Source organism: Microtus oregoni, unplaced genomic scaffold (assembly GCF_018167655.1).
Source record: "Microtus oregoni isolate MIOR12 unplaced genomic scaffold, Mior012 000015F_ref0000493, whole genome shotgun sequence".
NCBI lineage: Eukaryota > Metazoa > Chordata > Mammalia > Rodentia > Cricetidae > Microtus > Microtus oregoni.
In genome coordinates this window covers 31760696-32914128 of record NW_024543074.1, presented here as the reverse complement: position 1 = coordinate 32914128, position 1153433 = coordinate 31760696, and the positions used below count along the sequence as shown (strand labels likewise).

General features: G+C 43.3%; 6 protein-coding genes and 1 non-coding gene across 19 annotated transcripts; 3 read left to right on the top strand and 4 right to left on the bottom strand.

Moving 5' to 3' along the window:
* Positions 1-35655: 35655 nt before the first annotated feature.
* Positions 35656-36173, bottom strand: LOC121456765 (40S ribosomal protein S23). The gene has a single exon (XM_041665199.1). It carries the CDS (start codon positions 36147-36149, stop codon positions 35718-35720), a length of 432 nt encoding a protein of 143 aa, XP_041521133.1. The 5' UTR covers positions 36150-36173; the 3' UTR covers positions 35656-35717.
* Positions 36174-185063: 148890 nt separating this feature from the next.
* Map2k4 (mitogen-activated protein kinase kinase 4) lies at positions 185064-283851 on the bottom strand. 7 transcript variants are annotated; one of them, XM_041664458.1, is made up of 12 exons: positions 283662-283851; positions 271175-271207; positions 247846-247948; positions 227647-227821; positions 214058-214177; positions 203145-203264; positions 200713-200764; positions 198445-198572; positions 191748-191825; positions 189018-189166; positions 186896-186941; positions 185064-185859 (listed from the first exon to the last, which is right to left on the bottom strand). In XM_041664458.1, exons 1-12 carry the CDS (start codon positions 283774-283776, stop codon positions 185746-185748), a joined length of 1233 nt encoding a protein of 410 aa, XP_041520392.1. In that variant the 5' UTR covers positions 283777-283851; the 3' UTR covers positions 185064-185745. The 7 variants fall into 7 exon arrangements, with proteins under 7 accessions (XP_041520392.1, XP_041520395.1, XP_041520396.1 ...); XM_041664461.1 differs by lacking the exons at positions 247846-247948; positions 271175-271207; positions 283662-283851 and adding exons at positions 231733-231877; positions 233272-233406; positions 234726-234883; XM_041664462.1 differs by lacking the exons at positions 247846-247948; positions 271175-271207; positions 283662-283851 and adding exons at positions 231733-231877; positions 233309-233406; positions 234726-234883.
* Positions 241487-242511, top strand: Thap5 (THAP domain containing 5; the record flags this gene model as incomplete). Its single annotated transcript, XM_041664466.1, is given in 8 exon segments — positions 241487-241598; positions 241601-241695; positions 241697-241794; positions 241827-241874; positions 241876-242117; positions 242120-242224; positions 242227-242450; positions 242452-242511. Coding segments are annotated over 8 exon segments (984 nt in total), but the record flags the coding sequence as incomplete, so codon positions are not given.
* On the top strand, positions 265361-265464 carry LOC121457240. The gene has a single exon (XR_005975733.1). It is a non-coding gene; the product is annotated as a U6 spliceosomal RNA (small nuclear RNA).
* Positions 283852-300361: 16510 nt separating the features above from the next.
* On the top strand, positions 300362-335306 carry Znf18 (zinc finger protein 18). 5 transcript variants are annotated; one of them, XM_041665832.1, is made up of 7 exons: positions 300362-300463; positions 316865-317357; positions 318294-318483; positions 318867-318958; positions 327353-327437; positions 328235-328342; positions 334050-335306. In XM_041665832.1, the coding sequence occupies exons 2-7, from the start codon at positions 316965-316967 to the stop codon at positions 334832-334834; spliced, it is 1653 nt and encodes a 550-aa protein (XP_041521766.1). In that variant the 5' UTR covers positions 300362-300463; positions 316865-316964; the 3' UTR covers positions 334835-335306. The 5 variants fall into 5 exon arrangements, with proteins under 5 accessions (XP_041521766.1, XP_041521762.1, XP_041521763.1 ...); XM_041665828.1 differs by having other exon boundaries at positions 328232-328342; XM_041665829.1 differs by having other exon boundaries at positions 300402-300471; positions 328232-328342.
* A 2374-nt stretch (positions 335307-337680) lies between these two features.
* Dnah9 (dynein axonemal heavy chain 9) lies at positions 337681-673828 on the bottom strand. Its single transcript, XM_041664051.1, has 69 exons — positions 673339-673828; positions 665624-665820; positions 662035-662193; positions 660672-660802; positions 657299-657510; positions 655684-655917; positions 645037-645204; positions 641777-641893; positions 637612-637762; positions 636142-636256; positions 633117-633185; positions 631273-631399; positions 628514-628769; positions 626970-627211; positions 621925-622060; positions 618168-618364; positions 617650-618074; positions 606770-606992; positions 605558-605724; positions 597271-598141; positions 593958-594088; positions 593182-593308; positions 589629-589781; positions 588368-588493; positions 585933-586172; positions 585158-585318; positions 574817-574973; positions 566429-566533; positions 556902-557059; positions 552752-552890; positions 545168-545455; positions 541536-541746; positions 536985-537112; positions 535210-535318; positions 534336-534483; positions 523780-523954; positions 518257-518430; positions 517604-517811; positions 504613-504778; positions 502368-502470; positions 501636-501875; positions 494813-494974; positions 490020-490216; positions 484213-484375; positions 482234-482357; positions 472269-472411; positions 471756-471917; positions 471368-471601; positions 460832-461092; positions 432175-432600; positions 422082-422201; positions 418371-418559; positions 414651-414886; positions 408616-408738; positions 407011-407215; positions 404354-404518; positions 395489-395629; positions 390760-390930; positions 389298-389420; positions 380398-380591; positions 375010-375158; positions 365308-365435; positions 360606-360833; positions 356375-356566; positions 355227-355415; positions 353478-353648; positions 347153-347335; positions 339657-340046; positions 337681-338061 (listed from the first exon to the last, which is right to left on the bottom strand). The coding sequence occupies exons 1-69, from the start codon at positions 673747-673749 to the stop codon at positions 337834-337836; spliced, it is 13452 nt and encodes a 4483-aa protein (XP_041519985.1). The 5' UTR covers positions 673750-673828; the 3' UTR covers positions 337681-337833.
* Positions 673829-710535: 36707 nt separating this feature from the next.
* Shisa6 (shisa family member 6) lies at positions 710536-999820 on the bottom strand. 3 transcript variants are annotated; one of them, XM_041664052.1, is made up of 7 exons: positions 999470-999820; positions 998233-999236; positions 976463-976623; positions 868160-868255; positions 720828-720884; positions 716268-716420; positions 710536-714355 (listed from the first exon to the last, which is right to left on the bottom strand). In XM_041664052.1, the coding sequence occupies exons 2-7, from the start codon at positions 998877-998879 to the stop codon at positions 713805-713807; spliced, it is 1665 nt and encodes a 554-aa protein (XP_041519986.1). In that variant the 5' UTR covers positions 998880-999236; positions 999470-999820; the 3' UTR covers positions 710536-713804. The 3 variants fall into 3 exon arrangements, with proteins under 3 accessions (XP_041519986.1, XP_041519987.1, XP_041519988.1); XM_041664053.1 differs by lacking the exon at positions 720828-720884 and having other exon boundaries at positions 998233-999820; XM_041664054.1 differs by lacking the exon at positions 868160-868255 and having other exon boundaries at positions 998233-999820.
* Positions 999821-1153433: the final 153613 nt, after the last annotated feature.

Genomic DNA, 1153433 nt, shown 5'->3' with positions numbered 1-1153433 from the left:
AGAAAAATTAGACAACCAATATGAGCAAAAAAAAAAAAAAGTTAAACCAACACCAGCTAACCACATGAAAGACCTTGGTGCTTGATGGTTTCTTCTTCTTCTTCTCTTCTTCTTCTTCTTCTTCTTCTTCTTCTTCTTCTTCTTCTTTTCTCCTTCTCCTTCTCCTTCTCCTCCTCCTCCTCCTTCTCTTCTCCTCCTCCTCCTCCTCCTCCTCCTCCTCCTCCTCCTTCTCTTCTCCTTCTTCTCCTTCCTCTTCCTCCTCCCTCTTCTTTTCCTCCTCCTCCTCCTCCTCCTTTTTTCCAAGACAGGGTTTCTCAATGGAACTCTCTCTGTAGACCAGGCTGGATTCAAGCTCACCACCACTGCCTGGTGGGTGATTCCTTCTTAAGGTCCCTTAGTATCCATATCTTTCAAACAGATATATTCATATTGCTCATTCTAATATAGCCCCAGAAAACTTTGTACACTGTAACTGGCACTTTTCACTCAGTAAAATCCATGTCTTTACATACGTGCACATAAAACACTAGCAACTCTGTAGAGGATGGGCACACACAAATAGTTTTTAATACATTCTGCTTTTTCAATTTTGTGCTATTATCGATAATGTGTAGACAAAATCATTATGTCTCTATTTTTTTCTTGATTGATTCCGGCCATAGAATTCTTCTGAATTAGAGTTGTAGTCGGGTTCTGTGGGAAACAGGACAAAGTCAGGTGAGCATTGGAAGGTTGTCAGGGCAGTCGAAAGCGCATCTGCAAGACATCACAGCAAGAAGGAAGCAAACCCTGATAGAGGTTGTCCCTGAGCTCCGACGCAGCCTCTGCAGGCCCACAGGGAGCCCCCAAACTCTATGACCTCTCAGAATGACCCCAAATGGAGGCAGGGTGGTGGCAGAGAACACTGGCTCTATAATGAACCTTCAGTACATGTGGCTGCTCCCACCTGAGGAGGGACTAAGAGCCGGAAGTCTGCACAGGTGACAGGTCCTGAGGTGGGGCCGGGTATTTTGAGCTATGCATTGAAATATTATATTAACATTATATTATAAACATTAAAGGATAGAAAGAAGCAGATTTTTAATTTTTTTAATTCAACCTTATCAAAACACTGCTGGGAAGGCTCCATCAATTTTCACTGTAAGAAAGTATCCTTTTTTGTTTTGTAAACTCTGTGAGTAGCAGGGTGGTATCCAGATAGAAATATGCCCAGAGAGCATGTATTGGGGATGAGGGATACTAACTTACCCTACCAGCAACATGGACTCTGCCCTTTTCTGCCATTCTGCAGTGACTGAGTTGGGGGCTACCTTGCTGTGGGGGGACTCTATGCTTATGAACTTCAAATGGCAAGCCGGGCATGGTGGCGAGCACCTTTAATCCCAGCACTCAGGAGGCAGAGACAGGCAGATCTCTCTGTGAGTTTAAGGCCACAAAGTGAGTTTCAGGACAGCCAGGACTATAACACAGAGAAACCCTGTCTGGAAAAAAGAAAAGAATTAGGACTTCAAATGGGCCCTTCTCATTTTCCGGCAACAGCGTATCCCATTGTTTCCATCTCTCCATGGCTCTATTGTGACTTCCATACTCTCAATGCCTAGTATTCTGTCTTCATGTCCACTTTTTTCTGTTCGTGTAGAGCCCTGACCAATCCAGCGTCCTTCTTCATGGGCCATAATCTGCCCATGTTTTCTCCTGCTCCTTCTACGGTGTTTCCCATCTTACTCTATCTTTTCTTTATTATTCTGCTATCCTACTTGCCAGGGCAAGTCCCCCTTCGCGCCATCTCACACATCACAGTCAGACTACAGGAAATCCTGTTGACTCTCCCTGCAAAGCCAGGTCTAGATCCACCTATTCCCCCCAGCTTCTCCTGCTGCCACCTTGGGCTCAGCCGCCCTCACCATCCCCATAAGCATCAATTCTCAACATGGCAGCCTGAACAATGCTTCAATGTAAGTCTAGTTATATACCTCTTCTGTTCAAAATTACCCCTTTTTTCTCATGACAGAAGTCATAGTGCACTACAGAAACCCACCATGATTACGTCATCTGGTCCCCTGCAACCCCTTGGCCTCATCTGTGATTATTGTCACCCAGTTCGTTTCACTATAGTCATTCGGGGGCTTCTGAAGTGTCTCTACCTCTCCCTAAGGGATTTTTTTAAACCCAGATAGCTTCTGGGAACACCCTCAATCTCTTTTATGTTTGTTTAAATGGCAGTAGCATAGGAAGACCTGCAATAACCTTTTTAGTTTAAATTTCAACAGATTCTTGGATACTCCACACCAATGCCCTTAACCTTCTGGCAGGTTACACTAAGCTTATAGTGTACCAGATGGTACCTGTAGCCCTCTGGATGCAGTTTGAGGTATACCACAAAGTGCCTGGAGGCTGATGGAGCTCAGCTTGCTTTGGTAACAACATTGGTAGCATCTCCTGCCATGCATGCCCCTTTGGTATGGCTCTTGAAGTCATGGAAGACCTACCGTTCACACCATCAAACCAGAATGTCGAGAGGAGTGGAGAATCCTCAGAAGGAACATGTACCCAGAGGTAAAGTCCTAAGTTCCTCATTGTTCCAGAGGATAATTCTGCCTGTTTATGAGGTGAGAGCTGGCACTCGGGGCCTTGGGCTTGCTCACTGTGATAGTTGATCTTCTCTTAACATGGCTGGATTTAGAAACACCTAAGCAACACACGTCTGGTGTCCATGAGGTTTGGCTGAGGAGGGGAGCCCCACCTCAAAAACAGATGACCTTATTTTGAGGGATGGGACAGTGGACTGCATAGGAAGAGAGAAGTGAGCTAAGTGTTAACGTTCCTCTCACACACATTTCCACCACTGCCTTCCTTGCCAAACTGCATCTCTCCCTAAACCACAGACCAAAGTAAAGCCCTCCCTCCTTCAAGTTGCCTATGGTCAGATATTTTGTCTCAGCAATGAGGAAGGTAACTGATCTATTTGCCGAGTGCTCTGCCATTGAGCCAGACACCCAGCCCTAAGCAGCTCTTTAAGGGCCTTTTCTTCACCTTGGGTCGCTCTCTCCACCCTCAGATTCTGCATCCTTGGATCCCTTGCTAAATAAAGCGGCCATTCCAAGTCCTGCTTTCAGGCTCAATTTAGGGAATCCCAAACTAAAATAAATCCTTCCTGGGCATTCCTGAGCCCACACCCAGCTCTTCTGCCAAGCTCCTGTCTAACATACATGTATTCCATTGTACCAGAGAAGCCAGCGTGTGAGTCTACTGCATGTGTTTGCCACGCTGCTGTATTACCTAAACCATCACAGCAATGCAAGCTCACGAGGGCAGAGAGTTTACTTCCTCCACCTCAGCACCTAGAATTCTTTACCACACTGAGTAGGTGCTCAGCCAATATTTGTTGAAAGCTAAACAAACTTCTGCACATTTTAGGACCAAGGCATTATGTTTCGATAAAATGTTCGATAATTCCGTTTAAATTTCAAAATTTCAACCCTTCCATTGATTAGCTGGGTAACCTGGAGGGAATTAACTTCTCTAAGACTCTATTTGCTCCCAGTTAAATGGGGACAATGATATTCACTCTGCTACCAATGACTTAAACTGGAAAACAGCCAGGCAGGCTCTGGCTGGATTCCAGGCCTTTCTTTTCTCTCAACCTAATTCCTGAGATCAACAAATCCTGGTGTAAACCCGCTAACCCCATGACTCAGCATCTTCTCCCTCTGGTTCTCGACCCAGGGAAGATTCTGACAAAGGCTGCCCTTGTGCCCAGGGGAGGTCAGGATGCCAGGCTTCTTTCAGTCCTCCAGTGAGATGCCAATTAGAAGGACACAACCAGCAGGAAGAGCTACTGGAGAAAACCACACACTTGTTCCAAAACAAAGATCACTCTGCATGTCATAAAAGCTCAGAAATGCCTTCCAGATGTTGTATACTGGGCCTGCACAGATGTTTCCGATGTCAAACCATAAATGTTGGAAACATAAAACATTTGTGCCCCACAGATGTAGAGATTTAATTATACAGTGAATGTGATAAATCTTTGGGTAATAAAAGGAGACCACAAACTGGACACATTACATTTTTAAAAATCTGTTTTTCTTCCCCTAATGTTGGCGTTCTACTGGGATAGTCCTGGATTCCTTGCTTGAATTTGGGTTTTGAGATTTGACTGGACCGTTCACAGAGGAAACATTTGGATGGACGCAAACAGACACACTCACAACCCGTTCTCATTGAAGCCCTCTGGATTGATGGCTGCAGCAGTCTTTGACAGCTAGGGAAGAGCGTGATGACTGATGATAAGCTGTCTCCTCAGTCAACGTTCCTTAGTGGAAGTGTTGAGTGATGCGCAGAGATCCGCTGACTGAGTACGCTGGTGGACTGAGCAGACTCCAGCAGGAGCTCAGCACTGCCACTCCTGACTCCATGGCACGGCAAGCTGTCTTCCAGCACCTGCTAAACCAGACCTTTCCTTATCTTCAACCCAATAAGTGTGTGTGTGTGTGTGTGTGTGTGTGTGTGTGTGTGTGTGTGTGTTGGTGCATCTCTGCACATACATGCGTGCACACAAATACAATGGAAATCATATCTGCCATATGTGTGGGAGAGCAAGGACACAGCCTGACAGACATGCCACCTCACATTTCCTCAGTGTTTCCCTTCTCCTAATCACAATGTATCCTCTTCTCCCTGGGAAAATTAAGGTTCCTAAAACACTGCATTATTCTTTAAGTTACCTTTCTATTGCTGTGAAGCAACATCATGATGAAGGCAAAAAAGAAAAAGAGTTTATTGGGACTTCACAGTTTCAGAGGGCTAGTCCATGATCATTATGATGAAAAGCATGATACCAGGTAGGCAGGCATGGTGCTGGGGCAGTAGCTGAAAGTTTATATCTTGAGATAACAACCATGGACAGAGAGAGAGAGAGGAAATCACTAACTGGGAATGACATTGGTTTTAAAACCACAAAGCTAACCCCCAGTGACACACCTCCTCCAAGAGGGCCACACCTCCTAATCCTTCTCAAACAGTTCCACCAAAGACCAAGCGTTTGCATATTTGAGCCCATGAGAGCCATTCTCATTCAAACCAACACAATTTTGAATGTTGTCATTTAAAAGTGTTTATTAGGTAGTTAATACTATATCAGTATCTTAAAGATATATCCAAACTTACAAGGTTTCATCTGTTCTTGGGAAAATGTCAAAGTGCAAAAGAGGTGGATAGAAAAAAAGACACTCCCCCAAGTCTCATCACAGACTGTGTCTGGTGCCTCTCATGTCAGTTATGAAATAGCAAAGAATAATAAAGTTTGTTATCATTTTTTCATGTAGATTTAAAGTTGAGTTTTGAGTCTTCTCAGTGAATGTGATTTTATGCTTTCAATCTACTGTGCTGTTTTAAAAGTTTTCTTTATTACTTTGTTTGCTTTATCCTCAAGAATCTGAAATTTATCTTGGAACCCTTATTTATAGAGAAGAAAATCTTTGAATATGAACATATAAGATCCTAACCAATAAGTATTTTGGGAGACATATGTTTAAAATGTATTTTAATTTTGTTCTCTGCTTCACCAGTTCTGGAGGAAATTAACATATAGACAGATTTATTACCAGTAAATTGTATATAAGCATATGGACTCAGAAGGTACATTATTAAGTGATGTCACACCTTTTATCAAAAGATAAACTGCACATTCTTATTTATGTGCAGACTCTAGACAACAATACATGTGTGTATAAATAAATGCACATGTGGGCACAGTGTGACGTGTAGAAAAGGGGACGAGAAAGGACAAACACCAGGGGATGAAGAAAGACTGAGTGTAGGAGGTGGGCACTAACTCTGGAAGAGGATTCACAGCTAATTGTTTGTTTAGTTCTAGGTCATGGAATTTGGGGTTTGTGATGGGCAGTACAGACTGTGTACTCAATACTGAAGTGTAAAATTTAATATGAAACGTCATAGTTTTCCATTTCAGATGCCAATTATAACTGTGTATAAATTCATTAAGTTGTATAGACTTTGAATCTGGTTAGTTTGGGTGTGTGATGTTTTTATTTATTTACAAGGTTTTTTAATATTTAGTTTTAAAAATACCATCATGGTTTAGAAACAAAAGCCTTGTCCCCACCATGAAATTTTATTATTTTATTTTACTACTTTTTTATTTTGGTTTTCAACTTGTTTTTTTCTGGTGTGTATGTGTGTGTATGTGTGCGTGTGCACTTGTATGAGTTTATGTGTATCACACATGTTTATTACCTGCAGAGACCAGCAGGGGGTGTTGCATCTGGACCTGAAGTTACAGAGGATTATGAGCTGCCATATGGTGCTGGGAACTGAACCCAATCTTCTACAAGGGCACCCACATTTTATCTGAGCCATCTCTCCAGCCTCTGATTTCTTTTTAGTTAGCTCAAAACATCAAGAAGAGAAAATGTGCCTTCTCAGTGAACTGTCTTGAAAAACTAGCCGAAAATGACTAGTTATGTTTTAATAAGTTATAAAGGGGAGTTCAAGGAAATAGAGAGGAGATAGAAAGGATTGTGATGGAGGAAGGTCATTGGCTAATAAAGGAACTGCCCTGGCCCATTTTATTGGTTAGAAGATAGGTGGGAGGAGAAAACAGAATAGGACGCTGGGAGGAAGAGGAAGTGAGCTCAGAGACTCCACAGCTCTGCTCTCAGGAGCAGACGCCTGAGAGAGACGCCATGCCCCGCTCCGGGCATGAAGCTCCGACCCAGGATGGACTAGGCTAGAATCTTCCCGGTAAAACCGGTTCTCACAGATTATTAGAGATGGGTTGATCGGGATGTGAGAATTAGCCAGTAAGGGCTAGGGCTAAAGGGCCAAGCAGTGATTAAATGAATACAATTTGTGTGTTGTTATTTTGGGGCATAAGCTAGCCGAGCGGGCGGCTGGGGTGCTGGGGAAGCAGCCCCGCCACCCTTATTACTACAGGATTGCCAGGGAAAGACACACACACACACACACATACACACACACACACACACACACACACACACACACAACCAGCTGCTGGATCTGATGCTGCTTTGCCAGTCATGTTGGTAAACAAGGTGCACAGATTTTTTTATTTAAGGAGGATTAGACAGTAAAGGTTTTTAATAGCTTGTCTCAGTTGGCCATGAAGCTATATAGGGGTCACAGGGTAGAGAGGAGTCTTACAGGATGGTGGATGTGGTGGCAGGGGGCAGAGTAGTAGAACATATGATACAGGGAGAAACCAGGGGCAGAAAGGCTTATGGGAGGATGAGGGGAGAGAAGAGGAGTTTAGAGGGACAAACCAAAACTAAAGATGTATGAAAAAGTCAGGCGGGAAACTTTGTTTTACAAGAGAATTAAAATAAATAATTAAAAAATAAGTTTGCACAGAGGCACTTGCTCCCAGATATTATAGGTTATTAAGTAGAAATCCCAGTGCTGGTTGTGATGGTCTTCTGTATCAGTTGTTGATCAAGGGGACCCTAAAGGCCCCCCAAACAACATAGGCTATTGCCATTGCCCTTCACTGACCACCTACATGAGACAGTAAAATCCTGCTGGGGCTGGAGAGACGGCTCAATTGTCAAGAGCATCTGCTGCTTTTTCCAGAGGACCTGATTTTGGTTCTCATCATCCATTCTGGGCAGCTCCCAATCACTGGACCCAGTGGTCCTTTCTGACCTCTGTAGGCATCTGCACACATGTGATATACATTCAAACGGAAGCATGCACGTACACATGAATATAAATAAAATCATTTTAAAAGACCCTATTGCTAAAGAGCTGGTGTGCTCTGGTTGCAGAACAGAGAAATCAAGGGGGAAGTGAGCTGGAAGCCTCCTCCCCACCGGTGAGTTTTCACCGTCCTGGAAGGCATTGATCTGCTGCTGGAGAAGAAAAGTCATCACCAGTCTTACCTCGCTGTGAACCCCACAGTATCAACGACCAGCTGAGAATGATGTGTTTACTGGTGAAATAGTGGCATGGATATTAGAGAGATCACCAACCTCTTTCTGATTGGATTGGAGGCCTGTTCCCCAGGAGGAACTAATGCTCGCTACTGTAAACCTGATGAAAAGCTCACAGCTAGGGAGGTCATAGCCTAGGAAGAAACCTATTCCTATTGGTTTGCTAACTGTTCATGACATAAAACTGTCTTCTCAATATTTATGTTTATAGACATGTATTAATGCTGCTCTCAGCCTTGGTCAGAGGCAGCTTCTCCTTGTATGTAGTTGATAACAGTTTATATATAGAGAATCATAACTGATTAATGTATTAGGTATAGATGACTAGTGAGTGATCAGTCATTACCATGACATCTTTATCCCCCCCCCCTTGCTCAAGGTTCAGGAAACACTGCAGAGCATGGGGGCAAAAAGAATGTACAAGAGTGGGAAATGGAGTGTGTGTGCTGTGAAACGCTGTCTTCTGGGCATGACATACTCATCACACCTGCGCGAGATCTATATATAAGACTCTATCATGGATGGGAGAAGAGTTTGTGAGGCCCAACCACTAGCAGAAGAGAAATTGGTAGTTAATTATTGGGATGGTGGGGGGATTAGTTATTTTCTTCAGCGGTGTAGCTTCTGGCAAATTACTCATGCTTTGTTAAAAGAAGGGGAAGATGGAGAGGAGGAGATGAAGAAGGAGAAGAAGAAGAAGAAGAAGAAGAAGAAGAAGAAGAAGAAGAAGGGAGAGAGGGAGGGAGGAAGGGGACGAAGGGAAAGAAGGTGGAAGAAGGGGAAGAAGAAGGGGAAGAAGGGAGAGGGAAAAGATATGGGGAAGAGGAAGAAGAGAAGCAAGAGGAAGAAGAGGAAGAGGAGGAAGAGAGATGTTTATGCAAGCAACCTTAATTTAATCCAGTGAGTCATACACAGAACAAGATAAGAAAGGAGGAGGGGCATGCTGGGGAGTGATCCAATAGGAATAGGAGGAGAGTACAAAGGGGTCATGGGTAGTAAACTGACCAGTACACATTTATGGAATAATCAAAAAATTTAAAAATATAACATGTGCCTGGGTTTACATAGTTGATGCATGAAGTGACAAAGACAAAGACATAAATAAAGTCTCTCAGGAGATTCCCATGAGCTGATGCTGTTTTAGAATATCTCCAATAAGATGGTTCTCATCTCATTTCTAGCAACAGGAGTTGAGAAAGCAAGTGGGTCCTGTGAAATGTGACCATGGTTCATCCTGTTTCCTGCTCATGCTACCAACAGCACCAGCCACAATATGCTGTAAATCATCATCACCTAGCAGAAAACTTTAGGAGCTAAATAACCTAGTTACTAACCCCCTTTTGGTGGCGAGGTGTTTGGTTGAGCTTCTTGTTTGATCGTTGAGTTTTGATGTTTGGTTTTATATTCAGGATGTCACTATCCAACTACTTGCACTTGAGATTGTTCTGCCCAACTCCTAGGTGTCGAGATGACAAGTGTGTGGCACCACACTGGGTCTTAGATCTCTTTCAGCTGTCCTTGAATTAATTCTGCCCTTATTTGATGCCCCTCAATCCTGGCTGTTGTGGGAACTCCTTCAGCCTTTAAGATACCGGCCCATTTTTAAGTGTGCTCACCTTTTCTTTCCAGCCTAGAGAGCAAGGTCCAGGACAGGCCCCAAAGCAAAAAAGAAAGAAAGAGAAGAAGGAAGAAAGGAAGGAAGGAAGGCCTAAAGTGGGCCTGCCATCTCAAAGGCTATTAACTGAAGGAGTTCCCACAACACCTGGTTACTATCCCAGTTGCCATTGCTGTCTCACAGAGAAGCAATCCAAGTTACACACAGCACACTTTACAAGAGTAACGCCTCTGGATCTCAGCATATCTGTTAGCCTGCAAAGGAGACCAAACTTCTGTGCCTCTTACAGCAGGGACGCATTCTGAGAGTGGTGTCATGTGATTTAATCATTGTGTAGACACTATAGCGTGTTTCCACGGGGTATGGCTGCATTATCACTAGGCAATATAAGCTCTAGGGGACCCCAAGGAACATGCCATCCATCGTTGACTGAAACATCCTTGTACTACAGAACAGAGGAGGTCATAATGAGATCCATTATTATGCAGAATTACCACAAGCTGATAAAGAAATCTTTCAAAAATATACAGAATCTGGCTGCTTCAAGTGGAAAAAATATTAAGGCCCTTGACTGTTATCTGGAAATGATAAAATTCTTGACGCTATAATCATCATTCTTTGTTTGATTTGATCATACTAAGGACCAATCAGACTTAATTGAGAACAAAACCCAGAAAGATGCAAACCGCTAAAGGGAGGGTCCAACATGCGGAGCCTGCCCACAGCCCACTCTATCAGCTCTGAACACATACATTAGAAAAGAATGAAGGGAAACTAATTCTCTCTCCACCTCCTAATCTGGAGCTAGAACAACAAACCAACCACAAAGAAGATGAGGATTGGAGGCAGTTCAGATACAGACAGCGTTTGGGAAGAGTGTCAAAGCACACATAGAAAAGAGACTCTAAAACCTGTAAGCCAAGACACGTGAGAATCAAGACAAAGGGGAGAATTCCCAGCGACAACCCCTACTACCCAATCTTAAAACGTGCTCAGTGTCTAAAGAGTTGCAGGCCTTTTGCTCACATCAAGTCTCTCATCTTCCAGCACAGAAGCCTCCGGGCCTTGATAGAGTCAGCATGTAATGTTTTCAAATATAAGAAAATGAAACTGAACCAACTTCACAAGTCCCTCCAGAAAATGGGGATTTCCTTGCTTATTCTAAAAAGCCACCATAACGCTGCAAATGAAAACAATGTTAAAAAGACTCCAGAGTGGCATCTTTTGTGAACACAGACACAGAAGTGGCACCAGTCACTAGCCTCAATAATTCTGCTTTTTTTTTTCTTCCCGCATTGTTAGCTTTTCCTCCACCTGTGTCATTCGTCTGAAGTTATGGCGGGTTCCAGCAGGGACAGCACTGCTTGTTAAACATCTCTGTGGCAAGAGGCTGAAACCACCCTGACACAATGGCAAGCCTCCCAGGACAGACCTCTGAGTAGATGAAGGTAATCACCTGCCCCCTGAAGGAGGAGTGGCCACCTCATGGAAGCCAGATGGTCCCCCCCTCAATGGTGACAGACAGGACAACATCTCTGAAGGGCTTTACAGAGCCAGAATGGAGAGAGTAGTCAACCAGGCGCACAATGACCCCAATTCTTCCTCTGTTTGGGTCTATAGGCCAGGTCAGTTCGTCAAGGACTGACAGAATTGGAGGTCACTGAACTCCTTTTGGGGTTCCTCTTCCCAGTGTGTCCCATGAGCTCAATCTCCTTTCTCTGCTTTTTCCTTCCTGTCTCTTAGATTGTCACAGTGACAATGGCTCAGCCTGGTTTACAGGGATTTCTCAAACTGGAGCTTCCCCTCCCGCTAAAACTCCTGGGAACAGACAAAGTAGCTTAGAAAAAACATTGGGAGGAAATAAGTAAACAGATAACAGAATGATGATACACAACCAAGTCGAGTACATTTCAGAAATGCAAAGCTGGCTTAACATTAGAAAATTATCCGTGTACATCACATCATTAGCATAATAAAGATTACAGGATAATCTCAACTGATGCTGAAATTCTTTTATAAAATCCAACATTCCTTCATGGTTTAGAAAAAGAACACTCTGACAGAGAAGAAGTTTCTTAAAATCTAACAGAGAAGAAGTTTCTTAACAGACTGTCCATCAAACCCTAAAGCAAGAGTCCCTCTCCAGGTAAAACACTGAAAACAAGCACTTTGTCAGCGAGCTACTGAGCTGTTCTTTCAATAGTAAGATAGAGAGGAAAAAGACACAAGCATTAGGAAAAAGAAACTGCTCATTATAGTGTTCTTGAAAATCCAGAAGAATCTACAGATGTTCACAGGATTAAGAACGGAATGCTTCAGAGCTGATAAGTACAAGGACAATATATAAAATTAAATGTATTTCCTTATACTGGTACCAAGTAATAATAAAATTTAAATATCAATGTTTTAGCATAAAATAATTCCAGCAATGAAATACCAATTGATAAACTTTTTTAAAGCCATGAAAAGCTATACAACATTATTTACTGTGCATACATGCTTTCATGTCTTCCCACATATTATATGTGGAGGTCAAAGGACAACTTTCAGGATTCAGTACTCTCCTTTCAACATCTGGGCTCCAGGTACTGAACTTAGGTTTCATACTTGGCCACAAGTACCCCACCTGCTATTTCAACAGACTTTAATTTTTTTCTTTTTATTTTTTATGCCTCTAGAACTTGTGACAAGCCTTCTGCTTCAGCCTTACATGTCCAGGAATTGCAGATGTGAACAATGACATCTCTTCCAATCCCCCACACACACCCCCACTTAGCATTAAGAAGGCAGGGGAATTGTGTTTAAAACCTCACAAATGACAAGGAACCCGGATGCGCTTTTCAGAACCTACAGAGAGCTTGGAGGTAATCTTGACTTCCGAGTCAGAGACGATAAATGCCTGTTGTTTTAAGCCAACAACTCTGTGCGATACCGTCATTTACCAGTTGATGATTAATATGAGGTGTGTGCCAAGGAGATGAGCGCGGAGCGCAGCGCTGACCATGGAGGCTCGTCTTAAATTATTTTTGCTTCAAAAAGATAAACATGGAGGACAAATAACAAATTAATTGTCAAGCAGGGAAAGCAGGAGAAATTTGCTTAAGCACAGCTGGCATATCCCCTGTGTCTGCTTTATGGCTTACTGAAAACCTGAGAGATAAAAATCAGACGTGCACAGTCTGCCCAAAGTGTCTTCTGATTTTATCCTTCGTCATATTAATCTCTCAATTCATTCTTAAACAAACCTTTTGGACTTTGTTTTTCTTTTTTTATTTTCTTATTCTATTTTTTAGTTAGCACACAAAATAATGGCCTTCGGTATGACATTTTGTACAAATAAAGCATTTCATCTTGCTCTGTCATTTACTGCCCTCATCTGCCCCCTCCGGCGTCATCTCCCTCTACCCAATCTCCTTCCTCCCCGCCCCGTAAATAATCTCTCTCTCATTCTCTCTCTGTCTCTCTCTGTCTCTGTCTCTCTCTGTCTCTGTCTCTGTCTCTCTCTCGTGTGGTGTGTGTGTGTGTGTGTGTGTGTGTGTGTGTGTGTGTGTGTAAAACAGAGACCCTAAATGGCAAACAAAATGTGATGTGGTAATTCGTCTTCCCCCTTTCTTTTCTTCCCCATTAATAACCTGCTTATAGTTTCACTAAATATAAATTCTCTGTATATGAGAAACAATCAATACTTGTTTTGCTTCAGCTCACTTAATAAGATGATTTCCAGTTGCATGCATTTCTCCATAAATGGCATAATTTTATTCCTCTTTATGGCTGAGTAGAATCTCACTGGGCATGGATACCACATTTCCTTTACCCATGGATCTGATTATGAACAACACAGCAATAAACGTGGCTGTTTGAATACCTCTGTAACGTGCTAACTTCAGTGCCTATGGGCTAGCTGGGTCATGTGGCAGTTTTACTTTTAGCTTATTGCGAAATCTCCACAGATTTTCACCGTGGCTACCAGTTTGCACTCCTCCCAGCAGTGAGAATGGGTTCCTCTTTCCCCACAGCATCCCTTGGCAGCATCAGTTGTCAGGTCTTAGGGATAGACATCATGACTAGAGTGAGGTGGATTCTCAAACCCTTTTAATTTGCATAACACTGATGGCTAAGGAGAGTGACCTTTTCTTCCTGTATTTATTAGTCATTGGTATTTTTTCTGTTGAGAACTGCCCGATGTATTTGCCATTGACTGTTTTGTTTTTCTTGGGGTTTAATTTAATCTTAGTTTTTAAGTAGGCTCTAAATATTAATCCTTTGTTTTATAGGTAGATAAAGAGACAGACATACAGACAGACAGATAGACAGACAGAGACATGACCAAAGAATGTTTTCCCATTTTGTGTGTAGTCTGTCTCTTCATCTGGTGATTGTTTCCTTCATCACCAAGTATAACATATTCTTCCTAATTATGTGTTCTCTAGTTCCTCCCAGCACCACCGTCATTACCTAAGCAATTCATTGCATTACAATGTAATGGTGGCTAAGAGTTCCCTGGGCATAAGATTGCTCAACCCCATTGTGACCTTGAAGAGCAACATACCTTTGCTAAGACCACTCACTCCTTCTATGCAGTAAGTCAATTGAGCCATGGGATCCCTGGCTTTCTGGTTGAATGTTATTTCTGGGCATGCTGGAGAAAGTATTGGAAAATATTATTTTTGAATTGGTGGATGACTTCTTGATCCAGGACATTTGTTTTCTCCTGTTCTATGCTCCGTTAAGGCAATTTTATTTGGAAAACTTTGTGCAAAAGAAGCCAGACAGAAAGAATCTTAGTGGTATGATATTTATATGAACTTCAAACACAAACAAAAACCAATCTGTGATGTTTTAAGTAAGACGCGATGGTTTAAATGAGAAACCCCATGTAGACTCTCATGCTTGAACACTCAGTGCCCAGTCAGTGGTACTTTTGGGAGGGGGATATGGAACCCTATGGAGGTGCAGGCTTGCTGGAGGAAACACATTATTTGTGGGTGGTTTTATTTTTTTGTTCTTAATAAATGTAATTTATTATTATAAATGCTTTTTCCCTGACTTGTAAAATAATGACACTGTAAAGTTACTATTAGAAGATTTATAAATATATGGCAAAGTAATAATAGCACTACTAAAAATACTATTACTGTATCAATCATCTTTTTTTATTTTATTTATTTTATTAAAAATTTCCGCCTCCTCCAAGCCTCTCTTTTCCCTCCGCTTCCCCCCACTCCCCTCCCCCTCCCTCTCCAGTCCAAAGAGCAGTCAGGGTTCCCTGCCCTGTAAGCAGTCCAAGGTCCTCCCCCTCCATCCAGGTCTAGGAAGGTGAACATCAAACAAGCTAGGCTCTATTTGTGGGTGGTTTATAGGCTCCTCTCACTTCCAGGTCAGTTTCTCAGCTTCTCATGTGATGAATGTGATCAACCTTCTTTGGGCACCTGTCAAAATGGCGTCCACTTGCTATCATGCCGCCATACCACGATGGACTCTTACCCCTCTGGAACCACAAGCCAAGCGAAACTTTTCCTTCTGTGCATTGTTCTTGACCATGGAGCTTATCAGAGCCACAGAAAAGTAACTAGTGCAGGGGAATAGTGGTTCTCTTTGAACGGAATTTCTGGAATAGTTTGAAATAGTTATTGGGAAGATGAGATGGTTCCTCAGGCCCTGAAATACTCTATTTTTTAATCTGTGTGCTGTGTGTGTGTGTGTATGTGTGTGTGTGTGTGTTTTCTTCACTTTGATGATTTCCTTTTCTGAATATATGGTGCACACAAACTTACAAGCTTATTCAAAATGTAGCCACGCCTGTCATGTCTCTTCCTGCATGTCTGCTGGTAAGACAAAGACAGCTTGCTCTTAGCTGCACCATGGCCCCATTCTCTGCTGCTCCACAGACTAGGTTCAGCCATGAAGGCCATTTGGGAACTACACACACTTCCCAGCTTCCCTTGCGACACTCCTGGCTAAGGCTGAATGACAAGGGTCACTCTCGAGCCAAGAAGCAGAATCCTGTCCCCATGCTGTCATCTCCTTTGCAGCAGCTGGATAGTGTGTTAAGAAGTGGGAGAGACCAAGTCCTAAGAGCAAGAGCAAGGAAGCCAGAAGGAGGGCTTTGAGGGGAGCTGTCCACAGACCAAGCATGCTGCAGCCGGTGGTTACAAGAACAAACACCTTTCACTGTGTGTAAGCCTCTGGCTATGAGTTCTATGGAGGCCCTGTAGCTTGCTCTACCCAAATTTACTTTACCCATGATTCTTTGGGGAAAATAGTAAGTTCTTTTTTTCCTCTTCCCTCTTTCCTCCTTCCTTCCCTTCCTCCTTTTCCTCTGCCCCTCTATCCCTTCCTCCTTTTCTCTTTCTACCCTTCTTGGTCCCTTTCTTCTTTAATGTGAGCAGGATGGATTATCCCATTATATAACGGAGATTGTTACTCTGAGTTAAAAAATAAAAACAAAAACCAGATATACCTTGTTTATAAGGAACACTCTGAAAAATGGAAAAGAAACATTGCAAACAGAGGGGCGGACAAAGGGATGTCAGGAGATCCCAAACAAAAGGAAAGCAGAAATAACAATATTAATGTCACATGGCCTAGAACTTAAGGTTAGAGGCACCAAACGAAATAAAGAGGAACATTGTGAAATAATAAAAGACAGTTTATGGCAGAGAAGCGCTGGCCATAAACCTGCATGTCCTGTAGGGGCACGGCACCTCAATGTGCGATATTAATTATTAGACGTTCAGAGATGCCTTCATTCTAAAAACAAACAGCCATCTTGAAAGACTGGCATGCTTCCTTCAGAGGGAGACAACTCTGGATATTAAAATAAAAAAAATTTTTTGAACACAAAAGTCGAACAATGCACAAAGACACATTTGTTCTCTTTATGGTCAGGATCCTTTACTGGATGAACAGTTTGCCGCCAAGTAAGCGCCACAAATTGGAAGCGGTATTTTGAGCTACATCTGTGAGCATAAAATTAGAAGTAGAAAAACAAAAAGCAAGATAGAAAGAGCATTTGTTGTTTGAAAGGCAAGAGATGCTCTCCAAACCGCCTGATACATGGAAGATAGAGGAAATCAGGAGTGTGAGCGGCAGGTACGTCAGATAAAAGATGCATAGGATGAAGCCAATGGGGAGCAGTAGACAGAAAACTGGTAACGCCACACGTTCTTCTCATCCAGGATAAAAAGTGATAACTAATTCGTTGAAAAATATAAATATGAAAAAATGACAAGTAAATCAATAAGTTTTCCTGGAATAAAGAGAAAGAATGACAGGCCAGCTCTGGGTAAATCTAATTAAGATGAAGGCAAAATCTGAGACCTCGAAGTTAGACTGCGGGCACAGAGCGAAGTGAGCGCTACACTCCAATTGAGCAGTGAGATTTCTAGATTAACTAAAAAATAAAGTCACTTCATAGTTCTCTTCGGAAACCCCGCAAAGCCCTAGAGGGGGGAAGGGATTGAGCAGGCTCCCAAAGGCTTCCCCCGTGACAGAGCTAAGAGGGACAAAAAACCAAGCTTTTCAAGACGCTGTAAGAATAAACTCATTATTGTGGGAAGAAAAACACTATAGAACAGTGTAATATATAAAGCTTTTTGCTTTTAAGTCAACAGAATATTTATAAAGGGGCCAGGGAGATGCTCAATGGACATTATGCCTACTATGCAAGGACTCAAGTTCAATCCCAAGAACTCGTGTTTAAAAAGCAGTGAGGAAGATGGCCCAGCAGTTAAGAGCACTGACTGTTTTTCTGTTTGAGGACTTGAGTTCAGTTCCCAGCACTTCCATGGTAGCTTACCATCCTCTATGACTCCAGTGCAGGGAGATTTGATATCATCTTCTGGCCTTTAAGGGCACTACACATACAAAGTTTGCATGTTAGTAAAACACCAACACACACACACACACACACACACACACACACACACACACATATATATATATATATATATATATATATATATATATATATAAAACAACTAAGGGTGGTGACCCTCAGGGTTGGAGAACAGAGACAAGTGGATCCCTGGGGTTTGTCAGGATGGTTCTAGGTGTGTGTGTGTACGTGTTTGTGTGTGTGTGTGTATGTGTTTGTGTGTGTGTGTGTGTGTGTGAGAGAGAGAGAGAGAGAGAGAGAGACTGAGAAATAGCTGAGGTTGTTCTCTAGCTTCCACATGTACACACACACACAAACACACACATAGAGAAAATGACTTCATTAAGGTGTTAAACGGACACTCTTATTTAATGAAGTGGGATTTAACTAAAGGACTCATAAGACATATAATGATTTTGTAAAAGCAAATCCAATTAAATGAATCCATTTTTTATTTTTTATGATAACAAAAGAATCATATAATTAACCACAATTAATAAATGTAAGAACTAGCAGGAAGCAGTTCCCTGGCAAGGCAAGCCAAGCAATGCAAGGAAGATTCCTCCTTCATGCGACTTCATACAAACTCTTTGTGCAGGTTGCAGGTACCCGATAACTCACTGAGCTAAATGCTTAATCCCAAATGAATGGTCCATAAAGAAACTGTGCTGAAGTTTGGAGCAGAGTCCCCGAGTCCCCACAGACTGTGTTGGTAGCAACTGTGGACTCAGACCAGATGTCTTCCATCAACAAGAGAAAGAGAAGAGCATTCCCCAAAGAAGGGTCAGAAGTATAAAACGCATAACAGCAGAGAGAGCTCCTAGATCTTTATCCTGCCAGAATCCTGCCACAGAACTTCCACTTTGGGTGTGGCATGAATTCAGGTATAATTTCTTTGTGGACGAAATACGTTTGAAAGGGAAAAATGAAGTCACACACACAATATACATACATGCACGTGCATACACACACACACACACACACACACACACACACACACACGGTATTGCTGGCCATTACAGTAATAATTCCAGTCAAAGACAGTGTTCTAAAGAAGAGTGCAAGACTCCCAACATATTCCCTGGAATTCATGTACTGGTAACTGTCTTAGTTAGGGATTCTGTCTCTGTGATAAACACCATGACCAAAAGCAACTTGATAAAAGTGTTTATTTCATCTGACAACTCTCAAGTCATACTCCATCACTGAGGGAAGCCGGGGCTGGAACCCGGAAGCAGGAACTGAAGCAGAAACTGTGGAGGACCGCTGTTTACTGGCTTACTCCCCATGGCTTGCTCAGTCTGCTTTCTTATACACCCCAGGATCACCTGCCCAGGCGTGGAAATACTGGACCTTTTCCACATCAATCATTAATTAAGAAAATATCCCCACAGGCTAGCCACACGCCAATGCTATGGACACATTTTCTCAATTGCGGTTCCCTCTTCTTAGATAATTCTCACTGTTGTCAAGTTGAGAAAAAAGGAAAACAAAATCTGGGCAGTAACTTACTCCTCAGAACCATGTTTTCTGTCATGTGAAGGCGGGCCCTTTTCAAAGTAAATGGGATTGGAGGAAGTCATAAATTGGGGCCTTCACAAAAGATTTGGTGGCTTGATAGGAAGAGATGGGGAGACCTATCACACAGGCTCTGTGTCAATATGTAATGCCCGTCACCATGGCATGACATGGTAAGAAGGATGCCACTAGGTGCTGAACAGACAAGGGCTCCTGGACATCCAGTTTCCAGTCATGAGGTAAATAGACTTCCAATTTTGACAAGTCACCTAGTCTTGGGCATTTTGTTTTAGCAATAGAAAATAAGCTAACAGAAAGAAGGGGGAACAAGAAGGGCAGGAGGATAGGGGGAATAGTGAGGAACTGGATGAGTCCTTCTCTGTGGGCTGCATCTCCTTCACCATGTCTAGACACCATCTTTCTACACTAGCTGGAAGATCAGCTTCCCAAGTTTCCCTCTCTGTTCCTCGACCTTGTCCTGACAAGTCTTTCTGATTCTGTGTCTTGAATCGCTCTCTAATTGTTTTTCCCTTCTTGTTGCCTCTGTCACATGCCCTTCCATCCATTTTTTTTTCTTTTGTTCCCTTTAAACAAAACAAAAACAGTTCTTAACTAGAGATCCTGCCTCAGGTACAATGGAAGGAAGAACCAACACCCAAGGCTGTCCTCTGACCTCCAGATATGGGGATGACTTTAACAGAAAGTCTCTCTCTGTGTGTCTCTCTGTCTCTCTCTGACTCTCTCTGTGTGTCTCTCTCCATCTCTGTCTCTCTTTCTCTGTCTGATGTCTCTGCACCCTCCTTATGTTATAGTGAGTAGCAAATGTCCAGGTGATAGTGTGTTATTCATCTTTTATTTACAAATCAAATTAAATAGCAGAAAAGTTTATTTCAGCTCACAAGTTTGGAGGTTTCAAGTACTTCAAGTTGCCCTCTAGATTTGGCAGCACATCATGGCAGGGAACATGTGATATGGTACAGCTGTTGGCCTCATGGTGGCTAGGAAGGATAGGCAGATAGAAAGATAGATAAATCAGATAGATAGATAGATAGATAGATAGATAGATAGATAGATAGATGATAGATAATGGGATAGAAAGAAAGAAAGATGAGTCATAGATAGATAGATAGATAGATAGATAGATAGATAGATAGGAGCTGGAATTTCATCTAATTTCCTTTAATTATGTTCCACATCCTCCCAGGAGTGCCACTAGATGGAACCATGACTTCAACACATGGGCTTCTTGGGCTGAAGATGACATTCAAGATCCAAGCTGTAGGCAGTGAACACTGCAGTTTTTCTTGCCTCATGGATGTAGTAAATAAAAACAGGAAATGTGAACTAGTCAGTAGATTGCAGGGATGAGCAACCAAGCAAGCCTGAGATGGTTCTTTTAGACTTGGCGTCAGGATCATTTACAGGAAGTGAGGCATCCATCAAACAAGTGCCCATTAAATGCGTAGTTGTGGAGCAAGCACTGAGGGAAAGGGGGAGACAGAAAGCTTTGGAGAACACAGATTTCTTTGTATATTTTGGAGATCAGTCCTCTGTCCTGTGTGGGGTTGCTGAAGATGTTTTCCCATTCTGTAGGCTGCTGTTTTGTCTTGTTGACCATGTCCTTTGCTTTACTGAAACTTCTCAGTTTCAGGAGGTCCCACTTATTAATTGTTGCTGTCAGTGTCTGTACTACCAGGGTTATATTTAGGAAGTGGTCTTCTGTTTCAATACATTCAAGTATACTTCCCACTTTCTCTTCTATGAGGTTCAGTGTGGTTAGTTTTATGTTGATGTATTTGATCCATTTGGACTTGAGTTTTGTGCATGGCAATAGATATGGGACTATTTGCATTCTTCTACATGTTGATATCCAGTTATGCCAGCATGATTTGGTGAATATGCTTTCTTTTTTTTCATTTTGACATCAAAAGAATAAATAATCCAATGAAAAAATGGGGTACATACCTAAAAAGAAAAATCTCAACACACGAACCTCAAAGGGTTGAAAGACACTTAAGGAAATGTTCAACACCCTTAACCATCAGGGAAATGCAAATCAAAACAACTCTGAGATTCCATTTTACACCTGTCAGAATGGCCAATATAAAAAACACTGATGACCACTTATGCTGCAGAGGATGTGGGGCAAGGGAAACACTCCTCCATTGCTGTGGGAGTGCAAACTTGTACAGTCGCTTTGGAAATCAGTATGGCAATTTCTCGAAAACTAGGAAACCTCAAGACCCAGTAATACCACTGTTGGGTATATACCCAAAATGTATTCAGTCATACCACAAGGACATGTGTTCAGTCATGTTCATAGCAGCAGTATTTGCAAGAGCCAGAAAACAACCTTGTTGACCCTCAACTGAAAATGAAAATGTGGTACATTTATACAATGGAGTGCTACACAGCGGTAAAAAAAAATAATAATAATGGAATCTTGAATTTGAAGGCAAATGGATGGATCTAGAAAGAATCATATTGAATGAGGTAACCCAGATTCAGAAAGACAAATATAATATGCATTCACTCAAATTTCTTTTAGACAGAAAGCAAAGAAAACCAGCCTATAGGCCACAACCCCAGAGAAATTAGACAACAAGGAGGACTCTAAGAGAAACATACATGGATCTAATCTACATAGGAAGGAGAAAAAGACAAGATCTCCTGAGTAAATTTGGAGCATGAGAATCATGGGAGAGGGTAAGAAGGGGGGAGTAGAGAAAAACGTATAGTTCAATATAAAGAAAAGAAAAAATGAAAAAAAAAGAGAAAAGGAACACAGACTTCACATTCTGATAACGTACTCATGGCTTTTCAAGGAAGAGTCCTAAGCTTCAGGTACCTTCAACTGTGCTCTGAGCATTGTCCTTCCAGGGATCAAGTGACCAGGTTTGTCAGGATAACCTTAGGATATTAACAGAAAATGTCAGCTTACCGGAATAGGAACTATATTGCAAAGTTGTTCTGCGGCAGACCATTTTTAGATAAATAAAAGCCACTTGGCTCTCCATGGCTGTATTACACATAGTTTCCTTGGATTTTTCTAGTACTAAACCCTTTGGAAATAAATATAACTGGCTTAGAAAAATAAAATATGGCTTGCATTGTGCCCAGTCCCTTGATATTGTGGGTTTGTCCGTGTTGAGAAGCTTTTGTAAACAATTCTCATGGCAATTGAAATTGGAAACATAAATAAAAGGGGTCCAACCTTTAGGCTGGCATCAGAATCAGCCTAGAAAACTCATCATGTTCCAAATTTCTAACTTAACTATGGCTTCCTAATAAAGCTGGAAATCAAGCAGATGGAATATACTAGAAGTAGGAATAAAGAGGAAACATGAATGTTGTATTTGCAAATGTCTTGGAGACCGTAAAACATTACCTACTGCATAAAAATAGGTACAAAAATTTCCCCAGTAAGTTGACATTCTGATACGCAGATAACTTTCACAATAAAATTCAAGGTCCTATTTTATGAGATTGCACACACACACACACACACACACACACAGCGTAAAAATAACCTTTCTAAAATGTATCCATGTTCAAAGAGAAGAGCCACAATAAAGTGCTAGTTTTGGTTGACAGAGAAAGGATGAGTGTCCCTATGAGGCCATCTGCAGAGTGAGGTGGTTGTGACCCCTTTGGAGAGGGGGGGATACGTACTAAAATAGCCAGTGGCTTGAATAAACCACTCACAAGCATTAAAAAAGAAACTAAACAGAGAGGTGTTTTACAGAAGCATAAAATACACAAATGCAAACGGCAGAGAGGACGGTGGAAGCAACGTCTTCTAGATCCGCAGCGTGGCGCCGGACAGCTTTCACCTTTATAGAACGTGACTATGGTGTGCGCAATGGAGTGACCACGTTTTTCCAACTTGTAAGCAGAATATTTTCTAGACCTAAATTTAGAATTCTTTTCGTATTAATATAGTATCAGTAGAAAAAAAATGTTCCAAAAATAATTTGAGAAACACATCGTAGAAGAGGACTTCAGAGCCAATAAGAAAAAGGGCAACAACCTCCTAAAAACACATCAAATCAGTCTGCGTGTTGGAGGTGCTGAACTTGTTCTAAAACTAGTTCCGGTGGTGGGTGCATAACTCTGGGACTATGTTAAAACCATTGAATTATGTGTTTTCAGTTAGTAATACATAAAGTATATGACGCATTTGAACAAATACACATATCCACGCATAGATACATACATAACACATAGGCATACATGTAATTATATTCATTTCAAAATTTGGCTTTCTCTTCAAATATTTAATTTACAAATAAAACCATACATAGTGGAACCATGCCACCTGAGATTTGACACGTGCACACTGTGTACTGAACTGATGAGACACACGTCACTACCGCCGTTACCATTCTTATGTAACGGGATGAAGGACACACAACCTCTCTCTCACCGACAGTCATGTAAGCCGCACAGTGACAGGACCTACAGCTCTTGTGTCTGCAGCAGCCCCCCGAGAATTTATCATCTTGTAACTAAAAGTCCATAGTCCTTGACCAACACCTTGTTCTGTGATCAGAAGCAAAGACTGGTCTGAGAAAATTAAAAAGAGCATCTAGCTGGAGATTCCCAGGGAATGACTTTGAGTCGTCTGCAGATGATGCTGACGGGTACCAGTTGTGTGGGATCCAGCAGCTAAGCAGATCTTTACTCTCTCGTGGGCACCATAATTTACCCACTTTGCCATGAATGTCTGTACCCTGCCCGTTTCTATAGATGGCTCCTTTTTAACAGCCTTGTCCCGCTTGCCTCATCTCTCTCGATTGTTCATAGTATCGAGTTATGTCTGTGCTTTGTGGCAGGTTTTTAAATTCTCAATTTCCTAGATAAGAACTTTTGAGAGAAAGCCTCTGTTTCCTATTTGCTCCAGGAAACTTCCCTCTCTGCCTCTCTCTGTCTCTACGTGTGTGTGTGTGTGTGTGTGTGTGTGTGTGTGTGTGTGTGTAAGAAGTCCCTATTAAATTCTTTAGATTTTGATCGTCTGTAACCCATACACTAATTATGTTGGCTGAGAGGTGATCCATATGGAAACTGAAATGGACAGGTCATTTTCTTGATTGACAAATGCCAAAATTATTTCTGGGTCTCAGATACTTGTGACGAATCATGAATATTTAAGCTTCAGCTGCACGCAATTCACTTTGCATTAAACTCAAACTACATAGACACAAACCATCCTTAAATAGGACCATTCTCTAAAAAAAAAAAATCCAGACTCCTAGCTTGGAAAAATAATTTAAAGCAGAGAGAATATTTGTGAGGTCAAAGAGACTCAGTGTCACAGTCACTGAGTGGTGACTTATTTCATGAATCCTGGCCATGTAAATAAAGTCACCCAGTTTACTGGAAAACGTGGTCGATTCCCCTATTTTCAAAGGCTGTGGTAAACTTGCTGGAAGGGGGCTCTTTAAGTTCCTTGTCTCCTCTCCCCCATCCAGAACAAACTGGCCCCAGAAAAAGCAGTCCCAAATGCCATCATTTCATTAAAGCCTTCTTTTTCAGGCATGAGCTCATCACTTTCAGTTAAACAGTAATAAATGATTTGTAAGGAGCAAGTTCCATCAGTCGGTATAAATAACCACTAACGGCTGCCTTTGACTTCCTCGAAATGTTGACTCAGATGCTGGATGCACTAGGTAGAAGGGCTGCAGTCTCTCAACGTTTTGCTGTCTCCTGAGTTACAGGAAGATCACAGAGCACGCCAAGGCACGGGCACCACATTTACAAAAAAAAAAAAAAAAAAAAAAAAATTAAAAAAGATTCTTTAGGTATTGTCAGGATACCCACCCTGGGTAGAAAAGACAGAAGCAAGATCAACTGTGTTCCTTGGTTCACTCAGAATTCATAGATTTTTCTTACAAACAAGATTCCTTTTCTATACAACCCTTCACTGCCGCTTCCTCACAGGACTCTCTTGAGTCTCAGACATAAAGGAAAGACTTTGCTGTTCTCTGCCACTCTGAGACCAGAGTGTACCTCTTGACGTTGTGCCAGTAACCCCTGTTTCTCTTCCCCGCTGCTCAAGTATGAAGAGGTGAGCATCTTTCTCTGCAGATGTAGCTGGCAGTGGAGGCCAGAATATGGCATTTTGGTCACTATTATCATACAGTGAGTCTCAAAACTTAATTAAATAAAAAAAAAAAATTTCTTAAGGTGGTTGGGTTTGGGCTTCAGAGACAGAAACCCCTGAGGCAACATGAATGTCCAGTGTTTACTTACAGCTGTTAGCAGGATTTCTCCAACACAAGCAAGATAGCAGGATCTGGACCAGCTGTTACCTCCTATAGGAACTGAGCTTGCCTGAATACATTTCCCACCCCCCATATCCTCCAAGGAATCACATGGATGTAAGAGCACACTTTGGTCATATCAAGCGCTATACAAATAGATGTTAGGTAGGTCTGCCACTTAGCCAAGTAGGATGTGAAGCAATCTTCAAAAGATAAATATAGAATTCCTGATTTGGGGGTAATATGTGCTCCCTGTGGTTAATTCTTTATTCTTTACCTTAATTTCAGTTCATGGTCCCATGACTCTATCTGTCATCTTACAATTCTCCTACTGAAGTCAGGACACACTTTTCCTGGGTACCAACCCTCCAAGTTTGCTTGAAGCGGATAGATTTTTCAGAATGACTTTCAGTGACTTCCTAAGACCTCGAATGTCCCTAGAAAGTGGAAGTGGCTTCATCAGTATGAAAGCCTTTTCTGTTTTTGTCTTTGGGATCAGCCACGTAACTTGCTTAAGGCACTGAAACGTTTTGCAGAACTGACCCAAATAGAGTCTCAAGCATGTTCATATGCTGATGTTTGAGCCTTTATATCTCTGCCATTTCTTGGTAAAGAGTTCCCTCCCTCTGCGTAGCTGCTGTCCCTTAGTGTAGGGCCTGAAATACGTATGAGAAAAACCTAAACATAACCTGCAACAAGAAGCCAAGGCCAGGTGAAACGATCAAGATATAGTTTAGATCTATCAACTCCCCACAGACCTCCTGCCATATGAGCAAGCATGAACTGTAGTTGTTTCAAGACACTGACCAAGTAGAATGTTACACAGCAGTAGCTAACTGCTACAATCATGTGTCTTTTCTTTCTAAGGTGTGTTTTCTCAACTATCCTTAAATAAGACCTGGCCAATTGGTCTTGCGTTTGATTCTTCAGGGAGGCTAGTTATGTTCTTCTTTGGTAACACAGCTTTCTCATCAATCCAAAGTCCACTGGCCAGAAGGAAAAATGGCAACTCCGGTTTCTGACTATGTGAAATGAAAGAACCGGCATACTTTGGACTCAAGATAACTTCAAAGTCACATATTAGTGATGTAATATCTTCCTTTCAAATAACTGTTCAAGAACCAAGCAAGTCAAAGGAGCAAGCTTATGTTTCCCCCATAAGGCTTAAGGATATATATGACCCTGCTGCATAGTAACCCACCACCACCACTCTGTACCCTTTCAAAAAAAGGAGCAAAAACTCTAAGGGTGTGAAACATCCCTGACTACTACAAGAAGCCCTCTGACTTCTTGATGAGATTGAAAGCCGAGGTACAGTTGCTTGAGGGCCTTTCCTATGGATGAGGAATGAAAGCAAGGGATGATGCAGGAAGAGAGAAGGAGGGAGGATGGACAGCAAGAAATTGAGGACTCATTGCTGATGAACAAAACCAGGGTCTTTTTCTGTGAAGGGGTGTGTGCGTGCATGTTTGTGTGTGCACGTGCGCTCGTGTGTGTGTGTGTGTGTGTGTGTGTGTGTATGTTTAGAGGTTAAATTTGGTGTCACAGAAAGCTGTTAACATTGGCTTCGCTTCTGAGGTATTGGAGCCCTCACAAAGAGGAGGAAAATCTGCAAAAGCTCAGCTGAACTGTGCAAAGAAACACAAATTGCGGGCCTTTGTGGGATCTGGTCACCATTCACTCGTGAAAGCTTCCCAACACAATAACAATTATCCATATTGTTAAATATGTAAATGCAGCTAGATTAACTCTGTTGTAAAATCTTAATTGATGGCAACACAAAACTTGGAACATCCTCAGTCATCACAGTTGGCTGTCCCTGAAGTGTTGTCAAAGGCTCCCTACTTTGAGGAGCCTCGGAGAACATTGGCAATGACGGAAAGGAGTTGAGATGTCTCAGAAGCTTCTTCCCTGTGTGTGAGGTCACTACATTATCGTGTTGGTCTGCTTCCCTAGGTTATAAGGGGCACACCCACCCTGGCTCTTAAGAAGCTAAAACACACTTCTTACTCATTTCAACTTTCTCCTAATTAGCTATATAGGTCTCCATTGTGCATCGATATACCAGCCAGATGGCTTATATTCATCCCATTCACAGTGTTTTCCCCAGCCAAACAGCATTAATCCAACAATATAAACCGACTCATGTAAACTTGTTGCTGCTGAGACCTACAGCAGCTTCTTCTCTTCCTTCTTTCCCCGAGTTGGGTCACCTTGTGGTCCTCCATCCATCTGTCCAGCCTCTTCCTCCTTAGAGTCTTTCATCCCTCTCCAGGGTCTCCTATTCTTTCCACAGAAACCTTTGTGGGTGGTCCTCAGAGCCAGGCTTGGCATCGTGTCTATTCCAGAACATTCCCTTGTCTCGATATGGGCTATTTTCAAAGACCGTTTTCTGAATCATCCATATGTGTAGACTACATGACCCAGCAGATGGGTGATTCTGGAATTCAAAGCATCTCTTGATTCTTCACTTATGCATTTATTGCTGCTGCCCTTACAATAACCTTCTCCATGAGTTTACCATGCATACTCAAAGAGGGGCTAAGCTGTGCCTAGTGTTTTGCTTGGTTATAGACAGCACTAAAGAGATGTTATTCCTGAACTAGAGGTAAAATATTTACTTTGGAAAAGGGAAGTTGGAGGAGGGTCTCAGGAGAGAATCAACAAGAAATAAAACAATTAGCAACACACACATGGGAATGAACACACACACACCCTGGTCAGTCTGATGAACTCTACATCCAGTAAGACATAGTCAGACTGATTCTACACCCAGGTAGAACCAAGTGGTGTGAGAGAAGCAAGTTAGGAAAGAAGGGTCCTAAGAGGGAAGATTTAGAGATGAACTTGAAAGTCATTTTGATCTTGATGGACAAGGAGAAGAGACACTGGTATAGACTCTCTAGTAGAATATGTTAAAAGGTGGGTATTAGAGAGATGCCTATAAGAACGGAGAGATCACTCAGAGATTATGAGCACTTGCTGCTTTTCCAGAGGACCTAGGTTTGAGTCCTAGTATCCATATGGTGGCTCATAACCTTCTGTAACTCTGGTTTTAAGGAATCCAGTGCCCTCTTCAGGCCTCTGCAGACTCTAGAAATGCATGTGGTGCCCGGATATACATATAGACAAAACACCCATATCCAGAAAATAGAAGGAATGAATCAAAAAAAAACCCCAGTATTTACAAAAAGGTTCCTGGGATAGCTCTCCACATGGAACACGGCAACTGGGTATTGATTTTTGACAGCCCTTTACTGAACACTTCTAATGGCTGCTCATTCCACTGATCCAGATTCTCCCTCCAAACTGCAAGACTGAAATAAATCTTCCAACTGAGATTGCAGAAGCTGGGTTCTGGTTATTACATATCAGCACTGCACCACAGTAATGGGGCACAAAGAAGAATAGAATGATCAATGGACTATCTCCTCTTCTCTTCTACAGATACACGGGGAACATTAAAAATGTGCCCAGGATCTGGAGGCCTAAGAACCTATGACTCTTCATCCTTATTCATCCTTAGTACTCCCTGGGCAAAGTGAGTAGTTGAGAGAACCTTGGGCGCAAAAGAGGAAAAGATTGACCCAGAAGATTCCTTATCAATTTTCCTCATCATGAATTCTCATAACCGAGAGCTTTCTCAAGAGGTCTCCAGCACAGGACAACAGAGGTTTCAGCTGAATGCAATAAATGTGTGTGTGTGTGTGTGTGTGTGTGTGTGTGTGTGTGTGTGTGTGTGAACAATACTGACTTAAAATAAGATGTATATATACAAGCTTATACCCAAGATTATTTCCAGACCTTAAGAACAGAGGCTGGGGAAAAGACTACAAGAAGTATAAGCCACACAAGGATATAAGGCCAAAGGAAATGACAGACGGAAATGGAAGAACATGGAAGAACTAGAAATGATCAATTCTTGATCAAGATGATGGCGACTTGCCATGCCTGTCTTGCTCTGTTTCACCATGCTTTCGGCAGAGTAATTTATAAAGTAAAACAGGGTTGGGACTAGGGAGATGGTTCCTTCACTAACGTGCCTGCTACACAGTATGCTATACTGAGTTTGGGTTCCTAGCACTCATATGGAAACCACACAGCTGTAATCCTAGCACTCGGGAGTCAGAGACAGGAGCATCCCTGGGCTTCTGATTAGAAGCCCAGCTGAAGCAGTGGGCTCCAGAACAATGACAGATTCTGTCTCATGAATCAGGTGGAGAGGGACTGAGGAAAACACCCAGAATTAACCTTTGCTCTCTACATGCACATACACAAACATGCACACACACACACACACACACACACACACACACACACACAAAGAAGGAAAGAAAAGGGAAGGGAAGGGAAAGGAAAGGGCAAAGGTGAAAACAAAGAGAGACCTGGCCCAAGGCTCTGGAAATTAGAAGACCAACATCAGTGGGCTGCATCTGGTGAAGTCCTGCCCAATCCAGAGCAGGTCAGTGGGCACACACAGAAGATGAGAGCTGCCTGGCCTTGGAAGACCTGGTCCTGCAATAAGAGGACTCTGTCGGCATCATGAAAATACCTCCCAGAAGGCCCCACCGTCAAACCCTCCTGCCTTGAGAAATTAGGCCTTAGCATGTGATTTTTGGTGAGAGCAAAGCTTGGCAGTGCTTTGAAGTGCTAGCGCGTGGAATCGTCTCCCTCTTAGCTGGTCTTCCTGAAACAAGAGCACTGGGGTCATCTGGGAAGCCTGAAACCCAAACGACAGACCGTGCCAGCTAGCAGAGGTCTTCATATAGCTATGCGGGCCTATGTGCTCATCTCTTCCCCCAAGTCCCCAGCCGCTGTCCTCCATCGAAGCCAGGCTCTCACTGCCTCCCCCGCAAATTTAGGCTCTCCTTGGACCTCTAAGACCTGATGGTCACTGGTAAAATGTCGCTGTCCCCTCACAGCCTTTGTAATCCAACTCCAGTACCACCCCTCCTCAGGAAGTCAACGGTGGTGCCTACTCACATCAGTTGCATTGGCTAAGGGCATCTTGTGGGGCTGCCATCTCTGGAAGACCCTAGCGGAATGCCTTCCAGACCTTTCTCTTCTGCTCAGCTTCTGAATTTTCCATGGCAGATAGTGCAGCAAACACGTTCTCCAGGTACCTGGACTGTGGAGCCCAGGATCAGGCTTTTGATTCCTTCTGGTACTGGATCCTCAGGTAAACGCCCTGAAAATGTCATTTTTGAGGTCATCCCTAAAGGAGTCATATTGAACAGCCTTAATTTGTTCCGTTTTTCTAAGCTTGCACACTGCTTACTGCAAAAGAAATAATGGGACTGGATCTGTTATTAAACTCACTTCAAAATCTACTGAGCTACGTTTTGCAAAAGAACCAGCCACCAAATGAAGAGAAGACAACATTGCTGTAGGCTGTGTTGAAACCCTTCTCCTAAGTAGTTTTTCCTAACTACTTTGTACAACATTGATTTTGTGTTTCAGTGGGTTTTTTGTTTTGTTTTAATGTAGTCTGCAATTTTCTCAACCGTAGTCAGTTTTGGTGTGTGAGTCATAAAAAATAATATCATTATTGTTATTTGATAGAGAGGCAGCAGGCCTTATTCCAGCGGAGGGTAAAGCACAGAGGAGGAATTCGAGGCAATTTGACAGTAAATCCTTAAAGGCCCAGTGATGCCAGACAAAGAGAACAGCAGGGCGCCCAGACACCAAACAGAATAGCATTCAAAGGTCAAAAGCAAAACCCTTGGGAAATGGAGCAGACATGAGGAAAATGTGCCCAGCTCCTCAGTAAGAGCTGGAAAGAGAAAGACTTGATAAAGAAGGGCTAGGCAAGAGGGAAGAGAAACATTATGTCAATATTTAGACTACCAACAAGAGACAGTTGAGACCTGGAAAAGACGGTGGATTTGTGGTCCAGAAAGACAGATCTCAGTCACCCCCGGGCCATTGTGAAAGGAAGCGAATTGGTTGGTCCGAGGCTGACTTCATGATGGAGCACATTATATCCACATATTAGCCTAAGCTAAATAAAACAAGTAACCATACAATGCAGCTTGTTTGGACCTGCAAGACTTCCTCTTATTTAAAACGCAATGGTTTGGGTACCTCGTTAGCAAACTTCGTCATCTTTGCAAAAGTAACTCCTAAATCCTTGGGTGCTGGAAGGTGAGCTGCAGCGAGGAGTTTCCCTGAAGCCAGTTTCTCCAAAGGTGTCTGGGGAGGAAGGAGAGGTAGATAACAGAAACAGCAGCAGTTGTGCTTCTACAATGAAATGCATGCCCTAAATATCATTCTGACCTCTGTGCTTATGGCTTTAGGAGCAGAGAGGACTCTGGACTGCTCTGTGTTGCCCTTGCTGGAGCTACTCTGATGAGCTGACTTGTAGACCAGAGAGGAGCTGAGAGGCCTAAGGCAGCAAACTGCATGGGCTTTGGCAGCCCCAGCTGGCCACCAGGGCAGAGAGCTGGAGGAACGAGTTTGTGATGAAACTGCTATAAATCTCTGTTTAGAAAGCCTTGTTAAGTTTTTTGGTGCTTTCTTTTGTTGTGTTTAAATGTTGTTTAAACATCTCTGGTTCTAGAAGGGAGGCCAGCCCTAAGAAATCAGTTCTGAGCGACTCTTTACTGAAGCCCAGTGTGTCGGATGAAGTATTAGAATCTTGATAAGGGAAACATTAAACAGAAACTAAGTGTTTAATGTAAAATCCTGGCAGCTGGGGCTTCGTTTTCTTTGGGACTACCTGTCGAGAGATGAAAGTTCTCGCTTTGTTTTGGTTGGAAAATTCTTCTCTTTTGATTGAAAAATAAAACCCCTAAGTGTCATTGTCTTTGTCTTTCTTTTTTCCAGTGTAGCAAGTCATCTCCTGCATCCTATTTGTAGACCTCAAGGAAGGAAAAGAAAAACACTGATAATCTCAGGAACTGCATAGTTTAATTAAGTGCCAGTCAACATCCATTTTGGCTTGTCAGTGTAATGGGAAAATAAACCCATAGCTCAGAAAATACACAGGCTAATATATGGATAAAATCCAAACAGTGCTAAAGGCTGCCAACAGGACAGCGATGCTTCAGAATCAGCAGGCAGTGCCCAGAACCATCTGCAGCACACAACAAGTACACACTAAATCTCATCTCAGTGAGAGAAGTTGAAGCTGGAGAATGGAATGAATGACGTCATATTAAGCCAATCATAACCAGAATGTTACGCGGTTTTTCAGAATTCTGTACATCTTTACATATAGAAGCAGCATTTCTATGTCGAGACATGCATGGATAGCGGTATGATAACATGTCTAGTCTATACCAAAGGAGTCATCCAGAGACACCGGCAACCATCCTAGCATCTGCAGACACACTGCCCAACCAGTCCTCCAAGACTGACAAGCTGTCTCTCTGCAGACATCTGATAGTGCTCTGTGATACAGCACTGACCCACCACACGCTGTCTGGAGAGGTGTGTGTACAACATGGTGGCTCCCTTGCCTTTAATTGCTGTGGTCATTTTTTTAAAGAAATAGTTACAGCATCTTGATGTCAGAAGCCATCCCATTACCACCTAAGCAGGTTCTCTTAATTATAGGCAAAGTATCTGTGAGAAAATGAGCCAAACAGTGATGGCACACACCTTTAATCCTAGCACTCGGGAGGCAGAGGCAGGCGAATCTCTGTGAGTTCAAGGCCAGGTTGGTCTACAAGAGCTAGTTCCAGGACAGGCTCTACAGTGAAACTCTATCTTGAAAAACAGAAGGAGAAGAAGAAGAAGAAGAAGAAGAAGGAGGAGGAGGAGGAGGAGGAGGAGGAGGAGAAGAAGAAGAAGAAGAGGAAAATGAATTAGCCCCAGCCAACCTAAAACCATATTTCCCCTAACATTTTTATAATTTTAATAACATCCTCCCCAAGTTGGTATATATAACAGTGTCACCAAGACAAACTTGAGGATTGTTGGGCTGTTTCAACTTGTGACCCTCTATCTAAACTACTCTGTTTCAAGTCTGAGTTTTTGGTTGAGGGCCAGGCCATCCGAGTCTGTCTTGTAAGTATCCACTCTATTAAGATGTTCATCAGCCATTGTCCTCTATGTGGTGCATGGTATATGCTACTACCCAGAGGACCCTTGTGCTGGGTAGTTTTATATAAACTTCACACAAACTAGAGTTATTTGGGAGGAGGGAACCTCAGTTAAGAAAATGTCCCTACCAGATTAGCCTGTGGACAAGCCTGTGATGCATTTTCTAGATCGATGATTGCTGTAAAAGGGCCCAGATCACTGTGAGTGGTACCACCCCTGGGCAGTGGTCCCAAGTCCTGTAATAAAACAAGAAGCAGCTCTCCCCCACAGCTTCTGTATTAGCTCCTGCCTCCAGGTTCCTGCCCTGATTTCCTTCCACGATAGACTGTGATGTGGAGTGTAGCCCTTACTAAGACAACCCTCAGGCTGCTAATAAATCCATAACTGGACTCTTATCATTGCAAAATCACACTTAACTGACTGGATGGACCTAGAGGAAAAGTATTTAAGACATAGATTTGTCTTCTTTCAATCTTCTTCCTTTTGTGAAAACTGGGTGAGAGAGTATCATAGCAATGACCCTGAATTACGTGGAGAAATGCCTTCTACCAACTGAGACCCACCACTGCCATTGCCTTGAGAGTAAATGTGAGCTTCTATAGTCTCAGGGCTGTTGAACAATGTTAACAATGCATTTTATAAACCCCCTCGCATCGTCCTAATGAATAAAACTCTCCTCAGCCGTGGATCTGGAAAGTCCAGTTCTCAGACACTCGGGTCACGGTTCTCCAGGCCTGTCACACAGCCCTTCTGCCATCTGGAATATATCACAGTAGGCTTCTCCCAGAGTCTCAGTCCTAAGAGCCTGCCGCTTAGAAGAGCCACTGCTCTGACTTCCACAACGGCTCTTCTGTCACCTGAATCAGAGTAGTAATCCCAGTGTCCTGCTTCCAAGTCCTGACAGCTTCATCCCAGGCCCATTCAAAAGAGTGGAATCTCCCATCTGCTTTATTGGCTGACACCATGAAACGGCCTGACCTCAGATGAATTTTATGTATTTCTACAAACATAACATTTCTTGCCATTGTTTAATTTGAGATGTCTTGGGGATTTATTAATAGTTTCATAAAGATATTTTCTGTTTTATCTGACTGAAGTATTTGCCGAGGATAAAAAAAAAATCTCCCTTTTTTTCCATGCATTTTTTATTCTCTACTTGCTCTTGGTGTCCATGAAGCAATAACTCCACATTTGACTCAAATCCCAGGTAGAAACCCAGTCAGTCTTACGAACATGACACCGACAGGTCAGACCACAAAAGAAAGAAAGTAAGCACAGAGAGACAATTTGTTTTGTCTGTGGGATGGTGGAGGGTAAGGGAACGAACATCATTTAGAACCAAACTGAACAGAAAAATTAAAATCAGCTTCATCCTCAGGGCTCCACACTGACCAACATCACTCTGTAGCGTGTGAGGATTGCAGACTGTCAGGTCAGGCCCTAGACCTCACATCCCAGGTGTTTCTCTACACACTCAGAAGACTGAAGGTGGACCACGATCCAAATCATATCCTTTAATCCAAATGATAACAGAAAGTCCAGGCCAACTCTTCCATCACAGGATGGAGTCTACTGAATTGAACTCTGTTCTAGATGTTCACAGTCTAAGAAACCTTCCTCTAAATAGCTTAGGTCCTGCTTCTGTGTGTTGAAGTTAATTCCACTTAAAAATGCAGAGTGACAAATTCAATGTCACAGCAGTCGTGGCTCTCCCCTGTATGTGAACTAGCTGGAACTCTGGGCCACAGAGAAAGAAAGGGAGGGAGAATTGAACTGGGGAGGACAAGGGAGGGAAAAAGGAAGTGTGTCAGCATTGTGCTACAGGGCTTCTGTTTTGTGGAGAGGGCCCTCTGTGTTCCTAGGCTGCCTTCAAAGCCACTACTTAGCCCAGGCTGGCATCAAACACTTTCTTCCTGAGTCTTCCTGAGGTCCTAAACACTGGGAATAAGGGTCTTGTGCCTCTGCCTCTGGGTCAAGTGTATTCCTAAATGGCACATGGTGCACATACAGTGGAGTCTTATGTTTGCTTAGTTTTGTTCTTTTGAAAAATAAAATGAAATCCCCCACTTAAGTATGTTGGTGGCTGCATTGTATGTCATCCTGCTGACAATCAATGCTAATTTTAGTCTATACCCTAAAGTCATTTGGTTCCAGTTCATGACTGCAAAAACTACAAAGTTACAGAAATAAAAATTACAAAAGGTTAGATCATTCTTACAGGTAGAAGTGACTCTACATTCCTGATTTCTCCTTTGAGTTAAATCTTTAGAATTCTTGATGCTGAAATCATAATACTCATGAAATTCACTGTGCTCCGATCTGTGAAGTTTTAATAAGATAATTTCTCAGCATTTCTTCTTTTTTTTTTTTTTTTTTTTTTTTTTTTCTCAGAATAGGGAAATTTATTACTGTGCTTCCACTGTCAGAATTTAGGATCTTGGTCTTTCCTTCTTGCCTTTGTACAGGGCCAAAAGGGACACGTTGGCTACTTTAACAACCTTAAAGCGGACTCCAGGAATATCACCTACAGCATGACCCTTTCGACCAAATCCAGCAACCAGAACTTCATCGTTTTCCTCAATGAAGTTCAAGCAACCATCGTTGGGGACGAAAGCTGTGATCTTCTTGCCGTTCTTGATGAGCTGCACCCTGACACACTTCCTGATAGCAGAATTTGGCTGCTTGGCTTCAACTCCTACTTTTTCCAGCACAATTCCCTTGGCATGAGAGGCACCTCCAAAAGGATTGGCCTTCAGGGCTGTGCCCAAGTGGGCTTTCTTGTATTGTTTGTCATGCCACTTCTGGTCCCGTCGGTGGCTGCGGAGCTTCCTGGCAGTACGGAGACCACGACACTTGCCCATCTTGCCGACGCCAAGGGCCCGAGAGAAAGCATTTCTTCTTTTTAAAACATTTTTTTTATTATTTCTTATGTATACAACATTCTGCCTCCATGTATGCCCGCATGCCAGAAGAGGGAGCCAGGTCTCATTACAGATGGTTGTGAGCCACCATGTGGTTGCTGGGAATTGAGCTCAGGACCTCTGGAAGAGCAGCCAGTGCTCTTAACCTCTGAGCCATCTCTCCAGCCTCCGTTTCTCAGCATTTCTCTACTACCATTATTAGACAATGCACTGAGCTGAAGGGCAGGTGCATTCTGAGCTGTGTTCTCCCCCAGCTAACCTCATGCTGTTTTCTTTCTGTTGTATGTTACCTTTAGTTCTACAATCTAATGCTAATGAATGCAGTATTTTATTTGTAAAATATTTTTGTTGTTGTTTCAAACTTTAAAAAGCATTATGAGACATCTCCTTAGAGTTAACATTGAACACACCAACTAGCATTACCCTCATAGCTTTGAGATCCTTTCTGCTGTTTAAAAATGTGTGCCCAAAATTTGTTATGGATCCTGAAGACATGCTCCTTAAAGTCAATCCTAGGTCTGTTGTATTTCTTTCACTGTTAGGACTAGAATTGCCACCTAGCCTTCGTTCTTTGACATACAGGAAAGCCATTGGCTTCCATTTGGTTCTAACTGACCATTTTAATTCCTTTTTAATATTTAATATGCTTCTCTCATTGCCCCCCCCCCCCCACTTTGTCTTTCACATCTTCATTGTTCTTTTTTTACTTTGGTTTCAAACAAGTTATAAGTGGGGAAGTTTTCGGGTGCTGTGCTTGGAGAAAGGAGTAGGACTGTACTTGGGGAGGATGCTGAGTGCTGCTCTTGGGGAGAATGCTGGGTGTTGTGCTTGGGAAGGATGCTGGGTATTGTGCTTGGGGAGGATTCTGGGTGCTGCTCTTGGGGAGAATGCTGGGTGTTGTGCTTGGGGAGGATGCTGGGTGCTGTTCTTGGGGAGGGTAGAGGAGCTATGCTTGGAGTGGAGCTATGTTTAGGGGAGTGGGGCTATGCTTGGGGGTGGGGCTATGCTGGGGGGTATGCTTAGGAAGGGTGCCAGAAGCTGCACTTGTTTCCAGTTTTGTTGCTGGGGTTTGGTTTGGCTGAAAACAGTTCCTGTTTGAGAACTTCAGAGTCATGATGCTAATATGAAGGGTTTTTTTGCTGTTGTTTTTTGTTTTTGTTTTTTTTCCCAGGAGCACCTTCTTGACAATGCCATTTGACTATGTTCTGAATTTGTATTAGTGGTCTTAGTCAAGTATGTCCACTTTTAGCTTGGGGACTGTGGGATGGAGCACTAAGCTTATGTCAGGGTGCATGCTGAAATATTGTGTGTGTGTGTCTTTCTAGTATTTTCTATATGCTTTCTTTTAGACAGATGTTTTTTCTCTCTGTTTTTCCATTTCCCTCTCCCTCCCCTCTCTTTTTCTCTCTACCCTCCCCAAAAGTCACTGGGTATCCTGGGCTAGCCTAGAAGTCATAGCCCTCCTGCCTGAGCCTACTGAGTAAGGAGATTACAGCAGGGTTCACTCAGGTGCACTCCTTTCTGTCAATGGAGGTCCTCAGGCCCTCTTGCCTTGTAAGCACAGGGTATTTCTACTTCCTAAACTGAAGTTCATTCTGCAGTCATGATCCTATGTGCTGGCCTTTCCTCATCTCTCTGTCTTCCACCACCCTGGCCCTTCCCTGGCTTCTTCTCCAGATCAATGATTCTTTGTGCCTATAATAAGGAAAACGTATTATTAGTTACATTTATTGGAAGACTATGCTTCCTGTCCAGGTTTCTAAGAGAATAAATGGAGTATTTATTCTTTCTTTCCTTGCAGTACTGCAAGCACATGTGTAAGTACATTGATTAGCAGCATATGTTTTTAAATATATTCTTCTATATATTTATAAGACATGTGTCTTAGTTATTTTTATATGGCTATGATAAAACACCATGACGAAAAGCGACTTGGGGTGGAAAGGGTTGACTTCAGCTTTCAGCTGTGGTCCAGCATGAAGAGAAGACAAGATAGGAGCTCAAGGAAGGGACCTGGAGACAGGAATTGAAGCAGATACCATGGTAGAGTGTTGCTTACTAGCTTGATTCTCATGGCTTGTTCAGCCTGCATTTTTATCCAACTCAGGACAATCTGCCCAGGGGTGCCACCACCCACAGTGGGCTGAGCCCTTTACATCAATCAGTAACTAGGAAAATGCCCCAGCAGATTTGCCTACGGGCCAATCAGATGGAAGCATTTTTCTCAGTTGATGTTCCCACTTCTCAGTGACTCTAACTTTTATCAAGTTGTAAAAAGTCACCCAGGACTACTGAGCCCTTGTCAATTTGATAGACTAATTCATAACCCTTCCTTTATTTTTTAGCCCCAAGATCCCATATTAATATCAATATAAAACACATTTCAACTTTTAAAAGTCCCGTAGTCTTTAAAGATTCAAATACTTCGAAAGTTCAGTCTCTTTAAAAGATTTAAAGTGTTTTTCAAAGTTTGTAAAATATTCAAGATCGCATAACTGTGTTCTGTACAAATAAAAAAAAAAAGAGTTAAATACTTGCTTTTTCTAAGAGAGAAGAACCAGGACGCAGTTACACCCAAATCAAAGCCAAACCAGAGTCCAACAGGGTCAAGCTCAGATTCAGACATCTGGGACTCTCAATCTTCTGGGTTCCTGGAGTCGCTTTATCTCTCTGGCTCTGCCATCTAAAGCATACACAAGTCATTTCCGAGGCTCCGGTGGCTCCTCTCTATAGCTGCCGCTGTCCTTGGTGTAATCCCATGGTACTGGCATCCCCAAAATGCTGCGGTCTCCAACAGCAACTGGGCTGCACCTTCATCAACAGACTCTGCTAGGCTCTCTTCAGGGACTCTGGCCCTGCCACAAGGTGCCAAGCCTCAGTCTCTCTCCATGATCCCTTCAGTCCTTCCATATTCCCGTAGAACAGCACACGAGTTCGGAGCACTCAGGGGTTTTCTAGCCCAAAGTTCCAGACTTCTTCCATTATCCTCTCTCAGACAATACTGTCAAATCTGTCACAACAATGCTCCAGAACCTGGTACCAATTTCTATTCTAATCAGGGTTTCTATTGCTGAGATAAAACACCATGGCCAAAAGCAACTTGGAAAGGAATGGCTTCTTTCAGCTTCAAGTTCCATATCACATTCTGTCACATAGGGTGTTGAGCAAGAACTCAAGCAGAGCAGGAACCTGGAGGCAGGAACTGATGCAGAGCCCACCGATGAAGACTGCTTGCTGGCTTGTTCCCCATGGTTGACCCAGCTCTGACTGACTACCTAGGGCCAACAGCCCAGAGGGCATCATCCATCAGTCAGTAAGCAGGAAAATGCCCAACAGGCTTGCCTACAGGCCCATCTGATGGAAATGTTATCTCAATGGGGATTTGGTCTTCCCAGATGACTCCAGTTTGTATCAAGTTGGCAAAAACCATCTAGTATAGTTTTTCAATTGAGCCTTCCTATTCAGGTGATTCTAATTTGTGGCAAACTGACATAAAACAACCATAATAAAATATAGTCATATACTTTTATAAGACAAACTAAACAATATTATAAAAGTATTTTATTATCCCACACTGATTTTTCTCCAGGAGTGTCTCTCCAAATAATATAAAAATTTTTGCATAGTCTGGATATGGAATGTCTCAAAGGCCCTGTGCTAAAGGATTGGACCCCAGCCTGTGAGACTGCTGGAGATGGGAGGTGGGAGGACCTTTGAAAAATGGACCTAATGGAAGTAAATAAGCCATGGGGAACACGCCATTGAAGAGCTATTAGAAGAGATGCTACCTCAGACTTTGTGTCCTGAAGCTTCTTCCTCCATCAAACCCTGTTGCCATGGTGAACACCCTCAGCATGGGCTTAAAGGTAATGCCACCAAACAACCATGAAGGGAAAACTCTAAAAGTCTCCTTGTCAGTGATGGAGACCAGACTAACCCAAGTTTGTATCTTCACAGAATTTTCTAGCCTCCTAAGTGGAGTCTCTGAGGCTGGGCACCCAAGTTTCTTTTTCATACTGTTTGTAAGTTTTAATAGTTGCTTTGCCGTCACCATTAATCTCAGAGCAGTCTGCCTGCATCTCAAAGCCAATAGTCTGCAGCTATCTTGGGAAACGAGACCTCTTCAGTCAAGGAGCTCAGCAGAGGACATTTGTCACAATGAATCACCTGCAAGATGTCAGAGGGAGCAGCCGAGGACGGGTAGCAGGAGGCTAGGACAGACCCTATCTGGGAGACACATTGGAGAAGGCAGTAACGTGGGAACTGGAAGTTGGGGCCTGGGCAAGCCAAACCACGAGAGTTCTATCGGGTACAAGGGAAAGCCAGGGGAGGTGTAGTCTGAGCAGCCAGCCACTGATGGGCAGTGGAGGAGGCTACGGAGTGGGAAATAGGAATGGGTCCAAGGGCAGACAGGCTTTGTACTGGCACCAGACCTTAGCAACAAAAGACTGTTTTGTGTTTGGGGCTTTTAATACTTTAGTAAAGGAATCTGCTAGATACTAAATCAACTCAGCCCATTCTGTTTGGTGCAGTTAAGTCAGGAGTCGGTTCTGCTCCTTCCATTAATTCCTCGTAACGTGGGAACCAGAATCCAGAGTCCATTCACCAAGAAGCTCTGCAAACTCACTCTGTGGGAACATCACCAACAGGAACTGTGCACAGGGCTGCAGGAGGCTAGCACCGCGTATATGCAGTTGTCCAATTCACAAACCTACCCACTCAATCAGCTACACTCTGGATTCCCTACTGTCACCCCACAGCTTTGGGTGGCATTTTAAGGATCAGGTTAAAAGAAAGCTATTAGGAATATGATAGTTTTTATTTAGCGGATATATGGTGCACAGTCACTCCCGTGTCTAGTGAGGTTACTGCTCACCATCCTGGCATGGGTGTGGCTTTCTGACTCTACCAGCTGCCTGCCATCCACCTACTGCAACCCTAACGGGAAGATGTATGAGCAGAGATAGTATCAGGGAACATAATTCCCTGCCACGCTTGACACCAGAAGTAAGTAGTGGAGGGAAGTGCAGTTTGAAATGTCTACGTGACATGTCAGTCAGCATCCATGTGTAGAAAACTTTAAGACAAGAATCGTTAACCCTGTGCTCCTCGTCTACCCCGAAGTCCACTCCTGTCAGAAGTATACCAATGCACCATATATTTCCTACTTAGTTTATGGGAAAGGCGTCAAGAACCATTAGTCAGAATCCCTGTGTTTCTAAAAGACTAGGGAAGGATAAAGTGGCGATGGTCCAGGGGAAGCACAGAGCAACTGGGAAAGGTTCCCTGACTGAGGACAAGAGGGTCACAGCAGTGGTGGCAGCAGAAGACGGATCGCCATGAGCTAAGGTGCAGATGGGAGAGGAAGGGAGACATGGTTAAGAAACAGGAACAAGGACAGACAAGAAGAGAGCCAGAGCATACATTTGTAATCCCAGCACTCCAGAAATTGAGGTGAGAGGATCCACGTTCAAGGTCTGCATAGCTATATAGTGAGTTCCAGAGCAAAACTTTATCTCCAAAAAAAAAGAGAGAGAGAGAGAGAGCAGACAAGACATCACATGGCAACAGAAAACAAGGAACATGCAGAATAAAAGGGTGTTTGTTTCTCTTTATCTCAAAGAGACGGAAAGTGACGGAAGCAAATTCTATATTCTGGTTTAGGAACCAGTAGAGAAGGAGTGGTTGAGGGTACAGGTGAAAAGAGGGGCCTGAAAGGCACAGATTTCTTGTGTGAACTGAGCAAGCCACATTTCTGGGGGGTCATGATAACTGCCCAACCTTCTATGACGGATCAGAACACTGAGGACCAAATAGTGTCATTGCCCAACGGTGGCAGCGAACCTTCTTATTGCTAACCTTAGGCTTGATTTAACACTGGGCAAGGTTTCAATCATGATCATCAATCTGAGAGACCAACTACAATAACAAGTACAACAGACACAAACACCCTGCCAAATCAGAGGTGATCACAGTCCCCAGATCATAACTCAAGAGTGGACTCAGTTGATGAATCAAGCAGGAAATAATGACAAAGACAGACATTTGCATCATATTTGTGCTTTGCATTAAACCCTCAAGTAACTGCTCTCACACATAAAACTCACGGCCTACAAATTATTCGCCCTGAAGTTCTGCATATGATGAAAGCCCATGATGACCAGACCAATGCAAAGTATTCCAGGCCATGCTGCAGTGACCCACATTGTCTTACATAGCAGAAGTGCAGCATAGGGCCACCATAATAGGGCACCACTTGGGACACAGGTTGTGACCACCAAGTGTAAACAAAACAGTGATCCAATATTGCCAAGCCTCACTTGCAAGTGTGAACCCTATGCCTGTCTCAGGATTCCTCTTAGGATGGGAATTTCGATTCACACCTCTTGCCTCGCGGGTCTTGCTAAGTCACTGGGCTCTTATGCAGGTCATTGCAAGACACCAGTTGAGCTTCCGTGCTACCGGATGCAGTGATCTAAGTGTGGATCTTAATCCAAAAGGAGACAGCCTGTGGGAGGAGAAGCTCGCTAAGACTGCCACAGCTTTCCCCATGGAGCAGGGCGGTTCACACATTGGGCCTGTGGCCGAACTCATGGCTTCCACGTAATCTTCCTGGAGATCTCACTGAGCGAGCTCTCTTCTGAAGGCACTTCAAGAGAGTTTCCTAGTTTTCTATTCCGCCCCCCAAGTGCCCAATCCCTGACTCTGTGCAGAGATAACACTGATGAAAAACACGCTTAGACCACAAGCTGAACTCCCAGGAATGACAGCACAGAGCCAAGCACCCTGAGGACCTCAGGCAGGGTTTCCAGGCCAGCCTTCTCTGGAGAGAAAGGAGCTCCCAGGGTAGTGGCAGCCAGCCAGACCCAGAGTGGCCTCAGCAAGGGTTAGGCACTTTCCACCCTAGGTCCTCTTTGAATTTTTACTATGACATCCAAGCAGGCAAGTACAGACCACCAACCCAAGGTCTCCTGGGGCCCCGTCCAGCTCTACCTACAAAATTAGCTTCAAATGTTACTTTCTCCATACAGCCTTCCAGGACCCACCCGTTCAAAGGCGTCTCAGCCTCTCTTGTGGTTTTTCTAGTCTTCATCAACAACAATGACATCTAACACTTCCATGTCTATCACTGGAAGCTGTTTTCCTTCACTGGATGGGGAGTTTGTGAAGACCAGTCATTTTACTACATAATTTTTGTTTCTGATAGAGTACCCCTCCCCTTCCGGAGGGCAAGAAAAGAGTTTGAGTAAAAAAACAAAAACAACAACAATAAAAAACCTTTAAAATTTTCAGCTTTGGCAACTCTCTATTTTATTCAGTGATGATCTATCTTACTAAAAAAAATCATGCTAATTTCTAGGCAAAATCTTCTATAAGGTAGACATTTTTGTTCTTTAAAAGTTCAAGGCCAGCCTGATAAACATAGCAAGTGTCAGGCCAGAAAACATTACATGGTGAGATTCTGTCTCAAAAAAAAAAAATCAAAACAAAACAAAACAATTATTTTGTAGTCATTGCTGCAAAGAACAGCCATGTGGTTTTATTACTGTGAGCATCCCAAATTACTCCTATCAAAGAACTACTCAGATTGGAGGATTTGCCCAATGTCCTTTGTGCTGACTAGATTTAGACTTGACACAAGCTAGAATCATCTGAGAAGAGGAAACTCTAAGAAAATGTCTCCATAAGATCAAGCTGTAGACAAACCTGTAGACCATTTTCTTAACTAGTGATTGATGTGGGTGGGCCCAGCTCATTGTGGGTGGTCCTGAGTTCTGTAAGAAAGCAGTCTGAGCAAGGCAGTAAGCCACAGTCCTCTATGGACTCCATATCAGGTCTTGCCTTGGGTTCTAGCCCTGCTTGAGTTTTTGCCCTGACTTCCCTCATGGATGGACTATTACCTGGAAGAGTGTATGAAATGAACCTTTTCCTCCCTCCCCAACTTAACTTTGGGTCATGGTGTTTTGTCACGGCAGTAGAAATCCTAGCTAAGATAGCCCTGACTTTCAATGTGCATCCAAAGCCTCCAGAAGGCTGTGATAACAGACAGTAGCATCATTAAAAATCTAGCTATCCCAGTAACAATGTCAAGAATTGCCCTGTTTTGGGCTGGAGAGATGGCTCAGTGGTTAAGAGCATTGCCTGCTCTTCCAAAGGTCCTGAGTTCAATTCCCAGCAACCACATGGTGGCTCACAACCATCTGTAAAGACGTCTGGTGCCCTCATCTGGCCTTCAGGCATACAGACAGAATATTGTATACATAATAAATAAATATAAAAAAAATAAAAAATAAATAAAAAAGAATTGCCCTGTTTGATCATGTCCTTGTCAATATAGCAGGCAAATGAAGGTCTCTTGAGTTAATTTGCACTTCTGTCTGCTAAACTTTTCTCGTGTGTTCTAGCAATTGTATCACTAGTACTACAAACTGCTTCCTGCTGCCCTGTGTGTCTGTCTGTGAACCTCCGACTCCATTTCTCTGAAGGAACCAGGTTTTTGAGGTTTGTCATTCATGTGAGAATTAAAAGAGTACTAATTCATCCAGATATCTTGCTTTTGTCATCTTTAAAAATGTCCAGCTGTAAGGACATTGAAATTCTCTTAGTGACAGTTATATATCCAGATCCACTAGCTAGCTAACCAAGGCAAAACCAAAGAAAAGGAGAAAATGTGAACTGATTTTTCTTATATTATATACAGACATACCTATCTATCTGTGTATAAGAACCGAAGTTCCTATATCTTCAGGTATAGTTTGATCAAGAATATTAAACGATGACACAAGCTCAATATTGCTCTCCCCTCTTGACTCTGCCAATCTCACCTGAAGGGTCTTGGAAGCCTCGACTCTAAAAGCCAGTGTCTTTTCCTCAATTGGTAAATCTACTGTAACTCATCATCTCTAACTTGGTTGTACCCATCCCTGAACCAAAGCACTGTAGACACCAAATTATGATAGTCTCATTGGTTGTTGTGTTACCTTTCCATGTATGTATCAACATATTAAGATAATTAACCTAGAAAGCAGAAGGGTAATTTTGGCTCGCAGTCTGGGAGATGTTGATCCATGATCAGTTGGGTCTAAGACAATTCACTCCATCATGGAGAGGGCATGCAATGGATCTGCAGCACTCCTTTCACCATGGACTGAGGAGCAAAAGAAGAAACAGAATCCCACAACCTCCAACACAAGCATCCTCTAGGACCAAGACCGCCCCTCTCCATGTCCCAATCGCATCATATTAAGTAGCAAGTTTTCAACAGGTAGAGCTTTAGGAGCATCTTTTCCAAACCATAGACATTATGAATTTACATTCATTTCTTTCATTTTGGCTGCTTTTAAGCTTTTGTATAAGTATATGCTATATGTTGAGCACATTCTCCTTGATACACTCTTTTGATATTCACCTCCACGTTTTTCTCATGCTCCTGACCTTCCCCCACCTTCCCCTTGCTATCTGTGGTGGTTGGGAGAGTTGAGAGTAATAACTGGCACTGCCCCTCCATGCTGGCGCACTCAGAAGAACAGACTCTGCCCAGTAGAGCTGACCCTGTTGGTGGGAACGCAGGTGAGCCTACCAGGAGGCCTCAGGGCATGAGAATCCAAGAGCTGCTGCTGCCCCTCACCCACAGCAACTGGGAGAGTGGGAGCTGTACCTGGCCTGGGTGAAGTAGTAGAGCTGGTCCAGGTGGTGACAGCGTGGGTCAGAAGGCTTGAGAGCAGGAGAGCTGGCCCCGCTGCTTGCTGCATGCTGCATGCTGCATTGGGTGAGGCAGTGTTTCAATAACCCATTCTCAAGAATAAATAAGACACGGAGACAGAGATTGACAAAGATGCCCAAGAATTTAGCACCGTGCACCGGCAGAGCCCTACTCCCATCATCCACTGCGAGTATACAGTGTCAATAGCAGCATTTAGAGCACTGTGCAGGACCTACCACGCTAAGGCACAAAACTAACATCAATAACCAGAAAAGGATTGAAATCCTACAGTGTTCTCAGCCACGGTGCAATTAAGGTAGGCATGAAAAGGAATTGATCAGAATTGAATTCAGGGTTTCTCTAAGAGAGTTGCATAGCAAGGGGTGGGTACCACAGAGACAACAGAATTCACTTAAGGCCAAGGGATAAAGCCCCAGGCTACAGCAGCGTCTCTCGGGCAGAGTTCCATAGATGGCCATTAGTAGGATTTTTGGTGTTGTGGCTAATGTCTTGATGCCCATGGAAATCTCTCAACTTTGTTAGAGATTTTTGGAAGGGGCTCATTATTTGAAAGGGGAAAAAAAGTTTTAAAATCCCTAATGTGTTTCCTCAGGACACCATAGAACAAAAAAAAAAAAAGCCCTAGAACTGGAGGGAGAGGGGAGGCAAAGGTGAATGAAGAGACAGCATTGCATGGGGAGCCAAGGGAGCTGGGATTGGGTGTAGCTGTAGACCACAGACTGGGCAGTGTTGGAAGGGAAGCTGCAACATAGGAAGGGTTCAGAGCTAAAAGAGTTCTCACAAGATCACACCCTGTTACCACTAACTAACGTGTGTGTGCCGCTCTGCCCAACAAGCTCTGGAAAGGATTGCTGCATGAAAGATTGCTGCATGAAAGTTTGCTGCATGAAAGTTTGCTGCATGAAGGTTTGCTGCATGAAAGATTGCTGCATGAATATTTGCTGCATGAAGGATTGCTGAATGAAAGTTTGCTGTATGAAGGATTGCTGAGTGAAGGTTTGCTGCATAGCGGTTTGCTGCATGAAGCATTGCTGCATGAAGGTTTGCTGCATGAAGGATTGCTGCATGAAGGTTTGCTGCATAGAGGTTTGCTGCATGAAGGATTGCTGAGTGAAGGTTTGCTGCATAGAGGTTTGCTGCATGAAGGTTTGCTGCATAGAGGTTTGCTGCATGTATCCTTGAGAGTCACCAATTCTCCATCAAGAAAAGACTCCAAGCACAACCTTACTCTTATCTACAGTGTCTTTTAAAACAACAAAACAAAACAAAAAACCAAAGAACTTGACATATAGAAGGTGAAGAAAGGTTAAAAATATTTATAAAATGTCAGTAGCAGTATCTGAAGCAACACAAACGAGGACATGGAAATTATTCCCAGTCCTTTCATCTCTCAGCCAAATTTATTTTTTAAACATTCAAATATATAAAACTTGGAAGTCGGTGGATGTCTCGGAGTCATGAAATCTGTAGGACTGCAAGGCCCTCCATGTAAACATGTGTCCAACAAATCACAGAGCCCAGTTTTCCAACCCTGCCTTCCAAGAAAAGGCTTACTTGAGCTAGGGGCCCTCGTCCTTCTGGTGGGGGCAGCACTTGAGTAGGGACGTGCAGACCAAAGAGCCTCTGGAAGCTGTGTGCTAGATTTCTGGCTCTTCCTTCTTGGGGAGGGTTTATCTATTAGCATCTGATCAGGAAGCAGAAGCATCTGACCATTCAGAGAGGCTATAGCACCAGACAGAGACATGTCTCCTCAAGAGACAGATAAGGGAAAGGCCAAAGAGAACAAAGAAGTAACCCCAAGATTAGCAAAAGAGAGCCATTCCTCAATTCTCCTAGATATTTTTTGGAAGGGGTTCATTATTTGAAGAAGAAAAAAAAAAGAGTTTAAAAAGCCCTAAAATGTTTCCACAGGACACGGTAGAACAGAGGTGGGGGAGCCTTAGGGCTGGAGGGAGAAGGGAGACGAAGGTGAATGAAGAAGCGGCATTACGTGGGGAGCCAAGGGAGCTGGGATTGGGTGTAGCTGTAGACCACAGACTGGGCAGTGTTGGAAGGGACGATGCAACACAGGAAGGGTTCAGAGCTAAAGGAATTCTCATACTACTACACTCTGTGATGGCTAATTCATGCGTGTGCCCAGAAGAGGCAGAGTCACAGAGCCCCAGGCCCAAGCTACCCACAATACCTCAGAAAGGATGGCTGATCTGAGGGCAGCTGGAGCCTTGAAAGTGACCAGAGCTGTGAGGAAGCATCCAGAAGCAAGGAAGAAAGGCCCAAGCAGGGGCTGAGGTGTAAACAGCATTGGCATCAGTTCCCTAAGGTCTCTCATGAGCAGACATTTAAAGCCCCACTGTAAGGTGCTCAGAGGATGGGAACTTGACACAAATTTGATATTTGATATTTAGGGGTCAGACCCTCGAGAGGTAACTAGAATTAAACAGAGTCACCAGGGTGGACACCATAATTGCATACAGATAGCTCTATAAAAAAGAGGAGAGAAAGCAGACAGACAGACAGACAGATGACAGACATGTGTTCTTTATCTCTCAACATAGGATCTGGGGCCACCTGGAAATTCTGTCAGCAAACAGCTCATTTTAGCTATAATACCAGATATAGCCATTTCCCCTTGACTAGAAACTCTCTTCTTCCTGAAGTGGCCTGTCTCAATAGAAACTCTCTGCTTTCCAAAGTGGCCTGTCTCATGGTAGTGATGCTAAAGGACTAGACACTGCAACCCTCCCCAACTCTCCCTTCTTCCTGAACCCTTATTCTCCCATTAAAGACTCTCAACACAGACCCTGACCTGAAGCGAGTTGGCTTGGGAACCCAAATAACACAGAGGAAAAGATGGCCCCTCTGCCCAAGAATGGAAGAAAGGACCTAAAAATAGACTGAGGGTCTTGGCCACACATACGTTATAAATAATGAAAGTAAATTCAAATAGTTGTTTTTCCAGGTCAGCTGCTTCCTGTGTTGCCATTTGGTTGGGCATCAGACCACAAGTGTCCAGTGGCCATGTCTGTCTTGGGACCACATCTTTTTCCCAAGTCCCAGAGACACCTTGATTGTGGTAGTTGTTGGGAGGGTAAATCTTCTCCATTCCTTCCTAGTTTCTGAAGAATCTGCACTCTGCTTCTTTTTGTAGCTTTTTGTAGCTCACCACTATAGTCTGTTGTCCCGTGCCCCCAAAAGGTGGCCACACGTCTCAGCAAGCTCACTGTGTGTGTGTGTTCTGTGATGGTCTCCCAGTGACAAAACCATCTAGCTGCATAGTCACGTGTGAGTGTGTGTGTGTGTGTGTGTGTGTGTGTGTGTGTGTGTGTGGTATTGGGATGGACCCCACACTTTGCACACGCTAGGTGAGTTCTCTACCCCTGAGCTCCACCTCCCAACCCCAGCTTATGGTTTGGGTAATTTCAGGGGTCGTTTCTCTTCCTCAAGCCCCAGTTTATCCTTAAAAATCCACTTGTAAAACCGATCACCTCACCTATTTGTAGAACAAGACTGTAAATAAAAGACACCATACCGATACAGGGCGTCATCTTGTCATCAGTGATAGTGAACTAGAGAGAAAGAGGAAGAAAGAAAGGGGTGGGTGATGAGGAGGCCCAGCCATGACTGCACATGAGCAGAGAGATGGAGGAAGAGACTGCTGAGTCATGCGATCTTGCTTCATCCAAGCATCCCTCATATCCCTTCTGCTTTGATTCACATCAAAGGTGAATCCCCTAGCTTCAGTCACGGTGTATTTCGCTCCACCCTGACTGCATCCCCTGGCGTACACACCCCTAGCTCCACCTCCCCTCTGCTTTGATTCACATGAAATGTGTGTACCCCCTGATTCACCCATGGTATATTCCCCACTGAGCCATCTCCCAGCCCAGAAGTACTTAATTTGAATGACGGATTGGGATTACAGCCTCCATCTTTGTAAGGAGGCAGGGCCTGCTGTACAGTTTCAGCCTCCAGTAGCAAAATAAAAGTGTGTGGCTGTCTTAGTCCACATGATGTTGCTATAGCAAACCAAAGACTGGGTGGTTTAAGAAGAATAAAGTGAAGGGTCCCATAGTGAGTACCAGCTGTTGGGGGGCTGGGAGGGATAAGGAAGGGAATAGAAGGTGAGTGCCATCAAAATACGTTACATACATACGTGAAGCTGCCGAAGACTAGATAAAAATTATTTGAAAAAATAACGAAAGTTTATCGGGCTCTTGGTTCCATGGGCTGAGGAAAACACGGTGCAGGTGCCCGTTCCTCCTTGGCATCTGGCGAGAGCCTTCCAGCTGCACTGCAGCCAGCAGAAGGGCGTCACGTGGGACGCAAGCCCCTGAAGCTGTGGTGAAGACACCATATCAACTTATCTTATCTTAACCTACCTACCTCAAAATACTTCCAGTTCTGAGTCAAAATATTAAGTGTCCAAAACAAGACACGTGCAGACCGTTGTAAGGTGTTCAAGGTGTCAGTCTTGAGAGGCAACATGAAGCCGAATGGAGGTCCTTGGGACTGCTCTGGTTACAGACTCACTGCACTGGCTCCCCGTGAGAGCAAGGCCACCCCACATGCCTGGAACACATCTTTGCAGACTCTTTCACACAGCGATGTATCTCTTGTGATTTCGTTTTACATTAGACTCTGGCATCAATCTGGAGTTCATTTGCTTTGTGATCTGATGTCAATTAATTAAAAATTTTAAGAAGAGCCACATAAATGTTCTGACATCTCCCCCCTGAAAATGTGACATAGACCAGATTCCCCACTGTGGTCTTGCCAGCCTGTCAGCTTGGGTGCTCGGTTCATGCCATATGTATCACATTCCGAGAAACCCATTAAAGGTTGGCTTTGTGTGTGTCCCCTTCTTCATGCTCTTCTTGATGAGTTGGTCAAATCTGTTCCTTGCTTTGTCTTTAAAGTCAAACTCTAAACTTGCTTACTCCGGTTTAATAGGAAGGATTTCTCTGGAGCGCAGGCTACTGTGACCGGGACTCATGGTGTCATTTTGATCTAGAGGTGGCTCTGAGACACAGACAGGGTCAGTGGCCAGTTGAACTTTGTCATGTTGCCTCAATGAAGTAGTTCGGTCCCTGCAAATTCTATTTGTAGCTCTCCTGGGAACACATGCCAGGTGCGACACGATGCAGGCTCAGTTCATTTTGGTTTCTATTTCCCATGGCTTTGGACACACTGACTCTGGGTTCCTCATGAGCCTTTGTCCTTTTGTGCCTTGGCATTTCATGGCAGGTTTTATATCTGTGGCATGTGAAGGTGAGCCTGCACTTAGGGCAAATAAGACTGACAACTACTAATGGCATTGAATTAGCATTTCCGACCTTGTGGTTTTTGTTTTGAGACAGAGGCACTGTATAACCCTGGCTGGACCACATTGTGTAGACCAGGATGGTCTCAAACTTCACGATCCTGGGAATGCTGGCATTATAGGTGTGTATCACTCTGCCCTGGCTGGCAGCGTTTTCTTTCAAACAGACATGTTTGACATTTTTAAGAAATGAGTTTAAACATCGCTATAGGAGGAAAATTATGAATGTAAATAATTTCTGTACTGTGGATAACATCCCCTGGCCCTCTAGAAATCTACTGAAGAAATCTGGCGTCTTTTTCTTACTTTACCTCCAACAAGCTGTGTACTGGGATGGGGGTACTTAACTGTCTCTGTGGAGGTTATTCCTCAACACCTACCCAATTTGGAAGGATTGTATGGCCAGTCTCTTTTCCCCATAAAGAAAATTTAAGAGTTAGAAATCTCTAACAGTTTATTAGAAAGCCCAGCGTGCATTTAGGTTGTGAAGGGTGGAGTGACTGGTACCAGCAACTGGGAAAGAATGCTTTCCTGTGCCCAGCACCAGAGAGGTGAGAGGAAAGGAGTTAGACCGACTCCCTGGAGGGCAGAAAGATGGGGAGAAGTGTCATGACTAGGTAATAGAAGTGACAAACTTCCAGGATGGCCAGCTTCTTCTTCACCCTCCTGACCTGAGACAAAAGATCTGGTTGCTTCAAATCAAAGGCCTTGTAGGTTTTTTCTCCCACCAGTAGGACTGATGGACTGGCTCACCAAGTTCATATCAGGACATGTTTACATAGCAGCTGCAGACCGATCAGCCATCCTGTCTTTCTTAAGATTGACCAACCCTAAATGTGAGGAAGACGTCCCTTCTAAGACTTTAAAACCCCAGCCATGGAGAAGAGATGGAAGTTTTTGGCTCCCAGAATCCCCCTCCTCTGCTTTGAGTTTCTCTGTGCGTCTGCTTCCTGAGCCTGCTTCCCTACCCCTAACCAAAGCCTTCTTTCAACTGCTCCTTCTGTCTGCTGCTATTGGCCGTGTCTGAAATTTCTCTGCTGTTACCCTCGTGATTTCCATGCCTTCTAATTCTGTCACTGGCAGAGAAATGAACACGGTCAAGTGTATCAGAGTGTATCAGAGGATGATGAGGACACATGCTGTGACCTCCCTGTCCCAGTCCCACCTGCTGTGTGCAGAATAAAAAAGTTACCAGCAGTAGGGTGCTTTCTAAGGAGCAGTGTGGAGCTATCACAGTGATGTCACAGATCAATGACGTGAACTATTGAGAAAGTACATCATCTCATCCAGTAAGTAAATGAGAGAGAAAAGCTAAGAGAATAAAGCAGTCCTCCTCCAGCATGCCAACACAAAAACACAGCTTTCTACCCAAAGAGGATACGAGAGAGTTTATTTACCCTGGAGCCAAATTTGAGTGTACATGGTCAGGGAACCCAGATTTAGGTTACCTCAAGCTTCATTGTTCCAACTTGGAAGCTGTTTCATGGCATTTCTATGGCGACAGAATAAAGAATGTTATACATCAAGGCACTCATAAAACACATTAGGGGGAACACCAGTGAGGGGGCTTACAAGAAGATGAGGAGAATCTCAGCTATAGGCCTTGGGAGCTGTTTGACAATACTTGTAGCCTTTTGATTGGTGGAAAACTAGGGTTTTATTAATATATTTCAAATTTTTTTTTACCTGTTTGTCTGGATGTTATATGTGCTAGTAGTGGAATGTTGGGTCAGACACTCAGTGGGTGCAGGAAATGGCTGACGATCACTCTAGGTAAAGTACAGTTAGGCTCTGGAACCGTGTTGCTCCATCAGTCAGCCTCCACAGACACAGCTTCCTGTTGGGAATTCTTCTTCACAAGTGCAGGTGGACAAAGAAGAAATGTGGGAGGTGGAGACGTGTCCCCCAAGAAACTCTAACTCCACACAGAGAAAACCATAGAGTGCAAACTACACTAAAAGGTAAATATACCATGACTTGAGGAAGGAGCCTGTTCATAAGCCTTGACATAAACTTGAAGAAGAAGAAGAAGAAGAAGAAGAAGAAGAAGAAGAAGAAGAAGAAGAAGAAGAAAAAGGAGGAGGAGGAGGCATGTCTCAGGGTGGAGAAGCCGTATTCAGCTCCAGCATGCAAGTTGGATGGTCTGGGTCTACAGAGAGATAGATAAGCAGTTTTGCTAAAGAAGCACCCTACGCAAAGACAAATACAGCCCCTCTGTACCCACAGAGAATGGGCTACAAGACACACCCTACCATCAGTACCAAAACCCAGAGGTGCTCCATAGAAGGTACCATACGACTTGCATATAATCCACTCATCGCTAACTGTACATGTTAAATCATCTACAAAGGGCTTCTGACGAGGAGTGCACATGGTTTTCATTTGTACTGTTTAAGGCATCATGGCAAGAAGGAATAAGTCTGTATATGTTCAGTACAGATGGCATTGTTTCTCAAGTGCTTTCCTTCCTATGCAGGATGGATCCATGAATTCGGAGCTCCCAGGTTTGAGGAGCTAGCTACAAGCCTGTGGCAAGCAAAGGGAGGGAGTTCAATTCTCCAGTGGTACAAGCTGCTGATGTTGCAGAGTGGCTGGATCTAGACAGCACAGACTTAGAACACAGGTTCTGCCCATGCAAGTGAGAGCATCCCGATGGAGGAAGTCAGGAGGCTTGTCTCAACAAGGTCATTGCAGGCATAGTACGTGCACTGGATGGTGGTGTGAAGGCTTGAGGCTCAGTACCAGCATTCAAAGGCTGCTCAGGCAGTGGTGGGGCTGACTAGGAATACTGAAATCAGCTTGGGAAGCAGCAGAGGGGAAACAAGAAAACATCATTGTTAGGTGTGTTTACTTTTCAAAACACATCCTCACAGTGTTTGGATTTGGTACCCTCAGTTCTGGGATTTAGGTGGAAATAAACGACTGTATGCTAGATTTGTGTTTGTTTGTTTGTTTGTTTGTTCAGAAAATCACTCACATTGTCAATGGTAGGGTTGAAAGGGTTATAAACTAGGATTCTGTAGCGATGTTACCCTTATTGTCTAATCTGTCATCTCCCTTCCAGAATGAAGGCAAAACGTTGTCATGGAAGCTATGGTTGTATGTTTTTTTGTTTTTGTTTTCCCAGAGAGAGTTTGTTTGCTTTCCCGACTTTGCCATATGCATCATCAAAACCATAAGGGTGAACCCCTCTGGAACAATTATCCTTTCCGTCCCCATCTCCTTCCTAAGGTGGGGATGAGGTTTGCATCATGGTTCTATCCGAGGGCACCAGCCGCTAGCCTGCAGCCTCCTGTGGGGAGTCTGGCTTTGATTACTTGGAGACAAAAATAATCTCAGCTTGAAGAGAGATCCCAATCACAACTTTCTAAATAATAGACACCAAAATACCCAACACTCTAAATAGACAAACTCAACCCCTGCTCCTTCTGCAAGAGGCAGTCAACAGACGTCACAGCGGGCTGCAGTGCCAAGAACGCATTATACTTCCCAGATGCATGGGCTGACACACTAAGCAAACTATGTATGAAATTTCTCTGGAAGAGTCAAGGAAAATAACAGTCCCCCACACCCCTCTGCCACCACCAACATTAACTGAAGTAACTCCGTTCAGAGTGACGGGAGATGAGACCTGAGTGCCATGATGTAGATTCTGCTAAGGGACTTGTTATCTGCAAGGCCTTTTCATAACTCCCTAAGCTTTCTCTTTATTCCGATAGCCACCCAAATATGGGAAATCCTGAAAGACGTGGCAATACCATCATCAAGCAGGAGGCAAGGCTGTAAAATTCCTTCTGACCCCTGACGTGGGTACAAGGAACTGTTATTCTGAACAGAACCTACAGAGACTAAATCTGAGCAACACCTACCCACTCTTACAACACACACACACACAGACTAGCATTAATAGATATCCAATAACTATATAGATGGTATAGTCTCACAAGAAACAGAAGATGATCTCAAAGATATTTTCGCAGAGGTTTCCTGGGAACTGGGAAGGTGGTTTTCTTGCTAAGGTACCAGCTGTGCGAGTATGAGCCCCTGAGTCAGATCCCCAGCACCTGTGTGAAAAGGCTACTCACAGCAGGGTGCACCTGTATGCCTGGCAACAGGGAGGCAGAGACAGAAGAATCCCTAGGGTTTGATGATCAGGCAATCTAGGTGAATTGGTGAGTTCCAGGTTCAGTGATAGACCCTGCTTCCAAAACTAAGATGGAGATCAGTTAAGGAAGAAATTGGCATTGACCTCAAGTTTCCACACACATGCATAGGTGTGTATACACATCCACATATGCAAGCCTATGAATATATGCACACACATGCATGCACACACACACTCACACAGGCATGCACACACCAAATAACTAATTAATTTGGAGATTTATCTATAGCTAGCCTCACCTCTTCGGCTCGAGTGGAGCCTTCCTGACTCCTTTCCCTGAATGGGGGATAGTAGGAAGTATCATTGGTATAATTCACCCTTGGAAATCCTTCTCCAAAGCATAGTTGGTCTAGGTCCTGTGTCATGGAGCTCTTATAAGGCCTCCAGTATCCACTGCTTGGGAAGCATGCAGATGGGATTAGGGGTAGACAGACCCAGTGTTAGGCAAGAGGAATTCCCAAGGAAGCTGCTTCTGTAGCTGTCATCTCCACAACACCCACACTTGGCTCTCAAGGAAAGGGAGGCACTTTGGAGCATTCTGCTCGACTGGCTGCTTAGTTTCTATAGGAGGATCCCTGTCAAATGTTAGCACACATGACAAATACATAATCTCACACAAGTAAGAAACTTTTTTTTAAACAAGGCAAGAGTAAGAACGAGTGTGATTAATGGAAAGAAATCCGTCTAATCCTATTGGGGTTCCCTCAACTCCACTCTTTCATCTACACCCAAGGTGTGTAACAAACATGTGGTGTTTATTTGTTTTTTGAATTAGCAAAAATGTTCCGATTGGACCAAGTTCAGATCCATTTCAGAACGCTGCTTCTTACAGTTCCCCTTTCTCACCTTGGGGAAGGACAAAGCATCTAAAATCATCTCCACACCTCTGGGAAGTGGCCCAGCAAACAAGCTTGGGAGTTTTACTTTGTTTTAGGGGTTTTTGTTGTTGCTGGATTTGGGGGGTTGGTGTTTTTATCTTTTGCTTTTGGGATTTTGCCACTGTTGTTTGTTAAACCAGCTTCTCTCCCCTGCTCTAGCGTCCCACACTCTGCACCCTTGCCATCTGACATATCAACCACGCTGGGACAGATAGTCTTCTGGAGATTTGGGACAGCACTACTCTACCAGTTTTCAGGGCATTTTCTGAAGTTCATTGGCCTTTAGGGAGCAGAGATTCTCTTCATTTTGCAATCTAGCAACTGGCTCCTCTCCGCCCGCAAACTAGCGGGAAGCCCCTACAGACAACTCTGAAATGCCACCTTTCATTTCTGAACTAGTCAACGAATGATTCTAATTCCATAAAAAGAGATGCCCCATTTTTATGAATAGAAATGCTAAGAATATGGACTCCAGAATACTCCCACTAGGAAATCCAGTTCTAAACTAAACTCAAATAGAACACAAATTTCAGAAATAAAAGCTGCCTGCTCACCACCCTACAAAGATCTGTGTATGGACATACAGACACTTCTTCCCTGTCATGACCTGATAGGGTGTTGTGCTTTTGATTTTGTTTTGTGATGAGTAGGAAAGAACATGAAGTTGGGTGGATAGGAAGGGGAGTCTAGGGGGAGTTGGGGAGGAGAAAAGTGGATCAAAATATATTTTATGAAAAAAATATTAATTAAAAAAGAAAGCAACTACTTTCTTTATTAATGGTAGTCACAAGATTTATTTCTAGACATAACTACAGTGAAACTGGTAAATGTAAATAATTCCACTGTGAAGAATTGAAAAGACCTAAGGTAGAATAACTTTGTGAAAAGGGTGTGTGTGTGTGTGTGTGTGTGTGTGTGTGTGTGTGTGTGATTTCAGTGGCTTTCTCAGAGATAAGCAAGAAAGAGGAATTAGCAACTTTTTCCTGTCAGATGTAATCTGTACTCTTGTTTAAGCACAAGAAAGTAGGATTAATGGCACTGGGCCTACAGTATCAGGAACTAACCATACCCAGAGTTTTCTAACTCCTGTCTGAAGACTTAGAAACGTTCTGCTTTTAGCTGTGACACACTAGCTTGTATCTCCCACACAGTGTCAAGCCATTTTATAAAGGAAAAAAAAAAAAGGTAATCTGTTTAAGGGAGTCAGAGAGATAAGAAGCGGCCAGGAGATGACTCAAGGTCACAGACAGAAGGGAATCAAGGCACTGGCCACCTCATCAGCATCCGTGGGATGATGTGCTCAGAGGCAAGTTGCCCAAAGAATGAGGCTGAGATTGTTCGTAATGTTTCATACATGGTGTCCAACAGTCAGTCAGAAGATGTCAGAGGTATAAGGATATAGGACTAAGAACACCAAAGAAAGAGGTAGAAGCAAATTCATGACTATACGAGTTATCTTCATTGGCCTCAAACAAAACAAAATAAAACAAAACAACTGACGTGAAGATGTTCAGTGAAAGAGAAAAAGCCAGAAGATCAGTAGAGAAGCGACATCTGTGACCCACAGTGCCACCTCAAATACACACTGATAAACTGGTGTACAGAGTTAACAGTTCAGGCTGGGATCTCAACACTGGACAAAAAGCACCGTGGAAAAGGACCAAGGGCAAAGTTGTGCCACCAAACCATGGAGAGTGCAATGGATGTGTTGTTTAAATCTCAGAAGCAGATGAGAAGGAAAGTGAGGTGAAATTTCCCTTAGAAAACTTCTTGACCAAAGTTTCTAAACTGAAGTCATCAGGCTGCAAATTAAAGAAATATGATGACATTCAAGTTTAACGCGAACAAAGAAATTATATCTTCATAGAACTGCTAAAAATGAGAGAGAGAGAGAGAGAGAGAGAGAGAGAGAGAGAGAGAGAATAGTCTCTCCTTGAAAGGATCAGTAATAGAACTCACTGATGGCTTCTGAGCAGAAACAACAGAACTGCTTTAATTTGGGTCTGTGAGGCCCCCTCAAAGGCCCACGCACTAAAGTTGCTCATCAAGATGGCACCACTGGGAGGTGGTAGAATATCTGAGTTGGGACCCTGGAGAGGTCTTTAGAAAGGGAACATGCAGTGAATTTCAGTGTCTTGCAGCACAGTGACAGTACCATACAGTTATTAGATACGTATAAATTAAAGTGAATGAGAATGATGCCCAAGTGGGACTCTCACAATGAAAATCATTCAAGTGCCAGTTTATACACTTAACTATGGCAAGACCGTGCCATGGTCACTAAGAGCAGCCACTGAAGGAATGGAAGAGGTTTTGTAGCTAACAATTAATAATAGAAATTCAAACCATTAAAAATGCTGATTTATCATAAATTTCAAAAATAAAGAAAAGAGACTTAAATTCATTTTTTCAATAGCTGATGATGAGTCTATAAAATGCTAAAATATGGAAAATTTGTACAAACTTGACCCAAGAATTTATATAAAACATAGATCTCAGCAACTATAAAGGATATACTTTCTCAGACTTACATGAAGCACCATCAAGTTAATCCATGTGCTGTACCCTAAATAAAACACCTTCGATGAATTTAAAGGGTCTGGTGGCCATGGAGATGATGCCATTGTTAAAGTACCTATTACAGAAACATGAGGACCAGAATTTGAATTCCCAGAATCCACATTCTGCCGAGTGGGTATGGAGGACCTGCTGTCATTCCAGCCTTCTGAAGGTGGAAATAAGGGATCCCCAGAACAAGCTGGCTATTTGGACTCTATCTGTGAGCTCTGGGTTCAACTGAGAGTCCTGTCTCAATGAATGAGGTGGAAAGCGACCGGAAAACATTCCCTCTGTGAACTTTGAGCCTCCACACACACCTGCACGTGTGTGTGCATGTATACATATATGACTGTGTATATGTATGTGTATATGTGTGTGCGTATGCATGCACACACATGGGTGACTGTGTATATGTATATGTGTGTGCATTTGTATGTATATATATATATATGTGCCTGTGTATGTCTATATGTATGTGCATGCACACATGTGCATTGATGAGGTGATTCTAATGTTAACGTTCAAGACAATCTTGGAAAAATGTGTTCATGTTGCCAGATGTAAGAGACACTCTAATGCTGCCATAACTTAACAGTGTGTTGCTGGCATAGAATAGACCCAGACCACACCCAGTAGCCTTGAAGAATGCACCAGGCTGTGTATCAGCACAAAGTAAATCATTAACCACCACCTCTCATCACACAGAACACAGAGAGATGCAGGTCTTTATGCAAACAGTTAAACAATATTTTTTTTAATTTTGGAGATATATGCATTTAAATAAATTATTTTATGTGGAGTGTTTTGCCTACATGTAAGCTGATGCACCATGTGTGTACCTAGTGCCTGTGAAGGTGATCAAAATTCCCAAGAGGAAAACATAAAGGTGGGAAGAATTGCTTAGGCATATTTTTCACATGGTGGAGCATGTGGTAGCCGGGTCCCATGGGCTTGAGCAGAAGACAGTGATGGCTAGAGCGTGTGTCAGAGCAGGCTGTAAGTCCTACCCCAGTGACCCAGTGACCCACTTCTTCCAGCTAGGCTGCATCTGCTAAAGTTTCCACAGCCTTCCAGAAGAGCACCACAGGCTGGGGACCAAGTATTCAACACAGAAGCCTGTGGGGTACGTTCATCTTCCAAGTAACCATCTCTTCAAACACCAGATGCTCAAATGCACGAGGCCAAACAAATCAATGATGACAGGAGACAGGATTATGTTTCTGTCACATTGGAGGAGAAAATGGTCCATCCAGTGGCAAAAAGAAAGCGAATATAAAAAGCAAAAATGAACTGTGGGAGATAGCAGGGATGCACTGGGACCTGGGATGAGAACATCTAAGCGCTTTTAGCTCCAGCCCTGAACTGTTCATTTCAGGAAACTTTTCCTCTCTATTGAGTATCTGTCATTTGCATGAGTCTTGGAAGGTACCGCCTGTAAAACCCGAACCCTGAACAGATCATTTCCTCCATTTATAACAGAGGGATACAAGCAGGATTTTCTTTTATATTTTTAAATCTAGCTGTGTCTGAGTTTATACTTCACTGGCCTTAGTTCCCTTATCCAGGGAAGCAGGAGTCTGAGTTTCTGAGCAGGCTGGAGCTTGTGTTCTTGCAGCAAGTTAGTTTGTCCTGTGTGGGGACCTGCCAGCATGGTCCAGCACATCTCAGATACTAATTTCTTCCAGGTGCCTTCAGATTGCACAGAATATTTATGTATGCGAGTATTCAAAGCTCCGCTTCCTCTGAATACAAAAGCTATGTCGTGAATGGCACAACCTCTGTAATGGGTTCAATTCTAGTTCCTAAAGCAGAGACATTGAAACCATAACCTTCAACACCTATGAATGTACCTTTATCTGGAAAGAGAGTTACCGAGACATGCTGGGGTGGTGTCACCCTAAGGGAAGATGAGTTCTAAATCCAATGAGACGCATGGCTAGGAAAAGGCTGTGTGAAGGCAAGGAGATGCAGGGAGGGCGATGAAGTCCCTTCTCCATCATCCTGGCTGTCCTTTAGATGCTGGTGAAGACGGTGGGGTGTAAATCATGGATGAAGAGGGATGCGCACATAAAGAGCAAGGAGGAACTGTGTCATCATCCCCCGCGGCATGCAGAGAAAGCCCAGAAGTCCTGCAGACAGCCCTGGCATGCTTTAGCCATACATCTAGTGGAAAAACTCAAAATCCCTAAGTGCACTGGGAAAGCTTCTCATCAGGTGACCAAATGAAGGATCGCTGTTTTCGGTTTTTCATGGGTAGGATCCAGGGATACTGGAGGAGCGGGAAGAAGGGGGGAGTGAGAAGGAGCCCTGGTGTGAAAAGAATTCTTTTACAAACAGAACATAGAGAGTTAAACACTGAAGACTATGCATGGCACGTCACTTCAATTAAGAAGAAAAGAGTGGCTAATACCAGGACCTGGTAAGGGAACTTTAATTCAACACAAAGACCGTTTCTTGAGTTTCTATTGAGTCCAGGACACCATGCTAAGGGTCAGATTGAGTCCAGGACTCCGTGCTAAGGGTCAGAGAGTAAACGATGAACAAACAGAGCCTCACCCTTGAGAAGAGACTTCCCACTTGAAGAGGGCAGGAGTCATGTTTTTAACTCAGAATACGAGGCAGAGAGCCACTCTACTAGACTAACAAGTTGCAGATAGCCACCTATGTTTGGTTTGAGTGTGCTCCATTGATCAGCTATGAGCACAGGCAGTCAGTGTCCGTTCATTCCTTTCAACCATCTTTACCAGCTCCATGACTGTTTTACAATTAAGACCACCGCTTAAGTTACCTGCCCAGGTAGCAAAGCAGGCAGACAGCCAGTCACAGACATGAATCTCTATTGTTGCCAGAGCTCATGTATTTAAAATACATTGCTGATTCTTACAGAACACGACTCTGGTAGTGGGGTGTGCCGGTTAGTTTTTGTCAATTTTGACCCAAGCTAAATGGTTTGGGAAAAGGAAACCCCAATTAAGAAAAGGCCTCCATCAGATTATCTTATAGGCGAGTCTGTGGAGGGCATTTTTTTGACTAATGATTGGTGTGGAGAGCCCAGTCCCCTTTGGATGAGGCCAGCCCTGAGAAGAGGGTCCTGGGTTGCATGAAAAGGCATGTCGAGCCGGCCATGGAGAGCAAGCCAGAAAGCAGCGTTCCTCTATGAACTCGGTTCCAGATCCTACCTTAAATTCTTACCTTGACTTCCCTTCATGATAGACCCCAAGCTGTAAGATGAAAACAACCCTTCTCTCGCAGAGTTGCTTTTTGCTATGGTGTTTATTGCAGCAACAGAAAGCAAACTGAACATAGGGTAGATGGGTTTAAGGTTTAAGCTTCAACAGCAAAGAATATCCTTCGGGAGGTTCTGGAAACACAGGTGGGCGGTAAGAGCCACCTAAACCATGCACAAGAGAAGGCAGGAGCCCTGAAGTGCTCACATTGTACTAGAATATGGTGTCTGCCTTGAACTGAGCTAACAACTGATCAACTGCCAAAGGCCCTTCTAATTCCCACACTGTGGCTATATGAGGCTCAAAATGCAAAAGCCGCCGAATCAAAGGTAGCCGGGAGGGCCACCTATAAACCAGAGAAGCGGAGCCTTACAAGGAACACCGTGGATACTGACCTGGCAACAGCAACGGCATGTGTGAACTTAAGGAGCCAATGGCCAGCTCTGCCCACCTGGCTTCGTATTTAGAGTTAAGGTCTTCCAGATTAATCTTTGCAGGTAAATATCATGTCAGAAAACTCGAGCCTTGAAGAGCGCCTTGGCTGGGTGACACGAATTAAAGGCATTGACACCTGACTCAGCATCCAGTGTTGTGACAAAGTCCGTCAGTTTGGACATCCTGACGATAAATAACTAGAAAGAAGGAAACAGAAAACCAGAGATGCGATTCCCCTTTGGCGCCATTTAGTCTAAGACTCGCCCTGGTTAGAGGAAGGGAAGAGAACTCCGAGTTCCCTATTTTTCCTACTAGGTCGAGGGCCCAGTGCCACCGCAGGGTCGACATTAGCTCCAATTCTTTATTTAGTAAAACGAAAACTCCATGAACATTCTGGCACTCCGAGGCATGAGTTGGCTCCTTCCGACTGAGACCTCTGCTATTTAGGGACTCCACAAAACAGAAAAAATGTGTATTACCAAATAACTATTTAGAGAAAATATTGAAAAAAGATTGAGAGGGAACTGTTTGTTTTAATATGGTCTGTTTACAATGCATTATTGCTGGACTGCAGAGTGTGTGCTAACGGAACAAAAATGCATTTGCATTCTTTCGGGGTCAAAATAGCCATGATCAGACAGCACACGACAATCTCTCTTGCAGTTATTTTTCTTGTCCCTTTTTTCTGGAATTTGATGGATTCTAGAGGTTCATCGAATCCAACCTTTGGCTGAATTTGCCAATACCACTATGAAAAAAACCTCCCTTCTATTGCCACAAAGCGTCAGTTTCTCTATGCCAACATCTCTCCCACGCAAATGGGTAGAGGAAGGAACGAGGGTGTTTGTGGACAGAGACCTCCACTCCCATCCCTTGGTTTTCTGAATTGAAAGGTCTTCTGTGGGGCTAGGAAGGTGATGAAGATGTCCCATTTTGCTCTCACCACTCCACTCAGAGAGCAAAGGTGGAGGGCAATCAAAGACATACTAACAAGACTCAGAAGCATCACTGTGAGAGGGGCGCCTGGGAATTCAGGGGTTTAGGTAGACACTGATAGGTGAGACCTGTCAATGTGACCCTCTTCTACTTCCTGGGCTCCGGCATGGGTATGGAAATGCCTCTGGAGCCTACTCCGAACAATGATTCGAGTTTGGGGCTTTGGCTCCACTCTTAAGAAACATTTTATTTGCTTCCAGATATGAAAGCAAGCATCTGAGTCAGCCATCTCCTGCCCCTGCGAGAATAACCTGCGTAACCGCAAATGTACATAGCAATTCAGACACCCACATCGAGACCAAGATAATCCAATTCCATCGTTTACATAGGGGCATCAATCAGACCCCAGCCTTACTGTTGATGTCAAGCAATGAATTACGTTTTCTATTGACATGCCTGGAGTTTGTGTTAGCTACTTTCTATTGCTGTAATAAAACACTGTAACCAAGGCAACTTCCAGGAAATGGAGCTTATCTGGGTTAGAGTCCATGATGGCGGAGCAGAGGCAGCAGGAGGCCACATGGAATCTGGCACAGAAGCTGAGAGCTCATGTCTTGGACCACAAGCATGAAATGGAGAGAGAAAACTAGAAATGCCCAACCCCAATGACGTCCTTACTTCAGCAAGGCCACACTCCCTAAACTTCCTGAGACGGCATCACCGACTGGGGACCAAGTTTTCAAATGCCTGATGCTATAATACACATGTATCATTCAAGCCACCACAGATGGGTTTTGTGTCATTTGCAAGAAAACTATGCTAGATAGCACATTAGCTTTTATAGCAGAAATCCCAATGCTCTTTTGTGTTCTTATTATTCAGTGTTGTCAAGGGAGGACACTTATGCAATTGTCCAAAAGTCATATTTAGTAACTCAAGCTCCTAAGCTATTTATCTCTTTATCTTGTTTTCCCTCAGTAATTAGCCTAACTCAGAAACTCCAACTATCCAGCGCACAAACTCTAACCTTCATTGCTCTGTCTAGAGTCTAGAGAAACATGTCCACGTTTTTAACTTATTTGCAGACTTCCCTGGATTAGTACTGAAGCACACAGTCCTCATGGAACTACCATTAGGTACTTGGGGGCTGATGAGACGGCTGGGGGGGGGGGGGCAGTCAAGAGTGCATGTGCTGCTCTTGCAGAGGATCCAGAACACAATTCCTAGTACCCATATCAGTCAGGTCACAACCATCTCTAGGTCACCAGGGGATACATTGCCCTCTTCTGGGCTCTAAGGGTACTGCACCCATGCTGTGTATATACATATGCATGTACATATGTGCACACACACAAACTCATACACACATAATTATAAAAATAAATCTTTTCTAAAATCAAGAGTATATATCATCTCCTTACTGATCTAAAACTGAAGGGCTCTGATGACTCTACTTCTTATGGTTGATTCAATCACTTTAGTCAAAAGCAATAATAAAGTTATCTTTTTGGTAGTTCTGAGAGTCCAATAATTTTAGGTTTTTGTAGTTGATTCAGAGGATATGCTTAAAAAAACCCTATTCCCAAGAACATCCTGGCACATTCTAGCATTAAGATGAATACTCAATCATCTCATATGAGTGTGTGAGATGTCAATCAGAGCATACTGCACTTGCGTAGAGACCTAACAAGTGAGGAATAATTCCAGTTTAATCTGAAAATTGATACAGCCTTAGTTCTCAGAAAACACACTGACTCATCAATGCTTAGAAGTATAAGCACAATTCTTAAGGCAAAGCAAATCTTATAAGGAAAACAAGACCAAACACTAGCAAAATATGGGAATACTACTAGTCCTAGAGCGTGGCTGGCCAAATCAATGCATTGTGACCTAATGCTAGGTTCCCTTTTAAAAGGTGGATCTTGCCCACCTCCCATCTCTTACTTTCTCTCTTTCTGATTCTCCGCCTGTCTCTCTGTCTCTGTCTCTCGCCCTCTGCCTCTCTCTTCTCTTCTCCAGCTCCTGTCCCCAGAGGCCATTCACTTTCCAGCTCTTACAGGACCCCCAGCACAGCCCACCACCAGCCATGCTTGTACTGAATGCAGCTGGTTGCCCATCTCATTCTTTTCCCCTTGTGATCAGTGCCCTCATTTCCTTTTAGAAAACAAGGGGCTCCAATCTGATCTCTGGATCATGATTGTCCCGAACTGATCATGACAAGACCATCTATTACTTTCCCAAGACTATACCCAGCAGGATGCCACTGTGACCCCGCCCTTACCAATGACACTGGGGCAATCCCTGTGAGTCCTGATAAATGGAGAAAATACTGGCAGTGTTTCTTGTTCTTACCTTTTCATCTGCACAGACACAAGGGATAGGGATGCCTGTGACAGTAATCAAGGTGAAAGATGCAAAGAATTGCAACCCAGGCAGCTCCATCATCACTCAGCAACTTAACGAATGCCAGTGGTGCCCGTCTTCCTAGAATATGAGAACTATTAAACCACCCATTTCAGTCATATTTTGCATGACTTGTAGTTGAACTCAATGTTGTAAGACATAGCACTCTCATTTTGCAGTAATCATCTGTGCTCTGAATCATTATCCCAAAACGTCAAGTTTCTTTAAACTGCTGCCAAAAGCATATACCCTTCCACAAAGTCTAATGAAGACAGCAGAAGGAAGGCACTGTCAACCCTGAAGACAATTTTGCAAGACAATGCTGAGAGATGCCTTCAACTAAAGATCTCTTACACAAGAGAGTGGCCTAACCGAAGATTCCCTGGGTTATAACCCTTGGTTCAAAAGGAGACATGCACTTGGCATCACGTCTCATATGAACAACAACCAGATGATGACTAAAGCTGTCATCTAGAGACAGCTGTGAGTGTACCCTTTACTGAGCATCCTGGTCTTTATTTAGCCGTCCAAAGGAAAAGGGCAGTCCCCTTGCACCATGCATAAGGTTGTTGTGCCACCGTGGGCCCAGTTTGCTTTCATCCTGTCTTACTGAAACTCACCCACGTGATCATTCCCAAGAGACAACCTATGCCCTAGGTCTTTCATTAGATATTTGAAAATAGGCCATGTCAGTGTTTCACTCAATTTCCCAATGGTTTCACCAAACCTTCCAGTGTAGCAATTTTGTTCAACAGAAAAAAAAATGGAATTGTTTCATAATAGATATTTTGAAAGTACAAAATGAAGAAAATTGAGCAGAGATAACTTCATGGTAACATCACAGCTGTCGAGGAACAAACTCGCAAATAGCAAAACATAGTGGAAACGGAATTCTAATTGTTGCAATTCAAAAAAAAACAGCACGTGAGAGAAAAATGCTACGCGACAGAGCTCAGGTGGAGAGGTTTTTTTTATTGGAGGAAAGTGAATGAGAAAAGCAAGGAGGGGAAAGGAGAGACTGGCCTCTGGGGACAGGAGCTGTAGAAGAAAAGAGAGAGGCAGAGGAAAAGAGACAGAGACAGAGAGACAGGCGAGAAGCAGAAAGAGAGAAAGAGACGGGAGGCGGGCAAGGTCCACCTTTTAAAAGGAACCTAGCAAACGCGCCCAGGAGGTGCTCTTAGTGGCTGCAGCTGAGGCCACGGTTCTGTCAGGACCTCAAGGGCAGGCCAGTACAGATGTCTGAATACCAACACTAAGGGCAAATCCACGCCCTTCAAGTCCACTTCGGAGCATGGAAATCCACGTACAAATCCAAAAGCAACTAGAAAGACATGGCTGAATGCATATCTGATTTAATGCGAAGCGACACTGAACACAAAACCAAAGAAAGCGTTTTAAAGAAAAACCGTAATTAAGACTGCCTGAAAGAAAGAGTTGGAACTTCCGTATGCCACACATAACAAAAAGTGAGATGGATTGGGGGACAACTGTAACAGACAGACTACTTAAAATGGGTGTGGCAGATAATCAATAGACAAAATAGGAAGGAATAGAAGCGCAAAGTTCAGCCAAGAATAAATGCATGTTACCAACAAACATTTACGTAACACGCGCCAAATACCGAGCCACGGCAGTAAACACGGGGCTCCTAGAGCTCACAGTGGTTATTAGGGTGTGGAAAATGGTAAACAATAAAAGCAGTGACTAGCTGTGACACCACACCATCACCTGTCCATTGTAAGCACAGTCCATCTTGGAGGCGTCAACAGGAAGGAAGTGACACGGTACACATTGGCTGCTGTGCTTTCTCAGTGGGTGTAAGGCTTTCAGAAAGTCAGCAGAGCAGGGTCTATGGGAATCCCCATGGGCCTGGGGAGACGGCTCCAGGGTCAGAAGTATCTACTGCTCTTCCAGGAGCCGATTGTGTCTCCCAACCCACTACAGCTGGCTCTAACTGTAGCTTATGCTTCTGGCCTCCCTGGGCACCTGCACACACACGCACACGCACACACCCACATATAAACACACACATGCATAATTAAAAATAATGAAAATAAAAATTTAAACCCTTAAGATGTTCCATGTTCTTTGAGGCAAAAAAAATCAACTTTTAAGAAATCATTGTAAAGGAAAACAATAAAATGGCCAAAAAGCCATTTGCAATCAAAACAGTCCCGGATTGCCTCATAACAGCACATAAACAACGGACCAGAAAACTAGAAATAATCCAAATGTTAACAAGTAACAAACGAATTAAGTAAGTTTGAAGTATTCATAAATCTGCATTTTTTAAAAAACCTGATTTTAGGAAATAAAGACACGAAGGAGAGACATGGTACCATGAGTCACAAAATTCGCTGTAAACATGATAGTGAAGTGTGTGTGTGTGTGTGTGTGTGTGTGTGTGTGTGTGTAAAAAGCATATGCCTTTCCAGTCTGAGGGTATCTGCTTACTGTTTCATAGCCTCATACATCTAAACAAGAAATTCCCATAGCTGTAGACCCTACTTCAAGGCTTTTAATTCATTAACTTTTTGTTGGTTTTTGAGACAGGGTTTCTCTAAGTAGTCCTGGTTGTCCTGGAACTCACTTTGTAGACCAGGCTGGCTTCGAACTGGCACCTGTCTCTGCCTTGCAAATGCGAGAATGAAAGGTGTGTGCCACCACACCCAGCTTAACTTTTTAATTTAGAAACATTAGCCAATGCTCATTTGGTCATCTGATAAGAAGCTCCCTGAATACATTTACAGAATAGTAGCATGGCTAATGCATGCCAGCACGGATTACAGGGCTTCTGCTTCCTGCTGCCATGTGGTATGCGTGAGCTATGTTTGTTCACCGTTGTAGGCAGGTGACCATGGAGGTCAGAAGGGAAAGTCAAGTACCATGGAACTAGTGTTTCAGGCACTTGTGAGTTGTTGGATGACTAGAGACAGCAGAAGTGTGACAAGGAAGCCTGAAGGTGAGAGATACTCAAACATCTCCACCAACACACACACACGCATGCACACACACACACACACACACACGCACATGCACACATGCACGCACATGCACCCACTTACATGCACACAGCTGTAGCAGAGGGAAACTATACAGACTACAGGAAGATTGGGATGGAACTTGGTGCAGTGTCTTGACAGACAGAATTAGGGGTCCTAATACTCCCGTCTCCAAACCTTATAAGGGACAGGAGCTGAGAGTACAGTATCTTCTCCCTCGGCTAACACTGGGACTTCTGTCAAACCATTATAGTTGTCACTGAGGTTGGCTCACCCGGTGAACATAAATCCAAGTGAAGACAAGGCACCAGGAGGATTCACATAAAAGAAAGAAAAACAAGCCAGTGGGGAAAGAGAGAAAGCTATGGGGTGAGCAGATACACCCCAGCAGATGAGCAAACCACAAGAAAGAAAGACACAAGGGAAGCACAACACTCCATCTGACCAGTCCACAAACTCGCAGCTCCACAGTGGCCAGCGAATGAGAGAGGAGAAATGCCAGAGAAACAGTCCAGAGTTTCAGAGTCCTATTTTTAACAAGTTTCAAGGACCAGATAGACAACTCAAATAAACAGATAGGGAACTTAATTTAAGACCTGGAAAAGAAACGCGTAAGCTCAATTCAAGACCTCGGCAAGAATGATACCAAAGTGGCTGAAAGATTCAGGAATGTAGAGAAAATGTCTTAAAATGTGAGGGGAAATTCAGTAAGAAAACAGAGACACTAAAAAAAAGAAAGACATAAACAGAAATTCATTAAGGAAAAGAATCAATTAAATAAATATCAAAAAGCATCAGCAACAGACAAGAACAAACACAGGCATGAGCCCTGGGGATGGAGGACAAGGTTGAGACAGTGATGCACACAGATATCATAAAAAATAAAAATAGCAATAAACATGACCAAAACTTCCAAAAAGTCTGTTATGTACTTGAGAGATTAAAAAAAAAAAACTAAAAGTCCATGAGAATAAAAGAGCTGAACTTCTAATCAAAACTGGGGAGCTACTGGGAAGATGTCTCAGTGTGTACTGTGGTTGCCAGTGAGTCGTGAGTTCAGAGTCCAGAACCTACCTAGAATTTAGGATGGAGGGGGCTCCCTGCTGCATAGCAACTTTTCTGAAGTGAAACATCCCTTCCTGGCGGAATGGGGAAGACTCATGAGGCACAGGAAAGCAAATCAACCCCACCAAACCAGGAAACTAACAGGATTCAAAAGGCCCCTCTCTAAGGTTCTAGAAACAGCAGACGGTTGCGGGGAGAAGACGCTCTGACCTACCAAGAGTTTGCAGAAGTCTCTCTCAGTTCCCAGGGGTCTGCAAGTCATGTGCAGAGTTCTAGAACTGCACCTTCTTTGAGTCATCACCCACACCGAGGCAGGCTCTTTGAGAATGCAGCTACCTCTGTCTCCTATGTCTGTGATTCTGCTGTCGCCCATATTAATGTAAGCAACCCTTTATAAACTCACCGACTACACAAGCTGGGCTTTGGTGGAATCATTTCTTTGGCCTATTATCAGTCCCCATCTGGGATGTTGAGTTTTTTTCACATGTAACATGTGTGTCTCTAATGCGAGAGCTCTTAGAGTGAGGAGGAAAGAGAAGACAGGAATATGAGCAGAAGCTCCCGGCTCAGCAAGCATGGACTATGCAGCAGAGAACACGAGATCCTGACTCAAATGATGAAAGGCAAAGACCAACACGGGTTTGTCCTCTGACTTCCATGTGCGCACATGGGCACATGCATGCACACATGCACACGTACACACACACACACAATGTTATAGAGATTTAAATGTCTTTGTCAAATGGCTTAGACAAACTATTCAATAAAACTATAGCCAAGAATTACCCAAATCTAGAGAAAGAAGCAGACATCTAAATATGGAAATGGAAAGCATTTAAAGCCCCCCAAGCAGACATGGCTAGAGAAGAACTTATCCATGGCATACCATCATCAGGATGTCAAAAGTTCAAAGCGAAGAAGGAATACTAAAAGCTGTAAGGGAAAAGTGCCAATTAACATACAGAGAAAGAAACATCAGCGTAACATCACATCTATTGTCAGCAATCCGAAAAGCCAGGAAGCAAGCATGGAATGATACTTTTCAAGCCTTGAAAGTAAATAACTGTCAACCAAGATTGTTGTGGCTAGTAAAATTATCTATTAAAATAGATGGAGAAATAAGACTATTTTGCGAAAAACTCGAGTTAAGGTAATTTATGACAGTTAAGTAAGCACTGCAGAAAAATGTTAAAGGTTGTTATGCACAGACGAAGAAAAAAGGGAGTTTCATACATCACAAGAATCCGTGTCATTAAAGCAGCAGATGCACAGAGAACTGGGGCAGAATTCACTGGGCCCTGCACAGCAAACCAGCAAGCTTCCAGTCCTGCCAAGAGAGGGAGAAAAGAACCTTCAATTAACCAACCAAACAAAACAAAAACAACATCATAGACAACAGCAAACCCACATCCTTGGAAGAAAATGGCCTATACTCACCAATGAAAAAACTTAGGGATTGGATTAAAACCATGACCCAACTATTTGCTGCCTCTCTATGAAGCCTGCATTGCTAGGAAAGCCAAAGGTTGGAAATCAATCTGCCAAGCAAATGGAAGTCACAGACCAAAAGCTGGCATGCAGTTCTTGTAGCTGATAAGACAGATGTCAAACCTAAACTCATCAGAAGTCACAAAGAGTAGCACAATGTACTATTAAAAGGTACAATTCACCAAGAGGGTGAGACTACTGAAAACATTCAAACATAAATCTTGGGGAACCCAATTTCATAGAACAAACACGAAGAGACATAAAAGACCACAGAGATATAGGCACAGTAATAATGGGAGACTTTGATACCATACTCAACATCTACTGAGGTCTTCCAATGTCAAAAACAGCAGAGAAGCCTCAGGCTAAATTACACCAGAGATCAACTGGATTTAACAAATATCTACAAAACATTCCATTGTTCATCCTTCTCAGCAGTACGCGGACTCTTCTACAAAACTGACTACATTATTTTCTACAAAAGCAAGGCCTAACAGATCTTCTTAAATCAAAATGATTCCCTCCATCCTGTCAGATAATTGCAGAATAAAAGGAGAAATTAATAGCAAGGCTAAACTCAGAAAACACACAAATACTTGAAAACTAAACAATACACTTTCAACCAGCAGTGGGTCATTGAAGAAATCAGGGAGGAGAATTCACAAAATCAATTGAAAATGAACACACAACCTACAAATCGCCTGAGATAAAGCCATTGCTGTCGTGAGAGGGTCATAGGTTCTCACACTAAACAATCAGAGTGACTTCTAATGACCTAAGGAGACCTCAACACTCTCAAAAAGCAAGAAGCCAACCCCAAATGCAGTAGATAGCAAGAATAATAAAGCTTAGGGAAGAAGTTAAATAACCAGACTAGCCAAAAGAAAGTGAAAAGGCACAAATCCATAAAATTTAAGATGAAAAGAAAGTAATTACAACATATTTCAATGATGTTCAGATCATAAGAGAATACTTTAAAATCTTACATTCCAACTAGTTGGAAAATCTAGAAATAATGGACTAATTTCTACCTACAGAAATTAAAGCCAGAAGATACAAAAAATAAGCAGAGCAATAATAAACAATGAGATTGAAGCTGTAATTAAGTTTCCCCACAAAGATAAACCCAGGTTTAGAAGGAGCTACAGCTGAATTCTACCAAACTTTCCAGAAAAAGCCAATGTCAACACTTTCCTCAAAGTGCTTCACAGAACAGAAAGGGAAGGAGCACAACCAAACCCAGTCTACAAAGAACTAAATTTACAAAAGAAAAAGAATACCACAGACTAATCTCCCTGACTAACGTGCATGCAAAAGTCTCCAATAAAATACAAAATGAATTCAAGAACATACAACTTTCATATATAATGAGCATAAAGGCTTTATCTTGAAAGATTGATTCAACATACACAAGTCAATAGATGTGGTACACCATACTAATAACGTTGAAGACATATCACATGACCATTTTGACAGATACAGAAAAGGAGTCTGACAAAAGTTCAACAGGTCTTCATGATTGAAAGTCCTGAAGAAAACAGGAAGACATTAACATATCTTACCATTATAAAGTCTATATGGGATAAATGTGTAGATAAATTATACTAAACAGAAAGAAAAAACCAGCAACACAGACCATTTCTGCTAAAATTCTGAATGAATCAAGGGTACTCGGTGTCTCTACTCTTGTTCTAAATAGTGACCAAAGTCTCAGCTAGAACAATGAATGAGGAAACATATAAAAAGGGTAACAATTTTTTTGGGGGGGGGGTTCTGAGACAGGGTTTGCTTGATTGACAAAAATAATTAGGAAGATCGCTATATTACCAAGAGCAAGATATAGATTCAATGCACTCTCCATCAAATTTCCAAAGATATTCTTCACAAAACTACAAAAAAAAAATCCTAGAACTCATACAAAAAACACAGAACCATAGATAGCCTAAGAATTTCCAAACAGAAGTAATACAGCTGGAGACATCACGTGTCTCCTTCACACTACACACAGAGCAGAGGTGCCCAAAACAGTGTAGTACTTGCACAAAACAGGCAAGCAGACCAAAGGAAAATAATAGGAGACACATCTGTGGACTCCTAATTTTTTTACAAAGGCGTCAAAATCATGCACTGGGAAAACAAACAACTTATTCAACAAATGGTCGTGGCAAAACTGGATACCAACCTGCAAAAGACTGAACACAGATCCATATATGCCACCCTCCCCCAAATTTAGTTGAAACAAGGTCATTATCTTAATTTAAAATTGAACCACAGTAAGAATGGGTGATTTAAACACCCAAATCTCACCAAAAGACGAGTCATCCAAGAAAAAAAAACTGAGCAGAGAAACTCTGGAGTTGAATAACATCATAAACCAAAAGGGCCTAAAAGACATCTACAGAACATTACATCCAAGCACTAAAAAATACACATTCTTCTCAGCATCTCATGGGGCTTTCTTAAAAATAGGTAATATATTAGAACACAATGTCTCAACAAATATGAGAAAATTGAAATCACACTGTGTATTTTGTCTTGCCACCAAAGATTAAAGTTGGTATCAGGAAAGGAATTTGAGAAGTTCTTAGAACTCGATGAGGGTGGAAAGAACACACCGAAAGCCCTGGGTCACAGGGAAGGCGGTCCTAAGGGAAAATCTATAGCAATATGTGCCCACATCAAAAAATTTGAGAGAACTTGTATTAATAATTTAATGATGCACATGAGAGCCTTGGAAAAGAACAAGCAGCACTCACAAGAGTAGACACCATGGTGTCCAGTTCTATGTTTTTATGGGATGTGTGTGTTTCTTGTGATTTTTCTCTGTTTATTTTTTTATTCTGGTTTGCTTAGATTTTATTTATTTATTGTCTGTTTGCTTTCTAAACTCAGAGAGAAAGAAGAAAAGATTACCTCTATTAGAACTGTTGACCAATGAGGTCCATGGATCCCTAAACATTACAGGCTATTGCCAAGATTCTTGGGTGCCCTCCAGAACTTGACATTAAGACCTTATTGCTGAAGCTACCACGTGTTTGAGTCATAGAACACAGAGAAATCAAGTTGGTACTTACTGACTGGCTTTCGCAGTAGTGCAGGAAGATGCCGTGCATGCTACCGGAGGAGAAAATTTATCATCATTATCATCCAGCTGTAAAAACGTGCCAGCAATAATCAAGCCTGCCAGGTGATGTGTGTATCCTGGTGCAATAGCCACACAAACACCGTGGAAGTAATCAGTGACTTTCTGTTTGGATTTAATACCTACTCTACAAAATGGATCCCATAGCTGGCATAGCTATGACAAGAATCTGTAGCTAAACAAGGTCATAGACCAGACCATAGGTGAGAACCTATTACTTGTTGGTGAAAGGCCACTGTTTGTCCCAGCCACCGGGCTAGTTTAGCCCCGAAATAACCACACAAAAACTGTATTAATTAAATCACTGCTTGGCCCATTAGTTCTAGCTTCTTATTGGCTAACTCTTAAATTAATTTAACCCATTTCTATTAATCTGTATATCGCCATGTGGCAGTGGCTTACCAGGAAAGATTTACCATGTCTGTCTCTAGCAGCTCCATGGTGTCTCTCTCTGACTCCGCTCTTCTTTCTCCCAGCATGCCATTTAGTTTTCCCTGCCTACCTAAGTTTTGACCTATCAACAGGCCAAGGCAGTTTCTTTATTCATTAACCAATGAAAGCAACACACAGACAGAAAGATCTCCTATACCAATTACTATACTCTGTTCATGGGACATAGTGTTTATTCAATTCCTACTGACTCCTCCTCCTCATTTTATAGATCAGAGCATCTCTCAGCCTTCATCAGAGAAACTTCTTCTTGCAGCAGGTGGTGATGACACAGAGACCCACAACTGGTCAAGGTACAGAGAAAAAGTAACAGTGGCCCTAAATGGGATTTCTGTATCATACTCCTCTCCTCCCAAGGCTCAGGGATCATTGCAGAAGAGAAAGTGGAAAGGCTACAAAAATCCAGAGGCAGTAGGTAAGCACAAGGAAAGAATGTTTCCTGATCACAGTAGTAGCTAGTGGGAGAGGGAGAGTTCACTGTCTTTAAGGGTGTCCACCATGCTCCTATGAGCACACATATTTAAATACAGCCACTATTTGAAAGTCAATTACCCAAGACTCTCCCTTCCTAGCTTACCTAAAAGATAGATTTGTCTTCTGACTCATTGTGGAATAGGATACTGTGGGAAGATGTTCATCACATGGTTATTTAATGTTGGAAAATAAAATTTGAAAAAGAAATATATGTAGGCATAGAGTTTTAAGGATGACTGAACCATCACATTGTAAGTTGATAACCCCCAGGAATCCCAGAGGCTATTTTAAAGCATTTGTACTAAGAGCCCTAGCAGAATCTGTGATGGAGATCAAACTCACTGGATACTTAGAAAAACAAACTCTCCAGCTAATGAAGACAAAGCAGCTACAACAGTAGGTTACAGAACAATGAGGATGTGCTGCACAGGGAAACTCAAAACCTGGATAATCTGGCAAGAAATAGGATAGGCAATGGTCAGGCCATTAAATTAAGAATCTTAGAAAAGGCATCCCCTGAAGTCTGACTTGTCACCACGTTAGGTCCTTGAAGTTCACCTGAATGCATGCCCAGCCTGTGGCTGGACTCCTCCATCTTTCAGGCGATATACTTCTTCAGTTGCTTTCGAAGATGTAAATTACCTGAAACAGTATAGCACATACAGTGTTCTTCTACCATAGGGAATCTACAGATCTGAGTGGATGTAAAGACTTTCCTAGGCAGTATGCTTTTCTTTTTCTTTTTGTTTTTCAATTCTTCAAGTAGCTAGAAGTGAGCAAAATGAGGTTCAGAGACAGGAGGTAGAGGCTCACGTTTGTCTGGTGGTCTCTGGCTGTCCACTTGACTAGTGCACCATGCAGACTGGAGGAAAATTGAGTTAATATTGGGCAGTATGCATGGTGTCTCTGAACCTCAGCATCCTTGGCCCATGCATACTGCCAACCAACATTGGTCAGGGCTCCACTGTGGTGCCTCTGGAGACTGGGTGCTGTGCTTACTGGGAGAAGGCATTGCTGTATTCATTTGGGAGACTCTCCTGCCTCACACGGTTGCTTCCTCATGAGACCAGCTTATTGTAAACAGCAGAAGAGCCTCAAGCAGGCCACACTGAGGAATGTGACTTTCAGAAAGGGGAAAGAAGGTGAACCTTACAAATGCATAGAAGAAAACCACTCAACTCCTGGAGTCTTCGTCTAAGCCAATGGTTTTCAACCTGTGAATCACGAACCCTTTGGGGGATCACATATCATCTATCCTGCAAATTATATATTGTATTAGACATTTGTATTACAATTCATAATAGTAACAAAATTACAATTATGAAGTAGCAACAAAATAATTTTAGGGTTGGGAATCCCAACAGCATAAGGAACTGTATTAAAGCATTGCAGAATTAGGAAGGCTGAGAACCACTGTTCTAGAGAGCTTTAGTGAATACCACAGCAGGGACAGGAGTTGGAAAAGCTGGGAAGGCTGTGACAATTGGGAACGGCTTCATAAAAAGCTCCTTATGCTTGAAAAAAATACAGAATGCAAAATTATAGAATGAAAAGTAGTGCCAGTGGCCACCAAACCCTCACATGAGGTTGAAAATCTAAAGCACAAGCCATTCTACCACATCGTACTGACGGCCATAGATACTAGAGCGCATTGGTCAGACACCGACCCTGAACGGATGAAGAATTTAAACAAGAAGTCGGTTACTGTGAAGGTTCTTTATTGCTGTATTTATAGCTCATTCTGTGTCTTGTCATCGTAAAATTCAGTAGCTTGTTTATAAGAAGCCATCCTGTAAAATTCTACCTAATTACATGAGCTGCTCCTAATATTTGTATTACCTCTGAGCCTATATTTGTCTACCTGTTTGAGATAGAATATTATATTTAATCATCAAATGAGTTACAAATAATTCAAAGCAACACAGAAACCATTGTTCAGATTTTCTTGGAATTGGGGCGGTAGTACTGGTAGGTATTAGTGCGGGGTGAAGTAGGGCAGAATTTTCCTTCCTATTTTATTTTAAAAGAAATCATTTTAAATACATGCAGAATCCTGATGTTTTCTCAGGAAAAAAATGCACGCTTGCCTCATTAGTAGTTATTTTTAAGTTAGTAAGTCATCTTTAATATTGCTGGTATCATCTTCACAAATATCTAAGTTCTTATTTTTTTAATAATAGCGTAGAGGAACAAGTGAGATGGCTCAGTGAGAAAAGGAGTTTTCCACCAAGCCTGCCAATGGAGCTCAAGTTCTAGAACCCACATGTAGAGGAAACCCACACTTCCCAAAACTGTCTTCCGACCTCCACACATACACTATGGCGTGCATAGCCACCACACAGAGATAAATAAGGAAAACAACTCTAATACCATAGAGTGCCTTCTGTCAGGATGATGCTCCAGTGTCAACAGAGTTCATAAAGAAGGGGCGTGGCCCAGCATGTAGCTCCATGGTCGTACACTTCCTAGGCTGACGATGCCCTGAGTTCAAGCCCCAGATCCAAGCAAGGAAGGGAGGGAGGTTAGAAGAGTTGGGAAGGAGGAGAAGTAAACTTCTCATAAAGTCATTCTATTTTTAGATTCATCTTACGTCTTAAGGTAAAGGCAACCAAACTGGTTAAGAAAAGTGTTTGGGGACTGATGAGCTGACTGAGCAGGCATGCACACTTGCTGTACACATCTGGCAGCATCGGTTTGATCTCCAGATCCAACATAAAGGCTGGAAAGAGAGCAGCAACTCCACAAAGTTGTCTTCTCATTCCACACACACACAAAGAGAGAGAGACAGAGACAGAGAGACAGAGAGAAAGAGAGACAGAGAGACAGAGACAGACAGAGACAGAAAAATTCTAATGAATAGTTTTTAAAGGAAAGGAAGGAGTCAGCCAGTGAAGAAAAGGGAGAGCCTGGCAATGTCAAACATTGTTGGGGAGTTTAGTGGAGGGAACGATCTCACAGTTCACATTGTTGGGGAGTTTAGTGGAGGGAACGATCTCACAGTTCACATTGTTGGGGAGTTTAGTGGAGGGAACGATCTCACAGTTCTCTTTTTCATTACAATCAGCCGCAATCATGTCACAGATGGAAATGTACAAGTTTATTGGCCATCGGAGACAATCTACATCTTACCCAGGCTGACTTAAACGCCTTCTACCAAATTCATGTGGAACCGGCTCTTAGGAAAGCCTAGGAGGGCATCCACATAACCAGGACATTTGGGAGGCAGTGGAACTTCCAGGTGTGGCCCATTTCAAGCCTCTGGACTCAAACCGGTAAGTGACACACAATGTTTTGTGTGACTAGCCTAGACTTAACATGTTATTTGAGCAAGGCTGAAGGACCCTACTAGTCTATTTCTACCTTAGTAGCTAAATAAACAGCTTAAACACCTAACTCTGACATCTCCAAACTACTTCTAACTCTGATTATAAGTACTGATTTGATAAGCCTGGTACTGATTTGGATTAAAATACATCACTGGCTAACCATGAAACATAGTGTTCTCATACGTGAAAATACCTATGATAAAATATTTGAGTAGGTTAATCCTAACGGTCAAGCAAGCCTCTGTAGATTTTGTTGGTGGAGGAAGTCACAATGATCATCTAAAAGCTAGGATTTATTATGCACTCCCATTGTGCTAAAGACTATGTCAACATTTGTTCTTGTGTGACTATTGCAGTGAATTGGGATTGTGCGCGTTTAACAAGTGAGGAAATGGGCTTACAGAGATTAGGAAAGTCATGCGAGATCACCGAATTAACTAGTATTATATTACAACTCAAACCTAAGCCTGCTTACCACCCCAGCACACACTATTTGGGAAATGAACTGCATTGTTTGAGTATTAAACTGATAGTATGCATCGAAGCTTTAACCAACTTGTACGCAGCACAAATAAAATTTTTCCATCATAAGCAGAGGCAATTTCCAAAATTCTGTTTCAGTTACAAGAAATGGGAACAATCAGAAGATTGATCAAAATTCAGACTTTGAGAATTACATGGGATTAGGGCGCTCTCACTGTATAGGAAACAGAAAGAGGAAGAGAAAGGGAGGGAATAGTAATGTTTCAGACGAAACTGGGGAGGCTTCAGGAACCACTAGGTAAATGAGTTTATTTCTAATACACTGTGGTTTCTACTCTGCCTAGCAGCAGAATGCCCGTGCCATCTGATGATGTGAAATACGCCCTTTTTTCACTCACCTATAGAGGAGAGAGCGAAAACTGCTCTGGCATCCTCACACCCAAGAACCAATGAGAGGAAGCAAACCAGCTGATAAAGGCAGAGAGAATTATCCCATCAGTCCATGGGCAGCACTTCCCACTGCCTCTGGGGGTGCTGAAGAAACAAGCAGGAGGTACACATGTGAAAGGCAAGGGAGATGCTGTCAATGAAATCCCATCATCCCTTCTCATCCAAGGGGGTGTGCTGCAGAGCATACACAGACACCCAAAGCCACAGCTGCTCAGGGCCTGTCTATAAAATGGCAACAGTGCCTGCAGGTAATCCCACACACCCTGCTGAGTGTGTTAAACCATCTCAGACTGATTGTGGTACCTACAACCATGTAAATACCATGTAAGATGTTGTGTTCTATTGTTCAGGCACTACCCACGTGCATGTGTTACATACACATGAAATTTTTTAAAAGTATTTTTAATCCAGGGTTGGCTGGATCCTCAGATGTGGATACAGTGGACCAACTCTGGAATCGAGGATAAATCTTTTCCTAAGAGACCACAGCTGCTCCAGTTTCCTCTCCGTTGCTGTGATCAAATCTCTGACCACAAGCAATGGAGGGAAGGGGCGGATTTCGTTTGGCTTACTCTTCCGGGTCACAGTCTGCCACTGAGGGCAACTGGGGCAGGAACCCAATGGCAGGCCTCTTAACTGTTCCACACAGCATCAACTCTAACAGGGAAGAGACAACCAAGGAAGTCCAGCACAACCATGTAAGGGATGATAACTTTCTTATACAACCCAGGCCCCCTTCCCAGGGAATGATGCTGCCCACAGTGGACTAGGCCTCCCTACATCAATCAACAGTGAAGACAATCCCCCCCCCCCGCAGACATGCCCATGAGACTATATGGTCTGTTAATCTTGATCAATTAATATTCCTTTCTCAGGTGGCTATGGGCTGTATCTGCTTAACAAATAAGGTTATCTAGAACAAAGATCAAAACACAGAATTGTCTGAAAAAATAGTTCAGGGATTGATAGCACTGGCTGCTTTTCCAGAGGCGGAATTTGACTCCTAGCACCTGCCTGTGGGCTCATAACCATCTCCCACCACCTATAGGCTGTAACTCCAGTTCCAGGAGACCCTCACTCTGTGGGCAGCAAGCTCTCAAGAGGCACACAGACTTACATGCAGGCAAAATACCCATACACATAAAACTAGAGACTGTCCCATACGCTGCCATCTCAGGGGGTTATTTGCCATGTAAACTGCTGGCGAGGAGAAGGGACTGGGAGACATAACCAGAGCTTATGCCTACAAATTTCCCACCCCTGGAGGTTTCATGACTTGCCCTACAGAGGGCAATGTAGGCGTGGAATGAGCATCTCTGAAGTGGCTTGAAAGCACAGGAAGGGAGTACTCTGGGGTCGTACCCCATGTCCACGCTCAAGGCCAACATGTGGGGAATGGACTTACCAAGCTAACGAGAACCCCTCCTATCAGAGGTGAAGCAGGCCTTTTAGAGTTTGCCTCTACCAAAGGAGGCGGCACTTTCCAATGTGCAAATGTATCTCTGAACAGAAATCTTCAACTGTGGGCATCAGAGATCTCTCCTGACTCCCCACTGTGTCTACCCCAATGCAGCCAGGGGTCATGCACCCACATGCTCCCTGCAACAGCTCTGAGCTGTCTGACGGGCTTCGGAGCTGTTGTCAAATGGGCGGTAAATCTTCTTGCTTTTAAAAGTCTGAGGTTTCTTTCTTGTGACCCAGCCTCTGCAGGCACAGATGTTTTTTTCCAAGCCTGGCATAGTACTGGAATGACTTAACTTCGCCTTCCGCTGCCAGCTCATTGTGTTTAGGGTTTGAAGCCTTTTTAGTGTTTCCTTTTCTTCTTTTGATTAAAACTATGTGCCAAAAGCCATATAGAACTCGGAGGCCACGCGCTTGCTAACAGTCTTTGCAGGAGCAAGGACGTAGTTTCCCTGAATAGCGGGGTCTGCTCTCCTTCTGTCATGTTTTTTTTTTCTTTCCCCTGGGCAGAGCTGGCTCTAAATCTGCTCTCCTCTGGTGCAGCTTGATGCACTGTGTCTAACACACAGTGACAGGGCCCACACGGTGGAGGAGGGACCAGTTGCCACTCAGACTCAGCAATAGCCCGGGCTGGACCTCATTCCTTGGATTTTGGGTGTAGTTTGAGACAAAGAGCATCTATTGGCGCAGGAAGCATTTAGAATACTCCTTACTTAGTCTCTCCATTGACAGGACAGACAATTGCTTCTCTTTTTCTCTTCAGGGATGTGACCCTCTAGCTAGTCTTTTCTGGTCCCATTTTTGACACATTTACAAGCGACGTGTCTGTTTACCGAAGAAAGTCGATTGCCCTGCACAGTGATGACTGCCCACTGGCATCCCACGGAGGGTATCTTTCGGAAATGACTGGGATGAACTAGAATGGGCTTCTTGTCTGAAACAGGCCAACCATTCCTCAGCCAATGTTTATCTTGTAGGACCAACACTTAGTGTGTTAAAAGGTCTTCCCACAGTCACCCGAAGCTAAGGACTTTTGTATAAAGCATACTGGCTTTGAAATGTTGGATTGTTTTTTAACTATGTAGAGCAAAGGAGAATGATCAATGGGGTGGGTTGTGTAGGTCCATGATGGTTTTATTATAATCCGATTGATTTTGCTTTACCATTGATGAGGAAACTAAGAACTAGAATAGACAACCAACCTCTTCACAGTCCTGGGTGGACAAAAGCCAGGGCAGGTTGAACGACGATGCTAGTTCTTATATCTCATCCAATCTCCGTCATTCCTGCCACCGACAGCTCTCCTACGCATGGTTTGATGCTTGCTCTCCTCTCACCTCTATTACTGTGACAAGCAGCCTGAAAAAGGTGAGACCGGGGAGGAAGTCTTCTGTCCCAGGCCACAGGGAGCCACTCCTCATCCGGGGGAAGTCTCTGAAGCAGGCGTGCAAGACAGCTGATGCTATCAAATCCACAGCCAAGAGCAGAGAGAAATGAGGGCGCATGTGCTGCCTACTGGTTTGCTGGTTATCTTCACTCTTAACACAGTTCAGAACCCAGCCTAGGGAATGAGGCCATCTGCAAAGGACTGAGTCTTCCTGTGTCAGGTGACAAGTGAGACAGTCCCCACAGACAGGTCCATAGGCCAATCTGATCTTGAAAATTGCAACATTTAGGCTCTTTTCCCAGGTGACTTGGACTGTGTCAAGTTGAAAATAAAGCCAACCAGCACAATTTCAACCACTTTGTGCCCTCCTCTGTGGATCCTTCTTTTACTATCTTCTATTATATTTTAAAAACAGTGTAAGGTACAAAGAAGGTGTTCACCTCAAGCTTGGATGGCAGGTAATGGATGGATAGATGATGCATGAATGAATGATTGGTTGATGAATTAATGGGCAAAGGAGTGGCCATCTGCTTTTAATGGCAAATTATCAATCAGATTATGAGAAAAGGCTGACATATGAATGAGAAAATTCAATTTCTGACTTATTTTTAGAGTTCTCCTAATATAATAAGCTAAAGTAATATAACTTAGGAAGCTTTACCAGCACTCACTTATGGTCTCACCCTATAAACCCAAGAACAATTTTCTTTTTGGTTTTTCGAGACAGGGTTTCTGTGTGTAAGAGCCCTAGCTGTCCTGGAACTCAATCTGTAGACCAGGCTGACCTGAACTAACAGAGATCTGCCTGCCTTTGCCTCCCAAGTGCTGAGATTAAAGGCGTATGCCACCACCACCCAACTGAGCAAAATCTTTTTAATAGTAGCTTCTAAGATGATATGCGTATGAGTGTTTATTGTAGTAAACACTTGCTAAAAATGAGGGAAAAAATTGATGCGGCTAAATAGAAAAGAGGTCATCTATAGAGTAAGCCTTTATATCTGGAAATATAATGGAATCACTGAAAATAATACTTGAGATAATTCTATTAAGCCAGGATTTCCACAATCAATCCAGTAACGAGAGAGATTGTAGGATTTCTTTCCCAAACCACCAGTTCTCAAATAACTGACATGGAGTCCTAATATTAATTATTAATGTTCAGCTAATTGTTCTGGCTTGTTACTAACTAACTCTTACATTTTAAATTAACCATATTTCTTATCTATGCTTTGCCATATAGCTTGGCAGCTTTTCTCAGCATGTAATGTTCATTTTGCTTCTGTCTGTGTCTGCTCGTTACTCCTCTAACTCTACACTTCTTCTCTGTTTGGTCTTCCCCTAATCATATCATGTCCAACTACTGGCCAGTCAGCTTCATTATTAAGCCAATCATAGCGACATATATTCACACAGTGCAAAGCAATATTCCACAGTAGGAGGCTTAGCATCCAACGTATTCTTCCTTAATGTGTGTCCCAAGAAAAGAACAAAATACAAATACAAATAATGTACTTAAGGACCTTGATACAGGAGATTAATAATAGGAAAAGAGATGTGAGATGGGGGTGGCTGAAATCTCTCCACAGCCATGCCAGAGCTAAAAGGCCACAACAAAAGCAGACATGCATTACTGTTCATTGGTGGAAGGAAACAATGAGAAGGTGTACCCTGAGCTTCTTCAGCTGATTTCTATTCCTGTCCAAAGTGGAATTGCTTCTTCATTTCATTTCATTGAGTTTATCTTTTCAGACCTCAGCAGAAATCCCAGTTCCTTCCTCAAATCCACCTTAGGTACTTTGTGTCTAATTCATTAGCCAATAAATATTTTGCTGGTACCTCTTCTAAGTGTTGAGGATAGCAAGAAACAGAAAAGACATACTTCCTGTCCATGTGGGTTTGTCATCTAGTCTGCAGGTCTCTCTCTTCTTTCAGTGAGCCTAGTACTCATTGTGTATGGTACTCACTGGCCATCTGGAACAATTTACGGTACTCACTGGTGATCTCGAATGATGTACACTACTCACTGGTCATCCGGAACAGTGTATGGTATTCACTGAACATCTGGAATGATGTATGGTACTCACTGGTCATCCGGAACAGTGTATGGTACTCACTGAACATCTGGAATGATGTATGGTACTCACTGGTCATCCAGAACAGTGTTTGATACTCACTGAACATCTGGAACAATGTACAGTACTCACTGGCCATCTCGAACAAAGGAACCTTTGCTTGGTACCAGGTCTCTCCTATCTTTCCAGACAAATTGTAACAGAGAGGTGATTCCACATTGTCCTTACTCATCAAGAGCCCGACACTAGGGGGAAAGTGTCAGCGAGGATGAGAGAGATCTTTGGATATTCCCAAGCACCTGTCAGAGGTCAATTTTATATAAATAAACAGACCACAGAAATCATGGGATTAAATAGCTCTATTTAGTGCATCTCTGCTGCTATAACAAAACACCTGAGTCTGGGAAAACAGGCATTTCGTGTCTCACAATTCAGGAATCTGGGAAGGGCAAGGTCAAGGTGCCAGCAAGCTTTGTGTTCTGGCGAAGGCTCTTTTCTGTGATTGCTGCTGGTCCACCCACAAGGCGAGGAGAGGGGAAGAGGAGCTAAGTAAGCTACATCCTCAGTCTTCTAGTCTTGTTGTTTTGTTTTGTTTGTTTGTTATCTGTTTGTTTGTTGAGACAGGGTTTCTCTATGTAGCCCTGGCTGTCCTGGAAATCACTTTGCAGACCAGGCTGGCCTTGAACTCACAGAGATCCACCTGCCTCTGCCTCCCGAGTGCTGGGATTAAAGATGTGTGTCACACTGCCCAACCCTCAGCCTTCTTATAAGGTTGTGGTTCTCAACCTTCCTCATGCTGTGACCCTTCAATAAAGGTCCTCACGTTGTGGTGACCCACAACCATAAAATTATTTTTGTTGCTAATTCATAACTATAACTTTGCTACTGTTACAAATCATAATGTAATTATTTTTGGAGATTGGGAGTTGCCAAGGGGCCATGAACCACAGGCTGAGAACCACTATAGGAGGCATTTGATTGCTTCTTAAGAGCTGAGTCCTCACGGCATGATCACTTCTTAGAGGGGCTCCTCTCAATTCCACCACAGCAGGGATTATGATTTGAAGCTGATTTTGTGGACTATTCAGGCTGCGGCCGTGAGTGTGTTCCATTTAAAAGAAGACGATGGGAGGTTCACTTACCTAGCAGGGGCTGGAACACATTTTCTGGAAAAGACTCAATAGTAAACTGCTGATGGTTTTTTTTTTGGGGGGGGGGTGCTAAAAACCTCATGTCAAAATACTTTCATTCTTTGTTTCTTCTTTTGTAACTCTTTAAATGTGTCACAAAAAAAAAAAAGAGGGGACATTCATAAACTAGCAAAAGCGGGCCAGAAAGCCAGCAGATTGCCAGCCCCTGATCTAGAGAGATGGAGCAACATGACAGCAGCCTGTTCATTGACTTTGGAAAGGCTCTGGGGGAGGAGGCAGCTGTGGTCTGAGTCCTTGAGTGAGCCATGAAACTTGTCTGGACAGAGAGAAAGCCAGAGCAGAATGACCTCATGGAAGGAGCCTGGCAGAGAGTCAGCAAACCTGGGCAGAGTCCTGGCTCCCCTGCTATCTCAATGGTGCTGGCCAAGTCACCACCATGCCTCCAGAAACTCCTGTGAGTTATCGCCATGAAAAATGAGCAGAAGAGGCAACTCATAGTCAGAATAAGATGAGATCATATCAAAGCACTTTGGAAACTGACGAGCGTCCCAGGAAGACCTTGATAAAATTAGTAGAAACCTAAAATGTAAGCTCAACTTGAAGCTTCCAAATTTGAAATGTCACATTATTTAGTTAGCAAGAGGAGAGGCGAAATGCGAGAGTCAAATGTGATTCTTTATTGTGCAGCTTTGGCCAAAACAGCTATTTTATAAGCCTCCAACCTTCAGGAGAGAAAGTCAGGGGCAATCGAGGCAGCAGGGATCCCTGGAGAACTGACGTGAAAACCACTGGTGTGAGTAAGAGTGCTCAGCCCACTGATGGCCCCGCATGAACGGTCTGCCTTTAGACTATATGAATGCTGCTCCTCTAGAGCCCCGTTCTGCCACAACCATCACCCCCAAAGCAGGGAAGCTGCTAGAGGTGTGGCCTGGAGGTGGCGCCCTTCTGGTCCTTAGACAGGGAAGAGGTAAAAGTCAGAAAGAGCTGGCAGCACAGTCTTGGGGTTGCCCCAGTGCTTTGTTTGAAGGGCCTCACGTACCCTGTGTTCTCAACTCAGGGCAATATTGTCATAGAAATGTAATTTGGGGATGGTTGGAACCATCTGGTAACAGAATTCCGCAGCACTATCTCACACTTCAGACGGAGTGGGTTAAGAAAGGCAGCTGGTGGCCTACCCACTCATGTCTGCTGCATGAGACCACGAATGTCATCAGTCCCGGCAAGCAGAAGAAAGGTCACCTGACTCTCCTCCGTAGGCAGGATCACTAGTGGGGTGGGTGAAGTCTGTCTCCTCTGGAAGGCTTGCCAAAGTCTTACCAGTGTAGCGTAGATAGGACCTTATTTGTCATAGAGCCTTACAGAGGTAATCAAGTTAGGTCATTAGGGCGAGTCCTAATCTAATGTGATGGCTATCCTTATCCAAGAATGGTAGGGGTGCTATGAGATGGCAAGGCGGGGAAAAATGCTTGCCTCATCAGCATAACGACCTGAGTTAAATCCCTAAAGCCCACAGTGGAAGGAGAGAACTGACTCCCAAAAGCTATCCTCTGACCTCCACATGCATGCTGCACACATGTGCACCAGCATACACACACACAAACAGCAATAATAGTAATAATAAATTAATATTAAGTGTGTGGGCTCAGCAAGAAGACAGATGATGGGGCAAGAGATATGTCTGCAAGACCAGGAACACCAAAGATGGCCAGCAACCAACCAAAACATAGGAGAGAAATATAGACCAGGGTTCCTAGTCTAGTTTGTTTTCCTGTTGTTGTGAATAACACCATGACCTAAAGCAGTTTAAGGGAGGAAGGACGGTTTATTGCAGCTTACACTTCTAGATGATAGTTCATAACCGAGGAAAGCCGTGGTTGGTACTCAAGGAAGAAACCTGGGACAACAACCGTGGAGAAGGATGCTTATTTGCTTCCTCCCTGTGGCTCCTGCTTGGCCACCTTTCTTATATAATACAGGACTGCCTACCAAGGAATGACACCACCCACACTGGGCTGGCCTCTGTCACATTAGTCAATAATCGAGACAAGTTCCAACAGACATGGCCGTGGGCCGTGATCCAGGCAATCTCTCAATTGAGACACCTCTTCCCATATAGCTCTTGGTTTTGTCAAGCTGACAATAAAAACTAAGCAGGACAGTCTCCATCACAGCTCGCAGCCCACAACTCTCCAGCTCTTTGAACTCTGCTTCCAGCCTTGTGAACTCTAAGCAATAAATATCAATGGTTCTAAAGCAGCCTTTGGTACTCTGCTACAGCAGTGTCTAGATACCGCTACACCCGGGCACTTAAGGTTAGGAACAATGAATTCACAGCCAGAATACTCCTATGCCAACTCCGCATATAGCGAGAGGATTATTGAGAAAATACAAATCTAAGCCTATTAGGCTGTTTACAATTTCTGAATTCTTTTTGGTGAATCCCAGCCAGTTCCAATGAAGAGGGATCAAGGCCTGTCCTACCCACAACCAGCCTCACTTCTTGATGTTTATTACATGAGAGCTGATCTCAAATCAGATTCGAGCATACATCAAGCAGCGCTGATGACCAGAAGCAAAACCAGCTATACAGCTGGGGACGAGCCAACTTTCTGCCCTGGAATTTAATAAATATTAAACGGAGAGCTTCAGCTTCAGGCGGGCGCCTGACTCTAGAGGTGAATTAGTGATGCCTGTCAGGTGACTGGAGGCGTCCATCACTGGCGCACTCACATCTCAGCCAACTCCTGGCCCACAGCTGGATTAGGTTCCCAAGCTGACTCAAGAGGTATATATAGAAACTGGGAAGTTGCCGAAGTCTCACCTTCTGAGGAAGGGCTCACCCGGGGCTTTATCATCCTTTCAAACTTGGAAGGAACAGATAATCTCCATACAATATAAACTGTCTTCTAACAGCTAAAAAAGAAAGGCAATAGCATTTAGAATATTTACTATGTGAAGAATACTGGTACCAGACCTCACAAAGAAAGCAGCTACACAAATACCACGGTCAAACTAATGAATTATGGGCCCAAATTCTAAAGTGCTCACTAAAATACAAGACAACTGAATGAAATTGTGCACTAAAAGGCTATCCTTTATAATCAGCCAAGCCACGCCGGAAATGCACAGACGTTTTCATATTAAGAAATCCATTAACAAACCCCATTAGAGCTAGGCATGTAGTAACCTTAGCAGTCACTGGGACACTTGCTATAGATATTCAGAATGGAAACTGAAAAGGCACAGAGCAAGTTCTTCTTTAAAAGGCAATGACTTCTGTGCTAAACAAATGAGTCATATCCTAAAGTCAGACACTGACTGATGTCCTCCTAAAACCAGGAAAATGCATTTTTTATTATTTAACTTTGTAATGAAAATCTGGCCAATTAAATGAGATATTGCACACACACACATATTCATTGCGAAGAAACAATATTTTAGATCTTTGGTTATATACCTAGGAATGGATAACTCCACAGTGATCAGAACGTGAGAGCTTAATAGAATGTCCAGATGACATACATGAGTGTGGAAATCTGCAGGTGTCCCATATGCCAGTCATGAGTGCTTACATATCATAAGGCGAAAAGATTGCACAGGCTGAGCATCCCCCATCTAAAATTCCTACGTCCCCGATGCCCCAGCCCTAAAACTTCTGGAAGAATGGCAAGACACTGAGCCCGTGGGTAAACTGCACGGTATGATAAAGCTGTGTTCTGCTTTGGACATACCTCCTTCCTGACACCTCACAGAACACAGAAAAGAAACACTGACAGGGTCTTCAGCAACTCTACTTTCTGAGGTTGAAAGAAATGGATGGAGATACCTGAAGAAACCAACCACCCCACAACAGTCACTATGGCAACAGATTCAGGCTCTAATGCTTTCATAGATCAAGTGCACATGCTGACATGGGCAGGCAGGGTAAAGGGCAAGCGAGGCTTGCAGGCTTAGTACATAGTACAAAACTCAGACACTCAGAAAGGACATGGACTTTTGTGCAGTTTGCTAGGCTCTGAGCATTTGAGAGTGTCGAGGCTGGTACCAAACTTTCAATCCTCCTACCTCAGCCTCCTGGGTGCTGGACTTTCAAGTGTGAATCCTATGCCTAGCCTTACTCCTTTGGAGTGTTATGGAATATTAATACAAAGATTTCCTATCTGCCCATCCATCAAACCATATGTTTCCTGAGGAGAAGAAGCAAAGCGGGTCATTGTCACGTTCTCTGACCACATGCTCTGTATTCCTCAGAACTTAATAACAGAAGAACACAGAGTCACTAGAAATGCCTCTCTTAAATAACTCAAGACAATGAGGGAAAAAATCGCAAATACAAGTTATGTTTTTAAATTAAGACAAAATAAAATGTAGGGGCTGAAGCCAAGGAGATACTAAGAAAAATTAATCACATAGAGAATTTATTAATTATTAAACAAGAGAGAGGAAAAGTACATAAATTAAGTTTCCAACCTAATAAGCTATAATAAACCAGAGTGTTCTTTATGACACAAGTTGAGGAAATAGACAAAAGCTAAATTATTTTTAAATTTTTCTTTAATAAAATTAAAATCACTTAAATTAATAAACAACCTGGTTTTTTAAAATGATAATAAAATGGAATGGTTTCTGGGCAAGAGTAATTGCACAAAAAGAGACTCATTAAAGCTCCCTATTAAGTAGGAATGTATTACTTTTATATCAGGAAAAAATTAGAACTTTAATTGTTTAAAAATCAAGAGAAAACAAGCATCATGGTACATTCCTGTAAAGCCATTACCCAGAGGCTGAGTTCAAGGGCAGGCTGGTCTAGCCAAGATAGCAACAACAAGATTCTGTCTAAAAAGATAGACAGACAGATAATAGATAGATAGATATATGATAGATAGATAGATAGATAGATAGATAGATAGATGAAATGCAAAATAAGACAAAATATGTAGCATTCAAAATATAAAAGTAATGTCATCACAATATGAAATAAATTGTTTGGCAGCTATAAAAAACACAATGAACTAAATACTAATACATTTGAAAAACCCTGATTTTGATTTTCTCAAAAATAGCATTTATCAAAATTTTTACAAGGCCCCTGGATGAAGAACTATAGGCAATTAGTGACTGTTGAGAGAAGAATTAGTTTTCTCCAGGGACAGGACTCCTAACAGGTCATCCAATCCCAACTGGTCAGCCCTAAACACATGTGCCTATGGGCAACACAAAATGGAGTCAGGTGTGTGTGTGTGTGTGTGTGTGTGTGTGTGTGTGTGTGTGTGTGTAAAACAGTAATAACTAAAGAAGAAAAGATTGAATCTGAGAGGGAGTGAGGGGGCACAGCAGGAGTTGAAGGAAGAAAAAGGAGTGATGGATAAGCTGTAAATACAGCACTCATCTATGAATTTCTCAAAATTTTTTAGTAAATCACTACAAGAGGTGAAATTAAAAAGCCATTGATGATAGAAGACAGATGTGTGTACTGTGTGTGCATATATGCATATGTATGTATGCATGTATGGGTATGCATGAGCATATGCATGTATGTGTATATATATGCATTTGTAAACGCATGTATGTGTGTGCATGGTATGTGTATGCATGTAAGTATGCTCTTATTGCGTATATATGAATGTATGTGTGTACATATATATACATGTGTGCATGTTTTTCTATGTATATATGTGCATATAAGCATGTGCTTATGTGTATATATATATTGCTTGCATTTATATGTGTATGCATGTATGTGTGTGCATAGTATACGTATATTATGTGTATACATATATGCATATATGTTTGTGAATATGCATGTGTATATGTGCATGTTTATTTTGTATGTGTGCATGATGTATGTATGTATATGTACTTATGTTTGCATGAATGTATATGTGTGTTGTGAGTTTTGGCAATTGTCGCCTAATAGCACCAGCTATCAATAGTTTCATGGATGGAAATTTTCAAATTCTCAACAAATCAGTATTCTTTACAGATTAAAGCTTCCCAAAGTATTAAAATAAAAAAGGTGGAAGATCTAAAAATGTGTTGGGTGAAGCTGAGCATAGCTATGACATAAAATATGAAGAGCTGAAGAAATGCAATGTGTGATCTCTCAAATGGTACAGACACACGGGGCAGAGACACCACTTCATTCATACAGCAAGAACAGAGGGGACCTGCAGAAGACAGACCACAGTACACAGCGACACACAGTCATGTTTAGAATGCTGAGCTCTGGGTTCAATCCCCAGTGCTGCAAAAAGATAAATGAATTCTAAAAGTACTAAAGTAGTGTTCATTTAAGAAAAAGAGAATGGGAGGGAATCACAAGGATAAGTGGAAATAAACAAACATAATTAATTAATCAATGTGTCAACAAATGAGATTCTTGGTGACTTACCACACTAGAGAGTATTTAAAAATGAAGACTGAGAAAAAAATGAGAAAAATCACACTAATGAGTGTTAACTACTGACAAATATAATCCATAAAAGCAAAGGGAACAAAATAGAAATGAAAGCATGACCTTGTGTGCTTCATAACCTATCCACCAACTTCACAAAGGAAAACCGTGTCTTTGCCAGAAGCAAACTACCATTAAACATTTCTTTTTTCAAAATTCAACCCCGATTAAAACTTTTAGGAGAATTGGTATCTTTTTTAAAAAATTATAACAACATGTAATATCACGGAAAATGACCAAAGACCAGTCAGCATTAGTACACCCAACATCACAGTTACAATGACCCGCTTTTTTTGTACCATTTGAGAAAAAACTCACACCATGATCAAGGAGTTAAGCAATAGAAGGAACATTGAGCTACATCCCCAGTCCTAGAATAACAATGGATGGAACTGAGAATTCTTACATTAAGTAATCCAGACTCAGAAACACTCAAAACAAATACTGAATGTTTTGTCTCATATGTGGATTCTAGCTTTCAATTCATATGTGTGGGGAGAAGGATCAATAAATATAACTAAGTACAGGAATGCTACGGTGGTGTCGTTGAGATGGCTCAACAGGTAAAGGTGTCTCCTGGCAGGCCTCACGGCCTGAGTTCGATCCCCAGAACTCACATGGTGGGAGGAGAGAACCAGCTCCTGAGGGTTGCTCTCTGACCTCTATACATGCCTACATCCCACAAAAATAAGTGTTTCCAAAAAAACACTATAATGAATTCTATTACTTTGTAACTTCATTTTAAAGTAATATGAAGAAACAATAGTTATCCTAAACATAAAAATACTTGATACTGTGATAGTGCAATGGGTTGGGGGTAGCACACACCTTTTTTTTTTAAAGATTAATTAAAGATTTCTGTCTCCTCCCTGCCACTGCCTCCCATTTCCCTCCCCCTCCCCCGATCAAGTACCCCTCCCTCATCAGCTCGAAGAGCAATCAGGGTTCCCTGACGTGTGGGAAGTCCAAGGACCACCCACCTCCATCCAGGTCTAGTAAGGTGAGCATCTAAAATGCCTAGGCTCACACACCTTTAACCCGAGCACTGGAGTAGCAGAGGTAGGAGAATCTCTGTGAGTTCAAGGCCAACATGGTCTAGATAGTGAGTTCCAGGACAGACAGGGTTACATAGTGTGTCCCAAAATAAAGCAAAAAGTTACTTGATATTGCAATTATATAAATTTTTCCAAATTTATAGCTATTTGGAGACCAGGTTGAACTTGATTGTCATGCATAACACCCTGAGAGAGATCCCAGCATCACATAAAATAGGCTGGGAAGACACATGCCTGTAATCCCAATACTCTGAAGGCATGGCAAGATCCAAAGCTAACAAAATCTTCAGCTATGAGTCTGAGTCATCCTGGGCTGTAGGAGGCTCTATTTCAAGATGAAATAAAATAATTAAATTAATAACATAATAAGGTGAAGTTAATGCAAACCTTTGAAAACTATAGTGTGATGGGTTATTTTGAAAATCACACAGAGCGGCCCAAGATTAAAGCAAAACATTTTTAATGAAGAGAGTATCCATTAATAATGTAACTTTTAACTCATAATTACTAAAATAATATGCTAAAAAAGATGGAGGAAAATCCCCAAAAAAATCCTCTCCCCCCAAAAAAGAGAGGAAAAAAATCCCATAAACAGCCAAGCATGTGTGATAACTTGGTGTCTCATTCCTTCATTTTCACAGTTCTGATATCTGGATATGACACAAAGATGTCCTGTTGCTATGGTTTCAGAATCAGTGTTGATACCCACAGCTGTATCTGAGAACGGAGAAAAGAGATTCCACACTTCAAGTCAGTGGAGGGGGGATGGATTAACAAATAGATGGTCCTCCAACAATGGGTTGAGTTTTTAAGGAAAAAGAATTAAGGGGCAAATTCCTTCCCCATACTGTACAAAATAAATTTCAGCCAGGCATTGTGGTGCATGCCTGTAAGCCCAGTGCCTGGAGGCTGAAGTAGAAGGAAGGGCATAACTTTGAACCCAGCCTGAACTACACAGTGAGTTCCAGACAAGACAGGGCTAAGAATGTCACCTCTTTTTCAAAAATAAATAAATAAACAAATTTCCTATGGTTTGAGGAAATAGAACTTTTTGAAAATAAAAGATAGAATAAAAGGTGTCCTTTATCTGAAAACTAAATAATCCTATAGTAGATTTTGCAATAATTTGACTAGCAAATATACACCATCCAACCTTGGGAAACACCGTCATTATTTGACACTTACTGAATACAAACTCTTCCCACTACAGATACCAAATGTTCCCAACAGTACCTGCATTCTGAGACAAGCATTGGTGTGGCCCTAAAATGGACTTTTTACACCAGCAACCAATCAGGTTTCAGACAAACAGGTAAACAAAATGCTCCAGCCCCGACACTCAGCTGAAACCAGGGTGTGATCCATGAGTAAGGTGCATACTCACACATGCGTCTTTCACGTACGTACTGCACAATTTCTCATTCAAATGACTCTAGAAATTCATGAAGCTACTGACAGATCCATTCTAGAGTGGTGGGATTCGGGGTGAGGTTTACCGGCTTCTGCTCTGTTCTCCAAATCCTACTAGAAGCTCCTCATTGGGCCCCATCCGAATTGGCTGGCAAAGGGCGTAGGCCAACTGGCTAGCATTTTACGGTGGCACCCTTGTACACAGATGCACTGAAATTAAAAATAAGATTTACTCTTTGTTGACTCCCATGGGAGGCCTTTCCTTTTCTGTCCTTAGGAGGAGTGGATGGAGGAGGTAGATGGGAGGGAGGGGGAGGGAACGAGAAGAGAAGAGGGAGGGGAACCTGTGATTGGTATGTAAAATAAATGAAAAAATTTAGTTAAAAGAAATAAAAAGATTTTTTTGACGGAATAAATCAGATTCCCTCCCTAAATGGTCTGAACTAGGAAATTGTTCCGTGGTGGTGTGGAGAAAGAGGACACCAGCGAGGGTGAAAACTGTGGGAGTCACCGCGGGCCAAAAATATCCGAAGTGAGGAACTTCCTGTGAGGAGATGCATGAGGTAAATAAACCACGGGCTTGCATCAGCAGCGGGCAGAGGCAGTAAGAGAAGGCAGCAGAGCAAAGGCCCAGGAACCGCAGCTGCTTTTGTTCCACCGAGGCTTGGGAGCGCACGTCAACCACTGACCAATAAGATGGAGGTTCCACACCTCAGGTCAGGCCTCGTGCCCAGGATGCTCTTTAATCCTGAGAACTGTGAGCTATATAAACATCTTTCTGAAATAAATAGCCTGCCTCAGGTGTCCATGCCACAACCACAAATAGACCAAGACATACAGCACTGGCCTTAGCTAAGCAAGAAATATCCTTTTTCCCTTGCAATATTTGCAAATGAAAGAACAAAGCCATTTGTAACCTAGGAAAAGTATACGTGTTTTATTTTTTCAAAATGCATGTACCTACACCAAAAGAGACTGTAAACTCTCAAATGTTAGTATTAAAATTTTGTTTCCTAAACAGTGGGATTATAAATGATGTATTTTTATCCTTTATATTTTTGGCATTTTTCAAGTTTTCCACAATGAGCATATAGAACTTTTATAATCACTTCTAAAACAATATATTTTAAATGGCATGTGTGTGAATATGTTCTACTGACTTTAGCCTGATTTTTTTTTTTTAAAAAAAAGCCTTCATTAATTTCACCACTGGTTACCCTGCAGCGGCTAAGATCGAGACCTTTGCTGATATGTATCTCTTTCCCACGTTTTTTTTTTTTCTTTTTCTTTTCTTTAACAACTAAGCTAAATAACCAAGTGTAGCTGTTCTGGGCCAAAGTTTGTATCCAAGGTCAATAGATTTCCCCCTGCAGTGAGGGAGCCAATCCAACATACTTAGAATGATCGCTCATTGACTCATGGAAGAGCAATTAGTGCTTTAGTGCTCTGGAAATGAAAATGTGCGTCCCCATGAGTACAGAAGGCATCTGCTCACACAGCCACCAACCTGGCCCCAGGATCTGCATCAAATTCTGTTGTAGGAAAAGGCTTTCCCATCAGAATGTCCCACCCTTCCACACCAACAACTCTGTGGGATCATACCCTAAGAATCCATTTCTTCAGAAAAACCTTCTTCCCAAGAAACCAAAGAGACAGTTAGACCACAAAGTAGAGAACCTCAAAAGGGATACACCAAGTGGGGAAAATGTACTCCACCTCTTGGTCCTCACCAGAGCCTAGCTAGCACCACAGTACTACTCACATCTGGCCTCTAGTCCCAGTGTGGTGACCCTGATTCTGGTCATTGTTTCTTTTCATTGCTATAACAATATGCTATGGTTGGATTTAAGACTCAATCCACAGGATGAAACACATATAAATATATCTAGAAACTCTTAGCTGCAGTGCTCACACACCTCAGGGATGAGCCTACTACTGCTATGTTGCTACATGGACATACTATCAAACTTATAAATTTCTACCTCCCAGACCACATTGGAGAAGTTTCCTTGTGCAGTGGATGTTAGGTAATGCAGAAACTCACAACTGGTCAAAGCGCAGAAAGTGTCAGTGAAGCTCTCACCCACAAGTAAGAAATCTGAATCAGGCACACACACACACATGCATGAGCACGCATGCACGCACATACACACTCACTCACTCACACACACCAAGACCAAGAACTCTCAAAGAAAAAGGGACAGTAAGAACCAGAGGTCAAGGTAGACTGGACTAAAACAATGTCTTCAGGACCCAAGGCCACTGTACTTGTTAGCTCACAGCAGCTATTGTTGCCTACACAAGACCTGTGCAAGATCAAGCCAGTCAACATTCTAGCATGAAACAAACAGGGTTCCCAAGTACCTATCTGCAACTGAGGAGTGATGACCCGTTGTTAGCTACTGGGTGTCAGGGTGAAGAAGACCTGAAGGGACGGGCAGAGAAGTGGTGAATCTGGGCAGAGTTAGGAGAAAGAGGGGTGAGCATGATCAAAACACATGATACAAAATCCTCAAGGAATTATTAAAAGTACTTTAAAATAATAAGTGTGGTAAAAACCTGAAGTTCTTTTAGTGACAAAACATATCACCAAGACATTTGATGAATTTGAGTTTCAATTTTTATCTATAAAATAAACAAGTTAGACTAGCTGGAAATGATCCAACACATTTTCTATAGTGCCAATGACCTGGTCACTGGGAGCTCTAGAAGCATCAGGGCCTACCGGCTCGTGTGAGCATGGGTGTGAGACTCCTGGATCTTCTGTCTCTGGACACCTGGAGCACTAGGGTGGCAGTCCTGTAGATATCAACCCTTCTTCAGCCCCAGGGAAGCCACTCTCTCTGCACTGAAGCTGCTGGCCTATACAGCCACTACTGAAAACCCCTGCCAAGGACCAGAGTTCGCTATATTCAATGACCAACCAGACTCTTGAGTTTGGATTTCTTGAAAATTTTTGCTATGTGTGTTTTTTTTTTGGACATATCTAACAAAATAACTATCTAGTTCTCAAAGTCCTGAACCTTAAAAGGCTTCTCAAGCGGCCATGCGTGCTCCAAAGACAAATTTGAGAGGAGTCAAGTCCAGATGAATTGTAAACATGTGGATTGAATTTCCCACAAGTCCCCAGTTTTTTGAAAATTTAGACAAAAGCAATTAGGTAAGGGGTGGGGCAGCTGAATTCTACAAAACTGAAAATGATGCTGAGAATTATTAAGCCTTCCAGGTAGACCTACCAGGTCCATTTGTCAACTGTTTGAGAAGACGGGACAGCACCTCCATTTAATCTTCTTGGCTCTGAAGTGATTATCCGGAATAACTCAAGGGTTTGTCTCTGTCCTACCCTCAGGTGCTTATGAATGTCTGATGTCACGGATGCCAGCTTGGGAGTCCCCAGAGGCTGAAGGAACTCAGAGCTGTGAGACTGCCGGCTGGCTGCTTGTCATCTGTCAGTCTCTCAAAGTCCCCATTTCCAGGCTCGATTCTGTGAAGATTTCTAGACGTCACTTTCCTGATGGAGGCAATTCATAAAACATCACCTGGAGGCTTTGGTGTTGTAGGAAAAGCTCAAAGCAGGGACATTTTCAGGAGCTCCATCTTCCCCAAGGCATCTCAGTCACTGTCCTATTGCTGTAAGGGACACCATGACCAAGGCCACTCTTACAAAAGAGAGCATTTAACTGGGGGTGGCTTACTGTTTTAGAGTGTCAATCCATGGCCATCATGGCAGGAAGCAAGCAGGCATGGTGCTGGAGGAGTAGCTGGGAGTTTTACATCCTGACCCGCAGACAGAAAGGACCTCTGGACCTGGTGTGTGTGGGCTTTGGAAACCTCAATGCTCACCCCCAGTCTCACACCTCCTTCAACAAGGCCACACCTCCTCTTCCTGTTGAAGTAGATTGGTGCTGCCAGAAGCAGATGTGCCTCATTGTCATGAAAAGTCCTAAGTTCTTAAAACATTTTAAATGCCATATTCTGAAGTCTTTGAAAGGTTTGAAGAATACCTATCCATCTGCAATACATCTCTGTACACCTAAAAAATCTAACTAACATGACGACAAGCTTGACTATTATAGATGATTATCTATTAACCTAAATTTCTTAATTATACATTACATTTTTAACTGAGCTGTACAAACACAATACCTCAATCAAGAGCAGAAATATACATGTATCAAAATTGGCCTTAACTTTGTATCATTAAACCAAGAGCCATACCAATGTAAATCTCTATAGCATACACTAACTTCATCCTAAATATCTACACCATGGCACAAGGCATTTCATCATTTCTCTCACCATAGGCTCTCCTTGCACCCTGTATGGAAGCTCCTACAATGCTTTTTCCCTTACCTTATAAGGAACACTCCATGGGGACAGAAACATCGGCCCGCATGATCTTTATATCTCACACGGGTGCAAGCATGGTGTTTTGCAGATGACATTTGCTGAAAAGAGAGAGAGCCTACTGCTCAGAGCACTGTCCTCTCCTCCTGGAAGACTGGCAAGCTGGGAAAAATTTGTTCCAGAGCCTCCCTCAGAGAAAGCTTCCATGGGTCATGTCTGCTCACACCTCACATGTTCCCACTGGAAGTTAGAATCCCCAGTCAGAGCCCAGACTCAAAATGCTGTCCCAGGGGAAAAGAGCAAGCAGAGAGGTCTGTGGTCCACTGATACCTGCTCTATGTTAAGGCATCATCCAACTCTTTCCTAATGGACTCGGAATATAGTGTCCCCCTCCCCATGAGTCTATAGAGCCTGCGTGTGAGGGTGCTGTGTTGGTGAATGAAGCATGTGCCACAGCTGGACAGGGTGAGAGGAATCCCATTCTCCGTGGATGCAATGTCTCTAAATAGCCTCAAATTGATTTCCTAAGAATTAACCTATAAAAGTTGTTTCTTAAGCCTTCCAGATAGACTCGGTCTATTTCATAAACACTTTCTCAGATTTATGTCTAGCCTATAAAAACCAGCCTGGGTCTTTGGTTAAGGGCAGAGAGACTTCTCTTTGGCTCCAATATTCCGGAGCTGCTCTGTCATGCTTGTTACAAAGCCTGCACTGGGGCCCCTCCTCCTAGGTGAAGCTTCCTAATAAGGAGGTCTGTTTTTTGTATGTTTCAATAACCATCCCCATTCTGGAAGGCCTCCAAGATGGACTGTCCATATACCTAGCTCCGTAGCCAAGAGGGATCTAGTAAGGTCCCAGTTTATTTAGACAAAGCTTTGATAACCAGAATCAACTGTTCATTCTCAGCCCAGGGCTTATAGGGCAGCCAAAAGTCTGCGAGGAACAAATGCACTTGAAAAACAAAGGGTTTTGGAAGCCCTTGGGGAAACTGTTACCTGTAAAACCGCGCAGGCATGTCATCTGAGTTACAGAAATAAACTCTTGATCAAAGGTGGTGCTGAGGGAAGGGACAGGACTCCTTCTGGGGCCACAGAGAGCACATTCAGGAGTGGAGAGAAGTCTCTTATGCTGGTATCAAAGTCCACGTAAAGTATGGGAAGACCTGAGAGGCATGATTGACGGAAGGACAAGCATAATTTAATTCTATCCTCTTTGTTTACCGTTTTTCTTAGATTTGCCCTGCTCTGTGGTTCGTTCTGGGCAGCTTTCATCCGCAGCTCTAAGAACTGCTTTTTGAAGTAGCTGAGCAGACGGACAAGCTTGAACCCAGTCACCTAGGGAAAATAAGGACACAGCAGACATTTTGTCACCAGCTCTAGATGTCATAATGGTCTCTGGCCGCAGCCTTTCCCTTCCTCCTCGTCAGAAAAACACACGGGAGAAAATATCAGTGCAGTGGTCCTGACTTAGCAACGATTTCAGTCACTCACAGTCAAATGTCGCCCAAAATACCAATGAAAAACACACACCCACACAACTACAACAACAATGACAAAACAGTCCATAAGCGTTCAATGAAGCAGCATATTGAAATCCCATACCATCCTCTCCTGAATAGATCATCCTTCTGAAAGCATGAAACATCCCTTTATCCCAAGCGTCTTCCTTGTGTTTGTTACCCACCTGTTAGCCACTTAGTCCTTGATTATCAGATCCAGTGTTGGCCTTGCATTTAGTACTATGCTGCTTCAGGCACAACCCCCTGGGAGTTTTGAATTTGGTTCCCTGCAGATAAGGGAGAGGGGGGGTGACAGGAACTCATAATTAAACTAAGAAGTGAAAAGAAATGTCTCAGTAGGACAGACTGAGAAGTCATGAGACAGCAGTGCTCAGAGGGTAGGAGGCGCAGAGAGCCTTGCTCCCCATCAGCTCCATCCTCATCCTCACCGAGACCACTGAGCCTCAGACGGGAGCACTCACTCCTTCACCACCCTGCTCAAGCTTCAAGCCCATAGTTTAAACTGATCCCCTCCTCATCTCTAAAAGACCACCAGGCATCACACGTCACTGCCCTCCTCCCTGTGAGTCCCGTCTAGATGTCAGATGTGCTACAAAGATCCATGACCAGGGGGCTGTTGCCTGGCATTCACTCGGCCTCCCGCCCATTTCATCTTGAGGTCTCCTGCCTAGTTCGCTCCCCACTGTCAGGGTTCTCCCTGGATCTCCTGATTTATACACACTCCCTCGGCTCCCCAGTCGGCTCCCCAGTCTCGTCTCTGATGGCCTTGGCTTGCTATCCAACGCCTACTTAGAGCCTAGCTGGTCCCTGACATGCTAGGTCTGCATCTCTCACAGTCGGGGCTTCCTCCCCGCTGCCGCTCACATACCCTGCTCCCTGAGACTTTATGGCCATGGCCGAGTAGACATAGCCATCGCTCTGCAGAGTCTCTCCTCTGGCCTTAGCACCTTTCACACCTGACCCATCTCTACAGAGCAGGAGGATGTGTGGTAAGAGAGGAGCACACACCATCGTGCAGACGGTGCTCCGTGACTGTTATCTTCCTCTCCGTGGTGGGATTTGCTTTCATTCGTCTTCCTTATTATAATTCAGGTTCTCTAATTACAATTTCTACTTTGTTTTACCACTGCTTTTTGAACACGTCTTCCAAACTCCTCAACCACACAGACCACACTCACTCAATGTAAAGGAATCACACGAAGTATAAATACTAGCAGTCGAGGTCCTTTATTAGTCACATGACCCATCTCTTTATTTTTCAATGTCCCCTGCTATTTTCTGTTGTGTCCATTTCCATCACACTTGCGCTGTGATCAGCCCTTGTATGATTCTCACTAGTCCGCGAGTTTTGATGTGATTTCTTCTTCTACCCCGGGTGACATATCCAAGGATGTGGACTATGTTGATCAGCTTTTTGGTCCCTGTGACAGAGTTCCTGGTTCAGACAAGGCAAAGATTTGCTCATGGTTTCAGAGAGTTCCGTGCATGGTCACATTGCCCCATGCCCTTGAGCAGAACAGCAGGACAGAAGGAGCATGTCAAGTAAGAGGCCACTCAACTCATGACACACAGGGAACAGAGTGGAAGGGACATGACGCCAGCTGTATCCTTCTAAATCATGTCCCCAGAGAACCATTTCATCCAACTAGACCCCCACCAAAAACACAGCCACTACCTAAGGGCCAAGTGTCTCACATATGAGCTCATGAGGAATATTTCATATTCAAACCACAGAAATGATTTTTGCTTCCTAAAAATGATGTCTAATCTTAATGCCTGTGGCCAAAGGCTCCATATGTTTATTGGCTATGTTACAACTTTGTCTTCCTGATTTATTAGTCTCAGATAGAGACAGGTTGTCTCTGCATGTGTTAGTTTACTTGATAATTGTCTTCATTTTTCATTTGATAGTTTAAGCCTTCGTAATCAAGCTAGAATTTCTATAGTCTCTTCAAATACATCTTCCATGATCTTCTAACATACAGACCTCCCTCACTCAGTGTGGGAGAGACTTAACAAAGAAGGAACAGCAGGAATCTCAGGTCCCTAGGTGCCATCCTGGGGACTGGCCACTGCAAACGTGCCTGAAGTTGAGATCCTTGGCGGAGCTAGTTTGAAGGTAGTTTAGAGCTGAGAAGCCTCTGGACTGAAGAGGAGAGGCCTGGACCTGAGTGTAAACGTGAAATTCAGCAGCATGAAAGGACTGTTCAAATAACACTGCAGGATGTCACGTAGGGGCGACCACGGTCTTTAAAGTGGTGGACGTCGGGCCAGCAAGATGACTTGTGAGGAAAAGCAGTTTCCTCACAAGCTTGGTGATCTAAGTTTGATCCCTGGAACCCTTGGTAGAAGGAGAGAACCAACTTCTGAAGGCTGTTCGAGAGAGAGAGAGAGAGAGAGAGAGAGAGAGAGAGAGCTTAGAACATGTGTGTCTGTGAGTACATGCATATACAGAATAGTAATAACAATAATAGTTTAAAAACATTTTTTTTTCAAAATGGTCACTGGAAACCTTTTTCACAGGATGATTGCATGGCTCCTCCCCCAGGTGCACGACTCCTCCCCCAGGTGGATCTTTCTGCACCCTCTGTGTGCTCTGTGTTATGGAACTAGCTCCATAGGGTGGTCACTGGCTGGTCCCCACCACAGATTCAGTGTTTGTCTGCCTGTCTGCATTTCCTAGTTACTTTCCTCATACCACAAATGAGCAGCGCCAGCCTGGGGTTGAGTGTCTCCAGGTGACCTTACATTTCCCCTGCCATAAGAAATCCCATGATACTCCCCCAGAGGAGTGACTGGAGGCCTGGACTTCATGCCAGGAAGTGTAAGGCCCTCTCCCCTATTCACTGAGTTCAGTCAACCTGCAGCCTCCAATCCCATAGCCACATATGGTCAGGGTGGCATCGCTCCCATCTCCCATTCTGATCAGAATTATCTGACTTTCCTGTCACCTTGTGACTCTCTTCCTTCTCTGAATTTGAGCAAGGATTATAAGATACCATTTGCAATCATTTATCCAGCATGTCTTCACGCTGGTGTAAGGGAATAGGTGCGGTAGGGTGGAGGGGACGTAAGGACCGATAGACAATTTTCATTGTTAAATGGCATTCTTTCTTGGCATTTTCATATAGAAATATCATTGTACTTTGCTCAGATTTGCCCCCATCAATCTCCCTCGGCCTCCCCGTTCTCAAATAGCCCCCCTTCTGCTTTCATGCCTCATCTAGATGAAAACAAAAGTAGACAGAGATAATGCAGACATATTACTAAATCTAGATCCCTCTTGTGAGTGGAAAACGCAGCATTTGTCCATATCCCCCCCCCCGCATTATCCCCTCTTGCTCACCACTCCCCACAACTTTAGGTCCCACACACCACATGGCCCCCACTTCTATAGAAAAGTACATCTTGTCCAAGTCAAGTAGATCTGCAGCTGTGCTGGAACGCCATCCCCACAGATGATTTTCTATTAAGAAAAATCAGTTAACATATATCTATATATTTCATATATAGAGAGATATATTTAGATATACATATATAGATATATATTTGGAATTTTTTAACCTTTATTTGTATGTGAATGAGTGCTTTGCCTACCAGCATGTTTGCACATCACATGCGTGCACAGCTCATAGAGGCCAGCAGAGCATGTAAGAACCCCTGGGACTGGTACTAAAAACAGTTGTAAGCCATCATGGGAGTGCTGAGAACAAAACCCGAGTCCCCCGAAAGAGTAGTCGATGCTCTTAACCACTGAGCCAGCTCTCCAGCTCCAATGTCTGCATTTAAGAGCTTGTGACACATTTTTCTCTTTCTAGCTCTCCAGACACCTTGTGTGTCTCCCACACTATACGGCAGGGTTCAAAACTCACCTACTGGTCCCCTTCTCTTGTTACTCTAGCGTTAAGTGCTACCTCCCTTCTCTGAAGCCACTAAATGCCAGACAACAGCAGCAACAAAAATGCTGGTGAGGCGTTCAGTCCTTCTATGGAACAGACCCTGTTCTCTCGTTTCTGCTCAAGTCGCAACTGTCAAAGAGACCTTTCGCCAGCGATGCTTTCCCCAGACCCTACCTTTCTTCCACAGCTATAAATGGTAAGAATCAAAGCTGCCTCTACCGTCGGTTTCAGACAAAACATTGTGAGCAGCAGTTTCACTTTTCGGTCAGCTAAGAAAACAATCTTTTCTGTTTATCATTGTGGAAAAACGGTCTTTTATCTTTCCATGGGGAAGCAAATTCATGAATTTGTTTGGGTAATTAAATATATTGAGATAACCGAACTTAGCGCTTAAGCCAGGTTACAACTGGCCATAAGTAAACATCAGGCTGAGATGAGGTACCTGTGAGTTCACCTCCTGGTCTAGCCACTTGTTCCTTTCCAATGAGCCATGGCATTTGAAACCAAGGAGGGGTTTCCTTGTTCCTCCAGGCTACTCCATGTCATATCTGCAGAAGGTTGGCCTCTCCTAACTCAGTCAGCAGAGAACATGAAGAAGGCTCTTAGAGACCCAGATGTCCTGCTCCTCCGGGGTGCAAAACACAAAGGCAGAGGGATGGTTGAGAGCCAGACCCATTTGCTCCCCAAAAGCCCTTGTCCCATGGTCCAGAGCATGGCAGCAGCCTAACGATTCTAGGCTACCATGGAGACCATGAAGGTCTGCATCCATGATGAAGCCACATGCCGTTCAAACTTCTGAACTCATCAGACAAAATCAAGCTCTGTTTGGAACCCTCCTCGACCCGTCATCATGCTCACTAGACCCCCAGCTCGCTGCTGAAAACGCACGTTCTCTTTCTGGCGTGCTGACAGCTTTCTCTGCTCCCTTCCCACTCCAGTCCTCTAGGCTCCTGCCCTTGACCATTCCAACCTCTGCCCTCTCCACCCCAGCATCCTCAACCGCAAAGTTCACGTGTTTTCCTCACCCAGCGTGCCCCCTTCACAGTCACCCACAGACCTCAGCAGCCTCCCCCCTAGTCCAAGTTCTGAATTCCCTCTGACAATGCTCTTGTCAAGTTTTATGCTTCCTCAGATATTCAGTCAGTGATCTTCCAAAAGCCCAGCCTCCTAGGTCCTGGCCTTTTGGCCTCAAATTACATGGCAGTTATATTGTCTTCCATTTTGTTTCTGCCACCCACTTCATGACCATGCCCCATACCTGACTGATACCCACTGCCACCCACAATTGCAGGTACCTCTGTCTAAATGGCTACCATGACTGTGTCTTACCTTCTCCGCTTATTCTATCATGGAGACCTTTCATTTCCACCAGAGACTCATGGTGCTCATCCAATCAGCTCTTTTTCTTCTTCATGCAGCCCTCATCTTCCCTCCCCTCCTCTCGCACAACTCAGATTCCATAGCCTACCCTACAGTCAGTTAATCACATATCTCTCAGCTCCCATCCCTTCTGTCATTGACTGCACTCTTTGGCTTCTCTGACTTTGAACCTGTGCAGCTCAAGATGGCTGCAAAAACGTCACTTGGAACTCATGACCACCAATTCTAAGTTGGTACCTGGAGCTTCTTAGCCTAACCTAGTTATTGTTACTTGCCTCTAATTGTTTCTCCACTAGACTGCTGTGATCAAACATCCCTTCTAATATCTACTAGAAATTTTGCTTCATTTTTTTTTCCGAATAAGGAGAAGCAGCAAAAACCTTTCCAGATCCCGTTACCAACTAACTCACCAGCAAGACTTTTTATGTGGGTACTTCTGATAGCCTCTTGCCTCTCCTCTATTTTCATGGATCCACTATGCCCCTCATCTAATCCTCCCATTGGATATTTGGCCTGTAACTTCACACCTATTGCTTTAACGGTTCCACAGTTTCTCCCATCATTAACCTTCTCTCTATACTCCACCAACTAGGAAGCTCATCATCCATTTGAAAACTAATAAACCTAATCCCTCCCTTGACATTTAGGTACAGTCATTCTGTTTCCCTTTAAGTGACGCTCTTTAAATGGGGTGGAGATGCTTGGCGATCCCTTCTCCAGGCAGGCCTCTTCTGCCTGCTCTACAGCCTGTTTCTCCTCCCGTTTATTCCTTCAAAATGCTCCAAAAATGCTTCAAAAAGAGAGAGACTTTGTGCATTGCCCTGTGCACAGCCAGTTCAGGCAGGTCTCTGTCTTTCTTGTCACAGATTCCCCTGCCTATCTCCGAACTCTGTTTGCCCTGACCTTCACAGAACGCAGTCTCTTGATTCTCCTCTTTCCCCACAAACCATAGAGGCTTGCTCTCCTGTTTGTTCTGCTTCCTCTTCCCGAGCTCTCACTGCTGGGGAACCAGGGCATGAACCCCAGAGCTTCTCTCCTCTCCATCTCTGCTCATTCCGTGAGAACCTAGTCTCAAACCATGGCCTCCCTGTATAGCTCACCCCGATTCCACCCGGAAGGCTCTCCTCCCACATCCCACTGTGACCGAGTGGTTGATTTCTCCAGATCTGTGGTTCACTGGCATTTTATCAGACCTCGTTTGTCATTTGACTGACGCCATAAGACAGCAGCTCACCTACTACTTTACTTTTATCCCGGCTTGGGTTGTGTCCCCCGGAAAACTATTGAAGTTCTAACTCCCAGTACCTGTGAGTACCACCTTATCTGGAAATGGAGCCTTTCCACAGGGCCAGGTTAAGATGTGGCCCTTTGAGTGGCATCTCACCCCAAATACCCAATATTCTTATAGAAGGCGGATGTTTGGACTGAGAGCTGTGGGGAGGTTGGCATGGAAACTCCTGTCACAAGTCCAGGAACTACCAAGACAGAGGCTTGGGATGGGTCTCTCTCTGGCACTTTCAGAGGGTCAAGGACCTGCTGATCTCTTAACCTCAGACAATACACACCTATTGTTTAAGCCACTGGGCATGTAGTTTTCAGTTACACCAGGAAACGAGGAAATGAATTTACTTTCCCCCTCCCTCTATACCATACACCATCTAAAACTGTTGTTATAATTATTATTACTTTACGTTTTTAGGATTCGACTTCAAGGAGTTTTCCTTGAAGAAGACAGGAAGGACCATGGTCTTTATATGAGAAGGACTCTCTTTCTCTCTCCTCCCAGGAAAGGAAGTGAAGAGAGAAAGCGAAATGAGACAGGACCTTGGAGCAGGAAGTTCCTCCCTGTCCATACAGAAGTGCATACCTATACTTAACCACGAGTGCATTGCCACCCACAACCACGTGAGCAAAGATTAGCTCCAACAACTGTGCTGCTCCAGAGGATCTGTGCACTGCTACTTACATCCTCAGAGCCTGGAAGACGGCCTGCCTGCCTGCCTGCCTGCCTGCCGCCTGCCTGCTTGCCTGCCACTGAGGGATGGATGGGTGGATCGGCCAATGGAGCGATAGACAGATCAATCGATGGATCGATGGATTAACGAATGGATCAATGGATGGATCGATGGATGGATCAATGGATGGATTGATGGATGAATGGACAGAGCAGAGCACTGTGGAATAATGGTAAAGACAGAAGTGTACTTAGAGACAGACACTCATCCCCTCTCTCGCTCTACTATCAACTCAAATCTGAGAATTTCCCTAAACTGCTTAACAATTGACAAAGGATCATCCCTAGGCAGCCTGCCTCAACGATGCCTGTTCTTTTGCATGGTTTCATGAAGGACTTTCTTAGTTTCAAGAAAGACTAATGTGATCCAAGAGATGGATTATTTTTATTAGTTTCATTTTATTTTATTTCATACTGCTTTTCACACAAGGCCATGCCTGTCTTGACCTTGAGAGCTTCCTGACTGTGTGCTAATTATTTTTCTTGTTGCTATGAACAAGCAGAGCTTGGATCAGGCACATTAGATCACTTGACCATCCTGACACCCTAAGAAGTGACTTAGGGAAGGAAGGGCTTATTTTACCTTACAGTTCTAGGGCATAAAGGTTACTAGAGCAGGGAAGATGCTGTCAGGCACCAGAGAGGAGCCTGGAAATGTATCGGGATACCAAGCCTCAAGGCCTGCCCCTCAGTAACTCATTTCCTCCAGCACTGCTCCACCTTCTAAAGGTTCCACGACCTTACAAAACGCCACCAGTAGAGGACCAAGTTCTCAAACACATGAGCCTGTGGGGAACATTCACTTTCAAACCATTACACTCTGGTAGACAGTACCCAGCTTTCTTCCTTTATTTTTTACTCCCTCTCTTCCATTCTTTCATTGATGGGGCTTACAGGAATGAGCACAGTCTGACAGGTGCTAGGCAAGCTCACTACCTCTGAGCCACACCTCAGCTCCACCTTTGTTTGTTTGTTTGGTTAGTTGATTGTTTGGGTTTTTGTTGTTGTTGTTGCTTTTTTTTTTAGACAAGGTTTCTCTGTAGCTTTGGAGCCTGTCCTGGTTCTAGCTCTTGTAGACCAGGCTGGCCTCGAACTCACAGAGATCTGCCTGCCTCTGCCTCCTGAGTGCATGCACCACCACTGCCCAGCCATTTTTGTTTTGTTTTGTTTTTTTATTGAAATTATCCTACCAGGTATCGTGTAAACAAATTAATCTCAATTTCTTCCTTTTCATCTCTGTTGAGTCTTTAATTGTGCATTCTCTAAGAAAACCACCGTGCCTTTCACAGTTTGTCTCTCTCCTAAGAGCCCTGCTATCTTAGCCATTGCCCAGCCCTTCTGGGGCATCAATCTTGTAGCCCTTCTTTTCTTCAATCCCCTCAAGATTAATGGGGTACTATTCAAAGATGAGAATCTGGTGCAAAGAAAATCATCTGTTGAAGAAAAGATAGTGTGGCAAGGTTTCTCCACGTCTGTTACTTTTCGGCCACACTGCAGATTTGAAATTTAGCACCTACACACTGTAATAAACTAGGAAGACATAGCCTTGATGATATTATTCTAAGTGAAATAAGCAAGTCAAAATAAATATTGCATGATTCTGCTTCGAATGAAGGATCTATAGTGGTCAAATACATAGAAACAGAATGGAGAATGAAGCTAGAGATGCGTTTTGTGTTGATAAAAATATTTGCTAATGGTTTGGGATAGTAAATAATGCCTCTTGGTTCTCAGAACAGATCCATGAGGCAAAAGAATTAACATGAGTTCGACACCAGTCTAGACATATAGGAAGTCCTCAGTCCATCGAGGTTTCAGTATGAGACCCCGTTTCAGAAAAAGAAAAACACCAAGTAGCAGCATTTATGTGGGAATGAGCGTGTGTGCATCCTAGGAAAGTACCAGGGACCTGCTGTTGGGGAGCAGCAAAGCCCACAAGACATGAGAGTGGGAGAGGAAATGCTGGGAGCAAAAGATTACAGGGAGTGGGTAGACAGGGTGAGGGGGGAGAATAGAGGAGGGAGTGAGGGGATCCACCAAAATTTAAAGAAACCTGACAGACACTTGGTAAGCTAATTTCAAAAGTTTAAGAGGAAAAGGATAGCTTAGCAGTCAGAGCACTTACTGCTTCTGCAGGGGACCTGAGTTTGGTTCCCAGAGCCTACACCTGGGTGGTTCACAACTACCTGTAACTCAGTTCAGGGAGAACTGACATCTCTGTCCACTGAGGGGCACCTGCACTCATATATTCCACAAGCACAAATACACACTTAAAAGAATCAAAATGAATCTTGAGAAGTTAAAAAAATATTTTAAGAGTTTGAATCTAAGCAGCCTGCATGGGTGCATCAAACTGTTCCCAGAACCCCTATATATTATTGCTGCTGTCATCGTCAGCCAGAGAAGCTTTGTTCTAACTGCAGAGGTTCATAGTACAGGGATCCCACTAGAGATGACCACTCAGGCACCGTTTATAACCAATGGAAAGTCTTTATGCTTGCTGGCGACTATGTTCAGATATTTGGACCTAAGTAAATACTGAAACATTTAGACCCAGGATTTTTTAAAGGCAAAAACTACATCCCGTTATTTCACTCAACAGCTGCAGAAAGGGGTTTGCACAGGTAAGCAATTTAACAGAAGTTAAGAGAAGTTAGCTGGAGCATCTTGGCCTCAGGTTCCAGAATAGACTTGGGCAGTTTTCTATGGGATTCTCCCTCAAGTAGATCAAATTCTAGTTAAACCAGAAATGCCCTCAGCAAAAACACATGATGGAGGACCCTCTGCACTGTCCTGCCCTGCCACAAAAGGACTGAGAGGAAGTGAGAACTCAGATTATCAACCGTTAACTGGTCATTTACATCAACCCTCATCACCAGCAAGGCCCAAAGAACATTTTAAAAGAAAGGGTGGAAAGAGTCTAGGGGCAGGAAGAAGGAAGGAGAGAGAGAAGGAAGGGAAGTGATTTGGAGTACCAGTTCCGGTGCAAGGGAGGGGCATGCTGCTGCACTTCAACCCACAGCAGGCAAGTGATCACTCTGAATAGGGTCTGTCACATCCTGTCACAGACTGGGCGGGGTTCATGAGCCCCTACTGCTTCCTGGGCATTTAGACATAGTTTGTGGTCACTAGAAGAAGAAGGGATATTTACTTGTTTTTATCATTTTTATTACAATATTGTTTATTTGTCGGAGGGGAAGCAGGTGCTACAGAATGCATGTTGAGATCAGAGAATGACTTGCAAGAGTTATTTCTCTCCTACCATCACGAGGGTCCGGGGGATCAAACTCTGTCAACAATCTTGGGGGGAAGTGTCTTTACTTACTTGTTGTGGTCCAGGAAAGACATTGTCTTTAGTAGAGTGTAGTAGAATGTCCATGGTCCATGTAAGCAAGTTATTAGTTCATTTTTAAAAAAGAAAAGGAAAGAAAAAAAGAAACAAAAATACACAAAGGTATTAGGTTGGAAAGAGGAAGACAGTCACTGGAAGTAGGAGGCAACAGAGCATGTCCTGGCTACTTTTATGTCAACTTGACACAAGCTACAGTCATCAGAGAGGAAGGAGCCTCAGTTGAGAAAATGCCTCCATGAGACCCAACTGTAGGACATTTTCTCAATTAGTGATCAATGGAGGAGGGCCCAGCCCATTGTGGGTGGTGCTATCCCTGGGCTGGTGGTCCTGGGTTCTATAAGAAAGCAGAATGAGCAAGACATGATAAGCAAGCCAGGAACCAGCATTCCTCCATGGTCTTTTTATTGGCTCCTGTCTCCAGGTTCCTGCCTTGTTTGAGTTCCTGTCCTGACTTTCTTCAATGATGAATGGATGTGTAAGCCAAATATACCCTTTCCTACCCAAATTGCTTTGGTCATGGTGTTTCATTCATCACAGCAATAGTGACTCTGACTAAGACACAGGATAACAAGGTAACAGGAGTAATTTGATCAAAATACATTATGTGCACATTTGAAAATATCATAATAAAATCACTATGTACAATTAATATCTACTAATTAAAAATAAAATAAAAGCAAATCACACCAAAAAGGAATTCTATAGTCATACACGCTATATATGTATTATATATATATTACATGTATATATGTGTATGACTATATATTACTATTATATATATAGTCATATATATATATATTACTATTGAGTTGGACCCTTAAGATAGTTAATTAAAAAATACTGTTTATGTGTGTGTTCTGATACAATTTTGGTTTTTTTTTTTTTTTTGAAGTTCAGAAAACAATAATGGAGATCAGCTAAGCTGAAAAGATGGAACATAGGAGCTCACATTTCAGTACTTCCCTGTTTACCCTGCCATAGTCCAGCCTGGGCTGAGCCCAGGCTGTCATTTAAGACATTGTCAGTGGGGATGGGGGTTTGGTACCTAAGACCCAGATCTAGAAGGGGTCTTCTATAAACTCCAAGAACTAGAAAAGGTTGTGGCTCACAATAGCCCCTTTAGACATCATCAGGGACCATTCGTGACAACAAGCTTGTCATGCCCCATCCTAGGTGGGAAGAGCAGCCTGTGCGCTGCAGGAAGATAACAGTGGAAACATGGTGCAAGCTTCTTTTCAATCTAAAGGCTGGAGTAGATTCCATCACCTTGGCTATACACATCTTCCTTACACAGTAACTGACAGAGCTGCTTCCTGATCATTTAGCGGAATCGTTCTCCCTTCTGGACCAGTGGCTTCCTGGAGGCCAGGTCTACTTTTTTCCTTCCTAGTGTCGTGTCTAGAAAAATGCCAACAAAGCCAATGCCTGAATGAGCTCCCAACAGCTGAGGACAGCTGCTTCTGGGTGGGGTCGTCTTCTTTGGCAGAGTTTTCCAATCTGGCAAGCTGACTGACAGGTGGGAGTTCTCACCCACTTCCCAACAGGGAGGCTGGCAGGAGAGCCTTTCAGTTTCTGGTCCCAGGTGGTAATGCAGCACAGTTGACTCCAAAAAGCACAAGAAATTCTGAACCTGGACGTAGAACCCAGGGATGGTGCTGAAGACACTGTGGGACACTTTAGGGCCTTCAGCCACTGTCTCCCGAAGAGCTTCCTGTTTGCTTGTCCACTAGCAGAAATGCAAAGTTACTATATTGTAGTTTTCCTTTTCAGTTTTCCTTCTTGTTGAGTGCAGTAACTAAAACATAACTCTCTATAAAAATAACCACTATGACAATGATGCCCCTGGGGATGGGAACTGTGTATTGGGTGCTCGCTGTGTGCTGGGCACACTGTATTTTTACACAAACATCTCACTTCTTCCTCACATAATGTTAAAAGGTTGCTGCCATTATTATCTCTATTTTATAGGCGAGGAAACAGGCATAAGACAAACTAAAGAATGAGCCCTAGGTACAGTTAGTTAGGCGTGTATTCTTTTTAACTGTTTTGTTTTTCTTGGTTGGCTGTAGTTGGATGGTGAATTTGTAGGTAATTCAAGGCAGGGTCATAGGATATATTTTGCTTTCAGTGTGGGACACTGAGGAGATTTTGGGTGAACATGTACAATGAATAAAGTCCTGAGTGGATGTGTATTGTTGACATGGGCATAGCCACTGAAAGACCCAACGCCTCAGATTCATGGGAATGACAAACTCTTTTCCCAGGGTTAAGGCTCAGAGGGATGGCGAAGTATTTCGCTGGTCTGTGTACGGATGTGGACCGCATGTGCAGGAAAAGTCCACCACAACTTTCTTCAGCCAGACGTGTGAGGCCTGAAGCCCGCTCCTCCACAGTGGCTGCTCCTCCTAAGGTTAGCTAACCCTGCCTTCTCCTTGTCCAGCTGTTTACCATAAACTGCCGCCTCCCTGTTCAGCTTTAAGTGACAAACGTGATGAGCTTCTGGGACACTGAGACTTCTCCATCCGAGAGACCAGACCACCTAACCCCAACTTTGCTGTACCTGTGTCTGTGGGTCCTTCCTTTTGTCATTCTCTTGTTGCCCCTATTCAGGGTCACAGACCCCAAGCTGTGTAAGGACTTGGTGGGTTCAAAATGGTATAGAACTCACTGCTTAGCCCAGGTCGGATTAGTGATGCCCAGTCCCCAGAGTGCTGAGATTGTATGTCGGCATTTGCCACCATGCCCAAGCAGGAATGGGTTTTTGTAGTCTACTGTGGTTTTGACTTTTCCTAAGATAAAAATTATATATGTCATAGAAAAAAATAACCTCTTCAAGAAATGCTACTGGGAAAACAGGATATTCACATAAAAAAAAAAACTAAAACCCTCATCTCACTCTGCACCCAAATCTACTCCAAATGAACAAGAGATTCAAATGTGAGGCCTAAAACCTCAGAACTAGCAAAAGGAAAAGATGTAAGACTCCAGTTGCTCAGGGAACAATGCCAGCAATTGACAAATGAGACCACAAGAAATTTGAAAATTTCTGTACCATAAAGGAAACAGTTATTCCCATGAAGAGACCGCCTACAAGAATGGGAGAAAACCTTCACTAGCCACACCTCTGAGAATTCACCTAGAATATACAAAGAGCTAAACATACTAGCAAGAAGAAAGCAAACACTCTGGTCAATAAGTGGGCTAATGAAATTGATGGACAGTTCTCAAAAGAGGAAACATGAACGGTCCACAACATGAAAAGGGACTCAGCCTCTCTAGTTAACTGAGAAATGCAAGTTTCTTTATTTTCTTTATTTTCTTAAAACGACATTAAGATTTCACCAGCTGGGTGGTAGTGGTATACGCCTTTGATCCCAGCACTCAGGAAGCAGAGACAGATGGATCTCTGTGAGTTCAAGGCCATCCTGGTCTACAGAGCTAGTTCCAGGACAGACTCCCAAAATTACACAGAGGAAACCCCATCTCAAAAAAACAAACAAACAAACAAAAAAGATTCCACCTTATCCAGGCATAATGGGGGGTCGTTAAAAATGAACAACAAGCAGTTCTGGATGTGGACAAAGGGAAACATTTGGCCACTGCTGGTGGGAGTAGAAACGTAGCCTGCCAGTGTGGTGACTTCTCAAAAATGAAACAATGACAAAGTTGAAAAGTCTATGATTATATGAGCCAGCATTGCCACTCCTTGGTATTTGCCAGAAGGACTCCAAGTTAACACACTACAGAGACACTGGCACATGATGATAATTGAAGCGCTATTACAATAGCTACATTATGGGGCCAACTGAGGTGCCCCAGAACAGGACATGGACAAAGAAAATAAGGTAGGTATATACAATGTTTCCTAGATTCGTAGGCTTAGAATTTTCCAGAATTGAATTATGTTTCCATTACCTTCTGGGAGGAACAGAACATTTTACAAGGAACCAACTCTTCCTTCTGTCTGCATCCATACCACCCTAAATGTGCCTGATCTTCCCAGAATTCTTCTGCCCCCACAAATGCCATGGATCATATTGAGAAACAAAACCTTCCTTGTCCTATGCGAGCACCTGTTCGCACTCCTAACACCTCCTGGCTTTTCTTTATGAGATCTTACATTTCTATTCTTTGCTCACAAACAAAAGCTAGCTAAAATGTCACCACAGCAGTGCTTTCATCCCAAGAGGCTAACTTCTGCATTTGTGTATATGGCATATTGGTAAATGTGCAAGAATCTCCACAATAAAATAAAAAAAAAAAGAATCTAGGTGCAGGACGGTACTTCTGGCTTACAGTGGGAGCATGTATCAGAGTGTAGTCGTCACTTCGGAATCTTGTCATTAGGGGACACTGCCACCAAGTGGTAAATGTCCTGGCCACATTAAACAAAGTCTGCACAGTTGAGCAGGCCATCTATTCAACGTACACATAGGCCAGGAGCTGCTGACTCTGAATAGCAAAACAACAGTCAAAGATTGTCAACATTTTATGCTTGTTCTTAGTAACTCTGGGGAAGGATGGTGTGTGAAATCCTGTCTTCTAATTTTCTATAGACGTCAGGCACTGTTTTTAGGACATTGTTAAGGGCGGTAAGATATATCACTCTGTGGACCTCAGTGATTAATCGTCCCTCTAAAGAAGTAACAGCTCCCACTCAACACACATTTCCAAAGCCGGCCCTGAAACGCCACAGAGAGCGGTGGTTCTCAACCTGTGGGTCACGACCTCTTTTGAGGTTGAACAACCCTTTCGTGGGGTTATCTAAGATCATGAGAAAACATAGATATTTCTTTACGACTGGCAAAATCACATTACAGTAACAGATGTAGCAATGAAAATAATTTTATGGTTGGGGTCACCACAACATGAGGAACTGTGTTAAAGGGTCACAGCATTAGGAAGGTTGAAAACCACTGCCATAGAGTAATAGAGGGCCTGTAAGAAAGCTACCAAGAGAAATGATGCTATTAGACACCAGAAAGGTGATGCTTGTCCGGACAGAGATTCAAGGACAGGTGCCCATGGAAGACAGAAAGCCTTTCACAGCTTTGAAAAGTTGGTACCCTTAAAAAAGCTAAAATTGTCAGGGAAGAGCATTGTATGCCACTGCCAAGGCATGGAGGTCGCAACTGGGGAGACAAAGCTTACTCTGATTTTCCATAGTGTGGGAACATCACCTGGAAGTGTGAGGTCAGTAGGGACAGCAAGGGCCTTTAATGTCCCATGGAAGATCTATGGGCTTTTACGGGTCGGGGCAAGGATTTTCGAAGAGAAGGAGCACATTCTAGGTTGTGCAGAAACAATCGGGTGAACCTTGGGTAGATGTGTGGGGTGAGGCTGGCAGCTCAGAGGGCAGATGAGGAGAGCACAAATTCAATGCTAAACAAAGATCTGAAACCTATACCGTCTTACTTTTTTTATGTTATGAGGTGAAGAGGTAGAGAGAGAAGGCAAGGGGGATATTGATGCCCTCGTAAGGGTGCAGATAGGCTTGGGAGTATATGACTCAGCTATATATTTCAATCACCATAACAGGATAACTGAGATCACTTGCATATAAAGAGCAACGGTCCAATTAACTCAAAGGCTGGCCTGTTACTTTGGGACTGCGATAAGTCATAGCAAGAAGTGGGCACGGTGGGGCAAAGCTTCCCATGGCCGGGAAGGAAGAGTGAGAAAAAGAGGAAGGCTGCCTCCCATAATGCTCTTCAAAAGCATTCCTCGGTGACCTAAAGCCTCCTACTAGGCCCCTCCTCAAAGTTCCACCACCTTCCAATTGTGCACCCTGGGAACTGACCCTATAATACATGGGCCTTTAGGACAATCAAAATGACAGTGGGAAGAATAATTGAAGTCATTTGAAAGACACCAAACCTTAAAGAGGATATCACTCATTTTCATCTATTTATGATACAAGCTTGAGTGGCCGTGATGGGAAACAGGAGCAGGCATGTCCTCTTGGGGCTGAACACCTTAAAAATCGAGAAAAATACTGTCCTCAGCATTATCTGTGACTATACCTGGAGACCCACCATATTCAGAAAGAGTGGGTGCCGCCAACAGTGAGGATGAGCTCTGGGGTGCAGAGACAGCAGACAGTTGGAGAATACTCTTCCCTTCCACAGTCCACCTCCCCTACCCCATGGGTACAATCAGAAATGGCATCATAAAGCGGACAGTGACTCTCTTTCCTGAGAGTCTGCAGTAGGAGAACCCAAGCCAGAGAAAGAGCACAAGCTCTCAGAACCCTGGGACTCTCGCGTGATCTCTAACATTACCTTCCTACAGGACTGTGCTAGGATGGGCGCTGTGCTGCGTGCTGTGTCTCTTCCAGCAGGAATCCCCTGGATTCTTCATTAAGAAAAGAGAAAGGTCTGGATATGGTCGGGGTGGCAGAGCATGCCCAACACCATGAATCTGATCCCCAGCTCCATGAAAAGAATCAAGAGGGAGAGGAAGAAGACAGGAAGGGAGAATGAGGGTGGGGAGAAAGAGGAAAGGAGGAGGTAGGAAGAGGGAAGGAAGGAGGAGGAGAGAAAGAAGGAAGAAGAGAGGGAAGGGGAAATGTGGATGGACAAAGAATAGAAAGAAGGAGGCAGCATAGTATGGAAGGTTTGTAGGCAGGGCTGAGGGCTCCTTGACAAATGAGGAAACGTAGGTCGACTCCTTGTAGAGGGCTTGCAGCTATGGTCTCCTTCTGGACCTTCTGAAAAGACAAGAACTGGCTATCGGACCATCCTCTGCCCAGATCTGCCAGAGCAGAGTTTGGTAAATGATTTACCATTTCTCAGCCTTTTTCCTCTCTGCAAACACGTGAGGCTCAATACTGTAGGCTTGCAGAGCTGTGAGGAGAGTGAGCCCTGCTGAGCCTTCCACAGAGGGGTGTGTGTCACCAACAAGGCAGCACACGGAGGTAGGACTAAGGTCTGGAGCCCCCAAGCTGCAGAGAAGTGCTGATTTTGAAGGGTGAGCTTTAGTCGGGCTGGAAGATAAAATCTTAGCATTACCAATTCTTCACAAATTTAACCTGACCTTGGGTCTTGTGTATTGACAGAATAATAATAGTTAATGTCTCAGATTCTGCTGGCCACGTCTCCCTTTGAACACGAATATCTATGCAGACATGGTGTACTTGAATGAGATTTTCTCTATAAAACCCAGAACTTTGTACAATGAATGTGGGCTGATATGAAAATTGAAAGAAAAAGAATCCATACATAAAAGAGAGAGCTTTTGCAGGCCAGTCTGGCCACCCACGGAGCTCCTGCATCTTGAACATGATCTTCCCAGCTCCAGGCAGCAGACACCGCTGCAGCCATTCACTGCCTTCTGCTCCTTGAAGGAGGGTGTGAGTGAGGGGCTCCCCTTGACCCTGTGTCTCATAAGCAAGCTGCTGGGTTAGAACCCTGCCTCCATTGCATATCCAGACCCTGCTTCCCCCGAGGCCAGTGCTTTCTGAAGCATCATGGAGCAGCAGGAGCTGCCCCAGTTGCCTGATGATGAAGGAGACACCTCTGCCTATTGCAGGAAGCTACATGGCCCAACAAAGACAGGCCTCTTTCCTCCACCCCCACATCAGGGCAGGTAGGACTGCTTTCTCCATGAGATGAACTCCTTTTACACCTTTACCCAGTCCCGTACACAGCTCCCGCCATGGTCTCTAGGAGCACTGATGGGCTCTGTGAAGCCTGACTTCCTGCTGGAGGCACCACATGGAGAAGCCCCAAGAGCCAAGGTTGCCAGCAGTCTCTGAAATGGGGCAGGGCTCTGAGCCACCTTGAGCAGAAATGCATCAAACAGATACTACAGAATAACCTAATACATGTCATTTGAGGCCAAAGAATTTCTCGATCCTGCCTCACTTCTCAAAAACCCCCCGAAAACTGATAAAGGGCATCTATATCAAGCCTTTACACCTACCGTTTCACCTAGCAACACGAACAAGACCTCCTAACCCATGACTCCACTTTCAGCAGATTCAGTTGCTTACAGTCAACTGCAGTCTGAAGATATTACATTATAGAAAGAGATAGATCTAAAATAAAATTTAAAGTAACGTAAGTATTCTTTTATATCATTGTTCTATTTTATTGTTATTACTTTGTCTCTTGCTATGCACAGTTTATAAACTAAACTATGCCAGAGACATACATGTGAGAAGGAAAAATATCGCCTATATAGGGAAGTTGGTACTATGTGCAGTTTCAGAAACTATAGGCTGTGGGGGAAGGGCCTGGGAGAATATCTCCTCTGAATAAAGGAGCAACTAGAATGGAAGCCACTTCTCTCTTCTGCACAGTCCTGTTGTTTGGCTCTAGCAACTGCTCTCTGTCAGACTGATTGCTGACTTGGTTAAGACTTCGAGTGCCTAATGTGCATTTTATGTCCACAATCCCTTAGAGATGCGTGGCACCCTTGATCTCCTCAGCCCTGGAGAAACTGGGTTCTGAAATAAATACAAGTAACCACACTGTCCTCAGAAGTGACCTGTCCTCGGAAGTCTTTTAAAGGTGACAAAGAATGTGCTGGACCCAGGGGCTCATGATCTGCTTGCTCCCTGCAAACTCTGAAGTAGAGACCCCAATGAAAGGCCTACATGCCATCAAAAAACCCAGCTCAAGAATAAGCCATGATTTTCCACCCCTTAGTGAAGGGTGTTCTAACAGTGCTCGAGGCTCAGATCCTCCGCCCATCCATTTCTCTTGCAAGGGAAGGGAGACACCGTGGAGGCCTGCCTCTTTCCTCTCAGGATGTGCCTGGATTCCAAGGACTTGAAAAGGTGCTGTTAGCACAGTCCAGGCCTGGGATTTTCAAAAGGTTTTGGCACATCAGCTGAACACGTCTCGACTTTGTCAACACAGATTCTGCAGCGGCTCAGGGCTGTGCACGGGGGTAACAATGGGTCAGATAAGATCTGTTTGGCATTTAGCATGCTGAGAAGTATGAAGTCCTCTTGACTCAGGGACAGTCTGTTTCAAGATAAATGGAGGATCTAGGTAAATAAAGGGGGTTTTATTTTGTGCAGTACTTTATAGTTAATGATACAAATACTGACGACTGCATCCAATCCGCTCCATTTAGGGCTGTGGAAGCTGACATGCATCACACTAGAGGAGGCTGCATTTCTGCGGCAGCCTCAAGGTTGTCCGTGTGTTGCTAACCAGTCAGTGCATGTGTTCAAAAGGACATAGCAATGCACATGCCATTCAAAAGGCAGGGGGGACTCAGAAACAGAAGGGACACTGCCCTTGGAACTAATGTGCACAATAGTGAGACGCCATTGTCACAGTTTTTTGTTAGTGGTCCACACAGTAAAATAAGGTGGCTATACTCTCCCTGTCTATTATAGGTGAGAGGACAGGAACACATAGACACCATGACCAGAACAATAAATAACAGAGATGGAACGTAAATATGGATTTTGGTAAAGATAGACCTGACTCTTGGTCTTCACATCCCTATAGTGAGTGTATTTCATTTTGCCTGCACACCTTTCAAGTTCCCTCCTCGGGTACCAGCTCTTGCTTTACTCTATGAAATCATGCCTATTCTTTTTTTAAAAATACTTATTATTTTATTACATATATATGTATATACCTGTATAGTGGGGAGGGCACATGCCATGGCACATGGTTGGAGGTTAGAGGGTAACTTAGAGGAGTCGCTTCTCTCCTTCCACCAAGTGGGTCCAGGGATCGAACTCAGATAATCAGACTTGGCAGCAAGTGTCTTTATGGACTAAGCCATCTTGTTGGCTCCTCTTTGAAACACCCTGGATGAGAACATCACTTATAAGCCCCTTATACAAACCTCTACCTAAGGGTTTTCCTTAGACTCTGACTGTCAGTGCAGAATTGACTGGGGATGCGAGGGTGCAGGCTTGTGATTCCCGTAAGGATTCAGAATACTGAGAATTCAAGAACAATTGCAGTGGGTTTTTGATCCTACTGCACATACTGGCTTTGTGGGAGCCTAGGCAGTTTGAATGCTCACCTTACAAGACCTGGATAGAGGTGGGCAGTCCTTGGGCTTCCCACAGGTCAGGGAACCCTGATTGCTCTTCGAGCAGATGATGGGGGGGGGGACTTGATCGGGGGAGGGGGAGGGAAATGGGAAGCGGTTGTGGGGACGAGGCAGAAATCCTTAATAAATAATCCCAGCACTCGGGAGGCAGAGGCAGGCGGATCTCTGTGAGTTCGAGACCAGCCTGGTCTACAGAGCTAGTTCCAGGACAGGCTCCAAAGCCGCAGAGAAACCCTGTCTCGAAAAACCAAAAAAAAAAAAAAAAAGAAATCCTTAATAAATAAATAAATTTAAAAAAAAAAAAAGAAGCCTGGGGAAGCGAGCTCACAAGTTCAAGATCAGTCTGGGTTATAGAGAGAGACCCTGTCTCCAGAAAGAAAAGAAAGAAAATAAGGGTTCTGGGACAGGAGGATGACAGAAGCAGCCATCTTCTCCACTTAACAGATTCTGGTTTTGCTCAAATCAGCCAGTCAGATTCTATTGCTTACACCAAAGAGTCTCACATAGACCAAGCCAAAAGAACACTTCCAGGGCTGGGGCAATGGCTCCATGGGGAAAGTATTTACTGCTACATATGCATGGGGATCTAACTTCAGATCCTCAGAACCCAAGAAAAACCCAGGCATGGAGATGCAGGCCCATAACCCAGCACTGGACAGATAGACAAAAGGATCCTGCAGCTTGCTGTCCCGCCGACCTAGCTCAGTGTAAGCTCAGAGAAAAGACTCTCCAAAAAGGGCCAGGCAGTGGTGGCACATGCATTCAGCCCCACCACTCAGGAGGCAGACGGAGGAGAATCTCTGTGAGTTTGAGGCCAGCTTCGTCTACAGAGCAAGTTCCAGGCCAGTGTTACACAGAGAGACCCTGTCTTGAAAAACAAGCCAACAAACAAACAGAAAGTGTAATAGATATGACATTGTACCTGACACTGACCTTCACAAACATACTCACACATGTGCACACATATATACATATATGCACACACACACACACAAACACACAGAGTGTAATCGATGTCAGTATCTGTTACTTTGTTTTCTAATCGCTAGCAGGCTGTTGAATGGGATAATTCCTGTTGTTTCAGAATAGACAGCCAGATCACTTCTCCATCAGCCTTTTGGCTAAGACCGATGCAGACCTGACAGCCAGCATGCAACATCGTAAAAAGAGACAAGAAATACACTGCATTCTAAGCAGAATCAACCAGAAACCTCCTTCGGCGCTAGCTAGGAGACGAGAGAAGTGACTCTCTTAGCCATACTCTCAGTTTCCTGGCTTCAGATGCTTTGGTCTCTGGGCCTGTGCTGACCCTAAGATTGCCCCTTCCTCATAAATAGAGCAAACAACTTGCCTGGGCCACTTTCAGATGCAGACAACCAGGCCAGGGCCTGCATCACGAACCTCTTCTCTTGGCTGTCACACTACTGGCCACCAGCCTGCCGTTCTAATACCCATGAGTCAGGCACCAGATGAGGGACAAGCAAGCCACTAAGCATCTCTCTCCTGTGGCATCTACTTCAAGTTCCTGCCATGACATCCCTTTATGATGGACTCAGAAATGTAAGCTAAAATTAACCCTTTTCTCTCCAAGTTGCTCTGGGCCACAGTATTTTATTACAACCCCAAAACGTAATTAATTCAATGACCCAAGATAATCCCTACATCGATGACTGGGAGCCTGCAGGGAGAGGCGAGCATTGTGGTCTTTAGTGGCTGGCCTTTGTCCTCACCGGTCTGCAGACAGGAATAAGGAGAACCAGAAGGAGACAGAAGCCCAGAGGGGTTTATGGAGTAGCCACAGCCCACTGTTTGGCATGGCCAAGATACAAGAGTTTCCCACAGGATCAAGTGGACACTGTGGAATGTAGCTGGGCTCGAGCCATTTTTCCAGTACCCGATAAAGAGGGCTGTCTACTGGCAGCCAGACCTTCCTAACAGAACTAATGGAGAATGGGTCCTCATCAAGAGTCAGAGAAGTGGGCAATAAGGAGACCACACAGGGTTTTCTGAAGACTTAGGCAGTATCTCCAAGACAGCCAGTGTTCTGACACCAGCCACATGACACAGCTCATAAGTGGCTTGGCAGGGAGGGCCAGAGAAGGGGCAGCAACTATGAGAGTGAATGGTGGTGACGGAGGAGGTAGAAATGGAGCAGGGGTGGTGGTGGTAACAATGGTAGAAGCTGTGGTAGGGGTGGACATGATGGTGAGGAAGGAAGTAGGAAAGGTGGCGGAGGCAGAGACAGAGGTGGTAGATATGGGAGAGGTGGGAAGGAAGTTGTGGTAGAGGTGGTGGTATGCAGGTAGGGGCCATGGAGATGATGGTGCGATCCACTGGGCTTGGGCCAATAGCGTGCACGTGTATTTTGCCAATATATATGTCTATGCTACTTCATGATTGGCAACTGTAATAATGTTGTCAATTTGCTCTTTTTAAAGTTTCACCCAAGTGGATGATTCTGCCCAAAGCTGTACCTAAGTGTAGAAATGTAGGGTAGTTTGCTAAACTACAACAAACTCCTTGCCGCTAGCGACAGGAACTGGCATGCCAGGGAACCACAGAAATAAACAGAATGGCATATTGTTTTTTCAAATAAATATGTGATGAGGGTAGAAGTGCAAAATTTATGAGCCAGCACTTTTACTAATAATTTTATTTTTAAAGATATTAATAAGGTCTTTCCTAAAGCCAACCATTGTGGTTCTACAGACACAGCAGGAGAACATGAGAGAAAATAGAGGCCAGTGACAGAACAGGCTGAATGGATTAGGACTGGCGTATCTCATCCCCTCTGTCCATCCATGCCCACAGAGCTATGGAAAACCTACTGAGCATCTGACATGTGCGAGGTACGTGCTTGGGTACCAATCCTACTCAACCTGAGCTGTGCTGGGTGTACGCTGGGTATCAATCCAACTCAACCTAAGCTGAGCTAGCTGCACACTGGGTACCAATCCTACTCAACCTGAGCTGTGCTGGGTACCTGCTGGGTACCAATCCTACTCAACCTGAGCTGGGCTGGGTGCATGCTGGGTACCAATCTTAACTCAGTTGAATTCTCTCAGCATCACAGAAACAGAGTCACAGGGTCTCATTCCGTAAATGATGAAAAAACAAACCAAAACCAAAACAAAACGAGTTTACAGAGCTTGTACAGAGAAGTGCTTTTCTTCCAAGATGTGGGAAGTAAAGCCAGGCTCTCGGATTTGACAGGTCAAGACTAGCACCCATCAAGAAATCAGTGATAGGAAAACTGCTTTAAACATGAAACATACAACTTGAGTCATTGTACCTTAAAGCATAAAAATGTATCAATTGTCAGTCATTTGATTTGAATAATGTGAAAATATGACTAGATATAAGAGACTATTAACTTTTAAAAAGAACCTCATTGCTCTCTCTGTCTCTCTCTCTGTCTCTCTGTGTGTCTCTCTGTCTCTTTCTCTCTCTCTCTCTTTCTTTCTCTCTCTGTCTCTGTGTGTCTCTCTCTAATTGTTGTTGTCCATATGTGTATGTGCTTATTGCTTAGGGTTGGTCACTTGATACTGAGTAACCAACCACAGGGCTCACCCCTGGGGAAGATGGATTCTCCTCTCTGCAGTCATTAATTACCTGAAGCTCTTCATGTATTGGGGGGGGGGCGCTTGTGATATTCCCCCATCCGTGCTGGTGTGTCAGCTGGTGCTATTGCTATTCAGCTCTTGTTGTTAAGATTGCATGGGTGCAGCTTCACCATCCTCTGGCTCTTAAAATCACCCATCTTCTCTTGCATAATGATTTCTCCCTCTGCACTTCGCACCCCTGCAGATTTTTAAAATATTGGTTGAATAAGTATGCTGGTGCACTCGCTGCTGCCACCGCCGCCATCACCACTACTACCATACCACACCACACCACCATGTGCCAGCACCCACCACACCACAACCACCAACATCACCCACCCCCGGTAGGGAACTTCCTACTACAGCAGATGAAAGCTGTACTCAAAGAGAATCACTTCTCAGATTTCTCAGTGTCCTCCACCAGCTCTGGCCCTCCTTCACCATCTCTTCTGGATGCTACCAACATCAGGGTTCTTACACTGACATCACTCCTTGACTTAGGAGGAGGATGGAGTTGAAGCTCCCAAGTGGGTGTCACTAGTCAGGACTACACCAAATATCTGTCAAAAAGAGACATCTTAGTCACTGCTGCTCTTGACTTTACATAAACCTTGCTAAGTGAGTTGCCCTTTCTTTGGTTTTATTTGGTTGGTTTGGGGTTTGGTTTTGATTTGGAGGAATGGACTAGACCCTTCGTGAGTCTCAGGCTTGCCTCCCGCCCACAGTCCCCCTCCTTCAGCCTTTCTAGTTGCTGGGGTCACAGGAATGTTTGTCTACACCTGGAAAGTTGGTTTTTCTTGATACGGTGAAGCCTCTGGCTGACTTTTGTGTCTCTCAGCACAGTAATGGTCTCTATGAGTCAACCTGTCTGTCCAGGGCTGGAGGAAGACACAGTGACACGTCTTTGGTGTTTCTCAACGTAGTAATGGTCCCTATCAGTCAGCCTGTCTGTCCCAGACTGGAGGAAGACACAGTGACATGATTTTAAAAGGTCTCCAGCAATGACTAGGAACAGGCCTTATGCAGACAGCATGGACAATATCCAGGGACTGTCTCTTCACCCCTTCCTTTGATTGTCCCAGGTTTGTGTCTGTTTATTGTCTATTTATATTATCAATAGACCTTTAAGACAACTTCAGAGGAACCATCAGAAACCATAGAATTACAGAGCTGAAGAGCTGGATCTACCAGAGGTCCAGAGTTCAATTCCCAGCACCCACATCAGGTAGTTCACACCAAAACTCCAGCAATCTGGAAATCTGGAGCCTCCAGCCACTGTGCACTCACACAGTGCACTATACACATACACAGACCTTTTAAAAACCCTTTCTAAAAGAGAAATCATAAAAGCAATTGTTATCTAGAGGGAATATCTAGATGTTGCTTGGCCTCAATGTCAAGAGCACAGAATGTGGGCTGAACATCTAATTTGATTCTCCACGTAAAGATGAGGGGAAAAAAGCAAATCAACAATCCTGAGCTCTAGAGTTGAGAAAAAAGCAAGCAGTCATCCCTTCATTAGATTGCTGTCCTCCTATAACGTAAACACAGGGTAAGCTTAGCTTGTTTCATTTCCTATACCACCTCTTCCTATAACGAAGAACTAATGGACACTGAACATGTTCTTTCCATGTAGGCAGGTTGCTAGTGGTCTACACAATATTAAGAGACAGGATCTTGCAAAGTCCATAGTCATCCTACCCTGTTCTGTCAGTGTCAAAGCCAGAGCCAAACAGGCTCTCAGAAACTTGGCTTCTGCCACTAGGTTCCTCAGGAGTGAGGGCAAACACAGCAGCGAACCTCCCGCATCCAAGAACTGCCCTTTTCCACCAACGTCAAACACGTTTCACAGCTGACCTGCCAAGAATGTGGATCCCACTTCAAGATACACAGTCTGAGACAGCGCGCAGCAGCCAAAAGAGGGAATCTCCATTTAGCCTGGATTCTGGTCTATCCCCTACAGATGGACAGTGTGTATATGGACTGGCGGTGGTCCCAGCGCTTGGTTAGGCTTTGAAAGTTCAGTCTTACTTCAGAAGGAGATGGAAGAGATAAAGCAAGCCCTCTGAAGTCCTCTGCTGTCTGTGGGGATTTGGAAAGTGTGGCTGATGGAGGCTTGAGCAGTTAGTTCCTTTATGAGCCATTGGACCTGACAGCTTCTGTGGCCAACATACCCACAGCAGGAGGCGCAGGCACTCTGCTATGGAAGGCTGGGGGTGGGGCTTGTTCTCTGGCTATCTATGTGGCTCCTGGATCTGTTAGGTCAAACACGAGGGCCACACAGCAGCTGAAAGGAGAGATGTACCAGGCACACCGAAATGGGGATCAAGTCTGGATTCCAATGTTGGCTTTCCCCATGGCCTTGGAAGTTTCCTTTCAGAGTGTCTGACCTCAGTTTCACAGTCCTTAAATGTAGAGGGAAGGAGAGCCTCGACCCTGAGGCTCCATACAAACTTGACAACCTAGGATAGTTTTCCAGCTACAAGATGCCAATGCACCTACTCTCATCAATAACACAGTGCAAAATACATGTAACCCCTAAACTAACAGTCTGCAGAGACCAGCCTGGCAGAGAGAAAGCAGTGTGCTGACCCTCTCAGAGCTCTGTGCTGCTCCTGGGCTCTCAGACTAGAATGATTTTTAACGTGAGCTTGGGAGAGATGGGAACAGACATACAGCCTCAAGTGTAAACTGTCGCCTTCATCCAGACCTGTTCTGAGGACATGCAGATCTGCCCAGAGCAGATCTTTCCTGATCACTTCTGAGCGTTTAGACATTATACTTCACAAACCTGGAGAGACTGACTGTTTCCTCCATGAAGCAAACCACAGAAATTGCAGGCCTACTCATAGAAAACAAAATCACTCAGCTGCGTTAAAGATCAGAAAAACACCAGGTGTACAAGAATAGACAACAGGTCCAATACTGCTCAGTTCTGAAGTCACAATGAAATCAATGACTTTATGCTTTTTGTTTTAAATACTAAGTGTTCTGATGTTAGAAGATATAGAAGACCTTAATAGGCAAGTCATCTCAAAAGGTTTTGGAAAAGTTTTGGAACATTAGTCAGCAAAAGACTTTGAACCGATTTCAGATAGACCTTAGATAGATGACATTCAGATAGGCTTATTAGTTAATTATCTGCAACTTTCGGGAGAGAAGAAAGAAATGAAGAAGAGACTTGTCTGAACCATCCTAGAGAATTCTAGAAATTCCAAATCATTCTCCTGTTCCTGTGATGGAACACCGAGGACTGGGTGCTGCAGAAGGAAAACAACAATCTCCGTTGACTATTGTCACACTGACCAAGGAACTCAGACCATGGGGACCGACGGCAGCAGAGTCCTTTACAGCCTGACTGTGCAAAAGACTCTCCATTCTGAGCCTGCACTCTGACCCTTTGCTGTTGCAGCTGATGCCCACAACTAAAAAGACTGTGTTTGCATCCCAAGATGCAGTTGCCGAGTGCCTTCCCTTTCCCCTCCTGGCACAATCCTCCCTGGATGCTTAGCAGAACACTCCTGTAGACCCTAACAACTTCAAGAATCACCTGAATGCTAAGTTAGATATTTTTCACATATTTCTTAGAGGTGATTTATGCTCAGGTCCAAGAAATTAAGCACAATCCTATTTTAGCATATCTTTTTGTTGTGTTAGGAACAACTGTTAAGAAAGTTCACTAATGAGCTTAATGCTTGTTTAAGCGATAGGAAGTTTCTCCACACAGGCTTTGGCAGCTTTCCAGGGAGGAAGTCCCTGTGGATGCCCTGCAAGGTACCCAGGTCTCTCACTGTCGAACAGTTAATCAGACAGCATCTGTCTCAGATACAGGATTCAGGCTGTGCTTCAACTCCAGGTGCTGAGGCAACACTGGACCAGAGATAACAGGGGAAGAGGCCAGACAGATCATTGCTCCATTTACTCCCTATTAAATTCTAGAATCAGCCACAGCTATCAGAATAAACTCTTGGATGTTTCATTTAAAAACTGGGTCTGTGGAGTAGCAAGTAGCTTAGTGGGAGAGCATCTGCCTAGTATTTGTGAGGTCCTGAGTTCCAGTCAGAAAGTGGGGTGGGTGGTATACATTTGACTTCCCATACTATATTCCCTGGATCCAAATACTGCCCTCATCACTTAATAGCTGTAGATTCTGAACCACCTCCCAAACCTCTTCTTTCTCATCCACAAAATGGGGTTAAGCGTATATATTTGTTGTGAGCATACAATGACAGAAACATGAATGACGCATTTGTGCCTCTCCTCAATGCCCAAGTTATTAATCTGCAGTCAGTTTACAAACTGAGTTCCTATCATTGCTTGTAATTCACCATCTGTTTATCTCACTTGACCACATGACCATAGGCAGTCACAGGTTCATTAACACAAGCTAAGCTTTGCACTTCTCATAATACACAAGCTATAGAGTGGCTAAGAAGGGATTGAAGAAGCCAGGGGACTCAAGGGGGCCTGGGGAAGGCAGGAGTAGGAGTCACCAGAAGTAGATGAGACAGCAGTGGACTTCAGTGACTGAGCTTTGATGTGTGCAAAACTAGTTCAAGACTCAGAACTGGGTCCCAAAAGGGGGGGACACATCAAGGACAGTATTATGCTGAGCAGAAACCCCGTGTGCATCAAACACTCTGAGATCAAGTCTGTGGGTGCCAGTGTGAGATGGCCTTGTTTGTATGTGATCCAGGCCAAAGAGTTGCATCATTTGTTGGTTTGAAGTCTTTGGAAACTGCACAGGCCTAGGGAACTTTTGTGATGTGGTTTTCTGTTTGTTTGTTTGTTTGTTTGTTTGTTTTGAGACAGGGTTTCTCTGTAGCTTTGAACTCCCCCACCTCCGGTGCATTCTCATGAATTCTTGCACCCAGCAGGATCGCAGCTGCCAGTCATACCTTGGTGGAAACCTGACTGTAAGAACCTGGTACACTCTCACCCATCCTCTGCTGCACACAATTCTCTACCACTTCCTCTGTTCATCCCTCCCCCAAAGATGCTTAGATACTTCTGCACAGTGACCTTCCCTCTACCGATGGACCGAAGTTCTCTCTTTGACCCAGACAAGCCCAGGCCATGAGCAGCTGTATTTTCACCCCCTGTAGACCAGAGATTGCAGCAGCAATGAGGGGGACATGCAGGGAACAAGAATCTACTATACTATAGTGGGAGCTTCTGTGCCAGAGAAGGACGAGCCAATACAGTGAGGGGACCAGAAGAACCAGGGTTGTCACTACACTGAGGTGACATGGAAAGTGGTCTGGCTGAGAGCCAGACTGGAGTGAAGAATCAGACACTGAAGACAAGAGACAGGTTTTAAAGAGATGAAGCTGAATCTCTACAAGCAGAAGAAAACTCCATAGCCTTCGAATCACTCCTTTTCCCTGAGAATTTCACATAATTCCCCAGTTTATTTCCCTGATCTGGGGCATATCGCTCCCCTGCTCCATGCAAACACACACACACACACACACACACACACACACACACACAAAGTACTTTTTAAAATTTATTTGGTTAAAACAATGAAAAATTTCATTTTAGCCACTGATGATACAGAAAATGTAACAATCGTGTCTTGAGAAAAAGAGATGTCAGTTTCTATCATTTACTAACTCCAAAGACTGGCCATCCAAAGAGGGCATTTGAGCATGCTATTAGGCACCTAAGTGCCTTTCCCCCCCTTCAGCTTTAATTCTTATGCTATGACTCCAGAGTCACAAATTGCATAGCCAGGCAGCAAGTGTTCCAGACCAAAAGATTTTTTATCTATCTATCTATCTATCTATCTATCTATCTACCTACCTATCTATCTCCCTTTCTCTCTCTGTCTCTTTTCTTTCTCTTCTCCCCCTCTCTCCTTTTTCCTGTTACTCCATTCCTTTTTCTCTTTCTTCTCTTCTTCCTTTCTACTCTTTATCAGGAAAGCAAAAGATTTTTCGAAAGTCCCAGGCAAAGTTTCTATTTATAATGTCACTATCCTGGAAATCAGGATCATTCCTAGACCAGTTGCTAATCAAGAGGAATGAGACAACTGGCTTAAGGACCCAAATAAAACTGGAACTCAGAACCAGCTCTGCCGAACAATGAGTGAATCTCCCTTTAGGGCGGGGTCCCACCTTCTCCGAGAACAAAGTTTCCCCACAGCTCTGTGTGCCGCACAAAAGCTAACATTTCTAAGTACCCACTAAATGTCAGATGTTGTTCCTAGGCAGTTACATGAAATCTCATTCAATGCTCTCAGCAGCCCCATGAAATGGGAGCTGTTATGAACCATTGTCAACAGATGAACAAACAAACAGAGGTACAGAGACATGAAGAAACTGGCCAAGATTATACAACTAACAGGTGACAGAAGCCAGAGCCATCCTGGGACAGACAGAACAGTCTGTGTCCATCATCGCCTCTGTGGCTGTTAATCTCTCTCCGAGGCCAAAAGAGCCAGGAAAACTGGTTGAATGAATGAACCAACGGCGGAATCAATGAATACAAGCACCTCTCAGAGAAGCTCGGGGCTGCTAGGGGCTCCTCGTGCTGTTCAAAATCCCTGCCCCTCCCCATCCGTCTTCCTAATGGAGTCACGGGGTTATAACAGGGGCAGGATTTATTTCAGTTCATTGTGCTCTTGAGGGCAGGTCTGATCTTCTTGCTGGACTTCCTGCATAACAGAATCTAAGAAAAAGAAGTCTGCAGAAGTCTGAACTTTATCAGCAGACTGAAGTAAAAACAACTGTAGGTACATGTGAGTCTCGGGCCAAGAATGAATGCAATGCACAGCCCGTCCAGACTTCAGACAAATCCTTGAAAATTCTAGTAGCGTGGCCTGGGCCTCATTGGAAAAAGAAAGGAGAGGGTCCACTGGGCCACCGCAGATCAGAGAGCAAGGTCAAGTGACTGTCTCAGCACATGAGGAACTCCAAGGCCATGGCTGCAGGATGCCAGACTTCCACAGGACAAGCGAGCCATTCTGCCAAGCAGCTGAATATTTTGTCTACCCAGTGCAAGCATCTAGACTGTGAAGAAGTGATTGAATGGCTCTGGCTTCATATCGAGATCTGGCAGGGCTGTGGATGCACCGTGGCCCTCCGGAGAACTCCCAGAAAGTCCTGAGAACTGGCTTGGCAGTGGAGGCCCAGAACAAAACTGTACAGCTGTGACTCAGTTTGCTCAGTGGCTACACAGAGAATTTTCTCTCCCACAGAATTACCAGCTAGAGCAAATAAAAACACAGGATGCTCAGGCCAGCCCAAATTCCAGATAAACCACACATAAATTTTCAGCCTAAGTGTGCCTCTGACTTGATTGAACTGAACACCCTGTCTTGTACCTGGCAGCCCTAATCTCTTAGGACACATTAACCCAGTTATGTGAATGTCACCGTGCTCCATCCCAGAAATAAAGACAGACCAGGTACTCCTTTCTGTATGTACCCAGCTATGTAGAAGGAAGAAAAATACTGTGAGCTGCCATAGGGAGACCAGGCACTCTATCACCACCCCGTCACTAACCCTCCTGTAGGGCTGAACACACTGGGTTCACTGGCACCTCCATAATGTGTGGTCCATCTGTCCTCGCCTGGTTACAGAGCCGGCCATCATCACATGCAGCTGTAGATACTGCACAGCAGCTAGTGACCCGCTTGAAAGGTCAACAAAGGCACCAGTACCCAGCCACTATTAATGGCAATACTACTACCGCTCGCCTGTTTTCCTCAACCTTAGAACCCCAGACCTACATGGTTAAAATGGGCGAATGTTCCACCTGTATGAATGCTTTGCTACTCAAAAATGAAAGGATAGTGGGGATGACATTAGCTTTTTTCTGTGTTGGTGAGCTCTGTGTCACTTAAACAAAATACCTGAGATGATCATTTAAAGAGAAGATGGTTGGGACTTACCGTTTTGAGGTTCCAGCTACCAATCAGTTGTCCCATTGCTTTGGGTCTGTCTGGGTGAGGAAGGTCACTGCGGTGTATGTTACTATTTCCTTCTTGCTATAACCAAATATTTAACAAGAAACAGCAACTGAAGTGGGGGAAGGAGCTGTTCTGACCTTTGGTGTCAGAGGAGGCAGTCGTCATGACAGGGAAGTCATAACAGAATCTACACTATCCAAGGGCATCACTGGGGCTTCTCACAGCTCAGCTGAGCAGGAAGCAGAGAGCTCACCTAGAAGCAGGGCCAGCCAGAACCCCACAAGCCACACCTCAGAACTCTACTTCTACCAGAGAGCCCCTATGCCCCAAAGGTTTGGCAGACTTCAAAGAAGCACCACCATTTGGGGACCAAATGTCCAAGGAGATGAACCTGTGAGGGACAGTCACAATCAAACCATAACACAGCAAGAAGATGTGTCGCTGCAAACTGCCGACCTCAGAAGCCAGGAAGCAAAAAGAGCTGGAGTCCAAGGTACCACAGTCCACTTAAAGGGAATTCTCGCAAATCTAAGGATCTCTCAGAATCACTCTCAGAAGCTCCATGTTCCCTAGGACACAGCCTCTGACACAACACATGGGTCTTTCAGAACACTTCATATCCTAACCTGAGACCCCTTTATGCCTTTGGACATAAGAGGCCACCTGCCAAGGAGCGGCAAGAAGCAACCACTTTCCAAGTGGGCTGAACTACCAACAGTGAGGGACCATCAGGCCATGGAGCCAGGCCACAGCGCAGGTTGCTTTCACTTAGGAAATACCAAGAGAGCTTGTCCCACATCTTCTGGGACAAGCCTCCTCATACCACCTTGCAACAGCCAAGAGCCTAAGGCCTTTCGTTCCCCTACACTCCACTGTCTGGGGTTGCAAGAAGGTGACAAGAGCATCCTCTCTACCACCTTTTAGGAGCTGAGAATGCTATGAGCCTCAAGAAGATACCCAGTAGCGCCCGGTATCGAGGGAACAGCCAAGACCTCAGTCCTCTCGGCAGTCACACAAGGCTACCTCACTCAGAAGGAAGGAGAGACCTCTTTCCATTTAAAGATGTGGAGAGAGATGGACATGGATGGAAAGTAGGGACACCGAGTTCCCAGACAGGAGCTCAGACCCTATACCTAGGCTATGACCAGCATACCTTGTTTCTGTTTACCTTGCCTCCCTGATAAGTCATGACCTGAACACAGCCACCATTTAGTGATGTGGTTAATGCCATAAATCAACTGTGTTAAAAGATGGAATGATACTTCCATTGTGTCTGGCAGATGTATCTTCCAGAGGCACCGAGGTCCAAATGGAAACAAGTGTAGAGAATCTAGACTCTAGGTTCTAGATTCTTCTGCCTTCCAGGCTCTCCAACCTTTGAACTCAAACTGGAATCTAGTACATTGCCTTACTCCTGGCTCTCAGACCTTCAAATCCAGACTGGAATGCAATTCTGAATCTCTAGCCTGCAGATGGGGTCAGGAATGCTCAATGACATGACCATGTGATCCAGTTTCTCAGATAAATCTCAGCACTGATAGATGGAGGAAATGGGGATGGATAAATGGGTAGACAGAAAGACAGACAGACAGATAGACAGATGGATGGATAGATGGATGCTACGTCTATGATTGTCTTAAGTTTTCTATCAAAGTGATAAAATACCATGACCAAAAGCAACTGGGGATGAAAGGGTTTATTTTGGCTTACAGTTCCACATCACAGGCCGCCACTGAATGAAATCAGGATGGGAAGTTAAACAGAACAGGAAGTCATGGAGGGGTGCAGTTTACTGGCTTGCTCGGCATACTTTCATATAGCACTCAACCAGGACCACCAGCCCAGAGGTGGTACCACTTAGAGTGAGCTGGGCCTTGTCTCATCAATCATCGATCAAGACAATGCACTATGGCTTTGCCCACAGGACAACATGCTTTTTTTCTTGATTAAGCTTGCCTTTTCCAAACTGGATCTAGTTTGTGTCAAGTTGTCTAGTTGACTTAAACTAGCCAGCGCAGTCATGGATGGGTAGGTAGGTAGGTATATACACAAATAAATGATATATTGTAGAGGATGGATAGATACATGATAGGTAGATACATATATATATATGTAATAGATAGGTGATGACTAGACAGATGATATATGGGTAAATAATGATAGATTGATAATGGATGGGTATGTACATAGATGTATGGTGGGTGAGTGGAAAGAAAGATAATACATACACATATGGATGATGGGGTCATGATAGATAGGCAAAAGATGGATAGTTAAGTAAATATAGAAGTAGATATAGATTAAAGATAGATTGAGATACATATTCTGCTCCTCTGGGAGTGAGTATCTGGTCTACTACAGTAACTAATATCTATACAGACAAATGACTCCATTCCCAAGCCCATCCAAGCAAGGGGTAAATGCAAGCCAGCCATTGCCTGATGTTGCCCTCCTTCCATGCTGGGAAAACATGGGCCTTTGATAAGGACCCAGATGGAAGCAGAGCTGGTCTTGGCTTGGTGCACTTTCGTGCTCAGACACAGGAAAAACCAGCTCTTTAAACCAACCTACCAGTAGAGACAGCACTGTTCGAATTACACTCATTCCAAGCAACTGCGTTTCTAAAAATAATTGCAATTTCTCAAAGTTCAACTGAAGGCAGGAAAATATTTGTCTTAGTTAGAGTTTCTATTGCTGCAATGAAACAACAGGACCAAGAAACAAGCTGGGGAGAAAAGGGTTGATGTGGCTAACACTTTAGCATTGCTGCTCATCACAGAGGGACATCAGGACAGGAACTCAAACAGGGCAGGATCCCAGAAGCAGGAGCTGATGCAGAGCAACCTTACTGGCTTGCTCCCCGGCTTGCTCAGTTTGCTTTCTTGTAGAATCTAGGACCACCAGCCAAGGGGTGGCACCACCACCAATGGGCTGGGCCCTCCCTGCATTGATCACTGAGAAAATGCCTTACAGCTGAATCTCACGGAGGTATTTCCTCAACTGAGGCTCCTTCCTCTCTGATGACTCTAGCTTGTGTTAAGTTGACACACAGAACCAGCCATTCAATTATCTAAGTGAGAATTTCTTCTGGAAAAGTAGGCTGTGCTGAGAATTTAACTCAAGGAAGCAGAGAGCAATATGTGTTTGTTTATTAAAAACAAAATGGGAACACAATCCACGTCAGATTTTCCAGTCAGATCTGCAGTCCCTTGTGCAGGCAAAGTGCTTCTGGGAGGGGCTCTGTGCCCTGATAAAACCATGAAAGAGCTCTGGATCCAGAGGCCCGCCTCTGGGGCCAGAGATTAGCTGTGAGAGTTCAAGTGAAGAGGAGCCGGCTATTCTGGGAGTCAGATAACAAGAGAGTTTTCAATTTTCCTTCAGTCTGGGCAGCAGCCATTCCTGAGGCTTGAAAATAATCCAATTTTACATTGCTTGCTTCTTAATTAGATGTTGTCAAGATTCATTGTAGCATTATTTATAATAGCCAAAATAAAGGAATGGCCTAAATGTTCTTACGTAGGTAGGAAGGTGGTCTTTACCTCAAGAGAACATAGCCTAAAATGGATGGAATTGCTGCTGTCTTTGACAACATGGATGAACACGGAAGACAATCTGCTAAATGCCATAAAAGCCAGACACAGGAAGAAATATTGAGTGAACTCATTGACACTGGACTCCAATACAGTCATGGTTGGAGAGGAAAATGGGGTTTAGCAGAAGATGGAGAGGTAGAGAAGTGGGGGGTGGGTAATACATCCCTCAAACAGTACAAAACTTTAGGCAGGATGAGTGAGAGAGGGGCTAGTGTACAGCAGCATGGTGATGGTGGTTCACAGAAATACTGCATATGTATCATTTGCTAAGGGTCTAGACTTCATGTCAAATATTCTTACCAAAATAGTTAATGATCTAATAATGGAGAGGGAGGAAACTTTAGTAGGTGATAGATTATGACTAGGGCCCACGTTGCACATGCATCCCCAAGCTCAACAGGCCACACGTGCAAAATGTACACAGTGCCAGATGCTATTAATAGAATGGCTTTTAAATAAAGAGTTAGAACTCTAGGCCTCTGTTCAAATCACCAGTGATGGCAGAATATCTCTGTACTTTCTCCCACCATGAACCGGGAGGAGTGGAATTGTCATTGAGCACATTCCGTGTGTCCCATAGTCCAGGTATAGGGAAGCAGCCTCCTGTGTTAGATGTCCCCTGTGAGCTCATGTTTTGAATTCTGGGAAGCAATAAAGCCTTTAAAATGTGAAAGAAGTAAATTACCAGGGCCAGGCCTTCACAGTGCAGAAGGGCAGGTAGAGGAAAATACCACAGCAAATCCAAACAGCCATGGGCATGGGGTGGGGGACACAGAAGGGAGAGTGGCCCTTCTAGAAAGCAGATCTGAACGAGAAAAGAGTAGGAGGGTGGAGCTGGTTAGCAGCACTCCTGAAGCTGAGCCTGGAGGACTGGGGATTTAAAGCCAGCCTGAAGAGTATAATAAGTTTAAGGCCACCCTAAGCTACATAGTGGAGACCCTATCTTGGAAGGGAAGGGAAGGGAAGGGAAGGGAAGGGAAGGGAAGGGAAGGGAAGGGAAGGGAAGGGAAGGGAAGGGAAGGGAAAGGAAGGGAAGGGAAGGGAAAGGAAGGGAAGGAACAGGGTGGGGAGGGAAAAGAAGAGGAAAAGGGAGGGAGAAAAGAATACAGGCAGGGAAATGGAGTTCCCTCACTCAGCCTCCTAAAAGTGAATGCCAAAACCCAAGTCTGTAGCACTCCACCAAACAGCTGCCGCCCACTCCCTGTTGCTCTGCTCTGAAGACATGGGGCACACGTGAGTAAGAGTTGTTTTGTTCAGTGTGACAGCACAGAAGCTAATAAAACGGAAGAGGGCCACTGTGACCAGAAATGCATCTTTGCAGCCTAAATGCATGCTGCCCTAGACAGCCTTCCCACGGGCGTTATCTGCCCGAAGCCTGTGTCAGTCCCTACTTATGCCGTTTACAACCCACGGGCTGTCAAACCTGGAAACTGTCCAGAAAAACACTACCTCTCGTGGTGTCTTTTTTTCTTGCAGGGATTATCTCTCCACTCCAACTACTACTCTTGGCATAACTTAAGCATCTACATGTGGTGAAAGCAAAGAAAAGAAGATGTGAGGGGAAGGCTAGAACCTCAAGGATTCTGTATGTGACATCGGCCTAAATGTCCATCAAGAAGCCAAAGGATGAAGAAAATATAATATGTATACACATATTCTTCATCCATTCATGTGTGACAGTAAAGGATGCCCCATGTCCAAAGCCAGCTAAGACAGGAGAAGGTTTATTTGGCTTACAGCTTACAGCCCATCATCTAGGGAAACCATGACAGCCTTCTTTCTTATATGACCCAGGACTGCCTGCCTAGGGGTGGCGCCACCCACAGTGGCCATGACCCTCTCACATCCATCAGTAATCGATAAAATGTCCCCAAAGACGTGCCCACAGGCCAATTTAATAGAGGCGAATTTCTCAACTGAGGTTCCCTCCTCCCAGGAGACTCTAACCAGAACAACAACCTTCGCAGGTCAGACTCTCGCTCTTCACTTAGCACTCAGCATTGCCGACACTCACGGCGGTGACTAGATGAACAAGGCTGCTGTGGAGTGTGAGTGGCATATGGAAGAAACAGTCTGATACAAATGGATATAAAGAGTAGAAGAATGTGTGCAGGCTGTGTAGAGGTCACACACACACACACACACACACACACACACACACAGCACTGCTACATGCTGGGCTGGTCAGGGACCAGCCATAAGCAGCAGTGACCTCCTCAGTAAAACAGCCTAAGCCTCACTCTCTCTCCTTCCTGGTTCCACCCACTGTCGCTCTCCTGCTCACCCCAGACTCTGCTTCTAAGGGAATGCAGGCTGAGGTGGGGAAAGGATGTTGTGGCCTTAGCCAATCCTCCCTTCCAACACCTCTGCTCCCACCCCTGTAGACTCCAAGAGATCAGCACTCCAGAGACCTAGGATCTACCAATAGCCATCTCCTTTGCTAACTCACCCCTCTGGTCGTGGTCCTGTGTCTCTTGTCAGGCCACCGCTATCGCCCCTGCACTCTTCATTTGTCCTGTAATTCAGTTTTCTGTTGCCACCATAACAAACCTCATTGGTGGCTTCAAACAGCAAACACACATTATTACCTCATGGTAGTGGGGGTCAAGAATCTAAAGTGTGTGCACTGGACCATCCAAGTGCCAGCCAGGTAACATGGCTTCCAGGCGCTGAAGGATGACCTGTCCTGTTGCCTTCTCTGGCAGGACTCTGGTATTCCATGGCTAATGTTCCTTTCAAGTGATCACATCACTCAACCCGTTTCCACCATCATGTGCTTTTCTTGATCTCTCATCTTTCTCTTCTATCATTCAAAACTTACCTGGGTATCCCAGGGTCCTCTCCCAGTGTTTACCCCATTGAAAATGCCTTGTGAATCATGAAAACAACACATCCCCAGGCCCCTGGAATTGGGACATGGACTTCTTGGGTAGTAAAGGGTCTGATCCAGTTCTTCTTCCTACCACATTTTTTTTTTAACTTAAAGATTTAAACCAGGCATAGTGGCTCACACCTTTAATCCCAGCATTTGGGAGGTGAGAGTAGGCAGATCTCTGAGTTCAAAGCCAGAATGATTTACATACTGAGCTCCAGGACAGTTAATGTTACATAGAGAGGCCCTGTCTTGGTGGTGGTGAATGTCTTTAATCCCAGCACTCGGGAGGCAGAGGCAGGAGGATCTCTATGAGTTCGAGGCCAACCTGGTCTACAAGAATTAGTCCCGGGCTGGAGAGATGGCTCAGCGGTTAAGAGCATTGCCTGCTCTTCCAAAGGTCCTGAGTTCAATTCTCAGCAACCACATGGTGGCTCACAACCATCTGTAATGAGGTCTGGTGCCCTCTTCTGGTCTTCAGGCATACACGCAGAAAGAATATTGTATACATAATAAATAAATATTTAAAAAAAAAAAAGAATTAGTCCCAGGACAGGCTCCAACGCTACAGAGAAACCCTGTCTCAAAAAACCAAAACAAAAAAAAAAAAACCATGAATAAACAAAAAACCTTGAAGCATTGTTTTAATAGTAATTACACACCAGATGCCTCAACTTTCTTTTTCTTTCTGTTTTTAACTTTGAGGTTATGATGTCACTTGCTTGGTTTTGAAGGTCTCTCTTCTTCATGAAGGATTCAAGGGACCAAGAGTGCTCTTAACACTACATGCTCTAGTAAATCCCCATACCTGCCTGATAGTGCAAGGCCTCCTTGTAGCATTTAAGATCTAATGTTTATATTTTAATAAATTAACCATACAACTCAAATTTGCATGTTAGGGAGTAAATTCCTTGAATTATTCCATTCCAGAAAAATAGTAATGTTATTTTCTTAAAATGTTCCAAGAAACTGGGGTGTCCCAAGCCCTAATGTCTTCTTTTAGCATTGAAACAACTCTCAAGGTCAAAAAAAAAATCTCTGCCTCAATTTTCACTTTTCCTTCCTTTTTTCAGACACAATTATTTTAAAAAGAGACTCTCCCTAATGTAGAAGATTTCCATGTATATCCAAACGTTACTGCTAGAATCATAGAACTAAGGGCTAGAAGCAACTACATGGGTCATTTTTTTGGATGAGCGACAGAGACCCTGAGAGGGAGACCACAAGATGAGGTTTGCATGGAAGCTGTCTACTTGCAGACAGCTCTCCTCAAGGAGACATAGTTCCCATTCTTCTCATACCACTCCTCCATTCTCGCCTTCATCCCTTTCATCATTTTTTCTAGTTTCCTTGACCTCCCTGCAAAGGCCAGTCTCATGAGTCAAGAGCATCATCTGGGCTCTGGCTGCTGCCACAGCACCCTCCTCACAGCTGTGGACATTCTTCTACTGAGTGCTTTCCTTGGCAGGCCTGGATGGAGGGGAAGCGTCAAGGTGAAAGTGCTGTCCTCTCTTCCAGGAGATGTCGTGACAGGAAGCATCCAGGAGGGATTCCTTTTATTCTTGTGTCTCTTTGCATCAAACTTAAAAAAAAAAAAAAGGAAACTGTGGTCTGCTGAAGTGAACCAGACATGGCCTGCAGAAGCAGAAGCCAGAAAGTGTGCAAAGATCCCTCACGTCAAATCCTTCATGTTCAAGCCACAAACATTAATGGTAGAATGGAAGTAAAGACTGCTCTTTCATTTCCCAGACACTCAGACCCAAATGATCACACAGAAACTATATTAATCACAACATTGTTTGGCCAATAGTTTAGGCATATTTCTAGCTAATGCTTACATCTTACATTAACCCTTCTCTATTAATCTGTGTATCACCACAAGGCTATGGCCTACCAGTAAGGTTCTGGTTGACAGTTGGTGTCTTTCTCCTTTGGCAGCTACATGGCATCTCCCTGACTTTGACTTTACCTACTTTCTCTCATAGCTCTGTTCAGATTTCCCACCTGGCTTTACTCTACTAAACGATTGGCTAAAACAGCTTCTTTAATAACCAGTAGTAATAAAACATATTAATAGCATAGAGAGGATAATCCCACATCATCTCTTCTTTTTTGTCTAAATAAAAAAGATGGTTTTAACTTTAACAAAGTAAAATTACATATAATGAAACAGGTATCAAGTAAGAATTATAGTTATAATATTTATATCTATTATATTTTATTATAACTAAGGAAAACTATAATTACAGCTATCTATTCTTCAACTTCATCAAAGACTCCAGAAGGATATAATATTACCTATGTTAACAGAAACTGCATTGTAAGCAACTTCTAAAACTATAGAATTAACAGAGACATCTCGCTGCCTGGACACTGACCCAAAGTTCTTCTGTAACATTGGGGTATCTATCTTCAGCCTACAGGCCAACATTATCCAGAAGACTTTTCCATGAAGCAGGAAATTTGAAAAACTGTTTCACCTCTATTGGCAGTTTGTCAGTCACTTTCTTCTTTATCCTGCAGAATGTCTGGAAGACTCTTTCATAAAGCAGGAATTCTGAAGGACTGTTTCACCTTTAGGCAAGTTCAGCAGTGATTTTTCTGTGGGCCCTGCATGTCCATTTCATACAGCATACCATCAAGCAGTTCCAGCAAGGGCAGTTTCTTGCCCAAATGACTAACAAACTCTATAAGGAACCTCTTTGATGCCCATCTTCCTCTTGAAGTAGATTGGTGCTGCCAGGAGCAGATGTGTCTCATTGTCATGAAAAGTTCTAAGTTCTTAAAACATTTTAAATGCCATATTTTGTTAGTCTTAGAAAGGTTTGAAGAATAACTATCCATCTGAAATACATCTCTGTACATCTAGACAACCTAACTAATACAAGCTTGACTATTATAGATGACCATCTATTAACCTGTATTTTCTAATTATGCATTACTTTTATAAATGAGCTGTACAAACACAATACCTTAATCAAGAATAGAAATATACATATAACAAAATTGACCTTAAATTTGTATCAATAAACCAAGATCCATACCAATGCAAAGTATTCATCTCTATAGCATATCCTCCTTTAAATGTAAACAAACATTTATAAACAATCATTTAGGGAATTTGGGTGTTGTTCTCTAGACTACTTCCTGCTGATTAAGGTGCTGTTAATCAGGTCTTTCTTGGGGTATCCTGTGTGGTAGGTCCATCTCAGCCAGCAGTCCTGAAGCTGTCATGGATGTTGGATCATCTGGGCCATTGCTTCCGGGGGTCTTGTTTGATTAAATCATATTAGCCAGTAAGGAATTTACAGCTTTCTATCCTCTTTTGCTTTGGAAACAAAAACAGAACTTCTTTTCCAAAGCAACGTATCCTTAGACCCAAATTTTGAAGTCAAGGTGCCTTTAAAATATATATTGGTTTAGCTTAGCATCCCATACAATGAAATGTCTCTCTGCACTTAGCTCATTACAGTCAAAAATTTAAAGAAAACACAATAATATATATAATCCAGACTCTCTGTGTGTTTTTCATCTTTATGTGGCTTATTTTTCATTATTCCTTTAATCTATGACTGTCTGTACTCTGTCTCTTTAAAGACTTTTATTTTTTAAAACTATTCCTTTTTATAACTATCCATACTTTTTCTTCTCTCTTTCAAACCTACATACATTTTTTAAACACACTGTGACCTATTCAGAGGTTTATTTCTGTATGACTCTGTCTTTACTGAATCTGTAATGATTTTCTGACCAGGAAAATTAATTAATTACAACATTGTTTGGCCAATAGTTTAGGCATATTTCTAGCTAACACTTACATCTTACATTAACCCTTTTCTATTAATCTGTGTATCACCATGAGGTTGTAGCCTACAGCTAAGGTCCTGGCTGGTGGCTGGCATCGTTCTCCTTTGGCAGCTACATGGCATCTCCCTGACTCTGCCTGCTTTTTCTCTCTATCTCTATTTGGATTTCCCACCTGGCTTTACTCTACTAAGCCATTGACCAAAACAGCTTCTTCAACAACCCAAGGTAATAAAACATATTCATAGCATACAGAGGGGAATCCCACACCAGTAGAACTATAGCACAGCCTTGCCTGCTTCAGCATAGGAAGCAGGTTCCCATTTTCTCTTCCTACCCCTGGTACCACCCATTTCATTCCGTCACAGCTAACCTCCTGTGTCTATGTCTATGTTGGCTTCAGGCCCTCTCCCTGCTTCCACTCTGTCCAGAGGTCACCACAGGATTTCCCTGCAATTGGCACAGCTGTTCATCTTTGTGCTTATCAGTGTTGCTACCCACAGGATGAGGACATGGAACCTGAGGATTTTGTCCCAATGGATGCTCCTCACTCCTGCCCATGGAAAAGTCACTTTCCCACAATAGCACTGACTTCCATGCTGCCTGAGCATCTACACCAGTTGCTGAGACTGGACTATGTCTATGTCTCAACCTATTCAGGCTGCTATCACAACATGCTGTACACTGGGTAGTCCCTAAACAATGGGGGATGGGAAATGCACAATCAAGGCACCCGAGAATTAAGTGTCTGATAAGGACCCATTGATGGTAAGTTCCTCCCGTGCTCTCACAACTTAGAAAGCAGGAGTCTCTCTCAGCTCCTTTATTTGAACACTAATTCCATTCACAGGAGATTCTACGCTCAGGACACAAGGCTCGTATCTTAGTCTAAGATCAATCATCTTCCGAAACCCCGCCACAGCCTCACTACAGCCACCATGGGGGTCAGGCTATTTCAGCACATGAATCTGGGGAGGTGAGGGACACATCCAGGCAGACTGTTTGGCCATTATAAATGAGGTGGAATATTCTAGATTTGTTTATTCTAAACAGGGCTCCCCCTGGAACTGAAAACAAAATCTAGGGTCGCCACAGAACACAAGTAGGAGCTTTCCCCAGCAGGACTTCTGGCTGCCCTTTTGGATGGGGAGGAGAGAAACGAATTCCAAATGCCCATGATGTGCTGATCCAGCTTCTAGCCAATTACCATTGCTTCCAAACCACCCTGCACCTGAGTTCTGAGCTGGCTGCACACATTCTGACCAAATCGCTAATTTCTATGCACATTTATATTTAAAACAATACAGTATTTAAGGGAAAGCACTGATTTTTTTTTCTGAGAGATGCATGCATTGGAGTAAAAGTGTTACTGTAAACCCTAATTGGAATGGTTCTCCTCACAGAGTCCTGGAGTCAGACAGCATCTGCTGTTTCCCCGGCTTTTTATCATGGCCTCATTAGCGTAGATGAGAAGCATTTTCTCATGTGTGGAAGCCGCTTTGACTCTGAGTCATTAAAGAGTCGGCCTTGATTTAGGGAATTCTTTACAGGGAGAAAGGCATTTTGGCCCTATTCCTTCACGAAGGGTAGCTTAAGATATTTCCGGACAATATGTTCCAATGAAAAATAATGTTTAGACTGGCCTATGTGCTGAAAAAACAAAAATGTGAATTTCATATAGTTTAACTGAAGGTTTTAAATTTTCCAGATTCATAGCAGCTTTCCTTGTGTGCCGCCATGTGGATGCTGGAAATGGAATCTAGGGACCTCTGGAAGAGCAGCTAGTGCTCTTAACTGCTGAGCCATCTCTCCAGTTACCCTCACCATGTTTAATCAGTGAAATATTAGCACTAAAAAGACTTTGCAGGTCACTCGCTATTTTGTTCTACAGATGAAAGAGCTGAGCTGCAGGAAGGTGACATGTCTTGCTACAGGCCATGGAGGCTTGGTCAAAAGTTCTCATCTGCATTTGTGTGCCACTCCTCTTCTAGGAGGAAGATTCTTAAGGACCAGCCTCCGTTCAAGCATTAAAGTATTGTTGCCCTAATAGACCAGTCTTGCATTTTACCAGTAAGTCTAGAAGGGAAAAAAAAATTGAGAGAAGGTCTTAGAACTCTGGACTTCAGTTTAACTGCACACGCATCTACAGGACTGCTTGCGGGTATTTAGTGTTTCTTCAACAGCAATCCACTTACACATACTGATCTCTATTCTTTGACAAATATATATGATTGTCATACTAGACCATAAGGAAAAGTATTGGCAGCCTCAACATCCTTTCTGAGAACTTTCTCTTTCAGGACTCTGTCCAGCTCCAAAACACAGCCCTCAAGCAGATGCCCAGATCAGGTCCTTCCACCCACAGCTGAATCCAAAAGGTCAAGGCAAGAGATGCTACAGCAACCCTTCCAGATGTGTGAGACTCGCCGTGTGCTGAACCAAAAAGCATAAGATCACAGTCTGCATCCTGTCAAGAGCGGAGGAAGGGCCAGGGCTTTGACCTGTTGTCTGCCCACCAGGGAGGAATACAGAGGTGGACCAATTGAGGTATGAGGAGATGCCTTTCTACCTTTGGTACCTTCTCCAGAGAGAGCTATCCAAGCACCTCAGAAAGTGACTGCACAGAAATGAGGCAACTGAAGATGTAACTAATTAAGATGTGGTTATTCTGGAGCCGAGAAAGCCATTAATCCAATATGAGTAGCATCCATATAAGAGCTGAGCACTGCTCAGCACACAGAGGATAGACAGAGAGGGAAGATGACTTTGTAGAGACCGAGGCACAAGCCAAGAAATGCCTGAGGATAGCAGAAGCTGGGAGAGACAAGGAGAGATCCTCCCCCAGAGACTTCTGAGGAAGCACAAATCAGCTAATACCTTCAATTCAGACTTCTAGCCTCTGGTACATTAAAGCAATAAATTTTCACTGATTTAACATATCAAGCATGTGATGATATGACTATTGTACAACAGTTTTCCTGGGAAGATGTGAGCAAGCCTCTACGTAACCCAGCTAGGGTACCAATGACAAATCAAAGTAATAATATCACTGAAGTCCAACTTGGTGAACCAATAAGTTTATGGGAGTTGCTTACAAGAGTGTCAGAGAAGAGTTAAACGAGCACTGATGACTAAAGATAGTTATATCTCCAAAAGCCCACCCCAACATGGATGACAACTTATGAGAACTACAACTCTGGAACTCTCTTCGTTACTTGCAGGCAGCTCCCCAAGTCAAAGAGTTTCCTCCAGGCAGTTAGGGTGCTCTGGGTCTCCTTAAAATACATATTATTTATATAATCCTGAGAGAGCAGAGTCTTTTGCATCTGGTAAGTTTCGGGGACTTTCTGAGACTTATGAGTTGTTTATTTGCTTTCAAACTTCATATGTATCCATGGACTCCCAGCCCAATTGTGTGCAGTGGGAGAGGACAGCTTCCCTATCCCTACTCATTCACAAAGGAGCTCTGTGACCTGGAGCTAGTCACATTCCCTCTTGTGGTTGCAATTTACTGAAAATAAGAATCTTGACCTATACCAGTAGCTTTCAGACCTTGTAAAAACTCAGCTCAGAGCCCGAGACAGAAATCATTCATGGAGAACCAAAACTAACAATAAGCCTCTGTAACTGAGTCCAAGGGGAAGTGGGTAGAGGCCCTGCCCAGTCCACCTTTTTGTTACATTCATGGACTGGGGATTAAAGTCCTCAGAGTGGCATGAAAAGCATCTTCTGGGACTTCTGACATCCTTTGCAGCTGTGGAGTTGATATGGCCTTCCCTCACCTGAACAATAAATAATCGTCTGTCCTGCTCAAATGTAGTAAGAGGCCGCATGTTTGTTCCCAGTTGCTCAGCCCCAAAACAACCACACAGAAACTATATTAATCAAATCACAGCTTGGCCTATTAGCTCTAGCTTCTTTGTGTCATTCTCTATTGCCCTCCACCTACTCCTTGGAAGTAAGCTAGAGCTCATGTTTTCTCAGCCAGCCAGAAAGCCCCAGGGATCCTTCTGTCTCAAACCCCTTGGAGTTTGGGCTATAGCATGTGTAGGACACCTGGATGTTATAAGGCTATGAGATTTGAATTCCAGTCCTCACGATTGCACAGGAAGTGTTCTTTTTTAAGATTTATTTATTTATTTGTATACAGTGTTCTGCTTGCAGGCCAGAAGAGGGTACTAGATCTCATTATAGGCGGTTGTGAGCCACCAAGTGGTTGCTGGGAATTGAACTCAGACCTCTGGAAGAGCAGCCAATGCTCTTTACTGTCTGAGCCATCTCTCCAGCCCCAGCTCTAGCTTCTTATTGGCTAGCTCTTACATCTTGATTTAACTCATTTCTATTAATCTGTGTATCACCATGTGGCTGTGGCTTACTGGGTAAAGTTCCAGTTACATGGCTTCTCTCTAACTCTGCCTCCCAGCATTCAGTTTACTTTTCCTGGCCTACCTCTATTCTGCCCTGCACAGGCCCAAGACAGTTTCTTTATTAACCGATGGTATTCATAGCATACAGAGAGGAATCCCACATAACTCTTGGAAAAGAAGCATTAAAGGGAGGAAGGAAGAAAAATGAGGAAGGAGACAGCAAAGAAGAAAAGGGGAACAGAAGAAGGGGAAAGTTAAGAAAGAAGGGAAGAAGGAGAAGGAAGAGAAGGAAGAAGAGAAAGGGGTGAAAGGGGAAGAAGAGTGGAGTAGAAGGGAAGGAGCAGGGGGAAAGGAGGTAAAAATGGAGGACTAGGAGAAAAGATAAGAAAAGGGACAGGGAGCAGGGCATGTAGAAGGAAGAGGAAGAGAAACCGAGAAAGAAGAAAAGGAAAATAGAGGGTGAGGAAGGTGGAAGAGGAGGGGGAAATGGATGGAGAAAGAGGAGGAGGTGGGAGAGGAGGAGGAAAAAAAAATAAAGAATTCAAACAAGAGCTACACATTTGTTTTGATTTTCTCCTCCTGCCCAACAGACCCTGACAGCTCTCTTTACTGAAAGATTAGTTAACATGAGGTCACTAACCTAGACGCTTATCGACAAGAATTATGTAGCCATATCCCGTTTATGTCCCGTCCTGCTAAAGTATCTTGCAAAGCAAACTATTGGCAAAGCACAGACCTCACCTGGGCAACAGGCAACAGGACAGAAGCCCCTCCCTAGGGCCCAGGGGTCACTGGTACCTGCGCTGGCTGACAGCAGCTACTTACTGCCTTCCACCTCGATGCAGGTCTGCTTAAGCCAGTGTAAAAGGTGCCAGCAAACTGTAGATATGGAGCAAGAACAAACGGCTCCTTTTGTCCCAAGGGCTCAGCATTAAAAAGCCTCCTTTTCTTAGGTCATAAGGAAAGCAAGCGTTACTCACTTCAAACGCTCAGTGGACGTTTTCATGAGAAAAACCGTTCACTGCTCGCAAATCTTCAATGACCTAGAGAGACAAACAGACCTTTCCCTCCTCCACCGGTCCACAGACTGGACTGGCCACGGCCTTCCTCTCTCCCCTCTGGATCCCGACGATGCCTATAACATTCTTCTGTTCATTTATTTATTTCAGGTACCTCAGAGAGTAAGTATTGTGTCTTGGTACCGTGTGGTTTTGCTCAGTGTCAGAGCAAGGCAACTCCGATGCTTGAGCTGCGTGAAGGGCTGTAAAGGGGGAGGTGCGCTGAGGCGCAGAAAATCGACCAGCTGTTAGGTCAACCAGAGAGGAGCTGTTCTTCCCAGGGTGCATCAGGTGCAGTCACTGCTCAAACAGCATCCCCACCTCCCAGATCATCTGTGATGGGGTTAGCATTCCTTATCTACAATGCTGGCAACCAGATTATTTTGTACTCTTTATTCAGATTATGGAATAATTAAAAATGCATAGTAAGGTATGTTGGGGGTGGGATCTGAATTTAAATATGAAATGCATGTCTTACATACACTTTATACATATAGCCTCGAAAGGATTTGTATCATATCTTAAGCATGCCTGTGCTTGAACTGAGAGCCATCCATGAGATCCAGTATGAATTTTCTGCCATCGAGTGCTGCCTGCTTAAGATTTGGGGTTTCAGATTAGGGATAACCAACCCATTCGGTTCTCTCTGGTCTTTAAATGAATTTTACAGCATCGTGTCATATCGAAAATTTTATTGATTCTGTGATGCAATTATTTTATGCAACATTAAACAACGTATCTTGGCCAGCAAAATTTCTACACATTCAGAACTGCTGCCCTACTTTTACTAGAGAAGAGGGTTCTAACAGGTTTCCTTAGACACTGGACTGAATGTTGGCAGGTTTTGTGCCTGCAGGAAAGTGGGAACATATGCTATGCTAGTCATTGTTGGTGTCTTTCAAGCCCCTACACCAGCGTTTCTCAACCTGTGGGCTACAACCCCAACCTCCACGGGAATCGCGTGTCAGGGATTTGCATTATAATTGATAACAGTAGCAAAATTACAGTTATGAAGAAGCAATGAAATAATTTTATGGTTGGGGTCACTACAACATGAGGAACTGCATTAAAGGGGTCGCAGCATTGGGGAGGTTACATGCTAAGTCCAGCAGTCTGACGGGCTTCTCCACTCTGAGGCACTTACTACTGTCCACACCCTAAACGCTCTCATACATCAGGCCTTCCTGTGGCTGAGGCCTAGCAAGCATCTTGCAGCATCCCCTCTATAGCCTCTTGGCTTCCTCCCAAACCACAGACATCTATTCTGAAATGTTTTATGTCGGTGGTCTCATGGCCCAGTCAAAAGATATCAAAGGAAGGTCCTCAAGTGACATCCAAAACGTATATACTTGACAAGCGTCTTCTTCTGTCCCTATGAACATGGGGTTCTTGTGGATACAGGCTAAGCAATAGGTCTCGAGTGCCACCTGACCCAGTATGGCTTTGACTGGCTACTGATTCCAAGATTCCTTCAGATTCGGAAATGGGAAAAGATGTCTTATGACACAGAGGCCTATGGCTTATGTATTGCCTCCTGTGTAATAACCCTCCTGCCATGTTCTTCACCCAGTGCAGGCTTCCTCCTCCTCAGTCCTCTTCTCAAGGGTCTGTCCCTACCAGGCTTATAAGTCTATGGAACCTTGGAGTTTAATTATTTTTTTTTATTGCTCATTTACAGCTCTGGGGTAGGTAGGGTCTCATAGTCCAGACTGGCCTTGAGTTCTTGCTCCTCCTGCTGCCACAGCCTCGCTAATACTGGGAATACAGGTATACATGACCCCAGCTGGCTCGGTCTGTAACTATGCAGACAGAGGTGTGGTTACCATCCCCCCTCAGGAGGAATAAACAAGGCATGGAAAAAACACACATGTGAATCTCTGGTGAAATTTCCATGCAAACACAGTCACACCGCCAAGACATTTTGTCCAGACTCGGAGAACAGACATGATCCCCACTCGGTCACTTATCCTCTTGACAGATGTCTGCTGGGCACCATTAGGAGTGTGCTTTCAGGTGACAGACACATAAGCAAATATATGCAATGCAATATGGTATTTTTAACATGAGCTGTTGTGTTATAACCAAGAAGATAAAGCAGGCGGAGGCTCGGGCTATAAAGGAACTCCTACAGACATGGCTGCCAGACAGACTTTCCTGAGCAAGTGGCATCTGCATTAACTGTAAGAACATAGAGGAAGGGCACGAGAGGGCTGATGGGAAAGCTTTCCAGATAGGAGCAGAGCTGGACTAGGGAAAGTCTGACATGGCTGAGGGATCACGGAGGCACTAAAGCGACTTGTGAACAAGAAGGACTGTCATAAAAGAAATCACGGTACCTATGGATACAGCCTGGAGAGCCACTGGGACATCTTGGACTGGGTAGCTAATTCTGATGCACATGCTAAAATCCTTTGTCTCAATTATGCTGACCTCCTCGGCAACTTTAGGCGTTGCACCCAGTTAGTGAATGAATAAGATCTGCTAACCAACTTCCCATGCCTGGCCACCATTTACCCAAATCTTCCCTACACGGAGCTCTAGACAGGGGCATTTGAGTTTTAAGGTACCTTCTCACAGCCCACACTGAACAAGAGGGGTACAGAAGGAGAGGGTGGTTATGAAAAGAAACTTCTAAAATCTTTTCAGTCCTGCCCTATTCATCTTCTCCAAGCCTGGGCAAAACTTCAGTGAGATCTCATGGCTATGTGCCCTCGGATCCAGATGATACATGGGAAAGACATAGCACAGGCTGGACAAGAGGAACATGCGGATGTCAAAACTGGATTTGTCCCAGGCCTCACAGAGAACCCCTAGAAGGGTTAGCCCTAAAGGAGGAATCGACCCTAGCCCAGACTGTCCCACCCTGTCAAGCGTGGAGATCATCTCTCATTCCGGTGAAAAGCTGAAAGCAGGCTAGAAGCTCGGGGCAGACCCAGGGGTGAGGTGATGAAGGAGGCCAAGAGAGCCGAGCTCTTGACTTCTACCAGCAGGCTGGTACCTGGCCTCCTATGTCCTTTCAATTTGCAAACCTTGCTAAACCAGTGGTTCTCAACCTATGGGTCTCAGTCCCCTTGGGGGTCAAACAATTCTTTCACAGGTATCATCTAAGACCACTGGAAAGCATAGATATTGATATTACAATTCATAACAGCAGCAAAATTACTGTTATGAAGTAGCAACAAAATAATTTTATGGTTGGGGGTCACCACAAACTAAAGAATTGTATTAAAAGGTCACAGTATTAGGAAGGTTGAGAACCACTGTTCTAAACAAACCCAAATTTCTATGTCTATAATTAGCAGCCCCAGTTTGATTCTGATCCTGTCTGGAGACTGCTTGGCCTGATGCCAATGATTAAATTAGCCTGTGAGCTATCTACTGCTACGAGCTAACCAGTGACTGTGTGATATTTTCAATGACTATAATATGATGTCTATAGAATTATGCATTCTATGGCTTTGGAAAGTCCCCTCTAAAATAGATTTAGACATTTCAGCCTTTATTAATTCCTTGCAGGGACTAACAAGACAGCTTGGTCTGTATAGACACCGGCTGCCAAACCTGACAAACTAGAGTTTGATCCCTGGGACCCGAATGAGAGAAGGCAAGACTCAAGTCCCAACAGGTGTCCTCTGACCTCTACATGCATGCTACGGCAAGCATGCACATACATCAACACACACACACACACAACACACACTCACTCTTATAATAAAAATAATTTTACCCCACAGAGGCAATCAAAGTAAGAGAAACAAGTTAGGTTGTTTTATTTTGTTGTCGGGGTGGGGGGAGTAAGTTGGAGGAGGGACAGAGAAAGAAAGTATGCGGAGAGATGACTGGAACTGGGGGACACTTGGGGGGAAACCTATTGTAGTAGAAATTCCTGTAATCGTTGAATGCTTGGGTATCAGGAAGAGGCACTGCTTGAGAAGGACTAGGAGGTATGGCCTTGTTAGAGTAGGTGTGGCCTTGTTAGAGTAGGTGTGGCCTTGTTAGAGTAGGTGTGGCCTTGTTAGAGTAGGTGTGGCCTTGTTGAAGTAGTGTGCTGCTTGTTAGAGAAAGTATGTCACTGGGGGTAAACTTTGAAGTTTCAAAAGCCCAAGTCAGTTCCAGTGTCTTTCTCCCTGCTGCTTAAAGATCTGGATGTAGAACTCTCAGCTACTTCTCCACACCATGTCTGCCTGCATGCTGCCATGATGACAATGAAGTAACCCTCGGAAACTGCAAATCGACCCCAATTAAACGCTTTCCTTTATAAGAGTTGCCATGGTCATGGTGTCTTTTGACAACAATAGAACACTAGCTAAGATGCTGTTAGAAGCAGTGATGGGGACAAGAATGACAGCTCAGTAGCACATACTGCTCTTCAGGACCTGAGATCTGTCTCCAGCATCCATGCTGGGTAACTCACAAGCATCTGGAACTCCAGTTCCATGGGTCCGATGCCCTCTTCTTACCTCTGGAGGCACCTGCACTCCTGTGTACATAGCCACACACATACTCAAAAATAAAAAAATACTTTTTTTTAAAAAGAAAAAAGAATCTGTGATGATCAGACTCAGTGCCTTATGTACGTAAACTAAATGGAGGAAAGAGATAAGAGTTCCAGGCTAGCCCGAAATAAATAGCAAAATCTTGTCTGAAAATTAAAGAAAAAACAGCAACAACAAATAAAACACCAGTATTGTGTTATGTGACCAATCACCATAGCTAGACAAGAAGCTAAAATTTCTCATTATAAATTTAAATAAAATGCACAATTTTTAAGAATAATTACAATAATCAGATATACATATTGCCAACAGGTATTTAATAAAGTTGCAATGGAACTTGATAGGAAGATGAGAATCTTTGTTACCATTGTTACTGAAACCATCAAATACTATACACAAACTCTAATTCATAACACACCACAGACCTAAAGAAAAAAGCTGAAGTTAGGAAACTTTATCCCAAAACTTTTCAGTATGCCCCTCTTTCAGTCCATCCTACCCACCCTCAGAGCCAGGCAACCAAGGGTCGGTCACAATTTTTGTTTGTTTTCATTTTGACTTCTGTCAGGATGTCACGTAAAGCAGAATCACACATTTATTCTCTGATGTCTGGCTTCTTTCCCACAGCACCAGGCCTTTGAGATCCATCTGTGCTCCCAGGCACTCCTGGAACGTGCTCCTTTTTATTGTTGAGTTGTACTGCATGTTGTGAATGGGATGTTAAGCTGCTCACGGGCTGTTTGTGAGCTTGGGCTGCCCCGAGGAAGGCTGCCATGAGAGCATTTGAACCCAAGCCTTGCGTGCACAGACATCTCGTCAGTAAGGTAAATATATATAAATAAAACACCTGCTCAGGAGAGAGCAAGGGCTTAACTTCATAAAGACCTGACAAGCTGCTTTCCAAAGGAATCTATGCTTTTACACCCTGAGCCAAATCAAGAAGTAAGGCGACAGGGGACCCTTGAGCTTGCTAGACATACGATATACAAAATCTGAGGAAACATATGTTTTCATACCAAACAAAAGAACAATCTTCTCTCCTCGGTTACTCACCCGACAGAGGGAGAGCTGGCGCGGAGTGAATTTAATGCCCACGGCCAGAGCGCTAGCTCGCTGGCATCATTTCAAAACATCTTCCAGGCGGGAGATGATTATTTTCTTCCCCTGAGAGCTCACATTCCTCACTCGTGCTCTCAGCCTCCGATAGAGAGGGGCAAATGTTTAGGAAAGGAAAGGCTAGAGACCATTCTGTACTTGGACCAAGGCCCCCACCCCCGAAGCATTTCCGTTTTATGTGAATACTTGATTCATCCTCGCGTCATTTGTTGAACTTTGTCAGGCGCGGGTTGGTCACAGGGAAATGCAGCATTTCCATAAACTGCTGGAGAACCAGCTAGCAACCATGGAGCCTTGGGAAGGAGGGCTGCCTGTAAATCCAGCATGGTCCCTGTCAGCCTTGAGGCCACAGAGACCCAGGCACACAGGACTGAGAGTAAAGAAAACAGTGAAGGAAGCGACCTGAGGGTCTAGTGCAGTGCTCCTTACAGTTGGTGATTTGGGGCCCAGATTCAGCAAAGGGTTGTAAAGATAAGTTTAGGTTCCCAGGGTCTGGAGCAAGGGTTGCTGGACTGCATCCTGCAGAACCTCAAGTCCCTGCCTGAAGACAAATGCCCTTGGTTATGCAGCTCCAAGCTAGACCTGCTCCCTTTTGTGAAAGCAAATATGCTTCTGAGTGTCTCACAGATTGACAGCTACCTGCATCTTGGCTTGCAGGCAACAGGAAGTTGTCTGAGACACTGGATGTGACTTGAGCGTATATGAGACCTCAAAGCGCACCCCTACAGTGACACACTTCCTTCCACAAAGCCACACCTCCTGATAGTGTCACTCTGTTTGAGGGCCATTTTCCTTCAAACCCTCACACCTTATTCCATAGAAACAACAACTGTATGCACAGCATTGTGCAGTGCCAGGGGATGTGAAACAGTCAGCGAGGATTTCAAGCCCGTGGGAAATTGTATGGATTCTATGAAGATGCTAAGCACTGAACTTGGGGACTTAAGCATCTGCTGAGTATGGCATTCCAGAGGAGAGGGATCTCTGGAACCAACCTTCTGAGGACATTAAGGACAGCTGATATCCAGGTTTGCAGGTGATATTTTTAAAGCATCTTTTTACCCTCTGAAAGCAGTTAGAGTCGGATCTAAAACTTCAACATCAACAAGCACATACAGGTAACCTGAATGAGGGAGGGGTTGAAAAGCATGTAATGGAGATGGCGGAAATTATGGCAAACAGGAGCTACCGACTCCAGTAGGCAACAGCTGCTCTGGGGAGTGAGAGGCCATGGCTGCAATATCTGATGATTTTCTTGAGGAACCAGAGGGCAAAGCCAGCCTCCAACAAGTGGGCACCCTTTGGGTTATTACGTGGCACCAATCAATATTCTAGAATATTGAATGTTCACCCACATACACACACATTATACATATACCACACACTATACATACACACCACACACACACACACACACACACACACACACACCCCACAACCACATCAGTGACTAGGAGTTATTCTCTAGAGCCCATGTGGAGAAGCTGAAGAACCTGGACCCTATGTCAATGGGCTTCAGCAGCAGCAGCAGCAGACACCTTCCCCCAGAGCAGAACGAAACTGGCCAGGACATACACAACCTGTCACTTCCCTGCTTCAGCTTGTCACCTCTCCAGGGTGAACTTTTCCCTGGTCTCTGTCTCACATGTCACTCACTCTAGAAGGTCCACACAGGCACATAGGTGTGTATCCTAAGTCCTAGGCATCTCTAAAGTCAATCAGGTTAACTGTCCCCAAAGCCATCACATATCCAGAGAAACAGCCTAAGCTTTGCCGCCACTACTTCCGAGGTGCCTGGGTTAAGAACAGGTGCTTCTTGCCTCCATGACTCCCAGTTCGATCATGCCACACTGGGTTTCCCCTTCTCCCGCTCCATTCTGACCTGGGGTGGGGTGAAGGGGCTGTCAGAGATGTTCACTAGTGAGCTGGTAGAAGGGCAGAGCACAGAAGAGAAGCATCCTATCTGAAGCCAAATCTCCACCCAAGCCTAGACAGGGGTGTGTGTGTGTGTGTGTGTGTGTGTGTGTGTGTGTGTGTGTGTGTGTTATAGCAAGAGAGAAAGAGAGAGAGACAGACACATACACACACACACATGTGTCTTAGTCACAGTTACTATTGCTATGATGAAATACCATGACCAAAAGCAAGTAGGGGAGAAAAGGGGTTTCTTTGGCTTTTGTTACCATCACTGTTCATTGTTGAAAGGAGTCAGGACAGGAACTCAAACAGGGCAGGACCTGGAGGCAGGAACTGATGCAGATGCCATGGAGGGGTGTTTCTTACTGTCTTGCTCCCCATGGCTTGTTCAGCCTGCTCTCTTATAGAACCCAGGACCACCAGCCCAGGGATAGCCTCCCCCCCACCATGGGCTGGGTCCTCTCCATGAATCACTAATTTAAAAAATGTCTTACAGTCAGATCTTACAGAAGCATCTTCTCCATTGAGGCTCCTTCCTTTCAGATGACTAGTCTGTGTGCCAAGTGGACATAAAACTAACCTAGATACCTTGCCATAGTACTTTAGTGGGGATGGGAAAGGAGGTAGAAAATATAACCTTCAATAACATGGTAAACTTAAAAAAAAAATCATTGCGATGAACCAGATCTATTTCTTACTAAAACAAATGTTTTGTACATAAAATGACTAGAGGAATTATTTTTCAGTTCTTAGGAAAGATGGTTGTGTAGTAGGAGCTACTTGCTTTGGTACCTGGTGGCCTCTGAAGAACGAGGTTCTTCACTCAAGTTGTGGTCCAGCTTTAGAGGAGATGCTACTCCCAGAATGCTGCGGAGGAAAGCCTGAGAGTGTTGCGGCAGTGGGGATTTGACATGGAGAAAATGAGGAGGACATCAGGAGCTTGGGAAACAGGATGCTCAGAAGCCTAAGAGCTGTGCAGGCCACAGCAGGCAGGCAGCCTGACATGGCTGAAGCAGGGCGGAGACACACAGGGACATGATAGTAGGAGGGGTAAACGCACAGGGCCAGCTCGAAGGAAGAGATAGTCTGAAAGAGTTCTTCTGGAGAAGACCTCTATGAGGGAAGAGAAATGTCCTTTAAGGGGATTTCAAAAGATGAGCCCAGTAAGGAGGAGGATGGGAAGAGAAAAAGGAGGGGGGAGGGGGGAAGCAAGGGAAGGCACCAGCACCAACTGGCAACCACTGGGATAGATCGGAAGGGGCATGCAGCTAACTGTGGTTAGAAAATATTAAATAGAGCCAGGCAGTGATAGCATACACCTTTAATCCCAGGACTCGGGAGGCAGAGGCAGGCAGATCTTTGTGAGTTTGAGGCCAACCTGGTCTACAAGAGCTAGTTCCAGGACAGGCACCAAAGCTACAGAGAAACCCTGTCTCGAAATACCAAAAAAAAGTAAGAAAGGAAGGAAGGAAGGAAGGAAGGAAAAAGAAAAAGAAAAATTAAATAGAAAATTTCAGAAATACTGAATTTATACATTTTCCATTTCATGCCACTCTCAGTAGTATGGTACAACTGCATGCTGTCTACGCTGTCTAACCCATACTGTCTAGTCTGTAGAGTATCCACCCTGTATACACCACCCACCCAGTACGGTAGTCACTAGGCAATCATCAAGGTTATCAGATCCATTGCTGAAATAGTACAGTGTTGGTGCTCACTCTTATTTTCCTTAATAATGACTCCAAAGTTCAAGAGAAGTTATACAAAAGAGGTACCAGTGTATCGAATAAGGAGGGGACAGTTGATGTGTGGCTATCCTGCAGAGTAAACAGAAACACAAGGGGCTGGAACGATGGCTCAGCAATTAAGAACATTTGCTACTTTTCCAGAGGACCAGTATTCAGATCCAAGCATTTAAGTCAGGCTCCTGTAACACAGTCCCAAGGGGATCCACTGCCTCTTCTGGTCTCCCCAGAGACCAACACACACACACACACACACACACACACACACACACACACACACACACATACACACGGGACTTTGATAGCGTCAGAGGCCTGGTGCTGCATCCCCAGCACATAAACTGGGATTACTGAAGTCTAGATGAGAAATGACAGCCTGAATTAGGAACAGAAAGAATCTGAGAACCCTCTGGAATCAGATTTGACATGAACCAGCAACTTGAGATCAAAGACATAGAACAGGAGGAGTGGATGAGGGCAGTTTCCTAGAGACAGCACACAGGGAACTGGGCGGGTTCTAACAATCCAGACCTGAACTAGAGAAGAAGAAGGGATTTGGAAGGCACTTAGTGAGGTCCCTTCAGGCAGAGTTGGAGGAGCTACAGGCGTGAGATTCCTGGGAAATCGTCTGAGAAGAAGCTGCAAATAAGATTCTTGAAAGTGCAGAGAGGTCAGGGCTGGTGACCCGAAAGTGTTCTTTCCCTTGTCAGTGTCCTTTCTGGGCAAGGGGGACTCCTTCTGACTGTGTCCCCCCACACTTGGAAAACAATCTCTCAATTATTTTTAGCACATCCCAGAGGTAGAAGAGAAAAATGGATCAACTCTAAAATTTTCATTACGTTCATTCTAAAATTATACTCTCCTGATTTCCAAGGACTTCCAGGGCCCGGTGTTGATATATGGCCACATAACTTTACCCTCTGTATATAATGCTGAATGACTTACGCCTCGTCCAGGGCTCGTGTGTGACAACGGATGTCAAACAGAAATAGAACATGCACCTCCTGCATCTGGGGATGAAACCTTACAGAGGATTCCAGGGGTCTAAATAAATAATCCCCAAGGTTTCTGGAAGGGAGCTCCATAGGACAGGAAGGCCACTGCAGATTTATGTCTGTGTCTTCCAGGCCGTGGGTGAGCCACAGTCCAGGGGCTGGCTGAGAAGTGGGAGGTCTAAGGAAACCTTGCTGCGAAGTGACAGCTGGTCCCAGGGCTGTGACTCCCAAGCACCTCCCGGGCCATGCACCAAATGTTCCTACTTTGTAGGCTTTGTGGCTGCTGCTCTCACTGCTGGACACAGAACTTGAGGTTTATTGGAATTTGAATGTGTTTTCCAACAGCCACTCAAGTCTAATACCGAGAGCATCGAGACAAATGAATATTATTGTGAAAGAAATTCTCCTGGCTATTCTGCATGCCCAGGAGTTGGCCCCAAAAGACCGTACCTCGGAAGAAGGCTTCCCTAGACACTTGTTAGTGCCCTCCTCCCTTCCCCCTCCTTCCTTCTTTTCTCTCTCTCTCTCTCTCTCTCTCTTTCTCTCTCTCTCTCTTTCTCTCCCTTTCTCCCTCTCCCCCCTCTCTCTTCTTCCCTTTTGCCCCTCTCCCTCCCCTTCCTTCTTTCTGCTCCCTTTTTCTCTCCTCCTTCTTCCCAAGTTTTTCCACAAAAATCTTCTGTGCATAGTCTTGGGCTCTTTCTTTTTCACTTGCAAAATGAAGATGTCAAACCAATTCTCAGAGTACTAGCAGGATTCTGAGTTAGTAAGCCCAGGCAGGCCAGAGGATCATGGTTGGCAGAAATGCCTACCTCACGTGTGGGCCTCTCTTTGCAGTGTTGGGACATCCGAGGATATCCCTGACTTGTGTGAGGAGTACTGACAACCTTGGTGGAATAGGGGACATGAAAACTGCTTTCAAAACTAGTAGTCCAGTGTTGGCTTTCAGAGAGACTCATGGCTGGGAGCCTTTTATACACATGAATATTTTGAAACTTCTGGGATCTCTTGTTTAATGGGGACCACACCTCAAAAGACATCTATAGACAGCAAATAAATTCATTGCCTGGGTGCTATGATGTATCCTGAATGAAAACCTAAAGCAAGCAAACAAACAAACCACAGAAATTCTGCAGACAAGGTAAAAAAATAAGTTTAGATGATTAATAAAACAGATTTGGTCCATAGAAAGGGTTGATAGACTTCTATAAGCAGAGGTCAATAGGCAGAGAAGATAATATGCATAAAAAGGCAAGAAGAAGGAAGCTAACTATAGGGACAAATAAAATAACAATGATTTCAAGGAAATATGATGAAGTCCACATCAACAAGTCAGAACCCAGAAGGGATGGGAAGGACTATTTATAAAATGAAAAAGCAAAATCCCCAAAACCAAATTAGCACAAAATAATAGACAGTTTATTTATGCTAATCATATTTACAAAATGTAGAACATGACAGTACACCTTCTCCTTCAGCCTCACACAAAAACCAGCTCCAGGATTGACTCCTGTGCTACTGCCACATCTCCAACAGATATCAATCCTACGCTGGCATTGATGGGCACTTATGCTGTATGCATGTGGACTCCAGCATGGCAAAATGAGATGATGATGATGGCGGCGGTGGTGGTGGTGGTGGTGATGATAATGTTATGTGAGTTGAAAGCCCCACTGAAATGGAATAGTTAAAAAATTGCCCTCACATATATGAAAAGAACTTTCATAACAAAAACAAATGGATGAAATAATGAAGGAAAGTTACAATTTCACTTACGAACAAATACAAAGTAAACTCCTGAAGGAAATGCAGAGTTTTTCAGTATACATTCCTAACTGTATTTATAATCGTTCACCACCAATCAATGGACATTCCCTCGCTCATATGTGAGAGGATGAGCCAGTTTTAGAGCATCTGTTAAATTTCCCCCAAACAAACAGAAGCTCAAAGGATTGCCCTCATAGATGATGGATATAATTTTACATAAGCTACATCTTGTTAAAAAAAAAAAACTCATAAAATAGGTATATAGGTTCTGGCTAGAGAGATGCCACAGAGGTTAACAGTTTGCTCTGCTCTTCCCAAGGACACAAGTTCAGTTCCCAGAACCCACCTGAAATGTACAAGTACTTGTAACTCACAGGGATTTACTTTCTTCTGGCCCCCACAGGCATCAACATTCACATGCGCGCCCACATGCACACATGTGCATGCATGCGCGCACACACACACTTTTAAATTTTTAAAGAAAAAAATTATTTATGCATTCGTTCATTCTTTTTTGTTTACTTTTTAAAAATATTTATTATGTATATAGTGCTCTGCCTGCATGTATGCTTGCACACCAGAAGAGGGCGCCAGATCTCATTACACATGATTGTGAGCCACCATGTGGTGGCTGGGAATTAAACTCAGAACCTCCCGAAGAACAGTCAATGCTCTTAACCTCTGAGCCATCTCTCCAGACCCTTGCTTTTTGTTTATTTATAATTTCTTTGAGATAGGGCTTTTCTGTGTATTCCTGGCTGTCCTGTAGACCAAGCTGACCTTGAACTCACAGTGATCCACCTGCCTCTGCCTCCCGAGTGCTGGGATTACAGGCATGCGCCATCACTGCCCAGCTTTGAAGAAAATTTAAAAAAGAGAAAAGTTCTAGATCTTGGCAAAAGCCTGAGAATCTACACATCCGAGCTGTCTACACCTGGCCTGGCACTGGATCCCAGCTCAGGGAAAGCAGCTCCATTCTGGGCAGATGCTCTCTGCCATCAAACTCCATTCCAGTTCTGGTCTGTGGGCAGATTTGCCCCGGAGGGCGGGAAGGAGAGCCAGCTACTGTCACCCCTCCTCTAGTTCTGTGTCCTGGAAATTGTGTACAGCTAGAAAGGCAGGCTGGGTACCCTGTTCCTTTCTGGTGGTCATAGTCTGGGCCTCTTAGTCCCAGGTCCTCAGCCTCTTTTTCAAGAACAAAATAAAAAAGCCCACACAGATTACAAAATCTTGAGAAAAACTTATTTAATGCAAAGTGATAAAAAAAACAGACTGGAAATGTACCATCAAGACGGACAGTAGACCACATGGATAAGGACACTCAAGAGCCCTGTTTTGAGTGTTTGGGTCTTCTTTTTATGGGACTCAAGAGAAAGAGGAGTTTGGGTACTCAGGCAAGGGCATAATTCAGTGATTCTCTATTTTGACTGAGAGGCTCAGATTATGGGATCTGGGATCCCTTGCTCACTGCCCACACCCCATCCACAACGCATCTAATTCATTTTAAGCATATGCATATGCCTACCCAATTATGCAGAGGCACTGGATAGTAAGTAGAAAATTCTCCCTAAAAGTTTATCTCCAGGACATAGTTTTTCTTAGTGCCCATGCACCCAAAATCAGTCTAGGTGGGATCAACCCATTCCGCATAGTTCCTGGATTGTGTGCCAGAACGTGTCTGACTAGAAACAGAATGTTAGTAGGCAGTTCCCCAGGGGGTAATTTATGTGCGCGGCTAAATGCAGATAGATGCACAGCTATGCGTGAGCGAGGGACTTGGTTTGTTAGCAGGATGCTAGGAGCATTATTCAGAGAGGAGGATGGACACAGCCCAAGCCCAGCAGTGTCTTAGGCTAAGCCAGTTCCTGTGCTTGCTTGCCTCAGTTCACATTTTGCTCTTTCTTTGAGACTGGCAGTCTTGTTGTCGCATGTGGGAGACATTTGTACATATATATTCTTTATTATATATGTATATATAAAGATATGTATGTATATATTTTTTCCACCCCATTTTTTAGTTGTTATAATTGGGGGTAGGGACAATCCTAAATTCTGTGACTTCCTCATGATCAGAGATGGAAGCTCCAAAACAAGACTTTGTGAGCCATGAGTACATGTACTACAAAAGTGAGCCTGCCATAGGCTAGGCTCCACCGGTGTCCCGAGCACAGCAGGTGGGGAAACTTTGGCAATGCCATAGAAAATTCAGGGAAGAGTCTGCAGAATAGGGGTTTCAGAGAAACCCCAGGAAATGTGTCCTTTAAAGGGTGGTGGACAAAAGCATGTCTTATGGTGGTACAGGGAAGCAGAATCAAGAGATGGAGAAACTGAGAATTTGAGGTGACATTTAGATGGCTGTGTCAGTTGCCTGTCTCAGTGCCATGACAGCGTGTCTGATGGAGCAAACTTAAGGCAAACTTTACTTTGGCTCAAGTTTGAGGGCACCGTGATGGGAAAGTCATGGAAACAGGAACTGGGTCTGATGGTCACACTGCATCCACTTAGAAGGCAGGTGGGGAAGAGTACCTGTGCTGGGTAGCTCACTTTCTCCTTGTATTCAATCCAGGACTCTAGCACACTCTAGTACTGTCCACATTTAGGGGGGTCTTCCCATCTCAATAAACCCATTCTTTTTTTAAAAAAAAGGGGGGGGAATAAACACCTCCTCACAAACATGCCCAGAGATTTGTTTCCAAGGTGGTTCTAATTTCCATCGAGTTGACACTATCAACCACCACAATAACTTTTGAAAAAATACATTTCTGTAGTGCATAAAAAGGAAATGGAAAGGGAACACGAGACCCATGGGATTGTCAAGGTGAGAATTCATTGTCAGGGAAGTCTGGTGGGGGAAGGTGACTGTCACAGAAGAGTCCAAGACTCGGGGATTGATGCAGAAGCCAAGTTTTTGTACAGGCAAGAGGAGGAACGTCTGTTGTCCCAGTGCAGATTTACCTGGCTCTCTGGGGAAGGCAGGTGTCAAAGAGGCCGGGCAAAGGAGAAGGCAGACACTGTAGGGAGAGCAGGGAAAGTTTCTCTTGACGACTCCCATCTTGTCAGCAAAGTAGCGAACAGAGTTATCAGCTTGATGTGTGGATGAGAGGGCAATAAGAACTAGAAAATGCCATCTAGAAGGTCAGAGGAACGAATGCTCAGCTTATGTTTCCCTGAATTGGAGTAAACAATTAGGAAGTTAGGAAGGTGTGTGTGTGTGTGTGTGTATCCAACCAGGTTCAATTAGTGTGAACACAGAGTGAGCAGACACTTGAAGTATTTCAGGGCCGTAGTTTCACAGCAACAACAACAATAAAATAGTGACCGTCAAAAAAAACATTTAAAAGATTCATCACGCATGGATTGTCAGTAAGAACTGAAGGAAGCCTGAACACGGAAGACAGAGACAGGGAAAGACGCTATGAGCATCATGCAGCCAAGGTGATCTCGGGACCCAGGCGCCAACACAGGACCAGACAGTTCAGTGATGTCCTCACTCACACACTCAGTCACCCTCATTTCCATTCTAAACAGGGAAATATAAAACACGATATCACACCGTGAAAACTGCAGGCTCTGTACATAAATCGAGGTACGAGACTGTGACGGGGGATGCGAGCATATTTAAGTCTTGGATGTGGGAGGCCATCATCCCATGCCAAGTTATTCCTATTCCCTGGCAAGCCCCAGTGATGCCTGACTCTTGCCCCACTCAGCTAGATAACTGAGCATTCTTCCTCCCGAGAAGCATCACCCCACAATAAGCTCACAGTGCCTCCTTACCCCTGCTTCCTGGGTCTGTCCACACTCCCTCTGGCCTCTGTTTGGTGTGGGAGGCCACTTTCCTTTGGATGGACAGCCTCTCCTTACTTGATTCTTCCCTGCTGTGCTGCCTCCTTCCGTTGCCTTCAATCTGGTGCACATCTTCCTGGAATTTTGATGCTTTCCTTGGAAGAAAAGAGACCCAAACCAGTTTCCTCCCCTATAAAATGTCCACAGCCTAGGAATGTGACACTTTCTGCCACCACCCTGCTCCCACCTCCCTCTTTCCCGCTGTTCCCCTGTTATATACTAAAGGCTATTATTTTTTTTCTTTCTTCCCCTCCCCGTCCCCCACCTCTTTCTTTCTTTCCTTGCAATGCTGGGGAATGAACCCAGGTCCTCCTGCCTGTCAATCAAATTCTCTGCCACTGAATTAAATACCCAGACTGCAGCCCCAACTTACTCTTGCCACTTCCTAATTCAATTTTCTCTCTTAAGTTGTGTTCCATTTGCTTTTTAATTCCCGCCCTAGTGACACCCTTTGCCCAGCTGAAGTAATATGGGGCGGCAGGGCTGCGTCCCCCACACCCGGCCGCCCACATGGCTAGCTTATGCCCCCAAATAATTACACAGACACTGTATTCTTTTAAACACTGCTTGGCCCAATCTCTTCTAGGCTAATTCTCACATATTAATTTAGCCCACTTCTAATCATCTGTGTGTAGCACCCCAAGGTGCGCTTACCAGGAAGATTCTAGCCTAGTCCATCCTGGGTCGGAGCTTCATCCCGGGAGCGGGGCATGGCGTCTCTCTCAGGCGTCTGCTCCCTAGAGGAGAGCTGTCAAGTCTCTGACTTCACTTCCTCTTCCTCCCAGTGTTCTGTTCTGTTTACTCCTCCCACCTATCCTCTAACCAATAAAATGGGCCAGGGCAGTGCCTTTATTAGCCAATGACCTTCCTCCATCATTTCCCCTTTTTCGGTTTAAACAAAAAAAAAAAGGCTTTAACTTTAACATAGCAAAATTACATATAAAAAAACAGTTATCAAGTAAAAGTTACAATAATCTTTATCATAACTAAGGAAAACTATAACTATAACTAACTATTCTTAACTCCATCAAAGACTCCAGAAAGATACACTACTACCTAAGCAAACAAGAAAAAAGCAACTTTTAAAACTCTAGAAATGACAGAGACATCTCGCTGCCTGGACAGTCACCCAAAGTTCCTCTGTACTGTTGGGGCATCCATCTTCAGCCTTCAGGCCCATGGTATCCAGCAGACATTTCCATAAAGCAGGAAAATTCAAAGTCAGTTCAGTCACTATCTGTTGTGTCCTGCAGAATGTCTCGCAGACTCTTTCATGAATCAGGAACCCCAAAAGATCATCTCACCTTAGGCAAGTTCAGTAGTCCTCTCTCTGCGGGTTCTCTGCGTCCAGTTTATGCAATAGTCCAGGCAAGAGCAGTTTCTTGCCCAAATGGCTATCAATCTCCATAAGGTGCCTCTTCGATGCCCATCTTCCTCTTGAAGTACATTGGTGCTGCCAGGAGCAGAGTGTCTCATTGTCATGAAAAGTCCTCAGTTATTAAAACATTAAATGTCCTATTCTGTAATCTTTGAAAGACATGAAGAATGCCTATCTAAAATATATCTACGCAAATCTAGAAAATATTAACTAACATGACTACAAACTTGACTATTATTTATGATTATCTATTAACAACTTATATTTCCTAATTATACATTACATATTTAAATGAACTACACAATCACAATACCTTAATCAAAATCAGAAACACTTATACATATAACAAAATTGACCTTAAATCTCTATCAATAAAGCAAAATCTATACTAATGTAAATTATTCATACCTATATCATATCCCCCTTTAAATGTAAAAGAACGTTTATAAACCATATTTGGGAACATGGGCGCAGTTTTTTCTCTCCAAACTGCTTCCTGCTGAATGGGGGCGTCGTTAATTAGGTCTTTCATGGTATAACCTGTGTGCTAGTTTCATCTCAGTTGGCAGTTGAGCGAAGCAATTTTCTGAAGGTGTTCACACCAACCCTTCAGGAGGGCGTGGTCCATCATACCAAATCGGAATAGAAGAAATGAACAGCGTCTCATCCTCTGTGAAAACAAAATATGAAACTCCTTTCCAAAGTATCATGTCCTTAGATCCAAATTTCAAATTTAAGGCATTTTCAAAGTATCTATGTTGGATTAGTTCAGCAGCATTTATAAACAAATATCTTTTAGCATCTGTTGCTCCTTCCTCAGCGTTTAAATTATTTAAAGAGAGCATAATAGCATACAGTATCAAGATTCTCTGTGTATTTTCCATCTTTGTGCAGCTTTGTTTTAACCTCTATTTTGTTTATTTTTACTTTTAACTCTTTGCTTTTTGAGACAGGTTCTCTGCATCTTTGACCTGAAGTAACTCTGTAGACCAGGCTGTCTTTGAACTCTCAGAGATCCGCCTGTCTCTGCCTCCCAGGCATTCAGGATTAAAGGTGTTTGCTACTACACCTTGAACTCACAGAGATCTGTTAGTCTCTGCCTTCTAGGCACTGGGATTAAAGGCATGTGCTATCACACACAACAACTCTCTTTCTTTTTTGTTTTTTACTTTAAGAATTTTGACTTTTAGTCTGCATATATTTTTAACACACTGTAAATCATTTAGAAATTTTCTGTCTTTGAATCTCTCTTTACTGTATATCTCTCTTTTTCTGACCACACGAGTCTTTAATTTACCAAGCAATATCAGTAGGATTAAAGGCGTGGCTTTGCCAGCTAGATCCAGTCCATTCCTTAGCTTTCCAGCCTCATGGCGGAGGTACTGGCTGTAGCCAGCAAGCTAGCTACAACAGACAACACTCAAGTCCTCTCTCGGTAGCCGGCCCTCCTGCCTCAAATAGTCAGAGTTTGCCCTGGCAGGACGGCCCAGAAAGCCGGCATTTTTAAACGGCGCAGCTTTTTTCCTGTTATGGCTGAAAACCGAAAAGCATGTGTTCAGCTTTTCGTCAACACCGTTTAAGTGTTTCGTGGCAGGACCTCTTAATGAGCTGCAGGCTTTGCAGCTAAAGCTGAGTCAGGAAGCCTCTCTTAGATGAGGCGCCCGCTTGCCTCTAGCAAGCAGAGTAGAACTGAGAAATTGCTGCTACCAAGAAACCAGGCACAATGCTTTCATTTTGTTCTAGAATTACTTCCCAAGCTGTCTCAGGCTTTATGTGAAGCAGTTGTCCACGTGGGCGCCATATGAAGTAATATGGGGCGGCAGGGCTGCGTCCCCCACACCCGGCCGCCCACATGGCTAGCTTATGCCCCCAAATAATTACACAGACACTGTATTCTTTTAAACACTGCTTGGCCCAATCTCTTCTAGGCTAATTCTCACATATTAATTTAGCCCACTTCTAATCATCTGTGTGTAGCACCCCAAGGTGCGCTTACCAGGAAGATTCTAGCCTAGTCCATCCTGGGTCGGAGCTTCATCCCGGGAGCGGGGCATGGCGTCTCTCTCAGGCGTCTGCTCCCTAGAGGAGAGCTGTCAAGTCTCTGACTTCACTTCCTCTTCCTCCCAGTGTTCTGTTCTGTTTACTCCTCCCACCTATCCTCTAACCAATAAAATGGGCCAGGGCAGTGCCTTTATTAGCCAATGACCTTCCTCCATCACCCAGCCTTTGTCCTCTGGGGACCTAAGACATCTATCCACCTTCTCAGGGGCCCCTGACTCCACAGTTACCTTAATTTAATCCATCCTGTGTTGGCTGACCATTCCAAGCTGCTGCCTAAGTCTTGGTCTGTTCCTGACGGTCTATGCCTCACCCCTGAAATGAGGCACCTTAGACCTTGTCTTCTGCCTACTCTCAGATCTTCTCACCCTGGCTTTACTCTTTCTTTGTAGCTCTTCTTCCCACCACAGGCCTCTCCGCCCCTCCTTGCTGCCTCCCCTGCCTCCATACCGGCACCAGGCATCTCCTGCATACTGAATTTCAGAATTTCAGTCTGCTTAATCATATCTTAGGCAATGGGGACATCAAAATGAACAGGGACGGGGAACCTTGCCCTCCTGGAGCTGGGAGTCCAAGAGAGAGAAATGGATGTAATTGAAACAACTAATATACTCTCTGCCTTCCATATCATGGCTCTTTGTCAGCAGGTTCTACCAACCATGGGGAGAATGTATGGACCGTGCTGAATACTGAACAATCTCAGATTTTTATTTCTTGTCATTTCCTCTTCACCAATAGAAGTAATATATAAAGTAATTGTAAAGATGACTTAAACCATACAGCTGTGTGTGTGTTCCTATTGTAAACTGCACCATTTTCTATAAAGGACCTGAGCCTCTGAGAACCTCTGAGGTATTTGATAGCCACGGGAGTCCTGGGACTGATTGCCTGGGGATGCTGAGGGATAGTTTCGCACCGAATGCTAAATGAGGAGTGCTGGGATAAATAAGAGTAAGGAAACCATGCAGACAGGAGGGAGAGTGGGTGGGCTAAGCACTTTTCACGGGTGGTCAGGGGAGACCTCTGTGGGAGGATTGGGAGCAGGAGCTTCAGGTTTCTGGGTCAGAATGCTGCAAGCAGGTGCGAAGGGCTGAAGACAATTCTGCTAGCCCAAAAGGTCTGTCAGGTAAGGAGAAGGACAAGACTGGAGATAGAGACATGTTGGAGGCTGGGAGCACTCAAGAGACGAGGGAAGGTTTGTCCGGTGGGGCTGCTGAAACAGAACACCAGAGACAGGGTGTTCTCATTCTAACAAGGAGGCTGATTTCTCCCAGGTTTGCAGGCGAGAAGTCTATGCTAAGGACATCAGATTCCTGCTCTAGTCTTCAAGTCAGCCCTGAACTGACTCACGACCAATTAATTTCTCCTCTCTCTAGGGCTCATTTATACGGGTGCTAATACTGTAGTGAGGGTACCTCTGTTACGACCTATCAAAGGCCCATGCTCCCTCCACTACTTTAGGAGCCAGGGTTTGGACAGAAGAGTTTGGAGGTGCACACACACTCAGACAGGGCAGGGTACAAGATGTCACTCACATTTTTCAGAGTCAAGCTGCCACTGTGAGGAGAAAGCATGGATAGACACAGGGATCCCAGCAGGGGACTGTTGGAGCCAGGCTAAGATAAAGATGACCCAATGACACCAGTAATAGTGGCATAGACAAGAGTGGGGGACACAGGGGTGGAGAGGAGCTGTTAGATCCTGGATTTCTTTTGAACATAGAGTCAACAAGTTTGATAACAAACGCAATGAAGTGGTATGAAGAAAAGGTAGGGAGGAGGTTTGGGCTGAGAAGATGGGAGGATGGGCGGAGCTGCTGCAAACTGAACTGGCGGAAAAGGAAGGAGGTGAGGAAGGAGGGAAGAAACACCTGAGCTCCCAGTGAAAACATTTATAAGAACGTAGATAGCCCTCCCGCAAGTGTGGGGGACAGATCTAGTGCGGACAGAGAAATCTCACTTATTCACTTACAAATGGTACTTCAACTTTGAACTCGACCACGGAAAGAGGTGGGAGGATGTCTCAGTTCCTCTATGAAGGTAAGGTTCATGAAAGCAGTGCCCATAGTGTTTTGTGAAAACTGAAAGGGGGGTGTGTGTGAGTTTGTGTATATGTGAGGATGCATGGGTGTGTGTGTGTATGCATGTGTGTACATGAGTTTGTGTACATGTGAAGATGCATGGGAGTGCATGCATGTGTGTATGTGAGTTTGTGTATATGTGAGGATGCATGGGTGTGTATGCATGTGTGTATGTGAGTTTGTGTATATGTGAGGATGCATGGGTGTGTGTGTATGCATGTGTGTTTGTGAGTTTGTGTATATGTGAAGATGCATGTGAGTGCATGCATGTGTGTATGTGAGTTTGTGTATATGTGAGGATGCATGGGTGTATGTGATTTGTGTATATGTGAGGATGCATGGGTGTGTATGCATGTGTGTATGTGAGTTTGTGTATATGTGAGGATGCATGGGTGTGTATGCATGTGTGTATGTGATTTTGTGTATATGTGAGGATGCATGGGTGTGCATGCATGTGTGTGATTTTGTGTATATGTGAGGATGCATGGGTGTGTATGCATGTGTGTATGTGATTTTGTGTATATGTGAGGATGCATGGGTGTGTTTGTATGCATGTATGTGTACATCAGGACGATGAACTGAACAACATCTGTTGGGAGTTTCTGCTTGCTAAGCCCAAACATCCCCAAAACAAAACAAAACAAATTCATCAGCAGAGAATTTAATAAGGATAATTGTTTAAAACTCTACACAGACACACGGAATAGGTCTCTAGAAGGCTTTTGAGTGTTGACAAATGGTTTAAAAAAAATCCCAACTATCTGCATGACTACAAACAAACCTCTAATTTCTGGGCCAGTTTTCCCTTGTACAAAGAGCAGGCGTGAAATTAAATGGCCCTTAGCCCTTCCTAACTTCCAGCCACTGAAACCTTTCCTCAAGCACCCTTGTCTGGCCCGCGCCTGTTTTACAATCAGATGGCTCCCCCAAGTGCCCAAGGGGATGGATAGAACTGGAATGAATGCCTGTGTTTTGTACGCTGATAATTAATACTCAGAAACCCTCCGGCGTGTGCCAGATATTGGTAAGCTGCCTGGGTTCGCTTGCTTGACTTCTCACCCAACCACCACGAGATTTTCCCTGCATCTTACAGGTGAGAAAACAGACACGTGACAGGGTTCACGCCCAGGAGTCTGAGTGCCGCAGCCTGAGCTCCTCAGTCTCTGAGGAGGTCGAGGAGATGGCTTCAGGAGCTGACGTGGGAAGCTGTGAATGGGGCCAAATGACAGAGGACTTCCTTTCTCTCTACCTCTAACCAGAAAGCATTTCAGAAGCCAGCCAGGTGTTCTTAGAAAACCAGCACCATTCCCCATGCCCACCTGTCACCGTCTGCTGTGAGGGAGCAAACAGGCTTCTCAGCTCATCTTCTCAGCTGAAAGAAATGTTTTACCTCCAGTAGTTTCGTTAGATCAACCATCTTCAATGGCATAATCAGGGAGTGCACGGAGATCTACTTGTTAACCGGAACTCTCATGAGATTCCCCCTCATCCCAGTCAGACAGCTAGCTACTGAGAAGTCAGCAGAAACGCTGCCAGGGATGGGAAGGTGGGATAACCTTAGAACACTGCCAGGGGGTGGGGAGAACTGGCCCAGCTACTGTGGAAATGAGGGTGGGGCTCCTCAAAGAACTCAGTAGAATTACTCTATGACCCAGCCATACCTGGGAATAACTCAAGATATCCACACAGCCGTGTTCATTGCAGCACTACACATATAGTCAAGGCATGAAATCAGCCAAGGTGACGAGAAGGTCTTAGACAACAATGAATGCAATCAAAATTCAAGATCCACTTGTAGGAGACCATCATAATGAAACCCTGTTTTGTAAAATGGATATGCTGTCATTAAAACAAACCACTCTTTTACGGGGCTGGAGAGATGACTCAGTGGTTAAGAGCACTTGTTCTTGCGGAGGACCCAGGAGCTCCCACATGGTGGCTCACAACTATCAGTACCTCCAGCTTCAGGGGACCTAACATCCTTTTCTGACCTGCACAGGTGTGAGCCATGTATTTGCTTCACATATATACACAGAGACAAAAACACCCAGACACATAAAATAAATACATTTAAAAGATACAAGTATCTATTTAAAAATGACACATGAAACAGATACTTGCTCACTTTCCTTGTTTGCCTGCCAGTGGTCTGGATGAGTGTCTATGGTTCTGTTTGGATTTCGTTCAATTGTCTGTCTTTTGCTTTCAGAACAGGGGCTGGCTATAAAGTTCAGATTGATCTCAAACTGGTGATCCTCCTGCCTCACCTTCCTGAGTGTTGGGATTGCAGACATGTATACCACACTGAGCTGAGGGTATTGTTTTTGGTTAAATTCAGCTAAGTGACTCAGAACAAGGAACTAATCAGGTAAGCCTGAAACCCACTTCTGGAACATTCCACATCCTTTCCTCTATTTTCTCTAGGTTTTATTTCAGTGAAAGGTGCTCTTTGTGCTCTGTGTTTCTGTGGGATAGGACACAGCCCTCCAGCGTTCTCTTCTCAACCCATCTCTGATGTTGACCTTGCGGCCTCCTCCATAGTTGCCCCTTAGGCTGCCTGGAGTTGTTTGTTGCTCGTCATGGAAGAGAAACTACGGTTGGCTTCATACATCCTGCTAGTCCAGAGCTCTCCAGACCCTCTTGAATTGAAATGAGCTGTTGATTTGTATGTTAACTGTGCCTCAGGGATACCATCCTGGCTGGGAAACCGAGCAGGTTATTGACTCTGAGGGGCTTCTAAGGAGAAAAAACTTAGAACTGGGAACCAAGTTGTTCTAAGTTTCAGACTAAACACTGTACTTTTGGGGTGATTTGTGGCCCACATTCGATGCTCAAAAAGTACGAGAAAATGAGGGAATTCCACAGGAGGCACCCAGGCCACAGGCTGCCCACATTCTCTCCCTATTCTAACTGCCTTTCTCTTTGGGGATTCTCCACCCATACTTTTTGTTGGATGTTTTTGCTCTTTGGCTTTTGGGGGGCCTGCCACCCACCCACCCATCCAGCCAGTTAGCCAGCCATGAAGAAAGAGTGAAAGTAAGATATACAGAAATAAAAAAAGGAAAATCCCAGAGGCAAAATGTAGTCGGGATAATTTAAGAAAAGCTGGCAAAAAAACAAGCCAAACTAAGGCCAGGGCATTCATAAGTAATAACAAACCTGTTTTGTTATATGTAATCTTGTATGTTAAAGTTAAAATCTTTCTTTTTATTTAGACAGAAAAACGGAGGTATATGGGAGGTGATAATGCTGTGAATATATTCTATTGCCATTGGTTAATAAAGAAGTTGGTTTTGGACAATGAATTAACAGAGTAAAGCCAGGCTGAAAGAGATATATAGAGAGAGTAGGCAGAGTCAGAGAGAAGCCATGTAGCCACCCACAGGAGACAGACGCCACCACCAGAGCCCACTGGAACCTTTGGTAAGCCATAGTCACATGGCGATACACAGATTAATAAAAATGGGTTAATTTAAGATATAAGAATTAGCCAGAAATACTCTTAGGCTATTGGTCAAGTAGTATTGCAATTAATTCAGATTTCCATGTGATTATTTCTGGAGTCTGGGCTGTCGGAAAATGAACAAGTAGCCTTTGGCGACATTCCCAAGACTTGGCCATTAATTCCATTTTCTCTCTGGGACCCTAAAGATGCCTTCACCCACATTCAGCAGGAAGCAGTCTAAAGAAAACAACATCCACATTGCCAAGAGTGGGTTCTGGGAGACTTTTGGTTAGTTGGTGGGTTATGGATGTTGCTATAATTTAGGGTAATATATAAAAAGCAATTATTAATCTCAGATATTTCAGATATTTTGCATATGGACACAAATTCAAGTCAATTTTGTTACATTGTACATATATTTTTCCTCTTGTTTAAAGGACTTTTGTATATTGATGCAAATTTAAGGTAATTTTGTTACAATACACTGTGTATATGTTTCTACTCTTGTTTAAAAATTTTGTATATTAATACGAACTTAAGGTTATTTTGTTACAACATTATATAATATATACGTATATATATATATATATATTTCTACTCTTCTTAAGGTATTGTATGTATACAGTTCATTTAAAATGTAAGGTAAAATTCTAATTTTTGAAAGCTATTATTATGAAAGATTTAGGATAATCAAGAAACACAGGTCAGTAGTTAGGCATCTATAGCAATCAAATTTGTAGATATGTGTTAGGTATGCTTTCCTGATCATATAAAGATATATTTAGGGAAGTAGAAAAAGACAAGTTCTCTTGAGTAAATTAGGAGCATGAGGGCCTTGGGAGAGGGTTGAAGGGTAGGGAAGAGGCAGGGAGGGGAGTCGAGAAAAATGTAGAGCTCAGTAAAAAATAGATATATTTAGATAGATAGATGATCTTCTAACTTTTCAAAGACCTACAGTATATGGTGTTTAAAATGTTTTGTTAATTTAAGGCTTTTAATGACAATGAGACACGTCTGCTCCCAATTTACTTCAGAGATGATGGGCACTGAAGACATTCCTTATGGAGTTTGCTTTCATTGTGACAAGGCTAGCCATTTGGGCAAGAAGCTGCTTTTGCCTGGACTGCTTGACAGTATGTTGTAAAAACTGGACATGCAGGACCCACAGGAAAGTGACTACTGAGCTTTGCCAAAACAAGGCAGGATAGTCCTTCAGGGTTCCTGCTTCACAGAAGAAACTGCCAGACATTCTGCAGGACACAAAGGAAAGTGACTGAAAACTGCCAATATAGGTGGGACAGTCTTTCAAATTTTCTGATTCATTGAAAAGGCTGCCAGATACTATGGGCCTATAGGCTAAAAATAGATGCCCCAGTGTTGAAAAGGAAACTTTGGGTGACTGTCCAGGCAGTCAGATGTCTCTGCTATTTCTAGGGTTTTTGGAAGTTGTTCTGGTGCCTTTGATGGAGTTGAAGACTAAATAGTTATAGTTGCATTTTTTCCTTAGATGTGATAGAAAGTTAGGTATAAAATTTTGGATTTACTAAGAAAGAATAGATTATGGAGTATTTTCTTTAAACTTACCAAGCACAAATGAATTGGAATTCAGTACACTGTGAACATAATCTTTATTTGATAATGTTCTTGTATATAGTCTTACTATGTTAAAGTTAAAACTTTTCATTTTTATTTAAAAAGAAAAAGGGAAATATTATGTTAAGGTGTGTGAGTTTGGTTTATGCTGCGCTTGTTTAACTCTATGAAGCTGTGATTCTTTGTCTGTCTAAAACACCTGAGGTTCCTAATAAAGAGCTGAATGGCCAATAGCAAGAAAAGAGCAAGGATAGGCAGGGCTGCAAACAGAGTATAAACAGGAGGAAGAAGAGAGCAGGAGAGAGCTAGGAGAGGAGGCATCAGGGGCCAGCCCACAGCCAGCCATGGAATGAGAAGGAAAGTAAGGTATACAGAAGAGAGAAAGATAAAAGCCCAGAGGGAAAAGGTAGATGTGATAATTTAAGAAAAGCTGGCTAGCAACAAGCCAAGCTAAAGCCGGGCATTTATAAGAAAGTATAAGCCTCCATGTGTGATTTATTTTGGGAGGCGGGTGGCAGACCCCTCCAAAATCCAAAAGAGTAAAACATCACACAGCACATATGTTCTGTTCGCAGATGGCCTCTGCTCTTTTCACACTGGCTTGAATGTGACCTGCACATCCTGCTTTTCCTGACCTCAGGATCTAGCTTACATGTGACCCTACAGGTCACCCCCCTCACCCCGCACCTCCACCCCACACTCCCTTTCATTCCCTTCAGCATCTGGTCCCACTGCAAACCTGCTTAATTCTCTCAGTATGTCCCAGTTCAAAAGGCAAGAATAAATGCTCGGGGCTTTCATTGTCATAGCCTAACCTATGGCTTGAATGACTTGCCATAATTCAACAAGATAGTAATCCATAGGAGGACCTGGAGGTTCCTGGCATCAGTATGAGAGCTGCCAAGCTTCTTCCCACACTGCCCTGTCTGTGTTCTTTAGCATCTATTTTCTCAACTATTCAGTGTGGTAAAAATGCACAGAGCATAATTAAACTGTAAGTATTTTTTAGACACATAGTGTAGCAGTATTAAATATTTCTCATAATGTATAACCACACCATCCCTCTCCTGAACTCATCTTATGGAGAGAAAACACACCTCAAATGCCCCCATTTCCAGCCCTGTGAGCAACCACTATAGGTTCTTCACGGATGTGGGGCCAGGAAGAATTTTTCTTTCATGACTATTTGACTTGTGCCCTCAGGGATTGTCTCTACTGAAGCATGTGTCAGGATTCCCTTTCTTTTTAAGGCTGAATTATATTTCAGTGGATACATAGTTTATGTTTTATTTATCCATCTGCTGATCCGCATGTGGGTCGCTTCCAAGTGAGTACACTGCCATTAGCATTGGTGTACACGTATCCCTTCAAGACATTATTTTATCTTAGAGACAGGGGTCTCTACAGTTCAGGCTGTTTTCACCATACAGCTGTAGTCTGAATGAGCAATGTCCCTCATAGGCTCTAGTAGTTGAACATTTGGTCCTCAGTTACTTGTGGAGAGGAAGTATGTCACCAGGGGAGGACTTTGAGATTAAAACCCTTGCAATACTTCCAGTTTTCTCCCTCTGCTCTGTGTGTGTCATTAAAGATGTGACTGCCAGCTTCCTGTTCTTGACACCAAGCCTGCCTCTTGCATCCATGTCTCCCCACCATGGTTGACTCTCACTCCTCTGGAACAGTAAGCCAAAATGCTTTCTTCTAGAAGTTGCCTTTGCTATGCCACTTCGCCACAGCAACAGAAAGGTAACTGATATGGTAGCCCAGGATGACCTCAAATTCCTGGTGATCCCCCTGCCCAGGCTCCTGAGTGCTGGGAGAGTGGGTAGGAATCACACCTGGCTCTAACACTGCTTCTAATTCCTTGGGATTTATAGCTGGAAGTCAAATTTATAGATCAGATAATTCTCAGCTGGTGAGGACGTGCCACACTCTGTTTCCAGCCTTGTCTAGGCACAGAGGTTCATTTCCTTCCTGGTGCTCTTTTGTTGTGATAAGCAGCTATCCTAATTGATTCACATATTCTGAATGTCTTTCTAAAGTCTTTTTCCTTTTAGGCAAGTTGGTTATATTATTACTGTTGTTTTACTTTCTAAAAAATATATTCTGTGTGCTAATTCTTTCAGCTTTAAAATATTCAAATGCTATTTTGTGTACACATATGTAGGTGCCTGTGGACACCAGAAGAGGGCATCAGATCCCCTGGAGCCAGAGTTACAGGAAGTTGTGAGCCTCTTAATGTGGCATTGGGAACAGAACTCCCCCCTAGTCCTCTATAAAAGCTGCATTTTCTTTTAAACACTGAGCCACTCCTACAAGCGCATCTACATATTTCTATCATATCATATACATAATGTGACATTTTCTCCCAGTATCATTAGAGCTGTCTCCTCCTCCTCTTCTTTTTTTTTTTTCCAGACAGGGTTAGAGTCTGTCCTGGAACTCACTCTGTAGACCAGACTGGCCTCAAACTCACTGAGATAAGCCTGCCTGTTTCCCCAGTGCTAAGATCAAAGGCACGCACCACCACAATCCTGCTAAGGCTGCCTTTTTTTTTTTTTTTTTTACTGGTCTCGGAACTTTTACAACAAATCATGTCTGTACATTTCTGGACTTTCTATACTATTCCGTGTGTGTGTGCACGTGCGCACGCTCCTGTGCGTTTATGGATGTATATATACACACATCAAACATATACCACGCTGTTTTCCTTAGATTCTTTTTCCGTACCAGTTGTTCTGGCTATTCAGGGTCTTTCTAGCTACTCTGAGTTCAGACTATACCTTTCTTTTAGTTTTATTTACATGTCTGTGTGAGTATATGCTATGAGTATTCATGCTGGTGGAGGACAAAGGCAGCAGATCCCCGGCTGCAGCTATTGGTGGATGTGAGCTGGCTGATGTGAGTGCTGGGAACTGAACTCAGGTCCTCTGAAAGAGCACCAGGAGCTCCAAACTGCTGCTGAGGCCTCTATAGCCCAAGCTTTCCATTTGTAAAAGCAAGCGCTATTGGGATTTTGATAATAGCATTGAATCTACACTGTTTGGGGTAAGTATTGACTTTATGAATGGAAGTTCATGTATGGAAATGAAGGGAGGTTGCTTATAGTATTTAGGGGGGTGCTCCACAAATTGAATTAAGAAAACTGTAATGGAAATGTCTAGGTTTTGTAAAACTAAGTGGTTCCGTTAAAAGTATGCAGATAAGCTGGGCACAATAGCACATGCCTTTCTTATCAGCTCTTGAGAGGCAGAGGCAGGCAGATGTCTGAGTTGGAGGCTAGGGTAGTCTATACTCTGTTCTCTCTTCTATCATACGGGCCCTGGGGAATGAACTCAGGTCATCAGGCTTGGTGGCCAAGTGCCTGACCTGTCAAGCCATCTTGCAAGCTTGTAACTTATTATACATCCTATAATTCTATAAACTGTTACCAACCTTAATAGCTTTTATGTGAAGTCTTTTGAGCATTTGTATATATGATCATATTACCTAAAAAGAGATTATTATTTACTTTCAACATAGTTTTTCTTCCCCATATTATTATCTGTAATTTCAAGGATCATCTAATTCAGAGGAAGCATTGTTAGTCCCTTTTCTTGGAGAATGATGCTCTTTTGGTTTGAGTCACATGTAGCCTATGCTGGTCTCCATCTCCCTATGTGGCAGAGAACGATCTTGAATTTCTGGCTTTTCTTCTACCTGGAGTGTTGGGGTTATAGGCACGTATGACCACACTGGCCTTTCACTGTGGGTTTTTCTATATGGTTTTCATTATATTGCATATTCTCTTCTACAGAAGTTGGGAGGGAGGCTCCTGGTCCCTTACATTTCTTGAAAAAAATCATTTCAGTGGAGGGAACATGTAGGCGGAGACTGCTCGTTTGTTTCCTGGCCACCCAGACACAGAAACTATATTAATTACAACCCTGTTTGGCCTATTAGCTCAGGTTTCTTATTAACTAACTCTTACATCTTAAATTAACCCATTTCTATTAATCTGTGTATTGCCACCAGGCTGTGGACTACTGGGTAAGGTTCTGGCATTCTGGTATCTTTCTCCTTGGCAGTTATATGGCATCTTCCTGAGTCTGCCTACTTTTTCTATATCTCTGTTCTGATTTCCCACCTGGCTTTACTCTACTAAGTCATTGGCCAAAACAGCTTCTTTAATAACCAATGGTAATAAAACATATTCATAGCATACAGAGGGGAATCTCACATCAGGAACAGGCTTGCAACTGAGGCAGATAAACTGAGATATCTCAGTTACCTAAGGCATCAACCCTGCAAAATAATTTCTCCTCCTGTGGGTAATCTGTGGTCAGGTATTACTTGGTAGAAGATATAGGAAAGGCCAGTTCAGACCAGTATAGGAGGCAAGCACAGTGAAGGCCAAATTTCTCTGAAGTGCCTTGTCAGGAAAATTCCAACTCATGTGTATGATGAGGCATCTAAAACAGAATTGACAATCAGGATCAGGACCCACCCACTCCTGGCTCCTCCTTCCACCTGTGATCATTAAAAATGAACCCTAGAAAAGAACTTGCAGTTTTTGAGCTACATGCTTTCTGGATCCCACTCCCATCCTATCCTGTGGAGCACATTCCAGAGCATTCCATGTTTTACTCTTATGATTAGTAAAGCAATAGTTTCTCCAAGACACAAAAAACCTGATATCACATCACAGTGACCCTAAGACCCCTTCAGTATCACAACAGTGGAGAAATGGCTTCCTGCTTCAGGCTCCAGAGTCAACCAACAGTGACAGAACAGCTCCTGGATGTGGGAAGACAGCTCTTTTGGCTCCATCATCAGTCTTCTAATCAATGTGGTATGTAATCACAGCCAGAGTAACGAGACAGTCTAGGTTAAACTGCTGATTAAAGGAAGAAGGAAATAAAATATTATTTGTAAGCAATTTAACTACTTAAATGCAAAACTGAAACTCTCAGTCTATTATTAGAGGCAAAAGGAGAAGTGAGGGAGGGGACAGAGGAAAGATTAACATCGAAATTCAGCTCTGCATAAAATCACATTTATATGGAGGCCTGGTAATATAAATACCTGGTAATAATCTTATTTTGTACTCCCTCTCCACAGAAAAACTAATTATTTTAAAAATAGTAAAGATTTCAGAAAACAGAAGAGATTTCAGATGGAAAGGAAGTCAATTTCATGAAAATAATCTAGCCCATTATTAAAAAGAAACAGGCAAACCAGTACTTCCAACATTAGGAGGTGTATGTGTACATGTGTGGGGGCAAGGTGCATGCATGACTGCGTGTGATTCTGTGTGTACTACCTAGCAAAAAAGGAAACAAACATATCAAAGTAACATCTCTAGGACTAACTGGAATTTGGTGCAAACCTGAAGTTGATTACATATAATGTGCATATATACACCAAACCCAAGAGTACCACATGAAAAAAAATCTAAATCTACACGGTGAAAAATCAGAAATTTAAATGCTATGTTAGAATAAAGTAAATCAGAAACATGGGGAGAATCAAAAGTAATTTGTAGGCAATATTATTTTGTACACAGATAGCCTGATAGAATCTACTTTAAAACTGTAAGGAAAAACAAATTCAGTAAGGTGGCAGATACAAGATCTATGGAAAAATGAGTTATAACCTATGGATTTACAATCAGTATTTGAAATTTAGGGCAAGAAAACAATCCTGCTCATTAGAGCGTCAAAAAATATTCAGAGATAAATCAACAAATTGAAAGTACAAAACACTGTTTAGAAGGATATGAAAGATTTAAAGAAACTGGAAAACATTCCAATTAATGGAAGAAGAAGCTTTAAGGGATAAACCGATCCCCACATGCTCATCCCCTAGTAGAGAACTACACCTGAGGTCCTCAGCAGACTCCTCTGCAGAAACTGTCAAGCTGATGCTAACATCTGTATGGAATTGACTGAGGAATAAAAGACCCTGAAAAGGAGAACAGCAAAGTCAAAAGTTACTGCAAAGAAACGGCAGTCAAGACAGAGAAGCAGAGCAGAAGATCCGGAAGTTAGTCCAAATGCCTGTGACTGGAAGGTTGTCTGCACGAGTGCTGAGTCCTCGATGAGGAAAACGTGATCTCAGCAGAGTAGCCAGAACAGCAGGATGTCACAAATAGAAGCATAAAGTATGAAGTGGTCTCTTCTTCATTCACGTCATCTAAATAAGTGGAAAGTGGGCTGATTGTAAAGATATGCACTATGACAACCAAACTCTTGAAGTGGGAATAGTCAATGATGCAGTTCCTTGTAAAGGTCTGGCAACTATTCAAAACATCAGTAAGCAAAGGGCCCAGAGCCTTCAGAGATCTTGAGAAATTAAAAATACATGCACACATAGGAATATGCAAGTGAACAGTTACAGAAGGTGGATTACAAACATTAAAAAATGAACAGATAAACAAGATGTGACATGCTTAATAATGGCTGCAAATGGGTACCTAGAAAGGCTTATCTCACATTTCCTGGTGTCAGGTTCTTAGTTGACCTTGAACTTAAGATCCTACTGCTTCAGCTTCCCCAGTGATGGTACCGCCATGTACAGCACACCTCAGATCTTGCGAACATGAGGATCACTGGTGCACTGTACACATTTTCACACATAAAAATGTATTTATGCTATTGTGTGTGTGTGCGCATGCCAAGTGCACACACATACGGAGGCTGCCAAGGTTGACACAGGATGTTTTCCTCAATTACTCTTCACACTCATTCACCTCCCATCTCCTCCCTTTCAGCATACCACATACAGGTGTGTGTGGCTACACTTGAATCTTTTTTCTAACATGGAATCTAAAGAGTCAAGCTCAGTTTCTCATGCTTGGCACTGGCACTGCTGTTTTAAGTTGTCAATTAAATGGTCACAGCAACCATAACGTAAATAGCTTTCTGCCTGTAAAATTTCTATACATATATAAGAACTGTGGGGCAGGACCTATAGTTTTTTGGTTCTTATAAGTGATGTAATGTGAACACAACTCTGAGGTAGACAAGGAAGGATGGTATTGCTGCCTCAGACTTACACACAGCTTAACTGTATTCATCAATGGCTGCCTTGTCTGATGCAAAACATCAGAAAGGTAACTGTCTAGGAACTAGCGACAAACCACTGCTAGGCCTTCCAAACCAGCTGAGCAGCCAGGACTCCAAACATGCCCTCATGGTCAGTGTCTACATTCTGAATGTTGTAGCTACACTGCTGGGTAGTTAGTTTATCAACCTAAACTCAAAGGACAGCCTGAAGTCTCTTCTGCAGCTGGTATGTCATGCTAGTGAAAGGAAACCTCTTACACTGAACCCATAAGTGCTGTACTTAATAGAAGGACCCAGAGTTCTCAGGTAACCTCACACCTGCCTATATATGCATGACCAAATCTAAGCCCACAGAACCTTCAACTCATTTCCACAACAGAGCAGGTCCTCGTGAGATTTTCAAGCACAGGACCTCCAACCAATGGCACATTTCTTTCTTTAAAGGTAGTGACATTTTTATTAGTAGTACAGTCACTGCATGCCTGTGGAGGTCAGAGGACAACTTGCAGGAGTTGGTTCTCCCTTTCTACTATGTGGGTCCTGGAGGCTGAACGCAGGTCATACATAAGGCTTGATCCTTTACCTACTGAGTCATCTTGCCTGCCCCAGGTGGTGGCTTTAAATTAACATTTGTTTTATAGTCTTGGGTTTGAGTCTCTCAGCGCTCTGTTCACTACTATTATCTGAGCTAGAACTTCTCCAATCCCTTTTATTTCTCCTGCCCACAATGGGCGACTGTCCTACCACCTGATTTTGGTGGGCTGTACTCAGAATCAGATGAACAAACACAACATAGAGTTCTATGAAACCTGGAGTGCCTCCTGCCACCCTGGGCTCAAAGTGGAATGTGAATCTAAGCTGACACTTAGCTGAGGAGCAGACAAGGGAGGACAGGATGCAGAGCTGAACTAAGCTCTATGATCAAGTAGGCACCGTGTTAGCATAACAGAATAATTCAGCCAGGCTCCTCTGGCTTTTTGTTCACCTTCATTACCCCCTTCCCCCATAAGCTCCCCAGGCACGACCCCTAAAGCTCTTTTTTACACTGCTCTCTTCTCAGGAAGCAGTGAGAGAATACAACTAACCTCTCACCTGGGAGTCTCAGCACCAGGAGCCTGGCTGGCAACACCTGTCAACTCTGACACATGCAAAACTGCACCTGCTTCCTGCAGCATTCTGCAGCAAGGTAGGTCCAGACACCCAACCAAGCGCAAGCTTGGAAAGATTGCACCACAGCTGCTGAAAAAAAGCAAGCTGTGCCACACTGTTACCTCTGTGGTCAGGGAACAAGTAGAAAAAGGAGGAAAAGGAAAAGAACCAGAAACTTCTGGAAGGAGATAATTACCCTTCATATGAAATGCACAGAAATTTAATGCCATTTTTCTTGACTTTCTTTTTTAGGGTATGACTGCAGAAAATCAAATTACAAGGTCATCATTACATCCTAGATTTATTACAACTGACCTGCAGGCAAAGGGTAGACTATTCCATAAACATGTGGATTCCATGGCTATGTCTTAAATAGAGGAAGGATTCAAACAAGAATACAGGATAAAATATTCCAAAGCTCCAAGAAGCAGTTATGTTACTGAGCTACATTTTTACGGACAAATAAGGCAAAATCCCTGCACATCAGCTTTTTTGATATTTTTATATACTTTCATATGGTACAAGAGAAAAATAACCAGAGCTCACAATGTACAGTTCTTTCACTATTTTCACAGCTTGTGAACACTATACACCCTTTTTGTTTTAATAAAGATACATTGTAATAAACTCCTTGCCCTTAAGTTTATAGTTTATAATAATCTATGATTAATACACTAAAATTGCCTTTTTTATGTGGTCACCCACACAGCAGAAAGTGAGATAGCTCCTGGACAGTCAGAATTGCTTTGATCTCCATTTGCATAATGGCAGAGTGAGGCTATACTGAGCCAGACAGGAAGTTGACAGCAGAGAAACAAATTCCTCTTGAGTCCTGGGAGCAATGGAGGATGATGGCTTGGTACAACTTAAGGAAGACATAGAATAATGTAATAATGTCTCCTAGTGAAACTCAGAGAATCTAAGGGTTAAGGGCTCAGGAGTAGAAAATGGGGAAAACAGGCAAGCAGACCAAGAGATAAACCATTTTTAAATTCTGCAATGAATAGGGATGTAACTTTGAACAGCACCATTCTCCCTGTATTGTTTTATAATATTTATGAGTGCCACGCTGGGAGACATAGCAGTACCTACCAGTGCTTGATTCTGCAAGGGCATCACCTGTATCTCAGGCCAACTTGTAGTGCTGACTAACTGCTATGCAGAGCCTGATGCTCAGTGCCTGGCTAATGGGTAAGTGAAGACAAGCAGCAGCACACGAGGTGAAGGGGCTTTCTTTACACTTTGCCTTCTTGTGGGGCAGAGGTGGGTAAAATCCACATCCAAGGGAGATAATGAACTGGTAGAGGCCCCAACAGGTGGCATGCCTATCTGAAAGGCTATCATTTCAGACCTTCATTCTGCTCAAATGTGCCTCTCTAACAGATTGCCTCTTTTTACCTAGCATATCAACTGAGCCTGGCTGTCTCAGCTTTTCAAGCGTTCCAGCACACAAGAGAGATTCAGGGTTACAAATCCTTGGTAAGTAGCATCCCTGGTAATGTCAGAGTTCCAAATGTAAGAAACAAGCAAAATACTGGATTGAGCAAAAGTCACGTGCTAACAACAGTTTGTGAGGAAGGAAAAGAAATAGAAACTGAAGACCTGGCCCATGATGGCAAGAAGCAAAGAATTGTGATTTGGTGTTTTGCTGCCTTCAGGAAATCATCTAATCATCAAGGCACATTGCTACTAGTTACTTCTCCCTGTTAGTAAGTTACAATGGCTCAAGTACCGGGCTTGGGGCCAAGGGAAAATCTATAGCTGCTACAAACTGTTCTGGAGAAGATAACAGAATCAAAAACATCTGTAAACTTTGCCTTCAGTACTGTTTCCTTCGTTCAGTTCTGGCAGTTGGTGGCAGGCAGGGCAACAAGTTGGCAGCACCCTTCTATGACAAGTGGCAGACTCCTGTACCTTTCCAGTGAAGAGCAGGGCTGGAAAAGGACAAAGAACACATTCTGTCCCGTCTCAGTGTTTTAATGTTCACCTCTCTGAAAGCAACATGGTTTTTGGTAAAGATAGATTCATTCTAATTTAACATGATATTTTGAACAGGAAATCTGGCTGAGCACATCAATTCCCAAACATCAACTGTGACTGTAAAGCAACAGAATATCAGATCAGGAAATCTATTGCACTTGGTGAAAAAAAAGGAAATCCCTCCTTTGTCTCCCAGCTCCGGAAGGCAATGTGTCTCACTGGCTGTGCAAACTCTTCTCACTCAAGCCCAAGTCTCTATGTTCAGACATAGTACATCCATTACTGTGTCCTTCCAGGCTTTGGAAGTCTGACAAAACACCATTCCAGTAGCTGTGTCTCCAGGTTTTGAGTCTAGAAATGAATTTAAGGTGTGATCTAATCACGGTCAACAACTTGATCGTACTGACTTCCACACGTCATGAATATGTTCATCACAAAAGAGCAGGATGAGGTCTCTGACCAGCACTAACACTGTGATCAGTCAGGTATTACAGGGATGCACATTCTAGGTGACAGAAGTATACAGACATGATGGAAACGAACACCAATCTTATTGCACATGGTGTCTGGGCGAGCAATAAAAACACTGTGATACAGGATGAAAACTCTTTACGTCTTGCTTCTTCTCAGCCCTTTTTTCTAAAGTCTGATGTAGCAGCAGTATCAGTCGACATACATGGGAGAGCTGGGAGTAGCTGGCATCTGATCCAGGATTTTACAAACATAGCATGCGACCTCAACAGTACGTTCTTCATACATCAAAATAAAGGGATGTTTCTGCAAAAAAATTGAACAGAAAAAAGCATCAAACATTTATATCAGAGCCCTAACTCAACCTTTCTCAGTTTCTATACAGCACAGAACTACAAGTTCCCAACCACATACAGCTTCAGTATATCATAGAAGAGGCACTGATCACATGAACACCCTCGATGTGACATACTGGGTTACCATCTGGAGGCTCCACCATGGCAGTGAGTCTCAAAATCTACCTGCATATAGAAAGTATTCACTGAGGAAGAAAATGGAGTTCTTGGTTCCTCAGCATGCAGTCACACCATATGAAAGCCAAGAACTACAGGAATCTCAGTCATGCCTCTTAGGACACCAGAGAAAAACAAGTCTCCCCATCCTCCATTGGTAGCTCAAAGATCTTCCAAAGGGTTTTTCAGTTTCAAACCTTCTAATTTCTACTCAAAAAGAGGCCAAAAGATACTTTCCCTGTGCTCTCCAGAGTGCATAGCCTACTACACCAACCCCCCTCTTTCGTTTCTATCACTATAAACAACAATTTCTAATTTCTCTGGTGATAGCACTGAGATTATCTTTACAGTCATTGCTGGGTTGACACAACCTGGCTTAACAGTCTTGGAAAGCCCTAAATGTGATAAGCAATCTAATCTTTTCTTAAAACATTCCCACATCACAGGACCACAGACAATACTCTCTTCTCTGCTCAGAGGAAAGCCAAACAAAGGAGACTGCTTATCATGAGATGCATGAGAACTTCTCAAAGATATGTGAATTGCCAGAATGATGTACATTAGCAGAGGGACAGCAATAAATAATGAATAAAATTTCCACTAATTTTTTCTTACAGAAGAGGTACATATATTTAAGACTATGCAATGATATGCTTTAGGAGAATTTTCCAAATTCTTTTTATGAGGAATGAACTAATAAATTACAAGAAAAATTGTAGCCACCAAGTTTCCTGTCTAAAGCCTGTTGTCTGAAACACTCTGCAAGGACAAGCCTCTCCTTGGAGGCACATGCTGCTTACTGAACCATGGACTTACAGGTCCATACTCACCAGAAGCTCTTTATACTTTGGCCTTTTGGATTCGTCCTTCGTAAGGCTAAAATAACATAAAAGTAATGGTGTTAAGATGAAGTCACATTGACTCAATTATTTTGTTTTTTACAGATGAAAAGCAGGACCAGGTCAAGGTCATCTTTGGCCAAATAGAAAGTTCAAGGCCAGCCTGGTTATATAAGGCTTTTTAAGCTCTTATGAGGACAGTACAGAAATCCTTCAATTGTAGATATAATGATCTAGACAGTGATTCTGACATACGTAAGAAACAAAAAACATGGGATACATATTCACCACTGCTACCTACTGTGGCACAGAGGCAAACAAGGAGAAAATGTAACATAATCACCACAAGCACATATAAAATAAAACCAAAGAGGAGGTCTAGGGATCAAAACAAAGTAGAGCTGGGGAAATGACTAAGTGGGGGAAAGAACTTTCCTGAAAGCCTGATGCCTTAAATTCAAATCTCTAAAACCCAAGTAAAAAGCTATGTGCAGAAGCTTGCCATGTGCAATCCCTATACTCCCAAGAAATGGGAGACAGAGACAGTTTGTGGACCAGCCAGCCTGGAGTACACAGCACAGTGGCAGAAACAAGAGATCCCACCTCACGAAGCAAGGCAAAAAGTGAGAATGAACTCCTAAAAGTTGTTCTCTGATCTCTACATCTGTTGGCAGCACACAACACATAAAATAAAATTTTAAAAATAAAGAGTCTGTAATATACATTAGATTCTTTAAAGCAAATATTCATTAAAATGGAATATACAGAATGGCCAAGTTTATGGAATTAGACAAGTGCATATAATATGTGCAAATTGGTAAACAACAGACTGTTTTTCAGTGACGAGAGGGAACCAGTGTCAACTGTCATCCACAAGCTTTCTTCTATCTAGTTCTTGAGCCATTATTTTCCCCTTTAAAAGATCACTATCAGCAGAATTTGGTCAGAGAAGATGAAAGAGAGTAGAAAACTCTAGTCAACAATTGTTTTCTCATTATTCAGAAAGAGGACAGTGTTAGACCCTGCAATAGAAGCTTTATAAAATACAGGGTACAGAGAAATGGCATTCCTATAAAACAAAAGCATGCTCAAGAGTAAATAAGGCATCTTTAAATCATGCTGAATAAAATGAGCAATTACCAAACTTTTTAAAGGCTAACCTAAAAATGCTACTTAAAACAGAAGACAACACTACCAACTATGTCTATATACATTTATTCTTTGCTAGTGTTCTGCATATATGTATGCATGCACATGTGTGTGGATACATGTGCATAATTTGTATGTGGAGGGCAGAGATTGGCATATTTCTTCCTCAATCATTCTTTACTTCATTTATTGAGGAAAGACCCCTCTCTGAATCCAGAGCTCACTGAATCTGTTGTCCAGTTAGCTAATTTGTCCTGTCTCCACATAGAAGTGCTGGCACTACAAGCAGGCCATCTTGCCCATATGGCTTTTAATGGGTTCTGGGGATTAGAGAGTTCCAGTTCTCCTATCTACAAAGCAAGTGCTTCATCCAGTGAGCCATCTCCCTAGCCCTACATACATTTACTCTCAGGTGCCATGTACATATAAAAGATCTGACACAGTAGACAATTTAACAGGCATGGAGTTCATGCCTCCTTTGGAATAGGATTAGAAAGAGCCAATATGTAAATTTTAACCAATTAAGTTTTGGGCTTGACCTTACTACTGATACCCACACTATTCTCTAGGTTTTATCAGAGTAGAGATCCAAGCCTTAAAGTCTGGTCTCATGAGTTACTGAATAGTAAAAACATCCAGGTGATCCTGGCATAATCTTATTATGATAAGATTATCAGTCTCATCTAGGCATTTAACCTGGTAACTCATACCAGGAACTGTGATCTGGAGGCAACTATTTCACCACCACCTACAGCTGCTTTTCACCAATACCTATGTAGAATAAGAGGGCAATGTCTCTTCAGGCTGGCTGGAATCTCCACACTGTAGTAATCCATAGTCCTAGCTGGGGTAATGTAACAAAGGACTTCTTTTCCAATACAAAGCATCCATGTAATTGAGATTAAGTTGCCCAAATGGACTATTCTGCCACATGTGTCTGAATATTAGCAAATAAAGTACTTACCACAAGTTGACAAAGTTGATGAAACTGGGGGAGAATTCCCTTTCTTCGGAATTACTTAGTTGTGGAGGGTCTCCTTTCACCACTTGTGTTAGCTGATCAAACACACTATTCCACTTTGGATAAGGAAACCGGCCTGTGGCCAACTCGTACTAAAGAGAACAAAAAGGAAACAGAAAGATACCAAGCATGATTTACTACTCCCTACTGGAAGAGTGATGCCAATCCAAACACCCAGCAAAACTCTTTAAAGCCCTCCCTCAAACTCTGTCAGGTTAGGGAGGAATGCCTGGATCATGAGGCTAAGTAAAGGACATGAATGTAGGTATGTGTGCCTCGACTGAACTCATGTCTTGGACTACAGGGGAATGCCAAACTCTGAACACCTCCATAATGCAGGCCCAACCTCATCGTAGGAAGGCTCTGGGAGGCCTGTCTAGACATCTACAGCAAACAGTTTCACATTTTGTAGTCACTTGCATAGGAGTTCTCAGTACCAACAGTGGCCAGATCCCTTTATAAAGTAAAAAGAACATTTAACAAATGAAAATCCAGTCTGAATTCAGAGAAAACAGTATGCAAATCCTATAGTTCAACCACAGTCAGACTATAATTACTGAAGAAACCAATTCAGACTTAAAGACCCAATAAAGGGCATACAACAATGTCATTAGCATACAATACACACCTAAACAGTACTGTGGTCCTAAAACTTTGCTAACAACCATTATGTCTAACATTCTCTGGCTCTGTTCTGAAATTCAATGAAAACCAAGGAATTGTGCACTTTCCCAAGATATGAAGCTGATTTACTACATGCATCACGAATCACATTTTATGTGCTTTGGCAAAAAACTGACAGATGAGGCTGAAGCTCCCAACTTGTACAGAGAATGCTTCATGAGAGTGAACATTCCTAGAAAACCAATTTCACTTTCTCCTCGGAACAGCTATCAGCTCACTGCTGTCTCCACAGGTGCACAGGGAAGTGAGAAGGCCAACACACACGCCTGCATCGGGGAGGAAATGATCACAGCTTTGGCTGAAGTTTCTCTTCAATAAAGCTGAAAACGCTTTGAAAGGTCAACCTTTACTATAAGGAATAACCTCCCTAGGTTCGCTCTGGAGAACAGGCTGGACAAGAAGTCTGTGCCTTCTATGGTGAGGGACTACTTTCTTCAAGATTATCCTAGGAGAATCAGCAATGAGAAGATTCTAAGGACTGAAATACTGTTTCCAAACAAAGCTTTTGCTAAAGCAGGTGTTTGTTAAAACTTTTCACAGGTATGGGGTGTAATTCAGTGATAGAACTCTCATCTACTATGCCGAAGGCCTTGGTACAATTGCCACCTCTCCTCTCCAATGAAACAAAAGCAAAATTTCTCTTTAGTAAGGAAGTGTATACTTGCTCTGGGTATATGTACATAGGTGCACAAGGCTTTGTTTGTCTGCGTGCGTGTGTTTGTGTGCAGGTACACATGAGTGTGTCTGTATGTATCAGGTACGCATGAACATGTTTGCGTATGTGTACTCACACACAGGTGTATGGAAGGTACTGGATAACTCTGCAGATTGTTCCTCAGGCATCGTCTATTCTGCTTTTCTGAAACAGGGTCTCTCTATGGCCAAGAATTCACCAAAGAGGCTAGACTGACTGGCTAGTAAACCCAAGTAGTCACCTGTCTCTGCCTCCCAGCACTAGCATTGCAAATGCAGGTCATTATGCCTGGTTTTTTATTTTGTTTTTGCTCAGGAAGGTTATTTCTGAATTTAAAGTATGCTTTCCATGCAAAAAATCACCTAAGTAGGAGCAATAGGTCTGCCTATAGTCTGTGAATTGGTTTCATGACAAGAAAAAGAGGAGACAGCTATAGACCCGCAGAGGCAAACTGTTAGCTCCTCTATAAGAGAAACTCCATTAGTCTGTCAACAGTTCTCACAAAAACTAACAAGGCCATGTCATTCTGATTATAGGAAAAAAATTAAAATTTTTAAAAAACAAGACCGGTGAGCTTCAAAAAGCTCATTGCTCTAAATCTGAACTAAGGGGTCTTGGCTCAAATTGAAAACGGGAGGAAAATATAAGAAGAGACGTTTTACATTGTCTCACAGAACCGACATGGGACAGAAACTTCACAGATAATGTAGAAGAAGCTACAAGAGGCTATTCAAAAGCAGAAATAAACAACAATCTTACCAAGGTCCGGATCGATAGTAAATGTAAGAAAATAAACTTTAGAGAAGAAATGAGGACATAAAAAAGTATGACTTTGACTATGTCCCCTCGAAGTTCTTATTAGAAGCCAAGACCCAAGGTGACAATCTTATGAGATAGGGTTTGAAGAAGTGACTAGGTCATCAAAGTGCTTGGTGTCCCACAAACAGGATTAGTGCACGTACAAAGCAGACCTTAGACAGTCATGTTCCTTACCTCTTTTACTATAACAAATACGTGAAACCCTTGACCTTGGACTTCTAAGTCTCCAGAAATGCAAGAAATAAATTCCTGGTCTTACTAAGATAACTAACTTATGGTATTGTGCCAAAGCACTCCAAACTAAGGCAGATTCATTTAAAATTAACCCAAAATTTCAAGATAGTCTCTGGGTAAAGATGAAGAGCTTCTGCTTGTTACAAATCATGAAGTTTCTCATTATCCCTTTTCAACATTTTTACCTCTTAAATCTCTTATTGTTACATTACTATGACGAAGTTGCGCCAACAGAAACATACCAATGTGATCCCCAAACTCCAGACATCAGAGCGAACATCATACCCTTGTCGTGATGCACTTGGGTCTATTCTTTCAGGCTGGAATACAAAGAGAAGTCAAAGTCATTTATTATGTGAACCCTAAAGAAGCAGGTTAATGGAAGCAGTAGCTGGAGTGGGAGACAAAAACCTCAGCACCTTCCTAGAAGAATTCATGCCCCAAACCAGGCTGGGAGTAACAGGAAAACACCACTGTGTTAGAAACAAACAACCAACAAAAGACTCCACTGAACTCAATGGCTATGTAAGAAAGACTGTGCTGGCTAGTCGTATGTCAACTCAACACAAGCTAGAGTCGTCAGAGAGAAGGGAGCCTCAGTTGAAAAGAATGCCTTCATAAGATCTGGCTATAAGGCATTTTCTTAATTAGTGATGTGGGGGATGGGGGGAGGGAGAGCCCATTGTGGGTGGTGCCATCCTTGGGCTAGTGATCCTGGTTCCATAAAAAGCATGCTGAGCAAGCCATGAGGGCCAAGTTAGTAAGCAGCACTCCTCCACGGCCTCTGCATCAGCTCCTGCCTCCAGGTTCTAGCCCTATTTGAGTTCCTGCCCTGACTTCCTTAGATGATGAACAGTGGAAGTGAATAAACCTTTCCTCACTTACTTGCTTTTGATCACAGTGTTTCATCATAGCAATAGTAACCCTAACTAAATGGGGACTATATTATGGTCTTTCTGACTTTCTCCCCTAAATAATCAAGGCACTGACAAAGCTGAGGTAAATGTTGGTAAATAGGAAGGAACAGGAGGATTCTGTCAGCCTTTGCTCAATAGTAAGAATGACCAGAAGATACTTGAAACAAAAAAAAAGGCACAGTAGGAACTGTCGTCACTGTATGTCCCACCCTTTAATTCTCCTCAATAAGAATTAAATAGCAATAATAATTTATTACTTGAATTACCTTTATAGATACGTAACTATGAATCATGTAAGAAAAATCAAAGCACAATAGTGTAATATATCATCTTATGAACAGCAAATTAACAAACAAAAACTGTTGGCAATGTCTATAAAGGGAACATTTTATATTTCCTGGAAATTAGGTACCATTTTTATAAAGTGTGTCAGTGGATGCAGAGGAACAGCAAGAGAGTATTTCAGTGGCTTGAAGTTAACAATGGGTTGTTCCTGGAAACTGACAGTAACTGTTACTAAAAGAAGCATCCCAAAGTGTAATAGTTGTACTATACCACTAATTTGGAGATGTATACATTTTAATTTGAAAACAAGTATTGTGCTGCACCAATATTCATTGAAAGCTATCTAAATTTTTTGTTATAAATCTTATTTTACTGAAAATGATACATACTACATAAAAACACTGATTCAACCACAGGAGAAAACAATGTCCTAGGATCACTAATCCACACGATACAGACCTGGTGTTCTGAGGCATGACACACACCTTCTTACATAGAATGGCAACAATGCATAGCACATTCTGAGATGATGAGATAAAATAGAAATCATGAATATCTTTAAGCCCTAACCCTATCTTTGAATATCACCAAATATTTTCAGTGAAAAAGAAACATACTAAGTAATACGTGGATCAAGAGTCTCAAGAAGTAGTAAAATCTATTTTAAACAACACAAAAATGAGATTCCAGTTTAGCATGCCTTGCAGGATGTGGCTAAGTCTTACTCAGAGGGAAATCGTCTACTTAAAGCAAATAATGGAGAAGACGTCCAGATCATAGCCCAGCTGTACAGACGAAGGAACTAGAAAACCAAACATCAAACAAACACAACAACAATAACCACAAAAAGAAATTAGACCTAAGGAACTGAGCACCAGGAAGTAATAAAGACAGTGAGTTGAATGAAATAGGAACTTAGGAGCAGGGAAGAAGATATCTACATTAAGGGAGCCATTTTAGGGTTGGCAAGAGACTTGGCTCTAGAGGGAATCCCAGGTGTCCACGGGGATGTCCCTAGCTAGGTTCTTCGGCAGCAGAGGAGAGGGTGTCTGAACTAGCCTCCCCCACTATCACACTGATGATTATCTCGAATATCACCATAGAATCTTCATCCAGCGATGGATGGAGATAGAGACAGAGACCCTCATCAGAGCAATGGACTGAGCTCCCAGGTCCAGTTGAAGAGCAGAAGGAGGGAGAAGATGAGCAAGGAAGTCAGGACCGCAGGGTTGGTCCACTCACTGAGACAGTGTGCCTGATCTAATGGGAGCTCACCAAATCCAGCTGGACCTGGACTGAACGAGCATGTGATCAAACAGTACTCTCTGAATGTGGCTGCCAATGGGGGTGGACTGAGAAGCCATCCATAATGGCACTGGACCTGTTTCTAACTGCATGTACTGGCTTTTCAGGACCCTAGTCTATTTGGATGCAAAGCTTCCTAGGCCTGGATGTAGGGGGGGAGGGCCTTGGACTTCCCACAGGGCAGGGTACCCTGCCCTCTCGTCAAAGAAATAGAAAGCAACCTACAGTTAATTCCAGAAACAACACTTTCTAATGGAGATGTTCACCCCTGCTATTTCAGCACTGAGCTCTAGCTAGGACAATCAGCAAGGTAGAGGGTGGTACTTTATTCAGAGACATTTAAATGTCTACAATTCTCTCTACACAGAAAATTCCTATTAAAACTACCGGTGGTGCTAAACTAGCAAGGTCACAAAGGCAATGCCAACATGCCCACAGAAGCCAACTACTGGTACTTCCACATAGTAAGAGTAAAGTGTTAAAAAAAAGTTTCATTCCATTTTCAGTAATAGTATCCAAACCCATGAATTCCTTTTTTTTTTTTTTTTTTTTTGAGACAGGGTCTCACCATGCTGTCCTGGAACTTACTATGCAGCCATGCTGCCCTCAAATTCACAGAGATTTACCTGACTCTGCCACTGCCTCCTCAGCACTGGGATTAAATGTAGTATTGCCTACGTAATAAAACAAAATCCTTGACTATTTTATGGTAATGTTATTGTGGTCATGTAAAAGAATATACATATTATAAGAGGGACAATCAAGTGTTTAGAATAAAATGATTCAGCAAACATGCAAGTGCACAACATACACATGCACACACACACGCATTCACCTACTTATATGGGGGGCAGAGAACTTGGTAAACTGTTAACAATTTCCATACAAAACATTATGCAAAAATTCTTTATTTCAGATCTTTTTAATATTCAACAAGTTAAAGAGTAATTCCAGCTTCTCTAGACTGAGTAAAAACTGTAAAAGTCCACTACAAGGGCATTTCTGGTAATTCCAGTACTTGTAAAATGAAGATGGAAGCAGGAAGATCCCAAATTTGGAGCCAGCCTGGGTTTCATAAAACCTTGTCTCAAAAACATAAGCAAAAGGCATTTCTGACATGCAACAATATATCAAGAAGAGTCAAGCTACTTCCAGGCTTTCAAAATTAATGTTCTTGTCCATGTATGTCGGCCTCTGTAAACCAATTGATAGGACTATTTCATTTGATCCAGTCAACATCAGAGCTGCAGAGTTCAGCTGGCCTGTAGGATAAAGTTGTAAGATAGGATAGGACTGTAGGATAAAGCTGTCCCAGAGTTGGATAAAGTCAGGAAGAACAGTGAGACCTTACACTCCTTTTCTTGCTGGGGTCTCAGGACAACATTTCAACACAAGAACAGTGACTCTGTCTTTTGTTAAAAGTTAGATGAATTCAGAATTGTTTGCTGTATCTGGGCCACAGTTACATCTTTAAGACTTGCATGAATCGAAAGGACTTCTTAAGGAATATAACATAGTGCTAATGTTTGAGAATGTTTTGTTCCTAAGTGTTGTGGTGCTAGAGGATTGGTTCCCAAGGTGTCAGTAGCAAGAGAGTCAATCATTTAGACAAAGGGCCTTTAAGAGGTGAGGTCTCTAAGAGCTTAGCTGGTCAAGGGGGGACTCAGAAAGGATTGATGTTGGGCTATTAAGTCAGGTCTCTTAGCAGTGGGTTATTATAAAACAGGGCCCTTTAGCCCTTTCTGCACACAGACAATTCCTTTTCCATTTCTCTGCCGTATTATGGTAAAGCCAAAGGCTCTCACCAGAAACAAATAGATGAGAGCTACTCAATCTTAACTTTCAGCCTCTAAAAACATTCTTTCCTTACAAGTATTCAGTTTTAGGTTTTCTATTACCACAAGAAGGGCAATAAAATCCTACTGTTACAGGGAAAATTGTTCTGGCTAACCTTAGCACTAAACCAGCTCTGAGCCGGGTCATGCTCAGTAATTCTCTGGGCTGTATGGTGACTGAATGTGTCAATTATGGCAGTTACCAAATGTGTCTAATCATTTTTATTTCTTGCCTTTGAATCTGCTGTGTCATTTGTTCCTAATTAACACAAAAAGAGTACTTTCTGAACTGCATTTATCAAGTAACAACATTCACAAAGCTCAGTTCAAAAAAAAAGTCTTTTTATCTATACACACATTTACTTTTTTTTTTTTTTTTTTTTGATTTTTCGAGACAGGGTTTCTCTGTAGCTTTGGAGCCTGTCCTGGAAACTAGCTCTTATAGACCAGGTTGGCCTCGAACTCACAGAGATTTGCCTGCCTCTGCCTCCAGAGTGCTAGGATTAAAGGCGTGTGCCACCATGGTCTGGCTCACTTTTACATTTTTGTTTGTAGAAAAAGTGAATGAAAAAAATCTAATAAATTTAGGTTACTGACAGTGCAACAATTCTATTGACAATATTAAACATTTCATAGGCAATACTTTCCAAACATGGAGCCCATGTATATACAGCAAGAGAACACATGCAAAAAATAGGCAGCATTGTATTTCACATGATCACACACTGAGGTAAGAAACAGAACTGATAGCAAACTGACATCCAAGGGATGAAGAGAAAAAAATGCATTCAAGGTTTTAAATGAATATGAAATCTGAAGAAGCACCAAACCCATCCACCCAGAGCATGCCAGGGAACCTTGAACATCTAGCCTGTGACTATCCTGACTTAAAATTTTTATAGCACTTAAAGAAGCAACCATAGGGCTGGAGAGATGGCTCAGCAGTTAAGAGCATTGCCTGCTCTTCCAAAGGTCCTGAGTTCAATTCCCGGCAACCACATGGTGGCTCACAACCATCTGTAAAGAGGTCTGGTGCCCTCTTCTGGCCTGTAGGAATACACGCAGACAGAATATTGTAAAATAAATAAATAAATAAATAAATAAATAAATGAAGAAGCAACCATAAAGAAAACAAAGGAGGAAAAACTTTCTTCAACTCTTAGCTAATCTTTAATTTAAAAAGGTCCTTGGAGGCATGACAGCTCAATGAGTAAAGGCATTTGTTGAGCGACACTGGCAACCTCAGTTCAACTCTTAGAGTCTAAGTAAAGGTGGAAGGAGAGAACTGATTCCAGAAAAATGACCACAGAAGACATGCCCTTCCAATGATGATGATTTAAAAAGTCTACAATACTGAAACAGACTGACAGAAAAGGCTCAATAAACAACAGCAAACTTTATCATCACTTGTAGGAGCATGCTGTTCTCCTCTAAGGACACTAAAGGACAAAACTGGCACCTAGGGGGAAAAATTAAAATATAGACACCAAACATCAATCAAATGTAGTTCAAACTCTGGGCTGTGGAATAGGCCATGCAAATTCACGGGGATAAGGAAAACGGGGAAGTTCTGAAAGAACAGTGTCCATCAGTCTTCCTGAGGGAAAAGCTGCTTCCTGATTAATGCCCAAGGCCTCTGCATTTACTGCTGTGTTCCATCCATTCTGAAGTAACAAATCACAATTGGTGCACAGTTTCAGACTCTGTAAGACACACTGTATTCTGTCAGGAACTGTCTTCCTGTACTAAGTTACTCTTCTATAACTTGTGACAGCATCCTTAGTGGCCTAGAACAAACATTTCTTAACTGATTCTGATTATCTCTTATGGTCAAGAAGTACAGGAGATAGAAGCAACACAAAGACAAGGATAATTTATCACTTGGTTGACTGGGTGAGTTGAAGAAAATGAAAACAAAAATCAGGAAAGACCATAAATGCTAAATGCCAAACAAGAGGACTAACATGTACATAGCAGTGCACTGAAATAATTGAGCAATTGTAGTAATAAGGGCGGTGGGGCTGCGTCCCCAGCACCCCGGCTGCCTGGCTAGCTTATGCCTGAAATAACAACACAAAAACTGTATTCATTTAATCACTGCTTGGCCCATTTCTATCTAGCCTCTTCTAGGCTAATTCTCACATATTAATTTAGCCCATTTCTAATCATCTGTGTAGCACCCCTAGGTGCGCTTACCGGGAAGATTCTAGCCTATGTCCATCCTGGGTCAGAGCTTCATCGCATGCATCTGCCTGGGAGCTGGGAGCATGGCGTCTCTCTGAGGCATCTGCTCCCGAGAGGAGAGCTGTGGAGTCTGAGCTCACTTCCTCTTCCTCCCAGCGTTCTGTTCTGTTTACTCCTCCCACCTATCTTCTAACCAATGAGGGCCAAGCAGTTTCTTTTTATTTAACCAATGACCTTCCTCCATTAAGCAATGCTTTCAGAAGTTAAAACTTAAGCTTGGAAATGCTTAGGAAGAAAAGTGCTCTAGCACAGTGAAGCTGCATGGGTGAAGGCAAATCCCCTCCACCTAGCACCAAAGGGCACAAGCTCTCTGTGTGATGACTGCCAAGCAAGAGACTTTGCTGCACACTTACTGCCATATACGGTCTACACCCAGCATCTCTTGTCTTGGCGATGGAGTCCACAAGTTGTCCACTGATGCCGAAATCACAGAGCTTAATATTTCCGCTTCTGTCCAGAAGAATATTGGAAGGTTTGATATCTGCAAGAGATACATGCCATCAGTATACAACTTATCAATCAAGCAACTCTAAAGTACTATACTCAAAACTACTGAAATCTGGAGTCCTTAAATTCAGATATACAAGAAACCAACCTTTACTTAGCACATGCAATCATATTTTAAACATACATCAATAACTAAAGTCAAAGATGGTGGCTCATCCCTGTAATCCCAGCACTTAGGACACTGTTGGGGGATGATTAACCAAGAATTTAAGGCCAACCTGGCTACAGAATAAGACCTTGTCCATAAAACTAAAAAGAGACAAGAACTGCAATTTAACAGTCAAACTCCTTTTACCGCTATAATTTAACAAGCCAAAAGACTTTTTCTCTTACCATCTTCACACATATAAAACACAAACAAATCATGGTTTTCAGCAGTCAGAACAAAGAATGAACTTCATCAGATAATATACTAAGCTAACTTTCAAAAGATATCAAGAATTACACAAAAGTATAAAGTAAACCAGTCATGAACCGATAATTTCGTTGAGTATAGCTTCAATTTATGAAATCATTATTTTAAAGGAAAAAATTATTTATTCTCAAAAATGCAGTTATTTCTAAGAGATTTTTTAAGATTAATTTTTATTCGTATGTGTGTGTGTAAGTGTAGGTCAAGAGTGTGAGGAGAGAACCTAAGAGATCAGTAGACATCAGATCCCCTGCAGCTGGAGTTATAGGAGGAGGCTGTGAGTCACGCAGTGTGGGTGCTAGGAACAGAATCTGGTTCCTCTAGAGAGCAGCAAGCTACTGAGCCAATTATCTAGCCCATCTCAGGGTCTTTTGATCTTAAGTGGCTTTCTCCAGTTTCTCCCAACCAACTTTCCCTTGGACTCATTTCTATGACTTTCAGAACTGTTGGCCTTTGTTCGGCATGCAAACGCAAAGCTCCTCCTGACTGATGATAATTACTACCAATATGTCAATGAGCTGACTGCCAAAATTTCCCCTACGCTCTCCAATTCTCTATTTTGATCATAATTCTTCTATCTATTTCATTGTCAATATCACAGAAAATTTAGTAAGTTGAGACATAAAAAACATCTATATATATAACTTGAACAGTCCAGAAAAGCTCCCCTATGATAACAGACCCAGAAGATCACCTCTCAAAAACACCCATTCTTAATCCTCCCACCCTTTCTCGTGGGACCTGCATCATGTCAAGGTTTCTATCCACACTTCCAAAATATGGCTCCTGACTAGTCTCAGCTCCATCAGGGTATGTCTCATGTTCTTAGAGCAGGGGAGAAGTCTAGTGAATGTGACATAAAATACAAAAATGTAAAAAAAAGTTCCTGTTGCTAAAAACACCCATCCAGGGAGTGAGAGTCCTTTCTTCAGGAGACTAGAAGCAATATTGGGAGCTAAGGTGGTCATTAATGCCAGATAATCAAAGATTTTTACAAGCAGGTCATGTTTTAGAGGAATTTCAGTTTATAGTGTAAATTTTAAGTCTCTTTTACAAACACATGCTCTAAAGTGAGAAGAAACATTTCATAGGAGAAACACCAAGGCTTTAAAATGATTAAGTATAGGGGCTGGGAGCATAGCTAAGAGGTAGGGAGCACTTATCCAGAATGCACAAGGACCTGGGTTCAATCCCCAGAAATGGGGAAAAGGCCTAATGGTCCCATCTCGTCAGATTCGTCTTTGAATGTCTTCACAGCCACTCTGATGCTTTGATGGTATCCAGTCATCAATTACACTGAGCAATGAGTGATTTATTTTTAGCCATTCATATTTCCCTTGTATTAATGTTATTGGCACATATGAACTGTACAAATACATTTCATTATCAACAGTAACTATTTCTAACTAAAATCAATAATCTCTAGCAAAATGTAACTTTTAAGCCCAATGTACTTACTAAATGAGATAGAAATTTAAAAAATTCCAGGGGAAGAAAAGCTAATGCTTAGGATACACAGTATTTGGATTTGGTTTTCTCTGTATTTTTTGGTTAGTTGGATTTTTTTATTTTGTTGGCCAGAAACACAAATATTTCATGGAGGTTTATATAGTATTATGGGAGTTTTCATTAAAAAAAATACTTTAACCAATATAAGGAGAAAAAGTTGATTCCAATTCCACAGAAAGCAATCCATACCCACCTCTGTGAATAATTTTCAAGTTTTCTTTTAAGTGGTTTAGTGCTTTCACAGTCTGGGGAGAAAAAAAAAGAGGTGGGATAAAGATCTTGAGTTTTTAATAAAATAGTCCAACAACCTATCACAAGCAATGGCCTCCATAGCCCCCTGTATGCTTTCTCAGCTTAGCATTTCAAATGCTGTCTTTCTGTATTTTGAATGACAATGGCATATAATCTTACATCAGAAAAGTTGCCTCTACATGGTCCTCTCTGACAGTTAAGAAAACAGTAACATGACTTACATAAAGTTGTATTGTTTTTGTACCTCAAACCTGTACAATCATAAAAACCAGTACATGTTTACTATCCATGATGGTGATAATTTTCATAAATCCTCAGTCCCTCACACTTAATCACTATACCCCTGAAGTAAGTTCTGCAGATCCAGCAAATCTGCTCAGTCAGCAATAATTTATTCTGTCCTGGTTCACACTACTCATGATTAGAAATCATAGGCTTCTTCAAAAAGGGAAGCAACAGAGACTTGACAATAGGCCAACACATTTGCTGTTAAAGAAGGAAGGAAGGAAGGAAGGAAGGAAGGAAGGAAGGAAGGTCAAATCTTTATTGTCAGAGGAATTATATGAGGAATGTAGAAAATACCACCTTGTATTAGCTAAGAAACTCTTCCCATGTGTTCATTGGTCTATTAATTAGCAAGAGACTTTTCAGAAGGTAATTTAAAATATGCTTACTATATAAGGTGATCACCTAGTCAGAAAAATACAAACACACATGTCTAAATAAGTTATTCATGTATATACTATATATATTACAATACCTGATAAAAATAATTTTATATTTATTTTCCAAATTTCACAGCTATCCTGTTATATTGTAGTTAAGAGTGGGGTTATGAGTTTGGGCTATGGAGGTTTTGATCATCAACAACTTAAAACTATAAGTACCAAAGCAAATTAATATTTCCATGCTTTCAGATTTACCATCTGTAAAAATAGTATATTACTTACCATAGAGTTACTGAGAAAATTATGTTACAGAATCTTGGCTCAACACAAATAATATTCACTCATCATTAACTACTATCATTATTCTATTATTGCATAATACTATAGTAGTGTTCTACTGTATAGTACTATTTGTATTCTAACACTGTGAAGTGGCAAGTTCTAAGAAAACAATAACTTGTTACAATAAAAGAGTGGCTAAACAATATGAGATTTACATATTCATCTGAGCAATGAATAAGTTTCTAGTACAATTCAGTTTATTTTATAATATGAAAGAATATATATCTTAAAACTTAGCTAACTCATAAAAATTTAAATTTCATCATTAATTTGACAGTGAACAAAAATTTTAACAAAATTATCAATCTGAAAGTAATTTGCTAACTATGGTTTTATCAAAATTTTAAAAGTCTACTAGATACACACATCTTTTACAACTGAAATAGAGTTCAGAAATTGTTTATATTTTTAAATCAGATTCATTAGAAATCATTAAGTTGGCAACTGACAAACTAAATTGGAAAAGAAACTGATTCAAAGAAATCTGAATCAACCATAGTATGATTTAGCTCACAAACCAATTAACTAGACAAGTATTTCTGGCTCAGGTTCTCAGGGGTTCTAATGTCTTATTAATTTTGCTTTATAAAAAAATAAGTTGCCTTTTCCTTTGTAAGATAAATTGTACACATCAACTAAAAGATAAGAGCAAGAAAGTAAATGATCATAAATTCAGTTCTCAAACCACAACACATAATTTGCAAGAGAACCCTTTCATTTTTTGGTCTTCTGGTAAAAGCAAAGTGATCAAATTAATCAAAATGTTGGCTACTAATTGGAAGTCAACATTTTAAATGGCTTAAACTAAATAATAATAATAATCCTCAGTCTTAAACCATAGCAAAACATACCTTATCTAAAAGCTTAATTTAAGAGGCTTCAAAAAAGCTGGGCAGTGGTGGCACATGCCTTAATCCCAGCACTCGGGAGACAGAGACATGCAAATCTTTGTGAGTTCTAGGCCAGCCTAGTCTACTCCAAAGCTACAGAGAAAACTTGTCTTTAAAAGCACCCCCAAAAAGACTTCTGCCACTTTGATTAGCCTAGGAATATAATCTACTTAAGATAGTAAAAACGACAGGAGAAACAAATATAAAATTTCATTTCTAGTTTCATTTAAACTAGTCTGCTACAGCTCTTTGAGATATGGATGCAAACAACACTGCAGTATCCACAGACCAGATTTTGAAAAGTGTTCTTCACACCTATTATGTTAATTATGGCACAGAAGTGACTTTAACTCTTATTCTACTAAAAATGACTTTCTCAGGGAGGCAACAACAATCTGAAAGCGTGTGCATTCACATACACCAGCAACTTCTTCACGCAGTGCACATCAGTGGTGTGATAGTCAGATACTTACTGCTAAAGTGATTTTGCCTAAGATCTCTTCCGGAATAACGTCATCTAACACACTATATACATATTTGTAAAACTTATCGAACGAGGTAGACATGAGCTCCATACAGATCCAACAGTCGCCCTGTAAAACAACAGATGCTCGTCACCACTAAAATTCTAATATTAAGCAGTGGCCTCCTCTAGTTAGGACAGAAACAGAATTAAGAAGACACCTTTCTCTGCTTTTACACTGTACCTCCAACTCATAATCATTTTTAATACATCATTAAGGATCTGGGAAAGATATCCTACCTGAGTTTAAGGATAACTATGTAGATAAAGCCTGTTTTATCCACTGATTGCTTTTTATTAATTTATTCATTTTTTAAAGTATGTTTGTGTGTGTGAGAGAGTGCAGTACCCTTGGAAGCCAAGAGAGAGTGCCAACTCCCCTGGGACTAGGACTACAGACAAGTGAGTGCTGGAAATGGAACCCAGGTTCTCTACAAGAGCAGTCAGTGCTTTTTAATGGCTGAGCCATCTCTTCAGCCTTATTTTTCCCCACTCTTAACTTACACAAAAAACTTTTGTGCTTTGATAAAAATTTCAAATTTTGTCATAACTGAGCCTAAAATTAGAAAAGATATGGAAAACTATCCTTTCTCCTTGACAAGAAAGTTTATCTTGAGAAACTAGCAGAGCTTCTCAAATTAGAAAAACAAAATGAACAGTAAAGACACCTTGTTCAGACCAGAAGCCTTCTTGGTGAGGTGCATCAGCTTGCTCGGGGTTCCTTTTCCCCTGTCTGCCCCACACAGAGTGTACACTGTCTAATACAGTACAACTGCTCATTTATTATGTTTGTCTTCAGAAAATCAATACTGGCAAAAATTAAGACAGTGGAGGAAAACAATTTTATCATAGAGACACAGGAAAAAGTCCCTGCTTTCTTGCAGTCACTGTGATCTGATAACAGTACAAATAGTGTTCTAGTGATAAACAATCCCAAAGTTTCAAATTGTGTGTTTATGTGCATAGGTGAGAACATGCTGTGCTGTTCTACCCCATTCCACCAGTGAAGGGAGTCAGCGTTTTAACCTATGTAACTATTCTTTCTATAGGACCTAGTATATATGTAGCCATGTTTCTATAAAAGCCAGTTATGAGATCAACTGTCACAATATTTCAGTGTTCTGCTTCAGGTATTCCTAGGGTATTCTAATTGTCACACCTTAGTGATTGGTATAATTATGATTATCACTTACTGTGCCATTATTACATTGAATATTTTCACAGGTATATGTGCAAGAAAAAACAATGTAAGAGTTTGGTAATATCAGGTCTCAGGCATCCACAGGATACCTTGGGATGAACCTTCTGCAAGTAGCCATACTGATATTTATAAAATCACCGCCCAAATAGGAGTATATCTTTAATATTCTGTAATCTACAGAAAGAAATAACAAAAACTAGAAAACACTAAACAGCTCAAAAAGAGAATGGTGTACAACACTGAAGACTACTGTGGTCACCAAGGTAGGCAGGGAAGATATGAGAAAGTGCGGGCCCTTAGCAGTTAAGGAACTAGCACCTGTGTCCATCTGAACAGGGTAAGCACTGACCAAAGTAGAAAAGCTACCATCAGAGATAATGCCGAAAACCATCTTCAACAACTTTTATGCTGATGCTAATTTATGGATACAGTTGTACTTTCAGAGACTTTGTACACAGTAACCTCTTATATCTCAAGCCTGTTCTAGATAGAGGAAGTGAATGCCCTTGTGACTGAGCTGAGTAGAAAGCAGCTTCCCTGAGTCTTTTCTTCAGTTAGGCCCCACAGCACAAGCATATCCAGCTCACAAGTGTGAAGAGCATACTGAAGAACACTGAGAGGAGTAACAGGACTAGAACATTTATGTCACTAAATGACTGAGGAACATATTTTTAAAACATATTTGACATAATGAACTTTTCTATTTCCTGTCTTCTCAATGTTACACCTTTCTACAAGGTTCTCACAGGAAAACCAAAACTCTCCACCAAAAACACACACTCAACTTTATTTTAATATAACGACACTTCTCAGTGGATTTACTACAGCTTCCTTTTAGAGGAAACTACAGTGCACTCATACCACCAGTAGCAAGTAAGTAAGTTCAAGGGTAGAAAGATCCCTCCTGTTGAGAGCCTGGGAGGCCTGATATTTTCTGTTTATATAGGCCTGGGTTTTTCCCTTCTCATCTATGAAATGAGACTGTCCACCACCCTCTGTAGACTAGAGTAAAGGTTATGTGAGTTCACACAGCTAAAACATAAAACGCCTTGCATGTGCTAAAAGCTACAGTTACTGTGGATGAGAATGGGGGTCAGAGCAGTCCAACAAAGAGGAACTCGAGAGGAAACATCCTTGCAGTTTCTAAGGTGTACAACAAAGTTCTATCTCTCTTGACACCTCCTTTAGCTAAAAACAGACAAAAGCCTTGAGCCATGCTTGAAGAAGGAAAAGGAAGGAACCGAGAGAAAGAGGAGTGACAGTAACAACACTGTCATATTCAAACCATGCCGGGAACACAAAACAAGAAATTCCTGAATGTGTATTTACAGGGAAACAAAGGTAAAAGATGATGAGATACTGAATTAACAAGATAAGGTTCCTGAAGATAAAATCTAGATAAACTCAACGATATACTCACACAGCAACAATAACCACTTAGAAAATAAAATATTTGTTACAGACATCATTCATAACAAAAATTAAAACAATAAGGCACAAAGGAATGGATCTAATGAGAGAGGAAAAAGACTTACAAAACAACCAACTATAAAATGTTGCCAAAAGACCATAACAATTTAAACAAATGAAGACCCCACTACAGATAAAATGAACTTAATAGGTATCTCTAGAATCATCCATACAACAGCTATGAAATCTGAGCGGCTCAGGGAACCTTCCTTATGATAGAACATGTTCTAATTCACAAAGCAAGTGTTCACAAAACAAACAAGAAAAAAAATCAATTTTAAGGTCTTAGACCTTATCAAATCAGTAGAAAAACACTATAAACTATCAATAACCAGAAAACCCACAAAATGAAACAAACACTCAAGAGACTGAACAATACTCTCCAGAATGAACAACGTACCAATGAAGAAATCAGGAAGGAAACCAGATGCTTTTCATAACTAAATGAAAATGGAAGCGGTCTGCCAGAACTTCAGTATACACCTACTGTTCTTCTAAGAGGAAAATACATAGCTATGAGTAGTTAGTTACACTAAAAGAAAAATAAAAGCAATCACAAATAAGTGGCCTAATACATTCCAAGGTCTTATAAAAACAAAAACATTGATCAATGCATAATGAATGTCAAGGTAAAAAAAATACTAAAAGAATAAAAGAATTATACACAGAAGCAATCAAAGAAAAAGTTGGTTCTGTCTGGTATGGTGGCCACACCATTAACACTAACACTCAGGAAGCCAAGGCAGACAAATCTCTAAGTTTGAGGTCAGCCTGGTCTACAGAGTGAATTTCAGGCCAGCCAGGGCTACATAGACAGAACTTGTCTGAGAGAGACAGTGAGACAAAGGCACTCACACACACACACAAAGGCTGGTTCTCTAATAAACAAAACTGATAGACCCCCCCCGCGTCAATCTAACTAAATAGAGAAAAATTAAAATTTAATCGAGTTGGAAATGAGTATAGTACAACATATGCCAACGATAGAGAATCACTAAGAATTGGTTTGAAAATATGTATGTATGTACATATAGTTGTTTTTGTTTTTTGAGACAGGGTTTCTCTGCGTCATGAACCAGAGAATGAACTGTAAGTCGAATGTGACTATATACTTTCAAAGCTTGTCCCCAGTGCCATACTTCCTCCAGGAAGGCCATAGCTCCTAAAACTCTCCAAACAGTGCCATCAACTGCAATTAGGGACCCAACTGCAACGGGAGACCAAGTGTCAAGTGCCTGAGCCTATGGGGGACATTTCTATTCAAGCCACCTCATATAATAAAATAATACAGCACATTAGTAAAACTCAAAGAGAAAAATCACATGATCATCTCAATAGATTCAGACAAGGCTTTTGACAAAGTGCAATATTCCTTCAGGCTGAAGGTCCTAAAGAAACTGAGATTAGAAGCACATATAGCTTAGCCCAATATAGGGCATAAAGAACAAGTTTATAGTCAAGATTATTGTGAATTAAGAGAACTGAATGCATTACTCTAACATCAGAAAAGAAACAAGGAAGTCCACTCTCATTTGATGCTAAAAGTCTTAGCTAGAGCAAGGAGACTAAGAAAGAAATTTTAAAGGCTACAAATAATAAAGGAAGAAGTCAAACAATCCATTTACAGATGACATAATCCTTTTTTACTACTGTGTAGCCCTGGTTGCCCTAAAACTCAACTTGTAGACCAGACTGGTCTTGAACTCAAAGAGATGGACCAGCCTCTGCCTCCCAAGTGCTGAAATTAAAGCTGTGCACCATCATGCCTGGCTGACATGATCCTATTTTTGAAAGACCCTAAAGACTCCATCAGAAAACTCTAGATTTGATAACCACAGTAAAGTAGCTGTGGTAGTTTTAATGAGAATGGTCCCCATAAACTCAGATATTTGAATACTTGGTCCCTAGTTAGTGGAATTATTTGAGAAGAATTAGGAGGTATGACCTTGTTGGAAAAAGTGTTGTCACTGGGAGTGGGTTTTGAGGTTTCAAAAGCCCATACCATTCCCAGGTGACTCTCTCCAACTCCTGCTTGCTGCCATGCTCCTTACAATGATGGTCATGGACTCTAAACCTCTGAAACTGCGAGCTCAATAAACTCTGTCTTCTTTAAGTTGCCTTGGTCATGGTGTCTCTTCACAGCAATAGAAAAGTAACTAAGACATAAACTGTTTTTTATATCTACTATGAATATAAAACTCAGTAGCCTTTTCATATACCAGCAATGAACTTTCCCAGAAAGGGATTGGAGGACAAAAAGAAAACAAACAAAAACAAAACAAAACCCTCATGCATCAATTTCAAAAAGTAAATAATAAAATACCTAGCACAACCCTAACAAAGAGGATAAAACTGTAAAGCCTGGAAAAAGGAAATTGAAGAATAGACTAGCGGGGCGGTGGTGGCGCACGCCTTTAATCCCAGCACTCGGGAGGCAGAGGCAGGCAGATCTCTGTGAGTTCGAGACCAGCCTGGTCTACAAGAGCTAGTTCCAGGACAGGCTCCAAAACCACAGAGAAACCCTGTCTCGAAAAAAAAACCAAAAACAAAAGCCCCCCCCCCCAAAAAAATGGACAGAATTAATGTTGTGATAATTGGATAGATATGATCCAAAGCAACCTACAGGTTCAGCAAAGTCCCTGTTCTGGCTAGTTTGAAACAAGCTAGAGTCATCAGAGATGAGGGGAGCTTCAATTGAGAAAATGCCTGTATAATATTGGGCTGTAAATCCTATACAATAAAAAAAAAATCCTATACAATAAAGGATCTTCTGGAGGCATTACCATCCCTGACTTCAAATTCTATTACAGAGCTACAGTAATGAAAACAGTGTGGTACTGGCATAAAAACAGAGAAGTCGACCAATGGAATCGTATAGAAGACCCGGATTTTAACCCACAAACCTATGAACACCTCATTTTCGATAAAGGAGCCAAAAGTATACAATGGAAGAAAGAAAGCATCTTTAACAAATGGTGCTGGCACAACTGGATGTCAACCTGTAGAAGAATGAAAATAGACCCATATCTTTCACCATGCACAAAACTCAAGTCCAAATGGATTAAAGACCTCAATATCAGTCCAAACATACTGAACCTGATAGAAGAGAAAGTGGGAAGTACCCTACAACAGATGGGCACAGACATTAAGGGCAACATTGAATAAATGGGACCTACTAAAACTGAGAAGCTTCTGTAAAGCAAAGGACACTGTCACTGAGACACAAAGGCAACCTACTGACTGGGAGAAGATCTTTACCAACCCCGCAACAGACAAAGGTCTGATCTCCAAAATATATAAAGAACTCAAGAAACTAGACTTTAAAATGCTAATTAACCCAATAAAAAAATAGGGCACTGAACAGAGAATTCTCAACAGAAGTTCAAATGGCTAAAAGACACTAAAGGTCATGCTCAACCTCCTTAGCAATCAGGGAAATGCAAATCAAAACAACTTTGAGATATCATCTTACACCTGTCAGAATGGCTAAAATCAAAAACACCAATTATAGCCTTTGCTGGAGAGGCTGTGGAGGAAGGGGTACACTCATCCATTGCTGGTGGGAATGCAATCTTGTGCAACCACTTTGGAAATCAGTGTTTCGGTTTCTCAGGAAATTCGGGATCAACCTACCCCTGGACCCAGCCATACCACTCTTGGGAATATACCCAAAGGATGCCCGATCATATGACAAAAGCATTTGTTCAACTATGTTCATAGCAGTATTATTTCTAATAGCCAGAACCTGGAAACAACCTAGATGTCCTTCAATGGAAGAATGGATGAAGAAAGTGTAGAATATATACACATTAGAGTACTACGCTGCAGTAAAAAACAATGACTTCTCGAATTTTGCATGCAAATGGATGGAAATAGAAAACACTATCCTGAGTGAGGTATCCCAGACCCAAAAAGATGAACATGGGATGTACTCACTCATAATTGGTTTCTAGCCATAAATAAGGGTCACGGAGGCTACAATTGGTGAACCTAAAGAAGCTAAATAAGAAGGTGAACCCAAGGAAAAACATATAGTTATCCTCTTGCCTATGGGAAGTAGACAAAATTGCCGGGGAGGAAAGTGGGATCTTGGGGGTGGGGTGGGTTGGGGGTAAGGGGAGATGGGGAGAGAAAAGTGAGAAGAGGAGGATGGGGGGAACTTGGGGAAACAGGATGATTGGGATAAAGGAAGGCTGGATAGGGGAGCACGGAAGCACAATTCTTAGTTAAGGGAGCCACCTTAGGGCTGGCAAGAGACTTGAACCTAGAGTGGCTCCCAGGAGCCCAAGGCGATGTCCCCAGTTAGTTCCTTGGGCAGCTGAGGATAGGGAACCTGAAACGACCCTATCCTAGAGCAATACTGACGAATATCTTGCATATCACCATAGAACCTTCATCTGGTGATGGATGGAGATAGAGACAGAGACCCACACTGGAGCACTGGACTGAGCTCCCAAGGTCCCAATGAGAAATGGAAATAGGGAGAAGATGAGCAAGGAAGTCAGGACCACAAGGGGCGCACCCACCCACTGAGACAGTGGGGCTGATCTATTGGGAGCTCACCAAGGCTAGCTGGACTATGACTGAAAAAGCAAGGGATAAAACCAGACTCTCTGAACATGGCTAACAATGAGGGCTGATGAGAAGCCAAGGACAATGGCACGGGGTTTTGATCCTACTTCATGTTCTGGATTTGTGGGAGCCTAGCCAGTTCGGATGTTCACCTTCCTAGACATGGACGGAGGGGGGAGGACCTTGGACTTTCCACAGGGCAGGGAACCCTGACTGCTTGTTGGACTGGAGAGGGAGGGGGAGAGGAGTGGGGGGAGGGGGGAAAGAGTGGGAGGAGGGGAAGGGAAATGGGAGGCTGGGAGGAGGGGGAAACTTTTTTTTTCCTTTTCTCAATAAAAAAAAAAAGATTGGGCTGTAGACAAGTCTGCAGGGCATTTTCTTAATTAATGATTAAGGGGCCGACCCAGCCCGTTGTGGGTGAGGCCACCCCTAGGCTGGTAGTCCTGGGTTCTACAAGAAAGCAGGCTGAGCAGGCTATGGGAAGCAAGCCAGTATTAAGCAACACCCCTCATGGCCTCTGCTTTAGTTCCTGCCTCCAAGTTCCTGCCCTCACTGCTTTTGATGATGAACTGTCATATGAAACTGTGAGTGAAATGAACCCTTTCCCTTCCCAAGCTACTTTTTGGTCATGGTGTTGTACCACAGCAATAGTAACCCTAACCAAGTCAGTGCCATCCAAATTTCAATGGGATTCCATATAGGGCTACTAAGAAAAGCAAAACAAAAACAATCAAACAAATGAATACTAAGCAATACTAAAAAGAAGAAACAATGCTGGCAGCATTATAATACCTGATCTAAAACTATACTAACAGAGACACAATGGCAAAAATAATAGTGGTACTGTACAGAGACCAATGGTATACAAGACAGAACCTAGAAATTCAGAAAGCTACAGCCACCACACCTTACACAAATGTGTTAAAAAAAATAAAAATAAAAGGACAAAGGAAGCCTTTTCAACAAATAGTGCTGGTAAACTGGATATTCAATGTAAAAGAAGGAAACTAGGTCCGTATCTTCCACCCTTCACACACACACACACACACACACACACAGACACACACAGACACACACACACACACACACACACACACACTATAAACTAGGATAAAGACCAAGGCCTACAGCTGCTAGAGGAAAATAAGCAGAACATTCAAAGCAGGAAAGACCTTTTTCACAAGGACTCTAGCAGCAGCATATATAAGCAATTCTAACAACTGAAAAATGGGATTATATAAAATTTAAAAATTTCTAAATCAAAGAAAACTATGAACAGATCAAAGCAGCTACCTGTAGAATATGGATTAATATCTAGAATCTATAAAGAACTACAAGTTAGGGGCTGGAGAGACAGCTTCGGGGTCGAGAGCATTGGCTGTTCTTTCAGAGGACTGGGGTCAGTTCCCACCCACAATGCAGTTTATAGCTGTCTGTAACTCCAGTTCCAGGGGATCTGATACCTTCATGCACATAAAATAAAAGTTAAATAAATTATTTTAAAAAACAACAAGTTAAACACAACAAAATAAATCTGATCATCTAATCAATAATTAATCTAAAATAGAGAATTTTCAAAGAAAGAAATACAAATGGCCAAGAAACATTTGAAAATAGGTTTTCAAAAGGCTTAGACATCAAGAAAATACAAAAATAAAATGCTTTGAGATTGCATTATACTTCATCAAAATGGCTCTCATGAAGAAAAGAAATGCTGATGGAGGTGTAGGAAGAGAGCAACCCTTATAAGCTGCTGGTAGGAGGGTAAGCTTAGAGCACCATGGAAATCAGTATAGAGGCCTCTCATAAACACTAAGAGTAGAACTACCGCATGATCCAGTCATATGACTCTTATGCATACATCTGAAGATCTAAAGCGGCCACCAGAGATGCTAGCACAGTCACATCTACTGTTGCACATTCACAACAAAGTACAGAACCAGCCTGACGTCTACCAACAGATGACCAGATGATGAATAGACTTTTAAAATATGGTACAAAATCACAATGGAATTTTATTCTTTTGTAAAGAATGAAGTTATATCCTTTGTAGGAAAATGGATGAAACAGTAAATATATGAAGCAAAATGAGCCAGATTCAAAAAGACAAAAACTACATATTTTCTGCTACATGCAAAATACATAATATACACACGTGCACACACATACACATAAAGACAAACATGGATACATACATTCATACACACATACACACAGATGACATGAAAGCAGAAAAGGAACTGAGAGTGGAGGAAGAGGTCTGAAGGAGGGGATAGAAAGAACACAAAGGTGTACTCAAACACTGACGAGAGCAGAAAATGGAAGGTGCTCAGCAAGAGGGAGTGTAGTGGCTTGAAAGAAAATGACCCCCAAAGGGAATGGCACTCTTAGGAGGTGTGGCCTTACTAGAGGACGTGTGTCACTGTGAGGGCAGGCTTTGAGGTCTCTTTTGCTCAAGATTCCCTCAGTGTGACAGTCAATCAACATTTTCTAACCTTCTGGTCAAGATGTAGTCAGCACCACATCTGCCTGCATGACAACATACTCCCCATTATGATGATAATGGACTGAACCCCTGATTCTGTAAGCTATCACCTCAATTAAATGTTTTCTTTGTAAGAGTTGCTGTGGTCATCGTGCCTCTTTACAGAAAAAACAAACAAACAAAAACAAGAAACACCTAAGACAGGAAGAAAGGAAAACGGGGAAGGGTAGTTGGGTGAGGCAAATAAGAACAAAGTATAATGAAATACACACATAAAGGGAGCTAGAGAAAGGAAAGGGAAGAGGAAAAGTGATATGTATATTTTAATTAAAAATCTACTTTTAAAAATGTCACCATGAGACCCATTTCATTACTAACGAAAAAACATAAACCTAATGATTCTTAAAAATCTGCATTGAGGGGCTGGAGAGATGGCTCAGAGGTTAAGAGCACTGGCTGCTCTTCCAGAGGTTCTGAGTTCGATTCCCAGCAACCACATGATGGCTCACAGCCATCTGTAATGAGATCTGGTGCCCTCTTCTGGCCTGCAGACATATATACAGACAGAACACTGTATACATAATAGATAGATAGATAGATAGATAGATCGATCTAAAAAACTGCACTGAAGCACTGACACACATTTATGTCACATTCTTAGTAGAAAATATTTGGGGTTCAGAAGCAGCAACCACAAATAAACAGAACTATTCACATCTGTATAGATGATAATAATCCTTTAATGTAAGAAGCTGTGAGTCCAAATTTCACTGGAATTCTTCCCTAGAACTAGTAAGAGAAGCATAACAAAAACAAGCAAATAAGTAGCCACTATTCACATCTGTATAGATGATAATAATCCTTTAATATAAGGAGCTGTGAGTCCAAATTTCACTGGAATTCTTCCCTAGAACTAGTAAGAGAAGCATAACAAAAACAAGCAAATGAGTAGCCAAAGCAACCCTAGGCAAAAAGCCCACAGGTTAACTTAAATGGCTCTGTACTTTAATAATGATAGACAACCTCCTTATTAATGGGTCACTTTGCTGAAGATTAGAATTTAATCTAGCCATTTTCTTATTCATCCAAATTAGATATGCATTTATCAGCTAAAACCCAAAGAGTTTACCCGTACCTCTCTGAAGAGTGCACCATAGAACTGAACAATGTATGGGCAATCACTACTCCGCATTACTACATCCAAATCCATGAGAAGTTGTTTTTGTTCTTTTTCATCCACAGTTGATCGTATTCTCTGGAAAAGAATGATAACAGATGTCATACAAACAGAACATTTTTAGAAACTTTAGTTAAACCTTTACCATAGCACTGGAAATTACCAAACTTCACAATATGAACCAGACAGGAAAATTACCAATTCTTTTACTTTATAATTGTTAAGTATCATCACAGAACATTTAACAAAAAGCACTCAGGAATTCTTTTAAGGGCACAGGACTCTGGATCACACATTCACTGATGATGGTGGGGGTTACACAACAATCAATGCTCTTAGGCTCTGAGAATTACACCCACATGCAAATACAAAGTAAATCATAGAGTATAGAAGTTTTCATATGAATAATTACAGGCAGTTTCACAACATATATTTTTAACCATCATCTCAGAACAGTATAGGCTCTAGCATCCAATGCAACAACAGCCTTAACTACCTAGCAGCTTCATTCACTAGACTGTGATGGAAAACAGTCTGGGACAGAAAAAGTGAGGACCAGTATGGGGAACATACAGAGGAGAATCTAAGCCTTTCAAATCCTGACTGAGGTCTTCCTTAATGAACTTCCTCTACATTTCAAACAGGAAGCTCTCCCTGGCTTTCCATTGGTGGTTTGGCATGCAGGTCAGCAGAAATCTGTGGGAAAACACTAAAATGGAGAAACAAAGGGCTCCTTTTGCCTGATCCTAAGCTGAAAAGACAGTCCTCTGTACACTGCAGACCTGGGGCAGAGTCCTAACCAAACTGTACAAGTCTGCACATTTCTAAGATTGTCAGAAAACATCTATACTCCACCTCCCAATCCGAACACTATAAAATACATAGGCTTCAGATGAACATTTCTACTGCACTAGTAAGATAGAAGAGAAAGTTCAGAAAATAAGACATTAATAATGGAAGAACAGTTTAACATTAAAGCATGCAAAGACCTTTTAGTCTCATAAAAAAGTTCACAATGTCACACTGTGTCACTACACAACACAAAGCACATACTTACAAGGTAAGTTAGTATCAAAAAATACACAAGGTAGCATTTTGTCCTCCAAGACTTCAAGGTATCTGTCCTCAATGTTCTTGCAAGGGGTGAAGGCAGTCAATTAAATTCTTGAGCCCATTTTACAGAAGAGAAGCCAGAGGCAGAGATACAAGAGAGTATTCCATGTGACACGAGAACAAGCAGTTAAAGAACAGAAGTGGGTTCTCTCTCAGTTTTATGTTTTGACACTACACCAGGCATCCATCCCATATACTCCAAATAGATTCTAAAAAAATGTATTTAATTAAAACGCATACCTTGCTAGCTACAGTGTTTCATACAAAAGGAAACGTCTTGACTTTGATTTAGAAGATTACATTGAATATCACTGTCATAGAATAAAGATAAAAGAATGAAAGACAGAAAAAACAACTAGCCCTGCAAGAACAGTTTCCTTCTTTCACTCTTATTTTCTCATTTCCATAGTTTGAGAATAACTTTACTTCTAAATCAACATTAACATCTTGCTGCAAAAGGATACCTGTTAAAAGTTTAAGTAAGCAGACATGTGATTTGTGCTTGCTCAAAACACAAACATGGCAAAGATAATTTTAATTAATAATCAGTAATTATTTGAATTATCATTTATTTTTATTTTAACAATACAATTTGAATGTGTGGTTGTAAAAACAGTCAATGTGATTTTTTAAAAGAATTTTTATTATTTCCACATATCAGAATTTAAAACAAAGAGTTTATAATTTAAATTAAAGAGAGAGAAAAAAATAAAAAACCTCACACTACCCTTTGGTTAAGATTTCTATGAATTCTCACTATTTAGGTTTTTTCTTAATTATTACTTTTTATCTTTTCTGCATATGTATATTAGTAAATATAACTATACTAACACACGATTAGAAAAGATGATTTTAAATTGTTTTCCTAGGTTTTCTAAGTTTACATTTTTACAAAGTTTATGTCTAAAAAAAATAACATTACAGTGAAAACCACAACAGTTCACACCCATGTCTGACTTCTGTAAGCAGATTTCCAAAAACTTGGCCGTAGCTAAAGAAAAAAAGTGTGCTACTCCACAGTGCAGAAAAGACCAGCTGAACGTTATAACAGCACTGGCAGCACTGTTACTAACTAGACTGTGGGGACAGTCCCTGGGCAGCTCTAGGTTTGGCAGGAGAATTTGCTTATCTGCAACACTGTATGCAGTTCACTTCTGCACATAAAGGAACACCACCACTGATGGCTTCTTGTCCACCACAACACTGGAACTCTGCACTATACTCACACCTCCTTACATTCATACTCTGTTCAAGAAGCACTGTGGGTAGAGGTGGACAGCCAGCTGCTGGGATTCTACCTGAATGGTTTTAGACTGAGAAAACACAGCTCAACAACTACAGAAAAGTTCCAAGACTGAGTTTTAACATTTATCTCAGTGAACACTGTAAAGTTTTAGTTTGTAAAAACTAAACCAATTCAAGAGGTCTAACAGTTCTCCCAAAGGAAAATTAACTAAAAGTATATACCTATATTAACAGTACATTCAAGTTGATGACTCCAATTCAGGACCTTGATAAAGAACTCAAGTTATACAATATCTTCAGATAATGAGTAGTATAGAGCTAGTAGTAACACAGTCACTACCAGGACACTTTCTTACGGGAAATCAAAGCAGTGGCATGGGAAAGGTTTCCACCATTTGCAACAAGTGAGGCCAATGTGGGCTAACACCAAGGGAGCAGAACCCCGAAAAGCTGAACATGTCAGTAAGAACAACCTCCCCTTTCCTTCCCAGGCTGTCCTTAATTCCAGCCACAGGAACACAGAAATGCAAAAATGAAACACACTCACCACGCTCAGAGGTGTTTAGAAACATGGTTAAGCTCACCATGCTTAGAAACCAGGGAACTCATGCACTGGTTTCTAAGAAATGTTCACTTATTTACATCTTAAATTTAAGCTGAGTAGGAGTGATATTATCTTGGGCAGCACAAGCCTTTATCTTTTTCTTCTTTCTTTTTTCTTACTCAAAAGAGTAGATGAAATATTCATAAGAAACCATGAAACACTTTAAAAAGTCATCTCATGATTAAAGAAATTTCAATTACAATCAAATATAGGGAAAGGCTACAAAATCATACTTTTCTTTATTATGGTCATTCTGAGCTTTTTACTGGTCACTAATTTATTAACAGTGTTTAGTGAGCATGTGCCTCTGAGAAAACAGCTGTCATTCTTGAAAAGTAATTCACATCTCTTTCTAATACAAAAGTATCTTTGGCCTATTCCTATTTTTACTTTATTTAAATGTAACATAGTTTAAATAAACATCTAAAATAGTAATGGGAAATTGTAACATTCATATACAAAGTTTTTTTTTCAGTGAAGAAATTATATTCTCCAAGCAGCAAAATATTTTAGTTGTCCAAATTTGTATTCAAGATCATTTAAGTAACTGGTAAGACTTTAAAAGCAGATAAACATCAATAAAATAAGTCAGTAGGTATGATCAGAAATGCCAAATGGCTCCACTATCATCACAGAGGGAAAATACAAGCTAAATGTGTTGCTCTCTAGCTTTTGGAATAGTGCTATCTTTTATGGCTCTTTAAATAAAAATAAACACAAAAGATCTTCATTCTCCTAAAATCACTACAACAGAATGTACCACCAGCAAGAGATGTGAATTCAGATAAGAAATACAAAAAGGAGATGTCCTACACACTGCTATAGCCCCATCACTCCAAACAACCTTCTTCTGGGCCACATAAAATTGTAAGAATTTTTATTTTCTGTCTTCCACTGACTCATATCCCTGCTGAACAAGTTCATCCTTAGAGTCTCTATATGGATAACACATTTAAATTCCCAAGACCTCTCAGAGCACCATAACTAACAAGGACAACCAGATGGCAGTATCATCCAAAACAAACAGGGAAGGTGAGGTGTGGGGAGGAGTATGAAACGCAGATCAAAGATATATGTGTTTTCATGTTCAAAAGTAATAAACTTTATCTACTGAGTATTGCAAGGGTATTTTCAGTTACTAAATCCAGAAGAAAGGATGTGAAGTTTAGCTGTAAGCTCATGGAAGTCTTTTAAATCAATCTATAAAATTTTAGTTTTATTTTTATCAAATTAACAAATTAATATTAGTATTTCCCATTTTTCTCATTGAGAACACCAGGGCCTGATACTTTTTACATATTCTGGCTGTGCACTGAGAACTTGGAAGAATATGTCATATCCCACCATAGGAAGAACACAGAGTTAATAAAGGTGCTTCTTCTTCTTCACTGAACACATCATGTGTATTCAAACAGCATGATACTGACCAGCACTAAGGTTTGTAAGGTCTAAAGATCATGTCATCACTCCTGTACCTATGACATTAAAAGAGACATTGGTCCAAATATAAAGAACAGGCAGGGGTAAGATCTTAAGACAGTAAGCAGTGTTAGGAAATATACCAAATGATAGTTCAGATGTTCCCAAGGGGAGTAACATACTATGCCTAGTTTTCTTCAAATAGCTATATATGCTGGGATATAATTCAGTTATCACAATTCAGGTAAGTCAGTTTCAAAAACTAGATTCAAGAACACACAATGGGTGGTTAAAATTCACCTATAAACAAGCATATCCGAACTAACTTTCTCCAACTCTCAAGTTTCCTTTAAACTGGTACTCTGAAGGTTTTCAAACTTCTTCCCTCCTGGTCCCAAGACCTTCCCTCTTACTTTATTTGCTTGTTTGTTTGCTTTATGGTAAATACTGAACCCAGGACTTTAGACATGCTAAAATATATTCTACCACGTGACTATTTTCTAAGCCTCTTCTAACCCCTAATGATCTATCTATCTTATTTACTGAATTTCATGTCAAACTTTAACAAGAAAGAACCCACACTATAAAAACCACTAACTTGGAACTACAACAAAGAAAGATAGATGTAATTCAAAACCCAGTCTGACTGGAGGCAGCTTCTATGTCATATCTGGAAGTCCCCACTCTTAGGCAGCCACAATTTGTACTGTGTCTATACACAGTATACCACACTTCTAAGCAAAACTAGAAAGGTAATGGTTCAGTCAATCATAGCTTTTTTAATTTAATCACATGATCTGACTAATAAAAAGATCACAAGATAATAAAAATCATTCTTGAGTCAAACAACACAGCCATGAATTCTGCATTCCATCCAGATTTACATAATCAAATGTCACTATGATCTTTCAATTGTCTAATGAAGCATTCTATGGTATCAAAAGGTAACTTTCCCATTGAAGTCACCTCTATCATAATCACATTAGGACTTTCAGAACAATATGCAAGACATAAATATAAATACTAAAATGAACACTCTCCTCCAGTGATTACTGGCCATCAATATCCACCAAGACCATTCAGTGATGGAATTTTTAAGAAGTGTTGGCGCAGTCCCCGGTGTGGTGGAGAAACAAGCCAAACTGTACTTTCACCATCCCTGTCTTCCCATATGTTGAAGCATCCCCCCCTGGAGGGAAGAAGTAGGTTCACAACACTTCAGGAACTTGGGATAAACTTAACAACTCAGGAAGCTCCTGAAGCTCACAAGATTCCTAAGTCATCCCCTCCTACACACTTCCACCCTAGGGTTATACAAGCCATAACAACTGCCAGAGAGGAGGCTCCTGCTGGCTCTGCCACCTACAAGTTGTGCAGGGAACTAAAGAAATGCAGCTTTCATGACTCATCGCCCACTCTGGGTTGGGGCTCTCAGTGGTATGGATGCCTGAGTCACCAATGCTGCTGTAAGTAATTCCTCAACTATGTTCCTGTGAGCAGCCCTAATGAACTCAGTGGTTCACTAAGCTACACTTGGATGGAGCTATTTCTCTGGTCTGCTGTTGGTGTCCTACCTGGGGTAAATAACTGTTCACTTCTCCCCAGGAAAAGTCATGCAACTCTAGTCAGTAGCCAGATGTGGCTGATGGAAAAGCAAGGGCCACCCAGAGCCTGTTAGAACTAAGGTAAAGCGCAGAACCTCAAGTTGGATCAGTAGATGACTCATAGAAAATGAGTGGACTAAGCCAGGCGGTGATGGCACATGCCTTCAACCCCAGCATTCGGGAGGCAGAGGTAGGCGAATTTCTGTGAGTTCGAGGCCAGCCTGGTCTACAAGAGCTAGTTCCAGGACAGCTAGGGCTGTAACACAGTCTTTAAAAACAGCGGGGGGGAAGTGCAATAGAATGCCAAATGGGTGGTACTTCTCATTCACAGTGCTGTACCCAACATTGTTTTTTAATTTATATTTTATATTATTACACTTGCAGGAGGCGGGGGGGGGGCACAACATGTATGTACAAAAGTCAGAAGACAACTGGTGAGAGTTGGCTCTCTCCTTCCCCTGTGTTTGTCCCAGAGACTGAACTAAGGCTATGAAGTTGGCAACAAGGGCCTTTACTGCTGAGGCATCTCACCCACCCAAAATGCCCTCCTAAGGAAAGATACAAGTGATGAGATTTTTTAATGCTGTACTAGACCTTGGATAATCTTCCTTTCTTTTTAAATATTCTTAGCCATCCAAGAAACTGGTACTAGCTTGGAATAGACAGTAGGCTTTCAGGGATCCTGTCTACCCTCTGTAAAATGGCTCACTTATATAATGCTAACCCTTGAGTACCTTAAAAGCATCTAGAAGAGTAGTTAAGGAGTTTAAATGAAAGAACCTTGCTGAGTGGAAAATGGCTCTCTTAGGAGCCATAAGGTTGTTGGCTGAAAATTCAGTACCAGGAGTTGTGCTTCCTTTTGTCAGTTATTGGCCAGGGAGACCCTAAGCCCCACAAACCATAAAATCTATTGTCATTGCTACTGGTTACATGTCAGAACTAAAGTAGAATCCCATGCTGACAGTACCAGAAGTTTTGACTCAGACATGGAGAAATCAGACTAAGACAATGATGGGAAGTCCCTTCCCGGTTGGCAGACTTCTGTGGTATAGGAAAGGCACTGTGTAGGTTGCTAGGGGCTATCACTGACAGTGTTGCTCAGTTATGGGTCTTGTGAGCTATACCATGCCACGTAAGATGTGTTAACTGGAGTAATATGCATTCCACAACTGACTAGATTTAAGGCCTTTTACAGCAGAGGGACCTTGTATCTGCTACAATATTCTAAGGCAAAAGCCCATGGCTAGGGATATGATAGGCCCCAGTGTGGGGGAAACAAAACAAACTGCCTTCTTTTTCACTTTTTTATTATTTTTTTAAAAAGGAAAGCAAACCATGTTTTTTTCATTTTCCACACCAATCCCAATTTCCACTCCCTCCCCTCCTCCCAAGCCCTCTACCTACATCCTCACCTCACCCCCATCCACTCCTTAGAGAGGGTAAGACACATTGCTTTGGGGAAAATCCAAGGCCCTCCCTACTATACCTAGGCTGAACAAGGTATCCATCTAAAGAGAATAGGTTCCAAAAAAGACAGTACAAGCAGTAGGAATAAATCCTGGTGCCATTGCCAGTGGCCCTGCAGTCTGCCCCAGCCACACAACTGTCAACCACATTCAGAGGCACTAGTTTGGACCTATGCTGTTTTCTTCCCTGTCCGGCTGGAGTTGGTGAGCTCCCATTAGCTCAGGTAAACTGTTTCAGTGGATGTCCCCATCATGGTCTGGGTCTCTTTGCTCATATTCTTACTCCTCCCACTCTTCATCTGGAGCTCAGTCCAACGCTCCAATGCAGGTTTCTGCCTTTGTTTTCATCAGTTGCTGGAAGAAGGTTCTATGGTGGTATTTAAGATATTTATCAGTCTGACTACAAGGCAAGGCCAATTCGGGCACCCTCTCCTCTACTGCTTAGGGTATTAGCTAGGATCAAGCTAGGGGATTCTTGGGAATTTCTCTAGTGCCAGGTTTCTTGCTAGCCCCATAATAGCTCCCTCAATCAAAATATCTCTTTCCTTCCTCTCATCTGTCCTTCCTCCATTTCAACTATCCTGTTCCCTCAAGTTCTCCTCCCCCTCCCCTTCTCCCTTGTCTTCCCCTTCCACTTCCCTACTTCCCCCACCCCTCCAAGTGCCTTTTTAATGTTTGTAATCACAGGTTACTGCTTGTTGTCAGCCTAAGTGACTCATGAAGATAAACTTCTTTCTTGCAACGGGCAGTGTTTGGTACAGATTCATAGCCAGTCAAGCTTATGACAGTAGATGACTGTCGCTGTAATACAGTAGCCCAGTGTTCAGTGGTAGATGAAAGAAAACAATCAGATATATCCATTACCCCTTCCATGTCTCAGAGAACTTGGGGCAGGTAGGAGGAAGCACAAACATTGAGCTGGAGGAAGAGACAGAATCACTCACAGCTCTTTCATTCAAACTGGGAGAAAGGAGGGAAGTTAAGACTCAGAAAACAAATAAAATGCAAAAGGTCCTGGAAACTCTTGGAACTTGGAAGACTCACATAGCCTTGAGGAATAGAAAAACAGTAACAACTGCTCTCCACAGCAGGCTGACTGCCTCAAAGATAGACAGAGAACACCAAGGATGCAGCTTTCCTAAGAGCTAGGGTGGGGCTTTTCTCTCCTACTAAGTCCTAAGTCCTCCTACTCCTCTAATCAATTTCTCACCTTCTATGTCCCTCTAAGCAATTCCAACAAATACACTATCTCACTAAGCTAGGCTTGGGTAGGATCCTTTCTTTGGTCTGTCATTGGTGCCCAACTTCGGGTAAATGTTTGTTTACATCTCCCTGGAAAGATTACACAATACCACACCTGTACAGTCTTCACCAAGGGCAGACATACCTAACCCACAGATGGTCGGGAAGGGCTGAGCTGTAGGGCTACTGATACTGTCAGAGAAACCTTGTCCTTCCCACTAAACACCTAAGTTCTAGAGTTCAACAACACTGAAGCAAAAATCCAAATAAGTGGCAAGTCCTGGATTAAAAACAGTTGAATAAAACAGAAAAAGCAAAGGAGCAGAGTTGAGGGTAGAAAAGAATGAGACAAATTAGGCAAATCATCAACAAAAAGAAAATGTCTGAAGCCTTAACATTCACACTATAACACCATTTGCAGTGTGGTACAAAATCCAACCTAAACAACTGGCCTGTTTTCCTGTTTGGGGTAGCAAGTTCCCCAAACAGAGGGCTGCAACATCATCATAATACCCATATCCTAGACAAGCAGGACTTACTGTGGGAAGACCTGGGTGGATGATTCACGGCCGTCTTCCTTCTCATAGTTAGCAATCAGTGCTGGTCACCATACACATGTGTCAGGCCATGAGTCTGAGTTACTGTATAACATTTCGTTGGTCCTTTCTCATCTCCTCCCACATCCCAGGAGCTGCCTTGTTTTTGACTCTGATTTACCTATAGCCTGATGCTGCTAGGTGTTTCTTCCACATCTGAATTTTTCTAACCCTAACTAAGAAATCTAATCCTAATAATTTCTTCATAGACTGGGTTCAAACCTTAAAATTTACCCACTACAATCAACCCTTGTGGACAGCAATGCAGAGAACCTTCTCTAGTTAGAGGACAGTAATATCTTGTTTCACTTCATGATTACCCCACCATCAAGAAAAATGGGTCAGTACCCTCAAAATTCACTGCTGTGCTGTTCACAATAGCCACAAATGAAAACACTTGCATATCACCAGCTAAGAAGTAGATAGTAAGAATGCAGTGTGTTCACACTGTGGGATACTATTCATCCCATTCATTACATACAAAAGAATGCAATCCTGGTCATACAGAAATTGTTGGAGCTGAAGGCCAGCCAGTTGTGCAGGCACCCTGCACAGTTTCATTTGTGGGGCCTAAAAAAAGTTTCTCTCAGAAGCTGAGAACACAGTAGTGGATACTGGAGCAGTGGGGGACAAGAGAGAGCTAAGAGTAAAGGTTAATCGATAGTTATTACTACAGTTGGAACTTTTAATATGCTATTTTATTGCATAGAAATTAACATCTTAATAGAAAAGGTGCTGTATATTTCAAGAAACTAGTTTGCATCCACCATTTAAAAAATGATAAATTTAAGGTAACTGGTATTTTTAAATGAATTTAAGCACTGTGTATGTGTGTACTTGTGTGTTGTGACATTTCCTCATGACTTTTTGTTTTTATAGATCTACTCTAGAATTTTTTAATTTTAAAATGTTAATGGGACATTAAATAAATGTTATTTATAGAGAGTACTCATCAAAGTCAAGAGTTGACAGCTGCCCTCCCTTTATAGCACTTCAGGAGACCTTACTGCCAACAATGACTTCTCCCTAGACAGCTATGGCCCAATCATCATAGCATGGGTTGACAAACAAATGGTATTAGTCACACTCAAAATTGAGCAACAGCTCTTTGTCCAGTGTACAATTAAAGCTTTGAGTTTAAAACTGTCCACATCTGTCTGCTAACACATCAGGAAGTGTCTAGAGACACATTTTACATGTTCCTTGTTGACTCTAATTTATTTCACCTTAGTCAATTTTCATATTAGGTCTTTGAGATAATTATTTTAGGTAACTAAGAAGACACCCTTCAGCCATTTCTTATACACAGCAAAATCAATCTGGGAAAAGGCATTCTCAAAAGGAAAAATAAGGAATTGTGACATAAAAAGAAATTCCAGTTCACTTTTGTAATGCTATTCCAAGTAAATTCTAAAGATGATTTATAGGGTAGACTTAATTTTAGTGAAGTAATCTTTCTCCATAGTATCAAAATACATATTCAAATGCTAGCACTGAGCTTCTTCAGGAAATGTTCCTCAGTTAACCACAATAAAAAGTTACTCACTGTGTGGCTCATCTCTCTTGAAATATAACACACCAAATCTAACTCATTCTTAACCACTCATCACTTCTATGTAATTATGTTGTCAGGGTGGTCTGTGTGCCTACATGATGACATGTGACAAAAGACTCTGTTTTCCCAAAGAAATCAACAATAAATATGTTTAAAATTCTATAGCAGGCAATGGGTTTTTGATCCTACTGCACGTACTGGCTTTGTGGGAGCCTAGGCAGTTTGGATGCTCACCTTACTAGACCTGGATGGAGGTGGGTGGTCCTTGGACTTCCCACAGGGCAAGGAACCCTGATAGCTCTTTGGGCTGACGAGGGAGGGGGACTTGATTGGGGGAGGGGGAGGGAAATGGGAGGCGGTGGCGGGGAAGAGACAGAAATCTTTATTAAATAAATAAACGGAAAAAAAAATTCTATAGCAGGTGACATCTACCATTCATCAACTGGTATCAAATTAACATACATTGATCTTATTCTTCCAGTATTAATGATGTCATGGAATCCAATGATACTTGCTCATCTATATCAAGTTATGCCTTACTGCTATCCTCTCATGTACCAAACTGCCGTGTGTGCTCAATTACTTAAGAGAATAAACAGAGACAGTTCAGCTAGGAAGGGTACATTTGACAGCAACAAGTGTAGGTTCCTTAAGTGCTCTGAGCACCTCATAGGAGTTGGAGTTCATATTAGCACTCCAATGGAGTCCTCAAACCAGTCACTGGTATTATATAGTATCTATTACATATATATTATGATATTGAACAATAATACAATATTTTCACCCTTAAAACTTGAGTAACTATTATACAGTCCCAAATATGATCAAATTAATCACCAAGAAATGTCAAAATAAGTGCTTTCTTTTCCTTTAAAGTCTTTTACTCATTTTAAAGTTTATCCACATTACTAAAGAACATATGGTGTTGATCACCACTGATGAAGTACATTCAGCTCCAAAAAAAAAAAGTCAGTGGGGGCTGGAGAGATGGCTCAGTGGTTAAGAGCACTGCCTGCTCTTCCAGAGGCCCTGAGTTCAATTCCCAGAAACCACATGGTGACTCACAGCCATCTATAGTGAGACCTGGCGCCCCCTTCTGGCCTGCGGGCACACATGGAAGGAATGTTGTACACATAATAAATAAATAAATCTTAAAAAAAAAAGTCAGTAATAATATTTAAAAGTACTTTGCCTCATACTTAAGAGGCAAGTTTAGAACTTGAGCTATCCATGAAACTTTTCCTTAAGACCCCATCTTTTTCCTTAAGAAGCTGGATGCTACATGCAGACAGTACAAGAACGTAAGGACAACAGAGTATTCATCAGAAGCATCTAAATCAAATGACTTTCTTCCTCCTTATACTGCAGGAACAAAAGATAAGGATACAGAAACCATTCTAAGAACATTTTGTTTTGATGCATACTCTAGAGCAGAGGTCCCAGTCTGTGCATTTTTAGATCTTTGAGACATGGAAAATTTCATGAATGTACACACTTCTTCCTACCAAAAGCAACTTTCTCTCCATGCTGTAAAAAATAAGGTCAAAAATAAGAAACTGGAGAGAAACATAAAATGTTTCCTCAACACTAATCTAACATTATCCTAATACGACCCAGCAGTGAGGAAACACTGAGCACTGGAGGCAAACACCATCAAATAAGACGTTGCCGCAACAGTCCTGATGGCATTGAAGTATTGTGAGACAGAACCACTGCCCAGTGTTATCTTTTTCAAGCCACTGTGACAGATCCAAAATAGAGATTAACAAGATTAAGTAAGACTACCTGCAAAGCCACTCTCAACTGTTATAAACTGAGATGTTATTTGTTCTTATAGCTATTTTAAGTTTAGTGAGAGTATGGCCACATCTTGTTTTTTCTTTTAAAAATGCCCCCGAATTGCTGATGTGCCTTGAATATCTTAAACAGAACACAATACTTTTTAAACACTTGAACAGACAAAGTACAGTTATGCAAATCCATTAAGAGTGACAAACACTACCACTTCATCACAGGTACACAGAGGCCTGCTGGGTATGGCTAATAGACCAAATCTTCACTTCTGGCCCTTTTTTTTTGAGGGGGGGGAGGTAAATGAACAAATTAAATGGCACAATACAATAAGGACAGAATGTGACAGTATCATCACAAGGTATGCATTTATATACAACTTTTAAACCAGGGAACAGGGCAGTACTGAGTAGAGATGGAATAAACCAACAGAAGCCGAGCCGGTCAGGACCGAGTAAGGTTGAGGTTAGTGGCAACAGCATGTGTGTGGTTTCCAGGAAACCTTCAGTATGACTGCTGTTAGCCCTAGCCCCGCACCTTGCCCAGCCCAGTGTGCTGCTTCTTCCTCCAGCTCCCGCCTGGCCTGGCTCAGAGCAGCACTGCCCTGCTCCCAGGGGTGTGGTGGCCCAGCCTGAACTCACCTTGGCAGTGAAGGGGCCAGAAGTTTAAAACCTGTTAATGCATTATGGCAAAAGTGCAATGAACATGCACATTTCACACACTCACATTCCAGAGCAAGAAAACACACAACCAGTAAGACAACCTCTACACAAAACACTCTCGGTGAAAGCAGAGACAGAATCTTTAACACCCATTATTACCACAAAGGTAAGAATAGAGCAGTGGTGTTGGTTCCCCACAAAATTTCAGCTAATGGATTAAAGTACCAAAAGTAATCATGGCATCACCTACTTTAACTGCCATTATCTGCCCACTTGGTTTGTGGACCATTTTGTTGACAGAACCATAAGCTCCTCGTCCAATTTCTCCAAGGTCTTTCAAGTCCTCTGCAGTGAAATCCCAGTGTTGTTCAGGGGAGATCTTCAGTTTTCCTGATGACTCAATGCTGTGTGTTCTCAGTCTCTCTCTGTTAAAATATTGGGAAGCAATTTTTCCACATTTTAAATAGGTTTTAACTTTTTTTTTTTTTTAACTAGCACTGAGTATGGTGTGGGAACGTTCATCAGCTCATAAGGACACCAGCATAACCTCCAGTTCTGGAGCTGTTTGCATCATCTTGCTTTATACTCACTGAATTTTGGTAAAATACATTTAGGTATCCCCAAGGCACAGCTTCAAAGACATTCATACAATCCAATCTCCTTTTGCTGATGAAACTAACACTATCTACCAGTTATTCAATAGTAGGCCCTTTTTGAGCCTATAAAACTGCCTTACCAAGCTGAGTCCCAGCATTGAGAATTCATTTCTACAAAATGCTTACCCTATCATATCCTCTAGTTGGTAAAGCGGTTTCCAAAATTTGCTGTACCAGTTCTAAACTCCAAAGGCCAGGAAGTGCCTATAGCAGTTAAAGAATGTATGGAATAAGTTGGAAGCAGCATTTCCAAGTATTCCCAGTAGTTTTAGCAACATGTGGGAATGCGTACTTTAATATACTACCCTGTTATTGTTTACACCATGTTGAAGTGGGAAAGAGATAAAGTGCCAGCTTAAAACTAAAAGGAAGCCTGTACTGTCTTATTCAAACCTTCTAACCTCTGTTCAATAACAGGAATAATGGGATGGAAAGAGAGTTGGTTACTAGAAAAGGCAGAGGTCGGTCACAGTGCATTAAATACCATAACCAAATCCCAACACAGAAACCAGTTTTCTTTCTCCTCTCCATCTCCCCGCATATGAGAACAAGCTGTATCAACCTAGAAAGTGCAATATATACAAACAGACCACTGAATATCAACTAACTAGTTTTCAATTTCATACTAAAGTACCAGAATCTGTTTCAAAGCCGAGCCTTGTGATATGAACAAGGAAGGTTACAGACTTGGTTATCTATTTTGTTCTTGCAAAAACTCTGGAATGCTTCCTGCATTTTGTAGAAATTATTTCCTGTGGCTAGTTCTAAGGGCCTCAAAAATTTTAGAATGCTAAAAATCTCTTTTCCCAAATAACCATAGTGACTGTTGTTGATAATGACCAGATTCAAAGGTATAGTTAAAAGCTTTGTATATTTTATCTAAATAACTTAGGGAAGCTCCAAATAAGAGAGTCTAACACTGCGAGATTGAGTCCTGAGTCAGTGGCTTCCACTCACTCAACTGCTTTCATTTGCACCCCTGCCTTTGCGAGGCCAGCTTCCAGTGACAGAATCTGCCCAGAAGCCAGGGCCAAGTGACCACTTCAGTCCTGATGAAACCAGTGCTGATCTCTGAAGAAAGAAAATATATTAAGGGATGACAAAGATTTTTCTCAGGAATCTGCTTCCTGACGTAGACAGAGTAAGTCAGAAAATACTCTAACATAAAGAAATTCTATTTAGAATGACCACTGCTCTATAATCATTGGTAATACCAGCTCTATGGCCCGTTTTAATTATTGATGAAACACAGCACTGGCCGAACAGTAAAGCTAGCTAAAAAAAAAAAGTTCATGGAAATTACTTGTAAATTGGAAGCAATATTTTAAATATTCACTAACATGAGGGTCACATGGTTCCCAACACCTTTTCCCTCCTGGCCTCAAGCTGTTTTCAGGTTTTTGTTTTGGTAAAGATCATGGGATACTACTTCACAGCTATATGCCACATGCATTTGCTACCATCCTTGAGAATCTCTTATATAATAGCATGGAATATCAACAAGCATAATGTTCTATAATTTTAAGGGAAAATTTTAGCATTATGGAATCTCTCTGCTAATAGTTTAGTCAGCTTTATAGCTTTGAGATTAACCCCTATTTTCTTTTTGTAAGTGAACAGTTAAGAAGAGATACAAAATATCTTACTGAGCTAATAAAATGCCCCAAATTTGGTAAAGCCACCATATATTTAACTTTTTGAACACAGTGACAAATCACAGAGAACATTCTATGGTTATGACATCACCACACCATGTTCCCACAACCTTCACTCATACTAAGCCAACAAACTTTCCAGGGAAACTAAACCTTTAGCAGCTTCCACATAAAAAGCCCAAACTTAATGGCTTCCAAAGAAAAATAAGTGAAATGCTAGCTTAGGAACCCTGCCTGAACCCAACCATGAACTCTAGCTGTCAGTCAATTTCTGCCCTAGACTATTTTAGGGGCTGTGGTAGTTTTAATGAAAATGGCTTCCATAGGCTTATATATTTGCATGTTTGATTCCCACTTGTTGAGACTTTCTTTGTAGAAGGATTAGGGGGTGTGGCCTTGTTGAAACAAGTGTGGCATTACTGGAAGAGGTGTGTCACTATGAGTGAGGTTTCAAAAGCCCAAACCAGGCCCAGTCTTTCTCTGTCTCCTGTCTGTGGATCAGGATGTAAGCTCTCAGCTACTGCTCTAGCACCACACCTGCCTGCCTGCCTCCATGCTCCTTACCATGATGGTCATGGACTGGTCCTCCGAAACAGTAGCAACTCACCAATTAGATGTTTTACTTTATAAACTGCCTTGTTCATGGTGTTTCCTCACAGTAGTAGAACAGTACTAAGACAACGGCCTAAGAAAGAAAGCCTATAAAAAACAGAAAACATGTCTATTGGGAAGCTTGGCAAGGGGGCCAGCATTAAGGTTCAGTGGGTAAAGGCACTTGCTGCTAAGCCAAACTACCCTGGTTCAATCCTTAGATCACACATAAGAAGGAGAAAACAGATTCCCACAGGTTGTACTCTAGCCTCTAAAAGCATTTACACACATGCACGCAGACACACACTGAAAAAAATGGTAAAAAAAAAACAACATAGAACACATGTTAAGTTTGTACTCTTATGACTGTACTCTTGAAGAGGAAGATGTTCCCTAGTTCTCAAAGATAACCCCTTTCTTGGGAAAAACAAACAAACAAACAAACAAAAAACTAACCTGTTTTATCAAAAAATATCTCCCCAATAACCTTCATGTTCTCTTCACAGTTTTCTACAAATCACCCAACACTGCCTTTGGCGAATAATCCATAATGTCCCAACTGTATTACTAAACTGGGAAACTCAGCCATGAGTAACCACCATGCTGCCCAGCACCCATTCTCCTCTCCATCCTTCCTACATGAGGCAGTAATGCTGTATGTCCTGACTGCTTATGAACTAAATTGTGTTCCCTCTCAAAACTCATATAACAAAGAAATCCCTGATATGACTATATTGAAGATAGGTCTACAAAGAGTTAACCAAGGTTAAAGAAAAGCTAATAAGGGTGGAGCCTATTTCAACAAAACTGGTCTTGTAATAGAAGACACCAGAGAGCTTGCTTCATTCCCGCATGCATTAAGAAAAGAGGTCCTATGAGCAGCCAATGAAATGGTGCCACCTGGAAACCCTGGAAAGAGACCGCAGAATGGAACTATCTTGCTATGAACTTGATCTTGGGCCCTGGCCCTCTACAATTGTGAGAGATGGTTTCTGCTATTTAAGCCATAGTCAATGATTTAGTTTTAGTTTTTAAGCAGTCCAACCTAAGATACCAATAACCCTTGCAGTTAGAAGTGGTAAAAAGGAACACAGCACTTAAAAGGAGCTGATACAACTACTTCCCTCCTCCTTATTGCACCAGGCTCCTTCAAAGCCCTTGAGAATGGAAACGTTTATCTTCAGAATGACAGGGTGATCACAAAAGCACTCTAGGCTTCACCTGTGAAGCCTACTCTAAATGAAACTATGGAAAGGGGGAATGAAACTATGAGGTTTATGCCATTATCCCTGTACTAAATGTGTGTATGCACGCAAATTTACTCTGAACTAATAAAGTCCCTAATGTTATTTTATCGCTCAAGAGTTGGAGAGTCCCATATCCCCAGCATCTGGCGGCACAAGAACAGACAGGTCAACAGGAAAGTTCACTCACCATATAGTGGCTGGCAGACAACAACCCCAAACATATTCAAACCCACAGCAATTCTAGCCAAAAGCGCTGCCTTGAATGGAATCCTCAACTCAAGTATCTCTGGTTTTTTAGAGACCTAAGTCTTTAATCTAATAATTCTTGGTTCCTAAAAAAAGAACAAAAACACATACATACTCACATAGAGAAAAACTGACACACTTCGCAAAGGTTAGAGAGCATACAAGATTATAAGCAGGAAATTTGATAGCAGGCTCAAATCCATTCAGTACAGGCCCCTGTGCATTAATGCACAGAAACTAGAATCTGAAATCACAGACTTACCTTGTCATAAGAAAATCTGCAAACTGTCCCTTTTGATCCTATAAATTTGTACTCAAGTCTTTTCAGATTATTTAGCTTTTAGACAGATACAGCCAACTTTTCCATTTACTATTTAACACTATGTCTAAGGTAACTGTAGTCTTTTCACTGACCCACACAGAATCTATAATTTCCCAACGTCTACAGATTTATAAGAACAAAGAACAATGATGTTAAGTTACAGGACGTTAATCAGACCACAACCTGAGAAAAGTTGTATTTCTTCGTTTGTTGGCTTGTTTGTTTTTTGAGACAGGGTTTCTCTGGGTAGCCCCAGTTGTCCTGGAACTTTCTCTGTAGACCAGTACACAAAAGTGGTCTTGAACTCATAGAGATCTGCCTGCTTTTGCCTCCCAAGTGCTGGGACTAAAGGCATGTACCAGCACCGCCAGGCAAGATGCTGTATTTCTATCTCTCATATCTAATAAAGCTGCCCATGGATTTCTATATAGGTGGGTAGATTTCATGTTGTTTTCTATATGGATGGGTAGACTTTACATTGCTTGTTTTGTTTTAAATACAGTGACACAACAAAGAAGTGACAGGTGGCTCCAGACACACTTGAAACTTCATACCTGCCCTCTGTTAATACAGTAGTGGTGGTATCTGCTTTGCAAACTCAGTGGCAAGACAGGTTTCCTAGCCACTTCTATCTAACCAAATATCCTAAGCCAACACCCTTGCCAAAACTGTATAGGTAGAAAGAGGGAAAATCTCACCACAATTCAGAAAGAAAACACTTTCTGTTTGTACTTTTCTATACAATGTGCATAAGTAATAAAAACTAGTTTATAAATTCACTAAAATATTTTAACATGGCAGTCATTAAACAACCACCTCATTTTGGTCAGGGCTGCACAGCATGTTTGCATGGACTTGGCAGAATCAATAACACCCACCAGTCAAGGGCACACTTTGCCTTGTATTCTAATTTGAAATGATACTAAAACCAAGTAAATTTCCTCCCTCTTTTGTGAGACAGGGTCTATTGGTTCCAATATTTTTTCATTAATACTCCAAATGTGTTTGTTACTGTTTGGAGTTTGAAAGCTGAGGAAAGATATGAAGAGATGAGAAGAGGACATATGAAGATGCTATCTGTCTTCCTAAGTCGCCTGAACTCTGGGGCTCTCCCTCTAGAGCTTCCTAATGCTCCCCTCCCCCCACTGCTGTTCATACCACACGGCCATGCTCGATGGCTTAGATGGCCTCATACTTGAAGAGTGAGTCCAATATCTTCTCCAACAGTTCAAGTCTCCTGCTGAGTGAATTCTTCACAGGTGTCCAAAGGAAACTGGCCAGGAACTGACTAGTCTTAACACAGAATGTAGTTTAAGAAAACAAAACTCAGTTCTTTAATAATCCCCTGTCCTCCCCAAATGCATATCTATCCAGAACCTTAACTGTTACCTTATCTTTACAAATTTAAAGTAGTAGAAGCACTGGGAGTGGTAGCATCCACCTTTAATTTCAGTACTAGAGGCAGGGGATTTATGGGTTTAAGGCCAGTCTGTGGACATAACAAATTCCAGGCCAGCCTGAATTATGTGGTAAGACTCTGTACTAAAATAAAACAGACAAACAAACAAACAAAAAAAAAAAAAACAAGAATCTTGCTATTCATATACATGCTATAGCTTTTCAAACATTTCAGACACAATGACTTTCCTTAAAGGAGACAGAGAAAGAGGTGGTAAAATGAAGAAAAAAGCAGAGATTATAGTTCCTCTGAGACACGGCCAGAAAAGCCTGAAACAACCAAAAGGAGAAAGAGAGGGTGGGGGCTTCTCTAGAGCCTGACTGAGATGCGTGGCTCAGTCAACTCCTTCATTTTCCATTTTTGGCCTCTAGTACTATGAGAGAATAAATTGCTATTGCTTTAAGGTATCAACTCCGCCACAATTAGTTATAACTAACATAAGGATAGATTATGAGTCTCAAACTTTTCTGTACAAAAGCAGAGAGTAATTACTTCAGACTTCACAATACAGTCATTGCAATACATACTCTGCTGTAAACATGCTGCCGGATCATCGTGGCTGTCCTACAATTAAACTTCACTTACAAGATGAACCTGGCCAGGAGCATGCTGACTACATGACATGAATGCTGCCTGGTTACCATTTGAGCACCCAAATCACTGTGTATATTCATTCCTAGATCCCTTTTCTCTTTTAAATTCGAATATTATACTATTAGAAACCCCAATTATCTACTCAGATCCTACAGATTTATTTCCAGAAATTAATCCCAAAACACATTTTTGGGGTTTTTTTTTTTTTGGTTGTTTTTCTTTTCTTAAAAATCTTGCCCCCACATCAGCAGGATTAGGGATCTGTTAACCTTCTCCAGGTTTTCTTATCATTTAATTAAGAGCACTAAGAAGGCAGCAGATCTTATTAGTGTGGCGGGTGCCTCTCTCAGCTACTGTCTTTCAGCAGGTAATAGTAATTACCTTGATGAATTTATTGTTCAAAATAGGAACCTGATTTCTCAAACATGCTGATGCTTTTCCTTTAAAAAGCAAAACGCACCTTCTGTCAAGGCCCACCTCCCCTAAAAGCCTTTCCTTGTCTACTGAAATGGAAGTGTGCTTCCCTGGCTCTTCGCCCCCTTCTAAGAAATGCACTTACCTATTTCTCTCCCTTTGGTACCAAGCAGATCCTCCTTTCCAAATCACTTTTTCCTTTTTGTCTTTAAGCAAGAGCCAAGATGTACACAATGCTTCAAAGTTGTTTTACTCTCAGAGCTCGCGCTCTCTCTCTCTCTCTCTCTCTCTCTCTCTCTCTCTCTCTCTCTCTCACACACACACACACACACACACCTGCCAATCTTCCTTAGACAAGAAAATAAACACACACAAATCCTGATCCACAGCAAATGCTCCTCCCCGCATATGCTGTGAAGCTCTCTAGATGAATACTGTGCATCCTTCTGCAATGCAGCTCTGTTAATTCCGGAAATTTCCACAGTAAACTCAGCCTGTCGGTTACCATGGAAACTGCCTGCTTCCTGGCACTACTAACAAAATGAGTGTTTTTCCCTAGACCTAAGAGGCAGCAAAAGGAAAATCTGTAAAAAGTCACCAAAAAATTTGCTCAAACAATCCAATTGGAAACACTCATATTCTAAGGATTTTAGTCAGAAAGTAGTAAGAATCTGGTGCACTGTAGACACCTATAACCCCAACATTCAGGAGGCTGCAGTAGGAGGATGAATGCCCTCAGCCAGTTTGGGCTAAATAGTAAGATCCTGTCTCTTGGAAGGAATGAAAGGAGGAAGAAGGGACAAACTAGAGAAATCTTCAATAGTTGGGCCAATACTGATTTAAGATGGAAATTTGTCTTTAAGGAAGAGTGATATTAAAAGAGGATGAGGCAAATAATTCATGTTTATATATTGCTGCTACAGCCAACATATCTGCTAAGAATTGGCCACCTACCAGCTATACTAACGCTTAACACTAGTCATTTTCCTAGGCTGTGCTTCATACAAAGGAAGATGAAGCTAACAGGCTATATGTTTTTAACCCCTATCCCCACCACAGCACTTAAAGGGGTACCTAAGGAATTTCACTAAAGACTCTCTTGGCATTACACATTACTAATTAGTCCCTTCCCAACTGCTTCCTTGAAAATGCTGGGTTTCTGACATCACACACAACCAGTCTGCCTTCCACCTCTCAAGCACCTTTTCTTATTCTCTGCATGTTCCTTAAGCCTCTACTACGTTTCTTTAGTGTTTGGCCCTATGTGCAATTTTCTCACCAAAATAAAGCCCTATCTTCTTACTAGGCAACTTTATTATCAATATCCTGACGACTCTCAGTTTCTTTTAAATCTCCAATTTAACACCTTGTCAGGTCCATGGATGTGACCAGGTTACATCACACTCCTAGCTACTCAGATACCTTTGTGGCCATGATGGAGCGAAATCCTCTGAAAGCACAAGTCAGAATCAGTCCTCCCTCTTAAGCTACTGCTGTCACACACTGTGTCACAGTGAAAAGTCGACTGTATATTCTGCTAGCTACTAAGTTTTTCCAAAAGAACATATATTATGCTTATTTTAGAAAAGAAGTAGTAACAGCACAAAGCTTACTATTTTACAGTTTTCTGTATTAATAAAATAGATATTCTTTTTTTTGGTTTACTGTGACAGGGTATCACTATGTAATTCTGGTTGTCCACTCATTACATGGACCAGGCTGACCTTGAACTCATCCACCTGACTCTACCTCCCAAATGCTGGGATTAAAGGTGTGTACCACATCTGGCCAAAATGAATACTTTTACCTAAAGCATGTATTAATATTTTTAAAGATGATATGTTCAACCTAAATGATAAGCATCTATATTAAAAAATGTGGATTTTTTTGTTGTTATTTACTGAGATAGGGCCTCGCTATGCTGTCCAGGTTGGCCTTCCTCTTGGGCACAAAGTAACTCCCACTTTGGTTTCTTTAATAGTTGGAACTGTGTGTCTAAGACCATATCTGACTCTAAAACATTCATCTGAGAGCAGAGTAAAGAAAAGTCTCCAGTGTTATCTAAATGCAGTCAACTACTCAGGTATACACTATACTTGGCATGACGCAACAAATGCTCATGTAGACTGAGTACCAGATAATACTTGATAACAACTTGATAAAAAATTTTACTCAGGCTTAATGCTCTTGCAGAGGGCCTGCGTTTAGCTCCCAACACCTACATCAGGTAGCAACGACCTGTAACTCTAGTTCTAGGGGTTCCGATGTCCTCTTCTGGCCTCCACAGGTACCAATACCCATATAGTGTACATAAACTTACACAAGCATGCCTACGTATATGCACATAAAGCAAATAAATAAATTTTACACAAATAAATCCCTCTACAGTTGGATCTGCCCAATGGTAGAAACTTTAAAAGCAGTTTTTAATGCCCTAGATAAAATTGCTAGTACTGCTATATAAATTTAGTAAATAAATCATTCTAGGTTTCTTTCAAATATCCTAGTAAGGTAAACTGAATGAGAAAAACTGACATTTGTCACATACTTTTCTATTAGCATAAGAACTGAATTCAACCAACACTCATGTTCATATATTTATCACCAAATATCGTGACTGTTGAAATGTATGCTTTGAGAAAAAGGACAGAAAACCACTTATACTGTTGAGTAAAAATAATCTAGCCATATAACTTTATTATTACTGTTTTGCTTCTTTACATTGCAATACCATTTACATATAGTGAAACATCCAAATCATAACCATGTAGTACATTGAGTTTTAGCAAATTCATACACACTTAGGTATTCGAAGATTTAACAAAACATAAAGCCTGTTACCCCACATGGCTCCCAAGACAAGAACTATTCTGATCTTAACCACTATCATTGATTTCAGCCTTGCCAACTCTGGAATTTCAGGTAGATGAACCAAATGGTGTGTGCTCTTAGCTTTGTCTTAGCACTTGTGGAATCACGTATGCTTATGTGGATCAGTAACTTTTATTGCATTCTAGTAAGACAAAATTTATCCATTAATTTTCCCAGTATTAGACATCTGTATTCTTTCTAGTTTTGGGAACCACAATGAACAGTTAGTATGAGTGTTCAAAACCAAATTTTAATAAAACATTTTCACCCTGAGCAACAAAACACAAGGCTAGGTCATGTTTAAATTCATAAGAAACTACAAAGGAGTTTCCTAAAGTAATTGAATCCTTTTCTATTCCCTCAACAATATATAAGAATACTGATACCATCCTTTTATTTGGGCCATTCTAGCAACATCATTCTCATTTCAATATATCTCTTCTGATTACTAATGTATCTTCTCTTTCCATGCATTTATTACTTGTCCCTAAGGTTCTTTGTAAAATGTCCACATAAGCCTAAAACCCATTTTTTGAATGGGATCATTTGTTCTGAGTAATTCATTATGTATCTGAAAGTTCTTTGTCAGGTAAATGTGGAGTATTTTCTCACTTTGTGACTGGCCTATGTGCTTTCCTAAGAAACTTCTGGTAAGCATAAACATTATCATCAGTGAAGTTCAATTTATCTTTGGTGGCAATTTACACTAAGCATTTTCCTTTGTGTGTCAATTAAGTCTTTGCCTGTGCGAGATAAATACATGAGGATGTTTTCCTTTATAAGTTAAATGGAATTGCTATTTTACCCTTTAGGACAATGCTGTATCTCAAGCACATGGTGTGAACTAGGAATCGGGGTTCATTCTGTTATAGACCTCATCCCAGTGTGTTCCATCATCATAAAAGGCCTATCCTTTACCTGGAACTGTACAGGAATCTTGGACAAAAATTAACAGATTGTGCATGTGTGCTCATGTGCTGAACTTCCTATTCCATTTTATTAATGTATTTGTCTAACTATAATACCATTCTTCTACAAAGCTTTACTTATTGTATCTTCATACTAAACCTTGAAATCAAGTAATTTACATTCTTCACCTTCATTACTTTTTATAAAAGTATTTTCAGTATTCTATATCCTTTATATTAACACATAAATTACATAATTGAAATGGCTGTGTGTGTGTGTGTGTGTGTGTGTATGTGTGGTGTTAAGGTTGCTAAGTTATTCCTGAGTTGAATTAATAAATGAATATGATAAGAACAGATAGCCTAGTAATACAATACTTCCCAATTCAGGAATACACCATTGTTTGTGTGCATGTGCAGTGTGTGTGTGTTAAGGTTTTAAAGGTGTTCCTGAGTTGAATTAATAAAAGAAAGTGATAAGAGACACATTAGTAATACTGTACTTTTCAACATAGGAATACATGTTTTTGTGTGCACATTTATGTGTGTGTACCTGTATATATGGCAGTGGGGGTGACAGAGGGCTTGACACATGCGAAGCAAGCACTCATTACTGAGCTACATACATGACTTGTCCAGAAAAAAATATCCTGCCCATATATTCAAGTCCTTCTTTCTCTCAGTAATTAATGTACTAGAGAATTCTTAATGTATTTTCTTTAACTATATCAATAAATATTTTGTACATTTAAAGCCACTATAATCATTCTAAAATTTTTACTTTTCAAATATCTATGTATACTAATAGGTGATCATGGAAAGAACTGATTTCACCTGACCCCTTGCTAAAGTCACTTAATAATTTTGGTAATTTTTGTAGATTAAGATTTTTCTATATATGCAATTACAACACCTGTCTTTTAAAAAATTAGTTTGCAATCCAATCTGTAAATCATTTTGTTCAGAGATCACACACATAGCACTGAGTCTTTCATCACTAAATAAGTACATTTCCTCAGAAGCTAGAAAGAGTTTAGTTAGTTTAATTAAATGTTTTTGATAATTAATATTGTCAATTACTTTTTGCCTCTATTGAAATGCCCATATTTTTCTCCCTTGGTTTATTAATACAGTGAATTATAAGAATAATTTTCAAATATCCAATCAAGATGAATCCAATTTTGTGTTTATGAGTATTTAACTGTGTTTATTAACGTTGGAGTTCCATGGTCTCCTTTGCTATGTAATGTTCTTGTCTGGTTTCTATAGGTGTTATGCTGACTCCAAAGTTGAGCTAAAAATGTTCCTTATTCTGTTGTCTAAAAAGTTCTGTAAACTTAATACTATGTCTGCTTTTCTTTATTGTATGTATGTATGTATGTATGTATGTATGTATTTGCTGTTGTTTGTTTCTGCCAGGGCCTCACACTACATTAGGCAGGATCACTAACAGACATGATATTGAGTTGTGCCCCACACCTTTCCTTTTTTTTGAAACTTATTAATTATGTATACAGGGTTCTTACTGCATGTAAGCCTCAGGCCAGAAGAAGGCACCAGATCTCATTACTGATGGTTGTGAGGCACCATGTGGTTGCTGGGAATTGAACTCAAGACCTGTGGAAGAGTAGTCAGTGCTCTTAACCTCTGAGCCATCTCACCAGCCCCAACTTTCTTTTTTTTATTTGCTATCAGGAAAACCACGAAGGCCTCACCGTTCCTTGTTGAGATGTTTAAAGTATAAATTCAACTTTTTACCAGATGAGGGATTTCTTGAGTCAGTTTTGGTTATTTATGTCACAAACTAACTCAACTTGCTAAATTTGTTGAAATAAATTACTGTATTTCTATAGTGATAGCCCCTCTTTCAATTTTTACAATGGTAGGTTGGAGGTGTTTGTCTCTTTTATTGGGAGAGGGCATCTTGTCCTCCCATGTGTCACAGGAATATTTTAATGTCCTAGGCATTATCACTGCTGTTAGTTTCCTTGTTTTAAGGTAGAGTCTAGTTCTATAACCCATGCTGAGCTCTTGGGTTTTCCAGACTCCTACCTGCCATACAGCAAAAGGGTAAGCACCTCACTTATTTACTTACTAGCCTTTTAGGAACAACTTTCAAAATGGTTGAGTATTCTCTACTATTTACCTATTTCATGTCACCTAGAGTTCTGCTATTTTTACTATCTACTTTCTTCTAATTTATAACACTTGAATTCACTCTTTCCTAGCTCTTCAATGTTACTTATTAATTTCTAAAGAGACTTTGTGCCTTGCCTAGGCAGTGAGATACTTAATAAAAATATCCTTAGGCTTCTTTTTCTGACTCTTTAGAATTTTCATAAATTTCTCAGATTGAATTTAACTGATGCCCATTTCTGGGGGGCAAGGAGGGGTTGACTTAGAAAACATGTAGGGCCAGGCTTCATGGTATACACACAGAATCCATACGCTTAGGGAGTTGAGGCAGGACTTTCAAGCCAGCCTGTGCTATACAGAATTTAAAATCATTCCTAAAGCTCTCTCTTAAACTCTCTACCATCACTCTCTCTCTCTCTCTCTCTCTCTCTCTCTCTCACACACACACACACACACTCCACACAGTATTCAGAGATCAGTTTTCAACGGGAGCACATAATTCTTTCAATCAGAAGGTTTAATTTCAGTCTCCTCTAATGATAACTTCTAAATATACATGGAGTATCTTCCCTTTGCTCTTCTAACACTAGTGAACAGATGTTTGTGAGAATCAAGCTCACAATATAAAAGAAACTAGGAAAGGAGACAGCACTAGAGAAGAAACAGTAGCTGCCCACAACCTTGGCAGCCGGGTCATCAAGTGTTTGGTATGCCTACTGCTCAGAGATATATTGCAAGAACCACGCTAATAATAAAGACTAGAATCTGAGTTTTGTTGTTGTTGTTGTTAACTCTACATGATAAAAAAAGACTTGAGCCGGGCGGTGGTGGCGCACGCCTTTAATCCCAGCACTCGGGAGGCAGAGGCAGGCGGATCTCTGTGAGTTCGAGACCAGCCTGGTCTACAAGAGCTAGTGCCAGGACAGGCTCCAAAGCCACAGAGAAACCCTGTCTCAAAAAACCAAAAAAAAAAAAAAAAAAAAAAAAAAAAAGACTTGAAAAGTGACTAAAGAATATGAGATGATACTCTTGGACTCTGAGGAAATATCAGTTACCATGTGGTGATTATTTTACTCCTGACTCAACTGATGTCGGATGGGGTATCCTTACTTAAAGCAAACTGCAATTCCAACAGTATTTTCTTTGCCTGAAGATTGTCAGATAAAAGACACTTCTTTTAAAAAAATTAAATGAAATAAATTCCCAGAGGAGGAAACTGGGAGATGAGAAAGAAATATGCTGAAAGCTGAATCCAAAAAAATCATTTACATCAAATGAAGCAAAAAAAAAAAAATACAGGTAACACAGGTGTACTACCTAAATATGTACAGTTACTTACTTGACTCAACTGCCCTAGGGAAGTCACCAGCTTCAACAGCATAGTATACAAAGTAATATATTAACTCTTAAACAAGATACTTTGGAAACATCAGTAAATCAGAATTTAGTTGCAGCTGAGTTTTGTGTATCTTCTGAGAATCTAAGTTCTGCAACTGTCACTTTGACAACTTCAAATTCAGAAGATATCATTACTAATTATCTTGTTAATTTAAACTTTATAAGTAATTCTGTGGAAACAGTGTCTGGTCAGGAAAATTCATTCTTCTTCAGCACAGTTAATAATGAAACACAGATAAGAAATCTGGTTTTGCCATTTTTATACCCACAGAAAAGTCAAAAGATGCAGTTAATTCTGCCACACCAACCCCAAAGCAAGCCATGAAAATGGAAGCACCGACTAAGACTCCTTAAATAAGAATGTAGACTACAGTGCAGAAGTTTTACAAATTAAACATTCACACCACATGGAAGGCATAAATAAGGAACATCTTTGGAAAGTCTCTAACCTACATTCAAAAGTCACTCTTTTTCAGCTACAAGAATAATAATCTCTAGCAAGATTGAAAACTTTGAAAGCTTTTATAAGCCAACTATGGCAGGAGAATTGGCTATCTAAAAGAAAATGTCAAGATAATCAAGAACCCCTTCACAGCATACAAAGTCACTGTTATATAAATAAGTTTTGAAAGTTATGATTTTTGTATAGCTTTTTCCAGTTAAATCAAAATCAAAAGTGAACTTTGTCCTGTAGATAAAGTTCTTAGTGAAGCTATGGAAATGTCCTAATGTTACAAACAACATCCTGTTCTTATAATGCTCATTATAATAGGGGAAACTAGAAGAGGTGTTTGACTAAAGAAATGTTTTATTACTTGATAGTTTTCCTAATTAAAGTTAAAACAGTAAGATTTATTTATAAAAATAACGAAACAAAAATATAGTCAAAACTGCCTAGATTGCATCAATCCTGGTTCTGCCACTGGCATATGACTTGAACAAGCTAGTAACTTGACTCTCAGAGGGCTGGGAATGTGTAGCTTGAGGATAGAGAACTTGCTGGCTTATGCAAGGCCTTAGAGCTCAGTCTAAGTACTAGGGGGAAAAGAGGATACTCAGTCCCTAATCTGTAAAATAAGGGCACTTATTGTATCATTAATAGTCTATTTCTTGGTATTCCTTCCCTTTCTATGAAGATACTTTGTTCAGAAAAGATTTTCTATAAGGTGATATACACTTATAGTAGAAGTTGTCTAGAATATTAACTATTACCTTATCCTCAATATTCATTGTGTTGTGTAACCCTTTGGCTTTAATTATATACCTATAATGTAAAGGAAAATATCACTATTAGTATTCCATTTCAGTTGAACTCAGCTGTCAGGAAACATGTTTTAAACTTGTAAGAGAATATATATATCACGTGTATCTATACACACACACACCTCACCATTGTAATTGTCATCTAAGTGCCTGAACATCATATATTTGTAAAACTATATTTATAAACCAAAAGTTTAATCTTAAAAATATTTAAAAATCATAGTTTTATATCTTAATAGGTATGATTTTTTGAAGTGTGTTTCTATTGTTTTTACATCTAAAATGACAGTGTAACCCTTAATATTATACATTCCCTTCTATGTAAAGCTTATAGGGAAGAATTATAATTAAATAGTTGAGAAGTTTATCCAAAGAGAACTGATAATGATATAAATAAAAATACTATTTGTATCCATACTGGATTTACGAGAAATCAATTTAAAACTAAAGATTATGGATATAGCCACACATGAGGAAGGGGTGGCAGTTCCCTGAGAACTGCCAACAGAACAACTGGATGTGCTAATGCCTGTGGTACTGAGCATGGTCCTACTGATCTTATTCTTACTTTGATTTTTGGGTTTTGGTTTTTGTTGTTGTTTTTAAATGAAAAAAAAAAACCCTCTAAAAGGATGGTCCTGAGCTCTATAATATAAAAAAGATATCTAGGGACCTATAAAATAGGAGATACTCAATAAATATTACCTGCCCTGGATCACAATAATTATTTTGTAAGTGGATAGTAGTTATTTTAACTATATTATCACTTTGTTTCTTCAGAAAAATAAAACTTATTGGTATTATTTAACTGTGTTAGCTAGTGTAAAACTATATTATTGCTTTATTAGGTGACTATAAAGGAAAACACCTGAAATTAAGTATTCCCATGTTACATTTTGCTAATAAACAATTTAAAATAGGCCATACAAATGGGGGGAACTTTACATAGAAGTGAAGATCATTCTAATTTCCTATTTTTTAATTATAATTGTTTTCAGGAATAATGTATATATCTAGCTGTGTTTCTTTAAACTTAATAGACCAAAAGAAGTACTTAAGGTATTTTCTTAATTTGAACCTATCAACTGAGAATCTTCTCAATCTAACCTAATTAATCTCTAAAGTTTTATCTACAGATTCTGACCTGCTTCATTTTTTATTTGAACTTTAACAAGAGTCTTTTACTTAATCCTATACATATTGTTAACTTCCCTATGTATATAAACCATTGAACTAACACTGTCATTCGCCAACCACAGTTTTCAAGCTCAGAAATTTTAAGTTAATTTCTAATATCTACAAAAATAAAAACAAAATTTGTTACCTAAAGAAAAGATAGTAACAATACTAGGAAGATCAAAGTAAAAGAGTAAGCTGTAACTGAATTTGCAAGGCAGAAAAAACAGAAATGAAGAATAGCCTACAACAGAGGATTCACTGGATGGATGGATGGATGGATGGATGGATGGATGGAAGGAAGGAAGAATGGTTTTTACTACAGAAGATCAAACACAAGAAGCATCAGTGAAGGATACAGGATAGGGTCAATCCTAGAACCTATTTAAACCCACAGGACATAAGAAGTCACAGATCCTTAGATGATGCCAAGCAAACTTAATCTAATGTTGTTTACTCTGAAGTGACTGTACCAAAGGCGCAAGCACAGGGAAAAAACAGTAAAATCTGTAATAGAGAAAGCTTATCTCTTTGCCTAGTTTAATCCCAAAATGCAGCAAGCAGCCCCATGTATAAACCTTCCCTCCACAACAGAATCTACTCTCTGCCTATTAAAAGGGGAGAAGGGGACAGAGACAGAGTAGGCAGAGATGAGAACTATCCTGGCGCTACTTGGGGAATGAGGGAGAGCCCTCTCCCGTCTCCAGCTAAAAAGCTCTTTTCTTTTAGCCTGTCAACTTTGTACACTAAGTGAAGAAAGCACCTTCCACAGAACTTCATTCTCTCTGCCCTCCCACCAAACTCTTCATATTTCCCACTCTGTCCCTCAGTTCATCAGATGAAATAATGAACATTAGTATTCCAAGTCAAGCTTGAACTGCACACCAGAGTCAAGCCAGAGACAGTGATAGTGCTGAGTAGAAGCCAGTATTTAGCTTCCACCTACTGTTCTTATCTACAGAAAAAGTTAAAGACCAACGTTTCCCAGGTATGCTGCCCTACGCCTATAATTTCAGCAGTCAGAAAGCTGAAGCAGGAGGAATGCTGTGTGTTAGAGGCCAGTCTGGACTGCAGGGCCTCTCTCAGAAAGCTGAAGAAGATAAAAGTTCCCACCCTTCACCCAACAGTAAGTGCTCTTCTCACTATAGCTTTCCTGAGAGCACGCACTACAGAGTTCAGAGTGCTGGTGATTGACTTAGGACTTTAAAATGGAATCTCTGTTCCAATAGGTCAAACAAAGGTAAACAAGGCCTTGGTCTCATCAAAGGCCCTAAATTGTAGTTCCCAATGCTTACGCCCCAAACATATCAACACTCATTTATTTTCAGGTTACTCTAAATATATATTGTGTGCATGAGGAAGGGGGTCCTTGCATCTGTGTGTGTGGGGGGGGGTGTGTGTGCATGTGTTTGGGTGTGTCTCACCTGCATGTATGTTTGTGCACCCAGTACTCACAGAGGCCAGAAGAGGGCGTCTTAATCCAGGAAACTGGAGTTACAGGTGATTGTGAAACACCATGAGGATGGTGGGAATTAAGCCCGATTACTCTGAGTGACCCATTCTCTTAAGAGTCAAACCATCTCTGTAGCCCATTTCCAAGTTAACTTCTAAACTTGTTTTTTCTTGTTGAATAACTGTGGTGTGTTATAGCAATAACTGTCCTGTGCACACTTTAAACAATTTCGTTCAGGAAAGCATCAACCATTACCACAATAAAGTTATAGAACATAACATTAGAATATCTACTTCTCAAGTTTACATAGCAAATATGATTTTAGCACAAGTCTGACACATTTATAAGAATAGCCCTGGGGTGTGAGGAAGACAGTGTCTGGTATAATGCAAATCTGACAGAAATATAGAAAGGGGTCATACATTTTTTGTTTAATCTATTTTTCTTTACATTCTGGTTTAAACAACTTAGTTTTTCATTTTAGAAGCCAAATGGCAAAACATTAACAGCTGTTAAATGTAGAAGAGTCTCTATTATATGACTAATTTTTCACATGCTAGAAATATTGATAGTTTTAATCAATGGTTATTAAAGCCTGGTATTTCCTAATGAGATGATTTCTTTATCCTCCACGGACTCAAATGGAAAGAGGAAAGAAAGCAAAGGAAGACTGGAGGGATACTCTCCTTTCTTACCCTTCAAGCATGTGTCCAGCTGGCAACCACAGTAATAAAGTGAACTACGTTTATGGGTGCATTCTAGACTTGTTTTCACCAAATGGTAAAAAATGTGGAAGGAGCACTGTTTGGTGCTGGAGCTTTGACTGGTTAGGTACTGGGTTTCCTTGCTCAATATAAGTCCCACATGATGTTTCAAAAGAATAAGACTGAAACTCTAGGTAAGCTCTTAAAGAGAAAATCATGAGTGGATAGCTTTTTCAGACAGATAAGCAATCCTTCATACTAAGGTTATTGGTGAAACCTTTAATATAAACACACAGTCTGCCAGGCGGTGGTGGCTCGCCTTTAATCCCAGTACTTGGGAGGCAGAGACTGGTGGGAGGCCAGCCTGGTCTACAAGAGCTAGTTCCAAAATAGCCAGGGCTGTTACACAGAGAAATCCTGTCTCAAAAAAACAAAAACAAAACAAACAAACAAACCCACAGTCCTCACTTGTCGATATTACTACAGCAAAAATAAAGTATTTCAGTCACACCTCTTAAAGGACACTGCACCCACTTGTTACTGTTTGCAAACACAAGGTGTGCCTAACTTCAGAAGAGAACCAATAACTGTGCCTCTTTGAGAAGTCCAATAACGCCTGAATATATCTGAAGTCCAATAACGCCTGAATTCAGACATTAATAAATTATTTTTAAAACATGATACTCTGTTGCCAGCTTTTAAACTATAACTCTCACCACCTGTTCTCTGTCTCAATACTAGGCCTAAATGAAAACACAAATGGATACATGTAAAGCCTCTGGCTGTCGTGCTCAGGAAGGTTTGGGGGAAAAGATTTCTATTTAATGCACCACATCACTTAGACTGAAGATTTTGGTAAATTATGATTTCTAAAGTTATTAGTTAAAATTAACTAACATGTTCCCAGTATTTTCAGTAAGATACATTATCATTTCTATCTTTTTAAGATGTTAATAAAAGCCAACATCTATACACTAACTGGAACCAACTTTGATTTACATGCATCTTCTAGAAACAAGAATCAATGTTTCCACTAAGTGAACAGTGGGAAATGACACTAAGAAGACAGCTGTATTCTTAAATACAACCTGTACTTTAACTGAAAGTCCAAAGTTTATTAAGGGGTATTTAGAAAGATATATGGGAGCCTGTGTCTTTGGCAGTGTTTTCTAAAATAAACATTTAAAAAGGAAAATTGTGTTCATCAACTTAAGACTACAGAAATCAGTAACTTTCTATTTAAGTTCAAAGAGTGTAACATTTCAAATCATTGTAAGGAAACAGAAACAGCAGTCCTGGTTTGCATAAAGTGCAACATCAGGAAAGTGTTGCCCTTAGTCCCTTGAGAGTACTCACATGTGTGGGTTCTGGACTCCAGTAGTGTTAGGATGGAGAGTAAACCGTGCTGTTGATTTGACAGGTGGATTGGCAAAATTCAACTTCAGTGCTTTGCGCTTACCTGAGAAATGACAAATACAAAGTAAAAATTTCAACTAATCACAAATACATGCAATTTTTGTCATTAAATTTAATTACTTTTTTAACATTCAAGAATTATAAAACAGCATTACTTTTCAGGCATGAGAAATTCAGTGAAAGGCAGAGAAACTTGCTTTAATAAATCAGTCGATATAGAACAATAATCGAAAAGGCAACAAGTATCTTACAATGAAAACAAAGTAAACAAAAGGTATCTTATGCCCACTCCCACAAATCACTCTCTGTGATGCTCAGTGTCCAGAAGTCTAATTCTTGGCAGGAATAGTCAAGTCTCAGTGGTAAGCTCAAACACTGCAGTGCTAGAAATCAAAATGTCTTCAGTTAGTCCCCATTCCTTCAGAGCACTGCAAATGCTGGTGGGTGGGGGGGATGTGAAACATTCTGAAGCTGTGATAGTGGAAACCATCACAGCATGGTCAATTTCAAGCTAACAACACAGGTACCCCAATAATTACTTCCTGGAAGCAATTTCTTCAGTCTTAAAAGCAGGGAAGTATCAGCTTTTTTTTTTTTTTTTTTTTTTTTTGGATTTTCGAGACAGTTTCGAGATTAAAGGCATGCGCCACCACCACCCGGCTATATTTTTTATACCTTTATCAGAAACAGAATATAATAGCAATTTCCAAGATCAATACAGTTGTAGTTTCCAGGAAACAATGATGTTTGCAAGCTATATAGGGCACACCATTTTAATAGATGATCTCAAAATTTCGTTCAGGCCATGGTACTGCTTCAACATATTTCCTTGCTAGCCATATTTCCTTCTGGGCCAATAAACCGCATAGACTCACACTTCTTTAGGATTTCTATAGATGTTCTGTAACAGAACAGGGTTTTCACTCATTCTGGTTTTATGTTCATTTTAGGGATATTTTCTCTGGTACTCCTGTCTCCAGAGTGTTTTATGCACGCATCTAGCTACTCAGCCAATCTCTACAATCAACACATTCCCACCACAGTAAATTTTAAAGGTTTACCAGAGCAAACCAACTGCGGATACAAAGACTGGAGAGTGGAACAAGGGGTGTCAGACTGAGAGGATGGGCAGTCCTAGAGCAGCTGTGAGGGATAGGCCTTTCTAGAAGATTAGAAAGATACTAGGCACAGCTGCTTCAGAAATAAGAATGGTACAGGAGTTTTCCATATGATTTGCTGTGTCCGGTATCAAAACTTTAATTTCAAACCACTACTTTCATCTGACTCACTAGGGACATTCAAACTACATGTAAAAGTGCTCTGCATACAAAAACAATTAATTTTAAAAGTATATATTACTAGGGAGTTGGGGAACAAAACATTTTTTTTGTTGTTTGTTTTTGATACAGGGTTTCATGTAGCCCACCTGGCCTCAAAGTCGTTATGTAGTTGAGTAATGAGTTTGCTCTGTTAATTCTCCCGGCTCTACCTCCTGAGTGTAAGTGCTAGGATTACAGACATGCATTACCATTTCTAGTTTAAAACTCTTAAAATTAAAACCAAAACTAGGAAAAATCACCTGGACAAAGCAACAGGCTAAAAAATGGGAAAAGTTTTTACCAGCTACCCATCTGATAGAGGGCTAATTTCCAAAATATATAAATAACACAAAAAACTGGACATCAAAAAAAACATAATTCCATTAAAAATGGAGTACAAATCTAAACAGAATTCTCAAACGAAGAAACTCAAATGGTTGAGAAGCACTTTACGAAAAAGTTCACATCTGTCATCAGGAAAATGCAAACCAAACTACTTTGAGATTTCATCTTATATCAATCAGAATGGCCAACACCAATAAAATAAAAGACAGCTCATGCTGGTGAGGATATGAAGTACAGAACGCCCATTGCTGTTGAGAGCATATAGTAACTATGGAAATAAGTTTAGTGGTTATTCAAAAAGACAGAACTCAATTTATCTCAATTTCTAGCCATACCACTCTTGGGCATATACTCAAAGAATGCTTCATCCTATTAAAGACACTTGCTCAACTATGTTCATTGTTGCTCTATTCATAATAGACAGAAATTGGAAACAACCTAGATGTCTGTCAATAGATGAATGGATAAAAGAAAAATGTGGTACATTTACACAATAGAGTATTACTCAGCCATTAAAAAAATAAAATCATGAAATCTGCAGGTAAATGGATGGAACTAGGAAAAAATCATCATGAATAAGGTAACTCAGACCCAGAAAGACAATATGGTGTGTATTCACTTTTATGTGGATGCTAGCTGTTACATCATTGCTACACAAGCTATAATCCATAGAACTACAGGTAGAGAGTAAGGGACTGGAGAGCTGGGGATGGATCTCCCTAGGAAGGTAAATAGAATATAGTTATGGATGGATGAGGAGGAGGGAGGACTGGAATGGGAGGATCAAATGGGAAGGAGAATAGAAAAGGGGAAAAAGGAAGGGAGTGTGGGGAGGGACTAAAACCAAGGGCCATTTGTAGGGTTATATGGAAACCTAGTCAAGTACAATATATAATATATACATATATGAAGGTACTCTAAATGCAAAGGCTATATAACGGGGGAAAGAGAACCCCAACTGGACACCTCTCATTACCGGGAATGGGTTACAGCTAATCAAATTCTTGGTCAAAAGGGCCCCATAGGAATCCCTGAACAACCCAGGCTATTGCCAAGGCTACTAATGTCTCTCCACAAACTGACAGTAAGTCCCTATGGCTGAAGACAACCTACACACTCAGTGAACTCAGAGAAGTCAAGCTGGTGTTCACCTAGATCTTCACCCCTATTTGTGGTACTGGAAGGTACTCTGCATGCTAACAAAAGAGAAAGGTAAATACCAACCAGGTTACAAACCTCAATCTACAGGAGTGACTCACTTGTAAGATATGCTGGAGCAATAGTGGCACAAAGCTTGTGGGAGTGACCAACCAATACCTGCTTTGAGTTAAGACCCATTCCATGAGATAGAACCCATACCCACTGCTAGTTGGGTGGCACTGATCTCTGCCTTGCTCAGCCAATATCAGATAAGCTTCCTCCTGCAACAGATGAGAACAAATATAGAGACCCACAGCCAGACAATATGCAGAAAGTGAGAGACCTTGGAACACTGAGCCCTAATAGAGAGGGTTCTATCAAATTCTTCCTCACAGGAACCAGAAAACTCTGTGGCAGAGGAGGCAGAAAGAGTGTAAAAGCCAGAGGTGATGGCAGATACCGAGAATCAAGGCCTTCTCGTCACAACAGGGCTGGCACACATATGAACTCACAGAGACTGTGACAACATGCACAGGGCCAGCAGGGGGTCTACACCAGATGGTGAAAGAAGTTATCGCCAATTGATAGTCACTAGAAAATGAAGTTAATTTTCTCTAAGAGAGTCTCAGCAGGGAAACTACTTTTAAGGTAGGCCCCATGCCCAGCAGTAGATGACCCACACAAAATAAATTCAAAGGCATCTTTGGAGGTTGTCTCATAATGTTAAGTCAGGGAGGGTTTTATTTTGTTGTTGTTTGTGTTTTTTTAAGCTAACAGGTTCTTAGTGTGTATCTTAGAGTTTCCAGTTTGGGAGTTTTAAGAGTGTGTGAACATGTGTGTCTCTACATCTATATGTGTTTCTTGTGCTTTCTCTTTGGTTCTTTTTCTTCTTTGGTTGTTCTATCATAGCCCAATTTGCTTGTTTTTAATTATCATTGTATTGTGTTGTATTGTATTATTATTTCTTATTGTTTGTTTTCTAAGGAGAGACACAAAGGCCATGAATCTGGATGGAAGAGGAGATAGGGAGAAACTGGGAGGAATAGGGGGAGAGGAAATTGTAATCAGAAAATATTGCATGAAAAAAACATATTTTCTAAAGAAAATTTTAAAAATTCAATAAAATCAATTTTGGAGGTGTGCGGTAAAAAGGGGGACAGTGACAAAGTAAATCCAGCCAAACTGGAGCCTATTAATATAGACCAGGTTAGCCTCAAACTGACAATGATCCTCTCCTATGCTGCCTTTTGTGTGCTGGGATTCCAGGTGTCACCACCATATGTGACACAGCTAGGCAATCTTTAACACTTAGAAACAAAGCAAGAAGCAAGCTAGTTGGGTATGGTGGCTTGTACCAGCACAGAGGAAGCTGAGGCAAGGGAATTACCACAAGCATGAGGCCAAGCTGGTCAACACAAGCAGGTTCAAAGCTGCCAGCGCTACACTGTAAGTCTCTCTCTCTCTCTCTCTAGCAAAACAAAACAAATTTGACAAAGAACAGTAATATAAGTAAGAACTCTATGAAGTGCTAACACCAGAAACATTCAAGATGTTTTATTTGCTAATGTGGCCCAGTCTAGAGGGTTTGTTCTAAGTACAAGCTTGGCTAGAGAACAAGTTGATCAGGGTGGCTGAGTAAAAGAACCAAAAACAACAAATTCCTTTGAAAAAGCAAACTGACAGAATTCAGTAATATAAAAAAATTTTTTTTTAATGAAATGCTCCTTTCTTCCTGAAAATCTGTTCATGTGATACTCAAAGGCAAGGGATTTGCCCTGATGGGATTCACTGTGTTAATTTTCTAAACAGTTCCTTCTCCTTTGTGTTCTGTGAATGGAAATGTTGTTCATGCCACCCTCTCACCGCTGAACTGTGGAGTCAGGTCACTTGTCTTCCAGTTTCTAGGTTCACAAACAAAAATTATTGAGCCACAATGGACAATAGACGGAGTCTCACCATTGACTGAAATGATTCTGATGATTGTGTTGATGTTGTAACGTGATAATACTCTGGGGATGGTGAGGTAAAATAAATGTATTTTGTACATTAAGTTATATATGACTAATACAGGATCAGATTGTAGTGGGCTGAATGGTGACCCCCAAAGATACCAAGGACCTATGAATGTTGCATATATAGCAAGGATAGCAGAGAAGATTAAAGACAAGCAAGCATGTATCTTAGTGAGCTAAAACCCAACAAAGTCACCAAGTTAAAAGTTAAACACTATTTGTCACATGTTGTGCTTAAAAACAACTAACACAAATGCATGATCTCTCTAGATGAAGAAAAACTGACAAAAGACGTAGATCACACATGAGTCAAAGAGAACAAAGAACTGTTATGAAAGCAAAACACTAAACGACTTTCTCAATTTGTGGGTGATGGGCCAGTAACAGACAACCTCTGCAGGGAATACTGAAGCATGCTTCTACAATGAAAGCTCACTTGAGCTATCTTCTTGAAGATAAAGATATTTAAAAGCACACAGAAAAGAGGAATTCTTTTTCAGCACTGTGTCTTAACAAAAATCAAATTGAAGGAAAGGAGTTTTAAGGGCAATTTACCTAAAAAAACAAATGCACATAGTTTAACACAATGAGATTTATTTATATAAGTTAGATTTAAACATGTTCTACACTCAATCTGTAAATAAGTATATATTCCAACCATTCGCTAACAAATATATTGATGTGGGAGTGTCATATATCAATCTGTTGATTTCATTGGTTAAGCAATAAAGAAACTGCTTGGCCCTCATAGGTTAAAACATAGGTGGGAGGAGTAAACAGAACAGAATGCTGGGAGGAAGAAGCTGAGTGAGGGAGACGCCATGATTCTCCTACTCCAGGCAGACACAGGTTAAGATCATTCCTGGTAAGCCAGCTCTTGGGCTACATAGATTATTAGAAATGGGCCAGTCCAGGTGCGAGAGTTAGCCGAGAAAAGGCTAGATATAATGGGCCAAGCGGTGTTTAAAAGAATACAGTTTCTGTGTAATTATTTCGGGTAAAGCTAGCCGTGCGGGCGGCTGGGTGCCGGGGACGCAGCCCGCCGCTCTTATTTCAACAATATATGAAAGACCTATAAGTTTTCAGTCTCTCCAGATGCAAATGTCTTAACAAGAAAACTAAGTAAGACCCAATTATCCTGCCAGTTCTCATGAAGACACCTTAACCCTACAAACGATTGATGATCAAGATATTTAGTTTCAAATTCAAATGATGAATTTGAAACTAAATATCTTGAGAAGGAAGGCCCCATGCTGATAAGACTAAGGTAGGGGAGGAAAGGGGTGGTCTCCTTTCAAACACCACAGGTACCAGGTTTTCCTACAAAGCATACTCTTCCTTCATCCATCAGTGCTGTCTCCTCCTTTCCTCAAGTGTCCCAAAAGACCCAGGGGATCATGCACAGCTGCATGTATTCAGGCATTTCCTATTGAAGGGTTGGTGTTGAATATGGAACCTGAGGCTTCTTGCACACTAAGCACCCACTCTGACAGTGAGCTATAGCCTCAGTTATTTGTAATCACTAAAAACTCAAACACACATAACACTACTAAGGATTTTTTTTTTTAATTAGAAAGAGAGAAAGAGAGAGGAGAGAAGAGGAAAGGGGAGGGGAGGGGAGGGGAGGGGAGGGGAGGGGAGGGGAGGAGAGGAGACCTGAAATGATGTTTCACTAGCAGTAAACAACTGGTGCTATAAAAAGCCTATGAGGCCGGGCAGTGGTGGCACACACCTTTAATCCCAGCACTCAGAAGGCAGAGGCAGGTGGATCTCTGTGAGTTCGAGGCCAGGTCTACAAGAGCTAGTTCCAGGACAGGCTCCAAAAGCCACAGAGAAACCCTGCCTCAAAGAACCGATAGATAGATAGATAGATAGATAGATAGATAGATAGATAGATAGATAGATAGACAGACGGATGGTATAAAAAGCCTATGAAAGGCTGGAGAGATGGCTCAGGAGTTAAGAGCACTAGCTGCTCTTCCAGAGGACCTAGGTTCAATTCCTAGCACCCACATGGGAACTCACAACTGTCTGTAACTAACTCCAGTTCCCAGGGATCTGACACCTCACACAAGCATACATGCAGGAAAAACACTAACACACATAAAATAAAAATAAATTATATTTTTAAAAAGACCGTGAAAGACTTCAAAGACAGCAAGAGCTATAAAATAGAACTTAACATAATAGATAAAAAAACATATATTTGTGGCAACACCCTTTTGGTCACATAATAAGGAGCCAGCAGGGATAGAACTTCCCCTTAACTATGACAGCAGAAACCAGGCAGCATATAATACCTAAATCATAGGAGTTTCCTTTGAGAAGATCAGTGCCAGGAGAGGAAAATGTTTCCAGTGTTTACTGATCTGGGAACAGACATGACACACACAGCCCCAGATAACTCCACTTCAGATGCTCAAGTAACTGGAGTAGAAATATGAGTATATATTGCACTTGATGATTTTGCTGTATGCATAGGCCAGTGTTTGCATTTCCCAAGAACTGCACCGGACCACCCATCACCCCTGTTGGAAACACTGCCTAACTTGGCTTGGAGAAAATGAGAACATTTTGTTAATACTAGAAAAATTAAAATCATGCCTGGCCCACCATCTGACCTGGGCTGTTTGGCAGCCTACGACCCAAGACTAAAGGAAGCAGCCTCTTGTCACCACTCTCAGAGTTCTGCTGTCTAATTTGTCTGAAGAGAACACCCCATACCAGCCAAAATGGGCTTTCACTTCACCTACACACAATGTTCTTCTCCAAGTTCCCTTAAGAAAGAAAAGGTACTGTCAAGTATGGGGCCATCAAGGTAACTAAGAACCATAAATCTGAAAATTGGGGCTCCAGGAGGCATTAGGGAGGGAGGAGGTCAGTACAATTAAAATACACAGTAGGTATATTATATGTACATATGAAATTCCCAAAGAATAAAAAATATTTAAAAATATTCAATGATTTTGAAGATCAAGATTTACCCAAGTGGATCCACAGAGACACAGAAATGCCCTTCCCTTGTATTTCTGATTAGCTAGCAGAATACTGAAGGTGAAGGGAAATATACCCACCTTTACTTAGCTCCCAGCAAGAGGAAAAGAATCCTAAATATTCTCCCTGAACTAACTGCTCAAGCAACACAAACCTTTAATACTATGTTCCCAATCAGCTTCTCCTACCTCACAGTTTGGCTCTCCTTCAAAGACTCCAATGAAGGAGCTGACAGTATTCTACTCATGTTCTGTATCTATGGTCATGGTAATCCAAGAACTGAAAACAGCTCTCACTCACCTTCTACAGATGAGGAAAACACTCTTTTCCTCATGATTCATTAAGAATCAGCATTATGTACAAAGTCATCAAAACTGGCTCAATTGGAAAAGTACTTGCTATAGATACAAATAGACCGGAGTTCAGATCTCCAAAACTCACACAAAAAGCCAAGTGCAGAGGTACCATACTATACCCCAGGATTCCTGGGCTTACTGGGTTAGCCCGTCAGTGAACTCCAGTTTCAGGAAGAAATCCTGTCTCAAAAACTAAGGTAGGGAGTGTATAAGGAGCACATTCAACATCAACAGCAACGTCCACTTGCCTCTACAAATGTATACCCAGGGCTGTGCACCAGCACAGATGCATGCATACATCATCATCGAGCTTGTTCCCAGAGAGACTCTATGCTCACACTGGTCCACCGTGCTCCCCTCTGACCATTGAGTTTGTTCATGTTACTCAACTGTTAACCTCCTCAAATTTTAACTATCTTGCTTTACCTCTGAAATCTGCAAATGTGCTATACATAATAAATACCTAAAACAAAGGAGTGTTAAAAAGTATTTAGGAATTTCAATTTTATTATTTTACTTGCTGGTATCTAGATACCGTCTAATTCAACCTAACAGGCTTATTTTTCTCACTGTATCATAAGAAAGAAGAGTCTATTATCCATACGGCCAGAACAAAATAATTCCACCTTGTAAAGCTAAAGACCATTTATAATTTATAAAATATGGCCACAAACCCATATATCTCCAAAACCATTGAATTCAAAAAGTGAAAAAATAATGGTTAATATTTATTACAGTTATAGTCAAATATCCACAGTCTTTAGGGGCATATGTTGCTTTAACTAGGAGAACACATCAGAAGGGTTGTTATTACCTTCCAAGCCAAAACCTTTGAACATCTCTGAGTATTATGTGAAGTACTTCAGCCCACAGGAATCCAGGATCCAGGTATGCTACCTACCTATGAGACTTTCTAAATGTACATATGCTGAATCCCTACTTTCTGCTTCCTGTCTGAAAAACGGGTGAACAACTTCCCCTGCCACATACTCCCATAGTCATGTTGACTTGCCTGCCCAAATGCAAGAGTCCAAGCCATCACAGACTAAGCCATCTGAAACCATGAGCCAAAATGAATTTTTTTCTCCCTTTATTTTTGTTTCTCTCTGGTCACAAAGAAAAGTAAAACAAATTAAAACATTTAATCCCAGAGAGCTCTACCGGAGCAGGTCTGAGCCAGCGACTTTGGCTAGAGCAGGCCTATGACTGCAAACTCCAAAGGAGCAGGAGTGGATCCAAACCAGGGACAGTTAGGATACCAGGACTGAGTAACTGACCTAGGCCAGGGCAGGCCTGAGGCAGCAAACTCTACAGGAGCATGAATGAGCCAGCAACCTGGGCTAGAGTAGGCCTGGGACAGTGAACTCCACAGCTACAGGTCTGAGCCAGCAACTAGGCCAGAGCAAGCCTGAGACAGAGAACTCGATGGGAGCAGAGCAAACCCTAGGAGCGCCATGCAACCTCCAGAAACATGGAAGGACCAACGAGGTGAATGGAATTGTGGCACTGATTGCACCATGAAAAGCAACCATCTGATAGACTGGCACCATCTGCAGACTGGCACCTAGAAGACTGATCACCAGAGTCACAGACTGCCCCAAATACTCCAATCAGATGAAAAGATGGGTAGACAAGGAAGAACATACACAGCACCACAAAAAGCAAGATGACACCAGTAAAAACTAGTGATACTACAACAGCAAGACTTGAACAACCAAATACAGATGAAGCAGAAGAAAATGAACTAAAAGTTAACTTTAAGGAATGTTTGAGGCCTCTAAAGAAGAAATAAAAAACTCCCTCAAAGAAATGGAGAAAAAGACAAAGAAAAAAATTGGAAGATATCAACAAATCCCTTAAAGAAAACCAAGAAAAGCAATCAAACATATGAAAGAAACTAAGACTTGAAAACTGAACTAGAGACAATAAAGAAAACACAAGCTGAGGGAAGTATATAAACAGAAATCATGAGAAAATGATCAGGAACCACAAGTGCAAGCATAAAGAGCAGAATACAAGAGATGGGAGAGAGAATCTCAAGTGATGAAGATACAATAGAGGAAATAGGCTCATCAGTCAAAGAAAACATTAAATCTAACAGAAGCTTAACACAAAATATCCAGGAAATATGGGACACCATGAAAAGACCAAACCTAAAAATAGGTAAAGAAGAAGGAGAAGAAGTTCACTTCAAAAGCACAGAAAATATATTTAACAAAATCACAGAAAACTTTCCCAACCTAAAGAAAGATATGCCTATGAAGATACAAGAAATTTATACAACACCAAAGAAAAAAGTCCCCTCACCACATAATAATCAAAACACTAAATATACACAATAAAAAAAGAATATTAAGAGCTGCAAAAGAAAAAGGCCAAGTAACATATAAAGGCAGACGTATCAGATTAACACCTGACTTCTCAATGGAGACAATGAAAGCCAGAAGGTTCTGGTCAAGTGTTATGTAGATATTAAGAGACCATGGATTCCAGCCTAGACTACTAAAACAAAACTTTCAATCATCATAGAAAGACAAAACAAGATATTCCATGACAAAACTAGATTTAACCAATACCTAGCCACAAACAAAGCCCTATACAAAGTACTAGAAGAAAGGAATTTGGCTACATCAAAAAACAAAATTGATGATCTCACAGCAGCAAATTCCAAAGAAGGAAAAAACACACAAAAATAACACCACCACCAATGAGAACTAAATTAACAAGAGATAGCAATCACTGATCATTAGTATCCCTTCATACAAATTAACTCAATTCACCTATAAAAAGACACAGGCTAACAGATATGAAAACAAAATCCATCTTTCTGCTGCATACAAGAAATACACCTCAATCTCAAAGACAGACATCGCCTCAGAGTAAAATGTTAGGAAAAAATTTCCAATCAAATGGACCTAAGAAACAAGCTTGTGTAGCTATCCTAATATCTAACAAAATAGACTTCAAACTAAAATCAATCAAAAGAGACAAAAAAGAACATTTCATATTAGTCACAGAAAAAATCCATCAAGAAGAAATCTCAATATTGAACATCTATGCCCCAAATACAAGGGTACCCTCACATGTAAAAGAAACACTTCTAAGGCTTAAATCATACAATAAATCCCACACACTAGTAGTGAGAGATTTCAACACTCCACTCTCATCACTGGACAGGTCAGCCAGGCAAATAAGAGAAATAAGGGAACTAACAGATGTTATGACTCAAATGGATTTCACAGAAATTTATAAAACATTCCATCCAAAAATAAAAGAATATACCTTCTTCCCAGCACCTCATGGAACTTTCTCAAAAATTGACCACATACTCAGTAACAAAACAAACCTCAACAGATTAAAAAAAAAAAAAAGGAATAACCCCATGTATCTTATCAGAACACCATGGCTTAAAACTAAATTCAACATCAACATATGGAAATTAAACAATGCTCATCTGAAGCATCAATGGGTCAAGGAAGAAATAAAGGGAGAAATTAAACACTTCCTAAAATTCAGTGAAAATGACCACACAACATACCCAAATTTATGGGACACAGTGAAAGCAGTTTTAAGAGGAAAGTTCATAGCACTAAATGCCTACATAAAGAAGCTGGAAAAAAATCCCACACATTTAAAAACTTTAGGACAAAAAGAAGCAAACTCAAGAAAGAGAACTACACAGCAGGAAATAATCAAATTGAGAGCTGAAAACAAAATAGAAACAAAGAAAACAATACAAAGAATCAATGAAACAAAGAGTTGGCTTGAGAAAAATCAACAAAATGGACAAACCTTTATCCAAACCAACCAAAAGGCAGAGAGAAAATACCCAAATAAACAAAATCAGAAATGAAAAGGGGGGCATAACAGCAGACAGGAAATCCAGAGAATCACCAGGTCATATTTCAAAAACCTGTACTCCACAAAATTGGAAAACTTAAAGGAAATGGACAACTTTCCGGATAAGTATCACTTCCCAAAATTAAATCAAGACCAGACCAAATAAGCAAATTAAATAGACCTATAACTGTTAAAGAAATAGAAACAGTCATCAAAAGTCTCCCAACCAAAAAAAAGCCCAGGACCAGATGGTTTTAGCTCAGAATTCAAAAGATTTTCAAAGAATACCAATACTCCTCAAATTGTTCCACACAATAGAAACAGAAGGAACATTGCCAAACTCTTTTTATGAGGCTACACTTACCCTGATACCCAAACCACATGAAGACATTACTAAGAAAGAGAATTACAGACCAATCTCGCTCATGAACATTGATGCAAAAATACTAAATAAAATACTGGCAAATCAAATTCGAGAACACATCAGAACCATCATCCACCACGATCAAGTCAGTGCCATCCCAGAGATGCAGGGATGGTTCAACATATGAAAATCTGTCAATGTAATCTACCATATAAATAAACTGTAATACAAAAACCACATTATCATCTCATTAGATGATGAAAAAGCTTTCAACAAAATACAACACCCCTTCATGATAAAGTCTTGGAGACAGCAGGGATACAAGGAACATACCTAAACATAATAAAGGCAATATACAGCAAGCCAACAGCCAACATCAAACTAAATGGAGAGAAACTCACAGCAATCCCACTGAAGGCAGGAACAAGACAAAGTTGCCAACTCTCCCCATATCTATTCAATATAGTTCTTGAGGTCCTAGCCAGAGCAATAAGACAACAAAAGGAGATCAAGGGGATACAAATAGGAAAAGAAGTCAAACTCTCACTATTTGCTGATGATATAACAGTTTACATAAGAGAGCCCACAAATTCTACCAAAAACTTCTACAACTCATAAACACTTTCAGTAATGTAGCAGGATACAAGATTAACTCAAAAAAATTAATAGTCCTCCTTTACACAGAAGATAAATGGGTTGAGAAAGAAATCAGAGAAACCCTTCACAATAGCCACAAATAGCACAAAATATATCAGAGTAACTCTAACCAAACAAAGGGAAAACTTGTATGACAAGAACTTCAAATCTTTGAAGAAAGAAATTGAAAAAGACACCAGAAAGAGAAAAGATCACCCATGCTCTTGGGTAGGTAGTATTAACATAGGAAAAATGGTAATCTTACCAAAAGCAATTTACAGATTCAATGCAATTCCCATCAAAATCCCAGCAAAATTCTTCACAGATTTTGAAAGACCATATGGAAAAGCAATAAACCCAGGATAGCCTAAACAATCCTGTACAATAAAAGAACTTCGGGAGGCATCACAATCCCTGACTTCAAATTCTACTACAGAAATACAGTATTAAAAACAGCCTGGTACTGGCGTAAGAACAGACAGTAGGACCAATGGAAGAGAACAGAAGACCTGGATATTAATCCACACACCTTCGAACACCTGATTTTTGACAAAGAAGCAAAAAAAAATATCAAATGGAAAAAAAGAAAGCATATTTAACGAATGGTTCTGGCATAACTGGATATCAACATGTAGAAGAATGAAAATAGATCCATATCTATCACCATGAACAAAACACAAGTCCAAATGGAACAAAGACTTCAACATAAAGCCAGCCACACTGAACCTCTCAGGACAAGTGTACTCAGTGAGTACACTTGAATACTTTGGCACAGGAGACCACTTCCTACATATAACCCCATCAGCACAACACTGAGAGAAACAATTAATAAGTGGAACCGCCTAAAACTAAAAAGCTTCTGTAAAGCAAAGGACACAGTCAACAAGACAAAATGGCAGCCTACAGAAGGGGAAAAGATCTTCACCAAACCCCCATCAGACAGAGGTCTAATCTCCAAAATATACAAAGAACTCTAAGAAATTAGTTATCAAGAGAACAAATAATCCAATTAAAAAATGGAGGACAGATCTAAACAGAGAACTCTCAACAGAGGAATCTAAAATGGCTGAAAGGCACTTAAGAAAAAGCTCAATATCTTTAGTCATCAGAGAAATGCAAATCAAAACAACAATTCTATCTTACACCTGTAAGAATGGCCAAAATCTGTTGTAGGAAGCTGTGGGCCTCTTCCCACAGCCTAGCTCCTGGCCACCGGCTAGCTTTAAACCCGAAGTAACAACACACAAACTGTATTCTTTTAAACACTGCTTGGCCCATTAACTCTAGCCCTTACAGGCTAATTCTCATATCCCGATCAACCCATCTCTAATAATCTGTGTAGCATCAGTCTTACCGGGAAAGAGTCAGCATGTCTGACCTGGCAGCTTGCTTCATGGCATCTGCCCGGGAGAGGGGAGTATGGCCTCTGAGTTCACTTCCTCTTCCTCCCAGCATTCTGTTCTGTTTACTCCTCCCACCTATGTTTTAACCTATGAGGGCCAAGCAGTTTCTTTATTATATTTATATTATTTATTATGACCTTCCTCCATCAAAGATCAAAAAAACTGATGACAACTTATGCTGGAGAGGTTGTGGGGTAAAAGGAACACTCCTACATTGCTGGTGGGAATGCAAACTTGTACAGCTGCTTTGGATATCAGTATGTCAATTTCTCAGAAAATTAGGAAACAACCTTTCTCAAGACCCAGCAATACCACTTTTGGGTATATATCCAAAGATTACTCAATCACACCCACAAGGACATGTGCTCAACCATGTTCATAGCAGCATTGTTTGTCATAGCCAGAACCTGGAAACAACCTAAATGCCCCTAGGCCGAGGAATGAATAAAGAAAATGTGGTACATTTACACAATGGAGTACTACACAGCAGAAAAAAAAATGACATCTTTAATTTGCAGGCAAATGGATGGAGCTAGAAAACATCATTTTAAGTGAGGTAACCCAGACTCAGAAAGACAATTATCATATGTACTCACTCATAAGTGGTTTGTAAACATAAAGCAAAGAAAACTAGCCTACAAATCACAATCCCAGAGAACCTAGATAACAACGAGGACCGTAAAAGAGACATACATGGATCTAATCTACATGGGAAGTAGAAAAAGACCAGATCTCCTGAATAAACTGGGAGCATGAGGACCATGGGAGAGGGTTGAAGGGGAGGGGAGAGGAAAGAGGTGAGCAGAGAAAAATGTATAGCTCAATAAAATCAATTAAAAAAACAAGTTAAAAAAATTTAATCCCACCGTGAATATATAGATTCTATTGTCAACTATTAGCAAAATAATGTAGCAGCAGGCATCCTCTTCAAACTTAACCAATCTGCCACTATCTGAGGAATGACTACCTCTCCCACCATGACTATGTCATCTGCCAGAAGGGCAAAATTTAATTTTCTTACCTGCCTCAGCACTTATGGGACCTAAGGAACAACATCTGAAGTTGACTTCCAGCCTCCACACACAGAAATACATGAACCACACATACACACTAAACACTTGTTTCAGAATTTATTGTTTCTATTTTAAATACAATTTCCTTGTCACTTATTCTAGATCTTTCAACAGCCAGTTCTCTAAATTTAGTCATACTAAAGCCTAAAGAACAAGTTGGGCTTTAATTTAAAGTCCTTAAAGATACAAATATATACATTTTCATGTACCTGCTAGAACAACCTGAGCATTCTTGCTCCTATCATTTCTCATATTTCTCAGATGATCCCTATAAAGTCTCAGGAGTGTGTCTCAGTTAGATCTAATGACTTTGTAATCATTGATGTAATGGAGACATGTTACCAACACTATCTACCAGCCCTAACTCCAAGCATGAATGCTCTGCAGACTCTACAGGAATCTAGGAGTTGGAATTCCACAGCCATATCACCACCCTATATGGTACCAAAAAGGTAACAGCTGTTAGTTAAGACATCTCCAGTCCAAGTCCAGGGGAGGAGAGAGAGGGTGTTAATGCTCTGAATCCTTCATTTATTCCCGCTCAGAGTTTTCTCATATTTTTGTCTTTCATATGTTTTGTGGCATTGGGGATCAAGTACAGGGCTTTGCATAATTAAAAGACAGAACTACACCACTTAGCTCTACCCCACAAAATACTTCATAGAAAACATTTAGCACCTTAACCATATTTCTTACTATTCTATCAGTATTTTTTCAGTCAATATTATAAAACTGTGTGTGCCATGATGGAATAAAAAGAGCTGTTCAATGCAATGAAGAAAAGCAAAAAGGTTCCTGGCTGAAGCACACTGACTGGCCTGCAGCTCCACTGAGTCTAGGTAATGGGGCTAACGAGACCTGTAGGTAGCAGGCAGGTAAAATAGTCACAGCAGTACATAAACTGAGAAGCCACTAAAACTACCAGATCTGAGTTGTCCTCCTTAAGAAGTTCGCTCAGGATAGTATTAGTAACCATATATGAGTTCAGATTCTTGTCAAAAAGCGAATGTGATACAATCTTTCTTTATCTGCCCAACTGCCATAGTGATTCCCATCAGTCATTAAGTAATTAACTCTTCTGGACTTCCCAATTCTATAAGAACTTCATTAGCAAACAGAGTAGGATAAAGTAAGCTTTAAGATGCAGAGAATTCAGTGAATACACCCATTTGCTCAGGGAAAGAAAGTACAGTTGAATTTTAATTTACATCTAACACTGGGTTATTATCAAAGCAAACAAGGGAAGTGGCAAAGAAGCCGGCTCATCCATGCAAAATTAGTGTCAGTCCAGATAAAGTTAACACAGCACTGTTGTACTCCTTTCCACAATACAAATAGCTTCTTCTGACCCATTAAATACCTCCTGTCTCAGTGTCTGTTCTACTGTGACTGTTCTACTGCTGTGAAGAGACACCATGGCCTAGGCAACTCTTATACATGAAAGCAAGCAAACTCTTAAAAAAAAAATTTACTTGTTGTTCAGGAGTGTAGTTTATTACCATCATGGCAGGGAACATGGCAGCACTCATGAAGCTACAGCAGGAGTTGAAAGCTACATCCTGATCTGAAATTACAGGGGAGTGGTAGAGGTAGGCAGACAGACTGGGCCTGCCATTGGCTTTTGAAACCTCAAAGCCCACCCCCATTGATACACTTACTCCAACAAGGCCACATCTACCCCAGCAAGGCCACACCTCTTTATCGTTCTCAAATAGTGCTACCCCATGAGGACTCAGCATTAAAACATATGAGCCTTCATATTCAAATCACCACATCTTCCATGTTTAAAACATCAAGATGTAAATAAGACTTTTATTTCTTAGTAGACACAATTAAGCACTTCTTGTTACCCATAAGTATATTCTATGAATGGATTTCTTTTTGAAAAGGTTAGACTATGAAAAACTGTCTTTTCACTTAATGTGACTTTTAGTTGGATTTAGCAAATGAAAGAATTTTTTTAAAAAATTAGGGTGCTCGCTTCGGCAGCACATATACTAAAATTGGAAAAATACAGAGATTAGCATGGCCCCTGCGCAAGGATGACACGCAAACTCGTGAAATGTTTATAAAAAAAAAATAGGGCATAGAACCTTTGATTCACAATTAGGCCAGGGTGTTGAGACCCTGTCTCAAATCATCATTATCATCACCACCTATTATTTCTACCACATAACCTGTGTATACATGTCTACTCTCTCAGAGTATATAGTTCTTCAAAGGGACCTCTAGATTAATTTCGCTTCAAAGTCTCCAGCAGTCAGACACTGGTACAGATGGGTTTCAGTCATGCAGAGTATTGTTATCAGGGTCACTCTAAAGGGGAGATATGCTTGTCTACACTTAGTCCTCACTTCAGGTTAATGTTTGCTTCGTAGTCCCACCTGATAAGACCAATATCAAGATGACAGCCACAAACTTCTGGTGGTATAGCCTACCCATTTGGACATTTTTGTCTGGATTTGAGAAACACAGGAAACCAAGTAGTGAGAATATCACACCGTGTTTGAAAAGCACCACCCTAAATTTCTAAGCAAACCTGAAAAGCTTTGAACAATAATGCAGCTGAGACTGGCCTCTGGAGCCTTTCCACATCACTTCTACTCTCCTCCATTCGGCCACAAAAGTTTTGTCAAACATCTCTTTACTGTCAGTGAGAGTAACTGGCACATGAAGGAAAACTCTGTAACGTGAGAGAATCAATCCCATTTAAATGCTTTCCTTCTTCAAAAATAGCGTAGGCATAAATGTAGCAACCATTAGGAATCTTCCTTCTAGTAACAAAAGTAATTTTCAGGGAGAAATCTGGGTTCTAACAACTTCCAGTGTGGAAGATAAGTAAGCAGTATCTCTTATGGTAGTATGTGAAGAGAGAACAAATGGACCTGACTGCCCATAGACCACAGATACATTTCTGGAGCTTTAGCACAGAAGTGTTTTTGTTCCAAGGAGGACTGTATACTGGCATTTTATCATGGACCTCAGAGAAAGTGATGAATATACTAGGCATCAGTCTCTAGAGCTTAGGGGCCAGCTCTACAAAAATGTCTTCTGTCAACTCACTTCATCTATATAAATCTAAATAAACTATCCTAATACCAAAAAGCAGTAAATGTGTTCATTTAAGTAAACTATACTAATACCAAAAAGCAGTAAATGTGTTCATTTTGTTTCATAAGAAAAGCTCAGCTGCGGTCATTAATTTCTAAATGACAAAATTTTAGTCGTTAGTTGCGGGACTTTTACTACAAAAAAATACAGAATTAAAAATGTAATCAGCCAGGGCTGGAGAGATGACTCAGCGTAGTAAGGAAGATTTACTGCTCTTGCACAGAACTAAGCTTCAGTTCCCAGCACCTACCCACATCAGGCAGCTCACAGTCACCTGTAACTCCAGTTCCAGGGGCTTCAATGCCCTCTTCTGGCTTGGAGGATCCTGTATGTATATGATACACACAGACAGATAAGTAGGTATAGAGACATATATGTAAATAAATAAATATTTTTTAAGAAATGAATTTTAAGCCTTTATTTAAACATGAAAAATTAGCCCTTTCTCCACCACTTCTTTCTTGGTTCTATACATTCCATTAATAAGCCAAAGTACCACCTTTTACAAACACTCTTATCAGTTCAGCAAACTATGAATATCCAAAACAAACTTCTGAAAAGATTCAAGAAACATCCTTCCTCCAGTTTTACTACTGCCATTTTATTACCACCAATTTAGAACAGTAAGAGATAATTACTATAAAAGAAAGGTTTGACAATTAAGAATGTGAAGGTACATGCTTGTAATCCTCACACTCAGAAACTGAGGCAGGAGGACCATAACTTCAGAGTTCAAACCAGTCTAGGCTACATTGTGAGCTACCTCCTGGCTCAAAAATACTGAATCAACCACAAGAAACCTCTCTTCCACACATAAAGCTTTCCCCAATACATCAATGTGCAGCATCACTAAAAATGACTACAATGTAGTAATACCACAGAACAACGCTCACCTCTGGAGCATACACTTTCTACATAACAGTTTGGTTGTAAATTAATAAGAGTCCTAGAACAGGTCTGTAATCCTAGTATCAGGAGACTGAAAGTGGGGGTGAAATACCCCAAGACCAGCCTGAGCTACAAAGTGAGTTCTAAGTCTAGGTTATGTGTGGAGACACATGGAAAGGGAGTGTGAGGGGGGGTAATGTTCTATTGCTATGTAAACATTCTCAAGCAAAACACTCTTAAAGGACACAAAAAGTTTTTTAAGCCACCAAAAGTGTAAAAGGCAAAGCTACAGAAAGCAAATTTTCTTTAGCGACCAAGAAGTCTTCGGCTATGGGCGACAAATACACTGAAATAAAACCTCAATTCCTGGACAGCCTCCTAAAAAATTCTCTGACTGGATTAGCACAGGATTTCAAATATTTTCTGAGGAAAACCCTATGTCCAGGGATCTGTAATAGACATTATTCTTATCCCCTATCCACCCCAAAGTCAGGTGGTTGGCAGACCTCAGGCAAATTTGGTATTTGTAAAAAAATAAAATATTCTCAAAAATATGTTTCTAAGTAAACCTTTATGTTCACTCCTAGAGACTGGTTTTATAAAACAAGCAAATCACACTGTGAAGTTCATCTACTAAAGACAGAAGATGCATTCAAACTTGGTCATAAGTTACATAAACATATTTACTTGAACAAAGGTAATTTCTTAACACAGTTAATCAATAGGCTCTAACTGAAGTTCAGTCTTAAGAATGCAGAAACTGTACATCTAGAACTCTCACAAATGAAAAGGTATTTCTTCTTCAAGTAATTTTATATTCAGAAAAATTCAATAATCCAATAGTATTAAAATATAGCTATCATAAATAAATTACTTATTTTAGAATCTAAAATATATTATATTAAATATGTATAAAGTCAAAATTCAGACATGTACAGAGTGTAACTTATTTTTAAAAAACATGAGGTACAAAGTGAATATTCAATTTCTACAAAAAACTGGACCCCAAATTAAAATTGGAATCTCACACTATCTGTGTGTGTAAATATACATATAAACATTTTCAAAACCTTTCACTAACTTAAAACAAGCAATCATGATAACTGATAGAAATAGTGATGTAGAAACATAAAGAACAAAAACTATGTGTGTCAAACAATGAGAACATTAATCTCTCAGAGCTTCCATTAGTCATGATCATCTTACAACAGTCTTGATTGTGATAGAGAACTGGGAACTGCTGCTTCAATTGCACCTTTAAAATGCCTAATTTTCTGTTGTTTTGCTACATCCTCTCCTACAACTCTGTATGATATATACTTAGTGCTAATGAACTAAATATATTTCCCTAATTCTGAAACATTCTTTGGCATTTCTAGCAAAGTATGAGCCAATAGGAAAACAACTGTTCAAACGATGATTTCAAATTTTTAATTTTTAAAGAAATGGTAACTACTTTAACAAATATAACATTTGCATTTAAAGCAAACTAGAAAACTGTTACATTTTTTAATTTATAAAATCATAGGAAAAGTGCTAACATATAAGCTTATCCTTATCCTAAAACATAAGCAGTGATCTGTACAAAAACAATTGCTGTTAGCTAAAGGCTGGCCAACCCTACTAACTTTCCAGCACCCCCTTCTCTCCCTGATATGTGCACTAATTGTCCTGAATTATCTAGAGTCAGATAACACAGTCAACTCCACTTAACTCTGAAGTAGGTTAGACCCATAGCAGGATCCCCAAGCCTCCAGCTCTCATTAAGAAAGCAGCAACTGCAACTGGGGTAGTGGAATGTACCCCCAGTTCCAACTGCTCAGAAGGCTGAATGAAGCAGGAAGACCACTTGAGCACCAAGCTCAAGGCCAATCTCAGAAACAAAGTCAGACTCCATCTCAAGAAGAAAAGAATAGGGAGGAAGGGAGGATGGAAGGAGTGAACATGAGACACACATGTTCTTGAGCTTGGTCCTGGGCACATCAGCTCCTGCAACTACTCACACCCTGGCTTCAGTTTCTCAGCAGCTCACAGCATCAGTAGTGAGATACTGATATCAGTGGGGAGTCAACTGTCCACTCCACTGTGAGCCTTCTGTGGGCAGGACCTCTTTGTATTCATTTCTGTACAGGAACCTCACTCACTGTACGGTTCTTAATGTCAATGTGTACCTCATGAAGTGAATAGGGTGATACTGAATCTCAAAAGGCAGAAAACAAAGAGAAATGGGAAAGAGAAAGGGAGAGTTGGGAAAAGTCAGGAGAAAGCAGAACAGTGAGAAGCAGCATGAAAAAGTGTGCAAAAGTGTTCCTGCATATGCCCCTCCCACACAATTAATCTCCCATAGGTTCTGGGGCTCAACCTCTCTAATTTGTTAGAGTCAGCTATGAACAGCACAGTAGGCACAGCTGCAGCAACAGGAGAGGACAGAGCCACTCAGAGCCCTACAGTACTGTTAACTTATCCTCAGAGATCTTTGAAGCACTGCACATTTTAGAGTTAACATATCTAAGGGCCTCTTGTTTTATTCACACAGCAGAACTAAAGGCAAAGAGAATAAAGTGAACACAATAATAAATTCAAAATAGATCAGCCTTAGAGTATATTAATTTTTACTTGTTAAATATTAAACAATTATGTTAAAATATAAATGAAAGCTAAAATGTACCATGAGTGTATTAAAAATTAGAATAGAATAAATTGAAACTACAACTCCACACCTAAATAATCATAGGTTCACTATGAATAGAAATTGATATACACTTTTGGTTTATATTTAAGCTAAGAGGAAGATAACAGTGTGCCTACTAAAAAAACTTTTAACCTAGTATATTGCCTCGACTCTATCATATACTGGTATCATGGGTAATCCCATTCAAGAAATAAATTTTTGTTCAATACATTACAAAGAAAACCACAATGTCCAGCCAATAAAAATTAAGCTTTCTGATCCATCAAGGGAAAAAAAGAACCAAGAAACTTTAATATAACAGAAATGCTTTTTCTCCAGTATAAACTCTCCCTACAAGCTAACTTATTAAGAATGATATACATCAACTGATCATTATTCTTACCCAGACAAGAAGAAGCAGAAGATAAAACCATTTCATTTTGGAATGTTTTCATGTTAACTAGAGTAGTATCCTTGAGATAAGAGTATTTTTTAAAAAACTGCATTTTATAATCTGTTTCAAGTTCAAAATGTATTTTATTTTAGTTTTGTAAATAATGTCTTTTTATTTTTTTAAAAAAAAAATCTAGTCTATTTTCTATGAACCCAAACATTTTATTTGGTTTTTTACCTGATACTGGTGCTGGGATTCTAAACTAAGTCCAGCCCATGAGTCTAAGAAGGTGAATGTCCTAATGGGGAGAGGGGTGCAGACAGATGGACATGACTGCAACAAGACTTGTTTAAAAAAAATAACGAAATAAGAGCTTTAAATCCTTTAAATAAAAGCATAGTCTTTGCATGCAGTTATGCGCTTTCTGCACCACAATCTTAAAGGTGAACTTGCAACTTGTGAATTAAATTACAGTTATGTTTTTCAATGCCCACATGCATCTGAATCTCTATACACACCTTTTCCCTATTGTAATTTCAAGTAAAAACAAAAACAATTTATAGTCAAGAATATAACCAAGAATGGGAAAGAACAGAATGAAAAATGGAAGCTCTCTCAGTGTAAAATCACCACGGTCTGTTAGTTGAAACAACAGTGGACACATTCCCAATACCAAGATGGACATGAAAAAAAAAGTAACAGAATATCAAAATTTTAGCTTACTTTGTGCCTTTTCACAGAAGTTTATCTGAAAGCCTAAAGTAAAAGAGATAAGTTGCAGTTCATTTGCTGAAAATCAAGCAAACCAAATCAGAACATGACATTACATCTTTCTATTACATTGTGAACAAAACTAATGCAAGAACAGTTCAAACCACTTTACCCACCATAGAGACAAGGACAACAAAGCACTATATAAAAACTATAAAAACTATAAAAAGCTATAAAAACTCAGCTCTTTGGGAAGCACTACAATACACTCGAACTTTAAATCACCTTACAGTGCTAGTCTTTATAATTCCAAAATATTCAATAAAAAAATTAAGGCTGTTTCATCAATTTTTGAATGTTTTCAACCCACAAAATCAGAATATATAACAATTTATTTTACTAGTATAAATTATTGATCTATAAGTACCCAAGCTAATTATTACCCATGACTAAGAAACTTTAGTAATTCATAAGCTATAAAATTTAAACAAATAAAACAAAATTTTCTAAACAATTCACTAACTTCAAGTAACAAGAATAAAATCACTACAGAAAGGGTAAAAATCTTCCATAATAGGTGTGGGGGAGTGCTTGCTGGATGTAATGGTATGCTTTGTAATTTCAGCACTCTAGTTGATGGCAACTTGGCCTATATAGCAAATGAGACATTATTCCCCTACCACCACCCCACAACAGTCTCAGTACTCAGGACAAGGCAGGGCTTACAAGTTTGAAGCCAGCTAAATTCAGACAGCAGGACCCTGTCTCAAAAATCAAAATGAAGCCCAATGCCTTTGCAAACATTCTTTTTAACCCATGTTTTACTAAGTAAGTCATGTGGGTTTCTTAGAAACCTCCCAATACTTGTATATATTACTGCTTTGGGGAACAAAATCAGAGAGGCAAATTAGTTATACAAATTTAATCAAAACAGGGTTTTTTTAAAATATAAGAGCTCAATCTAAAAGATGCTTAACTAGTCCTTCATATCCAGTTGCCAAAATCCTTAAACTCTAAGAAGATACAATTAACATTTACAATGAATAAAAGCTAGAGAAGTGCTTACTTTCACACAACTAAGTAACCCATTGATGACCATTTAATTTCCCAAATAGTCACCAAAAAAAGGAGACAGAAATGGAAACTTCAAGGGAACAAACTCCTGGGGAGCCTGGACAACAATGTATTCAAACTCAACATGAAGGGTAAATGCAGCAGAAGAAAATACAGGAAGAAAACTAGAAATCCATGGTCTTCAGACTGGAGCATACAAAAGTCAGCCAGCTTCCTAGCAGGCAAAATGAGCAGAGTACAAATAAGAAGGAAAGGGCTCCTGGAAATGGCACTGGAAAAGAACCCTGAGAGTTCAGAACCTCCTAGTTCAGAAGCAAGTTTGGTCCAGGTATCATCACAACAGGGAGAGACTGGGAAACAAAGTAACAATCATACTTATTTATGGTAACAGTTAACTTCGGAGACAAAATCAGGGAGAAGTGAGTTAGAGGCCAGCATGATCTACATAGCAAGTTCCAGGCCAGTCACAACTACACAGTAAGACCCTGTTTCAAAAAAAATAAAACATAAATAAGCTTGAAAGGTGTATGTAAAAGCAGGAGTCAAAACTGAGTACAAGGTTTCACATGCAGAAATACACAATAAAGTCTGATAAATTAAAAGGGGAGAGGGGGCTCAGGAGTGATTCAGTGGAAAAACATTTACCTAGCATGTAAAGAAGCTGGGGCTGAGAATGGTGAACTATCACCAATTTTACTGGACCACATTAAAACTAACCTAGTTTTGGGTGCTAAACAAAATTTCTAAAGCTAAAGTTCTGCCACCAATCCAGAATTTTTCAATTGAAGGTTTTGAAGGGCTTGATGCATAACTATAAACTTGCTCAATTTACCTAATTTTGGATGAGATAACTAAGTGTCTGATTACTGAGCCCTCAACTGTTCACTTCTTAGAACTGCTTCTCATTCTCTGTAGACTTGCAGCCACTGACGAGAAAAGGATAATTAACTCAACAAGATATTTCACCATTTCCTTGGTGATTCTATCACTTTTCAAAAATATCAAATATGCTTTTTAAAAACTATTCTAGCTAAATCATTTCACGCCCCATGTGTGTCTGTGTGAAAGACTTGGGCAGGTCAGCAAGTTAGTCCCCAGTGCATCAATGGGCTCATACTCAAAGATCTTGTGCAGATGGTTGGAGTAAAACAAGAAGAAAGCCCAATACCTTCTCTTTTACAATGTGTGTGTTCCCACTAATACACACATTTGTTCAGTATGAAGCTTCTACTATTTCCTAAACTCCATCCTGCCATTCATTTACACTAAGTCTTCCATCTCAGCAGTGCTAGCTGTCAGGTGAATCTTGATAGTAACTGGTCACTGCAAGCCTTGTTTCTTTACACCCTTATCTACTCTTTAGGACTCAAGTTTATGACCCTCCATTCAATCTCCCTACTGCATGCAGGAAAATCCTTCTATTTTCCTCGTCCCAGACAAGTAAACCTCTGCTTCCTCCAAAGAGGCACCATCCAGACCCTACAGCACCAAATGCTAATAAGGCTACAAAGGAAATAAAGCTTTATAAAGATTTCCCCTCCCTCTTCCAGGCTTTCCCCTAATTCTCAACTTCTCCTCTTGATTCTGAGATCTCTTAACTGGCCATTACTAGAAATCTGTAATTTACTGTTGGGAGATGGTCCATAATAGTTTTAAAGCCTGATTATACTATAAAATAAAAGCAGAACCCAAGCAGCATTTGACAGTGGTAAATAAAAAGGGTATCACACCAGCATTGTAGGCCCTCCATGAAACAGCTCTAGTTTTCTTGTTTATACATAAAGTTAAAATCCAAAACAATAGAATCCCCATCACACAGGACACCTAAGAGGAGCCTGAGTGAGAGCCCATTACTGGAAGTGTAGCAGAAACCAGAGGCCTAGAACCAGATCAATGACTCATAGCAAGGAACACAAGTAAAGCTGTATGAACTAAAGGGTAAACTGTGTGACTCACCAGCTACACTACAGCTTCCACAACAAGATTCTTCTTTGTTTTTGTTTTTGTCTTGGTCCTTTGTTTTGTTTGGTTTTTGGTTTCCTTTTAAATTTGGTCTTGCTTTGGTAGGGGAGGGCAGAGGCAGATGTAAGGGTATAGGGATTTAAGTAGGATTGAAGAGCATGATGTGAAACTCACAAAGAATTAACAGAAGTTAAAAAAAAATTTAACTAACAACAACAAAAAAAAAAAAAAGTTAAAATAATGTCAGGAGCCCAGGGGGTTGAAAGGTGTGGTTAAACTTAGCTCTGACTGTGTGTTGGCCCCTGCAGAGTTATACAATTATCTCAGTTCCCCTTCCTTTGAGCTGGCAGTATATCACAATACAAAGCCTCCTCATCTGAGCATTTAGGGGCTTTGAGCTGCTGAAATATACCACAAAGCCATATTAACATAAAAGAAATCAGAGATTCCTTACTGGCTCATGCCATAGCCCAGGTACAAATCCTTCCTTCTAGCATAAGCATGAAGATTATTATTGTTGGCAACCTTCCAACTTCCACCTTAAGATCCTGGCGTGCCTGACAGCACAGCTACACAGCACATCACTACAGCTCTGAAACAGAGTTATCTAAACTTGTCCTAACTCTGTATCTTCATTGCACTTAGGAGGAATTTCTACAAGACTTCTTTTCTGATGGGTTGTTTCTGTTTTACTTCTCATCATTACCAAAAGGGAGCTTTCCTAGTTTAGTAATTCCAGGTTTTCTCTATCACTCAGACATCAGTCATCAAATTCATCCCATGTTTTTAAAACTCTCCATTTTGTAATCCATATATGACTGCTCTTTTTTTTTTCTTGTGGCCAACAGCCATCCTCTCTACTTTCTGGGTGTATAACTGAATACTACATTGTTTCAACGTAGCATGGTTCCCAGGATGAACAACTTAGAATTATATGACATTAAGTAACGACCTATCTTCTATCAGACTCAGTAAGACCCTGAATGTTTTGGAATGATCAAAATGTTCAGTAATAATCCAAAATAGAGCAGGTTTTCATTACTGCATAAGCAGTTATTCTGTTCCCTCCCTTGGATGAGCAACACCAACAGCACCTTCCAGCCTTTCCAGGTGTTTATCAGAGCCACTTACCCTATTTAAAGTCCCTCCTCTTTTTATTCCCAGACACTTAGCAGGGCAACAAGGAAGAACTCTCGGCCAACCCCACACCCAACATTGGTATTATGATACGTATGTTTTGGTTTCCACCTACAATTTTTGGCTGGTAACTCCTTCCCTGAGGCAGGCCATGGAAACAAGAGTTTTTCTTCCCCAACAGAGTCCTAACAACTCTAATCTTCCCTGACTTCTCAGCCTTGGCACTGAATTTCTCTGGCTGCTGGGGATGCCACCAAGTGAAATATTATCTGCTCAGAAATCCTGAGTTCAATCCCTAGCACCCAAAGAGGTATTTCCCAATCTACCCCTCCTACAGTAGAGTAGGCTGTAGGATCTTCCTTATTCCAGAGGAGTTCTGGCCCATAACCTGAAGGGAGGAATGTTGCTCAGAGAGGCCATGGCTGTAAAGCAGACCAGCCTTGTTAGGTTTCCCCATCTAGTCTATGAGCACAGGATATGCAAGAAGTCTCCATAAAGGTTCCAAAAGATAAGATCCAGTGAGCTTTTGGGCAGTTAACATAAACACACACACACACACTCATTCATTCATTCATTCTGTATGTCATCTGTCTGTCTCTTTCTCTTACCTGGGGAATGATCTGAAGCTCCAAGATCCCTCTTCTTACCTTGTCCTAGGCATCTACTCCTCTGCAATATTTTTATAATAAACCAGTAATGAACCAGTCAGCTTCTTTCCTGGATCAGGAACTCCACAATTTCTGGGCTTTCAACTGGCATGTAAAGATGGGGAAGGTGATCAAGCTGTGCAATGAGTTCTGATCTCTTAACAAACAATATCTGAACTGAAGTAGAAGTCACCCAGCAAAACTGATCACTGGCTTGCTGGGGAGGAAAAATCTGCACAACTTTGAGGTCACAGTAGTCTTCTGTGTCAACAGAAACAAAAACAGACACCATTTTTCAAATAAAATGTCTCACCTGCAACTCTTGCTGGGCACAGTGTGGTGTCCTGAAGCCTCTGACGTCCCCTAAAATAACTACTACTTCCTAATAAACACCTAACCCAGGCCCCATAGATACTGCCAAAAGAATCCAAAGAGAGGCTGGAGAGATGGCTCCACGGTTACCAAAGAGGCCCTGAGTTCAATACCCAGCACCAACAACCATCTGTAGCTCCGATCCCAGGAAATGCACTCAATGAATCAATGTCCTCTTCTGGCACCAGGCACCAGGCATGCTCATGGAACACATACATACATGCAGACAAAATACCGGTACACAGAAAATAAAATAGAATCAGGAGACACTTAATAATGTCACTTCTTGGCAAAGCCACATACATACTCAATACCTATGAGCATGTCATTTATATATGTTCCTGCCCCCCCACACACCCCTATGCCTGTGCGCGCACGCACACACACACGCGCATGCACACACACAAATACCTATTGTAGCACTTTTCTTATCTTTTTAGAAAAATTGTTCCAGCAGTTTTGAGTAGGATGAAATGCAGTAGAGATGTAAAGGTTCATGTAATATCCACTTCTGTGCTCACTCTTCCCTAGTGGTGGGTGCAATGTGCTGTTCTCGAAGAATCAAGCTGCACATGGTCTGTTTTCTCCTTTGATGCTCCTTTTACTGTGCCACCAGTTTAGCTGATCTCAGAATTTCTTTCACCATGTCATCATTCTAAGGTACATTAGACAAAATGTGACAAAGTATGTATTCTAAAACATTATTTCTTACTTAATCTCATTAAATATGCTCTAATTTTTAAAGGCACATAACATGTGCTTTAGGGGAGAACCAATTTACTACACTGTATCTGTACCAAGTTATATTAAATAAACAGTAAAAGAAATGCTGTTTGGGGCTAGAAGTGAAGTGCATACATAGTAAAGTGTTGCCATGTATGATGATTAACCTCAGTTATCAGTTTGATGAGATTTAAAACTACCTGGGTGGAAGAGTATCTTGATTAGGTTAAAAGAGGTGAGAAGTCACCATTGGGGTGGGGGGGAGCACCATTACTACATTAGAAATCTGGACAGTATATATAAAAAGGAGAACATGAACTGAATACAAGCACTCACTGCTCTCTTCTTCATGACTATAGACACAAACGTAGCCATCAATTTCAAATTCCTGCCACTGTGACTTCCCTGCCACAGCAGACTGAACCCTTGAACTATGGGCCAAAACACCTTTCTTCCTTGAGTTGCTTTTGACAAGGCATTTTATCATAGCACCACAAAAAGTAACTAACACACACTGCAAACACAAGGTCTCAAGTTTAATATTTAATATCTATATAAAAGGCCAGGTATAAGTGGCATATGTCTATAACCCCAGAAGGTGACAAAGGGCTCCTGGGAGCTCACTAGATAGCCAATCAAGATTAACTGAAGGTCCTCAATTCCCAGGGAGACCCACTATTTTTTTTTTAAAAACGGTGGCTATCTCAAGGTTGATTTCTGACCTCTACTTGCATGCATCCTTACACACACATATGTACTCACAACCTGTGCACACCACTTGTACATACAAAGAAACACTATCCAGGCATAAACAAGCAGCAATAGAATTTGATACTCTTCACTGTCTGCAGTTAGAATCTATAGTTGGTTTGTTTGTTTGTTTGTTGTTGTTGTTGGTGGTGGTGGTGGTGGTGGTGGTGGTGGTGGTGTGTGTGTGTGAGAAATAGTCTTATATATCCCAGGCTGGCCTTGAACCCACTATGTATGGAGGATGATGCTGAGGTTCTGTTCCTTCTGCCTCCGCCTCCCAGGGCTGGGTCACAACATTCACTACACCCAGTTTATATGGTGCTTAGGCTAGAAACCAGGGTTTCCTGCAGGTCAGACAACACTCTACCAACTCAGTTACATTCCCAATCCCGAAGTCGGTTCTTTAAACCACAAACTAAATCAAAGGCAGGATTTTCATGTTCTATACATTTAAATATTGCTGGGAAGAGACAGCACAATGATCTTAAATCTCCACTTTTTCTTAGTAGACACAATACATGACATTTTAAAATTTATGTTCCTGAATAAAGTTATCATACCTTTACTTCAACTGGCACATATAAATTGCTCACTCGAAGAGTTAAATATGTGGGAATTAATCACACACAATACACCTACACTTAAGACCTAAGGAGAAAATAAGGAAAACTGTCTAGATCAACACACGAAAAGAATCAGAGGTACATTTATGCTATAGTTACTTGTACAGTAAGTGCTTTACAAATGGCTCAGTGTTTTTCAGAACTGAATGGGAATCTAAACTGGACATGCTGGTACACACCTGTAGTCTCAACCCTTAGAAAGATTACAAGTTTAAGTTCAGCATAGAGGGCAAGACCCAATCTAGATAAATAAATAAAAACGTAATAAATTATAACTATGCTAACTACTTTGAAAAAGCATTTTTAAAATGATGTTTCCTAACTACTCAAATTTAAGGCTCTATTTTTTTAATAACCTTCTTTAATTTATTGTGTATGTGCATCTGTGCATTCAGGTGTGTGTGTGCATGCAGAAGCCAGAGGTCAACATACACGATCTTCCTCAATTGCTCTCCAACTCATTTTTGAGACAGCATCTCTCACTGAGTCTGCTGGCCAGCAAGCTCCAGAAATCCTTCTGTATTTGATTCCCCAGGGCTAGAATTGTAGATGCATACTGCCATGCCCAGCTTTTCACAAGGGTACTGGTGATCCAAACTCAGGGCCATTTCCCCAATGTCCTTATGTTTTTATAACAAATTTACAGACTGAGCCATTTTCCCAATGTCCTTATGTCTTTATAATGAATTTACAGACTGAGCCATTTCCCCAATGTACTTATGTCTTTATAACAAATTTACGTTCCCACATTTTTAAGAGATCTTTAAAATTCATTACATATTAAGTGACTAGCAGCTAAAGCAGAAAAATATCATTTCTAATATTTACACATTTATAATATTTTGATTTAAGGCATTTCACATGCAATAACCTAATGTGATTCTTAAGACAGCCTATAAGCTGTGTATTCTCTGTTTTAATTGATAAGAAATTGTGGGAAATTAGAAAAAAATCTGGTAATTTCCCAAAGGTACAGAGCCAACATATGGCAGGCTTGGTTTTTCCTAGTCCAAATCCAGCGTTCACCCAACTTTGATGTCCTGTTTCTACAGCACTGTTCCTCACAAAGGTAAAGCCACTAGCACAGAAGAAATCATCCTGCTGTGTTTTCATTGTTGAAGTTGCTCAACCCTCAGCTGGCAAGCTTTATTCACCAGAATATGTTATTCTCTAGCATGCCCATGGTGACTTTACGAAACATTAGGTCCTAGACTTTATGCCCAACTCACTTGAGATTGATCACTTTGATATGCTTTCACTAGCTTGGCTACACAGCTAGGCTTTTACAAGCCACCACTAGAAGGGCTCTTGCATATTAAGATGGCAAACGTCCATTTGTAAGTTCACTAAAATTTCTTGAGCTAAAGAATTACACTATTACATAGTACTGTACCATTCAAGAAATCTTTTGGTTAAATCCGTCTATGATGACAAATTATCAAGAAAATGATTTTTCAAATTCTCAAATTACTGAGGAAATAATTTTTCCAATTCCCAACTAATTATTGAGAATAAAAGCCCATTTGATAGTAGCTCATTTGAATATTTTTCTTTCTCAAAAGAAAGCTTATCCTAAAGTCTAATACATTTTTATAATACTATTTACCCAACTTGGCAAGCAGATCTACATTTTGATAGCTTTAGTCACCAAATAATCAAGGGATGGAAGGTGGGGGAGGCACGCTCAGTTTGTAAATGTTTATACTTCTGTATATGGGCATGAGGAAATTGAAAAGAAAGACTGAGTCAGAATGAATGAGAACACAAACGTCTGACTAATAACAAAATCAGCTACTATTCTCTATTAGTTGAGATTGTGGGAAGAATGTTTTAAAAATGGCCGGATGAGAAGTACAACTTCTCTGTGACAATGTACCTAAATGAACAAGTGATGACTGTTAAGAAGCCAGAGTCACTACAATTCCCATTCCAGCTACCCACAACCCACAGCCCATTTACAGCTACAACAATACCTCATAACAGCAACATTATCACCATTTGAGACTCTCAGGTCCAGAAAACAACAAGATTTAGAGTTTGAAGTAGAACAATATCTTCTCTGGAATTCTAAAAATGGGAGCCCTTAATAGTGAAAAACAGTGATCAACAGGTTAGAAGAATTGTCCAACCCACAGATAATAAAGTTTAGAAAAAGAAATTTGCAAGTTGGGTCATAAGGGACTAGGGACTCATGGCATAAAGAAACAGAAATCATCGCAGGTAACAGGATGAACACAGAGAATGCTGATGGCCAACATGCATAGCATCCTTACTGAATGCCAGATCCCATGTTTTGTGTGCATTCTCCTTGTGCCTACAAGACAAGCATTATTCTTACTTTCCGACTAACAAACAGAGGCTTAGAGAGGCTAAGTAATACACTCACAGAAAGCTTAAGTCCTGGTAGGGTGGAGGAGGACAGGAAAGATTCAAACCCAAGACTCCAGAGCTCTGGCCATTAAGCATTACAATATAAAAGAAATATTGTATTCAACTTTGGACCACAGTTGATCACAAATGTCAAGCCATGAAACAGTACAAAATTCTTTGTCAAGCATGGTTGGTGCCTATCCTACAGGAGACTGTTCAACACCTGCCAAAGTGTAATCCATATGTCCTACAACTAAATCTGCTGGCCAGTAGGACCTGATCACAAACAGCTCCAAAGAAGTCTTTTGAGTAGCAAGCATATGAAATGGGGGTGGGGAGGGGACGGAAAGCCCAGGAAACACAGCAAGACCTCATCTCAAAAAGAATAAATCCAAAGAATCTAAAGAATAGGAAGTGAGACTCACAACCAGAAAAAAAATTACTCATTTGCTGCCTAAGCTCAAGCTTTCTAATTCAGATTATGCTACACAACACCTTGAACATTTCAAGCACTTCTCTTTATTCTAAGAAATCAAATCAGATTCAAAACACAAAATATAACTTAGCATGTTCTTCTATCAATCAAAAATGTATCAATAAAGATTTAAAAAAAAGTAACAACAACTCAGGGACTGGAGAACTGGTTCAGGGGTTAAGAACACTTGTTGCTTGTGCTTGTGCTTTGATTCCCAGCACCCACATGGCAGCTCACAGCCATCTGTAAAGTCAGTCCTAGGGAATCTAATGACCTCTTCTGACCTTTCCAACACCAGGCTTGCATGTGGTGCTCATACAAATATGCATGCAAAACATACATACACATACACACACACACACACAGACACACACACACACACACACAGGTCTTTTTTAAAATTAAGCAATAATTCAAAGGCAGTTTATCGTCCTTCTCCCTTTTAAAAAGGATTCTAGAAATCAAAAAGCAGAGATAGAGGAGAACAGAGAACACCAGACTAACTCCTGACCATGTGACCTTGAGTTTCTAGGAGCTCTTCTCTCCTGCAGAACCCTCACGTTTGCTCTTCTCTCAGCCTTGGCCAGATCTCTGTTCTTTCCAGACAGGCTTTCTCTGTCCATCTTATCAAGGAGACTGCCCTGTTATCTTCCAACACAAAACCCAGCCTGTTGCCTTCATTTTTCTTAAGCCACCTCTAATGTTTATCTCCATGTCTTCCCTTCTCTATTCTCAGAGGCACATGCTCCATCAGAGGGGAAATGCCATGTTCACTGGTCTCTATCCACTCACAACAGCACTGTGCTGGCTCTAAGCAGTTGCTCAATATTTTCTGAACAACAAAAAGAAAAAAAATTATGCAGGTTTTTAAACTATCAGCCTCTTCCCTCAAAGAAAAAAAAAGGGAGGGGGAACCTTGAAATATATACATTGCTTTACTGAGTTATTTATTGTGTATTCAAGCAGAGGTCAGAGGACAATTTGAGGGAAATCAGTACTCTCCTTGCCATGTAGGTCCCAGGGATTGAACTCAGATCAGGCTATGTTTCTACCCTTGAAACAATTTTTTAAAAAACTGTAAGTCACCCATTGTGGACAGGACACAAGACAAGATAATCCTAAATTATCTTAGCCGACAGTAAAAGAGTGACATGAAGAAATCAATCCTGTATTCTATATAATGTAATATGCAGGACAGCAGGCATCCAATAGCTAACTCAATCTGAATTCATTAACTTGGGGACTGCACAGACTCTATCTTCTGAATGCTGAGCTCGTCCTGTTGATTTATCTATCACAGTTTAATATACAGACTAAATTGTTCTTACCAGAGGGATGCAAATGCAGACCGTATTTCTGCTGCCTGAATCATGCTATGCTATCATAAACACGAAACAGTCAACATATAACGTGTTAACTAGACACAAGAAGCTCTTTATGGAGACTTTAATCAAAAGAAAAACTAGAAACTATGGTCATACGGATACCAAGGCTACCCAAGTGACTCTAATAATTCAACATGAGTCGTTTGCTAAAGTTATCAAGAGATTTCTGGGCTTATCTATTTCAAAAATGGTGCTATACCCAAAATCCCTCCAGGAAACTTAAGAAATGGTCTATAATGGACTCGGGCCTGTTATTTTCACAACATCCCCTGTCAAAACCCACACAGAGCTCCTCAGGCCTCCCAGTGGGGAAAGGCCATCACAGGAGAGCTGTCTCAGATGCCCAGACACGATCACTTTGACCTCTGCCACTCGGTTTCCTGAATCTCTCTCCCTTTCAGCCGAACTCGGTCTTCTATTTTTATCTGATTTTCTTTTCTGCAGGCGAGGAGAACACCCATCTCCAGCCTGGGTCGAAACGCCTCTCCCGGGCCAATGGCCGTCTCCCCACCTTACAGGTGGCACAGGGCCTGGCGAACCCCCCGCCCCGCCCACGCAGACACCCTGCAAAGTTTGGGGGACCGGGGGACCACGCAGTGGCCCGGCTCCGGCGGCGCCCGGCGAGGCGCAAGATGGCCCTCAGCCGGCCCCACTGCGGCGAGCGGGGGCGGCGGGGCCGAGGGCTGGGACGCGGCCGACCAGCGAGCTAGACGCCCGGCCGCGCGCCTTCCCGCAGCCCGCGGACGCCAGGTGAGCGGCGGGCGGGGGCAGCCAGGTGGGCCCGAGCCCGGCGGAGCCAGAGCAGCCACAGCGGGGGGCCAAGCTGGGCCCGGGGAGGGGAGACGAGGTGAGGCCGAGCCCGGGACACGGAGCTCGGGCGGCTTCTCCAGACAGCCCCGGGGACGCGGCGGCTCACAGGCCGCGGCTCAGCCGAGCGCCTCGCCAGGGGCCCCGAAGTCTCGGCGCGCCCGCCGTCCTTACCCTGCATGCTGCTGACCGCCGGGTGGCCGGGGGCGGGAGGCCCGATGGGGCCCGGGGTGCCGCCACCGCCCCCGGAGCCGCCGCCGCCGCCGCCGCTCGGGGTCGGAGCCGCCATTGTTGGAAGTGAGGAGCCGAGCGGCGCCGCGGCGGCTGCAATGCAGCAAGCTCGGCCTCTCGCTCCGCTGAGGGCGCGGCGTGCGCCGCCTTGGCCCCGCCCCGGACACGCCTCCAACACGCCCCCCGTGCACGCCCCCGCCAAAGCTGACGCGCAGCCTCCAATTCTGGCTGAACTGCAGCATCCAGGATGGAGGGCAGGGCCTGGAGTCCTGAATGCGGTGGCCATCCACCCTCCAGGGACCTAAGTGGCTAGTAGAATCAGAAATATTTGTGCATTCTCGGGGAGGGAAAGACCTATGACCCCAAAGCTTTCGAACTACCTTCTCGGAACCTAAGAACCCAGAATTAGAACAGGAGCTCTGGAAGAAATCTCAGAGGTCAGGCTTCCTGTCCAGTCTCTGATCCATCGCTTCCAAAAGAGTCTGCTGTAGCTGTAGTCTCAGACCAATGCTCTCTGCACTGCTGGAAGCTGGCAGGGGTCTTTGAAAGAAAAAGGGAAAATTCCGGTTTAGGCTTTTCAGCCCAGAATGCATGTAAAATATTTTGTCTATTTCCTTATTCTGTGTGGGAAGAGAACAGCAAACAACCAAAGGAGGAACTGTGATGGCTCTCAAACGTATCTCCTTTTCAAGTGCGGGTTAAAAGGCGGCTTTCTTTGCGGGAAGCTATTTTTCAGTTCCAGGAAAAGAACCAAAAATCATTGAAACTGACCGTGGCCATGCATGTCTTTAATTCCAGTACTTAGGAGGCAGATCTCTGTGGGTTTGAAATTAACCTGGTCTATATATTGGCTCCAGGACCTTGTCTAAAAAAACTTTTTTAAGAATTAAAAATATAAGATGAAATTCTTCCAAATCAACTTGCCATATTAGAAAACATGGATGGATGCAAAAGCAAAACAAAACAAAAACAAAACTCAATATAGTGTATTTCTTTTCACTTAGATATGTCAACACACAAGGAAAAGGCATCAAGGGCCCCATAATTTGGTAGCAATGTCCCAAATAGCTTATCATTGCCAGACTCTAACTGCAGTGTGGCATGACATTTGCTTCACCGGGAGTGGTTCCCAGGCAGCTCTAACGTCACTGTGCTGTGCGCTATGGTGTGTTAGTGTCATCCTCGTTCTCAGTTCCAGTTCTTTGGGGTCTGGAGTGATGCCAAAAAATAGTTGGGAGGGATTTAATTTCCCCATTCCCATTCCGACTCTTTGGTGTGAAGAATCAATACGTTCACAGTCTAATGAAAATGCGTTTGTTTTTTTTTTTTTTTTTTTTTTGGTTTTTCGAGACAGGGTTTCTCTGTGGTTTTGGAGCCTGTCCTGGAACTAGCTCTTGTAGACCAGGCTGGTCTCGAACTCACAGAGATCCGCCTGCCTCTGCCTCCCGAGTGCTGGGATTAAAGGCGTGCGCCACCACCGCCCGGCTGAAAATGCGTTTGTAAAGCAAATAACACGTACATAGTTATTTAGTAAGAACTTAAGATATATGTAACTGTTCCAATCTCTTAAAGGCATTACCAGAGTTTGGATGAGAAGTGGAAGATGTACATACCATCCCTTCTAATATTGCCTTAGAGGGTATAAAGGTTGTACAAAAGAATTTTGATCTATGGAAAACATTGGCCCAATGTAGTTAAACGAATATGAATGAGAAAAACAAGTAACAAAGAAACCTGGGGAAAACATTCAACCCAGGAAGTTCATGATGGCAAGGCAACTGAAGAGAGATATGAACCCAGCCAAGCTATTTGTCTAATGTTGGGCTTGATTGAGATAAAGCTGATAAAACTTGCATCGCTATTGGTATTATAAACTGATAAGGACTGAGAACAAGAACGTCTCATTAAGTCTACACAAGAAAGGACTTTGATTTCTTAAAACTAATGAAGTTATATACCTGGTTCTTGCTTGTTGTCATCTTCCTATTTTTCTTTTTTCTCTCTCTCTTTTTTAATTTATTTATTTATTTATTAAAGATTTCTGTCTCTTCCCCGCCTATTTTTCTTGTATGTTTCTGTATTGCGTTTGTTGTATAGGGAGATTCCTCAAAATTCATTTGTTGAAGTTGCAAGTGTTACAGCTCTGGAGGGAAAGGTATCCTGATGGTTGGAAAGCCAGGCTATACCTGAAGCTGGAGTCTGGTGGGGAATGGTCCCCCTGCAGGATGTAGCAATCCTGTTTCTGTCCAAGAGAAAACCGTTACAGCTGAGCTCTGTTCTGCAACACCCCCACACCCTCCCGCCAATGAGGTTTTACAGCAGAGGTATCTATTTCTTCTCAACCTCAGTTTAAGATGTTACTTCTTCTTCCGCTTCATTCTGCATAAGAGGAAATCCCTAGAGACATGTAGCAATCTGCTCTGGCTCCTGCAAAAAGTTGATACTTCTGATCCCAACCCCCCCCCCCCCCACACACACACACACCTCCAGAGAGCTTCCCAGCAGAAGAATCCATTTCTTCTGCTCTGCTTTGCTCCCAAGGGAACTTTCCAGCAGACTCTTCTCGCCAACCAAGATCTTTACCCAAAACTCTTCCAAGAAAGAGATTTATTTGGGAAGAAGGATTCCAGGAGAGTGGCCGCCTCTACCAGTGTGGAGAAGAACAGCTGCCAACTGAATAGGGAGAGGGGTTTATACATGGCTTCTTAAGGGTGAAGTTTTTCCAGGGAGAAGATTTTCAGGAAGGGAATTGGTCAGATTTTTGATTCCCTTGAACTTGAACAAGCTCAGATTGGCTAGTTTTCCTGCTCAGGGATTGGTTGGTTTTATGTTCAGTTGGTCAGGGGCATGGTTGGCTTTGGTTTCAGGGCCAAAGTGTTTCTTTGGATATGGTTTCAGGGTCAGGGCGTGTTTCTTTGGTTCTGGTTTCAAGGCCAAAGTGTTTCTTTCACTGACTCTGGTTTCAGGGTCAGTGTCAGTTACTTTGGCTGACCATTTTACCCTACAGAAGTCCTAAGCTCCCAGAACTGTGACAGGGACTGTGTCTGAAGATGACAGGGTCTTTAAAGAGGTATGGTAGAACGCCCTTTAAAGTACGCCCTAACCCATTTGCCCAGTGTGCTTATCTTATCATAAGGTGGTGTGTGAACACACAGGTGAGATCCTCCTGAGGAAACTAGAAGATGGCAACCAACGAGCCAAGAAGAGAAACCATCATTGCCCACACCTTGTTCTCAGAGCTCTGAGCAAACAAATTACTGTTGTTTAAGCTACCTGCCTGTGGGACCTCATTATGGCAGCCACAGCAAACACTATGCATGGCTTTTAAAAATGAATTTCTCAGCCGGACAGTGTTGGCACATGCCTTTGATCCCAGCACCCGGGAGGCAGAGGGAGGCAGATCTCTGTGAGTTTGAGGCCAGCCTGGTCTACAAAGCAAGTTTTGTTTTGTTTTGTTTTGTTTTCTGACAAAGAGAGAAACCCTGTCTTAAAAAAAAAAAAAAGCTTCAAAGGAGCTTAGAATTTGGGGTAGTAATATGAGTAGCTGGACATAATTTGAGGGGAGAAGGGAAGACAATCAATTAAGCAACCTGTATCAAACTACAGCCACTTTCCTGGGAGAAGCTGCAGAGAAAAAGACATGTTTGCCTAGCCAGTGGTTAGGGAAATTTGGTTAGAAAATCTAGCTTACTGCTTCTCTCTGATTCCTGTCTCAGTGGTTAGATTAAGAACTCAATGTTCAGGGGGTAGAGTTATAACTTAGCTCTTAAGAGCATTTGTTTTACAGACGACTTGGACTTGATTCTCAGCACAGCATGGTGGCTCACAACCATCCACAACAGACTCTGACATTCTCTTCTGACCTCTGCTTACACGAAGCATGCACATGCTACATCTACATGCATGCAGACAAAACACTCATATGCATAAAAGAAAATAAATCTAAAACTTTTAAATTAGAAAAGAATATATTTTCAGCCGGGCAGTGGTGGCGCACGCCTTTAATCCCAGCACTCGGGAGGCAGAGGCAGGCAGATCTCTGTGAGTTCGAGGTCAGCCTGGTCTACAACAGCTAGTTCCAGGACAGGCTCCAAAGCCACAGAGAAACCCTGTCTCAAAAAAAAAAAAACAAAAGTAATTTACAGATGGATTTCACCTTAGTACCCCAACTTCAACCTCTAGAAAAGTAATCAGACACCCCTGATGTGGCTAACAGGGTCGTCAGATATTTCCTGTAAGGGCTCCACAGATGGCTTCCAAAACACCCGTCTCCTTTCCACTCAACATCATCAAGGACTTAGGACCAAGCCATCCAATGGCACAGAGAACTGTGTGGTTTCTGGATACCGTTTGAGCAGCTTGTCAACTGTCAACTGGAAACACGGGGCATGAGAGGAGCTTGGACTCGTCCTACCACCTGAAAAGCCAGGGTTTCAACCAGAGTCAGGTGGCCATTCAGGTGATGTTACTAATTTTGACCGCCAATAATCATGCATCTGTGTAGAACTGCAGGCAGATGTTTGTCACGGCATTGTCCGGATCAATAAGAATGGAAGCATTAAAACTCGAAGTCATTACCACCAAGGGAAAAGTAATATTGACAGCCCTGGCCATGGTCTGAGAAAATAGAAATACACTAGAAAGGATGGGGTTTTATTCTCCCAGAACCACATCCACACCCAGCACCTGTGTTCTTTTTCTCTAACTTCACTTCATGTTGTGCTGTGGATTGAGAATTTCCAGCCAGCCTAGGCTAAATCGGGAGAAACTGTCTCAAAAAGAAGGAAGGGGAGGGTGAGACTATATCAAAAAGAAAAAATGGGGAGGGGAGAAGGGAAGAGAGGGAGTGAGGAAGGAAAGAAGAGGGGGAGACAAGAAGAGTCAGGTAAAATGAAACTAAAGCGTGGCTGCATATAACTGTAATCCCAGCATTGGGAAGCTGGGGCAGGGAAATCCCAAATTCAAGGCCAGCCTGGGCTACAGAGTGAGCCATAATGAGGGTGGGGGGGCGGGTCTGGGGGCAAAGGAGAGGGGAAGAGGGAGAGAAGTGAGCAGCATGTGCTCTGGGAGCAGGGAGCTTGGAGATGAAAAGAGAGGGTAAGAGGGACCATCCAGGAATGGTGGCACGATTCTGTGTCTTGAAGTTTTGTTACACATGTATAAGCAAATGACAAAAAAAGCTATAAATGTCTACTTAAGATTCATGTACTTTTGTGTATATATTTCACATCCAAAAAAGCCTAATAAATGTCAAACTCTAGCTAATTCTATATTGAAGTATTTGAAGAGGCCACGTACTACCTGATACTCTACAGTAGACTTTGAAAAGCGGTTGAGTTGAAGAACACGGGGATGGAAAGATGAGTGGACACCTGCTGAAACAAGCTTTATAAAACCTTAGTGACAAATCCAGAGGACCAGCACACCTATTCAAATGGCTGAATTTTTAAATAACAGGTCTGAAATTTTTCATAATATCACCAAATTCAAATCACAAGTGGTGTGGGAAGTCCTTCTGTATATGTGTTGCTTTTATTGGTTAATGAATAAAGAATCTGCTTTCAGCCAATGACTTAACAGAATATAGCCAAGCTGGAAGAGATATAGATAGAAAGAGTAGGCAGAGTGAAGGAGCTGCCAGAAGAGAAAGATGCAAGCTGTCAGCCAGAACCTTGCCGGTAAGCCACAGCCATGTGGCAATACACAAATTAATAGAAATGAGTTAAATTAAGATGTAAAGAAGATGAAAGAGCCAATAAGAAGCTAGAGCTAATAGGCCAAGCAGTGATTTGATTAATACAGTTTCTAAGTGATTATTTCGTGGTCTGGGCAGCCGGGAAAGAAAGTGGCATCCTACAACACACAAGGCCACTAAAATCATTCTAAAATTAAATATGTTGCTAAATTATGCTGTCAATAAAATTACAAAAGAAACAATGTAATTTAAACACAAGTGAAGTTCATGACTATAGAATTTAGTCATTGTTTAGGAATGGATGGCGCCTGATTGTGTTTTCTGGTGGGGTGGTTGTTTGTTTGTTTGTTTGGAATTAGGTAACAATATATGGTGTAAATTTAATAGCATTGCTTTAGCTCCTTGTTTCTTCTGACTTCAGACAGTTTACCATAAAGCACAGGCTACTTTTATAGAAATAACTAGTGATCTTTTCAGCAGTCCCAGTCTTCCACATGCTAGGATTATAGGCACGTGTCCTCTTGCCTACTGAGAAGGCCAATATTGGCTGTCAACTAAACAGATGTTAGAATCACATAGGAGATGGACCTCAAAGAGAACTGAGGCTTTCCAGGTTGGGTTAATAGAGGTGAGAAATCTCACTCTAAAAATGTGGGTGGCACCATCTCACGGGCTGGGGTTATGGCCTGAATAAAAAGGGAAGAAACGAACTGAACACTAGCATTCATCTCTCTCTGCTCCTGACTGCAGGTGCAATGGGAACGGCTGACTCACGCTCCTGCATGGCATGGCTGCGCTCTTCCCATCACGAGGGACTGACTGTATCCTCACGCTTTAAGTCAAACCCTTTCTCCTTTAAGTTGCTTCTCAGGTATTTGGTCACAACAAGAAGGAAAGTGCAGATGCACCTGGCTTGTTCTGTCTTCTTGGCCAGAGATGTAAACTATAGTCCATATACCACAGAGTTTACACCCTTGAGCCGCACAATTCGGTGACTACATACAGTGGCAGAAGTCAGCCGCCATCACAAGAAGCAAGTTTAGAATGATTTCCTCACCCTCAAAAGACTTCTATCCCTTTTACAGTCACCCTCTGCGCAGTGACTAGCAGCCATGCCTTCTGTATTGTCACTTGACACAGGCTAAAGTTGTCTGGGAAGAGGAAGCCTCAACTGAGGAAATGCCTCCATCAGATTGGCCTGTTGCCGGGGCTGTGAGGGATTTTCTTGATGGATGATTGATGTGGAAGAGCCCAGTGTAGGCTGTATCGTGCCTGGGCAGGTGGTCCTGGGAGGTATGAGAAGGCAAAGGGAGCAAACCAGCAGGAACAAGACAGCATCCTCCCATGGGTTCTGCTTAAACTCCTGTGTCTAGGTTCTGTACCCACTTAAGGGACTATCAGACTCCTTCGCAGGGTGGTTGAGTCATTTGTCTTCCCAGAATACCCGAAGATACGATTTCACCACATCCATATAGATTGTTAACAGTCTTTTTGACTGTAGACTCCCTAGTGGGTATCATGTTTGGGGAGCATTTTGCCTATATTAACCTATGAGATGAACATTAACAGGTATTGCATTTTAATACATAAGACTATATAAAGACTATATAAGAACTACTAAGGAAACATGCACCATTGTGTGTTCCAAAGGGACTGCCATGAACTCCGAGGCCATTATCAGTCACTTCTGAGTGAAGCAGATCACAACAGATTCAACCCATCAGAGCTAAAGAAAGCCGTCCTCTTTGCAAGAGGCACATGCCAAAAGTTGGATTGTGTACTAATGAGATACCAGAAATTAAAATCTGCTAGTGATTGAAAAAAACCAAGCACTTCATCATCAACATAGATGAACCATTATTACTGTCCATGTAACTAGTTTTGGAAGGTGGGAAGGAGTGGAATTGCCCCACTTTTGGGAGTAACAAGAAAATAAAGTTATACATAGCACAATAATATTCATGAGCAAGAGAGATGTCACAAGAGGAAAAAAACTGAATTAGTTTTAAAGAATTTCTGTGTTTGATTGGCTTGGGTTTTTTTCAATATTCGCTGAAAGCCAAGATGACCTCAGACTCCCAGTTTTCTGCCTCAGCCACTGTGTGCTGGCTGAGGCTACAAGTGTGCATGCACCACCATGCCCAGCTACCAAGAATGCTTTATATTCTTGCTTGTGTAGGATACATAATTCATAGAAAAACGTTTAATTATTTTAATACCTAAAGAGCACACAAGCCAATATGCTAACGGAATGCAATAAAAATGAATAAAACATGAATGACTTATTTATATTTCATTATTTATAACCTGTGATTACAACTCTCATGTGTAATTGTAGCAATGCACATTAAAACAATGATTTATTGTATTATTCTGATTATAAAATAGACAAATAGCCGGGCAGTGGTGGCACATGCCTTTAATTCCGGCACTAGGGAGGCAGACACAGGTGGATCTCTATAAGTTCGAGGCCAGCCTGGTCTACAGAATAAGTACTAGGAAAGGCTCAAAGCTATACAGAGAAACCCTGTCTTGAAACACCAAAATAAATAAGTAAATAAAATAGAGAAATGTTTGCCTTTTTTGACCCTACCACCTTTTTCAGACAAGGCTTCACTATATAGCCATGCCTGGCCTGGAACTTGGTACAGAGACCAGTCTGACTTTGAACTCTCAGCAGTCCACCTGCCTCTGCCTCCTGTTGGGTAGCATTTTCCTCCCTCCAAGATAAAACATTCCATCTTGAAGGGAAGCTCGTTTATTCTCAAAATGCTCTAAAGGTGGGCAAAGCATTCCATTCTGCAAAGAAACTCCTTAAAATCGAGGAATTTACAACACAAAAGCTTCAGGAAGTCGGTGAAATTGACCAGATCACTGGGCCCTTCCCTTTCAAGCATATACAAGCCCAGGGGATTACACTCTCAGACCATCAGAACGGCCTAAAAAAGAAAGATACCTTCTAACCCATTGAGCCACTTGCAGATTTCAGTGCGCTCTAGGTTTCCAGCCTTTGTGGGCTGCCATCCACGCTGCTGTGGGCTTTGGTGATGTAACAGTCTTGAAGAAATTTCTGTTATGGTAATTTACCTCTCACCTACACTCCTGTAAGTAATCCTGGTAAACCCAATGGTTCACCAATTGGACTTCGCTGGCTTCATCTTTTCTTTTCTCTCCTAAAAAATAAGGCTAACTTATAGAAAGGGGTAATTGTGGGCTGCTGAGGTGACTCTGGGTAAAAATGCTTGCTGTGACAGCCTGATGGCCTGAGTCTGAGCCCCAGAACCCACGGTGGAAGGAGGAGCCTGGCTCCTGCACTCTGCTCTGATGTCCACACTGAGGTTAGTGCATGTAAGCAGCAGTACCCACCTGTGCACAGGCACACACACACACACACACACACACACACACACACTTAGACACTCTTTCTCACACACAGACACACACACAAGATGAAATTATTAAAGAGGAGAGAAGCAATTACAAGTCATATTAAATGTGAAAAGTAATTTCATCCAGGTTATATAGAAATGGCAACATGGTCAATTTTGTTCTCTTCAATTAAGGTAGACTGATAAAGTGTCATTCACCAACTGTAACAGGGAAAATGTACTTCAGGGGTTGAGAGTGGTAGAATGCTCCTCTAGCAAGTCCAGGGTCTTAGTTCTGACCCTTAGCACATGAGTATAAAGAGTTACATAACTAATTAGCAAAGCCAGAAATAAACTCAAATACTTAACAACAATACAGTATGATTCCAGATGTGTTTTCAAATAAGAGACAGCCATCTGCAAACAGCTAAACTTTAATTCATATCTCAAACATTAAATTGGGATAAGGTATAATGGATCTGAGTCAAACTGCCATCATCTTCAAGACTTCTGCTGCATTTGGTCACAAAAGATCATCAGAGCTTGGCCTACTGTTTATTTACCTTCCTCATAAGAGAGGATGAGGAGGGTCATGGAACCCTCCCCTGAGTATCTATCCACCTCTCCCAGTCAGTTGTATTCATAGACTCATATAAATGAATACTTGGCCCTCCTTTGATGTAACTGTTTGGGAAGGATTAGGAAGAGTGGTCTTGTTGGAGGAGGTGTGTCACTAGGGTTGCACATAAAGGTTTCAAAAGCCTAGGCCTGCCTGCCTCCCCCCCCCCTCTCTCTTTGCCTGGTGGTTGTTGTCTCAAGATGTAAGCTATCAGCTACTGCTCCAGCCCCATGCCTGCCTGCTGTCATGCTACCCCATAGTGGTCATGGACTCACCTTCTCAACATGTAAACCCCAATGAACTCCTTCTTCTCTAAAGAGTGGGCAAGCGGCATTCTCAGGTATAGTTGAAGGGGATGTGGAGAGATGTCTCAGTGGTTAAGAGTGCTTACTGCTCTTCCAGGGGATCCTGGTTTTATTCCCAGCACTCACATGGTGGCTCACAACAGTCTGTAACTCTAGTTCCAGGGAATATGATGACCTCTTTTTGCCTCTGTAGGCACTGCACACATGTGGTACACAGATATTCATGTAAATACTCATATACATCATATAAGGATAAATTCTTTAAAACCATTCATTGGCATATATGTGTATGCCCTCTTCTCTGTATGCATGCCATATGCATGCAGTACCAAGGAGGCCAAAATAGGGCAATGCTTTCCTGGAGCTGGGGGTTACAAGAGGTTGTGAGCTACCAAACGTGAGTCTTGGGGACTGAACCTGTGTCTCCAACAAGAACAAGTGTTCTTAGTTGCCGACCCATTTCTCTGGCTTAAACCCGTGTAAGCATTAAAGCATTCATTCCCTCCTGGCTGTTGATAACTATCATCTTCCAATATTGGTATGTGATACCTTTGATTACACGTGTTTCTCCATGAGCAACCCCAAACTCCCTGAAGCATCTGTTTCAAAGCCTTTCTAAAACAGAGCCCTTTCACGGATTAACTTTTCATTTTCTCTCCTTTCCCCGACACACTACATTCTGAGAAATAGTAGTTTAAAGAAAAGGACACTGGAATCTGTTAATCCCAATCTTTTTCTCTCCATGTGTTCCCCAGTATTCAGACCTGTGTGCTAATTAGCTGTGACAGATAACTCCGTCTTGTCACCTCTCCAGGGGAAGAAAAACTAGCTTCTCCATTGATCCAGGTGACCTTCGGGAGCTGCCACGTGCTCATGGAGGTTTCTGTTGGAAGGAGATAAGTTCAGTCTGAAAAACCAAACACAGACAGAATCTCAGTCTGGGCAGACATCCACCATCCCCAGAACAAGCAACAGGAACAGATGGGACCTCCCACCGCACTCTGCTAAGGGATTTTTCAGAGTCCTGGTTATCAAGGCGAGGTTGACATCACAGCAGGGCAAGGGCTGGCTATTTGAAGTTGGCAGATCTGTAGGTACAACAAGGAGTTAGGGACCTTAAAGCGAAGCAAGCACTTTAAAGACAATTAGAGTGAACTTTAAAGGATTCTAGGTTAGTCATTGAGATAAATAACTACACACAAGGCTTGGGTGAAGCTGAGAGTACAGCGCAGCACTGGTGCAGGCAGAGCTGGAGGCTCTGCTTCTATCCACAGGCAACAAGGCTAACAACACCGCCACCGAAAGAAAACAAGTAGGACCCTATAGAGTTCACCAGCTTCACCGGGCTGAGTGGAGGCTGCCCTTCCATTAACGAGAGCTGAAGCTTAAAAGGTGAACGAGCTGGGCAGCAGTGGCACACACCTTTAATCCCAGCACTCAGGAGGCAGAGGCAGGTGCATCTCTGTGAGTTCTAGGCCAATCTGGCCTCCTACAAGAGCTATTCCAATGACAGCATCAAAAGCTACAGAGGAACCTTGTCTCGAAAAACCAAAAGTTAAATAAATAAATAAAAATTTTAAAAAAAAACAAAGAAAAAAGGTGAACAACAACAACAGATACAAACATCTTTAGAGTGAAGCCTTGAGGCAGAGGCAGGCAGATCTCTGAGTTCAAATCCAGCATGATCTACAAAGTGAGTTCCAGGACAGTTGGGACTACACAGAGAAAGCCTCTCTGCTTTTTTTGGTTTGGAGAGGACATCTGGGGCTAGAGCCCTAAATCCTTTCTTAGAGGGGAGACCAGGGTTTGACAATCATAAGAACAATTATTTAATCCCCGGGACTGTGAATGCTGAGTCAGGAGGACTTGGAGAATTTCAGGCCAGCCAGACTAGGAAGCACAGCCCTGTTCCAACAAACAACCCAAACCCTCAAAGCCCAACCCCTTTGAAAGTCCCTACAAACTATAACAACAAAATGGTAATCTCAGATGTTCTAGGACCCTAACGAGACAGAAATAACATAGTGTAAGTGAATAGGAGCTTGTCATAGAAACCTGTTAGCCGCCAGCTAGGCATTGAGGCAACAGTCACCTTTCTGTTGGGTTTCAACCTGGAGGCCTTTATTCAGTAGTACAGGACATACTGCCATGCGCAGAACCTAAATCACCTACCTGAGAATTTTACAGCATTTACAGTCATTATGAATCTCACCTTGGGGTATCATGTTAAAACACCATGGCAAAAAGTGTGGCAAAACAATATTTATGCTCAGTTCTAGTTCTTATGATCATGATCTAAGATAATACGATAACAATCAGTTTATCCTTATCTTCTCCCTAAGACAGATGCCATAAAGGCATTCTATGAATTACCACTAGGCTTTACAGTGAACTAGGTACAGTTTGTTCTCAGAATTTTACATCCATTTTTATCGTGTGCTTCTTGCAATAATCCCGAGAGGAAGATGGATGGTGAGCTCTCATGTTACAGATGAGAGCACTGAACCACACATCGAGATAGCTGAGTATTACACATTACGTGGGTAGGACTTGGTGGTGGGGCTTGGGTAGATGATGAGTTCCAGGCTAGATGGGCAAAATTCTACTTAGAGGGACCAAAGAAGTGGTGGAGGATCTTTGAATCACTGGGGGCATGATTTCGGTTAAAATATTGTTTTAGATGTATGCATTTATGTGTTTTGTCTGCATGTATGTCTATGCACAACGTGCATGCCTGGTGTCCCCAGGGGTCAGAAGAGGCAGTGGATGCTCAGGAACTAGAGTTATGTATTCTTTGTGAACTACCATACGGTTGTTGGGAATTGAACATCAGTCCTCTGGAAGAGTAGAGAGTTCTCTTAACCACTGAGTAACTTATCCAACCCCCCAGGGGAATGATTTTGAATAGAAGAGTGGACCCTGGCCACACCTTTCTTTTGTTTCCCTGCCATAAGTAGTGGTTTTCTTCTCCACACACTTCTGTCATGCTGTGCTAACTTGCCACAGGCTCGAAAACTACAAGGGCAAACCTCAATGGACTGCAACCAACCAAACTATAAACCAAATTATTTCTTTCTTTTGTAAGTTGATTACCTTGGTTATTTATTGCATTACCTGAAAACTCACCAACACTATGAATAACCATATCTGTCTTTTGAAGATTAAAATAATAGCTTTTCCGTGTATGTGTTGTACATGTGTGTGCATTTGTGTTTGCACATGACTTTGAGGGTGTCCTCAGAGCACCAAAGTATCAGATCCCCTGGAGCTGGAGTTACACGCCCTTGGGAGCCACCCAATATTGGTGCTAGGATATGAACTCTGGTATTCTGCAAGAACAGTATGTGTTTTTGACCACTGAGCCATTTCTCTAGCTCCCATGGATGGGTCTTTAAAATCATGAATTGCGGTATTGTTCCCCAGATCAGTGACCACAGAATTGCATTAAAATGTTTGTTTAAAAGATCTAATTGCAGGCTCTGCCTCCATGAGACTCCAATTTGGTGAGAGGTATCAATAATGTGGTTTTAACCTGCTCCCACCGTATGCTGCATGGCCAGAATGGAATTAGAATGGAACTCGGTACTTTTTCTTCAAACACTTTGAGTCAGTTAAAATATTTTGAAGCTAAACTAGTCATTATCTTGTTTCCTGTGCTTACATATACAATGAAAGATGCAAAAAAAAAGGGTGGGAAAGAGGTAAAAATGAAAAAGAATATTTTAAAAATATAATAGAGACTGAATTTGAGCAAGTACTATTTTACTATTCTGGGCTATGGAGACTTTTCAAGGTCTCCTTCTAAGTTTACTTTATTTTTCATAGTTTTAACCATTGCCAAAATAAGAAGCCAAAACCCACCTCACAAAACTCCAAATGGATAAATTACATTATTGGTGACATATTTATTTTTAATATCATCTGTGACTATTAATTTTCATAGTCTCTCATGTGAGTCCGTAGCTCCTGCAAGCTAATCATCATGCAGTTTTTCATAATTTTAATCAATAGTCTCACAATGAAAAGCACTAAAATGTTTCATATGGAATATTTTATATGTTAATTCTTGCCTATTAGGACCCAAGTAGAGGCTGCCAAACATTTTCCATTAGTTTTAATAACATCTCATAAAGTACCTGATAGAGTGCTGCTTGACTACAAACTGCTGAAAAAGGTTTTTTTCATGTTCCAGAGCTATACACCTATACATACGCACTAGAATATGCACACATATCACCTTTACATATACTTCACATAGATTATCTGTATGATATCAACTCCACAATCTGTATGTACACATATGCATTACATATGTATTTTGCTGGCTTCTTGATCATATCTTTATTCAGTTAGCATTACCATTGATTCTACTGTATGTGCAAAGGACTTGATTATGAATGTACTTCAGGGAATATAGCTCCGTTGGTAGAGTGCTTGACTAAGTCTGTACTAAGTCCTAGGCTCCCAGCTGGCAACTCACTGGGTAACAATGCCTGAGTTTGATTCTGGAATCTACATGACAAAAGGAGAGAAGGGACTCACTAAAATTGCCTTCTGATCTCCATACACAAAGACCTTGGCACAGATACGCACAATACATAAATAAATAAATAAATTTAATTAATTCATTTATATTCTGCCTTCCAGCTTCAGTACTGCAAAAAACTGGGTGTGGCAGTACATGCCTGCAATCCTAGCACTTGGAGGTAGAGGCAGGAGGGTCAGAAGTGAGTTCAAGACTAGCCTGGACTACAACAACAATGTAAAAATGTAGTTCTGCTACGTTTATCCATATTATAGCTCCCATTTTTAAACTGACATATACTAAGCAGGAAACTTTTAAAGTTAGATGTGCATTTTCTAGGGTTTCATTAAATCAGGTAATATAATCCACAAACTTATTGAATTCAATACGTCATCTTGTCTGTCTGAAGAGGTTGAGAACAAACAAAAATGTTTTGTTTTTTTAGACAGACTCCACATAGCCCAGACTGTCCTTGAACTCACCCATTCCATGAGAAGGATCTTTCCTTTCATCATGTCTCCCCAGTCTGCTCAACACAGGAGCCAAGTGAGTCCATTCTCTCCCGTCCCAGGGAAGCCAGATTTCCTGCATGCTAGAAACGTAGGCTAGAAATCACCTAGCTGCACTCCCTCGGCAAATGCTTATTAGTAGGAACTATTTGTTGGTGTGGTTCAGGGCTCAGACCTCATATCTCTTTTATTTTCACTCTTTGTCCCTGGGGCTTAGACGTTTGTTATTTCCTATGCCTGGAAAATCTTGCCCTGCACACAAGACGTGCTCCTTAACTTCGGGTCTGAATTCAAGTTTGTTTTATCTGTTAGTCCTCCCCTAATCATCCAACATACAGTGCAATCCAACTCTTGATACCATCCGTCTTACTTAATCAATTTTCTCCACTTTATTAACCAACATTCTTATTACCCATGTATTTATTTACTATTTAGTTATTGTTCAACTTTCTTCAGAAAATAGTCTTGCCAGTGCCAGAGCATTGGGTGTGTAGTTAGTTCACTGCTGTTATTTCCCTAGCTAATGGAATTGTAAGGGGCACAGGCGAGGCAGCTGGTAAATATTTATGAAGTAAATGAGAATAGATGGCACTTTTCTATTATTTCCTCAGCTAAGTTAGACGTCTTTCTATTTTTAAAACGTGTTTTGGTTGTTCATTCTGTTCAGAAAATGTCATGCCTCGTCCCAATTGCCAGCCTAATAAAACAAAACCAAATCGCCAAAAGGACATCCTTACTAGAACTGTCAGCTTGAGGTTTGTGGACTCCAAGGTCGCCTCTCTTCGCTCGCTGAATTTCAGAAAATGTTTCCCGTGGGAAAAGCCTCGGCTTCCATCACATTTTCATAGGTGTATTGCGCAATTCAAAGCTCCGAGTTACTCTGATATTCCTTGAACGCTGTTCAACTAAAGCCCAACGCGTTTAACCGGAACCTTATCAAGGTCCCGACCAAACCACCTGATCTTGGAAGAGAAGTTTCTCGGAATAAAAAACAACCCGCAGGGAGGGTCCCCCTAAATGTCTCATGAGTCAGCCAAGCTCTCCTCGGGAACTGTGAGAGACACTTCCGCCTCATTCTGGCTGGTAACCTGTTAACCGCTGACGTCTCTTGACGTCTGGGTTAATGACTGCTTTGACCAACACTGTGAAATGTTTTCTAACTACGATCCTTTCAGCGCCACAGGCTCTTAAGAACACGCCGAGTCTCTTTCCCACTGCTCAGTTTTTCAGGCGTGTGAACGTGCCAAGCTCCCCTCGCCCCCGCCGTGTTTCTTCAGAAACGTCAACCCTTCCAACCACGGGACAGGGAGAGGACACCTCTCTACACCTTCGCTGTCCAGTATGTCAGTGACTCGACTGAACGCCAGTATTTGGACATGAGGTTCAGTCACCCCGGTTTAGTCACGAGGTGACAGCTGTGGCCCAGCGCAGGGCGGCCAGAAAATGGGCGAAAGGCTGCGGCCGTTCCGTGGGTTAGAAAGGCGGCCCCGGCCGGGACGTCTAGTGGTCGGAACCACCCGCTCGGGGGCCCTAGCTGGGGGAGGCGCAGGACCCGGGCCACGAGCCGTAGCGCTTCTCGGGAACCAATGGGAAAGCCGGCCTCAGGACGCCCCTCGTACGCCCCGCCCCTCGCTCCGCCCCGGCGCCGCGCGTCACCAGGGCCACGGAGAGCGCGCAGCTGTCCAGCTTCCGGAAGTGCGCCTGAACGGGTGGCTCGGGCAGAGGTAAGCCGGTGAGTTGGGTTGGCGGGCGGGGTCGCCGACGGCTGAAGTCAGGCTTGTTGTCGCTGCAGCTCTCTAACTGTCGGGAGCGAGCTGCGGCGGGGACAGCGGTCTCGTCCCCCGTCACCTCCCCCCCCCCCCGTAGCTCTCGCTGGCAACGGGCGCGTGCGGGGGAGGGGACTGGGGCGGAACGGAAAATGTGCTCTTCCGGGTTGCCCGCCCCTGGAGAGGGGTCGGGACCGAGAGGCCCTGGGCTCAGGTTGCACGGCTGGGAGGCCAGCGGCTAGTTACCTCGCTCTCTGTGACAACTCCGGAGGCGCCCCGCAGATCCCCACAAGTCTGCTTCCTGGGCTTAAACTGCTGCTGCCTGGGAGCCATGGAGGAACCAGATCGGGGAAACTTAACACTTACGTTACAGGGCGGTCCCAAGATCGGCCAGAGCAGAAGCGAAGCCTAAAGTGGGCTGATAAACAAAGGGCTACCTATGTGTGGGTAGCTTGCCTGTGTAGAGACGAAAGCTACTCTAGATGCGCGTTTCTTTTCGATTCGTCGAAGCGTCAGTAATACAAATAAAACTGATGATCGTGAGTTCCTTTATGAGGAGAAGCAAGTCCTCATCAGGGCAAAACCCCATAAGCTCCTCTATAAAGTTATTTAATTTTGAATAAGTGGACGACTTGTCATAAATGCCGGGGGTAGCTAGCAGTTGGCCTTTGCTGCACGGCACGGAGCAAGTAGTATTACATAGCGTAAGATTTAAATACGTAAGATTTAGTATTAATGTTTGCTGAGTAGTCTCCAAATTAGTTTCAGGAACTAGGTGTGACTAAGGTTATAGGTGAAAATTTTGCCGACTGAAATTCTGCTATTTTTGTAAAACTCAGGAAATAAGTTCATTTCGGTAGCAAAGGATATTTTTATAGATGTTAATTTCTAAAACAGAGGTTTCTTTTTAAGTTTTCCCTCTAAACCATCCTAATGCTGAGTGACCCTTTCATACAGTTCCTCATGTTGTGGAGACCCCGGACCATAAAATCACTTTGTTGCTACTTCATAACAGTATTTTGCTACTGTTATGAATCGTAATGCAAATATCTGGTTTTCAATGGTCTTAGGCAACCCATGTGAAAAGTTCATTCGGCTTTCCAAAGGGGTCATGATCCACAGGTTGAGAATCACTACTTTAAGCTTAAAAAGCTTAGTGTGCTGTGATTTCATGACCATTATGTGTGAAAATATATTTTAATTTTCATTGCAATGTTTTTGGCTACTGATTATTAATTTCTACAAATTAGAATTTCAAATTCTCTTCTTGATGTTGATTTCTAATTTATTTGTACTGTGTGTACTGGCTGGTTTTATGTCAAGTTAACACAAACTTGAGTCACCCGAAAAGAGGGAACCTCACTTGAGAAAATGTCTTCGTAAGATCCAGCTATTAAGTATTTTCTTAATTAGTGATTGATGCTGAAGGACCAAGCCCATTGTGGGTGGTGCTATTCCTGAGCTGGTGGTCTTTGGTTCTATAAGAAAGCAGGCTGAGTAAGCCAGGAGGAGCAAGCCAATAAGCAGTGCCCCTCTATGGCCTCTGCATCAATCCTGCCTTGCAGGTTCCAACTCTGCTCGAGTTCAGGCTTCCTTCACTGATGGACTGTATGATGTGAAAGTGTAAGCCAAATAAACCCTTTCCTCTCCAACTCTTCTTCCACTATGGTGCTTCCTTATAGCAGTACTATCTCACCCTAAGTAGGACGGAAATTAGGACCAGCATAGCGGGGTGTTACTGTGACAGACCTGACTGTGTTGTTTTGGGAGGATTATGGAAAGACTCTTGAACTTTGGACTAGAAAAGCCATGGAGTGTCCAAAGCTCAATGAGCTGTTCTGTGGGAGCGTGGAAGATTATAGAGTGCTGAGAGAAAGGCAGATGCTAGATGCCTGGGTTGTGAAGGTCTAGAGGGAAGTTGACAGTCACTTAAGGACTATCATGGCTGTTGTGTATTTTCAGTTAAGCGTCTGTGGTTCTGGTTAGCTGTGCTTAACAAGAGAGCAGAACCACTAAAGCCGTTCTTAACCTGTGGTTCATGACCCCAGGGTCAAATGACCCTTTCACAGGGATCGCATATCAGATACTATGATATATTTGATATTTCTTGCATATTAGATACTTACATTACGATTTATAACAATAGCAGAATTACAGTTATGAAGTAGCAACAAAATAACTTTATGACTGGGGGTCTGTAGAACATGAGCAACCTTAAAGGGTTGCAGCATTAGGAAAGCCGCTGTTCTAAAGTAAAACCTTTGCTTTTCTGGGATAGTTATCAGCTGTAGCTAATAAATTAGTGGTGATTTAGAAGATATCAGTATCACTGATGTGAAATCTTCTAGAAAGTGTTTTCTCATACACAGAAGCTGTGTTCCAGAAGTGGCCAAGGTTGTTTCTTGTGCTGGCAGCTAAACCTGGCAGTGTTAAGAATCACCCAGGTGGTGCTGGTTTTGATGGGATGAAGGGGTCAGGAAAAGCAGCTGAGGTTTGGCACTGAAGAGGCCCTTGGAGAAGGTGCAGCTTCAGTTGCAGGTGAAGCCCCAGAATTGAAGGTGTCATGGGGAGAAGTTGCAGCTTGGTACCATAAAGAGAGTCTAGGAGAGCTACTGGTGAAAAGTGAAGGCCAGTTGCATCAGAAGACCACAGCGTTTTGGAGGTGTCAGTACTGTGGGATGAGCACCCAGGACAGTGGCAGCAGTGGAGTGGAGCCAGCTGGAGCCTAGAAGACAAGCTGTGTGTGCTGCGGAGGACTGAGCCTCAGAAGTGACCCAGGCCCTTTAGAGAAGCCCAGAAGATAGTGAGTGGATCCCAGACATTCGGCATTGAGTTGTTTATATAGTTGGAGTTTTGTTTTACTTTGATTTGGTGTGACTGTGCCCTGGTTCTTCCCTCTTGAAGAAAGTACTTATTTTTGATTTTACAGAAGTTCATAGTTGAGAGGCTTTGGACTTTGAAGAGATTTTGTGTTGGGAGCAGTGAGACCCCAGATCCTGAATTTCTTGTAATCCCCTGATCTGAGTGCCTACAGCTGCTCTGAGCACGAGACCTTCAGGAGTTCCTGATGGCAGGAGAGTGGTTTCTGGTGGGTTTGGCTGGGGCGTGGCTATCTTTATATAATCTGCCCCGAACACACTAAAGGGGGCATTCTTGAGGAATTCAAGGATGACCCGTGTCGCTGTCTCTCTGTCTGTGTGTGTCTGTGTATTTTAACCTCCAGCCCCCTTGCCCGGAGCTCGCAAATTGGGTGCCAGCGCACAGAGCGCAGACACGGGGTCGCGTGGTGTGCGGCAATTTTGGGTTTTGGTTTTTGTTTTTCTCAAAACAGGGTTTCTTCAAGTAGTCCTGGCTATCTTGGAACTAGCTCTGTAGATCAGGCTGGCCTTGAACTTACAGAAATCTAGCTGCCTCTGCCTCCCTAGTGCTGGGATTAAAGGTATGTGCTACCACCACCTGACCTGAGATTTTTAATTTCTTTCTAAAGACTTTGGACTTTAAGAGACTGAATATTTTAGAAACTGGATTTTTTGTGTGTTCTTGATTTTTTTTTTTTTATGTGTGTGTGACTCTTTCTCTGTCCCACCAGCCAGCTCCCAAATTATGACTCAGAGACTTTTGAAAGCTTAGCTGATTGTTTAGGCTTGTTTCTAACTAGCTCTTAAAACTTAAATTTATCCATAACTTTTAATCTACATTCTTTTATGTGACTCAGTTACATTTACTCTGTACTGTCCATGCTGCTTCCTCTGTGTCTGCCTCTCATTTTCCCAGCATTCTCTCTGCTCCTAAAATCCTGCCTAGCTACTGACAGTTAAACTTTTTATTAAACCAATCAAAATGATATATATCTTCACACAGTGTGATGGAATATTCCACAACCTTTTTTGGCACAGGGTTTCTCTGTGTATCCCTGGTTGTTCTGGAACTCACTCTGTAGACCAGGCTGGCCTTTAACTCACAGAAATCCCTGCCTCTGCCTCCCAAGTGCTGAGATTAAAGGTGTGAGCCTCTACGGCCTGACTGAGACTAGATTTTTTAAGTGTTTGAATTCTTAAAAGAAATTTGGAATGGTTTATATTGATATTCATGTTGATCTTAGGGATGAACAAGAGAAAGGTTATGCTGTAACAGGCATACATTTGTCATGTTGGCAAGGAGTCAGCTGTGCTGGCTATCTTATGTTATATTGATACAAGCTGGAGTTATCTGAAAGGAGAGAACCTCAATTGAGAAAATGCCTAAGTTCTGATTATAGGGCATTTTTTAAATTAGTGGTTGATGGAGGTGACCCAGTCCACTGTGAGTGGTACCATCCCTGGGCTGGTGGTCTTGGGTTTTGTAAGAAAGAAATCTGAAGGCCGGGCGGTGGTGGCGCACGCCTTTAATCCCAGCACTCGGGAGGCAGAGGCAGGCGGATCTCTGTGAGTTCGAGACCAGCCTGGTCTACAAGAGCTAGTTCCAGGACAGGCTCCAAAACCACAGAGAAACCCTGTCTCGAAAACAACAACAACAACAAAAAAAAAGAAATCTGAGCCAGACATGATTAAGTTAGTAAACAACACCCCTCCGTGGCCTCTTCATTAGCTCCTACCTACAGTTTTCAGCCCTACCTGAGTTCCTGTCCTGACTTCCTTCAGTGATAGACTATGATGTGGAAGTGTAAGCCAAATAAATTCTTTCCTCCAAAACTTGCTTTTGACCAGGGTGTTTCATCACAGTAATCATAACCTTAATTTGGACACTGTGGTTACAGAATACTTATACTTGGAGTTTGTAGTTGTATGAAATGCATGCATGTTCATGCTTTGTTTTCCCAAGTGTTTCTTATGCCCTTGAATTAAGTATACTGCAGCTGTGGGGTCTAGCTATGGTTGATACTAGAAGACAAGAGTACCTCACTCCTATAGTAACAGCATTGGAAGGCTGATGCATGCAGTAAGATTACCCCGAGTCCAGGCCAACCTGGGCAATAGAGACGGTTCTATCAAACAACAACCCCAAACACACATACCCTCACCCTGAAAAATTCCATCAAAACAGCAACAAAAAATTGATACTAGATGTGTTACATGTTAGAGATAATCTAACCCATCTGTTGTAATGACATATGTGTTACATGTTGGAGATGATCTGACCCGTCTGTTGTAATGACATATGTTTTACATGTTGGAGATGATCTGACCCGCCTGTTCTAATGACATACTAGATGTGTTACATGTTGGAGATGATCTGACCCATCTGTTCTAATGACATGCTCTCTATTTCCCCCTTTTCTTTGTCATAATATTGTGGCCATACTATTATTGATGAATCACAATTTCTCAAATGACTATTTTTGTTGTTGACTAGTTTTATTTTTTTAAAGGATTTATTTATTTATTTATTACGTATACAACATTCTGCCTGCATGTGTGCCCGCATGCCAGAAGAGGGCGCTGGATCTCATTACAGATGGTTGTGAGCCACAATATGGTTGCTGGGAATTGAACTCAGGACCCCTGGAAGAGCAGCCAGTGCTCTTAACCACTGAGCCATCTCTCTAGCCCTTGACTAGTTTGATTTTAGATTGGTACAAGCTATAGTCACTTAAGGGGAGGGGTCCTCAAATGAGAAATTGCCTCCATGAAGATAGGGCTGCAGGCAAGCCTGTCTGTGGGGCAGTTTCTAGTGATGAGGGAGGACTCAGCTCATTGTGAATGGATGCCACCCTAGCCTAGTAGTCCTGGATTTTTTAAAAAGCAGGCTGAGTAAGCCAGAAGGAAAAAGCTATAAGCAGTCTTCCATAGCCTCTGCATCAGCTCCTGTCTCCAGGTTCCCTCCTTGTTTGGATTCTTGCCCTAGCTGACTTTCAGTGATGAACTGTTAGATGGAAAGTATGGGTGAAACCTTCCCCAAATTACCTTTGGTCACAGTGTTTCTACAGCAGTAGATACCCTAGGACAGTCCTCCAGTCTGCTTGACCAGATATTAATGTAACATGTCAATGAATATATTTCTATTTAAGTTGCACTGTAGTTGAAGGATACATACTTGAACTTTGCAGCTCTATAAAACTTGTGCCTAGGATTTGTTTTGATTAGTGTTTCTTATGCACTTGAACTGAATATATTACAGTTGTGTCTAATTTTGATTGCTACTCCTAGGAGCTAGCATAGTAAGCATATGAAAATTGATATTTTTTTTCTTTGTGGAGAGTCCTTATTCTGTTTCTTATTTCAGTTATTTTTCCTTAAGCCATCTTTACATTAGTTTCTGTTGACTACTGCTTTTCCTTGACTTTGAATCATATTTTCCTATTCGTTTATCTTGTAATCTCGGATCACATTCTGACTCTTTTGGAGGGTGTGTTAGCGATTCTGAGGACCAGTTATCTTCTCGAGGGATGTTGCTGTTTGCTGGAGCAGGCAGTATACTTACTCTAGGCTTTATTTGTGCTTTGGTGAGCAATCTTTGGAAGGAGCAGAGTGCTTCCCCACAGCTTTCCAAGTTAAAGAAATGAAACACCTTACTGTGGATCTGGTAGCAGAGTGCTCTTAGGTTTTGTCAGGGCCCATGAGAGTGGGCCTTACTGGAGGTTGTGCTTGTCACTCTCAACATGGCCTTCCTCCTTCCCGTCTCGGTGTCTTTTCAGCCTGAATGACTAAAAATTCAGTACCTCATTCCTGATTGGCCTTTTGTGTGTGTTCTACTCTTTGTTAAACCTTGGTGTTTCAATCTTGTGGTAGGCATTCTCACGCCTATATACCAAGGAGGAGGGGACATCCCATCCCCAGTTCTCCTCCTTGCCTGCTCTTCAGAGTCCAGTCACTTGAACGTTCTTCAGTTCTGTTGTTGTTGTCTCAACTTTTGAGACCATTGTGCACCACTTGAACTTGAGCTTCTGCATTCTGGCAGCAAACTTGTCCTCATATAAGCAGCCATATGGTCTTGGGCTTCCCTCAGCAATTCCTCTCAGTACTACATTCTTTCCCGCTAGGTGGAGTGCCTTACATGTTTTCTCTAGCTTGTGAGTTGCATAGCTGTCCGACTAGTCCATATTATCACTTATTTTGCCAGAGCCAGACATAGAATTCCCCAAATATCTATTTTTTTTTTACTTTAGTGCCACTGAGTACTACCTGAGTATATAATTGGAATATGTACACTCTTTTAAAACAACAAACCCAAAAAATAAAAGCTGTAAATTTAGTGAGGTACACATGAAAAACATATGCCATTAAGTTGTTCTTCTCCTCTTTTGCATCCTTGAAAAAATTGACTTTGGTTGGATTTTGAAGGTTAGACTTATCTTCCCTTTCCCTGTTTTCTTTTTATCCTTTCTTCCTTTTCTCCCACTCCTTTCTGTCCTCCTTCCTCTTGTCCTTTTTATTTAATTTTATTTGTTGTTGTTGTATCTATGTATATTGTGTGTGTGTGCTTGTGCATGTGCCCCGTTAGTGAATCAGAGAAATGGGGACTGCTCAGTCCTTCCTTCGTGACATTTTAAGAGTCAGTCCAACGATCCACTGTTATGAGCAACTGTAATAAATTCAGCTATTAACAAAATAAACTATCCTTTGAAAATACTTCAACTTTGGCTCTTGGGGTTTCCCTTTTCACTGCCCCATTTTCTGCCTTTTAAATCGTGATGCTATGTTAGCTAGCTTTGTGCCATTGTAACAAAATACCTGAGAGGTTTGTCTTGGCTTATAGTTGGAACTGTAGGCTTTGGTCTGTCTATGGTCTCTTGTTCCTGTTGCTTTAGCCCTAGGATAGTATGCTGAGGCTGTACATGTGGAGGAGACCTGTGCATTTATGGAAGCATATGATCCTTTCAACATTAGCCTGCATTCCTAGGGTACTGTACTAGTAGCTCTTGTCCAGCTTTATTTAGATTTATTTTGAGATAGGATCTCATGTATCTCAAGTTGGTCTTGAAGGATGACCTTGAACTACTGATCTTAATGTGTCTATCTCAGTGCTGGTATTGCAGTCATTGGTCGCTGTGCCAGTTCACAGATGCTAGGGGTTGAACCTAGGATTTGTTCATGCTATGTAGGTGTTTACTCACTGAGCTGCATCCCCATCCTTAGATAGCATTATGTATTACCCTCAGGTATATATACAGAGATGCAGGAGTACATGTTTACTGAAGGCGTAAGTCATAAACAATGCCACACCAGTTTGGAATTATGATTAATAGGGTGGTATTTATTTAAAGGGGAAAAAACTTACAGATCACTGTCAGCCCTCTGCGCAACCAGGAAGGGAGTCTAGTCGCCAGTGTAGCAGGAAGTGAAGAGAGAGAGGAGAGGGAAGTGGCCGCTTTTTTAAAGAGAGAGAAACCACGCCCCAATGGGCTGGTATCTCAGCAGCTATAGGCTGGAGGAACGGGAGGACCTCCCGCAACACCTCCCCCTTTTGTTTAAATGAGAGAGTTCTAAACCTACTATGAAATTATATACAATCAGTACAAATATCCTATTCTAACTAGCTTAGGTCTTGTATAATAAATAACTTGGCCAAGTCCTGAGAGAAAGTAACTACATTTATATAGTCTTCAACCCCATCAAAGATCTGAGAAGGGAAATAATGTTACCTGGGTAATTAGGAAGTTCAGTAAAACAACTTCCAAAACATGCAACAAATCACAGAGACAACTAGCTACCTGGGCAATCACCCAAAGTCACGTTAGCAGCGTTGAAGCAACCAACTTTGGCTAAGGCCTAACATAACTGACGTACCATTTTCAAAGGCAAGCAACTTTTCAAAACTATCTTACCCTGTCTTGGCAGAATATGACAGTCCTGTTTTATCCATTGATGCACGCTCTATATCTTTGTCAGTGGTTGAGGTATGGGCATTTCTTTGCCCCAAGGCCAGTTCTGCCAAAAAGAAAAGGCTCCAGGTGGAGTGTCTTTGGTGCTCAACATTCTCTCGGGAATAGAGTGGTGTTGCCAGGAGCAATTGTGTCTCACTACCACAAAACTCTGACTTAGATTAAAGGCCATTTTCTACAGCTCTTTGAAGAAGTTGAAGATTATCTATCTATACTGAGTATAATCTCTATATATCTAAAGAACCTGATTAGTCTAATTATAAATGACAAACTTAGATGACTATTAGTCTATATAATTCTCAATATCTATCTAACTTAAAGACTAAGACAATAAACGACTGTGGAAACAAATGAGGACAATGACCTCCAAATATAAACAATGTACAAATATACATTGCAGTAGGTAAATATATATCAATACACAAACATTATATAAGTATCTTAATCAGAGGTAGAAATGTACACTGTAATATGGTAAATATATACAATATATATATCAATACAATATATGTCAATACATAAAAATGTTTTAAACAGGTAGAAACATGCATGCATACAATAATCAATATAATTTAACTTTGTATCAATATACAAGAATCTATACCAATATATTTGTCTAAAATCAGTAACTCAACAATTACAAATCTATTATCCCATCATCCCTCTTTTTTTTTTCAAAATGATCCCTGAGTTTATAAAATTCCTCCCCCAACCCTCAATCGTATACTAATTATAATCGACCCCTAAATGATGTCCCTAAACCCAAGGGCAAACTTTACTGGGAGAGGGGACGTCGTCCTCTAGAATTACTTCCAGCTGTCATGGGGGCGACGTTCTTTCTGGGGGATCCTGTGAAAGTAAAATGATGGTTAAATTTCAAGATCAATGTCTTTTAAAATTGCCAATAGTCTCTGAGTATTTTGTGCAGATCTGGCCAAAATGTTGTATAAGATGTGCACCATTTCAGCTAACCAAGTTGGAACTGTCTTGTCCAGCTGGTACCCAAAGTAGGTCTTGTAGTAGCGCTATCAGTATCATGATGTCATATCAACCAGGTGGAGTTGTTGTTATGGGGCCCCATCTTCTTTCTGGAAACTTCAAATATCACTTCAGGAAAAACTCATTGTTCATTGTGAAAAACTTAAACATTAATCATATATACATATACATATACATATATTCACTGAAAGGCATGATAGATATATTCAATGAAAAGTATGATAGATATGAAGAAAAGCAAAGATGTTTTCTAAACTCATATTTCTTTCTGTCCCATATCATGGCTCTTGATATGAGACAGAAATTCCAGATACTCTGGGTTTTTCTCTTACTAACAGGCTTGGAATTGGAGAGGGACTGAGCCAGAGTCCAACTTCAAAACCAGCTTTATACATTTAGAAATATGGTTTAATATATTTTACTTACACAACTCATTCAGTTTTCTTGATATTTCCTATTGGGCAGGTATTTTTCCATCTGTCAGTATCCAAACATCCAGGGTCCCTTGAATTTTTCAAAGATGAGTGTTTTCTTGTGGAGATAAGAACAGAACCCTGCCCCCATTTTATATGTTTTTCTTACCACCTGTATGAATATCATCATTGTGAATGAGTTGTCATTTCTCCTTTCCAAGAGGTTTCTCCTCTTCAAATCGAAACTTTATTAATTTTGATGCTATCCACAATTTTTCTTCTCCTGTGGAAACAGCAAAACCCCTTCCCCAACGTAGCACATCTCCTGGCTTCCACTGAGAGGTCAGCACATCTTTGAAATAAATCGGTTGATTTAGTTCAGCAGACTTTTCCATTATCCAATGTCTTTCTGCTACTGTCGTTCCTTTCTCATTAGCGTTAAGAAAATTCAAGGTTAATAAAGCATTATGTAATCTATTTCTGGGGGTATTTTCGGTCCCTTTCTGTTTGTTCAGCATATCCTTTATAGTACGATTTGATCTTTCTATAACTGCCTGACCTGTAGGATTATTTGGTACACCTGTAATGTGTTTTATATTATAATAATCAAAAAAGCATTTCATTTTCTTAGATACATATGCTGGACCATTATCTGTCTTTATTTGTGCAGGTATACCCATGATGGCCATAACTTCCAATAAATGTGTGATTACTGAATCAGCCTTTTCTGAGCTCAGGGCAGTAGCCCATTGAAAACCTGAATACGTGTCTATGGTGTGGTGTACATATTTTAATTTACCAAATTCCATGAAGTGGAACACATCCATCTGCCAGATTTCATTTCTCTTAGTGCCCTTTGGGTTACTTTCTGCAGGCAACGGTGTTTGATTATAGAACAAGTAGGACATCTCTTTATAATGTCCTTAGCTTGTTGCCAAGTAATGGAAAATTCTTTCTTTAGGCCTTTACTATTGACATGATGCTTCTTATGAAATTCTGAGGCCTGCAACACACTTCCAATCAATAATTGATCAATCTCAGCATTTCCTTGGGCTAGAGGACCAGGCAGACCTGTATGGGACCGGATGTGTGTTATGTACATCGGACAAAGCCTATTCCTGATTATGTCTTGTACCTGGATAAACAATGAAGTCAACTCTGTGTCATCTGGTATAAATTCAGCGGTTTCAATATGCAAGATAACTCTTTCTGCATATTGTGAATCTGTAACTATATTAAGAGGTTCTTTAAACTCCCTTAGCACCATAAGAATGGCATATAATTCTGCCTTCTGGACAGAATTATAAGGGCTTTGTCCCACCTTACTCAATTCATCTGACTTGTAACCTGCTTTCCCTGATTTATTTGCATCAGTATAGAACGTACGGCCTCCAGTTATTAGAGCATCACATACAATTCTAGGAAGAATCCAAGAAGTTCTTTTTATAAGGTTAAGTCTACCACTTTTGGGATAGTTGCTATTAATTTCTCCCAAAAAATTAGCACAAGCTCTTTGCCACGGTTCATTGTCTTCCCATAACTTTTTTATTTCTTCAGTAGTAAAAGGCACTATAATTTCTGCTGGGTCTATACCTGCTAGTTGACGAAGTCTCAGCTTACCTTTTATAATTAATTCAGAGACTTTTTTCACATAAGTTTTTAATTTTTTACTTGGTTTATTAGGTATAAATATCCACTCTAAAATAATATCTTCCCTCTGCATTAGAATCCCTGTAGGAGAAATTCTGGAAGGCAATATGACTAGGATGCAGCTAAGATTTGGGTTCACCCTATCCACATGTGCCTCCTGTAATTTTTCCTCAATCATTGTCAGTTCCTTTTCTGCTTCAGCTGTCAGTTTTCTTGGACTATTCAAATCTTTATCACCATCTAAGGTTTTGTTTAAATGAACTATTAGATCAGGTGTTATCCCAACAGCTGGTCGTAGACTGGAAATGTCTCCTAACAATCTTTGGAAGTCATTAAGAGTCTTTAACCGGTCTCTCCTAATTTGTGCCTTTTGCGTTTTAATTTTCTCTAACCCTATTCCGTAACCTAGGTAATTAATAGAATTTCCTCTTTGAATCTTTTCAGGGGCAATTTGTAATCCCCACCTAGGCAAGACTTTCTTTACTTCTTCAAACATCCTTTCTAAAGTATCTTTATTTGAATCGGATAACAAGATGTCATCCATGTAATGATAAATTATGGACTTGGGGAATTGTTTACGAATTATTTTCAATGGCTTACTTACAAAATATTGGCACAATGTAGGACTATTGAGCATACTCTGTGGGAGGACAGTCCATTGATATCTCCTATTAGGCTGAGAATTATTATAAGTAGGCACTGTGAAGGCAAATTTTTCTCTATCCTTTTCTTGTAACGGTATAGTGAAAAAAACAATCTTTCAAATCAATAACTATAAGAGGCCATCCTTTTGGTAACAGAGAAGGCAAAGGAATTCCAGATTGTAGTGGGCCCATAGGTTGAATTACTTTGTTGACAGCTCTTAGATCTGTCACCATTCTCCATTTACCAGATTTCTTTTTTTACAACAAACACAGGAGAATTCCAAGGGCTGGTTGATTCTTCAATGTGGTGAGCATCTAGTTGCTCTTGCACCAGCTGTTCCAATGCCTGTAGTTTATCTTCAGCTAGAGGCCACTGTTTGATCCATATTGGCTTCTCAGTTAGCCATTTTAAAGGTAGGGCTGTTGGTACCTCTAAAGGTTTGGTATTTGCTGTATGTTCTTGTACAGCCCGAATGGCTGGTGACCTTTTTCCATAATACCTCATCATATCCTTCCCAGAATTATGAGTTCCTGGAACTACAGGAATGTTAATCTGGGTATTCCATTGCTGTAGCAGGTCACGGCCCCATAAATTTATGGCAATATTGGCTATATATGGCCTTAATCTTCCTATTTGCCCTTCGGGCCCTATGCATTCAACCCATCTTGTGCTTTGTTTTACACGAGATAGGGTTCCAATTCCCAGGAACTGAACATCTACCTCTTGAAGAGGCCAATTCGGATGCCAAGATTCTGGGGTAATGATACTTACATCCGCACCTGTGTCTAATAAGCCTTCAATAAAAGTGCCATTTATACAGACTCTTAGCTGTGGTCTTTGATCATTAATAGAAGTCTGCCAAAATATATGTTTACTCTGTCCTACTGGGTTTTTTGACTCATCCTCCACACGTAATTCATCATTTAGACCAGTATTACTTTTTACAGCAGAAATTGGAGCTTTTAATTTTCTTGATGAGGCACGTTCTCCACTGTGACTGGGAATGACTGGGCCACTGTTGGCTTGGGGGCCTGCGAGAGGCCCCTCAAAGAGTTTCCCGACGGTATCGGGTTGCCTTGTTTGTCTGTTGTTGACAACAGCATTTGTTGGCATTTGTTGGACCAATGTCGGCCTTTACCGCATCTCCTACATATACCTGAAGGCCTAGGTCTCCTATTTTTGTCATTCCCAGAGGAGATATTATTCCTAGAAATTCTGTGCCTGCAATCCCTTTTCAGATGTCCTAATTTACCACATTTAAAACACCTGGCAGTTTGATGTCTCCTCATTGCTGTGGAAATTGCTTCTCCTACCCAAGATTCATCGTTATAGCTAAACGTCTCAATATTCATCGTATGCTGAATCCATTCATCCATAGGTGCTGATCTAGACTTTAAAGGCCCAATTATCTTTTTGCATTCTATGTTTGCATTCTCAAAAGCTAGAGATTCAAGAAGTATTCGTCTAGCTTCTGGGTCTGTTACCCCTATGTCCAGAGCCTTAATTAATCTTTGCAAAAAGTCAATAATGTGTTCTCTCTGTCCCTGCCTAATTCTGGTATATGATTCAACCCTTTTTGCTGGATCTTGTATCCTATTCCAAGCATTTAAAGCTGCTTGGTGACATAGACACAGTACTTCATCGTCATAAAGAGCTTGGTCCTGTGGATCAGCATATTCTTCTGCTCCAAGAATTTGATCTTGGGAAACCTTGGCACCTTTTGCTCTTCCTTGCTGTTCCATATGTTTGGATTCTTCTCTGAAATAAATTCCAAACATCAAGGAAGGTCCATTATCTAAAACTGCAGACACTAACTGATGGAAATCATGGGGGGGGGTAGCTCTAGCATTATAAGCCCAAGTCCTTATCATTTCCTTTACATATGCAGAGTGCAAGCCAAAATTAACAATAGCTTGCTTAATTTCTTTTAGATCATTCATTGCTATTGGCGTCCATTTGGCTTCTCTGACTCCCTTTGAGCCTTTAGAAGTTGACGCTTTATCAGAATTAAGTATAGGGTATGCCGCTACAACCTTGGGTAAGACAGTTCTAATAGCTGGTGTTGGCATTGTAGTCTGTCCTTGTGCCTTATTACTCTGTTCACCAGCTCCAATCATTTCTTCAATCATTTCAAGTCTTTTTATTATTGTCTTTATTATTGTCTCTTTTGAATCCTGAATCTCCTGACCTGCATGAGTTTCTAGTAAAGATTGTATGATTCTTAGGAGTGCCATATTCTTCCTAAATGATAGAATATGCAAAAGAATAGTGAAACCTAGTAACCAGTAAATTAAGTTATCCCCATAGTCATATAAACCTTGCATGATATAACCCATTGTATTGGTAACCAGAACAGTAAAATTCGCGTTGGAAACGAAAACTGCCATATTACCTATTATCCAGCAGGTGGCGCTGTTGCCAAGTCGCGACGAAAACAGGGTCCTGTTTCAGAGTCTGCCTAGTATTTGTTAAAAACTGGAAAATGTAAGTTGCTCAACAAAGTAAATGTAATTAAATCAATTCCAGAGATGGAACCAGAAACCCAGAATCCAGGGGTAGAGAAGAGCAACCTGGAAGCGGCTTATGCCTCCACGTGACAGAGTCACCCTGAGGGGTTGCAGCTTTCAGCAACCAAGTCCTCTGGTTCGCGCCACTTAAGAGCTGTGCTTGCAAGGGAGATTTAAAAATGACTCAGAAAAGAGCAAACCACGCGGGCGGATACTACACAGGCCTGTGGAGTTTAAATCCACGTGGGGAGGCAGACGATAGGGTGCATGGGGACTGGAAGTCAATCTGAGGTGTCTAAAGAGAAAATATAAAGAACTGCAGCAATGAAAGCCAGTGCGTGATGATTTATATTAAGCTGCTGGCTCCACGCACAAGACACAGGCTACAAGGCCGGCAGCTGAGGAAGGGAGGCTCCCACCAAGCCAAACTCGCGGCCGGCAGCCGAGCGGGGGAAGTAGAGGTCCTAACACCAAACGTTGGGTGCCAACTGAAGGCGGAAGTCATAAACAATGCCACACCAGTTTGGAATTATGATTAATAGGGTGGTATTTATTTAAAGGGGAAAAAACTTACAGATCACCGTCAGCCCTCTGCGCAACCAGGAAGGGAGTCTAGTCGCCGGCGGAGCAGGAAGTGAAGAGAGAGAGAGAGGGAAGTGGCCGCTTTTTTAAAGAGAGAGAGACCACGCCCCAATGGGCTGGTATCTCAGCAGCTATAGGCTGGAGGAACAGGAGGACCTCCCGCAACAGTTTACTTTGGAAACAGTAAAAATTATTTCCTGTGTGCATTTCTTTCAGATTTTTCTTTTTAAAAATTTAAACTGTTGTGTATGTGGAGATATTCATGTATGGAGGTCAGGGGACAACTTTTGGAAGTGGTTCTTTCCTTCCATGGGCTCTGGGGATTAGACTCAAGTTGTTAGGCTTGCACAGCACATGCTTTGGTCCGCTGATTCGGCATGCCAGTCTCTTATTTTTCTGTTGTAAAATGTAGTCTTGCTGTGTCCCCAAAGCATGCCTTGAACTTATATAGCCCAGGCTGGTCCCGAGTTCACTGTCTTCTTGCCTCTGCTTTCTAAGTGCTAAGATTACAGGTGTGCACCCCCAGGCATAGTACATTTCATTCTTCTATAGAATTTCTGGATATTTAAAGATCAATGAAAAATATAAATATGGACAGAATAAATATGCAGTTTGCTTTGTAACTTCAAGTTTGCAATGTCTCAAAATAGAATTATATACACATTGAACAGTTAGGAGCCTGCAGACCTTTCAGGGAGGCACACATGTATGTTGTTCCTGACCACCAGTTATTGTTGTACAGCATTGGCTCTCATTCTTCAACATCCCCAGAGACGCAGTTTTCTCGAGAGACAGTTCCATCCTGGAAGCCCCTCATCTAAAAGGCCCTGTGAAGCCAGACAATGCCTGTTGACTTGGGGCAGGCCCTGGGCCTGCTGCCTTCTCTGGCCAAAGCCAAAGCTGAAGATGCCACATTCTCTGGATCAGGTGATACCCAGCAAAGAGAACTCATTAACCCTGAGACTGCTCGCCAGCTTTTTAGGCAGTTTCGTTACCAGGTGATGTCTGGGCCCCAGGAGACCCTGAGACAACTTCGAAAGCTCTGTTTCCAGTGGCTGCGGCCAGAGGTTCACACCAAAGAGCAGATCCTGGAGATCCTTATGCTGGAGCAGTTTCTGACTATCCTTCCTGGGGAGATCCAGACATGGGTGAGGAAACAGTGTCCAGGCAATGGAGAAGAGGCAGTGACCCTTGTGGAAAGCTTGAAGGGAGATCCTCGGAGACTGTGGCAGTGGGTAAGTGTAGTATCTTGTCTGTGAGGTAAGCCCAGGTTCCTCTGGGGCTAATCTCGTTCATTGTCTTTTTCCCTCTGATAGTTCTTACATTATGTAGGGTTTCCAAATCAATAACCAGTCCTTTGATTCTCTGATGCAAGCCAGTCAGTTCTGACAACTGTCTATATAGATGCTCAGCTGCTCTCATATTTCAGTTGCCACTCACATATGCCGCAGACCAGGTGTCTTAACAAACTGGCTGCCAGATTTGGTGACTTGCGGGGCTCTGGAAAGTGCTTTTGTTACTGTTATCAGTTTATTATGTAGAGTCAAACTCATGAACAGACAAGTCCTCTGCCAGGATGCCCCTCATCAGAACCTTGGTGAATTCACCAACTGGCAGCTCTAGAAATACCATTCTTTAGACATTTTTTCTGGGATTTCATCATTTTAGCACAGTTGCTTAATTCACTTGCCATCAATGGTTGGATGTTTCTGGTCACTTTCCCTTCCCTGGAGTTGGGGGGGCGAGGGTGGAGTCAGCTGAAAGTATAAAGCCTGAAATCCCGTGGTGCGGTCATCTGGCAACCCAGCCCCATCCTGAAGCTAGTTAAGGGCTACCAAGAGCTGGCTTCCCAGAGTAGACTCCAAGGTTTGTGAAAAGTCTGCATTATGCATAATGAAAACTTCTGTGCTGAACAAGCATTCAAGAAGTTCTCAGAACAGAAAACAAAGACCACCGTATGTGCTGCTTACATTAAATCTGGGTCTCCTCATAGCTTACTTAGTTTTGTGATTTAGTCTTCATCCACATCACTTAAGAAATTTTGATTTACTAAAAGGCAGCCTTGAGTTTTAATTATTGTCTGTCTCATGGTCTGTTGTAGAAGGCTAGTTCCATTAACTTTCAGCAACCTTGACTCTGCATCCTTTGGTAATTAACTGTTTGGTGTCCAGATTGGCATCCAGGTTCTAGGACAAGATATCCCGTCCGAGAAGGCGAACTCGGCACACTGCCAAGGCAGTGAGGTGGAGCCCAGACAGGAAGTGGTGCCTCAGGAACTGCCCCTTCAGAATTCACCCTCAGCTCCTGCAGAGCTGCTGAGCCATGGCGTGAAAGAGGAATCAGACATGGAGCCAGAGTTAGGTGAGGGACGGTTATCCATTGTGCTATGTGGTGCTCTCGGGGAGAAATTTTGAAACTGTGGTTAGTAGGGCGAAATGTATGCTGAAGCTATATAATGCCCCCTGGAAAGTGTGGAAATGACCCAGGTCTGTATTTTAAACTATTATGTGTTCAGGCCATACCATTTGTGTTTTGGTTCTTTGGAGGGAGCTAGAAGAAGTATGGGTGAGACTGTTTGGGAGTTTGGAGGAGGTTGTAGTTGTTAGGAGATAAATATAAGCCTTTGGATTTGATTGGTACTGCAGATTGTTGGTAATTTGTAAAGAATTCATGTTGCCCTCTGGAGAGTGGTTAAGGGAGACGTCTTAAGTCTGAAAGTCTATTTTTTTTTATTTTTGCCACAGCTCTGGCTGCTTCTCAGCTTCCTGCTAGACCAGAGGAGAGGCCTATTGGAGACCAGGACATGGGAACAGCGTTTCTCCCAGCAGTACATCAGGTGAGCCGGGTCCTCTGCCTTTTATCCCTTGTCCCAGGAGGATTGATGGGGCCACAGACTCAGAAGAGGAGCAGAGATGAGGCTCAATGCACATACACTGAGATGAGCCTCTGCTTCTTTAGCCAATCATCTTGGCTGATGGGTCTGGCCTCTGGGAAAGGGGGCAGGTTGCTGGGAAGTCTTTGACCAGATATGGTAGTTTCTGCTTTTTTTTTTTAATTACTTTGAGCCTATGCTTAGAAAGGGTTTTTTCTTTCTTAGTATGAAATACCCACACAGGGGTCTGTTAGAAACTCGGAATGGTTATTTCTCAAGTATGACAAGTGAATCTTTCCTCTCTGACATCATGGGAGTCAGATTATAGATAAACTGCACACACTCAAAATATATAGTTTGGTAAGTTTCAGTGTACGTATGCAGACCTAAAACAAACATAATCAAGAATAAATATTTCCATCACATTCAAGTTGCCTTTTAAGTTTTTCTTTTAAAAGTATCTTAAAACATTTTTATGTGTATGGATGTTTTGCTGGTATGTTTCAGATGCATACCTGGAGGCCAGAAAAGGGCAGATTTTCCAGAAACTCTGGTTATAGATGGTTGAAAGCAACCATGTGTGTTGTAAGGAGGTGCTTGTTTCCCAGCCACCCAGCAGCTCGGACTCAAAATAACCACACAGAAACTGTATTAATTAAATCACTGCTTGGCCTATTAGCGCTAACTTCTTATTGGCTAGTTCTTACATATTAACGTAACCCATTTCTATTAATCTGTGTTTCGCCACAAGGCTGTGGTTTAATGGGTAAAGTTCCAACCTCTGTCTTTGGTGGGGCTATATGGCTTCTCTCTTACTCCCCCTCCTTTCTCCCAGCATTCAGTTTAGTTTCCCCTGCCTATCTACCCTATCAGGCCAAACCAGTTTCTTTATTAACCAATGGTAATCACAACGTACAGAGGGAAATCCCACATCACATTTGGATGCTGGGAATTGGATCCAGGCCCTATAAAAGAGTATCCAGTGCTCTTAACTGCTGAGCTGTCTGTCCAGCTCCTCGTTTACTTTTTGAATTCTTGTCTCTTGTCATTTTCTTTTGTACCCCAGCTATTCTGAGAGACCCACTAACTAACTACCTTCTGTTAGCACACATTTGTTCATATTTTCTAGAATTTATATAAAATGAAATTTTACCAAATATAACTTTCTTTTAATGTCTCCTCACTGGTTTTGTGTTGTCTATTCCAGGGGTGCATCTGCTGAACTACATCTCAAGCAGTTGCTGGATAGCTTTGCTTTTATTATAAATATTCTTGGCCTTAATATAGTTATTTAGACAAAGTTTGTTCTATTTTGCCCAGACTTTGTGTGTGTGTGTGTGTGTTTTCATAGACTAGTGGCTATCTGAAACTGTGGATAACACTGTACACCCTGTACATAGAATGGGGCTTTCTTATATCAGTCCTCTGATAAAGGTTAATTGTAAGTTATGAAAGGTAAGAGATTAACATTAACACCTAATAAACAGTAATTATATTGGCACACTGTAATGAGAGGTACACGAGTATGGTTTCCTATGTCACTGTGTCTTACTGTGTAATGCTGTACTCACCCTTTATGTGCTGATGTCAGATGTCACAGGCCTGTGACAAGATGGAATAAGGTGGATGATAGTGCTGTCACCCATTTTGGTCATAACCTCATAATTCATAGTGTGACAGCAAAACTTCTGTAGTTGTACTTTTCTTTGGGCTGTCAGTTCTCAAACAATGACATGGAGACTTATTAGTTATATGAAGGCTACCTCTCGACTACCTCTTAACTACCTCTTATAACTTAGATTAATCCACTTATGGTAATCTATTTTCTGCCATGTGGCATTACATTTCTTTCATCTTGCATCTTGTTTCTTCTGCATCTGACCAGCAACTCTGCCTTTCTTTTTCCCAGAGTCCTCTCTCTCTCTGGAAGCCCTGCCTAGCTATTGGTCATTCAGCTCTTTATTAAACCAACCAGAAAGGGCCTTGGCAAAGTCATAAATATTCTGCAACATTTCCCCCTTCTGGTCTAAATAAAAAGGAAAGGGTTTAACTCTAACACAGTAGAACAATAATATATAGTAAGAACAATTATCAGGTAAGAATTACATTCACAATGTCTACTCCATTTGTATTTGGCAAATTCAGAAGTCAATACTCCTTTATCTATCTTGGTGAGTCAGAAGTTTTATACATAATTCGTTTTGTATCTTAACTTGTATTAAGAACCCCAAACCTACCTTTTTAGACTTCAAGACATTTTCTTAAGTAAACAATATAAGCTTTTATGTTTCTTAACCTTATATATTTTTTACTCCTTTTGTGAGTTTCTTTTCTGAATTTGGTAACACAGAAAACTAACTATATTTAGTCTTCAACCCCATCAGAGACCTGAGAAGGATAAAATATTACCTGAGTAAATAGGAAGTGCAGAGCAAGCATCTTCCCAAGCTATAGAAATATAGAAGCAACAGAGACACCTGGCTTCCTGGACAGTCACCCAAGGTTCCTCTGCAATGTTGCAGCATCTATCTTCTGCCTATAAGATCCAGGATATCAGAGAGACATTTTTGTGAAGTAGGAAGGACTGTCCTACTTGTTTTGGCAAAGATCGGCCGTTGCTTTCTTTTGTGTTCTGCTTGCCCAAATTGGACAGCATACTGTCAGCAGTTGAGGCAAGGGCAGTTTCTTGCCCAGTGGCTAATTTTGCCGCAATGAAAGCAAATTCCATACGAATGTTCTTTAGTGCCTACCATCCTTTTTAAAAGGATCCTAGGTGCTGCTAGGAGCAGACATGCCTCACTATCATGAAAAGCCTTATGTTATTAAAACATCTTAAATAGCATATTCTGTAGGTCTCTGAAGTGTTTGAAGACCACCTATCTATCTAAAACATATCTCTGACCTTAAAAACATACCTAACATCACCACAGATTTGATTGTTAGATGACTGACTACTATCCTGTATTTCTTAGTTATCCTAAACAGTTTATAAAAATGACTTTCCATGTAATAATAGCTTTCAAGGACTAAAACTTTACATTTTTAAGTGAGCTGCATAGGTCAGTTACCTTAAACAAGAGTAGAAGCATATATGCAGTATGTATAACAAAAGTATCCTTTAATGTCTATCAATATACTATATCCCCCATTTTTCTTTTCAGAAAGAGATCCAATTTCCTTTATTGAGGTTTTTGTTTGGCCATGACCAGTAATAACTTGTAATTAACCCTCCCCCCCAAAAATGATGAACATCCACTATACAACCAGAAACCACCCACCCCACTTCTTGTGAGTGTGGGTGCAATGTTCTTTAGACTCTTTCTTGCTGTCTTGGGGGGACAGCATCTTTAGGGGTCCCTGAGAAAGTTGAGATAATGGTCAAGTCCTGGGGAAACTAACATTTGTTGTCTAGTCCTTGTGTAATATCCAGGGCTTATTTGAAGTCCTGGCTGGAGTAGTACATGAGGCTGGACCATCTCAGCTAGCAGCTTTGAAGTTGTTCTGGAAACAGAATTTTTAGGGAACTGCAGCAGTTGCATTTTGAGGCTAGATCATCTGGGCTACTTTTCTTTATTGGTGTCTGGTTCTTTTGTTCTATAAACAGACTTTTAAAGGTAACATATATATCTGCAGTAACACAAGTATGGAATGTATGGTGTGAATGTCAGCCAAAGATGGTTTTTCTGCTTTATGTTTGAGCAGATAAAAGGCATCTGTTAACTTTATAAGTCCATTTGGACTTTATAACCAAACCTCTATCCATGCCATATAAAAAGATGGCATATTATAAGTCATGAGGGCTCTGTAGCCAACAAAATTGATCATGTCTCATCCCATGTAGAGGGATCAGCATATACATCACCTGTCCTGTAGCTTTTTTCCCTTGCTTTCTCCCTCACGTCTGCAGCCAAGATCCTCAGGAGGCCTCCCCCAGTCCAATTTGATCTTTATTAATTTTAAAGGAACCCATAGCTTTTAGTTTCCCACAGAAACAAAAACTCTCCCTAACACAACACATTTCCCTTCTTTCATTCTGAAGTTGAGACAGCCCTGAAGTATATAGGCTGCTTTAATTCAGCAGTCCCTTCCACAATCCAGTGTCTCTCAGCAGGTGCAATTCACTCATTAACACTTAAAAACTCAAAGTTGACTAAGCAACATCCAGGATCCTGGCTCCTGTGTATTTCCCATCCTTATGTGGCTTTTTTTTTTAAAATTACTTTACTCTTTCTCTAAAGACTTCATTTTATTATTTTAAAACTATTTTTATGACTGTCTATACCATTTTTTTTTTAAAAAAATATTTTTCTAGCACCTAAGCACATTTTAAAACACATTGTCACTCATTCAGATGTTTTCTTGGCCTGGACCTGGCTTTTTTTTTTTTTTTTCTTTTTCCTTGAGCAGACTCAAGTATTCTCTGAGCATGTGAACCAAAGCTTAAACTGTTAGATGGTGGTCAGACCCTGTGCTGCGAATGACTCTGCTCCCCTTGGTTCCCTGAGAGTCTAACCTCATGCTGTCAGGTATGGGCCCCAGAGAGGCATTTACCTGCTCCAACCCTGGAATGGTCACTCGTACCCAGTGTGGGCTGCTCAAGTGCTCAGCTGTACAGCAGAGCCTCTTAAAAGTGCTGCACCTCTGTATGCTGAGCCGACCCAAGAGACTGAGGCCACTAGGCAGCTCCTCCGAACCTTTTCCTGCCTAGCTGTTGGCCATTCTGCTCTTATTAAACCAACCAGAAGGCGCCTTGGCAAAAACACATCTTCACAGTGTAGACAAATATTTCACAACATTACTAGCATTAATGTTTCCTCCTTTTTCCATCTTATGGGTGTAAGACTCATTCTTACTACAGGTCTCGGCAGTATATATGGCTTTTTTTTCTCAGTGAGTAGAGAATGTTTTCATTTCCACCCAGTAAGTAGTCCGTGGCTTCTCTGTGGCATGCTACCATCCTTTGTCCTTCTGTTAAGGGGCCTCTGTTGGGTAAAATAGGGCCAGTTGGGCAGAAGCACTGTGGTGCTGCAGCAGCAAGTCTGAGCAAACAGCTGCTAAGTGACAAGTGGTGGGTAGCTGTGCAGGGTGGATTGCTGGCTAACTCTATGACTCACATCCTGTTGCGGATTGTATCATCACTCAGAATGACACATAGTTGCTGGGTGTGGTGGCACATCTGTGATTCTAGCACTTTAAAGAATGAAGTAGGAGAGATGTGGGTTCTAGGCCAACTTAGACTCTGTCGTGAGTTTCAGGGCAGACTGAAGTGTACTGAAGAAGCTGTCTTGAAAAACAATAAGCAAGCAACAGATTATAAGTGAAACAATAGTGTACAACTTAAAACCTAGGTATTCTGAAAGTTCCATTGATGCTCGCAGTCTACCGTTGACAGTGGGCAGCTTAAACCAGAGATGTGAAAATGTAGGTGGGGAGGGTTGGGTACAGTACTAGAAAAGCCAGCTACTGAGGGCTAAGGTTTATTTGAAAACCGTCTATTAATTCCTTTTCGTTTAGTGGCATTTTCATTCCATGGTATTTAATTTCTGCAATTCTTTGTAAATTCTGGATATTAGCCCCTATTTGAAGTGTAACTGCTAAAGATTTTTCTCCCATCCTGTGGGCTGTGTGTTCTGCTGCTTGCTTCCTTTTCTATTCAGGTTTTGATTTTCATGTGGTCCATCTGTTGACACTTGGTCCTGTTTGTTACTGCCAGTTCTTGTGCTGTTGGTGTTCTATGCAGAAAGTTCTTGCTTACCCCAGTGTCTTGAAGAGTAGTCCCATGTTTTCTTCTACAAGTTTCAGCATTTAAGGTTTTAAATTAAGATCTTCATCTTTTTTGAGTTGATTTTTGTATAAGGTGAAAGATAAGAAGTGTTCGTAGCTTTGCCATCTTACGTTCAAGTCCTCTATTCTATGCTTTTGGTCTGTATTTTTATCATAGAATCAAGCTGTCCTATCAAAAGATTATTGTTTCTGGAGTATGTTTGGGCAGTCCTGGAGAATTAATATACTTAAAATAATGCAGACACAACTATCACCAAACTTTCAGGTTTTGGATAACTTGAAAGATCAAAGCTGGACATGGGGATACTGGCCTGTAATTGTAGCCCTTAGAAGGCCGAGGCAACAGGATTAGAATTTGAGGTCAGTCACAAAATAAAACTATAACCAGATATTCAGTTGCTCACTAGCACTGTTCATTGTTGGTAATTACACATACACATATATTAGGTGATTGGCTATACACACATAGAGTAACTGTACTAGCCAGTTGGTGACTATGCACACATACAGTGCCTATATTAGCCGATTGGTAACTGTAAACATGCACAATACCTTATTAACTGATAGGCAGTTATACATACAATGCAGTGCTTGCATTAGCGGATCGGCAATTATAGACACATGTGGTACCTGTGTTAACTGATTGGCAATTATACACACACTATAGTGCTTGTATTAGCTGATTGGCAGTTATGCACACATACAGTGCTTGTACTAGCCGATTGGCAATTACACATACATACAGTGCCTGTGTTAACTGACAACCACCCACCAAGCACTAAAGCAAAAAAAATCATCCATTATCTGCCTTAGCAAAGCATTTGTATTTAATGGAATCCTTTGAAAATGAAGGGAAGTTTAAATATAAATAAACCTTACCTCCAATCTTGTCTGTAAATTGGAAATTTTGCTAATTAAGCCAGAATACCGAAGGGGTGTGATTACCCCTACATAGTACTTCATTATCAGAAACTATGAATGGGTAGGACTCCTGCCTTACACTGAGTTGAAGGTGGCATAGCTCATAAGTCCACAAGGTGGTGCTCTTTCCACACAGGAACATGATTCCCCATCAGAGCACTTACTTGCTCCAGAGTAGGACCTTGGGGTTTTCAGAGGGAAAGGTGATGGCTGCCAGTACCTTGCATCTCTTGTGGGGGTTACATTCAAGCCTCAGCTACTTGGCATTTCTGGAGTGTAGGCTTTTCAGCACTGCTGAGCAACCCCAACCCGCAGCTCTGTTGGCTGATGGTGACTGTTGGAGCTTTCGGTGTTTGTACTCGTTGCTTGACACTGCACTTAGCAGCGGTTTTGTGCCATGGAAAATGCTCATTGTCCAGCAAAGCTGGCATTCTGTCAGGTGCTTGCATGGCATCCTTTTCCCAGCCAGCCCCGAAATGAGGGTCTGTGTGTTCCAACGAAATACTCCTATATTCAGCAATATTTACTCAGGCTGTCTGTTTCCAGGAGTTTCATTCATTGAAAAGTAACAAAACAATGTTTAAATTTAATTTTGTATATAAAATATAGTTAAGTATGTATAGTGAGAGAACTTCTGAGCATTCTGATGTTTTTAATACCAAAATATTCTCTTTCATCCCACCCCTTCTTAGCGGCTACTAATTAAGACTGTTGGTGTCTCTCCTGGAGACATTCTTGACACTAGGTGGCAGACTTGCTTTAGAGCTGAGGGTGGGGAGTGTAGCGTCCTGTTCTAACAGTGGTACTTGTATTCTTTCTTTCAAACCTCCCAACAAATTCTTGAGCTGAGTGCTAATAGCAGGTGAGAACCAAGACTCCAGAAGGCTAAGTAACTTGTTCAAGGTCATACAGCTAGTAAGTGGCCAGTCTGGGACTTGGGGTCAGTACGTATATCTCCACAGAGCATGCTGCTGGTCACTGTTGTCAGCTTCTCATGGGGAGGCTGAAATTTCAGTTTGAAAAATGGATGGATGTGAGATGGGTGGCTTCCTGGTTTTGGGGTTTAAGCCTGTAGTTGAAGAGAAAAAGAAAGAAAGGCTCCTTTGGGTAACAAGGGAATACCTTGCTCAGGAGCCCTGAGAGTAAAACCAGCTTTCTGTTAGGCCTTCTGTGAACCATTGAGGGATCCAGATACACATAGATGCAACAGCACCGGATGCTTTTGAAGCCACCAGCTTTTGTTTCAGAATCAGGTTTTGCAATTGACTTCACTGTTGATTTCCCTACCTTTCACTCTCCACTTGCTTTTCCCACTAATTTCATTTCTTCTCTTTCTCTCTGGAAGATCTAGGTTTCCAATAGTGGGGCTAGCAGGTCCTCAGTGTCATGAGATCAGCGTGTGTGGTGGTAATCTTCACTCCTAAGTACATGCAACAGAAAACCCTGGAGTTTTTCCCTAGTGTTTTCTAAACTAGACAAGAAATGCTGATCTGGAGCCTTTCGTCTTCCCTTTGGTTTCTTTGTTCTTGACCCGTGCTCCTGTGAGTTCTTAGGTCTATGGCACATTCCTTCCTCTTAGCTTTCTGTGATCTGGGAAGCATGTTTACGCCCCTTCATTGGAATGATACTTCTGTATTTTTTTTTTTTTTCTAGGAGCAGTGGAGACACCTGGATTCTACTCAGAAGGAACAGTACTGGGATTTTATGCTGGAGACTTATGGGAAAATGGTCTCAGGAGGTGAGGGCATGGGCCTCTTTGATAGGAGGAGATGAAAAGACTGGGAAAGTATTAGATATTTTCTGCTCATTCCAACAGACCTGCCTGGGGTTTATGGGTGAAGGGATTCATGGTGCTACTGTAGGAAGTTGAGGAGATAGAGAGCAGGCTTGTAAGTACTTGTGTCCCAATATTGAAAGTGTTCTGTTTGTCAGGAACTGTGTGAGTGTGTTATATTCAGTAATTCTTTTAATTTATGAAATAAATGTGCATGGTGATGGTCTTCCCCACCCTAACCCCTTATGTTTTCCTTTTTGAGACAGAGTCTCACTTTGTAGCCCTAAAACTCATTCTGTAGACCAGGTTTCCCTTGAACTCACAGAGACTCGTCTGTCTTGCCTCCTGAATGCTGGGACTAAAGGCCTGCGCCACCACTGCTCAGCCATGGCATTCCTCTTTTAAAGATGCTGGAAGTAGCATCAAACCAAGGACTTCCTCACTCTTCCACAGCTCCCAGGGCCTGGGTTATGGTGAACTCAATTGTGACTGGTTTTGCGTCTGTGTTGTCTTCCTATTAAGTTGACTAAACTAGTAGCTGGTGGAGTCCCTGTCCTGATTCTTGCACTAGCCTGCCAGTGGTCCCCAGACCCTTGGGGTCACCTGTCTAGGTTATTGTTTTCATGACATTCACCATATGTTCCTATTCTCTAGTTCTCAGTTGGAATCACTGTCTCCATGTCTAGGGCTCTTTTTTAAAAGACACAGTTTATTCCCAGAGGTTCATCTAAGCCCACAAAATTTATCTCTCTTGGTAGCAGGTATTTCTAACTCCAAACCTGACCTGACTAACATAACAGAATATGGGGAAGAGCTGGCAGGGCTGCAGCTTCACATCAGTGAGAAGATACCAAGACTCACCTGCAAAGGTCAGTGGGTTTGGTTGGTCTCCAGCCATTCTGATCTCTTCATATTAAATTGGAGGTAGTGAGTAAAGAGTTTTTCCGTTAGTTACAGCTAACTGTGACCTGGCTTGAATGCCAAAGTTGGGTTTCCTTGTCACTCTCTTGAGGGCTGTTAACATACTTACTTGACCATGAAAGGAAGACCACATGTTGCATCTGCTTTCAGTCCTGTCTAGTTTGATAGTTTTCCTTCTCAGAGAATTCACATTCAGACAAAATGGGGCCAATACAGGTAGTTAGAATTCTCTCAGAAGACGCTTTGTAGTAGCCATTATTACTATCACCAACAAGAAAATTCAGAGAAAATAACTTTTTTGGATTTTTTAAAAAATATTTTAATTTTATTATGCTTATAATTTGTGTGTAGGGGCATGCTTTGTCACTGCATGTGTGTAGAGGCCAGAGGACAGCTTTATGTAATCTTTTTTCACCTTTTTGTGGGTTCTGGGGATCAAACTCAGGTCATCTGGCTTGTGTGACAAGCATTGTTACCCACTGAACCATCTTGCTGGCCCAAAATTAAACTTTTCTTACTGTGTTCTAATCAGTAGTAACCACCTACCATCAGCAAAATAAACAAACAGAAAAATTTTTATTTATTTTTTTGTCTACCTAACTTTCATTAAATAGCAGCAGCGACTGATGCTTATCATGTTTGAAGACTGGGAATAAGTCTGAATTTATTGTGCTGTGCACTCCTTTGCCCTGGGTGCCCTTTTTAAAACATGTCTGTCATAGAAAATGTAACAGTTCCCTCACGTACACCCTTGTGTACACACATGCCCATTGAACTCTAGAACCTTGGGAAGGGAAAGGCCTTGGGGTGGAAACTGTATGACAAATCTTCCTTTCCCAAATGGAATCTAGTTATTTTCTTTTGCTAATGTATCACAAAGAACAAGAACTGATAGATTTGACTTTATTATCATTTTTTTCTTTTTGGTGCTGGGAGTCAAGCCAGCTCTTATACATGCAAAGTACACATTATACCCAGTTATGGTTTTAATTTGAAGAAATATATATTGCTGGGTTCTGTTCTTAGCATCCACGTGGCAGCTCAGCAACTGTCTGTACCTCCACTTCCAGGGAATCTGATGGTCTTTTCTAGCCTCTCTAAGCACCACGCATGGACATGGTGCACAGACATATGTAGGCAACATACCTATAGACACAGGATTAAACATTTTTAAAATTACAATATGAATCCCACCAAGTGAACCAGACAGTCCAGCTCTTTCTGGGCTCCTTTCCTCTGTGACACTCAGGAAACATCTTCCAGCTTTTCCCACCACTCTGCTGACATGAAATACTTTGAAATCGATTGCTACGAAGGAACCCTGGTCCTCTGGAAGAGCAGTAAGTGATCTTACTCACTGAGCCCATTATTATCGTTATTACTATGACATGATACTGGTTTTTTGGTGCAGTTTTGTATTTTCAATAAAAATTAGTAAAAAGCAGAGCTTGTCTATACCTTGTAGCAATAGAATTTTGTGATAACCAGCTCACTATATCCCAAACTGTTTTGTTTGGGGTTTCCTTTGTTTTTTCATCCATCCCTCTTACTGACTTGGCCCCGCTAGGTTCTGCATTGAATAAAGCCTGTCTTTATAGCTGGAGATATAATTGAAGTTTGGAGAGATTAGTTTGATGGTGATGTGGGCAGATGGGAATAGGACACTGGGAGAGAGAAGTCTGTGTAGAGCCAAAGTGGGGGTCCAGCTGTACAAGGAAAGGGCTCTAAACTAGGGCAGAGGCTACAGGGACATGATGGGAAAGGCCAGTTGGAAAATGCAACAGTTAATCAGACTGCCAGATGTGTAGTTAGACCTGCTGCAGAAGTCCCAAGAGAGAAATACTGTTAGACTGTTTTCTTTGACCATATGGAAGGACAGAGTAAAAGCAGATCTGTGTTTGTAATCAGAGTCCCAAAAGGGATTAAAAAACCCCACCACCAAAAAGAACCCCAGGTGATTCCTAAGTAGATACCTTAGCAGCAGGGAAGGGTGGTGAGAAGAACATCACCTAGGAAAGGAGCCTGAGAGAGCTGGGCTGTCTGGTTCACTTCTGATGAAGGAAGCACAGCTCCGGGAGCAGGGTTGGCAGGAGCTGCTTCTCTGTGCAGGGCTGTACGGAAGCGCTGGGGAAGACTGTTCAGTTTTGTCTGTGTTGCTTAACTAAATAATTTAGAAATTGATTTTGAAAAGATAACGTGCAGAGTACACACAAAGAAGAAAATGAGTGGATATTTACATCCTGTTTGGATTGGAAACATTTTCTAAGCTTAGAGGCAATAAAAGAAATCTTTGAGGAAAATATTAACAGATACCCATGCTTATGAAGTGAAAAAAATGTATACATAAAAATTGCTCTAAACAAAATTACTGCAACTAAATTGGTATAAAACATTTTGGTGAACTTGATAGATAAATGATGTCTTTTATTATTTTTCTTAATATAGCGAAAGTTAGAAAGCAAGTTGATAAGAAAAAATTACTTTCTCAGTAAGGTTTGAACAGCATCCTGGAATATGAAAAATAGGTGAAAAAAATTCATCCTTTCATCACTGAGGAATTAACACTTAGAATAACAAAAATCCATTTTTTTTGCTGTTCATTTTTTAAATTGTGTTTATTGAGCTCTACATTTTTCTCTTGCTCCCCTCCCTTCCTCTCCCCTCCCCTTAAATCCTCTCCCATGGTCCCCACGCTCCCAGTTTACTCAGGAGATCTTAGTTTTTTCTACTTCCCATGTAGATTAGATCCATGTATGTCTCTCTTAGGGTTCTCATTGTTGTCTAAGTTCTCTGGGATTGTGAATTGTAGGCTGGTTTTTCTTAGCTTTATGTCTAGAAGCCACTTATGAGTGAGTACATATGATAATTGTCTTTCCAGGTCTGGGTTACCTCACTCAAAAACGCTGTTTTCTAGATCCATCCATTTGCTTGCAAATTTCAAGATGCCGTTATTTTTTTTCTGCTGCGTAGTCAAAAATCCATTTTTCAGTGGCCTAAATAGCATATGTAGAAAAACCATTCAATACTCAGATATTTATTAGCTGCCTCCTCATCTCCCCCTGCTTACCAACATACCAGAGGGTGGGAGAGTCCTCCTGGAAATTCAGTTGTCTGTAGGTGTTAAAGTCCTTGAGCTGGAGAGCCGGTTCAGTGGTTTAGGACTTTTACAGCTGACACAGAGACCCTAGGTGTAGTTCCCAGTATCCTCATACAGCTCACAACAATCTGTAATTCCAGCCCTGGGGTCTGATACCCTCATCTGACCTATGTAGGTGCCTACATGTACACATAAAATAAATTGAACATTTTTTTTTTAAAAAAGAACTGTAATGTTCATACTTTTGGTATAGCAGTTGTGTTCTGAAGAATTCCTCAAAGGTATTGATTAGAAATGGGTAAAAACTTAAGAGAATTGCTTATTACAGTGGTATTTATTGTGGTAAACACATGATTAACAGCATAGGTTCCAGAGGGGGGAGTTCTTAAGTACAAAATGCGTTTATTATAGCCTTTGATGGGTGGCTGTTACTTGGCTCTTTAAGGTGCTGTTTATAAAGATTTATTTAAAGACGAGAGAGATGGTACTTTACCCTTTGAGTGGAATATGTCCTGGCACTCAGAGAATTAATACATCAGTTCTAGTTGTCTGACAGGTGCCTAGATAGCCTTTTGTGTCTATTTGTTTTGTTTTCTTTAAATTTTTTGAGGCAGAGTCTTATGTAGACCTACTGGCCTTGAACCCGCTATGTAGCTCAGAGTGATCTTCAGCTTCTATTCCTCCTTCATTCCACCTCCTGGGTGTAGCATTACAGGTATACGTGAGCAGACCCAGTTTAAATAGCTTCTTTTAAACATGGGTGACCTAGGCTGCCCTTGAATTTGTAATCTTTCTGCATTGCTTTCCCACTCTGGGATTATAGGTGAATGGTATTATACCTGACACTGAATAGAATTAGATTTATAGGGATAATGTAATTTAATTATTTTTTCTTTTTTGGATTTTTGAGACAGGGTTTCTCTAGTTTTGGTGCCTGCCCTGGAACTTGCTCTGTAGACCAGGCTGACCTTGAGCTCACAGAGATCCGCCTGCTTCTGCCTCCCAAGTGCTGGGATTAAAGGCATGTGCCACTACCACCTGGCTTTGTAATTTAAAAAAAATTTAAAGATTTTCTTCCAACTAAAATAAAATCTTTATCATATGCATCATGAGTAATAATTTAAAACTCACATTATGGGCTGGAGAAATGGCTCAGTGGTTAAGAGCATTGCCTGCCCTTCCTGAGTTCAATTCCCAGCAACCACATGATGGCTCACAACCATCTGTAATGAGGTTTGGTGCCCTCTTCTGGCCTGCACACATACATGCAGACAGATTATTGTATACATAATAAATAAATATTTTTGAAAAAAAACAAAAAATACCTTACATTATGAGAAAAAGTGTAATTGCTTATACAAGTTAATAAAGTATGTATAGCTGGGTATGGTGACCAGTACCTGAATTCCTAGCTACCCAGGAGGCTGAATAGGCATATTACTTGAGCCTAGGAGTTTGAGGCTAGCCTGGCCAACATAGAAAACCAAAAATATGTATGAAAACATACATAAAAGCAAGGCACACACAGCTGCTCTATTTAACCATTGTGGCACAATATAGCCTTATTGCATTAACCCACAATAAAATGATACATTTAATAGGGTTTATTAGTTAAATTTTATGTTTCTTATAAGAGAACCCATGTTTAATATTAAATAGTCCAGTTTTAATGGTTACTATATAAATGCTGTGTAACCAGATAGAGAACTGATGTCAATATGACATCAGTGATATCTGAAAATAGGTTATACATATGTACATGCAAATTACTTTAGAAAGACTGGAAGTCCAGCCAAGGTGGTCGTGCTGGCAGTGGCGGCAGCTGCTCATGCTTTTAATCCTAGCACTAGGTGCAGAGGCAGGTAGATCTCTGAGTTTGAGGCCAGTCTGATCTACAAAAGTTCCAGGATAACCAGGACCACAAAGTGGGATTCTGTCTCGAAGCAAAGATTGGAAGAAGATATATGTAGTCATGTTTGGTAGTGCTGTTGGGGTTTATTGGTTTTCTCGTGTATGTTTATTTTCCCTTTCTAAATTCTTTTAAATTGTGTTTACCTTTTATATATAATCAAATAAAAATCTTGGGGCCACAGGGATGGTTCAGCAGTTGAGAGCATGTGTGTCATTCTTGCAAAGGACCTGAGTGTGGCTCACAGATGTCTGTGACACCAGCTCCTGTGTGGGTACCTACACCCATGTGCATATATACACAAACGTACTCAATACACATAATTAAAGATAATAAAAAAGAAAACCAACCATCTTAATATGCACGGCTTGCAATATATAAAAACATGCTGCTTGTAGAGGGGTCAGAAAAGCCTATGGTGTTAGGACCTGTGGTGTTAGAGTGGCTCAGTTCCAGAGCCAGTCTAGCCTTGAACCGAGCACAGGTAAAGGCAGTCTGTAATGCTCAGGAACCCAGGTGCGAGTTTTCTTCCATATTTTATTAATACCCTCTTGGTAAAAAGAAAGAAGATGGCCTGGGTCCATCTTTTCATCAATTGGAGACGCGGGAATAACAGTTACTGCCATTTAAACCTTCTTTTTCCTTTCAGAAGACAGACAAGAAAATGACAAAGAGAACCTAAACTTGGAAAATCACAGGGACCAGGGATCTCTGGACGTTTTCTGTCAGGCATCAGGTGAGGCACCACCACAGACTGACTTGGATTTCCTGGGTGAGAGTGAGCTGCATCGCTTTGGAGGAGAGAGTGTCCCTGAGGCTCTGGAAAGCCTTCAGGGTGAGGGAACAGGAGGGCAGCTCTTGCCTCCTGAAAGGGGCTCTGGGAGACAGCTAGGTCAGCACATACAGAGTTCTTCTTCAGGAGAGCTGTCGTCAGCCTTGTGGCTGGAAGAGAAAAGAGAGGCCTCTCAGAAGGGACAGGCCAGAGCTCCCATGGCCCAGAAACTGCCTACCTGCAGAGACTGTGGGAAAACCTTCTACAGGAATTCACAGCTTGTTTTTCACCAGAGGACTCATACTGGAGAGACATACTTTCATTGCCCCATTTGCAAAAAAGCCTTTCTGCGAAGCTCGGACTTTGTGAAACATCAGAGAACTCACACAGGAGAGAAGCCCTGTAAATGTGATTACTGTGGGAAAGGCTTTAGTGACTTATCAGGCCTGCGCTACCACGAGAAAATCCACACTGGAGAGAAACCCTATAAATGCCCCATCTGCGAAAAACGATTTATTCAGAGATCAAACTTTAATAGACATCAAAGGGTTCACACAGGTGAGAAACCTTATAAGTGTTCCCACTGTGGCAAGCGGTTCAGCTGGAGCTCCAGCCTTGACAAACATCAGAGGTCACACTTGGGTAAGAAGCCCTGCCCATAGCCACACCCCCAGCCAGCCTGCCAGTCCATTGCAGCCCTGCTCAGCTCTGCCTGGAGGGACTGCGACCAAAAAGGACCTCTTCTCTCTGAAGAAGGTTGCAGGGGAGAGGAGCTGGGCACTGTTTTGACATGGAGCAATATTGTTCTGAGTTGGATTGATTTAGTTTTCCCTTTTGCACCAGGAAAAGAAACCAGTCTTTTTTTTTTTTTTTCAGCTGGTCTCTTACTTCAGACCCCTTGGGAAAGGCATGTCATGTAGATAATGGTTTTAGTAACTCTCTCTGACAGGACCCTAACTGGTACAGCCACAATGCTGCTGGCAGTGAGAGCCTCTGATCAGCTTTAGAACTATGGTTCTAGAGTAGGCTGATTATTGCAGAAGGGGAGGTCGGGAGGCCTGAGTGCATGCTTTGTCCGACAGGTGACAAAGTTCTCCTTTAACTGCCCCTTATTTGAAATAAACTGAACTAATCTGGTCTCTGTCTTCCTTAGATCTGCTGTGTTCACTGTGTGCCGACTATCTGTTCTGAGCATACCACTTTTATAGGGCAGTGCACTTGGGAACTGAGCTCCAGGACCAGCCCATAGGATCCTATCAGATTTGTATATAGCAAAAAAGTAACTAGAAAGTGAGTGAACAGCCCATGCTGGGCATACCTTTATCTCAGTTAATTCTGTTTGTGAGCAGCCTTGTTGGAGGCTGTCTTCCACTTGATCAGATGACCCAAGTGTTCCCTCTTCATCCTGGCATCCTTCTTGGCCTATTATTTTTGCTAGAGTATTTTATGTTTTTAAAATGTTATTTATTTCCTTATTTTGCCTGCACGGCATTAGGAAGAAATAAATAGTATTGATCTAGTTTTTAATTCTACCTAGGACTTAATTAACATATATGTCTCAACTGCCCATGTATCCTATAGTTACTCAGTTGCCTGTAGTTCTTTAAGGTTGAGGTGTTGTGGACTCCTCCCCTTCCAGTTTGGCATGGTTTTTGGTATTCTTGTTTAGCTCGCATTTGGGCAGTCGTTGGTGAGACTTTATAGGTATAGTTTCTGGCATTCCTAGGAGGCACAGTCTCACAGCAACTCCCTGATCTGGCTCTTAAAAATTTTTTCACTCTGCAATGTTCCCTGAGCCTCAGGTGTGGGAGTGTTTTATAGATATATCCGTTGGGACTGGGCTGCACAATTCAGTACTTTGCCTGTGGTTTTCTGTAGTGGTCACGGACAGTTGCAAAGAAGTTTCCTTGATGAGGGGTGAAGACTATGCTTCTCTGTGAGTATAAGGACAACTATATAGATTGTTATTAAGGATTATTCTGGTTTAGTAAGTTACTGGTTGTAGATTCTCCTGCAGTGACCATGACTTCACTAGCACTGAGTTAGTAGTTAGTAGTTACCTAGTCTCTCTGATTGAGCAAATCCTAAGTCCAGTTAGAGTGCTGTTAGTTACTGCCAAGGTATGCATTGCCATTACTACACCCATAGGGTTATTGTGTCATGCTGGTTGTTGTGTTTCACAGGCCTCGTAGCCATGTAGGACTGTTGGTTGCCTCTTTGGAAGCTTGCATGGTGCCTTATGGTACCATGAAAGTTAGTTCTCAGGAATGGGGTGTTTATTTATGTCAGTTACAGCTCAGGGGTCTTTGTGCCCTGTTTCTGAAGTGCATGGTGTCTTCAACAATACGAACTTAACCTTCCACTTCTGGGGGTAACCAAGAGCAATAGCAATAGGCTGTTTGGGAGTCTTTTGGATAGTCCTTGCCAACAGCTCAAAAGACAGCTTCTCATGTTTGGTGTTGGGATTTCTCTTAGTCTTTGATTCTTGGAGGCAAAGACTTAGTTCAGATGAGAAAAGTTTATCAAAACTATAAATGCATATTTATATGTGTATTAATAGGTGTCTTTGATAATAGTATGATTCCTTGTGACGTTTTCAGACATCCTTACTGTTTTATCTACTTCCCTTCATCTTAGGAGTTTATCTCCTTCCCCCATTCCTAAACCTTTTCAAGTCTAGTTAGAATTGTGCAGGACGGGACTCTCATCTTTGCTTTAACAAGTCCTCCAGGAACTTCTGGTGTCTGCTCTAGTTGGTGGACCACTATGAGAAGTAACCTGCTGCAAGGGTGTGAAGGAAGAGCCTCCCTGCGCACCCTGACCTTGCTTACCAAAGTCACCTCTTGGAGCTGTGTGGAAAGCCTTTGGTTTCTAGTGGGTATCTCTACAGTGGGAAATCTGGAAAGTTTCAGGTGAGTAGCTTTATGGGAGAAGTTTCTCCTTGGGTCTCCCATAAGTAGTGTTCAGAGCAGCGCTAGCAGGATCTACTTTCGTGTTCACAGTTGTGTCCTCATCAGACAGTAAGTACAAACATTTCGTAGGTGTATAACTGAATCACAGGTCACTGACAGGTACCATATAACAGCTGCTACAGTAGAGGCATTTGTGAGTCTTACTGGAACAAAGCCACACCCACTGTTTACCTGTTGTCTAGGCTGCTTTGGGCTACTGTGGCCACATAGAGGGTTTCTAGCCAAACCTGGCTTGCAAAGCTTTGAGTACTTACTCTGACTCCCTACAGAGAAATACTAATGCTTCTCAAACAGTAATGATGGAAATTCTGACTGATGGGCACTGCCTATGCGCTTGAGGCTCTGAGAGCACCGAGTCCAAGACTGCTCTGTGTAACAGGATCAGAGTTCATTCCTGGCTTGATTCTCTTGGTCTCTTCACCATTATTTATGACTCAATAATTCTTAGAGGAGTTGAAGAATAAATCATTTTATTAGAAAAAAATTCACTAATACAGAGTTCTCCCATTATTCCTGGGCCGACTCTCCATCTCAGCTTCACTGCAGGCACCCTGAATCCCCCAGAGAAATTCTGCAGAAGGTTGGTGCCTATGATTTATTCCTAAACATATGCTGTTACCTCCCTCCCACTTTCCTGTCAGGGAGCCTCCAGCCACCCTCCTTCGCTCTCCCAAGGGCTCGTCGAGATGTTAAATCTGGAGAAGCAATGCAACCCCAGCTAGAACCCACTTGGATGGGTTTTCTTTAGTCTTCAGGTGGAAAGTCCACACGAAGGTGGGTCCCCGCTGACAAGTCTTGTACACAGGACAAGCATAGGCACTTCGGCAATCTTGTTTATCTGCTGGAATGGCCTTGAGGAACATCACAGGCATGGGGGGTGTCAGGTCCTTCAGCTTCGCCTCTGTAATGATTCCAGCCTGAGAACAAGAATGCAAATAGAGCCACTCAGTGCCAGCGATCAGCCAGCTAGCCTTGCTTCTGCGAGAGACAGACATCCCGCCCTCATTCCTGCCCGCTCTTCAGTCTCCCGTTAACCCACAGTGCAAACTATCTCATACTCTAAAACTTTTTATTTGTTCAGCATAAATCAATGTTTTTTCTGTTTGTTCTTTTGAGAGGGAGCTGTACCCAAAGTCATGAGCCTCCTGCTTTAGCTTCCCGAGTGCTGGGATTATAAGCACGTGATACCACAACTGGCTTTAAGTCAGCTGCTGTTGTAAAACTCTGAACGTATAGACTGATCCATCTCCAGGTAGGTTCCCCTTCTTTTATACTTTTTCATACATCCCTTTCCTTAGACTGTAAAGAACAAGTATTTGACAGATGTCAGGCTAGGTGCTAGAGAGCTAGTGGGAAAGGCAGCACCGTTTCTGCCAGCAAAGGCTTTCAGTTTTGAGGTTAGAGCTGGGACCAGTTGTGCTACCTCTTTGGAGCTTCATTATGTGATCATTTCACCTGTAGAGCATTTCAGCTTTTTGCAAGGAGGCACATTGTTTCTTTAACTGGGGACAGGAAGAGTGTTCACCAGTTTGTAGCTTTTCAGCTGGGACTGTCTGTCTTCTGAGATGCCTTGATAGGATTATGTAGGACCACTGTCTAGTTGGCTATAAAGTTTCTACTGATTCTATGAAACTTTCTCAGGAATGAAAGAGTCCCTAGTCAAATAAATTTGGACTTGCAACAAGCACACTGAAGACCAGATTTTTATAGAGTTCAGAAGGTATTTAACTATTTAATCTGCTGCTTTCCCAACTGCTGGCCCACGCGTGGTGCTGAATGCTTCACAGTGTCCATTGGGAACGCTGACCCCTGTGCCCATGTGACTCTGATCTGCTTTTGTTATGGACAGAATAATCAGGTTTGTTTTCATGAAGTGTACCAAAAGGATTTGTCTTTCTAGCTCTCTGAGGCTGATGGGAGGCACGGTGTGTGACAGAACTAGGGAACTGTGGGGCTCTCATTGGTCCTCAGGGCAGAATGTACGTCTGAGGAGGAGCAGGGCAAGTGCAGACTATTTGTTTTCAACATACCATAACGCCAGCCCTTTTAAAGCATATGAGTCAGTGTTCCTGGAGAGTAATAACATTCTAGTTTCAGATTGGGTTCGTCACTGCAGAAATGCAGTGCCCCATTGCCAGTTTTCATCAATACTGTGGCATCATCAGCTGTCCGTGTGCCAGACGCAGTCCAATTCTCTTACACGGTAACCTGTTTGATTTTTCACAACGGTTGTTCTCCCACTTAGCAGTTTGGTGAATGGGGGTCCACAGCCACATGGTTAGTAAATGGTGGTCTTGTGTTAGATGCACCGGTTTTTGCACAGGCCTCATATTAAGTACACTCTCCTCCAATCAGAGCCCATGCTCTTGCACCATTCTTGGCTGGGTAAAAATGGTCTCGGGAGAAAGTGCACCTTGGTCAAAAGATTTCAAAGCACTGCACTGGGGAGTCACTGTGCATGTCACCCAGCTTGCCCCAAGGTTCCTTTGACTTGTCCCCAGACTGTACATACCTGTGTGTCCCAGCAGGCACCTTCCATGAAGAGGCCATAGATATAAGCCCCTTCCCGAGGAGGGCTCCGGATCTCCTCTCTGTTCTTCTTCGTCACATCGCATTGCAGGGCCATCTGGTCTAGTGGCCATTCATTCTTTCGGGCCATGGACTGCATAATGGCAGTCAGGAAGGACTGGGGGTTGAAGAAGCCTGTCAACCACACAGTTGAGGGCATCGAGAAGTCGCCTGTCCAGGCCTCCAGCTCTTTGATTCTGTTAAGCAGATCCAGAAACCAGGCTGCCAGACCTGCCGTGGAAGGGTAAGCTCGCCTGGCCCAGGGTTCTGGGACCACATCTAGGTACAGGGCATTCTGTAAGTTTTCCATCTCGCTGGTCATGGTCAGCTCCCCCTAAAGACCAAGAGTAGGACAAAGTAAGGGGGCAGACATCTCAGGAAGCACTGACCTCTGCGTCCTTTGACTCATAGTAGGAGCTGACTCCAGCTGTAGAGGCTGCTAGTGTGGGCCTGACTTGTATTTGCTTTTGCAATATTTTTCTTATCAAGGCTGTGTTGCTTTAGAACATGCCTAGTACCACTGCTGCCATTTCACAGTGGCAATGCTAAAAGAAAAAGCTGCTGCTACAATACCTTGCTGAGGCAGTACAGGTGCGTGAGCTGCATTCCTACTGGAATTACTGCGCCTAGGTGCTGACGGCTCCCACAATAGGTCTAGCAAATTTAGGAAACTTTTTACAGGCTCAGTCCTGTTGGCTGCATTTTATGTGCCCAGTAGCTACATTGTGTCCTGGCAGGCATGGATGTCCCTAACAACATAGAAGCTTCAACACTCAGGCCTTTGGATTGGTTTTACTGTCGCATTTCAAGTGAGGATAAAGAAGTCAGGTGGCAGTGAAAGGGGCAGAGTAGGACACTGATCTTCAGTGGGAAGTCCTCATTTGTGAAAGGGGAAGGGTGAATTTAAGCTGGCTCTCCTGGATCCCAAGAGCATTTGTGAACTCAGCATGAACGTGAGTAAAGGGGCCAAGGAAAGGCAGGGGCAGAGCACAGCAGAGATGCAGAGGATAATGAGACTAGGTATTAAGCTGGGTTCTCAGAGTGCTCCCCATAGATGGGAAGGCTATGTTTCCCATTGATGGAAAATGTAGAATGTATGCACCTTTTCCAGGGTGTGTTACAAACCTTATGTGTTACAGCTTAAAAAAAGTTTAAGCTGGTATTGGTGGCACATGCCTTTAATTTCAGCACTCAGGATGTAGAGGCAGGCAGATTTCTCTGAGTTTGAGGCCAGCCTTGTCTATAGAGTGAGTTCCAGGACATCCAGGGCTACAAAGAGAAGCCCTGTCTCAACAAACCAAGACAACAACAACAAAAAACTTAATGTTAATGTACCTATGTTACCATTTGCTTGCCAATGTGGTTAAAAGGATATATACAAAATAATAGATTATTACAAAAACAAAGTAACACAGAGCTAGCAAGAAAAAATAATGAGAAATGATCACCCACATTTGTGTAAAAGATTTCATAACCATGACTGGTCTCCAACTCACATTCCTTCTGCCTCCCAAGTGCTGGAATTGCAGGTGTCCACCACCCTGCCTGGGAAATGATAGGGCTAAGTTTGCTACCCCACAAAACTGTTCTGGGTCTTATCAAGTTTGAGTTTATCTATGGAAGTTATTGACTGTACATGGGGAGTCTTGGATTTGTTCCATGCTGCAACCCCACAGGATTCATAGGTCTTTAGGGCACAGACTGTTGGTAGTGGTGAAGTATGATGAAAATGCCCTGGTTCCACTTTGAGGACCGTGTCAGTGAGACAAGTTCATCCATCCATCCTTTGAGACTTGAGACAGCACCTGACCTTTGCTTGTGAAGAGAAGTCATTTGTTTCTGGTTATCAACAATACTTTTACGAGGATTCAGGGAAGCCTGAAACCAAGCCTGAGTTTTGTTATAAGACATGATGTGTTTACTATTAAAATAAGTGGCATGGTCTAGGGAAACAGCTTAACTTAGTTGGCAAAAATGTTTGCCAGGCAAGTATGAGGACCTGAGATCTATCCTCCAGATTCCCTGTAAAAACAAAACAAAACAAAACAGTCAGGCATGGTGGTAGGAGCCTTTTAGTCCCAGTGCTGGGGAGATGGAGAGCTCACTGGCCATCTAGCCCTGTGTAACTGGTAAGTTCCAGGTCAATGGGTGACCCAGATAAGATGGATGGCTCCTGAGGAAGAACATCATTCACGGTTGACCTGTGGTCTCCATATGCATGTGTTGTGTATATACTCCCCTCCACCCACACAAACAGATCTCCCTGACACAGATGTGAACAGCAGTGAAACTATGCACCATGTACCTATGATTGTGGTATGTGCTTAGATGTATTTGTCCAAACCCATAGGAAGGGCAACACTATGAGAGATCCCCAAGCAAACTGTGGACTCTGGTGTGTCACTGCATTCATCAGTTGTGATGAATGTAAACTTTGCAGGGTGCTAGGAGTATTTTGTGTGGCAGGGCTGGCCGGATGTGAATCTGTAATTGCTATGCACTTAAATACTATGCTAGAAAAACTAAGGTCTAATTTTTTAAAATGCAATACTTAATTTAGAACCTTTCAGAAATCTAAACTCCCTTTGACAGCCAATAAACATAAAATATGTAACTTTATTCCTTAACATTTTTCTCACATCCGCTTATAATATCATTTGCAATGACTAACCGAGAATGTACTGCCTCCTAGGCTTCCCCACTTTACTGCAGAAGCAAGAACCACCGAGGAAGCAGAGCCGCCTTGTAGTTTGGTTTCTGAATGTAGGCATTTTCATTACTTTGAGTAGAAGCAGAAAGGGTTGGTCTTTTAAGTAGCTGGAGGCAACAGTGTCCTTCCTGGATTCACCAAGTGTACCTGCATTGCCTTCTGAGGCCTAGGGGAATATAGCACTGGTGGTCTCCATGCCAACCTGTTCTAAGATTTTGCCAGATGGATATAGGGGGATAGATAAAGTCTATGGCCAAACTCTGGGCACCAGCCCTTCACTTTAAAAATAATTCTTCATCTTTTTAATTTTGTGTGCAAATGTGTCTAAGTTTATCCTACTGCGTGCAGTCTCTGCAGGGGCCAAAAGGTGTTGGCTTCTCTGGTGTGGTAGTTTTAGCCTGCCAGAGGTGCTGAGACCCAAACTGGGGTCCTCTACAGAGCAGCATGTGCTCTTAAGGATGAGCCTGCAGCAGCCCTTAGTCCAGCTCTTCTTAAAAATCATACAATGAAGAAAATGGTTTCCTAACTTCCTGGCCTGGATCTGAGCAGCACTGTTAATATCTAAGTCTGCCTGCTCACAGGGTAGGTCAGCGAAAAGAAAACTTACAAATCTGGCTCTTCCATTTATTTAGCAGCCTTGTGTTCCAGGGCCCAGAGACACACTTCAGTCCGTGTAGCACCTTTCCCAGGTATGAAGGCTGCTTGTCTGTGACCTTACCTGCTTGATTCATCCCTATACACAAGTGCCTTCGTAACCTTCCTTTAGTGCAATAGAATGGAAACCTTCTTTGTCCTATAGTCACAATGTGTTCAAAGCTAGATTCATAGGCTGCAGTTAGTCCAAAGCCAAGAAAGACGGCATAGAGACCAGAAACTTCCCTTTGGAAGGCTGTGGTCACATGGTAACAGCAGCGTTCAGCCCATAGAGGACAGGCTGGGGATAACACTCCCTTGAGGGCTTCATGCCACACCCTGTACTGAGGGTCAGGGTTAGACCATTCTTCTCAGGAAAATGCTTTCTGTAATTAGCTTTCTCCGACACCATGCTGGGGCTTGAATCTGGTGCCTTCATACATTCTAGGTAAGCACCACACCCTTGAATTACTCCAACCCTTAGTGGTGGAAAACAGTTTTGCTACATACTTAAGGCTAGTCTGGAATTTGTAATTTCACCTCCTAAGAGCAGGGATTGCTGGCATACATATATGCATACATATACACACATACATATATATGTATATATATGCACACATATGTATACCATATATATATATATGACATATAGACACACACACACACACATCATTACCCCTGGCCACTAGATTTCATTATTATAAATCACCAGGAAGTAGAATAAGAGTCCCACATCTTCCACAGTGGCTAACTCATTTTAGTCTCTGGTAGAGAACAAGATAGCTAAAGGTATCAGCCCTGGGTAGCTGCTGAATGGGTGATGATTCAAAGGATCAGAACATGACGCCCCTTACATTTGATCTGAAAGTCAACATAGTCTGCAGGAGTCAAGACCCAGAGCCAGCCTTTGCATTTGAACATTTCACAAATTTAGAAAAACTAAAGCCTAGTGGAAAAAGCCAAGGCCATCCATCATTTGAATAATGAGACGTTCCAGACATGCCCAGATGTCAGGCTAGCCAAATGAAATGGGACCCATGGGGGTTCTGAGGTTTTCTGGCAGCTGCATTTCAAAGCATGAAACAGGTAAGTTTAATTTCTCTAATGTTCCTTTTTAATGCAATATACCAAATGTTTGGATATATAACCAAATGTTTGGATATACAATCAATGTAAATTATTAATGACAGTTTATAGCTTTTGGTCTTCTTTCTTTGAAATCTGATGTGTCATTTACATTAGTATCTACTGTATTGGACAAGTCTAAAAGCTTGGATTCTCGTGTTTTCCCCTGTAGGAAGAGAATTTTCTAAATAATCTATCATATGTGTTTTGTTGAAAATTACAAAGAGTGGGAAAAATGAAGCACCATTTAAAAATCTTGTAGATGAGGCTTTTGTGCATCTGGCTAATGAGAATGAGAACACCTAGGGAGGTCAAGAGCCAGATGTCTGACAGTGGTGAGTTCCCGAGAGAAATCCTCTCTGTGGAACGTGTATGGCCTGCTGGCTTTCCCCCAGATTTCATCTCTACCCACATTCTGTGTACTTTGAGATGCTCCAGGCTTATAGGGCTGTATCTGGCAGCTCAGCTAGGACTTTCTGGGCATGTGGTTTTTACAGCCATTTTTATCACAAAGGCTAAGAGTGTTTGGCTAATGACTCAAAGGGTCAGGCATTTGTAACTGTGGTGCCTGGTTCAGGATGTCATTTGGCTTGGCTTGTGTGCTAGGGGACTGGAGATGGCCACTTTTTCCTACACTGAACCAGCAGCAGCCTTGAGTGGGGCATGTCTGCTGAAGAGAAGCGAAGGACAAAGGGAAAGATCAGCAGGTCACCTAAGACCCTTTTCCCCAAGCTTGGAAGCCGACTTCCCCACTGTTCCATCTAGCAGGTGCTGGTGTGCTCTATGTCCTAGCCAGCCTCCTGTTGTAGCTGCTGCTTTCCCTGCTCTGAACTCTGCCTCCTTTTGCCATGGGGTACATCCTCTGCTTTTCCTCTTTCATGCTGTGCTTCAGAAGCTGCACTCACTCCCAGGGTCATCTGGCACTGCTTATAGGGCTTCCCCGTGAAGTCATCAGGGAGAACAGTAGGACCGGTGGACGGAGATAGAGATGGGAGAATGTGTTGTGAGTCTGATGGCCAGGCTACTCGGGACTGCCCTCATGAAACTGTTTCCTCGAGAGGATTCTGATTGGATACTACCCTCCAGGTCATACAGGCTGCTTACTACTTCTAGGTCATTGTATCACCTTCTAGAAGTTCATCTTACTACACTCTGTTCTTTGTCTAGGTGAACTCTAGAAGGCTCTGGGTCCTCTGCTCTGATCCTTAGCAGCCCTGTCCTTTTGTCCCCAACTGTCCCTATCTACCTTTTCTCAAAGGTCTCTCTGTGCCGCCTTCTCCGCAGCCTTCTCTGATCTCAGGGTCTTTACCTGCTTCCTCCTTTAGCCTGTTTACAAACTCCACCTTCCATCAGGCTGACCTGGCAGGGAAGGCTCCTCTTCCGCCTATCTGTATCCTTCCCCACAGAGCCCATCAATCAACATTGTGGGAACTAGCCTGAAAGGAATGAAACTCTGTACTGCTTCTCTGTCTTTGCACAGTCATTCTTCATGATTGACTACACAGAGCCACAGTGAAGGTTCTTAGAAGAAAAATGAGTGAACAAATTGGAAGTCGAATGGGTAAATAGCCTGCTCCAAATTGCATGGCGTCAGTAAGTTATGACTGCAGCAAACCTAGTCAAGATAGTTGCCACTGTATACCTACTTCCCCAGGACTATTCAAGATAATTGCCACTGTATACCTACTTCCTCAGGACTATTCAAGATAATTGCCACTGTATACCTACTTCCTCAGGACTATTCAAGATAATTGCCACTGTATACCTACTTCCCCAGGACTATTCAAGATAATTGCCACTGTATACCTACTTCCCCAGGACTATTCAAGATAATTGCCACTGTATACCTACTTCCCCAGGACTATTCAAGATAATTGCCACTGTATACCTACTTCCCCAGGACTATTCAAGATAATTGCCACTGTATACCTACTTCCCCAGGACTATTCAAGATAATTGCCACTGTATACCTACTTCCCCAGGACTATTCAAGATAATTGCCACTGTATACCTACTTCCCCAGGACTATTCAAGATAATTGCCACTGTATACCTACTTCCCCAGGACTGGAGATGCCGAATATGACAGGCAAGGGCCTGCTTTACATTTGAGATTGCTGTGGAATTTTGCGTTTATCTGATTATATCCTGGCACAGAACTTTAAAGCCATCAAACACTGCCTGTCCCCAATAGCCCGGGCATTCCCGTTTCATCTTCTATATTACTTCCTTCTGTCCACATTGTGCATGTGTATGGGGGTTGGAGATTAAAAGAAGAAAAATTAGAATAGTCGTAGATTTTGTGCTACTTGGTACTTTCTTTAGGTGTCTACATGTAGAAAATTCAGTTTTTTTGTTTTTTTTTTTTCCACACACGACTGTGATTTTGTAACCCCAAAAGCTAGCCACGAAGCACCAGCAGAATCCAGACTTGGCTTTTGGGGGCCTAGCTGAGTGTTCACTGTAAGCTACAAGGCCAGTTCCTAGATAATAGACATACTTCTAAGACACTGGGGGTCAAACTCAGGGCCTTGTGTATGCTGGGCAAGCTCTTGCATTGAGCTGTTCTGCCTGCCAGAGATTATAACTCCTTTTATTAAAAATGTCACTTGTACTTTAATCCCAGCACTTGGGAGGCAGAGGCAGGCGGATCTCTGTGAGTTCGAGACCAGCCTGGTCTACAGAGCTAGTTCCAGGACAACAGGCTCCAAAGCCACAGAGAAACCCTGTCTCGAAAATCAAAAAAAAAAAAAAAAAATGTCACTTGTAGAAGACCCACTGAATAGGGACCGAGCACTATGCTGATTCTTTCAGATGTCCCCAGGGCTAGACTCCAGCTTCTGTGGAGTGACACCTTTCAAGCATTTAGATGGCTTCAGAACAGTGGCCCTTCAGCTCCCAGGCCCCCTGGTGTCTGCCACTCTGTCCCTGTGGGTTACAGCCATGTCCTCTGGCAATGTTTCTCCTGCTCACCTGTAAACCGAGGTGCAGCTCTCTTAGTGAGCGCCGGATCTCTCTGGTGAGGATGTTCATGCGTTCACACTCCTGGAAGGCAACTACAATGTAGGGGGTGCGTTCCTCCACCTTGGCCATGAGCTCTGGGATGTTAAACTCATCGGTCACCCGATCCAGTATTTCTTCCAGAAGGGTCTTGACCTGTTCCCATGGTAGAAAATATGGGGTTAAGGAGGGACTCCATGGAAAGACATGCCTGGTATGGTAAATCTGGCCAATAACCTCACAAGCTCTGTGGGTATTAGGCTTCTACCTTTATTAATCTGCTAAATGGACATAGTATCAGACTGCCTTCTAAATCCATAGTTCTCTACCTATAGAGTAGTGTAGCTCTTTGACCTCAGCAGAGAAGTTGCTCTGTACTGGAGATAAGGGTTAGCACAGAAACTCAAACCAGTCAAAGTGCTGAGGATATAAGTGAGTGTGGGGTGCTTAGTCACACATGGGACATCTGTATCACTTCAGGGATCGGGACTATTGCAGGAGAGGGGGCAGGAAGACTAATAGCCAGAAGCTGGTGAGGACCTGAGCAAAGCAATGTCAGGACATGATAGGACTGTCGTACTTTTAAACTCAATAACAGCTGTGGTTGCTTGCAAAAGATTAAGGGAGTCAGCTTCTACCCCTGAGTTGGTTATTGAAAAAAAAAAACACATGGATTGAGGGTGTATGGAGATGAGAGTTCTGAATAAGGAGTTAGAGGAAGGAGTAGGGGGTGAATATGATCAAAATAGATTGTTTGAAATTCTCAAAAATTAAAGTTTTTTTTTTTTTTTTTTAATGAAGGAATTCCATCCTCCTGTAATGGACACTAGATGACAGTCACCAATCACTTGCTGCCCTGCCTCTCATCACACTTAAGTCAGCTAGGCCAGGGTTGAGGAGTGACCTCAGGACACTTCTCTCCAGAGGCTGGCTAGTTCTCTGTGACTTGTGTCACCAGCTTAAAAAGATAAACACACCTTTCTAAGAATTGAGGTTGAAAAACTCACAGGCTGACCCAGTTAGCCACAGCAACTAAAGTAGAAAGCCATAAGACTCTGACCTAAGATGTCCCTTGTAGGTCACACGGGCTGCGGTGATGAGCACCTATAACGTGTGTGTGTGCGCGCATGCGTGCCCATGCACACATCCACAGCCTTCCAAGTCAGTGGTTCCCATATCCCAGGTCCAGTGAACCATGCATCAAAAATCAAGCATGCCTTGTCATTATTCTATAGACAGTATAACTGTTTGTACAACTTTAGACATTGTAACTAATCTAGGGAGATTTAAGGAATATGAAATGGATGGGCTGTAGCTCAGTAAAGTACTTGTCTAGCATGTAGGAGGCCCAGCACGGTATAAAAGTATACCAGAGGATGTGCATAACTTATATGTAGATACTAAGCCATCAACATAAAAGGCATTTGAGACTTTGGCATCCCACAAGGAGGTGTGGATATTGAGGAGACCCCCCCCCCACACACTCTATTCTGTATTTCCAGGAGGTTTTCTATGTGGTTTTCTGTTTATAAAAGAGGCCTGGCCCATCTATCATGTAAACTCCCACAATCCATTTTCCCACACTAACTATCAGCTTATTAGACCAGGGGAGCCAAAATAACCCGGATTTCTCTGCTAGAAAATTGGAAGTGAGGTACAGAGATTGTGGGTTATCTGGGGGCAAGCACTTGCAGGCTGAGTCTGCCATTTTGGAGTAAATGAGTAAACCCGGGAGGTTTGTTAGCAGAGAAAGACAAATGAAGCGGTGCATACATAATGGCCTTATGGGCAGCAGAGTAGCCTAGGAGAAGCAGGAAGGGAGCAGGTGAGCAAGCACCAGCCCTCCACGTCCTAAGAGCTGAGCTCCAGAGGCTTGCACTGGTTTGGGCTTTGTCGGCTCTGACATCTCCATCCCTTCCTCCAACAGTAGGCCTCTATCTCTTTTGAGAAATTATTTCCTCCCCATCTTTCTGGACACAGTCATCGGCTCAAGCATTTCCTTACTCAGTCCTCATGGGATGCAAGCAAGTCAGTTAGGTCTCAGGTTTTCATCCATGAGCATATTCACTGGAGTCTTGACTGGCTCCCCTCCCCCAACTCCCAGGGTTGACTTGAAGATCAAATGAGCTGATGGATGTCACAGCATCTGAAAGCTTTAAAGGACTATATAAATGTAAAGGGTGATTAATATTCACCTTGCCTTGAATTGCTAACACACGATCCATTCCCCAGGAAAAAGAGCTGATGGTAGAAAAAAGGAAACCAAGAGCCTATCACCCCATGCCAAATGGGTCTCTGGTTGCTGTCAGAGCAAAAAGTAGAATAGAATCTTAATGGTACCTGAAAGCTGCTGCCAGGGCCGAAGACAAACGGCTAAGTTTATATTATATTTCTGTCTCTGGAGTGGGATTGAAGAAACAGTTCTGTATCAGTGAGCGGCCATTTGGCGGTGACTCACAAAGAGATGAAAAAATGGTCCGGAGGCATTGCTCCAGAATACAGGAGGATGGGGACACAGAGTTCTTTCCTGCTTCTCATCAGGTCAGAAGGGGTCTGGAGGCCTGGGGAGGAGCTGGGCACAGACAAAGGAGGACTCTTGTGCTCAGGGAGCCTCAGGGATCCTTCAGAGGGGATGGGTGGGTTCCAAGGGATTAGCTCTACTTCATTTCCATAAACCAACACCTTTGCTTTTTCTTCTCTTTGGGAAAGTAAATATATATTTACCAGAAATATCAAGAAAAACAGCTTCTAGAATCTTCTCTTCTTATAAGAGGGAAAATGCTGTTAAGCTGCCAATATTTGACTGGTCTTGCAGATTTCCTTCAATGTACAGAACACTTTGTCTTTTCAGTCATCAGCCAGCCACATTCACTTGACAATTGTCATTTATGCATTTATCAACTCACCCACCCACCACCATGCCTATCAGTCTTTCTCTCTCTCTCTACACACACATGTACATATACATATACATCTATCTCTCTTTCTCTGTCTTCTAATCTTTTTCTCCCCCTTAGTATTGGGGATTGAACCGGTGTCTTATGCATGCTAGGCAAGCACTCTACCACTGAGCTGTCCCTATAGATCTTTTATTTATTTACTTATTGAGACAGGATTTCACTTTGTAGCCCTGGCTGGCTTGGAACTTGCTATGAAGACCAGGCTGGCCTTGAACTCACTGAGATCTGCCTCCTGAGTGCTGGGATTAAAGGTGTCCACCACTGCCCAGCAATTTTATTATTCTTTTTTTTTTTGCTTTTTCGAGACAGGGTTTCTCTGTGGTTTTGGAGCCTGTCTGGAACTAGCTCTTGTAGACCAGGCTGGTCTCGAACTCACAGAAATCCGCCTGCCTCTGCCTCCCGAGTGCTGGGATTAAAGGCGTGCGCCACCACCGCCCGGCTATTATTCTTTTTAAAAAGAAAACTCTCCTTTTTTCACTTTACATACCAATCCCAGCTCCCACTCCCTCCTCTCCTCCCACACTTAATTTGTAAGCCAGCTCTCTAGGTCTTAAAGAAATTCAATCCATCACAAGTAGCAATCTTTGTGATCCTAGACTTTGAGGTCTCTAAGAGTACCTTCATAAAGATACTCCTACAACAGGTCAGACAATGCATTTGTGGTTTTTCTGTTTTGCATTTAAATATTTGAGAAATTTAAGCTATACTTTCATCAAAGTATGAGGAATCTGGTTTACTTTTCTCCAAATGGCTTTTTCTCAGCCCCAATAAATCATGTCCTTGAGCATCAAACTGCTTCATCACTACAGAGGGGAGAAAGGCTTGTATCCCAGAACACTACTGGAGGAGACCACTGCTCTGGCAGATCAGAGTCTCTAGGTTTGGATGTTGAACCCAAATCTTCAGTATCTCAGAATATGACTGGATTTGAACGCAGACCTTTACAGAGGAAATTATGTGGTAATGGGGCCATTAAAGTTGACCCCAATCCAATCTTATTAGTGAAGAAGAGGAGGTTTGGGTACACACAAGAAAGGAAACAAGGCCACATGAGGACATAGTTGAGGAAGTGGCCGCTGCAAGAAAGAAGTGATGCCTCAGAGACAATCACACCCACCTGTACCTTAATGGGGACTCTAGTTTGCAGGTATATGAGGACATGGCTTTCTCTTACAAGTTACCTGGGTAGTGGAATTTCGTTATAGTGGTCTTAGCAGAGGATGCACAGGATGCCCTCCTCCTGGCTGTTAGCAGCGGATGTACAGGATGCCCTCCTCCTGGCTGTTAGCAGAGGATGCACAGGATGCCCTCCTCCTGTCTGTTAGCAGATCTGTTTGCCCAAAATGGTCCTCAGTGAAACCCACGTGGGTTAAAGTATGGTGGACACGGTTTGTCTCCTCCCCAGTCTTCCCAACCCTTGCCCTTCTTCTTTTAGACTCACAGCAGCCAGCTACACGAACCCCAGCTTCCCCTCACGGAGGTGAAAACATAGCAGTAATAGACTTGGGTCAAGGTTTCAAAAGTGTGGGTGAAAAGGCGAGCTCTGGCTTTGGCTCTCCTGACCTGCAGAGCTGTAAGAACAGAAGAACCAACTGCAAAACAATTCTGAGGAGTGGGACAAGGCATGATGGGATGTGCACCCAATAACCTGAATGTATGCTATGCATGATGGGAGCTGAACCTTGCTTCAGTTCTCCTGTCCATTACTTACACGTCCTGGCTGTGGCCAGAAACAAGCGCATTTTTCTTTCTGGGTGACTCGCTGCTTCCCCTCATCCTCTGATTTTATGTTACACATGGAATGGTGGAAAGGCTAATTAATGTGCTCATTTACATCAAAGTCATTAATGTACCAAACTTGGTTTAACCCTGTGCCATGGTTTGAATCTGAAACGTACCCCATGGATTCGTTTTGAAGGCTGCAGATCTCTGGGCAGTAGGTAGGGCCTAGCTGGCGAAAGAAGGCCACTGGGGTCTGTTCTTCACCTCTGCTTCTGACCATGCTCGCTCTGCTTCAGGGTCTATTCCAGTGTGAAGAACATGTCTATCCCATGCTCCCACCATGGACGGAGCTGTTCTATCTACACTGCCTTCCATGCCATGGGAGCAGAAATCCCTCTGAAACTATCAGCCAAAGCAAGCTCTTCCTAAGCTGTCTCTGTTGGGTATTCTGGTCACAGAGATGTGTCAGCCAACAACTTCCTAACACTCAGAATTCCCTTTTCTTTTTTCCAGCATCTGAAGACTGACCTTAGGGGCCTTGCGCATGCCAGGCAAGTGCTCTACCACTGAGCTTACCCATCCCCCTGAGAGTTAGACTTTCCAACCCTTAGTTCATTCTTAGCATATAATAACTTTTTAACTCCTGTTGGAAGCATATCACTCCCAACGTTTAACAAAAGTTTAGCTCCCTCAGTGTCAGTCAGTTTGCTTTCGCTGAATCAGCCCCTGCCTGAGGCGTGAATGTTGGGTAAGTACCCAGCTTTTCTACCCTAATCTTCCAAAGCTGTTTACTTGGGAGCCCCCTGGTGGCTCCAGTTACAGCAATGGTTCTCAACCTGTGGATAGGTGTCCCCACACCAAATGTCTACATTACAATTCAGAACTGGAGCACCATTAATGTGATGAAGTAGCCAGGGAATAATTTTATGGTTAGGGGTTATCTCAACATGAAGAACTGTATTAAAGGGTCGCAGCATTAGGAAGGTTGAGAGCCACTGAGTTAGAGGGACCTGGCAGTGCCCTGGGGTGGATGTGGGTTGCAGACACACATCTCTTCTGAGTAGAATTCACTGGTCTCAGAAAAAGATTATCAATAAATTTCACTCTGGTGGCCCATTCTTCAGTCTTCTGTTCCCCCAACATCATGTTAAGCCCCCTCCCCACTTTGCCTTTGGTTCTTCTCAAACCCATATGCCAGTCACCCTAGTTTGTTTTCTGCATTAATTTCTCACTAGCTTCACTAATTTCTCACTAGCTTCATAAAACTTCAAGTTTTGCGCTTGAAGCATTTAGTGTCCATTATCACTGGGACTGGAGGTCCTTCACCATGATGGAAGTGTGGCTGCCCAGAGGGGCTCTGGTTGGTAGCTGAGTAGAAAGGTGTTTTGCAATTAACCACAGCATCATTCTTTACTTTGCCCACAAAAATCCAGAAGTTGGTATCAACGCCCCCATGCCCTTGCAGCTCAGTCCCGAGCTTCCCTCATTTCAACAACCTGGCTAAATGAAATCTGACTTTGAACTGGCAAGGCCATCTGCTAATGTTAGTGGAAGAAGGCGTCTTCTTGCAAGCCTTGGGGGTCCCCAAACTATCGCAGGCAATACCCACCACGCACCTTTTCTTCCCTTGTAATGCTGGCTCCATCTCCAACTTGGTGGTCCCGAGGCTGCATCTCCAGCACCGTTCGGAAGAGCTTTTCCGATATCTGGGTTAGAAAGCCAATCTCGGCATTCGGGTGGAGGCCGTACAGGTAGGGAGACTCTGGGGGCAACTCGGCATCGATATACTGAAACCAAGGGAGAGAGCAGCCAAAGAGTGAGTAACTTGTCTGCAAGGTCCGCTGTGGGACACAGCACCAAAACTCTGGTGGAGGACCACAGCATATTTCACCCACTGGGCGCAGTTTCCCCCAGTCTGCTCTAGACGTCATTCTCACTTCACACCAGACCAGTTCCCCATGACTCCCGTACAGAACACCCATGTGACTGGGAGAGAGGTGGCAGGCAGCTTGGCTGTAAACTGAAAGGCTCACACTCCCAAGAAAAGGTGGAGATGAAGCATCTTAAAGCACGGTGTCCCCTCAACACATACCTGGTTCTGGTAGCCACGGATAGACTGCCTAAAAATCTTGCCGTGTTTATAAAAGTTGCTTTCTTCATCTCCTGTTTTGTGTACCCTTCGCAGCCTTTTTTTTTTTTTAAAGGTGAAGACTATAACCCCAGTTAAGCTCCTCAAGGGGCTTTGAGATCTAGTTACTGACTAGTTTAAATGTTGCTTGTTCTTTAAAGGCAATTTTGTGATTTTGCTTGCATTGCCGGACCCTCGGCAGGGGCCCTGGAACCATCTCTGATCTGGCAGATTCCAGAGAAGTGGAAGGAAGGGATCTACCTTAGCCCTTTAGGAATGTGCCAGTCCCACTACTGTGGGACGCAAGGACCAGGCCTCCTCAAGGATGCTGTTCTGGCAGGTGGATTGTTCACAGACACCAGGGGATGCTCTTGCACCACTATCTCTGGCAAAGCCTCTCAAGGTGGTTAGAACTTTCTTATTTCTCACAAGGAGAACCCTAGTTTTGAATTTCTTCTTTTAGGTATGACTCTTCTGGAGCAAATGACTTCTATGACTATGATTCTTAAGTTTTAGAATTAGATGTTTTTTAAAGTTTCTATGACCACTCTTTCCCCTTAAATTTCGTATAAACTGTGTTAAGTTTTCATTCTTTTGAGACTGCTTTAAAGTCTAAAAATCTTTTTGCCCCCCTCCATTATCTCTCAGTAGATTTCTCATGGCAGGTTAAAAAGAGAGCTGAACGCTTTAAAAATAAATACAACAATAGCACAAGAAAACTGAAATGATAGTAAGAAAAATCTCAGTGAAAAGACCTTTCTTTTATGTGAGTGTATATGTCTGTGTCCATAGCAACCAATAGGATATGGGAGGAGAGACTGATCTGGATACAAGATCATTTTTTTCTCGAAGTTCTTACCTGAGCGTTTTCCTTGTTAATGTTATTTTTGTCAACATCTTGCATAAAAACAAGTAAATAACTGCCCCTGTGCTATTTGTAGAAAAGATTAACAAACAGAATTGTGGGACCAAACACCAAGGATACAAAGATCCCCATGCTCAATTTCTCTTTAACTTGAGGCTGGAAATCCTGAGCCTCTTGAGTTGAGCAAAGCAAGCTCGGGGCAGAGAGCAAGGTTAAAATATGCTCAGCTCTTCTGGTCATCCTTTTCTGGCCCCAATCTTGTTCCAGTGTGAGCATGTGCAGGCTGCACTGTGCAGGGCAGACAGGAGGAATACTCAGTCCCCCCGCCCCCCATGAGACCACCATACTGCTGTAAACACAGCAGTACCTCACCTGATGATAACCACTGTAGTCCTTGTTGCCCGGAAGTGGGAACCCCGGAGCCAGAGACAGCTCTCCTAGCATTTCCGGCCGAATGAATTCCTCCAGGTAGGTTCTGCAGAGTCTCCTGTCCCAGTCGTCTGTGATGTGGCCCCCATACATAATCTCACCAAACAGGTAGCGCAAGTCATCATAGGGCACCTGAGTTACAGGGGAGAGAGCAGGAAAGAATGGTTTCCCCACAAGCTTTGGGGCTGGATACTTCCTGAGATAAAAATGATGTCTTTTAAAACTGCTCCCAGAGCCTGGCAGTATTAGGTACGCTTGGGGCTATCACTAAAGGCTTGAAGAATTATAGCAGGCTTTCCCTAGGAGCCCTTCACACAGGCAATGAATGTCAAATGGAGGAAGTGAGGACTGTGACCCTTTTAAAATCTTCTGGCGTTGATAACAAGATCAGTTGTCCCCTTCTGAAAGTTCACAGCCAATAAAAGACAGCTTAGAAGATCTCTGGGATAAGAGTTAGGGAGGGAAGGCGTTTGAGACAAGCCAACTAACAAAGGGGAGAAGCTAAGAGGCTGGGCTTCCCAGGACCTAGGACTCTAGGCAGGATTTCACAGGGCGTTTGAGCCTGTGGCCTTGCTGATGCTCCAGACAGTAGGATCCTTGATGGTATGAGCAGTCCCTTAGGTAGAAGACTTTGTTAGCAGAAGTTTCTCTGAAATGGAAGCAACCAAGAGGAGGCTGACTACAGTATGAATTTGGCCTTTTCTCCACCCGTGGCAAAACCACGGCCACGGGAGGAGCTGTGTGTAGCCCATGAAAGCTCTGCCCCATTGGGCACCTAATCAAGTTGGGTTGGGAACTTACAGTAAGTGAGTATGAGGTCTCTTCCTGCCAATCCACAATCCCTGTTCTGCTGGGAGGACATACAGGTGGTCTGAGAAGTATCTGGATGGAGTTTCATGAGGCTGACTGTTGGGTTCCTTTGTTTCCTGTGCTCTGACCTCACGGTAGTACTTCTCAGCCTTAGGTCGGTCCTGGGCTTGGGACTTCCTTATCTCACTTGTATGGGGTCTTAGACCTTCCTCATGCCACACAACCCTTGTGCATGGGAAGGCCACATTATAATGACCTTCACCCATACCCCTTTGCTATACCTTTGTGTTAGCCTCCAGAAAATTGTAGAGCACATTGACAGAGATGGTGAGGTCCCCTGTGTTAAAGGGGTAGGACCGGTTCCATCCCTGCGGCCCAAACTTGCGTCTTTCGGCAACCACTGCGTGAAAGTAACAGAGAGCGAAGAGGATGCTCTTGAACTCCGTCTCCCGGGAACACATTTCCAGAGTGTCCTGGAAGAGAAACATCATTAACAATGCTGGCACCGTTTCTGTCACCTGTGGTAGGTGAGGGCGTGGTGAAGATCTGGTTCACACTGGGTAAGGTTATGGTAAGTCATGTTTAGGGTTTGATGCCGGTGAAGGGACTAGTGGTTTTACTCAGGTGGGGCAAGGTGGGGCTCAGAGTTTGAGGCAGTCGTGCGGAAGAGATAAGTTCCAGTCCAGCCCCTGAGTTAAAATTCATATTCGGGCTACATACAGTGCATTTGGTCTATGATTTGACTTTGTGCATATGGATTAACTACTTAGGTGCCTGAGCATAGGTAATGCCAGCAGCAGATGGTCTGTGGATATGAATGTCGTATTCATTCTGTCAATGTCACTATGCCCCAGGTAGGTGTGAACCCCTACAGCCTTACCTCTAAACTGTCCTCTCCTGCCCATCATGGAATAAGGATGTGTCCTTCCAGCTATGTGATAAGGGGCCCCTGGCTTCTGTACCGAAGAGCTTCTGAAATGAGGGGGCAGATGGGGACCAGCCTCACAGCACTGAGAGATGGTGGGCCATCTGTGCTCCCCACTGCTCCTCACTGCCCTCATGGCCTGAGCAGGAGAGGTCAGACAGGAGATTGAGTGAACAGTATGGAGGGGTGTGTGACCACAGAGCATGAGGAGGGGCAGAGATGGAGCCCAGGATGAAGGGGAGACAGAATCAACAGGAAGGAAAGGAGCAGCCGCCACTTCAGAGGAAGTCGGTGAGGTCCTGCTTGGAGGACTTTGAGGAGGATGGCGGTGATGAAGGACAGAGGATAGTAGGGAGGCGATCTCTGGATCCTTGGGAACAAACAAACAAATACTTTTTTTTTTTTCTAAATGAGACTCTCTGTTCATTTTGGAGCAAGATGTAGTAGCTAGAGCCCAAAAAGGTACTCTCACAGCTTTCACCACTAGATTCATTCAGTCCCCATACTTCTAAGAGCCACTTCCAGGCTGTGTTTATACGGGGCAGGGCCACAGAGGAAACACTGGGAACTTCTGGTGTTGCTCATGTTCTTATGAGACACTCCTGAACACATGGCATCTCTGTGGTGCCCTCACTGGGTCAGAGGGGGAATGGAGGGTAAAGATATTACCTTGTGAGACATTAACAACTGTTTTCTGGATAGAGCAGTTCTCCATAAACTATAGGATGCTATGTTACTTCTTTCACATTTGGGAATAAGAAATCCTGACAACATGTGGGAAAATGCCTTCAAGCACAAATGCCTCTAATGCCCAGACTGGCTGACAGTGATAAGCACTCACAAAAAAAGTTAGAATAAAATAATCACCCCCAAATAGTGTAATTATTAGGGAAGCGGGAATGAAAAGGAGACCAAGGAATTTATGCCCTCATATGGTTAAGGTGGCCTCTGGGGGAGCAGGGTGAATTTACAAAGGCCTCCACTATAAACAGCGAGCAGCCTCATGAATCTGTCCTTCTCAGACTGAGTTACTTTAGTTACTTAGGGTGTCTATAAACTGTCAATGGACCTTTCGAGGTAAGGACTACATGGCCAGGAAGAGAGAACATCTCTTCAACTTTATTCCCACTTGAGTAGCCAAGCCTGGACATCAGGAGTGCGGGGAAAGAAGCCTAGGGGCAATGACCCACACTCTGGCTGTGAAGAGGAGACCATGTCCCACAGCCTGGCTGTGAAGAGGGGGCCAGGTATATTTCATGATAAGGAAGTACAGCAGGTGAGATCTACCACCTCCCAACTGTCCAAGCCCCTCAAGGCAGGGCAGCAGAGAATGGCTGGCTGCTGGGCCTGTGGGTCTAGAGCCAGATCAGCACATTCTACTGCTTTCCCCTTCTGATGGTCCCCACTGCCACTTCCATCCTCTTCCAACCTCTCTCCCTGCCCCTTCTTGTACTGGGGATTGAACCCAGAGCCTTGTTCATGTGATGTAGTTGCCCTATACTCCGACTTCTAAGTTAAAAAAAAAAAGGCTGTGTAAAACAAACAAGACATAAAATTTCCCATCGCTACCATTTTCAGTGCAAGGCTCACAGGCACTACATGCTGGTGTTGCTGTCCAACCCCACACTTACGAGGGCAAGGCTTCTCTGTTTGGGTTTAGGTGTAAGCCTGTATGTTCCCCATACATAGAATAGTAAAGATAGAAAGTTTAGATGTTTGACCTTTGTACTTGGCACCCAGGAGTACTTAGGAATTTAATTAATTACCTGGGGAAAGTAAGGAAAATACCCCTGGCAAGGAGCCTACCCTAGCTTCTGCCCTGTTTTGCAATGGCCAGGGTATTTTTTTACCCAAAATTTCAAGCTAAAATAATGCTACAACCCCTCGTGGTGCTCCTCACTGTTGGGTGATATCAGGTGTTGGAGGTAGGCGGAAGGAAGACATGAGAAAGGAGGATGGACAAGTTTTGAGTCTTGGGCCTTTGTGCAAGCTTCCTTCTTCAGACTCCGTGACTTCCATGCTATGGTTGTAACATGGTGTCAACAAAACCTTTGGAGACTCTTGCCACCATTTTCACTGTGATGTAAGTTAAACCAGGCCCCAAGGGCTAGTAACACAGGTGGTTAATATGGACTAGCTGGGGACTAGCAGTGTGGGATGGTCCACTTAAGGTTCCTGGATGTGACCTGTGTGTTAGCATGACTGGAAACCAGAGACTCACTGGTAGCATCAGAGAGAAAGACCTCTCTGATGAAACTTCTCTGGCCCCTCGTCCCTACCCTCCTGTGATGAACATCTTCAGGTATTTCCCTTCCCCAGGGAGAAGCAATGAGAAATGGTGTCTTCCTGAGAGGCTGGAAGAGGCCTGAGTTGCACTGCACACACTGCACATAAGGGTTCACTCACCCATGGGCCTGGCTTTAGATTTTTTTTTTTTTTTTTTGGTTTTTTGAGACAGGGTTTCTCTGTGGCTTTGGAGCCTGTCCTAGAACTAGCTCTGTAGACCAGGCTGGTCTCGAACTCACAAAGATCCGCCTGCCTCTGCCTCCCAAGTGCTGGGATTAAAGGCGTGCGCCACCACCGCCCGGCTAGATTTTTTTAAATTAACCTTTTTGGTTAGCAAACAAAATTATAGGTCTTATTATGATACTTTCATATGCATGTATAATTGTATTTTCCCATACTCTGTCACTGCCCTCTCTTGTGTCTCTTTTCCCTCTTCAGAGACCCTGCCCTTCCCTCTGCTTTCACACACCGCCCCACACACACACTGCAGATGACAGACATGTGCTACTGTGTCTTCTCCTATCCTCTCTTGTTCTCCCCTTCTTTCCTTTTCGTCATTGTTCATCCTACAGTACAGTTTTTCTTCGACTTTTATGTCATTTTTTTTTCTTGCCTAGGTTTTAAATAACACCTCTGCAGCATGAGTCTCAGATTCCCAGTAATGAGAATTGTGGTAATGTTCCCGAGCCCTCTGCCTTGGTATTCTGAGTCTCTCTAGAGGACAGTGCTCTCAAGCCTGACTCTGTGTGAGTCTCATTTTCTGGAGTGGGAACCTGGGGTTTGTATTGCAATTGACTCCCCCAGGTGCTGCTCCTGATCCAGGGACCACATTTTATGAATATAACTTTTGGATACAGTCCAAGCCCAGCTTCCCACTATCCAACACCTAGATTATTTGATCCCTTAAGATTGAGGATGGATGGAACTAGCCAGAGATAATAAATAGCTGAATGGAGCATCATTCTCCTGCTTGAAGATGGGATTCTGTTTTATATCAATTAGAAGCATAGCAACTAGCCCCTTTTTACTTTGAAATATTAGTTAACATGAAATTTCCCCCTCTTATATAAGAAAGGCCCTAACCCCAGCACCCTGAGCTACATCTAGAAACTGAGAACTGGGATATACTTAGTGGGCACTGGGTACCAGTCAGTGCCAGAGGGTGCACATTTGCCCACATCTGTCAATGCTGATCGGCAGTCCCTGGCATACACTTTTTGGCATACACTTTTTTTCCCACTGTGTTTGGATTGGCCCCTTGTGGGGTGGGGTACTCTTTACCCTTCCCTCCCCGACAGTACCTGAGTGAAGTTATCCAGGGCTTTGTGCAAGTTGGCATGCATGCCCGTAGGGGGTTCATTGGTGATCTTAATAGAGTTTTCCAGAATGCCCTGGGGAATGATGTGGCCCTCAGGGGAGGGTGCAGGCTCAGCACTGATGAAGACTCTGAAGTCTGGGTGACTTTCCTCGCTGAGCTCCTCTAGCTTCTTCTCTAGGGTACCGAGCCACTTGGCCACCAGGTGGATGTTCTGTTGGGAAGGAAAGATCCTGCAGTAGACATATACTTACATCTATTAGCAGTATACAGTCATCAGGTGGGTAGCTAGAGGGACCACCTCACCTTTTATTAGCTTCGTTTTTTTTGTAATTTTTAAATTTTAGTCAAGATATAACCACACCATTTTCCCCTTCCCTTCCCTTTTTCCAATCCCTCTCGTACCATCTCCAAGACTCCCTCTCAAATTCACGACCTCTTTTTCTTGATTATTGTTGTTACACACACATATACATTTATACAAACGTATACATATAAATACAAGCTGCCGACTCTGTATAGTGTTGCTTGTGTGTACATGATTTCAAGTCCGGCCACTCAGTACTGGGGACTTGTCCCTGGAGAACACTATTTCTCTCTCTCACCAGTGATTAGTTACCTATCGTTCTTTGTCTAGGGGGTATTAGCATGACTATGGGGGGTGTCATTGTTTGTGTTTAACTTGAAGAAATTTTTTTTTTAAAAAATGCAATAAAATGGGCACAATGTAAAAGTTATCACCTTGGCTACTTTTGAGTGCAGTTATTTGTGTTGGGTGGTTCTAGGGCTTCAACACCAGTCTCACGCATGCCAGGCAAGTTCTTTATCATTTAGCTGTGCCCTAGACCTGTAACATACATTCTAAACATTCAGTGGAATTATATTCACCCTGACTGTGGTGTAACGCAAAGCCCTCAGTGACAGACATATCTAAAATCACAGCACAGAAAGATACCAGCAATGGTGACCTCCTGCATCGTCCAGTTGAACGCTGTGTCCTTTGATAATCATAAATCTTCTAGTATTGTGTTCTCAGACTTGACTGCATAGGGATCCCCTGGAGGACGGCTTCAAGCACTGATTGCTGGCCCTTCCGTACAGCTTCTGATTCAATAGCTACAGGGAAGCCCAGCCATTTGTATTTCCAATAAGCTCTCTGATGCTACCACACTCTGGGTACAGGGACTGTATCTGAGTCTAAAACCCAATTATGTTTTCATTCTCCACCGCCTGCTGCCTGGATTATTTGAGCCCCAGAGAGAACGAAAAGGGATGAACGTTGCTGCAGTACCTGGGAGCTGGGAAGAAACAGAATCTGAGGCCCCACTCAGACTTACTGAATCATCGCATATTAATGGGACCCTCCAGCAAGGTGTATGCATGTTCAAGTTTGAAAGGCACCGATTCAAGCTCTCTCTACCTGCCTTCCTCTTCACCAAACCATTCGCCTAATTGCCACCCAAATTATCTCCCTAAAACACAGGGGGACACTGCTTTCAAAGGCCCACGAGGGTCTCTACGCTCATCCTAGGCTTCTCTGTCCAGCTTTTGAGCCTGTCTTTTGCTCCCAAATCTCTTTCCTGTCTTTTATCGAGATCAGCACTTAGTTCTTCACATTCCTTTGGGATATGCGTCTTCCCTTTAGTAAGCAGGTCCCTTGGCATCATTGCAGTGTCTCATTATGATGAACAGATAAAGGCTCCTCAATCGATATTTGAGCAAGCAGCCTTGCAGAGTCTTAAATACATAGATCAGCACTGAGCACAGTCCGAGGACCACAGTAATTTGGCCTCTGAATGCTGCTTTCTTTTCTATAGAAAGAGAAGTAATGATCGTGTTTGCCACACTTATTTCGGAGTGCCTGCAGAGCCCCATAGGCAAGGAATTTGAAAGGCTCTTTATACTGGAAACGGCTCTGTGAAGGTCTGTAGCAGAGTGAAATGAAAATTTGTTAAGGAGTCCATTTAGAATCACGTGAGTGAAGCAGAGTTCAGTGGGCTTTCTGGAGAGCCAAGGTTGCTGTTAGGGTGGCAATGCCAGCAAACTAGCAGTGAGTGATCCTGCAGGTACCTCAGAACTTCAAGTCCCCACAGAGTAGGGCAGGGCTGGGAGGAAGACCCGTTTCCTATGGAGGGAACTCTGGGGAGTATTCAAAGATCCCCGGGACTTCCAGAACTGGGGAAACTCAACCCACAGCTATTATAGCCAGGAAGAGTGGAGACCTCCTGAGTCTTGGCTGGTCCCAAGGTCCTAGGAAGCCAGGCAGGGAGCCTAGGGAGAAGATCACTTGCTGTTCTTGGGTTGGGAGTTCAGGCAGTTTTTCCCAGTATGACATGGTATAAGACAGTCATTGGAAACGGGTTGGAACGAGAGTTCAGAGCCACAAGTTCTCAGAAGCACTTGACCATCGATACCAAACTCTTCCCCAAAAGGGTATTGTTACGCAGTTTTCCAGTTTTGAAAGAGGAATGACTGCAATGGTTTTTCCGCTTGCAGGAACTTTTTGGGAGGGTGGGGCATTGAAACAAGGTTCTCACTACACAGCCTGTGCTCGCCAGGAACCTCATAGATAGCCCAGATTGGCCTCAAACTCAAGATCCTCCTGCTCCTCCACCTGACTGCTGCGGTTGCATGCACATGTCACTATGCTTGGTAACACTGGGTAAATAGTAAAACCAAAATACCTAGGAGTCTTGGGAAGATAAGTGTTTTGAGGGGTCCTTTTCTTCCACCCTACTCTGTAGTTCAGACATGTCATGTTTGGTCAAGACGCCCAGTGTTTCACTCAAGAGGAAAAGGAGAGGGCTGGAGAGATGGCTCAGAGGTTAAGAGCATTGCCTGCTCTACCAAAGATCCTGAGTTCAGTTCTCAGCAACCACATGGTGGCTCACAACCATCTGTAATGGGGTCTGGTGCTCTCTTCTGGCCTGCAGGCATACACACAGACAGAATATTGTATACATAATAAATAAATATATATATATATATATATATATATTTTTTTTAAGAAAAAAGAGGAAAAGGAGAGCCTTCAGATCACTCGGTCTCATCCAGAGAAACAAGTTTCTATGGAGATGCCCATCCCCCGGGATTCAGGGTGGAGTAGTGAGCTCAGACTCTGAGAGTGTCCAGACACTGCGACGACTGTGGGGGTACTGGTAGTCAGTGGATGTTAAGGAGGGAAACTCAGCTCCGTGCCCAGGCAGAACTACAGTTTCAGAAACAGACTCTGACTTCCATGGCAGCTGGCTGGGTTTCTTTAGTTACAGTTGGCCAGGAGCAGGGCAGGCAGATGAGTCTGCAAACAAGGGGGTTGTATCTCCGGGCCCCTGGAGGAAGCAGAGACTCCAGCTGCTGGCAGGGTTTCTCTTGGGATTCCCACTGTTCCCGAAAAAGGAGTTTCAGGGAACGGCAGCTCTCTCAGCAGCCGGGTGCCCCATAAATAAAAGGATGATTAAGGAGAAAGCAGCAGCAAGATGTGGGGAGTAATCAGGAAACTGATGAAGCTCTTGGTAATGAAGTCAGGATGGGTGGGTGACTGGATTCTACCGCTATCCTTCCTTTAGTTTCCTCATTAATTCTGCCGCCCAACAAGTCTGCAAAATGCATGTTATATATTTTAATCATATTTACCCTCCCTGCTACTCTCTTGCTATTGTCTCATACCTAATAGGCTTTCTAAAAAATGATTTATTTTGCATACATACGTGTGTGTGTGTGTGTGTGTGTGAGAGAGAGAGAGAGAGAGAGAGAGAGAGAGAATGTATGTATATATGTAAAGAGAGAAAGAGACACAGAGAGAGAGAGTATGTATATATGTAAACAGGTGACTACCGAGTCCAGAAGACGTGGCTGTCACAGGCACCTGCCATAGGTGCTAGAATGGACCCCTGGTCCTCTGAAAAGCAAGCACTCTTAACCATGCGATCCTCTTTCTCCTCCCCCATAGGCTTCTGCTGAGCAGCTTAAGGCAGTGATCTTGAGGGCCAAGGTAAATAAGAAACAGCATTTTCTCTAAGGAAATCTGGTGAAGAATATGTCATAACGAATCAGTCAACATGCCAATGTTTGCCCTGATAGGACTGACTGAAGAGGGCTCACGGAGAGAAGAATAATGCGCTGTTTGTTCTGATTCAGCCACAGCTTCTAAATGAGCTGCATGGGGGACAGGTTTCCTGAAAATGATGGCTTTTTCCTCTCACCCTTGTTCCCGTGGAAGCACAGCATTGGTTTTTCACGTTTTCAGATACCAGTGTGAGCTCCCAATGAAGGAGCTGGCTTTTAGTCTTCAGGTAAACTTAGAACTTATCACACAATGAATAAAGAACACAGAGGAAAACGACATTCACAGGAGGAGATTGGCCTCTTAAAAGTATCCACCTGCTATGGCCTTAATCAAGTGCCAATTTCTCGAGCATGTATCAGAGTGGAATCTACTTCCTTCTGTAGTGGAACTCGGAACTGTTTGGGACATGGTCGAGTAGGTGTGGGGAAGAGTCCTTGGAGGAGGCCTTGGGAAGAGGCGTGAGACCGCAGAGTCAGAGCAGGGCTGGAAGTCAAGGGGAAAATGACATGGAGGAACAGATGGGTAAGGGGGTCAGAGGGCACAGGAAGCCCAGAGTCTAAGGGCTGCAGCCTAAACAGACACAAAGACAACAGTGATCCAGATCCGGGCAGAGGGGTTGTACCTGCAGAATGACCCAGTGACCTTTCTTGGCTGCCAGCTCCAGGGCAGCCTCGGCAACCACCTCTTGTCCTTGGCCCAGAGACACGTTGTGGAAGTTCCGATTGTTGAACGTATATCCGAGTTTTCTTCCTAAAAAACCATGGAAGTGTTAGTGTCGTTTATTGAGTCTAAGCATCCATGCTGCTATTTCTAAGAAGTTCCTCCAGTTGTCATCCTCAAGCCTAGGTTAGGTATGCCTAGACCCGGATGTTGTGGGATATTTTGTGTTCTGACAAATAAAGCTTGGCTGGAGATCAGAGGGCGGAGCTAGCCACTAGTTAACCATAGAAGCTGGGCAGTGGTGGCTCACACCTTTAATCCCAGCACTCAGCAGGTGGAGACAGGAAGAATAAGGTAGGGTGTAGACAGGATCTAGCTTTTTTTTGGATGCAGGAAGGAGACAGGTAGGAAGCAACTGGCGGCTGCTCCTGGTACTCTTCCAGGTTTTACCCTGATATCTGGCTCCTGGCTTTTTATTGATAAGATTAATTAGATTAACACGTCACCCAGACCCAAGCCTCATATTTTCCTTCGCTTCATAGGAGGCTAACTATTTCAGATGTGCAATCTCAGATAAAAGGATACATCTGTCCACTTTTCCAGATCACCCCACCCCTGCTTCATCTGCTAACCCTCAGGAACGGTTTGGGGTTGTTGATGTTCTCTTACGCAGTCCCTACGTGAAGAGTGGGCATGAGTCCACAAAGTGCTGAGATAGAAAAGGTAAAGGGTAGGCGTGTATCTGTGTTCCCTTCTAATTTCTTTTGTCTTATGAATAGATCTAGTCTTCTTTGGGACTTTGCAGGGAGGCGTGGGCAGAATTTAGTCAGCACCGAATTCCCCTCTACCAACCTCCTCCTTCACTATTCGCAATACATAGGAGGCATTGTGTCATCCTTGTATATACAAAAGGAGAGCGAAGAAAGAGAAAACAAGGACAGGGATTGGTGTGAATGTTATATTGTGCTATTAGTGTAGGAAACAAGATACAATAATAATAATAATAATAAACCATCATAGCCACACCACAGAAGACCAATGCCACGGAGTTGCTCTTCAAGCCCAAAGAAAACTGAACCTAAAAAATGACCTTAATATAGGGGACCAGTTCTGTTTACACATTAACTGTTAGCACAATCCAATAAAGCTTGAGAAAGGTATATGTCATTCTTTACATAAAAGGACCATAAAACTGTGTAATATCACAAAGGAATCATTGAACAATTTTCCTGGGAAGGTAAAATGGATGGGGATAAGTTAAAAAAGAAAAGGAATACAAAGCTGTACAAAAATATTTTACTTCCAGAAGAGCTAAAATTATAGATATAATTTGATACTCATGCAAGAAAGCTTTGAGGAGAAAACAGTTTATATTGGGTAGCCCTTTTAAACACTAAAAAGCATGTAGACTTTCCTTCAACTGGATACAAGTAGGATGATGACTTTTTATATTGAGAAATAGTCACCATAGATTTGACCGAGATGAACCCAAGCAATACCTTTATTAAACACTATAAATCCTCGCTGGCAAGCATTTGATGTCAGCTTTAAGACTGGGGAGATAAACACCTAATTCCAGAGCAAACACCAGGCTAAAAGGTGTGGGGATTATTAGATGGCACCCGTGATGTTTGTTCGCTCACAAAGGAGCCTATTTATTTCCTTTATTCGCTGGAGAAGGATACGGGGAGAGAGGTGCTTAATAAAGATTAGTCGGAAAACGACAGACTGGAAGGGTCGTGGTGAGACAAAGCCTGGCACTGCAGAGCCAGCTTGGGCCAATGTGCATCAATCCGGGCTGACAAAAAAGAAAGGGATCTTGTAAGTGGTAGGAAGGGGGACAATTGACAGGGCTCTTTTTACCCCACACTCAGCCGACTATATTAGACATGAGCCTTGTGGTGTGCGAGGTGAGTTTCTGGAGTCTCTTCCTTCACCGCTGTGAGGCCCATAGGTACCATGTAGGTTATTAGAAAGTGCTCTGAGGTATTGATGTTCCTATGAGGTTCACATTCACAGTGCTTGTGAGATGACTTCCACGCCCACCTTACTGTGCGTGACCCACTTTCCAATTTCTGACCTGTCTGCCTCTCTAGATGGCTATGCCACCTCCAAGTACTGTAGAGCCCATTTATCTTCTGCAGCGCTCCATCTCCCTACTGATGCTGTGAGGATCCCAGAGCTCCAGGAGGCCACTCTCAAGGGCCATATACCTACAGTGTTCTGAGACAGGGGAACAGTTTTCTAGAATTCTCTTGCTACTTGCTAGAAAAAGCCCCCTCTTCTGATGCATGTGCCTTTTGGTGACTATCTTTTGTGTTCTGTGCTTCCTACCAGATTTCTGGTGAGACGAACTTTTATGAAGGGCTTAACTTGATTTCTGTTTCATCATTGTCATTAATGCCGATGAGTTGGCTAACAACTGCCTTCCCTATTTTCTTCAACCGTAGAGAACTGACCTGGGCACCAGTGCTGCTACCCTTGCTTGGGATGCACTCAGGATGTTACCAGCATTGAGAATGGTTGCATGGCTAAGCTGTTATTCTTACAGTCTCAAGACTATCACAGCTGACTCCCACCTATTACTCTTCTTCAATCAAACTTTCCAGGTTAATGGTTCCTCCATTTCTCCCCTTATCTTCACCTTTACCATTTTGGCTTAGTTTAATATGTACCCAATATTGCTGAACTTGAACCATGATCTCATAAAATCTTCAACTCCACTGTTTCCTTCTATGCCTTCATTTTGGAACTTTTAGACACCTTAACTCTATTTGAACCCAAAAGTTAGTAAAAGAGAAAATTAACGGATGCCTATGGTGAACTGGTGCTGCCACAAGCTCGAGGCCTTCTGCTTCAACATTATTGGGAAAAGCTTTTTATGTATGTCATCCCCCATCTCTGCTTTTTTTTTATATTTTTTTATATTTATTTATTATGTATACAATATTCTGTCTGTGTGTATGCCTGCTGGCCAGAAGAGGGCACCAGACCTCATTACAGATGGTTGTGAGTCACCATGTGGTTGCTGGGAATTGAACTCAGGACCTTTAGAAGAGCAGGCAATGCTCTTAACCTCTGAGCCATCTCTCCAGCCCCCCATCTCTGTTTTTAAACCTTCCCTCTGTTGCCAGCAAGTTGCTTCCTCTCTCCTCTCTATCTCGTATGCTCTCCTCTGGCAGGAGCCCCTTTGATTGGTTGCCACTGTATCTTTTCCTGTTTACACCCCCCTCCCCCCTTAATAGAAGGGGCATCCTCTTTCTCCTCATCAATCTGTTCTCTAAATACGGTCTGTTCTTATCTTTGACTTTTCTCTTTACCCTCCTGCTCCCTGGCACATGAAGGCATGAGTTCTCTCATCACCAAAAAACAATACAAGTCTTCACAGCGCCCTCTGGAGGCCAGTCTTGGCTCATCTAACCCACATTTCACTGCCTCTCAAAGGAAACACCGAAGAGAGACCTAAGTAGCATATTGATAATCTGGTTGCAAAGATGCTGGATGAAACCTGTGCCTCTGAACTTACCTAGTGGCAGCCTACCCTAATCTTTGTGAGCTTGCCATTTTGGAAGAGCAACCAGTGCACCTAACCACTGAGCTACCTTTCCAGTCCCCAGCTTGCCATTCTGAACACACAAGAGGATGCAGAAGAAGCCAAAGGTGAGCTGGACAGCTGCTTTCTGATCACAAAATAGAAGCAGCTGAGCTCATCTTCTCAAAGTCACGTACTTGGACAAAGGAGCAAGGGGACCAAGCAAGACCATGCTACAGACGTGTGAGAGGCCAGAGAAGAGGCCTGTGTGTGGACAAAGACGTAGCTGGCTTTGAAAGATGTGACGGGATGAGAGGGAAGGAGCGCGCTGCGCCGCCTTGGAGAACAGAAGCTGAGTCTCTGTCATTATCGCGCTGTACACGCTGCTCCGCTTTTAACTTTTCAAAGTCTTTTCACATCAGAGATTTCATTTTTATCCCCGCGGTCACCCGAGGGGCTAGGGAGGCAATGTTGGGTGATAGAAAACAAGAGGAAAGGAGAAAATAACGTGTGAAGACAGCTACGAGACAAGAGAGAGGACGGGTGAAATTAAAGTGCTGTTAAGGGAGTGATCAGAGCGCGCTAGGAGAGATGTAACAGGGGTGGGAGTGTTCACGCTCAGAGGCCAGGAAGTACGGAGCCAGCTCTCTCTTCCGGGTCCTTGTCCCCATCCTATTTGTCCTCTTATTTCTCCTCCTCCTGCTTCTCCCTCCTTCCTTTCCTCTCCTGTTCCAGTGTTCAGGGTGGGGCATCCTGGAGGAGTCCCAATGGCAAAAAGTACCAGAAAAGTATAGACTCCCTGCCGAGGCTCAGAGGCAAGCTTCGGCTGCTGAGTGGACTCATAGATCTGCTGGTATGAGGGGACACACATTTCAGCAGAGAATTAGAGGAAGACAAGGAGACCAATCCCCAACCTGACTTTCGGGGTTTTAAACGCCCAGTGCTAGCAACTGCCATAGCAAGACAAAGGAGAAAAGCCACGAAAGAGTTAAGAGTATAAGGCAGCTGCCTAGGATGCAAGGGGATACTAATACTTTAAGGGTCTAAGCAGAGGAATATGATAAATTATCCGACACACAGACTGTGAAACCAAGCAAGGAGACAGTACTTAATATGCCAGTACTAAGGGTGATTGGGGAAACTGCTTGGGTCAGCTGTGTGGATTCAAAACAAGAACTAGGGCTCATCGGACAAACTGATTAGATTCAAGAAATGGGAAATATGTAAGGCCCAGAATCTATGTCTAAATGGGAAGATTAGAAAATAAATCAAACCATCAAGAAATCAGGGAGGGCTGTAAGAAAAGAAAGGGGCCCAGGTGCCTAAGTGATCTCCTGTTGATGAACAGCAATATGCTTCCAGACGCATGCATTAAGATGAAGCCATGAGCAAGGCTGAGGCAGTGCAGCCAGAGACAGATAAACAATGTAGATTGGGGAGGGGCCAATCTGCCTGAGATGACGGGACCGCTTCAGATAACATGATGGAATAGTTGGAGGTCAATTGGCGAAGAACAAAATTGCCCATCAACAGAGTATATGAAAGCTTTCAAAGGGAGAACGGTGAATGAAAATGAGGAAACTAAATTTATTCACCTGGAACCAACAAAGCCCCTGTGGATAGAAGGAAGGCCGAGTTCTGTAAACGTATGGAAGCCAGGAACATAACAGTTATGATAAAGGTCTTACGATATTCATTCATTAAATCATTTAACAAATATTTACTGAATGAATTCTCTGCACTAGTCACATTGTGAGACTCAGGTAAGATGAGGGCCAAGATGACATGGTTTCTGACCTCATGGAGCTTAGTGACAAGCAGGCAAGCAGACATAACATCCAACAATGAAAGAATGATTAAATTAGAATTGTATTAAGCGGTGTGACACAAATATTCAGGATGCTGCGAGACTACAAAATGAAAAAGCAAGTGGTCATGCAAGGATGAGGTCAGGACAAGCTGATCTTTGCAGGATGAGTGCGGTGGTTTGAAAGAAAATGGCCCCCAATGGGAGTAGCGCCATTAAAATGTATGGCATTGTTGGAGTAGGCATGGTCTTGTTGGAGAAATTGTGTCACTGTGGAGGTGGGCTTTGAGGTCTCATATACATTCAAGCCATACCCAGTGAGATAGTCAACTTCCTGTTTCCGTCTGATCAAGCCACTCCATAAAACATTTTCATTTATAAGAGTTGCCATGGTCCTTTGTGGAAGCCTAGGCAGTTTGGATGCTCACCTAACTAGACCTGGAAGGAGGTGGTTGGTCCTTGGACTTCCCACAGGGCAGGGAACCCTGATTGCTCTTAGGGCTGATGAGGGAGGGGGACTTGACTGGAGAAGGGGGAGGGAAATGGGAGGCGGTGGTGGGGAGGAGGCAGAAATCTTATAAATAAATAAATAAATAAAACTTAAATAAATGTTTACATAAGAAAAAAGAAGTAGAATAAGTGACTAAGTCACAAAATGAGCATGTCATGCAGAATATGAGCAATTAAGCTACTAATTATTGACTATCTCAGAAATTACACAGGTAGAATAAGAAAAATACATGTTTTAATTATATTGTTGAGCAAATATAATTGTTTTGAAAAGATTAAAAAAAAAAAGAGTTGCCATGGTCATGGTGTCTCTTCATAGCAACAGAAACCCTAATGAAGATAGACGTCACTACTAGGAGTGAGGTATTGCTGTGATAGGCCAGACCATGTTTCCAACTTGTGAAAAGGAATTAAAGAAAAACTTAGAACCAGGTGTTGGTGTACCCCGAGGCTGGCAGATCTCTGAGTTTGAGGTCAGCATGGTCTACAGAGCAAGTTGAAAGACAGCCAAGCTTAGGCAGTGATGGTAACCATGATATAATTGAACAAAAGGGCCATGTTCTAGCTCCAGCAAGCAGCAGAACTTGGCAGCTTCAGCCATGTGGTTTGGCTTTAGAGTCAAGGAGCGATTAAGGAAAGCTGATGAGGCCGGGCATGTTCCTGAATGGAGGCCCAGAGAGCCATTGTGTGAAGCTGTAAAATTGAAGCCTGGATTGCCTTGGAGACCCCAAGATGATAGAGATGCCAGAGTTATAGGGTACCTACTGAGGAAAGCTGCTAACAGGGAGTGGAATCACCCCAAGAGAAAGAAGTGTGTTGAGTCAACAAAGCTGAAAGGAGTTGGAGATCTGAAGAGCACTTTGACATCAGACATGGAGATACAGAGTTTGGAGTTTGCCTAGCTGGTTTTGGTCTTGCTTTGGTCCAGTATTTCTTCACTATGCTTCCTTCCTTATGTTTTGGATTGGCAATATATATCCTGTGCCTTTAGATGTTAGAAGTATGTGATCTGCTTTTTAATTTTGATTTTTTTTTTACAAAAGATTACAGTTAAGAAATTGAATCTCAGAAGAGACTTTGAACTTTAGAGTTTTTAAAATAAGTTTGGGACTGTTATAGAACATGGGGACTTTTGAAGTTGGACTGGATGTACATTTGCATTATGATATGGCTACAAGCCTTTGGGGGCCAGGGAGTGGAATGTGGTGATTTGAAAGAAAATTGCCCCCAAAGACAGTGGCACTATTTGGAGTGTGGCCTTGTTGGAGTAGGTATGGTCTTGTTGGAGGAAGTGTGTCACTGTGGGGGCAGGCTTTGAGGTCTCATGTATGCTCAAGCCATACCCAATGGGACAGCCCCATGCCTGCCTGCATACTGCCATGCTCCCAGCTGCCATGCACTCTGCCATGATGATGATGGACTGAGCTTCTGAAGTGTCAGCTGCCTACCCGATTAAATGCTTTTCCTTTGTAAGAGTTGCCGTAGTCATGGTGTCTCCTCACAGCAATAGAAACCACCACTAAGACAATGAGTAAATACTACACTGTTGAGAATATTTCAGATGAAAGGAGTCTTTGGCTGAAATGCTTACAATAGCCTTGTTTAGCCGAGGAGCTAAACGAGGGAGTCTGGAGGCAGGTGAGGTCCAAGACTGGACAAAAAGGCCAGACTATACGGCTACTGTGATCAGATGAAGGATGCTTGACTTAACCTTTAGGATGATGGGAGTCCTTGAGGACGCTTTAAGCAGAGTGATATTAAAGGATTTGAGATTTAGCAAGGGGACTCTGTCCACAGAGTAGCAAAGGTTTATCAGGGGAGGAGGGCAGAAATGAGTCAGGAGGTAATCTTCATAAATCAGGTGAGAGATTATGGCCATTCTGCAGAATCCAAAGAGAAATCGAGACAATTTGATAGGACTAGGAAAGGGCCATTTAAGATAACTGATTTCTTCTTGGTAACTATTGCTGGCATTTACCAAAACAGAGTGAAGCCAAAGAAAGGTGTGACTCTCCCTTGAACAGACATGCTGAGAGCTGAGCCGATGAGCGAAAAAGACCCACAGGTAGATACAGCTCATGAAAGAACAGAACACAGAATGGATGATTCCAAAGTTCCCAGCGAATAAAAATGGGTCGCCAACCAAGAAACACGACCTATGCTCACTCACAAACAAAGTAGGCTTCTAGAACACAGCAGATCCGTGTAGCCAAAGTTCTAAGGAGAAATCATTTTGTAGCCAGGAAAAAAAAAACTATCCATCAAATCTGGGGTCAAACAAGGGTTCAGAAATGTTATTTCTTAGGGATTCTTTTCTGATGTGTGCCAGTAAAATGAAAATGGAAAATAGGAAATAAGTGAAATTAAAATATATATAATTAAGGTGGAATGTCAAGAAAATAACCCCAGGGATATCAGCTTCCTAGAAAGCTAAAATAGAATTCATTCATATTGTAAGAGGATGCTAATAACTCTAGTAAGAATGCCTTCTAGAGTTGAAAAGAGAATGCCTTTCAACACAGAGAATGAGTATGAAGCTAGTGATAATTATAAATGATATTTATTTCTTTTCTCAAGGGAATTTGCAACTCTAGGAAAAACTGGAAGCACTCAAAGAAAATCTTCATTTACATATGAAACAAAGTGGAATTTCACATGAGTTTAAGTGTCTGCAAAAAAAAAAATTCTTCTGAGGATATTTAGAGATCATGACATTGAACCAAAAACCAGAGGCTATGGGCGTGTTGGATAGTTTTTATGTCTACTTGACACAGGATTGACTCATTTTGGAAGATGGAACCCCAATTGAGAAAATGCCCTCAGATTGGTCTATGGAGAAGTCTGTGGTGCATACTCTTGATTGATGATGGATGTAAGTGGGCATCCCAGAGGGGGTGGTGTCACCACTGCCGGTGGTCTGGATGGTACAGGAAAGCAGACTGAGAACTTCATATTGTTAAGGTAGCCACATGTCCCCAGTTGACTTACATGGTAATTGCAAAAATCCCTATTAAAGTCTGAATGGACTTTTCTTTAATTTTTACAGAACTTGACAAAATAATTTTAAAAGTTTTATGGAGATACAAGAGACTCCAAGGAGCTGAAATAATCTTAAAGAAAGCTGTTGGAGGACTCATTTTATGATTTAAGATTTTACCATAAAGCTCCAATCGACATGCAGAAACACATAGATCAACAGAATATAATTAATAGTTCCCAAACAAGCTCTTACACTTATGATCAATATAATTTTAAAAATAAGACATTAATTGTTATTTTTAGTTATGTGTATGTATCTTTGTGGGTGTATACTGAGTGTGGTGCCCGTGAAGGCCAGAATAGGGCATCACATTCTCTGGATCTAGGGGTCCAGGTGTTTGGGAGTCACCTGATGTAGGTGCTGGGAACTGAACTCAGGACCTCTGCAAAAGCAGCAAGCACTCTTAACTGCTGACCTATTTTTCCTGCCCCAAATGAACTTAACTTTGACAGGGGTTGCCAGACAATTCGATCGTTCTAGCAGTTGATTCTGAGACAAGGTATCTACACACTAAATGACAAAATCAGATGCCCTATTCATACTATATACAGCATGAGTCACAGGTCTACACAGAATGGCTACAAAGAAATCCAATCTTCTCTCTGCTTCATAATGCTGTGGCTTTGCTTTAGCAGTAACCCTGACTTCTGTCTGGCCTGCAAAGGTCGGGTTTTACACAGTGAACCTTGAATGTAGAAAAGAGAAAGCAATAGACCCAGTGAATGAAAGGGCACAGACTACTGCCAATCTTGGCTCTAAAGCAAGCTTTCCTCACCTTGGTTTTCCACATCTTTCAGTGGGTCCACCCCTGGAGACAGGATGAAAAACATTGGAGTGGCTGGTCCCGACTCTTCAAATGAGGCTACAAAATTGAGTGCTCTTCCCATGACGTATTTGCTTCCTAACTTCTCCTCAACAAAGTCTCTGCAGGAGATAAGCATGCATATCAGTCCAAAAATCATAGCATTTGAGAAGCCGAGGCTTCTAGAAATGAAAAGGCATATTCACACTCATGAGGTTGATTGTTAAAGATTTAGGACTGGCTTCAAGTTCACAACTTGTCAACACATACTGTCTGTACTACTAGTTCCAATCCATGCACTTAGATCTCGGCTCCTGACTGCTTTCCAACCAGACCATTGCTGCCTCCCTCTGTAGACCTGGTATCTTCTCACAGCATCTCACCTTTCTGGAGACTGCTAGGACCAATGCCTTTGAATGACTATGGGCAGCTAAATCTGACCTATTCCATATCTCTGTGATGTGCCAACATGCCCAAGATTTAAGGTCCCACAGGACTCTTGGATATTCTATTTGTCACTGGTTTTTCTTGCACTCCTGCCCACAGTGCTCTTCCCCAAAGTGTTCCATTTTGTGTGAAGCAAATCCTTCCAGCCTACTAGATGTCTAGACGAATTCCTGACGTTTGCCGACCCTTCTGCTATTCTCCAAGACATAGCTCCTCCTGTATCCTTCTCAGCTGGGCTTATTCTCTTACACTAGGTGGATCTCAGGGTGGGCAGTGGTCACATAGTATTCATGGTCTAATAGTTATCTTCAAGTCCACACTTTTCCTCTTGTGTGGCTTCACTGAGACTCATTTCTCCTGGCTGTTTCCACTCGCCATGCACAGCAGTGCCACCTATCATCCCATTTGGTACTTTCCACATTCATTCAACACTTGGGCTCTTGGCTCATGAATGTTCCTCCAGCCTGAGCGAGATCAACATGTGTGGTCAGACCTCAGATCACTTGATTTTCATTCCTTACTTGCTCCTTTGCACAGGTTATGGCTGCCCTTCAATCTTTGTCAGTACCTGGGAATATTTTTGTAAGTCTGAAACAGCTCATTCTCAGACCCAAATCTTGAATCTTTATAGTCATTGGTACTATATCTTTATCTCAACAAGCCTTTGCCTGATCGAGTGCCATGAAAAGTGTAGGAATTTCAATTTCTGGGCTCCTCTGATTATTTCCCATCATCCCATTCTTCTTCCCATTTCTTTCCTATTTAGTGTCTTATTATTCCTATCTTATAATTCCTATCCTTAAAAAGTAATGTTCTGAGGTATAATAAACACCCTACATGACTCACCCCATATGTGTATTACCCAATGATTTTTTTTTTAAAAATAGAGGACTGAGCCAGTGACCTAGGCCAGAGTAGGCCTGAGACAGTGAACTCCATAGGAGCAGAGCAAACCCTGGGAGTGCCAAGTGACCTCCAGGAATACGGAGTGACCAACAGGGTGACTGGAACCACCACACTGACTGCACCACGAGTAGCAACCATCTGAGCCTTGGTTCCACTGGCACCTGGAAGATTGATTTCCAGAGTCAGACAGCCCCAAATATACCAATCAGATGAAAAGATGGGTAGATAAAGTAAGAATACATGCCACACCACAAAGAGCAACATGACACCAGTAAAAACTAGTGACCCTACAACAGCAAGACTTGAACAACCAAATATAGATGAGGCAAAAGCAAATGACCTAAAAATAACTTTAGGAGGATGTTTGAGGCCCTTAAAGAGGAAATGAAAAATCCCCTCAAAATGGAGGAAAAGACAAACAAAAAATTGGAAGACATCAGCAAATCTCTTAAAGAAAACCAAGAAAAAGCAATCAAGAATATGAAAAAAACTATTTAAGACTTGAAAACTGAACTAGAGACAATAAAGAAAACACAAGCTGAGGGAAGTATATAAACAGAAATCATTATAAAATGACCAGGAACCACAAATGCAAGCATATGTTGTAATACGAGTGATGGGGCTGCGTCCCCAGCACCCTGGCCGCCTGGCTAGCTTATGCTCCGAAATAACAACACACAAACTGTATTTCTATCTAGCCTCTTCTAGGCTAATTCTCGCACCTGGACTAGCCCATTTCTAATCATCTGTGTAGCCCACGAGGTGGCTTACCAGGGAGATTCTAGCCTATGTCCATCCTGGATCAGAGCTTCATCGCGTGTGCCTCAGAGAGCAGAGCTATCCCCGCGTCTGCACAGGAGAGGGGAGCATGGTGTCTCTGCTCCAGAGAGCAGAGCTGTCGAGTCTGAGCTCACTTCCTCTTCCTCCCAGCATTCTGTTCTGTTTACTCCTCCCACCTATGTTTTAACCTATGAGGCCAAGCAGTTTCTTTATTACTTAACCAATGACCTTCCTCCATCAAGCATAAACAGTAGAATACAAAAGATAGAAGAGAGAATCTCAAGTGCTAAAGATACAATAGAGGAAATAGGCTCATCAGTCAAAGAAAACATTAAATCTAAAACAAGCTTAACACAAAATATCCAGGAAATATGGGACACCATAAAACACCAAACCTAAGAATAATATGTGTAGAAGAAGGAGAAGAAGTTCAACTCAAAAGCACAGAAAATATGTTTAACAAAATCATAGAAGAAAACTTTCCCAACCTAAAGAAAGATATGCTTATGGAGATAACAGAAACTTACAGAACATCAAAACTGGGTCAAAAAAAAAAGTCCCCTAGCCACATAAATACCAAAACACTAAACATTCAGAATAAAGTATGAATATTAAGAGCTGTAAAGGAAAAAGGCCATGTAACATATAAAGACAGACCTATCAGAATTACACTTGACTTCTCAATGGAGACAATGAAAACCAGAAGGTCTGGTCAAGCCTTATGCAAACATTAAGAGACCACAGTTGCCAGCCCAGATTACTGTACCCAGCAAAACTTTCAATCACCATAGAAGGACAAAGCAAGATATTCCATGACAAAACCAGATTTAACCAATACCTAGCCACAAACCTAGCCCTATATAAAGCACTAGAAGGAAAACTCCAACCCAAGGAAGTTGGCTACATCAACAAAAACACAGACAATTGATGATCTCACAGAAGCAAATCCCAAAGAAGGGAAAAAAACACACAAAATAACATTGCCAACAACAAAAACTAAATTAACAGGAGATAGCAATCACTGGTCATTAATATCCCTTAATACAAATGGACTGAACTCACTATAAAAAGACACAGGCTAACAAATAGGATACGAAAAATCTATCCTTCTGCTTCATACAAGAAATTCACCTCAACCTCAAAGACAGACATCGCCTCAGGGTAAAGGGTTGGAAATAAATTTTCCAATTAAATGGATTTAAAAAACAAGCTGGTGTAGCTATCCTAATATCTAACAAAATAGACTTCAAACTAAAATCAATTAAAAGAGACAAAGAAGGACATTTCATATTAGTCACAGGAAAAATACTCCAAGAGGAAATCTCAATTCTGAACATCTATGCCATGAACACAAGGGCACCTTCATATGTAAAAGAAACATTTACTTCTAAAGCTTAAAACATACATTAAACCCCACACACTAATAATGGAAGACTTCAACACTCCCCTCTCACCACTGGACAGGTAAGTCAGACAAAAAATGAACAGAGAAATAAGAGAACTATCAGATGATATAATTCAAATGGACTTAACAGACATCTATAGAATATTCCATCCAAACAGAAAAGATATACCTTCTTCTCAGTACCTCATGGAACCTTCTCAAAAACTGACCACATTCTCAGTAACGAAACAAACCTCAACAGATACAAAAAAGAAATTGGAATAACCCCATGTATCTTATCAGATCACTATGGCTTAAAACTAGAATTCAACATCAACACTAATTCCAGAAAGCCCACAAACACATGGAAATTAAACAATGCTCACCTGAATCATCAATGGGTCAAGGAAGAAATAAAGAAATTAAAGACTTCCTAAAATTCAATGAAAATGACCACACAACATACCCAAATTTATGGGAAACAATGAAAGCAGTTTTAAGAGGAAAGTTCATAGCACTAAATGCCTACATAAAGAAGCTGGAAAAAAAATCCCACACTAGTGAATTAACAAAACATTTGAAAACTTTAGAACAAAAAGAAGCAAACTCACCCAGGAGAACTAGACAGCAGGAAATAATCAAATTGAGAGCTGAAATCAACAAAATAGAAACAATGAAAACAATACAAAGAATCAATGAGACAAAGAGTTGGTTTTTCAAGAAAATCAACAGAATAGACAAACCTTTATCCAAACTAACCAAAAGGTAGAGAGAGAGAATATCCAAATTAACAAAATCAGAAATGAAAAGGGGGGCATAACAAGAGACACAGAGGAAATCCAGAGAATCACCAGGTCATATTTCAAAAACCTATACTCCACAAAATTGGAACACTTAAAGGAAATGGACAACTTTCTGGATAAATATCACTCCCAAAATTAAATCAAGGCCAGACCAGATAAGCAAATTAAATAGACCTATAACTGCTAAAGAGATAGAAACAGTCATCAAAAGTCTCCCAACCAATAAAAGCCCAAAACCAGATGGCTTTAGCTCAGAATTCAAAAGATTTTCAAAGAAGAACTAATACCAATACTCCTCAAATTGTTCCACACAATATAAATGAAAGGAACATTGCCAAACTCTTTTTATGAGGCTACAATTACCCTGATACTCAAACCACATAAAAACATTACTAAGAAAGAGAATTACAGACCAGTCTCACTCATGAACATTTTGGCTTAATCTAGGATTCCCCGTCTCTGAGCTCATTTACTGGTGTTATATAGCAGGGGCTGTCACAACCATCCAGCATGTGCGTGGGTTCTGAGGTTCCAGAGTCTGGTCTTCATACTTGCATGGTGTGCTTCCCCACTTCTCCAGCCACAGACCTCTTTTCAAGCTTCCTCCATTCTCTTCAGATATTCAATTTGCCATTCCCTTACACACTGATTTAACTGATTGAGAAGATAGAAGTCAAATATCCTTATTAATTCTCTGCCACTCATTTATCCATCTAAAGTTATAACCACCTCACTCTATGCTTCTGTGATGCTAAAAGTAGAATCTCCATATGCTTTCTGGATCCCTCCATCTTCCTTCTTATTACAGGTGATTGGCATCTTTTTAAATGCTGATATTGATGAGTATCTCCTCCCAAACTTTCTATTAAGACATCAAGATAACAGAGGCATACCCAAGGCAGTCTGTCTCATGGGCTTTAGTCTTGGTACAAAGGTGCCCATTACTATATGAACATGGCCTTGAAGTTCAGCTATGCCAGGCTGGCTTTCCTGAGATTGCCCTGTAGAGATGCTTTCCCAGAGCCTGTGGCCTGCCCCTACCGCATGGCATAGGTCATCCGGTCAGGTCTCATGGCCCTCATCATGCAGAGACGCTGCAGGGCTGTCTTGTTCTTCCATTCCTGGGGGAACTTCTCCTTCTCGGGACACTCTGACTCCACAAACTTTTTCCAGCTCTTGGCAGATCCTTCAATGTCTCGATCCAGATTGCAGAATTCGTCCATTGATGAAAGTGCCTAGGGAATGTCAGAGAATCTTGTTCTAAACTGCAGTTCCTCTAGAAAGCTAGGATTTGCACTGCACTGGGCTGAGAGGCACGTGACATCCTTTACATAAACAGGTATCATTTATAATCTACTCTAGTGTCTTGGATCTTAGAAAAAAGAAAGAGGAAAAATATACATAAGTTCATTCTTAACACACTGCCCACCAGTATAATACAGACATTGTAAATAAAATGTTTGAGACTGGGTCACACCCAGCCATACACTGTTACATGGGAAATGGGTCAAAGTAGGTGCTCTAGGTTTTTGGGTCACAGAGCCCTAACACCTATGCCATAGGCTCTTCTTAACATTTTCATACCTATGGTACCACCACACTCTGCCCATCCATCTCTCACACGTCTCTTGAATGCCCACCCAACATTTCCATGGGCTGCCTAGTCTATAAGCATCAACTTCAAATACAGAGCATGGGAACCACACTTCTTCATTTAATGCTTTTCTGTGAGGTGTCTTTCTCCAACCCATCCCATTTGAGCTTTCCTACATCCACCTTGGGTGTGTGTCTGACTCTACTGATTCAGTTAAGGCTCCGTTCTCATCTTCATTAAGCTTGACTCCTTCCTTTGCTTGTGCTGATCACGCTTATTGTTTGTTAAGTCTCTGCAAAGTCAAGTTCAAAGTCATCAAACAGAGCAGAGTCAAAGAAACATACTCTGCCCCCAATCAACTGAGCATGAAACAATCCCTGAGCAGGAAAACCAACCAATCCCTCAGCATGAAACCAACCAATCCCTGAGCACGAAATCCAACCAGTCTCTGAGTTTGTCCAAGCTGAGGGATTGGAATCCAATCCATTCCCACCCTGAAAAATCTTCACCCTGAAAAAAAACTTCACCCTAAGAAGCCCTATATAAGCTCTGTGCCTGTTCAATTGGGAGCTGCCATTTTCCACCCTTGCAGAGGCAGTCACTCTCCTGGATTCCTCCCTCCCAATAAATCTTTTGAATGAAGTTTGGGTGAAGGTCTTCCATCAGAGTGAAGTGGAGCAGAAATGCAATGGACATCTCTGCTAGGAAACTCCCTTAGTGGAGTGAAGCAGAGAAGTAAGAATTTTCACCAGCAGCGCAGGAGCAAAGTCCTACCTTTCTGCCAGGGTTTTTCCCTTAGCAGAGCCAAGCAGAGAAGCAACAACTTTCACCAGAGCAGAGAAGCGATGGGCAGCTCTGCTGGAAACTCTCTAAGCAGAAGGGAGCAGGGCTGAGCTGTAATGGCTCTCTGAGAGGACCAGGATTGCTACATGTCTGCGGGGGAAACCATCTCTCACCAGAATACAGCTATTGGTATAGCCTGGCTTCTGACAGTCAGGATGCATTTTCTCCAGGGCTGTAGGTAGCCAGGATACCTTCCCTTCACAGCCATAGGTATAGCCTGACTCCTGACAGTCAGGCTACCTTCCCCTTCAGAGTTGTAACACATGCACACCCAACTTTGTTTTATCTCTCTCTCTCCCTCTACCCCCAAACTGAGTCCAAGTTGTGTTGCCCATATACTCTCTGGTACAGTGCCTGTCCTGGAATGTGGTAGACCTACCAGAGGTCACCTAAGGAAAATTTAATCTTCCTCTCCCAGCAGCTGTCAAAAGCCAATAGACCTACAGTTAGGGAACTAAAGACTACCTCTCTCCCTCCATGCTGTGGTCTTGACTGGTTAAGCCGACATGGGTCTTGTGCATGCTGTCTCAGTCACTGTGTGTGTATGTGTACAACTACCCTGTTGTGTGCAGAAAGTGAATATTGTCTACTTGCAGTTATCCATCGTCTTCTCTGGCTCTTAAGATTGTTCCATCCTTTTGTCTGCAAAGATCTCTGACCTTCTAGGTAAGGGATGTAATATAGATGGTCCATTTCGGGGCATGCAAAGTGTAGTAAGCCTTATTATACTGCCTTAGTAGATCTATGGTATCATCAGTCTCGATAAAAATTTGGGTGAGTATTATGGCTTAAATATAGGCTTTGTTTTGAAACCTTAATCCCCAACTTAGGGCATTATTTTGGAAACTTGAGGTAATGGTTAGCTGAAAGAAGGTTTGCGGGAGTAGGTATTTGTGGGTATATTATTCCTGGACACTTTCTGTCTTGCTCTCTGCTTTCTGGTCTACCACAGTGTAAATCAAGCTGTACCTCACATCCTCCCCATCCCAATAAACTGAGCCCTCTAGCGCCATGAACCAAAATATTGCCACCTTAAGTTATGTTGTTAGGTATTTTTCCATAGTGTCATAAAACAAATGAATTCAGGGGGGATTAGACACAGACACACCCCCTTATACATTCAGTGACTGCAATGCTTCTACTCTGTATTTATATTTCATTTCTCCAACAGTAGACTGAGGGTCTAAAGCACAATGCAATGAAAGTTAAGGAGCTCAAACTTATTATCATTATTTGAATCCATCCATCCATTTATATATTCTTTCAACATTTACTAATGTCCTACTACATTCCAAGAACATCAGAATATAATAGTGAAAAAAAATAGATGAAGTGTCTTCAAGTAGCTTTTAGTCTTAAGGAGAAAGAAGATAATAGAAGTATTGGAAGGCATGCAGGCTTCTGTTGGGTAGGCACAAAGACAGAGAAAATGAGAAAGCATTTTATGGGAAGGATAAAAATGAGCCAAAACATTGAGGGTGAGATGGGTCTGTGAGAAACACGATGTTAGCAGAGAATTCTTACTGGGAACAAGAACAAAGGAAGGCTGCAGAAGGACACAGACACTGCCTGGATGTGTTTGCTCTCTTCTCCTGTAGGGACCAACAAGCATCCTTTTACCTGAGCTCTGTGTATGACCAATCCCACCCCAACCACATAGTGTAAGAAGTATCTTCTTTCATGACAAATGGTGAGGGGTGCTTGGAGGAACAATGGACAAGGCCCAGGGAGACAGAGTTCAGTCCCAGCACCACCATTGCAGCCCACTGGAGTTGTAGTTTACTTGAACTTGGGTTTGTTCATGCAAACACTGAGGCCAGGAGATCAAGCACCATATCTTACATTCAAGCAGAGACACCATACTTGAAGACCATAAAAGATCCTTCCATGGAGGCTTGGTAGCTATTGGATTTCAACTGCCTTGTCTCTAATTCCCAAAAGACTGTGAGTTCCCTGTGGGCAAGAACTTCCTCAGGCATGGGCAGCCTTTGGGACAAGTTTAATAGATACGTCCTGCAGAGCCACAGACAGGCCGGGGCTGGGGCAGGGCTGGGCAAAGCCGTAGCTGCTGTCATTCTTTCTCTGTGTGCTGAGGAGCTGACTCTTGTCTAGATCCATGCTGCCCCACTTCTCAGCCTGCAGCATCACTAACCCTTTCCTGCCCAATTACCCTTACTGTGTCTCCCCAAAACAGAGCAAATTACACCATGACCAGAGCTCCCAGCTGCCAGGATGGGGTCTGAAACCACATCCTTGAAGCTTTTTGGTGAACACAATTGCACCATTTAATCTCCCAAATGAGGGAACGGGATTTTTAGCCTTCTAATAAGCTAAATGGAAATGACTAATTAACCTAATTACTTTGGACTGTGCAGCAAAATACAACAGTGCTAAATTGGCACCCAGAGTGGCAGTTGGGGGCCTTTTCAAAGGCAAACAAAGAAATTCGGCACAGATGAGATTGTTCTAATGAAGAGCAGAACATGCCCATTACCTGAAAGTTCAGCATTTGAGGGGACTGAAAACAGCCTTACAAAGGATAACAATAAAAGCAGGATTTTATCACACAAATGTCATTCATTACTGGCTTATTAGTTCTTCTGGGGGAAGGAAGCAAGGCAATCAACCTTCCTCATTAGATAGAATCTTTTAAAATGTTTTTTTTTTTATCATCTCCTATTCAATTATACTCAGTTTGTTTCTTTAGGCTAAAATCCAAGCGTACACTTGAAAAGCATTCATCAAAGGCTTCCGCGACACGTACCACATATTGCTTTGTGCCTCACCTGTGCACATCCCAGGCTGTGCTTGAGTTTGATGGACCTGGGTCTGTTGTTCCACATAACAAACTCAGAGAAAGAGAGAGAGATAAAGCTTTGCTCATTTGCAGAACACTTTAAACAGCCAGATGAGCTCAGCCCACAAAACAAAACATAAAAGCAGAGGGAAGTCAAGCCAAGCCAAGCCAAGGATGTATTCTGCGAAGGGAAGGAAGGAAAGAATCTATATACTAGCCTGCGGTAAGCTGTGGAAGGTGGAAGCCTTGGCTTCCTAATTGCTGGGACTGGAAAAACAGGCACAGTCAGTCATATTCTCAGCAGCCCCATTGCTTTTGGCTATTCTTCACTTTTGTGAAGGAGGGCATAGTGGGAAAGAAGACAGAGATAGTCAACTGGATTTGGCCCGCATAGTGGGAAAGAAGACAGAGATAGTCAACTGGATTTGGCCCAGTTGGGCAGTCCACAGTACTAGCAAGGCTTTCTTTCTGTGGACAGATTCTATTAGGCACCCCTGTATCAGCCACAGCTTGCATGGCCATTATACTGGGGGAAATTGATATTCAGGATTCTTATGAGTTTCGTTCTTTGAAAGATATATTTGAAGTATTATCCCCCAGCATTGTTTGTCTTTCAATTAGGATAAATGTAAAAAAAAAAATTAATAGTGTCTTTGTGGGTGTACTCAACTTAAAATGGTTTCACTAGGGTGGAGGGTGGGCCCTAATCCACCATGACTGGAGCCTTTACAAGAGGGGAAAGGCACAGAGACACAGAGAGGAAAGGCAGCTTTGTGTCAACTGTGCAGTTGGAGATGGACTGGGTCTCCAGGCTCCCAACTGAGGAAAGCCGAGGCTACCAGAAACTGGAAGATGCAAAGACAAGTTCGGCCCGGAGGATTTGGAGGCAGCCTGGTCCTGCCTATGTCATCACTTCTGATTTCTAGGCTCCACAGCGGTACACTTCTGTCATTTTAGGAAACTCGGCTTACAGTGCTTGACAACAGCATCCCGTGAAGAAAACGCCACCACAGCCATCAGCAGATTCTGGCTACTGATCATTCACTTTGGGGAAGATACTATGACGGTCATTTTTCAGATAAGGAAACAAAGAGTTAGATCACATGCCAGAGGCTATACACACACACACACACACACTCTCTCTCTCTCTCTCTCTCTCTCTCTCTCTCTCTCTCTCTTACACTTGGACCTAGGTATGCCTGAATCCAGGGGTCTGTATTAATTTGTCCATCTCCATTGCTGCTCTGGTTCTGCACATGGGTTCATTCAGAACTGCTTTTAGAACACATTTTCCATAAAGGCAGCAGACTCTGAGTCAGGATTTCCAAGTCCAGCAAGGTAGCCACTGGCCATGAGGAATACTGAGAACTTGACACAGGGTTAGTGTGATGGAGGGACTGTTTTTTTTTATTTTTACTTTTTTTTTTATTTAGGAAGGGTTTCTTTGTGTAATCCTGGCTATCTTGGAACTTCCTCTGTAGTCTACTCTGGCCTTGAACTCAGAGCGATCCACCTGCCTCTGCCTCTGGAGTACTGGGTTTAAAGGTATGTGCCCCTACCACCTGGCAGGATTTTTTAAAAAGAAGCTTCTTCTTTCTGTATTACTGGTTATCTTTGACCTCCTGAATTCAAGAGATTCTCCTACTTCAGTGTTTGAACAGCTGGGGCTATACAGGCAAATGCCAGTTGCCTGGCTCAGAGTTCAACTGTATTTCATTTGAATACTTTTACAGCTAAATTCAGAAACTTAAACTCATGTTAGTAATTAGAAAACTCATAGAGATGTTTGGAACAATTTGAGTGTATGAGTCAACGATTTCAACAATAGCATAAAATCTGAATACAAATATTTTGGAAGAAAAACTAACATTTGAGTGGAGTATACATGTGTAAAATATTCAGCAGGTTTCAAAGACAACACGAAAGCAAACTGTCTCAATAATAGTTAGGGTTTAGGTGTTAAATATCTAACAAAGACTCATTCTAAACAGTTTGGTTGTCACTTGTGGAACCACTGAGAGATGACAGATGCTCTAGGAGCCAAGGCCCGGTGACAAGAAGCTGGATGCGTCAAGGTGCAGCCCCTGGAGGGGCTAACAGCCTCTCCCTTTCTGTTTCTTTGCTTCTTGGCTGCCATGAGCTTTCCTCCATTTCATGATGCACTGTTTCACCACAGGCCCAAGAGCAGTGGGAATCCTGAGAATGGATGTGAATGTCTTTAATCCCAGCAATCAGGAGGACGAGACAGAAGATTATGAGTTCAAGGCCAGCTTGGGCTCTATAGTGAGAATCTTTCTTACAATAATAAATACATGTTAAAATTCCATAATGAAACCAATTACTTTGTATTCTAATGATTAACAAAAACAAGAAGAAACAAAGATGAAAGCCATGGGAACTGAGAAACCATGAAGAAAAACCTCTAAAATTGTGAGCTGAACATATATTTACTCGTTTTAAGCTTATTTTGCTCCTATGCTGGGGATGGAACCAAAAGCCTTGTCACTGTGTGCTAGAAGTATGTGATTTATTTTTTACCTCATAGGAGCTCACAGTTAAGAGATGACATGAGTTTCACAAGAGTCTCATAATTTCCAACAGTGTTAGGGCTCTTGAAGACTCTGGGGACTTTTAGAAATGGACTGGCTACACCTTGCATTATGAGAGGGCCAAGAGCTTTTGGGAACAAGCAATGGAAGATCATGACCTGAAGGCGATGTGTCTGGCTGTCAACTTGATAAGCAGTAGAATGGGCATGGTGAATTTTGATTGCCAACTTGGTAGGATTTAAAGTCTCCACAGAAACAAGCCTCTTGGTATGCTCGTAAAGAAGTTTCTAGATTGGGTTATGTGAGGTGGGAAGATCTACCCTGAAGTTATAAGGCGCTATTCCATATGTAAAGTACTGGTCTAAATAAAAAATGGGAAGTGAGTAGAATACCAGCATTCGTGTCCCTGTTTTCTATTCTGTGGATGCCATGTGACCAGCGACCTCAAGACTTTCCCACCACGACTGACTGTACACTCACACTGTGAGCCAATGTAAGCACTCAAGTTTATCTGTCAGGTGCTTGCGGTACCAACAAGGAAGGCAGCTAACGCAGTCCTGAAAGACGAAAGACTAGCTACCGATTCTCTAGAATGGAAGGTAGGGAAGTATTTTGAGCCACAGTAACATTAGCAGAATTAGCCACCAATTTCCTAAGATGAGTCCTTTGATGTGGGCAGCATGTTTATAAATGATCACATTCTGCATATAAATCAGCTTGAATTAACCTAAATGGAATTAGGATGAGTGGATGGTCTAATACGCAGAGGTTATATACTGTGCTTCTGTTCACATGACATCCCTGAGGTAATAATCATTCTGCAAATGGAAGAGAGATTGGTGGTTGGTTGGTACTAAGGACAGAGGGAGGGAGGAGATTTTGAGGTTATGAACAAGCAATCGGGAGTCTTTCTAATGATGGGACTTGGTGAATTTTAATAGTAGTAATCATTTCAATCTATGCATGCCCAATTTGGAAAAATATACTGGGAAAGAAATAAAGGAGCATTCCATTCACAACAGCAAGCCAAATCAATTCATAAAATGTCCGAGAATGCATATGATGAAGCTAAGTAAACACAGGTACATACATCACACACACATAAAAGAATGTGGGGATCCGTGGACTCAGAGGAAGCTTGGGGGACCACCTCAGTGTCAGTTTCCTGGCTATGCTACTGTAGGACAGTACTCCGAGGATTAAACATTGTAAGAAGCAGGTTATAAGGGATGTCTGTGAATCATTTCTTATAACTGCTTGTGTATACACAATTACCTTAAAAAACAGAGTATGAAATCTGGAGAAAGCTGATTCTCTTACTCCAGATGTGCACTTTTTCATGCTATTAAACATCTTTACAATGTGAGAACAAACATGGGAGATCATATGCAGGATTCGTCCTAAAAACATGCTATTTCATGTGTGCCCTTGGGTCTGGGCTAGAAAGCTGCCTACATAGAGTGCGCATGTGGCCCCTCTGCAGCTGGAAGTCACTTAGCTCTCATTTCCTGGCTATGAATGTGGACTCAGTCCCTACTGAAAAGACTACAGTTTGTGGTCTTTTCACCATCCATAAGATCCCAACTAGACTAATCTGCCCAGCATGGATTTTTGTCCTGATTTGCTATTTATAAGGGGTAGGACCTGCGTTTCTTGTTCCCAGGAACAAACAAGACCCATCTGCCAGATGGACAAGAGGATGAAATAGTAGTGTGTGTTCAATGAACTCAATAGACGTGAGCTACTCAAGTGCTATAGTTGCAGAGTGGAAAGGGTTCTCTGCTTGGGGTTTCAGTTCAGACCAACAGAGATGCTCGGCAGAGCTCCAGTTCCTGCCTGACTTCTGGAAGCGGTGGGACAGTATCTTCACCAGAGTCTCTGGGCTGGCCCGAGGAGCCCAGATTCCAGCCCTAAGCCTTGGCAGATGAAAAGCAGTTTAGTCCTAAAGAGAGAGCTCTCGGCCCAGAATATGCTCGTTTCTTCTCAGCAGGCTGGGGAGGATAGGACTGTTGTGGTGGTACGAGGACGGGAAGGGATGCACCTGAGTTCAACACAGCTCCATGTTCCAACTCTGAGAGAGCCACACTGATGTCATGAGGACACATATTTAAGTCAAACCTCGGAGAGAACTTGACTTTTACTGGGGGTCGGTACTGACCTTGATGGCCCCCCAGGCCTGGTGGGAGAGGAACTCCATTGGGCTGGGGGTTCCTGTCTGGACTGGAGCGCGAAGCAGGAAATCCAGCTCTGCGGCGTTGACTTCCTGGTTCACTAGGAGAATCTGCGGTTTTGGGAAAAAATAACACTGTGATTCTTCAGCTGTGGTCACGGAGACTGGAGTTCTTGGGGATTGTCACTCGGCGTAATTACTGCTGCCTTTAGCTCGAGAGCTTGCCCATCAATTTTGGCTGTTTAAAGAGGGTGGATTGGAAGGGTATATTCATGCAAATTTCTTCTGTGTGCATCTGTTTTCAGCCCAAACACCAGCACGACTTAAATGCACACAGAGGATGACTATATATCTTGGTTAGCAAGTATTATATATCAATCATAAGTGCCACGGAGTATGTGCCTGCAATTTAATTGAGCAGATGACACATACAAACGACATGATTTGAGGCGCGTGTCAAAGCGACATAGGAATATATGCAAAATAGAAACGTATATATAAATCAATAATGTGAAAGGGGTTTTGAAGTAGAGGACTGACTTGCAGGCGGAAGAAGGAGGAGATCAATTCAACCAAGATTTCTGTCTTGGGGTCTTGGGGAAGCTAAGAGGCAGAGATAGTAAAACAGGAATGGTGAATTTTCCAGGGAAGGAAGATTGAAGGTACAGGGGCTTGGAGGGGCTTAGAGAGGCATGTGTGTAGGGAGGAAAGCCTCTGGCTTGGCTGTGGGTATGATTCACAGGGAGAGGTGGGATCCAGGTTTCTTTGTGAAGGTGAAGCTGTCTGGGTCACAGCTGGGAATAAAGAGGATGAGTGTGATACAGGCATGCTAGCGTGCACCCATGAATTCAGACACTGAAACATAAAAACAGCACAAATAAATGGCAGACTATCTGACTTTGAGCATTGTAGGGGGTCTTGGGTTCATAGAGCCTGTGCTATACACTTACTTATACATTGGAAAATCCTGATTGTAAGTGGGAAGAAGGTATGTACAAAGTAGCGATGTTTTAAGGCTTTTTGATGTTAGGATTAAGCAGCAGATCAAGGTCTCTTCCTGATGATGCAGTGACATAGGAAGTCCTAAGTTCCAAGCTCCTAGGAACCAAAGCTGTTAGAACTTCCCCAGATGTACTGTGGCTACAGCCATGGAAAGCCCTGCTTGGTCAGAGCCAATCTGATTGACTAGGCGTGGTTTCTGGAGTAGCATTTTGAGAAGGATCCCAGATTACCCAGTACCAGCAGGAAAAAGCTAAATGATTGATTCAGGAAGTCTGCTCCAAGTGGGACAATGGCCAATTAAGAGTGTGGGTTAGACCGCAGTGCACGGGCACATGTGGACTGGCCAGGTTGAACGTGTTTGAGAAATGACATCAAACGAGGTTTCCTTAACGTTTACTGACTTGATGGTAAATATGACTTGAGGAAACAGTTTTGAGTTACTTTTTACCTGAAAGGTGAGCTGGGCAAGGTAGGTGAGTTTATCGCACTCGAAGAGGCCGCGTGTGGTGTACTGGTACACCGAGAAGGTTATGCTGTCTATTAGATTGGCAACTCTCTCTTTGACACTTTCACCGGGAGCTGCCTTCTCCACAGCTTTCTGGAAGACAATGCTGAAGGCCTAGAAGAGAAGACGAATCATAGGCAATCTATAAAACCCCCTTTCCTGCGGAGACTATTATAATTTTCTAGTCTACTCATTGAGTGCTTCTCCCAGCACTTCCTGCTAAGTGGAGATACTATTAAGATACCACTATGCTATAAGGGACTAGAGAGACGGCTCAGAGGTTAAGACCATGGACTGTTCTTCCAGGGGACCCAGGTTTGGTTCCCAGCACCCACATGGCTGTTCACAACTGTCTATAATTCTAATCCCATGAGATCTGACAGCCTCTGAGGGCACCAGACATCATGTTAGCTCTTAGTCCTTCCCAAAATGCATCTTGGAATTTAACTCTGTCTCGAGTTCTTAAGAGGGTGGACACTTATTTTGACTATGGTATTTGGAGGTGGGGACTTTGGGAGGTGAGGTCGTCAACAGTAGGGCTTCCATGACTAAATCTTGGTAGCTTTATAGGGGAGAAAGAATAGGACACAGAAGTATGCTTCCTGTACCAAGTGATGTCCTGTTCAGCTTCCAGACTCTGCCAACAAGCGGACTGTCAGCAGAGCTAGCCTTTAGACCTTGGACCAAGAACTATGTGCCAAAATCAACTTCTCATCTTTATGGCTTACCTAGACTGTGGTACTATCTTATTAGCAACACAAAATGGTTTCATAAATGTGCATATTGAATGTTGATGAGTGCAATCAATGAGAAACAAATGGGTTGTAGCCAAAGGACATGATCCAGGAAGTTTTGATTGGATAATTACCTAAATACAAAGATGATACAGCCAGCAATGACTATTTGAGTTAGTGATGCTACCTAATCGATGACATAATTCTTGGAGCATAGAGAACATGTTCCAGACAACTTCATTTTCTGAAGCTGACCCTGGCACATAATGGGTAGCGAGAATTATTTCAGTTTGTGACTTTCCTTTTCTATTAGAATCTCAGATGCCATGCTTGTTTCTGTTAGCTGTGCATTCATTCTCAGAAGTCCTTGTAAGTATTTTTTTGTCCCATTGTCTTTTCCTGCAGTGATAGGAACACAACCCCCTTTAAATTTCTTCTCTAAACTACAATAAGGGCATGGTATGAAAAAGAATTTTTTTTTTAATTTTTTTTTAAATTTATTTATTTATTAAGGATTTCTGCCTCATCCCCACAACCGCTTCCCATTTCCCTCCCCCTCCCCTGATCAAGTCCCCCCCCCTCAAAAAAAAGAAATTTTGTGACCAACAACCTACCATTTGAAAATTGGTGATTTCTTAGAAAATAACTATTTGGGATGCTACATTGATATGGATAGATCAAATAATGAAAGGGAATAAAAGCCAATATATTATAATTAGATTTAACTATCAGTTCAGCAGATCTCTGTTTTTTTCTCTCTTTTCCTTTTTGTGACTTCAAGAAGGAAAATAAAGCTCTTTAGTCTTTACAGCATCGGTATTAGGACCTCAGTGGAAGCCATGTATGTCTGAGCCTTGGTGTTCTTCGCTTAAGACTGTGAGATGAAGCTTGTTCTCTCTCAGTGCTGAGGTGTTTCTTGTTAATGAAGCCCTCAGAGCTTTTTTTTTCCTTTGCTGATGACCTCAGCAAATATCTTCTGCCCATACTTAACCTAACCTGATGTGAGGTTTACCTTCCCTTGGTAGATTTTAAACGAAATAACAGCTCATTAGAGGCCGCAAAGCTTCCACTCAGAGCGAGTGCATAGAATGGGGTGGCTAGCTTTCTCTGGGCCATTACTGCCCGTTTCTTCGAAAATTCCATCCAAAGGGAGCGGTCAGTAAAGACCCTTGAGCCACGGAATTGGAGTAAGGTGATTCACAATCCAGGAAAATACTTAGAGAAATTAGAAATCCCGAGTACACTTTGCCTTTCCCTCACACTGGGTGGATTTTGGCTGCTGGTTTCTCCTCCCTGTTGGTGTGTGAAGGGTTCTGAGGCCGGGCCTGATCCTCACATTCCTAGCTTCCTCCAGAAGCTCTCTTCCCCACAGAAGGTTCTGTCACCGACTCTGGCTCTCCTTGAAGATCCCCAGCAGCTGTTTTTGAGCTTTTAGGGGCTAAAGCAGTTTTCTCACTTACTAGTATTTTTTATAAATTCTTCTCGCTTATATGAAAATGACGAGTGCTCTGCGAGCAGGGCTGGCCCTTATGCTTGTATTCCCAGAGTACACCCATGTCTTATGCTTGTATTCCCAGAGTCCACCATGTCTTATGCTTGTATTCCCAGAATCCACCCATGTCTTATGCTTGTATTCCCAGAATCCACCCATGTCTTATGCTTGTATTCCCAGAATCCACCCATGTCTTATGCTTGTATTCCCAGAGTCCACCCATGTCTTATGCTTGTATTCCCAGAATCCACCCATGTCTTATGCTTGTATTCCCCAGAATCCACCCATGTCTTATGCTTGTATTCCCAGAATCCACCCATGTCTTATGCTTGTATTCCCCAGAATCCACCCATGTCTTATGCTTGTATTCCCCAGAATCCACCCATGTCTTATGCTTGTATTCCCAGAATCCACCCATGTCTTAGTAGGCACCAGAAAACGCTGAGCGGTTGACTGTGGGCCACTAATGCCCAACAGCTATTAGAAAAAGTTTAAGGAGTGCTTAGACAGGGGGTTAAACGTCAAATGCTTTAACGATCATGGCACATAAGACCAAAAAGAAAAGGGTTGGGAATTCACCACAGAAGACATGTGAGCACCTAGGGAGAGCAGCTTTAGCTCCAGCAAATTCATACACTGTGGGCAGTGAGAGCGCTGTTGCCAATCTTCCTAAGAAGCCTGAAACTGGAGTTATGTGAAGTCTCTATTGACATTATTTCCTGAAGTGTAGAGATCAAACTAAGAGCTCCATAAGTGCTAGGACTAGATGCTAGGTTCAAATCTCTTTATTATAATTTTTAAAGATTTATTTACTTAAGTTTTTGTCTGTATGGATGTTTTGCCTGCATGCATGTCTGTGTCCAGTGCCCATGGAGTCCAGAAGAGTCTCTCTCTCTCCCTTTATCTCTTTTCCTCCCTCCCTCTCTGCCTTCTCCCTCCTTCTCTTCTCCATCTCTGTTGTTTATTTCTCAAGATGTTTTCAGCTACTTAATCATTACACATTTAAATGTGTTTTCAAAGATCCAATGGGTCAGTAAACAACTGTCTTTGGTCATTCTTCACAACAATGTGAGAATCAAAAGTCTTTTCATTTTTTAGACAAATTCTGCATACTAAACTGGTCCTGAATTTATGACCCCTGTGCCTCCACACCATGAGATTGGCATTACAGGTGGTCTAATATGCCACGTGACCTCTTCCCTTTTTGGAAGTCAAGTTTCAGAGCCTCCTGCCTCAGAAGCTATCACTGCCTAACTTACAACATACTTCTGAGCACATATTCACAGGTTTTTGGTGAACTCTTCTTTCCAGAAAGCACCGCCGTGGAAGTTCCTGGTACTTAGAGGGATTGTCAGCTACACCTCAACTAAGGACAGCATGCCATAGTTAGCTTATGCTCACTCTGATGCTGGCTTTTTACTATCTTGTAATTGTTTTGCATGTTCCTATGATAAGAATATAAGCTTACGTTTCTTTGTAAAACCACAAAATACCATAAACAGTTCATCCGAGCTGCAGAGACTCAAGGCTATAAGAAAGAGACTGGGAAACGGAGACATGCCATCACCTCAGGGATTGGAAGCCTGACAACTTCTCAGTTTCTTGTCACCAACCCTATACCTTGGCCTTGGCTTCCACACGTTGATTTAACTGAGGCTATTTCATGGAGCTGAGGTGTGTTCTCTTTGTGCATGCATGTTGTATTCTGAGGGAATGCTGATGCTTGTCTGTCTGTCTGTCTGTCTGTCTCTGTGCCCAATCTTTCTGCTTGTTGATCCAAATCTCTGTTCAGAACTTCACGCCCCACCCCACGACATTTTAATGCCTCTTTAATTATGGTCTTTTGATGAATGCACTAGGGGATAAGCTGTACTTTCTGAGAGTCCCCAAAATTTATAGGTTTTTATTTTTTCATGAGTAAGATAAGTTTAGTCAGCACTTAAAATGTGCTAAGAACTTCAGTTTTATGGGTATTTTAACAACCCTAAGTAGCAGCTTTGGGAATATTAGGATAATAAGAAAAGTAATTTAATGCTGGCCCATCCTAATTGCTAGAGTAGGTCTTTCATCAATAAAAACAATATACATTTTGGATCTCCTCCATTATGTTTTAGCTCTTTGGGGACAGAATAGCTTCTTATACTTCCTCTGTTTCTTTGGTACCCTCTGCTGCGTGCCGTCCAGTATTAATGGATATTCAATGTGCTTACTGAAAAGACGAGGCCAAGATTCATTTGCAGCAGCATCCTTTCCTGTTAGAGTAAGTTATATAAGAGGTAGGGGTCTGTCACATAGGTCTAAAGTCAATGTAGCTGCTCCCTGGCTTCAGTCTTAAAGATCTGCCATCACTAATGGAGTATGTGGGTAAGTTCCCATGGTGCCCTAGGTTGGTAGTGCTATTTTGCTATTATTATGATTATGGGGGAAAACCCAAGGTGAAAGTTACCTTGAGGGAGAACTGGTACATTGGGTGGATCTTGCTCAGGTCATTCATTATAAAGTAGAGCAGAGATGCTCGGGCTGCTGCTGGCCGATAGTGCTCTCGGGCCTCGTTGATTTTCACTTCAGTTGATTTGGCTTCTTGGACCTGGAAACACAAATAGGAGTTCATGGTTCAAACCAATCAGGACTTCAGGGAAGCAGCCTGGGCCTTCCATGTGAGGAGATACCTGTCTGCATACAGAGTGCAGTGAACTGCGGGAGGGAGGGTTAAGTGGATAGACGCTCAAAAGTCACTATGATATTCCTTAGTAGAACCCAAGTGCAAAAGATTACACACTCCTAGTGTGAGGGTATCAGTTAAGGGTAACATACTTCCTTGAGCTGGGAAGTATGGAAAACCCTAAGCCCCATGTCTAATGGGAAGATATCTTGGAAAACCAAGAAGTGCATATCACTCTAAAGTAAAATGTGGTAGAAGTCCAGGAAGGAAGCACAACACAATTTTCATTCTTGTGAATGTGCGTGCGTGCGTGCGTGCGTGTGTGTGTGTGTGTGTGTGATGCTGGGAGTTGATTGCAGAGTCCTGCACCTGTCAGAAAGTCTTTCACCACTGAGCTACAAACTTAGCCCTTTCCTTAATTTAAATGGACTAGTTATATACTGAGCCACACAGAGAATCTCCTTCAGTGGAATATTTTGTTCTCAGAAGGGTTCTTGTCTTGATAATAAGAAGAGATTTAAGTATCCAGAATATATATTTCTGTAAGATTGTGTCTCTGCACATGGTCTTTAGCTTATTTTGTCCTTATATTCCAAAATAGAATAAACCCATTGGTAACTATTCCAAAACAGATAAAACGTATTGGCAACTGGAGAGTCCGTCAGGAAAAAGCAATGATCACGATTCATGGTCTCAGATCAGATTATTATAAATTACAGTTGGAAACTGTGCTGGTTTGAATGAGAATGGCCCACATAGAAAGCAGCTATATGTCTGAATACTTGATTCCTATTGGTGGAACGGTTTAGGAAGGATTAGGAGGTGTGGTTTTGCTGGGCGAGCTGTGCCATTGACAGTGGGCCTTTTAGTTTCCAAAGTCCATGCCATTCTCAGATAGCTGTCTCTGCCATGTGCTTGTTGATCAAGAATTCAGCTCTTGGCTACTGCTCTAGCACCATACTGGTCAGCTGACACTGCTCCCCACCAGGTTAGACTCTCACCTCCTAGAACTGAGGGCCCCAAATTAAATGCTTTCTTTTATAAGTTGTGTTGGTTAGGGTATTTTATCATAGCAAAAGGAAAGTAAGTAAGACAGAAGTGGCTACCAGGAAGTGGGCTACTGCTGTGGCAGGCCTGACCATGCTGTTTTTTTGGAGGGATGTGGAAGACATCCCTCACGTGGGACTTTGGACTAGGAACATGGTTGAACAGAGTAAATGGTGCTTACTGGGCCATTTTAATAGGAACACAGAAGACAGCACTGCTGAAAGCATAATAATCCTCTGTGGAGGCCCCAGCTCAAGAGATTTCGGAGGAAGAAGATATTAGTAACTGGACTAGAGACCACACTTGTGAGAGTTTGATGAAGAAGGGGACTTCTTTTTGCCCCTGTACTAAGAATCTGCTTGATGCTAAATTAAAGAGTATGGGACAAAATTCACTGGCAACAGAGATTTCAAGTCAGCCGAATACTGACTCTGCCACTTGGTTTTTAGTAATCACCCTTATGAAGAATTAAAATAAAAGAGAGTAAGCAGGGCCAAAAGAAACACAACATGGTAATTTTGAAATGAAAAAGAGCGCCAGAAGATTTAATGTTGGAGCCAATGCTTGTTCTGAAAGGATAAGAAGAGGGCTGATGTGAAATGAAAAAGGAGTGATGCTCTCATTGCAAGGCCCAACCAATCCTGCAATTTGTAAAAAAGACACTGTGTGCACCAACAAATCAGAGTATGCAAATGTCAATCAAGGAGCGAGGTGGGTTCTATCCCGAGTAGGCAGAAGAACTCGGCAGCATCAGCCATGTGGTTCTGGCTTTAAGAGTCATGAAGGATAGAAGAGTAAAGGGTGTAGGATCTTCTGTGGTTAACGAAAGCTGCAGAGGCCAAGTGTAAGGTTGGGAAGTCCTTGCATTGAGACCCAGAGTGGCCACAGCGTGGAGCTGTGAAAGTGAACTGTACTGGAGATCTCAGGATGTCGGAGGTGCCAGAGCCATGGGATAGCTGCCAGGGACAGCTGCAGACAGAAGTGGAACCAGAAGAAGAGAGAAGTGTCTTGCAGTCAGCAAAACTGGAAGGGAAGAGCCACAAAAGCCCTTTGACACTGGACATAGAACTACAGGGTTTTGAGTTTGCCCTGCTGGGATTCAGTTTTGCTTTGGTCCAGTGTTTCATCAGTATGCTGCATTTCCTCTCTCTTGAAATATTAATATTTATCCTGTGTGTGCCACTGTGTGTTGGAAGCATGCAATTTGCTTTTTGATTTTACAGGGGATTATAGTTGAGAGATTGCCATGTGTCTCAGAAGAAATTTTTAACTTTGGTCTTTTTAAAACTGTGAATGACTGTGGGGACTTTTGAAATTAGACCAAATGCATTTTGCATTATTATGATGTGTCATAAGCTTTGTGGGCTGGGTTGGAATGTGCTGGTTTGAATGAGAATGGCCTCCATAGGCTCATATTTGAATTTTTGCTCCCAGTCAGTGGAAATTTTGAGATGAGGAGGTGCAGTTTTGTTAGAGGTATGTCGCTAGGGTGGTTTGTAAGGTCTCAGAAACCCATGGAATTTTCCAGTAAACTCTCTCAGCTTTGTTTTTGTTGATTGGGGCACAAGATCCCAGCTACTGCCCCAGCATCATATCTGACTGCCTACTTCCATGCTTCCTGACAAGGTTGTTATGGGTTCTAACCCTCTGGGTCCATGAGCCCCAAATCAGATGCTTTCTTTTTATGTGTTGCTTTGGGCATGATGTTTCATAGCAGCAACAGAGAGTAACTAAGTAAGAACTGTTACCAAAGAAGACAATTAGAAGACTTCTTCTACCCAGCACTTGGGAGGCTGAGGCAGGAAAATCACAAGATCAAGGCCAGCCTGGGCCAAACAATGAGACCTTGTCTCAAAAACAAAGACCTCTCCTAAAACCTCGCCCTTCCTCCCCACCCATGCCATAAAACAAAAGCAAAACAAAACAAAACAAACAAAAAAAAACAAAAAACAAAAGAAAAAGCAAAGAAACTTCACAAAGTTTAACACATCAAGAATTGAGGAGGATCAAACAACCTAACAACAACCATTAAATTAGTACACTTAGAAGCAGTACATACTGAAGAAAGCACAGTGCAAAGATCTTTCAAAAAAGAGCAGGTTTTACCTGGGAAGGAATGGATAAGGGTGTGTGAAAATAACAGTTATTTAGATGAAATGGTGTATGAGTTAAATAGAGTTGAAAATAAGGAAACTGGGAGAAAGGTCTGAAGTTCATAAAGATACAAAGATGGGAAATTGTGAACATTTATAGGAACTGGTAGGTAGGAAGAGGAAATCTAAATACATTTAACAGAAACGTGTAGAGAATAAAGAAAATGAAGGAAAGCTAATGTCAGAAGCTAAGAATTTCCCCAAGTCAACAAAATATTGGAGCTTTCTTATTTGGAAGAAGTATATCTTTTAAGTATGATAAATATGGATGTAGCTTCACCATATAGTGAAATTATAGGAAATCAATGATGACAATAAAATATCAAAAGCAATCAGAAAGCATAAGGTGCCTACAAAAGAATAGCAATTAGACTGAAAACAGACTCTTAACAGCAATAACAACGCACAAGATACATTATGAAAAAAGAACAAAAAATGCAAGAAAATGATTAAAATTTAAGTACTTGAAAATTGTTTTGGAAGATGCTAGATATATTGCTTAATTTTATATCTCATTAAAACATATATATTAAAGTCACATTTAAAATGAAATACATTTTATATGTAAGCAAAAATGTTAAAATGAAATATAGTGAGCATCTCTCAAATCTTCAAAGTCTAAGAGAAGAAGGATAAAGAAAAGGTCAACAAAGGAGGAGCAATCTCACTCCAGTTAGAACTGCTACCAGCTCTGACTAAGGATAGATGGAAGAGCCTTATGTAAACACGGTAGTCAGCATACTAATTTCAAAATAAAACTTCAGAAAAAAAGAGTTGGGATGGAATTACTCTGCACAGGTGAATAATGTTGATCCCAGAAGGCATGGGTCAACATGAAAATCACAATACAAGGTATGGGATACCTCCCTTTTATTCAAAGATGCCTCTGAGATCCCTCAAACAATACAGGCTATTGCTATTGCCCGTGTTACCACAACCATGAGGCAAGACCCTATTGCTGAAGATGCCATACGCTAGCTGCAAGGACATAGAAATGTTAACACAAATTAACAGAAAAAATGTGTCCCTGCTGGCTAGCTTGCACAGTCCTGGAAAGTTCTATGTGGCTGCTGGAGAGAAAAGGCGCCAGTGGTCTTGCCTAGAATTTGACCCTGCGTGATGCAATGTTGACCTTCCAGGTCAGACGTGTCTCCTCCTCCAATAGTGGGCATGACTGCAGTGGGGTAACCAACCACTTTCTGATTGGCTTTGACGCCTGCTGTGCAGGAGGCATCCCTGCTTGTTACTTTAATCTTAATCAAAACCCACAGACAGACAGAGAGCTTAAAGAGTTAAAACCTGCTATTTCTATTTTACCAAATGGTCACAATAGCAAGATGCTTCCTAAGTATTTATGTTTATAGCCATAAACCTGGGCTGTTCTAGCCTTGGTGAGAGACGCGTCTATCAGCACTGGCAGAGATACATGGATGATCAACAGGCTGAGAAGAAGAGATGGGGTGCTCATCCCTAAACAACACATCTATACTATAACTCAAGGCTCAGAGGACATCACAGAAGAGGAGGCTGAAAGAATGTAAGTGCCAGAAGATGAGGAGTATTGTGAAATGCTGTCCTCCATACATGACACAGCTATCAGAATCATTAGATCACAGCAGCTGTGGTCACCTTCACAGGGGCTACAGAAGATCAAGCCAGCCTGATCTTGCAATAGATGGAGTAGATGATCTCTAGGTTCCTCTCCTCCCTGAGGCGCTATTGGCAGTGGGATGGTTGCTGGGGAGGAAGACTCATTCTTTATTGAAGACATGGACCACTACTAGGCTTCCCGTGTTCCTGCAAACAAAGCCACCCCCAGGAGCACACGGGCAGCTCTAACTTAACTTATTGGTTATTAAAATATAAAAGACATGAATTTGGAAGGGGTCTGATGGAATAGGAGGATCTGGGAGAAGTTTCAGGGCAAATGAGGGGTAGATATGTGTCTTCGTCTCTGTTATATTGCTGTGAAGACACCCCATGACCAAGGAAACTCATGAAAGAAATCATTTGATTAAGGGCTTTGAGGGTTTCCTTACAGTTCAGAGGTTTAGTCCATTATCATCATGGTGGGAGCGGGTGCCATGCAGGCAGGTACTGGAGCAGTAGCTGAGAGCTACATCTTGATCTCTAGGCAGATAGAGAGGTGGGGACTGGGCCTGGCATTGGCTTTTGAAGCCTCAAAGACCACCCCTAGTGATCTGTCTCCTCCAACAAGGCCATACCTCTTAATCCTTTAAGTCCTTTCAAATAGTGCCACTCCCTTGTGACTAAGCATTTAAATGTGTGAGTCTATGGGGGTCATTCTTATTCAGACAACCACCATATGATCATATTTTAGTGTATACATGTATGAAATTCCCCAAAACAAAGGAAAAATTAAACAAAAAGTTTTAAGAAATAGTTCATTTTCTTAATGTCAATAAATTTTTTAAAGTTAAAGAAGAGATGAATATTGTTGCAGAGATGTAGAAGGGGAACTTTTCTGTACTGCTAGTAGGAACGCAGAGTACTATAGCCAAGACTGGAACACTTGAAGTTCTGTAGGTGATCTTGGTTTGGTCACCGACACCTGTTTATAACTCCAGTTCCAGAGAATCTGGTATGGTCTTCTGTCTTCTGCAGGCACTAGGAACCCATATAGTACACTACATGCACTCATAAACATACTCATACATACATACACTCATACACATAAAAAAATAAATATTTTTAAAGTACCATACCCAATATGGAAAACAGCAACAAACAAACAAATAAACAAAAACAATAACAACAAAACTGCCCAATTCATCTATGAACTACCACTGGGCACATATCTAAAGAATGAAATCCATGTGTCAAGAGATAGTTTTCTACAAACAACATTCTCAATTCACATTAGCCAAGTTATAGAATCAACCAAGATGCCCACTGACCCATGAATAAAAAAAAAATTCTGGTAGATACCCACAACGAAATACTATTCAGCTAAAAGGATGAGCTTCTGCTATTGGTATCAAATTCAATGTAACTAGAAGCAACTGGGTTAGGTAAAATAAGCCAGCCACAGAAACCCAACACTTTTGTGTTTTCACTCATTTGAGAAGCTTGGAAAATGGATGACACAGAAGCCGAGAGAGGACTGGTGATCGCTAGAAGGAGGGCACAATGAGGGAGTAACAAGAGAGGGGTTTGATAAGAGATACCCCTCTGTCTTATAGTTCTAGCATCCTGTAACCTAGAGTCTATAAGATCTATTTCAGACTCACTAGGACGGGTTGAAAGGCTGAAGAACGCACATGCAGTAATGCTTGAGACGATGATGCTAATTAAGAAGAAACTCTAAGAAAAACCCAACTACTATACGTCAATGATGCAAATAAATATAAACTGGGTAAGTTCAGTTGCTGAACCTCAGAAGAGCATTCAAAACACCTCATGATGTTCAGTCAGTGTCATTACAGATTTAGTTTTCAGCGCCCCCACTGCTTAGCTCCGCTCATTAATCTCTACGCCTCTAGTCAAGTTTTATTCTCATTTTTCATAAATATCATAAATGTTTACCTCTCTCCCAACCTCGTATCTCATCACTTCTCCCTCACTTGTAGCAGACAGGATTGACTCCTGGGTCCCTAAAGCACAGTCACATAAGGTTTTTGGTCAAAGACAGAAAGCACATATACTGGAGTTCCATAGTCAGACTGTGCATCGAGGGCCTGACTGTGCTGGCTTCTATGTAGGTACACTGTGATGTCCTCAGTGATAACACTTCTCGGAGCACACCTTGCTGTTACGCCCCCATGACTGTTTGAAGAGACAATCAGGAATGAGCTACCTTCATTCTTGCTGTCCCCATTCTCTAATTATCTGCATCTCTCCTAGTTGCACACGTGGACCCATAGACCAACTGTAGACTCATGCTTGCCCCTCGTGCCTTATGACGCTGGAAACTGGTCTCCATCTTTCCATGGATAACTTTCCATCTCCTCTGAAGCTGACATTCTCACCAGCTCCATTGGATTAAACATCCTCTCTTACTGCTGCGAATTCAAGGCCATTCCTCAAATGCCCGTCTCCCCTTACGACCCATGCATGCTGCACGTTATAGCCCCAACCACTGTCATTGAATCTGGAATATGACAGCTACTAAAAAAATAACTATTATATGAATGAGAAGAAAAAATAAGACTCTTTTAAAAAGGTGACAAAATTGATGAGAAAGTTCCATGTGATAGGTTCACTATTTTAATGAAAAGACGAGGGAAGTAAGGATGAAGAGGCAGGAGAGGTCGGCAAGGCTGGTGCCACCCTCTCACCTACTCCCTCTATGTGAGCTGGGGCTCTCTGGCCTAGGGCTGTGGACTTTCTATAATTTACAAGCATGCATGGCCCCCTCTGGAGATGGAGCAACCACTGAGCTAGACTGGACTTCTCAGAGTCATCACAGTTTATTTCTTAGCTCAGTGTGGGAATGACCTGGCTGACTGTGACTTTTCACTTGCTCTGTTTTGAACACTTTGGACTGAACGCAGGGCCTTGTGCCTATGAGGCCAGTGCTCTCCTAATGCACAGCTCCACCTGCCTTTTATTTATTTTTTCCATTTTGTTCCTATTTGGAAAAAAGCCTTTCCTGTTTAGAAGAACTCCAGGAAAGGGAGGCACTCAGCACACTCGTTTGGAGACATGTTGCTCCTGTCCCTGTGACAGATGTGTGATGTCCTTATTAGAGCCAGTCTCAGATTCAGCAGGGAGATGCAGAAGGGCCCATCGGAGGTTTGGTAAGAAGGGTGAAGAGTTGAGTCTCTCTTTCATCAAGTCATTCTCTAGTCTCCATGGGAAAAAGCCTTTCCAATATGATATCCACGAAGGAAGTTATGTACTATAACTGCTTTCCCAGGATGCTATTGTCATTGAGAGCTAATATTCTGGAATGTTACCAACATTTCTCATTAGAATCATACTTTGAGATTTTTTTTTTGCCAGCCCCGTGGATTGTCTTAGGACACAGTCACATCTGGATTACCAATTTATACAACTTCGGGGGCTATTCCACAAACTAGGGCAATTCTCTCTGGGTACCGTTCCCTGCAGAAAAACCATGGCCCTTATTTGTGAAATAGAAACATCAAAAGTCTTTTCTGGAAGGTGGGAGCTCTGTAACCCAGGATGAGCAGGAGTCACTCCAGGATCAGACCTGGATTTTTAAAACAACTTTAAAAATTATAATCTTCCTTTATTCTCAAGAATTTCATACATGCATATAATGAACTTGATCATAACTACTCCCCCATTTTCTTCCTCCAATCCCCCCATATCAGTCTCAACATGTCTACCTCCCAATTTTACATCTTTCTAGACTTTTTAGAAGGAACTTGGGAAGACGGAAACAGAAGCCAGCTTCAGGTAATGAAGCAGAGGAAGTGGAGACCAAGGAAACACCTGGCCCGGGAACTTTAGAGTGCTGTACCTTATACTCCACCTCCGCAGCGGTCTGCTTGGTGACCTCCAGGTTCTCCACCAAGGCTGTTTCTCCCAGGAAGTTCCCCGAGGCTGAAGAGAGGCGAGACAGCAGGTTGTCCTCTAAGGTTTTGAGGGTGATTTTGAATCCGTTCTGCTGCTTCGTGAGATCAGACTGTAAACAGTAAGTAAGGAGTCAAGTAGAGATGCTAAGGCAGTCTACTCTACGAGAGGGCTGAATAAGTAACTGTTGAAGGGCCGGAGCCCCTCCCTGCAGAGACAGTGAAGCAATGCTTATAACAGCAGAGTGCTTCTGAGCATGAGCAGAAGTGAGCAGGTGAGTGGGGTCTCAGCTGCAGCTGCGCAGTTGGCCATGATGAGAAATTCTGGACGTGGAAATGCAAGTAGCCTAGCCTGACACTACAGTTAAAAAGAGGCAACCGAATTGAGCATGCCCAGACAGCAGTCTATGAGTGCTGGCTGTACCATTTACACTGCGGTAGATGTTAGAAGGAATCCACAGGCCATCTGAAGCATATGGGGGGATGTGGACTTGTTCTACACAAACACCACATCATTTACACAGAGACTGGAGCATCAGCTGGTCTGGTATCGGAGGGACTGGAGGATGTAATCCCTCACTGCTTTGGAATGGAGACCATGAGCTGGCTCATGCTCTTTCTATGTTGGTAGCCTGTGACTCCCAGTCCTTATGTCTAAGAGTTCTATGCTACACTTAGAACACAGCTAATATCACTTAAATGGAACTTGTGCACAGAGAGTCATGTCTCAGTTCTCACTTCACCAGCACTGGATGAGCAATAAAAAAGTATTTGAAAGAAACCCACCCGCCTCACACAGTTCCAGCCAGATCATTCCTTGAGGCTGGAGTGGGACTGGAATCTGAGGAGCTGTCAGGTCCTCTTTGCTTTGTGATCATTGGGCATGGTATCCTAAAGCCCTGGGGACTTTTTATTTATATCCTGGCAGTTGGGAGCTAACTTCAGATGACTCTAGCATCTTTGACCTGCGAAACCTCTCAATCCCCGTCAAGAACAACTTACATGTTAGGGTGTTTAGCCATGCCAATCCTTACTCACTCATTTCTTTTATTTTTAAAAAATTTTAATCATGTGTATGTGTGTCTGTACGTACACATTTGTACAGGTGCCCCAAGAGGCCAGAAAGGGTCAGATCTCCTGGGGCTGGAGTTATAGATGGTTGTGAGCTATCTCACATGGGCGCTGGGGATTGAACTTGGATCTTCTACAATAGTGCTAAGTATTTCTAACTGCTGAGCTATTGCTCTAGCTTCTGTGCTGTTTTTTTTTACAAACTCAGATCTCAGTTCAGCCTGAGGCTAGGACTTTCTGTTCTCTTCTGGAAACACTTTGTACCCAGAGGCTTTCAAATCACTTAGAAATTAGCTCAGATGCTAGCACCTCATAGAAACTTTCTTAACTACTGTTTAAATTAGTCCCCTTAAGCTGTGCTTGCTGGTGTATGTGTGCATGTGTGCTTCTCTCTCTCTCTCTCTCTCTCTCTCTCTCTCTCTCTCTCTCTCACACACACACACACACACACACACACACACACACACACACGATTCTGCCAAATGGGAGACAGAGGCATGAGAATGATGAGTTTCAGGTCAGTATGGCCCTCATGTTCTTGTTTTCTTTAATTTCCATATTACTTGGTTTCATTTCCAGAAAAATTCTTATTAGTAGCTAAAAAGACATTATTTCTCAGTTTGCATTTCTACTTCCCATGTTTCTCTGTTTTGTACTAAGCTCTACAGACTGCTACATGGTCTCCGCTGGGTCTTGCACGTTACAATCTTGTTTGTTGTGGACTCAGACTCCCGGCCTCTCTTGACTAATGCATGATGGGGAGAGTTGTGGGGAGCTTTGAATTTCATCTCACATATGCTGCGGAAGGCTGGTTTCCCTTTTTGACCTGTATTATCTAAGCTAATCACATTTAAAGAGAGGAAGGAAGGCATGCTCATGCTATGGGCTGAACTATGCTCCCCCAAATTTGTATGCTAAGACTCTAATCTCCCAATTGACGATATAGCAAAGTTCTTAGGTATCAGAGGGGAGCCCTTACTAGATGAGATTAATGTTCCTAATAGAAACACAAGAGAGGGGCTCCTTGCTCCATACGTGTATAACGGTTCATGCGAGCAGGCAGCTCTCATCGAGCCAAGAAGAAAAGCCTCATAAGGAACAGCTATGCCAGCGCCACACTCTTTGGCTCCCAGACTTCAGAAATGAAAGGACCTAGATTTCTGCTGTTTAAGATGCCCGACCTGTGCCTTGACATAGCACAGCCCCAGCAAGGATGGCCCTGCTTCTGTTACCCATGCACAAGTTAATCCTCCTTAGTTCTAATTGTCTCCTGGGAGTATGTGAGATCAGATGGCCACGTATCAGAGCCCTGAGCCAGGCCCTGCTCTTGGGGACTGGAATGCCCAGTCCCCCAGCTATCCTGATGCAGTTCCTCAGCTCACCACATTCTCCCTTTCCCAACTGGGTATTCACAGGTGACTAGGTAGGGTCTGGACTCATCCAATGTCTTGAAGAACCCATTCTCTACAATTCCAGGAAAACTGCTCCCTGGCGGCAGAGCATTGCTCCCTTCCTCAGGAAATCTCGGACACACCTTCAACTGCTCCAGGTCTGGTCGCTCCATGCTGACCACAGCGGCCAGCAGTTGGTCCTCCAGACCATCCCTGGTCACCGTGAAGTTGATGAGGGTGGCCTGAGCCTGCAGCTCAGGCTGGTAGTGAGGGTTGGCCAGCTTGGTGTGAAGGATGAGCCGGAACCTGGGATTGAATTCACACTCCTTGTCTCCGATCTTAATGAAGCTGAAACACAAAGGCTCAAGTGAAGGTGGGGTGCCTTCAGGTAGAGTTATAGATTGTTTTAAAACAAAAGCATACTCAAATAGTATCATATTATAAGCATTCCTAATGATGTCTAACAACTACCTAGGACCTTCCTTTGTCTTAATGTTGGGAGTGGGTTGGAAGGACTAAGTTTTGTCTCGGAGTCATCATGTTTCATCTTACACTGTGAAACTCGGGCACAGCTGTTCCCACTGTGTTAGTATAGATTCAGATGCTATGGAAATGCCCCAGCAGATGGCAGCACAGAGTGTGGCAGAAGGGGTAGCTGCTTGCCTTTGGCAGGGAGATCTTAGGCATGCCAGTGGGCTTTCTTTATCTCAGCTAGAAAGAGAAGGGTTTTGATGGGCAAAAATAAACACAGAGAAACAGGTACTGTCTAAAACACAGAAGGGTAACTTGGGGACTGAGCAGCTGGTAAGGTTCTTGCTAAGGCTTGGATGTAATTTGTCCCCCATTTGTCCCCAAAGATCCATGTACTGGAAGCTTGGCCTTCCATATGATAGAGAGAGTGTGTGTGTGTGTGAGTGTACACGCGCCTGCAAGGGGGCGCTGGTGGAAGGTAATTGGAAGGGGCTAATGCTATCTTTTGGGAGGGGACTGGGTTTAGCAGGAGGGGATTAATCTCTGAGAGAGCAAATAAGCCTGGACCCTCCACAATCTCTTGTTTCTGTCTCCCATGTGGGTCCCCTCCTCATGTACTCCCACCACAATGCCATCTGCCATGTCTGTATGTTGTAAAAAACACTCTTGTTGGATGTAGCTGGCCAACTTTGGACTTTCTCTTTCCAAAACTGTGAAGTACACACATGAATTTTCTTAATAAACTACTGAGTCTTGAATATTTCACTATAGTAATAGAAAACAGGTAAGAATGACCCCAGAGTCAACCACAGCTTCGTGTCAATTAGCACTTCTACCATGTGAAATGGAAACCCTTCTAATTCTCATTTTCTCATTCATATCAACCACCTCTTTCTGCTCTGTATCTGCTAAGCCTTCAAAGTCACAAAGGGTCATCAAATTGGCAGGGAGCTGAGCACCAAGCCTCACAGATCTGGCTTGAATAAAATGTTTGTCTTAGAAGTCTTTCTGCTTTTGACCATTTCCCCATAGGGTTCTTTTCAAATTGTGCACCATGGCCATTAGAAAGAGGGCGAGGAACTGCAGGCTTCTAGAAGCCTCTCCAGAATCCAAGGGCAATGATATGCCCTATTGCTAGAGAAGAGGAAGGTCTGTCAGCTTCGGAATGCTCCCTGACCTGAGCCGAGGGGAAGAGGTCTAGAGGGGACCTCTCTACAGCTCTATCCAGGGCAGTGGAGCAGTGCTGTGCACAGGGCAGCTGTGCATTCGAGTCTCACCGTCCTTTCTTAATGACTTCTCTCCCAAGCAGTGGTCCCAGCACAGGATCAATGGACTCCTCAAGGTTCTCAATCAGCACCACATCTCCAGCTTCCAGGGCACGCTCTATGGTCTGGAGGCAACTGGGGAGCAAGTTAGGCAGTGAGCTCATGAATGCACGGATCTGGGGCAATGCAACAAGAACACTGTGCCTTGGAGGGAAGTGCAATGAAGGCAGGGAGGCACAGCTTCCAGAAATGTCTTCAGCTATTGCACTTTACTTTAAAATGATGTTTCTGGTATACACACACACACTCACACACACATATGCTTTTTACATCTTTTAGAAATAGAAATGACAAAATAAAAAGGAATATGAAAATTAATCATGAACCCTCAGCCTGTTATGTACAATTCAGTGTTTACTGTGGACATCTGGCTATTTGAGTGGTCCTTTGGTACTGGGTGATTGATTTGGGGCCCCATGGAAAACAAAACCAACAAGCACTCTATTACACTTTACATGAAACAATGTTTACACACAATCTGCAGCCAGCCTTCCATACACTTTTATTTATAATGCTTGATTCAGAGAAACATTGTGTAATAGTGACTGTATAGGATTATTAATGACCAGGGAGAAAGTTTGTACATGTTCAGTACAGATGCAATTGGTACCAAGTGTATGGCTGACTCTTCGTGCAACTTGTTGGTATGGAGAATTCACCACATTATATACCCAATTTTGGCTTTTGTATTATTGAATTCATATGGCACTGTTGCTTTATAGTCTAATTTTTTACATAAAATATAAGCATTTCCTCAACAAACTGAATATTCTTCCAAAGTAATTTTTAACACATGTAAAGTAAGATTCATTATACTTAAGAATACATTTTATCCATTTTCTGAGAACACTAAAATGGCACGTGGTACAAGTTGGTACAGGCCACCAGTTAACCTGTAACCCTTTGGCTCACAGTACAAGTTGGTACAGGCCACCAGTTAACCTGTAACCCTTTGGCTCACAGTACAAGTTGGTACAGGCCACCAGTTAACCTGTATCCCTTTAGCTCACAGTACAAGTTGGTACAGGCCACCAGTTAACCCACAAATAGCTGCTTTTAAGTTTCACCTTAGGAGTCCATTAGTGTTGCAGTTCTGAAGGGAAAGGCTTCCCCAACCGAAAGTGTTACCTTCTCCAGCGTGGAAGGTTTCCTTAGTGCAAGTGTTAAAGCTCTGAAAGGAAAGGCATCCTGGCAATCGGGAGCCAAGGAATACCACAAAGTCACACTGCACAGCAAACCTCTTATAAGAGATTTATTAGAAGGGAAAAAACTAGAAGGGTGGCTGCCTCTCTGCTCAGATGAGAAGCAGCCGGGAACTGAGCAGAAGGCATTGTTTATGTAGAGTTTCTTGGGGGCTGGAGCTTTCCAGGGTGCCCTGGGATTGGAGGGATATTTTGTGGATGGACCTTGGGGCAGGCTGAGGGATTGGTGGAATTCTTTGGTCTGATCTTGAGGCAAGCTCAGGGATTGGTGGGATTCTGTCTCTTTGCCTTGGTCTTGGGTCAAGTCAGGGTCAAGGGGTTTCTCCTTCACCCTGGTCTTGGGGTTAAGTCAGAGTCAGGGTGTTTTTCCTTGGCCCTTTTGCCCTACAAGTCCTATACAAATACAGGAAACATATACTTTTTTTATCTGTCTATCTTTAAAGATTTATTATTATGATCTGCATGTTGTGTATGCTTTTGTGTGAGTGAAGGCTGAAAGAAGAGGAATCAGATCCCTTGGTACTGGAGTTACAGATGATAAGTGAGCTGTGGGTGCTGGGAATTGAACTTGGGTCCTCTGGAAGACCAGCAAAGGCTCTCCAGTCTTCCTAAACATTCATAAATAACTTTTATTAAATTGTTAACAAACAACTAAGGGATTACTTCAGAAAAATCTTGTGAAAAAGAGACTTTGGGTCTGGTGAGATGGCTCAGTGGATGAAATCACCTTCCATCAATGATGACAGACTGAGTTTGATTCCTGTAAACTGTAAGACTCTCAAGGAGCATGAGTAGCCAGGCCCCTCCCCCGAGGCCCTCCAACTGTCAGGTTCTACCCACAGAATGCTCTACCTGCCCTAATGGCCGTGTAATCTCTGCCCTACAGAGTAAAAAGCCCAACCTCAGGACTTGAAATCCCACCAATCCCCACCCTAGATAGCTCCATCCTGGAAAGCTCCAACCCTAAGAAACATTATATAAACCCTGTCTTCTGTTTATTTCTCTACTGCTTCTTGCCTGAGCAGAGGCAGCCACCCTCCTGGATTCTGATCTCCCTATAAATCTCTTGTGTGAGGTTTGTTGTACAGTCACACACTTTGTGTGACTTTGTATTATTCCTTGACTCCCAGTTGCCAAGAGACCTTTCCCTTTGGAGATGTAACAATTTGGGGAAGCCTTCCTCCACCAGAGCTTAACACTTGCAGTGGGATGTCCTTCCCCTCAGAGCTGTAACACTTGCAGTGGGATGTCCTTCCCTTGAGAGCTGTACCGCTTTCGAGAAGTGTTTCCCCTCAGAGCTGTAACGCTTACAGAACCCACATAGAAAAAGGAGAGAACTGACTCCTGAAAGTTGTCCTCTGTGCTGTGGCCCATTCACCCCCAGCTCCAAGTAACTAAATATCTAAAACAAAAACTCCAAAAAGGATGCCAACTCTTAGGACTGGGAGGTTTTAAAGGGAGGTGTGTGATGTGCTTTCTGTATCTGAGCCATAGAGACAGGCTGGGTCTCTTTTGTGCTGAGGGTTGCTGGAGTTCCTAGTTTGAGAAAAATATTCTAAATTTAATGTTGCAACTCTACCATGGGGCCCCCATTTAGATGGTATTTTAAGCACCGTAGATCAAAATGATTGTATAAAATGCAGAAATGGCAAGAGGTCACTCCAAACTGAGCAGGGAATCATCATAAATATCCACTTCTATTGGGTGACCAGAGCCAAGCTAAGACAAGTATTATCTCAGACAGGATTCCTTCAGTGTATGTATTCAAGGTACATCAAGAACTTCATGAAAAGCTGGGCTGTTGCTTAGCTGACAGAGTGTTTGCTTAGCATGCATGAAGCAGTGGGTTTCATCTCCACTACCACATAAACTTGGCTTTGGGGGTTTACTCCTGTAGTCCTAGTGTTGGAGCAGTGGAGCGAGGAGAATCAGAAGTTCAAGGTCAGCCTGGGCTATCTAAGACCCTCTCTTAAGAAGAGAAAATAACTCCATTCATAATGATCATCCCGTTCTCATCTGACATTACTCCAGACAAAGCAATAATCTTGTGAAAGGTTCCCAATTGCGAGCGTCTTTCCATGACAGTTAAAAGCATGTTCAGAGTGTCTTTCCACATCCACCAGTTTTGAGGGGACTGGAGTATGGTTTGTGTGACTATGCAGATAAAGCAGGGCTGCATTGCTGCACTGCGTGTTTGCAGACTGAAGACAACAGGAGATGACTATGAGGCAGTGCTGAAGGTCCACCTACTGCTTTGGCCACACCTTAGCTCTGACGTTGAGGCTTTGCTAGTTTCAAAGGCTACAGAGCCAATTATGCCAGTATTATCTGCAGACCATCTGGGGTACTTTATATACATGACAGGATCTGTTTGCTTTCTGTTGCTTGGACCCAAGACAGCGATTCAGACAGTCAAGAAAACTCATCTTGTCCCATCTTTCCAGAGAATTTTAGAACTAGCACATTGACCTGGAAACCACTCGAAACACAGGCAAGACAGCACCTTTCACACCTGGTCCCTCAGAAGAAACCCCTGGTAACTAACTGTAAAGAGCACATGGACCACAGTTTAGGATGGTCTGGCTATTAGACTTCCATGGCTCTCCTTTTGGGGCACTGTCTTCTGTGACTGTCATTGGCTCCTGGCCCTCTTCCCCTATAGGCACTTTTCCAGGCGAATACCTTCCCATAGCTGTGAGACAACCCAGCAAGTCATTTTTTTTTCTTCCAAAGGAAAAGGGAACAGATCCATGGTAGTGCTTGGAGCTGCTGCCAGGACTCAGTTTCTTCCCATCCGTTCCTACAGGTATAGAAGCACTTTGCAGCCACTCTGGGGCGAGGGGCCAGCCTTGCATTAGGCCACTTTTCATTTCTCATGACACGACCTCAGCCTGTGACTTCCCATTTATCACTGCCAGTCCCATCTGTGGGCAAAGGCTCCCCGTCTGTGATCTTTTCTTAAGGCCACATAATAGTCTGTTCCAGTCACTTCCCCCTGACATTTGTTTCTGCCAGGCAGATCCAAGGGGAGGCTCTTCTGTCAGTCCATGCCTCCCTCATGCCTTGTGTTCTCTGATGCAGTGAGGATGGAGTGATAGGTGCCAGTCAAGGTGGTCTCCATGGATCTCAGCATGAGCCTGCTGGCGCATGTTAAACATCATGAAAGTCATGATGTAGTGGGAGGAGAAGCTGATGCTTACTTAGCTGTCAAGCCAGGTCATAGATTAGCACTGTGCCTGTCAGTCTCCAGAAGAGTCCCCTGGGAACTAGGAGCCCAAGAGCCAGGCTGAACAGAGTGAACCTACTACAACGACCAGGTTGCTCTCCTCCATCAAGAGCTAGTCCTGGTTGCTGCTTGGTTGCTGCTGGCCTGCACTTGGTGTGCCTCCAGGCTTGATCTGGATCAAGGGAAAAAGGGTTCTTTTTAGTTCATGGGTATAGTCCACCAGGAGAAGTCTGTGGGGAGGAGCTTAAGGCAGCTGGTTAAGTTGCATTCATAGTCCCCAACCAGAGGGAGCTGAAGGCCCATGCTCAGTTTGTGTCTTAGTCAATGTTCTATTTCTGTGAAGAGACACCATGATCACAGCAACTTTTACAGAGGAAAGCATTTAATTGGAACTGCCTTACAGTTCAGAGGTTTAATTCGTTATCATCATAATGGGAAGCATGGCGGCAAGCAGACTAACATGGTGCTGGAGAGGTAGCTGAGAGTCCTACATCCATATCAGTAGAGAACAGAAAGAGAGAGTGAGCCACTGGGTCTGGCTTGAACTTCTGAAACCTCAAAGCCCACCCTCAGTGGCACACTTCCTCCAATAAGAGCACACCTACTCCAACAAGGTCATATGTCCTAATCCTTCAAGTAATGCCCCTCCCTATGAGTCTATGGGGGCCATCCTCACTCAAACTTCCACATTCCACCCCCTGATCTCCATAGGCTTGCAGCCATATTATAATGCATTTAGTCCAATTTCAAAAGTTCCTACAGTCTCAAAATGGCTTTAAAGCACACAGTTCAAAGTCTCTGCTACTCAGGGCAGTCTCTTAACTATAACCTCCTGTAAAATCAAAATGAAAAAGGAGATCACATACTTTCAAAACACAATGGCACAGGATAAACATTACCACTCCAAAAGGGACGAAAGGGAGCAGGGTGAGGAAATACTGAACCAAAGCAAGACCAAAAACCACTGGCGGAAACTCCAAACTCTGCGTCTCCATGTCTGATGTCAAAGCTTAGGATATGTGGCCTTGTTGGAGTGGGTGTGGCTTATTGGAGGATGTGCATCACTGGGGGTGGGCTTTGAGATTTCAGATGCTCAGGCCAGGCCCAGTGGCTCACATTCTCTTCCTGTTGCCTGCTGATCCAGATGTAGGTATATAATAGGGTATATATTGTGGGGTATAGGGTGATGATTTGATTCATGTATATCTTATGCAATGGTCAAGGTAAACAGGGTTTCTGGCTTCCTTAAACACTCACCATTTCTTTGTGTTGGAGAACCATTGAATGCTTCTCTTCCTATGAAATGTATACTAAGTTATAACTACAATCATTCTATTGACCACACGATTCCTAAAGAGAAAGAGTACAGAGCTGGTACCCAAGTATCTTGCTGAAATACTTCCTAAACTGAGAGGGAAGCGTGCAAGAAATAAGGAGGGTTACCTGCTGGAGAGATCAGAAGAGAAAAAGAAAATCCACTAGGGCTTAAGTCTGCTCCACACAGTGTTTCCTTCTTAGACAAATGGCAACAGTGTCACCTTGTGTACCCATTCACCTACCCCTTCTGGCCAATCTGGGTGACTCGGAGCTCTTCTCCATACTTGTTCTTGATCCATTTGATGCCCTGCAGTTGAGGGTCGACCATGAGCGGCCAGCGCTCACAGTTGATGAGGATGGTGGCATTTTCCATGGACATGCGGTCTGCAGGGAGGCCCTCATTCTGCCAGGCAGCCACAGCAGCATCATCGGTCAGCATCCTCAGGGGGTCCAAGGTTGAGGTGATTGGGATGGGAACCTGATGAAGAGATGACAGGCACACTCTGAGTGGAAAACTCCACCTCTGTTGGGGAGAATCCATAGTATCTTACTACATAACATAACCCCTTTGAAAGCAAGATCAACATGCCTCTGAAGAGTGCTGTCCTGGCTGTGTAATTGCTACTGAAAGCATCTTGATAGATGATCTATCCTGAAACCAACTCTTCGCTTCTCAGTGTCTTCATCTTAAACCCCTTCTACGGCTCATTTATGTCTTTAAAAAAATGACTCGTTGAATGTGAATGCATGTGCGTGTACGTGTGTGAGTGTCCATGCACCACGACATGCGTGTGGAAGTTCAGAGTATAATTTGAGGGAACTGGTTCTCTCCCTCTACGATGTGGGTCTCCATGGTCTAACTCAAATAGTTCATCTGGGAGAGTGAGCTATCTTGCCAGTCTGATTATTTATATCTTAATTTATACAATAATCATGTGGACATTTACTTCTCTGCTATTTTTTTGTTTCTCAGGTCAGTTTCCCGGTGGCATAATTGGCACACACAGACCGCTTTTTCCTCTCACCTAGGGCTGAGGAAGCTTCCTTGCCCCTACCTACATCAATCTTTCTTCCTCAAGACTGTTCACAAGGCCCTCCTAGCAAGCACACCTGCTGGGGCTTGCTGGAGAGCACACCCAAGCCCTGAGAACTCCACCCACGTCCCTCTGTGTACCCTCAGAGCTGGAAAATTCTTTCTGTTTTTCTATTTTGGTCTCTCCCAGGTCATCCAATTCTTCAGTAAGCAATATTTTCCACTGACTTACATATCTTTAAAAAGTGGTAAACTCTATATAATGTAAAATGAAACATCGTAAGTTTCGTGGAGGATAGCACATTCTCAGTATTATACAGTCTTCAACCCGATCAATCTACTCCCAGGTATTTTCATGACCTCTCATGCTCATTAAACAATCCCTCCCTGTGTGTCTCCACCCCAAGCTTCTGGCAATTCCTAATATGTTTTCTGTCTCTATAGATTTTCCTATTTTGGATATTTAATAAAAATGGGATCATACAAGATGTGACCTTTTGTGTCTAGCCATTTCCATTTAGTATAATGGTTTTGAGGTTTGGACTTTAAATTTTTGATTCAACTGTCTTTGCAATTTGCTTTGTGTAGCTATCTCTGGAAGGCTGTGTAACCCCTTTTCAACTCCTCTTCCTTTAGGCATGTTCAAGTGGCAGTCCTTTGGCCACAAGATCCCCAGGACGAAAGTGAATGTTGTTTCACAAAAATCATTGACTTACTTAAAACACTATGATATTTTTTGTGAGTCATTGGCAACTTAATCACATGGTTCTAGAGTATGAAATTTACAGGTGAGAACATCATGCCACAATTAAAACAAGTTTAAATGAAGGAAAGAGAAGGCATACACTATAGCATCATGTAATGTCTCTCTCTCTCTCTCTCTCTCTCTCTCTCTCTCTCTCCAACATCTTAACTACATAGCTCAGGCTGACCTTGAACTCATAATCCTATCATTTCAGCATCCTGACTGCTGTAATTACATATACATTACATATATATGACATTTGAAATACATTTCTGATCTCAGGATAAAAATTACAAGGGACTGAATTCCCTTGAGAAGCTTGATGTAGCCAGACATGGTAGTGGAAGCCGAGGCAGGAGGATTGTGAGTTTAAGGTAGGATTGAAAAGTATAGTGAAGGCCGGGCGGTGGTGGCGCACGCCTTTAATCCCAGCACTCGGGAGGCAGAGGCAGGCGGATCTCTGTGAGTTCGAGACCAGCCTGGTCTACAAGAGCTAGTTCCAGGACAGGCTCCAAAACCACAGAGAAACCCTGTCTCGAAAAACAAACAAACAAACAAACAAAAAAAAAGTATAGTGAAAATAAAACAAAGCAAAACCAGAAATTGTTTTGCCATGTTTTCTTTGTAATCTTATGAATAAAACATTATTCTGGGGTTCATAGACTTTACCAGACTGTTTGCTGTAGTTCAAATGTGTTCCCCAAAATTCAGGTGTTGACAACTTAACTCCCAGGGAGCAGGTCATTGTGGCTCTGCTCTGTAAATGGCTCCCATTGATATTCTGGGAGGGAATTAGTTCCCGTTGAGTGGGTCACAGACCTGAGTTTGGTCCCACCTTTCTCTCTGGCTTTCACTTTTTCTTCCTCTTCTGTCTTCTGGCATAGGATGTCAAAGTACTAAGGTCCAAAGCAGACTGCAGCATCATGAACCAAATAAATAGCAGTCCTTTATTGATAGCTGCTCTTCAGCACTGTTTCAGCACCAGACAATAGACTAAGACCCTGCCAAAGGCATCTATGGCACAGGAATGCTTATGCATCTCAAACAAGCCCAATCTCCCATGCCGCTAAGAGCCACACATCTTCTCTCAGTCCTTGGTTCTTCCAGCGATTTTCTCCCATCACAAGTGTTCAAGATGAATGAGATTACTGCTCTGTTAGCTCAACTAGTTAGCACAATGAATGTCACTAGTTACTGCTGAACTTGTATCTGTGCTATTTCTAGTACTGTAACTATCTGAAACCAGTCTATCAAACCATCACATGGGTAGAATTTTATGAGTAGATCTGGGAAATCTTAGACATTGCTATACAAATGCATTTTGCCATCTAGGGCTGTAGTTATGGGTGGAGTTTGGGATATGCCTCCGGGTTCGCTGTCAATTGTGCCCACTCTTTCTGTTGCTGAAGTCTGTGGACCTGATCAGCTCTGTTGGACAATGAATATGCTGAAGCCATCCTGGCCTGGCATGTCTTTTGTGTTACATTGGCATGGCATGTAGGACACTCTGAATTTTTGGCTAGTGTTTGGGAACTGATGAACCTGAGAGATAAGGATTTGCCAAAGGAATGCTAGGGTCTAGGTGAGGTTTGAAATCTCCTTTACTCAGCAGCCATCATTTCCCCACCCCCATTCTATCACTTTGATATACAGAGGGAAGGTCTGGGAATAGCTACACAGAGGTGCCTGCCCCTCTGCATGGCCCATGGAAGAGCACCTGAGCACTGATGACAACGTGGCTTTTATGGCTGTGTTTCTGAGCCATGAGTATAGACTGTATGGTTTTGGGAGCCAACAACAATGGGCCAGGAAGAACAGAGAAGGGACTTCCCCCACTGCTCCTATGAAGCCCTCTGGAACAGAGACATCTTTTGGTATCTCCCAGGTTTTGCCACTTGGAAGTCAGTCAGGAGGTGGAGTTCATCAAAGAACCAGAGCATGAAGGACCAAGCATGGAGTTCCCATGAGAACCCCATCAAAACAAGGTTCTAGGTGGACCAGAGGATAGAGGATCATACTGCCTGACAGTGGAGAGGATATGAGTGTGTGTGTCCCATGCCTGGTACTCAGTGGGCGTGTCGGTGCATATGCAAGGAGTACTGGAAGGTTTGGATTATGATGGTCATGTGATCTCAGTGGTACACACAGGCTGACACTGTCAGGACAGATTCAGGCCACACATACCTTCAGCTGGTTCAGATAGGGTTTCCAGGTCCCGTCCATGAGGCTCTTTCGGTATTTTTTGGTAAAGAAGCCCAAGTAGGAAACGAAAGCTGTAGTAAGAAGAATATCTCCACATAATGTCCTTTCCTGCTGTTTGAAGTTCTGCACAGCCTCTGCCCACCTGACGTTTTCAGAAGCGAGTCCTCCAACCTGCCATTTAAAGGGCGGAAAGGAGAGAGAAGCGTCAGATGGAGCCCACAGAGCTGTGTGTTTAGTCAAGGAGCTCACATGCCATATGTCCACAGCAAGAAGACCCAGAGAACCACTGCGAATCCTTTTCTGTCTTGCCACCCTTTCCATCGGCCACGTCCTGGCTGCAGGTGACACTCCAGCACACAAGCCCCTGCTCTGTGCATTGCATGGACCGTGAGATGGTAGCAGGTTCTGGATGCTGGTTGCTGGGCTCTGCCCTTTCTATGTGTGGAGACAGTTATACGAGTTCTGTGGGCTATTGTGAGGACCAAACATGTTCATGTGTGTTACCGCTCAGCATAGTGCCTGGTCTGTAAGCCATGCCAGGATTTTCTTCTTTCACCTCCCTAAGTGCTGGAGATATGTAAATAAAGTCAAGTCCACGTGCCCTAATCATTTTCCAGGGGGTGGGAAGACAGAGGTGGATTCAGACAGAAGACGGAGTATACACCCAAGTGTGTACAAAGTACCAGAGACCGCAGAACACACCTCAGCTAACCTGGCCCATTTCTGGAGGACACCTCTCTTCTTGGGAGGAGACCATCATACATTGTGAGAGCTGGCAGAACAAGACGTGATTGGCCAGCCCAGCATGTCCCTGTCCTGTTCTTAGACTAGAACAGTGGAGTTCGAGTATCTCTACAGAATGTTGGTAGAGACAGAGTGGTTTCAGAGCCCATATGTTCAGACACCCAGCCCTGTAACCTGACATGGCAATGCATTTGGAGGCGTCCCCATTTGATGGAGAAGGCTGTGTCGAGTTTTGGAAGTCAGGTAAGGAGCTCGATGGGAGGGCGGCTAGCCAGATCTGGCCAGTTTCTTACATGTCTGCAGGGGGTCATCTTCAAATTAAACTGTTTGGTGAAACCGACCATCTCAAAGTTGCACAGCAGCCGTAACTGTAACCAGCCATAACTGGAGAGACACATTTTTCTACCCGGTCTCCCACCCAAACTGATGACATGCTTTGAGATGGTTTTGCACTAAGTACTCAACCAGCTCTCCTACGAAGTGCTCAGCGCATTTCACTCTGACCTGCTTTTATGAGAACAATGTAACCAACGTCACCATGTCTTGCCCTTCCCACAGAATCATCAGCTTTTACAACCTAAGCTAGTGCATAGCTTTAATCCTAAATTATGTACTTCCATGCTCCTGACCCATAATAAAGTATGTGTATGTATACATGTGTATGTGTATATGTATGTAAGTATCACTGAAAGCAGCCAATGGGTTAAAACCAACTTAACAAACTATCCCATAAGCACTGAAAGCAGTGTGTTCTTGGTTGCTAAGATTTGTGTGGTTTTGAGTGCTATTAAGAGTCAGTCAAAAAACCTCTTCCCTATAAAATTCTGTTAAAGATTTCTGTTGAAAAATATTTCCCATTTCTTTCCCATATCATTGATTTATGTTCTGTTCAGTAAACACAGAACAAAGTCCTTTGTTAGGGACAGACAGACAACAGGTCCAGGTCAGATAACTACAATAGACAGGCCACAGACCACAAACTCGAGACAGAGGAGACATGGGTAAAGAAGTGGAGAATTCATACCTATGCTCATTCTTCGTCTACTTCTTCAAGAGGAAATCTATTACCTGTCTTTTTTTACTTTTTAATTTATTTATTGTTTTTAATTGAGCTATAAATTTTCCCCACCCCCTTCCTTCTTCCCGTCTCTATTTTCTGTCTTAATGCAACATCAGAGTATATAGCAACTGACACACATGTGGATTAGTGCCTTCATTAAACCACGGCTCAGTCCAGTGCTGGCTACAACACGTGGCTCCTTAAAGAAATATGGCTGTAGCTGGAATGAGGGAGGAAAGGGATTTGTTATAATTCTCTTCTGTGGGAAGGGTGGTGCTGGGAGTAAAGAGAAATCACACTCAGTAGAAGCTGTTCTCCAGTCTCTGCTGCTGGATGTGAGAGAAACACAAGCCATAAGGGATTTTAAAAGACTACAAATTCTTTGACCTCTCATCAAAAGTGGGATGTTCAAGTCAGGCATGGCGGCTCACTTCGGTAATCCCAAGACTCTAGGAGCTGAGGCATGAAGACTGCGAGTTTACAACCAGCCTAGACTGCAGAGTGGGAGCCCATCTCAACAACAGCAACAACACAGAGCAAACATTAGAGTTACCCATCTCCCTCCTAGACTGCAGAGTGGGAGCCCATCTCAACAACAGCAAGAGCACAGAGCCAGCCACAGGGCAAACATTAGAGCTACCCATCTCTTTCCTAGACTGCAGAGTGGGAGCCCATCTCAACAACAGCAACAACACTATTTTAAAGGACTAAGGCACAAGTGACTGACACTGAGCTAGACTTTGGTCCCAGGTTTTATGAGAGCGACACACTCCACTTCCGGTCTTTCCAGACACTTACTTGTAGAGTCCTGGGGTAGGGATGGAACACATACTAGAGAGATTTCACAGGGACAGAGAGTGGTCCTTTTGAGGCCACCCTCCCAGCCTTACCTTGTCAAGGTACCTAGCAGATGAAGAAAGTTATTCTGGACTCCCCAGCCCAGCCCAATCCCAGGACTGAAGAACCCTGAATTTTTCAGGCATGGAGATCACCCGGTAAGCTAAATTCTACCCAAAGCCCTGCCCTTCAAAAGTGTGAAATATTGTAGAATGGTTACTGTAGTATTTTTTAAAAAACTGTTTGGTTTAATGCATTCCTCTGAAACAGGACGGAAGTATCATTCGTCTGAATCTTATAAACGGCCTGGACTGTGAAGCCCTCCAACACTGAGCCCTAGCAGACAAATTCGGGGGACACAAAGAGCCGCTTTAACCCCTTCAGTATTTTCCTCTGGTCCCACCCCCACCAACACCAGCTCTCTCCTGCCCCAACCAAGGATGGAATATCTACACTTGCTCCTGAGTTAATTTTTTTTGGGGAGGTGGGTGATTTGTTATATTGTAATAGATACCCAAACATAAACGCCTTTGTCCTGACATTTAGACTTGTTTTCTCAGGAAGGCCAGAGCCTTTCCATCTCTCCCATATATCCTTAGGTGTACACATAGGTGTCCACGGATAAGGTCACATTGGGAAATGTTCAGAATCAGTCAGTTTCATTCCTTTTTGCTTCGCTGTCCCCAATCCTACAGCTTATGATCAAGTATTACATGGACAGGAGCTCTGGAATTGACCCACAAAAGGCTAACTTCTCTGGCCCATGCATATCCAAGAAGTAGGGCCACATCCGCAGCAGCCGTCTAGGGGTCCAGCATACCTTTCTGTCTAACTACCTCCTTACGGAATCAGCTTTGAGCAGAGAAGGCTGAGTACCCATACTTGTCAGGTGTCAGGTCCCTGTAACTCGGCACATTTCCACATTTCGATGCCACCCCTCCCCCCCGCCCCCCCCCCCCCAAGGCCAGTCAAAGTCGCCCTGAGGGAAGCTCTTCTAGTCACATTCCTGGGGCACTTGACAAACTGCTAATGTAGTCAGAGCTCAGACTCACCAGGCGGTTCGCAAGGGAGATGGTGCCTGCGGTCACTTCAGCTTCTTGCTGACACCGGAGTTTCTCTGCTGTCGCCTTCTCAAACTTGGCTGTGAGCTTCGCCAGGTTTTCGTTAAGGTGCTGTTGAGGAAGGGACGCAAAGTGGGTCGGTAATTCCAGGCCATCGCTAGTGGTTCTGAGACAAGGCTTTATAAGAGGACTCTGAAGGGCATGCTGGATAGGGGAAGGCCCAGAGACCAAGGGAATGCTGGGTAGAGGATGGTCCAGAGACTAAGGTCAGCAAGAAAGCAGGTGGAAAGGAAGCCACATGAAGGGTGACCCCAGAGACAACCTCAGCCTCTTCCTACAGGCAGAGCCTGGGATGAAAGCCCAGAGATACCTGATCAAAGCTGAGGAGCGCCTGGCTTGTATAAAGGCATGGAGCAGAGAAAAGGGACAGAAAAAGTCCCACCTCTCCTCGGGGAAAGGGGTTCCAGTGAGTTTCACAAGCACGGGTGTTGATGTTGGAGGCCAAAGCAGCCCACAACTGAAGAAGCAAGAATATAACTGGGAGACCCGGCGGGGGTGGGGCGGAGGTGTTACGTGGGAGTGCCACCTACAGGATGGACCACGCTGGGCTGAGGCTGGGCTGGCCTTCTTTGGCTAGAGCCTACTTAGCCCTCACCTATTCTCCCCCATCATAAAGGGCAGGATGTGCTTTAGAAAAGACGAAGCTTCATTTTTTTCTCTGAATTTATCAAGAATTAAGAACAGAAACAAGATACTTGTCACTGTTAGAGTGTACATTCACATAGGTGAAGACACAGGGACACACAGCAGATACCTTTGCACATGCTCTGTATATGTGCAGTAATGGAAGTCTAAGCTGCGTTGTGGACCCTTGCTAAGGTGTCTGAGCTCACACAACCAGCACTTTAAAAAGCAGCCAGCATTGGATTAATGATAGTGGACTGAACACACCCATCACCTCTTCTTCTTCCCAGGCAATCACTAAAGTTAGTAGGAAGGAACTGCAATAGGCATAAGCTTTGCACACCATATGAGTCAACGTTAGGAGTGAGAGAGTCCAGCAGATGGTGGAAGACCATGCCAGTGGAGCTGCTGGGTGGCTGGAGATGGACAGAGGAGCCTGTGGCTTCCTCAGGTCACCATGAAGGCTATTTACCTGCAGAGCCTCCACCAACTGGAGATTCTGGAAGTGTGATTGGGTGGGTGGTAAAAAGAAGGACTAAATTGGTACCCCCAACTGTAGATGGAATGGTGGGCCGCTTCCCACTGCCCAGGAGGGCTCCCAGCCACCAGCTAGTTTTACCCAAAATAATTACACAGAAACTGTATTCTTTTAAACACTGCTTGGCCCATTAGCTCTAACCTCTTACTGGCTAACTCTCACATTTTGATTAACCCATTTCTATTAATGAGTGTAGCACCATGAGGTGGTGGCTTACCGGGAAGGGTCTTAACCTGAGTCCATCTTGGAGAGGAGAGCTATAGCATCTGCCTCACTTCCCTTCTTCCCAGCATTCTGTTCTCTCTACTCTGCCTATCTAAGCTGCTGCCTATCAAAGGCCAAGGCAGTTTCTTTATTAACCAATGAAAGTAACACATAGACAGAAGACCCTCCTACATTCACCCAACAAGTATCTCTATCCAAATGTAGAAGGCAGCATTATCGTGAAGGAGAAATTCTAGCACTTAGGATGCATCCAGCATAGCTCATCTGATCTTAGAAATAAATCTTATCAGTCAGCCCCGCCTTTATCTACAGAGACAATACCAGCTCTTTAAAAAGGTATCTTTAAATTGTTGGTATTTTCATACTTATATACAGTGCGTGGTGACCGTATTCATTCTACCCGACTATTTTCTCGTATCCCCCATTCCTGCTGGCCCCCTTCTCCATGCTCTCCCCCTCCAGCTTCCATGTCTCTGTAAGTTTTCTACAGCTGCTGTGTGTTCATTAATGCAGTGGCCATGCCATCTTCTTAGCTTCCCCTGAGAAACGACAACGGACAGACAGTGTTAGCAAATGCCTACATTAAGGTAGACAAGAGGAGAAAGACAGGGCTCCCAATAGCAACAAGAACAGCATTAAAGGCCTCGGGACCAGTTCTCAGAGAGGTTTAAGATGGTTCAGCTATAACACGAGAACAGCATTTTATTAGATGGAGACGAGAATGAAACCAGTATTAGGAAACACCAGTTTATTGTTAATGTAAACTAACAAGAGTAATTGGAATGTGGGTGAGAAAGGTGAACTCAGAAACCGCGCAAGGCTTCAGAAATCTCCCAGTAAGCCTGAGAAAATGAACAATGGCAGAAACGTGAGGGAAAATAGAGGACAGAGTTAGGAGGTTCAATGTTTGATGTACTTGTAGTGCAGAAGATAAGATTACAAAGAAAATGGAAGAGGGAGTGCCGGAGAAGAAAACAAAAATAGCATGTCAGGGCTGAAGACAGTAGGTCCCCCATGTCAGCATGAATAACATAAAAGAATGGGATATTAGAAACGTGTGATATGAAAAAGAGGGAGCCGTAGTGAGGTGGAAGGAGTTAAGTAAAGATCAAAGTTGGGAAGGGGATAGGGGAGGCAAGAGGGTGGGATTGGGGTTTATCTCAAATTGGGAAGGCATGAAAAAGCTATATGGAAACCTACTATTCTATAAGATTATTAAATATATAATTTATGTGTTTATAAATTATTTATATAGTTCTAATTATTAACATATAATTTAAGAATTTGAAAGGAGACACCTTGCATTGGGTGAATAATACTCTCAGAAACCATTGGTTATTAAGTGAAAATCAGGAGCAGAAGGAGAGAGAGCACGAGCAAGGAACTCAGGACCGCAAGGGGTGCACCCACACACTGAGACAATGGGGATGTTCTACTGGGAACTCACCAAGGCGAGCTGGCCTGGGTCTGGAAAAGCCTGGGATAAAACCGGATTCTCTGAACATAGCGGACAATGAGGACTACTGAGAACTCAAGAACAATGGCAGTGGGTTTTTGATCCTACAGCACGTACTGGCTTTGTGGGAGCCTAGGCAGTTTGGATGCTCAACTTACTAGACCTGGATGGAGGTGGGGGTTCCTTGGACTTCCCACAGGACAGGGAACCCTGATTGCTTTTCGGGCTGAGGAGGGGGGGGGACTTAATTGGGGGAGGGGAAGGGAAATGGGAGGCGGTGGCGGGGAAGAGACAGAAATCTTTAATAAATAAATATATTAAAAAAAAATACGAAATGCCCTCCTAAGAGCCATTGATCAGGAAGGCCACAGGGACCATCCACAACAATTGCCGCTTCTCTTTATTGTACACTAGAACTAGATGGTGAGACCCTAGTGCTGAAGATACCTAAACTTTGTAGGCTGAAGAGCGTCAAGCTGTAACTGACCTGGAAGCTTCCTCCCCGCTGGCCAGCTTTCAGAGTCCTAGAAGGTGCCAAGCGGACTGCTGGGAGGGAAAAGTCATTAGTACCCTTACCCAGCTGTGAACCTTTCAAACTACAACAACCACCTGCGAAATAAGATGCACCCACTGGTGCAATAATGACATGGCTGCTAGGGGGGTGGCCAGCTGCCTTCTGATTGGATCTGAGGCCCCCTCCGCAGGAGGGAACTCATACCTTGGACTGTAAGCCTGGCAAAACTCCAGGACGGAGGAGGTCATAGGTTCTGAGTGGGGTTCTGTTGTTTTGCTGAATGGACGTGTTGTTATCTTCTAAATATTTATGTTTGTGCTCATGGATTATGCTGTGGTTAAGCTTGATCAGAGAAGCTTCTATTTGCGGTGGGTGGTGGTCAACACAGAGACTCTTAACCGAGTGACTGATGAGTAATGAGCCCTACAAGGGACATTGACAGTGCCTCCTCTGGGACTCAGGGAACACAGCAGAAGGGGTGTGTGTGTGTTTGTGTGTGTGTGTGTGTGTGTGTGTGTGTGTGTGTGTGTGCTGACGCAGGGAGGCAGAAGAATGTAAAAACCAGAAGATGGGCAATTGTGCTGAGAAATGTTGTCTTCTGGACATGACATGGTTATTCTACTTGAACTCAGAGTAGTTGTGGTTACCTGCACAGGGCCTGTCTGATACTGAGCCTGTCACCATCTTACCATGAATGAGAGAGGGGCTGGTGAGGCTCCACCCTTCTCCCGTGGTCTATTGTCAGTTAATGGTCCCTGGGGGAGGAGCTGTCATTTTCTTCAAAAATGTAACCACTGGTAAGTTTCCCATGCCAGTAAGTAACCCCATCTATGCTCATCCAAACAACCCTAGTTAAACTCAATGGGGCAGGCGCGCGCGCACGCACACGCACGCACGCGCACGCACGCACATGCACGCACGCACGCACGCACATGCATGCACAGAAATAGGATCGGGGAGCAGGAAGGTTTCAGTGCAAAAGAAAGAGCTAAGAAAGGAAATAAGGGATATGCTAAAATGATCAACATTCATCAATGCAAGTATGAAATTGTGACGAGATAATAAAGAATGAAAGCTAAGTACATCAGTGGTGGGCATCAGGGGCTACGGATAATAAGAAGGTCAAAGGCTTTTGGAAATGTGGGCAGCACAAGGGTCAGGAGGTTGACAGCTCCGCAGACTAGATCACAGAGTGTTCGGCATTTTAAGGAAAAAAATGAATGATCCAGATTTCCAGTCTGCAAAGTTTTGACTTGGGTTTGTTAGCAAAATAAATGCATTACCAGACTGTAGCTGTAATTTACTTCCCCTTAACCCTTTACTTCCAGGGAATGTGACTTGAGGGTGGGATACAACAAAATAAAACAATAGACCAAGAAAGGAGGCATTATGGGGTTCTGACATCATTGAAGCAAGCTCAAGAAATAAATCAGTGGTCCTTGCTTACCCTCAACACTGACTGGAGCCCTGAACTAGGAACAAGGGAGACAGATACCAGAGACAATGACCTGATAGAGCACCTGGCTGGGTGGAGAATGGATAAGTAATGGCAGCTACATACAAGCAAATCATGGATGAAAACCAATAAAAGAAGATAGAAACTCCAAAGGGGAAAAGAGACTGTTATAAAAAAAAGGAAGTCAGGAGATAGAGAAAGGTTCAGTGGTTGAGAGCATTTGTTGCTATTGCGGCTGACCCAGGTCTTATTCCAGCACCTACGTGATAGGCCACAACCAGTTACAACTCCAGTTACAGGGGATTTAACACCTTCTGATCCCTGAGGACAACTGGGTACATGCATAGTGCATATATATGTAGGCAAACATGCATAACACATAAAATAAAAATATTTTTTTAAAAAGAAAATATAGTGTATCACTTAGATCTACTGTAATCAATAGAGATGTTCACTTAATATAAACGGAAGTTATTGATTTTTTAATTTTTCATGAATCAGTCTATGGGCAGAGATACTTAGTTTTGGTTACAGAAGCCAATGTAGATAGTTTCGGCCATGGCAATCACAAGGCAGAAATGATGATGACGGAAGTAGGGACACAGGAGTATGAGAGAAGAGCAGAAGTTTGGGATGATTGACAGTTTCATCCTGAAAGATGAGGCTGCCAGGGAGCCACCTCCATGCAATGGCGCAAGAATAAAGACGATGTTATCTAAAACCAGTTGTCATAAATTTTCTGGGAAGATGTCAAAATCAACAATTTAGACCAGTCAGGTATCTGAATAAGACCCAGGGAGTAGAAATATCTGTCTAGCATAAGGACAGAAGTTGAATGTTCCAATGAACAGAACAAGAAGATGCTGAGAACCAGCCGGCCACGAGTCCAGTCTTAGGAAACAGGCACTGATGGGGCTGATGACAAAATGCAACACGGCCATTCACTCCAATATGAAGACATTAGCTAATTGCAGAAGTGAATGATATAGAGGAATCTTTTGATTATTTGTATCATGGCCAGAAATCAGATTTCTATGTACATTTTCTGATATTTTCAGTATTAGCAACTGTCTTAGTCACTGTTCTACTGATATGAAGAGACACCATAACTGAGGGAACTCTTATAAAAGAAAGCATTTTGTTGGGGGCTTGCTTACAGTTTCAAAGGTTTATCATCATGACAGGGAGCATGGGGGCAAGTGGGTGTTGTGCTGGAGAAGTAGCCGAGAGCTCTGCATCCTGATGTGTAGGCAGCAGGGTGTGTGTGTGTGTGTGTGTGTGTGTGTGTGTGAGAGAGAGAGAGAGAGAGAGAGAGAGAGAGATAGAGATAGATAGAGAGAGAGAGAGTTGTAGTGATATTTCATTTGTATTTTAATAAATGAGCCTTGCTTGAATATCAGAACACAAAACTGCCACACTAGTCAGCCACACAGGCCAGGCAGCCTTTAGTCCCAGCAGCCATACTAGTTAGCATAGAGGCTGGGCAATAGTGGTGCACACACACCCTTAATTCCAGCACTAGAGAGGAATATAGGGTGGGATGAGACAGGAACTGGCTCTCTTTCAGTCTGAAGATTTCATAGAGGTAAGAGCTCTCTAGTGGTTTGGCTACTTTGCTTTTTTGATCTTCAGGTTGAACCCTAATATCTGTCTCTGGGCTTTTATTATTTGTGTTACAGAGAAGACACTGGGTGCCTGTCATGAGCTTTTGAAACCCCAGAGCCTACACCCAGTGACACACTTCACCTTCCAATCCCTCTCAAATAGTGCCACTGCCTGATGACTAATCATTCAAATACATGAGCCTATGGAGGTCATTCTTATTCAAACCTCCACAACAACTGTGGAGTAGGCTTTGAGGTTCCAAAAGTCCATGCCAGTCCAGTCTCTCTCCCTTTCCCTGGGAGTTCAGGGTGAAAAGTTTTCAGCTGCTGCTCTAGTACCATGCCTGTCTGCTCCCTGCCATGGTGATCATGAGCTAACTCTCTAAACTGTAAGCCATCCCCCAGTTAAATGCTTTCTTTTATAAGAGTTGCTTTGGTCATGGTGTCTCTCCACAATGACAGAATATTAACTAAGACCTAACAGCTTCTTATGTCATCTGCAAATATGAGATAGAGGCCCGAGGAGACAGTTCAGCTGCTATGTAGCAGGCTCCTAGATGGCCTTAACTGCTCAAAGCAGATCCAAGAATTAAAAGAGGGCTGCTGCTTCTTATGAAGACCTTTCTCTACCATTTGATGTTTTCCCTGCTCTTTGAAAATATTCAACTTGTTCTTATTGATGCATTATAAATTGTAATGTCGATATATGCTTATTGCAGAAAATGAGAACTAGATAATCAAACAAAAACCACCCACCATTTAGAGACCAAACACTGTTAACAAAGCGTGCGGGTGTGTGTGTGTGTGCGCGTGTGTGTGAGTGAGCGTACACATTTGAAAGTGTGAATATACATGCATGAATGGAGAAGGCTGTAGTGACCTCAGCAGCATCTGGAGAGGCATCTCCTTGGCCCAAGTGGGCTTCCATGAAAAGGATGGGTGCTGGCTCTTTCTCTCTGATGCAGTAGGAAGCGCGTGGTCATGTTCTTGGACTGTTAATAGGTGAATGTATAAGCCCAGGAAGGAGAGGAGCTTGTTAAAAGCCGAAAATATTGTGGCTGAAAAGAAACATTTCCTATGGTAGCCAATTGTTCTCAGCCCATTCATCTTACATTCCCAGGTTGAGTGGGCCCGTCATGTGAACTGACTGCTGGAAAGGTATATATATTTTTAAACATCCCCTCCGTACCAAATGTTCCTTTAGTTAAAATAACTGGAGTAAAATGTCTTTTAAAATTCAGTTCTTTATACTTTTCTGGGAGAGACTGAACAATATAAAAATTGTTAGGAAGTCCGTCCCCTGCCTTTCCCCCAAAGCTGCAATGGGGTTGCTAAGGTGTTCTGTGCTAGTGGAAGGCTGGTTATGGCCGTTACCACCTGTTCTAAGGAAATGGTCCATGAATTATATCCAGGTTTAGAATGCAGGTATTTAGAGGAGATTTGTTTCTTCACCCAAGTTATTATTGCTATTTATCAAGATGTTATAGATTGACCCTCTTAAATATGTTAGCGTCAGCTATGTCCCCAGACTCGAGGATTTGTATTACACAGAGAGGCTGTTTGCAATGATCTTCCACCTAGAATTTTCATGTGCCTGTTGTCATCTGACCATCAAGAAATCCGTGCCACATGAGCTATGCAGCACATCTACAATCCACCTCCTCAGTTTGTAAAACCTGCTTTAACATCCCTACACAGTCACAGCAAGAATCGTGTTTGCCTGGCAGGCATATGGAGGAACTAGACATCCAGAACACTGTTGGGACCGCACTTGATCCTGGCAATAACTGAGCTAATGCATGTGGTTGGATGTGTGTGTGATTGACAGCACAGAAAGTGTGTGGGGGGAACAACAATGGCGATCACGGTCCCTAAGGCCTTTCTTGCTGTTTTCTTTGTCACAGGCTGCCTCTGGCTCATGCTCCACACATGGTTGTCTTCCATCCCCAGGATAATCCCTGGAGGCAGATACTATTATCCAATCTGCTTTCCTTCAGAGAGCTACAGTCTGGGCACTCTGAAGACACAAGAAGTAAATATTACAGTTGAGATCAAAGACAAGGTCTGTTGAGATGGGTACATTACTTATTTATTTGTAAAATTTTTTAATAATTTTTTTCACATAATATATTTTGATCATATTCTTCCCTTTCTCCTGACTCCTCTCAGGTTCTTTTTACCTCCCTAGCCAAGCCAAACTTCATGTTCTTTTTCTTCTCTCATTCTCTTGGAAAAAAGCAAAACAGGAAAAACAACAAAAATCAGTTGGATAAAAAAAAATAGCAAAGCAAATGAAAAAAGTGGACAAAACCCACAAAACATGACTTGAGTTCATTTTCTGATGGCCAGCTTGGCTCACCCTGGAGTGTGGCTGTTATACCCAGTGACACTCCCCTAGGGAAAACTCTTTCTCCCTTTCCCAGCAGGTCTCTGTAGCTAATAGCTTCCTGGCTAGGTGTGGGACTTCACGGAGAAGGACAGATTTTCAGCTATGCTACCTTCTGATGACTACCTCTCTCACTTAGCTAATTTTTAATCTTCATTTTGGGTAAAATTCTAGCCTAGGGCATCATGTGTGCTAGACAAGAACTCTAGCAAGCTTCCTGCGCTCTACCCAGCCGGGTAGCATCCATTTCGATGGTAAAAGAGAAACTCAAAGGCAATTCTCTCTCTAGAACAGTGGTTCTCAACCCTCCTAATCCTGTGACCCTTTAATACAGTTCTTCATGTTGCAGTGACCCCCGACCATAAAATTACTTCCATTGCTACTTCATAACTGTCATTTTGCTGTTATGAATTGTGATGTAAATGTACGATACGCAGGATATCTGGCATGTAACTCCTGTGGAAGGGCCATTTGACCCCCAGGTTGTCAACTGCTGCCCTAGTCATTATAAAACAACCCCTCGCATCTGAGTGAAGCAGACTTAATGATGTATGGTGTTTGTAAATGCTAATAAACCTCACATGAGGCAAGGACCACACTTAATCTCATTATGTAGCCCAGGCTGGCCTCAAACTCATGATCCCCATCTCCAGCCTCCTGAGTGATGGGACTGCATCATGATGACTTGCTTTGAAAAACTTCATAGGACAATGAGGTTCTCACACACCCTCTTTACACTGCAGAAAGTGGGGAAGACTGACAATTGGTCAGAGGTGAAGTCAAGACAGTTCTATCCACATTTTAGGGGAGAAAGGAACCTCAAAGCCTTAACCTTTTGCTCTTTACTATCGAAAGTACAACAGCATTTAATTCATATTTGACTGACAAAGGAGCAGCCGGAACGCCATTGATGCTTCTCTTAGTCTGCTGTGTGTCTCTGGGTCACTTCTTTCCTCATAGGAGATTAATACGTGCCCAGCCCCCTTTTGTGCCCAGAGCTATGTACCAATTGCCCAGTGGGTTTTTCTTGTTTAGTCTATGTATGTTGGAGAAAGAAATGTAAAAACTATGCCGGTGGAAAAGGGATGAAATTTTACATGAACCTTTGATTTCTCCTTAGGCATTGTATTGTCAGGTTCTGGCAGTGGTCAGAGGGTGCTGTGCACTCTATAGGTTGACAGCGTTGGGCGAGGGGGGGGGGGCGGTTCTAGGTTCACTTACAGCAATCTTGGCTTTGATGGCTGCCAGTTTCTCCTGGGCAGCTGCGAGGTCTGAGGTGGCTTTGTTCAGAGCTTGGCGCTTTGGTTCCACGTCACAGAAGACCTCGTAGAACCTCACAATGTTTATGACCCAAGAGCAGAGGCCCGCAGCTGCATAGGACTTGGTGGCCACAAGCTCCGGGTTGAACGCAGGGTCTTGGAGATAGGGCCTGATGGCTTTGAGGCAATTCTCATGGATGTTTTCCTTGTCAAAGTGGATTAGGGAATCCAGGAAGCTGTCTACCTTGGCCATGGCGATCTTGGCAGCCTTCCAGCTGCGGTCCTTGGGCACCTTGCCCCCTGGGGCCATGAGTACCATTACTGCAGCGCTGACATTGCTGACGGCCAGAGGCGGGGAACCAAATGTCTTCAGCTCTGTCAGGTTGGTCTGAGAAGAGAGGAGGAGGCTGTTAGAGGAAAATGGATGAGTTCTCTTTGTCCTGGGCCACTAATGGAGTTAGGCTGTGGAGTGATCAATCTGAAAGGGTTGCTTTGAAGCCTGCAGCAGCCCTCTGAATTTTAAATATCATGACTCATCAAAGGGAAAACAGAGTGACTCCCCAGTGACTGCAGACTTCCCTGAATGGTTACCAGAGACTCAGCTATGTCCCTCCAGCACGAAGTGACTTACGGCCCATTAGAAACACACCATTATTTCACATCTAGCGGAGAAATAAAAGGATGCCAATATACTCTGAAACATGCAGCATGACATGAATAAAAGATAAGGTTATTATAAATTAATTTCCATCTTGGATTGAAGAGGATTGCACTGAAACTCAACTGTTTTTTTTTTTCTTCCTTTAATTAAACTGCTGTCTTCCCTGAGCTCATTCTAAATACACTTGACTGTCCTGAATGCATAGTGGGGTTTCTGCCAAGAAATAATTCAGACAGAAAGCCAGAGGTGGCCTGAGAGTCAGCTGCCTCTGACTGGTCCCAGGTGTGTCCTTTGTTACAGAAAGATGTTGACCTTGACTCCAGGCCTCAGTGCCCTCATCTATAACCCAGAAGTGTTGACTCTGACACTTAGGCTTCCCAGCTCTTGGTGCGCTCCTCTATAACCTGGAATTGGAGCGTCACTCATCTGGACATGGAATTGTGGCTGCCAGGGATGAGCATGTGAAGGTGATCAAGGCAGGCTGTAGCATCGACTGAGAAGGACCAGCTCGCCTCTTCTTGCAATGGTGGTTTTTAAAGTGGGGTGGGGAGGATCTTATTTCAAAGTTTAAGACCTGCAAATGAACTTGTTCTGGAGATTGGAAACCCACAGCGACGGGGGGGTGGGGGGGGGAAGAGGGTGTTAGTCTGGTACCTGAAAGGAGGTGTGGGGGGAGATGCCACATTTACTTCTTTTCGAATTAAAAAATTGCTTTTAATTGAAAAATAATTACATCACTTCCTCCTTCCCGTTCCTCCCTCCAGTTTCTTGCTCAGATACTTTCCCTCAGAATCTTCCCACAACCCCTGTCAAGTAGACATCCTCTTTTTCTCTGATTATATTTGTGTGTGTATGTGTGTAAACATATATAAATAGAACCTGCTGATGAGCCCCTTTATTGGTTGTCCAGTCCAGAGTCATCAGCCTTGAAGCCATATACACACAAACACCAGAAATGGACTCAATAGGTCACATTCACTCTTGAACTCTTCTCATATTAGATCATCAAACTCTTGGCAGCAGGAGTTAACAACACACAAACACAAGTGGGAGCTAGCATGGGTGGGGACATGTCTTGAGGAGCTGAGGGAGGGTACAGTAAGGAAACACAAACTGGAGGAAGAATCTTCACCCCCTAAACTAGTGAATTAGGCATAGTCAGTGGGTGGAATAGAAAACATGTATGAAGATATATGAGATGAAGAACCCAACATAGGAGGTGAAGAACCCAGATCTTGTACTGCTGTGATTTCAATGGAATTCATCCCAACCCATCTTCATATCCATATTTATCTACCAGTCAATGGTGATCATGTTGGTCTAAGAGACAAAACCCCACCCGAGTTGAGATGGGCTTTCTTTTATGACTCACTTGTGTAGGAAGGGTGGGGAATGGATGTTCACAGGGAATTCTGGCTATTTTCTTGGCCCTGGGTCTCTTTGTGGCGGTTCATTTTTGCATATTGATCTGCTCATGTTGTCAGGCACTTGGCCCTACTCTCTGGACTCTCTGCCCTAGGACTCTCCCTCATTTCTCTTTCAGATTCTAAATGCTTCCTGCTGGGATTTGGAAATGTCCCTGAAAGTCTAAAACTGAGCTCCCAAGGTGGCATTGTTTATTAGGGTACTTTGCTTCTTTAAGGAGCCTAGTTGGAAGCACCTGGCTTAACAGGGGAGTGGCCTCGAAGAGGCTTCTGGGATTCAAGCCCCTTCTCTTCTTTGGCTGGAGGTGTAAACACTAGCTCCTACAATCATGCACCATCCTTGACAGAGACCTGGTCTTGGTCAGGAGCCATTAGAAACATAAGCCTAAACAAACCTGTCTTTACTACAAGTAGCCAGTGTGAGGTATTTATAATAGTGCCTCAACACTGACTCTAGACACTTCCTTTTGGGGGCCATTGACTTATGAAGCTCATTTCTATCTCAGGATCTTTATAAGAATGTTTGTTCCCAAGGGATTTGCACGACCAGTGCCACCCCATTCCTTAAGATCTTAATTCTAACATTCTCTACTCAGAGAGACTTGACCCACCAACCTCTTCTCCTTCCTCTTTTCCTATCTTAGTACCATGGTGATTTTCTTCAGAAAACTTACTGCAACCTGAAACGATTACTTCATCCTAGTCGACTGACTATAGTCTTCTTCCTCATGAGAACAGGGACCCCTGTTGAACCTGATTTCCTCTGCTCAGAAGAAAATCTCTTTAGCAGACAGTCATCAGATTGGACACGGAATGGTTGAATGGGGTGACAGAGTGATGATAGCTCAGCTCACATCCTTAGCTTTGCAAGCAGAAGGCAAAAGGCATTGATTCTGATGGAAGTCAACACTTGAAAATGCCTCGGCGAAGATCTTGTTTAGTTAGGGATGGATCTCAAGCCAGCAGCCACAGGGCAGTACAACCAGGAAGAACACAAGGTTGGAAGGAACATTTCTCAGGAAGAAATAGACACTATTTCCAGTGAACACATGTTAGGAGCACTTGGCTCCACTCCACTCCTGTCTCATGTGACAGATGAGAGGAATCCATCTCTCTGGAGCACTGGGGCAGGAGTCAAACATCATTAGAGTACTGTAAATTCTGCTAAAGCATTGCTAATGTTTCTTAATGTTAATGACAGGCTTCTTTTATTATAAGTACCTTCTCTTTCTTTGGTGTGTGTGTTTATATGTGTGTGTGCTTTCAATTAAACTTGGCTAAGTACTTAGCCCTTGATCTTCTTGCCGTTTGAATCTTTAAGTCAATGGGGGGAATATTCCTGCAGTCCTCACCACTATGGCATCTGAAGCAGGACCCTTCATTTGGAGAAATGACTGCTGTGGCTGATATAAACCTTGCTGTGCCCCCTTTCTGGCTAAGTAAGCTAATGTCACCTTCTGTGCCACAGAAACCATCTGTCCCCTTCACCTCTGCTCCCTGCTGCCTGCCCTAGAACTCTGTTTCTCTGTACCACATTTTCCTTCATAGCGTCTGCTATGTTTTACTACTTTGGATAAAATAGCATTATTTAGCTCATTGTCTCCCATGTCTGCTATAATCTAAGCTTCTTAGAAACACAACTATTACTTCTGTAAGGTAAAGGGGCCAACCAAAGAAACGCACACTGACCCTGAGACCTGAGTCAATTTATTGGCCCTGAAACCAGAGCCAAAATGTTTAAATAAACACACCTTGGCCCTGAATCAGAGCCAAAGAAACACACCCTGCCCCTGACCAAACTCAGCAGGAAAACAAACCAGTCCATGAGCACAAAAATTCAGCCAATCTCTGAGCTTTTCCAAGCTCAGGGATTGAAATCTGACCAATTCCCACCCTGAAAATCTTCATTTTGGAAAAACTCCACCCCTTAGAAGCCCTATATAAGCCTTGTAACTTATATAGTTTGAACAGTTTCCCACCCTGGCAGAGGCAGCCCCTCTTAAGTGATCAAAACAATGACGAGATAAGAATGATTATTATATTTCAAGGCATTTTAAACATTTATTTGCATATGTATGTGTATGGGTGTGAGTTCTGTCCTCCCACCATGTGGGTACCAGGGCTCAAACTTGGGTTGCCAGGCTTGGTAGCAAGTGCCTTTACCTTCCGAGCCATCTTGCTGGCCTTTTCATACTGAGAGAAAAACCACATATGACAGTGCTGACGGAATGTAGAATTGCTGGCATATGAGGATTCCGCTATAGCTAAGGAGGTAGGTGGGGGGAGGCCTGTTTGAGGCCCAACATTTCGGTCAAGGTGTAAGGAGTGGGAAGGAGCAGCTTTGCAGAGATCTTTAGGAGTTGGGTGGTAGCTGATGAGTCAGCCCTTTGGAAGGCCATGGCAAGAACAAACATGGACCAAGCTGGGACTCAGACAGGCAATTTCATCATCCTTCCTACACTCCTTACAATCTCTCCTGTCTCATCCCAGTCCTAGAGCATCCTGCTTGCCGGTACCCCTCCTCTTACCCTACCTCCATTCCCTGGGGTTTTTTCCAGCTCTTGGTGTGAAACCAACTTAGCTCCAGCAATCTGACCCTCTTGGCCCTCCCTCCTAGACCATTCTCATTCCTTGTATTAGTTTCCAATATACAGAAACGCTATCTAGCAGGATCCCCCATTGGCCACACCTGGCAAGGACTCGGTAGGTGATTTTCACTATCCTTTCTGTTGTCCATTATGGTCTCTCCAGTCCTGCTCTTATCCCTGTAGCATTCTGCTGCACATGCCTCTCCTCCCACCTCAACCCCATTTACTAGTGATTCCAGCTCTTGGTACAGATACAGGTTCACTTAGCCCTTCTATCCCTGTCTCTCTAGATATATTCTTTGTTCTACTGAAGTATGCTTGCAGGAGCTCCCCTCCCACCACATCTCAACTCTCTGGGGATCCCATCTCTTGGTGGGGGAAAGGATCCCCCATCTCTTTCCCACAGCCCCTTCAGTCTTTTCTCCTAGTCCATCACTATTCTTCTCTGCTACCCACCGATCTTCAGAAGCACTCTCTACCCGGGAACCCACGGCTACCCCACGTTTGTAATATTCAAAGAGGACTACAGAAACCAAAGAACAGAACACCCACCCAAAAAAGACAAACCAGATGCCAACACCTAGAATCACGTCAATTATTCTAACTTCAGATGTCTAGACACCAGCACAAAGCCACAGACATGAGTGAGATAAATGCTACCACCAGAACCCAGGAACCCTACTCTAATAGGGCACAAGGAGTGCGATGTAGCTGAAGCCCAAGACAAAGATTTCAAAAGAGCAATTACAAATACGGTTAAGGGCTTTAAAGAAGATTTGAATAAATCACTTAATAAAGTCTGTGAAAACACAGAGAAGTGGAGTATAATAATGAAAACAGTTCAAGACATGAAAGCAGAAATAGACTTCTTAAAGAAAACCCAAAATGAAACAAAACTGGAAATAAAACATTTAGGAAATCAAACAAAAATTCAGAGGTAAACCTCAGCAGCAAAGTACAAGACATGGAAGAGAGAACCTTTGGCATTGACAACAAGATAAAAAAAATGGATACCTTAGTCAAAGAAAATGTTAAATCTTAAAAAAAAAACAAACCTAGGCACAAAACAGGAAATCTGGGACACTATGAAAAGATCAACTACAAGGATAATAGGGATAGAAAGAGAGAAGAAACTAGGGGCAAAGATGCAGAAAATATTTTCAAGACCCCAGAACCTTACAGGTAGGCCACAGCCTCATGGCAATACACAGATTAATAGAACTAGATTAATTTAAGATATAAGAATTACGCAGAAATATGCCTGAGCCATTGGCCAAGCAGTGCCGCAATTAATCTAGTTTCTATGTGATTATTTAGTCTGGGCAGCCAGGAAATGTAAGAGCAGCCTCTGCTTACATAAAGGCAATTTACAGAAAACCTACAGCCAATATTAACCAACACTGAGAAACGCAAAGTATTCTCACTAAAATCAGGGACAAGTCAGGGTTGTCTACTCTTGCCATATTTATTGAACTAGTACTTGAAATCTTAGCTGGATAGGAAAAGAAGAAGTCAAAGTATCTTTATTTGTAGATGATATTATTTTATAAATAAAAGACCCTACAAACTCCACCAGGGCACTTCTACAGCTGACAAACATTTTCAGCAAAGTAGAAAGATATAAAATTAACACACAAAGATCAGTAGACTTCCTATACACAGGTGACAAATAGATTGAGAAACAAATCCAGGAAACACTATCTTTTAGAGTGATATCAAAAATATTTGGGTGTAACTAAGCAAGTGAAAGATTTATATAATAAAAACTTTAAGACATTGAAGGAGTCATCAGAAGATGGAAAGATCCATGCTCATGGTTCAGCAGGATTAAATTCTACCAAAAGCAATCTATAGATTCAGGGCAGACCCCATTAAAATTACTAAATAATTTCCTTACAAATTGAAAAATTTCAGCTTCATATGGAAACCAGAAGTTTCAGGATACTTAAAACATTTATGAATGATAAAAGAACGGCTTGGGGTATCAGTATCCCCATCTCAAGACATACCACAGAGTTATGGCATTAAAGACACATGGTACTGACTTAAAACCAGATACTGATCAATGGATTAGAATTGAAGACCTAGACACAAGTCCACAGAGCTATGGATAACTGATTTTTGGCAAAGAAGCCAAAAGATACACACTGAACAAAAAGTATCTTTAAAAAATGATGCTTGTCTAACTGGATATTACATGTAGAAGAATGCAAATAGATCTACATTTATCACTCTAACCAAAATTTAATTCCAAATGAATGAAGGACCCCAACATAAAGTCAGATCCCTGAAACTGATAGAAGAGAAAGTGGGGGAATACTTTTGAACTCACTGGCACAGGAAAAGCCTTTCTGTATGGGACACCAATAGCACAGGCACTAATAAATGGAACCTCATGAAAATGAAAAGCTTCAGTATAGCAAAGGGCACCAATATTCAGGCAATATGAATGAGAAGATCTTTACCAATTACACATACTAAAAGGGTTTAATATGAAGAATTTAAAAACATCATGAAAGCAACCCAATTAAAAATGCTGTACAGATTCAAACAGAGAATTCTTTTTTTTTTTAAAGATTTACTTATTTATTATGTGTATAGTATTCTCAGTATTCTGTCTGCATATATGCCTTCAGGCCAGAAGAGGGCACGAGATCTCATTACAGATGGTTGCGAGCCACTATGTGGTTGCTGGGAATTGAACTCAGGACCTTTAGAAGAACAGGCAGTGCTCTTAACCACTGAGCCATCTCTCCAGCTTCTCAAACAGAGAATTCTCAAAAGAGGAAACAGAAATGACTGAGAAAAACTTAAAGAAATGGTCAACGTCTTTAGTCACTGTGGAAATGCAAATCAAAACTGTTTTTTGAGATTTCATCTCACACCAATCAGAATGACAAAGATCAATAAAACAACAGTTTGTAGAAACTGGCAAGGATGTAGAAAAAGGGGAACACTTATCCATTGCTGGTGGGCATATAAACTTGTACAATCACCATGGAAATAATTGTTGGTAGTTTTTCAGGAAGCTGGGAAATTATCTGTCGCAAGAGATAGCTATACTATTCTTGGACATATATTAAAGGACTCTATATTCTACCACCGAGACACCTGCTCATCCATGTTCATTGCTGCTCTATGCATAATAGCTAGACATTGGAAGCAGCCTAATTGTCCACCAACTGATGAATGGATAATAAAGATGTGATACATTTCCATAATGGAATACTATTCAGCTGTTTAAAAAATGAAATTATAAAATTTGCAGTTAAATGGATAGAATTAGTAAAAAATCATCTTGAGTGAGCTAACCCAGACTCAAATAGGCAAATATTCTATGCATTCTCATAGATGTGAATGTTAACTTCTAAGCCTTCAATTGGTGTAAATAGAGAAGTTGATTGGCGTGTACCTAAAGCCTTTACTACTACTGTCAAGTGTTTATGGTATTAGAAGGTACTCTGCATGCTTCCAGAGGAGAAAGGTAAATACTAACCCAGCTACAAATCCTGTGATCTATAACGGCAACTTGTCTGCAAGATATGTTGGTGCAATAGTGGCACAACATTTGTGGGAGTAACCAACCACTCTCTAGTTGGTTTAAAGGCCTATTCCAGGAGATTGAATCCATGCCTGACACTGTTTGGGTGGCCAAGAACCATGAGCCTAGGGGAAAACCAAATGCTATTGTTCTCCTAAAGAAACTGGATAGATGGCTCAGAGGTTAAGAGCGTTGGCTGCTCTTCCAGAGGACCCGAGTTCAAGTCCCAGCAACCACATGGTGGCTCACAACCATCTGTAATGAAATCTGGTGCCCTCTTCTGGCCTGCAGGCACCAGAACATGTATACATAATAAATAAATAAATCTTTTTTTAAAAAAAGAAACAGAGTAACTGTAGTAATAAGAGCGGTGGGGCTGCGTCCCCAGCACCCCGGCTGCCTGCTCGGCTAGCTTATGCCCCGAAATAATTACACGGACACTGTATTCTTTTAAACACTGCTTGGCCCTTTAGCTCTAGCATTTACAGGCTAATTCTCACATCCCGATCAACCCATCTCTAATAATCTGTGAGAACCGGTCTTACCGGGAAGATTCTAGCCTAGTCCATCCTGGGTCGGAGCTTCATGGCGTGTGTCTGTCCAGGAGCAGGGCATGGCATCTCTCTGAGGCGTCTGCTCCCGAGAGGAGAGCTGTGGAGTCTGAGCTCACTTCCTCTTCCTCCCAGCGTTCTGTTCTGTTTACTCCTCCCACCTATCTTCTAACCAATGAGGGCCAAGCAGTTTCTTTTTATTTAACCAATGACCTTCCTCCATCAAGTAACTACATGATTCCTAATGACATTCTGCTATATCCATAGATTAGTGCAGTGCCTCTCTCACTCACTGCCAGAGAAGCTTCCTATTGCAGTGCATGAGAATTAACACAATAGATTCACAGCTAGACAATGTGCAGAGACTGAGAGATTTTAGAGCACTCAGTTCTATATGTGATATCTTTAGATAACAAGTGACCAGCTTTTTAAAAACCTAGGTTTTAGTGACTGAACTTAGGTCTTTGTGTTTTCAAAGCTAGCACCTTTAAGACTGAGCTACTTCCCTGGCCTTGTATTGTAAAATTATTGCCAGAAATTTCAGTACAGTCCTAAGTATTTGAAGGAGCCTATGCACATTCCCATTCCTCCAACACTGAATAGCATGTTTTAATTTTTAATTGACAGGTTAAAATGCTATTAAACATTGATTTATTTAGTTTATATATGTGTATGTGGGTATGTATATTCACCAGTGATTCTAAACATTTTCTCCCTTTTAAAAATGTTTATTTTAGATGAGATTGAGACATGTTCAGGGTCATATGTCTGTTAAAAAAAAAAAAAACAACCAAAAACCAAAATGTCCATGTAACGATGACTAACAATATTCTGCTATTCTCATAGATTGCTGCCTAGCCCAATCACCATCAGAGAGGCTTCATCAAGCAGCTGATGGAAACAGATGTGGAGAACCAAACATCAGGCTGAACTTGTGTAATCATGCTAAAGAGAGAGAGAGAGAGAGAGAGGATTGTAGGCCAGAGGGGTCAAGGATATCATAAGAAAACCCACAGAGTCAACTAACTGACAACTAGGGAGCCTGCATGGAACTAACCTAGGCCCTTGGCATATATGAGACAGTTACATAGTTTGGTCTTCTCGTAGGACCCCTAACAGTGGGAACAGAGGTGGTCTCTTAAATCTTTTGCTTGCTTTTTGAACCCTACTCCTCATACTGGGTTGCTTTGCCTACCATTAACACAAGGGAAAGTACTTAGTCTTACTGCAACTTGATATGCTATGTTTGTTGATCACCATGGGAGGCCTGCCCTTTTCTGAACAGAGAAAGAGGAGGAGTGGATGGGGTGGGGGATGGAGAAGAAGTTGGAGGGAGGGACTGGGAGGAAAGGAGGGAGGGGAACTGCAGTCAGGATGTAAAATAAATAAATTTAAAATAAAAAAATAAAAGTGAATCTAATCAACCACCTGACACGTGCTGAGAACCAAACTCATTCCTCTTATCTGCTGGCACATCTCTCCAGCTTCTCTAAACATTTTACTGATTTGTGTGAGCTATTTGAATTTATTTTGATTACTGTTGTTTACCCGTTTTTCTACAGGTTATCACCTTTTTTATTTTTTCTGATTACTGTATTAGTCAGGGTCCCTGCAGGCAAAAAGATGAGACAACATACCTGCTCTCATGAGGAAATCTAACGAAAGGAAATGATCATAAAAGTGGAGATCTAGGGTGTTTCTTCTTTCTTTCTTTCTTCTTTTTTTTTTTTTTTTTTTTTTGCTAAGAATTGGCTTGTGGTCTGGAACCAAATGGTTCAGAATATTTGCCCACCACACAGATACTCTGTGTCTGTAGCCAGAGATGTGTAAACAGACCACAGCCTACTCTTGTAAGAACCAGCTGGGCCTCTATGTTAATTGTCATCTACTACAAAAAAAGCTTCTCTGATGAGATCTGAGAGATGCATTAATTTGTGGGTGTAATGAAAAATCCTTAAAAGTTTAAGACCATGTCCTGTTAGCATAATAATAGTAGTAGGTTCTCCATGGCCTGTCAGCTCACCTGCTCTTGGCCCTGGTAACTGTGTCAGATACGGGTTTCAGCTTGTAGAGTAGATTTTCAGCCAATCAGAAAGTGGTGGGTTACTCCTGATGACATTGGTGCCACTATTTTGTCAGAGGGCATATCTGGCCATCAGGTCATTAGTGATGCCAAGATATAGCTCACAGTATTCTCAGATGAGTAAGACTGATGCTTATCTTCCTCCCTGGAGAATACATAGTACCTTTCAGCACTATGAAATCCAGAAGAGAAGACATTTCCAGGTCAATACCAGGTTGACCTCTGTGTCCTGTGACTCAAGCATGTGCTGTCCTAGGGTCTTCACATCAAGTTCTGGAGGGTAACCAAGAACAACAACAATGACGTCATGTTTTGGGGTCTATGAGATCTCACTGCCCAGCAACTCCAATAGAGATAACCCATTCCTGACAAGTGGTGAAGGTGTTGAGAATAACCGACTATGGAGTGTTCAGCTGTAAGTGAGACATCTATATCACACCCGCCTCCCAAGGCTCAGGGATTGTTTTGGAAGAAGGAGACGACATATTATAAGAGCCAGAGGTGGTGATGACTACAAGAAAAGCATTTGCCAGACACAAAACGCCGGTTGCCCATAAGAACTCACCATGATTGTAATGGCATGCACAAGACCTGTATAAGCTCGAGACATACAAACATCTGAGAGAGAGAGAGAGAGAGAGAGAGAGAGAGAGAGAGAGAGACAGTCACAAAGTCCCACTCCTTTCAGAGCTACTGGTAATTTATAGCTGCCAGGAGAGGAAGAGTTATTATTCTTTAAGAGTGTAGCCCCCAACAATGAGAGCTGCTGAGAAGCCAAGGACAATGGCACGGGGTTTTGATCCTACTGCATGTACTGGCTTTGTAGGAGCCTAGCCTGTTTGGATGCTCACCTTCCTAGACCTGGATGGAGGTGGGAGGACCTTGGACTTCCCACAGGGCAGGGAACCCTGACTACTCTTTGGACTACAGAGGGTGGGGGAGGGGAGTGGGGGGAGGGAGAGGGAAATGGGAGGCGGGGAGGAGGCGGAAATTTTTAATAATAATAATAAAAAAAGTGTGTAGCCCCCAGTAGGTCTAATACATTAGCCCCTGGTCACTGACCACATACCAAGAGCATAGAAGCTTCAGTAATATATTCTGTGGGTTTCAGAAAAGATGAAGTAGAAGTTGAGTGGATATGAAATGAAGAGTGGATCTGAGAGGTGGGTACAGAGGGAATGAATATGTTCACAATACAATGTATGAAATTCTTGAAGAATTAATGAAAAATGTTTCCATAAAAGCAACTGGAGCTCAGCCAATCACAGCAACTGAGGTATAGCCAGCCATCGGCACCAGGTGCTTATAAAAGCATAGTTTTTCTTTATTCTCAGTTGAATGGGAAGACGTTGGAGGGTTAAGGCAGGGAATGAAGATCCGATTTATGTTTTGAGAGCTTGATGTGGGGTGGGAGAACTTCTAGCAGGGGGGGATGGATATGAAAGTTGGGCTATCGAAGCTGCCTAAGGAAGAGAGGAGGATGGGTTGGTTTAGAGTTTTGGCTGAGTAAATGCATGTGAGTTAGGGCAATCTGGAGGATCTGTAACCTCTAGCTGTGGGCAAGCTGGGGCTGAAGGAGTGCATGCCTGCATCTTGATGGCTGTTCTTCCAGTGACTTCCTGGGCTCATGTGGGCCAAGGTCATAGGACTCTGGAGGACAAAGCAACCCATTGATACAACCCCGTCTTCTGGGTCATGGGAAGAGAATGGGGAAACTAATGTGACCAGTGATGGAGGAGAGGAGAGATGTACACAGTACACAGACGCTTCCCAGTGCAGTTGGAGAGTCTTGTGTGTGTAAAGGCTTTCTATATTTTCTCTTACATACTGCAAGCTTCCTGTTGAATTTTATGGTATTTTGGGCTCTACAACAGTTTAGAGTTTCTGCGTTGTCAGGTTTAGCACAATTTTTCTCAGTGACATTGTACTTTGTTTCTATTCAAAGAAAGCTTTCACAAATTTAGAACCTGGGCTGAAAACCTTTGCAAAGTTTGCTTGTTTTAAGCTTTCTTTCTTTCTTATGTGGCATCTCAGTGTTTTATAAGCCAACAATGCCTTGTTCTTTCATTAAACGAGGGCACACGGTGGAAAATTCAGCAAAGACAAAAATGAAAGCAAGCGGCCCTCATGGCTTTACTGGCAAAAGATATTTATGCCCTGGTGTACTTTATCCAGAAGAGTTTTTAAAATCTGTCTTTCTGTTAGTCTGACATTTGCTCCCCATACTGTAGTTTTATGTATGTGTCCATATATAATATACCTATATATGTATAGACGTACGTATACATATTAATCATTCTATTTTTAAGTCTTATATTTTTTACTGCAAGTATCACACTTCTAACGTCATTATTTTATAAATCACGATTTAAAATGAGCAATGTACTGTTCTCTCACTTGGATGTATCATAATTTAGCCAGTTATGAAACTGATTGAAAAATGTGAACTTCTAATGATATTAGGGACAAGCTAAAAAACCAAATTAGACTTCAATTAGATTTATATTTAACTTATGAATAAATTGGAGGAAGGATGACAGACTGAGTAGTCTTTGCATTTCTGCATTTCCAAGCTTGATCAACGAGTTTGTCTACATCATTTCTTAATCCTTCAAAAATGACGTACAGCTTTCTTCACAGCTTCAACAAATTTCCTTACACTTATTTGTACGTTATGTTTTGGTTGTTATTTTGAAATTGTTTTCCAGCTGGCTACTGCTGATATTTGAAAAGCTATTTCATCTTATAATTTATTTTATAACAAGACCTCCTCCCTTCCCTTTTATTTGCTTTACTATATTTCTAAAACTTTTATGGAAAATAATATATTTATCTGCTATCCCATAGTATGTATGCAGTCAATATTTTCATTTATTATTGTACTAGTGAAGAATCTAGGACAAGTTCTTTTTATTAATAGTGACAAAGGGGCTTGTTAGGGTGCTTTTCCTATGCCAATGGGAATATGTCTCATACCCTGATGGTAGGTGCTTTGTCCTTGGGTTGGGCTAGCCATTTGCTGATAGCAAATATATCCAAATGCCCTGCCATTCCTGCCTTGCTAAGTAATGGTTGTTGAATTGTACTAAGCACCATTGTTACTGTTTGGCTATGTAGTGTCCTGTCCCAAAGGCTCACAGTTTGAAGGCTTTAACCCTAGAGAGTGGCATTATTTGACGAATCTGTAGACTCTTAGGAGGTAAGGTGAAGATAGAGATAATAGACTGCCAGGGGAGGTTGTTGGTCCTTTTCTAGCTCGTTCTCTGCTCCTGGTTGGCCATGAAACAAATAGTTCTCTTCTACCATATGCCTCCACTGCTGCGATCTGTCTGCGTACAAGGGACCTAGAGACCGCAGCCTCTGAGACTTGAGTTAGTCTTCCTTCCTTTGTGTTGTTTCTGTCAGGTATATTGTCATGGCAATAGTGAAGTGGCAAATGCAGGCACTGTTGATATTTCTCAATTTAACATAGTGTACCAGTTGTTGGCACTGATTTTTGCCAATACTGGTGTTTGATTGGACTGCTGGAGTCACATGATTAGTATTTCATACAGACTTCGTATGGCTGCTCATTAGTTAACCAGAGGTTTCATTTTCTTGTATGGTGGCTATCACTTTTAGGATTAATCTTCTCCCATAATAAGTCCAATAGGCAAGAAGCCTGCCTAATTCTGTTAAGCTGGATTTCCAAAAATTATTTGAGTATAAAAATCTGATTTAATATTACTAATTAATAAGCTAAATAAGTCAAATGATGGACTGAAAGAGAATATCATAATGTATATATCGAGAATTAATAGAAACAATTTCAGAACAATAAGAAATTAGTAGGAAGAAGAAAAATTGTCTCAAGAAGAAATAGGTCATTTATGCCACAGCTAGACTCTGGACTTCTGCTAGGACCTGTCCTATCTGCAACCACTCATAGGTCCTTTCTGGGTTACTTCCACCACCTCACTAGGACCCAGTCTTCCCACATCCTTCTCCAGGGTCCCACCAGTGAACAATCCTGATCTTCCCATCCATGTTTTTACTGCAACCCACCAGATTTAGTCTGGGTCCCATAGCCAGTGTACCAGCCTAGCCTGGCCTTCCCTGACATTAGTGCAAAGGAGCTCTGGACTCGGGCCAAGATCCTCCCTCCCCATCGCCTAAACCACAGGACTTTCCCATGTTATATCCAAGCTTTCCACCCAGATTGACCCATCCTCATAACCCATACTTGGAACAGGAAGTACATCCTGAACACCAGCCCAGTCCCCTCTATTCACAAGACTTCATGCCACACAAGTCATTTCCAACCTCTAGACCTTCTCTTTTCCGCAGCTTACTTTGTAACAAACTCAGAACAAAGGACATCCACATGCCTAGATCTCATCAAAAAATGTAACACTATGAAAGATCAAGCCAGTATCTTCTCTACAAAGTCTATCCGTCCTAGAGGAATATTTACCAAGGAGAATGATCCAGATTAACTCCAGAACACATAATTTAAAAGAACAATAAAAAGCTTGACCAAAGGACTCAAGAAGTTTAAAGAAGACACTTAGAAACAGCTCGGCGAAATCAAGAAGAAAGATGCCAGGGAGAATCAACACCTGAGTAATGCCCCCTCCCCAAAAAAAAAAACAGAAACATAAGGCTAATGGAAATGATGGAGATGACCCAGGTATCGAGAACAGAATTCAATAAGGAGATAGAAATACTGAAGAGGACTCAAGATGAAATGAAGAAGGAATTGAAAAACCCAAGAACTTATCTCGAAAACTCAAAGGGAAGCCTGACAGGTGGAATGAATCAAACAGAAGACAGAATATCAGGTCTTGAAGATAAAGTACATGACCTAGACCAAATAAAAAGGAATATGAAACATTAAAAAAATGTATAGTAAAGGGACTCACAGGAAATATGGGACAACATGAAAAAACAAACCTTTGAATTGCAGGCATAGATGAGGGAGAAGCGTCCCGAGTCAATGGCATAGATCATGTTTTCAACATGATCATAGAAAATAACTTGCCCAAACTAAGGAAGTGCACAGATCGCCAAATAGACCAGAGTAGAAAAGAAAATCCCCAAGGCATATCATAGTTAAAACACTATGTATACATAACAAAGAAAAGTGCATTGGAAGCCGCAAGAAGAAAATTGCAAGCCACACATAAACGAAAACCCTTCAGAATAACAACCGATTTCTCAATGGGACCCTTGAAAGCCAGAAGAGCCTGGAGCAATGCATTCCAATCCTAAAAGACTGATGGTCAAACTAGAATAACATACCCAGCCAAACTATTTGCCATGATTGAAGGAGAAAGAAAAGTTTTCCATGGCATAAGCACCCTAAAAATTATATCCAAACAACCAAACCTAAAGAAAATACAGAAAGCAACATTTCAGGTTGAAGAGAGAAATGGGCATAGCAGAAAGACTGTGGAAATAGATACAAAGCCACAATTATTAAAACACAAAATGCCACTGAGAATACCAACATGGCCACCAAAATCCAGCTCCTGCCCACAATTAACATACACCTCTGAATAAGAATGTTATCAACAGCACCAATTCTCCATTCAAAAGAAACAAACGGGCCAAATAGTTCAAGAAAAAAAAAACCCACCTATCTGCTGCCTATGAGAAACACATGCTAGTTTTAAAGATAGGTCCCACCTTAGAGTAAAAGGATGAAAGTACTGCTATCAAGTGGGATAGGAAGCAAGCCAACATCATGACACTAATATCTTAGAAAACAGACTTCAAACTAAAACTAACCAGAAGAGATAAAGATGAATATCATTCTAATCAGTGAAACAGTTAACCAAGAAGACATTACTATCCTGAACATACATGCACCACACTCTGGGGTGCCCAACTTCATAAAAAAAAAAAAAACCAACAAAATCTACTACTGGATTTAAAAACACAGATTAACATCAATTCATTAATATTAGATGACTTCAGTACCCGACTTTCTATAATAAACAGGTCATCTGTATAAAATAAAAAAAGAAAATTAGAACTAATTGACATCATTCATCCAATGAATTTAATAAATAGCTTCAGAATATTTTACCCAAACACCAGGGAATACACAATCTACTCAGCAGCACATGGAAGCTTTTCTAAAATAGAACATATTCTGGAACACACACACACACACACACACACACACACACACACCAATTTCAGAAAGACTGAAATCCCTTCCTGTATTCTATCTTACCACAATGCAATAAAACAATTGACAGCAAAAACCCTCTAGTAATATTCAAACTCATGGAGACAAAACAACTCACTTCTGAATAATGAGTTGGTTAAAGAAGAAACTAGGAAAGAAACCAAGAAAGGAAGAAAAGAAAGAAAGAAAGGACAAAAGAAAGAAAGAAAAAGAAAAGATTTCCTGGAACTAAATGAAAATTAAAATATAATACAAAACTTCTGGGACACATTGAAAGCAGTTCCATGAGGGAAATTTATAGCTCTAAGTGCCCACATGAAGAAATCAGGAAGAACATAGTACTTAAAATCAGAATCTAAACATGTATCCGATTATACACCATGGAAAAGTTGTCTTTTTCTCTGAAATGCAGGGATGATTCAACAGATACAAGTCAATGAATGACATAAACCATATAAATGAACTAAATGACCAAAATCATGAGATCATAGCAATAGACGCAGATAAATTCTTAGACAAAAATCCAACATGTCTTCATTATAAAAGTCCTAGAGAATACAGGGCTATAGGAAAATAACACAATACAATAAATGCTATATACAAGAAATTCACATCCAACATTATCCTAAATGGGGAAAATTTTGGAGCAATCCCACTGAAGTCAGGCAATACAGGGATGCCCACTAACCCTATTCATTTTCAACATTGAACTAGAAGTAATAGCTGGAGCAATAAGGCAAGAGAAGGAAATTAAAGAGATACAAATAAGGGAAGAAGTTAATTTTCAGATGATATAATTTCCCCAAACACACAACCTAGAGCTGTTGCCCCTGGTTATACCCCACCCAGAGGTGAAAGATAAGTCCCTATTGTTGAAGACATCATTTGCTTCAGAAAAAGAGCCCAAAGACCTTTGAGTTGTGAATGACCTGAACACTTCCTCCCTGAGGACTCACTTTTTATGGTACCAGAGGCACCATGCAAGCTTCCAAAGGAGAAAGGTCACCAATAGTCCTACTCAGCTATGACGTCCATGAGCCACATCAATAACCAGCATGGCATGATAACCCCAAGAGTACAGTAGTGGCATGCATATGTTGGCAGTAACCAACAGCTCTCTATTTGGATTTCACATTCAGTAAGCAAGAAAGAAACCATGCCTGGTACTGGAAACCTCGCTAACTCCTCAGTGCTAGTGGAGTCTTGGTTATCGGAGGAGACTCTACAACCACTAATTTCTAAATCAGCATAATCTCTAACAACAATTCCTATAAACATTTGTCTTTAGACAGGCAGATAAGCATAGTCTTCACCCCTCATCCAGGAAACCTCTTTGAAACAGATGGAGGCCACTATAGAAAACCACAACCAATCAAAAAGTGGAGCTGTGAAGCCCAGTCCCAATGGAAACATCCACAAAACACTTCTGCACCTACAGCCCAGGGAACATTGTGTAAGAGGGGGGCAGAAAGATTCTAAGAGCCAGAGGATCAGGGAGTTTGCTGTGAGATTGTGTCTCCTAGTAACATCAGAAGCTATACCCATAAAGCCTCACCAACACGACTACCCAAATGTGAACAAGGACCACACCAATATAGACATGCCAAAGTGGATGAGAAAAAGCCCACAATGCCTTAACCTTTCACAAAGAACCATAGGTGACCGAGTAAAGCTAAGAGCAGGAAAGATAGTCTTCTCTAGGGAAAAGCACAATAATTTGTTGTCCAGTGCTAAATGATCAAACTTGAAAAGATACATACAAGTAACATTACAAGGACTCATGGACTCAACAGGTTATAACTTGGAACATATATGTATATGGGTACATATATATGTCAGAAATTTTTCCTAATGCAGGCTCTCTGCTGATGCAAAAATCCCAATCAAGCCAAATCACAAGCCAAATTAAAAATATCCAGGTTTAATGGGATTCCTTTGCTCTCGGGTGGCTTCAAGGGGGAACCGGGAGGCCACTAATGTGACCACCGAGGGGAGAGGAAAGAGACCATGTGTTTCTCCTCTGGGAGCTTACTTAAATACCCTGTGGGAGTGGTCCTGACCTCACCCCCAGGGAGGGGTCAGGACCTGGCATGCTGGGATGCCAGACCAATACAACTCCCAGGCCTGGGGTCTGGGATGGAGTGGAATATGGGAGAGTTTGGAAGGAGGAAATGTAAAAAGGAAATATTGTAATTGTATTGTAATCTCAAAACAAAGGCAACCTACTGACTGGGAGAAGATCTTCACCAACCCCGCAACAGACAAAGGTCTGATCTCCAAAATATATAGAGAACTCAAGAAACTAGACTTTAAAATGCTAATTAACCCAATTAAAAAATGGGGCACTGAACTGAACAGAGAATTCTCAACAGAAGAAGTTCAAATGGCCAAAAGACATTTAAGGTCGTGCTCAACTTCCTTAGCAATCAGGAAAACTAAAATTTTAAAAAGAAAAAGGGTCAAAACTCTTAACTAGCAAATGGAGAAGAAAAATCTAAATATGTGAATATATGCCCTGTATCATAAGTGAAACTGTTTCAAATTGAAAGTAAATTTTTACCCATTTCTTTGAGGAAAAACTAAAACATCTGAAAATACCCAAGGTCAGCAAAGAAGTAGGGAAAATCTGTATTTCTAAGTATTGACAAGAGCAGACATCTTGAACAGAAATCAGGCAGTGTTTATTAAAAAGAACATGTTGAGTTTCTTATTGCTTCTGCAACTCAAGTGATTTCAAAACATCCAGGTTTGTTATCTTAACAGTCTGGAAGCACAACACGAAAAGGAGATGCTGGAAGGGCTGGCTCCTTCTGCAGCTGCAAGAGCACACACTCCGTGCCTCTTCGAGCTCCTCCATTGTCCTTGCTCCCATGCTCATGGCCTGCATCACACCACAGTTCCCCACTTCTTCCATCACGTATCACTTTCTCCCTTTGACCTTCCTGTCTCTCTCTTCTGCAGATTTCTGTGATTATGTGCAGAGCCCACCAGGACAAGCCAGGAACATCTCCTGCTCCTGGGTCCTTCACTTCATGGTTATCGCTAGACCCACTCTTTCCATGTGCAGTGATGTTTCACATGTCCCAGAGATTACAGTATGCATATCTTTGGAAGGGACACTATTCAGACTGTTACATTGCTCAACCAAAGAACTGTACTTATTTGACCCCCAAATGACTTGCTATTTAAAATATACAGTATACGAATATTTTCATTATGGAAAACAAATAAACCCTACGTGCTCGATGCTAGATGAACCAATAAAATACAGAGCAAGTCAAACATGGGACACAGTAATGTACTAAATGAAGTTTCAAGACAGGTACCCACATTAAATCATCTTGAGAGGGGGAACATAAGATTCTACATATGTGAGATCACAGATCATTTTTCTTTGCCCATGTCACTCAGCATATGTGAAATCGATGTTTATTCCATTTACCTGCTGATAGACAAAGGTTGTTTCCATCTCAGAAGGTAAATAATATTTTTTTCAGTCGCTTTATTTTTTTGGGGGATCCATATACATTACCTTCCAGTTAGATTACCATCAGAGTATATTCTCTATAACCAAGAAAGCTTAGGTCTCTCTCTCTCTCTCTCTCTCTCTCTCTCTCTCTCTCTCTCTCTCCTTCATATGGAATTTACAAAGAAAGTAGATTAGGTTTAGGTTTTAGGTGTTTTTAACACCTGCATTCACTGTGATAGTTTTATATCAACTTGACACAAACTAGAGTCATTGGAAAAAGGGACAACCAATTGAGAAAGAAAATTAAGACTGGCTTGTGGGCAAGTTAATTTTGCATTTTCTTAGTTAGTGGTGGCTGTGGTATGACCCAGCTTATGGTAGGTGATGATACCCCTGACAAGTGGTGCCTGGGTGTCATAAGAAAGGAGCTGAGCAAGGCACGAGTGAGCAAGCAGGTGGCAGCCCTCCTCACGGTCTATGCGTCAGTTCCTGTCCTCACTCCTCTCAGGGACGGAGTATGATCCTGGAGGTCTAAGGTGCAATACCTACCTTTTCCTCCACCCCTACAAGTTCATCACAGCAATAGAAACCCCAACTAACAGAGATGGTTAGTGTTAACTGTCAACCTGACAGAATCTAGCAGCACCCAAGAGGTGGGACTCTGGGCACGCCTGTGGAGAATTATCTAGATTATATTAATAAGATATGGAAAGACCCATCAGACTTGTCATTTTCCAGGCACAGGATTCAGGTCTGTACTAAATAGAGAAAGCAATCTAGTAGCACCAAGCATTTATTCCTTGTGCTCTGCCATCTTGACTATAAGCGCCTTGTGACCAGCCATCTCAAGCTCCTGCCTCTGTGACATCTGCTATGGTCACATAGGACTGTGGGCTAAAGGAAACCCCCTTTGCTTAGTTGCTTTCCATCATGCAATAGGAGAATAAAATGAAGACGCAAGCCGTACTAGAAGGGTGTGAAGTGACGGCTTTGCTAGTCTTCGTGATTAGTTCATTATAGTCATTGAAACATCATATTGCGTAGCTCAGACACATACAATCAAAAGAGAAATCAAGTTACTAGCCTTGACTTGCATTTATGTTTACATACTTCTCATCCTTCTTTGTTTTACAGCATTAGTCGGGATAGAATTTTCCATGTAGCCCTGACCTTGAGTTTTCATCAATCTTCCTGCTTCTGCTTCCTGTGTGTTGGGATTATAGGCGTGTACTAAACCTAGCCAAACTATAATATATTCTATCTGTGTGTTTTCAGAAATATGAATGCACAAAGAATTGCTAGGGTGGAGATCCCTGAATTGTTACAGGGGGTCCTCTTAGGGAAAAGCTGTGGCTAGAGGGGAAATGAGAAGGACTTTATATTTGACCCTGTGTGCTCTTTGCCATTTGAATTATTTACTGATAGAAAGCCACTGAATATTATATGTATAATAAAAATAAATTCATTGTAAAAATGCATGGGAAATAGAAAATTACTCCTAACTTCATGGAGGGGAAAAGGCCATGGTATTAAAAGATAAAATACTCCTAAACTAAGGCAGGGAAAGTTACACTGGATTTATTTCATCTGAGTAATAAAAGCAAAATAAAGCTGCCATGATGGAGACAGACTATGCAGTTATTGCCGAGTTCTGATTTACAGGTATTGTTTATGTGCTGGCTAAAGATTTATTTTTAACATTGAGAATAATGAACAAACAGGGAAATGGTTCTTAGGCGCCAGAGTCCTGGGAATGCCAAAGGGTTTGGGGATAATATCCAGGAGCCCTCCAGATCATGAAGCAGTGTTTGCTTTAGTTAAAACTATATATGGACCACTCTTGTCCACCTTACTCTGTCAAAACAAACACACAAACAGACATTTGACCTTGTCACCTGCGGTGGGTAAATACTCCTTGGAGGTGTAGGTGTTGCTTGGCTCACCTTTTAGCCCACCCCACCCCCACATCAAATTCACCTACTGCTATCCCTGCAGCTCACTCACACCGTGCCCCTCAGGCATCTGTAGCTTTGCAAACATCTTTCCTAACTCTTAATAGTTATCTCTTCCGACCACTGATTCTATCCTAATAGTATTTGCCCAATGGGCTTTGCTTTCCATTTCCTAACCAATCAGCTCTGCTCTCATCCATGGTCTCACGTCATTGAAGAGGTTTGTTTCTCTTATGCCATTACATACACACAGCTTGTAAACCTTAGTAGGAGTAGAAGACTACGGACAGAGGCGAGCCCATATACCCTGACTCCTGCTCCCAGAGGCCACCACATGTACTTTACCTCATCATCACTTAGATACTTCATGCCTTACCAACAAAGAGCATGTTCATATATATTTCTAACATTAATTTTGATTATTACCTTTAGTGACTTTTCTAAATGACATAAAAGTTTTCAGTTAGCATTTATATGTCTATAATTATTAACATTACTTTGGATTATATGTTTTCATGCACACTTTGATTTCTGAAATTGGCATTTTTACTTGTTAAGGTAATTTGAGAGCGGCAGAGCAGAGGACCAGGAACATTCTACACAACTCTTGACTGTGGCTGGAATAATGGAGGCACACAGAGAGATCAGTATGGGCAGAGGAGAATAGTAAAGGAAGACAACAATCGGTGTGCTAGGAGAGGCATCACAGGAGAAATTTCACAGTGCCTTGCAGTCATGATGACCACTTTGGACTATATTTTGACATAAAAGGAAATTAATGAAGGATCACACTTCTGCTGTAAAAAAGACTACTTATATAAACAATCATATCCCCCAAGTTGGAGAAGCTAGGATAAATTGACAAATTTTTACATAAGAAATGGGTCATGAAGAAATAGAAATAGAGTATCTGAATAATGATTGAGGAGATTGAATTGGTTCTAAAAGTCCTCTATCAAATAAATGCCCAAGACCAAGACCTGGTGGGCTCAGAGATGAATTTCACAAAACCTTTAAAGATGACTAACAACATACTGTAAACTTTTCTTAAAAGGCAAAACCCAAACCAAAACTTCAAAAGCCCTCAAAGCCATAGAGGAAGAAGTACACTTAGGTTCCCTTATGAAGCTAGCATTGGCCGGACACCAAAGGCAGAAAGGACTTCACAAGAAAATTGCCGCCCAATAGCCCAAGATCTTTAATGAACAAAGACGAAAAAGTCCTCAACAAGATGGCAGCAAGTTTCATCCCATAATACTCTAGAAGGACTGTTCACCAATATCAAATGGGACTTATTCCTGGAATGCAAGGATGGTTTAATAGTTCTAACAGATTAAAGGATGAAGAGCCTTTTCTTAGATGTAGAAAAGCATTAACAATACTTTAACAATATTCAAGTGTTTTAGGACAGAAACACCTAACGAAATAGGTATAGAAGGGATGCACAGCAGCCCACCATGATAATAAGAAGGGATGTGCATGCTTCCTAGAAAGTAAACTTACAATGTATCGTTAGGTGCAATGGTGAAAAACTGAAATCCTTCCTTCTATGGTCTGGAAGATGAAAATGATACCAAACCTTACCACTTCCATTCAACACAGGAGTTCAATTCCTTGTAAGAGAAATAAAGTAACAAAGACATGAAAGGCTGCAGTAAACTGTTGCTGTTTGCTGACAATGCAATACCATACATAGAATTGAAACAATCCACTGATCAATGGGTGAGACTGATACAAGTCCTGTAAGGTTGTAGGGGAGGAGAAGTCAGTGCACAAAATCCAGCAGCATCTCTCCACATTGGCAATGGCAGTTCCAAAAAGGAAACCAAGAGAATAGTCCTGTCTCCGTTACTGTTCTAGTGCTGTGAAGGGACACAATAACCAAGGCAACTTACAGAAGAAAGCATTTGACTGGGACTTGACTACAGTCTCAGAGGCTTAGTTTATTGGAATCATGGTGGGGATCATGGCAGCAGGCAGGCAGTGTTGGAGAAGTAGCTGAGAACTACATCCTGATGTACAGGCAGCAGGCGCGCGCGCGCGCGCGCACACACACACACACACACACACACACACACACACACTCGAGGCCTGTTGTAAGCTTTTGAAACCTCAAAGCCCACTCCCAGGGACACATCTGTTCTAACAAGGCCACACCTCATTCTTCCCAAATAGTTCCACTAACCAGGGAATATTTGTGCATATGAGCCTATGGGGACCATTCTCATTGAAATCACGACAAATTCACTTACAATAGACATACAGAATACTTGGGAATAAATTGAACCAAGGAGGTAAGCAAGCAGAACACTGGCAACTATAACACAATCACAGATAGTGAAGGCACAGTAAGTGAAAGGATATTATGTGATCTTGGATCAGCAAAGCTTAGCATTTTAAAATGCCCATGCTACTCAAAGTGATCTACAGACTAAGTGAAATCCCTTTCAAAATTCAGATGCAATTTTTAGAGACAAAGAAAATCTGAACCTTTAGTACCTATGGAGTCACAGACATAGCAAAATCACAAAACTCAAAAGAGTAAAACTGGAGGTGGTATCAAAATGCCTGAATTCAAAGTATACTGTAAAGTGATATTAATTAAAACCAAATGAGATTGGCATTATGGAAAACAACACAGAGATATCTCAGGAAAACTCCAATAGCCACTGAATGATCCAAGAATCCATTCGTATGTATCTACCTGAATGCTCTAATATCAGTGCATTGAAGAAATGCCTGCGCCACCTTGTTCACTGCGGTGCCATTCACAGTGGCCACAGCTGGAAAAACCTCCAGGTCCACCAGGAGGTAGAGAATATGACAATCTGTCGTCTGCAAGAAGGCGAATGTAATTGGAAATCATTATGCTACATGGAATAAACCAAACAAAGACAGGCAAACATCACATGGCATTACGTGTAGAATCCAAAACAATTAAACTTACATAAGTAGAGAACATAGCAGTGGCTGCCAGAAACTAGATGGAGAAGTATAGCAGGTATGGCGGGCTTAAATGTCAAAGCATCAGCATATGGAGATGTATTGCACTGTGGTAAATATATAGTTAACAGTCAAAGGGCTATATGTTTTTGTAGCATGAACGGAATAAATTTCAAATCTTATTATCACAAAAATTGTTAAATATCGAGGCAAGTAATATGATAATTAGCTTAATTTAATAATTCTGTATATATATAATATATATATAATGGATATATATATATCCATTCCGATGAGCACACACACCCTTATAACTTGTCAGTGTTTAATAAATGAAAGAGAAGATCCCAGATTGCTACGAGGCTCCTCTGGGGCAAAAGTGGATAGAGCACCAGAAGATGAGTGTGCTTCATCAAGCAGACGCAGGAGAGATTATCCAAACATTTGGATCCTGTATATATTGTAAAAATAGCATTGATCGAACTTTCTAATAGACTGACATATCTATTTATGTACAATATAGAGCCTACTAATTCTCGTCTTCCCCTCTCTGTGTCATAGGAAAATGAAAGGGAAGGGAGAAGAAACGGCCATCCCACACAGCTAGGCGAGAGGAAGTGACCTATCATGACGTCTGCAGCAGGGAGAGATTAAACACACATTTCACCTCCTTTGTGGCAGAGGGATCCGGGATGATTTGAGTCTTTCACTTCTTGAGTTATTGACTTATACTTTGTATTTATTTCTATCTACCAATCTATCAAGCAAACCAACCAGATAATTTATGGGTGTTCGCTTCATTCTGGTTTTATGAAAATCGAAGTGATTATGCTATGACAATATTGAGAGCAGCCAAGTTTTTCTTAGTGACTGTTATCGATGACCTAGCTTTCATATGTTATCCCATCCAGTCATTTTAACAATGGGGGGGACTTTATATCATCATAGCTTCCTCTTAGCAAATGAGGAGACAGAGCCTCAGCGAAGATAGATGGCCGTGAAAGTAGCACAGTAAATATAGTCTATTTGCTCCAGACCATCTTAGGAAATGTAATCCATGTGTCAAAAGATCTTAGGAAAGGGGTTAATTTTCTTAGTAAGGATTTAGCAGTGAACAAACCAGGGCTATACAGATATTCACTTTTGTGTGTAAGCTAGAAATCAGGAGGGAGGAAGGGAGAAAGTTTTGTTTTGAAATCTAGCATGGTTTAGATGGGATAAAATGAGGTGTGGGGGAATGTGGTGGTGTTGGATGCCATCTGATCGCAGGCCTGAAGGCTGGCATGAGTGATGTCATTAGGGAGAAGCCTGCCACAACAGGCCTGATGCACAGCTGGTCTCACAGAGACTGTGTCTGTGCACAAAAGGCTTGTACATGTTCAAACACACACATAAACACAAACACACACAATCCCAGCTCTGAGAAGAGTAGTGAACATGGTGACCCACTCCTGACCAAGAAGCTATTTGCTATTGAATTCATACCTGCTGGGAAAGGGAAAATCCGATTTCTACCAGGGTGTAGTAATATGGGGCGGCAGGGCTGCGTCCCCCACACCCGGCCGCCCACATGGCTAGCTTATGCTCCGAAATAACAACACACAAACTGTATTCTTTTAATCACTGCTTGGCCCATTCTCTTCTAGGCTAATTCTCACATATTAATTTAGCCCATTCCTAATCATCTGTGTGTAGCACCCCAAGGTGCGCTTACTGGGGAGATTCTAGCCTAGTCCATCCTGGGTCCGAGCTTCATCACGTGTGTCTGCCAGGGAGCAGGGCATGGCGTCTCTGCTGAGGCGTCTGCTCCGGAGAGCAGAGCTGTCGAGACTCTGACCTCACTTCCTCTTCCTCCCAGCATTTTGTTCTGTTTACTCCACCCACAGGGCCAAGCAGTTTCTTTATTGGCCAATGACCTTCCTCCATCACCAGGGAGTGACACTGGGTATATGAGTCACATCCCAGGGCAGGTCCTGTGCCCAGCAGGAGTTGGCCAGCACAAAAGGGACTCCATGTTTTCTTTGTGTGTGTACTTTTTTTCTTACTGAGTTTTGTTTATGTTGAGAAAGAGAAAAAGAACACAAAGTTGGGTGACTAGGGATGTGGGGAGATCAGAAAGGAATTAGGGAAGGAGAAGGAATATGATCAAAATATATTGTATGGTAAAATTTAAATAAAAAACCAGGAAAAGAAATCCAACTTATTTGGAGATGACACAGAGACATGGGCGTCTCCAGTAGATGGGAATCAAGCAAGACCCTTACAGGGCACAGCTGCTAAATGTTTCTTAGATCTGCTGTCAGATGCTCACTTTTAGGGAGAAATGAATTGCCATTGCCCCAGAAAGGTCAGGAGGAAGCAGAGCATAGGGGAGAGGTCCCAAGGACTGGAGCAGCATCGCCAGGAACCACGTTGGGCATCTGAATGGACGGGTCAGCTCCTAGCTCCCCTCTGGTGTCACCTCATAGCATCGTGTCTGCTCACCTACTTCTCTCCTTCTCCCTTTGCCTCTCAACCATGGTTATCAAATGGGAAAGTTAATTGTGGAAAATGAAAAAGAGGAACCAGAAAACCATGTGCCTGCCTTACCCACAGAGTAAATATAAAGACATTTGACGAATACATCTCAAAGTCATACTTTTCCTACCAAATGTGAGTTAAACTTAGTTAATGCACAATTATACAGTTGCCACTTAGTTGAAAGTGTATTAATTTTGGTTTTGTGGTTTATTTTTTAAAAAATATGGTTTGGAACCAGCACCTGATTTAAGCCCCAGATCTTAAATATTTAAGTTCTTACCAATCTGTGTGGCCTGTGGAAGGTAACTGGTGGGGAAAATGACCCTAATTTACATAACAGACAAACCTCTGGAATTGAATTCTGAAGATACAGAATCCCACCTCGTAAAATTTGTGACCCTCGGCATATAAAGCTCCTCCCTAGGTCTTGATTTCCTCATCTGTGAAGTGGGGAGGCTGGACTAATTGATTCTCCGTGTTCTTTTAGGTTGTTTCTAAGATTCACAATTTTGGGATTTCATCGCTCATCCTTGGGCTCTAGAGTGCAGTCAATTTAAACTGATGGTTATATACTGAATGAGTAAGCTGCAGCTGTGGCTGCTGGGGCCCTGCCCTCGCCCCCGCCCTCGGCCCTCCCAGGTGTGCCCTGTAGCCCCTTATGAGAACCAAGTGTTAGGTGTGGAAGGCAGACAAGCCTGCGTGACTGTCCTACCTTGTTGAGGGTGTTGAGGGCTGCCTGGGCTGCCGTGAGGGCTGGCTCGGCTTTAGCCAGGTCCTCCTCACAGTCCCTCTGTTTCTGCTGCACCTCCAGCATGATCAGGGCCACCTTCTGCTCCTCCTCGTCAGCGATGGCTTTCTCCCTGCTCACCTTGGTGGTCTCCACACCCACCACGTGGATCAGCTTGTCGGCATCTTCGTTCTTCTGCTTCAGCTCCACCTCCTGCGTGGCAAGCTTGGCTTTCAGATCATCCACCTGCGCCAGAGAACACAGGGTTCATCAGGAACAGACCAGGGAGTCTTTGGTGCTCGTGGCTCTATGTGCTGAAGGCTGCAGAACAGAACCAACTGAGAGCCTCCTCATAACCAGAGGTGGGAGGCTGCATTCTCAAGCAGAACCAAACTCCCTGAACTGAGGAAAAAAGAAAAGACATGCAGGATACCCTTCAGTGTGGTGGACTTGCCTGAAATCCACATGCCTAGAACCTTTTCCTAGATACCCTAACAATGTGGGGTGCTTCTTACTGAATTAGTGCTTGTGTCCTTTAAAACTCCATGGGCCTACATCCATGTTTGCTGCTTGAACTATTCCCAATAACCAGGAAATGGAGCCAGCCTAGGCGTCCATCAACTGATGAATATAGTACGGATACACGCACGGAATGTTATTGAACCATAAAGAAAAGCTAAATGACACTTGCAGAAAATTTGATGAAACTGGAAATAATTGTGTTAAGCAAAACAAGCCAGAGTCAAAAAAACAAACACCACATGCTTTACCTGTAATTACAAATCTCTCTCTCCGATTATGAGAGGGGAGGAAGAGATCTTAAGGGAGGTGGAAACAAAGAGTTAAGGAAATAAAGAGCAGGAGCAGAAACTAGGAGAAGGAAATCAACTAGCTGGGGTGGGGAGGGAGGTAGTATCCTAGTATGTTTCTCTGTTCCCATGAAAAAATATCCACTAAAAATAAATTGAGGAAGAAAGGTTTATCTTACTGGTTACTGTCCTTGAGAAGGGATCCAGGGCAGGAACTAGAGCACAGGCCTCCTAGGACGTGGTTTGCTCTTCACGGCGCATGCTCAGCTACTTTTCTTAGACCCAGGACCACCTGCCTACGGTTGGCGCCACCCACAATGGGCTGGGCCCTCCTCCTTCGGTTAAAAGCTAAGAAAAAAATGCTCCACAGACAAGTCCACAATTCCTCAGCTGAGGTTCCCTGGTCCCAGGTGTCTCTAATGTGTGTTAAGTTGACAAACAGCAACTAGCACAGAGGCAGTGGGGGAGGGTAACGAAGGAGAAAAACACGTAGTGACACGTGAGAAGGCCTTGATGAAACTCAACTTTTTACCGTGTGAATCTAAAAATATTATTGTTATTATTAATAAAGCTCTCTATGTGCCTAACATTGTACTTTCCTGTGAGGGCTCCTTAGCAAGGATCCGTAGTCATGTAATTTAAATTGTATGTTGCCAAATGTGCTGAGGATTCACAAGAGGGAATATTTACTCTGCAGCCAGACAGTGTCCAGGCCTTGCACACAAACAAGGACAAACCTGACCCATGACCTCCAGCAACTGTCCAGGGAGCCAACCTCTTCCCTTCAAGAGAAATGAGAACAGAGAGCTGTAACAAGCTATGCTCTCTCCCTCCAGTCCTAGAACAGATTTGAAGGGTGCCCACGTGAAACTGCCTGATGACTGCCTCAGGAAGCCAGCCTGCCTCGAGTCAGAGATGTAGGCAGTCTGATTGACAGCTTGCAGACACATTCCGAAAAGATAAATGGTAACTCCTATGGCCGTATAGCAGTTGCCCTCAATGGCCAGAACCTGACTGATAATATACAGTTGTTATTATTATTACTTATTATTATTGTCACTTCCAATGTAAGTCCAAAGAAAGCCCTAACCCATCCCATAGAATGCTGCTTTCCAGGGAGACCTTCCTCCACTTCCCCAGACGAAAAGCCTCCAGGCAGGGCCTTCTCTTTCTATACTCCAAAGCTCCCCTACTCCTCCCCTTGGGTCTTGACTAAAGAAGGACCAGCTGTGCTGCCGGACTCCTTTGCTGTTAATAGGCTTTGATTTGGAGGCTTTGGAGGCCTCCACTTGGTTAGTCCTTACTAATTTCCACAATCCTTAACTACAAATGGATGGCGATATTAAGACTAGACAGCCAGAGTACAAATGGCCCTAGCCAGCTGGATTCCCTATGCAGCTTCTGATGTCAAATGTCATATGGAGGCATAATGAAGCCTCGTGAGTGGGTTCAAGAGGGTCTGGTTTTCTGTGTCTCTTCAGATCAGCTGAGTGATGGTTTGAGATTGGACTCACTGGGCCAGCATCATCAGCATCAGCATCAGCATCAGCATCAGTGTCAGCGTAAGCATCATCAGCATCACCCAGAGGAAGTTGACTATGCAAACAAGTTGATAAAGCAAACACCCAGGCCCTACTCCAACCCCTACTGAGTCAGAAACTCTGGAGGTGAAGCCTTGTGGCCTCTGTGGATTCTGAAGCTAGCCTAGGTTTTGAGACTGGCTGGTCTAGCATAATGGCCCTTTCAAGTGCAAAGGGAAGACAGACCTATTTATTCTGAAGGGCTAAGAAGCCCTTTGTATTTGCAGTATGGCTCATAAACCTTACATTGCAGGCTGACCTCTCGCCTCTCATTTTCTTGCGGCCTATTGCGTGCAACAACCACAGATTACTTTGGAGCTCCTGGAACACGTCAAACAGATTCATTGCTTTATGATGCAAAATGCATAAGTCGAAAAATAAAACTGAGGCTTCGACGCCTCTGATAATTCCCCTTTCATGGCAGATCAAAAGAAAGAAAAGGAAAGGGGGCCAAAAAAGAATGTTCTTTAATTTCGTGTATTCATGGAAGCCAGAGTCTGTTTTAACCTCAAATCGAGGCTGCTCCTTGGAACGTGTCTTATATTCACGAGTTGGAAGGTTAATCTGCTTCCATCTCCCGTTGTTCAGCTGCAGCATTACTTCTACAAGGACAAAGATGCAATTGTAAATCAAAATGATTGAGTTGCATAATCACCCAGTCAGCAAACACACCAGTAACTTTTTGTTTCTTTTTAAATCTTGAGAGATTTGAGAAAATTGAAGGTTTTTTTTTTCTCTTTTTCTTCTTCTCTTTTCTTTGTGGTTGTTTTGTTTTGCTGATTGCAGATATGGCTGTGACCTCAAGCCCAAGGTAAATAATCCTCTTCAGAATGAATAGGAGTTTAATAGCTCTTAAGCTGTGATGTGGAGTGACAGCGGGGTTCTGCCAGTCAGGAGGAGGCCACTCCCCACTAACCACCAGTGACAGGGAGCCCAGGTTCATGTTAGGACTCTTCTTTAACAGAAAAAACAAATTGAAGGCGGCTGGGTTAAAGCTTTCTTGTTCTCTTAACAAACACATCCGAAACCCCACTTTGCATGTCTTCTTACTTAATGCTACCAAAACGGGAACATGAAAAAGATCTCAGGAACACAGAAAAACCCTTCCCACAGGACTGCTGGTTCCATGCATCTGAACCATGTGCCATTCTCAGGGAAACTCTTGATGAGAGGGTGAAGGCATCTGGGTTCTGGGCAGACCTTGGGTGTTTAATGACCAAGCACATAGGGTTCCCTAGAGCCCCAGGAATGATGCTGAGCATTAGAAGAGCTGAGAAGAGGTATATTTCAGGGATAAAAGTGCAGGCATCTTCCCAGAGATGTCCATGGTGGTGGTGGTGGGGAATACTAACTTCCTGTAGCTTAAGGTCCTTGGGGAAGGCTGTGACCAAAACACTTGGAGAAAGGAGCTTAGGGTAACTGATAGGAGCAGACACTGCAGTGAGGGGTGGGGGTCAAGGGCATCTTTCTACCTCTTCCACTTTCTACAATCTGCCAGCTCTTCTTGTGAGAATGTGGAGTTTGTATTAGATACTTCTCTGCTGCTGTGATAGAATGCCATGACCACAGCTACTTATGGGGGGAATGGACTATTATTTGGGGCTCAGGGTTCCATAGGGATAAGGATTCTTCACCATCATGGGAGGGAAGCAAATTAGCAGGCAGACATGGAGACTTTAGCTAGAAACAGGCCACAAACAGGAAGCAGAGAGAGTGAACTGGGGATGGGAGAGGCTTTGAAAACTCAAAGCCTGCCCCCTAGTGATGTTCTTCCTTCAGCAAAGCCATACCTCCTAAGCCTCCCCAAATAAAATCACCAACTGGGAACTAAGTATTCAAATGTCTGAGAATACAGGAACATCTCCTTCAAACCACCACAGACTTCAAAGTAGCTTCCCTCTCAGACACAGATGTGTCCCCTTCCTACCAGCATGTTTACCTTTCTAATACAAACGTTTTATCTGTATTTAGGGAGCAGAGTTGCGAGTTTACATTGCATCAGGATGGTGCTGTTCCAGTTTCTATTTGACCCTGGGGCTGACCAGTGAGGATCCAGATCACAGACAAGGCTTGACTCTGGGCAGAGTGGCTCATCAGAGTTAATGGTTCTTTACCTGGAAACTTGGCTGCAAACCCTAGGAAAAGACACTGTGATTGGCTGCCGAGCAGGCATCATATAAGCCTGAGGTAGCCACAGGACAAGAGGTGACCTCCTTAAGCACGAGTGACAGAGAAGGCAGCCAAGGAGTGGAGGAAGCCATGACGTACAAGGGCCTAATTTGAGAAGCTAGCGCCAGCCCGAGCCAGATGAAGCTGTTTATGATATTTCAGTTGCATGAATCAAGTTGTATTTTAAATTTTGTTTTGTTTTTCTTAAACCAACTTAAATTTTGGCTGGTTAGTTATCAAAAGAGTTGTGATAACTGTATCATGTAATTTAAAAAATTACAACACTTTACTGTATTTAACCAACATGGGCAGCGTGTTATTTTAACACATAATTATAGAAAACTACTAAAATATCTTACATCCCTTTTAGCAGACTAAGTCTTCAAGTTCCGGGTATGCATGATACCTCGACCAAACCTCAGTTTGACTCAGCCAAATTGTTGTTGCTGGTGTTTTGAGATAGGGCCTCTCTATAGTTTAGTCCAGTCTCAAACTCAGGATCTTTCAGCCACAACTTCCAGAGTGTTGGGATGACAGGCACCATGACAACCTGGAATTACAGGCATGTGGCATTGCAACCTACTATTATAGACATGCACTTGACAACCCGGAGCTACAAGCAAGCACCATGACAACCAGTTGACACCCTACCAAATTTTCTCTTTTTTCTATGGTGGGAGACATCGAACTCAGGCCCTTGTGCCAGCTAGGTAAATGTTCTAGCTCTGAGCTTTGCAGCCACCCTAGTCAGAGTGTGAGTACTTGGTAGCCACAGGTGTAAGTGGCTGGGTGTGCCCATCCTGTGTTAGGGAATGTCATGTATTTCCTTTCTTTCCCTCTGTTCTCTTCCCTTCTCAATCTTATATACAGAGGTTTAGTTCATTATCATCATGGCAGGAGATGATGGTGTTCAGGCAGATATGGTACTGGAGAAGGAGCCGAAAGTTCTACATCTTGATCCACAGAAAGAAGACCCATGGTTATACTGGGGGTAGCTTGAGCATAAGAGACCTGAAAGCCTGCTCTAACACTAACACATTTCCTCCAGTAAGGCCACACCTACCTCAACAAGGCCTTAATAGTGCAACTCCCTATGGGCCTATGGGGGTGTCATTTTTTTTCAATCCACCACACTCACATATGCAAGTGTCCACTGGTGGGTATGTGCACTGAAGAGTGCAGGTCCCTGTGAAGGCCAGAAGGGGGTGTTGGATCCCCTGGAGCTGGAGTTTGAGGCAGCTGTGAGTGGGGCAGGTGCTAGGAACTGGAACTGAGTCCTCTGCAAGAGAATATGCACTTAGAACTACGCAGCCATCTCTCTGGTCCCTATCACACAATTTTCATGTTTTCATTATTGCAATAATCATGAGTACCTCTCATATAACAAGTATTAATAAATGAATTTGCATCTTGTCTGAGCCAGAGCTGTAACATTCTTTCAGCCTACTCACACTGATTAGGATCACGGAAAACTGTCATACTCAGGTGGTAGAATTCTGTTAACAATATAATTCAAATTATTAGCCTTTTACCCATGATTATGATGGTATAAATTAGCCTTTTCCTACCAGAGAAAAAACAACCAAAACAATGGCAGGTAAAGCGCTTACACCATTAGGAATGGAGATGCCACTTTTACTAGAAGAATAAACTGTGCAGTCATTGATAAGTGTTTACAGAAGGCTTCCCACTCAGGCAGCATTGCCCCAAGTCAGCCTGCACTCCTACTGCAAGCCTGGAGATGGTGCGGGAACTGCTTGTCTATTCGCCCACCATATACTCACATGACAATGTAAGCACATCTTTCACAGAACACCTACTATGTACTGGTTTTTGAGATGAAAGATTAATTTTATACTAAATTAAATTAATTTTCTATGAACTGTAGTGATATCTACAAGGGAAGAAATGTAATTCAAGGAAGGGACCACAGATAAGGGCAGACATAGCTCTGTCAGCTTAGAAGTGCTTCGGAAGGGATAGAAAAACCACTCAGGATCAGCTGACAAAGTGCGGACATGGGGGAAGACACACAGACAGGAACTAGCTGGAGGGAGAAAAGCATAGAGTGGAACAGCATGCAAGGGCCCAGAACATAGCCAGGGATTCATCTATGCAACAGTTATTACATCGGTGTTGTCTCTTGCAGTCATTCTTTAGGTTCTTGGGATATAGTGTACAAATAGACAAGAATTCCTGTCCTTACAGAGCTTGCAGTCAACCGATAGCAACAGATCAAATTGATTATATAACTAATAAATAACTTGCAAACTGTGCCAGATATTACTATATAGAGAAGTAGTTGGGTGGAATAACGGGGGGGGGGGAGGGCAAGAGCAAGGAGGAATGGCAATTTATACTGTAGTCATCAGAGCAGGACTTACGGGGAAGTGATACTGAGCAAGGAAGGTGATACTGAGCATGGGGATGCTAGAGAGAGGTCCAGGTAGAGGGAACAGAGAGGCGAAGCCCCAGCATATCTGAAAGAGGGTCCAGAGACAGCATGACTGGAGAGGGATGTTGCAGGGAGGGTTAGTAGGAGATGAAGTCTGCGAGTTGGAAGGCAGGGCTAGAAGGATCTTTGGAAGCCACTGGGAAGCAGAGAAGGGGACCATAATGTCTTGGGCAGAAAAGACATGGTCTGATTCCTCTTTGAAACGAATCACCCCAGCTACTCAGTTGGTGGCCGACAGCAGGGGGACAAAAAACAGAAGCAGATAAGTGAGTTCTGAGAGTACTAGGACTGTCCCATACCGGGAGCTCAGACTGAGCTGGTGACAGTGCAGGGAGTGGGGTGGAGAGTATAAGTGAACCCTGAGCTAACAGGGACATTCTGATGGCTTGGGTGTGAGTGTAGAAGGAGAGAGGAGTGAGCAGGGTCAAGGATGGTCCCAGGGATTTGGCAGAGATGGATGATGTGGGGTAATGAATGGATGAAGCACATCTGGAGTGGAGGAAAGACAGAGAAGTCACTCTGTCAAAAACAATCAGGTAGGAAGCATTTTCAGAAGATAATGAATTGGTGAAATAGCTTAGTGGACAGATTTTGAAATCTTTGGGAAACACAGAATTTGGGGATTCTTGGATGTGGGAACCTTCTGGTGTGGGTAAATCGGTCGCTAGAAGTGGAAATCACAGAGGTCGAGAACATAGAAGGAGAATCTGGTTCTTGGTGGTGGCAGATATTGAGCTCAAGGCTGAGATTCTCCACTAAGCACAGAGAGCTAGATTTTCCTACTGAGAAAACCTGACCTTGGTTTGTTAAATAGAGGTCACCTCCACTGTGAGCGTGGGTCTTTGTGCTGTCTTCATTGGCTACTTAAAGACACAGCATCTGAACAAAAGAGATAGCAGTGTCTGCCTCGTGGAGTCAGGGCACATTCCACACCCTTTTACTTCCTGGCTACCTCTCTGGGCACAAATAAGCCAGCGGTTCCAGAGCGGAAGGGAGGAGGAGGGGGCACAGGTGCTGGGGGAGGTGTGAAGGATGTTCCAGGACCTCTAGGTGGTAACAGGAGAAAGAAAGAAATGGAAGATATCAGAAAATCTGGTACCGTACAGGGGACGATACTCTGACTTTCTCTACTGCAATTCAGAGATGAAAGAAAACAGAAGGGAAATGATAAAAGAAGACCGTCCTGCAGCACAGAGGCATGTGAGGTAGAGTGCTAGAGCATTGCCTGCGATCTGTGTGCTTCAGTTTCCCATGCACTGGAACTCGGAGACAGCGTGCTGGTCACACCAGTGCATTGCCTGCGATCTGTGTGCTTCAGTTTCCCAGGAACTGGAGCTCCGAGACAGGGTATTGGTCATTACACAAACCATCTGGTGACAAACACTGAACTGATATCAATTTGCCTAAAGGTAAACTAAGAAAAAGAATTAAACCCAAACCGTATAACAAACAAGGAAGCGGTGTAACCTAGAAGATGAAGAACACATCATCATCATCATCAGACTAGAGAAAACATGGAAAAGCTGCTGGATTTGCAGGTACCAAAAATTCCACGAACCCCTTTGTGGCAAGCAGACAATGTGCAATTGAGTGTGTTGATAAGGGTGAGATGCAGAAGGGCCGCTAGGAATTAAAGTGTAATGGCATAATTAAAATTCATGTTGCAAGCATATAAAGTAAAAGCAATATTACATACTGTGAAAATATTATGGTTGAAATTAACTTGAAAACCTCTCCTATAATGCAGAGAAAATGGCCAGCAGGCTGAAAAACTCAGAGAGAAAGTAATAGATTTGGGTACAGGAATGGTGCAGCTAGCCAGTTCATTGCTCCTAGAGGAGAGGCCAGGCCAGATGAACAGAACCTCACAGTAGAAGAGGAATTTTCCTATCAGATTGCAAAAGCTCACTTCATCCCCTTGAGTGAACTTAAATCCTTTAGATACATTGTATTCTGAATCAATGAACCAAAATAAGGAGAAGAGAGAGGAGTCCAGAGAGAAAAGTTCAAAAGCATAATTCCAAAGGCAAAATTTAGAGGCAAAGAAAGGGCCAGATATTTTTGGTAACACAGGATGTTCATCAAGAGGCCTATGTATCTACAGGAACATGTGATGTTCATTTGTGTTAGCATAATGGCACCTTAATTGTGCAAATTCCTGAAATGCCTCTACCTCAGTTAGCAGCTGGCTTGGTTGCTGATAAACAGGATAGAAATGGGCCCTCGAGGGGAAGGTTACGGTGTTTGATAAGAGTAGGTGGAGGCAAAGTAGTGTTGAACTTCTAGTCCTTAAGGACAGAACAGTAGGTTGGAAGAAATAAAGCCAGTTCCATCTGAAAGAGTAAATATAAAAATACAGAAAGGATAGGATGAAAAGGGCCTTCTTAACATGACCAACTACTAATAAGTAGCCTACAAAATGGATGAAATGAGACAAGATTCATTTAAATATGAGACTCTAAGGGCTCTTTGTCAGAAAATGCAGCACACAGACACACACAGACACACACAGACACACACAGACACACACAGACACACACAGACACACACAGACACACAGACACACACACACACACACACACACACATTATCATAGCCCTGAACCACTTCTTCCCATCATTCGTTCACCTTGGTTTTGAGTATGGAAGATGTGTGGTCTGGGTGTGGTGTGTTCTCCAGATGTTCATGTGCTGGAAGTGTGGTCCTCAGTGTAGAAGGCAACTAGGTCATAAGACCTCTATCCTTACACATGGTTTAATGCTGGTCTTGTCTCATGGGACAGGATTGGTGCACATGACAATGGGATGTTACAAAAAAACACGCCTGGAATCTCCAAATCCCCTCTTCTGTATACACCGCACATATCTGTGTGTGGTTACCACCACCATATGGCCTTCATTGGCTTTTACATATGTAGGGGCTATACTTTTGAATTTCCAGAATTGTGACTATAAAAAACCTTCCTGTTCTTTTTGTTTGTTTTATTTATTTATTTTTTTTCAAGATAGGGTTTCTCTGTGTAACAGTCCTAGCTATCCTGGAACTAGGTTTGTTTGGAACCAGGCTGGCCTTGAACTCACAGAGATCTATCTGCCTGCCTCTGCCTCCCGAGTGCTGGGATTAAAGGTGTGCACCACCACAGCCCACCCAGCTAGAAAACTTTCTATTCTTTATAAAGGATTCCACCTAAGGTATTTTGTTATAGCAACTCAAGAGAGATTACACCAGAAGGGCAGTGAATGAAGGGGAAAGGAAAATGGAGCAGGAGAAGATGGCAACGTGGAAGGGGAGGAAGTCCCTCAGAGGATTCCAGACTCAGGGAGTGGGAGCAGACAGGACCAGAAGCTGAAGATGTGTGTTTCTGCTGGGGTAACTTGCTCTGGACTTTTGATCTTCTTCCTGTTGCTATGGGGGCTTGAGATGACCACAGAAGGTTCTCAGACCTTTACTTTCAGTGCCGTGGTTTGGGGCCGCTCCTTCCTAGGCGGAAGAGGGGGACACCGCTTACCTGGGCTGAGGTGCTGTGCAGCTTCAACAGCCCATTCTCCAGCCGCTCCACCTTGGACTGGAGCTCTTTCCCATTTCTGTCCAGCAAGCTCTGGTAGAGTCTGATGAACTCCAGGAAGGACTTGGGAGTCGTGTAGTTGTACCGCTGCTCGTTGGTCAGGTAAGACTGGGATGTCTTGTTGACACTTGTGTGGACAAAGGCCATGAACTTGCTAATTGACTGCTTCACTGCAGGCTAAGATTATAAAGAATGAGACTGAAGATGTCGCTCCAACCTTTCACCACATGGAAAGTTAGGCTCAATAGCTCTATCTAACCCCCAACTTTAACCTTGTCCTTTGGACATCTGAGGTGAGGTGGACACTAAGGGGAGTCCTTTCTCCTCTTACCTCAATGTTCTTTGTATTCTGCAGGAAGCGGAGGCTCACAGATTCCAGGGCCTGCTGAGGCCACTCATGGAACCAGTTGATGGCAGTACAGTTCACGATGGCTGGGAACTTCCTGCTTCGAATTCTCAGCTTGTTCCCCACAGGGGAGAAACAGAGAGTCACCTGAGACATCAGAAAGGGGGCAGGGGACCAAGAAGGTATCAGAGAAATCCACAGAGAAGCAGACACAGGTTCAGACTGTTGATCTCCAAGAAAACTGAAAAGCATGTTCAGAATAGAATCTTCCCATGCGAGCCTATCCTTCTAGCTAAGAGATCAATAACGCCAGGGCTGCTCTGTGTAGGAGAGGGCCCTGTTCGTAGAGGAAAATAATATCCTAGAAGGGATGCTCAGTCAAACAAGGGGATTGCATCATCACCACCTCCTCCTGAGACAGTTCAGAGGAACAGCGTCCAATTGATCACATCCTGTAGCTCCCTGTGGCCACGCCCGTGCCCAGCAGTCTTTCTGTACCTTAAGTTGTCGCCGGACTCTGTCTATGAAGAACTTCCAGCAGTTCTCTCTGCTGTCCAGGAGACCTTGGCTTTTGACCTCGTTCCTCACATTGCTTATGATGTTCTCGATCTCATCATCAGAGTAGAGATCTGGGATCTCACCTGGGGACGAGTGGGGCACAAATTGGTGTGGCTTGGCCATCTTGATGATTGATGTAATCAAACAAAGGGAGTTCTTTGACATTAGGATACAGGTCTCTTGGTCTTCCATCATGTTCAACCCCACACACTGGTGAAATCAGACAGGTACCATATCATACCAAGACAGGAAGCAAGTACATTAATGAGAGGAAGGGGTATAGGGTATCTTCTTGTTATCTTGTGGTAACACCCTATTGGTCATTTCTTCTTTTGTTCACGGCATTTATGTATCAACTACTGTATTTGTGACCTTTGTGGAAACTGGACCCTCATGGAGTTTACTACTTAGAAGGAAATAGAAACCACACTTATCTATAAGATTTAAAACAAAAAGGGATATAATGCATATAGTTAAAGAGACTGAGGTCCAGTCACTTCCTACAGGACAAAGGAAGTAAGCATGGACTGCTGGAACTTAGTAGGAAAGCAGTGTTTTAACTCAAAAGGTGGTGGTGGATGGATTACCCAAGAATTCCACAGACAGTGTGTGCAGAACTAAAACACAGAAACTCAGGATTGGCTTCTCATCTTAATTTGTAACCGAGGGTGAATGTTAAATAGATCGACTGTTTAACTATTCAAAACCAATAAAAATGCCAGAAAGGAGAGAGAGAAAAATTCTTATGAGCTTTGAATGAGAAAAAATTTTCTGAGTAGAACTCAATCTACTTTAAAAGAAAAATAAATTTGATACTCTCAAATGGAGACATCTGATAACTTAAAAAAAAAAATCGTAACCCTAGTGTGACCCAAGAGCGGCAGGGATGGATAGGCACTAACAGATTGTCCACTTACTGTGTAAAGGCATTCTTCACAAATAATAGATTAATAATCAACAGAAAGGCGGGTGAAGGGTAGGAAAGGGGGTTCCATAGCAAAGGAGATACAGTTGTCTCTTAGACACACGGATAGGTGCCTAGCCTTGTTATAATAACAAAAAGGTTGGTCAAAGCTGGTGACTATTTTGTTTATATACATCACAGTCGCTTATAGAAACAGAGATGTCTATTGAAAGTACGTCTAGTTGCTGATTTAACGACACTGGCAAGATCTTAAAGTGACAGAAAACACTTCAATGAGGCAGTATGAGACTAAAATTGTATGCTCAATTGTTGCGGGAGGTCCTTCCGCTCCTCCAGCCAATAGCCGCTGAGATACCAGCCCATTGGGGCGTGGTCTCTCTCTCTTTAAAAAAGTGGCCACTTCCCTCCTCATGCTCTCTTTGCTTCCTGCTCCGTGTCTGGCGATTAGACTCCTTCCTGACTGCGCACAGAGGGCTGTTGTCTGGGACAGTGATCTGTAAGTTTTCTCCCCTTTAAATAAATAGCACCCTATTAATCATAATTCCAAACTGGTGTGGGATTGTTTGTGACTACGCCTTCACTCAATCCCACAAATAAACACAATTTACAACCTAACAAATATCTAAAATCAGTATAGATAACTAGGGTTCTTCCTGGAAATGCTAAGATGTTAGAAAATTTGATGAAAATGATTTGCTCCATTAAAAGATCTAAGAAGCAAAGCACAGGGTCTGGTGAGATGGCGCAGCTGGTGAAGGGACTCGCCGCCAAGCCTGATGTCCTGAGTTTGCCCTGGAACCCAAGAGGTAGAAGGACAGAGTGCCTTCAAACGAGCTCCCTCTCACCTCCACGTGCACTGTGGCACATGTACGCATCATGTCTCACAATAAAGAAATGTAAGAAAATATTTTTGAAAGGGTTCAAACTCATATTTTTGGTTGTGAGCCTTTAACAGTTGAGCCATCCCTCCAGCCCATATCTCAGAAGTCTCTCATTTCAACCTCTGCTATCATAAAAGCCCACCCCAACTGTGCTTGAAGCACTCTGGTCATGCCAATGCATTGGACACGTAGAGAATCTGAGCTCGAACTTGAATAAGAATAAAGGTTCTAAAAAAAAGTATTAAAACAACAAAACCACTAAATTAGAGGCAGAGTTTCTAAAGTATTGTTAGCAAACAGGAATAAGTAAGATTTGTCTTAATCCAGCGACAGATATCAATCCCAAACATGCTAACAATAAAACACTAAACTTTTGCTTTTTAAACAAGAATAAGACATACATAGCTGCTGTCATGTTTTCTAGTCCCGATAATACAGGTTGTTTCAGACTGTGCAAAACATTAAAAAGCAGATGCATCCATAAAGATAATCAAAGCAATACAGCTATTATCATTTGAAATCCAATTTTAAACAGAGAAAATTTAAGAAAATGTTCACACTAATAATCAGAACTCAGAAGAGTGTTTAGTGCTAGCCTTACTGGATACAAAGGAAACATAGTAAAATAAATTGCATTTTTGTTCTCCAGCAAAAGAAAAAAGTTAATTTAAAAGTTATCACTTAGAATAGCTACAAAACTATAGGCAGCTAAGTAATGAGTACCTAAAATGTGCAAGGTCTTAGTTTTGAAATGAATTGTTACTGCAGGAAAGAAATGAGATACTTAGTAACGAAAGAGAGACATGTACACATGGGGTGTAATGAAGCAAGTACCACACCTGACCCAGAGACAAAAACCCAAGAGGAAGTTTGATCCTAGTAAATATATCCCAGATGTATTTGGAAGAAGAGAGGAGAGCGAGGTAGTCACCCTATCAGATACCAAGTCTCCCGGTAAAGTTAAGACTGTTAAAGCAATGCAAAATTGGCCCTGGAGGAAATTAACATAATAAAAGTGAAATATTTAGAAGCTGACTCAGCTGATAGAAAAATAAACACATCAAAATCTAATATTGAAGATTGACATGCAATGGGATAGACTACTAAGTAAAGATGCTTGGAGAGTTCAATATCAGCATCACAAAACAGATGACAATGTGAAAATAAATTTCAGGTGGATTAAGAACATAAATACAAAAATCTAGACAGGAGCAATTTAAGTATTAAAATGTAGGCATTGGGGTAGGACAGAATTTCTGAAACAGAGCATGACAAACCGAAGATGTTAAAATATGGTGTACTTTTATGACATTATAACTAAATTGGTATGTTGGAAGTTAGATAAAGACTTTAAATTGGCATTTACCACCTATACAATGAGGAGAGGGTTAGCATCCAAAACATGGAAAGAACATTTACAAACTCATAAGTACTATCAGTACAAGGGCCAAAGGGTAAACTATGCAAGCAATACTACAGGAGAAACGGAGTTATCCAGTGAGACTTAGCATGTGGAGGTCAGAGGGTAACTGGAAGGGGTAGCTCTCTCCTTCTACTGTGTGAATTCCAGAGATAACTTAGGTCATCAGGTTTGGCAGCAAGTACCTTAACCTTCTTTATTTAATGTTTTAAATAAATATTTGAGCTGCCTATAGCTCAAAGTCACTTGCAAAATGAAAAAGGAAAATGATATTTCACTTATTCCTGTTGACAAAACCTAGTGTCGGATGAATGGCGTATTGGTGAAGTTGGGAGGGAAAAATAGGGAAACAGGGCAGAGTTTTTATGTTTCGTATTTTGGCCAGATTCTAAATTCTAAGTTAGCATAGTCACTATGGAAAGTAGCTTCATGCTTTATTTGTAAAGTTGAAATGAATATATTTAGATAATCAAGTCATCCAACACCTTTGGAACACCTACGTAGAGAAACTCTCATACATACAGGGAAAAGTTTTAATCTTTCAACATCATTTCCCATCCCAGGGGTGTTTGTCTGGCTGATCTTTGAATGCTCAAAATATTTTCTAAGGAAAACAGTCAATATGGGGGTGATAATGTGGATCTTGCAAATTTCATTCTTCAGATAATTTAGTCTGGGAGAAGGATCTAAGGTTGTGGTTTGGATTTCACATCAGAGAAAAAAATAAATATATTTTTAAATTAGAAGGGACAGGTTTTGATATGTTTCAAAGCCAGGGTACAAGTGAGGCAGAAGAGATGGGATAGAGAAACATTCTGACTTGTGTTGGCTCCTGCTCAGATGGAAGGGTTGATCTTGGAGAGGCGGAATGGAAACGAGGGAGGCCAGGAGGGTACCGCAAATAAAGATGTGAGGTTCTTGTTCAATGGTGTCGAGCAATCTCAGGGAGCTGAGTTTGAGAGAGGGAAGAAAGAAGGACGTAGTGGGTTAGTTAAATAGTTACAAAGCCCTGTCATGATGTGAAGGTTTAGGAAATCTCACGGGTGTCAGGAAAGTCCTTGCACATCGCTGGAACAACTGGCGCGGTGCATCTGGACCCAGAACCATCCACAAGATCCCATGAGGTCCTTAACTTTTAGGAGCCTTTGGTCCTTTCCCCAAACCAGCATGGCAACACCAGTGCTGTAAGAAATGCCAGAGATGGGAGGAGTTCTAGGCATCACCCTGCCCATTCTCCTTTCAAGAGTACTTGATGTCCCCAAAGTGTGCAATTTAGCCAATGGTCTCCAATACCAGTGTGCCTGGAATTACGATCTTGTTACTCATCTGAACTAGTGCACATCCTTGAACCACTACCACACCTGCAGGATGCTTAGCTCACGTCCCTGACCCAGTCTTATGCCAGTGAGCCTAAATCACTTGAAAGATCAAGATCCAGCTGAAGAGAAGGCTCATCAGTTAAGAGCATGGGCTGCTATTTCAAAGAGGTTCTGGCTTTAATCTCCAGCACCTGCAAAGTAGCTCATAATTACCTAACTCCAGTTCCAAGGCATCTAGCAACTTCTTTTGGTCTCCATGGGCACCAGGCACGCCTGTGGTGCACAGCCAGTTATACATGCAGGCAAAATGCCCATACACATAAACTAAATATATAAATATTAAAAAAAATAAGTAGCTTGCCAATAAAATACCTTGTGTTATCACTTGTTAAAATTAAGGACTTCCAAATGGAGCAACATATTTCAGCCTCTTTTGATACAAACAAGGATCAGAGAAAGCTGCTAGGACAATAAAAGGGTATTTAGTGTGTCGGGAGTGGTGTGGTTCAGCTCAGGGCTTGTGTTGCATTGGAGATGTACTCAGATGAAGTTGGCTTGTGGTTTCTGCAGTGGTTAGCGTTTCCAGCTCAGTGGCCTCTGCACTTGCCCGCACTTCCTTGTGCACGACCATGTGATAGCCCTCCAGGTAGGGTGTGGATCCCCGTCCCTCATCTTAGATGTTTGTAATGGACTAGTCCGCATCCTTTCCACTTTACCGTCCTTTGAAAGAGCAGGCTTGGCGTACTTTTGACGTTTCTCTAAAATATGATGCGTACGGAGGGTAAGAACTATTGCCTGCAGGCTGCATTTTGTTACCTGTCTCCTTTTGGTACGTCCTCCAAGCTAAGAACTGGGTATTTTTAGACACTCCTTGATGTTTGAAATGAAATAATATTTAGTAGCACACAAAAACTATGTGAAGTTCAAATTTTATTGTCCATGAATTGTCTTTATTGGGTACAGCCATGCTCTTAGGTCTACATACTGTTTGGGCTTATCTTTGTACTTTAATGACAGAGCTGAGACAGAGACTGGGTGAGCTGCAAAGCCTGCGGTATTTACTTTCTGACCCTGTAGAGAATGTTTGTTGCTCTGAGCTTATAGAACATTCTTCGTCCCAAGAATCTGAGTGCTCTGGGCATACACCAGTGTCACTCCAGCTCATCAGCTGGCTGTCACTGGTTTTCTCAAGATCCCAATCACTTAAAAAAAAATCACTGAATGGAGTATCTAGTGACACGCACATCTGAACTGGGAGCAAAGTCCCCGTTTTCAGACGTGTTCCTCTATTTCTGACAACATTCCTGTCACTTCCTCTGTGATAAATTAACGCTATGCTTCGGTGACAGCTGTCAAAGGGAAGCTCGTGCTGTGCGTGGAGGCAGAGGCTCTTTAAAGTCTCAGACACTTGTTTGTCTCTAACCCCACGGGCTTGCAGGCCACACGCTTTAGTATTTTGCAAACCAGATTAGCATTTGTGTTATTAGTGTGTGTCTTAGTGTTTCTCTTGTTATGAAGAGATACCAGGACTACAGCAACCCTTATAAAAAAAAATACTTAATTGCCGAGGCTTAAAGCTCAGAGATTTAGTCTCTTTTCATATGCCAGGAAGCAAGGCAGCATGCAGGCAGATGTGGTGCTGGAGAAGAAGGTGAAGGCTCTTATATCTTATACTAAGACACTGCACACGAATGACTTGAGCATATAAGAAACCTCAAAGTCTGCCTCTACAGTAACACACCTCCTCTGACAAGACCACACCTACTCCAACAAGGTCACACCTCCTATTAGTGCCACTCCCTTTGGGGGGGAAGATACTCTGATACCTTGGTATGGCTCAATCAGTCAGAGCTTGGCATGAAAGGGAAGTGCTTGATTCTGTTTTACACTTGCTTGTCAACTTTGATCCCATCTACATTCTATGATTAAAAGAAAAAAAAAACCTAAACCTGCTTCCTTTGTCCCTAGAATTAGTGTCAGGGGGTTGCAATAGCTATTCCAGTACCTATGTTCCTCTCTGTCTATGGCAGAGAGAGTTGCCAAAACTTACTGTCCTATAGTAATGCCCAGTATCTAAAATGACACACCTTTCTCCTAGGATTACCTACACAGTATTATGCACTTCAGTTTAAAAGACAACATCCAGAAAGTCTTCTCGAATCCAGGAGACATTACGTACTAAGACGAAAAGTGAAATAAAGTCTGCTGACGGCTACAGCTTTGGCAGCTTTCTTTCCTAAACTGGATGGTAGCTATTTAATCATCAGGGTTTTGTGTCTTGGGATTAGTAGGCACCGTAAAATTAGCAAACCACTGACAGTAGAGTTTTAGTATCCTTAAATTTGCAATCTTCTTTTAATACGGTGGGAATATGTGCAGCTCCTGTTGCTCAAAGTGGAGGAGACCATTCCTGGTCCTGACAGTGGAAAGTGAAGGCACACTACTACCAAGAAGAAGCTTGAGATGAGTCTTCTGATAAGGTTCAAAAGGAACACTGGAGGGCAGGATGTCTTCGAAGAGTATGGCCTGTGGCATCAAGCAATTAGGAACTGCTAACTCCTGGGGCAGTGAGGGTAGCAACGGGAGAAGGGGGAGCAAGCGAAAGACTTTCCCTATACTAAAGGGCTTTGGGTTTTATACTGTATTCAGTTAGGGATTCATAAGGGAGTATGGTTTAGATAGACCCTACCTCAACTATACTACCAGAGGGTTGCCTGGGAGGAAAGGACATGAGTTGACAAGTGTCATCATTTGTCATAGCAAAAAATGACAAATTGGGATAGTCTCAGAAATAGGTAGAAAACAGCACCAATTGGATCGCTCGTGTGTGTGTGTGTGTGTGTGTGTGTGTGTGTGTGTGTGACTATAAAGGGAAGGCTGATACACAGGGAGGAAATCATGGACACAGAGTTTAGAACACAAGAGGAAAACAAGAGATTGATCATTTAGGTTTTTCTTCTTCCAATTTTTTTTTTTTTGGCATTGTCACCATGGCTTGACTTTGACAGTGCTGCCATAGTACCAAGAACTGAAAGTGTGTGGGAGGAAACACCATAGCCTACGGCATGGGGTTACTGACTCTTTGGGGCAGACGTTTTAGGGGAGGGGGAACCGGTAGCATACACTCATTGCACGTTACAACCATCCTGACTTGCAACCAACTACTACGATGCACTGAATTATTGGCGGGAGCACCCAAGGCATCAGGTCTGGGAAAGACTTTCACAACCCAGCCTTTCATCAGGTCTGGGAAAGACTTTCACAACCTAGCCTTTCACTGTGGCAGATTTCTCCCTTTATCTAGAGCCCCAAAATTCTGACCTTAGCTCACAAGGTATAGTTGCCTCTTCCCCCTTGAATTCCAACAGTGGAATGATAGCATAGCCTCGCGAAAGTGAAGGATCACTGAGAGATGTTTTAGAATCCCCTGTGGCCTGGCATCGAATCCCCTGGATGGGCATCCAGTTGCTTTCCAGACAGAAATTATTTATTTGAATGCGAAAAGTAGAAGATACATTCTGGTCCACTCTGTTGACGTTGTTAAGTTAAAAGGGAGGGTATTAAAGAAAAAAAAAATAACAACAAACAAAATCCAACCTGCTTCCCCATGTTAATACACATACACAGAGCACACTCTTTGGAAAACTGTGCCCTGGAGGGGAATCCATGCACCCGATGGCTCCCGAGCAGGCTGGCTGCATTTTTATTGGGAAGGCTCCAGAAATTCATCTGCACTTCAACAGACTTGTCTTTAAAATGAAAGAAATTAAAAATACTTCCTTGAGCAACGAAACTCCAATTGGCTAAAGTCGAACGATGTCAGTGTCTCAGATGGTTGTTTTAGGAGAAGGTGACCTGGCTGGATTGACGCCAAATGAAATACAGGCGGAAGCTGGCACCAGGCCCGACATCTCCAAAGCTGTAAGTTTTGGAAAGTCGCTTTTACTCTCTCAGTTGTTTTAGAGATTGGGTTTTAGGAAAGCTTCGGGGTGGGAGGAGGGTTGGATCCCTCCCTCATCTAATACCATCACAAAAGGTGCGGTGACACCCCAGGTTAAACACTACAGTAAGATGTTAAAGACAGTATTTAAGAAGGGGAACAGCTGTGGTCGGAGGAGAAAAAGTGTACAAGTTGGCAGGAAATCTCTTGGATATAAAGCCAGTTTAGGCAGGATCAAGTGGGAAAGAGATGAGTGTTACGCTGGAAGCCAGATAGTGAGGAATCCAGGACGAGATCCTCACTCGCAATTAGCCATTACGGAATCCATTTGCACATGGTCTGGGTCAGAAGCCAGGGGCTCTTTGCGGAACAACTGCCGTATACTGCAGGAGGCAATGCTATATGTATATGATGTGAAGAAGACAGTGACTTGGAAGCAGTCATGTCATCCTGAAATACATCATTTATGATATAGGAGAAATGGCAGAGAAATGTCCTGTGGTCATAGTCCTTAGAGTGAGGGGTATGAAATGGAGCCGGGCTGGGTCCTGGAGGGAGGAATGGGCTTTTGAAGTACAGGGAACTGAGGTGGGAATTTTGTTTAGGGACATCTGTATGCTTAATGTTCTCTAGACCCAGGTGAAAAGGTGGTTTACAAGTATGTTTGATGTAAGCTCTGGGAATGCATATTCTCTTTGATCGAAATGAATACATATTTATGCAACTGCATAACCTCTTGTCATATGCAACATCGATCAGCTACATTGGGTTGTTTGTGTCCTTTATTTTTTCATGTGGCCATGTACATGTCTTTAAACATACATCATTGTTTTTAGAATACCTTATGTAAATCCTGAACTCCTACATAAGGAAGAACAACAAAGTTGCAAGAACTAAGCTTTCTCCTTGCTCAGTTGTGGGGTGCTTGGCAGTTCATGGGGACCTCATGGGGAGTTACATGGAAATTGCTTTGTCTGTTGCCGTCTCCACTTTCTGTCATCAAACCCTGGCTGACCCACTTGGTCTCCCCCCATCGTGTCAGCGCATCTCTCCCTCTGTCTTCTCCCAGCGTCTAACCACTCTGAAGACTCACAGATGCTCCCCTTTCTCTTTCTCATGGGTATTCTAAGGAAACAGCACCTACTCTCCCAACTTAGAAAATTTTCAGACCCTTAACCGCTCTTCCCTTGATCAGATCTTATCCAGCGAAGAGTCTCAAAATTATTGTTTAATCCACAATGAAAATAGACCCTACAAACCAGAGGAGCTGTAAGCTGCAGCAGCCCTGGGAAGAAGCCCTTTGACAAATCAGCCCTTCACTGGTGCTTACGAGTTGATTTTCCTGACCTCAGACAACACCTCTCCATCTTTAAGCAACTCCAACCTTGTCAGAGGTCTTCACATGTGAGCACTTCCTTACCAGATGCCAGGAGGTCATTGATGAGCACCAGGAACCTCTCATCAGCCACGTGGGCATCAGTCATGAGAAACACCGTGCTGAGATTTTTCACCCCAGCTTTCAGACATAGGCTGGCCAGGTCCACCTGCAAGATCATCAAAGTCAAAGATTCCTCAGAAGAGATCGGCAACTCACTCTTCAGGAGTGGAAGCATTTTCTTATCTACGCCAGTTGGAAACAAAGCAAGCTGACAAGGGGAGGTATGAGGAGTGCTGCTTTTCAGAAAGAGGTGGGGAAATGGGTCACATTTCTAGGCATCAGTTCAACAGAGGTAAGTAGTTAAGACCACCTAGTAGGGTCTTAAGTCATACCACCAGCTGCCCACTGTTGCCGAGCTACTGCAGAAAGGTAACCGAGGTGGTCCTTTCCAAAGGACAGATATGGTCCTTGCTCATCTAGTTTACTAATGTCATCGAGTAAGAGAATGACTTGCTCCAGAAGGCAGGCTCTCAAAGTCATGTACTGGAGGCTACCTGTATGGGGATAAATGTATCTCATAGCAGCAACACTTTGTGCCCTTATGACTAGCTCGGGAGAAAGACTTTCATTGAAAAACATGTGCTGGAGAACGCACACATAGGTGCAAATATAAAACCACCCGTGGGAAACCTGGACAAAGCTGAAGATGGATGAAATCTGGGGCTAAGATGCCAAGCCCTGGATTTATCCAGTGTAACCAGTCTGGGCTCCTTGTCGAATAACTTACAAAGTTGACCTGCATCCTACTATGTTTCCTTCTCTCCAGTGCCCTTCAGAACTGATTTTCTAACAGCCTCACACATTCTTCTACTGTACAACTTCTGTAGTGTTCAAATAATTCCTCAAAGGCAACTGGCTGCTTTTTGGATTAATGTTTCTTATCCTGTACTTATGATCTAAGACAGTGTTTCTCAATTCTCATTAGAATCACCTAGAGTAGTAGTTCTCACGGCCCGAGTCATGACTCTTTTGGGGGTCCAACCACCCTTCCCCAGGGAGTGCTTAAGACCATTGAAAAACACAGATATGTACACTACAATTCATAACAGTAGCAAAATTACAGATATTAAATAGCAACAAAAATAATTTTATGGTTGGGGGTCAGTCACCACCACATGAGTTACTGTCTTAAGGGGTCGCAGCATTAGGAAGGTTGAGAACCGCTGCTCTAGAGGATCCGTTGAGTATTCCCGATGCCCAGGTAGTTCCCCAAACAAGCTAAATTGGAACGGCTTGGGGAGGAAGGCAGACATCAGCATTATTCTCAGAGATTCTGGTCCATAGCCAAGATTTAGCATAACCCATTCTGTAAATGCCCATTTCCCATGTCACTAACTTGTCTTTAGAAACACGGAAGAAAGACCACACGGAACCCGTATGCAGCCAGTGTTGACAAACTGGGCTGTGGCTTCAGAGCAAAAGGGAGCATCTACTGCTTTCCTCACTGCCTGAGGGATGATGAGGGCAGGCGCGTAAGTCTGGCTCAGTGCTGGCTGGGAGCTCTTCCAGGAATACTAAGGACAGTTCTTGATGGAACTTATACTGTGTCTTTCTGCAGTGACATGGTTGTGGCTGGGGATACAAGAGGCAACTGGACAAATGACCTTTGAACGTTGTGTATACCGCCCCTCTTCATTGTCCAGAGCAGAGACCATGGCTTCTCTCTGAAACCAGGAAATGTCACTAAGGACTCAGAGGCAGTGGTTATTCCCGCTCTCTCTTCAAATATACATTTCTTTTAAAACTTGGCCAGACTGTCTGAATCCTTCCCAAGTCTACTAGAGCAGCTAGCAAGTTGCGTGCTAAACTTGTTACACATTGGGCAAGAGTAGGGGTACACTGATGTAAAAGGCATTGAATGGGAGGGTCTGGGTAGGGGATGTAGAGAACCAAAGAAAGGTGGCAAGGGTTGTAGGAGGCTGGAGAGAGGCGGGGTCTCCTCCCACAGTGGCCAAACTTACCTTGAAGTCGGGGATTTGATAACCTTTGCGCAGGGTGATCTGGAACACGTCCATGGAGCTGATAAAAGCTGCCAGCCTCGTCAGACTCTGCTTGCCACTCCCACCAACGCCAACCAGCAGGGCATTTCCTCGAGGGGACTCCAGGATTCGGTTGATGTGACAACTGAAGGGGAGTAAGCAGAAGCACATGCTAGAGGCCACTGTCCACAGTGAGAAGCGTGAAGGGCATAAAGGGTGGAGCCTCTCTTGGAGGCACAAGTGAACTCTGGGGAACTGTCATAGCTTTCCCTCAAACTTGGTATCCTTCTCCTGCCCAAGTGTACTGTAATTGTTACTGTTCTACCTAAAGCCAGAGGCCCCAGGGAACAAGTGAGACCATAGAAAAGTCCAGGGCAGGTTGACAGACCTGGAGGGTGAGTGATGAGGCTGGAGAGGGATGCAGCATGCTTTTCTTCTCATGGAACCTACCTTTGTCCCAATTCCCTCTTTCTTACCTATTTGTGACTTTGGATAAAAGCGGGATCATGAAAAAGAAGAAAAGGAGAAAATATCCTATTGGGAAAATAATCAGAGAAGGGTAGAACAGGTGAGGCAAGGCTGGAAGTGTCTGTCTGTCTTAGAAGAAGGGGGACAAAGTTAAAGCAATTGGAACAAAGTGGGGAGTCCAAGCTTCAGTCTCCGTCTTCTAATCCTTCCTGGATGCCCATGTGCAAACAATGGATATTTGCAGATGCTTAATGTCAATCTGCAAGGCACTCACTACTTTGGGTTCTGGATTCTTCTCCTCTAAAATCTTAGTGCTGCCAGTAACCATTTCTCTACCCCAGCAATGGGAGAATATCAGGTTTCCTCTTGGCTTAGATCATCACCTCCAGATGAAGCCATCCCCAACCCAAGAGGCCTTTCTCAAAGGACACACCAGCAACCTTCCTCAAAGAACACACCAAAAGCCTCCTCCAGGCTGTCATGCCAACCTTCCATTAATCTCCACCAGCAGTGGATCTTATAGAAGGCACCTAACAGCTTCTTATTATACGAAATATAGAAAACATAGGAAAAAACCCACAATTCTATTGTCTAGCAATAAATCCTACTGACATTAATTTTATGGCCTTCCAGTCTAGTGCGTCTGGACGTCTGTGAATATATATTTGGTTATTACATCTGAAATGTCAATGCATTTTTATGCTGTAGCTTTTAAAATTTGAGGACGGTTTATGTGTGAGCACAATGTTTCGTTTATTTGTTTCCAGTCCCGGTGATCACATCCATGTCCCCACAATGACAAGTGGCTCTCAGCCACCAAGCCAGCTCCTAAACACTGAATATAACATCTTGAGACCAGTTTTTCATTTAGCAGTAGATTGTGTTGTCTTCTCTGAGCCTTTAAGCAATCTGCTAAACTATGCCTTTGATGGTGGAACACTACCATATAGGATATCAATATTGTATTGATAATAAAAACATGATAACTTGCTTGTCTGAAATACCCTACTATTGGATACTTAGGCAGTTTCCAATATCTCCAGTTCCAAATAATGTGTTATAACATTTTGTTTGTATTTTATATCTCTAATCATTTCTTTGGGGGTGAGTTTCCTAGATATAAAATTGCTGAGCCAAACAGTGAGGCATTTTTTTAATGGCTCTGGAAGTTTAATGAAAAAAAAGAAAAGCTCCTCAGAATGGTGGTGCCCCATCTGCGCTCTGCTTAAGCAAAACAACTGACCCGTCACTGAGGGCAGGAGCACACCGAGCTGTATTTACTGTGTTGCAGTGTAAGTCGGTGCACTCTGGTGGGGGTGATCTTTGGATGAAGAGCATGAGAATTAGAATTTGGGTGATGTACTTCTGGTCAAGAAGCAGAGGATCCATTTGAGATTGGATTATACACACTACACTCCTGCATCCCTGCTCTATGTTAATAATGCTACTTGGTATTTAAAACAAACAATGGTTAACAATGGCTAACCTCAGTGTGGGGGTGGGGCTTGGAAGAGGCTTTGGAGGTTGGGGTTTGGCATGTTAACAAAATATGCATGCATGTGCAGTTACATGTTATGTCTTGATCATGATCAGCACAAGAAACTGTGGGTCCTCATTGCTTCATCTTTCCTGGGGAGCCTATTTGCTGTTGGGATGGAAACCCTAGCCTGAGTATTTGTGTATTAACAACCCCTTGAGAGCATGCAATGGCAGGGACCCCCATTTATGTATGTATATATTTATTATATACACACACATGTATTTGACAATTTAAAAAACTAAATATTAGAGTTTTGATTTGAATTTGGAGTTCTAGGGCGTTGAATACTTTTTGGGTATATGTATCATGATGTTTTTCATTTGCGCATTTTCTATTTATGTTTTTTTCAACCAAGGCTCCCTTCTAAACTTGTAAGGTCCTTTCATGCACGTTCTGAGTTCCCTTCAATTTCTCACTTTTGCCCCTTTTCGCCTTCCTTCCATGCCTTTGACATAGAGAACTCTTTGGGACTTAAAACCATATGTCACTGCATTCTGTGTGGTTAAGGCTTGTCTGCCTGAATATTCAGGAGTTATTTAGTGGCCTGCATTTACTTCTTTTATTACTTTCCCTTTTCACTCCACTTATTTAATTGTGGCGCTTAGTGTGCTCTGTCATTATCAGCTAGATTTACCCTTCTCTCGCCTTCTTATTAAACTATCATTCCCACATGCCTAAAGAGTGTACATGTTCATTTTGTATCCATTACAGAGCGAGCACATTGAAGCTATCCAATATAGTTTTATTAAGTTGAAACAAAACCCAGTGTTTGCTCTTGGTATCCCGGTTAAGGCGCTGCCTGTAATTTTCCACGATGCTCTGTGCAGGGGATTGTTTTTTTCTGCATCTGAATTGGTGCCTGATGAAAGGATGCCCAGCAGCCAGGCCCTATCTTCTCATTCAGGAAAAGTGGGGACCACAATGGATCGCTGGAGGAGAAGAGAGGCAGGCTTGGAGGAAGAATTGGGGTGCAACTGGGTCTCCGGGCTACTTGGTACCCAGCTCTGTTCTTGTAGGCTGGTATTCAGCATAGCACGGGCTGGGTTACTTGATATCTAGATGGGAAATGCATCGCTAGTGATGAAGTTTCTGAGTTAGAATGGGTACATCTGCAGCTGGCAGCATTAGACTCCAGCTGGGGCTTCATTAGCAACCTCTGACAAGGGCAAGGGACTCTGAATTTAAATCACAAAATTTAAAAAAAGAAGATCAATATTCTGGAGGAGCCTGGGCTGGAAAACCAAGACTGTCTGCGTTAAGCCCATTACTGAATTTCTGAGAGATTAAAAACAAAAGCTAAAGATGCCCCTTAGCGCAGCTGGAGGAAGCTGGTTCTTTGAAGACATGTACACATTCTCTCTCTCTCTCTCTCTCTCTCTCTCTCCCTCTCTCTCCCTCTCTCCCCCTCTCCCTCTCTCCCTCTCTCTCCCTCTCTCCCCCTCTCCCTCTCTCCCTCTCTCTCCCTCTCTCCCCCTCTCCCTCTCTCCCTATCTCTATCTCTTACCCTGGAGGACTAATAAGACTTTGGAGAACAAAAGCAGTGCATATTAAGGTCTGTGTGATTAATAACCGATGTGATTCTAAGAGGACAGCAAGAACATGCTGAAAACATGGAGGAAGAGGAGGAAAAACAAAGAGGAAATTGGATGATGACTACGATCGAGTGTAAAGCCTCAGCAAGGGCTGAGCAGAGTCCGCTGGCATGGTGAACTAGGAAGTCCGCTGAGGGGCTTCCAGAAAGAGAGGCCAGGATGCTTCCCAGAAGCTGTGTCGGGGTAGCTGTGTAGACGTCATCTTATCTACAAGCACATGTTAGATGGTGGATGGATGGGTGAGTGTTAGACAAAGTGGAACGTCATGAGGGATGCAGCATCTGACCAAGAAACATGAGGTATGGACCTGGCCATAGCATTTAACCTTGGGGGGAGGTAGGTCTGGGACGGTTACAGTGCTTTGCTCACGTGGCAAGAAGAACTTGTTGAGGAGAAAACTAGGGGTGAGCACCCTCTTCTAGTCACTTTTTTTTATCTCAGGAAAATGAGAATGCATTCTCCAGCTGTAACTGAAGACAGGGCAGGACTGTCAAGAGTTTGAGAGGAGAGGACAATTGTGTATCTGTAGTTACCTCAGGACGGTAGAGGGAATACAGTTCCCAGAGCGGAGGGGGAGGATTTCAGGCCACATTTAGCATCTACCTGATTTGTCTGACTATAAATATGAAGTAACACTAGCTATCATGTTTGGGAGATTTTCTTCAACATTTGAAAGATGGATGGAATAGGAGATGGTGTGGTCTAACTAGAGGTGTGTTTGGTACCATAGACACACCGACAGGAGAGTTAGGGCAGCCTGGACTGGGATAACCATCAGTTAACCAAGAAGATATGGCAGGGAAAGGGACATGGGAATATGATAAAGCACTCAGTCCATAAATGGACGTTTTGGATGGAGTTGAAGAATAGCCAGGGCTTGGGAGGCTGGTAGAAGGGAAAAATGGACAAGTGCGTCACAAAGATGCTTGTACTTCAGACTCTGGAAGTGAATTCATCACAGATAGTAGACATGGTGGGGAAGAGTATATATTTGAGGGTCTGGGCATGTAACCAAGGTCACAGAAGTCAAAGATGCCAGGGAACAGAAAGACCAGGGCTAGGAGTCAGGAATAAGTCAAGTCATGGTAAGGAGAAGGTCACCAGGTGCTAACTGATGTGAGGTGACCGGACATCAGCAGACATTGACAAGGAGAGAGCAGGAATGTGATAATAGAGAGCCTGTGTGCTTCAGAATGACTGGGTCTTCCAAAGGTCAGGAAGAGAAATGGGTGGTGGTGGTGGTGGGGGGGGGTGGCTAAAGAGATGGCTCTGGGTTAAGAGCACTTACTACTTTTGCAGAGGCCCTGGATTTGGTTTCCAGCACCTGCTTGGTGGCTCACAACCACTTATAACCCCAGTTCCAAGGGATCTGATGTCCTCTTCTAGCCCCTACAGGTACCAGGCCTGTACATAGTATACACAAATACATACGTACTTACATACAGGCAACAAACTTATATACACAAGACATAAAAACAAATACATCCTTTAAAAGGGAGAAAAGGTTTAAATGTGGCATTGTGGTGAGGGTGAGGAGAAGGAGCTTGTCCCTCTCTGAGTTTCTGGGGTTCATGGGATGGGTGGGGAAGGCAAACAGCTTCACGTCGACACAGGCCAGCCATGCTTCAGTCAGAATTTAGCAGTGGAAACCCTGGGAACCTTGGGCAGGATGGAAGGCACCAAGAGCACAAAGACTGGACAATATAAGGGCTAGATAGGAGGCACACGGTGTGAGTGTAAGTTTTCTGGGTGTGCTGGTGACTATTGCAGAGACTCACTAGGTAGGATGAGCATGCATAGTAATATTTAGGTTTGGAAATACATGTATTTTTGGAAAAGGTGAGTGCCTGTGTGTGCACATGTGTGTGCGCATGCACATACGTAGGGGTCCTGGTGCCTCTTTTATGATCTCAAATCTCTTGGCATTGCTGTGATTATGGAAAGGTATGGTAAATGTGAATGCGGAAGTAAATCCAATTCTGCCAAAGCTGAGCTTTCGACCCTCACTGAGGGATAACAGGGGCTGACTTCGGGCTTAATGGAATTGTTCTGCATTGAGTTGGGAAATCTGGTCAAAATACATTGCAAGAAATTCTCAAAGGACTAATTTTAAAACTCTAGAAAATGAGACCCCTGGCCCTGGGAAGGAGAAGCCACTGAGGAGACGCAAGGAACAGATGCTCACTCACACGTGGCGCACAGCATCCTCAAAGAGAACCAGGTCCATCACAGCATTCACATCATTGTGGCTCTCCAGAGCCTCCACCAGAGTCTGGCTCAGAAGCTCCCATGATTGCACGGGCATGTATTTGGGCTCACCAATGCCATTTGCAAAGTGACAATACATGTTCAGGCTTTGAGTCTGCCGCAGCATGTCTTCGGCATCCTGGTGAGAAGACACAGGGGTGAGACTTTTGTATATTCTTGTCTGGTGCCACATATGGTGGAGACACCAGCCTGACTGCTTTTTCTACATGCTACATGAAAAATGAGCCCCAGAACCACTTCTAACACTTCCACTTTGGCACTTCCCTAGGAGGTGGACTTTTACTCTGGATTTACCAAATCTAGGAACTCATAAACTTTGTTTATTAATCTTTAGAGAATAAAGGTGGGAAGTGGAAAATCGGAAGAATTCATCTTTAAAGCACTGTAAAAATATTTTTGTTTTTTTTCCGGGTGGTGGTGGTGCACGCCTTTAATCCCAGCACTCAGGAGGCAGAGGCAGAGACAGAGGCAGGCAGATCTCTGTGAATTCGAGGCCAACCTGGCGTACAAGAGCTAGTTCCAGGATAGGCTCCAAAGCTACAGAGAAACCCTGTCTTGAAAAACCAAAAAGAAAAAAAAAAGAATATTTTTGTTTTCAAAAGAGGGAATGAGGACACAAGTGGATTTCTCTAGGCAGGACTTCTTTTGGCAACATTGGATACAAGCGAACATTGCCCAGTGGGCTCACTTAGTCTACGCTCATTTCGATGGTTCTTATTCTCTAGCCTGCTGCATGGTCATAAAGCATGCTTCCTGTCTCCTGTGAGGTTGGCTCCACCCCTAGATAGGACTTGGTTTCCAAAGAATATTCTAGTAGCTCCCCTCCTTAGTTTGCTGGTTTATATATAAGGTTGCTCATAATATTAAACATTTAGAGCGGAATGCTCTGTTTACAAAACTTTCATAAGGATTCTGTCTTATCATTTGTCCTCTTGCCACAGGACAAACATTACCATGTCGCGTAATGACTAGTACAATTTGATTAATTAAGCAGATACAACTCTTCACTTATTTCTTCACTATAAACATATTCTCTAAGCATTTTGGAGGCTGCTATTGTTAGTTTACGTTAGAGGACACAATAGCATTTTATTGGCTTTTTAATAATCTAGATACCTGAGACTTCCTGTGGGAAGAAATGTTATGGAAGTGATGTGCCCCAGGAAGGCTTTCTACAATTCAGACAAGGAAATCCTTATGGGAAACAGATAACCAATAGGGGCCACTGCCAGGAGAACTAAGTCACAGCAGTGTTAGCCTTATAAACTCCCTGGGCAAGATGCACCAGACACAGTGGGGGGAAGTGAGCAGGCAAACCACACACCGAGAAACCAGGCCTGCTGTCTGAGCATAAGACAAAGGGCTGGAAGATTGACTATCAGATTCATCCTGATTTTTGAGGGTCTTTTCAGGGCCATAGAAAACCCTAACCTATTCTAGCCTTGTTGATTGTAACAATTGCTTAGACATCTGGGCAGGTTGAATGAAATGCAAAAGAATTACTTTTTCTAGTTTAAGAGGACACAATAGGAGACTGTGCTGGCTAGTTTTGTTCTTTTAAAAAATTTTTAAAGATTTATTTTGCATGTGTAGTGTTCTGTCGGTAGGTATGCCTGCAAACCAGAAGAGGGTGCTGGCTCTCATTATAGATGGCTGTGAGTCACGATGTGGCTGCTGGGAACTGAACTCAGGACCTCTGCGAGAGTAGTCAGTGCTCTTAACCTCTGAGCCATCTCTCTAGACCATGTGCTGGCTAGTTTTATGACAACTTGATACAAGCTAGAGTCATCAGAGAGAAGGGAGCCTTAGTTGAGAAGGTGCAAGCCAGTAGGGGATTTTCTTAATTAGTGATTGATGTAGGAGGTCCAGGCCATTGTGGGTGGGGCCACTTCTGGACTGGTGGTCCTGGGTTCTGTAATAAAGCAGACTGAGCAAACTATGGGGAGCAAGTCAGTATGCAGCACCCCTCCATGGTCTTTGCATCAGCTTCTGCCTCCAACTTCCTGCCCTTCTTGAGTTCCTGCCCTCACTGCTTTTGATGATTAATCATTACATGAAACTGTGAATAAAATAAACCCTTTCTTTCCCAAGTTGCTTTGGTCATGGTGTTTCATCACAGTAATGGTTTCCCTAACAAAGACAGCTCTGGAGAAATGGCTCAGTGGTTAAGAACACTGGATGCCCTTCAAGAGGATTCAGGTTTGATTCCAAGCACCCACATGGAGGCTCACAACCATCTGTAACTCCAGTTGCAGCAGATCCAATGCCCTCTTTCAGCCTCCAAAAAACACTGGGCATAAACATGGTACACAGACATATGTGCAGGCAGAACCCCCTTGCAGCAGGGGGTTAAATTAAATAAAAACAATAAGAAAGCACAGGAAAGGCATGCAGCAACATCTTGGCCCATCTTGAGAATAAGCTAACATTCCTGGTTGATTCTGATGGGTGCTGATTTACACTAAGGATCTCTCAGGAGAGAAAGGAAGGTGCAGTTTTGAAAAGCCTCATCTACAAAGATTCTTTGATGAACAGAACAAGTCTGCAGTTGAATGATCAGAGCTGTGTTGTGTAGAAGGGACAAAGGATGCTCTTCCCCCAATACGGTGAATCTAAGCGTATTTAATAGTGACACTATGTCAGTCTGAGCTACGAGCCAGGCTTTAACAAAAGGGCCGAATCACTTTGTGATGAATTTGGTAACTTTGGTACTGATCCCAGTGCTAGGATACTGACAGACAAGGGACTTCAGCTGTCTTCACAGGCGTTGCAAGAATAATGGCTGTGTGAACTATAGTTTGGTCTCTGATCAAATGATGTGCGTTTCTCAAATCAAACGCACATAAGGAGCTCTACTTCAAGCACTGAGTCTTATGACTTTAAAGTTCTGGCTCAGACCAGCTCAGGAAAACAAAGCTTGCTTGCAAATTTAACTATAAGTACACAAACGGGCTAACTCTGCAGTACTCACGGGGGGGGGGGGCATCTAAGATGTGAGAGATATGGACAGCAGGCTCTATGAACATGATGAAGGGAGTGAAAGTGAGGGTGTTTATCAGCCAGACAGCCGGCTGAAAATAAGCCACTTAACAGTTCCTCTCTGCACCTACAAGTTGGCCATTTGGACTGGGATGGCTTATGGCATCCTCAGAGGTCCGCACAGGGTCTTACCAGGAGGAAATATGGAGCTGACGCAGAGTGGGTGCTGCAGTGTAGATTGGGTTGCTCCCCGAAGGTTTACATGTTGACAGCTGGATCCCTAGTTGGCTGTGTGATGCACACTGGGTTCTTTAAAAGGTGGGGCCAGATGGAAGGTGATTAGGTCACTGGGACACGGCTCTCTGCAGCTAATGATTCTGATCTCGGGCAATGTGCTGTCAGCTCTTCCGAGAGTGTGTTATGAATTGAAAAGTGAACCTAGTTTATTGACCCCATCCCCTTCAGCATGCTGTCCCTTCTACCTCTGCACCTGCTATTACCACGAGTCCCCTCACAGAGGCCGAACCATGGGGCCACCCCATCCTGGACCTTCAGTTTCTAGACCTGTGCTGCAAATACACCCAAGTCTAAATTGCCCAGCCTAAGGTATCTTGTTAAATAATAATTCATTGAGAATAGAGAGAGCATAGTGCGATGCAGATAGGGTTTGATTATCTTTAATTCAGAAGAGGACAGAAAACAGGCAGCTCTGCTTGAAAGTGCCATGTAGTTGTGGGGTCATTTCGACACTGGGAATGCCAGTGACCTGGTGTCAGAACTTTGCAAGTTACATTCTATGTTCTAGGCATTTTGTGAGTTAGGAGCTTCTGGCAAAGGCAAGTTAGCGTGCAATGGATTTACAAAATGGTTTGTGAATTAGGAGAATTTCAGATTTCAGGGTTTAAGTGTTAAATGCAGCATTGAGTTTCCAAAGAGAAAGAGAGAGAGAGAGAGAGAGAGAGAGAGAGAGAGAGGTCCTATGAAGCCCTTCTCTACTCCTTCCATCAAGGCTCCTTTCCAACTGTTCAGAAGGGCACGTTTTGAGGATCACAGTCACAAAACTATGGTATAGTAGGAAAGGAGGACACCATGGTGGGACATGTGGTAGCACATGCTTGTGATCTCACCTGTCAAGAGGTGGAGGCAGAAGAATCGAGAGTTCAAGGCTAGCCTGGGTTTCATAGTGACTTGAACACATAGAGAATTCAAGAACCTTTCAGCTGTATAGTAAAACCCTCTTTCACAGTAAAGGAAGGAGGAAGGGAGAGAGGAGGGGGAGTTAGTGAGATCATCAGTCATTCTTCTCTCTGCTTTCTGGACAGGAAACCACATTAAGTCATTGATGTAAAACATTAGTGTCCAAAATCATTCTAAATGTTGTTTTAGAACTGCTCAACATTTCTAGTTATTAATACTTTCAAAATGGCAACCATGGGAGAGATGAGAGCTCACAGTCTCAGGATGCTGAACACCATCAGAGATATGAACCTGGGGAGCAGGAAGAGGCCTCAGCAACATATGTGCCTGGGAACCAGATGCTCTCTAGGGAGCCTTTCAGTGTGAGATCTGTGGATAAACTACGCCTTGCCCTCCACTTTTTGACTGAGCAAAATCATGATTTTTTTTAGCCCATTCTCTGGCTTTCCCGAACTTAGTAGACTAAGTTTGGCTGGTCATCTACGTGGCCATCATTCTATTGACGTTTTAAACCCAAAACACCACAGGCAATACTTACATCAAAATTTTTCTTGAGGAAATCTGTTTGGATTTTGTCAAAAAGTTCGAAGTCCTTTTCTTCTACCATCTTATCCCGATAAACCCGATTTGATTCATGCAGATAGAGCTTTACTAGGTCCTGGGTGGACTTCACACATTCCACGGAGGAGAAGAGGATGCCCTTCCGGGAGATCAGACAATAGACAATGTTAACAACAGCAACTGAAGAGAACATTCTAGAGCAGTGCTTCTCAACCTTCCCAATGCTGTGACCCTTTAGGACAGTTCCTCATGTTGTGCTGACCCTTAAGGATAAAATTATTTCATTGCTACTTCATAACTATAATTTTACTACTGTTATGAGTCATAATGTAAATTGTTTTTGGAAATCGAGGTTTGCCAAAGAAGTCATGGCCCACAGGTTGAGAATCATTGCTCTGGAGCGTTTTATCCAACCTGGGATAGTGTCTGAGGTTATCTCTCTAAAGGGTATGTTGCAATGAAGTGGACACTCAGGATGCTCGGAAGGAGTTCGTGGGGAGAGACATGTTATGTTTCAATTTTACACGGTTCATTTTTGCGAATTGATTTTGGCAATGATTGACTGCATAAAGTCAGCATAATGACAGATGATAAGATGTGAATAGCTGGCCTTTGCAGGTCAGCAACCAATGTGTTCATCTCGATTGAGTTCCCTTCTTAGGTGTTATAGAGATGTGCTGGTTCTTCAAGTCTCTGACACCTCTCTTTGCTATGGTTAGCCAACACATGAACATCTGCTTTCAGTAAAAAAAAAAAAGAAAGAAAAAGAAAACGGAGGCCGAATGAACAACATCAATAGTTATACAATTAATTAATTAATTATTAATCTCATCACCTTGTTCGCTCTTATTTGCTTTCTTGTCCTGGAGGACATGGGGCCACCTAATGGTTCCATGTTAGTTTTACGGGAATACCCAGACTCATCTATACAACACAAACACTTGGTCATAATATTGCTTCAATCCACTCCTTCATGATCATCCTCATCATTGCTTCCTGTGCTGCCTACTTTCCACTTTTGATTTTGGTTTTCTGATCTTGCACACTTTTTGTTTATTTCCTGTCTATTTCCTGTGCTTGTCTTTCATGATTCCATTTTTTAATGCCTTTGTTGAAGACGGCTGAGGTGCCCCTCTCCTGTTCAACAGTACCCTCTCTGATACACCCAACAGGCTGTTTCTGTGTAAATCTCCATATAGAAGCACTATTTCCTCAGATTATTTCTCTCTAAGTTTGTTTATTGCAGCTCACGACAACACTCAGAGGGAAGCAGACTGCTTTCATTGTGATTACAGTGGATTTTTGTCAGTGTATCATCAGTGCTTAGAATGCTGTCTGACATAGATTTGCAACAGATGCTCCCTCTGAAAGTTTTATTTAAAAATAATGTGTGTGTATCTGAGTGTGGGTATATGGACAGAACTGTACTTGCCCACAGCCCAGAGACACCAGATCCCCTTAATCTGGGGTTGATGGGAGGCTATGAGCTATCTGACATGGGTGTTGGGACCTGAACTCTAGAGCAATATATACTTTTAACCACTGAGGCCTCTCTCTAGCCTCCTGAAGCGAATTATTGTTGAAACAAGAGTGGGCTAGCATTAAATCTTCCACACATGTGGCATATCAACAACCTTCATCAAGCTCCACAGAGTACAAGAAGGCAGAGAGAGGAAACAGAATGGAGGATACACAAACAAGTAGTGCGGGTAGACCGGATCTCAGACGCGTTATTAGGTCTCACAGCATGAGCAGATGAACAATATCACAGAAAGACACAACTGCCAGGCTTGACTTCCAAAAGCCTTGTATCCTCAAACATAAGAATATAGAAAATCTGAGCCTAAGAAAAAGTCCTTGAGAAACTAGACATCAAAGTACCAAATAATCCAATTAAAAATGTGGTACGGATAAAAGCAGAAAATCCTCAACAGAAAAAATCTCAAATGGCCAAAAAACATTTAAGACATTGCTCGACATCCATAGTGATCAGGGAAATACAAATCAAAATGACTCTGAGATACCATCTTACACCAGTCAGAATGGCTAGGATCAAAAACACTGATGACAGCTTATGCTGGAGAGGATGTGGAGTAAGGAGAACACTCCTCCATTGCTGGTGGGAGTGCAAACTTGTACAGTCACTTTGAAAATCAGTTTGGTGGTTTCTCAGAAAATTGGGAATCGATCTAAATCAAGACCCAGTGATACCAATCTTAGGAATATATTCAAAGGATGCTCAATCATACCACAAGGACACTTGCTCAACCATATTTATATCAGCATTATTTGTAGTAACCAGGACTTGGAAACAACCTAGATGCCCCTCAACTGAATAATGGAAAAGAAAATGTGGTCCATTTACACAATGGAGTATTACTCAGTGGAGAAAAAAATGACATGAAGTTTGCAAACAAATAAATGGAACTAGAAAAAAAATCATAGTGAGTGAGGTAACCCAGATCCAGAAAGACAAACACAGTATGTACTCACTCATAAGTGAATATTAGATATAAATCAAAAGATGACCAGGCTACAATCCACAGCCCCAGAGATGTTAGGTAACAAGGAGGACCCTAAGAAGGATGCACAGATTGACCTGGGAAGGAGGAATAGATGAAATCTCCTGGGTAAATTAGGGTCAGGGTGGATGGGGGAGGGAGAGATGGGGGATGGGAATATGAAGTATCCTGATAGCCATGTTGGGGGAGGAATTTTTTAATATTATTTATTTATTAAAGATTTCTGTCTCCTCCCACCACCGCCTCCCATTTCCCTCCCCCTCCCCAACCAACTCCCCCTCTCTCATCAGCCCAAAGAGCAGTCAGGGTTCCCTGCCCTGTGGGGAGTCCAAGGACCTCCCACCTCCTTCCAGGTCTAGTAAGGTGAACATCCAAACAGCCTAGGCTCCCACAAAGCCAGTACGTGCAGTAGGATCAAAACCCAGTGCCATTGTTCTTGACTTCTCAGCAGTCCTCATTGTCCACTAAGTTCAGCGAGTCTGGTTTTATAACATGCTTTTTCAGACTAAGGGAGGGATATTGAGGGAGATCAATGAAAGAGATTTTCTTGATAGAGGGGGCCATTATGGAGTTAGGGAGAAACCTGGTGCCAGGAAAACTCCCAGGGAACTACAAGGATGACCCCAACTAAGACTCCTAGCAATAGTGGAGAGGGTGCCTGAAGTGGCCTTCTCTGGTGATCAGATTGGTGAATAGCATAATAGTCATCATAGAATCTTCATCCAGTAATTAATGGAAACAGAGATCCATAGCCAAGCACTGGGTTGAGCTCTGGGAGTCCAGGTGAAGAAAAAGAGGAGGGAGCAGATGATCACGGGAAATCAAGATCATGACGGGAAACCTACAGAGACTACTGCCCTCGGGTTGTGGGAGCTCAGCCTCCAGACCAACAGCCAGGGAGCCTACATGGACTGACCTAGGTCCTCTGTATATGGGTGACAGTTGTGTAGCTTGATCCATTTGTAGGGCCCCTAACAGTGAGACCAGGACGTGCCCCTGGCACATGAGCTGACTTTTTGGCATCTATTCCCCATGGTGGGATACCTCTTTTAGTCTTGGTGCAGCGGAGAAGGGCTTAGTTCTGCCTCAACTTGATGTGCCATACTTTGTTGACTCCCATGGGAAACTTTACCCTTTCTGAGAAGTGGATGGGGGGAAGGAAGAAAAGAGGTAGGGAGAGGAAATGGGAGGAGGAGAGGGAGAGGAAACTATGGGTAGTATATAAAATAAACTTTAAAAAATTAATAATAAAAAATCTAAAAAGAAAATTGGATTAAAAAAAGAAAAAGGATGTCTTTCCTAACTATGGGTTGTCCACCCATGGGTTCAACAAATCTTGGATAACAAATATTTAGAAAATATTATGTCTGTACCAAATATGTACATTTTTGATCATTACTCTCTAAACAACAAGTAAGGACAACCACTTACATAATATTTGTTTTGTGTTAGGTAGTATATGTAGCCTAAATTTATCTGAAGTAGATGGGATGATGTGTGCAGGTTACATTGAGTATCATGGCATGGGTGGACATGTCTGGTGCAAACTATGCACTGTCTTAATTTGCTCTGTGTGGCCCTGAGAAGGGGAAATCAGCTCATGATTTCTGCTACCAGGCCCTACTAAATTCTACTGTGATTTGGAGGGAGGGAAGTTCATACAGAGCTTGAAATGAACTGGGTTCTGTATGAAGGATATGTTTTCTATTGAATGTTCAATTCTCCCCCTAATTTCTTCCATCAGGCCTTCAGATAAACTATTGAGAAGGAAGAAAACAGGAGGCAGAGGCCAAGTTCTGAACTTGAAGCTGTCCCTTGGTGTGGTTGGTGGGACATGGCCAGAGCTGTGTAGCTGGAGTTGAAGGGAGGCAGCACTCTATTGAGGGTGTACTCTCCATTGCTATGGCAACTTGGTGACAGTTGACAGGCTGCCAAGAGGCCAGGCTGAGATAGAGAGCCCAAGGAGTTGCTACTCAGGTTGTTTGAGTTAGGCCAAGACAAGCCAGGAGAAGAAAAGACTCGGTTTCCATTCTGGCTTTTCTACCCTTTCTGGTTCTTCCTTGACACTGTATCCATTACATAAAACAAGATTGGAATAAAATATCCCCTTTCTTGAAGCCATTTTGTGGCTCTAAATTACCTACACAGGAGGGTTGAGTATTCTAGCTGGGACCTCACATGCTACAAATGACCAGTTCTGTGATCATGTTCAAGGAACCTCACAACTGTGTCATTTTTAAATTGAAATAAATACATCCCTGTGGATCCATAGGACACTGGTTCCAGGACCTCCTTGAGCATCACAATCCACAGACACTCCAGTATTGCTATAAAATACAATAATACAAGCATATAGCCTATGTAGATTCTTCTGTATACCTGCAATCACCTCTACATTATGTACAACCCCTAATGAAGTTGATAGGCAAATGGTTTATTTATTCTACTATTAGTGAAATAGTGATCAGAAAGAAAACAATCGGTTCTGTACAGATTCAAGTCTTCAAAGTATTTTCAATCCACAGTTGGTTGAATCCAGCTCTGTGGAACTCAAGGTTAAAGAAGGCCGACTGTAGTCAGTGTTTGACTTCCTATGGCTGTTGAGAGGATTAGATGGATTAATGGGCAGAAAGGCTTAGTGCTGTGCTCAGCAAATAAAAACTAAAACCGAACCTTTCACAAGGGCCTCTTCAGGTTCCCAAATTATCTTGTAGTCTCATCTCTTACCTCTCCACTACCTGCCACCATTGCTCCCACCCAGCTGACCTAGGCTGACACCACCTTGTGATTTGAGTCCCTGAGCATTTACATCTCAGAAGTTCATGCTGGCCAGTAACTTCTCCAAGTCTCTACTGAATAGAGGCGATAATGTCTGTCTTAGGGCTTTTATCATTGTGGTAAAACTCCATATTGAAAGCAAGTTGGGGAGGAAAGGGTTTCTCTCATCTTATAGCTTTCCCGAGGGAGTCAGGACAGGGACTCAAGTCAGAAGCCAGGAACAAATAAGGAGGCGATGGAGGAGAGCCGCGGCTTGTTTAGTCTTCTCTCTTATTACAACAAAGGAGCATCTGACCAGGGATTGCACAGCCCTCCTGGGCCTCCCTCACCAATTATTAATCAAGAAAATGCCTTCCAGACTTGAACACAGGTCAATTTATGGAGGAATTTTCTCAATTAAAGAGTCCCTCTTCCCATATACATCTAGGTTTGTGTCAATTTGATAAAACCAACCAAAACAGCATCCTTTGCAAAGTATTGAGGTGAGAAGTCAGTTTTAAGATTTCTAGATGACAGGGCAAATGTCCAGGCAGGAGGCGGAGCAAGGTTGCTTCTGTTCAGGGGTGGTTACCAGTTCTCCTTTGGCACTGCCACTGAAGAGCAATGTGAATTTGACCAAACATTTTTACCTCTTGCTTTTCACTTAGGAAATGCAGACAGTGATACCCAGTCTCCATCACATTTCAGTGAATTTAAACGGGTCTATGATATGAGCAATCTCTCTCAAATAATGCTCAAAGCATAGAGCTAATTATGAGTAAGCACAGACTTTTCCATGCACCAGGAGCCTCAGCACCATAAGTTTTACAGGATAGTAGGGTTTTTGCTTCTGTTATTCTTGAGATAGGATCTAACTATATATCTAGTCTGACCTCTAACTGGCTGTGACAGGTTGATCTCAAGTTGAATACCAGACTAGACTATATCTGAAACAGATTTCTTCTGGAAGTGAATCTGGACTTTGTAGGATTGAGGCTGTATATGAGATGGTGAACGACATTTTAGGAAGGCTGTAACAGGACTTCTAACTTTAGTTTGGGAGATATTTCTTTTCAGCAAAAAAACAATGAGTATAAGCAATCAAGAGGTTTAAGCAATTATTCTTCTTTCCCCCTTCGTCCTTTTTCCTTTTGTCTTCTTTCCCTTCTCCTCCTCTTATTGCTCCTTTTCATTCTCTCCTCTCTTTCGACTTTCTTGTCCATCTTTTCCCTTATTCTTCCCATTACACTAGGATACTAATGTATCATTGTCTCCCTGATGCTAGCTTTGGAAGGAAAGAACCAAATGGGCTGTCTTTGCTGAGAAATAGTTTAGCTTTAAAATAAAACTTTTTCTGTTGACATCTTCCTCATGGAGCCCATGACATTCTTTACCTATTTATGATCACAACCCCATACAGCTTGCATCTTTGTTGAGATGGATTTGCCACTCACCATCTATTTCATTCAGAACAGAGCCGATGGTCCATCTTCAAGCTTTCATAGCCTCTCACAAACTTACCTGGAAAATATTGGCAAAATCTCTGAGATTGAAGATGTAGTGAAATTTCATTGCCGTGGGCAGGAACGTGGTGGCAATTTTCTGGTGAAAGGTGACAGCTAGGTTGATCAGAGGAGGGATGGATTTCTGCAGGGTGGTGGGAAAGTTTCCAAACTTCAGGTGATAGGTCAGGATGGTGCTATAAATGGAGGAGAGGGCATCAGCCCCCGGGAAGGAGAGGACGAACACACTGAAGTGACGCTGCAGAAGGACACAAGGAACATGGGACAGGTATAAGTTGGACATCATTTATCACCCAGTGAAGATCACTGCTCTGTATTGGGGTCAGTAATCAAAGATTCTGTATCTGAATTTAGGTTGAACCCAAAGTGACTGGAAGACTAATGGCATCAAAGCTTTGGCCAAGGATGCTACATGGGATAGTGGGAAAAGAATCTGAATCTAAATCTGAGTTGGCACTGTGTCTATGTGCCCTTGAAAAGGTAATTGCATCTACCAGAAGTCTTATATTAATAATGAGGGAGTTGAGTCATGTGAACTCTGAGAATTCATCTAGTTTTTGATCCCATGACACTGAATCTAGGGACTCTTATTGTAGAAATGCAAGTTGGTTTGCCCCTTTGGTAGGCTGGGCAGAGGAAAGGCCAGTTACCACTGATAGTCAAAGGCCATCAGCCCTGATAGACAGCATTCGGACTCAGAAGCACCGCCCATGCTTAACTCCTTTCATACCTGAAGCCTTGGGTTGATGGTAAAGCTGCCTGCAGTGGGGTTCATACAGGAGATGTACTGTATGTTCATGATCTCCTTTAGGGACAGCTTGTTCCGATCATACCTGAAAGAGAGGCCTCCAGTGAGCCACCTTTGGTGATATCTATCTGGAACAGACACTCAGGAGGCAGGAAGCCATGAGTATGAGGGTGGGCTGGGTCACGTAGTGGTATTCTCTCTCTCTGAACAAAACAAGCCAAACCAAACTTATAGTGAGAGTTATATGTGGGGGGTGAGGCAGGTAGCACTTCCTCAAAGTGAAGTAGGACAAGTTCCATGATTCATGTGCTTGCGTTGTGTCTTACTTATTTTCTCTTGCTGTGATAAGACCCACAATCAAGGAAACTTCTAAAAGACAGTGTTTAACTTGACGTATGGTTTCAGAGGGTGAGAGTATCACAGCAGAGAGAAGGAACAGCAGAGAGAGTTCACATCTTAATCCACAGCCAGAGGCAGCAAGAGTGCATGCGGATTTGCATGTGTCTTTTGAAACTTCAGTGTCTGCCCCCCAAGACACACCTTCTCCATCAAAGCCACACCTCCTAATCCTTCCCCTAAACAGTTCCACCGACTGGGGACCAAATATAGGAGCCTATGGGGACCATTCTCATTCAAGCCTAAACTTACTGAGAGACTAAGAAGAAACAATAACCCAAGACAACAGAAGAGAAACCCAATATCTATGGAAATAGCCCAGGAGGCAAGCACAGAAGAGGACTGACAGGCCAGAAGAAAGTCAGGGGGATGTGGCAGCCCAGAAAGCAATGGAAGTCAGCGCTCCTCCATTAGCAATGTAGAGAGAAGAAAGACCCCTCCCCAACAGGGTCCCTCCTATTCTACAGTAAAAACAGCTAGGAGCTTTTCAGGAACAGTTCAGAAACTAGGAGGAGGGGTGCAAAAATCAAAGACAAATGCATTCAAGAGTGAGTTGGAAGCTAAGCGGGAAGCAAGAACAGACATGGAAATTTAGTTACACACAGAAGAAAGAGAACATGGCCGCAGGAGAAAGTTATTAACAAACAAAACAGAAGTTTCAATGACATGAAGGAGCCAGCAAAGAGATGGGGACAGCTAATGTAGACTTCAGAATTAGAAGGCGATGGAACCAATACACAGGAGATATGCTTTAGGGAAGATGTCGTGGGAGTGTGGAAGGCTGTGAGCAAGGTCTACAGAAGTGAGGGTGGACTTGGCAATGGTTTCCTCAGAAAACCTAAGTCATCAGCTTTGTTACACTGGGAATCGAGGGGAGAGCAGAGGCTCTGAAACAGGTGTTTTGGAGACAGTACACGCCAAGAAAGGAAGGAAGAGGGCAGACTTTATTTCTACCTCCCACTTAGGATGTGCGACTACGAAGCAAAGTCAAACAGCTTAGCTTTGGTCTATGTTTCCTAGAGTGTTTAGTAGTTCAAACCCTAATGTGGGGACAGAGGGCAAGGTGCTAATGGCATTTGACAGAGATTTTAGGAAGGACTGGGAAGCACATCATCACTGTGGTTCCTCTCTTATTTCTCTCTTGAACCCCCCGACCCTCCCCTACTCCATCTTTACAGAAGGAGGAGGGAAATAGACCTGTTTCAGATCACTGACCTTTTCCTGGCCAGTGTAGACTGGCTGCTACTATAAACGAAGATGCTGTAAGAAAAACTATGAGACTCTGCATTGCTCTGAAGATGTCAAGCCCAACTAGGTCAGCCGAGAGTGTGTCTGCTATCATCAGAGCACCCATGCGGGGGGCCACAGTGGGAGCAAGTGGGGAGTCCAACTCTGTAGCTAGATGAAGTCTCAGAGAGTACAATCTCGAGGTAGTGTTTTCTTTTTAAAATTGTCTATCATAGCTTTATATTTAAAAAATAGCAATGGTGCCTCTAGTGCAGTTTGGTATGTTTCCATATGCTTGTTAGCACACAGCCAATGAAATGAAAAATTCCCTTTCCATCATCTCTTCCAACAAATCCATCCTTCCCAATCTCTAGAGGTCATGGCAATGAGTCCCATAGAAAACCGTAGCTTCCTTCTTGGGCGAGAGCTCAGTACTCCTTTGCCCTGAAAACCGCTCTGAGGGAGCAATCCAAGAACCATAGGAACCCCAAGGAATGGGGTTTACCCTGGGCGCCTCCTCTTGTGGCACTGGAGTTGAAAGAAGTTTGTCGCTGTGACCCCTAGTGAGCTGAGCGACCTGAAACCCTTCTGCCAAAACACTTACCAGTGGCCATAGTCTAGGTGCTGCCTGATGACAGTGTGGGGCTGTACCGTCCCATAGGCATCCACCTCGGGCATGTTCATATCGTCGATGAAATAGATGAGCTTCCTGTTGCCTGGAGGGCCATAATTCCTGCCAGCTTTCTTTTCTAGAGGTTTCTCTAGGACGGCTGAGGAGAGATCCAGTCAGTTAGGGAAGGAAGTTTGAACCTTAGAAGTGAACACTGAGGCAGTACATGCCCAGGGCAAGCTGAGGGGTGCTCTCATGAATGCACAAAGAGCAACTAGCATACTGTTAGATTAGTCATTCTACAGGACCCGAAGAGGAACCTGGAGAGACCAGGCAGCAATTGTGGCACTCTCCACCAGGCACTGAGCATCTTACTGTATGTTTTGTTAGTTTGTGTTGACTACCTAATCTAATTCTTACAACCCAGGGTAATAAAATGTACCATCTTCCATTCCAGAGGTAAGGGTGCCAGGGCACAGAAGCACTCAGCTGCATTGCTAAGGGAGAGTCAGCATGCAAAACCGAACAGCTAAGCCCCAAAGCCCATGCACTTGCCATTCTTGGGGTTCCCTGTTTTTGTTGTGTAACAGGTTCGAAACTGAAGCTTCACCCACAGTCACCAGACAGGCAAGGTCTTTATCCCTAAGAAACTCTACATAGAACTGGACCCTGGTAGATCTCGCCACTGTGCGCAAGACACGTAGGAGACTAACAATTGAGGCTCCAGGACTCAGCTAGGGGCCCCTCTGACCCTGAGAACTGTGGGGATGAATCACTGGATATTTTGGCAACAATCTTGGCAGAATCGTCACCTCCTGGGGTTCTCCATGAGTTCGGGTGGAAAAACAGACTCAGAGAATGTCTGGGAGGCATCCAGCAGCGCCCTTGCCTGCCTTCAGTCCTATGGCTCCATATCGGTGAAGAACAGTGACCTTCTGAGCACTAAGTACAGACACACGCTCCTAGACTTGTCTTTCCCATTATCAAGCCGAGGAAGGATGTAGACACACACCGTTTCCAGCCTGCTGGGGCTTGTTCAGAGCCAACTTAAGTTAATAGGGTGGAGAGTTAGGATTCACTCTTTTTTAGTAAAGCAATTAAATATTTATGGATTGCAAGAAGCAACACTTTCTTATTACAGCTGGGAGCCCTAAGAGCCATCTGATTTCTTCTCCTGAAAAACAAGTTTGTAAACAAGGAGAAAGTGTCAACAGACAAGGAAGGTGACAGATAGAAAGACAAGTTCCTTCAAGACGCTTGAATATTCTAATTTCCTGGGCCCAAGTTAAATTAAGTGTTTCAAATATGAATTAAATTTAAATTTAATTAGCATGCAATTAACATACACTATCAACCAATTAATCACCCAACACCTTCTTCCCCCCCTTAAAGATATAACAACTATATACAAGATCTGTCAAAATGAAATATAATTAATGGGCTGCCAAGGATACACTTTGAGAACAGTCCTGCTAATAGGAAACTTCTTCTCAGGAATACTTGCTTCTCCACCTCCCAAGGCAATGGTATTCAAATCAAACCCTTGAATTAAGCAGACCCTGTAATTTGGGTTGATTAAACTCTTTAGATATCTACAGGATGGTGGGAAAGAAAAACACCCTGGTTAGCAAGAAGTGGCCTTGTAGAGCGCTGGTTTGTCTCCAATGGAATATGTGACGCTCTCCCAGGAAAGGAAGGAAGAGAGAGGCAGGGTCTTCCGCCTTGTGGACCTCTCTCTGCTTCCGTTCACTCTAAGCCTGAATGACACTGAAGCGGCAGTTCTGCTTCTCGGTGGGGTTGGAGGGACGTGGCTTAAGTTTGCGGCACTGTATTGATATTGATATTGCAAGACGAAAAGGACCCATGAGGAAAGCAGCCCTCGCTGAGCAGTTCCGGCTGAGTTCTGACCTGCCACACACACGAGTCTGAGTCGAACCCACCCCGTTTGTGTATATTTTCTACTGAACTTCTTGAGACCTGTGTGGGACGGCACAGTTCAGTCTGTGGCTTCAGGGAGCAATGCCATCTGTTTGAGACCCGTGTTTGTCTTAGTCCCAATCGCCATCTCTTGCGACCGCCATCTTCCATGTGAAGACCGTTTTAGTTTCGCGGTGGCTGCCGTCCTGTGCTCTGGCTCCCCTGTGGCAGTTGTAGAGCTACCCCAGTCGATCACCTTGACTTCCTGCTCCACTCCTTTTTACTGTGCTCTCAAAACAGCAGAAAGGGGAGCCCTTGGGAAGAGTGAGCCAGATCATGCCAGCACCCTGCTTGAGCGCACCACTACACCTTATTTCAGCTAAACTTCCTCCTCACACCCTGCTCTGACCACCTGCTTCTGAGACACGTATCCTTCACTGCCCCAGAGAATCTGCTCTGGCGGGGTCCTATGCCTGGTATCCTCTTCTTCCAAATGCCAGCATGACTTTTTTTTTCCATTTATTTACTCAAATATGTCCACCATCCAGTCAGGTCTTCCTAGTATTTTGGCTAAATTCGAGCCCCCGCCACGTCCTTCCTCTGTTTAATTTTTTTCTTTATGACACTCACTACTACTTAATGTGCTTTGATATTATTTGTCTTGCTATCTCACCCACTCATTCCATATGAAAATCTAAACTCCTGAGGACAGGGATTATTTCATCTTATTAGCATTCTTTAGCACACAGAAGAATGCTTAGGGATGGTTAATTCAGTTCAGGGATGAATGAAAACATGACAGCAAGTCCCGAGAGTCGGCAAAAGAAAATCTTTCCTCCATACTGGAATTAAAGGCACTGGAGTTAAGCAAGGAAGGTTGAGCTCCTTGTTGAAACCAGGATCTAGATTTTACAGTGCCGATCCCAATGCCTTTTTCCTCACTGGACATGGCAGCGACTTTTCTGGTTACTATAATACTGATGAAAGCTACTTAGGCTTGAGGGTACAGTCCATCATGGCAAACGAGGCAGGAAGCAGCTGGTCCATTGCATCCATCTTCAAGAAGCAGAGAGAAGTGAGTTTGCTTTATCCTGTTTATTCAGCCCAAGACCCAAGCCATTGGAATAGTGCCTTTTACGTCTAGGGTGTGTTGTCCCACCTCAGTTGATTTAATCTAGAAAACCCCTTACAGTAGGATTACCCCAGCGAAGACTCCAGGAATAGTGGGTAGGTGTCTGAACTGGCCTTCCCCTGTCATCAGATTGGTGAATACCCTAACTCTCCTTTTAGAGCCCTCATCAGTAACTGATGGACCCAGATGCAGAGATCCACAACCAAGCAACAGGCCGAGCTCCAGGACTCCAGTTAGAGAGATGAAGGAGGGAATATATGAGCAAGAGAGGTGACGATCATGACGGGGAAATCTACAGAGACAGCTGAACCAAGCTCATGGGAATCTATGACTCTAGACCGACAGCTGTGGAGCCTGAACTAGGCCCTCTGCATGTGGGAAACAGTTATGTAGCTTGGTCTATCTGATGGGCCCCTGGCAGTGGGACCAGGACCTATCCCTGGGTGTATGAGCTAGCTTATTGGAGCCCATGCCCTACGATGAGATGCCATGCCCAGCCTTAATGCAAGGGGAAGGGGCTTGGTCCCAACTTAATTTGTTAGGCTTTGTTGATTCCCCATGGAGGCCTTTACCCCTTGGGGGAATGGATAGGGAGTGGGCGTGAGGGGGAGGCGAGGGGGTGGGAGGGAGAATTGTGGTTAGAATGTAAAATGAAATTAAAAAAAAAGAAAACTCTCATGTGGGAAGTCCTTCTGTTTATGTGTTGCTTTTATTGGTGGATGAATAAAGCTGTTTTGGCCAATGGCTTAGCAGAGTAAAGCTAGGTGGGGAGTTCAAGCAAATATATATATATATATATATATATATATATATATATATATATAGTGGCAGAGGTGAGGAGATGCCATGTAGCCACTGAAGGAGTATCATGCCACACTGGTAAGCCACAGTCTTATGGCAATGCACAGATGAATAGAAATGGGTTAATAGTTAGAGCTAGCCAGTAAGAAGGTTAATACATTGGCCAAACAATTGTAACTGATAATAAGCCTCACAGGGGTTATTTCATAAGTGGCTGTGGGAACTAGAAAGAGGGACCTAGTGGGTGGATAGAAACTGGTCCAGTGGCTCTGAACAAGATGGAGAAAAGCCTTCTGACTATCAAACCCCTTACAGATATGTCTAGAAGGTTTGTGTCTTGATTCTGTATTTTGTCAATTTGACACTAACCATTAACTATCACACTGGGTGAGTAATCCCTTGTGCCTCATCCTCAGCATCTTTAGGTTGTTCCCAACCATTCTGGTCCTCCACTATCTAGATTCAAGTACATTCATGCATCCATACTGGTATGCCAGGGACTGCTGTTGTAAGCAGCTGACTTGCACTGTGATACCAGCTCCCTTTAGAGCCCCTCTGATGAACTGTCTTTACCTCTTAAAAGTCCTTTAGGGGAGAAGACTGAGCTTTAGATAAATCAAGGGGTTTTCGCCAAGATCAAATGACTATAAAGAGACAAAGCCAGGGCTTTACCCCATGTCTGCTCAGTTACAGACTCTGCAGACTCTCAGTGAACCACAGCTGGCAACATTGTCTGCACAGGGCCGCCAATTGCTTTCTGCCTTTAGAAACTCTCAGTTCGTTGCCTGCTCCATATTTTTTTGTAGATAGCATCAATAATTAATTAATCATGACTTCCCTTGCAATCACATGATTTGTGTACTCGTGTTTGAACTATTTTCCTTTCAGATTATTTAAGTTTTTCATATGTTAAGACTTTTCGGTTGTATCTGTAATTCCTTTTGATGTATTCTTTCAAGAAATAGCTTGCTTTGCATGACTATAAAAATCATACATATTCATTCTGGAAAGATTAGAATGCACAAAAATTTGCAGAGATGAAAGTGACAATTGGCCAGAATTCTACCACCAAGCAGTTAGCAATTCTTCCAATATTCTTATTCCTGTACTTTATTCAAGATACCTTTTTTCTATTAGATTTTTAAAATCTCTACTAATCATAATTGTTGTGAACATATTACTTATATATTTTATTCTTTATTTAATATATTATATAATTCTTTTCTTTTCTTTCTTTCTTTTTCTTTTTTTTTTTTTTTTTTTTGGTGACACAGTCTCACTATAAAGCACAGGCTTGCCTTAAACTAATCAGCCTCCTGCCTCAGCCTCTGGAGGGCTGGGATTGCAGATGTGAGCCACAATGCCTGGCTCTATTGCAGATTTCTCTATCTGATAATAAAGATCTCTTTGAAATGTTATTTTAATGGCCGTGCTACATTTTATAATTTATGGAACGACTTCTCTATTGTCTCTATGCTTCCAGTATCATTTTGTTTTTGAATCACCACAGTTTTAAGCAGAATTCTTGCTCACTAGATGATTTAGCATTAGTCTGTGTCATTCCCTTTCCGGAAGATGGTGAGCTAAGGGGAGCTCTCTACGTACAGCCGTGCGAGCACAGCATTCTTTTGAGGTATGGATGTGAGTAACTCTTTGAAGGTATCTGGTAACCTTAGATTTTAATGAGCAGGTTACAGGGACTCATCTTACACTTTCAGACACCTCAGCTCCTCTCTAATTAGTGTAATTAAGCTCTCACATATTTGTTGAACTAATAATTCAATCGCAGTTGGATGATGAGAGAATGCAGGATTGCCGTGAGCATAACGTTCAGCCAGCTCCTCTCAGCAGAAACTCTGAGTCCATCAACCTTCAACCAAGCTCTTTCCTGTCTTGGTTAGTCTGTGGCTCTTTGTAAATTTTATTATTATTATTATTTTTTTAAAAAGCTTATTCCCATTTTCTAAAAGAATGAGAAGAGAGCAAAGATCTGGGGAGACGGAAAAAGATCTACTAAAACAAAGACCCAAAGGGACCGCAAACCAATTTGGAAAGGAGGCAACTTAATTTGTACCAGTAATCTAAGATGACACGATTATCAGACCCCATAAAAGCTACCTCAGATTTGCCTTTTAGGAACTGCGCTCAGAGTTAAATCTGTATAATTCCAGTCGCCACAATATCTCAGATTAGGAGTACAATTCCACCTCTTCTAAGGGAAAGCTTGTTCCAGGTGACAGTCTTGGAGGAAGAGGTCATAGTTATTCATAAAGAAAATACCAGGGCACAACAAGAAAGATATTAAAAGAAAGCTGAAGTGAGCTTTCATCCAAGCGAGCCCCAGCAGAAAGCAAAGATGAATCACTAGGTTGTCGCCTGGCCAAAGGAGGCAAGGCCATGCAGCTGGCTGGGTGGAGAATCTGGTGGGATGGAGAACAGCGACTTCTACGCGAGATGAAGCACTGCCAGCATGACTGTGGCCAGAGCAGAGAGTAGCTTGTTAAAGCCTGAGGTTTTTCACGATGAAGGAAGGGCCTGTTACAGTCCCAGTCCCAGACACAGATACGAGCACACTCCATAGGTCAGGCACGTAGAGCAAAGATGGCACTCTACTGTGGAAACTAAAATGCATGCCTTACGGAGTCTCACAGTAGAAGTGTCATAGAGTTTGGTAAAATCAGACAACTTTGCCGTTAACTCATAGGGTGACTCTGAAAGAAGACACATTTAAAATAGTAAGCCTTGTGTGCTCATCTTCTGAAAAAGGAAGTCATGGTCAGACCTGTGACCATCATGGCTCCCAGCTTCATTCTCTTTTGATGCATTCCTGCTGAGCTGAGGTGGCCATAACTGTGAATAGTGAGGTACAAGCACAAACCGAGGTGGTTCCTGAGTACTCAGCCCATCCCTTCATCCACCCATCCAAGCATCCATGCATCCTTACACATCTATCCATCTATATCTGGTCTCCCCCTATAGCCCAGGTTGTCTTCCAACCTTTGATTCACCTGCTGCAGCATCCCCAAGCTAGGCTTACAGGTGTGGGACACCGCATCCCTCCTTTCCCTATTTGGAATGAATGAAGCAAAGGCCATTCAGACACCTTGAAGGATAAATCAAGGCAATAACACATAATTTGACACAGGTATCATTAAACAATTGATCTAGAGTTTGTAATCATTTACCTTCGGACTTCTTCGTGCGTGCATGTGGATGCATACATACTTATGTGCATGCGTGCATGTGTGCGTGCATGTGTTTGTATATATTTGTGATTTCTATATCACTATCGTTAGGTTTTCTGATAATTATAACTAAACGCATTACCAACGAGGTGGGTGTCATGGGGTGGCTAGGGGATGAAATGAAGTAGGGTAGGGATGGAGCTCTTAGCACACGGCTGACTATATTAGCATTGGATGTATGCTGTCTGTAGCGCTATGTGAGCTGTGGGAATGCCTGAAGCACACTCCTCATCTGCATTTCAGTCGGTTCAAGGAGGACTCAATGGAGACTCCAGACCTGGATGCCTTGAGAGAAGAGAGAGGCAGGTGCCTCCTTTATGCAAGAACGTCTGGTGTGAAGAAAAAGGATCCGCTGGGCTAAAACAATGTATGAGCTGCAAAATGTCCCCTAGACTCCGTGGGATTGGCCTGTGGGGTGGGGTTATTTCTTATTTCAAAGCAATAGTACTTCTTCCAAAGAATATTAGCTCTTTTTTTTCCTTCAGAATAATTTTTTCAGCTTCTTTTAAGTAAGAAAAATTTGTTTAGGCTCTTTTGATTCTGGCAGCTGTGGCTCAGGAAGAATATTATAACACAGAGACTCAACTTTGAGAAGCATTTTGTTAATATTATTATAATAATAGATTCACCCTACTAAGCACTTTTGTGTTAGGAATCATCTGGAGTGTTTTACAAATTTTATCTTACTATTCAAAAATGTAAAGAAAGAACTGTTGACACTGAACAACATGGGTTAATTTAAAATGCAGCTGAGGAAGGAGGCAAGCAAAAAGAGCATTGTGTTGTTTTAGTAGACGAAGGAATAGAAGATACAAACTCACTGGCTGTGAAGGAAGATTGGTGGATGTCTGGTCTAGGGCAGGGTGGAAGGGTGGCAGTGAGGGATTATCAAGGACATGAGGAAACCTGGAGGTGGGCGCATTCAGTATTTCAACAATGACAACAGTTTCATGGGTGTGTAAATATTTCAAAACCTACCAAAGTTTACACTTTTAATATGTGTAGTTTACTATATTTGAATAACTCCATAAAACCTTTCATAAAATGGAGCCTTTAAAATGGGAAAAATTCTTTATCGGCTACATCTGACAGAGGGCTACTCTCTGAAATATACACAGAACTCAAAAGATAAAACACCAAGAAAGCAAACAACACATTTTTTTAAATGAGCATGAAACTAAACAGGTTCTCAAAAGACGAAACACAAATGGCTGAGAGACATTTTTTAAAATGTTCAGCATCTTTAGCCATCAGGCAAGTTCAAATTAAAACTACTTTGAAATTTCATTTTACCCCAGTCAGAATGGCTGAGATAAGCCCCAAAACAAAATAAAACAAATAAACAAAAACAACCCACAGACGATGACAAATGCTGGCGTGGATGAAGGGAAAGGAGAACATTTATTCATTATTGGTTGGAAGTAGAATACGGCACAGACACTATGGAAATCAGAATGGGGGTTCCTCAAAATTAAAATATATTTATCTGCATAATTCAGCTATACCACTCTTGAACATAACTCAAAGGACTCTGTACTACAACAGAGACACTTGCTCATCTGTCTCCATTGCTACTGTGTTCACAAGAGGTAGGATAAGGGAATAGCCTATAGATGTCCATCAGTTGCTGAATGAGTAGTGAAAACATGATACATTTGTGCAATGGAATATTATTCAGATGTTAGGAAAAACAAAATTATGAAATTCTCAGACAAAAGGATGGAGCTAGAAATGATCATTCTGAGTGAGCTAACCCATTCCAGAAAAACAAACATTGCATGTTTTTTTCTCATTTGTGGATAAAAACTTTGAACCTTCAGATATGTGTATTTCATTAGAAATAATCACAGATGCCAGGAAATTAGTAAGAGGTGCGGGGTCAGTAGTATAGAGTAATAGGGTAATAATATAACAGCGGGTTTTAAACTGGGGTGGGAGATGGGCGAGCAGGGTAGTTAAAGGAATATAGGGAGTAATAAATAACACTAAATACCTTTGCAGAAATAATATGAAAACCTATTACAGTAGAAGCTTCCTAATATATAGATATAGATATATACTTATATATAATAGATACAAATGTTAAAATTATATCCTACCCATAGTTGACACCACAGGCTACCAAACGAAAGCCCAGTGCCAAAAATGGGCTACTTCTTTTGGAGTTGTTGGTCAGTGAAGTCCACAGACCCCTCCCCCCAGACATTGCAGGCTCCTGCTAATGATCTTAACTGTCCTTTGAGATTTGATGGTAAGATCCTATTGCTGATAATACCATACACTTGAATCAGAGAACGTATCAATACCATACCAATCAAGTGGGTATTGATATGGAAGCTTTATCCCTATTTGTTCTAATTTTCAAAGTTCTGAAAGGTGCCATTTACACTACTGGAGAAGAAAGGAAATCATCCATCTTACCCAGTTGTGAACCCTGGGAGCTATGGTAATACTAATAGGCCTGGTACACACGCCTACTTTTATACTAGTGGTATGACTATCATGGAAGTAACCAATTACTATTTGATTAGAATTAATTCTGTTTCACAAGATGAAACATAAACCTGGCACCATTTTTTTTTCAGGCTAAGAACATATGACCAGATAGGTCATAGGCCTTGGGGATAATTTACTACTATTATTCTTCTAAAGGGAAATAGCATTGAACTCACCGATACTGACTGTTATACTCACAGGTTAATATATCTCTCAGTCCTTATCAGAGAAGTTTGTAATTGCAATAGACATCAATTAACACTGAGACCAACAGCTGGTCAAGGTGCACGGAGTAAGAGAATGTGGAATGCTCAGCTCTAAACAGGACATCTGCATAATACTCTCTTTTCCCTAGGCTCAAGAATCATTGTGGAGAAGGGTTTGGAAACAGTATAAGAGCCCAGGCTCTTATGATTTCAAAGATACAGTGTCTTTTGACACAGCAGAGCACATATGAATTCATATAAGTTATGACGGCATGCACAAGTCTTGTGTGATCTCAGGCCCAATCAAATCGCAAGATGGATAAGAAGAAGTAGGCACAAAGCCACCCCTGCACCCAGCTAAGGAGTTATTGGCCATTAATAATTGCTGGGAGAGACAGAATCAGTTTTTTTAAGATTGTGGTTCCTAATAAGTTGACCATGTTTTAATGGAAAGCTACACATCCAATATACAGGCAGCACAAGTCAGACACGGGTTAAGAAAAGTAAAAAAATAAAATAAATAAACCACAAAGTTGGGTAGGTAGGGAAGGGGACAGATCGAGTTGGGTAGGATGTGAATATGACAAGAACACACTGTACATGATTTCCAAAGAACTAACACAAAGTTTAAAAGGAAATTATGCTGCCTTTCAGTAGGATGATGAATAAAAGAGCCTTGATTTATCCCCATAATAGAATTCTATGTAGGAGTGAAAATAAATGAAATAGATCTGCATGTATCAAAACACTGATAAAAAGGAAGTTGCCAGAGAGAACAGTATGATATATTTTTAACCTTTATAAGAGCACTGTACGTTTTGTGACTACAGGTAGGTATCAAGAGTTTGTATAATGATGCATTCTGGGTTTGGTACTCACATTAATAAGGAGTGGGGAGGAGGATGGGTGCTAACATCTGCTGAATGTGGATGGTGGTACCTGGGCATCTGCTATGTCACAGTATGGACTTCTCTGCACTCTGAAATATTTCATTTAAGAATCATTTAATTATCATCCATAGTCTCAGTGTTAGTGTCTTCATGACAGGGGCCACTACTATTGCCAGTTTCTAATATGTCTGTCTGGAGAGAATATGTATGTGCCATGGTGGGTAGCCATTGTGTAATAGGCATTCATAAATTAAAAGCATCCTGTGTGTGTATGTACATATCAGTGTAGGTACCTATGGCATCTAGACAAGGGTATTAGATCTCCTGGAGCTGGAGTACATGTGGTTGTAAACCACTTAATATGGGTATTGGGGATTGAACTTGGGCCCTCTGCAAGAGTAGCACAGGATCTTAACTGCTGAACATATATCTATATATTCTTTTAAATCATCATGTAGAGAGTGCTACATTCACTGACTTGTATCTCCTTTGTCACTTGATAATGCTATGGAAATAATTTCAACTGCACCCTTGTGAAGCTTTTCTGTCTGTAATTTTGCAAATTATCCCACCACATTGAGTAATTAGGTTGCATCCCATCGCTTGCCATTGCACATCCATTGTAAACACTCATTGTTTCTGCCAGCATGCTGCCTGCCTTGTATAGCTAAGCCACATACTTCCAGTCTTCCTGATCCCCAGTGCCTGACATCCCAGCGGCGGGTGAAACAGTGGGTCATCAGACTAAGGGCTTTGCACAACAACTCTACTAGTTTGCCTCTTTGTTGAGCAAGCCCGGGGTGGATGTCTCTTGAGTTCACTGATTGACACTAGGTGTCAGCTTTCCTCCTTTCCAATTGTTGGCAGAACCCTTCCTCCCAGTACTTGTCTGAGTGTTCAATGAGACATTACTTCAAAAGAATGAACTTATAAGTAACTATAATAGCAATGCGATAAAACCACAAAACTCATCCTATCCTAAAGGATTTGCTACCTTGTGCCGTTAGCTATGCCCTGGAGGTTCTTTCCTCTGTTCAGATCCGAGAGAGTATGGGGCAGTGGGCATGGTGGGGGCATCTCTTTCTCAGTGACTCCATGCTCTCTGACATTGTATTGGTATCTTGCTGTAGGCTGTGGTGGGAGTTTTCACATCACAGGCATAGGTTTATCACACACAAAAAGTTAAAGTTACAGCAAGCAAAGTGAAGATGACTTAGGTCAGACTCATTTAGGTCCTTCAGTTAGTTAGGTCACTCATTGTCAAAGATACAAACATCTTCTATCTAAATATCTGAATTGGAGCTTTTCCAGTGTGTGTGTGTGTGTGTGTGTGTGTGTGTGTGTGTGTGTATTGGTGTGCATGTATATGTGTGCATATATGCATGTGTGAGGGCAGGTGTGCATATTTGAGTGTGTGTGCACATGTGCATGTGTGCATATTTGTGTGTGTGTGTGTAAAAGCTCTCCACTGTTTTACCAGTTACAATTGGGAGGGCAGGGATGAGGCTGCTTCCCAAACCTGCTTCTACCAGGTTTTGCTGAAGCATTGTCTTGGATAGATCTTCAAAAGAAAGCTTGTTTGTTTTGCTTTGTTTTTGGACACAGGGACTCCCTCTGTAGCTCAGGCTACTCTGGAACTCAGTATGTAGTTCACACTGGCGATAGACTTGGGCTGCCCTCCCTATTTCTGCTTCTAGGTATGGAGATTACAAGCATGTGCTGCCATTCAAACCTTAGAAAAGGTTTTCATTAATGTGCTGAGTGTTTCTTCATAGACTGAGACCCTCTTGTAAGAGAGGACCAATGAGAAGTGAATAGCACAGGGGCAGTCTGCCCTGCTACCTCTCCTCATGGTTGCTGAATGAACACCCACGGATATCTCACTACTGACCCCAAGAGAATTCAGAAGACAGGATGCACCATGAGGCTTTGCTTGGGGTGACCTTAGGCAGCCATCCTCCTCACCTGAGCCTCTGACCCCACCCACTGGATTTGAGGGGTGGTGAAGTGATATCCATAGATGCTTCCAGCACCTGTGCCTAGCGAGCCCACGCAGACCTCCAAGGGGCGCTGGGCTCCAGTCTGTGAAGCTACAGCATGATTCTGATGGAATTTAACAGGCCATAGGGCGCAGAAAGAAAGACAGAAGGAGGCAGTGTTAAGAGCTAGGGACATGGGCAGAGGTGCGTGGGGTAAGGGAGGAAGTAGTGCTGTGGGTGACGAAGGCCCAGCCGAGAAAGCACAGAAGTCCTGTTAGCGCTTTAGCCACTCACACCCCAGGCCCCTGGGGCTGCTTACCCTGCAACATGGCTGATGTTGTATAGTAGTTGAAGGGCACGTTTTTCACCAGGTATTTCTCAGGGTCGAGGCTGGCCAGTTTCGCTCCCACCAGCACGGACTTGCCTGAGCCCGCAGAGCCGACCAGCATAACGGGCCGCTGCCGCTCCATAAGTCTCTCCATAAAGTAGCACACGCGGATGGTCTCACTTGTGTGTACCAAACAAGCCTGGAACAGAATGTTGTAGGCGGTCTGTTCTGGGACATTCCAGCAGAGGAGAATCTGTCATGGGGAAACTTCTCTAGTGAGGAGAGGTTTGAGCATCCTCCCTATCTTCTACTGGTTGTCCATCTGGTAAACTCATTGTCCCTGTACCCTGAAGTTCACAGCAGAGACCCACCCCTGTCACCTGTCTCCCTGAGACCCCTCCAAAGGGACTGCAGGACCTTCTGGCCTTGCCACCTCCTCTCCTCTGTCCCTAAGGATGCTGACTGTGTTCTCTATTTGCTTCCTTTCCTGTAGGAGACCTTGTAGGTTAATTACCTCTAGGATTTAAAAAAGAATGCACCTGAGGACCAACTGGGTTACACAAGGTCAAATACTCTATACCAATAGGGGTTGCTTCTGAGTACCCTCACGGGTACCATGCCCTTGGTTCTTCAGTCCCACTTACCTGCAAAGGCATCTCAGGGTCAAATTCAAACTGAGGTATGAGCTTAGCCCAGGGCTCAAATTTCTTGGTCTCTGGGTCTATGTAGTAGTCAAAGACAGTTCCTTGGGAAGGAAACTTCACTGTTTTGAACTCAGTCAGCCACCATTTGCTGAACTCTGTCCGGTAGTCTACAAGCTGCAAAGACAAGGCTTGTCAGGCCACAGATTCTCCAGAGCCCAGGGGACCCAGGCAGGAGACCCTGGCACTGACAAAGGTTGGAGTAGGGGGGAAATGAGCTCACCTATATATCTCTAGGATGGAGCAGCTCCCAGGAATGACAGAGCTCCAGAAGCATTGGTCCCATCAAGGACCAGAACATAGGGGATGCCCTGGGACAGAGTTTGCCCTCTGGTACTTTCTGGGGTTTAAATGTGTCCTAGCATTGATGCATGAGTTCTCTATCTTCATATGTATGCCTTTATGCAGAAGAGGGCATCAGATCTTAATAGAGATGGTTGTGAGCCACCACATAGTTGATGGGAACTGGAACTCAGGACGTCTGGAAGAGCAACCAGTACTCTTAACCTCTGAGCCACCTCTCCAGCCCCACGTTCTAACATTCATATGCTGGAACATTAATGTCCAAAGTCATATTAAAGGAACCTGCAGATGAGGCCTTTATGAAAAGGAGGCTTAGAATGAGACGAGGTCACATGGCAGGACCTCCATGATGGATTCCAGAGAAGAGAGATGGAAGCTTGTACATTTTCTCTGTCACCCATGGAATGCCCCTTACATCGGGGAAGCAGGTACAGAGCCGGTCTCCCAGACATCCGGCCTCTAGAGCCAAGAGCTAAACAAATTCCTTTTCTTTATAAGTGTCCTAGATGTGGCATGGAGTACGATAACTACATACAGCAGCCTGGCTTGACAATGTGACTACAGCATTGCCCCTGGAATACATCATAGTTGTTCCAAAGCAAAGAAAACCGAGGGAGGAAGGGATCTGATGACACAGAAGGGAGGAAGGTCCTTGACCGCCAGAAGAGCAAGTGTGGACCAAGACCTCCGAAAGAGAGAGAGAAACCAGCTCCCACCGTCCCAGGCATCCGAGACTGAGCAATTTCATGATGTAAATGAAGGCTGACAGCAAGGGACGCAGTGAGGTTGAGCAAGAAGAGTCACAGAGGCTAGTCTCATCCTCCTGCTTCTCACTTTCATCATCTAAAGATGAAGGTTGAAGAAGAGACTTCTAAGCATCCTTCAAGACCTGGTATACTATCCTGAAACAGCAAAGGAGATAAAGCTTATTGGCCTTTCTGAGAGAAATAATAGTTTGCATGTATAATTTTCATGCCTTCATATAAAGCACGAACCCCTTAGGGGTAGAGTTGAATGCCCAGTGTACTTTACTGAGTTCGAGTTTCGAGTTGAAACACAGTAACGCTTCAGCACAGTGGAAACACAGTAACCCTTCGGCATAGCAGAAACACAGTAACCCTTCGGCATAGCAGAAACACAGTAACCCTTTGGTACAGTGGAAACACAGTAACCCTTCTGCACAGTGGAAACAAAGTAACCTTTTGGCATAGCAGAAACACAGTAACTCTTCTGCACAGCAGAAACACAGTAACCCTTCTGCACAGCGGAAACAAAGTAACCCTTTGGCATAGCAGAAACACAGTAACCCTTCCACACAGCAGAAACACAGTAACCCTTCGGCACAGCGGAACCACAGTGCAAACACCCAAATGTAGGAGATATTGTACAGAATACAGACTGGCAGTTGTAGGTGACACCCAGGGAGGGCAGGGCAGAGACAGCATTCCCAGACTAGATGGCTGACAGGGCTGATGTGGAGAATGGATCTGGATCCTGAGGGAAATGGGACACTCTCATTTTACTCTCTTCTAAGTAAATAGGATAAAATTCTTCTGCTTCAAAATGCTGATGGAGGTTGACCCAGTGGCATACACCTATAATCCCAGTGATTTAGAAGCTGTGGCAGGGGGACCAAGAGTTTAGGGCCAGACTGGGCTGAAATGGAACCTGTCTCAAAACAAAAATAACACCAACAGCACACCAAAATGGAAGAACCAAAACAAGAACAAGAAAAGAGAATGGAAAGAGGCCAAAACTAGGGACAGGTTTATGTGTAGTTCTTATTTTGATTTTAAGTCAGATTAAGGGGATGTTGTCTTTTTCTCTTTAAATTTAATCCCAGAGAAAACCTCCATTTTAACTCATAGATGAAGTCCTTGGAGACACTTTTGGTTCCCGGGGAGTCCTCAAGCTGAGGCTACTCTCAAAAAGAACACATCTGTCCATCTTCTCATCTCGCCTTCAGTACTCCTTCATCTACCTGTTTAGTTTGTCACAGGCTGGGTCACACCAATTCATCCCCCTGCCATCCCATAATTTGGCACTTGATCTCAGCTTCCATTCTGACTGAAGACCAGGTGACCCTTGCTGACTGAGCCTTTGGTTGGTCCCCTTTGTATCCATCTCGGTGGGGCTTTTTGCAGAAATCTATTTCAATGAAATCTGTCTCTCGTGGCTTCACATTCTGTTATAGTCATGCCCTTTATCCTAGATGACATTAAAATGTTACTGGCACCCTATTATAGAGTTTAGGATCTGATTTTACCACATTCAATTTTCGCAGTGCTCTGAATTATCCTAACTGGTTAGAACGATCCCCCTTTTTTTATATGTAAGCCCCAACTCCCATCTTGTGCTCTCTGTACCACGTCTCTGCGGGAGAGCACTTTCTGTAATTGTTGAAAACTATTCACCAGGACATTTTTTTTTGTTTTCTTTTTAATTGGTCCTTCCATACTGGCATAGGCTCCATTTTTGTTTAGTGTGTGGCCTTATTGACAGGTTTTTAAGTGAGGCACCATTGGTGGTGCTGATGCAAATATCTGGCCAAATTCCTACTCTCTAATTTACAGTACTCCCTTTGGTGGTTGGCTTTAATGTAGCCTGTGTGGGATTCCAGGCATTCCCTGCTGCTAAAAGCTTTCTCCTGTGTTTCTCCCCATAGCTCGTATGACTACCCATAGTTCTCAGAGTGTAAGACACCTAGAAAAGGTGCTTTCTTCCGGGCTTTTTAGAAAGAATGGAGTGGATTTAAATATCTCTATGCAGATTGAAAAATTGATCGGGTGTCCCCATCCTGACACCCCACTGCTAATGTGGGTGAGGAGCCCAGGAGTTGGTAGATGGCATCTCAGCAGCTGGAATGCCAGAGCCTGCAGTCAGGGGAAAAGCATAAGCCTCTGCATTTGGGGATTTTTGTGCTTTCCAGCCAAGTGTTATCCATTCTGCACTCAGCCTCTGACGGGAACTGTGAAGCAGGGCAGGGCAGTCCAGATAGCTGTCTGAAGAGCAGCTCCTGCACACTATAGAACAGGGACAGAACTTTTGAGATGTCAACCACCTGAGCCTGCACATCTTTCTCTTTCTACCCTACCCTGAGGTATCTACATCGGGTTGGGATCAGGGAACGGGGAGCCTGTGAGAGCTGCTCTGTATTGTCTGAGCAACATGCAGTAATGGATGTTGCTAGAACAAGGGCGTGTGCACTCTTTGAAGGAGCAAATCTTTTCAGATTCTTCCAATATGGCCTTGTCCTGCAAGGCTGAAACTTTAGTTTTCTTGGAAGAAGAGCTTTAGGTGGCTTAGAAGATGGTTTAGTTGGTCAAGTACTTGCCACACAAGCTTGAAGACCCAAGTTCAGATTCCCACACCTTGAGGATAACAGTACATGACTGGAATCCCAGGGCCAAGGATCTCTAGGGAATACTGACCAGTCAGTCCAGGCTAGTCAATAAGCCACAGGCCACAGTAAGAGACTGTCTCAAGAAAAGTTGTAGAGCAATTGAAAAAGACACGTGTGTCACTAACTTCTGACTTCCACAGACAAATGTGCACACATGTGCATGTACACATACACACACCAAGAGAGAAGGGAGAGAGAAAGAGAGAGAGCGAGCCCCACAATCAACCCAGACAAGAAGGAGTAAATCATAACTCTCTAGCAATCACAGTTTGGCCTCCTGTTGTGAGACAGCACCAGATATTCCTGTGTAGCTGAATGTTTGGGTTAGGAGAATATTGCTAACAGACACATGTGTATGCCAGCATTATTCTCAGCACCTTCCATGTATCCACACTGGGCGATGAGAACAATGTCCTCATCAACAACCCAGGAGCTGTCAGCATCCTCTGGACACATGGGGAGAGTAAGGAAGACACAGGTTGAACTTCTCACTCACAGTCTCTCAGGTAATGTTAACAGTTACAATTCAAATCCTGTCAGTGTTTTCTCTTTTCCTTTCTCGCTCCCTTCCTTCTTCTTTTTCTTTTCTTGGTGGTTTATTTTTGACTCTTTGTATTGATACATAAAGCTGCATCTATTCAATGTATACAATGTAGAGAGCTTGGAGCTAAGCACACACTTGTGAGGCCATCACCATAATCAAGGCATAAACTTGCCCAACGCATCCCAATTTCCTTGCACTGCTCCGCTTTCCGTTATTAGTGTTGTGTTTTGGGATAAGCATACCAAACATACAATCTCTTCAGGAAAGCATGATGTTAACAGGGAGGTATTAAGTGAAATAAGCCAGGCATGGAGGGACTAATTATATACAATATACCAATAGGGTATATACTAATTATATACATATATAATGAATGTAAAATAGTCAAACGCATAGAAGCAGAGGGTGGAATAATAATAGCCAGAGACTGTGGGGAGCAGACAGCAGTAAGTCTTAGTCAAATGTTTCATTCAGACCAGGCAGATAAGTCTAAGATGAACAAATCTCTACAGAATTGTGCCTATAGTTAAAAAACACTTTAATGTTGACTTAAACATCTGCTCACATAGTCCACGTTCCTGACGTCTTTCTCACGTTGTATGATAGGGAGACTCGGTTATAGAGCACTAAAGTAAAGAAAGGGGCTCTGAATGTAGCAAGGGTTAGGGAGTCCAGTGCCAAGATATTCTTGAGTGAATATTTCTATGCCTAAACCGCATGAAGCTACCAGATGCTGGTCCCCATTCTTGGTTTGCCACTCACAGTCAACATTTGACCTGACCTTTTCTGTGTTTCAGGGCTATGGGGGACACCCCAGTGAACTCTGACTTGCTACAGAGTAAGGAGCCCAGGCTTCTGAAGAACCCTAGAAGGCTGAAAACGCTCCTCTCCCTTAGGTTTCTACAGGACAGCATCGGCCACCCTCTCAAACACCACTCACCTGGCAGAGTATCATGTATCCACCCCAGCTGTGGTCTAGGCGCCAGCACTGCACGGCACTCCATGAGAGCAGAGATGGGCTCCCCAACTCAGAAAGAAACAGCTCCAAACGCAGTGAGGCCCCTGCCAGGGGCTCATGCCTCAAGTGGAGCAGTTTGTGGGGGAAACTACCATGATGCAATGTTTAACAGCCTGCCTTCTGAGTCTATGGGGGGAGTGTGTCAGTATTTACTGCTGTACACTTCAGCAGGGTGTCAATCTCAGCATGTCACCTTACCTGATCTTGGACCATGGCACTGCCAAAAGCCCAGACGGCAGCAAACACAAAATAGAGTTCGTATATTTCCTTGGGGCAGTCGGCAGGGATGTCCCCCTTGGTCAGGAGGCCCTCAAGGAGGTAGCAGAGCAACTGGACCATGCTCTGCTCGGGGACTGGGATCACCTTCTTAAATCTGCAGAAGGAGGGAGGGAGGGAGGGAGGGAGGGAGAGAGAGAGAGAGAGAGAGAGAGAGAGAGAGAGAGAGAGAGATTCTAAGACTCCATGAGTATTCTACGATTGTGGTACAACTGCATAGCCATGAAAGCCCCCTGGTTTTAGGGAACTCATGGTTTGTCATGTTCTTTGAGAGCCCAGAGGACCACGGTGCTATGTAGACTTTCAGTATCCACAGCAACTCTTGGGTCAGTTTCCTTTAAAGAATGGGAGCACAGAGCCTTTTGAGAGAAGGTTCCCTGTGTGACCCTGTCCTCTGATAACCCTTTCCTTTCCTTTCATTTCCTTTCCTTTCCTTTCCTTTCCTTTCCTTTCCTTTCCTTTCTTTTTCATTTCTGCTGTTTGCATTGACATTTTCTTCACAGTATTTAGGGAATGTAGGAGGCTGGACAAAATGAACTGGGGCTCATGTTTCTACCCATCTTGCAATTTCTTCAAAGCCCAAGGAGAAGCTAAATGCTGGGGATGTGACTTAGTGGTAAAGCACTTGTGGAGTACACAGGGTCCTTGGTCCATCTCCAGTTCCACATGTGTATGTATACACACATACACATGTGCACACATGCTCATAAGTCACGTACTTCCCCGTCCACACACCCACACCCATAGACTGTGCACACTCACGTACACACACACACACACACACACACAATTTTCAGTTTTATCCCTCTACCTGTATGGACAGCATACATCATATTACCACACTCCTAGTTCTCATCACATCCTACCAAGGAATGCTGTCTTCTGTGGTAGGCAGTTTCTCTGTCATTCAGAGCTATCAGATAAACTACACTCTCAATGGCCCCCTTAAAAGTCATTTATCTCTCTTGGGTCTATTAGTTGCCCAGTATCTACTAGCTTCAATGTTTTTTGTTTGAGCTGCCACTAATCCGTCTGTAGTCCTTACAACAGCACACGTGTGTGGTCTGACGGTAGACATTACTTCCATGAGTAACGCGGAAGCCACGTCCTAATGAGCCATCCATCATCTGCTCAATACCCACTCATGACAGAATGATGAAATGGAATCATCTCAGCTCCATATCAGATGAGGCGCCACCATAATGAGTGATTGCAGCTGCCCTTCCACTTCAATACGAGGGTCCAAGTAATCCAGATGGGACCAGCTTGCAACTCAGACCTCTCAAGGTTTTAGTGGTATTGAGAATCATAGAGGGCCTGCAGTGAGAGGCTTGGTGTTCAGCAAACACCTGTCTTCCGCAGGATACCTAGGATTTGTCTTGGGGAAAGGCAGGGAACTGGTTGCAGTTGGATTGCTTCTGGAATGGGAAGCCTGGTGTCTGGGAAACCTCAGGGGTTTGTGGGTCTGAGAGCTGAGAGTAGGGAGGTTTGTACCTGTGGCATTCTGAGTTCCAGTTTGTCAAAGGAAGGGAGAGGAAAGGGTTTTCTGGAATCTGGTGTGCATGCGGGGCTGTTTGCAGGTTATGTATCTACTTGGAGGGTTTTGTGTGGCCAGTAGCACATCAGTGGACGAAGGTGAGGGGCACATCAGTGGATGGAGTGGGGCACATCAGTGGATGGAGTGGGGCACATCAGTGGATGAAGGCGTGGGGCACATCAGTGGATGAAGGCGTGGGACACATCAGTGGATGAAGGCGTGGGGCACATCAGTGGATGAAGGCGTGGGGCACATCAGTGGATGAAGGCGTGGGACACATCAGTGGATGAAGGCGTGGGGCACATCAGTGGATGAAGGCGAGGGGCACATCAGTGGATGGAGTGGGGCACATCAGTGGATGGAGCGGGGCACATCAGTGGATGAAGGTGTGGGGCACATCAGTGGATGAAGGCGTGGGGCACATCAATGGATGAAGGCGTGGGGCACATCAGTGGATGAAGGCTCATGGCACATCAGTGGATGAAGGCGTGGGGCACATCAGTGGATGGAGTGGGGCACATCAGTGGATGAAGGCGTGGGGCACATCAGTGGATGGAGCAGGACACATCAGTGGATGGAGCAGGGCACATCAGTGGATGGAGCGGGACACATCAGTGGATGAAGGCTCATGGCACATCAGTGGATGGAGCAGGGCACATCAGTGGATGAAGGCACAGGGCACATCAGTGGATGAAGGCGTGGGACACATCAGTGGATGAAGGCATGGGGCACATCAGTGGACGAAGGCGAGGGGCACATCAGTGGATGGAGCGGGACACATCAGTGGATGGAGTAGGGCACATCAGTGGATGGAGTGGGGCACATCAGTGGATGAAGGCGTGGGGCACATCAGTGGATGGAGCGGGGCACATCAGTGGATGGAGCGGGGCACATCAGTGGATGGAGCAGGGCACATCAGTGGATGGAGCGGGACACATCAGTGGATGAAGGCTCATGGCACATCAGTGGATGGAGTGGGGCACATCAGTGGATGAAGGCGTGGGGCACATCAGTGGATGAAGGCGTGGGGCACATCAGTGGACGAAGGCGAGGGGCACATCAGTGGATGAAGGCGCGGGGCACATCAGTGGATGGAGCGGGACACATCAGTGGATGAAGGCTCATGGCACATCAGTGGATGGAGCGGGGCACATCAGTGGATGAAGGCGCGGGGCACATCAGTGGATGAAGGCACGGGGCACATCAGTGGATGGAGCGGGACACATCAGTGGATGGAGTAGGGCACATCAGTGGATGAAGGCGTGGGGCACATCAGTGGATGAAGGCGTGGGGCACATCAGTGGATGGAGCGGGGCACATCAGTGGATGAAGGCGCGGGGCACATCAGTGGATGAAGGCGTGGGGCACATCAGTGGATGAAGGCATGGGGCACATCAGTGGATGAAGGCGAGGGGCACATCAGTGGACGAAGGTGCGGGGCACATCAGCGGATGGAGTGGGGCACATCAGTGGATGGAGCGGGGCATATCAGTGGATGGAGCGGGGCACATCAGTGGATGGAGTGGGGCACATCAGTGGATGGAGTGGGGCACATCAGTGGATGAAGGCGAGGGGCACACCAGTGGACGAAGGCGAGGGGCACATCAGTGGATGGAGTGGGGCACATCAGTGGATGAAGGCGAGGGGCACATCAGTGGACGAAGGCGAGGGGCACATCAGTGGATGGAGTGGGGCACATCAGTGGATGAAGGCGAGGGGCACATCAGTGGATGAAGGCGCGGGGCACATCAGTGGATGGAGTGGGGCACATCAGTGGATGAAGGCGAGGGGCACATCAGTGGATGAATGCGCGGGGCACATCAGTGGATGGAGCGGGGCACGTATTTTTAAAGAAATGTAGATGGGAGATGCTAGTGATGAGGAGAGGCCCAAGGAGCTCCCACATCTCCCAGAGGATGAAGTTAGATTCTGAGATCTTCTATAGTTAGAGTAGCCATGGCTACACAGGTCTGGCCAAGTGACATCCTTCTCTCCTTTTCTCTTTACACTGTCTTCTTTCATCTCTGAGGAATGAGCAGAAAGCTCTGAGGATGGGAAAGACGAGGTGAAGAGCCCTGGCTGTCTTCACAGGGGACAAAGCTCAGAGTTCTTCCCAGAGGGGTCGCCTCACATTAGAGGCTTTTCCTTCCCCTAGTAAGGGAGTGTCAACAGCAGGCGGCAGCATCCACAACTTTGGCTGAGAGCCTCGGGACGTCTGTATTGTACTTTTAGAAGCAAATGTTTTGGAGAGCTGGAAAATGGGATGGGGGTAGGAGGCAGACCAAAGTAAGCTGCAATGGCAGAAAAAGGAGACACACTGGGAAAATCCTCTCTTTTTAGACTATAAGGAAGCAGCCTGGAAAAAGCTGAGTTGGTGGTCAGGTGGCTGGCATAAGACTGGCTGCAAACCATGCTCCCGAGAAACTCAGAGCAAGGGTCATGGTAATCTATACTGATCCCTGGTCTAGGAGAATTCTAGACTGCTGGGAAGAAGCTTTGAATAGAGCCTCACGTAGTCGTCAGTGAGTGGAGGCCTGGTTAGAGCAAGACTCTGTAGGGGAACAAGTGGTGTGGCCAACACTAGGAAGGACTGCCTAGGAAAAGGGACAGCATTACAATCATATTCCTGAAGCTTACCCAGATGTATGATGGGACCTGTGGCCTGACCTTGCAAAGAACCACTCAGGGATGTATCAGGTGTCTGGGAGCCTGGGAAGGAATACTGAAGGACTTGAGATTGGAACCCACAAAGTATGACATTAGATTCATGTTCTATCCCCACCCCTGTCTCCTCTTTACATCAATTCCTCTTTTACTTTATAGCCAGTGCCAACTTTGCATATGATCACACCGGGAGATGCAGAAAATGCTTTTGACAAAATCCAATATGTCTTCATAATAAAAGCTCTAAAAAAAAACTGCCAACAGAAGGAACATCTCTCCAAATAACATCAGTATATTACAAACCTATAAGCAACATCATAGTAAGTGGGTGAAGCCAAACATTTCCTCTTAAGTCAGGATTAAGACAGAGGTGCTGTGTTCATTCTTCCCACTCTTGCTTGATGTAGTGCCTGAAGTCTTAGCTACAGCAATAACACAATAGAAGAAAATGAAAGGGCTATGTTTAGGAAAAAAAGTCAAAGTGTCTTCATTTGTAGATGATAAAAAAACTCCCTAAGAAAACCCATAGAAATGATTATTTTTATAAAAATTAATATATAAAATCAGCAACATACTGAGGCCAAGAACCTGTGCCTAGTAGGTCATAGGCCTTAGGGGGAACCTACTAATATTTTGCTAAATGGAGACAGTATTCAAACAACTCCTATGACTTACTGCTGTGTCCACAGATTAGCGCATCCCTCAATCCTCACAGGGAAGTTTCTTGTAGTAGATGGTGATTAACGTAGGGACTCTGCGGTTCAATGTACAATAAGAGACTGGGGAGGGTTAAGTTTCAAACAGGAAGTCTATTCTTTTCCCCAAAGACTAAGGAATCACAGCAGAAGATGGGGTAAAAAGAATACAAGAGCTAGAGATGACGGATGGCTTAAGAAAACAGTGTTTTATATGTACACAGGGCAGTTAGGTACATGTGTTAAAAATAATTGTGACCACATGCATAAGATCAGTGTGAGCTCAGACCAGACAAAATCTCAGCATGGGGGAAACATGGTGGGGCACAAAGTCCCACCTTTAGATGAGGACTTATTTGTATTTGATAGCTGCTGGGAGAGAGAGAATCAGCTTTTTTTGTTTGACATATGGTAGGACAAAGACTCCCCAGAGCAGGCGTCACACTCGAGAGGTATTTGACAACACAAGCTGGACTTGATATTTTTTGAGAAGAGAGGGAACAAGAAGTTGGATGGGGAGTGAGACTGGGCAGGGAGGAAAGTATTATCTGTGTCTTGGAGGAGTTTGGGGAGGGAGAAGTAAAAACAAATGGAATATATGAAATTCCCAAATAAGTATAAAATATTAAAATCAGTATCCTTCCTAAATACCAATCACCAACATGCTGATAAAGAAATATGGGAAGCAGTTGTATTCACAATTGATTCACTAATAAACTTTGGTGTAATCTGACTAAGGAAGCAAAAGACCTGTACAATGAAAACTTGAAATACCTAGGAAAGAAACTGAAAAAAAAAAAAACTTAGAATCTCTAAAAAGCTGCCTATGCTCATGGCTGTAAAGAATTAATATAGTGAAAATGTTATAAAAGTCATCTAAATATTCACCGGAGTATCTATAAAATTTCCAATGCCATTCACACAGAACTCAAAAATTAAGTTCATACTGAAACAAACAATGCTATGGGTATCTAAAGCAATCTTAAGCAGAAATAACATAGTTGGACTTCATATCACTTGATCTCAAATTATTCTACAAAGCCATAGTGACAAAGACAGCAGGGTATGAACACAAAAGCAGGTATATAGACCAATAGGATACAATAGAGAATGCCTATATAAACCACACTGTGTCTACGAACAGCTAGTTTTTGGCAAAACTGCCAAAAGTACACATCGGAGGAAATACAGTTCCTTTGGAAAAATGAAACTAGATTCCTATTTACCAACCTGAAAAACAATCAACCTCAAATGATCAATTCCCTTACTATAAGACTTGAAGCTTTGAAATGGTTAGACAAAAAAGGGACCTGTCTCAAGATATAGATATAGGGAAGGAGTTTTGAAGTAATAAGGGTGGCGGCGGGGCTGCGTCCCCAACACCCCAGCCGCCTGCCCGGCTAGCTTATGCCCCGAAATAACAACACACAAACTGTATTCATTTAATCACTGCTTGGCCCATTCTCTTCTAGGCTAATTCTCACATATTAATTTAGCCCATTTATAATCATCTGTGTGTAGCACCCCAAGGTGCGCTTACCGGGGAGATTCTAGCCTAGTCCATCCTGGGTTGGAGCTTCATCCCGGGAGCGGGGCATGGCGTCTCTCTCTGAGGCGTCTGCTCCCGAGAGAGCTGTGGAGTCTCTGAGCTCACTTCCTCTTCCTCCCAGCATTTTGTTCTGTTTACTCCTCCCACCTATCCTCTAACCAATAAAATGGGCCAGGGCAGTGTCTTTATTAGCCAATGACCTTCCTCCATCAGAGTTTCTGAATACTACTGCAGTTGCTCAGAAAATAAAGACAGGAGTTGCTAAGTAGATCCTCATGAAATTATAAAGTTTCCATGAAGAAGAGGAAACAATCCAGTGAAAAGACAGTTAACAGGGAGAGAGGAAACCCTTTCTAGTTACATATCTGGGCAAGAATCACTATCTAGAATATATAAAGAACTCAAAAAGCTAAACAAAAAACTCCAAACCACTCAATGAAAAAAAAAAGCACTAATGGAATGAACAGACAATTTTAAAGAGTTGAAATACAATGTTTAAGACACATGTGAAAAAAATGTTCATCTTCACTAGCCACCAGAGAAATACAAATCAAAACAATTCTGAGAACTCATCTTATTCCAACCAGAATGGCAGTCACTGAGGAACAAATAACAACTTCTGATAAAGATGTGGACAAGAGGGGAACACTTACATATATTCTGGTAGGAATGCACACCAGTCCAGCTACTATGGAAATCAGCATGTGAGTTTCTAAAAACACTAATAGTGCACCTACCATCTGACCCAACTGTACCACTCCTGGGCACCCACTGGGAGGTCTCCAAGTCAACATACCACAGAGTTGAAACACTGTCCACAATAGCTGAGTTATAGACTCAGCCTGGGTGTCTGGCAACAGAAGAATGGATGGGAAAATGTGGTATAGATACTTAACAGGAATTTTCTTGTATCATAAAGAAGAATGAAGCTGTGCTTTTTGTAAGGAAATGAATGCAATTACAGATGATAATATTAATCAAATTAAGCTAGTATCAGAAAGACAGCTATATTTTTTTCTCATTTGCAATTCCTAGGTTTACATAAACACTTAATATCATGTACGCATTCCTGATGGGAAAGTAGAGGTGAAACCCAGCTAGGAGAACAAAGAGGACTGATGGGCATGGGGGTGAAGGGGTACAGAAGGAGATCCACTGAGGGGACAGCAGATGTAATTGCGTGGCAATGCTTTTATGTGACAATGAATATACACAACAAAACAAAACAGAAAACATCTTAATGTACGTTGGTGTCACACAGGGTCCCAGCAGAAATGAAGAGAGACCAGCTCTTGTATAGCAGTTTCCTTGAAGACTGAACCATTCTACCCTGTTGTGGAATATGATTTTAAGATGTGTTAGATTTGTTTATGCTGTAGAACATTTGCTTTAATGATAACAAAGATGTGTCACATTCCTTTATGTTGAACTTGTTTAACTCTGTGGGGCTATGTTGTCTGTCTAAAACACCTGATTTGTTTAATAAAGAGATGAGCAGCCAATAGCAAGGCAGAAGAACGGACAGGAGGAACTGGCAGGCAGAGAGAGTAAAAAGGAGAAAAAGAGGGATGGGGAAGCAAGAGAGTTCAAGGAATGAGAAGAGGAGAGGAGCACTCCAGTGGCTAGTCGCCCAGCCAGACACAGAAAAAGAAGGAAAGAAAAGATATAAAGAAACAGAGAAAGGTAAAAGCCAGAAGTAAAAGGTAGATGGGATAATTTAAAGTTAAGACAAGCTGGCAAGACAAAAAAGCCAAGCAAAGGCTGGGTGTTCCTAAGTGATAAGAAGACTCCCTGTGTTTTATTTGAGAGCTGGGTGGTGGGCCCCCAAAGAACTAAGAGAAAAGAGAAAACAACCAACAATGCTACCCTGCAGGGAAGCTCTTTAAGACAGAAGATAAACAACTCGAAATCCCTTCAGGAAGCCCCTGAAAGTGACCAGGTTCACTCAGTCCCTCCCTTTCCTTCTCAAAGGTACAGAAACAGGGAAGACTGTGGAGGACAGTCTCCTTAGACAAGCCAAGTTGCAAAGAAGACTCTGAGACCACCGGCCTCGGAAGAAGCAGAAACCATCTGATCAACCTAGTCACATGGAAGGCACACATTTCAACCTTTGAAATGCCTGTGGGCTGCACAGTGTTTAAGGTTCCCAGTTTTTGTGCACTGTCACCGTGCTGGAGTGGGCTTTGGTGAGACAGCTGTCTTTGAGACATTTCTACTCCTGTAAGAAATCCCACACCCATCTTCCTGTAAGTAACCCTAATAAAACTCCTTGGTTCACCAGGTTACACATTGGTGGTGTGTCATGCACTCCCCACCTGGGGTTAGTATCCATATATATTGTGTCTTCCCAGGACAAGTTCTGTCACACAGCACCAGCCCATCTTGCTAACACCTCACCCTTCTTTGATACTCTAGCTGCATAAAGGTGCTTCCATGAGACACTGCGTTACCACTTCAAGAGTCTGCTGGCTTCCAGAGAGCCATCAGATACAAAGGATACAGGTTCCAGAGCGACCAGGGCCTGAAGGCTTTCAAAGGCTTCAGAGGTGGAAAATAATTATGAACCCTCCAAATCAAAATCAGCGTTTGGTTAAATATCTAAGATATGCTACTATCTCAATGTGTAGACTCCAGTTCCGTTTCTAGTTGTACAGAATGCACTGTTCATGTGGGTAGACCTATTATTTAGGGTGGGACCAGGCAGGGAATATGGAGGCAGAGTGTTTGGATCCCCTATGACTTCGTTGCATGCTGGAATTGTCCCTCCCCACTGCCTCTGTCCCCGTGAGCAACTGGAATCACAATGTGCTTGACAGGCCCACGACGAAGGAATTAGACATTGTGTGGTAGGTTTTTATCAGTATCATCTCTGATGGCCATTCTTGTCCCAAATTATGGTAATGGTTCTCAAAGTCCCAGAATAAAGCATCAAATGGAACATAAACACATATACCAACCAACAAATTATATGACAGAGAAGGAGGGCTCAAGTCTAGGAGCCCTTTTGTTCACCCATGATCCGTTCTTGCTGTAATTGTTGACCACTTAGTTCAGCATAATTCACTAGAACATCTATTTAAGTGACAGCCGGTGTCATAGCTTGAATCTTGAGTGTTTCCTAATGCCAGTGTGTTAGTGGCCTGATCTCCATTTTACTGCAATTGGGAGGGAACAGAATCATTAGGAGGAGAGGTGTAGAAGGATCTTTAGGTTACTGGGGATGTGGATTTGGCAAATATATTGTGTTCTGGTTTGTTTCATCTTTCTTTTGCTGCCCCTGCGTGAGATAAGTGGTTTGGCTTTGCCACATGCCTTTCCCTTGCGTCTCTATAGACACCCTCAAAACAGGGTCAATGGATCATGGACTAAAACTGCAGATCTAGAGGTAAGACAAGTCTTTCTTTTTTTTAAATTTATTTATTTATTAAAGATTTCTGTCTCTTCCCCGCCACCGCCTCCCATTTCCCTCCCCCTCCCCCAACTAAGTCCCCGTCCCCCCCCCCCCGCCTCAGGAATTAATTATCTATGGCATTTCTCTTTTGCAGGGATGAAAACCTCACTAATACAGGTGGTCAAAGTAAAAATGAATCTAGCATTGGGAGGACTGGTCCGGCGACATATCATATCTGATCTCACATTGTTACACACAGTCAGGAACAGGAAGTGGATCTCGTGGGCTTGACAAGTGTATCCTTGACCCCTGGGCCAGTTGGAGGGACCGCTGCCTGCTCTGCAAACCTGAACTCTTGGCAGCTATCGCCTCCTGTCAGACAGTTGCCTCCTTCAGACATAACCACGTGCCTCCTAGGAAAAGCACCTTAAACCTTGCTCCTGTCTTCCCTCACCTCTGCTCCTGTCTGGACTGACAACAAACATCATATGCCCATCCTAATGTGTGTTCCCCTCTGCTAACTGCTGTGTCTGGAGAGCCATTGTTTTGAGAGCAGGACAGAAAATCAACAGGGCTTCAGCTATGAGCCAGCAGGTTCTTTAAGGCTGTGCTGATGTACTTTCTTCCTGTGTCTTGGCCTACCTGGTTCTGAGGGTGTCCAAGCAGATAGGAACGTATTTGTCAAACAAGATGGTCAGGTTGGCTCTCTCAGTCTGGACCTCCCGCTGGTCAATCCAGCTGCTCACTGGAGGGTTCCACCCCAGATCAGCAGGGTTGATGTACAGGATCCCTGAGTGTACAGGGGATATGGTTCAATGAGTTATCCATGCATGTGAATAGATACTTCACCCCAGGAAGCCAACTTCTCAGTTTAAAAGTTCTTAGAAGATTGTACACTCCTTGTTTGTTTTGGCTATGTGACTCCATCTGTGAAACCATCACCATGATGGAGGGCATTGATATGCCCATTCTATCAAAGATTTCTATGGTCCTCATGCTCTGTTCTGTTTTTCAGTAAGATCCTAGCAACCATTGTACTATCCTACCCTCAGTTTGATCATCTCATCAGAAAGGCGTATTTTCTTCTATAGTTTCTGCTAATAAATTGATTGGGTGGAGACAGAAGGAAGTTAAGATCATAGTGTCCCTTGCTACTAAAAGTTAAACTGATGTGGTAATGCTTGCTTGTCTCCACTGAAAAGGAGGTGATATCTGGCCTGAATATCACCTAACTTAAGACATCCCTATGCAGGAGGAGGCAGTCAGCTCCTAGATCAGGGGCTATTTCCCTTCCCACAAAAACAGCATTTCCGAAGGAACAAAGTCATGTGGCCTGGGCCTCATGGTGCCTGTTTGCCCTTGGGGGCATGGTTTAAGGGTTGAGAAGTAGGCCAGAGATTTTAAGGGTCAGGTTCGTAGCTTCTGTCTGGAGCTTCCTTCAGCACCTGCCAAAGCAAATGTGATCGCATAAGCACCTGCCTCCCCCAAGTCCCTTGATTAAAAGGGTTGGTCATACCTGCTCTGGAGACGGTTGCGGGTGTGGCTGTGCGCAGGTGACTGATCTCAAAAAGGAGACGCATTGTGGGGTTAAGGGGAATCCTCTCGTTGCTGGCTAGGGTCAATACCTGGAAATCACAGGAGGGATAGACACTTAGGATGGAACTGTGATGCTGTCGTGGTTTGATGGTTTGATGGTGAAAACCCCCCAGAAGCTCATGGGAACACTCTGTCCTCAGTTGGCAGTGCTGTTGGAAGGTTATGGAATCTTTGGGACTTGGCATCTGCCTGGCAGAGGAGGGTCATGGATAGCAGACCTGTGAAGGTTGTATCAGGATGCTATTTCCAGTCCTGTGCTCTACATCTCATCGGCCAAGATATGGAGACCCATCCCTATGTGTTTGCTCTTGGTGTGTCGTCTCACTGGGATGAAACTGATGGGAGTCAGCCCTTTCTCCCTTAAATTTCTTCTGTCAGCTGTGTAGTCACAGTGAAGAAGAGCTAGATAATGCAGATGCATTGCTCACTACTGGAATTTGATGAGTTCTTGTCAGCTGGAGACATGGATATGCTATACCTTGAGAATGTTTCCCAAACAGCATAAAAATTAGAATCTTTCAGATGTCCTGAGACCCTGAGGCCTCCACCCCCATATATGGATTAATGCTGAACACAAAGGCTTGATCCTGAGCTCTCCTCTTTCTTTCCCTTTACCCTTCTCCTGTCTACCTCGGATTACATGACTAGAAATTAGATACGGCCTCCTGACCTTGACTTTCCAGCTTCTGGAATAGTGAGTCAAATAAATGTCTTTTCCATTCAGTGTTCTAGCACAGTAGCACAAAACATGGACAGGACTGTTTCCCATCACTCCTCCACACCTCTCAGATCTTACTATGTAGCCCAGGCTAGCCGCACACTCACGATATGCCCTTACGTTCAAATTTCTTCTGCTTCCACCTCTTGAGTGCTGGGTTACAAGTGTGTGCCACCACACCCAAGTGTTTTCTGCAACAACCCTTTCTCTTTATTCCTTTGCACCTCACCCACTCGCACCCTTGCCTCTCCGTGCGTCCGGAAAAAGGTTATTTAAATGCTTTAAATTGATGTTAATAATTTGAATGAACCAGACCATACTGGAACAATAAAACTATAAAAGGAAAGGGACTTCTGGTGTTATATTTCTGCTCCTCCTTCTAAGTGGCCCCACTGGGAAACTATGCATTTATTCTAATGATTCTGTGAATGCTGGAGCCATTTGAAGATTTCCAATCTGGACATGGTTTCTTATCTAAACAAGTTTAGAAGAGGAGACCAGCCTAAGAACCATTTTGCTGAGATGCTGTTAGTTTTCACTGTAAGAAATAACATTTATTCTTTGGGGCAGGCATTTATCATCCCACAGGGTGGGTGACAAACTCGGGATGTGTCTGATATTTAGTTTCCTTATTAAAGGGAAATGAATTATAAAAAAATTTGAATGGCTGACTAAGATTCTTCTCAGCTCTAAATATTAAAGAAGCCCACAGATGGGAAATTCTGGAAGACGTGCAAACAATACTAACAGGAGGGCAAGCAATGGCAGGTCCTTTCAAGCACGTGAGGTAAGGTATTTCTAGAGTGTCTCACTGAAGACACTAGTGATGGCTGCTCACTCCGGGCTGGCCATCCCATGGAATCAGGATTTCCAGGTGTGCTGCCTCATTGGACATTCGGCTTCCCAGATGAAACATTGCATGGGGTCCTCCCCCAGATGAATGCGGATTACATGTGCCCCCCCCCCGGTCATGATACCTTGTTATCATCCATGACAGTGTTCAGAGACTCAATCCACATCGGGTCTATATCACCATCTAGTAAGATCCACTTGGGCCCGTCATGGGAAATGTTGGCAAGCTCCCTCATGATGGAAGAGAAGAGTCCTGTAAGGAACCACAGATGGCTTCTTTTCCAGCACTGGCCCTGGCTCTCTTCACACAGCTTCCTGGCATTGGCTACAACACTCATGAGTTACAACCAGACAGGGCAGACCCAGCTTTGCATCTTGCTCTACCTGGAACCTGACACTTGCGTCTGGGGCACATTTTTTCTGGGCACCAGACTAACAGCAGAACACCAGGAGGAAGGAAACAGTGCAGTAGTTCTTGGCAGTTCAGATTTTTAAGTGACAAGGGACCCGGACAAGCATCTCGGCAAGTGACTGCATCACAAGAGAATTATCCAGCAAGGTTTGCAAGGTGAAGCTTCTGTACTTTGTAATCAGAGTCTTCGCAAATCTTGTTTATGAGAGACTATCCCTTTTATTCTTACTGTCATTACCTCAGAATCTGTGTATTAATTTGGGTAGAATTGATTTTTGTATTAAACTCTCCTACTAAATGGCAGGGTCTATCTTTAAAATTTTTATTCAGGTATTGTTTTATGCCAACACTAAAATTATATAGTTTGTAAAAATCTATTTCATTGGCCAGAATATTCCTGAATATTTCATAGACTTCGCTGTTAATTTGAATAGAGCTTTCTTCTTTGTGTTCTCACTTTCTGCTAACTATTGCTAGTAGAGAGAAAGGTTACTAAATTATATATATTTTATGTTCAATTATCTTTAATAAATTGTCTTATTAACTCCAGTGATTTTTCAATAAAGTCTTCTAGACTTTTCTTATGGTAGAGTTGCAGAATGAAGAAAAATCTTTTTTTTTCTTTTGATCCAATTTATACCATATATTCTGTTTTCCTTGCTTTACTGCATTCTCTGAGCCCACAGAGTAGGCTGAATAATAAATTTGACTAGAAGCTCCCCTGTCTTGTCCCCTTCTTAACAGAGAGGGTTTATGCATAAACACTCAGAGAGGTTGACTTTGCTTTGGGCTTTAGGTACAGAGTCTTCATCATATTGGGGTTTCCCATCTGATCCCATTTTACCTAGGACTTTCTGCTAGAGGTGGCTATTGAACTTTCAGTGTCTATTGATTAATTTGTTTTCTTTTGACAGTGCTTTCTGTTGCTGTTCTATAAAAGTCTTTATATTCCAAAGAGTACAACTTGGTAAAACTCAACTATTCTTTTGGGACTGTTAGATTCTATTTGCTGTTATTTGATTTAGAATTTTTGCATCTGCAGCAATAAGACAGTGATTTTCCTTTGGTTCTACATAAAAGTTGGTATCAAATTATTCTGGATCTAAAAAATGATTTCTGAGCCACCTTTTTATGGTTTGAAAGGATTTGTTTTTGTCCTTCTACAACCTTTACATTTTCATTTTCGTTAGTTTACTCGGGTTCCTTACTTGCTGTGGAGTAAATATTTCTAAATTACATTTTGTTAGGGGTCATCAATTTCAGATACTATGTTATCTGTCCAACTAATCTCTTTAAATATTATTTCTACTGCTCCATTGACATGTTCTTAAAAATTATTTGAGCATATTCATACATGTGTAGATGCGTGTGCAGGAACATGTTCATACATGTGTAGATGTGTGTGCAGGAACATGTTCATACATGTGCAAATGTGTGTGCAGGAACATGTTCATACATGTGCAGGTGTGTGTGCAGGAACATGTTCATACATATGTAGATGTGTGTGCAGGAACATGTTCATACATGTGCAGGTGTGTGTGTGAAGAACATAGGGTAACCTTGGGTGGTGTTCTTATGTGCTAACCAGTTGCTTTTCTTGGAGGCCAATTCCATCCCTGGCCTGGAGCTCATTAAGTAAGCAAGGTTAGGTGACTAGCGAGGCCCAGAGACCTCTCTACCTCCTCAGCACTAGGATTACAAGTATGTGCCACTGCCTGTCTTTTGCATGTGGGTTCTGAGGATGTATCTCAGAGCCTTGTGTGCATAAGCCAAACATTTTAATGACTGAGCTATTTCTCCAGGCATGTCCTTTCTCTTGTGTAAGCACACACACACAAACACATACACACGTACGCACATGTTCACACATGAACATAGGCATGTGCACACTTGCACACACATTATACACTGTTTCCCCATCAAGAATGCTCATAATGAACTTATTGATCTTTATACAGAACCAATATTCATTTTTCTATGTTTGTTTCCTTCTGACTAATTTCAGACTTTATTAGTTTCACTTCCCTTAGGTATAATTTAATTGCTCAAATTGGATAACAGCTTCCTTTATTCCCAGGTTGCTCATTTTGATAAGAGTTTAACCTCCTTCTAGGCTTCAGATCTGCAGATTCAGAAGATTCTACAGACTCCGTGTGAAGCATCCCATTCACTGGTTTTTCCATGGGTTTCACTTTGATTTTCCTTCTGATTCAAGTGCAGAGAACATTTCTTGATTTTTCAAGTAGGAGATTGTTTGAGGTTATTATTTTTTTTTGCTAGTTAATTCTAATTCTGTTGCTTTATCAGAGAGTGGAGTCTATAAAATGAGACTTTGGATTTCAATATACCTTTCTATGAAGCAAACTGAATTTTAAACTTTTGAAACGATACCATGAACTTTGCAAACAAAAAAGGAATATTTTCTATTTACAGACTGCAAAATTGAATAACTATGTATCATTTTTAATTCAATGATATATCTGAGAATTCTATGTGTACACTTCTTTTTCTCTCTATTAGAACCTATATGATTTAGAAAAAGGGTATAGAAAAATAGCCTACTACATCTTTAGTAAATTCTAAGAATTTCTAAAAGTCTCTATTTCATTTGCTTTAAAATTATGCTTTTCAGTGAATATAAATTCTTGATTACTATATTGTCTCTGCCAGTTTTGCCAAACATAACATATATATTTAATATAGATTTAAGTAGAATTACAACAAAGTTTAAAATGTTGAATTATAATATCAAGCTCAAATTTAATATGGGAAAATAAGTGCCTGAGAGTCCCCAAGGAAATTACAGCCAGGAGGTGGTGGCACACACCTTTAATCCCAGGACCCAGGAGGCAGAAGCATGAGAATCTCAGAGTTCAAGGTCAGCCTGGTCTACAGAGTGAGTTCCAAAATGGCCAGGGCTAAACAGAGAAACCCTATTTCGAAAAACAAAACAAAGCAAAACAAAACAAAATTACAAAAGAATTGTGAGGGCAGATTGTAACATTTACTTCAAAACAGCTGCCACAGGCACAGAGGAATGCTAGTTTAGGAACAGGAAAATATGAGAGTGGAGCAGCCTGGAAACCCTGGAGTCAACTCGGTGCGCATGGGTTCCATATGCGACAAACTGGTGTATAGGCTAACATAGAAAGAATGGTCTATTTAATAAATGGTACCGGCACAGCCAATTGCCAATCTGTAAGGAAATAAAGCTGATTTTCCTACACTGTCTCATAGTAAGCCACCAAATAAATTCCAGATGGGTTGAAAAATGTTAATATAAAAGAATCCTTATTGAACAAATTTATGATTCTATATATGCAGCTGAAATTAGACAGAGTTATAAATGAACAGGGATCCCAGCTGCTACAAGAGTGAGACACACTAACGGCCTTTAAAAAATGCATGGTAGGATGCAGCATGGAGTTCTGTAGACACACGATTGGACACGGCTTTAGATCCATGACGCACATTAGATGTCACAAGTAGAGGCGCTGTCTTTGTGGCTGATGCCTGTGTATATGAACTTTTACACACGGATACAAAATAACAAAGGGAAACAAACCATAAGAGGCAGAGCACTAAAAGCAATTAAGACGGAGGCCATCACTAACAGGAAATGAAAATCAGAGACACAGCTCAGCAACTTAACTTGTTCTGGGTCTCTGAAATTCTTTAGAGAAGATCAGGCGGTTTGGCTCTGATGAAGTCAGACACTGAACTTTTAGGCGAGTCTGACATCTCCTCACCCAAACTGTAGAGTTTGTGGGTTTGTGATCCTCTGTACTAATATGGAAGGCAACATGAGCCTACAAATCCTTCTAGGGTGGAGAGGTTATCGCCTGCTTCACTAGGGACCGGGTCCAGACTCCAGTCCATTGCAGGCACCTTCTCCATCACTGCTAGGTCAGTGCCGGTAGCAGGGAAGGGCCCTCTGTGAGATGCTGGCAGGTGCCATTTCTTTAAGAATGAGCCATGAGCTATCTCTTGAATCCACGCAAGGCAATGCAGCCACTCCGGGCTGTGCCATTAACTTGTAAAGGACCTTTACAAAATGGGGCTAGAAGAGTTCTCAGGGGAGGGACATTTGGAAAGTTAAGCTTTTCTCTCAGTCCAAAGTGGCTTCCTCCTTTCTAATCCTCCTCCAATTTGTGGTGCCTTGCCCCTAACTCAGTATCTTCTCCTCAGCTTACCCCTTGACCTTTGAGCCTGACAGGGACTCTATAGATAGAAAAGACTTTGTCTTGGAGGGTCTCATTCTTACCGTCCTTCCATTCTCGGGTGGCTGGGTTGATGATGCCAAAGAGTTCATCATTTGTGACAGCTTTGGGGTTGAGGTCAGTCCACACGGGGCGACGTTTCATGACCTGGTAGGTCTTGTGCAAAGACCTCAGCACCTGTGACTTGCCAGTACCGGCGCCACCCACCACAAACACGGAGTGTCTCACGGCTAGCAGCTCTTCCAGCTGGACCACCTGGGGGGAGAAAGGCAGCTGCAGGGACAGGTTGTCATGCGCATCCAACCCCTGCTCTGTGAGTGAGGCTGGCGTGTGAAGTCAAGGGTGGGGTGGTGTTGATCACAAGCATGGTGGGGTCTAAAATGCAAGGAGCATCATGGTTCACTTATTCATGTGTCTCTCATCCACCCAGGTCAGTATCACTGGCCAACTAAGTTTGAAGAAGGTACCAGATGGCGGGCATTCCAATAGGCTGCCACAGTCTGATAGGGAAGAAAGGTACAATGAAAAACCACAGAACAAGGTGATAATGCTCCAACACGCGTATTGCAGTGTTGTGGGTTGGAAGATGACAAGAATAAGGAAAGCTTTGCAGAGAAGGGGGCATTTGAAACAGGGCTCTACAGGTGAATAGGGGTTTATCCAGAGGATGCACAAGAAGGATATTTTGGGGAAAGGGGGCTGAAACAGTGTATACAAAGGTTTGCAGTATGATGGAGTGTGATGTGGTTGGCTGGATAGTTTGAAGAGGATGGAGTCAGAGGACCTCATGGAGACGGTGCTAGCATCCAAACCACTGTGCAGCCAGTTAGACACCAAATTAAGGCCTGATATAATACAAGCTATTGCCATCCTTCTGCCCCATAGGTAGCTACCGATAGCTTCAGAGATGAAGTCCTAACTCCTTAGACTAGCTTACAAATCCCTTTGTCCATCTGACCCAAACCAGACACCCCTTTCATCTCTCATCCCCTACTATGCACATTTCTAGCAGAGAGATGTTGCTCCTCTCTGATGCTGGTTTCCATGTTTTTGTGTCCTGCTTACAAGGCACCCTTTCTGGATCACAGCCCTTGGAAGTATCGCAGTGGCTACTTGTCTGTCTTACTATTGGATAGCTGGCTTGCTAAAGGACATCAGGGCTTTAAGGGGTGGGGCCTAAGGAGTGGCTCGTAGGTCACTTGGGGACATGCTATCAGAATTACCAGGGTTTCTTGTGAGACCCCATTGCACTCTTACATGGTGACTGTTGAAAGGAGACTCCTGCGCATGCTCACCCAGCTCTCGCTGGCTTTGTACTGAGATGTTTTTGCTTGCTTGGAGAGCACACTTCTGCTGTTGCTGCCTACTGTGTTGGCCCTCCACAGGACTGAGACAATGCAGGTGGTATGCCCTTGAACTTGAAGTTCCCGAGTCAACTGTACTACTTCTTCTACCCCCCAGCTAGAAAAGTTACTTTCTTTGCTCCCCACCCTTGAAACCCCACCAGGATACATCTCTGACTGACCCTACGGCATTCACCCTGCTCAGGGCTGAGTCCTTCCGGTCTGGACACATTCCTTTCCAGATGGAGGATGCTTTCCGCTGTAGAAGCTCTGTCGAAGGGTAGCCTATCCCACAATGCTTTCTAGTCTGCTGGATCTGATACTTCTGCCGTATTCTCAGACAATTGTTGTGATGTGTGTCCCTCAGTTTCTTTAGTTCTATGAGCTATTGTTCTTGCTTCTGAGTGATTAAAATAAGAATTTTTAAGGGATCATAAGCTTCAACAAGGATTCCATGGGACAGCTTTTGAGGAATTACTTTTTAGAATCTGAAGTGGGAAAGCAAATATAAAGAAGGTAGGGGATGCTGTCTTCTGACTGAAGGACCTTTAGCAGAGAGCCTCCATCTTCTCAGTAGGAGCCATGGAAAAGAAGTAAGGGGGAAGAAAACAGAATGTCGTTCAATTGACAAAAATAAAGACAGGATTCTAGAAGGGAAAAAGATGGGGGAATTGGCAGGTGCTGGGGTGCTAGATGCCTTGACAGGACCACAAAGAGTTTGGAAAGACATGACCCGCCCTGATTTTAAGGCAACATCGTTAGTTACAAACATTGTATGACCCTCTGTGAGTTTCACTCCTCTCTCTGAAGCGGGTGCATCCCAGGGTTAACCACTTGAGGTGGAGCATGCTCACCCTGACGTCCAGAGCCCTCTTTATCACAGCCCCCTACTGTTCTCCAGTCTTGCTTGCTGCAGTCTCCTGCCCTGGTTCCCACCACCCAAATGCCCTTTCCTTTGGCATTACTGGGTTGCCTGTGCACCTCTGTGTTTCCCGCACACACTCCTTCATTGACCCCTTCTATCCTAAACAGAAGGCAATCTTGCCTTCCTTTCCTTTAAAAGTCAGTCTACCCATTGGACTTGGAAGGCAGAAGATAGTGAGTGGGGTTGAATCGACTTGCTGCAGAGGGGCAGGTCACGCTTTCCTCTCTTCTGTAAAATGAAATTCCAGCGATGAAGATATGCACCTTATTGCAACCGAAAAGGCTGGTGCCAATTCACTGTTAAATTTGTGTTTACATAATCAGGGCTTACTCTCCACCAATGAGCATACAGTGTATTGGAAATACCTTCTGGAAGATCTTTGCCATACATGCCTTCAGGGGGCACCCTTTTTCCCCTCATCAAAGGCCTTCCTGTACTGTATTGTAGAAGTTCATTTTCCCACTGTATTGTAGAGGTTCGTTTCATAGAGTGGATTGCCCCTGTAGCATCTATTTCAGGTTGTTGGGGGAATCACATGTGAGACAGATTATAAAACCCACATGTAAACTCTAAGGTGATGCCCATGTATTTGGCAAACCTATTATTGGACAGGAAGAGTCATCTGTGTCATTGTACTCGGAAGCCTTGGTTGTTGTTTGTGACAACTGTCTTCTGTTGCAAGCTGAACCTGTTAGCATGTAGTCCTTTCTAGCATTTTTAAACGATGCACACTCTGTAACCATCACATTCTGCAAAATCGCATGTGAAAACAACAGACTCATGGAAAGCCAGGCTTGGGGGTGGCTGTAAGAGATGCAGGAAACTTTGTGCTCCAAGCCTTTTAAAAGTCGGCAGTGAATCCTACCCCAACCCAGTGACAGCCCAGTTCATTCCTATGCATTGTCACCTGGCCTCATTGTCAGTCTGCCTTGGTAGGCTTAAACCAGGTGCTGGGCTTCCTCATTAGAGAGGCAGGCCTAGCTCTCTAATGGAGACTATTTTAATATCAATTAGAGATCAGACCCAGATGGAACCTTCCTCATTAATCCACCATTTGAATGTGAGGGAGATGGTTTCTCGACCTTTCTATGTGCCTTTTGTAGCTTCTGCCACAAAACACAGCACCTAGACTTGTTCTTAAAGACACTAGCAAGCATCTCCTCCTGAACGTCTTTAGCACTAAATAGTTCATTTTTCATGGCTACTAATGGCAGGACCTCCCTCTTTATCTTGTCCTCTCCACCATCATTCCACTTTGTGGCCTCCCAGAAAAGTGAATAAAGGTATCTCTAACTGGATATTTATCTGCACAGCTAAGATTCTATTTGAATGAAGAATAGATTATAACTCGTGGTCCAAGAAAAGAACTCAGAGACAGAAAAAGTTTATAAGGGAAAGCCTCGTGTACCTTGAGCACAAAGTTGTCCTCAGCCTGGAGTTTAAGGTCCAAGATTGCTTTCCGAACCACAGCTTCAAAGTTCAGGTCTCTTCTCCGGGGGACATCGAGAGCAGGAAAGAGGTCACCAATCAGACCCATGAACACCGGCATGTCATCTGTCACAATCTTGGGGATGTTGAAATCTCTCAAAGAGCGCATCAGGACTTGGTCCTCTGGTCGATCAGGGTCTCCTCGTTTCAGGGACCCTGCTACCACGAGAACAGACTTGATGGCCCGCAGTCCCCAGTCATAGTGATCCTGTGGGAAGACAGCAGAACTGAGGCTAGAGTTTTTTGGATGTAGAGCATTTCAAATTACACCCAGAACATGCTACAGGTCACTACTGAAGCTCAGGTAGAAGGAGGGTGACTAGGTCTCTGAATGCTATGTTCCTGGTCTGCCATTGCCTGTATTTTTCCAGCTATGACTGTGGAGCAGACATAGAACAGTCAAAGGGATGGGACTCTGGTGGATGAACTAGAACCATCTTCAAATTGATCTGGTTGTTCCTCATATATTCAGAGGGTGGGAGTGGGAGGACTGTCAAGGAGAGAGCACCTTAGCTTTTAGAGAAAGTGTATGCTGACCATATGAGATTTTTCTTGGATACCTCAAAACTCACTGAAAATCAGTTTTAAAAAGTATATTCCCGTCAAATAGATCTTTCACTTCCTTGGTTAGAGTTACCCCAAGATATTTTATGGTGTTTGTGGCGATCGTGAAAGGTGAAGCTTCTCTGATTTCCCTCTCTGCTTCCATATCCTTTGTGTATAAGAGGGCAACTGATTTTTTGGAGTTGATCTTGTATCCTGCCACATTACTAAAGGTGTTTATCAGCTGTAAAAGTTCTTTGGTGGAGTTTTGGGGGTCGCTTATGTACACTATCATATCATCTGCAAATAACGAAAGTTTAACTTCTTCCTTTCCAATTCGAATCCCCTTGATCCCCTTATGTTGTCTTATTGCTATTGCTAGAACTTCAAGTACTATATTGAAGAGGTATGGCGAGAGTGGACAGCCTTGTCGTGTTCCTGAGTTTAGTGGGATGGCTTTAAGTTTCTCTCCATTTAATTTAATGTTAGCTGTCGGCTTGCTGTATATAGCTTTTATTATATTTAGGTATGACCCTTGTATCCCTAATCTCTCCAATACTTTTATCATAAAGGGGTGTTGAATTTTGTCAAATGCTTTTTCAGCATCTAATGAAATGATCATATGGTTTTTTTCTTTCAGTTTATTTATATGCTGGATTACATTGATAGATTTTTGTATGTTGAACCAGCCCTGCATCCCTGGGATGAAGCCTACTTGATCATAATGGATAATTTTCCTAATGTGTTCTTGGATTCGGTTTGCCAGTATTTTGTTGAGGATTTTTGCATCGATGTTCATGAGTGAGATTGGTCTATAATTATCTGTTTGACAAGAACTTTAAGGCATTGAAGAAAGAAACTGAGGAGTATACCAGAAAATGGAAGGACCTCCCTTGCTCTTGGATTGGGAGGATCAACATAGTAAAAATGGCAATTCTACCAAAGGCAATTTATAGATTCAATGCAATCCCCATCAGGGTCCCATCAAAATTCTTCACAGATCTTGAGAGGAAAATAATCATCTTTATATGGAAAAACAAAAAACCCAGGATAGCCAAAACAATCCTATATAATAAAGGATTGTCTGGAGGCATTACCATCCCTGACTTCAAACTCTATTACAGAGCTACAGTGATAAAAACAGTGTGGTACTGGCATAAAAACAGAGAAGTCGACCAATGGAATCGTATAGAAGACCCGAATTTTAACCCACAAACCTATGAACACCTCATTTTTGATAAAGGAGCCAAAAGTATACAATGGAAGAAAGAAAGCATCTTTAACAAATGGTGCTGGCACAACTGGATGTCAACCTGTAGAAGAATGAAAATAGAACCATATCTATCACCATGCACAAAACTCAAGTCCAAATGGATTAAAGACCTCACTATCAGTCAGAACACATTGAACCTGATAGAAGAGAAAGTGGGAAGTACCCTACAGGAGATGGGCACAGGAGATCGCTTCCTATGTGTAACCCCAACAGCACAGACTTTAAGGGCAACATTGAATAAATGGGACCTACTAAAACTGAGAAGCTTCTGTAAAGCAAAGGACACTGTCACCAAGACAAAAAGGCAACCTACTGACTGGGAGAAGATCTTCACCAACCCCGCAACAGACAAAGGTCTGATCTCCAAAATATATAGAGAACTCAGGAAACTAGACTTTAAAATGCTAATTAACCCAATTAAAAAATGGGGCACTGAACTGAACAGAGAATTCTCAACAGAGGAAGTTCAAATGGCCAAAAGACACTTAAGGTCATGCTCAACCACCTTAGCAATCAGGGAAATGCAAATCAAAACAACTTTGAGATATCATCTTACACCTGTCAGAATGGCTAAAATAAAAAACTCCAATGATAGCCTTTGCTGGAGAGGCTGTGGAGGAAGCGGAACCCTCATCCATTGCTGGTGGGAATGCAATCTTGTGCAACCACTTTGGAAATCGGTGTTTCGGTTTCTCAGGAAATTCGGGATCAACTTACCCCTGGACCCAGCAATACCACTCCTGGGAATATACCCAAGAGATGCCCTATCATATGACAAGAGCATTTGTTCAACTATGTTCATAGCAGTATTATTTGTAATAGCCAGAACCTGGAAACAATCTAGATGCCCTTCAATGGAAGAATGGATGAAGAAAGTGTGGAATATCTACACATTAGAGTACTATGCTGCGGTAAAAAACGACTTCTCAAATTTTGCATGCAAATGGATGGAAATAGAAAACACTATCCTGAGTGAGGTAACCCAGACCCAAAAAGATGAATATGGGATGTACTCACTCATAATTGGTTTCTAGCCATAAACAAGGGTCACGGAGTCTACAATTGGTGATCCCAAAGAAGCTAAGTATGAAGGTGAACCAAAGGAAAAGCATATAGTTGTCCTCTTGGCTATGGGAAGTAGACAAAATTGCCGGGGAGAAAATTGAGATCTTGGGGGTGGGGTGGGATGGGGGTAAGGGGAGATGGGGAGAGAAAAGGGAGAGGGGAGAATGGGGGGAACTTGGGGAAAAAGGAGGATTGGGATAAAGGAAGGTTGGATAGGGGAGCATGGAAGCACAATTCTTAGTTAAGGGAGCCACCTTAGGGTTGGCAAGAGACTTGAACCTAGAGTGGCTCCCAGATGCCCAAGCCGAGGTCCCCAGTTAGTTCCTTGGGCAGCTGAGGATAGGGAACCTGAAATGACCCTATCCTATAGCAATACTGACGAATATCTTGCATATCATCATAGAACCTTCATCTGGTGATAGATGGAGACAGAGACAGAGACCCACACTGGAGCACTGGACTGAGCTCCCAAGGTCCCAATGAGGAGCAGAAGGAGGGAGAACATGAGCAAAGAAGTCAGGACCACGAGGGGAGCACCCACCCACTGAGACAGTGGAGCTGATCTATTGGGAGCTCACCAAGGCCAGCTGGACTGAAAAAGCATGGGATAAAACTGGACTCTCTGAGCATGGCGAACAATGAGGGCTGATGAGAACCCAAGGACAATGGCACGGGGCTTTGAACCTACGTAATGTGCTGGCTTTGTGGGAGCCTAGCCAGTTTGGATGTTCACCTTCCTAGAAATGGACGGAGGGGGGAGGACCTAGGACTTACCACAGGGCAGGGAACCCTGACTGCTTTTGGGCTGGAGAGGGAGGGGGAGAGGAGTGGGGGGAGAGGGAGAAGGGTGGGAGGAGGGGGAGAAGGGTGGGAGGATGGGGAGGGAAATGGGAGGCTGGGAGGAGGAGGAAATTTGTTTTTTTTTTCTCCTTTTCTCAATAAAAAAAAACGTTAAAAAAAAAGTATATTCCCTGAGGCTGGTAGAATAGCTAATTGGCAGAAACCAGGCCTAGTACAGCCTACTGAATGGAAGAAGATCTTCACCAACCCCACATCAGACAGAGGATATCCAAAATATATAAAAAGCTCAAGAAATTAGACATCAAAATTCTAAATAACCCAATTTAAAAAATGGGGTACAGAACTAAACAGAATTCTCAACACAAGAATCTCAAATGGATGAAAGACATTTAAGGAAATGTTCAGTATCCTTAGCCATTAAAGAAATGCAAATCAAAACAACTCTGAGATACCAACTTACACCTGTTAGAATGCCTAAGATTAAAAAACACCAATGATAGCTTATGCTGGAGAGGATGTGGAGTAAGGGCAAACTTGTACAACCACTTTGGAAATCAGTATAATGGTTTCTCAGAAAATTGGTTTCTCAGCAATACCACTCTTGGGCATTTCCCCAAAAGATGCTCAATCATACTATAAAGACATTTGTTCAACTATGTTCATAGCAGCATTGTTTGTAATAACAAGAACCTGGAAACAACCTAGATGCCCCTGTCAACTGATTAAGAAAATATGGCACATTAGAGTACTACTCAGTGATAAAAAAAATAATGACATCTTGAATTTCACATGCAAATGGGTGGAAGTAGAAGAAACCATATTGAGTGAAATAACCAAGACCCAAAAAGATGAATATGTTATGTACTCACTCATAAATGGACACTAGCTATAAACAAAGCATATTGAGCCTATAGTTCATTATTCTAAAGAAGCTAATAAGGTGAACCCTAAAAAAAAAACATATATAGATCCACCTGAAAAGTCAAAATAGACAAGATCATGTAACAAAATTGGGAGCATGGGGGTGGGGGGAGGAAGGAGGGTGGAAGGGGAAGAGGAGGGGAGAAGAAAAGGGGTAAGAAGAACTTGAGGGAATGTGATAGTTGAGATGAAGAAAGGACAGAGATGAGAACAAGAAAAGAGATATCTTGATTGAGGGAGCCATTATGGGGTAATCAAGAAACCTGGCTCTAGAGAAATTCCCAGGAATCCACAAGGATGACCAGCTAAGACCCTAAGCAATAGAGGAGAGGAGGCCTGAACTTGCCTTGCCCTGTAGTCAGACTGATGAATATCTTTAATATCACCATAGAACCTTCGTCCAACAACTGATGGAAATATAAGCAGAGACCCACAGCAGAACACTGGACTGAGCTCCCAAAGTCCAGTTGAAGAGGGGGAGGAGTGAGAATATGAGCAAAGAGGTCAATACCATTATGGGTATACCCACTGAACCAGTCTACCTGAGTTAATGGGAGCTCATCAACCCAGCTGGACTGGAAAGGAACAAGTATAGGACCAAAATAGTCCTTCTGAATGTGGTTGACAGTTGCATGGCTAGGGCAGACTGAGGGACCACTGGCAGTGGCACCAGGATTTATCCCTACTGCATGTACTATTCTCTTCGGATGGATACTTTGCTCAGCCTAGATATAGTAGGGAGGGCCTTGAACATTTCCCAAAGCAATGTGCCTTACTCTCTGAAGAGTAGATAGGGGTGGGGTGAGAGGGTATGTGGAGGGAATGGGAGGAGGGAAAGGAGTGGGAACTTGGATTAGTATGTATAATAAAAAAGATTGTTTTTAAAAAAAAATAAAAAAAGAGCATTGGAAGGAATAGAAATCAGTTAGGCACAGACAAGGGAGCTGTCAAGGTCTGAGAAACAGGTGTCCACAGGCTTGGGATGGAGGAAAATTTATCTCAAGGAAATCAGAGAAGACTTAGGTAGAACGCAGCGTGAAAACCATGGCCTTGAGCTGAGGGATCAGAAGTCTGTCTTGAAGTTCAGAGCAGTGACAAGCATTTGAAAATAATTACTTCAGCTAGTATCTCAAGAATGGGTTGAGGAAGCTGAATCACCAGCAGCAAAATTATTCCAGAGGCAGGTAGAAGATTTAAACTGAGAGACATGGGTACTTGTAACTAGAGCAGCAGCGCTGAGTCCAGAAAAGCATGGGTGTTCTAGTTAGTGCTAGTTAGTGTTCTGCTGCTGTGATGAGCACCATGATCAAAAGTAACTTGGGGACAAAAGGTTTATTTTAGCTTACAGACTACAATTCATCATTGAGAGAAGCCAAGAGGGGAACTCAAACAAGGATCTTGAAGCAGAAATCACTGAGAGCCACTTACTGGTTTGTTTCCAGGCTCATAGTGTACTCTCTTTCTGCCATAGCTCAGGTCTACCTGCCTAAGGATGGTGCTGCCCACAGTGATCTAGGCCCTCCTATATCAATCAAGAAAATGCCCCACAGACATGCCCACCAGTCAGTTTGATGGAGGCAGTTCCTCAATTGAGATGCTCCCTTCTCAGGAGTGTAAAGTTGAATACCAAGATGACAAGGTGACTTCGGAAAGTAGAATTAACATCACTATGTTGCTGGGGAATCACCCTTTCGTACACTGTGAAAACATGTTGCTCTCATTGTTAACAGAAAGCTGATTGGCTAATGGCAAGGCAGAAATCTGGGTGCAGAGAGAATGCTGGGGAGAAGGGCAGAATCAGAGGAGATGTCATGAGATGCAGAGTGAGCAGGACAGGACGCACATGCATGAGGTAAATGAGCCACGGGTAACACACAGACAAATGCAAATGGGTTAAGTTATAAGAGCTAGTTAAAAACAAATCGAAACTACTGGTTGAGCATTTATAATTATTAAGAAGTCTCCATGTGGTTATTTGGGGAGTAGCTAGCAGGACAGAAATGTCTGCCTCCACTTTGCTGATGGTTAGGTCCAGGAGGGAGAAAGAAGTGTCAGGAATGAATCCTGTCACCCCTGTCTGCAATAGAAGGGAGTAAATGACGGCATCACGTGCTGTGTCAGGAAGAGCAGGGAAGGAAGGTTCTGGTGAGAGTTGGCGGGGAAGAGCAGCTCTGAATGTGCTGACTGGAGGTGCTCTTTAGATACAGGGAGAATGGTGGGGTACACCACTGATAATATATGTTTAGATACAAGAGAGAGATGCGGGGCAGAGTTCTGAGCAGTCACAGGCCTGGAAGCTGGTGGCCACAGAGAACTGAGAGAAGTCAGATGGAAAGTATAGAGAGAGCAGGATTCCTCTCTCTTGTAAATGTATCACAGGCCTGATAGAGACCATGGTGGTGATGGTGACCAAGGCAAGATGACTCCAAAGGGAGTGTGAGCCTCACTGGTAAGAGTCCTGGGAAGCTTTGCTGGTTGGTTGTCCTTGACACCATGAAATTGTTCATACTAACCTCCTTAGTGTGCTGTTTCCTGGGTCTGCCTTCAGCAGAAGCATTTTAAAGTTACACAACCAAGGGAAAGCATGAGGCCATTATACTAAACCACTTCCAGCAGCCAGCCCATCTCATGTCCCCCCAGGAAGAAACCATTCCCTCCAGGGATTGCCACTTGCCACTGCCGTGTTTCTCATGGGACAGTTGTCTGGGGAAGGTTTTTAACTACTTAAAAATAACTTGGAGCTCAAAGACCTTGAGAGTGTTGTTGAACACTGAACACAAAATTTACTGAAGAACTCTGAGCTTTTATAATGGCCCAGACCCTGTAAGAATACTCGAGTCTGTTTGTTTAGAGGTGGGCCACAGCATGGCGCTTGGCCGCTGGCCTCCACAGATATCCTACCTGTTTGGAGAGAAGCTCTTTACACAGCTGGTAAAGGGTGATGAACTTCCTGGCCAACGACCGAGCTTCAATGAATCCTTCTGCTACCAGCATAATCTCACAGATGAGCTCAAAGTCCGGAACTACCATTGCACAAGGCCTGGATGCAGGGAGACAGAGGCAGAGAAACTGAGTTGAAGGGGAGACTGCAGGACAAGGGATGCTGGCAGCAATCAGGCAAAGAGCTATCTTGAAGGGCAAAAGCTCACAGAAGGGCCTTTGCAATCTAAATCGGGGATGATTAGCTAAGGATGAAGGAATGGATCCTCCTCCCCAAAGTGGTGGATAGTATCAGCAGGAGAGGGGTGAGTTGGAGTTACAGCTCAGGTCTCACCATATCTTGGGGTCAATGTACCTCAGGGAAGGCAAGGGTTAACACAGCAACTTGTCTAAAATAGGCTAGGTGCTAAGCTTGGAGAATGGATTCTCTCCCTGGGTGTTGGAAGCAGAGTACTCCCTTGCTCTGCTCCATCTCTGCAAGTTGGGGATGTCTTCCAGATATTTATAACTCATTTTGGGCTTATTTGTATAAAAAATTGTTTGTTTGCAATGTTAAGGACCAGGTAGGTACCAATTAGCACCATCTAGACACAGAATAGCATACACAAAAACCCAGAGGATCTGAGATTTTCATCTCTATGTAAGAATTTACTGTGGTTTTCCTCTCTCTGGCACTCGTGATACATACATAAATACATACATACATAAGTAAATATTTAAAATACATATTTAAAATTATATATAATTTTATATTTGTATAATTTATTTATTTTATTTTTTTTAAATATTTATTTATTTGTTTATTATGTATACAATATTCTGTCTGTGTGCATACCTGCAGGCCAGAAGAGGGCACCAGACCCTATTACAGATAGTTGTGAGCCACCATGTGGTTGCTGGGAATTGAACTCAGGACCTTTGGAAGAGCTGGCAATGCTCTTAACCTCTGAGCCATCTCTCCAGCGCCCCTATTTGTATAATTTAAAATACTTGTTAAAGCTATTATTTATTTGGTATGTTATGGGAACTTACTGCTGTTAAATTAAGTGTGTGCATGTATGCACACATGCACATACATGCACATGCCTGGTTATGAACATGTATGTGGAGCCCAGAAGACAAGCTTGAATTTTGTTCCTCAGAAGCCACCTATCTTGTTGAGACAATGCCTCTCACTGGCTTGAAGCTCAGTGATTTAGGTAGGCTGGCTGGCCAGCAAGCCCCAGAAAGATATCAGTGTCTTCCCCTACAGTGGAAGGACAGGAGCCTGACACCACACCCATGTTTGGAAAACGAACTGAACACACATCCTTTTGTTTGCATAGCAAGCACTTCACTGGCTGAGTAGTCTCCCCGGCCTGTTACCTCTCTTTAATGGCATTTTCCTTGTATTGATAATATTTAGTTTTCAAAATAATTCAGGTACATACTGTCCTTTGAAATGATTCATATTGCATTCAGAACCGAAGGAGCCACCAAATATTTAGAGTCTCGAAACTATTTGGCAGCCTGAACATGAGGATATCAACAGAATTTAATGCGACTCTGAAAAATTATGCTGCAGAAGGAAGATTAGTAAGTGGCATGGTAAAATATTAATTAATGAAAGCAGTATATTAAACAATATGGCCAGTTCCCAGCTTTGAAAAATAAATGCTAATACAGTATTGGAAGAAAAATGCCAAGTGGTTATGGAATTGCCTCTAGGTAAAGGACTAGACTGGGATGAGCCCAATCTCTCAGTTCAAATCCCAGCTCTGCTGTTTATTAACTAGGGACTCTATCTGTCTTCTCAGAGTACAGGGAGGAAACGAATAGTATCTATATCATAGGACCTTTGTGATAATTAAGTGTAAATAGATGTTCATCTTAATGTTTTTAAAAGATCTTTCTCAGGACTGGAGAGCTGGGTCTGGTGCTTAAGATCATTTGCTGTTCTGACAAAAAAACTGGGTTTGGTTCCGAGCTCCTACATGGCCACTAACCAGCACCTGTAACCCTAGTCCCAGAGGATACAATATCCTTTTATGGCCTCCATGAGTAGCAGGCATGCATGTGGCACATATACATACGTGAAGGCAAACTCATGTGCCTCAAATAAAACCAGAAATATCATTCTCATTCTTTCCCAACTCTCTTCTATGAATATAATCTAGATTGCCAGAGCCTGAATGCTTGTAGAACCTTAACATTTTTATGGAAACCCCCAGTGCAATGGGATCGGGATGTGGAGGTCATGAGAAGGAGGCCTCAGGAGCAGGATGAAGTCCGAAAGTAAGGTGGCTGGCTTCCTGCCACAGTAGGACACTGTGGGGTAGCCATCCTTGCACCTTGGAAGTGAGTCTTCCCAGAACTTGACCATCTGGCTCTCTGACCTTGGATTTGGCTTCAAGCACCCTGAGAAGTGCCTTTTGTTTAAGTCAGCTAGTTTATAGCAGTTTGTTATTTCGGATGGCCTAGACTAAGATTAAATTTAGGAAGAAAACATGAGGAATATTTCCTAGATGGGTGATGAGCTGCCTGTATCCCTGTCTGTCATACATACCTTACCTAAGACTCTGGGTAAGCACACAGCTGAAGGCGCAGTGTTCTGCTAAGGTATCAACGGTTTTGATGTAAGTAGGCATTGCTTGAGTGACACAGACAGCTGCTACAACAGGAGTGGTTTTAAAGGGAGAAGCTGGACCAGATGTGTATGAGACAGAGCCACAGTCCCACCACTCAAGAGGCTGAGGCAAACGGGATTACATGTCCTGCCGGGGCCAGCCTGGGCTACACAGTGGGGACCTTGTTTTAGAGCAAGGAAGCAAGCAAACAAACAAAAAGTCCAAATCCAGGCTAGACCTAGAAGGGCAGGAAGATGCCTGGCAGCCTGACTGCTCAACACAATGCTGACCCCACCTCCCATGGAGAGCGCACTGCACCCGGGCTGCCAAATGAGACAAACAGTACTGTCACGCTGGCCATTGTCATACTTGCCACCCTTTCTCCTAGGAAAAGGGTTAATAAGCGGAAAATCCAAAAGTAGAAGACACTTTTCAGCTTTCTACTCGTTGGGCCAACTTCTCTTGTCTGAAAAAAGAAAATGCAAACTCTAGCTTTTGCTAGGAAAGACGTTTGTGTTTTCTTAATATATATTTATATATATTATATGTATAAACATTGCCATATGCAAGGGTGACAAGGGTGAAATAAAAGAGGTGTTTCTACGTGTCTTTACCAGGATGTAATCTGACACTGAGCTTTTTAGAAAGTAATTTGGCAATGTGTATCAAAAGCCTTAAAAATGTTCCTGCTCGTTAACTCCGTAATTCCGCTCTGGGAAGCCAGCCAAACAAAATAATCATGCATACAGAAAAAAAGATTTATATACAAAAATGTACATTACAGAATTATGTTTGAATTTATTTTAAATGCTAGAAACACTCTTAATAATTCAGACACGGAGGGCTAGTTAATTATACCATGGACCATGGAGTTGATAGAAAAATATGTAGCCATGGAATGAGATTTATAAAAAAATATCCAATAGAAAAATATTTATGATAGGCTAGGGGATTAAAAAATAAATAATGAATTTGTGCACAAGTCACAAATATACATTGGAAATACACAAAATAAAATTAATGTGTGCATACATAATTGAATGAGCCACAATCAGGCAAAGATATTTTTACTGATGCTACCATTATAGTAAAAGCAGAACTTTCAAAATCTACTATTTTATTTAAAACTTTTAGTACATTTTATGAAATCTATCACACACATATTTTGATCATGCCCCCCCAGTACAACAGGATGACACACATATGAACTCACAGAGACAGTGGCACACCTGCACAGGTTCAAGCCAGACGGGGTCCCAGCATGGAGAGAGTGAAGTAGACACAGAGCCCCACACCAAACCGAGAGGCTCTTTACAACTGATACCAGACGACAGAGGGAAAGCCAGTTTTCTCCAATGGAGTGTCAATGGGGAACCCCCCCCCAAAAAAAACCCCTATTTTCTAAATGTTGTAATTTTTCTCTCTATATAAACTACATTTTCAGAAGAAAAATATGAGAAACTCCTCTCTGTGGAGTCCGTGTGTGGAGACATACTGCCACTCACCTGAAGAGAGCCTTGAGGTTCTCTGGCAGTTCTGTGCGGCCAGCATAGCCAGGGTTCATGGTGATGAAGATGCCCACAGAAGGATCCAGGCTGATCTCCTCCCCAAGAAAGCTGAACCTCTGCTTCCTGTCTCTGATGGCATCCTGGATGCTTTTCACCTGGTGAGGGGGGCGGGGGGGACAGTAGCTAAAGCTGGAAATCCAGACACGACACAGGAAAATTGTCCTGTGGCCCCCTGCATTGAAGGACAGGCACGGAGCCTGCATCCTGGAGTCTTCACTGGTGGGCACTAAAGGTGAGTCTAAGAGGAATCTGTTTGTCCACATCAATATTCGGCACACCATGCTACTCAGATGGGAGTGGGCAGGACACGGGTGAGGTTTCATTTGGAATCTGGGTTCCTTCTAGTGGCTCCTAAAGAATCACTAGTGCTAGTGTGTGTGTGTGTGTGTGTGTGTGTGTGTGTGAGAGAGAGAGAGAGAGAGAGAGAGAGAGAGAGAGAGAGACAGACAGACAGACAGACAGAGACAGAGAGAGAGAGAGGGAGGGAGGTGCTGGGGACCAAGCTCAGGGCCTTGCACATGCCACTGGATGCCCCCGGGCCTTATGGCTATCCCTGAGTATTTTTGATGCATAGAAAGTCATTCAAGCCTCATCAAGAAAGCTGGAGGGAGCATGTCAACCCATCGACCCCACTTCACTATGCTAAATCAGAAGCATAGAGAGTGAAGTGGTTTGCCCAGTAGCAGCGCCCCTCTCTGAGGCAGCAGGATTTGAATCCATGCCCAGGGATTCTTGAGTATGTGCTCGTGGCCCCTGCACCATGAGAATGCCAGCACCTGACACCCCCCCCCCAGCTTGTTTTAAGGATAATGAAATCCACATAGAAAGAAACAGCAGTAAGCGTGGCCCTTTTGAATGTGAACATTGTTCCCGCAGCTGTGTTTATTGTCTCAGCCGGAGCCACCCCCCCTTCTCTCCCCAGATTGCATGTCCAGAGTGACATTATGAGCAGGTGGAGTTTGAATGACGCTTCCTTCCCAGATTGGAGGATTCAGACTGTGAGAAGGGGCGGCATGTGCCAGAATGGCACAGGTAAGCTGAGGCTGGAAAGGGGCATTTCTGAGGAGATGCCAGGTCCTAAACGCCTCTGGTGAAGCCAGAGGACTGTATTAGCTGAAGCATTTAAGTTCTGATTAAGCCCAAATCTTCAGGGGGGGCTGATCAGGTCTGGACAGGAAGGCGGACACATTGATACTAGTCTCACAGGGTTTGCCAGAGGTTAGGACCGGGCCACTCCTGATACACAGGTCAGCCTGGGACCTGTTGGTATTAACAGCTCTGATGCTGCAGGGGAACGGACCTGCGGATGGAAACTTGTATCCCCAAAGTTCATTTCTGTCCTATAAAACCCCAAAGGCCCTCCTCCAACCCTGATCAACCTCCCAGCCCCATACTTCAGCACACAGACTTGGCTTTTCAGTGTTCTGATTAATCAGCTTCTGTAGCGGTCAATCTCCTCTTTCTATTGTTTCCACATCACCTCCATCAACCCTGATCTAACTACCGTGACCTGGTCGGAGCTCTGTTCTGAGTTAACAAGATCTTATAGTAGTGAAAAAGGGGACAGAAATGGAACTCAGCTGTGTATGTTTTTCACACTCTGAGATAAATGCAAAAATGATCAGCCATAGTATAGAAGAAGACAAAAGACACACAGCAGCAGGCTGGCTTTGCTCAGCTAGGCCCCACAATGCCTCCGGCAATTTCTAGGCCCATGTGGTTTCTGGAAGCAAAACCTGAAGCTGGCTGGGATGAGGGCGGCGTTTTAAATGAGCCTCAAGCATGTCTGTCATGTATGGCTGCTAGAAAAGCCAAGGGTAGCCCAGTTCTGCCAAGAGCTGTGGCGGGTTAGTGTGTGTGTGTGTGTGTGTGTGTGTGTGTGTGTGTGTGTGTGTGTAGTTGGGAGAGGAAGAAAAGGGGACAATATTGCCAGGATATGTGACAGTTCTGCAATTAGGATTCAGCTCTTCTGCAGTGAAGTTCTAATGACTGAATGTATTTGAGCTCACAGCAATTAGTGGGAACCTGAGACTTCTCTCCGTGCAGAATACCAATGCCAGCCAGGCAGAGCCAGCCTCCAGCACCCCGCATGCTGGCCACCCAGGCAGAACTCTGCTGATTCACGCCAGGCTCACAGTCCAGCCCTGCTAGCCTTGGTAGCCTCACTATCTGCAAGTTAGGTGGCATGTGGAAAGCTGTTTGGTTCCTTCCTCTCCAGTCCTTAAATCTGTAAACTATACAAAGCACTTCCTCAGCTAGGGCCAGGGAGGCAAGTTTAATTAGTGCTTACAATATGCTGTGCTACTTTTGGGCAAAGGCCAAAGCTGGAGCCTAGGACCCTCCTGCTGTTCTTTCTGACTCAGCATTCCCTACCCAAACACTGGAGCCCAGAAAGCCCACACTCAGCAGGAATTTATGACGTACTCTGGATTGGAGGCATCTGTGCTTTTGTGTAAAATTCTGTAGGGGGGCTCTTGAGAGACATAACCAAGCAGGCTGGGGGATGTGGGCGATGCTGGAGCCTCTGGGCTGTCAGGTGTTTCTCTTAGCCTGACACCACTGGCTATGACTCCCTTACTGCTGCTGTAGCAACTGAGATTCTTAGGATTTGGATTACCAACCATAGGAATGTGATGACAATCAGGATCCAAGGGGCCTGGATAAAGACCAGAGGGTGGAGGATGCCAAGGAGGATCCAGGTACACAGGAAAGGCGAGGATGAAATGCAGGCTTTGCTTGCAGGCCGCCGAGGCAACTGTGCGCACATGTCTCTAAAGCTGCCTCACTTCCGGAGATTTTAAAGTCATCAGGAATGATGATAACGATGAGAAAACATATCTAATATTTTTAGAGCACGTGACCAGTACCAAGAACTATTCTGAACATTCTACAGGCAGCTTTTTGCTCAGTTCACTGGAGACTGAGATGGGTGGTCTTAGGCCCTAATTTTATAGAGGGGGAAATGAGGCAGAGGTGCTTAAGAAACCATTTCTGTTTAAAAGTTAGCATGAGGGAAACTGAGGGAGGGATGACTAGGCAATGTACTGTTTTTGAAACTTGTATAGTAATCTAAAATTGGCTCAAAATAAAAAGTTAACAGAAAAAAAAAAGTGTGGGTGAAAATGAACGTTGGCCAGGTGGGACAGGTCGAGTCTTAAAACCAAGCAGGCTGGAAACAGAGCAAGTATGCTTAGTCGCCTCCCCCAGAAGGAACATGGCACTGGGCTAGCATGATGTCATCAGGCCCAGGCTGACAACAGGTAACGGATAATATGTCCCTACATATTCTGAGGAGAACCAACCAGGCAGTTCGGTTATTATATGATGACCACAATGAGTAACTACTAGGATGCTAGACGCCACTTAGGTGATAGTCTCTGCCAGGTTTGTTTGTATTTATGGATACATCGTTTGTTCTACTCTGAAAATAATGATTATTATACAAAAAGCTGCAGAGATGCTGTGATTCTCAGCTGGCGATCACTTTCACCATTCTCTGGGTGTATCTGACATCCAGAGACATTCCCTCAGCAAGGAAGGAAGGAGGCTGCAGGCATCTAGCAGGCCGATAGTCGGCACGGCACAGGCTAAATCTTTGCAATAGACCTATCCTGGAAACTGGCCCTCTCAGATGGTTCTGCCCTGTGTCCCCCACTCAGGCCTGGAATCTCTCATAGTGAATGATGTATGCAAATTGTCCTGTCTTTTTATAGGTGATACAGTTTAAGGAGGTCACAGGCTAACCCAATCTGTATGGATGTTCAGAGTTTGTAGCCCCTTTTCCTGCCATTCTCTTATGACACCTTTGCTCAGATACCATGCATTGCTAAAAGCCTGTCTGGTTTCCACAATATCGGTAGGCTGGAGCCTGCGGCCTTCAGGAAGTACAACCCGATAACCACTTTGAACATTGTGTAACAGTTCTGTGTTCTTTTAGAGGCAGCTCCTCTACAAAGGGAGCCTGGGACATTCTCTTGGCTCTGAGACTGGAACATTTGTTCCTTGCCTGGAGTCCTTGGAACCACGCTGTAAGTCCCTTGCTAATACAGCTTCTGACTTTTAGTTATTTATTTGGGAAAGGGTCTCACTATGTAGTTCAGGCTGACCTCGAACTCATAGTCTTAGCTGGTATTTTAGGGGTTTGCTGGCGTGCCTGACTTAGATCTGCTGCGCAGCTGTTTCTTGTCTCACCCCGTCTGTGCCTGTACCACAAGTAGTGGGGCCACCAAAGAATGTGGGGGGAGGTCAGGGGTTATGGGTCCAAGCTGATGAGTTGTTACCTTGGTGGGATGTTTCCCGAGGCTCAGATAATCCAAGGTCTAGAGAGCTGACTGAGCCAGCAATGAGGAGATTCTGAGAAGAACTAAGTAGTCTAAATGCTTTTTAAAAATAGCGAGTAATTTCTCTCGCAATTGTCACAGTGAGGATCTTCCCAAATGGGCATGCAATTCTGCTTGACCAACCTGACAGAGACATGAAAACATCCAGCCATGGAAACACTGGGAGCGTAATCACCTCCACAGAAGTTCCTGGGATGGGAAGCACAGAAGGGCGAGGAGAGGGAGGGAGGGGAGGGCGACAGAGAACTGTCAGCAGCTGGCGCGGCTTCCAAACCAATATGCCAGCCAGGATTACTGAGTGAATAATTAAGCACGATTTTCTCCTTGGCTGCTTATATGATTTGAAATGGTAGCAGCTCCAGTTCTGCCCAACTGTTGTCAGGCCACTGCCTTTTATCGCCGTGTCCCTAGACCGGAATGTGGCAGCATCAGGGAGTTCCAAGTTGAACTTACTTCACTCAATTCTAGGAGCACAGGAAGCCCTGTATTAGTGCCTTTTCACATAAGGTTATTCCATTTTCTGACTCCTGAGAAGTGAACAACAGCTGGTGGGTACCCTCGCACCGGCTAGGGAATGGTTAGGATTGCTAAGATAATCCGCCCATGGCTCAGCTGAGGAAAAGTGAAGGTGTAGGTAGTACAGGCCTGTGAAAGGAAGGTGTGGACTTTTACCCCCATCCCAGGGTCATAGCCATCAATTTTCAGCTATTTCCTGTGGTGTTAAAATGACGAGGATAGCAGTCATCCTATTGCCCCTACCACCCTCATGACCACTACCGCTGTAATCATTATGCCCTCATCATCACCATTATCCTTACTGTGGTCATCACCACCACCACCACCTCCATCACCACCACCATTGTAATCACATGTCCTCATCATCACCATCATCATTCCCACCCTTATCATCATCACCACCATTGTAATCATTATGCCCTCATCATCACCATTATCATTTTTGTAGTCATCATCATCACCTCCATCACCACCATCATTTTAATCACATGCCCTCATCATCATCACCACCACCACCATCACCACCATTACCTTCAATATCATCCCCACCACTGCTACAACAACATTCATCATCACCTCTACCCTCTTTCTCATCACCACCACCACCATAAACTCTACCATCCTCCTCATCATCCCCACTACCACTGCCATCTGCCTCATTGCTAGCACTACCATTAAAACATTGTCACCTTCGTCGTCACCACCACCATCATCATTATCATCACCGGGGCCATGCTCATCCTCATCAGGTACACCACCACCACCACCACCACCATCACCGCCATCATCACTGATCAGTTTCACCACTTTCATTAGCATCTCCACTAATACGACCTCCAAAATCAATGCCAAGTTCCTCATTACCTTCATTGCTACCACTACAAATACCACCACCATCACCGGCATTACCACTACCATTGCATTATCATCAGTTACCCATCATCACCGTCATCACCATGACTGCTACCAGTATCATCACCTCTAACACTTGAGCACCTATCATCCGTAGATCTTTGATTTAAATGTTTTAGATATTAACTCAATGAAAAAATTGTTATAATGAAAAAACTGTGGTTAGCTCAAGGAGCTCTCTGTGGAGCATGCTGAAAAAAAATGCCTTGAGACACACACGGGGATAGCTTGGGACAAGCCCCTAGCACTACCCATCACCCTGAGACACCCATCAATGGAATTGTGCATAATGAGTGGTTCTGGACTTCAGTGGAATCAGGAACAGCTATACTGGGCTGGTGAGAACAAGAGACATCCTCTAACCGCTGTGGCAAGCAGCCAGAGGAGAAGGCACAAAAGTCATAAATGTAGAGATGAGAGGAAGAGATACTGGTAAGTGGAAATAACAGGGCGGTGGGGAAGGGGATTAAAAGACAGAGGCTTACAGTACAAGAAATAGGAAGAGCAGCTTTGAGTACATGGTGCAATGGAAGGAAACGGAGCCATTTACAGTGGGCACTCAGGGAAAAGACAACTTCTCCCCAGATTTTCAGAGCCAACCGTGGGCTGGAGCCAGGACTTTGAGAAGGGTTTGCCTGCTCTACACCAGCTACTCGGGAAGGAAGGAAGGAATCCCCACAGTGCACAGAGAGATTCTATGGCACTGTTTCTGGCCCCAAGCTGTGATGTGACTACCCAAGTATGGAAACAGCCAGAAGACAAGCTTCCTTTCTGCTGGGGCTGGGGACATGGTTTCGGTTTGTCTCCAGGGGTTCGTATATTGAACTAAATCCTCATTATGAGACACTGAGAGGGTGGGAACTTGATCCAGCTATGGTGTCTAGATGCTTTTGGGAGGTGGCTGTGTTTAGACAAGGTCATTGGGTAGGGTTCATGATTGAATCCTGTGGTTTGACAGCCAGAAGTCACTGCAAGATGTGTGTCTGTGAAAGTTCAGGAGTGTGAGTCAAAAAAAAAAAAGGAGAAGGAGAAGGAGAAGGAGAAGGAGAAGAGGAAGAAGAAGAAGAAGAAGAAGAAGAAGAAGAAGAAGAAGAGAAAAGAAAAAGAAAAATCATTTTCTTTATATGCAATATGACTTCAGGTATTTTATTATAATCATAGAAAAAGACTAACATAATTTCCTGTAAAATACGAATATTCAGTTTCAGTTTAGGTAATGCCAGATCCCATCTCTACAAGGCAGAGGTGTGTTGATAGATGTTTAACCATTGACTTTCCACAGAAACAAAGTCTTCATGTGTTAGTGCCATCAACTGTAGGTTTTGGGAGGAACAGTTTTGGGGATTAACCTGGGATCTTATGCCTGCTAGGCAAAGACTCTATCATTGGTCCATATCCCTAGCTCCAGTTTCTTGATGGAAATACTTCCTCCCTAGGCCCTGTCAAGTCATGCCAATTCAAGACCACAGAAAACTGCATAATCAACTCACCAAGCCAAGGCAGATCACGATGTCGTTGCAAGGGAATGTTTAGGTTACTGCTTGGGCCTCACTTCCCCCACCATTACTAACTCCTGCTGCAAAGAGCAAATCTCAGGGAGGGGAAACTGCATCTTGCTCTAGAAAATCTTTGCTAAGGAACAGCTGGGACAAGGGTCAGTGTTTGTGGAGCAGCCTTGGCCAGATAAGAGAGCACAAAGGACTGAGTGACCATTGTGGAGCAGGCAAGTGAAGGGCCCTGAGAGCCCCATGATGGCTCCTGGCTCCCAGTGACAGCTGAAGCCCAGGGGTGGGATGCTACGAATAGCAGCTGGTATGGGGGCTACCACGTTCCAACCCTGCAGTTGCTTCAGCGCTCTGCTCGGAGCTCCACATTTAGCCTCCAGTGACGGGGACAGCATGCTGGATGAGAGGGGGGACATCTGGAGGTTATGTAGACAGAGGCTGGCTCCTGGCAGGGCACATCATCTAGGGAAGGGGACAATGCTGCCTTGGCCAGGTTCTCCCACATGGGTGACCCGCTTGATGTTCCATCTCACCCCTGTGCTGCCAGCCCTCCCTCCATGCTGTGCTCTTGCCAAAGAAAAGGGAGAAACTCGGCCCAGTTGAGTGTTTTCCATTGGCCTTTTGAGGCTGAAAGAATTGCACAGATTTTCAGGGATGATCCCCACCCCTCCCTTTCGCTCTCCTCTCCCCCATCCTCTTTCCCCCCTTCCCCTCTGTTTCTTTCTCTTCCATTCTCTCCCTTTCCTTTCCTTTTCCCTTCCCCTCTTCCTCTCCTTTTCCTTTCTCTTCTCTTTCTTTACCTCCCTCTTTTTTCTTAAATAATTATATCTGCATAACACTTTAGAAATAAGCTGAAAGGGAGGAGCCTGCCACTGCGTTTGACTGTATGGGGTGTGGGCACAAACCCGGAGCAGTAGGCACAGCACTGACCACTCACCTCACTGCATACAGTGCTCTACAGAGGATTTGCCTTGGGGAAGTAGGGTGGAAGAGGATGGCTGCAGCCAGTTAACCTTTGATGGGAAAAGAGGATGCTCAGCCTATAGGGAGGGGCAGAGGAAAAGGGCCTGGCGAAGGAGATGCAAGGGTCCAGGAGCCTTTGCAGCTCAATGAGGATCCCAGGAAGGTCCTCTGCCTTGATTTCAGGCAAGGATTCCTCTTTTACCCAGGTCTTTAAAACCGCTGCCACACACAGGCTAATTCTCCATTAGAATCCTCAGGATTCCCTGTTACCTGAACCAGAAGGCATTTATGTCCATTTTTATTTGGTTTGAGCTTGCTTCTCTGACAATTCATATGTGTATATTGGTGATGTGGATGGAAAAGCAGTGTTCAAATCCTACCTTTGTCACTTTGCAACACTGTGCCTTAGGCAAGTTCCTTATATTCCCTGCTATGTTTTCTCCATATAAAGTAGTATTTATACCAGAAGAACTGCCAGAGGATGCAGGGTGGTAAGTGAAGAGTGTCTGGTATAACAGACTTAGCAAAGGAATTCACCCTCTGCTTTCCTTCTTTCTACTCTCCTCTCTTTGTCTATGGGTCCTTGACCCCAATCCAAACCCTCTCCAGCCAGCATTTAGGGACTGGTTTTAAGATTACCCCTTTCCAAGTTTTATTCTACAGAATGGATATTATGATTACTTCTAGAATGCTGAAAATGCTCACATCTGTCTCAGAAATTCAAGACATCTTTGAAGGCAGGAATCGTGTCTTTTTCAAGACATCTTTTCAGTTAGGAATCATGTCCTTTTCAGCCGTGCGCCTCCACTCACTCAAGCCCTGGGAAATCACAGGCTTATACAACAGCGAGTGGATTAGGCAGAGAGATGTGAAACAACTTGCTTCCTGACTTCTACAGCAAATGCGAGAGCTGAAGCTGGAGCCCTGGTTTACAGCCCATGTGTGAGATGCTTCCCCGTAGCTGGGACCGCCTCCTTGGCTGATCCCTTCTGTGAAGCACATAGATAATTTATGTCCCTGTTTTATACACGGGGAAAGGGATCCCGCTAGATAGAAGAGGATATGTTTTGGTGGGTAATAGAGGAACATTTATTATAAGGATGGAGAAAGGGGGATGGAATGGCAAGAAGAGGGGGAATTGATGTTGAAGAATGAAAACAGCAGGCTGTAGACTCCCACAGGACCAGCCATACAAACTGCAAGGCTCCTACACCCTTCTCAACCATACCTGTACGGCCACCACTGACAAGACCTCCACAGAGATTCGGTTAAACTCATCGAAACAGCCCCAGGCGCCAGTCTGAGCCAGGCCTTTGTAGATGTTGCCACAAGACTGCAAGCAAAACATACAAGGATTAAATGATGACATGACGTTGTCTTAGAGTCATGTCCAGAGTCATTTTTCAGCTTCTTTATTAGAGACACATCCGGTCCCCTGAAACTCGCATTGTAATTTCCAGAACAAATATGTTTTTGAAGGTGATGGGCGACAACCCAAGACATGGAATCTAACAAACTTTCCAAGATGACATTGTGAAAAAAATCCCTTTAAGATGCCATCAGGGTTTTGTCCTGAGCATTCTGTAACATTTAAAGTCCCAGAAAATGAATAAAAGATAACTTTTCTTTGAGCACATAGACAAATAGGCTTCTGTTCAGGCTCCGGCATACTCTAATGGGAAGTCAAAGCCCGTGTCTTCTCTCCATGTCCAGCCACTCAGGTTTCCCAGATGATGGGGAGCTGGAAATGTCAGGGAACTAACAACAGTCACAGAAACAAACTGTGGGCCTGTCTTCCAAGAGAGAGCAAGAAAGGAATTCCAAAGGCAAGAATGTGTTTCTATCCTAAAATGCAAAGGAACTCTGGCATGAGATGGGAGCTCATGCATCAGCAGTAAGGAGCATGTTCTGGAGGCCACAGGCTAGGTGGTGCTTCCAAAGTGTGGTGATGATGCATTTATGGGAGTCCTGACATTTATCCACGGTCATTCTATTTTTATGTTTATTTATTTGTCATTGTTGTTTGTTTTTATATCCCAACACCAGTTTCACCTCCCTCCTCTCCTTCCAATCCTTCCTACCTCCTGTCTCCCCACCACACGGCGTGCCCTTCCACTCCTCCTCCTCCATTTCTCTTCAGTAAAGCGCAGGCCTCCCATGGATATCAACCAGCCATGGTATATCAAGTTGCAGTAAGACTAGGGACTTCCTCTCCTATTAAGGCTGGACAAGGCAACCTGGTAGGAGAGAAAGGTCCCTAAAGCAGGCAAGAGAGTCAGAGACAGCTCCCGCTCCGATTGTTAGGAGTCTCGCATTCTTGTGAGACCAAGTTACACAACTGAAACATATGTGCAGTGGGCCCTGGTTGTTAGTTCAGTCTCTGTGAGCCCCTGTGAGTTCAGGTTAGTTTATTTTGTGGATTTTCTTGTGGTGTCCTTGACCCAGCAGGCATTTTTTTAAAAATGACTAGTTGTGTGTATAAGATGCAGTCCTTCCAAAAGCTTTTAGGAAAATGTTGGTAATAAGGTATACAAATAGAAGAGAATTGCTGGTATTTGTTCCAGGGAATACTGCAGATCACACTGTCACAGAGAGCAGAGAATGGGTCAGGGTTCTCCAGTGTGATCAGTGAAGATGGGATGGTAGAACAATCACACGTTGCAAGCTGTATTTTATGGAACACCAGGCGTTCCTCGAGAAAAGGATTTTGTTGTCAAGAAAGCTGGGGAAACACTATATTCCATAACCTACCTTAGCCAAGTTATAAATGTATACTATTGGGCCATGAGGGTAGGTCAGTAGTAGAGCATGTACTAGCCTAAAGGATGAAAGTGTCTCTCTGCGTGTCTCTTTCTGTTTCTCTGTTTCTGTCTCGGTCTGTCTGTTTCTCCCTTCTCTCTCCCTCCCTCACTCCTTCTATCTTTCTCCACACACACACATGCACATACATGCACACACATATACATATAAACACTTTAAATGTCTGCAACAAGATTAATTGGTTACTTGGCTGAGATTCCCTTTTCCTCATGTAACCTTTGATTTTCTCAGAATTTATGCTAACAAAATGGGCACAGAGGGAAAACAAAAGGAGGCAGGCAGCTCCCTGAGTGCCTAGCTCCCAGAACAAGGTGCTTCCCAATACACCCTGCAATGCTTGTTCGTGTCTGTGTGATAAGGGGAGGGGGAGGCTTTCCAGGAGGGTGAAAGATTATGGAAGAAAAATGAGCAAAATAACGATGTGTCCAGAGAAAAGCAAAAGTACCATTTGGGATGGAAAATTGATTACTAAAAAAAGTCTTAGTAACAGAAAGCCTTGAATTATTACAAGGAGTCTTTAGGGGTTTGCATGAGAGATGATGATTAAGGCAACATTTTGTCAGCCTCATTCAGACATCTACCTAGGCAAGGTTGGATGTAGGGCAGAGCTTAAAGAGGGAGGGAAAATACATCCCACGTCGTGTTAAACCCCAGAATGCTCAAACTCATGTGGAAAATATGAACAAAGGAGAATCAAAAAGATCAGCAGTTGCCAGGAGCAGAGGCAGTGTGAGGGTGGAGAAACTACAGCGTGTGGTACTGTGAAATTGGGTAGATGACATTACACACTTTCCTAAACCTGTAGAACTTTACAGTCAATGTTCTTCCAAGCAGTGAGTCCCAATATAGTCTTGGATTTTAGTTTGGAACAGCGTATTGGCACAGTCTATGCTACACTGGCCTATTGTCTTAGCTAGTGTTACTATTGCTGTGATGTAACACCATGACCAACAGCAAATCGGGGAGGAAGGGGCTTATTTGGCTTATACTTTCTCATCACTGCTTATCATGGGAGGAAGTCAGGACGGGAACTCAAGCACATTAGGAAACCGGAGGCAGGAGTGAATGCAGTGGCCATGGAGGAGTATTGCTTATGGGCTTGCTCTCATGGCTTACACAGTCTGCTTTCCCAGGGGTGGCCCCACCCACAATGGGCTAGGCCCTCCCACATCAATCACTAATTAAGAAAAATGCCCCATGGTTTTGCCTATAGCCTGATCTTATGGGGGTATTTTCTCAGTTGAATCTTCCTCCTCTCTGGTGATTCCATCTGTGTCAAGTTGACATGAAACTACCCAGCACACCTGTAATTTAATGATGGGGACTAAGTGTGAAGAAGGGAGAGTACATGGGGGTGCTATGTACTAATCATTCCCCAAATTTGAAAATGCTCTACAAAGTAAACAATAAGATAAAGCAAAAGACAGGTCTTTCTGCTCATCTATTCATACAACAAATATTAGTTGAACAGGAACTGTCTGCTAGAGAATGTTCTGGAACATGGGCAATCAATAGTACACAGGATAGAAAAGAAAGACTTTTTGGGCTGACATTTTTGTGGAGAAAGAAGACAATGAACAACGACACACATGTCAAATGGGGAGACAGTTACACTGCAGGCAGAATGAGGGTGGTATAGCGACCTTAGAGTCAATAGTTAGGGATGTCTCATGGAGGGCGACATTGGGTTTTACTCTCATGTATTCCTATAGGTTGAGACTGTCTGTCTGTCTGTCTGTCTATCTATCTATCTATCTATCTATCTATCTATCTATCTATCTATCTATCTGTCTATCTAATCTATCCATTCACCCACTCACCCACCCATCATCCTTCTAATGTATGTATATGTGTATATAGGTGTGTATGTGTCTAAATCAACCAATTAAGCATCACAAACCCTAGTTAGGAATTCAGGAGTAAAATCCTATTCCTAACCATTGTTTGAAAGTTTTTAAAGTTGTGCATCCCTTTTATGAACTCTAGACAATACATAAAATCTTAAAGAGAATTTCTGTAAGTAGATACTTGCCTTAGCCCCCTTCTTCCCTGAGGATCAGCAGCAGAACTCACATCACCCCATTTGCTCATTGTACCCATCTCTTGGTGTTATTGGCTAAGCAGTGGCATCACTTGGCCAAGAGGTCAGGCTTAAGGATTGGAATAAAGACAGGTTATGGCAAAAGGCCAAAAGTGGAGGATGCTGAGGAGGAATCCATAGTGATGACTGATGTGTGCGGGGGAAGTAAGGGTACAAACAGGAAGGATGACTGAGATCTCCATCTTAGAAATGGGTTAGAGATATAGCAGAAAAAAGTAGCATAATCCTCTCAAAGTGGAGGAAGACCCTCTATACCAGCTACCCCGTGTGCAATTAGAGCCAGAACTAGGATGTGGGGGAAGATGAGAAAAGACGTGGAGTCACTAGAATATATATTTAAATGGAGATTCTGGAAAAGGAACAGCACAGGAGACATAGAGGCCAGGAGGTGGGGATTGGGGAAGTGGGAGAATGACATTGGGAAGCTGTAGGAATCAGAAGTCATGAGAAATCCTCCTAACTCTTCCAGGAGGCTGAGCCTCCTAAGGTTCAGAAATCACCCTAAATGCTCTCCACTTCAGAGCCATTGGGTGTTTCAGCAGTGGCCTCTGTATTGAGGTCAAGGGGAAAGTATTGCTGCTGTAATATGAAATGTAAGGTGCAGGGCTTCTCCTACACTGTTCTGCAATAGATGGCTGTGCTGAGCCAGCCTCACAACAGAGTTGCTTTTGCCTCTGAGCAGGCTGGGCTTGCAAGGTCACTTCTGCCTGCAAACCTGACCATTATCTCATCAGAAAGAGCTCATCCTACAAGTCCTGGCTGCAGAATGTGGGTGCCAGCTTAGGACAGGTGGTTGTACTGAGCCATTTCTGATGGGGGCAAGATCCTTATTGCCTCAGAGCTAACCACCATAAATCCCAGCTACGATTCCTCCAGGACACAGCGTCATCGAAACCCTGCCTGACAAGCCATTGCACATAAAGGCAACCCTTAAAGGACTCTGTGCACAGTTTCTCTTTTCTGTTTTACCCATCTCTGCTCTACTGCAGTGTTCTAGTAAGTGATGTGACTTTACTCTGATGTTGGTGAATTCAGCTTTTCAAATCCCATCCCTGGCAGGACCTAGAGAAGGCTTCAGTGCTAACGGGCTGTGTCTAGGGACATTGGCTAGCTTTGCAGGCTTTTGGCTTGACCTCTCTCCCACATCTCTCTGCTGCTCTAGGAGCACTCAGGTCCTGCATCTGCGCACATGGAACTGATTGGACTTGTGTCCTGATGGAATTCCTGGGACAAACGTGCATGGGGATGCCACCTCCAGCCCTAGCCCTTTCCTCTAACGCCTCTTTGCTTCATCAGCCCACGACGTCCCCTTGTTTCCTAGATCACCATTTGGCTTTGCTTCCCTTAAGCCTCTTGTCATATCTTTTCCTGTTTCAGTTTCCTGACACTTGGGTTTTCTTTCTTCCCCATTCGAAGGGTTGCAAAGTTCTCTTCAGTCTCCCCTCCCTCTGCCTGCTCCCGGAAAGAGCCTCCTCTTTTTTACTGCTATTCTAAAGCCTGCAGGTCTTTCTGTAGCCTTGAAAGGTCTATGGCCCCTGACATCTGTATTTTATCCCCATTACCCTCCTCACATCTCCTGATGCTCCCTAAAGCTACCTGGTCATGCGTGCAATGCTTGGTTCTAGGCTCTACTCTGGAGAAATGCAAATAGAATCTATTATGTTAGTGTCACAATAGACACATAAAAATGCATGACAGCTCTTGGTCTTTTCTCTCCTCACTCGGTCAGACTCTAAGATAATAGTTGAGGTGAAGCTGGTGAGCGGTGGGGTAGGGTTGCTGGCTACTTAGAGTAGGTCCTGGCTTCAAAGCCAGGCTATGAATCAGGCTGTATTAAAGTGCCACATCCCAGGCCTCTAACAACCTTAGGTTTCAGGAGCTCCTCAATATCTCCTCAATGTGTTTCCTCACCAGAAACCACTGTGTCTGTCTCCCTGTTCTGGAATATTCCAGGACCCAGAGTTTGTAGGTTACTCATTCATGCCCAGGATTGTGGTATTTCAGGAAAAATTAGTTTTATTAATTATTCCATAAATCTCTCCAGAAAGACTGGACTATATTTGATCTATGTCTCTCTCTCTCTCTCTCTCTCTCTCTATCTATCTCTATCTCTCTCTCTCTCTTTCTCTCTCTCTCTCTCTCTCTCTCTCTCTTTCTCAATTTCAAGTATCAACCTAACTGTTCTAGCTATCTAATCATCTACATCATCCCAAGGGCCCCAGGGCCTAACTGAAACTCATAACACCTTGAGAGCTCCTGGTTCAGCGATTACAGGTTTTCCAGCAGTCTTCAGTCTAAACAGAAGTCTTGAATATTCTTATACAGTGGTAAAGACATTTAGGTTGTTTCCCAAACCACTTAAGGAAACAAGACCCAGTTCTGAAGAAAATGCCTTAAAACTCATATGAGTAACACACATTGACTCTTGGTTGAGGACAGTCCTAGACAGAATACCTCAGCCTGTCACGGTTTATTTTCAGAGATAAGCTCCAGTGCTCCACACATTTCTGTACCAAGTGCTTTCCCCTGATCCTCTTAGCACTTAGACTGTCCCTTCCTCCCTCCCTCCCTCCGTCCCTCTCTCCCTTCCTCCCTCCCTCTCTCCTTCCCTTCCTACCTTCCTTTTTCTTCCTTCCTCTTTCCCTCCCTTCTATTCTTTCTTCCCTCATCTCCTGGGCTCCTTTGGGTGCTAGATATCAAACCCAAGGCCCTGGGAATGTCTGCATGCTAAGTGAACATTCTTCCCCTGAGTGACATCCTAGCTTTTTGGGTTTCTTTGGAATTCTAACCAGTCTCATCTTAGGGTGGCCTAGGACACTCCCTGGTGTGGACTCCCTTGTGGCTACTTTTGGAGCATTTCCAACTACAGTTCTGTAGGATAAAACATCATTTATTTTGGGATCTTCCTGAAATGCCCCACATATTCTAAGCAATGGCAGTAACTGATAAACCAGCTTACTTTGTTTCTGGTGTGTTTGATGATAAAATATAGTTGCCAAACAGCTGGATAGCAGAATAGAAAGGCTTGCAGGTGCAGTTTAGCAAGGGTGTCTGTTTACAGTGATGTTTACAGAGCTTAGGAAAGTGAACGCCCTCATTCTGAGGTGTTCTTTTTATTGATACTGCTCTTGTATGTGTCTGTCCTGGACTCGAAGACTGAAACTTTACTTAAAGCCGGGGTGAACTAAGGACAAACGCTCTTCTACAGTGTATGTTAAACGGAGTCGATGGGGTTAGGGACAATTGTCTAACTTCGAAAGAATTGTGATAAACGACTTGAGATCACTGGCCCTGGAGTCAACTCCTCTCTTCCCATTTGCTGTGCTTAGTTTGACTTTGAAAGAATCTGCTGATTTTATGCCAGGAAAAATGCATGCCTTCTACATCTGAATGACTGTGTCTTCCAGAATATTCCCCATGGGAGACTTAGTTACTTCAGCAATGCTGCCCATAATTAACTATAGAGGAATAAAAAAGAAAAGAAAAACTTATTGAAGAATCTAGGAGCTCAAAATAATCCTTAAGGCTGAGGTTATTTTTTTTTAAAGAGGAAAAAAATTGTCTTCCATCCTTGAAAAAGAAACATTATCTTGATGTATTCATCGATAAAACAGCTGCACTCAGCTTTTAGAGGTGATGGCCCAGGGAGGGACTGGATTCAGGTCTGGATGCCACCACCCCCTCCCCCAACCCCATTTGTTTGCTCTGAGTAAACATGGCTTCACAGGACTTTAACTTCTACACAAAAAGGTTTGTACTAAACCAAGCTGTCCCAGTTCTGGGAAATGTGTGTCACCTAAGGAATCATAGTTCAGCAGCTGTAATCTCTAAAGTTGTTTCTACATTAAATGTATTTTCCAACATTAAATCTTAGTTGATCTTTTTATGCAACCCTTTTAGCCTACTCTAATTATTACCTGTTCATTCTGCTTACAAGAGAAACATAGGCACCTTATTAAAAAACATAGCTATGAGAAAACACCAGGATGGAGGCAGCAGGGCATGTTGTTATTACACATCTTTAAAATGAGCTTTTATTCATCTGTGAGCAGAACGTCTGTAGCTGGAAGTGACCTTGCAGGCCTTTTGTTTCTGTGGATTTTCTTCAGGACACAACCTGGAGCACACTGGTTGTTTGAAAAGTGCCGGGTTCTGGGATGAAGTGCAGGGGCTTTGCACAGCCTGGCGGCAGGTGTCCCTTAGAGTGAGCCGTGACTAGTCCCTACTGTTTCCAATCTCCTGTGTCCTTGTACACCATCCTAGGGGAATGTTCCCTGTACAAAGGAGCTCAAATAAAGCTGTCACTTGGAGACAAGGGTCCCCATCACAGCTACTCATGAGCCTTTCTGCCTTCCTGACTTGTCAGTAAATTTAGAACTTTGAGGGCTTCTTCAACCGCATCGTTTTCCATGCGACAGATGAAAGGCAACCATGTCAAATGATCCATTTGCTTACCATGTTCATTTGTAGAGTCAGAATGGATGGGGCTCTGCCTCTGTGCTATATAAGACCTTGACAGGAGGCCAACAAGGGCCAAAGCATCCTTAAGTCTAGTGTGAGAGAGTAAGGAGAAACCTCCCATCTGGACTCTGCCTCTCCTGGGGGAGTGGGATAAACAAAGAATGGATAAGCCATGTACCTGATCTCAGCTACCACCCAGGTCCCAGTCTCTCCAGCTGCAGGCTGAGCTTGTACCTTGTAGTCCATCTGCTCCGAGCAGTTAAACACATAGACCATGATGCCCAGTGCACGGCCCAAGTCCTTGGTGGTCTCTGTCTTGCCTGTGCCGGCAGGTCCCGATGGAGCCCCACTCATGGTTAGGTGCAGAGACTGAGTGAGAGTGATGTAGCACCTGCCAAACAAAGGAGGTCAAACGCCATTATCTGTGCCACGGATGGCTCTGCTGGGTGTCAGAGAGAGAGGGAAGCTCAAGGATAGATGGGTCTGGCTTAGCGTCTACAAAGGGACCCTTTGCCTTTTCCCCATAGAACCTGAACTTCCCAGAGAACAATCTGATTATGACCACCTCCCTGTAGGGTATCTTGGCTCTTTGCTAGCTTGTCTTGACCTTGACCATGCCTCCATTATAGCTTCCTTTTTCAGTGCTTTGGTAATCCATGTCTTTCCCCAAACACACTAACAACAAGCTATGTATGTAGAGTAACTCTTGCTTGCTAGGTACTCTGAGACTGTGTTGGCCCTTTCTCCTCCCTACCCAAGCAATCCATTTGAGCCTACCTAGATGATATCCCTTTCCATCTGGCTGGCTAATGGCTAGTAGCTCTTGGCCAGGAATTGACATTAGTCCAGGTACTAAGCATTCCCAGCCTCAGGCTGGGATGAGTTAAGAAGCTGCTCAGCTGACTTCCTATTCCATTATGTGCCACTCTAGTGCCCACCACATATATCATACAGATCCCTCACACATACGCGAGCAAGAGTTAGGAAGCACAGCTTTTTGGTTCACTGTTTTACCTTCAGAACCCAGCATAGCTCCAGGCATATAAAAGATTTCAATAAGTCTTTAAGAAACACATGAATGGCTCCATGAGTGAACAGATAACCATCCAATCTAATATTCCTGATACTATCTTCCCTAATGACAATAGAATAAAGTCAGCTTTATGACTGTTTCTAATGGAGCTGGGGAGATGGCTAAGTGGGTAAAGTGCTTGTACTGGCCAAGCAGGAGGACCCAAGTTCAAATCCACAGCTTCTATGTAAAATCTGGGAATTGGTGACACATGCCTGTAATCCCAATGGTGTGTAGTGTGTGAATGCATGCATGTGTGTTGGGGTAGAGGAGGAAACAGAGCATCTCTGAAACTCATGGTCAACCAGTACGACTGAGATGGTAAGCTCTGAGTTCATTCAGTAAGTGAGACCCTGTTACAAAAACAAGGCAGACAGTGTAGATACAAATGGCATGTAGACTTATACATCATACACATATGCATGCAAACACACACACACACCACATACCCCTACAGCATTACATACATACACACCACACACGCAACCACCACCACACAAAATTATTTAAGGTACTCAAAAATATTCATAGTTCCATTTAGTTTGACTCACTGGATAAAAAGCACACTTAAGATCAGCATCTAGAGAAACTCAGTGTACATACAGTACATTACCCAGGATGGCTATAATACAGAATGCGGCCATAACAAATGCTGGTAAGAATTCAGAAGAAGAAGGAGCTTCATGTGTTGATGGTGGGAACGTTACATAGTACAGTATCTTTGAAAGACAGGCAAAAGTTTCTTAAAAAAAAAAAGGCTTTTCTTTTTTATTTTTTTAATTAATTAATTTATTTATTAAAGATTTCTGCCTCCTCCCCGCCTCCCATTTCCCTCCTCCTCCCCCGATCAAGTCTCCCTCCCTCATCAGCTCGAAGAGCAATCAGGGTTCCCTGATGTGTGGAAAGTCCAAGGACCACCCACCTCCATCCAGGTCTAGTAAGGTGAGCATCCAAACTGCCTAGGCTCCCCCAAAGCCAGTACGTGCAGTAGGATCAAAAACCCATTGCCATTGTTCTTGAGTTCTCAGTAGTCCTCATTGTCTGCTATGTTCAGCAAGTCCGGTTTTATCCCATGCTTTTTCAGACCCAGGTCAGCAGAAATTTCCATCCTGGGATTTTTCCCAAGAGAAATAAGTTCACTTATTTACAACACTCGATCATGGTGACAATATTCATATCAATAAAACTATGTGAAACCCAAATACCCATCCATAGTGAATAGTTAAACAAAATCTAGCATCCATGCAGCAGAACATTCCTTAGCTATATGAAGGCATGAATATGACTGTGGTAGTTTGAATGTACTTGGCCCCCATAAACTCATAGAGAGTGGCACTATTAGGAGGTGTGGTCTTGTGGAAGTAGGTATGGCCTTGTTGGAAGAAGTGTGCCACTATGGAGCTGGGCTTTGAGGTTTCCTATGCTCAGGCTATGTCTGGTTCAGTTCACTTCCTGTTGCCTGCAGATCAAGATGTAGAACTCTCAGCTCCTTCTCTAGCACCATGCCTTTTGTCGTGCCACCGTGTTTCCCACCATGATGATAATGGACTAAAACTCTGCAACTGTAGTCACCTAAATTAATTGTGTTTCTTTATAAAAGTTGCTGTGGTCATGGTGTCTTTTTCCAGCAAAAGAATCCTAAGACAATGGCACAAAACAGATGAACTCATCAGCATCATGCCCCACATGTGAAAGAAGACAGATGGGGAGATTAAGAGAAACATCAACAAGTGAATTGCAGACTGTTGGGGCTGGGGTAGGGGCAGGGATTTACCACAAAAATCATAAAAGCCATGTTTAATTGAACTGTACCCTTGTCATAGGTGAACTTTAAGACACTAAAATGTACCTCAATAAATCTGCTAAATTGCACCAATGATCAAACTTCTTCATATCTAGTGAATCGATACAGACTCTACTTGTGAGCTCCGTGTGATGGACGTTGTATTCAGAGTCATCTGCCTTTTTTTTTTTTTTTGGTAGCTGATGCTTCAGGCTGACCAGCAGCTGAGTCAGTACCCTTCTTGCCAGATGGCAATGGCTTTTATTGGTGTGATGGTGCTCAGAACCAACATGGCATTGAGGGGACTCAAGTGAGTTTCTGTATTCTCCATGAATCAACTTCCCATTTCTGTCCCTGTCTCTGGGTGAAACCCAGAGGGTCATTTTCCCTGGGCAGAGAGAGGAAGTGGGTTGTAACTCTTTCATCTCTAGTTTGCCTATGAAATGCATGGCACTGACTTAGCTGAGCTCAGGGAAATGGGCCTCATTCAGCATTAACCCCTGACCTTGCAGGCTCATTTGGCTATCTTAACTTCCCTGGAGAAATTGGGACATTGAACATCAAACATGCCATGAGTCAAGAATTTTTAATTTGGGGCATTAAGTGGGTAAAATAAAAGGTAAATATGTAAAAATTCCCATACTCGGGCAATTGGAAAGGAAAATGAAGATACATCAAGTCAAGCAAAGAATGCGACACCCTAAATAGTAAATGGTGATAAATTGATACATTGAACTGCATCAAAACTCAAGATGCTTGAACTTCAAAAGAAACCATGAAGAAAAAGAAGATTCGCCACAGACTAGAATACCATACCTGTAACAAAGATGTGATATAGCAGAGCACAGAATCATCACAACTCCATAAGAACACAGAAGGGGGTTATACCAAAGAAGAAACTTGAACGTTATGAGGCAAATGATAAAAGTTGCTTGAAATTAATAGGCAATTGAAAAATACAAACTATTACCAGGGTGGGAGAGCCTTGCACACTGACCACAATGGCTGCAATGAGTAAGGCAACAATGACCAGCATCACCAAGAATGCAGAGGCACGGGCATGCCCACACACTGCTGGAGAGAATACAAAATGGTACAGCCATTTTGGAGAAAAATTTGAAAGTTTCTCAAGGGGGCCAAGCATGAAAGAACATAAAATCTAACAGACTGCTATCCAAGCAAAGGAAAAAAAGCACATCTGCACAAAGAATTACGTGAAAATGCTCACATCAGTAATGTTACAAGGGTCCCAATTACAATCAGCTCAAGTGCCTGCCACTGTCCAGACAAAATGTGCTGTATCCATGGAGTTCAAGCTCAGAGGTCTACATTGAGGGCCCAGAGTTGACTATGCTCCAGTCAGCTGAACACAGCTTCCAGATCTGTGCAATACTTCCGTTTTGATTTAAAAGTTGGTTCCAATGTGCTATCCATTGCACCACAGAGCCAAGCGAAAATGGGTTAAATTTGGACTGCTATCAGTTGTAATTGAAAATGTTTTGACAAAAAATTTTTGACTCAAAGTTCTTAACAGTCAAAACATTCTCCCAAGTACTCAAAGGGTTTAAATAAACAGCAAAATAAAATAAGCTAGGAAAAGATATAGGTAAATAATTATGGTTCTCTTTGGATGGGGGCTTTCGAAATCTATGAGTAATTTATAAAGAACCAGAACCGTGATGGCATAACTCTCAGGAGAAGAAAATCCAATCACCAGTAAACCTATGACTCAGAAGGAAGCCTGTGTGTAATTGAGGCCCAAACCCAAAGGAGAAACAGAGTGACCAGCAAAATAAATAGGGACATTAAAGGAATACATACAGCTATTTAATGTACTCTGCACTCAACACTTTCATAAACCAGAGAGAGTGGGGACAACATTTTTTTTTTTAAATAAAACCAACAGGGAACTAGAGAAATGGCTCGGTGGTTAAGATAACTTGCTACTCTTCTGATGGGGGAGAGTCTTCTGTTTTGTGTTAATTTCATTGGTTAAATAGACTGTCTTGGCCCTTTAATAGGACAGAAAATTAGGTAGGCGGAGTAAACAGAACAGAATGCTGGGAGAAAGAAGCCGAGTCAAGCAGTCGCCATGATTCGCCCACCCGACAGACGCAAGTTAAGATCTTCCCTGGTAAGCCACCTCGTGGTACTACACACATTATTAGAAATGGGTTAAAGCAAGATGTGAGAGTTGGCCAGTGAGAGGCTAGAGTTAATGGGCCAAGCAGTGTTTAAAAGAATACAGTTTCTGTGTAATTATTTCGGGTAAAGCTAGCTGGGTGGCAGGAAGCAGCCCCGCCGCTCCCACTACTACACTCTTCCAGGGTACCTGGCATTAGGATCCCAGCACTAACATCAAGTAATGTGACTTACAGCCACTTTTAACTACAGCTCCAGGGGATCCAACACCCTCTTCAGTTCTCCATGGACACTCTCCTGTACATGTTTGTGTGTACACACATGTACAGATAACAATCTGCAAGTTTGTACCATTTGATTATTTTCTTCCTTGGTATCTCAGAGGAAATTCACACAGAACCTTGGAGGAACATTCACAGAGGTGTTCATGAGGCTTCGTTGTTACAGAGAAGCTCAGTAATAACTCAAATGCTCCCATCCCATCACATGGTTACATTACATATATTATGGGACACTTGCAAGCAGGCTGAGAGTCAGTTCCTGAGGGTTTTAGAAGAATACGCCGAGAACATACAGACAGTTGTTGCATGAAGTTTACATGACGAGACATGAACAAAAAACACCCTAGAAAAGCCTCCATGGACAGACCATGTACCATGTCACTAATGTTCCACTTGGCGAGCCAATGTATTTATTGGGCTTATTTAGAAAGCATGAGGTGTTACTTAAAGGAGCAAAGTAGCCTAGCCACCCAAGCATCTCACCCCAGCATAGATGACTACTTCTACAATCTATATGCTCCATCACCTCCAGAGGCCATGGCAGTTGGGGCAGAACTACAGACAGCTAGAGGTAGAGCAAGGAGGCAATGCCAATGGACCAGAGCCTGTGGGTCTCTCTCAGGTGGTTAAATTGCTCTCATGAAGACAGCAAGGGCCGCCATGTCCAAAGAAGAGCTATCTACAACACAGTACTAAGTAAAATGAAAAATCCCCCATGTCTTGTAACAGATCATAATATGATCCCATTCTGTCTTCAGAAGTCACATACATAATGAAACTGGTGAACACTGATAGATACCCCCTAGGTACCTTGGCTTCTCTTCTTGAGTTACTAAGGTTTTCCGATTTCCTCTAACAGGAACACTGAAGGAAAACTCCCAGACACTTGCTGGCTCTGTCCTTGTCCGACAAACCACCTTGAAAGACTCTTGCATCAATTATATCTCACCTACTTGCACTTTTTCCCGAGAAATTAGGAGGTGCTCAACATTGATAAGCAGTTGATTAAAACTACTTAATATAGCACAGGGAAGACAGGAGCATTTGTGTGTGAAGAGGAGGGGAGGGCCTGGGAGGGGCTGGGAAGAGTGCACCCAAGGCTAAGGGACAAACTAGAAGAAGTGCTTTTGTTCAGCCTGAGAAAACATTTCCATTTGCTTCTTCAATTTAGTGCTGTACTTAAGTCCGGTGACAGCGACCGATCCTACTTACATATTCAAGTCCCATCCAGGCAGCGGGAAATTCCAATGGCACGGGCACAATCAGTCAGATGTACTGTACACGGCTGTGCTTTTAATGAATGTGCAAAGGTTGTATGGATCAATTGTCCGTTTGATTAATTCTTCTGGCAAGAGCGAATTAAATGTCCCAGCGCTACACACACGCGTAAAGGCTGAGTGCTCTCTACAATGTGACTTCCTATGGGGAGAATAACTGTTTCTTCTGGGTAGAGCCTTTCTTGAGATGATAATGGAAGTCAATGAGAAAAGGGGACTTATGTAAATATTCAACTCCGTACACTGTCAGGGAGGCATCTAATGTGCAAAACGAGGTCAAGGTTTACATCGCATTCACTAATATTTGCAGCAAATCCTCCTTTCAAGCTCTTACTTGCAAAATCTCACGGAAGAGGGGATAAATCCCTGTTTTAAAAATAATTCATTGTCAAACTCTTCTCCCCACTTCACCCTCTCCCACCAAAAGGGCATTGGGTATTGAAGGTACCAGAGTCCTCTAAATCCAAAAGTACTAATTATCTTCTGCAGCTCCCAGGCACATGTCAAGATCTGGGGAAATAGGGGTCTCATACTTCTTATAACTTGGAATGGCAATGCTGGGTCAATGGAAAGAAAGTACAGGAATATCCGAAAGCTATGGAGAAGCCACATCCACACCCCAGGCCTTGGAACACATCTCCCGGCATGGGTTTAGAGAGTCCATCCCAATGGCTTGTCAGGGTTGGGCACAGTGCTCAGTACTAAGTCCTGAGGGCAGAGCAGCAGAAACCAAAGTCAAGGCTATCATAGGACACGTAATCTAGAGTGGGAGACAGATATTAATCAAATTGCTCAAACATGTGATGGCTTCATTATATTGTTTCAACTGATATAATTTCCCTATTAGCTCATATTCTGTGGCAAGCCAGGAAATTCACAGTAAAACGAAACACGCTGCTAGATTGAATTCTAATGATGGATGTCATACTGAGAAGCACAACTCCAGGAGATGTTTGGGAGAATCCAGTCTTAATGTACCTTGAATTGGGAAAAACTTTATCTCTCACTAGAGCAGCCCCATATGTAATGAGTTCAAGTAAAACCCCAAGTCAACTTCTCTTTGATATTACCTGTTCTTATGAGTGGAAACTTCTACTCTTAGCCACCATGCATTCATTCATTCATTCAGCAAATGCTACTAGGGTGTTGGTGATTTTTGCACACAAGGTAAACCAAAGTTCCTGATCTCAGACAGAGAGCAAGCAGACAAGCAGATCTTTCCAGAAGGTGGGGAAGGTCAGGAGGGAGACTGAAGGGATTCAATTAGGGCTATTTGCTGTATGTGCACATCAGATGAAGAGGCTGCTTTTTGAAATGGTGGTGGGGGAAGGATGAGGGGCCATCATGGGATGGAGAGCCTGGAGGAAGAAACTCCAGGCATGAGACAGTTGAAATGAACCTCTATTAATGAGTAGAAAGGAAGCTTTGGGGACAGCACAGGGAGAGAGGATTAGGGAGATGGGCAGAGATTACCATGTCCTACAAGGACTTTAGATTTTGGTTGAAGTGCAATAGGGAACCACTGTAGGCAGGGATGTGGCCTCATGAAGATCACACAGAAAAGGAATTATGAGAATCAAAAAGGGAATGACTTGAGTAGGATTCTGGGTGTGAGAGACTTTACAGACTGGGCAAGAAAATGAATGAAGGATGTAGAAAACCTGGAGGTAAACATGCCAGGGGGTCTTCATCTACAGGGGATGCCAGGTATTCAAACTTTCCCAGTTCCACTCAGTTAAGTCACTTGAAGCTGTTTGTCAAGACATTTTGTAGTGTGTTTGAGTCCTCGATTATAAGACCCAAGTTACCACTTAAGATAGGCGCTAGAGGGCTGGTGCTGTAGCTCAGCTGGCAAAGTACTTATCTTGCAAGCATGAGGATCTGAGTTCAAGCTCCAGAATCCATATATAGTAGAATGTACTTGTGATCCTAACACTAGGGAAGCAGAGGCAGGTGGATTCCTGGGGCTGCTCAGCCAGGTTAGCCTGTTTGGCAAGTTCCCAGGCCAGTGAGAGACCCTGTCTGAAACAAAACACTCCAAATCCAAAACAATAGGCAAAAGTAGAAAGTTCCTGAGAAGTAACATTTAAGGTTGTCTTCTGACCTCCCTATGCAGGCACGTACATGCATAGGGACACACACACACACACACACACACACACACACTCACACTCACAAACGAGAAAGGGAGAAAATTAAGGAAAAACACGGCACAGCTTATATTAACACACTTTTTATAATAATCTCTTTGTTTTCTGTAAGTCACTCAGGGGAGCTACTCTCTCCAGAGAAGAGATACTGTGTTCAATGGCCGTATAAGGAAAGGGTACGGAGCACTGCAGAAATCTCGGGAGAACTAAAGTTCTCTATCTTAAGACATTTTCTCCATGCCCTCTCCTTTTCATCCCCACTCTGCTGCTGGATAAAATTTTGTAAGGTACGATTTTCATCACTACTGGCTGGATAAAGAACGTATCTTCTACCCTCTTTAGTCTGACTCTGGTGACTGGTTTCCTTCCACCAAATCAAGCGTCTACGTCTCTCTCCAAGCTCTTGCATTTCCGTGACTCGGCTTTGCAATATTTCAGTGATGCTTAACTATAGATCTCTCACTTTGGGGTTCTACTTTGACGGTAACTGAAAGACGGACTGAGTGTGGTGGTACATACTGAGGATGGATTATCGCACGGCCATAGTGAACCTGAGCTAGATGGTGCATAAATGGAGACAGTATCTCAGAAAAGCCGGACAAACGAAACAGATGCCAGAGTCCCTTTTCACCAGCAAGAGTGATACACACACCGATTTCAGCACTGCATGACGGACACCCTGGCAACCATCTGACAGTCCCCGCCCCCTCCGGATCCAGCATGTCCCGAAAGGTCCCGATCAGGCACTCTTTGTCTTTGCTCAAACCCTTCTAACCCTCATTTCCTCTCTGCTATGATGGGACCCTCTGTACAGAGTACGAGCATGTTCTGTCTTCTTCACTTGAAAATTCACAGCAAATGGCTTTAGGCCTTACTTGAGGCCAAGGCAGTGGTTCTCAACCTGTGGGTCACAACCCCTTTTGAGGTCACATATCAGATATCCTACATAATCAGATATTTACACTATGATTCATGACAGGAGCAGAATTGCAGGTATGAAGTAGCAGCAAAATAATTTCATGGTTGGGAGTCCCCATAATATGAGAAACTATGAAAAAGCCGCAGCATTAGGAAGGTTGAGAACCACCGCTCTAAGGTCTAGTGCTTTTCCCCTTGTTTTCTTCAATTGTTTGTCTATACGTGTTTTAATTCCCCTGCAGGATTGGTGTTTAAGGGTAGGAAATATTTTAGCTACTGAGAAATGCCAGTGGCCAGCTCAGAGTGTGGCATGAGTTGATTCATGTATGAGCTAGGATGAAGGATGGAGAGCACATACTCCTGAAACGCTGAAAGCACTTCAATGGATATGAACATGTTCCTTATAGTTTTGTATTCCCAGAGAGTGGGAGGCAATGAACAGATGTGCCAGTGGAGATACATGTGGCGTTTTAAACATGAGCGCTTGGGATTGAACTCAGATCCTCACGTTAGCAGGGTAAGTTCTTCACCAACCGAGATACTTGACTCAACAGACTCAAAACTTTTCATTAGGATCATTTTCTTATCTTCAGAAAAAAATCATATGAGGTATAAATTACTCCCCCCAGTTCAGAAGACCAAATGTGAGGTCACTTTTGTCATAGTTAAGCAGATGGAATGTGTTTGGTCTGGTGTTGGAAGTCAGGGGTGTATCACCGTCTTAGTAAATGCTCCAGAAAGTTACAGCTCATTGATTTGCTCCGGGGCTTTTTCGACGAAGACTACCTGACACCTTTTCAAGTCTTGTTTCACAACTGCTGTGTTGAATCAAGTTTCTCCCCTTGAAGCTATGTGAACAAGCAACAAATTATGGCATCCTTGATCCTGGGTGATCACTGGCTAGCCTTATCAGAAATAAACAGAGCGATCAGTAGCGGGGGCCAACCCTTACCTATCGGTCAAAGGTGTGATCACTAGGCGAGGTGTATTCCCCAGGTACTCATAGGAATATAGAAACTGGGCATCACAGATGTTGGCAAAGCAGTGTTTGGCCTCATCATCCCAACGATGGCGTAGCTGTGACAGCCAGAGGAAAGCCTGGGCATTGTCAACCTAAAGCACGGCAAAGTGGGTGGGTGAGTTAAGTGCTTTACAGATGGGTAGCTCCCTGCTCACAGGACATAGAAGCCTCTGGGTGGCTAGGGTGGTATCTGACACTTGAGAGTGTAGGACGTTCTGCCTGTAGCAATGCAGATCTGATTACAGATGTTTCCCAGCTTGCCCTGGAGCTATATCCAATAATAAACTAATGATAGATGGAAAACATTTTAAGTGGAAAATGAATCTGATTCACTTACCCCACTAAACTTCATAACTGCCTTACACAGTTAAAGAGGTTTTTGATTACTCTGTGGTTGGATAAAACCATTTTACATAATGTGTATTACATGATTGTGTCGAGTAGCTTATGTTATTCATTACACATTATAATAAAAGTGGCATTCCTACCAAGTATATATTGCTTTTATGCCACCATAAGGTCAAAACATGAGCTGGTTAATAAAAAATCAAGGGCTACCCCTATACTGCTATGTTGGAAGTTTTGAGAGGCAGCAGGAACTACCGTGCTCCTCACCCAGCTGATGTGAGGCCCAGAGGTTGTATTGGAGTGATTCCCATGGAAATTCTACTTACAACAGAAATAAAACCAGATCCACAGTGCCTACCTTTTGAGCAATCATCTTGGCTACCACATCCCGGGCATGCACATCAATGGTGCATATGGTCATGATCTTCTGCCTGTCCCCCTTGGAGAGCTGGCCAATTAGCATGGTGATAAGGGTTTTGAGCTGGGCCACTTGCTTCTTGTAATAGTCCTTCATGGCATTCTCATAGCCTTCCTCCAGTCTGGCAAATGCGATGCCCACTTCTGTCGTCCACCAGATCTGAGTGCAGGTCAGCGCTACCTGTGGCACCAAGAGCTGCTTAGTCAAAGCTGTTACCAGGGCTCGTTTCCAAGCAACCCACTCACGGCATAGCAAGAGTTCAGGATACGACTGTGTGGGTGACAGGCCCCTTCCCTCCCTCTTCCCTGATCATTGACTAAGGCAACCATATGCTCCAAGTCCTCAGAGATGTGAACTAATTACAACACAAACAAGAAGAGCACATTCTGCTCCTGAAAGATGGATCGCGGCTGAGAACAGCCAAAGGCTGGCTCTGCCTGATGTCTCGGTTTCTAGGAATAGCTACAGGCATCATTCACCTGTCCCTTCCCAGAGATGGCACCTCTGTCACATGTGGGAGGACAACACACCGCCTGAGCATCTCAGTGACACTCAGCCTTTGTTCCTTTAGCAGCTGGAGTACTCTAATTCAGTGGTCCACATTTGCTTATTCTTTCTATTTCCACCACATCTTTAACTTCTCAAAATCTGTAACCGGAAAATGACTACTTGTGAAGGTCAAGTGGATAACATCACAATCTGATGTGGTCATTAGGCTTGTATTTTTTCAGAGAGTAAAAGTAAACACGGAAAAAGAGATTGAAATCAACACTTCCCCTGTTGGCTGTGAACTTGGACATACATCCTTCTGAGTATTTATAGTGGAGGATTTAACTGTATTGTTCATCTGTAGATCCATTAGACTCTGAGACATTGTTCTAGATGCTATATATTTAATAGCAGGGAGCATCACATTGTTTAAATTTTGGCTCTGAATTCTAACACAGTACTTGTGCTATGAGGAAAACCCAAAATTATTCCTTTCATGAAACAGGAATAGTTGCTGTAAGCAGTCCCATTCATTAGGTTGCCTGTGTCTTCCTAGGAGATTGTGTCCTACTGGAGAATCTCAGAGAAAGGCCTTCTGTATTGGCGCTTTATCAGACAGGTTGATGGGACTCATTTCTCTCTACAGCCCTATTGCTCCGTCCTCTTTCTACTCACTCAGTCCTTTCTGCTTTTTTCAGACCCTTCATCCCACTTCCGTGTGGCCTGGTCCATGGCATTCTGCCGAAACGGCCTCATTAAACCACCCAGAGACAGACTTTATCCTTGTTTTGCTTGATCCTGTAGAAGTCACTAAAAATTTGTTACCATTCTTCTTCTACCAACAGCTTGATTTTCATTTCATGATGACTTGGACCTGTCTTCTAAGAAGATTCCTTGTTCCTTTTTCTTTTTGGCCCCTCCTACCTCCTTAGGCTCCTGGTGATGCTGGGGGTTCTGTGTTATACCCTTTCCTCATTTCATCAAATTCCCATAGTCACTCTAACCTGACCCTATGGCTTCAATTGCAACTCCTTGTCTGCAGCCCTCAGATGAACCGGCACTAGTATTGCCCTGTCACTAGAGGGTAGGAAGCATATATTGCAGCCAGAGACATTAAAAGTCTTTTGTCTTTGTAATGGAGAGCCTCTTGAGAAACATAGGCAGAATTCAGTTAAAATTTGGGATCCAGACAGTCTCCCTAATGTGGTCCCTAAGAACCAGCTTCCAGTTTTCCGGATAGATTCCATCATCTGCTTCCTGCTCCCTCCTCTCTTAGCCTTGCTTCACAGTTCACTTTTGCTTCTGAACCTTTGCCTATGCTCTTCCGTATATGTGGTGCCAAGCCGCTCCTTATTTAGCTCCCTAACTCCTGCTTCAAATCTTGTCTTAAATCTATCCTCAGGAACATAAATCTATCCTCAGGCCTCACTAGCAAGTTGTCTAGGCCCAGGGAGCCAGGCCTACCCTGGGATCACACTGGCCATATTTTCAAGTGACTGGGCTCTATAGAAGCCTGTGAACTCCAGCAGGACAGGTTGCCACATCTTGTCTCCCGGCCAGGCTTCCCCTCTCATAGTCAGCAAAGAGGAGCACACACAGTGTAAGGGGTCTCCAAGGCTTTGTTTGTATCTTCTTCCTACAGTCAATGATACAGATCCATAACCCAAATTCTCCAAAGCAGTGACGGAATTCAGTCATGACTGTCAGTGCTTCTGCTCTGTCTTCTGGCCCTCACAGTGATCTAGGATTCAAGCCCCAAAGCCCTTCCTATGGAGAAGCACAGGGGCGGTTAGCTTGAGGCCCTTCAGCCTCCGAAGGCCCACACAGGCTGTTGGAGGAGAAAGACAGATGAGGATAGGGCCAGGATGGTCCAATTGGAAAAATACCTGAGCTGGGTAATCAAACAGCCACTGTTCCCTGGACTTTTCCTCGTAGGCAGTTACAGCTTCTGTCATCTCGTGCCTCACCGTGGCTTTCATGTGACGAAGCACGTGGTTCAACCATATTTCAACCTGGAAGAAGAGCTCTGGCTTAGACATCACAAAGCTCAGACAGTTTGATTGATACTGTTTTCTTTCACTCAGCCTGAGGGAGCGAAGACAAAGGAGCTCCAGCATGGTGCGCAAACCAGATGCCACAAGGCAAGGGCAGACATTTTGCACTTATAAGCTGGGGTGTGAAGAGTGGGAGCAAACGTGGAACACAGAAAAGGGGACAACAGGTGAAGGGGTGGTAGGATGCTAATAAGAGCTCATACAAAGAACCCCAAATCTGGATTGAGGCAGATTTAGTTAAGTTGATTCTCACGGATTTGTCTACATAGCATAGAAAAAAGTTAGTTAGGTTTGAGTTTCTCCATTGAATGCTTTCTGGTCTTAGTCTATTAAATGAACATATTCTAAATTGAAAACTCAAGGTTGTCAGCTACCTGCATCTAACAGAACCTTGGATTCTTTTCTGATAAGAGAGTTTCTCTCCAAGCCTATGAGGGAAGGTAGACATTTCTGGAAGCCCATCTTGTTCAGGCCTTATCTGCATGGAGATAGAGCCCCTGGGAATGATACTTGGCTGTATTGCTGTGAATAATGAGCAGGGAAGAATTTTGTTTCAGGGGTGCTGAAGGACGGGGGGTGTAAGGAAGGAACTGTCCCATGGTTTGTGTGCCTGTTGGGTGTGGGGGGCTGGAGGTACGGTGGGACTTCCTCGAGCAGTGATAGATAATCGGTCCTCTGAGAAAGGAAATGACCCTGGAGTGTATTTGCAAAGAGTGGAGATATCTCAGAAAAGGACAATTCTTCCTGAAGAAGGTGTCCGAGTTTCAGATTCCCCCGTGGGGTGCTCCAGGGGTTGCCATCTTAATATTCCCTGCGCTGTCAATCATCTTGCAATCCCCTCACAGCTGAGTGCAGTGACTGTATGTATTTTATTCCTCCCAGCACTGGTCTCTACTAAATAAGGAAATAACAATGCTGACATATGTTTTTCTCAGAGAGGAAGGCCCCAGAGGAGCTCTAGTGCGGACCCCTAGCAAGGAAAGCTGCTTCTTCAGGTCCCAGGCTCTAGCCCGAGGGAAACTGATTTTCACTGAATTTGGTTTGGAGGGGAAGGGATGGGTGAGATGTGAGGGAGGAAAGGACTGTCACTCACCTGCCCACTGCAGTCACAGGGTTCACTGAAGGCCACATATTCCTCTTCTTTGCTGTACATGCCAAGACTTGTCTTGGTTGGGTTCTCACTGGCATCTAACTGGAACTGCATTTTGGCCATGTTGTCAAAGAGCTTGGAAAGGTGGCGTTGAACCTGAGAAGGGAAACCAGGGCAAAGGATTCAAGAGGATGCGCAGAAAGCTGATCATAGTTATTTCTGTAGTCTGCCAGGGAGCAACTCTTACAGGACACAGAAGGGCGAATGCTGAGCCTGTGGGAAGAAGGTTACAGCGATCATGGAATAGGATGGTGAAGATAGGAACCACGTGAACAGACACAACCAAAGGAATAAAAACGAGCAGGAACAGTGCCACCACTGTCGTTCCATCCCTGGAAGTAAACAGGAGCAAACCGGAATGGAGTGCAAGTAAAAACACTAGTGCATTTGAGATTTTGAAAAGAGAAATAAACTATCACTTGGTTTTGCTTTCATTTAAACACAAGGAACACGAGCTCTGTAAACCATGGGTTAAAAGATTGGCTGGCAGGGAAACAAAGGGAGCAAACGCGAAGTCAATTTACAACGTATTAACAGCACTCAGGGGCTCAACTGACACAGCAAACTAAGTACAGTGCAGAAGTTCTGAAGAATGCCAAGGAGGCAGACCAAGAGCTAAGTCTACATTCAGAGAAGAGGGTGCCCGCAGCCCAAAGGAGCAGAGCCCAGTTTCCAGATGTGTGGTGAACTCAGCAGGGGTGGGGCTGCTCGGTGGAGTAGAAATTCTCTCAAACAGTGGGAGAAAACTGTCAAGATGACAGAAGCCGTGGTTTCCAGAGAGGGGAAAGCATCAAGTGTCACAGAAAAATAGCAAAAGAAAGCAAATACATAAACAAAGATATATATTAAGCATTATTAACATAAATGTGGATTTCTACAGACATATAGAGAAAAAGAGATTCCTGTTCTGATGATTTCTACATGAATCCATTCACTCACCCGTGCTTTACTCTCTAGGGTATGGAAAGGGGTGGATTATTGAAAGATTTACTAGAACCAAATGAGAAGCAAATCAAAAGAAATATGTAAGAATGAGTACCGTGGGTATTAAAGGTATAGAAAGAGTGGAGGTGATCTGACCCTTTCTACAAGCAGAATTAGTACAACTGTAAACAGAAGGTTGATATGTGCCTGGGCTACTTGGAAAACAATTCAGTCCACAGGATAAGAACAGAAGGACCACAAATGCAAAGGAGATGTCTTTTTAATACTTGATTCTTCTTAACAAGCGGAGTAAGACCTGCTGGAGCTGCTTTTTGGCTCTGCTGGAGAAGCGCTCATCCATGGCTGGTGGCGATGCCAAGGGGGACAGTTCCTGTGCAGCGAAGCATTTGAGTGCTAACAAGGCTTCTGTATGTTTACTCTTTGAGCCAGAATTCTCTAGGAATATCTCTAGATCTAGAAGACAGGTCTCCAAAACACAAGGTTACCTAACGCCACCTTATTTGTTTGGAAAATAATAGTCATCGAATGGCCAGACTATGACATACCAGCATAGAGTATGATGCAAATGTTGAAATGGAGAGAGCTTGGATTAATATGGAATGATTTCTAAGGTATAAAACAGAGGAGGAGGAGGAGGAGAAGGAAGAGAAGGAGGAGGAGGAGGAAGAGTAAGAAGAAAGAAAGAAGGAAAAAAGAAAGAAAGAAAGAAAGAAAGAAAGAAAGAAAACAGGACAAAACTAATACTGGAAATGCCTGCAATTCCAGTAGGCAGAGAGAGGCAGGAGGATCACAGGTTTAAGGTCAGCTTGGACTACACAGAAGATTCTGCTGCCCCATAAAGACAAAATTCAAACAGATACTGCAACCTGCTACCTTTTGTGTGGGAAAGAAGGGGTGATGAGGGAACATATCTGACTGGATACAAGTCTTTACCTGCCTGTTTGTGCAAAGATGAACATAGGCAAGACAAATTAAGACCTAATGAAACTATTTGTGGGGAGGAGGGAGGGCAGACAGTGGCAGTGGGAGATAGCAGAGGAAGAAGGGACAGTTCTCCGAGACACATAGCTTTTGAAATGGTTTGGCTCTTGGAATCAAGTAAGTCTTCTACATAAACAGTATAGATGTTTGAAAATCAGCTTAAATCAGAAAAAAAAAAACAGAAAAAGGAGAAACAAATAAACCTCTTTGTACGTCAAATGAATGACAAAGTCACACAGAAGGGAGGAAAGGGATTCAGCCAAGTGACTTGTCACTCCAGTGTTTGGGATGCATATCTTCAGTCTGAGACAAAATCAAAGATCTCCAAACTCATCCCAGCATGGGAGCAGAGGGTGCACCCCAGCATTTCGGAGGAGATGCAGGCTGCATGGTTCATGAGACCACACCCTCCATAATGTGGTGTCACTTTGGAAAGCCTTCCAAAGGCAAAGCCTGCAGACCCATGTGATTCAGACAACCAGGTGTTCTGGAGACACAGAGAGGGGCTGTGTTTGTAACAGATCGCCGACAGGGTTCTGCCACTTCTTCAAGTTGAGGACCAGTGCCTGTTGGCACAAACACCAAAGTAGCATCACCTTGTGGTTCAAACACTGACCACGTAAGGTAGCAGACTCCACTTTCACAGACAAAAACTTGTGACGAAGGAATAGCCTATCTGGCCAGTAAGGGACTAGAATTTAAAAGAGAAAACTCAGTGTGGAATTCCTCACTATGCTTTTTTGATCAAAACACCCTAAGGCCCAATCAATAATGTCTCAACTTACAAATCTTGTAGAAACTATTGACACCATTTTTCTTATTTTTAATTGACACAAATGTACATAATCACTGTACGGATTTATGGGGTCTTGCATGACACTTCAATACATCTATCTAACAAATATGATCAGGTCAGGGTGATCGAAATATCTATCATATCAAACAATTTGTTCTTTCTTATATTAGGATTATTGAAATTCTATTAAGTTTTCTTAAAATATGTAAACTGTTGTGTACTACCATTATCTTACTGTGCTATAAAATCTCTCAAGTTATCCAATCATGCCTAATATAGTACCCATCACACACACCAACCACCCCCTCTACCTCTCTGGTAACCAACGGTCTTCTCTCTACTTCTGTGAGATCAACTTCAGCTTCCCTGTGTGACAATTGTCTTTCCATGATGGATTTCTCTCATTTCATATCATATCCTCCAGCTCCCTGCATGCCCTCCGACCAGTGACAGAATGCCAGGCTTCTTTATATAGCTGTCACTGTTGACCACGATTGATTGGATGACTCTTCAGAACCAGGTCGAACGCATTCCTCATACAGGCTTAACTTCATGCTCTTTTGCCACTTCATTTCTGCTTCAGCCACTGGGGAAGAGGTGGTGTGTGTGTGTGTGTGTGTGTGTGTGTGTGTGTGTGTGTGTGTGTAAAAGCCAAAGGAGGCAGAGATCCCTAAGGCAACCTGGTTCTGAAATGCTTGTCTCCTCCCTGAGCGTAGGCTCCTACTGGGTGTGCCATAGCCCTTCGGATGGTTTGAAAGATGCTGCCCAACTTACTTGTTGTGGGGCTGTGCCATTGGAAAGGATGTCCAGCAGATCAGAGGAGGACAGGAAGTAAAACCGAGGAAAGGCAAGTCTTTTGGTGTCTAGGTACTCGGCTAGGGCTTTTTCGCAGAGGCACAACCTGAGGGCACAGAACACAGGTTCTCCTAGTTTAGTATAACGAGTACAATTGGCCCCGAGCTACACATGCATTACCTACATACAAACACAGGCAGTCCTCAGTGTCTGTAAATTCCCCTTCTGAGGGTTAAAGAACTACAGATTGAAAATATTTGGGAACATTTTTCATGCGTTTTAAACACACACAAACATTTTTGGTCATCAATCCCTAAATGATATGACATAACCATTTACAAAGCATTTGTTTTGAGTTAGGTATTGTAGATAGGCTAGAGGGGATGTACAAGCCACGGGAGGACTGCACAGCTTATATGCAACAGAATTCTGCATGAGGAACTTGGAGCTGCGAACTTCTGTATATCTGCAGGTTGTCTCAGCAGCAATTCTGAGTGGATGACTGAAGGATGACTGTATTTGCCATATATGGAATATTTTCAGATTTAAGAACAACAAATACCTAGGGATATTTGTAAATGGACACATCTGTTCACATCTGTATCAAAACTCCTGATGGTAGCATACTCTATATTACCCACACCACAGGGAAGGCAAAGGCCAAACATGCTCTCATTGACAGGCAGTTAATAAAGGTCAGAGACAGAGAAGGGAGGTTTGCATCTTCCCACAGCAGGGCTGGCAAGCCCATCTACCTGCTCTGAAGATCCTCCAGCTTGTCATAGAGGCCTGGCCTATTAGTGGCTTCCACCACATTTGGGGTTTTCTCAACATCACAGGCCAGCTTTCTGAAGTCAGAGTCAATGCCTTCAAATCTCTTAGAATCCTAGAGATGAAACATATAGAAAGTAATAATCAATATTTGTCTCAGCTTGGCCCTTGCAACCATTTGAGGGCAGAAATCAGTCCAATTCCAAGAAGAGACTTGGGCAAGGAAGAACATTTGGACATGTTAATATTGGTACCCTTTTTCTTTTGTTTATACAGGTGACCTGCCAAGCAATATTTTCTGTACAAGAAGCTAAAGTATTTTAAAAGAAAAAAAATTTAATTACTTAATTCACTTAAAAAGTGCAGGAGACTTTAATTAGGAAGGAGAAAGAAATGTAAATATAGGAGGGTAAACTATATTTCAAAGAGTGATAAGGAATAGTAACTTAACTATCTGCCCATACATACCTATAACATAGTTTAAATGAAATTTTCCTATATGAGCTGACAATGCTCACCCCAGAACCCATAGACTATCTAACAAAACCCCCAATACCAGGCATGAGAAGCCCTCTTTTGAGTTGGTCAGGATTGTCCAAGAAACTCGGAAAAACATTACAGTCATTTTTGTAGATGCCCTAGATTGCCCTCTCCCCCTCTAGAGGTAGATGATAAGCCCTTATTGCTAAAGACACCATGACCTTCAGATACAGGTTTTGAAGTGAATCTGACCCAAAAACCTCCTCTTTGAGGACTAGCTTTCATGGTACCAGAAGGTGCTGTATTAGTTCGCAAGGGAGGGAAGAAATCAGCCATCTTACTCAGAGATGGCCCCTATGAGCTCCAACAACAACCAACATGGTACTACAACCTTAAACATGCAGTAGTGGCGAGAATACCTTGGCAGTAACCAACAGCTCCTTAGTGGGACTTAAGACCCATTCAAAATAAGGAAACCATGTGTGGTACTGGAAACCTAGTCACCTACTCAGGGCTAATGAAGTCGTGGATCTCAGAGGAGGACCTACAACTACCACTTTACTAAACCTACACAATCCATCACTACATTCTGAATAAATATCCTTATACCACTAGTAAGTGTAGTTCTCACCTCTCATCAAGGAAACTTCTCTTGGCAACAGATGGAGGGAGACCTTTAGAGAGAGTCACTACTGATCAAATGCAGATTTGTGGAGCCCAGGCCCAGTGTATACATTGTTAACACAAATCCTGCACTTACAGCTCTGGGATTATTGTGAAAGGTATGTGTGTGCACAGGTGTGCACGCGTGTGTGAAAAGGACCAGAGGAACAGGGGATTTGTTTGAGGCTTTGAAATAAAAATTAAAATGTAATAATAACAAACCTATCAGTTTATCATAATACCATGTTTTTAATCTAAAATACTTTACCAAAAATCTCAAACCACTACAATAAAATCACAAGAAGCATCCTTTTGCTTTCCTTTCAACATCCAGATTGCTACTGTGTGACCAAACAGAGCTCATCAGTGTTCCCACATCTACTTCTGCATTTGGTTTCCTTTGGTCTTACAGGTCATGCAGCATAATAGAAGCTCATGTGGGCTCATGCAAGAGCAAAAGTCAAAAAGCAAATAACACATGATCACTGAGGAAGTCTCGGGGACTCTCCACTATCACTCCAACTGTCCAATAACTGATTCCTAAGCCAAGTAGGCATGCTTCTTTTCTAGATATACATAAACTTTTTAATGCCATAATTCTCACTGTGCTAAAATGATCAAGAAGCTAAGATATACAAAGGATTTTAGCCTAAATTTGGTACCTGGTGAGAACATATTGTGTTACTAGAAACAGTCATCATAATCTTATATGCTGTGAGCATTGTTTTAATGGATCTTCCAAAGTAGGTGCTAGTACCTGTCCTAACCTACATATGAGGAAATCAAGGTATGAAGACATTAAGTAGATAACTTGCCCATCATGAAAGAATTAGAGCAGAAGCCTAGGCCTGCTACCCTGCCCTCTGTAACCCGTACCCATCACCCAAGATGATCAAAAGACAAGAGAGGTGGGTAAAATACTTTAAAATCCCCTCTCAAGGTAGTGTTTTGCTTTGCCTGAAAATGAAATGGCATCAAGGTGACAGAAGCATATTCATACCTGGCATGAATGTTCAAATAAAAAGAGCCAATCAGAGAACTGTAATTACTCTGGAAGCAATTATGGAAAAAACTGAGTGTATACATGCACAAAAGTTGGGAAATAGTCTTAATGGAAGAAAATAGTTACTAGTTAGGGCATAATGAGACCGAACTCTTTTCTGTAATGTTTTTAATAGGAAGGAAATGCAGGCATTTACAGGTTCTGTGCGCAAACCTGCAGCACTATCCAGAGACCAGATTCTTTCATATTTTTCATAAGAGGCTCTCAGACACCCCTTAAGGTCTCTCCCAAAGTCTCCACCTATGTCCTCACCCTTTCTAATTAAACTTATTCTTCGTCAATTGCTAGTGTTTAGGATAAATAAAGTCTGCTGCTGGCTTCATGACAGCTGCCATACAGAACTGTCCCCTGTTAGTTTCTGTTGTGAATGCCAACCTTGAAGCCAACTTATGGCCCTAGCATGCTTCTGCAGGATGTGCTGGAGAGCTGCGATGTTGGATGGCATGTGCTTTAAGTTCTTAACAAGACCTGGACAACTGGTGACATTTCATAATCAAACTAATTTGTCAGCAAAGAACTGGCTGTACTGAATGGATACAGAAGACGTCTAGGGCAAAAACAAAGACGGAATTAGAGTCCACTGAGATAGCAGTTGGCTAATGACGCATTAATTAGGGCTAGGGAGAAGGGGCAGGCACAGGGGAGGGTGATAATGGGAGCATATATTTTAGGGAAATCTGCTGTTAATCTTTAGCAGAGAACAAGTATCTGACATGCTAGTACCTATCAAAGGTTTGCTGCATGGCTCACTGCCTGGGGAGAATGACCTTGAACTTGCCTGGTAACAAGACTCAGTTTGTTTGAGTACAGGCGATATGAGACCTATGAAGTGACCCTTAAGGAGCCATTCCCAAGCTTCAGTAGCTGGAATCTTCTATCGCTTTTCTCACACACACTTGAAAAAAAAAAAGTAAATCACTCCTTTTCTTTCTCCTTCTCATGTCAAGGCAAACTGTTTGCAAACATGCTAGCACAGTTTTGGTGATGGTTCAGGTCAGCGAGGAGCAGAGAAAAGAACCCCAACACTTTGGGTGGGAAGGTCTTCACCTGCACCCAACACTAGGGTAGCATAGGATTCCCTGAGCAGGTACCTGAGGTAGCTGAGCCCGGATGTCTTCAGAGCCGATGAATATGCTCTCCAGGTGAGACCAGGTACGCTGCACCTCAAACCAGATGGAGATTACTGAGTCAGCCGTGGACAGCTTCTTCTGCCAACTTGATACTTCTTCCAGGAAGAAAGCAACGTGTTTGGACATCATCAGGTTCTGAAGTTGCACTTGATTGTCCTCCAGAACCTCAATGAGGTCCTCATCTGACTGTAGCAAGGGTACGTGAGTTCGTGCGTGGGGCTCATACTGGAATTCCATGCTGGCCCAGGTGTTCTGCAGCTCGCTTAAGGTCTTCTCCATACCCATCTCTTTCACAGCTCGGTCCACAATGCCCCGGACCTCATCTTCGAAATGGTGGAGCTGGAGCTGCAGGAGGTGAGCCAGCGTGGTGTCCTGATCCATGGTGAAACTCACGCCAGTGGCCTGCATCAGTTGCCTCCAGTGCCGCTCCCGGATGGCAGGGTTCTGCAGCTCCGCCACAGCCCTCAGGGAGGTCAGAGTATTCAACACGGTACTTTCCAGGCCTGTGAATGCATCCCAGGCTCTGAGCTCCTTGTCTAGGTTCCGGATGTGCCGGGTGAACTGCTTGCACTCCAAGTCCATGGCTTCCACACTGATGTCCCTCCAGCTGGTAGCCTCCCAGGCATGGATACTGGAGGTCACCATTCCAATGGTGTCCCAGAGCTCCTTTAGCTGGCAGGCCTCCTTTCTGCACTGCCTTAGTTGCTTATAGTCAGGGACATTGACCTCAAACAGATCAGCTGACTTGGAGATGGTGGCCATGGTGGACTCCATGTGCTCGATCTCCCTGTGCCAGACATCCAGCATGTGATGTGGACCAACACTATCAAACCTAGGAAGTATAACATATTCCTTTGGTAAGCATGACACACAGGACTCAACTCCTAGAACCCCCTAAGGTAGCATCTGCTGAAAGGTTTGGTACCCAGGAGAAGAGGAGAGGCTCCTAACACAGCTTCTCACCCTGGGATAGATGGGGTAGGGTGACCACTAGAAGGAAAAGCCATTCAAGAGCATCAGAGAAGATGATGGGTATGGTGACCCAAGACTCTAATCCTCACACTTGGAAGACGGAGGCAGGAAGATCTCGAGTTTGAGGTCAGTGTGGACTCAGCAGTGAGACTCTGTCTCAAAAGATACAACGATCATAAATGAGCAATGTCATGCTTAGACCTCATCTTCAAAATGCTGAAGTTTGCTTTTCATCAAATCTCACTCATTTGATTTTACCATCAGACTCAAGAGTCAGATGCTGGGTTGCAAGTCTGCTAGTTCCGAGAGGCAGAGAGAACACCCAGTTGACCTTCCTCCTCCATCATCATCCCAGAAGCCTCTCCTCCCTCCTACCATCTCAAACAAATCTGCTCAAACTCAATGTCCCTCCCTTCTACTTCCTGTGTATCCATCCTCTTGACTCCCTCTTACTCTCCATGTTTCTTTAAAAAAAAATAATCTTAAGGTTTACTTCCTGTTAATTGGTTGCTTGCTCCACGTATTGATCTATGGTTGACTCCACCCAATCCTGTCCACAATATTTAAGCAGGAAGCTCCCAGATCAAAGGCATGCACCAGGGCTGAGACACATCACAACTATAAACAGGTTTTCCCAGTAAATAGTGCATAGCAGGGATTCAGAGTGTGATCAGTTATCCTGCAACAAAGCTCTTCTGCTGCACCTGGGCTGCCAACTGCCCCTGAAGCTGCACCTTCACTGATGGCATCCCCTGAGCTCTCACAGTGCCAAGCCCCAGTCGCTTCTATGGCCATTTCATGCCTTCAAAACAAGCGCTATGTGGGCTACCTTACTGCCAGTGTGAGGTGCAACCTTGGCCACCTCTGGACCACAACTTCCCAGTGCTAACCTGAGAAACACTTCCAGGAGATTGCACCTCAGTGATGCTGGTCTCTTCTTAATCACAGCTGATTCTTCAGCCCCAGCTGAGCAGCATCCATTGTTCCAGCAAAACACAGGTTTTACCTTCATGGTTCTATTCTTTTGACCCTTTATGTTGAGTGCTGAAAGCACACACCCGGTTGGAGATGGTACCTTATCTTTGAGTATTAACACTTTGCACAACCACCCACAAGGCAGGCTCCAGTCATCCTCCTTCCTCAACGAAGAGCCTCATATGTAAAAAAGCTCACACACCTGTCCCATAGTCAGGGGTACGGGTGACCCCAGTTTCAAGGGGCCTCTGCTTTTTCTTCTCTCATCACCAGTTATCTTTCCTCTCCATCCCCAGGCTGAGACTTTCTGTTTCTGTGTGTTTATAGAGGTAGATATTCAGGGTCCTACAACTTAAAGGAGATGAAACTCTCCCAAACTCTGGATAGGGCATCACACAAGGGAATGATGAATAGAGAAATGGCTCGTTTCCATCTTTTTACTGCCCAGGAGTGTTTACTGACAGGATACAGAAGGGAGAAATGATGACGTGTGGACTCCCTTCCATGAACTGTTCCTTCTTTCACTTGTCTCTAGAAATATCTGCCATAACCGATAGAAAGAAATTCTAATTTAAACATTCACCTGAACTGCTCGCTCTAACCCCCCACCACCATGCAATGCAGTAATAGTCATGCACACCATTGCACTGGTGCAGCTTAGCTTGGATGCATGTTCTGCAGGCTGTCCACCTGCTCCTGAATTGGTTTGGGTTTGGGCTGTGGCCACCAAGACGAGTGGCTGAACACCATGCACAGGTCATGGCTAGCCTTCAGCACAGAATACGAGGGTGGTTTGCAGAGTGGGAAGAGACTCCTCCCTAGGTTTTTCCTTCCTTCTCTCCAATGAGCAGTAGATAATAGACTACATGGAAGAAATAGAATTGTCTTTGTGACAAGCAAGAAAGATCACCAAGGCACAAAGAGTCTTCTGGTTGGTTTTTTTGTTTTTTCTTGCAGAGATGAACTGTTGGTGTCTGTGAACTCTACTTATCCTTTGGTCTACAGTAAATTTAGAATGTGGTATCAACTACTTGGTGTTGGAAGAAGATCTACGAAAGTGAGACAAACTAAAAAAAAAAAAAGCCCACATCCCATTTAATTCATCATGATGTGTAGTTCAGAAAGAAACTATCAGACAAGATGTGAGTTAGGGGCATTTGCAGGGCACAGAAGGCAATAGTCCTCATCACACAAACATCCAGAAATTGACAATGGTTTCTTAAAAGTGTTGTTGGTATAATTTGTTTATTGTTTGAATTTGTGGAAGACCTTTTCCTGTATCTGATCATGCATGAACACCAATTTTGAGTAAGTTTGGAGGGGATCTCTACACATGAAAGCAGGTGGCAATTTCAAACCTTTAGAATAAAATCGGCACGGTGGTACATGCCAATAATCTCACCACTCAGGAGGCTGAGATAAGAGGCTCCTGGGATCCTGCCTATACTATATAACAAGCCTCTGTTTCAAAACCATTCCTTTATGCCAACTTGTCAAGATATTCATAAACTTTACACATGTTCTAACAATGAAGCATTTCTCCAAACCAGGGAAAGAAGAGAGTTTAAGGACAAGAAAGTCACAGAGGGGAAGGGCACACTGGGTCTTTGAAACTGATATAAAGATGTGACAAGAAGGGTGAATGTCTGCAGAAATAAAACTACAATTATGTAATGAAAACACATTGCTCAACTGTGAGCTTATAGAGAGAGAGAAGAGGAGGAGCCCCTTCTGACTCTTGCAGAGCTAGCCACTGGGAAATGCCAACTACAGCATCGCAGCTGGATGGAGAATAAAGACTGGCCTACGCCTGCACAATAACCTTCCAGCACAAAAAACTTGAGGTGCCCACCCTGAGTTGTGGATTCCCTAGTCCTGCACACTCTGTGCTAGCCCATTTAGGTACCAATATCCACCTATTTGTCCTAGCTACAAGATGGAGAAGCATCCCATACTGTCTTCCCTCAGTTCCCGTTGATTCTCCTGCTTCTCAAATTGCAGTCTTGGCCATTGATTGCTTCTGTTCCGGCATTACCACTTTGATTCATGGCTGTTGTGCCCTCTCATTTGAGACCTGGTCTTCAGTCCATCCTGCTCCATGTGAAAGTAGGAGTAATAATAGAGACACCTTTCCAATATTCAATGCTGTAATGTATATCTTTTATCCTATGGTGGCACAAAAGCAATACTAATTTAGTAGCACTATAATTTGGAATGTGAATTTCACTTTCCTTTTGGGCTAGCAATAGGCTTGCAGTTCAATCCTCTTTCATGATGCCAGAGATCAGGTACCAGAAATCAGGTATGGGATCATGAGAGGCACAGCTGACCTACAGTGTCCTACTGTGTTGCTAGTTGTGGTATTTGGTAGGTCAGGTACATCAAACATGGTCAGAATGAAGCCCATTGCACATCTGAAAGGCTGTGCTTCCAGATGCTGACTTCTGAGCCAGGGTCACCTGGACCTCTCTGTCCTCATGCCCTAGCTCCTGCATCTCAGCTGTACTCACTCCATGTCTCACTTTCTACCCTCATGTCCCAGCTCCTGCATCTCAGCTGTACTCACTCCATGTCTCACTTTCTACCCTCATGCCCTAGCTCCTGCATCTCAGCTGTACGCACTCCATGTCTTAAACTTTCAGTCATTTGCCCCTTTTTCCGTGATTATTTTTTATGGACCATCTTTGCCTTCTAGTCCAGTTATTAATCTCCAATGTAACTTGTGTGATTGGCTCAATTGCCACTGTTCCCAAGATGTGTCAGTAACTTCAGTTAAAGATGATACCAAGAATGTGTTTTATTACTCAATTTTGAAATTATCCCTAAGGCCATATGTTGTTGATGTCAGGGGTTGTATTTTCTGGAAAATTCTACTATCCTTGTAATTCTTAGCTCACTCCACTCTTGAGGCCAAGCCCCCATCCCTCTACTCTACAGAATTCTAAATCGTACAGATGAGTCAGGTTAACTGGTAAGTTAGGCCAGCTGAACCAATGCTATATCTTAATGTAGGATATCACTATGTCCCTAGCACTAACTGAGTGACCCAAATAACTCTTTTCTCCAGCTTTAGAAGTGACAATAGGTACTTCACAAGCAGTACCTATGGGTCCCCATCCCTCATGCTCCTGTGTCAAGCTGTTGTCAGGCTGTTAGGAAAACCTGTTTTTTCCTGTTGCTGTTATGCACAGCTTCTAACAAGGGCATCTTCAGGTAGGTTCTGCCAGCTGTTCACAGAATCTGATGGCAAACTGAGAGCCCTAAACAGCCTCCCTATGAGTTGGAGCTCATAGGATAGACAGTCTAGGCTGTACATCCTTGGATTGCCTTGGCCTTGAAGAAAGCAGGAAGATGCTTATCAAGGCGCCATTCTTTAAGGTCAGGAAACCGGTGCTCAAGGTCACAGACCGAACAAGAGAAGGACAGAGCACAGATTATTCCTTTCGGTAGAATCTGACACAGATTTCAAAAACAGTAGAGGGTCCTTGAATTCGAATTTGACAGTTTAGTCAATTATTATGAAGAGTGGGGACTCAGCTAAGAAATATGCTGAGCTGTCCTAGAGTTAAGAACTAAAGGAAGCGGGAACATTTGACTCGGGCACGAAGAGGGAATCTAAATTTCAGAAGCCCAACTTCGCACCGCATCTGTCAGATGGCAAGGGCCTAATGAGCCACTCATTTTCTTTTTCCCTCTCAAAGACAAGAACGCTAGAAGCTGAGCGTAGCTGGCTCCAGAGACAGAAACTTGCACTGTTAGAGAAGGCAGCAGGGGCTGGAGGTCTATAAAAGATCAAAATGTAAAGGAACAAGTGCTCACTTGAGTCCAGATTTTACACACACACACACACCAAAGTAAGGAACTAAACAAATAACACATATGTTGGTGTCTGCTAAGGTTCCCTGTAGCAAGAGCCCCGCGATTCCAGAAGAGAAACATGTCAACATTTCAGCGACATTTGTTTTCTCAGGCTGTTGTGAGAGTTTTTTCCCAGAATTCTCCTCTGAAGATTTGTCTGCATGTGAAATGAACAGATGTGAATCTAGAAAGCCCAGCTAAGAGTAACAGCATCACAGAAGCTGCCAGGAAGGAACACTAAGAAGAAAAAAACAACCACATACAGAAAGAAAATAAAATAGCCCACCAGCTGGTCAATACACACACAGTACACATGAACGTTGGCTGCCTCAAAAAGGACCTCGAAAAGGACACCATGGTTGGTTCCTGTCCAACGGTCACTCTTGGAAGTTATTTCTCTAAGCACCTACGGGATTCATTTGAAGAATTTTAAGTAGCTAGTTGACATAAAGGCTTGTTTATGTCTGCTTTCCTAAGTGCCTATATTACTGACCTGGTTGTGATGAACTTTAGGCCTCTTGAAAACCAACCTCCCTCATGCATGTTGTCTTCTCACAATCTGAATTCAACTTAGAATTTCTGTTCTATACCCAAAGGAGGACCCAAAAGATATAACCTGAACTCTGGAAGAATGTTCTTCCAGTGTATTCCATACATGTTCTTAGCAAGAGACATTTCTTTGGGGGGAAAAGGTATGCTCCACTAAAGAAACTGTAAAGTGCAGAGTCATTTGAAATTCTAGGTCCCTAAATGTTTGCTTCAAAGAAAACCAGTTATTGCCCTTCAGGGTAGTGGCTCTCAGTCTTTGTGGCACAGGAACCATTATGTGTGTGTGTGTTGGGGCGGGGGTAGGCACTTGATACAGGCACATGGATCCTATCCCTGAAGGTCTAATTTAGTGGGTCTTCAGGACAGGCTGGACACTGCAGGCTTTCCAAGCTCTTTCTGGTGATTGTATGACAGCGTCCTGCTGTAGAGCCACACGCTTTATGCATTCATACTGAATATGGTTTAGACTTCTACCCTTGCTTCCCTCTTAGTTGCTTAGTGTCTTGTGTTTTGTAGATGCAATGCCATTGCCTAGAAGGCAGCACCTGCTTGATAAACATTAGCTGATTGAGTGGTGAGAGCCGGTCTTTACTGAGGGTGAGGATAAAGGGGGACAGAGATCGACTGACCAGGAGGGAAACACCTGAGGGTTCTTCACCCGGAAGGCTGGTCATAGGCACAATGGCGTAAGACTGGATGATATGACTCAAAGCAACTGGAAGAAAGGATGTCAATTTTTTTTATCACAAAAAAGTGAAAAATGTTTGAGATGCAGGATATCCTTAATATTCCAAATTGATCCTTACACAGTGTATAAAGGGGCCAACGCATTATCCTGTGTCTCAGAAGCCATGTAATTATTACCTGTCAACTAAAATTGATTTTCTTTTAAAAAAAAAGATTAGGCCTAGACATGAGACTTTCAGCGCTAAACCTGGAACAGTGGCCCATCAGGACAGCTGGACACCAACATACCCAGTGCAGCACTGAACCCTTTCAGCAATTACCTTGTTAATTCCAGTAACAACCTATGAGGCAACTACTATCATTATCAGGAGCATAAAGGTATTAACCAACGTGATGTGATAGACACAAAGAGCAGACCTGGAGAAGTTTCTCAGTCCTGCTGTGAGCTTTCTTTATTTGGAGAGTCTTAGTCTGCAGCCACAGCAAGAGATTCAGCCTTGGCAAACAGACCATAGGCCAGGGGCTGGGGATAAGGGGTGGGGTCCCAAGCTGTTCGACATGGCTTTGCCTGTGGGGTGAGACCTGCAGGCTAAACAGTGCTTGGGAAGCTGATGCCCTATAGATCTGAACCCAGGCACATGATACAGGACACCCTGAATGGCGCTGTTTCCTGAGCTTAAAGTCTTTATGCAAGACCTATGATTATCAACAGAGATTACCAAGTGCAGAGAAATGCCCTTAGACATTAAACTTCTCTAAATCTTAAACCACTCAAATCTTTCCAACATTATTTAAACACTCTAGCAGCCAGTTCTAAAAATATGTGTGTGTATGGGGGGGGGGTAAGCCCAAGGGATATGTGTCTGTGTGTTTTCTAGTAACCATTTTTAAACCCCCCACAAAGTACAGAAGTCCGGGAATTCAGAATTCTGACTGCAGAAACCCTAATCATTTCACCATAGTTCCCTGATGAGCCCTTATGATTCCCTCATTAACCCAGGGGCACAAGAAGCTTCTAACTCTTTCTTGAAGGGGGGGGGGTGGTTGTCTAGCCTTTGCCATTCAGATAAGCTTAAGACTCTGTCCACCCCAGGACTGCACTGTCACCAAAATACCCGCACAGAGGAAAGGACTGGTAACAAGCTTTTTTTCTGCCGCAAGAGCCGGAGCAGAAACTCAAGAAGAAGAGCATCGCCCTGATCCACACCTGAAGGGGGCTTCTTTGCGGAACCTCTCCAGGAATTGCTGCTGCTGAGTGTCAAAGGCTGTGCACCTCTGGCGGAGGAGAGCCACTTCATTGGCCTGCAGCGGGGCCACCTGCTGCCTCACAGTGGTGGCCATCTTCTTTGTGCTCTTCCACTTCTCTGGAAGCTCCTGTAAAGAAGGCCTGGGAGTGCTCACACCTATGCTGCTCCCCCCTCCCCTAGAGCCAGAGACTGGACACCACTCTGGGCATCCACCCCCTGAGGTAGAGCCCCCGGGGATGGACTGGTGCCCTTTTTAATTGTGCATCACCCTACTCTTCCTCAGCTTACCTCTCTGGTTTTCTTCTCTCTCCACAGTCACCTACTTTAGACTCAGCACTACCCTTAGCCCCTTCAACCTCTGACCTGGTAACCCTTGCCCTTCTCTATAGCCCTCAAGGGGGCCTGGTTATTTTCTTGAGTTCCTGCCTTCTCTCTCAAACCTTCTTAACATCAAGATATTTTTGTTTCCCCCAAATCAAACACTTGGCCTAACCTTGTGCCAGAGTGTGGGAATGGGGCAGGGGAGATAACTTAGAGAGGACCTTTTGGCAACTTGCTATAAGCCAGCGTTATTTGAGAAGAGGGAACCTTAACTGAGAAAATGCCTCTATAAGATGGTCTTGTGGGCAAGTCTGTGGGACATTTTCTTAATTAATTATGAATATAGGATAGTCCCCTGTATGCTGTGCTGATTCGGGACAAATAATACTCTCTGGTACAAACAAACAAACAAACAAACAAAGGTCTAGGAAGTCAGGGAACAAGCCAGTAAGTAGCATGCTGTCATGGCCTTTGCTTTAATTCCTGCCTCCAGGAGTTCCTGCCCTGACTTCCCTGGGTGCTGGAGTGTGACCTGAGGGCTGTAAGATGAAATAAACCCTAGCCTGGGCTACATAGAAAAACCCAATTTCAAATAAAATGACTTATCTTTAAATCTGGGGTAAAATCTGCATCCCTGTGAGTTCTGTCACTACAATTTTCAATATTTTAACCACTTCCCAAAAATGCTAGATAGTACTCATGTGTTACACATTGTGGTTCTAAGACACAGACCTTGGGCCTGCACTCATCACTGAGCCATTCTCTGTTTACTTCGACTCCACCTTCCACCCCACCGTGAAATCCTAAGCCACTCCTTCTGTGCCTCGTAAGGACTAGTCCGATGCACTAACCTCCAGTTGCTTAAACACGGCTTCTGGCAGCTCCTGTTCGTAGGACGTCAGCAGTTCAATCGTTTGCTTCAGGGGCTCAAACATGTCATCCGTGCTGCTCTGCCGTTCTTTAAGGGTGACAAGGTGTCCCATGATCTCCACCAATCCTTGGAAATCTCCTCTCTCCACTTTCTTGAGCAAGCCACTCTCTGTGTTCTTTATGAATGCGTCAAGGTCAGCCAGGCTGAATGAACACAAAGCACAGGGCCATGGGGGAAGGATGCTCACATCTTTAGCAGCCGTGATGGTGGATGAAAGCTCACCATGGACCAGGCACTTCAAGGGATTAGCCTTGTGATTAATGTGGCTTTCTTCACCAGCATGCCAGTTGTGAAAGATGAAGGCAGCCCTGGCCCCTCAGCAGATGTGACATGTGAATGGAGTATGTCCTTCTAGGAAGGATCTTGGGCTAGAAAAAGGATGTGAGTGGGGCGACTTAGGTTAGGTCTCTGGACTAGTTACTACATCTACGTCAATAATAACTCACGTTTGATCATATACTGTGGCAAGATGCTATCATTTGGAAAGTCAGGCAAGCATTAACAGAAAGTTTTCATGATATTTTCAGAACTTTTCTTAAATCTGAAATAACTTCAAGTCAATAACATTTTAAAGGCAAAAATGAGGGCTGGGCATGGGGGTGCACATTCTAGTACTCAAGACTCTGATGCAGATGGGTCTCTGTGAGTTTGCAGCCAGCCTGGTCCATATAGTGAGATACAGGAGAGCCAGGGCTTTCTCAGTTATTAGACTTGTCATGATGGCCAAGACACTTAACATTTCAAGTCCCCAGTTTCCTTGACCTAGAAGACTGGAAGACTCAGCTCTCTCACCAGCTCTTATGACAGTTACGTGAGACACATCCTGCAATTCAGCAATCGTTCAGTGAGCATCCTCAGGAGCCCTGCCAAGTTACCAGGGGCCGAGAGTAGAATGACAGAGAAGAGGAGCAAAGTCCCCGCATGTATGAAGCTTGCATAGAAGCCAGTCAAGGGAATGGGAAGCAAGCAGATGACATACACTGTACAGCTTCTCACAGAGATGAAAAGGAGCTGGAGAAGATCAGGATAAAGGGATGGAGACTCAAACCAAGGCTTGACGTGATGGGAGGTCAGCAGAGGCCTCCTCTGAAAAGTGCATTGATGAGCAAACTGAATGCCACAGAAAGGCATGAGAGATGGGAGTCTCAGTGGCAGGAAGGACATGAGCAAAGGCAGTGGGGTTGGTTACATTCTTGGACTTGAGGAATGCAAAGCCAAGGTAGCAGAGGCGCAAAAGGAGAAAGACGCATGGAAGTTGGAGAGTGTGGTTAGTGGGGTCCTTGCTGACCATAGTAAGATCAGGTCCTAGTCTAGACGAAAGAATTCTAAAGACAATGCTTGATTTGATTTATGCTGGCAGCAGCTCTGTAGCTGGAGAATAGACTATGCTATAGGTTTGCTGCAGGGGATGGTGGCCTTGGGGCTGTGGGAGTGAGGAGACAGGAATAGAAACCAAGGGGAAGTATACAGGAGATGTTAGCATTGCCCATCTGACAGACAGTGCTGCCCTTGACTGGGATGGTACACCAAAAAGTGATCAGATTCAGAATAATTCTGCACACAGAGTATAGGACCAGTCAATAGGTTGAACGAGAGGGAGGAGGAGATGAGAAAAATCTCCTAGTAGCCTCTAACAGTGAGACAATAACACCACTTACAGATGTTTGGAAAAATTGGGTACAGCTGAGTTATATTGTGGGGAATGGGAGAGGAATGTGTCTTGAACATTTAGCAGAGCCTAGACACATCAGTCAGGTGTGATAGTTAGTGCTGATTGGCTGCAGCATGATCGGGTCTAGAGTCTCTGGAGAGATAAGCCTCTGGGCATGTCAGGGAGAGGATCTAAGTTGGATTACCTAAAGTGGGAAGACACCAATTCTATAGACATTTTTGAAGCATCAGAAACGTCCAAAACAGTGGAAGTAGCTAGAGAAGGAAGACAGGAATGGAGGCTTCCGGAATTCTAGATTTTAGAGACCTCAGGGGGGTGCTGAACTGAGGAAAAGACACCAGGAAGACATAGCTAGTGAGGCGAGAGGAGAACAAAAAGAGAGAGCAATGTGGAAGGCCCGAGGGCCTAAGGAGGGGGGACAACTAACCAGTCACAAGCAGAGGAGAGGAGAAGGGCAGGAATGACCACAGGCAGCCTGAGAATTTCTGGTGTCTTTGACAAAAAAACGATCTCAGTGAAGCCCAGAGGGAAGGCAAGTCAGAGAATCATGGGCTCTTATTTCTCATGCAGTCCACATGATGATCTGAATACATTCTTGATGGAAAAACGTAAGGAAGTATTTCAAATCAATTGGCAGTGAAGCCAGGGGTGACATCTCAGGCCTGTAACCTCAGTGTTCAAGAGGCAAAGGTGGCAGGATCTCTGCTAACTTACGGCCAGCCTGGGCTGCAGAGTGAGTTTACATCAGTCTGGGCTTCAGAGTGAGTTCAGTTCAGCCTGGTCTGTGTAGTGAATTCAGGCCAGCCTGGGTTGCAGAGTGAGATCCTTTGATGTGGGATTTCCCTCTGTATGCTGTGAATACCATTGGTTAATAAAGGAACTGCTTTGGGCCTATAGCAGAGCTATGGGAAACAGAGCTAAGTAGGGAAAACTAAGCTGAATGCTGGTAGAGAGAAGGCGGAGTCAAAGAGAAGCCATGCAGCCCCACTGGAGACAGACGCTGGAACTTTACCCAGTAAGCCACAGCCATGTGGTGATACACCGATTAATGGAGATGGGCTAAATTAAGATGTAAGAGTTAGCCAATAAGAAGCTAGAGCTAATGGGCCAAACAATCGTCCCCCCATATATATGTATATATATAATATTTATATATTATCCCTCAATAAATGGCTGAACTGTAAACTAAAACAGAAGGAATCAGACTGTTCTGTGGTTGGCCTGAGATCTGCTCATCTCCGCTGTGGTACAAGGGCAGCACAGATGATGCTCAGATAAGGGAGAATGTGAAGATCGGCTCTAAGCACAGTTCGAGCTCCGGTAGGGAACAGCAGAAAGAATGAGCAAAAAGTATTTCAGGAGAGCCTGGCTAAGAATGTTCTTGAGTTTCTGAAAGCCAGTAGACAGTATCAAGAAAGACAAAAAAATGTCAGCTAGAATAAATATAAAGATCACCAGGTTATCAGAAGAAGGAAAAGAAGAGGGGATGGAGAGGAGAGATAATTATACTAAGAAATACTAATTAGTAGCAAAAACACAGTAGAAGCCAGGACACTGAGGAATAATATTTCAACAATTTAAGAAAATTTGCCTTTCTAAATATTTTTTCATATTATTTAAATAATAAGAGCAAAATAAGTGAACTCAGATGAATAACAGAGTCCCGTCACTAGACCCTTCTAAAGGAACTGCTAATGGATATACCCAAGTCTGTGATATGAGTGGCTCTATATAAAACAGCGGGGCAGTGAAGTCTAGGGATGAGGCTCAAGAGCGTAGCACTGAGTGGATCTACAAGCCTCACTGGAACCCCATCACTACAGAAAAGACTATACAATGCTTCAAATAAAACAGTTTGAGGGAGTTCAATAAATGTTGGAAAGTGATCTAATAACTGGGAGTAGAAGGATATATTTTGGTGAATGAATAATAGAATGGAATATTCTCTCTGTCTTTCTCTCTCTTACACACACATACACACACTCTTTCTGTGTGTATGCATGTATTGTGTGTGTTATGTGTGTGTGATGCTGAGCATGGAACCCAAGGAATTGTACAAACTAAGCAAGTACTCTGACCCTGAGTTCCATTCCCCGCTTTCTGCATTGGTTTGAAGGAGACTGACCATACAGATGCACTTATTCAGACAACGATGCTGATTGAAACAGTCTTCAGAGCTGCATAAACAGTGCAGCATGTAAGCCAAAAGCAAGGAAGAAAGGATTGTAAAACAAGGCAAATAATATCCAATAAAATGCCAGACCTAAACTGAAACAGTGAATATTGTGAACGAGGCCCACTATTGAAGGTGAGCATGCTAACAGCAGTTTAAACATTCAGTTATGCAGACTGCAAAACTTTCTCCTAATGTAATTCCATGGGGAGGTTGAAAGCCAAAGGAGAATGGGAGACACAAGGCAAGCAGCACTCAAAGGGAAGTCACTTTAGCTACGGCAGGTGATGTCCAACAAAGTAGACTTTAACTGCAGCAGACAGAGCCGGGGTAAGGGAGGTCTGATGCTTAGTTAAAGGTTTGGTTACAGGAAGATCGATCAGGTAAGGTAGACCCACACAACATGGGACAAAGTGATGGAATGCCACGGACACTGAAGATAGTCTCAGAACAAAAGACATGAGCAGAGTGAGCTCAGCACTTGATAATTAAGTAGAATAAAAAAGGCAAACAGGAGACAGCGAATATCACTAAAACAGTTAGCAAGCTTTAGATGCATAGACATCACGCCCATTACAGGACATACCCTCCTTCCCCGTGCACACAACAACTAGACAAACTGACTGTAGCCCATCAGACATCAGCATGCTCCAGAAACTTGTCATTATACATAGCACAGTGTGACTCAGAAGCAAATCACAGACCAATAGGGATAAACATCATTAAGATGAATGTTAAATATGTTTAGAACTAGATTGTTATGAAAATATTTCATAGTAATGGCCCACATGTAGGTATACCTCCACAGAGAAGGGAATTTATGATTCAAAATGCTAGCATTCAAAAAGGCAGTGAACTCAAAATTAATGAAGCATTTATCTTAAGTCAGCAAAGAAATAGAAAATAAGCCCAAAGGAAACAATACTTCTATGATATAATAAATTGTTGAAATAAAAGTCAAATTATAACAACAGAATCGATGGACACATGAGGTAGCTCTTTGTAAGACTAATCAGGAAAGGAGCCAACAAGAGCAATCAAAAATCAATAGAAACGAAAAGGCCTGGAATAGATGAAATAAGATGAAGTTATACATTTCCTGACAGTAATCTAATGACTAATGTGTATTGAATACATTTATAGAAAGTATGACTTAGTAATGACTAGAAAATCTTCATATCTTTATAACAATTAAAGGATCTGTAGTTTAAAATCTTCACGCAGAGAAAATTACAAGCCCCAATGCCTTTATAAACCATTTAAATCAAACTTCCAGTACCAAAGGATACCAGCATCACACAGCTCTCCCAGGGAATAAGCAAGTAGAATTGCACCGTAGCTTCTTTCACAAAGCTGGCGAATTCCCAAAACTAAAATCTGACAAAGACAGTATGAAAAAGGCAAATAAGAGGCCAAAGTCAGTCACGAGCACTTGAACAACAACGCTAAAGGAAGGATTTGCAGACAAATTCAACCCATGGGTAGATTGGAAATGGTGACACTTTCTGATGGGTTTATCCCAGCAACAATAGGTTGGTTTGATATTAGAAATCAGAACAATAATGTTCAAGACCGAACATTTTAAAGGAATAAACAGAATTATCACGGTACTAGAAAAGTACTTGAAAAATTAGGCTTGTACTTAAGCTATATACTCTTAACAAATTAGGAATAGGAGAGGACTTCTTAGGAGGATTCATACACACACACACACACACACACACACTCATTCACACATACATACACATCACACTCCACACTTTCTCACACACGCCATCCTGCATACTCTATACATACTCATATGCATGCCACATTTATACACACTCATTCACATATACACACAAGCATATACCCTACATATGTAACCCCCTACACTCACACACACTCAGACACACACAAACACTATACTTCATACATTCTCACACGTACCATTGTTGCACATTATATATAGACTTAAAACACACATTTACATACACACACATATACCACATACTCATAGCAAATCTAACTCAGTAGTAAAATTCCTTGCAGGGTCAGGCTCAAGACATGGGTGCCAGTCAACATATCTGTTTCAGTCAGTGGACAGGAAGTCCAAGCCAGCGCGGTAAGAAAAGAGATTGAGATGAATGCAATGACTGAAGAGGAAGAAATAAAAATCATAAAATCTGTGGATGTGGCTATATACGTAGCGATCCCCAGAGAGTCAACAAATCATTTATTAGGAATAATAAGGTAATTTAGCAGGTACCTTGAAAAATCAATCAATACATCAAAACCAATTCTATTTTCACAGAGAATATGATTTTAAAAGATTTTGAATGAGGAAGCAAAACACACATGGGAATAATGTTTGTGAAACTACCTGTGAATTAAAGGTAACGATTATAAAATCTAGGCAAACAAGAGTGACGTGAATGGGGAAAACGTCACAGACTTACACAGCAATGTTTGATTCTGTCCCAAATCCTCAAACTTATGTACGGTCAGCACGAACTTAATCAGAAGGTTCAAAGGCCTCTTTTCTTTTACAAAATGATGGATAAAAGTTATATAAAAGAGAGTGGCCAAGAACTGCCAAGGCTCTTTCAGTGAAAGCTGAGTGGGTGAAGATCCACTCTGCCAGATATCAAGTTCTATTACAAAGCTACAGTAATTAGGGTTTTGCCATATTCTTGAAGCAATGAACTACTTAAGGTGGGAGAGAATTTCTAAACCTTTAGGATCTCTAAGCAGAAAGAGAATTTTTCCAGCATGATAAATCTAAGAGTAAAAGAACCTACTGGAGAAGGCAGATGCATTTGGTGATGCTGAGTCTAGGGACTGTTCACTAAGCACAATCATCCTCCTGTGTATATGGTGGGATGTTGGCTCCAAGACCGCCTGTGGGTACCAAATTCCTTCTGCAGAACACTATGCTATTGACATCTTCCTTGCGCAAGTCCTCCCGTGTGCTTCAAGGAACTCCTCCCTAGGTTATTTATGATTACCTCATACAATATCCCTACTGTGCACATGGTTATTATGCTGCCTTGTTTAGGGGACAATGGGAAAGTTTGCACATGTTCAGTTCAAAGGCAGTTTTTAAAGTGTATTTTTGATGTGTGGTGGTTTGAATGTAGACCATGTAAATACAGACAGCTGCCTGGAAATGGGGTGGAAAGACAGGTGACAGATCTAGAGGATATATTGTATACATTGGTGATCTATATAAAACTCGCAAAATATCACACACAGAATATATAAGCAACTTTAAAAATATTTTTAATTTATATCTATTGGTGTTTTGTTTATGAGTTTTGTTATGAATTATGAGTGCTATGCATATACACACATTCATAACACATTCAGTTCCAACAGAGGTCAGAAGAAGGCACCAGATTTCCTGGAATTGGAGATACAGGCGATTCTGGGCCTTGATGCATGCGTTTGGAAACCAAACCCTGATCCTCTACAAGAGCATCAAGAACTCTTCACCATTGCGCCATCTCTCCAGCTCAAAAATGTAAGTAATGCTTAAACGCCAAAAATACAAACTAAAGTCCAATGGAAAAGAGAAGATGAGATAACAATAGCACAGGGAAAAAAACTTTCACCAAAGACATGAAGAGACAAGGCACCTTTTTCCCTATCAAAGTAATGGATTGTGCTCAGCATTGTGAAAGACCGTGACACTCCCACTGAAGGGGCCAGGATGAAACAGTCTGCTGGCGCCAAGAAGTGCTGAGGATGCCGGGACACAGTGATGCTCACACAGGCTACCTTGGAGCAGGCTTAAGATAGCTGACCTGCTCTCAGCCCAGCTTCTCGGCTCGAATGGAGGTATCTTGAAGGAATGTCTGCCTATGCATATGAAATGCATGCAACATTACTCACAGCATCATTCCTGATAGTGGCAAACCTTCAGAGTTTGTGGAGAGCAGAGGCAAAGGGGTCTGGGAGAGACAGAAACATTGAAAACATATGACGGTATTCGAAGGCACTTCTACAAGCAGGTACTTGACATATCTGAAAATGGGGCTGATCAGAAGAACAGTTTGTTTTGGCCTCGGCCAAGATAAACTGCTCAGGTGCAGATGTGGAGATTTAAATAGAGTCAGAACTTTCCAGGGTGGGAATAAGACGCTATGGGGAACTGACAGATACCGAGAAGGTGGTGGAATCAATGGGTTGGAAATTCTGATTGGTCTGAAGAATTCTGCACTGTGGGGTGGCCAAATAAGCGAGGTGGAAAGATACCAGGTGTGGTCAGAAAATGGAATGCTTACACCTGAGTTTTGAATAGAGAACAATTGTTTCCCCCACCTTTCCCTCCCCTACTGAGAGGAAAGCACACAATCAGGTGCAGTCATATGGCAGAGAGATGGGGCATGCAAGACTCAACGAAACATATCAGGCATTCTGGAGACTCGGGGGGCATGTGAGGTCACCAGGGTGATGGGAGAGGATGTGAGCCCGATGGTGAGAAAGAATACGTAAGTGTTTAGTAGGTGGCTTCAGCAAGGGGGAGCAGCCGTGGGTACTGTCTGATAAAAGAGCTTAGTAGGTGGCTTCAGCAACCCTTTGGTACTATCTAATACAAGTCACTTCAGTGAAGCTAGTGATGTTGGGGGCAAATGGAGGGGAAGTGGCTGGCCAGCAAGTAGGGAATACTTCTATTCCACGCTCAGGGATCAGAGGATACAGAAGAGTCAGCCTCCCTCTGGGAGGACTGTAGTGACATCAGCTTCCTCCAGGGACAACAGGGTTCCAGTTGGGGGTAGAGAGAAGACAAGGGAACAGAGGTCATTTTTGCTGAGTCTGGTGAAAGGCACAGGGAGGAGAGGGTGGACCTCTCCAGGACTGAGTCAGATTCGAGCCATCCCAACTGTGTGGAATGAGAGTTTAGGTGGTAACAGAAAGCTGGACTTTGGACAGTTAGTGACATGTATAACGTGTAAGGCAAGTTGTGCCTATCTGGGCCATGAAAAGAAGGTAGAAGTCACCGGTTTCACAGGACCCAACAGATGCTCAGTAACAAGTAACTTTTATTTTTTTCTCATTAATTATATTTTTATCTAGTCCTCACTATCACAATAAAATACTCGAGGTTACAAAATGGACAGAATCACTGACTTAAAATTTAACCTTGTATTGCATATTTTCAGAAATAAAGTTGCCAGGCAGTGGTGGTACGCTCCTTTAAACCCAGCACTCGGGAGGCAGAGGCAGGTGGACCTCTGGGTTTGAGGTCATCCTGGTCTACAGAGTGAGTTCCAGGACAGTCAGGACTACACAGAGAAACCCTGTAGAAAACAAACAGAAAAGGAGGAAAAAGGAAGAAAGGAAATAGGGTTAAAGGCAGGAGCTCAGGCTTCCTAACTGTTATGCTGTGGATTTATCCTGTTAAACCAACTGCCAGGCCCCCTGAATCTATGTGCTGGCTCACCATGATAGCTCCACCATTGTTTTTTTGCAGCCAGGGTCTCTTATTCTGTCACACAGGAGGGCGACCACTCTGTGAGGAAGAGTCTACCTTCAGGGAACCTTCTTCACTGACAAATGCATCTCTCACACACACCAACCTCAGAGTCTACCTCCTATACCAGGCTCCTATATTCTGGCCATGATTCCCTATCATCTCTGGGACAGCCCTGGGCTCCAGAGCCCACTAAAATGTCTTCAATGCACCAACACTAGGCGAATTACATGGCTCACTCATTTCTTCCCACAGAAACCACAGTCGGGGCTTTTACTCCCATATCTCCTGTCTCCTTGCCCAACATAAATGTTCCCTACGTGGACTCGCATAGCATAGCAGGTCTCTTTCTGCTTGGAAACTACAACACACAATTTGTAACATGTTGCACTCGCTCTACTCAAAAACAAATTGTATGTTCCAAAATGTGTCCCGTGTTTATGGGTTGCCAGGCTTACTAAGGGAGGACCACAAAGCCTTCCCCGCATGGTGCTTCTCCAGGGCCATTTTGTCTGCACTCAACCACCCACCAACTATTCTTCTTCTTGCCTCCACCACCTCAGTGATCAAAAGCTTTCCCGAATGTAGCAAAACCAGCTGCTGCTTCCAGAGGAACCCCAGTGGCCTGTGCAAACCATCCCCACCGTGCTTTGTAAGGCTTTGCACAATGCTGGAGCACCACCTGGCAGTCCCTTGGATTTCTTTTATGCATGTGATGCCTCGGTCTTGCTGTCTCTGGATTGGGGCAGCTTCAGCCCTGAGCAGGGTCAGCTCAGAATGCAGGCGTCGGGCCAGGCTGGGTTCCCTATAAGGTCATCTGACACACCAAGGGCGGTCATTGGACAGAGGGGCCGCACCCTCTCTGCGTATGAGCACTCCTCAAGGTTGGGAGTAGAGGCAGCTGGGAAGATTCTAGGGACAATGACTAAGATGGAGTGACCAGAGGACTGTCAATCAATTAGAACAGTGATGCAGGGAACAGGGCTCCAGATTATAAGATACAGTGCTAGGCAGTCTGAGTCTTCGGAGAGACAGATTTTCAGAGTCTATGTGTGACATGGTTAGGACGGCACAGAGCGGCACACAGGGGCCTGCAGCTCTAATGACTTCCACATTGCACAGCTGGAGCAACTGGAGCAAGGTGGAAGTGATAGGAAATAAAATCTAAAAATTAAAATTAGACCCCCTCTGCCTCCAAGACCTAGATTTCACAGTCAGAACTGTGAAGGAAGGAAGTGCATCTGTGACTAGGGTCTCGCATGGCATTTCCCACTTACTAGGTGCTTCCCACCCACTGAGCACTGAGTGGAAAATAACACGGACCATTATCTGGTGAACCACGAAGGGACAGGGCTGAAATTAGCATGTTATTAGAAAGACCCGATGTGCCAGCAAACTGTTTTAATTGAATCCATCAGCCGGGAGAGATACGAAGAAGATTCCAAGCATGGCATTCCTGCTGCCTGGGATGCTAGAAGGGAGCTAGGACAATGGGGTTACCTGTTAGTGACGTAGTCAACGAGATGCTGCTTGAACATGAGGCTCCACTTCTTTATTGTGTTCAACAGAGAGGCCTTGAAGGGTCGCACATCCACTTGCATCCAGCCGTCAAACACCTTGGTGGGCTCCAGGCTGACCACCTCGTCGTACAGCTTTTCATACGAGTCTATCTGGACTTTAAAGTGGTGGAGGAGGGGTGGGCTCTCTGGGATACCATCCTCTGCATGGGCTTCTATCTCCTCGGGTGTGAGGATGTGCCCGTAGAGCAGAAACTGACCGAGAATCTCCTTCCTGTCCTCCACGTAGAGGTAGGAGTACTGGCTGAAGGAATTCCGGTAGCTGCAGCAGAGGGTCATTATTTTCTGCACCCTCTCCATGAGCACGCTCCTCAGGCTGGCTAAGTCAGCCATGTCCTCCAGCTCGCCCTGGGGGAGTGAGACAACAGCAGGGAGGTTACATCACTGCTTAGTGAGCTCTTCCAGATGTGGAAGAAAGGCAGATGCTTGCAGGTTCGGTACCTGATAGTGAGGAGAATCACTGTGTGGGCACAGTCGGGGAACTAGAGACGGTACTGCAAAGATGCTGTCGAGGAGACTCTCAACAATGTCATACAAGCCCCCCTTCACTCCAGAGTCCAGAGATGGGTGGAAAACTAATTCTGGGGGGACAAGACTGAGTTGTGCTTCAAATATCGGGGTGATCCCAGTCTTATACTCTGGAAAACAAGGCGACAAAAATGATGGTGAGCGGAGCATGTGGGCAAGGCACTGTTTCATAAAAGTCAGACCCAAGCATTTCTTGAGAATGCAGGCCACTGAAAATATAAACTCTGCCTGACAGCGGGAGGGGGCGGCCCTGCAGTAGTACGTCTCCACGGGGAACCGCTGACATTTGGAATGAGCCTGTTCTTGTGTGGGGCTCTCCTGGGGTTCACGGGGCATTTCCTTTTCTTGCCCTTGAAGTACACGGTCCAGTGACAGACCAGCCTGAGCCAGTTCCCTTCCACCGTCTCAGCTGCCTCCTGGGGTGATGCCACTTCTCCTGAAGAGGAGCCCACGTTGTCAAACACACAATCCCACCAGGATCCCTTGCAAGAATGGGGTGTGCCTGTCCACATTCACACGGGAAAGAATAGCGAAACGTTGCAATCCTACATTTTCCGTTCCTCTTCTATAACCATGGGGCTTACTTTAATTCTGTAGTCTTGCAGTGATAAAAATTTTAAAAACAGCGTAAATAATTCACAGATTGCTGATTACTTGCTAGATGAAGTTGCCTTACTAGATTTAAGTCAAAATATAACACGGAGCACCATGTTCCATGTGTAAGGTGAATACCGGTTACTGCTGACAGTCGCGCATCTTTTGACAGTAGAAACTGAACGGAAGAGTATTGTGGGCTGGAGAGTGTGGGCTAAGGAAGTCTCCTGACTGAACCACGGCCCACTTATTTCTTAGTAAAAGAGCTAAAACTGGGTGTGTGACCAAAGTCCTCACCTCTTCAGGGATTTATATGTAATAATGGGATTCCCACTAGGGAAAGATTGGATGGGACCCCAGGGGGTCAGGTGACCCTTTCTTACACATTCCTTCCTCCTTCCTCACAGACTAAACCTTGGATGTGACATGACTCTCTCTACCACAGACCGCAGCCAAGCCCTGAAGAATGACAGATGTGCAGAATTAGAGTGACCTGCCACAAAACAGCCATTCTCGTGGACCACTACTTGGGGTGGGGTGGCCTTCTTTATCCCTTCAGCCACATTTTGGATGGAGCTATGGCTACTGTAGCTTTCCCATTCACTTTAACTAAAAACTACAGGCTCCTCATAGATCCTATGGAAGACTAAAATCTTCCTTTTAAAACCACAGAGATTTGAATAATGAATATTATTGTGGGACTCTGAGGGTCTCAACAGGTGCCTTTCAATCTAAGGGAGACAAGTTTATTAAGAGTCTCACAGGTTTGATCTCTGGGGAGAGCTGGAAACAACAATACAAACAGTGATAACAATCCCATGGAATTCGTCTTTAAATAGGTTGGGCATTGCATGCCTGAAGTGTTTGGGGCTAGGAGGACTCCAGGGGAGTTAGACTAGCCACACAGACTGCTCATGGAGCCGTCCTGATCCAAAGTCTCAAATGGTCTGACAGCCAAAGCTTTTAGGGCGTGGCTAGTATCTCAGAGCATTCTGGGTTTCAGAGTTTTAGTCAGGGCTGTGTGATGTGCAGTTGCCGCACATGGCACATTGCCATAGAACGTCATACCTTAGTAGATAAGCCTGCATATGCTTACAAGATTTGAGAGAACATTTGAAGGCTATGGGACTGTTTGCCACACACGCTGGCATAGGAATGAAATCCCTACATTGGATAAAATGTAGACATCATTATGACAAGGAGGAACACTGCCCTACTTCTTCAATGGAGGTACAAACCAGTCCTTTAGCAGGTGATTTGCAGGGGATGTTTCTTGGTGGGGTAGGTAGCATGCAATTAGTCATTTATGCAAACTGGAGCAGATATGACAAGGAAGCCAATCAAAGCCATAGATACATGCAGCCTTGACCCAACTCAGGGAGGCAGAAATGGACCTAATAAGAAAAAATCTACTGTTTTTATCTGTAAAACCCTGTTTTTGTTTTGTTGTGGGTTGTTTTTGTTGTTGTTTTTTTGGTTTTGTTTTTTTGAAATAGGGTGCTTCTATGTAGCCCAGTTGGACTGGAATTTGCTATGTAGTTTCTCTGGCCTCAAACTTGTGTTTCTCCTGCCTCAGCCTCCTAGATGCTAGAATTATAGGTGTGTACCAGCATACCTGGGCTTAAATTTCATAGCAGCCATAAAGTCCATTTGCTACTATGAAATATTCACCACCCAAAGGATTTGGAAGGGCTGTATGCTGAAGAAACGAGGTTCCTATGCTTTCTGGTCTTCAGGGAAGGGAATATTATATTGGTGATCTTGGAGGAACACTGCCAGTAATTCTCCATCCTTTCATTTCCCATCTTGTCTTCCATCAGAGGGCCAGTGGTGCATCAGGCCATTCCATATCAACATTCAGATAGAAACTGGGCAAGGGTGGGGTCACTAACCTGATATACCATCTGTGGGTACTGTCCCTAAAGTGGCTGTGGCATCCATCATCCTAGGTCTAGGCAAGGGTTGGGTGGGAGCCTGCCCAAATTTCTAACATCAGAGAAGCCTGTCCAGTTCACTAAGAAGAGAACACTCATGTTGGTAGCTAAGGGCTAGTTTTCAGGTTTCAGTGTCCCAGGATCTAGAAACCAACCTCCCAGAGTGCATTGCCATCCTTTTTGCATTTGGGGCAGCCCTCTCCCTACATGCAGAGATCACACTTTGCACCCCACCTTTTCCAGCTGCCAATACCATGGAGTTATTTTTTGCAGATACACTGAGCTGAACACTTCTACTGTCTGCATCCTTTCACGGGCTGGGTATCAGGATTCACGTTGGCCTGCTAATGCTATCTCTGCTCTTGGTTATAGCTGACATTAGACACCCATCTATCTCACTTTGATCCTCTGCCTTCAAAACCTTCCTTTGATCGTGTATTTTGACCCATTCTTCAACATGACCCTTGCTAGGCAACCCAGAATTCATCAGCATGTGAAGGTCTAGTTTAATATTTAGTCTTGAACTCTTCTGCCCTTTCTATAACACCATTTACTAGCCAAGTTGAGATGTTCTAAGGATTTTGACTCTGTGCACCTTACCCCAGTTTGTCCACTCTAATTCAAAGTCTCTATCTCTTTCTAATAGCTTCAGAGATGGCTCATTACCTTCTTAACATTTTTCTCTCTTCTGAGAGCTTTATTCTCTCTTGCTTTTGTTTCTTTCTCACACATAGTCCTGTTTTTGTTTTTTGTTTTCCCTATTTTGCCTGGTAACTTCAAACCCTCCGTGCTGCACAAAGGCCACAGAGCTAGAACATGTCCAAGACACAGAATATCCCCCTATCTTCCCACAAGTCAACTGCAAAGGAAGCTGTCCTTAGTAACCGCTTCCCATGGCTCCAGCTCCAGCCACTCGTTTCCTGGACCTTGAGTTTGGTGGAGTCCTCTCCTTGCTATGTGTGCGTGTGATGTTTAGAGTCCCGAAGCTTTTCTCTTTGCAACACCCTCTGCTAGTTTACTCAGTATCACTCACAAAACATCCCAGCACTTTGGCAAACCTCAACTGCACTTCACTTTGATACAGTAGCGACTGCTGCTGCTATCTGCCCAGTCATGGCCCGTTGCCCTCCATTGGTAGTCACCAGTGTTTTCCAGCAGGTATTTCAGAGAGCACTCAATGCCAAGAAAGAATCCATCCAACAACATGGAATCGATGTAGTTCACGTATGTCTTCCAGATGCTGGATGCTGGGTCTGCTGCAAATAGAACCATGTTTTCCTACAAAAGAAAAAAAAAAAGAAAAGAAAGGAGGTAAGCCATATTTAACAACACAGAAGAACTGGAAAAACCATTACCAATAAAAACTCATACAAAAAATAAACAACAACAACAACAAAACCTCTCAGCAAAGTTATACATCCTTACAGTCTATTCTGACAAATGGAGAAAGCCATAGACTGAGAAGAACATAAATCAGGTCTGAGAAGGAGATGTGGGGCCTCGTCTGTCCCCGAGGATGGAGGATAGGGTCTGGATGCCTTCCCGGGGGGAATGCTGAGGAAAATGGCAACATGTACTTTGTCAACTCTCACTGCTCATACTGCTGATGGAGGAACATCAGAGGAGGAGGTGCGGTAGGCAGAAGGATGACTGAGATTCAGAGCTGCAAAGTATTTCTTGTATAATCCTTAGAAATGGGCTGTGCTCTGTGGCTGGCACTTGATATTAAAGGCCTTACATCATCACACTAAGTGATTTAGAAAATGAACCATATGAGAAATCTCTCTGTGTATGTCTCTTCGTCTCTGTCTCTATCTCTGTCTGTCTGTCTGTGTCTCTCCCCCCCCCCCCCACTTCTCGACCCAGGATACCCTGAGTATCACCATGGTAACAGGTTTGGACATCAAGAAGTGGAAGCCCAAGTGTTCGATGATGCTCGGCACAGACATCCATCTGCTTTTCCTCATTTCCATTAAGCCTTTGTGCTTCTTCCTAGGTAACCCAGGGAGGTGACTCCCTTAAATGGCTCACACTTACCCCTTTGGCAAACACTGCCACATTATAGGTCCCGCTGGTGCTTAATGATTTCACAATCCTGCTTTTAAGTGACACGATTCTAAGATTTTTAAGATGCATTACCAACGCCTTTACATCCTCAGTAGATTTAAGGTTTTCTTAATGACTGTAAGCCCATCATTATGCAAATTATAATATGTGATGATGTGCAGGAGCTTGCAGGGGTTAAGATGTATGTTTCTCCACTAAGTAACGGTTAAGCTTCTTTTATGTGACAAACTTCTGTTTCACAAAAAAAGGTCAGGCTTAGAAAATAGAGTAGATTTTTGATTAGACAAGACCATGGTAGTTGTAAAACAAACAATGAACAAGTGATCCACGTACACTGTGCACACACGTGCAATCCTAATTCTCAGTAGGCTCAGAGAGAAGGATTGTGACTTCAAGGCAGTCTGGGTTAAAGAGGGAGACACCATCACTAAAACAAAATAACCGGAACCCAAAATATATTCTCAAGTCTGGTGAAAAGAAGATCCAAGAAGCTTATTATAAACCCCATGCCGGGTGAGAGCAATGAAAATCCGCTCAGGCACATCATAGCCAAATTGAAAACTGAGGAAAGAGTATGCCTCCATCTATTCAAAGCAACTTGAGCTGGGTGGTGGTAGTGCATGTCTTTAATCCCAGCACTCAGGAGGCAGAGGCAGGTGGATCTCTGTGAGTTCGAGGCCAGCCTGGTCTACAAGAGCTAATTCCAGAACAGCTAGAGCTGTTACACAAAGAAACCCTGTCTCAAAAAACTAAAGGTAGCGGGGCGGGGGAAGAAACTCAAAAAGAGGTAATATAGTCCAGAGAAAACAAAGACACAATTATGACCTGCTTCATATGGAACTGTGTGGGGATGAAGGCCAAGCAACAGTGTATAAAATAGAGCCAGACTACATGGGATTCTGTATATAGTAAAACTGCCCTTCCAAGACCAGGCAAAATCAAGGCAAGTTTCGCTCAAGCTGAGCTGCTGTAGTAACATGAACTCCAGGAGACTAAGTAATATTCCTTAGGTCTAAAAGAGATGAATGTGGATAGCAGCCCAGATCTCCAGGAAAGCGCAGAAGGCATGACTCTGCTGAGTGTGTGGGTAAAGGGAGGACACTGTTAATATTTCTAAGTTTCTTTTACAAAGAAGATGGGAAAATTATTTATAATTGAGTCAATGCATTTCCCTATTTTCTTTAAATTTGTGTTTATTTTAGAAAATTTTATAAATGTGCATAATGTATTTTGAATACATTCACTCTCATCCCTCCTCTCCCACTCCATTTTGATTCCTTCTTCTTCTCAATAAGTCTTCCTCATATTTTCATTTCTCTTTTACTTAAAAAATTTTTATTTCATTTTTTTTCTTAAAATTTTAATGGAAAAAGTCTAGCGATATTTAACATACTAATGATTGAATATGTTCCTCTATGACTATATTTACTACATTGATGTAGCATAGATGTTATATAATGTTATATAACTTAGTTCTTCTATTTCTGTGATAAAAACTTGAGGGAGAAAGAGTTGTGTTTTAATCTCATAATTCCAGTCCATTGTTTTGTGGAAGTCAGGGAAGCAGGAAGGATACAGTCACAGTCAAGGGCAGAGAACGATGAAGCAGTGCGTGTATGTCAATGCTCAACTCGCGCTTGCAGCTTCATACAGCTCGGGACCCAGCCTGTCGAACTTGAGCCTCCCATGCTTAGTGTGTGCTCAAATAACCTCGTGAACAAGGTTCTTCACATGCTTTCCCTGAGGCCAACCCAACTGAAATCATTTCTCCTTGAAACTCCCTACCTAAATATTCATACATGTCAAGTGGACCGTCCAAGCTAACCACCACAAGGGGGAGGGGCTAAATGGACCTGCCCTGTCCAAAATCTCTATGCCTCGGGATAAAACCTCAATCAGTCCCTAGCAATAGAAAGGCAATTGTGTAAAATCTGGAAGAGTAACTGGGCTGTCATTTGGTGCTGAAAATTATATGTGAACCCACAAGGTCATGGATGCAGAAAAACAGAGAATAAAGAAAAGCAAATGAAAACACAGCAGGAATAGACACCATTATATCCCTATTGCACAAAAACAATCCAAGGATTTCAGTTAAAAGGGGAATTGTTACTGATAAGAACACATTTCTTGGGCTGAGAAAGACAGCTCAACAGTTAAGAACACATACTGTTCTTATAGAGGACCCAAATTAGGTTCTCAGCATCCATTTCAGGGTGGTTACAACCACCTACAACTCCAGCATCTGGGGATCCAGTGCTATCTCTAGATTCCATGGGTATCTACACTGACTGGTCCACATACCTACAGACATACACATATACACATAATTTTTTAAATCTAAGAAATTATAAATGCTTTTACTATAAACTGGTTACAAAGGTGAGCATTTTGAATATAGAGAAATAAATAGGTTGAAGGGAAAAGTGTTGGGAGATGGACAATGCAAATAGGACTAATGAATCAGGAGGGAATGTTACATTCCTATCAGAAAAAAAAAAACAGACTTCAAAATGAAGGAGTATAATTGGAAATCAAGAAGGACTTTCACAATGATGACCCAGTTAGTTCATCAGGGGATTATGATCACTGGAAATTATAAGTGAGCTTGTGCCAACAGAGCTCACATCCATGATGAAAAAATTGACAGAACTAAAGTATTAAATAGACACATCGAAAACCACAGAGATTTTAATATTCCACCTCCATCAAGTGATAGAACAAATAGATAAACAAGGCCAGAAAGCATCCCAAAGATCCCAACAGCACCATCACATCTCTTACTCAAATGATGCCACACCAAACAACAGAAGCACAGACACTGTCAATGCCCAAGAAATCGTCACCAAAGGAGACTATGGACTAGGGTGCAGAAAAAAATCTCAGTTAATCCCCAGCCTCTCTCTGACCACAGAGCTAAATTAGGCATCAATTCCATTAAGATATGCAGAGAAGTATGGAGCGTAAGAAAATTAGAGCATACATTCCTAAATGATTACTGGGTTAACCAAGTGGCACATGGGAAACTCTGAAGCCAGTAGCAAGGTGCAGCAGTTTAAGATGGCATCAAATCGCCTGGTGGTGGTAGCACGCATCTTTAAACCCAGCACTTGGGAGGTAGAGGCTGGCAGATCTCTCTGAGTTCAAGGTCAGCTCCTGGTCTACAGAGTGAGTTCCAGGACAGGCCTCAAAGCTACACACAGAGAAACCTTGTCTTGAAAAGAAAAACAAAACAAAACAATACAACAAACAAACTAAACTGCACGGAAGCCACAGACATCAAAGAAAGAAAGGTCTAATGTCAAGACCCTAAATTCCTATCCTGGGAGTTTATTTTAAAAGATAAACAAATACATCCTAAAATTACTAAATCTAGTACCAGAAGACATCAAGAAAACAAAGTAAAAAAAAAAAGTTCTTCATCTTTCAATGGCATAATTTAGGCAATTATCTCCTTCATTTAATGGGTCATCATTAGCATTTCTGACTGGACATCTTAATTGTGTTTTAAGAATATAGCCTGTATAGAATAGTGATATCTTCCTGACTTCTGACATGAGTCAACCTGCCAGACAGTGTCCATGGCTTTTTCAGTAGGGTTGGGGCTGGTGGCCATTTATATCCCAATACTCACAGAGAGGCTTTAGTTGTGGGTGGTGGGACATGAGGCTGTCCTGACCACATTACAGGACAAAAAGCCTGGCTGTATTAACTGTGGCACTGCGAGTTCTTTCTTCTGATCATGACAGGGATGTCACGACACACTCTCATCTCTCAAGGCTCTTTAGAGAGACGTCAGAAGGATAATGCGGTAGAGCCACACCAGGCTGCATGGGCGGGGGGCTGACTGGCTAGCGCAGTCGATGATTTTGGATTCTGCTCTGCCATCTCCTCCAAGCTTGAGGGGTTACGGGTGAGACTTGGAGTTAATTTAGACAGTGGTAATACTGACACGTTGATTTGGGGCCCCTGTGATCTCCTGGCTTTAGTTGTTTTACTGTTAGTCTGAAGTTTTATTCTTGCCTTCAGAAGACACAGCATCTATTGATTATTCTAACACACAGACTCCTTTCTAGCATCCAAACACCCTTCTCGATACTGCGTCTAAGAGACCGGTTGTTACCTGAACAAGAGCGTGAATCTTAACGCCAGATTCCCTGATGAGGCCATAGTATTTTTCCTTGCGATCCTGCTGATCATCCAGAGAAAGGGGGCATTCTTTTTTCCCATCTTTTCTCTTAAATATTGGAGACACCCATGTTTTCATGATGTTCTGAATCTCTTCCACATTGTCTTTGGTCTTCTGAATTCTTTGTTCCAGGTCATGAATGCTATTGGTTATTTGCATGGTATAATCCCAAACGCCTGTTCCCCAAAAGAAACAGAATTAACTGAAATGGTACATGGTGGTGGCAAAGCTGAGGGGCTATGTGCTATGGTGGATGGCAGTTTATGCCTGAAGGATTTAGGAGACTTTTCTGTGCAGGTTACTTCATTTTCTTTTTTTCTTTTTTTTTTTATTTTTTCTTTTTGAATAAAAACAAATTTATTTTTTAAAAAAAAAACACCCCCAAATAGTATTTCTTACCTTTCAGTTATCTGTCATCTTCCTTTCCTCTTTGTTTGTTATCTTTTGATGTGTGAACGCTTTCAGTCTTGAATTTCTATTTTTTCTTCTGTTCCTTACACTTTTGATGATGCACTTAGAAACTGCCACCTAAGCCGAGGCCACAGAGGTTTTCACCTGCCTCCTTCTAACGGTTCTATAGTTCTAATTCTTTTTTTTTTATTTATTTTATTTTATTTTATTTTCTATTTTTTTATTTTTTATTTTTTTTAATTTATTTATTTATTAAGGATTTCTGCCTCGATGAGGAATACTGAGAATTCAAGAACAATTGCAGTGGGTTTTTGATCCTACTGCACGTACTGGCTTTGTGGGAGCCTAGGCAGTTTGAATGCTCACCTTACGAGACCTGGATAGAGGTTGGCAGTCCTTGGGCTTCCCACAGGTCAGGGAACCATGATTGCTCTTCGAGCAGATGAGGGAGGGGGACTTGATCGGGGGAGGGGGAGGGAAATGGGAAGCGGTTGTGGGGACGAGGTTACTTCATTTTCAGCAGAGACTGTTCCGTCCTGACTTTATTAAAAAGTCAGCCCTTCCCATAATTCTGATTATACAGTAAGACAAACAATCTAGCTATCACATACATAAGAGTTATTATTGTTACTAGGGAATTCCAGAGAAATTAGATGCTTTTATGTGGATTAGTCATCTTTTGATTATAGTAACTTGCAATGTACTGTGGGTTGAAAAATGGTATTTTTCTCACATATTGGGTAAAGTCCTAACATGGTTAATGGAATATTCTACAACTTTCATGAGCTAGCTATGATCTCCTTTTGGAACTCTAAGCTTTCTGGGGACTTTAATTATCTTTCCTATTCCATAATTCTTCACATTTTAGATTAAACTTTGTGATAGACTTAAAAATCATGGCAATCTTACATAATTTGGGTTTTATATATTTCCCCCTCTGCCCCTGACAAATGCATCTGAAAAGAGGCAGCATTTTGTTTCTAAGCCAAGTCAGCTTGCAGAGGATAATGAGAGGTCTTTTAGCTTCGCTGGGTTTTGCAGTCCCCACATTCCCTTCTGACTGTTACCTTCTGTTTTCCAGCTCAGTGTCTCCTCTGCAGCTCTCAGGCGGAGATCAATATTGTGCAGCTCGTCCTCTACTAGTGGAAATTCCACCTCAAGCAGAGTTTTCATAACCTTGTTGTACCAATTTGCCATCAACTCCAAGTTGGCCACAAGCTGCCGATAGAATTCCCTGGAGGAGAACATGGTTGCTGCTGTCTCGGGAATAAGTTTCACTTCAGTGGACTGAAGATAGCTCATTTCTTTCAACACTGAAATCAGCTGAGGAAAGAAGCCAACACAAGTAGCGTTTGCTCAGGGGCAGCAGGAAAGCAGCTGTGTCCAGGAAGGACCCAAGAATCTCAGGGGTCTAAAGGCCTTGGGCCTCTAGTTGACCTCTGTCCCCATCAGTTCTTGGCATACAGCTCAGGGAAGGAAGAGTAAGCATTCAGCAGAAAGAAGACAACTTGGATGGCAGCAAGATGACCAGTGGTGTAAAATAGAAGAACAAGAAGAGGAGATACTGAGAAAGGAGCCACTGGCAACAAAGGGGAGGGCTTTGTTTCCTATGCTTAGAATATGTGGCTCCTGAGAAGAGGCTATGCCGCCAGAATATTCACCTGGGGGTGGATCACCTGCTTGAACAACCCACAGGCATGCAGAGATGGAAATATAATCTCGGGTAGGGTAGTATCTTCATGCATGCACCCACAGAGGACCTATGCGGGTTGAGAGAAGCCCGTGACAAAGCTGTCAGATGGACTCAGAATAGCCCATGACTTCTGTAACCCTGATCTGGCGTTCCCTTGTATTCTAATACACTAGGAGGTGGGGAAAGAAGTCACCTGGCCTCTACTCCCACAAACTTCTGTGAGTCCCTAGGTTTACTGGCAAATGCAAAAATGAAAAGCCCAGAAGATGAGATCTTAGGAAACACAGAGAGGTCCTGGCAGGGACAAAGCTTTAAATCCTCCCCACTTCCTTATATAAAGCCACCAGACACTAGCTTGCCTTCTAAGAGCTGAGGTCTTCATTGACAACTACCAGCCAGTCAAACTGAGCGTACTAGCCAGCCTTGCTAAGAGGACCAACCAGCCCTACTGAGAATACCAATCGTCCTACTGAGAGTATCAGCCAGCTCTGCTGAAAATACCAGCCAGTCCTACTGAGAATACTAGCCAGCCCTACTGAGAGTACCAGTTGTCCTACTGAGAGTACCAATAAGTTCTACTGAGAGTACCAGCCATACAACTGAAAGTAGGACAAATGATAGCTATTCATTGGGAAATGAATTGTTTCCTATTTACTTTGAAGCATGCTCAAGATGAATACCAAAAACTTCAATATAAAAAGCAAAACCAGAACATGTGTGACTATTATATGCTGAGGTAGAGAAGCTTATTCTAAACAAAACCACAACATAAGATACAAAACTATATGCATAAAATATCAGACAGGTAATAAAATGATAAACTAGAGCAATATCTGAAGATTAGATAGATAGATAGATAGATAGATAGATAGATAGATAGAGGTAGATAATCTCATGTAGTCTAGGCTGACCCTCACCCCTCTCTGTAGCTGAAGATAGCCTTGAATTACCAGTCCTCTTGATTTCATCTCCTGAGTGCTAGGATTACAGATACCAGCACCCCCAACTTTCTTCATTTCTCATTATCTGGGAGTTATTCCCCAAATATCCTAACGAATTACCAGTAAAGGAGACTACTTCTACTAAAGAATGGTTTGTTGGTATATATGAACAAAAGAAGTCATTCACAAGAAATACAAAACCACAATGAGAACATGCTGGAAGCCTACCTTCACCAGTAATCAAATATATGCAATTTTATGGGGAGTTGTTTTTGTATCAATAGTTTGGAAGTGATATTAAGAAACAGAATGTATCCTGTTGTCAGTAGAAGGACTGAGTTCTATCTTTCCAGAGGACAAGATGACAAACTTGATTAAATCTCAAAATGTGGCTATGCTTCAGGTAGTAGGAGTTACACCTCCAGGACAGACCTGTTAGTTGGCACTCATTGCCCCCTCCAAAATTTATAAAACGTAATGTTGCCAAGGGGATGAAATAACCTTTAGTGGAGAACCTTTGATCAGGTCTTTCCCCCAGGACCTTCCTTTGGGATTTTTCATATGCTGTCTAGTAAGATAGATTTTTACATAATAAGATACTGATTCCCAGTTGGATTGTGGGTTCCTTGAAGGCAGAAAAAAAAGTGATATCTCAGCTCTAATGACAATTCCAACATGTATTTCAGACCCTGCACAAGAAGCAAGTGTGTGAGGTAGGTCATGGAAGTCTGCGACCAAATGACAGAAGGTCCTTCACAACGTAATCAAGAGCAAGCAACAATGACTCGGTCATTTATGAACAGCATATACAACCACAGCCCCATACCTTCACATTTTCTAGTCACAACATAGCTGCCTTAGTTGGTATACATATGCTTTATGATGTGTGCACAATGGAAAATCGTTTAGCAATGTATTTCTGAAGAAGCGCCCCTGTTATTATGTAACTCATGCCTGTTTCCTTATTGTGAAAAATCAAATCTACTGGTCAACCTGGAGAAAGATTGTGAACCTGGATAACTTACAAAAATATTCTGACTGAGGATTTAACCCACCACACAAGAAAGTACAGGGTGGAAGTTCTTTCCGTAGTTGTTGAAATTCTTTTAAAAGCCTCTTGACCCTTGAAACCAGCAGGTCCATGGAGGCTGCCGGAAGAGCAGTTAGGTGGAAGTTACCGTCACCCACTGACCTGTGGGCTAAAGTTGACGGAGAGCTGCTTGGTGTGGGGGTCCCGATGCAGAAGTGGCAAGGAGAGGTTGTACTGTGACTTCTCTGACACCGTCTGACACCAGTCCTCATAAAGTCTTCTCTCGTATCTGCAACAACCAGAGACAGCAGCCCCCTCAGAAACACCCTGCAAAGCCCCAGATCCTGGTCCTGCTCTGTGATACAAACTAGAGGCAGCTAGGGTCTGACCCAGCCAGGCTGAGGCAGCACCCTTCAGGAGCTCGCTGATATTTACACGTGGTGCCACTGCAATCAGAGGAGACTAGAAAGACTCTACATGGTCTTTGGGGGTGAGATGGAAAGTCATGCTTAGATCCAGAGACACAGAGAGAAGATATTAGTAACAACGGCTCTCACACTAACCTTCAAGTACCCCATGGAATTCATTATTCGGTTATGACACATTGACATGACACACGCCATGTGCAGAGTTTGGAGACTAAATCAATGAATTAATAACCCAAGATAAATAGAGTAAATGGGGCAGGGGGACAACAGGAAGATTATCGGAAGACAGAGCAGCAAAATCGGTCTTAGAGGGGGTAGTGGGTGTTGGACATCTGACGGCAGAGGCGAGGAGCTGGACGGGAATAAGGAGAGCAAGGAAGCCTCATGGGAGAGATGATAGAGCAATTCTTGTCTCAGTCCCATGGCTGAGCAGAGGTGGCTGATGATCCCATGAAAAGCAAGGGTGAGGTGTGGACGTGAGAAACAGCCAGAATGAACTGGGGACAAAAGGGGAGGATACAGATGAGGCTGGAGGGATGGGGGACTGGGGAATAATGGGAACCTCTGAGAGGTTTCCAGTTGTTAGGGATGTATTGACATTATTGGATTTGACCATAGCATGCACACCGAGGGACACAAAGATGGAGGCAGGGAGGGCTGTCAGAAGCCACTATGTCAGTTCAGGCTGGAGTGGATCTAGTTGTTTGAGAAGAGCCCAGTGACGGAGACAAGGAAGAGAAGATACACCTAAGTATTTACAGGGTATTTGGGCATGGTGGTGAACACCTTTAATCCTAGCACTCAGGAGGCAGAGGCAGGCAGATCTCTGTGATTTTGAGGCCAGCCTGGTCTACAGAGTAAGTTCCAGGACAGTCAGAACTGTTACACAGAGAAACCCTGTCTCAAGTCCCCCCACTCCCCACCCCCCAAAAAAGGATATTTACAGGATAAGGGGGAAATGTGTGGGTTCCTGGCAGATAGAGGTACCACCAGTTCATTTGTCTAACCCAACGGCAGACAATGTCAGAACCTGGGCTTTTTCTGCCTATGCTCTGCTCTCCAGAATCAGGTGAAAGGCAGAAGGCAGTACCGTGTTAGAGGAGGGGGGCCTGTAGACCCTGAACCTCTAAAAGATCCACTGGGCTTTAGAGTAGCAACCATTACGGGCCCAGATGCAAATCTTTCTTTCACTTTCTCTCTCAAAGGATGGAGGCCATATTTCGAAACTTAGTTTCACTCCAGACCGAACACACTACTGCTTTCTGTTCACTGAGCAGTGACTGCAATCCCAGACCTCTCAGAGCACAGTGTGCGGCACCCCTGCCTCTCCACAAGGTTCACAGACCCAGGGACATGACACTGGGAACAGTTGTGTGTCCAGAGGAGAGCCACATTTACCCAGAGACTTGTTTTCAAGACCCTAGAATAATCACTCACAAATTGCTCGGCTATACCGTACAGCACACAGAGATGTCTCAAAGCTGATACAGAACAAGCCCTATGAACAGCAAAAGGCACACGGTGGGGTGGGGGGTGGGGGGCAATCTGCAGGACGACGCAATTGCAGAAGCTGCTTACTTTTCTAACAGTGAGAGCAGATCTTCGTATTTTTGTATCATTCGCTTTCCTTCAGCAGATTGCAGGCACCTATCAGTTCACAGCAAAGGGGGAGAAAAACGAAAGACGATTAGAAGATGCCCAAATTATGACCTGATGTATAAACTGCAGTCTACAGAGAAAGTATTGATAACTGGGAGAACGAGGCAGGAGGAACATGCGTCTGAGCCCTGCCTGGGCTACATGCAGGGATCCTATGCATCTCAAGAAAAACAAAAACCAAACAAAACGGAGATGGGACAGTCCCCTGGGCTGGTTTTCAAAGGGCCTTGGAAGAGATTGCATTCTCCTCCCTGAACATCCTCCACAGGCCACTAGAGGGCATCTGTACATCCTAAAGTTCCAGGCTATTCCCCAGATTAGAGGAACAGTGGACTCTATAGTGCCTGTGGGCTCTGCTAACTGCTCTCTGGGCTAAACTGGTCATATATACACCAGATAATTGAGGTTCCACAAAATATGAATAAAAGGAAAGTTGAGAGAGTAAAGAAAGATTCTAGGTGATATCGTTTTCTGGGTATAAAGAAAAACAGCCATATAACATTAATAACATTATGCGCATGTATATGTGCATATAATATATAGGCAATAGATAAATGATGATTAGTAGATAGATATACAGAGGGAGACAGAGAGAGACAAATACAAGGCCACAGAAACATGGCGACTCCTTTTCACTAGATAGGTACAGGTAGAGGGGTTTCTGAAATCTGTCCAGGACTTGATCAGAAACACTGCTACTCCCTGACATGTTTACATGAATCCCTGGCCACCTCTCAACTCCTAAAATGAGTACACACACAATGCAACACACACACACACACACACACACACACACACACACACACCTGCACGCAGAAACACATCACAAACACTGCAGTCTCACACATGCATGCAGAGGCTTCTGCCAGGAAGCCGAAGATGGCAGCAGAGTGCAGGAGAGTCTGCCCTGCAATACCGCTACCCACAACTCCCCCCCACCCCGCTTTTGACACAAACTGTAATAGAAAATAAATGCCCGGCTCTAGGGAAAACGGGTGAGGTATCTTTAATTTTCAAATATCTTCACACTAACTGTGTGGAGTCTGTTTCTGTGTATCCTGCTAGCAAAACAGGGAAGTTTATTGCTAAATCTTTAACATCCACTTTCTCCTTGTGCCGGTACAGGTTTCTTCACATGTTCCCTGGAGACTCCTACAAACCCCTAACTTGCTCAGAGAGAACTCCGACTGCTTTGCTCCCTTTGTGCTGACTGAGCAGCTGTGTCTCATCATGCTCCGGACCAGGTAGTGGCTTGCCCGTCACAGTCCCTAATTCCCTCACACACTGCAGGATTTCTACAGGTCTCACAAGGGCCACATCTCAGATTTGGATCTGAAAGGACTAAGGCAGAGGCGCATGTGGTTTAATACAGAGCATGCATCGGGCCATGTTGCCCGGTGGTTTGCAGAGAGCAAACCAGAAGCAATGCAATGATGTTTTCACTTTACTTTGTGATAGAAGCCAACAGAATTCTCTCTTTTTAAGAAATGTTATTTTATGTGTGTGAGTGTTTTGCATGTATATGCCTGTGCACTGGTGTTCATGGAGCCAGAGAGGGAATTGGATTTCCTAGACTACAAGCCACCTAGCAAACAGTCATGTTATTTATGGAGGAAGCCCAGAACTAAGAACTAGCTGGGGTGGGGACTACCAAGCCTGGGTACCTCTTGGCAGCTGTGCTCCTTGCAGGATCCACTGAAGTCTCTGGTACAGCCAACCAGCAACTTATCTCTGCCTACTAGCCACCCAGGCCCAGAACACTCTGTCCTTTAGCTGTTGTTCCTAAGGCCATTCTTTGCTGTCCCTGCTCACATGTCTCAGAGTTGGCTTCCTAGGAACCAGACCTCTGGCAGCTAAGCAGTTCCTTTGCCTGGAAGTAGCCTTCATTGCCCCTGCATGTCTTCTTCGTTTTGCATTAAGGGATATATCCAAGGGGGCTGGGGGCTCAGTCCTGCTTCAGGCAGAATTCTCTATGGCTGGAGACCATTGGGAAGAACTGTGGGCTGGAAGCTGGAGCCCCAGATGTCTCTCAGTGATTTCTTGACTGTCTCTGGGACCAGAGGGGAGTCACTGCTCTTCTTTATGCCTGGTTTCTCTATCTGCAGCATTAAAAAGCTTATCCAGGGCAGAACAGATATCAGCTTCTCTCTAAGGGGGATTGCTCGTGTCAGAGTTGCTTCTCTGACTAGTGACCCTGGAGTGGGGGAGTGACTGATCCCTACAGATGCCATGCTTCTGTCTCACGTCTTGAAAGAAATTTAATCTTGCTACCTGAGCCCCGGGTCTCCACGGACATCCCTGACTCACGCCAATGGCCAGCTTCCAAATCCTTTGCCTTTGTTGCTCTTAGCAATGCCAAGGACTTTGAACAAGATCAAGTTGTCTACAAAGAAGGCATCAGAGGAAGACTGCCTGTCCCTGGACAGGAGGCATCCCAAACACTGTGTCTCCTCTTGCTTCTTGCTAGCAGGCAAGAGTCTTCTAAGCGGCTCAGCTTCTAGACCCAGCCATGAAGCAAGGTTGTACTTCCCTAAGCTGGCTACCATTAATCACCAAAGGGAGTTTGCCAAAGAAACAGAGTCCCAGCTCAGATTCAGACTTGACATGTGAGGCCAGGGAGCTACATCTCTAAAAAGATCACACATCATACTTGGGAATTACTTGCCATTTCCCAACTACCCCAGTGGCACAGAGAGTTCTTTTCCAAGGAAGCAATATTGAGGGCCTCCTCAGAGTATGAAACCCCTGGTTTGGTTTTCCTATGGCAGGCTAAGCATCAGTTAACCCTGAAGGATCCACATCTCAGCCCACATGTACTAAAATCATCACTGTTTAATAGAACCTAGTCTGGGGCTGAGCAAGGAATGATGGGTAGATATTTTGTTTCTGGGGGGCTGGTGCCAGGGAGGCTCAGTCAGGTGCCTCTCAAGAATCAGATACTTACGGATGTGTGGTGTGTGTGAAGTTGCTGAAGGGACCCTGGATGCGCTGCCTCAGCTCCCGTGCCCAGCGGATGCCCCCAGCCATGGTGGGCATGTTCTTGTGCACAGGCGAGAATCCTGCAGACAGGAATAACTACACTGAAGAGAAGGCACAGCCCCCAGCTCCCCTCCACTGCAGGAGAGCTTTTTCTAGTTTTCCCTACATTGCTGCATCTATTTCCAGACTGACATCGCCCTGGGCCCACACTGAGTCAAATGCCTGACTAAAGAGACCCTTGGGAGAGTACAACAGCTCAGGGAACATGACTCCCCTGCCCAGTCATTCTGACCGGTCTGGCAGCTGGTCATTACTTTTCAGGATATCTCAAGAAAGTTTTGCTTGAACACTGAGGGTTGAAGACAACTGTCTCAAACAGAAAGGTTCATCTTTCTGAGACTCGGTTTTCTCTGTTGTAAAATGGGGGTGGCATCTCTCTTTTGCTTAGCAACAGTCAAAGGATTTTGTTGGAATTCAGTCAGGTTATGATTATAATTCAGCCATGTGGATTATGAAGTATGTCAGCTGCCTGTGTTTAGTATCTCAGTCCATATATTGAATTTCTTTCTCTATAAACAGTTACCACGATTTAGCAAAAGGGAGATTTCACCTAAAGATAAAACCACTCTACGTTCAGTTTCCCTGGTAGGATTAAGGCTGCCCACCATCTCCTGTCATTTCTAACTCTGCAGAGGAGCTGAGGGGACTCTCCTTTTACCTCACCGTGAGCTCCACTGCAGAGGTGTGACATCTCAGGGTTTACATTAGCTGCAGACTCTATCTTACATGTTTGAAAGTCAAACATGAGTTTATTTCAGTTTCCTACATGTTTCTTGAGTCCTTGCTAGATGCAAGGCATCTGTTTGGGGTCTGGGTGAGAGGCAAAATAATTAATACTGAAAGGTGGTTCATCACAGCGGGTGAGCCACATTCCACCCGAGACGGAAAGAGTGGTCACTAGAGGACTGTGGTCAACAGGTCCAAGGGTGGGAGAAGATAGTGTGAAGTGTGACAGCCCCTGGTCGCACTCCTGCTAGTTCCTCCCTCCAGAAGCACAGTGGTTACGGCAATGCAGGGCACAGGTAACTTCTTTCCAGGCATATAAAATGTGCATTGAGTGATCATGACAATCAACCAGTGTGACAACAGGGATCCATTAGTTCACCGATTATGCCAAGGCCACAGCAGACCAGTGGTACTCATGGTTTCACTGATCTAGGTCACCCCAGCCATCTCATTCTCCCACACTGAGAAAAGTACAGGTCAGTGAACTCTGCAATCGCCCAAGATGATCTGGAATTTCCAGCAGGAAGGGCTATGCTTGTTGCTCTCTGAGGATGCCCTGTATCTGTAAGTTATTCCGAGGAGCATAAGTGTATTCTGCCCATTCCAGTAACAGAACACATCCCTCATACTCCCCTGGCAACCGCCCTACCATGCTCCGCCTCCTCCTGGATGCGCTGACTATAGAGGAGCCTCACAGCGTCCAGGTCTCTGCTGAACATTCGGATGAGGGCCAAGTATTTGTGTGACACATCGTGTTCTACCAGAGGCCTTTCAAGGAGGGTTCCCGCGATGTCTAACAGCTGTAGAGAGGATAATGACAGGCACTTAACCTTCCCGGGGCTGCCAACCTTTTGCTTCCTGTTCTGTTTTCCCCTTCTTATGACTCAGTATAGGAACGATGCACATATGTTATGGTGGAACTCTAGCAGTGACCCCACATGGTGATATTTAGAACTTTTCCCTTCTCCTTTCTTGGCTGCTTAGATAGTTGGGGGAAGGTTGGGAGTATTTGCTTTCTGAGTGAAGTTTTCACTCTGGCACAGGCTTGGCCTGGAACTTATGATCCTTCCATCTCGGCATCCCTAGTATGGGGATTACTCATCTGTCCCACCTCAAGTACTCTGTCCTTTGTCATGCTGGGAATCTACCAAGATTCCTAAGGGTTGAAATAAAAGGAAAACAAAAGACACAGGAAGGGAGACTGAACAGTACATGGAGTATACAACACATAAGGGCGGGTGGTTGTAATGTGCAGACAGAGGTTGCTGTCCCACCTGGTCCTGCAGTCATTCCGTCCCAAAGAAACACACAGAGGTCTACGTTATTTATAAACTGGTTGGCCTATTAGCTCAGGCTTCTTATCAACTAACTCTGATATCTTAACTCATAATTCTTGTCTGTGTTAGCCACATGGCTTGGCACCTTCTATCAGTGAAGCATTCTCATCTTGCTTCCTCTGCATCTGGGTGACAGCTGCAGACTGAGCCTTTCCTCTTCCCAGAATTCTCCTATTCTGGTTGTCCTGCCTATACTTCCTGCTTGGCTACTAGCCAATCAGCATTTTATTAAACCAACACAAGTAACAAATCTTTACAGGGTACAAGACCATTGTCTCACAGTAGTGAAGGAAAAAGATAGAAGAATGTTTCAGGAATGAGATGAGCTGCCCTGTCAATCATAGACCTGACAAGGACAATCTGAGGTGTTTTCCTGTACATTAAATCAAGCCTAAGGTGTTTACAAAAAAAAAAAAAGGACATTGTTTAGTGATGCCCTGTTCCTGTATTGTGAATTTTTTAAGTGTGATGCTGCCTCAGCCTTACAGGCTTACAGACACACAGGGACTCAGTCATATTAGGATAAGTACTACTGTTTTTAAACCTGAACTCCATTATACCAGTGGTTCACAAACTCCCTAACCCTTTAATACTGTTGTGGTGGTGTCCTCCAACTATAAAATTATTTTATTGCTACTTCATAACTGTAATTTTGCTACCTTTTAGGAATTGGAATGTGAATATTTTTGGAGATAGAGGTTTGCCAAGAGTCAAGACCCACAGGTTGAGAAATGCTGTGTTATAAGCTCCCATTTCTACTTCACACTTTAAGTCAGAGGTCAAAAAAGAACAGCCACTGCAGGGGCAAATTTGTTTCATGGTACATTTTTCAAATGGTCTTTTTCAGAGAGAGAGAGAGAGAGAGAGAGAGAGAGATCAATGAAAATTGTATATAAAAGTCAAGATTATACCCATAAATCCTACAACTGGAAGTGGAATAGACCCCATGTGTCCTAGACCTGAAGCCCATTCTGCCACAAGCTCACGCCACACCAAGCCATTCTCTCATTGCTTTTTAAAATCACTACACTTCAAAGTATGAGAAGGGGGAAAGACGGCAAGTGCCCGGAGATGGTGAGTCTGGCCCAGAATCTGAGATTGCTCTAGAAAGTCTTGAGTTTTCAGGTCATTCCATGGATAACAGAAAAGCACAGAGAAGAGTCAAGTGGGTCAGGATGCACTTTATCCCAGGACAGATAGCTTGAAGTGTTTGCTAAGTGATTCTAGGTACACTGTGAGAACTGACCCAAGAATCATTCCCCAAGTGCCATTTACCATTATTTTTTGGAACAATGTCTTTCACTGGCTTGGAACTCACTAAGTAGGCTACGCTGACCAGCCAGCAAACCCGAAGGATTTACTTGGCTCTGTATCTTCATGATTTAGACAATAAGCCTGATTTTTCAAAAACTTGAGCTCTAGGGATTGATCTCAGGTCCTTATGCTTATAAAAGAAACACGTTGCTAACTGAACTATCTACAGCCTGAGAAAGCAACTCCCTTTGATGGAGGCATAAGAGAGCAGCTGTGTTCAGTGTATTCTCCGCTGTGTTATGGACTAAATCTTCCTGCCGAGACTATGCAGACAAGGGTGCTGATAGTCATCTTGTGCTACTGGCCCGAGGTCTTTGACCCACATGTTCCCTGGCCATGACATCCAAGCTGCATATAATGTTAGATGATTGTGTAGCAGCAACAGGGGTGGGTGTCTGGGGTTAGATGATCTCTCTGGAAAGCTCCCTAGATTCTAAAACCTACTTATTTCTCTGAATTGATATTCACTGGAACATTTGCACTGGGTGATGGAGGAAGGAAAAGTTTTAATTTCCTAATGGTGAGGTGACCAAAAAGAGAAATGGGTCAGGCAGGAGGGACCAGCTGGCTGTGGTTTCCCCAGTGCTTTCCAAGAGCTGTTAAAAGGAGGAGTTAGGGTTAGCTAAGGGATCTGCTTTTATGAGTGCACTTTGGGAGTCTGGCTACAAACAGAGATGTTTCAGGACCAGGGCCAAGGCTATAAAGGATTCCTTCTTCTTTTGACTAGAATCCTTACTCCATATATTTTAAGAACTGAACATTTTTAAAACCTATAGATAGAGGTATGCTCCCGAGATAAATGTAGGTGTTTTCATGAAGGGAGCATCTAAAGAGCAATAGGAAGACTTCAAATACCTTCCTGAGAAGATGAATTCCCAAAGGAGACTAGACAGAGAGCTGTCACATGCAATGATATCATAGGCAGTGATAGAGATGAGCACAGTGGATGACATGAACATCCTAGGAATGGCAGGTGCAAAGGTTTTCCTAGGGTGGGAGAGAATTGTCTCAACACATGAGTAGAGTTACAACTTCACAGTGTATCTGGTTTCTGACTCCCATTTCGTCATGACAGCTAATGGTATATAAGATCATTCTATGGACACATGTAAACCTTTTCTGATGTTTAAAGAGGAATTTCTGAAGTCTTAAAAGGTGAACTATTAAATAACAGGTGTTTATTAAATCACACACACATTCAACAGCAAATGGAGCATGGCACATTTGGGTTATTTAATATTCTAGAATAGCATAGATTTGCCCATCCAAGGTTCATGTGTCTTTGACAATTGTCCTACAAATCACTTAGTCTATGAACATTTTCAATGGCCAGAAATTTAACTACTTCTCAAGAATGTTCATTTCATCTTGAAAGCACTGACAGAAATCTTTTTCCTCTTTTGAACCAAAAATGCCTCTCCCTGTGACTTTCTCCTGATTCAAGTCCTCAAAGCACCAGGCCTCTCCACAGTCTGCAGGAGTCCTGCCACACTCAACAGAGTCCTATATTCCACATCAGCTTTCCTGACTGTGCAGCTACTTATGCCCTCACCATCCTACACTTTCTTTACTTCCCCCCCCCCTTTGTTTTTCGAGATAGGGGTTTTCGGTATAGCTTTGAAGCCTTTCCTGGAAGTTGCTATGCAGACCAGGCTGGCCTCGAACTCACAGAGATCCACCTACCTCTGTCTCCCAAGTACTGGGATTAAAGGCGTGTGCCACCACTGTCAGCTTCTCTATTCCTTTTACCACTCAATATGGAAGAAATAGAGCCAGGGCAAGAATTATTCTAGCTACTTGTGTCTGGGTCCTATAAATCACTTCTTGGTAAATGCTTTGCTCCAGGCTAAGTCAACCTTGCCTTAATGCTTAATCAGCCGTGATATTGCTGAGCCATGCTTCCAGGGCAGTAACCACACTGGACATTTTTACTCTTAATGGTGACCTTACTGATAGATGTATGGTGTCTAAAAAGATCACTCTAATTTTCAAAGCATTTTTACATGTTCAAAATTCGTACGTGATCTGCCTGAAAAGCCCAATTATATATTCACACCCTCCAAGGGGAAATATTTGTAGGAAGAAACTGGAAGGGTAGCCTTATTGTCCTCTGATGAGTGTTGAGGGGGAACTCACGGAGACTTCTGCTCCACTTGCACTGACCTTAAAGGCATGTTCCACATCAGGTGTATCATCAAAAGCTTGAATTAAGATTGTCGCCAATCTCCGGTCAAGATCTTCCACTCTCTTGTTAAATTCACGGACATCATTTTCAAATTCCTGAGGAGACATCGCATGTATGTAAGGAAAGCATCATTTTCTGCAACCCAGTCTCACTACAGTCTTGGTTGCTAACCCTCGTGGTAAACACAGTCAAACCAAAGATTATTTGAATTCTCTACCCCTCGCCATGTATCCTAGCTCCTTTGTTGCTTTATAAAACACTGACCAAAAACCCTTTGAGAGGAAAAGGTTTACTTGGCTCACACTTCCACATTACAGTCCATCATTAAAGGAAGTTGGAGCAGAAACTTGGAGACAGGAACTGAAGTGGAAGCCACGAAGGAAAGCTGCTTATTGGCTTGGTTTTCTGGCTTGCTTAGCTTTATGATGCAGACAAGACCGACTTGCTTAGGGATGGTTTCACCCACAGTGGGCTGGGACCTCCCATACCAATCAATAAGGAAGAAAATGCCCCACAGACATGCCCAGAGGCCAATGCAAGGGAGGCAATTCTCCAACTGAGTTGTCTTCTCCTAGGAATGTCTAGGTGTGTGTCAAGTGGACGAAACCTAACTATGACACCATGGTAGCAGGACACTCTGACCCAAATGGCACAGTTGAGTGAAACATGAGTTTGCCATCCACTCGCCTTCCTGTGTCCTTGTCCCTTCCATTTTGCGAGTTTCCTTCTCTTCTGTCCACAGTGTCAGCACACACTACTCTAGATTTTCTCAGCAGCCTACAGCCCCAAGGGCACCGCCTTCTTGTCTTCCTCTCCCAAGTCAAAATGTTTTTCTTTTTCAAAGCAACTGAATTAATCGAGTCTTTAAAAGGAAAGTAAGCTAATTAAATGGATACACACTATTCCTTCCAAATACACCTTAATTGGCTAAAATGGCAATTAACCATTATTCTTAAGTTTCCTAATTTAGCAAATAAAAATGCAGACTACACAGTTAAATTTGAGTTGCAGATAAGCAATTATTTTTTAAAAATTATCTAAGTCTGTTTTAATAATTGTCCTTTACTTACCAAACTTAAATGTGTCTTTCTTCTTAGGGTGTAGGAATTTTCAAGAGAACTTCAACTCTCTAATTTGTTGAATTACTATTTGTTATTATTGTTTTCCAATAGTAATGTGTTCTTATTTTACATTTTAAAGATTTTTTTATTTTCATTTATGTGTAGGAGTGTGTTTGTGTGGTGTGCATATGAGTACAGGTGCCTGCAGGGCCAGAAGAGGGCGTCAAATCTCCTGGAGCTGAAATTGCCCAACATGGGGGCTGAGAACTGAACTCAGGTCCTCTACAAGAGCAACAAGCACTCTTAACCACTGAGCCATCTCTCCAGGCCTCACATGTGAAAAGTAGGAAAACATAGTATATTCCTACTTTCCAGCTACATTGGCATTTTGGTGTTATGGTATGCTTTCATACATCTGGCAAAGTATATGTGTATGCATTATGTGTGTATAAAATATGGACATATATTTAAGTGAAGACTGCTCATTCAATCCTGGCTTCCCAGACCCAAATAATCACACAGAAACTGTATTAATTACAACACTGTTTGGCTTATTAGCTCAAGTTTCTTATTAACTAATTCTTCAATCTTAAATTAACTATTTCTACTCATCTATGCACCATCACGAGGCTGTGGCCTACCAGTAAGTTTTTCTGGTGACTTTCTCCTTCAGCAGCTACATGGCATCTACTCTCTCTCTCTATCCCTTCCAGCCTGGCTATATTCTGTCCTGCCATAGGCCAAAGCAGCTTTATTCATTAACCAATAAAAGCAACATATATACAGAAGGGCTTCCCACATTACATATATAATGTGTACTTATATATAATATATATACAAAATAAATGGGATATGTGAGATTTGTTATACAGTTGCAAACACATCATATATGTAACATATGTATAATATATATTAAATATGTGTATACATTCTCTTTTGTAATCTATCTTTCTTCTTTCTTCTTTCAACTAATGGAATTTTCATTAAGTCCCATCACCCTGGATCTGGCCAGCGAGGGTCCTTGGAAACTGAATATGCTCAGAACAGATTCCTGTCCTAATTTTTGTTCTTCCTTTCTGGATTACAGTTTCTTCTCCTGCAATCCTCCTTTCTTTGGGGAGAAATCTATTACCTTTCCCATGGTAGCAAGTTCTTTATTCTCCTCTGGTGCTTTTGAATTCATAGGTTATGGCTGTGGGGGGGCTGTGGGTGAGATCTCGGCTCTGTGTCCCAATCTTAGAAAATTTGTACTTGCTCTTGCTTATCTTGAGTGAGCTTCCTTTACCTAACCTTGAACTGCTAATAAACTTCTACCGATATGCCTGGCCTTTGCTTGGCAGTCTGTGCTTGAAGCTTATAATTTATTAGCAGCTTTATTGAGTATGATTGGTCAAATGGTGTGTTTAAGGTACGCAGTGATGTTTTGATTCATGTGCACACTTGTGAAATGATCAAAGCAAAGAAGGGAGTGGATCTATCATGATTGGTGGGTTTAACATATAGATTTTTTTATTCAAAATCCATAAGAATCCATCCCCTCATATAACTAGAACTGTGTGCACACACAAGCATGCGTGTGTGTGTGTTTGCCCTTAGAACCCCCCCCCAACAGATTTCAAACATATAATACAGCACTATTATCATTGCCACATTGTTCATTATACCTGTAGAACACTTACCCTGCATCAAGGATACTTTGTAATTGACCAACTCCTCCCATTTCTCTTGGTCTCAGCCCAGAGGCCAGGTTCATTCTAGTGAGCTCGATATACCTGACAATTTGACCATCTTAGATACCAGGTTTAAGAGAGGTCATGAAGTTATTTCTCCTTTTACATCTGGCTTGTTTTGCTCAGCTCAAACTTTTGAAGCCATAAATTCGGCACTGCTTCCCCTGTCTTCCCACGCCGACAGCTCTAGGTAGCAGTAATCTGCATCTGTCAGTGGTGGGGAGAAGCTCTTTCTTATTTTTATCCTCTACATGCAAAATAATTAGGATCTTTCTAATGGCACAAGGATGACAATTTCTCCTGACCCTAACAATAAATAACAAAAGCACTAGGACCACAGAGCTGAAGATGATTCTTAAGAAGAAAGACAGGTAAACGAACACTTGGGTGCTGCAGATAGAGACAACTGAAAAAGGGGGCCAGGGATTTAACCCCTCCTAGCCCTACCATGCTCTGGAGGTCCAAGCAGTCGTAAGGGCACTCCAAGAAGACCTTGTACATCTCCTCGAACTCCTCGTGCATTTGCTGGACTTGCTGACTCAGGGCATTTCCTCGGATGCCACTGAACTCAAGCTTCTCCAGCTTCTCAAAATCCAAGGCTGTCTTCAGAAGACCCTATCAGGACAATTCACAAACAGTTAAGGGAACCCTCGCCACCCTCATCCTCACTACCAAATGGAGGAGACAGAAATTACAGGGGTGCTGGTTGCTTAAGAAAATGCAAGGACTGGTTAGATTTTTTTTTTAACCTTATTATCAGATTGGATTGCTCAAACCCTATGAAATACTGAAGAAAAAGTACAGATAAGGTGGATTCACAGAAGCCAGAGTAAACAAGCAAATCAAAAAATGTATGTTTCAGCATCTCTGGGTTCTGTTACATATTGGTAAGAATCGGTGGGTTCAGTGTGGATTTTTATTTTAAAAAGTCAGTGTCAAGCCAGGCTAGTGATGCATGCCTGTACTCCCAGCACCGAGGGAATGGAGGCAGGATGATCAGGGCCAGTCTTATTTAATAGTGCATTTGAGGACCTGTGTTCAAGAGGGTACTGATAGGAGTTAACCCTACAAACAGCCTGGAATACCAATTCAGAGGTGGCACTGGCCTTCTTACAAGTCCCTCTACCATCATCTTCCAGCACAAGTGTCCTGGGGCAGGTCAAACCTCATTCCATCTCAGAGAGAGAAGGCAGTCACTTACCATCGCTCTGTTGGGTTTCTCCATGTTAACGCTCCATGACACTGTGGTGGGCTAACTAACTCCAGTTAGTGCAGGCATAGGATTGAAGTGCACGCCAGGACACAGTGTGTATTATTGTCACCACAGACACACCACATCCCTGCTGTGCTCAGAATTAAATAGCAGATGGATGACATAGCCCAAAAGCATTGGGGAGGTGTCCCTTTCAAGGCTATGGACGTCATGTCACATCTAATAGTGTAAATGCCTTCTGAGAGTGCTGAATGGGGAAGATCGAATTGATCCCTTGTGAATACCTGTCTAAAATCACTAAAGCTCCAAACTAAACCACGCTTGCTGTCAGAACCCTCAGACTATGGACCTATTACTCCCACGGAGAGATGAAGCTAAAGGTTATAAGTCATTCTACAAACAGTTTGCAAGGACCCTTGGGAAGGGTCCTCCAACATGAAGAGGTTAGAAGGGCAAGAGCGGGTCCTAGTACCCCACCCATGCTGGGACACATCAGGTCCTGCCTCTACTCCAACACTTTCCATACTGCTACTGACACCAAGTCCAGAAGTAATAAGAGAGGCACAGCAGTGAGAAGGAGCCAGCACCTTCCCACATGGCCAGGAGGTCACCCAGGAAGCTTCTGGCAACCATTCAGAAGTCTATTCCTTCAGTCAGGCTGAGGCATCATCATTAGAAGAGGCAGGACAAGGACAGCAGCAAAGAAGAGACCAGGCGCAAGAATCAAAGCTTCTGCCTCCTGGGGCAGGGTGAGGAAATCACTACTTTAAAATATTAGGATTAACATCATAGAGAGGGCACCTGTCTCCAGTTCTATCCTCAGAATTAGAAAAGGGAAAAAGGAGATGGGGGAGAAGGAAGAAGGGAGGAGAGAAAATGGAGAGGAGGAGGAGGAGGAAGAGGAGGAAGAGGAAGAAGAGGAAGAAGAGGAAGAAGAGGAAGAAGAGGAAGAGGAAGAAGAAGAAGAAGAAGAAGAAGAAGAAGAAGAAGAAGAAGAAGAAGAAGAAGAAGAAGAGAGAGCATATGAAAATGCTTCAAGACATCAGTATAAGCAATGGCTTTTTGGATAAGACCTCCAAAGCAGAGGATGCGGAAGTGAGGGTGGATCTGCAGGGATGGATGAGATTGCCAGCTTCTTCACAGCAAAGGAAACAACAGAGTGACAAGACAACTGTGGATGAGCAAAGTGTTACAGCCGATTCACAATGGGAAAATAACAACCAGAATATATAAGGTACTTTAAAAACTTGGTAACTGTTGTAGGAGGTCACTTGTTTGTTCTCATCTGCTCAGCCCCAAAATAATCACACAGAAACCTTGTTATTTGCAATACTGTTTGGCCAATAACTTAAGTGTATTTCTGGCTAACTTATATCCTAAATTAACTTATCTCCATTAATTTGTGTATTTCCACGTGGCTGTGGCTTACTGGATAAAGTTCTGTCTAGCGTCGGTCTCTAGCAGGGGCTACATGGCTTCTCCTGACTCCATCCTCTTTCTCCCAACATTCAGCCCAGTTTTCCCCACTTAACTCTGTTCCCCTATAGCTCTGTTAGAGGCCCAAAGCAGTTCCTTTATTAACTAATGATATTCACAGCATACAGAGGGAAATCCTACACTAGGTAACCCAAAGCTAAGTAATTCAACTATAAATTGGGTAAAGGACAAAAATTTGACACTTCCTGCAAAAAGAAATATGAAAAACAAGGTAAGGATTAGGTGGATCAGTGATGTCTCAGCATCAGCTATAGAGGCTATACACGATGTAGCAGAATTAAAATTGATATCTTTTGTGCTAAAAGAATCCACCAGTCATCAGTCCAGAACACAGTCCTAATGTATGTATTATGGTACATTGTAACTTTATGAGCAATATTTGATACATGAATGTTCACGCTGTGATGTCTTGCACAATTCCTAAAAGAGTAGAGGTAGCACATATAACACAAACACCACAAATCCAGCCTAAGGCTTTTACCTGGAGGGGAGAAAAGAGTTTGAACCATGGAAGAAAACAGAAATAAGTCTGCATGAAGACAATGGTTCATTTTTGGCCTGCAGTTACTGTGGGGAGTGTGGTAGTTTATGTGGTCATTATTCATGGACAGTTTTATATTTACATTTTTAAAAAAAAATGAAAGAAAATCAGGGGGCTCTTGAGCTTGTGAAAAATGTTCAACTCCACTAGTTTTTAAGGAAATGCAAGTTGAAACCATAATGAGGTATCTCAGCACCATTTGGGTAGCTAGGGTCCCAAAGACACAAATGCCAGTGAGGAAGTTAATAAAGCCACAAGAGAGAACAGTATGGAGGGGCACCAAGCAATTGTAGATAGATCTACCATCTACTTCCATTCCCTTCCACAAAAGGATCCGAAGGAAATGACTTCAGAATATTAAAGAGACACTTGCACACCCCTGTCTGTTGGTAAACTACTTATAGTCTTATGAGTTAGGGAATGACCCTGATGTCCATCAGCGGGTGACTGGGTGAAAGCTGTTATGAATGAAGACATGCTATTGTTTACACTCAAATCTATGAACTGGAGGCCATAGGTGGGGTGAAATAAGTCAGAGGCAGGAAGGCAAATAAGCCACCCTTCCTCGCATGAGCATCTAAAAGCAATTCCCTCAGAAAGTGCAGCGGGGACTCCTAGAGACAGAGATGGTCAGAGCAAGGGGCTGGCGGTAGATAATGTCTAATAATGGGCACATAAACATAATCAGATAGGAGTGAGGGCTAGGGCTCCCACAGAATAGTGGGGCTTGGCAGTTCATTGTAACTCCTGCACACTTGATAAAAGGATAGAAAGGAGGAACTTAAAGGCTTGATAGCATAATGGGAACATGGAAACTATTGATCACCCTGACTTGATAATATGTACTTCACAAAGCACTGAAATATCACAGCGTACTCCACAATTCTTATGGTGACTATGTGTTAATTAGTAAAAGGCTTTTAAATGGTTAAGGCCATGTTAACCACTATGGTTTGATCATCCCACTCTATACACATGACACATCATCACAACCGAGTTTCATAAATTTGCACAATTCAAATAACCGTAAGATATGGGCTGGGAATGTGGACACACATATAATCCCACTGCTTGGGAGGCTGAGTGAGGACCGTGAATTCTAGGCCAGCCTGGGCTACATAGCGAGACCCCCAACTCAAATAAGCAACTATGTTCAACTTGATACGCTTAGAAGAAAACCAATGGATTCTGTTTAAAAGCAATCGACTTTGATGGTAGATAGCTGAGCCTTGCACTATTTCCTCGGTCGTTATTCTTCACAATGGTGTGGACATCGTTTTAATTTGTTAGGAAATCCTCTGTAACCATGTTTAAAAGATAAACACAGCTTGACATGTTTGCATATAGCAGAAAATGAGATGATAATTTCATTATAGACTCTTATTTCTCCAGAAGACTTGAAGCATGCTCCTAGGTGGTCAGTGAGAAGCATTTTATTGATAACATAAGGAAGAGATTGCAGGTACCTAAGCAGTACTCAGTCACTATACTTTTGGAGAAAGTCTAGTTATTGATTTTCTCCAAAAATTTTTTCTTCATCTTAACAAATGGGTCACATCTTCACTGCAGGAACTACAGATTATTACAACAGATTGTCCATCTCTGCTGCTCCCACTGTCATATAGGGAGGGCCCCAGACATCAAAGCAACCCCACTGGGGTCTCTATTAGGAAATGATAGATATTTAGAATGTTTTATCTAACTAACAAATGTGTAGTGGGAGACACATTTATTTGGGGGCTCATTTGAAGGCCTGGGGTCTTCCCTTCAACTCCTATCAATGGAGTGTCCCCTTTCCCCTCCCCCAGCGCCACTCCTCTGCTCTTTCTGTCTTAGCTTTCTTACTCTGGCATGGTAATATTTAACATTATGTTGTATTATGTCATGTTCTGCCCACCTTTCCCAGGAGGTTGCAAATATTCCAAAGGTATCCCGGGTCCTCCTATGTCCGGAAGCATGCTTGGCACTGAATGAGTGTTTGGTCCTCCTATGTCCGGAAGCATGCTTGTCACTGAATGAGTGTTTGTTGAATGCAGGTGTGCCGTTTCTGCTCTGACTTAGCTGCTGCACAGCCAGCAGAAAGTGACGAAGTGACAGAACACCTAGCAACCACGACTGCTGAGTCATTAGTGAGAATGAGAAGAGTTGGGTGGAGGAAGCAAAGGCAGGACATCTTAGTATTGAACGGGTCTTAGACAAGTGCAAGGAAGAAACTTCTGTGGTCCCAGTTTGAGGGAAGAAATAGATGCCCAAACAAGCAGACGTGGTCTCACCTTGAAGGGTGAAGTTAGGTAACTGCTGCTATGTAATCATTTTAATCTAAAAAACAACAACAGTGAGCAGACCCTGGGACGCCAATAAATAAAACAAACCATCTACCTTTCAGACAGTCCAAACAGAGTGAGCAGCCTGAGCTGTGAGCACGTTATCACTGGGGAGATTCTGGTACGATGTACAGTGGACAGCACTGTAGAAATAATTTCTAGAGCTGCAGACACAGATTTTGCGCACTGACCACAACCCATCACCAACACTCAATTTAGATGTAGGCTCTTTTCACAGCCCATTTAAAAGTCTTCAGTGACAGATAAATAGCAAATTTAATCCAATGGGGTTAAATATTTTTAAATGTCAATGTTTAGTAATCTCAGTAGTAAAGCCATGAAATGCATTATGCAGCATACAGATGTGCCTATGAGCCTTGGAGCCAGGATGCATATCGTAGGAGACCTGTGACACTCATGTTCTCACAACCCTGGTCTTGCTCTTTGCTGGCTCTATGGCCTGGGGCAAGGCACTGAGATTGCAAAGCTCATTTGCAAACTGTAGATGGGCACAGTGGTATTTAATATAGGCCAGGATTTGGGACAATAATATTTAACATATGAGGCGGTTCTTCGGAAAGAGCCTATATAGTATGACATAAGGAAAGTGCTACCATTATAATTCTGACCCTCCTGGGGTCATTAGATACTGGATAAGTATGGCTTATCCAGGAGACACTCTGCAGCTCTTTGTAGGCAGGTATCACAATGTGCCCCAGGGTCCCAGAAGATTTACTGGGTTGATTGGGACCTATTGTTATAAAAAAAAAAATAAAAACAAAAACGATGCAACATTTAATGGTGGTGGCAGGTGGAGAGTTGGGGTTCAATTTGTGCTCTGGTCCATGAGATGGAGAATCAAAAGCAGATGCAATGGCAAGCTTCACCAACGGTTCCTCTATTCCCGAAGGAGAGGGCATGCCGGCTGCCTGTCTTAAAAGAAATGTCTTCGGAATTCATTAAGGGACAGCACAGAGCAGCTCCTCTCAGATGAAAATCTCAAAAGGTCATCTGAAAAAAGACTGTTTTCTTTACCTTCTCGACTGCCACCGACCTTATGCAGCTAATGGTCTCACATGTGACCACGTGTTCAAGCTGGGCTGAAAGGGAAGCCAGCCCAATTAGACCAGGAATGAAAAGAGGCTGGACAAAGTGGCTGGAGCTGGCAAAGGGACCCCAAGGAAATGTGGTATCTCAGGTCAGCTTATTACCTCTCTCCTCGCTAATCACTCTGCATAGAGCCCCAGCAGGAAATCATTGCATCTCCAAGTGAATCCCGGGCATTTTATAATGAAAGAGATGAGGGCTCTCTCCAAGTGCTTCCCGCATCATTTGCAGGGAAGGGGCTGCAAGCAGAAACAAACAAGAATGTGCAGATCCTACAGTCTTGTGGCATAAACATGTGTGCACGCTTGTATGCATGTGTGTTATGTCCCAGTTCCTATGTTCCGGGAAGGAGGATGAGTCAAGGGATTCAGAGACATGGGGAGACTGCTTTTCTTCAGTTTCTTGACTGTTTATTCAAACTGCAAAAGATTTTGGATATGTTGGGGATTCCCTTTGGTGAAGCCAGAAAGTCTAATCGGAATGGGAACTAGAACTTTACCTAAGTGACCTACTTAGGGATAAAGACTGGTTGAAAATGGGGTATGGAAAGATAGAAAAGAATGGGTAAGGGTAGGAGTAAAACCAAAAAGCAAGGTTGAGCCCCTCAAAACAGAGAGATGGGGAGGGAAGGAAGGATGGTGAGAGGGAGGAAAAGGAAGGAATGGAGGAAGGAAGGGAGGAAGGGAGCAGAGTAAGGAGATGTTTACAACTCCCTGAGGATATCAAAGTTTGATGAAAAGAGTACAACGCTTCTGGGAATAAATCCCATCTCCGCATTCTGCACTGGGTGACTGTGGATAAATTAAGAGATGCATTGGACTGAGTTGCTTATTAAAGATGGGTATTGATGATTAGCATTTCTAATGACAGCGATGACACATGTTCTAACACCAGAAAAGTTCATGCATGTGTCATTTCTCTATGTTTGTAGCCCTAAGTTTCCACAGCAAGGATGAGGTCACGCGATGCTGACCCTGAGAAAGAAGGTTGGTATCCCGTTGCCCTGGGAAGCTGTCCCCGGCACACACCCTCCTTACTGCATACCTCCTCTGCCTCCTACCTTCTTTTAGCAAGCAGCCAGAGGGGAAGAATGGGCCCGAGCAACAAAATGCTTGTGAAAAAAAAAAAATGTCAAAAACAAAAGGGTAAAGAGCTAAAGAGCATTACAGATGAGAGGAACGAGGGCTGGGAGAACCGTGGAGATTAGAAACCAGCCCCTTGTAATCTGGCCCTCAGCGTGAGCGGAGAAGAGCCAAATGCACCGATGTCATTCTGTTCACTTCTATTTATTAAATCTCATGCGCCAGCGTCATGGTGATCACACATTGCATTAGAATAGAAGATGAAGAAGGTTAAGTTCATGCTAATTCTTGCTGGAGAGAAGCAGATTAATCCCATTTCAAACAGGCATTGATCACTGTGATACTCGGAATGTTAACTAAAGGGCTACATGAAATACGCCAGAAGACGATCGATAGTCCCCTGTCCTTCTGCACTGAGCTGAGGAGAGAGGAGGTGGGAGGGGGAGTGGAGACAGCAAAGGGCAAGGGGGATGAATCTGAGCCAACACTGAGAGATGACAGAGAAGGGGAGTTGCTGTGCCCAGGGGCAAAGGAGTAATACAAGACAGACAACTTTGGAGGGGCAGAAGCAACGGACCAAGGGCAGAGGGTATCCAAGTCCCCTCTAGGGACAGAGAACAGAGGGTATCCTAGTTCCTTTTCAGTCAAGTCAGAGCAACTGTTCTTTACGTATCTGGGCCTTTGGTTCAGGAAAAAGAAGCCTGAGAAGGGACCAAAGTGAGGTGATGGCTCTGGGGAGGATGTGGCCAGTTGTGCTAATATTTACTGATACCCCATGCAGATTAGGTGCCCTTAGTTTAAAACAGCTGTCTATATGCAAAGTCATACCATTAGCATGTGTGTCCCAGGCTGAAGACCTCTCCTGAACAGCTATTGGAAGCTTATTTCAAGACTGAAGAGAGAGCCCGCAAACATGACCGTTGCCATGCTACAGAGGTGATTATTCCTCCATGGTCATCCCAGAGACCAGGGTGGCCATCACCTTGGCTAAACAGTGAGGAGTTGATGTGGGAGATGAGAGGAATAATGAGCGGAGGGGGATGGGAATAGGGGCTGAGCCGCAGGAGTTGTGCCGGAAACAGCTGAGAGAAAATGAGGCATTTAGGATGATGCTGGATATCAATTATTAATACCCTCCTGATTCTGATGAAAGGTTTAAGGTATGCCTTTCATAAAATCTAGCTTCTGGCTTCTCTTGCATATTTTTCTGCCTTTATGCCTTTCTCCAGTGAATTCTTTTTCCAGTTCAGAATTGATTTCCTCTTGTGCTCTTTGCTATTTTTTCAAAGCTCTCCTGGGTTAGGGTCCCCCCCCCCCATCTTTTGATCCCAGTAACCCAAATGTACTTTTATTATGACATTCAGTTCACCTTAGGAAAGTTGACTGATTCTGTATCTATCTTTCTACCCTGGATGTTCTGTGCTAATTTGTCTCTCTTTTCCCATGCCATGACTGTAGGTCCGGAAAGTTATTCAGGCAAAACTACGTTCTATTCATCTCTGAATCCTAGCACTTAGCTCAGTGCCTGGAGAATTTTTTAAATATGCATTTAAAAAATTGACATGAAGAGATTTAGTCTATGATTGTTTTATCTCTGTCATCTGATGGTTTGGTAGGTTTGTTACAGCATTCCCACACCACATCTCTCTTCACCCCAAATTTCTGCTACCAATAGCTTGGAACCAAAGTCTATTTCCTTCTCTGTCCCTTAGCTATTGGTCTAACATTGAACTGGACCCCCAAACCCTCAAGTTACTCCTAAGCATGCACTTCTTATTGTGTATGTGCTACTTATTCTTTCCACAAAAATTCAATCAGGTTGCATGAGCCACCATTCCTGGATAAGTGTCACTACCAGACCTCAGCAAAGAAGCCTCACTTGACAACAAATGGAGACAGTACAGAGAAGCACAGCCAGACATAAAATAGAGATCAGTGAATTGTGGGAAACCCAGCCTTGGTGGATGCATCTACATCACAGCCCCTGCTCAGAGACGCTGTGGGACAAGGGCCTGGAAAGTTGGTAAGAGCCAGAATACCAAGAAGTTGGCTGTGAATTGTCCCTGCTAGAAATGACTGTATGAAAGAGACCAGAACAAGGCAATAGCAATGAATATGTTAACATGGAAGCATGGGAATGCCACTGGGTCCCGCACCTAGACCAAGACTTATAGGCAACTAAGGTCTTCTGGGAAGAGAATTAGCCTCTCCCAGGGATAAGCCTCCTTAATGGTTGTTCATGTACATCCAAACAAGAACAGACTCAGCAGGTTGTACAAGTGTGTGTATATATGTGTGTGTGTGTGTGTGTGTGCAAAAACATAACAATAATAAAATAAGCCATCAACTTGAGAGTTCGGGGATACATGGGAGTGGTTCAAGAAAAGGTAGCTGGGAAGGTCTGGGAGGCAGACAGGTGAGAAATAAAGTGATAAAAACACTTTTTTGAAAAATATCAAAATTTAATCAGTAAGTCCATAACTGTAAGACACTAAATTCTGAGTTGTAAAAGCAAAAGGAAAAGTCTCATGTCTTTGCTTCCTAGTTCTTAAACAAAAATTCATAGTAATTTTTAAATACTTGGCAGGAGAGAGAACTATGAATAAGATGTGCTTCTCTTGCCCAAGGACTCAGCAGTGTTCAGATTTAGAGCCACTGGGGAGTCTGGGAATGGAAGGGAAGTCCAAAGCAGCTGGCCTGTGAGAACAGGCGGTTGTATGAAGACCTGTTCTCTTTCAGTTTTGCACACAAGACTTCCCAGCCCAAGTTTATTTGCAAATAAGCTGAGGTAGCAGAATGATCTCTAGGGCTTTCTCCCCAAGTGCCTATGATCAGAATCTCTGAATACCAATGGAACCACCACTGTTTGGTCAATCCAAATGACAGCCATTTACCGAAACTTGTTAATGGTCCTGACAGCCAACCACATGTGACTGTCTTGCATGAATCTACAACAGCAAACCACAGGCTCTCATGTTCTGTTGCTTGACCCCCAGTGTGGTACTATTTTGGGAGGCTGTGAAATGCTTAGGAGGTAGAGCCTAGCTGATCAAAGTAGAGCACTAGGCGCAGGCCTTCAAAGTTTACAGCTTAGCAGCTGGCTCAAACCTTGCTCCCTGCCTTCTGTCCCATCACTATTGGAACATCCACTGCCACGTGATCCTGTTGCCACAATTGGAGCTCATTCTCACCCCGACTTCGCTTCCACGATAAACTAAAACTCTCTGTCACCATGAGCCAAAATACATCTTTCTGGCTACCTGGTAGCCTCTGAGATGTTGGACTTACTCCCACATTGGACCGGAGCCTGGGGTGAATGAATCTACTCACCTCTACCACACACAGTCGGTCCAGAAAGCCATCCAGCCTCACAAAGACCAGAGACACCTGGAAATCCCATCTCCTGACTTCTGAGTCCTCTTTGAAGTACATGTGGAGATGTTCCCTTCTGTCCTGAAATGCCCGTTTGAAGAAGCTTAAGGTGTCTGAGACCACTTGCAGTTTTCTCTGACTTTCTTCTACCTCACTCCTCAGGAGGTCTTCCGGGTTGAGGTAATTAGAGGCCTGGGATGTAGATAAATTAGTAACCATGAACCCAACGGCAGGTACAGGATATCCCATGACTATGTCAACACCATCTCAGAGCGAAATAATTGCCTAGGTAATATTTTTCATAAGAACAACACAGAAAACTTCTGATCAAGTTTTCCGTTCCACAGGTGATCTTGGGTCAGGGTTTAAGCCCAACAGTCTGTGCTCCTTCAGTCACAGTGTGTTGAACCATGCTGTGATTGGACAAGTGACCAGTCAGAGATCAGAAGGCATTTCGGGATACTCTAAACAAGTAATAGGTTGTAAGATTCCTTTTGTCCCCTCATCTGATGTCTGACTGGGATTTATAAATGTAATACCATTTTGTAGCCTCAACATGCTCAATGGGTACGATGAGCCATTCTGTGAGCTTGTTCATTGTTTTCTTAGGGCTGATTGTCCCTGGGTACCAAAAAGGAGTCACTACGGAGGAAGGTCACCCAAACCATGGCTTCTAGCTCCACGTACACTCTAAGATCCATACCGCCTTGGTGCTACAGGAATCCCTAAGAGGGGGTAGGAAAGCCAGTAGAATGGCACACAGCTGGACTCCTATCTGCTTGGGAAGGTGAGACAGGAGGATAGAAAGTTTCAGGCTAGGCTGGGAAATTTAACGAGGTCTTATCTCAAAGTAAAACTTAAAAATATGTAGCTCACTGATAGAGAGCTTATCAAACATGTGAAGGGCCTTGGGTTCAACCACCAAACAAAAACAAGGGAAACAAAACAAAACAAACAATCACTAGCAGCAACAAAAAGTGGAGGAATGATCTGTGCAACCCAAACAGCAGCATCTCAGATGCTCACAGCACCCTGTGCAACACAAACAGCAGCATCTCAGATGCTCACAGGAAGGAGCCCTGAGCGTGTGCCGGGCACGGACATCCTTGGCCTCATTACATGTTACCCCTGTGAGATGGTTCCCTTTATGCTGCAGCGTTATAAACCGGACAGTGAGGCACAGAGCAGGCAAGCAGCTTGCGCTGGAACACACAGCTCACACGTGCTAAGTCAGGAGCAATTCCCTTGACTTCAGAGACTTCCTTCTGAATTACTAGGCTTTGTTGGTGACTTAACACAAATTCCTCACGCAGCTCATGAAGGAGGTTGCGATTTACCAGCCCCAAGCATGGCTTAGGCAGAAAGCAAGATTGGGCAACCCCAATGTGTCAGCAGTACCAAAAGCCTCTTTGGGAACTGCTGGCTTGTGAAAACATAAAATTCAAATGTGAGAATCCTTTGGGCCGCAATTACTTCCGGCCTAAGGGAAAACCACGTTTTACTCTTCCACATGCCTTTCTATGCGCCAAGCAGCCCCGAGGGAGACGTTGCTGGGCTTCGCAGATCAGCTCACCTGCTGGATGAGGAGGTTGCAGATTTCCTGGAGCAACACCGCGAGCCTCCCTGGGGAGCCGTACGACCTGCAGGTGGCCCAAATCAGACAGACCACATGGAGCAGAGGCCTCAGCCTGCCCTTCACCTCGGGAAACTCCAGGCTTTCTAGGATGTCTAGGTGTCTCTGGAGCGGTGACAGGTGCACGTGGATGTCCTGGGCCTCTGTCAGGGCTGGAAGGAATTAGAGATGGTGAGCCATGCCTGCTGGGTACCACCTACCTCAGAGAGCCCCAGTGTCTGGGAGCGAAGGGCTGGCAAAGCCAAGACTGCAATTTCTTCCTGACCTGAGAAGATGGAAAAGAAGGTTTCAGAAAGCTTTTCGGCTCTTCTGAAGAAATACTGAAATCGGAGCACTGTGAAATACCTAGAGTGATGGACTAAGAAGATCTCGCTGACAACATTCCTATATCAGGATGTCTTCCCGGCTTTCCCAGCCTGTCTCAGTCAGGGTTACTATTGCTGTGATGAAACACCATGACCAACGCAACTTGAGGAGGAAAAGGGTTTATTCAGCTTACCCTTCCACATCACAGTTCATCATCAAAGGAAGTCAAGATGGGAACTCAAACAGAGCAGGAACCTGGAGGCAGGGACTGAGGCAGAGGCCACAGAGGGATGCTGCTTGCTGGCTTGTTCTTCATGGTTTGCTCAGTCTGCTTTCTTATAGAAAATAAGGCCCTCCCCCAATCGATCACTAATTAGGAAAATGTCCTACAGGCTTGCCTACAGGTTGATCTTATGGAAACAATTTCTCAACTGAGGCTCCTTCCTCTCAGATGACTCTAACTTGTGTCAAGTTGACACGGTACTAGTCAGCACACTCACCACCCTCACACACTGCTGCTCTATGTTGTCAGATCCCTTCCCTTGGTAAATGTCTGCTGATGATTTTGATGCTGATACCACAAAGATGACGTGAAGACAGGCGATGGGGCAAGCGCAAAAGAGCGTGCCTTCAAATGCTGATCCAGACGCCTCCCAACTCTAGGACTTTGGACACAGCCAAGATCTGGAAGGCTCAAAACTAGGCTGATCTGGGAAGTCATTTCACAGGCCATGGAAACAGGAGGCAGTATAAACGGCATCTTCCCAGAGAGCAGTGTGGTGACAGGACTGGAACAAACAGTTAAGGGACAGCAGCATCTCTGGCGAGTGTCTGACAGGAACTTTCTTTGCGAGTGCTTGTGAGAGAGAAGCCGCCGGGAATGGAGGAGTAGCGTGGACCGGAGATGACAAGGTTCTGCTGGTTTTCAATGCCAAAGAACCGCCTTGAACACAGCTGTAAGGGCGAAGCCTTCAGCAGTCATCTCGTGCTAACTGATAGGGAAATGGGTAAGGCTGGCAGCGCTGGCAGGGGCATAGCAATCCAGCAAAATGGAAGCCACACTGAAGGGCTTATCGGCAGCTGTTTCCCTCTCGGGCAGGTGTCTATGAGAGCAGGTGGTCTTAGGTCATATTAGATGGATGAGGCTCTATGACTACCTTAAAGGAAACTCAAAATATCCCTGAATTAGCTGCAACCTCCAACATATCAGAAATTTTTCTATCACTAGACGTATAGCATCCCATAAGGCCTAAGTAATTCCCTAGGCTCACTGTGTGATTCAACCAGTCCTCTTTGCCCTTGAACAAAAGGAATGGTACCCCTGTTTACTCTGAACCTCTGCATCAATTGCCCTGAGGCTCAAGGGACACATGATAAATGGGAATGGATGCTTGTGCTTTATATCCCAAGTGGTATATTGGAAGCATTCTGCGAGCCAGTCAAATGACCTGGCGCTCCAAAGAGAGTAATAATGCTCTGTGGGAGGCCAGCAGTGAGCATTGGAACCACTGAGTTGAGGCAGAGGACTTTACTGTGCTGCTGATAGACAAAGTGGGGGCATGTGGGTATTGAAAGGAAGCCTGAGGCATAGATAGAGGAGCCTTCTCTTCAGGACACCCTGTTTGAGGGCCCTTTAAAACTCAAATGTTTCCTCAAACACCTGGACAGAAACTTGACTGTCTTAAGACCACATTAGAGAAAGCATGAAGTACTTCCTACTTCAATAAGGGATAAATCAGCTTGATTAAAACAAAACAAAACAAACCAAACAAAACCAAAACAAATGGAGACAGAGAGAGCTAGGGTTCTTCTTGGTGTTTTTGTTTAGTTTTCTTTTGTTTTTAGGATTATCTATTCCTCAGTTTCTGAGGGATACTGGTTGGTAGCCCATATTAGATACCCAAAGACAAGGACTCTAAAGTCTTTTTCATGAAGTGGCTCTTCTTTGTGACTTAGCTTCCCTCAGAAACCCCAGCACTGAAGCTGGGTGTGGTAGTTCAGAAGCTCAGGCCTGTAGCCTAACATTTAGGAGTCTGCCTCAGAAGAATCTAGAGTTCAAGGCCAGCCTGGGCTACAGAGTAAGTTCAAGGCCAGCCTGAATCGCACAGCAAGATGCTATCTTAAAATCAACAAGAAAGAGACACACACACAAAAAAGATACCACAGCACTAACTCCTTTATTCTCGGGAGAGAGTAAGAGAACAGGTCAGCTAGGAGCTCTGGATACAGGACACTACCCTTGTCAACAGAACAAGTAGACCTGGATTAGGTTTCTATTTTGGGCATACATGGGGGTAGAGTCTTTAAAGAAAGCTCAAGGAGAAGAAAGTATTTGAAAACCACTGTTTAGATTAAGTTTAATTCATACCAAGTTGAAAATACCTTTAAAAGCACATTCTGACCTATAGTACTAAGAACAAGGAAGTGGTTTAGTAGGAAACCAGGGGTGGGGAAGAGGGAAGAGGGAGCCCTGGGAAAAATGCATCAACATCTCATCATAGACCTTCGCAGCTATGCAATTTTGATAAAGGCTGATCTTATCTAGTACTCAGAGGGACAGGAAATTGTAGACCTATCTGAACAGACAGGCAGAATGATGCTAGAAACAGAACAGAGATTCCTCAAGATGCTAAAGGCAGAGGGACCTGATCTCCAGAGGTGAGATGCCACCTCTATCACAGCATGTCTTCGTAGTGTATTGCAACTAATAACATTCTTCCACCTAGATTATCTCACAAGGGCTGAGGGAGGCAAGGAAGCTAGTGCACCAGAGCCAGAGTTCCAACCACAGAGAGGTTGTTTGTTTTATCTAAGGTCACAAGGCAGCTGACCCACAAGGCAGTTGCTTCCAGAAGTGGCATTCCTGCCACCATGCTATCCTGTGCCAGATAAGAACACCTTCTATCTATAAGGATGTGAAAATTCTGACGTCAGGAAGAGAGTAGACACAGCGCTAAGGAAAAACGCAGAGTCAAACAGATTTGTGGAAACGCTCGCTGGTCCTCACCTGCTTCAACATCTCTGAACATGGCTCTGAACGCCGGCAGGTAGCTGCTCTGAAGCTTGTTCAGGAGTCCAGCCATGCCCTTCACCTTAATTGTCATCAGTTGACTATAAATGTGTTCCAGGTCCTCACACCTGCAATACCACAGAGCAGGCAGGGTGAGAATCAGGAAATGTCACACTGTGATGCCCCACCCTGTTGAAGGCAGAGGGTAGCCCTGCCTCCGGTGCCTCCGCAGACTGAGCTCCCTCCCCAAGAGCCAGGCATCTGTTTCAGAACAGTACGAGTAAAATCCTGAGTCAGGAACAAAGGCTCACGGGAAAGGCTCCAGGAAACACTGGACCAGCTGGTGGCCCAAAAGCTTGGCAGCTGGAGGTCATTAGCTCTTGCAGCAAGGGTGGGGCAGGGAAACAGAAGCATCGTTAAAGTGGGACTTCTTGACAAGGGCCTCATCATAGGTCAGTAAATGGTTAGAAATTGGGGGGACACGATGGGCTTCTCAGGATGGTGGTGCAAAGGGATCTGGAGCCCTACAGGACAGCTTGTCCACAACACCCTATGTAGTAGGGTCAGAGAATCTGCCCCCAACATCTGCTTGTCTCTCCAGAAAAGATTCACCAGCACAATGATAAATAGGAGCAAAAGCATGGAGGGTGGGAGGGAAGCAGGCAGGTGCTAGAGTTAGGCACTTCTGGTCACCCCATGGGACCGAGACCCAGTGACTGCTATTGACAATTTGTGACCTAGGACAGGCTGTTCTGCAACCATTACCCAAAATCCCTTCTCCTTTTCAGGTCCTTACAGAGGTAAATACATCTAACCTTGGCTATCCAAGAAAAGGGAACAGAATTTAAAATAAAAGTATTGAGAGTCAGGGCTGGAGAGATGGCTCCGTAGTTAAGAGCACTGGCTGCTCTTGCTGGGGATCCAGGTTTGGTTTCCAACACCCACATAGTGACTCACAACCATCTGTAACTCCAGTTTTAGGGGACTGGGCAACTGTGGTTCATATACATATATGCAGACAAAACATTCGTACACACAAGATAAAAAATGTTCTAAAAAAGAGGACAAAAGGTATTTTAAGTCTTGATTTAACTATATGCATGTAGTAAAAGATTCCTCCAATGAACTGACAGTGCCCCAGGAAAGAAAGGGCAGCTCCTGAGCCTCAGGGAAAGAATTCATCTTCCAGTCCACAAAAAGAAACATACTGCTCCTAAGACACCCCGTCGTCAGCCCTAGAGAGGATGAGAAACATTTGGAGGTGGAATCATATCCAATGGTGGCTCCAGATAGGCCAGCCCTGACTTCTCTTCTGTCATTACTCCTCTCCAAAGATCCGGGCATGCACCTCCCTGCCTACCTGCTCTTCCAGAACTCCAGCTCCACCTTGGGGGTGGGGTTGCCCCCCTGTAAGAGTGCCTGGGAAGACTCTTTCTTGAGTACCACCTGGACTTGGTGGCTCCATTTGATCACTGCAGACTCAATGGCGTAGACAATTGACTTGTCTATGGTATCCAAGCTGCAACAGACAAAAGACATCTCTTATTGTATGCGAAAATAATTTGAGCCTGTTTGCGTTCGCCCATCCCCAGTTGTGATAACAAAATTCCAGAGACTGGAAACCTTACAAAGATGTTCATTTAGCTCATGATTGGGAGGATCTGAAGTCCCAGTGTGTCAGGACACACTGTGGGTGGTACTATGGTGATAATATATGCATGGAGATTCACAAGGCAACATGACAAGTCAAAAAAAGCAGGAAGGGAGGCTAACTTTACCTTTTTATAACAGGCTATTCTGGAGGGTTTACATTAGTCTTCTCCAAGGGCAGTCCTCCCAATGACCTAATTGTCCTATACTAAGTTCCAAGTTTTAAGGGTCCCTCCATCTTCCAACAGAGCAACATTGGGGAACAAACCACCAATATGCAACCCCTCAGGGAACAAACTCAAGCCAATTCAAGAAATATCTGAGTGTGCTCTAAAGGAGAACTTAACTCCACCTTACGTGCAAATCCTTTGGTTTTTAAGTTGTGTGTGTGTGTGTGTGTGTGTGTAGTATGATGTAGTGTTGGTGCTTTGTCCATTCACATGAATGTGGAGGCTAGAGACTGATATCCAATGTCTCTGTGGAATCTTTCCCCTTACTTTCTGATACAGGAGCTTTGCTGAACTTGGAGTTCATTGATTGGACGAGGCTGGCTGGCCAATGATCTGTAGCAGCAGGTCATTTGTTCGTCCTGGCTGCCCAGAACCGGAATAATCACACAGAAACTATATGCATTAAATTACCTCTTGGTCCATTAATTCTAGCTTCTTATTGGCTAACTCTTTCATCTTAATTTAACCCATTTCTATTAATCTGTATATCACCACAAGATCGTGGCCTACCAGCAAAGTTTCAGCATGCCTGACTCTGGCGGTGGCTCCATAGCATCTTCTGACTCTGCCCTTCTTTCTCCCAGCATTCAGCTCAGTTTTCTCTGCCTACCTAAGGACTGTTATCTAGGACAGTGATCTGCAAGTTTTTCCCTTAAATAAATAACCCTTTTATTATTCACGATTCTGAACTGGTGTGGGATTATTTTGTGGCTTCCATCTTCAATGATCTAGAGGGATCCACTTGTCTCCAACTCACTTATACCCCCAGTCATGCACACTGTTTTGTGGGTGCTAGGGATCTGCTTGTGTGTCAGACATTTTACTAAGAGAGGCCTCTCCATGGTTTCTAGCCTATGAATTCTTAACGATTCCCCTCAAGTAATAGACTTCCATCAGCAAGTCAATTGTACAAATCATTTTCTAGGGAAGTATGTTTATTCTTATGTTCATTCAACATTATTTGTACAGGCTGGGGCCCATCAATATCCTGAACACTGGTTTAAGAACTTTAAATGGCATAAAATCCTGTCAATGCATGAAGCATTGAGTTGGCCACCCAATCCTCTTCTTTTGACTCATCAGAGGACAGGCTTCCTACATAGCCTGTAGTAGCAGCTCACAACTGATCAGCTCTTGCAGGAGACACTTTGCCACATCTACCGCCCCAGGCCTCCCTTGTTTTGTTGTGAGTCCTAATGCTATAGCAAGGACAAATTGGTTACACACTCCTCCAGCAGATGTAACCATCCTCATCTGCAGCTCTGGATGTCAGGACAATTCCATCCTGGCTTCAGGTTTCCAGCAAAGAACGGGTTCCCAAGCATCCCCTTTCAAACACATTGTTCTGTTTTAAATGACTTATATATGATGACAAAAGATTAAAATTAAAATAGAACAGATGAGATAACTTTGTTCCAAAACACCTGCCACACAAATGTGATGTCCTATGTTCTATCACTAGAATTCAAGGGGTGGAGGAGAGAACTTACTCCTGAAAGTGTCCTCTGATCTCCACATGCTTGCATAGGACACACACACACACACACACACACACACACACACACACACCATACACATCCTCAGACACCACAATAATAGTAAATATGTTTTCATTTTAAATAAATTGAAATAAAAATCGTCTGCTGTCCAGAATCTTACATGAACACTGCATATACTAGGTAACAGGGGCATAGTGGTGGGGACAGGAAATTCATAGATGACATTTTTCACAAGAGGAACTCACCTGAACTTAATGTGAAATTCATATTTGCTTAGAAATGATGCAGCACAAGTGATTATGAAAGACATTAAAAGAAAATGCTCTCCTCCTTCAAATGATGCAGCCTTCAGGGAAATTATCAAAGTTGAACAAAAGGAGACAAACTCAGCAAGGAATTATAAACATGAGCTGAATGTTATTAAGGTATGGTATAAAGAAACCGAGATAAAGGGGGAGATTAATAGTATTTATTTTGAAAATTGGATATTTTTATTAAACTACAATAAGCTTTCCAGTTAACAGGGATGCTCCTTCAAATTATATATAGCTATACAATCATTTCCCATGTAAAAGTACTAAGAAGTAGGCTGTAGTTGCATGCACTTATTCTTCAGGTATACCATGGCTCCTGAATAAAAACAATGATGGTCACATATTGAGAAAAACCTGGCAATACGGCAGACCACTCTCAATCAGGAAGGTGACCTATTGCCTAAACATATAGAAAGGCTGGGTAAAAATATAGGAAAATATATTTACGTACATAGACTGGATTGGAGGGAGGAAATACCCCTGGATACAAAGACCAAGGAACATCAAAGCTGGACTATCTGAGAGGAAGCCGATGGGAGACATACCATTATAAAGCAGAGGATCTGGTGTGACCCACAGGCCAGTTAGCTCAGCCCTGGGCTAGTGGTTGAGGCAGGAGAATCTTGAGTTTGAGGCCAGGTTGGATTATATAGAAAGTTCTAGGAAAGCTTAGGCCATAGAATGAAAGTCTGTCTCAAATAAATAGACAAAACCAACATAATCAAAGGAGGCTGGAATTCTAATGCCCCCTCAGGGGTAAGAGGCATGGACTTCCCCAGTGGAGCTAGATTTGCCTGGGCTTAAGGGAGACAAAATCCTTAGGGCCTGAAAAGTTTGTGGTGACTGGGGAATGGAGGCTGGAACAGTAATACGAGCCTGAAAGTTAGTTCTATGGCATGGTTACCCGGGGGGATGCAGGTAGGGGCTGCATAGCTGCTGGATCAGGTATCATCTAGCCACAAGCCACATCCTGAGGACACTGAACCTGCCATGGCTGCTCTTGCGCCTAAGGTGATTTGGGGTAGAAGAAAAGACCACATCACTGAGAGAACCTTAGAAGACCTCTAGCACTAGAGCTCGGCAAGAGACATCATCAGTGTGGATACATAGTCCAAGGACATTGGCCGACAGAGTCAACAGTGGGCTTGTGTGTGGACTGAGACACGTCAGGTCAGGAAGAGGAAAGGGCCTGGGAGGAATGCTCAGACAGAACAGCACCCGTCCATCACCAAGGCCTACAGGCTGATGGTACTTACACTGGCTCACCGTGGCCATCCATCAATTCCACTTTTTCTGAGCCAACTGGAAGAGGCAGCAAGGTTCTCCCCTTCATGTGTTCAAGGATTACCAGGAGGTCACACTGCAGGGAGTGGGCATGATACCTGATGTCTTGACACACCATGTGGGGCCAGCCTAGATGGTTCTTTTCATTGGCTAGGACAGGGATAATGACCTGAAACAGAGACACACCAAGAAGGTAAGAGAATTGCAAGTTCAAGCCCGCCAGTGCCACATTGTGAGACCTTGTCTCAATAGGAAGAAAAACAAGAGCTTGAATAGAACTATTCTGCATGGCTGGATAATATTGCTTCCAAAAGTCATGGGTTATTAAACCAAAACTCTTTGTACCAGGCATGGGATACCTCCTGATGAGTTCCTGGCCAAGGAACCCCCAAAGGTACTCAAAATAGTATAGTCTATTGTCACTGGTTTGGGCTGCTCACTAAACATAGACAGTAAAATCCTGCTGGTAAAGACAACACACACTTTGGATAAAGGATATAGAGAAATCAAACCGGAATTGAGATAGACAGTGCTGGAAGGTACTATGTAAGCTGGTGGGGGAAGAAACGTTATCAATAATGCTACCTAGATGTAGGCACTATGTATTACAACACTGACCAGACAAAATACACCCACTGGTGGGATAGTAACATGATTGTTGTGTTTATAACCAATGGCTTCTTCACTGGAACTAAGGCCCACTCCACAGGTGGGAAAACACGGGTGGAATTGAAAGCCAGGTGAAAAGGCCATGGTGGAAGAAGCTGTTGGCCCTATGGAAGAATCTGCTACAGGGGTTCTGATAAATATATCTGTTGTTACATGGCCTGTGTAGTGGGGTTTGAAGGAGAATAGCCCTGTAAGCTCAGGTTTGAATACTTGGTTCCCACTGGTAGAACTCTTTGGGGAGTGTGTGACCTTGTTGGAGGAGGTGTGTCACTGGAGGTGGGCTCTTAGGTTTCAGAAGACTTGTGCCACTCCTGGTGCACTATCTCTGCCACCATTAGTTCTCAACTACTGCTCCAGTGTCATGCCTACTTACTGCCATGCTCCACACCATGATAGTCATGGACTCTAACCCTCTGGAACTGTAAGCCCCCATTAACTATTTATTTATTTATTTATTTAGGTTGTTCAAGACAGGGTTTCTCTGTAGTTTTAGAGCCTGGAACTAGCTCTTGTAGACTAGGTTGGCCTTGAACTCACAAAGATCTGCCTACCTCTGCATCCAAAGTGCTGGGATTAAAAGCGTGGCTCTTCCATTAGCTCTTACTTCTATATGTTGCCTTGATTGTGGTGTCTCTTTACAGGAGTGGAAAATTACTGAGATTCTACCTTCTAAACATCCACAAGCTAGTGTAGCCTCAGCCTTAGACAGAGAAGCCTCGTTTGGCAATGGATACAGAGAATCAGAACCCATCAAGGTACTAAATAAAGGGTGGCTGAGTACTCAGGTCTAGGTGGAACATCTCCACCACCCAATCCAAGGTCTAGGGGACACTGTAGATGAGGGGAAAGCCAGACTTTGAGCATCAGGCAATGGGGCAGGAAGGAATAAAACGCTGTCTTCTGGGAATAGCATGCAGCGCCAGGGGATAGGGAGAGAAAGATGTAAAATGCTGTCTTCTGGATATGGCATGACTCTGGCAATCATGAACACACAGGAGCTATGACCACTTGCACAAGGTAGCATACAGACACACACAAAGGGGACTGTTTAGAAAGAAGGGGTCAGTAGGAGTGAGAAAAGACTAAGATAAGGGATGGGGGCATATGCTGATAATACATGTTTAACACTATCATAAATTAAAAAAACTAAAAGAAGAGAAAAAAGAAAGAACGAGTGGGAAAGGAAATTTGGGAAGAGAGGAAAGGAAGGGGGGAGGACAGAGAGCGGAGGGAAGGGGAAGTATGCTAGGGATGGAGAAGGAGTGGAGGGAAGGGAAACGAGGAAAGGGGAGGGAGAAGAGGAACCATTCTTAGAGCTCAACACATGTTCTACTTCAGGTCACTGTACTGCAAGACTTAAGACTGGTCTACAACATTACATGTTGCCTTGACCTCTGGAGAAATCAGGAAAGCCTCCTACGCCTTCCTATGATTTTCCATCTCATCTGTTCCTTGGAGAATGTTCTCCAAGCTAAACAGTTTTCCTCACCAGGAGTCAGGTACTAGAGGCAGCCCTTACTGGGAGGCTTCCTTACTAGCTCCAGGAATTATTAACAACAACAACAACAAAAAAAAGTCAATCACATCCTCCCACTGGAACCAGGGGCATCACTCTATCTCGACACGATAAAGTATGCTCCCTCCCCCCGCATAGTCCCTGGTTCACTCTCATCCCAAAGTCAGCTCCATGCGGTCTTGTTTGGTAGGGTGACCTGCCCCTCTCACTGGGAGACATGGCTAGTAAACACTGTCCATATCATCTGCTGTATTAGGAGTCTGCAGTGTTATACTCAATCCATCACCTGGGACATCAACCCCTCCCTCATCATCAGGATGAATACAAGCTGACAGAAATGGCTCCAAAAGAAAAAAAGAAAAGAGAAATAAATCAGGTTTGGTAAAGATGATGACACACCCTATGGGCGTGTGAGTAGGCATCTAAAAAAAGCCACCTTGAGAATCATGACTCCATCTCTAGGATGAAAATGAGCTGATTTGGGCCACCCAACACAGCTTGTATTTGGGGGCCCTTACCCACATTGAGAGATGAATGGGGATAAGGCCCAACTCTTGTTCCATATTTTCATGGAAGAGAAGATGACTCTTGCACATTCATCTTTTGGAGGAGTTGACTGTTTAAACAGAGGGCTGGAGAACAAAGTAATTTAGAGGAGTGGGAACTTCCAGGGAAACAAAGACCAAGTGGCCACGTGAACTCCCGAAAGAGGCTGCTCTTGAAGGTTCACAGTTATTTGCAGCTCACTGATAGCCACTTCCCATTACCCTATGACAGCTCATACAATTGACATGTCATACAGACAGGGGTGTGCTGGACAGGGTGGCCCAGGAAATCATGGAAAGAAAAAATGGATTCAGAGAGGATGGCTTCAAAATAGATAGTTCTTGCCTGTTTGTTCTGGAAACATTTTTTGAGCAGAGACAGACATTTGAGCAGAGAGTTCAGAAACAACAACAACAAAATCACAAGCTAAGTTCAGTCACATTTATGTTGAACTCAGGGCAGAAGGCTGAACAAGAAAAGGATTTTCATAGGATCTCCAAGGCAGAGACTGAATCTCAATCGATCCTTAAGTACCCACAGAAGAAAGAATGTCATTACATCATGGGATGTGAGACAGGATAAGGGTGAAGCCCTTGAGGGGGGTGAGCAGCTTGCACTTGGATGCCAGGGATTTGATGCATCTGTTGGATTTCAAGAAGGAGATTCTGGGTGGCAAGCGGGGTAAGCCTGCCAGGGGGTTTGGGGGTTAAGGGGTTAAGGTTGTAAACAACAGGGCTGGAAGGAGTCAGACACAGGTAGTTTGGCACATTTTGAAACTGAATCAGAGTTCCAAAGTAAAGAGGGCTTATATACAAAGGAAGATACCCAAGAGTGAGAACACAGGGTCCTGATGTTAGGAAGCTGTGAAGAAGGGAGGCACCATTAGCAGACACCGAGGAGGCATAGTCCTGACTGTGTGAAACAACTGAAAGGTTGAGGTCCTGGGAGCCAAAGGAAGAATGTGCGTCTGGGGAGCAGAGATGAACCATGAGCCATCCACAGAGCCAGTGGGATTGGCACTGATTACAGCCACTTGATATGGACCAGCAGACACCACTGAAAATACTGCGGCTCTCCTCTTCTAGGGAGTGTGGGAGGAAAGTCTGGGGAGACAGGAAAGGCTAGTAGAGCAGGAGGACACATTCCAGGATTGATTTAAAGAGAATAATAGCCAGATGTCGTGCCATAGGCTGAGACAGGAAGATCATGGGTTCAAGGATAGCCTGGGATACCCAGAATAGACATCGTCTCAAAACATCTTCTAAGGGTGCAGAGATAGCTCAGTTGTAGAAGCACCTGCTTTGCAAGCATGAAAACTCAGCTGAGTGTAGTCTCCAGAACCCATAAAAGCGCTACATGTGGTGGACTACATTTGTAAGGCCAGTGCCGGGAATTTGGGGGAGGGGCTCCAAGGTTTGCTGGTCAGCCAATCTAGCTCAATGGGTAGCCACTTCCCAGGCCAGTGAGATATCTTGCTTCAAAGGAGGTGAACAGGAGAGTAACACTCAAGGTTGTCCTCTGGCTTCCACACACATGGGTGCACACATTGTCATAGTTAGGTCTCTTCACTATGAAGAGACATCATGACCATGGTTAACACTTATAAAGGAAAACATTTAAAGAGGGCTAGCTTACATTTTCAGAGGTGTAATTAGTTCATTATCTTCAGGTAGCATAGTGTTGGAGAAGGAGCTGAGAGTTTTACTTCTTGATCCAAAGGCAACAGAAGCAACTGTAACCACACTGGGTGTAGCTTGAGCATAGGAGACCTCAAAGTCTACCCGCACAGGGACACACTATCTCAAACAAGACCACACCAACCTGCTTTCTTATAGACTCCAGGGCCATCCTCCCAGAGGTGCTATCATCCTCAGTGAGCTGGGCCTTCCCACATCAACCAGTGATCAAGAAAACACCTCCTAGACATGTCCACAGCATAATACGATTTGCCTTTAACAAAAGAAAATAATATTTTTTTGTGTGTGTGAGAGAGTAATAAGAGCCGTGAGGACACTGGCTAAGTGAAATGATCCAGTGGAATGACAATGATAATTGGTGGTTCTGCCTCTCAAGCTGGGCAAGGAACAAGTGCCCTGTTGTGGCCAAGAGACATTGAAAAGGCAATGTCCAGCAGAGTCCAGAGACTGTTGTGGTCAAGGTATGGGAGAGAACAAGACGGAAAAGCAGAGGCACTGATCAGGGGGTGCACCGGATCAGAAAGTGTAGGGAAACTGGAGGAGAAAGACTCAGGGAACCCAGAGGCCATGTGATTGGTGGACCTTTTAATCACTGGAATAGCTAAGTGTCAAGTCATAAGAAACACAGAGAGTCACAAAGAGACAGATGCTACATGACTCCATTTGCATAGTTTCTACTACTGTGAATAGACACCATGACCATGGCAAATCCTATAAAGGAAAAGATTTAATTGGGACTGGCTTATGGTTCAGTCCATTATCTTCATGACAGCATGCAGGCAGACATGGTGCTGGAGAAGGAGCTAAAAGTTCTACATCTTGATCCACAGGTAGAAAAAGGAGGCTGTCTCCTATACTGGGTATAGCTTGATCATATGAGATCTCAAAGCCCATCCCCAGAGTGACACAATTCTTCCAACAAGGCCACACCTCCTAATAGTGCCACTCCCTATGGGCCAAGCATTCAAATACATGAGTCTATGGGGGCCATTCCTAGACTAGGAATGGTACCACATTCCTAGAGCATTCAAATTTCTGAAGACAAATTGGAGACTACTGTTTGATAGGTCTGAGGATAGGGACATGTGTGTTGTTGGGTCAATGTAGTTTCAACCACATTGGGTAGGGGAGATCTGGAGGTATTTGTGTCTGACGACATTGTACTTACTGTACAGTTAGAAACTCCTGGGGGAAGGGGCAGGTGAATTTTATGTGTTTTTTTTTTCCAAAGTAAAAATAATACTTTAAAAAGTTTTCTGCTTTGGTAATTCCTTTGAACAACCTTACAATATTTCACTGTATAAATGTTCCATCAATCATTCATTTATTCCTTGACTAAGTAGTTGTGTCTCCAATCTAAATTAAAAAAATCAGGTAGATATTTGGTGCCATGTCCCTGTACTCTTAAGCACTTGAGAGGTGGAAGCAGGAGGATCAGGAGTTAAAGGTCATCCTTAGCTCCAAAGCACATTAGAGGCAAGCCTGGGCTACATGAGACTCTGCCTCAAAAAAAATAAAAAGGAAATCTTTAAAAAAGTAAATTGTCTTTTTAATCTTATGCACATACATGTGGGTCTGTTTGCATGTATGCCACATGAAGCACAGAAGGTGTCAGGTTCTCTGGAGCTGGAATTTCAGACTATTGTGAGCTGCCTGACTTGGGTGTTGTGAACAAAACTCTGGTTCTAGAAGTGTGTTTCTGTAAGCATCAAGTCATCTCTGCAGCCCCTAAACTAAACTTTGCTTACTGGATTGTGCTTCCTCATGATTGCACAATTCAGAGTTGTGCTCAAGTCCTCTGAGTATTCTAGTACACGCCTCATCTCTGAACCTTTTTTAAAAAAGGATTAATTTAGTTTTCAAGATTAAATATCTGTGTGCATCTATGTGAGTGCATGTACACACGTGACTTCAGATACCTACAGAAGGGGGCATCAAATCTCCCAGAGTTAGAACTACATACAGGTGGTTGTCAGCTTCCTGACATGGATCTTTTGCAAGAACAATATGACTCTTAACTGCCACTCCCTGCTCAGGAGTCAATGCAACGCTAAGATCAAGGCAGCATCTTAGACTACATAAATCTTTCTTTCCTCTGAAGCCAAGGAAACTTCCTATCACCCTTCACTAGGGGATGTGACCCATAGGTGGCCTTCTGTACAGACGGTGTCCAAACATAATACGGTGATAAGACCATTCAATTTAAAAACATTAGGAAGTTTTTGCAAGTCTAGCTTTTCTGGTCCTGAGAGATTGCCCATCCATCATGTTCCTCCTTGGAATTCTCCTTCAACTAGGAAGGTAACATTAGATGTAGCAAGGAACATCCAGGTCCTGGCTCTACCAATAGGTTCAAAAGTGCGTGTGTTTGTGCCTTTTAAGGGAAGCATCTCATGGGTGAGAACTTATTTTCTATTCCTGTGTCATTTCCAGGGCACCAATCACACAGCTAATATCTCCATACACTAATTTCACAACTGGCTGGATCTGAGGAGGACAGGCCTCCAGAAGCATATGTGTCCCACTAGCAGGAAGTTTTCTTCCACTTGGGAAGGTCTAAAGGGGAGCAAGAATCTCTCCTGGATTGTGAAAATTCTCTGAGAGCTAGAGGCTCCATCTATGTCCCTTTTCCCAGGGCAGGGACAAACCCTTCCCAGTGCCCGCTGGCCATTTCCAAAATGATACTAAACCTTGGTAAATGATTGCATGACAAATAAATGACATAAAAATCAAAACCAGACCGCCTCCCTCTAAAGTCCTCTGCTAAGGAAAACAATGTTTAAAGTACCCCAGCTTCTTCCACCCAGCAGACTCACTTGAAATACGCCCCCCCACCCCCCCCACACACCCATACCACCACCACCACCATCACTTCCTATTCTCAGCTCTCGCCTTTTGATTTACAAAGTTGCCAGGACTTGGCACATCACACTCTGGCTTCCCCTTGAAGCAAGACCCTGACCCAAGGCTGATTCTTACTGTGGCCAGGCCTCCACCTAGACTTGCCCCTCCAGCGTTTACCTTACAGTTCACCAGGGTTTTGGTTTTCTAGCCCCTAAACCCTTCTATTCCTCCCAGACTGTGCTCCAACCTCACACCACTTTCTTTCAAACTCCACCCCTTGCCTCCGCCCTCTGACTGTGACCCCGCCCACTCTCCCTCCCCTGCAACTTCGCCCCACCTTTTTGGCTCTGACTCCGCCCCTCATGCGCACCCCCTGCCAGCCTCAGCTAGCAAGAGGCCACCCACCCACCCTCACCTCGGAGAGCAGGGGGGCTAGGTGTTCCAGAGGCATAGCAGGCAGGTCTCCGCAGAGCACCGCGCCGCGGAGGCTGTGACTTCCCGGAGGCTCTGGCCTGGTGCGCAAGAAAAAAAGCCCCTTGGCGCGAGTCGGGCCGGTCTCCGGTCCTGCGTCCAGGCAGGGTCGTACTGCCAGACCCCCGGGCCCAGGCTGCACAAGCAGCAGCGGCCGCGGCTCCACGGTAGCACCTTGGTCCAGGAAGGCTTGCAGCAGCCGTTCCACCTCGGCTGTGCCCGCGCAGCGCTCCCAAGCACCCGCGACTGGACGCAGACTCCGAGTCACGAAAGCCCCCAAGAGCCGCAGCCTCGGGTCACTGGGCTCCTCATCCCCGGTCTCAGCCGGGGAGGCTGACTCCTCCAAGCCGGGCATCTTGCTGCCTGCTGCCGCGTCCGTTTCCTTAGCGACGGGGGATGCCAACTTCTCCCGCCTCTGCTCTCCTTATATTGGGTACTGGACTCTAGCTCCGCCCCACTAAGTTAATAAGGTAGGCAGGGGCTGGGAAGGGGCGGGGTCGCGTCGCGGTTGCTGGGAAACTGGTGGAGGCTCCCACTTCCAGGATGGTCTGGTAGACTGGAGGTGTGCAGAAGAAAGCAAGGCAAAGGCTTGCGTGGGATTCCTTTGTCTAAGGTCAGATTAAAGTCTTCAGACGCCTCCATACACAAACAGCATAAATCTCTTACCTATCCTAAATATATTATTTAAAAAGTTACTCCCAATGCCAAATCATAATACCACGAGTGTAAGAAAGTTGAATACAGTATAAGTTTCTTTTTCAAAGGTGATAACTTAAAACTTTAGTAGAGTACTGTCTGGGGGGAGGGTCACCCCCCCCAAAAAAAATTATAGGCTTACAGAGACGTGCAATCTGTTGGTGAGACTTGGGGCTTTATTGTTTCATTTAAATTTACAATTAGATAGGTGCGCGTGGCAAGTAACTATTTCGGATGTCTCTGCTTCAAACATTTATAATAAATTCTTGTAAAAATATTCCCCAGTATCTTGCTCTGCCTACGCCTTCGTCTGCCAAAAGGGCAGCTGTGCTGGGTGATGTGATTCTGCGGGAGTGGCCGCAGGTCAGTTCTTAAATGTACCAAAGAGCTTGTAAATATGCGGCATGCTAAGCATCCCTTCCTGACCAGGGAAATTATTACTTCTCCCAGGCTCCGTCTTTCTGCGTGATCAGAATGGAGAGTTTGGGCCTTCGTAGGCATGTGTGAGTAATGGGGAAGGTGTGTGGGTACCAGGGAAATGGACGCTCAGCATGAGGCCCGCAGGTCTGCAAGAATCTCCTCTTTGCACCTCCAATCTGATTGTATTACCTCCCAGGGACTGCAGGGTTTCTTAGTAAAGTGGATGCTTACAATAGGCTTCAAAGGAACATTAACAGAGTGGCACTTATCAAAGGCAGCGTGGCTTAACAAGACCCCCTCAGGACAGCACCAGTGCCTACAAGCTAAAATGATTGATTTCTCAATAGCTGGGACGCGGGGGTTCTGTGATGAAATGTTTGCATTAGAAAATGGATCTTTATTATGTCTATGCAGAGTGTTTGATCATTGGTGCATTAAACAACAAGCAGAGCAATTAGGAAGAAAGGGGCAAAATGGATTTGATAATTGATATTTCCAAAAAGACATTGTGGAAAAATAGAAATGTCAGAGGCTTTTTACATATGCCATAATTCCCTCCTTCCTTCCTTTCTTCTGACCTCCCTCCCTTCTTTCTCACCCCCCACCCCTGCTTCTTCACTCCTTCCCATAAGAAGTCCTCATGGCCATTTTGGGTGGCAAATGTCTCCAATGTGTCCATCTGCTTATGTTTTGCATATAGAATGAACTCAGGACCATTTACTTCCTATAAGCCTTTCAAATAAAATTAGTGCCACTTTCACCCTGGCTCCCCCGACCCCTTTATCTCATTTGCTGCTTGCCCCAACTATATACAAACAGCATGAATGATGGGATGGGAAGATGTGTTAGTGGGTAGGAGAAGTTACTTTGCAAGCATGAAGACTTGAGTTTAACTCCCACCCTGCATAGCCTATGCTAAAAACTATGCATAGATGTAACTCCAGCACTGGGGACCAGGGACAGGAGGATCCTAAGAGCTCATTGGCTACTGAGCCTAACAGTGAACTTATGGTCCAATGAGAGACCCTTTGTCAAGGAAATATGGCTGGGGACCATAGAGAAAGATGCCCCGCATCCACATCTGACTGGTATGAGGTATTTGTGTGCATATGAGCATGGATAGGCATGTGTGTACATATGATAGAGAGGGTGAATGAGTCCCTGAAGATGTCTGCCTGAAGGTGAAGTCTCCCAAACACTGCCATCTGCTTTTCTGTTTCTCTATAACACACCTTCTGTTCATTTTAGAAGCTGACTTTTTGGGGGAATTTTTTATAGGTTTTATTTAAAAACAATTGATATTTTCTCTATATTGAATAGGTACAAGAGATTACCCCCAAACCTGGCAGTTTAAAATAGCAATAAATACATAATCCCAGATATTGTGCAGAGGGTGAGGAGTTTGAAAACAGCTTGTCTAGATGGTTGTGGATTAGGATCCTTTGTGATGCTGAATGTAAAAACCTCATCAAGGCTCTATCAACCACCCAAAGGCCTGAGCAGGCTTGGAGTGTCATCTGCAAGATGGCATACTCTCCAAACTGGCAGGTCAGGTTGACTGTGGGCAGAAGGCTCGTTTCCAATTTATAGCCTTTGTTTCTTTAATTGCTAGTGTGTGTGTGTGTGTGTGTGTGTGTGTGTGTGTTCCTAGGTACATAGGACCTGCTCAGTATGCACGTTACTAACCTGTATATATTTTCAGAGCTAACCATTTAGCATTAGATAACCATTGGTGTGCTCTTCCCTGGGGAAGACAGTTGCTCCTGCTCTTAGCATTTTTATTTGCCTTTAGTTCTTTATCTAGGGTTGAGGTCTTGTGAGCTTTCTCTCACCCACGTTAGCATGTATGTCTATTGTCCTTGTCCAGATAAGGGTTAACATTTTTGCCATGTTTACACATGTTTTCTTCCATATATAATTATATAATGCACAATATAAACAAACAAACAAGTAAACAAATAAACCTAGCATAGTTGCTCATGCCTACAATCCCAACACTTGGGAAACTAAGGTAATTATAGGCCAGGGCAAGACTAACTCGGGCTATATAGGAAGGTCCTCTCTTGAATAAATACAAATAAATAGGAAATCAAGTGTGAGGTGCATGCTTGTATAACCCCAACATTTAGAGAGAGAGGCCAGAAGATCAATAACTCAAGATTATCTTTGGCTATATATAGAGAATTTCAACTGCATTGTGCTACATGAGACCCTATCTCAAAGGACAGGAAGTTCATCAACATAATGGAAATGCTCATAATTTGCATTTATAAAATTATAGCCAAATGTCTTACAAATTAAACCTCATAATCATGTGTGTTGCTGGTGGTGTCTTTGTTATCCAGTTCAGTAAGGGCTGCTTGCTATGTCTCTTTACTGTGGTTCTTGACTCTGTTCAACCCAGTCAATTCTTGACTCATTGATGGGGGGAGCATTTTATCCATTTGGCTTTATGACAAGACCTTTTCTTTTTCCCCATTCCTGTGTAACTACTTCCTCTTAGTCTCCTTGACTTCTGCTGTTCCTGTCCCTGAAGTAATAGGAGCGGCGGGGCTGCGTTCCCAGCACCCCGGCCGCCTGCTCGGCTAGCTTATGCCCCGAAATAATTACACAGACACTGTATTCTTTTAAGCACTGCTTGGCCCTTTAGCTCTAGCACTTACAGGCTAATTCTCACGTCCCGATCAACCCATCTCTAATAATCTGTGAGAACCGGTCTTACCAGGAAGATTCTAGCCTAGTCCATCCTGGGTCGGAGCTTCATGCCGGGAGTGGGGCATGGCGTCTCTGCTGAGGCGTCTGCTCCGGAGAGCAGAGCTGTGGAGTCTGACCTCACTTCCTCTTCCTCCCAGCGTTCTGTTCTGTTTACTCCTCCCACCTATCTTTCAACCAATAAAATGGGCCAGGGCAGTTCCTTTATTAGCCAATGACCTTCCTCCATCATGTCCCTTCCACATTCGTATTGCAGCAACCTGCCTCATCCTCTGTCTGCTCATCTTTCGCCCTCTCCTTGCATGAGTTTCCAAAGCAACAGTTCTTCCTTTATGCAGATGACTCACACCCATGTCCTTATATCCTGCCCAAATTCGGGAGAGGTACTATCTTTTGGGGGTAATACATCATATTCCTGCAAACCGAGGCAGAGTAAAAGGGAAAATTATCAGGATATAGGCAAAGAAAGGGAGCCCTGTATGTCAAAGGTCTGGTTTAAGTCTCTTACAAAAAAAAATTCTGAGAAAATAACATAAATAAGTCATGTTTACAGTAAAAATATATATCTCAAATCCTTTCACTTTTTGACCTATTTTAAACTTATCAGCCTATATAATGGTGTTATGAGTTTCATAAAACTTCTCATATTATAATTTATTCAAGTTGCTTAGATGAAACTAAGTGTGGTGGTTTGCATGAGAATAACCCCCCTATAGACTCCCGTGATTGGATGTGTGGTCCCTAGTTAATGGAACTGTTTGGAAAGATTAGGAGGTGTGGCGTTGTTGGAGGAAGTATGCTACTAGGGGTGGGCTTTGAGATTTTAAAAGCCTCCACCAGGCTTTCTCTCTGATCACCTGCCTGTGGATCAGGATGTAAGTTCTGAGTCCCAAACCTGCCTTCTTGCTACCTTGCTTCTTACCTAAAACAACGAGCCTCCAATTAAATACTTTCTTTTACAAGAATTGCCTTGGTCATGGTGTCTCTCTATAGCAGTAGAACTGGAACAAAACCAAGAAGCAGACCAAGCATCTCTACTTAACCTTTTTAAGCCTCTGAACAATGTAACTTCAAAGTTGTGCAGATAGCTATTGCTCAGACTATGAAAGATGATTCTCTCCAGAAACCGATGCCCATATTTGGATGTGTACCAGCTTGGATGGAAAGGGGACAGCCCAGCACTGCCACCAGCAGCCTGAGCAGTTCTCTGTCTCCTTTGAGACCTCCATAAAAGGAAAGTTGCATCTTTGACTAGGTCACAGAAACTATTTCAGGACAACTGAGAATGAAGGAAAGTTAGTTTAGGAAGTAGTTAAACCAAAAATTGTGTAGAAAAATTAGTCTATGACCCATAGATGTGAGTGCAGCCTTCATAAGAGAGTTATGCTTAGGTAGCATTATAATGGTTATGTGTACAATCTTGTGGATTTTAAAATTACATTTCTCAAAGGATATGATTTTTAGCACTGTTAAAGATCAAGTAATTAAATGAAGATTAGAAGGTTAAACATATGAGTTGTTTTACTTATTGTTTTTCTTTCGTTCTTGATCATTTCATATGCGTTTTTAATGAACTTTGGTTATGTCACTGACCATAGCTGTAAAGGTTAGCTTTTTCGATTGAACACAGCCTAGAATGTGAAGAGAGCCTCAATGGAGGAATTATCTATATTGGGTGGGCCTATGGATATGTTTATGAAGAATTTTCTCAGCTAAGTTAATTAAGCTTTAAAGCTTTTTCTATCCCATCAGCCAACTCTCAAATAATGACATGGAGGCTTGTTATTAATTATGAAAGTTGAGCCTTAGCTCTTAGAACTTAAATCGACCCATCGGTACCCATCTATATTCCATCACGTGACATTGCCTCTCTTTGATCTTATACCCCCTGTTTCCTCTCTGTGTCTCCTGGCCTCTCCCCTGCACACTTAGACTCAGCCTCCTCTTCCTCTCTCTATCTGGAAATTCTGCCTTATTATCTTCTGCCTAACTATTGGGCATTCAGTTTTTTTATTAAACCAGTCATAAGGTGCTTTAGGCAGAGACACATCTTTACAGTGTAGACAAATATTCTGAAACACCAGACTACTGTTGGTAGCACCATTCCCTAGGTAGGGGTTCTGAACCATCTAAGATGGAGAAATCACGTGGAGGACAATCAAGGGAGCACAAGTGCATTCATTTCCCTTGGCTTTTAACTACAGATGTAATATGCTTAGCTACATGAAATTCCTGCCTTTGTTTCCTCATAATGAGGGAATATAATCTGGATTTATAGGCTGCAATAATCCCATCTGTGATGGTTTAAAAGAAAATGGCCCCCAGAGGGAGTGGCACTATTAGGAGGTGTGGCCTTGTTGGAGGAAGTGTGTCACTGTGGAGGTGGGCTTTGAGGTCTTTTATTTATTTATTTATTTGTTTATTTATTTATGATTTCTGCCTCCTCCCCGCAACCGCTTCCCATTTCCCTCCCCCTCCCCCGATCAAGTCCCCCTCCCTCTTCTGCTCGAAGAGCAATCAGGGTTCCCTGACCTGTGGGAAGCCCAAGGACCGCCCACCTCTATCCAGGTCTCTTAAGGTGAGCATCCAAACAACAGAAGTATTTGAACAACCTAACACAGAAGAAGTGGAAAAATTGGCTTTGAGGTCTTATATGCTCAAGCTTTGCTTAGTGTGACACTTAGTTTACTTCCTGTTGTTTGCTATTCAAGATGTATTAACTCTCAGCTACTGCTCCAGTACCATGTCTGCCAACACATTGCCATGACCCACTATGATAATGAACTGAACCCCAAACTGTAAGTTAGCCACCCCCCCCCCCAATTAAGTGTTTTCCTTTATAAGAGTTGATGTGGTCATGTTGTCTTTTCACAAAAATAGAACCCCTAAGACAGAAGTTGGTATAAGGGACTAGGATATTTCAGTGATAGGCCTAACCATGCTTTTGTTTGAAGGAATATGGACCTTGGAACTCTCACCTTCCTGGACCTGGATAGAAGTGGGAGGACCTTGGACTTCCCACAGGGCAGGGAATCTGGACTGCTCCTCATTCTCGAGAGGGAGGGGGAATGGAGTTGGGGGGAGGGGGACCTCAAAACAAGGTTCTTCCCAGCTAAGTTTCCAACTTGTGAAAATGAATTAAAGAAAAACTTATATCCAAGTGGGGGTGGTGCATGCTTCTAATCCCAGCACTGCAGAGGCAGAGGCTAGCAGATCTGTGAGTTTGAGGCCAGCCCAGTCTATAGTAGATCCAGTTTGAGGACTACTAACCTTAGGCAGTAAAGGAAACCATAAAAGACAGAAAGCTTGTGAAGATATAATTGAATGAGGGGACCATGTTTCAGTTCTAGCAAACAGTAGAACTTGGCAGCTGTGCTGATGAGGTTTTGGAGGTAAGCATAGGCAGAAGGAACTATAGTATTCGAATTTGTGTCTGAGACTAAGGAAAACTGGTAAGGTCAGCGGTGTCCCTGCATGGAGGTTTAGAAAGACCATTGCATGAAACTGTGAAGTTGAAGCTTGGATTGGCTTGGAGACCCCGAGATGTTGGAGATTGCAGAACTCTGGGACACTTGCCTGAGGAGATCTGTTAACAGGGAGTGGAACTAACCCAAGAGTAAGAAGTGAGTTACAGTCAACAAAGCTGAAGGGAGTTGGCGATGTGAAGAGCGCCTTGACATCCAACATAGAGATACAGATGGAGTTTTCCCAGCTGCTTTTCATTCTTGCTTTGGTCCAGTATTTTCTCACTCTGCTTCCCTTCCCTATGTTTTAGAAAGGTAATGTATATCTTGTGCCATTATATGTTGGAAGTATGTGATTTGCTTTTTGCTTTTCATTTTATATGATATTACAATTAAGAGGTTGCGTGAAACTCAGAAGAGACTTTGAAATTTGGAATGTTAAACATTTTTGAGACTATAATAGACTATGGGAACTTTTAAAGTTGGACTAAATGCATTTTCATATTATGATATGGCTGCAAGCCTTTGCGGGCCAGGGAGTATAATGTGGTGGTTTGAAAGAAAATGTTGCCCAAAGGAAGTGGCACTATTAGAAGGTATGCCCTTGTTGAAGTAGGTGTGGCCTTGTTGGAGGAAATGTGTCACTGTGGGGGTGGGCTTTGAGGTCTCTTTTGCTCAAGCTTCACTTAGTGTGACAATCAGTTTACTTCCTGTTGTCAGCAAGTCAAAATGCATTATTTCTCAACTCCTGCTCTAGTACCATGTCTGCCTGCACGTCTCTATGTATCACCTTGGTGATAATGGATTGAACCTGTGAATGTAAGTGAGTCACCCTATTAAATATTTTCCTTTATAAGAGTTGCTGAGGTCATGCTGTCTTGTCACAGCAAAGAAGCCCCAAGACACCTGCTAAAAATATAATAAACATAACATTTTAGTAAGGCTAAAAGTTAAAAATATATTAGCTGTAGTTTTTTCCCCTGTCATAGCAACAGAAATTAAATGTTTGCATCTTCTCATACCCTCCAACTCCTGCCAAGTACTCTTCTTCACAAGGAATCCCCCTCCTACCTTCATGTCTTTTGTTTTGCATTTTGTTCCCATGAGCATGGGTTTGGGATTATTTAGTGGCACACAGGGGACTTACCAGTAGCTATAGCACTAACGAAAATGATTCCTCTTACCCTATAGCCATTAACATCTGTGATGGGGTGTTGACAGGCACCATCTTGTGCTTCCTTCATTCAGGTAACTAGACTACAATGCATTTATGAGTTCAGTGGTCATATCGTGTTCCAACGTCAGCACTCTTCTCCAACCTTTGGTTCTTACATTCTTTCTCTTCTTCTTCTTCTTCTTCTTCTTCTTCTTCTTCTTCTTCTTCTTCTTCTTCTTCTGTATCCCTTGTGAACTGGGGAAGAGGACGATATAGATATACTGTTTAGGGTCAGCAACCAACAGTCACATATTCTCAGCATTTTGTCCAATATGAAGTCTGTGCTTTAAGCATCATCTAATGCAGAGAGAAGCTTCTCTGACCAATACTGAAATCATCATTAACCTAAGTATAAACAGCCATTTAGAAAGTAATTTGACCTCAAGCTCTTTTAGTAAAACATAAGGATACTAGGGCTTTGGCCTGACAGTCATGGACTGTTAACTAAAATTTTAGTACCTGGAATGAATTCCCTCCTGTGGAGCAGGCGTCAAGTCCAATCAAAACGTGGTTGGTTGCACCATTCTGTAATTGCACCAGTGGGTGCAACATTCCTGGTAGGATAATATTGGAGTTCATGGGGCTCACTGATGAGTAAGACCATTAATGACTTTTCTCCCCAGCACCCTGGGGCATTATAAAAGATAGCTGGAAGGGAAGAAGCTTAATCCAAATTTCATTTCTCTCTCCCAGAAAAGCACATCCAGTTCTATGGGCAGCTAAGAGCAATGACAATAACTGATCTTGTTTTAGGGACCTTTAGCGCTTCCCTAACCATCAACTTAGGAAGGTATTACACACCTGGAAATGGAATTTGATTTATAATCATATGACTAAACGGAGCCTCTTTGTAGAATATTCCCATTCAAAATTTTTAAAAATTATATTTTAGTTGACTTAAAAATACTAGATTTTTGTATATATTTTCACATATCTTTAGTTTCAGTTAACTCACTTCTGCCCCCTTTCCCCACCTCTATCTCTGCTTAAACCTTTCTGTTCCCCACCTCTACTTTGGAGTCATTGATGTGCTCTCTCTTAAGGGCTATTTATTTTTAGCCCTTCCTCTAATGACTCCTCGCTAGCTTCACAGCTTCTCCCTGCACAACAAAGTAAACACACAATTGTAAATATGTGACACTGGGGTCCACACGTGAGCAAGCGTGCACTATTTGTCTTTCTGGACCTGGGTAAATCCACTTAGTTTATTGTTTTCCAGGTCCACCCATTTTCTGGCAACTTTCATTGCAGTTAAATACAATTCCACTGTGTGTATTTACCTCATAGTCCTGATTTCCGTTCCTTGCTAAGGAGCAGCAGGGACTGAGACAGGCAAATATCTTTGTTTTAGGATACAGAAAACCTTGGCTATATGCTCAGAAATGACGAACCTGGGTCACATGGTTATTTTATGCCCCTTGGAAAACATACAGAACATGGTGGCTGTACTATTTTACAGTTCATCATCAAACACATGGTCCCCTTTCTCCACATCCTCACCAACATTTGCTGTCATTTGCACTTCTGATGATGGCCATTATGCCTGGGGTAAGATGGGATCCAAAAAAAAAAATCATTTTAATTTGCATCTCTCTGATTGCTAATGATGTTTAGTACTTTTTAAATGTTGGCTAGGTATTTGTATTTATTCTTTTGCAAACTCTGTTCATATCTATAGGTTATTTTTTGTTATTTTATTGATGCTTATTATTTTTGGATTTCTTTATATACTCTAGATATTAATACTCTGTCAGACATATAACTAGTGAAGATTTTCTCCCATTCTGTAGACTGCCTCTTTACTTGGTTGATGGTTTTCTTGGTTATACAGACACTCTGCAATTTCCTGAGGTTTCATTCTGTCAGTTGTTGGCCTGATTTCTTGAACATCCAGAGTGGTATCCAGAACAGCCTCACCCATGCCTCTATCTTCAAGTGTTTTCCGCTCTAGTAGTTTGCTCGAGGTCTCGCACTGCAGTCTCCCATGTATTTGGAATTGAGTCTTGTATGGAGGGAGAGATAAATATCTACATTCATTTTCCTTTGTCCGGTTTCCTCAGCACCATCTGTTGAAGAGGCTGTCTGTTCTCCGATGTGTATTTTTGGCTTCTTTGTAAACAATCACCTGGCTGTAACTTTGTGAATTTATATCTGGGTCCTCTGTTCTACTCCATTGACCCACATGTCTGTGTTTGTGCCATTACCGCGCTGTTTTTAGGACCGTGGCTCAGTAGGATAACTGAAAAGCAACAGGGTGATACCTCTAACCTTATTACTGCTCAGCAGTGCTTTGCCTATCTATGATCTTTTGTGCTTCAACATGAATTTTAAGCCATTTTTTTCCTGTAAATAATGGTGTTGCAATTCGGAGGGGAGTTGCACTGAATCTGTTGATTGCTTTTGGTAGGACAACTATTTTCACAAAATTGTGCCTAATCCATGAACACTGGAGTCCTCACTATCTCTAAGATGCTCTTTAGTTGTCTTTGCCAGCATTGGAAAGTTTGCTCTCTAGAGATCTTTCCCTCCCTTGCTAAAGCTTGTTCCAAGGTGTTTGATTTTTTTTATGTTGAGGTATTGGGAATGGCATAGTTCCCGAGTCTTCACTAGTGCTCACAGTGGAGAATTGCTATGTCCTCTTCATGGGATGTGTATTTGATCAGCTCCAGGTGACCGTTCTTGTTCCTCCTGACCAGTTGTTTTGAAGCCTATCTTGTTAACTATTAGAATAGCAATACCCACCTGCTTCTTAGTTCTCAGTGCCTGGAACAGCATTCCCATCCTTTCCCCACAAGATAATTAATGCTTGTCTTTGGTGGTGAGGTGTGTTTCTTGGAAGCAGCATACCAATAAATCCAACTTCTTATTCTTTTTATACATTTATTTTCATTTATGTTTGTTTTCTCTCTCTCTCTCTCTCTCTCTCTCTCTCTCTCTTTCTCTCTCTCTCTTTCTCTCCCTCATGCGTGGCTTTTGAAGATGCCAGTTCAGTAGAACCTTCATAAAATTGCACCTTGTTTCTGATATGTTGTTTTCCAGAGCCAAGGGGAATAACCTTAGTGTGCCCATTGCTTGCCTAATCATTGGTTTTCAGCTTTTTCTAGATTGTTTCCTGGAGACTCTTGAGTGTTGTCTGTCATCTTGATTCCTCCTAATTATTCTTTTTCTTAAAATGAAAAAAGAGTTGGTTACTAAGCTGTATAGTTTGGGTGATTCTCTATTTTGATTGATATGTTAGGTCCCTTCCCATAATGCATCTATCTGACTTTATTCATATGCGTGTCCAGTTATACATAGGCATAAGATGGTAAACAAATTCTCACCAAAAGTTTAATTGAGAACAGAATTTGCCTTACTACATATGCACCTGAAACCAGTTTAGCCTGGGACAACCCTTCTGGTTTTCACAGCCAGATACCCAGGTTGGGGAATAGGTTTGAATAGAACCTGTCTGAAGTTGACTTTTGCTAGGGGCAGAGAAACAAATACCATGGTTCACAGAGGGGCGTATGTGAAGCCTGATGAGGTTTGGGTGTGAGGGGATTTGAGATCACTGAGTGTATTGTTTTGGAGTAGTGCATGTGTGTAGTACTTGCAGATAAAGGAGCTGGGCTTCCAAGAGCCTTGTTCCTGTTCATAACCGAAATGAAAGAGTCCCATGGTAATAAACTGTCTCTTCAACTTGCCTGCCTCAATAATACCAGTTACTCAGGAGACTCGGGCAGGAGGATCAAGCCTAGCCTGGTCTGAAGAGAAGGTTAAAGGTCATCTTGAGATTTACTAAGACTCTGTCTTTAATAACAATGAAAAGAAGGTTAGGGGTACAGCTCAGTGACAGTGGACATTGCATTTGTGAGATACTGTGTTCAGTCCTCAGGACTTCCCACACAGGGGTATGGTGGGTACCAATGGAGTCCTATGTCATCTCTCAACCCTTAAACCTATAATGAATCCTTTTAGTTCCTAATTTAATTTAATAATTTAATTCAATTTCTAATAAATCCAAATGTGCTTCATACCAACTGGCCTTTTTCTCTGATGTAAGTCAAGAGACTTACACTTGTCCCTGAGGAGAGTTCCCCAGGCTGCTCCTGTGCTTATGTCTCTAACTACTACCTTATAAAACCTCTCTAGAGGGGCTTCCATGGCTTCTGGAATTTAGCTTGGAAGAGAAGTCGAAAGACAGCTTGATGTTTGTCTCTTTGTAGGTCAAGACTGTTGAAATATCATTTTAACATTTAAGAATTTTTCTTTCTCTCTTTTCATTTTGTCACTTAAAGTATTTCAGATCAGAACTAGAGCCTGTTCAAAGAGTTTTGACCCCACATTTCGGAGCCTTCTCGGTTCTCATCTGGAGGTGTTTCCTCACAGCTGGGAGGATTACTGTAGGGATTATTTCATATATTATGTTTTCACCTCCTGCTCTGGTTCTCTGGTAATATAAACAGATAGAATGTGATGGCCGTTATGAGTAGGGAATAGTTATGAGTAACTAGGGGTTGTCATGCATCTCCTTGCTGTTTTATGGCTCTCCACCCAGTGAGTGGCAATGCTGCTTTAGGCCCTGGGGGAGAATAGATTCATCCTGAAACAGCCATTTGACTCTGAATCATTTTTAACACATAGCTGTGATGGCCACACCATTTACTTTCTTATACCGTAATAGCCAAGCACATGCGCGGGGGCAGGAGGGGCTTTGCATGACTATGAGTGTGTGATTTAGTTCTAAAACTTGGTTTTGAATTATACAAGGCCCAGCCAACAGACAAAGAGATTATTCATCTAAACTGTAAAGGAATAAAGAGATCTGGTCTCCATTAAGCAGATTTCCTCACAAAGAACACAAAAGAGCCTTTGCTGAGATACAGAAGGAGGTTGGGGAAGCAAAAGAAGAGGCCCATAATGCCAAGGGTAGGGAGGCTGGGGAAAAAGGTGGCAAGTTCAAGGTCTGTGTGGGCTGTGGAGAGAGTTTAATGTCAGTCCAAACAACTCAATGGGAACCAGTGGCAAAAGAAAGCATACAATTAAAAGGGGGCTTGGAATATTGCTCAGTTGTGGGACCCTTGTCTGGAATGCCCGAATCTCTGGGTATGAGCCCCATCAGGATGAGTAAAGAAACGATAGCAACAAATACCTTGGGCAAATGAATTAAAGACCTCAATATCAGTCTGAACACACTGAACCTGATAGAAGAGAAAGTGGGAAGTACTCTACAACACATGGGCACAGGAGACCACTTCCTATGTATAACCCCAGCAGCACAGACATTAAGGGCATCATTGAATAAATGGGACCTCCTGAGACTGAGAAGCTTCTGTAAAGCAAAGGACACTGTCACTAAGACAAAAAGGCAACCCACTGACTGGGAGAAGATCTTCACCAACCCCGCAACTGACAAAGGTCTGATCTCCAAAATATATAAAGAACTCAAGAAACTAGACTGTAAAAGGCTAATCAACCCAATTATAAAATGGGGCACTGAGCTGAACAAAGAATTCTCAACAGAAGAAGTTCAAATGGCCAAAAGACACTTAAGGTCATGCTCAAATTCCTTAGCAATCAGGGAAATGCGAATCAAGACAACTTTAAGATACCATCTTACAACTGTCAGCATGGCTAAAATAAAAAACACCAATGATAGCCTTTGCTGGAGAGGTTGTGGAGAAAGGGGTACACTCATCCATTGCTGGTGGGAATGCAAACTTGTGCAACCACTTTGGAAAGCAGTGTGGCGGTTTCTCAGGAAATTCGGGATCAGCCTACCCCTGGACCCAGCAATACCACTCTTGGGAATATACCCAAGAGAGGACTTATCATACAACAAAAGTATATGCTCTACTATGTTCATAGCAGCATTGTTTGTAATAGCCAGAACCTGGAAACCACCTAGATGCCCTTCAATGGAAGAATGGATGAAGAAAGTATGGAATATAACATATTAGGGTACTACTCAGCAGTAAAAAACAATGACTTCTTGAATCTTGCATGCAAATGGACAGAAATGGAAAACACTATCCTGAGTGAGGTAAGCCAGACCCAAAAAGAGGAACATGGGATGTACTCACTCATAATTGGTTTCTAGCCATAAATAAAGGACATTGAGCCTATAATTCGTGATCCTAGAGAAGCTAAATAAGAAGGTGAACCCAAAGAAAAACATATAGTCATCCTCCTGGATATTAACCTTCATCAGGCGATGAAAGGAGACAGAGACAGAGTCCCACATTGGAGCACCGGACTGAAACCCCAAGGTACAAATCAGGAGCAGAAGGAGAGAGAGCACGAGCAAGAAACTCAGGACCGCGAGGGATGCACCCTCACACTGAGACAATGGGGATGTTCTATCAGGAACTCACCAAGGCCAGCTAGACTGGGTCTGTAAAAGCATGAGATAAAACCAGACTCGCTGAACATAGCGGACAATGAGGACTGCTGAGAAGTCAAGAACAATGGCACTGGGTTTTGATCCTACTGCATGTACTGGCTTTGTGGGAGCCTAGGCGGTTTGGTTGTTCACCTTACTAGACCTGGAAGGAGGTGGGAGGTCCTTGGACTCCCCATAGAGCAGGGAACCCTGACTGCTCTTTGGGCTGATGAGAGAGGGGGAGTTGGTTGGGGGAGGGGGAGGGAAACGGGAGGCGGTGGCGGGGAGGAGACAGAAATCTTTAATAAATAAATAAATAATAAAAATACCCAAATACCTTGGACAAAGCTGTGGCATTCTTTCAGGTAGGTCCGGGAAAAATGGTAGGGAGATGGTGATGGCAGGAATACCCAGACGTCCTGAAAAATGTGACACATTGACCACACCCCCCAGGAAAGTAAGGTAAAGCTCCAGGCCCTCATGGAACCCAAGCCTTGGTGTGACGACAGCAGATGAAGAATGCAGGAGAGGGACCAGAAAGCATCTTGACGAGGTCATGTCCAGTCATGGAACAGGGACAGGAGATGATAACTTCTAAGGTCTTTGTAGTTAGGAGGAGAGCTGAAACTATGGAGAGGATCAGTTTGAGGTTACAGCAGGAAAGAGACAGCAGAAGTAGCTGCTCATAGGCTGAGGACACATGATTATATAGTTTACATCAGACCAGAATTGCAAGAATTACAGTTACAATATTTATATCTATTTTATCTTTAGCATAATAATGGAAAACTATAACTATCAGGAAGTCGCCATGATTCTCCCACTCCAGACAGATGCAGGTTAAGATCTTTCCTGGTAAGCCACCTTGTGGTGTTATACAGATTATTAGAAATGGGTTAGATCAATATGTAAGAGCTAGCCAATAAGAGGCTGGAACTAATGGGCCAGGCAGTGTTTAAAAGAAAGAAAAAGACCAGAATTGCATGTGTCTGTGATCCCAGGGCATGGCAAATGAGGCAGGTGAATTATAAGTTCTAGGTTATCCTGGGCTACATGGCAAATCCTGCCTCAAATGAATAAACAGATAAATAATTAAGTCTATATAAACCACCATTACAGCAAAAACAAGGGGTCAGCTGTGTATAAGGGCCTCTTCACCTGAGAACTTGATCATGTATTAACTTCCCAGGAACTACAAGCTCTGACCCCAAAGAAAAAGAGAAGAACCCTGAGTAGAAACAGACATCAGAAGTGACTGGCTAACTGGGCCTGACGAACTGTTCCCTGCAGCCCACTGGATACAGGTGGGGTGGATCAGTGTCACTAGGTTTGTCACAGAGAGTTCAGCATGGAACTTAGAACTTACAGGAGTACAGAAAGCTGCAAAGCTGCAAGGCTAGAAAGATCCAGAGCAGAACAGCAGTACACTGCCCTGTAATGGGTGAAATGGCTTAAGTCAGTGGAAAACTGAGAAGCCAGATACCGTGTGTCAGAGTACCAGCTCCCAAACATAAAGGAGAGACTCTAGAAGTGGTCATCATCGCCCCAGGGAACATGACCAGAAAAGGCAAAAATTGAATTCCAAGTAAGCAATGAGTAAAAGTTTTAGGAATGTCCCAACCATTGTACAAAATGCATAGCAAAATGGGGCATACTTAACACAAAAATAACATAATATTATTGTTGTTTTTTTTTATTTTTTCTTAGTTTATTGTTTTTTGGAGACAAGGCCTCACTGTGAAGCTTTGGCTGGCCTGGAAATTGTTACATAGACCAGGCTGGCCTGGAACTTGAGGCAACTTTTTAGTCTCAGTCTCTCAAGTTTTGATATTGTAGGAATGAGCCACCGTGCCTGGCTTGCCTGTTCGTTTTGACATAGAGTTTCACTATGGATCCTCTGCTGGCCTTGATCCGCTTACCTCAAACTTTCAAATAACTGGAATTACAGATGTGTGTCATCAGAGCTGGCCACAAATCCTATACTCTTCTTGTAACTATTGGTCAGTTTTTGATGAACAAACTCTCATCCCCTAGGCCTTTTTAATACACTAGCCCTATTCCATATATTTCCAGAAAACTCAAGCCCCAGTTCTGTCTGAAACAGGTATCTTGGCTCACTTTTTATAACTTGTTCCTGCTCAATAATACTTGATTCTCATTCAATCCCATTAGGACAGTAGAGCCAGACAGGTTCGATTCGATTGTTGAGAAAAATGAGGGAATTTCTAGTTTCCACTGGTTTTGAAATTGGGAGGACAGAGGGGAAAAACCATATGAAAGTAGAGCTTGGACAATGGAAGCGAACTAAGAGATGGAGAAGAAGTGGTCCCCGTGACATCACTTGGGCCCAAGATCTATCATGCACACACGTTGGAGTCCTTTGTGTGAGCATGTTCCCTCCCAGTAGACCAGTTTAAACAAGAGTAGCAACTTGTGCATAAAGAGAAAAAAATTACAGATGTTTATTGGTGAGGCAGAAAGAGTCCTTCAAGGAAACAGTGAGTGAGAATACAAAGGGGCCACTTCCTGGGCTATTTCCATAGTGGGAGTGAAGGGGAGGCCTTTAACCCATTTGGTCAATACATAAAAGCTGCGGATCATAGACACGGCCCTCAGTTTTCGCCCTGCTTTTGAATGAAAACGGTAAACCAGAAATTAATATGGGCAGATTTTTCTGTGTTTATTCCCTACTCTGTGTTTAATTCCCAAAAGGGTGAAAGAAATGCTTACTTAATTAAACCTGCTAAACAACCATGGTCCTACTTACTTTCCCATACACTTGTCTTGCGGAAATATGCCATGAAGAGTTGATGAAGCTATTTTTAAAATTGAGTTCCACACACAGCTTAATTATAATCATCTACAGAGTGCAACTTGCATTTTACACCACGGGATACAGGTGGGCAGAGTAAGGAAGGCCGCAGCGCCAGCATGCTTTCTTGGGCCTTTTTTTTTCTGCAAATGTGGGAATTCTTGGGCTTGGGGTGAACTTTATTTCTTAGACGTCACCCCCATGGTTTTAGAGGAAATTACACTTCTTGCAGATCTATGGAGCCAGTCTTTCTGGTGGCACCGAGCTTATACATTTGTGTAGCACATATTCTTATGTGAATACAGTTTGGAAAATTATGTTTAGCTTTGAGCTGGTTCTGTAGATCAAACTATTTCCAGGACACAGTGGGCCGGTGTCCACAGAGGGGGTTTTCACACAGTTACAGGTAAGTAACTGGAGTGTGTAGCTCTCCCTGCCTGGCTTCTCAATGCAGCTACGGCTTAAATCACCTGGGGGATATTTTCATATATGATCAGTGCTGGTGCTAGGTGTAAGCACAAGGCTCTGGGCTTATGTCCAGCATATAAGAAGGAAAAGGATCACTAGGTCCCATTCTAGTGCACCCAAATAACAACTAGGGGCCCAAGCCTAGGCATCAGTTGGAAGATCTCTAGGTCACTGCGTGTATGCCAGGGCAGACAACCACTGGTGGACTGGGAAGATCTTCATCTCTAGGGGGAAATGGATGCACTTAGATCTTTTCTCTGCTTTTTCCCTTTTAAAACCACATACATAGAGGCTAGAGAGATGGCTCCATTGTTTAGAGCACTGGATCCTCTTCCAAAGGACACAGCTTTGATTCCCAGCACCCACATGGCAGATTCTAACCATCTGTCTTTCCAGTATTAGGGGATCCAGTGTCATCTACTGGGTTCTTCAGGCACTGCATTCGCAAGGTGTAGACATATATGCCAGCAAAACACCTATACACAGAACAGAAAAAATTAAAAACACAAAGTAATTTATCTTTTTGGATACACTAGGGAAAACTCAAAAAAAGACAAAAGCAAGAGGTAAGTGATAGCACAAATCTTATTGGGAGTTTTCTCTCTCTCTCTCTCTCTCTCTCTTTCTCTCTCTCTCTCTCTCGGTCTCTCTCTCTCTCTCTCTACACACACACACACACACACACACACACACACACACACACACACAGCACATTCCAGTGCTGAGAATTGGAAAAGGGCTCCAGGTATGGTCGACAAGCACTGTGCCTCTGAGCTACTGCCCAATCCCTTTCTCTGCTTCTTCAAATATTCTAACTTATATGAGCCTAGAGAGGTGATAGAAACCATAAAAGAAAGCTAGTTCATTAACCAGTATTCTTGCCCCTTGAAGATCCCTTGAGATCCTAAGGTTTGGGGTCATGGATCAGGCGTAGAGAGCCTATCTAGCAAGTTCAATCCCTGAACCACACAGTATATTCACTGGGATTGTTGGCACAGGTTTGTAACCTCAGCTTCTCCAGAGGCTGAGACAGTGCTGAGTTTAAGGCCTACATGGGCAACTAAGCTAGATGTAGATTGAAGTTTCTGTCCTGCCCAGTCTCACATCCATTGAGTCCCAGATAAACACACAGAGGCTTTTATTAGTTATAAACTGCTTGGCCTATTGCTCAGGCTTGTTACTAACTACCTCTTACAACTTAAATTAACTCATAATTCTTATCTATGTCTAGCCACATGGCTTGGTACCTTTTTCTCAGTAAGGCGTTCTCATTTTGTTTCCTCTGTGGTTGGCTGACAGCTGCGTCTCTGCCTTTCCTCTTCCCAGAATTCTCCTTGTCTGATCGCCCTGCCTATACTTTTTGCCTGCCTCCTGGCCAATCAGCATTTTATGAAACCAATATGAGTGACAAATGTTGACTGTGCACAAGAGCATTATCCCATCACAGCCAGACCTTGTCTCAAAAAAACAAAATAGGAAGAAGGCTAGGGATACATGATTCAGTGTTAAAGTACAGCCTACAGTGCTGAAAGCCTTGGGTTCAGTCACCAGAGGAGAGGAGCTCCTTCAGGTTCAGAGGCCGGGTCTGAACTAAAAACTTGCATTGGCCAAAGCACTGAAGCGGGGAGCTAAGCACAACTCTGAGAAGCCTTGGAATGGAGTGATTATCTGCTTTGCTCAAGGACTGGAGTCTTTGTTCCCAGCATAGTCTTAGGCAGGCATGCAGCAGCACCCACAAACTTAATAGAAATGCCAATTCTTGGTCCTCAACTCAGCTCCCCTGGGAAGGAAGTTTTAGGAAGTGTTCTAAGCTCACAGGCTTTCCAGGTCATTCGGATGTATGGTGATATTTGCTAGCTGGGCTCCATGAAGAAGGGAATCCCTGCCTTTCCTTCTCATAGGGTCCCACCACCATCAAGCAAGTTCTTTTATCTTGTGAATTTACAACTGGCAGGAGACCTATAATGACCCACGTAAATAATCTCACTTGCTGCCAGATAACCTCCACACCACTTGTGCTAATATCTCACAGGTCTCGGTGATTTGTGTCTAACTAAACAAAGAAAGCCTGCATTAAAACATCAGAGTATGCAATCTGAGGTGGTTGTCTCCAGGGAGCCACCTCCATGGCTTTTGTTTAGGAGACACTCCAAGGCAGATGTAAGAGGGAACCATTCAAGGGATGTGTCCTGATCATAGCGTTTGGGCTCGAAGGAGCTGGAGTTGGGCTGCCTAGCATTCCTGTGACCGGGTAGAAAGCAGAAATGGCTTCCTCTGCATTGTTTTAAAATCAGAAATCAGAGAAAAATTAGGGAGACTCAGCTATTGATTGCGGTGGTTTATTTCGTACATGTCAACTTGACCGGATTGTGGGATCGTCGCATAAATCGCTAATAAGACATTATTTCTGGGATTTTCCAGCAGAAATTAGCATTTAAATTGGTGGTCTGATTTTTATGAAGCAGATGGCCCTCCCCATGTGTGTGTGCCTCATCCAATCTGTTGAGGGCCTAAAGAGAACAAGAGGTAGATGGAGGTGGAGTTAACACTGTCTGACTGCATGAGCTAGGACATTGATCATCCATCCTCGGCACACCCGTGCTCAGGCCTGAGCTCCTCCTTGCCCTTCTATGATGCTGACTCTCTTTGGTTTTCAGATGGCAGATGGTGGGTTCGTTTCAATGGAGAACTTTGACTGGTAAGGGAAGGTAAAGTACAGGGACGAATTTTGTCCTGTTCATTCCCTCCGATGGCCCATAGCGATGAAGGAGGCACAGGCAAAAATCTGTAGGGAAGTAAGAAAGCTGGGAGTACCAACACAGGAAACTTCAGGCATTATTTTTTAAGCCGTAGGGCTGGAGAGGTTTCGAGTGGGTGTTCCAGAGAGTCAGCCCTGAGAATCGGGAAAGTTGCCAACAGCATCCTTGAGATGAGGGAGTGGGGTGAGTATGGAATTTGGGAATTTCCTCTGTGAAATTCCTCTCTGCAAGTTAGTAGGACTGGGAGTGGCTTTGCTGAATCGCCAAGTGCATTTGTGAACAACCTTTAAAACATTTTATACCTGGGTGGTGGTGGCTCATGCCTTTAATCCCAGCACTCAGGAGGCAGAGACAGGCAGATCTCTGTGAGTTCAAGGCCAGTCTGATCTAAAAGAGCTAGTTTCCAGGACAGGCTCCAAAGCTACAGAGAAACACTGTCTCAAAAAAAACAAACCAAACTAAACCAACCAACAAACAAAAGCCTACAACATTTTATGACTTGTATAGGAAAGTAAGTTGAAAAAATATCGGGCTGGAGAGATGGCTCAGTGGCTAAGAGCCCTGGTTGCCCTTGCAGAGGACCCAGGTTTAGTTCCCAATGCTCACAGCAGGCGTCTTCAACTCCTAGATTATCTGATGCTCTCTTCTGGTCTCCATGGGCACTCACACACATGGTATATACTCTCACATACATATTACATAAGTAACAATAAAAACAAATTTTACGAGCATAATAACGCTTCTCTATTCTATGAAAAATGAGTAGGCATAAAATCTACATAGAATTTCTTGGTAGGGTGAAGCACGATTAATAAAAACTCAAGGTCAGAAATTGGGGTTCAAACTGAAGATCTGAAAAGCAAAACAGCCAGTCGCTGGCTCTTACCTCGACCTCATTCTGAAATGCCCAGCCTGCCTCCAGGAATCTCAGAATGACACAGTGTCTGAGCGCTGTCTCTCCCTGTCTTATATTCCTCTCTCAGGCTGGGAGATGCACCACCAGATTTCTATGGCAACTTGTATGGCTACTGTGATTAAAGGTGTGTGTTATCATAACCTGGTCTGCAAGGGTGACCAGTGGGACTATTATACTCTCCGATATTTAGGCAGTCTTTATTTATTAAAATACAATTGAAATGCCACTACAGTAGGGTTCATGGAGAGATTGCATGTGTTTGGTGTGGTTCTCAACACTCGGAAAAATTTTCATTGTAGATAACTTGGTAAGAGAAGCATTATAAATCTACCCAACCTATAGATAATGGATAACCCAGAAGTCAAGCTGCCGTCCATTTGGTTGAGCTGTCAGTCCTTGCTTTATATAAGCTGATTCTCATGTCTGGGTGTCTAAAAGGTGGAGTATGTCTGCATTTTGGAAAAATATGGGTTCAAGGAAGTCTCGTTCACCCACAGGGCAGGATTTGTTGGCCTCTGTAGGAAGCATTGTGTTGGTTGTGTTAATGTAAATACAGCACAGGACTTAAGAGCCCACGCAGAGGGCTGGAACTGGAGACCAAAGAGGATTAGAAAACAAAAATATTTAGGGTTTTATTTAATGCAACGTATTACCCATATCTAAAGTATACCATTTGATAGATTCTGGAATGTCCATATGTTCATAAAACCAGCTATTTAGTGCACACATCTCAATACCTCAAAGTTCTTTGTGCTAATATCTCACTTTTGCTCTTCCTGACTGCCTTCTGCCCCCAGACACAGTGTCTGTTATCTGCCTTTCTGGACCATTGCCATCTTCTATAATTTAGTGCAAAGTGAGATCAAGCATGATCCTGAGTGCTGACTTCTCTCATTTAGGGAAATAACCTTGAGACTTGTCTGTGTTATTGTATCTCAAAGTCCATCTCTTTGTATATCTGGGTAGTACACCATCATTTCAGTTAACCATACATTTTAGCATTTCATCTGTTCATTAATAAACATGTGGGATATTTCTATCTCTTAGTGAATGTATTTTTATTACATATAAGCTTTTAAAATTACATTTCTGTGTTTACTTATGTGTGCATATGTGTGTGTGTGTGTGTGTGTGTGTGTGTGCATACCTGTGGAAGTTAGGTGATGACTTGTGGGTTTCAGTTCTTTCCTTCCATCATGTGGATCACAAGAATTGAACTTGGGTCTTAAGACTTTGTAGCAAGTGATTTTATTATGCACTGAACTGTCTCTGTAGCCTTGTATACAAGCTTTTTATAGCATACATTTTAATATATTCTTGAGCGATGCAGAGGAGTAGAATATCTGTATTATAATATATATGTGTTTATTAACAAAAAATTCTGCCTAACTGTATCCCCAATGGCCTTTTATATTCCAGCCAGCAGCAAACAAGAGTTCTAGTCAGCTCTGCTTCCTTGTCCACTGTTCGATGGTTATTTTCTCTTATTTTAGTCATTTTAATACCATGTGGTAGCATCTCACTATGAAACTGACTTTTATTTCCTGAAGATTAAGTGGTTTTGAACTTTTTTATTATTTTTAGTTTTCATACATGTATACAATGTGTTTTTTGGTCACTTTCATACCAAATTACCCTCTCTCCCTTCACATCCCCCACAAAATCCTTTCTTCTTCCCAACAAGTCCCTTCTTTTATTTACATGCTTTTATTTTTATGATCTGGGTTCCTTTCATGAACATAGGGTTCTAAATTGGAGCATGGACCACTACATCACTGAAGAAAATGATTCTTCTTCCTAAGCAGCCAATAACTCTTCAAGGATGGGTGGGACTTCACAAGCCTTTTGTTGGTCATAATGGGATGTTGATGACACCACAGCATCTGTGAGTTCCTGGGTACAACCACTGTGTCATGTCAGAAGGCAGTGTCTACTGTCTGTCCTTGTTCTTACATTCTTTCCACCCAACCTTCCATGATGTTCCGCTTTGAGCAAAATTTTGTCTCCCACTTGATGTGAATATATCTTCTTTTGTAAAGTATCTATTCAATTATTACTCTCTCCCCATTTTGGCAAGGCTGTTTTGACTATTTACATTTTAGAATTGTTTATGTACTCCGGGGAAAGTCCAGAGTCAAAGTCCTTCGCTTTCTCCTTCTCTCCCTGGTCCTTTGTATGGGGATTTTCCCTAATTGACTTTTATGCTCAGAAGTGATTAATGGAGTGGAAAACTTCTCTGTGTTGACTTGTCCTGAAAAATGTGGAAACAAGAGGTTTTATCTTTCTAGAAGGATGAGCCAGGTCTGTGCTGTGATGCTTTGTGGAATGGCATTTTACGTCGAAGGTGGCACTTGGGTTAGATCAGGTCACCTTCTGATACATGCTGTATAACCCATCTAGTAATCTAATTCGGAGTAGAACTGGCCTTCATTTCTGTGGAGAGATAGGCAAGAAGGATGCTTGGCCTGCTGTGGCTGGAAGGTGATCCCATTTTCACTGTCTTTGATGTACATGTCCCATGCTATTCTAAGACGAAATCAAAGAGAGACATTCACAAGAGTAGTGAGGGGTTACTGCGTCTTCTGGGAATGGGCTTTACCTGTTCCTTCAGTTGGAGCTTATGCCCTCCCATTTGACACTGATTCCACCATCTCTTAACAGACCCAACAGACAAAATATTATTGAAAATACCCCAGGAAGTGTGTTTCTCTAAAGGCAATAGTAATTGATAACTTATGAAGGATATAGTAGGGATTTAGGAAGCTGAGTGGTCGAAGAAGAGCAGGCTCTTTCTAAAGGGAGGGCAATGCCCACCAGTCTCTTCAAGCATCTAATTTATAGTCCTCCATTCATAAAAAAAGACTACTATAGGAAAAGAAGAAGTCTATTAGATAGTCATACCAGCACTGTTCTGGAAAACGAAGGGTAAAGACATAATGGTAGACTCTTCTCCTTCCCCTTCTCCTCCTCCTCCTCTTCCTCCTCCTTCTCCTCCTCCTGCTCCTCCTCTTCCTCCTCTTCCTCATCCTCCTCCTCCTTCTTTCTTTCTTCTTTCATATATTACATTCTGACTGCAGTCCCCCCCTCCTAGATCCACTTTTCTCTTTCCCTTCAGAAAAGGTCAGGCCTCCCAAGTATATCAACTAAACATGGAATATCAAGTTGCAAAAAGACTAGGCACATCCTCTTATATTAAGGCTGAACTAGGCATCTCAGTTGGAGGAAAGGGGTCCCAACTTTGCTTCGTAACAGCAGGTACTCAAGACAACCCCTCATTTGTAGAAGTGGCCTCAGCCAAGAATGGCTGGGAACATATTGCTGCTCTTTTCCCAGGAGTCTGTGGTATTGTCGCTAAAAGAGAGCCTCTAGTCCCACTCCATTCAAAAATTAAAAGAATAAATATCTTTGTTTTCATTAAAATGTAATATATGCTTGTTATAAAACATTGGGAAACACATAAAAGTAAAACTATTTTAAAAACTGCTTGTATTCACTACCACAGTTAGTAATTTGGAGAGTTTTCTTCCCAATCATTTTGTTATGCACACATTTATGTATGTACATATATAACAATTTTGTGATATTTTCAACATTGCATGTACTAGTTATTGTATGAGCAAAAGAATAATATATATTTGTAGGAAATCAGAAACTACAGAAAATATTGTTTTTAAATGAAGCCATACAAATTGGATAAATTATCTTTACTTAGTGGATAAGATAATGGATTTGCTAGTCTGTTTGTTTTATTTTTTGTACATACCCTCTGTCTAGATTTTCAAGCATAGTACATGTGATAATAATGATAATTAAATATGGAATGGTCATTTGTGATATATATTATATACTGATAATTATTTCATTAGTCTACAGTTGAAACCAAAACAATAGTGCAGAGTGTAATGGGTATTCTTGGTTGTCAACTTGACCACATCTGTAAAACCCAAGCAGTTGTGAATTATACTTCCATGAAGGGCTTTTTTTTCTTAATTAAATCATTTGAAGAGGGAAGATACACCTTGAATCCAAATCTTTTGAGGTGGGAAAATACACCTTTAATCTGGATCACACCTTCTGCTGGCATCCTATAGAAAGGAGATGGAAGCAGATAACTTGCTATTTCTTTACCTGCCTGCTCATATATATATATATATATATATATATATATATATGATACACACAGACACACACACACACACAGACACACACACACAGACATACACATACATGCACACACAAACACACACACAGACACACAGACACACACACAGACACACACACAGACACACACACACAAACACACACACACATACATGCACACACAAACACACACACAGACACACACACACAGACACACACACACAGACACACACACAAACGCACACACACACAGACACACACACACACAGACACACACACAGACACACACACACAAACACACACACACACCCTATCAGTTCTGTTTCTCTAGAGAATGCTGACTAACACACAGAGTATCTAATACATTTCTCTGTGTGTGTGAAAAAGGGTGCCACTCTGCAGTCCAGGCTTGGGTGGATCTTGGAACAGTCCTTCTCTCACAGTCCCCTTTTTCTGGGGTTACATTGAAAATTTAAAGAAAAAGAAAAACCTTACATAGTGGTCAGTCTTGGTTGTCAATTTGACACACCTGGGAGGAGGGACCCCAATAGAAGAATTGCCCCCTCCGGATTGGCCTGTTCTGTGTTATCTTGGTTGATTGATGACTGGTACTGTGGGCAATGCTATCCCTAGGTAGGTGATCCTTAGATGTAGAAGAAATCTGGCTGAGCACAAGCAGGAGAGGTAAGCCAGTAAACAATATTCCTCTACGATCTTTGCTTCAGTTCCTGCCTGTCTTGTCATCTAAAATGCAAACATTTCTTCCTCAAGTTGCCTTTATTCATGGGTTTATGCCATCAATAGGATCTTAACTAGGGCAGCTAGGGTTTGGTAGGTATTTCCAAACCACCACCATGCTCCTCTCCAGTGTGCCTCATCTTCAGCTTTGGCTTCCCAGTTTTCACACACTGCTCAGAACTCTAACCATCCCTCGGAGGCAGCACAACATTGTTCTCGCCTCTGTGCTCTCCATGGCCCCTCAATGACTTTTCTTCATCCTTAGGATGAGGTGATGGTCTTTCATCATGGGACATGTGGTAATCCCTACCCATATGAAATGATGCAGGGTTCCCAGCGTTCATACACACAAAAGCCTTGGAGAAGTGCCAGTGCACAGCAAGCATCAAAAATGACTGAGCCGTCATTGCACCCTCTGTGGCCTGCATGCTTTCTCTGTATTTTGTGGAATGCAGCTTTGGTTACCCCTGCATCTGAGTAACTAAGTTCCAGTCCCTGAAAAGGAAGATATTTTCCTTTAGTGTCCCTTTGGTCTGTTCTGAGTCATGTGTCTATAGTGACATGTTAAGATCAGAGCTTGTGACACAGGGCAGCAACAAGGACAACATACTACAAAGAACCAGATGTCTGTGCATCATGTCTTTCCTTCCCATCTTCTCTTGTTCTTTTTTGAAGATTATGCTTTTAATTTAGGAAAGCCTTATCTTCTCACCTTCTATCAACCACACTGGACAATTTCTTAGCCCCATAGCAGAGTGAGCTTCCAGGAAGTCTTCAGAACAAAATTCCTTTTCCCACCCAGCTTCCAAGCCAGGCGATTTTGTGTACATAATCACATAGCAAGCAAGGAAAACGTAGTCTACCATTAATAAACACCTTCATTTCTTCCTCTCAGCCTCTCTCCTTTTCAGGCTTTCTCTAGAATAAGAAGCCATATGACGATTTCTCTACCTTAATGATTAAATGCAATCATGACTGTTAGCTTCCAAATTACTACAACACTCAAGTTTCTTCCAGTCCCTAATTCAGGGTTTTCTTAGGCTAGATGGCCATGCCAGGGAAGGGGATACACTCCCTCCACTCTCTCTTCTGTCAGAATACTCTCCCCCGCCTCCATGTTCAGCAGGCTGCCCCTGGGAGATGCACTGTCTGCGATGTCATGGCTGATTAACCGCAGACAAACATCAGAATCTGGTTGGTTTCGAGGAAGCCAGACTTTCAATAATTTGCAAAAATGCAAAACAATTTTGAACTTCTGGCTAATTTGCGTTTTGAAATTGGAGTCATTTCCAGAAGACTATGTTATTCATGTTAACCCGTCATTGCTGCATTGTTATGGTAAAATGAACTAATAAATACATGTTTCTTTTCGCTTGTCTTTATTGGCAGATCAAAATCATACATCCTTATGTGGTACAGTGTAATGTGTAATATCCTAGTACATTTACATTTATACATTGCGTGTTGACAAAAGGGTGCTTCAGTTTTCTGTCATCACAAACATTATCCATTTCTTCGGGAGGAGGACATTTAAAACCTTCTCTTGGAGCTATTTTGAATTATGCATTACAATATTGCTAACTATAATCACACTTCTGTGTAATAGAACACCAGACAGACTTGTTCCTCCCATCTGGTTGTGACTTTTATAAATAAAATTTAAATGTTCTGCATTTTAATCTTGAATATTAATCATTGTATACAGTGTGTGCTAAAGAAGCGAAAGCTCAATATGGTCTTTAATACTCTTTAGGAGTATAATAAAGTCCTGAAACAAAACCATATGACAACAGCTATTGAAAGACTTTGGGCTTCAAGATACGCATGGGCCAACTTTGGACTAATGGAAGCAACTCCAGTAGCACAGGTATACAGATTTTCATTCTTCTGTGTGGCAGGACTCTGCTGTTGTAAGCGCTGAGATGCCCCTGGAGACACGTTTCAAAATCCCAGACAGGGAAGTGGGGGCTCAGCGACAGAGTCAGGAAGCAGAGCTTTGTGTAGTCCTAGCTTGCAACAGTTTATGTGCGCACATCTCTGCACTATGCGGACATTGGACGCTAATCAGAAATTTGCTTCCCAGAAGTACATTCTGACTGCAGATCTTCTAATCTGTTTGGAAAGTTCTAGTTTCCACTCCCTGCTTCTCCTGTCAATTAAACTTCACCCTGTGATGGATGAGCATGGTGGGAAGTCTCTGAACGATTTAGCCCTATCTTTTCAATGATCTGCCTGGGCTGCCCCTTTCCTCCCCCCAAGTGTAAAAAGGTTTTTCTCTCTGTCTTGTATAACTACATATGTTCCTTTCATATCTTATGTGTTCTTTACTCTGTGACCTATTGTGAAACGTCAGGCTTCCCTAGTACGACTCATTGGTACTCAATCGTCAGCCTTTAAATGTTAAAAGCAAACCTTTCTCTCTCCTTTCTACTGTGAGACTCTTGAAAGTACATGGAAGTCTTTGCACTTTGGGACTGAAAGGGTCTATTTTGACAGTCAAATTTGCAAGGACTTCACGGTCTCAGTCTACGTTTTCTCTAAAAGAAGAGTAAAGGATGGTACACCTGTGCTTGGCCTAGTTTGGAGGGAGATGGACAGAGGAAGAAAAGGGCACTACTATAGTTTAAAGTCATCGCCCTTTGATAGGGACTATTTTAACATGACCCCACAGAATCTTCTGTATGCATGTCATGTTCACTGTTTTCTCTCGACTCCCGAGATAGAACTAAAGATCAGGTACTCATTCATGGGATATTTTCTCAACAATTGAAGGATGCCCCTCTACAAAATATCTGCTCAGTGTGGGTTCGCAACTCTCCCCCTTTTCATTTTCTGAAACATCCTCAGGGATGCATGCTCGCAGTTGTTTTTGGAGTAAGTGATGCAGGTGTCCCCTCCTGTGGTACCAAGGAGAGACACTTGACACAATGTGTAGTAGATTTTATTTCCCAAAGGCAGCTATAGCAATAGCTTCCACCTACACTTTTTCCTTGAGTAACCCTTCTATGCTTCCTTCACGCCATGGCCTGTGTTCTGTGACCACAACTCACCAGTGTGTGACTCACGGAGAATATTATGTGACTTCTGAGGGTGCATCATATAAAGGGACAGACGTACTGCCAGGTTCATCCTCTTACCATGACCATGTTCATCTCATCTGCCTGCTCCCTCACTGCACACTTGCCGTCAGAACTCAGCTGCCAGGCTATGAGGAAGCCTTTGTGCAGAGGACCCTGGTCAGCAGACTCGATGGTAAGCCCCTGTTGGGGTTTAGCTGACAGCTAGCCCTAACAGCTGGACAGGTGAGAGAGGAAGGCTTTACAATTCTTCCAGTCCTTCACCATCTGCCATAAAGGGATGCAGAGCTGCCACTAATTTTAGGACATTTAAGGGCTGGGGATGTAGTTCAGGGGTGACATCCTTGTCTGACATGTGGCCTTGGTTTCGCTCCTCAGGGATTTTAATTTGAAATCATGGGAAATGGGCACACTAAGTGAGTTATAGAGGCTTTTGTTCTTCCATCCAGCGATTTTGGAATTTAGAGACAGAACTTGAGTCAGTTAGCCATAAGTCCTGACCAGGAAAGGTGGCTGAGGCTTAATTACTGAAGATATCATTTCAGTTTAGCATAACCATTTGAGAAAAGAGCCATATGCAAGAAAAATTGGAAATTTGCAGAGTTGGGGAAACAAGGGAGCTTGGCCTGGAAGTGGGAGGAAGGATGCTGTCATGGGTTGAATGGAGGAAAGTTCTAGCATTTATGAAGCTTTATGCCTACTGTCTTCTGAGCAGTTTTTTTTACAGCCTATGTCAATAATAAATAGTGATAAAATTCTCATTATTTGCCTCAACTAATTTGAGTAATTTTTATTTATTATTTCTTACCGTCAAAGGACTCCTGAATAAGACAGTCAGTAAAGTTGGGATAAAATTGGATGAACCTCTGGATGTAGTAAATCAGCTGCAGAGAACTTTGTCCACCTTTAAAATACTCTGAGGGTTTTGTTCTAGTAACAGAAGGCGTCATTGCCTCTGTATATTCCCAGCCCTTATCCCACGGCACAGCGTGCCGACCACCGCGGTCATCAGTGCTACTCGCTCCATGTTTTCCATTCCCTGTATTCCTGGACACAGTAGAATCTATGTCTTGGCTCTGCTATGGTGGGGTAGGGCCATATAGCCAGCCCCAGACAAGAAGACATGAGTGGAAATGAGATGCGTCACTCTAGATTGCCACTTTATAGTCTTTGCTAGATCTTCTAGTTTTTTCCTTTGCCCCGTGACAAGAAATGGTGTTCGTGGTGACTGCCCCATCTATTTCTGGGCTCTGATTAAGGCTGAGAAAGCACCACAGAAGTCCAGCAGCAGAGTGGGGTGGAAATAATCCAATGGTGTTGGCAGTAAGTTTAGGCAATACCGCTTCAGCATCGCCAGCCCTCTGGGGAGTCTTCTCACACGCTATGACTGGAATTCTCTAAGAATCCCTTCTGGGATGTCCTTTCTCCCTTCACAATGGCTGCCCCTCTACTTCTTAAGAAACACAAGAGGAGCAGGTCCGACAGTTCACAGCTCTCCTTCTATGCCTGTGTCTACACCTGCATCCCTGGCCTTCTGTCTGTATCTCACACATACGTCATACATGAGTGATCCTGAAGCTTCCCATTTAACCTTACAAGGCTGTCTTGAAAAGACAACAGTTTCTCTTATATTAAACTTTCTATGGGTAGTTGGTATATTGAGCCTCAGTTTCTTCTCCATCTCTTGAATACTTGTCTCTTCAAAGCTCATTTTCGTTTTGATTTGTTCACTGAAGTTGGTTCCCTAAAATCATCCTGCTACATAAACCAAGTCAGCCTGGACCCCAGAACTAAAAGCCACTCTTGTCATGTGGTCATGCACATTCAAAGCTGATACAGGCAAAGTCAAAATGGCATGCTTCTCAATATTGAACATATATAGAGTCACGTGGGAGTCTTGTTTCATACAAATCCTTGGTTCCCACCACCAGGAATTTTGACTGAGAAAGGCTGGCATGTGTTCTAGGTATACACATTCTATTGTGGACCTGGGGATACTGATGGGCCCCACTTAGAGGAACAATGGGGTTTTGTTTTCTAAAAGTCTAAAATGGAGTACAGTATGTGGGCCAATGTCCTTTATGGAGAAAAGAACTTCTTTGCCATGACTGCTATGAGAGACTCATGGAAATATCTCTCTAAAGGACCCAAAGGAGAGACGTCAAAAGCCACTCATGGAGAATAAGAGTTTAAGACTCTTGTGTATCACAGCTGCTATCTATCACTGTAAATTAGATTTGGAATTGGGATTAAGGCTGGAGGTTAAATGACCAAAACAACACCTTCTCCTCGTGTTTCTAAACCACAGCTAAGCTCACTTTCTAAGACAGAGTGATAGCGGGAGTTCAAGGATGGCTGGGCAGCTTAGTGAGATCCTTTCTCAAAATTAAAATAAAAAAGGTGTGGGGGCTATGACATGGTGTGACACTACTGGCTTATCATTAGAATGAACCTTAGTTCAGTGTTCAGTACTGCCAATGACAATGACATAAAATTTAAGTCAAATGAAAGAGATTTTTCCCCCTTAAAATCTTATTCAATATCACCGTCCTTGGCTGCCATCATTTTGATATAAGGGGCAGATATGCTGACAAGATGAAGATACTGTCTAGTTAGCATTATGAGCTCTCTCTCTCTCTCTCTCTCTGTCTCTCTCTGTCTCTCTCTGTCTCTCTCTCTCTCTCTCTCGTTTTTCACTACCCTTCCACTCTCCCCTCCACTAATTACCATTTCCTAAAAAGTTTTAGCCAAGCTATAGAAATAGAGAGGAATGTGATAAAAGGCATTTTAGAGCGATTGGCTTATAGAGTTTCTGGTTTTGGTTTAAATAAGAGAACTGAGCTCTAAAGAGGCTCAGGGATGTAATCCTAGCACTCAGGAAGTCTAGACAGGAAGATTCCAAGTTCAGTCAGTGGGCTACTGGTGAGTTCCATGCTTGTCTTCCTTGGGCCACAGCATAACACTGTAATGAAAGGAAGGAAAGAATGGAGGCAGAAAGGAAGGAAGGATGGATGGATGGATGGAAGGAAGGAAGGAAGGATGGATGGATGGAAGGAAGGAAGGGAGGTCAGTCTTTGACTGTGTTTTTAATTGTATTCCATATTGTTTTTGTTTGTTTGATAAGGGAGGTCTCCTGAGAGTTTCTTTCGAGGACTATCTATTAGTATAACTCAGCCATTATTTGTAAGCATTAAGGTTAAATTTTATTTGTTTTTAATTGTATTCCATATTGTTTTTGTTTGTTCGATAAGGGAGGTCTCCTGAGAGTTTCTTTCGAGGACTATCTATTAGTATAACTCAGCCATTATTTGTAAGCATTAAGGTTAAATTTTATTTTTTTTAAAAAAAATCCTCCAATCAGGAAATTTGTCTTCATCATTTTTTCCTCAATGATGAACAAAGACTCCAAGTATTTCTATATGTGTGATATGCCGGGGCATGTGTGTACTTGCTATGAGTAGGCCTGCACTGGAGAGACTGGCTTAGAAAGGAAGAAATGACAGTGATGAGCTCAGTGGTGAGCGCCATGATGTGTGAACGTATTCTGGAGTATGTGTTGTCATGTGTAGGGAAAGTTACCAATGCTGTGCTGACTTTAGGAGAACAAAACCCCTTGGAAGTAGAGAATACAAGGACCTCCTTGCAGGATTGCGGGTTGACACTATGGGCACCGTGCATGATAACTAAATGCCCTATTATCAGTGAGGTATGGTCTTAGCCAATTAAGTAATCAATTAGTTAATTGATTCGTACTCACTATTGAGATGACTTAGGTTGGAATGCCTCAGGTAGCTCAGGCTGGCCTTGAACTCACTTCTGATCCTCTTGATCCAGCTTTCTGAGTACTTGAGATTTGTTGACCTGTACCACGAGGTCTGGTTGAGGATTTTAAAATATCAGCCCAGTGCTTCCAATAAGGATTTGATTACAGGAGCGTTGGAGGGTTGGGAAGAGAGTATGCTGAACCTTGGGTTCCAGAAACTAGAGAGACACTGCCTCATGGGATAGAATAAATGATCTCCCGGGCAGAATTTTATTTGTTCAGTCTGTTTCTACGTTCTGGTTATCAACAAATAACCGTAGCAACAACGTGAGCGTAGGCCAAAGAAAATAATATCAAAGCCACATCCAGAGAAAGAGAGCCTGGAACAAAACTGCAAATCTGAATCAGTTTTCATGGTGCAGGTTTTTGATGTTCTGGGTTAAGTGTCATGGATCCTTAGCCACCTTTAATCTGTTCAGCCATGGTAACTAATGCGAAAATAAAACTGAGACCCGATATCTAATAATAATGGCGCTGGAGGAGATGTGTTTAGACAGCACTGGAAAATTCAGCTCTGCTTTCAGGTGACACAGAGCCCTGGGTTTACCTCTCTGCGTTCCTCTTTCCCATCTTATAAAAAAGCTTGTTTTGTATACCATACCATAGGACAGTTGTAAATCTGCACTTCGGTGATTTCCATGAACTTACGTAGTTCCACAGACACCACCAAAACATAGATTTGATTTATTGGGTTTTTTTAGACAACATTTTGGTATGTAGGCCAGGTTGGCATCAAACACATAATCCTCTTGCATCATTCTCCCGAATTCTGGGATTACAGATGTGTGCCACTGAGCTTGGCCACATCTGCTTTGAGAACATCCCATCACACCTAAAGTTCCCTAGCAACTGTCTGTGGTCAATCCCTGCTCCTTCTCCTGACCACAGTGATCTCCCGTATCCTTCCTCGCTTTTTGGTATGACCTTGGTTTTAACTCTATAAGCATGCAGCTACTTTAAGACACACAGGTTATGTTGAAACACCTTTATTCTTTTGATCCATAAATATTGGTTACTGACAAAAGTGGAAAAAATCCTTAAGACTAAATCTCACTAAAGCAATCTCTGTGTACAGTACATGGAGGGTGTGCTTTGACAGCGAAGGAGAATGATGAGATTTGTACAGAAGCAGTCATGGGGGCACTGCTCGTTGGGAAGGGTCCATGTGAGTGATGGAGAAACTGCAGAGGTACGGATAGAAAGGTACTTTTCATAATGCTTCCATATAATAAACATAGAATCCATAAATCCAGCTAACGAGTAAAAATGTGCCTTAACCCCCCCCTTAGGAAATTGTGTCCCCAACTAAAAATGTTACAGTAAGAATTGCCTTTTATTAGAGAACTTCAAGAATTCCTTACTACAAAATGTCTAGTTGAGTTTACAGGACTAGAGATGTCTTTGGCCACTACGAAGCAAATGAATGGGTCCTCTTGATGGAGTGGCATTTGAGGGTCGTCGGAGGGCTGGCAGCAGAGCTGAGCAGGGTCTTCTCCTCCCACATGAGGGAGGCTGTCAAGCAAACACACAGCATTATTTTTCTGAATGATGGAAGGTTAATGTGTTTGCGATTTACAAGACGGGTTAGACGACGGGGACTTGGAATTTCCATTGGTGCTTCACAAGCCTTCATGGGGAGGAGGACAGTATCACAAAGAGGGGCCACAAAGATACTGGGATGGGGTGAGAACCCGTATCCCAGCAGCCCAGGTGGTGATGCCTCGTCCTCTCCAGTTGGGATGGAGTTTCAGCATCCTGACGTGGTCTTCAGGATGCATGCTGTGGCATGGGATATAATGGCACCCCTTGTCACACAGAGCCTCTGCCAAGTGTGCTCCTTTGAGACATGGAACGAATATCTCATCTGACCTTAAATACGAACTCTGTGCCCAGATCAGACATCTAGACCCTTTTCTTCAGCCTGTCCCCTCTCTGAAAGTAGAGTTACCTCCCTCCAGCTACAAGGACATCAAAAATGAAAACTCCAAACTCAGAATTTCGCAGCAACAGACACCCAGGTGGTTTAGGGATGTTTATATGAGAGGCTTCTGAGACATACGGTTAGCAACCTGTTGAGTCGTCAGGCCTTAACTTTCAGAAACAAGAGTATCCATGTGTGGCCGAGCCCATTGGTTCCTTCCACCCAGCATCTGGCGAGGAGTCTGGTGGCCGTCTAGGGCTTCTGAGGATGCTGCCACAGGGCAGGCAGAGTGTGATGGGTGCAGCTCAGTTGAAGTGGGGATGAATGTAGAAAAGGGAAAGGGTGGAGAATGAAAACCCTAGAGCTGAATGAAACTTTGGGGGGCTCATCTAGTCAAAACCCCTCATTTTATTGGTGGGTAAACTGAGGCACTGAACTGGAATGTGACTTGCCCATTAGTTACAGGGCAAGATGAAGACAAAAGCCAGACCTAGAAGCCATGTTTCTGGAGCCTCGATCCTTCCTTCCTCCCTCCCTCTCTCTCTCTCTCTCTCTCTCTCTCTCTCTCTCTCTCTCCTCTCTCCTCTCTCTCTCTTTCTCATATGCCACTTTCCAAAATCAAAGAGAGGGATCAGAAAGATTTGTCTTTCATGTTAAACCCAGCATCAAAATGCATCACTTATAAAAATAACTCCTATGTCCTGAAAATACTTCGTTAAAGCACAGCAAGCCTCCTGGAAACATTTCACAGTTCCTCAGATTCAGAAAGGATGGCAGGGGGATGTGTGTGGGAGCTAAAGTGCCGGCTCCTCTCAGAGTAGGCGCCTTCTAGGGCCCAAGTCATGGGCAGCCCTTTCAAACTATGATATCGGGTCCAGTCCACAGACATCTGTGGAAGGAACGAGAGATGAAGCAGGTGACAGCTAAGAGCTCTCCAAAGGCAATGGGTTGAGTTTGGTGGCAGAGATGTTGGGATGACTGCTCCTCCATCCTTGGAGACTTACGAGTCATGTCTTTGGATGAAGGGAAAGCTGTGATGTTCACTAGAAGAAGGGTGTTGGAACAGAAGCAAGAGCTACAGGCATCAAAGGGGATGGATCTTTGGCCAGCGCAGAAGACTCTGGACGAGTAGCAGTCTGAGTCAAGAGCTTCTTGAATCTGGTAGCTGCAGGAATCAAAGCTGATCTTTTGGCCATGGTACCTCTGCTCAGGCAGCTCTCTCCCTTCCCTTTCGGAGATCAGAGGGATGGGGTGGGCCCCATGGCTTCACACCTGGGGTATCACTTCCCATGTGAGGGAGTGTAACAAGCCAACAAGGCAAATGAAGGACTCAGAGAATGTCAGAATCCTCCACACTTTACATCAAGAACTCCAATTCTCAAAACTAGAGACTTCGGCAGGTCCAGGTGAAAGAAACTGGGACTGGAGGAAGGTCGATGAATGGAGAGGGAAACGGCGGGAAGGCCAGAGGAAACTGGTACAGAAGGCTAAGAGTGGAAGTGGAAAGAAAGGGAGAGATTTTAGCTGGGGAAAGAACTGGAGCTTCTTAAAGGAAACACATTGCCTAAGATACTGGGGGAACTCTGATGATCAAAGTCCAGTTAGGAGGTTAAGGAATTATTGGCAAGCTTTTGTGGCTCACGAACAGACGGAGTCATGAGTTCACTGGAAGAAGTGAGAAAGGAATGCTGGAAGGATAGGGGTGGTAAAAAGCCTTCAGGAAGAACACTTGGGGCAAATAAGACCTGGACACACCTAGTCCAGGGCCGTGGAGACATGCACGAAGAAACGAAACAGACAGAGGGAAATCTTGAGTTTCCTTTGCTTGGGATATGAGTGTTTATCATGAGGGAGCCATGACCCTTCTATGTGTGACAGAGAACACCAGCCTGCTTGGGCTAGAAGCCGTGACATCTGGGTTCCAGCCCCAGACACTCTCAAGTGAGTTCATATAGCCAAATAGCTAGCTGGTTCTGGAGTGATGGGTGAGTTGATGGGATCTAGTGGTCTTCCCTTGTCACTGAAGGATAAGCTCCACAATCCCAATGGGTGCCTGAAACCACACAGTACAAGACTCTCTATGTGTATTATGTTTTCTTCATATACATACACATACAATAAGGTTTAATTTGTAAATTAGGCACAAGAAGAGATTGACAGTAAAATAGGACAAGTTATAAGAATATACCATAATAAAAGCTATGTGATTGTGGACTCTCAAAAGAGTTAAGACAAATATTAATATTTCTGGATCATGGTTGGCTACAGGTAATTTAAATGAGTCATGCAAAACTGGAGGAGGGGTCGTGTATTTCCATGTTGCAGTTAAGACACAGTTTTCCGGAGTTTGGAGTAGGGAACTGGATCAGACTAGTCTGTAGACTTCTGTCTCTGTTACTATGCCTCTCCTTTTGAGGATGAAGCTGAAGAAAAATCCTTCGGGAGAAGCAAGCATTCTGACGTAACCGATGCCAGGTATTTTATACCAGAAGATGGTAAGGCAGGGAAGAGAAATAATTTGAAATCAACTAATAAGTTTGATAAAACAACCCCTGAGACAGACAGACAGACAGACAGAGAGGAAGATAGACAGACAGACAGACGCTTTTGCCAGCGCCAAGGTGGGGAAAGAGCCTGGGGTAAGATTTTGTTCCCCAAGGTGTAGAGAATTAAATAGCCATCTGGAAGATTCTCCAGGGGATGTCCAGACACCTGGGAGGGGATTCTCGCCTACCACAATCTTGACCTTCCTCCTCCCCAGCAGCACACAACCTTTAAAGGGGCTAGCTAAGGGTCAGAGAGTTACAGGGGGCTGGGCTGGGGCCAGTAGGACATGCCTTTGCTTCTGGAAGGGAGCCACTCTCTGTTTGGATTGAGCTCTTCTCTTCCCGTGAGCCTTACCTTCTGCAACCAAAGCTCATAGACCCATGGGAACCAGCCCTTAAGAAAAGCAGGGACCAGAGAACTCCTGGCCCCATGGTCCCAGGGATACCCAGGCAGTGGGGAGGCTAAGACCTGCCTTTGGAAACTCCAGCTTCCATCCTTCTGGGCTCTGAAGAACACTCCTGCTCTCACAGAAGGGACATTCTGGGGAAGGGTATAGAAGAGCTTACGGCTCTTCAAAGCAGCAAGGTGAAGCAGCGCACAGACTTCTTCATGAAGAAGAAGAAGTAGACTTGGCTAGATTAAAAATGACCAGGACAGATACAAATTTCTTACCACCTTGCTTTTTAAGGGCAATATCCATGCAGAACTGAGGGGACATAAAATCTGACTTTAGGACATTGTTGTTGGAGTCTGGTAAGTGATAGTTCCATTTCTTAGGTCACTCCACCAGGGGTCTTGGGCCAATTCTCCCCAGTCCCAGACCAGAAAGATACCCTGGCCCTTTGTGTGGGGGGAAGCGGGGTTGCTCTCGTTTATAGTTTCCCAGTAGTTGGTCACACATTGTCCACCTTCAGATTAGAGGCAAAGAGGGGGCTGAGGTGGGCTGGCAGTGGAGCTGCCAGATGCCCCTACCATGTGCCCAAGTGCCCCTGCAAGGAGGAGGGGTTGATGTGGCCCCAGAACATCCTGGGACACCATTATTCATTTGCATCTGTCAATGGGTCCACTGGATCCATTGGATTCCTTGGATCCACTGGTTTGAGGAAAGTAACAGAGCTGCAGGGGGTGAGGTGGGGAGGTAGGTGGGAGAGGGAACACAGGAAGAGAGAATGAGTTCTAAACAGAAAAGGGCTGCGGAGTGGGCGAAAATGGTGGAAAGGCGTGCACAGGATCCGGCATGACCACGTCAGAGAGCTCCTGCCCGTTCAAGGGCTAAGCTTCTTCTGTCTGGAAACTTCTTCCTCCATCCTGCCTGAGGCTCATGGGTGGGGGACAGACAGAGCCCTAGAAAATGGGAATGGTGAGCCCCTGAGATCCTGGGCATCACAGTGGCCCTCCCCACCCTAGCTCTCTGCCTACTGCAGGGGCCTCCTGGGAGCAGAGCTCGGGTGAAGAAGGCAGGCCTGAGAGAAGGTCCTAGTTCATACCCAGTGGCCTGGAGGAAGTGGGGAGGCGATCAGATGGCTGCCAAGGCACTTCTAAAGTCCTGGCAACCCAACGCTACGCTACTCCTCTCTGGGGGGCAAGAGCTAAAGCCCCAGGGAGGTTTGAGGAGAAACAGTGAAGGCTGGGAGAGCACAGCCCCCACAGTACAGAGGCAAGGGCAACCAAGCAGCTAAAGGAAGAAGACCCTTCCTGTTTTGGGGGCTGCAGGGCTCAGCGAGGGAGGGGCCGCTCGGTAGAGACCAGAGTTCCAGCAGGCAGAAGAGAATCATATTGTGCTTATGGACACAGCAGCTCTCTGGCTGAGAGCGAGCAGGCAGTTTTTAGGCACTAAGAGATTTCTGTGATGCGGTTCTAGATACAGGAAGGAGACCGAGTAGTCTATTCGGTCAGCCCACTGACTGCACCCGCTGGCTGGCCGGCTGGCTGTTCAAACTCAGGCAGCTTCGGATTACCTTCACCGGGAGGGTCCACTGGCTGGGAGAACCTTCGGTTGAGTCTCCTGGAAGGGGTGGGGCGGGGGCGGGGACGGAGGGAGTGGCGCAGGTGGTAGGAAAGACTGGAGCCTTACCACTCTTATCATTCGCTTGGGGGAGGATTCTACTGGGAGAGAAAGAGCTCTGTAGCCTGGGTCTGTGCTTGTTGGACCAGGCATTTGGCGCCATGTCCCTAGGGGTATGGCTTTCTGGACAAAGGCAGCCCACCTCCAGTTCCAATAGGGGAAACTGGGGAGGGGAAGGGAGGAGAGCAAGGCTGGACTCTGTGCTCCTCATCCCTGCCCTGCTCTGCTCTGTCCTGCCCTCGCTCTGCCAAGCAGCCCGGCCACGCTGCCGGTCACACGGTCACTTCGGTCTTGCTGGCTGTGTAGCAGGTGTGATGGCCCGGGATATAGTGCAGTTGCTCCACTGTGTTGTGTCTGCGGGAGGCAAAGGCATGGCGCTTGGCTGCCGTCTGGCTCTGGCCCAGGGTGGCATAGGAGTTATTGGAGGCACTGGGATGGGAGTGCATCTTGGTCATACGGTAGCGGTCCAGCACTGGCGTGGACACAAAGACGTCCGTGTGCGAGATGGCCCGCGACAGCGATTGCTCTGGGAAGGCCGTCCGCTCTGGGGACAGCAACGGGTCCTGGGAGTGCAGGCGCTCTGTCGAGAGCAGCTGTTCATCAGACAAGATTCGATCATAGGGCATGCCAAATTCATCAGGCAAGCCCCGCTGTGGGGACAGGACCCTGTCCTGGGACATGGCCCTGATGGGCCTGCGTGGCCGTTCTCGAGGCAGCGGCTTCTGTTGAGACATCTGGATGACGTTGAGGGGGAGGGTGCCACGGGCTGCGAGGTCTGGAAGGTGCCTCCGCCTCATGTAATACTCATCAGCTTCCTTGTCAGCTGCAAGAAGACAGGAAGACAGAGAGAAGGAAGTAGGGAGATGGGGCAGCTTCAGGGAGTAAGATAGGTGTGTGGGGGGGGGGCTGGGGGGGGTTGCACACGCCTCTTCCTCAACCACAGACTTGGAGATCTTCAAGGATAACAGGACCAAAAACCTTTTGTTAGTAGAGTAGGTGAGGGGTGGGGGCGGGGCTCAGACAGGTGACCTTAACTCCCTCCTCCACTGCTCACACAAAGGAATCCTTAAGGGCTTGTGAACCTTGGGTGGGTTCTGATTCAGGGGCACTAACTACTTGCACCCCAGGGTCTGTATCTCCAGTGGGCCCCCAGATTCTGTTTCTTTTTCAGGAATCACTTTGGGGGGACAGTTAAATGACTTCCCCATCCAGCTCATAGTGGAGCTGATGGCAAGCCCAAGGCATTCCTGTGGCTTGCCTGCTGCACCTGCTGCATGCGGTTCTGAAGAAGAATGGTTCCTGGTTTTGCTAAAACACCCAGGTAGAGTTGACGGCTTTCAGATGATATCTACAGCACTACTTTATGAAAACTGGGCACGGAATCAGGTTTTGTTAGAATAAAATAGGATGTGCGTCTAGGAGGCATTTGCGGAAAGCTTCACTGGTAACCTAGGAACCTAGTAACACCTTCTCTGGAGTAACAACCAATGTACAGGAAACCAACACATGGGCATCCAGCCCCCACAGCCATATCACCAGCCTACACTTACTCCCTGTGCCCACCAGGCAGCAGGCTGGAGCAACATTGTACGTGCATCTTGCTTAGATACTTGGAGCTCCTGTCTTTCTAGTGTGTTCTTCCAGAATTGCACTATGGATCCTTGACTTTTTCCAGGGCACATGCAAGGCTGCATTGTCCCAGATTTCGGTAAGGAGGCCTCCTCCCAGACAGCTGTTGGGACTCATTGCCTAGTTGCTTGCCCCTCAGTGGGCTCAGGGTTGGTGTGGGGACTGTCCTGCCAACTGAACCTCATTCTTTCATTTCGGAGCATCCATCAGACCTCTCAGATGGTCAGAGATGCTCTAGTGTTGTCAAAGAAACTCAGCATTTCTCTGTAGATGGCTGAGATGGACTTGGGCTGAGCTTCTATCACGATGAGTCGCCCTGAAACTTGAAGTACATGCCCACACACTAACTGAAGTTGGGCAGCCATCGCACATGACTTATAGGACTGGAAATGTAGGTCAGGGGTCAAATGCTTGCCTAGCATATACAGAGCTCTGTGTAGCATCCCCAACACACAAACACACATGTACGCACACACACACACACACACACAAACACACCAGTGCACACACACATACATGAGCAGGGGTATTGACTCATTCATAGGGTAATGAGAGGAAGTTATAAGGATCAAGTCAGGGAAGAAAAATGTTCCTAAATGTACTTTCTTGACACTTGAATGCATTAAACCTATCAATGCCAATAGCCATTTCAGACTCACACAGCAGAGGCGAAGAGAAACTAACCTAAGTTACAAAATGGAAGTATGAACTTAAGAAGGGTGGAGACTCAGGTCCTTGAGGTGGTCTTGGCTGGGTTAGAATGGTTCTTTGGGCCCTTGGTACCTCTTTTTCAAGGAATGACTCACAGGAAGGCCCATGGTTTGAAACAGGCTAGTGGCAAGCTGGTACATGAGTGGTAAGTACAGCTTATAGAGGATGGGGACCTCAGGGTCCTACAGCATCATTCTTAACCTTGACAAGGGTGAACTCAGGACCAGGGGACCAGAAGAAAGAGTTCTGTTTATTCTCTTCATCCGATGTACAACCCATTCCTTTTCTTGGGATGCTACACCTGGTCCCTTGGGTATGGGTCAAGAGAGTGATACAGAGGAGGATGATTTGGGGACCTATGAGACAGACCTCAACTCCAGCCAGCCTTGACTTACTTAGCCTTTTGAGAGACGAGTACTTGCTCGGATTGGTCTTCACGGCAGATTCATATGACGGAGGCAAGTGGGCTAAATTCTGGAAAGAACGTGAGAAGGAGAGATCATAGGGTTCGGTGGCCGACGTCAGGATGTTGTTCATCCGTGGCTTCTCTGCAAAGGAAGGGCATGGCGTTAGTGAACATAAAGGTGGAAGTAGCTGAGGCCAGGGTGTCCAAATTTCCTCTCCACGTTATGCTCCATCCCTGACTAACGACCCCCCTCCTGCTTTCCAGTGCTAGGACCCAGGAGGAAGTGCTAAGACTCAGTATGTGCGTGTGTACATGCGTGTGTGCATGCATGTGTGTGTGTGTGTGTGTCTGCTCTCTTTCCTTTTGTCAACAATTCTGAGGGAAGGGACTGTCTTAGCTTCCTCTGGCTACCATGGCTACTGATCAGTCCCTGAGGATTCAACTCGGACACTTAACAACTTCCTCCGGGTACATCACTGGTCTGTCTGATAAAAACTAAACCAGGTGCAATGAAAGAGCATTGTCCTGGCTAGCCTTTTCTCAGCTTGACACAAGATAGAGTCACATGAAAAGAGAGACTAAAATTCAGAAGGTGCTTCTGCCAAATGGCCTGTGGGCAAGTCTGTGGGGTGCTTTTTTTTTTTTTTTTTGATTGGTGATTGATGTAGGAGGGTCTGTCTCACTGGGAGCAGTGCTCTCTTTGGGTTTATCATACTAGATGGTGTAGGAAAGCAGGTTGAGCAAGCCAGGAAAGAGCAAGCCAGTAAACCCCGCAAGCAGCACTCCTCATTGGCTTCTGCTTCTATTCTTGCTCCAGGTTTCCCCTCTACTTCCTGTCCTGACTTCCTTCAATGAGGGGCTATGATTTGGAAGTGTAAGCTAAACGAACCCTTTCCTTCCCCACTTTTTTTTTTGGTTGTGGTGTTTTATCTCAGCAATAGGAACCCCAACTACGACTACATGGATCATAAACGCATCCATGTCTACATGGATGTAGCTGTAGGCTGACCCATTCTGCTAGCTGGTCAGTCTGACTTTAGAGCAACTCTAGTGCCCAGGGAGGAGCTGGAGACAGAACCCAACTCCATTGCAGCTCCAATCCACATTCAACCCATGCTGCCATGCATCTTTGGGGCAGCACCCTTGGGCCTCTCTATGCTTCACACTTGACAAGCCTCTGTGAGCCACACAGCCACTGTTACTTACTTTAAGCCCCTCTCAGAGACTGTACTCATAATTTATAAGCCCCCAGAAGGAAAAAAAAAACTTGAGCAAAATCTGCTTGTCGTGTCCTTCCTCTTTTCTCTCATTTTCCTTGAGATAGACCCCAAGATTCCAAAGTTAGCGGAGACACAATGGAGTGTGGTTCATTGTCAGGCCCAGGGAAAGAGTCAAGGAAGGAGTGGAGATGGTGAACAGCTGATGATGGTATACGCATGCTGAGTGGGCTGTGGAGGAAAGATTAGGATAAACACAAGAGAGGAGAAAGAATGAGGGAGGAAGCAGGGAGCATGGGGGTCTGAAGGGAATGGAGGTCCAGGGGAAGGAGACACAATGCCTTAATGTTTGATTGACATGAGAGGAGGAGCCATAAAAAGAAGTCAACAGTTGGTTTCCAGAGAGATAGTGATACCATTCCCAGAAATGATGTAGCGAGGAAATAGCAATCCATCCATCCATCCTCTTTGTCTGGGACTCCTTAAATCCAAAGATGTTCTAAGAAGGGGCAGGCTCCAAGGTGGGATAAATGTTACGGTTTTCTACACTTCTTGGCACAAAGCATTACATTATAGACCACAAGAATCCTGTTGTCCCTAAGCCGTATCCAAGGATTGCCCCGGGCATGGGAACTCCTGGCTTCTCTCTTTCCATGCCTGCATTGTCACCCCCAGAACTGGGGACCGAGCCAGGGGATTTCAGCCAATAAGCTGGTGTTTGCGCCAGCTTCGTGCATATGTGAGGGGGTGAGGGATGCTCTGTATCCCAAAAGATCAGAACATGCTGTACAGAGAGAGCCTCCCTGGCATGGGCCAGGACAGATGCCAGGAGGTAGGGTGGGCACGAAACGGAGAGCGCTGCTCCCTTGGTTAACTACCAGCAATCCGCACTTCTTGTTTCTTCTCCTCTCCCCATGCTGGAGAAGAACAGGGCTCCCTCTGCGTCTTGGCACCTTTCTCTCACTGAGGTCATTGCTCAGTGTCCCTATCTAAATGCAGTAGACCCACATAATATCATCTACTGCTTATCCTGAAATTCCCACTGAGTCAAGACCGCCTTGCCTTTTGTGCTGTGTTTGCCTGAGCTCTCTATTCCCCCCGATTAAGCTTGTCTTCTATTGAGATGCTTTATTTGTTCTCTATCACATTTTCCCTTAACTAAAGGCTGGTGACTGTGACCTCGTTCTGTTTTGCCATTCCTCAATGATACCTGCTCTCCCATATACCATCTCCCTTCAGTTGGTTACCCTCCGCTTCGTGTCTCACTGGTCTTTAATGATTTGACATGACTTGGTCTTGTTCATCTCAAGTGACCTTAGAGACCTTTGCACCGGTAGGCCTGCTTTCTAATTTTTTCCTGTCTCTCTCATGTTACGTGGCCCAAAATGAGGACCTAGTTAGTGCCTTTTGGTTGATTGCACAGATGTAGGCCCTCCCTGCTCTCCTAATTGTTCTACTCATTCCTTGACAGGAAAGGGTACCACCAAAGAAAGGAATGTAGGCAAGCTCTACTTCAACTGTGTCGCAAGCTGCCTAAGGACAGGAACTGGAGCCTCTCTATCCCAATTCCTTATACCAGCTGGAAGAGAGAGAGAAGACAGGAAGAGGTGGAGTAGGGAACAGCCCTTCTGTTTGTACTCAAGAGTCTATGCTTGTACTGGCTCTTCCTGAGGAGGCTCAGCTCAGTGGTGGTTCATTCCAGAATATCACTGAACAAGTGGGGGCCTTCCTTGCCTGCCTTTTCTGGCTTCTCTTCCCACTTCCTAATCACGACAGCATTCCCCAGCTAATACGCTGCCTTCTGTTTTCCTTTTTCAGAATTCTTGCATGGTTATCCCCTACTTTCAAGTCTTCTGTTACTTTCTTAATGATTACTAAGAACTTCTTAGCTCCAACTTTAAGCTACCTATGGGATGTTTTTCTTGTATCTTCTACAATCACAGCAAATTCTGTAAGTTCAGATTCAAATTTACTATCACCAATTCCATTCCTGCCCGCTGACTGTTTTTCTTATTCCTTGGATAGTATCCACAGCCAAGCCTCCACTCTTCCAAATACTCTTAGATCTCCATTCCAGTCTTTATTGGTTCTCATCAAGGTATAAATTTTGAGTGACTACATATTCTTAATTTTTCCTTCAGGATGTTCCAGCTCTCCGTCTTCCTTATTGTCCCCACCATCAGCGTTACAACTGGCATCATCACCCTCTTTAACTAATCCCTACAATTTCTCAGTTCTTTGTTTTCTTAGATTTTACACCCAGAAACATCCAATTACGGTCCTGCTCTCATGACAGGAGTCCCAAAGCACTGGAAGGGTATGTCGAAACACCTCATTCCCTCTTCCTCATCCAGATGTGCTCCACTTCTGTGCTAAGGTGCTGTGCAATGTGGCTTGAGAGTGGTAATCCCATTGCCAGGTGAGTTGCTCCATTTATCTTATTTTTCTCTTGAAATATGGGGGGGGGGGGTAAATACTGGTCTTGTGCATGTGAGGCAAATGTGCTATCACTGACCTGTACCCTTAGTTTTTGTTTTTGTTTTGAGACACTAGCTCACTGAGTTTTCCAGGTTGGCCTTGAACTAACTCTACCCCAAATAGGTCTTGAGTTTGTAATCCTCCTGGGTCATTTTCCTTAGTATATGAGATTGTAGGTCTAAGTCTGTACACTGTCAGACATGACTTCAGGTTTATATTTGTGTTGAGTGTGTCTCTTGGGAAACATCTATTGGTTATTATTATTCAATTATTAAACTTTTAGTGAAGAGACAAAAATGATGGACAGGTTAGAGTTTACATGGCTATCCAATGTTCTACTGAGTTTTGAGAGAGACTCCAAATAGTTTTTATCTAGGTTTCCAGATGTTGAGATGTGGTCTTCTGGGAGGACATTAGAACCTGACAGAGCAAGGTGGCCCTGCTACACACACAGTTCCTTTGCTAACACTCCTCTGATGGACAACTGTCAACTTCTTCTCTGTCCAGAGAATAAAGCTTGACCAAGTCTTGTTTCATTTGCAAATGATTCAGAATGGCTCTGGGCAAAGGAGAACATTAGTCTGCTTGCTACAAACAGATGGAATCTGTGAACCCAAGGAATGATGGAGAGTGCAAATTAAATGGATTGGGAAAGGGTCTCCCTTCTCTTTATGTCAGGAAAACCACTCTGATGTCAAAGACAAATACACCCAGGGGACAATGGTCTCAAAGGAAGAGGGAAGCTGTGGGGCCTGGAGAAGGGCAGGGGCATGGCTCCACCGCCTTCTCCTATCCTTAGAATGGAGCCACTTGGCATGCAGGTGGAATGCAGGGCATGCTCAATTAGCTCTCACCGTGCGTAGGGGTCTGGGTAGCACTGCTTAAGATCGGATGGTTAAACTGACGATCACCTGAAAGTCACAGAAAAGACATTTGACAGGAAGTCAAGAATGCTATTGGCTCTTCAACAACCCAACAGTTCTCTTTACTCGCCTCTGTTTTTCTCCCACTCAAAGGAAGCCTTTTCTAAAAAGAAAGGCTTGCAGCAATATACTAGGCTCGTAACACTCTTCCTGCTGTTTCTGTCTTCTGTCTCCCTCTAACTGCATCAGGCTTCTTTGGTCACTATGGTGACTCCCCCTCCCCCAACACACACACATACACAAACACACACACACACACACACACACACACACACACACACACACCTGGCTGAGTAGCCATAGAGGCTATGCTAGAGTTCATGTGAGGGAGGATGGGGAAGTATTTCACAAGGACACATACATGATACAGCCCACTACAAAGGGGAAGTGGTTTCTTCTTTTACTATATACAGGTCTGATAACATCTGAGATGCAGAAATCTGTTCGGCTCTGTTCCATGTCTAAGTTCAGGTGTCCTGGGTTCTTGGCTAACTGACACAGCCTGGTGGCTCAAAAGCAAGCCCTCTATTCATCATGCAGAAGCCCACTTAGATTGAATGAACAATAAAATCAATAGAGCCAGGCTGCCAATACTCAGAGTTCCAGGGCATTCCAAGGGTTTCTAAAATGGTTTGAATGAAGATTTGGCTTGAGTCTAAAGTATACTCCAGCACTGTGATATTGCTTTAACACAACATTATAGTCTTGCTTTTCACTGGTACATGCATCCGATTTTAGCCAAAACAAAAGGGAGGAAAGCCATGAGATCTTGGCACTATTTTCCCTGAATTATGCATCATAGCGCTCCTATCATTGCAGAGCTGGGGTATTGGTCTCCATCTCTGTGCATCTTATTGAGAATGTCTTCCCTACTTCTGGCCTCACCCTCTAGATTCTTCACTCTTTTCCCTTTCCTCCTCTCTGGATATCAGGGCTCTGCTGGACTCAGGTGTCTTCGTGGAGACTGAAGCTTTGGTTTATAACTTCCACCTTCTTCCCTAAAAGGATCACTTCCAAATCAGTGTGTGCAGCCTGAGGGATAGATCTTCACCTACACATGCACCTCTTCTAGCTCCTTGAAATCTCTTCCCTTCCCAAAGTGACTTTGTCATTTTATTCTCCAAAGCGCAAGTTCCAGTCCATGCCACTGATGTCCCATGAGCTTGGAATTCTAAATGTCAGTCATCTTAGCAATCTCTGTTATCCTCCATAACCAATAAAACACAAAGCCTTCTGTAATAATCTCCTGGATCCAGGCCCACAAGTTATTTTTTTTTAAACGATGGTTTCTCTTCTGCCATTTCTAAGACAAATTGTCCTCTTTCCTCCTAACACACCACAATTCCAGAATGGTTCAGTGATTGCTTAGTTCCTCTGTTGAAACTGGGTCCTTCAAATAGACTGACAGACTATCCAGTTAGGGTGGGAGCTTGGGGGGCAGGCTAGCATTCCTCATAGTGACCCTTCTCGAGAAAGACTAAGTTACAGCCAGAAAAGAAAAACGATGTCAAAAGTTGAATCCATTCTGCATTAAACCTGAATTTAAGCAATAAGAGAAAATTCCTCTTCATGTGAGAGAAAGAGGGGGGAGGACAAAGGAAAAAAGGGAGGAGAGAGTTGAGGCAGGGAGGAGAGAGAGAGTAGAGAGGACTGTATGGGGATTCTGTGATGTTAAAATTCAGGAGGCTGAAGTAGGTGGGGAGGGTTTGAGGCCAGCCTGGGCTACACAATGAAAAGCCTTATCAGAATAGGGAGAAGACAAAGAAGGGGTCAACTTTTGTTCTTTCTTTGCTTGTGTGGTTTATTTTCTCATTTTAAAACCATGTACCAATATCAAGAAACAGAGTCCAGATTGGATGGATGGAGTGGCAGTTGGCGACATTTTGAATCTTCCATCTTAAGAGTCCCTGTGACAGAATACCTGACATTTAGGGAATCATTTCTCATAGCCAGATACACTCCATGACCTGTGTTAAATTCAGGTCATTTTTTTTTCTTTTTGAATTCTTTCTGTAATTTTAATTAATTACTGTACTTAGTTGGGCGCACAGTATACAATTTAAAGACACATATACAATGTGAACTGATCAATCCGGATTAATTAGCATGCCCATGTCACTGTTTTATGTTTGAAAGCTTTAAGCTCATCTCTTCTACTTAGTCATAAAATACAGAACAGGCCTTGAGAATGGCACTCGCCACCCCCACCTGTGATGTGGAGCCCTAGAACTTAACCAGCTTCTGTCTTGTCTTGCTCCCCCACATACTTCCCAGCTTCTAGCAATCAATATTCAATATTCAGATCAACTGTTTCGGCATCCACACACAGGAAGAACACACTGTAATCTGTCTTTCTCAGCTGACATATTTCACTTAACATAATGTCCTCCAGGTTTGTTTATTCTCACATGCATCTTTTTTCTTGACTAATCCTTAAAATGATATCGACTAGGGAGAGGAGTCAAATGAATTTATACTATTGGCCTGTCATAGGCAGGCACTATATGAAACTCCCCAAACTGTAATCTTTACTGCAGCATTAAAAGATGAAGTCAAAATCAGCTAAGTGACTTGACTTGAGATACGTTTGGCGTTTTGCTCCTTGTTTAAGACTCACTGAAAGTAATTTTTTTTAATATTTGCTCTTTTATAGTGTGTGCTGGCATTAAGGAATCGCATTTCAAATGAAGTACAGAAATGAAAATTAAACTGCCCTAAAATAACCACTGTGGCATTTTGTTCCATTTCCTCTTATTTCCCTTGCTTCACAAAGGGCTGTGAATGCTCATTCTCTCTCTTACACACACTTTAACAATATTACAATGAATAATTGGTGTGTGTGTCATTTTCTCATGCAGATTAATATGCTTAAAAGGAATCAAAACATGATGGTGGTTTCATCTTCACATTTGTGCAAAACAGCAAATGTAGAAGACTACTCATTGCAACATTTTTACGCCAGCAAGAGCAAGGGGACAGCTCAGTATTTGTCTTTGCATAGCTGCATATTTATGTAAGTCTCCTGTATACAGGGCACACATATACATAAATGCGTATGTTAAAATGTGCAGCTTCTGTACACTGTACATATTATTTTAATCTTTTCTATGTTTAATGAACATTATGAATATATTGTATGAAATAATCAATGAAGCATAGCTTTACGATTTCATCAAAGTTCTTCCTATAGGATAGTCTATCCTTTATTTCTGTATGTCACTTAAGCAAAATCTATTTGTTTAAGCGCAGTATAACCTAAGTATATTTGAGTATTCTTCCAGTTTGGGTATTTGGATTGCTTAGGAATTTAATAACATTACCTCAAATAACCTTGAGCACCGTCTTTGGCTGAGTCTTATTTCCTTAGGCTAATAACTACAGTTTTTGGGTCAACACATCATCAATTGCCTCCCAGTGTGCCAAGGTAGATGGTCGATTTTCTAATGCTGAAGCACTCCCGTCTTCCTGGGACACGACCCATTTGTTTCATTTTCATTGCAACGCTGGATTTCATTTGCTCATGTTGAACTTATATATGTATACACATATGCTCCTAAAGAATTTGGATTTTCTGTGCTAACACTGCTATAGTTTGTATTAAAATTATGCTTTTGTGAAGTGAAGCGACTAGGACCACATCTTTATTTGTGCTTTGAAATTACTCATCCAGCATTTGAAATACTGGCTATTTAGGGGCTCTGGAGGAATGCAATAGTAGAAACATCTGACGGTGTGTGTTTGTGTGTGTGTATGTGTCCATGTCTGTGTTTGTCTGTTGTGTGTCTCTGTGTGGATCTTGGGAATCTCTGTCTTGTGTGCCTATTTCTGTGTGTGTCTATGTGTGTATCTTGTGGATCTGTTGAGTGTATGTGTGTGTATGTATGTCTGTGTATATCTTGTGGGTCTCTGTGTGTCTATCACTGCATGAGCAGAGGTTGATACTGCTGTCGTCATCAGTTTAGAGATAAGGAAACAGAGATCAGAAGAGGTTGTTCAAAGTTCTGTAACTAGCAGCTGAGTCTGGAGCTGGTGCTAGACCCTAAGTCCTAATCAGTGTGTGTACTGTCTTCTAATACTTGAGAATACTATTCACTCATTCACTCACTCACTCACTCACTCACTCATTCTAGTTTTCTTATTCTAAATTAAATTTGCTGTTTTTATTTTTCTTTAAAATATCAACGCTGAGATGGCTCAGCCATTGAGAACACTTGATAGTTTTGCAGAAGGTCTAAGCTCTATTCCAAGCACCTGTATGGCTTCAACTGCATAATTACTCCAGTTCTAGGGGATTCAGTGCCCCCTCCTGCACATACAGGGTTTCCATGCAGGCAAGACACTGATACACATAGAATAAAAAATAAAATATCTATTGGACGTTTTAAACTTTATTAGCTTACAACTATTGACACCCCCTCCCCCCAAAAAAAACAACCCTCTGTAGATAAAGGCATATCCTTTTTCTAATTTTCAGGGATTGACACAATGATTTTGGATTAACAATTAATTCACATAACCATTCGCTTAGAAAGAGCCATCTCACTGGCAGTACATACTTCAATCTTAAAAATTATTGTTTTATTCTTTGGAATATTTATCTTTTGGCTATCCCTGTCTCTTTACTGTCTTTGGTTTGGTTTGATATTGTTTTCTAATTTCTGGGCTTGATTCTCCAGCCCATTTATCTTCTGTCTTTTCTGTTTATAATGTCGGGTCTTCAGCAAGTGAACGTATCTCTGGCATTATCCTGTAAGAGTCAGCACACAGTGTCCTTTCTGCTATTGCGACCTAAATGATGTGCAATTGCAGCCTTGATTCCTCTTCGACACAAGAGTTAGGTAGGAGAGTGCTGTTAAATTTCAAAGTGTTTGGGATTGCGGGTTTGAACTTTTGCCATTAATTTCCAGTTTTATTGTGCCATGGTCAGAGAACAGGGCCTATCCAAATTTCACTTCTTGGGACTTCTTGGGATTTCCTTTGTGAGCTTGTGTAAAATCAGTTCTGACGAATGCTTTACAGGCAGTAAAAGACAAGGTGTATTTTCATTTCCTAGAGTACAAACTTGACATCTATCCATTAAGTCAGACGCGTGAGACACATTATTCAGGCCCTCTATACCCTAATTCGTTCTTCACCTACTTAATCTGTCAAAGGCAGAGGTGTGGAGAGGTCCCCCGCTACTTTAGCTTTCCTGTCATTTCCTTTCTGGCTTCCTAGCAGAATTGGTTCCTACATTCCATAGCTACACCTTGCCATGCAAAATGCTCCCGACGCTTATGTCCCTTTTTATTTGTGAAGCTTCCCTGTACCCCCAGACAACAGTACTCTCTGTCCTGTTCAGTGCCTCCCTTGCCCGTACGTTCACCTGATTTGATATTTATATTGCCAGCTCTGGTTCCTTTTTGTTTGCATTAGCCTGACAAACTTTGCCTACTCTGTTATAGCTAACCTTTCTGTATCATGTTGTTTTAAGCTTGTCTCTGGAGAATGCAGGCACGGGCGCGCGCGCACACACACACACACACACACACACACACACACACACACACACCATGCCTGCATCCTTACTGCCTTCTGGTTTGCCCTGATAACTGACAGTGGTCCCTCTTTGAGCAAGAGTCCTACTTCCTACTGCTATAATTTTGTACTTATTTCTGCACCCCCCCCCCCCAAACTCTAGGGACCTTAGCTGCTCTGGCCAGGCAGGTGTTTCTGACTTCTTCAGCACTTGCTTTTGGTGAGTTGACTTTGCTCAATGCCAAGGACTGAATGGCAGGTCTTGTATTTAGTAGGCTAGTGCTCTATCACTGAACTACATCCCCAGTTTTTTTGGCACTGGAAGTAGGTCCTCCCAGTACACCCTGACCACCATTACTTAGGAAGAGAAGACCTCCAGGAACGGCGTAGGTGCTCTTCTCCAGGTGATGAGAGGAAAGAGCGGCAGCCAGTGAGCCCCTCCTGTAGACTACAGTAGCACAAATGCTAGTGCTCACAACCTACCCAATACTGTAGCCTTTTGGTCCTAACTGAGGAAAGGAGAATGAATCCAAGACAAGACTGACTATGGATACTAGGCACTCATGGCTCCTACCTGAGCTTCAGCTGTTTTCAAAGGAAACAAGTTACTCAAATTATTGGGTTTTGTTTGTTTGGTTGGCTTTTTTTTTTGGCAGCGCATTTTTATTTAAAGATCCCTAGAGAGACAAGATCTTCAGATTTTTGTATATAAGTCATATTGGAGAGGATTGACACACAGCTATAGTAAGTATCTGAGAGGTTCCAAGATGGGTTGTCTGCAGGCTGGAAGCCCTGGAATGCTGAAATGCTAGATTCTAAGATGACTATCTCAGAACCACGACAGCCATTGGTATAATTCAAGGTTAAAAGTCTGAGAACCTGGGGTGGTGAGGGTCATGAAGGAGTTGCTGGTGTCATTTCTGGAGACCAAGGGCAGAAAGACGGCAGTTTTAATGCCCAATGCAGCAGAAAAACCAGACCCCCTTCTTGGAGAAAAGAGAGATTTCTCTTCTGTCTGTTCTCTCCAGCTGTTTGCAGGGACCACCAACACAAAGAGCAGATCTATTTTGCTTGGTTCACTCACTCCCACTTGCTGGTCTCCTCTGGAAACATCACCACCCCACAGCCCCAAATCAGTGCCTCTACTAGTCCTCCAGGCGTGACTTAATTCAGTCACGCTCACAATTAGACTTATCCACCACCGTCAACCTCTGGAGCAAAAAAAAAAAAAAAAAAAAAAAAAAAGACTGTACCAACTTTGCTCACTTGTTGTTTCTTAATTGCCTTATGGGAAAAGATTTGCCAATCTTCTCACTGAAGCAATGCGAGCCATACCTATGTTCCAGAAAGTTTCAGTTACCCTCCAACTCCCTAGTAGCCTGGAGGCCTTGATGTTCAGGCCAAAGAGATACTGTATGCGATGGGAAAGTTTTGGCTGTGCACTTTTCTCCCAAGTAACTTAAAGATGTTTTCAAAACTTTTGATAAAAATCACTGATCATGTATGCAGGTGGAATATGATCTGTGTTTACATTTCAGACTCTTCACCCATTTAAACAGTTGGAATATTGAAGAGTCTATCAGTGCACATGCTACTTACAAATCTCTCGTGTTCTCCAGCAGAGTTCCTAGACAATCACGTTTTCTGTAGCTCTGACCCCCTTTGTTACCTGCCTTTTTAATGTCCGGGTTTCAGGACATGCCCTGGACCCTGGGAAAAGTGAGGTGGTTCTTGGCCAAATAAGCTTTGGATCTGTATCCTTCTCTTGGATAAATATTCTGCCCTTTGAAAGCTTCAGAAGCTCAGCTACATAAACTTTGTCTTTGCTATCTAACCATGGAGCAGGGTGCACGTAGGAAACACATATGCATCCATTTGGGTATGTTGAGGCGACTTCAGTGTGTGGGCTACACTCAAGGATGTGAGCAGGAAATCCACAAGGGAGGTTCATACTCTGGACCCAGTGGGAAGCTCTGTCCAGACTGGAGTACACAAGGTGGGAGGAAGTTGATTAGCGCCGGCTCATCTTTGAGGGGTACAGCTGGGGTTCATAACGTGCAGGGAAGTGCCATGGGGTTAATTTCTTCCAGCTTTCCAGAGACTGGCTATTCATTTAGCTCACCCCAAAGCCATGGTACAAGGCAGCCCCTCCAGTGATCCAGAAAGGTCGGTGTCCACTTGGAGAGTCAGGCGGGAAAACTGTCCTCCCTAGGCCTTTTATCACTGACAAATGCTACTCTAGCGCACCCCAAGAATCACAGTATTGTCCAGCGTGACGGTCTGAGGCATGTAGGAAGCAGTGCTTGTGCAGACGATAGAAAAGCAGAATTCGTGGTGTACACAGCACATGAGAGCTGATAGATCCCCACTTTTGCCAGGAGCTCTTCTTACAGGGATGTGTAGACAGTCTGTTAAATCTGGCTTTCTGTCCCTCCCCAGCCTTAACAACTGATCTCATCTCCACTCCTTCATTCATCCGCTTCTCCTCCTCCCCTCGCTTTAGTCAGTTCTCGAGTCTTGGCACAGTGCCCAGTGGGGCCACCAGCCTTCCCGATAGATGGGACAGGAAAGCATAACAATTAATTAGTGGCCAGGCCTCATTGATTGATACACTGACGAGACCATAGAATGGAAAAAAACAGCGTCCACTTGAGCTGGAGGCTCTGTGAAGGATGCAGGGATCAGGGGGAGGATCCTTCTGCCCACTAACAGCAGGTGGACCCCTGGCAGAATTGAATAGGCCACTGAGAACCAAACCTTCTTCTCTCATCTCTGCCGCCAAAGCTGATGGAGCTAACCATGAACTTCCTAGCACGAGCACTGGTTTATAGACTAAGGGCAGTGGCCAGTTTTCTCTATGGAACACACTATGAACATAACTGTGTGCAAGAATTTATTTGCTTGTGTATCTGGATGGAGTGGAAAGGGGTGGGAGAGCCGTTGAGGCTAATCTTGACTGTCACTCCAGAGCTTGAAAGAAGAGAGGTCATCTGGTATTTGGAGGACTAGATACTCTAAATGGTAATTCAGTCCTAAGTATAACAAATGGGATTTCTCCTCAGTGGGTCACAGGACAGTTGGGAGAAGGGTACAGACTCAACGTAAAATATAAAGAATAGTTTGATCAATGGGATCCTGAGAAGACAGAACAAATACAGCATGGATGGAGGCTAGGTCCTGATACCACACTCCGGAACTGCCCTGGCAACTTCTGGATCTCCTCCTTGTTCCAGGTCCTGCCACTTTAGGGTCTGCCTGTATGACTGCTAAGAAAGTGTTTCTCAGACGTGACTGTCAATCTGGCCTTGAGTCTGCAAATGCAACCAACTCCCCGGGGGTTAAAGCTTAGTTGCTTAAAACCAAAGAGGTGTAAACGTTGGCATGAAAAAGAATTGTTAGAAAAACACTTCTGGCCCTGTTCTGATTACTAAGGCAAGTAGCTAGCACCCATGTCCTGGTTCATGTCACCTCCCCCAGCACTCCAGGGACTCACAGGAACTCGTCCCTCTGCTCTCCCTCTACCTGTCACCCCCTCAGTGCTAATCTCTGATTAATGCCTTCCACCCTCATGGGCCTGTGCCTTCTCAACCCTTGCCATCATCTCCTCCCACAGCCATGCTCAGGTCCTCGGAGGCAATGGCAATTCTCAGCTGTCTGAAAGAAGGGAGTGAATCGCCACTATGCACCATGCACCGCGTGCAATGCTTGGCTTTGCATTGCATTGCGATTTCCCCATCTGATTTCCTCACTCTTTCAATGGTGATTAAACACTTCTGCCTCCAAGGCTCTTCTCCTCAACTCTTAATACATGGAAACTGACAGGGATGGGAGGAATCCCACATCTTCCTTTGTACCTAGCTCTCCTGGGATCTTTGGGGTCCTTGTGTGGAGTTTTGAATGATAGAATGAGTAAACAAATCAGTTCTTTGAGGCAGCAAAACATGGTGGTGATTTCTCCTGCTTGTGATCTACTGTCTCCTTAAGGCCCGAAGTGGGAACTTGTCTGGACAGGTTTTTATAGTTTATAATGCCTTATGTACATCAGGATATAGAGGAATCAGGCAATGCTCTTTTTCCACCTTAAAGCCAACACACTTGGCAGTTATTGGGGATTGGTTGCTATTTTAATACAGGCCAGCGCAACCATTTTTCATCTTAGTATTATGAGATCTCATGAGAGGCAAGCTGTAAGTGTTGGCATCAAAATGTGGGATTCCTCCAAGGACAGGTGGGCTGTCAATGACACCATGAGCTCATTGATTAGGATGCCCTTGTCCAATCTCCATTTCTCCTTACTAGTTAGTGTCTCATACAGTGTTTTTCCAATCCCACTCGTGAGGATCTAGCCTGCAAGCCCCTTCCTGGTAGGTTTGTTTAGTTCCCTATTCTGGCAAGGATTTTCATTCTGCCTGAAAAAGATGATATTGCATGAGTTGCCATACCCACACGGGGGAAACACTACCAGATTCAAATAAAAAAAGCAAACTTTAAGTCTGCTTGGGAAATGTTGCCTGCCACCTGCTGTGATCCACTTGTTTAGGGTAGCTGGGCTCCTCTGTATCCAGAGATGCTCAGGCTGTTTGTTCGGCTTGTGGTTATTGTTATCACCACAAAAGGAGCATTTAGCATCCTCTGCTCAGCTCCAGGGAGCTAATCCTCCTCCTGGCATTGAGGCAGCCCCAGTGTGTCCACTTGAGCTGCTTAAATCTTGCTTGTGGAATGTCTGGGAATTGTCTAGAAGTGGGATCAGGTGTGAGCATCCCGTGTGTGAGGAGGTGGACCTGTGAGACCCGTGAGAGGGCACATTAGACTTGACCTCTGTCATTGTCCCAGGATGGCCAATTAAATAGGTTCCCTACGGAGGCTTAAGGCCTATGCCAGTCTCTTGAAAGTGGTATTCTTGTGGGATTCATTTGTAGATTTTGGATTCTTTTCACCCTCACCTGGGCGTTCCACCCTCTAAACTCCGGATCTCTAGTTTAAGCCTCCGTGTTTTACTGGGTAGCACAAAGTCACTCAATATTTCAATGTATCACTAAAAATAAATAAATAAATAAGTAGAACGAACAATGTCATTAGACATTTCAAAAATGCATAACACTTGGGGAGTCTTGGAAACACCCTGGCACAAAGCAGATCACCCCAGGACCCGCATCTACCCTGTAATATTAGGAATGTATCTGACACACTATGATATTCCCCTCTAGGAAGTGAAATATCTGGTCTTTACTGACATGGTTGATTTCCATGCTTATTATACACATTATAATATCAATGGGAGGAAATTCTAAGTCTGGTGGCTGGCATCAGAAACCACACACATTGCTAGTCCAGTATAAGCAGAGTTTGGTTGTGATTTAACAAAGATTATCTATCTGCCCATCATCTATCTGTCTGTCTGTCTGTCATCCATCTTCATCATCACCATCTAGCATGTTCTCTTTGAAAATCTTTTAAAGAACTTTTTGTGGGTGCTTTGCTTGCATGTATGTTTGTGTTTCACGTGTGTGCAGGGCCTGCAGAGGCCAGAGGAGGATGTTGGATCCCTTGACACTGGAGTTACAGATGGTTGTTGGCTGCCATCTGTGTGCTCCCTGGAAGAGCAACTGGTACTCTTCCCCGTGGACCCTCTCTCTGGTCCCTGTGTCTTTCCTTCCTGGCAGTCACTATTTGTTGTGGCAGACACTTTGTAATTTATAAAAGTTATGCTCTTGCAACTTCACAACAGACTGAGGCCATTCCCCCTTTAGAGATGGCACGGAACTGCTCAAGGACAGGCAGGAAGAGGCTGAAGCGGGAACCAAAACTGCTTCTCAAGTCTCTGGTGCAGTGTTCTATACCAACAGGTTTCTAGAATGTTTGTACACAGACACTCCTGGTAAGCTGGACTGAATTTCTTGGGGATTTAGATTTGCTAACTGGTAAAAATGGTTGATACTTGAGGAAAATAATATATATTATTACCATTTACACTGCAAACACCTGTATGCAGGTTTGACCAACTCAGTCAAGAGCTGTGTAGCAACCCCTCATCATAGCATCTCCCTTTCATGGGGACTTGAAGCTTCCTGGTAGCCTTTCTGGGCCTTCGCTTGGACCTTGCATCCTGAAAGAATCTGGTTATGCTTCTAGGAAGTGCAGTTAGGTATCTAAGACCAGGAGCTAAGTAATGAGTCCTCCTTTCCTAGGGACTATCTGCAAAGCACTGCTTCCAAACAATGAGTCAAATGCTATGGGAAATAGGTGACCACAGTGGGGGGCCTCTGCCCCTCGCCCCCCATCTTCCTTCCAGTCCCTTACTGGTCTTTTAAGAGTTCCTTCAAGGCTGGGCAGTGGTGGCGCATGCCTTTAATCCCAGCACTCAGGAGGCAGAGGCAGATGGATCTTTGTGAGTTCGAGGCCAGCCTGGTCTACAGAGTGAGTTCTAGGACTGGCTTCAAAGCAACACAGAGAAACCCTGCCTCGGAAAATCAAAAAAAAAAATGCATTCCTTCAAAGCTTAGCCATGACTGTTTCTTCCTCCCTGCAATGCCTTTCCCCCATTTATTTATTCTTTTTTCCCCATATTTTAAGGCTAGCCCAAACACCACCACCTCTTCCATCATAGCCTTCTCCAGTCCCTTTACCCACAAGGGATGATTCCTTAATGTGAACTCACACTCCATGGATTCTCAGGGGTGCTTACCACCTTCCACACTGTGTTGTAATTGTATGCGCACAATCTTGTCTCTTAATCATGACAAGTGATTGAGAATCCAATCTCTTTTGGCACAAGATCTGTGTTTCCTAATTCTGACATAGTGTTTTCACTTCCTAAGCATCTATTGTATGACTAACTCAGGCTGTTATACCAGGCAACTGGGCAGATGTGAAGGTGCCTCAGACACAACCCAAACGGTAAATAATAGGTATTTGGTAAATATTTTAATGGACAAATTAATATATGTATATGTAATTACAGAGAATATGAAAAAGAGTTTGGAAGATTTAGATGCAGTAAGAATGATTAAAAAGGCCTAATGGACTTCACTGGGGCAATGTAGAAGAGTTGGCTTTCGACTGGGAGAAGAGAGGTTGGAGCCTCCTCTTTGTATGATGAAAGGCTAAGACAAGGGAGTAGGGATGGAGCTTGATGACTGAGATCTGTGCTGGGGAAGGGTGGCAGCAAAGGCAGGAAAGATGAATTCTTAGTCCAAAAGTTTACAATGGAAGAGTGGAGACTGGTCCTGTCCTGAGAGGCTTCGTCAGTGACACAGCGAAGATCTTGTTTCCCAACAGTTGATCTGTGGGAAGGAGCTGAAGAGAGGAAACCTGTTTGGTTCCTGCTCGAGAGATGTGGGTGAGAGACGGTAGGAGGCAAATTGACTCTGACATTTCTCCTAGACTGAGGTATTTATCATTTGTGGTCTTTATACTTGATCAGCCATAGAAGGTAGATGCCAAGGGGACGGGTAAAGAACATTTGGCTCTGTTTCTTCACTGGAGGACCCATTCTTACTGGCTCTTGTGTGCAGCAACCATCTCAGGTATAGAAACCAGGCAGAACCCAGCATTCAGAGTGGCTCCTCACACCTACAACTTGTCATATCCCTGAGAAGGCCACCTCCTCTGACGTATTTATCCACAGGCTCATTCCAGTGGCCCAGTCTGGCTTCAAACTCTTGATTCTCTTGCCTATACCTTGTGAGTGCTGGGGTTACAGGCATGTTCCTCCATGCCTGGCTTGAAATAAAGGTCTCTCTGGGCTCTAAATCCGATGTGGTAAGTAGGGAAGAGGAGAGAGATCCATGCACTGTCCTCTGCCTACTCCAGGGAACATGGCCACTTTGCTAACACACCCATTCTTAGGTAACTATTTTAGGCAAGGCAGGAATAGCACACTCTCCGGCCTACTCAGTTGAGTTTCTGGAGACCATGGTGCTCAGAGGTAAGACTCACATGGGAGAAGCCTGCAGGATCTAGAATAAAGTGAGAAAAATGTGTCCTGATAGAATGGGAAAAGAATGTCGTTCTCAGCCTTAGGATTTGCATTTGGTTCTGAATCCTGACAGTTCAGAAAGACTATAGGAAAATCCTCGTCTGTGGCTGGCTCACTTTGATAGCCATGTTTCAACTGAAATGCCCATTGGAGAGGACAATGCGATCTCATAGGAAATCCTCAAAAAATTTTTTTTGAGGGAAAAGGTATTCCATACTGATACACCCACCCTCCCCGCCCACACCATATTTATTTTCTATCCTTTTTATTGGAAATTCCGGTATGATAAGGGTGGGCAAGAAATAAGGGTCCATGTTCATTAAGTACCAAACAGCTTGACCTTAAAGCCCATGGACACTCTCTGTCATTTTTTACCCTATCTCCATTGTTTCACCAAACACTTGGTGGTGGTGGTGGTGGTGGTGGTGGTGGTGGTGGTGGTGGTGGTGTGTGTGTGTGTGTGTGTGTGTGTGAGAGAGAGAGAGAGAGAGAGAGAGAGAGAGAGAGAGAGAGAGAGACTCTGCTGTTGGGGAGTCCCCTTAAGCTCACCCCACTTTTATCCCAGTTCTCATCTAACAGCTAATGCTGGCCAAGTCCGAGCACATCATTCCAAACTCTTTACACTTCAGCCTTCTCTGTAGCCTGTCCCATTTCCTCTTCCACATCATGGTGTTGCTATCCATCCTTCATGGTTCTCTTCTTATTTCTCATACCTTCCAACTCCTTCATATCGTATCTCTTCTTCTTGGATTGCACCAAGCATTGTTTATTTTAAGCTGTACTTTAGTTATTATAAATAATGACTATATGTGTTTATTTTCAGTCCAATGTGATGTTTTGGTATATGTTTATATTGAGGTGATTAAATCAGACTAATTTATACAGTATTCTTTTTATATTCTTATCAATTTCCTCTATTTAGAACACTTAAAATCTCATCATTAATTTTCAAACATTTAATGTTTTAGTATCAATATTATAGTCCCTATTATGAGTAACATCCTCAAACCTTACACAAGTTATCTAAGGCATTGATTTTTGTACATAGAATCACTTATGAGTATTAATGTTCTAAATATAAAAAGATCCAACAGTGAATGATGGGATCTAAATTTTTTATGTCCATGACTTGAACCATCACAGTGACTCCTAAAGGTAGAAAATGACATCATCCCCATTGCACAGAGCTGGGCTCACCGTGGCCACTTGCTCAGGTCATATGGCTACATGTGACTGCTACACTGGCCGGTAAACCCAGGCAGTCCTGCCACAGATGCACCCACTTCACCCACGCTGACCACATAAGCATTGTTACTGTTTGCCAGTGCCGCACTTGATCTTGTCATGGTCGCATTCTATTCAAATCAGTTTTGAAGACAACTGGAAAGGCTGTATTGGTCTCCTGGGAAGCTTGCCCATATGAATACTATAATAAAATAGCAAACATCAGTTGATATTGTCAGTGAGAAGAAAGAGCAATTACTTAGTTCCCCGCTTGCTGTCCAACTCCACTTCTGCTTGTCAGACTGAGAACTGTCTACCAGCGTCACAGAGCTCTGCTCTGTCACCGTGAAATATCCTTGAATTGGTTAAAAATTCGCTCCCTGCTTCCTGTTTTTCTCACGGACACAGAAAGCCATGCACAAAGAAGGACGTCTTGAATAAATGACCATCCTGGACAACGGACATTCAATGACATTGATAGAGCTCTCTAGCATGGGACCCTGAGACATTCATTCCAGTGTGACAAAGCAGGGGGAAAGCAGTGGGAAACTTCCAAATTTGTTTTCCTCTGTCTGGTTTCTGGGAGGATCTGAGAATCTCTGCTCTCTGAAAACAACTGTGGTTGCTACTGGTTTTAATCTTAAAAGCTATATCATTAACACATGCAATTGTTGGAAAACTAGAAAATAAAGCTAGGCAAGCAAGCAAGCAAACAAACAAGCAAACAAATGGTTATTGTGCATTTTGTCCATAAAAATGGAGCAACGTTGAACCAATTGTTTCTCGATGATAAAAATAGCGTGACTATTTTGAAGGTAGCTCACACACACTTCTATGACTGTAAACGGCAGCTTAGCCTTCCTTCAGCTCTGTGGACACAGCATACTCACTCCTTGCAGCAGCGGTTTTCTTTAAACTGGTTCCGTGTGCTAGATATTTACATGGTTTCTACTGCAATGTGTTAGCAACAATACTTTGCAGGAGGACTGTTGTTATTTTCCCTAGAGGAAAATCTCTAGATTCTGTATTTCTGAGTTGTAAAGGTTTCAGACAAGTTTCTTGAGAGAACTGCTGTGCAGATGGATAATTCTGCCTATTTCAAATGGAAATTCCATGATGATGTCCCTTCACTCTGAGCAGCATTGAATCTTTCTTTGAGGGGTCTTCTTCACCAACTCCAAGGGTATGTGTGGGTATACAGTTCTTTCTGTGCATGTCAACCACTAACACGAACATTCATCTTTCTAGCTCACCTGTGTTTGGTAGGGAAAAGGTTTATTGAAGTTTGAATATGTTTAATATCCCAGTGTTTTCTTTAGCACCCCCCCATTGGAACAATTAGCTCATCTTTTATCTTTTCCAAGAGTATTTTTTTTTAAGAGTTTGATATATGAAGGACACTGACTCTCCAACATTTCCCTGACTTGTTAGCTTTTGGCCTTTATTTTTTTTTTCCTTAGAAATACCACACATTGAAGTGTAGTCAATGTTTTGTCTCTTTGGCCATTTATTAGTTTATAGTATGTAAAGTTTTTGTTAGTTTTTGGTAGTATTGGGATGAAACTTGGGGCCTCCCACAGGAAGGATGAGCACTGCCCAGGTGAGCTATGCCTCTGCACACCGAGAAGTTTCTGAATACAGTTTCTGGCCCTAGGACAGGGTCTGCTCAGCGAGGCCATCCTAGTCTCAGGGACACACGTATTGCTTCTCCATGCTTTTATTATGGAATCTATTTGTTCTATGTCGTGAGCTAGGAATTTATTATGAAATGGCTCAATATTGATTGGAATTCAGCCCTTTCTTCATTCTATGTGAATCTGTTTTAATTCCACAGCAAATCATGAGCTTTTGTGAAAAATGACATAGTTTGGAAGCTCAGGGCCCAGGAGAGCAGGAAGAGAAGAGACATCCTCCAGGCAGAAGGCTGCAAAGGTAGAACACTCGGTGACCTCTACCTAACGCCTCTCACCAGTTCTGAGGTTATTACCATTCTACCCAGAGTGACACTGTGTTGCCAGGCTGACTTTGACCTTGAGATCCTTCTGTCTCAGTCTCCAGGGATGGGGAGGGGCTGGGATTCTGGTTCTGTTCACCAGGACGAGAGAGAGACCGAGTGGACAGCAGAAGAGCCGCTGGAGGAATGGAGTGATGAGACGAGGACCAGCTCACGAAGGAAGCTACAGCTGAATACAGAAAAGCACGGAACGAGTTCCACTGCAGCCAGCCTCACACAGCTGCTGTCTGTCATCAGGGCTTGCTGCCCACAAGCATCTCTGTGGGTTTTGAACACCAGCTGAGATGCTTCTGAATGCCCTCCCTGCTGTCCCCTGGTTGCCCAGGGTACACACAAATAACAAGCCAGTTCTTTATTACTAAGTGAGCATTTATTTCTACCCAATGTCTAGGCCGTGATGCTTTCCCTGTGGGTTAAAATTCCTCCTTCAATTTCATGCTGCGTGGTCTACCTGTGTTTGGTACCACTTTTACCATCCCACTTACAAACATGTCCACAGCCTTTAACTATCTAAATGTGTAGAAGCACAAACATCTACCTGCACTTCTAGATGTGTGCCTTGTTCACTCATTCTTGTGGGTGTGTTCAATTTCAGATGTCATTTTGTCATATATTAACAAATTCAGAATTATTTTTGTTTGGAATTATATTTGTCAATTAATTTGGGATAAAATTTTCCCATTAAAGCACATACATGATATCCTCCTGCATTTAGTTAAATCTCTCAGCTTTCTATTAGTTCTTATTTCTGTGGTGCTAGGAATAGAGTACAAAGTCTCTAGCATGCTACACAAGTGCTGTATCATGGAGCCACACCCACCTGACCTTATACGTATATTTTAATAATAAAGTTTGTTCGTCATCATTTTATATCCTTGTTACAATTGGTATAAGTGCCAAGTTTGATAAATGTTGCCAAATATCTAAAAATGATTTAGAGAAGTCACAAATTACCAATCTATCCTAAATTTGGAAGCAATTCTCTGAGCTCATGCAATATTTAAAGTTTATTGTGCTGTCCTTTGTTTTAAGGGGAAAACAGCTACGATGAGGCAACAAATACGTAGTTACAAATAATGGGGGCTGATTGGTAGATTTGGCAATGGTATCTGATAAAGTGGTCCAGTTCAGGGCATCAGGTACCCAAGGATGCTCACACCTTGATTATAATGGTTCCAGGTAGATGCCTGGCATGGATGAAAACAGGAAAATTGCACTGCATGGTATTCTAGGAGCTGTAAAAATGTCTGCCTGAGTCAGCTGGCTTGAGTGATACCAGGAGGTACCTTTGTCTCTCAGTATAGGTGACCACCAGGGGTTGGGGTGGAGCTCAGTGCTGAGAGTGTATTTTTCACACTCAGAGAACTGGATTCAATCCCTGGCACACACGAACCAGAAGAAATTCTACATAATTCCTCTGCTGTTATTTTTTTTCCTTGGGGTCCTTAGAGTTTAGCAATAGTTCTTCTTATGCAGCTGAGTCCCAGCAAAGCAGGGGGAGTCCTGTAGGGTGTGGCCCTTAAAGAAGCAACTTGACTTTACAGCTGTGTAGGGGCCATTCTGCCTGCTGGTTCTGCTCTTCACCGGTGACTTGACCTTACCACGCACTTCAAGTTAAACTCTGCCTGCCTAAACCATGTAGAAAATGGGCCTAGATTTCCAAAACGACAACGTGCTACCCATTCCCAATTACAGAGCTATTCCTCCCCTACATATTTTCCCCAACGAATAAAGCCAGCATCTTGTTTATCCGCAAGAGCTTAGGTTTTCAGGTGAATGCCATCCATCATTCGAATGCAGACTGGCAGAATTCAGTCCTGTTTTTTTTTTTTTTATAAGGACCGCGGAAATACTTTCTGTCTTAGAACGCTCTCGCAAAAAAAAGTGATAGATTTGATGGAAGTTGTCTTGATAACTTCATCAAGCTTGTGTAAAATCCCTTGCAAGTTTCTTATTCATTCTATGAGCACTTTGCTTTTAAGGATGCTGGGATGTGCCAGCACAAACTAGAGTTGGGGAGGTGGCCGAACATGCTCTAAAACGTTGGGGTCTATGACGGCTTTGCCCCGCTCTGTGTGATATGTTGTAATATGTCAGCTCTTCCCCTTCTTAGTTAGGGTTTCCATTGCTGTGGAGAGAAACCATGGCCACAGCAACTCTTATAAAGGAAAACATTTCACTGGGTGGCTTACAGTTTCAGAAGTTTAGTCCTTTATCATCATGGTGGGACATGGTGGCATACAGGCAGACCTGGTGCTGGAGAAGGAACTGAAAATTCTACATGTTGATCCAAAGGCAGCAGGAAGTGAACTGAGATGCTGAGCCTGGTTTGGGCAAAATGAGACCTCAAAGCCTGCCTCCACTATGACACACTTCCTCCAACAAGACCATGCTAATGCTAAAAAAGCCATACCTTCTAATAGTGCCAGTCCCTACGAGCTTATGGGGGCAATTACATTCAAACTACTACACCTCAGTACATGTGGGGAACAGGTGGAAAACAATGGGTCTGGTGGACAGTTTGTAGGTACGTGTTGGATCCAGGTCTACCGTCAAGCTAGGGCAGCAAGCATTCTTGCCAGGCTTTCTAGTTTCTCAGACAGATGTGAACAGATGTAAGCATTACCTGTCACTCACAGGCTATTTGCACTTCCGGGAAGATGATTTCCAGATCTCTCCCCCATGTATGTGTCGGTAATGTGGTTGCGAGAAAAGGTACCCAGAAAGAAGTGGAGGAAGTAGATAGAGACCTTTTGTTCAGGTTGATGTCCAGAGCCACATTGTATACACCCAGTCAGCAGAGGACAAGGAGCTCCTGGGCTCACGCCCTCCTACCATCCCACCACCATTTCCACTTACTGACATTGACTTTGGGGCAATAGCTTCTTCTGTTGAAGGCTGTGGGGTGAAATAGGCCTTTGATACCAACCACTTCTAATAGCCTTGTTTGTGATAACACAACCTCCTCTCTGTAAGACAGCCCTGGGAATGAGCCTGACCCTCATTCCAGTGGGAAGACACCACCACAGGAGTGGCTGCGTTCCTCCTAGGATGGTAATGCCATTCCGTGGCTGGCTTTTGGAATGGCCTGCCTGAACCTTTAGGAGAGTGGATGACAGGGCCACATAGTTTATCATAACTCTTGCCTTTTCTTTGTCCCCTCCATCTTGGTTTTTCTTTCTTTCCCATTTAAATAAGTCACTCTTTTAAAAGGCTGATTTCCTTCCTTTCTGAAACAAGGTGAAAGACAGATGAATAATATCTAAATCAAATTCAAAATAGCGACCACCAGCACCTGCTGGCCTTCTACTAGCTAGACTTGAGAGTATGCTGGACCCATGGTGCTAGAGTTTCAGCAGGCAGGGGAGTCAGATTCAAAAATAGTCTCTAATTCCTTTTCTTTGAATGACAATTATTTTATCTGTTTATTTCCCTATTTAACAGGGCTGGGAATTGAACCAGGGCTTTGTACATGCGGGATAAGTGCTCTATCACCGAGCCATACCCCCAGCCCTTTATTATTAACTTTGAAATAAGATTACAGATATAGCTGATGTTGCAAGGTATTCAGAAATTATAGAAAAATGGTAAAATAAAAATGTGAAAACCATAAAATAAAAACTGAAAACCATCTCTGGGTTTACCATGCACAGAAGTATCTCACATAAAACGTGCAGGTCATTTGTTATTCACGGGCTTAACCTGCCTCCTCTGGAAGACCGTTTGGAAGAATTCTGGACCATGTCAGTCTACAGGAGAGAAGAGTCAGCTTGTGTTTCCCACGACACCTATTGACGATGCTCTCTTGGAATGTTCAGCCTGGCTGTTTCATCACTGAAGAGGCAGAACCCAATCCCTTTCTCAGCAGCTTTTGGGGGTGTATTTCCCTTCAGATGGCATTGGTGTGACCTCGTTTTAGGACTCAAGCCGGAAGGTACACATATTATTTTCAACACCTTCAAGACCTTGCCTCTCTATCCAGTAAAGAGCTGAATGTAAAAGAGGTAAACCCAAGTATGCTGGAAATGCATACAAAACAAGCCATTTTCAAACCAGGCACACATGCGCCCACACAGGCACATACAAACAAGCTTCCATAGTTAGCCAGACTCACCTGCACTGGATGCTGAATTTCCCTGACAAGGCAAGCTGCAAGCCTGACTTCTCTCCCAATGTCTGGGCCCATCTAAGTTTCTCCTCTATCAAGCATTCCCGTCTCCCTGGCTCTTGAGAGAGGCACCTGCCTGCTTCTGCAGTGATATTTCAGCACTTTCATTGAACCACGCTTTCCAGTGTTTTGTCAGATTTCCTTTGCAGCCTCGACTCCACCCACAGACACCAGGAAGAATAAATTGCTCAGAATACAAACAAGGGAAGCTGCAGCCTTGAGCAGCAGCAGACCCAGCAGGCAGAGTGGGCTTTTCTCTCTTTTGTTTCTTTTGAGTAGGAGACTTGAGCAACGTCCTTGCTCAGCCCAAGACTGCCTGTCACAGGCTCCTCTGATGGCTAAGAGGCTTCTCTGGTGGTTCCTAGAAAACACAGCGATGGGGCTTTTTAGGGCTCACAGAGTGTTCAGCTAAGTCTGCAGATGAGATGCCTGCCAGGAAATCGGGCTTGAGTGATGATTTTTTTTTTTTAATCTTTAAAAAATTATGTTCAAGCAAAGCATACAAGTTGCTTTGGGAAAAAAAATCTCTGAAGACAGCAACTCTGAGGCTGCCTGTGATCTCAAGGCATGTCTGGAAGCTCAACAGGATAGAGGAGTTTTGGGAAATCACCACGTAAAGTATCAAGGCACACAATCCAGTATAACGAAATCCGGTGGAAAAATGCAGCCCCGGAGCAGGGAACAAAGGCACACAATGGGATGGTAATCTGAAATATATAAAGTCATAATGAGAGAGCTCCCAGTTAGAAGTTTGAATTTTCTTTTCAATCTTCCAATGCCAAACTTCCATATACTTGTAGACTGGGTCGCCTCACCAAGATAAACTGGGAGAGCAGAGCTGAGTCCCAGATAGTCACTGCATAGCTGCTAATCGAAAGGCTGTGTGCTGGAGAGTTTTATGTCAACTTGACAAAAGTCCTCTGAGAGGAGGGAACCTCAATCAAGAAGTGCTTCTATAACATGGGGCTATAGGCAAGCCTATCGGGCATTTCTTAATTAGTGGTTGATGCGGGAGGGCCTGGTCCATTGTGGGTGGGGCTATCTCTGGGCTGGTGGTCCTGGGTTCTATTATAAAGCAGATCAAGCAAGCCATGTTGAGCAAGTCGGTAAGCAGTATCTCTTCATAGCTTTTGCATCAGCTTCTGACTCCAGGTTCCAGCCCTGTTTGAATTCCTGTCCTGACTTCCTTGGTTATGGACTATGGATGTGGAAGTGTAAGACAAATAAACCTGTCCCTCCACAACTTGCCTTTGGTCATGGTGTTTCATTGTAGCAATAGAAACCCCAAGTAAGACAGGCAGCAATGCAAGGAAGAGTCTCTATAAACATTTAACCAGCAACTAGAGGTGATCCTAGAAGCATTTTTGAAGTCAAGTTGATTGAAAGACCCAAATCCAAAAGATACTAAAGATGAGGATAAATTGATAATAGGGATTGTTTTAAATGATACCAAATTCTTATTCATTCTCACAAAAAATATTACTGTAAATGCAGAATAAACATTTAAATATTAGCCTCAAAACCTTGCAGGAGACAAATATAATTATGGGTTAATGAATCTTGATACATTTGCTTGAAGTAATTTTATTGGTTAATAAAATGTGAGAAATTCAGGATTGTAAGGTGTTAGAACATGGTCAAATTTTTAAAATTTCACTATGGGCACAAACTTTAAGGCCAAAGCATTCTGTTTCATGGTGACATTACCTCAATCTGTCAAACAAGGATTTATTGAGGGTACCATGTCCCAAGGAGACACTCTCAGAAGTTTTCTAGAAATCCATTGCTGAGCAAAGTAGATGCAACTCTAGTATGCACGGAGTTCAGAGTGACTAAGAAGGACACAAATAACAAAATCTAACAAACAAGTAAAGAATTGCTTTAGTGGGAAAGGCGAAGCCAATGACAACCAGATATGAGAAGTGGGTAACGACAGACTGTCTACTGCAGTGACCAAGGAAGAATTCTTGGAGAAGTGACGCTAAGGAGAGGTCTTGAGAACGGTGATACAGTTGAGCAAAATAGGTTGCAGGGGGAAAAAGTGGAAGTGTTTGTATGTGTCCTGAGTATGCAATGTCTGGGGGTAGAGAGAAGCTAAAGCTGAGCTGAGCACAGTGAGAGCCATACTGATGTAGGTTGAGCTCTGTGGCTGAAGGCAGGGAAGAGGATAAATACATAGGACACTGGGCCGGGAAGAAGCTGGAGGAAAGATGCTAATGGACCCAAGAGGTCGAGAGAGCATGGGAGGCAGATTCTAGGCATTGCTGAAGATAACCTGAATGCATAATGCATACATGAAAAATGAGGACATGGAACCGTGAATATGGGCGTTAGGAGAAACAAGAGAAGGAGGGCATGGTATCAGAACAGTTGGACACTTTCACTTTTGCTGAGGTACGGGAGAATGCTGGATGTATGGTCTGGGGCTGAGACGTAAAGTCAAGGCTTATACTTGGAACACATTAAGTGTGAGATGCTTTTCCAACACCTGAACGGTGAGGTCAAGTAGGCAGAAGAATTTCAGAGGAAATGACCAGAGCTAGAGATGCAGCTTTAGGAGTCATAAATCTGTGAATCCCACTAAAACGGCGAGGGCTGATGAGTTGCTGTGGGTGAGGACACTGAGAACAAGGGTGAGAGAGAAGCAGAGAGAGGTTTGAGAAAATTGAAAGGACATAAATGCTCGACGAACTAATGTCTAATCCTAGGACCAGAGGAGATGGGGCAGAAAGAGTTAGAAATAGGAGTGTGTGGAGTTAATGGAAACCAGAGGACAGGGACAAGGATACTGGAAGCGTTCCTCAGCAACAGGCTTCAGTAAGGGGATTAGCGGAGGAAGGGAAGTGAGTGGTTTGATGGGCTTCAAGCAGGTGTATCAAGGTGATCTTGGCTGGAAGTTTCATGGAGTATGGGAAGCAGAAGCCAGGTTGGTTGTGGGCTGAGTAACGAAGGCGAGGTTCAGGTAAGGAAGCTAGTGTTTACAATGGTTACCGTTTCTTTAAAAGTTTTAATTGTGGTAAATGACAGGATATAAAAGGAGCATAGTCATTGAGTGAACCCCTCCATAGCAGCCTGTGCATTTCTGAGGCTGCCCAGACAACACCCACAACCCAACCAACCACAGACCAAGATATTTGGAAACATCTTTGAATATATACCAAATGTACACGTTCTTGTTCTTGTTCTCCGAGCAATATGCTACTGACATAGTGCTTATCTTGTGGGCTTCATCCGTAATCCAGGGGTGATTGAGTGACTCAGAGAGGATAACACAGGTGCTATGCAAACACAGAGCCATTTTCTAAAAGAGACTTGAGCATCCACAGATTTTATTGTGTCTAGTCATATATCCCCTTGAAAGACTGTATCGCACTTGCTTTTTCTATTGATGCGTTCGTGGGCACCATTAGCCATGCCCTGGCTATTGTGCAAAGCGCCACAGTGGTTCTGGATGCACAGGCCAGCAGTTCATCACTGTGAGCACTGGAGGGGGGGTGTAGTCTTAGCTTTGCTCTTCCCCAGGCTGAGAGCAACCAAAACATGTTTGTCTGCTGTTAGCCATGAGTGCAAGGGAAAAAGACAACCACTGAGCAGAGAGGGGACAACTGGGGGAAGAGACAATGATGTAGAAGAGGCAGTACTTGGGCAGAGGACAGATTGCTGCCCTTTAAAAGAGACGAGGGTGACAAGGCTGTAGAGACAGGTCCTTTGCTGGCCTTGGCAGTGGGTAGAAGGAAGAGTCCTTCAAACCACTTCAATTTTCTCTGGAGTGTGATGGGAGGCCATCAGTTGGGATTGGAGGGGGATCAGGGGAGGAGGTCTAGAAATGAGGGATGGGATGCTCTGCTGCAGGGTTGTTTCAGATTTGGCTGCTTCCTGTACCTCAAAGTAGGACTTCCATAGTGTTCTGACAGCTTCTGCCTTCACCTCATTTTGATTAAGGTTTAATTGGCATTGGGTAAGTCCAGGCATTGTAATTTTAAAACTTCCCAATTTGACTACATGGGTTGAGAATGACAGAGAGACAACCATTATGTTCCCTTCATGTGACATCTAAAAACATTGAACACACAGTGTGGAGAAAAGAATGGGGTAGCCCAGACCTGGAGTGGGAGTTAATAGTCAAAGCATGTGAATTCTTAGATAGCGACAGTAGCGTTGCTTCTTTTTTAAACTGATGACAGCGTGGTGCACAGAGCTGACAACCGAGTCCTGTGTATCCCAATATCACCAAGAGAGGAAATCTCAAACAGTCTCAGCACACAAACAATCAAGCATTCGGGGTGATGGATATGCTCATTAGTTTGATTTAATCATTTCACATCATATTAAAAAAAAATCTCAGCATCACTTTGTACTGCACAAACACCCACAACTATCATTTGCCAATATAAAACAAACAAGCAAAGCTCCCCCAGGTGAATCTAATGTGCCATGTGGTCGAGATGTTAAAAACACGAGGTTTAGAGCAGGAAACTCAACCGGTTAGAGAAAAGTGGTAGGGTTCCTGAGAGTGTCAAAGCCCCAATTTGAGATTTGTAATCCTAAATTTCAAGTGAAATGAGCCAATGCAAATTGCAGGGTGTGTGTGTGTGTGTGTGTGTTTGTGTGTGTATGTGTGTCCTGCCTTGTGTGTAAAAGTCCAAGACACTTCTTTAGATTTTTTTTTCTTTTCAACATACTCAATTAAGAGCCCATCTATTTCTCACCATGTAAGGGTGACATCTAATGTCACTATATGTCCAGCTCCCATGCTTCTAGACATTGTGATTAACAGTCCTCACATCAGTGAACATGTCCATTCTGCAAAGAAGAAAGTCAGGTTTAAAAGGAAGCCCAGGCACATGATGAAACACATAGTTAATGAACCATGATGCCCAAGACTAGGAAATCTTGACCTTCAGTCTGTGTTCACATCATACCCTCTGAATGCCTGACCTAAGTAAGCATGGACCTCCAGACCTGTCCTTGATGTATGCAAATAGAATGGGAGGAATAACCAGAATTCACTCGGAAAGGGCCCTTTGCAGGCCTGAAGGAAATGCTTTGGTAATTTGCTGCACCAAGCATGATGGTGCAGACCTACTATCCCCGCACTGAGGAGGATCAGTAGCTCCAGCGTCGCCCAGCGACAGACTGAAGTTAGCCCGGGTAACAAAGTGAGATCCTAAATTAAAATAAATAGATGATAAATGAATAAATACAGAAAATAAGCAAACAGAAAAATGTGGACGAGACCTTCCAGGAGGCACAGGTGTAGCAATGGGGGAAGGGTGGGCCTAGTTAAAGCTGGCAGGGCAGTAGCTGAGCAGCGGCTTGCAGGAAAGGCGAGTCTAAGGCAGCGCTAAACTCCCCCACATGCTACAGGAGAAGGCTTCAAAGGCAAGCCCGGAGAGGTGAAGATCATGGAAGCTTAGACAAGAAGGAATGTCTGAGGCAGATTTCGAACTCCGCAACTTCTCCATGGAATCCTAGGCATCCACACAACCCCATGCTAAAGTCACGGAGGTGATGGACTGTCTGGAGGGAAGGTGGCCAGGTCTAGGCTAGTGCTACAAAGCAGAAAGTATAGAAAGAAGCTATTGTACCTGGCTGTGGCACGAGGGGCAGCCTTCTGTTTACACATCCCCTGGGCATGAGAAATCTGTGGTCCACAGCCTCATGAAACCCAGAGTTGTGTCCCCTAGCTCCCTTTCTGGCTTCTGGACTCCTACCCTGGTACATGCTTTCCCAGTCCCAAAGACGTCAAGTCTCATCACCAATTTTAACATGATTCCTATTCTAGAAGTTACTGAAGCTGGGTAGCCTCTAACTGTATCGAGTATCAACACACGATGCTACCAACATGTCTGAAGGTTTGGAGGAATGTGACACCAAGATCCTGTTAGGTATTATTGCTGAGACCATCCGTGGCCAGGAACAGGAGTCTTCTCCGCCTCTTTCCTAACTAATTTGTCTCTCTTTGTAGGTTCAGGGAGGCACCATCCTGCCGAACTGAGCACATTGCTGATTTCATGCCTTGTTGCAATCAGGGGCTGCTATGTTCATCTGAAATCTAATCTCTGTTCTGTCCCTGACAATGATCTTAGCAAGGCTGAAGGAGGGCGGGTGAAGGAGGTGAGTTGTCAAGGGCCCCTTGCTGGGTGATCAACAGAACTGGAATTGAAATCTAGTGTTTTCACCCGAAGGGCTGCACTCTGGAATTAGACGCTGATGGATTGTTAGAAGGAATCATTTTGGCATCTGACACCCATGCTTCAGCAGGACAGACATTCCATGATCCTGGGCTTCTGTCAGCTCCTTCCAGGAGAGCAGAGGCTTCCCCTCCAAGGCAGCTCAGTGCTCGAGGAAACAGCAGTCTTTGGTTTAGAGGAAGACTCCATGTGATCAGTGTGCAGCCCTGAAGAAGCAATGGGGTGTGTGTGCAATTCCATGCTAATGACTAGGATGACGTCACAACACTTACAAAAGAATTCTTTCTCTTTCTCCCGTCTGTGTCTGGGGAGTATCCGTGGCCCTCCACTGCCCTCCATCCAGTTAGAACTTGGTTTTGGATGAACAGAAGCTCCTAAGGATTAAACAGGGCTCTGAAGAAGGGGGGTTTCGATCTTCAGCAGGAAGAAATCAGTGGGAAAGGGACTGACCTCCCAGGACCTTTTTACTGAGGAACGCATAGAAGACACTGCTGGTGGCTTCCTCGTGTCCTCCTTCCTCGTGTCCAGTGCTCAGATCCCCTTACCTCCTGCTCACAACCCCTCTGTCAGGCTCTTTCTTCGTATCCCCCAGCCTCCCTCTGTCCCTCTCCATCCTCACTAAACTCACAACTACCTCCTGTATCCCCGCAAACTTAGCCAAGCACTTAGTGTGCTGGCTTTGTGCAAGTTAAGCAAGGACGCCACTGCTGATCTACAGAACAAAGCCCCTCTTTTCCAGCTCTCAGAAAAGGGTCCTGGATAAAATTGAGGCACCTGGCTAGGGAAGCATTGGGGGTGGGCAGAAGGCAGTGTCTGTGTGGTATGGAGCATAAATGACACCTTTCTCAGCATTCCAAGGCTCTCCGTGGGATCCTACAGAAGCCAGCTCCCAGCCAAGACCACTCCTACTTAGCCTTCCATTCCCACCCTGTTCCTTTTTCCTCTACTTCCCTTCTTCTGAGAACCAAGACACTCACTTGCCAGCATGTCCCCTCTCGGGCTCACCTTCTAAAAAGCTTAATTTTAGATGGGAAAAGCTATCTGGTAATTCAAGGGTTAAATGGAATCTTAGTGGTCATTTGGGTCCTCTGCTAAGGGTTCTTCTGGTAACATCACACCCATCCCTGGTGATGCTGTGGTCTAGAAGAATTTAGAGAATTTAGTGTCCTGTGGTGAGACCTCACACTGCCTGAGGCAACACCATCACCTAGTGTAGTCTCTGAAGGAGGCTCATAGAGCTCTGTATGCTACCCTCTCAGCTCCCTGTGCCAGCAGTCAGAGCCTCTGGGCCAATATAGCACTCAAAGCAGTTAGGGTGCGTGTGCCCCACTTCCCCCCACCCTCCTGTGTAGGTTGACCTCTGACATTAGGTATGGCAGGAAGGAAAATCCAGGATGTAAAGGAGATGTTCTGCTGAGTGAAACAGGACATGTGGTCTGTGCAGGGACCTCCTAAAGAAAGCATAAGGGTCTCCATGGCATTGTCACCTGAAGGCAGGGAGGCTGGAGTGCTTAGGAACTGGCCCCCATCCCACCCTGGCTGAGAGTCATTCATTCTCCAGAGTTTCTAAGGTTCAGCCACATTGCGTTCGAAACACAAACATGAGATTAATTAACATGGGGGTAGGAGGCTGAGGTTACCCCAAACTATCTCCTGAAACAGCCTGATCAGAGATGTACCAAGGGCTTGGGGTGCCAGGTGGTTGTGGATCAGCCGCAGCAACTGCTCTGGTATTCTCAAAGTGGACAAAGGGCAATTCCCCAAAGGGGGACTCTATGAGAACTGGCAATCCAGATTCCCTTAACTGGTATTAAGACCGACCATCATGCCTTTTGACTATTCGTTTGCAGCCAGCACCAGAAGCCATAGTCTGATGTCCCACAGTATGTGACGACCTGGAAGTTGTCAGTACACATGCAACAGACACAGGAAATGTGAATGGAGTGGCCCATGCGGCTAAGTCAGTACATCTCGCAAAGGAAGAATGACGGGCAGCAAATTGAAGCCAGCAGATATTCTGCACAAGAGTGCGAACTCAGCTAAACCGTAACAGTGCTGACCAGGGTGCTGGCCTGTCAGCTGCGAAGCTCAGAGCCCAGTTCCTTGTCTCTAGCCAAGCACTGTTCAGGGGAAAGATGCGGATGGTGTCTTGGCTAATCAGAGCATGATGCTAACAAATTTTCAAATCCTTAACCAGCGCCCTGCTCTGCTCTCCCACTCGAGAGCTCCCTTAAGATCATGTCTGGCTGATTTTGCAACTTGCCTGCAGGGCAAATTGTCCTGGAGAGTTTGGCCATTGTCTGCCCTGCCTGACAGATTTTTTTTTTCTCATTACAAATGAGAAGTTGCCTCTGCGCTATGCTCACTCAGGCCTGCAGTGAGTCTAGTCACAATGAGACAGCCTGTGTGAAAGCGAATCTGGGGCACTAACAAGGTCAAGTCTCTGGACATGTCAGGCCCAGGCTTGACTTTGCGACAGGCTGATCCAATCGGCTCTCACCCCGGAGGGTTCCTGGAGTTAGCTCTCTGGTCTTCTACCAGGAACTGGCCTCCAAACTTCCTTTCTCTGAGAACTGGGCCCCTCACTTGGCAGAGGTTCCCCTCTCAGGCTCGGTGAGGAGGCAGGAGAAGAAAAGACTCAGGCAGGTCAGTAAGGAATTCCCAGGTATGACAGTCTCCATGGAGTCAGGGGGAGGATTTATGTCAGTATCTGTGAACTAGAGATGAGGCACAAGCTAACGATGGTGGGGCTCTAGCAACAGTGTTCACGTAAATGCCACATTCTTATCTAGTTGAGGCAAACTCGGAAAGGAAGACACACCAGGGGAGTATCTGGCATGTGATAGGTAATTAATAAATACTTGTTGGATGGATAGCACAGGACTGGTCAATGAGCTTATGAACGAAAGATGCATCTTAGTGCACAAAGAAATGCTCCAAACAGCAAATGCCATCTTCTCCTCAGACTGGAAACTTGTGGGGAGATTTAGGACAGATGTTCAGTGTGTGGCAGTGACACATGCTGCCCGAGAGGCAAACTGTACTCACAGACTCATTTCAGATGTGATGGAAGTCAATGCAGGAATATGAGTTCCCAGTCTTGAAAATATACAGACCATTTCACCTGCCCATTTGATTAATGGAAGGAAGGAAGGAAGGAAGGAAGGAAGGAAGGAAGGAGGGAGGGAGAGAGGGAGGGAGGGAGGGAGAGAAGGAAGGAGGTCAGACATTCCTCTTAGGACCACCAGTCATTACAGGAATTCAGAAGCAAACTGTGTCCATCACAACCAATGAGAATAAAGTCCAAAACTCCGAGTGATGGGCTAGCTCTCAGCTTTCACTTGTTTTATGCAAAACAGGTGTAGAAGGCAACAAGAAAACAGACTAGGATGTGATTCTTAATTATACAAGTTATTTGCATTAAGTGGTGTAAGAGAACCTAAGAAATGGTTATTTCTGAATGATACCCTTATTGATCCTTTTCTATGGTTTTCGGCTGACTCATGCGTTCTGATTTTACATAGCTGCAATAATAAAATAGTTATGATTAAAAAATTAAAGTTATTCAATTTGGATAATTTCAAAGTAGATTTTGTTTGGCTAAACAGAAAGCTATAATATACATATTGTGTAAACAGTAAGATTTTTCTCTCTGAAGCGAAAGGAGGAACTGATCCTAGCTGGATATGTGTGGTGAGCTGATTGCTATAGCTCTGTCCTCAACTTCGAGAGTATCCTGGTAGCAAAGGCAAAAAAGGAACCACAGGAGGTGATGCTATTTTCACTTGCCCGAAGGGGTAAGCTAACAGATTCTCCCACAAGGATGGATCCTGCCAGACATCAAGATGGAAAGGGATACCTTTGCTAGTGTATGAAGGTTCATACAGTCATTCTTTATTATGGAGATCACCAAAACGTCAAAGAACCAAGTTTTGAATAGAAATGCCTTCAGAAGCCCTCAGAAATCAAGAAAGTGTGGAAAACAAAAACGAAGGAAATGAAACCATACCTGGTGATCGCTAATTGTTGAGACTTGCAAGGAAGGATCTTGGGATCAAACTCCTTTGTAAAAAACCAAGGGCCAGAGGGACAAGGCAACTGCCGTAGTAAACTGGAAGAGGAGTGTTAAAATCCCAGGGTCTTGATTTTTGCTCTTCATGCCACAGCCTGCCATCTCCATCCTCCTTGCCTAGGACTGGTCTCTTCACTGTGTCACCGCGTACATCTGTGTCCACAGATTAGTTCCCACTAACACAGGCGTGTCATTTATCTCCCACACCAGCTCTGCATGTGCTGCAAGCGGGTGTCATGTGGGATGGGCAGACTGACTGCAGTGAATGAAGGGACTGTGCGCAGACATGAGTATCAGGATGACTTTGCTTCATTTACACAGCTTTGAAACGTAAATTCACTTTAAGGGTCAATCATACCTAGCACAATGGCATGGACTAAACACTCACTGAATGCTTATCAAGCACCAGATGGGAGTCTAAGCCTTGTTCATATAACTATGTGGTTCCATAATCCCAACTTTGTCAGGTGGAAGTTCTCCTTGGGCCCAATCAATGGATGAGAACAACGAGGTACAGTGAAGAATAATCCTTGTCCTAAGTGTCCCACGTGGGAGATGGCAGTTCCTCGTTTCAGAACACATCATCTATTTGGAATCTAGACCTTCAGTTTCTAACTGCTCAGGGCCTCCTGCAGTGACAGAGCAAGTGGCTGTGCCTGCCATTGGCTGAGATGGGTTGAAAAAGGAACTGGCTGAACAAGGTCAGTCTATACTTACCTCCCAGGACTTGCATGTAATTTAGAAGCTGGCATTATTTTTTGAAGTCTAAACCAGCATCTTAGCTATGAAGCTTGGGTGGAGACCCACATCTCATCAATGTCTGTGTTCTTTTTAGCAGGTCAAATACAGAGGAAAAGATACTCACAACAGGGCACCGGCTGAGAGTCTGCAAAGGAACTGGGCAGAACCAGGACTGCAGGATTTGGGGTGTGCCCTGCCTAGGCAGCTGTGGGTACAGGAGGTTTTTGCTCACTGACCACCCCCATCTCCGGGTGAGGCTACTACATCATGCATCCACCCAAATCTCTATCCAGCTTGGGAGGCCCCCCACTGCAGCAAGGGCACAGGCTCCAGTTCTTTGTCCATCTCTGGGTTTCCCAGCATCTCAGTATCTCACGTTCATTCATATACATGAGGGCATGATTGCCCTGCGGTATCTTTGTGGACCAACAGGTACTTTGCAGGGTTTGGGCCTCAGAAACGGCACCTGGAAGCAATGGCATTCCATCTGTGATAATGAGAAATGGCTGGCAATGGGATTTTGGGGAGGGGGCAGAGGAAGATGGCTGAGAGACCATCAGGGGACTGGGATGCTGTGAAGTTTCTGTGTTGTCAACCTGGGTGCAGAGCAGTATGTGTGTAGGGTGTGCCTTCCTACTCAGCTTCACCTGTGTGACTGGTCTCTGTGTCTCCTCTCTTGTCATCCACCTCAGGTCTGCTGTCCCTGTCACTCATTTACGAATCCCACCTTCACACTGCTCTTCTCTATGGCATAAGTGATCAGTGAGTCCACAAACATCCCTTAAAGCTGGGCACGAGTCTATAGGAGCATAGAATATCAGAAAGGTGCGTATCTCTCCTCGCCCTTGCCATGGTCTCATAAACTTATCTCTTTCTCCTCAATGGGAGATGGTTCAGCTCCCTCTTCTCCCTCTGGGCCAAGCCTGACCTCCCTCCTGTTTTTCTCTTCCATTATGATCCCCATTTGGGAGGCAGCTCAGAGAGGTCTGGAAGCTGAGTATTCAGTGAAAGAGGATGCCAGGAGTTATAGTAATGGCAGGTGTGGATGCTGGCACCAGCTCTCCTGGATTAGTGAGACGTGCTTACTCTGGCTTAGCACTACCTAGAAGTGGGGCTCCTAAAACATTTCTCCCAGTCCTGGAAACTTGGTCTCCTGTCTAGCCTCCACAGTTGCAAAAGCCTCCATGGAGGTTGGAAAGTGCTGCCTAGGTGAGGAGTCCCACGGTAAGTGTGAAGAGCGAGAGCGTGAAACTGTGTGCTCAGAGTGAGTTTCCTTCACCACGATTGCTTAGTGGCATGGAGAAGAAGCCCTAAGAATTGCCACCTCCCAGAGGCAGAGCAGTGGCTGCTGCCCACACCTTTCTCTGTGGAAAACTTCAGCTAATGAACTAGCCTGTCAAGCTCTCTTTTGACCTGGCTTTCCTAAGAGACTCAGTTGTGTGGATATGTGGGGTTGTGTGAGACTTGAGGTCCCCCTGCCTTCCATCCTCTGAGAGACATCTGGTGCTTCTCACATGGCAAGATTTGAAGACATTCTTATAATCCTACTCAGGTAAAAAATAAAGTGTTGTCCCCCAGTGTTAATTATTTCTATAAAGGACCCTGGTTGACTTGGGGGTCTTTGAATTCACTCCTTGGAAAAATACTTTATAGACATATACTGTGATCCCTTGGAAAGGCAGCAGACTGGGAGATGAGAAGCCAGACATCTGACTGGAGAGCAGGCTGCTGAAAGATGTGCGGGGAAGGCTCCCGGGAGTAGGAGGGTGTGTGAATGTCAACCTCCTAACATTCTTATATGACCCTGTCATCTATAGATGAGCTCGGCCATATTCACAGCCAGTCTCAGGGTATGCAGCCGTGGGTTGTCCAGTTGGATGTGCCTGCTAGTCCTTGTTGTCCTTCTGTCTATTTGTCCCTTATCTCCCAGGTGTTAAATGAGGGAGAAAGAGAGAGGGATTAACATGAAGTGGGGGAGGGGTGTGGCGGAGATGCTCAGAGTTAGATAGATGGGGACATCAGCCTCTGGTTTTCCTGGGCTAAAAACTTAGTCCCCCATCTTGCTTTCTCTCTCTCCTTCACACTTTATGTTCCATTTTCCAGACAAGCATTAGCTGTACCATGATCTGTTTGGGAGAAGGTCAAACTCATACAGCTTTTTGTACTCGGAAAACAATGACTATCTTCTTAGGCGTTTTGTTCCATTTTTGGTTTGGGTTGTGAGACAGGATCTCACAAAATAGCCCAGACTGTTCTCAAACCTCTGCCTTACCCACTGGCCTTGCAGCCATGTGCTACCTTGCCCCAAACCTACTTTCCTTGGCTCACTGCACCCACTCTCTCCTGGCCTCTGCTGTCATCGTTGAGTCTGCCTTTCTCCTTCCTCTCTCACCTGTGTCTCCCCGCAGACCAGCCAGTTTGCCCCACCCACATCCATCTATGGTGCATGCTCCCTCTCCCTGGAAGGCTGAGTCTCTCTGCCATGGAGAGCTGACTGGCTGCATGCCTTCCTTCCCAGGTGTGCTGGCCCCACTAGATGGTCAAATGTGTGCCCGTTGTATTATGGGCTCCTTTGCATCCCATGGCCTTCGATGCCCTAGAAATCTGCACATGTCTTCCTTATTCATCTGGGTTTGGACGTCTGCTGTCTCCCCTCAAGGCATAGATGAAGGGGCCACATTTATCGCACTCACCCTAGTACCTGGCATACAGCAGGTAACCTAACAGATATTCAAGTGATGAAAAAGAGGAGGCCACATACACATATATGCAGAGAAAATTTGGCTCTCTGATGTATTGTATACGAACCCACTGTGAGGAGAGGAGAGGGAGGTGGGAGAGACACAAAAAGCTCCAAGTACTGGTTCAATGCTGAGAGAGCCTGCAGACTCGGTCATCAATTCCTTGGCCCTAGAGATCTTTAGGTCTAGGTCTTTTTCTTAAAACAAGTGGAAAGTGAACCTCAAGGGGCTTTGGGTATTTAGTGAAAAGTACAGCTGCCGATTTATACAAGTCCCCTCTATAATGGATGTGTTGCTGGTGTGAGGGTGCTGAGGGCCAGGGTTTCTGGGGGGTGACAGGACTTGAGGCTTTTCCTCCAAGCATGGGGTCAAGGATCATAGGGAAGGGCTTAGTGAAAGGTGTTTTTATTGTTTCTCCTCATATGCCTTCTACCCCACAGGATGCAGCCCTCACCAGGTGCTGGGGGTTGGTGCTTGGTGCTTGAATTCTCACTGTCCAGAGACGAGAATGCGATGTCTATGGTTTTGGTTTGTCTGTTTTATAAGTCATCCATGCCCTGGCTTGTTATAGCAGTAGCTACGGACTGGGGGTAGTCACGCAGCTGGTATATTTCAAAGTAGGGATCAGAGTCAGACCTCACCTCTAGGCAGGGCTTTCTTGCTGTTCTTAAAGCCTCGGGATGGATAAGAATAAATCAGCTTTAACATGAGGCTTAAATTAGAGATAGTCCCCAATATATTCCAAAGTGGTTATTCTAGTGGTAGAAAAGTAGGTGACAGGCTAGTGGGTAGGGTTGGCCTACTTGGCTACCTCTTTCCCTTGTGTGCTGTGTCTTCCATGTGGGGGCAGGGGTGAAAAGGTGGCTTGGGTACCAGTGTTTGTGACTCATAGGCCAAGTGGAATCTGAACAGCTGTTTTAAGAGGAAATACCCAGAGGACAAGGACATTATGAAATTGGAGGGGTGTTGAAGATCAGAAATGAAAGACTCTTATTGTTCTCAAGGAGAGATGTACTTTGAAGCTGGTGGCAAGAGACACATTATAATCATAATGTTGAAGTTGGGGCGGCGAGAGAGCAGGCGGCAGATCTGCGCCACGCTCATTTTCTCTAAATGCTGTTTTCTAGTAATAAAGTTGGAGAAGTGAGAGAATGTCATTGCTCATGTTCTAGGGGAGGGTTTCATCTCAGGGGCTCAAAAAGAGGCAAGAAAGGCAAAAGCTGTTCAAGGGAAAGGGAGAAGGTCTGGAAACGGGCCATAGTCCCCAGTAGGTAGGAAACAAGAGGCAGCTCTACTGAGCTCTACTGTAAGTGGAGGGCAGACAGAGAGGTACCCAAGTGGTTCAAGGAGGGAGGGAGGTGCTAGGAGGCCACAGGGAGGAGATAAAGCAGTGTGAAAGGTTCGGGCTGTAGGAATATTTCTGCCTCACACTCTCACTGAAGTTAAGGAAGTCTAAGTGTGTGGTGTGGGTGGCAAGGCCCATGTGCTACTTGATATTAACTGACTGAATTCTGCTCTTCAGCTTGCCTGTCCAACCTGCTTGCCTAACTGTGAGTAATAAGAAAAAGCAACATTAATTGAGCAACTTACATGGTAGGGTGATCTATATATGTTCATTTCTTCATCTTTGTGAGATACTGTTGGGACAAATATAATTGTTTCCCATTTCATAGTTGAATAACAGGAACAGAGAGACACACATCTGATAAATGATAATGAAGACTGGAGCCCCGCACTCTGGATCATCTGATTAGATGGGCTGGCCATGCTTGGGTGCTGTGAGCATCACTTTGCTCTCCTCAGGCTCAGTCTTGAGTCAGTATGTCATCCTCTCTATCTAGTAGACAGTCAGGCAGGTAGGAGCTGTCACTTTTCTAGGTTCTGAACCTTGGTTTGTAAGCCGTGAAGTGCTAGTGGACCCAAAAGAAAGATGCTCAGTACCTGAGTGGTTTTAGTTTAAAGTTCATTTATTAAAAGGTTCTGTCATTTCATAGTTCTATGACCTGTGTGGTGTGAGACCACTGTTTATCTAGTCATTCCAGATTCTCCCAGGTCAGTGTTCCTCTCCGTGTTGACAGGGATTGCAGAGAGCAACTAAATTCAGCACCCATCTCATCCCCACAGCCTCAGCGAATGCTTGTCTTGACATAGTGGGGCCCAATCCTATCTAGGTCCTCATATGACTAAGGATCTTAAGATATTAGAACAAACTAAGATGACAATTTTTTTTCCAAATAAGGAAAGTTATGTGCCAAGGATTTGTCTAGCTCTAACTTCTGTGTGGTGCCCAGAGTCTCTGATCCAGTATTAGAGGCTGTTCTGTTCATTTATATCATCTTCCCAAAGTAATATCAGATAGGAGTCGAGGAAAGGGAAGAAGGGGAGAGAAGAGGAGGAAATGAAGAGAGCTAGAAACAAAGGAAGATGATGCAGAAAGGTCAGACAAGAAAAGGAAATGAGGTGTCAGAGTGATGTGGTAAGGAACAAGAAGCTGTGGCTTCCTCTAAGTATCGCTTATAAAATAAGTTTTCATTATCTTCACAAATATCAGCCTTACAAAGACACACACACACACACACACACACACACACACACAGAGAGAGAGAGAGAGAGAGAGAGAGAGAGAGAGAGACAGAGAGAAAGAGAGACAGAGAGAGAGAGAGAAAGACAGAGAGAGACCGAGAGAGAGAGAGACAGAGAGAGACAGAAAGAGACACAGGGAGAAAGCACACCTATATCCCGTTTCTGTGGAAATCTGCATTAGGATTTACAAACCATCATGTCACAGCCACAGGCTAAGAATAAAAATCCCTTCCCAGCTCTGCCACATCCAAAGCCCAGGCACACCCCCCACTCTCTCACATGTCAACACACTATAGTCTTTGCCCACACCATCCTATGAGCAGTGTTGGTCATGAAAGCCTAGAGAATGCCCTTTTACTTTCCAAGGCCCTCTCCAACCCAACTCCCTCCAGGAAGCTTTCCTATGTCATGGTACCTGCGAGAAACATCCTCGATCCCTAGTTCTCTATGATTCTTAGACCACATTGCTGTGCCAACATGTATCGTGGGTCATTTTGTGACATGAAAGGACAATCCTGAGGTGTGGAAGACAGCAGTCTATCCTGTGTTTCGGGGTCCTGTCTCTCAGAATGCCAATCACATTGGCTCAAAGATCAGACACATCATAATGCTAAAGTGCATATTTAGAACATATGGAGGGCTCAGTTTATACAGGTGGCGTTGTCCTGAGAGAGCCGTGTGACCATGTCTGACTTATGGTCCATTTTACAGATTGTTGTAGACTATGTGTAGGGTGACCAGACTAGGAGGACTTAGAGAAGGGGAGATTCTAGACAGGCACTATAATATCTTCCTATACTAACTGGAAGAGCTAAAGTCTGAGGCGCTACCTCCTACTCTCTACTTCCTCAAGGCTAGCAGATAGGAAGGTGTTGGCTTCTGCAATCTATTCATCAACCCAAGATCACCCAAGAAAGATTCTCCTGGCAAGAACTTTTCTCAATGAACCTCTGTGTGAATTTGGAATTGTAAGAAATAAGCCACACTTCCTCTTACTCTTTGGAGGAAAGATAATCGCACACTAGAGGAGAAAGGGGTGAATCAGTTGCCTGGAATTTCTGAAATTTTCTTCCAGCAACTCAAATGGGTAGGATTCTGGCTAGATCTTTCTGGATGCTGAACCACAGGCTTTGTTTTGAGAACACACTCATGCTGGAGAAGTAAGCTGTTGGAAATCTAGTTCTAGGAATCCCAGACGAGGCACCTACTGGCTCCATGGCAGCGTGAGACATATATTTACAGATGATCTTTATGAGATTCTGGTACCTCCAGGGAAGCAAGTGCTGTAGTAACCTCCCTTATACACATTGTCTTCCTAGGGAAGGAAGTGCTGTGGTAACCTCCTTATACGCATTGTCTGGCCCCTGGGAAGGGCCAGAAACATAACCTGTTTAGATTCAATAGCAATTTTTAAATTCCATTGTCTTTAAGACCTTGGCTCTGTCTCTTTCATGAAGAACGTGAGGATGGGTGGGTTCCTTCCCTTCTCCATCATCATATTCTTCATGGTATGTCTGAGACTTTTACCCAGGTATCCAGATCGCTAGCAGCTAGAAAACCCTCGGGGTAGGTTCTAACCACAGGCTCTCCTGTTTGCAACCTCCCCTCCCCTACCTAGACTTACCCCTGTGACCTGAGAAGCACTCTCCTTCCTCTGGCCTTCACATCTCTGGCCATGGACAGAAATGCTGAGTTTGTTTTTTTAAGGACAGGATTGTTTCAAAATCTTAAGCAACCTTTAAAGTAGTCAGTGACATGGGCTTCTGTGTTGTAGCAAAGAAAGTGTTTTATGGGTCAAAAATGTGCACAGTGGGTTCCGTGGAGCTTCTGCATATATCAGGAAGCACCACCTGCTAATTAGCTGCCTCGTTTCTGCTTTGCACTCTAGGATTTCATGCAGAACACTAGACTGCAGTGATTCACTTGACAAACTTGCACAGACAGCCTTTCCTCTTCTTGCACATATACGAGCACTTTCTCATCTGCTGGCATTCAGTAGAGGGTCAAGGAGCGCACAGACCCTTTCCAGGTCATTGAGGAGTCGTTTATCCAACCCACTGTCTTTTAGTAATAACACAAACATCCATCCCAGATAAGGGAGAGTCTTCCAAGGGTTTAAAAATCGCCAGAAGGTGCTGTGTTATTTTGGTTCTTTTATTACATTGTGAACATCAGTACAAGGTTAAATAAGCACAGAGACAGACATCAGAAGACTGTAAAGAAACATACACATCAACATGGTTGTACATACAAAAGGTACACATACAATACAGACAACAGGCACAGGTCTACATGAAACAGGACAGAATGCAGAGAGCAGATGAAAGTTGGCAAACATTATAGTTTAACATAATCAACATCCATTTTTCAGTATACCTTCAATAGCAGCACACAAAGCATTATTACATCTCTGGGGGTTAAGAAGGAGAGGATTGTTGGGGTCACCTGAGGCTGGGTGTGAAGAGTAAGAAAAGATCAGTTACCAACATAAGAAAAGCAAAGAGAGAAAGCCCATCAAGCGAGGTGAGAACAACGGTGAGTTGGATACTGCAAGGCACCAAATCTTCCAGAATTTAAATGATAGGGAGAAGATCAAAACTTTGTCTTTGTGACTCAACTGACTCTGTCTAGACTCCTAGTCCACACTCCGTGGCTGTCCTCCAGCCTCCTTTGGCAAATTCAGGGCTTGGAAATGACCAAAGAGGACTCTGCTCTTATTTTGTTGTGTGACTAGGTTCCCAGTACTGGTTAATAGGAAAAGGCCATCCATCTGTATGTTTAAAACTTCCCGTCAAAGCCTCAATGCTGTCATTCTCAGGATTCCAACTCCAACTTGGCCACCAAGAAGCTGAACCAGCATAGGCAAATCACTACCTCTCTGAGCCTACATTGCTTTGTCTGTAATGTGATAGCCCTAGCTAGACTTAGACAGTCCTCTAAGACCCTCCAAGGAAATGGTTATCAAAGGCAATCTGGCTTCCTAACCCTGCTCCCCAAACCCATACTCATACCCAGTGAGGTCCTTGAGGCATGACAACCCGGCTCCCCATACCCACATGTATCCCCCCCATGAAGTCTTGAGACATGGCTCTGTGCCCAAACCAATCCTCAAAGGCTACCTCTTGTCCCATTGAGAGATGGCTTAAGAAAGTTGAAGGTCTATTTGGGAGTATAAAGTAGGTTAGATGTGACTTCAGGATCCTAGCCCAGAGCCTGGCAGATGGAGGCTGCTTTTATTTTGAACCGTCTGCACCTGCACACGTCAGCATAGATGGACTGAGTCTAGAGATGCGGTCCAAGCATGGCGGCCTCTTTCTGTATCCCTGAGGCCCAAGGTGAAGGACCTCTGAAGAACCAATGTGGAAAAGCAAGGTGATTTGGTATCAAGGAATTACCCATTTCCTAATAAAGGCTTGGTGAGGGGACAATGGTCCCTTAACATATCTGTTCATCATTTATTCCCTTGCACCTCTAATCCCACCCTCAAAAGAAGAAACAACACTCCTCCTCCTATGCCCCTGACACCATGGAGCCTTAGGGAGCGTGTGCAGGGAGGCTCCTTTTGTCTGGTTATCTCAAGGGCTGGTGGCACACCTTATCTTAGTTTCTTCACACTTCAGAAGCATGACCTTGTGAACCTCAGAGCCTTTGTTTCATGCCCTTTCTCTCCCTTGCCCTGTAGCACCTATAGAGGGTACTGCCAGCCCAGCAGTCTCCCATTCCTAGAGATGGCATTACATCACCCCTGGGCTTTTCTCTTCAAGTATGCAGCAAGCCTCGTTAATTCCTGTAATTAGCTCTGAGCCCTTTAATTGTCTTTTCCATCTTGAGGATGGCATCTGTTTGCTTGGCTCAATTGCAATGGTTTAGTCTATGTTCTTTAATCCTTAAGTCCTGGTCTCTGAAGTCAAACAGACTTGAATCCAAGTCCACTTACAAGCTGTGTAATTGCAGTCAGTTACTTAACTCCACAGCTTCCTCTCGAAGGCAGGATTCAGAGAAACACCCACAGGACAGCCCAAGTGAAGACCGAAGGCACTTGCGCATGTAAAAACCCACAGTTCCTGGCACATAGCTTACCTGAAAGTGCCCCCCACTTTGCCTCCTAATTTCTCTGCCTACCCAAGCATACTCCATAATCTAGCTATTTCCAACAGAACCTTCTGAGGTGATGCAAGCTCCAGTACAGCAGCCACTAGTCACGTGATCAGACGTGGCTGGTGTAACTCAGAAGATGAATTTTTAATTTGATTTCATTTGAGTTAATTTAAATTTTAACAGTTGTCTATGACCAGTAACTCCTATACTAGAATATACAGAACACTTTCTTTATGAATACATCTCTGCTCTGCACAAGAGGAGGGCTGGCCTTATGAACACATAAAAACGTGTTATATAATATAATGTGTCCTGGGCGGGGCATGGACAATCGACACTGTCATGGAACGTTAAGTAGGTTAGCTCACTCTGTGCCTTAGATTTATCATCCCCAGTGTTCCAAGATCTCTTTCTCTGGGGGCTTCTGTATGTAAGCACACAGGCTGGACATAGCATTACTGCAGGTGGTTGGGTCTGTTGACAGAGACTTCAGTGTGAAACTTCCTGGAGTTCTATAGCTGCTAACCATTCTTGCGTGCTACAAGGCTGCCTTTCCAAACTGCCTCTGCCAATACCTGTTTTATGTCAGGAAGGGTTTCCAAGTGACTTCAGAACATGGCCTGTGAGGGTATGAGGCAGACTGAAGACAGGGAGGGAGCATGCATGTGGCATCTGCTCAGGTTCACTTAGCCAACACATCCTGGAGTAGCCTGTCCAACTGTGTGCCGAAACCTCACACTTCACGGGCTCATGTATTTAGCCTTAAGTGTAAGATATTGCTCCCAGTCAATGCGCTGAGTGTATGTGAAGTCTTATACTGCTTATATCTGTAGCCTGTAGAGTTCAGTTAAGGCAGAGGTTCTTAGAGTCTGCCAATTATCTCATGAAGACAGTCCCAGGGAAGACACGGTTGAGTAAATCACAGTTAATGTTTGTGTCTATGTGTTGGTGTAATGCACACAGTATTCCTCAAGATGGGCTGGGACAGTCTGGAAGATGATGCTCCATCACCCTTCCAGGGATGTCCCTCTGCCTGGTGCTTGCCCTATATTGGGATGGTTAATGTGATCTTGGGTAGCAGTCATGGCCAAATGAGCTTTCTTAAGCCCCCTCTTCTACCTTTTCTCAACTCAATGACGCTTTAGATTTTAGATACTTACTGCTCCAGGGTGGGCCCTGGCCTCCCAGCATCCCACTTCTCTTTTAAAAGAAGTTTCTTGGTTGGGTGTTGTTAACCATATCACTCTGTTGCGCTGAAGGAGAGGTGGGACCTCAGTTGTTGCCAGCTCCATGTCCGGAGGTTCATGGGCTGCTCTGTTGACAGAGGAGCTACATGGCAGCGTCTCCCACTCCTCCCTACCTCATGCTCTCCGTGTGTCTGATAACTATGACAAGAAAGTAGCAGCCACACTTCTCAAGAACACTATGCCTTGCATTAAACTAAACACTGAAGACACCCCACCAGATCAAGAAAATCCTTCGGGTTCCAAAGGAGTAAGCAGATCCTGCAGAGTCCTAAGATTTGATTCCACCCAGTACAGTCCTTTCTCTTCCTTTCCCTTTTATCCTCTCTCTTCCTACAGCGCTTTCCCCTCCTTTGACTCTCGAAGGAGGCTCACAGAAGACGGGACTCCTGGACTCCTTCGTGCTAGAAACTGTCTCAGTGCCCCTAGCTATGGGAGGTGACAAGCAACCAGAATCTGGCCTGCATGGTTATTCTTTCTTTGCTCTTCGGTGTTTTAAAGCTTAGGAAATTATACAAATAAATCCAAATTTCTGATTCCTCTTGAAAAATTAGAAGCAGAAGTTATGTGGAATCTGGAGGAATAAGGGAAGTTAGCTGACTCCTATTGGTGCAGCCTTATTTGGCAGGTGCTACAGAGCCTCTGCCCTCCCTGCGGCTTTCCGTCTTCGCCTGTTACCCCATTCTGCACCTGCCTTGGTAGATATTCAAATTTGTGGCCCGACTTGGCAACTTTTAAATTCCCCCCCCCCTTGTTACTTTTACATAGTTATAAGTTGATGTGAAATTTCATCAGTGGTGGCGTGAGGGTGCTAAAGGGATTCCCAGTGGCAGAATAGTGGTGCAAGAATGGGCTCCCTCCTACGAATCCAGGAATCTTGATAATCGCGTGATCAAGGGGCAAGCCCATGATTCTTAGATCATAGAAGGTCAATCCTAAGTGTTGTTGCAAGGTGTGTAGTGGGTATCAAGACAACAGGCACCATATCCTTCTCTATACATGCTAGGCCATCAATAAACAATATGTGATTGATAGATAGATAGATAGATAGATAGATAATAGACAGATAGACAGACAGACACAGGTGGACAGATGCATAGCCAGATCAGTGGATGAACTTAGGGATGAGTGTGGGTATGGGTCAGATATAAGAGAGGAACTCTTGAGAATTTGCTTTGGGAATCCTCCACACACAGATGGCCTTAATAATTGACTCTTCTTTCCCTTAGCTTCTAACTGCGTGATTTAAAAGTCTGGCCTGCAGCCAAAACAACACAACTGTTATATATTCCATAGATAAATCAATCCCTTGATGGTTTAAAATGAAGGGGATGGAGAGAATATGAGCCCCGAACATGTGAGCTAACATGCCCACTCAGTCCTCAGGGATGACATGGTGGCTGACCAATGTCAGAAACACGTTTGGCACCTGTCTTCACATCACACAGTCAGAGCATGGCATGCCAGGGACAGGGGATGCAGCTGTCACAAGAGGGGGTCAGAGAGAGCATCATGGGCATAGGGCTCCTCCTTGCAACATTCAGGCAATCGGCAGAGGCGAGTATGGCCCACTATGATAGCCATCCAGGATGTGAGGCAGGGGCCAGCTTCTCTTGCTTCTCCCCTGCTCCCCCAGGAAAGAGTCTGCAGTTCTTCTGGTCTCTGAGGAACACATTTCCCTTTGGCTTCCGTACCAGAAAATACAGCCCGTGACACCGCTCAGTCTACTGGCTCCGTAGACAGTGGAAAAGAAGGAGAGAGAGCAAAGGGAAAAGCTAGGAGGAAAGGCAGCCTGACCAAACAGTGCACAGCTAGGGCCCCCCTCACTCCAAGGCTCTTTGCTCAATGTACATGAAGACAGCTGTGGGCAGAATGGTTTAGTTCTGAGGTTTGGGCTTCTCAGAACGAGAGCCGTGAAAAATCTGCTGGAGGCTGGTCAGCCCCTTTCCCACTCCTTGCCCGTTTGTTTGTTTTTATTTCCTTTCTGTCCTAGAAGCCCAATCTCTCAGTAGAACACAGGCTATAAGGCTCAGAATGGCTGTTGACCTTCACCAGAGGGTTGAGGTCCTCAGCCAGTAATAGTCAGTTCCTTCAGGAATGAATATTTTGATGACGGCAACCGCAGTCTTCAGACTCCAGGGGCTTTGGCTCAATAGATTACAATTTGAACCTAGGGATCATGCGATTCTGACACACAGCCAGGCCAGGCGATTCTGAAACATGGCTTCAGCTGGGGAGACTGACATTGTCTCCAGTGATGCAGTACCAGCTTGTGTTATTTCTGTCCTTCTCAAGACCCCTGATGAACTCTCTGTTCTCTGTTCTGTATGTGTGCAGAGGTGAGGAATTGGTGGGGGCCATGGTATTCACTGTTTAGGAAAAATAGTAGCTCATTTAGTATACCAATGCCCTAGCTGGTAGATTACCAGTAAACCAGGAAATAGAAAAGGAGAGCTATGTTTTGTAGAGCAAGAGAGTTTTGCTTTGCTTTGTTTTGGTATGGGGAGTTTAGACAGGGTCTCATTCTAAATCCAGGCAGCCTGGAATTCACTATGTAGTCCAGTACAACTTCTGAATTCCAGCCACCCTTCTATCTCTGTCTCCCAACTTCAGAATTAACAGGCATGACTATGCCACGCCAGTTTTGTTTTGTTGTATTTTAGACAAGTTGTTGTTACCTAGCCATGGCTGACCTCAAACTCGGAAGATGCTGCCTCCTCCTTCCTCATGGCGGGGTTACAAGAATGTGCTACCACATTCACAGGAGACCAGGGACTTACGGGCTAGATTGTAGGAGTCGGCCACATCAGGCAATGGGTCTGGACAAAGGACATCATACTAAAGCAGGGGAGGGGACCCAGGAGCTGCTGCCAGCAGAAAGAGGACCCTCTGGCTCAACACCAAGAGTGTGAACAGCAGGGAAGAGGCAGGCACCCTTGGCTCAGTCCCCACCTCACACACCATGTGACTGAGGTTTGCCTTCTGCATGGTGAGCCCGACTTAATTGGTATTTCTTCTAATTATCAGATTTAATCACCACCTCTCCAGTGAGATAATTTTTAACTCAAAAGAGAAATTAGTATTATAAAAGAGCAAGCATGAAAAAAGAACAGAACTCAGCGTTAAAATGACTCTGTGTAGTGGAACTTTACTGCCTTCGCGGTCCAAGCCATCTTAAAGGTGCCCAGAGGTCTGGGGTCTCTGAGAAAACTCTTGTCAGCTCTCTCCAACTGGGGGAAAAGTTGTTAGCTTACTGCCATGGCAATGAGACTGGGGACCCCACCTCTAACTGGGGTCCCCCCTCTTACTGGTTCCTATTTTTAGTTGTCTCCTTTCATTTGGTGTCCTCGGGGAATCGTGGTGCAGGATCCATAGACGAAAAACCAAAGACTTCTTCTGAGCCTTAAGGTTTGGCAGATGGTGTGTGTGTGTGTGTGTGTGTGTGTGTGTGTGTGTGTGCATCTAAAACTGGAAGTAGGATTTTGTGTTTGGCTGGTTAGTCAAGTAGCCACAGCAGTCAAGAGATGGCCTTGCCTCATAAATGAGGATGGTCTTTTTTTTGTGACTTGGGTCTCCTCTAACCATGAAGAAATCATGGTCCTGTCCTATCTGCTTTTCCGATGGAGGAAGATTATGGGACTGCATGGGAACCTGTGTCCTTCATAGATGGTTACCATTTGCGGATAGTTAATTAATTTCTTGTGTGTGTGGTAGAATATTATAGACATGGTGTTTGGCCCATTGTAGCCTGTTCAGCAGTGTCTTTAACTTTAACCCATTACATGCCAGGAAACTGGTACTAGTCTAAGATGAACTAGCCAAAAAATCCCTTCAGGCATTACCATGTGTTCCCTAGGCAGCAACATTGCCCCCAGCTGAGAACCCACTGTGGAAACTTAGCTTTTCTGTTGGGCATCTAAGAGACTATGTGCTTGGGGTGTTCAAGTTCTGCACACCGGAATGCTTGCTATGCTTGCCCTTGGGCTCTGTCTGCAATGCTGCACTTAACTCTCTGAGGTTTTTTTTTTTTTTTCCTTTCCATTTCACAAATGGGGTCATTGCCTGCTTCTCAGGATTAATGAGAAGAACAAATGAGATACAAACTATAAAGTACCATATAATATTACATGAAATATGTTTAATCACTACTCTGTTATTATATGCTAATAAGACGCTGGCTAGATACTCAAGGGAGAGTTCATTTTAAGTGATGACGGAAGAAGGCAAGCCAGGAACCCAGTAGATTGGATTGGGAGGTTTCTGCAAAGGTATGTAAAGGGAAGAGGAGCTGGACAGTTGGGATGGGTGAAAAATCACAAGCTAGAAGCAGATTTCTCTAGGAACTGGTGCCTTGGAGCTGCACTAGGGCCAAGGTGACTGAGGGCTGATCTGGGGCTGTTTCCCTAGCTGGGGGAAATGGTTTGAGCCCTGGAGGACAGGCTCTGTCTTTGGCGTTGAAAGGCAGGTGTGGTGAGAGGGGGTGTTGGGGAAGACCAGAAGATTGGAGATGTCTTGATCAGCTCAAGAGAGGATGCCAGGGCGAGGAACCATCCAGGTGTGGAAGCCTCCCAGATGAAAACGGGACAGATGCCTGCTCTCTCGGCTCCTCAGAGTCTCCTGCCCTGTTGTCTGGGTTCTTTGGGGACCATCTGTTTCTTCACTTTCTCCAGGTTGTGGAAATGGGTTTAGGATGAGTTTCTCTCTCAAGCGAGGCTAACCACAGATGATGTGCCCCAGCCTTGGTGCTTCTCCTAAATCATGGGAAATTGAGATGCACATGTTTTCTACTGATGCTGCTAACCCAGAGCTTGTCCAGGGTCCTACCTGAGAATGGGGTCAACAGAGAGCGGAGACGCATTAGGGATGCTAACATCTGCTGGGATCCTGCCATACCTGAAGTCTGATGACCCCACCCCCTGCCACAGGTATTTTCCCAAAAGGAAATCACAAATTCTGTTAAAGGTTTTTGCTTAGTCCCACTTGAGTTGGTCTTCTCTAGTGATGTAAGGAGTGTGTGTGAGAAAGCATCCAAAAGGCTGGCAAAAAAAAAAAAAATTAGGAGCCGCCTTGGGAGTAGAGTCCACCCTCAGCGTTTCCTCTCTATGACAAGAACATACTGCACAAGACGACGGTAAGGATCTTTCCCAGTAGTAATCAAGACAATTCTGTCACTCTTAGAGCAGTCATCCAGGGTTAGAAGGATTTAGGACCAAGATTTCTCTGGATCCAAGAAGGGACAGTGCCCTCCTACTCAATGTGGACTGGCCCTGGACAAAGCAGTCTAGTCTGAGAAGGTTCTCTCCATTAGAAAGTATCCCATTCTCCCTCCACTGTTGCGGCACTCCAGGTTCTTCATCCCAAGGGTGCCCTGACTTCCCCCACTTCCCAAACTAATCGAGTCATATCATTCAGATCCTCCTTCTGTCCTTCAGTTATTCAATATGGAAACTTACACAAACCCTGGGTCAGACTCCTGGATGACCGGTTCTTTGGGGCCTGCGGGGAAACGGATCTGAAGAAGAAGTATCCAGAAAGGTCCCACTCCTAAGGCCAGAATCCAGGTTTTCAGGAAGGGTCGATGCAAGCTAATTTTATTACAGGTTGAAACTGAGAAGTGAATGACGGACCAGAGAGGGCATTTACACGAGGGTCCTGGTGTTAGCAAACTGCCACACTGAATTGTTTCCAATGTCCGTGTGCTCTGCTTGAGGCGGATCCTACTGTTCAATGCTTTATCAGTGCGTTCCGGACGAAGCCTGAAGGTGAGTTTACGGCTACGAGAGGGGGCCTCTTTCCATTCCTGCTCTCAGGGCTTTAGTAAGACTTTCTAGGCAGCCAAGTTAAGACAGTTCTTCCCTATTCTTTTTCCAACCACATCCCACACACTCCCTGGGAAGGGTGCTTACAGCTAATTGCGGTAAGCTAATGAGAACGAGAAAGTGCTGGTGCTGGGGTACATGTCCAAGGGATTCACGTGGGAAAGGCTACTGGAAAGTGATGGAACCTTTAAGAGGGGAGGGGCCTTCTGGGAGGTCCTGAGGTCATTGTGGGTGAGTCCTCAAAAGGGAGCATTGGGCTCTAATCGCCCCTTTCCTTTCCTAGCTAAGGATGGGAATGGTTTTGCTCCCCCAAAGGCACCCACCTTGATATGCTGTTTCCCCGCAAGCCCCCATACAGTGAGGGCACTCAGTCACAGACTGAACCGCCAGTACTCATCCAAGGCAAGTCTTTTCTCTTTATGATGTAATTATCTCAGGCATTTTGTTATAGCAACAACAAGCTGAAGATCACAGAAAGTTTCTGCTGTGAATGGTAGAAAGCAGCAATGGAAACTAACCTTTAACCCCAGCCTCCCAGCTTTGGCTGTGAGGGGAGGGCAGGGAGACTGCCATATCCTGTGGCTTCGTTCAGTCTCTCAGGGACTGCTGATGGATGGCGAGGGTTCACCGGGGCAAAAGCAAGACGATGCGTGTATACAGACAGGACTGGCAAGTTTCCTTTAAATCACAGGTCAACAAACTCTCATTGTAAAAAGCCAGAGAATCCATATTTCAGTCTAGGTAGGTTCTACATCACTTCTATTCAACTTTGCCACAAAGGCTCCAGAGTGGCCACAGGCGATGTGTAAATACCTGGTGTTGTTGTGTCTCATGAAGAGTGTGTGCAGGGCAGGTGGAGCTACAGGGTGGTCACCTTGTTGTCTGACCTCCAGGCTTATGAGTGATGTGGTATACCAGGATAGACGTACTATGTCACTCTCTCTTCTATGCCCCCTTTCCTGGTCAGTTCTAGATTTTTCCCTTCCTGTGTGACAGCAGTTGCTGATGAAGAAAATGACATGGCCCTTTAGGATTCCGTCTGGAACCTTGACACCTGGTTTTGAGGTGGAAGAAGAGTGAAGGAAACTCAACCTCAACATGCCCATCTGTGATCACGCTTTGGGTGGAGGTTCTACTGTTTATTCTATAAAGAACACAGTTCAACAGCTATAAACATGGGATTTGCATCATAATCTAGGATGATTTATTGAACTGGAGCAAATCAGAACATCAAAGAAGCATCTATGTTAGAGCAAAATTATTGGGACACAGTAATCACAGGTGAGATAGGGGATGCACAGAAGGTCTACCGATGGATCATGAAAGACAGCTTGTACATGTATTATGTGTATCTCTATCTCTCCTCCTAATCCATAAAAGCTTAGAATGTTACTTTCAGGAGCATGGATAGAAATGGAGACCATTACACAAGGTGAAGTCGGGCCCAGTAAAGCAAACACCACATATATCACATGATCATACATGTTGAGAGCTGAAGTTGATTACATAGAAGCAGAGTAAAATAGTGATCTCCAGAGCCTGTGTTGGACATGGGGGAAGGAGACTGGATACAGGATACTTCCCTAGGACAGTGGTGCCCTTACATAGGAGAGATAATGTCTCCTGATCTACAGCACAGTCTGCTAACTATGGGGGACAGTGATGCTATCTAACTGATCCTCAAAATGGATAGTAGAGAGAATTCTTTTTTGAGAGAGGGTTTTCTGTGTCCCCCATGCTGTCTTTAAACTCATGATCCTCCTGCCTCAGCTTCTCAAGTAGCCGGGATTAAAGATATGTACAACCACACCCAGCAACAGAGAAAATTTTGAATGTTCTCATTACATGGAAACACTAAATGGCGATAAACTCTACAGGAATGGATGCCTGGATTCCCATGCCATTATATACATGGCACTTGAACATCTGGAGGGCTTGCTATCTACTAAGAGTCCTGGAATCCTCCGTGGATGGGGAGCAGCGATGATTTATTCATCCAACTCCCTTCTCTTCTCTTGTGCAGTATTTAGTATGCTTATATTGGAGGAGTTTTGTGATTGCTGGCTGAATAGCTGCCCGTTCTGTGCTAGGCCTTGGGCTAGGCATTGTGATGGGAGGGGGAAAAAGCCCCCATTCTTGGCTCCAGGGAGTTCATAGCGAAGTCAACAGAAAGAAAAACAGTTACAGTACAGTGTGGCAACTGTGTTGACATTCCTAAGCAAACAGTTCTATGGACTGACAAGTGGATACAGCGTGTCTTCGAAGGTGGAGAAGGATAGGCACAGGGCAGAGCCTCAACAAGGGAATCACCCACTTTCAGGCAGCGACCTGAGTACCTTTGGCTGCCTTTCACCTGCTTAGAATCCCAGAGAGCCCTGGGCCTGGGCCTGGGCCTCCCAGGCACGTTTGTAGAAATGAAGAGAGGCCCATTCAAGGAAAAAGCCTCCCCCTCTTTGCTTCTTACAGCAGTTTTTGTTTATCTCATTATCTCCCAACCTGAAGAACAGGACCATCTGGCATGCGGGCATGTTAACAAGATCATAAATTAGGAGGAGAAATGAAGCCAGATTTCCATAATGGTCGCAAGACAGAAATCAACAGCGCCGCACTGCAATGGAGCCTGCTCAGAAGGTAGGGTGGGAGATAGCGAAATGAAAATGCCTCAGCACATCCAGCCTGAATGAGAAACACAAATCCAGACTCATTTACAAAGAGTGTGTCAAAAATAAGGAAAGTGCTGGCCAAGCATCTCTCCTCCTTGTCTTCTTTCCACTCTGCCTCCTAAGTCTGCCCCTAGAAGCTGGACCAATTTGAAGCCCCCTGTACTTAGAGGTCATTATTGTAATAATCATAAGGAAACTCATTTTGCAGGGGAAAAGATTCACCCAACGCATAGGCTGCCTGCCTGGGCCAGAGCTGGGGTGGCATTGAAGAGCTGCTTCGTAGTATCACTGGGACTCCGAATGCCTGCAGGAACTCTACACCTTGGCAGTGGTCACAATTGTGTTTAGTGTGAGAGACATGGTCCAACAGACAACTGCATGCTAGTGTGCCCCATGCAGCTGCACACACACCCAGCTCAGCCTGCATCCATAGCCAGTAAGTCATGTGGATCTCTTGGGCCAGCCACTGCCTTCTTCCCAGTGGTATGCCAAGGGCATGTTAAATACCCCAAGAATGGGGGGTGGGACTGGCCTCCCCTTCTGCTGTCTCTGACTTTTTTTTTTGCCTCCTTGGGAAGGCAGAGTATTTCCCTTCTCTCCCAGTAGTAAAAATACTACTTCCCTCGAAAATATTTCTAATCACATGTATGTGTATGTGTACGTGTGTGTGTGTGTGTGTGTGTGTGTGTGTGTGTGTGTGTGAGCATGTGAGTGTCATTAGGGCTTCAGATCCCCTTGGTGCTAGAACTCAAACTCTGGTCCTCGGCAGAACGGTACACAGCCCTCTCCAGCTGCAGCTCTCTCTCACTCAACAGTGGGGATGGCAGGTGACTTGGGTACACCGTTTGTGCTTATGGAAGGCTCTGAGAGAGAAGGGTCTGTCCTTTTCAAAATCAGGAGTGTATGTGGTTGGTAGACTGCGCTAGAGCAGCCAGATGCATGCTGCCCGGTCGACAGATCCTGCCTGCCGAAAATCAACTCTATTTTATGTTCTGCCCCCCCACATCCTTCTGGGATGACCGACTTTGGGGAGGTTTGCAACTCTCCCAGGGTGCCTGCAAGCTGATCTCTGCTCAGTGCTTGTTCTGGGGATAAAATATTGACAGTTTTTTTTTTTCTTTCAAATCTCTCCCTTGGGTTTTCCTTATTCCAGCTTTTAAACTTTCTAAAAAAAATAGTCAGTTTGAGAAGGTGCAACTTTGAGGGTTCCTCAGACGATTGTTCTTTCTTTGAATGTGGAAAGTCCCGTATTTCTGTCTGTGTCTCCGGAATTTTGCACATTCGGCCCCCTTTTCTAGCTCTTTCTCATTAATGCAGATGCACGCTTTGTCTGTTTTATTTGTACTTTGTTTAATCCACAATTCTGGGACCGACTAATCAATTCTACTCTGTCATTTATTAATTTCTCCTTTCATCTTTATCAATTCTGCACTTCCAGGTTCCTAGGATGTATGGAGTTGTGCTTCCACGATGGGGCAATTTATTTGTTTCCATTTGCTTCTTTGATTTTTCCCTCAACTCCTGACATCTTCTTTACAGTCTAATTCAAGGTCAGACTTTGTAAATGTCTCCTGTCCACCTAGGAGAGAAAATGATTTCACTTCTCTGTAGGTTAGTGATGTAAATATTTAATCATTGAACACTCGGGTAAGTCTCGTCACCTTCTTTGGATTCTGGGTTGCTCAAGAAACATTCCCCCATTTAGTATTTTTGTGAACATTTTCTTCAACTATGTTTGCCTTTATGTGTATGTGACCTCATCGTGTAGTGAACGGGCTGGTCCGCTAGATCTCCCCGACAGGTGTCACAATGGCTCCTCTCTAAGGGACCCATCAGTAGACTTCCCTGACACCACTGCTTTCATTTAACGTGGGTTTTGTTGGTGCTAATGTTGTTTAACAACCATCTTTTCCATGTTGGGAGTGGCCATGCTATAGTTGTAAGTCCCACAGATAATGTAAGCCAAACCTTACTTCCTGATTCCTTGAGGATTCTGTTATTTAATGCAAGAAGTAGGTCACCTTTGTCTAGTTTTGCTTCCCCCACCCACTTTCATATTTTCTTCTTGTTTGCATTGTTTCAGAGCATTATTTTTATGAGATTGTTTTTGGGTTGATACATGTTTATTTGTTTGATAAGCTTTTCTGTCTATTACAGGATACTTAGCTCTTCGAGTCGTTATTTAAATTGTACGAACTATCAGTGTACCTTCTTTTGTTAACTATGGAAGTCTATGTGAAGCCGTAACTAACGACACATGGGGGAGGGGCAGACTACACATGTTCACATCATTTTCCTTCTCTCCCACAGACTGACCCACTTCATCCTGCCAAATACTGTGCTTCTCTCTGCTCTGTGGTGGCTGCTTAATTTGTTTGTAGGTTCTACGAGTCACAATATTTGTGGAGGGAGGTCCTGGAGATCAAATCCAGGGCCTCCCCACATTTCGTTGTCACTTGCACTGATAGTAATTGGACTTCTTTCAGTAGCGTCCCCCGCAAGGTCAGAGTCAGTTCCTGCGATTCTGACTCATATCACATAATTTTGTTAGTTGCAGGGCTGGGAGTGGAAGCTAAAAAGCCCCTCCTATTAGGCAAGTGCTCTACCTCTGAGCTATTCCCCAGCCCCGCATGAAATATCTTAGTGTATTGAGGGAATTGCCGCTTACCATTTTGGAATTTGTGCATATCTGAGAAAGTCTTTGTTTTGTCTTGAAAAGTAAATGACTTCTTGCCTGGTGGATATGTTCTCAGATCAAAGCTAGTCCCGCTGGGTATTGCCACCTTCTGGAATTTACATAGCTTTATGCTGTGGGGAATCACTGTGGCAAATTCCACTTGTGTTCCTTTGTTGGTAGCTTTTTCTTTGTTAATTCTTTACCTAGACATTTGTTGAACTATTTCTTTATTCTTAATTTTAAAAACTATAAAATTTATATTGAATATAAATAATATAATGAGTTGGTAAATAGCTTGTGCCTGGGGAACCCATTCCACCTCCCTATTCAAGTTTTTCTAATGTCAGAGCAGTTTGTTTCCAGTCTGTACTCTGCTGCTCTCTATACTGGTCAGATTCTTTTGTATTCAGAGTCTTTGCCCAGATGCTGCTTTCACCCTGAAAGCCCCGGGTCTTTCCTCTGGCGTCCTCCAAGCATCGGGAGCATCTGCAGGCTGAACTTCACTCCCTGATGGCTTTAGTTATGGAATGGTTGAGCTGTGGCTTGGTTGCCATTTCCAGTGGTGGCATCTGCCTCCTTTCATCCCTTCCTTAATGCTCCATGTGCTCAAGACATCTTCAGCCTGCCCTCCCGCCGCTCCCTTTCGTCTAACATTTTATTAAAAACGTGGTCCTCTCCATTTCAATAGAACAAATTTAGCTAACACGTCTAATCCTCAGTTCTAAACATTTTCCATCATTTTGTCCTAATTCTCACTGGCACGGGAACCACATCTCTCATCTTGAAGGGACGAAGAGATAGTTTATTCTGGAGTCATTCTGAGTGAGCGTGGCCTGTGAACTCTGATCTAGGTTACCCCAAATTCCATGTTCCAGCATGGAAACATTTTTTAAGAAGTTTTATGGTTTTACAGAAAAAAGAAATTCATAAATCAAAGCAAGTTTTAAAATACATCGATGGAGACATCTGAAAGGCAGGTCCAGAAAGATGGAGGGAACATTCTATAGATCCAAGATGCCATCGTTGGTGGAAGTCAGTGGTCTGCTAAGTTAATAGATTCTAAAAGGTTTCTATTTATTAGTTACAGGATGTTAGCTCTGATACCGAGGGAAGCCAAGAATGGCTGTTCTAAAGGGGGCCAGTGGCCTCTGGACCTGGAGCATCTATTCTCTCTACAGCGCTGCAGTTCCAATCCATCAGTCTCTGCAGACACAGCTTCCTTCCTGGAGATCTTGTTCACATCCCCTAACTTCTACTGTAATTTTATGTAATTTATGTTTGTAATATAATTCACCTTCTTCATCCTTAACTGATTTACCTTTAAATAAAACAGTTCTCTTTACCAGAACCAGCCCCAGAGATAGTACTGACAGATTCTCCCAAAGACTCTCCTCATCCACCCTGGGTGAGGGTCCCCGCTTGGATAATAAGTTGATGTAAACTTAAATATAACTATATCAGTGCTCATGGAGCCAGAACTTCATGAGCCCAGTTCCAGGGTGGGACCATGATGGCTAAGATACATCTTCATTGCCAAGGATGAGTATTTTCTGTCTGGTAAAGACAATGTGGAGTGTTGGTCTACACCGGCTATAAGAAGCACCCCACAGTTAGGGCTGAGAACCAGGTGAACGGAGAGGCCTGCTTCTGAGGGTGAATTTCTTGCTTCTGGTGTCAAGTGTGAAGGGTGGCACCCGGCCAATTCCTATTTATTTTTAAGATCTTTGATTTATTCGTTCGTTCATTCGTTCATTCATTCATTCATTCATTCATTCATGTTTTGATTCATTCAACAAGTTCCTCAAATAAATACCAGACATCAAACTACATATCCAAGAAAGTTCGAAGACCACCAAATAGGATAAATTAAAACAGAAAACTCTAGACATTTTTAGCCTGTAGAACATCAAATAAATCTCCAGAGAAGTGAGAGGAATAGAGCTTTACCTCCAGAGGAACAAAGATAAAAATTTTATCTAGCTTCTCAGAAATGGCTAACAGAAAGAGACTGGGATGAAATATTTAAACCATTAAAATAATAAAGCCACCCAAACATTCTGTACCCTACAAAACTGTGCTTCAAAGGTGATGAAGAAATGAAGACTTCCTTAGCCAATCAAAAATTGAGATAAGTTGTTAGCAAACCTGCTTTACATGGAATATTAAAGGGAGTTCAGAGAGAAGGAACAGGGCAGAAATGGTCACCCACATTTACATAAAGAGAGGAAGGGTCTGGGCTAGAAATGTGGTTTATAAAGGGGTATAACACAAATTCACCTTGGTCTTAATAATAAAACCTCAGAGTCAGCTGTCGGGGTAAAAACTGAAGGATCAGAGAAGCCAAGCAGCCAACCACTAGAGAGTTCTTACCTCTACCAATGTTTAGCCCAAAGGGGCGGTCCTATCTTTAGACTGCCTCCTCAGACTGGCTGCTTCCTCAGACTGCACTGAGCTCGGGTTTCCTCTTGCCTTATATTTCTCTCTGCCCAGCCATATCACTCCTGTCTCCACCTCCCTAGCGCTGGGATTAAAGGCCTGTGATCCCAAGTGCTGGGATCACCTTTGTGTGAGCTAGGTTTCTCTTTTAGGCTCGATCAATTTCAGGTATCCCAGAGTTGCTTTGAACTCACAGAGATCCATCTGCTCTCTCTCCCCATTGCTGGGATTAAAGGTGTGCACCGCTACTTCCTGGCCTCTATGGCTAGCTAGTGTGGCTAACTCTGTGCTCTGATTTTCAGGCAAGCTTATTTGTTAGATCATAAACAAAATATCACCACAAAGGGGCTAATTTTCAAAGAAGATGTGATGGTCCATAATTTATATGTGCCCAATAACAATGCACTAAACTATAAAATACCAAAAAAGAACTGTGAGGTTATTTTCTAGATAAATCATCTCTTATATAGTTGGAAACCTTAATAATCTACTAACAGAAATGGACAATAAAAAAAAACAAAAGAAATCAAGCAGGGCACAGTTGAGTTAAGTAACAGTAAAAATTACCTGGTTGTAATGGGCATCTGTAGACCATTTTATCCAGCAACAGCAGAATACACATGTTCATAAAATCCACAAGAAACACTCACCAAGATGGAGCACTTCTGGGGCACGAATTGCACCTTAATAATATTAAGTGTGAAAATAACAGTGTCTGCACTCAGACAGCAGTAGAATTAAATCCAAAACCAATAGCAAAAAGGCAACTAGATTATCCACAAACACAAAGCCACCAAACAACTCATTTCCAAATAATACAGAGCCAACAATACATTTCCAAAGAAATCAGAAGATGATTTGAAGTAACTGAAAGTGAAAACACAGCTTATTAAGATCTGAGTTATTCAACAAAAGCAGTTCTTAGAGAGAACTTTCTACCCTTGAATGTTTGTGTTATAAATGAAGACAGACCCCAAATTAGTCACCATCAGTTTTTACTTTAAGAACCAGGCCAAGGAAAGTGGAAGGAAAGATTTTAAAGTTAGATGGAGGTCACTACAAGTGGGGATAGGAAATCAACAAAAACAAAAGCTTTCTCTCTCCCTGAGACGACGAGTAAAAGAGTTGATCTCCAGCCAGGCCACGTGACAAGGAAACCAACAACAAACACGAGTTACTAATATCAAATCTCAGAAGCACTGACAACACCGCTGTAGACAATTCCATATCCTCATATTTGATACCCTAAATGAAATGAATCAACGCCTTGGAAAACAACCTGCCAAAATTTACGCAAGAAGAAATAGGCAGTTCGAGTAAGTCTGTATATGTTAAATGAAGAGGAAATAGTCTTTAGTCTTATGCAGAGGTGAACCCTGAGCTACAGAAACATCTGGCCTGGTAAGATATGCCCGATGATGCAATAGCGGCATGGATATTATGAAAATAATCACTTTTTGATCGGATTTAAGAGCCATGCTACAAGATAGAACTCATGCCTGGCACCATTATCAGGGCCCAAATCCGAGGATAGGTAAATTACAGCCGGGCCTCAGGGAAGAGCATACTGCTGTTATTCTGCTAGATTGACAAGGTGTTTAAACCAATCCTCAAGTCTTATCATTATACTCTTGTGTAAATGCAACCCTCAACCCTCATCAGAAAAGCTTCTCTTTTTGTTTTGCAATGTATGGTAAGCAACGCAGACACTCACAAATGGTCAATGTGCAGAGAATAATAAGAGAGTTTGGACTGCTCACCGCTTGCATGTGACACCTAGATCACAACCGCTCTTCTCAAGACTCAGGGATCACTGTAGAAAGGGGGCTGAAAGACAGGGGAAGTGGATGAAAACAGTGAAATTGTATTTTCCTGACCCACACGAGCAGTTATGCCTATGAACTGACAGTGATTATGACAGCACACACAAGACCTGCATAAAACCAAGCTGGGCAAATTCTCAGCATGGAGTGGGGACATGGTTAGGAAGTTCCACTTGTAGTGTAGGTGCTATTGGCATCCAATGGCTGCTGGGAAAGGAAGTCAGTTTTTCTTTATGGATGCAATGCTGGGGGAGGGGCTACCTATGCTACAGCAGATGGTCCTACACCCATGCACATAACGGCAGCACTAATAAATCACATGAGAGGAAGAGAGACAGGAGGGGGAGAGAGGAATGTAGAGAGAGGTAGAGGGAGAGAGAGAGAAGGAGAGACAGAGATAATATGAAATTAAGAAGAATTGGTGGTAGCAAAGGTAAGAAAAGGAATTAACAAGGAGAGAATAGGGCATGGATTTGATTCAAACATATTATACATATGTATGAACTTTTCAATAAATAAAAAAATCGTGAATAAACTTCCAAAACAAACCACCAGGCCCAGATGGATCTATGGGTGAATTACAGCAAGCATTTAAGGAAAAAATTATAATAATTCTCTCAACTATCTCTCAGAGATTAGAAGCAAAAGGAAGATCTAGCTCAACTAAACCCAGAAGAAAATGTTGTAAGAAAACTCCCACTATCTCCCAATAGCACAGGACACACTTCCAAGAATCAACGAACAAAACTGCATGAAATGGAATAACTTCTGCATACCAAGGGAAATTATCAGAAGAATGAACCTCCAGCCTGCAGAATGAGAGACAAGGGATTTGCTATCTAGAAAATAAAGAGAACTGCAGAGATGAAACATACACACATGCGCGCACACCCCCCCCCGACACCCCACAAACTTCCAGGAAGTAAATGAGCTAATGAAATGAACAGAAAATTCTCAAAAGAAGAAATAAATGGCTGGTAAGATGTCTCAACAGGTAAAGGCAATTGACACCAATCCTGATGACCTGAGCCTGGTCTCTAGGACCTGCCTGGCAGAAAGAGAGACTTTATCCTACCACAGAGATACACGTACATTCAAGTTTACTGCTTCTGTATTTGCAATAGCCAGGAATTGAAACCAACCTAGATGTCCATTAGCAGAAAAATGAATAAACAAAATGTGATGTAAATATACAATGAAATTTTACTCAGCTGCTTTATATGAAAATGGCAGGACAATGGATAAATCTGGAAAGTATTAAGTGCAGGTGATCCAGAGCTCATGAATACCAAGTTTTCACGTTTTCTCTTACGTGTGGATTCCGACTTTTAAGGTTTGCATATATGCAAATTAGGGGTGTGAGTGCGGGTGCACTTTTTGAAAGGAAGGGAATAAGTGGTGCTGGGAAATGGGTGGGTAGGCAAAGTTCAGCAAGAGGCTAGGGTTATAAAGAGATCAGCATCAAAGCTAATGCGTGAAAGAAGCCATTGCTTAGAACCCTTTCCCCACCCGATGCACATGCAAGAGAGGCTATGTGAGAAAGACCTTGATATACAAACACATGAGAAGGGGGTGCTAGATAAATGACCTATAGAGAGACGTGTGGCCCATCATGTTAGGACAGATGCCTTTCCCCAGCTCACTAGACCACTCCTCTTCTTGCTTTTCTTTCTTAATACTTTATCTCCTTTATGCAATTGCCCGTGAGTCTCTGTACAGTGCTCTCCACACTCAGGTCTGCACCTATAATGAAAAACGCAAGTGTCGTATGAAAGCAAGAGGAAGCTATGTGACAGCTGGGAGCATGGCTGAACGGGGTTTAGAGAGAAGCAGCAAGGAAAAGAAACAAAGCAATTTTTGCTTGAAAATGCCCTTATGAACCTCAATTCTTTGTATGCTAATAAAAAGGTTTAAGGAGGGGGCTGGAGAGATGGCTCAGAGGTTAAGAGCATTGCCTGCTCTTCCAAAGGTCCTGAGTTCAATTCCCAGCAACCATATGGTGTCTCACAATCATCTGTAATGAGGTCTGGTGCCCTCTTCTGGCCTGCAGGCATACACGCAGACAGAATATTGTATACATAATAAATAAATAAATATTAAAAAAATACTGAAGCAAAACAATTAAAAAAAAGGTTTAAGGAAAATGAAAGTCCAAATAACTTGCCTATTTATATTTGTGTATATTTATAATATATATTTATATATAAATAGGCATAGTAGGTATAAACAGCAATTTATACACAAAACCCATCAAAGTATTGAATCATATCCAATGAAACATTAGACCTTATTATATTACATGATCAGATAGGGCTTATTCCAAGTATTCAGGGCTTTTCAGCATTCAAGAATCAATTCATGTACCCATTGTTTCAGTGAACTGACCAAAAATTCACACGACCAAACCAATAGATGTGATGCAGAAACAGTACATGGGAAAATCCAACTCCTATTTATGATTTTAAAATATCCTCTCAGGAAACTAAAAAGGAACTTCTTCAACTTAATAAACAATATAGACAAAAACCCAAACCTAGATGACTATGGACGGCAATGCCTCCAAAGATGTTATCCATGAAAACAAAACTAATTGTTAGGGCAGTCTTCATTGGCATTAAAAGTTCTGTGCAGAAGGCATTTTCCAAGAATCTAAAAAGACAACATATAGACCAGGAGCAGGCATTCAGAAAGCATCCTGTAAAGGACTGTCAACCAGCATATACACAGAACTCTGATCATTCAACGGTTAGGAAAGAAACCTGCACAAAGGAGCTAAACTTTCAAAGGAGGCTGGGGAGAGGACACAGTGCTTCAAAGACTTGCTGCTCTTGCAGAGGACTTGGGTTCCATTCTCAGGACCTACAAAGGTGGCTCAAAAACATTCTCAAACTCCAGTTCCAGTTTCAGCTCTGGCTCTGTGGACACCAAACGTACATCTAGTGCCCATGTGCACATGCAGATGAGCACACTTTCCTCTAAAATAAATAAAGTTAAAAGATTAAAAATCAAGAAAAATTTCAAGTGGGTAAAAGATTAACACCTCATCAAAGAAGGTGTACAGGTGTAAACTAGGGAAATGCAAAAGACAGGTGGGAGAATGGTCACCATCTGAAACCCTGGCCACACTGATAATGATGAAGATGTGGAACAATGCACCTCTCCCATTACTGTTGTAACCATGACATGGCACACCCACGTTGGAGAACAGCATGGTGGCTTCTTCCTGACTGAAGACACAATTACTAGATGAGCCAGCAATTACAAGTCTGCATTCATATTACCCAAAGAGGTTGAAAACTCAGTTTCACGATTGCTTATAATTATCCAGACTCTGAAGCAACCAAGCCACCTTTCATTGGGTGAGTGTGAAAATGAAGTATGGTGCATTCAGAGAACAAAACATTACCCAGGAATAAAAAGAGGTGACCCCCCATTAGCCAGGAAAAGATGTACAGAACCCTAAATGCATAGTGTCAAGTAAAGGGACCAATCTGAAGAGACTGCTGCTATATAATTTCAAGAAGAGCTATCCAGAAAGTACAAGACCATGGAGCCAGCAGAAAATGTCAGTGATTGCTGAGGGTTGGAAATGGACAGATGAACAGATGAAACACAGGCTAGTTGATGTGGGAGTCCCCTCTGTATGCGGTGAATACCATTGGTGAATAAAGAAACTGCCTTGGCCTGTTGATAGGGCAGAACTTAGGTAGGCAGGAGAAACTAAACTGAATGCTGGGAGAAAGAAGAGAGAAGCCATGGAGCCCCTGCCAGAGACAGACACGCTGAAACTCTGCTGGTAGGCCACAACCTCGTGGTGATACACAGATTACTAGAAATGGGTGAAATTAATATGTAAGAGTTAGCCAATAAGAAGCTAGAGCTAATGGGCCAAGCCGTGATTTAAATAACAGTTTCTGTGTGATTATTCTGGGGCTGAGCTGCTGGGTCGCTGGGAAACAAACAAGTAACCTTCTCACGACAGTTAGTAGTGCAATAAAATATTCTATTTGTTTCTATGATATGTCCAAACCACAGAATGAATGTAGACTGCCAAGGCTGATCCCTAATGCAAATTACATACCCAGTGGTAATGGCACATCGAGTCATTGTAGCATCTGTAATAAATGTACTATCTTGTGGGATATGCCGGCTGGAATATATTTGTGTGTGTGTGTGTGTGTGTGTGTGTGTGTGTGTGTGTGTTGTACATACAGAGTGTAGGTTGGCCAGGCACTGTTTTAATTACACCACATCTCCTTATTCTGCTTTCCTCCCAGTAGTTAAAAAAGGCTCAAAAGTACCATCTTGGAATTATAGATTACAGACTATTCTATATCCTTCAGAAGATAACCAAAAGGACAAGCACCATTACTTTAGAGAGAAACAGCAAAGGCTGCCTTTCAGTGGGTGGCATTTGAGCTGAGACAAATAAGAAGGAGCCTGGTATCTCAGAGGATGGAAAGGAGACCAGCATGTTTACCTTCCATTGGCTCTCTGGGCCTTTTCCCGCCATCTCCACTCTACCAAGCTCCTTGACACTTTGTCACCAAGAGAGCTGGCCCACTGGAGAGAAGCAGTAGAAGTCTGAAGGGTGGACAGAGGTCATTTGGGCTGTGTGCCACCAGTTGCTATCCACAAGGCACACCCTTGGACGTGGTGTTTTCTCACCTTCTTGGGTTCCAGGACCTAGCCCACTCCTTCTCTCTTAGTTACAGTGACTACAGGAATTCACCACCACTATTAGCTCTTAGTATCTGCACCACCCTTTGAGGATCCCCTGAAATCATGCTCACCATTTCCTCAAATGCATTGCTTCCTGCCAGAAGGGAGCAATGGGAGATGACCTCACACGTTTGTTTAGAGGTGAGATGATCACTCTGCCTCTGAGTTATCATGACCCCAGTGCTTAATGCACTGAATTACTGCCTCCTGCACATCTTCCTGGCCTTGTTCTTTTATTCTTGTTATAATAGCTGCTGGTGGAGCTCGGAGATGTGATGCCCACTGTCTGGAAAGCTGACTCCTGGCCGTTCCTCAGGAATGTGTCACCATGCTTATGGGGAGAGAATTAAGACTGATGGGCCCTGTGTGACCTTGGGATCCCCTTCATAGGGATGCTTCTCCTTAGCCAGAACAAACTGAAGAGCATCAGCAGTCTTCAGAATGTGTCTCCGGGGACTGGTACTATAAGGAATGTTCCCTGGAGAAGCTCCTGACCTCCTTCTCACTGTGTGTGCATAATCGGTCATTTGAAATAGGGAGGCTCAGAGTGGAAAAATGGCAGCAGTGCTCCAAATTGTCCCAACCGTGTGAACAGAGCCAAGGGCACTGGAGGCTTCACTCTGATCGTTCCAGGATAAGTGAGAGCGTTTGCCTTCTCGGACTGTCTAGTGCAAACAAATTGTCACAGATTGGATGTTCTCCACAATGGTGAGGAACACACATCTTCCTGTTCTAGAGACTTGAGATCCAGGATCCAGATGCCATCAGGATTGGTTTCCCTGAGATCTTTATTCTTTGGTTGCAGGTGGCACCTGTTCTGTCTCTTTGATTTCTGTGCACATGGAACCTGTGGTTCTATCTGTTCTTATAAGTTCAGCAGATCAGCTCTCAAGGCAAAACATCCTACCCTAATGGTCATATTTAACCCCAGTTGCTTCTTTGAAGAGCTTTATTTCTGAATATAGACATGCAGAAGGGAAAGGCTTCAGCATATGAATTTGGGGGGAGATGCCAAATTCCATTCCCAACAGTGAAGATATGCAGAGTTGAAAGCCCATGGCCGAGGACAGGAGGGAGACAGAATAGAGAAATTCACTTCCTCGTGTCACTATAGTCTAAGACTGAAGCAGGATGGAAAAGGGAAGAAAAAAGAATAAAGAGTAAGGGTCTATACCTGGGATAGAGGCCCAAGGAGGAAACACGGAGATTGGTTCCTAGATGGTGCATGTAAGCCAGGTGATGGCAGCATGCTCAACTCCTTCTCTGCTTTCTTCCCTTGGTGAAGGAGGCAGTAAGCTGTTTTCTAAGACTACTATGACAAATTAGCATAAACCCAGTGTCATACGCAATGCAGACTTCCTGGCAGTATTTCTTGGAAGGCAGAAGCTCAGAAGAGACTCACTGAGATGAACTCTGGGTGTCACCAGGCTATGTTTTCTCTGGAAGCTCCAGGGGCAGTTTCTCCCTGCTCTAGAGGCTTCCTGCATCCTTGGCTCTTGGTCTCTTCCTCCTTTTTCATAGCCAGTAGTAAAACATCTCCAATATTCTCTCCCTAACTTCATGCTCTCTTCCCAATGGGTGACTAAAGTAGGCTTGCCCAGGTAATCCATGATCACCTTCCTATTTTATATCTCCTTTGACAGATGAGATACCATATTAGTAAGTCTGGGAAATAAGATGTGGGCATCTTCTGAACCCATCACTTTACTGCTACTATGAGCTAATTCTGCTTATATCATAAGCTATCTTCGGTGCTCAGAAAGGCACTGAGTGCCAAAGAAATGGTGGAAACCACAGCTCCCCAATCAGGGTAGAGTGGAGGATTCTTTTGGAACAGCCTACCTTGCTCAAATGTGATTGGAAAACTAGATGAATGTGAACCCATGGGGGCAGATGAGCAGTTCCAGCTGCAGTACCCAATTTGGAGAGGGTTTGACTCCCCACATCAAATGCACCCACAACTTGGAAACTCAAGATGACCCAGAGCCGGATATCACGGCTGCCTAACCCATGGGTTCTGACTTCAGGGAGTGCAGGGAAGTTAGGTCTTTCATGGTTGGCACAGGGTACCCCATATCCAGACTTTGGCATGTGGCTGGATAGCAATTACAGGGTTGAGAATTGTTGCTTAGCTCAAAGATCACATTATCCTTTCTCCCAAAACATAACAATGGGCTTCTAGCTTCTCTCCCATGAGAGTCAGGCTTACACCAGCCTGTAGGTCCGGACCCTGTCCCGTGAGAGCCCAGAAAGAACTTTGGAGAAGCAAGGCCTCCTTTCTCCTCAGATCAGTATTCAGATGGACAACAGCCTCCAGGCCACATCCCTTCTCCCTGGCCAACAGGATCAGGCACAGTAACCCACTTTCACAGGAGCCCTAGCACATGGGCCATGCTCTGAGGTTGCCCTCGGCAGATTCTGTCCTCACTTAGAAATCTGGGCCTTGTCATGCACAACCTGTCTCCTGTGACCCAGCTAAGCTACCTCAAGCAGACAGAAGCTCTGGCTGTGTCCTAGCTTAAGGTCAGGCCAGTGAATCTCCAGGAGCCGTGTGGGCAGAGACTCAGGACAGCTAGAAAAACTTAGTGGGGAGCTGGCCTGGGGAGTAGGGGGCAGGAAGAAGAGGGAGCAGGAAGGAGGCGAGGCAAATGGGCAACGACAGAACCAATCGGGAGGAGAGGGAATCGGGTGAATAAACTCATCTCCCTGAAGTTGTTGAATTAGGAAAATTAAGAATATAAATTAAATACTGCATCTGTTCTCGGAGGTCCCTCCAGCATTACCATTTTTATGCTTTTATAAGCTTCCGGGGGAAAAATAAACCAACCACTAATATCAAGGAGATTTTGAGGGCTTTAAAAGGTTTTAGGAGCTGTATCTAACAGGAACTAGGATGTTTGCTGCACATCCCGGAAAGCCTACAGGGAAAAGCGAACACTTGATGCTCCACAAGCTGAGTGGAGGCTTAGCCTGAGCAAACCTGCGTCCAGACACTTAACACTAGATCTGCTCGACTGCCCTAAGCCCTGGAGCAGGGAGATTGCTTTCCTCTTATATCGCATAAAGAGACTCCTTAATCCACCCCATATCCTCACTCTGGGAGGGGTAAGCACTTTCTAGGGAGTGAGGAACCTCCCCTTGAACCCTTGATGAGACCTGGGCCTGTGGGAAGCTCAGAGGCCCGGAAAAGAACCAGATTTGACTATCACAGTGTGTGGGAGTGTGGTACTCATTCATCTCGCCATCATTGCACTGTCTTCCAGCCGTCCTTCTTGTATGCAGGAATTACATTACCCTATGCGGCTTTCTTTGTTATGAAAGAAATAACTGAAGGAATTGGTAAATTTGCAACATATAATATGTCATACTGATGTGATATGTCCACACCTATTACCTTCCCATAGGCAATAGAAATTACAGGCAGTTTTAGAATGTATAAACTGGAGGCGATTTATCCTTAATATTAAACATGAACTCTCTTCCATGAGAGGACTGGTGTAAGCGAGCTCAGCCTTTAGTATGATTTAAACTCAAACGTCTCCTGAAGGCCCTTGCATTAAAGGTTGGGTCCAACATGGTGTCATTGGAAGAAGGCAGAATCTTTAAGAGATCTGTCTTAGTGGGAGGTAATGGCATCACTGGAGATATGCCCTTTAAGGGAAAGTGAAGCCCTGGCCTTTTTGTCCTGCCATCTGCTTCCTGGTTGTAAAGGAAGTGCCTTTGTTCTATACCAGCTCTTGCCAAGATCTTCCACCACAGGCTCAAAGCAATGGGAACCACAGATCATGACCTCAACCCTCTAAAACTGTGGACCCAAATAAGCCTTTCTCCTTGTATGCTGACTGCATAATGTGTTTGTTGTAGTAACTGCAAACTAAATAACTCTCCACTATAAAAACCTGAGGCTAAGAGCAGGACTTGGACATAGTAGATGCTAATTATATATTAAGTGAATTAATGAATTTTGGGGACATAAATAAATCCTTAAACCCATAAGAGCCAAGTCTATACAGAGTATGAATCAATAAATGTATTCCCCTTAAATCATTGACTATAAACAATGAATGGAAAGTTCTAGTTTCACGAGTTCTTGTATTCCGTTATGCATGCTGAGATGGAGCCCCAGAGAGACGGCATTACTAAAGGAAATTCAGGACACGGAAAGAGTAAGGTTAGATGGGAGAGGTGCCCCTGCTCCAGAATCTGGTTCTGTGCAAAACTCCTCAGTAAGCCAAAGCAAGGAAGCTCCAGCCCCTGCTGGAGGCACAGAGAGGAAAAGCCCCTGTGGAGGCAATGACCAATTTACATCTATAGCTCACAGTGTCTGAAATAAAACCTGAAATGTTTTCTTGACACCTGCTTTCATTCTATTTTTTTAACCCCAAATTTTCAGAGTAAGTGCTTTTAGAATCACATGTAAGTGTATCCTTGGAGGTTAGGAGGGGGGGTGGGGATGGAGGGAGAGGGGGGAGAGAGAGAGAGAGAGAGAGAGAGAGAGAGAGAGAGAGAGGTGTTATCTGACCAAATTGCAAAGACCACAGTCACTTGTGAGTGGGTGGGGGTGCATACAATGGCAGGACTGATAATATCCTCCCTTAATGATGTTCCTGAAGTGTGTGAATCTGTCAGCTTAGTCATTGGGACTGTGAGGATGTGGTCAAAGATCTTTAGATGGAAAAAGTCTTCCTAATGCTGCGACCCTTCAGTACAGTTCCTCATGTTGTGGTGACCCCCAACCCCAAAATTATTTTGTGGCTACTTCATAACTGAATTTCTTATTGTTATGAATTGTAATGCAAATATGTGATATACAGGATATCTGATATGTGAACCCGAAAGGGGTCCCAACCCACAGATTAAGAACCACTGTATCAGAGTGATGCGGTCATGATCCAAACAGTGTGGTAAGCCTCCCTCCAGGAAGTAAGGAACACTTGTGCTCCGAGAGCACAAAGCCCTCTGACATCCTGATTTGAGCCCGCTGAGACCTGTTTGAGAAGCTTCTCACCTCTTGCTATAGGACAGTTAATTTGTGTTCTAAGCCCCTACGGGTATAGCTTCTGTTAGCATTTCAGTAGGAAATTGATATGTCTTCTATGAAGAGCCTGGGAAAGCCCAGCTGGTTAAAGAAGGAAGGATACTGGCAAAGCTCAGAGTTGTCAGCACAGGTGGTAGTTCTCACCAGAACAAGCCACAGGGTTATGATTTGGATCTAAAACCTTCTAGGAAGCTCAGCTCTCACCAGCTGCCCCTGTGTGTATTGTCAGTGGCTGACTGGATCACAACAGCTCCTTCCTTATTGAGGAATGGACTGAGAATGTAATGGTTCTGAGGGAGGGGCTTAACTGCAAAAGTGGGTTCTCTCTCTCTGTTGCTCTGTTGAAGGAGCTGTGGGTTGCGTTTTTGCCGCCCTGCTCCTAGCCACCTGGCTGCCAGCTAGCTTATGCCCCGAAATAACAACACACAAATTGTATTCTTTTAAACACTGCTTGGCCCATTATATCTAGCCTCTTCTCGGCTAACTCTCGCATCTGGACTAGCCCATTTCTAATAATGTGTGTAGCACCCCAAGGTGTGCTTACCAGGAAGATTCTAGCCTACATCCATCCTGGGTCGGAGCTTCATCGCATCTGCCCTGGAGAGCTGAGCTATGGCATCTGTCTGAGGCGTCTTACCTCACTTCCTCTTCCTCCCAGCATTCTGTTCTGTTTACTCCACTCACCTATGTTCTAACCTATCAGGGTCAAGCAGTTTTTTTATTAATTAACCAATGACCTTCCTCCATCATCTCTCTCTCTTTATCTCTCAATCTCCTGGTCCTTTTACCTCCCTCCCTTTGTTTCGTCTCCCTTTTTGCTAGTGATATAAGCAGCCTCCTCTATTGCCACAGTGTTTCCCATTACCTCATGCCCACAGCCATGGAGGCAGCTGACTAGATTGAAAGGCCCAAGCAACAAATCAAAATAAACCTTCCCTCCTGTCAGATTGTTTCCCCGCAGGAGTTTTGTTGTGGGTAAAAGATACTTGACTAACACAAATAGGTGGTTCAATGTGACTTCTTTTTCTTTGCCTTAGTCTACATAATGGAGACACAAAAAGGCGGAGGCATTGTGATGTCCCAGTAGAGCGTGCGGTGTCACCACAGTGTTGTCATGTACAATTACACAGCTCCATTCTGCCTAATAATGCTCATTCTGCCAACACACCCAGGCTGTGACATCCCAATTCCACTGTGACATGAAATGCTCTATTGGGACATTACAGTGTTCAATTTCGGTATCACAATGCTTAATTTCAGCACCGCAGTGCTCCATTTTATGCGACAGTGCCCAATCATGCCATCCGAGTGTGCCCTCACAGCTACACTGTGACTTCAAAATGCTGTCATATACCGTCACACCACTTCACTGTGACATCACAATGTCCAATATCACCCGCACAATGCTGAATTGTGATGCAATGTGTCACTATGACATCAACATCTCTGTTGTATTGCATTGTGTCATCCCAGAGCTCCTCTATGACATTACAATGCTTAATATCGCCCTCACAATGCTCTGCTGTGTCTTCACGGTACTTTATCCATCCTTGTTGGTGTTCTGCAGTAACTCTGAGCCAACACTATTGTGAGCACCACACCAAGAACTATGTGCTTTGGGCAGCTAGATGCCAGCTGAGGACCTTGTGAATGAAGGGTGTGTGAAGGCAGAAGAATGGGATCTTACTCTGCATGTTCTCGAATAGTTCCTTGCCTGTGCCTGCCCTATATGAAGCTCCATTTATCCAGCTCACGTTCTTAAGAACTGGCCTTGTGTAGTGGGGAGTTGCAGGCTGCTTTCCATCGTTTCTTATTGTATTTACCTAAAGACAGCAGATTCTACCTCCACAGTGGACTCTGAGCCTTCTTCCTGCCCACTTTCTCTAAGAAGCAGAGCCCTGAGAGTGAACTCAAGAGCTGGCAGCAGATGGAGGTGTGGGTGGCCACCTTTGCCTTTTCTATGATGACAAGACTCTTGAATCACAGGAGAAATAAAAAAAAAAAGTGGATCACTCTTCTTCCAACACCCAGGAAGTGAGAAACATGTTATCCTTTGGGTGACGAGTGGACATTAAGTCACTTTTTGATATTCACAATTACAGTAAGGTCAAAAAGTTAACTGAGTAAAACGGCTGTCTACAGAAGAAAAGAAAATTGCTATTTATTAACAATATATGGATACGTGCATATATAGTAGAGAGAGAAAAAGAAATAACACATAAACAATCCAATCAATAAATGAGTCAATGAAGTGAACAGCTATTTCTTAAGAGATGAAATACGAATGAAAAAATGCTTACCCTCACTATCCATGAGAGAAATACAAACCAAAACTAAAATGATCTTTCATCTCACTCCTCTCAGCATGGCAATCATCAAGAAAAGCACAACCAGTACTGGCAAGAGCGTGGACAAAGAGATCACTTACACACGGCTGCTGGGGGTAGGCCAGCCCGGCTGCTATGGAAGCCAGTATGGAGATTTCTGAATAAGCTAAAAATAAATCTACAATTTCATGACACAACTACACCGCCCCTGGGTATTTAGTGAAAGTGCTCCAAATAGACACATCACAGAGGTGTTTGTTCATCCATGTTTATTACAGCTCTGTTCACAAGGGCCACATTATAGAAGCAGCCTAAGTGTCCAGCAACAGAGAAATGGATAAGGAAAATGTAATGTACATACAATGGAGAGCTGTTGGGAAAGAATCTACTGAGAGTGTTTCGTGAGGTTGGTACAGAGGCACAAGCCTATAAATCCAGCATTCAGGAAGGTGAGGCAGGAAGATCGCCAGTTTCCAGTGGCTACATGTAATAGGGGCGGCGGGGCTGCGTTCCCAGCACCCCGGCCGCCTGCTCGGCTAGCTTATGGCCCAAAATAATTACACAGACACTGTATTCTTTTAAGCACTGCTTGGCCCTTTAGCTCTAGCACTTACAGGCTAATTCTCACATCCCGATCAACCCATCTCTAATAATCTGTGAGAACCGGTCTTACTGGGAAGATTCTAGCCTAGTCCATCCTGGGTCGGAGCTTCATGCCGGGAGCGGGGCATGGCGTCTCTCTCAGGCATCTGCTCCCTAGAGGAGAGCTGAGCTGTGGAGCCTCTGACCTCACTTCCTCTTCCTCCCAGCGTTCTGTTCTGTTTACTCCTCCCACCTATCCTCTATCCTCTAACCAATAAAATGGGCCAGGGCAGTGCCTTTATTAGCCAATGACCTTCCTCCATCAACATACTACTTGACTTGGAATACAGCGTGAGATCCTCCAAACAAACACAGGGCACATGTGGTATCACATACCTTATCCTAGCTCTTGTGAGGGGGGCAGAGGCAGGAGGATTTCTGTGAATCCAAGGCCAGCCTGATTTATGGAGCAAGCTCCCGGCCAGCCAGGACTTAGTAAAACCCCATCTCAAACAAAACAAACTAACAAACCATGCGTATGCAGGCACATGCACACACACATGCAAAAGTACATGCACACAGGATGTTCAAGGAACTGAAGAAGGAGACTGGCGAAGATAGCACAATGCCTGCTTCATCCTTTAAACATGGTGGGATCTGAAGCAGCTTTTATTTTCTTCTTGATCTTCCATCCATTACTAAAAACAAATGAAAACTTTTTAGAGGAGTCATCAAGGGCCTTTACTACTCAAAGGTGTGGTGGATCATTTTGTCAAGTGAGGAATAATGACAGTTATTCTTCCTGAGTGCTTACTACGTACCAAACCTTACATGGAGAGCTCTATAAAAGTTATCTCATTGACTCAACCACTTCTTGAAGCAGATACTACAATGAGGTCACTCTGGGGAGAAGGATGCTGGCCGCCTGATTTGAGCATCTCCAGTTGTTGTCTTCGCATCTCAGTGCATCATGCAGAGCCTGCCTTGGAGATAGGATCTCACTGTGTAGCCAAGAGTAGCCTTGAACCTGTGATTCACCTACCATAGTCTATCAAGCGCTGAGGTACAGGTGTGTACCCACAATATACATCTGAAAACACATACCTTTAAGCCCTATTTACTCTCCTACTGGTGTTTCCTTGAAGCCAAACTCTTCATTAGATGAACAAGACTTGGATTTTACAAATGAGAAAAGTTAGTTCAGGTGGGGTGCATGGTTTGCTAGGGCTCTCTTATTCCTTCCACCCACCTTTCCTTCTGTCTTTTCAACCCACACGCCCAGGGGTACAACCATTTAGCTTCCTGCCATGTTTCTATCTAGCCACAGATTTAGCAAAGGGAATTTGTCAGGTGTTTGAACTGTAATAATGATCAGCCAATTCTCAAGGAACTTTTGGATGAGTGTTTTGCTGTTGTGATGTTGATCCTGTCCTGAGTAGATTGAGAGCTTGCTGTGAGGAAGTAAGGCAGGCCAGTGCCTACCATATCCACTGTGGGCACTGAGCCCAAGAGACTCATCATGGAACCCATAGGATAGGAGCCCTACTTTACTCTGTGAGGTGTCATTGCTTGGCCTTATTGAAGAGAAGAAAGGCTTCCAGTTTATGGTTGGAGAGATGGGGGGGGGGGGGAGAGAAGGACAGAAGGAAAGAGACAAAGAGACAGAGAGAGACCGCTACAGAGGACAGAAAGAGGAAGGATGGGAAAAAAGATAAAAGGGAGGGAGAAGCAACCAGTGTTCCAATATTCCCATCAAGGACATGTCCCCAATGACTTAGTTTTCATCCATAGCCCCAACTTCTAAATCACTTTCCAGCAGTGCCATCAGTCCGGGTCCAGATTTTTAACATAGGAGCCTTTGAGGACACTTACAATCTGAACATTAATGAGGATTATGTCTGCTTTGGCTTTTGTTAGGCTGAGACCCAGACTCAAGAAGTCTGGGAAGAAATAGGGCTTTGTTCAGCTAGCAAGTTTCCATCTCTCAGTTGCAGTGAGGACCAGCGAAGGAGACCAGGCAGGCTGCTGATTAGGAGCTTGTGATAAAAGAGAGAAAGTGACTGAATACTCTCCAACTTGCTGTAGGCTGTGCAATACACTATAGGTCCCCAGTTTTTGTGAGCTTCATACAGGTTGGAGTCGACTTTGGTTAGATGCAACTGTCTTTGAGTTATTTCCACTCCTGAAGGTAACCCCTCACCCATACTCTTGTAAGTGACCTCAATACATTTCACTGGCGCCAGCTGAAATGCATAAACTGGTGTCTGAATTTTGGTCTGTCATCGGTTGCCTATCTGGGGTGAGTAGATGTTCTCAGCTCCCAAAGAATAGTGTCGCACAACACCCAGAAGCTGTGGGATGTTATCTACATCAGGAGACAGGCAAATCAGAATTCTGGGGGTATATCTGTCCTAAATGTATTTTTACAAGTTTTCTTTCTTCTGAGTATCTGGCCTCTGCTAGAGCAGTTGCTCTCAGGCAGGGGGATTTTATTCTTAGGACATATCTATAGTGAGTGACTAGACACATTTACCAGGCGTCATAGACAGAGGACATGATGCCACCACCTCTGGTGGGTGGGAACAAGGAGCATTGCTAAGCATTCTACAGTATATAGGATATCTTCGGTGTAAAATTCTTTCACCCCAATGTCAACACAGAAAACATGTCTGCCCCCACAAGAACTATTTCCCTCGGAATGCCAGTCACTAAAAATTAGTTCTCAATGGCATAGTGGATAAAACACAAACCATGCAAACATGAGGACCAGAGTTCAGACCCACAGGACACACACAAGTCCAAATTCAGTACCCAGTGTCTATAACCCAGCAATCCTACAATGAGATGAGAGGCAGAGACAAGAGAATCCCCAGAGGCTTGCAGACCAGCTAGCATTATATACACAAGGGCTTGCAACAAGTAACTATCTCAAACAAGGTGACAGATGAGGGCTGACCCCTGTGGTTGTCCTCTGACTGCCACACATAAATCATGGCACACGTAAGTTTGCCCTCACACACATGCATGTGATTTTAAGAGCTCAGTAAACTGTTCCCTGGTGAAGACTGAGAATGCTGATGGCCAGGTGGAGAGAGCACAGTGCATCAAGCCTGTGTGTTGACATTGCAGGCGCCCTTTCTGAGATTAGAGTTCGGTGAGCAATATCACAATGGTTGTGGTTTATGCGAAACATCCTCCACAGGCTCATGTTTGAACCTCTGGGGAGGCTTAGAATCATTAGGATATGGGGTGTGACTGAAGGAAGTCAGTCACTGGACCCAACCTTGAAGATGATACCACCTTCTGCTTTGGGCCCATCATTTTCTGCCTCCTAGTCTGGCTCATACATGATACATCCCACCAAGCACTCCCACTACCTTGAAGCTGCTTAGCCATGCCTTCCCATGCCTTGCTGGGCTGTGCCCTCAAACCCGGAGTCAAATATTTCCTCCCTTCTGTCTGTCAGCTATTTCATCACAAGAACAAGAAAAACAACTAACAACATAATAACTATGATGATTACAAGGACAATAGCAAAATATTAATTTGCTGTCATGCTTGTTTTCTTCTTCATTTCAAAAATAGCAAACTTGACCAGTATCCAAAGCCCAAAGCCTGGACGCTAGCTTCTTCCTTCTTCCCTCTGCCTTCTTCCATGATCTTCCTAATCCCACAGTTTCCTCACTCCCAAAAGACACCATGGATGTGCTGCACAAGGCATCCCGGTCTCTGGACTATTCCACTGCATCAGCCTCCTAGCTGGCTGTTCTCTTTGCCTTACCTCCCTGAAATTCAGCCTCTATAGAGCTGCCAAAATGATTTCTTAAAAACATTAATTGAATCACATCATGCTCATACACTAAAGCCTCCCACTGCCCTTGGATTAGATCCAAATTCCTTGATGTTCTGTGAGTTCAGTTCCTAGAAGTCATGTTCTTCCTTCCTCAGGGCCTCCATACTCGCTGTTCTGTGTGTGCCTTGTCACAGCTCACTTCCACTCAGCTTCCAGATCTCTGTTTTCTTCCCCTCAGTGAAGCCAGACCTGATCTTTCTAAATAGGCTCCCTTATTATTCTCCTCCATGCATCCCTGTTTACTGCTGTCACTGCATTTAGCACAATGTGTAATCAACTAAACTAATTGTTTTATTTACTTATTTCCCATCTCCCATTACTAAGCAAGGGCACGACCCGTGTTTCTCATGCTCATTGTTCTATCCGGAGCGTCTAGCACGATACCTAGCAGGTATTCCACAAACAAGAATGGGCTGCCTCTTAAAATTAGACACGGTGCTGCAGTTGACAGACACTGTCAGACGGAGAAGTAAAGAGAAGTTATCATCAAGGATGGGCTAATCATTGCCACCGATGGGAGCAATTGTCAAAATGTTGAGATGAGACTCTGGGGTTTTAGAATGCAAATAAGCTTCCTGGCTCCTCCCGGGAAGAAGCAGTTACTCCAGAACACACAAAACAGTCACGAGCATATTTTATGGATCAGGAAGGCACACCTGCTTGGCCCTAGAGGGCAAAAAGACAAAGTGAGGTGAGGCAGGGATGATGTTCAGTCTTTAATAGCAGTCTCTTCATTCATTTCTCTAAGTTACCTTTTCTCATTCTTAACCAGTTGCTCCTTCAGTGACCATTTGTATGGCTTTGTCTGGTTATTTTTGCATTTTTCTTGGGTGTGCTAATATCTGCTTTTCCACCAATTTCATCCCAACATCCTATATCAATATTTTTACCCAGTTCTACAGTTACATTAACTGTCATGTCTTATTGTCTGATTTTTTTTGTCTGTTTTGCTTGTGTTGATGAATGAACACAGGGCCTCACAAATGTTAGACAAGTGCACCTTAACACTGAACTATCCATATCCCTAGCCTTTTTTTGTATTCTTGAAAATCTGGCATCTAGTGTCTTGCTTTGGGGAAGAACTTCCCCTCCCATGAATAAGGACTTCCTGAGTATAGTGAACTAGCTTGGGAGTATGTTTTTCATATGGGAGCGGAACAATTCAGAGCCTACTACTTCCTTCCCTCACATTTCACCCTTCCTCTCCTATTGGACTCTAAGACTTCAGAACCAAACAATCACAAGGCTCTTGCCATGGTTCCTCCTTGTTCCTTTTGCTACTTGCCTGACCCTGGTGTTTCTCCATGTGGCCCTACATGTAGGGATCTTTGGGCACACAAACTTCTTCCCTATTTCTGCTGCAGAATACTTGTTTACACTGTAAAGATGTGTCTTTATCAAAGCACCTTCTGATAGGTTTAATAAAGAACTGAATGGCCAATCTAGGCAGGAAGCAGTTAGGTGGGACTTCTGGGGACAGAGAGGACTCTGGAAAGAAGAAAGGCAGAGACACCAGGATCTGCAGAGCAAGAAGGAGAGATAACTGCTACAAGCCATGTGGCACAGTGTACATTAATGTAAATGGTCTGACTTAAGTTACAATAGCTAGTTGGCCAAGCTTTCACAATTAATATGAAGTATCTGTGTCATCTGAGAGCTGGCAAGACAGAGAAAGACTCACTATACATGGTGCCCAATGTGGAGCATATATTTCTGCATAGGACCTGAGAAAGTTTTTTTTTTTTTTTAAATAGAAGCTTCAAACATGCAAACATGGAGCCAGATATGACTTCCTAGTCCTTCAGTCTCTTATGCAGGCTGTGGTGTACAGAGACATGGCTCCTGGTTGTTGCCTGTGGGTGTGAGCCAGCCAGCCAGCCCCTTTTGCGGAGTCACATGGCTGGGTTGAGGCTTGCCTCACATGCTCAGAAATGGCTGCGAGTAAAGTGGTCCTGAACAAGAAAAATCTTTAAACAGATACAGTTAAAAAAAATGGATATTGACAGTCATAGAAAAATAGTTTAAAAATAATAAAGTCTTTAGAGACAGAATAAAGTAATATAAAAATAATAAGCCATATAAGGATGGAAAATACACAGGGCATCTGGATCCTGTATGGTACTTTTCTGAGTTTGAACTTTTGAATGCTGATGAGTGAATGACAGCTGCTGGGAGACACTGAATTATGGAAGCGTCTGCTAAATTAAAATAACCTATATATTTTAAGAATGTCTTAACTTCAAAATGCAAGTCAGAAAATATGTTGCACTGGGGAGAGGCTATGCTTTTTGTCACAGAAAATGAAAAGCTATGGATGTCTTCAAAGTTAACTGAGATCATATTTGGCTTGGGGAGACCTCCTGAGGATCTGGGCTGCAGAAATAAAGGAAAAACCAAGAGAGAATAAAGGACAGGTGACCTGTATGCTGATCCCATGATATGGAAACAGCTCTGTAACTGGATGAGACATGATAAAGATTGTTAGCTACAGAATCCTCATGGTTTATTGTTAATGCCATCCTTTCATATGGCATGGATAAGATTTGGTTATAAAGTCTAAATGAAATCACAAAGTTTACAAATGCCTTTTATATGCTCAAATGTAAAACAAAAAATTATCTTTAGCTGACTTGTGCACCCTCTACATTCCATACTTGAATTGAGGCAGATATATATGTTACCTTAAAAAGTCTGTGTGCTTTCAGGAAAAAAGAATCAGAGATCAATAAAAACAAGTAGTCCAGGTGACCCAGCCTCTCAAACTGCCTCTGTTGCATCTTCCTCAAAATTATAAACCCAGAATCACTTCAAAGCTGCTAACTGAGATGGTTCAGCCTTACAGTCTACTCCAGCCAGGATTTCAGAGAAGCCCCGCACTTTCCCATTATGTAGAGACCAAACAAAAAATAATACAGCTAGCTCTCCCACGACTTGACCATTATCTAAAAATTTCAGAGTTACCTGAAGATGACACCACCCCCAGACAACAGGAAGCAGTGTAGAGAACACGACACTCTCATTCCCAAGAGGTAGACTATGAGATTTCTAGTCGTTCAGTGGACATTTGTCATTGTTTACAGGAGTTGGTTACAAGTTGTTACTGATCATAATCAGGGAAAAAAACTAAAAACTAAACAAAGAAGATTTAATTCAGGTAACTTTTTGTGAAAAGAAAAAGGGGACATAGAAGTGATAGGATAAAAGGGGCAGATTATCGAATCTACTTCAAGCTAAAAAAAAGCAACTACCAGTCTCAAATATTTTATATTGATATGGATTTTTGTATATTGATGCAAAATTAAGGTTATTTTGCTATATATAATTTATATATGTTTCCACTCTTGCTTCAGGTATTATACCTATGAAACTCATTTAACAATGTAATGTAAATTTCTAGTTTTTGAAAGCTAAGAAACTCAGGTTAGTAGTCATCTTGACCAATCAAACTTGTAGTCATGTCAGGTATATGTTTATGGTCAAACAGAGATATAGTTTAGCTAGAGATAATAGAGAGATAATCTTCAAACACTTCAGAGAGCTATATAATATGATATTTAAGATGTTTTAAAAACATAAGGCTTTTCATGATAATGAGATGTGTCTGGTCCTGGCAGCATGAGTTTACTTTATAAACAAAACGATGGGCATCAAAGAACCTCCATATAGAGTTTGCTTTTACTGTGGCATAGTTAGCCACTGGGCAAGAAACTGCCCCTGCCTTGACTGCTGACAGTATGATGTCTAAATTGGATGAGTAGGACATAAAAGGAGGTAACTGCCAAACTTTGCCAAGACAAGGTAGTCCTTTAAAATTCCTTCTTCATAGAAGACTCTTTCAGATATTCCAGGCTTATAGATTGAAGATGGATGTCCCAACATTGCAGAGAAACCTTAATTACTGTCCAGGCAGCCAACTGCCTTTATCATTTCTATAGTTTTGGAAGGTGTTTGCTCTGCACCTCCTGTTTGCTCGGGTAATAGTAAATCATTCTTGGGTCTCTGATGGGCATTGAAGACTAAATAGCTAGTTATACAGCTTTCCTTATTGCCAAATTCATAAAGAAAACTCATTTAGAAGACAAAAAGTTTATAAGGTTGAAAAACATAAGAGCTTAAGTCGCTCATCTAGGAAGACGTTTTAAGGTCTAAAGAGATATTTTTAGGATGCTAATACAAGTTATTATAGAAAGTTGTTGAAAACTTTGGACTCACTAAGATAGGATAAATAATGCAGTATTTTTTCAGAATTTGCCAAATGCATATGAACTAGACATTGTGAATGCAATTCTTACCTGATAATTGTTCTTATAGTACATAGTTTTACTAAATTAGCCTTAAAAATCTTCTCTTTTTATTTATTTATAGACAATATCTGATAATTGTTCTTATTATATGCAGTGTTACTGTGTTAGAGTTAAACCCTTTCCTTTTAATTTAGATAAAAAGGAGGAAATGTTGAGGAATATTCATTCATACTGTAAAGATGTGTCTTTGTCAAGGCACCTTCTGATTGGTTTAATAAAAAGCTGAATGGCCCATAGCTAGGGAGGAAGAGGTTAGGTGGGACTTCTAGGGCCAGAGAGGACTCTGGGAAGAAGAAAGGCAGAGACACCAGGATCTGCAGAGCAAGCAGGATGTGCTGGAAGAGAGATAACTGCTATGAGCCACATGGCAGAACATTAATACAAATGGGCTAAATTTAAGTTATAAGAGCTAGATAGGAACAAACCTAAGCTATAGGCTATGCTTCCATAGCCTTATAAGAAGTCTCTGTATAATTATTTGGGAGCTGGTAAGACAGAGAAAGATTAGCTATACCACCCAGTTGTTTGTGTATCTGTCTTAACATAACATCTGATTACAACAAATTTCAAGGGATTTTTTTAAAAAAAAAGTGTTTGCTATTTGAATGACATTTATATTTATTATAAATAGTGTAATTTTAATGATCGATTATTTTGAGCAGAATCATTATATACTCTTGGTTGGATGAAACCAGAAACTGTTAGGCAACCACTCATAATTTAAACTATGAGGTAATATTTATAAATTAGTAAAACTCTATCCTAAAAATATCCCACTATATTAAAAGCACACTTGTTATCATTGTTAAAGCTGGTCATTTATGACTTTCTGTTAATTTTGAGTTGATTAAGAGACATACATGGGTTTATCACTCCCTGTAGACATAGGCAGGTTCTGGGTTCATCAGTAGGACACGCGATGAAGGAGATGGCGCCAAATCAAACCTTTAAGGGTCATATGGGCCTGTCCTCTTTATGCATCAACTAGTGCACTGTCAGGAGCTCTGGATCTACTCTGAAACAGAGAAGTGGACAAGTTCGTGATTCTTCTCTCAGCTTCCGGGTACAAAGATAGTTGAGTTTTTCTAGCCTCAAGTCTGTCATTTTCACAAAGCTTATTCTGGGAGACTGAGCTGGTGCTTGGTTGAGCAGCTGCCAGACAGTACAAAGTTCTTCCTTCCTACATCTGGCCAAAGTCCCTGGTGTAGCAGTTCATGCCCTTCTCCTCCCATCCTGGCCGCATTGAGCTGGGCATTGCTATCTTTCTTGTAGAAAATTTCCACAGACTTCCACATTGCTATTTGTTCGCCTCCACAATAAATCAAACAGATGGCTTCATCTTTTCCTCACAGGTCCCATTTTCTGGCCTTTAATCATGTTTGTTGCTTAACGTTGGCCGATCCACTCCACAGCCATTTGCCTGAGACCTCTGTGGCTGAGGCTGTGGACGGTCCCTCTTGAATGCATTCCGGTTCTGGAGTTTGATGAGCAATCGCTCCTATCAGTGGGCAGGTTATTAAACAGCCGGGACTCTGAAGCCATTTCAGGGACTTGCCCAGAAGACAGAGAAGCAATTTCAGAAGAAAAAAAAAAGCAATTGTTTCTAGGACTCCATCCCAATGTCAAGATATGCTCAGTGCCTGAACATTGGAAATGATGGAGGGAAGGATCTGGGCTTTGTTTCACATCCAAGCTCTCAATATGTTCATTGTTTTCAATGGATGCCTTTAGCCTGCGGGACTGAGCACTGGCCTCCTGGAGTGTGGAACTTAACAACATCTCTAGTCTTTGTGTAGATATTGATCAGCATGTAAAATAGATCTGCAGGCTGAGGCTTGGCAGGACGAAGGAGGGATTGTTTCACTTATTAAGCACGTACTGGGCACCTGCAGGATACCAAGCGCTGTGCTGCACAGAGTCCTGAGCGCAAAGACGAGTGAAGACCATGGCCTGTCTATGTGCCCCAGAGACGGAGCGGGATAACAGGTCAACAATGCATGGCAATATCTCTTTACTATCCAGTGAAGACTTCCATAAATGCTTTTTCTAACAGGGGAGCATGCTAATACTCAGGAGACAGTCTAGAGCAGTGGTTCCCAACCTTCCTAATGCTGTGTCCCTTTAATTCAGTTCTTCATATTGTGGTGACCCCAACCTTAAAATTATTTCATTGCTACATCATAACTACAATTTTGCTAATGTTATGAATTATAATGTAAGTATCTGATATGTAGGATATCTGATAACACCACCCCTGTGAAAGGGCCGTTTTCCTTTCAAAGAGGTCATCACCCACCGACTGGGAACCACTGGTCTAGAGGGATGCAAGATTAATTCAGAGTAGGAAAAGGAGGAGAAGCCTCACCGAGGGCTGAAACAGTTGAAATGAGTCTTGTATTCACAGCGCTTCTTTTTTCTTTTTTACAATGATTCCTTATAATTTTCACAACTACATAATGACAGGGACGGACAGAGTTATGCTTCTTTGCCCAGTGGGAGGCCAGATTCACTGAGGGTCAGTGGCAAAGCCACACAGAGCCTGTCTACACCTGGCATCAGTGTGGTACCATTTTGCTCCTGGGAGACACCCTCTTTGTGTCTGTAGTCTGTGGGGGGTGTAGGTGGAATGCTGAAGTGGGAAAGACTGAGGACTGGAGGGCTGGGATCAACATCTAAAGATCAAAAAAGGAAGAGCAGAGAGTGAATGGCAGAGACTTGTGGGGGCCGGGCAGCAAGAGCAGGAACAGGAAGAGCTGGAGCCACTGCCTTACCAAGGGAGCAAAGGCTGTATGCATTAGAAAGACTGTGCATAGAGAGGAAAGCAGACAGGGCCCAATGGAGGCTTTTTGGACATCATGAATATTCAGCTGGTCAACATGAATATTCAATTAGGCAGAGATTCGCAGATAGCTTTGGAGAGAGCTGGAACTGACAAAAGGGTCTGACTCCTTTTCAGACTCTCCCAGTATCAAGGGAACATATGCCACTGTGGAGACGCGGATGGGATCGTAGGTGGAGGCAAAGACCTAGAAGCTTCAGTGAAGAGAAGCGAGTGAGTGACAACCCACAGAAGCAGATCTCCACTGCAAGGGTCTGCGAAGCATCCAAGCACACAGTAGGGCAGTGGGTCTTCGGATTAGTTATTTATGAACGACTCTACAGTCTCCAGGGGATATGTTCCGGTGTGGCCAGTTCTTACGAAATCATAGGTATAAAGCTGGCAAGGAGACTAAGACAGTCAAGGACTTTGCTGCTCATCGCTGTGTGTGAAGGGACATGAGCAGGCCAAGTGTTCAAGGTACCAAACAGTACGGTACAGCCTCAAGGTCATTTGCTGTACTTACTCCAGAAAACAGTTTCTGTGGAGGACAAGGCTCACAACTACAAACCAGAATACGAGGAAAACCACTGTCTTGTCCAAACACGTTGTTTTACTGATGGGCATGCACAGAGCTGGAGAAGGGACCAGGGCTTGTGTGAGTCCCTGACAGAATCCATGTTGGAATTTAGTAACTGTTGCTCAGTCGGGCAACCCAGTAGTGCAGCTCTTACTGATTTCTGTCCGTGAAGGAGATTCTCTGTAGAGTCAGTGCTACTAGCTAGCTCATTTGTTGCCTTGGAGGAATTAGGAAAGGGGAGATGCTTGGGTGGCCTCAGACCCAACAAACAAAAAGGGACCCTTCACATAGTCACCCGGGTCAGCCGATAGGTCTGGTCAATGGGAAAAGGATGGATCTGCAGGGCCCTACAATGCTGTTTGCGCATCTTCCTCCCTTCCTCCAGTCTTCTCTCTCTTACCCTGTTACTTTTTTAACACTTGCATTCAACAAATGCTTTCTGTATGCACAGTGGCACTCTATGACATATCTGGTAAAGAATGACATTATATGAGGAAAGACATAGGTTTTAATTTACAAAGGGTTTTTCTCATCATGTCACTATATCCAAGAGGAAGAGACTGGGGGAAGGCAGAGGCACTAGAGGGAGAGGAGTAAGCAGCAGTTGCTTTTAGATAATATGGACTTGCTGTGTATTTGACTCTGTTGCTAAACCTCAAGCAATTATGCTCCCTAGAAGAACCTGAGTTTTAACAGAGATGAGAATCGAATAAAGTGATGTTTATTACCTTGAGACTTTTTTTATACCTAAAAGGCTAGGCAAGTAGTACATTCCTTGCAGGTTCACAGTGCACTGTGGTATGGGGTACACTTCTAAAGCAGAATGCAAACTGTGGGAGTTCATGGAGAGAGAAGCTGTGGTGCACGGAGAGATATCACTCCTTAGCCATCTTGTAGAAAACTGTGAAGAGCCTGTTCTCATGAGCAATGCGTTCGTGTTGGTGCCTTAGTCCACACAGATGCAACGAATATTCTTAAAAGACCAGAGGTTCCAGGGCAGGCTCCACAGCCACAGAGAAACCCTGTCTGGAAAAACCAAAAAAAAAAAAAAAAAAAAAAAGACCAGAGAGGTGCATTTCCCTAAGAAGGTTGAAACAACTTTCTCATGAACCTGATATCATTGTCATCATCACCACCACCATCATCATCTTCATCATCATCTTTGAGACAAGGTCTTGCTATATTTCCTAGACTGTTCCCCAACCCCTGGGCTCAGTTGATCCTCCTGCCTCAGTCTGCCAAGTAAATGGGACAACAGGTAAGCAGTCATAATACCTGGCTTATGTCATTTGTTTAAAGCCCACCTTATATCATGTGCTGTGTACCAGGCCTTGGGGTAGATGTTTGACATGTCCTGACTTATTTGACCTTTACCTGTGAGGTAGGTACCATTCTCCCCCCAAAATTTCCATGATCTCCCTTTAGCTTTTAATAGCTACTGACTGTTATCCACTGTGTACCTATCCATTTATCCACTCAGTATCCTAAAATCAAGATTGCCATGCTTGAGGGACCATTTCAGGTACTTGGGTTTGGCAGGGTGTATCCCCTCTTTCGAATGGTCTCCTCTTTTAGGAGGGAAGAAATAAATGTCACAGAGAGTGGAAAAATGCCTGCAGCAATAACCAATTTGGATTAACTGAAAAGTTGGATAAGAAAACCTGTTGAGAAGGTATCATTTAAGCGAAAATTTGAAGGAACCACATGCCCAGAATCAGAGAAGAAACTGTCACAGATGTCCATGAGCCCTGAGAACTTAAACACATTTTTTTGAGAACTTCTTACAGAAAGAGCACACAAGGATGTGGAAAACTGGAGATCCAGCATGGGTCAGATTGCCAAGTGTTCTGAAGGTCAAGTGCAATGGGGAAGCCATCTCACAGATGAGTGTCTGGAAGGAGCCAGGGTGGTTGGAGTGGGAGGAAGCAGAGGGGATGTGGGAGATGAAGCTGTGGTGGGAGGCCAAGCAAGAGACAATGACAAGTCCCGTTGATAAGAGGGCAGTTGTGACATAGGGAGGGACTGGCTGTTGGTGCTCTTGTTTGGAACTTGGGTCATGAAGAATTTTAGATGTATTGAAGGTGGGAGATATGGGAATCGTGATATCTAAATTTGACCTTGAACATGAAATAGCAACCATTCTGGAAAAGAGTTTGACTTACTAACTTTATAGCAGTCCACATAAATTATTGATCTCGGTTATATAATTAAACACAAACATACCCTATGATCCAGAAATCCCACTCCATGTATTTTTACAGGAGCAATGAAAACACATGTCCAAAGAAAAACTTGTACCACAAATATCCCCTAGTGGGTAAATCAATATACACATTACTGTACTCGCTAACCCTTAATCACTAGTAACCATTGATCTGCTCTGGTTCCTACAGTCTGACATTTTTTTCTTAAATGTCGTGAGCATCATAAGAACGCAGCCCATTGGAACCGGCTTCCTTCACTCATTACAGTGCCTTTGTGGTTTTCATGCTCGGCCATGCTCCGAGAGCCCATCCCCTCTCACTTGGTGGGTAATTTTCCGGTGACATTTCCAACAAAAGCCAATTCCGGCATATGCAAATTTGAAAGTAAAAATGTAAAACATTTTAAAATAGGAGTCAGCTTGGCAAAATGACTTTTGTCATCTATCTGTGATGTCTGGTCAGCGGTCTGTGGCCATCGCTGTTGTCTCTATGAGAGTATCATTGTATTTGGGGACTACTTTTTGTATTTCTGGGCTTGGTCCAGAACTGCGAGGGTGGACAGATGAGTCATTCCAAGAGGAGAGGAAGGACTTGCAGGAAGTGAATGCCAGTACATCATTGTACTCTATGTGCAGGGGAAAGCCAGACCGCATTGCTAGAAACCCAGGTCAGGATGGAAGTGTGGAAGAAAAATGGATGAGAAATAGAAAGAAGAGTTGAACATGAAGAAAAGGGGAGGAAGAGAATGTAAAGAAAAGTGAGGAAAGGGTGGACTAGGGTACATAGGAGAAAGATAAGAGGGGGAGGGAGGAGGAAAAAGAGGATGCTGGTTCCACAGCTATTGTTTGAATAGCCTCTTTATGGTGAGAATCTTGGGCCTCTGTTGTGCCTCCTGTATCTATCTGAAGGGCATTGCCACAGGCAAACACCGGGGATAAACTTTGCCTCCTCTAACTTCACAGCAGAGAAAAGGCCATGTATTCATGGTCTATGTCTTTAGGGAGCAAGAGGCTATAAAGGAAGATACTAAATTTTAAGTAGTGATTTCTGTTTTAATTGGTTAATCCTGGGTGGCTCCAGGGATGGGATAAAACCTATCAATGAAAAGAAAGCCACTGAGGACATCGTCCCATGTATTCCTCAGAAAGGAGAAGCTGCAAGTCACGCAGCCATTGGAGGCTCTCGTCTCTGGTTCCCTTCTCATACTTTCTCCTGCATCATGACAGCCTGCCTCTTCCCCCAACCCCCACGCTACTCTGTAATTCATAGGATGATGTTATCTGTGAGATTATAGGAAGGAGCTTTTATAAATTCTAGGAAACAAGGCATGCCCCCCTGCAGACCAGTAGGTATTCAACAAACATTTGCTCTGTAAATAGGAAAAATCAAGCGTCTCACTGGCCCAAACAGAAAAAGCACAAGTCACATGTGCAATGTTAAACACTCTGATAGGCATTTATAAGCCAGGTAAAAAAGTTTGATTTAATCAGATTAATAATGCTTAATTGCATATAGCCAAAGTACCAAGATCTCAGTCTGTGATCGATACAGAGATGTGTGATTGGTGTTTTCCCCAATTGTTTTAAATGTTTCCACTAGCGTCTTCAAAATCTTATTTACATTTTACCCTTACAGCACAAGTCAGTGTAAAGTAGCTACAGCTGAGGGCTCAAGTCCCAGTAGCTGGATGTCCCCACTTTCATATTTGTCTATTAACTTAAGATCATATGACCTGGGTTATAACAATCACCCATTAACTCATCCTTGCCTTTCGTCTTATCTCATCCGGAACTGAGAAGTCCTAGGATTTTACGGTACTCCTTCCACATGAGAAGCACATGGTCACTCTGGGCATAAGCAGTTCCCACAGGTCAGCCTCACACTGTTCTCCTACACTCCACAGTAGTCCGTCTTCTTACCGCTTCTCATCTGCTTGTGGGCATAAACATCTTACCTGATGAGACCTCATCTTTAGGATGGTTGTCTCACCATGGGCCTGTGGTTTGCTCTGGGAAGAAGGCTCCTGATATGACTGAGTAATAAGAACTATATGGCTGGTTTGTGGCTGGTTTCGGTGGAGGATGGGTGTGTGTGAGCGCAGAGATCATTTCAACACTTCAGGCTACTGAAGTACGTCGAGGGCACCAGCTCTTTAGGAGGTCCCCCATCCCACAGCAGACCATGGTCTTTCTAGAGTGAAAGGCTTTGCACATATGCTGGAGGGTGATTCAAGATACCGAGAAGGCACACATAGCATGTGTCAGCTTGCACTATGGCGTGCAAGAGTCTATGATTTCTCATTAAGGATGTCCTGTCAATGGATTGTTGATTCTCTTGTCTAGAGAGGCAGGGCCATAGGAGTGGGGAATACCCCACCTGCAGGGAAGGCCAATGGCTCCTCTTGTAGTGCCATGCATGGTGGGAGGGCTTAAGGCCAGTTTTCAGGAGAGAATGTGGCTGGTTCTGGTGGTCCCACAAGAAGAATGAACCTTGGAGACTGAAGCTTACTACCTCCTCCATCTCCTGGGGGCACAGACCCCTTCAGTTCATATCCTTCTCTTGCTCTTGCCTTGCGGTGTCCTCATTCCATAACAAAGCTGTCCTAAGTATCTCTTTATGCCCTGTATGACTTTTTGGTAACGGTATAGTGAAGGCGGTTGGTATGGTTACTCATTCTACTTTGAGATATACAAAGTCTAGACTGTCTCCTTTCTCCCACCACCTCCCACCTGATCTCTAAAGAGGTTTCAAGTTGACTAATCTGAGATGTGTCAACCACCAACTTTCTGCCGTACCGGTCATCACAGACCTTGGCCTGGGAGGACTTTGGGAACTTGGCTGAGTTTCTTCTCTTGTGCCCCAGTTTTGTTTCTGTTGGTGTCATAAAATACCCCCAACAAAAGCCACTTTTGTGAGAAAGGGTTTATCTGAAGTCCTAGTTCCTGGTGACAGTCACTATGTCTGGGAAGTGAAGAAAGAAGGATATTGAAGCAGATAGACACATCTGGAGTCAAGACCAGAGAGAGAGAGAGGAATGTACATATGCTTCCCGATGCCTACCTCACCTTCTCCACTCGAGTAGTCTAGAACTCAAACACAGGATTGATCTCCACAGTGAGCTGTGTCTTCCCACTTCAATTGATGTAATCAACACAGTTCCCTGCAGACATATCAGCAGGCCAACCTGATCTAGACACCCCCTCCCCCAGGTATCTCAAATCTGGGCAGTGTGATGTTAACAGTTCAAACTGAACATCACATCCCGTTTGGAGATCCAGCTGTATAACGAGAATCCCAGTTCCATCTGACCACTCATTAGCAAAATCGAGTTTGGAAGTTCTATTTCCCCTTCTCTAGCTTTTCCCTTTCAGCATCTAGGGATGCTAATAACCTATCCTACAGTGCCGTGTTAGCTGAACAGAATACCACAGCTAAGAAGCAGGCAGTAAACCTTGAGATCTGTTATTTTCCTATACTTTCTCCTTCCAAGGAGATGGTAAGCTGAGAGCGATTTTAAAGAAAATTTTACGTACCACTCCTCCAAATCAACAGGCCCCGAGGGACATAGACATTCCAACCCGGGAACAGAATCTCATCAGAAAGCCAAAGGGCCAATTAGCCCTGAGTAAACCTCAAGAAACCCTGCACACTCTGGGCTGGCTTGACAGAACGAATGTCTTAGGTGTCCTGTCTTTATCGTGTCCAGGCGGCCATTAGGCAGACCTCAGAGCGTTGTGAGAAATGAGTAAAGTAAATCAAGCAGAGGGCTCGTGGTGCACTCTCCCCGAGGTTGTTTCTGCTTCTCTGCCCCCATTCTCATCATAGACAAGGCAATGGTAGTTCTGTTTCATGTTCTGACATCATGTCCCACCTGAGGGTTCAAGGCCTCATTAGAAAGGCAGTGAAATTGGTGGGAAGGAACTCCACAGTGGTGTCGTCCCTCCAGCCTGTCTCTTGGTCCTGCATACTGCCGAGCTCAGGGTAGTTGGCCTTACCAGCCCCTCCGTCTACACGTCATGGCAATTCACAGGCATGTGCGGGTATTTCCACTGGCAGCAGAACATGTCTGCCACTAAACTCTGGGTTTCAAGTGGAAACACTCATGGAGGAGATGAAGTTTTGGAAAGATTGTCACGCGACTTTAACTAGGCGGCCCTCACATAGCCCCATCATTAAGAGCAGAGTGGGAATCTGTCTAATCGGCAGGATGATTAGATACAGAGAAATGCGAAATGCCTACCTCTTCCACGAAAAGGTTTAGCTGGAGGGAAAAAAAAGAAAAAGAAGAAAAAAAGAAAACCTGCAGAGGCTGGAGTGGGGTGAGCTGTTAATGAATCTGGCATTAAGAGATTTGTGTGAACCCGAGGGAGGTGGCTGAATTCCTAGATTTGATTCAGCCCGTTCTGGGAAGCTGTGGGGTACCTTCTCAGAGGTCAGTGGCAGTTAAGTTAAAATGTTCAACTGCTCGTTATCCCCACTGACTGAACCACTTCCCCCAGCATATTTTGGGAAGCAGACAATAGGCCCACGTTGGGTGCATTAGTCCAGTCCTAGCTGTCTAAGACGTTGTCTATAATTCAGACCCCACCTCTGTATCCTCCCAGCCACAGAATGCATACGGGCACAGGTTCCTCTCGTTCTAAAGGCCAATTCAGTAGCAGTTCCTGTGCCCAAATGCATATTAGTTGTGCCATACACGCCTATAGCTTTCTTTACATTCACAGGTAGTTCAGTGTTACTGAGGAGAGGCAAAGCCTGTTTCCTTTGAAAGAAATAAGACAGCTTTTGATTCATATGAAGACACATCCAGAAGGGACTGGTACAACTCACATAGGAACTAGAGCTCAGAGTGAGGCTGCTCAGCTAGGCCAAAGCTGAGGAGTGTGGTTGCGGGGTCTTTGCGGTAGCTGGACTGAAAGAAAAAGAAGATTCTAAAAGTTATATTTTACCGACTTTACCCACATTAGCGGAAGATGGACACAAGCATAGAACTTTCCTTTATAGAACAGAAAATTTGTAGCTCATAACTTGTACATGATCACAAAACCAAAGGCAAGATGAAACATTTCCTGGGATCCATGCCCTGGTAAAGGGATGAGGGGCAGCTGGCGGCTGACCGTGGACATAAGAGAGGAGAACAATAGCTGAATACCCGGGTGGGAACAACAGCAAATCACCCGGCTCCACCCTTCCGCAGCCGTGAAGGTTTCATCCTAACCTGTCTGCAACAATTCCTTTTCAAGGGTGTTTTTGAAGACATCAGCCTTTCGGGGTAGGAGACTTGGGGAAGTGGGTTAGGAATGCTATGTTCTAAAGGACATCAAAGACACAGTAATTTGCACAAACACATTGGCGACGGATGGCCAGGTAGCAAGGACAGACAGCTGCCACTGCGTTGGCCGTACGGTCACTGCCACTTGAGTTCTGAGAAATGGCTAGCTATTGAGTGTAATAGAGTGTATTTGTACATACCTAGATGGTGTAGGCCAGTCACTCAAAATGGTCTCGATGCAGTCAAGAGACACAGTAAACACAAAACATACATGGTTGTGTGGCACTGTGCACTCTCTTCCAGCAAGCCATTTTTTATAGGGAGGGGTAGCTAGTATGGTAAACACATGAACCAGTAACATGCCTATGTATTGTCACCATCAAGTAGTATGCCCTGCACAGAGGTGTTTGTGCTGGACTTACCCAGGACCAGCAGCACAGGAGGTTTGTTTAACGAGCATTGGCACAAATGTGCCAGCAATATGCGGTGTTACATCCAGGAAGCTACAGTGCCACTAGGTCACAGGCATTCTCCAGTTTTCTTGTAATATGACAGGGCTACTCTTCTGTATGTGGTCCATCATCAAGGTGAATAATCATTCATGTGACCTGTGGCTATAGTTTTTGTTAGTGTGCATGTGTGTATAAGTGGAATGTGTGTTGAGTTTTCTGGGTTTTGCTCACATGTAGCTGTTTCATGGGATGATCTCTTCCAGTGTGGTGATCATGCGATCATCACCACCACCAAGTGCAAGCAAAGTTGCAATGTAAAAATACATTAGTTTTTAATTTTGGTGAGGAAGTTTGTAAGGATATAGGTATGAGTATGCACACTGTAACCACATCTTCTCTTTTAGGAGCCCTGGGGTTTGTTATGCGGGTGCAGAGAGAATATTTGTCTTTCCCTCACCAAGATTCATCTTTTAAATCCTCATCCTAAGTTTGGAAAATGGAGCTTTTCAAGGTACTTAGGTCATGAACACTGAACCCTATGAAAGGGACTGAAACTCAGGTCTCTTTCTGTTATGTGCATATAGAAGGAGAAGTTGGCAGTCAACAAATGGAATAGAGCTTTCTCCATAATACCACCATGCTGGCACCATTATCATGGGCTTTCAGCCTCAAGAGCTATGGTTAATATAGCCCTGGAGTTGTAAGCATCTGTTTTTATAGGAATGAAAATGGTCCCCATAAGCTCACAGGAAGTGGCACTATTTGGAGGTGTGATCTTATTTGAGTAGGTATGTATGGCCTTGTTGGAGGAAGTATGTCACTGCGGGTGAGCTTTGAAGTTTCTGATGCTCAAGCCAGGCCCACTGTCACTTTCTCTTTCTGATGTCTTCAGATCCAGGTGCAGACCTTTCAGCTACTTCTCTAGCACCATGTCTGCCTGCATGCTGCCATGCTTCCCACCATGATGACAATGGACTAAACCTCTGAACTGTAAGCCAGTCCCCAATGAGATGTTTTCCTTTATAAGAATTGTTATGGTCATAGTGTCTCTTCACTGCAATAGAAACTAAGAACCCAAATGGACTAAGAGACAGACATGTATAAACTTTCCTAACTATCACCGAGTTGTGTTTTAGTGTCATATTTGGCTTTGTTGACAAGGACACTTTTTAAGAGTCATATTAAAACCACCTCTCTATATCCACATTTTCTATAAAGTTGTTACTATCTTCTACATAACTGATTTAAATTACCAAATGGGCTTCTTTTAGAATTTAAAACTGAGAGAATACAAGGCCTCCTTGTAGAACAAGTGAGCTCTTTGCTTTCTAGCAAACAGATACCAGTAACTCATTATCATGGCATGGTTTCTAGGAAGGACAGTATTATGTGTCAATTCTTTCTATTGATTCTTGGTTATTCTACTTATTCTTGAATTTTTTTCTGACATCCTGGTATTTTGAGGAATAATGATAGCCATTGTTTAAATTTTGCATATAAGTTAAGTATGATGCTATACAGTAATCTTAACACACAGAGGTTAAGACATGAGGCCAACCTGGTCTACAGAGCAAATTCTCAGTCATCTAGGGCTACATAGCAAGTGAGTGTGTGTATGTGTCTCTGTGTGTGTTTCTGAAAGCTGGGAGCAAGAAAATCAAAAAAAAAGAGTAACTTAGTAATATATTAATATATTGTTTTTTATGAAAATCAATCCTTCTCTCTGAGCTTGTGTAAGCCATATGGCATGGCTGTTTGAGACACAAGTCCACCTAGATCTGTGCCTTTAGGCAGAAGCTTCTCCTTTGGTGATGTATGAGTGAAACTTGGATCTTTTAAAATTATTATTTTGTGTTGTGTGGATCAGAGTATCTGAATCCATAGAACACATCCTCCTGAGCCCCAGTGAATGAGTTATTATGGACCTTAACTCTGAATTGTTCTGGGAGACTACCTCTCTCGTGAAGGGTTTTTCCATAATCCAAGTAAAGCCACCTCACTGCCGTCTGCATAAAGCATGTGACACAGACAAAAACTTTAATTTTCTTCTTCCCTTCTTAATCTTGATTTTTGTATTCCTTTGACTTATTTCATGCTTGTCATTGAAGATAGGATGTGTCAAATCCTTTATATAATGGAAAATGACTCTATACCCAGCTCTAACTGGGAAGTGAATAGCATATTTGTGTACATTCAGGCACTTGGCATTTATTCTTCAAATATTTAGAATCTTAAGTTATTCAGTAGACACTGCTAACTACTAGGAATATTGGAAATCATGGCCTCACTGCTGTGTTTGAGAGGGGCATCAAGCTGCCTGCTTTGGAGGTGGTAACAAGGAGACAAGCTCAGGCAATAGTGGTGATAAAGATGAAGTCTGGGTATGTACATTCAGAACCATATGCTCTATACCAAGATGGGCAGCCTTTGTCTGAAGGCTCAGACAGTTGCAAGAGAAAAGAAACTCCTCCAATCCCAAGGGTGTCCTTCAAAAATCCTGGAGACAAGACTTCTTAGGCTGGGTCAAATGCATGTGTCAAAACTGTCAGATGCAGCTTCTATCCAAACACTCCAGACTGCGGGAGAAAGTGAGAGGCTGACGTCTGTACACTGGCCCTTCCACTTAAACTCAGCCGATATGGAGTTCTCGGCTTGCTTTTTGTGCTAAAAAGTACCAAGATGGACAGGAATTAGCATCATGCCTCTTCTTGGTTCTAAGGAAGTGCTAATGAGCAGTAGCTCTACTTAAGGTATAAAAGATGGGTGAAGTTCCTGAAGGCTCCATGACAGCCCAGACTAGCCTAGCTACACGGTCCATACTGCCACCTGGCATCCTCAGTTCCCCTCCCAGCATTCTCACAAGCAGTGAAAGCCTTGCTTGTAGAAGGATGCTGTCCTGAGGCAAATGATGACCACTGAATTTATTTGCATCGATTGTGTAAGGCAACTGTACTGAGCCTTTGCAACCACACTAAGAGTTTCGTATACGCTACTTTACTTAATCTTTGTAATGGCCTGCTGAGCTGGGGACCACCACAAGCATCATTTTCAGGTGAGGACGCCAAAGACTCTGCTGATTCCATGTTTTACATGGCCGTGGGGGAAATTTCTGTCTAGATTAAATAGCTGATGCCAAGTGGCTTTTGTACAGTTATGGAAGAATACTTAATGTCACAAAGCTAGTGAAGGCCAAGCTGGGATAAGAACCACAGGACTAATTTTCAGAACACAATGTTTCCTCTGCTAGTTCTCAAAATCAGGGCTCTGATGGAGTGACAAGAAGGACAGGTAGGGTAGTTTTATTTATTTGTTTGTTTATGTTGAAGAGGACATGCAAAAAAAAAAGGAGAAGAGCTGGGGAGGCTCTATTAGTAGGCACAGCAAAATAGATCACATTTATGTTGGTCCCAAAATGATTTGTTGGCTGCCTCGTTTTCACTTAGTATTCATATGACCTTGAGTCCGAGACTGCTTTAGTATACTACTAAGACACAATTGTATTAAATGCCACAATGGTGGTGAGCTACTGTTGTGGAATAATCTTTGTGTACACTGTGAAGATGTGTCTCTGCCTAAGGCAAATTCTGATTGGTTGAATAAAGAGATGCAGAGACCCACAACTAAACATTAGGTAAAGTTTGGGAATCTCGTGGATGAGGAGGAGGAGGAGGAGGAGGAGGAGGAGGAGGAGGAGGAGGAGGAGGGGGAGAGAGGTGTGTGGGAATCAGAGGAGTCAAGGACACCACATGATGGTTCACAGGGTCCATAACCTGGGTTCATAGGGCTTTCCAGAGCCTGAACCTATAACCAGGGAGCCTGCATAGGACTGACCTAGGCAATCTGCATATATGTCACAGTTGTGCAGTTTGGTCCTCTTATGGGACTCCTTACAGCAGGAACAGGGGCTGTCACCAGCTCATTTACTCCTCATCTTGGGTCGCCTTGCTCAGCCTTGATCCATGGGGAGGTACTTAGTCTTCCTGCCACTTGATATGTTGCTGTGTTTTATTGATACTCATAGGAGACCTGCCCTTTCCTGGATGGGGACCAAAGAGGTGGGTGGGGGAGGGAGGCTACCACCTGGATGTAAAATAAGTAGGTAAGTAGATGAAGTTTTTTTTAAAAAAAAAGAATGGCCAATAAGATCAGAGGATAGGCGGGACTTCCAGGGAGAGGGAGGAACTCAGGGAAAATCTGAGGCACTGGAGATTCTCCAGCCACACAGAGGGAATTGGATGTACAGAATGAAGGAAAAGTAAGTCATGGCAGGATGTAGACTAAAAGAAATGGGTTAATTTCAGTTTATTTTAAGTTTAATTTAATTTAATAAGAACTAGTTCATAATTAGTAAGTCTCTTTGTCATTATTTTGTGGCTGGAAGTCCAAAGAAAGTCAGACAGGAAAGCCTTGCTAAAAGCCACCTCAAAGCATGGTGCCAGGTCTATGAGGGTAATGACAGTGACAAGGAGGGCTCTATATGGCTGGAAAGTGGTAGGGAGAAAGAAGAGGCTGCATTCAGTCTTCCTACTTCCTGCCTCTGTCTGTGGACTGCCTTAAGGAGTTGCTCAGGGCACTGCACTAGTTAGGCGCATAAGGTCTCCAGCATTCTCTGTCAAAGGGATGGGGTCTGTAGAGCTACTCACTGCTCACAGAAGAATCCCTTGGAAGTTTCCACTAAGTGGTTCCTTAGAGGCCAGCCAGGGCCATTCCTCACAACACCGGACACAGCACAGGGACTGTCCACTGAAAGTTAGGGGGAGAGCAGCAGGCTGTAAGATTTATATCAAGTAAATGTAGCCAAAAGTATCCATCACCACCAGATGCATGGCGAATCTGCGCACACTTGGGGTTTGAATTGCAGATCAACGACTAGCCTTTTTTCTCCATTACTCACTGTGTGCACACTGAAGACGGACACCACGGGGAGGTTCTCAGTAGACCAGAAAAATGAAGGGTAATTTGAGTCTATCTTCTACTGATTATGGATGCTCACACCAGAAATGATAGAAAGCCTTAAGCAGCATCTCTGACAATCCGGCCTGGGAGTCTCCCTGAGTCTGCTCCAGGATGCGGGATAATGACCATCCCAGCACACCTCAGTGTTGGCAGAAGCCACTGGCTTCACCTGCGGCAAACAAGTGGCTTCACACATTCTGATGCCAAAGAGTCCAGCAATGCCATATACCTAGCAATTCTCCAGGATCTCAATTTTTAGAATTTCTGGTCCATTTTCAATTAGGAACACTCCCATTCTACCGCCACGGCTTTTTAGAACCCTCTCTGTTGAAAGACTTTGAGGTCTTGTTTGCTCTCCTGCCCTTCTTTATGCAAGGGTGTCTGTTCCAGGGAAGGCAGCTTTGTTCAAATTAGTGCTTGGAGCCTGGCATCCTCACAGCTCAGGGACTGAGATGGACTTAGAGGTGGATTTATGGAGGAGAAAGACTCCTTTCCTGATTGAGGGTTTTGCTTTATGGGCCAATGGGAGCAAGGGACTCAGCTTCTGTTTTTCTTCTTTAATCCCCCCCTTTCCCTATTCCACAGCTATCCCCTGCACTTCAACAGGCTTTCCTTCCTCTCCTTCCTCCTACTTGATTTCCCATTGTTCCATCTCACCACCTGCTCACGTGTCTCCCAATAGAACTGTAGGAAGGGTATGGCTGGCAGTGTTTGGAGCAACAGGGTCAAGCCAAACACGCCTGTGAAGAGTTATCTTAGACACGGGAAGCAGGACAATGGTGGCACTAGTGGCAGCAATGGCAGATAGAGACGTGGCAGAACAATTAAACACCCTCCGCCCTTCAGGTGGCCGACACTGGATAACAGTGTATCTCTAATTCTACACTTTATGAAAATGAGCAGCAGGATGCTTAGAGAAATGACAGCTTGTGCAAATCGGTAGAGAAGTGACAGAACAAGACTTGGCGCTACAGCTATTTAGACCTTAACAAAGAACCTGCCACCTAAGCTGGCTTCTTCCAGCTTTCAGGGAGTAAGTCCAGGTCCAACGGAATTTACAGACAAGTAAGATGAAGGGTGGAAGCAGGGATCAATGGAGAACGGGCATGTTTTCTTCTTGCAAATTGGAATTTCTCATCTTCTCATGTTCTATTTCCTCTCCAATAAATCCACAAAAGTGGATGGATCAATAGATGTTGAGTAGACTTCACTGCAGACTACGAAGTCACAAGCATTTGTGTCTGGTTCTCACCAGCCTCCCACATAGGCATTGCTTTGCCCTTTCTCATCGCTACTGAAGGGGTAAAATCCTCTATGAGGGAGGTGCCCATCTTGGTCTGTCTTTGTTCCTGGGAACCTAGAGCATCAGTGATCAGCACTTAGCAGTCTCTAGTGAATATGGGATAAATTCATCACACCAGCGCACTGAAGACCATAACTGCCTTAGCTGTTTAATTGAGATGCTCTTAACCCAAATATCTCTCCGTTCCTTGACCAAGACCAACTGTGGTCCATCGTTACTCTAAGATGCTGCAGATCATAAACAGAGCATGACTCCTCTTTCTTTTCAATAGAGGAACTAGAATAAAATGCTGCCATCAAGACCATTAAAGCTCACTCCCCTCCATAATAGAACAATTTCAGATCAAGAAGAGACAGGAAGAGATAGATTTACATCAGTGTTTCCAGGGACTGTGTGAGATTACTCAGAAGGAACAGAGGATGAAGATCGAAAGAGAAGCTAATCTTTATTAAGTTATACGATGTGCACAGTAATTTCCTACCTGCATAATAAAAGATGATTAAAAGTAAAATAAAAATTTAACTATACTATAAATTAACCCTGTAGGAAGCTATGAGCTGGAGTCCAACTCAAATTTAGGGACACAAGACATAGCTAATGAGGCAGGAGATGACACTTGGGATTTACTGGACTACTTAACTTGAGTAACATTGTCACACAATTTAGTATGTAGTAGATCAAGAAATCAGCTTGGATATCCAGGTGCCAGTCTATTCAATGTTTTAAAGACATTGTTTATGTTTCCACCAATGACAGATATAACTCTCTACCAAAAAATTCTAGTACCTTCCATCGTGTTTTGGGGAAGAGATGACTAGCCCATCTTCTCGTTTTTAGCCTGGAAGGCCTGGCCAGGGCAGGGTATGGCTCAGGGCTTCACAGAACTTGCCCTCCACTCTTGAGTAGAGGTTTCTCTGCAGTTCTATACCAGGCAATGTTGGTGATCCACGCGGGTTTCTCCGGTCCCATGATCGCTTTTGGCATCATTAGAGATTGTGCTTTTGACTCCACTGGATATACTGGATTCTTTCCTTTCAGAGATTTTCTGGGGTATAAACATGGAACTCAGCGATCCTCAGCCAGATGAGATCAGCTCTCAGGACTTTGCCTGTTTGCTCTCTTTTTGGATCCACTTTCTGGAGATGTGAGACGGATCAGGTGCACACACCCTTGCCTCGGTTAAGCTCAACCATTCCATGCTCCTGCTACATGACTTATGCCCTGTGTCTCTAAATGTGAGTTACACCTTAGCTGCTTATGGCGAAGTCTTCCACTCTGGTTGCTGAGGATCTCACTCAGCATTCCATCTCTCCATCCAGAGTGTTTCCCACAGAATAGAGAAACATCATTTCACCACCTGTACCTAAGGTGAAAAGAAATGTAACACATTCCTGCAAAAACAATGCTGATAATACAGTAAAAATGCAGGGTGGTGGTCACCCATGGTGGCATCCCACCTGCTTGCATGATGGCAGAATGGTCTTTGCCCTGTGACCCCCCCCCCCCCTTTCTAATAGTAAGTAGTGTTTCTTTCCTCTTTTAGTCTGGAAGGGGCTCCAAGAAGTTTTCAGGCAATAGGAGCTGAGACTGGTGGTATACAGTGCCCAACTTTCCACCCTTGGAGCTGTGTTGTTCTGTGCACTTCACAGAGGTGGAAGCTTAATGGAGCCTCAGGCAATGACCTTGACAGCGCAACTCTTTCCAATTCTTTTTCTCTTTCTTTCTCTTTCATTTTCCTGTCCCCCGCCATTACTTTCTTCATATACTGTCACTACACCAAGACCCAAGTCCCTCTCTCATGTTATACTCTTGGGGGAACAAAGAGAGATGCTATTTAGAAACCCAGATGTCATACACAAAAGGCAAATTATTCCCCCCATCTCTGGCCTTTTGACTTTAGTTAGAAGTTGGCCATACTGTGAAAATCCATTCAATTTTGCTCTTCAGAAGTGTGAAACTGAAGATTTGCTAAACTATCAAACCAAAGAAATCACTCATGACTAATTTCTAGCATTGGGATTCATTCACATACCAATACATTCAACAACTACGTCTCAGCATCTGCTGTGATAAACTCCCAAGATACAGAGGAACCCAGGATGGACAGAGTCCCTGTTACCATGGGAGCTGAGAGCCTGGCAGTATAAGCAGACATTAAGTAGTTAAGTAGAGCAGTGTAAGCACAACCAAGGAGAAATCTAGGTGAAAGTGAATGATGTCTGATGATTGGGATTGCTGTGCACTAAATAAATGTATTATAAATAAGTCATCAGTGGACATTACAAGAAAATGGGATAGTCAGAGTGCCTGGTATAGAAAACCATGTGGACATAGGAATAAAGTTTCAGATTAGTGACTATATTCTTCTGTTTGGGTTATCATAACAAAATACTATAGAGCGGGTTTTTTAAATGCCAACCATTTATTTCTAACCATTACTGAGGCCATGAGGTTCAAGATGGAGTTATCACAAAGCAGGCTTCATTGTGAGGCTTCTCTGGACTGTGTTGTCCTTACTATCTTGCTGTGAACTCATAAAACCTCTTCTCTATGTGTGTGAAGGGAAGGGAAGAAGGAGAGCAGAGGGAGGGAAAGGAAGGGAAAGATATAGGGAACATCTGCTCTTATATGACAGTTATATGCCATCATGCAGACCTTGCCTCACTGCTCCTTTTCCAGTAGTAGCATGCTGGGAGTGTGGGCTCCAACACAGGAATTTGGGGACACACTGTCCATAACAATTACCTCTTTCAACAACCTTTAATTGTGTTTCTATCTCTAAAATTGGTAGAAAATGTCAGGGTAGAAAGGGTGCCCTTTGTTCTCCTTTGTCTTGAATAATTTCTTTGCATTTCAGATTCAAAGGTCATTTAAATATACTGGGTAAGTAGGGACTGAGCTGTTGATTGGATTTAAAAATTTGTAAAATGTGAGAAAAAATGCTACTGAGGTAGCAGTGTAAAACAAACAAACAAATAAAAACGATTCATTTTATTTTAGTTTTGTGGTACATTGAGAAAAACTAGTTGTGACATAAGGAACTATGGAAGGAAAATAAAAATGAGTTTGAACCTAACTCTTGCTTATGCTGAGAGGCAAGGGGATGCCTCAGAAGGGACTTGTAAAAGGATTTATTTGAGTTCAGGCTACCCACTTGCATGGGTGTTAGACATCACTGCTCCACCAAGGAGTGCTAACTGTGTGAGCACCGGGAAGGAAACTCTGAGTCCATGTGTCTGGACCTAGCTGACTGGACAAAAGAATTCCCCGGAAAGGAATTGTTTGCATAAAGAATCCTTGAATGCTGGGAGCGAGGCAGTGACTTTGGCCCCTAACACCCAGGTTCTCCTTTTTGGTAATGACATCTTGATTTCCTTTTAGGCCACAGATTCCTTCCTATTTGGTTTCTGGTGTTCAAACTCATTTTCTCTTTTCTGCAGTTGTTCCTTGTGTCACAACTACTTTTTCACACTGTACCACAGAAACTAAAATAAATTGATGTGTGTGTGTGTGTGTGTGTGTTTGCTTTTTTTTTCTGCTACCTAGGTAGCATTTTCTCTCATGTTTTAAATTTTTTCTAATCCAATGGGCAGCATGACCAATAAAGGTCCATAGGATGACCTCTTGGGACTTGGCAACCTGGAGTCAGCAAACACAGACAAAAGAAGCTGAAGGTCATTTAATCCATGAAGAAAACCCTTTGAGATGCGATCTTTAGAATGCCCAGAGTTTCAGGGCTTTATTTTCCTTCTCAAAGTCTTTCTGAATATAAAGTGTGTGTGTGTGTGTGTGTGTGTGTGTGTACACACATATATCCACATGTAAAGGAGCTTTGTTGAGATGCAAATTCACATGTCATTCCACTATTTGAAGTATAAATGGCTTTCGGGAGAGTCACAGAGCCATGCACTTGTCACTATAATCAGTATCAGAACATCTTCAAGTCCCTCACAAAGAAACTGCGCCGAGCACCATACTTTTCCACTTCCTGCAGCCATCCATTGCACAGCATCTTGTCTCCTTTGGGCTCCTTCACACAGAGTGTGTGCCTCTCTGGACACTGCCCAGGAATGGTCTTGTGTGTTATGGGGCCATTGGATTTTACACCATGTGTTTGTCCCAGCCGTACTCATGCCAACCTGTAGGCCAGGCTTCCTTCCTCTTCTGACTGCATGGTGCTCCATAGAATACTATGGAGCAAATGTGTTTTATTTTCCACTGACAGGTAGACAAGTCTTCGGACTGCTTCTCTCGTTTTTATAAGTCACGGAATGCCTTCTCAGTAAATTCCTCTTTACTCGTGTTAGGCAGGCTTTTTCCATTGCTTAAAGGGAAAAAATCTGTAACAGATCAAGCTTTCTCCACAACTGTCCATATGAATGTGTGTCAGGTTCAATGAGTCTAGGATTCAGAGCTCAGCCCCAAAGCTCATTCAGCCTTAAACTTTCTTTTTACGAATTTCAGGGATTCGGGGTTAGCATAAACATTGGTACAACAGACCAAAATTTAGGCCTACCTGATGGAAGAAGGTCATTGGCTAATAAAGGCACTGCCCTGGCCCATTTTATTGGTTAGAGGATAGGTGGGAGGAGTAAACAGAACAAAATGCTGGGAGGAAGAGGAAGTGAGGTCAGAGTCTCGACAGCTGTCCTCTCGGGAGCAGACGCCTGAGGGAGATGCCATGCCCCGCTCCAGGGATGAAGCTCCGACCCAGGATGGACTAGGCTAGAATCTTCCTGGTAAGCGCACCTTGGGGTGCCATACACAGATGATTAGAAATGGGCTAAATTAATATGTGAGAATTAGCCTAGAAGAGAATGGGCCAAGCAGTGATTAAAAGGATACAGTGTCCTTGTAATTATTTCGGCCATAAGGTAGCAGTCGGCTGGAGTGTTGGGGACGCAGCCCCGCCGCCCTTACTCCTACACCTACCAGAATGGCTTGAGTGTCTACTGTTCTGTTCTTACTATCTCAGAGTTCTCCTACCTACCTCAATGGCAATATTCCCGGCAAACAGCAGAATCCATCCTAAGTAGAAACACTGAGCCAGAATGTTATTTTTTTAGCTCCTTCTCAATAATAATCTGCCCATCACTACCTTTTTTATACCCTCTCTTCCACAGCCTTGTAACTTTCAGTATCATGCTTCTATAAGTCTTCGATTAAGTATGGATCTTTTTATTCCCTTCTACAAGCCCATCATTTGTATAGGCTTCTATTGTACTTTAAAGTCATTCTATTAGTGGCAGGGCATGTGATCTCAGCTTGTTACATCTGCAAAATGGGTGTGTGGGAGTGTTTGGACAAGTCAGTGAGCTTTCCATTTTATTTAGCTACATAACCAGCTCTTCAAAAGTTCCCATAAGCGGAAGCTCCAAACACAGGTGGGGCTGATTGAAGAAGCGCTGTCCTCTTCATTTTAAACTTGGGATAGCTAGTCTACCTTGGGAGGTGTTGCCACAGCTTCTACTCCATGCTCCAGAGCAGAGGTTCTCAACGTGTGGGTCATGGCTCCTTTGAGTTTCGAATGACCCTTTTACAGGGTGGGGAGAATGTGGCTTTAGGGGCAGAAATACCTAAGCTGCAGTTTGAGGACTCCATCTTTCCTATGTATGTTATAGTGAGCAAAATACTGGAGTTTATGACCTTCAGTTTTGTCATCTGGGAAATGAGGACATCACAGATTCTCTGGGACATCTAATAGCATTGCATGCATAAAACAAGGCCCCCACAAATAGTAGTTCTCCTTCCTTTTCCTGCGAAGTATCTTATTGCAGGTAAATATTTTGATTTCTAGTTTGAGTCAAGTTCTCTCTGTAGCTGAGGTTGGCCTAGAACTTGTTATGTATCCTGGGAAAGTCACAGAAAACCTTTTGTCTCTGACTCTCAAGAACTGAGATTACAGGAATGTAAGCACCTGGTTAGCAGGGAATTACAATGATAGTCCCTTTCAACCTGGAGGCTAGATGCTGATAATGAGTTCAATGGGTTTTGTTTTCCAAGTCCCACCAGAGGTATTTGTAGCTTGATGAGTAAAGTTCAATTGAACAGGCTTTGGATACTGTGGGGTAAAGCCCTGCAAATAGTTCCCATGATTTCCACTCCCTAATGCTAACACTGCTGTGAGATTTCCTCATTTCGACTGCTGCCTATACCTAGAGATGAGGCTTCCAACTCAGTCATAAAACACTGGGATCTCCATCTCTCTGCTGCTTTCCCTTCCTCACCTGACCTGTAGATCACTCTGTAGACGTGCTGGCATGTTGGAGAAGCCCAGGCTCTCAGGAGCCAAGGTCAACATCTAGACAGTAGCCACAGAGGAACTGAGAGCCCCTTTCCTAAAACCTGCATTGAAATGTACCCCATCACAGTGACATGGCAGTGATGGACACTTTCCCACAGCCTTCAGATGATGCTAACACCAGTCACAGTGCGACCACAGACTTGTGGGAAACCCTGAGCCAGAGGCACACATCTACTTTAAGCCTGATTTCCAACTCACAGAAACCGAAAGAATAGTTTATGCCATGATGTTTGGGGTTAATTCATTATGCAGCAATAAATACTGATACAAATCCAGCTATATGCCAAGCACTGTCCCAGCTATAGAAAGCAAGATGGATAGAACTTGTCCCTTTTCTTCAAGAGTTAATCTTGTGATCATCACACAGTACCCACACTTACTTCTTCTTTTACAGCAGGATGACTCTTGCTTGGAATATGCTTGAGTGAGCCATCTGAGGACACACATGTGTCCTTCTTAACCTCTGATTTCCTCTGCCTCAGTCCTTTTAAGAGACTGAGCACATCATGTTTCCCACCCTTACTGAAGTTCTTCTATTGAAAGACAGTTTATTGTGTTGGTAAAAATCACAGATTCTGGAGTTTGGTGTGGTACCATATATGAAGGTATACTCTTGGGGGGAAGTTATCCTACCTTGCTGTAGAATATTAGTTTAAAATGTGTTACATTCATTTATGCTGTGGAAGATCTGTTTAACGATGCAAAGGTGTATTGCATTCTTTTATGTTGCATGTGTTGAACTCTGTGAAGCTGTTTTGCTTTGCCTGTCTAACACACCTGATTGGTCTAATAAAGAGCCGACCTGCCAATAGCTAGTCAGGAGTGAGAAATAGGTAGGGCTGGCAGGCAGAGGAATAAATAGGAGGAGAAATCTAGGGAAGATAGCAAGGAGTGAGAAAATCATAAGGAGAGGAGGACACCAGGGGTCAGCCACCCAGCCACACGCAGACAGCCATGAAGTAAGTAGAGTTACAGAAAGCTGGCTAAAAACAAGCCAAGCCAAGGCTGGATATTCATAAGTAAGAATAAGCCTCTGTATATTTACCTGGGAGCTTGGTGGCAGGCCCCCAAAGAGTAAAATAAAGAACTGACTTCTTTATTTTCTACTTCTCTGGACTGGCACCTTCTTCTGTATTGTTAGGGAATAACTATCACTTGGGGGTGTGGATGTGCGAAGGTCAGGTGAGCACACCTAGTGCATAGCCTAGGACACAGCCTTTGCCTGACCTGGGGCTCTGTGGGTGCGAAGCACCATTTATCTTAGACTCAGGCCTCACATTGTAGGCAGTGTACAGGGTGCATCCATACATCTCCATGTTGTTCTGGTCTCATCAAATGAGCACAGTCTAAATTAATAAAACTAGGGGCAGCCAGACCCATAGATGGTCACAAATTCAGCTTTTGCCTCCATCCATAAATGCTTACTGTATTTAAGGGTGAGAAGTTTTTTTTTCCTTCCTTTTTGAGTAGATTTGGGGGTTTTTGTTTTTTTTCATTTCACGCTAGCCCTTATAGGCCACTCAGTTCTGATGGGAAGAAAGCCCTTTAGCACAGTCCATAAAACTCACATAATTAACACCAACAACCTGATATCATGAACACAACCCACAAGAGGCAAAGCCACACAGCAAATATCTCTTAAGTGAATGGATGGGTTTATTAACTTGAGGATGTTTTTCCATGAACAGAGAGGATCTGTGGTAGAACAGGACTTGGGAAAGCAGCACTGGGGGTGGGTATGCGTGTTGGGGAGACATATGAGGAGGGTCACTGCAATAATGCTGTAGGCTGTAGAGAATAGGAGCTGAAAGAGAAAGGCATAAGAAAGAGGGTCTGCTGGGTGTCTAATCAAAAGGCAACCAGATAATAACTTTAAGAAACTTTTGCAATGTCCTCAGAGCTCCTGTGTACATCCACAATTCACATTAATGGCTAATGCTGAGTTGTTTGGGTTATGTCTTTTCAGCCTGGGCAGTGGTTGATGGGAAGTTGCACATAACTTTTGTTCTTTGGGGGACAAAGAGGATGAGAAAGGGGAGTTAGAGCAAATAAGGTGAGGCGGAAGATCTAGAACAGCTGGATCAGTGGTGGAGGCTAGAGGAGCAGGGAAATGGTCCCCTAACGCTTCCTCATCGCCCGTATGTTAACGATCCCCACTTCCTGAATTATCTAACTCTATGGAAATCATATCTGGCAAATATTTACTGCTCACTATTATGTAAACATCTATGTTATTTTAAATGCATTACAACGTTTATTTAGATTTATTGTGTTTTGAGAGTGGTTCAGAAATAAATGTAATTTTCTCTTGCAGTTCTGTGAAGATAAATGACTTGCAGACTCTCCTGTTCTATTTCCGGCAGAGGTGCCGTGGGCACAGTTGATGCTGGCCTTATGCAGCACCGTCTCTGCGGGTCTTTTCTGTGACAGCAAGATTTTTGCTCCACTGTCTACAAATCCCTATAAACCCATCTTAAACCCAATACCCTTCATTCTCACTATTTGAAAAGAGCAATATGCCCCGCCCTTCTCATGATTGTATCTTTCATTCCCATTAGAACCCAACTTGACTGATGCTTCGGCATCTCTCAAGATAAACAGGCCCTGTGCCTGGTGTGTTCTGCTGGCATTGAGGCTAAGGTATGCTTGCCATTACTTGAGTCCTTTCTGTGCTTAAAATGCCCCTCACTAAAACTGTAAGATCTCTCAATCACCTCCAATACATCTTTCATTCTGTATAAACTAAAAATAAATTTCTGAAGCTGTCCTTACTGGGACTCCATCCTGTAGTTGTGCAGTGTGGTGGACATTTGTCACCCAACAGCCATTCATTCCCTAACTGGCATCCACATCTTATTTTTTCTCTGGTTTTTCCATACTCCTCGGCTACATGCCTGAGATGAAGCTGTGCTCTGCTTTAGTACCCAAAGGCCCGTGTATGGAAAGCTTGGGCCCCAGAGTGGTGTTGCTGGGAAGTGTTGCCTGTGAGAGGCCTTTAGTCATTAGAGGGAAGATTCCTAATGAGGATTATGGTCTCAGCAGTCATTTTATTTGCTTTGTAGCCTGTGATGCCAACAGCTGATCTCTGGCATTTACCATGCTATGGCACCTAAAGTTTGGGATTAACCAATCTTAGACTGGAGCTTCCAAAATTGGGAGCCAAAATCAACCTTATCTATTTATGATTGTAATTTCTGCCTTACACACGCTATGCTCTCCCTGGGAGCATGGGCAAAGCTCAAGCTGATCGGTGCATAACCTGCCTCTGTCTATGGTGATCTGAGGCACTACGGTGGCCTGAGGACTCTGTCACAGCTAAAGAGACACAATGAGTGTTTCACTGAGACTTTATTGAAAGAAACTTTGCTTTTCTTACTGTAGAGAAAATCCCCCAGAGGATTTGGGGGCTGGAGTAGCACCACCATCTGGAAAACCACATGGTGGAGAAGAAAGTCGGCGTGCCTGAATACACAGCAGAGATAAAGAATTAAGATACCCGGAGCTTAGAGTAGTGTTGCAGAACCCTAAAGCTCGCAGTGCTTACAGCCGGACCAAGTCCTGAGGTTTTTAGCTTGCAAAACACCATCTTAATTGAGAGAATCTGAAAGAATTTTCTATCACTTGAAGCAAAGGGGATCTTTACTAACATGTCTGTGAGAAGATTCTTTTGTGGCTGGCTATGCAGCTATCTGAAAACTCAGGGGACAGGAAAAGTGGTGCAAAGGAACAAGTCTTTCTGATTACCCTGGTCCCGATAATTGCAAGACAGGGGAGCTGAGAGTCTATGAGGGCTGGTAGCATCTCTATTCATATAGTTGCTGAGGGCAGAGGTAGGGACATAGTCTATGCTGGACATCCAGTCCATTCTCACCTCATTCTGTCCAGACTGGAATGGATTCTCCTTTTCCATAAAGGTGAGGGCTTTCAGGCCTCCTTTCCCATTGTTCACAAGTACCCACCCTACTGAGTAACCTCCCTCCATAGACTCTCTTTCATTCTTTCTATTTGGTGTAGATTTACTTCTTTATTTTGTTTTAAAGATGTCAAGCACACATAAAAACACAAGCAAAATCATGGGCACTACATGCCTTCATTTAAATTTAACAACTGCTAATATTTCTTATATTCCCCCAAATCTTCCTTTTATATTAAAAATAGTAATAGAAATAACACTCAAAACCCAACTAACTGCCTTTCCCATGCTTTCCACCAAATCCCCACTTTACCCAGTAGTGACTATGGCTCAGTAGTTAAGAGCACTGCCTGCTCTTCCAATGATCCTGAGTTCGATTCCCAGCAACCACATGGTGGCTTCCAACATGTAATGTGATCTGATGCCCTCTTGAGGAAGAGACCTGGTCAGTTGTCTTCATCAACTTAGACCATGAAACCCAATATGAACAAGTTCAACAGAACTGCCATATACGGACTGCCCATGCATGCTTCAGCATTGCCAGGGCAACAGTTTCAATGTTAAAAACTATTGCCTTAAATGTGATGGTGTTTTTCCTACCACTGTTTTGTATATTTAGTATTTGAAGAGTGTATGCTTTGGCGTGGAGCTTTATGACTTTCCAACATTATCACAGGGCCCTTCCTGTTTGGAGCTTACTTTTCTCACTCCGTACTGTGTCTCGGGATTCGTAGAGCCTGGGTGATAGTTTAGCTGGCTACAGACTGCTAGAATGGTGGCCTTTCTCAGTGGCTCAGCGCTGTGCCATCTGGCAACGCTGTGCATGTCGAGAAGCCAGCTGCTGCTTCAAGTTCTTTCCCAGGCAAGGGCCTTTTATCTACTTTAGAATACAAAGGTGATGGGAAAGGGTGGATTGTTTGAAGTATCTGGATATTCTGGGTCCTTCTTTCACTCCAGTGGAGTTATCAGTCTTCTTGAATCTGTAGACTCGTCAGTGTTGGGCATACCGTTATCTATACAGCATTGCTTCTCTCTTGTTCTTACACCATTTCCCCCTGGGAGTGCTGCTGGATGCCTACGATTCCATGCCTTTTAGCTTCACCCAGTCTTTATGTATATCACCTCTCTGCAGTCTTGTTTCCTCGAGTTTATTTTCCGACTCACTGGTTCTCTCTTAGGAAATATTTAAACTATTAATTGGGGTTCTGTTGGCTGCTTTTTTTTTTCAAATCGAAAAACTGTATTCTGTGCTTTCCCACAGTTGCCTTTTTTTGTGTTTAATAAGGTCTCAATTTTTCTTTATTGACTTAAATACCTTTGTTTATTGTATTTTCAATCCACTGCTCACATTGCTCTGCACACACTTCATTTTCAAGTTCCAGAAGTCTCACTGCCATGAAATGTTCTTGACCTATGATTGACAGGTGTTCTCCTCACTTCAGACATCCCATGGCTTCCTTTTAGAGTATATTTCTGATTTCGGTACTGCTGTGCATCCTAGGAGTGCACCCATTGGGGAATCAATTTTTATGATGGATTTTAAGATGGAGTTTCACTTCATGGTTCCCCATACCTCTCTAGAAATACAAAATTAGACTTCAAACCTTTAGGACCCGTTTCCTCCTTAAACTGTGTGTCCTGTGCAGGTATCACAGGACATAACCATATTATAGTACTGTTCCCGGCAATTCATTTTATTACCAAGAAAATCTTAAAATCTTTCATTTTATTCTTTGTAATCCGGGTGCTGGAGTGTGGCTTAGTCATTAGTAGCATCTTTAGAAAAGGGATATATACTGTGCACAGGTGCTTCAAGGAGAGAGACATGTTTTGATCTTTAGGTGCTGTTTGCTCGAGAGGCCTGGGCTCTCTCGCTTAGATAACTGAGAAAACGTGAAAACGTTCTGGAGACATTTTCCTCACACACCCTCTGTGAGGCAGAACTAGGCTGGGATGGGGCGGTGGGCACAGAGAGGCAGCCTCGGATCTGACAGACAAGGTGTTCTGCGCTGACATGGTGCTTTCATCCCAAGGTAAGAGGATTTAAAATGTTTACAAGTTAAAAATTAATTTATGTAACTAACTTAGCAAAAGAAATAAATTAATGAAGCAGAGAAGGCTGGGGAGGGGAAGGGGCATGGGAGAGGAGAATGGGAGGAGAGGAGAGGAGATGAGATTACTGTTCTCTAAGTTAACGTTAGTAGGTTCCTCCTCTTTAGCTCTAAAACCCGCTGTTCAGCATTTGGATTAGACTGTAGCCAAGGGTCCCTAGGATCTGCCTGCCTCTGCCTCAGGCTACAGGTTCTGGGGATTCGAACTCATGTCCTCATGCCTTCAACACATATGCATTGTCCCAGTTCTTCCAGCTACAAGACAATGCTCCTTCTACTTTTCAATCATTGCTGATAGCCTGGAAAAGAGCCTCAGCCCTCTACACTTCCACCTCACAGGCACAGTACATCTTGGAGCCAAGTAAAGCTAAGCGGCAGTGGTAAATAGAAATGACACACAACACAAGAGTGGAAGGGAGCCAGTGCCGAGATCCATGTTTAAATCTCAAAGTCCCTCCAAGCATATGACCCACTGTTTGCTTTGCATAATAAACTTAAACCGTGACTATTGCTGGGGCCCAGGACCCTCTCCCCACCTCTGTGCTGTTATTTCCTCTTTCCATTTTGCTGAACAAATTACCTTCCCCGGCGACGCTTCTGCTGAATCTGCAGGATGTGTCTGATAGTAATCTTCATTTTAAATTTAAAGCTCTCTAAAATTTCATTGTGAAAACAATGTTCTCCACATGGTGCTTTATCACCAGGAAAATGCTACATGGATACACATCCTCATAAAGCCTCAGACCAGGAGAGCCAGGAGAACACGCTGATATATGGAGGAGAGACAGCATTTAAAAGTCTGGGCACACTCAGATGAGGACATGTGAAAGAATGACAAGGTCCCGGGGACTTGGGATGAGTAGACATGGGACTCCGCCTTGGGAGTAATAAATTGCCCCCTACCGAAGAAACTCATTTAACCCACATGGTCCTGAAGGGGATCCCTAAGCGCCCTTCCTATGTGAGGAGCAATCCTGAGAAAGGTTGATGATAAAATTTTACCTCCTACTATGAAACAAAGGAAGGTCAGATCCAACACAACCTGGTTGTCCTGGCAACCCGAATGTAGGCGGATAATCTAATCTTAGTCAACTGACTGATCTCACCCAGGACTCTAAACACAGGGACACAGGGAGATGATGCTACAGAGCATGGCTACTTACAAGTTGTCTGATCATTCCTCTTTGAGGGTCAGTGGTGTGGCCAGAAGTGGTGGCAACAGCAATGTCCAATTACGTATTTCCGGTAGTGTGTGATATGTTGGACCTGCATAGCTTTTATTACAACGCATTCATTGGATTTAGTATGATGTACTAGCATGCCCTGAGGAAATATAGCTTCCCTTTTCCTTCCTTCCCCACACCCTTCACTACCTGCAGTAGTTGGTTTTTCTCATTCTTCTTTATGGCTGGGTAATATTTCATTGTGTATACAAAGCACATTTCTTTTATTCATCTGTTGCAGGCACGTATGATTTCATATCATAACCACTGTGACTAGTGAAGCAATAAATATGCGTGTGCAACTATCTGCTTGATATACTGGTTTCATTTCTTGGAATATATACTCAGGAATAAGATAGGTGGATTCTATGGTAGCCATATTTTGAATATTCAGCCACTCTGTGGGGGTCTCTGATACTGGTATTTTTCTGTTTCACCAGAGTTGGTTTCTGTAGTTTCAACACCAAATCCCATTAGCTGAAGGTCTAGAATTCCCCTCATTAAAACCCATGTGACTTGCTTTGTGCAAAGACCCTTTATATGCATACCTTTGTTGTCTTCTGAATAGACACCCCTGAGCTGGGGGATACTTTATTAACCATGTTACATGGATGAGAACAAACAAGTACACAGAGATGAACAGTTGTCTGACTCGATAGGGGCCAGAGCTTGTGTTTTCTCTGTCTCCAATGTCACGGTGTCCGGTTTCAAACTGAGATCATGACCTTGAACACACATTCACAGCTAATGGTAACTAAGTGCTGGGATTAAGGTTCCAGGTCACTTGGGAAGAAGGTGGAAGCAATCTTAACTCTAGACCAGAGACATTCCATTATCTATACCCTCTCCTTCCAAAGGATTCCTTTAATTAAACCTGTATGCTGCTTGGTGTTTATTTCTACACATGATGTAAGTATAGAAATAAATCATTTATGAGCCATATTAAAAGAATTCAAGAAATCTTAGCTCGGGGTTTTCAACACACACACACACACACACACACACACACACACACACACACGTCTCCAGCTGATGCTTTAATCTCTAATGATCTGGATCTGCTCAAGTTATAGCACCTACCAAAACAGCAACTGTGATTTAAACATCTCATATGTAAATTAATGATGATATTGGGTAATATTTAATCATCTCAACAACCTGCACACTGTCTCAATGTTCTCTTCTCTGTTCCCATCTCGCCTGCCCTCTGCCCTTGTTGAGTCCGGTGATGTAATCACATTCCTTAACATTCTTGGCAAACTCTCTGATTCCTGGTCCAGGAGAAAGCCAGACAGGCAGGGGAATGGGGAAACAGGCAGAGGGGAATTAGTAGTGACCTGAGCAGGTATTTTGTAGTAAGAAGGACCTGATCTCCAAGAGTGAGAAGAACAAATCTGTTATGCATTCCCGAGTGTGACAGCGGGAGTAGATGGATGAGGTCATGGGGAGGTATTTCATTTCCCATCATTCCTTTCATTAAGCAAAATGATTAATAGCTTCAACAAGGGGCATGCTCATGTCAACATAGAGGCGGAGATCTAGTTTTAGAACCAGGCACAAACTTATATTTAGATGGCACTTTACAGTTTGCAAAGCAAGGTGGGTAGAGGAGTCAATCGCCAAACATCTCCTCACCATCATAAGAAAGAAATAATTACATTCCAGTTTAACATGTGCTATCTTTAGAGCACACCAGAGAGGCAGGGACACTGGGCTCTGTAACTGCCAGACGGTACCTGCTTGCTTAGAAGCTCCCAGTGAATCCTAGTGTTGAAAGTCAGAGGTAGTCTGCTATGTGACTGAAGCCAGGTATCAAAAAAGGGAAGAATCTCAAGCCCCAGGAGATACTCCTCTCAGTCAACAAGATGGAGAATTTTAAGTGGGGACAATACTAGACACCTGAGTTTTTCACACAGACAATGAGAAACAAAAGGGTTCAAGGGATGTGACCAGAAACATAAAAAGCACTGTTTTGTGAGAAACTGGCACCCTCTACATTTCTGCCTCTTGTCCAAGCTGACGCCCAGCTCCTGAAGAACTGAAAATTCACCCCACTTTCCCTGCTCTGAGTCTCAGGGACTCTTATTATGGAGTGAAAGCCATTGCTTCTCACTGTCATTAAACAGTAGCACCAGGAATCAAGTTAAATTGAGAGGGAAGAAAGATAGGCTAGATAAGGAAGGGAAACGAGCAAAAAAGAAAGGAGGGCTGGTAGAGAAGACAACCTTCAAATCTGGTGAAAGGACCACCATGATGAAATCTGCAAACGATCTTCTACCCAGGCGGAATCCCAGCAGAGGAGAGACAGTACAAATCAGACCATCATTGTATACACCAAGCGAGTCCTAGAGTTCAAACAACAATGCGGAGCAAAAAGAACCATGGCTTAGATGTCACACTTTATCACGGGGCCCTAGCATGCTTTCCTTGATTCTCCAAGTGGAAGGTTTTTGCTTCTTTGTGAGTCCTGAGGCTTATAAAGGAGCCCAAAGGCCTGCTTACATGTGCCAGGTCAGAAGACGTCGGATGAGCGTTTCTCACTTCTTGTCACCTTTGCCTTCAACAAGACAGAGCATCTTCTCACCTCTCCTCTCGCGTTACAGGAGATTAGGTTTACTAGGATGGGAGTCTACGTCCTAAATTATACGGTACATCCTAGAATTATACAGGTTGCTTCCCTGAGGCCCAGGCTCTCTCTCTCTAAGCCCAGAAGCTTCCTTCCTTCCCCGACCACAATGTCCACAGTAACTTGGCTCAGAAGACTGGCTTGCAACACCAGAAGGCTGTGTCTCCAAAGTGTCACCTAGCATGTCTGGACCAGCATCCCAACTGTGACTTGTCAACATCTGCAGTTCCCAGTAAACTAAACTGAATGGTCAGCAGCTCACAGGGCACCAACAAGGCGTGCATTTATTGTAAGCAAGCAAGCTTGTCTTCTATGACCTTGAGAGAACAGATTAGGATGTGGGTCAGGTCCACAATCGTAGTGATTAGGTACCATGCACATGGCCTTGGGCTGGCTAGTGCAGGGCTGACACAAACATCAAGGCTGCTTTGCTGGGGAGCACTGTCCCCTCACTGGGCCCACATAGCAGCTGAAGCAGGATGAAACGCTGACATCTCTAACTGCATTTTATGTCTGTCCCCTTTCTGGGCTGAAGGCTCAGAGGTTAGTCAATGATCTTACCACTTCCCTCTTGAACCACAGTGGATTCTTAGAGTTTGGGGAGAAAGGAGAATATTCTTCAGATTATCCATAGGGTGAGGATCCAGCTCCTTAGAGACACCCTGTCCCTTCAAGTACCAGAGACTTCTTTGCCCATTCCCTTCTTCTCAAGGAGTCTCCTATAGCCTAGGCTGGCCTGAAACTTCCCACAGAGCAGAAGATGATCTTGAATTTATGATCCTCTTGTCTCCACCTTCTGAGGGCTGGGATTGAAGGCATGTGCAATCTGTCTGTTTTTCGTGCAGTTCTGAGGATTGAACTCAAGGCTTTTGTGAGTGCCAGGCCAGCACCCAGCTAACTGAGCCATGTTGCATCTACATTCCTATGTCCTGATGGGTTTCTTTTTTATTTTGTTTTGTTTTGTTTGTTTTTTGAGATAGCGTTTCTCTGTATAACAACCCTGGCTGTCCTGGAACACGCTCCATAGACCAGGCTGGCCTTGAACTCACAGAAATCTACCCAACTCTTCCTCCCAAGTCCTGGGATTAAAGGGATGCGCCACCACCACCCGGCTCCTTCATCATCATCTGTGGTTTAGCAGAAATGGATTCTACCTCACTTTAGAATTCTCTGTCACAAGAAAGCAACAAAATTGTTATTATAATTAGGAACATTATTGGTGTTCAATTATCTGAGAATGGAAGCCAGGGCCTTGTGAATGTTTGTCAAGCACTCTGCCTCCAAGTTACAGTCCTAAACCCCAAGCAGCTATTGTCATTGGTTTATCAACCATATTTGTTTTCAAATGGCGGGTCTCCCACCTGCTCATTCTCAGCATCCTTTGGTTTATTTATTCGCAGTAAGCAGAGCATGAATTCTAGAGTCACATCATTTGGGGTTCAAGTCCTATTTCCTCTGTTTTCTTATTTGTGTAGACTTAAATAGCTTGTTTTCCCTGGGATATACGTTTTAAGGCCTTGGTGTGAGGGTTTATGCTTAGTCTTCTTGTAACTAGTTATGCTGTGTTTGGGTGATTTCCCTGGGAGGCCAGCTCTTTTCTGAAGGGAAATAATGGTAGAAGAGTGGATCTTGGGGAGAAGGGAGGGGATGGGGAGGGAAAACTGAGGTTGGGAAGTAACCTAGGAGAAAAGAATCCATTTAAAAAAAGAAAATTGGAGCCAGGAAGTGGTGGACGCCTTTAATCCCAGCACTTGAGAGGCAAAGGCAGGCAGATCTCAGTGAGTTCTAGGTCAGCCTGGTCTACAAAGAGAGTTCCAGGACTGCCAGGACTACACATAGAAACCCTGTCTCAAAAACTTAACTCAGGCATGACTTATGCATGGGAAATGTTTCAAAATGTTATTCCTTCCAGGTCGCCTCAGCTTTATTCCGTGTTGAATCTGGTACCAGAAATAGAGTAATATTCAAGTCTATGTGGGTACACATCATGCTGCATGAAAAATATAGTGAATGATCTTTGATGTTGGAAAGCCAACATATAAATCGTGTTCTTATTTATTTTTAGCTAAGTCAACACAGGAAGTCATAATTCACTAAAATCTAAGCAATTCTCATTCCAGACAGAACACAGTTTAGAAGGAAAAGGAGAAGATAATTTTGATATACCTTAAACATGATTATATTCATGAAGACCATACAGTTGCATGGACATTTATGAAGCCTGAGCAATGACAATGACACAGAACTGACGGGCAATTGAACAGTGTGCTACATCTTATCATCGGTTGAGTATAGCCAACAACACAAACCACTTTATCCAGGAAATACACAGCACAGAACAGATGCTTCCAAGGCTCTGAGGAGTCTTGCCCTGAACAAACACTGAATATGATGGAGGCATACATTTTATGAGCATTGTGACCCTAAGAACTGTTGTGTTTGTGTGAAACCAAGAATAAAGTTTATAGATAGAGTGTTCATATCCTCACCCTTCAAATTCACAGTTAAGATGATGGCCTTGGAGGTGAGCTTTGGCGAGGTTAATTAACACATAGGGTAGAGTTCCCATGGTGTGACCAGAGCTTCTTTAAGAAGTCTGAAAGGGATGCTCCCCTCTGTCTGCTTGTCCATTGCCTCCCTCCTTTCTTCCCTCTCCCTTCTCCTTCATCCTTCTTTCTTCTCTCTCCTCCTCTCTCCTCTTTTCTTTGTTCTTTTCTACTTCCTCCCTCTCCCTCCCCTGCCTTTCTTTTCTCCCATTTACTGATAAAGAAAATGAGTTAAGAAAGATTATCTGCAAACCAGGGAGCCAACTTCACCAGATATTGAATCTATTGGCACTATTTCTTTGGATTTCTAGCTTCCAGAACTCTGAGAAATAATGTCTGTTACCTAAGCCTTCTAGTTGATAGTATTTTGTTACAGATGCCCAAGATGGCTGACACCCGCATAAAACAGAGGTTGCCAGTCTCCTGTGTTAGTTAGTTTTCTGCTCACTGACCAAATACCTGACAAAACAACTCAGGTAGAGAAGAAACGATTTCTTTACCATTGGTTTCAGATTAGTGTGGTAGGAAGGGCATGGGGAACATAATGGGGCATTAACGGGGTGGGACAAGATGAAGCCCTCCAACACATGACCCAACCAGACCGCACTCCTGCCAGTTTCAAGATAACACCATCCCTAGTCATCTATTTCAAATCTGAGTCCATCCGTCTATTAAATCATTCACCAGGTCCAAGTCTCCAGGGTCAAATTCTCCCTGGAAACAACCTCAAAGGCACACCCTGAAGCTGTCTCATCCACTCACCTCAGCACCCCAAACCCAGGCAAGGTGACAGTGAAACCTAATCCCTGGCTCTCCTAAGGGACAGAATGAGAAATTCTAATCTGCCAGATGACAACAAAATTCTGTGGCCTAAAAACAAAAAAGTGAACAACAATCAGAAATCATAACGTTCACATCTAACTCCAGGCTGGTCAATGACATTTAATATTGTAATACATAAATGACAGAGCTAATGAACAACTCCATTAATAAAGATCATGTTTACAACTTTTTAAAACTATCAATAATCATCTAGCTTGAGTAATACATTCATTAAGTAATACTTCATTAAGGAGAGACATGGCCGTTAGAGCTTGCAAGGAACTGCAGATTCATCTGGGTTTCAATTGTCTTGGCTCTCACACGGGGTCAGCAGCCCAGTCAAGACTGTCTGCTGATGTCTGTGACACATTATTTTTTGTTTACTCATAAGTAATTTTGCACATGGATTACAATGTAACAGGATGTGGTGAGTGCTGATGGTTAGGAGTGAGGGTTGGAAAACACATAGTTGAGATTGAATCCTGACTCTCCAAGTGCCAATAACTTCCCTATCTGTGACTCAGTTTCCTCATGTGTTAAAGGGGGATATTTCCTACTTTATTAAACTGTGTGAAAATGAAGTCATATGATCATACTTATGAAATTGCCAGACATGAAAGTGCTTAATACATAATGTTGTTGCTTTATGAACTTCAGACCAGGGATTTACTGCTTCTCTTCATTCTCTGAATATACACTGCCACTGGACTACCAAGACAGCCAGCACATGTCAGCACACAGACTAGTATTGCTCTATGCACCATTTATAAATCGTTTGACTTTCAAGTGAAAATCCTTGGGGAGGGTTATTGTCGCATGCAGCTGTCTGAAGGCCTCTTTCATACCTTGTCATAGATATGCTTCTGACGAGGGCTGAGCAAACTCCAGAGAAGCCAAGCAGCCACGTTGTGATTATATGTGCTTTGTAAGAGTTCCCACTGACTGGCATTTCAATGAAAGGGAGGGGCAACGGAAAAAAAGAAGCAGGTTTTCTATATCACTAAGTGCCTTCAATGCCTCAACAGGAACCCAGTGCCATTCTGAGGGCTGCAGGAGTCACAAAGAGTACTTCTAGTGATTGGCCAATGGGAAGAAGTGAGCACTGCAGCTCTAATTTGTAGGTAACAAACAGCAAGCTCATAGAATAGGGAGGCTGGTCTAAGACCTTTCTTTGCCAAGTTAGCAGTGAGCGATAAAGACTATGGTATATACTGCAAGGTGTTTCACCCCAGTGACCTGCCTTGGTACTTTTTCCAGCTTACCTTTATTTCAGGGTCTCATGGGGCTTATAGGAAGAAAAGGAAAGAGGATGAGGAAGGGAAGGAGAATGTAAAGGAGAGGTAGAAGTAGAGGAGGGGAAAGGAGAAGAAAGAATGGAAGGATGGGAAGGCAGGATAGAAGGAAGAAAGGAAATAAAGAAAAGAAGAAAGAAGCAAAGAAGGAAGGAAGGAAGTGAGGGAGGGAAGAAGGAAGGAGGGAAGGGTAGATGGACATGCAAGAAAAAGTCCCTATCCTGGTTTCAGATGGGTTGACCAGTGTCTGGCAGATTGATGGCCCAACTTCAGCCCTCTCTGTGTGCACATCTTTGTGGCTTTTGACTTTCAACCACCTCAGAGTATATGCTTTAGTTAGAGTTTCTGTTGCTGTGAAGAGACACTATGACCGTGGCAACTCTTATAAAGGAAAGCATTTAATTTGAGCTAGCTTACAGTTCCAGAGGTTTAGTCCATTATTTTCATGGAAGGAATCAAGACAGCATGCAGTCAGACGTGGTGCTGGAGAGGTAACTGAGAGTATTGCATTTTGATCTGCAGGCAAAAGGAAGTGAACTCTGTCTTACACTGGGCATACGTTGAACATAGGAGACCTCAAAGCCTACCCCTACAGTGGCACACTTCCTCACCTACTTCAACAAGGCTACACCTCCTAATAGTACCACTCCCTGCGGGGGTCATTTTCTTCCAAAGCACCACAGTCTATTTTCCAACCTTTTGGAAGCCAAATTTACTCTGTGACTTGCTGAAGTCAACAAAATCAGTCTAAATGATATCACACAGATTCTGAGGCCAGGACCCCAAGAAGCTTTGCATGACTCTGTTGTCTCCTGGGAATGTTGTTGGGCTGGATTCAACGTAAGTCTCTGGGTGATGAAAAACACATGGCCTGGCCCAAGTTGCCATTCACTGGGCCTGCTGCCACCCTGCTGGCATTGGTACACCCAGTATAGATGCATGGTCAGGCCATATTGCCTCCTCACCTCCATGTCCGCTACGTCAGTAGCAGCCACCTCATGCCAGTTTGGAGGGATCTGATGAACAGAAGTTGAGAGGTAACGCACAGACTGACACAGGCATCTGCTGGTGTTCCCTTGCCTCTGTTCCCGCCCTACTGAAACAAGTCACTGGGTTGGAGTGGCTGACAATAGTTGCTATAGAAAGGCACGTTTGAAGGAGTTGGCCTAAGAATGTGGTCAGAATGACTGCATTCATTCACTGTCTTTTTAAAATAATTCTTTGATTTTTTTGAGATTATATTAGAATTACATTAATTCCTCCTTCCTCCAATTCCTTCTATGTACTCATTCTAATTCACAGCTTCCTTTTCTTTGTCACATAGATTGTGTGTGTGACTATATATCTCTATAAATATATACATTCTTAGATATATAAATACATTATGCTCAGTCCATATAATGTTTTCTTATATGTGTGGGTTTTCAGGGCTGTGTGGTACTGGATAGCCAATTGGTGTGCTGTTCCCCGAGAAAGAGTATTTTTCCTGCTCCCAACATTCCGTAGTTGCCTATAGCTCTTTGCCTGTGGTTGAGGCCTCATGGGTTTCCCCACTTCCATGCAGGCATGTTTACTGGTACTCCTTTGTTCTGGACTTCTTTAGAAAGCCATATTGATGAGACTTCATAAATATCGTTTCTCTGACATTCTAGAAGACACATCCTGGCAACAAAGTGACTATTTCTCTGAGTCCTACAATGTTTCTGCCCTCGCTGCCCAGCCTTAAGTGCAGGAATTTTGTTGTAGATATCAGTTGGGACTCTACATTTTTTTCACTTGTGGTTTTCTATAATGGTCTCCATCTGTTGCAGAGATGTTTTCTTGTTGAAGACCGAGGACTAAACTTATCTGTGATAAGCATAAATGTGTATAGATTGTTGTCAGGGATTGCGCTGTTTTAGCAAATTAATGGTGTTAGTTTCTCCTCTTAGGTTCATGTCTTCACTAGCCCTGGGGAGGTTACTAGGTTTCTAGTACCAGACACAATTTCCTTCTTGAATGGTGGACCCTAAGTCCAATTACAGAGCTGTTGGCTACTGACAAGGTATACATGCTACTATTGCACCCTTGGGTTACATTGCCACACTGTTTGCTGTTGTAATTCATAAGCATGATAGCTAGGTAGGGCTCTTGGATGTTTCTTTCCTCTGAATCTTGCATGGAAACTTCTGAAACAAGAAAAGCTAGTGCTTAGGGAGGAGGCATTCACGTCAGATCTATTCCAGGGGTCTTTGGGCCCTGTGTCTGAAGTTCATGCTGTTTTCAGCAATTGGGACATATCTTCCACTTCTGGGGTAACCAAAGGCAATAGCAATAGCTTACAATGTTTTGGGAATATCTTGTACAACTCTTACTAAGAACACAACAGAGAACTTCTCAAGCCTGGTGTTGAGGTTTTCTTTTAGGTAGTCTATAGTGCATAGGGGATCACTGCTAGCCTAGATGGGAAATTTCCATTTAAACTATGTATGTATGTGTACATACACATACACACACATACACACACACACACACACACACATACATTCATACACACACATATACAGACTTATATATATATCATAGGTATTTTTAGGAAAGTAGTTAATACTATCATTCATTATAATGTTTTGGATATCTTTATTGTTATTTTACCCTTCTACCTTCTTCTGTATTTATCTACACCTTCTTAATTAGAGCACCCATTTTCCTAATTTCTCCTCCAGTTTTTCTTTTACTCAGTTGTTTAAACATGTAACAAGTGACTATCTTCAGGATTTTGCATGTGGGAAGCCAGGTGGTTATGAATCATGTCCTGCAGTTTGTCCCAATCATTGGGAAAACTGTGAGGATTAACTAACCTCTACTTGGTCCCCTGTAGTCCCCTTTATGACACCTTCAGTAGGTGGCTCCTCCCTTCAATGTAACCATTTCTCTACTTTCTAGAAAGTGACTTCCCCCTAAGCCATCATCTGCCTACTTACTGTATTGCTACACTGACCACAGACCCACTATCTAGTGTTTATAAATTCTTCTCCAAGTGTGCCTAAGAGAACGCGAACCATACCCAGGTTCCAGCTTCACGATTACAGAAGAAATATACAGAAGTCAAGACTAAGATCAAGTCTGCAGAAGTCTCAAGTTTCTTCAAAATCACGATTTATCTTAAGAATTAAAAAACATCCAAGAGATTAAACCAAAGCTGGATTTATTTTAATGAGGAAATCATGTTTGTATCTTATGCTGAGAAATAACTGTGGTCTTTGAAGAACAGATTCCACCTGGAGCTTGTGGCTTCTCTACCTCTCTTCTCAAGACCAGACTATTCTCCACAGTAAGGAGTTAGCTGTTACCTAATGCCTACACCATGCTAATCACTGTCCTCCACACGTCTCTTTCATAGGTCACAGAACTTTCATTACAGTCCGCGTCTTATTACTTGTTCTTTATTAAAGATGTTAAAAAAATTAAAGTTTGGAGATTTAAAATAATTTTTCCCAAGGCCTCAAAACTGATGGAGTGGAAATGATACTTAAGCTCAGCTCTGAAGGTCTCCAAAGCTCCCTCCTTATGAGACAACTTGCTGTTATTAAGCAGCAACCTCAGATACACACTCTTTTTCTCATCTTCTTCAACTATCCTTGAGGGAAAAGAAAGCTGAAGCAAAACAACATTCCCTGGCCGAACGAGAATGCCTACCAAGCACCCATTAATTAGAGCAAACAGGCGGGCCGGGCCGTGTCTTGGAGCTGGCTTTCTGCCGAGTCCAGATAGCCCAAGAATCCCAGAGATCACTTTAACCCACCCGTGGAGTATATGTGCAGTGGACAGAACGCCAAGAAAAGCTTCAACACTTGGCAAGGTCAAAGCGAATATGCAGAGGATTTCCTTACTAGACGGAGGGGCTCTGCTACCATGCCTGGGGAGGGGGCATGTTATCCTCAGTAACTTAAAAGCAGTCTTGAAAACTCAAGAAACAAAAGCAACAATAATCAATCTAGTATTGTTTTAAAAGATAAAGAAGGCAGGGAATTATAGAGAAAGTAAGTAGGAGAGACTCAGTAGGGGTGGATTTGGCACCTGGCAGTGTTTTACAAAATCTTTCAAGGCATGCTTTGGACTGGCATGTCTTAACTCAGGCTTGCATATCAAAACCAACACAGATTAACTGTAAAAGAGCAGATTAAGGAGCCCATTCCATATATTTTTGTCATTCAGTTTATCTGAGAATTTCTAACCTGTTCATGGTTGATATTTTATGGTGAGATTAAAAGGTCATCCTTTGACCATCATGAACTCCTTAACTCTTCTTAGATCCAGCCTGGAAGAAGGGATGGATGGAGAATCTCAGACCTAACGAATGGACTGGTGAGTGTTCCCTGACCATAACTCCATATTCATCCCATAGCATGGTAATTAGAGGACAGTCTATCACTGCGCCCTATTTTTAAAGAAGGGTTGAATGAAGAGTCTGGTCTTTCACTGTTTTGTTTCTAGCTTATTCCATAGAAACCTTTTGTCTCAGGACCCTTGAACCAAAAAGAGAAAAAAAAATAGCTGAAGCTGTGTGTCTCCATGTGTTACGTCACACTGATGGTCCATCTGGAAAAAGTTGAACAGTGGCACACAAGCCAAGGGGGTATTTCTGGAATTCGACGCCTCTGTAATATTACCTATATGTGGTTGGCAACATATCCCCCAAACATTTAGTTTCTCAAGCAGACATGAGCTGTTGTCTCACAGAAATAACCACATGGGGAACCCCAATTGTCCTGGAACTGAGGGTCTTCCAACGTTTAGTGACCTTCTTTTTTATTCTTAGTCTTTCAAGTGAACCCACATCTAATTTCTCTTTTGAGAGGATAATTACAACGGCCATTCTCTCCAGAACAATATTAGAAAGGCAAGTGAGTTACCATCTGACCTAGTTAGGTCTGTAACTTCTAAAACCTACACGGACTCCTTCAAAGAGAAGAGCTGAGTTATTTCAGACGCTGGAGCTGTAATGAGACAACGACGCATGGGTCTAATGAGTAATTTTATCAAATTAATTATTTCAGAAAGGATACATTTTCTGCTCGGGAAAAAAAAACACCCCAGCTTTTCTGCATTTTGATCTTTGTAGCCAATTTAAAGATCACACTGTGTGGGTCCCATAGGCTCTGTAGGCCTCTCTATTTGCCCCAGTCAGAAGTAATAACATTCACATTTGCCCAGAGACCCAGTCTTCACAGGGTGTCCTCTCATCCTGGGTGATTATGGTCAGTTGGTTGCGTTAGCTTTCAGAATTCTCAGTTTTAATAGCAGTACTTCAGTAAGGAAGACAAGAGCAAGGAGGAGAGCTGAGCTCTTCTAAGTAGAAAAGACCTCCAACCACACCCTCCACTCTGCCTTGATCAATGACAGATTAGAGCCATAGAATTAGGTTTTGGGGTCAGTAATGAGCCAATAGTTTCAATTTCCCAGCACTTCCCATCTAGCTCCTCACCACTTAGCTAAAACCTCGTGTTTGGTACAAGATTACATCTAGTAGCAAAGTTGACTACCATGTCAAGACACCATACTGTAATGACAAGTCCCACAAACTCCTAAACTTGCATAGTCAACCATTAACATGTGACTCCAGTTACGTGGTAAACGGTATTACCAGGCTTTGATAAAATATCTTAGTTCTTTCTGTCTGTGCATCCGAAGCTTCAGCACGCATCAGACCTTAGCAGGTGAATAAGAGATTGTCTGACTGGCCCCCACCTCCAGAGTTTCCGAGTCAGTAAGTCCACAGTCAAGAATTTGCATTTCCCACAAGTTCCAGAGATATGCTGTGCTGCTGGTGTGTGACACACTTGGAGAGATACCACCTTAGAAGTTATGGCTACAACATCGAATTTAATGGAGAGAAACTCAAAGCAATTTCACTAAAATCAGGAACAAGACAAGGTTGTCCACTCCTTACCTAGTAATATAGAACTTGAAGACTTAGCTAGAGCAAAAAAACAACTGAAGAAGATCAAGGAGATATAAATTGAGACGGAATAATTCAAAGTAACACTATTTGCAGATGATATGATAGTATACATAAGTGACCCTAAATATTCTACCAGGGAACTCCTAAATCTGATAAACACCTTCATCAAAGTAGCTGGATACAAAAGCAACTAATAAATCAGTAACTGTTTTATAATAGCCTCGAATGATATAAAATACCTTGGAGTAAATGTAACCAAGCAAGTGAAAGACCTGTATGATAATAACTTCAAGTCTTTGAAGAAAGAAATTGAAAAAGATATCAGAAGATGGAAAGATCGCCCATGCTCATGAATCAGTAGGATTAACATAGTAAAAATGACCAACATACCAAAAGCAATCTACAGATTCAATGCTAGCCCATTAAAAATTCCAACACAATTCTTCACAGATCTTGAAAGGACAATTCTTAACTTCATATGGGAAAAAAACCTTCAGGATTAAAGCAGTCCTGAACAATCAAAGAACTGCTGGAGGTTCCTAATTCCCAGTTGTACTATAAAGCTATCGTAACAAAAACAGCATGTTATTGGCATAAAAAGACACATGTTGATCATTGGAATTGAATTGAAGACCTAGACATAAATCACACACCCAGGGAAACCTGATTTTTAATAAGGAAGCCATAAATACAGACTGGAAAAGAAAAGGAAGTGTCTTCAACAAATGGTGCTGGTCAAACTGAATGTATGGGTGTAAAATAATGCAAATAGATCCATACTTATCACCCTGCACAAAATAAAAGGCCAAGGGGATGAAAAACCTCAACTTAAAACCAGATACACTAAACCTGATAGAGGGGACAATGGGAAATAGCATTGACCTCATTGGCATAGGAGAAAACTTTCTGAATACAATACTGATAGCTTAGGAACTAAGATCAACAATTAATAAAAGGGACATCATGAAACTGAAAAGCTTCTGTAAGACAAAGGACACCATCATTCAGACAAAGTGGCAGCCTACAGAATAGGAAAGGACTTTTATCATCTCCACATCTGATAGAGGACTAATATCCAAAATATATAATTTAAGAAACTAGATATCACATACCAAATGATCAAATTAAAAATGGAGTACAGAATTCTCAGTAGAAAAAACACTTAATGAAAAGTTCAATATCCTTAGCCACCGGGGAGATGCAAATCAAAACTACCTTGAGATTCTACCTTATGCCTATCAGAATGGCTAAGATCAGTAACACATGTGACAGCTCATGCTGTCAAGGATGTGGAGCAAGAAGAACACTCCTCTGCTGGTAGGAGTACACATTTGTACAGCTACTTTGGAAATCAATATGGCAGTTCCACACGCACATGCACGCACGCGCGCGCGCGCACACACACACACACACACGCCTAAACGATGGTCCATCCTCTCACAAGGGCACTTGCTTAACCATGTTCATTGAGGCTTTATTCACAGTCGTGAAAAACTATAAACAACCTAGATGCTCCTCAACAGAAGAATAGATAAAGGATGGTATGTAATTGCTTATGAGTGGGTATTAGCTGTTAAGTAAATGAAAAACAGGCTATAATACATACATTCAAACGTTAGGTATAGAGGAAGGGTCAAGGGGGGGGGGCAAATGGATCTCCCTATAAAGGGGAAATAGATTGGAGGTGGGTGGGGACAGGAGCAGGAGGATCAGGTACGGAGGGGGAAGAGAGATGGGTGGAGAGAGAGAATGCAGGGAGAGACAGCAGAATTGAGGAGCATTTGAGGAATGATATGGAAACCTAGTTTACTGAAAACTTTTCTAAAATATACTAAGGTGATTTTAATGAAGTTTCCTAATAAAAGAGGAAAAAAAGTGTCAACTGGTCATCCTTTCCACCAAATGAGGCTTCCAGTAGTAGGGCTGGGTTGCATTGGTGACCCAAGGGGTCTATGGAAATCCCCAAAGAACCCAAGCTGTTGCTAAGGCAATGGGTTGCTCTCTGCAAACTGAAGTATGACCCCATTGCTGAGAACACCACCCACACAACTCAGTGAACATGGAGAATTCAGGCTGGTGCCTCTATGGAGCCTTCAGCCTTATGTCTTTGGTGTGGGAAGGTACTCTGCAGGCTACCAAACGAGAACCATAAACACCAGCCCAGCCACTAAACCTTTGACCTACAATCTGACCTGCCTTCAAAATATGCTAGGGCAATGGTGGGACAGAACTTGTGGGTATAGCCAACTAGTATCTGATTTGACTTAAAGCCCACTCAATGAGATGGAACCCATACCTGACATTGATAGGGTAACCAAGAATAAGAAACTAATTAGTTCAAAGACCTAGGGTAAAACTATATACTACTGGCCTAAAAATCATATCAGTAAAATGATTATTAATATTCTGCTATATCAGAGAAGCTTCCCCTGGCTGCAGGTGGGAGCACATGCAGAGGTCCATATCCAGACATTACATGGAAAGAGAGTGTAAATAGGAGTTCTCTGTCAAATCCCTTCCCTCATAGCTCAGGGAACCCCACAGAAGGGAAAGCAGAAGGAATGTAAGTGCCAGAGGGAATGGAAGGCACCCAGAGAACAAGGCCATCTGAAAAAGGCAGGCACATAGGAACACACAGGGAGCAGCAAGAACAGGGCCCACACTGGTATCTTTATGGAACTTCTGAGTGTGAAAACGAGTGGGTCTCGGAATCCAGTGCCTTTTCTTGGTACTGTTGCCCTCATGTTGGGCTGCCCGGTTCGACCTCAATGTAGTAGTTATTCTACCTTATTATAGTCTTCTTTGTCATGTTTGGTTGTTATCCCTTAGAAGCCTGTTTTTTTTTTCAAATGAGAGACAGAAAGGGAGTGGTTCCAGAAGAGAGGGAGGCGAAAAGGAACTGGGAGAAGCAGGTGTGTGTGGGGGGGAGATGATCAGGACATGGGAAAAGAATCTAATTTGAATACAAAATAAAAATCAACTTTGAAAAAAAGAAGTACCGGATTTATTTCTTTTAAAATTTTATTTTTGCCTATGCGTGTGCATGTGTGTATGAGAGTCTTGTGGTGGGGGTTGTAGTATCTGTACATGTGCTGGGAGGACAGATGACTGTGGGGAGACACACCTTTGTGCAAGGAGGTCACAGGGGGGCACTGGGTATTTTCCTTTGTCATACTCTACTTTGTTCTTCCATGAACCTTCAGCTCAGTTTTTTAAAACTAGGGTAAAAGGCAGCAAACTTCAGCAATCCTTCTGCCCCTGCTCTCCACAGAATTGGGTTAAAAGAATGTGTGGAGCAATACCCCGTTTGTTACTGGGTGCTGGGACCCAAATTCTCTTCTTCATGCCTGTGCATCAAGCTTTCTTAATCAACGAGCCATTTCTCCAGACACTCATCAAGTCAATTCTTTTCGTTTTGGTGTGTGAGTATGAGTGTGAATATGGTGTGTGTGTATGTGTGTGTGTGGTCACACCTGTGCATGCATATATGGGTGTCTGTAGTGGCATTTCAATTGTATTTTAATACATAAAGACTTCCTGAAGATCTGAGAGTATAACAGTCCCACTGCTCAGTCTTACAGACCAGATTATGGAAACGCACACCTTTAATCTCAGTAGCCACACCAGTTGCCATAGAAATCAGGCAGTACATGCCTTTAATCCCAATGGTGTATGCCTTTAATCCCAGCCCTAGAAAGAAATACAAGACAGGGAAAGACAGCTCTCAGGGACAGTCTCATTTTGAGCTTCTTGGAGGCAGGATTGCCATTTCAGACTGAGGTCAAGGTAAGAGCCAGTGGCTGGCTGTTTTGCTTTTCAAATCTTCAGGTTGAACCCCAATTTCCTCTCTCTGAGTTTTTATTATTTGTGCTTCATTTGGCACCCACATGGTCCATGGCCAAAGGTCTTTATTAATTGTGCTTCAGATGTACATATGTGCCCACCTGGCTCACACATGTAGAGGACAGAACAGGTGGTGGGTATTGCCCTTTGCCTTATTGCCTGAAGATCAGGGTCCCTCGGTGAACTAGAAGTTAAGATAGCAGTTAAGAACCTTCCAGGATCTGTCTGTCTCCACACCCTCAAAGCTGGGGATACAGGTTTGTGCAGCTATGACAGTGTTTGGTGTGGCCTCTGAGGATTCAAATTCATGTCCAAAGGCTCACAGAGTAGGTGTCCTTACCCACTGAGCCATTTCCCCAGCCCCAACACTATTTTTAAATGGAGACTTAGTGCTTTACCATGCAGCATAAGGACTGAAAAGGTAAGAATGATGTCATGTCCTTCCCCCACTCATTTTTCTCTCAAAGGAGGATCTGGAGGTGATGGTGGGTAAGCAGATATGATCAAAACACATTGAATAACGCATTTGTGGCCCGCAAAAATTAAGCACAATACTGTTCATAGTTTAGATCTTACATGTGATAATTACCAAGAAGTTTCTATCTTAGAATTTTATTGGAGCATAGGCTGTTCTTCCTAACCCAAATCCATTATATGATCACTTAGTATATATGCACAAATTCAAGAAGGATAAAAATCATTTGTAAGCAAAAAGTAATACATTGCATAAATGTATGAAAATTTCAACAAATAATTAAAAAGTATTGTTAGAAAAGAAGGAGTCTGCTGTGGAGAAGTTTGATGCTCACAGTAGTTTCCAACTGTTCCCATGGAGATAGAAAGGACAGCATAGCCTTCTGGTCCAGGCAGAGCTTAGCCCACTTGTTTGTGGTCTGTCACTTGGAAGAAGGGGACACACCATAGTACTGACTCCAAGTCTTAATGTGTCAAATGTGAGGTCCCCAATGGAGTCACTGTATACAGAAGGCAAACACTTGGTTGAGGATAGACTAATTCTTCAGGAGCATTTCCAAATGGGGGCAGAGGCTCATTTTCTCTAGTTGCATTGCAGCAAAGAGTGGAGCCTCATTCCCAGAGCACACAGGGTAGCCTCAGGCTTCTGATAGACTTGGACCAGAACCACCAAGTAGCAGCAGAGAGGGAAGTCCACAGTGGAAGTGTTTTGGATTCGGAAGCCATCAACCACAACCCCATTTCAGCACTTCAGTCTTATCTCCAAAGGCAAATGAAATGCCAGAAGGGAGACAAAGTATTCTCACTCCAAATTATTTATTGCAGTTTGGTAGGCAGGTTGTCCCTTGAATGTCCCTATGTCTATGTCCTGAGGAAGTAGGGTGTGTGTACATGTGTTTCAGAATGACTGAAAAGGAAACGGAAGTGGCTATCTTAGCATTTGATGTCTGCTATTACAGAAAGATGGGGAATGCTGAAATGCTGTCCTATACCCAAGGATCAAGTTTGGTCTGTTATTTGTTAATGCCTGAACTCTTTTGTTAATACATTAGCTACAGGGATTGTCGAGAGTCCTGTTGAGAAACGTGGTTGGTTTTTCTTTGGAGAAATCTAGTTTCCAGTATAATCTACCAGTGAGGTGAAGGTCATAGTCCTGCCCTGCCTGGTCTCCTTGGTCCCAGCAATGACACTACTACTAACTAGCTGTCATCGTAACTAAGTTACTAGTCTGAGCTTTGACTTCCTCACCTATTCAAATCAGATACTAACAGTTCTCACCACTGTGGGCTGTGGTGCGGCATTTAGTAGATGAATCAATATATGTAAAGTACTTAGAGAGTGAACACAGAACATGCTAGATAAATGCTAGCCATTACGATTTATGACCAGATACTGTGATGTACTTTTTCTCTAGTTCTATGCAAATCTCTCATGCTAATGGTATTTAAATTGGCTAACATCCAACATTGAGACTTCTACCATAATTATCTACATACGGCACCAGGGTCCCTCTAGATCCACCCTAATGACTTTGATTAGAACCAATCACCAGTGGCTGTTTACACACGGCATGACTGACAAGCTTTGGGAAGGACTGGGAATTCCAATCATCTTTCTGTAGGTAAGGACTGGTTTAAGCAAGTATGCCAGTCAGAGTTGCATAAAACAAATCATTTTCCGTATGCATTTGTATTACCTAACAGACACCACAGAAAAGGGGAGTAAAAGGATAGGAGCCATTGATGACTTCAGTGAGTGCTGTGTGAGCTTCTGAGGCATTCAGTGGGTGAGCTCAGACCGAAGCGTCATGAGGATTGAGAAGTGGATGAGGCACCCCAACCCGAGAAGAGCACACAGTCAAGCGGGAAAGGCAAAATAGAAAATCAATCAGCACTGCACAGTGCATTAAGAATTGTCAAAGACATTCCCTTAAAACGCAGAGGAGTCGCCTGGAGTCCTATTTCCTCTCTTAGCTCGCAAAGAAGGGTGGAAAGTTGAGTGGGGGTAAACCGAAAGGCAAGTAGGAGCCAGCATGGTTACAATGTGGATGAGGGCATTCCGAGTTCCATTGTGGATAGAAAGCTCAGAAATCCGGGATAACCCTGAAGAAACAGAAAGAGGCAGTGAAGAAAAGCATTCCTTCCTGGGGCTCTTGAAGGACTGAGGGGTATAAAATGGTAGGCAAGACGCATGGGCCATGTGAGTGGAAGTTTACCTCATGCGTGCAGTGTGCCGATACATCCCAGACTATGCGATGGTAGGAGTGCGCTGTGTAGATCGTCCCAGGAGAGGAGAGAAACCAAGAAGCCATAACCAACAACTGAGAATTAATTTTCTGTGCAAAGGGAATAGAAGGGCTGTACAGGCTGCTGATGCCACTATTGGTTATCTATGGAAACAGGTTTCATTGACTCTTCTGTGACAATAATATGTACTGCCTAGCTGTCTGGAAAACGTATGCGCTGCCCAGCTGCCTGGAAAATAGGCTTTGGAGAGTAGGTGGCGGGGCTGTGGTTGGGCTGGGAGCTGAGCAATGAATGGGTCCCAGATCTAGCCTCGTGAAAAACAGCTCCCAGATTAGAGATTCTTTGGGGGGCTACACAACACAATACTATCATCTGGGGAACTGTCTGACTGATTCATGTCTGAGCCACACCTCCGGAACTGTGCTTTAGCTGGTAGGGGTTGCAGCCTGGGAACAGGGGATTTTCCAAGCTCCCTAGATGGCCTAACCTTCAGATGGGGTTGGAAACTCAAACTCTACACTTTTGCTACCTCACATTTGTTTGTGGCCCAGCAGCAAATTCAGAAGCAACATGAAATACCACGTCCTTTTGGTTCAGAATCTGTCTGGTGTGTGCGTGTGTGCATGTGTGTGTCTGTGTGACATGCAGGAGTCCTTACCTAAGCTGGCATGTACAGAGGTCAGAGGTCAATACTGGGATGTCTGCCTCAATTGCTTCTCTCCTGTTCCTCTTTTGAAACTGGGCTCTCCCACTGAATTTAGAGATTGCCACTTCAGCTAGACTGGCTGGCCAGCTGGCCTCCAGGACCTAACCGTTGCCACACTCCAGAACTAGGCTTCCAGACGCACATGAGTGACAGGGATCCAAACTTGGGTACTCACACTTGCTCAGCAAGCACTTTACCCACTGAGCCATCTTCTCCTCAGCCTCCAGAAACTGTATTTTAACATCTTCAGCTGATCCAGGTGTACACGGCCACTTGAAAGGTACTGAGCATGGTTGTGCATCAGAATCACCTGGAGCGCTTATTAAAGATGGATTCCCACTTTGTGCTACAGCTTATGATCCAGGCAGTACGGGGTAGGGCCTTTAAAGAGAGCATGTCTTCTGCGATGCCGATGGGTCCGAAACGCAGTTGTAATCACATTCCGTTAGCCTAGCTGGTGTGGTGGTGCATACTTGCCATCACAGCTCTTGAGAGTCCTGTGATCCTCTGGGCTACCTAGTTGTTGCTGTTGTTTTGCTCTTGCACAGTTAGTGTGGCTGGGGGAAGGCAGAGGGCCCTCATAGAAAGGAAGTGCTACCTAGAGAAGGGCTTTTGTTGGAAAGATACATGGCCCCAGGTAGCAGGAGAGAGGCTGGGGCTCAGGTGAAGGGTCTAAACCTGTTCCCCCATATCTATGTGCTGCATTCGTAATCTCAAAGTCACAGGCTGACACTTAAAAGATAGGGCTTTGGGGAGGTGACTGTGTCATGTGGGTCCTGCTGTCACAGATCCCCACAGGGTTATTGATTATTGAGTTCTAATAAAAGAGGGTTCGATTTTAAAAGTAACCTCTCTCTCTTTCTCCCCATCCCCTCTTCCTGGCTTGTTTTTTCTGTTGCACATTGTGATAACCACCACGACATCAGGTTCTAGCAAGAAGACCCTTACTAAATGCCAGCAGATGCCAGCACCACCTGGACTTCTTAACCTCCAGAACTGTGAGCTAGGATAAACCTCTTTGCTTAATAAGTTTACTGGTCGCAAGCATTTTGTTATAGCAATAGAAGGCGCACAATATGGGTCATTCTTTCACTATAAAATAACGCACAACTCTAACGGGGCCTTTTTAGAAAAGAAAACCAACAGTTAAAAGAGTTTAAATATCTTTGTGCTTTTTGTGTAGGGAGGAAGGAGGCAGAGGGCGTGTTCTTGGGCATCCCTCCATGCTTATAAAAATGTCTAGCCAGCTCAGGAGTTGCCATGATTCATCCATCTCACTGACCTTCCCCATCTGGCCCACAACCGGTAGAAGGTTCCGGGTCCCGAAAAGTGAGAGGACAAATGAGAAGACAGCCAGACATGAATAGCCATGACAGCCACAGCCAGGAAGCATCTTTTCTTCCCTTATGAGGTTGCTGGGGCAGTTAGTGCTGGGATGTACACAGAAGGGAGCCCAGCACCGTCTCCCTCCTCATGCTATCCTCGTCCACATTTTCATTCTCTGACCATAGATTCTTACAAATTGACCACCCGCAGGGTCAAATGCATGCAATGAATGAATCAATGGAGAAAATGTGCTATTCCCCTTGCAATAAATCCTTTCTTTCAAAAGGGCAATGGTGGCAGCCTCAGCCTCAGCTGATTCTGGAGCTACTACTGAGTCTGCCTTTCAATTCCCTGGACATTACATAATATTTTCTTTTCCTTTGGTAGGAAACCCACCCCTTTAATTAAGTACATAATTTCCTATGTGGTTCTCAGGTAGTACCTTAGTCCCTGTGTTCAGAAGTGGAAAAGCAGTTGGGAGAGCTCTCTGTGCCTGGGGTATGGCCTGGGAGGTACAGGGCACACCCTCCTCTGCTCTCCATCCCCTGTGGTTTCCAGCCTCTCTGTTCCTGAGTGGCCCCAGAGAGACCTGCCTGGGACTCTGGGGCTGATTGACAGGAGACCTCTGGGAATACCATCCAACTCTTCTTTTTGTCTGCCTCCAATTACTGAGGGAGGGAGCAGATTTAGAACATATTTAGAAAATGTTTTCATTGTTGCTTTTAAAAATCTCCTCTGTAATTAGGTACTCTGGGGGTAGTCAACCACGAAAAGCCACAACCACCGCTGTCAAGTTCCATAAAACAAAGGAGAAACCAATTAATCAAAATGAAGAAGAGGCTGGCGGGGTGTGAGCACCTGTCTCAATCACCCCACACCCACTCCCACCCATACCCACTCCCATCCACACCCACTCCCACCCACCGCCTACCCCACCCATACCCACTCCCACCCACCGCCTACCTCACCCATGCCTATTCCCACTCATGCCCACTCCCATTCACAAAGCAGCCTTGGCAATCAGGCCAGCCCCACTCAACTGGAGTGTGTCCAGGTCCTTTAACTTTTGTCCCACAAACCCATCAACAATCAGGACAACAGTCTCATTGTGCTCTGACTATGACAATTTCAAACCCCAGAAAGAAAGGGATCAACAAAACAGTGAAATTCCAAGCACATTTCGAGGTGCACTGGCTCTTACTGCTTGCAACGCCGTGAAAGGATAGACTGCAAAGTTCTGCTCAGACTCCAGCATCTTCATGGATGGCTTTCGCACCAACAAGACTTAGGAAGCCTTGGAAACAATTGTTGCTCGGCACATTAAATTATTCCAGGGAGCTGAGCTCACTAGAGCAAGGCTCGCACGTTCAGCACAGCTTCTCTTGGGGTCCAGGAGACTCCTCTCACTGTATCGACAGTGTGTGCTCTTGCAAGGGATTATCCTGTGTGAAATTCCAAACTTCGCACGAGTGAGTTCTCACCCAATATTGTTTCTGAGAGAGTTGTTTCAAGGAATCAAGGTCAATAGAGAGGAAGAGGATGACCATCTTTCTAGTGTGCCTTGACTGCCTCTTTGTCTGACCTTGGCCTGAAGGGAGAAGCCACACCTGTAACCTTCTGGTCAACACCATTGCTTGCTGTGTTACTAAACCTGGTGGACTGTCCCTCACAGTTGATCCCCAGTCCACTCTGAGGTGACCATGATGTCTCTGCCTCTTTATTATATCCCAGTGCACAGGTGGACATATTTCTTTGCTTGCTTTAAATGTGCAGAAGGTTGATATGAGATGGTTATCACATACATCATAAAAAAATGGAAACATTGAAGAAGTGTTTTCTATGCTGCTCTTCTCCCGGAACCTTAGCTAAGAAGACTGACATTTTTAAGTGGTTTTTAGTGGCTCTAGCAACTTAATGCAAAGGGCCTAAGGCTGATAGGCTTAGACTACCTCCTATGAAGTGGGGAAAGAGGTGTGACTTTAGAGACCAAAGGAGACAGGAGTTCTGAGGGCGAGATCTGTGCATATTTATCAGCATGTAGAATAGACTGGAATCAAAAGGGAGAGAAAGAAACCTCATAACTGCAGAGTTTATGTAACAAAAGAACAGGAGCTCTCAGACTCTGAAGGATATCAAGCAAGCCAAAAGTTACAGCTCTCTGGGAAAGTTGATACGATGAGGAAGCCATGGTGTTTTAGTCATTTCGCACATGGCTGAAGGAAGCAAGGGAAAATGGAAAGCCTTTCCATAAAACACCCATAGAGCCAGGCATCATGGCACCCAAAAGGCAAGGAAGCCCCTCCCCTGCGAAAGACTGAACCAAGGAAACTTCTTCACAATATCTGATCACAGAGATTTCAAAATTGCTAAGGACCAATTTGATAAGCACCTTTTTTTCTTTTCTATTCTTTTATTGTGTGTGTGTGTGTGTACTCAGAGTGAGTATATCTTTTATTTTGGGGATGTTTTTGGAATTATAGACTTTTAAGGTTATTCAGAGAAGGTTTTGCAGGTCAGATATAGAGACTGTCATTCATCGCTCAGTGATCAGAAACTTAAACTCTATACCATGATGTAGGGCATTTAGTGTTTGGAAAAAGAGGGAGAATATTTTGTGCACAGGACAAAGCAATCTGAACATTTAAATTTCAGGTCACAATAAGCCTCCTTGAGTTCACCATTAGAGACCACGATCCTCTCTTCCTGGAAGTGTGAAGCCATCACAGTTCCCTGGAAGGCTGACTTTTACCTTCTCCTGAGGGCTCTGCATGGCATATGATTGGTAGCCATTGATGTGAGCAGATGTGACCTGGCACTTCACGGTGGATGTGTACATGAAGCAGTGTTTGGGTTTCTTCTTCCTCTGCTGGATCAACACAGAGGCTGCTTGCTCGCTAGCTACATGGTGCTGCAGCCCCTATTAGTCTCAATTTCTGAGGCAACACATGGAACAAAATTGCTTCAAAGGCTTATCCAAATGTAGAGTAAAACGCGTGTGGGAAAAAGACCTTTGCTAGTGTTTGCCCTCCAATTCTCTCTACTGCTGGATCTCACCATAGGCTGTTGGATGCCTGGAGAACTTCACCATATTAACTCCAGTCCACGATGACTTACTCTGAGCTTTCCACTAAATGTGTTGAAAGCTACTTACAGAGCTAAAACATTTACCCAACTGAGACAAGGCAAGTGTCAGGCCTTGGAAACAAGTGTTAGATACAGAGGTCCCAGGTAAGACCTGTATTGTTTTTCTGTTTGTTTTGTTTTGGTTTGGGATTTTTTTTTTTTTGGTTTTTTGGTTTTGTTTTGTTTTGTTCAATACTATTGCCCTAAGTCTGGTTTAATCTGGTTTAAGGGATGAGAGTCCCACTAAAACCATAAGTAAATTATAATATAACAAACACTTTAAAGATTGGCATGTTAGTTGAACAACTGCTCCAGGCCCCAGATGTGGGAAATCCTTTAGAGGTTGAAATGCATGGAGGAAAAAAATAAAGCCAAGACTTGTCTAGAGCAATAAAATAAGTAGAGGATGAAAGTAATTAAAAATGTAGGAAAGCAAACATTTCTGGTTTTATGGATGTGGAAAGAACATGTGCACTCAGTAAATGGCACTCAAGAAAGGCTTGAACCAAGGATAAACACAAGTAGAATGACTGGGAAGTTGGAGAAGCTGACAAGCCTAGGTCATGGACTGGGAGTCCTGCTACGTTTCCAAGCAGAAGTAAGACTTACAGACAATGGTATTGAAGGAAGATTCATTTACACTGGACTATGGGGAAGGGGAAAGCAGAGTGAGGGTAGGTAGGAATTCCAGGAGGCAGATTAAACTGAATTAGAAATGAGTTGTTGCAGGCTTCTATTGAGGGAACAGACAAATACATAAGAGCCCAAGGATATTTTGAAGGAGAATACATCAAGCAAGGATGAGGTAAGAAATGTGAATTAACAGAATCGTGCAAAGTGATGTCATGACTCCAGCCTGGGAAGCCAGAGGGGACTGTCAATGAACTTCCCTTTAAGACAGTTGGTCTCTGAAAGGAGAACGAGATCCACTGCATGAGCCCCTTTCTGAGGAGAAGCAGAAAATGCAGGTAGAGTTCTCTCTTTTCTATGCCCAATGATACTTCCCTAACAGGATTTATTAATGGGTATTCTGGAAAATGGTCAGGGCTCAGAGAGAGGGATTTTGGATGTCTGGCCTAGGTAGGATGACATGCAAATGTCTTAGTAAAACTAACAGATTTCAAGACAAAACAACAACCCAAACTACAAGAAACACTCACCCCTATTAAGACATTCAAAAGTTCAAATGACTTACAAGAGTGGAAGACTTAAGCTGTTATCAGACTTTTAAAAATATATACAAAGCAATGCAACAGCAAGGAAGAATGTTTGCAAAAATCAAATATATGAACCTAGAATTTTATTACTGAACCAACTTTCCTTAACATGCAAAGTCTATAAAACAAGAGCTTAAGATACAAGAATATAGGGAATTCTATACCCATAAGTGCTTCTTAAGCAATGTGTTGGAAGATGAATTTTATCTAACTAATAGACAAGTGAGCAAACTGCAGATGAAAAATAATTCCAAATACATATTATATAGTGTGCATGTATATAAAGTCATATACATATATATTTATATACATAGTCATATTATGACTAAAATGGAAGAAAACAGAAGAGAATAAGAAAGTGAAGAGCTACGGTATGTATATGTGACAAAGTAGATGAGTAAAAATTGGATGGAAACACTTAGGAGGTAGGAAACCTCAAGTTCTATGCAATCCTAAATACCTAATGTTTGTTAACAGTAAATTGTACATAAAATACAAATATTAAATAAAAATTATCAAGAAACTATTATTATTATAATTATTAATAGAATGTTGTTCCCTGATGGGTTCACAGAATAATGATTTCCAACCTTCAAAAAGGTAGTCTCAATGTGCGCATATGTTCATAGAACACTGAAAATGAAAGGAAGGCTTTTTTGTTTTCGTTTTTTGAGACAGGGTTTCTCTGTGTAGCTCTGGCTGTCCTGGAACTCACTTTGTAGATCAGACTGGCCTTGAACTCATAGAGATCCACCTGTCTCTGCCTCCTGAGTGCTGGGATTAAAGGTGTGCACCACCGCCACCCATCTAAAAACAAGGCTTAATTCTTTTAGTAAAGTAAATAGAATATTAAGCTTGAACATGGTAAAAACCATTGATAATGATGCAAAAACATAGTGAGATGTCAATAAACACAACAGAAAGAAAACAATGCAGTATGATCAAGAAGAATTCCTTCCAGAAATGCAAGACGGAATCAGTGTTAGGAATCCCACTGTTGTGGGTACCATGTTGACAGGACTAAAGAAGAAAGCATGGTTATCTTAAAGATGTTGACAATGCTTTCAAAGCAACTCAGTGCACACTTTGTAATAATACTTTTACAAGTCTTCATAAAATATGAGTGAGGGGGCCCTCTCTCGAGTCTTTCTACAGCTCCATATTTGCTTATCATCCACCTCCCTCTAGCTGTGCACTCTTCCTATCTATCCATCTTATTCCCAAGGAGGGTGATTTAGGAACAGTCGAGGGACAGTCCCGCTGACCAGCAACAAAGCAGCGCTGCCCCTCTGCACTGCTACTATCCAGCACTGTGTTGGTGGCATTAAGCTTGTGCCAGCAGACAAGCCAAATTAATTAGATAAAAAGAAACTGCCTCCTTATGCATAGGATATGATAGACTACCTAGAATGTCAATGATTTAAAAAAAAAGATCCAACAATAAAAGAAATCACCGAGGGGACAGGATGTACAGTGAGAAGAATCAATAATCTGCACCCACACAAATGTAATCAGTCACAGAGTGCAATAGTGCCAGAACCCAATTTACAAACACAGTCAGCTATGCAGAAATCAACCTGATAACTTGTGAGCTTAGTTAGCTGTAGTTTCCCTTAGTGGCATAGCTGAGTAAAATTGGTAGTTAGGCCCGTGTTTTCCATCAGAGTCAACTTTCTGATTTTGATAATTACACTGTGGTTATAAAAGAAAGAGTTAATGTTATGAGATATTCACTTGAGTATTTGGGGCTAAGTGGCCATCATATCTGCAATTTATTTTTGAGAAAGCATGGAAATTTTGCACACACTTAGAAAAACATATGTAATGTGTCTATGTATACATTTGTACATGTGTACTTATATGTAAGGAGAAAGAGACAGAAAAAGAAAGAATGATAAAGCAAATGTGACCAAATGTTAAAATCTGGAAATTAGAGGAGACTACAGAAATCATGAGTACAATTTTTATAAATTTCATGTAAGTTGGAAAGTAGTTTTAGATAACAACATAAAAAACCGACTATTGGCTATATAAACAATGACAGAATGGGTTGCTTCGTTTGCCTGTTTGTTTTTAAGTATGGATGAGTGTTTATCTGCATACATGCACACCGTGTGTGTGCCTGGTGCCCACAGAGGCCAGAAGAGGGTGTTAAGGAACAGGAATTAAGGATGGCTGTGAGTCCCCATACAGGTTCTGGGACTCGAACACAGGTCCTCTACAAGAGCAGCAAATGCTCTTGACCACTGAGCAATTCCTCTGACTCCAAACAGGATAGGTTATTAAGCATCCATAAAGGATAGAAAAATATTGAATACATTTATATGTCCAGATATAGAGGCTCTACATTCAAGAGGGGATAGATGATCTCACTGTGGCAATGGTGTCTTCAGTGCAAGGATGTACCTGCCAATGGCCTCTCTCAATGTTGAACTTTTTACCCTCCAGAATGTGAGTTCTACACACATTCTAAAGTAATTTATTCATAAATTACGCATCTTGTAGTATTATATCTAGCAATGCAGAATGAATAAAAACAAGGGACAAAGAGATTAAGAAAAGGAAATTCAAGTAGAGTTCTGAGCAGTGATCTCTAGGTACAGCAAGACCATTACAGACTTGAGGAACAGCTGACAGAAAGGTCATAGGACTGATGCCCATCAAGGAAGTCCGTGTGTTGGCCAGAGTATGGTTACCAAGGAGGAACGTTGAGCAGTAAGCTAGGCAGTGTAGGGCCTTTAGTTTTTGGTCTTGAGTCATGCCAACAAACGAATATGGAAAGAAAGGAAAAGAAGGTACATAACATATTGACATTTAGGAGATTTTTAACTTGGTCAGCATTTTTATGATGGATGAATGCTGTTCCTGGTCTCTAATAGACAGCCTTTGAGGGGATATAAAATAAACAGTCACAGCAGATGTGAGCTTGAGACTAAGGAGGTAAGATGTGGCGAGTCACATTAAATCAGGGTAGAGTAAGATCATTCTGGTTGCATAGAACAGCATAGAATGTGTAAGGGTGCATTTTTTAAAAGAGGTTTTTGAAAGTTATCTGGACAGGAAGCAAGAGAAATGTAGATTGTCATGATGCCTAAGAAGTGGCAAATGTGCTTAACGGGCAAGAGAAGGGAGCAGAATGGGGACAGCTTAGAGTTGACCATGAAAGGGACAACTGTGACAAGGATCATGAGCAGTGTCCAAGGCCTTGTTTGAGTGATCAAGCTGCTAGCGGAATGGGGACACCGGGGAGCCAAAGAAACATTGCATAGTTACAGACTTCGGCTTTTTTAAAGACAAAAGGGTCTCTTCAATGGGGTCTCCTGAAGATGAGAATGAGACATCCTATCTAGAGAAAATGCTCAGACAACAGAATTGGGGCTGAGGAGTATAAAGACTAAAGCCTCCCCAGAGCCAGTCAGCTCACAAAGTGAGCAGAAGCTGCTCCTCTGACTGACTGCCATCATCTGTCCCTGCTCAAGGCTGCCAAAGACCCCATGTCCTTTAGTTCTAGGCATTTGGGCCTTTCTCCTTGGAGCCTGACTGTCTGAAGCTCCAGCCATCCCTGACCCAGAGGCTCACAAGTTTGTCTCCCTATTCTTTCCTCACCGTGGGGCCGTTGCCTTCATCAGCAAGCACTCAGGATCCTCTGTAAGATCCTCCTTCCACCCTGGTCTGCATAGCTGGCTCTTGCACCATGGCCCTGAATGTTAACACGGAATGGATTCCAGGCATCTGTGTTCAATTGCTCTTAGTGAAAAACCAGAAAACCATTATGCTCCCCCGGAATTACTCCCCCAGGCCAAGAGAACAAATGATTCACTGGAAAGCAACGGAGAGCACAAGCGCCGACATTTATCTGATTCAGGACTGAATACTTCATAAGCTCAGGGCCCTGGGAGGCCAGACTGCACGTTTAAGAACAGTTGGCAGAAGGACCTTGCGGGCTGAGGTACAAACTTCTGTTATTAACCCCTGGGGGACCACCTTTCTCTGTCACTGTGCTTACAGGAATAAGGGCTTCTCATCACTGCTCCGCTGAGTTGGAAAACAGGCCACTCTGAGAGTACATGGAGTGTTCTAACTCTCAGATCACCTCCAAGGTAAAACTCCCTGCTTCATCTGATGTAGCATCTTTATGTTCAGTAGATACCTGATCAACATGACTGCAGAATATCCAAGAAGAAGGAGCCTCACAAATCTCTGATTAGTACGAGGAAGCTGAGACCTAGCATGAGGGAACATTTTCAATAGAGACCATAGCTGAGTCTCCATGGACCACCAATCCGTGAGCTCATTCAGCCCCTTCTAGTTCTGCTGTCTGGGCTACTGTAGGATGGATTCATGTGAGAGGAGACACTCTCCAGGAAGAAGCAAAGCCAAGGGGGTGACATGTCACTGCTATGCCCATCGCTCCCCGGGGGAAAAGTCAAAGGCCGCTGACTATAGAGGTCTTTGTAACGAATGTTTCACAATTTTGTTCCAGAGTAGAAAGGAAGAGGCGGAGTGGGCAGTGCTATCCAGAATATTTTAAATTAAATACAGTTCTTCACTGATACATAAAAATACAAAAACTAGATATATTAATGGGGTGATATAAAATATGCTGACACCTCTTTACAAGGCGTAATGGTCACATTATGGTAATACCATCGGTACCATTAAGTGTTTATCTTTATGATAAAAACGTTTAAATTCCCTTTCTTCAGTTTATTAAAGAGGGAGCACAATATTGTTACCTAGAGTCATTTCTTCATAAGCACACGAGAACATCCTAGTGCCATCCAGCTGTGCCTTGGCACCCGCCCATCATCTTTCCCCATCTCTCCTCCATCTCTAGTCTTTGTAGCTTCCAGTTGAATTTTTAACGCAACCTATGCTTTGTGCCTGGGATGATTTGGAACACTGCCTGTAACTTACCTCTCTAGCTCCAATTCCTGTGTCCTCCCCGCATGTATCCCGTGCTCTGGCTGCTTTGCTGCCCTGCCCCTACAGCATCTGGAACTCTCACCACCCTGCCCTTTCCACATCCATACCTCCGTAAATGCTCCTGTACCAGAAATGCATTCTCCAGCCAACTCTCAGCTAGCCCCTCTTTCCTCACCTACAGAGACTGTCTCAGCTCATTACCCTACAGGTGACCACTTGGGACATCGCCAGCAGTGGCCATGTTTTTCTCTCTTTAACCGTCCTGTTCTTCTTTTGGGGATCTATTGTTCAGAACTTTTTACTTACTTTCCAGAGAGTATATTGCTCAGCTTCTTAAATGATGATAGTGTTTTGCTCATCTTATTCAACTTACATATTAACATGAATGAAATAGGCAAACACTCATGCCTCAGTTGCCACTTTTCAATGGATAAGGCATTGCAATCCTAAGAAATGTCTTTGTATCACTCATCCAACCTCAAATATTCCCCATTCTTCAACTGTCTTCCTTCCCAGCCAGGGAAGCTGGCTTCTGATGTGCTTGGTATGACAGACAAATCTTAGACATGGCAGTGACCTTCAGATCACTCTGGAGATTTTACCCAGGATTTTAAAAGGGAGATTGTATCAGCATTGCTCAAATCTTCATGTGTATGTAAAATGATCTGCAAACTTCTTAAAATGGTGTTTCTGTGTCAGTTTGTGCTGGGACATAAGAGCCTGGATTTCTCACTAGCTCTAGCGCTGCCCTGTTGAGTATGCTTGGGTTATTCTACAGTCCCCTGAGAGGGCAGCGATAGGAATGCTGGCCATGAGTCCTTAGTGTGCTAGTGCATGGGTTTCGCCATCAGTCCTCATATAGTAACCCAGAGAAATGGGTGGCATTATGATATTATTTTACCAATAGATGCCACTGAGGTCCAGGCCACACAGGGGTAGTGGAAACAGGGTTGAGCATGTGTTCCTCTAGTGACAGTTTACTTTCTGTCATTTTTTAACTTATAATCATCTAATGAGGGAAGTTTATAACAGTATTTAGAGGGAAGTATGGCTGAGCCTGAGGCTGTAACTCTAGGCAGAAAGGCCGAGAATTTACTGATTCCTCCATGCTAATAACTTGCATAGAATCCAAGCTTCAGCATAACATGGTTGTGATTAATACAGTATAGAAAGCCCATCCTCTAATTACTTGATATAGTCCATAGCTTGGCTACTGTGACATGGCAGAGAAAAAGGGGAGGCTAATTCCAAGAGTGGCTCATGGGCAGGGAGATTTCCAACTTAGATGACCAGTCAGCAGCACTAAGATCAGTGCTAGGAAGATAGGACACTGGTCACAAACTTACTCCAAACTTAGGCTCATGGAAAATAAAAGTATAGGCATAGTACTAGCAAGGAATCAGAAAACAGAAGGCTAGCAGCCTGACTGGTTGGGTACGCCAACCTCCAGAAGAACCTAGTGGTCTCCTCTCTCCCAAAGAGGCTCTGAGAACAGCACTGCATTCAAAGTTGTAACAGGTTTTGTGTAAGCCTCCCTTCTGCCTGTTAGGAAGCAGTTAGAATGGTAGATATTGCAGAATAAGGAATGAACTCATCACTCCAAAGTTGCCATAGCCTTCTCTCATGCCCTACTACTAGAGAACATGGGGAATCGAGTGGTACCCAAGTTTTCTGCTTTTAAAGAGGACATCTGTATTGAGAGGGATGAATTAGCATTTCCTAAAGCAGGGAACCTTTGCCGCACACCCTGATGCCAAGCCTTTGTCTTCCACTACCTCTTCTTTCCAGCAGAATATTCTACAAGCCTGGAATAATTAGTTACATAGGCCAATGATGGTGGGTCTACAAGTAAGCATTACCCAGGGACATGTGTGTCCCAGGACTCAGAATGTAGATTAAGTTTCAACAACACCATTGATCAAGGCAAGGAGTGACAGATTTCAGCTTAGATGTCACATGAATATATCAAGCAGTGTGCCATTTCAACCCAATCCTTTCTCAGAATGACTTGAGCCCAAGAGGAACAACATCCATTTCTTTGGCCAGCTTTTAGCCTGACTTCTTCAATGGAAAGTAACTTGTTTCCTCATGTAGGTGCAATGAAAACAAACAGGTTTGTGCTAGCCCACAGGTAGACTTTGGGTGGTTCAGGAAATGCATGTAGGATGTTGTAACCCTCATATTGTTTTCCATGGTTGAATTGTTGTTGGTACGACTCTAGGTAGGGACAGAGTTCTGTACCAGACGGAGGTGAGGGACAGTACCCTTTAAGGTTCCTAGAGGGTAGTAGTGTTCTTGTCAATAGTGGTCTGTGGACCACATGGAGAGCTCTGCAGGATGATCACTGTTCAGAAAAATGGAAGAACTTGAAAACAGAAGATCCCAACAGAGACTTTCAAAGATATTGTGGTGGGTTTTGTTCATCTGAAATATTTGGAGTTTATTTGAAAAGCAGGTATGTAGGATGTCAAAAGATGGGATTCGCTGGCACACAGAATTCTCAATTAGCTCCAGTCCATCCTTGATTGTAATACATCAACTTTAACAAGTAGATATCATGTGAGGTTGACTCAAAGATTATAAAACAGATGGTTGGCATGCACTTTCCTAACCACGGGACTTAGGGATGACCCTGTGTGTAGTCTAGGACCATGTGAAATAGACTGGAATAGATCTGGACACTCCAAACCAATGACTGATTCTTGGTATTCTGTCATTGCTCAACAGTGAGTAAGGCTGGACTATAGAAGGAAGTTGCCCCATGTGTACAGATAAGACAGCAAGAAGTGCCTTAGAGTCATGGTGCTTTGGGCTGTGAATACAAGAGATCCCCCTGCTCTGCTCCTATGGGCCCATACACCCCTCCTTCATAGAAAGGTACAGTATAGAGTATTCCTAGGTAGTATCAGCTTCATACAGGCCACTTTCAGGCAAGCTCGTTGAGCCTTCTCTCTTTCTTGATGTTCATCCTGCCTCACTGTTGCCATGGAGACTGGGATGCCTTCTGAGCTTTGTGCTTTATCTGGAGTCCAGCCTTCAAATACCTTAGCACAGTTCAACCCACTCACTCCCCTGGCTTCTGAGACTGTGAAAGTATCTACGCTGGATTCTTTCCGTCAGATGGCTCAGGAATCTTTTTACCACAGTCGATTGGTGATCGGAGGGCTGCTGCTCAAATTCTAATTGGTGAATGGCAGTCTAGGGTACCCTGGAGGCCCACGCATGCACATCCCATTGTTTATAGACAAGAACATCTGATTTCAATCCTTACAGAAAACAGAACCTCCCTAGCATTAGACCACTGCACAGGGGAAGCACGTCAGCCTGGCCACAGAGTGGTGTGGGGTCAAACCAGGAGGTGGGCCTGGCGAAGGGTAGCAAGAAGACAACAGAGAGCTCACACACAGGAAGGAGTGCTAAGTGGTGTATGCTCAGTTGATGCGGTGACTGTGTGTGGAAGGGGATCTCTGGAAGCAGCCTTAACTTCTCTCCTCCTTCCAGTCACCCAAGAGCACAGTAGTTTTGTGGCCCTGGTCATCATCCAAAGCTATGGATAGATATGGATGGAAAACAGCATGCCTCTCTGTATCCTTCCCTCCCCTAAAAGAGACACAGCAAATGCTGGCTTCAGGGGAACTGTTTCCCATTAGGCTGCCTTTATTCCCTTTCCAAATGTCCCTCCTGTACCACAAAATCCCCTTCCCATCTCATTGACCATCTAGTCTCCTTTACTCTTCTTGTTACGTCATTTGTCCAGAATCATCCCTGGCTAAAATCTATGCATTTCATGAATTTTAAAGCCATATCCTGGCTTTATTCCCTTCTCAGGGAGTCAGAGATAAATCAGGTATTACTTGTACAATCTCTAGAATTTCCATAGCCCTACCACGGCTCTTGCTCAGATCTGGGACTTAAACTGCCAAAAAGGCACACTGTCACTTTCTTTCTTTCTAAGATTACTGGCTGAGCATCAGGGCTATGGGTTCCACAGCTGAAAACCCCATCGGAGTTCTTAGCACTTGCTTCCTTCTTTTGTTTCCTGCCATAGACCCCATGATGTGTCTTGCTGGGCATCAGTATTGATCATAACCAGCCCCTTCTCCAGCAAGTGTTATTGAGAGAAAAAGATCTACTCAGGAACTCCCAGTGAGATCTAGAAGTATCTTTATGGGGCAAAACCTCTGACATTCTCCCTAAGTTTCCATCTCCCAGAGAACCGGGAGCCACCCCAGTACCTTCTGCAGCCTTGTAGCTCTTCTGACCTATTTTCACCTGCCTGGGGGACAGGTCTCTGTTCACCTTACCTCAGCACCCATCCCTGGCAGGAGTAACTTCCTCCTACAGTACTCTCCAGACTCGTCTCTGTTGCGCTTCTCCTATTTACTGTGAAGACTGGATTTGCTTCCCCAGTGCAAAGAGAAGAACCTAAGGGTGCATTGTATTTTGCCTCCTATTTGCCTCCTATTCAACAGAGTTCACTACTTGCTATTATGGCTTGAACCACTTTCAAAGGGTTGTGGTAAGGGTGGAAAAACCACACAGTTGAGAAGTCTTGGTAAGTTATTGGATTCTGTATAAAAATCATAGTCATAGCTCCACTCCTTGAGGTTTGTGTAATAGAAAGCCAGCCTTTACAATGGTCTCCAAATTTCCTGACCCTCCTGATAATTCTTGTTTCTGGATAGTCATCTCCTATCCTGAAGAGAACTGACATTTATACACTCTAAGACCTTATGAAAATGGTGGTGTGTTTAACCAATACATTTGGTCATAAAAGACACTGGGGCTTATGTCTTTTTTTCTCCTGTGAATCAACCACTGTCGGGATATCCAGTCAACACATCACTCAAGCAGACCACAGAGACAGTGTGATGGGAGGGATGGAGGCCTCCTGCCAATATAGCACCATGTAAGTATGATGTCTTGGAATTTTATTTGCCAGTGCCAGTCAGTACTTTACATGACCGAGTCCTGCCTAACTTGGTAGCTGAAAACTCACAAGAGACTCTTCTAATTCAGGACCTCGGAAATCCCCAACTCACAGAAACCATGCTTCATAATAAATGTTTATTTTACTTTAAAGTGTTGAGTTGAAAGCCTTCTGATTCACGGAAATAGGTATTGACCACTAAGTGGATATGTAGGGGTTGGTAACTCCAGGTTTGCGTTGATACAAGTGTCTCTATGATTGTTCTTTTATGTGTTGAACTGTGAAGCCCATTCCCCCATCTGTAACAGCAGCCTTCATTTTGATTCTGCAACTCTTAATAGCCACAAATGCCACCTGTATCCTCAATAAACTTTATTTAGACACAAAGAGACAACAGAAAATACATACACAGATACAGTTATCTTTTTCTCTATAGGATAAACACACATGACAGGGAATTTCAAAAGTAGGAGCATTGAACGGAAAAAAATAATGCAAATACCTTGTTCACTCACACTTGAAACAGACACAGATTTCAGAGCAAGACAGAAATGGAACATCTCAACCACAGGGTTCACATTTAGTCTGTAACAGCACACAGGTGTTGGGAAGGTAATCTAAGGAGTCAGGGATCCAGAGACAGAAGGCTCACAACACTAGTAGGACTATTTAAACAAAAGACAGAATCGGGGAGGATTTCATACCCCTGCGCAGATGCTCTGCAAGCTGCCAGCTAGGTTGTAAAGCAGCTTGGCAGAAATGCTACCTTAGCTTTCATCTTGCAGCTTGAAGGTCTGAACACCCTCTACCTTTGTGCCCGCATCACAGAGGTTTACAGAGACACACCGAGGATGCCTGAACTGTCCACATACACGCTGGCTTAGAAACTCACAGTACAGAACATTGACATTGGGTATAAGATAGGGGTTTTGCAAGGGAAAGGGGGATAAGGGAATAACAGCCCAGAGACAAACACACATTTTACAAGTACTACATCCATTGGTAGCATTTCCCACCATGATGCCTGTGGTCCCCTCTCATGGGGAGCCACCAGCACTTGTGTCCCCATCATGTACAGAGTGGGATGGGTGTCTCTTGGAGGTCTGTTACCATCTAAAGTCATAAATATGACTGCCTGGTCATCTCTGTGCCCAGGACATGCTGCCATGGAATAACCCCACATATTCCTGATTCTAGTAAGCCTCGGTACTCCACACCATCTTCACACTTCAGACTGGGGTTCCCTAGGCAACCTCTGTATTTTAGTAAAAAATTGTTTCCACTGTACCCTTCGTGTGTCCTCTTCCTAATGTGACAAATCCAGATGAGATGAAGTTATGGAGATCTGGTCCTCCACTTCGGTAAGCATCCTTCCCATAATGCCCTGCAAGAAGATGGGCAGAATTACCTGACACAGCCATGACAGCAACACAGAAAACAATCACAGCTCCATCTTGCCCAGCAGCTAAGCCATAAGGTCAAATATATATTATAATAAATATAATATATACACACATATATATATTACTAAGAATATATTGCTGTATATATAGACATATGTGCACATACATTATACATACACATCTTATGTGTCTATATATTGCTATGACAAAGACTAATGCCACATTGAAAGTAGAAGAAGAAAGGGAGACACGTGATTTGATTGTGACATTTCTGAGTGACCACAAAGTACACTAGAATGTTACTTTATAGATGGTCCTCAACTTACAGTGGGGTTGCACCCTGAATCAACCCATGGCAAGTTGAAGCATCTAAAGTTGAAAATGCAAAACACTGTAGCTTGGCAACACAGCACAACAGAGTATCAGCTGTTTCTGCTGTGACCACAGCTGCCAGGCTGCTATTGCTCATGGACACTACCCAGCATCACTAGAGAATACCATACTGCATCTTGGAAGCCCAACAAGAGATGAAAATTCCAAATGTAAAAAGTATGGCTACTGACTGTGCACTATCACAAAGTCCATCAAGTCAGACCATGAACCAATGGAGGACCTCTGTACTTGCCCCACCATCCTTTATTAAACTTCACAGGTTTCGAGGAAACAATACATTAAACACAATAATAGGGCTGTAAAAATTAAAGTCAGTGCACTGCAAAAAGATATTACAACGTCGAGCGAAAACACACAGATAGAGGCTGGAAGGATGGTTCAGTGGTTAAGAGCACTTGTCTGCACCCACACAATTAACAAGCATTTGTAATCCAGAGAGTCCGACACCCTCTCCTGGCCTCTATGGCCACTGCACACATGTAGTGTATAAACATACATGCAAGCGAAACATCCATACACATAAAGATAAATAAACAAAATTAAAATCTTCAACAACAACAACAAAAAAACACTGTAAAAACAGAAGATGCACAGATACTCTCAGCTCCCTTGGAGAAATTGGAGCATGGGTTTACCCAATGCCTCCTTCTAACATTTCTGTATTTCCCAAATTCTTTTCTATAACTACTAGGTTGTTTGTCTTTGTTGCCTTGTATCTTTGTCTTATCCCTTCCAGAGCATGGAGGAATGGGCCTGATGGCAGCTTCTCTCTCTCTCTCTCTCTCTCTCTCTCTCTCTCTCTCTGTGTGTGTGTGTGTGTGTGTGTGTGTGTGTGTGTCTATGAATCATGCACAACCTGTGGGACCACAGACTAGCAACTTAAGAGCAACCCAGCAACAGCTGAGCTGGCAGGCGGAATGGTGGCCATAAAACACTGGCAAGATCTTTATGTTTTCCTTTCTTGACTCCCTGTAATAAAACTGTATCCCCTAACAGGCAAAATACAGACATATGCATTGAGGTAAGGAAAAGACAAGGGCAGGTTGAGGACTGTGGGAGAAGAAATTTAGAGAGAAAGGAGTAAATATTCTCCTTCTGACATTCAAATGAGAATCTATGATGTGCTTGAAACCTGAGCATTGTAAACACTGTACAGCACGAAGCCTTCCGGGTACCATCCTCAATGCACACACACAAGGACGGAAGCAAGTCGCTATGCATTCATACCGCCACAGTGTGGATTACACATTGAACGTGTACTATATAAAGTTAAAAGGTTTCTGAAAATGAGATATTAAATATGACAGCAGCATAATAAAACTTCAAGCAAGTGCATTAAAAAGCAGGAAATGATTGAAAGAAAACACACGCGTATCTTGTCAGCTGAGAGCTAATTATTTCTCTTTTCAACTAGTCATTATTTTGGAAGTTGTTTATTCTATAGTGAACACACAATTCTCTAATACAAACACAAAAATAAATACCTAGAAAAAAATACCCTATGTCAATAAGACAAACTTCATATTTCTTAGCAAGCCATGTTCCAGAGCCTTCGACACAGGGTAACTTGGGAATCACGTGGAAGTTTAAGTTGCTCAGATGCACAGACAAACTTCAGCCTTTCTGACACAGTCAATGAAGCGGGACTATTTTAAACAAAGCCCTTTGGGTTTCTAAAGAATGACCAGTGTTGAGAACTGCTGCCTCAACAACCCAAGATGAGAGATTTATGTGAACAGGAAAAGTCGATGACCCCTTGCGAGGGTGACCATTTAAATGCTATTTATATTGAGGGCTCCACTACTCTTCCCCTGGGAGGTGAAATCTGTCCTCAGTTTCTTCCTTATCCCAGTTCCCAAATCTGAGTATGCATGAGAATACTAGAAACACTTTAAACAGATGGATTCAGCAGACATGAGACAGGATTCAAGAGTTGGCAAATTTTCTCAAGGGCCCTGGGTCAGGGCTAACAAAACCATGAGAATCCTGCCACTGATTTCCCTGACCCTGAAACACATTACATCATTCGTTCTTCAGCTTTCTACAAGGGAAGTACTTGGTGGAAACTGTGGAAACATTTCAGAGTTCCATGGCATTGTCAGCCCCCGATGAAAGGCTTCTGCCAAAATCTCAAGCTATGTGACAGTTGCTAGCAGCTGGAGACATCGTCTTTCTCAAGAGGAAGAGGGGTGCATGAATGGTGTATGCTACCAACCAAAGGAGCATGAGGACCCCTCTTTTGCAACAAGCACCATTGTGGTAAAGGAAGTAACAACCCAGAGCAGTCATAAATGTGGACCTCATTAATTCAGAAGCTGTGGTGCATCCTGCAGAAATTTGTGCTGGTTTATTTTTGTGCTCCTTATAAATAAAAATTTTGATAAACAAATCAATACTAAGGAAGATGGCCCATAAAACAAAGCCTTGCTGTTTACAAATCATTCTTATCTGTCAGATGAACAAGGTCCTTCGGGACTAAGTATTGCTCTAGTGCTCCAGGGCTCTGCTTGCCTGAAAGGGAACTGAAGCTTCTGGATCGCTTGCTGCAGGCCAGGCAGGGGGACAGAGACTCTGCAAGCATGGCTTCTGAGACAAAAAGAGGTAACCTTTTAGAGTATCTTAGAGTTTACTCGGATTCCTTTTTGCAGAAAAATCATTTTAATCAATACTGCCTGCAGGTCATTTATTATGTTTATTATTTTTAACACTACCCCCCAATTTTATTGGTGCAAAAACTGAGGCCACTGGGCAAAAGCTTGGAGGTTCCTAAGCTTGCACTAGTCCTTTGACGGTAAATACGATGTGCATTCTACTATGGATGTCTGGCTTTGTCAGCGCCTCGTAAGAACCTAAGTTCCTGGAACTAGTCAGCAGCGGATCTTCAATCCCACCCAGGTCTGAAGCTTTTCAAGTCCAAAATCATTCTACAGCCCTTGCCCCAGTGGCTTTTCTGAAGTACAGCTGTGACTTTTCTCCAAGACAAACAGTGAAAATGTAAGGATGAAAATTCTAGGTGGTAACACACAAGTTCATGGGAATTGATCCTGAGTGAGAGAAAAAAGTAAATGGCACCGATAGCTAGTGAGGCAGGGGCAGGAGCATTGTACAGATGAAAAAATTCTGGGGTCAATTCAGTTTGCAGAAAGACTCCCTCTTTGTCTTATAACAGAGTCTCATGATGGAGCCCAGTTTGGGCTCAAAGTTCCTAGACTCCCACATCAGCCTACCTACTGCTAGAAATAAAGGTGTGCATCACCATCCCAGCTCTTCTGTGATATTGAAAGGCATCTCTAAGGACAGATTTTTGGAAATTAGCCTATGAAGTTGAGATGGAAAGCACAGTGACTGCTTCAACCTTGGTTTGCTTGATGGTCCTCAAACTTGAGCAAGCACCCAACTCCCCAGGACAGTGCAAAAGATCACTGGGCTCCAGTCTTACAATCTCCTAAGCAGGAGGTAAGCCCCGGTAGCTCTATTTCCCACAAGTTCTTGAGTGTGATGATCAATCCCCACTGTCAACTAGACTCTACTTAGAATCACCCTAAAGATTGGCGAGACACCTCTGGGTGTGACAATGAGGATGTGTCCAGAGATAATTAACTTATGGGAAAGACTCACCCTGAATGTGGGTGGTTCCATACCATAGGCTGAACATCTGGAAGGACTAGGACTGAATGTGGTCAAAGGAGGCAAAATGTGGCAAGCTGAGCTGCATTGCCCTTTCCTTCCTGGCCCACTGTGATGCCTCAATCACTCTGGACGGAATCCTCTAAACGGATCCACTTCTCCTTTGAAGTTGTCTCTGTCATCTATCTGGCCAGAGCAACAAGAAGAGCAGCCAAACACCAGATAATACACTATGTCTCAAAGACTGTATCTTGTGATTATTATGTGGGAATGAGTGACAGTCAGTCTTCAGCTGGACCATGAGACTAGTCCAGAATGACATAAAAGCCTCTGGACCAACAAGGGAAGAAGGGCTGATAAGAAGAGAAGCCCCGTGCAGGTGGACAATCAGAAGAGAGGAGTCAGCGTCTCTTCTGTGCCATGATGATGCACGGAGCTGATGGACTGATGATATGAAAGATATGAGAGGGCACCACCAATTTCACAGGATGTCACTCAGACAACCAATCCTCTCCTCCGTCCAGTAGAAACAGACATCAGTCTCTGCCTATCTGACAGCTACAAGAGCCAGAGGACAAGGGAGTGCAGGCCTTCTCCAAGCAAACTGGAATCACAGAGAAGCAATCATGTCTGTCGGGGCTAGAGGTGGAAGTAGGCAAGATCTTTGTGAAGTACATTGGCAAAGAAGAGATAGAGTCCCCATGTCACAGGACAGGAAAACATACAGTCTTAGCCAGGAGTAAGGGGGCACCAGGCTTCAGAGCGTGTATGCTACTACCTGCTGAATGCAACATGGCAGAAGAGCCTTGAAATGACATCTTTACCCCAGGTCAAATGACTACCCTGAGCCCTCATCTGAGCTATTGACAACTGCCTACAATGCACTAATGTTTAGTTCCATCTCAGTCTCTACCCAGGCTGTCTTCCTGCTTTGACTTCAGAACTCCATGACCTTCTCAAATCTTTCCAGGAGCCATGAGTCAGAGATAGGACAAAAGGGAAACTGTTACCAGGCATGGGGCTTTTAAAGCAGAGAGGTCCTAGACTGAATTTCCTGGACTCGGGCTGTCCTGCTGGCTCCGTCAAGAAAAGGCAAGACAGATGTCATCCTATAAAGGAGAGTTGCTGCAAGAAACAGGGGGGGAATATGGGATAGTACCCAAATGGCGACTTCTAGAAAACTCAACCGAATTTTGCATTTGCGAAACTGCATCAGCAGCCGTGAGACGGAAACAAACCAATCAAGACTGGTTGCCTGTTGCATTCCTGGACGACAGACTGGATCGAGAGGGAAACTGGTGATGTGGTATCCTAGGAGAGATGCACGCTGCACACTAAGTGAGAAGGACAAAGGGGCAGACACTGGTAGGACATGCCAGACACTCCAGGATCCGAAATCCATGTCAAGTAAGACTCCCTGAGGAGGGACAGAAGGGACAGTTCAGAAGCAATAATTAAAAGTTAATTGTTTGTTGTTTTTCCTGAGCAGATGAAAGACTTCAGTCTTTATATCCAGAGAATCAAGTCTTCAACTACCTAGTAGAAGGGATCAATATCTAAATATAGCCTGATGAAATGCCATTTAAAGTTAAGAAAAATGTTCAATACAACATGAAATCTATAGGAAGTGAAGTCACCCTCCTAATAATGTTGGTGAAGCTTAAAAAAAGGCTCAGTACTTTAAGGGCATTTACAGAGGAGCAGGGTTTGGCTCCCGACACTCAGAAGTACCTGCACCTCCAGCTCTAGGGAATCCAACATCCTCCTTTGGCCTCCGCAGGTATCTATACTCATGTGAACATATGAACACATACACATAATTTTTGTTTTCAGAAATGACTCAGGACTCACCCCTTTGTTCCTGGGATAACATACTGGCAGAGGTACACATTCACCTAGAACTCAACTGACACTTTATTTCAAACCCACAAAGTCAAAGGGACACAACAATAGAACCCTGGGTTTGGGGGGTTAAAAGCATTAATATACACAATGCACGGCCTTCAGAACACTGGTGTTGGACCTTTTTAAAAATTTGCTAATATTTTGGAATAAAGATGTTTTGGTTCCCTTTGCCACTTCAAAATTCATTGGAAATAATGAGAGGAAGAGGAAATAGTAAAATTAATCAAAAACATGCAGGATTTTTGTTAAATAGAGATAGAGCATTTGGGAAAATATCCTACAGATAAAAGCACATATAAATATACATATAAAGATACACAGAGCAATCAATTTAAAGGGGACCAAGAAACTAAAGATACAATGTCAGCCCTAAAAATTGTCAGGCGAGAATATAGCATAATGTATATAGGGGTCTAAACTAGAGAAGAAACTACAGAAAAACTTTAATCATGATACATCAAAAGTAATCATAAAACTATATACCCAAGGCTAGCAAATGCACAGGTATTGAAACCAAGATAATATAAATATCTTGAAAGCAATAAAAGAGAAAACAGTCCAAATAAGAAAAACCAAACAAAAAGCGAATAGGCAGCTACCAGAGGAGAAAACCCGATGGACTGATACACATGAAGCAGTGTTCAGTCCCACAAGTAATCAGTGAAATTCAAATTAAAACTATAATGAAATAGCATTTCACACCCCGTAGACAGGCAAACATATCAAACCCTATACGAAATCCAAGACTTCTGCCTTGAGACTTTCCAGAAGGAAAATCAGTAAAGCTGTCTTGAAAAGACCAGTTTCAGTGGCTACCACAGAACCAGAGACTTTTTGCAGCCGTCGTGAGCTCACAAAGAGGGATGCGTAAGTAAGTTCAATGCAACCTTGTTTGTCCTTGAGACAAGCAGGGGCTCCTCCATTCTACCCAGGGGTGTAGTCCTGGAATAGAATTCTGCAACAGTATGAAATGAAACAAGTGGAATCTCACTGATACTAAATGTCAGCATGGATGGCCGCTGCTACAATGCTGAGCACATACAGAGAGAGAGAGAGAGAGAGAGAGAGAACTAAGAAAAAGCAGGGTGGCATGACAGGGAAGGAAGTTTTGAAATATGCAATATCATGTCTGATATTGTTCGAGGACATGGGCACGCATAAGGTTATACAAATATAACGACATTCAGCAAAAATTTAAATATATGTTTCAAGGTAACAGTTACTTTTGCAGTAAGAGCATGAAAGTAGTTGAGAAAGGCTATACCAATTGATCCTGTGTTCTGTGTCTTACACTGAGAAACTGGATATGTGTCTGACCATTAAAGAATTCTGTTTGGTTTATTTACCAGTTCATTTGGTTGAGATAGGACCTTGCTATGCATCCCAGGATGACTTGAATTCATGATCTTCCTGCTTCGACCACCCTGCCCCCACCCCCTGCCAGTGTAGAATAGAAGATTATATACTATGTCCAGCTAAAATGGTTCTTCTTGCCGGGCGGTGGTGGCGCACGCCTTTAATCCCAGCACTCGGGAGGCAGAGGCAGGCGGATCTCTGTGAGTTCGAGGCCAGCCTGGTCTACAAGAGCTAGTTCCAGGACTGGAACCAAAAAGCTACGGAGAAAACCTGTCTCGAAAAATCCCCCCCCCCCCAAAAAAAATGGTTCTTCTTTCCAGTTATTCTCTTCATGTATATTTTTGTTTGTCTGTTTGAGGGCATAACTGCTCCAAGGTATGGTTAGGTTTTTATTGCAGATATGAGGGAGAATATAGCCAGAGGTGTCTGGAAGACTATGGAGCAGAGAGAGAAAATAGTACAGCGAACATGGCCTAGACTGGGCCATGAGAGCCAAGAGGAGGGAGGGGGTGAGAGAGGAAGAGATGACCAGGGGAGAGAGGACCAAGAGAGGAAGATAAAAATAATGTATAGTCAAACTAGTAGTGTTATATGGAAATGAGAAGCTGGGGGAGGTCTTCCCATCAGCTAGAGAAGTTTAGGGTTAGATGAGAAGTGCTGAGAAGAGCCAGGAGGCCAGCATGAACCTGTAACATGTACTTGTGATGCTGAGTAAGCCTGAAAGCCAGCATGAGCTTTGGGTAAACTAATAGGTGCCACAGATAGCCATTTGTCTGGGGTTTCTTCTGGACCTGACAATCTCTAAATGATTTCTTATTTTATTTGCTTATAGATGTAATAGGATTATAGGTACTATGTAGATAGATAGATAGATAGATGATAGATAGATAGATAGATAGATAATAGATAAAAGGGACAGAGAGGCAAGTATTGGATGAATAGATACTTTTTAATGGTTGATAGAATAATTAGTTTGCTTGGCTAAACTATTCTTATTCAATAATTTATTATGTTGTCATTTTTTTTCAAGAACTAAGACAGCAGAGAATGTCCGGTTTTCAGATTACCCATAAGCACCTGCTGGGAAATAATCTGCCAACAAAAGGCAAGCCATAGGATTTCTGAAACCCTGGCTGCATGTGTTCCTAATCTTCAACCAGCCTTGGAATCCTAAAATTCCCTGAGGAAAGACTGGTAAAGCAGACTGCACAGTTTTAAACATTTGCAGAATTATCCTTATGGGCAGCAGTAGGGCTAAAGGGTCCTGGAGCTGCCTTGGCCAAGCTGGCAAACAAACATAGAGAGCAGCCGCAGGGACAGAGGGAGAGCGCTCCAGCTTTGGAGCCTGCTTGCAATGCAGAGCATGCGCTTAGAGCTCACACGGAGCGGAGCTCTGAGCAGCAGAGAGACAGCCCGAAGGACACCGAAGGCCAGAGTCACAGACACACACAAAGCCAAGAGGCCTCCATGCAAAACTATGCCCCAGACCACAGAGGGAGTGCACAGAAAACCCCAGCAGGAGATGTTACTGCACGGGATGGAGGGCTGGCCCTGGCTTATGCATGGTTGAATCACATCAGTGACACACCAACTACAAAAGTGGACATCAACTAGAAACAGACAATTCCTCCCACTTGCTGTTGACCCTACATGAGAAAGCAAGCAGAAACATTTTAAAGGCCAATGGATATACAAAACTATTACTAACTGTAACTCTTAGTTATAGAAATGCAAAAAAGAATAGGATAAACATTTTTTGTGTGTTTATTTTTTTTTTGGTATTTTTGGTTTGGTTGGTTTGATGAGTTTTTATTTATTTATTTGTTTATTTTGGTTTTTCGAGACAGAGTTTCTCTGTAGCTTTGGAACCTGCCTTGGAACTAGCTCTTGTAGACCAGTCTGGCCTCGAACTCACAGATTATCTGCCTGCCTCTGCCTCTGGAGTGCTGGGATTAAAGGTGTGCGCCACCACCACCTGACTTTTATTTATTATTATTTTATTTTAAAGACAGGGTTTCTCTACATAGCCCTGGCTGTCCTGGGACTTGCTTTGTACACCAGGCTGGCCTCAAACTCAGAGATGTGTCTGCCTCTTGCTCCCATGTGCTGGTATTAAAATTGTGCACCACCAGGCTTGGCCTTATAATGTATCTTGTAACCAAAACAATTTCACAAAACCTAAGACTTCCACAATGACAAGGAAGTTACTCCATGGAACAATCCCTCTTGGCTTGTCATCTTACTGCTGGGAATTTTTACTACTTCCTTGCTTTCCAATTTTTCCAAAAGCTATCAGCCATAGTAAATAGTAGAGGGCTGACTGCAAAACTTTCGCCAGTAACAACTACACAAAAGACCGATGCAGAGTGGTATGTGCTAATGACAGAGATTTCCAAGGCGTGGGAAAAAGCAGAAGAGAAGGAGAAGGAAGAGGAAGAAGGGGAAGAAGAAGAAGAGGTGGAAGAGGCGGCCACAGTGAAACACAAAATAATGTCTCCGTCTAGTCCCTTTTATATAAAAAATAATTAGAAGTTATACAATGACAATATCAGCAGACCCATTGCAAGTAAGATGTTTTATGCAAGCAACATATTTTTTTCTGGTAATAAACTTGCTTACAGCACTCATTCCTTTGGGAGAGGGCTTGGGATGAAAAGGAGATGCTTAACTTTGATTTTTTCCTAACTTACTGTTTGAATTTTTAAACGCGTGCATGTGCTCCGCTTACTTTTCACCATATTTATAGAATATGTGAGAGTCGGGAAGAAGGGTTAAGCTCAGTCTTTTCCCTTCCTCTTTAAGAAGAAAAAATTAAAAAAAAAAGCTCAATACAAGGCGTTTTATAAACAGAAGGTGGTCCAGAAAGCAAGACACTTTTCCTCATGTAGATGACAGATACTGACTCCCATCTCACAGGTACAGTGATGTGTACCAGGGGCTCCAAGGATGCCCCACACTAATAATCCCCCCCTCTTGAGTGGTCACAGCTTGTCTTAAGCCCACTTCTCTCCCTTTTCCATGCACAGAGCTCCTGAGCACCTCTCTTTCTCCATGATCTCCACGCTGACTTTGGACCAGAAGGAGGTCCAGTTAGAAAGAGATAAGAACCTAGGCTTTGGCACCCAACCTTAGGGCTCTTTCTCCTGGTGGATCTCTGGAGTTCCTTCCATATCCCATGAGTCTCAGCCTAGCTCTATAAGGGAGACGCTGCAAACCAGGAGACTATGCTTCCTAGGGCAGTCACTTTCTGATGAGCAACCCAGGGGGCTTCCAATCTGGTTCTAACAAGGTGAACTGAAGGAGGGCTGTTCTGTTCGCTTGTGGATTATTTCTAACAGGTAACTACTGGAAGTGCCCTGCCTTATTTCATGTGGTCCTTGTTCACATAAGAATATGGTACCCTGTACTCCAGCACCCACAAGGAAGCACTGCTACTGTGAAAAACCTCCACCCAGGTCTTCCCTCTGCCTAGGCTGGATGTAGCCTTGGGGAATGACATGAAAATGAAGTATCCACAGCTTTAAGCACTCTGAATAATAATAATAATAAAAAAAAAACCTAGACTGTAGGACACACTCATGGACAGAGAAAGAATATAAGCCCAGAGCAGTAAGCAGGGAGCAGTTTCAAGGTCACAGAAAGTCTTGGACTCAACCTTATCAGGATGAAACCTTTCACCCTACAGGGCAGTACTGGGATGATATCATCAGATAGAATGGGGGAAGAGCCAAGAGGCTAAAATCCAGCTCAATAACCAACCAACAAGGGATGGTCTTCCAGAAAGTAACTCATATTTATTAGTTCAAATAAAGGCTTCCTTAGTCATCAGTGTTTTGAAACAAAACCCAAATAAACCAAAACATAAATATGCTTTGTATACGCATCTCAAGCTGTGGCAAAAGACAAAGAAAGAGCAGAACGTGGTCAAGGGCAAATTCGAGGTCAACTTCATCCACGGTAACAGGAGATTTTACCAGTCTCTCTTGAATGTTATATATTCTTAGGGATGAATTTTGTAGGCTGAGAGGGGGAATTGTTAATGTATTACACAGTCTGGCTAAGTGTGGTAACAAACTCAATTATTCAGCAGATTGGGGCAGGAGGACTACAAGTTCAAGGACAGCTTTGGCTATAGACCAAGTTCAAGGTCAACACCGACAACTTGGTAAAACTGTGTGATTGGAGTTATAGATCACCCTAACATACACAGGACCCTATGTTCAACCTTTAGCACTGGGGGGTGAAGGGAAAGGAAAAGAAAAAATATTTAAAATGCTCTATAAAAACAAAACTTTGAAAGTCATGCCTTTTGCATATCCTAAGTATTTAACAAGGGGAAGAGTGGGAGGATGGTTTGGAGGTGGCAATATTAATCTTCAGAAATTTGAGGTCTAAACCCTCTATCTAGTTCCTGCCTTTAAGGCAGAATCAGAGGACTCAGAGGGAGCTGAACTATAACCAAGGTGCGTCTGAGGTCACCTTTTCTAGGCTCTGTATTGATGGATGAGGAAACTGGTATGTGTTTGTATGGGGGGGGGGGGTGTGTTTCAGGCCAAAGTCACGGAGATCAGACTGCTGGCCTTTGCCTTCCAAGACCAGCACTCTTTCCAACTCCCCTACACAGCCTTCAGTCTGCCCCGTGGGGGAGGAAATGTCATTAAAGCTTATTTCTACTCCAGGGGACCCCAGCGCACCATTTATTCTTCTCTTCTGTTATATGTTGGCTGCAATCCCCTTGGAAGGTAGCCCAGCAAAACCAAATCCCCGTCTTCGACTGCAATCAGAATCACAGAGCTGTCTCATTGTCTTAAGCAGGACTCTGGCCAAGAGTAGTCCTGAAGAAGACCAGCAGATGAGGTGGAGGATGCAGGAGCTCTCTGCAGGGAAAACAGCTCTTTCTTTAACTGCTCCAAATATCTTACAAGGTCAAGGAGGTTAGGGCAGACCTCAGAACTCTACTAAGAACTGAGTGGATTGAAGAGGTCCCTCTTGTGATTACCCACTGATGGGCAGTTCCCCAGTCCCAGGGAGACTAAGTCCTGTTTCCCTCTGTTTCTGCAAAACTCCTGTGTTTCCTCCAAGTACATCCAAATTCATGGGGCTTAGTGAAGGCATCCTGAGAAACTGTCGCCACCTTGTGCAATTCAGATCATGTGCCATGGTGCGAAGACAGCACTTCTGACTGCAGGAAAATCTTTCTGCTTTTCTCTATTTTGCAGATGAAGAAATGGTCTTGGAGAGGTGATATAGTTATCAAAGTCAGAATGGCTCTTGTCATTTACCATAGTTCCAGGGAAGCTAAGCCTGGGGTGCCAACTAACTCCAAACCGAGGATAAGAACACAGGCTTCTAATCTATCCATCTGGCTCTGACACCAGCTCAGCTCTGGTTGAAGCACTCATGTTTCCTGAGCCTCGGTTATTCTTGCTGGCAAATGGGAATGTGCCCACCTCAGAAGGCTGTGATGAAGATTAAGGCAAATGCATTTGTGTGTACAATGCGCAGAACACTTATTCACCAGAGATGAGTATTGTCCCCATTACCACAGGAAAGACGTTCTTCAAGAATACTGAATATTTTGAAATGCCCCAGGGAGAAGCACAGGAAGATACTTTGGATTCGAGCTTCTGCAGTATCCCAGGGAACTCTTCCTTCTACCTCTCAACTTCTGTGAGAATGTTCTATTCCTTCCTGGTTGAACAAACTCATTCAAATGCACACTGAAATGATTTAGAAAAGGGAGACTAGGAAAATGCTGAACCCTGGCTCATTTCTCATCTAAAAGGTGTCTCATTTCTGCCTGCCCTGGTACCGTGTGGCCTTGAGTCTTTCATCTTGGTCATGAGATGTGTGGATGGGACCACTGTTCTGGGGACACAGCATTGCTTAGAAACTGTCAGAGACTGATACTGTATGGTCTACAAGTCATTCTTCTGTGGGGCATCTATCTTGATAGCTATCGGTTCTAGTTCCTTGGACAAATGGGTCATATGAGAGTCTTGGGTTTCAATTAAGGAGGCCTTTACTGGTCCACTTATGTTTGAGGCACCCTACCTGCTCTCAGAAATGCAGGAGAGACCATCGTGATGTGGACAGAACAGAGCAGAAATAAGAGGAACAATTTAGGAACTATAGTATTTCTAGACTTAAACCCCTAAGAGAGACCAGTTTGGGCTATGGACTAATGGCAGTGGTCCATACTGATAGTCACCCAGTCCTGCACAACATTCCATCCCGCTCACCCAGCAGAAACACCGTGACAATGCCCTACCAGCTGCACTGAGGAGCCATGGGACTTCAGGCCAGCTGTTTCCTCATCTGTAAGATGAGTTAAGATAACTTAGTGACAGTTTGAGGTAACTAAATTAACCAACACATATAAATTAAGACAATAACTAGACATGCTAATGCAATAAGTGATTGCCATTGCCATTCAAATCTAAGCAAGTGAGTCTGGCAGGAAAAAAAATAACACCTAGTGCTAAGGACTGTCACAAAACATTTGGGTAGACCTATGTGTGGGTGGTGGGGGGCTGGGAACTCACACTGGCCATCTGGATTAAGATCTCAGCTTTTTTTCTTATTAATGGTGTGATTTAAGACAGGTCACCTGAAGTTCTAGTTCATTCATCAGTGATACATTCAAAAATAATGAAGAAAATGTAGAGTCTTGTTCATCAGATGCTTGAAAGGATTTAATGAGTAGATGCGCATGAAGTGTGCATACGTGAAGAATGTGCCTTGATCTGTGAAGGCCTAGATTTGTCATCAACTCTGTGTCTTCCTGGCATCTCCTAGAGGTGAGAACCATAAGTCAAAGCCTCCCCAACCCCTCCTCCCCACCCCCCCCCCCCGATCACACTGTTCCCAGACTTTGTACAATATTACCTAGTTTGTTGACTAGTTTTATATCAACTCGACACAAGCTATAGTCACTGGAGAGGACAGAGCCTCTTCCTTGATTTGAGAAAGTTGAGAAAAATGCATCCACAAGATTGGGCTGTAGGCAGGCGTGTAGGGAATTTTCTTAATTAGTGATCAATGAGGGAGGGAGGGCCCAGTCTATTGTGAGTGGCATCACTGTTGAGTGGGTGGGCTTGGGTTCTATAAGAAAACAGTCTGAGCAAGTCATGTGGAATAAACTAGTAAGCAGCACTCCTCCATGACTTCCACACAACTTCTGCCTCCAGGTTCTGCCCTGTTTGTGTTCTTGTCCTGACTTCCATCAGTGATGATGAACAGTGATGTGGAAGTGTAAGCCAAATAACCCTTTCCTTCCCGAGCTGTCTTTGGTCATGGTACTTCATCACAGCACTAGTGACTTTATCTAGGACACCTGGCTCCTGAGACCTCCAGAACTTCCTGCTTTCTGTGCCCTTCAGCCTATGATCTTGCCTTATATCCTCTGAAGAGGTCTCAGTGGGTATGAAGGAGCTGTTGTTTACAGGATGTTTTCGTTCATTCATGCCCTTTCCTTTGTCTTTCCTGCTTTTGGGGGGAAGTGAATAGTCCTGTTCCTGTCACATTCTAACATGCCTCTCCTTTCATCTCCTCAAATGAGCCCAGAGTTATCATCCTCCATCTCAGTCATGGATTTCTCCCCTTAATGAACTTCTTCCACAGTAGAACTTATCCACTGGCTCTAAACCTTAAGTGAAATTTCATCTTTATCCCATACCCCGTCTCCCAGCCACAGCTTCATTTCTCTGCCACCCGTCACAGTGAAATTTGTCAAACACTGCTAATTCCATCTGTCCACCTCTTTACTTGTTAGCATAAGCTTTTTCGGTAATGAATTAAGAACCTCTGTTATTACATCAGCAGAAGTTCTGTTTACAAGAAAGATAAGACTCACAGGTATGGGGACTGGGATTTCAACACATTCTTCTGAGAGATGCTTTGTGTTGAATACATCTCCAAAGGCTCAAGCATTGGAAATCTAATCCCTAAATTCATATGTTAATGTACAGAGTGGGGAACTTGAGGGGTAAGGAAGGTAAGATGATGTCCCTACTCTCCTCATGAGGTGTCCTCAGCCATGATGATACAGTATGAAGGCTCTCACTAGATACAACCCTGTGATTTTAAGTCCCAACCTCTAGAACTACAAAGAGGAAACTTCTTTATAAGTTATTCTATTGCAGGCATTTTGATATAGACCTAGAAAATGAACCAAGACAAGTCACAGCAGTCAAAGGAAGGTGTTATCATTTCAACAGTTCCCAGGCAGTTTCTCCCCCAACCTTCCTCATATGCATCACACCAACCAAGATCCCGAATCTTCTCTATTTCTTACCCTCCCTGTGGTTAGCGAGCACTTTCAGGACTGCAAGTTCATTTCAGAGCCATTGTCTTCTAGCTCTCTGGTCAGCTACTCAAAGCCACAAACACGAGCACTTCAGGTAAACTCACTGCCATCTGCTTGTGATGTTTGTGACACAGGTCAAGTCACCTAAGTAGGAGCGTCAGATCATGCTGTGTATGCCTCACACAATCTTCCAGGGCTGCATATTCTAAACAGTAGAATACTATTCACTATACGCCACTGCCCTGCTGGCTTTTCCTCACTTATTCCAACTTTCTCCCTCCTCAATGCAGGCACCTCGAAGGATCCACCCTCCTAGCATGCCCTGCTCAGATCTGTTTCACAGTCTTTGGCATTTGCAGTTCCCTCTACCTGGAACTAACACACTCACTGTCTCTCTCAAATTAGTTCTTTAAGGGTTTCAAACACACCTGCTTCACTCATATTTATTACTTCCAGCTCTTCCTGGATCCACCCATATTTCCTTATTCAGCCAATGTCGTGATGACCCCCTTTAAAGCCTCCAGGGCCATTTTGCACTGTCCCAAATATTCTTGGAGGTATGGCCTTTCACTGGGGATTACCTGACTTACCAGGGTCGACACTCTTAGAGCAAACCGACTCTCCCTTTTTCAGAAGCTAACAATAGCAAATCTCTTCAGGCTAGGGGTGGGATTTTGGGTGTGCATCCCCTCTCTAGGCTGGGATGTGGTCTGGCTTGGCCTTGCACAGATCTTGTGTGTGCTGTCATGAGTTCAGACTGTTCTGCTCTCTCCAGAAGATGGTCCCTTATCATCATCTGCTGCCTCTAGTGTTCACACTCTTTCTGTCTCCTCTTCTGTAGGGCTTTTAACCACAGTGAAATACTCCTACACACATGGAGATACCAAACCTTGATGGGGATACAGAGCAAATGGAAGTCTTAGCACACTGCTGCTGGGAACATAAGATGATAAACCCTTTGCAAAACTTTGTGTATGGTAGATAAAATATTCCTGCTCTATACCCCAACAATTCCACACCAAAGTATTTACTCAAGAAATATGAGTGGATGTTCAATTTTGTTAAAGAATATATTTGTTACAGCCATATTTATAACAGTGAAAGAAGGGAAGTATTCTGTTCTCAACAAATACAGATTGAATAAGTACATTCTAGCATGTGTACAAAATACATTTCTTCATAAAATATAAACTATTAGCAGATACAATAACATGAATGATTCACAAAGAAGCTGAAAACCCAAACACAAAAGAGTATATACTATATGATTCCATTCAAATAATGGCTAAAGTCAAGCTCTTTTGAAAGGGACCCCAAAAAGACAGAAAGGCTACTTGATGATGCCAGAAGTCAGAATGGTGGCTATCTTAAATTTAGACTATAAATAGCCATGGAGGGATCTTACTGAGTGATAGAAATGTTGGATAAAAAGGGGATGTATGGACAGGCAGATACATGACAGATATAGGTAAATATTCTATTAAATACTTAGGATTAATACTTTACATACAAAATATGTTTTTATATTTCTGTATTTTTCTTGGACTCAATTCAAATGAAGAGAACTATAATACTCTTAGTATTCTAGACCAAAATGTTTATATTTAGTTAGGTTGATAATCCACAGGCCATCAAAGCTACACGGGCTCTTAGAACAAGCCAATATTCACCCTTTCGTTAGCAAAAAAAATAAAGAGAGAGAGAGAGAGAGAGAGAGAGAGAGAGAGAGAAATCAGGACAGAGGATGTGAATTATAAAACATGGTGTTCAAAGGAAACCAGGCTAGTGTAAAGCAGCCTACTGCTTCGACACTGCTCAGAGGATCTGCCTTCCCTGCTCTCCTGCAACGAGATTTAGGGTGTGGCCATTGAGAGTTAGTATTCCGACAATGGACAGCTCAGCAAACTTGTTTCATATGAAAGAGAACCCAGAGTGAAGCCAGCCAGAGAGAGATGCAGAAAGGCAGGAGAAATGGCAGGTATATGGGGCTCTGAACAGGGGCTCCCGCTCTGCCTCTAATAAAGCCGTAATAGCTGCGATGCTATGTGGGTGAGAAACAAGGGAGAGACTCCAAAGGAGTATGGACAGTTCGAGACAGCAAGCAGAGAGTATTCATCTCCACAAGCTGGCTTGAAGGCATCTATTTTCCCAAGAAACTCAGTGCAACGGGTGACAGGGAGTTTAAGGCTCAGAACTCCTTCAAATACATAAGTAAAAAGTGTTCTCAGTGAAGGATAAAGTCAGGGTGAATCCAGACGGCGTGCAGTAAGTCTCCGGGTTTAGGAGCCCTCTGATCCACGGGGAAGGGCCTCATATTAAGAAGTGGTAATCACTCTGGCTGGAGCACTCAGCTACAGGCATCACATCAAATCTCATTTAATTGAAATTCTAAAACCACCTCGAATTGCACGCATTAATTATCCCCTCATGACACATAAGAAAGTAAAGTCCTTCTCATTTGAGATCATTTGTCTAAAACTACACAGTGAGGAAGGCAAGTCTTGGGGATTTGGGCAAAGCTTGTTTCACGCCAAAGCCTGTGGCTTTTCAGACTGTCATGGGAAATAAAGATGTCCTATACTGCAGGAAAGTGGGATTAGTGAAGCCACGAGGCAGGAGGCCAACAGAGGTCAGGCTCCAAAAAAAGTGGGCCGGGAAGAAGGATGTGAGACCGAGATTTAAGCTCAGTAGTGCAAAGTGGAAAGATTACAGCATATGGAGGAACACGAAGCCTGGGCTGGAGCAACTGCTGAGAACCCCCAGGGAGCTACTGCATATGGCCGCCAGTCTGTTCCAGTCAGAGTGTAGAGTGAGAAAACGCCCGAACCTGGAGGCTGTAAGCAACCTCCGCTGTGAGGATGGACAGCCTGTGTAGTCTTCTCTATGGCAGGGGATCCTGCTTCCTGGCCCCTTAGGTCTGACGTCCTCGGTGCACAAGAAGGAACAAACTGCACCCATTCAGCCACCCCGCACCTAACCCAGCACCCTGCACACGGCGATCAGGAGCTGCCTGTGGAGTTAATTAATTAAGGACTTGGGGTTGCTTGTTCACAGTTGATCTGAGTCATGGTGCTGCTACTGTATCTGCAGCAGCCAGATGCCTCCCCCTTAAGTCACCCACATAATCATCTCAGTTCCCAAAGCCCCTTTGATTCCGCAGCCATTTGGCTAGATGTGGAGCTCAGGGGTAGAGGGCGTGCTTATCAGACATGAGTTTATGGGTTCAAGGCCCCAGTACCACAGAGACAAAAAATTAAAAACCGTATTTAGAGGTACAAATGAAACCAAATATTCCTTCAGTCACTTGCTCAGCAAAATGGCGAGTGAAGATTAATTTTGTACGTCCTTTGTTTAGTGACAGAGAGAATCCAATCTTCAGGGCCCATGCCATCTTTATAAAGAAGATGTGAGGGGTCGGAGAGACAACTCAGCAGTGCAGCTCACTGGTTGCTCCTGCAGAGCAAGGATGACCTGGCACCGTCACTCCTCATGGCCATCTCTGACTCCAGTTCCAGGGAATCAGATACCCTCTGCACACCTCCTTGTGTATGCAGCACACATACATTTTTATATGCATAATACATATATATACATACATGCATACATACATTCAGGCAAAACATTCACACAGACAAAACAAAATCATCTTAAAATAAAAAACTTGAAAATCAATTGATCTTTATTCAAAAATAGCTAAAAAATCTTATAATATGTAATTTCTCTTCAAACTAATGATTTATTAGTTTCAAAACAATTCTAATGAAAACAATGTATATGTAAAGTAAAAAAATAAAAGCTTCATCAACAGTTATGTGGAATGAGGCTGGAGAGATAAGTCTGCAATTAAGAGTACTAGCTGCTCTTCCAGAGCACTGGGGCTCAGCCCCAGCACCAGAGTGGAGGCTCACAACTACCTCTAACTCCAGTCCCAAGGGATTCGACATTCTCTTCTTACCACTGTGGGCCCTGAACTCCCATCATGTGGTGAACAGACATTCGCAAAAAAACACTAACACACACAAACACACAAATAAAATACAAATCATTTTTTTAAAGTTGATGTGGGAAAAAACTATTTTTTTTTTTTTTGGTTTTCTCTGTGGTTTTGGTTCCTGTCCTGGAACTAGCTCTTGTAGACCAGGCTGGTCTCGAACTCACAGAGATCCGCCTGCCTCTGCCTCCCGAGTGCTGGGATTAAAGGCGTGCGCCACCACCGCCCGGCTTGGGAAAAAACTACTTTAAGAAAGAAATAAGTCATTCTGAAGAGAATGTTGCAATGTCTCACACCAAGGAGCATGTATTGTAAAAAGCAGAGTAGTAGTGGTAAGCTCAAGAATGAAGATAGGATAAAGATATCACTGAGGCCAACCGAAGAAAGAAAGAAAAAGAACAGAGCACAAAAAGCAAATAGACACAGGGAAAATTGAGTTATGTTAAACTTCATCTTATTTTCCTTCAAGATTCAAAACTAAGAGTTTGTAAGAATATTTGAGAAATAATCTCTGGGTACTTGTTAAGAAACTTCAAATTCATACAGAATCCACACATCTGTGAAATTATAGATCATGTGAAAGCCAGAAGTCCTGGACAAGAGAGAGAGAGGGAGAGAGAGAGAGAGAGAGAGAGAGAGAGAGAGAAGAACCAATGGCTAGCCAGCTTGCCACTTTTCCAGCTGCTTCCTCAGCCCCATCATCATGGGGCTCTATGTCACTGAATAAACTTTCTTTAACTGAGGAATTTTTAGGTGATCTGTCTTTTTCACCAAAATACCAGAGTATATAATATACGATATTAGCTAAACCATGTTTGGTACAGTTGAGACTTGACTATTAAAAAGAGGCAGAAAATATTTATGTATATCTTCCTACTCTTTCATTAGAGACGTCCAATCTGAGTTCAAAGGAAAAGGAAATAAAAGAATGAATAGGTCACATTTGACAAAAATAATTTGAGAATATTATATAAAAAGTCACCACAAACATGGCCCTTGTGCATAACATTATTGACATTACAGAGGTCAAAGGATAAAGTAACCAAAGCATTCATTCATGGATGAGAGCAGAAATAACTGTGATGTGGATATACAACAGAATATTATTCTGTCTGGTAAGGAACAGAAGTCTTGTCACATGGTACAACACGGATGAAAGTGGTCAATGAAATAATCTAAAACAAACAACAACAACAAAAAGACACATACCATACTGATCCCACTCAGTTACCCAGAGAAGACCAATGTAGAGAGACATAAAGAAGAATGATGTTGGCCTGGAGCTGGAGAGTAGAAGTGGCGTCATTGTTTAATGGGTCCACAGTTTCAGTTTTTCAAGATGGAAATTTTCTGGAGATCCGCTGTACAGCAATCAGAACAGGTGACATTATTGAACAATCTATACCTAACTGTGGTTGAGAGGGTAAATTTTGTGTTACATGTACTTCACCAAAATTGTACATTTAAGAGCTAATCTTTGTGTGTGTGTGTGTGTGTGTGTGTGTGTGTGTGTGTTTGTGTGTGTGTGTGCGTTCCTACAGATAAGAGATAAGCTTCCTTGGGGACCATCTGATCTACAGACAGGAAGGAAGATAAGCTGCACAGTATCTCTTTAGGGTACTTGACTGATGAGTAATTAGAGTGTTCAAACATGCACACCCTTTGACTCAGTAATTCTACTCCTAGCAAGGGAATTCCCCTCTATCCAAGGGAAATAATTACAGACCTAGCAGAGATTTATGTGCAGTGATTGTCATCACAGCATTATTTATAATAATGTAAAACTAGACCAAGCTCAATTTGATCAACAAGAGAATGACTAAATAAATTATGCTATACATGAAGGGTGGATGCCATGCAGTCATTTGCTCGGAGTTTTCCTTAGAATATGTTAATGCCAGGAGAAAGACTCACAAAGTACTATTAAGTAAACAAAATGTTTATAATAAATATATAATGTGATTGCATTTTTGAAAACACAGGGAGAGATACTTGTAGGCCAAGAGGCGAGTATAACAGTTGTACGCAAGATGCTGGCTATATGGGATATGAGCTATTTTCTACTCTCTTTCTCAACAGACAAGTATTTTTTCTACAATGAGAAGTATTTCACATTGGGGACAGGGTGCATTTTGATGGGAATGGGTAATTAATTCATCGCTGAGCAAAGGCTTGTACAAGAGTCACTTAGGGCAAAACCTTTTTTCCCCATCACAGGCTCAGTAACCTGTGGCTTGTACAAGAGTCACCTAGGGCAAAACCTTCTTTTACCACTACAGGCTCAGTAACCTGTGCAGTCTCCTGCTGACTTTTTGCAGTCGTCTCTTGGTCTAGAAAGAACAATTATGAAGGGGTGAGGCTTGAGGAGTTGCTCTTTGTCCTAATTCCCTTCATCTAGAAAAGCTGGTTTTTTTTTTTTTTTGGCTATCATGCAGGTCCCCATACCACATTTAAATGATAGAAAAACCACTAACACCAGACTGCAGCTCACCTAGCAAGGACTTCACTGAGTGTGAAAGGGACACTGTGGGATCTGGGTTCTAGAAGTGAGGGCTGGTGTCCTGAATCAACCAAGAATGTTGCACGGTTCTTCCCTCAAGACTATCCACCCAGATGCAGGGTCAGGACCTGCAGAGGCCAGGCAGACAGACAGCCATGGAGGCTGTGACAGCCAGCCTTCAAGAAAAGGCCTCCCAGTTCTATTGTTCACCTCCCGTTCTGCTGTTCATTTGGGAGAGACTTAGCCATTAACACTCTCATCTACTCAGAGTGAACTTTAAATAAGAGGTTCCAGTGAAGTGGGTAGAGGAAGCCACTTTGCTGCAACTGGGGAGAGTAATCGTGCAGGTTGTTTGCATCTGCTGAACGGCAGCTCAGGGAGCTGGCTTCATGCAAGTGAGACAGAGCATCCGGGAGAGCCCCAAGGAGACTAGCTGAAGGCAGCTGCCTTCACACGGGCTGATGGAGCTGGTCTGGGCAAACTGCACGCTCTCTCTAATTCAGACTGTCTAGACTGGTGCTTGAAGCTCTAAGCACCCAACTGGGGCTAGGGGGTTATACATCAACAGGAAAGAGAGGCGATTGCTGTTAGTCTGCTCATTAATCCAGTCTTACGGCACATGGGAACAACATATCCTATAGCTTATGTGTGGGTCTGATGTCCATACAGAAATTTCTCCACATACAAAAAAAGAAATTTGCACCAGTTAATATATACACATCATCTATGTGGACATCCGGTCTGTCTGCTAACAACAGCTGGTATGTGTTCACTACTCTGATCTCCGCTGTCACACTGCTCCTGGGAAAACATGGTATATACTCAGGATATGTGTTTTGCTGCTGAGTGCAAATGCCATGGAGCATTCACCAGTGGTGGTACTTTGAATGTGATTGGCCCCATAATCTCCTAGGGAGTGGCACTATTAGGAGGTGGCTTTGTTGAAGTAGGTGTGGCCTTGCTGGAAGAAGTGTGTCACTGTGGAGGTGGGCTTTGAAGTTTCCTATGCTCAAGAAACCGCCCAGTGACTCAGACCACTTCGTGTTGCCTGCAAGCCAAGATGGAAGAGCCCTCAGCTTCCTTCTCTTGCACCATGTCTGCCTGCAAGCTGTCTTGCTTCCTACCATGACAATAATGGACTAAACCTGCAAAATTGTTAAGCAAACCACTACAGTGAAATGTTTTCCTTTCTAAGCATTGCTGTGGTCATGGTGTTCTTCACAGTAATAGAAACCCGAACTAAGACACCAGGCATCAGGCAGATTATGTTGGAGATGAAAAAGAACATATGCTGATTCTTGCTCCTATGTCCCTTTGTGTCCAGCCCCAAAGATCTACTTTCTGCCTCTTGTCTCTGCTTTGGGCTCTGGGAGAAAAAAAAAAGATTGTTTTGTTTGTTTTGTTTAGTTTGGAGCAGTTATTACAGCCCTCCATGGGACTAGCTCTAACTATACTCTAGTAATGCAACACACTGCTTCACAAGGCACTGGTGAGTAATAACAGATTTTAACAATCACTAGCATCTAGTACCACGAGATATTAGAATTATATCGTGTGTGTGTGTGTGTGTGTGTGTGTGTGTGTGTGTGTGTGTGGTGCATGTGAGTTCGTGTACACAGAACTGAGAATTAAACCCCAGGTTTCATGAATTCTACTATTTTGCCCATCCTACCCTTCATCCTGAAGTGATTCTTCTAGAGTAAGAGCATAGGTATGGTGAAATAGTGGAGAACTGCATTCACGCCTGGGAGCACATGTAAGGAACTCGCAGAGCAGGCTGTAAGAAATAAAGAAGGTTGTACGCGTGCTCCCACCAACAGCAGTCAGCAACACAGGCAGGAACAGTCTTCAGATGTGGCTGCAACAGTTGCCCACTGCCACCATCGATTCAAATGCCCAGGGACCCACAGAGCTGAAAGGCTAAGCGAATGAAAGGGCCACAATGAAGCCATCATCATTAGCCCCGGAAGATATACAGGGTCCAGTGGTGTGCAAGTTAGGGTTGCTCACCGCCCCTTAGTTCCTCACCACTGTGTAGTGGCCAGAATGGGCTTTATTTTCAACGTGCCCAAGTAAAAGTAGTGAAAGGGAACCAGGCCCTGGCTTCTCAGCTTACAAAGACACTTACGACCCCATCTGGTGAAGACACGTCTCAGAATGATGAGCAAGAGTGTTTCTCTGTGTTCCAGGGGCTGAAGGTATACAGAGCTGACCCAGGCCATGGACTCTGCCTTCTCTCAGGTCCTGGTACAGGTCTGGAATATGGCTCTCAGTTAGCTCTTCCGGGGAGGCTGCAATAGCAAGTTTCACCTCCAGTGTGCACAACTAAGTGTGATGCCGTGGAATCATCAGAAAGAATTGGTACTTCCTGGGCTATAACAGCCTACCTAGCCAACCTACTTCAGTAAGTGGGACCAGAGAGACATCTTTTCTTTCCCGTTCGGCTCCAAATCATGACCTTGCTAGCTTCTCAGAAAAAACGGCTGCTAGGACTTTTGAAGCCAGTTTGATGATTGGACATATTCACATCTGAGCGCTCAACGGCATGTGGACAGAGAAACAGCAAGCTTCCAGGACCCTTTCATTTAAAAATGGCCATTCTGTTTCCGGAGAGAGAACAAATGGGGAAATCACTGGGAAAGTATGGTGGGGGTGAGGGGGGTGCGGACCCATGCTCACAAACAAGGCTCAGACCATCTGGTCCCATTAGCGGCTGTACCCTCTGAACTACACCCAGTGGACAGAGACACAGCTGCCTGCGCTGCTGTGTGAGCTCCTCCAGGCCTCTCCAGTCTCTAGGTGCCCCAGGCTTTCCATGTGACCTCGAAGGCATTGCCAGCACAGCTGAAATGTGTCTCATTACTGTGCTCCCATCTGCTCTACGCAGCCCCTAGCTGACAGGGTACAGAAAAGGACAGGAGGTGGGTGGGTCCCAGCGTGACGGGCATCCTTGTTAATAAGAGAAGAGATCCAGGCACTCCCACACTACACTGGGACATATAGGCATGAATGTGTCTCAAGTGGGCTCCTTGGAGCAGCAGCCTGAGGATCACAGCTCTCTGTTGGAAATGCACCTTAGTCCCAGCCCTGCTGAATCAGAACCTGCATATGAATAAGGGTCCCTGGTGCTTCTCCTGTGCACTAGGATTGGAGAGGCATTCGTGAAGGGTACTGAATTTATACCAGGAGTGATTTTGCATTCACAGGGGACATCTGTCAACATCTGTAGGCATTTTCAGTTGTTGCAACTGGGGAGGGAGAAGGTGTATGATGTCCTAGAATAAAAGTCAGAGTGATTGACCAAGATCTGGCAATAAACAGCCCCTTACAAGAGTATTGAGGTAAAAAATGCCCAGCATGCTGAGGCAGAGACGTTCTGCAACAAAAAGGAAGAGTTTACCGGGATCCATGCCTCTCTTCCTTATAGTTGAACTGAAATTATTTAAACATGAGTTTCTACAGCACGCCCAGGACAACTCTATAAACAGATGTCTTCTTCCAGTGTGCAATCCCAGAAGGCAGGGATGATGACTTCCATTGCAGAGCAACATTAAAATATAAATTGCGAACAGAAAAAATTACATTTCTTCGATTCTTCAAAGCATCCCTTCATTTTGTCCTGTTTACCAAGGTGCCCTCTGTGGCCACCATTCCCTGGGACCTGTCTGTCTTCCCAGAGCTGGAAAGAGATTGTCTGCTTCCCTTCTCCTCCCTGACTTGTTTGGAAATGCACCGTAGTCACACTTGTGTGCAACAGCAGACCAGGAAATGTTCCTCCTAGCTGTCATTTTATATCTGCTAATAAATCTTCCTAGCATCCTTTCCTCCCTGCCTTCGATAATCACGAATCTACTCTATGCTTCTCAGAGATCGGCCTGTTAGATTCCACAACCCAGATAGATCATATGGCCTCTGCCATTGCAGGATTGACTTATTTCACCACAGATAATGCTCTTTGCTTCATCCACAAAGGAAAGGGGCACATCATTTTTAGAGACGAATAGACTTCCAGTGTATATACACACCACATCGGTTTCCCTTATACATTCGTCTGTTGATAACTCGAGCTTTATCGCGCTAAGTCTTGCCATTCCTCCCTCTTATATCTTGGCCCCGTCCCCTTCCTTAAGTCCACTGCCAGTCACCTCTCGCAGGACAATTCAAATCCCCTGCTTGCTATTTTTCAGCTTTCGTTCTATTATTCTCTTCACTCAATCACTGTAGAATGATCAAAGCAATCTTTCTGGCACACAAATGAGGTCATGTCATTCCCTGACTCAAAATCCCTTAATGGTTTCCTGCTGACTGAAGGATAGAAGTTGAACTCCTTAACACAGCATTAACTACCCTGCCTTCTTCCTCCTGACACACCTGACTTTTGGATTCCTAAATATCAAATTATGTGATGTCTCCAAAAAAATCATTTTTCTTGGATGTCTCTTCATAATACTCTACGTTTTTTCTGGTAGATGCAGTCCCCCACGTGCATACTCGATCAGACCCTCCTCATCATTCAAGCTTCAAGTCTCAGGCCCCTACCTCTTCTATGGAGCCTTACCCAGAGTCTTCCCATGAACAGAATTCTGCTGTTTCTGTCATTTCTTAAGCAACAACTTTGATCAAGGTTCATTACAGCTGTCTGCACAACTCTATTTCTTTTAGACTCTGAGATTCATGAGGATAAGAAGTGTGCCTTCTCTTCCCTGTGCCTCTGCACCCTGGCAAATATCCAAGCATACAGCAGTAGCTTGGTGAATAATTATTGAATGAAAATGGTAAGATGAAGGGGAATAAAAGGGACCAAAAAGGCTTCTCCTATGGTCACGAAATGAAGTTCTATGGACAAACTGTGTAGTACAGGGACCCATGACGGTTCACGGGATTTTGAACCTAAAATTGGGTTATTAAGTGGGCAAAGACTAAAGAGGTAAGTCAGAAAGAGTCGTTTGCTTAAAGTAGGAGATATATTCGAGTCCTCGGCAGACATAGTTTGTCCATCAAAAAGCCAGGCAGGAGGAAACAAGCAGGAGCAGAAAATCAGAAATGAAGCTGTAGATTTTTTTTTAAAAAGATGATTTATTTTATTTTCATTTATTGGGTATGGACTTTTTGCCTACAGGTATGTCTATGAACTGGTGCCATGCCTACTGAAACCAGAGGAGGGTATCGGATTCCCCCTGGAACTCTATCTACAAATGGTTGTCATGCGATTACTGGGAATTGAAGCCTCCAACTCCCAGCCTCGTATACCCCAACTCAGTTTTCTGGAAGAACAGACACTGTTATTAACCACTGAGCTACCTCTCCAGAAGTAGCTCTATGAAAGATCTCCTTAGAGGTCAAAGGTAAAAGGCCTAAAGTCAGAAGAGAAAGACAGATGGGGAGGGAGGTAGGGAGGGAGGGAGAGAGAGAAAGAGAGAGAGAGAGAGAGAGAGAGAGAGAGAGAGAGAAAGGGATGGAGGGGTAAATATTGAAGATAAGGAACTTGGTGAAAAATATCATTTCAATTGTTGGACAGAGAAATGAAACTCTAGGAAGTAGGATCTGCTAAAAGGTCAGGATAAAATGGACGGGATGTTAGGGTATTCCTGGTGGGAGATCAAGGAGGAGAACATCAACATGAGGAACATGGTCAACAACCTCAAATAGAAGAGGGCAAACTGGTTAAAGATTAGAAGACAATCCAGAAGTGTGGTTATTATGTAGTTACTATGTGGTCACTGGTACTCAAAAGCTGAGGAATGGGGAATGGACATTTTGATCCCTTGTCAATTTTTATAATTTGAGCTCTTAGCAGTGGAGGGAGCCTTGCTGCAGCGAATGCTCAAGTGGCAGCTGCTGGGGTGGTCCCTGCAGCTGGGGAGAACGAGTGAGCAAGGAGACAGACCACCAATGATAAAAGAGGTCTGTCTGCCAGGGCGGAGGTTCCTCAAAGAGCGGGTACTCCTAGTGCACGTATGGTCAGTACATCAGGGTGGGCTGGGGTAGGTCAGAGCTGTGGTACCTGCCGACACCTTCTCTTTCCATGTGATTCTTCTCCTTTCTGTGGTGCTAGGAACTGAGTAAGGCATTACACACATGCTAAGAACACCCTGTACCACTAAGCTGTAGCCCCAGCCCATCAACGGCGTGATTCCCCTCATCTGTCCCCTCCAAACCACCAACTATCTGAAGGACGGTGAATTCTGTTTCTGTGTTTTCCATGCATATTGACATTTGGAGGACTAGATGGTCTTATTTACATGAACCATACTGCTCAACTCCTGACTGTGCCCACCCCACCTCTCAAAGAAAGACACAAGTTCCATGTTCCTCTAGCCATTCTGCAGCCCAACCCATCATTTTCCTGTTCCTTTGTGAGTGACATCAGAATTATATCATTGTATTCTTTCTGTGTGTGTATGAGGGAGACAGAAGGGCAGATATAGGGAGAGAGGGACAGACAGGCTGGCTGAACCCAGTGCTATGCAAGCACCCTGCTACTGAGCTACGTTGATGCTAGTACTTCCTCCTGGACAGACAGAGCTCTCCATCGGCAATGAAAGCAGAAAGGAAGAAAAGCACTAGTTTGGGTGGTTCTTGGTGAGCCACCCATCACCATATTGGAAAGCAGAAGAAATGATAAATGCAATGATTAGTTTGATATGGGTGAGGTGTTTTCATACTTTCCTTTCAGGTTGCGCAACTCCCGGTTAATATCTATTAACATAAAGTCTGGCATAGGGAGCTTCAATGCAGGGCCAGACATATCGACTATCTGCATTTCTGCCTGACATCTGAGTTGAAATTTTGATTGGAAAAGTTTGATTTGATTTTTGAAATTTGACATATTGATTTGAAAATTTCAATCTGAATCCAGGGCTTCTTACTTTTACGGGTGAGCACTCTACCATTTAACTTTATTTAACTTTAACTTTCTCCCATTTCTTCCTTTCCATCGGTCATGGAAGCTGATGGACAGGGAGGACACTGCAGACATCTGGAAGGTGGGTCCTTAGCACAAGACTCAAACATCTTCCTGGGCTGCCTGGCTAGAGGCTGTGCCACTGGTATTCATAGCTTTCCTTCCAAATGCTGAGCAGTAAAAATCTATACTAGAAGTAACTGCTACTGTTATTACTACTTTGGGGGCTTGGGGAAAAGATGTTACTCAAAGGACTTTGTGGAAATCAAGCATTCAAGGACAGAGAGAGGGGGGGGGGAGACATACGCACACTAAGAATCCTACATTGGTATATTTACTTCCAAACAAACAGAAATCACAGGCAGGATCTAGAGGTGCTAACCTAAAGAGCTATGGGCATGAGTCACCAGCTGATAGACAGCTTCCTTCTGACCCAGAGGAAAAGCTGCAATATGAACACAATAATATGATGCCAATAGGTGATCAGGTCAGGCACTCTTCTGCTGATGATATATGACGGAGAGATGGAGTGGCAAACTGATGAGCCAATAGCGCTACTTAAATGTTAGGGCTAGCCAGGGTTTTATGCTGCTTCTCAAGACAGAGATGGATGTCTCTAGCCGACTTTGTGACATAAAACCAAATCCAAGGCTTCTGTGCCACATGGGGCCAGAAGCGTGTCTTATACCCAGCTGGAGGCCTCTTCTAATGCATTCTCCAAGCTGTAGAAGTTACACCTATTAAACCTATGCTCTCTTGCATTAGCGATATTGGTGCTATATGAGTCAGAAGAGAAAAACAAAAGCCAAGCTCCCCAATTCCAGTTCTGTTATTTGTTTCTGTTTGTTCAACTCTGCATCAGTGTAAAAAATAACTTGTTCATCAGATAATTATGTGCTTTGAAAATAAGCAATCTTCATAAAAACGTGAAACATACATTCTATTTTACCACTTAGGATCATGCGTGTTAAAATATACAGATCGAGTACACTGCTAACCGTGGGCTCAAAAGAAACCTGTTTTTCTTTTGTAAAAGAAAGGAAGGGAAAAAGAAGAGAGAAAGAGGACTCACTAAACACACAGAAGAAAAGTTAATTCACAAACTCAGATCTAGAATGAGACTCCATTAGAGATCACGGGATTTTTTTTTTAAAAGAAATCATATTTAAATGCCTGTGTTAAATAATTACGTAAAATATAGAAAGTAACAAGAACCATTAACTTACCAAAAACTGTCTGCCAGATCACGGAAGCCTTTTAGGAGTCAAAACGTGAGCCGTGCATGGCAGCACAGTCTGTATTCCACAGCATCAGGGGGATCAAGTTCAAGGCCGGCTGAGCTCCCTGAGACCCCGTTTCAAATAAAGAATTACAATATTGTTTGTAGTCAGGATGCTACGTCTACCAGTGTGTGGCCATTATTCTGTTCTCACGACTGGCTACGTTCTTTGAGCAGACAGAACTACTTATCTTTGTTTACATAAGCAAATAGCGCACAAATTCCTTTTCAGTCCCACAAATAAGAGCGCTAATCAGCTTCCACCTAGCTCCTGACCAGACCGTCACAAATTTCAAAGCAACAGGGCCCAATTAAATGCTGTGTCTCCATAGGCACTGTCAACATGTGGAGGAGAGGGGGCTCATTAATTCAGCGAGGCCACATTTCTGATGGTGCCATTATGCCTCATGGAGCCACTATATTCTGCAAACAAAGTAGACTTTCACATCCTGTTATGGATCACCAATTAGTTCTGCCAGTCTAGGGGGAAAAAAAAACAATCCTGTTTACTGTCAGCCCGGCTACGGGTTTTGGCTTCTGTGTCCCCACGTCCTGATTTCTAGGACAAGCTGGTTCGTGGAAGTGGAGTAGAGGAGACAATGTGGGGAAAATCCCAAGAGAGCTTAGGGCAAAGGCAGCACTGGGTATTCTCCAGTGGCATCCACGCAGAGTTCTTGGAGAAAGGATAGGCACCTAGTCTTACTTTGGGGCACAGCTTTCTCCTCTGACACCAACTTCTATGTTTTGGAATGTCCTGGACTCCTCCAGGGCCTGCCCCATGCTGCTCTGTCTTCATCAGCTTTTCTCTTTAGGGTCAGCCTGAGTTTGCCTCCCAGCTTTGCAGCTGACATGTGGTTCAGTCTCAGGCAGGTTAGTTGCCATTGCTGTGCTAGTGATTTCTCGCCTGTGAGATGGAAACTGAGATATCCACCTCCTTCCGTCAGACGATCATGAGTATGAAGTGTGTAGCCTGGGTTCTGGTACACATCTAATTCTCTGAGAAATACATGTAAAACACAATGCAACATATTCTCTATTACGTTACCAAATAGCTCTAGTACATGAAAATCTGAAGGAGGGACGCTCTCAGTCAGGGAGATTGAGCTGCTCTGCCTCTGTTTCCTTAGTCCTTCGCAGCGCCTCCTGCCTGCTCCTGCTTGATTACACATGCTGGATTTTTATCCTCCCTCCCTCCCAATGCTGAGACCTCCTCTCTGAGGGTTTCCCATCTTTTCCCTTCTTAAGACGACACCAACTCTAGTTCTAGCTCCACCTCTGGGCCCAGTCGAATTTCTACTTTCCACCTTCTCCGTGACCACTGGTATGTGGAGGACAAGCCACGCCCACCTCACTAGACGTGCTCATGAACATGCTTTCCACGTCATGTATGAGGCTCTAACGTAGAAAACAACCCAAATGTCATCAAGTGACCAAAGCAAACATCTTGTCAAACCCTAAGAGAAACAATCTGCTTGGATCCCAGAGTGATCTGCCCACAAACATCTGGGGACTCTGACCATTGCTGTAGAACAGGATACTTGGTGGAGCCAGTTTCAGCTGTCAAGGGTGCCATGTTGGACTGTGACTCATCTGTGCAGCCCCCATTCATTACTAGTCTACACTACTACATCCTAGCAACGCCCTCCCCTACCTTAGTTACTTTTCTATTGCCTTGATAAGACACCACGATCAAGGCAACTTATTGAAGAAGGAGCTAATTCTAGGCTAACGGTTTCAGGGTGTTAGAGTCTATGACCATCATGGTGGGGAGTGGGGCAGCAGGCAGACAAGCAGGTAAGCAGACATGGTACTACAGCGGCGGCTGAAAGCTTATATCTGATCTACAAGCACGTGGTACAAGCGAGCTGGAAAGGGAACAGGTTTTTAAAACCTCAAAAACAACCACCAGGGACACACTTCCAAGGAAGGTCACACTTCCTGCCTTCCCAAACGACCCCACCAACTGGGGAACAATCATCCAAATATATGACATTATGGGGATCACTTATATTCAAATGATCCTGGCCCTCACAGGCTTGAGGCCATAACCTAACGCCCCATATCTGGGGTACAGATGACTTCAGGCCCCAGTTGCTCCCAGCTAAACCAGCCACAGGAGTGAACTCTGCAAAGAGAGAAGAAATTCAGCCACCCATAGGGCTGCAAGAAATCATAAAGAGTTCTTTAATTCACTGACATTGGGGATTGCCACTCTCAGGTCTACAAATAGTGCCCACATTGTGCCCAGGTTCAGAGTCATGCTTACACTGCTGGTAGCTGTAAGGATCAAGGCTAATTTTTTTTTCCCACCAGAAGTTGCTGCTTGCAGCACGTTAGAACCAGAGAATTAAACTGCCCTGTAGCCAGGGAACAGAGGTGGTGTTAGCCTCAAGACTTACTTCAGTATCACATGACTTCCAAGGCCCTATCTAGGCTGTGTGCGGCTGAACAGGGAAAATTCATGAGCTCTCCACTTTTAAAACGGTTGAGGGAACGCTTATAGGAGGGCGAAGCTCAGGTACCCAAGGTCATCACACCTTAATTAGGTTGCCACAATTAGAACAGCAATTAGCTTTTAACTGTTTGTCCCTCTGTTTTTCTCCTGGGTTATGCAGCGCCCTTCTTTAGTATCAACCTCTGAGTGCTTCTGACTTTCCCAGCTTGCCTTGCTTCTGTCTCACCCTCGGGTTAGGTGTCTTTCTTCACTTTCTGGACCCTAAAAAGCTTCTGACCCTGGATCCCATATCCACATTGCCCCCCTCCCCCCCCCCCCCCCCCCCGCCACACAACATACAAGCACTTTCCCTCTCTGACTACCAAACATCCAAAACGGAATTATTTCTTCATGTTTCCTCATGCGTTAGGGGCTGAACTCCTCTCTCCTCTTCCTCCTGAGCACCCATTGGTGACAATGGCACTCTGCTGTGAGGTGGGAGAAGAGGAAAGAATGCACGCATCATTTCTGTGGAACTCTCAAAACTTGCCCCGCCATGCACACAAAGGAAACACAGCCCTTGCATAAATGCCAGGGAGCACACACCGGAAAAGATGGTGCTGGTGGGCAAAGCACTCAATCCTCCCCCTTAAACACTTCGAGAGGTGTCGTTCCGAACTCTTCACTCATATTACAATAAGCCCAGTAAAAATCTTAACCGTAGGATAGCACCAATTTTTAATTTGTTTATTTCACTTAGCATATTATAAACATGTCTTCATGCTAACAGAAACATATCAATAACACCACCATATTTAATAGGCTAGGAACAATTTAATGTCCTCAGAGTTTAATAATCCTCTATCACTGTACAGTTAGGGTTATTAACTAGCTTTTTTCAATAGTTTCAGCATCACATACATTCTTGGGCTCCATAGTAATGTGTGTGTGTGTGTGTGTGTGTGTATGTGTTCATGTGTGTTCATGTATGTGAGGGTATGTATACTTCTTTGTGAACATTCACATGGAGGCCAGATGTCTATGGTGGGTGTCTTCACTTGTCACTCTCTACCTTATTTTTTGAGACAGGGTCTCTTACTGTGGTGGTCTGAAACAGAACGGCACCCATCAGCTCCTATAGATATGGCCTTGCTGGAATAGGTGTGACCTTGTTGGAGGAAGTATGTCGCTGGGGGTGGGCTTTGAGGTTTCAAAAGTCCATACCGGGCCCAGTCTGTCTGTCTGTCTGTCCGTCCGTCCGTCCTTACAGATCAGGGTGTAGTCCTCAAGCTACTTTTCCATCACCACACCTGACTGCCACCATGTTCTCTGCCATGATGATAATGAACTAATCCTCTGAAAATGAAAGCAAGGTCCCCGATTAAATGCTTTCTTTTTATAAGTGTTGCCTTGGTCATGGTGTCTCTTCACAGCAACAGAACAGTGACTAAGACACTGACTGAACCTGGACCTGGCAGATTTGGTGAGACTGCCTGGTCAGTGGCCCCTGCCCTTCAGTGCTGGGGGGTTCCAGCTGTAGCCTACTGCATCTGGCTTGTGCACTGTGGCTGCCGATCTGAAGGCAGCTCCTCATGCTTTCATAGCAGGCACTCTGCCAACCGCGCCATCTCCCAGCCCTCCACAGTGATGTTAAGAGACTATTACCATGATCAGCTAACGGAGAAAAGTCATATTGACTCATGAATTACAGGAGAGTCAATTAAATATTGAGACACCTGCTTTATATTAAAGTGTTCTAGTATTAAGTGTTATAGGCAAGGCACAACTCTAGGTGTAGACTTGGGTAGCTGTTGTCTCTACTAGTAGCTGCTTCCTGGCCAATCCCTAAGAGGCTAAAGGCTTAAATTGTTATGTAGGTGAGGGGGAAGGCAAGATGATGTTAGTCCCACATCCTTGTGGCACGTGTCTGGATATAGGTTCACTCACTGACAGTGACCTTCCCAATCAGATGCTGAGTCTAAGAGACCCTTCCTCAGTAAATTAATTTTTATACATAGTGCCTATTTCTATCATGGGACCAAATTCCCTTCTCTTCTTGGACCTTTCAGTGGTGGTCCTCTGCTCCCAATCATTCATTTTTTGAGACAGCCTAAAACTCAGGGTTTGGTACCACTCTACTCAACCGACAGCAATGGTCATAAGTAACTTCACTTTCTGTCCTATACATCTCCATTGACAACATGAATGAATAAGTTAACATTTAGCCGACAATTAACACACGTTAAGTAGCTTGCTAGGTGCTCAAAGCTGAAGCTCCTGGTCCTTCACAGACTCTCATCTGGCAAGGAAGAGGCCCACGAAGCAGCGCTATGAGATGTGATGTAGTTTTTCAGAGCCAGGAAGAACTTCAGGAGAACCTAATCACATCGATCCATGCAGAGATCTTCTGGAACAGATAATCTATGAACTGACATTCAAAGAAAAGAGACAAGGATGTCTCAGGGCAAAGGAAAGCCACACCCCTGCTTCTTTGTGCTTAGGTGGAATCTCGGCTAGTGTTAACAAATGGGTATGATCCACCACGATCCAGCTGCCCTGAGCCCAACCTCAGCAGGGCTGCAAAGCGTAATTCTGCACAAGCTCCAAGTCTCCCATACTCAGTGTGTCAGGTGCCACTAGCCAACCCCGTGTAAGTGCAAGCCAGAGGCTATCAATTAATGCTCCAGGGTGGTGGGAACAGATGGCTAACGGCAGCTCCAGTGGCACGGTCTTGAAGCTAGTGCTCCAGAGTCCCAGGAAGAGTTGGATTCCTAATCCAACAAACAGTCCATCCACATATCCGTTAATGGGCTCTTCCTGCTATCCCATCCAACATTTCACGTCTTCACTTCTTCTCCTCGGATACATTCAGAAATAAACCACCTAGATAACCAAACTCTTGCCCCAGACTCTGTATTCGAGGAAACCTAAACTAAGACACGTTCTACACTCTTTGTAGCTGTGGAGTCCTAAGGAGGGTGTGGGGATCAACCTTATATCAAAGGAGCTAAAAAGGAGAGAAAACAAGTCCATTTGGGGCTTAAGTTCTGTTCTGTTCATGCTTCTATGGCTTTATGATCGCTCGTCTTGCTTAGTACTGCCTTGAACTTGAGGAATCCTGGTGTGTGTTCTCACCACCTCTGTGCTGCCTGCCCTGAGGGGGTTTGCAGACGCTGAAGCAGCTCCCACACAGGTCTGCTTAATGACTTTCTGGAAGAAATCAGAGGTGACATGAACACTGTAGAGTATCACAATGTGCCAGCTCTGAGTCCTTGTGCCCTGGGCAACCGGGGAAGGACAGGACAGATGGCAACTGTCAGCCCTTTAATTGCATGATGTTCCTTGGAGATGTCAAGGGACAGATGCATTCGTGGCTGGAGGGGAGGAGGGGGGATTGTGGCTTCTCCCTCCGTTCACCCCAACCCTTCTATGGTGGCCTTTGCAAGCCCCAGGCAGGTGACGTGGAAGAGCTACATCATGGGTTCAGAGTGAAAGTGGGCTGCCGTGGGTGTCAAATGGGCAAGTGAAGGACATGTTCTATGGGACCAATAAAGAGGTCTCTGGGGGAGGGTCTATCCCAGGCTGTGCTGGGGACTAAATTTCTCAGCATCTGCCCCTTCTTCATCCTCTCCTCCTAGAATGGCTTTCTCCTCCTGATATGCTTCCAGCGTGCCCTATGGGTATGGGCACCCACAGAAAGATCACTTAGGTAAAACGTGTGTCTGTAAGGTTGGAGGTATAAAATAAAGATATCTGTGGGATTACCTGACACTTCACGGCACATTTTAGTTTTATAAGGTGTCATTTTCTTACGTCATTTGAACTTTCCAGCTAACATACTGTAGCCCTTCCCCCACTCTACAAATTAGGAAGAAGGAATTCAGAGAGAGCATGGCATATGCAAGCTCCCCCAGCCAATGCATGGTGTCATCAGAGAAAGAACCCAATCTGTCTCGTTCTGCCTTCTGCTTGTTGAAATCACAGACACCTGATGACTTGTGAGAAAGATTCCATGCTCCTCACAGGGACACTCACCCAGAATCTCAGTTCTTGCCACAAGATCCCACGACAGGGGAGTCAGAAGATCTACGAACTTTGTACTTTGCCCCTCTCTTCCTACCTAACAAGTCCTGTGCCCCTGGAAATCCCTCTAGCACACAGGTTCTCCACTCTGAGTGCCAAGGGCTCCATGCAAACACCGGGAGGAGCACTTCCATTCAGCTTCGCTCCTGCTCACTCGCTCACTAGCATCCATTGGACAAAGACATCATGCTGAAGCATCTGAGCAGAGATGTGCAATACAGCATGGGTCTTCTAGCACAGAGGTGGACAAAGCTGTTGGAACCCAGAACCAGGACCAATCTCCAAGGTTAATAACGGTAGATGGGTTCTCGGGATAGTGAAGAAAGCTCTAGATTTATACATACGCCTCCAAGTTATAAAGCTGTCATTGTTCCTGAGTTGTGGAGGGCCTTCTCTTCCCTGAAGCCTAAGAGGAAATATTACAGTGCCACCTGTCAACAGGCACAGAGTGTTTAAGGATCCTTAGCCAGCCACAGAGAGGCCAGCATTTCATCGGCACCTGCTCAAGCACTGGGGACGGAAATGATGCTGTAAGGTCTGAGGGCTGGCCTTCTAGGAAGGTGTCCTTGGGACCCAATGGCACCAGCAAACACGCTCCTCTCCTAGATCTGCAGGGACAGCCTGTTCTGGTTGGAACAGCAGCTTGGCTTTGGCGTCGGATCTAAGCTTAAACCAACGTTGCTCTCCTGGGACTGCAGACAGAACTGAATGAGCTGGGCTGCAGCCACATGTATTGCTAGAGGCCCTCATGGGGTCAAGATCAGGAGCAGGAAACACTCTGTGAGTCCAATACAGACAATGAGTTTCAGGTCCCAGGAGCTGGTATTTTTTCTACCCATACTTTAAAAAATATTTCATTACATTTTTATATCTATTCTTTTGCTCATATATATGCACATATACAAATATATATATATACACACACACAAACATATAATGTGTGTATGTGTGTCACATTAACCATTTTTCAACTCTCCATGCACCAACTGGGTTTTTAACAATCCAATTCAATTCATATATTAATGGCCTGGAGTTAGGGTAATCCTCACAGTTTAAAATCTTAATCCCATAGGATCGCTCCATTCTTGAGACTCCAGTTTGAAGTTTCAGGCTCCTCTAATTTTGACTTCACTATAAATGGGGTGTTCCCATGGGCTCCTCTGCAGGCTCAGTATTTTCTCTAGAATGGCTTACAGAACTCAGTTTTTACTAATTGCACCAGTTTATTATAAAGGACAGAGCTCAGGGACAGCCAGATGGAATGATGCATTGGACAAGGTGAGGGTGGGAGTGTGGGTTCCTCCCCAGCACTTTCATGCTTTCCCAACCTGATGCTCTCCAAGGCCTGCAGTACAGGGGTCTAAAGAGGTATCCTCGTATGGGAAGACAGATTGTGGATCCAATTCCCATCCCATTCCTGGAGGGGAGTTGCTGAGTAGCTGGAAAATCCAGCCTTCTGATCAGGCTTGGTCTTCCTCGGGAGTCCTCCAGGAGCTCATCAAGTTACGGCAGCAGAACCAGCAATGTCCTTACCACCCAGGAAATTCTGAAGGAGTTAAATCTGAGGCACAAGTATGGACAGAGACTAAATAGTAGACACTCTTCATTTTTGTCAGTCATGACATGGTGCACTTTAGGATCTCTGTGTCATGAGCCAAGGACAAAGACCAAATACGCATTTCAGAATGTGCCTTGGTCTCCAATCCTTTGGCTTTCCCAGGTCTGCACTTTGTAGACTCGAGAAGAACCCATTCATTCTCACATTCTGGGCATCAGAGATTGAGGCATAAACATCCCTTAATAATGCAAAACCAGTCCCTATCCTTGGACATCCTACAAGGGAGCCTTTCAGCTATGTATTCATCACTTGGTAAAAATGTGGTACGTCAGGAAGCAAGCCATCCCCAAAGATGTCCACATGCCGATGCTGCTGACCAGTGAGGAGGTCTCTGCCACCACCCGTTCATCTAGGCAAGGGCAGCTCCACTGGTATGAGGCTCCTACCGCCCGAGGGCAGTGGCACTGAAACTTCCTATGAGTTTTGAAGCCGGAGATTGAAAAGGCTCCCCATGAAATAGCACATGATGGGCAGCTCCCTCGAATCCCTCCACTAAATGATTTATGATTTTTTCCAAAGCACTGGAAGTGAACCGGTAACTGATCTGGCAATATGGAGGTGTTTTATAGCCCTGCGTGTGTCTGGACTCCCCACTTTAGCTTAGCCCTGTGAAGTGGGAAGAGCTCACTGCAAGCTTCTTCCCAGGAAGCCACATCTGTCCCAGCAAACAAAGAAAGCAAAAGCAACCCAGAGTGAGGGTGGCAGGCTGGCTGTCCTGGCCTTTCTATTAAATATGGCCCGCATTCCACTCTGCATCATGGGAGGTGGGAGGTGCCAGGGATGTGTTTATTTTACAGCTGACAATTAACAAAGGAGCTTTTTCAAAAGTTTTGGGAATCCACGGATCGCAGCCAAGTCCTGATTCAGTTCATGCTTATGCCTAAGTGTGGCCAGACAAAGAATTTATCATTTTACCCGGAGGGATAGACAAAAAGCAAATTGTCCCCAGTCTATGCGACACCCAGAGTGGCAGAGAGCTGGTGTAAAAGCAGAGAGAACCCAAGGATGACTCATCCAGCTAAGGGAAGGTAGACAGGCTCTTGCCTTCCCATTTTGTTTCCCAGCCCCGTGCTTCTGTCTGTTTGCTCCAATGAGACGGGTAACGTTTTAATTAGGAGGCTCACTTGTCCTCACTTTTCAAGCGACATGGGAGAAGGGCGGTGGGGTTTAGATAATTGAATCTATAACTCCTGTGGTTGTAAGTGTGCACAACTCATCAGTGGGAGGGTGTGCTTTGCAAGAGAGAGGCAAAAGGAGGCAGAATGGGAGGGAGAGAGGGAGGGATTGAGGGAAGGAGGGAGGGAGGGAGGTGAGCCAGGAAGATGGATGAGAATCAAGGGACTGGGAGAAGGAAGGCAGTGACTGCGGTCATACTGGCAGCGAGTGTGTCTGCCAATGAAAGACACACAGAGTCAGGAAAGTGGCCTCTGAAGCTTTTGTTTATGCATGGAGCTGGGTCACAGGAAGAGGCTGAGGGATGACAGCAAGACTGGATGTTTGTGTGAGAGAAGCAGCTGAGTGGGGAGAGAGGGAACAAGGAAGTCAGCTGAGAGAGAAAGAGACAGAAGGAGACAGAAGCAGAGACCGCAAGAGAAACTTGGAGCAAATGAAACGCACGCCTGTGAACTGGGTAACACAGAAGAGAGGAGCAGGGCCAAGTACAGAGCAAGCGCTGTTATCCGTGCACAGCTTTAATGCATGCAATCTTTTCTATTTTAACTGTGCATTGTTTCTTTCATTTAAAAAGTAATAAAGTGCACAGTCATTAAAAGTAGGAATAGATAGAAGGCTGCGAAGAGGAACTCACCCATAGACCCCCATTTCAAGAACAAAGAAACAGGCTCTGCCTTTCTTACTTTAAATGTCATTGTAAATCCTACTTAATTGATCTTGCAAATTCAGTGGTGAAATTCACCTGAGATAACTTACATGAAGCATTTTTGCAAGGCCCAGCCGACAGCAAACCAGCTCAGAGAGAGAGGGCTGTGGCTGGTTCTGGTGTCATTTGGTCTGCAGTTTTCCAGGGAAGAGGCTTTGCAAAGGAATAGCTTATGTTCAATTAGACAGGCAGCCAGATAATGACAGATAATAAGGAACTAGACAGTCTGAGCCTGGTAAGTGTCCTGTACAGGCCATGGGAGTGGAGAGCCATTCCACCGCTCATGGGGTAGCCAGCCCAGCCCAAGAGAGGGGCAATAATAACAAGGGGTTCGACACTGCAGCTCCTGAGGCCCCACTGCAGGGACTGCCAGGTAGGTCTATAAGCAAGACATTTCTTCCCTTCCCGACTTCACACATCTCTGGATATGCAAAGAAATCCCAGTCTGCCATCTTCCATAGCTGTACTTCCCTGGGGATGACTTTCTGTTGTCGGTACGTAGGATACGTGCTCTGGCCTGAAAGTATTCGAAACAACAGACCATACCCCTGCCCTGTCAAGACTGCAGACTAACATCCTTATCAGTATGTAACAACTGTCCGTTATCTTCAATGATGGGATGCTTTCTGGGGGATTCTCTCTGGGTGTTTATGCTGATAACTCATGCTAGGTACACCAGACCTGGGCCCAGAGCTTGTTCTTCTGTAGTCCAGGCTGGCCTTGAACTCACAACATTCTTCCAGTCTCTATTCCTCTTCCAACACTTCTGGGATGGCAGGCTTATACCACCATGCCCTCTTTAGGACCTGGGCCTTTGCTCTTCTGTGTTTCTGCCTATAATGAAGAGCTTCTTTCATTCAGAAAAGCCAGAAAGGTAATAGGTGGTTTGTGCCTTTGACTGTGTCTTCCCCTAAAACTGTCATGTGGGCTTTCTTTAAGAACAACTGTAAGTTTCTCTTTCCCTAACTGTCCTACCTCTAGTCTTCCCCTCACCTCCAAAACATCACTCTCAGAACAGAAGGAGACATTCCCAGTGAGCTACCCTGGTCACTGCCTGGATATTGTTAGACATCAGCCCCGCCCATCCTGACTGGCATCTAGTATAGCCCAGACAAAGGGATGAAGTTTTATGCCGGCCTAGATTATTGAACTTGGTTCAGAAGGGGACATTTCCTACCCTACAGAGCTCCTGAGTGACAGCTGGAGGACTGTGATCTGACCAAGAAGATCTCCTGAAGCTGCTGTAGTTCTTAGTCAATCTGGGACAGATCAACCAGATATCCCAGAACATTTGCTGGAAATAGAACGAAAGCTTGACTTTTTCTCCGGCCTACTGAGCAGAAGGGAAGCTATACAATGAGAGGCACTGGATGGAGGTCACCTCCTTCCTATGGCCTGAGCGAGATAATGGCAAACAGGGAGGTGCAGTTGATGGTCGAGGACCAGAGGGGCAGGCATAGACAGAGAAATGCTCTGGAAGCCTCTGGTAGCACACAGTCTGTGCTCAGGGTAGATGGTTGCACAGCTTTGGGCCTTGATCACTTGAGTACCCTGATCCAGTTATACTCGAACACAATATCTACAAAGAGTGGATGCATTATCTTCTAAATGAGCTGGGTTGGTTCCCTCTCTCCTACAACAGCTAGCACTACACACCAGACTTTCTGGCTCTGCTGGAGCATGGTAGAATTTCCTCCACACTCCACTGAATGGATCATTTCTATTTCTTAATGAAAATACATAAGAGTAGTAGCCAGTAAATTTGGTCCCAGGACCCTTCCTAGCATTCTTCTGCACTGAAATTTCTATGTATGTGTATGCCCTGTGCTGTTGCTCATATCTCTGCGTTCATGTTTTTCTGCTGTCTGCAGTTAGCCGACAGGAACCAGAAAGGGCCAAAAAGATGCCACTTAGAGAGACCCGAAACTGAGTGGTCTATCAAGGGGTAATCACTTAGATAGCAGAGATGGATGCCCCTACGCACATTCACTCCACAGATTTGATGCCAATTTGTAATTTGTAAAATCCAAATGAGCCAGCATTAGAGTGGAATACCCCAAAGCTTTGGCTAGCTGACTGACTCACAGGCTGTGCTCTGTGCTTCGTGGATAGCTGGGCTCCTTCAGGACTTCTCAGGTCTGAGGCTGCACCAGGACTATTCACTAAAGTGGGGAGCCCTGTCCTCTTTTCTATAGTCCCTCTATGGATACGAACCTCTTTGATTTAAAACACACGTTCAGCACAGTAATGTAGGGGAAGAGAGAAAGCATGCCTGTGCTATGCCCTAAAAGCATCCTCTCAAGCACTCTTTATTAAGCATTGTTTTAAATTCTCATTATTACCATTATAATCACTGTTTTTAGCAGGAGCACAACTGAGCAAGGGGAAGAAAGCCTTTATATTCACTGAGATCTCTTCCAGAACACGGCCAGTGTGGTCGAGAATACTTCCTTTCTCCTCGGAGAGGGCTCCATGGAGGGTCGTCCTCTCCACCCCTCCTGCTGCCCACTCCTGGGCATTTTCTCCTTGTCTACCACCACATGCTTCTGCCCCTTTTACCTCCAGGCCAATTTCTCACCTGTATGTGGTCTCTACCCCAAGCCAAACTCCACAAAGCTAAGTCAGTTATATTATTATTTGTGATTTTTGTTGAAGTTCTAACTAAAGAGTTCTTGTTTCCTGTTTTATGATTTCTCTCTCTCTCTCCCTTCCTTCCTTCCTTCCTTCCTCCCTCCCTCTTTCTCTTTCTCTTTCTCTCTCTCTCTCTCTCTCTCTCACACACACACACACACACACACACACACAGAGAGAGAGAGAGAGAGAGAGAGAGAGAGAGAGAGAGAATGAGAGAATCTACTTACTGATATATTCCAGGTACTTCCTAAGCACTTCAGACATATGAGGGCTATTTCCATTCCTATTTGAGATGAAAATGCAAGGCATGTATATCTTGATCAATCAATCCTGAGACTATATCGGTATCTGGGTTCTGGATTCTTCCAAATCCAGCCTGAGAGCTGTGCTTTTCCCACCTCCTCACATGAGAGATGCTGCCTAGACATGGTTCTTCCCTCTCACAGATGTAGGAGAGCCTGCACACACGAGGCCCAGGTCCAGCACACCATCCCCCACCAACAGGCCCCACTCTACCCTTTGTTGCTCACTTCAGTCCCTTTCCACAGTTCATTATCTTCAGCTAGAAACTGAAGAAACCAAGACCTAGAAGTGGGTAGAAGACTTGACTGAGGTTGTATACTTAGTAATTGGCAAAGGAATGAGCTATGTCTCACCAACAAAAGAATGAGTTTTTACGTAACAGGATCTATATGTTTTCAACCCTATTAAAACTGCATGTGCATGTGTGTGTGAAGCTTATGGCTTCCATTTTTTATATCTTCACATACTAATCACACAAAACAATGGGTTTTACTGTGACAGTTTCATATATTCACATCATATACTTTGATTATACTCAACACCCACTATCTCCTCTCCTTCCCCCTCCGTCTCTTGACTCCCCTCCTCCTTTTAAATAGGCATTTGTCCCAGGTTATACCTCTTTCTCCCTTATTAACTAGATCAATACTGGATTCATTAATGCCCCCAAACTGATGAAGATTTCTCCAGAACGGTAGACCTAAATGTTCTCTCTTCTTTGAAGAGCCCTATTCAGACATTTAGCCATATGTATGTAAGCAGGTGGTTGAGGCAGGGGGACTGTGACTTTGATGCCAACTTGGACTACAAAGTGATACCTCTCTTCAAAAGATAGAAGAGAAACAAAAGAATCCAGTTAAGAGCACTAGATTTTCGTCCCACGCCCATTTCTCTGATGGAAAAGACTGACTGTTAAGATGAAATGACTGGCCAGTGATGAGCAGAAACCCACCCCTAAGAGAAATGCTCTTTCCATATTGCACTAATTCATGATTCAGTCTGGCTATTCCAGGTCAATGCGTGTTCCTGGCACACACCATGGGAATAATTTCACTTATCTTAAGTGGATGTAAAAGGGAAGTAATTCTTGCGCTGGTCTTTGCCTTATAGTCCTACGTTTCAAACGTTTGGTTTTTAAAATTCATCTATCCTGCAGTTTAAACTGTCCCCCACAGTCTCGCGCAGGTAGTAGTGCGATTTGGAAAGGAGTAGAAAGTTTAAGAGGTGGGATCTAGCTGGAAATAGGTCACTGGTGGGGGTGGGGAGTACCTTTGAAGGTGATCCCAGACCCTTCTCTTGTCTTTCTCTTCTTCCTGGCCACAATGAAGTGGGTAGCTTTTGCCACACACACACCTTTCAAGATGTTCTGCTTCCCCAGGGCTTTGAGTCAACAGGCTGAAACCTTTGAAACTGTGAGTTGAAACACATCCCGCCTCCTTTTCCACTGTGTCAGAACTAGGGCTTAAGTGACTGCTTGTCTTAGTTAGGGTTTCTATTGCTGTGAAGACACACTATGACTATGGCAACTCTTATAAAGGAAAACATTTAGTTGGGGCTAGCTGACAGTTTCAGAGGTTTAGTCCATGATCATCATGGTGGGACATGGCTGTGTACAGGCAGACATAGTGCTGGAGAAGGAGCTGAGAGTTCTACATTGATCAGAAGACAACAGGAAGTGAACTGAGACAACGGGCATGGTTTGAGCATATATGAGAATTCAAAACACACTCCCACAGTGATATACTTCCTCCAATAAGACCACACCTACTCCAACAAAGCCGCAGCTCCTAATAGTGCCACTACCTAAGACGTTATGGGAGACAATTACATTCAAACTACCACACTGCTCTTGCAAGGACCCTGATTCAATTCCACTGCCTACATGACTGCTTATAACTGTTTGTAATTTCAGTTCTTGTAGATCCATATCCTTTTCTGACCTCTGTAGATCACAGACATGCACATGGTATACAAACATACATGCAGGAAAAATACTTACACATTTGAAATAAGAATACATGAGTTTAAATAATTTAATTATGAATGTCACATATTGTGTCACAATAATGGCAAGGCTAACACATCTGTCTTAAAAAGCATATATGTGGACATATTTCCCTATCACATGATCTCTTAGAGTTTTAGATACATTCCAAGCCTAGGACTCTTCTTATTTCCAGAGTTCTGTGGCTGGGATACAGTTGGGAAACCCTTCTAATAAGGTGAACATTTGGGAATAAGAAATAAGGCTGAAGTTTTTATATCAGGATATCTCTAGCACTATCTGGCTTGCTATTTTAGAATCTCACTGCCAGCCAGGCATGATGGTAAATATTTGTATTCCCAGCATTCAGGAGGTAGAGACTGGAGGATCAAAAATCACAGGCCAGCCTGAGGTACAGAACAAGACCCTGTGTTGAAATAAGACCAATAAAAGGAGGAGGAGGAAGAGGAAGAAGATGAAGAGAGAAAGGGAGGGAGGGAGGGAGGGCGGAGGGAGGGAGGAAGGAAGGAAGGAAGAAAGGAAGGGAGGGAGGGAGGAAGGAAGGGAGGAAGGGAGGGAGGAAGAAGGGAGGGAGGAAGGAAGGGAGGAAGAAGGGAGGGAGGAAGGAAGGGAGGAAGGGAGGGAGGAAGGAAGGGAGGGAGGGAGGGAGGGAGGGAGGAAGGAAGGAAGGAAGGAAGGAAGGAAGGGAAGGGAAGGATGAAGACAACATTCATCCCACTAGATTATTTCCTCAGAGTTTTGCCTTGCTGGGTACATGGTGGGCAGGGTGGTGTTGTAAGAAAATGGCTGTTTGTCAACTAAGTTCTTTCAGGAATGCTGGGAGCTTTCCTGGAGGAAAGACCTCCCTGCCACATTCTAGCAAAAGAATGGGTTGTCAGAGTAAACCTTCATAGACAGCGGGGTAGTGCATGAGATGATTTCATAGGCAGATCTGAGTGCCTGCAGTTCCTCCTACCCAACAGGTACTGGCCGAAATGTCTTCTGGGCCCTTTCTCTCTGGAGCCAAACCACAGCCACAGACAGGTACAGGTACAGGAATGAAAAGGTTAGTATCAGGTAAATATGCTTAGCCCCACCACCACCAACCCCAACACCGTTCTGCCGGTGATTAACCATAAGATTCCCTGACCGTAGGCTCCACCTTCTCATCTAGATCACTAGGAGTTTAGAAACTCCTAGGCACCACCCTTCACACACATTACACATACGAAGCTGCAAACGTCTGGAAATGGGAGTAAACTCGTGAGAGTACACGGCTCTGAAGGAAAAGGGAGAAGGAAGAAATACCTCTTCTGTCCTTGTCTGGGACTTTCTATATGACTCCCTAGGACCGTGAAAACACTAGACTACCAAGCACTTGGAGACGGGACAGGAATGGGCATCTTAGATAGAGGCTGGCTTTCTTACTGTTTTTAGCATCGCTAACTAGACATTGCATATAAACCTAGGCTTTGAGAGCACAAAAGAGACTCAGAGACAAACTAAGCCAATCCCTTCATCGTCCCACTGAGAAAGTCGGGCCCAGAGAGGAAGTAATTTCTCCAAGTTTAGTGACCCAAATTGATGTCTCTTGATTTCAAGGCTTTTTTAAACATGGCACACTTTTCTACAATCACTCTGCTTCTCTGGACTATAAAACATACAGTAGATGGGGGAAAGATTTATTGACAGTTTGCTTCCTAATTCTGCCTTTAAAAAAGAAAGAAAAAAAAAAGACAAGACAAGACAGCCCATTGCTCTCCTTTATTGTCCAGGACAAGCTTCCTGCAATAAGAATGGGCTTGATTCTATTTGATGTTGTCAAGCTCCCTTCCACCTAGAGCTGTCAGTACCAGGAAATTGGGGGCTGGAATTCCAGATGGAGCTGGACAAGGAGATGACCATTTCTGGGTCACCCAGCTGCCCAATGCCCTCGGGTAGCTGCAGCAGCGGGGAGGGTAACCTAGTTTGCTTAGGAAATATTGTGGATGTCCCAGTTTGTCAGATACAGTCCTAGAAAAGTATTGGCACTGTCCTGTTTCTGCAGCTCGCCCTGCAGTCCCACCTGCCAGTCCCCCGCTGCCCCTTCGTTCCGAGAAACCAAAGCACAGAGCCCAGCTCTGCTGCTCCACATTTGGGCCTTGGTTTGGCCCAAAATCTCTCATTTCACTTTGGAGGGGGGTTCCTAGCCTGGATCAAGGGTATATGGGGTGACAAGTGGCATGTGAGGACGAGGGCATGTTTCTATTTCCAGGGACATTTGGCCTCATCAAAAGGAGCTAGAGACACACATTATACTAGGAATTCAGGGTTTGGTCGGTTTTCTTGACTGTGTGGAACAAGCTGGCAAGATTCTGAGGCGTCACCAAGGCAGAGAAAGCAGAGGCATGTGGCTGGAGACCCTGCCCTGGCTGTGCCACCAACTGATCATATCCCTTAAGGCAGCTTCCATCCCCTCTCTGGGTTTTCTTTATCCTCACTTCAGAACTGGGGACATTCAACTGTAATGGAGGTTGGGAGTAACTTGAGGTAATGATCTGAGATTTCAGAGTCAGCCTAGAGGTCAGACAGTGCTGATGTCTAGAATTTCGTTCTGAGTTCTCCAACTTGTACTCTCAGGTGTTCACAGGAAAGTCCCAGGTGAGATGCGAGAGTACGGTAGGGCGGGGCAGAGTCAAAGCTGGCACAATCACGCCTTCTGGCACATACTCCTCACCACCCACCCAAAGACATGACAGGTTTCCAGGACAGGACGATCTCATCAGCACAAGCAGGACATTCCATTCCCTGAGAGCTCCACCAGGGCAGAGCCCCTGCCCAACAACTTACCTTGCTTGACATGGGTCACCACTACAAGGAGGAGTTCGACAAAGATTTGCTCGGTGGACAAATAAATAGGAGTTTCTTCTTCTTCCTTTCATGCCAAATTCACAGATAATTCTCCTTGTAGGTGTTATGTTACAGGGGGAGAGAATGGTGTCCCAGACAGGAAACGAGTCTTCCCTTGTGCACGGGCATCAGCTCTGACAGCCTACAGGTGCCAGTCTGACACACTTACATGAATCTCAGATAGGACGAAAACCCACACCAAAGCTGAGAAGAGCTGCAGATGGGTGGGAAAGATTCCCAAGAGAGTTGGGGCCAGAAACTTAGAACTGTGGGTGTTCTTGCGTTATTACTGCCTAGAAATAGAGGTGCCTATACCGCTGGGAAGACAAGTGTCAGGACTCCCTCTGTCGTCTTATTTGGAATACCCTTCCTCCTAAACTTGACAGTTTGTGAACTGGAATACAGATTTAAAGGTGCAGCGAAAGTCTGGAAAGGTTCAGCTTTGGTGGTACTGGCTTATGTAAGACCTATATTCAGAAAGCCTAAGCAAAAGATTCCTCTGAGTTGTAGCCACCCCAGCTACAGAGTAAGGCTCTGTCTCAAAAAAAGGGGGGAGGGAATATAAACTAAATTTAAAAAATGGTTTCTTTATCAGATTTATAAACTATATACAGTCAAGTTGTTTGTTCATCTTTTTTAAAATGAGGCTCAGTGATTATTGGGATAGTGGATCAGGGACTAGATTCTCACTGGGATAGCAAATGGATAAAAAAAGAGAAGGGCACACAGGAAGGGAGGGTTGATAAGCTCAGCCTCAGGAGATCTGGAATAGAGGGACAAAGCATCTAAATTCAGGGTACTACCTCAACCAAGCCCACTGCCTCTCTGTCTCAAGCTCCACACGAAGGTGGCTGGGTCTGATGAGAACACTCTCTCTGTGGCTCCTAGCAATGACTTTAAGATAAGCTAATGAAGTCCATATAAAATCAGAATGCGCTTGGTGACAGATCAGGGAACAGAATGGAGTCTCCCACTTTCCTCTGCAGCTTTGAATAAGGACTTATGAAATGTTTGCTTTCGTGGGCATCAGCTGGGGAAGGCGGTTCACTTGTTTGGAAACTACTTTCCACAGAGAGGGAGGTGACATGGCGGGATCACTGCTGTCAACTCCTGGTCTAACAGCCTCTTTCTGCCTTGAACCTTAAGAATCTCTCTGTCTCTGTCTCTCTGTCTCTCTCTCTCTTGCACAGGGACATATTGCATCACAATACAATGAAATTTTCAGAAACCCACAGACAAGGCCATCCAAAACAAAGAGAAACTCAAAGCATTTCTACTAAAATCAGCATCAAGTTATCCACTCTCTCCATAATTATTCAACAGCCTTGAAGACTTAACTTGAGTAATAGGACAACTGAAGGGCATCAAGGGGATACAGACACAGATAGGAAAGAAATCGGTGAAAGTATCTTCATTTGAAAATATGATTTTTTTTTATATCAAAGACCCTACTGCATGCACTGGCTTTGTGGGAGCCTAGGCAGTTTGGATGCTCAACTTACTAGACCTGAATGGAGTTGGGAGTTCCTTGGACTTCCCACAGGACAGGGAACCCTGATTGCTTTTCGGGCTGGGGGGGGACTTAATTGTGGGAGGGGGAGGGAAATGGGAGGCGGTGGCGGGGAAGAGACAGAAATCTTTAATAAATAAACAAATTTAAAAAATAAAATAAAAAATAAAAGTAAAAAAAAATAATAATAAAAGGCAGAGAGTTCCACAAAAGGCAAGAGCTCAGAAAAAAAAAAAAAGACCCTAAAGACTCCACCAGGAAACTTACACATCTAATAAACACTTTCATCAGAGTAGCAGAATACAAAATTAACAGGAAAAAATCAGTAGTTTTCCTATATACAAATGGTAAAAAGACTGAGAAAAAAACAGTTAAAACAAACCTCAAATAAATAAATAAATAAAATATCGTGGGATAACTCTGACCAACCAAGTGGAAGATTTGTATTATAAAAACATTAAGACACTGAAGAAAATTGAAGGAGACACCAGAATAAGGAAAAATCTCCATGGTCATTGTGCAAATGGCCATTCCTATGAAAAGCAATCTACAGATTAAACACAATCCCGATCAAAATCTCAGCAATAGTTCACAGAAATTGAAGAGAAAAATTTTGAATTTCATCTGGAGACACAAAAATTCCAGGATAGCTAAAACCATCTGGATAATAAAAGAACGGCTGAAGTGATCACCATCCCAGATTTCGAACTACACTAGAGCTATAGTAATAAATCAGCATGATATTGACATGATCAAAGGAACAGATTGAAGACGCAGACATAAGGACACACACCTATGGACACCTGACTTCTTTTTTACGAAGAAGGCAAAAATACACACTGCAGTAAAGACAGAATCTTCGCCAGATGGTGCTGGTCAGACGGGATGGCTACGTGCATAAGAGTGAAAATAGATCCATATGTATCACCCTCTACAAAACCCAACTCCAAATAGATCAAGGACCTGAACATGGATAAGACACCCTGAATCTGATAGAAGAGAAAGTGGGTGATAGCTTTGAATGCATTGGCAAAGGAAAGAATTTTCTGAACAGGAAATAAATAGAACAGGAATTAAGACTAACAGCTAAACAATAAAATGGAACAAAAGAAACTAGAAAGACCCTGTACTCCAAAAGACAGAATCATTTGTGTCAAGTAACAGCTACAGAATGGGAAAAAAAATCTCTACTAATAATCTGATAGATGGTTAGTATCTAGAATACATAAAGAACATAGGTATGTAGGTAGGTAGACAGACAGACAGACACACAGACAGACAGACAGAGTAAATAAAGCAATAAAGCAAAAACCAAACCAAAACAACAACAACACACTTTGAACATCGAGAAACCAAATAACCCAATTTAAAAATGAGATCTAGAACTAAGAGAGTTCTCAAAAAATGAAACACAATTGCTGAGAAATACTTTTTTACAGAAATGTGCAACATTCTTAGTCATCAGGGAAATGCAAATTAAAACTACTTTGAGCTTTCATCTTACCCCAGTCAGAATGATAAAATAAATGGTGGCACATGCTGGTAAGAATGTAGGGAAAGGGGAACACTTATTCATTGCTGGTGGGAATGTAAACTGGTACAGCCCCTTTGGAAATTACTATGAGGTTCCCAAAAAGTTGAAAATTGATCTAATAGAAGATCCAGCTATGCCTACTCTCAGGCATATACTCAAAAGACTGCATCCTACAGAGATATGTGCTCATCAATATTTATTGCTGCTTTATTCATAATGATCAGAAATAAAAAAAATAGCCTAGATACCCCCAAACTGATAAACAGATAATGAAAATGTTGTACAGTTACACAATGGAATATTATTTTGCTGTCAAGAAAAAAGGAATTTGCAGGAACATGGATGGAACTAAAACAATCATCCTGCGTGAGGTAACCCAGACCCCAAATGGAAAATATTTCATTTTTCTTTTGTATGTGAATATTAGTTTTTTATTTATTTATTTATTTATTAAAGATTTCTGTCTCTTCCCAGCCACCGCCTCCCATTTCCCTCTCCCTCCCCTAATTAAGTCCCCCCCCCTCAGCCCGAAAAGCAATCAGGGTTCCCTGTCCTGTGGGAAGTCCAAGGAACCCCCCACCTCCATCCAGGTCTAGTAAGTTGAGCATCCAAACTGCCTAGGCTCCCACAAAGCCAGTACGTGCAGTAGGATCAGAAACCCAGTGCCATTGTTCTTGAGTTCTCAGTAGTCCTCATTGTCCGTTATGTTCAGAGAGTCCGGTTTTATCCCAGGCTTTTCCAGACCCAGGCCAGCTGGTCTTGGTGAGTTCCCAGTAGAGCATCCCCATTGTCTCAGTGTGTGGGTGCACCCCTCATGGTCCTGAGTTCCTTGCTCGTGCTCTCTCTCCTTCTGCTCCTGATTTGGACCTTGAGAATTCAGTCCTGTGCTCCAATGTGGGTCTCTGTCTCTGTCTCCTTTCATTGCTTGCTGAAGGTTAATATTCAGGAGGATGCCTATATGTTTTTCTTTGGGTTCTCCTTATTTAGCTTCTCTAGGATCACTAATTATAGGCTCAATGTCCTTGGTTTATGGCTAGAAACCAAATATGAGTGAGTACATCCCATGTTCCTCTTTTTGTGTCTGGCTTACCTCACTCAGGATAGTGTTTTCTATTTCCATCCATTTGTATGCAAAATTCAAGAAGTCCTTGTTTCTTACTGCTCTAATATGTATAATACTCTAATATGTATATATTCCATACTTTCTTCATCCATTCTTCCATTGAAGGGCATCTAGGTTGTTTCCAGGTTCTGGCTATGACAAACAATGCTGCTATGAACATAGTAGAGCATATACTTTTGTTGTATGATAAGGCCTCTCTTGGGTATATTCCCAAGAGTGGTATTGCGGGGTCCAGGGGTAAGTTGATCCCAAATTTCCTGAGAAACCGCCACACTGCTTTCCAAAGTGGTTGCACAAGTTTGCATTCCCACCAGCAATGGATGAGTGTACCCCTTTCTCCACAACCTCTCCAACAAAGGCTATCATTGGTGTTTTTGATTTTCGCCATTCTGACAGGTGTAAGATGGTATCTTAAAGTTGTCTTGATTTGCATTTCCCTGATCGCTAAGGAAGTTGAGCATGACCTTAAGTGTCTTTTGGCCATTTGAAGTTCTTCTGTTGAGAATTCTCTGTTCAGCTCAATGCCCCATTTTATAATTGGGTTGGTTAGCCTTTTACAGTCTAGTTTCTTGAGTTCTTTATATATTTTGGAGATCAGACCTTTGTCAGTTGCGGGGTTGGTGAAGATCTTCTCCCAGTTAGTGGGTTGCCTTTGTGTCTTAGCGACAGTGTCCTTTGCTTTACAGAAGCTTCTCAGTCTCAGGAGGTCCCATTTATTCAATGAGGTCCTTAATGTCTGTGCTGCTGGGGTTGTATGAATATTAGTTTTTAAGCTTTAGTCATGTGTGTTCTAATACAAATACCCACAGAGGTCAGGTAGCTAGTAAGGGATCAGTGGGGAGTAAAGGATCTGTTACGAAGGGGAAATGGAACATAGTGTTACAAAGAAAAAAAACTAGACTAAAAGAATTAAAAGAGGAAGGGAATGGGATGGTAGGATAAAGGAGGAGATATGGAGAGGGACAACTAACACTACAGGACTTTTGAAAAATCATATGAAAATCTACTGTGGTAGTGTGAATGTAATTGGCCCCTATAATCTCATAGGGGGCGGTGCTACTAGGAGGTGTGGCTTTGTTGGAGTGGGTGTGGCCTTGTTGGGGGAAGTGTGTCATGGTGGGGGTGAGCTTTGAGGTTTCCTATGCTCAGGATACAGCCCAGGGTGTCAGTGGACTTCCTGTTGCCCGCAAGATGTCGCCCACTCCATTTCAGCACGAAAATCCGCCTGCAGCCTGCACACCACTATTCTCCCCATCACGGCAATAATGGGAACCCCTGAAGCTGGAGGTGAGCACCCAAAATTAAAGGTTTCCTTTATAAGAATTGCTGTGGTCATGGAGTCTCTTCACAGCAATAACAACCATTACTAAGATACTTACTACAGTAGAAGTGTCCTAAAATGTATACATGGGGTCACCACATAACAGGAGAGACAATGCCCCATCTAGACATCTTATGCCACCAAGTAAAATCTCCAGTATTAGGAATGGGGTTACACCTCCCCAAATCATTAGCTAAAGAGGTCACATAAGTTACTTGCCAAAGCATACCAGGTTTTTACTAAGACTATTGGTTACTCTTGAAAATCTGAAGGTAAGGGCCTATTGCTGAAGACATAATTATTTATGTCATCAAACTTGGAGAAATCAAGCTGGTGCCAAACTAGAAGCTTCACCCCCCCACCCCGACACACCACACACACACACACACACACACACACACACACACACACACACCAATTAGTATATGTGGCTCTAGAAGGCACTTGCACACCATTGGAGGAGAAAGGTAATCATCAACATCACCCAGCTACAAATCCTGTGCCCTATAACAGATCTACAGGCAAGATACGCTGGTACAATAGTGGCACAAGTGTTATGGGAAAAAACAACCACATTTTGCTGGTTTTAAGGCCCATGCCATGAGATGCAACCCATACCTGACACTACTAAAGGAGCCAAAAACCTGTTACTAGGTAGGTTATGGACCTTAGAGGAAACCTCATTGCTGTTATTCTGCTAAAGACACAGCAATAAGATAACTCCTAATGGCATATTGCTATAGCCACAGATCAAGCATCATTAACCCTTATCAGAAAAGCTTCATGTAGCACCTGGTTATTAAAAACAACTGGACAGTGTGCAGAGAGTGAGAGACTTTGAAGCACTCAGTCCTAAATGGAATGTCTTTATCAACCTCTCCCTTCAAGACTCAGGAATCTATTCAGAAAGGGAGGTGAAAAGATTGTACATGACCTGGACAGGTTCAAACCAGACAAAATCCAAGTTTGAAGAAAGAGAAGTAGACACAAAGTCCCACCCCTACCTAATAAAGAAGCTATTTGCAATTGACACTTGCTAGAAAGGGAAAATCATTTTTCTCCAATGGAGTATCACCGGTATATTAACTATACATCAGGGTAGGCCCCATGCCCAGGAATAACTGGTCAGCACAAAACGGACTCCATGGTTTTTGTATGTGCATGACTTTGGCTTTGGTTTTATTGTCTTACTGGCTTCTTTTTTAGTTTGTCTATTTTCATTTTTGTTTTACTTGTATTTCTTAATTTTTTGAGAGAGAGGAAGAACACAAAGAAGGGATGAAGGAAGATTTGGAAAGAGTTGCTATATTACATAATTTCTTTTCAAATAAATGATTAAAAAAAGGACGTCTCTCCCCCAAAATCTAGAGGGGAAAATCTTAAAATTAATTTCTAAAACAAGCATCCCATAGACATCTATGCCAGACTTACTCTGTAAGAATACACATAACTCAACAATTTTGATAGGATCCTGTCTCACATAGAAAGAAAACTTATTCTGCCCTAGTTATAAAGATGGGAAAATTCAAGACCACAGACCCAGCATCTGGTGTGCCCCCCATACTTGGCATATCATGGAAAGCAGAGGCCAAGAGAGAAACTCAGTTCTTAGTAGAAGAAAACGAGTGTGTTCCTACAGGTCCCAGGGTCAGCAGCTCAGCTAATGCCACCTTCAAAGGTGGGGCCCCACGAGAGCTGCACTCGAACTACTCTGACAGTGACTCCAGCAGACTCCAGGCATCCTCAGGTAAGGCACTAGATGAACAAACAAACAGAAACCTGCCATTTTGCACTGGAAGACAGTTCATTTTATAAATAAAGTGAATTCATTTACAGTGAACCAAATCCTTCAGAAAGGAATAACTTATTGAACTTTAATTAATAAAACTAAGGTTTTCAATTCTAGTGTTCCTATAGAGGAATGACATGTCTTTGGTCTTAATAATGGTTTCCATTGGGTTTATTTAACTATAACTTTTGGACAAATATACTGAAATATAAGTTCAAATACTTGAAAGAAGACTATATGGAAATTTCAAAAGCAGGCAGAAACTTGAGGGGGTCTACCCTTGAATGAAGAGAGGTTTCAGGTTTGAATTATTGTGAAAAAGAGCCCAAGACAAGGCTCATAATCACCCAAATGGAAGCACCAGCGGCATCATGGTTACACAAGGAGCTTGATTTTTGCAGGAGCTTGGATTTTTCAAAGTAGAGAAAATAATAGAGAGAGTGTTTATAAATGACAGAGGGTGGCTCCACAACTTGGGAAACAATACTAAGATGTATGTGAGCAGAGTCAGATTGGGAAGAAAGGAGAGTTGCTTGGAGGTGGGGCGCTCAGCAGAGACTCCAGAATTCTCTCAGTGGGCACAGTCCTGGTTGGACAAATGCTGCATAGTCCTTTCCCAGACTACAACCTAGAACAAAGAGCAGGCATGAACTTGACAAGCAGGCCTCAGAAGCATTTCCTAATCCTGGGAATTGAGAGTAACCTGAGCAGCAGTTGGCTGTGCAGGTAGCCAGTACCCTGGATTTGATATGGTGAAGTGGCACTCTGGCTATGGTCTGCCAAAGTATTCCTATAAGGAGAAATAGTGCTAAGGGAGGGCTGGTGTCATGAACAAAAACAGGTCCTAGATACAGTCAATTCACAGCCAGATGTAAAAGTCTACCTTTCTTTTAAAATATTCTTTAAAACACTGTAGAAAAAAAAAGTAGAGAGAGTGGTGCTTGGAATATGCACGAATATAAAATTCATTTTTCAATAAGCAAAAAATAGAGTGATACAGTTAGAGTAAAACCTCAAATTATCCATGAAGCATGTAATATGGATATATCATAATGGGGGTTACTGGCAAGTTAAAGACATAGTATTTCCTGGAGTAGTCACAGCTTACTGAAAAGGGTTGAAAAGGTTATATCTAAAAAGCCACTATGAGAAATAGAATGCAGAAAAAGAACAGAGCAATAACAAAAGCATAGTCAGCTAAAGTGGTTGAACAAAAGGACAAAACATAAAAGAAGCAGACACAAAGAGTTTGCATGTGTGTGTGCACACATGCACATCTGAGTGCAATGCCCATGGAAGCCAAAAGAAGGCTTTGGATCCCCTGGAGTTACAGGCAATTTTGAATCACTTGACATGGGTGCTGGGAAGCCAACTTGGGTACTCACAGTGTTCTTAACTGCTGAGCCATCTCTCCAACCCCAAAGCAGGAAATTTGAATACACACACAAGTGTCTGTATGTATATATACATATATCTATATACATTAATATGTATGTATGTATGTGTGTGTGTGTTTTCATCCATTTTGCACTATCCAATGGAAGTTGGTTTGGATGACTCACTAATACCAAAGTCTACAGATGCTCAAGTGTCTTCTATAAAGTAGCATGATGTTTGTATAGAATCCATGCATGGTCTCTCACCATATACATCTTATTACTTAATAATTACTTATATAGAAAAAGACAAGATCTCCAGAGTAAATTGGGAGCATGGGGACCTTGGGGGAGGGTTGAAGGGGGAGGGGAGAGGCAGGGAGGGGAGCAGAGAAAAATGTAGAGCTCAATAAAAATCAATCAAAAAGGGGAAAAAACAAAACAAAAACAAAATAAAACAAAAAATAATTACTTATAATACCCAGTACAATTAAAATACTTTCAAAAAGTCATAGTTTTGTGCTACTTAGGGAGAACAAAAACATATGTATATTTTCAGGAGTGTTTCAGATTTAAAAATAATATTTCTGCTTGGTGATTTCCTGAGCGCACAGATGTGAAACCCAGGGATATGGAGGGCCAGACATAATTACATTAAATGTATTGTATAAACATTGCAATTACAAGCCAGAGCTTGTCAGACTATCTATGAGGACAAGATGTACCGTGATATGTGTGGTAGATGTCCTTTAAATGCAAAGTCATAGGCTGAGAAGAAAGGGGGCAAATAGAGTCACCACAGCAAACCTCAAATCCTTGACTCAAACTGCCTACAAATAAAAGACTTACTCTCATTTTCTTTCTTGTTCGTCTGAGTTCCCTAAAGAATCTGGAAATGTCAACTATCTCTTCCCTCACCTCCTTCATATGGATAGCTATATTATCTAATCCCGGGATATAAACCATGCATAGAAATTGCCTTAGACTGCCTTAGCCTTCTTGATAAATAAGACACATACAGAAATGCAAAGTCATCCTTTATCTTCACTGTCCTGCTTTGAATATAAATGAGACCTATGGTGCTATAGTAGCCACCTTGTGACATGGGAGAAAAGATGACAAAAAAAATGACAGAAGTATCAGCTAATATATCACTCAAGACTTCCCATTTTGTAGAGAAAATATATCTCAATTTGTTCATGCAGTACCAACTAGGAATCTGTTTCCTCGCTCCCCACCCTCACCCAGGAACACTAGAGAGAATCAAAGACTAGAGGATGAAGGCCCATTACTTTCCCAATTTTCCTGAAAGCAGCATGCTTGCCATTTAATTGTTCAGCATCATGTGTATCTAGAAAACATCCCAAAGAGAGTTAAGACACAGCTAATAGTTGGGATGGTTTTCTTCACCACATTTAGATCAGTTGCAAAGATCTAGCCCAGGTTAATTCTCTCATTGTCTGGATGCTAATTCTTGACTGCAGAATGAACTGAGTACTAACCTCATTCCAGAATACTAGATAGATCACAAGGGGAAGCAACTATTTCTTCTCTCTCTTCAAATACTTGTGAGCTTTAATTTTTTTGGTGCCAGAGATCAAAGCCAGGGTCTTGTGCATGCTAGGTGAGAATTCCACAACCCCCAGGTTGTTCTCTTCTTTTCTAGATATTTAATTATCATGATTTCTGTAGCCCTGCAGCTTGGAAGCTACCTGTTTACCTCTATTCCCATAGCTTATTTCAGTGAATTGACAAGGGAAAACCCAGATCACTCATATTTTAGTCTCCAGTGCCTAACGATTGTAGTATAATCTCAGTTATTGTCAGCTAAACACTCTGATGAACCAGTGACTATATTTTGAATAATCCTTACATCTCATGCATAGAGAAACAGAATAATTTGAATAATCATAAAGCTATTATGCCATTCATTTTCCTTCAGCGTGTAAAGAGGAGTAAGTCCATTATGCCTTATTTGGATGATGAGAGCATTCATTCCAGAAGGAGGTAATCCCTAATTTTCAACTCTTCAAAAAAATACAGCAGCATAGAAAAGAAGTACCAGACAGAATCAACTGAAGAAACCCTAAAGAGAATTAACTCAAGAAGCAGAAAACAGTTTTAAAATAAAATTAGTTCCCCTCAGAGATAGTTGAGAATGTTATACCTAGAAAATAAGAATGTATTCCCACTAGAAAGAATTACAGTTCTTAGGAAATAACATGTCATAAACACACACACACACACACACACACACACACACACACAAAACTGTGAAGGGCTGAAGACCAAAGGAGACAAGGCTGAGCACAGATTAGCAATCTCTAAGCAAAATGACAGTTTAGAATCATGACAGCCAAGTTGAGAGAAAAACATTTAATAAACAGAGCCTATTGCCCTTTCCCTTGGTTGCCCCCCAGCAACAGATAGATCCCTGATGCCGAAGACACCACGCACTCTGAATATAGGACTTAGAAGAACAGATCTGGAAGCCTTCTCCCTGAGAACTGGCTCTCACAGTACCAGAGGTGACGTGAGAGCCACTAAAGGAGAACAGCAATCAGCAGTCCTACCCAGCTGTGAAGCCCATGAGCCACAAGAACAACAAACATGGTGAGAGATCCCCCAGCATGCCACCTAAGCCCTCGGATCTCAGTACTTGCCAACAGTCATCTAGTTGACCATAAGGCCCTCTCAACCGGAAGGAGTTCCTGCCTGGCACTGCAAATCTAGCCACCTATCTGTGGCTGGTAAGAACATGGACCCTAAAAGTTAACATACTACAGCCATTTTCCTAAACCAGTGTAAGCTCCAGCTTCATTTTAAATAGCCCTATACCTACAGATAAGCGTAACTCTCGCTCTCCATCAAAGAAGCCTCCTTTGGCAGCAGACAGAGACCATTATGGTAATCCTCAACTGGCCAAAAGGCAGAGGATAACTCTCTATGGGATATTCAAACTTATTTGATACATCTAATACACAACTCCTACAAGATGGCTCAGAGAACATCATGGAAGAATTAGAAAGACAGTAAGAATCTGAGGACCAGGATGTCCTGCAAGACACTGTTTTCTACATATGACAAGAAAGTTGTATCTGTGGGGGCTTACCAACACAGTCATCTAAACAAGACCTGTGCAGTGTGAGTGGACCCCATCTCTAGGTGAACAGGTAATTAATGACTGTCAGAGAGGAAGGTCCAGTTTTTTTCTGGGGATGGACACCCTGATAGGTTATCCAGTCCCAAGAAGTCAGTCCTAAATACATGAGCAACATTAAATGGATTGAGCAGATTGTATTTATACAAACATAAGTAAGTGTGTGAGTGTGTGTGTGTGTGTGTGTGTGTGTGTGTGTGAGAGAGAGAGAGAGAGAGAGAGAGAGAGAGAGAGAGAGTGTCTCTGTGTGTTTGTGTGTAAAACAATAATAATAAAGAAGTGATCATAAATTTGGGAAGGAGGGGGCACTTGAGAGGAGTTGGACGAGGACGGTGAAGGTAAAAATAATATAAAAACAGTACTCAAATATGAAATTCTCAAAAACAAATTTAAAGTTAAAAAAATGACTGAAACAATTACAAAAATAAAAAGAATTTCAAGAGGATAGGCCAGTTGTGGCAGCACAGGCCTGGAATACCAGCTAATTGGGGAGGCTGGGGTAAGAGAAGAGGCAGTTCAGAGCTAGCCTGGGCTACAGAGAAAACACAGAAAGACTCAAAAAAAGAAAAGAGAAAAGAAGGAAGGAAGGAAGGAAGGAGGGAGGGAGGGAGGGAGGGAGGGAGGAAATGGGAAAAAAATCAAATCAATTATGTTTAGTCTTTACAGATTTAAACAGTAAATTCACTTACAAAAGGAAGCTGGTTTCATACTTTACAGCTACATAAATAGGTGTCAAGAAACAATGATGTCAAAATATTAAAGTCTAGTGTTGATAATGTAATCTGAATCTAATTTTAATATAATAAAGAAAAATATTTTAATACAATAATGATGTGGTTATACTCTTGAAAGGTGGCTTAATTTTTTTCTCTACACACAAAAAAAGAAAAGAAAAGGTAGGTAGGAAGGAAGGAAGGAGAGAAAAAGGGCTGAAACAATAGTAAAGAAGTTAGTGGGAAATAAAATATAAAAGCATACTATAGCTGTGAAATACATCCAATTTTTCCTTTGCTTTTCTTATTTTTACAAATATGTGTGTATATGTCTGTGTATATGCGGATGAGTTCAGGTACCTGTAATGGCTAGAGATGTCAGTGATCCAAGAGCTAAAAGTTAGGTGGTTATGAAGTCAGGTCCTCCATTTCTTCAACCACCACCAAGTATTCTTGGGAAGCAAAAACAAATAATAACAGCCAACCACATGTATGCACACCCGCCACCATCACCACCACCACTTAATGATGGGTATATATTCTAAGAAGTATTTCTTCCAATGATTTTGTTATCGTGCAAACACCATAGTGTATGCTAACACTAAGTGAGACAGCTATGATGTCAGTAAGTTATATAACATCATGAGACCAGCATCACCTGTATCATGGGCCATAAATGTTAATATTCAGTATCTGACTGTGTGTGATCATATGTATATGATATATTTATACATATACATAAACATTGTATACTCTCCGTAAATAGAATGATATGAGAGGTAAAAAAACAAACCAAATTATTTTTATTAACAGTAAGAAATCAGTACTGGAAATGCTAAGTAATTATACAAAGCAACAAAACTATCAAAAAGAGATAAAAAAGAGAATATTATGCTTTTATATTTTATTTCCCTCTAACTTCTTTACTATTGTTTCAGAAACATTACTAAAAAAATAATAGCAACCTTGATTTTTTGAAAAATAAAAATTACAGTGGTAAAATGGAACTATTTGAAGAAATATAAGAGAGCTAGATAATATCACAGTTATGACATAACACACATAGACTCCCTAAAGTCTTTAAAACACAAAAGAAAGCTAGGTAATATCACAGTTATGACATAATACACGCTGACTTCATAGGGTCTTTAAAACACAAAGCACAGTTTATATCAGAGTACACCAAGTGCACAAACACCAATATGTGATTTATGTGATTGAACAAACACAAAATGCATTTTTAAACATGCATGAAACATTTAGAAGAATTACTCACATAAAGAGCTCAGTAAAAACTCTCAAGATGAAAATCTTTCAAAGACATTGACCTCAAATCAAAAGTAAATATTTGCAAATGAACATTGGCAAAATTCATAACCACAACAAAGGTTTTCAACTGCAAGCATGAGAACTCTTAAATAATTACCACATAAAACAGAAATCCATGCTGGCATTACACATCATTTAGACAAGAATGCTATATTTCAAAGCTCAGAAGATGTGATCAAAATCTTGCTCAGAGGAGAAATTGTATCCTTAATTGCATTTGTAAGAAAATAAAAAATGAATACAACCAAAGAATTCTAAATAAAGAAATGGGTGGAATTAACTAATCCACACAGAAGAAACGAACTGACTGTGACAAGACCAAACAGGTCACCCAGCCCAGTATATTTTATTGAAAAGCCCAATAGACATGAGGCCAGAGAGGATGACCTTACCTAAGTGAGAAAACTCGAGAGGCAATGGAGTAGTAACAGGAGGGACAGTAAAATCTCTACACGTGGCGTTTCTAAAATATTATGTCCATCATAATGCTACCAAGTTTGAAATGTCATTTTTTTTAAGTTGGCACAAGATATAATAAAATTTCCCATATCAGTAACAACAAACAAAGTTCAAGAACAGACACAGAACTATTTCCCTTAAAATAAGCCAAGTTCAGATCATTTCATGATTGAATTTGGTCAGGTTTTAAGAAAATATGGAGCTTCTTTGATATTTAAACATTTTCACAGCATTAGAAGAGGTATTGGGGTGGATGGAGTTCTGATATTCTTTGAGTCTGAATGATCAAACACCTTTTTTTTTTTTAACAAATGAAAGAGGTGTCTGAATTCTCTGTTTAGTTTCTCATGGCCAAATCTAGGAGGGTTGTCAAGAGAAGGGGGTGGGAATCCAAAGAGGTCTTCTTTATAAATCTGGAAGCAGGAATTTAAATAAAGTGAAAGCCAACAAATTCCCAGTGCAATCCTACAATAATGCGTCAAGGTGAAGGTGCATTTGTTCTAGGGAGTAAGCAAAGTTCGACAGAGAAAAATCAAAACAGGTTACATAAAACCCACTATTAACAAGAAGATAACACAATCATAAAAGTTGGCATAAACATTTCACTTTAAAATATTTAAAAGAGAATTATTGTATTAACACTCAAAACCAGTTTCTCCCATAAAATCCCATCTTTGGATAACCCAAAAGTGTTAACGTAGGGATGAATCCCAAAAGACACTTCTAGAAAGAGTACCTGTCATCCACTGTCTTTTAAGGAGCTCACAATAAATAAACTGATGAAAAAAGTAAGAATCAGCTATATTGAAATAGACATCACATAGCTGCCATTTTCGCAGATGATAGGACAGTTGTTTATAAAATTCAAGGCAATCAACATGTTTAAAACTGTGAGGAAAATTCAATAAAGAGAGCAGATACAAGTAAAAGAACAGAAATCAATACCTTTCTCACACACTGGCAAAATTCAATGAAAAGAAACTCCACTTATTTAATAAGAAAAGTGACAATCAACTCAAGAAGAAATATTAGATAAAAACCACAGGAACTTTGCTAAAGGGGATAAAAGCAATGAGCAGCGGCAAAAACATGCAGTGTGCAGGGAAACATAGACATTTGACAAGCCAGCTCTCCCCACGCAAAGGTGAGGATTCCATCCAACCCCTTTGAAAGTAGAAGGGAGTCTTTTCTGACAAGCTGACTCTCTAAGTCATATAGGGAAATGAATGCACATGAATATTCACAAGAAGGCATATTTGTATAAAAGAGGAGGATGAGAGATTTACATTTCCACACCCAAAATGTATTTAGAGCTCCAGTTTAAAAATACCATGTAAAGATATAAAGGTACATAGTAAATTACATATATAAATTTAGTCTCCTTTATTTATAGAGCAAAGTAATTTCAAGATTCATTTTAAAATCTAATTATCTACTCATCTAAATATTGGAAGAAAATAATAAAATCACATTTGTATAAATTTACAAAAAGGGAGATCTTCATATAATTACAACATGGACAATCAGTAGTCATAAAGAACAAAGGCGAACAACTCTAACTTTGCTTAATATTTTACATTTATTTATTGTGTGTGTGTGTGCATGAGAGTGTGTGTGTGTGTGTGTGTGTGTGTGTGTGTGTGCACTCACCACAGTGCCTCACTGCAGCACAGAATTGAAAGTCAAAGGACAACTTGAGGATGTTGGTTCTCTTCTTCCAGGATGTCGATTCCAATATCGAACTCAAGTTGACCAGGTGGCCAGCAAGGGCCTTTACCAGTTGAGCCATCTCACTGTCCCAAGATAACTTAAAATTTTAGTACTTGAATCAAGAAATATGTTACAATCAATGGTGGCAAATATTTGTAACACACACAGTAGCATATTAACTCAGCCGTATCTATTCCCCCTAAAGTCAGCTACACCCCAAAAAGAAAATAGTTGTATTTTGGTCCTCAGAACTGTCAAGAACAGCTGACCCCAGAATCCAGTTCTAACAATTGGTCACTAAGATTAGGACAACAGAGACTACACTGCCCCCAGATCCCTCTCTCATCTCTCCATCATCTATCAGCTCCACAACAGAAGAGATATTTATATTTCTAACCTGGATGGAGGTGGGTGGTCCCTTGGACTTCCCACAGGGCAGGGAACCCTGACTGCTCTTCGGGCTGACGAGGGAGGGGGACTTGATTGGGGGAGGGGGAGGGAAATCAGAGGCGGTGGCGGGGAGGAAGCAGAAATCTTTAATAAATAAATAAAGAAAAAAGAAAAAAAAAAGATTCAATCCTCCACTTAACATTAGTAGCTGACTAGACAGTTAGATTAGGAGTTTAACCCCAGGATCCTGCTGGACCTAATTCTTTCTCCCACTTCAGCTCCTCCATGAGCACCGTGGTGTGCCTTACTAATTCTTCTAGATCTCTTGGAACCCTCAGACTCTTAGAAAGGCTAACAGGAGCACAGCGGTCCCCTAGCCTCTGCGCATGCTGCCTCCTTCTTCCACATGCTACAAGTTACAGGCTAAATGCCACCTCCCAGACACAATATGCAAAGGGGTGTCCCTTTTATTTTCTAGGTTATTTCTCAGATAGTTTCCTTCCAATTTTTGGTAACTGTATCTTCCTGATTTCTTGATCCTGGTCATTTTATTCCTTAAAATATAAGCTTTACTGGGGCTGGGCTAGGATCGACCTGGTTCATTTTGGCAGCCTTCTCAGCTAAAGGAATGCCTGGTTTGTAGCAAGAGCTAAATGAAAATGTTTAAAGAATTAAGGAGTGAGGGTAATATTAAGAGGCTATTCACAGAAGTGGCAGTGGCAGTAAACACATGAAAAGAAATGAAACTAAATAAGAGTGAAATACAACTTTAATAATCCATATGGGAAAACAGAATCTTAATATGCAGGCTTACTGGAGTAATAGAAAGTTGGGCCCTGCCTTACACCAAGGGCATGTATCAATTCAATCATTTGGAAGCAATCTGGCTTTTCCCGGGGGTGTGCTGGAATCAGTTTAAATTGATTGGTAACAATTTACAAGGGTCTGTAGTTAATTATTGAAGACTTTTTTTTTAGAGCAGTTGGTGGCCTGAAATTCCCCCCATGGAAGCAATATCGGCACCATGGAAACAAGCAAATGTTAGATAGATGGCTAATAGTATTGCTTTGACACCCAGTTTAAATCATATCTGTATCTACAGAAGCAAAATTAAGTATAATTTTGGCCTGATAGCCTGCAAAATATATTGCCCAAGAGAACTATAAATTAAAAAATCTTCAGGCAATCTGAATGCTCATTACTAGGGAAAGAATTTAGTAAATGCAGTCCATATAAGGAAAGAGCCATTTAAGAAGGAGGTGGATCTGGTGATTCTGCCATAGCTCACTGCTAAGTAATAGAAGCAGGAAAATGTCCACAGTATTATGTTAGCAGAAATTACTACATTTATGTCATTTCATATGTGTTTGCTTGAGGTCTATTTGGACCCATTATCTTTAGGACTGACACAGAGATGTGACGGAGGTGGGTAGGCTTCGCTTTTTAATTGATCTATAAATAAATGATGTGCATTTTCAAAACAATAGCAGATGTTCTTTCCAAAAAAAGAGTAATTTGAAATAACTTTGGGATTAAAGAGATAATCAAATTGTAATTACAGACTATTTAAAAATCACAACGATGAGAATAATATAAAGCCAAAGCAATAGCAGGAGGCAAAAGCTGTAATAAAGAGGAAATTCATAGCTTTACATAATTTCATCATTAAACAAAAATCATGGTAATACGTTAACAAAGCTTGCAACTTGGAATTTCAGAAAATAGAAATAGAGGAAATGAAGGGACAAGGACTAAAGGATAAAAGAACAATTAATGAAAACAGCATTTGCATAAGTGCAAATGTCCTTAGGAAACTGCTTCGAGGTTTCCTCTCCACACAGCAGCCGGGCATGATCTTTGCCCAGCATCAACAGGACATGCTTCCTCTGTTCCCAACACTTTCCACCTCACAAGATGAAGCACAGAGCTGACCTGTGCGCAACACCCTTCTTTATGCCAAGGTCCCAGGACTTCCTTTCTTCTCTTGACTCATGATCTTTCTAAGCCAGTCATTTAGGACTCCCCGATGATCTCCCGACAAGCCAACTTCAGCCCAGTCTCAGGGCCATGTCTTCCCTGTCTTTGATGTTCTGGACCACTGAATTTAAAGGGCAAGAGTGGTCATCCCATAATCCTTTGCCTGCATCAGAGTTTGTATGTAGTCATTTGCTGTCCATCTCCTTAAGTAGGACGCAGGCCCTTCATGTCTCAGAGCGAAGGCAATGCCTTTCACAGTGTGACAATGGGAAGTTATATTGTGAATGAATAATTGCCTTGTTTAGTGAAGGGAGACTTTGCACAAACTTGGTGCCCATGGCTCATGTATTGCACACTGCCTATTGCACCCTCTCCATCTTCCACCACACAACTACGAACTGATTCTTGGGCCACACACTCTCAATACCCCAGCCTCCTTTGCTATTTACCATTTGCTTATAACATCACCTACAGAAAGTAAATGTTCTGTGTGCCACTCCCAAGTTAAGACTGAACAATGGCGACCCTCTGCTCCCACCCCAACTCTTTCTTCCTATAAACTGGAAAGGAGACTCTGGGGCACGCAGTAAGGGCAATGGCTCCGAATGTCTGGAAGAATGAATAAATGAATGTGTGAATAAATGAATCCCCTTTCTCCATCCTTTCCAGGTTTGTAAGTGGGGAAAAGGAAAACAAACAGAAAGAGATGGTTCCTGAGACACTCTGCACAGGAAGAACTCTATGAGAAAAGTACGATTTGTGCTATGCATTGAGGAAGTCATCACAGGGAGCCAGGGCAGAACAAATGCCTGTGTGGGAGCTATCTACAACCTTGATTGAATGAAGAGCCAAAGTTATTGACAAACCACTCTGTAAATTATTGATGATGCTTTAGAATATGGCCACTACACACGATTCAGTTATCACTCACAAGAGGAAAGTTTGAAACAAAAACAAAGTATCAGGGACTCGGAACCCACACAAAAACGTAGGAGGAAGACAGAGAAAGCAAGGATTGTTCCCTCAGTCTCATCGCTGCTCATGCATCTTCTTGTGTCCCAGAGGTAAAACACAGCAGACAGGACACTTATGAGAAGAATCCCGAACAGGATGGAGGATACAGTTGCTTGTCAATGAAATGATTGGAGGAAACAGTTGTGGTTAGACCCTGGGAAGTGGCTGATTCTTCCCACAGGACGAAAGCAAGTTCTGCCAAATCTCTACCAACACACACACTTCCACAATGTCTAGGAGAGGTACTCAAGCTCTAGCTGCCATGCTGCTTCTTGGGAAATTAAGCACTGGGTGACTTATGAGACTGACACCCTACATGTTCGCAGATGCTCTTGCCGCTGAGCTGGCAGGTCCACTCTGAAAGGCTGTCTTGTCTCTAGTTCACATAACGAAGTATTTTCTTTACAGCCATTGCCTGCTTCATCGCCACCAGGCCAGGAGAGAGTCCCTGGTGGATGCTTACCAAATAGAACTCCAGTACTGGCTGCAGTCTGAGCCCTGGGCAAAGATCAGCTATGAGATCACGGAGTTTCTTTATTAAAGAACAAATCACACTGGACAAACCTGATTGCCTTTGGAACAGGTAGTGCAGTGAGGAGCTTAGCAAGCACAGTGGAGTATAGTATCTGGGGTGTTTGTGGGCTGCCTCCACTCCCTGTTAGCAGGTTTTTTGTTGTTGTTGTTGTTTTTGTTTTTTGTTTGTTTTTTTTTTTTTTTTTTTGCAGGTATCCCACAACTCCGGTATCTCTACTAAGATAGTCCAGGCTTCAACTTCACAGCTTCAAATACTGACTCCTTAGGTCTCCATTCAGGGACACGCCTGACACATGCCTGACCTCAGCGCCTTTCCTTAGTCTTTTCTTGGCTCTAACGCCAGAACCATGCAGCTGAAGCTGCCAAGTTCTGCTGCTTGGTGGGGCCAGAACATAGCTCCCTTGTTCAGTGACTTCTTCATTCACCAGCTCTGTTTTCGATGGCTTCACTGTGTGTTCTTGAACAAAAGACACTGGACATCACACAGGGAGGCCTCTGATGTCTGGCTTTCAGTAGAGGAGGCTAAGAAAACATTCCTGGTCCTCTTGGATGCAGAAAGCTGAAGACAGCACTTACACCGGGTCCAGCCTGCCCTACTGCATTCAGACACATTCCTGAGGGTGGAATGAATGGTTAGCTACAGGCAGATATTGCATGTTTAGGGATCTGCAGTCACACTGAAAAAGTTTTATAGGTATCTCTCATTGTACCCAAGAACCTGTTTCTTATGCACAGCCACCATCCCAATGGTGAAGATAAAGATGTGAAGAGGTAAGATTCCTGGTGGAAATTAAGGACAAAAGAATCCACCCTCTGGGACTCATGTTTCTCATGTGTGAAGTTGGAGGTTGGATGGGGAGTTCTAAGGGCCCTTCTATCCCTGACTATCCAAATCAGCTTTAATGATGCAGACTTCTAGTTCCTGGTCCCCATTTTCTTTCTCTGCTCCAAGTTATGCTATCAGAGTGACAGCTGAGACATCAAAATCTACTGTATTATTTGAAGGCACCAGAAGAAATCAGCCTTTTCTCAATTCCTTCATTTGCTTGATGCTAAACAATTCATAATCATTTTATCTTAAGCATTCTCATCTGTAAAATAAATGGTTTTCTAAGAATTCTCTAAACCTATTTAAGCAATAGTTTTGGCTATACAGAAGTACCTTACACTATTTTTCTTTCTTTCTTTTTAATTTTCGAGACAGGATTTCTCTGCATATCCCTGACTATCCTAGAACACATTCTATAGACCAAGTTGGCCTCAGACTCACAGAGATTCAGCTACCTCTGTCTCCTGAGCCCTTGGATTAAAGGTGTGAGCCCCCATCGGCGAACATCCTCACCCTATTTTATCTATACAGCATGTGCCATTTTGTGAAGTTACACTGTGATTCTGTATACACATATCCTTGAGTCAGGACAGAACTCATGACCACACAAACTTCCTGTCCATGGCATGGATGATGGAGATGATGGCTCACCAATGTTCAAGACAGTAGAACCACAGCCTGATGCCCAAGGGCCAAAAGTTCTCCACACATATCTCCCCTCACTTCTTAAATGTGACCATGTGCCCATTACCTCCCCTACAGAATATGAGTTAGGGTCCCCCATGCCACTTTCAGACTGAACCTAAAAGATGATTGACTTCCTAAGGGCTAAATGTTCTCCATGCACACCTCCCTCCCTCTTAAATGTGACCATGTACCAATTACTTCACCTACAGAATATGAGTAGTACCCAATGCCACTTCCAGGATGAACCTGAAAGATGGTTGACTGCCTCCCTACTCTTACCTTCTACTAGGTGGAAAGCTGATGCCAGATTGAATCTGGGCCATGCAGATAACAGCAATTACTTAGTAAAGGCAAAGAAACAAGGGGAAAGAAGTGGGGTCTCCACCATCTAGCACTGCGTACAGTCACTTGCTTATCTGAAACTAAGCCGTCTTAGTAGCAGACATCTTATTGGAGTCACTGCATTAGTGCAGCTTAGTCCCTGTGTGATAGCAAAGGGGAGTGTGAATCATATGGCACTCTACAAACAGACACATAAGGAGAGTAAAAATTTACACCTTCGGGGAAGGACAGAGTTGGAAAGGCTGGCAGCTGCTGTATCTTGAACAGCAAAGGGTGGAAGTGTTTCCTTTAAACCTTTCCTTAAACGTTTTCCAGTCTTTTCTGTTAAATAAAACCATGTATCTCTTTGTACAAGGCTTCGTGCACTAAGATTTTAAATGGCCTTCCAGAGAGCCAGCGCTAAAACATAAGGGGCAGGTACAGTACCGTAGAAGCAAGAGATAAAGCCAAGTTTGAGGATTACATCAAGAAAGGAATCATCAGTGTGACTACTATAACATTGCACTGGCAGGAAATGAAATGGAAACCTAAACTGTACATCAGATTTGATGCCGAAGAAAGACTGGACCAGGTCTGAAAACATCTGTGGCTGTTTAATGCTTCAAACAGCTATGTAGAACAATGGCTTTATTGTTGACAAGTAGGTGGGAAGAAGTCTGTCCTCCACGATGGGGTGACCACCAATGCCACCCAAGCATGGTCAAAGGGGACAACAAAGAAGGTCCAAGGGATAAACATGGTCATGTAGCATAGGGGTTATGGGCAACGATCCTCCCTAAGAAGCAAGAGCATGGTCTCTTTTGCTGTCAAGTTATAACTCTCATCCAGCAGAATCCATATCCACAGTGGGTGAGTGCTAGGCCACTCCTTAACTTTCCTGCAACTCTTCTTATGGATTTTCTGTCTCTGTTTCACCATTGAATGTTATAGGATGAGATAGAAAAAGGGACATTGGAGGGAAGGGGTAAAGAACCCTTGCACACATTTCTAGACATTCTGGGCCATAAAGAGATTCATCCAGACCTCATGAAAGGAGAAAGGCATGAAATCCAGGAGTCCTGACCTCTGGCCTTGATGTGATAATAAGAAAAGATTGGGGTCATTTTCCTTGGGGTTTCCTGTCAGAGGAGGGAGAGATGCTGTCATTTGGTGTCCCCAGGAGCAGAGTGTGAGGTAGACACGGTCAGTCGCCCACCAGAAATGCCTTCTTTCCTTTCTCGCGGATAGACAAGTTCTTATTATCTCCTAGCTTTCCTTGAAGTTAAGGCTATGGGTCTGCAAGTCTCCTCTCTAAGCCCTTTCACTCCACAGAAGCTAGAGTACAGATGGTTGTGGCTTAGCTCTGACTACCCACATCAATGCTACAAGCTTGGAGAATGGCAGAGATGGATGGATGGATGTATGGATGTATGGATGGATGGATGGATGGATGGAAGGAAGGAAGGAAGGAAGGAGGGAAGTTTGGTTGGTCCACTACTGAAATGCATGTTGAATCTCTCCCTTAGAGCAGTTTAGTGAGGAACCCAAGGGCCCTTGAGGACCCAAACAACTGTGTGTCTGTTGGCTGGGAAGGGACTTAGACCTGAAGCATGGGTTTGGACTTTTCCCCTCATCTCAGAACTCTCAAGGAGAAGCCATGTTTAGTGTCTATTAACATGGTTCCTCCTCCTTCTGTGTCATAGGTAGGGTTTCCATTGTTGCAACAAAACACCATGACCATAAAGCAAGTTAGGGAGGAAAGGGTTTATTTGGCTTACACTTCAGCATTGCTGTTCATCACGGAAGGAAGTCAGGACAGGAACTCAAACAGGACTGGATCCTGGAGGCAGGAGCTGACACAGGCCACAGAAGGGAGCTGCTTACTGGTTTGCTTCCCCTGGCTTGCTCAGTCTGTTTTATTATAGAACTCTGGACCACCAGCCCAGAAATAGCACCACCCATAATGGGCTGGGCCCTCCCTCACTGATCACTAATTGAGAAAATGCCTTATAGTTGGAACTCACGGAGGCATTTCCTCAACTGAGGCTCCTTCCTCTCTGATGACTCTAGCTTGTGTCAAGTTGACACACAAAACTAACCAGCACATCCTTTGTGTTGCTTATGGATCTTGGAAATGTATGTAAGCTCACTGAGTCTTGGTTTCTGTTAAATGTAATTATGAATTCATGACCAGTAGGATTATACAAAGAACCAGAAATGGCTAATTTTACCAAACATAAGCAATATATTAAGTGTTGTGTAAAGGCCCTTGCTTATTCAATATGAACAATATACTCACAATGAGGTTGATCCTGGAATCCCTGCTTTCCAAATGAGGATGCTGAGGCACAAGGGATGCTAAATAACTCATGAGAGGATGCTCTATGGGCAACGCTTTGCTTGGCCAAGGATGAGATGTCCTGTATGTGGATAAGCCTCCAAGGCCCAATACCACAGGTCAAAGTGACCTCAAAGCCCACCATTGCTAAGTGACTCCTTGAAACACAGAAAATCTGAACAAGACTGACTGCAGTGGCAAAAGACAGAGGAAGCCCTCCAGTAGACAACCCTTCTCAGCTCCCTTTTATCTTCTTCCACCAACCACTCACTCAGCAGCTGGGGAAGGAGAGATCTCACTTGCGGCCAAAGACTTTAGGACTTGCTTTCACGATGTCCTCAGGTTCACCCCTACATGGTTAGTTTTATCAGGACGAATGACTGGGCCCATGAAAAGTACCTAGAACCACTTGGGGTTTTCTCTCCTCCCTCCTTCCTCAGTAGCAAGCCCTGTGGGTGCTGTCTTTGCATTTTAAAGCTCAGTCTTGAGCTTTCACTATCTCCTCTCACAGCACTAGCTCAAGGCCAATCACTTTCTCACCAATCAGTTCCAAATGCTATGGAAAACTCCCTTTCCCACTCTCCCAGTCCCTTGTGCCCCCGGTTTCTTTCTGCTGGTCCTCTGTGAGATCGTAGCAATCGGATTACTCCTTTCTGCCTCACAGGATCTGCAAGTTCAAGATCAAGCTAAGGATAGCAGCCCTTCTCTTGATTGTGGGTACTGGGATCCGGGCTCACAGGAGAAGGTGGGTCTTCCAACCAGGACATCAGCTGTCACGTGAGTTTTGTCACCAGCTCTGGCTCTTTCTCTTCACCAAGCTGCAGTCTTCTTGTTCCCTCACCTCATGATGTCACTCATCTTCCAGAAGTTCCTGGCCAGTTCCTTCCACTGGTACCCTTGGATTCTATGACTCAGTTGGCTTTTGTTACTCTATCAGGACCCAGGAAAGATGCAAACTGCCCAGGGGCCCCAAGGAGAGTGCTCCTTTCTTCAAGGAGCTTCTGATAGCACCTTCAATTCTCTATTCTTTCCTCCACAAGTACGGAGTCTGACAGGACAATTTATTCACTTCTTTATATTGAACTTCTCCCCGCCCTTTTGTGATGCAGTTAAAAAGAAGGCTTCCCTTGGGCCTCCTGCCCAGTACTTCTTGTCTTAGTTACTTGTCTATTGCGGTGATAAAACATGACCAAAACAACTCAAGAAATACAATGTTTAACTGGGCTCATGGTTTCGGGGAGTTAGAGTCCATGATGGCAGAGCAAAGGCATGGTGGCAAACGGAGAACTCACCGCTTGATCTACAAGGAGAAAGCTGAGAACCAAGAACCACTCGAGTCTTTTGAAACCTCAGAGCTTGTCCCAGGGACAGCAGGCCAAACCTTCCTATCCTTTTCAAAATGTTCTACCCACTGGAGATCAAGCATTCCAACATGAATCTATGGAAGCCATTCTCATTCAAACCACCATGCTCCCCAAACCACATAATTTCCCTAGCGAACAACTAGATGGAACAGGCCCAGGAGGACAGCCTGTCCCGGGCCCACTCCCACACTAGTATTAAGAATCCAAGCCTCCACATTCCTACTCCAGTGTAGGATACTGGGAGATGCTCCCCATAGATTGAGGTTTCTACTCTCATTAGTGCTGTGGGTGTTTGAAGAAAAGGAGGCATAGGGTCAGCTGGGGCTGGGGCTCTTGAGCAGAAATACACACACACACACACACACACACACACACATGCACACACATACACACACATAGAGATTATATAATATGAATATATATATATATATATATATTGAGATTATAATATAATTACATCATTTCCCTTCTTCCCTTTCTTCCCACCAGCCCCTCCCAGAGCAGAGAATCTTAAACTTTGGTCATGATATCATCTGTGATCTCATAACAGAATGTGGGGAGTCACGAAAAATTTGGCAGTAGGAAAGGGCTTCTGAATGTGCGGTGATCAAAATTAATTCGGAATCAAGACTATAATGAATCCCAAGGAGGTGGTTAGGGCCATGCCTGCCCCCAACATACCCCCACGGCATAACAGCTGCTTCGGTTCTCAAGACACCAAATGCACACTCTGCATTGCATGTGCACTCCCACCACGCAATTCTCCCACCACTCAGTGTCAGCGAGCACGCTCTGAAATGGCTCCGCTTTCATCTGTTAGGAGCTGCAGTGTTTTAATGGTACATACAAAGTTTTTGCTCTTAGAAAAACATAATGGTTTAATTATAGAAAACAAAGACTTTTAATATTCTCCTCCCTCATTCCTCAGCATGTATCAAATTAGCGTATCTTCCGATTACATTGTGCTAGACCAAACAAGCACATACATCTCATTAGTATGCAAATTTCCTATCGTCTTGCATAAATAAAATTATACATACTTCAAAGAATTGTTTTAAAGTAAGTTGATTTACTGTCAGTAAATGTTTGGTTTGTACAGCTAGTAAGTATACCTATGTAAGAGGTTAAAACTTCCTCAGGTAAAACGGATCACAAAAGAAATTCTGCTGTAGAAAACCAGATCTGGCAGCCCTCTGCTTCTTGGATGGTTCGCAGGCTAGGAGTCAGGGTGGCTGTCTCCTGTATCCTCTTAGAGAGGGGAGGTTTCTGATAACCTCTTGATGGGGTAAGGTTAGTTCACACATACAATCATACAAACCACACCCCTCACAGGCTCCATACACAACAACACACACAGTTACACATCTAATCACACCCCCAACAATATAACATAACCTCCCCCCCCCACACACACACCCCACATATGGAAACAAACCAAACACATAGCCACATCCACAATTGCAAAGAATCTCACATATAACCATGTTCAAAAATCACACTCAACCACACAGCTGTGCGCATGCACATACACACACATAAGCAAGCAAGCAAGTGCGCGCGCACACACACACAGCCACAATCATGTACTTAGTCTCTACACCGATACACACCACACACAACCCCACAGGCATGGAGACCTCAGTACTACACAGAAGTGGAGAATGGTCACCCTCCCCCGTCCTATTCATCTTCCTCCTCAGGCGGCCCTCAGACACACCGTGAGCCACTGTAACACCTGTTCATGAGAGGTGACAGCCACTGTCCTACACAGGAACCCAGCAAGGCCTACCAGAACTTTATTCCCATCAAGAAGCCTCTAACTGAAGACACCCCCTCCACTCTACCTGGATTAATCTCTGTGTCGTTCCCCACTCCTATATTGTTTCTATAGCAACCTACAGTCCCTAGGTATTGCTGCTGCTGCTACTGCTGAGAGCTTTGACCCTATATGTAAAACTGCCAGGTTAGGTGCTGTCTTCTCTCCAGAAGTGGAACTATTCATGCTAGAAGTAGCATCACACTTGGACCAGTCCACCAGATGCTTACTCTAGGGCTTCTCTCCAGCTATGTCCCTCAATACATTTCTTGTTTCTCTCTGTCTCTGTCTCTGTCTGTCTGTCTCTCTCTCTCTCCCTTGCTTCTCTCTTCTCCCCACTCTTTCCCCATCTCCCTTCTTCCCTCCTCCCAAAAGCATATGCTTGGCCAGGAATTGCTTGCCTGCTTCAGACACTTTAATACAGAGAACTAGGTGCATGGGTGGTCATGTAGAGGAATGAGCAGAGAAAATTACTGCATGCTCAGGATGTAGATTCTGCCCATTGGTCTGCTACTTCCGGACTATTGGATGCTGGGCAAATTCCTCATCTGCACAATAAGAACTTTATATTGGATGAATTTGGCCAATTCCTTTTAGCATAGTATTCTGTGATCTTTTATCTCTCTCTCTCTCTCTCTCTCTCTCTCTCTCTCTCTCTCTCTCCAGTTTTGCTGTCAGGAGACGGAGCCTATAAAACATTTGAATTCTTTCAGAAAATTCCAGCCACAAGCCTAAAATTACACTCGAGCCTCCAACACTGTGATTATGCAAACGCGAATCTTATAGCTGGTGCTGTCCCCTCACAGGGAATCTCTCCTTGTAGCTGTCAAGCCTATCTCCCTCCCTCCATCCTTTCTTTCCCCTACCTGTGTGACATTCACTTATGTCTCCTCAAGGACTCATCCTGCTTGGAGGATCCTCCATGGAAACGCACCAAGTGTGCGATGGTGCCCTGACACAGCCTCTGGCTACGGGAGGCAGAGAAGGCAATCGTAATGAGAACATCTGAAGGACAGAAGCGGTGCATTCAAGGTATGATGAACCCTGTGCTTCCAACCCCCACACAGCTCTCCGTCCAGCACCTCTGCAAAGGGGTTACTTAAGGGAGATATTGACCCAGAGTGCTGTAGTCATTTGGATCAGCTCATTAGGCCTTGGCCGAGCCTGGAGGAGGCGGGCAAAGAAGCACAAAACCAAACATGAAATAAAGGTCAATGTTTCATGCCCTCTGGCTGCAGTGGGATTTTTACCCACCTGGGGATTCTGATGCCCTGGAGAATGTGTAGTTAACAGCCCTAGAGGGTGCAGTACACCCCACGAGGATCACATTTTAACTCTAGGCTAAAAACCTACATCTCCTTACCCAGCAGCAGCATCCACTGCAGGGAAGAGCACTAGGAGGGTCTTGGATGAGTGGAACGGTTTGATGAAGGCTTACAGTGAGACTCAGGGACTCAGAAATGGGGAGGAGCACAATGAAGCTGAACATAGAATGCCAGGTGGCCCTGGTGAGGATTCCTTTGGCTTTGAGTCTAACAGAAACCCGTCAGAAGTGTTTCCTTTGACTGATATTGAAGGCAGTTCATTTTCATTCTGCATGAACTTGCTAGGACTTCCTCACCCCCATTACACACAGGATTCAGCAATCCAGTATGTTCCTGAAGCAGGGGCAGCAGGGGAGGGAAGGCAGAGCTATGTCCCCCAACCCTTGCATGTTCCACATCCTTTTCCTACAGCCTAAACTCTGAAATGACCCACAAATATCACAGGGAATCTGAATAAAATTCCTGATGGACTCCTAGCTACCACATTACAAAGAGCTTCCTCAACTCTCCCGAATGGAATTCAGTAAGACCGCTAAGAGGTCACTGGAACCACGTAAGTCTTGAGTATTGTATCCAGATGGAAAACTAGGAGTCAAAACAAAACAGAACAAAAATGTGCATGCCCCTTCAGATAAGTTGCTGGGAACATGAAAGATATTAACAAGGACTCAGAAGCTTCATTTGGACCCCAAGAGGCACAAGGGCTCTTGATCAGTTCCTGATGCTCCACTGACAGCAAAATAAAGATGGAGGTCTTTGTGCCACATCCATCTTCTTCCCAAGTCAATACAGCATGCGAATGCCCAAGACTTAAGTCTGTACTGGGTAAAAGCTCATGCTTCAGGTATGTGTGAGAGACAGGATAGCATATCCTAAACATATGTATCTTCTCATTCCTAAACCTATGACTTTGACACCTTTTAAATCAAGAGGAATTTTGCAGATAGGACCAAGAGAAAGATTTTGAGATGGAGTATCATTCCAGGTAGTGTAGATGGGGGTGACAGAATCTTGAAATCCTTGCCAATGGAGACTGGGAAGCCAGTTACAAGTTACTGGGAAGGCAGAAAGTGAATGGTAGCAACAGAGACTAGCTGAGGTTCTCTGAACACGAGGGAATAGGCTCCAGGCCAAGAAGGACGAGAAACTCCCAGAGACCACATGAAAAGGATATGAATTCCTGCCTACAGCTTCAAGAAGAGACCAGCTCTGACAAGCTCCTGATGTTAGCCCAGTGAAACTTATTTTGGATTTCAGAGCTATAAGGGAATAAATTTGTGAAGCTTTAATCACTGGGAATAAATTTGTTCTGTTTAAGTCTGTAGTAATTTGTCATAGCAGCGATAGGAAATAAATATGGCATGTTGCTTATTCTCTGTGCCTCCGTTCCTTCATAGAGAAAAACAGAAATAATGATATCCACCTCAGATGGAGCTGTCAGGACAATTAAATGTAATATAATATATGTAAATCACCTAGAACACCATCTGGCACAGAGTGGTTCTCGATGAATATTAGCTATGATTATACCAATCCAATCACTTTATTTTATAGGGGAGAACATTAAAGTCCAGACAGAGAATATGATGTGGCTGAGGTCACAGTGACACCAGGAGGAAATTTGGTCATTCCTCATTTGTGACTTCTGACGTAGTCATCTTATTTATGGAAGGACTATGGGAGCCACAGAAGATTCAGAACTGAGGCACAGCCCTTGGCGGACATCAATTTTCTACTGCTGCTGGACAAGTCAACACATTCAGGAACACACATGCAAAATTGAGGGTCCCCCCCCCCCCGTCCCCTCAACCCAGCCATAAGCTCTGTCTGGTTTATCAGTTTCTGGAAATAAACCTGGCACGTGGTATACCTTTGGGGAGCCACTTGTCAGAGCCCTTGGGTCTCCCTAGGTCTTCTCCAGATATCCAACTCCGGACTCCAATCTTGAGTCTTAATCAGAATCTGTAAAACTTCTGAAGCACCCCTTCAAATGTCCCCGCTGCACCACTGCCTTGCAGGTTCATGTCCTTAGTTTGCGTATTGAGACACTCCTAGGCTCTTTGTAACCCAGCATCACACCCTTCGTGGGTTCTAGAGTTCATCATGCCTATGCTGGTACTTCCTCGAGTCACCAGCCTTTACTGTATATGCTTTCGTCACATGTGTGCAGAGCACACTGGCTAAATCTATATACCTCTCTCTCTGTTCCTACACGTAGTAGCTGAACTTGAACTTTGCTGGGGACGGCTGTGCAACTGAACTCATTGTTATCACCTTAAACACAATCTTCCAACTTATCAGGGAGAAAAAAACCACTCAGAGAGCCTCACCTCTCCAGCTTCAGGTGAGCAGTGGTTGACACCAGGATTATGGACAAGGGTCCTGGGATGGAGCCGGTCATGAAAAAGTCGCAGTTGGTCCCTTCACCATCCATGGGTTCTCAACCAAATACTCAGATCTCTCTGAACTTCAGTACCCTCTTTCCTTCTTCGAAGGATTGTGTAAATGGATGGACACAGAGTTGTTAGAGCCGAGATTGGTGCAGAATAAACATGCCCAAGTGCAGGCTATTACTCTGCTCAGTTCAGAACTCTCGGACATCCTGGCTCCCATCTGACATCCTCACCTTCAGTACAACAGAGAAGAGAAGCCATAGGCTGGGGGCTTTCTTGTCTTCTCACTGCCAGACCCACAAACCCTCCAGCATCAACATCTACTTTCTTTCTTCCTGGCAGCACAAAGGATTAAATTGTTCTCCTTTTGTGTGGAAGGCCAATCTATCCCCACCCTACCTGGGGATTCCATTCTTACTGGCTGTGAAGAGCTGCAGGAAAGGGCTCGACTTTAATAGGGGCCATCGACTAATGACTGCCTCTCCACACTGAGAGAAACCTATTATTCAACTGACCACAGAAATGGTGGGGATGAGCTACTAAAGAGCCTATTCTACAGCTGGGCATGACCATGTGAACAAGTTCTGACTCACCAGACATAAAGGGAAGTGACACCTGCAACCTCCAGGTCACAGCTGGAGAACACAGCTAGCTCCTTTAGTGCCCTGCTTTTGCCATGAAGCTTGGACTGTGGATTCAGTGACAGCTTGATTTGAGCCTCAGAACAAGGACTCCAGAGCTGGTGGAACAAGTTGCATGAAGGAGCTGGGCCTCTGAACATCAACCCAACCCTAGAGATCATTTACCCATTATCGGGAAGGAAATAACTAACTCTCTGTGTCATCCGAGCCACTGCCAATCAAAGTCCCATTAGGCAACAGAAACTCACATAGAAGCTAATTGACTCAACTATTCCTGGATGCCACCCCTCTGTGTGTTCCTTTCTCTGTAGTTGGTGTCATACTATCTTTTGGATAGAGTTCAATGGCAGATCCGCATGTGCGATCTCACCTTGAAAGGATGCATTCTTAACTCCTTGTCCTCTACAGCACCCTCTTCCATTTCCTTTCCAAGCAAGAGTTCCCAAAATGTCACCTGTATGCTCAGTGACATTTCTGCTTCCCCGGCTCCACCTCTTTATCCCACCCAAATTGGCGAAGCACCACGGAGATTTCTCTTCCAAGGTTTCTGAAGACTCTCGTGTTTATAGCCTTTGAGGGTGCCCTTCTGTTCTAACCTGGCTTAGCCTCTCCACAGTCTTGGACAGAAAAAGCTATATTCTCCTCCTCCAAATACACTTTCTCCTTGACTTCTGAAGCACTGCAATCTCCTGGGTTTCCTTCTTCCTCCTTCCTGGTCAGCTTCTTCCTGGGATTTTTCCCAGCTTCTCCCTCTTTTGGCTAACTTCAAGTGGTAGGGTATAGTAGGCAGTAGTGAGTTCCCTTCTGTTGATTCAATATTCCCTTCCCAATAGGCTTCACTCTATCACTTCCATCAGTAGATGCAGATAACCCGTGCCTTTGTCAGCCCAGGCTGCTCCGCAGCACTTCAGACATTAATCCCAGGTGCTTACGAATACTTGCAATGTAGCATGGGCGACCTTCCAGACTACAGTTCCTGGCAACTGACTACTCTCTGGATCCCTTAAGTGGCACCCATTGTCTCATACTGGGTTCCACTACTGGCTGCTTTCTCTCTCCATCCCCATATGCAACCCATAAACAAACTAAGCCCAATGGTGGAAGGAGTGGCCATTTCTTTAGTTCACTTCAGATTCCATTGGATATGCCTCCCATTCTCTGCACATCTCTATCTACAGCCTGGACTAAGTCACTATTCTCTGTCTTGTCGGAGCTATTTAACCTCCCTTTGAGGTGGTTTTCCAAAATTGCCTCACTCATGTGTTCTAGTATATATTCATTTGTGCCTTTTTTGGCTTTGAGAAGCTTACAATGAGTTGGGTGGGCATAATTCCAGCACTGGGGAGGCAGAGGCAGAAGCAGGTGGTGGATCTCTGAGTATGAGGCCAGCTTGGCCTACATAATGAGTTCCAGAACAGCCAAAGCTACATAGTGAGGCCCTGTCTTTACAAAAGGAAAGGAGGAGATAGGAGAAGAGAGGAGAAATGAGGAGAGGATACGAGAGGAGAGGAGAGGAGAGGAGAGGAGAGGAGAGGAGAGGAGAGGAGAAATGAGGAGAGGATACGAGAGGAGAGGAGAGGAGAGGAGAGGAGAGGAGAAGAGAAGAGAAGAGAAGAGAAGAGAAGAGAAGAGAAGCTTACAATAATTTTTGTGTCTGAATTCTACATGGGAATGAAAGCATGCTTGCTGTTTGCTGTTTATTGCCTGACCCTTTTCTGATTGTAGTGGCCTTGGAAATGTGACATTAGAATCTTGTCTTCAGATATATCCATATCCCTTAGTTGTACCTAAGACTTTGTAGACACTAAATAGACAATATAAGAATAAATGACTACACATTCAACTACCCCATGGTTGTGATTTTTGGTATATCAAGAGAAAAACGTGATTTTCTTTTCTTTCCTGTCAATGGAAGGAAAATCTAACTGTAAACAAGATATATCATCCCACTAGGGAATGATGCATAAGAGACTAGCAGTGATCTTTCAGACTTCCAATTATTCATGGGTTTTAGGCAGTGGTTCTCAACCTTCCTAATGCTGTGACCCTTTAACACAGTTCTTCCTATTGTGGTGACCCCCTCCCAGCCATAAAATTACTTTGCTGTTACAGCATAACTATAATTTGGCTACTGTTACAAATCATATTGCAAATATCTGATATACAGGATATCTGCTATGGAAAACCCAAAGGGGTCCATGACCCACAGGTTGAGAACCTCTGTTTTAAGGTGTGAGATTGTCCATGAGGAACACATACAGAGGAAGAGCTTTTGTGTGGCCCCTAGCTCAGGTCTACAGCCTTACACAAAGGCCCCCACTGGTAGATGGAGTAGTCCTTCTTTTCTGGGCACAACCTTGTCACTGACTATAGCTTGAAAGACATGCCTAGAGCTACTGACTAAATCCAAACCAAACCAATGTCTCCCTCACTTTCTGTACCCCCAACCCTGAGTGGATGAGCTACTGCTCCTCAAGTACACCTTGTCCTCTCCCACGTCAGGGATGGTTATCTGTAGAATCCGTCACCGTGATCTTTTTATTATCTTTCCTCATTACTACAATTACCCACATCTCTGTGTAAAGCTGCATCTCAAGGATGCTACCGACTTCAATGTGTCTCCCCAAAATTTGTATATGGAACCTCCAACCCTCAAGGTCCCAGAATGTAACAATAACTGCATACAGCGTCTTAAAGAGGTGACTAAGTTCAAATGAGGTCACTAGAGTGATGAAGGGTTGGGGGACATTAGTTCCAGGATACTGACTTTTAATTTGACAAGAAGAATAAAGTCAAGAGATCTATTGTGCAACTTGGTCACTGTAGCTATTAATCATGTACTGTGTACTTGAATATTGCCAAGAGTAGATTTTAAGTGTCCTCGCCACAAAAATAAGTATGTAAAGCAATGCATATATCAAGTAACTTGCTTTAACCTCCCCACAATGCTATATTCCTCAGAATATTATGCTCTTAGCTATTGGAATTACAACTATTGTTTCATTTAAAAAATGCATTTAGGATGGCCCCTACAACAATTTGACAATGTCCTATGAAAAGAAAAGGTCAGAACATATGTAGAAAGACACAGAGAGAAGACCATGGGGTGGGAGGACACCTGGGGAAGATGGATCACACAGCCAGGGATGAAAAGGATAATGTGGGGACACACAAAGAAGGTGGCTCACACAAGCAATGATAGAGAGGGCCTTGTGGGGACTACTATGGATAAAATAGCTCTTCCTGAGATTTTGTTAAAGAAGAAACCCTTCTTCACTAGGAGAAACTGTGTGAGAGGACATATATGCCCATTTTCCTCTACATAGGACTAGTTACCATCCATGTTCATCTATGGCATCAGGTTGTAAACCTCGAGAACCTAGAGTCTAAAAAATTTAAATTAAAAAGTTACATTGAATATCTTTTGATTAAATCTCTGTTTTAAGAAGGAACAAGTTTACCACATATTACTGAAACAATACAACTAGTGTATATATATATAAGGGAGGTGAGGGAGAGACCATTAACAACCTGAGAGCTGAGGAGGAGAGACCTCAGAGGGAAGCAACCTGCTTGTACGTTTCTCACATATGAGCAAATAAATTTCTGTTTTTTAAGCCCCTTGCTATTTTGTTATAGCACCTTAAATAGACTCACCAGAGCCATTCCCTGGGCAGCAGGACTTTCTAGCACGTTCTCTCCTGGGATTGATTCTGACTTGCTACCCTGTTTACTGACCCTCCATGATACTGCACCTGCAGCACAGGACTGGGAGGAGCCCCTGGACAAACAACTTCTAGATAAAGGAATAAACAGTGTCCCTCTCCCATGCTATTCTAAATAAAGCTGGAAAAGACAAGACAGGGAGAAAAGAGAGGGGGAGTTACCGACAGAATAAAAATAAGCTGGCTATCTTCCAAACCACTGGAGAATACAAGAGGCAAAAATAGCAAAAGAGTTGAAGGAAAACAACAGGGATTTTTTTTTTAATGAAAAGAAAAAAGTAAAAAAATAAAATAAAATATATGAACTAAGTACAACAGTTATCACATAAATTATACGTGAGTATATGACATGGCCTTCAATATGTCTCCCTTAGGGACACAAAGGAGCATGTTCTTGTTCACTTTAGATGTACCTAAAACAGGAGGGTATGGGAAGATGAACCAAGAGGAATGGACAAAGTACATGAGGAAAATACTGACAAGCAAGAAGTCAGGGATGATAATACTCATGTGTGTCCATAAATGTTCATAACACCTGCATACACACATGTGCACATGTAAATGCACACACACACAGAATGAGAGGGAAAGGCTTGCACAACCATTATGTTATCAACTCCCATAAACACACATGTAAAAGCAAATACGCTTAAATATTATAAATTAAGCCAGGTTTATATAATCCCAGTACTCTGGAAGCTCAAACAGAAATATCAAAAGTTAGAAAATAGCCGGGGCTACATAGAGAATTTGAGGCTACCCCGAGCTGGACAGGGAACTTTATCTCAACATATATAAACATGTTAACTTACAAAAAATACACCAGATTTAATTTTCCTTACTATAATAATTATTGATTATGCACATACCAAAAAAAGAAAAAGATAATAACAGTGAAAAACACTGGCCCCTTTCAACTTCAATCAAATAAACAAAAAAATACAAAATATCTAATAAGATAATTAGTTACTTTTTTATTTAGTTTACATTAATCATATTAACTTTTTTTACATTTCCATATAATATCTATCAAAAAATGAGCCACATCCTATTCCATACACACATACAGAACTTAAAATTGTCCATAATGAGGGCATTTTTCACACATTTCACATGCTGTATCTAAAATGAAATAAAATTGTACATTAATAGCAAAATATGAACAAACAAACTCCTAACATTTAAGGGAAAAAAACTTTCAAATAATTTAATTATTTTTCATGCATGCATGTGGTGTGTGTGTGTGTGTGTGTGTGTGTGTGTGTGGTGTAAGCATGCATGTGTCATTCATGCATGGGGACATCAAAGGAACATAGGAAAACTTGTGGAAGTCAGTTTTCTTGTACCATGAGGGTCCAGAGCATTGAGTTCAGCTCCTCAGGTTGGTGACAAGCACCACACCTCCCTGAGCCATTTCTCCAGTCCTGAAGAAAACTTTAACTGAGTATTCTTTGGGCAAAAGTGTAGTTCAAAACAGCAATCACAGATACTTAGAACACTCTAATAACAAAAACGTCTTATATATAAAAACCTTTATATTCAATTATCCCTGCTTTTCTAGTCTAATTCACAGCGTTAACCTCTCTTATAATTAGGCCGCGACAATAAAATTAAAAGAATTAGAATCCTATTCTAATACCATCTATGAAACAACCAATTAAGTGTCTGGCAACCGCAGTCAGAAGGGTGCAGGAGCAGAGTGTTGCTGACACAAAAGAGGAGCTGGTCCCCGATGGCCCAGAGGACGGTTTGAAATGGTGGATGCCACCCGAATCTCCAGGCCAAAGGCTCAGCAGGTCAGTGGGATTTTCTTTGAAAGTACAAATTGCCGGGATTCATTCAAACATAAGAAAAAAGTCTAAATGATGCAATGACCATGGAAGAAATTGAAATTCTGTCAAGAAATGTGTGAGAATACATACTTATCTGTGCTTGCAAATTTAATAAGATTCTGGCTTAATAAGATATCACAGGTGCAAGCCTTTACATTTTCCCAGGCCATAGCTGAAGACATGGCTCAGCAGAGAAAAAGCAATTCTTATTTTTCCAGAGGATCCAAGTTCAGTTCCCAGCATCCATACAGTTGCTCACAAAATCTATAATTCCAGTTCCAGGGGGCCAGATGTGCTCTTTTGACCTCTGCAGATACCAGGCTTGCATGTGATGTACAGACGTACATGCAGGCAATACACTGTCACATAAAATAAATACATCTTTTAAAAGTTAACGATTTCCAGAACAAAAGTATTGGGTTGAGAGAAGAGAAAGGACGGGGATGGAGCAAAGTAAGGAAATAAATTGATGGGAGAGGTGGGGCAAAGAAATATTGGTAAGGAGAAAACTAATGGAGGGGGGGTTTATTCACTCTGCAAACTTTACATAATCTGACCTCCAATCTAAGGAAAGATACCACTGTAAAAAAGCAACAGATGCTGATGGAGAAAGGTCATTGGTTAAAAAATAAACTGCTTGGCCCTCATAGGTTAGAACATAGGTGGGTGGAGTAAACAGAACAGAATGCTGGGAGGAAGAGGAAGTGAGGTAAGACACCTCAGACAGACACCATGCAGCTCATCGCCAGGGCAAACGCGATGAAGCTCTGACCCAGGATGGACGTAGGCTAGAATCTTCCTGGTAAGCGCACCTTGGGGTGCTACACACATTAATAGAAATGGGTAATTAAGATGTAAGAATTAGCCAGTAAGAAGCTAGAGCTAATGGGCCAGGCAGTGTTTAAATGAATACAATTTGTGTGTTGTTATTTCAGGGCATAAGCTAGCCAGGCGGCCGGGAGCCAGGCTGTGGGAAGAGGCCTGCAGCTCCTTCAACAAGATGCCAATTTAATTCATGAAGACAGATGCACAGACTCTAGGTAAATACTAGAAAATAGCAGCCAACACTACTGAAAAAGAATTGAGACAAACTTGCTTTCCATTCCAAGAGCAGAGGGCTAGGGAGAGGGCTCAGTAGTTAAGAGTAATTCCTGCTCTTCCAGAGGACCTATGTCTGGTTCCCAATGTCCACAGTAGGCTTACAACTGTGTGTTCCTCCAGCTCCAGGGATTCCAACACCTTCTGGCTTCAGAGGACCCACACACATGTGTCACACAGACATACACATACATATACATAAATAAAAATATATTCCAGAAATAAAGTATCTATCAGTATTAATTTATATTAAGAGGTCACTACATGGACCCCCTATGAAAAACAGTGGCCAAATTTAACATTTGTTTTTAATTTAAAAATATTATCAGTGATGAATTTTTATCAGAATGGAAATAAAATAAAAATGTAGTCTGCATGTCTGCTATGTGGAAGATTCTGGGCTGGCCATTTGATGATGTTTGCTAAACACGAGCTAAGAAGGAACGCAAACCGACAACCTCCTTGAGGTGAAAAATCAACCATAAAGAGCCATTTCCACTCAAGTGACAACAAAGTCTCTCAGCATCCCTAAGCCTTTCTGGGAAAGGCAGCTGGTACAACTGAACAAAACCATAAATAACAGGTAAGGACACTCAAAAGCATCATATTACCATAGACTTTAAAAATCCAAGAAAACACATAGGAGAAAGCAGCACATTCCGTGACTCTCAGAATCATACAGCAAAAATGAAGCTTTTTGGTGATACTGCTGCTAAGATCTCTGGGCTTTGCACGTGTAAAACAAGCACACTGCCGTCGAACTACAACCCAACTCTGAAAACTAGTCTTCAGAAAAGTTTGCTTGTGTGGTGTGTGTGTGTGTGTGTGTGTGTTTGCATACATATGTTGTACTGGTTAGTTTTATGTCAACTTAACACAAACTAGGGTCATCAGAGACCTAAAAATACCTCCATAAGATCCGGCTGCAGACAAATCTCTAGGGTATTTTCTTAATTAGTGATTGATGGAGGAGGACCCAGTCCAATACGAGTGGGGTCATTCCTGGGCTGGTGGTCCTGGATTCTGTAGAAAAACAGGCTGAGCAAGTCATGGAGAGCAAGCCAGTAAGCAGCACCCCTTTATGGCCTCTGCGTCAGCTCCTGTCTCCAGGTCCTGCCCTGTTTGAGATCCTGTCCTAACTTCCTTCAATGACGAACAGTGATATGAAAGTGTAGACCAAATAAACCCTTTCCTCTCCAACTTTCTTTTTCATTATGCTGTTTTATCACAGCAATAGAAACCCTAAGACACATGTGTCGTGGTGCTCACGTGGAGGTCACAGGACAACTTGCATGACCACTATGTGGGTCCCAAGGAGGAACTCAGATTGTCAAGCTTAGAGACAAGTGCCTTTACCCATTGAGCCACCCTATCAACCCAAAATCAATCTTTTACTATTGACAAAAATAGTTGTGTGTGGCAGAGACTAAAGAGAGGGAAGTAATGTATTTCACCACCATCGAAAATTATACAAAAGGTCCAGTGTTTTACAATAAAGTAGGAAGCTTTGACTAAAACATCATATTTACTGGCACGCATTAAAATGCCTGTTCCTAAATAGGGATTCCTGGTATTATAAAACAAAATGCTCGAAAAATTTAAATTATTATTAAAAGAATAATCACATGAAAACTCACTAACAAAGAAAATCTAGTCCTACTGTAACTCTATTTTGACAAACTAGTTCTAAAGTTTACACCTAAGAATAAAAACAGCAAGCAGAATTGAGCACAGACGTTTACAAACTGCAGAAGCGAGTGTAACCAGGAGAAGGGGTACTCGGGGTTTAGATTAAGAGTCTTTCAACACTGCCATAGCTCTGCCTCAGCCTTGACACTCTTTGAAGCTTCTTCTGAGAACATAATTAAATGGGTATGTGCAAATTTTGTGAACGTTGCTTACTGTAGAACTGTTTGTAATACTGGGAAACAGAGTAAAATTTTCTGTCATCAATGTCAAAGCACTAGGTGAATAAATCATGGTACAGCCAGGAGAGAAAGACTCAGGGTAACATAGGAGATCTCAGCTAAGCATGGAAGCTCCCATAGGCAATCTTTAGTACTCACGTTGGGAGGATTGCCGTGAGTTCAAGGTCAGCCTTGGCTATATAATGAATTCCAGGCAGTCTTATGACTGACTGGCTGGCTGAGTTGGGTATTTAGTCAGATTAGGGACAGGCTGATGGCTTCAAAATGAGATCACAGCATCATGAATGGGCTTTTTCAGTCTCTTTCAGAGACATGACCCTGAGTAGTCAGCGATGGGCCTTCCGACACTCGCTTACAAACTCTCTTGAGTCCCAGTGTTGTGTGTGTGACTGCAGGTTGTGGTGGAAGAGGAATGGGTGCCAGGATAAGCTGTGGGTTGGCAATCTGGGCACCAAGTGATGGGACCCAAGGGTTCATTAATGAGGCACACTTACTCCATTTGTTTGTATTGATGTTTAAAATTTTATATAAAAATGAGAGTTGTCAATCACAGTGCTTTCTGGGCATTCCCTGAGATAGAGAGACAGTTCCAATCCATTAAGCAAAAGGCAGCAAATTTGGAAATACTGTGGAAAAGTGAATTCTAAAAATTCAGATACGTGTACAAAGAAAGATCAAGTGTCAGCAGACAATTTTGAATGAGATTAGCAGTAGGGCTTACAAAAAGAAGAAGGAGGAGGAGGAGGAGGAGGAGGAGGAGGAGAAGGAGAAGAAGAAGGAGGAGGAGAAGGGGAAGGAGAAGGAGAAGGAGGAGAAGGAGAAGAAGGAGAAGGATGAGAAAGAGGAGAAGGAGAAGGAGAAGGAGGAGAAGGAGGAGGAGGAGGAGGAGGGGGAGGAGAAGGAGAAGGAGGAGAAGGAGGAGAAGGAGGAGAAGGAGGAGAAGGAGAAGGAGGAGGAGAAGGAGGAGAAGGAGAGGAGAAGGAGGAGAAGGAGAAGGAGGAGAAGGAGGAGAAGGAGAAGGAGGAGAAGGAGAAGAGGAGGAGGAGGAATAGGAAGAAAAGAAAAAGAAAAAAGAAAGAAGAGAAGAAAAACCCATTGTAATTTCACTGAAGGGAGGAAGTTTTACTTGAATAACAAACATTATTAAAGTAACAAATAAAACACAGTGGGGGTGGTTCCACAGAGTCATTTCAAGCAGGAGTGTAGAACAGTCATTTTTCCTAGTGACACACCCCCTCTCTCCTCACGCCAGTGACCTAGGCCTGAACACCTGAGGCAGGCACACAGGACACCTGCTCCCTCTTCTCTCATTTCCACAACACAGACAGACCTTCTCTGGTGCTCTTCTTCCCAGGCCACATACAGAGACCTGTATCTGTGAGCTTTTTAAACATGCTAGTCAGCTAAGGAAGTATATGGGTTCTGAGCTCCTCATCAACTCTCCGGTCCAATGGGCAGATGTCAGAAAACATGACCTACCCCATGCAAGAACCTGCCTTGTGGCCAGGTTGTGGTTCCCTTGCAGAAAAGGCGAAACTGAATCCTAATCCAAAGGAGAAATTCTCTCCCTCCCTCCTAGCACCGTTCCCTCCCAGTGACAAGCCACAGTGTTCCTGGCTGTGTTTCAACAGCATCCAGATGCTCAACTTCACTGAAGGGCAGGAAGAGTGGGAGCCAGCCTAGAGGCACCAGGCAAAGCTGTGGAAGGCAGAGGTGGTGATGTGTGCTGAGGAAGGGGCGTTTTCAGAAGATGTGGGGTATGACTGGGACTCCACAGGTGGTCATGGGATGAGAGAACTCCTAGAGCAGGGAACATCAAAACCAAAGGCACAGAGCAAAGCTAAGGGAACTTGGAGAAAAACCTTGTGGCCTCCTCCTCCTCCCAGGAGACTTCTCTAGAAGCATCTGTGGATTCACAAAACCTCATCCCCAATTAGTTCTGTTCTGGGAGGTACAGGATGGATGGGGACTGAGGAATATATGGGTATGGATGGCCACAGGAGCCCCAGGCCTTTCTCACAGGCCACATTTATTTGTTAATCATGTGACCCTTGTATTCTGCATAGGTGCCACAAACACTCATCAGAGAACAGGGAGAGAGAAGCCCATCCCATCAGCACCTTGTACAAATGAAACTATCATTTGTAGCTATTGTATTAAACCGGATCATTTTACCTCTGAGAATCAGTGGGGTGTATTCTGTCAACATCATTATTCCAAACCAATAAACGACAAGGAACAAGCTTTCCCAAAGGCACAGATGGAATGGCTCCTTGCAGAGGATGGAGGGGGTGGGGTCTGTCCTCCAGATGTGTCATTTGCAACAGGCTGCAGGGAAGGAAGAAGATGCAAAACTGCAACACCTCCAAGTCTCAAGATGAGGTCGCCGCCGTCAGACACACCAAATGGAACGCGAAAGTCTAATCCTAGCTCAGATTTCTAACAACGCATCTGAAGTTACTCAGATTACAAATGCCCACAGACAGGTAGCCTAGCTTGAGAGACTTAGCAGGAAGATTTATCTAGAGGGTGCATGCTTATATTTGATGGAGGGGGCTGATTAAAGTTGAGATTCTGTTGAGTCAGTCCATGCTGACTTCCCATCAGTGAATGGCAACCTATGTTAACAAACTGGTACCACGATCAACAGTTGAGAATGGAGAGCTGAGCTGTGCAGACAGCAGGAGAGGCTCCGTTAAAAGACCAAGACACTGAGGTCCTCCTGACCATGGTCCTAAGGAGCCTATCAACTGTGAAGAAGAGGTAGAGAACGTGTCAGACCTTCAATGAAGAGGGCCTGGTCTGAAGCCATCACCAGACTTCTCCCTTGCAGGATGGACGTCCTGCCACCTGATCCAGTGATTGTGTTGAGCTTAAATAAAATGGCGTCAATGCAAATTCGAGATGCTTTGGAAGCCTAACTCACTACTAAAGGAGCCACAGAAAATAGTGAATTGTCCAAGGGGCATGATTTTATTATAGGGCGTTCTGTTAATGTTATCACATAACCAGAAGCCCCCTTTTCAAAGAGGAAATCTGACGCAAACCCAGGACAGAGAAGAAATTACATGCCAAAGTCGAGGCAAGTGCTGTGCCTTGTCCACACAATAGTTAATGCGTCTTGCTCCTTTCATACTAACAAAAATTATTTGGGGTAGCGATATGTCCTGCTAAGAAAGGGTCAAATGCATCGCTTTTTACTCCTTCTAGTTGCCTGGAATGTCACCATGAAGCCTGGAGGTGGGGCAGCCACTGAAGTCACGAAGGAGCCAGCATAAAGCAGGAGGCCAACTCAGTAAGAATGACAGGAGAGGAGAAAAGTCTAGTTCCTAGAAGCCACGGCTGAGCTATTCCAGAAACGGCCTGACCTTTACAACTGGTTAGCAAAAAAGCCAACCTTTCTTTGTGAATCACTGATTGGTCAGCTTTCTGTTACATAAAATTGAGAACGACCGCAAACAATGCAAATTATTCCACTCCATGTTGATGGGGCAAACATGTCCATGGGTGAGGGCGTATGCAAGCCTGTGTTGCTGTGGTTTCAATACAGAGGGTTTTTTGCAAAACACAAAAATGTATTCGTGACTGAACATTTTGTAGAAGGATTGAAAAGGAACTGGAAAGAAACAAACCCCCAAATCCCACATAAGCTACCCAGGTACCTTGGCTCTGTGTGAGTTACATTCTGGGTGCTCTGGGTCACAGGATTCAGCAACATGTTCCAGTGCTTTATAGTCGACCATTCTTGCTTTAAATGCTTTATGACTCAGATGGCTGCACGGTTATCAAAGACATGAATGTATCATTAACAGCATACACAGAGCTCCAGCTTTGCCATGGACTGGTTTCCAGTATGCCTCCATCACGGCAATAGAAATCAGAGGAGTGAGCTCCCCCAGAGCACAGACAAAATCAGGATTGCCAGCCCCTGGGGTTCTGGGCTATTGAAACGCCGTAAGTTTCTTATTTTGATCATGCACACCTTTGCTGGTCTCCTAGGACTTGGTAGCTGAACGGTTCCAGCAGCTATGCACCCCGAATCCGTACCTAGGTTCACAGAGCCCAATGCTAGGGCTGGTGACTTTGTGCCCCAGGAGCCAGCACCACTTCAGGGTGACTAGCTCAGTTTTCCTAATTCAAAGCAGAAATGAATACCGACACTCACTGATTGCACATGAGGCTTCAGACTCACTGCTAAGATCTTCAGCCCATGACTCCGTAGCTGAGGTAGAAACTGGGATAGGATGGCTCCTGAGCTTGAAGACTCAAGTTCAAGTCTTGGATTTATTATCTACTGGCTGTGGGATGATGGTAGAAATGGCTTAGAGTTTCCGAGACCAGGATCAGGATTAAAAATAATACCTTCTTTCTCAATAGATGGACACAATGGGGAACTTAGACTTGCATACCCATTCGTGAGTGCTGAGCAAAAGCGTGTAAACTCACATGTACTGAATTCTGTAACATACATTGTGTACAGGGATAGCAAGCACCAGTCAGCATTTTGTGGGGTCTCTTGGCAGTTCATAACCCTAAGAAACAGTAGATCTATCTTCAGTTACTAAATCAAAATTCTGAAGATTCATTTGATTGCTTGACTGTAACAGTGTATGAGCTCAGCCAGCGGGAGCAACCCAGCTCAGTGTGAGCTGTGCTCTGAGGATGCTCGGGGCCAGAGGGTTCAAGTGCTTTTTAAGCCATGCTTTCTTGTTTAAATGTGTTTTGATAACCTAAATAGCAGTATGCCTATCAAAGAAATTAACGTGCAGGTAAAAAGCTTCCTATTTAAATAGCTTCAGGCTTAGGAGGATTCGCTGATCAATTCTACAAGGAGTCTGGGATAGAGAAAAGAGAAAGGAGCACTCCACACACAGCATGAGGTCGGCATTACTCTGACAACTTGTCAGATGACAAGAAAATAGAATGGCACAATGCTTAAGGACACAGTGGCAAACAACACTTAACATTTTAACAATCCAACCTAATAATAAATCCAGTAAGACATTTTGGCCACGTAAAGATTAACCCATGAATCCAAGAACAGTTTAGAATTTAAAATCAGTCAATATAATTCACTCTGTTAGATGATGGGAAGGAAAAGCCTTGTGCCATCTTTGAGGATACAGGAAAAGAATTTGACTTAACCCAACATCCGTTACTGTCTAAAATCCTGCACAAACTATCAACAAAGGAAACTTTGTCCTCCTTATAAAAGTCTCTGAAAAAATGTAGAACTAAGTAAGCATCACCAAATCAAAGTCGCTTCCTGGCTAAGATCAGAAACAAGCTGCCACCACTTTGGTCCAGCATTTTACAGGCAGCCATTGCCAGTGCAATAAGGCAAGAAAAAGCAATGAGAGGCTCCTGGGTATGAAAGGACAAAGTCAGTCATTAGCTTTGGTTATAGGCGATATCATTTCTGTGAACACAATCCCAGGAACTCTGTGAAACAGCTAACTGAATGAATGAGACGAGTGTGCAGGTTTGCGGGTTATGAGGTTATTAATCGTGTTTTCTGTACTAGCACCAAACAGCCAAAAATGGGAATGATCGGTGGTTTGTAGAAGGCCAGGGTAAACGTAGATGCAAAAGCTATTCTCGTTCTCATAGTCTCCCTGAACAATCCTGGCAGCCAAAGGCCTTGACAGCCTGTTTCCAGTTCTCTTCTCTGTCTCTCTCCCCACCCCCACCCCAGTAAGCACAGTGCTCCCACAGGGCAGATCTGCACTCCCCCATATGAAGCCTAACTATCTTGAGGGTTTCCCTGAATTCAGTCCATTCCTACCTTAGTAATTCCCTCCAAAGCGCAAAGAGAGTGACCTTGATCTACCCTTCAAGGTCACTCTCAACATCCAACACCTCTCAAGCTGCCAGTTTGGACCATTTCAGACTCTGGCCCAGTGCCTGCTATGCAGAAGGCCCTCCACAAAGCTTTGGAGAATCAATGAACTCACAGCGTGATGGCTGTTCAAATGGATTCACATGTTAGAGCTCTGATCCGTGGGACAAGTGACTTTCATTTGTGACCCCCACATCATGCATACTGGCTCCGGCATGGTCTGCAACCTCAGCTTCCAAATGCCTGAGTGTTTAATACTGGGGATAAGGGAACATGTCTATAGGCATGGTCACCTACAGCATCATTCGAGCACAAATCTGTCTTGACTGAGACTGTACATTTTCCCCAACAGAGAAGCCCATCATCTTTTCCATTCATTTACACTGCATTTTCCAGAATCCTCAGAACAATAATAAATACAATAGCTGATCTCAGATCCATGAGTCTTAATCTACATGGAGTAAATTTTACCCTTAGCAAATCCAATACCCAGAGGCAACTGAGAATAAATTAAAAAGTGCTTCAGCAAATCTTTTTGTGATAACAACCGAAGCAGAAATGGCACAAAGGCTTACAGATTCTAAGGGTCCTGTGCAAGGGTACACATACAAAAAAGTCTCCTTCCTGCTTAGAGATGGCCCACCCAATCTCTCTGCCTCACTGGGGCCTACAGGTAAGAGGAGACTGGCCAGCCCTAGCTACTCCTCCATCCTTCCAAACTCACTGAGAGCTTCTCTCACAGGAAAAGCAAGGGAGCTAGGTGTTTGCCCAGAGAGCCAGCGTCTGACTGATAAAGAGAGCCTCTTTGCAGTTCTTGGTCACAGTGACCTTAGATATGTGAATGAAAAAAATAACAGGGGGTTTGGAAGTAGGACCCAGGCAGGGAAGTGGAAGGAACTTGTCTAACAAGCCAAAGATGCTACCAAGACAAACGGTTTGACCTTGACCTAGAAAAGACGCCAATCATTCTGTATTTTTGCCCCCTCTCCCCGGCTAAAAACGGGTAATGCTGTTACTGACTTCCTAGGAGTCTCACCCTGGAAGCTCCCCAGCTCTCTAGCCCACAGTCATAGAGAGAGAGTCTCCATCCATGTACATTGGCTATCTAGACTCCGGACGGAATGATGAGGTGAAAGGCAGTGAGTACTTGGTGTTTATCGGGTTACTGGGCAACATCTCTGCCGGTTTCCAGCAAGTCAATGCAAGAGTTCCCACACAGACAGAAAAGCAGCAGGGCTTCTGAATAACCTCTCTGCCCACTACTAAACTCCTCTCCTCTGACAGCCACATGCCCTGTGAGGCTGCAGCCTTGGTGTTCTCACTGGGGACCAACCCACATGGTTGTAGGCAAGGGTTCATGGTACAGGGACAATGCTTATGACAAAAATCCAAATGGTTCTCTTAGGGAAGAGGTCCCCACCAAGTTGTCCAATCTGCTGTTTGGGTTTCTTTATTTTTTTATCTTTTTTTAAATTTTTATTTATTTATTTATTTAACTAATTAATTTTTGTGTGGTTTTTCAAGACAAGCTTTCTCTGTGGCTTTGGAGCCTGTCCTGGAACGAGCTCTTATAGACCAGACTGGCCTCGAACTCACAGAGATCCACCTGCCTCTGCTTCCCCCTGAGTGCTGGAATTAAAGGCATGTGCCACCACCGCCTGGCCTCTGGTTTCTTTAGAAAAACATGAGGCTGCTTCACGTGTGCCCTGCCACACCTCGACAAGGGATCTCCCTCCCCAAGTCATTGGCAGATGGCATCCTCTGCCTGCCTCAGTCATGAACATGGCCTTACCACCCCACCAGCCTCCTCTAAGGCCCTATTTCCTCACGTCTCATTCTTAGAGGAAAGAAATGGCACATTTATTAAAGTGCAGGCTTATCTAGTTCATGCCAGATCTAAGCTGCTGTGATAAGTCCCTGAGCCACACGCACACAAAGTGAAACTCGAAGCTTGAATTGTGATCAGAAGAAAGACGTAAAGGCTGGAAAGGAATCTCACCCTGTAGGTTGTGGGTTCCACTCCAGGGGAGACTCTTCCCCTCCCCTCTAGAGGAGGACAGGCTAGGGCTGAGGCACAGACCTTCTAGATTAGTGGTTCTCAGCCTTTCTAATGCTGCAACCCTTTAATACAGTTCCTCGGGTTGTGGTGACCCCCAAGCGTAAAATTATTTTTACTGCTACTTCATAACTGTAATTTTGCTGTTGTTGTGAATCATGTTGTAAATATCTGTGTTTTCTAATGGTCTTGGACAATTGCAGTGAAAGCGTCATTCAACACTCCCCAAGGGAACCAGTCACAACTCACAGGTTAAGAACTACTGTTCTACATGGTTCTACCTTCACACATGTCTTATTCAGGAAGTTGGCTTCACTCAATCCTGCATGCTTCTTAGCCGAGGCATGCTGCCTTCTCTTCATACCTGAGGAGCTGAGATACCTGGAACCAGGACTGGAGACCCCCAACCTCCTAACAGAGATTGGAGGAGGCCCTCAAAGATGAAAATGGCAGCCTCTGATTGGAGGAACATAGAGGTAGGGACTCTCCGAGAGGTCTCCTCAGCTATTATGGTATTCCTACAGGGCACTGCTCTGTGGGATTCATGTCACCATCTACAATGAGAGAGTAAGACACCTTGGAGCTATCGTGCTTACTCTTCAGTGGCCACTGGCGTGCCTAGGCTGAGCATCAGAGTCCTTTTGAGGATACAGCTGTCTGAGAGGACTGTGGGAAACAGAGGTGGCCACAAATACTCGTTGTTCTGGGGGATTTTTACACCACACTTTCTGGTATGAAAGACCACCCAGTCTCCTTCCCAGCCACCTGTAACACAGAACACTAATTGTGTTCCAGGAGATATTTTCCCCCACTCAGGACACCTCCATTTTAACTTTGATGCATCATCTAAAGATCACTGACTACAGTGACACACGGAATGTCAGGGCTGCTTTAAGCAAGGATCTGATCTGTAAAGAAATAGAGCATGGAAGGAATGGGATAGGGGAGGGGGCTTGGAGGGGCCTAGAGAAAGGAAAGGGGATGAAAAAAGTGATCTAAGAGTATGGTAACTACAATTATTATTTTAAAAAAGAAAAAGAAATGGAGTATTAGCCAGGCCTAGTGATGCAAACCTATGAACCCAGCTATCTGGGAGGCTGGGTCAAGATGATTGCAAATCCTGACCTACCTGGGCTACACAGTGAGTTTAAGACTAACTTGGTGAACTTTGTGAGAGCCTGTTTCAAAATGAAGAAGAAGAAGAAGAGGAGGAGGAGGAGGAGGAGGAGGAGGGATGGGAATACAGTATAAGGTAGAGTGCTTGTCTGATGTCTGGTACTTGTCTGGTGCTGCCAAGATAAAGGAGAAAGAAAAGGGCGTCACATTGTTTTCCTTTTCTTCTTGATGCCTGGAATATACACATGACATGACACAAAGCTGCATGTTTTGGACACCAGAGTGATGAGACAGCAGGAGCCTGGTGAAGGAATGCTATTCCTGGACTGATTCCTCCTACAGCAGAGAGAGGTAGGCCTCTTCATTGTTTAAAAAACTATTATTTTAGGTGTTCCATCATTGCCAAGCACACATAATCGTCACTGACGCAACCAATACATTAAATATGAGCATTTTTTTCTGTCCTTTATTTAATCAATAAATAGTTATCTAAGGTCTACCAAGTGCCAAGATTTGAGAAAAATATATTGGAGCCTGAGAATAAAGTAAGCATCTTAGGCCTGGTCCTGTGCTAACAGCACTTAGAACTGAATGAATGACTCATCTGTTTTGGAGGATGAATAGAAGAGACACACGTGAATATGATTAGGCCCAGATCTCTGAAGGAAGAAATTCTGTATTTATACATGATAGTGGAGGTAGGGGGAAACTCTCTGATTGTTCTAGAAATAGCTGCTTGAGAATTAGAGGTCCAACTTCGCTCATCTTCACATGCGGGCCTTTAGATTAAGACCTCTCAGCTATTCACTTCAAGTCCTTCTGTAGATCCGACCAATCTCATCAGCTACTCAATTTGGTCCAAATATTGGAACCATCTTTAGCCCCCATCTCCTCTAGCATCCCTTACATAGCCTCCTACAAATGCTGTCATTTCTAGCATAAAACAAATCTCAAACTCTTTATCGATATTGGCCATTGAGAGCAATGGCCAATTTTATAAATCGGGTCGTTGTATTTATGTTTACATAAGGGAACCATCTTGAATTGAGGAGCTCCAGGGTAAGGCAGTTTAGGAAGGAAGGGTCATGATACAGGCCACTGATGCTCACATGATTCAGTGACAATGATGGTGATGGTGGTGAGCGATGACAGTGATAGTAGTGGTGATGGCAACAACGATGTTGATGGGGACTGTGACGACAATGAGGTCAGAAACACAGCTGATACTACTGCAGCTAGTGGTGAAGAAGATGAAATCATAGTGATGATAGCCATAAAGGTGATGACAAAGAATAGGACCAGGAAGAGAAACAGACACTGTAGAATGTTAAGAACTGCTAAGGCGATGTTGGTGTTCACTGTATCATTCTGGCAAATTCTCCATTGGTTGACAATTGTTCAAATTAGGAGTTTAAAGCAAATGAACAAGGCAGGGAAAAATATCCTTCTCAGTCCGCCACTGTGAGCATCCTAGTTCAAACCTCCACCTCTCTCCTACCATCCAAATGACACACCTTCCAACCCACCCTGGGAAATGCCAGGACCTTGGGGCTTTTGTTCCTTTCCATATCTCCATACCCAACACCCTGAAAAGCATCCAAAGTACTTCTGAATGAGCAAAGGTATCAGCGTCCCTCAAGACCCTTCCCCTCTTTGTCCTGGCTGTCCCTATGCAGCTAATGAGAATGTGGTCCTTAGGTCACCTGCTCTAGAAGCTTGTTACCCTATGTCATCACAAGCTTCTCTTCTAAGTGTCCTGGGAGGGTATTTCCTCACTTGCCCCATTGTTACAAGCCGCATGCTCATGTGTCTCCCCTGCATACAGGACAATACACAAGTTTAATGAGGGAAAAAAAATACTTCCCCACTTGAGGCAGCTCTCTCTGAACGTACACAAAGTTCCAGTTCCTTCCTGGCCTTTGTTTTAATTCTTCAATCACTGTAGTCTGTTGACAGAAAATGACAACCAGTCTTTCCAGAGGAATCAGTCACTGTTCCCTTTTCTGGGCCTTTATGTCCATAATGATCCTCCCCCTCTAGGATCTTGTCCTCAGTTCAGCATCCTCCAGGGATTCCTCCTGCATCCTCCTGACCATTCAGTTCTTTTGCTGCTCCTGCTCCAAATGAAGCTGATGGTGGTATTGAAGACAGCAGTGATGCCTGCCCTGACCACAGCAGCCTCCCTCTGAATTCTTTGAGCTAATGCCTATGATTCTGATGGGGACCTGTGGGGACCAGTACATATTTGGTTGAGGATGGTCTTAAATTTAAGTTTCGAAAGCTGTATGATATGCATCTTCTTGTGCCCAAGGGAGTAAGATTTGCTCAAAATACAATGATTCATGCCTGGATTGAGGTGGTTTGGTGCTGCTGTCTTCACCACCTCTGGGTCCCAAATATCCTTTTCTCTGTATGTAATAGGCCTGGCAGGAAAGACCTCTAAAGGTCACTGGGTTAGAGGCTGGGATCTCCTTACTTTCAAGATCACTGACCACTGTGTTGTGAGCATGCTTTCCAAGTTCAAGTCTTAGAACTCAACCTCCCCAGGGTAGCTATTTAGAAGGTGCCCAATAGGAGGTATCTAGGTCTGAATTTCCGAATAATTTCCTTGTAGGACCAGGCTAGCTTTCACATGAGTTCTGTCTTCTCTTCCACACACATCCATGCATTCTTGGTTTTCTGTCATGGGTAGAGGCAACAACAGACCATGAAGATGCTTGCACTGCTCTATTGCACTTCCCAATCTCCAGAACACGGACCTAAAAAGACTCCTTCTCACCACTGGAATGGGCCCCGTCTGTAACTCTTTACAACTTGTGTTCTGGAGTCTGTTTGTCTGTCTGTATTTATATAGGACAGCACAGCTTCCTCCTGACTACACGGTCACAGACAAGTAAAAGCTTCTACTATTCCCAAGTCTCCACTTCCTCCCCTGTGAAATGGGCACAGTTGTGGTTGAATCATAAAGTCCTCTAAAGAATGAAATAAGTCAGCCCATGGGGACGCTTTAAAAAGTCCTCAGGCTTTCCAAGTCTAGCATGAGTATGAATGTCTGCAATTAGTACAAGGAAACTCATGGCCAGGAAAACAGGCACACACCTCTCCTGGTTCAGAGACCGAGACTTCTTGACTGCAGTCTAAGGACATAGCCATTTCCATAGGCACTGATGTATCTCTTGCTCATAGCATCAGCATGAACCTGGGACTCCTCAGTTTACCTGCTGATGCTCCTGGGGACCTAGTGGGTTTTCAGACACAAAGGTAAGAATGTGGGTCTCCTACTTCCTGAACAGTCAGTATACAGCCCAAGGATGTTGAGCCCTGAGCCAGGCCAGAGCATTGAGAGATGCCCTAGGAGTCACTAACACACTCAAGCCTCAGGACACATGTGGTGAGTGTTTTCCATTGTCTCTGTTTACAGATCAGGAAACTGAGGCACAGAGTAGTCTGCTAAAGAAAGAAAGACAAGAGCTTGCATTTGAACTGACCTGACACACTTTATGGGGGTGTCCACAATGCCAGATCCTGTGACCCAGATGCCACTGGGAAGAAGAGGGACATAGAGTCCTAAGATGATGCCTGGAAGGAGAGGTGAGGCTGAGGAAATGGACCAGAGGAGACTACTCCAGACAGAGCAGAGGGCGGGATGCTGCTGAGAATCAGAAACCACAGGGTATGCACCCCCACAGGAACCAATTTTGTGCAGGAATCCAGAGTGTTGATCACTGAGAGAGTGGTCTGGCACAGTTGAAGATCCAATAGGAATCAGCTTCAGGGACACTCCTACACCTAAGCTATGCAGAAGCTTGCTGGCCCTGTTCCAATGCCTAGGCTGATGCTGTCTGGGCTGGACATACTGGGTGAGACTTTAAACTCCACTATAGATACTAGTGTACCACTCTGCCCCTCTGCAGGAGAGTGCCCTCCTCAAGGGAGATAAGCAAAGGAAACTCTTTCCCTGGACCATTAAAAAAAAAAAAAGATGGGTTAGGTACCTTGTATGCCTGGTGGAGCCATTTTCCAGCACCTAACAGTCAGAGATCAATCCTCACATGAAACAGAAGCCACACTCTTGGCTGACCACTAAGCCCTGCCTGATGGCGAGCTCACCTGTCTGCTCCCGCATACAGCCCTCACCTTTATTCATTCCTCGCTCATGCTGGCTCTCTGCTCACGGCAGCTCTGTCTCTGTTTCAGGTCCTTTGTACCAGCTACTTCCTCTGCTTGGAATGTTTTTGGTCCAGATGTCTCCATGGCTGGGACCTTGTCAGTCAACTCAAATGCCACCTCAGGTTCCGAACACCACTCCCTCTCCTCAGCAATGCTCTGGTACCTCTCCTGACTGTGTTGTGAGCATGTCTCTCTCTCTCTCTCTCTCTCTCTCTCTCTCTCTCTCTCTCTCTCTGAAAGACTGACCTGTTGGCCTCACCTCTCCTCCCAGGCAGTGGGAGAGGCTTTGCACTGTTCACCACCGAGACTTGAACTCAGGCGGAGGCTAGGTTCTGCTGACCTTCATGTCAGCTCTGTTTGATGGAGTAGAATGTGAATCACTAAATGACACATGTGTTTGAACACTTTAATAGTTGCAAAATAAAAAGAGGTAAAGAGTCAACTTCAATACTTATACTTAGTGCTCACCAGATTCGTCTGCAGGGACCAACACACTGGCCAAAGCATACTTTGACTAGCATCCTCTTCATGCCAAAAGCTACATTTATATGTTGGATGCTGGGATTTCCATTGACACTGATGGTCACCCATGTGACCCCTGTGGACCTCCATTTGCTCACAGATCAGGAACAGCAGGTCGGGGCAACCAATCTCAGCCACCCCAATCTCTCTGAGGCCATCACTCCAGAACAAAACATCTCTGTTCCTCCAGGTGACCAACAGAAGGAAGATCCTACTTCTCATCTGGATAAGATGTAGAGGATAGCTAGATGTTCCCCCAGAGTTCTAAAGCATAGCACATTTTTCTCACTTCATAGTCAGCCCGAAGGCTGGAGCAAACAAAAGACTCTGGAGTATCTGGCCCAAGACTTCCATAGGGAGTCTCTCTTGGTAGAGAGTGAGCAGAGTAGGGCCCTATGTAACAGCCTCTCTGACATTCACCATACAGGCAAAGCTCCAGTCGATGAGTCAGCCCCAACAGGGGAAAGGGACTAAGAAACAAGCTCGGGTCGTGGAAACCAAGACCTCTATTCAGCTAGTACCCTGGAACTAGCTTCATGTCAGTCACAGCAGCAAAGGCGTACACAGCACTTCACAGAGGGTGCAGAGCGACCTAGGAAGTGTGCAGCCAGTCCTACTCCTTGGATCCCTCCGACTGAAGACCGCATTGTTTTGCCTGTGGTTTCTATCAAACAGGCACCTGGCAGCTAGAGGCTTGCTGGTGGTAGTCTTGATCTGAGGAGCACATAGTGGCGGCGAAGAGACAAAGCCTTCACGTATACAGAGTGAGCCTTACATCCTGATAGAGACAGGAGCCAGGAATAAGTGAGCATACAAATGACCTTAGGTGGTGCAGGTTCTCTACAGACAGTAGAACAGGCGGTGTAAAGAGATGAGGAGTGCACACAGGCCTGTCTGAGTGTTTATGTCACCGCCCAAATGTCTGCTGCTGGGAAATTCAAGGCCATGCAACAGAGAGGGACAATACCTTGAGGTCAGAATATACAGAACAAAGGCCTGGGAGATAGTGAAGTCGGTAAAGTGCTTGCCTTTGCAAATGTGGAGACCTGAGTTCCATCTCAGCACTCCTAGAAACCAAGTGAGTTCCAAGCTAGTGAAAGATGATGATACCATAAATTGTCCTCTGGCATTTCACCTGTATATACATGAAAATCTCTCTCTCTTTCTCTCTCTCTCTCTCTCTCTCTCTCTCTCTCTCTCTCTCTCTCTCACGTGTGTGTGTGTGTGTGTGTGTGTGTGTGTGTGTGTGTGTGTGTGATAAGAAAAGGGCAATCAAGGGAGTGAGCATGACTGGAGCCAGTGGAGAGAAGCAAGAAGGCAGTTGGATCTCATGTCAGGCTCCCACGGATGGTGGGACAGGCCACAAAGGGCTATGGCAAAGCAGTCCCCTGTCAGCTGCTCGGTCTTTACTCTCAATCCCTAAGACATCAACCCTCACACTCTGTGGCTCCCTTAGTTGACCATTCAAGGCTGTGGCCATGACGATAGGCAGATGACTGCTCCTTTATAACATACAGTACATATTTAGACACAGAGCATAAAAATGCACTACCTCTGGCTGGTGCCACACTTGATCCTAGATGTTGGAGAGCAAATTCTGGAATATGACAGAGTCTATGGCCAGGGAGGATGGCCTACTATCCACAGACAACCCAAGACAAGCTCTTCAGGGAAAGCCCAGGCCAAGTCCACGCACACAGCCTCCACAGCTTCCCTCTATGACAATCAAGCCTCCAGGGTCCTGACCTCTGTGGATCTGCAAGCCTGAGTCTGATCTTAGAATGATTCTGCATGGTCTTCCTGTTAATTCTGGTGCTGTTTTCTCACCACAATCTTCTCAGATGCACCTTTACCTGCTCTCTCTCTCTCCTCTGAACCGTTTCTGAATCCTCCACTTCCTAACCATATCCACCAGGAGAGAACTTCTCTATCAGCCCCCTAACCTTATCCCAGGGCTTTGTCTGGACCTTGAACTCCACACACTTCAAAGGACTTCCTCCCTATTTTGGTGGGCTCACTCCAGAACTTGCTTCTCCATCTTGATCACGTGAATGGTAGGGAATTTTTAAAACTAGTATAACAGCGCTTAGGTTCTACCTCAGAGCACACAAATCAGAATCTTCACAATGGGAGCCAGGCAGTATAGTCTCATAAACCTTTTATGATCCCAAGGTGTAGCCACAATTAGGAATTCAAACCAGCTCCCATCAGAGAGTTGCTGCTGGTCCATGGACCACTGATTGAATAGTGGGGCTTCATAGGCAGTTAGATTTCAAAAGTGGGGAGACAAAGAGGCATCCCTAATTTTCTAGCCCCAAATAAATGCCTATTGTGGAGCCCCTGTGAGGTTGAGAAGATGTTTCTTGGGGAAAATCTCAATAAAAGACTCAGAGATTAGAAAGTCCCATAGCATAAAAATATTACAGGATCCATTCTGTTATGTGTGAAGTACTGAACAGAGTACTTAGTACATAACAAGGGCTCAATGCATGATACTTATGCTACATGGGTTAGCATATTCCATTATCACTCAAGGAACTCCACTCCAGTCCTCAAACCAAATGAGCATGAGCTGTCAACTTCCCAAACCCTGATCATGCCAGACACAGCCCCACAGATTCCACCTGGCCTTAAAGACTGCCAGCGTGTTACCCTCAGTTCCTTCATGCATTTGCTCTGTTTCCCAGGAGCTATACATACACTTCCTCGTGGCTGATAATGAGTGTTTGCTACAGACAGAGTCTGTCTGAGTGCTCAACCTGGTTTAACTTGCACCCTGAGAACAATCTAGACTGAATGAACTAGCAGCCCCAGTGGCTGACAAGGAAATTCAGAAGGGCATGATCAGAAACATAATACCTGAAGGTTTGCTCCAAGCAAATCCATGCTTCCCTTGCTTCTCAAATCCCAATTGCTAAGCTTTTTCATCAACATACAGGGCCTTGTTCTGCAGGTGAGAGAGTCTGAGGTACCGCAGGCCCAGCAGGGCTCACGAATTCCCAGGCGACCCCAGGCAGCTGATCCCAGGACAGACAGCACATTGAGTGGCAGAGCCACTGCACACTCTGATGCCCGCCTCCTTAATGTCCCCCTAGGACCTCTGCCACTTTACTACAATCGCTGGGCGGTTGATCTAACGAGTGGGAATATCACAGTAAATTTCCACTTTGAACATTTGCCCAAAGTTTTGTTTAAGTGGTGACTCAAATTGCAACATTGTGTGGCAAAGGACAGCAGCTATTTAGAAAAGCATCCTGTTTGATATAAGTACAGAAGATGTAGCTTGTTTGTGAAATCGCTTGTCGTACTTTTCAGCTTCACCACGGAGAATGCTTCCCAGGCATTCCCATCTCAAAAAGCTAAGTGGAGAGTTGTAATTTGAAAAATACGAGGAGGGATTTCTTGAAACAGAAAATTGAGTCATGTAAGCGCTGCCTTTCCTTCTCAGCTCACTATATATATATATATATATATATATATATATATATATATATACACACATACATATATACACAGAAGGAATGAGAAAGGGTACTTAAGGGCAAACCAAGACTACTCATTGAATAAGTAAATGAGACAGAATAAAAACTGAACAGAAGGGTGAGAATCAACAGTCAGGCGCACTTTGATGCCTAGGTACCCAGAAATTCCAGAGTCATGGGCACAGTCCTGGGAGAGATTGACTTCAAATGATGAATCTTCCAATATATAAAAATACTCGTAGCTGGCAAGAACATTCAAGTTAGTAATGGTGTTCAGTGGGCAATCCCCAGAGTCAACTGATTCTAAACTTTGCACTGAAGGGACTTTAAATACCTCCCCTATTCTCAAACCACACTCTCCACATTGATTAGGCCATGATATCTGAGAGGGGTTCTCGGGTTCCCTTAATGTTTCCTATAGGATTCCAACATGTAGCCAACTGGGCAATTGGGGCATTCAGTGTCTGTGCTCATAACAGGTCAGGATCCAACCAGACCAGTGACTCTGCACCCACTCACTCTGTAGACTAATACACTAATGTCAGCCTCATCTCTAGAAATTCCTCCTACTTTATGGCGCTTGGACCCCAGAATTTTGCTATATCCCCAGGTGTTTCTAATGTGTACATAGCCTGGTAGACGGCCACGGATCCAGGTGCTTCTGCCAAGATTCCTTCTACTGGTTCCATGTTAAAGATCTAGGGTATTCAAGGTGAGACTGCACCTGAGGAGTGTTTTTGTCCAGCAGATTCACTCATCTTTACTTGTAAAGCAGGGATTCCTAACTGTGGATCCCTTGAATCCTTCACAAACTATTGGCTGATTGTCTATGTGGCATTCATAGACATACATATTCAGAGAATATCTCTAGCTTTTGTCAGATGTTCAAAAGATTTAAGACAAGGGCTGGAGAAATGACTCGGCAGTTCAGAGCACTGTCTGCTCCTCCAGAGGTCCTGAGTTCAATTCCCAGCAACTACATGGTGGCTCACAACCATCTATAAGAGGATCTGATGCCCTCTTCTGGCATGCAGGCGCACATGCAGAGCATTCATATGTAAGATTTAAATCAGAATTTTTAAAAGAGTTAAAACTATTGTCTTAAAGGCAAGAACAACTTGATAGATTCAAGAGAATTAAAATGTAAATGGAATAAATTTGGTCTCCGTTACAATTAGGATTTAAGCATACCTATTGCCTGCCTCCTAGTAGTTGTATGCCCTTATTGCAGGCTTAGTTCAGAAATCTGGATAAAGAGACAGATGTGAAGATTCCAGATCCAAGTACCAAAGCAGAAATCGTGTGCCTGGGAGTGGGATGAGCACTAAACTAGCTGGTAATTCTCATAGGGAGATAACTTTACAACATATTGGTAAGGAGGCTGTTCCTTCAGATACTTTACATCCCTGTTCCTAGCTGGGGAAGGATAGAATGGTTTGTTGTTTTTTTCAATAATGACTTCTGTAAACAATTTGTCTTAGTTTGAATCCTGGTGTTCTCTTACTAACCATGTGACATTGGGAAATGTTGGTTAAATATATATATATATATATATATATATATATATATATATATTTCTCATATAAAGTGGGAGATAAATACCTCCAAGACAGCTAGAAAGAATAGATAATAGCATACCTATAAAAGTCTCTGAGTAATATTTAGACCAATAGCCCAATATATTACTGGTATTTGCAGGTTTGTTTTCTTATTCTTATACCTTATTGATCTTGTCCAAGTTACTGAGCTTGAATTTCATTCACTAACCCATTACACAAAGAATCTTGCCCAGTTTCCTTCACAGTGTTATCATGATGAAATAAAAAAAAGTCAAAGGCGCATTCAGCCCTCCACATCTACAGGTTATGCATGTAACTGCAGATCCAACCAGCCACACAGTTCAACCCAACAGGAGTCATCCAACCATGCATCAAAGCTATTACCCCAAACTGGACCTTACTGAATAGGTACACACTTTTTTCTCATCATTATTCCCTAAAGTCCATGGCATAGTAAGTCTCATAATGTTAGTGTCGTAGTAGATTTTCTCAGGAACCTGGAGATCATTTAACGTATACAGTAGGATGTGTGGTGGCCCTATGCCAGCACCAGACCATTCATGTATAAAGGGCTTGAGCATCTGTAGAAGTTGGCACCCTCAGGTGTCTCAGCTCCAGTTTCCACATATATAAAAAGACACTTCATCCTATATCCAGAGAACCTATATCTCACAGGAAAGGGTCACCCTAAAATGCAGATACCATTGCTGTCCTTAAAAAGGACTCTGGGATTCCAATAGCTGAGCAGTTTCTGTGTCAGAATGCAGCCTTTGTTCCTACACATCTGGCATCCTGGACAATGCCAAACCTTCCTGTCACATGGGTAAACGGGCAGCCATACTTCACCATGGCTGCTGCAAACTCTACTTCACATTAGAGAATCACACCAGTCACTAGAAAAATCACAGATGGGCCACCAGTCCTCATCTGTCCCAGACCTGATCTCTCTCATACCAAGCCTTCACAGGAAGACAGTCCCCAGATTCTTACAAAAGCCTGTCACGTCTATCAGGACATCCACCACTGCACAGCGCTCCATGACCAGCCCAGTCAAGGCAGAAACATCACTAGAACCTCAGAAAAGAATCAATAAAACTTCAAAGTGACCAATTCTCACTTACCTGGAGTCTGCTTAGCTGTGCGCACAGGGGTGTAGTGGTTTTTCGAGGTTGATCGGACCGGTGTGTTCTCTTTGGGAGAGGTATCGATGGCCGAGATGGTTTCTCTTTCACAGTGTGCTATGGGGATTGGTCCCTGTTGTCTTAGTATGTCAGCCAGAGCCCTAAATAAGGAGAGTACACAGTGAGCCTCGCTGATTGGGTGCACACAACCACAAAGACGCCAGCTTACTACCATAGGCATTCTGTTGAATGTTTGAAAACCTGTAGAAGGAGCCAGAGATAAAGTCTATGAGCACTCAAAAGATGGTTTCATTTGCCGCTGGTCTACAGGGGTAGAGGAGAGAGGTTGGCATGACCCAAAAATGCTGTGAGCATAGTATCTTTTCCTACAATTTATTCCACATCTGTAAACAATAAGCCCTTTCAAAACACTAGTTTTCCTGATACCCATATAGGCCACAACAGCATCCTCGGTATCTCAGAACGACCCGGGCTGCTGGTCCTCCAGTGAAAAGGAGATCACTTTCTGTCAGGGAGCCCAACCTTTCCGTCCCCAAATACATGCCATGTAGCATGTATTAGAAATTGGTGACTCACGGAAGTGTAGCCTACAGCTCCTGTTGCAAAGAAAAGCATGTCTTAGGTGCTAAAACAAAAAACATAGATCAAAAAAACCAGGATAAGCATCAGGACGCATGGATGGTGCAGACATGCAGTTTAGAGCAGGAGGTATGTGCGCATGGGTAGACACACAGCGAGACTGCCAGGGCAGACACTCGGTGACCAGAGCTCCGGCTTTATTGACACAGACCAAGCTTCAACTTCCAAACAGGCATGTAGTGGGGACTCGGCAGACAACAATCACGGCAGAGATGGGGTAGGGTGGGGTGCCTACTTCTGTCCTCCAGGAACTCACAAGTTAAGACAAGTCCCTCTGCCACCAGGTTTTAAACAGGAATCCCTCATTTATATGTGACATGAGATACCCACTGGCCCTGGGAAAAAAAGAGACACTTAGGACTGATGGAAGGGAACAGGAGGAGCATGTGGCAAGGCACAGCAGACCACTCCCGGTCAGTATCATTCCAGTTACTGGCAAAGCCCTATGCCTCCAATTTTGCATAAGTAGAGACCAAACTCTCCAGTCTTCTCGGGGTCTCCCTAAGGCACGTGCCTTCAAAGCCTCTCCCATCTGAGATCTCCCAGCCCTTCCCACGATTTCTTGTATCCCCATGTCCAGCCTCATCCTCATGAAAGTGACAGCCACGACACTTGATGGATATGTCTAAGGCGAGCTGTTTCTTTCCTCTGCGCTTCCTGCGACACAGTGACCCTGCCTTGAAGAGCATCAAGTTGGCAATCTTATCATTTAGCGGCACTTATACAGCAATTTCACATTTTCCAAATGCTTTCCCCTAGCTGGCTTTCCATTCTCTCAGCCTGTCAAGAAAGAGCAGACACGCAGACACTCTCCGCCTACCCCGTTCGCTCTGCTGAACTAGCAGCGAGGGCTAAGACAGAAGCCAAGAGCTCTACATAGAAACCCAGCAAGTTTAGGGTCCAGGCTAGGGAGCCATCATTCGGGGCCTGGGAAGAAGGGAGGCATTGCCTAGAAAGAAGGTCACAGGAGAGGTCCAACTCCCAAGTCTGCCACTCCTGAGCCATGAACCACCAGTGAATCTTAGTCTTTGACACAGAAATTTAACAATTTTTCCCCATCAGTGAAATATGGGATTTATACAAAGACAAACTTTAAGATCCTTCCTTATTCTAAAACTAAATTCTTTCACGTATCTTTTTCAACTGCACACCCATGTTTGGTATCTTCATTCCTTCACCCTTTTAATTCTTAAACACGCCTTCCTATCACCTCTCTGTGGTTAAAAAAGACTGAATTACAAATTATGATAGACATATAGGTCAAAGGAATATAATTGAAAATTCAAGCACAAACTCCTACATTTATACTTAAATCTTTTTCAACAAGAAAGACAAGTGTTAGGGCTGGAGAGCAGACTCAGCAGTTAAGGGAGCATGTTGCTCTTCCAGAGAAGTCAGCTTCGGTTTCTAGCACTCAGGTTGGGTGACTCACAACTATTTGTAACTCCAATTCCAAGGGATCCAATGTCCTCTTCTGGCCTCCTTGGGCACACATATGGTGCACATAAATTTGTGCAGGCATACCCTAATTAAAAAACACATCTTTTTTTTAAAAAAATTAAATAAATAAATAAAACTCCAAATGTCATTCAGTAGAAAAAGAACATTTTTCAAAAAAGTTGTCCTAGAGCAACTAGCTTTCCATGCTGGAATCTTAATCTCACATTACATACAAATACATACAAATCAATTCAAAGGGATCCTACACCTAAATGTGAATCCAAGCACTACATACTCTTAAAATACAAATGCAAATCATCGTGGTTTCTTAATTTGGTGATGATTTCTTACACGTGACACTGGAAATACAAGCAACACAGCAACAGGAGAATACGTGGAGATATTCAAAATATCGGTATCTCAGAGGAAACCATCACGGGAGCTGACAGAATCCACAGAATGGGAGAAATACTTGTGAGGCATATCTCATAAGAAGCTGTAGAGATGATTCAATAGTCAAGAGCACTTGCTGCTCTTGTAGAGGACCGGTGCTCAGTTCCCAGCACCCACACAGCGGCTCATGATCATCCATAAGCCCAGTTTCAGGAGATCCAACTGATGCCCTTCTGTCCTCTGCAGACACCAGACAGGCACAAGATTTACACGCATGCATTTGGAGAAAACACTCATACACATAAAATAAATTCCAAAAAAAAAAATCTACAGAAAGAACCTTGAAAGTTGACAATAAAACACTCCTTGGTTTTAAAATGGATGCAAGATTCAAACAGGCATTTCTCTAGAGTGATGGCACCACTGATTCTTAGGGAAACGGCCCATAAAAGTCACATTGTGGTGTCTATGCATACCTTTGCAGACAGCCATAACCGAACAGGCAATTAATGCCAATACCAATGAGGATACAACCGTGACTTCTTCACACTCCGGTGCTGGGGATATAAAAGCTCAGCTCCTTTGCTAAATGGTTTAACAGTTCCCCAAAATGCTAAGAACATAGCAAATGTGTGGCCCAGCCTACTCCTAGGAGAAATGAAAACAGACCTGCACAGCACTTGTGTATGAAGAAAGTTAATGGCATTATGAATAGTAACAGCCAAAGAGCAGGAGCAAGACACATGCTCATTGGTTCATGGCTGGATAAGCAAACTGTGTTGTGATCACACAACAGAATATTAATTGGTCATAAAAAGGAAAGAAGTACTGATAGACACCACAGCATGGAAGTACCTCAAAACACACCCCTAAGTGAAAGGAGACACCCTGAAGCCTAGATTTAAATAAAGAAGCAGGCTGGATACACCTATGAAGAAAGGGGGCTGCTATAGGTGTGGGCTTTCCTTTGGAAAATAATACAAAAAGTTTAAACAATGGGGCAGCTGCTGAAGACAGAACGTCTACAAACCACAATCTTGTACATTTGGAAATTTAAGGATGAATATTCCATTAGGTAAATTACATCTCATTAAAGCTAGTACTGAGGAAACGTCTCACTGATTTACTTCCCATATGCTTAGAGAGACTCCTGTCTACTTTTCCGATGGCCAGGGGGGAAGAATGGAGTCACGTGGTTAAACACATGATGAGCAGGACTGCCTCGACATGAGTGACTCTCAAGAGTCAAGTGACTGTGTTCCCACCTTTCTGTCCTGGGACAGCTGGCCATATCTGGAGACATTCTGGTTGTCCTGACAAGCAAGGTGAGAAGTGCTGCTGGTGTTTGCCCTGTGACACCCAGAGATGGGGCTCAATCTCTTGCAGTGGACAGGATGGCCAGCCCATCATGACAGTTACCAAGAGTTAACAGTGGTGAGGTTGGGGGGGGCCCTAAGAGAAATCTGCTCGGAACTGGGTGAACTAAGTGGCTAGTTCTATAAACATCCAATCAAGACTGAATGCCAGCAGGTCTGGGGATACAGAGAGGCTAAAGACTCTAAGGCGAGTGTCCTTTCTGTTAGAGTCTCCATAGCTCCTCAAGTCTTAGCACTTGCCTGGATGTGACGCACAGAAAGGAGTAAGGTAGCCTGTCCGATGCCACACTTTTGTCTACAGGGGAAATATAAGTGGGTTTTCCTGAGAGTTGTCCATCTCCCACAACTGTGGGGCCCCTAAAGTCCATCCCCCAAGAAGACCTGCTTAATGATCAGCTCCCTAAAGAGCAGTGGGCTCAGTGGATCTAATTGAGTGAGGTCTGACTAGCTGCTTGACAGTGAGTTAGAACTCTGGGCTACAGCTGACCTAGACCATGTGATTATACGAAACTACTCCAGAGTGATCGTCTGTGGCCCGATAGGCTAGGCTGATTGGAATCTCAGTCCAGTGGGAAAAATGGTGTTTTAGGTAGGGTTTCTATTGTTGTGAAGAGACACCATGACCACAGCAACTCTTGTAAAGAAAACATCTAACTGGGTGGTTTGCTCACAGTTTCAGAACTTCAATCCATTATCATCATAATGGGGAGCATGGCAGCATGCAGGCAGACATGGTAGCTGAGAGTCCTACATCTTGTAGGCAACAGAAAGTTGAATGAGACACTTGGAAGTATCCTGAGCATAAGAAACCTCAAAGCCTGCCCCACAGTGACACACTTCCTCTAAAAGGCCATACCCACTCCCTAATAGTGCCACTCCCTATGAGATTATGGGGGACAATCACATTTAAACTACCACAGGTGAATTGGCTAGAATATGTGTTTCCCAAAGTCCCTTTATAGACCTCCTGACCACATGCAATATCCACGAGGGAATGATGGCCAGGCGTAAGCTCCTGGTCCCTATCAGGTCCTTAACATTCTTCAGAATTCAGCCTTTTCCCCGATGGAGGAGATCTGAGCAGTGTGCCCTGTCAGCCCCTCGTCCTGTCCATTCCCTCTGCTCAGTGACCTCCCTCTTTGCTCTGGTTCTTCTCTACCTTCCATTCCTCGCTCTCCAGGGTGTTTGATAAATATTATTCTAATTCTGAAATGTGTGATCCTGGTCTCACCTAATTAATTTGGATATGCCAGAGGAAATGGGTTAAGGCCTGAGCTACTTTCTAACCACAGGAAAGAAATCTGGTCACGGAGAAAGAACTGAGGAGGCTTTGTAAGAGTGGGCAGCAACTTTCAGGGACTTGGGGGGACCAAGCAGACGAGGAGGCAAAAGAAGAGGGAAGAAACAGGTCAGGGCAAAGAAAAAAATAGGAGTTAGAGCCAGAAGAACATGAAATAAGGAAGTGGAAGAGGGAGAAGAAGAGGAGGAGAGAGGAAGGAGAGACCCAGACCAGAAGCCAGACAGGGAGAGAGGAGACAGAGAGAGAATCCAGTAGAAAAGGCAGGAGAAAAAATGAAAACCAGAGAAGGGAAGGGAAATAAAGAGAAAGCCATTCAGAGTGGCTTCCTGCTCGCTCCAGCTGGGCCTGCTAATTTAGCAAATGCCAGGTGATATCTGGGCATGCAGAAACAATTAGCAAATGAGTGATTTGGGTCAAGTTTATTTGTTTGCTTAAAATCTCGGGTAATGTTGTCAATGGTCTCAAGGAAATGTGGACAGAAAGCTTTTTCAAAAACACATTCAGAGACAGGAGAGGGAACCAGGGAAGGGCTAGAGAAAAAGAAATTCGGGAGAGACACAGAGAACTAACCAAGTGAGGGAGCAAGGGCAAGGCTCCACCCCGCCAGGAACCTGGTGTCCCATCATAGGTAAGGACAACAAACGCACTTAATTTAGGAAGTTGGGGAACACCTTCACCCCCAGTCCTCTTCCCCATCCATCATACCGCTGCACTATCTAACATATCAAGCCAAGGAACTCTTTTGCCTAAAAACTCTGTTTTCTTGCTGATTTCCCTGTTCCTTCTTCTGATAGTTTCCTGTAGCGCGAGCTTCTTGGAAGGAAGGCGGATTAATTGAGAAACAAATCCAAGTCTGATCCCTCAGCCAGGAAACATGGGCCCTCCTCAGTCCTGGGCCTTGCACTTAGTCATCAGGATGGTGGAAATGCCATCTTGCCTTCTAAGAGCACTTAGTGTCTACGTGTGTTTTCCTGCCTAGCCCCCTACCTTTGCTTCTAGAACTGTGACCTTTACAGCTGTAGTACCCAAAGTTTTACTGAGGATTTAAGGCTTAGAGTTCACTCAGCACTCAAACAAGATGGAACAGAAATCTGAAGTCTGGACTTGGTGACTTGGACCTGAGCATCCTTTGGTACACAGAGACCACCTCTCCTATGTATCTCACTTTCTTTCCTCCTCAATGATTCTTTCTGCTCTCCCCAGAAGGGCTGGTGCCCTACTTTGCTTTTGTTTTTTTTCTTTGTCCTTTTGTTTTTTTCTGAACTAAACACCATGACCCAAAAACAACTTGAGGAGGAAATGGTTTATTTGACTTATATTCTAATCACAGTCCCTCATTGAGGAAAGCCAAAGCGGGAACCTGGAGGCAGGAACTGAAACAGGGGCCATGGGAAAATCCTGCTTACAGGCTTGCTCCCCATGGCTTGCTCAGCTTGTTTTCTTATATAACCCAGGACCACCTGCCCCGAGGTGACACCATCCAGCCTAGATTGGGCCTTCCCACATCAATCATTAGTCAAGAGAATGCTCTCACAGGCTTGCCTATGAGCCAATCAGATGAAGGTCCTTTTCTCAACTGAGGTTCCCTCGTCTCAGATGACTCTAGGCCTTGTTAAGATGATAGAAACTAACCACTAGGGTCTGCTGATTTAGCAAGTGCCAGGGGATAATATGTGAGCATGCAGAAGCTATTAGTGAAAGTCTGGATCAAGACCAGTTACTCACTAGCTTGAATATCTACTGTATGCACTTATCCATCCATTCATTCCACCCACCCATCTATCCACTGACCCATCCATCCATCCATCCTTCCATACGTGTCGCCAACCATTCACCCACACATCCTCTATCCTTCTTTGTCTCATCCATTGACCTATCCATCCACTGCATTCATTCATCCACTCATCTACCTCCCACCCACCTATCCATCCATCCATTCACTCACACACATCCATCTATCCCATTCTCCCCCATCGATCCACCCTTCTTTCTTTCTAGCCCCTTAATCACAGTTTTTCCCTCTTAGGTCCCTATCATGGTCTCTGAACAAGAGAACTTTAGAGAGTATTTGATCTTTAGCCAAAAAACCCGAGCTGGACCTCTGACCTCAGCTGCCTCTCAGCCACTCAGGTCTATTTGTCACCATGAGTCATTAAGACCAACAACTTTGAACACCAGCTAATCTTTTGGTCAGATATAAACCTTAAACAGGCACGACTATACTTCATTAGATCCTGGCTCTGCATGAGGCCAGAGTAAGGAACCGACCCAGTTTGAAAGCAAATGTGGCAAAGGAACACAAAATGAAACTTTAGACCTTACTTTCCACTCGTCAGGAGATAGATGGTCAAAGCTGGGTCCTGTGGAATAAGTGAGAAGCTGGGACCCCTCATGTCACCTTATAAGTCCTGGGTCTCTTAATAACATTTTCGTAGGGACCCCAGAAATAAGCCACGTGGACTTTAGCAGCAGCCTGAGCCGCATCAATGCTTCAGAAGGAAGAAAATATACTCAGTCCAGTAAGTTGTTCCACAGGAAGAACAAGACCAGTTGGACGGTCAGACCCCAGTCACGCCCTTTCTTCTTCAGGGAGGGAATGGGAAGAAGCTGATGGTGCTGAGGAGGTATGATAAAAGGCTAAGGTGATGGACTTGTCCACGAATAAACTACTGCAGCTCATGTCCCAAGTCCTGAGGACTAATGGGAACACTCCTGTTTCTGAAGACATTTCCCAAGACATCCCTGACTCATTGTGTACCCTAAATATAATTAATTCTTTTCTCTTGTCACTAAGAAGTTAAATGCTTGATAAGAGGGACCATCAACCTCACTTTGGGTCCTCTTTGCAGAGAAGGCAAAGTAGAATGCACAGCTTAGGAAAGGGGACTGATTCTTGAAGCTGCAAGGCAGATCATGGAAGTTGGTGTTGGTTTTTCCCTGTAAAGCTCTGATAGCTGCTTCTTTTACATTTCCCTAGAAGTGATGTATAAATGCTCCATTCCACCTAGGTAAAGGATTCCAGTTATCTGAGTCGCAAATAACTGAGTTCTTACTGGCACTGAACTTGAGGACAAGCTGGCGTCCTCTTTGACCTCTCCTTTGCCTTGCTCTTCTAGACAGTTGGAGTGTTTTTATCCTCCAAAATCTGCAGTCAGGACAACTGAAACGAACATATTTTTAATAACCTCGGAACAAGGAGAATGGCTTAATTTATGTCTCCCTATTCCCAGTTCTCTCACAGTCCACTTGAAAAACACAGCTGCTGGCTTTGTGTGTGCACAAGACCGCTCTCCTCACACAGAGGCACAGAATGGATGTGGGGATCTCATTTGTTGGTTAACAATGTCTATGCATCTGCATTGAGCTGTTCTGCAGGTCTGAGTTGTCCCCAGCACAATTGGAATTCATCACGGCCAGTAAACATCTCTGCAAGGAAAGGGCAGCCTGCTTATTCCGTTTTTCAAGTAAGCAGAGCCAGTTGCTGCTGCCCCATGTGTGCCTGCCCTGAGGCTGCTGATAGGGGGCCAGTCAAGAGTCTACAGCATCTGTAGCCACGCTCATTCCTAACAGCATTCTCGCCAGTGCACTTCCTCCAGACCCCAGGAAACATAATGCAAATTTACCCAGGTCTAAGAAATCCAGAAGAATCAAGCCCAGACTTTCCAGCAATCTTTAGGTGATTTGAGAATGAATCAGATTTGAGTGTGTCAAGTGTTGCCACTGGCTAATTGAAAGCAGTTGCCAAGATGGCTTAGCATAACCACACGACTAACCACATGACAAGTAAGTTTATAAAAGCACTTTCGTGGAAGGTGCCGATTTATTGTAGAGTTGGTTAGTTTGGGTTGGTTTTGATTTTTTTTTTTCATTCTGTTTGCTTTGCTTCTGCTTTGGCAGAGACCTCCGTCTCTAGATGAGCAAACACAAACAGCAGAGCCTGTTGACCAAATGCTGGGATTCTGAACTAGGGAACCTAAGTTGGGATGCTGGCCATCTTGGTATACACTGGTACTCATTAATCAGCTACTTACATTCCCATGGCTCTGTTTTCTCATTTAAAAATTAAGCCAAAGTAATAAGGCCTGTGTGTGTGTGTGTGTGTGTGTGTGCAGTCTACCTCTTAGGGTTATTGTGAAGATTAAATTCATTAATATTTGTGAAACACTTATAATAGAGCCTGGTGCTTAGGAAGCACTAAGTAAATATTTGACTAACTAGATCTTAAATGGGCTCAGCCTACAGAAACACAGCTGTAGCACAGGTGGAAGAAGGAAATCGCGGGGTCTGTCTCGACAAAGTTGACATAACAAAACTTTCAAATCGCATGGTCTAGCCGTGGCCATGGTCATCTTGGGAGGAACTATCCGCAGACCCCATTTCCCACCACAGCCTAATGACCAGAAGTCCACCTGCTCACACGCCAGGTGCTCTTGAGTCCTGTACTTGGACTTGGAGAGGCAGGTGCAGAGAGAGTATGTGTTCCTGTGCACCAGGCCATGGCAGATCATGTTTTGCCTGTCAGCACTAGGAAGCACCAAGATAACGGCCCATAGAGAGACAGAGGATCCACACAGGAGCAAATCCACTGATTATTCCTGGAGCTTGGGTGGACAGTCACATCAACCTGACTAAGGAAACAGTCAGTTGGTTTCCTATTAGTCTCTTCTCTTTTTTCCTTTCTGCTTCTCTCTACCTATCTTCTCCTTCTTTCAGATAAGTTTAAAAATTATCATCATCCCCATGCTCAAGTAAATAACGTTAATTCAAGTAAACGCTATTCAGTCAGTCACTCGGTCATTTTCATTATGCTAAGTACTGTCCCAGTTTGACCAAATTAGTCTCACACTTCCTGCACAGCCCTATTGATGGGACCTGCAACCAAGAAAAATTGCTCCCTTGAATTTCTTTTTTCAACCAGCTTTCCTAAAGAGCCCTCTGAATCTTTAAGTTCTTTGAGTGACTAGGTTCCATATGTGGTTACTATCCCCTAGATGAACAGCATCTGCATAGCCAGAGAGACTGGAAGTCACATCCCATGGGAAGGCTTCTATGAATATTGACTCAAATACTAGATCCTGAAAAGAGGATGGAGGGGCCTTGACTGTTGTCCTTGAGGAGGTGTTTTGCAGTCTTGTGGATGTGAGGAATCAGTTTGGGTTCTCCAATGTCAATTAGAAAAGCATCCTAACAATAGACTAGACTGTCTGCAGAATAGATAAATGAATGGACACCTACACCCCAAGAGGAGAGGAGATGATGATACTCAGAGGGAAGGGACTGAAAAAGCATTATAAGTCCTTTTCTATCAAGAGGATCTATAAGAAGAACATGCCAAAACCAAGCATCCTTATGAGGTCATTTGCAGAGGATAAAGTCTACAAGATAAGGAATGAATAAGGATAAGTGTATTCTCTTCCATGCCCAGGGATGCCTCTCTTTTAAGTGAAGATGTCACCTTTGTCCTGACTTTCCAAGTGTGTTGGAGTCAGGATGGTCCAGAGAAGCCCATAGCGCTCCAGTATATTCACCCATATCCCACATCCGGGTTAATAGACCAGAGGGGCCAAGGGACTCACTGAAGATCATGGAGACAGTAAGTGACAGAAGCGGCCTGCTATCTCGACATTCAGAAAATGCTCCAAGGCAGGAAAAGATGGATGACAATCTCCAGAAGCAAGAGGAAAGACCTTTGTTATCTATCTGTCCCTTGAGAGTACATAAGCAGATGAGGGGAGGATGTCAAAGTTCTTTTTCTAAGGTGCCTGCTTCTGGCCATTCTTACAGGAGGTGTGCTGCTATCTCCTCCTAACAGTGGTATTGGAACAGTGGTTTAGGTGTGAGTTCCTTAGGCCACTGAGCAAGACCCTCAATGGGAACAAAGGCAAATCTCAAAGTCTTCTGTCCCCTCTGTCTGAAGTTGGCCTCTGAACCCCGTTCTTCTCAGGGCCAGCTGGCCATCCTGCAGCTATGACGTTATAACACTACTTCTCAAAGCCCAAAGAGTTATAGATTCTAATACGTAGGGAAATGAAATGAGAAAAGAAAGAAGGATAAGGGAAATTAGATATAGTTTCCAGGGGGAATTCCAAATAGCAGTTGGGGTAGGTTAATCCCAACTGGTGAAACAGGATTTACAGAATGTATTCAGGAAATAACTGCCCGTGTGCACACACATTTGGGCACAAAACTGAAGATTCAACCAAGGCCTCATGCATGGTAGGCAGGTATTCTATCCCTAGCTGTCTTTTGCCTTTTTGTTTTAAAAGAGGGTCTCACTAAACTGCCCAAACTCACTCTATATAGTTCAGGTAGATCTTGAACTTGTGGTCTTGAGGCTTCAGCTTCCAGAATAGCTAGTATCAGGCCCAAAACCACCAGACTCAGCCGGAAAATAACACTTAATTGTTCCTTGAGCCATTGTAGGGTTTTAAATGAATTTTAAAAATACAAAAAATAAAACAAAGCTGATCTTTGGAAGGTATTTTTTGGGGATAGATATGAAAGATTAGCCATTAGCATGCCAACTGTCTACCTGGCCTGCTTAGAGGCAATCTGTCATCCGTGGTGGTGGTGGGGTGGTGTATGGCCCTGCACAATCTTGGCAGTCTTGTCTGAGATACTAATCTGCTCATCGTAGCTTTTTATCAGACAGAGAAAATAAAAAAAAAAAATTCGTCCAGGTCCAATTTGGGTAAAATTTAAATTAGTGGCATGAGAATTGATGCAATTTAATGAAGTCACAGTTGGATGAATTCAAGAAGAAAGGCTGGAGGGGGAAGGGGTTGGAAAGACAAGACGGAAGTGGCCAGGCATCAAGAGCAGGACAGATGGGAAAGCAGTGGTGGTAGAGGAGACATCGCAAGTCACAAGACGATGCATTTTAATGATGCGACTTTAAAGAGAAGAGAGAAACACAGCAGACTCTCTGCTTAAAGATCTGACATTCCTCTTCGCAAATGCTCCAGGGTGCAGAGAAGAGGCACTCACTGAATGGACATGGGTCCTGAATCTGAAGCTGGCTGTGGGTCATCAAAACACCAATGACCTGTGCTGGTTCCCCAAGCCTGTGGGCTGTCACTCCCAGGAAACTTTGTGCAGATTTCTTTACACGCAGTCATAAGTCGGAGACAGCTGACTTAGGGGCATTGCAGAAGGGCAGCACTCTAGAGTCTTCCTCATGCTCTGAAGCAGCATCGGTGTCCTGCCAATCATTCCACAGAGGTGGCTTGATGAGAGACTTGCTCATCCTCCAAAAGAGCCGCCCAAATACCAGTGTGAGGTCCCAACTCCTCTCCCCTGCTGAAATCTGACCCTGATTCCAGAACTGGGGGTGGAGGGGAACCACTTCCCAACAACTGCCTGCCTGTTCCCCACCCTTCCACCCCCAGATCCATCTGCTAAACCCCCCAGTAAAGAGCTTAAACCCCAGGCCCTAGGAAAGGAGAGGATGGAAGAAATCTAGAAGGCACTCTCAGATGCCACTTAATCAATAGCCCATCCCAGGGCCCGTGGCCCTCCCCATGGAGCAGCTGGAGTACAGGAAGAGGGAAAAGAGTGGAAACCACACTTCCCAGAAAAGGACATTTGGCTAAGAGAACAACCAATATGTCCAGAGGACAGGTGTCCTGAGTAATGAGACTTTAATGCAGAAGCTAATGGGAACAGGACATGAAACCAAATGCCAGAAAAACAAGGAATAATGAGCGTGTTTGAGAAGGCTACAGGAAGCAAAGACTCTTCTACCAACATCAGGGCACAGAGCCAAGGTTCTAGCCACCCAGAGCCTTGCTGGAACGTTAGCTCCCAGGGCCCTGGAGATGGGAACAGTGGCTTTAGGCAAGGAGGATCCTGGGAGAGCAAAGAGCTGGAAGGAGGTAAAGAGGACCGAAAACTGCGCTCTGCAGAGCTGGGTTCCTGGAGGCTGCTGAACCTGCTTCCACAGCCAGAGACTCTGCTCAGGTACCCCTGCTGTGGTCCTGCAGACCAGGCATGTGGGTCCCACGCTGGGCTGGCACCCAGAGATAACACCTGGAGGCCACACCCAGTGGTGGCTATTAGAATGTCTCAGGATTCCTTCCTCCTCCTGTGTCCTTCAGGGCAGAGGATTTGAGGAGGAAGGGAGCAGAGACTGGGGAAGGAGTGAAATCTGGAATTAGCACAGCTAGGAGGGCAGAAATGAGGAAGGACAGTCCGAATGGGCACGCGAGAGTTGGCTGCAGCTCTCTCTTGCATGTGCAGCCCTGGGTATTATAAATAGGGAAAGGGGGCATGGAGGGACAGTGATAAATGGACCTGTTAGCGAGCTGTGGGTCTCAGTAATTAAAACTGGGGATGCCCTGAGGTCCATCCTCTCCCTAGACCTCATCTTTCCTCCCTTCCCAAGCTCCACTCCACTCACCTCTCTCAGAGGCTGTGACTCATGCTCAATTGCCCAGGGCTTCTTTCTAAGCCACACAAGGCGTTTGCGTTTTTTTCTGATTTTTCCCTCAATGGACTTCAACGTTTCATTCTGCTTCTTAGAATTCTTTGTATGCCTTCATCTCAGTAAACAGCACCCACCCTTGAAAGAAAACCCTCTCACTGTCCTGGGCACATCTGTACCCCACATGCAGTCTAAGTGGGAGTGTTACCAGCTCTGGATGGAAGGTCATTGACCCTCTTGTCCTTTATCGTAACACATTGTCCCAGGCACAATCGGGGGGGGGGGGGGGGGGGGGGGGCTGCTTCCTTAAGCATTTCAGGTATCCCTGACTCTGTCAGGAAAGTAGAAGACAGTGAGCTACTTTTCTAAACCCTAAGGGAAGATACAGATGGGCAACATAGTGGTAGCTTGGCTTTGGACAAGGCATTATGCTAGGTTTCCCCATCTGTAAAATAGGCCTATATACTCTGTGGGCTGAAGGATGGTGAAGGAGGTGGGGGTGGGGGGGCAGAGGGAATACAGTGAGATTCTGCTTGGAAAATGCAGAACAGGGCTCCTGGTACCAAGTAAGTTCTCAAGGCCAGACACTATTGCTTGAGACATCACCCAGCCGAAACTCAGGGCCTCACAGCTTTCCTGAGTTTCACAGATGATGGAGGAATGGCAGTTCCTGACAGGACAAACTCCTACATTTGATGCCCACTGCCCAAGTTCCTAGTGGAACGGACTCCCTCGAGTGTGTTCAAAAGGGGCCTCGATGTGTGTTGGAGGGGGCTATAGAGTGATACAAGAGCCCAGTCCCTCCCCCTTTTCCCTAACTCTTGACTGATATTGGGGGAAACACCCATCTGCAGCAGCATAGCCATGACTATCCCCAGCTGCCCAGAGTATAACTGGGTGGTTCCCTACTCTTTGCTCTTTACTCGGCCAGCCCACTCTTGTCCCAACCAATCCCATCCCATAAATATGAACTGGAGGCATGGAAGCAAGGCAAGTATGGTAAATGGGTGTTAGGAATCTTCCAGAAATGCTATGGTAGCCTCAAGTCCGTGGGCCTGCAGGTATCCATGGCAGTCTGACCCAAGTGGTAACCTCATCTGAATACGGAATTGCAGAGGCGGTGGCTCTATGATAGAGGGCGGAGGGCAGTGAGCAGGGGCTCTGATCCCAGGCTTCCTCTCTGCATGCATCCCAAAGAAACTGGGTCCCTTTACCCTCGGCATCAAAGCAGGAAGCTAAATTGAGCAATCCGTCTACTATTTTATGCAGAAATGTGGGACATTCTTTTTTCCACTCTTTTTGGGCAGTTATCTGAAATGTTTGATGCATATTCAACTCCTTCCTTTTGTCTTCTTTCCCAACTATCCCACAGCTTGCCCAGCACACTGCTGTCACATGAAACTGGTCTTGCCTAAGAGGTACTTATCTTCCCACGTGAGGAGCAGCTCTGTCCACATGGTCACAGAGGGTGAGGGGCTCTCCCCTCCTCTGGTCCATCCTGTCTTTCGAGATGGTAGCGATACTCCTCCCAGCAGCTTTCCCTAGGGAAGGCACTGTGGCTTCCCACCGCCTTGTCCATTCATCAGCCTTACCCCCAACTTATTATTGCTTAAAAGAGCCAGATCTCCCTGGGAGGGGGAAAGATGCTATGGTTTCAGAAAGCCAAAGTGACCTGCTCTAGAGTCTCAAAGTGTTTCCAAGAGTGGCGCTATGGAGCCATTTGCAGAAGAAGACTAGTGTGTGGCCTCTCAAGGAGACTGCGAGGGAAGCGAATTCGGTACATACAGGCACCCGGGTTCTTTCAGAGGATCAGGCATAGCAAAGGCAGAGCTGCTAGGTGTCATTTCATACAGGTTCATCTCAGAGAACAACGGGGCCCATCATTTCAAACAGAGCTGAGAAAGGGAGCAACAGTCACCAGGAATTATGCTTTTGTGTCTCCAAGGGGGATCTTACATACACTGGAGGGGTCCCGGAGGGTGATTCTGAACACACACACTCGCACACGCAGGACCTCACTGCTGTGATACATCGCCGCAAGCCCCGCCCCCATACCTCCAGGTGAGAAGAGAAGCATCCAGAGTCACATTTTAAATTTCATAACTACCCACATAGTCATTCGGTGGTGCCTTACCCTGGGCCACCCTCCTTCCTTCAGCATATGCTGTATTCTCCTTTTTCAACAGTCTGCATTACTCACATCTTACTAGAGGATTTTGCTTAGATCAGGTTATTGCGCTTTAGAAAAGAACGCAGAGAAACTGGAAAAAAAAAAAAAGGACCAGGGACTATCATGAGAAATCATGTTGGTGGATGGAAACCCAAAGGCCAGCAAGACTCAAGACACAGAGAAGGGACCGAAAAAGGCTGTCACTCACATCTCCAAGAGTCGAAAAGTTATTTGCTGATGATTAAGAACCAAGCATAAAGCAGAGCAGACTGCTTCCAATGAAGAAAACGAGACTGAGGCTGGGCCTAGAACACGAACGCCAAGGCTTTCAGACAAAGCTCCCTTGACTAGCAGCTGAGACGCGTGGCATTGTGACCTCTGTGCTGTTGATTTCAAGTGCCTCGCTTAGAAAATTACAGAGTCAAACTGACTGTGGGAATAAGGCCATGATGCTGAAATGGGTAACAAAATAGTAGAATATGTTAGCCTGCCTTTTTATAAGACTTTGGTTCTACTTGTAGAAAAAGTAATAGAACTGACAATCTGCCCTGATTTCTTTTAAAAAGAAGCCTACTAGAGGCTTGAGACCAAGGGCCTCAGATCCTGTGAGGGTTTGCTGGTGAACTCCCTATGCCGGGCCTTCTTCCCCTTGATAATGTCTACCAACAAAAGGAGTACAGATATGAGGTCATAAATGTGACTCAGGGAAAAATAATGAGTTTGAGTTTCTCAAAGTAAAGTGAAGAGGGCCAAAATCATCACAGAAGGGGTGTTCCCAATGAAGGCAGCCCAAGGCCTCCTCTATCTCATTAGGGGCCCCTCTCCACCCACCTGAGACATCTTATACATCCACGAAGTCAAATCGTAACTTTGTAATTTCACAAAAGAAATGTTGCCAAGGAAAATGACAAACACTGGAAGGCAAAATACACTGAGTCTGCAACAGTTTCAAGTATAAACTCTTTAGAACTTTGGGTGGACAACATCGGATACACCAAAGAAGGAAGCTGCTGGACACTGTCACAGCCAGGCGCAGACAGCTAACTCAACGTGCAGCAGCGAGGGGCTCTCCTGGCTACGGGATGGAAGTAGAAAATTAAGACCTAAATAATATCCTGTCAGGCCCTGGAGAAATCAGTCAGCAGAGCTCAACAGAGGAAGTTCTTTTGGGTCTCAGCTGCCTTTTTATTGCAGATCTTGTAGGCATAGCTGTCTAGGATAATTGACCTCTTTCAGTCAGCCCACTTTTCAGATATCTTAACCATCGCTTTCTGCAAATTGATGTGAACCAACACGCCAGTCAGTAAAATCCCTCATTCAAATCGGTTGAAAACAATGAATTATACTTTGTCTTCTACAAGTGTGTTAGCAGACTAGAACTATGGGTCAATTTTCGGTTTCTTGACATCAGATTCCGTGAAATAAATGTGTTCTGAGAACAGGACAGGGTGGGACAGATGTGCAAGTCTTTTGAGCGTGGGGGCAGTGCAGGAAAGAAACACGAAGATAGTGAACAGCGTGACCCCAGAGGGTTGTCAAGGTCTCAAGGTGGTTGACCGTGTTTGCCTGGTTGTACTGCTAAAGCAAGAAGGAACCCAGCTAGCCTGTGTGTCGAGGGAGTGTGACTTGGAGTTTGAAACTGTTTTCTGCCTTCTCTAGGTGAGCTGGGCTCACAGGCAATGTATCCACATACATTCAAGAGCCATAACAGAAGCACGCCTGGGGGAGTCTCTGTAGTGTTGCTTTGTTCCATCAGAGATAACCACCAACTTTTTGTCCAATCGTTTTCTTACTTTTTGTTGTCTTCTTTCTGCCTTCTGGGGAGTCTGCCCCTAACCCTCCTTCATAATGCTTCTGTAACTTCCCAGCTTTCCCAATGTACATTTCTCTTTAAACTCAAGGAGAAAGGAAAACTTGAAAAAGGTAAAGCACTTCAATTCAGCCCAGGGCAAGATTCATTTTTCCCCCCTTTCCTTCCAAACTTCTATTTGGAGAAAAAAAAACAGCACCAAGCTGACTTGGTTGAGATTATAATGGGAAGCTCACAGTACTGCAGAAAAGAATATTGAATGTTCCTTACTAGACCTGGATGGAGATGGGTGTTCCTTGGACTTCCCACACGTCAGGGAACCCTGATTGCTCTTCGAGCTGATGAGGGAGGGGGACTTGATGGGGGAAGGGGAGGGAAATGGGAGGCGGTGGCGGGGAGGAGGCAGAAATCTTTAATAAATAAATTAATTAATTAAAAAATATTTGGATAAAAAAAAGAATATTGAATGTTTGACAGTTTGTCTTGCGTTCTTCACTCACTCAACTCTGGGGTTGTCCTGCTACAGCAGGGTTGGCCTGGAAGGGAAGCAGAGCTCTCCTGGTTTGTAATTAACTTCTAGAAGGAGAAAAGACAAAACAAACTTTTCCCTGGCCTATGCTAGAAATAAGAGTTGGGAGATGGACTCTGCAGATGAGCTACCTCCTAATACCCTTCCCTTCTCCCCAGGATGTATACTCCGGCTCTGCTCCTCCAAGCATCCTCCTCTGCCCATCATCTTCCCTGCCCACTTTCCTTCATACGCCCAATCCCGTACAGGCACCTCCAACTTCACCAACTGTGTCTACAGTATCTTAATAGCTTTCCGACCCATCTGTTAATTAGCCATTTAAAAAAGGAGCCACGCAGTTCCTCCTTAGAGCGATTCTCATCTCTGAGACATTAATGAATCAACTCATGGTGAGGAGGAGTAGGTTTGGATGTAAGAGAGCTGAGGGCAGAATAGAATGTCAAAAGGGGCCAGCCTCCTGGGCTGGGGGCTGGGCAGAATCCATACTTCTGGAGGATATGGGTCATCCTTCTCTGGGCAGACAGCCCCAAGTAAGGACTACAGGGACACTCAGGAAACATGACAATCGGAGGATGCCTGCAGGTCTAACCTTAACCTGAGAAGTTCTAAAGCAGGGCCAAGAAGAGGATGTAGCCTCTAATAGAAATGGGGTTCCAGCGAGGAAAGTTGGGACACCCCCACTCAGAGCAAGCATCGCTTTCTCCTCCTCAGAGCCCATCTTGCTAGATTTGGGTATTTGTATCATTGACACCGTGTTGTCTGTTAGAATTACCAGAGAGCTGGCTGTTTCCCCTCCAGACACCGACTTCTCACTCTGAATCCTGCTAGCAAGGGCTAATCACTTCCAGAAAAAGCAAAATCTGCTCTTCCCTGCAAGGGAGGGAGAGATGCAAGAAAGTCCAGTCATAAGGAATATGCATGTGTGTGGCAGACAGAGGGCTGCCCAGCCTGCGAACACCAAGGCAGAGCATATGGCCAATCCCTTCTTCCATCTCTTCTTAAACTCCCACAGTATCCCTTTGCAATGAGGCTTTTCTCACTGAAACTCCCTCAGACTCAGGAACGCTTGCCCCGGGAAGGAAAGGACTCAGGTCTGCCTGTCTTCAGGGAGGCTCACACACTGCAAAAGCTCTGTTCTCCCGTTCAGTATGGACACATCTTGGCTGCACTATTTCAGAAAGTGCATCCTAGCTCCCGACTTGATCTCCATTTCTCCCACTTTCCCTAGGAAGAACTCATTACTGTGTGACTGCATCTCTCCTCCATCACCGCCCCCTTTCCCTACCTGGCCTCTCTAACAACACAGACCACACAGTCGCCCCACCCAGGGGTGGCAAGCCGTGACATCTGAGGTACAAGCAGAGAAAGAGGAGCTCCCCTCCCATGTCCACGCAGAGGTGCATGGGGGTGACGTGGGCACTCACATAGACACTCTTGAGAAGAAGAGGTCCAGATGCTATGCCATTTTGCCAGTTGCTCAGAATGGAAAGACTTTCCCTGACCTGCTCAAGGTTACTCCTGAGTGTCCTTAGGTGTCACTCATCACTGTGAGTGTCACTCACCTCTGATCTCCAGCCCTACCCCCACCCGCCGCACATACACTGACAGGCATTGTCCCCTAGCCACCCAGCACCAGTACGATGGCTTCTAAAGCACGGATCAGGCCAGGCTGCAGCTGTTAGAGTGGTGCTCTGAACTGAATGAAATCAGGAGGTGAATCTGAGGGAGAGACATGCCACACTTCCACAATGGCCTGGGGCCTGAAATTCAGTTCACTCTCTCCTTCTCCCACCCCAGAAGCGGCCCCAAGAGTGCCCCCATGGTTACCCCAGTGTGGGACAGAGGGAGTCTGTGGGGGCAGAAGAGACTAATATCAAAAAGAGTGACTTCTAAGAGCCACATGGCAATATCGGTTTTCTTGGGGGCTTAATCTCAGACTCCAAGGCCACATAAACTTATCAAACACAGGTGATGTTGAGCAAATCGCACAAGACACCAGGGGCAGGGCAGGGAGAAACCCCAAGAAAGGTTACTCAAAAGAGGTAAGAGTCAGGATGGTTTTAATGGGACAAGAGGAGGGAAGAAGAGATGAGCCCGAGTCCTGGGCCAGAGGTGACAGATGAGGAACAACAGCACATCTGCTTCAGAAAGACCCCTGCCTCTAACTAACTGTTTCTTGGCTTTCCAAGCTGTGCCAAGACAGAATTCGCTGCCAGACCAAACAAACTCCTAGGGAGCGGGGATGCCTTGTTCTTGTTTTGTTCACGGTGCCCACACTTTGCATAGCAAGGCGTGGAGACCCCAGACCATTGCTCAAAATCCTGGTTCAAGACCAAAGGGATGTCGAGTAAACCAATGCTTACAGCAGCTAAAGGATGAATGGCTAGCTCGGGCAGTAAGGGGTTAAAAAGGGAAGCTCACTCCCTCTACAGTCAACCCAAGCCTAGTACTTGAGTGTGGAATGTCTGCATTTTGTGGATTTGAGTCAATAAAACCTGACAGGGAATATCATCGAGGGGGAGGGGCAGAATCAGCTCCTTCAGCATGCCTAGAAATTTCTACCTGCTTTCCTCTTTTCAGCAAGGTAGGGGTGATTAATGTTCAGAGCAGCGAAGGAAGGAGGTTTTCAAGTCAAGAGGATGATAAGCAAGGTGCATGGGCCAAGGCAGGCTTGGTGGGTCAGCTCACAAGCAGCGGACTGGGGGATGGGCCTGGGAACTAGGGCAGTGCCCACTCTGTGTGCCAGAAATGGAAGTGTTTCCTGGGGCAGGGCTTTCATTGAAGCCACATCCAGCCATTCATCTTTGTGGGGACACTGGAAGCATAGCTGTACTTCTCACCCTCTGCCTGTGTAATTCCTACAGGAGAGACTGGGTTCCTGTTGTGGCTTTGACTTTCCAGCGATCTCCTTGGGAGCCAGAGGCAAGGGTGAGAAGCAATCAGAGTGGAACTGTGGACTGTCATGTTTTAAGCTCCTGTTATACATTTTAGAAGGGGGCAGTCCCCAGTGTCTTTTCCATGTGTGCAATAAAAGACGCCCAACCGGGCTGAACACCATCCAAAGTGTTAACTCCGAGAGGCCTGCCTTGGAGGAACAAGTCCTCCAGTCTCAGCAGGAAAGCTAAGCACCCCACTGGAAGACATAACATCTGTGCTGGTCACAGGACATGGGGTACCTTCTTCCCAGCAGAGGCAGACACCCTTTTCATAACTATTCCACTCTTAACCCCTGGACATCCCAGCTTGCACTAACCCACTTGCTTTTCTTTTCAGTGAAGTGTTCATACTGTTCAGTTCTTTCTATTAAGCTGACACTACCATTTAAAACAAACAAAAACCTAAGCGTGGTACAAGCCATAGTAAAGTTGCCACACGCCATGCAAAAGAGAGCCTGGAGATTGGAAAATTAGTGGAATTCTTATCCTTGAACATCTTGAACTCCACTGATTCGTACTTTGTGTTGCAAATCCCTCTAACACTAAAGCATGCCTAGCTGCTTCCTAAGGAATGCGGGAGGGCCACAAGATTGATTGCTCTTAAAAGGAAGCGGCTGTGGAAGTGATTTAGAAGGATAGAAGAGGTGTGCTGAAAAAGACTGGACGGGGTGGGGGTATGTTAAGAGGGGACGAGGCCTGGCGACCCAAGGCGGGCACTCAGAAGCGCCTCTCACCTGTGGATGTTCATCTCTCGCGGGGGGCGGTGGGCCTTGTCATAGGAGACCTTGGCGAAGACGCCCGCTACGATGACAAAGGCGATCACCCCGCAGGTGATGTAGACGGTGAAGTTGGTCTTGTCCTTCTCCGGGTCGTACTTGTTCTCGGGCCCAGGCGACACCACCTTGGTGCTGGGCGTCTGCACCCATACCGGGCTTTGGTAGTTGGTACACTGGCGCTGGTCCAGCTTCTCGTGGCGCTTCTTGCAGCAGAAGCGATAGTAGCAGGTGCCGCAGCAGTACAGGTAGCCGCTCTCGCTGTTGTTACACTCGAACTCCTTGTCATACTGGCCGCTCACGTCGTAGTAGCCCCAGCACGTCTCGTAAGTGACGGTCGCGCTAGCCGCCGCCGCCGCCGCTGCTGCGGACTGTCCCCGCCGGCTGCCCGCCTCCGGGACGCCAGACGCCCGGGCGGTGCTGTTCAGCTCGCGGCCACCGCGGGCTAGGGCGCCTCCGGAACGTCGACCCCCGACGGCTCCCGCGCCTAGGGTCCGGTTAGCAGCGCGGCCGCGGGCAGCGTCTGCGCCGGGCGGCAGGTGTAGGGACGAGAGCGACAGCAGCAGCGACAGTAGCAGAGGCTGTAGCAGGAGGCGGCGCAGCGCCATGGCGGGGCCGGGCGGGAGGGCGCGGGCGGACGCGGGCTGCAGGCCGCTGCCCCAGAGGCTGGCCGGACTCCGAGGGCGACCGCGCGGGCTAGGCGAGCGATGCGAGCCGGTCAGCGGCGGGGCGATGGCGCCATCGAGGCGCGGGCGGCGGCAGGAGCGCACGGAGCGGCGGCCGGGCGCAGGCTGCGCGGGGCTCTCAGGCTGCGCGCCGGCTCCGTGCTCCCCCTGCGGGTTCCGCGCGCCTGGCGGGCAGCCCCATCCCCCGCCCGCGGCGGCCCCGCGCGGCTCGGCTCAGGCCGGTCCCGAAGAGCTGCTCCCGGAGGTGGCGGCAGCGTCGTGGTCCCGTCCGGGCAGCTCCTGCGGGACGAGACGGAGCAGCGGTCACGGGGTGCGGGGAGCGGCAGGCGGCCGGGCGGGGAAGGAGTGCGCAGCCCTCGAGGAGTGCGTCCTGGCTGGGACGGTGGCCCGAGGACGCACGGAGAGCCCCTGCGGGAGTCACCCGGCCGACCGGTCCGGGTGCGGTGCAGCCTGCTGAAGCTGGGGTCCGGCGGGCAGTCGGGGAGCGCGGAGGCTGCACCTCAGTCACTCACCGTGCCCGGCTGCGTCTGCAGCGGCGGCGGCTAGGCGGGAGCGCAGCGGCCGGAGAGAGCGAGCGAGCGGAGCCGAGAGCCGCCTGCACTAGTGCCAGAGCGTGTGCGGTAGGCGAGAGGGAGACACACGCACTCACACAGCTGCACACGCGGGAGCGCCGCGCGGGGAGGGCGGGGAGGGAGCCCAGCCGCTCGCCGCCGCCCACGTTTCCACGCCTGGGCGCCCGAGTGGGGGACGGCAGGACTTCTCTTTTGCCTCTTCCCCCCTCACTCGAAGCTCCGCGTCACCAAAGCCCGGACACCAGCTAAGCAACACTGCGTACTAAGCTGGCAAAGAGGGAGCTCACCCTGCTCCCCACTTCTCATGCCCGGGAGCAAGATGAGAGTGAGCTCTCTGGAGCCGGCCAGCGGCAGTCAGATGTCTTCTGACATTGCCCTTCCTGCCCTCTTGGTCAAGTACCACCCCCTTACCCCCCACACTCCCCCACCCTGCGCTTACCTTAGCCTGGTCTTTGTGCTTCCAGAAAGCAAATTGGGGTTTCTGCAAGCCTCTGCCTCTCCCTAGTGGTGATGCTCGCAGCCAAGATAAGAGGTCAAACCCATTGCTACAGGTTCCTACACCGAGGCCAGGGGTCAAGTGGCTCTTGGGCCATTAAGTGCCCTGAACCTAGGCTCTTTTCTTCTTCATCTCTCATACAGGAATGAGATTTCTGGGAGACACCTAGAATTCTCTCTTACTCCAACTTTTTCCCAGCGTTGAGACTGAGTTTAAAAGTTAAATATATATACACATACACCTGGGCTTTAAAGATTCCTTTGGGAAACTCTTGTATCCCCTGTTTTTGCCGTAAGGGGAGAAGAAGAGACGGGTGGGAATCCGAGGGAGGCATTCCCTCTGGACCAGAGTAAGGTAGGCATTCCCTATGAGCAGGTAGGCTCAAAGACCTGAGTCTGACTTTCCAAGCTCTGCCACCACCCCAAGAGGGAGTCAGAGTCCTAGTTTGGCGGTGTCCTTGGCAGAGGAGGGGGAACTGAGAAGAGGAGCAGCAGCAGCAGCAGCAGCGGCCAAGCTTCTGCCCATGTGTCCCGAGTACTTTGGGGGAAGGCAGGGGACAGACTGTCAGAACGATGGCAACAGAAATTTCCCTGAAATAGTCTGCTCAGTCCTACTCAGCGGGTGATTCAAACAAAAGATCAGCATTCAGGAAGAACTGGCAGTAAGTAGATGGATTGAATTGGAGCTGAAAGCCAGATTCCAAGACACAGAAGGACAGGATTCTTCTAGAAACTCCCCGTGTACTACTCTTTCTCGATCCCCTCCCTCTTCTTCTTCCTTGGCGCTTCCTGTTTCCTCCGCTTCATCTTTTAATGGTTCTGCTAACAATCACTGTTAGTGCCAATCCTGCCATGCACACTGACAAGTGCTAAGCTAAGGAAGAAGTAGCATAGCCCCTTCTTTAAGGAGTTCGTTTACAGAGGAGACAGTCAAATGATTTCTGCCTTTCTTGTTTGTATGCACGACAGAGATGGGCACAGTCTATTCTGAGAGCAGGGTACAGGCACCTAGCATAGCCCAGGGGAGGAGTAGAGAGGATCAAATACAGTTCTCAGGGTACTCTTGAAACACATGGTGAAGAATGATTAAGCGTTAGAAACATAAACAAGAAGGTAAAGATGCAGAGGAAACAGGGAAACTGGAAGAAATGAGTTGGTGAGGGTGGGTGAGCTAGGCATACAGAGTGAGGAAACCCTTAGAGGGGCTTCTAAATAAAGGCAGCTGGGGGGCACTGTAGGCCCTGTCAAAGAATTTGTATGTACTTCAACTGCTGGGGAAATAGTGGTGAATTTTAATAGTGGAAGATGCTATCAAATGTATAGGTTTGTTACATCTCCAAGTCTCTTGAAGGAGGAAACACTGGCTGAACTGGATTCAAGGAAGGCAATTTAGAAGTTGTGGTCACAATCCAGATGCAAAAATGATGAATATATGGGAGATGATGCCTGCAATGGATGTGATGTTCTCATTCAGAAGAGCAGACTTAGGCCAGTCAGCAGTGGTCATGTGGAAGTGTCTTTGAGAGGTCTACCTGAGGCTGTCCCCCCCACCACCCGCCCCCCACACACAGCAAGAACAGAAAGCTCAGAGGACGAAAATAGGCACACACCCTTGGTATTCAGGGCAATGTATTTGAAGAAAACAACACTGTGCCTTTGAATATGGATGCTGTGTATGGTTTCTAAGCCATTCTCTTTCTGTCTTCTAGTTTTCCCATCTCCCTCGTTTGTCCAGAATTTCCATTTGTTTATCTGGCCACTCCCTCAGAAATAGGTGGAAGACTAAGCTGTTCCATGAGAGACTCCAACAAGATTTCCTCAATGATACCAGTAAAGGGAAATTGACAATGTTTTTCAAGTCAGCCTCCCCTCATAAGGGCAAATGTGTTGTTAGGTTTTGTGCCCCTAAATTGCGACATCAACTCACTGAAACAGTATTTAGGGAGGCTGGAATGTGGAAAGTTGTTTATTCCAACCCTTGATGTAATGCACTCTTTTGTAACTGAGACCTCTCCCGTTCACTCTATGGAGTTGACCAGGTGACTTATCTTCTATCACACTTCCCCCAGACCCTACCCCATTTTCCCTTTTGGTTTCAACATTAGATCCTTGGCAGTATTGAAACATCCTTTATTTGTGGACTTGACCCATTTAAAAGTTCCAGAGAAGAATCATTTTCCCCCAAACCTACAAAGACTTTCTAAAGCCCTAAGGCTATGGGGAAAGTGTCCCAACTATTGTTATTTATAAAAGGTGTGTTCCAATTGGTCTGAGCCAGATGTAACAAACACCTTCTCTTTAGCAAAGATTGGTTAAGAATGCTTATGTGGGGACTGCAGAGATGGCTCAGCAGTTTAGAGCACTAACTGCTCTTCCAGAGGACCTGGGTTCAATTACCAGCAACCACATGGCAACTCACAACTGTTTGTAACTTCAGGATCCAACATCCTCACACAGACATACATACAGACAAAACACAAATGAAGTAAAAATAAATGAAGAAGAAGAAGAAGAATGCTTATGTGCATGTGTGTGCATGTTCTGGTCAGTGTAGATAAAGGTAACCTAATGGGGAGTGTTTTGGTGAATATTCTTGCTGTAAAAACGATGATAATTCCTCACTTCTGACCATGGTGGCTCTGGCTGGAAGGGCATGAAAAGGAGGCGATATTCAGGTTGACATTCCTCAATACTTCTTACTGGGTGTGCCTGCTCTGCCCTTGAGACATACAGTAGAATTGCAACCCAGGGGCCTCCTGTAAAAGTCAACAAGCTAAAGTCATCTAGAGGGTATTACACCGACCAAATGTTTTGGTAAGGTTGACCTGTACAGCATTTTCTTCATTGATGTGGAAGGCCTAGCCCATTGTGGGTGATGCCACTCTTGAGCAGACAGTCCTGGGGTGTATGTAAGCAAAATGTGGGGAACAAGCCTGTGAGCAGCACCTCGCCCCCCCCCCCCCCACACACACACACATGCTCATGGCCTCTGCTTCAGTTCCTGCCCTGACTCCTTTGGATTATGAACTGTGATGTGGAAGTGTAAGATAAAATTAACCCTTTTCTCCCCAAGCTGCTTTTAAACTTGATGTGTTTGTCATAACAATACAAACCCTGAGACAGGTAGATAAATGGACAGGTAGAGTTCATTCAGTGAGTTGTGAGCAGGAATTGTGTGTGGTATTTCAGAAGCACAACATCTAATTGCAGTAGCATCACATCTAATTCTCTTGTTTCATTCTGATGCAGTGATCAGCCAGCTTCCCTATGAGAGTGGTTTTGGAACCCAGGGGTGGCTCCCAACATCCGGCCATGTATATCCACATAAGGCCTGAGAAAACTGAAGAAGAAGAAAAAAAAAAAAGTCTGAACAAGCAGCTTCCTGGCTACCGAAGTCTCAGGTTGAGCATACATAGTAGAAGTTCTTTTAAGATGCCCTGCTATGCAACTGAGCCCTTGAGCAGCTGGCACTGGGTACATCTGCCTGCCACAGGCAGACACAATACTCCCAGATCTGGGACAGGCAAACGTGGCTCTGGGGCAGTGACCTGCCTGTATGAGGCTAGGTTCTGACAGAACAGAGAGGGGTGGAGCCAGCAGCCAACCTGCCATGTTCTAAGTGGAGTCCTCCAGCAGTAGGTAGTCTAACAGTTTCAGTTTGGCTCAGGTGGTCAGAGGAGGCTGCAGACACCCAGGAAGTCAGATCCAGACTGAGAAAACTTCTGAACAGATATAATATGCTTTGAAATGTGTTTAGATGCTGAAGAAAGAAAAGAAAAGAAAATCGATATAGACAGTCACAAAAAAATAAAATCTTTTTGGTTGTGAGCCTAGCCTTTAACGGCTGAGCCATCCCTCCAGGCCTAGTGAGTTAAGCCAGACCCAAAAAGAGGAACATGGGATGTACTCACTCATATTTGGTTTCTAGCCATAAATAAAGGACATTGAGCTTATAATTCATGTTCCTAGAGAAGCTAAATAAGAAGGTGAATCCAAAGACAAACACATAGGCATCCTCCTGAATATTAACCTTCATCAGGCGATGAAAGGAGACAAAGACAGAGACCCACATTGGAGCACCGGACAGAAATCTCAAGGTCCAAATCAGGAGCAGAAGGAGACGGAGTACGAGCAAGGAACTCAGGACCGAGAGGGGTGCACCCACACACTGAGACAATGGGGATGTTCTATCGGGAACTCACCAAGGCCAGCTGGCCTGGGTCTGAAAAAGCCTGGGATAAATCCGGACTAGCTGAACATAGCGGACAATGAGGAATACTGAGAACTCAAGAACAATGGCAGTGGGTTTTTGATCCTACTGCATGTACTGGCTTTGGGGGAGCCTAGGCAGTTTGGATGCTCACCTTACTAGACCTGGATGGAGGTGGGCGGTCCTTGGACTTCCCATAGGTCAGGGAACCCTGATTGCTCTTGGAGCAGATGAGGGAGGGGGACTTGATCGGGGGAGGGGGAGGGAAATGGGAGGTGGTGGCGGGGAGGAGGCAGAAATCCTTAATAAATAAATAAATTATAAAAAACAAAGAAGAAACAAAAAAAATAAAAATAAATAAAAATAAAGGTATTATTTTACTTTAAAAAAATAAATAAAATCTTTAAAGAAAGTGTAAAATAATATAAAAAAAATAAGCCATGTAAGGGTGTGAAATACATGGGCATCTGGACCCTGGATGGTGCTTTGTTAACTTTGAATTTCTTGGATGTTGTTGAGTGAACAGCGGCTACCGAGAGACAATGGATTATAGAAGGGACTGCTGAATTAAATCAGCCTGTATGCTATAGAAATTTCTTGGCTTCAAAATGGAAGTCAGTAGATGTGTTGGGTGAGAGGTTATGCCTTTGTTTCCACATGAAACAAAAACTTATGATTCTCTTTAAAATTAATAAAGATCAGGTTTGATCGGGGGAGACCACCTGAAAATCCTAGCAATAGACATGAATAGAGAAACCATGAAAGGAGGCTGGAGAGATGGCTCAGTGGTTAAGAGCATTGCCTGCTCTTCCAAAGGTCATGAGTTCCATTTCCAGCAACCCCATGGTAGCTCACAACCATCTGTAATGAGGTTTGGTGCCCTCTTCTCGCCTGCAGACACACAGACAGAATATTGTATACATAATAAATAAATATTTTTTTTAAAAAAAAAGAAACCATGAAAGACTGCAGGGCAGATGCCTTATATGCTGATCCCTCTATTATGGAAACAGCTCTGACACTGGATGAAATATGGTAAATCTTGTTGACTACAGAGACCTCACAACTTATTATTACATGCCACCCTTTCATATGGCATGGATACATTTGGATGTTACCCAAACAGATTACACAGTTAACAGATGCCTTTTGCCTGCTCAAACATAAAACAAAAAACCATCCTTAACTGACTTGTGCACACTGCACATTCCGTACCTGTGTTCATGTAGATATATATGCTACCTTTAAAAGTTTATGTGTTTTGTGGGGGAAGATCCAGACACCAACAAAGACAAGTAGCCCAGGTGATCCAGGCTCTCGGAATACCTCTGTTGCAGTTTTCTCAAAATCGTGCAACCCAAAGAACTTCAAAGCTGCTAGCTAAGATGGTCCAGCTTCACAAATTATGCAGTCAAGACTTCAGATAAGTTCTGTATTTTCTCATCAAACAGAGGCTACATGTTGGGAGCAGGGAGACCCTAGATCCTGAATTTCTTGTAATCCCCTGATCTGAGCACCTGCAGCTGCTCTGAGCACGAGACCTTCAGGAGGTCCTGATGGCAGGAGAGTGGTTTCTGGTGGGTTTGGCTGGGGCGTGGCTATCTCTATATAATCTGCCCCTGAACACAATAAAGGGGGCATTCTTTGGGAATTCAAGGATGACCCGTGTTGTTGTCTCTCTGTCTGTGTGTGTCTGTGTATTTTAACCTCCAGCCCCTTGCCTGAAGCTCGCGAACTGGGTGCCAGCACACAGAGTGCAGACACGGGGGCGCGGTGTGTGGCAGGCAGCTAAACAAAAAATAAATAAATAAATAAATAATGCGGCAAGCTCCCCCAGGACTTGACCCACTTCCCAATTTTCTCAGAGTCCCCTAAAGAAACAGTCACCCCCCAGACAACAGAAAGCAGTCTAGAGAACATGATGTCCACATTCCCAAGGGGTGGGGTAAGTGTTTTTGGTCATTTTGTGGGTTATGGAAGTTTGTCATCATTGAGGAAGGTTGGTTGCAAGTTGTTATTTTTAATGCGTAAGCATGACCATTGGAGATGGTGTGGTACCCACTCAGGACCTCTTCCACTGTGTTGGATTTTCATCTCCTCCTCTTATGTTGTCTGTCACAACAGCTATTACCATCTGATGGACTTTAGACAATCCTGTTCTCTCCTTTTAGAAAAGCCTGCAAGTCAAATTTTGTTTCCACCTCTACTTCAGAATTTCTGATCCTATGCCACAGCTCTTCAGGAATTCACTTTGAACAGCTGTTTCCGGGTTCCCCATTTCCCGCAGTGCCATCTTGTTAGCAATTGCATGGCTTTTGCTCTCTCCTCTACAGTACCAAGCTAGAAACTGTCTCCTAAGACCACCAATTCTGATGTCAGATAATCTAACAGTCAGAAAATTAGAGTGCATTCGCTTTTGTTAACGTTGCTGGTAGGCAAGTCAATTTATTGGTTTACACCAAGCGTAGAGTTTAGAGTGGGCTTCGTACTGGAATGACTTTTTTTTTCTTGCATTCATGTAAAATGCTGCATACACACTTTAGCTCATTTGGATGAACTCAAGCCCGTTCCTCGGGAACTTCTCATGCAGTACGATGCTTCAGGGTAGCGTTGTCCCTCGTTTTCACTGGAGAGGCTTGCTTTCCTCCATGCCCGAGGGGGCTGCATCAAGTTCTGTGAGGCCCACACTGCAGCAAAACACACGTTAGTTGTGGTGAGCCCACAAGTATTGCACAGTAAACGGGCAGCTGGGTCTACTGAACTAGCCACGAGAAGTGTGGATGCACGCACCACCTGGAGAACCCATCGTTGTAGAGCTGCGGGCATATCTGTCCTTTGGGTCAGTCACTGTCCATTCTGTAAAAATCTTGTGAAATCATGGAATTTCTCCTTTCTATATTATCCCTGCAGTTTATAAGCCTGACTTTTCCTGTAGGGCAACTGGATACCTTCCCCCACACCCTGAAGCCCTGGTGTGAAAAGGACTCAGTTAAGTCTTTTTTTTCTCTCATAGCCAAAATCTACATAAAAATAGTTGCCCACAAGCTTTCATTATTGACAGTAGTAACTCAGGAAAGTGGAATCTACTGGTCTTCTGCTCTGACTTAACAGGCTATTAATATTTTGTATTTACTCTTCACCTTGTTTTCAACTAATGTAGGATCCTAACCAAGGAAATTAACTGTTTATACAGGGAAAAGGCCTGAGTCACTAAAACTAGCTTCAGAGAGAAAAATTCTCACCTGGGCACCCTGCTGGAGTCTGAAGCAAGATCCCCAGAAGAAATTCCCTTTAACTCAACCAGTGAGATGCTAATGCAAATCAAGCCCACAAGTTAGTATAGCTACCAAAGCTGTGTTCTCAACTGCAGGGAAACTTCACAGCTACGCCCCCCCCCCCCCCCCCCGAGATGTAAAGCACCTCCTTTCCAGATCCACCAGTTTCTTATGGCTCTGGGAAAATGCATGCTTGATACTATATTGTTACCGTCTCTGGGATTGTTAATTTGCCTGTATGCCTATATAAACTGAGAGCTTTGTGAAGATCATCCCTTACCTTTTTTTACCCCCTTTTTATGCCTTATGCACTCTTTCTACCCTGATCCCTTTACCCTTATGTTTCGCCCTTCTGTCTGGTGCCTTATGCCGTTATGCTCATCTTCCCTTAAGTAATAAAAAAAACTTGCAAAAAACACGTGCCTAAGTCAGTCAGTTTTATCCCTCCGATCCCATTCCCAAGGCAGTCCTCGCTTACCGCAGAAGTCCTACTCTGAACCCCGAGAGAGTGCCTGATAGTTAGCCCTTGATAGTTAACCTGGATGTTCAGAGAGAGCTGGTGGCAGAAACTCACCCAGTGGGATGAGGGACAGGACTTGCGTGAGTAAGACAGGAAAGAACTTCACTCTGGTTTTTTCCCTGTGGTTACTGCTGTCCTCACAGGAAACCCTGGGGACAGGCTGAGACACAGAGAAACACAGTCCTATTAGTGCCATTTAAGTCTTGGGAATAGCATCATTTGGTTCGCCTATGGCTGTACTTTTTAATTTGTATTTATTCATTTGTATGTGTGCGTGCTTTGTGTGTGTGTGTGTGTGTGTGTGTGTGTGACCCACAGCATGCCTGCAGAGGCCAAAGGCTAGCTTTAAGGTGTTGGGGTTTCACCATGTGGGTCATGGGGATCAAACTCAGGTCATGGGGCTTGATGGCAAGTGTTCTTACCATTAGCCTTCCAACCAGCTTAACCACCCTGTATTTTTTTTTTTTTTTCGAGACAGGGTTTCTCTGTGGCTTTGACCACCCTGTATTTTTATGTAACCCGAGCACATACATCCTTGTTTTATTTAGCTTCTATGTACTGGTCTTTTACTTTGCAACCCAAAGGGTCTTACCTAACACAATCAACCTCATATCTCACCAGTTTGAGTTCAGGCTGGAAGAAGTAGCATAGCCTCCCTATGAGTGACCAACAGACCTTCTGCTATGTTTACAGCAAACAAACACTACAACTGAGGACAGAAGGAGCAGGTCAAGGCAGTCTGTGGGAGGTATGACTAGTGAGGGCTCATTCATGGCCAATGCCATCAGGATGTCCACGTAGACTTAGGGGAAGGAGCTGTACTTCACTAGGAGCAAGCAGGGGAAGGAACAGAGACAGGTATATTTAGTCTTGGTGGAAAAGTCCACGTAAGTATATACGGAAATCTGGGAGAGCATACGGACTGTTCCAGAGAATAAGCTGAGCTTACCAGACACAGTGTCCAAGGAGCTCATCAGTCTCAGGCACAGTTTTCAAGATTATCAGGAGCATAGAACTCATTCGAATAGAACACCCCAGAGGCACAAGTTTTGGGGATCCAGATAATTATCAGTACAGGATATTGGTTAGGGACCGGCCACTCTCTTCTTCTATCAAGCATGACAATGCACAGGCCTGGGTGTGGTGGTGGCATTTGCCATTGGCACCATGCTTGCAGACAAATGAAATCATGGACCAGCCAGCAATGATGGCCAAATATTTAGCTCACTGAGTCAACACAGGGAAAGGAAATTAAGAACCTCAGGGTGTACATTTGCTATATTGTGTGGCTGACAGTAGCAGAAACTGGAGGAGCCCGAAGCTACCTTGAGTCTTATGTACACTACAGACTTAGTCCAAACCACTGTTAAATTGTCTGTCTTAGAGGTGTTAACCATTCATGGCCATAGGGAAGGCAGTTCCAGAGCATGTGGGAAATTAGCTTTGAGATTAGTGAGAGGAGAAACACATTTAATCCCATTCCTCCAAAAAAAAAAAAAAGAAAGGAAAAAGAAAAAGAAAAGAAAGGATAAAAAATGAAAGAAATAAACAAGAATGGAGTCTACTTGTTCTCTGTTGAATCTGGAGCTGACGTCATGACTTACTTTGCCCAAGAGACACTGTGCTGCTCTCTATCTCCCCATGGAGAGGCCTATGATATCTATCTCTGCATTTTTGGAATCTGGCTGTCCTATCAAAAACATGGGTTACCTAGACTACTGAATGACAAGAAACCACATGGAAAGATATCCTGGAATTCAAGGAAATAGCTTGAATATTTTATTTCCAAACAAACACCCAACAGAATATATAGCACTGCGCAGAGCCATAGTAAAACCAGAACGTCAAACCAATTGAGCCCCAGTCAAAATGCAAGAGATCACAGGAATTCCAGGTGTTTCAAACCATTTTGCATTGTGGTGGGTTATTATAACACAACTACCAGCTAAGTCAAACCCAAGGGTTCAGACTCCAAACAGAAATGGGTTAGGAGTAACTTCTGGCCACACAGATATCTGACATCATTTTGTCAGCTACTATGTTATTTTCCCAGGCTGAATAACAAAGTACCACAAATTGAGAGAGGATTCAGTAACTGAATAGTGAATGAGTGGTGGTGGCACACACCTTTAACCCCAGCACTCGGGAGGAAGAGGCAGGCAGATCTCTTGAGTTCACAGCTAGTCAATCTACAGAGTGGGTTCCAGAATAGGCAGGGCTACACAGAGAAACCCTGTCATGGAAAACAAAGCAAACAAACAAAAACTGAAATGCATTTGTTCATGGTTCAAGGGGTTGGCAGCTTCTGAGGGCAGTGAATATAGGGTCTTCCCAGGCCTTTGTTCAATCTAGAATGGCTATTGTCTCCACGGCCTGTCCAGGTCTCACACACCCACCCTGGTAAGATGCAGGAGATTCTGAAGCAGAATCCCAGCACCTGGTTGACCCTTGTTCTGTCCACCTAGCAAATGGAGCAACAGGAAGTTTATGGTCCATGCTCATGACTCAAACTATGGCATCGCAGAGTCAGATGAGCACAGGGAAATTCACAACCTCTGGAATATTTGGGTCTAAGTCAGACACATGACAGCAAGGATGATCTCAAATTATCCTTATGGCTTGTCTGGCATGAGATTAACTCATCTCTGGGTTCATTATTTTTGTTGTTTTGTTTTGTTTTTTTTCTAGACAGGGTTTCTCTGTAGCTTTGGATCCTGTCCTGGAGGTAGCTCTTGTAGACCAGGCTGGCCTCAAACTCACAGAGATCCACCTGCCTCTGTCTCCCAAGTGCTGGGATTAAAGGCGTGAGCCACCACCACCCAGCTCTCATTATTTATTTTTTATCATTTATTCAGTCATTAGGTAAATATTCAACCATTCACTGCTATGCACTAGTCACTAGATAGACCCTGAAAAACACACAAAAATAGATTATACTTTCTGGTCTTCAACATGGTACCCACCTTCATAAAACCACTCTCCTTCAGCCTATTGCATTTCAGAGACTGGGAGAAGGAAAAGCCTCTCTGAGAGCAGATTAGAAATGTTTTTCCTCATGGATGAATTCCCAATAGATCCATAGAACATGGACTTTCCCCACTAGATCAGCAGTTCCACAATGGGGAAGATGCCTTTGAAGATGTCCTAGAAGCATAACTGAATGGTCTAATATAGGGGTCACCAATTTACTCAATGCCTTAACAGCTTGTGGAGGGATCCCCCTTATCAAAGGGGCTATCCAAAACCATCCAATGTCATTTTCTTCATGTCTGAAGCAATAATACTAAAGTGCTTAATGTTCTGTTAGTTAGAATTGATGCAGATCTTAAAAGTAAGATGCAATTATAGCATCCAACAAATGCAAGTTTTATGTTCTCTTCTAATACACGCACATACATATAATATATAAAGGAGTATTATATCTGTACACATATTTTAGGTCATAAGATGGTTTATTTTAATTACATATTTTCTGGGTGAGTTTTAATGAACTATTTTTAACACACACTTATCTGGGTCTGTGGAAGGTGATTTTTCTACATAATATTTCAGCTCACCCCTGTTCCATACTAAAGCTCCCCCTTCCTGTGACCACAGCAGACATCACTAATCAATTATAGAATCCCTTCCTGCTGAGACCAGTGGTAGCCTCAGAAAAACCTTCCAACATAGAAAGCTCTAAATAACCAGCAGGCATTAACTATAGTTGGAATTAGCACATGGAATTAATCCTTTTTGCCTAACAGCTCAGTGAGGGACAGCAATCAGAATAGTTCAAGCATGACTTTATTATTTTATGTAGAATGAATTTCAGATCTTTTTCCTAACTATGCAACTTTATTGCCCCAAACTGAAACATTTATGAGATGAAGGGGGTAAGCCTGCAAGGAACACCAACGTGGACTAAAAGATGCCACCGCTGTTCAGCTCAAGGAGCTACATGCTGGAATTGGTTCTTCCTGAGAAGGGTGGTAGCAGAGAGTGTGCCAAATGAATGCTGGGAAAAACTCCATGCCACCATCCCCAGCTACCCCTGTGTGGATTCTGGGCCTCGCTGTCATACACACCCTCCAGTTGGAATTTATTAATACTTTATTCAAAAATCACCATGAATTAATCTACCAAAATACATTTTCTCATAGAAATAAGAGTCCTGCTATAAGCGCATTATACATAAATGAGGTATGTCCTTGGCCCAAGATCCACATCAACCATGTCCCACCTCTAAGTGTGCACTTTGTGTCTGTTGTCATTGAGCTCACCTTGGGCTCCATTTCTGAAAACTGTGAAAGATACCAGACAAAGTAGCATTTTTGGTGGAAAAAGTACATATGATTTTTTTTAAAAAAAATGTGCTTTAATATCCTTTGAAGAGAAAAAAAATGAGCTTGTAATTAGATCTCACCCACTGATCTAAGACCATTGGCTAGGCACAAACTTGCCGTTAATATAGTCAAATGAATCGACAGCAGCTCCCAGTTCTCTGTCAGGAAGTAGGCACCAGTTCACCCGACCATCTGTTGGTTCGGTGCCAGGAAAGGGTGAATCACTCAATAGGCAAGTGCCATCATTAAAAGAACCGAGGTCACCGGGCTGAAAAGGACCAATTTTGTTATTGTTACCTAGTGTCAGATTTCAAAATTGCTAATTGGATCCTGGAATTATTTCAGTGGACAGATGTCTAGTCTGACATTCGAGTCCCTGATCAAGATACTGAAAAATAGCATCATGGTGTTGAGGCAGGTTTTGTAAGATCCAGGTGCCAATTAAAAGAAGGCTGTCTCTTGCAAGGATGCTTCAGATGGGGAGGGGGAGGAGACTGAAAGATGACTTGAGGACCTTTAAAAAAACTTTTGAGGACATAACTGTCTAACTTATTTTTACAATTCCCAGCCCATTTTGCAGTCCTGCTCATTTTTCAGCCCCTGCTACAACTCTATAGACCGCAGACCTGTCTTAGGGACAGCAGATGAACTTCCTACAAACCCTCTCCCAGGAAGCCTCACCTACCAGCAAGAATACCAATGGCCGGAGGAGGAGAAGGTTGTAGTCATATTGGTGCAGCAACAGAGATAGCTGCAGGGCTGTAGAAAGTCCTAGATCAAAGTGCGAGACCCAGCCTGGGATAATCCTGAGACACACAGCACTGGAGCTGTGCTCAGGCTGCTTAGAGTGGGCAAAAGTCAGTGAAAACCCATGTCGAAATGAAGCAGAAGACTCATTTGGAACCAGGCAGTCAGCCCAGACAGTTTACACTGAAGAAAGAGGTCAAGGCAGGGCAGTGAATTAAACTCGGCAGACAGGAAGACCTCAGAGCAGGAAAGATGATTCACTGTCCATCCATCTAGCAGCTGGGAATAGGGACATCCACAAGATCTGACAGGCAGGGCAAGGCACTGTCACTGGGTCAAGTTCCAGCAACAATGACCCTGGCTAAGAAATGCCTGCAAACTCTCAGCAAAGAAGATACTCGTTTACAAACCGTAGATTCTCTGCTTCTTGCACATAGAAAATCTGAAGGTGCAGTTGCATGCAGTGCTGGACAAATCCTAGTGTCAAGAAACCTGGTCCAAATGGTCTCTGCTTGCTGGTTGGACTGGCCTTACATACATTTCTCTACCTCATTTCCACCCCAAACCTATTTGAAGGTCTCCCACCCATCCGAGTGGATGCCACAAATATGCATGATATGCTGTTTGCATAGTGCGGTGATTGAAAATGCCTAGCTGACTGTCACTGATTTTTGTCATACACTCTTTACCCCTCCCCCCTTTTGGCTTGATAGCATCTTAATTTTTTTTTGCTACCCACATGTTTCCAATTTTGCATATACTCCCCCTGGATGTTTTTAACACAATTTGAGGATATAGAAATTCTTCTAAGAAAAACTAAAGAAAGAACATTTGGCAAAGGAATAATGGACTTGGTCTTAATTCTTATCACTGAGTTTTCAATGTCCCATCTCAGAATGTCACTCCTTTTGGGGCTATTGTTATTTTTGTAGAAATTGCACACTGCCAGACAGTACTTCTTAACCTAGGGCTGGTGGCAAAGCAACAAGACTGCCTTGTGCAAGCATCCATGCTTGGGAGCTGTTTCATTAGCCAACCGATGAGTTCAAATCCTCATCAAAGAATAGATACATATATTCACTTTGCAATTAATGTCATCAACTTGAAAATGCAGAATCGCCTGGGAGAGGGGTCTTTGAACTGACCTGTGGCATTATCTCCACTGCTTTTAGTTCAGGTGGAAATACCCACTTGGTATGGGTGGGCCTATTCCGTGACTTGGATAAGCACCATGCATTCAGCAACACTCTGCTTCCCAGTGGTGGATGCTGCTGATTCCTGCTGCCACGCCTTTTCTGCCATGATAAACTGTAAACCAAAGTAAATCCTTCCTTCCTTCCTTGAGTTGCTCTATGCAGGGTACAGACACGCATGCACGCGCACGCGCGCGCGCGCGCGCACACACACACACACACACACACACAGAGAGAGAGAGAGAGAGAGAGAGAGAGAGAGAGAGAGAGAGAATACAAAACTCTTCAGAGATAGATTCAGATCTCCATTCCTCATAGCTATTGTTCAGTACTCTGGGACACTGTGGCTCAAATTCCTTCGCTGGAAATTGGTTGCTATAGTTTGAATATGAATTGTCACCCATAGGCTCATGTATTTGAAGACTTGGTCCCCAGGTGGTGGTGGTGTTTTGCAAGGTTGAAGAGCCTACTAGTATGGCTAACAGAAGTATATGTAGCGTGAATTCTAATTAGTCTTATTAATAAAACCCCAGATATAGATATAAATGCTGAAAGATCAGAGAAACAGAGCAACCAACCACTAGCTCTTACCTCTACCAAATCCTCAGACTGAATGGGCGATCCTGTCTCTAGCAATCCTCAGGCTGTACTGAATTCCTGACTCCTCCTGCCTTATATTCCTCTCTCTGCCCAGCCATATCACTCCTGTCTCCATTTTCCTAGTGCTGGAATTAAAGGCGTGTGATCCCAAGGGCTAGGATTAAATGTATCAGCTGTTTCTCTTTTAGACTGATTCAATCTCAAGTAGCCCAGGGTGGCCTTGAACTCATAGAGAGATTCCTTTGCCTGCGTCTCCCAAGTGCTGGGATTAAAGGTGTGTGCCACCACTGCCTGGCCTCTGTGGCTAATTAATGTGGCTAGCTCTGTACTCTGATATTCCGGCAAGCTTTATTAGTTACAGCACAAACAAAATATCACTACAAGTAAGTCATCTTCAAGGTGGACCTTGAAGGTGATATTCACGTCTTTCAGCACAAACTCTTTGCTTTCTTATCTGCCACAGACACTGACTCAATCCATTGTCCTCTCCTTACTACCATGGACTAAAAATGGCGAGCTCAAACAAATCTTAACTAATACAGAGAGATACTGATTTGTGCAGCAAGCCCTGACTTGTGCTGATCAAATAGTGTCCTAAATGTGAAATTAAGTTAGAAACTCAAAAGTCCAATAAAAGTGTTAGCGTTCTCTTATTCTGTCAAATCTCTCAGCTCCATCAAAGCAGAAGGGCAGGGTCAAAAGTCAAAGCAAACCAATTTTGGCAGTGAGGGACATGCAGTTTCAGAAACACAGTAGACATCCTCCAGGACATTCAAATCTCACCCAATTCCCCATTAGTTTTGTGTACAAGTTGAGAAGGGATGGAAGCGATGTGGCAGTTATCCACGTTATTAGATCAATTACCCAGATATGTGGACAAATGCAATTAAAAAGTCCTGCCTCTCTGTTCCTCTCTGGACACACCACTTTCTTCTGGTGTGTAAATATCACCAAGAGCACAGCCCTTGCGTGAGCAGCTGCTTTGCGGAGAACAACTGTTCTAGGAGGTTCCTGCAATTACCCTTGCGTGGCGTTGACTTTGCTGCCAGCCCTACTGACAGCCCACTCCAAGTAAGGAATGAAAAGGTCAAGGTTTTTCCCTTCAACTGATAACCACTGTGACTCCAGCAGAGACCAACTCACAAATGATGCTGGAACCTAAGACCCAAGTGATCGGAGGTAGCAAATTAAACAAGAAGCCCAAGGAACCAGGCTCCACTTTATTACCAAGAGAGTAACACCTTTTAATTGGTGAGCACAACAAACAGAGAGTTGGCAACTTTGGGAGGCAGGCCTCAGGTCTGCTTGCCCATTAGGTCGGTTTGAGAAAACAAAACCCTCTCCTGACTTAATTTGGAAACTGTGATTTTTGATTAGGAAACAAGGGGTCACAGAGGACCATGCCAGAGACAGCAAGGGAAGCAGAAGGCGGCTTCCAGCTGCTAAGAACTGAATTTGTTGTGACATCCTCTTAAAGCTATGTGTAATTGAGTGAAAATAACTTCATCAGTTCAGTATTATGAGGAAATCTTCATTCTTATGGAACGTCAAGGAAAGACAAAGCCCCATTTCTCAGGACGCACGTCAAAGACCTGGGTTTCTGGAGACTTTAAGTTTGAATGTCAACTTCAGGGATCCATCCCCAAATTCGCTTTTTTGGCTCAGTTATTCTACTCTGTCAGTAAGGTTGTATAAGTAAACTAGATAGCTGCAAACACAGCTCTTGCTTCTAAGTGGGACCACTTTTAAGGACAAGTGTTAGGCAGCACCGTGTTTTCAAAGAATTTCTGTGGCGGTTACAATGTTTCACAGCAAAAAGCGTGACTGTGGAGGAGGCTGTGAGTTCCTGGGCTCTGATAACCATTGCCGGGGGTCTTTTTATTTTTTGCAACCCCAATCCAATTTCAACCAATAGGTGTTGTTCATAGGGGTAAGAACCAGAAGTGGCGCATAATCTACAGTTCATCCTTCATTCTGATATGTCAGATGCTTCCCAGTGTCCCCTCTCCACTTCCAAATCCCACCGAGACTTCCATGTTTGTTTAGCTGTTGTATCTTAGGTTCCTCTAGAGCCGTGGTTCCCAACCTTCCTAATGCTGCCACCCTTTAATAGAGTTAGTTCCTCATACTGTGGTGACCCCCAATCATAAACTCACTTCATTGCTCCTTCAAAATTGCAATTTTGCTACAGTTGTGAATCACAGTGTAAATATCTGCAATGTGACGCTGGTGAGAGGATCATTCAACCCAAAGGTTGAGAACCACACAGCTGTTCAAGACTCTAGGATGACAAGAAATCTTAACAGATTTCAAGAACACAGCTCTGGTGTTTTGTAAAAGATTCTACAACTTGGGTGTGTCTGACAGTTTTTCTCACCGACTAGGATTACGGAGTCTGGGAAGATGACTACCACGGTGATGCCATTTGTACAAAGGATATGTGCTATTAGTGATGCTGCTGACCTTGACCGGTCCGAGCAGGACAGTACTGTTGGCAGTTTTCTCCCCTGCAGTTAGCCCTTTTCTCTTCTTCATGCTGAATTCTTTGCAAGTCACTATGTGTGTCCCACACAAAATGAGTGGGAATGTATCTCCATAAATGACCTGCAGGATTTCTCACTTTGTTTCTTCTTCTCTCTCACGTGTTCATTGATCTACAGCAGTATAGACGCATGGACAATTTATGCATTGGGTTGTTTAATATTACATTATTCATTTTTGTCTTTGAATTCTTGCAGCTTTATCCATTGAGGGCTCCATTAGCTGACATGTGTGTCAATTAGACACACCCATCTAGGTTCTTAAATTCCTGTCTAGATTGCTTTTTTTTCTTTTTTAATTGTTTTTTTTAAGATTTATTTATTATGTACGCAAAAGTCTGCCTCCATATATGCCCGCATGCCAGAAGAGAGCATCAGATCTCATTACAGATGGTTGTGAGCCACCATGTGATTGCTGAGAATTGAACTCAGGACCTCTGGAAGAGCAGCCAGTGCTCTTAACCACTGAGCCATCTCTCCAGCCCTTTTTAATTGCTCCCTTTTTAATTGCAGCCCTCTTTCTCTGCTCCCCTTCCTGCATCTCCCTTCTCCCTTTTACCCCCCCCCCAAAGTCCTCATGCTCCCAATTTACCTAGGAAATCTTATCTTTTTCTATTTCCCATGTAGATTAGATCTATGTAAGTCTCTCTTAGGGTCCTTATTGTTGTCTATGTTCTTTGGGATTGTGGTTTGTAGGCTGGTTTCCTTTGTTTTATGTTTAAAAACCACCTATGAGTGAGTACATGTGATAATTGTCTTTCTGTGTCTGGGTTACCTCACTCAAAATAAGGTTTTCTAGCTCCATCCATTTTCCTGCAAAATTCAAGATGTCATTATTTTTTTCTGCTGTGTAGTACTCCATTGTATAAATGTACCACATTTTCCTTATCTATTCTTTGATTGAGGGGCATTTAGGTTGTTTCCAGGTTCTGCCTATGACAAACAGTGCTGCTATGAACATAGTTGAGCACATGTCCTTGTGGCGCGATTGAACATCTTTTGGATATATACCCAAAAGTGGTATTACTGGGTCTTGAGGAAGGTTGTTTCCTAATTTTCTGAGAAATTGCCACACTGACATCCAAAGGTGCTGTACCAGCTTGCATCCCCACCAGCAATGCAGAAGTGTTCCCTTTCCCCCACAACCTCTCCAGCATAAGTTGTCATCAGTGTTTTTGATCTTGGCCATTCTTACAGGTGTAAGATGGAATCTCAGAGTTGTTTTGATTTGCATTTCTCTGATGACTAAGGATGTTGAACATTTCTTTAAGTGTCTTTCAGTCATTTTGGATTTCTCTGTTTAGGTCTGTACTCCATTTTTTAATTAGATTATTTGTTCTTTTGATGACCAATTTCTTGAGTTTGTTGTATATTTTGGAGATCAGACCTCTGCCTGATGTGGGGTTAGTGAAGATCTTTTCCCATTCTGTAGGCTTCCATTTTGTCTTGTTGACTGTGTCCTTTACTTTACAGAAGCTTTTCAGTTTCAGGATGTCCCATTTATTATTTTAGATTGCTTTTTGAGCACTTTGTTCTTCTCAAAACCACAGGACCTTCCAGGTTTCCTGGTGTGTTTCTCATATCAGTCCTGGACTTGGCCTTTTTTTCAGAATCCTCCTGATTCTCTTGGTTGGAGAAGGACATTATTTGTCTTAATAGCCTTTACTATGATCTCCTAATCCCTCCCTGTCATATTAGGAACACAGTTATTTCCCACTGGTTCTTTAGCAATGCCAGAGTACCTTCAAAGATAGCTTCACGGATGCCCAGAAGATGGATGCACTGGGACCCCTTTCTTTCAACCTCTCACTTCTCTGCTTCTACTACATTAGCATTTCCCCTCCCTGCACCACCAACAAGTGCCAATAGTGAATTAAAATGAAAAGCATACAGTGGCTATTAAGAGAAGGCAGCTCAAACTATCTCGAGTGACATATTATTTCTTCATTAATGCTGCCCCCATTTTTTCACTCTCCCAGACACACGAATGCAACAAGAATTGCGTTGGCATCTGTGGAAGCAAATGGAGAGAACAGCAATTTGAAGGGAGGGGATGAGAGCCCCCACTCCCAGTCTGGGTACACTCTGGGGCAGTTCACAGAATGCCGGAGAGCACTGTGGAAGTCTAGTTGGAGTTCCAGCTGCTGCAGGAACACATTTCCTCTCTGACCGGCAGTGATTATTATTTTCCATCATTCTAGTAGCCTTTGAAGAAAACTCTCCACTGATGGGGTCCCGGCAACTACATGCAGGGTCAGATCACAGGAAGCAGAGAGGTCACAGTGAGCCAATGAGTGTTCCACACCCAAGACCCTGCTGCTCCTTTCCAGACACACAGGCATGAGAGGACATGAAAGGACACGGCCCCTCCCTCTGTTGGGCACTCAACTCAGGGCTTCCTTCTTCACTCTCTCTTCTTTGTTTGGAGTATTGTTTCTCTTCTCTCTCTGAGAAAGTCATTTGCTTTAAATTAGACTCAGTCAAGTATTTGTCAGGAGCCATAGTTAACATGGGCAATGCATCAAGGGATAGAACATTCCAGAAACAGAAAGCCATGTATTATTGGCAGACTATAGAATGGCAGTTGTATGTAATGTTATATACATGGATGCTGTCTTCATGGGCTTCTATTTTTTTACAATTATCTTGTAGAACTGGGCCTTGTAGTGTATGCCTCAGCAACTGGGAGGCAAAAACAGGAGGATTATAGGTCAAAGCCAGCAAACTAGAGGTCAACCTGAGCTGTCTAGTGATTTCAAGGTCTGCCTAGGCTGCATAGAGAGTTCAAGACTGGTTGAGATTATAAAGCAAGACCTTGTCACAAACCAGACAAAAACAATACCAGCAGAGCTGACCTTTAGTCTCTAGATATATGTACTCATTTACCACTTCCTAATTTCATAAGCAATATGTAAATGCATTTTTTATTAGTGTTTTGAGACAGGGTTTCTCTGTAGCTTTGGAGCCTGTCCTGGAACTCGATCTTGTAGACCAGACTGGCCTTGAACTCACAGAGATCCTTTGGCCTCTGCTTCGCGAGTGCTGGGATTAAAGGCATGTTCCACCACCGCCCGGCACATTCTTGGTTTTTTTGTTTGTTTGTTTTTTGAGACACGTACACACTGTACCCTACTCTCTCTCACAGCCCATCTAGGCCATTTTCCTTGCCAAATCCCAAGGCAAATCCGGTTTTGAGTTTGTGCATAGCTTTCCAGATAAAAAGGTATATTTAAAAAAATAGATGCTTAGCTTCAGGGCCGTCTAATTCCAAACCATCCAGCTGACAGCCACTGCCTTGCTTCATCCTTCTCCTTTCTCATTGCCCTGTCACTTAGCAAGAGCTGGTTATAACTTTCTAGACAGTGCTCAGAATGTGGATGAGCCAAGATGGGCTCGTGTTAAAATGGAATCAACAGCAGAGCTCCAGAGAAAGCCTGGGGCTGGCCAAGGTGTACAAAAGTCCTCACTAATTAATCCAGACTGGACCAGGTCAAGGGAGCCGGACCTTGAAATAAGCAAGGAAGCAAATAGGACCAAAGAAAGCTGTTGGGAGAAGATATAAAACAGAGGGCAAAAACCCAGGCAGAGGGGCAGGACCTGGGCAAGGAAGAGTAGGGTTCTCAGGCCAGGGAAGACTCTCCAAAGCAGAAGAAACAGGCAGCTGAGCTGACCATGATCAAGGGCCAAAGATACCTTTCTCCCAAGGGAGCAGCTTGTTCTGGCTAGGGTTTGCTTCCATGGAAGCCGGCTGCGCCTTTTATGGCACTGTAACCAGAAGCTCCTGTTGTACCCCTAAGAGACACAAAGCTTCTTCTAAGTAAGTGTTTTCAAAGTTTCTGTGATGCTCTCGATGATTACAGAGGGCTCAGAATGTTGGGGTAAGGGTGCGTTTGTGTGATTGCCAGAGGGAGTCCCTCCTTTTCTGGAAAACAGAAGCAAGATTTTTTTTTGTTTGTTTTTTAAGCTTCCATGGGCTTTTCTTGTTTGTCCTATGTACATGACCTTCTCCCAAACAGACCCAGAGATTAATCCCTGGGGAAGAGAGGCAGCTGCTTTGATAGGGAGTGGATGTGTGAAGTCTGTATTGGAAAGGAAGTGAAGAGGAACTTCTGACCTTCAAAACTGAGCACTGTGTGTACAACGCGTCAGAGAGCCAGGTATTAGAGCGAAGGAGCCATTGTCTAATTTTCCAGTTCCCTGTTCACACATCCCAGGCAACAGACAAACCCTGAGAGCTCCAAGCACAGCAGCCTGGGCAGAACGGCAGAAGCTAAAGAATGTGCAATAGTTCATGGCAGCGGAAAGAGAAATGGAGGACGAGGAGAGCAGAGAGATGGTTAGACACGTGGTTGGCCCTATTTGTCCTTCTAGAACATAACCACCTATTCTTTAAAAGGGTAGCAGAGGTGCAATACAACTTTAGAATGTCTAAGCAAGAGACAATGGTGAATTGGGCTACATCAGCGACAAAGCTTTAGACAGTGTTTTCTGTGGATGCAGTCGAAGGTCAAGCAAAGGCCAAGCATCCTGGCAACCCTAGCACTGGGTATTTCATCTGTGCTAGTGGAAGTTCCCCAGTCGAGTGTGAAGCAGCTTGTTAGCTTCTTTAATCGGATGCACTCGAGTTGTGTTTTCTTCTGTTAACATTTATGAGGAGAAGCTAAGTTTTACTTCCTTACAAATCAAGCAAAATTTAAGTTGGTTCTGCAGCCTCACTGGGCTTGTATGCTGGGAGATTCTCTGGGCCTGGGGTCCATTTTAAATTACTTTTGTAGTATTTAATAGTATCTAACCACATGTATATACACACAATAGTGATGATAGAGGGATGGATGGATAGGTAGATAGATAGATAGATAGATAGATAGATAGATAGATAGATAGATAGATAGATGATAGATAGACAGATAGATATCTACAAGTTAGACCAATGTGCAACAGGAGGCATCGATGCAGTTAAATGTCGCAGGCTCTGCCTGGCCCCCTCCCAAGTCTGGCTTGCTCCTCTGAACTGCTCTTGCTCTCCTTGTTGTGTTGAAATCATTTAGTCCCCTGAGACCCACTGGGAGGCAGATTCAGTTACCACACAGCAGACACTGAGAGTGGAAAGTTGGAACCTGATAAGGGCAGAGGGAGGACATACTAAGACATAGCACCAACCAGGACAGAAAAGAAGCCAAGCTGGTAGAGATGGACTCTAGGACCTGAAGCAGACAAGGAGGAGAAGGCCAAAGAGTTGTTGCAACTGCAGCCATCAGCATGAAGCACCAGTGACTGATCTGGTGACGGTACCTGACCACAAGTCACATACAGCATCATACACCTGTCACATACACCTGAGATGCAGCCTAGGGCAGAGGCTCCCTCCCTCTGCCCAGGTCTCATTCATAAGTGCCCATCGAACAGGAGGCAAAGGGAGGGATCTGCAAAACCAGGCAACCATCTCTGAGAGACTAAAATTTACAGAACCCATGAAATGGTGGATTGGGTTTTAAAATTACTTGAACCAAGCCGTAAGTCTGCCTTTTCCTCCGCTACAACTAATTTGCTCTGGAGAAAGAATGGGGTGGTTCTGGACAATGAAGGCCATGACAAAACATCATTTGTTATATGATGTTAGTCATAGTACTGGGGATGTCTTAGTTTTGGCTTAAGAATAAGAGTGTGTATTATTTCCTTGGGGAGAGAAGGGAAAGGAAGGAGAGCGAGAGAAAGAAATAGAAAGAGAGAAATAGAGAGATAATTAGTAACTCCTAGGGAAAAAAACACATGTGTCCCTAATGCTTGGATTTTTTCCCTCTGTCACAAAAGCAGGGATGAAGAATGAAGAACCAGTGGATTTCTGTCAGTTGCCACCTTGCAGATGCACTGGGAGTTATACCTCTTTACACACACTCCTCCTAGGAGGAGCTACTGGCACCTTGCTCCTGATTCTAAGAGCACCACACTCCCTGGGCCTTCTCCTGGCAGGCATCTGATGACTGCCTTTCTGTGTACTGGGTGCTCCAGCTCTGCCAGTTAGCACCACCAGAAACCAGGCCTTTGAATCAAATCTCCCTTTGCTTTGGCATTCTGGGTTCAGAAAAGAATAAGCATCCATGTCTCCTGACAAGACTCCTACACAGCTGTGATTACCATTAATGAATAAAGAACTGCTTTGAGCCTATAGCAGAGCAGGGCGGGGCAGAGCAGAGCTAGGCAGGGAGGACTGGACTGAATGCTGGGAGAAAGAAGGGCAGAGTTAGGGAGAAGCCATGGAGCTGCCACCAGAGACAGACACTGGGAACTTTACCCGGTAAGCCACTGCCATGTGGCAATACACAGATTAATAGAAATGGGTTAAATTAAGATGTAAGAGCTAGCCGATAAGAAGCTAGAGCTAATGGGCCAAGCAGTGATTTAAATAATATAGTTTCTGTGTGATTATTTTGGGGCTAAGCAGCCAGGAATGAACAAGCAGCTGCATCCTACAAGACGGCTCACCAAAGCCACCATCTGCTTGCCATCCCTTCAGGATCAGCCAAGTAGGCAGGCAGCATCTGCAAGAGCTAACCTAATAATACAAGAATCAAGAGAAGAGAGCTGCCTCCTGAAACAGCCTCTCCAGATCCCAGGCAAGCAGAAGAAAAGACTCCAGCTTCTTCCCAGAAGAAATAGCAGTTCAGATAACTAAAGGCAAAAGGAGCCCTGCTGGGCCTTGATCACAAGGCCCCTGCTCAGGAGGGCAGCAGGCAGGTTCAGAGCTCCACTGTGGTCTTTGACTGCATGAATGATACACAACTACCCTGGGTTCACTTGCTGTTCTCTTGTTGTCAATGGTCTTTTTTCACAAGTAGCAATTCTATGTGTCCAGTTTTCTATTCATTCCACTGGGATGGCTGGAAGGCCTGTTTACCTGACCTTTGCCATATCATATCATATCATATCATAAAACCTCTAATGTGGGGCTGGAGAGATGGCTCAGTGGTTAAGGGTACTAAAAGTACTTGCTGTTCTCTAAAAAGCATCTACCCATAAACTCCAATCCCAAGGGTCTTTTCTCCTTGTGCATCCACAAATGTGTGTGTATTCACTAGCACACATACACACACATACACACACACAAGAGAGAGAGATAGACAGACAGAGAGACCTTACCCATAAATATAAATAGATTTTTTGATATATGAATTTGAAGACTACATAAAAAGATGTTGAAAATGGTATACAGGTTCAAAGGAGATTAAAAAAAAACCTCCAGTGGGTGGGAACTTGGAAATTTTTCACTTGTCAGCTAAGTGACAAACAAAACCAGGTCTTGTCTGATTGAAGATTATAGCTCATTGCCTAAAAGCACACAGAGAAACATGTTCACTCAGGAGCAGGAAAGTCGGTGAGGAAACCCTATCAGCTAAATTTTTCACCAGGCTGAAATCACTTTCCTAGCATGAACTTAATTGTCTTTAGTCTGTGAAATGATTTACAATATTTCAGTCTAGCGTGGTTGCTATAGGCACCTTGTCCATACACTGTTAAGAATGCACAGTTTCAAGGGACACATTTGAACAATGCGCACACTATGTTCCTTGCTTCTCCCAAACCAGGTGAAAACTTGGGTCTATTCTATATGAATAACTGTTAAGAGAATAAAACAAAAAGCTACAGTGATTACAGTGATGTAGACTTCCCTTATGTATGCTTATTGTAAAAACCCAAGATTCAAAGGGAAAAAAAAGAAAATCTTTAAATAATGAGGAGCTAAGAAGCAACATAGCTGCATCATGAAACACTGAGAAAGGAAGTCAAACCCAAGCGTCACATGCTTCAAGTGCCAGTTTCACCCTATTAGAGCAAAGTACCTGAGGCAATTCACCTACTAGGGGACGGTTTGCTGGACCCACTGTTTGGAGGTTTAAATACAAGTTTGGGCCTCCTGTTGGGAGAGCAAAACAAGCAAGAAGGATGAGAGAGAAGATAAGAAAATGAAGAGATGGGGAGTGTGATGGAGAAGACAGAGAGAGAGAGAGAGAGAGAGAGAGAGAGAGATAAGAATCTTGTCACCTTTAAGGGCACACCCCAACAACCTAAAGACCTCCTACTAGACACAACCCTTAAAGGCCCACAGTACTTCCAAGTTTTAGAGATGGACCTTTGAGGTACACTCTTCTTAACCACAACCTTATTTTCTATTTATGTGATCTCTCTCTCTCTCTCTCTCTCTCTCTCTCTCTCTATCTCTCTTTGTTTATTTTTTTCAAGACAGGGTTTCTCTGTGTAGCCCTGGCTGTCCTGAAACTCACTCTGTAGGACAGGCTGGCCTTGAACTCAGAGATCTGCCCACCTCTCCTCGGAGTGCTGGGATTACACCACTCCGCCCAGCTATGTGATTTTTTTTTTTTTTTAGGATAACAAAAATAAAGGGATGGAGAACAGACTTGTGGTTGCCAGGATTTGGGGACTGAGGTAAAAGTAGGAAGGAAGTAGCTGTGGTTACAAAAGGACAGTGTAAGAGACCCTGGTGGTCTGTACTGTTTCTGCAGCAGGAGATACACAGACCCACACCTTACAATACACAAAATTCAGTGCACACAGGACTGCTGGCTCAAAGCTGAGGAAATCCAATGGGTGTTGGCATATTGCATCAATGCCAATTTTCTGCTAGTAATGCTGTTGTTACTGTTTGAGACAAACGGAGTGAAGCGTATTCAGAATTACATTTCCATAAATACAGGGACCAGATTTCCTAAAAGAAAATATTGAGGATTTAGTTAAAGAATTTTAACAATTAAAGTTCTGAATAGAAGATCACCTCCTAAATAAGGTCAAGGATAAACGGCAGCCTGACAAAGTCACTGCAGTTCACTCGCAGGTGGTGCGTTCATTTAACACGTTGGGAGCTCCTGCCTCCCATTCAGGAGAGACATGGATGAAAGAGCACTCATTGGGAAGGATAAGATGACTTAAACGTCGTATGTGAAGATACGCACTTCAGTTGTAAGAAGGGGAAACTGAAACAATGCCACCATAAGCTTTATCCTTCTCCTCCCCCTCCTTCTCCCTGATCCAGTCCTCCTTCCCTTTATGCAGTGCTGGGGGTAGAACTCAGGGACATTTGCTTGCTGGGCAAGTTTTCTGCCACTAAGATATATCCCCAAAGATCATAGGTTTTTTTCTAAGCACTCAAACCAACAATAATCAAAAATTCTTTGGCAATAGCATCCTAGAGGATCTGCAGGGGAAGAGGCAGCCTAGTCTCCTAGACTGATGGATGAAATTCAAGAGGCAGAACTCCATACAGAGAAGAGCTAGACCTCTCTCAGAATCACAAACGGGCAGTTCCCGTCGACTCAGCAATTCCCTTTCTGCAAATGTTGTCTTCATGTAAAGTCATACATATGCAGAGTGACACGCAGATGGGATTATTTATGGAGGCACTCGATGGAGCAAGAAAATAATCAAACAACGTGTGCGCAAATCCCTTGGAGAACTGTTGAAGAAATAATACCATTAAAGCGTAAGAAAGCTTTTTAGAAGTGGATATGAACTTATCTCCGTGAACAGGGGTGAAAAAAAGTCAAGGTTAGTTCAGCGAGCATCATCTGCTACCACTTGGATGGTGATGGAAGAAGCATGCTTATCCTTATCCCCGCCTGCGCATGCCTAAAATACAGGAAAGGTGGGCCGCTGAGATGGCTCAGTGGGTAAGGGTGCTTGCCTCACAAGCTGAGAGACCTGAGTTCATTCCCTGGAACCCACCTCAAAGTGGAAGGAGAGAACATGAACACACACACTAGAGAACATGAACACACACACGACTAATTGCTTTTTAAGGAATATAGAAAAGATGGATACATTTGGTGTAACTTTGGAGACAACTTTTGGGACGACAGTCTGGGGTGGTAGGGAGATTATTTTTCAATATGTATACAGTATCCTGTTATTTAAATGTTAAGCTCTGGACCTTGCATGGTACACTAAAAAATAATAATAATAATTAGGGTGAAGGGGTAATTCAGTGTCAGGGTGCTCTAGGCCTTGGCTTTGATCCTCAATATCACAAAATTTAAATTCAATTAAAAAGCAAATTTTATTCTTTCTTCCTTTCCTTATCTCTATTTATTTATTTATTTGTTTGTTTTTTTGTTTATTTTGAGACACTGAAATTTAAGAGAAAGCCACGAAGTCTCCTCAGGAATGAGAGCAGTTGAGCCTTTGCATGTGACAGTGTGTGGGGACGAGTTGATAATTAGGGAGGGGGAGTGGGCGCAAATGGAGAGTGGTTTGGTGGCCTAGTAGTGTCTGGTGATGACACTTTGATTATACACCTGCCCAAAGAGCTGTGTTGATAAGGAAGTCCAAAGGACACGTTTAAGTGGTCCTGACTTATATTCCATTTTTAATGCTGAAGTTCCTCCCACATGACCTGATTTCACTTAATGCAGTTATGAGACATCTCGTGTTATTTTACTTACCAACGGAGTGGCCAAGGAGCCTGGGGCAATTCCAAGAAAAATGCTTCCAAACCCTGAGGGCTGCATCGTCCTCTCCACAAGGCGAGCCTGGCTCCTGACGTCGTTCCTCTGGCTTCTTCGGAAGATGCTGTAAAGTCACAGCCAAACCCTCTGCCCTGCATCTGAGACCTGAGCATGAGGTTTAAGTGATGACATCACTAAGTGCAACAAGGGAGATGGCTTACTGCTGTCTACCCCATCCATCCTCTCTTAGATGTCTTGACTTGATCTAAGACTGATGCCACTTGCCCTCTGAGGGGACTCCTTCCCGAACTGTCATTGGAGAGCCTGCTATGTTTCCTGCTCTCACTGCAAACGGAATTCCTAAGGATACTCCACATGGAAGGTTACTACGTCCATTTTCAATGTCAGGCAGAAATAAAGCTAACTGGGTTGCCTCCTTTCTGCGTCCCCTTCACACATGTAAAATCAAGGGTACCATGCCATCAGCCTGTTTCATTCTTTGAGCAGCTCTGCAGTTGCTATGCCGTAAGTGGGCAGCTGCAATACTAACAGACGGATTCAGAGAAGGGAGGATAAACTGTGGCTCTGGAAGTCCGCGGAAAGCAGTCTGTGCACGGGCCGCAGGATTAAATACACGAATCACGCTGGAGTTTCAGTTTATTTGCCTAATGCACTTGAAAATGACTCAATTTCTTTTCTTCAAACTAAGATTTAGGAACCTCCGCTTCCAGGATGACAAACCAATGCTCATCTCCACATATTTCACCGTTTTGCATAATTAATTCCTCCCCACAGTACACGAGCGTTTCCACTTACAGTCCAACCAGTCTCTCTCTCCTTCCCTTCCTATTAGCGTCATGTAAACGGTATTGACTCAGAAGATGCAGATGATTCTCCCAGGTGTCTCCGGAAACATGATGAGGAGTCCCATCCGTCATTATCAGGTGTCCGTTCCTCTGCTTTCTAAAGTCTCACTCGAAAGAAAATCGAGAAAGGAGAAGTTGAGTCATGGGAACTCAGTACAGTGCTAATGAAATGGGTTTTCCCGGTTCAGATCAACAAGATGAATTAGCTTGTACTGCGAAGGACAGAGGAGGAAGAAGCTAATTAAGACTGGATTTAGCAATGCAAGAAAATTACTGACTCATTTGCCTGAAAAGTCCACAGGTGGTCTTGGCAGTAGGTTTGTGTAATCTCTCTCTCTCTCTCTCTCTCTCTCTCTCTCTCTCTCTCTCTCTTAGCAGTTCACCAAACAGTTGTTTTCACTAAGTTCAACTCTTCATTCCAAAATGCCTTGCAGAAGTTTCAAGGGCTGGATGGTCCCAGAAAACAACAGACACTAGAGACACTAGTCATATTGTTCCCAGTCAAAGTTGAATGTGTGGTTTTAACCGGGTTGGCTAAGGTTGAATGAGGCCGTCACTATGGCCAGGTAGAGGAAATGTGCAACTTGTTAAAATGGGTAGAGTCATCCTTTCCAGCACATTCTGAAGAGATGGAGAGATGGGGAATGTTAGGAAAAGAAAAATATTTGGGGGCAGGTGGCAAGAAAGCAACCAATGTGCTGTACTGGGTAGTTTTATGTCACCTTGACGCAAGCTAGAGTCATCAGAGAGGTGGGAACCTCAGCTGGGAAAATGACTCCTTAAGATCAGGCTGCAGGCAAGCCTGTAGGGCATCTTCTTAATTAGTGTTCGATGGGGAAGGGCCTGACATAGTGTGGGTATGAAGCCTTGGGCAGGTGGTCTTGGGTGCTCTAACAAAGCAGGCTGAGCAAGCTGTACCCTTTCCACAGCCTCTGCATCTGCTCCTGCCTCCAGGTTCCTGCCTTGCTTGAGTTCCTGTCCTGCCTTCTTTTAGTGCTAACTGTGATGGGAAAGCATCCACCGAATAAGCCCTTTTAGTCACGTTGCTTGGTCCTGTTTTGTCATCACAGGAATAGTAACCCTAACTAAGAAACATATTTACTGCAGCAGAAAAACGTGAACCTGAGCTGAAGGGGGTGGGGGTGGGGGGTGGTGGAATCTAATTATTGAAGACATTCAGCCTATATTTTTTTAAAAACATCTTACACCGTAGTTATATTTCTTTCACATATAAGCATTAACTCAAATTAGACCTACAAAGCGCTGACAGGCACTCCCTTGAACGAAGAGATTTGATTGATTGGCAATTAGCCTCTCAATTAGCTGTACCTTATTTCTTTAAGTAGGTACTTTAAAGGAGGCTGCTCTTTGAAGGTAAGCATACCCAACCACCCACTCATGAAATGCAGCTCCTTTTTGTGTTTTGAAATCAGGAGATCACTAGGATAAGAGGGGGCGATGTCTACTAATTACAGACTGGAAGGGTCACTCTAAGTGACCAGTTGACACATCTTTCTTCATAGAACTCAATGAAGGAGAATGAAAGGCCTGGCTGAGAGAGTCTGGTGATGGACGATGGATGAAGACAGAGGGTCTAGATTTCTAGCAGACAGGCACTTGAAAGTTTCTTAGCATAGCTGCCATCTTTGACAATGTAAACACAATCTCAATGTATTTACAATTGTTCACATGGCAAATCTTCCCTCATCTAGAAACTGTGGAGAGAGGGAGGGAGAGAGGGAGAAGGAGGGGGGGGGGGGATTGGTTCTTCCTGCTATGGTGAAACTCCAGTAATATTATAAACAGAGATTGCGAGGAAGGATGTACCTGATTGCCTGATTGTCTGGATTGCCTAGAGCAGACACAACTAATCAATCAATGTTTACTCTTCTGCTAAACTTCTTAGAAATGACTTTACAGTTTTTCTTAACCTAATGCTCTGGGTACCCATTGAACACCCTTGGGAGTTAAGATAAAACCATCTTGACATAACACATCTCAGCTGAGTCTTTCTCATTTTCCTTTCTTGAGATGCTTCTCCTAAGGACACAATACATTTGATGGCTGAACTAAGCGTCCTCTGTGAACCTTCTTTCTTTTGAGGTAATTGTCTCTCTTCCTGGCTCTTTAGGTGCCTCCTATGGGGTCATTTCCCCCAAAGATTAAGCGTTGTTTCTTTTTACATTTTAATTTGGTGTATTTATTGAGTGTTCGTGTGTGTGTATATGTGTGTGTGTGTATACGTGTGTACACATGTATGTAAGTGTCACGTTCCATGGTAGGTGTGTGAAGGTCAGAGGATAATTTGTAGTAATCAGTTTTCTCCTTCTATCATGTTGGGTCCCTGGAGTTGAACTCAGTCACCAGGATGGGTAACAGGTACCTTTCCCCACCAGCCTCCCAAGGACTGTTTTTAAGTATGCCCATTTGTTCTCTAGACTCTCCTATGTGGCTGTCAGGGACTAGCAATGATGGATTAATCTGAAATTCTTAGTACCCACCATTCATCCCCTTTTGGCAGGACAGTTCTTTCCCCTGCCCTCCATAACAGAATAGGATGCATACTTCCTTCCAAAGACCTTCCTCATAGTAAGTCAGTCCATCCAGCTTTTCATGCTGTGCAAGGCTTACTTTATTTAATGTGTGCCTATCATTTTCAGCATGGAGTCAGTGTTCCACCTGCATCAACATTTTCTTGGGTGTGTGTGTGTGTGTGTGTGTGTGTGTGTGTGTGTGTGTAGGGGGGGTGTCCTTACTAAAAATGCCACTTCTAACTCTTTCTGTGGAACCATGAACCAGAATTTCTCATCTGATTTTTTTTAATTGATTTTCCAAGGTGATTTCATGAATCTATTCAAGTCTGAAAATACCTGCTCTAAGAGGAAGGCTGGAGGAAAATCATGGTGAGTCTTTCTAGACAGAAGCCTTAAAAGGTTTTCTCTGAAACTATTGATTTGGGGTGGGGGGGGGTGTTGGGCTGTGTCTGATCCTTCCCAAGCCATCGCTGACTCATATCTTCTGGTTCTTTTCTTCAGAAAGTCAGGGGAGAACACGTCTAGATTAAGAGGTAGGTCAAAGGAATGTTTGTGTCAGGCGCCAGCCCAACATGGCCTCTCAGACATCACTGAAAATAATACAAGGCCTGAGAACATTGCACTTACCGGAAACTCAGGAAGGCGTGTGTTTGGGTAGGAAGGAATACCTTGATGATCTGCTGGAGGAACAAACACCTAAGAAGCTCGTCTGACTTTTAACAAAAACAACAGGAAAGATCCAGGGCCACCTAAGAAGACTAGATGTGGGAACCACGAAGTGCTGGCCTTTCTGCATGGAATGTTTCAGGCTTGCTTTAGTTCAGGCATCCAGAAGGGAGGACTGGGTCCCCAGTGTCTATGGCCTTCCTTGCTTGCTTAACTACTAGTATGGTCAAGTGTTCTTCTGAATTAATGGAGCAACAAATATAAAAAATACATCAGTTTTCAGAGACCAACATTTTGTCCCTCTCAGAAACTTCAGTACTTCCGGTCCTGTCAAAACCGGCTGATCCCTTGCTATTACATTGCCAGGCTTGATTGTTCTTTCTACTTGGTCGTGATGCCCTTCCCTCAAATGTTAGCCCAGACTTTATAGACCAGAGGATTAGTGCATTAAAAATAGAAAGAGAACCAATTAAGCCCCTACACTCTAAGTAAGAGTTATTTGCATCTGTGAGGGAGCTCAGACAAGCATGACAAGCAACCCTAGCTAATGAAAGGCTCCTGGCTTCCAGTCAGGACATTTGCTGACTGATACTTTTCTGTCCTCGCTGGGCCTTTGAACTCAGTCTAGACCCTGCCAGGACCCATTGCCCAATTCCTGTCACACCCCAAGGGTGCATCTCTTATCTTCAATATAATCAAGCAAAAACATAGCTAATTTTCTGGTACTTTCTTCTTCACTCGAAGGGCCTACACTATATAACATAAACTCTTCAGGTTCATAGACCATCAAGGACTTCGCTGTAGAACTTTCTTGCTGGGGGTAAAATCATACGCCATATTTCCCTCTCACTGTCTGATGCTGTCCCTTCTGCTACTCAGTCTGTATTTGAGAAAGAAGGCCAGATTCAACTCGATTAGAAAATGTAGCACTTTCTCCTAGAGATTTTCGTTGCAGTATACTTTTTGGATGAATTTCTCCTAGATAATTATTCTTATGAACTATTAGTAGGTGAGAGACACTCTTCACTAACACTGTGCTCCTAACACTACCATACAAAATGAAGATGGAAATAAAGAAAATACATAATGAGCCCTCTTACCATGTTGTTCAGTTTTAAAATTTATTAGGCTTCAGATTCAAGATGGAAGTGTGAGATGAGCTGCATTGCCACTTCAGTTTCTTCCCAGGATTCAGGATTACCTGGAAATTTCTCTCTCTCTCTCTCTCTCTCTCTCTCTCTCTCTCTCTCTCTCTCTCTCACACACACACACACACACACACACACACACACACACACACACCACAGAACATATATGGGGATATGGGGGATAGATTAACAACTCTTAAATTTTGAGGACTTTGTGGAGGATGTCTGATTTTGTCTACTAGACAGAGATAAATTTAGTCAGAGCCCAAAGAGACAAGTTCAGGACCTTGCAAAGATAAAAGGAAGGCCAAGTTAAGGCTTTCAAATTCACCTTCAAAACTTTTATAGAAAGACTACGTTTTAACCCTCCCAAAGGGTTCTTAACTCCAAAATAGAGTTAATGACAGCTACTGTTTTATTCTGGAGAAAGTAGCTTGAGATGACTTCATGACAGAAGTTGTCATTTTGTTGCAATGAAAAATATGTAACAAGTAGCTATTGCTTTGAAAATATCATCTGTTACTAAGCATTATATTACATAAGTAGATTGTACAATGGAATAAACAAGAGTTTTAACAAAAAACACTTTTTTTGAGAAAATAAATGTGCTTAAACTTGAAAAAAAAAAAAAAAAAAAAAAAAAAGGTAATGCCTAGGACAGTGACTTGTTAACAACTCTTGATTTTCGTGGTTTGGCTGGACTCAGTGTGATGGTTTTTTCTTCGGGGACATGCAGAGGGATGAGATGAGGCTGGTGGAATTAGCTGAAGGCTTCCTCGTTTCTGTGGTGGGAGCAAGCCCTTCAGGTATCTAGCAAATCTATAGTCTGCTCATCTTTCATCTCTGTATGGCTCCCTGTGGCTGCTTGGGCTTCCTCACACTCTGGTGGTCTCTGGATACTTGGATGTTTACATGCCAGATGGACTCTCCACAGCAAGTGTTCTGAGAGACAGGTAGGGAGAGCTGACTGAAACCCAGAACTAATAACATCACTTCAGGTGTATTCTGAGTCAAAATGCTACAGAGCCTCCCAGACTCAAGGGCAGAGGCATCAGATGCTGCCCTTCAGGGAAAAAAGTAAACGAATGGTCATTGTAGCCTAATTTATATTTGGAGGTCTCTAGAAAGGGAGTTGAGGAAAGCAAGACAAATAGCAAAGGTGATGTCCACAGGCGCTCCCCTCCCTAAAGAACTTAGCCCTGGCTGTTATGGTAATCCTCAACCTTCCCTGTTCCTGGTCTCCAAACACTCCGAGACAGGCTGTCATGTCTGCTGGCTGGGGTCTCATAGTCCGTCTCTTTAAGGAAGAGGACTTTATGAAAGAAACATGGACAACTGTCAAGAAAACTGGACATCAGCTCCCTATACATGTCCTTAAATTACAAGAAGCACTTGCAAAGAAAGATTGCAAGGTGTGAGAAAAAAATAATAAAGTAGCAGGAGAAAGAAATGGAAGGATTGGGGCCAGATACATGGCCCCATGGTTAAGAACACTGGCTGCTGTTCCAGAGGACTCAAGTTCGATTCCCAGCACCCACATGGCAACCCACAATTGTCTATAATGTCTGTTCCAGAGGACCCAATGTCCTTTTCTGGCTCCTAGGGCACTGCATTCATGTAGTGCACAGACATGCCTACAGAAAAACACCCACACATACCAAAAACAAAAAACGTGAGAATAAAAAAAATAAAGTTAAGAAATGGAAGGATCAGTGGAAACTTAAGTAATCTCAGAAGAGAAGAAAATATATCATCTGACAGAAGAAGAATAGAATTACTTTAAAATATTCAGATCTCTGCTGAATGGCCTAAGACTATTATAAATACAAATTAAGGCTAATGACTTTTGAAAAGACACTAACCCAGGAATATTTTAAACTTGATAAAAGTGTTAAATAAGAAGGAATTTTGCAATGAAATCACTGTGGAATTAAGGTTTCACCAGACTGAGACACAAACAGAACAAAGATGACGATCAAGTTTTTTTTTTTAATATTTATTTATTTATTATGTATACAATATTCTGTCTGTGTGTATGCCTGCAGGCCAGCAGAGGGCACCAGACCCCATTACAGATGGTTGTGAGCCACCATGTGGTTGCTGGGAATTGAACTCAGGACCTTTGGAAGAGCAGGCAATGCTCTTAACCACTGAGCCATCTCTCCAGCCCCCCAATCAAGTTGTTGAATAGAAAATAAAGTCAAGAATCTCAGAGTGTGGAGCCAAAAGGGAAATGACATGTACAGGTGAAAATTGTGGAGGCTCATGGGGTGACCTCAGAGATGAAGGCCTATCTAAATGACTTTCTCAGAAGGAAAGGATTTCAAAATATTTAAAATGATTGGGGAAATTAAAAACAGTGATAAATCCCTGGAGCTAACTGATAATAGATTCTTACTTAAGACAGGTTGTCTACTGAGAATAAAGGAGAACAAATAAGAAAATGCCAAACCTAGAGACCCCCACCCTGCACAAATTTCCTCATTTACAGGATAAAATTAATTTCTTCAAAGCTTCTGGAGATACAAAGAGGAAATAACTCAGGGAAAGATACATAGACCAACAGCCATTTTTAGCCAGAAGCACTGGGTTCTAAGCAGAAAATTAATTATATACTCAAGCTTCCAAGGAGAAATTGTTGGAGTCTCACCCAGCCAAGCTATCAACAAAGCTTAAGGACAAGAACAACAAAGCTTCATGGGTAAGCAAGGATCCAACAAGTGTGTGTTTTTATTTTTTATAATGTGGAGAACCTGTTTCTTCATGTAGAAAGAAGTCCTCCCATACAGTAATAAGACAGTGGCTGACACAGTCAGTACACATTCATGGCAGCTGAGGACTGGAAGGAGAGTTAGCACAGAAGGCTTTTAAAAATACTGTGCTTGGGAATTATGGGGCAAAGATTGACAAGCGTTGACATTAAACAGTCCGGGGATATTTTTTCAACAGGTGTTTCATATGTGGGACTGGGGAAAGGGAAGTTAAGCTATGGAGAATTATTAATAAACTTGGTTGTGCCTTCTCTGTGTGTTTACTAATGGTCACATGTGTTCCTTACATCCTGATGACATCGTGACTTCCTGGAAGAAGCGCTCAGAACTCTTGCCACTTGAATTTTTTCTTCCGTGTTTTCAGCCATAGTCTGTTGAATCTTCTTCCTATTCCTATAGCTACAACCTAGGCAAACTGTTTAACTTTTTCGTCACTCTTGGTTCAGAAATTAAGGTAGCATCAAGGTTTTAAACAGATATTCCATTTTAAAATCTCAGTCTTTCCTAATCAGCTTTAAGGGTTCTTGGCTTTGTCCTGGGGGTGGTTTGCTTTTTCTCTCACTCCTCCCTTACAGGGTTGGAGGGGGTCATGACCTCATTATACTTTGTTCTCATTTGTTCACCTCCTCTACTGCCTTTCTTTATTTACCCTTAATCCCTTATGCAATAAGAATTTCTTCAAACCACCTTGCAGTATCACAACTGAGATAATGACCAACCATACCACACCTTGTGCAAGACTTCTTAGTCATGCATACCTCTACCCCTGGCTGATTATTGTAAACCTGAGGTTCCACTGAAGACAGACTTAGGGTCTCTCAAATCCTTCAATATGTATTTCCTAGGGTGGCCACATTGATTAAATCTCCTTTCCTGGCTTTTTTTTTTTTTCAGTAAGCACCTCCTGAATTAGTCACCTGTGTTGGGTGGCCTAGCCTATTTGGTGTAGGGTTTCTCCCTGAAGTTCTTGTGACAGCTTCATTGTAGCCTCCCGTTACTAATGCCCTCCTTGTCTGTCTCTGTGCTCATGGCTGTTTGGGTTTTTTCATGGCTGAGCTATGGACACATCTCTACCTCTGTTACTTTGCTAACTCCCATAATAATCCACATGATTCTCTGGGTATACCTAAGTTCTTTTTGCTCTTGGGAGCTCCTAGGATGTCACTCTCTAGTCTCTGTCTGGCATCTTTCCCACATGCTAAGGACTATGCCTTAAGAAGTGTCAGAGGAAGGGCTATCTGTCAAATGCATAGCCTACTCCAAAACTTGGTCAGATCCTCCTGAGAATTATCCCATGATGTCCTGCTCTAGGGTACCACTAGAGTTGAGTAGTCTTTGGTCTCCTTAGTAATTAGCCTCAGAGTGGCACACCCATTCGTCCTTCCAGCAGAGAAACTCACCTTCAGATGCTCTTGGACAGCGTTCCTGCCCTTACTTAGGTTTTGTTAATGTTTGATTTGGTGTTTTGAAGAATAAGCTCCCATGACCTTCCATGCCATTCCTCACAAACACTGCTCAGAAAGTCTTTAACTCTGGGTGGCTCCACGTTTGTGAGGGGACAAGCACAATAGGCATTCAGTAAGAAATCTACTGCAGATTTTGAACTTGCTCTGCTCCTGGGCTAACAATGTGTAAGAATAAACCCCGTAGGGTGATGGACAACAGGGGCAGTCACAGCTCCCTAGCGGTCATGTGATCATGCCATCAGACTGGGATGTTTGGAAGGTGATATCTACGCACTGTGTTTTCTGCTTCAGATACTTAAGATACCCTCAGTATAGGACTGACCTAACTGGACACACCCCATGGCACATTGAGCGGCACCCATGCCGTAAGAAATCTCCCGATTTCCTACCCACCCCTTCTTGGTAACTGACATTACACCCACTCCCTTCACTAAAGCAGACAGTTTCCCAGTTTCCACCTGTGTCCCCAATGCCCATAGACTGGTGTAGCGGTGTAAATGAATGCAGACAGATTATAAAAAATATATACAGCTTTAATGGGAAAAAGACTTACAGTACCACGGTTCCCGCGGAGAACAGGAAGCAGAAGGGAAGGTTGGGCCCAAGCTTGGCAGATTTATAGGTAAACATTAGCCCCAGGTGGCGGGGCTTAACCCTACAGACTGGGCCATACTCACACTTGACCCTTGGCTTTGCACGCAATTTCTAAGGTGGTCAGTAGCTCTGTGGAAAAGAAAGCCCCAAGCCTGCATCTGAAACACAAAGCTACTTCTCACCGATGGCCATTCGTCTGTCAAAAGTGGTTTCATTCTGACTTGCCTTTTCATCTCTTTACATTTGAAAAGACAAGAGTATTAATTAACATATGACTTGGTGTTGAAAACACAAATAGAAATTATAACAAAAGTCTAACCTTTAAAGGGTTTGCATTTAAAAATCTCCGAGAGAAAAAGCAAGTGATTATTTTATTGATCATTTTTCTCTACCAACTCTCAAAACCTGCAGGTGTTAAATTAGCTGCAAGAATGTTTCCAGGTTTCCAAGTCTGCAGGAGAAACATGCTAATGAGGACTGAAGGAAATTAATGGGAGAGAGTCCAGGAGGCTGGGAGGAAAGTTCAGCGCTGCTTCCTACGTGGGGGATTTTCAGAGACGCGCCTTCAATTTGCCACAAGCCAAGAGCTCATGAGTAAAATACAAAACTGTTTCAATCTACACCCTTAAGCATTTCCTCCCGACACACAGGTCTAAAATCTGCTGTAGGTAATATCGGCATCTGAGGATCTCATATAGGAAGGGGAACAGAGAGGAGGATATTGGCATCACCACTACACCTGGACATCACCTGGACCCCTTAAGGCTGTAGAACAAGAAGAGAGGTACAAGCTATTATAAGGATTCTGACTTCAGTGTAAAAGATGAGTCTCATGTCAAGTTTTCAACAAGCCAAAGAGCCACAGTTTAGCTCGATCAAATGTCTCATTTCACACATGAAAACTAAGGCACAGAAAGACAAAGATGGTTGGAACACAAAACTTCCGGTTTGTGACAAGTGTTGAGGCCTGAATCAATATGTGCTAAGCCATATTGATGGTAACAAAGGCACCCATGGGGTGTTATGGGGGCAATCATGCTACTCCTGTGTATCAGTGACCAGAGGGTAGTGATTGCTTGGAGGCCCGAGATGCATGCCTTTATTTGTATTCCAGCAAACTGGGTCTGATAGGCTTCTACTGAACGCCTGCTCCACTAGGGCCTTAGAGAATTCATGGTTGATCAAGGAAGACAGATGACTGATACACAAACAAATAAATGTTAACCAGGTTACAAAGGCTGAGCAAGAGCAAAGGGACCAGTGACAGGGAACAGTTTATTCCGCCCAGGCACGGGAGAGTGAGGGGGTATCCAGCAGACTGTGGGAAAGGATGACATTTTGTTGGTTTAGTGAGATGTGTTCTTATTTGAATTGCCTCTTTGAGTGATGCAGTGTCTATGAAGAAAAGAAAATCGCAAAACTTTGAAATCGTGAACAAAAACGGGTCCCAAAAGGAGCTCAGAGAGTCTGGGGAATGATGGGTAAAAGTTTAGGGAAACTGACTGTAGTTCAGCTGGGCTGATGAACACTCAGGGAACGGAGGATTCTGTTCTACACACTAGAGCAGTGGCAAGACAGTGGAGGACAGTTAGGATGGGTGAGACTGGGCCAGATTTGGGGTTTGGAAAATGATTCCCTGGGCGGTTCAGAGGAAGCATGTATAAGGAAGACTATAGTCTAACAGCCTAAAAGTCAATAAAACCCATTGTAATAATGTACAGGGACATAAGCAGCTGGCTAGAGTTGCGCCAGCGTGGATGCAGGGGAGAAAGGGGCTAGGAGTGAGATGAAGCCAGGACTGATTGCACATGACAGCTGGGCCCCTCCAACCCCTGCCCCAGAGTACAGCTGGTGTGTTATTGTTCATGGTGGTAACGGAGCTGATACTCAAACCTGCCAATCATGAACCGCTGGTCTCTTCTTGACCGCCTAACTGGTTTAATTTCTGCTTCTGCTATGTCGGCAGCCTGCCGTAATTATATCACTGGATGCTTATCTTCCAAAGCTAATTAAAAATTAAAACTGTGTCCGTCCTCATCAAAATTCACATGCCGGAGTCCTAACCCCACAACCCAGAAGGTAGAGTTTGCTCCAATACAGGATCATGATTGAGGTGTTCAAGCCAGATGAGGTAGGGCCTATATAAAAAGGAGAATTGGGGATCTAGAGGCCCATACAGAAAGAGTACCAAGTTAGGAAGGCAGAGATCAAGGAGATGCCAGCTCCATCCTAGTCAAACTGACAACATGGTGGCACAGAACTGCTCTGAATTCCATGGGATAGCCAGCAAGGCTTCAGGAGTACCAGACAACACATTTCTGTCCAGAAAGGCAACTGTGGTAGATTTTAGGGAAGCCCTAGCGAAGTAAACACTGGGCTCCACTCAAGTAATTTCCATAAAAACCTTTATTGACCATTTAACCTACAGCAGTGTCTCCCTGGACAACACTTGATTTTCTTGTCTTCACAGTGTTTAATGGTCCCTTATGTTATGCTGGTAATATAAGGTAATATAATATAATTTTTGATATATCCCACCTCCACTCACCCCAGATACACCTCGCCCTGCCACCCTTAGAATATGCAATCTATGATACTGAGAGACTTCTCAGTATTTGCTGTATCTTTAAATATTTAGAGGAATATGGCAATAGTAAATCATCAGAAAATATTTTATCAAATTAATAGAGAAAATAAATGATTACAGTTAACACTAATGTTATTACAACCTACACATCAGTATTTTTCTTAATCTTCAGAGCGTTTGGGAGGGTGTGTCCTTTGGGGTAGAATCATCTGGGGTCCCCTCACTAAATACCTGGAATGACTTGAAGACGGAACATATCCGCTAGGATGCTAGAGGGATCTCTCTGACTGTTTATCTACATACGGCATATGTGGCCTTGCTGAATTCCTACTAAGCTTTGTTCAACATGGAGGACAGGCTACCAGAGGCCAGAAGTCCCTCTAAGGGTGTATGGAAGCTGTTTGGATCTAAGAGATCTGCCAGACAGATCTCCAGACAGCCTTTAACTTCATCATAGTTTTATCTTCATCCTAAATGACATACATATCCTCCTGTCACTATGGCTGTTGATGGTTGCCATGGCTAAACAGAACTGAAGAAAAGAGTATTTTGGCAGGGGGGAGAGTAGGGAAGCAGAATTTTCTATCCATCGTCAGTAAAATGGCAAACATTCCTCCCATTATTAGCCCATTCCTTCTTCCCGTTCATTTTGTTCTATCTCTATAATCGACCTAACCCCTCATGACTGAGAAGTTTGTGACTTTATCTCCTGTTTCTCCTATTCTTGATCAAGACTAAAAGTCTCCAACACTGCTCAGTTTAGCCCTTGGTCTTATCATTGGTGGACTCATGGAGATCAGGGCTCCAAGTAGGAGGGCTGGAGAGAAGGAAGGTAATAAGACTGTTCTTAAGAGTGTCAAGAACTACAGACCCTCACTTTCATAATGCTCTGTTGTTGGAAACATCCATGCCTGTATCCAGATTGAAGGAGTGGGGACATAGAACCTATTCCCTGATGGCCTGGCCACAAAGATCACCAATAGAAGAGGATTTGGACTGGGAAGTTTTTCATCTAGCCTTAGAAAATAGTAAATAATAATCTGATTCTTAATCCTGATTCCTGGGCCTCTGTTCAAGATAAGAAACCCTTTCCTGACCCCTGGGAATCAATACTTCTAGCAAACATTCCTGGTGATTGTAACGCCGCTGAGGCGCATGGCCCCTGTGTAAGAACTACTCCAAACTTCCTGGCTACCTGTGTTCCCTTTTCAACATACAAGCCAGTTTGCTATGCATTCTCCCCAAGAAAGGAAAGTCAGGCATGGACTGGGTGGGTGTAGAGATGGTTCATCAGTTAAGAGTACTGACTGCTCTTTCAGAGGACCAGGTTCAGTTCCCAGCACCCACATGGTGGTACAGAACCATCCCTAACTCTGGTTCTGGGGATCTGATATACTCCTCTAACTCCCATGGGCCCCAAGCACGCATGCAATGCACATATATGCATGCAAGGAAAATTCTCAAACACATTAAAACTTTTTTAAAAATTTATTCGTAAAAAAGGAAAATGCAGGAAACAAGAAGCCACATGCTAGGGCTCCTTACTCAGTGAAAACATTGTATGGTAGAAAAAAAGACTATATTTATATGATAGAGCAATTTTACAGCATGAAAACAAAACAAAAACCTAGGCACCAAAATCCAGGTCCTCCACAAAAGCAACTGTTCTTCATGTCTACCTAATAAAATTGCTAGCCTTCCCTGAGTGCTGATGGGTAAATTCCTGTAAGTCCCTTCCGGGTTTATAGACTTTCTTGGGGACATTCTCACGCTATCTGTAACCAGAGAACTGCTTTAAAAATGCCCCAGTTGACAGTTCTTAGAAGCAGCAGCTGCTGGGTTTCTCATCTGGGCTTCTGAGATGGTTTTCCTTCCTCCTTCTTCTCTGGTTCACATCCATCCCTTGCTTTTCAGTGAGCCCCACAATACCACATGCTGATATGAGCCTATTCATCTAAATCACCAGGATTAGCTTAGTCGGAATTTGGATTTTCTTACAATTTATTTATTTACTTATTTTAACAAGCAATTCCAAATGACTTGCAGGCCTTTGTGAGAAATGACATGGCTTGGATTTTCTTTCTTTCTTTTTAAAATATTTATTTATTTAGTTAGCTATTATGTATACAATATTTTGTCTGTGTGTATGTCTGTAGGCCAGAAGAGGTGCGGCACCAGACCTCATTACAGATGGTTGTGAGCCACCATGTGGTTACCGAGAATTGAACTCAGGACCTTTGGAAGAGCAGGCAATGCTCTTAACCACTGAGCCATCTCTCTAGCCCCCTCTTTCTTTCTTTTTAAAGCTTGTCAATTCCTTTCAAAAGTTGGAATCTGACTTCTTTGCTGCAGTTGTCCTTCAGTGGGTCACAAGGCCCCAGTACCACATTCTAGAATCTCTAGCATATTCTAAAGAAAGCAGAGGGTCCTCGGGGGAGGATCACCAGACGTTTGCTGTGTTGGGTGAGTGCAGGGTATCCTGGGCCTCTTGGAAACAACACAGGAAACTGTGAAAGGTCTGAAATTCAGACCCAACAAATTCCAAGGCTCAGAACTGGAGAGGAAAGGAAGCCAGGTTGATGCTGAGAGAAACAAAGCATCAGCAATCAGCAGACTTGGGGGGCAGGTGAGCCTAGGGCTGTCAGGTGAGTTGAGCTGAGCCAGTGGGGAGTGATTTAAGAGTGGAAAAGCAGGAAAGCCTTCCATGAACAAGTAAACCTTAAGCCCACCCCTTGCCCTCCAGTCCAGCCCCTCAGAAGCGAGTTGTGCTCTAAGCCTTCTCTGAAGGGTTACCTCAGATCATCTGGATTGTTCCCCACTGAGCCTCCCAAAACCATCTTGAGCACTCCCCTTTCTTCCATAAGATCCCCAAAGGAAGGGTCTTTGGGAAGAGAAGAAGCAGTGCACTACAGGGGAGGGATCCTCTTGGGTTCCAGGAGCAGAAAGTGGGTGGGAGGAAGGGCATTTATGAGTCATCCGCAGGATGCTGCCCTTTACAAAGTTAATTAGGACTTCAGTTGTTTATGATAATGATGGTAATCATGATTACTTTAGAGAACTTGGCGCTCTGTGTGGAATACCTTCCGCAGATCTACATGGCTGTTTTCTTTATTGTTGCGGTCTTGTCTTCACCAGTCTTCTTGCCTCCTCCTCTTGACCCAATGCTCACTGGCACGCATGCGGCCCACCTTCTCCTTTCCCATTTCCTTTCTCCCTGTTTTCCGAGTTCAGAGTAACTAAGACTAGAGCTTTAGAGAAGCATAAGGAAGTCTACCAAGACATCCTTGTCTCCCCTTATCCACCTGCACCATCTGCATCCAGAGAGCCCTGACAGCTGTGATCACTGTCTGGCTTGTGGCAGATCTGAGACAGATCCCAGCACTCCTGGGGCCACCTGAGGTTCTATTTGTTGCTTTATACAGCTGTCTCTTCCACTTGCTATTTTCCATCGCCTGCCACCCTCCCTCCTCTTTCTGCCTCCAGGAAAGACGGGTAGGCTCCTGAGAGCTCAAACCACAAAAGCGATGTGTTTGTGGTGTGAAGAGCTCTCAAGTGGCAAGAATGGCAGGCCAGAAACAGCCATCAGAAGCCCCGTGGACACCCTGCCCAAACCTGCCCCAACAGACACCCACACTTCCCTTCCCCTGCGGCACCTAGCTCCCAGGGTCATTCTGACTTGCCAAGTGAAAATTGCTTGTTTGGTGGTGCCTTGCTCCAGGAGCCACTGGTTCCCAACTGTCAGTGGCCGACATTATTACACACAGCAACGTTTCTAAGGCAAATGAAGCTGCAAATGAGATGCTGGTTTCCAGCAGAGCGCCCCCCAGATGTGTGCAAATTGTTGGCCGGAACGCACACTTGCAAGGCCAGCCCTTTTCTAATCATTTCTTTCTTTTTTTCTTATTTTTGCAAGGGTCAGGGTTGATGCTGAGGAGCACCTTGGAATTCACCCCTACAGACCAAAGTCACTGAAGTCCCAGCTTCCACTGTTTCCTCTCACAGTGGTGCATCTATTATGAGGAGGGACTCCTGAGAGGCTTGAGCTAAAATGAACCTCCATCATCACCTCGTGCACTGCTCCTCGGCTTGCCCATGATGCAACTCAGAGGTGAGTTGGGATGCAATATTGAGTTAGTGAGAAAACAGACTACTTACAAAGCAGAAGACAGGGAGGGAGGTGCTACTTCCTGCGCTCTCACTGCCGATGCTGGACTTAAAACTTGTGATCCTCTTTCATTTTCAAGTGGAGGATTTTCAAAGAAAGAGAAGTAAGACTCCACATGGTGGGGCTTTGTGGTCTCTTTGCAGAACTCCACACCAGCTTCAAGGGAAGTAGCTTCAAGAGGCTCCTCAGACCACATAGGGTGAGGAATACCAATGCTGAGGATGCACCCAGCCTGTGGTACCCAGAGCAGGGCAGGTGATAGGACAGAACCATGTGCTTGATTCTCTGTTTCACAGTTGGTAGAATAGAGGAAGCACAAGCTAGCATTTCTTGTAAGCACACAGAACTGGCAAAGGAAATAAGGATGTCACTCAGCTTGGCATTGATGAACCAGTCTGCCTCCATCTTAGGTTTAAAAGCCATCTGAGAGTAAAGAAAAACTAAGTTCATTCCTGTTTATTGTTAAACCTCTGTTTTACAAGGATTGGTCTATGTTCCACCTAAACCTTAACTACAAATAGATCTATGTTGCTTATTCCAGGAAGCAGCAATTCTATCTTTGTTTCAAAGAGTCATAAACATCTTACAGCCCTACCGATGACCTGCTGTTATGACTACCTGATGACCACCTTGCAATCATATCTTGGGTTCAGGAGGTCATTATGACTAATTCATTATGTTCTTGTTTTACTCCTGTAACCCCATCTACTTTGCCTGCCACTGCCCCCCATTTAGAAAGCTCCTATCACTGAGCTATAAAACACCCCTTGTCTTCCTCACATGCCTTAGGGAGAGGCAGTGTGCATGTGCATGAGTTAGAAGTCATGCTTTAATTAATCACTGATTTAATTAATTTAGCCCTGATGATTTGGGTTGGTGGTCTTTCTCCTTGACTCTTTGGAAATTAGCATTATGGATTTTACTCCTTCCCTTGTTCTGAGTTATCTTCCATGATCTACTAAGAAGTCTCCTATATGCATTAAAGAAACTATGGGTCAAAGAGATCCCTCACATCCCTACCTACTATCACAGAGGTGAAATTCACCTGAGGCTTCCCTGTATACCTGTTTGATTTTTGCAATAATAGCAGCATGGTTAAAGCTTGTAAAAGAGTCACTTGGGCTTTCCAAATAAGAAATTAGTTCAAAACCACACTTATGGGCTACATATAACCCAGAGCCCTTTTCAAGGTATGACAAGGTTTATCATTTTCACTACTACTTCTTTGAAAAGTGGCATTCCTAGGTGACTGTCATAGCTTTGGACAATTTGACACAAACCTAGACATACCTGGGAAGAGAGAATCTCAACTGAGGAATGGCTTCCATCAGATTGGCCTATGTGCGTGCCTATGGGTATTTCCTAAATTGTTACTTGATATAGGAGAGGTCAGTTGATTTTAGGCTGTGCCATTCCTGGGCTGGTGGTCCTAGCCTGTATAAGAAAGCAGGCTGAGCAAGCCATTCAGAGCAAGCCAGTAATGTAGAGCATCCCTTCATGGCCTTTGGATCGGTTCCTGCCTTGAGTTCCTGCTTTGCCTTTTCTTGGTGATGGACTGTAACTTATGAGACAAATAAACCTTTTCTTCCTTGAGTTGTGGTTGGTCAGTATTTTCTCACAGTAAGTAATAGAAAACAAACAAGGACAATCACAAAAAAAAAATCTTGTTTTAATTCTTTGGACTATGGTTCACTGTTATTTCTATTTAGTCATTATAGGCCAGCTTTCATTGTCTCTGTATGTGTCTGGTACTTATATACTTTGTTAGAATCCACCCCAGTAATACTTGCTTATGTAATCATTTTGATAGTGTCAGTCCTCTCCATCAAGATGATGGGATGATACCAAAATTGTTCACTAAACTCCAAGCCTCCGATAGAGTGCCTGCCAGATAGCAGATGCTCAGTAAATACTCCCCAAATGAATAAAGAAATTCATACTTTATTTTTTATCTGCCCAAATGGGGAGGCAAAAAGCTTTTAATTTTGCAATTATTTTAGAACGCTAAAACATTTATACTAAAGTGTTCCTGCTTCTGGTATTTGGTCTTTGCTGTAGTTTAGACATGCTTTGTTCCCTACAAAAAAAGCATTTTGACAATGAATGCCCCATCTGGAGGTTTTATGGTGGGGGGCGGGGTGTGCCCTTGGAGTGTTGATCCAGACTCAGCCCTCAAAAACTGGATACATTTTCTTTAAGAAGGTAGATCAATAGTGTTCCTCTTATGGGGGCTGCCTCTGCTTTTCACTCTGCAATACCCTGCGCTGTCTCGGGATTGTGTTGCACAAAGGTTTAAACTCACACAGGAGCTTGTGCCAGAGTCCACCTTCCCTCTTCACATCTCACCCATTCTATGCTGTTGTGTTGTGAGCAACAGAAAATGGGCTGAGATGCTCTTTTTTAAAAAGATTCGTTTATTTGTTTTACCTGCCTGTGTGTCCCTATACCACGTGTGTGCATTGCTAGTGGTTCCAGAAGAGGGCACTGGAGCCCATGGAACTGGAGTTAGAGACAGTTTTGAGTTACCATGTGGGTGCTGGGAATGGCACCCAGGTCCCCTGGATAAACAGCCAATGATCATAACAACTAAACTATCCTCCCAATCCTGGACTGAGTCTGTCATTTATTAGGTATCAGCATCTGGCATGGGGAGAATAGAGGAATTGGGTTCCAGATTTGGTACAAGCACCTCTGGGCAGTGCAAATAGAGAAACTGGGTTCCAGATTTGGTAATAGCACCTCTGGGCAGTGCAAATAGGGGAACTGGGTTCCAGATTTGGTGTAGCTCCTCTGGGTAGCCCATCTGCAGCTGCTTTACCAGTCAGGTTTACCTTTCCCTGTGTCTAACTGTGTTGAAATCAATGAGTCCTTAGCCCCTCCTTGTCTCATTCTCTGAATCTTATCAGACCCTAGGAACTATGTAAGACCATGGCAACCATGACTTGATAGAACTTGTTCGGCTGCTGTAACTGTTTCTTCTGGATTTCTCTGCTGTACGCTCATGGAATGAAGAAGGATTTGGAGCCTCCCTTATGTCTGAACATCTTGCTGTTGTTGGATGTATCTTGCCCCTTGAGCCCTATTCTTTGTGATGGATGATAGGGAGCACTGATGCCTAGGTGTCTAGAACACCCATCCAGTCCTGGCTCGTCTTCGTCTCTGTAACACTCCAAGGCTTTTCTGTGCAGTCCTATGGAGTTGGTGTACTCTAGCTAGTTTGCCATGTTAAGCCCCTCATTTTGTTTGTGTGGGCAGAGAAAAGCTTGCATGAATGAGAATGAGAATTGTACAAAAATTAGAACACCATCTCTCAAAGTGTTTTCCAGGAAATGCTCAGCTAGTAAGTCCATTAAAATGTTTATCAGTGACAGCAAAGTCTGGGAATGACTGCCTGACCGTAATCAGTTCATAGAAACCCACAGTGAACTCAAAGTATCTGAACATCCGAATCCTGACACAATAAACACGCCTTTCCTATGTTATGCGACCTTGTTTCTGGAATAGATTTGACCACAGATGCCCCCCTATTAATCTTATCCACAATAACTTCCTCTGTCTTTCTCTATCCCAACAGCTTTCAAAACATATTTTGAAAATTCAGACTGAACAGAAATATGTAAAGCAGAAAGTGGCGTTCTCTGCCATCATAGCTTGATCCTGTAGGATGGAAAGTGGCCAGAGACTATTTGCAAAGAAGGTAGCCTGTGCTTAGAATGTGTTTAGACTGCACTTTCTGTACTGAGCTTTCCCCCGCAAAGACAAATAAGAACTTATATCCGGATACTGAACTTTCAAATCAAGGACAAATCATTAGGAAATGATTTGGGGCTTCTCAGAACAGTGTGCAAGTACTTACTTTCTGGGACCTAATCAAATATTTACTTACATTTTAAGTATAAAAGAAAGTTTATGAAGTTTTTCTTTTTTTTTTTTTTCACGAGAACGTTCTACATGAAAAGACAGGGCGTGGTGGCAGTGGAGATGGTACTAACATTTTACTGACAGTTGAAAGATGAGAACTGATCCTGTGAGAAAAAGGAAGACATACAAGTGGCATATGGGCAAATTGGAGCCGTTTTTCAAAAGCCAGAAGAAGAAGGGAGATAATTCTCGTTAGAGAAATAGCAGCCGATGTGAGCAGAGAAAGTGAGATCAGCATACAATTACCATTCTTGTAGTAGAAGACGGAGCATCTTAACTAAAGAGCTACACTCCTGCCTTCATTAGAAGAAAACACTCCTCAGATGAAGGAGGCTTCTATACAGTGAAACATCGGCAACAAGGCCAAAAATTGTATCTCTTCTGAAGGACCTAGGGAAAAAAGTGAACCGCAATACAGCCTCTTAGATTTAAGCGTTCTTCAGCTCTCGCTGTGCCTCTTCAGACTTTATTCTTATTTATATGAGAAAGCTAAGGCTTAGAATGGAGAATTTTAAAAGTCCATTCTGTGAGGAGATATAAAAAGAAATGATTTTAATTTATGCTTGGACCACCGACAAAAGTTGGCGGTGGGCACCAACACGGTGGCAGTGGAGAGATTCTGGACAAAGTACCACGTAGGTTCGGGGGACTTCAGCCTGCTCACTTTTCTCACCGTTTACTCTTTCTGCCTCCTTCCAAATATAAACTTTGGTATTTAGAGTTTTGTTTTAGAAAGTAGTGACTCACAATATCTGCCCATTTTTGTTTATAAAAGAAAAGAGAAGTGTCACGTAGAAGACTACTTGGTGAATTGTGGTGTGGGGTGACTTCTTTTGTAGGGAGCTACTGAGTGTTTCCCTGGGTCATCTTCAACAAAGGCACCAGTCATTTCCACGCAGCTCGGGAATCCGCTTGTCTTAAGGCGTCCGGAGATAGGACACAATGGACTCGGAGACTCTTCTATTCTGTAGGGCTGTCTCCATGGTACCATTGGCTCTGCTTCTAGACATTCGCTCCAGTACTTTATCACCATAATTAACATTGTTGCATGGAAATAGCAAGTCTGAAAGAAACCAGGGGAGAGAGCTTAGGTACTAATGAGCACATCAATTATAATAATGACGAATCTACTGTCATTCCAACCATTGATCTTCAAATCACTCAGCTGTTGATTGCAAATGAGGGAAGGAAGGAAAACTCCTCTATTCCTTCCACCCATTTAATTACCATTAGCTTTTAGGTGTAAGTCTTTTGAAGCTTTATGCTGTGCACGTGTTGTTGTTTTTTTTTTTTTACATGATTTTGACCATATGCTACATTTTAAAATTGCATGTCGTTATTTAAAAATTCACCTACTTTTTGACTTGTAAAGGAGAAGATATTTGTGGTAGATAATCTTTAAAGTACAAAAGGCACAAAAAGGAATATTTAAAATCATTCAAATTCCCAGCCACCAGGCACAACACTGCTAGCATTTGGAGCATATTCTAAATTATTTAAAAAATCCTTTATTGTCTTTCTCTGTTCCAACAGCTTTCAAAACATATTGTAAAAATTCAGACTGCACAAAAATATGTAAAGCAGAAAGTGGCGTTCTCTTGTCACCACACTGTCCCCAAATAAGGGTTTTCTGCATGGTTGTTCCACAGTTTCAGCCCAGACAAATGCTTGTTTGTCTTACAGAATTAGATTATGTTCTGTATTTTCCTTCCCTACCTTATTTTCACATTGAACAAGTTGAGATGGCAGTACTATTAGTTATTCTTAAATTTCTAGTTGATTCATGTTTACATTCTGTTCCGGTTTTCTCTGTGAGCAAACCTGCAAGGAATAGCCTTTTATCTGCGTCTTTTCACACTCTGCAGGAGCCACGGCATCAAAAGTTTATAAATGAATGTGTGGGGAAAAAATGGACATTTTAAAGATGAAAATTTTGCCATTTCCTAAATGGGATGTTCAGGTCCTATTCTCACCAACAATGTATGAAATTGCCTCTTTGGGTAATAGTCCATGTCTTTAATATTTTGAAGATTAAAAATATGCATTTGGACTAACTCCTACCATTCCTGGGAACATTTTCTCTTGACTTTTGAGTAATCATTCTCTCTGGAGGTTTTTCTTCCATCTGTTCATTGCTTAAGATTTTTGTAACTTTATTTAGATATGTATAATCTGTATGCAAAGAATTACACATATGTAAAGCCTGGAATTTGATGAGCTTGGATACATTTATACAACTGTGATACCATCACCACAATAAACATAGTACTTATCACTTTGAAAAATTTCCTGTGTCCATTTGACTTTCCTTTTGGGGGACCAAGAATATTTATTATGAGATCTACCATCAACAAAACTTTAAATGCACAATATTTACATTTCAACAACAGAGACTATAAAGTAAGCAGATCTCTGGAACTTTTCACCTTGTATGACATTAATTCATTAAATCACAGCACCTTCATCTATCCACTGGTACCCACTATTCTATGATCAGATACTATGTGATGACTTTAGCATCTATCTATCTATATCTCTGCAATTCTATCATCTTTATCTGTCTGCTTGTCTATATCTATCATCTGTCTGTCTGTCTTGCTCTATCTATCATCTATCTACCTACCCCCACAAACGTGTGTGTGTGTGTGTGTGTGTGTGTGTGTGTACACATCACAGTGCTAGAGACTGAGCACAGAGCTTTGCACTTGCTAGGTCAACAGTATTCTTCCCCTGAGCTACACCCCAGTCCAGTTAGGCTGCTTTCAATACCATACACCAGAGTATCATGTCAATATCTTTCTTTGTGTAACTCATTTCACTCAGCTTAATATCTTCAAGTACCATCTATGTGGTCACAAATTCGTTTATTTCCTTCCTTCTTTAAAATGTTAATAATGTATTTGCACATCTCATGTTTCCTTTGCCCCCATGTATCTTTTGGTAGACATCTGATTGTTTCCAATTCTTAGACATTGTAAACAACACAGGAGTGAGGGCAGAGGGGCACAGCTATCACTTTGGGATCCTGATTTTGATTCTTTTGGGTAAATAAACTAGAATGTTGCTGGATCAAAAAATGGTGGAAAGTAAATATGATCAAAATATGATATATATTAAATTCTCAACGAATTAATAATATATACTAAAATATGACAACCAATGAATCTTATTTTAATTTGCTCTTTTTTTCATGAATGGTAAATCCATAAATTCTTTTTAGATTTATCACCATTTACAGTTTTGCTATATATTCTTGTTACAATCCTCTCTTTTTTGTAGGAAGACTGTTCCTTCCTTTTCTGCTTTTTAAAAATATTCTTTATATACATATATATGTATATCTTTTCCTATGAATATATGTATATATACACATGAACAAAAATATAGACATTTGATTTGGTAGTTTTCCTGTGGTGGCATGCCAAATATGTAAATAATTTAATTGTTCCGAACAAATGGCATAGAAAACAATACCAGATAGCATTTGAAATGATCAACAAACTTGACAAGACTCGCGAGGCAGACAACATGGGGTGAGAAAGCACACACTGCAGAAAACACGTTTCTGAGAATGAACAAATGGCATGAAGAAAGCTCCGCAGAGCTAAGCTGTCGCCATGGCTGAAATAGCCTCCTGGACTTGGATAAGAATTGGGTTCTTAATTTAGCAGCCATACCAACTGAGATGCTTTCAGAGTTGGGGTGAGATCAAGGGTGTGAGAAGGGGAGAGGTCTGTCTGCCCCTGTGTAACCAAAGGAGCTCAGTTTCCATTTAGGGCTAGACTTTGAGATATCTATATCTATCTGTCTGTCTGTCTATCTATTTGTCTATCTATCTATATAATATTATTAATTCTTAGAGAATTTTATACAACATATCTTAGTCCTATGCACCCCACCCCCCAAGCTCACCCCTCCTTTCCTCTATGTTATTTTTAGAAGACTGTATCACAGCAGACATCCAGGTCCTCCGACTCTTACAATCATTTTTACCCTTTCTTTCTTTTGAAATTCCCTGAGCCTTAAAGGGTTGGGTTGTAAATGTACTAATTGGGGATGGGAACCCCACGGTCTGTTGATCTCTGCATTCTGACAGACTGTGGATGTCTATATTGATCTGTCTGCTGCCAAAAGAAGCTTCTTTGATGGGGGATTCGAGTCAGCAATGCCCTATGAATATAAAAATAACATTTAGAATTCACTTACAGATTTTGATGGTTTAAGAGTTGGCTGTAGTAGGTTTTTCTCCAGGGTCCATGACCTCAGCAGCCAACGGGTACTTGGCTACATTTACAGTGCCAAGGATGAATGCCCTCCTATTGTTTGGACAGTAAGTCCTACTAGGTGACTGTTGGTAACCCCGAGGATAAGTGCCACCATTGCAGCTTTAGGGATATCTTGCCATGTTGGGCATTGTTGTGACTCACTGGCATTGCAGAGGCATAGGATTATTGATTGCTTTTCTCCATTGACAGTTTGCATGGCTCCTTCTGAAACCATAAGGGCTGGTCCTCAGGAAGGAGGCTTTCAGGTTAGATCCAGAGAGATTCCTACCAGACCTGTGTGCTAGGTGTGTGCCATCATAAGCAATAGGTTCTTACCTTTTTTTTTTTTTTCTAGAAGATGCCAAGACCAACAGCAATATTGAATACTCGTTAGGGATTTGTTAGATGCCTTTTATCAAGAACTTGAGAGGAGGCTTTTCATGCCTCACACTGGGTTTTCATTATATAATCTATGTCCCCCCCCCCACATACCCACGCAAGCTCACCACCACCCCAGGGGAGTATTGTCACCCCAGTTGGCATAACATTAATTTAAAAAAATGTGGCCTGGTAGTGGTGGCTCGTGCCTTTAATCCCAGCACTCGGGAGGCAGAGGCAGGTGGATCTCTGTGAGTTCAAGACCAGCCTGGTCTACAAGAGCTAGTTCCAGGACAGGCTCAAAGCTACAGAGAAACCCTGTCTCGAAAAGATAAAATAAAGTAAAAGAAATTTTAAAAAATGTGGAAAGGGTGTGTGTATGTATGTGTGTGTGTGCGTGTGTGTGCAGGTGGGGGAGGAGGGTGCGTGTGTGTGGCTCAGCCTGTGCAAAGACTTGAGTCTAATCTCTAGTTCTGTCCTATTGTTCTGGGTGGAAAGGAACCTTTTCCATGGTTTAAAAAGCAAACGTGCCTGTAACATTGCATAGGCAGTCTGCTAAGACTGTTTCCCATCCTAGATCAGCAGTCTTGAGAGACACGGGACGCTTCCTCCAGTGCTAGACACGGATTTGACTGCCGAACTGAGAGTGCTCTGAGTTTGCATCTGTTTAAAATCTTGCACTTTTAATAGGCATTCCTGTGGGGAACTTAGATCTCTCAGGAACTGCTAAAGGGAGCCTAATTATTTCTTTGAGAGGCAGAGGCTGAAGCGTGCATATGTGTCCGTGTGTGCATGTAAGCACACATGTAAGTACTGCAGAAAACATATTCAGAAAGGTGAAAACTACACCGACAATTTTGACAAACTGCCACCGTATAATCATGCCACCAGCCAGAGTCAGAATAAAATGCCTGGACCCCAGAAATCTACATTTGATCAACTTTCCGGATTTCAAACATCATAGAATAATTGTTCTAGTTAGGGTTTTTATTGCTGCAATCAAACACCATAACCAAAAGTAAGCTGGCAGGAAAGAGTTTATCTGACTTTCTACATCATACTCCATCCCTGAAGGAAGTCAGGACAGGAACTCAAGCAGGGCAGGAACCAGGAGGTGGGAACTGATGCAGAGGCCTTGGAAGGATACTACTGACTGGCTTGCCCCTTGTGGCTTAATCAGTCTGCTTTCTCATAGTACCATGATCCCAGGGTGGTCTCATCCACAATGGCTTGGGCCCTCCCACATCAATCACTAATTAAGAAAATGCCCAGCCGGCTTATTTACAGCCAGATCTTATGAAGGCATTTTCTCAATGAAGGCTCCCTCCTCTCTGATGACTCTAGCTTGTGTCAAATTGACATAAAACCAGCCAGCACAACTGACCCCTTAGACACACAAGCACTGGTAAGCCACAACCTTTCCTTTCTTGTTCATCCCCAAGATTACATCAATATAAACATCACAATATAAAACATTTCATAAACTTTTAAAATCCCAGTCTTTTAATTAAAACACATTAAAATTTAGTCTACTTAAGAACCCAAAGTCTCTTTTTTTAAAAAAAAAATATTTATTTATTTATTTTCATCCCTGCTATAGTTTTCCCTCCCCCCTTTCTTCCCAGTCTCTTCCCCAATCCCTTCTCTGTTCTGATCCTCCCCCAATCCACTCCCCCTCTGTTTCCATTTAGGAAAGGGCAGTTCTTCCATGAATATCAACAAAACATGGCATATCAAGTTTCAGAGAGACTAAGCACCTCCCCATGTATTAAAGCTGGGCAAGGTGACCCAGTATGAGGAGTAGGGTCCCAAATGCCTGTAAAAGAGTGGGAGACAGCCCCCGTTCCCACTGTTAGGAGTCCCACAAGATGATCAAGCTACATAACTGTCACATATATGCACAGGGTCTATGTCTGACCCACGGAGCCTCCCTGGTTGTCAGTTCAGTTTCTGTGAGCCCCTATGAGCCCACTTAGCTGATTCTGAGTTTCCCTGTGCTGTCCTGTACCCCTCTGGCTCCTGCAATCCTTTCTCCCTGTCTCCTGCAGGATTCCTCCAACTCTGCCTAATGTTTGGCTGTGGGTCTGCATCTGTCTCCATCAGTTGCTGGATTATGCCTCTCTGATCACAATGGAGCTAGCTAGGCACCAGTCAGGTCACAGGATGGCCAGTTCAGGCTACATGTCTGCTATTGCTAGGAATCTCAGCTGGCATCTTCCTTGTAAATTCCTCGGAGATTCCCTTGTACCAAGATTTTAGCTAACCCTGAAATGCTCCCTGCCTTTCCAGTGATCTCATTCAGTACTCTCCCCTGTCACCCCCCAACCTGATCACTCATATCCCCACCCAACCTCAATCCACTCATGAAATCTCTTCTATTTACCCTCCTCAGGGAAAGCTGGACATCCCCCGCATGAACCTTTCTTGTTACTTAGTCTCTAAGGGTCTGTGGATTGTAACATAGTTATCCTTTATTTTACAACTAATATCCTCTTATGAGTGAGTACATACCATGTTTGTCTTTCTCAGTCTGAGTCTTTTTACTCAGGATGATATTTTCCAGTTCCTTCAATTTGCCTTCTTTTTTTTTTTTTTGATGTCCTTTTTTTTTTTTAACAGATGAGTAATATTCCACTGTGTAAATGTATCACATTTTCCTTATCCATTCTTTGGTTGAGGGGCATCTTGGTTGTTTCTAGGTTCTGGGTATTACAAATAATGCTCAACTTGAGCAAGTGTCCTTGTAATATGATTGAACATCCTTTGGGCATATGCCCAAGAGCAGTATAACTGGGTCTTGTGTTAGGTTGATTCCCAGTTTTCTGAGAAACTGCCACGCTGACTTCCAAAGTGGCTGTACAAGTTTGCACTTCCACCCTCTTGTTCCGCATTCTCTTCAGAATGAGAGGTGTAAGATGGAATCTCAGCATTGTTTTGATTTGCCTTACCCTGATGTTGAACATCTCCTTAAGAGTTTCTCAGCTATTTGAGATTCTTCTTTTTTTCAATTTTTTTCCATTCAAAAATTTACCCTTCCTTCCCTCCTCCCATTTTCCTCCCACTCCCCCACTTACTCTTCTTCCTCCCCCTCACTCCTTAAGAGAGGGCAAAGAGCCCTGCCCTGTGGGAAGTCCAAGGCCCTCCCCACTACATCCAGGCTTAGAAAGCTTTGCATCCAAATAGACTAGGGTCCCAAAAAGCCAGTACATGCAGTAGAAACAAGTCCCAGTGCCTTTATCAATGGCTTCTGAGTCAGTCCCCATTGTCAGCCACATTTAGAGAGTTCAGTTTGATCACGTGCTCATTCAGTCCTGGTCCAGCTGGATTTAGTGAGCTCCCATTAGAACAGCCACATTGTTTCAGTGGGTGGACCAACCTCTTGCAGTCCAGACTTCCTTGCTCATCTTCTCCCTCCTTCTGCTCTTCAACTGGACCTTGGGAGCTCAGTCTTTGCTCTGATGAGGGTCTCTGTCTCTATCTCCATCCATCACTGGACGAAGATTCTATGGTGATATTCGAGATAATCCTCAGTGTGATAGTGGGGCACCCTCTTTTCTGCTGCCCAGGGACATAGCTGGGAACATCCCTGTGGACACCTGGGATCCCCTTTAGAGCCAAGTCTCTTGCCAACCCTAAAATGGCTCCCTTAATGTAGATATCTTCTTCCCTGCTCCTATATCTGCCCTTCCTCCATCTCCACCCTCCTCTCCCCCAAGCTCTCTCCAGTCTTTCCTTTCTCCCTTCTCTCTCCCCCTCTCCCCTTCCCCTATCTCCACCCCACCCCTATGCTCCCAACTTTTTCCTGGCAATCTTGTTTGCTTCCAATTTCCAGGAGGATCTATATGTTTTTCTCTGGGTTCACCTTGTTATTTGGCTTCTCTAGGCTTGTGAATTATAGGCTTAATGTCCTTTATTTCTGGCTAGAGTCCACTAATGAGTGAGTACATACCATATTCATCTTTTTGGGTCTGGGTTATCTCACTCAGCATAGTGTTTTCTATTTCCATCCATTTGCATGCAAAATTCAAAATGTCATTATTTTTTTCCCGACTGAGTAGTACTCTAGTGTGTATATATTCCACACTTTCTTTATCCATTCTTCCATTGAGGGGCATCTAGGTTGTTTCCAGTTCTGGCTATTACAAATAATGTTCCTGGTCTGAAATCTGCTTCTGAAGTTGCAGGTCAGGGGTTTTTAGATCCAGTCTGACCTCAGGTAAAGGGGGAAGTCTTCTTCTGAAGTTGTAGACCAGGATACAGAACCAGGGAAGTGAGTACAGTCTGGAGTTGTTGGGCAAACTTAAGGGGATGTAGCGCAACACCTGCTCTATGCGCTATGGTACAGTTCGCAAGTTGGGCAAGGGGTTGGAGATTGAAACACACAGAGAGAGACACGGGTGACACCAAGAATTCCTCCTTTATTATGTTCTAAGGCAGCTTATATAGGGTCTCCTTGGCTAATGCCATGCCCTAACCCTCAGCTGCAAGCTCACCAGAAACCACTCCCCTGCCATCAGGAACCTCTGAGGGTCTCTCCCTCAGAGCAGCTGCAAGCACAGGAAAACAAGTTGTTTACTCCGGCAGGCAGGGGGTCACAAGAATTCAGGGTCTGTGAGTCCGCAGTCCCCAACATCCCCCCTCTTTTCTTTATAATTAGACCAAGGTTTTGGACTGGCGTGGGCGTAGCACAAATAAGACGGGAAAAAGGAGAGCAACTCACCACATGCAAATCCCACAAGAAATCAAACTGCTCTTGTTCCACATGAATGATATTAAATGCTGGTACTGGCTATAAGATAGTCACAGCAACCGTCTGGCTGATGGCAATTCCAACTGCTGTGAAGGAGGCCGCAGCAGTAACAATAGAGGCCACTACAGCCATGGTGATCCTGAAGTCTCTCTCCAGACCGCTCAGCACCGGCTGATTAGTGGCAGTCGTAAATGCGGGCCTAGAATTCCAGATCCTTCTGCCTCTGCCTCCTTCAGCAAATTCTACCAGTGTGCACCACAACCAGCTGGGGCGGCTCCACCAGGCCGGGCACCTACGGGACCAAGCCGACATACCTCCCACTATTGCTATGAGCTGGAGTGATAGGCGGGCTCAAGGACCTCCCACGGTTACTGCACGGGTCCCTCCCGCCACTCATGCCACAAACTCTTGGGTGCACAGAGTCGGGGACCACTACTGCCTTCTATGCCACAGGTGGACAGGCAGCCTGGCAGGATCTGGGTGGCTTTGGCTCACCTCGGCTCCAGCACTTGTTGCCGTGATTGCTGATGTGCCTCACTACCTACCCACGGCTCCTGGCACTGCTGCCAGCGTCCCCCTCAGCCCCACAACCTTCAGTAAACAGTCAGTTAGGAAATTTGGTCTTCATTCTCACTAAACTACTTCCTGCTATTAGTTGGGCAAAGTAATTTTTTGGGGGGTATTCACTGCAACCTTTCAGGGTCTCTTGATCCATCAAGCCACATTAGCCTGGAATGATTCCATACGTTCCTCTGTAGAAACAAAAGCAGAACCTCTTTTCCAAAGCAACAATCCTTGGACCCATGTTTTGAAATCAAGATACCTTTCTTAGCAGTTCCCAGAATCAAATGTCTCTCTCCAGTCAAAAAAAAAAGAAAAGAAAAGAAAACACAATAATATATATAATCCAGATTATCTGTGCACATTCTATCTTTTCAAGGCCTTCTGTTCACCCTCCTGCCTCCTCTTTATTACTTTCCTGCAGGCCAGTCTTCCAGAAGGCAGCCCTCAGAGAGTCTCTAGTTCCCAATCTCAGTGGTGCCTCCTTTGGTGCCTGAACCACCCGAAACCACTATTAGGCAAGAGTCTGGGGATGAAAAACACATACCCATCTTCAGTTCACCCTTACCATTCCTGAGGGTGATCTCTCAGGGATCCCTACTTCCCCCCGATCTTGCTGGGGGCCTCCATTTATAGCTCAATGCAGTTGGCAAGTCAGACAATGGGCTGGAGATTGAAACACACACAGACACACAGAGACATGGGTAACGCCAAAAATTCCTTCTTTATTGTATTCCAGGGCAGTTTATATAGGGTTTCCTTGACTAATGACCATGCCCTAATTCTCAGCTGCAAGCCCACCAGAAACCACTCCTCCACCATCAAGAACTCCTGAGGGTCTCGTGCTCAGAGCAGCTGCAACCACAGGAAAACAAGCTGTTTTGCTCAGAAGAGCTGCAAGCAAGTTGTTTACAGGAAATTCAGGGTCAGGGGGTCCACAGCCTCCAAAAAGGGGGTTTTGTGGGTGGTGGGCAGTCTCTTACCTGGGGTTCCTAGTACCAGGTTGGCCTACCTTAAGGCTGCCTGGGCTGTGGGCCCTCAGATTCTTAGATCCTGCCTGACCTCTGTTAAATACAAAGACTTCTTCTAAAGTAGTAGGCCTGGATATGGAGCCCAGGGATGAAGGTGTAGTCTGAGGTTGTTGGATAGGCTTAAAGGGGTTTAGCATGTGGTAAATGGTGTCTTCCCTGAGGTACCTAGGGCCACTCTGGCCTCTGGTAAGGCTGACAGGATTGTCCCAAATTTTCTTTAAACCTAAAATCTTTTTTAAAATTCTGTATCTCAACTGCGGATTCCTATAAAATCAAAATAAATTAAATACTTTCTTACTTTAAGAGAACAGAACCAGAGCACATTCACAATCAGGTCAAAGCAAAACCAAATTTCAACCATGTAAATATGCAGTATCTAATGTCTGGGATTCACTCATGATGTCTGGACTCCTCCAAAGGGCTTAGGTCACTTCTCTGGCTCTACACTCTGCAACACAAGCTATGTTTTCTAAGCTTTGGCTGGCTCCATCCTGTGGCTGCTGCCTTTCAAGCCAGCTGCCCTGTGGTACTGCCATCTCCAAAATGCTAGGGTCTTCTGCAGCAATGGGGCTATCCTTTCACCAATTGTATCTCCTTGGCTCTCTTCACGGTGCAAAACCTCAACTTTCTCCATGACCCCTTCAGTCTGGGGTTTCCACTGATACTCCAGTTGCACCAATGGCCTCTTATGGCTTCTCTCTGTACCAAGTTCCAGCTGCTCTCCATGACCCCTTCAAACCTTCAAAACCGGTACCACCTGGATGACTCTTACACTCTCAAGTTTGATTCTCAGTACAAGGGACAACCTTGGCTACCTCTGGAGCACAGCTGCTATGTGCTGCTGACTCTAAGGAGATTTTGGAATCTGAGATTTCACCTCAGTGATGCTAGTCTCTTCTTAATCACTGCTACTTTCTCAGCTCCAGCTGATCAGCATCAATTATCCCAGCAAAGCAAAGGTTTAACTTCAGTGGTTCTGGTATCTTGTTTTTTTATAACCAATTCTTCAGGTTCAGCTGACCAGACACCACAGATTTTCACACAAAGGTCCTGATAGAATCTTGGTTTCCCTCTAAAATTTCTCAAGCCAGACACCCGTCATCCATACTGCTCTCAGAATCATTCTTAGCCAAACTCCTGCAGAACAGGCCACTTAGCTCTCAATGCTCAGGAACTTCTTTAGCTCACAGCTTCAAAGTCCTTCTACACTCCTCCCCAAAACACGGTCAAGTCTGTGACAGTATTATCCCACTGTGATGATACCAGTTTCTAATTTAGTTATAGTTAGTATTGCTATGATGAAATAGCATGAAGAAAAGCAAGTTGGGGAGGAAAGAGTCTATTTGGCTTATGCTTCCACACCATAGTCCATCACTGAAGGAGTCAGGACAGGAACTCAGGCAGGGCTGGGACATGGAGGCAGGAACTGATGCAAAGGCCAAGAAAGGGTGCTGCTTACTGGCTTGTACCTCATGGCCTGCTCAGACTGCTTTCTTATAAAACCCAGGTCCACCACCTCAGGAATGACACAACTCACAATGAATTGGGCCCTCTCACATCAATCACTAATAAGAAAATGCCCTATAAGCTTGCTTATAGCCAGATCTTATGGAAGGATTTTCTTCTTTTCTTTTCTTTTCTTTTCTTTCCTTTTCTTTTCTTTTCTCTTTCTTTCCTTTCCTTTCCTTTCCTTTCCTCCATCCATGCCTCTCTCTTTCTTTCTTCTTGATTTTGTCTGTTTGCTTGCTTGTTTTTTTTGAGACGGGGTTCCTTTGCTCTGTAGACCAGGCTGACTTCAAATGCAGAGAACCACTTATCTCTGCCTCCTGAGTGATGGAATTAAAGGCAAATCCTGTGCCACCACTTCTCGGCTGGAGGCATTTCCTTAATTGAGGCTCTTTCTATCTTTGATAGCTATAGTTGGTGTCAAGTTGACATAAAACTCAGCAGCACAATTAATCTTGCCTATTTGGAATCATTATAAAGGTAAACGTGTATACTGAGTATTACATTTATACAGTATGATACAACATTAATCTTGTGAGAATCATCTAGACTGTGTTGTTCAGTCACAATTTGTTTGCTGCTATATAGTACACCACCATGTGATTATTGCATATTTATTTATTGATTCAGGACTGCTGGGCATTTGGGAAGTTTCCAGTTATGGCCTCTGATGAGCATCCTATTGCTCATCTGTGGCTCATAGTCTATTCTAGGTTTCTTTGATATATCTGTAAACACATGCATACTCTCAGAAGTTGAATAACTGTGTTACAGCATACATACATATTCAGCCATAGTAAAGCCCTATCATTTTTCAGGGTGACTACACTGTTTGATACCTTTACCAGAGGACCCCAGATGCTCTGCGATTGATAGTTTTTAATATTTCTTGAGAAAAATTCTGGCAAGAACAGATAAACAGGAGTTTGATTATGTTTTTGCCATGAAATATTAGCTCAAAAATTTTGCTCTAATAAAAAGAAAAAAGGAAAAAAATGCCCTAGAAGCTGTTTTTTGATCATACATTTTTCTATACAGTGGTTTACTACTTGCAAAAGGTTCATAATTGTTTTCTTTTTTCTTTAATTTTCTTTTCACTTATTCTTTGGGTCTTTCACATCATGCATCTCGACTCCATTCATTCCCCCTATCCCTTTTGTATCCACCCTCTGACTTTGCAACCTCCCTCCCGAATAAAATAAAATAAAGTTTACGAAGAGAGAGAGAGAGAGAGAGAGAGAGAGAGATTTTATCCCAGAAGCTCTAGTGTGACTGAGTCACCCAGTGTACCCTTTTTTCCCATACATCTTTATTTTGAAGTGTTCTGTGCAAAGAGTCATTGGTCTGGTTCAAGGTGTCACATGTGACAAATATAGATGACACAACTTGATGCTCGAAGGACTGCCAGGAAGTCATTACCTTCCCGATGTCTCCGTTCCTCACTTGTGCCATACTCTTAGAGTTTCTGCTACTCGGAGTTGTTCTAAAATTCAACGAGATGATGTCTACTCTTCTGGCTAGATTTTTATTCAACTTGACACAAGCTAACATCAAATGGGAAGAGGAATTGCCTCTGACAAATGCCTCCATCAGTTTGCTTGTAAACAAGTCTGTGGGGCTTTTTTGTTGTTGTTGATGGTGGTGATGATAGATATGGGAAGCCCAGCCCACTGTGGGCAGTGCTACCCTAGGCAGATGGTCCTAGGTTGTATAAAAAGCAAGCTGAACAAGCCATTGAGAGCAATCTAGTTAAGAAAAGTTCCTTCATGGTCTCTGCTTCAGTTCCTGCACCCAGGTTTCAGGCAAGTGCCTGAATGTTAAAGCCCCACCAACGTGTGACCCACGTGTGCGCATGCATGGCTCCATCCGCATATGACTCAGCTAAACCCTTGCGCGCATGCATGAGCCCGTCATCTGTGTATGACGTAGTCATACCAACTCTCTGTGCACATGCGCTAGGTAGCTTTTGAAAAGCTGGACACGCCACCTTCCTCTCTCTCTGCACACTGATTCCCCAGGCCTGTATGCACCCCCTCTAATAAAGTCCAAAGAGGTTTGTTGAGTGTTCCGTGTTTTCTTCTCACTTGCGCCAGGTAATTTCAATTTGTTAGTTACTATTTGAGGAGTTAAGTCACATTATACCTTTCTACATCCAAAGTATCATCAGTGATTCAGTCAAAGGTCTGAGGGTCTATTTGGATAGAGCACTACAACTATCTAACATGATGTCATTGGGTCTGCTATCAGAGGCTAGAAAACCAGAGGGTACAGTGAGCAGAAGGAAGATTGCTCCCTGAATCAGAATCTCATTGCACAAGTCCAAGCTCCCCTTTGAGGGTCACAGCAGGCCTGGACCACGCTTAGCAAGTCTCGGCCAATAGTGTTGACCGTTGCCGTCAAAGCACCACCATCTTGGAAAGCCAACCAGATGAGGTGACATAGGCCACTGCACATCCTGGCACTTGACTTGCAAGAGATCAGTGAATTGTGACCAACAGGGAGATCTGGCAAGCAGCAGGCTCAAGACATAGCTTGAGTCATTTCCGACTCATTAACACCATCTGCTGTGCCATCTAGGCTTGGTCAGCTGGAGAGGACTCCTAGGTTATTGGCACCATGGGGACCTTTCAGGGAGTTCTTTTCCTACTGTTACACCACAGATATTCTTTGGGGAGGATTTCTAGGAAATGATGCGTGTTTTACCCAAGGGTCGGAGTTACATTTATTTCTGCATTGTAACATAAGGCTTGTCCTGTCTCTCCATCCCCCAAACCCTTGTTTTCTCTCATATATCACCACCAGCCATTGTATCTGCTCCTACCTGTCTGGTATTTCTAATAATTTTGGTGCCACTCCTGAGAAAGACTATAGATAGCCTTGCTCTCAGAGGTTCCCTAAAGTAAGCTGTGATATGTCTTGACCTCTAACCTTTCTTTACACATACTTTCTCTCTTTCAAGCTTCTGTTCATTCATTCATTTATTCATACATTCACACGTGTTTTCCCGGTGCCCACTGCATGCCAGGCTCTGTTAAGTGTTAAGGATACAGTTGTGAGCAGGACAGGCATGGGAAAAGCACACTCTCTGATATGAAGTTTGACACATGGAAATCGGTGACACATGGTTCTGGCGGTGTAGGCGGGGGGCAGGGGACACAAACCAGATTTGTTGACACAAACTGCCTCAGTTCAACTCTTTAGCAGTGTCTTTTGATGGTTATATGGCCTTGGGTAAGTCATTGAATGGTCGTAGAATATGTCCTGGTTTTCAAAGGGAGGATTCCAATATTCTTCTTCTTCTATAGACCATGAGATGAGTCCTGGGTTATGAAAGTCAGATGAAGACCTATCAGTGGAATATTTTAATCAGAGGAAAAAGCAAAGACAAGCGTTTTATGATGAAAACAATCTTAAAGGATCCTGTTTATTAGATGGCCTGTCACTTTCATGCTGAACATGTCCTGATTTGCTTTCCCTTGTGATGAACCACACTGACCAAAAGCAACTTGGTGAAGAAAGAGTTTGTTTTATCATAGAAATTATAGTCCACAATCCAAGGAAGCCAACGTAGGAGCTTAAGGTAGGGCCTTAAAGCAGAAAATGCAAAGGAACCTGCTCACTGGCTTGCTTCCAGGACTGTTCACGTTCGGCTACCTTTTTGTACAGCTCAGGGGTGGCATCACCCACAGTAGGCTGGTCTCTCTTATATTAATTAGCAATCAAGACAATGCTCCCACAAGCATGCTCACAGGCCAGTCTGATGCTGACAATCCCTTAGTTGAGGTTGCTTCAGGTAAGTCTGGGCTGTGTCAAGTTCACAGTGCAAGCTAATGAGGGGAGGGGGAAATGACAATATAAAAGGGGGTGGAGTAAGGAGAGAGGTCCTAGGTCATGATGACCTGAATAGTAGGTCTCCATCTTCCTAATGCTGAGACCCTTCATTACAGTTCCTCATGCTGTGCTGACCCCCAGCCACAAAATTACTTTGTTGCTACTTCATAATGTAATTTCACTACTGTTATGAATCATAATATAAATACTTGTGTTTTCAGATGATCTTAGGCCACATCTGAGAAAGGTCAAAGGGGTTGCAACCCACAGGCTGAGAACCACTGTCTTAGTTGCTGTGTTGAGAATCCTGGATTTATTCTAACTGATTAGGCTCTAACCTCCTAAATGTAAAGCCTGACCCCTGATCTGTCACCTGTAGAAATCTTGGTAATACACCTAACACCTTCCCTTATTAATTGTGAGTGTGAAGCCAGAGAGTGAGCCCCATTCACTGCAGAACTGAACAGCAAAGTACCCATCCTTTGAGTGATGGATGAATGTATGGATGGATGAGGGGATGGATGAATGGATGTGTGGATGAGGGGATGGATGAATGGATGGATGGATGGATGAGAGGATGGAAGGATGGATGCATGGATGAGGGGATGGATGGATGGATGGATGGATGAGGGGATGGATGAGCGATGTCCAGTTTTAGACCTGTAGTCAGATCTCCAAGTCAACAACAACCAAGAATACTAAGTAGCTCAAGTCGATTTCGCCTGAATCAAAATGTAATCGAGCAAGGGCCAGAGAAAAAGAGAGGGCACTAAGAGTAAACAAGAGGAACAGAACTTTGTGTTTTGATAGACTTAAGAGCTCTTTGTCTTTGTGTTGTTTTAGCTGTAGCTATTATTATGCGAACTTGGGAAAATTACTCAAGAGGAAAAGTTCACAGTGTTTTACTTATCCAGATGTTTGACTTTCAGCAACCTCAGTCTCTACCTTCTATAAAACAAAACAACCCAGAAAAACAGAGCCTTTGGAGATCAGAAAGACAAATCCCAAACCCCAAAACAAACGAAGGAAAACACCTTAACTTGAACCTGAGGTTGTGACTACAAAGTACATAGAACAGGGTTGCCTTTGGTCTACTTATTTCCATTCCTCTCTCTGCCTCCATTCCTTCTTCTTTACATATTTACTAAACATCCCCAGGCATCAAAGATAGAGCTGATGCTGTTGATAAACCCGTGAAGAACATGGGTGTGCTGCCTTTCCCTGAAGGACTTAGATCCTCCTTTGCCTCTGCTTTTCTGTCCTCTGGCTCCATCTCCTTTCCTTGTTGTTTGTCTAAATTAGAGTCTGAAACTAGAGTTTCGGCAGTCAAATTCTTTCTCTTCCATGTTGCCCTCTCTCTCTTTCTCAAACATCAGAAACCATTATGAAGGCCTGAGGATGTGACTGAAGCCATGACCAGAATCTGATCCACATGCCCTTGGGCAAGTCCAGTGTTTTCTCTGGCCTTCAGTTTCTTCATGGACAAAGGGTCAGGTGCTTTCCTGTGCAATATTCTGTGGCTCTGGGTAGTAGCGCTACACATGATAACTTAGCTAATCCCTCCTAGTCACATGCTGTGGCCTCTGATAAAATCAGCACAAGTCACATCTGCCAGCCCGTTACAACACCTGCCAGGAAAGAACTTTAAACGTCTTAACAAGAAAACAGGTCTTTTTCATTTCTATGATGAAGACACTGACTTTAAAGCTGAGAAGAGACAACAACGTGCCAGTTGATAGGATTCAGAACATGAAAGGCGGGTGAGGTTGTGTTTGGAACAATCTCTCAGGTCAAATCTAATTTTATCTGAGCTGATGTTGCCAAACTTCAGTAATTGCTCCCAGCATAACCACATATTCCTTGTTATGTGTTTATTAAGGTGACCGATGCAAGGGCCTCCAGAGGAGGGTCCAGCTGATGGCTTTTATCGTTATTGCTGTTAGGCCTGGGACACAGAGGAGCTGGTTTTCATTGTGTGGGCTATAGCTGACCTGCAGAAAGGATACTGAATCTGGATTGGGGGGTCCCTTGACTCAAAAGTGTGGCAATACCATAGACTCGCAACATCCTCCTCCTTAGGTTCTCCCAATTGAACTTGATGACTTTGTGTCCTGACTTCCAGGAGACTTTATCATGAAGACAGATGGGAAAAAGGTTGGGTGTTACCCGTGGGGAGCTATCTATCTTACTGAATTTAAAAGGAAAACTTACAAGGCAAAGGATATTGAAATATCTTTTTAAAAGAATCAGGCAGCCATCAAGTTAGGAAGACTTCTGCAGCTACCTAGAGTAGGATCACCTACACCCTTCAACAGTTAGCATCTCTAATGACAGGCACAGGTATCCTGACAATTCCACTCTGCTCCAGGCTCACAGTGCACAATGGAAGGTTGTCAGACTCTTACTTTATGGAACTCCTATTATACCCTTTAATCCTTTTCACCATCCAAAGTCTCCTAGAAGATCTTATTTTTCTCTTTTGAACCTTTTTCTCAAAAATTATAATTTCTAACACCCAAATAAAAGGCTATTTTGCTTTTTCACAGAGTTTTAGTGTGAACTGCTTGGCAGGCCATAGGGAAGGCAAAGTCAAAATATGGAAGAATGAGATGGCACTCCGTCCATGGATGTTTTGGTGACTTGGTCGAAAGGTATCAGCTTGATGTTTAGAAGTCATTGGAAATTGCAGGAGGATAATAAAGTTGGGCAATGAGGCCTTATGCCTTCAACAGACTCTTGCATTCATCAAGGGAAGTTGAAAGATGAGACAGACAGTTCAGTGGTTAAGAGCTCTTGGTGTTCTTCCAAAGGACCCTAATTAAGTTCCCAGAACCCAGGTCAGACTCTAGCTTCAGGTGATTCAATGCCCCTGGCCTTCAGGGGTACCTGAACCTACTCATGTGCACATACCCACCTATACATAATCAGAAATAATAAAAGCAAATCTTTAAAAATAAACCAAGAGTAGTTGGACGGAGAAATATATTTGAAAGAACATAGCCAGAGTCCTGAGCTGACTCTGACTGAGTCTATCACCATTGTCATATGAATTGCCTGTAAAGTCACATGGCACAAAGTAGACAAAAGAGTCAAATTTAAAACCTTTTAAAGTTTGAGTTTACTCACTTTGTGGTAAATCTATGGCAAAGATCATAAATTACATTCTTATTCAGAGAAATGGGCATGGTGAAAAGACAAAAGTAAAATCAATATTTTCAACCTTGAGAAGCTTGATGTGGAATATCCTTCTGTATATGTGTTGCTTTAATTGGTTAATGAATAAAGCTACGTTGGCCTATGGCAAGGCAGAATATATAACCAGCCTGGATGAGAGAGAGAGAGAGAGAGAGAGAGAGAGAGAGAGAGAGAGAGTAGGCAGAGTCAGGGAAATGCCATGTAGCTGCTGAAGAAGACAGATGCCATGTAGTTTCTCAAAAAGCAAGAGGTAACAAACCACGAGCCCCATGGTAAAATATAAAATAATAGAAATGGGTTAATTTAAGAAGTAAGTGTTAGTTAATAAGAAGCCTGAGCTAATAGGCTAAACAATGTTGTAATTAATATAGTTTCTGTGTGATTATTCAGGTCTCGGCAGCCAGGGAACAAACAAGCAGTCTCTGTTTACAGAAGCTTGTTTAGAATATCAAAATGTGATGCCAGAAAAAAAAGGCAAACTTTATTTATAGACAAGAGGTTCCATGGAGGATTTTGAAAAAGAATTAAGTCCTGCTCTGTAGAAAGTGAAAATCATTATGTTTATGAGAGAAGTCATTAACATCTCCAAACTGTGAAGAGATGTTTGTATGATGTAGAAGTCTTGGAAGAGAGGTGGGGTGGTGACAAGTCATGGAGCATGACAGGAAGCAGATGTCTAGTGTTTGAGGATGCCGGTTACACATTGTACCAGTCACCCTAATACCTGTGTTTGCACGTGACCAGTACGTAGATACATGTTCATTCTCCTTAGTTTTGTATTGCTGTGCTAAGCACCATGACCAAAGCAACTTGAAGAGGAAAGGGTTTATTTCAGCTTGAAATTTAAAATCCACCATGAAGGGAAGTCAGAACAGGAACTCAAGCAGGGATTGATGCAGTTTGCCATGAAGGGGTACTGCTTACTGGCTTGCTCCACACGGTGCTCAGCCTGCTTTCTTGTATCACCCAGGACCACCTGCCCAGGGATGGCACTACCCACCATGGGCTGACCCTCTCACATTAATCACAAATCAAGAAAATGCCCCACAAACTTGCCTTCAGGTCAATCTGAGGGAGGCATTTTTTCAACTGAGGTTTCTTCTTCCTGGATGGTCCTAGCTTGTGTCCAGTTGACCAAAAACTAACCACCACACTGTCTCAACCCCTATCCCATCTCATAAACTAATATAGCTAAAATCATTCTCCTCTCTGGAAGGGTATTAAGGGAGAAGGATAAGATCTAAAATGAATGGGAAATTCATCTAAATGAAATTAAGTTTTAAACATTAACAAATGAGTTGCCTTGAATTGGTGAGATTGCATTTTTCAAAATATCAGTGAGCATGGGGCTTTGACACTGACATCAAGTATTTCATAGATGTTTTGCCTTTTCAACCCTGCTTTTATGTCCACACTATTCCTATCTGTTGTAAATATTTGTTTTCTATGTAATTGTATATGTGTGTATGTGCGGGTGTGTGTGTATGTAGGTATACATGCATGCTGGTGCCTGAGGGGTCCAGAAGAGGAACTGGAGTTACAGGCCATTGTAAATTTCTCAATGTGGGCACTGGGAACTAAACTTGAGTCTTCTGAAAGAACAGCAAGTGCTCTTGACTGCTGAGCCACCGTTCCAGCCTCCATGTATTTCTATCTTGATGCTATTAGTGGAAATCGGCAGGCTAAGTTGGTGTGCATAGATGTGGGGAATCACAGCTCTGGGAGGCCATGGGTATTCTTGGCAGGGAAGCTGGCTGAACAGACAGAGCAGAATTGAGGCCGTTCTTTGGAGTCAAAGCTTGGCATTTATTACTTTTCTTTCTATGCTTCATGAAAGCATTACTTTGATACCAGTTACTAATTACTGGCCATCTACTGTTTCTAGTCATTGTGCCTCTTGTTCCAGTGGTTTTCTTTAGGTTGCATGATATCTGGTTGAAGTTGATGGTATCTAAGCTTTCATGAATGAGCAAACTGGGACTGAGAAGAGTGAGTGATAAATGTGGAACTTAAAATCTTTCCCACTTAAGTCTCTCTTCAAATCTGAGTCATTTTAATCAAGAGAAACGGAAGAACGTGCACACAGCATGGGATGGATCTGAAGGACCCTCCCTGGATCCTCTAATCATTAGGAATTTAGGAAGTATTGCCATTTATTTTGGCAACTCACTATTTCATCTTTTCCTGTGCTTGTAAGACTGCCATGCTGTGCCTTGGTCGGGGAAACTATTTGCACTAGCTTGAGGTGAACACCAGCAAATGTCCCTTAGGATGTGTGGACATTTGAGGACGAAAGTTCAGCACAGCTTTCCAGGTCACCTGCTCTGCCGTCACCTCAGCTCTGCACTGAGACCCACACAAGAGCTGAAGGTTCACCATGGGGTTGTGCACCAGGAAAGGGTGCTCGCCTCTTGTTTATTTCCATGTTTTACAGAGCAAACATGAAGTGATTTCTGCAAGAAACAGATAAAACACTATGGATCTGGAAATGTAATCCAGCCTTAGCTGGGACGAATATACTAAACGGTACTGGGAAATGCCGGCTTGCAGGCACCTGGAGTCTCTGGGGAAAGCTGAGATCATTTACACACTCTCCCCTTGCAGAGAGGCTAAGATCGCTGCCTCGGCTAGCACACTGCAAGAAAACTTCAGTTTTCGCAGGTCATTCGTTAGGTAATATTGCTGTCTCTCCAAGTCTATGGGCTCTGCAGTGTCTAAGTCTTTCTGTTAGGAGAAATGATGGCTTCATATATAAAACATGAAGAAAGAAAGAATTATTCAGCCTCCATTTCTATCCATTTCCTGCTACAAGAAAAAATGATGTGCAGCCTTAGGCAACATCTCTAACCCAGTTCTTGCTCATTCAGGTGATTTCAATTCAAGCAATGAGACCCATTCATTTCCAGCTCCTGAACCTGCTCTAAAGAAACCCTTTTGCTCATATGTTTCTAGCTGCTAGGCTCAGTATGGGCAAGCAGCAGCATTTATTGAGAGATGGCACAAGCTTGATGGACATTAATATGGTCAATAAAGAAGCCATGTACCCTCTTTCTCTTCCCTCACAACCCACGTGATGTGATTTGATTGTATTTTATGTCCCATAGGCTAGTATATTTGAACTCTTGGTCCCCAGCTGGTGGAGTTGTTTGGGAAGGTTGTTATGCCTTTAGGAAGCAGAGTCTCTGCAGGAAGTGGCTCTTTAAGGGTGAGCCTTGAGGTTTTCTGGTTGGGACCACTTCCTGTCTGCTCTCTGCTTCCTGACTGCAGCCTCGAGCTCCAGTGACCATGTCTTCCTACCATATTGGTGTGTGTCCCTTCTTCAACTGTAAACCAGTTTAAAGTCTTCTTTCTTGAGTTGTCTTCATCAGGTTGCTTAGTCCCCAAGGAGAGAAAAATAGTTGACACTCCAGGTGGCTGTCTCAGCCCCTCCGTTCACGCTTCGCTCTGCCATGCCCAGCCAAGGTTTAAAAAGACAGACTCCAATAGGGATTCCAGGGCTCCAAGGAAACTGCTGGCTTCTCACGGCCACATCCTGGTCTGCCTTGTGCTATTTGCACACCACACTGTCGCCACCTGAGTGCTGAGGATCAGGGACAAGATGGAGACATACAGTTGTGCTTGTCCCTTCAGTGGGGTCTTCCTGCTGAGATGCAGGTTGTTCATCGGTATGTCGAGGCATTTCTCAATCATTTCTTGATTTTAATCAGCTCCTTCTCCGAAAAGCTTACCTGGAGGGGTACTGTAGCAACTTGCAGGTAAGGCTGAAGGAACCTACTCTTTCTATCTTACAGATGGGTCTACAAAGCACCCGACAGTAGGCAGATTAGTAAAAGAAAAAGGATAGAACTGTATGCCTATGCAAAGACATGAGACTCACAATAGGAGGTTTAAAGGAAGGACAGAGCATTGAAGGTCAAGTTCTCTCTTCATTGGAAGGAGTGAAATGGGAATGTAAGCAACTTCAGAGGAGGAACAATGATTTCTTTCTTTCTATCTTTTGTTCTTTGAGACACAGCCTCGCTATGTGGCCCTGATTGTTGTTGTAGCGTAGACCAAACTGGCCTTGAACTCAGAGATCCTCCCTCCTCTGCCACCACTCCCTGGTCAAGAGTGACAATTTCTGAAGATGGTGCACCTGAGGAAGAGACAATATCACATCTTTGGATACTCACCTGTTCTCGGGGTGCAGCGTCTACCATTACTTAATCTTTCTCTCTGCAAGTCAGTTTTCCAGAGAAGGTGAACTTCAGGTAGTCCAGGAACTTCAAAGGAAGCCCCCTTTCCTGCATTAGAAGAGAGGAAAAGGGGTGAGTCAAAGTGGAGGTGGGGACAGAAGAATGTCCTTTGTTTAAAGCATCCAGCTTTGCAGAAGTGTTATACTTTAGGGTGTCATTTAAAAAAAAAAACTGTAACACTTATAATGAAGGTCTCCAAAGCTAATAGCATCATTTTCATGATGGTAAAATGTTACATTTTTTTTAATGAGCACCATAAATATCAGGTGTTCCTTGGAGTGTAGGAAAAGCAGAGTTGAAACTATTTGGTTTTGCTTTGGAAGCGATCAGTATTTAGAAAGACATAAGACCCCAGTACATAGAAATATTAGGAAACACAAGGGGACCCATGCTGAGGATCTGGCCAAAGGAAATGGGGGGCTCCTACATTCTGTAAGGGAGCATAGCCTGAGGCCTGGCGCACTCCCGTTAAGTTTAAGATGCAGAACTAAAGATGCACAGTGAAGAACTCCTCATTTTTATCAAGACATGTCCAGTAGCTACACAGAAAATCCTATGAAGTCCATAGGATATTGTATGTTCAATGAAGTTGTAATAGAAAAGACTGCATAACTGGAAAAATAGCTTAGACCATTGAGTGGCCCAGCAACAACTTTATAAATGTAACAAAACTTGGGAGGTAGAAGAGTCCCTTCCACGGTATGGAGTGATTTATTTGCTAGTTTCTGCACTTGAGTTTGTTGAGGAACTGCTCAGACAGTGCTGTTAACCCAAAACCAGGGCTGTTTTTATTGAATGTGCTAGGCCGGCCTAGGAAAAGCATCACCCAGCCCTTGGTTTAGACAAAATACCATTAGCCTTGCAAGTCTTTTCTTCCTGGAGAGGTGACAGAAGAAAGACTTTCAGATTCAGAGTGGGAGGGGCTTGGGAGCACTGGAGGGCTATCAAACCCACTCAGGTGTCAGTAGCAGCAGCCACACCTTCTATCCAGAAACACTGACTCAGGTGACACTTTCCCCAAAGTCACTGATGCATGGGAAGCTACCTTCCTTGCTAACTAAACTGTTTTCATGTCTCCTCTAATTGGCTTAAACCTAGGCTAGCACAGGTGGGGAGGGCCTCTCTCTTCTTCATCCCTTCCAATGCTACCCAACAGGGTCCCCAGCAGGCGAGTGGTTCAAACAGGCTGTGCCTAGCTGCCAGACCCATCAAAGGGATGAGGCACTTGTTTCCAAATGAATTAATGTTTCCAGCGGGTGGCAAGGCACTCTCAGTTTTCTCTTTAAGAACAACCGTGGAAAGGTGTCTGGAGGTTTGGAAGGTTTTAAGAGATCCTAGCATTTAGATTGTCTGAACTTCCCTGACTCATGCAGCTTGAATGGAATATCATCCAGGTTTTCTCAACAGATTATTCGGTCCTAAGGCTCAACCTGTAGTAAAAAATGTGGGTGCATTAAAGTAAACTGATACCCCTATGTGACTGGCCTTTGCTTTCTCCTGCTTTCTGTATCTTTCCCCAGTTCCTTCATGCCCAGCTCCACAGTGTGTTCATAGATAGCCCTCTTAAGTCCTTTTCTTCTGTCTGTGGCAATGCGGCAGCTTGGCTGAAGTCCTTGCCCGCCACAGTTGAAGATTCTGGGATGAATGTCCACACAGAACACTGCCGCCCTGCCCTGAAGGCTGTCTCCTGGCTCTGCCCCAGTTGCAGAGAACCCATAGCAGCCGTTTCATTCTTTCACTGGTCCCCACTGCCTTTATCCTTAGTGAGGATGCCCTCTGAGACTTCTTTACACCCACCTCAACTCTGTTTCTCTTTATTTCAAAACCACCTTGATAGTATCCCAAATTACAATATTTGTACATTCGGTCTTTTTGTTGTTGTTATTTTTCCAAATAGGACAGGGCACAAATACGTGGTCCACAGTCTGACTTCTGTCATAGTACCTTCAGGAAAGTAGTTCTATCTCCTAGACTCTATAGTTTGAATCTGGTTTGTCTTCTCTGAGACTAATGTTGGGATCTGATCCACACCATGGAGGTCTAGTTGTGTGGGATCTTTAATCCAATAGTGGTGTTCTGAGATAAGACTCTTCATGAGACATCAAGCTGGCATTCCCATGGTTGAATCTGGTGGTGTACACAGAGTTTCTCTGTGTCTTGCTGGCCTCTCCCAAATAACCACTCAGAGATTTATTAATTAATTATAAATGTTCAGCCAATAGCTCAGACTTGTTACTAGCTAACTCTTACATTTAAACTAATCCATATTTCTTATCTACACTCTATGTGGCTTGGTACCTTTTCTCAGTACGGCAAGTTTATCTCCTCTCTCTGCATCCCTTGCAATTCTCAGACTCCTCCCCTTCTTCTTCCATCCTCTCTTTTTTCTGTGAATACCACCTAACCTCCAGCTATTGGCCAGTCAGCCTATTTATTAGCCCAATCACAGTGACACATAGTCACATAATGTAAAGGAATATTCTACAGGTGGCTTTATTAGAAGTAGAACAGACACCAGAGAACACTCGTGCAGACTCTTTACCTCTTGATATGCAATAGGCAGTATGCTGTACTATTCCATCATTCTGCCAGCAAGACCATCACCAAAGGCAGCCTTTGACCTTGGTCAGGGCCAGGAGTCCACATGAACCTCTTTGCTTTGTGGCTTACTCCAGCTAGAGTACTGTGATATCAGCAGCAGAACATGGACCACAACAAGCTCGTTTCAAGCAGTTTATGCTAAGAAACACCCAAATACTGGTCTTTGATTGCTCTTGCTTCTCTGTTGCTGTGAAAAACACTGATGAAATGAACTTGGGAGGAAAGGTTTGATTTCTTCTCACACTCTCAACTTACATTCCATTCCCAAGGAAAGACAAGGCAGGAACGAAAGCACACACGATGGAGGAACACTGATACCTGGCTTCCTCCCATGACTTGCTCACCTTGCCTTTTAGCACAATCTAGGACTACCTGCTCTGGGGCAGTACCACCTATAGTGGGCTCCGCCGTCTCCTATTAATCAATCATTAATAAAGAAAGTGCCCACAATCTAATGGAAGTGTTTCTCTTAATTGAGGTTCCCTCTTCCCAGATCACTCTAGCTTGTGTCAAGTAGACAAAAGAATTAGCTGACACAGTACCATACCCATGATATTTGCCTGCCTGCCTGCAAGCCTCATGCATAATTCCCTTCTTTATGGCCTCACGTATTGGATTCAGACCTTTCCCCAAGAGTAGATGCTAGGCAATACTATACCACAATCCCCATCAAACAAACCACTCTACCGCGCTCTTCTCTTCATAGTGTTCCACTGGGGGATACAGAGCGCAGCATCCCTAGTCTTGTTCACAGTCAGTTCTCGGCTCCTATTTGTCTGAGACCAGTGGCATTCTGAGTTCCTTTCCTGAGCTTTAGAGAATTACAGATTAAACACGTCAATTAGAGATGGTCTCTGTGCATGTGCAGCTTAACACATACCCAGAACTTGTTCCAGTCAGGTATGGGGAGATATGTAGACACTGGAATAACGGCCTTGAAAGAAAACCAAGTTTTATAAGTACAGTCCATAGACATAGGAGGCAGGGTGCGTCACACAGGGCCATGTTTCCAAAGGGTGGTCAGGAGACCGAGGGAAGGGTACTTTCTTTGTGGTTTCCATGGAAAGGCATGAGAAAGGCAGGTTGTGAGCAACTGTGGTAGACACTAGAACATAGACGCTGTCCCTCGTCTGATACCCCTGACACTTGATGAGAATGATTAGGACAGGTGAATAGCGACTTGTTGGGCAAGTGCTTAAAAAAGGAGGCCACTGAGGAGTAGAGTATTCACTGTTGAGCTGTTTGTAGAAGTCACACTTGCAGATGCCACATCCGCCATCTCTAGGGTTTGCTCAGTCTCATGAAGAAACTCATTCCAGGGACAGCAAGGCTTCAGATGCCAGGACACCAGAACAGGGGGGGAAATACACACTGAGATCTGTCAAATAATTTTATTACAAGTACGTACTGCTGAGAAACTGTAAGTCTCAACTCTATACTTTTCAAGTCTAAGGTCCCAAGGGGACCAACAAAGAAGAAAAGCTGCGTGTAGCGAGTCATCACACAGGCACGGATTTCAGGAGGCAGGTGAATCATAGCTGCTCACAGCCCAGCCTGGGCTTCACAGTGGTTTTTGAGGTCACCTGGGCCTGCAAGGTGAAACTCTGTCTCAACTAAAATAACAGAACTGGCTGGAGAGATGGCTCAGAGGTAAACAGCACTGTGGCTCTTGCAGAGGCCCTGCATTCGACTCCCAGAACCCACATGGTGACTCACAAACATCTGTATCTCTGGTTCCAGAGGCTAGAACATCCTTACTGGCATTTAAAGGCACCAGACATACATGTAGAATATATGCATACATGTGCATACACATATGCAGGCAACACACACATAAAATAAATAACTCTTAAAAATTTAAATTACAGAGCAATAAAAATCAAAGAAGAAGGCAAGAGATTCAAATTGCAGAGACCATATACAACCATTGCAGAGCATCAGGGCAGTCTGATGGGCAGGAAACCCCAGAAACCAGGCAAAGGGAGAATGCAGAAAGGAAAGATGCAGCGTGTACCGCAGGTTATGTGCGGAAGGCTGTGGAGCTGGCTCCTTCCTCTCTTGTCTGAGCTGTGGGATCCTAACCAGAAGAAGGAGCACAAATTCAGGGAGACTTCCTGCCTTTTTCTGAAAATCTTTCTGCAAATAACCCATCTCACCATCTTTTGCTTCATGGTCAGTTTTGTAAAGGATAAAAAAAAAAATCTCTGACATAATTTAACTGCAATCTATTGAACGGGTAATCTACAATTGCCCCTTAACTCAGTTTCAAGTCAGGGTCACAGATGGATTCATCTCATTGGTGGGAATTGGATTTTAATTGCTTTTTATTATTGCTATTGATTTTATATCATTGTCCTTTCAAAACCAATACATCCTCTGTCAGAGACTCTGGGAACAATGTAAAAAGTTGCCATAATTCTTGCGTTTGGACTCTGGAATTACCCCTGGATCTAGAATTGTCCCAAGGTTTATTATATTGCTATTATATCTTTCTTTTTTTTAATGAATCTCATCAATTCTGGTATCATCCATTGAGTTTTCTTATTATGGCCAGCCTGTTCTAATTGATAATTTCATTTTCAACTGCCAATTAAAGGTTTGGGATGGAGTTGACAGGGCTTGAGCCAAATTCTGTTAACCAAAAATGGGTTAGTCAGCCTTTTGTACCATAAAAGTGTGATTGAGGTAAGTAACATAGAGAGAGAAAATTTTTATTTTGGTTCTCAGTTTTGACACTTTCAGCCCATGGTTAATCAGCTCCTTCATTTTAGGAGCAACAGTAAGGCGGTGACATCATGGTAGGGTGGAGGCCGAACAAAGCACTCAATTCATGTTCACAGAAAGAAAATAAAGACAAGAGGGGTGAGGGTCCCACAGTTCCCTTCAAGGACAACCCTGTCATGCCCCCAAGGACCTCCCTAATCCTGCATCTTAAAGGAACTACCACCTCCCAATACTATAACTCTGGTGACCTTCACTCTTGGAGACCATCAACACACTGGCTTTTAGAGGATATTTGACATCTAAACTGCAGGAAGACAAAACTGTTGTAGAAAAGCCGCTTGTTGGTTCTTGACTGCTCAGTCCCAAAATAACCACACAGAAATTGTATTAATTAAACCACTGCTTGGCCCATTAGCTCTAACTTCTTATTGGCTAACTCTTTTTTTATAATTTATTTATTTTTATTTGATTGGCATTGGTGTTTTGCCTGCATGTATGTCTATCTGAGGGTGTCAGATCTTGGAGTTACCGACAGCTGTTGACTGCCATGTGGGTGGTAGGAATTGAATTTGGGTCCTCTGGAAGAGCAGTCAGCACTCTTAACCACAGAGCCATCTCTCCAGCCCCCTTGGCTAACTCTCACATCTTAATTTAACCCATTTCTATTAATCTGTGTATCACTACGAGGTCGTGGCCTACCAGTACAGTTCCAGCCGTCCCCCTGACTCTGCCTTCTTCCTCTCAGCATTCAGTCCAGTTTTCCCGCCTACCTAAGTTCTGCCCTATCAACAGGCCAAGGCAGTTTCTTTACTCATTAATGATAATTTCAGCACGCAGAGGGGTCTCCCATATCACAAAACTGTCTGTTTCCTCCATCACTTATGGACTGCTGTGACAGGCACAGCTTTAGGAATTGACCTGACAGGGACAATGAAGAAATGAAGAAAGGACGGACACATGTACAGCCTAAAAGGAAAGAGCTGGTATCATAGTATCTGGTTACTAAGATGCTAAGCTCCAAGCAGTGTGAGGCCACAAGCTGAAGATTGTGACTTTGGGATCCTGTACACCATAGTAATGATAACGCCTCAGGTGGCAGAGAGAACAAGTGAGAGGGGAGGCAAATAAATACAAAAGAGGGGAGAAGAAATGACCAAGAGAGGCGTCCGAGATTTTTAGGACCCTGACCACACTGCTCTTGGGGCAGCAAAAAGAGAAATGCCATGATGTGCTCCTGTATGTCTGTGAGGATGCCTGGGTATCTAGGGACAATTCTCTGGACACTCATGGTCCCATCAATGGTTCCATGAAAGGCCTTCTGCCTTCTGATCTACCTTCTGCCCATATGCTGTGTTCAGCACGTGTAGCTTACTTATGCTGATAGGCATTTGGAGATCTGAGCACACAAGACACTGTAAAGGTCACAGAAATACCACTTAATGTTACTTACAATTTTTGAATGAGCTTTTTAATTTGATAAAGATTTGATTCAAAAAAATAAGAGAAGCTATCTTTGATCTCTTAACCCTGAAAGCCTCTTTCAGATACCTTTTTACATGTAAACATGTATTTATAAACGTTAGGCTGTGCCGCTCTGAGCCTTCCATGTTGGTGGACTGTTGTATGTGCTTTCAACCATGTTTGCCTGTGTGGCGATGCATATGTACGTAGACTACAGACTATTAGGAATTAGTGATATTGTTTCGAGTGACATGATAGCCAAAATGACAAGAAAGGCAGATGCCTAGGGCAGTGGAACTCAACCAGGTTGGGTTTGTTTCCCAGGAGACAATTGGTGATGTCTGCAAACAGTTTCAGTTGTCACACCAGACTTGAAGTGCTACTGGGTACTTAGGAAACAGCTGTCAGGAGCGCTGTCAAACAAGGTGCATGGATACCTCGACCCCCTCTATGACAATCCCAAATGCCAACAGTTTCAAGGCAGAAAATCTGTTCCAGAGGTAGGGAGATTGGTACACTGTTCCTTGAACAAAATTTGTTAGGGGCACGTGTAATATGCAAGCATCTAATTTAGTCATGGTGAAGAGGCAAGCCTAAACCAAGCACCCATTTTCCTAGATTCAGTTAATTTACACTTTAGTAACAGAGTACCAAGCCAAGCCTCAATAGGAAACACTTGTGGTACACAGAGCAAGATAAGCCTAAGAATAAATGTAGGGGAAGTTCATGGGTTAGTGCAGTTCCCTGGGCTGGCCACAAACCCTTTAGATTTAAGGCACAAAGAGATGGTAGGATTTGGGAGGAGATAAGATCTCTGCATCAGTGTCTTGAGTGCTGTGACCTTTTGTTGCTTCTCAGAGAGGGAACTGAAGGATTGGGTGTCCTATTTCTGTGACCCCCTCCTCCTGTAGAAGAAACCAGGGAGTCTGGGTTCTCCAGGAGCTCAATATCCTCTTGCAAGAAGGCCAGAGGAGGAAGAGTGAAGGCGGCAGGGGTGGGGTAGAGGGATGTGGAGGCAATAATGGTATCTGTCGAAACTAACTCGTTTTGAACATAAGTTGCAAGGTTCCAGAAGGGAGCCCCAAATCAAGGGCTCTGGACTTTCAACAGCGTGTGGGGAGGTTTCTTCCTGGTGTGAACAAGCTCCTGGAAAACTTAGTAAAGGATGTGACATTTAAGAAAATGGCCTCAGGGATTGAGCAGAGTAACCCACACACCAGCCTCTTTCCATTTCTAAAGGTCACCTTATTCTCACATGTGCAGGATGAGGAGGGTGTAGTTCACACACCTCCCAGAACTCCCCACCCCACCACCGTCCTTCCCACAGCTCCAGCTCCAGCCTCTGACCATTTTCTGTAAGGCAGTTTCTACCCAGGAGGTGTTTTCTTCTGCATGGACCACCCACAAAAGCACAAATTAGACGGATCCAACTTCTCTTCCTTACATACATTCTTCTTTATCTCTTTGGTCTTTCTAGCTACCTATCTGTCTATCTATCTACATGCTTATTAGTCATCTATCAATCTGTCTGTCTATCTATCATCTCTCCAAGGGGAAGCATGGCAGCAAACAAGCATGGTGGCTGGAGCAGCAAGCTGAGAGCTCACATCTGAACAAGCAGGAAGGCAGAGAGTGAATCAGGAATGGTGAAAGGCTGGGTGTTGTTGGGGGCTGCTCGTTAGTTCCCGGCTGCCCAGACCTGAAATAATCACACTGAAGCTATATTATTTGCAATATTGTTTGGCCAATAGCATAAGCATTTTTCTAGTTGGCTCTTATATCTTAAATTAACCCACTTCTGTTAATCTGTGTATTGCCCTGGAGCAGTGGCTTACTGAGCAAAGTTCTAGCGTCTGTCTCCTCCAGCGGCTACATGGCTTCTCTTTGTCTCTGCCTTCTTCCTCCCAGCATTCTGTTTAGTTTTCCCACCTAGCTCTACTCTGCTAAGCCACTGGCTGAAAACAGCTTTATTCATTAACCAATAAAAGCAACACATATACAGAAGGAAAGTGCTTGGCAAAACAGTATTGTAATTAATAAGGTTTCTGTGAAGTTATTTCAGGTCTGTGCGGCCAGGAACGAAAGAGCAGCCCCTGACAACACCCAGCCTTTTCCCCTTCCCAATTTACTCTCTGCTTCCTGCTTGTTGTTCAAGCAACCACCAACAACAGCTGGGTCTTTAAACTCTCAATGTTCACCTTCAGTGACACACTTCCTCCAGAAAGACCGTTCCTCCCAAGAGTGTCCAAACAGTACCTAACTAAGGACCCAGCATTCAATTTCCCAAGACTATGGGGGACATTTCTGAGCGAAACCACCACACCTACTGTCATCCAGCCAGTCATCCTCTTATCTATCCAGTTACCTAGTTCCCTTGTTTCTAACTTAACGCTTCAGTAGGACTGTAAGCAAGGGGACAGATATTTAAACCTCTATAACTGGCAGGACTTTGCTGTAGCCCCAGGGGAAGCATACACAATATGGAGCTTAGGGTAATGTCCTCAAGGCTCTGGCTAGTCCCTAGCCCTCTGCTGATTTCAAATTCACTCCTCAGTGAGAAGCATTCCCTTGTACCTTCCCTCCTGGGACTCTTCATTCATTACAGAAGGCTGTGCTGTCCTCCTACACAGTGGCTGAGCTCAGTCCAGTCAGCACCTCCTGCCCTCCCAGCCCCCAGTTATTTATGATGCTATCCCAGGGAGGGCAACTGTAAGGTTACTATCTCATGTCCCACTAAGCCTCTGGGGTTTAGGAGGATGCTCTCCTTCACCTGCCTTACAGGTCGCCACACTGCAAGGTATTGTTTCCAATCCTCGCAGTGTATTGATTGCTCACTGGAGAGCTGTAAGATTTGTTATGAACAAATGCATGCACACACACATGTGCGTGCACACACACATACCTCCCAAGGACCAATATTAATTATCAAAGATATTACATTCTAAATTCATAAAGTAGAAGAGAAGTATTTCCTTAATGGGCCCATCTGTGTGTAATTAACACTGCCTATAATGTATCTTTGAACAATGCAAGAGCCCTCAGCCTTTCTGGCAGAGACCCCTAGGGTCTGTTGAAATAAGAAATAGGCCCATTTTCCAGCTTTAGGCCTCTTAAGAACTGCTCTCCTGACTACACAAAGACCTAACAGAGGCTTTGTAATTACTTCTTGAAAGCGCTAGATTAAATTCTTAGCCAAGGGCCATGCTCTTCCCCAGAGTCAGAAGGGAAAGGATAGCTGTGTTTCCCTACTAATGTAAGCTTTTAAACTGAGAGCCTGGAGAAGGCGTGGGAGGACCAACACTCCGGGTGGAGAGAAGAACGTGAGCACGAGTAGAGGGTGGAAATGATGGACAGAGTCTAAACAAGCCTCGACTAACACTGGGAAAGTGAATAATTGTGTATGGGGGGCATCAAATAAAAGGCAATGCTTAATAGGTCGCTTTGAAATGGTTTTGCACTTAAAGAAAACTATACATAGGTGATTTAAAAGACATCAACTCACTGGAACAGAAACACAAAGTCATCCTGGTTTTCTTTTTGTTTTGTTTTGTTTTTTCAGTTTCCCGAGTGCTGAGATTAAAGGCATATTCTACTATGCCCAGCTAGAATGCTGGTTAGTTCATGGTGGGTGTTTACTAGTGTTTCTCACAGGGGTAACCCACTCTGCCTTACCCTGCCTTCATTCCTTAGGACCTATGTCAGCTGTCTGTCCATCACATCTTGCCTTGGGGTCCTACTGACCAGGTAGGGTCCCAGGGCACTGAAGCAGCTTCCTGATTGACAGGTGCTGCTCACTCCAGAGTTAAATCTCTTGGCACTTCCCTCCTCCATGATGGGGAGAAAAGGAAGATCTGCTTTTTGTGAACATGACATTCCTCCAAAATGCCACCTCCTCTCCCTCTTGGGATTCTTTTATGTTACAGCAGTGTGTGGGGAGTAGGTAGGTAGTGCTAGATTTTCCGAGTGTCATCATGCTCAGAGTCTGAAGGAAGAGAGGTGACAGCAGAGCCAATGATCCTGTTGGGTGAGAAGGCAGGTATTTGCAATGTTTATCTCTGATCTTCAGCTCCCAGAGCGCACCTCCGCTTACCCTGTGAGGAGGCAGTGAGGGCTTTGACTCAGTGGATGGTTTGATCTTCTGGTGGATAAAAGTCTAAATAGGTCATCAAGAGGCACTAGGACTTCTTGCCTGTTTGGAGCAGGGAAGTCACTGGGTGCATCTCCGAGGGGCCATGCCTTGCCCTGTTGTTGATGCTGTCTCCCTCCTGGTTGTCAGTATATGAACTGTTCTACTCTGCCATGCTTCCTACTACATGGCCTGACTCCTCCCTCTCTTGTATCTTCCAGGTATTTTGCCAGGGTACGAAGAGAGGAATTTTCTGCTTCGTCCTAGACATAAGTAGTGAGCACAGACAGAAGATCAGTATCCCAGAGTTTATCTGTGGGGCCCAACTCTCAGAGTGTTGTTGCTATGAGGAAGTGATACCTGTGGTAGGGAATTCAGGTGAGATGAGAGCCGGACACAAATCCTGTGATGGGGTTTGTGTCCTTGTAAGAACAAGAGAGGCCACGTCATGCTCTCTCTTCTTCTTTCCCTACTTTTTGATCCTTCCTCACCTCTCAAAGATCAGATGGGAACTCCATGAGGCAGAAGCCAAAGAAGGCCTTCATGAAGAGCTGAGTTTGCCATCAACAGGCACCATGATTTCCTCCAGAAATGTGAGCCTCTGCTGTGAAAGCGTGTTGGTAACAGCAGCTGAGAAAGAGGAGCATGATCACCAGGTCCAGTCTTGAACAACTAATAATCTTTAATTATTACTGTGGCCATCTTCCCAAGACAGCCAGATGGCTTCTTGGGCTTTGCCTCAGCTGTTATGATGTCCCACTCTCACTGAATATGGGACGTGCATCGTTTGAAGAACTCAAGCCAGATCCAAGATGGCTTGGAAGATTGCAAACCGGGCCCAGGTTTCAAAGGTGGTGGATGGGTTGTTCCAGGGCAGTTTATAGACAGGGCTATTGTGGAACTTGAATTTCCTAGTGGTTCCATGGAAGAAGCAGCCAGAACTTTTCTGACCCCCAACCCAAACATGAAGCAGAAGGTCTTGAATTAAAATTGAGGCCTGAAAATATCAACACTGAAGAGTAAAGAAAGGGAACCTAACTCTATTATATGTACGTGAAGAGTGGAGCAAGCAAAAGTTATGACAGTCTTGAAAATGCCCATTACAGAAACTGAACCAGATTGTGCAAGAAGCAAAAACCAAGGCAAGACTAAGTGCATAGGAGCTTTTTGGGAAAATAACTAGGAAAGAAAAAAAAAAAAGGAAGAAACCAAACAAGCTGGGAGAACTACCAGACAAGGACTAAGTTTGACCTTGACCTTGAATCGAGAACAGAGGGGGAGGAGCTTTGGTGGAAACGTCTCAGACTTCCTTGTAATTTATAATTGTTTTGGAAGTCTTGGGGTGTCTAGGGAGAGACTGGTCACCCAAGGCAGCCCTGCTGGGAATGAATCCTTCCGGATGTCCCTGATACCCTTGATTGTGACTTGAAAGTAGACAGCCTGGCCTCCAGATGCTCTGTTTTCCAAGCTCATCAGTAGAACCCAGATCAATTGTCCTTACTGGAGGACTGCAAAGCCCAATGATTCTCAATCTCCCTAATGCTGCAACCCTTTAGTATAGTTCCTCATGTTGTAGTGATCCCAACTACATAAAAATTATTTCATTAAGGATCTGCACCTAACTGATAAAAGTTGCCACTATTAGTGGTATTTCAAGGAATACTCTGTAGGAACTGAAGTCAATTCCAAGAATCAAGTCCACATATTCTGAGCAACAGTAACATTATAGGAAGAGGTATGTGGCTTTCCGAGGGGACTTCACTCCCATTAGGTATAGAATTGCAAGAGTAACATCAAAAATTAAAATAAGCCCCAACCTCTACCACCATCTCGTCTGTGTGTGTGTGTGTGCATGGGCAGACGGGTATGTGGGAAGATTATTCACTCTGAAACTGGTGAGGGCTGCCCTTCCGAGGCTCTGCACCTCATCTTATATTTGTACTTTCATATAGTGTTTATCAAAAGGAAGTTCAAAACCTTATTAATATACCCTTTGGGTCCACAGGAATCATTGCCCTCTGAAGTGTGTGTAGTTGTGCCTGCACATTCCAGTGTGGCCTGTCCCTGCATGCTGCTCTCCTCCCAGGCACAGGCCTAGGTGCATCTGCTCCTCCAGATGGGCAAAGCTCTGCTGCACTTGTCTTCTGGATTGCAGAAAAAGAAGCTAAAGGGTGTGTCTGCAGGGAAAAAAAAGGGGGGGCCTGGTTAGACAAGCTTCTGAGCCAGGAGGCCAGGATGCAGAGTAGACAATTCCCACTTCCCTGGTGGGATTCAATCTTGGAAGTTTCTTATAGAGTCAAGGTTGGAGGAAAAAACTTTCTTCAAACCACTAGAGGGCATCAGTGTGCAGACAATGCTGGATATGGACAGGGTGTTGAATGAACTCCAGGGAGTAAGGAAGACCACTGACATTCCAACAGCCCTCAACTCCTTTCCTAGAAAAATACATCCTACTGCAGTCAGGATGCTGCTCCAAATCGCCTTGGCATTTCTACCCAGCATCATGACTTCCAACGAGGATCTCTCCATCCTTCTTCCAAATTATTTGCTGTGGAGACCATTCCATCTATGAATGAAGGTCAGAGGACGTCATGGTCCTGGGGTGCATAGACCAGGGACACACAAAGGCCTTTAGAGGAAAACTGAACGAACTCATGAGTCTCGTACTCGGGCTCTGGGTCTATCATTGGCTGTGTGATCTTGAGAAAGTCGCTTTACCTTCCTGAATTTAGACACTTCTATTTGTTAAACGGGAGGGAGGGTCCTGTAACTTCTGTAAGTCTGAGAAAGCAGAATTAACTCTCATCAAACACTCTCATGAACACAAGAGTCTAGTTCCTGCTTGCCATGATTGGAAGCAATAAAAAAGAATGATCAAAAGCTTTCATTCTAAAATCGTAAAACCCAAAGAAACTTGATAAACTCCTGGGAGTGAAACTTTAAATAAAAGCCTGATTTAGCTTTTTAGTGCAGCATGTTAGGAGCTTTGAAGTCATCTCACCCACCCACACCACAAGAAAAAGCTGACCAAACTAGAAACCAACAACTCTTCTTAGATCATCAGAAAGCTGCTGTCCCCCAGGTGAAAGGGTGAGTAGGCAGATGGAGAGCACCCCTTTCTAGAGCAAGCCATGCGCAATGGGGGTTAGCATCAGGCTCCTTCTACCCATGGCACCTTGTCTGATTTATAATAATAATAATAATAATCGACAGGACTAAGGGCCTAGGGCCGTAGCTCAGGGGTAGGATATTTGCCTAGCATGTATAATGTCCCAAGTTTAATCCCTAGTACTTCAGTTGGAAAACAAAGAGACTATTTAAAGAGAAAGAGCAAGCCTCAGTATCAAATATGGCAGAGATATTGGAATTAGACTGGGGATTTAAAACAACAGTGATTAACACACGAAGGGCTCTAATGAAGAAGCAGACAGAATGCAAAAACAGATGGGTCATAAAAGAGAGAGATGGAAACTGCAGAAAATCAAAAGTAAAGCCAGGACTAAAAAGCATCATTAATAGTCATTAGGAACTCAAAAGAGGAGAAAAGAATGAATGAACGTGAGAAAATGTCACTCGAAACTTCCAGAAGTTAAATTCAAAGAGGAAAAAAAAGGATGAAAAGAAACAGTGTGTTCGGATTTTTTTTCTATCCCACCTGCCAGCTCCCAAATAACCACATGGAGACTTCTTATTAATTATGAGAGATCAGCTGATAGCTTAGACTTTTTCCTAACTAGTTCTTATAAGTTCTATTAGTTTACTTTCTGCCTTGTGACCTTATTCCCCTTTACTCTGTACTGCCCATGCTGTTTTCCTGCTCCCTTTGGGTCCAGTTGGTAACTCTCCCTTCTTCTTCCCAGTCTGTCTCTACCCTAAAATCCTGCCTAGCTATTGGTTATGCTACTTTTTAAAAAACATATTGGAGTGACACATCTTTACAGGGTACAAAAAGATTATTCCACAATGAAATAGAGTATCCAATGCCATGGGATGATGATAAGGCTGATGCAGGGAAACCAAGCCACATTAAGTTCACTTCTTCCTGGCTGCCAACCACTCAACCTCATCTCCCCTACTGAACATCTGTCTCTGGTCTGCACAGCTCAGACATGAGCTAAGGAACCATTGCTTATCCAGTATCCAACTATTACAAATGAGTTCCACTTAACAAAATGAACACTTGGCAGATGATGTGGTGCATGATGGTGGTGCATGCCTTTAATTTCAGCAATTGGGAGGCAGAGCCAGGTGAGTTTCTGTGAGTTTGAAGACAACCTGGTTTACAAAGCATGTTCCAGTTCCAGGACAGTAGGGCTGTTAGACAGAGAAACCATGACTCAAAAATAAATACATTAATTAATTAAATAAATTAAAAAAGGAAAAGAAAAAAAGTAAGAAAGAATGACTTTATGATTTTCTAAGGGCCAGGTGAGAGTTTGAGGTGGGGAAAGCAGAGTTTACCTGATGGGCCTCATTCGCTTGGCTTTGAAAGCACCTCTATCTTCTCATGTTCTCTGCCAATCAACTGCTTCTCACAAGCCCATCCAGCTGTGACCAATGAGACCTCAGACCTATTTCTTCACAGTATCATCTCTAGGGGAACTTCATTTTCAGTGAGAAGCAGAGTGGCTGAGCTTGGAGTAGCTCATGAAGAGAGTCTCCCATCTGTCCCAGGAAAAAGCCCTGAGGTCGCCAACCTGCTTGTTCTCCTCTTCCTCGTTCTCCCCTGCGGTTGTTTTTATTATAAATGCCCTGTTCAGGGTTTGCCATGTTTTCATCCTCATTCTTAGCCCTCACCCACTCCCATTCATGTTCTCATTTCAGTGGGGACTTTCTTCAGACGGACTTTCAGGGACATTCCTAACATCGTGGAATGGTCACTTCATCCTCTGCCCCCGTTTGTTTTCATACCAGGAGCCAAGTTCCTGCAACACTGAGCTGTTTATATTTCCCCTTGCTCTGTCTTTACACATTTTTCTCTGTACCTAGAATGCCATTCCCACTCTTTGGACAAAGTAATCATCACAATGCTCAACCATCACCACCACCAGGGTATCTTCTTCAGAAACCAGTGCAGGTTGGTATGGCTCTAGTACCTACCCCATTACACCTTTCCTGGGCATTCCCCTGCCCATCTCCTTCTGGGACCACAGGGCTTCCCCAATAGGCTTCAGATGCCTGCAAGGCAGGCAGGCCAGCGATTCTCTCTAGGATACACAGAGAAACACCATCCTGCCATTTAGGACAGCTATGGAGCAATCTGGGTTACATGGACACAAGTACAGTCACCATAGCCACAGATTCAGCATCTGTAAAGTCAGCCAACCACAGGTTGAAAATACTTGAAGAAAAACTGCATTTATATTGAGTGTGAACAGATCTTCCCATCCCCAATGATCTCTAAATGCAACATAACTATTTTACATAGCAACTGAACTTTATTTTATACTTTGAGTAATCTAAATACGATTTCAAGTATCATCATTTTTATTCATCATCATTTATGCCCCGGCAATGCTTAAGTATGCATGGGCAGCCCGTTTATGGTGGTTCTCCAGTTGTTCCTATCCTGGGCAGTATTAGATGCTTGTATTATTGTCATACCTAGGGTTCCACAATCTTCTTTTATGTTGTCTATCCAGCATTTTTGGGCCTTACTCTTTGCCTTTTTCTGTGCACTCCTCCAAGCAGTGCTATCTTTGGGTGTCTGCCATCATTCATTCTCATAACATGGCCAAAGTATCTCAAGTGCCATTACTGTATACTGTAGTTTACTTCCTTCTGTAGATGGAGATGTTTCTTAATGTCATCATTGCGCAGCCTATCTCTTTGTGTGACGCCTAGAGACATGCCATCTCAAACACATTCAGTTGTTGTTCGGGGGAGCAGGTTTCAGAGTTGTAAAGAAGGCAGCTCAAGACAAGTGTCTCTTATACTTGTAATTTTGTTGTTGTTATGTTTCTTGCTGACCAAACCTTCCCTAGTTCCTGGAATGCAGCCCTCTCTATCCCTATCCATCTCTTGACGTTTGAAATAGTTTCCTCCCTTGAACTGAGGTTTCCTCCAGGTCGGCAAAGTTGACTGTTTGCTTGAGGTTCTTATTCTTACTGCAAGTTAAAAGCCTTGTATGCCCTCCCCAAGTGTTGTTTCTCAGTCTTCTCCATGTTTACTTTTACACCAAGGTGTAGTAGTGAGAGTGGCAGGCTGCTTTCTGCTGCCTGGCTTGCAGCTAGCTTTACCCAAAATAATTACACGGAAACTGTATTCATTTAAATACTGCCTGGCCCATTAGTTCTAGCCTCTTACTGGCTAACTCTCACATCTTGATTAACCCATTTCTATTCATGTGTATCACCACTTGACTGTGGCTTTCTGGCATGAGTCTAACCACCGTCCATTTGGGTAGGTGAAGCACGGCTTCTGCCTGCCTCTGCTTCTTTCTCCCAGCATTCTGTTTGGTCTACTCCACCTATCTAAATTCTGCCCTATCAAAAGGCCAAGGCAGTTTCTTTATTAACCAATGAAACAACAGATAGAAAGAAGACCCTCCTACATCACCAAGGTTTTCACTTACTTCCTTCACTTTATTCTCCCTAGTCTGCAGCTCATTTTAACTTTCAGCAAGTAGTGCTATATTGTCAGCAAAATGCAAGTTATTGATTGGTTGATTGATTGGCTGATTTTATTATATGCCTTGAGTAACCTAGATATAATTTCAAATATACAAAATCATATATTTAGGTTTTGTGAGACTATTACAATAGTTTATACAACACTTGAACATCATAGTTTTGGTATTTGTGGGGTGAACCAGGTGCCAATCCTTGTTGGAAAAGAAGAACTAGATAAATGAATTGAAAAAGTGTAAAAATCTCAAAAGTAAGTTGTAAAGCTATAGTGAACTCACAGAGATTGTCATTGCATAAGACCCATGCAAACTCAAGTGAAACAAGAATCCCTGCATAGAGGGGGCATGGGCATGAAGGTCTACCCGTAGTCGAGGACCTACTAGTAATTGATAGTCACAGGAAAAGAGTTAGTTCAAAGAGTGTGGGCTCTGGTAAGTTCAACAAGTTCCAGCAACAGCAACATACCTAAGCATAGACTCAGCACTAACTGGACTCAATGAGGTTTTTAAAAATCAGGACATAAAGTTGTGTGGGTATAGAATAGAAGGTGGACCCAAGAGGAACAGGGGAAGTGGTGACTATGGTCAGAATACAAAGTATGAAATTCTCAAAGAATTAATAAAAGTATGTATAACGTAACTTGTAAAAAGAGGAGACATATAGATCCTAACAGAAGAGTAAAGCACAGAGAGAAAGGGAGACAGACAACATAAACATGCTTTGTTGTAAATGTGTAAATTGGATTTATGTTTCAATTCTGAGTCTGATAATTAACGGGATATATTTCAAGAAATTCCTTCTAAAAGGCATTTTCAAGGAAAATGATAAAAATAAAGTGATAAAAATCAGTAGGACTTAAAGACAGCATGCCTTTCAAAATGCATTTATCAAAAGTCCAAAAGCAAAGAAAATATAAAAAAAGATATAAAAGCATAACAAGATAACAGAAGAAAGATCAAACATAATGTTCTTATCAGTAAAGCAAACACATCATGGTTCCTCGAGGAAAGACAGAATTTCAGATTAGGTCAAACCCTAAACCTGCATGTGTTCTATCTGCAGTGTACAGACCCAACACGAAAAGATTAAGATAAAAGTAGCTGAAGTGTTCAGAGGAAAATTGTAGAATTATGGAGCTATACTAAGAAAACACAACATATAAATCTGAAGTTAAAGACTCTGTCTGAGTCAAAAGTCTGTTTCTTAACTTATAAGTGATATTAACTATAAAGTAAAAGATAATCAAGTCACAATGCACAGACCCTGAGAGCTTAAGTAACAAGGAGGGTTTAAGGGGGATGCATGAATCTCCAAGGAAAGGAGAAATTGGATAGATATTGAGGGTGGAGTAGGGGCAGCTGGGGATGGGAACAGGAGGGATCAGGTTGGGGGGGGCTGGAGGGAGAGAGTACTGGGAGAGACAAATGGAATGGGGGGGACTATTCAGGAGCAAGGTAGGAACCCAGTGCAATGGAAACCCCATGAATCTATTAGGGTGAGGCTAGCTAAGACTCCTAGTAATGCAGGATATGGAGCATACACGGGTCATATTCTACAGCCAAGCGAGACTTCCTGCAGAGGACTGGGCCACCAACCCAGCCACAAAACCTTCAACTACAATTTGCTTTGCCTGTAAAATGTGCTGGGGTAAAGGTAGCCCAGAAATTGTGGGTGTGGTCAACCAATGACTGGGTCAGTTCTCAAGCTGAACCATGACACAAGAGGGAACCCACCCTTACACTGCCTGGAGGAGCAGGTAGCAGAGGTCAGATTACCCAGAGACCTAGGATAGAACCAAACACAACTGGAGATAGATGTAGTGAGCCGGACAGGATCGCCATTACAAGATGGTGCCGACATCCTGTCTTGTTGGAAATAAACAACTCCATATTTGGCTATGCCTTTGAGAGCTGCATGTCACCCGCTTCCCGCATGCGCGGTGGATGAGGATCCTTGAGCCTATCCCAATGTGGTCTGGTGTCAGCTGTTGGTGGCAGCCAATCACAGGGCGACCCGTGTGCCAATTCCCTATTTAAGCAGCTGCCTAAGAGCCCTTCTTCCCTTCGCTTCATGCTGTCTCTCCCCTTAGCTCCCTGCCCCTTCGCTTCATGCTCTCCCTGCCCTTCCCTTACTGCCCCTTGTTTTCCTGCCCCCCCTTGTTTCATGCTCCCCATCAATCAAGGGTACTCCAGTAAAGCGTGATCTGAGTGGAATCCTGATGTGGTGGTTATCCTTTCTCGCCGGTCGAGAGGTCTGCCACAGATAGATAGATAGATAGATAGATAGATAGATAGATAGATATGAAATGAAATGATTCCTAGTGATATTTTGCTATACTCGTAGACAGGAGCCTGGCGTAATCACCATCAGAGAGGCTCTGTCCAGCAAATGATGGAAACAGGTACAGAGACCCACACAGCCCACCATTAGGCAGAACTCGGTAAATCCTCTGGAAGAAGGGGAGGAAGGATTGTAGAAGCCAGACTACAAACCACAGAGCAGTGTAAGGTCAAGTAGGCTCATCTTGACTTTTCGTTCCCCCTGTGTTGGCCTTCTTGTGAACATATGTTAGGGGTTGCATACATCTGACACTGTATTCCTGTATCTTGAACAGTCAAAAAGGCAGAAGAGGTGTAATAAGGACAAAATAAAGCACAATTTTCCCAGAAGCCCTCAGTGTGAGTCTCATTAGTAGGCACTGTGTCATAGGGTCACCCCTAACTGGCAGGCAATATAGCAGCACATATATTTTCAAACAGATCTGTGCTGCCTGGATAAAATTAAGGTTTTAATAATAAAGAAGGAAGAAATGCAGAAATTGGGGAAACAATTCCATAGTGCCTGTCGCTGATATTTTATTGTTCATAATTGTGTGGAGAGTGGCCACGGAACACATCAGGAACAGTTTCTTCTGTGCACACCTTTGTTATGCTCAGTGCCCACCTCATTGCTTCGTGCTTGCCTCAAGTTGTTTGATTCTTTCTTGAGCTGGTGGGTAACTTTGTCCACAAATAGCAACAGCTGCATGAGATCTCTCAATGTAAGACCTGTGCATGAAAACATGTCAAATATCCTATTATTTCCAACCCTTTTCAGGAGGAGCATGAAACTCATGCTTCCTGAGGCTGCCGCCAGGGCCTTAACATTACTATTCAGCCCCTGTTTCTGTCTCTCTGTCTCTCTCTCTCTCTCTCTCTCTCTCTCTCTCTCTCTCTCTGTGTGTGTGTGTGTGTGTGTGTGTGTGTGTCTGCGTGTGCACAACTGAAGTTAGTTTAGAGCACATCCTTCAGTTTCTTTCTTTTTTTTTTCTAGAAAGAAAAAAAAAAGGTATTTGGAAGCTTTCTTTCCCAGCACTGGCCTGTTGCCTTTTATTTCCTCTCCTTCCTAATTCTAGTCTTAATCTTACTACACATTTGCCTGCCACCATGCCGTGTATGAGTTTAGCATCTGTATTGGTAGGAGTTCTGCTGAAAACTAGATCCACCAGGACATGTAAACAGATACACACCAAAGTGAAGATTTACATGAGAGCCTGCTGGCCGAGAAGCCCCTGATGGTCTGGGAGCTGGAGATCCAGGAGCATTGGTATCTGAGGACAGGAAAAGATGGACATCTCAGCCCAAAGGAAAGACCTCCAGTCCTCAATGTTTTCATTCTGTTGAGTCTCAGCAAATTGGAGGATGGCCCCCACTGGTGGAAGGGCTTTCCTCATTAGTCTTGATTAGCAATGATTGACTCCCAGTTTCAGAGAATTCAGAACATGGTTGTTGCCTCTTCTGCTTTCAGGTCTGTGGCAAGGCACCACATGACAGTAGGGAGCATGTGGACGAGGCTGTTCTCATGGCCAGGACATAAGCAAAGCCCAGGAGAGGAAAGACAATCCCATAATCATCCCGGAAGCACATCCCCCAATGATTCAAAGACACAGACCCTTAGCACACTTCTTAGAGGGTCTCTCTCTTTCTAGTAGCACCAAGCTGGGACTGAACCTTTACCACATAGGTAAGAAAGAATGTTGCACTGGCTCTGTGGACATCATGTAGACCAGACAAATGGATACATAAAGCAACCCACTTCAAGATCCGACCTCCCGAACCACAGCCTTACTAGTATGTGTATTGATGTGCCCATCTTACCAATTTGCTGGGCACTGGGTTCATAGCTCCTCTGGAACCTTGTTTCATTCAATTAAATTGAATTTATACATCTCTGTGTTCTCCTACACTCCCTTAATTTGAGTTTTCTGTAACAAAGATGAACTTAACAGATGAAGTCTACCCGCATCCATTTCTTTATTATTTTGCTATAATTTCTCAAAGATTTTCCAACTCTGTTTCACTTTAACTTATGGTAATTTAGTTTTAATTTTCAAATCTGTTTCCTGTTCCCTTTCAGTCCCCCATCTTACAAACAGCATCTTATGTTTGTTTCCCCGATGTTTTACTATCTCTGAGGATATTAATTATCTTTTTCTTTAAAGTTTATCTTGCCCTCTGCATTTTGTCCATTTTTTTTTTTACTTTTATTCTTCAGATAGGGAGCAAGCTGGGGAAGAAAGGCTTCATTTTGGCTTACATACCCCAAGTTACAGTCCACAGAAGGAATTCAAGACAGGAACTCAAACAAAGCAGAAATCTGGAGCTGATTCAGAGACCACGGAGGGATGCTGCTTACTGGCCTAATCCTCATGGCTTGCTCAGCCTGCTTCTTATAGAACCCAGGACTATCAGCTCAGAGTGGTACCAGCTACAATGAACTGGACCCTCCCACATCAACCACCAACTAAGAAAATGTTCTATAGGCTTGCCTAAAGCCCAATCTTATGGAGGCATTTTCTCAATTGTGGTTCCCTTCTCTCAGATGACTATAGCTTATATCAAATTGGCATCAAAGCTAGCCAGCACAGGTTTCTTCAGAGATGAAGCGCTGGCTCTAAGTTCACATGATCTATTCATCTTTTAGAGTTGGAAGCATCAAACTTGGGACTTCACTACATGACAAATGCATAGCCAGATAGCGTTTCCTCTGTACTCAATTGTCAGTGCTGGTAGGTTTTTTAAGGGGGTGGCGAGAGGAGGTGGACGGACACCCATTTTTCTCCAGCTTTCCACCCAGAGCTATGAAGTAAGTCACTGTTGCCATTACTTGGCATGTACTCTTTTAGTCATTTCCTCTGATTTGAGTCCTGCATTTCATGTTGACCTTACTCAACCTTTAGTGTCAGTTTCAAGGCACCCTGGTTCAATATTTTAAAGTGTTTCATCTCTTTTTATATTGCCAGTAATTCCCTGGTTGTCTCAGAGAGTGAAGGCAATGCAGAAAGCTGGATCCGGTTTTTGTGTGTGTTATGCTATCTTCATTGATTCCTAACTTTCTGGAGCTCCCTCAGCTGAACCCAGGGTCCACTCTGGATACTTTCTCCTCTGCTGTTAATGAGTTTAAGCTTTTCCCATCACTAAGACATTTAATATCCATATGTTTACCTCTCTCACCGCTGACTGCTGTTGAGGCTGTGAAAGTCTTCTGATCAGGTCACAGGTAAATTTCAGATTCTAGTTTCCCTCTGGAGTTACGAAATCAGTCTGAGATGAGACAGAAACCAAGCCACCTTCTCTCTATCATTTTCAAAACTGAAAGCCTCATTTTTGTTTTGCTAAAACTTACAATTTACAGGGAGTATTAACTGACACAAACTTTTATCTGGAGAAGAATGTTGCATCAAAATCTGTAAAAGCAAAATATTTGATATTCATAGAGAAATTGACAGAATTAGAATGTGCTTAGAAACCCATTATACCTCCTTAAACCTTTGACAGATGAATAGTGAAAAAAAATAAGGAGGTTGAAGATCTGAATAGTGTAATTAATTAGTTTGATTTGAAAGATATGTTTCAAACTCTGTACTTCATAGAGAATTAAAAGGAGCCGAGTACAAAGCCCAGTAATAGATCCAGGAACACATTAGGCCGTGTGCCATCAGGAAGTTGGCATTATGAATCAGTAGTTAAAAGGTAGCTTATTCAGCTCATGGTGTTGGGGAAATGGGCGAATGATGTGGAAATAAAGAGAAAGAAACGAATGCTTTCCATCTTCTGCTTATCTTGGCAGAGTTTGACGACTGGGGCCTTTCCCAAGGAATCCTTGTTCCCAGGCCTTGACTGCTATCAGAGGCTCTAGGAACTCTGCTACTCTAGGAACTCTGAACAGTATTCAGCATTGAACCATTTGGCTTCAATAGAGCAGTCGCGTGGCTGCAATATTCGAAAGCCAAGAAGCCTTTGTGCCACAAACCTCCAAGTTTTCTGTCTGGTCTGCATTTGATAGTGACACTGGTTCCAGGATTCTTTCACCTCTGATGTGTTGAGGGCAGTGAGAAGACCACTATATAGAAAGGTGAACATGATTGCCATAGCTTCCCAGAGCTCTGTCACACTGCCCGAACACCGTCCTGGCCTCCTCCAGTGTCTAAACCATTTCCAAATGTACCCAGAGCTGTACTGCCCTCCCAGGTACTCCAAATTTTTTCTGCATATATGTCTTCCTTATCTAAGAGGGAGTTCTAAATATTCAACTCTTGTGTCCTTACATCATTGGCACCACTCAGTCTGAATGAGGCTGTATCATTAGTGGAGAAATAAGAACCAGCATAAGACTGTGCCTCCCAGGTTAGCTCCAGCAAAGGGAACACCCTTTCTCTCCACAGATTTTCTCCTAGCCTTTCTCCCATTGGAGGCATTTACATTATACTCCCTCTTCTTTTTACTTTCTCTCTTCCTTTGCAGAACACATTCTATTTTCTATGACACCCAAGCTGCGTGAGGGTTTTAAAGATCATTCTCGATTTTTCCCTGGAGGACAAAAAACACCTTTCCTTTCATTCTCTGTCAGGTTGTCTTTAAGATAAATAATTTTCCGGGTTTACCATGGAAGTCTCTGGAGCAAGTGCATCTCTCAAGTGAGACATAAGTGGGGACAAATGCACCGACCAGCACACTAGAGAGGGGCACATCTGAGTGCTACAGACTGGTGTTTGTGTCCTTGTACTGTGCATATGCTGGAATCTCATCCCTAATGTGATAGTGTTAGGAGGTGGGGCCTTCAGGACACAACTAAGTCATGTGGGTGGAGCGCCTCAGGGACTTAGCGACTCTCTGAAAGAGAACTGAGAAGCTTCCCTGCTTTCTCTACCATGTGAGAACACACAGAAGGCACCACCAACAAAGACCAGGCCCCCACCACAAAACAACATGCCAGTGCCTTGACATTGGTCTTGACAGTCTCCAAAATCCTGAGCATTGCTTTGCTTTTGCTTTAAATGATCCAGTCTTAGGCATTTCATTACAGACACTCAATAGTCTGAGACATGATGCGTACCCCAGATGCATGCCCATATTGGAGCATCTTCTTGCTTTTCATGTGGTAGTGATCTCGGCCCACGAGCCTTTCTCTCTTCTCAGTTACTCCAAATCTCTCTCCATTTGAGCTTCCTGTATGCTACTAAGAAGGAGCCAGATCTCCTGAGCTCTGACGGTGGCTCCAGATCTAGGAGTTCTGATTCAGTTGAGCCAGGTGCACAAGAGGGCACTCAGTTTTAACAAGTGACCGAATTGAATCTGACACAAGGGTCCTACAATTCGTAAGTTGAGAAATACTGACTTAGAAGTTCAAGTTATTAAAGCAAACCAGATGAGATTTCTTCAGAGAGAAATTTCTCCCTAGATGTTAAAGTAGGAACAAGAGGCCAAATCTGGCTTAGAGTCCAGAGAATTGGAAGTCAAACAGAGAAAAGACCTTATTTTCTTCTGCAAGAGAAACAATACCAAAGGCATGTCCACACATACTTCAGTACAGAGCCCACTTGGCCTGTGTTGATGGTATTTAGTGTTTACTACTTTCAAGTAAATTTTCAATTTGAAGACTGCTGCTCTTCCATCTTGACATTTTAGATGCCTGGCGTATCTTACAATCAGTAAAGATGTTGCTTCCCACCAAGAAATACAGTAGGCCGTAATGTAAACATCTGCACCCTAGGTTTGTAAAGCGGGATGCCCCGGCACAGGAGGTGTTCGATTTTACCTTCCTTATGCTCAATGCTGTCAACAAGAATTGGCTCTGCTCCAACTTCCAAAAGTGGCTATTAGAAGCGCTTCGCTTATCTTTAGCTTTGCAAGATCTTCCATCTAAACCAATCAGCGTCACAAATGCTAGAAATAGATTCTCATGGCTGAGTAATGAGTGCTGAAGAAGTGTCGCTGGTTGAGTGTAGAGCAAAGGTAGAGCCCTTGCTCTGCCTGCTTGGAATTGTGGCTTAAGTTCCCAGCACCACAAAACCAAAACAGAATGAATGTTGTACACATGGCACAATATAAGCAGCTGGTAAACATTTTTGTTAGTGTTTTTTTTTTTTAATGCATGAATCAGAAATAGCTCATGAAAAATCACGGTTCTGGGGAACTTAGGTTTCCTGATGTTAGTTGAAAGGTCAATTGTGTTCCGCCAAATTATTTTGTTGGCTTTGAGGTGAGCCTGTGGTACAGGGTGGGCAGAAAACAGGACTCCCCTGAGCTCACCTGACGGGTTATATGAACTGTCTTTGTTCTCTCCCGTTAAATGCTTTTGTCTAAAAACATCTAATAAGAGGTTTTAGTTGGAATTTTTTTTAAAGATTTATTTATTTATTATGTGTACAACATTCTGCCCGCACGCCAGAGGAGAGTGCCAGATCTCAGTACAGATGGTTGTGAGCCACCATGTGGTTGCTGGGAATTGAACTCAGGACCTCTGGAAGAGCAGCCAGTGCTCTTATCCTCTGAGCCATCTCTCCAGCCCCCTGGAATTTCTTTTTTATTAGATTCTAGTTGTAGTAACTATTTCCACTAACTGGAGGCCACCCAGAGTGGCCTAGAAGTGAATGCTTGTATTCAGTCACCTTGTTTCAGAAGGATTTACAGCATATGAACAGAGATCTGTTTCAGTAAGACAGGTAGGCACGGGAGGCTCTGCCTGGTCTCTTCCTTTAACCTCCAAAGGTGAATGAGAAAAACATTGGCCTCTGACTTTGCCTGTCATATCTGTGTGAGCAGGGCCCTTTAAGAACACAGTATGTGGGTGAGGGGGTAGTAGATTAAATAAGAGGAGAAACAGGAACCAGATGGGGGCTTGCTCTGTGGATTTAGCAGGGAGCGATGCCATGCTTTTGTATTAGTAGTGGAGGCACCTGCTGCAACATGGCTCTAATTCAAGGAGCATGAATGAGTGTCCCCAGGTCCAGAAGGCACTACATATAATGTCTTGTTCTAGCAAAGAGGCAGGAGTGATCATGGTTTTTTCTTTTGATATGAATAGCACCTCTTTGGAGAGTCTTCATTCCGAGAGCAGAGGGGAACATTGCATGGAACATTAGCTGGATGGATGAGGAAAGGTGAGACCATATTTCATCATCTTTTGTATCTGAGTTTTATTGAGTTGTATTTTGGAACACTTATGACTTTACCTTAGATGAATACTGGTGAAATAGGACTCTGTGTACGTGGACTGAAGTAATGCAAGCAAGCCAAGTTTGTATTTGATTGAGTGTGTGTATATGTGAATTTGGTAGCTGATAGTGGTGAAAGACAGGGAGAATTATGTCTTTGACTGGTCCCTTAAGTGGTGACACCTCTCTAAGTGGTGACATAGTAATAAAATCAGGCTTCAGATAAGATTCCACTGAATGCTCACTTAGTTAATAAGATGCAAATGGCCACGACCTGTCCGCAACTGTTTGCTTTTTCCATATCATGAAGTGCCTCCACCCACACTTTGGTTTTAAAATAAGCCAGTTAGAGTACCAGGCATCCTTGGAGGGGTATCCAAGGCAGTAATGTTTTCCATGATAGACATAAACTGCTGCATTTAACTGTTTGATTCACGCAGAGGAGGGGGCTGTAAACTCTTCCCACCTAGTCAAAATCCTTCAGTACTACTAATGGTCTACTTCAATCAAAACCTATTCTAACAGTCCTCACCCTGATCAGCAGCTTCCTGTCAAGACATTTCATGTGCAATTTGACCAAGCCTGATATATGGGCTTGTGTTCCTTTATTCTCATTTATATTAGTCTGGACATACTGAAAGATTTTGAGGAAAATCACCCCAAACAACATATCAGGCAGAAGGAGCACGAGGCAGCTCATTGTGCAGTTTCTTCAGTCAGAAAACAGAGAGAAGAACATTAGTACTTATAGTATGAGGCTGCATGTTTGTTTCCCAGCTGTCCAGACTCCCAAAATAATCACACAGAAACTGTATTAATTAAATTATTGCTTGACTTATTAGCTCAAGCTTCTTATTGGTTATCTCTTACATCTTAAATTAAACCATTTCTATTAATCTTTGTGTTATTCTGGCGTGTCTCTCTCTTGCAGGTGGCTATACAGCATCTCCCTGACTCCACCTTCTTTCTCCCAGCATTTAGTTTAGTTTTCCCCTCCTAGCTCTACTCTGCTCTAATATAGGCCCAAAACAGCTTCTTTATTAACCAATGATATTTACAGCATACAGAGGGTAATCCCATACCAAGTACTCTATCTGATTTTCCCTTTTTCTATTTTACTCAGTCCAAGAATGCCAACCCATGGGATAATGCCACCCAAATTCAAAGTGGGTATTACCTATCAGTTAAACTTCCCTGGAAACATTTATAAACACCTACTGGTGTATTTTCTAGGTTATTATAAATTCAATCAAATTAACAAAGAATGTTAAATATCACAAATCCACTCCCTATCATCCTGATGCTCATTCATATCACTGCAATCATTAATATTCCACCCCTTACCTACACAAGACTCTTGGCCATCTCTTGATGCAAAATGCATCTAATTAATCTCCAAGAATCTCCTAACTTTCCTAACATTGCTCAAAAGCCCAAAGTCTCCCCCAAGACTCAAAGTAATTTCTTCAATGTGAGACCCATGAAAACTTAAGTTACATATTGCCAACACTCAATGGCACAGAGTTAACATTACAATTCCAAAATGGAAGAGTTGGAGGACAGCAAAGAGAGAGTGGACTAAAACAAGACTGAGACCAGGAAAACAACAAATGCAGCAACTGTCCAACATCTGGAGCTTGTGGTGGCAATATCTATGCTCCAATAAAGTTGGCCACCCATCCCTCTCAAACACTATTGCCTGTAAAACCCACAGCCTCTCTCTTGATATGGCTCCTGTACACATCCAGCCTTCCTTGACAGAAACCCTACAGTCTTGGCATCTCCAGCATTCTAGGATCTCAGTTGTAACATAGACTTCCCTTTCTCAGCTTAATGCAATTGTGTCTTGGGAGCTCCTTGCAAGGAATTGGATCCTAACCTCAGAAGATTTTTGGAAACTTGATTCAAGTCTTCATGAATCTAACCCTTGAATTTTGCATTTATATAAAATCAGATAAATGATACTATCAAGTTCTGCCAACAGCTTGAGATGGAGTCTGGCCCCCTCTTCTACCACAACTTCAGCGGCCTCTGTGTACCTTGTTGTAAAGAGTGGAGAGTTCTTGATAGATCAAATCCATTTAGCAGTGGTAGTTGCTTTCTCTGTGCCCACTTCATCTGCACCTTTAAACTCACTCACCCTCCTTCCCTCACCACACTGTAGATTTTTCCTATTTGTCTGGTCTCTCTCCTTATCTAGTTAACGGGGAGAAGTGAGCAGAAACCATGCCATGGTCTAAAGAATGTGTTATCTTGAAACTTGTTCTAAAAAACAACTTGGATCATTACATTTGAATCTAGCCTCACTCAGACCTTCCATACAAGGGAAGAACACAGTCAGATTCTTCTCTTGAATGTACATGTGTATCCTCTAGTCAAGTTTTCCAAAGTCCTTGTTGCCCTCTGGAACCTTGTGAGCCCATTCGCCACTGCCAACATTTCTCTAGCCACCCTGGCCTTCTAAGCTCTTACAAGAATGGCCCATTAAACTCTGCTTATAGAATTCTGGGGCTTTGCTAACTTGCAATGCCAGTCTCTTGTATATTCCTCCCACTAGGGCTCTGATTATTTGATTAGATTAATCACAGAAGTTTGGCATGCATTTTTCTATATTAGTTACTTTTCTCATGACTGTGACCAGATATCTAACAAATGAACTTAAGAATGAAGGACTTATTTGGGCTCATAAATTAAAGATACGGTCCATCAGGGTGGCAAGATATATGATGGTAGGAATGTGAGACATTTGGTCACGTTGTTTCTGCAGCAGAAACAGATAAATGCTGGTCTTGTGCTCACTTCTGTGTTTAGCATTTGTCTTCAATAAATAAAGTTAGAATGATGCCACCCACGTTACAGGTGAGTCTTCCCCATCAGTTCACTCTCCCTGGAAACAATTTCAATAGATAACACCTAGAGCTGTGTCTCCTAGTGATTATAAATCCTGACAGGTAGACAGTGAAGATTGATCATTACAACCGGATTGCAGTATCAATGTGTCCTTCATACCTAAGACCTCCACAGCCCCATATCACTGAGAAAGGGTGGTAGCCAAGACAACTAGTCTTGTCTGAAAACAATCTACTCTCAGGGTAACCGATGATATTCTGTGAAAGCCAAAACCCAATCCTAGAGGGAGAATACCAATCCCTCTCAAAACCATAAGCACCTTTTTCAACAGCCATCACCATAGTGTGATGTGGATTTTGGTAGAGGAAGTTGATTTAAATGATGCTTATCGTAGTGGTTACCATGTTGCAGCTACAGCAGTTACTCATTCTTTCTCATTGCCAAGTAGTGTTTTGCCTCATGGCTGCATCACCTTTTGTTTCCCCAGCTTACTGACATCTGTCTTTGTTTTAGTTAAGGTTTCCATTGCTGTGATAAAAATAACACAGACAAAGCAGAAAGACAGGGTCGGGGGCCCGTGGGCTTCTTTCAGTTAAATTCTGAGATTACCACTCCATCACTGAGGGGAGTCAGGGCAGGATCTCAAGATTGGAACTGAAGCAGAAGCCATGGAGGAATGCTGCTTCCTGAATTGCTCCTCCTGGCTTGATTAGTTTTCTTTGTTATACAACCCAGGATCACCTGTGGTAGTGAGCTAGGCCCTCCCATATCTATTGTTAATCAAGAAAATGCCCCCACCAGCTCAGTCTGGAGGGAAGGCATTTTCTCAGTTGAAGTTCCTCCTTCCCAAATGACTCTAGCTTATGGAAAGTAGGCAAAACTAAAATACTTACCAAGGCAGTCTTGATTGCTTTGGGGGTAGCATGAGTAATGCTGCTATAAACACAATCCTTTAAGTTTTCCCATGTACACAGCTTTTTCTTTCTCTTAGGCGAATAGATAGGAGTGTAATTGATGTACTTTGGTTAGTTGCTTTTAACTTTTAAGAAACCACAAAATTATTTTCTAAGACCTTTACAGTCCCATGAGCAGTTGCACGGGTTTTCAGTTTCTCCACAGGCTCCTTGACACTTGCAATAATTAGCCTGTTGGGCTTCCACTGCTGTGATTGTATATATTTGTATTTCATTGTACTTCCAGTTCTATTGCTCTAACTTCTTGGGTTGAATTTTTTTCATGTGTTTACTAGCTCTTCATATATGTTCATTGATGCATTGTTTATTTAATCTTCTCTCCCATTCTTAATTGTACCTCTACCATCTTTTTTATTGAGATTGAATACCTTTTAAGAAAAAATTATATTCTCTGTATAAATCTTATTTTCATATTTGTACTTAGAAAATAGTTCTTCCTCTTTCCCATTTGCTTAGGGGACCCATCTGGGATTATTTTTCTCTCATTACTTTTACTCACACGCTAATCTTATTTATAAGAGAAACTTATGAAAGAAAGAATTTAAAGGGGAACTTGCTTGTACTTCCAGAGGGTGAGCCCATGATCATTACAGTGGGAAGCAGACAGGCATGGGACTGGAGCAAGTAGCTGAGAGTTATACATCCTGATCTAAAGACAGCAGGCTGAGGGAGAAAAGCTGGGCCTGGCATGGGCTTTTGAAACCTCAAAGCCCACCCCCAATGACACACCTCCTCCAACAAGGACACACCTCCTCCCACAAGACAACACCTCCTAACCCTTACTAACATTTCCACTTCCTGGTGATTGAGTATTCAAATATAGGGGCCTATGTGTTGGGGATCATTCTCACTCAAACCATCACAATGACTAAGACAATTTACAGTAGAAGTAGTTTACAGTTCCAGAAGGTTAGGCGTCTGTCATGGCAGGAAAACATGGCAAACAGCAGGCCTGGTGCCTGGAACAGGAAGCTGAGGGCTTACACCTTGACCTGCCAGTACAAAGCAGAGAGAGTGAACTCACAAACAGCATGATTGTCTAAACTCTTGAAGCTTGCCTCCAGCGACACACTTCTTCCAATCAGACTATACCTCCTACATCTTCCCAATCAATGCCACCAACTGGAGACTAAAACATTGAAATGTCTGAGACTATCGGGGGCATTTCTTCAGACAGCTACAATGTCTATCTAGTTGTTCTCATTTCTCCTTTTAATCCATACACAGGAGTGTCCCTTTGAAAGCATGTTCCTTGCTCTTTCCCCTTGAGAGGCTTCCTTCCATACAATAGCACCTGGAGTCCTGCTATAGCCCTTAAGGCCTGTAACATCTCAACTCTGGCTATTTCTCTGCCCTTGTTTCCTACGAGTCCCACTCATGACACCATGACCACACTGGCCTCTTTTCCCCTTAAACACTGGGGTGTGGTCCCTTGCTGCTCATTTCCTATCATGTTTTTCCCCTAGATAGCCCATGACCTCCTCCCTCACTTCTGCAATGTTTCTGCACTAATTCTACTTTTCCAAGAAGCTTTTCCAGCTCATCCCTCTACACAGACGCCTACCCTGTAACATGCCATCATTTTAATTCTGATTCATTTTTCATCATAGCTCCTGCCATTAACTGACTAATGTTTAATTATGGATTGTTTGTGTCTATTTGTTTTTTCCTGTTCCACGATAGCTCAGACATCATCTCTCTATTTCTCTTCTATCCATGACATCTGTTCCAGTGTTTAGATACATAAAGTTTTGTGTTTGTCTATTTGAATTTATAAAGTTTTATGCTTTTTTTTTAGATTTTTAAATTGAGGAGCCCCAAAATTTCTTTTTTTTCTAAATTTTTTTTATTGATCTATACACTTTACTCCCCTCCTTTCCTCTCCTCTCTCCTTCTACCTACCTTCTGCTGTGACTCCATGTTCCCAATTTGCTCAGGAGATCTTGTCTTTTTCACCTTCTTATATAGATCCATGTATGTCTTTCTTAGGGTCCTCTTTATTATCTAGTTTCTCAGAGGTTGTGGCCTGTAGGCTGTTTTTTTCTTTGCTTTAGGTAAAAAAGCCACATATGAGTGAATATATATTATATTTGACTTTCTGAGTCTGTGTTTCCTTACTCAATGTTTTTTTTCTAGATCTATTCATTTGCCTGCAAATTTCAAGTTGTCATTATTTTTTACTGCTGTGTAGTACTACATTGTATAAATGTACCACATTTTCTTTATCCATTCTTTGGTTCAGGAGCACCTAGGCTCTTTCCAGGTTCTGGCTATGACAAATAATGCTGCTTTGAACATAATTTAGCACATGTCCTTGTGGTATGATTGGACACATTTTGGGTATATACCCAACAGTGGTATTGCTTGGTCTTCAAGTAGATTGCTTCCTAATTTCCTGAGAAATTGCCATACTGATTTCCAAAGCAGCTGTACAAGCTTGCTCTCCCACCAACAATGAAGGAACGTTCTTCTTACCCCATATCCTCTCCAGCATAAGTTGTCATCAGTGGTTTTGATCTTGGCCATTCTGACAGGTGTAAAAAGAAATCTCAGAGTTGTTTTGGTTTGCATTTCTCTAATGACTAAGGATGTTGAGCATTTCCTTAAGTGTCTCTCAGGTCTTTGAGATTCCTCTGTTGAGAGTTCTCTGTTTAGGTCTGTACCCCATTTTTATTGGATTATTTATTCTTTTGATGTCAAGTTTCTTGAGGTTTTTTTTGTATATTTTGGAGATTAGTCTTCTGTCTTATGTGGGATTGGCAAAGATCTTTTCCCAATCTATAGATGTTGTTTTGTCTTGTTGACCATGTCCTTTGCTTTACAGAAGCTTCTAGATGTCAGGAGGTCCCATTTATTAATTGTTACTCTCAATATCTGTGCTACTGGGATTATATTTAGGAAGGGGTCACCTGTGACAATGAGTTCATATGTGTGTCCCACTTTTTCTTCTGTGAGGTTTAGTGTGGTTGGTTTTGTGTTGATGTCTTTGATCCATCTGGACTTGAGTTTTGTGCATGGTGATAGATATGGATCTATTTTCATTCTTCTACATATTGATATCTAGTTATGCTGGCACCATTTGTTGCTTATGCTTTCTTTTTCCATTTTATACTTTTAGCTTCTCTGTCAAAAATCAAGTGTTTGTAGGTCTATGGTTTGATATCCAGGCTTTTGATTTAGTTCCATTGGTCCTCCTGTCTGTTTTTATGCCAATGTCAGGCTGTTTTCATTACTATAGCTCTATAGTAGATTTTAAAGCCAGAGACTGCAATGCCTCCAAAAGTTCTTTTGTTGTAAAGGATTGTTTTGGCTATCCTGGCTTTTTTTCCATTTGAAGTTGAGTATTGTTCTTTCGAGGTCTATGAAGAATTTTGCTGGGATTTCGATGGGCATTGCATTAAATCTGTAGATTGCTTTTGGCAAGATTGCCATTTTTATTATGTTAATTCTATCTACCCAAGAGAATGGGAGATCTTTCCATTTTCTGGTCTCTTGTTCAATTTTTTTCTTCAAAGTTTTAAATTTCTTGTCATACAGGTCTTTCATTTATTTGGTTAGCATTACCCCCCAGGGTGTTTTATGTTATTTGTGGCTATTGTAAAGTGTGAAGTTTCTCTAATTTTTTTCTCGGCACATTTATCATCTGTGTAAAGAAGAGCGGCTGATTTTTTTTTTCAGTTAATTTTGTATCATGCTATACTACTGAAAGTGCTTATAAGTTGTAGGATTTCCCTGGTAGAATTTTTGGGGTCACTTATATATACTATCATATCATCTGCAAATAGAGTTTGACTTCTTTTTTGATTTGTATTCCCTTGGTCTCCTTTTTTTGTCTTATTACTCTAGCTAGAACTTCAAGTACTATATTGAATAGATATGGAGAGAGTGGACAGCCTTGCCTTGTTTCTGATTTCAGTGGGATTGCTTTGAGTTTCTCTCCATTTATTTCGATGTTGGCTGTTGGCTAGCTGTATATTGCCTTTATTATGTTTAAGTATTTTCCTTGTATCCCTGCTATCTCCAAGACCTTTATCATGAAGGGAAGTTGTATCTTGTCAAAGGCTTTTTCAGCATCTAGTGAGATGATCATGTGATTTTTTTTCTTTCAGTTTGTTTATATGGTGAATTGCCTTGACAGTAGGCTTCATCCAAGAGGTGCAGGCATGGTTCAAAATTTTCTACTATGAACTAGTGACTTTCACTACCTACCTTAAAAAAAATTAACCCTTCTCTTTCTTTCATGGATTATTTTACTCTCTGATTACAAATTTGGTAACATTAAAATAAAATATCAATATGGTACAGTGTCATGGTGTTCTGACCTTATGTATGTGTGTGTGTTTGTGTGTATCAATATTTACAAACTCTACTTCAAACCCAACGTGTAGGCTTCTTCACCCTGCTGGAAGTTACCCACAGGACTGCCTAAGTTTCCAGGTCTCTTTCTTGGTGTCTTATCTCATGCACAGCCTCTGGGCCCTGCATTAAGAGATGAAGAACTCCCAGGAGAGCTGCTAAATCAGGAGCTGGCTTCATTATTATGCATCACTATAATAATAGCGATGTAGGTATGACTTATGAGACTTCTTTAGGACGGGTAAAAGGAGGAAACTAATGAGAAGATCACACACTTCATTTGTAGCAAAGATTTCAAGAAGTTTTCATCTAAGATGTTTTCAACGGAATCCTAGAGGAGATAAAATAGCTCTCTACAATCTGATGTCAGAGTTAGAAAACACAACAGGTCATATATCTTAAAGAAGAGGGGAGCTGCTTAGGATCCAAACCTACAAATAGCTCATGTATGGGGTTGGGAAGCACCGAGGCTGGGGAATGATGAGACTGATAGTGAGGAGTGACCAGATGGGTGCTACATCTTTAAAAATTTTGACTCTTTTCTGAGAGCAATGGAAACAAGTGTAGTAGGACACTGCTCATTTGTTTTCCAACCAGTCAGACCCAAATGATCACAAAGGTACTATATTAATTACAATACTTTTTGGTCTATTAGCTCAGACTTCTTATTAAGTAACTCTTACATCTTAAATTAACCCATTTTTATTAAGCTGTGTATTGCCACGTGGCTGTGGCTTCCCGTTTAAGGTTCTGGTGTGTCCTTCTCTTTTGGCAGCTGCATGGAGTCTCTCTGACTCTACCTACTCTCTATATATATCCCTGTTCAGATTTCCCAACTTTGACTGTGCTCCTCTAAGCCATTGGCTGAAACAGGTTTATTTATTAACCAATGGTAATAAAACCTGTTCACAGCATATAGAGTGTAATTGCACATCACACAAGGGGAGTTGTAAACAAGGATTTTCTGTCATGGGACTTGAATCTTGGAAGGATCTTTACAGCTGCGGTGTAGAGGACACTGGTGATGTGCCAGAGAGATCCAGACCAGTAATAAGGGCTACTGTAGCACTTCCTCAAATCCACACCCTACAGATAAAAAAAAAAAAAAACTTGGCTGTCTCAGATTCTGATTCTGTGGTCAGAACAATGTGAGACAACACCTAGTGAGAGCTTTCCAGTTTGTGAAGGTGAGACAAACGTCAGAAGTCTCTTGGAAGTATTTCCCCCTTCTAAAAGGCTTTCCCCAATCACAGACACAAGGATAGTAAGCCACGGAGAAAAGTATGTCAAAGGGACCCTGTGTAGCTGCCAAGAAGGGCACCAGAACAACCTGGAAGTAATGCAATGCATTGTCACCCATGGTATCAGAACCTGGCCATGACCCTACTCTAGCACCTTCTTCAGAAAGACCATGGCAGCTTACACTCTGTGTTAGGCCATGAACCTTGCTCAGACTCTTCTCTCAATTCTGTTTTCCTACAGGCCAGTCTTTCCTGGTATATGCCTGCTAGAACACTGCCTCAAACCTATGTGTTGGTGAGTAGTTAGCCCACCCAAATCCTAGAAAAGCAGATGCACACAAGACAGCAACCATCTGCCAACTCCTTCCCCAAACCTCCAACAGCCTCATTCTCTACTGCTTGCTCTGTCCAGTGGTATCTTCCATCCCCCCAGATTGTCTCTCCATGTGGCTCCTGATTGGAATCACCCAAAGAGACTGTGAGCAGGAGATTGGAAGCAGAACGGCATGGCCACAATGTGCCTCCCTCTCCCACTCAGCTTTGGCTTCCTCTGTGTCTGCTGCTCCTACTGTGTGACACTTAGCCTAGTGCCCCGAATCCCACATGACTCTGTGGACACTCTTTCCTTCCTGCATTCCTTCAGCCTGCAGAATGAGATAACTTTCCCCTGTGGCTAGTCTCCACCTAATTCCCATTCCTTCTATGTACCCCAACCCCAACCTACTTTATGGTGGCTATGCCTTCACACACTTCTCTTTGTTGAGAGCAGTTGTAGGGAATTCTCTTCCCTGCTGGGACTTAGATGGAAGGAAGCATAATTCCAGCAAATGGGGTATGTCATTTTGCAGAGATTGCGGTGCCTCCTACCACGCTGAATAATAGTGATGTCATGGCAGTTATGGGATGGCACTCTCACACCTCTTGAGACCCACAGGCTTACTTGTTATATTCCCTGTGAAATATATTCACACACACACACACACACACACACACACACACACACACACGTGAGTCCACAGTGGTCAGACACCTTCCCTGAGGCTGGTGGAGATGGCTGTGGTGTGTTCTTTCATAACTTCTCTTTCAAGTCTCGAGTGGGATCTTCAGCACCATCTCAATTCGCTCTGTTCTCTTCCTTTACCGTGTTACCAAAGGCTTAACAACCAGGTAGGAGCATGAACAGTTCCATTACCCGCCGAACTGTTCAGATAATTTCACACACACATATATCCCAAATGGCAAATGGTTAACCCCCTACCTGAACAAATGCTCAGGCCACCTGCTTTTCACGTGTATAAGAAAGAGGCAGGACTTAGGCCCCCACCTTTTCCACAAGAATATATGAGCCCTGACATTTCAGGAGTCTACAAACTGCAGGACATCATTAGGAGTGACAAGCCATGAAATGTGGCTTCTTGCTTTGGAAGAGAACAGCAGACTCTCTGCATGCTAAGTATGAGGTCGCACACCACTTGTCCCTAGCTATGTGGCATGAAACTGAAAAGATATCAGCCGAATAGATCCTCTGCCTCCCTAAACCCACTCTTCCCAGGAGCCTGGTTTCTTGGGTGGAGTTAGCAATACACCTGAGACGTTCACAGACAGGCTGGTGGTACCCACAATAACATCAGGAGACACTGTTCTTCTAGAGAGATCTTCTGGGTCTAGTGATTGACAGACCATGTTTGTAACAACTACATCTCACCTTGCGTCCTTGCTTAGCAGGATCCTATCTGAAACACCTTCCCCAAACCACCTGAAAGTGATTGCTGAGAAGTTATTCTGCACCAGGAATCTTTACTGGCCTGCTCTGTTTCTCGGTGGTACTGTCATTGGCTTGGATTTCCACAGTGTTTTCTAACACTACTACCATACACTTTGACTTGGATGAACTCTCCATCCTTTTACCTGAAAATCAAGTTCGGCTGCTAACGTCTGTTGTAGGTTGAACGTGAAATATCCTCCACGAATCTCTCATATGCTTGATTCCCAAGTGCTGGGTACGTTACAGATGGTTTTGGAAACTTTAGAAAGTGCAAGCTAGTCTGAGTAAGTGAGTTACTGAGCCCTGCTTTGAAAGACTCTAGCTGGTCTCTTCCCCTTCCTCTCAGCTTTCTGTCTCCTAGGAGGTGAACAGTCTTCCCATCCATATTTCTGCTACCTCAGTGCTCTTCCCAAGGACGTACAGCAGAACAAACAGGATGGATCCTCTGAAGTCCAGAGAAAAATAAATATTTCATTTCATTCAGTTGCTTATGTTGGGCATTCTGCCATCGCACTGAAGAATTAGCTAATATAACTTCAATTTATCAAATATCCTCAGCTAATAAAATAAATTCAAGTCTCAATGGATTTGTTCTTTCTTCCTAATCGTTTTTATTCCCAGGCATAAGTAGATCTGGTAGTAAGCTGCAGACCTGTGATGTCATGTGGCTGATGCCTGTGTCCCTCAAATATTATATAGATGGATTATTTAAATGACTTGATATATTTGTTAATAGATAAAATTAACAGGAGGATAAAATAAATTATTATAAAAGAATGAAATACATTTTCAATTATCTGAAGTCATATTTCCTCAGATGATAAGCTTGCATTTAGTATTAAGAAGTTGATTAAGAGGCACATTAAAATGATACCTTCGCAAGTTTATGCAATGACATATATTTATAATTAATCATCTACTTTAGTTTATTGTTGTAATTTATGTTATTCTACTACTTTTCAATTTAGCAACATAAAATATAAAATGACACCTTATTTTTATATTTACTTAGCATAAAGTTTTGCACATAGTACTCTTGAGTTAAATTAATAAATGATGAACGAAGAAATAAATCACTGAACCCAGTATCCTGTGAATAACAGCTATTGTCCTTTAAAACTTCATTAATAAGGAGTTTCTTTCCCTCTGCTTAGCCTTCCTCATACCTTGGAAATTTCTCCAAATTAAATTTTCTTCTCATGGTTCTTTATATACCTGTGATGATAATTGTAACCTAGGTCATGTAGCCAATAGCTTAGTGTGATATTAGCTCTTGTATTCAAGAAACCATTGGATGTTTAAGAATAAACACTAAGTATTTCATTTCATCATCATATAAAACTCAGTATGGATGATCCTAACCATCAGGTGGCTCTTCCCCATGCTGTGACAACCAGGATCCTGCTATGCTGTGACTTCTATCATTGTCAACATGTAACTTCCAAGGTTCCATGTCAATAGAAGGGCTGTGAATTAGGACTGAAGTCCATTTAGGGATGCAGTGTGGATTGCCTTGATTATTAATTGATGGAAGATGCCTGAGGCCAATGTGCATGGCACCATCTCTAGGAAGATTGTGATAAAATGTACAGGAAACCTAGCTGAGCATTAGCCTGTGAGCCAGTCAGAAACCAAGCTAGCAAGCAGCGTTCTTCCATGGCTCCTGCTTTGACTTCCTGCTTAACTTCCTGTTCTGACCTCTCTTGATCAAAGCATGCGATCTAGAACTGTTTTTGATAGGAATGTGTTATGATACCAGCAGAATGCAGGGCATCAACAAGTGCCTTTTAAACAACTGATTTGGTCATTCTTCTCTGCTTAATCTGTCTCACCCAGACAACACCTAAATTTTGTTGTTTCTAACTTACTGTGTCTCCCAAAGTTGGGCTCTTTCTGTTGTTCCCAAGAAAACACAAACCAGGCATTTTTATGGAAGAAAGTGAGTACAAGGAGTTGGGTGAACTGGCTAAAAAGGCAAAGATAGAAGCTCTTGCCTAGGAACAGGAGTCAGTTGCCACACTTAAGGCTGAGGAATGAAGGAAGGAGGTAGCAGGTACTGGAACCTCAAAGTCAGCAGCAGGTATTCTGCCAACTGGGACTCAGCTCATCCAAGAAGGGTCATGGTTGATGCTTCAGCCTCCAGAATGCAGAGGAGGATCCCAGGGAACATACAGAGGAGAACCCAGGTGAATGCAGCACCTAGCTGAAGAGAGAGTGGAGAGCCTGATGTAGCTCGTGAAGGGAATGCAGGAAAAACGGGACTTCACAGCTGCTGGGTAAAGACCATTGGCGTGGCTATGTTGCCACACACAGCAACAGAAAGGGTTACAGGATGACATGGGCTTCATCTCCTTTTAAGGTCCCCAGAAATTCTGCTGTCAGAGCCCAGGGTGAGCCTAGTATCAAGGCTGCAGTTTGCGGAGCTGTAGGTTCCAAAGGGCATTGGGTTGACTGACACCCAGCAATGACAATGTGTGTCAGCATTGCCCAGTGCCTCATGACTGGGAACCATTAATCATCTGGAAAATGTTTATCAGATAAGCCACACCTATGCTCTGTCCCAGAAGCTGACCAGAATAACTAGGGATGTGTGTAAGAAAGGATAGGAAAGGGGTGTGGCACCAAGGATAGACTTGCTATCATCCAAACATCACACAGTTATTTCTGGATAAGAGCAGGTCTTAGCAAACTCACTGAAGACACATGGTGTCAGAGGGTAGGTCCCATGCCTGGGAAGGCTATTCAGCATTGCAAGGAGCAGACAAAGAAAGTCTAGAACTCAAACTGATATCTTTGGCTCAGGGAAGGTATACGAGAATGGCACCATCCCACTATAAAATCCTGAGGACATTCTACTAAGTTAGATAAAAAGAAAATTGGTAGTACAGGGCAGGGTAACCTGCCCTCTCTTAGGAATGGAGGGGGAGGGAGGAGGGGGAGTGGGGGGAGCAGGAGGGAAATGGGAGGTGGGGAGGAAGTGGAAATTTTGAATGGTATTATTTATAAAGTAATAAAACTTAAAAAAAATTGTGGTATAGACGGCCTCTACCCTGGCTCCAGATGCCTCTGGAGGGTGCAAATGAAGAGAGAGAGAGAGAGAGAGAGAGAGAGAGAGAGAGAGAGAGAGAGAGAGAGAGAGAAAACTGGGCATCCATCTTCCCATGCTGGGTAAGATCTGAAACAAGCAAAAGCTAGGAGATCAGCAGGGGGGTTGCTCTACTAGCTAGTTCTTAGCTGTAGACCCTTAGCTAAAGTAACGGGGTCATTTCGTGTTCAAATAGTGTTTTCAAATCTCAGGGACAAGAGTAGCCCCCGAGGAGCCAGGAGGAGACAGATCTGTGTGGCTGGTGCATGCGGAGCCTGATGAAATTGCAAAGCTGATGAAGGATGCATGTTCCTGTGGTGCAGTTTCAATGAGCACAAAGAGAAGGAAAGATGCAAATGAGCTCTCCTGCCAGCTCCCAGCTCCCTTTCTCACCCCCTCCCTATGCCCCTCTCCACCCACTCCAGCCCTGCTCAGGACATGGAAACACTGAGCTGCCCAGGGAGCCAAGTAAATATATGGTGGCCCACAAGGGCAGCTACCATTCAGCTATGATTCCTCTGCATCGATAGAGGGGCAAAAAAGTGAAGGGGTAGTAAGGAGCAGAGCAAATACAAAACGACATGAAACTCAGTTTAAAGCATAAACCATTCAGAAAGAAAACAATTCATGCAACATAAGAAGTGAAGAATCAGGGACACCTTCATTATAAGCAACCAAAGATATTGGCTATATAACAACATCGGCTTTTTAAAGTAGACTCAATAAAGATGGAAAGATAATATGTTGGAAAGAAATGTGTTATGGAATCATTAAAGGGGAAGGTAGAAGAGAAATCGCATCACTTCAGAGTGTGTAAGAGGAGTTAGAAGCAGGAGGGTAATGACATGAGCTTCAAATTTGAATTATATGATGTGGATAGTTTTGACTTTTTAAAAAAAATCATCCATAATCACTATAGAAAAAGAGAACAAGAGGACAGGCATAATCAGACGTTAATTAGGAGATGAAAGGAAGACAGCGGAAACTTAATAATATAGATAACCAGCATTTTTTGAGGAAAAGGGCAAGATAAAAGAAGCAAAAATATTTCCTAAGATATATGAAAAAAGATGCCTGGAGTCAAGAGAATATCTGAATTCGTGCATCAAAAGAATTCACTGATTCTGAGGCAAAACTAACAAAAGGCAACAGGCTAATTATATTCTCCTCAGATGCTATGTTTGCATGCTGACCTTTCATCTACTAACCATGCTCTGGCGAGAGAGTATTTAAGCAATGATCCTACCATCATCCAGGTAGAATGGACAGGTCATCCCCCAAAGACAAAGAAACCAGATGAACCAATGGGATTCGGCATCAAATGCCGGACAAAAAAAAAAAAAAACAAAAAAAAAAAAAACAAAAACAAGAGCTTAGGGAGCCCTGAGAGGAAAAGATGTAGGCACGCGAATGCCACTTCTTACAAAACTCCTGTTTCCAAGTTCAGGAACAGATATGCACCAGTTTGGGAAGTGTATGTCCCTTGTCCTTGAGAATCTCTTCTAGAAAGAGGAAGTCCAAGTTAGGGAGAGAACAGCGAAGCGAAGTGGATAAGGATAGCAGTGATTGGGATAAAGAACTGACCACTGGAAACTTCTGTAAGAAAATCCCTTAGACTGGGTAACTTAAAAACAATAGGCGTTCTTCCTCACAATTTCAGAAGTTCAGAGTGCCAAGATGGAGACAACAGAGCATTTGGTGACTGTTGAGGGGCACTTCCTGGCTCACAGATGGCATCTTTTATATTCTCAAGTAGCAAAAGAGCTCTGGTGTTCTTGGCTCCTTAGGACACTAGCATCGCTATGGAGTCTCCATCCTAAAGATCCTACCTCCTAAAGTAATCACACTGGGCATAAGGAAGTATCGGTATTTGGATTTTGCTGGGACTCAGAACTTAGAGCAGAGCTAGACTGAATTCATATACATAGGAAGCACTGTCTAAATACTTGTAGTAAGTTGTAGTGATAAGACAACAAAACTAATAAGAATTGCTGAAAGAGAAAAATAGAGATCACAACATATTGCTTAGAACAAGCCAGAGATGTCCCCAGCCTTGGCGGTTAGAGGAGAGGGGGGTGGGTAGAAAGAAAAGAGAGGTGTTAAATTCTTAGCAAGGAACTAAGCATAACTGCTGCATTACTGAAGGGCAAACCTCAGAAAATCCAGATTTGCGACATATTTTTTAAAGATTTAGAAGAAATCCAAACAGACCAAAAATAGCATACTTTCCCATGGCCCGGGGGGGAGTGATAAATTAAGTGCAATGCACCCAGATCAACTGAAGACTTCTTAGAAGGCAGCTTCAAAGGGGCCCAGGATTCTTCCTCTCTGAGTAGTGATGTTACTGTCACTGCAGGTCATAGCCACACTTGAGGAAGGACCCTGATGACAGCAATGGTCATGTACATCCATAAATTCTGAGAGCCACTTTGATAGAAAATTGCATCCTGTCAGACATCTTATAGTGCTCAAATATATTGCAGCTTTTTGCATCTAGATCTTTAGCCACATGAGGTTTCCTGTCAGTCATGCCTTCTCATCTCCCCTGATATCATGAACATTCTACACAGAACCTAAGGGAAGGTCTACTGCCATTGCACTGGCTCCGATAGGCTCCCAGCATCCCTAGACCAGTTCCTTGTCCCTTTCATTTAACCTCTAGAACAGCCTACAGCCTACCCATATCATAAGGTACCTGTGTCGACATCCCAGTTCCATTATGGGAATGGAGAGTCCATGCTGGGGAGCTTCCTTTATGCAACAGTCTTTACTTGTGATGCAAAGTACCTGCTTTCATTTCCACTCAATATCCAACATCTTCAGTTGAACCAAGTCGATTGAGAAATGAACACTGACTGCGAGGGTTGTAGAATTCCATGGAAGTGCCTCCTTAGGAAAGTTTTTCCTGGCAGTTTGATTTGTTGTTATGTCTGGCATATCTGAACAGCAGTGTGGAGTGTTGACTAACTGAAGCGGTAAATCTAGAGTCAACTAATAAAATGACTCCACCCCATCTATAGGGAGCATGTAGAAGAAAGAGCAGACTGGTCATTAACTGATTTCTTCATCTTAAAACTATTTGTTTTGACTTGATACTCTAGATCTACAATGAATCTCAGCTCCCTAAAGGATGAATTCTCTTAAAATTCGTGAGTAATTTCTTCTGTTCCCTTACTAACCCCTTTCATTTCTCTTCAGCCAATTTCTGTGACAGATCTAAGCCTATCTTTAGAAATAAAACATATAGTCAAAAATATAAAAATCATTCCAATGAATTCAAGCTTTGTTTTAATTACACTTAATCAGACTACATAGGGAGTGGTGCAATTACATTGACAGATGACAAGGAAATACTGTTCAGTTTCTATTTTGTCCTTCTATGTGGGGAAAATTATTATTGTAAGGAAAGCTACGTGTGTCATGGCCATGAGGCATTTAGTGCTCAGACAGGAACCTCTCAGTAGAGAATTTCTTATGGAGATTTACATAGTGCAGCTTCCAAAACCCCAGGGACATTTTGATGAATTGAATATGAAATGTCCCCCTCCCCTGGCTCATGCCTCAAATGCTTGATCCCCAGCTGGAGGCACCTTTGGGGAGATGGTGGAAACTTTGGCAAGGGATTCTGGTGGGAGAAAGCAGGTGGCTGGAGGTGCTGCTTGGGACTATACTACCCTGACTGCTTTTTTTCTTGGGCTCTGCTTCCTGCTTGTTAGGAAATTTATCTCCTTTACCACATTCTTCTACCATGGAGGTGGTAGGTTCTAAGGCATGGGACCAACAGACCATGAAATGGACTCATTGAAACCATGAGTCAAATTAAGTTTCTTGTCCCTTAACTCTTTCTTTAGGATATTTTGGTGACAGCAATCAAAAGTAACAGGCACACAGACATGTAGGTGACTGAAAGCACCTTAGGGAGAGTGTCACCAAAATACTCTTGAGAGAAGCCCAGAATGGACAAAAATGCCTGTGTTTTTAAATGGGAAAAATGTGGACTTTTTGATTTGTTTGCCTATTGGTTTTTGTTTTTTTTGTTTGTTTGTTTTGGTTTTTTTTGGCTTTCTGTTTGTTTGTTTAGACAGGGTCACTACATAGCCCTAAATGGCCTGGAACTTGTTATGTAGAAAAGACTGGCCTTGAACTCCCAGAAATCCATCTGCCCATGCCCACTGAGTGAGTGTTACGATTAAAGGCATTCACCAACACACTCAGTGAAATGTGGATTTTTCAAAACAAACTTGCGCTCCCTATCTGTCACATTAAAGATCTTACTGACCTAAAACTGCTTCGGAGAATTTGTAACGGGTTGGAGATCTCTGGTAATCAGAATAGGAGCGCTTTAGAATTATGCAGAAAATTCCCATTTTCCCTTGAGTAGGATCGCTGGCCCGGGAAATCAATAAACCAAAAGTTCACACACCTGTCAGCCCAGTGGCTGTGCTATTTTGGCACTGGTAAGCAGCAGTCTGCACTGTCCCTTAGCAGAATAGCACCAAATAGAAACTTCTGGAAGTCTGCCACCAGGCTCTGGTTGTTAGCTGGTCACATATCAAAAGGTGAATTTGGGAAAATGCCATGTGGTGTTTTATTGTTCTTCATTTTACCCTTTACTATCGTAGTTGCAAGAGAAATTCACGAACTGTAATTCTCTCCAGGCCTGTGGAAGTGCTAGTCCAAATATCTGCATTGTGTCAGGAGCTGCGTGGAGACTCTAGAGCTGCTAACACTTTCCCAGTTTTAAAGACACCCCTTCTTTACCAAATGATTTTAACTAACACCCCTCCAACATATGAAGAGGGGTGAGTACATGTTCTGATTTGCTCAGAACTGGCTGGGTTTCCCAGGATGTGAGGCATTCATTAATAAAATGGTCCATGTTCTGGATAAATTAGGTCGATTTTTGTCACCCTGATATCAAGAATCCCTTTGTCTTTTTTTTTTGTCATCACCCAGAAGCTTGTGTCTCCCTTCTTCTTCCAACTGAGCAGGCCTCAGAACCAAGAACGCTGGAAGGGGTAGGTAGATTCTGAAATTTATGGGCTGTAGGAGAATTTGCATCCAGTGTGATGTGTAGTGAAACAGGTATCTTTCTCTAACTCTAAATATGTGGTGTATGGCTGCATTAAAGTGAACATTATCTAGAAATTATTTAAAATGGCAATAGTGGCCAGGTGATGGTGGCGCACGCCTTTAATCCCAGCACTCGGGAGGCAGAGGCAGGCGGATCTCTGTGAGTTTGAGAGCAGTCTGGTCTACAGAGCTAGTTTCAGGACAGGCTCCAAAGCCACAAAGGAACCCTGTCTTGAAAAACCAAAAAACAAATAAAAATAAAAAAAAAATGGCAATAGTGGATGTCAGGGTAGGTCTGTCTTTTTTTAATACAATCTTTTCTCATTTTACATAGCTATCCCTGTTCCCCTTCCTCCCCTTCTCCCGCCTGCCCCCCAACAAACCCCACATCCACTCCTCAGAAAGGGTAAGGCTCCCTTTTGGGAATCAACAAAATCTGATACATCACTTCATCACTTCGAGACAGGACCAGGGCTCTACCCCTTATATCTAGGCTAAACAAGGTATTCCTTCAAAGAGAATGTACTCCAAGATGCCAGATCAAGATGTGAATGAGAATTTGTGAAATTCTAACTGTATTGCAAGACCTGCATTGTGTTTATCTCTCTCTCTCTCTCTCTCTCTCTCTCTCTCTCTCTCTCTCTCTCTCCCTTCCTCCCATAGTTTTGCTGTTACCCAGGCTTACCTTGAACTCCTGAGCTCATGGTATCCTTTCATTTCAGACTGCCTCCCAAGCATTTGGCTTACAGGTGTGTACCATGACACATAGCTCTGTGATATCATGTCTGGCTTTGCTCTCAGGCTCCTATGTATAAATCAACTGTCTCAAATTAGAACTCATTCACATAGTATCTCACAAAGACAGTGGGAAAACACTCCTCTCCAGCTCCTTGTACAAGAGAGAGGTGAAGTCTCTAGCCCCAATAAACTTAAAGAAGTGCAAGGTCTCCTTCTGGGAAAGGTGTATTCTAGTACTAACACAAGGAAGAAGAGAAACTCCATTGGAGATTTAAGCACCACAGTGAAGGGTGAATCTAGTGTAGGCACAAACCAGGAAGAAGGCAGAGGTCAACTTGGACACTCCAAACAAAAAACCTGGACCAAAAAGGATGAAAATGAACTCCCGGAAGAGAGGTGTTTGGTCTGGAGTTAGGGTGTCCATACCTGTGTCTATAAAGCCATGAACTGGTACTAACATTGCCTCTTAGGGGGGGGGGGGTCACATTTCCTGAGTAAAACAACTTAAAGAGGGCATCCCACATTTGAAGATCAAGTTGAGGTTGGGAAAAAGGCTGGCCCATCGTTAGTTAAGATTAGTCTTTTGTGTTGCCTTCAAGACTGCTCCTAAGAATCCCATACATAACTGGAGACTTATGTGAGAAAGTTCATCCAAAGATGGTATGGAGAGAGAGTCATGAGCTCACGCTACCTCAGGACTATTGTACATTAGAAGATCTGAGAGGGTCTGATGGGCTGAGAGGTCTTACTGTCCAGCCCACCAACCAACCTGTTCTGAAGACAGAGGTCTTTGGACAGCTTCCTAAATACAGAAGACGTTTTAGATGCACAGGAGATCTAATTTCCGGACGCGCCACATGAGATGCGAAGTAAAAAAATAAGGAGACAGGATGATGCAGGGCCTTGGGATGTCAGAACGGCTTATTTGTAAAACATCCAAAGCTCCTGGCAAAACGTTAACATCTGTCAAATATCAGCAGCGAGCACATAGCTGTGTGTATATTAGTTCTGCGAGCTTTTGAAATATCTTACAAGAAACTATTTTTTAAAAAATTGAAAGCCAAAAGCACATGCCCCATGGAGTTATCCCTGTCTGTTGAAATCTGCGGGATCGGGTCCTGGCCACAGATGGTAACCACCTCCTCCTTCCTGCTCAGTGCCAACTGTCAGAAAATGAACTGCAGAACTCTTGCAAAGATTGGGTGAAGTTGTCAAGTCTTCTCTTGACACCCTGAGCTTGCTTTATTCATATGGTAGAAATTTTCTGGTCTTGTTTTGACTCAATTACTGAAAAACTTGATGAAACTTATCTGCACACATACATTCCATTGGCAGGCCTGGATTTTTTTTTTTTTTACCTCATTTCAGGACCACGTAAACTTTATGGGGGATGGGCAGATGCCTCAGTGGCTGAAGGCACTTGCTGCTCTTGCAGAGGACCTGGATTCAGGTCTCAGCATCCACATCAAGAAGCTCATAACCATATGAAACTCTAGTTTCAGGGATTCAATGTCATCTTCTTGTCTCCATAGACTCTGGACACACATGTGGGGATCAGCCAGATGAGCAGGCACTTACACATATATGTAAAATGAAAGTAAGTCTTTAAGCAACTTCATGTATTCTGATTTTTTCCACACACAAGAACCTATTATCTGTTGGGAGCAGATTGTCACATTGAGTCAACAGATCTCAGAATCACTGAGGAATGGGGTGGTTACTTCACTACATCAGAAATAAAGTTCTCCATTGTGTAAAATATGTACTACAGTTTCCTTATCCATTCTACGGTTGAGGGGTATTTAGGTTGTTTCCAGGTTCTGGCTATGACAAACAATGCTTCTATGAACATAGTTGAGTACATGTCCTTGTGGTATAATTGAGCATCCTTTGGATATATACCCAAAAGTGGTACTGCTAGGTCTTGAGGTAGTTTGTTTCCTAATTTTCTGACAAATCGCCACATTGATATCCAAAGGTGCTGTACCAGATTGCACTCCCACCAGCAATGTAGGAGTGCTCCCTTTACTCCAAACCTCTCTAGCATAAGTTGTCATCAGTGTTTTTGATCTTGGCCATTCTTACAGGTGTAAGATGGAATCTCAGAGTTGTTTTGATTTGCATTTCTCTGATGACTAAGGATGTTGAACATTTCCTTGAGTATCTTTCAGCCATTTTAGATTCCTCTGTTGAGAGTTCTCTGTTTATGCCTGTACTCCATTTTTTATTGGATTATTTGTTCTTTTGATGACCAATTTCTTGATTTCTTTGTATATTTTGGAGATTAGACCCCTGTCTGATGTCGGGTTGGTGAAGATCTTTTCCCATTCTGTAGGCTGTTGTTTTGTCTTGTTGACCATGTCCTTTACTTTACAGAAGCTTTTCAGTTTCAGGAGATCCCATTTATTAATTGTTTTTCTCAGTGTCTGTGCTACTAGGGTACTATTTAGGAAGTGGTCTATGCCATCGCATTCAAGTATACTTCCCACTTTCTCTTCTATGAGGTTCAATGTGGCTGGCTTTATGTTCTACACAGCAGAAAAAAATAATGACATCTTGAAATTTGTAGGCAAATGGATGGAGCTAGAAAACATCATATTGAGTGAGGTAACCCAGACCCAGAAAGACAATTATCATATATACTCAATCATAAGTGGTTTTTAAACATAAAGCAAAGAAAACCAGCCTACAAACCACAATCCCAGAGAACCTAGACAGCAGTGAGAACCCTAAGAGAGACATATAGGGATCTAATCTACATGGGAAATAGAAAAAGACAAGATCTCCTGAGTAAATTGGGAGCATGGGGACCATAGGAGAGGGTTGAAGGGGAGGGGAGAGGCAGGGAGGGGAGCAGAGAAAAATGTATAGCTCAATAAAATCAACTTTAAAGAAGAAAAAATAGAAATACAGTTCTCATACATGACAAATACATAGTATCCCAAGAAGATGAATCAACATGACCTGATTATCAAGACAATAAAATGTACTAAATAGTTCCTTGAAAGACCTGAATCTCACATTCAGAACTGGTGAGATCAGATTCTATAATGTGCTTGCCCAATGTATGAATCTGGAAGGAGAGCTTAAAGCAGCTCTTGGTTAGGAGCAGAATGCTGCCTTGCAAAGGCTTAAACCTAAATGTTTTTCTCGCACAGTACCAAGTTTTCAGGAGGGCAGTTCAGGATGGCTTCAGCTGTCATGTCCTCTCCACCAGACCCACTGTCTTCCTATCCTTCTGCTCCTCCGGCCCCAGTATGGCAGTCTGACATTTCATGGTAGTTCTGTAGTTGATGCAGCAATGAGCCTCCAGCTGCTTTCAAACACAGGAGGCAGGGACGGAGACAGAGGGCAGGAGAAAGAAACCACAGAAACACAAAAGCTCTGTCTTCTTAAAGAACTTCCCAGACAAACTTAATTCAAAAATTAGTGATCCATGCTTGGTGCATTGCAATTCAGAAGAAATTTGGGAAATAAATAAATAAATCAACCAAGGTGCAAAAGAAGAAAAGAAGATATTGCTTGGTAAGGACGAGAGTCTTTCACAGACATGCCTGGGATCTAACTTCTGCAATCATGAGTTAAGCATAGAAAATGTTGCTTAGCTCTATGCATAGCTATTAAATATTGCGTGTCCCTGAGATCCTTTCTGACTGCAAAAAGATATTGGCACTTTGGAGCTGATATGTGAAACCCAGGTGAACAAAATAAAGACATTTTGTGGAATGACCCCATGCTGGAACAAACTATAATGCTTATTGACTTTCCAATGTGATACATCTTGTTCTGTTTGAAAAACAAGCAAATGTTCATTCTCCTTAAATCATCAATTTACCTTGCAATTGATTCATTGTACAATCTACCAGTATTGGGCTTAGGTGACTTGCTTGATAAAGAGTCAATATGAGTTTTGGGATCAAAGGTCTACAAGAGCTACAGACAAGTCTACGAAACACTGATATCAAAGGAGCAGTTGCCGTCGACCAGCCCTGGATACTCGACCAGGAAGTAGTATATTATTCATATGCAACATAGAGGGCCGTCTTTCTTAACATAGTGCTCTAGGGAGGTGTAAGTTATCCTCCTCCTAGGTTGAGCTACCATTCAGGCATCACCTCTCCTGAAATACCTGTTGAGGACGGCCATGGTGGGTGACTGTCCTCCCGGTGAGTGGAGCTGAATCATGAATTCTTCTCCAAGTTCCATGATTGACAAGTGAAAAATTGTGTTTGTGTTTGTGGTGTACACTGCCATGTTTTGATGTATGAGCACACTGGGAGATGATTAAATCAAGCCAATTAACTTATCTTTCACCTCAATACTTCTCATTTTTCCCCCGAGAACATTTAAAATCTCTCTCAGCATTTTCAAGAATATGACACATTTATTATAGACTGCAGTTGCCGAGTTATGTGATGAATCTGTGGGACTTGCTCCTCGCCACTGGTTGTTTACAGACTTCGGAGAACACTTCCCCACTCCCCAGCCTTTCCCCATGACCCTTGGTGGCTTCTGTTCTCATCTTTGCCTGTGTGTATTTAATTCTTTCTCATTCTTTGTATAAGTAAGATCATACAGCCCATAGGCATAGTGGGTAACGCTTGTAATTCTACCACTCGGGAAGATGAAACAGGAAGGTTGCCATTAACTGGAGGCCATCCTGGTCTAAAGAATGAATTCTACGCTAGCCTTGGCTACAGAGTGATTCTTTGCCTTAAAAAACAGAAACATTAGATCATGTAAATCTCTACCTGGCTTGTCTCACTTAGCAAACTGTCCTCTTTGTTTCTTCATGTGCAGTAAATGAGTCTTCCTCCTATACAAAGTCTGCGTGATACTCCACCACTTGCCTATGCCATGTCTACTTCACTCTGTACTGCATAATATTCTTTGAAGAACACTCATGCAGTGTCTGTAATATATCTAGAATTATGCTGGTTGTGGAAGGTCCTCTGGCAGATTTTTGATATCACTCTTGGTAATTGCACCAGGAATAAATGGTAGAAGCAGAAAAAATTGACAAAGGTAGGTAGGTAACAGACAGGGGGAGTGTGTGTGTGTGTGTGTGTGTGTGTGTGTGTGTGTTTGACCTTGGAAAGGCTAAAGTGACTCTACGTGATTTTTAACCTTTGACTCTAGAGCTTTGACTTCAAGAGTAGACAGATGGAAAGCATAGGCTGTTAGAGGAACCTAAGACATTCTGGAATCCACACATATGATCTGGGCTCATGGGGCAAACTATAGCATCCTGCAACTCTCAGAACACATTAGACCTCGGTCTAGGGGTCCTGCAGAAGCCAGGTCACTCCATCACATTGCAGAGCACAAGCAGTGAGCCCAGGAAAAGCTGGAGAAGAATTTAGAGGAGGCAGAGGAGTTGTAGGCTCTGCTGCAGCCCATATTGTTTAGGTCATTGGAACAGCATTGGAAACGTGTGAACCACAAAGTCCTGATACCAGTCTTTGGTGCTTATCACAGGCTGCGTTCTCATGCTGACTGCCAGAATCAGGAGGGATAGAACTGATTCTAGGCCTGCTGTGTTCTGCAAATGAGAATGCTTGTGTGTGTGTGTGTGTGTGTGTGTGTGTGTGTGTGTGTGTCCTACTTCCACACCTCCCCCAGGAAGCTCTCTGTGATGTTCTCTAGTAGAAATGCCCAGGAAAAGGAACCACAGCATGTAGCAACCCAAGCAGTCTGAGACATCACACCTAGAAGTAGGAAGAGCCCAGTGGTAAGGCTTGATTTTCCCTAATACAAAACCATCTTCAATTCTAAACACATCCCTCCATTACAAGCTTCCCCTCCTCCGAGAGAGGACCACAGGTTAGTAGTTCAAATTAATTAATACTTGGTGAATGATTGTCGTTCACAGATGCTGAGTACAGTAAGACTCTATGATATGACTTGCTAACAACTCTCTTATCTCATCCCCTACAATCTCATTTCCATGCATACTTAAAAATATCTATCCCATCACGCAGCTCCATAGCCTGGAACCCCAATGGCCTCTATTTATGTGTGGGATGGAGCCTAAGTCTCTGCAGCTGGCTCCATGAGCCCTGTATCCACCTGCTTCTTTACACCACCCTTGCTGTTCCAACTGCACCACCCTCCGGCTGCTTCTTAACACAGGATTCTCTCTGATGTTCTCTTTGCTCATATGGCTCATTTCAACATGCTTCTCTCTGGTTCTCAGACTCCTTTTAAAATAGTCTTTCCAGAGATGTGTTCCCTGATTAATACATCATTATTTCATTATTTTCTTTCTCGTTGACAAATAATTGGACACATTTGTAGAAGGTAGCGTGACGTTTCATACATGTAAACAATGAGCAATGATCAAATTAACTTACCCACACCATCACCTCATAAATCTATCATTTCTTTATGCTGAGAACATTCAAATATCCTGCCCTCTGGTTTTTTTTTTTTTGTTGCTTTTATTTTGTTTTGGTTTTCACTAGGTAGTGCCTGCTGACTGGCCTGGAACACCCTATTTACACCAGACCGGACTCAAACTCACTGAGATCTATCTGCCTCTGTCTCGTCAGAGCTGGAATTGAAGGAGGGCACTACCAGCCGGGCTCTGTCCTCAGTGTGCTCTTGTTGACTCTGGCCATCTGCTGAGTGACATCCAAGCTCATTTGGACCATAGGAATCTATACCTTGCCCTTTCTGTCCACTCCCTGCTACCCACAGCTTCTAGGCACTACCATTCTTCTCTCCACTTATAGAGCAGCATGTCTTTGATTCCCAAATGAGTGGATCATATGGTATTGTCTCTGTGCATCTGTCCTGTCTCATGGAACAGTGAGTCTTTAACAGTGCATGCTTACACACACCATTTACTGCAGTCCCAGAATGTACACTGTTTGCTTTGTAAAACTTTTTAGATTTAAAAGAAAATTGCATCATTTTCCCCCTTTCCTTTCCTTCCTCCAAACCCTCCCACATAGCCCTCCCATGTCCCCCTCCCACCCAATTAAATTAATGGCCTCTTTTTCCTTAATTGTTGTTATCTGTGTTTCTAAAGTTATAGATGCAACCTGTTCAGTTCATATAATTGTACATATATGTGTGTGTATACATAATACACAATATACATATATATGTATGTATTTATACACACACATAAAAAATTTCAGGACTCACCACTTTGTATTTGATAACCAACTGGAATCTTGTCTCATGGTGAGACTATTTCTTGACTATGAAAACTATTTCTAGTTTTTATGGTACCAGAGTTACCAAACAAGCTTCCAAAGAAGAAAAGCAATCAGCAGACCTATCCAGCTATGATGCCCATGAACCAAAACCAAAATTAAAATGAGATAGTATTCTTAAGATTGGAAATTGGCATGTATACCTTGGTAGCAACCAATAGCTCTCTAATTGGACTTAAAGTCCAACTGACAAGGAACTCATGGCGGCCACTGGAAAGCTAGTCAATTATCCAAGGCAGGTGAAGGCATGGATTTTGGAGAAGAACCTACAACCACAATGATCCCTAACTACTTTCTAAACATGTATCCTTATACCTACATACAAGTGTAGTCCTCACACCTCAACAAGTAACCTTCTCTTTGCAACAGATGGAGACTATTACAGCAAACCACGGCTGATCAAAATACAGAAAACAAACACAGGGTGGTGCCCAACCCCATTGGATATATCTACATCATAACTCTCTAGGGGTTAGGGATAATAACAGAAGAGAGGGTTAAAAATATTGTCAGAGCCAGAGGAAAAGAAGTTTGTTGTGATAATTCTAGAAATGTGAGAGAAGCTATATCCATGAAGTCTCAACAACATGGCTATCTAAACACACTTTTTTTCTTGACTGTCTCTATCTGAAAAGATACTTTTTGTTCCTTTCTCCTCCCCCTACAATCAAGAACTACGAGCAGAAACTTAGTTGCTAGACGTTTCTAAGCCTTAAGCACTCTCAATAAATGTCTTTTAAGTGTGTCTATCTATAGCAAATAGTCAGTCACACATTGAGGAACCTGTTTTCTACCTTCCATTTTACAAAGGATTGAGGTACAGAATCAGAAAGATGGGGTCGTTTTCTTAGGACTGGGAGGGGGGGACAGAGGTGTAGTATAAGCCCCCTTTTCTGTCACCTTTTTTCAAAGATGGAAAGCTCTGCAGTGCTGTCTCTAAGCAACATCTGCAAAGGAAAAGTATCCGTTTTATAGGCATTGCATGAACTGGCTGTACTGTTGAAAAAAATAGCTACTTTTCTTGTAAGAGGCAACTATATTTGGCCACCTGGTTGTCTACTCTCAGGCTGACACTTGACATTACCCCACCCCAACCGAAGCGCCCACTAAATATCATTTATCCAAAGCTAAATGATCTGCCTGTGAGTTTCTCCAAGCTTGGTTTTTCCTGCCTTAAAGATCCTTGATTCGACCCTGTCCTTAGCTTCATTTTTCTTTCTTTTTAATATTTAGCTTTACATGTGTTCTATCTAATTGCATTTGATGTGTCTTTTCAGGCTGCCTTAAGTTCTCCCCAGGACAAGGTGAGCATAAATAATTAAGCGGGAATACCTATGGGGTACATTCCGGTTGTATCACTTCAAGGAGCACTAGCATTTAATGTTGGTAAAATAATGAGCTAGAACTTGAGTTTCAGTATTAAGAAGCCAGAGGGTAGCCATTAAAAGTGATGATCATGAAGTCTATATATACAACTGCAAAGTTGCTTACAGTATAATGTGATCAGAAGCTGGGTGCAAAAATGCACATTAGCTCCGGCTTCAGTGAGCTGAAACACCAGGCAGAATCACCCTCCATTTTGTTCAGATCCGAACTGTGTAAATGAAATGGTGTTAGACAGAAATATAAATGTCCCGTGTAATAAAGCAAACTCTATGCATGTCCCCCCCATCTTCATTATAGAGAGCTCAAAATCTACACAATACAGAGTAGGGTAATAGAGGCCCGACACCCAGCCCCCAACTTCAACAGTCACAATAACCCTGCTACTCCTATGCTCTCTACCTCCACCTTCATGTTTTTTGAAGACTTATTAAATGTACGTATATTGTAATAATGCAAAGCACAATGCTGTCATAGCCCCCCTGTGGCTCACTCCTTATACTCCTAATGAATTGTTGGTGCCCTCTCCCACTTTGTAAAAAAGCCTGACATAATACATTCTTTTTGTTGTTGTTTTGTTTTGTTTATTTGGGGAGTTCATTTAAAGGAATCATGTAGTTTGTTTGTTTGTTTGTTTGTTTCTCTTTACTCTTTGAGGGCCCATCACCCAGCTCCCAAATAAATACACTGAGTTATTTTTCTTATGAATGCCCAGCCTTAACTTGTCTTGTTTCTAACCAGGCTTTCTTTACTTAAATTATCCTGTCTACCTTTTGCCTCTGGGCTTTTACCTTTCTCTATTCTATGTCTGTTTTTACTTCTTACTTCGTTGCTGGATGTGTGGCTGGGTAGCAGGCCCTGGCATCCTCCTCTCCTCATTTTCTCCTCCCTCTTTTCTTCCCCTCCTATTTATTCTTTCTGCCTTCCAGCCCGACCTGCCCCTCTCCTGCCTAGCTATTGACTAATCAGCTTTTTATTAGACCAATCAGGTTTTTTAGGCAGGCAAAATAAAACAGCTTTACAGAGTTTAACAAATGCAACATAAAAGAATGCAGCACATCTTCCAATGGTTAAACAAATATTCCCAAAGTATGAACAAATGTAACACATCTTAAAATATTCCACAACAGAATCACAAAGTGTGTGCTTTTCGTGTCTTTGGCTAAGTGGGAAGCCTATGATACGAATACAGCATATTACCTCTGCCTGAAGAGCCAGCTTCTCTATGCCCTCAGGTAGCTCATGTTGACTTACCATTTTTTTTCTTGAAATTTGAGGGAGAGGGGAAGAGAAAGAAAACAGAGAATGAATTTAATTTGGGGAAGGGTGGTTTCAAGACTATTCTTGTGCCACTTATGGCAAGTTGAGCTTTTCAGAGACCGTCAGTTTTATTTGCATTGCTACATTTGCTGAGGTAAAATCAGTCTCAGTGGTGGTGCTTTCGGCTGTTAACATAGCTCTGCATCCCACATTGATCATTCTCTGTTCATGATTGCTGGCACTGATAATTTGTAATTTCTCCTTTTTTTTTTCCTAATCAACCTTATGACACATCATACTCCTGATCTTTTCAAAGAGCTAACTTTTCAGTCCCGTGTGGTAGAACACACTCAGAATTGCATCTCTTGGGAGGCAGAGGCAGGAAGATCCATGCAAGTTTGACAAGCAAGACCTATCTCAAAACAAAAATACAAAATCCAAGCAGCAACAAAACTTCTCTCACTTCTGGTTTTGTTGATTGTTTGTTGTTTTGCTAAGTTTTCTTCCTGCTCTATGGTTTCTCCACACTCAGTTTTTCTTGGGGTCCGCTTCAACCTCCACTTGTGATTCTGAGACTTTAAGCCAAGGACCTTGCACATGCTAGACACACGTTCCACCAACAAGATACATCTTCTGCTCTTAATCATTATCTGAATTATAAAAGTGACAGTTTAGGTCTTTGGGTTTAGATTTTTCTGTATGCGTTAATATAAGTATTTGGAGGTACAGGTTTCCATCTAGAAAGACCTGTAAGGAGAGAAAAAAAGGAGAAAGGCACAATGCCTTTAGACAAGCAAAGGGGCATGGCACTCCATGGTGGGAAAAAGACCAAGCATGGGCTAGCAGAGGAATCCTGCCTCTGGTACAAAAAAAGTTAGAGGAACATGGATAAAATGGAAGCGGCAATGGATTTGCAGAGGGAAGCCTGGGAACCTTACTTTCTATGATTTACAGTCCTCAGCAAGCAGAAGAAGACATCATCAGCAGAGTACTTGGGAGAGGAGAGACTAGGGAGGGTGTGAGGCAGAAGGAAAGCCTGGAACAGTCCCCTCAAGGTGCAAGGAAAGAGATTTCACAGTAGAGGTGACAGGTGTGTCTGCTCACAGGGGGATGTGGGTTGTGATTTTTTTTTTTCCAAGCCAGCCTTTTAATCTGGAGTGTGATTTTCTACCTAAACCCATGGCGCTCAGCCATTTGTATGCAGACGGTGGAGAAAGCAGACAGGTGGCTTCAGCAAGGGCTGGGGCACCAGGCAGCATGGGAACGGAGGTGGCTTCAGGAGAGACAAACACACATTGAAGGAAATTGTAATATTGTAAAATCTGACTTGATTGTCATTCTGATTCTTTGTGTGAGGCACTCTCCAGACTGGTGCTGTTTGGGAGCTCATACATTGAATGATGGCTGGCTATCCCTAAGTAGCTTCAGAACAGGGGCGAGTCACCAGAAAACCAAGGTAGTCTTCCAGGTCTGAGACTTCTGAGTTCCAACCTCTATGCAGGGGGTGTGGGGGGAAGCGGGGCAGAGGGAGGGGGGAAGTTATGTCAATCACCAGTAGCTAATCATTTAAGCAATTATGCTTGCATAATAAAGGTTCTATAAAACTCCAAAAGGACAGAGTTTACAGAATTCTACAGAGCCGAGCACTCAAGTTCCTAGAGGGTATCTATCTAGAGAGGACACGGGATCTGTGTCCCTTGCCGCCCATCTTATTCCCTACATCTTCCATTGTTATCCTTTACAATAAACCAACACGGAAAGCTCTCTGGCCACTAACTCAGCCTGAGGAGGGGACAATGGGAACCTCTGATCTACAGTTGACTACCTGGATTTAGGACTGGCATATGGAATAAGGGTTAATTTCACCAGACTGTGTCCTTGATTTGTGGGAATCTGACACTATTCTCTAGGTAGCGACTGTCAACATTATATTTCATGAGAGGATACACTGTTAACAGTTGGTGGAGTACTCATCACTGCTTTGGAAAGGAAACGCTCATATTTTGGGGTCCTAGAAATCTCTTGTGTTGTATAATAAGGACACAACAGAAAGCTGTCTTTTGTTTTGTCTTGTTTTTCACTCTCACGGAGGTGAAATAGTGAGTTATGGGTTTAGAGCTTGCGTGTAAAGAGTAAGGGCAGAGTTTGGAAGTCCCACAAGATCGAGGAAGGTGTCACTGGGGATGCTGCCTAGGGGCAGTGAGAGGACAGAGACTTCAAAATAAGGCTTTTTCTGGGAGAACTGGTGCCTGGGGATGATGACAAGGGACAGCTGTGGTCCTAGGAAAGGAAGATGATGGAGAGCTGGAAACTCTCAATGGAGAGGACGAGTTCATCATTGGTGGGCTCTTTGATCATCAGCAGAAAAGCAGTGGTGGACAGGATTGAAAGGATATTGAACTTTAGAGAGAGTCATGGCTGTGCCTGGCAACGGCAGAAATGGGGAAAGTGATGGGCAAAGTCACATCAGCCACTAGCAGGGGGGACACTGGAAAGGGATACATAGAGTCTGGAGGTGGCAACAGGGAGGGGAAACTCCACCACTTCTACAGTAGTATGAAGAGGCATGAGGCATCATGGGTGTCTCAAGGCTGACAGGCAAGTATTCCGAGAGAAATCTGAAGAGGGATGCTAATCACAGAGTGGGAGTTCCAGAAGTCAGGGTGCAGAGTTTAGGGGGGAAAGGCTTGGGAAAATGATTCTGATTTGGAAACTTTACAAATAGGATAAGACACTGGCAAGATGCTTCAGCCAGTTAGTAATCTTGTCAAGCCCAGGATTCCCTCTCTGGGCACTCCTATCTTAATATGCTCTGGCTTCAAAAGCTCTGCAAACACAACTCAGATATTTGTTGTGTGTCTCCTGTTGTGATTGTATTTTTGAGTCAAAGTACAAGGTATGGGGAACATCCTAAATCCCAGCAATTGGATAGTTGGACTATGTGACTTTTCCAGAGCCAAATCTCCATCTGTGGAAAGTAGATGCTTTCCACTTTCCAGGGAATGTTGTGACTATCCAGTGCGTTTTCAACATAAAGACTTAACTGATGTGAGAAGATACCAGACAAGGCTGCTTTCGAAACAAAAGAGACAGGCTGGAAAGATGGCTCAGAGGTTCAGAGCCTTTCCTGCTGTGCCAAATCCTTCCAAATCCTTGATCTAGTTAAATTGATTTGTCTCAGCTAAAGGGTGGTTCAGGCAATCCCCATTCATTTCCCTGTCTTGGAACACTGAACTCGGAAGCAACCTTTTGAGCAGACACAGAGAGAACATCTCCTCCCACGGACAATCTGTGCTGGTGTGCAGTTCTGTACAAGGAGTTTTCCTTAGTGCCTGAATGCTCGCGAAGGTCCTCATGCGGCTGAGAGTGTGCACTAGGACTTCCCAGGAGCCGAATCTGTGCTCAAAAGAGGCCAGACAGTACTAAGTAAGATGTAGCCAGTGAACAAACCCCAAGAACATGGATAGACAAAGCTCCTGACTGTGCCTGGGGTTTGGGGTTTTCAGTGTCTTTCTTGAATTCTTTGACTATGCTTCAGTGTTTCCCCAAATGACTTTACCATATTGCATGAGACAGGTGTCTCACCATGTCGCGATGATGTGCAGCAGCCAGAAGCTGTGCAGTGTCTTCTGTGTAGACTGTAAATTTCCTTATAGGAATAGCTAAGAAAATAGCCACTCCTGTGGGACTTGGAGTAAAGATGACGTCATTACAGAGCTGTCCTCATGCAGAGCTGGTTGGTGGGAGCTGCCAGATGGACCTGAACAAGCTGGATGTGAAATGAGCCAGAGCAGACTGAGTGTAAGGGATCAGAAAAGGGAAGCTGGGAAACTCAGGGGACTCATATGCCTGGGTGAGCACACCTCTGGGCGAGCTGAGCTCATCTTTCCCCTGGGGCTACCCAAGGTCAAATGGGAAGATTCAGAAAGGCATTGGAGTAGGATCAGCATCCTCCTCCTTCCCCCCGTACTCCAGTGTTGGGAATGGAATGCATTGCTTCTGTCCAAATAGCTAAACAATTGCTCTATTGGATATAGCACCATTCTGAGGGTCAGTGTCTTGAGATTAGCAGATAGGTAACAGACTATCTTGTGTGGCCTGCTTCCCTGGGGATCTCTAAACCTTCTCTGTCCCAAGACCTGCTAAGAAAGTCATTCCCCCACTCCATAAATTCCAGAATCAACACTGTCCCTAGAAGAATCAACTGTGGACAGTTCTGCGTTTGATTTCTCTATAACCCATCTGCTAACTCTGTTCTCCCCAGAGCTGCTGTCTCTGCCCCTGACCATGCTGTGGCTTTTAAAGAGTCATAATTTGCTGCACCTGAGTCCCTGTCTCTCTCCATGGGGTCTTTGTCCACTGTAGACAGGATATCCCAGAGCACCCAATATCTCAGATGGTCATCTACTCTGTCTGCTACGAACCTGAGCTCATATGTTGAAAGAATAGAACCAACATTTATTTATTCTCTTCTGGTCCTACTTTGCCACTGACTTCCCAGGTTGAGAACTGTCTCTTCCCATGCCACTGTGATTTATGCTTTGACTTCCTTGCTTGCTTCTATCACTAAACAATGTCCCTGTCTTATGAGTGAGGTCTCACTTGTGATACAGATTCAAAAAATGTGCAATGATTGATGATGATAGTCTGAAGGCAGCATGTGATTTCATACCCCAGTTATGCAAATCCTTTTGGTAACAGAAAAAAGTGACAAGTCCATGCTGGAAGCAAGGCCAGTCCTCAGTTCCAGCAAAGGGGCTGACACAGAATGATGAAGGCCACCATCAACCGTGGAAGAAGCTGTTCTCACCCAGCCCGCTTCAGCTGTGACCTGTGTCCTCAGCGACAATCTTGTGGGGCAGCCATGGGTTGGGACCACCAAGTCAAGCTTCTGCCTCTCTGTGTCTCTCTGTCTCTCTGTGTCTCTCTCTGTCTCTGTCTCTTTCTCTCTCCTCTCAGTTCTTCAAGACAGGGTTTCTCTGTGTAACAGCCCTAGCTGTCCTGGAACTAGCTCTTGTAGACCAGGCTGGCCTCGAACTCACAGAGCTCTGCCTGCCTCTTCCTCCCAAGTGCTAGGATGAAAGGTCTGCCTTAGTCTTTCTCTTTCTTAAAGCTTCAAATGTATGGTACCTCAGTAAGATTAGGAATCAGCATTTTCAAAGCCATACCTCAAAGTAATTATAACTAATAAGACACTGAGCCTTCAGTAGACACTAGCTGTAAAGACTGCCCCCATGTTTGTTGTGAGCCATACAATCTCAGGCCAGAGAGTTCTGAAGGGCTCAGATGTCTCACCGCTCCTTCCTGCCTTCTAAACAGAGTCTAAACCAGTTAGCGCAGCACTGCAGCAGAAAAGCCAGAGATGGCATTAGCAAAGAAGAATTACTTCTAAAGTGGAAACCAGGTCACCGTCTTTATTTCTCGCAGCTTGAAGTTACGGTGGAACTTTTCTGGCCCTTCACAGGTCTGTGTGACTAAGAAAAGATTTATAGAAATATATAATGCCTCTACTTTCTACTCAATCAAAACAAAAATCTCAGGCACAACGAAAATAATACATAAAGTACCAGCCAGTCATATTTGATTGACTGAGTAGCACAATGGTAAGTGGGAAAGAGACCAGAGACACATACATCTATCCTTTCTATACCCTAGACTTAAGACCTGCCTCAATCCTCAGAATTACCTCCTCCGTCCTGCCTAAAACTGGCACCTATATGACTTGCAATGATTGGGAAGAGGGACACTGTTGGTAGGTGTCCCAACCCCTGGGGAGGCAAGAAGGCTGAAGTCTTTCTAAGCACTGGTGTTTCTGTGTGGTGCTGTCAGAAGCCAGTAATTTGTGGGGAAAGACATGGCAAATAGATAGATAGAGCTGGAGTGTGGAAAATAGCAGCTGTCCTCTTGGCCTCCGAATCCCTAGTGGCTTCAGGATCCATATAAGACTTTATGCTGGCTAAAAGGTGGCACTTTCTACTCCACAGGGGCTGCTTCCATCAGCATGGTTGGATGGATCCCACAAAGACAGAAGAGCTCAGTAACCAGGCAGGAAGCAGCTCCTGGACAGGAGTAGAAAATGAAGTCGGGGTGGTATTTATGATGAGTTTCTATGCTATGTTGTGCCTCTTAGAGCATTTAGGTGAGGAGGCAAAGTGACAGAAGAGGAGCTGGGAGAGAGGGAGAAAGACCCTATCTGTTTCGTGTAGACCCCCAAAGCCTGGTGTTACCCTGGATGATTCTGTAGAAGATGCTGGCACAGGGTAAACTTCAGCAAATGGTCGTTACTGGCAACCAACATGAGGAGTCTCACCAGACCTCCAGGATTCTATGTCCTGTCTTTGAGGTTTTGCAGGGAGGAACTGGAACAGTAAGCGTTACACAACAGCCTCTAAGCTGAGATGCTTGTAAGTAGAAGTAGCCACTGTTGTTATGACTGTCTCTGAATATCTCAAATTCAAAAGACTTGAAATCTAAAATATTCTGTGTTAGGTTGGCACTTGTTATGTTTCCCATTTTGGAACATTTCAGAGATTTTTTGTTTTTGTTTTTTAAATGAGAGATATCCAATCTGAAGTAGTACTGTGTGGTGCTTTGAATAAGAATGACCCTTATAGGCTCATATTCAAATGCTTATTTACCAGGGACTGACACTATTTGGAAGGATGAGAAGGACTAGGAGGTGTGGCTTGGTTGGAGGAAGTGTGTCACTGGGTGTAGGCTTTGAGTTTTCAAAACCACATGTCTCTCTCTCTCTCAGCCCACAGATCAGGATGTAGCTCTCAGCTACTGTTCTAGCTCCATGCATGCTGCTTTTCTCCCTGCTGTGATAATAATGGACTAAACCTCTGAAACTATAAGCAAGTCCCCAATTAAATGTTTTCTTGTATAAGAATTGCTCTGGTTGTGGGGACTCTTTGCAGCACTAGAACAGTGACCTGAACATACTATGCTTCAAAAACATGTAAGTATTGTATTAATAAAAATAAGTAAAATAAAGGGCTGGGTTGTGGCTCAGTTAATAGAGCATTTACATTACATGCCCATAGTCTTGAGTTTGATCCTCAGCACTACAAAATTAAAATTAAATAATTTTAAGTGTCTTATAAGAGCACATATTTTTTTCTCTCCTCAGATGGTACTGCCTTTTCTAAAAATGAGTTTGGGCAACAAAAGTTAAATGTCAGCTGTAGCTCTTCTCACACACAAAATGGTGCCTAAGGGCTATGTTGCTGTGAAATTCCAGTTGTTGAAGAGGTTGGGAAATAAGGTGGACTTGAAGGTTAGGGGTAAAGCTCATTGATCAGAGGTTGATCATGTGCTTAGAATGGGAGAAGTGCTGAGCATGAGAGAGATTTGAGGACAATCAAAGAAAAATAGATGGCTACAGAGGCAGTGCCATGCAGCAAGCTGTACCAGCAGTGTTTGAGCAGGACTATACGAGAGCTGAATGCCTACAACTGGGGATAGTCCAGAGTTCATGGATGAGGCTCACCATAAGAAAAAGGATGGCTAGGGATCTCCCAGGGTGTCACAGATGAGGCTTAGCCTAGACAATGCTGCTCAGGAGCCACACGTGGGAACATGATGTGGGAGTTCCCTCTGTATGCTATAAACATGTTTTATTGCCACTGGCTAATACAGAAGCTACTTTTGGCCAATAACTTAACAGAATATAGCCAGGCTGGAAAAGATTTATAGAGAGAATAGGCAGAGTCAAAGAGATGCCATGTAGCTGCCAGAGGAGAAAGACACAAGCCGCCTGCTGTGTAAAAACACAAGCCTCATGGTAAAATATAAAATAATAGAAATGGGCTAATTTAAGATATAAGAGCTAGCTAGTAATACACTTAAGTGATTGGCCAAACAGCATTGTAATTAATACAGTTTCTGTGTGGTTATTTCAGGTCTGGGCGGCTGGAAAACAAACAAGTGGCCTCTGACAACAGGAACAGACTGACAGAGTACCAAAGGGCAATGGTCTTCATGGTGTGGATGCAAAGGAGACAGTCGCTCAATGACTGTAGATCTGCTTGTTTGAGTCATATTTAAAACAACTGGATATGTGGAAATTCAACTTAAACGTCTTCCAAAAAAGAAAGAAGGAAGGAAGAAAAGAAGGAAAAAGAAACGTAGGGGCCAAGGTAGAGAGGCCATCTTTGGCTTTTATGTAGCAGGAAAACAAGACAATTCCCAGGCTGTATCACTGTCAACGTTTCTTTAATGTCTTTGGGCTATGGTTACTTTGTCCAGGGAAACAGTGGTGACTACTCCAAAGATTTATTCAAATTTAGCTCTTTCTAAGCTGCTGTCTTGTGTGCTTTGTTTCTTTAATATATTCTTTTCATTTGAGAAAATGAAGCAACAACCTGTTTTTTAGCTGGAAAGTTTTAAAATGAAGGGAACAACGCCTTTGCCACACTCCTATTTTCAACCTACTAGGTGCCTTCAGGCATTGTCAGACTTCCTTTGGGTGTAGGCAAGAGACCAAACGCACCCCCTGTTGAGAACCACTGCCTTATTGTAGCCTCTATCCTGCTGTTTTCTTTCTTTTTTATTTTCTGAGATCAAAAAATGTCAAAAGACAAAGTCTCCTTGCAGAGAAAGCATCATATAATATCTCTTACGTACCTAAGCACTAGAAAAAGGCAATGCCTTCATGATGCCACCTTGAAAGCTCTTGCTAGAAGTAAGCTCTTGTTCTTCGCACAGGCTCTCTTTCTGTTGAAGTGGAAGTTCTTACAGCATAAGCATCAATACCATTGATCTTTCTATTCCGAGAGAGCCTCGCATAGCCCCTGAAGCACCATCACACGGGGGATGACTTTTGTTAATTTAGACCCGTATTGAGTCTGATCCCAACACTGTTCACACTTGTTATGCTAGAAGTAGGCCTCTCGGAAGGAGCAGCCCAGGTAAGTGTCAACTGCCCGCCGACAACAGTATCCCAGAGCTGCCGCCCAGACATGGTGCTCTGTAACCCTTTCCCCAATCAATGCGTCTCTCTGGTGCTGCACCTCCCAGTGATGTCTCATTTTTCCTCCGCGACTCCCCCAGATCCCCATAAAGTCTCCACCTGCCAGAGGAAAGCAGCTGTATCTCTGTGGAATCGGGATCCAGTCGTTTCTCCGAAGTCTGCTTTGCTTTGTGGGCCAGCCAGCACCAATTATTAAAACTCATTTTTCAGCACAATCTGGAGCAGTGAGGTTCCCAGCCCACTGGCAGGCCTTCCTCACAACAGAGCCTTCCTATTGGCAGGGGAGACGAGATGAGAAACACGGAAATTTAATATCTTCACATTATGCAGATCTGATTTAATCAGGGATGAGGGTGAGACGCAATAAAAACTATAGTTTCATTAAGTTTATGGCTTTGAGACCGGATGTCAATTTTTCTGTTGCCATAGCCACCACAACTGGTTACTGCCTCTTCAGAACTTTTTCCCCATGGCAACCAGAAGAGGAAGGGAAGGATATGAGGCTGAACTGTGTTTCCCATCTTACACCCTCTTTTGGATTGAAGGGTTTGAGAAAGGACAAATCAATTTGCAAGAATTTCTTTAGGAAAGGCCGAAGCACAAGGTGGGACACGAAGTTCCTGCTCTGGTTTTACTCATTTCAAGACAATTCATGGATTCATCCCCACCGCCGCCACCACCATCAACAGGAGCACCCTAGAAGTACAGTCACATGCCAGATAGCCCAGTCTCCAGATCTGGAGAGTTAGCCAGTCCCACTTTTTGGTCTGTCAACACCACAGCAACTTTTAGAGATGGTATTGTGTGGACTATACCGCTAAGTCACCCAATATCCGTTCCTAATCTTTACCGCAGATTCTTCTCTGATTTTTTTTAATTGTGGTTCTCACTGTTAGGGTTTGAATGTGAAATGTCCCCCCGCTCCATGTGTTTGAATAGTTGGTGCCCAGCTGCTGGTGGTGCTTTGGGTAGTCCTAGAACCTTTGGAACAGGGGGCCTAGTTGACAAATGTGGACCACTGGGATGGATCTTGAGTGTTAGAGCCAGGTCTTGCTTATCCTGCTACACATCATGTCTTCACTAAGATATGAGAAAGAGTGTTGCAAGCTTCTGTTATGATGGATAGTCCCTCTCTGTCATACCCTCCCCGTCTGGATAGACTACATCTTATAGAAATCCAATTAAATACTTCCTCCTGTTAAGTTGCTTCTGTCAGCCCTTTGGTTGCAGTGATGAGAGAAGGTGCTAACACACTTGGGAACTATTCTCCTACTTACAAGCTGCCTCACTAAAACAGCTCAATTTCCCACAGTCCCTTTCAGCAGAAGGCCCTGTGAGTTATTTTGGGTCAATAACAATTAAATGAAGGGTACCAGAAAGCTTGTTTCTACTTCCTAGATTATAAAGTATGACTGACTTTTGTGCCTTTGACCACATCTTCCACCTCCCTCTGATTTCAGCCGTAGCATGGAGGGCAATTCTAGGCACATACTGAGTGTTCCCATCTAATGGAAAGCTATGTTTTTGTTTGTTTGTTTGTTTGTTTGTTTGTTTTGTTCTGCCATAGAATTTTCTTCCAAACCACAGAAGCCTGATACTTTTGGAAAGGATGGGATGCTGATGTCTCTTTAGTTAACCTTCAGCCAATGCAGCCTGACATTGGATGTCACTCCAATTCTAATCTGTTGCTACTCCAAGATGCCCAAGGAATTGAATTCTCTTTAGCACACACTGTAGTGATGCATCATTTTTTTGACTCCTTAAACTTGGTCTCACTATAGTCTTCCTCATACAATTGTATCCAAGGCTTTTATCTTCAATAATCTGATGGCATAGATATCTTGGTCTTAGGAGTTTCTATTTCAAAAATCTAATAAATACACAAAGAGAACAATCCAAACTTGACCATCGTGAATAGAAGCAAATCTATTCACTTCCACCAATTCATTCTTCCTCAACTATTTCTGCTCTCATATCTAATATACTAAGGTCCCCTCCCTAAGCTTACTGGCTGGAAACAATTTGCCTTTTGGGTTATCACATATCCTGCAGAGGATTCTCTGGGTGAGACTTCTCTCTACCAATAAATCTAAACTTTTCTGTAGTGTAGGCAATGAACATATGGTGTTGCTAGGTACTTTCTACTACTTGGTATGTTGTAAACAAATACCCACCGACTCTCTGTGGCTAGTTAATGGTTTGGATTTGCATTTGTAAAGTTGTGTATTAGTTAAACCATGGGTAATAATGGAAAAACAGAAATAGATGCTGTTTGAAATGCCTTTGGTTGTAAGGTATTTCCTTCTTACTCAAACATGCATGCCTTGTTTAGAAACATACTTGCTGTATGCAAGGAGGCTATGACAAGGAACTGATTATATGACTGTGGTATGTGAGATTTTATTGCAGATGTTAAAAACAGTCAGAGGCATCTGGACTAATACAGAACAGAGAGAAGGAGAATGAACATGGTCTGCACACTGAACATGGCCAGGGCTCTCTGTGAGAAAAGCAGAGAATAGAGAACAGAGAAAGCATAGTGATAATTGAAAATAACCAGGTTATAGGAAGGTGGAACAGTGGGGGGGGGGGCAACTGGAGGTTTCTCTCCCACCCACTAGCTCCCAAATAACCACTCTGAGGCTTAATTAATTACAAAAATAATGGCTCAGGCTTATTATTAATCAGCTCTCACATTTAAATTAATCCATTTCTATTATTCCATATACTTGCTACCTCACATTTTGCTTCCCTAGTGGCTGCTAGGGTCTCTCTCAACTCGCTTTTCTTCTTTTTTTTCTTTTTCTTTGCTTGGATTTCCCACCTGGATCTATTCTGCCTAGCTATTGGCCAAATCAGCTTCTTTATTAGTCAATGATAATAAAACATATTCACAGAACACAGAAAAGCATCTCCCCTTTTCTGTCTAATTAAAAAAGTGGGTTCTGCATGTCCAGTTTATACAGCATATTATCAAATAGTCCAAGAGAGAACAACTTCTTGCACAAAAGACTAGCCTTGCCACAATGAAAGCAAACTCCAGAAGGAGCATCTTCATTGCCCATCATTCTCTTGAAGTAATTGGTGCTGCCAGGAACAGATGTGTCTCACTTTTGAGAAAAGTCTAAGTTCTTAAAACATTTTAAATGCCATATTCTTTAGGTCTTTGAAGTGTTTGAAGATTACCTATCCATCTGAAATATATCTCTGCATATATAGAAAACCTAACTAACATGACTATAAGTTTGACTATTATAGATGACTATTGATTTGTATTTCTTAACTATGCATTACATTTTTAAATGAGCTGCATAAACATAATACCTTAAACAAGAGTAGAAATATAGATATGGTATAACAAAATTTACCTTAAATTTGTATCATGTTGGGATCCAGCCTCAATGAGTTTGTACATTCCAGGGTAGGGACATGTGGATTAGAAATATTAGGCAGAATAGACAGAGATACAAAAATAAAATACAGAAACATAGTTTAGTACTGGGAGGGAAGAACAGTGAATATTGAATACTGAGTTTGCCCACATTTATTTTCCATACACTTATATATCCCAATACAAAAAGGGAAGAAGAAGGCAAAAGACTGCTTTAACATAACACAAAGGACAACCAAAAGAGTTACTTGAGTCAATACTAGAAACATCAAGCCACTATTTTCTGAGTTGAGCATTCTGATGTTTTGGGCAGGATATGCAGCTAATATACCTTAGACAAAGTATCTTGTAGGCAGCCACTCACTATGTCAAACCTCCTATTTTAAAGTAAAGGAACAGGGATAGGTTTGAATTCTCTGACCTTTGGTCAGGGTGGAACAGATCCACTTCTACGGGCCATCTTAAGGTACAAACACCAATTAACCACACCCTAGGTCAGGGTTTCATGTTTGTAGACACATCTAATATCAACAACTTTTAAAGAATAAAAGTAAGCTCGAACTCTTTGACCTTTAGTTAAAGTGGAACAGGACTCACATCTGTGGGCCCCCACAGTACCAATAAACCAAAACCCATACCAATGTAAAGTATTTTGAGACTAACAGGTTTTTTTTTTTGGATTAAAGTAGACTCAATAATTCATCCCTTTTATTATCATAATATCTACCCTTTTCCCCATCATTTCTATATCATATCCCCTTTTACTTAGCAAAATATTGATTATGACCCTTAACCATTTATAACCAACTCCCTTTAGATGAAAACAAACATTTATAAACAGTATTTTGGGAACACTTTTCTATACTACTTCCTGATGATTGAGGGTGCTGGTAATCATATGGAAATACTGAGAAAATTTAGAATTATCATCAAGTACTGATGGGAATTTTGTATGGTTGGTCCATCTCAGCCAGTAGCCTGGAAGTTGTTCTGGACATTGGATCACCTGAGACGTGGCTCCCATGAGAGATCTCTCATGGTTTCTTGCTTGATCAAATCATATTATTATGGAAGGGATCCACACCTTCTCATCTTTGATGGAAACAAAAGCAGAACCTCTTTTCCAGAGCAACATATCCTTGGGCCCAAATTTTGAAATCAAGATACTTTTATGTTGGTTTAGTTTAGCAGGTCCCACAATCAAATGTCTCTCTGCAGTCAGGTCATTAACAGTTTAAAAAAATCAAAGAAAACACAATAGTATACATAATCCAGACTCTGTGTATTTTCTATTTTTATGTAACTTTTTATATTTTTTTTACTTTATCTTTTTTTTAAGGACCTCAGTTTATTATCTTTAAACTATTTTTTTAATCTATGGCTCTATCTATCCTCTATCCTCTCTCTTCCAAACATATCTATATTTATCAAATACATTGAGTCCTCTTTGCCTAAATATGTCTTTATTGTGTATCTGTAATCCTTTTTTGACCTGGAGAGTTTTTAAAATGCTAAGCAGGTGTGGTTAGGACCAGAGTGGCCACTTTGACTGTTGGTTCTGTTCCTCTTGGTTTTCCAACATGGCAGAGATATGCTCACCACCAGCTCTGGGAGCCATGTTTACTGCCCTTGGTAAACAGCAGTTCTACACCACCAGAAACCAGCTTGTAACACATTGCCCACAAACCCTAAAATTCAAGTGCTCTGTAGCAGGACCTCTCAAAAAAGCTGTCCATGCTGCCAGCACAAACCAGGAAGCTGTCTTTTAAAGGAGCCACACATCAGTTCACTTCCAGCAAACAGCCTATTCTGGAAAAAAAAAAATGTGGCTACTAAGAAGCTGCATTTAACTCCCGTTTTTGTGGGTCTAGAAGCTATCTTTTTAAATCAGTTTTTAGGTCTTACGTGGATCCATACTAGATGGTGGGCACCACTTGTAACTGGAGGTTTCTCTCCTGCCTGTCAGATACCAAATTACCACTCTGAGGTTTAATATTAATTACAAATGTTTGGCCAATAGCTCAGACTTATTATTAACTAGCTCTTGCATTTAAATTAACCCATTTCTATTATTCTATACTTTACCATGAGACTCGTGACTTGTTACCTCACATCTTGTTTCCCTGGAGGTTGTTGGCATCTCTCTTGACTTCAACTTCATTTTTTTCCTTTTTTCTTTGCTTGGATTTCCCACCTGGATCTATTCTGCCTGTCTATTGGCCCAATCAGCTTCTTTATTAACCAATGGTAATAAAGCATATTTCACAGCATACAGAAGGGCATTCCACATCACATGAGCTGAAAGGAGTTTCAGGTAAAGAAGGGTTAAGATATTAACATGAACTTTGAAATGTATAACAAGTACTTGTGAATAAGGACTGAGGGATCCTGGAACCTAACATGGACTTTGAAATGCTGATAGATACCACAGATAAATGTTACTGGCAAGCCATATGTCCCTTTTGCCAGACATAAGGGAAAGGGTTCCTTTCTGCAAATGGGAACCAGCTTCCCAAGTTGCTGAGGAATTCTGGCTTTAATCCAATGGGTAGAAATCCTCCTATAGTCCAAGTTGAGAGGAGCCCAGACTCAATTTTGAATGTCACTGGGCCTGCCCTTTTGGTGAGGGTACACTTAAGACATGACACTTACCAATCAAGTTTTCTCTATCACTCTTTTTTTCTTTTGTTTCCTTGTCTTTAAGAAAACAAAACAAAGTCTCTGAAAACAGTAAATCCGTTGAGCAGAACAAAAATGGATCCAATGGTAGACATGATATGTTATCAGCTAAAATGTATAGTTCATACACTCAGCATTTTCTCCTTTCTCTGCCTCTCACATTTTATCCTGCTGTTTGAGCTCTGAGGCGTTCCAGCTGGGTAGTGGTCTCTTTTATCTGCCCCAGCTTAGTTTATAGTTCCAACTCCAGGGCCTCTTGCCTCTCTTTTTGAGGTCTCTTGCTCCTCATTTTCAACCCCAGGCTAGTGCTCCCTGGCTCCAATACCACATCATGAAAGCAGCCTCCACTCGCTGTTATTTACTTTGTGCACAGGAATCACGTACAGAAAGATCATTTTCATTTCACTTCTGAGACCCTGGGAAAATAATTTAATTACTCCGAGCCTCATCATTAAATATGATGGGGGAAATTATGGCAAGACCTTAATGAGAAGCACTGAGGATATCGATATTTTCCTTGCTTTTTTATTATTTGCTTTTCCATGACCATCTGAACATAGTGAACTCTTTAGGAGTGGTTTTTAACTAGAGAGGCAATATCCCAGAATGGTTGAGTGTCCCACTTAACAAAGAACAGACCTGTGGATAGTTACTATTAATTGTCAGCTTGACAAGACCTAGAAACACCAAAAAGCTGGGCCTGAGGTCATGCCTATGAGGGATTATCTTGAATATGTTAGTTGGTGTGGAAAAACCCACCCACTGTGCGTGATATCATTTCTTGCTGAGGAATCTGGGTTGCATAAAATTTGGGAGAAGGAATCTGAGCAGTAAGGATGTATTCATTACCTACTTCTTCTTGACTAAGGATACAATGTGTCAGCTCTCTCAAAGTCCTGCTGCCATGACTTCCCCACCATGAAGGAACTGTGAGCTAACATAGTGTGGTGATTTCAAAAGTCATAGTAAATGCTCAGCAATTAGCCACACATCTGCTGATCAGAAATATTCCTTGGCTTTACCATGCATATGGCACTGGCCTGAAATATGTTAAGAAACCGACTTCTGGCTTTCAACAGATTATATCTACAACAGGAGGAACATAACTCATCAAGAACATGACTCTGCCTGATTGAAGAATCATCTGGAATCTAATGATCAGAGACTTCCTAAACCAAAGGACGGTAGGCCTATGTAATTTAGAAGCCAAAATGCTTGACTTTTCTTGGCCTTATGTCTTAGTTACTTTTTAAATGCTATAATAAACCACTATGGCCAAGGTAACTTATAAAAGAAAGTGTTTAAATTGGGGACTTCGAGTTTCACAGAGTCAGAGACCATGACGGTATGGTGGAGAGCATGGCAAAGGGCAGGCAGGCATGGTGCTGCTAGATGCTGGAGCAGTAGTTGAGAGCTTACATTCTTATCAGGGAGAGAGGTGGGGGGGGGGCGCGGGGGGGGACCGACTAACTGGGAGTGGTGTGGGTTTATGAAACCTCAACCCCCCAGCCTCAGTGATACACTTTCTCCACACCTTCTAATCTTTCCCTGAAAGTCCCATCACCTGGGGACCAAGTTTTCAAACACATGCTCCTGTAAGGGCCATTCTCATCTGAACCACCACACCTTACCAACGTTCCTGTATCCTTTTCATCACTCTGCACTAAAAGATGGGATTAAATTTTAGCTGTGCCCATTTTTAAACAAACGATGAATATTTTTATTAAAAACTGAGCAGTCTATGGAGTCTCTCAGCTCTCCACAGTTCTGTAAATCAGAATACTCTGATGATGGAATAAGCCCACAGGGACTCCACCAGCTGAAGGCCTGGAGCAGCCCAGGCAAGGAGCTGTGTTTGCTTTAGGCTTAAAGAAAAGCAAAGCACAGCAGGACCTCCCACGGGCTTCACTCCATTTACAATTTAAAAAAACAAAAAAGGACAGTCTTTCTGATTAACACGAATACGGCTAAAGTGTAAGCCAAGCTTTTGATACAGAGCACTGGGCAAGTGAGAATCACCTGGGACTCCTCTCCACAGGGCGATCAAACGGCAGTGATCTGATTAGCAAGTGGTGTTTGTTATGCCCAGATAGTGGAGTCCCCCCCAAAAAAACAACAAGGAGACCGGGACAAGGGTACGTAAAAGCAAAGAGCCTTTGTTCTTATTCAGGTTTGAACTAGGACTCTCCACACGTCCACTGCACTGAACTCAGTTGAGGTGGGATGGGGTTTTTATCTTAGTAGAGTTTTGGGTGAGGGATTTCTAAGGTTCAGGACCCCTGCTTGGCTGACATTTGTCTAGGGTCAAATCCTTTGGAAAAGGGATGGGCCTGCTGGGCTAACATATATCAGGTGATCCTATCTACAATTGTTGGAATGTTAGGAATTTCCTTTGGCTAGTCTGTTCCTAGATGGTGCCCAGGTGGTCTTAGTTTGTGGTCTTTCTTGAGACCAGGTATTACCTTAGGGTAAACTGAGACTCAGGCCTACTTTCTGGTTGGTCTTTATAGAGCCTGTCTCGGCAGATGTGTACCAAGCTACCTCAGGCCCTACAGTGTTTGGAGAGTCCCCCTTTATCAACTTGGTTTGTTCAGATCCAGAAGTTTTGTGCACACGCTCCCAGTGTTACATGAATGTAATGAGATGACCATGAATATTCACAAGTAGCCCCTGCAGGTTCTCTGCTCCTGATGCCCTGGATCATGCTGAGGCGAGTACAGGAGGGATGGAAAAACAGACAAGGTGATTGTTTTTCTGAATCATGGTGCTGGAAAGCTCCTTGAAGACCGGAAGCCGGGCATTTCGTGAGAAGCAGAGCCTCACCTATGTTTTAGAGCAGACCTCTACTGACCTGCCCTCCTTACCCCACATTCCGCTTCATCACAACAGAGGGCACTGGACATGAGTAAGCATCACGCCCCTGCAGGTACCATGTACCGTAAAGAGAATCCGCTGAGCTGGCAGACTTACTTCCTCTCAGTTCTGCCAGTCACATTGAGCAAGTAATTTACCTCTGGGTTTTCCGGTTGTTGTTTTCCAACGTGGAGAAAAGTGGGAACACCCACTTGATGTGATTTCCAGGCTTCTGGTATGAGTCAGAGGAAGGAGCAAAGCACTCTGAATGCCACTGGGCGCCTGGCTTTTTATAGACGCCGTTTTAGTGCATCTGTGCACAACCTGTGAGGTGAATGTTTAGTCACTGTGACATAAGTGAGAAATCACAGAGTCCAGCGACTTGGTGTGCCCCCTCCTCCTCCAGGGCTCACACTCCCAGCTGTCATCTGACACCCCCCACAGCTGCATTTTCTAGGTGTAGGTGACAGTGGAATCTGAATAGCCCGCTGACCAGGCATTCCTGCCTCACACTGAGCTTACTTCCGTTACCACACCATAGCATCTTGTGAAGTTCTCTGTGAGTCCATGCATCCCTCACCTGGTTGGAGTGTCTCTGGAGCAGAAGCTGTCTATAGACTGTTGCATAGCCAGGCTGGGCATTCTACCTGGAACATGGGAGGGGTTCCGTAAATATCTTCAAGTTGTGTGTGTAGCATTCTATGATTTTATTTCATTCATTTTAACCTGGAAAATGTGAAGGAAATGTAAACGGCCTCCAATGCCACCACCCAGGTGATGGTGTTGAACAAATGACTGTGTCACAGGAAGAACGTTCATCTCAGTTCTGATCGCCACTGGAATTCACACCAACAACTCTGTGTTTGGAGGGCTGTTTCATCAGCCTGCCCTTCCACAACTCAGGTATCAATCAAATTCAATGCTCCTCTTCATGTTCCTCATTTAGTCTATATGGGTGATTCCAGGGCCCACCCTTCAAGCTACAGTGTTTGCTGAGGTGGCTCACAGGATTCAGGAACACACTGAATTAATTATGTTGCCTACAGGTTAACAAGGAAGGTACTCATAAACAGCCATGTTGAAGGGTGTCAGAACGATGCTTCCATGCTATTTCGCCTTCTCCGGATCTCTGGACGTTCACCACCAAAAAGCTCCCAGAACCGTAATCTTTTATTCTTGTTTGAAGCCTTCATTACAGAGTCATGACTGATTGAAACACTGGCCATTGGTCTTCAACTACGGCACCCTTCTCAGGGGTGAGGCTGAAATTTTTCTTCCCTCAAATCATATTGTTGGTTCTTCCTTAGGGGGTACTTGGTGGGTCCTAAACTTAGGAGTGGTTCAAGATGACTTATTATAAATGACAAAGAAGCTGGGCTGCGATGGCACACACCTTTAATCCCAACACTCGGAGGCAGAGGCAGGTGGATCTCTGTGGCCAGCCTGGTCTATAAGAGCTAGTTCCAGGACAAGTTCCAAAGCTAAAGAGAAACCCTGTTTCAAAAAACAAAACAAACAAACAAAAACAAAACAAAACAAAAAAAACTGGACAAAGAAGCATCCATTTCATCTTCATAGTTCTTCTTATCACCTCTGCAATTATAAAATATTTAAGCATATTTAAAAGAAATTATTTCAAAATATTAGATGGATGGATGATTGATAGATAGATGGAAATTATAGATGCTATAATTTACAATAATAATTGCATATCATTAAAATCTACAATATCACACGGAGATTCTGTTTCATCACTGTGATGGGTATGAAGTAGAATGTCCATAAACTAACCCTCCATTCTCCTACTCCATAACCCTTGTCTCTCCTCTTCCAAAATTAAACCCATCTCAGAAGTCCTTTCTTCCCTGGGATTGTCAGCCTTTCCCTACTCAGGTTTGTGAGTTACCATGACAATGATTCCAGCCCACATCCTTCTCTTGCCCCATCAACACTTTTGGTGCCCCCGGAGATCCCGTCAATTATACCTCACCTGACTCCATGGGGCTAGACATGTTTGAAATGGGCACTAAGCAGTATTGACTAGCCTCGTTTGTGATTAATTATCAACAGTCTCACTCAGGCCTCGGTTGCTGCTTCGCCAATGCCGCCTTTTCTTCGTCTGCTGCTCCATCTTCCCTCTTCTCTAATCTTTTGCATCCCTTGAGCTCCTTTTCTACTTCATGGAGATTTCCATGTACTGTCACCTACATATCTTTGGCCTCCTGTGCTCACTGTTATTCTTTCTGCTCTATGGTAGTTATGACGGGAGAATGGTATTTTCAGCTAAGGTTGACACTGTCATCCCCAACTTTACGACACACTAAAAATTTACTTTCTATCATCCTTCCCATCATCACCCTGGTCCACCCGCCAGAATGATGTATCCCATAGTCTCTCCTTTATGACCCAGAGATTCAGCAGGAGGGATGATGCTAAAACTGAGCTGCAGCCAAATGTAGTAGAGAATACCTTTAGCTCCAGTTCTTGGAATGTGAACACAGACCACAAGTTCAAGACTACACTGAGTTACCTAGGAGAATTCCAGACCAGCACCTGCTACACAGTAAGACTATGTCTCAAAAACCAAAACCAAAACTAAGTTATCATAACTGCATTTATTTATGGGACATAGTGTGATATGCTGTGTTGATTCAAGTATACATTTTAAAGAGATTCAGTATGGTTAGTTAGTGTGTGTGTGTGCATGCACACAAGTGTGTGCATGTATGTGCACTGAGAATGAATTTAAAGTAATTTCTAAACAATTACTTTAGTGCATAGCACATGTGGTATGGGTGCCTAAAAGTCCCCAGGGTCTTGCCATTATTTTAGTAGGAAAAAAGGAAAGAAGTGAGAGAGGAGGGGGGGAGAGAAGTCAGCTTTTCCTGAGACTTGACTTTGCTTTACCCCACAAACTCATCTCCCTTGGCTTCATCCGCTCACCCAGCAGGCTGGCCTCTGGCTATTCCTAGAGCACAGTCAGCAGCCCCCACCCACAGTGTCTCCTCCACACCTGCCCCTTTCCTGTTCACAGGAATCACTCACTTCCCCACTTCTACTAGCTCATTCAAATTCACTTTCACCTAGGCAGTTCCTTGTAGAATTTAAGAGCCCTTGGGTCATCCCAGCCTAAATATTCATTCCTTTTAACAACGAACTTAGCTTTCACTGTATAAAAGCCTAAATTGACCTCAATTATGTCTTATCACATTATCTTTTGCCTGTTTTATGGGCTGGGGCATGTTTTTGTATGTATAGGGGTGCCTTCAGTTTCCAAGGGCTCACAGCTGGTGAGAGTCTGTGGCTTCTCTTTTCTCTTTCCCCCTCCAGTTTTCTTTAGAAGATCTTGTTTGTATCCTTCCTCTTTGTCTTCTGTTTTTTGTCGGAATCCTTGTTTCTTCCCGGTGATAATTGCCTCCCACTGATTACAATCACTCCCCCTTTCCTGTGGTGTTTCCTGTCTCTTACAAGAACACACTGGTGAAAAAACTTCACCTTGGGGGTTAGGCCCTCGAGCTGGGCAGGGATGCTGCAGCTCAAGGGCAACCCGTGGGATTTGGTACCACTCTGTCCCTTACACTTCCTTCTGATCCATTATACGTTTGGTGTGTGTGGTGGTTTGAATGAGGATGACTTCCATAAGTTCATGTACTTAAGTGTTTAGTTGCCAGTTGATGAACTGCTTGGGAAGGATTAGGAGGTTTGGTGTTTGGGGGAGTAGGTGTGGCCTTGTTGGAGGAACTGTGTTGCTGGGGGTGGATCAAGAATGAGGCTTACTTAGAAAGCTGCCTGGGATATTTACCCCAAGGCCCAGTTTACAGACACTGGATGGGATCAGCTCTCAGAGCTGACCCACTGCTTCTTTCTGGGTCTCTAAAGAGCAGAAAAGTTATCAAGAGTAAATTTTAAACTCTTTCTAGTATGCATTATTCCTTTTAAAATTCAGCATATTTTCCATTCAAAACTCTTATAACCCTGGGGAACGAATGTGGGAGGATCAGTTCTTCCCACCAGTGTTGTCTTGCCAAGGATCTCACAACCTGAAAGAGACAGTTCCCTCGCTTAGAAGCTGACCCATACTCTCTCGTCTACACTGAGTTTCCCCACCCTACCAAAGGCTACACTTGACCTTCTAAAATGTTATTTTACTTGGCTACATGGCCTGTAAGGAATTTTGTTTTATAGCTCCCCTAACTCATGTTAAAGCCTTAACCTGTAACATGATGATGAGTTTGGAACGGGGCCTTTGGGAGGTAATTAGCTTTATTTGAGGTCTTGTAGGTGGAATTCTTATAATGGGATCCATGCTTCCGTAAGAAAAGAGAGAAAACACCTTCTAAACACACCTTCTGGGGGAAAAAAAACCCAAGTTAACACAGAGTGAGAAGCTAGCCCTATAAGCCTAGGAAAGAAGCCCCCATCCCACGCAAGAGCCCACCACTGGAACACCCTACATCTCCAGACATGTAAAAAATATACTTGCTATATTAGCCACTCAGCCTGAAGTATTTTGTTACACCGCCAGAGAAGACATAGACTCTCGTATAGAATGTATTTCTCAAACTTCCAAATATGCATCTACACCACTTCCCTTGCTGTGGGTGCACAAATTTATTTTTTTAAAACCACATTTTATTTGTCACTTTCTCCCCTCTGTTCTTTTTGGTTTGTGAATGACTTCTTTTTTTAACCTAGTCATGGCTTAATAAAACAATTCTAGATATTTATATAAAATCTTTATCTCCAAAAAAAAAAAATCAAGCACTGAAGTTTTGGTGTACTCAGTTCATAGGTCATTATTCATATTGTTTCATACTCTGTCACGTGTTGTTGATAGCAAACAAGTAAATGGACCTGAAAATATGGCCAAACTTTAATTTTTTAAAAAGTGGTTTATTCTTTGGCAGTTTCACCAATGCATACAATGAATGCATACAATGAATGCATACAATGCGTTTAACAGATGGGATAACCCCATTGCCCTGTCTCATTAACATCCTCTCTTCTCTTGTTAGAAAATTTCTCCTCCCCAAGACCCCTTCCTACTTCCATGTCTTCCTTTCGTGTGACCCACTGAATTAAAACAGAGCTTCCTGTGTGAGCAAGAGCAGGAGATAGTTACTGCAGCATGGGCAACTGGACAGTGGTTACACCACTAAAGACAGTGGTACTCTTTCATCCACCACCAGCCAGCATCAACAGTCCCTCGGAGAGTGGTTAGTTTCGTGAGTTGACTTAAAAGAACACAAACTGAAAATCCAAGGTATGCATCTGTTTATTTTTTTATTTATGCAAATCTTAAGTTCCAGTGCTGTGATACTTTTTCATAATTTCCCCCAGAGTCACTCAGAGAACTGAGGGAGAGGGTCAGGTTTCCAAGCAACCAGTGCCCACAATCAGAAAGAAGTGTAGTTTCAAATAAAACATGAGCGCTAAGGCTTAATCACCTACAGGAGACAGTCATGGTTGATGCTCAGCCAAGGTCACAGAATCATGCATCCTGTTGCAGGTTCCAGGTTCTGCATCTACTTCATGCCCTGAAATCCCACCCCAAAACGCTCAAGTTACTTACAGCCAGAAAGCATAGGGCCCTGCAGATCCCATGTTCTCTGCTGCAGCAGAGGAAACTATAGTGATTCAACCCAGGCTGCAAAGAAAATGTAGACAATGAGAAGAGCTTGTCCTCCCAAATTTTGAGCCTAGTTCATTTGTGACCGTGTATAAGTTAAAAAGATATCTTGATTATTTTGGTTTGTACAATTAAGACTTCTGTTCTGAAACCCCGCCCCCCAGCAGTCACATGCTAGATGTAAGGAGTACTAGTATAAGAGGGATGAGTTAGAGGGTGCCAGTCTGTCCCTTAGTGTCCCGCAGCTCTCTCTGCAAGTGGAGTTAGGCACAGGGATACGGAGGAGCCTCCTCTGCGTGTGCAGCCCTTCCCAGCGAGAACAAATTGTAAGAGGAAATAACTGGTGATTGACAGGGAGCAGCCCCGCCTGCTTGCTCTCCTGAGCCACCTGAGTCAGTTCCTGTTGCTGCCAACACATCCCAGTGGGTCCCCTCGTATTTCTGGGGGATGTAAAAGAGACATGCATACATTCCAGCCCCTTTCTGCTGACTCTGGGATTGCACAGCAAGCTGCAGCCATTATTTTTATTGCTGATGCCACTTCCTATCGAAACAATTTGGTGCTAATAAGCCCCTATAATAGTAA

Bases quoted from the DNA above. Each gene is read 5' to 3' on its own strand.
- Map2k4 (XM_041664458.1), bottom strand. From the start codon at position 283,776: ATGGCGGCTCCGACCCCGAGCGGCGGCGGCGGCGGCGGCTCCGGGGGC. The intron at 271,208-283,661 runs GTAAGGACGGCG...CTTTTACTTTAG, and splicing joins GGCGGTCAGCAGCATGCAGG to GCTTTCAGATAAACTTCTGT. The intron at 198,573-200,712 runs GTGGGTATGGAT...TATCTCTTGCAG, and splicing joins CTTGAAAATTATTCACAGAG to ATATCAAACCTTCCAATATT.
- LOC121456765 (XM_041665199.1), bottom strand. From the start codon at position 36,149: ATGGGCAAGTGTCGTGGTCTCCGTACTGCCAGGAAGCTCCGCAGCCAC.
- Znf18 (XM_041665828.1), top strand. From the start codon at position 316,965: ATGCCTGTTGACTTGGGGCAGGCCCTGGGCCTGCTGCCTTCTCTGGCC. The intron at 317,358-318,293 runs GTAAGTGTAGTA...TTTGGTGTCCAG, and splicing joins CTCGGAGACTGTGGCAGTGG to ATTGGCATCCAGGTTCTAGG. The intron at 318,484-318,866 runs GTGAGGGACGGT...TTTTTGCCACAG, and splicing joins AGACATGGAGCCAGAGTTAG to CTCTGGCTGCTTCTCAGCTT.
- Dnah9 (XM_041664051.1), bottom strand. From the start codon at position 673,749: ATGCCCGGCTTGGAGGAGTCAGCCTCCCCGGCTGAGACCGGGGATGAG. The intron at 594,089-597,270 runs GTACCTGCTCAG...TTTCATCTCTAG, and splicing joins TCCGGGCTCAGCTACCTCAG to GATTCTAAGAGATTTGAAGG. The intron at 380,592-389,297 runs GTCAGTACCGAC...GACATTCCCTAG, and splicing joins AGGCCTGGGGGGCCATCAAG to GCACTTTCATCAATGGACGA.
- Shisa6 (XM_041664052.1), bottom strand. From the start codon at position 998,879: ATGGCGCTGCGCCGCCTCCTGCTACAGCCTCTGCTACTGTCGCTGCTG. The intron at 716,421-720,827 runs GTGAGAGCTAAT...CTTCCTTTGCAG, and splicing joins TACCCAGACCCCTACGCACG to AGAAGCCACGGATGAACAAC. The intron at 714,356-716,267 runs GTAAGTCAAGGC...GTCTTCTTGCAG, and splicing joins CTCGTCTCTCAAAAGGCTAA to CTGACAAGGAAGCTGATGAG.